The sequence below is a fragment of the Pan troglodytes genome, chromosome 19, assembly GCF_028858775.2.
Source record: "Pan troglodytes isolate AG18354 chromosome 19, NHGRI_mPanTro3-v2.0_pri, whole genome shotgun sequence".
Lineage (NCBI taxonomy): Eukaryota > Metazoa > Chordata > Mammalia > Primates > Hominidae > Pan > Pan troglodytes.
This window is the reverse complement of record NC_072417.2, coordinates 93,656,848-94,790,197: the sequence shown is the minus strand read 5'-3', so window position 1 is coordinate 94,790,197 and position 1,133,350 is coordinate 93,656,848. Positions and strand designations below refer to the sequence as shown.

General features: G+C 53.4%; 18 protein-coding genes, 3 long non-coding RNA genes, 3 other non-coding genes and 3 pseudogenes across 152 annotated transcripts; 17 read left to right on the top strand and 10 right to left on the bottom strand.

The window, feature by feature from the left end:
- Nucleotides 1–8,433: 8,433 nt before the first annotated feature.
- Nucleotides 8,434–10,535, top strand: LOC129137726 (uncharacterized). The gene is made up of 2 exons (XM_063800077.1): nt 8,434–8,454; nt 8,575–10,535. Exons 1-2 carry the CDS (start codon nt 8,434–8,436, stop codon nt 9,376–9,378), a joined length of 825 nt encoding a protein of 274 aa, XP_063656147.1. The 3' UTR covers nt 9,379–10,535.
- A 33,911-nt stretch (nt 10,536–44,446) lies between these two features.
- Nucleotides 44,447–46,607, top strand: LOC134808988 (uncharacterized). Its single transcript, XR_010153393.1, has 2 exons — nt 44,447–45,648; nt 46,025–46,607. It is a non-coding gene; the product is annotated as an uncharacterized LOC134808988 (long non-coding RNA).
- A 39,190-nt stretch (nt 46,608–85,797) lies between these two features.
- Nucleotides 85,798–87,271, top strand: LOC454955 (putative uncharacterized protein encoded by LINC00482). The gene is made up of 2 exons (XM_063800037.1): nt 85,798–86,123; nt 86,419–87,271. Coding segments are annotated over exons 1-2 (795 nt in total). The 5' UTR covers nt 85,798–86,121; the 3' UTR covers nt 87,212–87,271.
- Nucleotides 87,272–96,200: 8,929 nt separating this feature from the next.
- Nucleotides 96,201–149,100, top strand: SLC38A10 (solute carrier family 38 member 10). Of its 25 annotated transcripts, none has more exons than XM_063800022.1 (17): nt 96,844–97,549; nt 102,504–102,621; nt 107,420–107,465; nt 108,816–108,909; nt 109,928–110,130; nt 111,559–111,683; nt 115,092–115,194; nt 116,077–116,259; nt 119,312–119,423; nt 120,906–121,012; nt 131,492–131,648; nt 138,515–138,682; nt 139,072–139,560; nt 140,135–140,254; nt 141,654–141,677; nt 147,043–147,219; nt 147,428–149,100. In XM_063800022.1, exons 5-17 carry the CDS (start codon nt 110,005–110,007, stop codon nt 148,546–148,548), a joined length of 3,012 nt encoding a protein of 1,003 aa, XP_063656092.1. In that variant the 5' UTR covers nt 96,844–97,549; nt 102,504–102,621; nt 107,420–107,465; nt 108,816–108,909; nt 109,928–110,004; the 3' UTR covers nt 148,549–149,100. The 25 variants fall into 25 exon arrangements, with proteins under 25 accessions (XP_016788645.1, XP_063656092.1, XP_063656094.1 ...); XM_016933155.3 differs by having other exon boundaries at nt 97,059–97,549; nt 109,987–110,130; XM_063800021.1 differs by having other exon boundaries at nt 97,069–97,549; nt 109,923–110,130.
- A 3,744-nt stretch (nt 149,101–152,844) lies between these two features.
- Nucleotides 152,845–154,851, bottom strand: NDUFAF8 (NADH:ubiquinone oxidoreductase complex assembly factor 8). 3 transcript variants are annotated; one of them, XM_016933153.3, is made up of 3 exons: nt 154,697–154,851; nt 154,462–154,576; nt 152,845–153,139 (listed from the first exon to the last, which is right to left on the bottom strand). In XM_016933153.3, exons 1-3 carry the CDS (start codon nt 154,778–154,780, stop codon nt 152,973–152,975), a joined length of 366 nt encoding a protein of 121 aa, XP_016788642.1. In that variant the 5' UTR covers nt 154,781–154,851; the 3' UTR covers nt 152,845–152,972. The 3 variants fall into 3 exon arrangements, with proteins under 3 accessions (XP_016788642.1, XP_001162283.1, XP_024206411.1); XM_001162283.5 differs by having other exon boundaries at nt 154,466–154,576; XM_024350643.3 differs by lacking the exons at nt 154,462–154,576; nt 154,697–154,851 and adding an exon at nt 154,201–154,362.
- On the top strand, nt 154,531–166,106 carry TEPSIN (TEPSIN adaptor related protein complex 4 accessory protein). 4 transcript variants are annotated; one of them, XM_016933143.4, is made up of 14 exons: nt 155,094–155,662; nt 156,017–156,174; nt 156,717–156,789; nt 157,105–157,196; nt 157,375–157,468; nt 160,133–160,200; nt 160,465–160,543; nt 160,678–160,749; nt 161,662–161,865; nt 162,160–162,334; nt 162,490–162,603; nt 162,705–162,783; nt 163,705–163,839; nt 164,907–166,106. In XM_016933143.4, exons 2-14 carry the CDS (start codon nt 156,067–156,069, stop codon nt 165,453–165,455), a joined length of 1,842 nt encoding a protein of 613 aa, XP_016788632.2. In that variant the 5' UTR covers nt 155,094–155,662; nt 156,017–156,066; the 3' UTR covers nt 165,456–166,106. The 4 variants fall into 4 exon arrangements, with proteins under 4 accessions (XP_016788633.2, XP_016788636.2, XP_016788632.2 ...); XM_016933144.3 differs by lacking the exon at nt 156,017–156,174 and having other exon boundaries at nt 154,531–155,158; XM_016933147.3 differs by lacking the exons at nt 156,017–156,174; nt 161,662–161,865 and having other exon boundaries at nt 155,028–155,158.
- A 5,002-nt stretch (nt 166,107–171,108) lies between these two features.
- On the top strand, nt 171,109–205,621 carry CEP131 (centrosomal protein 131). Of its 28 annotated transcripts, none has more exons than XM_054670754.2 (26): nt 171,249–171,504; nt 174,202–174,400; nt 184,964–185,058; nt 187,673–187,787; nt 188,041–188,168; nt 191,492–191,605; nt 192,898–193,056; nt 194,833–194,950; nt 195,444–195,560; nt 195,730–195,898; nt 196,308–196,402; nt 196,982–197,164; nt 197,391–197,567; nt 198,115–198,240; nt 198,344–198,469; nt 199,211–199,327; nt 200,210–200,312; nt 201,058–201,259; nt 202,324–202,431; nt 202,595–202,712; nt 202,797–202,871; nt 203,858–203,997; nt 204,106–204,283; nt 204,388–204,551; nt 205,215–205,275; nt 205,347–205,593. In XM_054670754.2, the coding sequence occupies exons 2-26, from the start codon at nt 174,224–174,226 to the stop codon at nt 205,419–205,421; spliced, it is 3,240 nt and encodes a 1,079-aa protein (XP_054526729.1). In that variant the 5' UTR covers nt 171,249–171,504; nt 174,202–174,223; the 3' UTR covers nt 205,422–205,593. The 28 variants fall into 28 exon arrangements, with proteins under 28 accessions (XP_016788629.3, XP_054526729.1, XP_063656086.1 ...); XM_063800016.1 differs by having other exon boundaries at nt 171,251–171,504; nt 174,207–174,400; nt 204,388–204,540; nt 205,347–205,621; XM_063800015.1 differs by having other exon boundaries at nt 171,251–171,504; nt 174,207–174,400; nt 203,855–203,997; nt 204,388–204,540; nt 205,347–205,621.
- Nucleotides 205,622–212,787: 7,166 nt separating this feature from the next.
- On the bottom strand, nt 212,788–214,619 carry PVALEF (parvalbumin like EF-hand containing). The gene is made up of 3 exons (XM_009433489.4): nt 213,859–214,619; nt 213,497–213,632; nt 212,788–213,225 (listed from the first exon to the last, which is right to left on the bottom strand). Exons 1-3 carry the CDS (start codon nt 213,962–213,964, stop codon nt 213,060–213,062), a joined length of 408 nt encoding a protein of 135 aa, XP_009431764.1. The 5' UTR covers nt 213,965–214,619; the 3' UTR covers nt 212,788–213,059.
- Nucleotides 214,620–229,020: 14,401 nt separating this feature from the next.
- Nucleotides 229,021–277,747, top strand: AATK (apoptosis associated tyrosine kinase). 13 transcript variants are annotated; one of them, XM_016933107.4, is made up of 15 exons: nt 229,159–229,304; nt 233,967–234,137; nt 260,510–260,643; nt 263,804–263,948; nt 266,465–266,544; nt 267,102–267,220; nt 267,342–267,429; nt 268,398–268,531; nt 269,929–270,013; nt 270,100–270,221; nt 271,607–271,756; nt 272,127–274,767; nt 274,886–275,033; nt 275,364–275,564; nt 276,606–277,747. In XM_016933107.4, the coding sequence occupies exons 1-15, from the start codon at nt 229,250–229,252 to the stop codon at nt 276,644–276,646; spliced, it is 4,314 nt and encodes a 1,437-aa protein (XP_016788596.3). In that variant the 5' UTR covers nt 229,159–229,249; the 3' UTR covers nt 276,647–277,747. The 13 variants fall into 13 exon arrangements, with proteins under 13 accessions (XP_016788600.3, XP_016788596.3, XP_016788595.3 ...); XM_016933106.4 differs by having other exon boundaries at nt 275,361–275,564; XM_016933111.3 differs by lacking the exon at nt 233,967–234,137 and having other exon boundaries at nt 229,021–229,304.
- On the top strand, nt 250,270–251,548 carry LOC134808930 (uncharacterized; annotated as a pseudogene).
- On the top strand, nt 261,702–261,813 carry MIR1250 (microRNA mir-1250). Its single transcript, NR_035606.1, has one exon. It is a non-coding gene; the product is annotated as a microRNA mir-1250 (primary transcript).
- On the top strand, nt 269,009–269,074 carry MIR338 (microRNA mir-338). The gene has a single exon (NR_035757.1). It is a non-coding gene; the product is annotated as a microRNA mir-338 (primary transcript).
- Nucleotides 269,585–269,681, top strand: MIR657 (microRNA mir-657). Its single transcript, NR_035973.1, has one exon. It is a non-coding gene; the product is annotated as a microRNA mir-657 (primary transcript).
- An 842-nt stretch (nt 277,748–278,589) lies between the features above and the next one.
- Nucleotides 278,590–359,650, bottom strand: BAIAP2 (BAR/IMD domain containing adaptor protein 2). Of its 20 annotated transcripts, XM_054670743.2 has the most exons (17): nt 359,368–359,549; nt 358,996–358,997; nt 357,714–357,810; nt 340,530–340,605; nt 336,818–336,904; nt 310,047–310,108; nt 309,216–309,287; nt 308,359–308,496; nt 294,930–295,082; nt 291,213–291,434; nt 290,831–291,032; nt 290,224–290,425; nt 288,950–289,018; nt 288,177–288,339; nt 286,583–286,617; nt 279,213–279,260; nt 278,590–278,800 (listed from the first exon to the last, which is right to left on the bottom strand). In XM_054670743.2, exons 1-17 carry the CDS (start codon nt 359,419–359,421, stop codon nt 278,725–278,727), a joined length of 1,758 nt encoding a protein of 585 aa, XP_054526718.1. In that variant the 5' UTR covers nt 359,422–359,549; the 3' UTR covers nt 278,590–278,724. The 20 variants fall into 20 exon arrangements, with proteins under 20 accessions (XP_054526718.1, XP_054526719.1, XP_009431766.2 ...); XM_054670744.2 differs by lacking the exon at nt 278,590–278,800 and having other exon boundaries at nt 278,805–279,260; XM_009433491.5 differs by lacking the exons at nt 278,590–278,800; nt 357,714–357,810; nt 358,996–358,997 and adding an exon at nt 284,132–284,177 and having other exon boundaries at nt 278,805–279,260; nt 359,368–359,588.
- Nucleotides 359,651–372,746: 13,096 nt separating this feature from the next.
- On the top strand, nt 372,747–376,589 carry LOC134808987 (uncharacterized). The gene is made up of 4 exons (XR_010153389.1): nt 372,747–373,880; nt 374,699–374,877; nt 375,971–376,114; nt 376,212–376,589. It is a non-coding gene; the product is annotated as an uncharacterized LOC134808987 (long non-coding RNA).
- Nucleotides 376,590–392,064: 15,475 nt separating this feature from the next.
- On the bottom strand, nt 392,065–392,771 carry LOC107969339 (nascent polypeptide-associated complex subunit alpha, muscle-specific form). Its single transcript, XM_063800002.1, is given in 2 exon segments — nt 392,065–392,609; nt 392,611–392,771. Coding segments are annotated over 2 exon segments (471 nt in total). The 5' UTR covers nt 392,671–392,771; the 3' UTR covers nt 392,065–392,198.
- Nucleotides 392,772–396,808: 4,037 nt separating this feature from the next.
- CHMP6 (charged multivesicular body protein 6) lies at nt 396,809–405,494 on the bottom strand. The gene is made up of 8 exons (XM_016930992.4): nt 405,281–405,494; nt 402,600–402,709; nt 402,379–402,466; nt 401,724–401,810; nt 400,406–400,471; nt 400,137–400,217; nt 398,550–398,604; nt 396,809–397,844 (listed from the first exon to the last, which is right to left on the bottom strand). Exons 1-8 carry the CDS (start codon nt 405,341–405,343, stop codon nt 397,789–397,791), a joined length of 606 nt encoding a protein of 201 aa, XP_016786481.2. The 5' UTR covers nt 405,344–405,494; the 3' UTR covers nt 396,809–397,788.
- Nucleotides 405,495–420,413: 14,919 nt separating this feature from the next.
- LOC129137725 (large ribosomal subunit protein uL11-like) lies at nt 420,414–423,127 on the bottom strand (annotated as a pseudogene).
- A 2,623-nt stretch (nt 423,128–425,750) lies between these two features.
- On the top strand, nt 425,751–430,702 carry LOC112206097 (uncharacterized). The gene is made up of 2 exons (XM_024350739.3): nt 425,751–426,254; nt 428,147–430,702. The coding sequence occupies exons 1-2, from the start codon at nt 425,829–425,831 to the stop codon at nt 428,408–428,410; spliced, it is 690 nt and encodes a 229-aa protein (XP_024206507.2). The 5' UTR covers nt 425,751–425,828; the 3' UTR covers nt 428,411–430,702.
- A 104-nt stretch (nt 430,703–430,806) lies between these two features.
- On the bottom strand, nt 430,807–847,438 carry RPTOR (regulatory associated protein of MTOR complex 1). 7 transcript variants are annotated; one of them, XM_024350719.2, is made up of 34 exons: nt 846,465–847,438; nt 767,465–767,567; nt 749,994–750,076; nt 684,924–685,082; nt 663,133–663,279; nt 641,879–642,054; nt 604,887–604,946; nt 574,309–574,409; nt 573,381–573,525; nt 558,871–558,946; nt 551,049–551,150; nt 542,039–542,122; nt 539,705–539,815; nt 518,050–518,124; nt 515,074–515,139; nt 514,585–514,776; nt 513,409–513,549; nt 506,381–506,498; nt 505,333–505,473; nt 504,342–504,500; nt 488,929–489,047; nt 475,207–475,310; nt 474,362–474,545; nt 472,600–472,710; nt 456,733–456,838; nt 451,554–451,668; nt 449,985–450,109; nt 447,667–447,771; nt 439,785–439,891; nt 437,305–437,432; nt 435,704–435,790; nt 434,607–434,723; nt 434,174–434,303; nt 430,807–432,911 (listed from the first exon to the last, which is right to left on the bottom strand). In XM_024350719.2, the coding sequence occupies exons 1-34, from the start codon at nt 846,624–846,626 to the stop codon at nt 432,843–432,845; spliced, it is 4,008 nt and encodes a 1,335-aa protein (XP_024206487.1). In that variant the 5' UTR covers nt 846,627–847,438; the 3' UTR covers nt 430,807–432,842. The 7 variants fall into 7 exon arrangements, with proteins under 7 accessions (XP_024206487.1, XP_024206488.1, XP_063656068.1 ...); XM_024350720.3 differs by lacking the exon at nt 472,600–472,710; XM_063799998.1 differs by lacking the exon at nt 663,133–663,279 and having other exon boundaries at nt 846,465–847,428.
- LOC129137649 (large ribosomal subunit protein eL31-like) lies at nt 790,227–790,664 on the top strand. Its single transcript, XM_054670733.1, has one exon. The coding sequence runs from the start codon at nt 790,245–790,247 to the stop codon at nt 790,620–790,622; it is 378 nt and encodes a 125-aa protein (XP_054526708.1). The 5' UTR covers nt 790,227–790,244; the 3' UTR covers nt 790,623–790,664.
- Nucleotides 847,439–849,631: 2,193 nt separating the features above from the next.
- LOC743178 (large ribosomal subunit protein eL32-like) lies at nt 849,632–850,099 on the bottom strand (annotated as a pseudogene).
- A 13,293-nt stretch (nt 850,100–863,392) lies between these two features.
- On the top strand, nt 863,393–884,914 carry LOC134808924 (uncharacterized). The gene is made up of 3 exons (XR_010153181.1): nt 863,393–864,195; nt 883,382–883,585; nt 884,828–884,914. It is a non-coding gene; the product is annotated as an uncharacterized LOC134808924 (long non-coding RNA).
- A 30,954-nt stretch (nt 884,915–915,868) lies between these two features.
- On the top strand, nt 915,869–925,642 carry NPTX1 (neuronal pentraxin 1). Its single transcript, XM_016933097.3, has 5 exons — nt 915,869–916,474; nt 916,759–916,966; nt 919,033–919,277; nt 920,566–920,745; nt 921,443–925,642. The coding sequence occupies exons 1-5, from the start codon at nt 916,031–916,033 to the stop codon at nt 921,662–921,664; spliced, it is 1,299 nt and encodes a 432-aa protein (XP_016788586.1). The 5' UTR covers nt 915,869–916,030; the 3' UTR covers nt 921,665–925,642.
- Nucleotides 925,643–954,539: 28,897 nt separating this feature from the next.
- On the bottom strand, nt 954,540–977,584 carry ENDOV (endonuclease V). Of its 30 annotated transcripts, none has more exons than XM_063798112.1 (12): nt 977,444–977,563; nt 976,844–977,042; nt 970,701–970,835; nt 970,418–970,457; nt 969,031–969,143; nt 968,423–968,644; nt 967,566–967,634; nt 967,014–967,142; nt 964,783–964,965; nt 963,973–964,037; nt 962,746–962,804; nt 956,355–956,448 (listed from the first exon to the last, which is right to left on the bottom strand). In XM_063798112.1, the coding sequence occupies exons 1-12, from the start codon at nt 977,497–977,499 to the stop codon at nt 956,438–956,440; spliced, it is 1,281 nt and encodes a 426-aa protein (XP_063654182.1). In that variant the 5' UTR covers nt 977,500–977,563; the 3' UTR covers nt 956,355–956,437.
- Nucleotides 977,585–997,401: 19,817 nt separating this feature from the next.
- RNF213 (ring finger protein 213) lies at nt 997,402–1,133,032 on the bottom strand. Of its 7 annotated transcripts, none has more exons than XM_016933090.4 (69): nt 1,132,904–1,133,032; nt 1,130,033–1,130,237; nt 1,120,389–1,120,552; nt 1,114,423–1,114,569; nt 1,103,678–1,104,226; nt 1,103,295–1,103,417; nt 1,102,208–1,102,386; nt 1,101,350–1,101,508; nt 1,100,263–1,100,462; nt 1,097,091–1,097,374; nt 1,096,282–1,096,538; nt 1,093,581–1,093,778; nt 1,085,596–1,085,812; nt 1,084,862–1,084,935; nt 1,082,888–1,083,041; nt 1,079,037–1,079,192; nt 1,075,637–1,075,726; nt 1,073,602–1,073,724; nt 1,067,728–1,067,896; nt 1,064,929–1,065,102; nt 1,064,447–1,064,596; nt 1,060,307–1,060,932; nt 1,058,654–1,058,819; nt 1,056,543–1,056,760; nt 1,055,196–1,055,336; nt 1,054,925–1,055,089; nt 1,052,567–1,053,722; nt 1,049,584–1,049,777; nt 1,048,894–1,049,052; nt 1,044,623–1,048,231; nt 1,043,006–1,043,142; nt 1,042,516–1,042,611; nt 1,041,109–1,041,227; nt 1,039,854–1,039,973; nt 1,039,243–1,039,397; nt 1,038,733–1,038,880; nt 1,038,323–1,038,458; nt 1,034,285–1,034,476; nt 1,032,605–1,032,750; nt 1,030,919–1,031,073; nt 1,029,490–1,029,702; nt 1,029,014–1,029,195; nt 1,028,224–1,028,344; nt 1,024,924–1,025,024; nt 1,024,629–1,024,811; nt 1,023,097–1,023,266; nt 1,022,901–1,023,000; nt 1,020,793–1,020,904; nt 1,020,036–1,020,249; nt 1,019,605–1,019,795; nt 1,018,166–1,018,297; nt 1,016,875–1,016,985; nt 1,016,207–1,016,449; nt 1,015,788–1,015,869; nt 1,014,958–1,014,992; nt 1,013,040–1,013,134; nt 1,011,708–1,011,864; nt 1,010,968–1,011,148; nt 1,009,622–1,009,713; nt 1,008,761–1,009,012; nt 1,007,524–1,007,656; nt 1,007,074–1,007,157; nt 1,006,266–1,006,446; nt 1,005,805–1,006,006; nt 1,004,029–1,004,106; nt 1,003,337–1,003,531; nt 1,002,787–1,002,876; nt 1,002,508–1,002,692; nt 997,402–999,362 (listed from the first exon to the last, which is right to left on the bottom strand). In XM_016933090.4, exons 2-69 carry the CDS (start codon nt 1,130,127–1,130,129, stop codon nt 999,209–999,211), a joined length of 15,771 nt encoding a protein of 5,256 aa, XP_016788579.3. In that variant the 5' UTR covers nt 1,130,130–1,130,237; nt 1,132,904–1,133,032; the 3' UTR covers nt 997,402–999,208. The 7 variants fall into 7 exon arrangements, 4 of the variants coding, with proteins under 4 accessions (XP_016788579.3, XP_016788580.3, XP_016788582.3 ...); XR_010153149.1 differs by having other exon boundaries at nt 998,347–999,362; nt 1,007,524–1,008,632; XM_016933091.4 differs by lacking the exon at nt 1,114,423–1,114,569.
- LOC104003036 (uncharacterized) lies at nt 1,013,405–1,015,185 on the top strand. The gene has a single exon (XM_009433481.5). The coding sequence runs from the start codon at nt 1,014,495–1,014,497 to the stop codon at nt 1,014,996–1,014,998; it is 504 nt and encodes a 167-aa protein (XP_009431756.1). The 5' UTR covers nt 1,013,405–1,014,494; the 3' UTR covers nt 1,014,999–1,015,185.
- Nucleotides 1,133,033–1,133,350: the final 318 nt, after the last annotated feature.

Sequence of the window (1,133,350 nt, the reverse complement as noted above, 5' to 3'; positions counted from 1 at the left end):
TTGGCCTGGTTACCTTCAGCATTTATAGCCCTCCAGTGAGTTATTCCTCGGAGTTCTCACAGAGCAGCATGCGCCTGCGGCAAAGCCCTCACCTCCAGCCCCTGGACCACCTGACTGCTGCCTCCCGCCTGGCGCCAAACACGGCCACCGCCTCTTTTGTTAACAGGACAGTTGATCCATTAAATGAAAAATCATTCAATAGATTCATTTTTTTTTCTGGCCTGAACAAATACGTATTCCATCTCAATTCATGAAGCATCAGTACCCGCTGCAGGGGTAATTCCCCAGGCGGGAGAGGAGTTTCGGGGAAAGTGCCCCCAAAGAGAGACTCCCCAGAAATCCCTTTCCAAGCAGCCAAGGCAGGCAGGCCAGAGGAGCCTGCCCCGGGCCAGGGCCCAGACCCACGCAGCCGCCCGCTCTCCCGGCCACTTCCGCCGGGGCCTTTCCGAGCGAAGTCCATTAGGGCCGGGTCTCTGCGCCTCCCCTACGCGGGGTCCGGGCAATACGCAGCCCCGACCACCGTCCTCGGCCCGGGGGAAGCGCAGACACACACTGGAGGCATTTTCTTCCCTCCGGAATTGGTTGGTTTTTGTTTTTGTTTTAATAGCAGGACTTTTCCAAGCAAAAAGTCTCCTGAGGCGGGTGGTAAAAAAAAATCAAAGCCTCTACATCCAAGCCCGGAACAAAAGCCCTTTGGAAATCCCGCGGCGGGGCCGGGCGCGGGCGGATGCGGCGGGAGGGGCGGCCGAGCGCGCCCCGGACCCGCGTCGGGAGAAGCCGCGCAGCGCCTACCGCGGGGGTCGGGTCTTGGCGGCCCCACCTGCTCCGGAGTCGGCCCTGTCCCTCCGTCTGGGGAGGCGGCCGGAGGCGCCATCACCGCAAATTTATGGCCCGGATGACGCGCTTCCTACTCCCACAGTGGGGCCCGGTGACATTAAACAGAAAATTGACGAGAGCGGAGCGAAACTGAATCCCTTTCTCTCCAGGTCCATCCCCCTCGCTTTTCGGGGAGGGGACCAGGGACGGGAGGAAGGGCGTCCCTGAGTTTGTGCGCTCGGGAGCCCGTGCTGGAGGCTTCTCCCAGATTCCAGAGCCCAGGCAGCGTGCTGGGGGCGCGCGACCCCGCCCGGACCGCACCCCTTCGCCGGCCGCATTTCGGGCGGAACCTCGGCTCCCGTTCCACGCGCCCGGGGCGACCAGGCAGAGTGAGGCCCCGCACCCGGGTCGCTCCCGCTCGGAGGGCCCAGGCCGGATGAGGCTCCGACGCGCCCTCGGCCCTCCCTCCGCGCCCCAGCTCCAGGGAGCGCCCCGCTGCCTCCAGCACAGCGGGGGAGGGAGGACCCTGGCTGCCCAGCCCCCACCCTCGCCGCCGCGCCCCGCCCCCGGCCGGCGCAAGTGGGAGAAGAGAGCGAGTGACGAGCGGGGCGCGCCTGGGTGGCTGCCGGGGTCGCTCCTCTGGCCTCGAGCGCCCCCTCCCTCCGCCCCCCGGCGCCTCCTGGCACCGAACCCGCCGCGCCGCCGCGTCCTTAAAAGCGCCGCCTGCTTTGCTGGCCTTTGGCCGCGCGGCAGGGAAGGTCCCGCCGGAGTGGGGTCGGTGGCGCGGGGACAGCGACACTGCCGGGCGCCGGCATACCCCCTACCCCCTCCTCCGCCCCTCCGGGCACTTGCCGCCGCCCTGCAGGCCTGGGTCTTGTCGCACTTGTTCTGTCGTGCTGGGGTACACGGAGCCAAGACCAGAGCTGGCGCATGTGCTTGTCAGAGAGGAATCCAGGGAGCCCTGTGGGGGCTGCTTGGGGAAATGAGGCTGTCATCCCCGCGCCCCAGGTGCTCAACGGGGAGGATAAAGGAGCCCTGACCTGCGGGAGGCAGCCCCAGGGGACGGACGGAGCCCTGGTTCAGAGCCCAGAGAGAGCATTGGAGGGCCAGGCCTCAGCCAACTCCATTTCTCCCCTCTCTGGCCTGCGTGGGCATCGGGGGCATGGTGGGTACTAGATCCTACCCTGCCTGCTCAACCCTCTAGACAGCCTGGGACACAGAGGGCATGGTGGCCACGCCCATTTTACAGATGAGCAGAAGGAGACTGTGAGAGCAAATAACGTGCCCTTGTTCACACTGAGGGCCTGGGTGCGTAGGCTCTGGATTCTTCTGGAAAACTAGTACTAGGGTTGGCTGACTTTTGGGCCTGGGACAACCCTAAGACTCCTGGCTGGGGCAGGCATGATGCGTCCCGACTTCTGCCTTGTAGACCAGGAGCAGAACAAAATGGGCCTCATGACCAGCCATTGGGCGTCTTGGCCACAGCACGCACGGAAAGATGTGTCAGGGTCCAGCTCTTCCTGGGAAGCCCCTCCGAATGCTCCTGGCCAGCCTGTTTCTCTGGGATGAGGCCCCAGCAAGGCAGATCGCAGCCTGCAGCCGGGAGGAACTGCTAATATATGGCAAGAGTCTGGAAACCAGATTCCAAAAGGTCACGTTGGACTGGAACCAACAAGATTACGTTGAACAGGCTGGATGTGAACCTCCACTTTCAGGTTCAAAAATCAGTTGTAAAAATGCAGGCAGCTTCCCACTGAAGACTTGCTGGGCCAAGCTGCAGCTGTCTGCACCACTCAGGCAGTTCATCCACCCCCTGTCTCCCCAGCACAGGCCCTCTTGTGAATTTCCCTGAGCCCCAGCAGCTGAGCCTGCGCCCTGGGGTGGGAGTGGGGGATCCCGGGATGTCTGACCCGCTGTCTCTGATGTCAGGCCGGCTGGGGGAGGGGATGCAGCTGGAGACAGCAGAGAATGGGGTCCTTGTGCCACTGTCATCAGGCCCGGAGCTTCCATGAACACGGCTTTGTCTGCACCCATACCCCGTGGTGACCACGGGACCAGGGGATCAGTGGGCCTCTGAACAAGAGGGGCGTGCAGAGCGGCTTTTTGGCCTCAGTTAACTCTTAAATGGGTGTCAGAGGCACTGTCTTCCCCTAGCTATGCACCTCGTGCCTGGGAGCCTTAGGGCCACACGGAAGGGTAGAAATCAGTTTCAGGTCAGGAGGTCTGGAACAGCTTTATTAAACCCAGTTTTTTTCCTATGAAAATGGCTGCAGACACTGGGGGAGGGAGAGGGTGGCCTTGATCCCGATGACTCTGAAACATGCTTGGCCTTCCCCAGAGATTCCTGCTCCCAGCCCAGGCCCAGACGGCAACAGAAGCTCATGGTGAGTTCACCCCGGTCCTGGTCTGGCACCTCATTGCTGGGGAGGTCTCGGTAGTCCAGAGGAGGTAGCCCCCACCCTGGGCATCCATCTGCCCAGGCCCCAGCCCCCGCGGGAAGACCCAATTACAGAAGGAAGAAGTATGTGGAGACCCTTGGCTGAGGTTGGGGGACCTGGAAGCTGGGGGTAGTGTTCCTGGGTATAGCATGATGGGTTGATAGGTGGGTTTTATTCTCTTTTTAAGGATTTTCTGTATTTTTCAAATTTCCCTTTTGAAATGTATTCATTTTGCAATCAGAAAACAAAACAGGCCAGGCATGGTGGTTCACACCTGTAATCTCAGCACTTTGGGAGGCTGAGGCGGGTGGATCACCTGAGGCCAGGAGTCCAAGACCAGCCTGGCCAACTTGGTGAAACCCCGTCTCTACTAAGAATACAAAAATTAGCCAGGCGTGGTGGTGGGCACCTGTAGCCCCAGCTACTTGGGAGGCTGAAGCACGAGAATCGCTCGAACCCAGGAGGCGGAGCTTGCAGTGAGCTGAGATCGCGCCACTGCACTCCAGCCTGGGCAACAGAGAGAGACTCCGTCTCAAAAAAAAGAAAACAAAACAAGCCAGTGAACACTACTCCAAACGAATGTCCAGGCCCAGAGATCAGAGGCTGCAAGGTGGGCTCTGTCCCCATGTCCCCAGCCACACTGCTGGGGAACCCACAGGGTGCCAGGCCCCCTCAGCCCTGTCCCTGCCCCACAGGCCCCTGGAGTGATTGTAGGCTCTAGACTGCCTCAGTTTACCCCCAGCCTCCCCTAGGTGCCCGGGGAGCCACTGGCCAGCCTCCGGTCGCACTCCACTCAGGGCTTGACGGGGAAACAGAAACCAGCCTTGAACGCCTTCCCACGCCCCAAAACGCCAGGGTGCACAGTGAGGGGAGCCCTGGCCAGATGGCACAGATGGCATTCCTGCCCGCGAGAGGCCCAGGACCCCGGGGAGCCAGAGGGGCAGGGTGCCCGCAGCGTCCAGGCAAATGGGCCCAGGCCCCCCGACACCCAGCTGAGGCCAGCCTCCCCCAGAGCGGTTTGGAGCCCTGTCCTGGAGAGGGGGCAGCTCGCCCAGCGTGGGGGTGATGCCACCAGGTGGTGAGGCTGCTGGGCAGGGCTGGACCCCCTTTTGGACTCCCCTTCCGATTTCTGTGCCCCTGAGTCTTGCCCATGCTACAGCCTAACCCTGCCGTGGCCAAGGGACAGCGGGGCAACAGTGCCCTCCCCAAGCTTGCCCTGGGACAGCCGCCTCACTCGGAGGAAGCTGGGTTTTGCCGAGTTTTCTGCATGATGGGGCTCCGTGGGCTGGGGGCCACTTGCCTCCCTGCACCCGTCCCAGGACCCCAGGCTGCAAGCTGGAAACCCCATGGGGGCGAGTGGAGCCCCGGGACTCCACAGGAGAGGGTCCTCTGTGACAAGAGGCTCCAGGGGACACAGGCTTGCGAACATGGGGGCTGGGGTGGGGTCAAGGTATGAACAGCGCAGGCCTAGAAGCCTCAGACTCTGAGGGGCAGGAAAGAGTCCCCAAAACGGAATCAGAGGAGGAGCCCGGGGTGGGGGGAGGAGGAAAGGGGCTCAGTGGGCGCTGCCATCCCTCCTTGGGGCACATTTCTTCCCACCCTGACCAAGAGGAAGGGACCCTCCTTCCTCCAGAAAGGACTTCTCCGAGCCCAGGACACACGAGGAAAGCGAGGCTCAGTCACCAGGAAGCCCTCACTCCCCGTCAAGGCCACCAAACGGGAAGAAGGGGAGCCAGGATTTGATCCCAGGCTTCCCTCCCAGCCTGCACGCTGCTGCACTACCCAACCCTGAGGACCCCAAGAACCTCCGAGAATGTGGGATTTTGGTTCTGAGCCTCCACAGGGCCCGTTGGTGGCCTCTGGTTCAGGACAACCAGAATTGGCCCAGACAGCCAAGCAGCCAAGGGGCAGGCTTTGTAGAGTGTGGGGGTCTGTCCTCCCTCCTGGCCAGAAGCAGAGCCCACCCCTCAAATGCAGGTGGGGTGGGGCAGGGGCTCCGGCTCCGTCATCTGGGCCCTAGTGAGGCTGCCCGCTCCTGCTCACCTGCACAGGAGGCTGAGGGTGGGGCCCTGGGGGAGGGGCTGCCCCAGGCTGTAGTGCCTGGGAGAGCTGGGGGTGGGGAGGGGACAGGCAGGGGGCAGGCAGATGGCCTTCCTGCTTGGCCCTCGCTGCCAGGTCTTGCTGCCTCCTCCTGTTGGGTGATTTAGATCATTATAGACCTGAGGTCCCACCAGGTGCGTTGGCTCATGCCTGTAATCCCAGCACTTCGGGAGGCTGAGGCGGGTGTATGAGTTGAGGTCAGGAGTTCGAGGCCAGCCTGGCCAACGTGGTGAAACCCCATCTCTACTAAAAATACAAAAATTAGCTGGATGTGGTGCCACACACCTGTAATCCCAGCTACTCAGGAGGCTGAGGCAGGAGAATCGCTTGAACCTGGGAGGCGGAGTTTGCAGTGAGCTGAGATCACGCCACACCCCACAGCCTGCAGCCTGGGCGACAGAGCGAGTCTGTCTCAAAAAAATAAAAATAAATAAATAAATAAAACTGAGGTGCAAAGTTTAAAGGTTTGGGTGACACATCAGAGGCAGACTTGGGGAAGAAGTGTCTGTCCCACCCTCCCAGACCACATCCTCTAAGGGCTTGGGCCCCGGGGATGCTGGGTGGCCCCTTGGAACTGTGAGGAGCTGACACATGGGTGGGGACCAGAGGAGGGGACGTGGAGAGCCCTGGTGAGGATGTGGGCACTGGTGGGGACTGCTTGGTGTGTGATGGGGACAGGAACAGGCATGGAGATGGCCCACACCCAAGACAGTGGGCTCCTGGGGCCACCTCTTCTCCACACGGCGGCAGCAGGTCTATTTCGGGCCTAACAGCCCAGCCATCCCTGAGAGCCAGTGCCAAGGGTGCAGCAGCTGCCTCCTCTCCGGGCCCACCGGACGGTCGCCGTCCTGCCAGGAGCTCCCGTGCCCATCGCCAGAGAGGGAAATGCTCCTTGGTCTCAGGAGGCAGCGGGGCCCGGGACTCACATGGACCTGGGCCCAAGTCGACCAGTTCCAGCTGGGCACACCGGGAAGGTCACCCACCTCCCGAGCCCTCCATGTCCAGGCCATTGTGGGAAAACCCTCTCCAACAGGGGAGTGAAGGGACAGGATGGAGCGGGAGTGGCGCCAAAGCACGGGGAGAACCAGAGGCCGCAGGTGAGACCCCGCCGTGGGCCATGTCCCGTCTCTTCCTCTGACGGCAGGCGTTTCACCCGATCACCCTCCCGGCTCTCTCGGCCACCCCTGCTTGGGCTTGCTCCTGTCTGGTGTTGGGTGACCTGCCTGCTGCTCTCAGACCCCACACCCGTTTGTGGCCTCATGGCCATGAGTGGCCCCATCCCCGACTCCACTGCAGTGGGCACAGTGGTGGCCCCCAAATGATCGGTCCACCTGGAGCCTGTGAACACGACAGGCTTATTTGGGAAAAGGGTCTTTGTCCAGAGACAAAGGCCCTTAGAAGACAGAGGTCGGGGGAGATTTGAGAGGGAGGCGACAGAGGCCACGTGAAGATGAGGCAGAGATGGGAATGACACGGCCATGTCCACGGGACACCTGGGGCCACCAAATGCTAGAAGAGGCGGGAAGAACCTCCCCTGCAGCCTGCAGAGAGAGGACAGTCCTGCCGATAGCTTGATTTTGGTTCCAGCCACCAGGAATGGGAGAGAATAAACTTCTGTTGTTTGCAGCTGCCCCATTTGTGGTCTTTTGTTGGGTGGCCCCAGACATAATCCCAGCACTGGCCTGGCCCGGCCCATGGGCAGCTGTCCCCAGCCTGGCGGAGGGTGTGGCTGTGATGTTACCCCCAGGAGATGCAGTACCCCAGTCTCCATCTGAGCCGCCATCGGGCTGTGGGAGCCTGCTAGCCTGTGGCAGAAGGACCAGGACCTGGGGGCCGGCAGGGAGCAAGGGCTGAGCAAACCGGCTGGGAGGAAGGACTGAGGCCACACCGGTGTCCGGGGGGATTCAGACGTCACCAGTGTGGAGTCTGGGGGTGTTCTGACCGGCTTTAGACAGAAATTTCTTTTTCTCTCTGGAAAGGGCGGCGGTGGGCCCGTGTGCAGGGGAGCGTGGACTTGGAACTTGGGGAGCCCTGGGTTCTGCCTCATCCTCTACATCCCTGCGGGGCCATGTCCACTCACCGAGGGGTTCTTGCCGCCTTGACTGAGGGTGGCCGGGCACCAGCACCTTCGCAGCTTTGCCCAGCACCTCGGCATGGGGTGGGGGGCGGTGCAGAGTTCTGTTTTACAGGGAAGGGAACTGAGGCACAGGGAGATGACAGCTCGCCGCTGGTGCTGACCATGGGCTCACACTGCCTGGCCGCCCGTGCAGCCCCTGCCCTCCATGACGAACGTGCTCGTGTTTCCTGGCTGCCCCCCGACCCCACTCCCACCTCCCTGGCTAAACAAGGGAGATCTTGATGTGAGTTCTCCTTTTTCCTTTCTGGAAGGAATGGCAGACTCTGGACATGCTCCTAGAGATGGGAGGTCAAAATGATCAACGTTCAGGGTCCCTTCATCTCAGAGGGTCTCGAGTCACCTCATTTAAAGGTGGGAACTGGGGATCCTGGAACCTCCCCTGCACCCCAGATGCTTCTGGGGCCCTTGAGAACTTGCCCTGAGCTGTCACCTGGCCTAGACTCCCAGCCACTTTCAGGGCACAGAGAAACTGCCCTCACTCTGAAAATGTGGAGACCAGGACCCAGAGAGGTAGAGTGACTTGCCCATGGCCACACAGCCTGTGAAGGATGACCAGGTTTGGTCTCCGCCAGCTGTTCTGGCTCTGCTCCTGCAGTCAACAGCCACCACCCCTGAGGCTTGCCTGGGGTGGGGCGGGTGGGGAGTGGGGGTGGGGAGTAGTGGGAGTGGGAGAAGAGCGGAGGGGATGGGGGGAGCGGGGGGGTGGAGCGGGAGGATGGGAGGCGGCGGTGGGGGTGGGGGGAGTGGGGGGGGAACCAGGGGGATTGGGGCTAGTGGGGAGGATGTGAGGCGGGGGAGGGAGTGGAGGGGTGGGGGTGGGGAGTAGTGGGAGTGGGGGGAGAGTAGGGGGGATGGGGGAGTGGGGGGGAGCGGGGGGGTGGGGTGGAGCGGGAGGACGGGAGGCGGCGGTGGGGGTAGGGGGAGCTGGGGGGAGCCAGGGGGATGGGGGCTAGTGGGGAGGATGTGAGGGGAGGCGGGGGGGAGCGGAGGGGTGGGGGGAGCAGGGGGGTGGGGGGTGGGGATTGGGGGGAGCAGGGGGGTGGAGGGGTAGGGAGCGGGGTGTGGGGGGAGCGGGGGGCATAGCCAGGTGCATGTTATGGGTCCAGGGCAGCGACCCAGTCCATTTGTCCTTTTCAAAGTGTGGCCTGGGACACCTCCTATCCAGCCATACGCCGCCCAGGACTGGCTCAACAGCTCCACCCTCCACTGCTGTTCACCCATGACACGTCACTTCCCACCCGCCACTGCTGGCTCACCTGTGACACCCCAGGCAGCTCAGATGCCCGGCAGGTCCTGCTGGTAAGAGGGAGGCAGGAACCTGTCCTGTCTGGGACCCGGGCATTGCTGGGTGCCGGAGGGACCTGGGACCTCAGCCACGCTGGGAGCTGGCCTGTCGTACGGGCGGTGCCTGGCAGATGTGGACGGGCTCCGCAGGCTCCTGGTGGTCCACCCCTGCCTTCGTGCCATCCTTCCTGGGAGTCTCCTGGCCAAGGAGGACTCAAGGCCTGTCCCACCTGTGCCCAGGGCTCACTGTGGCTCCCTTCAGCGGGGCTCTGCTCTCTCCCCGCCTGCTTCCCCTCCAGCTCCTGGGCTCTGCCCCAGCATCCCCCCGAGCCTCTCCCATTCCTGGCCCCAGCCTGGCCAGGGATCCCAGAGGATGCCTTCACCAGCCCAGCCCCTTGCCTGGTGGATCACCACTCCTGTCTCCTGCTGCTCTGCCCCCTGCCCCGGGCCTGGGAAACCTGGGAGGACCCTCAGGGAGGGTCAGGGATGTGTGACGCCAGCAGGAGGCCGACGAGTTCCCTGGCAGGAAGCACACTGCACGGGGAGCCTGCCGCCATGCTGCCACTCTCATGCCCCTGCGGGGCCGCAGAGAGGGATGCCTAGGGCGGGGTGGGCAGTGGCTGCCGTAGGGGAGGCGCTCTGGGCAGTGCTGTTCCCTGAGAAACTGCAGCCCCAAGGGGCCTGGGCAGGGCCTGGCCTGACTGAGTGGGGTTGAGGGGGAGGTAGGGTGGGTGTGCCCTATGATGTAGGGCCTGCTGCGCCCTGGGGAGGGGACCCAGTGCAGTGATGCCCAAGTTCCAGCGTTCAGACTGCCTGGGAGCCCTGAGACTCCCTGACCCAGCAGGACACCCCTTCCTGGGTGAGGGGGAGAGTGGGGTGGGCCAGAAAGCCCACCCAGACAACTGAGACCCCTCCCCACCTGCTACCCCATCTGCTTGGGCCCAGGAATGGAGGGGCCAAGGCAGACCCCTCAACATACATGCTGAACCCTGATGTGTAGCCGCCCACACACCATGAGCCCAGATTGTGGCATTCAGTATTTTTTCTGACATCAAAACAGTCTTGGCAGGGCACGGTGGCTCACACTTGTAATCCCAGTACTTTGGGAGGCCGAGGCAGGTGGATCACCTGAGGTCAGGAGTTTGAGACCAGCCTGACCAACATGGAGAAACCCCATCTCTACTAAAAATACAAAAAATTAGCTGGATGTGATTGTGGGCACCTGTAATCCCAGCTACTTGGGTGGCCGAGGCAGGAGAATCACTTGAACCAGGGAGGCAGAGGCTGTGGTGAGCCGAGACCACACCATTGCACTCCAGCCTGGGCAACAAGAACAAAACTCCATCTGAAAAAAAAAAAATACTGAGCCAGTCCATGTGCATTATCTCATTTCTGGTGGACTCTTCCCGATGTTAATTTCACCTGAGATATTTATGCATGTGCTCATGTGAACACACACGTGCATCAGCACACACTGGCCTGCTCACGCACACACCTGCAAGTGCTGCTTCCAGCCTCCTGCCACGAGGCCGGCCCGGCTCCCTCCCTGTGGAGTGGGCTCTGCCCACGGGGCAGATGGACTAAGACGAACACTCGTTAAGCCCCCCAGAAGTTGCCTGGCTTGGCACTCTCTGCAATGTCTGAGGCGGGGCTCACTCGCCCATTTGACAGATGGAGAAACTGATGCTTAGAGATGTGGAGTGAGTGCCTGAGGCCAAGCTGCAAAAGGCAGAGCCCCCGACTCCCCCAGCGCCCCCGGAATCCCCTAGCCCCACCGACTCTCCCAGATCCCCCGACTCCCCCAGCCCCCCCAACTCCCCCAGCCCCACCAGCACCTGCTCCCACCCTCCCCAAACTCAAATTGCACCCGCTCCAGCTTCAGGGCTTGGTTGGGGTTCCCTTTTCAGTCAAGGTACAATATCCAGGCGGTAAAATGCTCCCATCAGCCACTTACTGGCGCAGTGGCTCCCGCCGGTAATCCAGTACTTTGGGAGGCCAAGGCGGGCGGATCACAAGGTCAGGAGTTCAAGACCAGCCTGGCCAATATGGTGAAAAAAATTAGCTGGCCGTGGTGGCACATGCCTGTAATCCCAGCTAGTCAGGAGGCTGAGGCAGGAGAATTGCTTGAACCCAGGAGGCGGAGGTTGCAGTGAGCCGAGATTGTGCCACTGCACTCCAGCCTGGGTGACAGAGCAAGACTCCATCTCAAAAATAAATAAATAAATAAATGCTCCCATCTTTGGGCTGCAGCTCAACGCGTTCTCACCCATGAGATTCTCGTGCAGCCCTTGGGTCTTCAACCGGCACTCCAAGCCCTGACCAGGGTCCGCTGCTGAGGCCCACCTGGCAGCTTCGCCTTCCTCAGGCCTTGGTCCTATCTTGCTGCTTGAGTTCGGCGTCATGCCTGGGAGATTCATCCGAGTTGCCACGTGCATCAGTGGCTCCTCTTTGTTGCTGAATTATATTCCGTCGTAGGAATAAACCACGCACGCTGACCCAGCCTGCCACTGATGGACATTTGGGTTATTTCTGGTTTGGGGCTTGTTGAATGGTGGCATCCAAAATATGTGTCCACCCAGATCCTATGAAAGGGAACTTCTTTGGAAAAATAATCTTTGTAAATGTCATTAATTAATGACATTTAATTACAGACTATTATTTACTTATTTTTTCTTTTTTTGGAGACAGAGTCTCACTCTGTTGCCCAGGCTGGAGTGCAGTGGCACGATCTCAGCACACTGCAAACTCTGCCTCCGGGGTTCAAACGATTCTCCTGCCTCAGGCTCCCAAGTAGCTGGAATTACAGGCATGCACCACCATGCCAGGCTAATTTTTGCATTTTTAGTAGAGACGGGGTTTTACCATGTTGGCCAGGCTGGTCGTGAACTCTTGATCTCAGGTGACATTTACAAATTAATTAATGACATTTACAAAGATTATCTTGGAGTTGGGTGGGTCCTAAATCCAATGACAGGTGTCCTTAGAAGAGCGAGGTGGAGGGAGACTAGACACAGATACCCGGGGGGCGTTGCTGCTGTCCCCAGAAGCTGGGGAGAGGTGCCGGAAGGATTTTCCCTCAGAGCTTTCAGAAGGAGCCAATCCTGCCCACGCCTTGATTCCAGGCCTTGGTTTTACAGACTGTGAGAGAATGCAATGGTGTTACTTTAGGCCACCTGACTGGGGAACTTTGTTACGGCATCCCTAAAGAAACACATACGGGCTGTGATGAGGAACTCTGCTCGGCAGGTTCCTGTTTGTGTCCCTCGGTCACAGAAGCCCTTCTCCGTCTCAGGTGTGTATTAGCCGGGGTCTCCAAAGAACCAGAGCCAGCAGGAGACACACCCATCTCTGTATCTGGAGAAAAAGATCGATGAGAAGGAATCTGCTCCTGTGATGATGGAGGCTGACAAGTCCCGAGAGCCACGGTTGGCACCCTGGAGACCCTGGAGGGCGATACCACCACTCCAGGCTGAAAGCTGGCAGGCTTGAGACCCAGGGAGAGCCGGCCCTCTGACTCCTGGGACTTCTTATTCTATCCTAGTATTTCCTCAGCTGAGTGCATGGGGCCAGCCCACACTGGGGAGGGCAGTCAGCTTCACTCAGAGCACCGGGTCATCTCCTGCAGAAACACCCTCGAAGAAATAGCCCAAATTATGCTGACCAAATATCTGGGCACCCCGTGCCCCAGACAAGTTGACACAGAAAATTAACCATCACAGGTTAACTCCATCCAGGAGTGGAATTACTGGGTCATAGAGAAGGCATAGGAATTCACAGAAATCACCAAATGGTTTTCAGGCGGTTGTGCCATGTTAAACTCCCACTGGAAAGAGAGGAGAGCTGTGATTGTTCCACATCCTCAGCAACGTTTAGAATAGGCAGTCTTTGGCCGGGCCGGGCACAGTGGTTCAAACCTGTAACCCCAGCACTTTGGGAGGCCATAGTGGGTGGATTACCTGAGATCAAGAGTTCAAGACCAGCCTGGCCAACATGGTTAAACCCCGTCTCTATTAAAAATGCAAAAATTAGCCAGGCGTGATGGTGCGTGCCTGTAATTCCAGCTACTTGGGGGCTGAGGCAGGAGAATCGTTTGAACCCAGGAGGCAGAGTTTGCAGCGAGCCGAGATCGCGCCACTGCACTCCAGCCTGGGCAACAGAATGAGACTCTGTCTCCAAAAAAAGAAAAAATAAATAAAGAAAAGTCATTCTGTAGTTTTAGCCTTTGTGAAGGCATGAAGTGGCATCTCATTATGGTTTAAATGCTTATTTCGCTGGTGACTAATGAGGCTGACCAGTTTTTCACTGCATTTAGCCCTTTCAATGCACTTCAGGTCTGTGAAGTACTTGTTCAAGTGTATTGCCCATTTTAAAAATTGGTTTGTTTATCTTTTTCTTATCAATTTGTAGGAGTTCTTGATATATTCTGGGCAGAAAGCCTCGGTGCAGAATCTATTAAGACACACCGAGGCGAACGGTACGTTCGTCTGCAACTTACCTTTTGACTCTCTTGATGGTGTCTCAAAGTTGTTGATTTTAAGGAAGCCCAGTCTTTTATGTCGAGTCCCTTTGTGTTCTATGTTAGAAATCTTTGCTGACCACAGTGTCTTCTTCTTTTTTCTTTTGAGACGGAGTCTCGCTTTGTCGCCCAGGCTGGAGTGCAGTGGCGCCATCTCAGCTCACTGCAACCTCCGCCTCCCAGGTTCAGGTGATTCTCCTGCCTCAGCCTCCCGAGTAGCTGGGATTACAGGCATGCGCCACCATACCCAGCTAATTTTTATATTTTTAGTAGAGACAAGGTTTCACCATGTTGGCCAGGCTGGTCTCAAACTCCTGACCTCAGGTGATCCGCCCACCTCAGCCTCCCAAAGTGCTGGCATTACAGGTGTGAGCCACTGTGCCTGGCCTGACCACAGTGTCTTGAAGAGATTTTGCTATGTTTTATTCTAGAAGCTTTGGGGCTTATTTTTCACACTTTGTTCTATGACTTATTTCATTTATTAGTATTATTTTTTGAGACAGAGTCTCCCTCTGTCACCCAGGCTGGAGTGCGGTGGTGCAATTTCAGCTCACTGCACCCTCTGTCTCCCGGGTTCAAACAGTTCTTGTGCTTCAGCCTCCCGAGTAGCTGGGCTTACAGGAGTGTGCCACCACGCCCGGCTAAGTTATGTATTTTTAGTAGAGACAGGGTGTCACCATGTTGGCCAGGCTGGTCTTGAACTCCTGGCCTGAAGTAATCCGCCCGCCTCAGCCTCCCAAAGTGCTGGGATTACAGGTGTGAGCCACTGTGCCCAGCCTGCTCTGTGACTCATTTTAAATTAATTGTGGGGATGGGGTCACTTTCTTCTGTCAGTGTCCAACTGATACTGGACACGTGGCAGGGAAAGGCCACCTCTTCCCCCTGCTCTGCAGGGGCCTTTGTTATAAATTGGCGTGGGGGAGGGGCCGCTTTCTGGACCCGCCCTTGGGTCCAGGGTCTCTTTGCTTATTCCTGCGCCAATCATGCAGGCCCCATACCGCTGTCAGCGCACGGGCTGGCTTCAGCAGAGGAGGCTCAGGGCCGGGCTGTGGGGCTGGAGAGCTCATCTTGGTCTCTTGGGCCCCTAGGTCGGCTGGCTTGTCCTGGCCACGGAGCACAACTTCCTTGACAGCAGCCTCTGCAGTCATCCCAGGCCGACAGGCAGGCCTCGGCGCTCCAGACAGGGGCCCAGCCCGGGGCCAGTCTCCAAGTACCCTGTGGATGAGGAAGGAAGCAGCTCTCAGGGAAGGGGCACCCCATGGGTCAGCTGGCCGCCTGGTTCAGTCACCACATGGACACACAGGGCCAGCATGGGTGCACAGGAGCTGGGACACGGCATGGAGCCAAGCGCTGGCGCCTACGTTGTTGAGGGTGCGCATAGCGGCTCGAGGGGCTGCAGTGTGCAACGGGGCAGCCAAGGTGACCTTGGAGTACAGTACTGCGGGTGAGGAGGAGGCATACAGCTGGGGGCATTTCTTTTTCTTTTCCTTTTTTTTTTTTTTTGAGACGGAGTCTCTCTCTGTTGCCCAGGCTGGAGTGCAGTGGCGCAATCTCGGCTCACTGCAACCTCCGCCTCCCAGGTTCAAGCAATTCTCCTGCCTCAGCCTCCTGAGTAGCTGGGATTACAGGCGCCGGCCACCACGCCCAGCTAATTTTTGCATTTTTAGTAGAGACAGGGTTTCACCGTGTTAGCCAGGATGGTCTCAATCTCCTGACCTCGTGATCCACCTACTTCAGCCTCCCGAAGTGCTGGGATTACAGGTGTGAGCCACCGCGCCCTGACTGGGGGAAATTTCTGACTGGGAGACTGTCAGGTACAAAGGCCCTGGGGCTTCCAGGAAGGAAAGGAGGCCACTGGGCCTTCAGTGGGGGCAGGAAATGGGGAGGGGAGGAGAGATGGGGTCAGAGGGTTCGAGCCAGTGGCTGGATTCCAGAGGTCCTGGAAGGCCGAGGGGAAGACTTTGGCTCTGGGACTGTGCCTTGGGGGGCCCGTGGAGGGCTTGGAGCCTGGGCTGCTTGCAGGGAGGGAACCAGAGGAGGGCCCAGTGGAGGGGATGCAGGGCCAGGGAGGAGGTGCTGGGTTGGGGAGGGAGCCGAGTGGCTGGGAAGGCCCGAGCTGGACATTGCCTGAATTTCGAAGACGCCCAGGATCTGTTGTGGGTGTTCTTGTGGGTGTGGGGAGCAAAGCCACATAGGAACACAGCCACAGGCCTGTACTCCTGGGGTGGGGGGGCCCCTCACTGAGATGGGTGCCAGAGGGCCAGCAGGTTCCACGGCAACTCAGGGCTCTGCGTGGCCATCTGCTGGGCTCAAGGAGGTCAGGCGGCCGGTTCGAGCAGGAGCATGTGAGGGACGCCTACTCGGCTTGGAGATGTGGACTCCGGAGCCTGCCGCAGAGCATGGAATGGGAAACTGGCGTGGGTGAGGTCATCTCAGGGACGCTGGGGACAGGATGGAGCTTCAGGAGGGAGGAGGGGCCGGGAAGCGGAGACCAGAGACACAGGAGCGCCTCCTGGAAGCCTCAAGAAGGGAGGTCCCACCAGGAAGGAGTCATCCCCGGGTTGACTAAGAGGAGGCCGAGCAGTGTCCCTTGGAGCTGACACCGTGGAGGCCACGTGACCTGCACAGGCCCTGGTCCCCCCCACACTCAGGCTAAGTGCCCAGGCACAGGCCGGATCCCTCCCAGCCCGTGTGTGGCCACAGCCTCAGGGCCCCTTCCTGGAACAGCCTGTTTCCCCCAGCCCCAGCCTCCAGAGATTTTAGGGAACCCCACCCTGTGCCTTCTGGGCCCATGGGCATTTCTGGCAGGTGGATCCTCTGAGGCCTCCCAACCTGCACTGGAGGAGCCCTGCCCCATCCTGCTCCTGGGAGACCCCCCCAAGCACCGACCCTGGGAGCAGAGAGTCCCCCTCACCCTGTGCCTCCCCAGGGCACACACACAGCTGGGTCCGGGCCTTGGTGTCCTTGACTATGCAACAAATGACCACAGACTGGGCGCTTCAATGGCAGGAAGCTCTTTTCTTATGGATTGAGAGGCCAGAAGCTGGCCACCAACGTGCGGTGGTGTGGATCCTTCTGGAGGCTCTGTGGGGAGGCCTGTCGCGGCCTCTGTCCCAGCTTCAGGTGGTCTCCAATCTCTGCCTCACTCTTTTTTTGTATACATATTCTTTCTAAAATTGTATATTGTCAGGTGCGAAACTGAATGAAGTATTTCAGTAACTTGCCTGGTAACAAGGCCCAGGTTTGAATTTGTCCATTTGACTTCATATACTCAAATGCCCTGCAAGCAAGCTAGCACTTACCCTCGAAATCAGAACCATTTTCAATTTTTCCTTTTTTTGGTGGGTGAGTGTTCTTCTCACTAGGAGTTGACAGATGAAAGCTGCCGGCGGGCGGTGCGGTCCCTCACTGTATACACGCCCCATAACTTCAGGCCCCTAAAATTTTATGTGGTTATTTTAAAAATTGTGGTTATATATATAATCTACCATTTTAACAATTTTTAAGTGCGCGGCTCATTGGCATTGGGACTGTCTCAGTGTCTTTTTTTCTTTTTTTTTAAGATGGAGCCTTGCTCTGTCGCCCAGGCTGGAGTGCAGTGGCATGATCTCGGCTCACTGCAATCTCCGCCTGCAGGGTTCAAGTGATTCTCCTGCCTCAGTCCCCTTAATAACTGGGACTGCAGGTGCACACCACCATGCCCAGCTAATTTTTGTATTTTTAGTAGAGACGGGGTTTCACCATGTTGGCCAGGATGGTCTCCATCTCTTGACCTCGTGATCCGCCAGCCTCGGCCTCCCAAAGTGCTGGGATTTACAGGTGTGATCCACTGCGTCCGTCCTCAGTGTCTCACTCTTAGAAGGACACCAGGCACTGGATTAGGGCCCACTCTACTCCAGTCTGACTTCATCTTAGCTTGATTATAGCTGCAAAGACCATATTTCTTTTTCTTTCTTTCTTTTTTTTTTTTTTTTTTTTTGAGGTGGAGTTTTGCTCTTGTTGCCCAGGCTGGAGTGCAATGGCGTGATCTCAGCTCACCGCAACCTCTGCCTCCTGGGTTCAAGTGATTCTCCTGCCTCAGCCCGAGTAGCTGGGATTACAGGCATGCGCCACCACGCCCAGCTAATTTTTTGTATTTTTAGTAGAGAGGGGGTTTCTCCATGTCGGTCCAGCTGGTCTCAGACTCCCAACCTCAGGTGATCCGCCGGTCTCAGCCTCCCAAAGTGCTGGGATTACAGGCGTGAGCCACCACGCCCGGCTGACCCTATTTCTAGATAAGGTCACATTCACAGGTATGAGGGCATCAGGACTTGGACATATTTGGGGGGCACAATTCCACCTTCTGAGTCAGGCTGGAGTGAAGGGGATGGATGACACTCTGGGCCGGTTCCTGACTCCGGCAGGCAGCGACGTCAATTATGGTATCACAAACTCTCAAAGTCCATTTCAGGAAGGGCTGCCTGCTTCCGGCAGAGACGGCCGGCTTAGCCCTGTCCCCCGCACCCCTGCCCCCTAGGCCAGCACCACCCCTCCTTCCTCTTCCCCTAGGACCTGGCTGCCTCTAGCATGTGCCTGACCCCATAGGGCACTGCAGTTTCCATCCAGATGTGTCTGTCCCTGGCTCCAGTAGGTTCCCGGGCACCCTGAGGATTTTTTTTTTTTTTTTTTCAGATAGAGTCTCGCTCTGTCACCAGGCTGGAGTGCAGTGGCACAATCTCGGCTCACCACAACCTCCGCTTCCCGGGTTTAAGTGATTCTCCTGCTCAGCCTCCCGAGTAGCTGGGACTACAGGTATGTGCCACCATCCCCGGCTAATTTTTGTATTTTTAGTAGAGACGGGGTTTCACCATGTTGGCCAGGCTGGTCTTGAACTCCTGACCTCAGGTGATCTACCCACCTTGGCCTCCCAAAGTGCTGGGATTACAGGCATGAGCCACCGCGCCTGGCCAACCCTGAGGATCTTTGCTCTGGGACCCAGCCTTGAGAGGGTTTGTTTTGAAGGAGAAGGTTTAGAAAACAGGAGAGGAGCCTTGAGGAAAAGAAAGGGTAAGAGGCTTGAGGGTCGGAGGCCAGGCAGGCTCTGGGGTGTCAGGGACCAGGGGCCCAGGAACTGAGGCTCAGCGACTTCCCCGGGTATCTAGAGCGAGGCTCCCCAGGAGCAGGGCTAGAGGCTCTGTCTGCAACAGGTCCCGGGACCCCACAGGAAACCACCTTCTCCCAGATCTGCCTGTGCCCTTGGGTGACCAGGTAGCTCCCGGCCCTGCTGAGCCTCATTTGAAAATCAGACTTGGCCAGGAGGGGTGGCTCACGCCTGTTATCCCAGCACTGTGGAGGCCAAAGCAGGCAGATCATGAGGTCAGGAGTTCAAGACCAGCCTGGCCAAGATGGTGAAACCCTATCTCTACTAAAAATACAAAAATTAGCCAGGCGTGGTGGCAGGTGCCTGTAGTCCCAGCTACTCAGGAGGCTGAGGCAGAAGAATCACCTGAACCTGGGTGGCGGAAGTTGTGGTGAGCTGAGATCGCCATTGCACTCCAGCCTGGGCGACAGAGTGAGACTGTCTTAAAAAAAAAAAGAAAATCAGACTAAGCCGGGCACGGTGGCACATGCCTGTAATCCCAGCATTTTGAGAGACCGAGGCAGGAGGATTGCTTGAGCTTAGAAGTTCAAGACCAGCTTGGGCAATGTAATGCCCCCATCTCTACAAAATAAAAACAAAAAATTATCTGAGTGTGGTGGCACGTACCTGTAGTTCCAGCTATTCCAGAGGCTGAGGCGGGAGGACCGCTTGAGCCCAGGAGGTTGAGGCAGCATTAAACGCTGATCTCACCATAGCAGTCCAGCCTGGACAACAGAGTGAGACCCTATCTCAAAAAAAGAAAGAAAGAAGAAAATTGGACTCACACGAGTCTCTCTCAGGGGGTGCCTGGGAGAATGAGGGGGTCATCGGTGCCCAGCAGTGACCGGGAGCAGGGCCAGCCATGAGGAGGCACTGGCGGCCACCACGCCAGGGTCAAAGAAAGGCTGACTGAGGTCCACCAGGCCCGTGCTGGGGACCACAAGACACACCCTCTGGGCATTTCTCTTGTGTTTTGTGTGTCCTCGCCAAGTCGGCCGAGGGACCCCCATCTGGATGCGAGCTCCTCGACGGCCCGTTTCTCTGGAGCCTTCTCATCCGGCCCCCCAGGGTTTCTGTGAAGGCAGATCATGGCCGGGAAGCTCCAGAGCAAGGCTGTGCATGTGAAGAGCCAGCCCAGAAAGGGCTCACAGCTGCCCCAGGACCCCCAAGCCTCCTGGTCTCCCCAGAGAAGGCCTGGGGGCGCGAGGGACCCTGGGCTCTGGCGAGGGTCCTCTGCCACCCCTCTGTACCCTGCCTCCCCGCTAAGGCTGCCATGGGCCCACTGGGCACAGAGAGCAGAGCTGCCCCTGGACCTTGGGGCTCTGTGCTCCCTGTCCACCCCCAGCAGGGCACCGGTGCATCACAGAGCTCCAGCCTGAGCCTGTGTCCAACATGGAGAAGGAAGTTCCAGAGCCTTGGTCGGTGGAACCCAGGGCCCACCTTTCCTGCACCACCTCGTTCTGCAGACCTACACACAGGGACACCATCACGAGCCCTGAACTCCAGAGCAGACCCAGCAGGGCCGGGAGCGCAGAGCCTGGACAGCGGCCACCTGGTTCTCCCGATGCTGCTCAGTGAAAGCAGCAGCAGGACCAGATCAGTCCCACCCGAGAACGGCCACCGGGGCCGTCTGTTAAAAGGTGGCCTGGACGGGCGTGGTGGCTCACGCCTGTAATCCCAGCACTTTAGGAGGCCAAGGAGGGTGGATCACTTGAGGTCAGGAGTTGGAGACTAGCCTGGCCAACATGGTGAAACCCCATCTCTACTAAAAATACAAAAATTAGCCAGGCGTGGTGGTGCACGCCTGTAATCCCAGCTACTAGGAAGGCTGAGGCAGCAGAATTGCTTAAACCCGGGAGGCGAGATCGCGCCATTGCATTCCAGTCTGGGTGACAGAGCGAGATTCCATCTCAAAAAAAGAAAAAAAAAAAAAAAGAGACTGGGCACGGGGGCTCACGCCTGTAATCCCAGCACTTTGGGAGGCTGAGGCAGGCAGATCATGAGGTGAGGAGATGGAGACCATCCTGGCTAACACGGTGAAACCCCGTCTCTACTAAAAATAGAAAAAATTAGCCGGGTGTGGTGGCGGGCGCCTGTAGTCCCAGCTACTCAGGAGGTTGAGGCAGGAGAATGGCATGAACCTGGGAGGCGGAGCTTGCAGTGAGCTGAGATCGCACCACTGCACTCCAGCCTGGGTGACAGAGTGAGTCCGTCTCAAAAAAAAAAAAAAGAAAGAAAGGTGAGCCCTGGGCTGTCCTGCTGGGTAATCCCACCAGCCCTGAGGCAGCCACCATGATGCTGCTGTCCAAATGAGCACCAGAGGTCCCTCGTCCAAGGCCCCCCAGCTGTGGACAGAGCCCAGGCAGCCTGACTCAAACACTGCACCTGCTGGCTTTGGGGTTGCCACGTGGGAAAGTGCCACACGAGGTGGGCGGGGCCTCTCCAGGGGTGCAGTCTGGGACAAATGACCTGGCCGGCTGGTCTCTGCATGGTCCACGCGCTCGGCTGCACTCGGTTCTGAGGTCTCAAATACACATCGATGCCTCAGTGGTGGTTTCCACCACCTTCCTTCTTACCACCACCCCCTCCTCGTTGTGGGCCCTGGACTCGAGGCCAGTTGGGGAAGCCTGTGCTTGGGGAAAGGGGCATTGTGGGGGTGTCTAGGTGTCCTAGCATCCAGATGTCCAGGCTCCAAGTGTTCAGACACCTGGGTTCCCAGGTGTCCAGACGTCCAGGTCCTGCTTGGACTGTCACCTCCTTCCAGGACATAGACCCTGCATTCATAGAGTGGGGGCCCCATGAACCTCCAGCTCCTGATTGACATCTAATTTCCAGATGAGGTCATCCTGAACTTCGGCTGGGCCCTAAATCCGATGACACTTAGGCGTTGGAGAAAGGGAAAGCCAGAGGATGACTGAGACCCAGAGCGGAGAAGGCGCGTGGAGGTGGAGGCAGAGGCTGGAGCCATGCGGGGCTGCAAGTCCAGGAGCACCTGTGGCCCCCAGAAACTGGAAGAGACCAGGAAGGATTCCCCCAACCCCGCCTCCCCGGGCGCCTCCAGAGGGAACACGGCCCTCAGGCGCCTTGATTCTGGACTTGCGGCCTCCAGATCTGTGAGAGAATGGAATTTTGTTGTTTTACATGAACAACTTTGTAGAAATTTGTGACAGCAGTTTAGGAAGGTAAAACAACACTGCTTTTACACCTCAAAGGCATAGAAGGTTATACAGTGCAGGGACCCTCCAGGCACCGTTCCCCTCCCATCTGGTTTTAGCAAAGTCCCACACACAGCATGGACGTGGCACCTCACCTTTGTCCTGGAGCAGCACCTAGAAAGTCTTTAACCACTTGTCCACGTAATCTCCTTCTTCTCGATGGCTACCAGGCTGCATGGCCTCGGCTCACCTCTCCCTTACCCAGCCGCCCCCTCCCAGGCATTTAGCATGTGTCCAGCCCCAGGAGCCGCCGGCACCTTCCCACAAATGTCCTGCCTCTACATCGTGGCACCCTGGTGGGACTCGGTGGTGGGAGAGATCCCTGGAAGTAGAATTGCTGGGTGAAGAGCATTTTATTGGTTGAGGGTGGCTGGATGAGTCTTTCCAGCAGTCACAGGCACCTCCCTTCCCACCCCCAGCTGGACTACTTCACAGGAAGGACTGAAGGACGGGGGGCCTGCAGCCCAGGGCAGGCCTGGCTGTGGCACCTGGCACACGGGGCTTCCTGCGGGGCTGGCACTCACCACAGCCCCTGCCCACAGGTAGGAGCGCTCTGGCAGCAGGACTCTGTGGCCACGAAGGCGGGAGGGAGGGCTTGGCTCGCTCCCCAGGCGTGTTGATGGACACGCAATTAACCTGCCTGTGGTTATGTTGGCACTGAACTGGAACAGGAAGTTAGCATATAAACCAGAGCCTTTCAAGTTATGACAAATTCATCAAACAAATGAACCCGTGAGCACAGAGGGCGGTGTGCGTCCAGCCTCTGTGCGCTCCGGTGGAGATAAGCGTCCACTCCGCTGGGAGGACCAAGGCCCTTTCCAGCCTTTCCCCTGAGCTCCAGGCCCGTGTCTTTCTGGCCCCAAACAGAACCGTGCCCGGGGCAGAGACGGGGGCTGGTCTGGAGCAGACACAGGCAGGTGGTCATGTCCCACCAGTGACTCCACACGTCTCTCTGGGCCTCAATTTCCCCAGCTCTCTGGGGAGAGGCCGCTTCCATGATTGGCCCGGCAATGTCTGATTTCCCTTCTGAGTTCCAGACGCCAGCTTTGACCCAGTCCTGCTAAAACCCGACAGCATCCCAGCTGACCCTGCTGTGAGAGCAGCTTCCAGAGCTGCTCTCCTGGGGCGGCGTGCTTAGCAACACCCAGGGGGCAGCCCTCCCTGGCCTCCTTGCCAGCCTGTGCTCAGCGATGGTGCTTATCGGGCCGGGGAGTGTCCTTTAAGTCAGGGGTCCCCAACCCCTGGGCCACAGACCTGTTGGTGTCCTGTTAGGAACCGGATTGCACGTCAGCAAGTGAGCTGCGGGTGAGTAAGCGTCCCCGCCTGAGCTCCGCCTCCCGTCAGATCAGCGGTGGCGTTGGATTCTCATAGGCGCGGAACCTGAGAACCCTATTGTGAACTGCGTGTGTGAGGGATCTGGGTTGCACCCTTCTTATGAGACTCTAATGCCTGATGATCTGAAGTGAAACAGTTTCATCCCGAAACCACACCACCCTCACTGTCCATGGAAAAATTGCCTTTCACGAAACCCATCCTGGGTGCCAAAAAGGTTGGGGACTGCTGCTTTAAGTTGTAAGCCCAGCACAGGTTTCTAAATGGCCCCATGCTGCGACAGAGCTGGAACGGCAGCCTCCAGGCAGGGGCGCCTGCGGGTACCCGTTCAGGTGGGGGCCTCTGGTCAACCCCTTCACTGGATATGAAGGAACTGAGCCTGGGAGCTCTTGGCTCTCACTCAGGGTTACTCAGCTCACACTGCGGGCAGCGCTGGGACTGGGGGAAGCCCCCTCGCAGACCTCCTGGGCAGCCCAGGAAGAGCCGCTCTGGCCTTCCCAGCCTGTTGGACCTGAGACCTCAGGCCACTGCGGTGCTGAGGTCAGAAGAAGCAAGACAGGAGCCTCTCTTGGGGCTGAGGCTGGAGGCTGGTGGTGTCGTGAAAGGGTCCCCAAGCCAGTGTCCCCTAGCTGTCACGAGGTGAGGGGGCATCATCCCTGGGCAGGGCTCCTGCACCCCTGCTCTGTCCTGTGTCTGTGGCGCTGCCAGCAGCCCCTCCTGTCCCCAACACAGCCCCTGTCCTGGCTGCCCCCGTGCAGGTCCAGGCCCCTCCCTGGCTGTTGAACTCAGACACCACACCCAGGTGTCTGGGATTGATGGTGCAGGAGGAAGCACCTTGGGCCTGTTACAGATGCGGTTCCACCCGCTGTGGACCGGCCCTGGGTCCCCCCAAGAGGTACATTGAAGTCCTGATCCCCAGCGCCTGAGACTGCGGCCTTATTTGGAAACAGGGTCTTTGCAGATGTGACCGAGTGAAGATGAGAGAACCTGCCTGCGGCTGTGTTGGCAGCTGAACTGGAAGAGAATTTCGTTTTATTACCAAGGCCCTGATCCAGTGACTCTCATCCTTATAGAGGGATATTTTCACACAGGGACACGTGGAGGGGAGAGAAGGCTGCGTGAAGACGGAGTCAGAGATGGGAGTGGCGTCTACAAGGGTCGCCGGGAGCCACCAGGAGCTGGGGGAGAGGCCTGGGCCAGGTTCTCCTGCAGAGCCTCAGACAGAACCAGCCCTGCCGACATCTTGGCCTCAGGCTTCAGGCCTCTAGAGCCACAAGAAAATGAATTTCTGTTGTGGTTTTTTTGTTTTTTTGGAGACGGAGTCTCGCTCTGTCACCCAGGCTGGAGTGCAATGGCGCAATCTCAGCTCACCACAACCTCCTTCCCAGGTTCAAGTGATTCTCCTGCTTCGGCCTCCTGAGCAGCTGGGATTACAGGCATGCGCCACCACGCGCAGCTCATTTTTTGTATGTCTAGTAGAGATGGGGTTTCTCCATGTTGGTCAGGCTGGTCACGGACTCTTGACCTCAGGTGATCCACCCGCCTCGGCCTCCCACAGTGCTGGGATTATAGGCGTGAGCCACCTCCTCCAGCCAAATTTCTGTTGTTTGAAGCCCTCAGTTTGTGGTGGTTTGGTATGGCAGCGGCAGGACATGCATACGACCCCCTCCCGTTTTCCCTTCCCTTCCCTTTAGTAGGAGCCAAGGAACCAGCTAGCACCTTGCATGGTGGGAGGAGAGATAGGAGGTCGGGGAGCAAGGCATGCGATCAGGGGAGCAGGGAGGAGGCATCCTGGGGAGGTGGAGCCGCTTCTTCCCATGGGCGAGGGGGGTCACAAAGGAGGAGGCGCCTGGCTGTGTTGGTCAGTGGGGATGAGGGTCCTAATCAGACATGGAAAGGAGGAGGCTGGAGTCAGCTCTCTGGTGCTGGACTACAATTACAGTATTGGTGCGAATGCGTGTGGCTTTTCTTTTTCTTTTTTTTTTTTTGAGACGGAGTCTTACTGTGTCACTCAGGCTATAGTGCAATGGCGCGATCTCAGCTCACTGCAACCTCCGCCTCCCGATTCAAGAGATTCTCCTGCCTCAGTCTCCTGAGTAGCTGGGATTACAGGCATGCGCCACCACGCCCAGCTAATTTTTGGATTTTTTAGTAGAGGCGGGGTTTCACCATGTTGGCCAGGCTGGTCTCAAACTCCTGACCTTGTGATCTGCCTGCCTCGTCCTCCCAAAGTGCTGGGATTACAGTCATGAGCCACTGCACCCAGTCTCTCTCTCTCTCTTTTTTTTTTAAGGGTCTCACTCTTGTTGCCCATGCTGGGGTGCAGTGGCAGGATCAAGGCTCACTGTAACCTCGAACTCCTGGGCTCAACTGATCCTCCCTCCTCAGCCTCCTGAGTAGGTTGGACTACCAGCATGAGCCACCATGCCCGGCTTCATGCTTTTTCATATAGTAGATGGATATAGCGAGGTAGAGGCGTGTGTTTTTGTGTGTGTGTGCACAGTTCCTAGCTCTGCCTGTCAGAAGGACCCAGAAACAATGAAGTCTCAGTAGTCATGTGCACACCCAGTGCCCTGCCCAGATCTAAATTCAGTTTCCCACTAACAGGAACAGGGGTTCTTTGGAGAGAAGGCTACATCCAGGGCTGGGGCAGGGAATGTTTGAGATGAGCCTGGGATATCCTGTTGTGCCAGAAAGTCAGGAAGCACCCAAGGAAACAGGCCGGGCGTGGTGGCTCGTGCCTGTAATCCCAGCACTTTGGGAGGCCAAGGTGGGAAGACTGCTTGAGCCCAGGAATTTGAGAACAGCCTAGCCAACATGGCAAAACCCCGTCTCTAGAAACAAACACACACACAAAATTAGCTGAGCACGGTCTGTATTAGTCTGTTATTACGCTGCTAATAAAGACATACCTGAGTCTGGGTAACTTATAAAGGAAAGAGGTTTAATGAACTCACAGTTCCACGTGGCTGGGGAGGCCTCACAATCATGGTGGAAGGTGAAGGAGGAGCAAAGTCACGTCTTACATGGCAGCAGACAGAGCGCGTGTGTAGGGGAACTCCCCTTTATAAAACCATCAGATCTCGTGAGACTTATTTACTACCTCATGAAAACAGCACAGGAAAGACCCAACCCCATGATTCAATTCCTCCCACTGGGTCCTTCCCTCCATGCAGGGGAATTATGGGAACTACAATTCAAGATGAGATTTGCATGGGGACACAGCCAAACCATATCAGTGTCACATGTCTGTGGTCCCAGGTACTCGGGAGGCTGAAGCAGGAGGATCGCTTGAGCTGGGGCAGTCGAGGCTGCAATGAGCCAAGACTGCACCACTGCACTCCAGCCTGGGCAACAGAGTGAGACCATCTTAAAACAAATAAATAAAAGAGGCTGGGTGCGGTGGCTCACGCCTGCAATCCCAGCACTTTGGGATGCCAAGGCGGGCGGATCATGAAGTCAAGAGATCGAGACCATCCTGGCTAACACGGTGAAACCCCATCTCTACTAAAAATATAAAAAATTAGCCAGGCGTGGTGACGGGTGTCTGTAGTCCCAGCTACTCGGGAGGCTGAGGCAGGAGAATGGTGTGAATCCGGGAGGCGGAGCTTGCAGTGAGCCGAGATCGCGCCACTGCACTCCAGCCTGGGCAACACATCTCAAAAAATAAAAATAAATAAATAAATAAAAGATGGAGATGTGTTAAAAGGCAAGAGATGGCTCAAGGGGCTTCCCTCTGGCGAAACCTAGAAAAATTTATACATAAATGGGGGGTGCAGCAGAAGGAATAATGGAATTAGGAAACTTCCATTTGGCATGGCTGGGCATGGTGGCTCACACCTGTAATCCCAGCACTTTTGGAGGCCGAGGCAGGTGGGATCAGCTGAGGTCAGTAGTTAGAGACCAGCCTGGCTAACATGGTGACACCCTGTCTCTACTAAAAATACAAAAAATTAGCTGGACATGGTGGTAGGCACCTGTAATCCCAGCGGCTCAGGAGGCTGAGGCAGGAGAATCGCTTGAACCCGGGAGGCAGAGGTTGCAGTGAGCCGAGATTATGCCACTGTACTCCATCCTGGGTGACAAAAGTGAAAGTCCATCTCAAAAAAAAAAAAAAATGGGCCTGGCACGGTGGCTCACGCCTGTAATCCCAGCACTTTGGGAGGCAGAGGTGGGCAGATTACAAGGTCAGGAGTTAGAGACCAGCCTGGCTAACATGGTGAAACCCTGTCTCTACTAAAAATACAAAAAATTAGCCGGGGGTGGTGACGGCGCCTGTAGTCCAGCTACTCAGAAGGCTGAGGCAGGAGAATCGCTTGAACCAGGAGGCAGAGGTTGCAGTGAGCCGAGATCGCGCCACTGCACTCCAGCCTGGGCCACAGAGCAAGACTCCATAAAAAAAAAACAAAACAAGCAAAAAAACAAAAACAGAGAATTTTAAAAGGTGGTAAAATATGAACGCTTGGCGATTCTGGGTGACTGGGATCTAGGAGCTCTTTGTACAATTCAAACCACTTTTTTGTAAGTTGGAAGTCATTCAAAAGCATGAAGCTACAAATAACAAAACCCTGTTTAGGTATGAAAAGACAAAGTACAGACTGGAAGAAGATTTCTGTAAACCACAGATATCAAACCAAGGGCTAGTATCTAAAATATGTAAAGAATGCTTAAAGCTCAAAGGTGAAAAAACAAACAATTCAATTGGAAAGTGAGCTAAAGACATGAACAGACATTTCACTAGAGAGGTTATACAGATGGCAAATCAGCACATGAAAAGATGTTCAACATCATCAGTGGTCAGGAAAATGCAAACTAAAAAACACAGTGGGATACCAGCACACGCCTATCAGGATGGTTAAAGTAAAAAATAGTCATGAAACCAAATGCTGGCAAGGATGTGGAGAAACCGAATTACTTGTGTGTTACTGGTGGGAATGTAAAATGACACAACCTCTCCAGAAGATAGTTTGGCAGTTTCTTTAAAAATTAAACATATTGGAGAAACCCCATCTCTACTAAAAATACAAAAATTAGCACGGCATGGTGGCGCACGCCTGTAATCCCAGCTACTCAGGAGGCTGAGACAGGAGAATCACTTGAACTTGGGAGGCTAAGGTTGTAGTGAGTGGAGATCGCGCCACTGCACTGCAGCCTGGGTGACGGAGTGAGACTTCATCTCAAAAAAAAAAAAAAAAAAAAAATTAAACTTGTAACTACTAAACAGCCCTGCAATTGCATTCCTAGGCATTTGTCCCAGAGCAAAGATTTATGTTCACACAAAATCCTGAACATCAATGTACACAGCAGCTCTGTTCATAAGAGCTGAAAGCAGAAAGAAGCCAGATGCCTTTCAGTGGGGAATGGTCAAAGACACTGTGGTACCTCCACACCCTGGAATATCACTCAACAAAGAAATGAATGAGCTATTGGCCAGGCACGGTGCCTCATGCCTGTAATCCCAGCACTTTGGGAGGCCGAGGCGGGCGGCTCATTTAAGGTCAGGAGTTCGAGACCAGCCTGGCCAATATGGCAAAACCCCATCTCTACTAAAACTACAAAAATTAGCCGGGTGTGGTGGTGGGTGCCTGTAGTCCCAGCTACTTGGGAGGCTGAGGCAGGAGAATCACTTGAACCCGGGAGACAGAGGTTGCAGTGAGCTGAGATAGTGCCACTGCACTCCAGCCTGGGTGACAGAGTGAGACTCTGTTTCAAAAGGAAAGAGAGAAAGAGAGAGAGAGAGGAAGGGAATGAGGGAGGGAGGGAGGGAGGGAAGGAAGGAAGGAAGGAAGGAAGGAAGGAAGGAAGGAAGGAAGGAAGGAAGGAAGGGCCTCTTGACACCGCAGCCCGGATGGATTTCCAGAGAATTATGCTAAGAGAAAACAGCCCATCCCACCACGGGGCTCAGGAGAGGATGGGGGGCTGGTGGGTGTGGCTGTAAACAGGTGACACCGAGACCCTTGTGGCAATGGAAAGCCTGGGTGTCTTGGCGATCCCTATGCCAGTATCCTCGCTATCCTTGCTGGGGCATTGTAGTACAGTTCTGCAAGATGTTACCATTGGGGGAAATGGGGAAAAGGGTATGTGGGATCACTGTGTTAGTTCTTTCTTTCTTTTTTTTTGAGACAGAGTTTCACTCTTGTTGCCCAGGCTGGAGTGCAGTGGTGCAATCTCGGCTCACCGCAACCTCCGCCTCCCAGGTTCAAGCGATTCTCCTGCCTCAGCCTCCCGAGTAGCTGGGATTAGAGGCACGTGCCACCACGCCCAGCTAATTTTGTATTTTCAGTAGAGATGGGGTTTCTCCATGTTGGTCAGGCTGGTCTCAAACTCTCGACCTCAGGTGATCCTCCCGCCTTGGCCTCCCAAAGTGCTGGGATTACAGGCATGAGCCACCGTGCCCAGCCTACTGTGTTATTTCTGATAACTGCATGTGAATCTACAATTATTCCAAATGAAAAAGCTTACCAAAAAAATCCTGGTGTGTTTGTGTGTGTGTGCACGTGTTCACGTGCATGTGTGTGCGTGTGCGATTTTACATAATTGCTACATATTGTTGGCCAAGGCTCTGCCTGTTGGCAAATTCCCAAGTCGATTCTGAGACTTAATGCTCAGGAGAACTCCCGGGTCTACAGAGAAGATGAAGATGCGTATCTTCCCAAGTCCTCCACCCCCACTAGGCCACGACCTCCCACTGCAATTCCACTTCTGTTATTTGAGAATGTGCTGGGAGCCAGGCACTGGGCTGGAGCCGGGAATACACAGCAGGTGGGACCTGCTGTCACGTGCAGCTCCCAGGCTAGGAGGGACGCAGACGAGGTTGGTGCACAAAGACAGTCCAGGAAGCAAGGCCAGTTCCCAGGGACCACAGTCCCCCCAGCCCCAGCTTCCATCCCCCATGCCTCGCAACCCCCCCAACCCACAACCGCAGGGGGCTGTCTTTTACTCTCATGGGACCCCTGCTCAGACCAAGTTCATCATCACCCCACACCCAGCCAGAACCTGGGATCCAGTTTCCAGTCATCACCTGTTCACCCCTCACTTACCAAGGCTTGGTGTGAGGACCTCCAGGAAGGGACCTCAAGTGCACAGCAGGTGAGCAGTGGCCCCGCGTGGAGCAGAGCGTGGAGCAGTGGCTCTTTGTCCGCCACTGCCTCCACCACGCCCCTGCTGCCCTTTAGCCCGCACTGCCTTGACCACTCACACACTGGGAAAACCAGGAGAAAGTTACACTGATGCCTCTGAGTAAGGTTCCCCAGGAACCTGCACCAGAATCACTAAGGGAGCCTATTCTGCCAGCTTCCTGGGCCCCCGCCCCAAGTGAAGAAACCAAATTTCCTGGCTGGGAATCAGAATTTAACAGGAGCTCTCCCAGAAGAATCCCACCTGTGGACAGGAGTCTCCGCAGCGTGACTCTCGCCCCTGGGGCTTTGGACTCTGCCGCAGAGTGACAGAAATTCAGAAAACGTTTCCCTCATGTAGCAATTTGACAACAAAACATGTTCACCAGGCTTGCCACAGTGGCTCACGCCTGTAACCCCAGCACTGTGGGAGGCCGAGGCGGGCGGATCACGAGGTCAGGAGATCGAGACCAGCCTGGCCAACATGGTGAAACCCCGTCTCTACTAAAAATACAAATAATTGGCCAGTCGCAGTGACTCTCGCGTGTAATCCCAGCACTTTGGGAGGCCGAGGCGGGCAGATCACGAGGTCAACAGATCGAGACCAGCCTGGCCAACATGATGAAACCCCGTCTCTATTAAAAATACAAACAAACTTGTAATCCCAGCACTTTGGGAGGCCAAGGCGGGTGGATCACAAGGTCAGGAGATCGAGACCAGCCTGGCCAACATGGTGAAACCGCATCTCTACTAAAAATACAAAAGTTAGCTGGGCTTGGTGGTGCATGCCTGTAGTCCCAGCTACTTGGGAGGCTGAGGCAGGAGAATCACTTGAACCCGGGAGATGGAGGTTACAGTGAGCCGAGATCACGCCATTGCACTCCAGCCTGGGTAACAGAGCGAAACTCCGTCTTAAAAAAAAAAAAAAATACAAACAGGCCGGGCGCGGTGGCTCACGTCTGTAGTCCCAGCACTTTGGGAGGCCGAGGCAGGCGGATCACGAGGTCAGGAGATCGAGACCATCCTGGCTAACACGATGAAACCCCGTCTCTACTAAAAATACAAAAAATTAGCCGGGTGTGGTGGCGGGCGCCTGTAGTCCCAGCTACTCAGGAGGCTGAGGCAGGAGAGTGGCGTGAACCCGGGAGGTGGAGCTGGCAGTGGGCCAAGATGGCGTCGCTGCACTCCAGCCTGGGTGACAGAGCGAGACTCCATCTCAAAAAATAAAATAAAAATAAAAATACAAACAATTAGCTGGGCGTGGTGGCACATGCATCAAACAAAACAAAACAAAACAAAAAAACGCCACCAGGCCCACATGGTCTCAAAGAATTTTTTTTTTTTTTTTGAGATGGAATCTCGCTCTGTCGCCCAGGCTGGTGTGCCGTGGCGTGATCTTGGCTCACTGCAAGCTCCGCCTCCCGGGTTCAAGTGATTCTCTGTCCTCAGCCTGCCAAGCAGCTGGGACTACAGGTGCCCGCCACTGCACTGGGCTAATTTTTTGGTTTTTTAGTAGAGATGGGGTTTCACCATGTTAGCCAAGATGGTCTCGATCTCCTGACCTCGTGATCCACCCACCTCTGCCTCCGAAATTGCTGGGATTACAGGCGTGAGCCACCGCGCCTGGCCGACCAGGCTGGTCTTGAACTCCTGGCCTCAAGCAGTCCTCCCGCCCTCCCAAAGTGTTAGGAGGGATTACAGGCGTGAGCCACTGCACCTGGCTCTTACTCTTAGTTTCCAAGTGATCTCATTATAGTCAAAGAATGTGAACGGTATGGTTTCTGCTTGTAACCTATTGAGATTTATCTGTTTTTTTTTTTTTTTTTTTTTTTTTGAGACAGAGTTTCACTCTTGTTGCCCAGGCTGGAGTGCAATGGCGCGATCTCGGCTCACCGCAACCTCCGCCTCCCGGATTCAAGCGATTCTTCTGCTTCAGCCTCCTGAGTAGCTAGGATTACAGGCATGCACCACCAAGCCTGGCTAATTTTGTATTTCTTTTCAGTAGAGACGGGGTTTCTCCACGTTGGTCAGGCTGGTCTCGAACTCTTGACCTCAGGTGATCCATCAGCCTTGGCCTCCCAAAGTGCTGGAATTACAGGTGTGAGCCACCACACCCGACCTGAGATTTCTTTTGTGGTCCAATAAATGATCAATTCTGGGGACTGATTTATGTGTGAAAATAATATAGTCTCTGTTCACTGATTATAAAGTTCCATTATATAGATCTGTTGGATCAAGTTTGTTATTTGTTTTTCTTTTTTTTTTTTTTTTTTTTTTTGAGATGGAGTCTCGCTCTGCAGCCCAGGCTGGAGTGCAGTGGGACAATCTTGGCTCACCGCAAGCTCTGCCTCCTGGGTTCATGCCATTCTCCTGCCTCAGCCTCCTGAGTAGCTGGGACTACAGGCGCCTGCCACCATGCCTAGCTAATTTTTTTTTTTTGTATTTTTTAGTAGAGACGGGGTTTCACCCTGTTAGCCAGGATGGTGTCCATCTCCTGACCTCATGATCCGCCTGCCTTGGCCTCCTAAAGTGCTGGGATTACAGGCGTGAGCCACCGCGCCCGGCCTATTTGTGCTTTTCAAATCTATTATATCCCTAATTGCTTTGGGTCCACTTGGTGTCTCAATGTCTGAGACCAAATGTGGATTTATTAATAGTGTACTTCTATAATTTTTTGCTCTGTTTTGAAGATATGTTGGTTGGTCCACAGTAGTTCACAATTGGTGTGGCCAACTCTGTAGAAAGAGGCTTGTCACCTACTCCCACCCTTCTCTTTGCCTTCCTCTTCTCTACTCAAGGGAAATGCCCAGATTCCTGGTCTCCCTCACGGATAGGGGTGTCCACATAACCTGGTTCTGGCCAAGGAGATGTAGGCAGAAAGAGAGAAGCTTTGTGGGGATGGCCTGTTGCCTCAGCTCTTCCTTCTTCTTCTGGAACAGGATATCATAACTAGGGGGGCGGCAACTATCCTGCAACCACGAGGACAGAAGCCGAAAGCCACCAAGAGACAGAACCCTTATCTGAGATGATGTCACCAGTGGTTGCATTCACCTTGGACTACTACCCCCTTCCATTGCACTGCGTGAGACAAACCCGTGCGCTGGGAAGTTTTCTGTCATTTGCAGCTGGTCCGTTACAGAAGCAGCCCATCCAGCTGGCGTATCTCTGTGAGGGTTGTAGTGGAAATCATATAGGTTTCTACCCATCCCATGTTTTTGGTCTTTATTTCTTTGGGTCTTTTATTAATATTACGATAGCTGCTCTTTTTTTGCTAGCATTTGTCTGTTTTTATTGAAGGATAATAAACATATATCAAAGTACGCCTATTTTCAATATACTGCCCTGTGAATGCTCACATAATGAACACACCCGTGCAGCCTACACCTAGGTCAAAAAACAGGACCTTTGTGTGGGGTGACTTTTTCCCTCTTTCCAGTTTCAGTGTTTCTGCAGTATCTTCTACTGGGAGGTGTGTGCGGGTCACCGAGCCTCTGCCTCAAACGGGCCTCTATGATCAAGAAGCAGAACGTTTCACAAGACTGAGGTGGGCAGGTGCAGGGGCAGCACTCAGAGGCCCCAGCGCCTCCTGGTCCTGAGTCCTTCCACCTCTCAGCTCTGACTCAGGACAGGAGCAAGTCAGCTGACAGGCGCTGCGGCAGAGGCAGGCGTCCCACTTACCCCTGGGGGATCCAGAGGAAGGGGAGAGCATCTCCTTCAGCAGCCCTGGGGCACACGGCCCTTGTGTCCAGCATGCAACTCTTGCCCCACATCCACCCATCCTGGCTGTGACCATGGTCACCGTGATTGACCCGGGCCCCACTTGGCACTGATGAAGTCTATGGACCCCTTCTGAAAAGTGTTTTTTAAAATAAAGTATATAGGATTATAAAGAGAACCAATTACACTGCAATACAATAATAAATGTATATGAGTTTGCATATATATATATATATATATATTTTTTTTTTCTTGTCTTGCTTTCTTTCTTAATTTCTTTTTTGAGACAAGGTCTTGCTCTGTTGCCCAGGCTGGAGTGCAGTGGCACAATCACGGCTCACTGCAGCCTGGAACTCCTTGCCTCAAGCAATCCTCCTGCCTCAGCCTCCTAAGTATCTGGGACTACAGGCAGGCACCACCATGCCTAGCTAATTTTTAAATTTTTTGTAGAGACACAGGGGCTCCCCATGTTGCCCACGCTGGTCTTGAATTCCTGGACTCAAGCAATCCTATTTCCGCAGCCTCCCAAAGCACTGGGATTACAGCATGAGCTACCACGCCCTGCCCCTGCATATATTTTTTATACTTGCACACATTAATGCATATTAATTATACATATTAATGCATCACAAAAGTTCTGGTACATGCGATACATGTGTTTGTGATGAACAGAAACAGTATTTTGAGATATCTGTGGCCAGCTGCAGTGGCTGACGCCTATAATTCCAGCACTTTGGAGGCCGAGGCAGGTGGATTACTTGAGATCAGGAGTTTAAGACCAGCCTGGCTGGCTGGGCATGGTGGCTCACGTCTGTAACCCCAGCACTCTGGGAGGCCGAGGTGGGCCGACCATGAGGTCAGGAGATCAAGACCATCCTGGCCAACATGGTGAAATCCCGTCTTTACTAAAAATACAAAAATAAGGCAGACGTGGTGGCGTGCGCCTATAGTCCCAGCTCCTTGGGAGGCTGAGGCAGGAGAATCGCTTGAACCCGGGAGGCAGAGGTTGCAGTGAGCCGAGATGGCGCCACTGCACTCCAGCCTAGGCGACAGGGCAAGACTCCGTTTCCAAAAAAAGATATCTGCAACAATCGCAGCATGATTTGAGTCATTTTAGTTATTTTAGTTACGTCATACATTCATCACTGAAGGAAATGTCAAATTTTGGTTAGAGATCAGTGAAAATAAATAATGAGTTGGGGCTGATTAGAAAAAAAAAAAAGAAAGTGGGGCGGGGTGAGGTGGCTCATGTCTGTAATCCCAGCACTTTGGGAGGTCAAGGAGGGAGGATCACTTGAGGCCAGGAGTTTCAGATCAGCCTGGAAAACATAGCAAGACCTCATCTCTACAAAGCAAACATGAAAAATTAGCTGGGTGTAGTGGCTCAAACCCTCTGGTCCCAGCTACTTGGGAGGCTGAGGTGGGAGGATTGCTTGACCCTGGGAGGTGGAGGCTGCAGTGACTCCTGTGCTGTACTACAGTGACCCTGCTGCTGTACTCCCTGTCTCAAAACACTCCACAAAACCAAACGAGCCCAATTATTTATTTATTTATTTATTTTTTTTGAGACGGAGTCTTGCTCTGTCACCCAGGCTGGAGCGCAGTGGCGTGATCTCGGCTCACTGCAAGCTCCGCCTCCTGGGTTCACGCCATTCTCCTACCTCAGCCTCCCGAGTAGCTGGGACTACAGGCGCCCGCCACCACGCCCAGCTAATTTTTTGTATTTTTAGTAGAGATAGGGTTTTACCGTGTTAGCCAGGATGGTCTCAATCTCCTGACCTAGTGATCCACCCGCCTCAGCCTCCCAAAGTTCTGAGATTACAGGCGTGAGCCACGGCGCCCAGACCCCAAATAATTTTTTAAAAATGATAATGTTGTCCTATTCAATTCCACGTACCCTCTGGCTCTCCCATGAACTTCCCGCCTGAGGTCTTTCTGTGGGGTTAGGGACACCGGGCCGGGGCCAGCATGTGGGGTGGGCAGTGGTTGGGGTTGGCCTCAGTGACAGTGGGCGTGTGGATTGTGAATTTGTATCTAACCAGTGTGTATCTGCTGTTTCATGCATGACTTTGATTTGCTCACATTTGTTGTGATGACTGCATATGGGGCCTGCTCCTGGCATTTAGCTCTGGGGTTTTAGTTGCTGCATTTTTTTGCTGTTCCTGTCCCCCTGACAGCCCCCATTTCCCGCTTTTGTTAGATTCATCAAGTGTTCTTTGTTCCATTTTTTTCTTTTTTTTTGAGACAGAGTCTTGCTTTTGTTGCCCAGGCTGGAATGCAATGGCGCCATCTTGGTTCACTGCAACCTCTACTGGGTTCAAGAGATTCTCCTGCCTCAGCCTCCCAAGCAGCTGGGATTACAGGCACATATCACTACGCCCGGCTAATTTTTGTATTTTTAGTAGAGACAGGGTTTCATCATGTTGGCCAGGCTGGTCTCGAACTCCTGACCTCAGGTGATCTGCCCACCGAGGCCTCCCCAAGTGCTGGGATTACAGGCGTGAGCCACCATGCCCGGCCTGTTCAACTTTTTTCCTCTAATGGTTTGGAAGGTTTACATATTTCTATTCATCTAGTGGTGACATTAAATTTTTTTATTTTTTATTTATTTTATTTTATTTTATTTTTTGTCTTGAGATGGAGTTTCACTCTTGTCCAGGCCGGAGTGCAGTGGCACAATCTTGGTTCACTGCAACCTCCGCCTCCTCAGTTCAAATGATTCTCTTGCCTCAGCCTCCCGAGTAGCTGGGATTACAGGCGTCCGAAACCACGCCCAGCTAATTTTTGTATTTTTAGTAGAGACGAGATTTCACCATCTTGGCCAGGCTGGTCTCCAACTCGTGACCTCAAGTGATCCGCCCACCTCGGGCTCTCAAAGTGCTGGGATTACAGGCGTGAGCCACCGCGCCCGGCCGGTTATTTTAAATGTTTAACATGTGCACTTTACTTCCCTCTTCCTACCCCCGTCCAGAGTTCCTCAGTCCTACATGATTCCTTCTGAAAAGACGCGGCAGCTGTGCGGTTTTCCCTCCCTCCTCCTCCCCTCCCGCAGCCTATGCTGGGATCATCCAGAGCCTCCTTGCAGACAGTTGTGAGCGTTTCCAACATGAAGCCCCTCGCCGGCCCATGTATTCCTCGTCTCCCTCTTGGCATTGTGTTTTATTTTGCTAGGGTACCTCATCTAGTAATGATTTCAGATAGTACTTGTTGAAAAGAAACTCTCTGAGCACCTGGCACGACCAAAAACAGTGTTTGTTCTTCCTCCCCACGGAATGGCCGTTGGGCCTGGCAGCGAATTAGAGCCCCCATATCTTCCCTTCGAACCGTGAAGGTGCCCCCTCCGCAGTGTCTGAAGCCCAGGTTGCCAATGCATGATGTCAGATACAGGCTTCTTCCTCTCTCCTTCCCCTCCTCCTCCACCTCTTCCTCCTCCTTCTCCCCTTCTTCTTCTTGTCTCTTTTTAATTTTTTTATTTTTTAACTCACAGGTTTTTTCCCCCACTGGACGCTTTTCTCTTTTTTCTCTGTGTCCTGAAATGTCTTCCAGTGTCTTTTTGGCCCTGGGCAGTTTTCTTTCTTCGCTTCCTTTAACATTCTCTCCCTCCCGTTCCCTCTCCCCTGGAATTCCATTTAAGTGGATGGAGAAAACTCTGGGCCTGTTTTCCATGTTTCTGAACTTTTCCTTCACACATTATAACCTTTCTGCCCTGTGACCTGTGTTCCACTGAATTCTCCAGCTGGGCCTCCCAGCCCACTCACTCGGGCTCAGCTGAGACCCATCGATCTGAGGATTTCCTGTTTCAATGCCCCAAGTTTTAATTTCCCAAGGTATCTAGTGGAGTTTTGGAAAGTATCTTCCTAAGCTTATTTCTATTTATTTATTTTATTTTATTTTTTGACGGAGTCCCCCTCTGTCGCCCAGGCTGGAGTGCAGTGGCGCAATCTCGCCTCACTGCAAGCTCCTCCTCCCGGGTTCACGCCATTCTCCTGCCTCAGCCTCCCGAGTAGCTGGGACCACAGGCGCCCGCCACCACGCCTGGCTAATTTTTTATATTTTTAGTGGAGGCGGGGTTTTACCGTGTTAGCCAGGATGGTCTCGATCTCCTGACCTCGTGATCCACCCGCCTCGGCCTCCCAAAGTGCTGCGACTGAGAGGTGACAGCGTGCTGGCAGTCCTCACAGCCCTCGCTCGCTCTAGGCGCCTCCTCTGCCTGGGCTCCCACTTTGGCGGCACTTGAGGAGCCCTTCAGCCCGCCGCTGCACTGTGGGAGCCCCTTTCTGAGCTGGCCACGGTCGGAGCCGGCTCCCTCAGCTTGCGGGGAGGTGTGGAGGGAGAGGCGCGAGCGGGAACCGGGGCTGCGTGCGGCGCTTGCGGGCCAGCTGGAGTTCCGGGTGGGCGTGGGCTTGGCGGGCCCCGCACTCGGAGCCGCCGGCCGGCCCTGCCAGCCCCGGGCAATGAGGGGCTTAGCACCCGGGCCAGCGGCTGCGGAGGATGTGCTGGGTCCCCCAGCAGTGTCGGCGCACCGGCGCTGCGCTCGATTTCTCGCCAGGCCTTAGCTGCCTTCCCGTGGGGCAGGGCTGGGACCTACAGCCCGCCATGCCTGAGCCTCCCCCCTCCGCCCCCCTGCCCCCACGCCCCGTGGGCTCCTGTGCAGCCCGAGCCTCCCCGACGAGCGCCACCCCCTGCTCCACGGCGCCCAGTCCCATGGACCACCCAAGGGCTGAGGAGTGTGGGCGCACGGCGCGGGATTGGTAGGCAGCTCCACCTGCAGCCCCAGTGTGAGCTCCACTGGGTGAACCCAGCCAGGCTCCTGAGTCTAGTGGGAACTTGAAGAACCTTTATGTCTAGCTAAGGGATTGTAAATACACCAATCGGCACTCTGTATCTAGTCCAAGTTTTGTAAACACACCAATCAGCACCCTGTGTCTAGCTCAGGGTTGGTGAATGCACCAATCAACACTCTGTATCTAGCTACTCTAGTGGGGCCTTGGAGAACCTGTGTGTGGAAACTCTGTAGCTAATCTGGTGGGGACGTGGAGAACCTTTGTGTCTAGCTCAGGGATTGTAAACGCACCAATCAGTGCCCTGTCAAAACAGACCACTGGGCTCTACCAATCAGCAGGATGTGGGTGGGGCCAGGTAAGAGAATAAAAGCAGGCTGCGCGAGCCAACAGTGGCAATCTGTTCTGGTCCGCTTACACGCTGTGGGAGCTTTGTTCTTTCGCTTTTTGCAATAAATCTTGCTACTGCTCACGCTTTGGGTCCGCACTGCCTTTGTGAGCTGCAACACTCACCGCGAAGGTCTGCAGCTTCACTCCTGAAGCCAGCGAGACCACGAGCCCATCGGGAGGAACGAACAACTCCAGATGTGCCACCTTAAGAGCCGTAACACTCACCGGGAAGGTCTGCAGCTTCACTCCTGAGCCAGCGAGACTATGAACCCACCAGAAGGAGGAAACTCCGAACACATCTGAATATCAGAAGGAACAAACTCCAGACACGCCGCCTTTAAGAACTGTAACACTCACCGTGACGGTCCACGGGCTTCATTCTTGAAGTCAGTGAGACCAAGAACCCACCAATTCCGGATACAGGATTACAAGTGTGAGCCACCGCGCCTGGCCTCTATTTATTTTTTATAATTTTTGAGACAGAGTCTTACTTTGTTGTCCAGGTTGGAGTGCAATGACGCAGTCTTGGCTCACTGCAACCTCTGCCTCCCGGATTCAAGTGATTCTCCTGCCTCAGCCTCCTGAGTAGCTGGGATTACAGGCACCCGCCACCAGGCCCAGCTCATTTTTGTATTTTTAGTAGGGACAGGGTTTCACCATGTTGGTCAAGCTGGTCTCAAATGCCTGACCTCAAGCAATCCACCCGCCTTGGCCTCCCAAAGTGCTGGGATTACAGGCGCGAGCCACTGTGCCCGGCCCCAAAGCTTATTTTTATTTGTTCACATGAATGTGGTTTTCTTGGTTATTATTTCTGAATCTTCTTGTAAATTTTTGAATAATACCTAAAATTATGAGGAAGGAAGCAAAAATCTGAGTTCACTTCCCCAGATTCTTTTTTTAAAGAACAAAATCTCTTTTCTCTCTGAAGCTATTACTGGTGTTGTTTTTGAACACTGTGTGTTCTGAAACTCTTGCTCAGTGCAAGTTACACAACTGTAGCAAACAGACCCCAAACGTAGCTGCCCATGCCAGCCAGCGGCTTATTTATCCCTGACCTGCCCAAGCAAGTGCTCCTGCGGGGTGGGGCCTGGTTGGGCCCCAGGCTGAAGGCTGCCCTGTCATCTTGCACATTTGTCTTCCACAATCTCTCTGATGTCCCCATTTCAGCTATCAGAAGGGGGAACCCTAAAAGCCTCCTGGAAGGGTGACCTGCTCCTGAAACTGGTGCATGCTGCTTCTGCCAGATTCTGTTGGACACCACCGGTTACCCAGCCACACCTACTGCGAGGGAGCCTGGGAAGGCAGACCAGCCAGGGGCCCCGTGAGAAGGGGTAACGGCTTCTGTTGGACAGCCGGACGGCGGCCAGCCAGCCCTTGGCCTCCAGACATCTGTGAGACCCACCCTTCCTTCCACCCCTCATGTTAGAAAAAGTCACCATCATCTCCAGGGAGAAGACCCAGCCCAAAGCCTGCCTCTCTAGGATGGGCAGAGCCTTTCCGTGGGTCCCGATGACTGTCTTCCGGGTCCAACTGACAGATGATTCATTAAGCCATCTGCTCCCCTCCCCCGCAACCTGAGCCTTCATCTGATCTTTGCCGCAGGCCTGCACACTTTTGTTGGACTGAGCTGCCTGAGTGACAGGCCTTGAATGGCCACCATCTTTTCTCCTACTGTTTGAGGCAGAAACAGTGGCTTTTTCAACCTGGGAGTCCCAACTTTCTGGGGTAACTCTTAATTGCAAACCGGCCCTCACTTTCTGGAAACAGTGGTCAAGCTACAGGGAATGAGTGCCTTGCGCTAACCTTCTGGCTCTTTCCTCCCTCTTCCCAGCGTTCCCAAGCCTTTGCCTCGGCACACCAGGGGACGTGTGGCATCATCTCCAATTCACCACATCCGTTTCCCTGTATACCCAAACGTCAGGGCAGGTGTATCAGTCGGCTTTTGCCACAACAGTGCTGCATAACGACGACCTTAAAGCTTGGTGGCCGATTCTCACGCTCACAGAGCTAGGGCCGACCTCCACCTGGCCGAGCCCCTGGCCTCCGGGTTCTGGGATGTGGGCTGGGCTGAGGTCCGCCCAGGTTTCTCGCTCCTTCTTGGAGCCCCCGTCAGTTATCTGCGTTCTCCATTCTTCTCTGGGGCACGGCCTGCTTGTAGTGGGTCCCTGGCACGCAGGAAGACCAGGCTGCCCTTGCTGGCACATTCCAAGCCTTTGCCCATTTCAAATCTGCTACCTTCCCACTAGCCAGAGCATGTCACTCGCCAAGCCCAAAGTCAAGGGAGGAGAGCCCACCCATCACCTAGAGACCACAGCAAGAAGATGGATGTAAAATTCTGCTACGGAGGAGTGAAAAACCAATGATTAAATTGCTAATTGAATTGTAAGTTAAACTGCTCTGAGGCATAGACGCTGGTGTAAATGCCTAAACAAAAGAGAAGTGGATTTCTCTCTTGACAACCATGGCAGGGTTTCAGTTTGACAATGGCCTTGATTCTTGCAGTCACTCAGGGCCCCAGGCTGAGGGTGACTCTGCTGTCCTCAAGCGAAACTTCCTGTGTCACCCTGGTTGTTGCCAGGCCCTGGGAAAGGAAAAGTGAATGGAGGGCCTTTTGGGCCAGTCACAGGAGAGGCACCCGTCACTGCTGTCACCTCCACTGCAGGTGGCCACCCGGCCACACCCCTTGCCAGGGAACCTGGCAGATTCAGTCTAGCCCAGGCCAAGGAGGAGGGGCACCCAATCTCGCTGGACAGCGCCGGCTCTGCGCTAGTTAGTTCGCTCGTGTTAGTTCTTCGGTTTGTGGTGCATCCTTGGGGTTGGTGATCCCAGCTTTGTGTGGGATCCCTGCTTGTCCATCAGCACGTGGTCAGACACCTCAACTGTGGCTGACGGCTCGGAGCCCACGACTCCCCGCTCCCTCCAGGTGTTATTCCACAATGGGATCTCTTCTCTGTCCACCGCCTGTGCTGAGTGTACTCAGCCAAGGGTGAGGCTGCCCTCCCACAGACACCCCAGCCATCCCCCTACCACTGTCCCAGGGCCCCTTGGCTCCCCGGGGAGCTGCCGTCACCTGCCAGCAGGTTTCACTTCTGGGCACCAAGCTGTCGTTTCTTCCCTCCAGCCAGAGCAATGTCCCCACGCCCATCTCCCCAGGACTCCTCCAGATTTCTGAGCCACAGAGGGCACCCATCTTGTCCCTCTTGGTTGTAATGGACTTACAGTTTTTTTTTTTGGAGATGGAGTTTCACTCTCGTTGCCCAGGCTGGAGTGCAATGGTGCAATCTCGGCTCACCACAGCCTCCACCTCCTGGGTTCAAGCGATTCTCCTGCGTCAGCCTCCTGAATAGTTGGGACTACAGGCATTTGCCACCAAGGCTGGCTAATTTTGTATTTTTAGTAGAGACGGGGTTTCTCCATATTGGTCAGGCTGGTCTTGAACTCCTGACCTCAGGTGATCTGCCTGCCTCAGACTCCCAAAGTGCTGTGCTGGGATTACAGGCATGAGCCACTGTGCCTGGCCTCAGTTTTTTTTTTTTTTTTTTTTTTGTCATCTCCAGGGACTGGAAACAGGAGAGGAGGGTGTCAGGAGGAACTGTATGGAGGGCTACCTTGATTAAATCCCTTCTCAGCCTCTAAACCCATTCAGGTCTCTGGCCTTGGCTGCTTAATCCCTGGGAGCCACACCATTAAGGCCATATTGATCTGGGTCTGTGGGCTGCAACCAGGGCTGGAGGAGGTCAGGATGCTAAGAGGTCCTCCCTGAGTCCCCCAGACCCCGCGGCTGCTGTGGGCCTCAGGGGACACAGCAGAGTGCCTGCCTCAGAATTCTGGTGACCCCTGGAGTGGGGAACCCCAGGGTGGAGTCTTAAAAGTTGCTGTCTAGTGGCTTTGGTGACAACAGTGCCAGGGACATGGGGACTGAGAAGGCCCAGGCTGGCCCGGCAGGACTCCAGCAGATCCTGGGATGTTTGTGACAAGGCTGTGTTCCCTGGTGCTGGCTCCTCTGCCATGCTGTGCCTTATTTATGCCCAGGGCTCCACTTACCCTGCAGGGATGGACTGGACCCTGCAGGGAGAGGCCCTTTGAAATCTCACGGCCAGGGGCTGCTTTGCCTCTGTTTTTATTCTAGTTTGTGATTTCACTTTGACAAGGTTTGGAAACTTAGGAAAATGTGAAAAGCACGTTCCCTGAGGCCTGGGACTGCTGACACCCATATGTGCCTCCTCCTCAGTGAATTAAGACTGTCTTTGTTACTTTTAAAGAAGATGCAGGACACAGCGGACCAAAGTCCTCCACCTAGAAACAGACAACCCGCTTTACATGTTTCTGTTACAGAGAAGGCGACACTCACCAGCTCTTTGGCATCCCAAAGGCAGTTTTGTCACTTTTTCCCCTGCCGTGGTGAAGGCAATCGGGGTAACAAGATAAGAAGGTCCAGGCATTCTCCACCCGTGCTGCCCTACAGGGCCTGACTGAGGGCACAGGAGGCCTTTCCCTCACCCCCTGCTCCAGGGGAGATGTGCGCTCCAGCCTGGAAGAAGACCCCCTCTGGGGAGGGCGCGGGGCACAGGCCAAGCCGCCTGGCTGTGCTCCGCTCCAGATTTCAGTGCCTGGGCCCTGGTGCGGGTGTCCTGGCATTTCCCCTCAATGCGACCCAGCTCAGGGGACAGGGGTCACTCCTCCATTCGGGGTAAGCCTGGGGCAGCGGACGCCAATCCCACGAACCCTGCCCGGGCTGGGGGCCTGGGACGCTTTCCCTGGACTCCAGGATCCGTTTGTACGGAGTCACAGAACACAGCGTTATCGCTCGTCCGAGCCCAGGTACCCTCCTTCCTTCCCGGGGCCTGCGTCGCCTGCACGTCTCTCCGCAGATCCTCGCGGAAACGTGCACAGTAGGGCTCTGAACCGAACCCAGGCTGCTCTGAGCCGAACCCTCTCCGGCCCGGGGCTGACCGTGTCCATCCAAGCTGCCGTCCCGCTCCCCGCACCCCCGACGCGGGGTCACCTCCTCCCACCTCCCTCCCGACTCAGGCGCTTCTCCCGACAGCGGAGGGAGAGTCAAAAACCCACAACCCGGCGGCGGGATCCTGCCGGCTCTAGGTGGGCGATCTGGGCGCACCCGCCGGCGCCGCAGTCTCGGGTCTCAGCGCAGAGACCTCGGCCGCCCGCAGCCCCTCCCGCCAGCCACGCCCCCTGGGCCTTCCATTGGCCAAGCCGCCCGCGCCTCCGCGTGATTCCATTGGCCTGCGCCGGCGGCTCAGACAAAGGGAGCAGCCGCGGCGGGCGGTGATTGGGCGGGGTTGGGGGCGGGCGCGCGGGTCGGGCGGGAGCCGCGCGCTGGAGAGGCGGGGAGCACGGCGCTGGGGGAGGGGGCGCGGTGTTTCGGGCCCGGGACCGGGAGACGCGGGTGTGCGGCGGGGCTCGGGTGCCTTCCCTCGTGGGGGCGGGGCGGCGGGGGCGGGGCGGTTCCACGTGGGTGGGGCTGGGCGCCCCGGAGGGCGGCGGCCGCGGGGCGCTGGGATCCCGCCCGCCTTCTCCGCCCTGCACCCCTCCCGCCCCGGGGCTCCTGCCCGGACGGCGGCCGCCGCCGCCTCGTCTTCCCCGAGGGCTCCGCGTCCGTCTCCGCAGCTCGGCCGGGAACCTGGGAACGTGGGAACTCGGACGCAGAAGGACGCGCCCGAGCCAGGACCCGCCGCGGGGTCCCTCTGGCGGGCCGTGGCCGGGGAGAGGACGCGGGCCCTGGCGGTCGAAGACGGACGCAGCGCCCGGAAAGGCGAGCCGGGTCTCCGGCTCCTGGCGCTTCCTGTGAGCTGGCTCGGCGGGGTGCGTCGCCGGGGAGGGAGGGACTGGCCGTGGGGCGAGCAGCCGGGTGGGGAGTGGCTTCTGGGGGCCTTCGCCAGCGGAGGGCCCGCGAGGCCGCCCTCGGAGCGCCGCCAGGTACGTGCGTTTTCCTTGTTTCCCGCGCTCCCAGAGCGCACTCTCGGTAGGGAACGAATAAAATCCCGGCTGGTGTGTAAGAGCCTTTCGCTGCAAACGTGTCTTTCTGCGGGATTCGGGGGGCCGCCGAACGCGGGGTAGACCCCGGCCCAAGGTGTTCCTGCAGCTTCCACCAGGGACCCTTCTCCACTCTCACCTTGGGCTCGGAGCGGGTGCCAGTTTGGAAATGCTTGTCTCTTCTGCAGCTCCGATTGAATTCGCCCGGGAGAAGGTGCGCCCTGCCTCGGCCTCAGAGCTGGGACGACCGGGCTTTGTTCCCCGCAGCCCTCCCCACCCCGTCCTCCTGGAAAATCCGGATTTTTTCTAGTAGGGATGCTCAGTTTTGAGGGGGTTGTTTTCGGAGGAAGCTTGGGTTGGGAAAGCCCGATATTGGCCCCAATCTGGCGGGCAGCTTTCCTTGTCTTGGAGCAGCCGCTCCTAGCCCCCGGAGCAGCCGCTCCTAGCCCCCGGAGCCCCGGACTTAAACGGTTAGGAGACGCCCATGGGCTTTGGGGGTATTCTGCGGGGTCCGAGACCGGGTGGCCTGAGCGGGGTACGAGGAGGCCGGGTGGCCTGAGCGGGCTCCTTCCCCTCCCCCATGTGCACGTCAAACAAAAGAATCTTCGAACAGTTTTGGGGACAGAACTCCTCGGAATGTGAGCCTGTCCTCCCCGCCCCCCTTCCTAGGAAGGACAAGGATCTTTCAACAAAGGCAAGGCTGCGGTTGGAGCGGGCTGAAGGGAAGGAGCGCTGTTATTTTGGGGTACTTGATGAAAGAGAAACTCACTTTCTCTTTCTCCTCCCAAAATTAGAGGCAGCTGAGTCAGAGCTCTCCCTACTTTCTTACCTGATTAATGGGGTTTCACACGATGTTTGCATTTGGGGTGACTGGGTTTGAAGACTTTCAGAAGTGGGAAAGGATCCTGTCTGTGTGGGAGATTGGAAAGCTGGCCTCCACCCGGTGGGGGATAGAACCCCTATGGAGTGAAATGGATTCCAGGCCATTTTGCGGAAGATTGGAAATTTAAGGATTTGACGGGGCGGGGGTGATTTCGTGTCCTTTTCTCTCCCCCCTCCCCCCTCCCCAGTTTAGAACAAAGGGCGGAGGCGAAGGAGGCAAGATGGGCAGTGGGCTCGGAAGCCGGAGTCGAAAGAAGAATGTTATAAAAGTCCCTCACTTCCCAGTCTCCGCGCACTCCCAAATAGCTCATCAGAGTTTGGGTGGGGACAAAGTGAATGACCGCCTAGAGTCGGGTTTGGTACCCATGGCCCGGTTTTCGGCGCGGGCGTCCGGAGCCCGGGGGAAGTTCCCCAAGCTCGTCCCAAGTCGCGGTTGGGGGCGAGAGAGGTCGGGGCACAGCGCGCGGTTTCTCCTGCCGCCTTAGAGGACCGAGACTCGGGGTTCGCGGCTCCCTGGCTGCGCAAGTCTCCTCGCCCCTCCTGCTCCCCCCTCCCCCCCCCCGCCGAAAGACGCTCGGAGCGCACACCCGCCTGCACCAAAGCCAGGGATCTCATTTCTCTCAAAATAAAACTCAACAAGCCATAAAGGCTCCTGATTCCAGTGGAAAAGGCGCCGCAGATTTATGGTCCCTCCAAATCCCCACACTCTAATTATCCCTGTTTTTAGTTTACTTATGGGTGGTGACCAATAAAATGATTTTCCATTTTGAATTTTTTTTTCAACATAAAAAATGCAAGCTTCGCTTCCCTCTTACCCGCTTGGACGGATCTTTTCCGTGCGGGAAGCAAAGAAATCCCGTTTCCCTCGGCCTTATCGGCCCAGGGCTGAGCTGCTGCCTCCGGTTGAGCGAACCCGGCCTGCCGCAGCACCCCCCAAGCACCCCCGCCCCGCACACCCTTAATTGCAATTTAAGGGAGAATATTCTTTCCGTCCTCTCTTCGCCCAAGGGCATTTGCAGGGACCCCTCCCTAGAAGTCCTGTCTTGGGCCTAGCGGCTAGAAGGGCCACCCCGCAGAGCGGGTCTCCGACAGCCCCAGCCCGGTCACCTTTCAAACTGCGCCCTCCTGGGCCCCGCATTGGGCGCGAGCCTGGGGCGCCCAGGGGCCCCCACTGAGGAGGAAGGTTGCCGGACCGAGCCCTCGCCACCGCTTGGCGCCCCCATCCCCCATCCTCCTCCCTTTGTTCGTCTTTCCGGACGCCGACTTGGAGATGGCAGGAAAAAAAAATAATTAGATGGAAATCAAAGATTAGCCTGGGTGCGCGGGCGGCCTCCGCCGGGCCGGGCCATGCTCGGCCTGCGCCTCATAAATCTTCCTCGCGACCTGACAACAGCCGCGGCCTCGCTTCCCTGGGAACTCAGGAACGGATCGATCCTCCTCGCCGTCCGCGCAACTCCCCTCTTCGGGAGCGAGGGCGGAGAGTCCCTGGTGACCCTGACTTCTGGCCAGCGCAGGACGCCCCAGGCCCCAGCCAGAGTATCATGCACAGGAGTGGAGGAAGGTGGAAGGGAAGGGGCCCAACCCTCACCCAAGAAAGCGCAGCAAATACCCACACCCCGTAGGTTAAACCAAACACATTATTAGGGGCCGCATCTTCTCTCCTCCGCGCCGCCTGAGAAGGGGGCGGCAGGAAGGACGGAGAAGGGTGAGGGGCGGATTAACCCCTCCCTGGCGACTCCTTTGTCTGGCCCGGACATTGCTGAGCCGAGTGGGGCGCCCAGGAGCCAGCAAGGGGCTCCCGAGGCGGCCCCGGCTCGGCCCAGGTGTGCGGGCCGCGGTGGGGCGCAGGTTCGCAGCGGAGCCACGAGATCCCCGCGCCTCCGGCTGACGTCCGGGCGCCCGGGGTCTGCGGCCCCACGTGCGATCCACCCGGGAGCTGCGCCTCAGACGCCTCGTGGAGCGGGGGAGAACCTGAAGGAAGTCGTGGCGCGTTTAGATATTTTAAAAACTCGAATTAATTGGGAAAATAGGAAGGGCGCTTCCAAACGCGGAGAAGACTTCCCGGGGTGGGGAAGGATGTCTTTTAAACATTATATCCCCTTGTTGTGGCGGTTGTTTTTGACCTTTCCTACTATTAAAAGAAATGTTGCCACGTTTAATTTTTGTTGCCATGAGATATGGAGGGGGTAGCCCAGCATTTTGAAGTAATTTGATAAGCCTTCAAGTAGTAAATCCGGAAGGGAGGCCGGCGGCCCAGGTATAGTTTCTTTATAACCTGAATTTACAATGAAAGCATTCTCCTTTATGGATATAATAGATTAGATTTCACAACTTAATTCACCGGAATGGCTCCGTTTAAGGGAGCTCCGGCTGATTTTATTACGCCAAGCCAAATTGGATGTTTGTGGTCTTAACGAAAAGCGATCGTGACATAAAATATATAATTTTTAAAGTAAAAAACCAGCGGGTTGGACCCTGTCCCCTCCCCTATCCTTGCTCCGTACTCCCAATCCCCCAGTGTGGGAAATACGGATAATTATTTGTGTGTGTTGGTTTCTACCGGGGAGACAGGCGCTCTGGGCTCCTTCCCCGGCGGGCCAGAGGCCTCGCCGGCCAGTGCGCACGCGGCGCCGGTTCCCGACCAAGGCTCCGGCCCGCTCTGCTGGCTCGTTTGAAACGTCGACATTCTCAGCGCACGATCCGGGGTCTCGGGGGCACCCATGGGGCCCGAAGCCTCTGCCTGCCAGCGGTGACCGGACAGCTCCCCCGGGCGCGCAGGGTAGAGGAAGCGCCCTCGAAAGCCCCCGCACCCGTTCACGAGCCGGCCCTGCGCGGGCACAGCGGCAGCCGCGGCGGGACACCCGGCAGGGTCTTCGGCGCTACTTTGTGCCAAAAACTGCGCTCCCGGAGACCCGGGCACCGCCGGCGTCGGCAGCTAGAGCGGGACCCAGCTCCCACCGCGTCCTCCACTGGAGCCCCTTTCGGCCCCTCGGCGAGTGCGGCCCGTGGGGAGTGGGCGTCGGCGCGAGGAAGTTCCCCGGCCCGGGCGACCCCCGCTTCTGAGCCGGCCCTCCCCACGTCGCCGCCCGCCAGGCCGACGGAGGACCGGGGCGGGGACGGGGATCTCAGCGGCCCATTCTGCTGTCACTTCTGACCTATTCTCCAGCAACGGCGCGTCCCCCCCTCGGCTTTTTCGCGAGGTTTGTTGAAGACGGATTTAGCCCCCGCAGAGCTGGGGAAGGACGGATGGACGGAAGGCCCAGCGCGGCCCACCCCTTCCCCTCGTCGTCTCCCGGCTGGCAGGAGCCGCAGCGACAGCCTCGGGGAGCGGGGCCTGCCCCAAGACCCCCTTCGCGACATCGGGAGCCAGGCGTGGCCGGAGGGACCGCGGCTGCTCCACGTGGCTCCCGCCGGCCGCCACCCCGCGCGGGGAGGACGCGTGCGTGCGGTGCGTGGCCGGCGGGCTGCGGGGACGCGCTTGAAATTAAATCTTCGCAGTGCCTGACCTTGTTTTTTCCTCGGCCCTGATAACTGCAGCAGCTGTTTTTTCCAGAATCCCTGCTGCTGGGGGAGGGGCGTTATTATTATTTTTGGTTGTCACAACCTCCTGGAAAAATTCCCTGGCCTCAGAAAGTGTAACAATGGCCTGGCGGATTTCTGGAGGAAGCGCCCCCTCCTCTGCTTTCTGCAGGGACACTTCTGCCCTCGAGCTGCAGTGGGGACCTCCTCCCCTGCTCTGGCCCTATAGCCCCCTCCCCGGCCTTCAGAGCCTTACATCAGGCTCCTAAGTACGTGGCCTTGGGGTCCTGCGGGCCCCTTCTGCTTGCCGTCCCTGCCCCTGGTCACGCCTGGGAAAGGTTGCAGCTCTGAACTGGGGAGAAGCTTATAGTCTCCAGCACGAATGAGGCTTGAGGGGCACGAGGCAGAGGCCTGGACACCCCACCCACCCGGAGCCAGTGACCCTCACCCAGTGCCTCCTTTAAGATACCACTGCAGGCTGGGTACGGTGGCTCACGCCTGTAATCCCAGCACTTTGGGAGGCAGGTGGATCACTAGGTCGGGAGTTTGCGACCAGCATGGACAATATGGTGAAACCCCATCTCTACTAAAAATATAAAAATTAGGGCCGGGCGCGGTAGCTCACGCCTGTAATCCCAGCACTTTGGGAAGCCGAGGCGGGCGGATCACGAGGTCAGGAGATGGAGACCATCCTAGCTAACACGGTAAAACCCCGTCTCTACTAAAAATACAAAAAATTAGCCGGGAGTGGTGGCGGGCGCCTGCAGTCCCAGCTGCTGGGGAGGCTGAGGCAAGAGAATGACTTGAACCGGGGAGGCGGAGGTTGCAGTGAGCCGAGATCACACTACTGCACTCAAGCCTGGGCGACAAAGTGAGACTCCATCTGAAAAAAAAAAAAAAGACACCACTGCCCAGCCGTACTTGGAAGACATGTCTCCTCCCCAGGAATCCTGCTGTGTTTGCTTTTGGGGTCAGTGCTAGTCCAGAAGCCGTTAAAGATTAACCGGCCTGGGCCCTGGGGTAGAAGAGGAGGCTGAGGAGGGGGAGGGGAGGGGAAGGGGCTGCCGCACAAGTGGTGCCTGATTCCTGGGCCACTCCCTGGCAGCCAAGTGGCTGCTGGGCTCTGCACACAGCCCATCCCTCCCAGTGCTGCTGCCCGCGTTCCAGCCTGCCCCCACCTGCCTGGCTGTGCAGTGGGTTCAGGTGGGAAGCAGTTGCTGGGCCCACCTGTCTGGCAAGGGCAGCTGGGGAGCCCTGGCTGCTTAGCACAGGGGTGACCCCAGCTTCTGGCTCACACATCCCTGCAGACTGTGGGTGCTTAGTGTGGAAAGAGGAAGGACCTCTGCCCTCCCGGCCCTTCCTCCAGTGGGACGAGAAGCCCAGGAAAGAGGCTGAACCCAGGAAGGGCTCTGGGCAGCCTGGCCAGCCGGTCTCGCAGTGTGTGGCTGGTCTTGGCCTCCTGTTCTGCTTCCCTGTCACGGGGGTCCAGGGTGTGTGTATGTGTGTGTGTGTGTGTGCACCATACAGCCAATCCTGCGCCTGCATCTCCTTCTCCTGCATGGGCCCTCCTTGATCAGGAAGGGGAGGCAGGAGGATCTCAGCCCCCACCTCATTCTACCCCAGTGGGAGTGGCCTCTTCATGTCCAGTTGGTCCCAGGATCCCCTAACCCATCATCATCCTGGGAGGAGGGCAGTGGCTCCTCCCAGCGGAGAGCTCCAGGACCCGCCCTGCCCTGTGGGCGGCAGGGCCCTCCTCCTAAGCTCCTCTTCCTGCCCATAAATGTATTTACACTTGTATTACCCCAGGTACGTGGCTGTGACAATGGCATCCCCAGCCTGCATGGAGGACAGGAATTGAACTTTAGTCTCCAGGCAATGAAGGTGCAGGGACTACACTTTATTAATGGTTGTTATGTAATAAAAAACGATAAAATGGCCCCTATTTGTAATTTTTAAATGCAATTTGTTTTAATTTACGTTTCTGAGTACTTCTGGGGCTTGATGGGGGCTGTTGGGACATTGCTGGAGGGGCTGGGCCACAGCGCCTCCATTAGGAGGCACCGGAGATGAGATGAGCCTGGGGTGGCGGGAAGTGCTGGGGACATGGAGGGCACAGCCATGGCCTTACTCTGGCAGGAGACGAATGTTCTGGCTGCCTTTTAAAAAGCCGTGGCCTTGCCCTTCTGTCCCTGGCCACTACAGAGTGGGCCTGGGGAAACATTCCTGAACCAGACATCCGGAAGCCTGCTGGGCAGGACCATTTCCCGGGGATGCTGCGACCTTGGGTACGGTGGCTCCCCTCACTCCCCACACCCCCACAGGCATCTGGGCAGGTCCCTTGGGTCCAAAAGCAGCTGGCCCAGTGCCTCTGGCCCCCTCATCAGGAGCCCTGCCTTCGATCTGGCCACAGAGGAAGCAGCCTCGTTGTGTGGGGATTGGTTATTTCTTCTAGCCTTGGGAGGGTCCAGTGTCCCTTCTGGCGCTATCTGCCCAGCCAGGGCCCCGTAGTCAGTGCCAAGGCCTGAGGGCCCAGAAGCCTCTCTAGGTGGGTCTCCTTGGCTTCCTTCTGCACCTGGCATCTGCCTCCCTGAGGCTGCACACCCACTGTGCGGAGGCTGCTTGGCTGGGAAGGGGCGCCATCCTGCTGCCCCCTCCCCAACCCACACACAGACCTCAGAGCAAGGCAGGAGCCGAGATTGTGACAGCAACATTTCACCGCCAGTGACTGAGCCAAAGCAAACCGCATCAGATGCATGGTCAGAGAGGGGGAAGAGAGGGGGAAGGCCTTCTGGGGGAGTGTGGAGCCCAGCATCGGCGGCGGGGGGGGGGGGCCTGGCTTTGCACAAAAGAAGGGGCCGGGCCTGGTGGCTCATGCCTGTCATCCCAGCACTTTGGGAGGCCAAGGATCGAGGATCACTTGAGTTCCAGAGTTTGAGACCAGCCTGGGCAACATAGGGAGACCCCCATCTCTACAAAAAATAAAATAAAATTAGCTGGGCTTGGTGGCACATGCCTGTGGTCTCAGCTACTCAGGAGGCTGAGGCAGGAGGATTGCTTGAGCCCAGGAAGTTGAGGCTGCAGTGAGCCGTGACCATGCCACTGCACTCCAGCCTGGGAGACAGAGCAAGAATTTGTCGCAAAAATTAAAAAAAAAAAAAACAAAACAAACAAACAAACAAACAAAAAAAACAGAAGAAAGTGAGAAGGACCAGAGCTGGGGACTGTTGGATGGGAAGATGCCCAGCCGTGGTGGTCCCAGGATCTGCCTGCTGCCCTCAGCCCCTTTTATTTCAGACCCATCAATAGCCTGTGTGTTCAGCGTGCAGATGTGGACACTGTCAGAGCCAGGGCCCCCAGGCGCCCCTGCATCCCCACCCCCAGACCTCACGAGTTTCAACCAGATGCGGTGCAGCCCTTGTGGGGCCACCCTTGGTATGGTGGGCGGGGCCGCTGCAGGGTACCTCCTCGTTCCACTTCAGGCCACTCCCAGCCAGTGGCCCCGGCTCTGGCTCTGTCCAAGGCCACCCCACCCCCGCTCCTGAGGATGGAGTCTGCACCTGCTGCCCCTCCCACCAAGGACCATCCCAGTGCCTCTCCCTCCCTTTGCCTTTTATTTTGGGAGCCTCAGCTTGCCAAGTTAATTGGCAAACTTTCCCAGAAGTAAACTTGAGGGATAGAAATTAATAATTTTCCCGGAGTTGCGTTCATTGCTAATCAGGCCAGCTGGGAGGAGGGGGCCTGGGTGCATCAGAGGACCCCTGCAAAGCCATTAGCACAAACAAGATCTAAGGGTGAGGGGTCCCCCTTGCAATTCAGCAGCTCTGCAGCCCCAGTGCCCAGGTGCAGGAACACGGGGGGCACAGGGTGAAGGCAAGGGCACCTTGGAAGGATTCCAGCCATTCTCACACCCACACCTGGGCCTAGGCAAGCAGTTCCCCTCTTGCCGTGTGGCCTGGGCCGGATGGGGTCCCCAGGGTCTCTCACTGACCCTGGAAAGGCCCACTTGAGTGAGACAGGGAAGGGTGTGAGCCCTGACTGAAGCTCAGGCCAGGCGGGGGATGCGCCCTTGGGGAAGGGGCCTGAAAGGAGAACCAGGAGTCCAGAGCAGGGCCCAGCTGGGACCCAGGCAACCCGCCCCGACTTTGGAGCCCTCCTTTTGGAGACAAGTGCCAGCCCACCAAAGGGTGCACAGTGTTGGGGACCCTGTCCCCAGGACTCCCTTGTCCTATAAGGAAGTGTAGCCCCAAATCCCCTACATTCCAGAACTCTGGCCTTGTCGGGCCTTGTGTCAGGCTGGTGGGAAACGGGCGGAGCTTAGAGGCCTCTGCTCAGGTCTCTGCACCCCCAGAGCCATGGCTGGGCCCCTGGCAGAACCTCGCCACCGTCCATTGCTTTGTCAGCTCCTTGGCTGGGCCTTCAGAGCCTGTGGAAAAAAGCATCAGTATGTGGTCCTCAGAGGACCTCGGTGAAAATGCAGATGCCGGGGCCCAGGCCTGGAGAGTAGAGTCGACGTGTCCACCAGGACCCCATGTGGTCTAATCCAGGCAGTCCAACGACCGTGCCGGGAGGCCTGGGCTGGGCTACAGGGTCAGCTCTGGAGGGTGGGTCTCTTCTCTCATGAAGCGTTTATTGAATGGAAGGACAGATGGGTGGATGGATAGGATGGATGGGGTGGATGGGTGGATAGGTGGATGGGTGGATGGGTGGATGGTTTGATGGGTGGATGGGTGGATGGGTGGATGGTTTGATGGGTGGATGGCTGGATGGGTGGATGGCTGGATGGGTGGATGGCTGGATGGCTGGATGGGTGGATGGGTGGATGGCTGGATGGTTGGATGGGTGGATGGGTGGATGGGTGGATGGGTGGATGGTTGGATGGTTGGATGGGTGGATGGTTGGATGGGGTGGATGGTTGGATGGCTGGATGTTTGGATGGGTGGATGGCTGGCTGGATGGTTGGATGGTTGGATGGGTGTATGGGTGGATGGTTGGATGGGTGGATGGGTGGATGGTTGGATGGGTGGATGGGTGGATTGGTGGATTGGTGGATAGGTGGACAGGTGGATGGATGGATAGGTGGACAGGTGGATGGATGAGTGGATGTCGTGGATGGGTGGATGGGTAAGTGGATGGATGTGTGGGGTGAATGGGTGGATGGGTGGATGGATGGGTGGGTGGATAGATGGGCGGGTGGATGAGTGGGTGAATGGGTGGGGTGGATGGGGTGGATAGATGGGTAGGTGGGTGGGTGGATGGATGGATGGGTGAATTCTTGGATGGAAGGGTGAATGGATGGATGGGTGGGGGTGGATAGCAGGGTGGGTGGATGGGTGGATAGATAGATGGGTGGGTGGATGGGTGGATAGATGGGTGGATTGGGGAGTGGATACATGGGTGGGTGGGGGGTAGATGGATGGGTGGGTGGGGGGTGGATAGATGGGTGGGTTGGGGGGTGGATAGATGGGTGGGTGGGGGGTGGATAGATGGGTGGGTGGGGGGTGGATAGATGGGTGGATGGATGGGTGGGTGGGGGGTGGATAGATGGGTGGGTTGGGGGGTGGATAGATGGGTAGGTTGGGGAGTGGATAGATGGGTGGGTGGGGGGTGGATAGATGGGTGGGTGGGGGGTGGATAGATGGGTGGGTTGGGGAGTGGATAGATGGGTGGGTTGGGGGGTGGATAGATGGGTGGGTGGGGGGTGGATAGATGGGTGGGTGGGGAGTGGATAGATGGGTGGGTTGGGGGGTGGATAGATGGGTGGGTGGGGGGTGGATAGATGGGTGGGTTGGGGAGTGGATAGATGGGTGGGTGGGTGGGTGGATAGATAGATGGGTGGGTGGATGGATGAATAACTAGTGAATGGTGGGGAGTGCAGAGATAATATCCTTAGCCCATACTAGGCCCCACTGTTGTCAGCAAAGTTGACTCCACTAACTCCACAAGGAAATTTCCCCTGGAGAGCCAGAGATCAGAGCCAAACCCTGAAGGTGGACAGACAGGGGTGGAGGAGGGGGAGGGGACTTCCTGCTGCTTCTCATGGGTGGGGGCATGTGGGTGGCCCTGGGTGCAGCCTGGCCCGGCCCCGGCCCCCCAGCATTCCTCTACTTGTGAAATGTGACTGCGTGAGTCTGGAGGAGCTGGGCATGCTCAAGGAGGGCGGGGGTGAAGCTCACATTAGGGGAAAGAGCAGGGCAAGGCCACAGATGCGCTCCCAGCTCACTGCCACAGCTGGGCGGGGCTTCTCTGCCCAAAGGCCAGGTGAGAGGCTGCCCTTTGCTGCCGGCAGCTTACCTGTGACCACCTCGGGCCCTCGGCCATGCCTACCCATCTGCCCACTCTGAGCAGGGCTAACCCTTCCCAGAGCCTGGTGGGCTTATGCTGGCCAAGAGCGCCAGCCCCAGGCACCTCATGGAGACTGCCAACCACCTTGTCCCTTGGCCACAGGCACATGGGGTAGGAAGGGAGAGGAAAAGGAAGAGAAAGTTGGCACAGGCCAGCACCTGTACTTGGTCTGTTTATAGCATTAGCCCTTGGGGTCCCTATGACTGCCCTGCCATGGAAATCACATTAAAGATGAGGCACAGAGAGGGTCAGTAATTTACCCAAGGCCACACAGCAGGATTGGAACTAGGTTTGTCTGACTAAGAAGCCTACCCTTATCTAAGACACAAAGTTTTGCAGATTAATGAAAATCATCATGCCGCAGGGCACATGGCAGATCCCTGCTCCTGCCCAGCATAGTGCCCATGGCCCTCAGCCAGGTAGCTGACCTGGCTTCCCAGACGAGGCAGACTGGGGAGAGCAGCTTCTCAGGGCCAAGGGCTCACACTGCATCCCACAGCTCTGGAGCCCACATCAGGCCAGGGCAGCGGGGCCACTGCCTCTAGGACATTGCTGGGAAGAGTGAGTTCTGACCCCTTCCACGTTCTGCAGAGCCTCGCTGGGGCCTGGTTAGATCCACCTGATGTGCTAGTCCAGTGCTGACTTTGTAGCATTAGCTCAGGAACTCAGGGCTCCCATCCCCTCTGCTCTCACATGCCTCCCCCCTCGAGCACTGGAGACCTCGGTACACCAGATGTGGTCCCCATTGCTGCAGATAATGTCCCCGGTCTCAGGAAAGCTTTGGCGGTTTCTGTGGACTTACGGGCATTTTGCAGAGACAGCTATTCCAGCAGGGGTCCTGTGGGATGTGGAGTGAGGGCGTGGATGGCAGAGGGGGGCTGCTGTCTCCCGAGCGGGGTGGCCTCCCTGTCCGCACCCCACCCTTGGGGTTCAGCAAGTCCTGCTGAGCCTGCCGCTGGCACTGCTTCTCCAGCTCCAGGTCTCTCGTGTCACACTGGGCTCCTGCTCCACCCTGTCCCCAGCCTCCCTGACCCCTGGCTGGCTCCCTCCTTGTTCTCATCCATCCTAGGTCCACAGCCAGCTGGAGAACTGAGACAAGCCATGAGCAGTTCCCAAACTCCTGGGGAAGGTCAGCGGTCCCCTCCTCCCGGGCCTTACCTGCTCTGTCCCAGGCTGGGGGTGGCTATTCCCAGGCCACAGCCCTGGGGGGATCGGAAGGGCGGTGCTGGCCTTGCAGGGTGACCTGGGAGCCAGGGTGGACAGCCGGAGGCCCACAGCTCCTCCCCTTCCCCTGGGCGGGTCCTAACAGGTGCCAGAGCCGGACCACTGGGGGCCCTAAGCTCTGCAGAGTTGGCCGTGGACCCAATCCTGGGGCTTGGGAATCTGCTCTTCCTTGATGCTTTCACCGAAATGGAATTCATTCCTACACTTTTTATTGATCTGAGTGAAGGGGCCAGGCTGGAGTGGCTGCTGGGCTGGAGAGGCAGGGGCCATGGCCCAGGTCCCCACCCTGCTCAGACCCTGGAGGCTGACCCTGTGCCTGTGCCTAATGGTGGCTTCTGGGCACTGGGGCCCGAGGGAAGCCTGAGGGCAGGGGGGAGGGAGGAGGGCATGCACGTTCACCTCGGGCCCCCATGCTCAAGGCCCCTCTCGCCAGTTCCAGCAGCACCTTCTCTCCTCACCCCCTGCCTGAGGAGGTGATGGCCCCCTGCTGTTGCCACGTGCTGGGGCACCTCCTCGGGCCCTGACAGCTCCAAACCATGGACCGCCTGATGGCCAGAGCCCGCTGCGAAGTGGCGATCCCGCACCCGCGCGGAAGCTCCAAGACAAGATGAGAGGGCCCTGCCAGAGGAAGGGTTCCCTCTCCTCCACCCACCCCGATGGGAGTCCACCCTGGGATTCGGTGATGCCTCCCCCTCTGTCTCCCAGCACCCCTGGCTGCCGGGGGGGATTGAGGGCCGGTCCCACCTTCCTCCTGTACCCAACTGGACCACAGGGCCGCCCCATGCCCCAAGGGGCCTCGGCTGGGACGCTTGCCATCTCCGTGAGCCTTTTCTCAGGAGAAGGTGGGCTGGTTCCCGTCCGGATGCCTCTCTGGCCTGCCTCTGCACCTGGCCCACCTCTGCACCTGGCCCTCCTGCCTGACTCTCGGACGCTCCCCTTGGTTTGAGGGTCAGGCAGTGGCCAGACGCCCAGGGAGAGTTCTCCATCTCGAGCTGTGCTCTCTCTGCATTGCCCCCCTCGCTTCTAGCCATCAGGGGTCCCCTCTGCTCTCCGCCAGCCACCTCCTGCCTGCTTAGGGGAGAAACAAGAGGAAGGTGCCCCCGTAGGAGCCCCAAGACCACCAAAGGGACAGATCTGAGAGGCCACTCCCCAGGCCTGCTGTCCAGCTCTGGGGTGGGAGATGGCACCAGAGGAGAGGCCATCAGAGGCCCCCGAGTGGCAGGACAACGGCTGCGGGACTGCCTCTCCCAGGCTTGCCTTCCCTCGGGTGGCTCAGCAGCCCCTGAGTGATGCTCCTGCCTGGGACGCTTGACCTGCACTGAGCACAGGGGAGTCGGATCCGGAGGCATTCTCGGAATCACCTCTCCGGATGCTCAGAAAAGGGCAATGTTTTTAAAAAGGCAAAAGGGTGCGGTGCGTGTTATAGATGAGAGGAGGCTAACGGGAGACCCTGGATAGGATCCTGAACGAGGCTTGGGGTGGGACTGCTCTGGCGGGCCGTGGAGCTGACTGGGAAGTTTACACACAGCAGGCGGGGCCACGGGGCCGTGCATCGTTCTGTGTGGCACTGCGTTTCCCCAGGCGTGCTGCTGGAGGCAGGCAGGTGTTCTTAGACATTTGATGCTAAGGTATTTAGGGTGAAGTGTCAAGGTGTCTGCAACTGACACTCAAAAGATTCAGCAGTTTTACATAAAGGGGGAGCAAGAAGTAAGAGAGGAAGCCAAGGTGACACAATATTTTTTAAAAGGGCTTCTGGGTACAAATCAGTGTACGTACAGAAATACATTTTATTTGTGCAGATGTGCAGAGACACTTTCGGCTGGCATGGTGGTTCATGCCTGTAATTCTAGCACTTTGGGAAGCCAAGGCAGGAGGATTGCTTGAGCCCAGGCTGGACAACATAGTGAGACCCCATCTCTGCAAAAAACACAAAAATTAGCCAGGCGTGGTGGTGTGTGCCTGTAGACCCAGCTACTTGGGAGGCCGAGGATCGCTTGAGTCCAGGAGGTCGAAGCTGCAGTGAGCCTTATTCTCACCACTGCCCTGCAGCGAGCCTTATTCTCACCACTGCCCTGCAGCCTGGGCAACAGAGCAAGACTCTCTCAAATCAATCAATCAATAAATTTGACTGCAGGTGCCAGAAGTGGACTCTGACTAACTGAAGCCGGGAGCAGGTATTTGGTTGGAGCTTGCAGCAGGGAGGGCAGGGGGAAGGCGCTGTTCAGGCCCCAACAGCAGCGGCTCGGGAGTGGCCCCAGCACAAGCCCAGTGTCCCTCGGCTCAGCATTCAAATTCCAGGAAAAGAGTCCCGATGGTCCGGCTTGGTCTAGGGCTGTGGCCCATGGCAGGTTCCCAAAACCACACCTGCCGCTCCAGTGCCCCCCAAGGCTGCATGACCTTCGTGTGGACAGGATCATGGAACACATGACCTCACCCAAGCCTCCCAACCGTGCCGTGATCCAGCGCTGTTAGAATCATCCCCGTTTCACAGAGCAGAGTTGAAGTGTTGGGTGTTTAAACGCTGTGCCCAGGGCTGTCCAGCCAGGGAGTGGAATCTGGTCCTGGCCCAGAAGGCAGCAGCCCCACCCAGGCCACCTGCTCCAGGTCCCTGGGCTCCACAGACTTTCACATCTACTGCAGAGGCGCAAGGACGTTCCCCAGCATCAAAGCCCTCAGACCCTGGTGCCAGCCACGTCGTCACAGAACTTGTAGACCAGAGGATGCCCTGCGGATAGAGGGCCTGCCCTGGGTCTGCGCCAGGCTGGGCATATTGCTGACGTCCCTGCTCTGTGCTGGCAAAATCCAGACCTCAGGAGAGGGGCAGGCAGGCTCTGAGAGGTTGCGGCTGCCCAGGGCCTGCAGCTGGGAGGAGCGGAGACAGACCCCCCCTCCCCTGGGACACAGTTGCTCTGCACCACACAGCCCCGCTCCTGGCGTCCCCTGGCTTTGCCGGGGGCGGCCGACCCAGCTGGCCAGGCCCCCTCCCCCTGCCCCACAGGTGGCCCTGTGCTGCTGAGGATAAGGCATGCTGGGCGATCTCTGCTGATTAGAGTCGCCCTCCGCTGTGGGCTAGGGGCCCCTATTTTGCCCCTGAGATCCCAGTCGGCCCATAGAAGCCCTCCCAGGCTCTCCCGTGGGTCCAAGGAGTCCCACGAGGCCCCCGTTCATCCCGGGTTTGCCTTCTCCCTCCTGTAATTTGCTTTTCAAATGCGTGAAGGGGAACTCAGCAGGAGCAGAAGATGATGTGGCCTCGTGGGAGTGTGGGAGAGCTGGGACGGGTTGGTGGGGAGGAGCGGGGACCCAGGGACAGGGGCTCTGGGTCCAACCACCAGGCCTTTTGCACTTGGTGCTCTCTGTAGCCTCAGCTTCCCCTGAGGGTCAGGAACTCCAGGCAGGGGCATGGGGCAGCTCAGAAACCTTCCTGAGTCCCTTCCCCTGGCAAGAGGCAAACCAAGCAGGTGAGGGCTGGGCCCTGTTCCCAGAGCTCACATCCCAGCCCTGGCCAGATCCAGGCTGAGGGCGGCCCAGCCCCCTGTTCTGCCTGGTTCAGAGGACAGGGCTTCCCTGGCCGGAGCCCCCGCCCCCTCCTCTCCTTCCTTAGCGTCTGCCCCTGGGCATGCCCCACCAGCAAGCCCTTGTTGGTTCCACAAGCTGGGGGCACCCCTTCCTCCCTTCCTCCGGGCAGCCATTGGCAATGGCTGGCGGCTCGGGACAGGGCCCATATTCTCTGAAAATGATGGCTGGGCTGGAACCCGGGATTGATTCTCAGACCTGCGTCATGTGGAGTCCCGGATGCTTGTTACGAATTCGGATGCTGGCCTGTGCCTGCTCCCTGGTACCTCTGAACAGGGCTTTCTGCCCTGGGGGTCTGAAGAGGGCCAAATCCACTCCCCGACCGGGGTCACGCCTGCCTCCTGTCAGGACTGTGAACACTGCGTCCCCATCAGCTCAAAGAATACGCATGGGGACGAGCCTGGGGGGCCGTCTGAGAGTCCCCCAACCGTGGATCCCCACGGCAGCCCCCATTGTTGGGTTTTTCAGTGGCTGGTGTGCCCTGGGCTGGTCACCTCTGCATTTTGCTCTGCTGGGAGTTTGCTCCTGGCCCTCCAACAGCGCCTCCTCTGTGAGGAGGAGTTCCCGTGGCTCTGCTGGCTCTGGAGGCTGGAGTTCCCGTGCTGGGCCCTCCTGGGCGGGTTCTCTCTTGCTGCCGCCAGTACCCTGCCCCTCCCGTCCTCCTGGGTAGCCTGGGAGGAATGGCAGAAGAAAGCAGTGAAGCCAGGTAGCAGTGGCCCGGCCACCCCACCAGGCTCTGCTGTAGGCTGGGCTCTCAAGGCAGCTGCTCCAGGAGGGGCCCCCTAGGAAGGGACTGCCACACTCCTGGGAGTGTTCCTGGCCCCCTCCAGTGCAAATGACCCTGGGCCCCAAGGCTCCGAACACCCGCCCCTCTGCTCCAGGTAAGAGGGAGATGTGGGTGGTGCCTGGGCTGTTGTGTGCTTAGGTGGGGGAGTGGAGCCTTCAGGTCTCAGGAACCCACAAATGCTTGTTGAGCTGATGAACCCTGCAGAGATGAGAAGCTTAGGCCCAGAGAGCTGATGCCACCTGCCTGGGGCCACAAAGTCCACTGGGCAGAGGAGGGTGGGAACCCCAGTCCTTGGCCCCACTGTCAAAGCGGGTGATTCCCAGGGAGAGCAGAGCCTGGGGTCAGTGCGGAGGACACTGGATCCCCAGTTCCGGGCTGGGGAGAGGCAGCTGGTGTTTCAGTGCTGCAGAGAGGGCCAGGCCGGCCTCAGACACCCTCCCCGAGGCCTGTGTGGGGGTGGAGGGCGGCCACACCTGTCCCACTGCAGGCCCTAGGGTGGGGTTTCCTGTCTGTGCTGGAGCCCGGTCAGGTTTCTCACTTTGCCTGGGGCAGGGGTGCAGGGCAGATGGCCCAGCCAGTCATGAGTCACCAGCCCAGCCTGCCGGCCTGCCTGACAAACGGGAAAGACCCGGCGGGTAGGAGCTGGGCTGGGAGCATCCTAGCTGGGCCTGGGCCAGCCCCTTCCTGGGAGAGGAGGGAAGCTGCCTCAGGCCTCCGGGGAGAAGCTCCCACCTGGCCCAGACCCTCCTCCCTCCTCCCTCCTCTGGCGGGGTGAGTGGGCTGAGGGCCTGCTGGGCCCCTGCATGGTGGGAAAGGTTGGGGAGGGGAGGGGTTTCCAAGCCTCAGCCGTCCAGGCCTACGCATCCCAGATCTCGCTCGCTCCACAGCGCTGTGCCATGTCATGGGCTTCTTTTTTCCTGGTCCGAAGTGTTAGTATCTGCGAAATTGCAGGCTTGATGTGTTGGCTTTATTTTTCTAACACACACTAAAATAAATCATGAGTGTTTTACAGTGTGTTGGGGCCATCTGTGGGTCACGGACGGCCCTTCTGGCCCGGGGGCTGGCCAGCTCTTTCTGTAGGGTCCAAAGAGAGCCTGAGTCCCCAGCTGGGGTAACCCAGGCCGGGATTTTCCCGACATGCAGCCCCAGAGCAGGGAGGCTGTGGCTTTGAGGAGAGGCAGAGTCCTCAGCCCAGCCTTCCTCAGGCCTCCAGAAGCAGCCTCGCCAGGCAGCCTGGGTCTGCCACCCTGGAGACAGTGTGCAGGGCAAGGGAAAAAGGACAGGCCTCTCTCCAGCCCCACACCTGCCCACGCCTCTCCTGGAATTGCCCCCATCAGAGCCCCTTGGGGGCTCATTTTCAAGTCCCCTGCCCCTACTCCGGGGACCTGGGTAGCCCTGGGCTAGCCTCTCCTCCCTGGGCCCCGCCGTCCTCATACACACCTTGTCCTTAAGCTGCCTTGGCTCCCAGGGGTGCTCAGTGTGGCCATGGCCGACAGCCCTGGACTCTTACAAATCAAGGGGGAGACACGCGAGGCCCTGCCCCCACCCCGGGCCCGGAGCCAGATGTCCCTCAGGAAAGGGCTGCTGCAGGTCTGCAGGAAAGTGCAGAGGGTGCCCTGCGGGAGAGATGCCCACACTGCTGCCCAGCACGGGCTGCTGAGAGCCTGCGAACTCAGGCTCTGGGGCACACAGAATGCCCCCACCCCCTGCCTGTCCACCTCTTGCCCAGTCCCTCTTGCGGGCACTGTGTCCTCCCTATGGGGCTGTGGGCCCTGCCCTTGCCAGCCCTGCTCCTGCCCTGGAGACCCTGGGGGTGGTTCAGGGGAAAAGATGCATGGGGTGAAGGGTGAGGCTCCCGGGCGGGTGAGGGTGGGTTGGGATCAGCCCCGCTGCGAAATGGACCCGGGGGCTGATGCGCCTGTCTTCCCCAGGCAAGCCTGTGGCGAGTGGGGGCTGGCTCAGTTGAACCCTCACTGCATACCAGGGCTGGGCCTCAGCTGCCGCCATGATCGCAACTAGCTCTGAGAGGTAGAGGCTGCTCCGTCCCCAGATAAAGATGAGGAAACTGAGGCGCAGAGTGAGGAGGCCTCCTGCTCAGATCCTGCAGCTGGGGAGGGGCAGAACTGAGGCCCTCCAGGCAGCCCCGGCTGCTTCGGTCTGCCTGCCAGGCTGTGTCCAGGCCATGTGGTCTTAGAGGCCACCCCTCCCACCTGAGCCGTTCCTGGGTGTTCCTCACCCAACAGCCCCCCTACCCCGGCCCAGGAATAGATACAAAAATCTTTCTTTTCCCTCAAAGGTTAAAATCTGGATTGAAAAAGCAAGTGGGGTTTGTTGGCCTCTCAAAAAGTGGAGCATAGGCCGGGTGCGGTGGCTCACGCCTGTAACGCCAGCACTTTGAGAGGTCAAGGTGGGCGGATCACCTGAGGTCAGAAGTTTGAGACCAGCCTGGCCAACATGGTGAAACCCCATCTCTACTAAAAAGACAAAAGTTAGCCAGGCGTGGTGGTGAACACCTGTAATCCCAGCTACTCGGGAGGCTGAGGCAGGAGAATCGCTTGAACCCGGGAGGTGGAGGTTGCAGGGAGCCAAGATCGCGCCACTGCACTCCAGCCTGGGCGAGAGAGCAAGACTCTGTCTCAAGAAAAGAAGAAAAGAAAAAAAAAAAGAAAAGAAAAAAAGCAGAGCACAGGATTCCCACATGACTCAACGATGCCACTCCGGCTACAGACCCCAGAGAACTGAAGGCAGCAGCCGGTGCAGACACGAGAGCGCCAGAGTCCACAGCAGCCCTGGCCACGGCCAGCAGGAGGTGGAAGCGTCCAAGTGTCGTCGACCCATGAGTGGACAGACACACAAGTTGTGGTCTAGCCACGTGCGGAACAGGGTTCAGCCTGGAAAAGGAAGGAAATCTGACACCTGCTACTGCGTGGATGGACCTCAGGGACATTATGCTGAGTGAGGAATTCCAGACAGAAAGGGACGTGGTGTGTGCTTCCACTTCCGTGCAACGTCTAGAACAGGCCATTCACAAAGACAGACAGAAGATCTGGGGTCACCAGGGACTGGCGGGGGGCGGAGGGTGGGAGGGATATTGCTTAATGAGTACAGAGTTTCTGTTTGGGATGATGAAATGTTCTGGAACTATTAATAGAGGTGACAGTTGCACAACATCGTGAATGGACTTGATGCCATTGAATTACACACTTGAAGATGGGTCCTTTGGGGCCGGGCGAGGTGGCTCACGCCTATAATCCCAGCACTTTGGGAGGCTGAGGCAGGTGGATCACCTGAGGTCAGGAGTTCGAGACCAGTTTCACCAACATGGTGAAACCTCGCCTCTACTAGAAATACAAAAAATTAGCTGGGCGTGGTGGTGTACGCCTGTAATCCCAGCTGCTTGGGAGGCTGAGGCAGGAGAATCGCTTGAACCTGGGAAGCAGAAGTTGCGGTGAGCCAAGATTGCACCATTGCACTCCAGCCTGGGTGACAGAGTGAGACTCTGTCTCCAAAAAAACGAAAAAACCACAACAGAAATTCGTTTTCTTGTGGTTCTAGAGGCCTGAAGCCTGAGGCTTGTATCTACTAAAAATACAAAAATTAGCTGGGTGTGGTGGTGCACGCCTGTAGTCCCAGCTACTCGGGAGGCTGAGGCAGGAGAATCGCTTGAACCCGGGAGGCAGAGGTTGCAATGAGCCGAGATCACACCACTGCACTCTAGCCTGGGTGACAGAGTGAGACTCCGTCTCAAAAAAAAAAAAAAAGGAGGGGGGACCCTGTGCAAGGCCAGGAGGGGCCCACCTGCGTCATCTGGCAACCCATCCCTTCTGAGGGCCAGACCCGTTGGCAGCAGGGATAACAGGCAATGCCTCTGTACTTTGCCTTTTTTCTTTTTAAAAGACAGAGTCTTGCTCTGTTGCTCAAGCTGGAGTGCAATGGCACAATCGTGGCTCACTGTAGCCTCAAACTGCCAGGCTCAAGTGATCCTCCCATCTCAGCCTCCCAAGTAGCTGGGACCACAGGCATGTGTCACCACACATAGCTAATGTTTTTATTTTTAGTAGAGACGGGAGTCTTGCTGTGTTGCCCAGGCTGGTCTCAAACTCCTGGGCTCAAGCAATCTTCGCACCTCAGCCTCCCAAAGCGCTGGGATTACAGGCATGAGCCATGGTGCCTGGCCCACTTTGCTTCTCATTCAAAGGTTGGATGGGGAAGGTGAAATCGTCAGGGCCAGGAAGGCTGGGATCAGCTGTGGTCTCTTCCTGCTCCCTCCTCTGCCTGCTCTCGGGGCTGCTAGGCAGAGCTGGCTGTGGTCGGTCAGGCAGCATCCTTCCTCTGGCCTGCATCTTCCACTTTTTCCCACCGCCAGAAACCTGTTGGGGGTGGACCCCGGCCTCGGGCAGGTGCTGGTGGGCGTGGCCTCCCCTGTGGCTGAGGATGAAGCCTTGCCTGGTTCGTGGTTTGGGTTTTGGGGGCCTCAGAGTGTGAGCCTGAGCCAGAACCTGGTCCTCTCACCACCGGCCCTGCAACCCTCCTGGCTGCTGAGTGCACGCATTGCCCTTCAGTATCTGTGCCGGGAATAACATCTGCACACATGTCACGAGACACACAGGCTCACGGTGGCACTCAGGGATGCCCAGGCATTGCGATGCTAAGCCTCAAGTGACAGCAGTGGTTTGGGGATGGCCCAGAGTCTCAGTCTCCCCAGCATCTCAGGGTCCCCCAGAAGACAGGGGCCTTATCAGCCAAGGTTGCAGGGGTGTGCCTGGTGCCTACCACCTCTGCACAGTCGGGTGGGCAGCATGGCCGGCCGCTGTAGAGGGGAGTCTCAGACTGTGGCGGCTCCTGGTTGGAGCACAGGTCCCTGGCCATGCCACAAAGCATCTGACCGCTGTCATGAGGCACCTGTTGTGGCCTTTCAGGTTTTACTGTTCGGCTGTTTCCCAGCTAAGCCTCCTCGGGGCAGGCTGCTTCACATCTCTGATCCTCACTTAAGGATCTCGAGTTGAGATCATCCTGGATTACTGTAGGCCCTAAATCCAATGACATGTGTCCTCAGAAGAGAGGGGAGAGACATCAGGGAGGAAGGTCTCTCGAGGACAGCAGAGATCAGGGTGACGCCGCCGCAAGCCAGTGATCACCAAGAACTACCAGCCGCCCCCAGGAGCTGAGACAGTCAGGAGCAGATCTCCCTCCAAGCCTCCAGAAGGAACCAGCTATGTGCCATCCTGCCTGTGGCCCTGTGAGGCAATAAAGGTCTGCTGCTTGAAGCTACTGGGTTGGTGGCCACTTGTCATGGCAGCCTCAGGGCACTCACAGATCACTCTCCGCACCACTGCTGCAGGACCAGGCACAGGTGCGGGAACTCGAGTCACCACTGCTGAGTGGCCAGTGGGTGCTGGGACTTCAGAGAGACTCACTAAACAGGTGGCCCGGGCACCAGGTAGGGAAGGGCGGCAGGGGCCTGTGCACCCTCCAAAGCCTGGAACTGGCTTCCCCTCCACAGCGGCGGCCACCGACACGCCCCCGACTGTGCTGAAGTTGTAGGCACCAGCACACACTTGCAACCTCAGCTGATGGCGGATGCTGGGAGATGCTGGGCCATCCTCAAACTCACAAGGAGTTTATCTGTGACCATATGTGAAGCCCATGTGGGTGTGGAACCAGTGTTATGCCATCTTTCCTGCCCGTGGGCACCCCATTTACCCATAAGGCCAAGCTGAAAGGCCGCCATGGGGGCCCCCAGGCTCCGGGAGAAGTCAGGGCTGCCTGCTGCCCCCACACTTACTGGTGGAGTGTCTGCTGTCCCTGGAGGCCTGGGCCCGGATGCCAGCTCCCTGAGGAGGGCCTGTTTCCACCCCGGCTGGGCTTCGGTGTACAGGCTGCCGGGCAGGGACCAGAGTGTGGGAGGCCCCACCTGCCAGCACCAGGCCTGGGGTCCAGGCTCCAGGGCCTTCAGTCAGCTTCCATTTCCTCCTTAGCTCTTCTGAGTGTTGGAGGAATCACTCAAATCATAATCACCAAAGGCCTCGGTGGCCTTGAAGCCGGTCTTACTGTCACTGCGGGTGGACGTGCAAATGTTCCTGCACGGGTGAAGACCCTCGGGGTCACCATCTCAGGACAGAATGATCAGGGTGGAGAGAGGACACTGAGGACTCCCTGGGCTGTCAGACCCTGGACAGTCAGACCCTGGACAGACCCTCAGCGCGGCCCCCCACTCCCTGGCTGACCCTCTCGGGCCTGGGCCAGCTGTGACATGAGGAACTGTTCCTTCTGGCTCTGCCTCCAGCGTGAAGTGGGGCGTCACAAAGAGAGGAGGAGCCCCCTGTCGTACCCACACTTGTCCTGACAATTCTTGCCCCAACAGGAAACAGGCCCCGGCAGAAAGCCGCCTGGCCTCCGTCCGAGCCCGGGCACCCGGGTTCACGTGCTGGGCTGCCCGGCCCCAGGGTGTGGAACCGATTTATTCGGTAGCTTTGCTGCTGATTAGTTGCAGGTGAGTGGATGGCACGTGGTTTGTGTTGTAACAATATTTTGGGACAATTAGATTGAAACCACATTGCTGGCGGCCCCGTTGGCTGCTGCCGTGGCGCTGCACTCTCTCTGCCCTTTGTGGCTCCCGGATGGCCCGGCCACCCCCACCCCTCCTGGGGCCTCCCCATCCTCACCCCCACCCGGGCTCCAAACCCTCCTTCTGACCTCCAGCTGACCTCAGCCGTCAGTTGTTCCAGAAAACAGCTGCTGGGAGATTTCCCAGGGCAGGTGGGGAGGGGGCGACCTGGGGGGCCCATGTGGGATTTTGAGGACAGACGACCCCCAAGACAGTCTCAGCATGTTTCTGTCTCTACCCCCAAGGGAGAGTCCCTCAAGTACCCCCTCCTCAGCCAACAGCCCCCTCTGTGTCCACTGCATCCTGTAGGAGGGAGAGCCTGACCCGGTGACCCCAGAGTGAGAGGGGACTGCCAAGGCCAGGTGTTCTGGGCCCAGCTCAACCACCGAGGGCTCCGACCAGGGCTCCCCTGAGGCCCGGGCACCAGCACCACCCAGAATCCCTTGCAGCGGGAGTCGTGGCTTGCACCTAGCATGCAGGGGCTGAAGGAACCCGGCTCCCACCCAAAAGCAAGGCCTGGCAGGCTGCCACTCACAGTGCCCCCAGGATGGCCAATCAGAGGAGGCCCTGCTCTGATCACGTGACTGGGTTTGACAGAGCTGGGCCAATCAGCCTTCTCAGCATTGGGACTCCGGTGTCAGCAGAGGGCGCTGTGATCTTTGGGGCGTCCAGTGGGGATGGGGATGGGGGTGAGGATGGGGGGTCAGGGTCAGGGGCTGGGTCAGGGCCGGATTCGGGGGAGTCCCTCCATGGGCAGCTAGGATGAGGTGGAGGGGCCGGTGGCAGCAGCTGGTGCAGGGCCCCTGACCTGCTGCTCCTGTCACCCCAAGTGCAGCTTCCCTTTCCGCATAGTGGGGGTGGGATCCCGCGGTCTGTGCGGGGGGACTCAGTGCCGGTGAAAGGTGGGTTAAGCGGGGCCACGGGTGACAGGCGTCGGCCACCACCCGGGGAGCCTGCTCTCAAAGTGGTCTGCAGACCCACAGCGGGCGCCCCTGAGAAGCGCAGGTGTGGGGCGGCTCCCAGGAGGCCCACGTGCTGAACCCGGCTGGGCCCGCCATGGGGCTTCCCACGTGAGACCCTCTAAGGTGTGCCCCACTGGAGAGTCCGGGTGTGAGGCATGAGTGAGACACCGGGGCGGGGAGGGTTGTGCTGAGAGCGATGGGCAGAAGCGAGGCGGGACTGGGGCCTCCAGAGGGCGGGTGGGCACCGGGAGCCAGGCTGCGGGGAGAGGTCCCAGCAAGGGTGGTGGGGAGTGCCGACTGGTGCCCACCCCCTCGGCACAGGTCTGAGCTGCTCCCACATTGATTACTTTGATGCTGTTTGGAACCATCAAATATCAAATCATTTCCAAGAAGCCCATGGTGTCCTGGCTTTGCTGGTGCCCTTCCCTCACCTTTGTCAGTCCCTGGGGGTCCAGGCTGGCCGGGTGCTCAAGCAGCCTCCAAGATGGCTCCTGTGGTCCCCTTTCCCACCACACTGGTTTGCAATCCGTTGTCCATAACTTAGGCACTGGGCCACAGGGAGTGCTGGGAAAGGCAGCCCTGCACCCAGGAAGAAGGACAACGAATGGGGTCTCCTGAGCCCCGGTGGGACAAGTAGCTTGGGCTCACTGGTCAGGGTGAGACGTCGCTCTGTCTCCCTGCTGGGTGGCCTTGGCCTCTCCCCGCAGCCAGCTCTCTCCCCTTTGGGCCCTAGCTTCCTGCATGTGGGCTCATGCCCTGGGTTCCAGAGCTTTTGACCGGAGGGGAGCTCTGTGAGTGAGAAACAGGCAAAGCGGTTTCAGGTGCAGCATAAACACTGTCTTCTGCCCAGACTCCTGGAGGGCTGTGACCCCAGTAGCTGCAGGACAGGCCCTGGCATGGCATCGGTGCCCCAGGTGGACAGAGGTGTCTGTCTGCACAGCTTTCCACAAAGCTCTGAAGACAAGCCATGTGGCCAGAGTGAAGAAAGCTGGGGTGGGGGTCATGAGCCTGGGCGCTGGCTCCATCGCACTGGAAACTCCTAAAAGTAAGTGGGGGACTTAAGCCATTGTTACTGGGGTATTTTTTTTTTTTTCCTGAGACAGAGTCTCGCTCTGTCACCCAGGCTGGAGTGCAGTGGCGCCAACTCGGCTCACTGAAAGCTCCGCCTCTCGGGTTCACGCCATTCTCCTACCTCAGCCTCCCGAGTAGCTGGGACTACAGGTGCCCGCCACCACACCTGGCTAATATTTTTTTTTTTGTATTTTTAGTAGAGACGACGTTTCACCGTGTTAGCCAGGATGGTCTCGATCTCCTGACCTCGTGATCCATCTGCCTCGGCCTCCCAAAGTGCTGGGATTACAGGCGTGAGCCACCGCGCCCAGCCGTCACTGGGGTACTAAAGGAAATTGATGAAACCCAAAAGCCATAACCAGAAATAAGTGTATTACACAAAATGTTTGACATTTCTGCATGATAAAGACATCATCCTTTATTTTATTTTTATTTTTTGAGACAGAGTCTTGCTCTGTCGCCCAGGCTGGAGTGCAATGGTGCGATCTCGGCTCACAGCAACCTCTGCTTTCCGGGTTCAAGGGATTCTCCTGCCTCAGCCTCCTGAGTAGCTGGGATTACAGGTGCATGCCACCATGCCCAGCTAACTTTTTTGTATTGTTAGTCGAGATGGGGTTTCACCATGTTGGTCAGGCTGGTCTCAAACTCCTGACCTCAGGTGATCCGCCCACCTCGGCCTCCCAAAGAGCTGGAATTACAGGTGTGAGCCAACGCACCCTGCCAAAAGAGATCACTCTTAGCAAACGTCAAAACACAACACACTGATCAGGGAAATGCAAATTAGAATCACAGTGAGATACCACCGCACCCCTTCCAGTGTAACTAACATCAGTAGGGCAGACACTGTCGGGTTCTAGTGAGGATGTGGAGGAACTGGAACTCTCATACTGTGGTGGGAACGTAAATGGTGCAACCACTTTGGAAGGCAGTTTGGCAGTGAGAGAAAAAATTAAACATCCACCTACCGTGTGACCCAGCCACTCCACTCCTGGGTGTTTACCCCAAAGTGAAAACACGATTCACACAAGGCCTTATACACAAGTGTTCATAACAGCTCTATGTTATGAACTGGAAGAAACAAGCCAAATGCCCACCAGCAGGTGAGGGTGCACATGCGGGGCACCCAGACTGCGGGGGCTGCCACACGCCGGGCACCCAGACTGCGGGGGCTGCCACACGCGGGGCACCCAGACTGCGGGGGCTGCCACACGCGGGGCACCCAGACTGCGGGGGCTGCCACACGCGGGGCTCCCAGACTGCGGGGGCTGCTTGGCAGCTGGGAGGTAGAACTGTCGGTACATGAAACGGCACGGATGAATCTCAAATCGCAGTGCTGAGCCAATGAAGCCAGAGTGTGCTGCCTGACTCCATTTCTATGAAATTCTAGAAAGGGCAAAACGAACCTATAGTGACAGAAAGTAGACCCATGGTTGCCTGGGAGTGAAACTCGGTAGGAGATTGAAAAGGAGCCTGGAGGAACTTTCTGACTTTCTGAGGTGCTGGGTATGTTCTGTGTCTTTTTTTTTTTTTATTTTTTTTTAGAGGTGGGATCTTGCTCCGTCACCCAGGCTGGAGTGCAATGGTGCGATCACAGCTCACTGCAGCTTCAAACTCCTGGTCTCAAGTGATTCTCCCTGCTCAGCCTCCCAAGTAGCTAGTGTTCTGTGTTTTGATTGTGGTGGTGGTTCTACAAATGTAAACATTCGTCAAAACTCATCCAACTGTGCACTTAAAATGGATGCATTTTCTTGTATCTAAAGTGTCATCTTGGCTGGGCACAGTGGCTCACGCCTGTCATCCAGCACTTTTGGAGCCTGGGGTGGGTGGATTACCTGAGGTCAGGAGTTGGAGATCAGCCTGGCCAACATGGCAAAACCCCATCTCTACTAAAAATACAACAAATTAGCTGGGCATGGTGGCAGGCACTTGTAATCCCAGCTACTCAGGAGGCTGAGGCAGGGAGAATTGCTTGAACCCGGGAGGCAAAGGTTGCAGTGAGCCGAGGTTGTGCCATTGCACTCCAGCCTGGGTGACAGAGCGAGACTCCGTGTCAAAAAATAAAAATAAAAATAAATTTAAAAATTAAAAAATAAAGTATATCTCAATAAAGCCGATTAAAATTAAAATCCAACATTCTATTTGTCACCTATCAGATGACAAGGATCAAAATGACTTACAATATCCTGCTTTGCCATAGATGCAGGGAAACAGGCAGGTTCTCATCCCTGGGCAGGAGGGATGTGCACATTGGCACGCATTTGCTGGGCCATTTGGCAACATCAATCACAATTTGAAATCTGCGTAGCTTTCACCTGGTAATTTGTTCTTCTAGGAATTTTATCTTCCAGATATACTTGCATAAGGTCACAAAGCTACATGAACAGAGGTGTGCTTTGCAGTGACATTTTGTTATGTTGAAAAATTAGAAGCAACCTAAATGTCCAACAGTACAACTGGCCAAATACATATAAGCTGTCAACCATCCCAGTTTGCCCAGGGCGATCCCGGTATTAGCACTGAAAACCCCAGGCCGTGGGAAACTTTTCTTTTTTTTTTTGAGACGGAGTCTCTGTCGCCCAGGCTGGAGTGCAGTGGCGCGATCTCGGCTCACTGCAAGCTCCGCCTCCTGGGTTCACGCCATTCTCCTGCCTCAGCCTCCCGAGTAGCTGGGACTACAGGCGCCCGCCACCATGCCCGGCCGGCACTGGGAAACTCTTTAATCCCCTAGAGCCCTCAGGCAGCTGGTGACTCCAAATACCCTACAGAGTGGACAGGCAGAGAAATACTACAAAGTCATGAAACATGGCGTGTGGGTCTCGGTACTACTATGGACGATGTCCATGTGACAGTAAATGAAATTAAACGGAACGCCAAGTTGCGAGTGGCAGGTATGGCAGGATTCGAACTGTGTGAGGATTTGATGCGGGTAGAATGGACCTCTCCGCATGCACAGTGCCTGGGAGGGGAATAAGGAGCCAGCCATTCATACGTGTCTCTCTGGAGCCTGCAGGGGGAGGGGTTTGCTACTTTTTGCTTTAAATCTCATTGTGCCATTGGCTTCATTTGCTTTGTGTGTGCATGGATTTTATAATTAAAAAAAAATTTTCTATAGGAAGTGTGACCTTGATCTGCATTGAGAGGCAGGTGGGTGGGGCCTCTGGATCACAGCCGCAGTGAGGCCAACTCCGAGGGGTCCAAGGCTGCTGAAGCCTTTAGCAAGGGAGGGAGATGGAGAGAGGGAGGGGTGTCCCAAGGTCAAGGTCCCGGGGCAGGCGGAGGCAGCAGACTCCTCCCCTGAGGGGGACCCCTCGCCTGGGGCCACCTTCTGGCAGCGGCTCTAGCCCCTCTTGCGTCAGGCAGCCCCTGGTCTCCACCAAAACACGGCCAGCCTGGGATTGTTAAACAAATTGACTGGCTGGGCCCTGAGCCCGGCTAATTCTTGTGTCTTAATGAGTGGGAAGATGAGGTTTTATTCATCACCGGGGCTTTAAAAATTGCAGCAAAGTGGCCCACTTTATAAAGAAAAAATCAATAGCAAAAAGAAAACAGGAGTATGTAAATGGACAGGGTGACAAAAAGCAGGCCAATTACCCCCAAAATGAGACATAGTTATGGCTCCATTAACTCAATTATATTTTCAAAAGGATTTCTTACGAGGCCCCCACCCCACCCCACCCGCACACGCCTGTAATTTTTACATCAACTTCAAGGCATTAAATTGCATTAAATTATTTTGTGGGAGAGAGAGGTGTGTTTCGGAAGACAGAGCTGCAGGCGGCCCTGTCCGGCTCCACTCGGGGGACGGGGGTCAGGCGTAGGCAGGCAGGGAGCCCCCACGAGGGCCCGTGCAGGGGGCAGGCTCCGGCAAGCCAGTCCTGAGGGGCGAGAGGGAGAGGAGCCATGGATCTCCCAGGTGTGGCAAGACCAGGGCCCAGCCAGGGACAGCAAGGGACTTGGTTGTTCCCAAGCTCCTAAGTCCCCATGACATATTTATCTCCAGATGGTTCCCTACTCTATCCACACCCCCAGACGGGTGGCCCCGAATATGCCAGTCCACATGTGGGCACCTAACCTTGCTGGCTTCATGAGTTTTTCTTGGTTCCATTAGAGTTAGAAAACTTAATTTTTTGGAGATACGGAAAAATAAAGTTGTATGAAAACACATCAGAATGGGGGACTACCTAGGGGTATGTCTGAAGCCTATCCTTTTTTTTTTCTTTTTTTTTGAGACGGAGTCTCACTCTGTCACCCAGGCTGGAGTGCAGTAGCACAGTTTCAGCTCGCTGCAACCTCTGCCTCCTGGGTTCAAACCATTCTCGTGCCTCCCAAGTAGCTGGGACTACAGGCGCCCACCACCATGCCTGGCTAATTTTTGTATTTTTAGTAGAGACAGGGTTTCACCATGTTGGCCAGGCTGGTCTCGAACTCTTGACCTCAGGTGATCCACCTGCCTCAGCCTCCCAAAGTGCTGGGATTACAGGCGTGAGCCACCGTGCCCGGCCTGATGCCTATTCTTCATACCACCCTTTGCAGGCATAGAGTGAGTCCCTGGAACTCGGGGCTTTGAAGTGACACTGGGCATGACGCTTATTCAAGTGCGGATCACCCTGCCCATGCCAGGGAGGCCTTGAAATCCCAGAGTCCATGCACAGCTCCTGGCTGCTTCTATAAATGTGCCCAGCCCTGAGGTGTGGTGACTGTAACCTGCTTTTCCCCGTCAGCCGGGCCCTGGGGAGCCCAGGCCTGCCCTACATAAGTCTGCATCTGGGCTGCATGGGACTGAGCAGTTAATATCATGGATTTCAGGCAGAGTGGAGGTGGAGGAAGGGCTGGGGTGTGGAGGGGACCCTCAGACAGGTGTCCTGGACAGAATGCCAAGGGCCACCTGGCCAGGGTCAGCGGCCAGAGACTATAAACCCAACGGCGATGGACGAACAGAGAGTACACAATTGGGCTGAGCAGTGGGGTTGGGGGGACCCTGAGGCAGGAGCCAGGGCCCCTCCAGGGCTCAGGGCCAGGGAGCCAGGGCTGGCATGATGAAGCTTAAACCACAAAACAGAAGAAAGCAAATCTGCCCCATTCTGCCTTCTGGGACATCTCACCAACGCAGCAAGAGGACTGCACAGGACAGGACTCAGGGGGTGGGGCTGCCCCGGGCAGAGTGTGAAGACCAGTCCTGCGGGGCTGCCCTTCAGGGTCCCTAGGCCGCCGGCCCTGCCAGGGGCTATAGGAACAGCAGTGAGGGAGGACGGAGAAGGCAGCCGAGGCAGAGGGACCCCCTCTGGCCGGCTCCTGCAGGGCTATGGCTCCGCGTTGCCACTTGCCTGTCCTCCAGCCCCTGTAGCCTCCATCCCTCGCACAGCGCCCCAGACTGGCAGAGCCCATGCAGCTGCCAGACAGTCCCTGCTTCCCCTCGCAGCCAAGCACAACCTTAGCCCCAGTGTGAGGGTCTGGGACAGCAGACTGACGGGGGCAGGTGGGAAAAGACCACGTGCATGATGTGTGCGTGTGAGTACGTGTGTGTACGTGTGTACACACACATGTAAGAGACAAGGATATACCCTCAACTCTTACTGTCCCCCGCACCAGACCCTCAGGGGAGGCTCTGGACCCCAGCCTGTGCTCCCAGGTGGATGGCGAGGCTGCTTAGAACAGTCCTCACTCCAGGCAACGCCTGGGGAGGATCCTGGGGCAGGAGAGTCCGTGCCACGTGTGGGGCCCAGAGGAAGGTCTGGGAGGTCCCAGGAGAGGGAGTGATGCCTGGGGCAGGGTGAGGGGAGGCTGAGGCCGGGAAGCCGAGGAGACCTGGGCAGCTCTGGGGCCCCAGAGGCCTCAGCCTCGGGGAGCTGCCAGGTGCTGGGGAGAGCGTGGGTGCAACCCAACCCTGCCCTGCGCAACGCTCCTCAACGTGTGCCTTGTCACCACCCCAGGCCCTGGGTCCTCCCTACTCTCCCAACCCTCAGGGACCCTCTGTCGGCCCCCAGCCCTAAGGATGGCGCGTGGCTGCCCTCCCTGGCTGCCCGCCACCCCTGGGCTGGAGCTCCAGCCTCTTTCCCACTCCCTCTGGCCCTGTCAGTCATCTGCCTGCTCCTGCTGGCCAGTGGCCTCTTGCCCATGTGCTGAAAGAGCCATTGTTCAGGAGGGGATGGAGGGGAAGGGCCGGCTGGTCAGGCCTGGGTACTGGTCAGACTCCGGCGTGTGCCAGTGGATGGACTCGGCTGTCCCCTGGGGCCAGCTGGGCAGCCCACGGGACCTGGAGGCAGTGTTGGGTGGCTGGGGAGGCCTGAGTGAGCTCAGAGGCCACCTCCCCTCCTCTCAGCACCTTCCTTCCCAGCTGAGCCTGAGGGAGGATGAAGAAGATGCATTTGGCCCCTGTCGCTGCTGCAGCCTCTTGTCCAGCAGAGACCCTGGGGGGCGGGGGACACACAGGGGCTCCCTGTGCGGCCAAAGAGGCATTGGAGAAGGGACTTCCCTGAGGCAGCCTGATGCCTCTGACTGGTGGCAGCTGGGAGCCCTCCGCTTGAGGACCGGCCATCGCAGCATGGCCCCTGCAGGCCGGGGCTCTAACGTGGTACTACTGTAGGGCTGGCAGGGCCTGGGCGTGGGGACCAGGCAGAGCTGGGGTCCCAGGCCCTGCATGGTGTCCACTAACAGGACACCAGGTAGTTTCCCGAGCCTGCCGACCTCCCTGGCCTCAGCCGTAAGATGGGCCGAGAGAGAGTGGAGGCTCTGCGGCGGGATTGGGTGAGGAACATTTGAGCTGGAGGCCGGCCTGGCTCTGTGCGGCCCCGGGAGGCCAGAGGTGCCCCTCCGTCACGTGGAGGAGCCGACTGCTGAGGCCTCCCATCCTGTTCCTCAGGCAGGGGCCCCGTCTGGCATTCCCAGGCCACCCCGGTGCTGGGGGAGTTGCAGGTGGTGGGGTCACCTTGGAGGGGGTACAGCCTGTCCACATCAGCTCTGCTTCCCTCTCTCCCTGCCCCCACAGGCTAGCTTGGCTGAGCCCGATGCTTCTCAAGGTGAGGAGGGCATCCTTGAAGCCTCCGGCCGCCCCACACCAAGGTCTGTGCACCAAGGTCAGGGCTGCGCAGGAAGAGGGGAGGGGTGGCGGGGAGGTTATGGTCTGGAGGGAGGAGGGAGGGCAGGGGAGGGAAATAAAAAGAGATTACATTTTTTAAAAGGTACTCTAGCTGTCTGCTGACACCGCCCCTGGTCTCCATCCGTTTTATAGCCTGATGGGCTTGAGCAGCTGGGCCTCATCTGTCAGGGGCATGCAAAGGGTGGGGGCTGGGAGCAGAGCCCCCACAGGAGGCCTGGATGGGGGCCACCTCTCCCCGGGCCTGGGTTCCCTCTGGGGTTGCCCAGGCCGGGCAGGGGCGCTCTGTGCAGGTGGGATGGGTGGAGGGAAGCTGGCCCGGGGCGGGCGGCCACTATCTGGGCCCATCTATCCCCCTGACAGGTCAATTTTCTCTCGTGTTTTACAGGAGCTTTCAGGGCAGGAAATGTGATCGGGCAGCTGATTTATCTCCTTACCTGGTCTTTGTTCACAGCCTGGCTCCGGCCCCCCACCCTGCTGCAGGGCCCGAGGACGTCTCCCCAGGGGTCCCCACCTCGGTCTCCTTGGGGGGACTGTGCTGAGCCCAGCTGCCTCTGTGAGATGAAGATAAGAAGGCGAAGACATGAAGGGCCTGCCTGGGGGCAGTCTGGCTTTCTTGCAGGGGGGCTGCACCTGGTTCCCTCCTCCCTCTCGCCGGCAGCCTGCGGGGTGGTGAGGATGAAGGGGCTGTGGGGCCGGGGTGCAGGGATTAGAGGGAGGTGACTGCCATCTCTTCCTCTTCATCGTGTTTTTCACCTCTTAAGTCAACTTTGGTTTCTCGGACTCAGAGTTCTCTCCTGACGGTGGCAGGGTCCTCAGATCACCGGTGCAGACAGGGCCAGACAGGGCCAATGTGGGGACCCACTCAGCCTGTGGCCTCTGCAGGAGGGAGGTCGGAGGCCTCAGCAGCCACCCCGGCCACCTCCTGAAACAGTGAATGTCCTTCATTTTCAGCTGGCAAGCTCTGATCTTATAACGAGGTATGGAAGTGTTCTGAAAACTGTCAGCAGACGTTCGAGGGAAAACAGCTCAGCTTCTCATGCCCCCCACCTCTGCCGGGAGCGACCCCATATCCCTCAAACAGAATTCTGGGAACCTGGGACCATAGGGTCTTCCTGTGCCTCCCCTGCCAGCTCTGCATGACTTTGTCACGTACTTGAGTGCTGGCTGAGATGATGCTGCCGCTACCAAACAGGTGGGAGGCCAGCCCCAGCCCCAGCCCCAGCCCCACCGGGGCCGGAGCTCCCAGTGAAGAAGCGTCTGCCTGGTTCGCAGGTGTCCAGGACACACCAGTCGCCTGACTCCCGGTCAGGCGAACGCACACATCAAGTTCTTGCAAGCCAGGGCTCTGCTGGCATCTTCAAGAAGAGGGAGGGTCCTGGCCCTGACCACAGGGCTCCCTTGACAGGAGGAGTTACAAACTCAGCTTCCTGGGGGGCATCGTGGGGTGTGCTGCCTGCCAGGAGACCCCACTCCTGGTCATGGGGTTCCGTCTCACACAGTGGCAGGAGCCATGCATGATTCTTGGCTGAAGAAGGACCCGCACAGCTATGTGGTCTCTGCCGCCCAGCAGGGAAGCCCCCACATCAGCCCTAAGGGAACTTCCCAAAGCTCAGCAGGCGCCTCTTCCTGCCATCCGCTAGGTCTTCTCTTGGCCCCTCTCCCAAGCCTTGACCCATAGCTGACACTTCTAGAAAAGTCTTTACCGAGAAACGGACCGGCTGCATGGGTGGTGAGGAGGGCAGTTGCCCAGGGCCTGGCATCAGAGGGGCCTGTGGCTAAGGCTGTCCTGAAATTCTTAATCATTTTACCTCTGAACTTGCGGCTTTTTGTTGTTGTTGTTTTTTGAGGCAGAGTCTTGCTCTGTCACCCAGGCTGGAGTGCAGTGGCGCGATCTCGGCTCACTGCAACTTCCGACTCCCAGGTTCAAGCGATTCTCCTGCCTCAGCCTCCCGAGTAGCTGGGACTACAGAAGTGCACCACCACACCCGGTTAATTTTCGTATTTTTAGTAGAGACGGGGTTTCACCATGTCGGCCAGGCTGATCTCAAACTCCTGATACACCCGCCTCGGCCTCTCAAAGCACTGGGATTACAGGTGTGAGCCACCACGCCCGGCCCTTTTCCTGCCTCCTAAACAAGTGGCCAGGAATTCTCCTCCTGCACTGGGTCCCCAGATTGTGTGGCAGGCCCTGCAGATGGCACAGGGGACTGGTTCTTCCTCGTGGAAAGCCAGGCCTGGACACCTCTTGGGCATCGCCTGTTGGGGTGACCCTCCCACACCCAGCCTGGAACTCTAGCCAGCTCAGCCTCCGTCCGCTGAGAAATCAAGGTGACCTTGTGGCTCAGCCCTCAGGGGGCACTCACCACACAAGAGTTCCCTTTCAAGACCCCCTGTTCGGGGCTGGGGCCCCCAGGAACGGTTGGGGCACCTTCCTGGGGCCCTGTTTTTCCCCAGGAGCGGGACCTGGGAGCTGAGGGCGTCTCATCTCCCCACAGGCATCTGCTGCTGCTGCGGGCTGCCACTCACCCCTGTGAGATGCTGACAGCAGGATACCTGTCTGTGCGGGGCGTGGGAAAAAGGGAGAAAGCCTGGCAGAGGGTTGGGGGCTAAGAAGCAAAGGGTGTGAAGGGCCACCGTGCACTTTTGAAGTCTCTACTTGCCAGTGGCCACCCCACCTCTCCCTGCCCTCAACCAAGGACGGACAGGCCTGGCAGGTGGGCCGGAGCCGTGGGGCAGAAGCATCCCAGGCCTGGCCTCGGAGGAAGGAGGCCATGGTGAAAGTGGAGGCTGTCTGCATCCACCTCCCCAGCCTTTGTCACCGGGACCTCAGCCTGACCCCAGGCCCACCCCAGGCTGCTCACCGAGGTGGGTACCCTGCCCACCGCCAGCTCAGATGCAGTGTGCGGACTCCCTTCTCTCTGGGGGTGAGCGGGAGTTCCCTCCCCTCCACATCAGGAGCTGGGGGAGAGCTGGAGGGCCCTGGGATCCCCTTGGCCCTGGTCATCAGCCCCAGCCCTGACAAGCCCTGCGTGTGCCACGCGTGGCCTGGGTTTGGAGCTCAGCACCCTGCGGGAATTCTATGAAATCTCCGATTTTATCTGAAAACTTCACCCACGTGTTGCATCGCTCTGTGAGGCGTCTGTGTGTGTCCAGGCAGCGGTAACAACGCTACTAATGCTGGCGGCCATCACAGGAAGCCAGTCCGAACGTCCCCCCAGGGCCTGTTTCACCCTCATGACACCAGGCGTGGCAGAGACGAGGAGCAGAGGCCTGGACCTCTCAGGGTCTCAGCAGGGGGAGGCCGGCCTGTCACGAGTGTTTGATGACCCTGGAGAGGCGGTGGTGGAGGTAAGCGTGGCTGCTTCCAGGGGAAGGGCCGGCAGTGCTGGGGGAGGGGTTCTGTATTGATTAAGCACCTACTGTGTGCTAGGTCCTCTGTGGGCTTCATTTAATTTATTGCCACAGCCATGGGAGGGAGGGGTGGTTAGCGCTATATTTCAGATGAGGAAACGAGGCTCCGGTGAAGACACTTGTCTAGTCCTCTGGCTGTGGAAGATGGGGAAGGGATGTCAACCTGGGCTCGGGAGAGATAAGGAAGCTGAGGCCTAGAGCCTTGTCAGGCCTGGAGCTGCTGTCCTCCCGCTGGGGCAGCACCGCCTGCCTTCATTTAGAGCAGCAGATCCTACAGCACCCGGGTCCTCACCTATCAAAGGCAGACACCATTCCTGACCACGTGATGGCCTGGACGAGACCAGTGTCTGGGTGTCTGGGTGTCTGGGTGTCTGGATGGGAACTGGGAGGGCCCGGCCAGGCCCAGCACATGGTGACTCTGCCTGCCCTTTGCAGCTGAGAGCTGGCCTCTCCTAGACCTCGATGTCCACTGACACCCAGTGCCCCTGCAACCTTCTCTTCCTGCCCCACGAAGGTGGCACTCTCCTGGGGGCCGCTCCAGCCCTCTGCCTGGGGAGCAAGCGGAGGGGCCTGGGACCCCACCTGTGTTCCTGTCTCTATCCCTCCTCAGCTGTCACCAGCTTTAATTACCCCGGCTCCATCCGCCCCGGCTCCTGCGCAGCTGGAGAGCCCCTTGGGCGGGCGCAGGGCCCCTCGCCTGGGCACGCAGCATTCCTGCATTCCTCCCCGGGGCCCACCGACCTGTCCTGCCGGTTGCGGGCAGCTTCCGGGTGCAGGGAGCCCGGCGTGTGTTTGTGGGGGTGCGCAGCTGCTGGATGGGGAGCCTGGAGAGAGCCCGGCTGTGCCCCGGGACTCTCAGCTGCGTTGCCCACATCCCTCTGCCACCCCGCATCACGACCAGAGCCTGGCAAGAAGTCAGTGATTCATCACTCGGGCCCTGGGGGCTGCCTGGAGGGGCTCGGGTGCTTCTAACAGCAGGAAAGGGAAGGCAAGAGAGAACCTTCCACAGTTGGGAGCAGCAAAGCGGCCCAGGAAGCCCCCCCACAGGATGGGACCATCTAAGGTTCCAGCCACCCCAACCCCCCGGAGCAGGGCCCCCAGCCTAGTGGTATGTGGACAAGCCCTGCCTGGGGTGCACCTTCTCGGGGAGACCCTCTGCTCTTTGGGCTACTGTCCTGGGGAGCCTCCCCCTTCCTGGGGCTGGGTGGACCAGCTGCGGAATGGCAGCTCCCCCTGGAGGGGCTGGGGAAGAAGGGGGTGTGCTGCCCACCAGCTCCTCCCTACCCCGAGGCTTCCCAGATGATCTGCCTCCAGCTCCAAACAGGAGTAGTGGCCACCTGTGAGTTTCTCTGTGGCCCAAGTGGTCACTGCCGGAGCTGCCTGTGTCCCTGTGTCCGGACAGGCTCCTCTCCACCTCTGTGTTTGGGCAGCTCTCCCCTTGTGTCTGGAATTTTTAGAAAACGGAAAAAGTGTAGACAAAAGCAGGCTTTTTATCTCGTTGAATGCTCCAACACCCTCCCTAGTTACACCACGGTAGTGGAAGATTCAGAGGAAGTTTCCTCCTGGTGGCTGTGATTATCATCTGCAGCTCTTGTTCGGGGACATTGCAAAGGTCACACTGTCCGTCCAGCCCCGCCCCGCCCGACGTTGCTCCCGGAGTGGGGACGGGCTCTGAACCACCCCAGCTCGCAGGGGCGCCGCCCTGGGTAACACACGTCTGCGGTGTTGCCCACCACTGCCTGGGACCTGGCCACCACCCCAGCTCGCAGGGGCCCCGCCCTGGGTAACACACGTCTGCGGTGTTGCCCACCACTGCCTGGGACCTGGCCAAGGGCTCCACACACCAAGACCAAGGTGAGGGGAGGTGGTGGGTGGGGACCAGCCCTGACTCTCTTGGAGACCCCCAGGGCATGGCGCCAGGCCAGCCTGGAGTCGGGTGTGGAGTGGTTAGTGTGAGCATTACGTCTTCTTTTCCCTAAAGTGGCTGAAAATGTCCCCGGGGCCAGTCCCTCAGGGCACACTGCTGGACTCAATGCAGCAGAAAGAGTTGGGGTGTTTGGCCGGGCGCGGTGGCTCACGTCTGTCATCCCAGCACTTTGGGAGGCTGAGGCGGGTGGATCACCTGAGGTCAGGAGTTGGAGACCAGCCTGGTCAACATGGCGAAACCCCATCTCTACTAAAAATACAAACATTAGCTGGGTGTGGTGGCGGATGCCGGTAATCCCAGCTACTCCGGAGGCTGAAGCAGGAGAATCACTTGAACCCAGGTGGCGGAGGTTGCAGTGAGCTGAGATCTCACCATTGCATTCCAGCCTGGGTAACAAAGTGAGACTCCGTCTCAAAAAAAAAAAAAAAAAAAGAGAAAGGGTTGGGGTGTCCCATCCTCAGGGCAGGGGCCAGAGCTGCATCCCTGGGGTGCCCTGAGCTTGGGGGTCATGATAACCTTCACCCTGCATGCAGCCCAGGCCCACACCTAGAAGTCTTGTGGCCTTGAGCACACTGCGTTGCCTCTCTGAGCCTCGGTTTCTCCATCTATAAAATGGAGAGGGTAACAGTGAGAGATTGCTATTGGCTGGCTTCGTTCATTGGGCCCTAAATCAAACAGTGGCTTAAATACCAGAGGCTTGCTCAATGGGTGGTGGGCAGGCAGCCGGGCTGGGGCGGCGCCCCCCCCATCTCCACGGTGTCCCCACCTCTACGGTGCCTCCCCCTCTCCATGGTGCCGCCCCCACCACGGCCTCCATCCCTGGGGTCCAGGTTTCATTTGTTCCTCAGCAAATGCTACAGAGCTTTTGTAGGCCCACCGGCAGGAGTGGGGTTGCCAGGCAGTGAGCTAGGGGGTGCTGGGAGGGCCCGAGGGGAGGCAGGGCGCATCCTGCAGGGTGCCTGTGAGGACCTGGGCTGAGGGTGGGTTTGAGCAGAGGCTGACATGGTCTCACCCTCTGGCTGCTGGGTGGGAACAGACCATGGGGAGGCCAGGACGGAAGTGAGGAGAACATGACGATCCCGGAGAGAGATAACCCGGATCGTGGTGGAGACACAGGAAGTGGGGAGAAGTGGTCCAAGCTGTGGATATCTGAACATGGACTCAACAGAATTTCCTGACAGATTGGATGAGGGGTGTGACTGAAAGGGAGATGTCAAGGATGGTTCCAGAGCAACGGCAGGAGCTCCAGCCATTGCATCTGCATTCCAGGCAGCAGGAAGGAGAAAGGAGGGAAGGTAAAAGACTACTGAAAAGCTTTCAGCTGGGGCTGGGCATGGAGGCTCACACCTGTAATCCCAACACTTTGGGAAGCCGAGGCTGGTGGATCACTTGAGCCCACGAGTCTGAGACCAGCCTGGCCAACATGGCAAAACCCTGTCTCTACAAAAAATACAAGAATTAGCCATGTGCACCTGTGGTCCCAGATATGATCTCACCACTGTACCTCAGCCTGGGTGACAGAGTGAGACCCTGATTCAGAGAAGGGGGAGGGGAAGAGGAAGGAGAAGGGGAAGGGGGACGGAAGGGGGAAGGGAAGGGGAAGGAGAAAGGGAAAGGGAAGGGGGAGGGGAAGGAGAAAGGGAAGGGGAAGGGGAAAGGGGAGGGGAAGGGGAAGGGGGAGGGAAGGGGGAGGGGAAGGGGAAGGGGGAGGGGAAGGGGAGGGGGACGGAAGGGGGAAGGGAAGGGGAAGGAGAAAGGGAAAGGGAAGGGGGAGGGGAAGGAGAAAGGGAAGGGGAAGGGGAAAGGGGAGGGGAAGGGGAAGGGGGAGGGAAGGGGGAGGGGGAGGGGAAGGGGGAGGGGAAGGGGGAGGGGGAGGGGAAGGAGAAAGGGAAGGGGAAGGGAGAGAGGAAGGGGAGGGGAAGGCGGAGGGGGAGGGGAAGGGGGAGGAGAAAGGAAAGAGGAAGGGGGAAGGGGAGGGGAGGGGGAGGGGAAGAGGAGTGGAAGGGGAAGGGGGGGAAGGGGGAGAAGGGGAAGGGGGAAGAGAAAGGGAAGGAGGAGGGGGAGGGGGAGGGTCTTTTGGCAAGCCATGAAGTCGGCCCAGCCCTTCTGCTTATATTGCTCAGGTTGTAGTCACAGGACCATGCCCGATGCACGTGAGGATGGGGAGGTGACTGCTAGCTGGGAACTGTGCACTCAACAATGACAGAGAGATGCCTCCGGGTGGGGAAGGCAGTGCATGGACGCTGGTCAGCCGGCCACTCCAGGCAGTGGGAAGGTGCTCAGAGGCCCGAGGAGTCAATTCTGGTGGGCGCTGGCTGTGCAGCTGGTGCTGGTGGCCTGAACACGGCAGAGGGCCAGGCCGGGCCTCACTCAAAGGAAGCAGGGAGACAGGAGCGGGGCTGTGGGCTTCTCTCGAGAGCTGCCAGGCAGCCAGGCAGGCTGGGAATGACATTTGCCATGCTGTGCCCCCGGCTCTGGCACTGGGCGGCTCCTGAGGCCCAGGGAGGAGCGTGACCTGCCCACGGGTCCACCATCATCGAATGCGAGTCAGAGTCAGACCAATGCTGTGGCTCCAGGACAATGCCGTGTCCCCTCCTGGGGCTCAAAAAAGCATGACAGGGATTTGGGGGACAGGGGTGTTCACTTCTGTCCTCCAACAGGCTGAGGGGGAGGGGCTGGTTTCTCTGCTCACCTGTGCTGAGACGGTGCTGGGGAGAGGCAGGCGGGAGCCCCAGCCCCCTCCAAGTGTTTGCCAGCCCAGGCTCTGTCCTGTCCAGGCGTGTCCTGTCCACCCGCCTCCCTCTAGGGACCATGGGGGCAGGCCTGGAGCACTGAGCTCAGGGCCCCGAGCCGTCTAGAGGGACGGCTTCCTCACACCATGCACCTGGGCTGAGCTCAAGTCGCTGCAGCCCCTGACCCCCAACTCAGACATCCCTTTGCAGCCCACCTACCACCCAAGAAGCTGCTGTGTAGGGACAGAGCCCACCAGGGCACTGGGGACACGTGGCACAGGCCAGAGAGCTCCTGAGGCCTGGGAGGCTGCCATGTTGGGTCCCAGATGGACACACCCCAGTATGCCCAGTCTCAGGGCCTGAGGCACCCACTGGTTCTAGAATTCTCTCAGGAGAAGAGAGCCCCTCACGGCCCCCTTCATCACAGGCTGCCGGCCTCAGCCTGGCCAGCCCCGAGACCCTTCTAGCTTGCGGATCCCCCTCCTGCTCCCCCGACCCTGACTCTCCCAGAGTGGACTGGCCAGCTCTGGGTCTGGTCTGCGGGCAGGAGCCCTGCCCAGGTGGCCCCCAGGGCCGGCCCTCCTCTCCCCGACTCCATGCACGTCTATAAACGCCCTGCACAACCCGGGGCCTTTGCCCGTGCATCCTCTGCCCGGGCGCCCTCTACACCATCTGCTGAACCCGGGTATGCTCTCTGGGCCCCTCTGCAGGTGCCTCCTCTGCTCCTTTGGGAAAGCCCCACCTGTCTTGAGGTCCCCCACACCTGTGCTTCCCAGCACCTCGGAGACCCCAGAACCACTGAACAAAGAACACTGGGGTCCTGGGCTGCCACACGGAGGACCCCAGGGTGGCAGGCTCACAACAGCACAGGCGTCCTCCTACAGCTCCCAGGGCCGGGAGCCTGAAACCAAGGTGTCCACAGGGCCCTGCTGCCCCCAGAGGCTCTGGGCAGAGCCCTTCCGCCTTTCCAGCTCCCCCTGGTTCCCGTGCTCCTCGGCCTGTGGCCCCATCACTCTGGCCTCTGCCTTCATCTCATGTGAGTTTCTCCTCCTCTTCCATCCCTTATAAGGATGAGGGTTGTTGGGCTTGGGCCCCCTGGGATGATCCGGGATGACCTCATCTCCAGATAACCTCTCCATGACAGCTGCAAAGACCCTTGCTCCAATTCTGAGATTCTGGTTGGACATCACATATTGGAGGCCACCATTCCACCCACTACACAAAGAAACCCTCCCCTCTAGAACCCCTTTCCCTGCCCGACCAGCCCTTTGCAGCTTTCACACCCCCTGACAAATTTGGTTCTGTTCCCTTATTCTACCCCCCTGCCCTAGGCCGAGATCCCTGAAGCGGGCCCAGCTCTGTTCACTGCTCCCCCGGCCTCCTGCTGTTTCCCACACGCAGCCACGGTACAGGGCAGCTCATCCAACCACCTCCCCAACCGCAGCCTCCAGGGATGTACACCCTGCCTCAGGGGCTCTGCCTGGGTCCTGGCTGGTGGAGGGCACAGCCGTCAGGGAAGGCCCTCAGCTGCAGGATGCCGTGCCACGGAGACCAACCAGGCCCTCTAAGGCACTGTGGCCGGCCCAGATGTCAGCAGCTCCAGAAATTAGGCTGGGACAGATGGTGCCTGGTGACGCAAGGGGACTGTGGGGGCCACAGGGGACCCTGCTCACCTGGACCTACCGTGGAGGCCAGGGAGGGAGATGGACTCGAAGGGCGGAAGGGCCCAGAGAAGGCACATTTGCAGAGCAGCGGCCGCATTTCCAGAGCTCGGGAGCCCAACAGGAATCCCGTCTGGCCATGGGACCACCGCCCTTGGGGCTGGGGGATGCTGCAGGGGACGGCAGAGGGCAGACAGGCCAGGAAAAGGGGAGGGCAGAGGGCAGACAGGCCAGGGAGAGCGCCTGCAAGTGCCCAAGGAAGGGACCAAGCCCGGGCCCCTGGACCAGAGCGGCCGCCTGGTGGGGCAGGCTGGAAGGGGCCAAGGCCAGCGCCAAGGGGGAGCAGGTGAGGGACCCTGGTGGGCATCTGTGGGAACAAGGCCACGTTTCTCCCTGCGCACGCTTTAATCAAGGACATTCCTGTGGTTCTCGAAAAGTGTCGCACATTACATGGGTGTCGTGAGCTGGGCTCCGTGAGAGTGTGCGGGTGGCTGGGGGCAGCAAGGGAGCAGCAAGGCCTCAAACCCGGGCGGCGGCCTGGCCTGCACGCCAGGATGTGCGGTGTGAGTTTCCCGAGCTGCAGGAACAAGGTCCACAGACTGGGGAGCTTCACACAACAGAAACTGCCTCGCAGTTCCCGAGGCCAGAGCCCATCGGGGTGGCTCTCTGAGGCCGTGAGCCAGGACTGTCCTGGGCCGCCCCCTCTTCCACAGGCTGAGACCATCCTTGGCGTCTGTTGGCCTGCGGCCGCCTCGCCCAACCTCTGCCCTCATGTCCACACGGGTCCTCCCTGTGTGCATGTTGGTGTCTGGATCTGCCCTTTCTACTGTGGGGCAACTGTCGTCGAGGATAGGGCCCACCACACAACACGGCCTCGTTGTAACTAAGTATAGTCGGCAGTGATCCTATTTCCCAATAAGGTCCCATTCTGAGGTCCTGGACTTCAACATGTGAATTTTGGGGGCCACAACTCTACCCTGGCATGCAGAGAGAGAAGGGGTGCGTGGAGCCCCTCAGCGGGAAGTCCCTTGGGAAGTCGCAGGCCCCCTTGGTGGGGCAATTGGGACGTGGGTGTGAGGGTCCTGGGTACAGGGAGCCTGCCTACCAAGGCTCTGCCAACAGCTATTTCTAAATTCCTCGTGGAAAATACCCTGTGGCCCTCCTCATCTGGAGCGAGCGACAGGCTGGAGGGTGTCTGAGCCAGGCTGGTGCCGGGGAGCAGATGCGGGTGACCCAACCCAGCCCCTTGTTCTTGTTCCCCACCTCCCAGGAAAGGGGGAGGGTGGGCGGAGCCGGCCCTCCTGGGCTCTCTCCTTGGGTCCCGGAGCCACCTGGGGAGGGAAGGCTCAACCCCCGACCTTGGCCAGCTGGCTGCAGGTCTCTCAGGGCTGGCACAGAACAGCTGGGCTTTGCCAGGTGTCCCCCAGCCTGATGCACAGCCCGGTGGTGTGGTCTCCAGGCCTCCCAGGATTCTCAGCTGTGCCGTCTCCCCAGTCCCCAAACCCCAGTGGTGGGCGCCAGGGGACTGGACCGTCAGTCTGTGGAGCTGGGGCTGCAGCTGGTGGTGTTTCCAACAAGGGTCTTTTGGCTGCCTGGCTCCAGGGAGAGGCCTCTGGAGGCAAGGGGTAACCTACCGGGAAAGCCTCAAAGGTGCCCCCATCCCCGCCCCGCACAGACTCCACCGGCCCCCCATGGTTCCTCCAGGCCCTCTTCAGTCATGACAGGCAGTGCCTGGGTGCCCGGCCTGCTCAGCACACCCTGGGCCTCAGCCCCACCCAAGCCTTGGCCTAGCATGGGTGCCACCACGGGAACACACACACGGGCTGGAGGGTGTCTGAGCCAGGCTGGTGCCGGGGAGCAGATGCGGCAGATCGAGGGGAAAAGCCCTGGGGCAGCGGCTTCTGGAGCTCTGGCCAAGGATGGGCTCCGAGCACACCCCTGTCTGGCCCAGAACACCAGGCCGGGGCAGGGTCAGGAACAGCTTGAAGCCCCCTGCAAAGTCTGTCCCTCCTCCTGGAGCCTCAGCTGCCCCTCCAACACAGCCCTCTGTGGGAGCCTAGATGGCCCCCGTGTGGCCATGAGACATGGGCGGGCGCTGGTGGATTCCTCTGTGTCAGGTGACATGGTGGCGTCCCCGGCCGCAGGCTGTGCCCCAGCTGTGGCGTTAAGAAGGGCTATGGATCTAAATAAAATCCAGTCTCTTTGCTGGACCTGTTGTCAGTTTTATGGCTCTGGGGTTATAGAAACAGGGGGAAGAGACCCCCAGGAGGCAGGGTGGGCTGGACGAGAGGCCACCAGGTAGGGCCCTCCCCTCCCTCCATGGGATACCACCCTGGGTGATTCTAAAGGTGGGGAGTCTGCTGAGAAAGGGAGATGGGAACCAGAGTTCCTAGACAATTCGGCACCCGAGCCCAGGTGAACTTTTAACTCCTGCCTACTGGGGTGGTGAAAGCCCAGGCCCCCCCGAGGCTCCCCCAGCTCCCCAAGCCCACTGGGGCCACAATTTGGATTCCGAGGGGCCGTCCTGGCCTTTGCTCACGCCCCCAGCTTAGAAGTTGGAGACCCAGGTGGGAGAGCGTAGGACTGCCCAGTAAGCAGCGCTCAGGAGGGGGGCCAGTCCTCACTGGGGCCCCTACACAGGACCTCCCAGAAACTGCACGGCAGACACCAGGGTTACACAGGCTTCCAGCCGGCGAGGTGGCTCATGCCTGTAATTCCAGCACTTTGGTAGGCCAAGGTGGGCAGATCACTTGAGGTGAGGAGTTCAAGACCAGCCCGGCCAACATGGTGAAACCCCGTCTCTACTAAAAAACCCCACAAAATTAGCTGGGTGTGGTGGCTGGTGCCTGTGATCCCAGCTACTCGGGAGGCTGAGGCACGAGAATTGCTTGAACCTGGAAGGCAGAGGTTGCAGTGAGCTGAGATCGTGCCATTGCACTCCAGCCTGGGACACACAGATTGAGACTCTATCTCAAAAAAAAAAAACAAACAACAACAACAACAAAATAACAAAAAACTCCAAAAACCAAAACAAAAAAACCAGGCTTCGGCTGTGGAGGGCACCTGGGCCATGCGGCTCCGTGGGCCAAGCTCTGCCCACCTCGGCGTTCCTGAGCCCGCCCACCTCCCCCAGGCATTCTTTCCTGAAGCAGGCCAGGGCTTGCAGGGGATTCCACCGCAGCTGGGGCCCTGCATTTCTTTGGTGGGAGTTGTGGGGCAGAGGGTGCTTGCGTGCCCGGTGTGGGAGGAGGAGGAGCCTCACCACAGACGCGCAGCGGGTGCAGCAGACCCATGCTCTTGGAGACTGAGGTTCCCAGAGACCGCAGAGGTCCGAGCCAGCCCTCCATCCCTCTTCCCAGACGGTGCCCAGGGCTGTCATCCCCTGTGAGCTAATGGAAAGTTGCTGCCCTTGCAGCAGCCATGTCGGCGGTGGGAGCTGCGGAGCGGGCTCAGAGAGGTTCCGTAGCATGCCTGGGTGACATAGTCTTGGTGCTCAGGAAGCCAAGCACGGCTCCCGTGGGACAGTGATATCCCGTCAGTTCTGGCGATCACACTCGCGTGTGGGTTGAGGCTGGAAGGCGCTGGCTGGAAGACGGCCACGGCGCTTCCTTTCTCCTCCCCTCCTCCTGCTCACACCTCATCCCAAAGCATTTACGCTGGGCAGGGTTGGGGGCAGCCCAGGGTCGGGTGCAGGAGCCCGAGGGAGGTGGGAGCGAGGGAGTTACAAACCAGGAAGGGGGAGCACCAGGAGGAGCCCCGTGCCGGGACCTCTACAGGTATTTGGAGGTGTTGGCGCGAAGCCTCGGTGCACGTAGCCAGATGCAGAGTTACAGAGCTAGAGGTGGATGTGTGGTAAACACACACACATGCGTGCAACACACCATCCACCCACACACGCACCACACACACGTGCAACACACCATCCACCCACACATGCACCCCACACACGCGTGCAACACACCACCCACACATGCACCACACACATGCGTGCAACACACCATCCACCCACACATGCACCACACACGTGCAACACACCATCCACCCACACATGCACCACACACATGTGTGCAACACACCATCCACCCACACATGCACCACACACGTGCAACACACCATCCACCCACACATGCACCACACGTGCAACACACCACCCACCCACACACGCACCACACACGCGTGCAACACACCATCCACCCACACACGCACCACACACGCGTGCAACACACCGTCCACCCACACACGCACCACACGCACGCGTGCAACACACCGTCCACCCACAGCGCACCACACACACGTGCAACACACCGTCCACCCACACACGCACCACACACACGCGTGCAACACACCGTCCACCCACACACGCACCACACACGCGTGCAACACACCGTCCACCCACACACGCACCACACACACGCGTGCAACACACCATCCACCCACACATGCACCACACACGTGCAACACACCATCCACCCACACATGCACCACACGTGCAACACACCATCCACCCACACATGCACCACACACGCGTGCAACACACCATCCACCCACACACGCACCACACACGCGTGCAACACACCGTCCACCCACACACGCACCACACGCACGCGTGCAACACACCGTCCACCCACACGCGCACCACACACGTGTGCAACACACCGTCCACCCACATGCGCACCACACACACGCGTGCAACACACCGTCCACCCACACACGCACCACAACGCGTGCAACACACCATCCACCCACACACACACGCGTGCAAACCACCCAGCCACACACGCACCACACACGCATGTAACACACCATCCACCCACACAGGCACCACACACGCGTGCAACACCATCCACCCACGCACACATGCGTGCAACACACCATCCACCCACACACACACCACACACACCATCCACACACACACTAAACACACACACGCACCACACAATCATACACAGCCATACACACCACACACACTATACATAGACACACACACATTATACATACCCCACAAATGCCACACACACGTGCACACAACCACAGACACATGCACCATACACACACCACAGACATAACACATCCCACACATACCACACACACATCATACACACACCCCCCCAACATCTCTTCTTGCTCTGTCCAGAGGGAACCCAGGCGCCACAAGCATACCCAGCACCCAGATCTTGGCCGCTAACTCCCCTTCCCTCAGGAGGTTGCCTCTCCCAGAAACCAGGGCTCCTGGGGAAATGGCGAGCCCAGCCTGGGCAGGAAAAGCACAAGAACATCCCAGGGAGCCGGGAAGCAAGAATGCTGGGATCACATCAGGGACACACGGAAGGACCCAGGGGCCAGCCAACAGGGCTCCCACAAGGCCAAGCCTGGGATACCCTGAGCATCTCAATAGTGAGTCAGGGGTCCTGACCCACAGAATAAGATAGGAACCCTGAGCCCATACTGCTGGAGGCTGACCGAAAGCTCACTAAGGCCCAGGATACTCAGTGTGAAAGACACCCCCATCCCCACAAAGCACTCACCAGGTCCACAGAAGAGGTGGCTGCGGCGGTGAAGCCTAGCCCAGCAGGCGACGGGAAGCTCAGGAGCCCTGGGCCCCATGGCCACTGTGCACCACAGATGGGATGCAGTGTCCAAAAGGCTTCACTTCTGTGACAGGGACACATGGCCTGAATCTCAGCGTGACGGTGGCCAGCAGCATTGCGGCCCCCTAAGGTGTGCACCCCTCATACCGGAACCCATGAATGTGACCTCACTTGGCAAAAGGGACTTTGCAGATGTGATTAAGGTTAGACCTTGAGATGGGAGATGATCCCAGATTATCTAGATGGGCTCCATCTAATCGCACAAAACCTTAGGGTTGGAAAACCTTCCTCAGCTGGGCCGGAGATGGGACAGGAGGACTGGCTCCTCTCCATGGGGAAGTTAGGGAAAGGGGCTGTGAGCCAGGGAACCGGAGGCCTTCAGAAGCTGGGGACAGCTTCAGGGGGCAGCCGGCAAGAAAACAGGAACCTTGGTCCTGCGACCCTAAGGAGCTGGACTCAGCCAACAACCAAAGAGCAGGAAGCCAGCTGTCTCCCGGAGCTTCCAGAAGGCAGGCAGCCTGCCGACACCTTGATCTGTGCTGGACTTCTGACCTCCAGAGCCCAGGCGTAACGAATTTGTGTTGTTGAAGCTGCTTAGTTTGTGGTAATTTGTTTAATGAAAAACTACAGCAATGAGGAGACATCAAACCCACATCGAAGGACACAGAGTTGGTTATTATCGAGCACCGAAACTCCTCAGAACAGCTAAATAGGAAAACGAGCAAAAATGAGTAAGCATTTCACAGAAGAAAAATGGACAATAAAAATACGAATAAATAATTCACCTAATTTGTAATGAGAACAAATTAGAGCCACAAAGAGCTTCCATTTCATTCACCGGACTGGCCAAACTAACAATAACCAAATGTTGGAGCAGAGGCCCACAAGCTAAGCCCTGAGGCCGCACTGGGCCAGCTGCTCTTTTTGTAAATAAAGTTTTATTGGAACACAGAGAGGCCCACTTGTTTACATATTGTCTCTGGCTGCTTCTGATCTGCAATGGCAGAACTGAATATTTGTGAGACCATTTGGCACTGCGAGAGACTAATGACACAACTGAATATTTGCGAGAGACCATTAGGCCCGCAAAGCAAAACATATTTACTATCTGACTCTTAATAGAAAGTTTGCCAACCTTTGCTGTAAACCAGGAAGAGCTCTTATAGCTACTTTGAAGAGCAATTTGGCAAGATCTAGTAAAGTCATTTAGGTATGCATACGCATACTCTGCAGTTCCACTTGTAGGTGTTTACCCTAGAGAGACTTGAACAAACACATGTTCAGGAGACAAATCTGTTCACTGGATCACTGTCTCTGAGGCAAGTGACTGGACACAACTCAGGTGCCCTCGGCAGGAGAATGGATGCGGATCTGGGCTATTTAAGTAACGGAGTTCCACAGAGCAGCAAGAATGAGACTCAGAGCACATGCAACATGATGGCAATTCTTGTGAACAAAGTTGAATTGGCCGGGTGTGGTGGCTCATGCCTGTAATCCCAGCTCTCAGGGAGGCAGAGGCAGGAAGACGGCTTGAGCCCAGGAGTTTGAGACCTGCCTGGGCAATACAGCGAGACCCCGTTCTCCACAAAAAAGAAAAAAAAAAAGACAAAAAAAGAAATTTAAGTGTGACAAAGTTGAATGACAAAGAAAGTTGTAGAATAGCACATATATGTAATTCAATTCTTACAATAGTCCAAAATGCAAAGGTGCCCCATCCCAATACACTACTGAACTAGGTAGGCTACAGCTTTGGGTTCATGAAACAGAGTCCAAAATCATGGTGAGTGCAAGGAGCAGGTTTGTCTCTCCCTCCCAGAGCAGCTGGGAGGAGGCAGTCGTGGATGGGCATGGTGGCTTGGCTCCATGAGTTGTCCAGGGATCCAGAATCCTTCTAGCTTGGTGCTCCACTCTGCCACGGTATCACCCTTGTCTGCACTGTCCAAGACGGCTTCCTACCATCGTGTCTAGGTTCCAAACAGCATGATGAAGGAGCGAAAGACCCCCTCCTAAGAAAGACCTAGAAGTTTCTCCTGTCATTTCTGCTTCTTATTGTCCAAAACTTGGTCACATAGCCAGCCCTACCTGCAAGGGACACTGGCAAGTGTATTCTTTTTTTTTTTTTTTTGAGACGGAGTCTCACTCTGTCGCCAGGCTGGAGTGCTGTGGCGTGATCTCGGCTCACTGCAACCTCCGACTCCCTGGTTCAAGCGATTCTCCTGCCTCAGCCTCCTGAGTGGCTTGGATTACAGGCACACACCATCACGCCCGGCTAATTTTTGTATTTTTAGTAGACAGAGTTTCACCATATTGGCCAGGATGGTCTCGATCTCCTGACCTCGTGATCCACCCACCTCGGCCTCCCAAAGTGCTGGGATTACAGGCGTGTGCCACCGCGCCCAGGCTTTTTTTTTTTTTGAGACAAAGTCTTGCCCTGTTGCCCAGACTGGAGTGCAATGGCACGATCTTGGCTCACGGCAACCTCTGCCTCCCAGGTTCAAGCGATTCTCTTGGCTCAGCCTCCCAAGAACCTGGGATTACAGGTGCGTGCCACCACGCCTGGCTAATTTTTTGTATCTTTAGCAGAGATGGGGTTTCACCATGTTTGCCAGGCTGGCCTCAAATTCCTGACCTCGTGATCTGCCTGCCTTGGCCTCTCAAAGTGCTGGGATTACAGGTGTGAGCCGCCATGCTCGGCTGGAAGTGTATTTTTTTATCCTAGGTAGTCATACGTGCAGGCCAATTCCTATTAATTTGGAAAATGGAATAAACGAATATTAAGAGACAGTCAGCTGGGCGCGGTGGCTCACGCCTGTAATCCCAGCACTTTGGGAGGCCGAGGTGAGCAGATCGATTGAACCCAGGAGTTTGAGACCAGCCTGGACAACATGACAAAATCCCATCTCTACAAAAAAAGTGAAAATTAGCTGGGCATGGTGGCACACACCTATAGTTTCAGCTACTAAGGGCCTGAAGTGGGAGGATCACTTTAGCCCAGGAGAGAAAGGCTGAAGCAAGCTGAGATTGTGCCACTGCACTCCAGACTGGGTGACAGAGTGAGACTCTGTCTCAACAAAAAAAAAAAAAAAAAAGAGAGACAAATAGTCTTCCCCATAATTGTTTAGGGATATATCCATATATGGTAAACCTTTAAAGAAAAGTAATGAATTGATGGAATCTGGATCGTGATGTCTCAGGATAGCAGGGAAGAGGGGAAGAAGGTGCTGGAACTGGGGAGGAACTGAAAGGGAGGATCTAAGTCTTCGGTAATATTTTGTTCTTAAAGCTCAATAGCGGGTCCATGGTATTTGCTATTTGTGAAAACATACACGTAAGTTTCCCAGCCTACCTTGCACGCATAACATTTGATGAAAATTACATAATAAAAAGGAGGTTATGGAATGTGTATGCCATTTCATTTATATAAAAGTAAATGGGCTGGGTGCGGTGGCTCATGCCTGTAATCCCAGCACTTTGGGAGGCCGAGGTGGGCGATCACCTGAGGTCGGGAGTTTGAGACCAGCCTGGCCACCATGGTGAAACCTGGTCTCTACTAAAAATACAAAAATTAGCCGGGTGTGGTGGTGGGAGCCTGTAATTCCAGCTACTTGGGAGGCTGAGGCATGAGAATAGCTTGAACCTGGGAGGTGGAGGTTGCAGTGAGCCAAGATCACACCACTGCATATACAGCCTGGGCGACAGAGCAAGACTCTGACTGAAGAAAAAAAAAAAAAAAGAACGCAGGCATTTGTTATTTTGCCTGCGTATTTAATTAGTCTTTACCCAGGCATTTCCTCCTGTTCTCCTGAAGGTGGGGCACAGCCTTACTTGGTGGCTGCACTGCCAGTGCCTGAGGAACGGGCCTCTGTTCTAAGACACCTGGTCCTGCAGGTGCTGCAGACACGGGCTCCTTTCCTCCGCCGTCCTCCCCCAGCAGCCTGGAATCACTTGCTGCTTCCCAGCCATTCGGTCTACGCGCTCATTCAGCAGACTCAGAGTGAGCAGCTAGGTGCCAGGAATCCACAGATCTATCAAGACCCTTCTCTGTTCTCTCCTCTCCCCGGTCTCCATTTCTACCCGAGGAATTCTCATTTGTCCTTCAAGCTCCAGCCTAGAAGCCACCTCCTTCTGGAAGCCCTCCCGGGTTTCCCTGGTCATGTAAGACTCCACCTCTCCTGTCCCCTCCAGGAATGTCCCTTGCTCTTTTCGTGTGAAAAGGTGAAGTTCAACATTGCCACTGATCTGGGCGCAGTTCTGAAGGGCACCGCCTCCCCTTAGAGCTGTGTGGCCTTAGCGGAGTGGCCGAGCCTCTCTGTGCCCAGCGTTTCATTCCTACCTCCTAGGTGCTAATTCCTCACAACAGACTATTTTTCGGCTGAGGCAGTCAGGGCCCCCGCCCCCGTGCCCTGGCGCCAAGCACTCGCCCCAGAATCGGTCCTGGGAATAAAGGTCAAAAAGGAACCCTTAAACCCGCTCCTCCCCGGAAGGCACAGCGCCTCCCCTTCTCTCCAGCCCGCGACTGCCCATCTAAACCGAGGCCTCGCGGGGCGAGTCCCTTGTCCTCCAGCTCGTTGAACTGGGGCCCTGGGCACAGGTCGGCTGGACCAGCTTGGCGAACCGGACAGCTGCGAGACCCTCAGGTGCCCACCGGCCCAGTTTCCGCCCGCCCCTCCGGGCCCGCCTCTCATTGGCTCGCGTCCCACCAAACCCTACCCCCTGGCCGTCACTTCCGGGCAACGGAGCCCGTGGAAGGCGGAAGTGTGAGCGCCGCGGCGGCAGCTGAGTTGGGCTGAGGTGTCCCTAGCTGGCTCCGCGGCTCTTCCGGGTCTGGGCTCGGAGATTCACAGGCGGCCCGCGAGACCGAGCGAGGGACGCATGGCCCTAAGGCGGCCGCAGGGCTTGGCGGGGTCCGGAGGTTGACCTCGCCCCCGCAGCCGGCCTTCGAGGCTGCCTCCTCCAGGCAGCCTCTGGGGCCCGCGCCCGCGCCTGCTCAGGCTCCCGTGTTCAGGCTGCCCATCCCCTCCCCACCGGCGTCCCGGACGTTGGGACCTGTGACCGTGGCCTCGGGCTGGGCTTCCAAAGCCGGCCTTTCGCCCCGGGCCCCTAGACCTCTCACTATGACCGCGGCCGCCGCCTCCAACTGGGGGCTGATCACGAACATCGTGAACAGCATCGTAGGGGTCAGTGTCCTCACCATGCCCTTCTGCTTCAAACAGGTGAGTCCGGTGGGCCCAGAGATCACCGCCCTCGCCTCCCCCGCAGAGGGGGCGTCTGGCCGGGTCGTCCTGGTTAAAGTTCCCGCCGGGGCAGGGCTTCGCTGGGCGGGTGCAGGCGGCCGCGGGCGGGGCGACCCTCTGGGTCCCGGCGCAGTTCCCGTAGAGAATCCGTGGATGAGAAGCGCACGGCGTTGGCCCTGGCAGCCCTTGTCAGCCCAGGCCGGAAAGTTCCCCACAGTCAAAAACTCGATACCGAAGCAAAGTGTAACAAAGCAAAATGATCCTCCAGAATCGGAAGGGAACGGCAGGACTCCGTATTTTTACATTTTATCGTGTTTTTAAAAACTCTGACCCAACTGCACCTGTCTTCAGAAGCACACAACTCACCCCTCCCAGGCTTCGACACTAGATAGGGACCTTGGTTGCAAGGTGATTAAAAACATCCACCAGGTTATACACCTAAGATCTGCGTTTCACAAAAACCGCACATTTGGCAGGGCGTGGTGGCTCACACCTGTAATCCCAGCACTTTGGGAGGCCGAGGCGAGTGGATCACCTGAGGTCAGGAGTTCGAGAACTGCCTGACCAACATGCTGAAATCCCATCTCTACTGAAAATACAAAAATTAGCCGGGGGTGGTGGCACATGCCTGTAATCCCAGATACTTGGGAGGCTGAGACATGAGAATAGCTTGAACCTGGGAGGCGAAGGTTTCAATGAGCCGAAGGTTGCAGTGAGCCGAGATCACGCCATTGCACTCCAGCCTGGGCGACAGAGCGAGACTCCGTCTCAAAAACAAAAACAAAAAACTGCACATTTGATCTAATGTGTGCAGACGTTACCACAGTTGGAAAAAATCTCATATACAAAAAGTTTAGCGTCATTCCGGCATTGAATAACACATGAAAGAAAATGGCCATTTCTAAGTGTCATCTGTTTAATCTACAATAAACAAGCATTTAGTGCTTTGGAAAAGAAAGGCTGACTGAAACGTTACCAAGTAGGTAGAAAAATGAAAACAACATGTGTATTTTGAAACAAAATGGCACCAGTAGTTTAATTTTAGATTAGCTTAGCAAACACTGTGTTTTTCATATTCATTATCTTTGGGATAAAAATATCCAAAAAATTTTTTCAGCCTGGGCAACATAGTAAGACCCCGTCTCTACAAAAAAAAAAATTAAAAGTTAGCTGGGCATGGTGGTGCATACCTGTAGTCTCAGCTGCTCGGGAGGCTGAGGCAGAAGGATCACTTGAGCCCAGGAGTTTGAGATTACAGTGAGCTATGATTGCACCACTGCACTCCAGCCTGGGCAACACAACAGTACCCCATCTCTAAAAAAAAAACAACTTTTTTTTGATCAAGGAATTTTCAAACCCTCCCGTGCAGCCCTCCAGGCTGTTGTGTCTGAGTTGTTTGCCTGATATGGTTGGTGAGCCTGTCAGGGGAAGACAGGGCTACATGCCTCCAGAGCCCCCCGGGCAGCATCTGGTCTGGGCGTGGAGAATCCCAGCTTTCTGCCAGCCACCTCTGGGTGTTTCTGGACTGACTCCATGTCCCAGTGTCCACTGTGACTTGCCTGGCAGCAGAACTGCATTCTGGCATGTGGAGCAGTGGCTGGTCCTGCTCCTGCAAGTCAAAGACTGTTATCTTTGTTTTTTCCAGACGGAGTCTCGCTCTGTCACCCAGGCTGGAGTGCAATGGTGCAATCTCGGCTCACTGCAGCTTCCGCCTCCAGGGTTCGAGTGATTCTCCTGCCTCAGCCTCCCAAGTAGCTGGGATTACAGGCATGTGCCACCACGCCGGCTAATTTATTTATTTATTTGTATTTAGTAGAGACAGGGTTTCCCCATGTTGGTCAGGCTGGTCTCGAACTCTTGATCTCAGGTGATCCACCACCTCGGCCTCCCAAAGTGCTAGGATTACAGGCGTGAGCCACCGTGCCTGGCCCCAAATGCTGTCATCTTTGATGCCTGTCGGTGAAGTGCCACCGTGGAAGGGGCTCTGGTTTAGACACCTGTGAAAGTACATCTTAGGGCCCAGACGATCCAGCTGTCTCGAGCCTTGGACCACCTGCCATGTGGTGGACATTAGGCCCCTGCCAGAGCATGTGCTGATTAGCCAGGCATCTGCACAGACCTGTCAGGAAGTGAAGGACTAGAGACGTCCTTCTGAGTCCTGAGGGCTGCCCAGAGGGAGGCCCAGTTGCTCTGATCTGGCCGCAGCGTCTCCTCCACGGCAGCCTTCTTGGACTGGGGTGCAGGGAGAGGCCAGCAGGCGATTTGGGGATGTGTGTGTTTAGTGTTTGGCAGCCTTGGCATTGAAAAACTTTGGATTAGTGTTTTTTTGGTTTGTTTTAGTAGTTTTGATATATTTATATATATACATAGCTGGGCGTGTTGGCTCACGCCTGTAATCCCAGCACTTTTGGAGGCTGAGGAGGGTGGATCACGAGGTCAGGAGTTCAAGACCAGCCTGGCCAAGATGATAAAACCCCATCTCTACTAAAAATACAGAAATTAGCTGGGCGCGATGTCAGGCACCTGTAGTCCCAGCTACTAGGGAGTCTGAGGCAAGAGAATCGCTTGAACCCAGGAGTGGAGCTTGCAGTGAGCCAAGATCGCGCCATTGCACTCCAGCCTGGGCAACAGAGTGAGACTCTGTCTCAAACAAACAAACAAAAAAATATATATAGATCTATATATATAAAATAAACATTGAAGTTTGACATACAAAAATGTGTACACACTTCTTCAGATGTGCTGTTGATGAATTTTCATATGACGAACAAACCCGTGTGACTAGCTCCCAAATTAAGGAGCGCACTCTGTGGCCGTGGCGGCCTACCCGGGGCACACTGCTGACCCCTAGTGCGCCACGGTGGTGCTGCCTGGTTTGAACTGAGGCGGGTGGGTCCTGCTGTGCAGGTGTCTAGTGCGAGTGTCTGGCTTGCGTTCTGGTGTCCGCTGCACCGCCGTGTGTGTCTGTGTGTAGTTTACCCCTGTGAGGCATTTACGGTGTCTCCTATTGGGAGCTCTTGTGATGCCCTGAGGAGTTGGACAGGCGTTGGCAGGGGGTGCGTTTCTGCTGGGTGCGTGCCTGTGTGGAGGGGCCGGGCCCCAGGGTGCGTGTGCTCTGCTCTGGAGCTGCCATGTGGGTGCAGTGGTGCACATGCCGGCCCGCGTCCCCGGTAGCATTGGGTATCGTGTCTTTTCCGCTGGAGCCATTCTGATGAGTGCTTGGTGATATCTCATGAGTTTTTGGTATTAATAGACTTACTTTTTTTTTTTTTTTTTGAGATGGAGTCGTGCTTCGTCACCCAGGCTGGGGTGCAATGGTTCAATCTCAGCTCACTGCAACCTCCACCTCCCAGATTCAAGCAAGTCTCCTGCCTCAGCCTCCTAAGTAACTGGGATTACAGGCGCCCACCACCAAGCCTGGCTAATTTTTTGTGTGTGTTTTCAGTAGAGGTGGGGGTCTCACCATGTTGGCCAGGCTGGTCTCGAACTCCTGACCTCAAATGATCCACCTGCCTCGGCCTCCCAAAGTGCTGGGATGACAGTTGTGAGCCAGTGTGCCCAGCCGGACTTATGTGTTTGAGCAGTTTTAAGTCTACAGAACAACAGACGGGAAAGTGCAGCGCTCCCGCCCCCCTCACCGTCCAGCTAGGTTCACGTGACTGACGTCTCGCACTAGTGTGGCGGTCCTTGTGTTTTAAGTGTCACCTCGATGGAGGTAGTGGACACGCAGGAAGATTCACTCTCTCTTTTTTTTTTTTTTCTCGAGGCGGAGTCTTGCTCGGTCGCCAGGCTGGAGTGCAGTGGCGCAATCTCGGCTCAACTGCAACCTCTGACTCCCTGGTTCAAGTGATTCTCCTGCCTCAGCCTCCCAAGTAGCTGGGATTACAGGCACACACCACCGTGCTCAGCTAATTTTTGTATTTTTAGTAGAGATGGGATTTCACCATGTTGGCCAGGAGGCTCTCGATCTCCTGACCTCGTGATCTGCCCGCCTCGGCCTCCCAAAGTGCTGGGATTACAGGTGTGAGCCACCGTGCCCGGCTGATTGACTCTCTTTAGGGTGCAGGTCATGGGCTTGCTGTGTAACCACCACAGTCAAACAGAACACACAGCTTCATCCCCCAGAGGGTCCCCAATCTCCACACCCCCAGCCCCTGGCAACACTGAGCTGTTCCCTGGCCTAAAAGTTTGCCTTTTCTGAGTTTCCTGTAAACAGAATGACACTGTAGCATTCAGAGTCCAGCTTCCTCTGCTCAGCATGGTGCGTTTGAGTCCCATCCGTGTCACGGTGGGTGTCAGTAGTCATCCCTTTTTCCTGCTGACTAATATTCCCTTATTCGAATGGACCACAGTTTGTATCCATTCGCTTGTTGAAGGACATTTGGGTTGTTTTTCCATTTTTGGGTTGTGGATAAACCTGCTGTAAACATTGGCATACAGGTTTTTCATGAACACGTTTTCATTCCTCTTGGTAAGTGAATACCTAGGGGTGCAGTTAATCCCCAGGTCACACAGTAAGTGTCTATTTAACTTATGAGAACGGGGAAAATGGCATTTTTAATCTCTTCCAGAACGTGTTCATTACTCGTAGCTGTGGACTCAAGTGGCTAAAGATGGTGCATGTAGGGTGTGTGCAGAGAACAAGGGGGTATTAGTTGGCAGCACCCCGCTGTCCATGAAGACTTGAGGCGGGGACTGGGAAGGAGATGGCGCCCCTGTGCTCCGCGCATACAGCTTCATCCCTGGACGAGGCGCGCGGCCACCACAGCAAGGAAATGGCCCTTTCAGTGCTAGGAAGTGTCGCGTTCGGCAGGAGATTGGGATGGAGCGGGGCCTGGGGGTGAAGAGGGTCCTCATGAGCCGCGTGTGTGGGGTGAGGGCCTCTGGGGAGCACCTGCTGCTGTGAACATGTGTTCCTGTCTCCACCCTGCAGTGCGGCATCGTCCTGGGGGCGCTGCTCTTGGTCTTCTGCTCCTGGATGACGCACCAGTCGTGCATGTTCTTGGTGAAGTCGGCCAGCCTGAGCAAGCGGAGGACCTACGCCGGCCTGGGTGAGGCGCCCTCTCCACAAGGTGGCTCTGGACCTGGGGCGGGGGCCTTATTCCATTTATTTATTTATTTATTTACTCTACTTGATTCTTCAAGAATTCCTTGGATAGCAGGGTTTTTTTATTTTAAAATGTAATGCTGCAAAAAAATGAGCCGGGTGTGGTTGCACGTGCCTGTCGTCCCAGCTACTATTTGGGAGGCTGAGGTGGGAGGATCACCTGAGCCTAGGAGTCTGAGGTGGCAGCGAGCTGTGATCACGCCATTGTACTCCAGCCTGGGTGACAGAGCGAGACCCTGTCTCAAAAGAATTAAAAATCAAATTTAAAAAAAAATGCAGTTAAAAAAAAAACCTGCCGGGCGTGGTGGCTCATGCCTGTAATCCCAGCACTTTGGCAGGCCGAGGCAGGCGGATTATTTGAGGTCAGGAGTTCGACACGAGCCTGGACAACATGGTGAAACCCCATCTCTACCAGAAATACACAAAATTAGCCAGACATGGTGGCAGGCATCTGTAATCCTAGCTACTCGGGAGGCTGAGGCCGGAGAATCTCTTGAACCCGATAGGTGGAGGCTGCAGTGAGCTGAGATCACGCCACTGCACTTGAGCCTTGGTGCCAGAGTGAGACTCTGTCTGGAAAAAAAGAGAAAAATCTGTTATAATCACATGCTTCAAAATTGGAGTGACACAGAAGGGTATGAGGCGCCAGGTCTCTCTGTCACCGTGCCCTCCTGCCTGCTCCCATGCAGGCCCACGCAAGCTTCCTCTTCTAAACTCAGACTGAGACAGCCGTCCTCACGGTGCTGGTGCAGACCTGCTCTCTCTGTGTCTCTCCTGGACACCAGATGCCTTCCCGCGGAGCTGCCTGCAGAGAGCCTTGCTGTTCTCCCCAACTCGGAATTCCATGGAGGAAGCTCCTCAGGCCCGGGCTGTTGCTAGAGTTCAGTGGCTTCTCTCCCAGTGGCTGTGTCCTTCCCCTGATGCTGTTGGTTGCAGTTTTGTTTCCCTTAGTTCTTTCTTGCTTTAATGCTGTTTCAGCCAGGAGAGAAGGCTGCGCTTTCTGCTTCATTTCAGTGTGGAATATTTTCTACGTTGTTTGTCTTCGAGGGCGCCATCCCTCACCTTCCCGTCTGCCCACAGGCTGTGTGGCCTGCGCTGTCTCCCTGCCCGCCACAGGCTCGGCACCTCTCAGCTCCACGTTCCATTCTGGGGGCATCCAGCCTGGGTGTTGAAATTCCAGCATCCGTGTTCTCAGGAGTTGGCCCTGTGGGTTTTGGTGAAAATTCTGGCCTTGTGATGAAGGCTCTGGACCTTCCAGCCAGTGTGCGGCTGGGATGTTGGGCCCTCCCTGCAGAAGGCCATCCTGCCCCCCGGGCTCACAGCTCCCACGGCAGAGTGAGGAGGTGGCGGGAGAGGAAATGGTGTTTAGGGGTCCAGGGGGCCAAACAAAATAAAAACACCTGCACGGTCCACACGTGGGTCCTGGCCTCCCAGCCTCCGCTTCCTCCCAGTCCCCTTCATGTTGCCACAGAGAGTCCTGCATTCGTTTCGGCCCTCAGAACCGGAGGGGATGTGTTCCTTCTCCTCCCTTCCTGATGAGAATGGTGCTGTCAGAGTCTTTTCTTGTCGTTATTTGAGGAAGTGAAGTTCACTGTTAAATTTGATCCACAGTGAGATGGCCTAATTCAACTTGGGCTGAAACATGCCTACCGGAAGCCAGGAGGCACCGTGCCTGGGCGGGCCCCTTCCTGGGTCTGCAGAGCTGTGGCCTGCAGGACGACCCTTTTCTCCTCACTGAGGTCTCTGTATAGGGTTTCTGTAGCAGAGGCCCCAACTCCAGTCCTTGGCTGTGTCCTGGAAGAAGACCGGTGACCCAGGGCTGGGGAGGCCCCCATTTCTGATAGCCGGCTGTCTATTCATTCAAAGTCCCTGAAAAGTCAAACCAGTTTGGCTACATGTGAAGGACTGGAAGAAAATTGCCGGGTGGGTGCTCTTCTGTGCTGCCTGGAACTCCTGCCTGAGCTTCCAACCTTTACCTGCATGGGGTGACCGCAGTCCACTTCTGCCTGCCAGAAACAAAAAAGATTCCAAAACACCAAGTGTGTCTCAGGTTATGCCTTTGACACCAAACACAGTGGTTCCACTGCGTGAGCTCCGGACAGAGGCCCCTGGGCCCAGCTGCTCCGCGTCAGCTGCAGTGTGCCCTGGCTCGTCTTAGAAGTGGGGAGACCCGCGCTGGGAGAGGCGTCCCTGGGGAGGGTAAGATGAGACTCTCCTGGAGCTGAGGCGAGGCCCTCGTGCAGAGTGGACAGCAGCTCCACGCTCCAGTCTTCAGGAGGCGCCGGGCTGGGTCCCGTCCTTGCACACAGACTGACTTTCCCTGGGACGGCTAGGTGGTTTCCTCCGAATGGCATCTGCCCCCACCCAGGCATAGGTTTGCGGTGTAATGGTTCCTCGGGTTGGTTAGCCTGGGGAGGTGGCCGCTGATCGCTTTACCCTCCCCGCTGTCCTCCAGTGCCATGTGCCAGCCTGGAGAGGTGTCGTTTTTTGTTGGTGTTTGTATATTTCCCTGTCCTATTTGCTGTTGCTGGTTGCAGGTGGTTTTTGTCGTTTTCGTCACCTTCTCACTTGCTGCTTCCTTGCCCTGCGTATCTTGCTCGGACATGGACTTTTCTAAATCCCCTCTTCAGAAGACACACAGATACATCAGTCATTCAGCCTCCTTCAGCTGTCGCGGCTTCTCATGAAGCTGTTCTGAGCCCCAGACACTGCCCTGTTGAGAGTTGTGCCTGAACCCTGGCATGCGTGGTCTGGGCTAGAAACCGCCTCCCCCAGCAGCAGCGACTGTTTGGCCCCCACGCGGCCTCTGAATTCTCGGTTGTGAGCAGCGGTGTCAGGAGTGCTGCCCGCGTCCTGTCGTTGGGTGGTCCAGGCTTCTGTGGCTCCTGTGCTGGCTCTGGGGGAGATCCGACTGCACCTGGGGTAGGGTACACCCTGCATGGAGGCCGCGCCCTCAGAGCTCGCCGCTCACAGATACCTCCAGCCTGGCAGGGGCTGGGCCCGCACTGGGAGTCCACACTCGGGGGAGGGCTGGGTCCCCAGGACCTTGCTGGGCGCTTCAGCCTCTTCCTCCCTTTCTCTGTGCCAGTCCACGCAGGATGTGAAGGAGTGGGGTCAGTCCAACTGGGGCTGGTGTTTGAACCTGGGGAGGAGAAGTTGCCGAGGGATTGACACTGGGAATGGCGGGTGAGGGTTTGGCCCACGTGGGGAAAAGAAGGTGCGTGGGGCCGTGTCTCAGCGTGGTGGGCTCTCAGGATGTTGTCCTGGGAACCAGAAGAGAGTGCTGCCCTGATTTCCTAGACGGCCTTCCATTTTCCCTTGCCAGTGGCAGGCATATTCTGGAACCTTCTTGGGCAAGGTGCGCTCGTGTTTGGAATATGCTGTAGAGACTCAGCTTCCTTTTGGAGAATAAAAAGGCACATTATGGCCAGGAGCAACTTCATGTTTGGAGCGCCGTGTTTTGTTGCTTCCGGGCTGTGCCGTCACTGAGGGGTGTGGAGGGCGTTCCTTGGTGACAGCAGGGCCCTGGGCTGTGGGCTGCTGAGGGGGCTCCTGGAGTTCTTAGTGTTTGAAACTCTCCACAGCCTCAGGTCAGCTTCTGGGGCCTGGCTCGGGTTTCCGTGTTGTGGGATGAACTCAAGGGGTGCCAGGCTTCTTCAGCGAGCCCATAGGCAGGTCCAGGAAAGGCCAGGGTGAGCCCTGGAGGTGGGGTCTTTGCTGCTCCCGGGCTCTGGCGTTCGGCAACGCTGTGCTTCTTCCTAAGTAGTTTAAAGTAATAAGGAGTGTTTTTTGGACCCATTCATAGTTACTGGCCTGTGTGTTTCCTGCTTTCCAAAGCTCATCAGAGGCCTGTAGCCCGTGGGAGGAAGGAAACCGGGGGCAGGAAGCTGGGGCTGCCGACGGGGCTGGGCCATCCTGCCACATGCACCGCATCTCTGGGTGCGCCTTGGAGCCGGGACTTCCCTTTGCCCTCCTCCGGCTGGGGGCTGGGCCATGGGGGAAGCGCGGGGGTCACCAGATGACCGCTCGGGGCCTGGGAGGGACCCTGCTGAGTCAGCGCCGTTTTTCATCTGCTGCAGAGAATCCCGCGGTCAGGGCGGAGAGAATGGCGGCTCCTTCCGCATTCGGCCGCCCCGTCGGGGACGCATGCTCCTCATCGGCAAGGCTCCTCATTAGCCGTCCACGTGGACACCACAAGCCCAGGGCTCTCGTCCCCTCCCTTCCTGAAGCACCATGCTCGAAAAGAGTCTCCATTTGTTTCTATAAATCCCAACCAAAGGGTGAAAATGAAGGCCCTCCGTCAGAGTCCCTCTGGTGCAGGCTGTGGCGCTCGGGCACCTGGGACCGGCACTGAACCCTCTGGGGACCTGCAAGCTCTGGCCAGCAGCACGGGGTTCGGCCGTGCCGGGCTGTGGGATGCTGTTTCCAGCCGGCCCCCAGTGCTCACCGGGTGGGAGGACTGCATCGCAGGGACTTGTCTCTTTGTTAAACAATCTGATGGAGTGAAAGAAGAACCTGCCTCCTGTCCTTCCCTTGCTCTGTCTTTGTTTCTTGTAGTTTCATTTGCAGACAGTAGATCCAAAAATAACCTGGCGGCCAGAATTTGAAATACCCCTCATGCCCCGGAGAATCTGGGCCCGTGGGTTTCTGCGAAATCGCCCTTGACAGCTTGGCTCAGTACCTTTGTTCTGGACGAGCTTCTCACGCTGTTGGATTGAGTGTTCCTTTTTCTTTTGCACTAGCATTCCACGCCTACGGGAAGGCAGGCAAGATGCTGGTGGAGACCAGGTAAGCCCCGCCCTGCCGCTGCGCTTGCCCCCCACCCCCGCACCCAGACACTGGGGACCCTCCCGGCGGGAGCGGCAGTTTCATCCCCAGATTCACCTGTAACTCAGGTTTCTGAAGAGTCCCTAAATACATGAAAGTCCAATTACTTGTACCCTTCAGTGTTGTAAGAAAAATTTATGTATGGAAAACTCCGAGAACCTGTTAAACAGTCCCCCCTCAGTTGTAGTCTCTCAACACCGTTCCTTAGCACCGCACCTGCCCTTCAAACACCGCCGCATAAAGGTGGCATTACATTGCAAATGTCGTATTCTTCTTCCTTTGGAATAAAATTTCATGAGATGAAAAAATTTATGAGATGAAAAAATCGCTGGGAGATTGCACTTCTAGGCTTCTAAATTAGGGAATTGTAAACTCAAACGAACAGCCTTTTTTGAAAGCAGTTGATTGTTCTCTTAACTTGACTAACATCGTGGGGCTTTTTCTATTTTTTTGTTTTTTGAGATGGAGTTTTGCTCTGTCACCCAGGCTGGAGTGCAATGCTGCGATCTCGGCTCACTGCAACCTCCCAGGTTTAAGCGATTCTCCTGCCTCAGCCTCCCAAGTAGCTGAGATTACAGGCGCGTGCCACCAGGCCCAGCTAGTTTTTGTATTTTTAGTAGAGACAGGGTTTTGCCATGTTGGCCAGGCTGGTTTTGAACTCCTGATCTCAGGTGATCCGCCTGCCTCGGCCTCCCAAAGTGCTGAGATTACAGGCGTGAGCCACTGTGCCGGGCCCATCATGGAGATTTTTGTAACTTTTAGAGCCTCCGCAGAGGGGCGAGTATAATACCAGGCTGAGAAAAGCTGAGTGTCGTTTGGTGTGCATGCCAAGTGACATAGCGAGCGCCACAGAACCTGCCCGCGCCCTGTGAACTGGGGCGCGTTTGAAATCACATCTGTTGGCCAGGCACAGTGGCTCACGCCTGTAATCCCAGCACTTTGGGAGGCTGAGGCAGGCGGGTCACAGAGATCAGGAGATCGAGACCATCCTGGCTAACACGGTGAAACCCCGTCTCTACTAAAAATACAAACAATTAGCTGGGCGTGGCTACTCGGCTACTCCCAGCTACTCGGGAGGCTGAGGCAGGAGAATGGCGTGAACCTGGGAGGCGGAGCTTGCAGTGAGCCGAGATCTCGCCACTGCACTCCAGCCTGGGCGACAGAGTGAGACTCTGTTTCAAAAAAAAAAAAAAAAAGAAAAAAGAAATCACATCTGTCATTCAGCCCAGCCTTGGGGTAGTCCCTGGCGGCAGCCCAGGTGCTGTGCCAGCTCACCCTGATGGCATTTCCCGCACCCCCGTCCCCATGCAGCATGATCGGGCTGATGCTGGGCACCTGCATCGCCTTCTACGTCGTGATCGGCGACTTGGGGTCCAACTTCTTCGCCCGGCTGTTCGGGTTTCAGGTAAGGACGTGTTCAGGGTTCTGGGTTGTTCAGATGCTGATGGCTGCTCTGAGGCCCTCTGTGGGATCCTCCCGAGGACCGAGACCTGGGTGCTGGTCGGGAGAAGCTTCTGTCGAGCCTGCTGTCATTCCAGGGGCTTGGTGGAGTGCGGGGGCTTTACTGGGTCACGTCTGTGAGAGGTACACGGGAGGAAGCAAGCCAGGCAGAGTCCGACACCATGTAGATGAGGGGCGGGTGGGAGAGCCTCAGACCCGGGCGCAGTGCAGAGCAAGTCTCTGCCAGCCCGGGCTGCCCATTGGAGGGCAGAGGCGGCCAGGCCCTCGGGCATCCCCGGCCTCCGTGGTCACCCAGAGCTGCTGGGGGCTGTGGACTCAGCACTTCTTGCAGGGACCTTGGGGTAGCCTCCTCCGTGCTTGCCCCCCACCACAGAGAGGCCCACCTGACGGGCCCACACACCTTTCCCTCGCTGCCGTGGAGCAGAGCCCCTCACTGGGCAGGGCAGGCATCACGGCACGTTAGGGTGCTAACAGCGTAGAAAGGCTTTCAAGGCCACTGAGGCGGGGCTGTCCTCTCCAGGAGTGGAATGTACCAGATTCGCTCCTTGTCAGAGACAGTTCCAAGGAGCATCCAGGGAGCTAGGTCCCCTACTCTGTCTCCCCATTCAACCTTCCGTTTTCCGTGCTTCGTAGTGGCCTTTGTAGCTAGAGCTTTGGGCCCGTCCTGCCCACAGGGCAAGTCTGCACCTTTCCCGCCCCTCGCCCAGGGCAGCTGAGTCCGACTCACAGCCGCTGTGTTGCCTCCCGTGTTAGGGGGGCTGCTGTCCTGCTCTGGCTGGTCTCGCTGTGGGGCTGGGCTGGGCTCCAGGGAGGGGAAATACCCAGTGTCCGAGGCTGCACACGGCACAGCGGCTGTGAGAGCGGCTTCCAGGTGAGTGTGCCAGCCTCAGACCCGCCGGCATCATTCACCTGGATGCCGTCGGCTTTCGGGCTCAGGGCGCTCCCACTCCCTGTCAGTGCAGAGAGCCCGGTGGTGAGCAGGCCCGGGCTGTGGCCAAGACCCCCTGCTGGCTCCCCGCAGGTGGGCAGCACCTTCCGCATGTTCCTGCTGTTCGCCGTGTCGCTGTGCATCGTGCTCCCGCTCAGCCTGCAGCGGAACATGATGGCCTCCATCCAGTCCTTCAGCGCCATGGCCCTCCTCTTCTACACCGTGTTCATGTTCGTGGTGAGTTGGCAGCGCGCGTGGGTACCCGCCGAAAGGCTGCTCCTGGCCCATTCTTTCCTGTGCCCAGGTCTGGTGTGGCCGCCTGCTGCCTCCTGGGAATGTGTTGGAAGTAGCAGGATGTACCAGGAAGTGCCATTCATCCCATGGTCCCTGGGCACCACGGGGCAGACAGGGCTGGCTGGACCCAGGTGCGGTTGGCTGGCAGGAGAGGCTGGGGCTCAGGGCAGGGGTGGCTCTGAGGCTGGTTTCATGTCGTCCAGGCAAGGCGAAGGAAACTCCAAGACCACTTGCTTTATGCAAAGATTTCTTACGTAGGGTTTGTGACCAAGGCTCACGGTGCCAGTGTTTTGACACAAGGTGGCAAGCTATTGTTGTTTGTTTGTTTGTTTGTTTTTTGAGACGGAGTCTCACTTTGTCGCCCAGGCTGGAGTGCAGTGGTGCAATCTCGGCTCACTGCAACCTCCATCTCCCGGGTTCAAGTGATTCTCCTGCCTCAGCCTCCCAAGTAGCGGGGATTACAGGTGCCTGCCACCACACCTGGCTAATTTTTTTTATTTTTAGTAGAGAAGGGGTTTTACCATCTTGGCCAGGCTGGTCTCGAACTCCTGACCTTGTTACCCACCCGCCTCAGCCTCCCAAAGTGCTGGGGTTACAGGCGTGAGCCACCACGCCCGGCCGCTATTATTTTTCTAAATGAGAATTTATAACAGGATGGACTAGGGGCCAGCTGTGGAGTTGGCACTGAGAACACGGATACCACCCAGAGCCCCCAGCACGCCCTCCATTCTCTGCCAGGCCCCTGCCCATAGGAGCCCCAGGACCCGAGCCCCTGGGACCTTCCTGTTCCCTGGCAAGGTCAGAAATGACCCTTCCTGAGTGGCTGGAACCTGGGTGTCTCACAGCGGGTTTGCACCAGGACGAGGCCAGGTGGTCATTGAAGCCAGGGTCTCCAGTGCTCCTCAGCTCTCCGAGTGAGGGCCAGCCCAGTGGCAGCTACCTCTTTACTCTTGAGATAGCCGCGTCCTGGTGGGCCAGTCTTCTGGAAAACGTCCATGTCTAACACAGTACAAGATGGGGAGGGACCGGCCCACGTGGGAAACCAGCCTCTGTAACCGATGGAAACTGGGGCCATGCATGCTCCGTGGTCTCCTCCTGTCTGCGCCAAGCAGCCCCCTTGCAAGAGCAGCTGCTCTGGTGCCCGCGGGATGAACCAGGGTGCTCTGAGGCAGGGGTTGGGAATCCAGAAAGGCACGGGGTCTGCCTGCCTCCAGCTGGCGGCACAGGGTGGCACAGGGTGGTGGGGGGCTGGGATGTGGGTGGGAAGAGCTGCACTCTCCTGCCACTCCTTCCTAGCGGTGTGTGGGCCGGGATGCTGAGTCCCGCCTGCGTCCTGACCTGCCCCGTGCTCTCTCCCCTCTCCCTCTGCAGATCGTGCTCTCCTCTCTCAAGCACGGCCTCTTCAGTGGGCAGTGGCTGCGGCGGGTCAGCTATGTCCGCTGGGAGGGCGTCTTCCGCTGCATCCCCATCTTCGGCATGTCCTTCGCCTGCCAGTCGTAAGTGTCCTGCTGTGGTCTGTGGTGGAGTTCTGTGACGGGGAGGGCAAGCTGCTGGGAGACGGGACCCTCTCTTTCTCGTTTACTGTGATCGCTCTTTGCTGGCTGCTAAAGAGTGATGTCTTGTTCAGTGATGACCTTGCCCGCCCCAGGTTGAGGGAGATAGTTATATTTTAATCGGGAGGTAAATCGGCTTCATTCCTGGGATATGTTTGGGACTAGCTGGTGAGAGTCCCTGGTTTGCCAGATCCCCACAAGCAGAGCGTTGGCTGTGGGGGATGCAGCAGCAACCCAGCCATCTGACTGCACAGAGTTGAGCGCTTCGCCAGAATTTAGCTGTTCTGAGAATATTTAAAAGGAAATGGCACAAACATTGACTTCAGACGGCTGCTGGATGCATTTGGAGGCCTGCACGTGCGCGCGAGCCTGCTTTCTCTCTGGCACGCAGGGCTCTGTAAATGCGGATCGGGCTCTTCCATAATTCCAGCAGCATTACCTTCTCCACCAAAATGACAAGAGCGAGTGATTCATGCCCGGTTGGAACATGGTAACCGGCTGAAAAGAGAGGCGTAAATCCGGCGCAGACGGGAAAAGACCATCGGCGTGCGGGGGGCTGGCAGAGCGGCCCCTGTAGCGTTAGTGGGCATGCATTGAGCCAATCGTAAACTAATGTGACAGATGAAATTTGTTCATACCGCTGTGTTTACACCCACATGCGAGATCCAAATCGTCATTTCCCACTTAGCGTCTCTCTTGGCAGCTCCGTCTCCACCAGAACGCGCCCCAGTCTTGCTGTTTAATATCCCATTATGATCGGTGACAGAAGCCGCATTCTTCTGCCACATACCTAGTTACCAGTTGCCCTTTGTGTCTGCGTGTTTGTATATTTAGAAATAAATCTGCAGCTGGGGCTTTTTGGTAGTGGCCACGTAGCAGCCGGTGCACCTCGTTTGGGTCTGGTTCCGGAGTCAGGTGCTGGGTTCTGAAGTGCTGGAGCGTGCGGCTCAACAAGTGCAGCTTTCCTTCTGCCCCTCCCCGAGGACGTGCAGGCCCACAGATTCACCTGACATTCTCCCGAGCAGGGACATCCCTCCCTGTGCTGGCCGCTGCGCTGACCTCCCCACCCCCGTGCCGGCCGCCGTGCTGACCTCCCCACCTCTGAACCCAGGAATGTTTTCTGAGAGCAGAGACATCTCTTCCCTCCCACAGCGTCACTGCACCAGAGTGCCTGTCCCTGTTGGGTGGCAGGCCGCGCCCCCTGCCTCTGTGATTGGCCTGGATGCAAGCTGGGGCCAGGTCTCCCTTGTGCCTTCACTATCTGGCCGTTTTTGGTAAATGCATACCTGGTTATGCAGAATGGTTGTCCTAGGCCCAGAGAAGCAGCCGGGCAGCACTGAGCCCAGAAGGCCCTGGAGGTCAGGGTCTTTCTGGAGACCAGGGTCCCCATCCTCACAGTAGGGCAGAGGGGCACACACCCAAGAGCTGCATGTGGACGGCTCCATTTGACTCTGGTAGGCCTGAGGCTCAGAGGCTGCCTTGCTAGGTGGGCGGGCCAGGGATGCTCCGTCTGGGGCCATGGGCCAGGGCTCAGCATGTCCCCCATCTGTGGAGCTCCTTTGCAGGTGGCCAGGAGGTTTTGTGGCTCCTACCTTGTTTCTTTCCAGGGATGATCCTAGGGGTCCCTGGGGTAGGTGGTCAGGATTGGAGAGGAGCTTGGGGCTTGGCCTTCCACCCTGGCCACCCCGTGTGCATGGGACACCCCTTCCCCCAGTGTCCGTGGCTTCCTTGGGGGTCACTCCCCACAGTATGTATTGGGGGCTGGGGGTAAGCACGTGTCATGGGGCACCAACGCTGGTCCCCTCAAGCCAAGACTCCCTGGTGTGGACTCAGCTCTGGCGAGAGGACAGTTTAGCACTGGGAAGTTCATGCCGCAACATGGCCTTCTTCTGTAGCTGTGGGTCTAGGGCCGTGGAGACCTCTCGGGTGTTTCTCCTGATTCTCTGCCAGCCTCCTGGGGCTGTGTGCACAGGCGTTGGCCACTTAGCTCCCTTCTAGCCTGGGCTGAGGGGAAGGCTCATGTCCTGCGGGGTCCCCTGACTGCTGCTGATGGCACTCCATGCTGAGGGCGGCCTGATGGGATGGTGTGCTAGGACCTGGGCAACGGGACACCAGCAGCTGCTGGCAGGACCTTCTCACTTGTCAGTCTGCTGGGTTTTCTTTTCTTTTTTTTGGAGATGGGGTCTTGCTGTGTCACCCAAGCTGGAGTGCAGTGATGCGATCACAGCTCACTGCAGCCTCAACCTCCCGGGCTCCAGTGATCCTCCTGCCTCGGCCTCCCAAAGTGCTGGTATTCGGGTGTCAGCCACTGTGCCTGGCCTGGTTTGCTTTTTAATAAAGTCAGGATGTCCTGTTTTTTCTTTCACTTTCTTCAAGGCGGTTTGGGATTTGGCTCCGCTGGCCGCTGTGCTGGTCCATTTACTGGCTGCTGGCTTTCTGCATCCCGCCCTCCCCCTGGCCCACCTAGCTTCCTTTGTGCCCTTGAGCCCCTGCCCTGGGACAGCCATGGCCATGGTCACCTGGACACCCTAGGAGCACCCCCCTGGACTCCCACTCCAGAGTCCTCGTTCAGCCCCATGGCAGAGCAGCTCTCACCTGTGCTCTGGCGTGTGCCTGGCCCAACTCCCTTCTCCCCGGCTGCACACAGATGCTCCATGGCCCCAGCCTCTCCCTTCTCATCTCGCCCACCCCTCTCCAGGGGCCCAGGTCCCTGTGCACGTCCCTCGGATGCATCTGCTGCCTGTGCAGGGCTGTCATGTCCTTGCCTGGCCGGTGGCTTGGGTCCCTCCCACCCCTAGCAGCACCACACTCCTGGCACCAGGCTGTGGGACCGAAGCCAGTTTTCTCATCACACAAGTGAGAGGCTGCAGTGGGGAATCGCGCCCCAGGCCGTCTCCTTGTCTGTGCCGACTCTGATCATGCCTGTGCGGAGGCGCCGAGATGGAGGTGCTGAGATGGGCCGGCCGCCCAGGCCAGGGTGTTTGTTTAACTTTCCCTCCTCTTGACAGCGATTCTCTGAGCAGCCTCCTCCGGCTGCTTGCCCTGTAAACTGGCTGCTTTGACTCTCAGCACCTGCTCCCTGGCGTGGAGCAGCAGCCTGTTGTTCCGTAGCCTTGGGGAATGTTCGCATGGTGCACGCTCTGGGGGGTGTCCTGAGTGGGGGCTGCTGCAACGCTCCTGTCCTCAGCAACACCAAATCCTGGCCTCAGCGCTGGGACTTCCAGTGTGCGGAGAATGTTGCATGAAGGAAGGTCAGAGACTCTCGCTGGGCTGCAGAGAGGTCCTAGGAGTGGCGCCGCTGGGGAGGGCGTGCCTCTCGGGTCCACTGTGAAATGGCCTGTTTCTATACAGCCAGGTGCTGCCCACCTACGACAGCCTGGATGAGCCGTCAGTGAAAACCATGAGTTCCATATTTGCTTCCTCCCTCAATGTGGTCACCACCTTCTACGTCATGGTAAGAGCCTTGCCACGCCCTCTCCGCACCTGTGTCATGCCAGCATGACGTGCCGTGGTGCCCCGTGGGACTGCCACAGGCATGGCCCTGGCCCTGTGTGCTGCTGGGTTTTTCTCTCTGTTCCCATCCCAGTGTCTGGAGGCTGCGCGGGGACCTGGCGCAGCTCCATCAGCTTCCATCATTCCAGGACCAGACCTGTGAGCCTGGGTCCACCCTGGGCCAGGAAGCTCTCCTGACCTGAGGAGCTGGGCACCAGGGCTGCTCCCAGAACCCTTTATCTGAGCCACTCTTACTCTCTCTCCAAGACCTCTGTTAATTCTCTGTAGAAATGGGCATGTTCCGGCCGGGCGCAGTTGCTCACACCTATAATCCCAGCACTTTGGGAGGCCGAGGTGGGCAGATCATGAGGTCAGGAGTTCAAGACCAGCCTGGCCAACATGGTGAAACCCTGTCTCTACTAAAAATACAAAAATTAGCTGGGCATGTTGGCACGTGCGTGTAAACCTAGCTACTCGGGAGGCTGAGGCAGGAGAATTGCTTGAACCAGGACCGGGGAGGTGGAGGTACGCTGAGGCCAAGGTCGCACCACTGCACTCCAGCCTGGTCTACAGAGGGAGACCCCGTCTCAAAAAAAAAAAAAAAAAAGAAAGAAAAGGAAAGAAATGGGCATGTTCTTACAGAAACTAGAGATTTTTAGAAGGAGGAGGCGAAATGGTGCCTTGCCCCTGGAAGGCCATCTCTTGTAGAAGCTTCATTATGAAGTGGATTGAAGGCCATTCTGGGGGGCAGGGCACAGGTCCCCCCCCTGCCCTGCCCACTGTGACAGGTGCCACTCGACTAGGATGTCTGTCTGCCACGTTGCCATTTCTTATTCTCCAACAGGTGGGGTTTTTCGGCTACGTCAGCTTCACCGAGGCCACGGCCGGCAACGTGCTCATGCACTTTCCCTCCAACCTGGTGACGGAGATGCTCCGTGTGGGCTTCATGATGTCGGTGGCTGTGGGCTTCCCCATGATGATCCTGCCATGCAGGCAGGCCCTGAGCACGCTGCTGTGTGAGCAGCAGGTAAGACCCTCGGGGCGCTCTCCGGATCGTAATAGCACAGGTCAGGCTCGCTTCCCATAAGCCCCCAGCTGTCCCGAACCAGAGATATAGCAGGAAAGTGGGGATTTGCGTCAGAGGAGTCCCGGGAGGGCGGAAGTTGGGGGAGCCTAGAGGAGCCAGATTGATGGGCAGGAGCTGATAATGGCCAGAGTCTGGAGATGGGCACATGGTGTTCACTGCACAGTTCTCTTGACTTTTGTGTAACTTTGAAAAATTTTAACAATATAGCAGATTTTTGAACCATAAGAGAGGCTGAGTTTGATGTAGGCCATATTGGTGGTGCCTGTGGTCCCAGCTCCTCAGGAGGCTGAGGCGAGGTTGTGTGAGTCCAGGAGGTTGAGGCTGAGTGTGAATGCATCACTACACTCCAGCTGGGGCAACAGAGCAAGACCCTGTCTTTAAACACATTTTAAAAATAGGCTGGATATGGTGGCTCACACCTGTAATCCCAGCACTTTGGGAGGGCGAGGTGGGAGGATTGCTTAAGCCCAGGAGTTTGAAACTAGCCTGGGCAACATCACTTGACTCCATCTTTACAAAAAATTAACAAAAATTAGCCACGCATGGCAGCGCATGCCTGTAGTCCTAGTGACTCGGGAGGCTGAGGCAGGAGGATCGCTTGAACCAAGAGTTCAAGGCTGCAGTGGGACATGACCGCTCCACCATACTCCAGCCTGGGCTACAAAGTGAGACCCTGTCTCTAAAAGAGAAAGAAAAATAAAAAGTGAGGCTGGGTTTTTTCACTGTAACATATGTAGGCCAGGCAGCTACTTAGTTCTTTCTAAGAAACTTTCAGCTGTAGGAGTTGAAACCAGAGGGCTGTCCTGGTTCTCTCCTTGTGGCAGAGTGAACCATGAAAGGCCCGCTGCGCTGTCTTTCGCCCCGAGCATGGGGCTGTCCTGGTTCTCTCCTTGCGGCAGAGTGAACCATGAAAGGCCCGCTGTGCTGTCTTGCGCTCCGAGCATGGGGGTGCAGACGCCACTCTGCAGTGCTGGAGGAGCCCTGCCCCATCCAGGTTCCCCTCCTGCCTCCCCTTGGGAGCTCTGCCCGGTGGCCCATCCATCTTCTGTCCTGCAGCCTGAGATCTGTGAGCCTGGTATGTCCCGTCAGCTGGAACTCCTGGTGGCTAGAGGCACACGTTCCTCTTGAACTGTTTCAGCCAAGGCGGGTTGAGTGGTCTCAGAGAATCCAGGGGAGAGTGCAGCAGCCACATTGGGGGCGGTGGGTCTCCCTGGGCCTTGGGAACATTAGCATTGGCTCACTGTCCATGTGGCCAGGTGTGCGGTCACCACAGCCTCCTGCAGACTTCCACCAGCCACGTGCCTCTGGCTTCGCAGCAGAGGCCAAGCACCAAAGACTGGGTGCCTCCCCAATGTGTTAGTGCTCCTCTCTTCTGCAGAGTTCAGGCACCTGGGCACGGGTGAGGCAGGATCGAGGAGGCAAGGCCAGAGCCCGTCATATGGCCGTGGGGTCCCTCCGCGCATCCGGCCAGGCCAACTTCCAGTGTTTGATGTTTTGTACCTGAGCAGCATCTGTATTTCTGTACATGACCCATTTTTATCTTGTTAAAAAATTGACAATGGCGTTAAATGTATTGTGACTCAAGTGGGAAAGCTTACGCAATCCCCTTCATCCCAAGGTGGACCTGGCTGTTTCCTCCATCAGCGCCCGTGGCTTCTCCTTTCCTGGAGGTGCGGCTGCGGCCATGCCACCTGCTTTCTTGTCTTCGGCCCATGTGCCGTGAGCGTTTCTCCACGGTCCCTACAAGCCTGCAGGGGCTCTGCTTCCTTGCTTCTCCACCTGTTGCAGGGGCCTGGGTGCACTGCACCTTCACCCTTGACCTCTCGTGGCTAACCATCTCACGACAGTCTTCGTGCTAAAGTCCCCTCTCCCCTTCTCTGGGTCTATGTCATAGGTAAAGTTCTAGGACCGGGACTCTTGTGTGATGGACCTAACCCGCCACCTCCATGGCCTGTATACAAATTACCGCCCTGAGGCCGATAGGAAATTCTGGCTCCGTCTTCCACAGTCCATCCAATGTAAAAGTCCATTCTGAAAATGGCATGCTTCAAAACTAGTTCTAGAAAGTTCTGCAGTTGTTTCCTAGCCCAGGGAGAGTCATCACGGCCAGTCCGTCCTGTGTGTTAACTTATTTGGTCCTTACCACGGCTGGATGAGGAGATGCTTCTGTTGACAGATGAGGAAACTGAGGCACCGATGTTAAGTCATTTGCCTAGGGGCACACAGCTGGGGCTGGTGAGTGGCAGAGCAAGGATTTGAGCCAGGTGGTCTGGCTCCTGTGTCCTGTACTAGAGACCACAGCTGGGGGCCCTGGGGCAGGTGGGGTCTGAGGCCATCCGTCCTTGGCTCTGCCGCCTCCTCCGGAATGAATGGCCCTGGCATCCCGGTGCAGATCAGTAGAGTCCTGGCTGCACCCTGGGGCCAAAACAGGCACTTGAAATTAGGGCCTCATTGTGCCCTTCTCTCTTCTTCTTCCTGGACTTTGAAATTGCTCACTGCTTGTTGCACATCTGCTGGAGATAACACGGCCATGTGTGCGTGAGCATGTGCGTGTGTTTGGGGGGTTCTGCCTGCACCCTGAAACCTGTGGGCCAGGAGAGGCCTGGGGCATTCGGCAGGAGCGGCGCTGTGCAGCCTGTGTTTTGCTCGCCATACTTCCTGGCACTTAAAAAACTCTCGTGGTATTGCTCTAAAAGCAAAAAGGAAAACGGAAGGACTCGATACTCGCATTTCAAAAGGAGGTTGTAAAATGTACGGTCTGTGCCTGGGGTGAGAAGCCCTCGTGCCTTCCTGGCATGCTGCAGGTTCCCGTTCAAGTTGCTCAGCCAGATCTGATTGTGCTGGTCAGGCTCACCTGCCAGGTGAGTGCGCGGCCGGCCTCACGTGGAGATGTGCCTGGTGTGCCTGGCAGAGCCCTTTCAGGCTTTGCTTTCTAGGAGAGTGGTGGAGGAAATCAGTCATTTCAAAACCTTTTTTTTTTTCTTTTGTACAGCAAAAAGATGGCACCTTTGCAGCAGGGGGCTACATGCCCCCTCTCCGGTTTAAAGCACTTACCCTCTCTGTGGTGTTTGGAACCATGGTCGGTGGCATCCTTATCCCCAACGGTAAGGCGGGAGGGCTGCCCTATTGCCGGGGAGTGGGACCCGGGGGCTTCAGCATCAACCAAGACCTGCACAGTTACGAGACCTGCACAGAGACCGTCTTCTCTGGTCTCTTAAAAAAGTCTAGAGACTTTGTCAGTTTTTCTCTGGCCCACAGAGAAAGGCAGGGGATAAAATCTGGCAACTTGAGCCGGGTGCGGTGGCTCACACCTGTAATCCCAGCACTTTGGGAGGTTGAGGTGGGTGGATCACCTGAGGTTGGGAGTTCAAGACCAGCCTGACCAATGTGGAGAAACCCTGTCTCTACTAAAAATACAAAATTAGCAGGGCGTCGTGGTGCATGCCTGTAATCCCAGCTACTTGGGAGGCTGAGGCAAAAGAATCACTTGAACCCGGGAGGAGGAGGTTGCAGTGAGCCAAGATTGCGCCATTGCACTCCAGGCTGGGCAACAAGAGAGAAACTTCGTCTCAAAAAAAAAAAAATCTGGCAGCTTGCTGGGCGCAGTGGCTCACGCCTGTAATCCCCGCACTTTGGGAGGCCAAGGCGGGCGGATCACGAGGTCAGGAGATCGAGACCATCCTGGCTAACACGGTGAAACCCCGTCTCTACTAAAAATACAAAAAAATTAGCCGGGCGTGGTGGCGGGTGCCTGTAGTCCCAGCTACTTGGGAGGCTGAGGCAGGAGAATGGTGTGAACCCGGGAGGCGAAGCTTGCAGTGAGCTGAGATCACTCCACTACACTCCAGCCAAAAAAAAAAAAAAAAAAATCTGTCAGCTTGATGGAACAGGAGGCACCCATTGACACCTGGGCAGAGAGAGACTGCAGTGCCGGGACACAGGCTCAGTTTGTAGAACCAACTATTCTAGAACAGCGCATGCTGTCCTGTTGATTCTTTTGACTTCTGATTTTGGTGATGCATTACCAAGGGAAGCGTTGAAGGCTCTGAACATATTTATGTTACCCAAATGCACCCACTCCCTAGCAGACAAGACAGAGCTCATTGTCATCAGATCCACAGCGGAACTCGCACGCGCACTCCCCAGGGAACAGCCCTAGAGGTGATCTGTCTGGGCTCCTGGCAGGGGCTGCAGCCGGGCAGCACCCGCCAGGCCCTGGCCTCTACACCTGCCCTAGGATAGGTCCTGCCTTCCTAGGGCCACTCATGGAGCAGCAGGCAGGAGAGGCGGCGCAGGAGCCGTGCCATGCGCAGCCAGCATCTGGTTTCGGCAGGAGGTCCCTAGTGTCTGACTCTTTAAAGATGAACCATCAGAGAATTCACCCCGGGGCCTAAATGCACTGTTGGAGGAATCAGCCGCGGTTGTCAGGCTTTCTGGGCACAGAGGGCGTCTCTGCTCCCGGCTCACGCCTAGACGGCATTTCCTTCAATGCTGGCTTGCTCACCTGTGTGCAGGGCAAAAGCTCAGGTCCCCTCCTTGCCAGAGCCCTTCCCCACTCATCCCTTCCTGTCACTTCTCCAACCTAGTGGAGACCATCCTGGGCCTCACGGGAGCGACCATGGGAAGCCTCATCTGCTTCATCTGCCCGGCGCTGATCTACAAGAAAATCCACAAGAACGCACTTTCCTCCCAGGTGCGTGCTGCTCGTGGGGTGGCCTGGACGAGGGCTGATGGGTCTGGCTGGGGAGAGGTGGAGGCGGGAGGAAGCCCCTGGTTCAGCGTTTTCAGATGGGTTCTGTCAAGAAACTTAAAACCCACAAAAGGGACTTGGTCCAGTCAGCCTGGGGAACCCTGGGTTCACCATGACGCATGGTCTTTGCCCAGCAGGGCCACACTAAGCTGCTCAAGCTGTGCATCGGGTTTTCCTGAGAGCCGACTTAGCTGAGTCGTAAGCGCTTTCCCCATGGTGTTTCTGCGGTGCCTGATTGCCCATGGACCTGCTGCCACCTCTGAGTCCCCTCCCCAGCCGCCCACCCCTGAGGCCACCACCCACCGTTGTTCCTGGTGCGACCCTCCCACGGAGATGTGCGTGCTTGTGGGTTTTTCTTTAACTGTAACACAGCTTCCTGCTGCTTTTGCTCAAAACCCTGTGCAGGTCAGGTTGCTCCACAGCCGTGGGCACAGAGCTGCCTCGCTATTTTTAGCCGTTTCATGGGTTCCGTGGTAGGAAGATTCCATAATCCCAGTCTCCGAAGGACTCACCTCTCCAGTCTTGCTATTGCAGACAGAATCGCGATGAATATCTGTGTTCATGAGCATGTCGACGTATTTGAGCACGCGTCTGTAGGAAGCCTTCTAGAAATGGAATCCTGTGTCAGGGGTGTGAGCATCTGTAAATGTGGTGGCTCTACCCAAAGTGCCTGCAGCGTCACTCCCAGCCAGGCTCAAGGCCTCTGTCCCTGCACCCAGGACCTTCCAGGCTTCATCATTATTGGCCTCTCTGGCGGGAACTTGAGTGTCTTTTCATGGGTTTAGAAGCCACTTGCGTTTCTTTTTCTGTGAACTGCTTGTGTTCTTTGCTCACTTTTTATGGAGTTGTTGAGCTTTTTCTTACTGGAATATATTGATATATTTTTTTTTTCTTTTGAGACAGAGTTTCACTCTTGTTGCCCAAGCTGGGGTGCAGTGGCGCAGTCTCGGCTTACTGCAACCTCCGCCTCCCAGGTTCAAGTGATTCTCCTGCCTCAGCCTCCTGAGTAGCCACCACGCTGGGCTAATTTTGTATTTTTAGTGAGACGGGGTTTCTCCGTGTTGGTCACGCTGGTCTTGAACTCTTGACCTCAGGTGATCCACCCGCCTCCACCTCCCAAAGTGCTGTGATTACAGGTGTGAGCCAACGCGCCTGGCCTCAACCTGATAAGTTTTTACAAAGTGAACCACGTGGAACCACCATCCAGAGCAGACATAGGACATCCCGGCACCCCAGAGCTCCCTATGGATGCCTCACTGTCATCCACCCCCACCCCAAAGGTCCTCCAGCATTCTGGAATGATCTTGCCTTGTCTTCAAGTTGCGGTAAATAGATTCTTACAGTGTACATTAGAATACACGTCCACGTGTGTCAGCCACTTCTTCAGCATCTTGGCTCAGGTCCACTGCAACTTCTGCCTCCTGGGTTCAAGCAATTCTCCTGCCTCAGCCTCCTGAGTAGCTGGGATTCCAGGTGTGTGCCACCACACCCAGCTAATTTTTGTACTTTTAGTAGAGACAGGGTTTTACCATGTTGGTCAGGCTGGTCTCAAATCCTGACCTCAAATAATCCACCCGCCTCAGCCTCCCAAAGTGCTGGGATTATAGACGTGAGCCACTACACCCAGCCCCTTATGGATTTTTTAATCATCTTGTTTATGAGTTGTGAGAAAGGTATGATAATTCCTACTGTAACTGCAGATTTGTTTATTTTTCCTTTTAGTTCCATCACTTTTTGCTTTTTAGTTTGAAGCCATGTTATTAGGAGCAGACAGATTGAAGTTGGTTATATCTCCTTGTTGAATTGTCTTTTATCGTGTTAAATACTCCTTTTTATCATTGGAAATACTTTTCTCCTTAAAGTTGGCTTTGTAGCTAACTTAGTTCTGCTTTGGGTTTGTATTTGCACAGGATAGCTTGTTTCATCCCTTTTCTTTTGATTTCTCTAGTCCATTATATTCATGGTATGTCTCTTATAACAGCACGCAGTTGAATTTTGTCTTGTTCTTATTCAGTCTGTGAATGGGAGTATTTAAGACTATTTACAGTTAATATAATAACTGATTTTTGAGGGAAAACTTTCAACTTATGTCCTATTATTTGTCTCATATGTCCTTTTTCTGTTTTTGCTTTTACTTTCTTTGGATCAATCAAACATTTTAAATATTTACTCTTCTTTTAGCTTGTTGGTACATTTCTATTCTTCTAATGATTATACTACGCAGTTGATATCAACCCTTATTTAAAACTCCACAAGACGTTGTTATTGTTGTTTCAAATAGTAATTATTGAGCCAGGCGTGGTGGCTCACTCCTGTAATCCCAGCACTTTGGGAGGCTGAGGCAGGAGACTCACTTGAACCTGGGAGGTGGAGGTTGCAGTGAGCCGAGATAGCACCACTGCACTCCAGCCTGGGCAACAGAGCAAGAGACTCCGTCTCAAAAAAAAAGAAAAAAAAGAAGAAGAAAAAGAAAAAAGTATTGATATTGATTCTTTGTGGCTTCTTGTGTTTTTGTCCTGGGGTCTTGTTTTCTAGTGTGCCTGGTATTTTGCAGATGTTGTGTTTGAGAAATCGTAGAAGTTCTGGGTGACATTGTCATTCATTCATCATACAGGGGATAGGCAGAAGGCCTGTGTCCCATTGAGGCAAATGTGTTTTCAGTTGGCCTTGTTCCTAGGGTACAGCCCTTCTGGGGTCTCAGCTGGGCAGTGACACCCTCAAATGGTGAATCTTCTGCTTGGCGTTCATCTTCTGCTTGGCGTTCATCATCTTGCTGGCTCCTCTCTGCCTAGCTGATAGCTGGCAAGTGCTTTGGGGGAGATTTTTGCACACAGAATGTGGAGTGGCGTCCTTCTCCGAGGTTTCCTTCTCTCCCTTGAGCTCTGGCTGCTGGAGCGCCCTCATTCTTGCTTCTCGGTGCCCAGCCCTGTGAGTGTGCCCAGGCTCTAGCTGTTGTGCTCTCTTGTCTTGTCTGCTTAGTCCCAATGATCGATGAGTCTCCAAGGGCAACAGGCTTGACCTCTCTGTGACTAAGGGCTTTTCTCTGTCCTCTGGGATCTGGACCTCTCAAGTCTGAGCTGACAGAGTTGTTTACCAGTGTCTTTGGTTGGGTGTTTTTATTGTTTTTATCCAGCTTTTACCATTGTTTTAAATAGGAAGACCAGTTTGATACCAGCTATTATGCCATAGCTTGATGAGGAAGTTTCTTGGTGAGTTTTAGGAGCTTAAGATAGCATGAGAGCCTCAGCCTCTGCCCATCAGATGGCACATGTCCTGCTATGCCAGGTCCCATGTTTTAGTCCATTGGGCTTCCTTAGAAAAAACATCTGTTCTGTGAGTTAGCAGGAGAAAGAAGGAAAGAAAGAAGGGAGGGAGGGAGGAAGGAAGGAAGGAAAGAAAGAGTCATAGTTAGAATTTCCACACTCCAGTATTATTTTAAAATAATTCCTCCCTCATTTTTTTAGTACTTTAATGACTTCTTTTTTTAATTTAAATCTTTGATCCACCTGTATTTTATTTTGGTGTAAGAAACAAAGTATGTATCCTCAGTTTATTTCTAGATGGTTCCCTAGTCGTCAGACATGATTTATTGAATAATCCATCACTGATGGGAAATGTTAGTGCTATTGTAGATTAAATTCTTATATGTATTTGGGCCTAACTTGGGACCTGTGTTTTACTTTATTGGCTGGTCTGCCCTTCTGTACTGTGTTAGTTGCGTGTTAGTTGCATGTTAGTTGCGTGTTAGTTGCCACACCCTGGTAACACTCACGGAGTTGTGACTTGTTGCTCTTGGAACACTTTAATTCTCATCTCGCCTCTTGGCTGTTAATAATACATTTTCTGCATAGTCTTTGTTTTATTTTCTGTATGAATGTTGGAATCAGCCCATCTGACTCTAACAAAAAATTAGTCCTGCTTTTTATTTTTTGGTCTAACTGGGCTTATTGAAACTATAGATTAACTTGGGAATTGCCGTCTTTACACTGTAGCTGATGTGCAGATGTCCTTGCGAACTCTCCTGCTCAGCAGGAAGGCACTGCATTTGGCTTATCCAGACCTCACTGTAGGTCCTTCGTCCCCATCTGTTTCCCAGGCGGCTGTTGGCTGCACTGCATGCTATCCTGGGATCTCTTTTCCCGCTGGATTTTCTTTTTTTTTCTCTTTTTTTTTTTTTTGAGATGGAGTCTCGCTCTGTCGCCCAGGCTGGAGTGCAGTGGCACGATCTCTGCTCACTGCAAGCCCCACCTCCTGGGTTCACAGCATTCTCCTGCCTCAGTCTCTTGAATAGCTGGGACTACAGGCGCCTGCCACCACACCCGGCTAATTTTTTGTATTTTTAGTAGAGACGGGGTTTCACTATGTTAGCCAGGATGGTCTCGATCTCCTGACCTCATGATCCGCCCGCCTCGGCCTCCCAAAGTGCTGGGATTACAGGCGTGAGCCACCGCGTCCGGCCCTCCCCCTGGATTTTCTAAGTGGCTGTTTGTGTAAAGGGAAGCTAGAGATTTCATAGGTGACATTTTCGCCCGTTCACCTTACTGTACTCCTGCTGGATCTCTTGGCTTTTCACCTGCAGCTAATGATGATATCGCCTCCCTCTTTCCAATTGCTGCAGCGCTTCCTCCTCTCTTGCCCGTGTGTGGCGTCACACACCTGTGGCCATGGCGCTGCTGGTGTGAGTGGCTGGCGCGTCACTGACTCTGGGATGGCTTCTAGTGTTTACCCGTTAGCCCAGTGTCGGCTTTTGACTTGGTGTGTAGACATGTGTAGACACACACAGAATCGGGTGAAATAAGCATCTCTCTGTGCCTGCTTTGCCATGTCTTTTGGAAGCTAGAAAGCACACTGAATCACATTCACTGCAGTTTGGCTGTGTGTGGAGGAGACGGAGAGGTTTCTTTTTCCCTCTGACTTGGGTCTGGTGCGTCCTGTCCCCAGCACTCCTACGGCTCCGCAGTAGGTCGTGGGGCCAGTGGACCACCATGTGCCATCCGCTCAGCATGCCCTGTTTCCTTAGGTACGGAGATGTCAGCACCACAAGGCCGTACCCTGGGCCTGTGGCGCAACATCTCGGCGTGGCCACTGTCCCAGGGGCTCCGGCTGCGCCCACGGAGGGGCACAGGCCTGTGTCTGCGCCTTGGCCTGTCTGAGTACTCTCAGCGATGTGGTGCCTGTACCCAGCCCAGGGACCTCAGGAAGAGCCACAACTGGTGATATGCTGGGGTGGACAGGGAAGTGGGGACACCTGTGTAATAGGTGAATCAAGGCTGTGCTGGAGAAAGACGTGAAAAAGAAGGAATGTTCCAGCTTGTCCTCAGAAGATCAACCAGGGGACAGGAAAATAGGTCGGCCCTGAGGGAATCGAAAAGATACATTTGCCACCACATGTTTTGTTCTTTTTTTATTTTTTGAGACAGAGTCTCGCTCTGTCGCCCAGGCTGGAGTGCAGTGGCGTGATCTCAGCTCACTGCAAGCTCCGCCTCCTGGGTTCAAGTGATTGTCCAGCCTCAGCCTCCCAAGTAGCTGGGATTACAGGCGTGCGCCACCACACCTGGCTAATTTTTTGTATTTTTGGTAGAGACACGGTTTCACCATGTTGGCCAGGCTGGTCTTGAACACTCCTGACCTCAGGTGATCCACTCGCCTTGGCCTCCCAAAGTGCTGGGATTATAGGTGTGAGCCACCACGCCCGCCCTGTTTGGTTCTTTATTTTGAAAGTCAGCAAGTTGAGGGTCTCTCCAGTCCTGAGTGAGGCTGGGGCTTTGGTCCTGCTGCCCTGGAACCATGAGGGAGTGTAGCAGCAGGTGGCTTAGAAGGTGCCTGAGGGCCACTCAGAGGACAGATCCCTGGGGCGCGGGAGGCTGCCTCACGGGTGCGCCCAGAGGGCAGCAGTCCCTGAAAGGCCTGAAAGCTGGCCCCTGCTCTTGGAAGATGCAGTGAAATGCACACTGCGACTCTCAGACACGAGCCACCAGCGGGGCATCTGCTTGTAACCAGAGAGGACCCCCAAGGCCTGCTGAGGCTCGGGGCCTTGCTGGGTGGTGCCTGGATGCCAGCTGGGCTGCCCTGAGACCCAAATCGAGGTGCGTGGCGCAGAGCAGCCAGAGCCCCCACCTCCAGCTGTGCTTTTTATGGCTGAAGTGCAGAGCGTGGACTTGTGCACTTTCTACATGTGTGGAGTGAAAGTGAGTGTTTTCTCCCCTGCCCCTGGTGCTTCTCTCTGCATTTGAGTCAGCGACGCCTTGTGTGTCTGGAGGCCCTGATCACTTCTCCAGGGGAGGGTGCTACGATCCGGGCAGTGCGTGGCCCCTGGTCAGGCCCCTGGATTTTCCAAGCTCAGGTGAGACGTCTGGAGTGGGCTTGCATTCCTCCTGCTGGCCGGCTCTGCGGCTGTATTGATCTGATAGCTGCCGAAATGAAAGTCACGGGGTGCTCTGAAACCAGGTGTCTGGCACGCTGGTCCGTTGAATGACCGCGTCCTCAAAGGAAGTTCTTAGGCTGTGCAGGAAGCTGTGCTGGAAGTACAGGGCTGGAGGCTGGGCTGGGGCTCCGTGGGCTTCCCCCTGCCACTGAGGCTGGGCAGCCGCTGTGCTCCCCACAGGCCCCCCAAGTTCCCAGCCGTCCCGTCTGTGCAGAACTCCACTTACACCCTTATTCGGGATTCCGAGGGAACTACTGACCGTTCCCTTGTCTACGTCACACGTCCCGTGGTTGGATTCCCACACTCCAGTGGCAGGACAAGCACGGGGGAGCCTGGCACCCACCCTGTCCTCGGGGACTGCGGCGCCCACTCCGTGGTGTCTGTGGCCCAGTCCCCGGCAGAGTTCTCACAGCTGCCTTGGGGACTTCAGTGAATGCTGTGCTGCTTCCACATGCCCAGCGCCTGCTGCTGCTGCTGGGTCCGTGTTCCCGCCCTGGCTCTGGCACAGAAGTGAAAGGCGCTCACACACACTCCTGGCACGTGGCAGCCACAGACTGGGATTTGGTCACTGCATGCGCTGCCCCCTCATGGATGAGGCATGGACCTAAGGCGCTATCACAAGTGCCCATGCGGCCTCCTCGTTCCCACGGGTCCCCTCAAGCTGGGCAGTGCTGGTGGCTCTGCCAGGGTGTGTCTTAGAGGAAAGGCTGGGCATGTGGACTGTGGCATTGTCGGCCGGGCCAGCGGCTGCTCGTGCTCAAGGCAGTGGTCACCGGCAAGTGCCCCGCAGAGCCTGACAGCCTGAAAGTCAGCGAGCCAGGACGAGGGGTCTCAGCAAAGAGGGGATGGAGCCTTCCAGCCGGCAGGGGTGCGCCCGGGGCGTCACCATCTCAGTGTTCAGGGCTACTCTGCTGCCCTCACGCCGGGGGCTTGTCCTGAGTGGCGTTTCGCCGGCAGTAATGTGCTGTCTGGTGCATTGTGGGGGCCCAGGGATGGCTCTCCTGATGGGGACGCCGTGGGGTGGGAGGTGGCAGCAGGTGTGTACGTGGCAGCGGGCAGGGTTGGGTCTGCTTCCTGGACCCGCGTGTCTGGAATTGTCCCGCCCTTGTCCCAGCCCAAAGACTCCATGCAGGCTCCCTGTGTACGGTGACCTCAAGCCTCCACTTCTCCACGGTGTGTTTCGAGATGTTCTTGGACTTGGGGCTGAGTTCGATCCCCAGGTGCTGCCCTGGGAGGTGGCAGGTGGTGGAGGTCCCTGTGCGGCCGTTGGGGAGCCCCCCTCCCCTGCCGATCAGCTTCGCACTCAGGGCGCTCTGCAGGGCCTCGGTCGAGCGTGTTCTCCTCCCTGCGCTTGTGTCCTTTCCAAGGCTCGTCGGTCCTGGGTCTTCCTGGAAAGCTTGCTGTCTCCCAGCATGGAGTGAGTTCATGGTTTTGATTTTGCATGTGATTTTTAAGCTCAGAAAGTTGGGGGTTGAAATAAATCATTATAGTCATGGAGATGTTTCTTTGGCCTATCAGTCTCCATGGATGTTTTAGATGAGGTCCCCGTTAAAAATAACCTGACATAAAATGACCAACCAATGTCTTTATCTTTGGGTCTAAAGCGTTTGAGGCCTGGAGGAGCCGGGTCTTGCTGTGCTCCCTGGCGGACGGCAAACTCTGGGCTCCTGGGATTCCCACCTGGGGAGTCTTCTGTCCTGACCAGCCGGTGGCAAAGGTGCTTTCCCTTCCCATTTAGGTACTCTCACCAAGATCCCGTAATTAGCGTGTTGGTGTTATGGGAAGTCCAAGTAGGGAGATACATTTTTTTTTGTAGCTTCTCTGCAAGGTCATTTCTGTCCACCCTCAGCTGGAGAAATGTGAGATGCACTTAGCACGTGCCCAGTTAGAGAAATCCACCCGGGACGAGGCGAGGGTGTGCTGCCTTGCGGGGCAGGATTCCCACACTGAGAGGAGCTTCCCAGGGCTTCCAGACAACACAGTCTCCTGTCCAGGCAGCTTCCTGGTGGGTCGGGTTAAATTTCCATCCGGACCCTTTACCCCAGGTGGCCCGAGCCTGGTCTCTGCCCTGTGCTGGCTGGCAGAGGCCTCGATGGGAGGGCAGGGCCTTGAAGATGGAGGTCCAGGGGCAGCTCTGGTGCAGGAGGGGTCACAAGGGCTGTAACAGGTCCGCAAGGCCTGTCTCTGATGGCCTTTCCTTCTGGCATCAGGCCTCTAAGCCATGGCCATCCGTATCACCCACTGACTGGGCAGGCCATTCCACACCTGCTCCCTACACAGATCGGGCAGCCTCGGGAGAGTTCAGGTTTCTTCCTCTTTTTATTATCTTAAGACTGCTTTGGTCACCTTCCAGACACCACCACTGCCCTGGGACTCTTCCCTTCACTGCAAGGAAGATGTAACGTGGCTGAAGGGGCATCTACAAATGGAGGAGAACATTCGGGGCCAGGGTGGGGTAGAGCTCTGTGGGCCGTCGAGCCTGCAGGCCCCGTCCGGACCTCCGGAACGTACATCAGACAGTGTCCCCACGTGCACCTGGGGCAGGCCTGCCGTCACCACTTGCTCCGGCCAGCTGTGGTTACTGCCAGAGGGGCCTTGGGCTCCCTGGGCATCCTACAAGCCCCGAGGCACGTTGCGGCCGGGCTCCCTTCAGCGGAGCCCACTGACCCCAGAGCCTCAGCAGCACCTGGCGTCCGGAGATGCCGACACCAGCCCAATGTTTCCGGGTGGCAGAGAAGGAAGTAGAGGAAGCGGGCTCTCCACTAGGTTGTCTTTTTCAGCCGCCACCAGCTTCTGAGAGCGCGAGTCCTTCCCTCTGGGGAGACCTCTTCTCTAATTGTGTTGGACCAGGGAGGTCTCACCAGTTCTTCTGAACTGATTTTCTTTAAGAATCAACATACCTTTCAGAAAAGGATTTTGAGTTCTGGCTCTGAGACCACAGAGGGAATGGCACAGCCCCTTGGCTCTACAGAAGTCCGCCTTACCAGTGCACACAGGCTCTGCCCAACCGGGAGTTAGCGCTTCCCTGGGGAGAGCAGCTTGCGCTGGGCCAGGCCAGGCAGAAACCAGCACCCGCTGCCGTGGCCCCGTGAATGACTGGGGAGGAGTGGGCCCAGTGTGTTCACTAACATAGCAGGGGTGGCAGGAGCCGGGGTGGCGGGAGCCGGGGTGGCAGGAGCCAGGCCACGCAGTGTAGAGTTTTTCAGAGTCACCGAGGCAGCACGTGTGATGCTTAGGATTGGCCGGGGAGCGGGGGAAGGAGGGAGGACTAGGTCACACAGGGAGAGCCTTCGGCAAAAAGATTGCCTGGAGGTCAGCTCACAGGGTGACCCCAATGGGCACCATACCACAGCTAAGGAGAGGCGAAGGCCATTTCTGTCCCCCGTACCCATGCATGGTGCCAGCTGTGATGACTTTGGGGCAAGCCCTTCATGTGCACGGGCCTGCGTCTGCTGCACGGGGCCAGCCTTGCGGGTTGTGCAGGAGCACTCGCTTTGTAGACAACATGGACGGGATGCTCAAGTCTGCCTGGAGGTTCCTGTTCCTCCCCCAGGCAGGTTGGGCAGTGCTCAGCCTCTGCTCCCCTAAGGCTCGTCATGTACCTGCAGCTTCTGGAAGCCGCTGTCCCTCCCGCTCCGTCCTGAATGGCTGGCATAGCTCTGACAGGGTTGGCCCATGACCCCAGCTGGCGTGGAGGGCACGTCAGCCACAGGCTGGATGCCAGGAGTCCTGCCATGCTCTGGCAGCAGCGCATCAGGGCTCAGCCCTCTCCCAGTGGTCGGGAGCTTCGCGGGCAGGTGGGCCCATCTCCCTGGGAGTGGACACCCGTCCTCAGGCAGGGCCGACTGCACGCCTGTCCCGTCCTCGGGGGACTTTGTCATGTCCACTCTCCTCGTGCCTCACCCCGTCCCTGAGCCTCTCTGCCAGGCCAGTTTTATACCCTGGGCAGGGGCGGGGGCCAGCTGTGACTCCCGCCCCTGGGGTCTTTGTCTCCTCAGGTGGTGCTGTGGGTCGGCCTGGGCGTCCTGGTGGTGAGCACTGTCACCACACTGTCTGTGAGTGAGGAGGTCCCCGAGGACTTGGCAGAGGAAGCCCCTGGCGGCCGGCTTGGAGAGGCCGAGGGTTTGATGAAGGTGGAGGCAGCGCGGCTCTCAGGTATGCCCACCCTGGCTCTCTGAGCCTTCTCAGGGCAAGTGCCCACTGGGTGTCTCCTGGATCTGGTCCGAGGATTGTGCTTACCTGCTCAGTGGCCTCTGTCCTGTGTGGGTGCAGCCAGCAGGGTGGGGCCACCAGCCTCCCCTGTGAACATGCTCTGTGCACCATGGCTGGCTGTGGCATGGCTGCCTGTGTGCAGGGAACATGGGACAGGAGTGGCCACCTGTATGCAGGGAACATGGGACAGGAGTGGCCGCTGGCCTGGATGCCTGCCACTCGGTGGGCTAGGGTGGGGTGTACGTTTCTGAGTGTTGCTCACGTGCTGTTATTCATTTGAGGATATAAGTTTCTCCAGTTTTCTCCTGGACAGGGTCGGCGATCAGGCCTCAGTTTGGTTTGGCTGCTTCAGGTTATTTATTATTTGTTCACCAGGACCGTGGGTGGAGTTAGGACCGTGAGCCTGCAGGCCGCTTCGGGAGGGGCCCCGCGGCGCCCTGTAACCTCGACCCTCCGTCTGTGGCAGAGTCCCGGCCGCAGCGCCCCATAACCCTGACGCCTCCGTCTGTGGCACAGCTCGGGGTGCAGAGATGCGTGTTTCCTGAGTGTGGCTTTCCAGGTGCAGCCGCAGCTCCGTGGCCTGGGTGGCTACTGCCTCCCTGACCCTCCCAGGCCTAGAGAGGGAGTGCCACACAAGGCGGCCCTGCAGGCAGCAGACCTCCCCAGGCCCAGCCCTCCCACGAGCTCTGAGTGGCACCAGGCAGGGATGGGCAGGTAGGTGCTGTCCACAATGACCTTCACGCTGGGGTCTTCTGCCCCTGACGACAGCTGGGTTTATGCATCCACACTGCCTGTGTGCCCACCATATCCAACACACCCCTCTGCAGAGGCCCCGGCTCAGTCAGATTCGCTGGGCGTCATCTGCCCACCACCCGAGGAGCCCCAGTGAGCAGTGCCGGCTGTGGCTGGGGGTCTCAGGCGGCTGTGGAGGTGCTGGCCAGTGACTTCCGCCTCCAGGAGGGGCCTCCACTTCTGTAACGGACAGGAGGAGAGGTCCGTTGAAGGGAGCCGCTGGCGTCGGCTGAGCACGTGGGGGCGCCGTCTCAGCCGTGACCCTGGGGCGTGTTGTCATCTCTGTTCTGAGCTCCGCACTCCTGTGCCTGGAAGGCTCCTTCCCAGGATTGTCACCTCATACAAACTGCCCCGAGGGACACCCTCCGAGGGTCTCCCTGGATCCGCTGTGCTCATATTTGCCAAGGATGACTGTTCCTGGATGGCGAAGGTGGGCAGGGGAGCCCTGCCTTCTGGGTTCCGTGCAGCTGGCGGGGCTGTGCTTGGGGACAGTAGGGGTCACCAGAGAAAGAAAATGGGAGTGTTCCGAAGCAGCCAGTGGAGCTGCCTTGCATTGGATTTGGTAATTCGGACTGGAAAAAAGTCCACCTGGAGAGGGAGGTGGGTGTTTTGCTCCCACCTCAGCTGGTGCCCCAGGCTCGGTCCTGCCTGAGCAGGGCCACTTACTGCTGTTCAGGCCTCTGGGCTAGACTGGGCGCTGACATGGGGGCTGTCAGTGGGATTGTGGTAGTCTGGGAGCTAGAGTCCAGTGTGCTGAGACCCTAGCCCTGGGCAGTGAGGGGTGTCGCCCTCATCCAGCAGGCTGCCGGGGAGTGGACTTCTCGGTGCCAGCCAGCAGGAGGCTCCCCGTCCCCTTAGCACTGCGCCGCCTCTGCCTGCGGCCGGTGCAAGCAGCTGTATCCTGTCATGAGGCTTGTGCGGGCCGCGGGCCTCCGGCTCACCTGGTGCCCTCCGAGGCCACATCTGGTTTCTATTTCTTCCATGAGGCTGTAACAAAACACATGGCCCCTCTCAGAACCACATGCTGCTTGTTTTTAGCGTGTCTCCGATTTTCCAGCCCCCGGCTCCCCCGTGATAGATGGGCTGCCTGGCTGAGGCTGAGCTGGGGCCGAGGGTCCTGCACCGATGTGCGCTCCCTGTCAGACGGCTGAGCGGAGTTTTATTGGTCTCTTTGATGCTGCAGAGGCCAAAAATGGTACCTGCTGACTGGGTGAGAGTCCTGCGTGGCCCTGGGCTGTGGCTGTGAATCCCATCCTCATGCAGATGTCGTGTGTCGTGGTTAGACACGCACAGCCGGGGCCCCATGCACGGCCTCACAGGCCTTTGTGAGCATGGCTGAGTCCCTGCAAAGGCTCATGAAGACAGTTACCTTGAAAGCTGGGAGTCGGGCCGTTCGTACCTGCTCTCTCTAGCACCCTGAGGGCTAGGGATGGGTTCGGGTTTTGTGACATCTGTTCCTTTCTTGGAGCTGCAGGTCCCCTGTCCTCCCGGTGCCTGCACGCCCCTCCCTTGCTGCATGGGGCAGCACAGCAGGGCCCGCACCCCTCAGGCACCCTCATCCCCGCTCCCCCAGCGGGGCAGGCACAGCTGCACTTCTGCTCGGTGGGAAAATGAGGCAGGGGCCTGGCTGAGAAGGGACCCAGAATGCAGTGATGTGGGACGGAAGGAGGGTCTGCTGGGTGTCGACGGGTCGTGTGTGTTGGTGCAGGGGCAGAGATGGCCACAGTTGTGTGTGCTCAGGCCCAAGCGGGGACACACAGCCCCCATGCGTGGAGGCAGGTCACGTGGCTCAGCACAGGCCAGAGGCTGCAGGAGGCAGGGCCCTTCGGAATCCGGCCAGGTCCTGCATGGCTGGCAGGGTGATCTCAGACAATGGAATCAGCTCCCTGCCATCTCAGGACAGCAGCAGAAACATGACACAAAATTATAACAGGAGGAGAGGCGCGGGGGACACAGCAAAAGAGCTATCAGAAGCCTTCTCCGGGCCGGTAGAGCAGCTCACACCTGGAATCTCAGCACTGTGGGAGGCCAGGGCAGGAGGATCACCTGAGGTCAGGAGTTTGAGATCAGCCCAGCCAACATGATGAAACCCTGTCTCTACTAAAAATACAGAAATTAGCTGGGTATGGTGGCTGGATGCTGAGGTGGGAGGATCGCTTGAGCCTGGAAGGTTGGGGCTGCAGTGAGCCGAGATGGCACCACTGCACTCCGGCCTGGGTGACAGAGTGGGACCCTGTCTCTTGAAAACTTTCTCAGTAGGGCATGCAGGAGAGCTCCAGCAGGGCGGCGTTGTCCCCACAGTCAGAGGAGAGAAGGGAGAAGCATGTGGCCCTGTTTCTCACGGACCATTCGGTGCTCTGTGGAAGGAACTGGGAGCCTCTCCCGCCTCCCAGGAGACAGCAGTGGTGCCAGCCACGGCGGAGGCAAAAGCAGTGGTGAGGAGGTTCCGCCTGTCGGAGGCTGTACCAGGGTCTGGCTGTGTTGCCAGCCCAGACACCCGGGTACCAGGAGCCAGATAGCCTGGGATTCCCCCTCACATTCGCAAAGATCAGACCATGAGGTCATTGGTCAGCTGTGTGCTCAAGATTGGGCTGTAAAGCCAAGCCCTTCATGAGTAATACTTTCTCATGGCGGCATCAAGGGAAAGTCAGAAATCAGCTCTTAGAAAAGTTGCCTAAAAGCAGGGACTAGCTTTGAAGTCACGTCAGCGGCCATTGTTCTCACCTCTTCCGAGTGTGGCGCCCTGGGATCCCGAGCCTCCTCCTGAACTTGGGGTGGCACTTGAGTGGATGAGGCACTCCGTCTGTGGGATGCCGGGAGTGTGTTTAAAAGTCACTTCATCTGGGGGCCGTCTGATGTGACTGTCTACATCTTTACTGATCACAAGGTGCACAGAGGGAGCCATGGCGGGTCCAAGCCGGCAGCCCGCAGAGCCACCTTGCCGACTCTTGGGGTCCGGACGGCAGCGTCGCTGGCCTCCCCGCCCGTCCGTGCTGGCCTCCGGTCTGGGGTGGACGCCAGCCTTGAATATGGGGTTGGGGATGCCTTAGATGTTGCCCCTTCCCCTCCAGGTCACCACCTCCAAGTCCCCGAGCATGTCTGACTCCAAAGACCGAGCCCTGAGCTGTGGCCTTGGCAGCCTTGGGGCCTCCATGCCCGACTAGACAGCAGGGAGGAGTCTGAGGGATCCGCCTCCGCCGTGGCTGAGTTGTGGCCTCTGTCACTTGTTAGGAAGGTGTGTGTTTTTGTGGGTGCCAGGAGCTGGGAACCTGCGTCAGCACCTGGCAGTGAGGAGCCGCTGGGACAGCATAAACACAGCATTCCTGGCACCACGTGCCAATGATGGTCACGGGTCGTGGTTTCTTGTGACTGGAGATGATCTTTTTTTTTGAGACGGAATCTCGCTCTTGTCACCCAGGCTGGAATGCAGTGGCACGATATTGGCTCACTACAGCCTCCACCTCCCAAGTTCAAGCAATTCTCCCACCTCAGCCTCTGAGTAGCCGAGAATACAGGCGCGGCACCACACCCGGCTAATTTTGTATTTTTGTTGAGACAGGGTTTTGCCAGGATGGTGTTGAACTCCTGACCTCAAGTGATCCTCCTGCCTCGGCCTCTCAAAGTGCTGGGATTACCGGAGTGAGCCATCATGCCTGGCCTGGAGGCGATTTTTGAAGCCAAATGAGGGAGGACGGTTGCCCTGCGGCAACACCCTCTGCTGGGTGTTCCTGGGGGGGTGCGTGGAGCCATCCCTCTTGGCCGTGGCCGCCTCTACTGTGGCTTAGCCGGGTGTATTGCTGGCCTTCTAGGAGAAGAAATTCGGATGCCAGAGATCTCCTCCCTCCCGAGGAGCTCAGTCGTGAGCTGGCGGGGGCACTCCCCATACAGGGCCCCTTTCTGTCTTTGCGCAACCTGTGTTCATGTTGAGAGTGGAAGCGGCTGGCAGCACTCGGACGTTTTTCAGTTGCTGATTTTGAAGTTTTGTGTTAGTTTTACTGCAGCCAAGAGGCACTGCCGGCAAACTGTCCCTGACGCAAAGATGGGCTCCGTTGTGGAAAAGGCTGTGTGCATTGCCCGCGGACAGCTGCAGAGCGCCGGGCCTGAAGGCTGTGAGTGCAGCCCTTGGCTGGTCAGCTGCTGCAGGCGGCGGGGAGCCAGGACGCTCACACAGCCTTCCTGCAGGTGCCCGTGCAATGCAGCAACACTTGCAGAACGCTGAGAGGCGTGGCGTTCCCAGGAGGTTCTCCAAAAGGACCTCTGGGGCAGCTCCCGGCACACTGTGCTCACTTCCCGTCCCGCGGCTCCTGCACCCACACAGAGCTCCCCCTGGAGCCCCAGACTCGTCATTCACGGCCTGAGGAACTGAATTTTGCTCCTGCTGAGAAAATGACTGCTCTGAGGCAACTTGTCCTATGACAACGGAGATTTCCTTTGTTTTGCTATATTTTCCCTTCCCCTCCCCAGCCTCCCTTTCTTCACTTAGTAATCCACTGGACAGGCCCTCTTGATTGACAGTTATGGCTTGTTTCCACATGGGGCCTCTGCCGAAGCCTAATCGTGTGATGGAGACCAGTATGTTTTCACGTGCTCGGGCGGGTGGCCATACGCTTATAGAATTGGTCACTTGGGCCAGGCGCGGTGGCTCACGCATGTAATCCCAGCACTTTGGGAGAATGAGGCGGGTGGATCACTTGAGGTCAGGAGTTTGAGACCAGCCTGGCCAACGTGGTGAAACCCTGTCTCTACTAAAGATACAAAAATCAGCCAGGTATTGTGGCAGGTGCCTGTAATTCCAGCTACAGGAGGCTGAGGCATGAAAATTGCTTGAACCTGGGAGGCAGAGGTTGCAGTGAGCCGAGATTGTGCCACTGCACTCCAGCCTGGGTGACACAGCAGGAGTCCATCTTAAAAAAAAAAAAAAGTTGAATTTGTTACTTTAACTAAACTGTAGAGCCCAGCGTCTGCTTTCTGTTAACTAGTTTATTACCCAGTAGGGTGGTACCTTCCCTCTACAGTTTGTCTAGGACTCTCAACTCCAAACTGACAACAGTGTAACTGTCTGTTTCCCTAGACTAACATATCAGGCTGCTCTTAGAAGGCTGGTAGAAAGCTAAGCTAATTGTCCCCATTTTCTTCTCCTATGGGAGCTGGTGAGGCCCCATCTGCTGCTCTGAACTGGACTCTATGTGAATTCTTCCTCAGACAGCTTCACCTGAGTCCCCCTCGGCTGCAGCGCCTGTCTCAGTGGACATATGGCCTTGCTGGGACAGGGAGGTGGTGATGGCGGCGGTGGTGGTGGTGACGGAGGTGACGACGATGATGGAGGTGATGGCAGTGACGGTGGAGGTGACGGTGATGTAGGTGATGATTATGGAGGTGGTGGCAATGATGCAGCGATGGTGGTGGGGATGGAGATGGTGGTGGTGATGACGATAATGGAGGTGATGGCAATGATGGTAGGCTTGGCAGTGATGGTGGTGATGGTAGTGGTGATGGTGATGATGATGGTGATGGTGGTAGGGATGGAGATGGTGGTGGTGATAGCGGTGATGGTGATGATGGTGACGGTGATGATGGTGATGGTGGTAGGGATGGAGATGATGGTGATGATGGTGATGATGTTGATGGTGGTAGGGATGGAGATGATGGTGATGATAGCGGTGATGGTGGAGGTGACGGTGATGACGGTGATGATGGAGGTGATGGTAATGGAGGGGACTGTGGGAGAGTCGGTCGGTGGGCTCGTGCCGCCATCTGGTGGTAATGACTGAGTATTACATGGAGTCTAGTTCTCCCTGCCCCCAGTTAGGTGTAAATCGCATTTTGACGTATTTTTGTTGTGAATACACATGAAAAATGACAGTTTTCTGTGCTACTTAGCTGCTAATGATCGAACAGGAAAAAAAACTGCTTTGACTCTGCCATTTGGCTGGAAAATATGGTAACAGTCCAGGGAGAGCTGCCCCACTCCTGGAGCTGCCTGGCAGTGCAGTTCCCTGACTGTGCCCTGCTCCCAGCCCAGGATCCGGTCGTGGCCGTGGCTGAGGATGGCCGGGAGAAGCCGAAGCTGCCGAAGGAGAGAGAGGAGCTGGAGCAGGCCCAGATCAAGGGGCCCGTGGATGTGCCTGGACGGGAAGATGGCAAGGAGGCACCGGAGGAGGCACAGCTCGATCGCCCTGGGCAAGGTGCTGGGCACTGGCTGGGGGTGCGGACGGGGAAGGGCGGCCCCGGGTCCTCCTTTGCAGGCTGGACACCCTGCGGCGTGGCTCTCAGGGCTGTGCGTATCTTTTTCCCTTCAGCCCAGCCTAAGTTCTGGTCCTTTTTGTTTTCTCTGTCTTTCAATTCAGATGAATGTCCTGCCCCTCCCAGAGCAACTTGTTTGCAGCTGCCCCTGTTGAACTTTAGCGTCAGCTGTGCTTGGCCAGGCAGCAGGGAGGCCGGCAGGGGAGGTGGTATCTGTTGGCCTGTGTCACACTGTTGGGAGCCAGAACCCAGGGAAGAACCCAGTTCTAATTCCCTGGGAAGGGAAGGAGGGGCCTCAGCCTGACCCCATCTGTCCCCCGTGCCCTTGCAGGGATTGCTGTGCCTGTGGGCGAGGCCCACCGCCATGAGCCTCCTGTTCCTCACGACAAGGTGGTGGTAGATGAAGGCCAAGACCGAGAGGTGCCAGAAGAGAACAAACCTCCATCCAGACACGCGGGTGGAAAGGCTCCAGGGGTCCAGGGACAGATGGCGCCGCCTCTGCCCGACTCAGAAAGAGAGAAACAGGAGCCGGAGCAGGGAGAGGTTGGGAAGAGGCCTGGACAGGCCCAGGCCTTGGAGGAGGCGGGTGATCTTCCTGAAGATCCCCAGAAAGTTCCAGAAGCAGATGGTCAGCCAGCTGTCCAGCCTGCAAAGGAGGACCTGGGGCCAGGAGACAGGGGCCTGCATCCTCGGCCCCAGGCAGTGCTGTCTGAGCAGCAGAACGGCCTGGCGGTGGGTGGAGGGGAAAAGGCCGAGGGGGGACCGCCGCCAGGCAACGCCGCCGGGGACACAGGGCAGCCCGCAGAGGACAGCGACCACGGTGGGTGTCAGCCTGGGCTGGTGTCGGAAGACACTCCCCTCTTGGGCTGGGGAGGCTGGGCAGGGGCAGCAGAATCGATGGTTGCTCCCTCAGTCCCCAGTCTCTCTCCCTGCACCAGATTAGCATGCAAATGGAGCGGGCCCCGGCAGCTGGTGGGGACAGGAAGAGGCTGGTGGCTGACAGCTACTGTAATATCTGTCACACAGTTGTTTGCCAGACCACTAAATGTCAGGTGCCGCGCTGTGCTCGTGTGTCTGGGCGCACACGGGGGGCGGCGCGGGGGGCGCCTGACAGGTAACACGTTGTTAAGTGCCCGTCTAAGAGCTGCTTAGGATGGTTCTTGCATTTTAATTGCGAAGGCAGTTACCATTGGCTCATTGCCACAAGCCTATGAGGTTGTTAAATATTTTTTTATTGCTTCGCTAGTAATCATCAGGTTGAATATAAACTGTGCTGACGGGGGTGTCACTTTAGAAACATCTGCCACTTCCTTTTGTCCCACCCTTGCCTTCTGTCCCCCAAACCCTCCCTTGACTTTCCTACAAAACCTTCTGAGTCTTCACCGTGTGTGCAGGTGGGAAGCCTCCCCTCCCAGCGGAGAAGCCGGCTCCAGGGGCTGGGCTGCCGCCCGAGCCTCGCGAGCAGAGGGACGTGGAGCGAGCAGGTGGAAACCAGGCGGCCAGCCAGCTGGAGGGTAAGGCCTCCGCCCTACAGCCGCCTGCCTCAGGCCCAGGGAGCGGCAGCCCCTTCCCCCAGCCCTGGGGTGATGCCCAGGTCATCCTAGGGAGCCCTGCCAGGCCGCCCTTCTCTTTCCAGCCGCCTGCTGAGCAGACCCCTCGGAGAGCTTTCTGCTCCCTTCCCATCAGCAGCTTGCTTTCTGGGAACCTTTTATCTCTCTTACTCCCCGTTAAACACCTGCGGCAGCGTCACATGGCTTGTGATTACCGTTTTATCTCCCTTACTCCCCTTTAAAACACCTGCGGCATTGTCACTTGGCTTGTGATTACCATTCCGTCTTTAAAGCAGGTTTGTTAACAGTTTTAACACTCGGAGTATTTAAAGCCAGCCAGGTGTGGGCGTGCCTGCACCCAGATGTGGAGGTTTATTTTAAGGCTGTGCCCCAAGGGGACCCGGTTTGGGGGTGGCTGTGCCCGCCCTGGTCCTAGCAGAGCCCTGGCCCAGAGCACTGCTCCCACACCCTCGGGCCTCGGAGCTCGGCTGTGTTCATCTACAGGGATCTGTCACCTGTCCCTCCAGGAAAGCTCCTTGTGCCTTTGCTCTCCTGAGAATAAAACTTGCTCTGAATCCTCCTCCAAACTTCTCGCCCCTTGGGTCCCAGCTGTTGGCTTTTTGCGACCCCTGCTTGTGGCCTCACGCAGTTGGGTAGCAGCAGCCCCGTCTGTGAGCCTGCTGGGGACAGGCTTCTGTGCCATGTCCTCTCCCAGGCTAGGGGTCCACCCGCCCTCTGAGGGTGTGTGGCTGAGCCCTCGCTCACCAAAAGTCACGTGCATTTGGTGGCAGTGTCCAAGCCTTCTCTCAGGATGGTCAACCCTGCCCCATGCGGGGTCCACGTGTGCCTCAGCATTGAGAGGGTCTGTTCCAGGGATCTGTGTGGGGGTCGCAGGGCACAGCCGCTCCGGCCTCCTGTGCCAAGCCCCTGGGAGCAGGTGTGGGAGCTCCGGGCCAGCCCTGGCACGGGCACCTCCCAGGATGTTCGTAAGACACACGCTTCCTGCCCGCGCATCTTGCCCTGTGGCCTCAGGACAGCCGGTCCGAGGGAGGGCAGGTGCAGCAGCCACGTCCCAGTCGCTGCGGGCTGGCTTCTCCAGGTGCAGCTCGCCCTCCTTGCACCTGCAGCACGGAAGGCAGAGCCGAAAGGCACCCCCTGGGCTCCCGGAGCTCTGAGCCGCTTCAGAAGTTCGGGCATGTGGGGTTTTGTCTCTGGTTTTAGTCTGGCCATGTTTGTTGGTTCCAATTCCTATGCTCTGTTACCTGAACCTGTTTGATTCTTTTGATTTTCTTCTTTCTGAAAAAGACTTTTCACGGTTTCCTATTCTGCCTTTCTTCCGTATGCCTCTCAACGGGACGAGCAGCTGAAATTAAAAAGATAGTAGCAGGTACGAACCCAAAGGAGTGTGCCGAAGTCAAGAGCCTGTCTGGCGGGCCACAGACCTGAGCGCAGCCCCTCGGTGGCACACCTGCTCCAGGGACAGCCCTGCATGGGGACACATGTCAGGCCCCAGACCTGCGCACGCACCCAGGCTCAGCCATAGCCCCTCAGGCGGGGTCCTGATGCCCACTCTGCTCCCTTGTGTTATAAATGCCGTGGTCCTTCTCAGCCCTGCTGTGGCCTTGCCTGTCATCAGAGGGCAGCTGGTCTCTGCAAGCGTCTAAGCGCAGGCTGCTTAGGGCACCAGCCAAGGGGGGGCGCTGCCTGCACTGCTGCCTCATGGGCCACCTTGACAGATCTGCATGGGTCTCAACAGGTGGGTGGCTTCATGCCTTCTGCAGCCCAGTCCCCGTGGTCTTGGTGGGCTCTGGCTGTAGGAACAGCCTGTCTCCTCCACGGTGCTTCACATGTGTCCCACATGGCTTCTGGCTGGACGTGGCATGGCTCCTTCCTCCCTCCCCCTCTTTTTTCCTCCTCTTCCTCTTCTCTCCTCCCTCCTCCCTCCTTCTCCCTCCTTTTCTCTCCTCCCTCCTCTTGCCTCCCTCCTTCTCCCTCCTCTTTCCTCCTTCCTTCTCCCTCTTCCCTCCTTCCTTCTCCCTCCCTCCTTCTCCCTCCTCTTCCCTCCCTCCTTCCTTCTCCCTCCCTCCTTCTCCCTCCTCTTCCCTCCCTCCTTCCTTCTCCCTCCCTCCTTCTCCCTCCCTCCTTCTCCCTCCTCCCTCCCTCCTTCTCCCTCCTCCTTCCTCCCTCCTTCTCCCTCCTCCCTCCCTCCTCCTCCCTCCTTCTCCCTCCTCTTCCCTCCTCTTCCCTCCCTCCTTCTCCCTCCTCCTCCCTCCTCCTCCCTCCCTCCTTCTCCCTCCCTCATTCTCCCTCCTCTTCCCTCCCTCATTCTCCCTCCTCTTCCCTCCCTCCTTCTCCCTCCCTCCTTCTCCCTCCTCTTCCCTCCCTCCTTCTCCCTCCCTCCTTCTCCCTCCTCTTCCCTCCCTCCTTCTCCCTCCTTCCTTCTCCCTCCCTCCTTCTCCCTCTTCTTCCCTCCCTCCTTCTCCCTCCTTCCTTCTCCCTCCCTCCTTCTCCCTCCTCTTCCCTCCCTCCTTCTCCCTCCTTCCTTCTCCCTCCCTCCTTCTCCCTCTTCTTCCCTCCCTCCTTCTCCCTCCTTCTCCCTCCTTCTCCCTCCTCCTCCCTCCCTCCTTCTCCCTCCTTCCTTCTCCCTCCTCCTCCCTCTTCTTCCCTCCTTCCTCCCTCCTCTTCCCTCCCTCCTTCTCCCTCCTTCTCCCTCCTCCTCCCTCCTCCTCCCTCCCTCCTTCTCCCTCCTCTTCCCTCCCTCCTTCTCCCTCCTCCTCCCTCCCTCCTCCCTCCCTCCTTCTCCCTCCTCTTCCCTCCCTCCTTCTCCCTCCTTCTCCCTCCTCCTCCCTCCCTCCTTCTCCCTCCTCTTCCCTCCCTCCTTCTCCCTCCTCCTCCCTCCTCCTCCCTCCCTCCTCCTCCCTCCTTCTCCCTCCTCTTCCCTCCCTCCTTCTCCCTCCCTCCTCCCTCCCTCCTTCTCCCTCCTCTTCCCTCCCTCCTTCTCCCTCCTTCTCCCTCCCTCCCTCTCCTCCCTCCTCCCTCTCCCTCCTCCTCCTCCCTCCTCCTCCCTCCTCCTCCCTCCCTCCTCCTCCCTCCCTCCTTCTCCCTCCTCCTCCCTCCCTCCTTCTCCCTCCTCTTCCCTCCCTCCTTCTCCCTCCTCTTCCCTCCTCTTCCCTCCCTCCTTCTCCCTCCCTCCTCCCTCCCTCCTCCTCCCTCCTTCTCCCTCCTCCTCCCTCCCTCCTCCTCCCTCCTTCTCCCTCCTCTTCCCTCCCTCCTTCTCCCTCCCTCCTTCTCCCTCCTCTTCCCTCCCTCCTTCTCCCTCCTTCCTTCTCCCTCCCTCCTTCTCCCTCCTTCTCCCTCCTCCTCCCTCCCTCCTTCTCCCTCCTTCCTTCTCCCTCCCTCCTCCTCCCTCTTCTTCCCTCCTTCCTCCCTCCTCTTCCCTCCCTCCTTCTCCCTCCTTCTCCCTCCTCCTCCCTCCCTCCTTCTCCCTCCTCCTCCCTCCCTCCTCCTCCCTCCTCCTCCCTCCTCCTCCCTCCCTCCTTCTCCCTCCTCTTCCCTCCCTCCTTCTCCCTCCTCCTCCCTCCCTCCTCCTCCCTCCCTCCTTCTCCCTCCTCTTCCCTCCCTCCTTCTCCCTCCTCTTCCCTCCCTCCTTCTCCCTCCTTCTCCCTCCTCCTCCCTCCCTCCTTCTCCCTCCTCCTCCCTCCCTCCTCCCTCCTTCTCCCTCCTCTTCCCTCCCTCCTTCTCCCTCCTCTTCCCTCCCTCCTTCTCCCTCCTTCTCCCTCCTCCTCCCTCCCTCCTTCTCCCTCCTCCTCCCTCCCTCCTCCTCCCTCCTTCTCCCTCCTCTTCCCTCCCTCCTTCTCCCTCCCTCCTTCTCCCTCCCTCCTCCCTCCCTCCTTCTCCCTCCCTCCTTCTCCCTCCCTCCTCCCTCCCTCCTTCTCCCTCCTCCTCCCTCCTCCCTCCTTCTCCCTCCTCTTCCCTCCCTCCTTCTCCCTCCCTCCTTCTCCCTCCTCTTCCCTCCCTCCTCCTCCCTCCTCCTCCCTCCTTCTCCCTCCTTCTCCCTCCTCTTCCCTCCCTCCTTCTCCCTCCCTCCTTCTCCCTCCTCTTCCCTCCCTCCTCCTCCCTCCTCCTCCCTCCTTCTCCCTCCTCTTCCCTCCCTCCTTCTCCCTCCCTCCTTCTCCCTCCCTCCTTCTCCCTCCCTCCTTCTCCCTCCCTCCTTCTCCCTCCTCTTCCCTCCCTCCTCCCTCCCTCCTTCTCCCTCCTCTTCCCTCCCTCCTTCTCCCTCCTCTTGCCTCCCTCCTTCTCCCTCCTCTTCCCTCCCTCCTCCTCCCTCCTCTTGCCTCCCTCCTCCCTCCTCTTCCCTCCCTCCTTCTCCCTCCTCTTCCCTCCCTCCTTCTCCCTCCTCTTCCCTCCCTCCTTCTCCCTCCTCTTGCCTCCCTCCTCTTCCCTCCCTCCTTCTCCCTCTTCCCTCCCTCCTTCTCCCTCCCTCCTGCTCCTCTTCCCTCCCTCCTCCTCCTCTTCCCTCCTTCCTCCTCCTCCCTCCTCCCTCATCCTCCTCTTCCCCCACCTTCCTTCTCCTCCCTCCTCCTCTTTCTCCCTCCCTCCTCCCCCTCCCCCTCCTCCCTTCTGTCTCCTCTTTCCTCCTCTTCCCAGCACCAGGCCCAGGCTAGTCCTTTGAGGAGCAAGTGAAGCCATGGTGCCTGCTCTTTCGGAACCCTGCCCTGGAGTATGGGGAGGTGTCACCAGCACATGGGATCTCGTCCTTGTACCATTGACATTCCGTGGTTGAGCCCCGCAGCACCCAGGGCGAGCACGTGGCCCACGGCCAAGGTGGCTGGTCTGCCGCCTGCACTTCCTCCTGTGAAAGGAGGTGTGCGGGAGACCTGCTCTGCCCGTCATGGCCTTTCCCGGCAGGCAGGCGTCTGGCCCGGGGTGCTAGCAGGGAGCAGGGGCTGCTGCTCGAGGGCCGGCCCCATGGCCCTGATCTCCTTGGAGCCAGCCCTGTCCCCCACATCCAGGGGTCTGGGCGAGGCCCAGGGCTGTGTTCCTGGGAGAATGCTGACCCTGCACTTCTCTGGCTGGTCATGGTGTCACCACTGGGGAGGCTGGGCCGGCACGTCAGTCTATGCCTGGCATGCAGGGCCCTCCCTGAGATATTTGCTCTCACCACTCACAAAACATCCTTCTTGCTCCTGGATTGAACTTTTATGCCTCACAGCCCTAACCCATCATTTTTCAAAGGTTCCTATAATAATTTGAAAACATCTTGTAAAAATGACATAAGCCACAGCCGCTTGCAGCAAATAACTGGCCAGTGTTGAAGCGAGTCAGACCGGGTGCTCCTGCACCAAGTGTGTGCCAGCCGTAACCCGGGCAGGCCTGTCCTCTGGCCCTTGCTGCCGGCACCAGCTCTTAACACGGGGTGCACTGGGGCTCCCCATCACGCAGGACCTGCCCAGAATTTCCACAGTGGATGGTGTTCAGGAGCAGTGGTTAGGATGGCTGGCGGGGGCCTCACTGACGCTCCAGCTCCCATGCTCCCCTTAGAAGACAGCTTTTGGCCGGGTGCGGTGGCTCACGCCTGTAATCCCAGCACTTTGCGAGGCTGAGGTGTGCGAATCACGAGGTCAGGAGATCAAGACCATCCTGGCTAACACGGTGAAACCCCATCTCTACTAAAAATACAAAACATTAGCCGGGCGCGGTGGCGGGTGTCTGTAGTCCCAGCTACTCGGGAGGCTGAGGCAGAAGAATGGCGTGAATCCGGAAGGCAGAACTTGCAGTGAGCTGAGATCGCGCCACTGCACTCCAGCCTGGGTGACAGAGTGAGACTCCCGTCTCAAAAAAAAAAAAAAAAAAAAAAAAGACAGCTTTTGTTTGTTTTTAAAATTCTCATCTCGGAGGAAACTTTCTAGAAGTACCAATATTCTTTTCAAAACATAGCTTACAGTTTTTCTTTTCTTTTTTTCTTTTTTGAGACAGGGTCTCGCTCTGTTGCCCAGGCTGGAGTGCAGTGGTGTGATCACGGCTCACTGCAGCCTTGACCTCCTGGGCTCAAATGATCCTCTGGCCTCTGCCCCCTGAGTAGCTGGGAGTACAGACGCCTGTCACCACACCCTGATAATTTTTATTTTTATTTTTATTTTTTTTTTGTGGAGATGGGGGTCTTGCTATGTTTCCCAGGCTGGACTCTAACTCCTGGGCTCAAGCGATCTGCCTGCCTCCGCCTCCCAAATTGCTGGGATTACAGGCGTGAGCCGCCGTGCCCAGGCTTATTTTCTTACATGCTTGTCCTAGAACAACTGAATGTGTAAAGTGGAAAAAACAAAAACAAAACCCCACCCAGCCCAGATAACCATCTCTGACATTCTGGCACATTCCTTTTGACTCTGTTGCTCTGGACACTCATTTCCATGGGCAACGAGCAGGCTTGCTGGGGTCCTGCCGGGTGTGCCTGGGGCACAGCCAGTGGGAGAACTGATGCGGCAGAGTGGCTGGCTGTGCGGGAGAGGCCATCCCGGGTGGGCTTCCAGGGGCAGTCAGGGCGCAGCCTCTCCCGGGCCCTCAGGCCTGCATGCATCACTGAGCTGTCCGGGCTTCACGGTCACAGTCATGATGGGTGTCAGCAGTGGCCAGTGTTCGGGCACACTCCCTGCAGGTGACCTGTGCGTTGCCTCGCTGTGGGCCGTGCCGTCCCTGGCCCAGCACGGTGCATGAGCAGCCCGGGCACTCTCTGACTGTGTGCTTTCCAAACCCAGAAGCTGGCAGGGCGGAGATGCTGGACCACGCCGTCCTGCTTCAGGTGATCAAAGAACAGCAGGTGCAGCAAAAGCGCTTGCTGGACCAGCAGGAGAAGCTGCTGGCGGTGATCGAGGAGCAGCACAAGGAGATCCACCAGCAGAGGCAGGAGGACGAGGAGGATAAACCCAGGCAGGGTAGGCCGGGCTGGCGGATGGAGTGGGATGGGGCCAGGCAGGGGGTCTCCTGCTGTCCTCATGCGGCTGGGTCTGAGGCTCGGTGGCCTCTAGACCTGAGCGTGAGTCTGGTTTTGGTTCCCAATGCTGTTGCTGGTTCTTCTGAGCCCCTCCACTGGCAGCCTGTGTTCGGTGCTGTGGCTAAATTGATGACCGACTTCATTTGCAGTGGAGGTGCATCAAGAGCCCGGGGCAGCGGTGCCCAGAGGCCAGGAGGCCCCCGAAGGCAAGGCCAGGGAGATGGTGGAGAATCTGCCTCCCCTGCCTTTGGACCCTGTCCTCAGAGCTCCTGGGGGCCGCCCTGCTCCATCCCAGGACCTTAACCAGCGCTCCCTGGAGCACCCTGAGGGGCCTGTGGGCAGAGACCCTGCTGGCCCTCCTGACGGCGGCCCTGACACAGAGCCTCGGGCAGCCCAGGCCAAGCTGAGAGACGGCCAGAAGGATGCCGCCCCCGGGGCAGCTGGCACGGTGAAGGAGCTCCCCAAGGGCCCGGAGCAGGTGCCCGTGCCAGACCCCGCCAGGGAAGCCGGGGGCCCACAGGAGCGCCTCGCAGAGGAATTCCCTGGGCAAAGTCAGGACATTACTGGCGGTTCCCAAGACAGGAAAAAACCTGGGAAGGAGGTGGCAGCCACTGGCACCAGCATTCTGAAGGAAGCCAACTGGCTCGTGGCAGGGCCAGGAGCAGAGACGGGGGACCCTCGCATGAAGCCCAAGCAAGTGAGCCGAGACCTGGGCCTTGCAGTGGACCTGCCCGGCGGGGCGGAAGGAGCAGCTGCACAGCCCCAGGCTGTGTTACGCCAGCCGGAACTGCGGGTCATCTCTGATGGCGAGCAGGGTGGACAGCAGGGCCACCGGCTGGACCATGGCGGTCACCTGGAGATGAGAAAGGAGGCCCGCGGCGGGGACCATGTGCCTGTGTCCCACGAGCAGCCGAGAGGCGGGGAGGACGCTGCCGTCCAGGAGCCCAGGCAGAGGCCAGAGCCAGAGCTGGGGCTCAAACGAGCTGTCCCGGGGGGCCAGAGGCTGGACAATGCCAAGCCCAACCGGGACCTGAAACTGCAGGCTGGCTCCGACCTCCGGAGGCGACGGCGGGACCTTGGCCCTCATGCAGAGGGTCAGCTGGCCCCGAGGGACGGGGTCATCATTGGCCTTAACCCCCTGCCTGATGTCCAGGTGAACGACCTCCGTGGCGCCCTGGACGCCCAGCTCCGCCAGGCTGCGGGGGGAGCTCTGCAGGTGGTCCACAGCCGGCAGCTTAGACAGGCGCCTGGGCCTCCAGAGGAGTCCTAGCACCTGCTGGCCATGAGGGCCACGCCGGCCACTGCCCTCCTCGGCCAGCAGCAGGTCTGTCTCAGCCGCATCCCAGCCAAACTCTGGAGGTCACACTCGCCTCTCCCCAGGGTTTCATGTCTGAGGCCCTCACCAAGTGTGAGTGACAGTATAAAAGATTCACTGTGGCATCGTTTCCAGAATGTTCTTGCTGTCGTTCTGTTGCAGCTCTTAGTCTGAGGTCCTCTGACCTCTAGACTCTGAGCTCACTCCAGCCTGTGAGGAGAAACAGCCTCCGCTGCGAGCTGGCTGGTGCACTCCCAGGCTCAGGCTGGGGAGCTGCTGCGTCTGTGGTCAGGCCTCCAGCTCCTGCCAGGGAGCACGCATGGTCTTTGGGTTGAGCTCGGCCGTGCGTGGAGGTGCACATGGCTGCTCACGGTCCCGACACAGGCTACCGTGAGAGCCAGCATCCAACCCCATGCTTGCAGGGACTCAGAATGATAATTATTATGACTGTTTATCGATGCTTCCCACAGTGTGGTAGAAAGTCTTGAATAAACACTTTTGCCTTCACCCAGCCTCGGTGGATGCTGTTTGGTGTCCAGGAAGCACAGGGAGCAGGGGCCAGACTCGCGAGCCGGGTGTCCAGGGGTACTGGCCGGTGCCGCCCTTTGCACTCCTCATGGTTGGCCCAGCCCTCCATTGTCTGTGTTTTTCAAAATCCAGTTGTGGCTTTTTTAAAAAAGTAAAAAACACCACTGATAACCTGATTAGTGAAGTTGGTCCTGGGGGAGTGACTGAAAGGAAAGCCTGAGGCCGGCTCAGGATTCCAGATGTGTAAAGCAGAGGCCAGAGGTCATGAGGGAACGGCGCCATGACCTGAGCGTCGCGGTGACTGGACACTAGATGCAGCACAGCCCCAGAGAGACCCTGTGAGCAGGCAGAGCCGCCTGGTGCCAGGAGGTGGTCCAGCCCCCAGGGCCAGGCTGACGGGCGTGCTGCCTCGTGACCAGGACACGCTCCACAGCCCTCTCACCTGGCGGGAGAGAGAGGAGGTGCTGCTGTGTCCACAGCATGTGTGGACAGGCACAGCATCCGAGTCTGCTTTGGCTCGTCCTCTGGGGAGCTTGCGCCCCAACCCTGCCACGAAACCCTGCCACGAAGGGCAGAGGACCAGGCCTGGGTCTGGGGGAGGCCCGTGTCGGCGAAGGGTCCCTGCACGGAGGGCCGGCCTCAGCCTCTGGTGGTGTCTTCCTGCACCTTTTGATATCCTTTTGGCTTTTTATTATAGTTTCTTCCCTTGAAGGATGTCACTGGGCAGCCTGAAGACTGGAAATTTTTTTTCTTTTGAGACGGAGTCTCGCTCTGTCACCCAGGCTGGAGTGCAGTGGCGCGATCTTGGCTCACTGCAAGCTCCGCCTCCCGGGTTCACGCCATTCTCCTGCCTCAGCCTCCCGAGTAGCTGGGACTACAGGCGCCCGCCACCACGCCCGGCTAATTTTTTTTTTCCGTATTTTTAGTAGAGACTGGGTTTCACCATGTTGGTCAGGCTGGTCTCGAACTCCTGACCTTGTGATCCACCCGCCTCAGCCTCCCAAAGTGCTAGGATTACAGACTCGAGCCACTGCGCCTGGCCTGAAGACTGGAAATTAACTAGAGGGAAGCTTCTGGAGGCTGAGTGGTGACTCCTGCCGAGCCCTGGGGGCTGGGAGGGGGCCGGGAGGAGGCTGGGAGGGGGTTGCGGGGCCAGGGGCTGGGAGGAGGCTGGGAGGGGGCTGTGGGGCCAGGGGCACCGCTCAGCATTTGGGAGGTGCCCCGCCAAGGGGGTTCAGTCCTGGTCATTTCTGTCCTTCATTCTCAATTAAAACCAGTTCCAAATGAACCACTGCTCAGTGGTAAAACTCCTTCTGGACGTTCCCCTTGGATTGGAACTCCATTTGTTAAATTGCTCAGAGTGGGATTTTCATTCCGGCTGGATTTCCCCAAATATCTTACCGTGACCCAGTTTTCTTTTCCTTCTCTGGAGGTTATTCCACCCTCCCCGCTTTCTGTTGAGATGGCTGCTGTTGCTGGAGCGGGCTGCCCTTGGCCGGCACAGAGAGGCATCCATGACGGCCGTGCCTCTGCTGTCGCCCACCCCGCTGCACCCCGGAGTCCCTGCACCCCCAGCCACAGGCAGGGTCACCTGCTCCCATGCACACTTCCTTATTCCTTCCCACCCGCACCCCCTAGCCCAGGTGGCAGCCCCTCAGGGAAGGAAAGAGAAACTTCTTTCCCCAGAAGCCTCACAGACCCCTGGGTGGGGCTTCTCAGAATGTTACAGAGGGGCCTTGGGGCCAGGCTGCGCTTTCTGACGACAGGCTGCTCCTGTCTGGTCAGTCCTGGTGCAGGTCGCTGGGTTGTGGAGCCTGCCTCTCGGGGCTCAGTTCCAGAGCAGGGATAGCGCTGTCCCGTCGCCGGTGTGTACTTCTGCGTGGGAACAGACTTGCACAGCACGCTGGCCCAGGGACGGATTGAGCGGAGCTGAGCCCTCAAAGAACTTTGGGTATCTCCTGAGAGCCAAGGCATTTGCTGTGGTTTGATGTGTCCCCTCCAAAATTCAGGAGTTGCCTAAATGATAGTATCAAGAGGTGACTAGGCCGAGGGCTCCTTCCTCGCTCGTACGATTAAGAGCCTTATAAAAGAGGCTGCACCTCCGCCTTCTGCAGCGTGAGGACACGGCACAAAGGCCCTCCCCAGACACCAGTACCAATGCCTGGATCTCGGGCTTCGCAGCCTGCAGAGCTGTGAAAAATCAGGCCGTTCTTTGTAAATCACCCAGTCTCAGGTGCTTTGTTAGGGCAGCAGGGACGGCCCAAGGGCACCTGAAGCAGTTAGAGCTCCACACTGTCCCTGCGGTGCGAAAACAGAACCCCCACCCCTCCCCTCCCCCTCCCCCCCGCCCCCCCCCCCAGCCCGCCCAGCTTCCTGAGCTGTCAATCGATGTGGTGCTGAAATCCAGTCACTCAGGGAGGAAGGGCAGAGCAAAGGTGGGAGGTTTGCAAGGAAATTTGGGGTGGCAGAAAAGAGGGTATCCCCAGGAGGCCTGAGAGCTGAGTTTGGAGGTGTGGGCCACGCTGGGCCACAGGAAGTGGCAGGTCTGTCACCACCTCACACACAGGGTGAAGGACAGCGAGGGGGAGTGCTGGCAAGACAGGTCTGTGGGTGGGATGGGAGGCTGGATTTGGAGGGAGAAGATGCAGGAAGCTCTGCCAATGAGCTGCCAGAGAACAGAGGAGAGGGCGTGACAGGGCTAAGAAAAGGACGTCTGCGCACTGAGGCTCGCTCATGGATGAGTGCTGGGCACAAGTAGGAGGAAGGCAGGGGTGGGGGGCAGCCGGCCCTGCACGCTGGGGAGGCGGGTCGGGTGGTTTGTGCCAGCGCAGGGCATCTGAGTCTGGCATGCACAGGGATGGACTGCGGTGGCTTGACCCCAGGAGTCTGGTCTGGATTTCCGTGGTTCCCAAGATGTGACACTATCCTGGCCCTTGGGACAAAATCCAGCACTCTGGTCTGGCTCCTGCAGACCCACCACCCAGATCAGACCCTTAGGGGAAACCAGGTTAATTCTGGGGTAGCATCTGGAGGAGGAAACATGGAGGAACAGACCTCAGCCCACGGGGTCAGCCGCTAGCACGGGCCTGGGGGCAGGTGCAGGCTGCAGCCCCAGGAAAGTGCAGCCTCTGCACCCCGGAGCAGGGGGGCTCTCAAAGCAGTCCCCGCCACGCCCTGCAGGTGGCGCTCAGGCCCCATGGACTCCGGGGTCTCACCATCAACAAGTGCCCGGGCGGAGTCAGGATGTGGCCCTTCTCACCTTAGTTTTAGGTCAAGTGATGTGATAGGGAGGGGGAACGAGAGGGCAGGCGCCATCGGTGAAGTACCTGGGCTGCTGAGGGGGCGACCAACCCCACACAGGAGGGGCACTGGCTGCTGGTGCTCTACGCAGGCCCCTCTCGGAGACTCAGGCCCTTTTGTGAAGAGCCTCCGCCCTGCCCCGTGTCCAGGAAAGCCACCTGCGAGGACCCTGCCCCATGGAGTGTCCCCTCGTGGTGCTGACGTCCTTGTCTTTGGTGTGTGCTGTATACCCACAGCAAGGTCTGCAGGCTTCACCAGATTCACATTAAATACCTTAGTGAGAGTGTTTTAAAACGGGGACCTTGAGGCAGGGTGTCCCCAAGTCCCAGCCCTGCCAGCTTTGGGGGAAAGCCTCTGGGCCCCATTCCATCTCAGAGAGGCCAAGACCCACATGTTGCAGTCTGCACACAGTAAGCCCCAGGCTGCAGGATTTGACCGAGTCTTTATCGTGGCTTCCGTTACATCTTATTCTAACTCAGGTTTACGGACACAATGCTGGAAAACCAATTCCTGCTCTACCCACGCCTCAACTTGTTAAGAAAAAACAGGATCTAACACCGAGGAACGTCACATCTTCGCCATTCCCACTTCCTTTCTGCCCTAGGCATTCGATATGTGCCACCAGGGGCCATCAGGACTAGGGCTCTGCACCCATGGCAGCAGACAGGTGTGAAGCTCAGAGTCCCTCCTAACAGCCTCCCTCCAGCGTCTTCTTGGCCTGCAAGATAAAGTGTTTTGTCTGAATGGCTTGCTTCCAAGTTAGATATGCCTCAAAAGCAAGCTACCACACCACACGTGGTGTTCTACCAAATACCTTACAGAGAACTTGGGTGCTGGCATGTGGTGGGGGCTCGACTGGTTGGAGCCTGGGGCCCCATGGGCAGGTTCTCTGGGTCACTTGTCCACGGGACAAGGGCCTCATGACACCATCACAGAACTCACTGCTGCCCCCTCCTCTGAGCCCCCACGAGATGCCACATTTGGTCTCAAGCTCTCATAAAGGGAAGGCAGGAGCCCCCCCCCCCCCTTTTTTTTTTTGAGATGCAGTCTCACTTTGTCGCCTAGGCTGGAGTACAGCAGCGTGATCTCGGCTCACTGCAACCTCCACCTCCCAGGTTCAAGTGATCATCCCACCTCAGCCTCCCAAGTAACTGGGACTACACCACCATGCCTGGCTAATTTTTTTTTCTTTCTTTCTTTCTTTTTTTTTTTTTTGTAGAGACGGGGTCTCCATATGTTGCCCAGGCTGGTCTCAAACTTCTAGGCCTAAGCAATTCACCCGCCTCAGCCTCCCAAAGTGGTAGGATTACAGGCACGCGTCACCATACCCAGCAAAAAGTGCAACTTCTGATGAGTCACCCACCCCTGGATCCAAGGCTGCTGGGGCCGGGTAGGGATGAAGGCCGTGGAGCTCTTGTTCAAATACCCTTTCTCTGGTCCAAATCTCCGGATTAACAGCTCCCAGTAAACAGAGTCAGCACTGGCATCAAGGCCTACCCAGATACACTGAGGTGGTACCCGGTGCGGCTGACTCTTAGGGAACCAGCCTCAGAATGACTTAAAGCCCCACGGGCAAGAAGCCCTATCGTGCCAGTTGTGAGGGTGGCTGGGGGTTCCCGGCAGGACACGTGCTGAAGGAATCCACCACCGCAGGTGCACAGGGGCTGCAAGTGCCAGGGAGGTGAAGACCCGGAAGGTGCTGGGCACTTTCCGGGAGTCCTGTGTTGGGTCAATCCTGGCATGACACCCCTCGGCGGCAGTGCTAACACGAAAGCTTACGCGTTTTACAAGGCGCTTTTTTGCACACATCTCCCATCCTTTCTGAGGTTGGTGCCAGTCCCGCTTTACAAACATGCAGGGACAAGCCCAGGACGGCCGAGGTTTCGCGGGCTCGTCGATGGCTCGGTGATTTTGTCAGCCGGCGTCTAAAGCACGCGGCAGGCGCTCAAACCTTGAACCAACGGGAAAGCAAAGGAAAGCCGGGGCCCGCTGGCTCTTGGAGGGGAAGGGCTGGGAAGGGGGGAAGGGGCCCGCGCCCACCTACCGCGGCGGCGAAGCAGCTCCGCAGGGCCTCGAACTCCCGCGCGCAAAAGTCCTTACTCAGGCGGCCGCCCGGGGCCGTGGAGGCCTGCACGCACCTGCCGTACGCCGCGGCCTGCGGAAAGGACGGGCGTGGGTCGTGGGGTCCCCTGACCCCGTCACCGCCCTCCCTCCCAGTCACCTCCCCGCGCGGCTCCTCCTGCCCCGCAGCACTGGCCCGCCCGCGGCTCCTCACCTCGGCCCCGCAGGCGGCCAGCCGCTCGGGGAAGGCGCGGAGGCGGCTTCGCACGCGGCCCCACACCACTCCGTTAGCCGACATGAGCGGCTATTCCCAGCCCCCTGGAGGCCGCCATCTTAGGTCCGTCCTCTTCCGGTGTCAAACAGTTTGATAGGTCGGCGCTTCCGCCCATAACCTTTCCTGAACTTCTTAATTGGCCAGGCTTTGCCTGGCCTCGAGCCCCTGCAATTGGCTCTTGTCCTAGTCTGTCTGTGCTCTGGGACTTCGGATTGGCCTAGGCTCCAATTGTTTACGAAGCCAACCTCAGGGCCCGCCCTACCGTGAGGGATTGGTCGGCGGACCCAGACCCGCGCAGTGATTGGAGGGCCCGGGCCTGGCGGAAGCGGGGCAGACCGGGAGGGGACCTGGATCATGGCTGCCGCGCCGCCGCTACGGGACCGCCTGAGCTTTCTACACCGGGTGAGTGAGGGCGGTCCGCCCGGGCCCCGGTCCCACGGCTCCTCTCGAGCGCCGCATTCCCCGGACTCGCCCCAGGCTGGAGCCATTGACCTTGCGTCTCCGCGCCGGGTAGCTGCTCCTGGCCCCTTCGCCCGCGCCGACGCCCCTGAGCTGCCTGCCCGCCCGCCGCGCCGTCCCAGGGCCTTCCAAGCCGGGCCTTCCAAGCCGGGCCTTCCAAGCCGGGCCTTCCAAGCCGGACCCGCCGAGCGCAAGGGCGATGGGCACAGCCAGACCCTGGGGGAACGAACAGGCCTCGGCCAGCATTCAGTGGCCTCCGACGGGAGGGAAGGAGCGGCGGACCCGGTGGACGTGGAGCCGCTGTGTCCGTGCTGCTGGCGCCCAGATGGGCTGGCAGCCCGCCGTCCTCCCTGACGGTGGCGTTTCAGAGGACTCCGGTCCTGGAGAGGCACCCCTGGGTTGCAGAGAACACAGACATCTCGAAGGGACAGAGAAGGACGCACCATTGTAAGCCCCTCTTAGTAAACCCTCTGAGAAGTAGAGGCCGGGGCGAGTTCCCAGGTGTCGTCCTGAGCAAACTGCCCTCTTTTGTCAGCCCTGAGCTTTCCTGGGCTGGACCTCAGAGGGGGCTGGGTGGTCCCAGGGCGTGACCTTGGGCTGCCAGAAGCCACGCTAGGGTTGGTCAAGGCTCTCAGTGCAAGGTTTCGACATAGTCGTTCTGTGCTGCGTTCTGCAGTTGTCAGCTGTCACCTGCAAACCTCAGTAGCTCCCCTTAGGGCTTGGTGGGCAAATAGTGTCAGTGATGCGTGTCCACAGCCTCGGGAAACACTTCAGGTCCACGTTTTCGTATGTTGTCACTAGATCTCGGCCCTTCCGACTGAAAGGCTTCGGCACCTCACGCGGTGGGTCCCATGCTTGTCCTCTTAAATACTCTTGAACTCTATTCTGTCCTGATACTGAACAATGCAAGAATGGGTGGTTCCAGTTTTCATCCCTATAAACCGTACATCTTTGTGCCAGTAAGTAAGCATGAAACAAATAAGTACGTCTGCGCTAAGCGAACGTAAAACACACGACATCAGTCGGTTCTCGGGGAGCGATGGAGCTAGCCAGGCTGAGCGGCTGTCACTCTGCCAATCCGGCCTCTGGGGAGGTGGAACGATTCATAGTCCCCTGTGTGGAAAAGGGGCTTGCCTGGGCCTTGTTTGGCTTTGCTAGTCAGTAGGTAGGTATAGGAGAGGTACCTTCAAATAGCCTTACGTGCTGGTAAGTGCAGGGAGGCTGGGGGCTGTGTCCCTTCTTAACCCAAGTGGCGCAGCTCCTCCGTGGAGAACCACCATTGATTTGCCTCTTCTCTGAGGCTGTTCATCCCTGACTGTTGAGAGAGGACCCTGCTGCAGCCTCCCTGTGGCCAGTAGCACAGTTCTCATCCCTTCCCAGTCCTCTCTCTGGCCATGTCAACAGTGAGAGGTGGGTCGTTTCCATCCCCTTTGGGGGGCTGCGGATTCACCCCTGTGGGAAATGGCACCTCATCATGGTAGGGGCTCTTGTTCCCTTTCAGCTCCCGATTCTCCTGAAGGGGACGTCCGATGATGATGTCCCGTGTCCGGGCTACCTGTTTGAAGAGATTGCTAGTATCCTTCCTCGATGTCCCCGTGTAGTGGAAAGAGCGGATGGCAGGGTCCCAGAGTGGTGCAAAGGGTTCCTGGGGATTCTGCTGTCCCTAGGGGGATGCACGGCTCCTTTATTATTGTAACCAGGCGTGGGTGGGGTCTGAAGGCTGCAATACTGATGACACAGGGGACCCTAGAAGCCCAGGTGCTCCTGATGGCAGAGCCTCCAGTAGGCGCCTCCAGGGAGCGTGAACTGAGAGGCCCCATGGCCTGGTCTCCCTGCGGCCTGGCGCAGCCCTCATCATCTCGCCCTTCCCTAACCCGAGCGTGCCGCAGAAATCTCCCACGAATCTCCGGGCAGCAGCCAGTGCCTGCTGGAGTACCTCCTGAGCCGCCTGCACAGCAGCTCCGGCCACGGGAAGCTCAAGGTGAGCCCCTGGGTGGTCAAGGGTCAGGCCCGAGGCCCGGCCCACGGTGGTGAGGATGGAGGAGCAGACGAGCGGCCCAGGGTGGCAGGCAGCTCTGTGCCCTTGGGGTGCCCCCGGGCCCTGCCCTGGGTGTCCCGTGTCCGGCCTGCCCAGCACTGCTGACCGCCCCACTCCCCAGGTGCTGAAGATCCTGCTCTATCTGTGCAGCCACGGCTCCTCCTTCTTCCTGCTCATCCTCAAACGCAACTCTGCCTTCATCCAGGAAGCTGCAGGTACAGAGGCCGCGCACATGCTCAGGAAGAGCCAGGGTTTTGGAGAATGGGGGAGGGTGGCGAATCCTCCAGGTTTGAGAAGGAAGACTTCAGCCAGAGCCCTCACCTGGGCCAGGTCCCGATCAAAGCCCTGCCTTGCTGATCCTGGCCCATCCCTGGCCTCTCCACCTGCTGCCCACCCTCACCCCAGCTGGCCGGCTCGGCCTCCCCTGACGCGCCCTGCCCCCTCCCTCTGCTGGGTCCTCCGTGCCTCCCATGTGTCCCTGGGCCTTTGGCTGCGTCTGTCCCTGCGCTTGCTGCCCCGGGTGCCAGTTTGTTTCTCTGTGTGCCCCATGGGTCTTCCCCCTCCATCCCAGTGCCCACACATAGCAGACTCAGTGCCTGTTCACACATCCTTCCCAGGCTGTGGGTTCCCCTTCTGGGGCTGCTCCTCGGAGCCCAAGACAGAGGGAGGCCATGGGAGGGCGGGGCTGGGAGGCAGGAGAGGCGGGGCCCTGGCCAGTCGGTCTGTCCAGGCAGAAGATGGGTCTGGGGGAGCTGTCCCCGCAGGCTTTGGGGCAGTCCCATGTGCCTCTGCCTAATGAGGACTTGTGGGGGCTTGGCCTGAGATCTTCCCATGGGGTGGAGGGAGGCCTGGCTCCAGGTGGTCACTGGGCGCACCATGTCTGGACCCCACCCCAGCCCCTGAGTGGGGAATTCTGGGGAGGGAGACTGAGTCTGTCTCGTGCCACTGCTTGCTTGTGGAGACCTCAGGGTGTACCATCCACTGGGCTCACCCCCAAACCGGTGTTGAAACCAGTGTCGTCCCACTTTATGGCAAGTGGGCATGCAGCTCTAGGTGTTCCGCAGGGGCCAGTGCCCTGGGCCGCCATAGACAGTTGTGACACATGACTTAGGCAGTAGATGCCCCTGAGGGGACGGCAGTGCGGGGGTGCTCTCGCCATCCTAACAGAGCTCCTCACAGCTTTGGGGCCAAGGCAGCACCAGCCATTTATCCTCACCATTCAGCGGGCGAGAGGGCCCCGGGCTCCAGGCCACTCCCGTGGCTGTGGTTGGTGCATGTACGTCGTGGCCTCAGTGGTCTCGGGGACACGCCCTGGGGTGGGGGCTGCAGCAGGTGGGGGGATGGGGCACAGCGGGACCTGAGGATGGGAAAGGCTCTTCTTCAGACCCTGGGTTCTTGTCGGCACCAGAATCTCTCCTGTGCAGAGGCAGCTATGGATGATGGCTGTCGCCTGCCGTGCCTGGACACTGGCCCTGGGTGACACACAGGCTGTGGGAGGTGTCAGGACAGGCCCTGTGAGGAAAGTGGGTGCCAGATGCCACACGTGAGAGACGGGGCGCCCTGCTCCAGGTGGTGGGTGTGCAGTGAGGATGGCCCGCCCCACACGCGCAGAGCGTCAGAAAGAGGAAAGAAACAAAACGCGGCTGGCAGTTACAGACAGATTTTCTTTAGTTAAAACCTGAGAGGCACCCCCAGCCGATTGCGGTCAGGAGCACTTTATCTTACAGACTAAATGTTGGTTTTAGGATGAGAGGGCTTATCAGAAGCTCGGAATGTTTATGTGTGTGGAGAAGTTTATGGCAGGGTTGGAAGGAGGGAAGGTTATCTTGGGGCAGGCATCTTTCCAGCCTGGAGGTGGGTTTTCTCGAAGCTGGCATCTTCCCGGCTGGAGGAGGGTTATATCGGGGCTAGCATGTCTCTGGTTGGGGAGGAGTTTGGAATGTTTCTGGTTGGAGATGTTATTTGTGGTTCATGGTCGTGCTGACCTTAGCCATTAGGCTGATGCCCTATGGATTTAAGCAGTTTTTGGTTAAGGTGAACTTTAGAATGAGGGGCTTGTCCAAGATGGTGATGCTCCTGCTCTGTCACAGAGCAGGGGCAGCGTGGGGTGGCAGGTGGGTGCCCTGGGCTCCTGCAGGGAAGATGGCAGCCGCAGGGTGTCAGTTCATCCAGCCATTGACTCAGCTTGTGGCCGCCAGTCCTGGGCCCAGGGACAGCCAGGAGCATCGTCTCCGAATCACGGGACCAGCCTGCCGGGGTGGAGGTAGACGGCCGAGGGGCGTGAGTGGATTCGCCTGTGACAGAGGCTCTCGAGGGGTTCTCAGAGGCACAGCTCTCAGCGTGAGCCCTGAAAGGATGCCGTGGCCCCAGGTGTAGGCTTGGGGGGCCCTGGGGCCGGAAGATTTAAGGAAAGAAGCCCCAGTTCATCGTGACAGGAACTCTCAGAGCAGAGGACCTCGAGGCGGCTGAGACTGGGGTTGAGTGGGGCCAGGTGGAGCTTTCAGGCTGTGATAAGAATGCTGGTTTCTCCCTCCAGGCCCCGGAAGCCTCTGAGGGGTCCCTGGTGCACCTGGGGCAGGGAGAGTGGGCTTCGGGGAGGCCGCACCCGCTCAGGCACCAGGGGTTGCCAACCCTGGGGGAGACGAGGTGGTTACTGTGGAGAGAGTCTCGCCTCTGTGGGGCATGGGTGAGGGGGAGCCGAGGGTCTGCTCAGGTGTGGCCTCTGCAGGGTCCTGGAGGAGGGCATCCCATTGGCTGTGACAGAAGGGCCTTGGTGGCAGGAACTTGCCACCCTGGAGTGGGCCCAGTGCACCGTGCTCCACAGGGAGCAGCGGTGCCAGGCTCAGCCCTGCCCCCGACTTGCCTTTTCTGTTCTGCAGCTTTTGCGGGGCCCCCAGATCCTCTGCACGGGAACAGCTTGTACCAGAAGGTTCGCGCGGCCGCACAGGTGAGCCCAGGAGCAGTGTCGCTCTGCGGGGTGCCCCTCCTCCTGTAGAGGGGTGGGATTGGGGCCAGGATGTCAGCTGGGGGGTTTGCAGTTCTCCCGTCCGGGATCCCTGCCTCTGCTCCTTGCTGGTGGCCACAGAGCCTGTGTCCAGCTGAGTGGCTCAGGAGAAGTGTCCGGGGGACAGAACGGAGCTGATATGGGTGGCAGGGTGAGTACAGCAGGCCCTGGTGTGAGGACACTGAGGGCCTTCGCCTCCCCGTGTAGGACTTGGGGAGCACCCTGTTCTCGGACACCGTGTTGCCGCTGGCTCCCTCCCAGCCTCTGGGGACCCCGCCTGCCACAGGTAGGTGACTGAGGGGACCGTGTCCAGCTCTGGCACCTGGTTTCTGCCTCCCTGAGTGTCCTGGGCGTCTGTGCCATCCGTGGGCAGGGCCGAGGGTGGGGGCCGGCTTGCCGCTGACGGAGGACCCTCTGCAGGCATGGGCTCCCAGGCCAGGCCGCACAGCACCCTCCAGGGTTTCGGCTACAGCAAGGAACACGGCTGCACGGGTGAGTGGGGAGGGCCTGCATGGGCTCCGGCATCTCAGGGTGCGGGGATGAGGAGGTGGTGGGGGCCGGACCATGCCGCCCCATCTAGTAGCTGCTGTCCCCCGTCCCCTCCCCTACATGGCCTCAACCCTTCCTGGGGCTGTCCCCACTGTCTCTCTCTGGCTGCTGACGTGGGGGTGGGGCAGGTATGGCCAGGGCTGCTTTATGGACAGACGAGAGAAACCAGGCCGAGCAAGAAGTCAGGGCTGGGCCCCGTGGCAGGGGTGAGTCCCACTCTGAGAGGGGCCGAGGGCTGTGCCCCTGGCTGTGGTGCAGGTGACTTAGGCAGTCCCGTGTGGAGCTGTTATGAGGTGGGGCAGTACCAGTGGACAACCGCTCATCAGCGCCAGGAGGGCCACAGGTGGCACCACTGCCTGCGGCTGGGACCCAGCCCCCAGCCCAGCTGTGCCCTGCTGCCGGGCCCTGGGCGGTGTCTAGCCGCTCACCGTTAGGCTGTGTCACACTGTCCTGCACACAGCCCGGGGCTCCTGCCGACACTTTGGTGTCGGGGCAGCTTCTACAGGGAACTCACACAGGAAAGGCCGGCCCCTCCCGAGCCCTGGACACACCCTCCCTGAGCCAAGGCCAAGCCCAAGCCCCTTAGGACACCTTCACCCCCAGAGGACAGAGGGACGGAGGCATAACTCTGCAGTGAGCTTTGGTGTCCAGGCCCACTGGGAGTGGGAATGCCAAAGTGGAGTCCACTGGGAGCTTCCAGAGGGCCTGGGGCCCACCAGGAGGCCTCCCTACCTGCAGCGTGTACCCCGACCTCCCCAAGCTTGAGCAGGGAGCCGATGCGGGCACCCTGTTCCCAGAGAACGCGGGTGGGGGCCGCACTGGGCGGCCGTCCCATCTCCCTCTCCTCGGGTACAGGCTCGGCAGGCGAAGCCTTCCTCTCCACCATCCAGAAGGCCGCAGAGGTGGTGGCCAGCGCCATGCGCCCCGGGCCCGAGAGTCCCAGTACCCAGAGGCTCCTGCCGCGGGGTGACACCTACCAGCCTGCCATGATGCCTTCAGCCAGCCACGGTCCCCCAACCCTGGGGAACCTACTCCCCGGGGCCATTCCAGGTCCCCGAGGTATCGAGGCAAGGGCTCCTCCCCTTGGGGTCTGGGTCACTCCTTCCTGTCACCGCTGGGGCTTTGCGGCCACGGAGGCAAATCCCAGGGCCTCCCACACAGCAGGAGGGGGTGGGACCCGAGGCGGAAGCAGATGCCCATGGGGCTGGTGTTTGCTGAAGCTGGAGCCAAGGTGGCCACCCATCCTCAGCTCAGGACTCAGCCCCCGAGGCCTCCTGGTCCAGGGCCCCGGGAGGTGGGCATGGGGCTGGCCCGAAGCCCCAGGGATCTCACCGGCTGTCCTGTTTTCTCCAGCTGTGAGGCATCAGCCTGGGCAGGCCGGAGGGGGCTGGGATGAGCTGGACAGCGGCCCCAGCTCTCAGAATTCCTCCCAGAACAGCGACCTGAGCAGGGTCTCGGACTCGGGCAGTCATTCCGGCAGCGACAGCCATTCAGGGGCCAGCCGGGAGCCGGGTGACCTGGCAGAAAGGTGAGCGGGAGCTGCCAGATATGCAGGAGAGGTCTCGGAGGCACCACACTGTCCCCCTCCCAGCGCGGCTCCTGCTCTCCAGGTTCTCCCTCATGCGAGGCGGGAGTGGGGGCACGGCCTCCACTCACCCTTGACCCGGCCATTCCCCCTGGCAGGGTCGAGGTGGTGGCCCTGAGTGACTGTCAGCAGGAGTTGAGCTTGGTGAGGACTGTGACTCGGGGACCACGCGCCTTCCTGAGCCGCGAGGAGGCACAGCACTTCATCAAAGCGTGAGTGCGCCCAGACCCGCCCGGCTCTGCCCCAGCCCCAACCATGGGCGAGGGAGGAGGGAACGGGCCGCACCCGCCACCCAGGTGTCCCCTCTGTGCAGGTGTGGACTGCTCAACTGTGAGGCCGTGCTGCAGCTGCTGACCTGCCACCTGCGTGGGACCAGTGAATGCACGCAGCTGGTGAGCTGCACACGCGGGCGGGAGGGCGTGACTGTGTGCATGTGCCTGTGTGCGTGTGTGTGCCTGTGTGCACACCTGTGTGTGAACATTTCTCTGTGTGGCTGTGCGTGCCCACATGCCTGTGTGTGTGCGTGTGGGTGTGTATGCCTGTGTATGTATGCCTGTGTGTGTACACACTTGTGCACGTGTGTGGTGTGCACACACGTGTGTGTGTGTACATGACTGCATGTGTGTGGTTGTGTATGTATGTGCCTGTGTGTGTGTGCATGCACATGAAAGTGTGGACACGTGTGTGCGTGTGTTGGGGGCTTGCGGAGGAATGAAGGTAAGGCAATCGGGGCAGCAGGTCACATGCTTCTCGCTGGGGTCTGTCCAGGAGCTGGGGAGGACAGGGCTCTGGTGTCCGGGAGCTGGGGTGTAAGGCGGTGCGGACAGGGCTATGGTGTCTGGGAGCCGGGGTGTAAGGCGGTGAGGACAGGGCTCTGGTGTCTGGGATCCGGGGTGTAAGGCGGTGCGGACAGGGCTCTGGTGTCTGGGATCCGGGGTGTAAGGCGGTGAGGACAGGGCTCTGGTGTCTGGGATCCAGGGTGTAAGGTGGTGTGGACAGGGCTCTGGTGTCTGGGATCCGGGGTGTAAGGTGGTGAGGACAGGGCTGTGGTGTCTGGGATCTGGGGTGTAAGGCGGTGAGGACAGGGCTGTGGTGTCTGGGATCCGGGGTGTAAGGCGGTGAGGACAGGGCTGTGGTGTCCGGGAGTGGGGGTGTAAGGCGGTGAGGACAGGGCTGTGGTGGAGCTGTCTCTGGGGCCTCCTGGCACTCCAGTCATTGATGAGGAGGAAGAAGAGGGAGAGAGATGGCAGATAGGCCTCCCTGGCGTGGACCTGCTGCCGCATGGCTGCTGATGTCCCTCCCTTCACCTGCAGAGGGCGCTGTGCGCCGTCGCCTCCCTGGGGAGCAGCGACCTCCTCCCGCGGGAGCACATCCTCCTCCGCACCCGGCCGTGGCTGCAGGAGCTCAGCATGGGCCGCCCGGGACCTGTGACCAACAAGGCCACCAAGGTGGGCAGCTGCGCAGGCCACACGCACACCGGGGTCCAAGGGTACAGCGGGAGATACGCTGCAGTCCACGGCCACCCCGTCCCTGCCCGGCGCCTGGTCGGCCCTTCCCGGACCCCCTCTCAAGTCCCCGTCCCGCTGGCAGAGGGAGCAGCAGCAAGTCAGGATCCTCACCTCCCCATTGCCTTCCCGCCTTCCACCCAAACTCTGCAGCACTCACAGTACACTGGCCTCTACCTATTCCTGGAAGCCCCCAGACTCCTCTGCCTTAATGTTCCTGCCCTTGTGTCTTGGCTCACACTTACCTCTTCCAGGAAGCCCTCCCTGACTGCACATGCAGTTTGCCACCCATGACACAGCTCATGCTCAACTCCCAAGCTCCGGAGGGCAGAAATGGTTCCATTCATCTCTGTGCACTGGAACGCTCTGAACTGCCTGGAGGCCACTGGAATCACACTGGGAGGCCTCTCCCGGCCGCCAGGCCCTGGCACCTTCCCTCTGCCTGTGGGCATTCCCAGCTTCTTTCTTCCTGTTTTCTCCCTGGCTGCTGGAAACACAGGTCCTCAGTCACCCATCCCCAAGTCATCCTTATCTGTCATTGGCCATCTGCTAGCTCACCTTTCAGTCAGAGCGACGAGTGAGCCTGGGGTTCACATCACCGCAGGCGAACCTCGTAGTGGGGTTTCTAAGACGGGCATGCTGGAAGAACCCTGCGTCCAACAGTTGGAAATGCCCAGATGTGCCAGGCCACGTGTTCACTCCCTCCGGCAGTGCCTGGCGGGTTATGACGGGGAGGGTGTCCATTTGTCTAGTAGTGAGTGAAGGAGCAAGATTCGAGGTGTGTATGTGACACCTGCCCCGTGTCGCCAGCACCAGCCCAGCAGCTGCTCTCAGTGGGATGACAACTGGGTGCACTGCCCCAGCCCCCTCCCAGCAGCCGGTGTCCTGCCCAGAGGTGGCCCTGCCCTCTCGGTGGAGGGACTGAAGAGGTCCTAGGGAGAGGCGGGCCCTGGTCCCCACATTTCCCAGGGTTGCATAGGAACCTCCCTGGTTCCTCCTTCCTCTTTCAGATCCTGAGGCACTTTGAGGCCTCCTGTGGGCAGCTGTCCCCTGCCCGGGGCACCTCAGCTGAGCCTGGCCCCACAGCCGCCCTCCCAGGCCCATCTGACCTGCTGACCGACGCTGTGCCTCTTGCTGGGAGCCAGGTCTTCCTGCAGCCTCTGAGTTCAACCGCGGTCTCGTCCTGGAGCCCTGCTCCCTCATCTGGGATGCCGTCCAGCCCTGTGCCCACCCCACCCCCAGAAGCCTCCCCCATTCCAGCCCCCGGAGACCCCAGCGAGGCCGAAGCCAGACTGGCAGAAAGCAGGGGGTGGAGACCTGAACGGATCCCAGGGGGCACGGACAGCCCAAAGAGAGGCCCCAGCAGCTGTGTGTGGAGCCGTGACTCGTTGTTTGCTGGCATGGAGCTGGTGGCCTGTCCCCGCCTGGTGGGGGCTGGGGCTGCTGCGGGAGAGTCCTGTCCTGATGCTCCCCGCGCCCCCCAAACATCGTCCCAGAGGACAGCAGCCAAAGAGCCTCCTGGCTCAGAGCCGTCAGCTTTCGCGTTCCTGAACGCCTGACCCAATGGCCTGGCCCTGGAGTCTTCAGCTTCAGCTGCTGCCTGGGGCTGTGTGTGCTTCCTGAGCAGCCTCAACCGTAGCTGCTACAGTCTCCAGGCACCTTGACTTGAGAGGAGGGCCCTAGGGCTACCTCAGTTTCCCCCATCTCCTCTGCCAGAGGCTCTGGCTATTTGGACTTGAATCCCTAGGAGGGATGGCAGGTGGCAGGGCTTCAGAAATGTCGATCTCAGGGCTCTCGGGGGGCAGTCCCTGCCTGTCTTGCCCTCAGACATGAGGTTTCTTGTGTGAATGCGGAAGCGACTACCAGGTTCTTTATTTCATTTTGATCTCAGCTCCCTCCTTCCCCAGGAGGTCATGAGCAGCAACAAGCCACTGCTCCCCCGTCCCATCGGGGTGGGCTAGGTGCTGAGGCTGAGTTTGGTGCACGTGGGTTGAGGGTGTCTTGTCCGGGCTGCCTTGTGCTGTCTGGCCTGAGGCCATTTCAAGTCTCAGATCCCCACGTGATCCTTCCCTGGCTCTCAACTGCTCCTTTAGGCTGTAATTGCTTCCTACACACGAAGCCTCTGATTGGAGCCTCTGGTCCATCTCAGAAAAACCTTCCGAGAGCGCTGGGGTTTATGCTTTCTGAATAAACACTACTGTTTACATGAAGCTGGGCCGCTTGTTTTTCTTCTTTTGTGTATGTGCATTTTAATAAAAATACCATCAATAGGGGGCACACGCAGAGGACTGCTTTCCTCAAAGGAGGGACAGGCGGTATTCCTAAAACGTTTGGTAGAACTCCCCAGCGGCACTGTCCTTGCAGTTCACCTTCTTAATGGCAAGGTTTTAAACTATGAAATTCAGTTTCTTCAATAAATAATAGACTATTTGGGTTATCTATTTCTAATTTCAGCAGTTTGTGTCTTCAGGGGATTGGTCCATTTTATATCAGTTGCTGAATTTGTGATCCCGTTTTTTTGTAGTATTCCTTTATTCTTCCGTTCATGCCTGTGGGGCTGTAGTCACACTATCACACTCTCCCTGTCATGCCTGTGGGGCTGTAGTCACACTATCACACTCTTCCTGTCATGCCTAATATTGGTCACTTGTTTTCCCTTTTTCTTGGTCAGACAGTTTATTAATGTTATTAGTTACCTCAAAGAACAAACTTTGGTGTTTTTTTTTGTACTTCACTAATTTCTGTTTTTCAGTTTCCTAGTTCACTAATTTCTGTTCTTTATTATTTCCTTTCTTCTGCTTTGGGCTTATTTTTATTTTTTCAGTTTCTTTCTTTCTTTTTTTTTTTTTTTTGAGACAGAGTCTCACTCTGTCACCCAGGCTGGAGTGCAGTGGTGCAATCTGGGCTCAGTGCAACCTCTGCCTCCTGGGTTCAAGTGATTCCCCTGCCTCAGCCTCCCGGGTAGCTGGGATTACAGCTCATGCCACCATGCCCGGCTAATTTTTTGTATTTTGGTAGAGATTGGGTTTCACCGTGTTAGCCAGGATGGTCTCGATCTCCTGACCTTGTGATCCACCCTCCTCGGCCTCCCAAAGCGCTGGGGTTAGAAACATGAGCCACAGCGCCCGGCCTTTTTCAGTTTCTTAAGGTGGAAGCTTAGATTATTTATCATGTCCTTTATTTTCTAATGTGAGCCTTGTAATGCTATAAACATTCCTGTGAACACTGCTTTGGCTGCATCCTATGAATTTTGGCACATTTAAATTGTTATTCAGCTCAAAATATTTTCAAATTTATCTTGAGACTTCCGTTTTATCCAATGGGTTATTTTAAAGCATATTGTGTTATGATTTAATTCTGATATAGTCAGAGAACATATTTTATATGATTTCTGTTATATTGTTTAAAGATTTCAAGCCTAGGCAACATAGCAAGACCCCGTTTTTACAAAAAAAAAAAAAAAATTTAAATTAGCCAGGCGTGGTCGCAGCTACCCAGGTGGCTGAGGTGGGAGGACTGCTTGAACTCCAGAGGTCAAGGCTGCAGTGAGCCATGATTGTGCCGCTGCACTCTAGCTCTGTCACCTAGTGCAGTGGTGCAATCACAGCTCACTGCAGTCTCAACCTCCTGAGTTCAAGCAGTCCTAAGCAATCCTCATGCCTCAGTCACCACACATGGCCTTTTTTTTCTTTGGTAGAGACGGAGCTCTTGCTATGTTGCCCACGCTGGTCTCCAACTCCTGGCCTCATGCAATTCTCCCACCTCAGTCTCCCAAAGTATTAGGATGACAGGCGTGAGCTGCTGTGCCTGGCCTCACACTTTTGTTAAAGTTTGTTTTATGGCCAAGAATATAGTTTATCTTGGTGGATGTTCCATGTACACTTGGTCTGGAAAACTAGAGATCAATATCCTTCTGGAATATGGATGCAAAATTCCTCAAGAAAACAACAAAATGAATCCAGTAATATATAAAAAGTGTAATACATCACTATAAGTGGAATATATCCCAGGAATGCAAGGCTGTTTCAACCTATGAAAATCAGTGTAATTCAATCCATCGTATTAACAGTAAAGAAAAATCACATGATCATTTTATGCAGAAAAAACAAGAAACAAAATAAATTCAACATTCACTCATGACCCAAAAACCCTCCCAAATTTGACAAACTGGAAATGTAAGAGATCTTTTGGGTGGCAAGGGGTTTCTGCAAAAACCCCTCAGCTGACATCATACTTAATGCTGAAGGACTGAATGCTTTTCCCCTATGATTGGAAAGAAGGCCATGGTGTGCATGCTAACCATTTCTGTTCAGCATTACACTGAAGCCCTGGCCAGTTCGATAAAGCAGGAAAAAACTAGAAAGCCAGACACATTAGAAAGGAAGAAATAAAACATACTATTCACAGAAAACAGGATTGTAGAAAATCCCGTGAAATCTACCAAAAACTTCCTAAGACTAAGAAGTGAGTTTAGCAAAGACACAGGCTCCGGGGTAAATATACTAACATCAGTTACACTTTTGTAATAGCAATAAACAATTGGAAATTAAACCATAAAAAACTACCATCTGTAATGGCACTCCAAAAATGAAATGATTAGGTATAAATTAGAAAGATATATGTAGGATGTGTATGCTGAAAACTTCAAAGTACTGATGAAAGAAATCAATGAAGATCTAAATAAGTGGAGAGATATACCATGTTCATAAATTCTGGTGTCAATTCTTCCAGGTTACAAGTCTACAGATTTAATGTAATCCCCATCAAAATCACAGCTGGATATTTTTTAAGATAGTGACAAGCTGAAACTCAAATTTATAGGAAAAGTCAAAAGAATTTGGATAGCCAAGGTAATTTGGAGAAAGAAGAACAAAGGACTCAAAACCTGATTTCAGGATTGACTCTAGGCCAGGTGCAGTGGCTCATGCCTGTAATCCCAGCACTTTGGGAGGTGAAGGTGGGAGAATTGCTTGAGCCTAGGAATTTGAGACTAGCCCGGGCAACATGTGAGACCCCATCTCTGCAACAACAACAACAACAACAAAAGCACTAATCAAGACAATGTGGTAGGCCGGGCGCGGTGGCTCAAGCCTGTAATCCCAGCACTTTGGGAGGCCAAGGCTGGCGGATCACGAGGTCAGGAGATCGAGACCATCCTGGCTAACACGGTGAAACCCCGTCTCTACTAAAAATACAAGAAATTAGCCAGGCGTGGTGGCGGGCGCCTGTAGTCCCAGCTACTCAGGAGGCTGAGGCAGAAGAATGGCGTGAACCCGGGAGGCGGAGCTTGCAGTGAGCTGAGATCCCGCCACTATGCTCCAGCCTGGGCGAAAATGCGAGACTCTGTTTCAAAAAAATAATAAATAAATAAATAAATAAGTAAACAAAACCAATCCCTGACAATACCAAGAGCTGAGGAGGATGGGGAGCAACTGCAACACCTGTGGCACTGGTGGGAGCGTAGAGCTGTACAACTTCTTTGGAAAATAGCTTAGTAGGCCGATGTGGTGGCCCACGCCTGTAATCCCAGCACTTTGGGAGGCCGAGGTGGGTGGATCACCTGAAGTCAGCAGTTCAAGACCAGCCTGGCCAATATGACAAAACCCTGTCTCTACTAAAAATACAAAAATTAGCCTGGCATGGTGACATGTGCCTGTAATACCAGCTACTCGGGAGGCTGAGGCAGGAGAATTGCTTGAGCCCAGGAAGTGGAGTTTGCAGTGAGCCAAGATCATGCCATTGCACTCCAGCCTGGGCGACAGAGGGAGACTCCATCTCGGAAAAAAAAGAAAAAAAAGAAAAAGAAAATAGCTTGGCAGTTTCCTTTTTTTTTTTCTTTTTCTTTTTTTTGAGATGGAGTCTTGCTCTGTCGCTCAGGCTGGAGTGCAGTGGTGATCTCCGCTCACCACAATCTCTGCCTCCCGGGGTCAAGCGATTCTCCTGACTCAGCCTCCTGAGTAGCTGGGATTACAGGCGGACGCCACCAGGCACGGGTAATTTTTTTGTATTTTTACTAGAGACGGGGTTTTGCCATGTTGGCCAGGCTGATCTCGAACTCCTGACCTCAGGTGATCCGCCCACCTCAGTGTCCCAAAGTTCTGGAATTACAGGTGGGACCCACCGCACCCGGCCGGCAGTTTCTTATAAACAATCATTTGATCCAGCAACCCCACTCCTGGGTATTTACACAAGAGAAATGAAAAGTTGTGTCCACACAGAAGCCGATGAGTGAATGTTTATGGCAGCGTCATTCATAATTGCCAAGCACCAGGAACAATCTCTGCGTCCTTCATTTGATGAATAAAACCATCAATAAATAAAACCATCTGAACCGGTGGTTCACACCTGTTACAGGATACCACTCAGCAATAAAGAGGAACCAGCATGAATCTCAAAATGCGAAGTGGTAGAAGCCAGACCCACAGGCGCACTGCGCGACATCCCTTTTGTGTGACATTCTGGAAAAGGCTGCCTCTAGGGATGGAGAACAGAGAGAACTGAGCAGCCGCCACCAGCAGTCAGCAGGTACGGGATCCGGAGGGAGAATGTTCTGTAACTAAAGTTACACAACTCCACTGCACACCAAAAAATGTGGATTTTACTGAAACCAAACTTTTTATTTTACAGAGCACTGGACTTTTTAAAAAGCGGGGGCAGGGGAGACCAGTGTGCTGTGACTTTTAGGGGAAGGATGGCTTCCCTGTAGAGGACCTGGGCGGGATCCCCAGGGCTCCCGGAGAGAGGGGGAGTCACAGAGCGGCTACGCACGGGGCGCAGCGTTAAAACTTTGGAGAAGGAAAAAAAACAACAAAGCAGCGCGAAGGGAAGGAGGTCAGGGAGGTTAGCAAGGCGCCCACACGCCCTCGCAGTCGTACTGAGTAACGAGGGGAGTCGCGCACGCGGGTGGGGACAGAGCGGCCTAGGGCAGCGGGGGAGCCCCGGGCCGCGGGAGTGCGGCGGCCTGGGGGTGTCGGGGAGCCGAGCCGAGGCCGCGTGCTCCTCGCGCCCTCCCTGGTGTCTCCTCCCCAGGCCCTGCGTGCCCCGCCCACACCTGCCTTGCCCCGCCCACATCTGCCTCGCCCCGCTCGCCCATCACACCCCCACCTCCCGCCCCGCCCACAACCGCTGGGGCCCCGCCCCTGCCCGGCCAGCTCCTCCCGCCGCCCTTGGTCCCCCGCCCCCCATATGACCCGCCGCTTTCCAGCCGCGTCCAATCGGCCGCTCTCTGTAGTCGCGTCCCTCAGCCATCCGCCGCTCCTCCCACGCTTGAACTTCCCGAAGGACAGCCGAACGGCCCAATGAGCTCCCGGGACGGCCTGAGCGGGAGCGTGAAGGGCCAATCCGGAGTCGGCGCGCGCAGGAAAGGCGGGCCGGCGTGACGGGCTGGGGAGGTGGTGCCAGGCTGGTTGCTAGCTGCCGCCGCTGCTCAGCCCGGCCGTCCGGCCGCTTCATTGTCACCGGGCCTCGGGGCAGTGTTGGGGGTGGCAGGGCGCCAGGTCGCCGACCCGAGGTTTGGGCGGGACTGGTTCCGCATCCCCTCCCCGCCGGCCGAATCTGCAGGCCCCGCGCGCCAGGCAGGCTTCGCGGCTGCGCCCCGGGCCCGCGCAGGTGAGGGGGGCCCGGGCAAGGGAGGGAGTTGCAGGGCGCGCGGAGGTTGGAGGGGTCCGGAGCCCGCGCAGGTGGGAGGTCCTGGTGCAGTGATGAAGTGATGGGGATCCGGGGCACGCACAGGTGAGGGGGGGGATCTGGTGCCCGCGCAATTGAAGGCGGGATTCGGGGGAAGTGAGGGGGATCCAGGGTGCGCACAGGTGAGGGAGGTCCGGGGCCCGCGCAGGTGAAGACAGGCTCGTGCCTGAGGGTGTGGGTCCCCACCTCTATCCCCTCCACCCTCTCCACCTCCCTCCACTCCCCTCCGGTCCCCAGGACAACATGGAGTCCAGTCCCGGCATCTCTGGCCCTGCTGCCTTAAGCCCTAGGGAAAATGGGGAGATGGGAGCTGCCCTGAGGACAAGTGGAGGGCTCTGCTCTGCGCGTGGGCTCTGGCCTCTCTGTCCAGGGTCGGGGTCAGGGTCAGGGTCAGGGTCAGCCCACCCTGGGAACCAGGTCCTGGCGCTGGTCATCAGTCCCCGCCCCTTCAGGTCCTGGGAGGGACACAGTTTTATCCAAGATGTAGTGGCCTCCCAGGCCTCCCTTCTTCTGGCCTGGAGGTTTCCATGGAGAGGCCGCGTTCGCCATCCCAGAGCCGCTTGCAAGTGTGGCTGGGAGAGCAGAGTCCTGGGCTCCAAGGGCTTGCATGGGTCCAGCCAGGGGTGGACAGTGCCCTGCAGAAGGAGGGTGTTAAGTTTCATCCGCACAGCCGGAAGTGCATAACTGAGGACTGGGACCTGGTCAGTGGCAGGGTCAGCCTCTAGGAAGTAGGGGTATCCATCGCTCCGTGGAAGGGACCTTGGGGGACCTGCTGTGGGGTGCCAGGCTGAAGGAAGCCCAGGGTGACCTTGGGTGATAGGTTGGGTGCCTGCTGGCCTACTGGAGGCCACCGTGGCAGGAAGGTAATTCTCGACGTTGGTCCCTGGCACCAGCTTCTGCCGTTCATCTACGGGTTCAGCTGAGTGCCTTTCCCTGCAGGTGCTGGGGTTGCTCAGGAGCCACACAATTCATAAACCAACTGTGTGCGGCCACAGGAAGGGAGTCCGAGCTGGATGGGGAGTGAAGAGTGATGGGTGCTCAAGGAAGGCCTCTGAGTGCAGGGAGGGAGTGTCCTGAGACCTAGAGGCAGGGGACTGGCCGGGGCCAAGCTGGCTGAGTTTGAGGAGAACCAGGGAGGCTGTGTTGGCTAAAGCTACAACAAAGGGGCACAGCAGGGGAGCTGGCGAGGTCACAGAGAGTACAGGGCCAGATCTTGCAGGAGTTGGATGTGTAGACTTTATTCTCTGTGCCTAGGAAGCTGTTGTAGGGTTTTTGGCAGGGGCACATGCACGAGCTGAGATCCGTTCAGAAAGATCAGAAAGACTCGTTCAGAAAGAGGTGCCATGTGGGGACGGGCTGGGGGCCGGCAGGGTTTGCTCTGAGAAGTTCCAAAGTAAGGAAGCCAGCATCCCCAAGCTAATCCCCTCGATCGATCGTCAGAACCCCCATCCCCTGCTGGAATAACACATTACCCAGGGAGTGTTCGCCCGGTGCAGCCTTGAGGCTTTGAGACCAGCATCTTGTCTGGACCTCACAAAAACCAATCCCTTTTTTTTTTTTTTTTTTTTTTTTTGAGATGGAGTCTCGCTATGTTGCCCAGGCTGGAGTGCAGTGTCACGATCTTGGCTCACTGTAAACTCCGCCTACCAGGTTCAAGTAATTCCCCTGCTTCAGCCTCCCAAGTAGTTGGGATTACAGGCGCTCGCCACCACGCCCGGCTAATTTTTTGAAGTTTTTAGTAGAGGTGGGGTTTCACTGTGTTGCTTAGGCTGGTCTTGAACTCCTGAGCTCAGGCAATCTGCCTGCCTTGGTCTCCCAAAGTGCTGGGATTACAGGAGTGAGCCACTGTGCCCGGCCAACACGCAACCCCTTTTTAAAATGTGTATTTTTACTTAGGGGCCGGGTACGGTGGCTCATGCCTGTAATCCCAGCACTTTGGGAGGCTGAGGCAGGCGAATCACTTGAGGTCAGGAGTTCGAGACCAGCCTGGCCAACATGGCAAAACCCCGTTTCTACTTCTACTAAAAATACAAAAATTAGCCAGGCGTGGTGGCGGGCACCTGTAATCCCAGCTACTCAGGAGGCTGATGCAGGAGAATCGCTTGAACCCGGGAGGCAGAGGTGGCAATGAGCTGAGATCGCGCCACTGCACTCCAGCCTGGGTGACAAGAACGAGACTCCGTTTCAAAAACATGATAAAATAAAAAATAAATCAAATGTCCCTTTTACAGAAGAAGACAGTGGGGCTCGGGGCAGTGACTTTCTCAGAATCACGGTGTGGGGTAGATGGCAGAACCTGGCTCACATCGACAATGGCCTGTGGCCCAGGCTCCCTCTGGGGTGCTGCTGGCTTATTCCCACCCACGGGCCTTGCCCTCGCCACCCACCTGTCCATCATCCAGGGCCCTCCTGCCCTGGCATACACTGACATTGGGCTCAGAACAGCTCCCTCATGTTCCTGTCGAGGAGCCTGCCACCAGCCAGAGGGGTGCATAGGTTGTGACAGGCCTTCCCAGGAAGTTTGGTGGCCAGTGGACCCAGCTGAGGCTGGGCTGGAGATGGTGGGTGCAGGGGACTGTAGTTCCCCCACGGCATCTCATTGCAGCTCTTGCTTCCCAGCTCAGGACCTGCCTTGTCCACCATGAAAGGCACCCGGGCCATCGGCAGCGTCCCGGAGCGCAGCCCAGCAGGTGTGGACCTGAGTCTGACAGGTCTCCCTCCGCCTGTGTCCCGGCGTCCTGGCAGTGCCGCCACCACCAAGCCCATCGTCCGCTCTGTCTCCGTGGTCACAGGCAGTGAGCAGAAGAGGAAGGCGCTGGTGAGTACTGTGGCCTAGGAGTCCAGGCCCCTGCCTCCTGGAGGGCTGTTGTTCAGTTGGCATCTGACCCCTGGGTCCAGCTCCACATGTGAACAAGTGCCTCACATCTGGACATGCTGGATCCTCGTGGCTGTTCCAGGAGGCAGGTAGGACTTGAGTCTTACAGGCGTGGGTGCTGAATCACTAGAAGGTCAAGCCAGAGCCTGGATTCTTTCAGCGACAGCCCCAGGCCTCCTGTGCCACCGCCCTTTGGATTTGTTTGAATCCTCAAGAAATGGGGTTGGCTGGGCTCGGTGGCTCACGCCTGTAATCTCAGCACTTTGGGAGGCCGAGGCAGGCGGGTCATCTGAGGTCAGCAGTTCAAGACCAGCCTGACCAACATGGTGAAACTCCGTCTCTACTAAAGATACAAAAAAAAATTAGCCAGGCATGGTGGTGCATGCCTGTAATCCTAGCTACTCGGGAGGCTGAGGCAGGAGATTTGCTCGAACCCAGGAGGCAGAGGTTGCGGTGAGCCGAGATCGTGCCATTGCACTCCAGCCTGGCGACAGAGTGAGATGCCATCTCAAAAAAAAAGAAAAAAGAAAGAAATGGGGTTGACCTGTGGGGAGGGTGATGAGCTCCTGGTGGCCTTGGAGAAACCTAGACGGGTGTGTGGGTGTGTGGGCAGCAGGACAGCCGTGGGAGCTTCGGGGTGAGAGCTGCCTTTCCTGCCCACCTCTGGGAGTGGGGAGGAGGGTGGGCGGTTCCCAGATGGGGGCTGTGAAAGGCAGGCCGGGCCTGCTGCACCCTGAGTTGGTGTCTGCCAGGCCCAGTCTTTGGGGCAAGGGAGGAATCGAGCCGCTCTGTGGGGGTTGGGGCAGAGCCTGACCAGAGTCTGGCCTGAGCTTCCGAATAGCAAGGGCCTGGGGGCCTTGGCTTCCATGCGGCAGCCGGTCTGGGGCTCCCTGCCTGAGGTCCGTGCCAGGCAACACAGCAGGGCAGAGAGAAGGGGTCTGGAGGGCAGTTGAGGCTTCCCACAGGAACCCCTGGTAGGCCCAGGCCAGGGTTCCACTGTGAATAAAAGGCTTGGACCTCCCCCTTCTCCTTGAAAAAGTTATTCCTGTGTCTGCCCTAGAAGCACCTCCAGGTGGGCAGGGTGTGGCCCGCCAGACGGCTAGCCGAGTTCCGGGGTAAGGGCAGCCGGGCCAGTAGCGGACCCTTGGACCAAGCAGGTTCCCAAAGCCTGGGCCGGCAGGGCAGGGACCCGGGATGTCCTGATGTGTCATTGTGGCCGGCAGGTTGTCTAAAGATCTGGTGCACCTCTAGGCATTTACAGACGTAAGCTGTGAAAATAAAAATATGCTGCCCTGTTTTAGCAGAGGGGTAACCAGCTTGGGCTAGAGCCGTCTCTGAGCCTGCTGCCTCTCCTGTCCGCAGCCCTGCTCCTGCGTCACTGACCCCCTCGCCCACCTGCCTTGGCCCCTCCCGCTGTTTCTAAAGCCCTAGGTTCCTGGCACATGGGGCGGGGAAGACGCACTCGAAATCGCAGATCTGGGCTGGGCGAGGTGGCTCACGCCCGTGATCCCAGCACTTCGGGAGGTTGAGGCGGGCGGATCACCTGAGGTCAGGAGTTCAATACCAGCCTGGCCAACATAGTGAAACCCTGCCTCTACTGAAAATGCAAAAATTAGCCGGGCGTGGTGGCGTGCACCCTTAATCCCAGCTACTCAGGAGGCTGAGACAGGAGAGTTGCTTGAACCCGGGCGGAGGAGGCTGCAGTGAGCCGAGATCATGCCACTGTACTCCAGCCTGGGCGAAAGAGCAAGACTCTGTCTCAAAAAAAGAAAGAAAGAAAGAAAGAAGGAGGGGGAGGGGGAGGGAGAGGGAGAGGGAGAAGGAGAAAGAAAGAAATCGCAGCTCTCTTGTTGTGTGGAGACTGTTGTAAAAGTTTCCGGGCTTTCTAGTAGATGGTCTTTCGGCGGCATGGCCAGGCTCTATCCGCGGCCGACCCAGGCACCTAACCACACTCCCACCCTTTCTGCTGGGAAATGTTCTGTTGCTGAGTAGAGGTTCAAAGCCACGGCGAGCGCTAATCATATTGATCCCTCCCTTCCTCGGCCGGCACCACTGCCCGCTCCTGCAGTGTTGAGTGGCGACTGCTAACAGTCCCCTCGTTCATGGAATGTTCCAGCTGTTCACTTCAATTCTTTGAGGCCCTTGCTCGATCCGATCCGAGACGGCCCCACCCCTGCATGCCTGTCTGCCTTCTGTTGTGCACATGGTGGGAGCTCGGGAACTGCTGGTGGAAGAGGAACCCCCGCCAGTGTGTGACGTGACCTCAGGGGTTTCTGTTGTGCCTGGTCCCCATCCTCTCGGCCACCTGCCCTGCTACCACTCAGTCTCATCGGGATTCCTGGAGAGCATTTGTTTTGGCCAGGCATGGCTTCACACCTGTACAAGGCGGCACGTGATTCTCTTCCTCCTGGTGTTTGTGGGTGGGGTGGGGTGCTGTCCCCGGGCTCGGAGACCTTCTCGGTGGCCATTGGCCTGGGGTTTCCACTCTACCCCTTGTCTCTAAAGATCTTCCTGCGTCCACGGCCTGCTGTCCCGGGATTCCCCATCCAGGATGTAACTGCAGTTCCTGCTGGTCTTCTGGCTCAAGAGATGTCGGTGCCAGACTGTAGAGGGTCCCTCTTCCTTGCCCCAGCTGTGTGCCCACCTGATCCTCTAGCCCCCTAGATCATTATTCACTCTGATTCCCTTCCCCTTAAAGAAAAGAGGTCTTTAAATCCCAAGAGCACAAGCTCACTGGGGAACAGACATCACTGTGCATATGTGTCACGGCCATGGGGGCCGCCTGCCCCTCCCTGGGCGATGTTGCCTCCTTCTTGCAGGTGGAGTTTAGGGTTTTTAGTCCATGACTTGATTTACCATCTGAGCATGAGTGGTGCCTTTCCACCGTGGTGTCCGTCAGTGAGTGGAAGCCCCTTCACTCCTCCCCTGACATCCCTTATCTTCCTCTTGGAAACTGACCCCAGGAAAATCGAGACAGGATGAAGGGCACCCATAATCCCATGGCCCTGATGCAATGACTGGTGCCATTTTGGGGGATGATTTCAAAATTCCTACCATGTGTTTTGAATAGGCCATTCGCACCCACCATTTGGGAAAAGGGGGCTCATTGAGCAGTGAGCCTGTCCTGCCTGACCTTGCGGGCCTCTCCTAGGCAGCTGCTGTTCCGTTTCTCCTGCACCCACACTTACTCTGGGCACACAGGCATCAGTGTTGCTGGAGATGTGTTGGAACAAGTGCCGTATCCGTCAGCTGCATGGGGCTCCTGCATTCTCTTTTCTTTTTCTTTTTAAGACAGGGTCTTGCTCTGTTGCCCAGGCTGGAGTGCAGTGGAGAAACCACAGCTTACTGCAGCCTCCACCTCCCGGACACAAGTGATCCTCTTACCTCAGCATCCTGAGTAGCATGGATTACAGGTGCTCACCTCCCTGCCCAGCTAATTTTTAATTTTTTTTTTTTTTTTGAGACAGACTTTTGCTCTTTTTGCCCAGGCTGGAGTGCATTGGTGAGATCTTGGCTCACTGCAGGCTCTGCCTCCCGGGTTCAAGGGATTCTTCTGCCTCAGCCTCCCAAGAAGCTGGGATTACAAGCATGCACCACCACGCCCAGCTAATTTTGTATTTTTAGTAGTGACGGGGTTTCGCCGTGTTGGTCAGGCTGGTCTTGAACTCCTGACCTCAGGTGATCCTCCTGCCTCAGCCTCCCGAAGTGCTGGGATTACAGGTGTGAGCCACCACACCCAGCCTACTAATTTTTAATTTTTTTGCAGGGACAGGGGTCTCACTAGGTTGCTGGTCCTTAACTCCTGGGCTGAAGCGATCCTCCTACCTCGGCCTCCCAAAGTGCTGGGATTACGGGCGTGGGCCGCTGCACCTGGCCCTGCTCCCGCTTTCCTTACATTGTTTTGTAGCAGCTGACAATAGTTCATCAGATGATGCACCAGGACTTCACCCAGTGCTCCTCTGGATTTTCCTTATCATAGTACCAAGAGTGGCACAGCAAATACCCTTGTGTCTGTGCCATTTTGCATACATGTAAATACGCCTGTAGAATAAATCCTAAAGGATAATTACTGGGTCAGAGCATAAGTCCATTTAAAATTTTGAAAGGGGGGCCAGGTGCGGTGGCCCGCGCCTGTAATCCCAGCACTTTGGGAGGCCGAGGCGGGCAGATTGCTTGAGGTCAGTAGTTCGAGACCAGCCTGGCCAACACGGTGAAACCTCGTCTCTACTAAAAATAGAAAAAATAGCCGGACATGGTGGCAGGCACCTGTAATGCCAGCTACACAGGAGGCTGAGGCAGGAGAACTGATTTAACCCGGAAGCTGGAGGTTTCAGTGAGCCAAGATCGCACCACCGCACTCTAGCCTGGGTGACAGCGAGACTCCATTTCAAAAAAAATAAAATAAATAAAAAAATTTGAAAGGGGGCCGGGAGTGGTGGCCAATATCTGTAATCCCAGCACTTTGCGTGGCTGAGGTGGGAGGATCACTTGAGGCCAGGAGTTTGAGACCAGCCTGGGCAACATAGTGAGACCCCTGTCTCTACAAAAAAATTAAAAAATTAGCCGAGTGTGGTGGTGCATGCCTGTAGTCCCAGCTACATTGGAGGCTGGGGCAGGAGGATGGCTTGAGCCCAGAAAGTTTGAGGCTGCAGTGAGCTATGATCATGCCACTGCTCTCCAGCCTGGGCAGCAGAGTGAGACTCTATCTTTTAAAATTAAAATTAAAACTAAATTTTAAATTTTTGGCCAGGCGCAGTGGCTCATGCCTGTAATCCCAGCACTTTGGGAGGTTGAGGCAAGCAGATCACGAGGCCAGGAGATTGAGACCATCCTGGCTAACACGGTGAAACCCCATCTCTACTAAAAATACAAAAAAAAAAATTAGCCGGGCATGGTGGCAGGCACCTGTAGTCCTGGCTACTCGGGAGGCTGAGGCAGGAGTATGGCGTGAACCCAGGAGGCGGAACTTGCAGTGAGCCAAGATCGCGCCACTGCACTCCACCCTGGGCGACAGAGCGAGATTCCGTCTCAAAAAAAAATTTTTTTTTTGATAGGCATTGCCAAGTTGCTGTTCGTAAAGATCGTTGCCCTAAGTCACACTCGCATCACAGGGTGCCACAGGGCCTGCTCCCTCGTGCTCTGGTGGGCACGCGTGCAGCACACTTTTGGCCTTTACAGGTTCCATATGTAACAAAAGATATCTGACTGTACTACCTTTTAGTTTACTTTTTACTTTTTTTTTTTTCTTTTTTGAGATGAAGTTTCACTCTTGTCACCCAGGCTGGAGTGCAATGGCGTGATTTCAGCTCACCGCAATCTCTGTCTCCCAGGTTCAAGTGATTCTCCTGCCTCAGCCTCCCGAGTAGCTGGGATTACAGGCGCCTGCCACCATGCCCGGCTAAGTTTTGTATTTTTAGTAGAGACAGGATTTCACCATGTTGGCCAGGCTGGTCTCAAACTACTGACCTCAAGTGAATCCGCCCGCCTTGGCCTCCCAAAGTGCTGGGATTACAGGCGTGAGCCTCCGGCGTGACTGTACGATTTTTAAAAATAAACCTTTTATGTTAGTATAGTTTTAAATTTATAGAAAAATTGGAAAGTGCAGGGTGTTCCCCTGTACCGCACCCAGTCTCTGCTATTTGAATATCTTACATTATGATGGGACGTGTACAATTAACAAGTCATTATTGGTAAATCACTGACTAAAGTCCACACTTGATTTGTATTTTTGCAGTTTTTCTTTTCTGTCCCAGGATCCCACGTGATTTTTAGGCTGTGGGTCTCAGGCTTGTTTGGGCTGTGAGTTTCTCAGACTCTCCTTGTTTTTGATGACCTTCGAGTTTTGGGGAGAGCTGGTCAGGGGTTTTACAGAATGGCCCCCTGTCGGCACTTGCCTGATATTTTTCTCGTGATCAGACTGGGTGGTGGATGGGTTTTAGGAGGAAGGCCACAGAGGTAAAGGACTCTGCTCACCCCATCCTGTCTGGGGTCCACGCTGTCCATGTGACCTCTCACTGGTGATGCTGCTGGCCTTGGTCCCCTGGCCAAGGTGGAGGGTCAGGCTTCTCCACTGTGAGGTCGCCCATCCCCTGTGCTCTCTGGAAGGAAGTCGCTTTGTTCAGCCCACACGGAAGGGGTGGGGAGTTTTGCTCCCCCTCCTTTAGAGAAGAGCATCTATAGAAGTTATTTGGAATTCTTCTACACAGGAGATTTGTCTGTTCACCCTCATTTATAATTTTTTTTTTTTTGAGACAGTGTCTCACTCTGTCGCCCAGGCTGCAGTGCAGTGGCATGATCTCGGCTCACTGCAATCTCCGCCTCCCGGGTTCAAGCGATTTTCCTGTCTCAGCCTCCTGAGTAGCTAGAACTACAGGCGTGCGCCACCACACCTGACTAACTTTTGTATTTCAGTAGAGATGGGGTTTCACCATGTTGGCCAGGCTGGTCTCGAACTCCTGACCTCAAGTGATCCTCCTGCCTTGGCTTCCCAAAGTGCTGGGATTACAGGCATGAGCCACTGCACCTGGCCCCACTTATTAATTTTTTCAATCATTTATTATAATGGACTCGTGGATATTTATTTTACACTTCAAGTTATAATTCAATGCTAGTTTGCTTATTTTGTTGCTCTCATTGTCACAGCTTTGGCCACTGGGAACTTTCAGGTGGCTCCTGGGTCCCTGTGTCATTGCCCATCACTTTGTCTTCTGAGCACGTCCTTATTTCTGGCCCTATAAACTGCTCCAGCCTCATCTTGTCTATTTCCTCCTCCAGTCCTAGAATCAGCCATTTCTTCAAGAAGCCCCGGTTCTTTTTCTTGGAGAGTGGTCTCAGAGACCAAGGTCTGGGAGCTGGGTGTGCTTGTTCCTACTGGGCTGTTTCTGGTCTTCTCAGCCAACAGAGCAAGGAAGTATGTAGTGTACACCAGTTGGTGTGTAATATACACACTGTCTATAGATAGTAACCTACATAGTAACCATTGGTGTTGTGGGTCCTACTGATGTCTCTGCCGCTAGTGGCACCTCTCGCCCCCCCACGCTTGCTGATCGTAACCTCCCCTCCTGCAGTGAGGATGCGGCCCCATCGTCTGCTGTCCCTGGTTTAGCTCCCGTGTGTGTGTAAGGTGTGTAAGGTGGTGTCACAGTGGATAACCCAAACCCCATGGGAAGAACACCACCCATGCTGTGCTATGCTCTGGGACAGCCTCTCTGCACGGGCCCCACTCCTGCCCACGGCTCCTCGGGACAGCCCCTCTGCACGGGCCCCACTCCTGCCCAGGGCTACTGGGGACAGCCCCTCTGCACGGGCCCCACTCCTGCCCAGGGCTACTCGGGACAGCCCCTCTGCACCGGCCCCACTCCTGCCCAGGGCTATTAGGAAGAGCCCCTCTGCCTTTAGGCTGACAGGCCCCACTCCTGCCCAGGGCTACTCGGGACAGCCCCTCTGCACCGGCCCCACTCCTGCCCAGGGCTATTAGGAAGAGCCCCTCTGCCTTTAGGCTGACAGGCCCCACTCCTGCCCAGGGCTACTCGGAACAGTCCCTCTGCATGGGCCCCACTCCTGCCCAGGGCTACTAGGAACAGTCCCTCTGCACGGGCCCCACTCCTGTCCAGGGCTGCTTGGACAGCACCTCACCCTCCATCTCTGATTGTATTTCTAACTTAACATCTGTGAGTGAGGCTGAACATCTTTTCTTTTCTTTCTTTTTTTTTTTTGAGAGGGAATCTTGCTCTGTCGCCCAGGCTGGAGTGCAGTAGCGCAATCTCGGCTCACTGCAACCTCCGCCTCCCAGTTCAAGTGATTCTCCTGCCTCAGCCTCCTGAGTAGCTGGGATTACAGGTGCGTGCCACCATGCCCGGCTAATTTATATATATATATCTTTTTAGTAGAGACAATGTTTCACCATGGTGGCCAGGCTGGTCTCAAACTCCCGACCTCAGGTGATCCGCCCACCTCGGCCTCTCAAAGTGCTGGGATTACAGGCATGAGCCACCGCACCCAGCCATATCTTTTCATATTTTTAAGAGCCGTGTATATTTCCTTTTCTATGAATTGTCCATGTTCTTTGCTGATTTTTCTATTTTTTCTTTTTCTTTTTTTTTCAGAGACAGGGTCTCACTGTGTTGCCCAGGTTGGAGTGCAGTGACACTATCATAGCTCACTACAACCTTTAATTCCTGGGCTCAAGTGATCCTCCCACCTCAGCTTCCTGAGTAGCTGGGACTGTAGGTGCATGCCACCACGCCTGGCTAATTTTTTTATTTTTTGTAGAGATGGGGTTTCACCATATTGCCGAGGCTGGGCTTGAACTACTGGCATCAAGTGATCCACCCGCCTTGGCCTCCTAAAGTGTTGGGATTATAGGCATGAGCCACCACGCCTGGCCACAGATCACATATTTAGACCCTCGGGCTGGCCCAAGGCCCCTGGTAAACAAAGGCACTTTCCTCAGGGACTTGGCGTCTGCCTCCCAGGGGTGGAGGGCTTGCAGTCCCTGCCGCATGGGTGGCTTCTGCCTGCTGCCCCTTCTGCCTCTGTTCAGCCCCTTCAGCAGCCTCCAGGTCACCAAGCCTGTGCTCAGCCCCTTGTCAGTCCTCTCCTCACTGACCCCTTTTCAGGGTCCCTCTTTTGGGCACTTGCTGTCCGATGGGCACTGCCCAGGCTTCCCAGAAGGCATCTCGTTTTTCCTAGAAGGATGGAGGCCTCCGTGGAGCCCTTCCTCTCCTGCTGTTGTGTTCCCCACACCCTGCCTTCTGACCTCCCGAACACCTTTCCAGCGCCCAGTTTGGGGCCCTGGGAGCACAGCCCAGCAGGGATTGAATGAGGAATTGCACAGGGCCTCTGTGGCCCCAGCGTGGAGAACGGGACGGCGGCTGTGTCTTGTATTGGGTGTTAGCTTTTGCTCTCTGGTAGTCACTGTCTGTAGCCTGGTCTGGAAGGTATGACCAAGCCCGTGAGTACTTTCTCTGGAAGAATGGTGGCGCCCACGCGCTCGTGGGATTTCCACCCCCAGACCTCGCAGCGGCCTCTGTCTGGCCTCCTTTAACCGGCTCTGCTGCCGCCGAGCTGGGCTCTCTGCCTGCACTTTCTGTTCAGCTATTTTAGATCATGGTTTCCTGACCAGGAAATGCCCGTAACAAGTGATTGGGGTGTCCTGGTGGGGTGCATGTGTGTGGCTGCTTTCCTGGAGCTTTTTTTTTTTTTTTTTTGGTCTTTTTTTGGTTGGGTTGTTTTCAGCTTAAGGATTCAGATTTAAAAATAAATCTGAAAGTTCATAGGTCTCTTTTCCTGGGAAACTGGAGACCCGAGGTCCCATCCTGTGGTGGCATGGGCACCTGGCCAGGATCGATGTCACTGGTCGCTGTGGCATCCAGTGGCATCCGGTGGTGTTCCCCAGACCGTTTCCCACTGGACTGTGAGCCCTTTCCCCTGAAATGTTTGATTTGGAGGGTTTATAGTTTTTGTTTTTTGATGGAGTCTCGCTTTGTCTCCAGGCTGGAGTGCCGTGGCCCAATCTCGGCTCACTGCAACCTCCGCCTCTCAGGTTTAAGCAATTCCCCTACCTCAGCCTGCTGAGTAGCTGGGACTACAGGCACCCGCCACTATGCCCAGCTAATTTTTGTATTTTTAGTAGAGACGGGGTTTCACCATGTTGGCCAGGATGGTCTTGATCTCCTGACCTCGTGATCCACCCGCCTCGGCCTCCCGAAGTGCTGAGATCACAGGCGTGAACCACCGCGCCCGGCGGTCTCCATCTCTTAACCTGGTAATCCGCCCACCCCGGCCTCCCAAAGTGCTGGGATTACAGGCGTGAGCCACCGCATCTGGCCGATTTGGAGGGTTTTTAAGCCTATGGGAAAGTCAGGGAGCGTAGCGTAAGGTACTTACGAGTGCCACTTTCCCGAGCGCCACTTCCCCAAGCGCTGCTTCTCCGAGCGCTCTGATCCTTGCTTAGCATCTGCTGCGCAGCCTCCCCTCCGTCCCTTGTGCCCCTCCGCCCCATTCCACGGACCTGGAACCGCTGGGCAGTTGGCTGCACTCACTACCAGGTCTTGCAGCACCTGGTCGCGGTTGCGTCTCCTTAGTCCTCATCGTGACCCCACAGAGTCGCTCTGGGTGCCCTCCCTGCTGACGGAGGAGACCGCGGGGTGAAGGGTCCCCAGGGGTTCTCATCCACGGAAGGTGGGAGCTTGCGGTTCCTGGGAGCTGGTGGGTGACAGTGAGCAGCTCCCTTCCCGCCCTCCCTCTGCCAGGGGTGAAGGGCTCCTGCTTGATGCGGGGACGGGGAAGCTCTTAGAGGTCGGGCCTGAGCCCCCCTCGTGCTGCCCTGCTGTCCAGTGCTCCTGCCCCTCTGACCACCCACTGCCTTTGAGGCCACTTGGGCCACCTGTAACCCTAGGGCCACCCCTCTGTTCTCTGACTGCGTTTCTCCAAAGCTGGCGGAGGCTGAGCAAACTGGTGAGTGAGCCTTTGCTGCGTAATTAACTGTTTTCTCCCTTTTTGCAGGAGGCCACAGGGCCTGGGGGCTCCCGGGCCATCAACAACCTCAGAAGATCCAACAGCACCACGCAGGTCAGCCAGCCTCGGAGCAGCTCCCCCAGGTAACCCCCAAGGCCCTTGGATAACCCTGGCCCCTTCCCGGGACCTCAGGTGCCCTACCCCGGCCTGCTCCTCCCTGCCTCTGCTCTGCCCTTCCTCCAGCCTCCTGGGTCCCGGGCCCTTGCTGGCTAGTGAGGCCTGGAGTGACCTCACGGGCCAGCTTTGTGTCCCAGGCCTCCTCTCGCACTGGGGCGGGAGGCCTGAGGCAGACACTCTCCTGCACCGCATCCCTCCCTTCCTCTTTGCTGTCCCGGCGGCTGCTGGGACCCTGCCTGAGGGCTCCGCTGAAGCCCTTTCCACCTGCCCTCTGAATGTCAAAAGCTGTCATTTGCGAGAGGGGCAGCACTGTGACCCTTCTGAACCCCCACGCTGTGCACCCCTGTTCCCACCTTTGCCCACTTAAACCCTGCCGCCGTCCCTTGCGGCCTCCAAACCAGCGGGCTGGGGAGGAGCTGCCTCAATGGCCCCAGTGGGGGTGTTGTGGGGAGTGGAGCCGGTGGTGGCCAGCAGCCTCCGGGGGGACATCCTCTAGCCCAGAGTGGTGGGCGAGGCCCTGACACCACCTCCCACCAGGCATTGTCCCCGAGCGAGCAGGGTGCTCCTGTGGGGCCGTGGACCTAATGAAGGCTGAGTTCTGGGTCACCAAGGGCCCCGGGTGGACCCTTCCTGGGAAGACCAAGAACTGCGGCCACCACACCCTGTCCAGTGCAGCCTCCGGGAGCCGCTCTTAGCTCAGCAACTGGTTTCGTGGAGTCCCACCAAGCAAGGGACTGCCAAGGCCAGCTGGTGTTTGTGTGTGGTGTGTGTGTGGTGTGTGGGCGTGTGGCGTGAGTGTGGTGTGTGTGTGGTGTGTGGGTGTGTGGTGTGAGTGTGGTGTGTGTGTGGGGTGTGTGGTGTGTGGGTGTGTGGTGTGAGTGTGGTGTGTGAGGGGGTGTGTGGTGTGTGGGTGTGTGGTGTGAGTGGTGTGTGGGGGGGGTGTGGTTTGTGAGTGGTGCATGTGTGGTGTGTGTGTGTATGGGGTGTGTGTGGTGTATGGTGTGTGGGGGAGTGGGTGGGTGTGGTACGTGGTGGGTGTGTGCTGTATGGTGTGGCTTGTGTGTAATGTAGTGGGTGCGGTATGTGTGGTGTCTGTGTGGTATGTGTGTGGCGTGTGTGGTTTGTGGTGCGTGTGTGGTGTGTGTGTGGTGTGATGTATGTGGTATGTGGTGTGTGTGGTCTATGTGTGGTGTGTATGTGTGGTGTGTGTGGTTTGTGTGTTATGTGGTGTGTGTGATATGTGTGTGGTGTGTGTGGTTTGTGGTGCGTGTGTGGTTTGTGTGCAGTGTGGTGTATGTGGTATGTGTGTGGTCTGTGTGTGGGGTGTATGGTATGTGGTGTGTGTGTAGTGTGTGTATGTGGTGTGTGTGTGTAGTGTGTATGGTATGTGGTGTATGTGTGTGTGGTGTGTATGGTATGTGTGTGGTGTGTGTGTATGTGGTGTGTGTGTGGTGTGTATGGTGTGTGGTGGATGTGTGTGTGGTGTGTATGTGGTGTGTGGTATGCGGTGTGTGTGGTACGTGGTTGTGTATGGTGTGTAGTGTGTGGTATGTATGGTGTGTGTATGTGGTGTGTGTGGTGTGTGTGTTATGTGTGTGGTGTGTGTGGTGTGTATGGTGTGTTGTGTGTTTGGTTTGTGGTGTATGTGTTATGTGGTGTGTATGGTGTGTGTGTGTGTATGTGTATGGTGTGTGTATGTGTTGTGTGTGGTGTATGTGTGTGTGCGCTGTATGGTGTGTGGGGTATGTGGTTGTGCATGGTGTATAGTGTGGTGTGTATGGTGTGTGTATGTGGTGTGTGTGGTGTGTGTGTTATGTGTGTGGTGTGTGTTTTGTGGTGTGTGTGGTGTGTATGGTGTATGTGTGGTGTGTTGTGTGTGTGGTTTGTGGTGTGTGTGTTATGTGGTGTATGTGTGTGTGTGGTGTGGTGTGTGGTGTGTCACCACGCTCAGCCAGGCCACAGTTTTGATCCCACCTGATCAGTTGTGTTCGGCGCAGCTGTGGCCTCCCATGGGGCAGGGTGGCAGTGGGGATTGGCCACCAGCCCATGCCTTCCAGCTGTGCTTCCCCTTCTGCTCTGAGCAGCAGCAGGTGTGGCTCTTGGTTCACAGGGAAGAGGGTGGCAGCAGAGGCAGCCACGGTATTTAAGGCCCTTGGTGGGCAGCCGGGTGTGCAGGCTCACACCTGCAATCCCAGCACTCTGGGAGGCCAAGGTGAGAGGATCTCTTGAGCCCAGGAGTTCGAGACCAGCCTGGGCAACATAGCTGAAACCCTGTCTCTACTAACATTTAAAAAAAAAAAAAAGAAAAAGAAAAGAAAAAAACAAATAAGGCCCTTGTCCCCAGAAACTGTGATCGGTGTGACTGATGAAGCTTCTGATGGAAGCTCACCCTGGACGCCCAGCTCCACTGAGGAACCCTGGCCAGGCACAGTGGTCAGACTGGGGCTTTGGGCCTGGAAACAGAGTTGCTGCTAGTGCCTCGGCCTCTCTGTCCTCGCGGGACCTGCCTGGTCTGTGTGCCTAGCGTCGGCTTCCCGGCTGGTGACTCTTTCCTTGTGTGCCGCCCTCTCTCGGATGCAGGCCAACGGAGCCCACGGACTTCCTGATGCTCTTCGAGGGCAGCCCCAGTGGGAAAAAGAGGCCTGCCAGCCTGAGCACAGCCCCCAGCGAGAAGGGAGCCACCTGGAACGTCCTGGTAAGGTGGTGCGTGCGGCCCCACGTCCTGGTCTCTGTGATGGGATTGTGGCCTGGTTCCTAATTTGTTCTCACTGCCTTTGCAAAAGGGCACTGCAGGGAGGGTGTCAAGCTTAGATCTGACATGGCAGACCCCAGGACATCCACCTGCCTGTATGGGAAGTTGGGGGCTCCTCCCGTTTGTGGGAGAGGCAGGGAAGGGATGGGGTGTCTGGGTGTGTGCGGGCAGTGTCATGGGCTGAGCTGTCTGACAGGATGACCAGCCCCGGGGCTTCACCTTGCCATCCAATGCCCGGAGTTCCAGTGCCCTTGACTCACCAGCGGGCCCGCGGAGGAAAGAATGCACCGTGGCCCTGGCCCCCAACTTCACTGCTAACAACAGGTACGACCTGTGCAGGTGCCAACGACGGGCACCAGTGGGAAGCTCCTGGAGTGGAGACTGTGTGTGTCTTTGTCTTGTTTATGGCTCGTTCAGGGTGCTTTGGAATGAATGAATGAGTGAGTGAGTGAAAGAATGGCTTTCATTCCCAAGGGCACAGGCAGGAGGCTGCCAGGTGGCGTCTTGCACATAAGGGGCTCTCGGCCCAGGCTTTGCTCTTAAAGAGTTTCAGGCCTTGGGAGGCTCACATGGGGCTGAGAGGGTGGGGCCTGGGGAGAGACCTTGGCTGAGGAGGCTTGTAGGGGGGCCTGGGGAAGCTCCAAAAGAAATGGACTCCAGGCAGCTGCCTCTGAGCCTTCAAGGAGAGTGTGGGCTCCTTGGGCTAGGCCTCGGGACCCATGAGTGGAAGGGATTGGGGACACATTTTTCCTCCGGCATTTAGAGCCTTCGCCAAGGGAATAGTCTCAGGGGAGAGACCGTGTGGTTATTCTCCAGGGTTGGCACAGGAAGAATTCTTGCCTTTTTTTTTTTGAGACGGAGTCTTGCTCTGTCACCAGGCTGGAGTGCGGTGGCGTGATCTCGGCTCACTGCAACCTCTGACTCCTTGGTTCAAGCGATTCTCCGGCCTCGGCCTCCCAAGTAGCTGAGATTATAAGCACGTGCCACCACGCCACCACGCCCAAGTAATTTTTGTATTTTTTTTCGTAGAGACAGGGTTTCACCATGTTGGCCGGGATGGTCTCGATCTCCTGACCTCATGATCCACCCGCCTTGGCCTCCCAAAGTGCTGGGATTACAGGCGTGAGCCGCCGCACCCAGCTCAATTCTTGCTTTTTAATTTATTTTTAAGTTAGAGACAGGTTCTCATCTGTCACCCTGACTGGAGTCCACGATCATAGCTCACTGCAGCCTCTACCTCCTGGGCTCAAGAGATCCTCCCCACTCAGCCTTCGGAGCAGCTGGGACCACAGGTGCACAACGCCACTCCTGGCTAATTTTTAAATTTGTTGTAGAGATGAAGTCTCGCTGTGTTGCCCAGGCTGGTCTCAAACTCCTGGGCTCGGGCAATCCTCCTTCCTCGACCTCCCCAAAAGCCCTGGGATTACAGGTTTGAGCCCCCACACCTGGTCCTAAAATTTACTTTAGTATTTATCAGTTATATGTTCATACACAGCCAAAATGTCAAACAGCACCATAGGCTTAAAATGTGCTGCCCCTCCTACCCTCCCCACCCCTGCCCTTCCTACCCCCCCTCCACTGCCCCTCCTATCCCCCCGCTGCCCCTCCTACCCCCCCGCTGCCCCTCCTACCCCCGCGCTGCCCGTCCTACCCCCCAGCTGCCCTTCCTACCCCTGCGTTGCCCCTCCTACCCCCCCGCCCCTCCTACCCCCCGCTGCCCCTCCTACCCCCCCACCCCTCCTACCCCCTTGCCCCTCCTACCCCACCCGCCCCTCCTACCCCCCACCCACTGCCCCTCCTACCCTACCTCCCGCTGACCCTCCTACCCCCCACCCACTGCCCTGCTGCCCTTCCTACCCCACTGCTGCCCCTCCTACCCACACCCTTGCCGCCCCTCCTACCCCTGGCTCCTGCCCCTGAGGAGCAGCATCTTTTCAAGCTATTTCTTCTGGTGTTTTTTTGTTTGTTTGTTTGTTTTTGTTTTTGAGACGAAGTCTCGCCCTGTCGCCCAAGCCAGAGTGCAGTGGTGTGATCTCGGCTCACCACAACCTCCGCTTCCTGGGTTCCAGTGATTCTCTTGCCTCAGCCTCCTGGGTAGCTGGGACTACAGGCGTGTGCCACCACACCTGGCTAATTTTTGTATTTTTAGTAGAGACGGGGTTTCGCTATGTTGGCCAGGCTGGTCTCGAACCCCTAACCTTGTGATCCACCCGCCTCAGCCTCCCAAAGTGCTAGGATTACAGGCGTGAGCCACTGCGCCCGGCCATTTAGTGTTTTCTTGAAAACATTTATGAATACAAGCCATGCTGCTCATTCCTGAACAGCTCAAAATCAGTCCTGGTAGGATTATTCACACCACCCAAATTGGCAGATGAGCCGCGCTCCAAGAACCAGCTGTTGAACGTTTGTGAGTGCAGGCTGGTGCCAGGTGCAGGCCAGGCTGGTGCTGGGTGTGGGCTGGTGCCGGGTGCGGTCCGGTGCAGGTGCGGTCCGGTGCAGGTGCGGTCCGGTGCAGGTGCGGTCTGGTGCAGTTGTGGTCCGGTGCAGGTGCAGGCTGGTGCAGGAGCAGGTTTCATGCAGTGCTCTGCTCTCTGCTTACCCTCATTCCCGTCACGTTCTGTTGGTTTGGTTTTGGGCCTCTGACATGTTGGTCTTTGCCCAGATGTCTTGGTGGTTCTGTTAAAAGGGAGGCCCTAGGAGTTACCTGGAAGCCTGTTGCCTGGTGGCTTCACTTTGGGGCACTTGCGCAGAGAGCAAGGCATTGTTGAGTATCCCCACCTACCAGTGTCTGTGGGACCCTCCTCACAGGCTGAGTCTCTCCAGAGACAAACCCCCAGCCCGCCCCAGGGTTCAAGTCCTGGCTGCCCGGTTGCACTGCTGGGGAGTGGTGGCGGCGGCTGTCCTGGGTGAATCACCCATCTCTGCCCCACCTGCAGGGCCAGCTGGGGAGGGCAGGGTGGATGCTAGTGGCTCAAGTGAGGGAAGGGGCTTTGCCGAGCAGCCAGATTCTCCCCTTTGCCTCAAAGCCTGTCCATGCCTGTGGGAGAACAGTGTGTCTCCCTGGGGGCACGGGACCTGCCAGCTCCTTGCCCTCCCTCCTCACAATGCCTGGACCCTCCCTTGTGTCCCAGTTGCTCTCTGCTGGCCCTTCTGTTTCTAATCCTCCGGGTCTGCAGATGCCCATTTCCTGCAGTCTCCCCATCCCTCCTGTCAGCCTCGGTATTGGTCCTGTCCTGTCCTCCCGCCTTCCTGCAGGTCTGCGGAGGGGCAGAGGCAGAGAGTGTGGCTTCCGTCCGTCGTGTGGGATGGGGCTTCGCTTCTGTGAGTCTGCTCTGGAAGCTGATTGTGAGCTCTGGAGCTGGCCCGAGCTGCTCCCCCCGTCTTGGGCACGTCCAGCGTTCATGCCTCGATTCTATCCCCTGCCCTGTGGGAGCCCCTGGTCCAGCTTTCTTGTCCTGGCAAGGACCCCATCATCAGGGCACAGGCTGTGGAAGGGGCCTGGGGACACCGGACGACAATGCTGCCAGCACGTAGCAAGCACTGAAGGCCTTTGTTCCCTCCCAGCCCGTGCTGCGAGTGTAGCTCTGAGATCTCAGGCGTCCCCTCCGGAGGCCTGACCATTCCTGTCTCTCTTCCGGCCCTGGCAGGAGCAACAAGGGAGCAGTGGGCAACTGCGTCACCACCATGGTGCACAACCGCTACACCCCCTCGGAGAGGGCGCCTCCGCTCAAGAGCTCCAACCAGACTGCCCCCTCCCTCAAGTAAGGTCTTCCGGGGAGGCCGCGGGGCTGCGGGGTCCGACCTCAGTTAGGGCATGTAGTCAGTGCACCTGGGGTCCGACCTCGGTCAGGGCATGCGGTCAGTGTGCATGGGGTCCGATCTCGGTCAGGGCACGTGGTCAGTTCACACAGGGTTCTACCTTGGTCAGGGCATGTAGTCAGTGCACACAGGGTCCGACCTCGGTCAGGGCATGCAGTCAGTTCACACAGGGTTCTACCTCGGTCAGGGCATGCGGTCAGTGTGCATGGGGTCCTACCTCGGTCAGGGCACGTGGTCAGTTCACACAGGGTTCTACCTTGGTCAGGGAATGCGGTCAGTGTGCATGGGGTCCGATCTCGGTCAGGGCACGTGGTCAGTGCACGTAAAACCACGTGGAGCAGCCGTGAACTGGGCTCCCATCCATGTCCGCCGCCCTCTTCTGTTCTTGGGTCGGCAGCTTCCCACAGAGAGAAAACAGCCCAGATGTGGCGGCACAGTGAGGTCTGGGGCTCACCCTGAGGTGGGGCCCCCAGGAGGAAGCCAGGGCTTGTGCAGAGCCCAGAAGGCTTCACAGCGGGGGTGGACCGAGCGGGGCAGAGGAGGCCCCGAGTCCACCACCACATGGTCTTGCGGGGATTGGGGATGGCCTTGGGGTTGCTCAGGGGTCCCTCAGGCTCTGGACTCCTGTGACTTTTGGGAACTTTCTCAATGGAATTTTTTTTTTTTTTTGAAACGGAGTTTCGTTCTTGTTGCCCAGGCTGGAGTGCAGTGGCATGATCTCAGCTTACTGCAACCTCTGCCTCCCAGGTTCAAGCGATTCTCCTGCCTCAGCCTCCCTTGTAGCTGGGAGTACAGGTGCCCGCCACCATGCCGAGCTAATTTTTTTGTGTTTTTAGTAGAAATGGGGTTTCACCATGTTGGCAAGGCTGGTCTCAAACTCGTGACCTCAGGTGATCCGCCCGCTTTGGCCTCCCAAAGTGCTGGAATTACAGGTGTGAGCCAGGGCACCCAGCCTCTCAATGTAACTTTAGTGAGAAGTTTTTAAACGCAAAGAGCTCATTATCCTGGGTACCAGTGAGTGGGACCTTGTCAGGGCACAGGTGGTCCAGAGGCCAGGATGTGGCACGGGAGAGCCGGCCTCGCACCTGCCGCTGTCCCCCTCTACCCCAGCTGCCAGCCTGCCAGCACCCCTTCCAGGCTCAGTCCTGGGACTTCGGGAGTGGGCACATGCTGCCTGTGGGCAGAGCTGTTCCCCTGGGCGGTGAGACGAGGGTGTTTTCTTCTTACCTGTCAGCAACATCATCAAGGCAGCCACCTGTGAGGGCAGTGAGAGCAGCGGCTTTGGGAAGTCGCCGAAGAATGTCTCCAGTGCCACCCGCTCGGCCCGGAACAATACTGGGGGCAGCACGGGCTTGCCCAGGCGGAAGGAGGTGACGGAGGAGGAGGCTGAGAGGTGACCGCTCTTGGGGCGGTGGGGGGCCTGAGCCTAGAACACAGAGGTGGGCAGGCATCAGGGTCTGGGGGGCTCACACCTCCGAGGATAGAAATTTCCATTTAATGATTGTTTTAATTTAATTTTTTTTTTTTTGAGACAGAGTCTCGCTCTGTCCCCCAGGCTGGAGTGCAGTGGCGCAATCTCGGCTCACTGCAAGCTCTGCCTCCCGGGTTCACACCGTTCTCCTGCCTCAGCCTCCCGAGTAGCTGGGACTACAGGTGCCCGCCACCACGCCTGGCTAATTTTTTGTATTTTTAGTAGAGACGGGGTTTCACCGTGTTAGCCAGGATGGTCTCGATCTCCTGACCTCGTGATCCGCCCGCCTCCGCCTCCCAAAGTGCGGGGATTACAGGCGTGAGTCACCACGCCCGGCCTGTTTTAAAATATTGAGACTGAGCAGACCCCATGTGGTGTGGTTCTATTTACATAAAACACCAAGCAAAGGCAAGTTTATCACAGGCGGTCAAAGGCTGGTGTAGGGGTGGCAGAGAGGGCTCCTCCAGGGGCAGTGGAACATTCCAGAACTGCACTGTGCTGATGGTCACACAACTCTAGATTTGCTAAAAATCATTGACTTGTACACTGAAAATGGGTAGATTTTGTAGTATGGAAATTGTACCTCAGTAAAACTGTTAATTAAAACAACATTAAAGGCAAAGAAGATACAGAACTGAAAAAAGCCAACAACACCCAAAGCTCCAGGGGCTGTGGGCGGAGCCTCCTGTGGTGATGACTGTTGGGGGCTGCGCCCCTGGGGAGCTGGAGGGGCTGTGGGCGGAGCCTCCTGTGACCATGACAGTCGTTTCTTGTCAGGACAGTCGCGGGGGTACCTCCCTGCCTGGACTTTCGGAGCCTGCTCCTGGCGGAGCCGTCACCTACCCTACCGCCCAGTTAGGGCTAGGGAGACCAGGCCTGTAGACGCGGTGGGTGGCACGAGGGAAGGGGGACCAGAAGCCCGCAACCCCTTGAAGCCCCCCAGTTCTGCCCGGGGCAGACTGCTCCCGAGCTAGGGCTCACACGTTCTGGGTTCTCTGTTAGTGCCTTTGCTGAGAGAATCCACACATGGTCCCGAGAGCCAAGGTGAAGCATTTTTTTTTTTGCTTAATCAGTTTTACTGAATATAATTTGTATACAATAGAAGGTGCCCATTGTAAGTGTGCAGTTCCATGAGATTCCACCAGGGTGTATAGTGCTGTCTGCGGACACAGCAGACCAAGATAAGGAAACGGCCCAGCACCACCAGGCTTCCCTCGAGCTCCTTCCCCGCCCTGATGCCAGCAGCCACCAGTCTGTTCCCTCCTAGCCCTGCCTGTTCCGACCACCCTCTCTGTGGAGCCTCGGCCTGTGGTCTGCACTGGCCTGAGTCCCGGGCCTGTTGCCTGTGGGTAGGGTCCCGCCATCCAGTGTTCACGCCATAGCCAGGTCATGGGCATTTGAACTATTCCCACTTCCTGGCGATTGTAAATAAGGCCACACAGGCCTGCGTGGGTAGGCGTTTCCTCTCCCCTGGGCACCTTCCCAGGAGGAAGGTTTTGGGTTTTAGTGGAGCTGGTGCAGGCGGCTAGTCCTGCCATGTGAAAATGGTCCAGGTGGGCTGGTCCTGCCTTGCGAAAAGGGCTACTTGTGTGCAGCCGCCGGCTTCTCTCTTCCCCGGCTCGACCTTCCACCAGCAGCCAGCTGGCTCCTGCCGGGGCGCTGGTCCTGTCTTGGCCCTGAGTCCTGCTCTCCGGGCAGGTTTATCCACCAGGTGAACCAGGCTGCCGTCACCATCCAGCGCTGGTACCGGCACCAGGTGCAGCGGCGCGGAGCAGGAGCTGCCCGCCTGGAGCACTTGCTGCAGGCCAAGCGGGAGGTCAGTGTGGGCGTCTCAGTCACTCCATGCTCCCCCGGGGGGTCTGGCCCAGAATCCCAGGGGTCTGAGTTTCTGGGACAGGTGGAATCAAAGCCTAGGATTGCTCGTGGGCCCCGTCTCTGGGTGCAGCATCCTTCTTGACCCTGGGTCCCCGCGGACAGGCAGGGTGGTCCTCACTGGCGGTCATCAGGGCCTGGGTGTCAGGAAACGCCTGCTGGGTCCATCCCAGGCTGGAGAGTCTCAGGAGGACATTCTGTGGGGGCAGAGCTGTCTCCCCCACGCCAGAACTGTTGGCCACCTGCGACGTAGGGCTCATCCTCTGTAGAGCAGAGAAATGGCAGGTTCAAGGTCCTGGTGGGGTTTCACTTTCCCTGCTGGCCCTGAGATTCCACGAACTCTAGGGGACTCCAGGGCGTTGTGGGGAAACCTCTGGTCTGGGTCTGGATTCCGTCTTCCAGATGTAAACACCACATGGCACCGGCTTCTTTGGCAGGAGCAGCGGCAGCAGTCAGGCGAGGGGACCCTCTTGGACCTGCACCAGCAGAAAGAGGCAGCCAGGAGGAAGGCCCGGGAGGAGAAGGCGCGCCAAGCCAGGCGAGCAGCCATTCAGGTGCTGACCGCGCAGGGACCACTGAGCAGCACCGTGGCCCAGGCCTGACCGTGCGGGGCTGCTGCTGGGGCTCCCTGGGCCCCGGGACACTTAGCCTCAGGGCAGCTTGGCTGCGGAGCCTGGGGTCGTCCTCTCCCAGGGACAGTGCTCAGCGATGCTCCCACTGCAGGAGCTGCAACAGAAACGAGCCCTGAGAGCCCAGAAGGCGAGCACTGCCGAGTGTGGGCCACCTGAGAATCCCAGGGAGACCAGAGTGCCAGGAACGCAGCAGCCTGCTCAGGAGCTGTCCCCCACGCCAGGCGGCACTGCCCACCAGGCCCTCAAGGCCAACAACGCTGGTGAGAGTGGCTCCACGCCCGCCCTGCTTGGGGGGGTGGACTGCAGCCAGGAAGGAAGTGCAGCCCCTGTGGACCTCCCCTCGGCCTCCTGTGCTGCTGCCCATGTTGGCGGCCCCAGTCCTCGGAGTTAGGGGCCTTGGCCCCCAGCTGACCTGACGAGGGTGCCAAGACCTTGACAATCAAATGGTCCTGGACGTAGGGATCCCTACAGAGCAGAAGGCCCGGAAGGGAGGGGTGGCACTCATTCTCCACAGCTCCACACCCAGAAGGCCGTGGCTCCCCAGCGGCTCCTCTGCTTCTGGGGTCGCCTCCGCCTCCCCCATGCCTGGCTCCTTCCCGGGGGTGCCTCCAGAGTTGCTGCCCGCCCCGGGATGCTCCCTGTGGAATGGTGCTGTGTTCTGCTGTGCAGGTGGTGGCCTCCCTGCTGCAGGCCCCGGAGACCGCTGCCTGCCCACCTCCGACTCATCCCCAGAACCACAGCAGCCTCCAGAGGACAGGACGCAGGTCTGAGCACAGCTGTCCTTCGCTCCATCATGGTTTTTGGCTTTAAGGGCCATGTCTGTGCCAGGGGTGTCCTGAGCTGAGCTTCTCCCAGCCCCTCCTCTGCTCTAGGGGCCACTTAAGCTCAGAGAGGCCGCCCAGGAGGTGTCTTCTTGCTCTGATGCATGGTGCTGGCTGCCTCTTGGGGAGCCTTTGCTGGGGTGGATCCAGTTGGGTTTTTGCAGATGTCCTGGGGTGGGGGGCCTTGCATCCTCATCCACAAAAGAGGAGCTTCCGGCTCTGAGGGGTGACCTGACAGCCAAGGCTCCCAGGCTGCTCAGTGGTGGGGCCAGGTGGCTGCACTCCTGTTTTCCTGGAGTGGGGCACTGGGAGGAGTCCCCTGGTGGCTGAAGCTGCTCTGGGTTTGAGCAGCTGCAGAGACCGGGTGGGAAGGTCTGAGCCCTGGCCTCACCTTCCTGGGGCTGAATGTCGGGACTGGGGAGCTCCCGTGGTGCCTTCGGGGCTCTGCGGTTGGCCTCCTATGTGGGGGCTGCTCTCAGCTACCAGCAGCCTTGCTGCATCTGTCTCCCTGCTCTTCTGCAGGACATTCTTGCCCAGGATGCAGCTGGGGACAACCTGGAGATGATGGCCCTGAGCAGGGGGAGCGCCAAGTCCAGGGGGCCACTGGAGGAGCTGCTGCACACACTGCAGCTGCTGGAGAAAGAGCCGGACCCGCTGCCCCGCCCCAGGGCCCATCACAGGGGCAGATACGCCTGGGCCAGCGAGGTGACCACGGTGTGCGCCCGCCCTGCACAGTCTGTCCACCCACGCCATTCACACAGAGCATGCGGTGGCTGTGGGGGTTGGGAAAATGGGGATGCCACAGGCTCCTCCTTGCTTTAGTCGCAACCCTCCCTCCCAGAGCCCAGCCTCAGCTGCCACTTCTGCCTTTGGGGAACCCAAGTCCTCAGGCTGCCCTGACAGCCCCCGATGCTGGGCTCCTGTCCCACAGGAGGATGACGCCAGCTCTCTGACAGCTGACAACTTGGAGAAATTTGGAAAACTCAGTGCATTCCCCGAACCTCCTGAGGATGGGACGCTGCTCTCGGAGGCCAAGCTACAAAGCATCATGAGCTTCTTGGACGAGATGGAGAAGTCTGGGCAGGACCAGCTGGACTCCCAGCAGGAGGTGGCCCCTCACCAGCCCACACCCAGCCCCCAGGGGGAGGAGGCCCCTCACCATGTACCCACCTAGTTATGCAGCACCCCCCACGGGTCTCTCAGGGTGGAGGTGGCAGGGCCCGCATTCCCCACACTGCCCCCACCTACCCGCTGCCCCGAGCTGCCTCCACGAGCCCATATGTGTGGATAGTTCAGCCCTCTGGAGCCCTGCTGTCCTCTGGGCTACCCGTTGGTTTGTCCTGGGTGAACACCAGTGGCCAGGCTAAATGGAGCAGTGACGTGAACTTTATTGTCACAGGGCAGGAAGCTGGGCAGCATAGAACTTTTTAAATGGTTTGTTTTTTATTCCTGAGGCCACAGCCCCCATTTCCTGTACTGAGCAATGAAAACGACCTCTGCTGGGCCGCCTGCCACCTGCCCTCCAGCTTCCCACAGGCTCCCGTGTGCAGCAGCCCCTCTGTCCCCAGAGGGCAGGGCCGCAGGGGCATCGCGTCAGGTCCTTGGCTGCCCCCCGTCCTCTGCCGCTTCCGCCTGACGCTCGGCTGTGTCTGCAGGGGTGGGTGCCGGAGGCGGGGCCGGGGCCCCTGGAGCTGGGGTCCGAGGTGAGCACGTCTGTGATGCGGCTGAAGCTGGAGGTGGAGGAGAAGAAGCAGGCCATGCTGCTGCTGCAGAGAGCGCTGGTAACGCTGCTGGCACTGCTAATCCCGGGCCCTGCTAGCCTCCTACCTGCTGAGGCCAGGCCCACCGGTCCTAGCGCTTCCCTCCTCTGCCCACACCCTGCAGGCGCAGCAGCGAGACCTCACGGTCCGGCGGGTCAAGGAGACAGAGAAGGCGCTGAGCCGGCAGCTGCAGCGGCAGAGGGAGCACTACGAGGCCACCATCCAGCGGCACTTGGCCTTCATTGACCAGGTGAGCGGCCCGGGGACCGCGGAGGCCCGGACCCAGCGTGTGGCTCATGGAGACTTCCAGAGCCAGGGGCTTCCCACTGCCAGGGAGCTTCTTCCTCTGTTGGGTGTCACACGGGTGTCCGCTGGACGCATTCCAAGCCTTTCCCGTGCCATTCCCAGCCATGCATGCCCTGGAGAGGGCACTCCTGTCTTTATCCAGAGCTGCCCCGTGTGAGTGTAGTGGGGTGTCCTGCCGGCCCCTCAGCTCAGTCGCAGCCCCGGTTGGCTCCTGTTCTGAAGAGAACTCTAGGTCTGGGGTGTGTGAGAATAGGGGCCTCCAGGGCTGCTTGATAGTTGTCACAGGTGTGTCCTGACCTGGGGTCTGGCCTGGGGCTGGCAGTGAGGCTGGTGTGGTCCTGACACCCTTTGGCAGACAGTGAGCCTCCTCCAGGGCTGGGTGATGGGCACGGCAGAGCTACCCTCATCCCAGGAAGACCCTGACGTCACTGCAGGGGGTGGGCTGGGGCTTCTCTGACATTCGCCGGGTCCCCCAGCTGAGGACAGGACGGCGGATGCAGGCCTGGGCCCGTGTTTGCACACGTGCCCTCCCACTGGCCCCAGGGTCCATCCACAAACCTAGGAGGGGCAGCCCCAGGGGAGGGCTGCTGTTAGCCTCCCTCGGAGGCTGGGAGGGTCTCCTCCATCAGGGGTCCTGCTGGGCTGGGGCCTTGGTGTAGCACCTCACCTCCGGTCCCCAACACAGCTGATTGAAGACAAGAAGGTCCTGAGTGAAAAGTGCGAGGCTGTGGTGGCCGAGCTGAAGCAGGAGGACCAGAGATGCACCGAGCGTGTGGCCCAGGCACAGGCGCAGCACGAGCTGGTGAGGCTTTGCTCCCTACTGCACGGCGTCCCAAGCCCGGCTCACAGGCCAGGCTCAGCTGTCACAGCCCCCAGAACAGGACCAGACTTGGAGTCCTCATTCCTGTCTCGGTGTGTCAGGGCCACAGCGGTGGGTGGGGCTGTCTGGGGGAGCACCGTGGCACCGAGCTGGTCCACTCCTGCCTCTCTAGCTGCCAGGCTCTGGGGCGGGGCCGTGGGCCTGCTGTCACAGATGTGGACGCACAGTCCCTGCCCGGCCACAGCACGGTAGCCGTGGACCCAGGAGCCTCTGCCTGGCCTGCCCCACTGCCAGGTCCTTGGGCCATGGGACCTGCTCTCTCTACTGACCAGGTGTCGGTGGAGCATTGACTCCCGGCCCCTTCCCGCTGTGTGAGCTCCCTGGGGGCCTCAGCCTCCCTGGCTATGCTTCCCACCAGCTTGGGCAGTGATGGTCCCGAGCCCAGGTTCTGGAGTGGGGCTTGGCACTGGCATTTTAAAATCCCTGCACGTGACTGTGGCTGACAGCCGGGGTTGAGGACTGCCAGTCCCATGGAAGAATGCAGGCTCTGGAGCCGTCCCGACAGGCAGCAGCACCCCTCTCTGGGGCAAGGCCTCTGCAGGCTGATGGCTGCCCTCCCATTTCTCAGGCCACCAAGGTGTGTGGCAGGGTGGGCCTGGGCCTCCAGCCTGGCCCCGGGCACTGGGGAGGGCAGCAGTGGCTCTGTGGAGCTGGTGTGTGTGTCTCGGGGCAGCACACCCAACCATGAGCGCCGGCCTTGTGCTGTTGGACCTGGAAGCCCGGCCCTGCCTGTGCCCACAGGGTGGCAAAGGGACAGGGGTGTCCTTCGTGTCGTTTTCTCCTGCCCTGTTCTCCTGCTCGTAGGAGATTAAAAAACTCAAAGAATTAATGAGCGCCACCGAGAAAGCCCGCCGGGAGAAGTGGATCAGTGAGAAAACCAAGAAGATCAAGGAGGTCACTGTCCGAGGTGGGCCATCCCCTCCCATGAGCCGGCCAGGTGTGGGGTGGGCGCTGCGGCCAGGGCTTCTTTTGAGAGAGCCATAACTTCAGGCATTCATGTAGTCTGAGACCTTCCTGGGCAGAGGTGAACACTCATGCCCCAACCACCCCCGTCACGGCCTCCGCTGCAGCTTCTGCCGTGACCCGGGGGGCAGGTGGGCTCCACACAGGAGCCTGGCCCGGCCCCCAGCACCCAGGCAATTGCCTGAAACGAGGGGGCTCAGTGCCTCACTTCCTCAGGGTTGGGCTAGGGGAGATTGGGAGTTTGTGGACGACTGTGGCACGTGGGCCCTGCCACGGGAAGCAGAGTGAGCCACAGGAGGAGGCAGGGGCAGGCAGGGGGATGGGGCAGGAGGCTGGTGGGTGTTGGGGTCTGAAGGGGCCTCGGACCCTTGGGTGATGTGCAGGGCTCCCCGAGGCCTGGTCCTCTCGCTCTGGACACCTTCTGCCAGGGTGCCTGGGAGCCATCAGTGGTAGCACCAGGAGTGTCAGGAGCCCTGAGCCCCACAGGCTGGGAGAGGTGCCGTGGCCCTGTGGGGGTCTCTTCCCCACCTCGTGGGCATCAGGACTCAGCTGTGCTTCGGGTTGGATCCAAGGAGGCCCTGGGTGGGCGGGGTCCCCTCTGGGCCTGAGACAGGCTGGTCTTGTGCCAGGGTTGGACTTCCCGGGCCCACCCTAGCTGGACGTGGCCCTAGCCGGTGCCCCGCCCCCAGGTCTGGAGCCCGAGATCCAGAAGCTGATTGCCAGGCACAAGCAGGAAGTGCGGAGGCTCAAGAGCCTGCACGAGGCGGAGCTGCTGCAGTCGGATGAGCGGGCCTCGCAGCGCTGCCTGCGCCAGGCCGAGGAGCTGCGGGAGCAGCTGGAGCGGGAGAAGGAGGCGCTGGGCCAGCAGGAGCGCGAACGTGCTCGGCAGCGGTGGGTGGTGGCCCCAGGCCCGTGGGGCCAGGACCCTCAGGGCGGGGAGTCGGAATCCTGGAAGGCTGGAGTGGAGTTCCCATGTAGAGGTGGGCGAGGGTCTTAGTGCAGCATGCAGCGAGGACGCAGGGCCCTTGGGGGCCCAGCCTCAGCCGGGCCAGTGTCCTCGGGCTTGTGTCTGCAGTGCATGCCCGCCGAGGTCTGCAGGTTCTGCATGGGTGCACGGGTGTTTTCCCAGGGTCAGGGCTGGGAACCCCCACCAGACATCCACTCTTTCAGAACTGGCCCCAGAGCAGCGACCCGTGGATAGGCGGCCTCGAGGCCCCTCCAGCTCTGACCTTAGGGCCCAGGGACGGTCTCTCTCATTCACTCCCTTGGCCTGGGGTCTGAGGGGTGACTGCTGCTCTTGCGTCCTGAGCCCTGGGGGCTGGGGACGTGCCTAGTGGTGGTCAGGATCTGTGGGCCACAGGGGGCAGTGGCAGCCCCTCCTGCACTGTCTGCGCCACCAGGACAGCCTGGAAGCCACCCTCTCCTATCCACCCTGTTGCCTGTCGCGGCTGGTCCTCCCCAGATGCAGCTTGGCTGGTCCCCCGGTCTCTCCCCGAAGGTGGGGTCAGGACGAGGCCCTGGCACGAGCTTGCTCAGGTCACGGAGCCAGGCATCTGGCACCCTCAGGCCAGAGGCAGGGGAGGTGGATAAGGCCCCACGAGGCACCTGCCTCCCGCCCTCCATGCCCGTGGGGCAACGCTGAACAGGGTGAGGCCGGCACAAGGGCTGAGGGAAAAGGGGGCCTGGACGCGGCTCCACAGCCACTTCCCAAAGTGCCACGAGGGCCTGGAGCTCAGGGAATTGCGGCGCTTGGCTGATGGGCAAGTTCCTCGTGGCCTTGCCTGCCCCCGGGCGGTGGCTTTGAGGGGCCTCGACTGCCGAGGGGGAGGGGCGGGGCCCCGGAGGGCTGCTCTCCAGCTCTGAGTCAGGCCTGTGGTCGGCCCGTGCCCCTGCGGTGGGTGGGTCCTGGGACCGCTCGTCCCGGCCCCCGAGAGCCAGTCCCGACCATCCCCCAGGTTCCAGCAGCACCTGGAGCAGGAGCAGTGGGCGCTGCAGCAGCAACGGCAGCGGCTGTACAGTGAGGTGGCTGAGGAGAGGGAGCGGCTGGGCCAGCAGGCAGCCAGGTGCCACCCGGGGGCACCACGTCCTCTCCCAGGGACCCCACACCCTCTCCCAGGGACCCCTCGCTGGCTGACCCCTCCCCCCCGACCCCTCACCCGCTGACCTCTCCCATCCCTGACTCCTTACCCGATGACCCCTCACCTGCTGACTCCTCCCTGGCCGCAGGCAGCGGGCGGAGCTGGAAGAGCTGAGGCAGCAGCTGGAGGAGAGCAGCTCTGCACTGACCCGAGCCCTGAGGGCTGAGTTTGAGAAGGGCAGGGAGGAGCAGGAGCGCCGGCACCAGGTCTACCACCGGAGGGCTGTGCTGGGCCTGGCCAGGGGGCTGCACGGGGTGGGACTGACTGGCTTCTTATGTCCGCCCCCCCAGATGGAGCTGAATACCCTGAAGCAGCAGCTGGAGCTGGAGAGGCAGGCGTGGGAGGCCGGCCGCACCAGGAAGGAGGTGGGGGCCTGGGCGCCCAGGTGGGCAGGGGTTGGGGGCTGCCCCGCGTGGGCAGGAGTCGGGGGCTGCCCCAGGTGGGTTTTGCTGCTGCTGTGGCATCCTGGGGGCTCGTTTCTGGGAGTCACATCTGGCTGCTTGGGGTTGTCGTCTGAACTGACGCTGAGTGTGTTGCTTTCAGCCCATCTTTTGCGTGGGCTCTGGAAGGATCAAGGGTGCCTGGAGCGCATCCTCTGTGGTCCGAGAACAGGCGTTGCCCCTCTCGCTAGGGGCTGCTACACCCCTGCGCCCCACGATCAGCCCACCGACACTCAGATGTACAGAGAGGCACACGCACAACAGGGGCTCCCCCCTTAGCCTCTGGGGCCTTCTGTGGGGGGTGGACTCTGCCACGGTGACAGTCCCATACACATTCTCACCACCCATGCCCGCCGCGAGGCTACAGTCCAGGCTGACCGTGCCCGTCACCTGGTTTCACACCCTGGTGGGCTGGGATGTCACCCAGCAGCCAGGCAGGCTGTGGCAGTGGATGCCTCTGGGCCCAGTAGCATGCTCCCGACGTAGGCCTGTGGGGCCCAGGGCTGGGCACATGAAACTCTGGGAGTTTTCAGAGGCTTCCAGGAGGCTGCCAGCTTAGGCTCTGAATGCCTGGGCTTGGGGGCCCAGGCCCCGCCCTCAGCAACACGCAAGTCCAACTTTCCCATCCCATCTGGTAGCAGAAGGTGGCCTCAGGTTGTCATGGGCTGTGGGTCTCTGAGGGAGGGGACCCTGGGCTGTGCATCATGACGGATCTCTGGTACGCCTATGCCCACACTGGGTCCTGACGACAGGACGTAGCGCACCCCTGGACGGGGGTCTGGAGAGGGGGAAGGCCCCTTGCTCCCCTGTGGCTCAGAACCTGGAGCCCCCCAGGACCCCCTGAGGCTGGCCCTGGCCCCGCGGGCCGGCTCCGGGTGGCAACCCCCAGGCAGCGCGTGTCCCCCCAGGAGGCGTGGCTGCTGAACCGGGAACAGGAGCTGAGGGAAGAAATCCGGAAAGGCCGGGACAAGGAGATTGAGCTGGTCATTCACCGGCTGGAGGCCGACATGGCGCTGGCCAAGGAGGAGAGTGAGAAGGCTGCCGAGAGCCGGTAAGGACCCGCCACGGCTGGGTCACCAGCTGGGGAGGCCCAGGAGCTGAGGCGCAAGGACCCGTGTGTGACTGGGCTGGAGTGACCCTGCCCTCCCCCCAACTCCAGCATCAAGCGCTTACGGGACAAGTACGAGGCAGAGCTCTCCGAGCTGGAGCAGTCGGAGCGGAAGCTTCAGGAGCGGTGCTCGGAGCTGAAGGGCCAGCTTGGGGAGGCCGAGGGCGAGAATCTGCGTCTGCAGGGCCTTGTGCGGCAGAAGGAGCGGGCGCTGGAGGATGCGCAGGCGGTGAGTGGGCGGGTGTCAGGTGGGCAGTGGGCACCCCCAGGCCCCTCCTGCATGCACGCAGCCAGTCGCTGGCAGCCGGCTCACTGCCTTCTGTGCCCACCCAGGTGAACGAGCAGCTTTCTAGCGAGCGCAGCAACCTGGCCCAGGTGATCCGCCAGGAGTTCGAGGACCGGCTGGCAGCCTCTGAGGAGGAGACGCGGCAGGCCAAAGCCGAGCTGGCCACGCTGCAGGCCCGCCAGCAGCTGGAGCTGGAGGAGGTGCACCGGAGGTGGGCGGCGGGGGCTGCAGGGCTGGAGACGGAGGCGGGGCAGGGGAGCGGGCAGGACCTCTGCAGCTCCAAGCCCCCGGAGGCTGTGGCTGAGGAAGGCCAGGAGAGGCAGAGACAGGGCCCTGTAGGCAGAGGCTGGTGTGGGTTCCATGTCTGGGGCCCAGGAGACCTAGATCTGTTTTCCTCCCGGGTGCTTACTCCAGGGTGTCGGCCATCCCTGTTGGGGCACCCGAGTGGGTCGGGTCTGGGCCTGGCAAGTTCTCCAGGGAGGCAGCTCCCGGGACCCTGGGCTGGGTGGACAGGCGCTGAAAGGGCTGAGGCGCTGTAAGGTTCCCAGCGAGCTCCCTCCACGGGGGTCCTGCATCCTTCCTGTGCCATCTGCTGCCATGGGCTGAGAGGTGGGTGTGGGCGAGGCGTCCCACCCCATCTGGGTACCAGGCCTCCCCAGGTGTGGCCAGGGTCATACTCCAGGGGCCTGTGTTGGGTCCTGACTCACAGCAGGTGGGTTGCCTGGACAGCTGTCTGGGCCAGCCACAGGAGTCGTGGTCAGCAGGGCTGGGACCAGGCTGACCAGGCGGCTGCCCCGTGCACCCTGTGCACTGCAGGCCAGTCTGGGGCCATGGGGCGGGGGCCACACTGAAGCCTACCATGTACTACCCACAGGGTGAAGACAGCCCTCGCGAGGAAGGAGGAGGCCGTGAGCAGCCTCCGGACACAACACGAGGTGAGTCCCTGTGGCCAGCCCTGCTGGACCTTGGGGCTGGGAGCAGGCCTGACCCTGTGGGTGTGTTGCAGGCTGCGGTCAAGCGGGCCGACCACCTGGAGGAGCTGCTGGAGCAGCACAGGAGGCCCACGCCAAGTACCAAGTGACCAGGGATGCCGGGAACACTGTCGAAGAACGGAAGGCAGAGGACAGAGGCTGGACATGGGCCCAGAGGCCCACAGGGACGCCCACCTGCCCCCCACAGAGGCTGGTGGTTGAGATGCCCACGGCTGAGCACCTGTGGCTGCATTTTAACAGTAAAGGAGGCCGTTGTTTTCAGCGCCTTGAGTGACTGCCTTGTCTTCTCTCCTGGGCTAGAGGCTGCCCAAGACCCCCAGAGCAGCCAGGCGTGGGTTTGGCTCTCTTCCTCCCACTCCCCTCCGCAGCCTGAGCAGGCTGACCAGGGAATCACGAAGCTTGGCCATCAGCCCCCCAGCTAGCAGCCCTCAACACTCAGCCAGCAGCCCCCAGCACTCAGCCAGCAGCCCCCCTGCACTCAGCCCGCAGCTCCCCAGCATTCAACCCAACCCCCAAGTTCCTGTTCCCTGCCTTGCCCTGGACCCTGGAAGTCCCAAGCACGGGGAATTCCCTACCCCGTTCCTGGCCAGGCGCAGGAGGAGCTCAGCAGAACTCACCCCCTGGGAGGAGCTCCGAGGGCCCCGCCGTGGCCCTGCAGGTGCTGGAAGCCCATGGCTGCCAGCGTGCTCCTATGGCTGGAGAGACTCGAGAGGGACAGGAAGCCCTACCCTCCCCGCTGTCAAGGTGTGACAGTCTGGAGCTCTCAAGAAATGGGGATGGACAGGGCCCACCCATGAGGATGGGGGCACTGGGGAAGGTCCCAGGCAGGAGAGGGTACCACTGGCCCAGAGCGTCTCTTCACACCCAGCCTGGTTCTCAGCCCAGGTCAGCTTGGCCCGGTCAGTTCAGAACCTGCCCCAAATCCTCAGGGGGCAGCCCTCCCTCCACCTCCGTCTACACTGACCAGGAAGTGAGTGTTGGATGCCAACTCACCGGGATGGGAGGTCCAAAGCCGCGCCTGAATGCCTGGTGGCAGACAAGGGTCTCCAAGCAGACCGCACTATCCTGGGACCGGGCTTTGGGGTCGCTCAGGCTGCCACACCACACTGTCCCAGCATCTGCACCGGGTAGACCCATCGCCCCCGAGCCTGTCTTCCTACCTGCAGCATGGCTAGGACCTCCCTGGCCGCAGCAGCTGCCTGGGGTCCTGGGAAGCCCCCTGTGGAACAGAGGTGCTGCTGGCTACCCAGGCCTGCTCCAACACCCTGCCTGAGGCTTGCTTTCCCCCAGGAGGGGCTGGCCGGGCTCAGGTCCTCGTGCCCAGCACCATCCTGCTGGCCAAGTCACTGCCCTGGACACAAGGCACGTCCTGGTCCTTACATCTTTATCCTTCCAGGTGGTATCGTCCCTGGTCCCCTTGTGGGCTTCGGTGACCAGGGATGTGAGTGAGATGGGCCTTGTCCTGCATCTGGTGTGGGTCCCCCACCCGGCAGGGGGTGCAGGCCAGTGGGTCCCTCTCGCTCACCACCCCCCAGGTTCCCAGGTCCAGGCCTCGGGGAGCCCAAGCCAGGAGGAGCTGAGGACCTCAGGGGTGAACTAGGAAAACGCCCCTAACAGGGACAGGGCCCAGGCAATGTGGCTTCAGGGGACTGTGTGCAAATCATGCTTGTGGACCTGGGGCGTGGCGGGAGGCCCAAAGGTGGGCCCCAAGATGTTGGAATCAGAGCTGGAGGCTCGGCCTGGAGCCGTGTGTGGCACTGGGCTCGGTATCCAGAGCACAGGACAGGGCAGTGCGGGTCCCCGGGGTCGTGGTTGGTCACGCAGAACCACCGCTGGGCCGTCCCCCTTTTGCAGACAGGGCCAGGCCTGTGTGAAGGTGAAACGCACAGCAGGGACAGAGCCTGGGGGGTGGGAGGGGCGGCTTCTGCCGTCCCCTAGGTCACTGTGAGCCCTGCTTGTCTTGGGCACTCAGGCTCAGCTCAGGGGCCACCCCACTCCCAGGGCCTGCTCCCGGGCCAGGGTGAGACCCAGGCACCTCTTGGTGAGGCTGCAGAGAGGAGCCGAGGATGACAGCCGCGTCCCTTATGATGAGTTGCTGTTGGCCAGGCCCCATGCTGAGGACAAAGCTCCAGAGGCCTCACCAAAGCCTGTGTGGGGGCAGTGGCCCCCAGGGACGATGGTGACACTGGCTGCAGGGTGCTGAGAGCTGAGTCACTCAGCTGGGCTTTAACTCCAGAGCTTCACCCAAATGTGAGCTCAGCTGGCCAGGCGGGCTCTGAGAACGGGGGCCTGTGGATCTCAAGTCCTGAGCCCCACACCTCCGTCACCGCAGCTGAAGCCCCCAGGAACCGGCTCCCAGGAGCAGTGCAGGGCCAAGCTTTCTGCGGGGAAAACAAGCTTTCTGCTCCGGCTCACATTCGGGCGCCCTGGCCGCAGAAAAGGTATTTTTATCAGTGAAATGGCTGCGAATTACTAAACTAAGTATGTTTACAAGGTCTCCGGCAGGACACACAGGGTGACCTCCACAGAGATGGTGAGAAGAGGCCTGGGACACTCACGGCCAGAAAAGGAGTGAGAAAGGGGGTGTGGCCTTCAGCTGGGGGCATCCCCGGCTTCCCAGCCCCTGCTTGATGGGTTTTTCATTTGCTTGTTCATTTCTCCTCCATTCCTGAGTCCTTCATTTGTTGGCGCTCAAGGACGTGTGGAGGGCCTTTTGCATTTGGGGCCGCCTCTGGATCGTTGCATCTCTTGGATTTTGTTTTTCGTTGTTGTTTTAATTTTAATTTTATTTGTTTATTTTTATTTATTTATTTTTGAGACAGTCTCTTGTTGCCCAGGCTGGAGTGCAGTGGCATGATCTTGGCTCACTGCAACCTCCGCCTCCCGGGTTCAAGCGATTCTCCTGCCTCAGCCTCCCAAGTAGCTGAGACTACAGGCGCCCGCCACCACGCCCAGCTAATTTTTGTATTTTTTAGTAGAGACGGAGTTTCACCATGTTGGCCAGGCTGGTCTCGATCTCTTGACCTCGTGATCCACCCGCCTCGGCCTCCCAAAGTGCTGGGATTATAGGCATGAGCCACCGCGCCTGGCCTAATTTTTATTTTTTGAGACAAGGTCTTGCTCTGTCGCCCAAGCTGGAGTGCAGTGGCGCGATTATAGCTCACTGCAGCCTCAAACTCCTAGCCTCCAGTGATCCCCTGCTTCAGCCTCCCAGGTAGCTGGGACTACCTGGTAGTGGGAAACCATGCCCAACTACTTTTGTTTTACTTTTTGAGGACAGTCTCACTATGTTGACCAGATTGGTCTCAAACTCCTGGGTTCAAGTGATCACCCCCACCCTGGCCTCCGAAAGTGGAATTACAGGTGTGAACCACCATGCCCAGCCTGTTGGGTTTTAATTCAAATTTTAGATGAAGAGACTGGGGCTGCGTATCATTCCTGTCTCTGCTGCCCTCCAGTCACGTGGCCTCACGTGTTGTGCTGATGAGAAAGGTGTCCCTGAGAGGCTGGAAGATTGAGGGGAGGGCCTGTCTGCCAGGCGGCTTCACCTGGACAGGGGTGCCTGGGGAAGGGGGCTGAGATGGTGTTTCTCCCCCCTGTGGGGAGTGGAGTGCGGGAGACTGGGAGTGGGGTGGGAAGGGGGCGGCTCTACGCTCCAGGGGCAGCTATTAGGCCCCAGCCTTCCGGGAAAGGCCCCAGGTCAAACCTGTTGCCCTGAGCCTTCCCGCTGCTTCTGCTCCAGGTAGTTCTAGTGCCCAACAGACAGCAACACAGAGGTGGGCTTCACCCAGCAAGACACTGTGGAGGTCCTCAGGGGCTTGGAGGGGTCTCTGAGTCATGGTGGGGGGCACCCCGAGTCTTACCATTGAGAAAGCTGGGCTCCCTTCCCCCAGCTGGGTCACTTCCCTGTCTAGGTTGATGGGCCATTGGGGGTGGGGGGAGGGCTTCGGGGCGGGGGCCAGACCCTAGAAGCACAGATGGACTCTGCCCGGGGTTCATTCCACCCCACCTGGCTCACCGCCCTCATGGGCTCCATTCTCTCCCTGGCAGAGCCTGCTTCGAGACAGTTCACAGCATCAACCAAATCATCTAAGTCCACGTGCTGTCGATGCCAGGCCTAGAATTTGGGGTACAGCAATTCTCCTGCCTCAGCCTCCCAAGTAGCTGGGACTAGAGGTGCCTGTTACCACACCCCAGCCCTCGAGGGGTTTATGTTCCAGCAGGGGAGACGGACAGAAAGCAGGAAACTTAACATTTCACAATGCCCACCTTTATTTCTGTCCCCTCCTGCGAGCTTCCTTTTTTGTTCTTTTCCTAACTTCTTGGGAAGGATACTTAGACCATTGATTCCCAGGCCCTTTTCCTTTGGAGTCTGTGCGTCTAAGACTGTGAGTTTCCCTCAAGGCACCGTTTGAGCGGCAGCCACAAGTTGACATGTTGTATTTTCATTCTTCTTTGGTGCGAAACATTTCCAAATTTGCAGGATGGTCCCTTTGAACCACAGGCTGTTTAGAACTGTGCTGCTTTTTTTATCTTTTAAATTTCTAACTTAGCTTCTCTATGGTCAGAGAATGTTCCATATTATTTCAATCCTTTGACTTGATTGAGTCTCACTTTAGGTCCCAGCGTTTGGACAATTTTGGTAAATGCTTTACATATTTAAAAATAATGTGCGTTCTGCAGAGACAGGGGTTCGCCATGTTGGCCAGGCTGGTCTTGAACTCCTGACCTCAGGTGATCCGCCTGCCTCAGCCTCCCAAAGTGCTGGGATTACAGGCGTGAGCCACCGCACCCGGCCCCTTCTTTTTATTTTCAAACTTTCTATGGCCTCTGAGCACAGCGCGAAAGCTGCCCCAGATAATCCAAAACCAGGTTTGGCCGGTGTTGGGCTGGATCTGGCCCTGGGACTGACTTTTGCCAACCTCCTGTCCGGTGGGCTCACTGTGGCTGTGGCTGACGGGGAGGGGAGGGGCTGAGCTCGGCTCTGCACTGACGGTGAGGGCAGCCTCCAATTGGTGAGGTTGGGTTGGGTTCTCTGCTGTTCTTACTCCCACTGGGTAGCCCATAGCAGCTGCAGCCAAAGCCCCTCCTCCCAGACAGGCCCTGGACAGCAGGAGGCCGCCCAGCGCCCTCTCAGTCCCGCTGCTGACTGGCAGACGCCCGATGGGGCAGCCTGTACCGCCTGCACTCACCTCTCAGAGCTCCCCTGCTCTGGATCTTAGCACCCCTGCTTTGTTTGCTCATAATAAACGCGTGCATACGCGAATGTCATAGCATATTAGGGGATGGGGAATGCTTTGGGGAAAAGACCTGGTCCAGGGGGACGCAGGATGCTGGCGAGGGTGCGTGAAATATCAAACAGGGCAGGTAAAGACGACCTCATTGGGATTCGACATTTGCAGAAAACATCGAAGAAGAGAGAGTCTGTCTTGCAGCCGGATGTCTAGGGAAGAGCATGCCAGGCTGAGGGCTGGAGGTGCAAAGGCCCCAGGGCAAGGTGGCGCCTGGCTGAGGAGGCAAGGGGGCCACGTGGCTGCATCAGGAGGGGCAGGACCTGGGGGTCTCAGGTCAGAGGGAAAGTGGGAGTCAGAGTGCATGAGGCCCCTAGAGTCACCCTGTGTGAGGGGAGAGCCCTCCAGACACAAAGGTGAGGAAGGACCTTCAGAGGGTAGAGGTGGAGAGACCAACCAGGGGGCTGTGGTGGTTGCCCAGGCGAGAGTGACCATGGCCAGGGTGGTGCGGGCAGTGGGCTCTGTGTGTATTTCACGACGGAGCCTGTAGTTACATGCAGGTGGGCCGTGAGGATGGTGTGTGAATCAGCCTCACTCTTGCTGCTGCGACAAATAGACCCTGACATTGCCACACTCGCCCCTGGAACGGCTGTGTTCTCACTCCCGTAAGTTCAGCAAGGGTTCCCCTGATAGGCGGGTGTCTTCCCTTCTGGGGTGAGCCGGGAGTCAGGCTCCCAACACCCTCAGTGCCACCAGCCCAGAGGGCCTGGAGTCCTGTGTGGCCAGTGAGCAGCTGGAGGCCAACACCCACACCCACTAATGGCACCAAGGGGACCCAGGCCCCTGCCGCTCACAGGACCTGGGGGCTGGGAACTGCCAGGGCTGGGGGCCCTTAAGCCACCAGATGAGGGGGTTCTAGGCAGGCGAGTGTGGGCGGGACAGAGGACCAAGGACTGGGCTGGGGTCCCACCGGAAGCACTAAGTGGGGAGAGGAGCACCATGGAGGGAGACACGCAGCCGGGAGATAGAAGGGCCCAGCCTGGGGGCCTGAGCAGGCAAGAGATGGAGGTGGAGGGTCTGCTGGGTGCTTCGGCCTGGAACGAGGCCCCTGCCAGGGGCACCCAGGGGCTGCAGGTGTCCCCATACTGCGTTCAGGCATGAACTGGGAGTGCGTGGCCCCAGGCCAGGCCCATTGCAGATTGGGAAGGGGCCCTTCAGGGGTTTGGGCCCAGAGAGCACTGTGCACCCTGCTGACCGGAGGCCCACCCAGACGGAATCTCACTACAGGGTTGCCCTTGGGGGTTGCCCACAGCCAGGTGGGGCTGGGAGATGGGAGAAGACGTCTTCATTCCCACCCTCACACGCCCACCCTGCCCCCCAGCCGTTGTCACCCATGGCCCTGATGCTGCCCCCACCCCAGTTCACACCAGCATCCCCAACAGACACACCAGGCTGCGTCATTCACTTAATGCTGCTTTTCTTCCATTTTCCTTCAAAAGCTGGGTCCACCCTCACGGCTGCCGCCTCTTACTGGCCCCAACGGCTTCTGCCCAGGTGCGTGGTCACCCCGGTTACCCCATGGGAGCCCCTCGGCTGGCCAGGGCTAGTCATGGTGCTACTTCTTCTTTGGAATTTTCTCCTTTTTGATCAATTCAGAAAATTCTAGAGCAGGAGACCAATTTAAAGTAAGTACCCCTGTTTTGTGTCCCCCAGTTCCTGTAGGCCCTTTAACTCTCAGAGGAGGCAGAGGGAGTGTGCCTGGACTACACAGTCCAGGGGGTCCTGTCCCCAAGTCCTTGAGCAGGGACGAGGCCTCCAGCCCATCTGGCCGGGGGTGGCCCCACGCTGGAGCTGTTTGTCCTGGGCCCAGCTGCTTGGTCGTCACAAGTTGACCCCAGCTGGGGACTGGGGGCTTGCAATGGCCTGGGTCTCTGCAGAGACTCTCAGGAATTCCCACCAGACCCTCTGAGAGCAGGTGCTCATTGGTGATCATCCCTCAGTGGGGAAACTGAGGCATGGAGCAGCTGGGGGGCCTGAGTTCTGAGAGGGGTCAGGATGCCTATCAAGCCTTGTGACCTCCCCCCCAACAAGCCAGGTTTGCTGGGGTTTCTAGACCCAGGCAGATGAGAACGGCCCGTGGCTGGGCAAGGGGTGTCTGGAGGCCCAGCCCACCTTGTGTGCCCTCCACCCTCCAGGCCTGTGGCCAGCCACTGGGGTTGTGTGGGGGTGAGATGGCCCAGACCTCAGGGCAGCCATGGAGAGCCTCAAAGACCGTGGGTCCCCCACAAGATGGCATCCCGAGCTCTGAGACCCCATACCCGCTGGCTCTGCCACAGTTGGCCTTCCCAAAGCCCTCCTGGCCACCTCTCTGCAGTGGGACCCTTGGCCCAGGGAAGAGCACCTAGACTCCTGGCCCAGACCCCTGAGCCTGGGTTTCCTCATCTGTGAGTTGTGTGCCAGTGCCCTCGGGGCGGGGCCATGGGCAAGGGTGGCGGCCTAGCAGGGGAAGGAGGGTCCTGAGGGTGCCCCGGCTGTGCTGCCCCCACCTTCGTAGTCGATCCTCCCGTCCCCGTCTGTGTCTGCCGCCTGGATCATGGCCTCGGCCTCCTCGTCTGTCAGCGGGGCGGTGGGCCCGCTGCTGGGGATGATGGACAGGATGTACCTGGGGCCGAGGGGGCTCGAGTCAGGGCCAAGGGGCTTCCGGCCAGTGCCCAGTGACTCACGAGCCGTTCGTCCCCCACTTTGTAGGCGAGGGCACTTTGGGCCGGGAGCCCGGGCCTCTGGGCCTCCTGGGCCTCTAGCCGGTTCTGGCCCAGCCCTGCCAGCTGCAAGGCCAGCGGGGACCCGGTGGGGGAAGGCCGGGTCTGCCAGGTGGGCATTCGGCGTGGTCTGGGTGGCCTGGGCCCCACCCCTCCCTGGCCGCCAGCCATTACTTGATCTCGTTCCACTCAATGAAGCCGCTCTTGTCCTTGTCCAGGGACTGGAAGGCCCTGTGGATGGCGTCGTCCAGCTGGCCCGAGGCGTGGAGCTTGCGCATGTGCTCGAAGAACTTGAGGTAGTTGAAGGACCCTGGGGCAACCAGGCGGGGCTCACGGAGGGGCCCACCTCACTTCAGCTGGGCCTCCAGGGAAGACCCCGCCCTGGGATGGGGGCTGCCGGGTCCTGCACCCCCATGTCCCCGCCCGCCGCAGGTCCTGGTGTCCTGGACCCATCAGCCCCAGGAAAGGGATGAGGTCTCCTGACCACAGGGGGGCTGGACGGGTGGGGGGCCGTGCCAGGCGGGGGCATGCTGTACCGTGGTGTCTCATGTCCGTGGGCAGCAGCTCAATGTCCTTGTCTGATAGGGACGTGCCCATGGCCAAGGCCATCTTCTTCATCTGGGAGGAGAAGTCCTCCTCCATCCTGGTCCTGGGTGGATAGGGAGTCAATTCGTGGGGTGCACGCACGGATTGGGGGTGCTGCTTGGGCCAGAGCAGACGTAGACGCCGCCTGGTGCTGGGTCCTGCCGTAAAGTGGGAATGGTGACAGGCGTCACAGTGTTGGGGTCATGCCAGGGCCCCGAGACATGCTGGGATCCCAGCCAGGCAGGTGGGGGTCTGGGCACAGGCAGAGGGGTCAGCGGGAGGGGCCGGGCCATCCTGTGCCCCTCACGGCAGCGCCTTGTGACCTGCTGGGCTCTCAGGTTGCCGTCCCCAGGGGGTGTTGGGTTCTGGGGCTCAGCACAGCAGCTATCTCAGAGCGCAAGGGGAAGCGGGTGTCCTGGGCTTCTTGGCCCTCTTGAAAGTTCACGGGGTGGTAGAGCCTTCTGGAACGCTCTTGCTGCCAGGAGGGGCGGCCTGTGTTCTCGAGTGGGGCTGAGCAGTGGCCAGAGGCATCTCTGCTCTCCTCTGGATAGAGAGGCCATAGGTCAAGGGTTGCAACCCAACCCTGGCGCCCCAGAGGTGTGAGGAGCGCCAGTTGCAGCCCCTGGACCAGGTCCTGCTCCCCAACCCATGGTGCCTCCAGCTGCCATGTGATGTGGGGAGACGCCTGCCCCTTCACAGGGTTGTGCGAGGAGCCAGGAGGGAAGGGAGATGGTGGGGAATGGGCTTGCCCGCTGCTGTGGGGCTGGAGCTGGGCCCCCACAGCCCTTGCAGTGGCTGATTCCCCCAGCCAGCAGGGTGGTGGTGAGCGGGCAAGAGGGACAGGACTGGGCCTCGGAGGCCCTCAGGACAGGCCCCGCCCCACTTCATTCAGAGCTGGGACTCTGGCTCGCCTTCCCCAACCCTGGCATCTTGGGGACCTGTTTTGGAAGAGGGAACACCCACCTACCACTCGGGGCCCCGGGCCCAATGTCACCTCCTTTACAGAGGAGGGGCTGGGCCGAATTCCAGGCTAAACGTGGCCAAGCCAGGAACCAATGTCCCATCTGCCCAGTGCTGGGGGTGCCCCTGGGCTGAGCTCGTTCACCACCCCCAATCCCACTGCTCTCAGGGGTGCCCCCAACGAAGGCAGGGGAGCCCGAGATCCGGGCTGGAGACAGGGTGGGAGGCAGGCCTGGAGCTCCAGGCTGCTGGTTTATTTATAGCTCGTGCATCCGCGGCCCGGGCTGGAGTTTAATGGGATCCCAGTGAGCTGGGATGTCCGGCCGGGGGAGGCTGCGTGTCGCCACACAAGCTGTCCTTGGGCCCTGCTCAGATTCTGGGGGCTGCCCTCAGTGCCAGGAAAGGCCCTGCCGAAAGGCCTCTGTTTCCCCACTCCCTTTACCTACCCTCCACAGCTAGAGATCCTGGAGCCTCCAGGCTGGGCTAAGACCCCTCACACCACACACCTCCCCAGCATTGCTACATCTGGGATGCCCTGCTCCGGGCCATTCCCGACCTTCCATTCTCGGAAGCTGTGGTCTGCCCACAGCAACTAGCCTCTGCCACCCAGTCTCCAAGGGCAGATGCTGAGATGAGAGAGGCCTCTCGGGGGAAGGGGTGATAGAGGCAGTGGGGTCCCTCTGGGTCAGGGGCAGAGTGTGGGGACCAGAGCCGGCTCTGTGTGCCTGCTGGAGTCCGGGGGCCAGAGGCCTTGGACTCGCTGCCCTGCCAGCCCCACCCCATCTCCATCCCCACTTAGAGCCTGCGGGCCTAGGGGCAGAGTGAGCAGGTCCAGCTCCCTATGCAGAGGCCCCAGCTCGCAGCCGCCTCTTGTAGCCGTGCCCACAGAGGGTCGTGCCAGCACACACGTGCACACATGTGCGCCCCGCAGGACCAGGCACCTGCAGCTGTCTTCCATCCTTGGGGCTTGTAGCGGTGCTGCTGGCAGGGAGGGTCATTCCTTCTGTTTCCACCCTGTTTCCCGACCTCCCCTGGGTCCCCTGGGGTCTCCCAGGGCCACCCTTGTCCTGTGGATGAAGAGAAGGCCTCCAAGTTCCCACCATCCAGCTCGGATAACCTCAGCGGCCAGAGACCCACACCCCCCTCCTTGGCAGGGCTTACCTCTGCCTGGCTTCTTTCGAGAGTTCTGGAAGGTGGGTCAGGCTGAGGTGTGGAGAGGCCCAGGGGCTCCAGCTTTTATACCTGCAAGCCTGTTTACATCTCGGGGCTGCAGCTGTCCTCGCCCCTCCCTGGCACTCCAGCCTGGCACGGGCAGCTCCCAGGGGCTCGCAGGCACTTGGTGTGTCCACACTGGTCTGGGCAGACTGACCCTTAGCAGTGCCTGGCCTCCCCAAACCTGGGGTGGGGTTAGGGAGGAAGAGAGGGCACCAGTGAGCCGGTGAGCAGGTGACCGAGGCCAGCTGGGCAGACAGCAGCTGGAAGCCTGAGGTCAGAGGGGCTGAGGGACCTGCCCAAGGTCGTGGGGCTGGAACCCACGCCTCGGGCCTCCAGTGCAGCGGGTTGTACACAGTGGGAGGGGCTGCGGGCGGTGGGGGTGGTGCAGGGAGATTGAGGCTGGGGACCCTGCCCCCCCAGCTCTGGTGCAGGAAACAGGTTGCAGGGCCAGGCATGTGAGTGGGGTTTGAAGGGGCAGCCGAGTGGGTGCTGCGGCCCAGCCTGCGGGCTTGGGCCGGGTGGAAGGGGCACAGCACAGCCTGCAGGCCGGTGGGGGTGGGGAGGCTCCAGGTTCATACGGGACGAAGTTTATCCAAGCCACGCCCTCCTCCCAAACCACCCTCCCCTGGTGGTGAGCAGGAGGGCCAAGGTGATCCCTGGCTGGCTCTGAATACACCAGGGGCACGGTTACCTTCTGCCAGGGAGGGTGGTGCCAACAGCCCTGCCCCTGTGGGGTGGTCATGCTGGGCACCGCAGGCCTGTGAGGAAGCCAAGGACGGGGCTGTCTGCTGGGGTCGGGGGGGCCTGGCTTTCTACTGGAAGCCACAGGACTGCCCGGGCCTCTTACGTAGGCTGTGGTAGCCTCTGCTCATGTTGGAGGTGGGAGGGTATTGTCCTCACTAATGAAGGTGACGGTCATGATATGCGACAGGTGACAATGAATGTAATAACAGTGTCATCTGCCATTGGCGGGGCCCCAGGGGTCTCAGCAGCCTCTTGAGGGAGGCTGCATTATCCTCCTTCTTCAAGAGACCCCAGGAGATGAGGAGACGAATCCAGTCTACACCCGTCCCAGCCAGGTGTAGAGGTCAGAGCCACCTGGAGCCTCAGGTCAGACATCAGGGAGATGTCCAGGCTCAGACAGGGAAGGGGACACTGGTGGGTCCTGCCAGGTCACTTTCCCAAAGGGCTGAGCCCTCCCTGGCCCCAGCAGCAATTAGTGGCCAGTTAAATTCTTGCCCAACTTTGGCCTTTAAAGGCATGTGATTGTTTTAATTAGGGTGATTGAAATATTATCTGTAATAGCTTTTGGATGAGATGAAGCAATCAGGTTTATTACAGAACATTTAGAATATGTAGATGAACACGGTGGAGATAAAGTCACCTGCAGAACACACGTTTGATGCTGGAGAATGTCCAGGCTCGGTAGATGCCTTTTCCTCCATTTCCTTAATGCTTTTCTTCTTTCTTGTGTGCTTTTTATCATGATAAAATTCACATAGTATAAATTTACCATCTTTTCTTTTTCTTTTTTATTGAGGCAGAGTCTTACTCTATCACCCTATCACCCAGGCTGGAGTGCAATAGTGTGATCTCGGCCCTGCAACCTCCGCCTCCCAGGTTCAAGCAATTCTCCTGTCTCAAACTCCCAAGTAGCTGGAATTACAGGTGCATGCCGCCACGCCCGGCTAATTTCTGCATTTTTAGTAGAGACTGAGTTTCACCATGGTGACTAGGCTGGCCTTGAACTCCTGACCTCAGGTGATCTGCCTGCCTCAGCCTCCCAAAGTGCTGAGATTACAGGCGTGAGCCACTGTACCCAGCTGCCTTTTTTTTTTTTTTTTTTGAGATGGAGTTTCAAGCCTGGTGCGGTGGCTCATGCCTGCAATCCCAGCACTTTGGGAGGCCGAGGCGGGTGGATGACCGGAGATCAGGAGTTTGAGACCAGCCTGGCCAACATGGTGAAACCCTGTCTCTACTAAAAATACGGAAATTAGCCAGCGTTGGTGGTGCGAGACTGGAGTCCCAGCTACTTGGGAGGCTGAGGCAGCAGAATCGCTGGAACTTGGGAGGCAGAGGTTGCAGTGAGCTGAGATCGCGCCACCGCACTCCAGCCTGGGTGACAAAAGGAGACTCTGTCTCAAAAAAAAAAAAAAAAGTGACTAATACTCCATTGCATGGTTGCACCACATTTTGAGTATTCATTTGCCTGTTCATGGATCCTGGATTTTTCGTCCACCTTTTGGCAATTGTGAATAATGCCGCTATAAACATGGGTGTACAAATGTCTCCTTGAGACCCTGCTTTCAGTTCTTTTGGGATGATAACCAGAAGTGGAATTGCTGGATGATGCGGTCATTCTGATTTAAGTGTTTGAGGCACTGTTTTCCATTCCCACCAGCAGCGCACAGGGGCCAATAGCCCCACATCCTCACCAACACTTGTGATTCTCTGGAGGTTTTTTTTTTTTTTTTAAATAGCAGCCATCCTCAGGGGTGTGAGGTGGCATCTCATTGTGTTTTGTTTCATTTTTTTTTGTTTTGAGATGGAGATTTGCTCTGTCACCCAGGCTGGAGCGCAGTGGCGTGACCTCGGCTCACTGCAACCTCCGCTTTCTGGGTTCGATGATTCTCGTGCCTCAGCCTCCTGAGTAGCTGGGATTACAGGCATGTGCCACCATGCTCGGCTAATTTTTGTATTTTTAGCAGAGACGGGGTTTCACCATGTTGGCCAGGCTGGTCCTGAAATCCTGGCCTCAGGTGATCCGCCCAGTTTGGCCTCCCAAAGCGCTGGGATTACAGGCATGAGCCACCGTGCCCGGCCCTCACTGTGGCTTTGATTTCCATTTCCCTCATGATTAGTGATGGTCGGCATCTTCTCATGGGCTTATTAGGCATTTAATATCTTCTTTGGATAAATGTCTTATTTATTCAAGTCCTTTGCCCATTTTTGAATTGAATTTTGTTTATTTGTGATTAAGTTTTAGGAGTTCTTCATATGTTCTCTCTAAATTTCTGGTTATTCATCTATTTTCAGATGATTTGCAGATATTTTCTGCCATTCTTTGGGTTGCCTTTTTAGCCTGTTGATATTTTCTTTTGACCCACAAATTTTTTTAATTATCATGAAATCAAAGTTGTCTATTTTTTTCTTCTGTTGCCTGTGCCTTTGCTGTCACATCCAAGAAATCTCTGTCAAATCCCATGCCATGAAGCTTTTGCTCTGTTTTCTTTTAAGAGTTTCATGTTTTACATTTAGGTCTTTGATCCATTTTGAGTTATTTTCATGTATGGTGTTAGGTAAGGGCCCAATTTCATTATTTTGCATGTGGACATCTAGTTTTCCCAGCACTATTTGTTGAAAGACTGTTTTTTCCCCATTGAATGGTCTTGGCACCCTTGTCAACAATCGTTTGACCATATTATGTGAAGGTTTATTTCTGGGCTCTCTGTTCTATTCTACTGGTTTATATGTCTGTCTGTCTGTGGGTGCCATACCATTTTGATTTCTGTAGCTTTGTAGTGAGTTTTGAAATCAGGAAGTATGAGTCTTCCAGCTTTGTTCTTCTTTTTCAAGATTGTTTTGGATATCTTGGGTCTCTTGAGATTCTATATGAATTTTAGGATGGGCTTCCTATTTCTGCAAAAGTCACTGGGATTTAGATAGGGATTGTGTTGACTCTGTAGATCGCTTTGGGAAATACTGACATCTTAACACTATTAAGTCTTTCAATCCATGAACATAGGATTCTATTTATTTTTGTGTTTCTATTTATTTTGTCTTCTTTAATTTCTTTTCAGCAATGTTTTGTAGTTTTCATTGTGCAAGTCTTTCACCTCCTTGGCTAAGTTAATTCCTAAGTATTTTATTCTTTTCGATGGTACTATACATGGAATTGTTTTTGTCTTTTTTGGACAAATTGGATAATCCTTTTCAGGTTATCCATTGGTAGTTTATAGAAATGCAACTGATACTTGGGTGTTGACTTTGGATCTTGCTACTTTGCTGATATCATTAATTAGCTCTAACAGTTTTTTTGTGGCATATTTAAGATTCTTTACATATAACATCATATCATTTGTGAACAGAGGTAATTTTTTTTTTTTTTTGAGACAGTGTCTCGCTCTGTCACCCAGGCTGGAGTGCAGTGGCGCGATCTCTGCTCACTGCAACCTCCGCCTACCAGGTTCACACCATTCTTCTGCCTCAGCCTCCTGAGTAGCTGGGACTACAGGTGCCTGCCACCATGCCCGGCTAATTTTTTGTATTTTTAGTAGAGACAGGGTTTCACTGTGTTAGCCAGGATGGTCTCGATCTCCTGACCTTGTGATCCACCCGCCTTGGCCTCCCAAAGTGCTGGGATTACAGGCGTGAGCCACCACGCCTGGCAAACAGAGGTAATTAGACATTTTTCTTTCTTTTTTTTTTTTTGAGGTGGAGTCTTGCTCTGTTGTGCAGGCTGGAGTGCAGTGGTGTGATCTTGGCTCACTGCAACCTCTGCCTCCCGGGTTCAAGAGATACTCCTGTCTCAGCCTCCTGAGTAGCTGGGACTACAGGCGCGTGCCATCACACCCGGCTAATTTTTGTATTTTTAGTAGAGATGGGGTTTCACCATGTTGGCCAGGCTGGTCTCAAACTCCTGACCTCAGGTGATCCACCTGCCTTGGCCTCCCAAAGTGCTGGGATTACAGGCATGAGCCACCGCACCCAGCCTTACTTTTTCCTTTCCAATGTGAATACCTTTTATTTCTTTTTCTTGCTTAATTGGTCCACTGGAACCTCTAGTACTATGTTGAACAGGAGTGGCGAGAGTGGACACGCTTTTCTTGATCTTAGAGGAAAAGTTTTCAGCCTTTCACCACTGAGTATGATGTTTGCTGTGAGCTTTTCATGGATGGTTTTTATCACCATGGATGGTTGAGGTAGTTTCCTTCTATTCATAGCTTGTTGAGCATTTTTATCATGAAAGGGTATTGAATTTTGTCTTTTTCTGCATCAGTTGAGATAATCACGTGTTTTCTGTTCTCCTGTGAATGTGGTGTATCACACTGATCAAATTTTATAGTTGGCCCATCCTTGCATTCCAGGAATAAATCTCACTTGATTATGGTGTGTAATCCTTTCCATATGCTGCTGACTTTAGTTTGCCAGCATTTGGCTGAGGATTTTTGAATCTGTGTTCATGAGAGATATTGGCCTGTACTTTTCTTTCCTTGTAGTCTCTTTGGCTTTGGTGTCAGGGTAATGCTGGCCTCATAGAGTGAGTTAGGAGTGGCTGAATTCAGTCTTTTGGAAAAGTTTGAGAGGAATTGGTGTTTGTTCTTTAAATGTTTGGTGGCATTCGCCAGTGAAACTGTCAGGTCCTGGGCCTTTCTTTGATGGGAGACTTTTGATCACTGATTCAATCTTCTTACTCATTACAGATCTATTCAGATTTTCTATTTCTTTGGGACTTAGTCTTGGTAGATTGTGTGTTTCTTGGAATGTGTCCAATTCTCAGTGCTTTCCTACAGAGCAAGATATGATACAGGCCTGGCTTTCCAGCTGTGAGCTTGGGCAAGCCACATAGTTGGTTCTCTCGGGGCGTCTGTGTGTAGCATGAGCTCCCACCCCACCTGCTGCTTCATGGGGGCTGTAGGGGAGAATGCGAGGGTCCATGGAGGTGGCCCACTGGGCCTGGCAGCGTCTCCCAGGACATGCAGGTTGGCCAGGGTGTTTGAGAAGCCAGCAGAAGACACCAGACAACCTGGCTTCCTCCAGTGGCCAGGCCTGAGCAGCTGTCTGTCCGTGGGTCACTGCAGGGGCCAGGGAACCATGCCAGGGCCCGGCTCATGAAGCTCCTAAAATAAGGGCCCTGGAAGGAGAGGGGATGTCTATGAGGCAGGTGGCTTCTGCGAGCACCTCTCCCCTCGCCGGCATCTCTCATTGGGTAGGGACTTTGTAGGGCTGTCACCAGGGTGAGACCAAAACAGGTACACATCACCCAGGAGCTCCCCTGGCCACGGCCTGTCTGGAAGGAGACGCTTCACTGTGCATTTGTTTCCTGATACCCCAATAACGACAGTGAGGAAGGCCTCACGCCGCCTCTTCTCCACCTGAAACCACAGGTTTTCCTTCGTGCGGGTTTCTGCCCCTCTGGTTCTTACACAGAGCTGATGTGACTGCGGTATCCGCTTTCTCGGTGTCATATCTTATCACGTCTCCACAACTCTGCAGTTACGATGGGAGATGACTCCGTGTTGTGCCTGGGAGCTGAGGACGGTCCAGCAACTTTGTGTTTTGTTTTGTTTTGAGACAGAGTCTCGCTCTGTCACCCAGGCTGGAGTGCAGCGTCGCGGTCTCGGCTCACTGCAACCTCCACCTCCCGGCTGGGTTCAAGCGATTCTCCTGCCTCAGCCTCCCAGGTAGCTGGGATTACAGGTGCCCACCACCACGCTGGCTAATTTTTGTATTTTCACCATGTAGGCCAGGCTGGTCTTGAACTCCTGACCCCAAGTGATCCTCCTGCCTCGGCCTCCCAAAGTGCCGGGATTACAGGCGTGAGCCGCCACGCCTGGCCCCAGCAACTTTCTTGACTGGCCGTCTGCTGCTGGACCAGGAGAAGCTTCAGGGTTTTTTTGTCATTAGATATAATGTTGCAGTGAGTGTTTTTGTCCAAGAAGCCCCTCCCTTTCCTTGGCCATGTTCACGTTAGTGGAATGAGCGGGTCAGAAGGTGGAAGAGTCCATGGTCCTGCCATATTCTTCTGTGTGGGGTTCACCCTAAAGCTTTCCCACTGTGTGGGGTTGTCCCGGGTGCTCCCACCCCACACCTAACACTAATAACATTGCAGTCTGTCTCCAGCAAGCAGCCCTGACCTCAGGGTGTGGCTGGATAAACACACTGCAGTCCATCCACACAATGGAACGTAACTCAGCTGTAGAAAGGCATGTGGCACCGGCAGGCCAGAGCGAGGAGGAACCTCGAGAGGAACATCCCACTGAGGGAAGCGTGGCAGACGCCCCCACATACCATGTGATTCCATTTTTATGAAATGTCCAGAATGGGCCAGTCCATGGGGACTGAACACAGAGCAGTGGGGGCTCAGGAGAAGGGAACGGGCAGGTGCTGTCTGAGGGGCCTGGGGTTTCCTCTTGGGATGGTGAGAATGTTCTGGACCCAGATGGGGGCGCAATGTTGTGAATACAAATGCTACTGAATTGTTCACTTCAAGCCGATTCATTTTATGTTATGTGAATTTTTTCAGTAAAAAAGGAAATATGTGGCCGGGCACGGTGGCTCATGCCTGTAATCCCAGCACTTTGGGAGGCCGAGGTGGGCGGATCACGAGGTCAGGAGATCGAGACCATCCTGGCTAACACAGTGAAACCCCGTCTCTACTAAAAATACAAAAAATTAGCCGGGCGTGGTGGTGGGCACCTGTAGTCCCAGCTACTTGGGAGGCTGAGGCAGGAGAATGGCGTGAACCCGGGAGGCGGAGCTTGCAGTGAGCCGAGATCGCGCCACTGCACTCCAGCCTGGGCAACAGAGTGAGACTCCATCTCAAAAAAAAGGAAATACGTGGAGTGGGAAATCATGCTTTTAATAAAACGAGACCCAAAGAAACCAGCGTCTGGAAGCATCTGCAGTGTGAGCAGCTCAGGCTGTGGACCTGCCCCTGGCTCACCTGGGCCACAGGGCCTGGGGAGCCTGGCCTGGGATCTCTGGGCGGGAGGGCGGGCTGGCAGATGCAGTGTTCTCCAAAGCTCCCGGAACCAGCACCTGCCCTGAGCTGACAGATGGCCTGTCCCCTGGGCGGCCCTTTCGGCTTCATTTCTGTTCAGAGCCGCCTCTCCTGGCCTCCAGCCCTGCCCCCAGGTCACTGGCCCCGACTATGGGCTACGCCGGCCTGGAAGGGCCACAAGGACGACTTCATAGCTCTGGAGGACAGTATTATGCCCCTTGTCCCCACACTAGACAGGCACTGCCCCCTTGGGGAGGCTCAGGTCTCACTGACCCCTGCAGGGTTGGCACTGCCCACCTTCCTGCCTGAAATAACTGCGGGGCAAGGGGGAGGCCAGGGCTGGAGGCCAAGAGGCCCCAGCTGCCCCTCCTGCCTGAGGGCCCTGCTGCCTCAGCCTGGAAGAGCACCCGGCTCTGTTCCCTCCTGGGTGCCTGCGGGTACAGGGCTGGGACTGGGGCTGGAGGGGCCCAAGCACCCTAGAGATGCCTCTAAGAGGGCCAAGATGGTGGAGGGGCATGTGGCAGAATGGGGGGTGCCCACTGCAGGGTGAGGCCCAGCCAGGCAGGGGCATCCTTGGGCTCTGCAATGCCTACTGTGGTGCCCAACAGGCAGATTTGGGTGCTGAGTCCCGGCAGCTGCGCTTGCAGAAACGCTATTATAACTGGCTAATTGGGATTCAGACGTCTGCAGGAAGAATTTGGGAAGGTGCTGACCTTGTCCTGACAGCTGCATGTTCCCCACTTTGCCTCCCTCCTCCCTCCCATGCCCTGCACTCCCATTGGGGGTTGAATTGTGTCCCCCCAAAATATGTTCAAGTCCTGACCCTGATACCTGTGAATTGGGACCTCAGTTGGAAATGGGGTTCTTGCAGCTGTGATCAAGTTGAGGAGGCCAGACTGGAGCAGGGGGTCCTAATGCAATGATGGGCCTGATAACGAGAGGAGAGGATGGACACGCGCACACACAGACACACACACACCTACACATATGCACACACCCCTACATACCAACACACACAGACACACGTGTGCACACACATATACCAACACAGACATACCTATGGATATGCACAGACACATGCACACACACCTGTGTACACACGCACACATACCAACACACCTACACATATGCAGACACATGCACACACACCTACACATGCACACACACCATATGCACACATCCACACACCCAACACACACATGCCTACACATATGCAGACACACAAACCAACACACACACCAACACATATGCACACACACACACCAACACACATGCCAACACACCTACACATATGCACACATGCACACACCAACACACACCTACACATATGCACATACATGTACACATACCAACACAGACACACGTGCCTATACATATGCAGACACACATGCACACACAAACCAATACACACCTACCTCTATGCACATATGCACACACCAACACACGCAACTAAACATATGCACACACATGCACACACATATACATACCAAGACACATACACAGACACACATATACATACCGACACACATCTACACATATGCACACCCATGCACACACATATACATACCAAGACACACACACACAGACATATACATACCAAGACACACACATCTACACATATGCACAGACACACACACATACACACACATAGACACATACGTACACACACACACACACGACTATGTGACGATGCAGGCAGAGGTTGGGGCTGCGCAGCCACAGGCCCAGGAAGGCCTAGGGCCACCAGTAGCCAGAAGAGGCAGGAAGGACCCTCCCCTGGAGCATCTGGAGGGGGCGACCCCGCCTACACACACACATCTACACATATGCACAGACATATGTGCAGTGGCGCCATCTCGGCTCACTGCAAGTTCCGCCTTCTGGTTTCAAGCAATTCTCCTGCCTCAGCTTCCCTAGTAGCTGGGATTACAGGCGCCTGCCACCATGTCTGGTTAATTTTTGTATTTTTAGTAGATACGGGGCTTCACCATGTTGGCCAGGCTGGTCTCGAACTCCTGACCTCGCGATCCGCCCCCCCCCCCCCCCTTGGCCTCCCAAAGTGCTGGGATTACAGGCGTGAGCCACCGTGCCCGGCCGATTACTGTTTTTAACAATTTTATTGAGATATAAGTCACATGCCATGAAGTTCACCACTTTAAAGGGTACAGCTTAGTGTTTTAGCATCTTCACCAGGGTGGGCAGCCATCACCTCTAGCTAATTCAGGGAAGTTTCCTCCCCCCAGGAAGACGCCCTGTGCCCCTTCTGCACTGCCCCCACTTGCCCCTCTCCCGGCTCTGGCCCTCCACCTGTGCTCTGTCCCGTGGATTTGTCTGTTCCAGACATTTCATACAAGTGGAATCACACACTCTGTGGCCTTCTGTGTCTTTCACTGAGCATATTTTCATGTGTCATCCATGTGGTAGCATGTGGCATGCGTGTTATCGTGTGGTCAGAGCTTTGGTCCCGTGTACGGACCAATACCATTGCATTGTATGGACAGAGCACATCCTGTTGATGGTTTATCTGTGGATGGGCATAACTGCTGAGTTTTTGGGTGCCCCCTAAACTTTGCTCCTGAGGTGCATGCCTCACTCTGGTCTCTAATCCCCAGACCCCCAGGCTCTCTCCTGCCCCTGCCCCCTCTTTTCCACCACACCTGGGCTTCCTGCTGGGTTCTTGGCCTTTTTCCTCTTGGACGGGCAATGCTTCTGCACCGACACTCTCCCAGCCAATCTGGGCTCCTCGGTCAGCTCCTTCTGGGCTCTAGAGAGTCCCAGGGGCGGAGATCATGCCTTCCCCCAGGCCGGGGGATAGCAGACAGCTATGTCTTCAGGGACCTCTTACCCAGAGGTGCTCACTGATCCTGTCCCAGCGTGGGCAAAAGCCAGCACCTGGGGGGCCCCACTAGGGTCACGGTCAGTGGAAGCATCTGAACTCCTGGTTCCAGCGAAATCTCAGAGGGCCCTGTGCGCCCTGGAGAAGGGGTGTCGCTCTGGTTACGTAGGGTGGGAGTGCTGGCTTGGAGCCCAGGGGCAGCTCCTCCCCTGTCCTTCCTGGAGCCCCAAGAAGATCCACAGCTTGAAGCCCCTGAGCTGTGGCCCAGCCACAAGCGTACATATGTGTGTTCACAGGCAAACCTGAGAGGAGCCAGCCCTTGGTCACAGCAAGCTGTTTCTGGCCCTGGTCATCAAGGCAGGGACACTGAGGGCATGGAAGTTCTGGACAGAAACTCTCCCCAACATGCCAACCAGCAACCACCCACGGCCACTGGCCACCTCCCCCTGCCTAGGTCCAGGTGTCTAGGGCACCTTCCAGGCTGGGCAGAGGAGGGCACTCCCTCCTAAGCTGGGGAGGGGAGGCCCTGACAAGGGACCCAGAGTGGAGACTCATGAGGGTATGCCATACCCTCTGTCCCTCACGCTGGAGCACTCCAGGATCGCAGCCTGCTGGCACCAACCATCCCTGCCACTGGGTGGGCACTGATCTTCCCAGCCCTCTGGGCTCCCTGAAGACACAGACTGAACGAGGTGGCCCAGGGCCTCTGAGTGCCTCCTGCGGGCAAGGCCCCCTTCAGCCACTCTACCCACGCGGCTTCTTTACCCGCAACGGCAGCCTGGCGGCAGCACCCCTCAGAACCTTGGCTGGCCACATGATCAGGGCCAAGAAGAAGGCTCTGGGTGCCCTGTCTCCTTCTGCCCCAGGTGCAGTTGGTGTCTGGTCTCCTACAGCCAGGGACCCCTAAGGTCTGAGGGCACAGGGTGGAGGCCCCTTGCTTTGCCTGTTAGGAGGAAACTTCCTACATGAGGGACCCCCTTAGGAAAAGAAGGGTGGGTCCTGGCGCCCATCTGCCCCGTGGCCCAAGCATCCTGTCCTGGTCTCTGCAGGTCCCTCTGCCAGGAACAGGCTCCTTTCTCTCCCTAAAGTCCTAAGAGCCCTGTTGGAGTGGGCGCCTCTCACCTGCTCCACAGCCCCCAACCCCAACTGGGCCTTGCCAAGGGGCTTAGCCATCTGGTCCCAGAATGAGTGAGTGAATGAATGAGTGAGTGAATGAATGAGTGAGTGAATGAATGAGTGGATGAGGGTGCATCAAACTCAACTGCAAGTCTCCAGGACACTTTTTTTTGAGACAAGATCTCGTTGTCACCTGGGCTGGAGTGCAGTGGTGCCATCTTGGCTCACTGTGGCCTCTAACTCCCAGGCTCAAGTGATCCTCCCACCTCAGCCTCCCAAGTAGCTGGGACTACAGGTGAGCGCCACCATGCCTGGCTCATTTTTCTAATTTTTGTAGAGAAAGTGTCTTGCTATGTTGCCCAGGCTGGTCTGGAACCCCTGAGCGCAAGCCACCCGCCTGCCCTGGCCTCCCAAAGTGCTGGGATTACAGGCATGAGCCACTGGGACCAGCTTCCACTGAACTTTAACTCTCCCGACTCCCACGGGGGCAGGCTGGGGGGACCCTGCCCCGCCCCAACCCTGCAAGGTGGCACTTTGGGCGGGGATGGGGGATCCTGGGAGAAACATAGGGGAAGGGATGGCCCCTCAGTGCCCAGGCCAACCTGCTGCCCTAAGCACCTGGTACAGTCCACGGCAGGTGGAGACTCAGCCAGGTTCTTCCTTCATGGCTGTCACAGCACGGCACAGGAGCAGGCCTGTGTGCAAAGCCAGCCACCCCCACTCCACCAGCACAGGTGCCACCCAAAGGGCATGGGGTGGGGGGGCGGCTGCCAGCCGCCTCGAAACCTGCAAGTGAGGCGAGGGCCCCTGAGCACCAAGCCCCGCCCTGGGTGTGCTCCCGGGTTCCCCCACCTGTCTCCCTGAACCTTTCCACCTAGGAGTACCCCCTCCCCCACCCCGGCATTCCCTCCGTACCCACTCACGACTTACCATTCACGACTTCCGTTTCCCCCCCCCCGCCAGCCTCCGTGCCCCCCTCAGTCCCAGGCCGCCGTGCTTCCCGCTCCGGACCATCCCCCCACTCCGTGCCATCCCCGCTCCGTGCACGGCCCCCCGTCCCCCCTCCTCCATGCCTCCCCTCCGTGTCCCCCCTCCAAGCCCCCTTCTGTGTCCCCTCTTCATGCCCCCCTCTGTGTCCCCCACTCCGTGCTCCCCTCTTCTCCCCCTCCGTGTCCCCCTCTCCGTGCCCCCCCATGCCACCCCGGCCGCGGAGGGGCCCCCCCTCCCCCGCGCCGCTCCGCGCGCGCTCCCGCCCGCGTTTTCGGACTGCACCAGCGGAGCCCCGCGGCGCCAGGGCCGGGCGGAGCACCTCGTCTGTCGCCGCCGCCCCCACCGGTGCGGGCTCTGCGGCTGCGGCGGGGGGCGCGGGGCGCGGGGGCCGGCGCGCTCCGCACCTGCGGCGGCCGCTGGGTGATGCGGCGGCTCGGGCCGGGGCCGCGGGCGTCCTGAGCGCAGCGCCCTCCCGGGATGCCCGCCGGCCGCTGGCCCGGCCATGTCGTCGTCCTTCTTCAACCCCAGCTTCGCCTTCAGCTCGCACTTCGACCCCGGTGAGTCCCTGGCGGCCCGGCCTGCGCGCCGCTGCCTCCCTCCGCTGCGGACGTGATGCCGCTGGGCCCCACGGCTCCCGGTTTGCATGGAAATTAACCCTTTCCCCGCCCCGAGCCCAGCAGCAGAAGCAGCCGGACCCCCTGGCGGCCCCAGATCTCGGAGGGGCAGGCCCTGGGCCCCAGCACAAACCGGCCTCCTCCTGTGGGCTGGCGTCCCCCGCGTGGTCGTGACTCCGTGGCTGCCCCCAGGGCACAGGTAACTGGGGCACGGAGGGCCTGCGTGGGCCCCAGGTGTCCAGGAGAGTTGGTCTCAGACTAAGGGCCCTTGGGGGTGTGGGGGGTGTCAGCCAGCTGGGGTTCAGGCTTTCCATGGCCTCTCCTGGGTCCGGGGCCCTGGCGTGGGAGGCTTCTTCCCAGGCTGGGAGCGGTTCTCAGAGCCCTGCCCAGCCACCAGCAGCCGGCGGGGGATGTGGGGGGAGCAGGGGCCAGTCCACATTACAGAACCCAGTGGGCAGAGGCTCAGAAGAGAGGGGCCTTGGTGGGTGCCCAGACCCCCTGACAGTGGGGGCCCGAGGTGACGCTGTCAAGCTGGCTGCAAGGGACCTGAGGCCAGGCCTCTTACCCCGTATGGCCAGTGCACCAGGCAGGGCGAGATTACCCATGGCTGCCTGGTCTCCTGGCTGCGGTGGACAGCTGGGATAGGCAGAGGGGGCTGGGGACAGCTGGAAGCCCCATCTGTCACCAGGAAGCAGTGGGCTTTCTAAAACCTCTGCTTCTCCAGATCCGGCCCCTGCTTGGTCTGAGTGGGAGATAATCCCCCTGCCCTGTGCCATCCATGGCCCCAGGGCCAAGTCCCACCCACACGTCACTGGGGCTCTGGCACCAGGCTGAGCCAGCCCAAACAAAGCCTGTTTGCATGTGACGCGATCTTCTGTGTCTCCTTCCCTGGAGCAGGGCCCAGTGCACGCAGCCTGGCAGGGAGGCATGGGGGTCCCCCGGGCAGATCTCGGTCTGAAGGCATTTGCTCCCTGGAGGAAGGGAGCTGGTGGGAGGTCTGTCTGCTGGGCTTAGGGCTGTGGGTGTCACTTGCTCAGAAATGACTTCCTGTAGTGACCCCTGGGGCTCAGAAGTCCCTGTGGGGTGGGCAGGTGAAGGCTCAGAGCCCAACAGCCACCGCAACAGCTATAATGTCTTCCCGGCCCGAGGGCAGGGGGTGGAGGAGGCTTGGGGCAGGTCCTCATCACATCTCCATGCCAGGCGTGGCCCAGGGTGCTTGGTCCTTTCTGCCCCCAGAACAGAGGGGACCCTCGGCCCACACCCTGCCTCGGGGCCCAGCCTTGCCCTTGGCCATGAGAGGCCCTTTCCCCCACCTTCGAACAGCACCGGCTCTGCCCTTCTCTGGGTAAACAGCTGTGATCTGAATAATTCTAATGTGCCCGTTTAATGACTTAGAGGGAAAGAAGTTGTTGGAGGCAAGGGGCGTCTCTCCTCTGCAAGATGCTGGGCCAGAGCTGCAGGCACCTGCTGGGCTCTGGGGCCCACCTACCAGGAGGGGCTGCCTAAGGTGCTGGTGCTGGTGAGGAAGGAGACCCTCCTTCGGATTAAGGGGCTGGGTCTAGGCTCTGTACCAGCCCCCATGAGGGGGTTAGGGAGGAGAGGGGGGTCTCCTGCCCTCCCGCTAAACTTAGCCCAGCCTTCCAAGCCTGGCTGTCCTGTGCTGCAGTCCCTCTGCCTGGCCTTGCCTATGTGAACCTCGGTTTTCCCATCTATGACATGGGCCGACAGTACCTGTGGCAGGCCCGGGTGGGCTCAGTGCTTGGTGAGCACTTGGCTGTCTGTGCTGGAGTGGTGGTGCCGGGACAGAGACCCCCAGGGCCCAAGCTTCCTGCAGCATGTGGCTGGCTCCTTGCCATCCCCGAATTGGAGCGAGCTGGTTCCTTCTGAGGCTGCTTGTGTCTGTGGGGGGGCACCCAGAGGGGAGGGGCCCACGCTTGTGGCTCTGGCAGTTGGCTTGTGTGTCACTCAGCTTCTGGGGCAGTGCTAGCACCTGGCATGGGGGTCTCACCTCAGTCGCCAGGCCCTGCCCCGCTGCCGGGCCGGCTCCTTGTTCATCGCAGGCACTGGTGCCAGTCTCCATAGAGGTGACGGCAGTTGTGGTGGTACAGGGGGCAGAGATGCCCGAGAGTGCAGGGCCTGAGCTAGAGTGGAGGCTGTGGGCACAGACTATGGGCTGCCTGGGCCCCTGACCTTCTGCACCAGGCAGATGTGGGCAGGGCAGGGGGGCACCCGGCCCAGGAGCCTGCTTGAGCGCCAGGAAGAGCCGCCTCCTCTGGAGCCCAGCTCTTCCCCCATCTCCCTGGCACTCGGGAGCGTGGCTGGGGGATTTCTTGGCAGCTGCAGCCTTCCAGCCTCTGTGCTGTGTGGCCTCGGGCTACTCACCCAACCTCTCTGAGATCCGTTCTGCACAGGTGAAACCTCGCTCTGGGGAGACTAGTGTGGGCATGGCGGCCAGGAAAGGCAGGGTGATGGGGGTGACACATGGGCAGGATGGCTGGGTCCAGGCTGGCAGGAAGGGAAGGGGGTGGCATGGCCTTGAGCGAGCGGAGGTCACCCCTTCTACCCGAGTGCCCCAAGGGAGGGGGCTGGCCTTGTTGCTCACCCTCCCCAGCCTTCACCTTCCCTGGTTTGGCCTCAGGGCGTCATGATTTCTACTCGTCCTGAGCCCTGGGGCCTGGAGCTGTCCTAGGCTGGGAGTGGGCATGGGGACACCGCCTCGCTCCGGCTTCTGGAGAGGCGCGCTCAGCCTGAGGGTGGGGGTCAAATGCTCTGCACGGTTAGGAGCAGGGGTTTGCCCTGGGGCCACCTCTGGTTTGCTGAGGGGCCCTTCTGTGACTGGCTCTCCATGCCCGTTTTGTCATCTGTAAGGTGGGAATGGCTGTGATGGCCAGGTCTGAAGGGATAGCAGTGGTGCACTGAGCCAAGGGTGGGTACCTGGGCAGTGCCTACCATGGCTGATCCCTGACGCAGAGGTGTCACTGTTGACCAGTGGGCAGGGCTTGGAGTTTGTGGAAGTTCTTGGAACACGTGGCAGCCTGGATTTGCCAGCCCCCAACCCCCGCCTCTCCCCTGTCCCTCAGCTCACGCCCTGTCTCCTGCCCAAGGTCTCTCCCTGTGTCTGACCTGAACCAGGTGCCATGGGGGGTTCCTGGGAAAAGTGCCTGTGCCTGGCCGCGGTGCTCACTCTCTCAGCATTCATGTGAACCGGACACCTGGCACAGGGCTGGGCAGGCTGGGCCTCAGGATGAGCCTATTGATGGGGAGAGGGCAGAGGAGGCAGCGAGCCCCGGGCCAGGCATGGCCTCAGTGGCAGGGGCAGGGCTGGACTCAGGGGCTCAAGGGGCTGAGCAGGAGGCCATGGGCCTGGGTGGTCCCCGGGAGTCCTCCCCTTGGAAGGTGCCCCACAGCTGACACTGCCTGGGCACCAGGTGTGGAGTCTGTTTGAAGGCAGCTGCTGCTCCAGCCTCCCAGACCACTCGGGCTCAGGCAGCAAGCACCTGCCCTGGGAGGAGTTACCTGTCCTCCTCTCGCCCCCGGGGTCTCAGAGGATGCCCCAGAGGAAGCTGTGCCCATGAGTTCCGCCCATCCCCCTACTTCCTCTCAGGTCTCAGGTCTCCCACCGAGACCCTTAGGCTGCAGGTGTGCAGGCCGAGGTGGGTTCTTGGAGAGGGTCCCATGGGAAGGCTGTGTGGACAGTGGCCTTGGGGAGCGGTCACACGCAGGCCGTGGGCCCTGGGCACGGGTCCGGCTCCCACCTACCAGCATGGGTGCGGGCACTCGGGGAGGGTGTGGGTGTCGGCACTCGGGGAGGGTGTGGGTGTCGGCACTCGGGGAGGGGGTGGGTGTCGGCACTCGGGGAGGGGGTGGGTGTCGGCACTCGGGGAGGGGGTGGGTGTGAGGCCCCAGACTCCCAGGCATGGGTCAGGGAGAACATTTCTCTCATTCCGGCACATTCTCCAGGAGGCCGGGCTGTGCGCTTCCCTCCATGGGGTGGTGCAGTGACCCAGAGGACCGGCCCCTGCAGTGGCCACCCTGTGGGCCCGAGTGCCCCAGAGCTGGCTGGGGTGGGCTGGCAGCTGTTGTGTTGTGTGGAACATGCTGGAAGGTCTGCCTTGTACCACCCTGCATGTTTGGGATGCATTGACTCCCCGCCATGCCCGCTGCCTCCCCGGCTCCCAACCCTGACCCTGCCTCACGGGAGAGTTCTGGCGTGGGCTGGTGTCCTGGGCCGGGCCCTGCTGTGTGACCATGGACAGGTGTCATAACTTCTCTGTGTCTGTTTCACCTCTGAAATGGGGTCCGGCCGCACCCACGCTCCAGGAGGTTCCTGAGAGAACCCGGGGGCCGTCACGGCAGCTCCAGGGCTGGTGACTGTTCACGTCCTCTCTGCACTCACCCGCCACCCCGGCCACCTGGGAACCGCACTCCTGCCTGTGCCCCCTGGAGGCATGTGCTGAGTGGAATATGTCACCCCAAACCCATGCCCGCCCAGTACCTCAGAATGGGGCCTTATTTGGAACTAGGGTCTTTGCAGCTGTAATCAAGTTAAGATGAGGTCGGACTGGAGTAGGGTGGGCCCTGAATCCAATGACTGGGGCCTGATAGAAAGAAGAGGAGTGGCGTGCACGCGGGAAGGAGGCCACGTGCAGAGGCTGGAGCGATGCAGGCCCAGGAGCACCTGGGGCCGCTGTGCCGGAGAGGCAGGAGGGATCCCGCCAGCGCCTCGAGGGAGCGGCCCTGCCCACGCCGTGCTTTCCTCCTCCACCGTCCAGAACTGTGAGCACATCCATTCCTTGCCGTCTGGGCCAGCAGCCCGTGGTCCCAGGACACGCATCTGGGGGTCTCCTTGGGTCTGAGGGGTGAGCACAGCTGCCTCGAGACATCAGGAGCCTCTGACTCCATCCTGAGAAGAGTTATCCTTGGAAGAAAATGAGGCCACGTGCTAGCCCCCAGCCTCAGAACCCTCCAGGGCGCTTGGCTGGGTGTGAGGAGGAAGCAGGCCGGGGCCACAGCTGCGTGGCGTCCTCTGCCTCCTCCTCGGTCCACGGGGGAGGCAGAGGGTCCACGGAGCACCTCGGTGTCTCCTCGGATGTGGTGTCGGCGGTGAGCCTGGGACCACGCTGTTCTGCTGTCACCGGCCTCCTGTCTCCAGCTCACGGGGTTCTTCCGGGGTAGGCTTTTCTCGAGGGCCACCTGACCCCTCTGTGCACGCCAGGGCAAGGCTGACGGGAGGCCCACTCGACCACTCCTGGGTGGGAGCCTGATGCAAAGCACCTGCCGTGGGGCCTCGGCCTGCGGTCCTGTCCCTGGTGGCACAGATCCAGGGGCCCAGGAGCCCGTGTCCGTGGTGGGGAGACCCCCGTCCCCTCCGCAGGCCACAGTGACAGGAGGGCTTTGGCGTCTGGGCCCCCCCCGGGGCCTTGCCCTGCCTTTCACAGAGGAACAAGCGCCCGCGGGACCGGCGGCCTTGGCCTCCCCGCCCCCCCGCAGAGGAAGCCGGCAGAGGAAATGAGGGCAGCGGACGGGGCCGGAGCCAGTTCCCAGGCACCTCCGAGAACTGTCACAGGAGGCGGCGTCTCGCCGAGTCTCCAGCCTCCCTCCGCAGGGACCGGGGCCTGGGGTCAGGGGGCTGCGGCCTTGGGTGGGGCTGGGGTGGGCTGGGGTCCTCCCGGGGGTCACTCTGGGGTTACAGCCACGGTCAGAGCCACGCGGGAGCGACACCCAGAGCCTGGTACGTGGGGGTTTCTGGGAGGACGCGGGCTGTGCTCCCACTGCCAGCCTGGGGGTGGGGGCCGTGGCCAGGAGACTCCTGCTCCTGCAGGGACGCTGCCAGCAGAGGTGGCCGTGCCAGAGCAGGCAGAGCCTCTGCAGTGGGCGATTCTGGGCAGCCGGGGCCACCTGCCCCAGGGGGAGTGAGGGACAGGATGCTACCCCGAGCCAGGGCTGCTCAAGGCCACCTCTCACGGTGGGGCGTGGCCAGCCTATCCCCATCTCACCCTCGGGGAGGGTGTGGGGTCCCTGCTGCTGAGGGACAGGAATCTGGCTCTACCCACCTGCCAGGGTCCCCAGGAAGACCCCTCCCTGTCCCTGGCATCGGGCAGCCCTGGCCAGCTGGCCTGGGGGAGCCAGGCTGGGGGGCAGGGGAGCTGGTCCAGGACCAGGGCTCTGCCGAGTCACCTCTGTGCCAAGGCCACGGTTTGAGGCTGTGGCTTGAGGCCGTTGTGGGATGGAGCTGGGGATGCCGTCCTCTGCGTGAGGATCCTCCGACAAGGGCCTGGTGCTCGGTGGGGCCTCTCTGGCTTCCCTTCTGCTCCGCTTCTGGGAATTCTTAGTGACTTTGAACAAGGGGCCTTGGGTTCCCTTTGTACTTGGTCCTGTGGATTCTGCAGCCAGTGGGGCCTGCTTAGGGTTTGGGCTCCGCTGTGAGGCCCACGTGGAATTTCCTTGAACGCCCTGCTAAAAAAGCGTGTGGCTTCCTAGTGACCACGGCACACACAGGTGTGCTATGACCTCCGGGGTGCAGGTCCGGGGCTTCCCCCCATTGGATTTACCCACGCAGCAGCACGCCCAGCCCCCGAGAGCCCCCGCCACTGCCCCCAGGACTGCTACCTGGACGGTCACTCGCAGGCCGCCGGCGCCCTCCCAGCTACCCCATGTTGGGGATCTGGCTCGCTTGCTCGCTGTGAATGATGCTCAGTTGTGGGCTGTCCCATGGGCTGCTATCGTGGACGCTGGAGTGAGGGCCCCTTTACTGAGAGGTAACTCACATACCAAGGACCCACCTGTGTCAAGTGAGCAGCTGGGGCTTTCCTGCATTCCCAAGAGTGCAGCCATGGCACGGCTAGCTGTGGAGCATCCCTGCCCCCGACAGAAGCCCCATGCCCGAGGGCATCACTCCCCATCCCCTGCCCCCAGCCCTGGCAGCCACCGATCCGTCTCGGTCTCTGGGCCCCTGGCCTGGACGTCTGTCTCATAAGCAGGGTCCTGTGGCCTTGGCCTCTTTGGGCCCTGCGGTTTTCGCTGTGTGTATAGCGGCCCTAGGGATCAGGGGTGCTGGTGTGTGGCTGTGGGGCACTGTCCAGGGAGCTTCCAGGAGGTGGTGCCATTTTGCCCCCATCCCCATGGTCAAGGGCCTCCATGGCTTCCCCTCCCGCCAGTGCTGGCTGCTGTTTTTATAACGCCAGGGCTCGTGAGCATGTGGGGGCTGCCCATGGTGGTCTTGTCTGCCTTTCTGTGGCGAAAGATGTCAGGAGCCTTTCCAGGTCCTGCCCAGCTCTTCTGAGCCCCTCAAGCGAGTGCCCATTGGAGGTATTTTTTGGTGGTTTGTACCTGGTGTCGGGCAGCCCTGGCCAGCTGGCCTGTGGGAGCCAGGCTCGGGGCAGTGGGCAGGTCCTGGACATGAGGCCTCAGGTCTGTGCGCAGTGAGCAGGTGGCCTGCTGCTTCACTTCCCGTGACCCTGTGCAGGGCTGAGCACCAGCAGCTTCCACCCTGAAATGGGCCGAGGTGAGAGCACTTGCGCCAGGAGCCGGCACACGCCCCGCTTTCCTTCCCAGGGAGCTGGGTGCAGACACTGACCAGCACGCCGCCAGGCTCAGGCACCTTCTCTCCCTGGGAAGCTGCCTGGAATCTCTGTGGCCCAGAGGCAGGCGTCCCTGAAAGCAGCTCCTGGCCCCAGGGATGAATGACGGGGAGGACGGACCCTGCTCGGACCCTGGCTCTGGAGGCTGGGCCCCGCCCTGCTCTCTGCCGTGGGGTCTGGCGAGATGCTTGGCTGCTGCTGGAGCCTGAACTAGCGCGTCAGACTCTGTTTTATTTTTCCTTCTGTGACAGGCGGCCCTGCAAGTCTTGTCTAAAAATAACCGTGGCCGGCATGCATCCGCGACGCTCGGCCGCCCTGGCCATGGACCTGCCCGTTTCCTCCTTGGCAAGCCTGAGCCCGGCAGCCCCCTGCTGCTGCCCAGCCAGCACTGAGGGAGGGACTCAGTCCGTGCAGGTCTGTAGGGGGCCAGCTGGATGCTGGGCTGTGTCAGGGCCGGGGTCCTGAGACGCACAGGAGGGTAGGCCCCCACAAAGAGCGGGACCGAGGGCCAAGGTGTTGGGGGACAGTGTGCGTCGAGCCCGGACAGGCCAGGAGCGAAGAGATGGGGGCTGTGGGACCTTAGCTGGAGCTGCCTGCCCCTTGGAGGCTTCTCCACTGTCAGGGATCAGCCTGCTGGGGAACCGGGGGCATTCCAGGTGCCCGTCCCACCCTTGGACCAGCCTTGGGGTAGGCCCTGGGGCATCTGATGCTGATGCAGGCTGGGCCTGGGCTGTGTGTTGCGTCAACAGAGGGGACATCCCTTGTGAGTGTCCAGCTGATGGAACTCGCTTCCGTCCCTGGGCTGGCCTGGGCTGGGCACCCATGTTTGATTGCAGGGTTGGCTGTCGAGGGGCAGGAGAGGCAGACTTAGAGATGCTGGGGTGGTAACCCCCGGGAACTATGCGGGGGTTCCCTGCAGCAGAGAGTATGGCTGGTCCTAGCACTGGGGGAGGGCCGGATGCCCACCTTGGGGCTGCCAGCGTGTGCAGCAGGCATGTGCGTGGAGGGGTACGTGTGTGTCTATGAGCAAGTGCAGCCCCAGGTTGGAGGCGAGCGTGTGCATGGGCTGGTGCGGTGCCCGCGGTGTCGGATGGACCCGGCCCGGGCCCGTGGACCTTGCCATGTCCTGGGCTTGTCCCGGAAGCTTACATTTTATGTGGCCTCCTAAAAATAACCGTGACTGGCCTGCATCCTCCTTATCCGTGGACACTCGGGCTCCCCTCTCTTGGCGGGGGCGACGTCTTGTGACTTACAGCCCCTGCCCTGTCCTCACCTGCCACCCAGAATCCCATGCGGCAGATGGTGCCCACATCTGTCTGGTCTCGGGAGTGACTGTGGGGATGGTTCAGGGCTGGGCACGATGCCACCACCAGGGCCTGTGGGGGCACCGTTGCTGTCCCAGAGGCTCCTCCTGCCCTCTCTCCCCTGTGTCGGGAGGCCTGTGGGGTCTTGCCATACCCCCGCCCAGGGCCCTGCTTCTGAGTTGGGGAGGGGGTCCTCAGTTTCGTGCCTGACTGGCGATCAGGGCCGAGGAGGGGTCTGCTGGACTGGGCTCTCTGTAGCAGGAGCTGATTGAATCCCAAAAGACACAATCCCAAGTGCCATCATCCTGAGTGTGGAAATCCCAAAAGGTCAAAATTCCAAAAACCGAATTCAGGAAACAATGATTTAAAAGATTCTTTAGAAGACATTTAGTCTGGGCGCGGTGGCTCACACCTGTAATCCCAGCACTTTGGGAGGCCAAGGCAGGCAGATCACCAGGTCAGGAGTTTGAGACCAGCCTGGCCAACATAGTGAAACCCTGTTTCTACTAAAAATACAAAAAATTAGGCGGGTGTGGTGGCCGGCGCCTGTAGTCCCAGCTCCTCGGGAGGCTGAGGCAGGAGAATGGCATGAACCCAGGAGGCGGAGCTTGCAGTGAGCCGAGAAGCACCGCTGCACTCCAGCCTGGACGACAGAGCAAGACTGTCTCAAAAAAAAAAAACAAAACAAAAAACATTTATTTGCATTTGAAAAGGGATTTATTTGAAAAACATAAAAACTCAATAAAAACTTCAGAGGCCACTTCACACAATAACACAATAAAATAGGCCATAGTAACATACATTGTAACATGGTAACATACATTGTAACATGGTAACATACATTATAACATGGTAACATACATTGTTGCAGAAACCCTCAGGCTGCTCAGGTTACATACAGTTATGAGCAGATGAACTGTGCTCATAAATAAATGGGGGGCTCACACCTGTAATCCCAGCACTTTGGGAGGCTGAGGCAAGAGGATTGCTTGAGCCCAGGAGTTCAAGGCCAGCTTGGGCAACACAATGAGACCGCATCTCTACAAAAAATAAAAAATTAGCCAGGCATGGTGGTACACACCTGTAGCCCCAGCTACTGGGAAGGCTGAAGTGAGATGACTGCTTGAGCCCAGGAGTTCGAGGCTGCAGTGAGCTGTGATGGCACCGCTGCACTCCAGCCTGGGTGATAGAGTGAGACCTTATTAAAAAAAAAAAAAAAAAGAAATATTATAGGTCGGGCGCGCTGGCTCATGCCTGCAATCCCAGCACTTTGGGAGGCCGAGGTGGATGGATCACAAGGTCAGGAGTTCGAGACCAGCCTGGCCAAGATGGTGAAACCCTGTCTGTACTAAAAATACAAAAATTAGCCAGGCATGGTGGCGGGCATCTGTAATCCAGCTGCTCGGGAGGCTGAGGCAGGAGAATCGCTTGAATCCGGGAGGCAGAAGTTGCAGTGAGCCAAGATCACGCACTGCACTCCAACTTGGGCGACAGAGTGAGACTGCGTCTCAAAAAAATAAATAATAATAATAGGTAAAATGTATTAAAAAGGGAGACATATGAAGCCGTGCTACTATGGTGGGTGAGCATGTGCACCTGGCCGCATCACTGCATTCGTCTGAAATACTGTGACGATGACTTAAGTCTCTTGACAAGATCCGTCAGAAACCTTGATGGTCACCGCCACACGTGCAGTCGCCCACAGAGCCAGGGTCTTGCGAAATTTTATCTTGCCCAAATGCGAATGTACGAACAGGACATCTCTTCATTTTTTGAGGAAGTTCAAGGTTTCCGTGCAGAGCGCAGCGCCGTGGTGATGCACATCCGTGGAGTCAAACACGCAAAAAGTGCAAAGATGAATGAGAACCCTCTAAAGGTCTCCACGCAGTTCACACCTCCAGCACTGGAAATGATTCAGAGATGAAGCGCAGAGCACAGCGAGCTGTAAGAAGTAATGCTGACCATTTAAAATAGTGGGAAAGGGCCGGGCGCGGTGGCTCACACCTGTCATCCCAGCAGTTTGGGAGGCCGAGGCAGGCAGATCACCTGAGGTCAGGAGTTTGAGACCAGCCTGGCCAACATGTTGAAACCCCGTCTCTACTAAAAATACAAAAATTAGCCGGGTGTGATGGTGCGAGTCTGTAATCCCAGCTACTTGGGATTGCTTGAACCTGGGAGGTGGAGGTTGCAGTGAGCCGAGATTGTGCCATGGCCCTCCAGCCTGGGCGACAGAGCGAGACTCTGACTCAAAAAATAAGTAAATAAAATAGTAGGAAAGGCTGGGTGTGGTGGTTCACACCTGTAATTCCAGCACTTTGGGAGGCCAAGGTGGGTGGATCACCTGAGCTCAGGAGTTTGAGACCAGCCTGGCCAATATGGTGAAACCCATCTCTACTAAAATCCAAAAATTAGCAGGGCATGGTGGTGGGCGCCTGTAATCCCAGTTACCTGGGAGGCTAAGGCAGGAGAAGCTTGAACCCGGGAGGCGGAGGTTGCAGTGAGCTGAAATTGTGCCACTGTGCTCCAGCCTGGGTGACAGAGCAAGACTCCATCTCAAAAAAAAAAGAACTAAGAAAAAAGAAAATTGGATTTATGAAAAAGGGTATGGCAGGGCCAGGTGACGGGCAGCTGCACAGAGACAGTCCCTAAGAGCTGGCTGCCTCTCACTACCACATGGTGAGGCTGTGCGTTTCGACGAGTAGCTGCTTTTTTTCTCGTAGGCTGTGGCTCTCCTTGGAGAAGACGCTCACATTCATCTTCTACATGGCACTGCTCTGTTTTGTTTTGTTTTGTTTTGTTTTTGAGATGGAGTTTCACTCTTGTTGCCCAGGCTGGAGTGCAGTGATGTGTCTCAGCTCGGCTCACTGCAGCCTCCGCCTCCCAGGTTCAAGCAATTCTCCTGCCTCAGCCTCCTGAGTAGCTGGTATTACAGGTGCCCGCCACCACGCTGGGTTAATTTTTGTATTTTTAGTGGAGACGGGGTTTCACCATGTTGGCCAGGATGGTCTCGAACTCCTGACCTCAGGTGGTCCACCTGCCTCAGCCTCCCAAAGTGCTGGGATTACAGGCGTGAGCTGTCACTGCTCTTTTTGACATTCTTCTGTGATTCAGCCCATACCACATGAGCATTCCTGTTAGATTCTCCCGTCTTCTGTGCCACGCTTCTGTGTTGTTTGGGGAACGGGAGGTCCATTGCGCATGGGCCTCATACACAGACCGCAGATTTGGCGGAAATAGTGCTGGTGATGGAGCAACAACACCATCACAAAGCATCCTCTCATCCTGCCATAGGCACGAGTATTTTCGAGCCAGTCAGTAACTTCCCCGGCTTCTTAGGGCAAATGCAGCTGTTAATTCCCTGAACGCTCCGGGGTGTCATCAGCTGGGAAGAACGCCCACGCAGGCAAATGACGCATCTTTAAACGGAAGTTCCTGTCTCATCTGAATTTTCCACCCAGTGTGTTGGGCTGAACAGAAAAGACAAACTTTATTGGTGACATCTTCAAATTCACTGTTAGAAGACTTGATCACACCTAATTCCAAATCTGTCATGGTTTGGGGACTCTATTGAAATCCATTTTCTTCCACAAAGTCCACCAAATCTTCAAATAAATGTTGATAAGGTGCTGTACTTTTCCCAGTTGTTAATACAGAAACAAGCCAGGAAAGCTCTGGAATTTCCTAATCCAACAGGGGCATGAATTGTATATAGCTGATAAAAATCAGTGGGGATGGAGGCCAGGTGCGGTGGCTCATGCCTATAATCCCAGCACTTTGGGAGGCCGAGGCAGGCGGATCACCTGAGGTCGGGAGTTCAAGACCAGCCTGGCCAACATGGTGAAACCCTGTCTCTACAAAAATACAAATATTAGCTGAGCGTGGTGGTGGACGCTTGTAATCCTTGCTACTCGGGAGACTGAGGCGAGAGAATCGCGTGAACCTGGGAGGCAGAGGTTTCAGTGAACCGAGATCACACCATTGCATTCCATCCTGGGTGACAGAGCGAGACTTGGTCTCAAAAAAAAAAAAAAATCAGCAGGGCTGGTTTTGAAGGTGCCATCCATTAGGCAAAGTGAAGCATGCACTGGTTTTCTGTTAGATTTAGTACTAAATATTAGAATCCATCTTCTCTGGTGATCAGATCCCCAAGGATAGCTCAGCTCACCGCCGAGTGTGCTTTGTAACAGGAAGGAGTATTGGTGTCAGCAAGCGTCTGTTTCTGAGGTTGCTGACCTGGTTGAATTCTTCTTCTTCTCTGACAAAGGACTTTTGTTGTGGTTTGTTGTTTTCTTGAGACAGGGTTTTGCTCTGTGGCCCAAGCTGGAGTGCACTGGTGCAATGGTGGCTCACTGCAGCCTTGACCTCCTGGGCTTAAGCGATCCTCCCGCCTCAGCCTCCCAACAAGCTGGGACCACAGGTTCGAGTCACACTGCTGGATGATTCTTAAATTTTTGTAGGGACGGGGTCTCATTATGTTGTCCAGGTGGGTGACAAACTCCTGGGCTCAAGTGATCCTCCTGTCTCAACCTCCCAAAGCTCTGGGATTACAGGTGTGAGCCACCACTCCCGGCCAAAGGATTTTTTATTTTTATTTTTTTTGAGACTGAGTCATGCTTTCTTCTCAGGTTGGAGTACGGTGGCACAATCTTGGCTCCCTGCAATCTCTGCCTCCTGGGTTTAAACGATTCTTCTGCCTCAGTCTCCCAAGTAGCTGGGATTACAGGCAAGTGCCACCACGCCCTGCTAATATTTTTTGTATTTTTAGTAGAGATGGGGTTTCGCTATGTTGGCCAGGCTGGTCTCGAACTCCCGACCTCAAGTGATCCACCCACCTCAGCCTCCCAAAGTGCTGGGATGACAGGCGGGAGCCACTGTGCCCACCCCAAAGGCTGTTTTTTTGAAGGCAAGCGTGGCACTGCCTGTGAGGGGTTGGAAGTCTCACGTGATTGAATAATTTGGTGGGGAGATTTGTATTTTTTGCCTGTGTTTTCACTTCTTCTATGATTAAGTTGACACCCAAATCAAAGGCCACCCTTGTCAGCCTGGCCACCATGTGCCTCTCCCTTGAGCACACTTAATTTCCAAATAAAGACAACCTCAGGGTCCCAGCTCTGCCAAACACGACGCAACCCTCCGGTGACTGTGATTTTGGGGATTTTAGATTTCAGGGATTTCAGCATATTCTGGATGATGGTGTTGAGACGGTGTCTTTTGGGATTATGATCCAAGCCCCTCCTTAATCACTCCCAGGGCAGTTCCTGCTCTTGGGGTCAGGGTGTCCTTTGGACACAGCCTTTGTCCTGGGAGGCTGGGGGCAGATGGGCCCAAGTGACCAGCCAGATGGGGGAGGCCGGGCCTCTGAAGAACTGGGTCGCATGGGGGCCTGGCGTCAGGTGGCCTGCTGCCCCTCAGATGCGTCTGAGCCACAAGTGTGCGCACGCGTCCCCGGCCACGGTTCCCCCAGCCCCAGGAGCCTTGCATCATAGAAAAGTGAATGCTTGATCCCAGGCACAGGATCTGTCCTTTCATTTCTGGGGGATGTGGGGGAGGAGGGGTGAGGGGGGAGACAGGAGGGGTTGGCGGGGGGAGACAGGTGGGCTGGGCCTGGGTTCTGTGCAGGTGGGGCTTGGCTGACACCCGGCTTCCGTGTCTCCACCTGGAAAAGTGACTCTGTGTCTCTGCTTAGGAATTCCGTTCCTCTCAGAATGTTCTGTGTCTGGGCCCCTGTGCAAACCTTTGCAGAGAAATCCTGTTCCCCAGCCCACAAAGTTCTGTCTGCCTCACAGTGGTTCGTAGGGGGGCACAGAGTACCCCTTCCTCCCTTCTCCTGTCCCAGGAACCCCAAGAATCTTACTACTTCAGCCTGCAACTGAGAGGTAGGGGTATTCGTAACAGACAATGGGGACCACTCTTGGCTTCCCAGGGACACTGGCCTGACCCCTGGACATGCTGACTCCCCCAGTACCGTCTGCCCTTGACTCAGCGGCACGCCTGCCAGGGTTGCGCCAGTTCCTTCCTGCACGGGATCCTGTTTGCATCACCAGACGGGGGAAAGGGGACCCTGGTGCCAGGAGGTCCACAGATGCCCTGCCGAGGCCCACCTGCTGGCCACCCAGGCAGAGAGGCCCCTGTCTGTCTGCCTTTGGGGCCAGAGCCCGCTTCCAGCCTGCTGAGCACCCCTTGTGCCGCACCTTTCCACGTGGCAGTGCCAGGGGGCGCCTCAGGTCCCCAGAGACATTGGATGAGGAATGAGCTCTTCATGGTGTGAGCAGTGGAGGGTTCTGGCTGTGATAGGGGAGTTCCCCAGGACAGCCTGTTGTGGAGACAGTCCCTGTTCTGGGAGGATCTGGGCGGCTTCCCAGAGGGGGCATCCCTGGTGGCAGAGCACGAAGGAGGTCTGGGGGAATGGGCAGTGAGCTGCCGGGGGTACTGAGGAGTAGGACGGGGGGAGCATTGGGATCAGGGGGAGCCCTAGGATGGGGTGGGAGCACTAGGATGGGGGAGTCCTAGGATTGGGGGGGAGCACTAGAATGTGGGAGTGGGGCGCCTGTCCCCACCCAGCGTTGACACAGGGATGTCAAACTGTTCACTTAAAAAAATATATTGAGGTATAATTCACATAACACAAAATAACCATCTTACAGCAAACAGCTAAGGGGCTTGTAGAACATTCACCAAGGTGTGGAAACCACCACTGCTTCTAGTTCCAGAACATTCTCATCAGCCCAGAAGGAAGCCCCGCACCCATCAGTGGTCCCTCCCCATCCCCCTCCCCTCAGCCACCCACGCACTTTCTGTGTCTGGATTTGCCTGTCTGGACACCGAGTATACACAGAGCTGTGTGCTGTCCCCCTGGGAGGCACCAGGCTGGTCCGCGGTGGTCCCACGGCAGCATGAGGACTCACTTGTTATTTCCCATTAAAAAAATCATGGCCCTCCTCATGGGTCAGCTGCTCACCTTCCTCAGGGGCTTGAGCTGTCGGACCAGAGGGACATGCCCCTCCAGGTAGACTGGGGAAACTGAGGCACCGGGCATTTTGAGGCTGGGCTGGTGGGGGCTGACTGCCGTTGCAGCGGGGGTTCCTGAGTACCCTGTGCCTTGGGCCCTGCCTCCGAAGAAACCCTGGACAAGCAGAGAGCCCGGACAGGTGTGAGCAGGGAGCAGAGCTCATGGGGGCACAGGCTCCAGGCACCCAGGGCTGTTGTGAGCCCACGGCCATGGGAGCCAAGCCCAGGGTGGGCTCGGGGTGCCGCGGGCAGTGCTTTTAGAAGTGGCTGTGATCTAGGTCAGGAATGGCCATGGTGGGTGACACTGCAGATCCCCGGGGAGGCGTGAGCAGGGTCCTCCTGGGCCAGTGCCTTGGGGTGGAGGTTGGAGGCCTGCGAGGGGCTGGAGGATGTGGAGAGAAGACAAGGGATTGGAGGTGGGGTTTCCTCAGGGGGCTGGGGTGTGAGGGTGGGGGAAGGGGTTAGGTTTCCCACAGGCTGGGGAGGGCAGGAGGCAGGACCGCATGGGGAACTAGCCTCAGCTGTGTGTGGTTGGGAAACTCCAGGGCAGTCCGATGGAGGTGTTGGGTGTGGGCGGTGGCCACTGGGCCTGGTGGCGGGGCTGGAGGCTGCGGTGGTGGGTGATGTGCTGGGGTCAGGGAAGGGAACCTGCACCAGCTCAGGGGAGGAGGGTCCAGCCCGGGATGGGTGGGCTGCGGACAATGGAGGGGGTGCCCAGAAGCTGGAGGAGGCTGGCGGGGCTGCCCCGGCCCCGGAATGCAGCTCTCGGGACGGCCATCCCTTTTGCTCACCAGTCATGGGACGCATTCAACCCAGAGCTCGGCCAGGGTGCTCCCAGGACAGAGCCTGGGTCGCTGCCCCATCGCTGGCCTGGCCAAGGCACCTCCACCCCCGGTCTCCGTGTCTCCCTCACCTGGGGACACCTCGCCAACTGCCCAACTGGGGGCTATTCCCAGGCTCCTCACTAGCAGGGTCATCTGCTCCTTGGACCCTTGGGTGGGCCCCGCTGGCTCAGAGCAGGACTGTGGACACAGGCAAGGGTGTGCGTGAGTGTGCGCGTGAGTGTGTGCATATGCGAATCTCCATGAGTGAGCGTGAGTGGGAGCGTGTGCATTTGTGTGTGTGCATGTGTGTGAGAGCACGTGTGTGTGTGTGTGCAAGTGTGTGCCAGTGTGTCTGTATGCTCCTTCCCTCCCTTGCCCCAGGTGTGCCGCAGGCACCTCAGGGCGTTGGTGTCCCCTCCCACACTGTATCCAGTGCCTTCCATTGGGGGAACCCCCGGGGCTCATCCCCAGGTACCTCATCCCGGAGCCATGTGTGGCTTCAAGTCCAGCCGGTCGTTCTAGAGGCTGGTACTGGTCCAGCGGACGTTCCCTGTGAGCTGGCCTGGGCTGTGGTCTTGAGCAGGAAGGGTCCCTGTGGACGGGGGTGGGCTCCTCCGAGGACCACATCAGGCGCTTTGCAAGATGCCGGGAGTGTTGGGACAGCATGTCAGGATGGAGGAGCAAGTGGGAGGCTGAGCGTGGTGGGGGCAGCAGAGAGTGGACGGATACCCCAGGGCAGGTGGCCATTCTGCGTCCAGCACAGCTCTGTAAAGGCAGCAGTGATGGGATCAGGTTTGAGTGATAATCAAATACAATCATACATCGTCTGATTCTAAACGCAGTGCATGCTTGTTGTAGAAAACGTGCAAGTACAGGATGCAACCAACTGGATTTCTACCTCCCAAGACAAACTCTTCACGCTTTGGGGTATTTTTTCCCAGCTTTCTTCTGTTTTTTTTTTTTTTTTGACAAAGTTGTGATCAGGATTTGTAAATAGTTATATGTCCTGCTTGTTTCTACCCTTACTGAGGGTAGAGGGAAGAGAACCAAACGGCGCATGGTGACCGTGTGTAATTTCACTAATTCTAACACCTGTATATGAGACGTCAAAGCTCATCAAATATGTATATGCACATCTGTCTATACACCAGGCCCTACAGTCACGATGACACGTTTCCCTCATGCCCTGGTCCTGGGAGTCCTGCACGTCCTGCTTCTTTTCCTTAGCATAACGTCATTGATATCTTCTCGTTTGTTTAAAACACCTTCTTTTCTTTGAGACAGGGTCTTGCTCCATCACCCAGGCTCGAGTGCAGTGGCATGACCTCAGCTCACTGCAACCTCCACACCTGGGCTTAAGCGATCCTCCGACCTCAGCCTCCGGAGTAGCTGGGACCACAGGCGTGTGCCACTATGCCTGGCTAATTTTATTTATTTATTTTTTAAATGGGGTTTCGCCATGTTGGCCAGGCTGGTCTCAAACTCTTAAGTTCAAGCAATCCGCCAGTCTTGGCATCCTGGGATTACAGATGTTAGCCACCTTACCGGGCCTAAAACATAGTCTTAAATTCACTTTTTATGGCTTATTTTGCAGATATACCATTGTTTTTATTTCATCATTCTTTCACTGTTGAACATTTAGGCTCTTTTTTACTTTTTTTTTTTTTTTTGAGATGGAGTCTCGCTCTGTCACCCAGGCTGGAGTGCAGTGGTGAGATCTCAGCTCACTGCAACCTCTGCCTTCCGGGTTCAAGCGATTCTCCTGCCTCAGCCTCCCGAGTAGCTGGGACTACAGGTACCTGCCACCACGCCTGGCTAATTTTTGTATTTTTGGTAGAGACAAGGTTTCACCGTGTTAGCCAGGATGGTCTCGATCTCCCGACTTCGTGATCTGTCCGCCTCGGCCTCCCAGAGTGCTGAGATTACAGGCGGGAGCCACCAGGCCTGGCCTCTTTTTTGCTCTTATAAATACCACTGCAATGAACATCTTTGTGCAAATAGCTTTTTCCGTCTGCGGCGTTCACTTTCTCATTCCTTACTTTATTTTTATTCTGGATGCGTGTGCCCTCTAGGTTATTTTCTTAGTGTAAATTTCCAGACATGGAATTACTTGGCTGGAGAGAAGGCAGGTCCACAGGCTGTTCTGATTTAACATCCACCAAACGGCCTGGGTAGCCGGTTCTGATTTACTGGCTTCTACAAACTCCCGCTGTCTGGAAGCTGGACGTGTTATAATTTTGCATTTCTTTATGATCAAGGCTGAACATTTTCTCACGGATTGGGCAGTTTGGTTTTTTGTTGTTGTTTGTTTGTTTTGAGACAGCGTCTTGCTCTGTCATCCAGGCTGGAGTGCAGTGGTGCGATCTGGGCGGCTCACTACAACCTCTACCTCTTGGGTTCAAGCCATTCTCCTGCCTCAGCCTCCCAAGTAGCTGGGACTACAGGCACCTGCCACCATGCCTGGCTAATTTTTGTATTTTTAGTAGAGACAAGGTTTCGCCATGTTGGCCAGGCTGGTCTCAAACTCCTGACCTCAAGTGATCCACCCACCTCGGCCTCCCAAAGTGCTGGGATTACAGGTGTGAGCCACCGTGCCCTGCCGGGTTGGGCAATTTGTATTTCCTCATTTGTGAGCTGACTTCACGTAGTTTGCTTGTTTGTGGTTTTTGTTTTTGGGACAGGGTCTCACTCTGTCACCCAGGCTGCGGTCCAGTGGCTCAATCTTGGCTCACTGCAACCTCCACCTCCTGGGCTCAAGTGATCCTCCCACCTCGGCCTCCTGAGTAGCTGGGACCACAGGTGTGCATCACCACGCCCAGCTAATTTTTATTTATTTATTTTTTTTAATATGGAGTCTCGCTCTCTTGCCTAGGCTGGAGTACAATGGTGTGATCTTGGCTCACTGCAACCTCCACCTCCTGAGTTCAAGTCATTCTCCTGCCTCAGCCTCCCAAGTAGCTGGGATTACAGGTGTCCACCACCACGCCCGGCCAATTTTTGTATTTTTTTGTAGAGAAGAGATTTGGCCATGTTGCCCAGGCTGGTCTCGAACTCCTGACCTCGAGTGATCTGCCTGCCTCGGCCTCCCAAAGTGCTGGGATTGTGGGTGTGAGCCACCGCGCTCAGTCTTGTTTATGTTTGGGGTCTTAACGTATTCATTATTTTTTACTGATTGTGTGCTCTGTGTAGTCATGACATCAGCTCTTCGACATATTTTCTGTAAATTGCTTTTTCCGGTTCGCTGTGCGCCTTTAATTTGAGGGCTTTTATCGAACACCCTTTTTTTTTTTTTTTTTTTGAGATGGAGTTTTGCTCTCGTTGCCGAGGCTGGAGTGCAATGGCACGATTTCCGCTCACTGCAACCTCCGCCTCCCAGGTTCAAGCAATTCTCCTGTCTCAGCCTCCCGAGTAGCTAGGATTACAGAAGCATGCCACCACGACCGGCTAATTTGTGTATTTTTAGTAGAGACGGGGTTTCATCATATTGGTCAGGCTGGCCTCAAAGTCCTGACCTCAGGTGATCCGCCCACTTCAGCCTCCCAAAGTGCTGGGATTACAGGCGTGAGCCACTGCGCCCAGCCGGAACAGACATTTTTACGGAGCCAAAGCCTTCAATATTTTCTTTTGCGATCCCTTCAATTGCTTTTAGCTTACAAATCCTTCTCCATTCAGAAATCTAATATTTACCTATTTTCTTTTAAGATGCTGTAATCTATCTTAGAATCATTTAATCTGAAGTTATGCAGTCAGGCTTTTTTTTTTTTTTTTTCTTTTTCTTTCTTTCTTTTTTTTTTTTTTTGATGGAGTCTCACTCTATCGATAGCCCAGGCAGGAGTACAGTGGCACAATCTTGACTCACTGCATTTTCCACCTTGGGAGTTCAAGCGATTTTCCCGCCTCAGCCTCCTGAGTAGCTGGGATTACAGGCACCTGCCACCACACCCGGCTAATTTGTGTGTTTTTAGTAGAGGCGGAGTTTCACCATGTTGGCCAGGATGGTCTCGAACTCCTGACCTCAAGTGATCCACCCACCTCGGCCTCCCAAAGTGTTGGGATTACAGGCGTGAGCCACCGTGCCCGGCCTGAAGTCAGGCTTTTCATGGAGTGTGGAATCCTCTGCGTGGCCAGGCCCAGATTTTGGTGGGTTTGTGCCCCAGCACTGTGAGGTTCTAATTATTGTAGCTTTTGACGCTGGAAGGGCAGATTTCCTGTCTGTGCTTTCTTTCACGCCGTTAGCTTCTTTCACCCGGGAGCTTCGTCTAAGGCAGTGTCTTTAATGGGCACCAGCACGCTGGACTTTGTAGCTTGTGATTCACAGGAGCGAGCTGGGCTCTCAGACTCTGCCACACTCTCCGGTGTGGATTTGATGAAGACAGAAGCTTTAGTAACAGTGAAGGCGAACTCCTCCCACGCTGGAAATGTGAATGGCGGGGGGTGCGGCACTGAGAGTGGGTGGGCTCAAGGGAGCCCGGTGGGCTCCTGCGGGCCCCCTGCCCGGCCCCCTTGCCCCTCCATTGTCCCAGCTGCAGCGGCCCCGCCTGGGGGTGCCTCCAGGGGCCACTGTGTCCTCTCGGCCACCCACAGGCCTGCTCTTCCCTGATAATGTGGCCACCCTCTCCCCAGGGTCCCGGCTACCTTGCCCCAGGTGTGAACACCCGACCAGCACAGAGCGATGGGGAGGGCAGTGTGGGGCTGGGACAAGGGGCCTTGACCTTTACCCCCAGGCTCCCATCTGCAGCTTTGCTGATCCTGATCCATTTGTTTGTGTGATTTGGGGACATTTTGGGGGCATTTTTGGGAGGTGTGGGCCAGGCTGGGTCTGTGCAAGAGACGCTGGCTGTTGGTGCCACAAAAGGTGAAAGAGGCTGCCTCGGGGAGGGGAGTGAGCCCCAAGTTCCTGGAGGGGTGCACTTAGCCACTTAGCAGGAAGCTTCCTGAAGGGCCGAGCGGGGACAGGGGTAGGGGCAGAGAGCCACACCTTGTGTGCTGGCCACCCTGGCCACCCGTCCCTGCAGGAAGGCAGCTTGGGTGGAGGAAGCATGCAGGGGCAACCCTGGGCACCGTGCTCACCCTGGGTGCACCTGCTGTTGTGGGGGGAATGGCTGGGAGCCTTGGAATCTCAGACTGAGCTAGCATGTGGGGGTCACGCCCGCACCCACGGGGCATGCATGCCAGGCACACCCGATGGGTGAGCAGAGCCTGGAGCCCCGGGCAGGCAGGGCCCAAGGTTCCAGAAGAGGCAGTGTGGGTGGAGAGAGTGGAGGCCTCGCCTTACCCCGTGGGGATCACACCCCATGGCCACCCACCGTGGGGCCCCTGGACTCCACACAGTCCTGGCCTCATCAGGGGTGGGGATTGCTAACTGTGGGGCGACGTGCTGAGGAGAGAGGCTGTGAAGCCAGAGGGTTCGAGGAGGCTGGAGGACCAGGTGTGGCCACAGGAGGCGGGGCTGCATGGCTGGGGGAAGTGGGGCTGCGTGGACACGGGGGGTGGGGGCTGCATGGCTGGGGGAAGTGGGGCTGTGTGGACACGGGAGGCAGGGGCTGCGTGGACACAAGGGGTGGGGGCTGCATGGCCCCAGGCAGAGCTGGATGGGGTTGAGGGGAAGTGCATTTGGACCCAACACAGAAAACTTCCTAACTCTTGGCTTTGACCAGGGTCACCCTGTGCTGCAGTGAGCACCCGGTCCTAGGGACAGCCCTGTAGAAGCTGGGCCAGGTCAGGTGACGTGTCCTGGGACTCCAGGGTCCCGCACAGGCTGCCTGGGACCTGGGGCTGCTGGAGGCGGCTTCCGCCTGGGACGTGTGCACGTTGCGGGGGTGGGGGCTCACCGAGCCAGGTGTGGCCAAGGGCTTGGGCTGTGGGGCCACTCTCAGGCTCAGCCAGGCCACTCTCGGAACTCTCCCATGGCCTTCGAGGGAAGGCCGTGTGCCGGCAACGCTGTGGGCGGCAGCACCCCAAGCTGGGATCCCCCAGCTCTGTGCTGAGTAGGCGCCATCCTGGACCACGCCTGTGTTTTGAGCTGAGGCCACGCTGTGCCTGGAGCTGGCCTCCCTGTTCCTCTGTGTGTGGCCCAGAGTCCCAGGAGCCTCCTGTCCTTTCCACTGCGTGTGTAAAATGGCTGAGAGTGCCACCTGGTGGGCGTGAGGGTCACGCCGACGATGCGTCCACACCTCCATGGATAGGGTGGTTACAAGTCAAGTGGACTTTGGAGGACGGGGACAGGGAGGCTGGCTGGCTGGGGCGGGGGTGGGGCTGGGTCCTTACTGCTCAGGGAGGCTCACAGGTGAGAAGCCACTCCCAGGAGGGTGGGACTGACTCAAAGCCAGCAGCCTGTTGTGGGGGTGTCTCCACCCCAAGCACCTCCTTCTCTTCCCTGCTCTTGGTCCCCTGCCAGCTCCCTGTGGCTGGCTCTGCCTCTTCCCACCCCAACCTCTCAGCAGAGCCAATGCTCCAGAGCTGGACAATGGCCAAATAGACATTAACTTTGAAACTGGAGGCCAAGGCGGGAGGATTGATTGAACCCAGGAGTTTGAGACCAGCCTGGACAACATAGTGAGACCTGTCTATACAAAAAAATGTAAAAATTAGCGGGTGTGGTGGTGCAAGGCTGTGGTCTGAGCTACTTGGGAGGCTAAGGTGGGAGGATTATTTGAGCCCAGGAGTTTGAGGCTGCCATGAGCCGTGATTGCACCACTGCGCTCCAGCCTGGGTGACAGAGCGAGATTCTGTCTCAAAAAAAAAAGAAAAGAAAAAGAAAAAAAAAGAGCGGGCCTGGTAGCTCACGCCTGTAATCCCAGCATTTTGGGAGGCCAAGGTGGGTGGATCACCTGAAGTCAGGAGTTTGAGACCAGCCTGGCCAACATAGTGAAACCCCATTTCTACTAAAAATACAAAAATTAGCCGGGGGTGATGGTGGCAGGTGCCTGTAATCCCAGCTACTTGGGGGGCTGAGGTGGGAGAATCACTTGAACTGGGGAGGTGGAGGTTGCAGTGAGCTGAGATCATGCCACTGCACTCTAGCCTGGGTGACAGAGTGAGACTCTATCAAGAAAGAAAGAAAGAGAGGGAGAGAGAGAGAGAGGGAGAAAGAGAGAGAAAAAAGAAAGAAAGAAAAAAAGTAAGTAACTGCTGGCACTAGAGGCCTCTAGGGTTAGCCTGGGCAGAGTCCTTGAAGCTGACCTGGACCTGCCCCCAGCGCGTCCAGCCACGTGTTCACAGCAGATGTACCCTCACCACCCCACCTTGGGACCAGCTGGTGCCAGGCCTGAGCCACTGCATCTGAGCATGTCTTTGAGGACTGATGGCGGCCCTCTGGGGACCTGCCCAGCTACCAGGCTTTCCATGGCACCCCCACCCTTGCTGGGCCTGTCTTGTGTCCCAGGAGGCACAGGGGTTGGGGGCAGATACCACAAAGGCTTTGCTGGGGAGCCCCTTGGAAGGGCTGTTGTGTGAGTTTCCTGTGGCCGCTGTGGCCACTGATTACAGATTTCATGGAGTCTATTATTGTAGGTTCTGGAGGCCAGAAATTGAAAGTCACTTACTTTCTTTTCTTTTGGGGGGGACAGAGTCTCTGTCGCCCAGACTGGAGTGCAGTGGCTCAATCTCAGCTCACTGCAACCTCCGTCTCCTGGGTTCCAGCAATTCTCCTGCCTCAGCCTCCCAGGTAGCTGGGATTACAGGCACACGCCACCATGCCCGGCTAGTTTTTTGTATTTTTAGTAGAGACGGGATTTCACCATGTTGGCCAGGCTGGTCTTGAACTCCTAACCTCAGGTAATCCACCCATCTTGGCCTCCGAAGTGGTGGGATTACAGGTGTGAGCCACCGCTCCCGGCCCGAAGTCACTTTCATGGGCTATAGTCAATGCGGTGGAGGCTGGGCTCTGGGGAGAGTCCACCCCTGGCCTTTCCAGCCCCTTGCATCCACGGCTCCTAGCCCCCACGGCCCCACGGCTCAGGGCCCCCACAGCCCCACGGCTCACGGCCCCCACGGCCCCACAGCTCACGGTCCCCACGGTCCCCACGGCTCATGGGCCCCACGGCTTACGGCCCCACAGTTCACAGTCCCCACGGCCCCACGGCTCACGGTCCCCACGGCTCACGGCCCCATGGTCCCACGGCCCCACGGCCCCACGGCTCACAGCTCACGGTCCCCACGGCCCCACGGCTCACGGCCCCACGGTCTCTTGGCCCCACGGCTCACGGCCCCACGGTCCCCCGGCCCCACGGTCTCTGATTCTGCAGTCACTTCTCTCATCTCCAGTTCTTGCCTCCCTCGTCCAAAGACCCTCGGGATGACCCTGGCTTGCCTGGCAATCCGGGCTAATGGCCCCGCCTCAGGTCCTTACCTTAATCCCGCCTGCAAAGCTCCTTTTGCCATGCAAGGCACCCAGAGTCTCAAGTTTCGAGGATCGGGAGGTGGACAGCTCTAGGAGCCGTTGTTCTGCATACACCAGGTGCCCCCTTACCAAATCTGGAGCAATTTGAGAATCAAACTAAACAATTATAGTAACACATTACAGCTCATTGGAATGAAAAGGAGCGCCTAAGTGTGACGTAAATAAATGGGAATGATAGTGTCTTGGGCACTGATACCAAAAAAGCAAGTGGGGGTGAAGGCCCTGCCCTCCCTCACGGCAGAGTGCACACCAGGAGACGCAGCAGGAACAGTAGAAACAGTCACCAGCCAGGTCCGGTGGCACATGCCTGTCACACCCATCATCCCAGCTACCCGGGAGGCTGGGCGGGGAGGACTGCTTGAGGCCAGGAGTTCCAGGCTGCAGTGAGCTGTGATCACCCCATTGCATTCCCATCTGGACAACACAGTGAGACCCCATCTCTAAAACAAAAAGAAATAGAGTCATCCTTTGGGGGTCCCGAGGGTGGCTGATTCAGGGCCAGTGGACAAGGCTGGTGGACAGAGGACTCATGGGCTGTGACAGTCCTGGTGCATTTTACCCACCATGGGTGAGGCCCTGGTTCCTTGTGTGGACAATGGCCTAAGAAGCCACAGCCTGGACACGTGTGTGCATGCTGGTGTCACGGTGTATCCACTGCAGGCTCACATAGGCACCCTCCAGCCCAGTTGCAGAGGAGGCAGAACTGCCCCCATTCTCACCATGGCCAGGGGCACAGCCTCAGCAGCGCAGTGGAGGGCTGGGGCATCAGCAGGGGTCACCAGGGTTGGGGGGTCTGCTTTGAAGTGACCTTTCAGTGCAGCTACTTGGGCTCTTGTAAGGCCTGCGGGAGGACCAGGGACCGCGGTATGGCCAAGCCAGGCTTGGAAGAGCCTGGGGGCCGCGCAGCATGTGTGGCAGCAGAGGGCCGGGCTTGGAAGAGCCTGGGGGACACCGTGCAGCGTGTGTGGTAGCAGAGGGTTGAACAGTGGGATGCTGGTTTAAATGGGCTTTCAAGAAGTTTCAGAAACAAAGCCGTGTGCAACTTGTGTCTTCCTGGGCACGAGTTTCTGGGCTGAGGTCCCAGGTACCCCTTCTCGTATCTGGGAAGAGTGAGGCATTAATGAGAGGGACAGGCAAGCAGACCCTACAGAGGCCTCCCCACCTGCTAGTGGGGGCTGGTCCCAAGGAGATAAGTGGGGCCTCCCACGTGACTTTTGGAGGGGCAGGCATGGCATCTGGAGCAGGGCAGTGGAGCTGGCAGAGCCAGGCCACCCTTTGGGTGTGCTTGTGACATCCCTGAGCCTCAGTTTTCATACTTGTAAAGTGAGGATGATGATACCTACTGAGCAGGCCGGTTGTGGGGACTGAGCCAGGGGATGTGTGTGCACGTGTGCATTCGTGTGTGTGTGTTTGCATGTGCGGGTGTGTGTGCCTGTGGGTGTGCACACGTGTGGGTGTGTGGGGTGCGTGCATGCGTGTGTGCGCACGTGTGGGTGTGTGCGCGCGCGCACGTGTGGGGGGTGTGCATGTGTGTGTGCCTACACGTGTGGTATCTGTCTACGCATGTGTGGTTATATGTGTGTGCGTGTATGGGTATGTGTGCACATGTGTGCGTGTTATCTGCACGCGTGGGGGTGTGTGTGCGCTCACGTGGGTGTGCACGCGCAAGTGTGTGGGTATTGTGTGCACATGGGTGTGTGCGTGCACGTGGGTGTGCATGCGCGTGTGGGTATCTGTATGTGTGCACATGTGTGGGTGTGTGCACACGTGTGGGTTTGCGCGTGTGGGTATCTGCGTGCGTGGGTGTGTGGGTGTGCATGTATGGATATGTGTGTGGGTATGTGTGGATGTGTGGGTATGTGTGTGTGTTGTGCGTGTGGGTGTGCACGTGTGTGGGTATGTGCGTGTGGGGGTATATGTGTGCACGTGTGAGTGTGCGCACGTGTATGCACGTGTGAGTGCATTGTCTGCATGAGGGTGTGTGCGTGCATGTGTGCATGTGGGTGTGTGTGCGTGCATGCACATGCATCTGTGGGTGTGTTTGCATGTGTATGGGTATGTGCACGCACGTGTGGGGGTGTGTGTGCACGTGTGCCCGTGTGTCCATGGGAGTGTGTGCGTGTGGATATGTGTGGGTGTGCATGTGTGGGTATGTGTGCATGTGTGTGGATATGTGTGCACATGTGTGGGTGGGTGTTCACGTGCATGTGTGGGTATGTCTGTGCATGTGTGTGGGTATGTGCGTGTGGGTGGATATGTGTGCATGTGGGGGTGTGGGTGTGTGCACGCATGTGTGGGTGTGTGTGCATGTGGGTGTGCGTGTGGGTGTGGGTATGTGTGCATGTGTGTGCGGGGTATGTCTGCACACGTATGTGTCCGCGTGTGTGCGCACAGGTGTGGGTCTGGGTGCACGTGGGTGTGGGTTTGCGTGCATGTGGGTGCGTGTACGTGTGTGTGGGTGTGTGCACGCGTGTGGGTGTCTGCGTGTGTGTGGATTGTGCGTGCGTGTGGCTGTGTGTGTGCACGTGTGCCCGTGTGTATGTGCACATGTGTGTATATGCGTGTGCGGGTATGGGTGTGCACACGTGTGATATATACACATGCATATGTGTGTGTGCATGTCTGTGCATGAACGTTCATGTCGGCCTGTGTATAGTGTGTGCACATGGTCACACGTATGGTTGTATGCATGCTACGTGTGCATGTATGTTTCGCGTTTTCATGAGGTGTGTGTGCATGTGTGTTTCATGTGTTTTCATGCATGCACATACGTGGGCACGTTTGTGTGCTGGATTGTTACAACAGGTGTCATGGTTCCCAGGGCACTAGTCCTGGCCCTTGGCATCTGGGGTCAGAGCCTGGTCTGTCTTACAAGCTGACAGCCAGCGGGGCCCAGGTAGCAGGTGCCTCTGATGAGGGCACAGAGAAGGCTCCAGGAATGCAGAGGCGGCGGTGGGTGCACTCGGCTGTGGGTGCCAGAGTGGCCGAGAGCAGGTGGGCCTGAGGGAGGCATCAGCCTGAGGCCGACTGTGGGAACCCCCCTCCTCTGCCCAGGGTCCTCTCGTGGCCACAAGGACAGGGCTGGGCGCACTGGTGTCCTGGACAAACCACCTCGCTTCCACGGGACCCAGTGTCCTCATCTGCAAAGTGGGGTGGTAGTAATTCCTTTTTTTTTTTTTTTTAAGGTGGAGTCTTACTCTGTCACACAGGCTGGAGTGCAGTGGTGCCATCTCGGCTCACTGCAGCCTCCGCCTCCTGGGTTCGAGCAATTCTCCTGTGTCAGCCTCTCGTGTAGCTGGGATTACAGGCTTCTGCCACCACACCCAGCTAATTTTTTTATTTTTAGTAGAAATGGGGTTTCGCCATGTTGGCCAGGCTGGTCTCGAACTCCTGACCTCAAGTGATCCACCCGCCTTGGCCTCCCAAAGTGCTGAGATTACAGGCATGAGCCACCGCGCCCGGCAAGGGTGGTAGTGATTCTGATGAGGGAGGGTCTCTGGAGCTTCGGACAGCCGCTCTGACCCTCAGATGGGAACCGCTGTGGTTTCTGCTGCTCTGGGCACTGGTAGGGACTCCAGAAACTGACCGCTTCTGTGGATTTGAAAGCCTAGGTGTGCCGTCTCTCCTTGCAACCCTCTGGCTGGCTTGTGTGGCCAGTCCCCCACCCCTACACATCCACCTTCAGGGACACAACCTTGTGCTCATGGGCAGGCCTGCCTGGTGCCCCTGCCCACCTCTGCCCTCCACTGAGTCAGCACGTGGTGCTGAATGACCCCCCATGGCCGCCCAGCACTGGGACCTGGGCCTTCTAGAGGGGAGGGGGGACTCACAGCAGGGCTGTGCCCCAGGGCCAGCTGCCTCAGTGCGGGGAAGGACCAGGCATGGGATGGCGTCTTGCTGGGGGGAGCCCAGGGTAGCTGAGGTGGGGTCCTGGAGGTGGGGTAGGCTGAGGCCAGCTGCCTGCATTCAGGGGAGGACCAGGGAAGGGATGGGGCCCTGGGAGGGGAGCCCAGGGTGGCTGAGGTGGGGTCTGAAAAGGTCGTCGGTGGGAAGGCTGAGGCCAGCTGCCTCCATTCGGGGGAGGACCAGGGAGGGGATGGGGCCATGGGAGGGGAGCCCAGGGTGGCCGAGGTTGGTTCCGAAGGGGAGGTTGAGGGGGAGGCTGAGGTCGGGCCTCCTGGGGCTGCTCTTTGCCCAGCAGGTGGCCTGTCCAGCCCCAGGGCTCTGCTGGCTCTGAGGACAGGAGGCCAGATCCTGGCCCCAAAAGGCCACAGATAGGTTCCTTCACTCATCCAGTGTGTCCCATGAGGGAAGGGCCCGCCAGGAGAGGGGCCAGGAGGGCATGGGCGAAGGTGTTAGAGGGGTGTGGACTGATGCCAGGCGGGCACCAGATGGAGCCTGGGAGATGGGCACCATGGCAACTCGCAGTTCTGGAGGGCGCTGGCTGCTTTGGAGGGCGGGGCCTGTTGAGTGCCTCGTGAGCCCCTGCCTGTGTTCCTGCCGTTGGGGTATGAGAACACAGGGGGCCTTACCCGGTGTGCAGGGTGTCCTTACACACATGACACGCATGCCCGCACATCCTGGAAACCTCGCCTGGGATGACATCTGTTCACGGCCCTACCCGTTGGCTCATCTCCACATGTGGCAGAGCTGGTTTCCTTCCCCGGTGACCCAGGTCTTGCTTTGCTGGCCGCCCCCTGCCTCCTGGTCCCCACGGCCCTGTCTGGTCCTCACTCCAAGCCGTCCTGGTTCCCTCTTCCTCGTGTGTGGGGAACAACCTGGAGACCTGAGCAGGAAGCCTAGGCTGCCCTCACTGTCTTCTAGCTCACGCCACCTCCAGGCAGCCTTCCCAGATGCCCCATTAGCCTGCAGCCCTGGCAGAGCATGCCAGATGAGGTCAGCTGTGCCACCTCGGGCAGCCCTGCCCACACTGACTCTATTTCTTGGCTCGTCCAGTGGGGTAGAGATGACAACACCTTTGGGGGTGTGCTGGGCCAGGAGATGGGGTGTTGGGAGCTGAGAAGTTGCAGGTGCTCAGTGGCAAAAGGCACTGGGGGTGGCCGGAAAATCTCCAGGGCCAAGTGGAGGGCAGCCGGACAGAAAGCTCCTAGGGAAGGGCACGGATTGGAGCTGGGTGCGGTGGGACGGGGCAGGCCCAGGGGATAGAGCCAGCGGGTCAGTGTGCCCTCCCCTGCCCAGGGGACACCAAGGCTGGCCCCCACCATGCCATCCTGTGGGCAGCAGATGGACCGAGCTTTCTCGAAGCCTGGCTCAGCTCAGGTGTCCTGATTTGGAAGCCGGGCTCAGCTCAATACTCCGACGTTGGGAGGGATGCTGTACTGTCAGGTCCCCTCTGGGATGAGGGGCTCCATGGACCAGCAGCTGCAGAACAGGGTTTCCCCATGGTTCCCAGGACAGAAGCAGCACCGGAGGGGCCTGGCAGTGGGTTTGGCAAGGGGACGGATTCGAGGCAGCAGGTGGCACACGGGAGCCCTGCTGCCTGGCAGAGGCAGCACCACCTTCTCAGGGACAGTGAGGTCCCCGCACCTCAGAGGCTGGAAGGGCCTTGAGCCCCCGCTGTCCGGAGCCTGGTGTGTGGCCAGCAGATAGCAGCCAGCAACATGGTCTCCCGTGTTTGACAGAGTCCATGTTCCCTTCCCAGCCCCAGAGGGGCAAGGTGGGGTGACTGGGATCCGGGAGGGAGATGGGGGTCCCCCTGTAGCCCCTGAGACCCTGACCTCTCAGGGGTATCTGAACCCCAGAATTGGGAACTGGGCAGGCTCTGGTCACTCTGCCAACCCTATGTCGCCCTGGCGAAGCCAGGGTGGTGTCCAGTGGCTGGCTGCAGGACTGCAGGCTCTGGCCACCTGCTCGCCACACTGTGAGGTGTGGGGTCTGGGGTGAGAGGTCAGGGTGCTGAGGCCCAGCCTGGAATGCAGCAAGTCCAGGTGGGGCTGTGGAGCCCAGAGCAGGGGCAGGGGCCTGGCCGGCCCTCAGCCATGGCCACTCTCACCGCACTGCTCTCCCGCAGACGGCGCCCCGCTCAGCGAGCTGTCCTGGCCATCCTCTCTCGCCGTGGTGGCTGTGTCTTTCTCCGGGCTCTTCGCCGTCATCGTCCTCATGCTGGCCTGCCTGTGCTGTAAGAAGGGCGGTATCGGGTTCAAGGTGAGGCCTGGGGGCCGCGGGAGCTGCCGTGGGATCCCGCAGGCGAGGCCTGTAGCGTCCACTTGACCCTGAGCTTCCCTCCTTCCCGGGGCCATCAAGGTGGCTGCTGGGTGGCCGTAGTTGCTGTGGGGCCACCTGGGGACCACGTGGACCCTGGCCCAGGGACTCCATAGCTCCTCCTCAGGGACCTGCCCCAGCTTCCTCGACTTTGAGGCCCTCTGGTGGGGGCGTGGTCTGACGCTCCCACTCCAGCCTGGGGTTGGGCCCGAGCACTCACGCAGGCTGAGGACAGCCTTGCAGGGGGCGTCGGGGGCTCTGGAGCTGGTGTGGGAGGGGGCTTGCCTCCCTAGAGGCCCGACTCCTGGTGGAGGAGCTGCCTCTGCAAGGGGCTCTCACGTCCCTCCGAATTCAATCTGCAAAGGGGAGTCCGGGCTGCCCAGACAAGCTTCCCGGCACAGGGACCTTCTTGCCAGTTGGAGTCACCTTGCGCGGGGTATCTTCTGCCCTCTGGAGGGGACGGTGTGTGATGCTAGAGCCCAGCCTGCTGGTTAGGGAGCCCCGCCAAGGGTGAGGCCTGGCCTCACTAGGCTGCCCCTCTGGAGGCCAAGGCCCCTGGCCAAGGACAGGTGCCAAGCACTGCTCCTCCCCCTGCAAACCCCCAGCCCACCTCCAGCTGTAACTCTGAGCAGCAGGGAGGGCCAGGCAGAAGGAACCCCGGCCAGCATCGCCTCCCCCTCCCAGAGTCTCCACGGGTCCCATTCCTGCTGATGAGCAAATGACACCCTGGCCTGGACCTCCGGTGGTTCACACGCCCACGGGGGTCAGCCCCACCCCTGGGCCAGAGTCGGATTCCTACGCCAGGAGAAGTCAGGGAGGGCGGAGGGTGGGAGGAGGCATTCCGAGGCGCGCACAGCACCCCGTCCGTGTCTCAGGGGGCCTTCCTGCTAAGTGACCCAGGCCTCAGCTGGCATCACCCCCATTTGGGAGACAGTCCCAGAGTCCTCCCTGCCCCTGGTATGTCATGACGCAGAATGGGCCAAGGAGCTGGCTCTGCCCACCTGTCCCGCTGGCCTGGCAGGTGACGGTGCTGGATGTGGCCTTTTTGCCTTTTCTAAAGGCCACATTTTCCAGCCCATTCAACCTTCCAGAGCCCTCTGAAGTGGCCACAGGCCCCATCAACCAGTGAGGAGCTGCGTGACTGGGGGACAAAGCTGTGGCCCCAGGCTGTGGGGTCTGCACTCCTGCCCAGAGCCCCCACCCTGCCCTGGGATGTACCCCTGACCCGCTGGCACCAGGGACCAGGCCAGGCGGCGCAGGCGCCTTCCTGGGGATCCCGAGGCCAGAGCCTCAAGGTCTTGGCGGGAGCAGGAGTGGAGGTGGGGCCTGGGTGGGACGAGTGGGGCTATTGTATAAGTGGCCCCTCCTCGGGGCACTGTAAGAACAAGGCCCCAAACAAGGGCTGGCCACAGCTCCTCCTCCTGCGCCCTCCTCACCTCCTTGGGAACATGGTGCCCGGAACATTCCAGCACCAGTGTGCCCCTGGGAAGTCCTGCCTCCACACTGGGCTCCCTCCTGGGATTTGGGGACCTGCGCTGGGCTCCCTGGTGGGGAGCTGTGCTGAGGAAGGGGCTGGGCAGGCCCCCAATGCTGACCCTGTGCTACCTGATTGCACGCTGTATCGGCAGGACCCGGCTGGCCCCCGGGCAGCAGGTAATGCCTGGAGCCCGGGCCCGACCCCAGGGAGAGACAGCATCTGTGTCCTGGGCCCCTCTACAAAGCCCAGATGGGTGGGGCCGGGCCGGGGCTGGGATTGGAGGGCCCAAGAGGGGGCTTCTGGGGTGGTCTTCTGGGTCCTGGGGAGGGGAAGTTGCCCACGCAGCACCTGCGTCCCCCATCCCTGAGTGGCTGTGTGCTCCGAAAGTGCAGGCTGGGCCTGGCCTGCGGGAATACCGACAGAGCCACCCACCCCTCTCTTTGCAGCCCAGGGAAGGGAGGCGTCCCCAGGGTCACACGTAGTGCGTGAGGAGCCCAGGCCTCCCCTCCCACTGCACCTGCCTGTCCTCGGACTCACCAGCCCGGGTGCTGGCCAGCATCCAGCTGGAAGTCCCTTGACCCCTCTGAGCCTCAGCTTCCCCACCAGGGCACTGGGGGTTGTGAGGAGGGACAGAGAGGCTGTACCAAGTGCTCAGGGATTGGGGCTGTCATTGTGTGCCTGGAGCAATTGCTTTCAGCTGGGCCCAGGACTTTGGAGACTTTGGCTCTCAGCGCAGGAATGTGCCCTGGACTTGGGGGTGGGGTATCCCCTATACAGGTGCGGCCTCTACATTTCAAAGTAGCAGCCTGGCAGGGAGTGGCCCAGCCCTAGGCTGCACGGGGCCAGGCTCTTAAGGAGTCCTGGGAGCTCCGGAGGTGGTGTGGCCACCAGGTGAAGGTCCAAGGCTGCTGGGGCAGATGGCGGTGGCAGGTGGGCTGCCCAGGGTAAAGGTGGCCGGTTGGCTCTGGGCTCCCAGACATCCAGGAATGCTCCTTGTCCCGGCAGGGGTGGGGGCACTTAATTGCTTCTCCCACAGGACTGTGGGGCAGGGGGTGATGGAATTCCTGTCCCCGAAGCTGCGCCATGGGAGGGTGGGACCCCAGGCACGGCCCGGGGTGAGGGGCTGCTGGGGATGTGGGTGACTGAGAGGTGCTGGGGGCTGATTCTGGATGGGCAGGGCCAGCTGGCCTGAGTGCCCTCACCTCTGTCCCTTGGTTCCCTGCCTCTAGACCCTCAGGCCCCAAGGTGGGGCTCAGCCTGGGCTGCCCACCAGGGAGGGATGGGGGAACTGAGGCCAGGCTGAGGCGCTGGTGCCTACAGCTCATCGCGCCCTTTCTGGAGTCTGAGATGGGTCCTCTTGGCTCTGGGATCTGCCTCTGGCCCCTCATGGAACAACTGAGCCTCTGGTGGGGGGCGTGGGGGTCAGCAAGAGGAGACAGATGGAAGGGCAGTTAGCAGGGGTGCTGGGCCATTGGCCTGCAGGGGCGGTGGCTCCAACTCTGGGCCGAGCACCCCCTCCTGCCCTGCCCTGGGAGCTCGGCCCTGGAAGAAAGGGGCCTTTCCAGGCCCAGCCACACCCTTCCTTGACCTGCGAGAAGCCCCGCTCATGCCCGGCCCGGCCCGCAGGAGTTTGAGAATGCGGAGGGGGACGAGTACGCGGCCGACCTGGCACAGGGCTCCCCGGCCACGGCAGCACAGAACGGGCCCGACGTGTACGTCCTGCCACTCACGGAGGTCTCCTTGCCCATGGCCAAGCAGCCTGGGCGCTCAGGTGAGGGCTGGGTGGGGAGATGGGGTGGCCTCCCTCTGGGGCCCAGGTGCTGGGCGTTGGGTGTGATCTGGGGAGACCGGAAGACTCAGCTCTGGAGTGGGGGCAGCACAGGGCTGGGAGTGGCCTGTGGGGTAGACGCAGTGTGCAGCCCTGGACTCCCTGTGGCTGCGTCACAGGCCGCACTGTGGGGCCAAAGGTGCATGTACCTCTTTCTCCTGGGCCTGGGGGCCGGCCAGGGGTTGGCAGGGTCCAGGACAGCCCTCGGCCTCCAGCCTCCCCTGCCCAAGGGGCTGCTATGCACAGGGACAGGGGTGGGCACGGGGCAGGGGTGGGCACTGGGGCAGGGGTGCGGGCTCTCTGGTCCTGGACATGGCCATGTGCTGGGGGCAGGGGCTCTTCTGCAGTCCAGGGATGCTTGACCCCAGATTCCTGCCCCCTTGAGCGCCAGCCCTTCAGAGACACGGGTTCCATTGTGCATGGCAGGAGGAGGGGCGCTGGTGGGGCCCGTGTGGGCGGGTGGTGAATCAGCCTTTCACTCAGGCTGGGAGGAGGGGCCGAGGGGTGGGGCTGACCCAGGAGTGCAGGTGCAGGCAGGGCCTCAGCCACAGCCTCATCTGCCCCCATCCTAGGGTCCTAGGCCGACCACTCACCTGGGGCAGACGTGCTGGGGAGTTTGGGGGTGAATGGCCAGGCTTCAGGACCTCCCAGTTCTGTCTTGGAGCCTAGGTGGTGGGTGCGGGTCCCTCCAGAGCTATCAGATCTCAAGCCCCCTCCCAGGAAGCTTCTAGCCTGAGGCTTCCCCCATCACTGCCCATCCCCAGCTCCTCTGGGAACACAGAGGCAGGAGGGGTATCAGGCCAGTGGGAGGGGCCCCTGCCAGCCCTGTTGGGGCTCTGTTGGCACCAGGGCCTGTTACTGCGGTGCCATGCAGGCCACCTCACCTGCTCTGAGCTGTGCCTGGCTGGACTCTGAGAGCTGGCTATGAACTGTGCCTGGCTGGGCCCTGAGAGCCTAGCCTTCATCGTGGGCTGAGAGGCCCAAGGCACTGGTCTGGGACCTAGAGAGGGCCCCCAGCCCCCAGCTTTGGAGCCAAGGCCTCAATGCCTGTCCTACTCTGCCCCATCTCCTGGAGGACAGGTTCCCAGTTCGGCAGGAATCAGGGCTGGCACTTGAGCTCGAGTACATCTGTGGGCGGGCGCCGAGGACTGCAGCCACCCACTCAGAGCGTGAGGCCCTCGGACCTTCCCGGATGGCTGTGGGGGTCCCTGAGCCCTGTGCTGACCCTGCTGGAAGCTGCCAGGGACCATCCGAGGGGGTACTGCCCTTGGGTCCAGGGGCAGGTATGTGCCTGGCCCCCGAAGATTCTCAGAGCCACCTCTGGAGGATTGCTGTGGGGACTGGGGTCGGCGAACAGGGGCCCGAAAGAAGGCACTGGTTACCTGTCTCTCTACTTTTGCAGCTCTGGTTTCAGTTTTCTGGGGGGGGGGGGGAATGTGCTTCTAGGGAGGAGAGAGATTGGGGTGAGGTCAGAAAAGTAGCCCCAGAGGTCAGCGGGGAGAAACCTGGGCAATGGCCCCACCCGCTGGGGACTGCAGAGAAGGACGGCTGCCTGCTGCCTCCGGCAGTGCCCAGGGCCTCTGAACTGTCTCAGCACCCATGGTCAGGACCCCCACACTTGCTCAGGGACAGTGTGGGCCTGGGCGCCCCAGGGTGAGAGAGGGCTGCCCAGACAGGCTGGGCTCAGGACACAGCACCCGGTGGGCCCACACGCTCAATTCTTCCCTGCCCCACCTCTACATTCTCTGGGTCTCCAAGCCCCGGAAGGAGCCCCCTCCCCCTGGGCTCTCCTGGCAGCCAGGCTCAGACCCAGGCCTGTCAGCCCTCTGGGCAGTTGACGTGGGAGCAGAATTCGGGGAATCCCTCGGGGCGTGGGCAGGCATGAGTGGGCTCTGCCAGCGCTGGCCCCTTCGTCCCGGGCCTCACTGACCCTTCCTCCTGCTGACCTCACCCGGCCTGGCCCTCGGGGAGAATGGGCCAGTGTGCTCCGTGCGGGGCTGTGCCAAGCAGCCCCCAACAAAGGAGCCTTTGGTGCGCCCGGCGTGGGATGCCAGCCTGCGGCAGGGTGGGGGTGGGCCGCTCCGGTGCCCTCTCTGTGCCGTGGCCCCAGCCTCTTGCTCAGCCACACTGCCTGCCTGGTGCAGCCCATGTGACGGGTCCGGCTCTGGGCCCTGCTGTCCCTGGCCCGGCTATCCCAGTGGCTTCAGGCACCTTCTCCAGACCTACCCAGAAAGATGCCTGGATGGAGCCTGCAGCTCCGTGACTTTTCTGGGAAGCAGCGGCCCCTGCTCTCAAGAGACCCTGGCTCCTGATGGTGGCCCCACGGTTGCCAGCTGGTGCTAGGGACTCAGGACAGTTTCCCAGAAAAGGCCAAGCGGGCAGCCCCTCCAGGGGCCGGGTGAGGAAGCTGGGGGGTGCGGAGGCCACACTGGGTCCCTGAACCCCCTGCTTGGTTACAGTGCAGCTCCTCAAGTCCACGGACGTGGGCCGGCACAGCCTCCTGTACCTGAAGGAAATCGGCCATGGCTGGTTCGGGAAGGTACGTGTCCCACCTGGGAGGGAGGACTCTCGCCTGGAAGGCAGAAGGGACACAGGGCTGCAGACCTGCTCCTCCTAGGAGCCACCCCAGCCCCGATGGTCCCTTCTTCAGTCTCTGGGCCCTGCTGGACCCTTCCCCAGGGAGGTCCTCAGCATCTGGCTGCATCCCCTTCTCCCTAGGGGGTCCTGGGGTCAGAGGTACCTGGGGAGGGGCCCTGGGAGGGAGAGGAGCAGCCTCTTGCTCATGGCCTTCCCCTGACCCTGGCCTAAACGAGACACCTGGGTCCCTCTTCCTCACTTCAAACCCCCAGAGAGAGAGAGAGAGGGCAGCGGGGGACCTTGTGGGGAGAGTAACATGAAAGACTCAGAATATTACAGCCAGAGGGTTGCCGGGAGGGATCCGGAAGCCACACCTCACCCTGCAATGAGTGGACGGGGCACAGGAGGAGAAGGGTCCTGTCCTGGGGGCCGGCGTGGGGCGGGTGGGAGAAGAGTAAGGCCTGGAAGCCGGGGCCGGTGGAGGCGGAGCAGCCGTGGGTGATGCTGTCTGTCCCACAGGTGTTCCTGGGGGAGGTGAACTCTGGCATCAGCAGTGCCCAGGTGGTGGTGAAGGAGCTGCAGGCTAGTGCCAGCGTGCAGGAGCAGATGCAGTTCCTGGAGGAGGTGCAGCCCTACAGGTGGGAGGCCACCGGGCACAAAGGCCCATGCTGTGCGGCCCCCTCCTCTCCCTCCCCTGCTCAGCCCGCCTCCCCCTCCCCACCTCCTCCCAAGTCAGGGGCCGCCTGTCCACTCCCGCAGGGCCCTGAAGCACAGCAACCTGCTCCAGTGCCTGGCCCAGTGCGCCGAGGTGACACCCTACCTGCTGGTGATGGAGTTCTGCCCACTGGTGAGCTGCTGCCCGGGGGGATGCTGGGGTCTTTGCTGAGCCAGGGCCCTCCCTTGCCCTGCCAGTGTCTGGTGCCACCCCCTCCTTGGGGGCCTCACATCCTCCCTAAAGCCAAGACCCAGGGACCCTGCCCCACCACCTTCCAGAGGAGGCGATGGGGAGACTTAGCCTCACCAGGGAGGGACTGTGGGGGCTGGGCACAGAACAGGCCTGGGCTGGGGCTCCCTGCACCCCTGGGGAGCTGCCAGCTGCTTGGTCACCTGCTCGTGTGCCCTGTGGTTCGGGAGGAGGCATCCTGGGCCAACTGGGGGGGGGCCACTGGCCCACTTGGGCTCCACGGCCTCACTCAGGCTTGCTTTTGCCATGGGGGGCTGGGCCTGGCCACTTCCCCAGGCTGCCTGGAGTTCTGGGCCTGCCCATCAACGCCCCCCGCCCCGGGGACCCGTCCCCCCCTCCCCCGAGACCTGCCCCCCACCCCCTTCCACATACACAGCTCCTGCACTGAGCCGAGGCTGTCTGTGGCTGGACTGGATCCCCTGCTGGCTTCCCTCGGGACAGGGGCCCTCACACACTGGCGTCTGGACTCCTGACGTTGACCGTCCCGGGGCTGGGCTTTCGGCAGGTCAGGGGCTGCCGGCCAACCCTCGACCACCAGCCCCAGATTCCATCAAGCAGATCCACTTGGGCCCTGTGTTTCTCTCTCTACCACAGGCCAAGGGACTCCTGCTGCCCGGGGCTGGCTGAGGGGCAGTGGAGAGGAAGGCTTCAGTCCAGCCCAGCCCTGGGGGACATGGCCCCCCTCCAGGAACTGCTGGGTGCTGGCCACTGTGCAGGGCACGAGGCTGCTCTGGGCAGCTGCTGTCCCTCAGCTGTGGGTAGGGGTGGAGGAGTTGGGGAGGTAGGTGGGGACCTCCCAGGGTGGCCAGCCCCCAGCCTGCTGGTGACTGCGCCACACCCCCTTTCTGCAGGGGGACCTCAAGGGCTACCTGCGGAGCTGCCGGGTGGCGGAGTCCATGGCTCCTGACCCCCGGACCCTGCAGCGCATGGCCTGTGAGGTGGCCTGTGGCGTCCTGCACCTTCATCGCAACAATTTCGTGCACAGGTGAGGGCGGGCGCGGGCCAGCGGCCGGGAAGCCCTAGGCCAGGCCCCTCCCCTGAAGGAAGGGCATAGGGTGGGTCCTGCCTCAGGGGGCTTGCGAGGACCGGCCAGGTTCATCTCATGCAGCATCAGACAACCACTATGCAAAGGGATTTTATGACGTTTTTGAAAAATTGGGAAGACGATGGTTTGATACCCACTTTGCAGGTTTAGACGAAGAGACGCGTACTGTCAAGCTGGCCTGTTCTCTGTCCCCGAGGCAGTCAGCCACCACCCTGCAGCCCCGCGCCAACCCCACACTCTGTCTCCCTCAAGCCCCAAAGGGAGGGCTTAGCAGGCCCTGCTTCGAAGAACCCTGGAGGGAGGGTTCTGTCCTGCTTGGGCCAGGATGCCCAGCCCCTGGGGACCCCGGGGGGACATGCTGGAAGAAGTGGCGAAGGACACGTGGCCCCGTCAGCCCCAGACGCCGCACGGCTGTCCTCTCCAACAATATCCTGGTGCTGAGTGATGACTCAGGCGACTCCAGCATCAGTGATTTTGTTGAAGAGGGCAGCTGCCAGCCTCCCGACCTGCCTGCCGGGCCCCAGCTGCCCTGCCCCCAACCCCAACCCACCCCACTCCACCCCATAGGCCCAGGACACATGGCTCTGTAGCGATCCCCTGGCACGCAGACATGGGCTTTATGTGGGGAGGGACAGGCTGGGTTGGCCTCTGTCTCCACCCTGAGTCCTGAGCACAGAAGTAATACGGCAGCTGTGGTAATATCTACCCAGTACCCTGTGCCTCCTCACACCCACGTGACCAGCCAGGCAGGGGTCAAAGCCAGCAGCCAAGGCAGGCTGGGTTGGAGGTAGTGCCAGGCGTAACCTGCGTTCTTTCCAGACCCTACCCAACCCTGGGGCCAGTGGTGGCTCAAGTGAGAGTGAGCTCCAGCTCTGAGTGGGCATGGTAGGGCTGGACCCTAAAACTGGACTCTGGCAGCCGGCAGGACCCCTGGGACACTCCAGGCCTCAGTTTCCCCATCAATTCCCACCTCCTGGGGAGCCGAGAGTGATAGTGTAGTAGAGCTAGGAGGAGAGGGTCCTGGAGAAGCGTGGACCGGTCCGGGAGGGTTCCGGCAGGTTCTCACCCTCTCTAGGCCCCATTCTCCTCTGCACTGTAACATTTGAGGCCCACGCACACAGTCCCTCCCCAGGTCTCAGGGTTGGGCACAGAGTAGGGCCCTGGGCAGGGATGGGGGGTGGCAGTGTCTCCAACGCCCCTTCCAGCCTGGACTGTAAGCCATCCAAGTGTTGGCAAAGGACCCTGTGCTGGATGCCCCCGCCCGGCACACCCCACTGACCCTCCCCCTGCCCCCACCCGGCACACCCTGCTGACCCTGCCCCTGACCCTGCCTGCAGCGACCTGGCCCTGCGGAACTGCCTGCTCACGGCTGACCTGACGGTGAAGATTGGTGACTATGGCCTGGCTCACTGCAAGTACAGAGTGAGTGGGGTGGGGTGGGGTGGGCTGGGCTGGGCATGAGGGGCAGGGCCTGCGCTGGCAGGGGTGACCTGTCCCTGTGCCAACAGGAGGACTACTTCGTGACTGCCGACCAGCTGTGGGTGCCTCTGCGCTGGATCGCGCCAGAGCTGGTGGATGAGGTGCACAGCAACCTGCTCGTCGTGGACCAGACCAAGAGCGGGAATGTGTGGTGAGTGCGGCCCTGGTGGCACCGTGAGGGGCCAAGGCCGAGTGCCACCTGCCCACCCATGTCAAATCATGGCCATGAGTAGTGAGGTCGGGGGGCTGCCAGAGCCACCTGTAGTGGCCACACGCCAGCAGCCCAAGTGGCTGGTTGGGTGGCGACCCCACACTGGGGGAGATACCACCCTGACAGGGTGCCCCAGGGACCCCATGGTGGGGTCAAGGCATACGTACAGGGCCAACAGCCTGTCCTCAGCATGCCGGGGGTTCTGTCCTGGGATGGGGGCCTTGGTGAGTACCTGTCCCTGGGGAGAGGGTCCGGGTGGGGTGTTGGCTGCCTTCACGGGAGTGTAGGTCAGGCCGTGCCAGGCAGAGGGGCTGACGGTGGTGCTGGGATCTCCCACGACCACAGCCTGGAAGCCCCCATCCTGAGCGCCTAGCCCGGAGCGTTCATTCACACCTGGTGTAGACTCTGAAGGGGCAGGGCCGAGCCGCCCAGGGGAGTGGTCTGCCCCGGGGTGGGCGCCCCTTCCTGCCCTCACCTCTGCTGCTTCCCCCACTGCTTCCACCACTCCCGGGCTTTGGTCTGGCCGCCTTCTGCTTCTGGAGAACTCTCAGATCCCATGGGCCAGGCCCCCTCCCTGAGCTTTTGGGGCCTCCCCTAAGCCACTTGACTGCCCCATCATGGACACTGTCCCCTCCTCACCTCTCCACCAAGGTGCCCCTTCCTGGCCTGCCCACCCACTGCACGCTGGCTGGGGTCTCCAGTCACAGGGCTCTGGCCAAGGTCATGGTGACGTCTTGCCAAATCACCTCTGTCTCACTCTGCAGCCTCTTGGGACAGCCAGGGACCAAAGTGGCTGGGTGAAGCCACAGCCCACGGGGAAGGAGACCCCAGTTACCCTACCCGCCTGCACGCTCTGTGCACCCCTGCCTGTTACCCAGCCCTGCCCATGCTGGCCTGAGGCGTCCCCTCTCTCCCCTTCCTTCCCCCTCCCGCCCCCTCCCTCAGCCCCCTGCTGGTGTGGGCCCTACTCTGCTTTGGGCTCCACGCCCGCCCTCCAGCTCCCCCAGGGCAGCTCCCACACCGGGCAGTGTCTGGTCTTCAGTGCATCAGTGAATGAATGAATGAGCGGACAAGCAGATGGATTCGGCCAGCCCGGCCTTTATGTGCAGGCTCCACAGGTGCTGGGCTTGGGCCTGGCAGGGTGCACATTGCCTGCTGAAAGGAAGCGCTGTCCTCAGGGAGGGGCGGCTGGTATGGTACAAGGCCCCGGTCCTGAGGCACTGGCGTGATGGCGGGAGCTGCCCCATTCGGCGCCCCGGGGATCCTGCGCGGTTCTTGCTGTGGCAGGCTGTGCCCAGCCCTGGCTCACGGCTGTCGCCCCACAGGTCCCTGGGCGTGACCATCTGGGAGCTCTTTGAGCTGGGCACGCAGCCCTATCCCCAGCACTCGGACCAGCAGGTGCTGGCGTACACGGTCCGGGAGCAGCAGCTCAAGCTGCCCAAGCCCCAGCTGCAGCTGACCCTGTCGGACCGCTGGTGAGGGCCCCACTGCCCTGTCCCAGACAGCTAGGCCGAGATGGGGTATCCTGATCCCCAGGCAGAGGCGGCTCACCCTGACCCCCTGGCGTTCCAGCCCTGCCTGGTCTCCCCTCCCCTCTGGTAGGGCCTCCACCCACCACCTCTGCACCCCTGTGTACAGGGAGGGAAGGCTTAAGGGTAGTGCCCAGCCCACTTCCTGCTCCCATGCTGCTGGGCTTGCCTTGGCAGATTTGGGGTGTCAATTAAGTGGGAGATACCCTTAATGCCCCCAAGACACTGGGAGTTAGGGGAACCCCCATCCCTGCTCCAGGGACGCGTTCCTGGCCAGCGTTGCCTCTGACGTGGCCCCCGGGGGACCTCCTCGCAGGTACGAGGTGATGCAATTCTGCTGGCTGCAGCCCGAGCAGCGGCCCACAGCCGAGGAGGTGCACCTGCTGCTGTCCTACCTGTGTGCCAAGGGCGCCACCGAAGCAGAGGAGGAGTTTGAACGGCGCTGGCGCTCTCTGCGGCCCGGCGGGGGCGGCGTGGGGCCCGGGCCCGGTGCGGCGGGGCCCATGCTGGGCGGCGTGGTGGAGCTCGCCGCTGCCTCGTCCTTCCCGCTGCTGGAGCAGTTCGCGGGCGACGGCTTCCACGCGGACGGCGACGACGTGCTGACGGTGACCGAGACCAGCCGAGGCCTCAATTTTGAGTACAAGTGGGAGGCGGGCCGCGGCGCGGAGGCCTTCCCGGCCACGCTGAGCCCTGGCCGCACCGCACGCCTGCAGGAGCTGTGCGCCCCCGACGGCGCGCCCCCGGGCGTGGTTCCGGTGCTCAGCGCGCACAGCCCGTCGCTGGGCAGCGAGTACTTCATCCGCCTAGAGGAGGCCGCACCCGCCGCCGGCCACGACCCTGACTGCGCCGGCTGCGCCCCCAGTCCACCTGCCACCGCGGACCAGGACGACGACTCTGACGGCAGCACTGCTGCCTCGCTGGCCATGGAGCCGCTGCTGGGCCACGGGCCACCCGTCGACGTCCCCTGGGGCCGCGGCAACCACTACCCTCGCAGAAGCTTGGCGCGGGACCCGCTCTGCCCCTCACGCTCTCCCTCGCCCTCGGCGGGGCCCCTGAGTCTGGCGGAGGGAGGAGCGGAGGATGCAGACTGGGGCGTGGCCGCCTTCTGTCCTCCCTTCTTCGAGGACCCACTGGGCACGTCCCCTTTGGGGAGCTCAGGGGCGCCCCCGCTGCCGCTGACTGGCGAGGATGAGCTAGAGGAGGTGGGAGCGCGGAGGGCCGCCCAACGCGGACACTGGCGCTCCAACGTGTCAGCCAACAACAACAGCGGCAGCCGCTGTCCAGAGTCCTGGGACCCCATCTCTGCAGGCTGCCACGCTGAGGGCTGCCCCAGTCCAAAGCAGACCCCACGGGCCTCCCCCGAGCCGGGGTACCCTGGAGAGCCTCTGCTTGGGCTCCAGGCAGCCTCTGCCCAGGAGCCAGGCTGCTGCCCCGGCCTCCCTCATCTATGCTCTGCCCAGGGCCTGGCACCTGCTCCCTGCCTGGTTACACCCTCCTGGACAGAGACAGCCGGTAGTGGGGGTGACCACCCGCAGGCAGAGCCCAAGCTTGCCACGGAGGCTGAGGGCACTGCCGGACCCTGTCTGCCCCTTCCTTCCGTCCCCTCCCCATCCCAGGAGGGAGCCCCACTTCCCTCGGAGGAGGCCAGTGCCCCTGACGCCCCTGATGCCCTGCCTGACTCTCCCATGCCTGCTACTGGTGGCGAGGTGTCTGCCATCAAGCTGGCTTCTGTCCTGAATGGCAGCAGCAGCTCTCCCGAGGTGGAGGCACCCAGCAGCGAGGATGAGGACACGGCTGAGGCCACCTCAGGCATCTTCACCGACACGTCCAGCGACGGCCTGCAGGCCGAGAGGCTGGATGTGGTGCCAGCCTTCCGCTCTCTGCAGAAGCAGGTGGGGACCCCCGACTCCCTGGACTCCCTGGACATCCCATCCTCAGCCAGTGATGGTGGCTATGAGGTCTTCAGCCCGTCGGCCACTGGCCCCTCTGGAGGGCAGCCCCGAGCGCTGGACAGTGGCTATGACACCGAGAACTATGAGTCCCCTGAGTTTGTGCTCAAGGAGGCGCAGGAAGGGTGTGAGCCCCAGGCCTTTGAGGAGCTGGCCTCAGAGGGTGAGGGCCCCGGCCCCGGGCCCGAGACGCGGCTCTCCACCTCCCTCAGTGGCCTCAACGAGAAGAATCCCTACCGAGACTCTGCCTACTTCTCAGACCTGGAGGCTGAGGCCGAGGCCGAGGCCACCTCAGGCCCAGAGAAGAAGTGCGGCGGGGACCAAGCCCCCGGGCCAGAGCTGGGCCTGCCGAGCACTGGGCAGCCGTCTGAGCAGGTCTCCCTCAGGCCTGGGGTTTCCGGGGAGGCACAAGGCTCTGGCCCCGGGGAGGTGCTGCCCCCACTGCTGCGGCTTGAAGGATCCTCCCCAGAGCCCAGCACCTGCCCCTCGGGCCTGGTCCCAGAGCCTCCGGAGCCCCAAGGCCCAGCCGAGGTGCGGCCTGGGCCCAGCCCCAGCTGCTCCCAGTTTTTCCTGCTGACCCCGGTTCCGCTGAGATCAGAAGGCAACAGCTCTGAGTTCCAGGGGCCCCCAGGACTGTTGTCAGGGCCGGCCCCACAAAAGCGGATGGGGGGCCTAGGCACCCCCAGAGCCCCACTCCGCCTGGCTCTGCCCGGCCTCCCTGCGGCCTTGGAGGGCCGGCCGGAGGAGGAGGAGGAGGAGGAGGACAGTGAGGACAGCGGCGAGTCTGACGAGGAGCTCCGCTGCTACAGCGTCCAGGAGCCTAGCGAGGACAGCGAAGAGGAGGCGCCGGCGGTGCCCGTGGTGGTGGCTGAGAGCCAGAGCGCGCGCAACCTGCGCAGCCTGCTCAAGATGCCCAGCCTGCTGTCCGAGGCCTTCTGCGAGGACCTGGAACGCAAGAAGAAGGCCGTGTCCTTCTTCGACGACGTCACCGTCTACCTCTTTGACCAGGTGGGCCGCCGCCACCCGGGGTCTGCCCGGGGCTGGGGGGTCGCGCTCCCGCAGGAAGGGGTGGGAGCGGCCGCGGCTCCTGGCGGCCGAGCTACCTGGTGCTCTCTGATTCCTCCAGGAAAGCCCCACCTGGGAGCTCGGGGAGCCCTTCCCGGGCGCCAAGGAATCGCCCCCCACGTTCCTTAGGGGGAGCCCCGGCTCTCCCAGCGCCCCCAACCGGCCGCAGCAGGCTGATGGCTCCCCAAATGGCTCCACAGCGGAAGAGGGTGAGCAGGGGTGGGGCTGGGCCCGTGACGTCACGGGAGGCAGGGCCTGGTCCGTGCTGTGTGGGAGGCGGGGCCTAATGTGTGACATCATGGGAGGAGCACCTGGTCTTTGACGCGTGGGAGGCGGGCTTTGGCCCGTGTCGTCATGGGAGGCGGGTCTGGTACGTGACGTCACGGAAGGCGGGGCCTTGTCCGTGCTGCATGGGAGGTGGGGCCTGGGCCCGTGACATCATGGGAGGCGGGGCCGGGCCCGGGCCCATGACTGTGGGAGCGGGGCCGGGCCGGGGTCCCAGGCTGTGGGCGCGAGTGACGCCGCGACCTGGGCAGCAGGTGGTGGGTTCGCGTGGGACGACGACTTCCCGCTGATGCCGGCCAAGGCAGCCTTCGCCATGGCCCTAGACCCGGCCGCACCCGCCCCGGCTGCGCCCACGCCCGCTCCCTTCTCGCGCTTCACGGTGTCGCCCGCGCCCACGTCCACGTCCCGCTTCTCCATCACGCACGTGTCTGACTCGGACGCCGAGTCCAAGAGAGGTGAGGCCTGGGCGGGGCTGTGGCAGAAGGGCACGCGAGAGGTAGGGCACGCGGGAGGCAGGGCACGGAGCTCCGAGGGTGGGGCCCCTCCGTCTAGGTCCTGGGCCGGGCCAGCCCCGGCTCCTTCCCGGCCCCGCTCCGGCTCCTTCCCGGCCCCGCTCCGGCTCCTTCCCGGCCCCGCTCCGGCTCCTTCCCGGCCCCGCTCCTTCCCGGCCCCGCTCCTTCCCGGCCCCGCTCCTTCCCGGCCCCGCTCCTTCCCGGCCCCGCTCCTTCCCGGCCCCAGACCTAGCCTGGCCCTCGCCTGGCCCCTGCCTTCTCCCTGCCTTCTCCCTGCCTTCTCCCTGCCTTCTCCCTGCCTTCTCCCTGCCTTCTCCCTGCACTCGGCTCTCCTCTGCCTGACCCTACCCCGCAGACCTGCGGCAGCCCCTCTCACCGGAACCTTCCCAGCCAGAAGTCCCTGCAGACCCAGGCCCCACGGTGCCCAGGTGGAGCCCTGCTGGGGGCCTGAGCCACCGCTCCCGGCCATGGCCCTCCACTATCCGCCCCACCCCAGGCTGGGCTCATCTCTGCCAGGTGTCCCTACCCCTACAGCCCCTGCCCACGTGCCTGACAAGTGCCCACCTCCTCGGAGAAGGCCCCCTGCCATCTTCCTCTTCCCTAGCTGTCCTGGCCTGTGGCTGCAGCCTTGGGGGAAGGGCCTGTCAGCCTCACCCCTGGTGCAGGGTGCCCCCTGTGTGGCTGAACAAGCAGGCAGGTCACCAGGAGGCCACTGCATGACCTTAGCCATCCCCTTCCTGTTCAGGCCTCAGTTTCCTTATGTGTAAAACAGGACTCGGAGGCATTTGCTGAGAGTTGTTGGCCTGAGTCCAGTGACAGGAGTGGGAGAAATGGGTCCATCTCTCACCTAGACACAGCCAGATCTGCTGCAGGGAAGGGGCCCGGCCTGTATGTGGGCCAGGGATGGAGGCCAGGTGGGAGTTGCGGGGGAGGCAGCCCTGGTGTCTCAGAACCCTGTGTTCACTTTGTTGTCCTGCTTGCCAGGACCTGAAGCTGGTGCCGGGGGTGAGAGTAAAGAGGCTTGAGACCTGGGCAGCTCCTGCCCCTCAAGGCTGGCGTCACCGGAGCCCCTGCCTGGCAGCAGCGAGGATGGTGACCGAGAAGGTGGGGACCACGTCCTGGTGGCTGTTGGCAGCAGATTCAGGTGCCTCTGCCCCACGCGGTGTCCTGGAGAAGCCCGTGGGATGAGAGGCCCTGGATGGTAGATCGGCCATGCTCCGCCCCAGAGGCAGAATTTGTCTGGGCTTTTGGGCTTGCTGCTAGCCCCTGGGGACGCCTGGAGCCACAGTGGGTGTCTGTACACACATACTCAAAAGGGGCCAGTGCCCCTGGGCACGGCGGCCCCCACCCTCTGCCCTGCCTGCCTGGCCTCGGAGGACCCGCATGCCCCATCCGGCCGCTCCTCCGGTGTGCTCACAGGACACTTAAACCAGGACGAGGCATGGCCCCGAGACACTGGCAGGTTTGTGAGCCTCTTCCCACCCCCTGTGCCCCCACCCTTGCCTGCTTCCTGGTGGCTCAGGGCAAGGAGTGGCCCTGGGCGCCCGTGTCGGTCCTGTTTCCGCTGCCCTTATCTCAAAGTCCGTGGCTGTTTCCCCTTCACTGACTCAGCTGGACCTGTAAGCCCACCCTTCCCACAGGGAACAGGCTGCTCCCACCTGGGTCCCGCTGTGGCCACCGTGGGCAGCCCAAAAGATCAGGGGTGGAGGGGCTTCCAGGCTGTACTCCTGCCCCGTGGGCCCCGTTCTAGAGGTGCCCTTGGCAGGACCGTGCAGGCAGCTCCCCTCTGCGGGGCACTATCTGGTCCTGTGCCCCAGCTGCCAAAGGAGAGTGGGGGCCATGCCCCGCAGTCAGTGTTGGGGGGCTCCTGCCTACAGGGAGAGGGATGGTGGGGAAGGGGTGGAGCTGGGGGCAGGGCAGCACAGGGAATATTTTTGTAACTAACTGCTGTGGTTGGAGCGAATGGAAGTTGGGTGATTTTAAGTTATTGTTGCCAAAGAGATGTAAAGTTTATTGTTGCTTCGCAGGGGGATTTGTTTTGTGTTTTGTTTGAGGCTTAGAACGCTGGTGCAATGTTTTCTTGTTCCTTGTTTTTTAAGAGAAATGAAGCTAAGAGAAAAAGAAAACCTTTGTGTGTTGTCTTCTGAGGTCTGCCGATGATAAAGTCCTGGACAGGAGGGGCTGTGCCAGGAACCCGATGCCAGCCCTTCCTGGGGCCAGGAGGAAGCTGCCCCTCTCCTCCCCTCCCCACTGTCCTCGGCACACCCTGGTGGAGGGGATGGTGTTCTGGCCCTACTGTGTGGGGGGGCGCAGGGGTAGAGCCCTGCAGGTCTCCCTTCCTGCAGGCCGAGTTGGCCTGGTAGGGACGGGTGAAGAGAGTGGACCTACAGGCCTCTCCAGGACAGCCTCCTCCCTGCCCTTCTGAGGGCAATGTCTGTCTGTCCCTGGGCCCAGGGTGGAAGGCGGAGGCAGGAGAGTTGAACACAGCTGGGCTTCCCTGCACCCTCCGCTGGCCAGCTCTCAACTGCCCTCCTGGCCCGCCAACTCTACAGCTTCCTCTCCCCGGGGTGTGAGTGGCTGTAGGCAGGAGTGAGCTCTGCTGGAGACACCTCCCCAGCCAGGTAAGGGCTGTTGTCACCAGTGCAGCTCAGCTCACCACACTGTATTTCACCTAACAGTATCGAAGAGCACAAACCTGCTAATGAAGTTTTAAAACCCCCAATTCCAGCAGAGCTCCCCAGTGCCTGCAGGAGTCAGCGGAGGTGGGTGGGGGAGGTCCACCCAGGAGTCCTGGGGCAGACCCCGGGAGCGGGGAAGCCCCCACCTGCCAGCGGGCACCCTGCTGGTGACCCCGCATAGCACCTGACAGCTGGCCTTTGGCCGCAGGAGCGAGCTAGGAGGCCCTGGCAGCAAGGTTCTGGATGGGAGGTTGGGTAAGGAGGAGGGCTGGGGCCTGCCTGAGGCAGGAGGGGAGGCCCTTGTGACATTGCCAGTGGGAGTGAGGGGCCCAGGAGAGCCCCACCGAGGGGCATGGGGAGGGACCAGGCCCCACACTCCAGGTGTAGCTGCCGGACCTGCAGGGAATTACGTGCTTATGGGAAGTTCATCTTCCAGCCAGGGTGCGGGCGCTCCCATCCCCGTGCTCCCGGCCTTCTGGCCCTTGGGCGGACAGATCACACCTGGTGCAGGAGGAGCCTGTTTATTAGGCAGGAGAAGCAGCAGGGCAGCCGGGCTCCCCTCCCAGCCACCAGCTGGCCAAATGTCCTCCCTTAACTCAGGGGTACCCAGGGCTCCATGGCCATGTGACCAGAGGCGTGTACCCTCAAGAGGCGGCCCCTCAGCCCTGGGCAGCCCAGCCATTGGGTCTCGCCCTTCAGGGGCCTGCACCCCACTCTGCCCGGCCCTGCCTAGAACAGCTGGAATCCAGTCCAGGCCAGACTCAAGTGGGGCAAGACCAGGCAGCTGGGGCCTGGATGTTCTCTACACAGGAACGCACAGATGATGACAGAACAGGCTACATGGGAAGGGCGGGGGAAGCCACCAGATGGGCAGCACCGCAGATGTGGCCATCAGCTGAGGAGGGGGGCAGACCTGTCGTTGGTCACTGTCGGCTTCAGCTGGACGTGGGCAAAGGGATTCCTGAAAGAGAAAAACGTGGTTTTAATTTTTAGGGCGGAAGCCATGGGTGAATTGTGCCACCTGGGCTGCCCGATGCCCCAGGGATTCCCCAGTGCTGGATGCCTATGGTCCGATCTCAGGGCACAGAGCTCACAGACAACAGACGCTGCTTTGCGGGGCAGGGAGGGCCAGGCGCTGTCTGCAAGGCTGCCTGACCCCCAAGTCCACTATGTGCCCCAGACAAGGCAGGGTGCCCCCACCCTGATCCATCACCCTCCCAGCAGCGTGGGCGGGGTGGGGCGGGGCAGGCCAGGCCAGCCGCAACCTCCCAGTGAGGGGCGGACATCACCACTGAGGCTGGGGACTCAAGACAGGCCTGAACCGGGCACACACCAGTTTGGTGGCTCCCCCACCAGGCCAGGCCCACACCCAGGGACACAGCATGGCAGAGCGTCCAGCCCAGCCCTGGCATGGGGGCATCCAGAGAAGGCAGGTTAGGCTCACGGCTCCCGCAGGGCTGCAGATGGACACCTATGGGCCCTGCAGAGCAGCTGGCCATCCCCTGGGCCAGACAGTGGTTCACCTGTTGTGGGCTCAGCCACCTGTCCCCCAAGGGGTGCCGCGCCCTCCCCCATATCCCCGGGGCCATAGCTGATGCACAAATACGACTCAAGACAAGAAGTTGAAATGGAACAAGATGAGCACAGATGAGAGGGATGCCTGAGCCTTTCTCTTTGGAGTCCCCACCCCCGGAGGGGACAGCACAGGACAGGATGGGGGATGTCAGGCAGCTCCAAGGGTGACAGCACAGATGGCACGTGGACACGAAGACGCAGCAGGGACGGGACTGTGCTCTGGCAAAGCTGTGCTTGGACTCTGGAGCCATTACCTGGAGTGGAATCACCTCTGGCACCGCTGGGTCCACAGGAGCCCGGGCAGCCGGGAACAACCCTGGGGACGGGCAGGCAGACTCCGTCCAGCTACCCGGGAAGAGGCACAGGCAGCCGGAAGCAAACCCTGGGGTGGGCAGGCAGGGTTCCGTCCAGCTGCCCAGGAAGAGGCACAGGACAGAGGCAGCTCCCTAAGCTTTCCTGAGGACTTTGTGTTTTCTAAGAACTTGAAACACTACAGACTGAGTTTTTAAGAGAATAAAGTACGTGGAAGAGACTGACAAGTCTGCGGAAGGCTCCCAGACTCCCAGATGGCGTCTAAGCATTGGCACCCTGCTGAAAGGATCTTTTGATCTACTCTCAACGTGCTGGAGCCTCAGGGTCTGCTGGATCCCCGGCTTTTTTCAGCTTTGATCGGTGCAGCTTTGCCCTTCCTGGGGCCTGGGTAGGGGCTGCCTAGGGGCCCGCTGGTGAGGATTCCACCTCCATCAGTGATGTCTGCCCATGCCCTGTCTGCCTGCCAGGCTAGACCCACTCCTAGGGAAGTGCTCTGTGGCCCGAGTTCCTACGCAGGCCCAGGGTCCGGAGGGAGCTCTGGGGAGATTAGAAATGGGGCTGGCTGGGCATAGTGGTTCCTGCCTAGAATCCCAGCACTCTGAGAGGCCAAAGCAGGAGGAACCACTTGAGCCCTGGAGTTCAAGACCAGCCTGGGCAGCAAAGTGTACCCGTCTCTACAAAAAAAAAAAAAAAAAAAATAGGCAGGTGTGGGAGAGTGATGCATGCCTGTGGTCCCAGTTCCATGGGGGGCTGAAGTGGGAGGATCGCTTGAACCCAGGAGGTCGAGGCAGTAGTGAGCTGTGTTCTCACCACTGCACTCCAGCCTGGGTGACAGAGTAAGACCCTGTCTCAAAAAAAAAAAAAAAAAAAAAAAAGTGGGTTCCCAGAGAAGGGTCCTAGATCTGGCCCAGACCACAGCCGAGGGCAGCGCAGCCGCGTGGTTCTCACTCCTGCCCCGAATCACAGCCGATTCTCATCAGAAAGTCAGTGGCAAAGGCACATCGCTTGCCTGGACCCCACGGGGAGCTGCAGGGGTAGGAAGCCCTCCACTGGTGCAGGCCTGTTCTCTAACCTGCATTTTTCTCTTCTTGTCTCCCAGAACAGTGGGACCAGGTGGAGCGTGCTGAACCATCCACACTGGGTGGCTCTGAGGACGCTGGGGCTGGGGCTGCAAATGCTGTGTCCAATCTCAGCCTGACGGGGGCAGGGGGGTCGGCGGGGATGGGGAGAGCGCAGGCCAGAGCCCAAGGCTGGCTGGGACAGCAGGCCCACAAGGAGGGGCTGGGCGTCCCTATTTCCCCCACCCTGGCCCCCACCCCCCGGCTGTCTGGGAAAGACGCGCCCAGGAGGCCGGCGGGGAGCTCGCTGTGCTGAGTGGGGGCCTAACTGAGCCAATAGAATATGACAAAGTTTGTAGCCCAAGGCCACTGCAAGGTCACCACACGGAAGCCACAGACATTGGTCCCTGCCGGAGGACACGTGCCAGGCCCCACCTCCTGCAGGACATGGCCCTGGGCAGCGATTGCCACGAACTACCCAATGACACCACCAGCACCTCTCCAGCCAGCAAAGGAAAGTCACCAGACGTGTCCAAGAGCGGAGGACCCTGAGGAGGGCCTGCGTCATGTGTGGGGGAGCTGTTGGGCGGGCAGGGCGCTGGCCTCAGAATGCAGAGGCCTGGGCTCTGTCTCCTCACAGAGAGCCTCCCCTCAGAGGCCCCTAAGCAAGGCCGCAGGGGAGACCGGTGGCTTTTCTAATTTTTAAATTGTATTATTATTTTGAGACAGGGTCTTGCTCTGTCTTCCGGGCTGGAATGCAGTGGTGCAATTGTAGCTCACTGCAACCTCCACCTCTGGGCTCAATCAATCCTCCCACCTCAGCCTCCTGAGAAGCTGGGACTACAGATGCATGCCACCATGCCTGGCTAATTTTTAACTTTTTTTTTTGTCAAGATGGGGGTCTCCCTAGGTTGCCCAGGCTGATCTCGAACCCCTGGGCTCAAGAGATCCTCTCGCCTCAGCCTCCCTAAGTGCTGGGATTACAGGTGTGGGCCACGGCGCTCGGCCAAGCGGCAGCTTCACCAATGACTTGAATGTGAAACAGAAGGATTCCGAGAAGAAACGGAGCCGTCACAAATGCATTTCAACCAGTTGGGTGACTCCAGACCCAGAGCCGGGCGGACAGCACCTGTTCTCTGTCTTCTCGCGTCAGCTGTTTCTTCGTGTCTTCGGAAGGTGGGCCCTTCTGGAATCGGGTCCAGCGTGGGCGCTTGGGCCTCCGCTGATGAGTATGGACAGCGGCCAGGGGTGCTCGCCCCTCCACTCTCATTCCAAGGCCCCCTTCCCAGGGCCCAAAGCTGGGGCATGACAGGGTGGCAATGGGATTGGGGAGTCTCTTGGCCAACTGCAAGTGGCTTTCGACACTCCCAATCCCAGCTGAGTTGTCAGACCAGGCAGACTGCGTGGCCGGGAAACTGGCCCCTGGCACTGTGGAGTGGTGCTGGGGCTGAGCACCACTGCCCCACTGGCACTGCCACCCGGGGTCTCTGCCCTCCAAGGGACGTGGTCCCTGACAGAGGCTGTGCCAGCCTCATCTTTGAGCCTTCACCCCTTCCAAGCTTCACCAGGCGAGGGCAGTTCAGCCCCCTCAGCTCAGAGGGACCTGGGGGAGTCGGGGGGTCTGGAGGCCTCCCAGAAACAGTGTCTCGGAGGGAGGAAGATGGAGGCGGAAGGCAAGGTGGTGGCCAGGGCCAACCCAGAGCATCTCCATCCAGTCCCCAAAGTTCAGGAGCATTTTTCTACCTAATCTTCCAGAATTTGTGCCGAAAATCAACAACAGAAAGGCAGTGAAAGAAGACAGATCCATGATCTGCCTGTGGCCTGGCTGCCCGTGGGCCAGGTGCCTGCTGTGTCCACCAGGGAGACACAGGGACCAACGTCCTTTGTGAAGGATGCAGGGCCTATGGGCCAGGATGCCTGCTGTGACCACCAGGGAGACACAGGGACCAACGTCCTTTGTGAAGGATGCAGGCACTGGCTTTGCAGAGCCGCCCTCCTAGCAACTTGGGGATGGAAGGGTGGTGGGAAGCAGGACCCACCCAGACACAGGTGTAGGCGATTGGAAGGTGTGGGCAAGGGCCCCCTATGAGGGCAGAGGGCCTGCTCCTGGACACCCTGGCACATCCCAAATATACACCAGGCACCAGGGGAGTGGCCCACTCAACCCGTGAGGAAATGGACTCAGACCCGGACTCCAGAGTCCCACTGGAATTGGACCCATAATGGCCCTGTGGTCCCCGGAGTGAGCGTCAGCTCAAACCTGGACCCAGCAGCCCTCCAGGTCTGCAGATCCACCCTAGGGATGGAGCCAGTGTCTTGGGTCCACGTTGTGGGGCTTTGGGGACAGAAGAGACAAGGTCAGACTAACAGCACAGCCCGGTCCCCAGTGGGCCCAACACCTGGCTCCAGTGCCTATGGAGCTCCCCAGGGTTCTCCCCAGGACCCTGACTTCCAGTCCCCACAAGGCTGTCAGCCCCAAAGGCACACACACCTGAAGGAGCCCAACCTGGCGCTGCGAGTCAGGCGGGAAAGGCCCGGGCTGCAGCTGCTTGCCGGGGTCACCCTTTGACTATAATTGAAGCGCCCAGCAGGGCAGGAGAGGACCACACAGAAGGTCAGGGCCAGAGCCACACCCAGCAGTGAGAGGAGCCCCGGGCACAGCCAGCCAGAGCCCACAAGCTTCCGGGAGGGGAGAAAGAGACCATGAACCCAAGGAGGGGACCCAGTAGAGAAGGCCCAGCACCCAGAGCAAGAGGCAGGCTCGGTGGACCCCTGGCCCCGCCATGCAGCCGGGCCCTCCCCACCCAGGCTGCGTGACTGAGGCCAGAGGGCCCGTGTAGAACCACTGGAGAGGCCAGTGACCGCACGAGAACGCCAGGCAACTTACTAACTCTAGTCAGGCGGCTCAGAATCTGGCCACTTCCACATCGGCGCTGCAAGGAAACACAAGGCTCAGTTGGAGGCAGCATGGGGTCTGAGGACTCGGGGGTGCAGAGGAGGGGGGACCACGGGCGAGCTGCCAGGAGACCTAGAACCCTGGAGCACTCGGAGTCGGCACACAGCTGGGGCTCTGGCTCTCCCTGGACGGCGCCTGCGGAGCCTGCCTCACTTGCGGGCCTGGAGGGAGCCAGGAGCCTGCCTCAGCTGCAGACGGCCCCCCGCAGAGCCCGGGCAGAGTGAGTGACTGTCACTGGGGCCAGCACCGTGTGCAAGCCCAGGTTATCTAGCAGATGACTGAGTGCCGAGAAAATACCTGGCAGAGGTGGGCACAAGGCGGGGCCCCCACGGCAAAGACGCACGCCGGGAACCGGAAGGAGGTCCATACCCAACTCGTGCAATAAATAAAACTTTTATTCAAACAAGTAACTGCAGTACAGGGCACAATTCAGATTTTTTAAAAAAGGAAAGGAAACAGGAAAAAAATATGTTCAGCACTTTACATCTTCATACAAGTGTTGCTGTTTTGTGTCTACATTCATCCATTGAGCATGGAATCCCCTGGATTTGAAATCTTTAGCGGAGCGGGAACGCCGGCGCGGAAGGGTCTCTACACAGGGCCCGGTCCGCCCTTGCGCTCTCCTTAATGTCACGCGGTCCGCGTCTTAAGCTGCTTCCCACACAAACACTACCAGCCACGTCCCAGCCCACGGGGAGGTGTGCGGGAGGCTTTTACTAAACCACATCAGATAAAGGAGCGCCGCAGCTTCCCAGGGGCTCCCACCAGCGGGCAGGCTGAGCCGGGCTGTGCCCTGCACTCAATTCCCCAGAGTTCAGTGTGGGAAGAGACAATACCAGTAGCCACTGAGTCCACTGTGTTTGTTTCTAAAGTCACCAAGACACACAAAAAGACGAGAGCGTTTAGGAAGAACCGGGCAGGAACCGCCTGTTTCCCCCAGGTGGGGGGCGTGGGTGCGGCGTGCCCAGAGCTGCCCTCCCCCAGCCGGGCCCGGCCCGCACACCCTGCCCGGAGCAGCCAGGTAGCCCGGGGCAGCATCGATGCCCTCACAAGGCTGGTCAAAGGAATGTGGGGGTGGGGTGGTCTCTGGAGGTCTTTGGAATGTCCGTGTGCGGCCAGCTGGGCAGCGCCTGCCCCCGACCTTGCTCCCGCCAGTGCCCGACAGGAGGTGAGGCCACCGGGCCGCACTGCTCTATGTACACCTGGCCCGCAGTGTCCGGAGGGAGAAGCCCTCAGGTGCCCGGGCCCGGCCTCCCTCACAGGAGCAGCCGGCTTCCTCAGGAGGCCCCTCGAGCTTGGCACGAGCCCCCTTTCTCTGTGCACCCCTCCACAGGGGCCGGGGCGGCCAGGGACCCCAGCACCTTCCCTGTCCGGACAGAGGCCATCGCACCGGGGAAGTCGGATGCGAGATAACAGCGCACACCGGAGTCCATGCAGATCAGTTTTTGTATTTCAGGAAAAAAAAAGTCCTTTTTCCTGTTTTTCTTTTTTTTTTTTTTTTTTTTTTTTTTTTTAAGATTTTTCTTTTTCTTCAAACTTTAGACCTGGCTCACGGCGAGCCTTAGAAAAGCAGTGAGTGCCACAGACACTGCAGGGTGAGGCCGAGGGTGCCCCGCACGGCCCAGCAGGTCCTGCCTGGCAGTTTCTGCTCAAAAGGCTGGGACACACAGGATGGGGCGCGTAAACACGGGGGGTGGGGGGGGGGGCGGATGGAGCAGCACCATGGACCCTGGGGGATCACAGAGTCTGGGGTCACCAACCAAAAGGCAAGGGGCAGGTGGAAAAGAAAAACAACCCAAGAACAAACCAGCGAGAGCTGAGGAGGAAAACGGACGAGACCAGGGGGAAGGCGCGGAAGCTCTTCAGAGCAGCGGCTGCCTGGGGTCAGCGTCCTCACACTGTGGACACCAGCGTGCCGCTGCCACTGTGAAACAAAGCACAGGACGGCTGCCTGGCTGCACGACGCTGCCCAGCCACAGGCGGCGAGTCCGCCCGCACCGAGCAATGCCCCTTTCAGCAGCTCCCGTTGGCCTCCTGACCCTCCAGGAAGACCCAGGACAAGGGCGGAGCACAGATTGGGGCAGAGGAGGCTGCAGCCCCAGCCATGGATGCCAGCCTCAGCTACCCTCCCCAACCCTGCCTGACAGGGATGGATGGGGCCGGCCAGATGCGATGAAAGAGGGGCAGGGCCCGGGGGGTTCCCGTGTCACTCGGAGAAAGCAGGACGCCCTAAGGGACGTCCCCGGCTCTGACAGGGGTGAAGGGCCAGGCTGGGCCCTAAAGGAAGAAGAGGTGGCCCCAGGTCCTAGGAGAGGGACCTGCCCCACCCGGCCTCTTCACACCCACCCACAGTCCCAAAGACAGGTCTGAAAGTCCCCTTACCTGCTCATGGACCGCGCTCCATAGTCATCCAGGCCCTGGGGGCAGAGGCAGAAACATGTCAGGCCGGGTGATGGGGCCTGTGGTCACCCCCACCCGCTGCCTGTACACACCCACAAATGGTGATCCTGCCTGGACAAGGTTCAAACCATGTTCCTTTGGAAGGCCCCCCATCTCCTGGCCGCAGCACTCAGAGACCTGCCTGGAGCCCTGGTCCCAGTGGTAAAGTAATGACTGCCCAAATTAATGGGGATACCTCCTCCAGCCAGCGGCCACCTGAATTTGTGTGCTTGCTGCACACTCCCAAACAGATGCAAGACTGGCCGCCTGAGACCCCTCCTCCCGCCCCCAGGGAGCCGAGGCCCCCGCGGGGCACCTGCAGCACCTCACCCATGCCTGGGCGGGCCCCTGGGACTCCTCCGCCTGCTTGTAGGAGCCAGACCCAGACCCCAGCTGCAGTTTCCTGGAAACTTGTCACATGTACCATCCCGGCCCCTGGGAGGGTGACACTGCCTGGGAGGAGCGCCCAGGTGTGGCGCTGGGGCTGGCTGCGCCCTTTATCTGCCAGCATGGCCTGGCCCGGGGCCTAGGGCAGGTGCAGACCCCTCCTTGGCTCTCCCAGCACTGAGCCCACCCCAGAGGCTGACCTGTGGAACACCCACGGCCCAGAGCCCAAACCTCTCCAGGTTGCCTCCTGCGGCCTCAGCTCAGGCTGTCAATCTGGGGGCTCCTCACTTGTGGGTCAATAGCTGAATAGTCACCCAGGCTACCTGTTATCTCGGAAAAAGGTGGGTTCCCTTCTTCTCTCTACTCACTGCCTGAGGCCCAGCCCTGGAGACCGGCCCCGGGAACAAAGCTGCTAGCCCAGCCAACATCCCACAAACTGGACCTCTGGCTGAGGAGCCCCAGACAGACAGGAGTCTCCAACTCTCCAACCCCAGGAGCCTCCCTGGACGGAGTGGGCTGGAACCCGGCAAGTTGCGATGCACGCTCACACCCTGCCCCAGCCTAGATACCAGGACCGCCATGATCCCGGGTTTCCGAGGACCCACACCAGGGCCTAGGACCCAGGCCCTGATCCTCCACCTCTGGCCTCCCGGCACCAGATGGCCCAAATCCAGGGTCACACTGACTGGAAGGGGTCCAGCCACATGCCAGGGCTGAGCAGCAAGCACTCCCATCTCATGGATGTGACTGAGGGAGCCCCGTGGTTCTCACGGAAGAGATCCTGCCCCCCTGGCTCTCCCAAAAGGCGGCGGTGTCCAGGCCCACCTCTAGGCCAGCCACTTCCCAGCCCAGACGCTGCCCCCTTGGACAGAGCAGTGAGTTGCCCATGGCTGGCTGAGGGCACCATGAGGGACAGGCTGACCCCAGCCCCAGCATGCCGACACAGGGAGCCTGCTGGGGCGAGGCGGGCAGCCTGAGGCCGAAGCAGGGGTGTGTACACATTCCCAAATCATGCAGCCTTCACCCCAGGGCTGTCCAAAGAGACCCAGACCCCCAGGCGCCCCGCCCCTCAGCGGAGGCTCCAACGGGGGACTGCTGAGCCCACTCTTCCACCTGCGGGCCCCTCCCAGCCCCGGCCCCGCCCACTGACCTGGGAGAAGGCGGGCACGGCCACACTGTAGGGCCTCTGCTTGAAGCCGCTGGCCGTCTGGGCGGGGAAGGCCCGGGAGGCGGCGCCGTAATCGGGGGGTGGGATGGCCAGGTCGTCCTTGTCCAGGAGATTGCCCGTGCTGCTGCTCTTCCCTTGCTGCAGGCTGTAGGGACAGGGACTCAGAGGCAGCCCAGCAGGCCGGATGCCCCCAACACCCCACAACCCTGTGGCTCCCTGGACTGCCCGCCCTCACCTAGCCCACGCCACATGCGGGGAGGCTGCTCTCAGGCCAAGGTGGCAGCCCTGGGGACCATGGGCCGGGCCAGTCTGGCCTCCCTCCCTCCCTCCCTCCCTCCTCCTGGCCATGAAGCTAAGCCGGGAGGACTCCAGAGGGGCTGGGCTGCCACAGCAACCCCTGACCCTCCCAGTAGCCACGTACCCTGCTTTCAGCTGTGATTCTCTGAAGGCTGGGAGAACCTGGAGGACCTGGGACAGCCAGGTCCTTGCACACCTGGCCCCCAGGAGCTGCCCCCATAGCACCTGCTGCCTGCACTGGTGTCCCCAGGGCTCTCGGGCCCCACTGCACAGGGCACCACCATGCCTCCACCCTGAAGGCCTCAAGCGTACAGCTCTCAGGGCCACTGGGGATGGCCCTGCGGTAGCAGACAAGGAGCCGGAAGCCCAGCCGAGCAATCCAAGCCCAGGGACCTGGTGTCATCACAGCCCCTCTCCCAAGCTGGGGATCTTACACTCCTGTTGGGCCCAGCGCTCACCTCATGTGCAGCCTGTCACTGCCGTCGCTGTCCAAGACCCGGGTATAGGAGAAGGGAAACCAGCCCCGCCTGGAAGAGAGGCCCCAGGTAAGAGCCACGCTCAGCCCAAAGGCTCCCCATCCCCCACCGACCACCATCCAAGCACAAGTCCCTCTAGCTCCCCAGCATGGCTGCGCGGCTGTCTCTGGAGCAACAGAGACAGTGCTCCAGGGAGACAAAGACCGCAGCCCGCTCCCACTGTGGGCTCAGCCTCAAGGGCAAGGTGGCCCGGGCTGTCCTCAACCTGGTGGGAGCTGCCGGCCCCACCAGACCCAACTGCAAGGCCCCAGAGCCCGGGCAGAGCAGTCGCTCCTGCCTCGCAGCCCCAGTGTCACCCTAAGCCACGGATGGCACCAAGATTGGAGTGGCCACTGGAACAAAGATGGAGCAGCCTCCTGGGAGACCCCCTGCCCTCGTCCCCCTCCTCGGAGTGATGGCTGCAAGGCCAAGCTTAGGAAGGCACAAATGTCAGGGCCTTTTCCCATCTTGCCTAGAGACACACCCGCACAAACACAGCCCTGGGAACGCAGCCCCCAGGTCCAGCGAGGGTGGCACCCTGGCCCAGCCTCTCTGCAACAGCATTCAGTAAACTGAGGAGGTGTGGCCCATCTGACTCCATAGGTGACTTCTAGAACTCCAAACTGGAGAGCCCATCTGGCATGTGGAAGAGCTGAAAGCCACAGAAAGCCTGCGGTCTCAGGATGGCCAAGCCCTGGTCTGCACCTGCAAACTGCGGGAAACTGACGCCCGCCACAGGGCTTCGGCTGGACGTGCTGAGTGTGTACACGTGTGGGATGCCACACCCTGCGGCAATCTGAGTGGCACAGGGAGGCGATGGAGCAAGGTGGTCACTAGACTCTGTGGTGAAAGACCCCAGCCATGGGGGAAGACAACAGCCATGTGGGGGAAACCCGAGCCATTGGGGGGAGACCCCTGCCGTGGGGAAAGACCCCTGCCATTGGGGGAGACCCCTGCCACTGGGGGAGATCCCTCCTGTAGGGGAAGACCCCTGCAGGGAGGTGGTTGGGGCGAAGACCCCTGCCAGGGGAGAAGACGCCTGTTGGTGGTGAAGACCCCAAGTCACGCTTGCTCTCACTGCCCAGGTCTTCTATGGCGAGGACCGGCAACCTGCACAGCCACTCTAAACACAAGGTCCCAGTGCACCTGAGTGTCGCTGCCCCACACACTTGCTGAAGGCAGCGGCTGCCTGGAGCCCGCCCCCGAGAAACACTCACATCTTGGTCTTCTCACTCTCTCCGTAGTGCCAGCCATCGCGGGCCTCAGGCACCAGCAGGGTAATGAGGTCACCCTCCTTGAAGCTCAGGAGGGTGCTGTTGTCCCCAGCAGCGTGGGAGAAGATGGCCTTCACCCGCATGCGGCCATTGCGCTCCAGGCCGGCTGCCATGGAGCTCGAGCGAGGCAGAGTCTTGTTCTCGGCTGCTGGGACAAGGGACAGGTAAGGGGACTGCCCCTGGCTGGCGGGGCAGCAAAGCCCAGGGAGTCTGGTTGAGGTGCTGAGAGCACAGCCGCCTGTGCCCCAGGTGGGCAAGTGGGCTGGCTAAGCTCTCCGCAGCAGCAGCTACCTGCTCCCAAGTGGCTGCTGCCTGCATGAGCCTAACCCTGTACCCCACTCATGCCCCCACTGAGCACCAGAGGCTTGACAAGAGGGAGCTGGATGCTGGGCAGGCACACGTGTGTGTACCACATGCGTGTAGGTACACACGGTCACATAACTGTGAGCCTCAGGGTCTCCCAGGCCCCTATTCAGGGGTGTGGCATGACTGTAGGGTCTGGGGAGGCACGTCCAGGGACCCCAGCCCAACACCCCAGTGGAGCCCTTACTGGTGGCATAGCTGTTTTTTGGGGTCACGCTCTTGCGCACGGGGAGTGTGTTGGAGTAGGAGTCGCTGAGCTTGCTCTGAGACTGCGGAGGAGACAGGGATTTGGGCTGGGCAGCCTTGCGGTCAGCCCACGGGCTGTAGTCCTCGCCATCCGGGCCTGCGACGCCGTTCATGATGGGTGTGCTCTCCTGGGCAGACATCCGCTGCAGGGAAGCAGGCAGAGCAGGCTGTTGCTGGAGCCCACCCCGGGCAAGACCGGGGGAAAGAGAACCCTCCACCTCCTCAGCAGGGGCCCCGGGACTCTGCACCCTGGCGGCCCCCCGCCCTGACAACAAGCTGCCCTCCCACCCACACCCGTGAAGCTTTCCAGAGGCCAGACTCACCCCCACGAACGGTGCCAGCTCGGGGGGCACCGGCAGGGGCTTGGCCCCCGGAATGGGGTCCGAAATGACCAGGTTGGACTTGGAGGCCGACAGGGCGCTGGGGAGGGTGGCGCCGTTGCTGGCCACCTGCTGCATGAGCTGCACCGCGCGCTCCGGGATCTTGCTGGGGTCGGCACAGGCCTGTTGCCACAGCGGCAGCTTCTGCGCCAGCAGCTCCTTGCCCTGAAGTGGAAGCAGCAGGAAGGGAGGGGTCAGGGCTGGCTCAGTCTCCTGCAGCCAGGCACAGCGCTGAGGGCCCTCCCTGAGCACCCTCTGGGGCTGGAGGCTGCTCTTCACCAGGTGGTACCTCTCGGCGAGACAGGCCACCCGTGAGCCTCTGACCCCAACCCACAGAAGCGGCTGCCGGAAAAGGGCCTGGGATGGACCACAAGCCATGCAGTCGGGGGACCTCCAGGGATGAGAGCAAACCCAGGCTCAACGCCCGCGGGGCCCATCAGGGCCTGGAGGAAGGAGGAACGGACAGGGAGGCACAAGGTCAAACTCCGGTGGGCAAACCCCAAAGTGCCAGGAAGGCGCCCCAGGTGGCTGGGGGACACACTGAGGCTCACTGCTCCAACCACTGCCCTTGGGCCCAAGAGCCCGCGCTCCCTCGGGCGTACTCTGCAGCCTGCTGGACATAGACCAGCTGAGCACAGTGGGGACAAAGGAGGAGGAAGCCACAGGCGTGGAGAAAGGTTCTGGGACTGGGAGCCGGCCGGGCCTGAGTCCTGGGAGCTAATCAAGTAGCCCCTGCCCCTCCTGGCCATTTGGCCTAAGCAGGCTGCAGGGCCTGGATTCCCGGGACCCCCAGACCCTTAAGCTGTGGGCCAGAACTGCTATGTCTCTGGCACCTCTGGGGGCCTCTCCGGCTTTCACTGCTCCCCCCACTCATCCCCGTTCCCTTCTACACGTGGCTGGGCACCCATGCTGGGGACCCACGGAGGATGCTGGACGACAGCCATTCTGAGCAAGTCCTCCCCACGCCACCCCTACCCCTCTGCTGCTGGCTCAGACCAGGGGTCGGCAAACCACAGCCCGAGGGCTGGCTTCCTGTTTTGTAAATAAAGTTTTATTGGAACACAGCTGTGCATCAATTTGTGAATCATTCATTCATGGCTGCCCTCACATTGCAGTAACAGAGCTGGAGACGGCATGGCCCACAGAGCCAAAAGCACAAACTTTGTGGCCATTCAGAACGTCTGCCGAGCCCTGGCTGAGATCAGTGGTAGAGGAGTGAGTCTTGGGTGGCGCGGAGAGGCCATCAGGGACCAGCACTAGGGCAGACGGCCGGGGGACACCGACCTCGCAGCGACACGGCCCTGACACAGCGGCCACGAGCCAGCGTCACCCCCGCACCCTGACAGCCCCGAGGCAGGCCCAAACCCAAGCACCAGGGAGCTACTACGAACTGCCCTGGGAGGCTGCCCTCACACCCTGGCCCCCAGCCCAGAGGCTCGTCTCTAAGTGGGTCTGTGGGACACAGGCCTCTTCCACACACGCCCGGGGGCCCACGAGCCCAGGAGGTCAGCTGCTGCCACCACAGGCACATCCCGCAACCCCTCCTGGGAGACCTGTGGCAAGCAGCCCAGCTTCCCCGCCCTCCATCCCTGCAGGCAGCACCCCAGCCACTGACAGCCCCGCTCTCACTCCCTGGCCCTGTCATGGGGCCTGGCCCCCGCCAGAGGGCGCAGACGCCCGCCACTATCCTGGGTCTAGCAGGCGGGAGGCCTGCGCTCCACAGCACCCCCTGCCTGGCAGCTGTGGCAGCACAGCCTGTCACCGCTGAGTCCTTCAGCAGCGAGGTTGCCTCCAGGGGTCAAAGGTGCTGCTGCTGTCCTTGCCTGCACCTGCCCACAGTGCCCAGCAGGCCCAGGCCAGCAGGAGGGGCCTCTCCAGGGAGGGAGGAGCACTTGTCTCCTGGCTGTCCCCAGGCTGTGGGGACTGGAGCACTGGTTCTGTATCACGTGTGTGTGTGTGTGTGTGTGTGTGCACGCACGCGCACATACATGAGAGTGTGGTGGGTGGGGGGAACAAGTGTCAAGGTATACCCCGTGGATCCCTGCGACCCTTTATTTTAGAAAGACATGACCAGGGCCTCCCTGGTGGGCTTGGCTCCGGAACTACATCTTCGAAACTCTTGAAATGTTCCAGAATGCTCCACGGGACACATGTGATCCCATCCCAACCCCTACCCATGGACTATGGGTGAACAGGGGCCTGCTGGCCCTGCCTGTTCCCAGTGGGGAGTCTGGCCTCTGGGCCTTGCCTGCTCTGGGGGCTAAGTCAGCCTCCTAGGAGGGGATCCCCTTGCTCACATCGGGGCTCAGGATATCCATGGAGGGGGCTGCTGCAGCCCGTCCCTGAGGAACTCGCTCCTGGTTCAGCAGGGCCAGGCTTGGTCCTGGGACACAGCGGATCCCAGGGCGGGATTCCCCGACAAGGAACGACAAGGCTGGGGATGCCGGAAACACAGGGCTGCAGGACTGTGCCGGGGGACGCCTAGTGGGAGACACAGGGCCGCAGGACTGTGCCGGGGGACGCCTAGTGGGAGACACAGGGCCGCAGGACTGTGCCGGGGGACACCTAGCGGGAGACACAGGGCCGCAGGACTGTGCCGGGGGACGCCTAGCGGGAGACACAGGGCCGCAGGACTGTGCCGGGGGACGCCTAGCGGGAGACACAGGGCCGCAGGACTGTGCCGGGGGACGCCTAGCGGGAGACACAGGGCCGCAGGACTGTGCCGGGGGACGCCTAGCGGGAAACACAGGGCCAAGAGTCTACCGGCCCAAGGAGGGGCCCTCAACAGACAACGGGCAGAGGGGTCTCTCAGAGGTCACGAGGGCAGCAGCATGTGGGCACCACCCAAGGCCCCCCCTGGGACCACAGTGGCTCAGGGGTGCAGGCAGAGGTGGTAGAGGCACAGGTCACCAAGAGCCTGGGAGCCAGGGGAGGACCCTGTGACCAGGTTTGAGTCCCAGGGAGGCCACTCTGGAGCAGCGTGGGAGGGACTGGGGAGGCCACCTGAGAGCCAGGCAGGGCCCCTGGCTGCCCAGGAAGCAAAGAGATAGGGCAGGTTTGGGTTGGGTGAGGGGTGGCAGGTCCACATACGACAGCTGAACTATGGCAGCTGCTGGACCTGGGGCCAGTGTCACGGTTGTCTTGGGTGGCCTAGGGGCCCAGTGGCACAGTGGTCTTGGGGGGCTGGGGGTCCTCAGCACCTCGGGTGAGCAGAGCCATGAGCCCAGAGGCTGTACCCCAGGACTGTGGGTAGAGGGGCCACAGGAAGAGCAAGTGAGGACACAGAGGCCACCCACCAGGGGCCCCACCGGGACTCCGGCACCCAGCACGGAGCATGACCAGTCCCCTGCCTGGCGTCAGCCTGCACCTCCCCAGGACATGGCTGTGGCAGAAGAGCCAAGAACATTCTAGAAGAATGTTCTACAAGGCCTTGAAAGCCCATCAGACTCTCCCTGGTTGCAGGTGGCAATTTCTAATGTGAGTCTTCAAAATGCCCGCACCCTGTGACCTGGTAATTCTTCACCCCCAAGAAAACCCGAAATAAACGAGAGTTCCAGCCTGGACACCGCCCCGGTGTGTTCACGGGGCTGGGGCAGGGGCCTGGGTCATTTCTGCCAGCAAGGCCCAGTGCCGGCACAGCGCAGCCCCCAGCCGCCTCACCTTGGAGTGGTAGGCCGCGGAGTTCTTGGCCACGGCGCACTGCTTCTCCACCAGGAAGCAGAAGCGCCTGCGCTCCTCTGTCAGTGCGGTCTTGTAGCCGTCGGACACGTAATTCTCCAGCTCGCCCTGCTTGTTGCTGATGGCGTCGATGTACTGTGGAGGGAAAGGAAGAAAGGCTCAGCCAGCGATGGAAGGACGCCTGTCAGGACCGGTTTGGGGCAGCCCCACGGACTCAGTCAAAGGACACGTCTCATTCATGCAGAGCAGCTGGAAACAAAACAGTATCTGCGGCCACTCAGGAGACAACCGCACCCCCAGGAGGCTTCAGCTGCCCTGGGACCACTCAGGAGACGCCCGATGGCCACATCCCCAGAAGGCTTCCCTGCCCCGGGACCACTCTGGGTGAGTGGAGGGTCCTGCCTCCAGCAGGAGGCTCTGGCAGGGGGCCAGCCTCATCTCAGGGCTCCTGCTGTGGGGTGGGGTCGCGTGCACCTCCCTGTGGCCAAGGCACAGAAGCCTGGGTGTGGATGCGCCCCAGCTCCATTGGCCCCAGGACAGCTTCTTGGTCCTTCCCCTGTTGCCTGGAGCACTCTCACCTGTGCCTCTGCCTCCAGGGCCCCTCCATCTCAGCCATCTCAGCCCCAGCACGAAAGGCAGGAGAGCTGGATCCCAGGACACTGGCCAAGGACCCCAGGGAAGCCCTCTGCTACAGAGGGGACTCTGGGCGCACCTCATCTCCTCTCCCACCCGGCTCCGGCTCTGAATGACGGGGAGCGGGGCGCTAAGACACCTGGCTGCCTGGTTTCCGGATAAGCGTGCACCAAGGGAGAACGTGAGAAGGAAGTTCGTGGGGAGGATCAGACAAGAGGTCACCGAGCGGAGACTGGGAGCCCAGAAAGCAAGACCAGCGTCCACAGGGACAGCAAGATCAGATCCACAGGTCACGCCTTTCGGAACACGGTGTGCCCAGGTGAGGGGCCAGCACAGAACCAGGAACGAGGAGTAGGCCTGATTGCTGCCCTTCCACCTTGGAGCTGCCTGAGTGCCCACCTGGGTGTCCCCGTGGGATGGGGGGAATGGGAGAATGTGTCCCAGACAAACGCAGAAGCTTTGGAAACCCCCTCAGCCCTGGCAGGTGCTCTTGGGCACAGGAAAGACAGGTAGTCAAGCCAGACCCTAGAACCATGGCAGCCAGCAGGCAGTCCCCACCCTGACCCGGCGGTCAGCTGCTCGGCAGCCCTTGCGGCTGTGGCCCTGGCTCTGACCATGGCGGCTGTCACGTCTTGGCCACTCTGTGCTTCTTGGTGGACACACAGTCGGCCCAGAAAGGGTTCCAGCAAAGACGACAGAAGCTGCTCCGGCCAAAATGATTTCCCCAAAAGGAAAACTGAGTCTCAACCTGACAGAGCTTCCAGATCCAGCTACTGATTCTGAACACACCAGGACGGAGGGTACTAGAGCTTCAGTTTGGGAAGATGGAAAGTTCTGGAGATGGATGGTGGTGGTGATCGCACAACCCCATGAATGCACTAATGCCGCTGAACTGTGCACTTAAAGATGGTTACCGTGGTCAACTGTATTAGTTACGTGTATTTTATCACAATTAAAAAAAAAACTTTAAAAGAAGCAGTGCAAGCAAAGCCAGACCAAGAAACTGTAGCTGAGCCCAGGCCTCTCCAACGTGAGCCTCGGGAGGAAACTGGAGAGGGGGAGTTTAGGGGAGAGAGTGGGGAAGAAGCTCAGGGCGGCCGCTGCCTCCCAGGCCCCGGACTGTGCTCCCATCCTGGGCAGAGGCACCTCCCAGCCTGCCCATGGGTGCAGGGCTTGTTGTATGACTCACCTGACCAACAGGGCTGTAGGTGGAAGTGACAGTTCCAAACCCCAGGGCTCTCTGCCTCTGTCCCTCTGGGAGGAGCATGCCTCCCCACCCCCCGCCGGCCCCTCCATGACCCCAGCTGGCGGATCATGTGCCTGAGGTCTGGGGTAGCGCGTGACACCACAGCCCTATGGCACAGCTGACACCCGGCACCCGGGGTTCCCGATTCCAGAACCCCAGCCCGACAGTGGGAGGGCTCACCTGGGACCCTGGATGTCAATGGCTCTCCGGTTTTGTAGGCTGGAAACTTTCCATCCCAAAACGCTGATGAGGCTGTGGGTGGCTGGTGAGGGCAAGGGAGGAGCACCCGAGGCACAGACCCTGTCCCCAGGGACACACCCAGGCCCCTCCTGGGTGGCCGCAGGAGGCTAGCTGCTTCAGCAGGGAGCCAGCTTCTCCTCTGCCAGGAAGGTCTTTCCAGCTCTCCTCTGTCTCGCCTCTCCTCCTGTGCCTACCTGCCTTGGGCTGAGCCCCTACCGGCCTCAGGCAGACCCTCCACAGCAGGACTCAGACCCCCTGTCTACCGGGATTGCCTGTCAAGGAGTGGTCAGTTCAGAATCGGCTCTTAAGAAGATGCGGCCTCCGCAAGGGGGCGGCCTCCCCCGCCTGACTCAGCCTCGCGGCCGCCCCGCCTACAGCTCTGGCCTACAGCTCTGACTCAGCGTGGGTGGGCAGTGCCGGGCCGGGTGGGCGGCGGGGAGGGGAGCGGAGCAGCCTGTTCCCTGGCTGCCTACCCCCGCAAGCCTCCACTACAGGGGTGAGAACCAGCCTGGCAGGGTGTGGGTCGGCCCCAGCACTACCACTGGGCACTGGCTCTGCCTGCTGGCCAGTGTGAGCAGACCATGCTGTCCCCAAGGCCAGAGCCTGCCCAGCCACATCCCCCAACACGGAGCCCGGTGCTCCCCTGCCCTTGCAGCCCACCTTGCTTTCCCACACTAAACCCCACCTGCCCCTCAAAACAACGGGCTTGCTACTCCTATCCCCAGTAGGCCTTGACCCTCCAGAGGCGCTGTAGGGCCTGGCCACAGGGTCACCTAAAGGGGACCTGAGATAGCATTTGGGAAGTGAGAAGTTTGATCACAGGTGAGAGGCCCTGCAAGGCAACCTTAAGCAGACTTTCCAGCAAGCTCTGCTCCATGCTGAGGCCTCTGCCGCCACCCCGACTGCCGCTGCCTCCTCCTCCACCTCCTCCTCCTCCACAGCTGGAGCGCGAAGTACTTTTCCTCTGGTTATGCAACATGCACCTACCAGGGCTTCCTGCTCCTGCTCCCAAGAACCTCCAGTGACCTCTGAGGCTCCTTCTCCAGGAAGGGGCAGAGTGCGACAGCCAGATTCAGGGGTACCCTGGGGCCTGGGGAGGGCGTGATGGCCGTGGCCAGGACGCCACATACTGCAGCCATGGAGGAGGACACCTGAGCCCGCTGTGCTCCAGCCTCAGCCTGGCTGCTGGACTCCTTTCCCGACCTTCAGGATCAAAGGGACTGGGTGGGGAGGGTGTGCTCCGAGAAACAGGTGGGCTTGTGCACAAAGAGGGGCCTGGAGATGAGCACCCACCCATGCCCCTGCAACACCACTCAGACCAACACCCAGGCCTGTTCCAAGGCCGCCTGCAGGGTCCTGCCCGCTCCTCCCGCAGGGAACTGCCAGGGATGCTGGGGTGCGCCTCCAGGCTCTGAGTGGCCTGTGATGGGGGTGCCTGCTTTGGAGGGAGCTATTCGGTGCCCAGAACCCCTTAAGTGGGGCAGCCTCAGGAATGTGTGTGAGGTTCCACAGAGAAACCCCCAACGCACCCCATCATGAGGATTCTGTGCCCTCCCTGGGGACTTTTCCAGCGGTGGCCGGCCCGGAAAGCATGGTGGGCAGAGAGCTCAGGGCCAGAGAGCACTCAGCAGGAGATCCGACGCCTGGCAAAAGAAACTGAGGCACTGAGAAAAGGCAGGCCCAGGGGGCTGCCCAGAGCCACGGCCTCCACACGGGTTGCTGTCCAAATAGGACTCGGGGGAAGAGAAGGTGCTGCTTGGAGCGGTCACCCCAGGACAGCAGCGTAAACTAGGCTGCAGGGCCCCCTGGGTCTCCTCACCCTGAGAACGGCACCTTCCAAACTAAGGCCCCTGGAGCCGCTCCGGTTGCCCACCCTACAGGCGGTTTCTGGGTTTTTAGGCTACGGTACTTTCTCACGCTCATGCTCAGTTCCCCAGGGGAGAGTACAGCGAGGGGTACTGGCCTCATTAGCAGGGTACGGCAGCCTCCCTGGCCAGGAAGAGAGTTGGTGTTTTATTTTTAAGTCTTCCACTTACTCAAAGGAGCCCCGTAAATGGCTGGGAGTGGCACACAGGTCACAAGAGAAACCCAGGGGAAGTCGGGGGAGAGACAGAAAGTACGGCTGCACGGTGCTCTGGCGGGGCCCCTCCAGATCCTGGGGACAGGGAGGAGAGATGTTCCCAGAGCAGCAAGGCAGGGATGGCCAGCCCCCGAGGGACGGGGGGAGCTGACACCTCCTGCCTCGGAGCCCCCACATGAGCATCTGGCTATGGCAGAGCCTGAGTCAGCGCGTGACATGCGGCTGCCACTCTGTCTAGGAATGACAGCTGCCTCTCCTCACCTGCTGTTCCAGGACACTGACTCCTCATACAGAGAGACCACGACTGTACAGGGCAGATCCTGGAAATCTAGGCCAGGCAGGAGCTTCACCACGCAAGGGGCCGGTGCGGGGATGGGGAGGAGGGGAGGTGGCGGCCAGCACTGCAGGGCCCGGCCAACTGTGACCTGCTGTCCTATACGGGGCACGTCCGAGCTGTGTGGAAAGTGCAGGGGACAGAGCACGGCCTGGTCTGTACCTCCAACCTGGCAGCCGGCCATTTACAACGGCCCTGCATCTGCCCCATGGGCAGGCAGTCCCAGTGGCTGGCCCCCTCCAGTCCCCGCCCGCCGCTGAGCCACCGGCTGCGTGCTTAGCTGGGTGCCATGGCGACAGCACTATGGAAACACCCAGCTGAAAGCATTTAAGACCCACAGAACGCTCCCACTTAGTCACCCTGGGCTGAACAGCCCCGTGATCAGAGAAGACAAAAGTGATCAGAACACATCTCTCCTCTCCGCAGCATGCGGTGACTCACAGTGGGGGAGGGGCATTCCAGAAAAAACCAAGGCGGCTTTGGTTTACCTCATCCGCCACGGCTGCTGCAGCTTTCCCACGTTCTTTAAAAATCGCATGTGGCCCCCCAGGTCCCCTGCAGCACATGAATGAGAACGTAATTTTTGGCCTTCAGCTGTCACCATGGGTAACACTTACTCGAAAGGATGCGGCTGTGGACCAGTCAGCTGTGGTGTGTGGGGTGAGAATCAGGTGCCCCAAGTAGCACATGGTCACTGGCCACCTGCAGGCTGCAGCCAGTGGCTGCTCTAAAACCCACTGACCAGGCCTCCCGGGCTGATGGGCACGGTACCCAGGCAGAGGAGGGAGGGCAGCATGGCAGGTGGTTAAAAGGAGACGGGAGGACCCTTAAATCTCACGCTGAACACACGTGCTCTGAGCAAGACCCGGGCTGGGCTGAGCAGAGGGTAAGCCGCACCCTCTGGCCCCGGTGGCAGGTGGAAGAGCTGGTCATTCCGCTCCCCAAGGAAGGCATTACAGGAAGATCCTCAGGAAGGGAACAGTGCCACTTTGGCAGGATCAGGGATCCATGAGCCCTGAGGGTCCCCATTTTCCTGGGAAAAAGGCCCAGAGCTTTCAGCAGATTGGCAAGGGGTGCCCAGGAACAACAGGTCCCAACAGACCCACAGCTTGGTATTGGGATGGACAGTCTGGTGAGCACATGCCCACGGGCACAGGAGACAGCAGGTCGCTTCTGTCCACACCAGTGGGCTAGACACACAAAACAGCCTAGAGGATCACAGGCCAAGCTGTCCCCAAGAGCCAGCAAAGGGGTGGCAAGATGCAGGAGAAGTGGGGGCTAAGATGTTCGAGTGGCCCAGCCCTGAGGCTTGGGGAAGCAGAGTGCCCGACCCCTGGCTGCCCTGGCCCCGGGGACACTGAGGGTCCCTGTGTCAGCTGCGGATGCAGAAGCCCTGAGAGGGCTCCGTGGCTCCTGGCTCCTCACACTCCTGTTTTTCCTGGTCAGGACCCCTCAGAGATGTTACTCCAGAGAAACATGGCCACACAGCTGTCCTCACGGGGGTGGTGGGGGGGAGGGGTTGTCCACAGCCTTAGCCTGAAGAGCTTTGTGAAAATGAGGATGGGCTTCACACCCCCCTGCACGTCGCCAGACTCCACGCTGGCGATCACCGGCCCTGCTATTATCTTCTCTGAAGATCTGAACGAGGGTGCTTTGTCTCTGCTGTGTTAATTATACACCCCTTTAAATAACACACATCTCTCCCCTTTCTCAGACCTCAATCCAGGCTATAGGCCTCGCACACCCAGAGATGGGGGGCAGCCGGAGGGGGGATCCTGGGGGCACCAATGCCCCCCACCAGCCCCCTGCATTACAGTCAGCAGAGCACCAGTGCCGCTTCCCAGGACCCCCACGATGATCCTGCCGGTGCTACAGAGCCCCCTTGGTCTCTGGGAGGCAGCATCCCCAGGAATGCGGGGCCATCTCTCCCTCCTCACTCACGACCGGCCAGCGAGGGCTGCACCTGCCTCACCTCCCTCCTCCCCCATCATCTCAGAAAGGGAACAGGGGAAGGTGACCCAGCAGAAACCCTGGCTCTCCTTGTAGCCCCGGGCATCTCTGTCCAGAAAAGCCCCAGGAGGTGGTGAGTGGACAGGGCAGTGCTACCCTCCTCTGCAACAGGAGTTTCAGGCCGCTGAGGAAGCCTCCAGAGCTGGCTGAGCAGGGTCGTCCCAGGGCCAGCAAGTCGAGCCCATGCCCAGTGCGATTCTGAGCAGGGGCCTGGCCTGCCCCACACCACTCCCAGCCTGAGCACTGACTTTTGAGGCCCCAACACTGCTTGGGTCTCGCTGCCCCACCCTCAGTGCACATGGGTTAGGAAGGACAAGTTTCATCCAGTGGGCCGGGGCTCCCTCCCCACACTCAGGTCCTCGTGCCCACAGCCCAGCCCGGGGAGTGGGTGGGCCACTCGCCTCCCACCCTGGGTTCCAGATGCAGGATGGGGCATGTGGACACGTCCCCCGGGCCCTGCTCCCTGCCCCCTAGGGGTGGGCACAGGCTGGGCTCTGCTCTCAGCCCCATTCCGGGCCCTGTGGACATGGCCACACCCCTCTGTTCTAAGTAGGAGCTGGACCAGGCTGTGACCACGCCCCGCGGACACACTGATAAACCCACAGAGAAGGTGTCCCCTGCCCCAGCGTGTCCACCGTGCCCCGCGTGGTGTGGAGAACATTCCCTCCAGGCGGACGGGCACGTCTGTCAGCACCTGGCCCAGCAAATGTGGCAACGACCACAGTCCTGGGGAGTGAACGTGCCGCTGCCCAAGGCCGTCAGGGCGGTGCTCCAGGCTGTGCCCCCTTACGTAAAGCTCTCTCGTCCTAGTTAACAAACGCCCCAAATGCTTCCTAACTCCAGTGCCCTGACCTATAACTAAAATTACTTCTTTTCATGGAAATCCCAAAACACCACCTCAATTACAAACAGTTCTTGAACAACAGGAGGCCCCCCCGGCCCAGCCCCGCTCAAGGGCACCCTGGCAGGCAGACAGAGAAACCCACTCTGCCTGCCTCTCTGGGGCAGGGCCTGGCCAACCTCATGCCCACCCCTCCCTGCAGCCCCACCTCTGCCCCCAGGGCCTGGTGTGGTGTGTCCCTGTTTCCGCTCAGGCTGAAGGCCTGGCCGCTGCCACACGATGAGCCTGGCAGTGAAGGCGGGCAGTGTGCATCGGGGGCCTCGTGGGCACCCTGGAGCATGAATCTGCCCCTCACAGGTGCCATGGGCCCAGCCTCGCTGCCCGGCAGCCTCACAGCTCCCAGGAGCCTGGCGCTCCGCACACATGCAGCTCAGGTGGGGTGCAGCTGGCGCCAGGTTTCTGAGCCCACTGGAGACCCCGGCAATCACTTCGAGACACCCAGCTCTTGGGTCGCTGAGGGAACTCACATCTGACAATGACACAGCACGCTACACCCCCAAAGACCAGAGTCAGGCACCAGCCACCACCTCCCCTTCATCAGTGGCAGCTGAGGTGGGGGGCCCTGTGGACGGGGGCGCCCGTTCAGCCCGTGGAGCTCCCTAAACAGCCTCCACCTGCGTGCACCGCCCACACGGCTGCACCACCAGCCAGGCCCCGGCCAGCTCTAGGCTGCCAGGTGAGGGACATGCAGGGCCAGAGACCCCAGAGGCACTAAAGGGTCTCCAAGAGAAAGGCCTCTGTGGCAGGGGCAGCTTGGGAACTGCAGGGAGGCATCTGCTTCTCTGCTACACACGCCCCTGGCTGGACACTGGCTTCAGGCCACCCTTGCGTGGGGTCACTTCCACTTCTGGCAGTCCGGCGGCCCCCTCCTGCCCGCTCAAGAAAGCAGCCCCAGGAGCCCGAATGGGCCAGACTCCTGCCCTGCACTCCAACGACGTGTGGGCACACCTGCCTCTCTCAGGGTCTTCAGGACTGGGGACAACTGCTATGGTCGCCAGTGACCCCACAGGGCACACACTGGAGGCAGCTAGAAGAGCTGGGGGCAGGCAGGTCCAGGGACCGAGGCAGGGGTCTCAAGGGGGCACCGTGAACTATACTCTCTGCGTAGACACCCCCGGGCTGCCCCCAGCGTGGGGTGCAGCTGCTGGGCTGGTCTGTAGAACAGCTGGGAAGCAACGAACCGCTTTAGGAATGGAGAGGCCGGTGAAGAGGTCTCTGCTTCCCCCAAGAGTACTTCCAGCAGGCCCTTTCCCTGCAACCAGCAGGACTTCGCTGACAACCTAGGCCCCAGGACAGTAGACCCCGCCAGGCAAGCCAGGAGTTAGAGACAGCTAGGAGGCCTCTGGGGTGGAGTGGGGTGGGGCCACATAAATGGGGGTGGGGTGCACTGGAGGGACGGGGCCTCCTGCACCAAGGGGTGGGGCCACACAAGCAAGGGCAGGGCCTCCTGCACCACACAAGTCGGGGCACACAAGTAGGGGCGGGCCCACACAAGTGAGGGCGGGTGGAATGCACTGGAGGGTCGGGGCTGCACCTGAGTAGGTGGGGCCAGCCAGCCCAGTTCCCCAGCCCAGGGTGCTTCCTCTCTTCAGAAGTGAAGAGGACATGCAACAGCTGGGCCCCCAGCGGCCACACCCTAAAGTAGAGGTCCCACAGAGCCCGCTGGCTGGGTTTGCAAAGGCAATGGGAACCAGCAGGAACAGCCCCGGGTGGGGCAAGGGGCCTGGAGCAGCGAGGCCGGCAGCACATCCCAGCCAGGCAGCCACATGGCACTCACCCCAGGATGGTGGCCGCAGCCTCCCCGCAGCTCGGGGGGCGCGTACGCAGCCACATACCAAGTGCCCCACCCCCTCAAACTCAGATGTGGGGCTGGGGATGCTGACGGCTCCGAGGCCTGGCCACTGGGGAGCAGAAAGCACACCGGGGTGTGGCTCCCTCTGTTTCCCACCCCAAAATGTTGTTTCAAAACCACTCAGCACTTACTAGCTATCTGCTGCGTGACCAGCTTGTGCTTGGCACCAAGTGGGACGCAGGAGAAATGAGATCTAGCCCTTCCTGAAGGAACTCGGTGACTTGGGAAAAATCACAAAAATAAAACACCTGTGTGGTTAAGAGTTGAAGCCCCGTCTCCCATTAACAGAGGAAGGAGTTGGATGGGGAGGAGCAGAGGCGGAGGTCTGTCCAGGAGAGCCCCCACGCAGGTGCCATGAGAAGGTTGATGTCGGCTCGTCCTGGCTCCACAGCCCTTCCCGTCAGTGCTCAGAAGAGGGAGAAAGCCAGGATATTCCCCCTCACAAATGGGGAAACTGAGGCTCAGAGAAGCTCTGGGGCTTGCTGCAGCCACGTGACCCATAAGGGACAGAGCCAGATCCAAGCCTAAGCCTGACACCAGGGCCTTGAGGCTGTGCCCAGGTGGGGAGATTCCAGCCTGGGGCCACCCACAGGTCCCCTGGTGAGTGGGGAGGAGCAGCTGCAAGTTCTGGAGAAAGGAGGCTGCTCAGCCAGGGCTGGGGAGCCACAGCAGGGCCCCTGGGACCTGGGAAGAAAGACCAGCACCACACATCTCCCAGGAGGGGCCCTGGGAGGCCGAGAAGATGAGGCTCGCCAAGCGTCTCTGTACCGGGTGGCAGAGGCCTTTCCAAGGGGGCTGCTGGGCCACCCTCACCTCACACCCACTGCAACCTCCACCTACCACGCGCTTCGGGGCCCTGCCTGCCCTCTCCGCCCACACGGCCCCCACCCAGACCCACTCACAGGTGCTAGGGGGACCATCTGCCTCGGCAACTAGCAGCCACAGATGGGAATGCTGCCCTCATTCCTGACCCTGCCGGGCTCCTGGGTCTGGCCCATCAGGACGCAGACAGCCTGCAAGGCCACGACCCCCTCCCCCCTCCCCCTCCGCCTGCCCTCCTGCGGATGAGGGGGGCTTTGTGACGACTGTGGCAGCCGTTGGGTGTCCCCCACCTGAGAAACAGGTGCTGTGGCTTACTCCCAAAACTGGGTCACCTGGCTTACCATGAAAGGGCACTCAAGGGGCCCCAGGATGAGCCCAGCCACCAGCCACCTTAGTTCTGTTGTCAAATGTTTCACAGTCAGCCCCTGGGGCACCCAGTAGCGGCCCCTTGCCCAGACCATGGACCACAGCACTGAGGCAGGGCCAAGGCCCCTCGAGTCACTGCCAGGTCCAGCCCCCTGTGGCTGCGAATCAGGTGATCCTTGGGCCAGTCAACGAAGGGTCCACCGAGGCACTGGAGGTGGCTCACAGCCCCCATGAGAAGAACAGATGGGACCTGCCTCCAGGGCCCCTGAGGCACCAACATGGTCCCCCAACAGACCCCAAGTGCCAGGACATGCAGCAAACAGATAGACCAGCCATCAGCAAGGAGAAGGTCTTCCAAAACCCCCGTGTGGGATGGGCTTGAGGAGCTGGCTGCGCACACACAGCCTCGGGAGTAAATCCCACCACCCGGGGCCCACGGCAGAGCAGCGCGGAGGGCAGGCGGAGGCCAGGTGTGCGGTCAGGGCCCTCCTGAAGAGGCCTGGCAGTGGGAGGCAGGGCACCTGAAAACCAGGGAGCTGGTGCCGCAGGGCCACAGTGACTGCGTGGGGGCCTCAGGCCTCTGGCTCCAGCCTGCAGGAGGGAGGGGGAGTGGCTCCGAGAGCCCACAGCCTCTGCCTTTGCCCGGCCCTATGCTACCCCGCCACGATCTCCAGCTCCCAGCGAGCTCAGCCACAGGGCAGTACCGGCTGTGCCAGGGAGACGGCCCTGGCCCTGAGTAGGACGGAGCCTCCGGTACCCACACGATGGAACACGATTTAGCCATGAAAAGGAAGAAAGGCTGACCCCCGACAGTAAGAGAGGAGGAGGCTGGCACAGGCTACGGCACGATGAGCCTTGAGAACCCTCCATGCCACGTGAGCCACCAGGCACCAAAGGCCGGACACTGTGGGATTCCAGCTATGCAGAATGTCCACAACAGGCAAGTCTATGGAGGCCAATGGCAGGCTGGTGACTGGTGGGGCCAGGGGCCCATGAGTGACTGCTGATTGGAAAATGCTCTAAAACGGACTGAGTGATGGACGCACAGCTGCAAACACTCATAACCACTGGACTGTGCCCGTGAAATGGTGAACTGCTGGTGATGTGAATTATATCTCAATAACGCTGTTAGCAAAAACCCACAGAGCCTCGAGGGGAGAAGGGAGCTCAAGCTCCTGGACCCCCAGCAGGCAACTGAGCCCTCAGTGAGCTGGCCTCAGTATCCCCATCCCCAGAACACCAAGCTGGGGACATTCCCAGGAAAGTCCCCCTTAAGACAAGCTCTCACACCTGGCCCGGATGCTCAGGGCTGGCTCACACCTGCACTGCCCTGACCTGCTCGGAGGCGGCTATGGCCCTCCAGGCCGCAGGGGCGCCATCCGCTGCTTGTCTTCAGAAAGCAAAGTAGCAAAACGTTCCACGGTGGGAGGAAGAAGAAAAACAGACACAGTGTCTACCAACATATACCTGTTTCTCCTCCTCAACTCCCCATGCCCACTGCTCAGGTTCTGTTCACAGGAACAGCTTGAGGACGGCTTGCTGCAGCAGCCTCAGGCAGGAATACTAAGGCCACCATGACGGGCCCATCATAGAAAGACCCATGATGGCAGCTTACCCGGAGTGCAAAATGGAAAGGATCAAAAGACCCACCACAGCTTACCGAGAGTGAAAAACAGGATCAAAACAAAGGCTGGGGACACGGGAAGAGGTGGCTGGAGAGGGCAGGGTACCCTAGAGAACGGCCTGAGTTGTGTCCCTGCAACTGTGCACCAAGCATGCCTGAGTGGGAGGCTGCAAACAGCAGCGGGCACCCGAGGGACCCCCAGCTCCCCCGTATGGCTGTTTCCACAGACTCTCACTTATCCTTCTCATCTGCCCCTGGCCTAGTCCTGTCCTCTCCTTTGGGGCCGATCCAGCTCCACCAGGCGACCCCACACTGGAAATCTTCTGGCTTGGTCTGCAGGGTATGGGCAGACCTGCTTGGCTTCCCTGCAGTTAAGCAGGGAGCGGGGGCACAGGCTCTGAGCAGGAACCGGCCTCCCAGTCCCAGGGCGAGGCCACAGCCACTCATGAGCACCCACATCCGGCACCAAGGAGACGGTCGCACACACACACGCAGACACACGCACACGGGCAGGTGTGTGCGGGGCTTGCCAAGGCTTGAAAACCTGACTGCCAGCAGGAAGGGTGCGGCCTGGAGGCCCGGGCTTCACCCACAGCCACACCTTGCCCGCCCCAGAGTGCAGCCCAGAAGCTTCTACCTGGGTGACTGGCCAGGGGTTTTCCTGATGTTTCCTTTACACACGACTGGGCATCTTGTTTTGTGTTTCTTTCTCTTCTGTATCACTATGACCCCAGCAAGTGGGCGAGGGGTTTCTGGGTCTGGCCTGTGTCAGCCACCATCCAGGTTCTGGTGTACACACATCAGGCCATGCCTGTCATCGGCCAGGCCTTCCTACGTCCCAGCCCACTCAGCACGCAGCACCGGTGACGCCGGCGGGACGGTGAGAGAAACAACACTGAAGCCGCTCCCTCGAGGAACCTGAAGTACCACCTTCCCTCGAGTGGCCAGCCCTGCAGGCGGAGGCCACGACCGCTTAGAGGAACAAACTGGGACCGGACTCCCGGGCAGGGATGGGGAGAACAGAGGGGAGGACTCCATTTAGGTTTCTGCTCCTTCAGCCAAGAACCTTTCAGTGACCCTGGGAGGCTGCAAGAGCAGGACAGAGCCCCACAGGTGAGCCGACCATCCCACCGGCCTTGGGGCGTCGGGCCCACCACTCCCGAGGTCTACCAGGGACACACAGCCTGCCTCTGTCTGATCGCACCTGAGGGGCTGCTGTCCACTCCCTGTGGACGAGGGGGGCCGAGGGGTGAGCAGTCCCAAGGTGGCAGGAGAGGCACCACAGCGGGGGTGGCGGGCCTACCTGCAGCTCCTTGTCCGAGTACTTCTGAGGATTCTTGCTGCCCTGGCTCTTCTTCCGAAGCTTCTTCAGCTCAGCCTGACACTTGTCCAGGGCGTCGCCTTTGCTCCTTTGCTCAGTCTGGTATTTCTTCAGCGCAGCCTGAGATTCAAACAATAAAACACAAAACCAAGGCCCATGAACCCAACCCAGCGTGGACCACTGGCAGCAAAACTGAGGCCCGTGAGCCCAACGCAACGGGGTCCCCTTGGCAGCCCTGCCGCTCCCTTCCTGGCTCGCTCTCTGGTCGTGCATGCTCAGCTGCAAATCAGAGTTGGGGAGAGCCCAACTGAAGCCTCAGCCCGACCCCACCCAACCCCATAGCAGCTCTCTGGTCCCCCAAGATGAAAATCACACTTGGAAAAAGTGGCCGAGGCCCACCCCTCCCGCCCACCACTGAGAGCCAGAGGTGACCCTCAAACCCTCAAGCAGTGCCTCACCCCCAAGCCTTCCTGCCAGCGGACAGGAGTGGCGGTGGGGCAGGACAGGCCTAGAGCCCAGGGAACTGCAGAGGCCAGAGAAGGAGCTCCTGCACTCCCGGGCAGCAGAGTCAGGCACCAGCTTCACCGCAAGTGGCCAAAGCCGGGGCATGGAACCAGGCATGTGGGGCGTCAGAGGCAACGGGGTTCACCCACAGGTTGCATTTGGGGCACACCAGGGGCACTCGGTCCCAAATGGACAATAAAGTCAGAGCTGGGGCCCATGTGGACGGGGAGCTCGGGGAAGTGGGAAGCCTTCAGGCCGAGGGAAGGAGTGGCAGGCATTTGGGAGAGCCGGAGCCCAGGCATGGGGCCCAGCAGGCACGGCCAGGGTGCACTTACACTCAGATACCTGGAGTCCAGCTCCACCTTCTGCTCCAGCTGTGTGAGCAGCTCGTTGTGAAAAGACTTCAGCTGGACATGGAGAGAAAACACATCAGCCGTCAGCTCCAACACATGGACCCGGAACAGGAGGCAGGGCAGGGCTAAAGCGGATGGTCACGAGACACCGGGTGTCCCGGCTGTGCAGGAGGGGCCCCCTCCCCCTGACTGATGAGCTGTGGCCCCGCATGCCCGTGTGCACCCTCTGGAGCCAGGAGCGAGTGCTGAACAGGAGTCTGGAACGTCGGACAATCTCGCCTCCAACAGCCACAAGGGAAACAAACGGCCATCCCCTCCTTCCTCTGCTGTCCCATGCTGGGGATCACTGCGACACAGGCTGAGAGGTCGCAGAGCCCATGGGCCTGAACTGACACCAGGGTCGGACCCCTGGCTTTAGACAGGATGCTGCAAACCAGCCGCCAGCAACGTGCTCTGGTTGTGTGGGGTCTGCCTCTGCCTACAGTCGGAGAGGCCAGGGGAAATCTGCCTTGCAGCCTTGTGAACCCCAGGAGTGGGGTCTGGCTGGGGCTGCGATCAGGACTCTCCCTGGAGCCCAGCGTGTCGTGGCTGCCACTGCAGCCAGTGAAACATGCGGCTGCAGTCTGGCCTGTGCCCTTTTCTCCGACGTCCTCCTTCGAGTGTGGCTTGTGTGCTGAGCCAGGGTCCCTCCCTGCCTCCGAGTGTGGCTGGACAACTGGGACTGTTCCCAAGTGGACACATGGCCAAGGTGTGGCGCCAGCTCTCCCATCGCGCCTGCCCCTCCTCGCAGGGCCACGCTGGGGGTGGACTCACCATTTCTTCCAGCTGATTCTGGATCTGCCTGTGGACTTCAGCCATCTGGAAGAGAACGTCTCCTGGGAAGCAGAACAGCAGAAGGAAGGGGAGGGAGTCAGGTGCTCGCAGTCACCACCGTCATCCCACTCTGGGCTGACAGCCACCCAGGGAAGCCCTGTGACCACAGGCAGCAGGGCCCCCGGGGTGTCAGGGCCAGAAGGGAGGGCGGAGAGGGGACACCAAAAGGGAACAGAAAATTCTAGAATGAGAAGGGACTCCAGACCTCAAATGCACAGCACGCCTGGCATCTTTGGGAGGGAACTTGAGTCTCTGCAAAGGCGAGAGACAGGAAGAGCCCGTGTGTGCCTCACCCCAGGCGTGACAGTGAGTGACAGCGCAAACACGCGTCCTCATACGCATCCGGCTGTTGTTCATAGAGACCCAAGAGCTCCGAACCTCCTACCTCAGGCCAGGCAGACAGTCTGCTGACCCCACACCACAGCGCACAAACCTCCTCTGGGGGACACCCATGGGCACACGCTGGGCACAAGCCTCTCTGACTCCAAGACACCTCACTACCCAGGCTGCAGACCCACAGCACCTCTGAGACCTTCACCCAACATCTCCGCTTTGAGCCCCAGAGGAGCGTGGTGGTCTGAGGAGACCTGGCCCCATGGGATAGGCTCACCAGGCAGCCACCCTGGTGCACGCTGGCCTGGGCTCGCCTTGCCATCGCTGAGGGCCCTGGGGACACACGGGCAGCGCTTGGGGACACTGATGTCTCCTCGGCCCATGTGCAAAATGCAGATTAAGAAATCAAAATCGTGGCGGCACAGGGTAAGCGCCGTCAGAGGCCTTTTGCAGCCTGGACATCAACGAGACCCGGCTCAAGTCCACCTGCAGGGGGGCAGCCCCAGGGGCGCAGGTGTCTGGGCTACACTGATGGGGGTCTGAGCCCCCCACTCTGTAAGGGCCTCACCGCATTGCTGCATCCCTACCTGCTTCCACCAAAGAGAGGGGCACAGAGAGAAGAGCTGAGGGGCCGAGGCCTCGAAGACACAGGAGCACGGCCCACTTCCTTTTCACCCAGATGTTTCCCACCTTCCTCTGCCAAAGCTCCCGCAGAGCTGTGATCCCATTTGAGACATGACCGCCAAGGCCAGCAGGTGTGACCACACCATCAGCCCAGGGGGCTGGCTAGCCGTCCCCAGAAGCGCCCCCAGAGTGCAGCCAGCCTGGGTTCCAGGACCCAGCCCTGATACTCATCAGCAGAGCCCGAGACCCACCCCCCATCAGCACCACATGGGACAGAAGCATGCCACGGCCCCTCAGGGCTGTCCTCCCGCCAACCCTGGAGTTGGAACGAGAGACCCACCCCTGCGGCAAATGGCTCCATTTCCTGGTCTGCAGAGGAGGGGCCGGAACTGGGTGGTCCGGCCCCCGTACTCCTTTGATGGACAAATATTTGCTGAGCTACTGTTTCCAGTGCCAGGCACTGACCACGTGCTGCGGACACAAACAGAGCAGGAGGGCCGCCCCTGCTGCTGGCAGGTCACTCTCGGGTGATCCCTGTCCCTCCCTGAAAGGCTGCCTGAAGCAGGACTTTCCCCCTCTGCTCATGTCCAGGCCACCGCCGGTCCCACGCCCCAGAGGGTCCTCTCGCTCCAGCGAGCAGAACCCCCACTAGGATCGCCCAGTGCCCAACAAGGTCAGCCAGAAACCAGAGCAAGGCCCCCGGCGACACGCAGGAAGCCCTAACTGGACGATGCTGCCTCCCAGGACCACGGCTGGGCTGGCCTTGGGTCACATCCCCTCCCCAAAGCACAGCTGAGTCTGGCAGAGGAAGCCTCTCCGGGTCCTCTCACCCTTCCAGGAGCTGCGGGGTTCTACTCACCATGACCACAGACGCTCTGAGCACTGACCAGGGCCAGGTGCTTCACAGATGTACCTCCCTTTAATCAGCACAACCCACAAGGCCGCCCAGATGAGCAGACAGAGTAGGCCACGTCAGCCGCTGGTGAGTGGCCGCAAAGCCAGGGCCCAACCGCCTGTGCCAGCCTCCACCTCACAACCATGCCCTCCTCCCGGGTCAGCACACACGGGGCTGCCTCTCGAGCTATCCCAGGCATCTCAGGCACCTCCTGGCCACCCAGACTCCCAAGTCATTCCCGCCCTCATGCTGGCAACTGCTAGGCCTGTTCCCAAAGCCAAACGCTCCGTGTCAGGGGCACAGATTTCTGTGGAGAGAGAAGAGGAAAGGGATTCATGCAGCCCTGAGGGGACCCAGAGGTGACAGTCACCTGGCTCCTGTGACACGTGTCCCGCTAAAAGTAGTGCTAGGCCTGGCTGCTTCTCCAGAGAACAGTGCCCAGGGCCGGCAGGATCCCATCCACCGCAGGGCAGGGGTGGGGGATGCACAGAGCCCCGGGCTTGGCTTCCCTTTCTGGGAAGATACGGAAGGGCTGCCTAGCACACAGTTGCTCACCCTCTGCCTGCAAAGATGACATGCCTGGGCCTGGCCACCGTGAAGAGGGATTCAGCGTGAGGAAAGCAGCCCTGCAGACCCCGGGGAGGCATCACATATGTGTGCGGGCATGAGCACATATGTGCGTGCACATCTGCCTATGTGAGTGGGCACGCACAAGCGTGAACCGTACACGGGTGTGCTTATGCGGGTGAGCATGTGTGTGTGGCTGTGTGCCTGGCCGTGACCCGAGTCTCCCTCCACTCTCACAGCCGCCCTGGATGCCGCTACCCACTCTGGCCACAACCACAGGGCTCACGGGGACCACAGGTAGGTCATGCTGGGTCAGTCTCCAGGACCACGCTGGCCCCGGGGCCAGGAGGGAGCAGGAGAGGCAGACACAGACCCCAGAGCCCAGGCCCTGCCACACACAAACCACCTACGAAGCGCCCTGGCACACCCAGTACCTCCACGGACGCCGGCCCCAGCCCTGGCCCAGGCGCCTGCCCCTGCCTGGAAATCACTTCCACCGGCTCCAACCATGGGTGTGACTGCCTGGTCCCTGCTGTGTGGCCCTGTGGAGTGGGGCAGGGCCCAGCGATGGCCCCCTGGGACTGCACTGCGGTCAGGAGGGAGCTGCACCACTGCGGTGGCCTCTCACGGTCGGGATGAAGTCAAGACCTCTGGGGATCAGCAGCAAACCACACAGACGGGTGGGGTGGGGGCAAGTCTAAGGTTTACCAGCCTCGGCAGGAGAGGACATGGGCCCTACCCCAGGCTCACTCGACCTAGGGTTCAAGGTGTGCAGGGAAGGGATCAAAGACAAAGGGGACAGAATTTGGTGTGAAGGAGCCTGGCTGAAGGGAAGCCACTTGGACGTGAGCAGGTGCTGCCCAGGGCAGGGGAGGAGACGGGAGCATGGCCAGCAGCACAGACCCCACAAGAGAGGGAACCCCAGCTAGGGCTGGCACAGGCCCACAGCCACGTGGCCCCTCCACCATCCACCCTGGGTGGCCAAGATGCTGCCGGCCTGGCAGGACACCATCCTACGAGCCAAGGACAGCAGATGCAGGAAGCCTCAGGCCGAGGGCAGACTGCCCTGTGCTGAGGAGCAGGATCAGGAAGCCTGAGACGGTGGGACCCCGGGGGAGGCAGCTCCAGGGCTCCTCGTGCTTCTCGGCGTTCTTTGGCATCCAATAAATTCCCAGGATGGACGCCACGACCTCTGAGCTCAGGAAGCCGCCAGGGAACTGTCCTGCGGTTTTCATGGTGCCCCTGTGACTAAGGATCCTGGATCCACCTCCCAGCTCTCGGGCCCCTTGGACATTGGGAACTGGCTTCAGCCGAGTTGGGGTGGCAGGTGACAACAGGCACAAGGTCTGGCCTGAGAGGGGGAACCCACCCAAGCCTGTGCCCTGGCCAGTGCTCCCTCAGCCCCGGAGTGTCCACACGCACCCAGCCTTTGCGAGGTCGCCGGCCCCCTATCCTGGCGTGGGGGCCAGCAAGTTCACAAAGAGGTGAAGCAAAAGGCCCAAGACAACTCAGCTGAACTCTTCACGGCTCTTGCCATATCCCATTTTTTAAATTTTTTGAGATGGGGTCTCACTATGTCACCCAGGCTGGTCTCCAACTCCTAGGTTTCTGTGATCCTCCCACCTCAGCCTCCCAAGTAGCTGGGAGCAAAGGCATGCAGCACCGTGCCTGGTTCCCGCCACATTCTGCAGCCCCAAATTATAAGTGAACGTCAAGACCAGATAACAAGCACGTGTTCCCCTAAAAGGTTACACACAATGGAGTCAAGAGGAACATCTGGAAGACAACATCCAACAACAAATCCTTTGAAAAAGGGACTGCTGAATCCAAAAAGAAAAAGAGTATGTGGAGCTTCTCAGGGGGTTCTGGCCAGGTGACGGTCATCACCACCCGCCCGTGCAGCTGCAGTACTCAAATGTGCACCCCAGCATCCCTGCCAGCCCGAGCACCCAGCCCCACAATGTGCGGCTGGCGCACACACAGGGGAGGTCCAGGCAAAGCTGCACAGACAAGGCGTGTGCCCGCTCTGAGCTTCGAGCGGCGGCTGCACAAAATCATCCCACGCCTTGAATTTTTAAACTGCACCTTACAGGCAGCTGCAGGAAACCACGTGGGCATGGAGTGTGAATGTGTCCGGCCACCAGCGCTTAACCCCCGGGGTGCCGCAGGCGCCCCAGCCGGGAGCATGAGTGTGTGCAGCCACCAGCGCTTAACCCCCGAGGTGCCAGCTGGAGGGACGGTGCACATGGAGCACCAGGCCCCTAAGGAACGCCAAGACCCTAAGATCAGCAGTGAGAGGCACCGGTAGGGGCAGTGAGTTCCGCTGAGCAACTAAGTCTTGTCCGTGGTTGCCTGTGTCCTTCAGCGGCCTGAAGACGGAGTAGCGAGGGCTCCACAGCCGTTGAGAGCCTCCCTTGGGGTGAGACGTGAGGCCGTGCGTTCTCGGGCTCCCTCATCTCTTCATCTCTCCACACTCCCTCCCATGCGGCGGGCAGACTTACCCAGGCCCACCCTGCTGAGGGACAGGGTGTGCCAGGCTTCCTAAGCAGCCTCACCTATCAGATGCCACCCACTCACTGGGAAGCCCACGTCTGGTCCACAGCACAGGTGGGACCTTAACTCTAAAGACGAGGTTCAAATGTAAGCTGAGTGCCAGCGGGCCAGGGCACACAGCACATGAGCCAGAACAGACCGGCAGAGCCGTCGCCATCAGAAGGATCCGGGGATCTGGGGTGTTGGGGGTGATGGACAGCAGGTGGCCACGCCTCAGGATGTAGGTGTGGGAGTGCAGCAGCGTTGCACCCAGGCTGATGGGTCAGCCAACTCTGGGCAGCTCACCCCACTGGCCCAGGGCTGCCTAGGGATGCTGGGGAGTGAGGAGGGGGAGGAGCATCGGAGGGCGAGAAAGGGGGCACACATGGGTGTCACGGGTGATATGTCTATATGGTCATCCTGAAAACGAGGCCTCTCTCTTTTCAACCATCTACCAATGCACCGTGATGAGTGAAGCAGCAGCCGGTCCGCACTGGGGTCACCGTGGGCCTCACCCCACCAGCTCTACCTCCACCTCAGACGGGGCAGTCGCCAGGCTAAGAGTGAAACCCGCTCCACGGGACTGCCTGTGACCAGGCAGCCCAGCCTCCTGTGGACGGGTCTGAGCGCAGCTGATGAGGACAGGGCTGCCTCAAGACCCCGGCTGGGCCCCTGCTCCCCAGCAAGGAAAACAGCACCTGAGTCAGGTGAGGCTGCGGAGCCCAGGCTCCAGGCGTGCCCAGCCAGCATCTTTCTGTCCTCGAGTCGGTTCTGCTTGGGCGCAGCACCTGGCGGAGAGGGCCCTTTCCATCTGCTGAGTCCCCAGCTCCTTTCAGGAATCCCAGCAGAGATCGGTGAGACCCCACAACTGCCCTCGATCTCTCCTGCAGGCTGAGCCCGGTCTCGCTCCCCCGAGGTCTTACCCCAACCAGCATGGGACTATCACCCCACTTTGCAGGGGAGAGACCTGACACCCCCAAAGCTCAAAGGTGACTCGGGGCTGAGCAGGCTGGAGGTCAAACACCCCAAAACTCAGGAGCCCTGAGAGCTTCCAGAGGCTGCATCCTCAAGATCTGCTGCCAGCCTGGAGCAGCAGAGAGCACAGCCAGAGAGGAGCGGAGGCTGCAGTACAGGAAGGCAGACGCCCAGCTCCCACCCGAGATGACACCAACAGCCGCAAACACGCCCAGCTCCCACCCGAGACAGCACCCGCAACCAAAGCACCCAGCTCCGAGATGGCACCTGCACCCACAGCGCCCGGCTCCCACCCAATACGGCACCCGCACCCACAGCACCCAGCTCCGAGATGGCACCTGCACCCACAGCACCCGGCTCCCACCCAATACGGCACCCGCACCACAGCACCCAGCTCCGAGATGGCACCTGCACCCACAGCGCCCGGCTCCCACCCAATACGGCACCCGCACCCACAGCACCCAGCTCCGAGATGGCACCTGCACCCACAGCGCCCGGCTCCCACCCAATACGGCACCCGCACCACAGCACCCAGCTCCGAGATGGCACCTGCACCCACAGCGCCCGGCTCCCACCCAATACGGCACCCGTACCCACAGCACCCAGCTCCGAGGTGGAACCTGCACCCACAGCGTCCGGCTCCCACCCAATACGGCACCGGCACCCACAGCATCCAGCTCTGAGATGGCACCTGCACCCACAGTGCCCGGCTCCCACCCAAGACAACACCCTCACCGGCACCCAGAGTGCCCAGATCTAAGATGGCACTGGCGCCCGCAGTGCCTGGCTCCCACCCAAGATGGCACCCGCACCTGTGCCCACAGCACCCAGGTCCGAGATGGCACCTGCACCCACAGTGCCTGCCTCCCACCCAAGACGGCACCCGCACCTGCACCCAGAGCGCCCAGCTCCCATCTGAGATGGCACCTGCACCCACGGCACCTGGCTCCTACCCAAGATAGCACCCGCACCCACAGCGCCTGGCTCCCACCCAAAACGGTACCCACACCTGCACCCGCACTCACGGTGTCTGGCTCGCACCTGAGACGGCACCCACTCCCACAGCCACCTGCATACTCAGCACCACCAGCCTCAGGACGGGCGGGAAGCCCAAGCATCCGTCCTCCCAGCATTAGGCTCTTTTTTTTAAATTGGGAAAAATTCACATAACATAAAATTCACCATTTTTACCTTTTTTTTTTTTTTAAGACAGAGTCTCTGTCACCCAGGCTGAAGTACAGTGGCACTATCTCGGCTCACTGCAACCTCCGCCTCCCGGGTTCAAGTGATTCTCCTGCCTCAGCCTCCCGAGTAGCTGGGACTGCAGATGTGCGCCACCACGCCCAGCTAATTTTTGCATTTTTAGCAGGGACGGGGGTTTCACCGTGTTGGCCAGGCTGGTCTCAAACTCCTGGCCTCAGGTGATCCACCCACCCCGTCCTCCCAAAGTGCTGGGATCACAGGCGTGAGCTGCCACGCCCGGCTAAGAAATTGGGACTGTGGCCGGTGTGGGGATCGAGTCCACAACTGTGGCATCGTCAGCATCACGCGCTCACCAGTTGAGCTAGCTGACTGCCCGGACACTTTCATCACCCCGAAGAGAAACCCATGCCCACCAGGAGTTGCCCCCTAGCTCCGGGAACCAGTCTCACGGCATCTCTGTGGAGCGGCCTATTCCCAACACTTCAATCACTGCAATCACACGTGACCCTCTACATTTGGCTTTTCTCCCTGGGCACAATGTCTTCAAGCTCCATCCATGGTGCAGCCTGCCTCAGAGTCTCCTTCTGGTCTTTTTAGAGCCAGGGGTCTCACTCTGTCACCAGGCTGGAGTGAAGTGCCACAATCATGGCTCACTGCTGCCTCCAACTCCTGGGTTCGAGGGATCCTCCGGCCCCAGCCTCTCAAGGAGCTGGGACTACAGGGGTGTGCCACCATGCCCAGATCATTTTTAAGATACTTTTGTAGACATGGGGTCTCACTATGTTGCCCAGGCTGGTCTTGAACTCCTGGGATCAAGTGGACTCCCAAAGTGCTGGAATTACAGGTATGAGCCACACCCAGCCTGTCCTTCTTTGTGGTTGAATACAATTTCACCCTATGGATACACCAGGCGTTTCTGCCGGCATCCACTGAGAGGTGCGGGCTGTTTCCCATGTGGCCTTTTGTAACAGTGCTGCTGCAAAAACAGCTCTTTCAGAAGCAGCTTCAGGGGATGACAGCCCTGAGCCCCACCTGCACACCATCTGTCTTCCTGATGTGTGTTCTGGAGGTGCTCTCGCCTGCTTATAGCCGAAATGTCTCCTGGCAAGCACAGCCCCGGGGAGCAGAGCAAACTGCGGCGTCTCACCTGCTGCCAGCGCCCTTGACCTTTTGGGAGGTCAGAAGGTCAGGGCTCTCTCAAGCATCCTCCACAACCTAGACGGGGCCTCCGCTGATGGAGAGGCGGAGCTCAGTGAGCCCCTCCCAGGTGTCCACCTGCCATCTCCTCTCTGCCCCAGGCTAGACCTGGTCCACAGGGAAGATAAAGCAAGAATGAGTTAAGCTGCAGATGGTTAAGCTTAAAATGAGTTAAGCTGCAGATGGTAACAGGGATTGATTCTGGAAGGACTGTGCCTCCCGGCAGGACCTGAGACTCAGCACTCCCCCCAGCCAAGCAGCCAGGCCTCTCAGGCTGTACTCTGGGGAGCCCCTGCCTCACTGCCCCCTGACCCCAGCAGGAGCTGGCTTCTGCCAAACCTCAGGATTACTAGCAAGAGGGAACACCCGGGTGCAGGCACTTCTGCTTCTCCGCGTTATGCATCTTATTCATCACCACTACAAAAAAAAAAAAAAAAAAAAAATTCCCAGCAGACCCTCAAAAGTATACACAGACCCTGGCAGAACCTCCGTGCCAGAACAGAGATGGCAGTGCCCAGCTGGCCTCATATGGAGCCTGTGGCTGGCCAGTGCAAAGGCTGGGCAGTACTGGGGGCCCCAATGTGCCCACGGAGGGGAGGAGCAGGACTTGAGGCCCACCAAAGGCTGCCATAGTGTTCTAAGTGGCCCCTACCTGGGGGAGAAGGGCACAGAGGGAGTGTGGTGATACGCGTAGCACTGAAAGGGTTAAAGGCAAGGAGGGCAGGTGGACAGGTGGAGGTAGGGACCTCGGAGAGGGTCACTCAGGACGCTCTCAAAGGAGCTCCCCACAAGGCTAGGGCCACAAGGAGGCAGGCACTGCTCTGACACAGCCGCGTCTAGTGAGCAGATGAACGAGAAGGATTAACCGCTCATCCCTGAAGACGGCACGGCATGCAAGCAGCCCACCGGAAGGGAGCCCACCAGAAGGCGGCCCACTCGAGGCGACGGCCAAGCTCCTTCCGATCGCTTCACACGATTCAAAGATTGAGGCCAAACCGGGGATGCCCTGGGCGGTCATCTGCTGAGCCCAGGAGACTGGGAGGGCCGGGGAGGCCAGAAGCAGAGGGGAAGGGATGGGGAGGGAAGTGAGGATGGTCCCGGAAGAGAGAGGGCAGCAAGGAAGTGCCACAAGACGCCCCAGACCCAGCACAGGCGCAGACCTGGCCGTGGGCTTGAAATCACAGGCACCAGGAAGTTTCCCCCAATGCCAAATGTGGGCACAGCCGGAATGCAAATGTGGCTGGAGACAGCTCTGTGGGTGAGCTGAGCCGAGGCTGGCTTCACAACCACACCCAGGGGTTCCCACAAATGGCTCTGGCTCAACACAGTGGGAAGGTGAAGGAGACAGAAAGCACTGTCAGTCATGGCTTTGCCAAGACCATTCTTCCCTGTGGTTTAGAAAACAGAACTACATTATTCTCTTCCCAGCCCAACCTTTCCAACCTGGAGAGGAGTTGCAGGGATAGTAAAGCAAACACCCATTCACTTCGCCGAGGTTCCCTGGCGGTGTGCTTTGCCACAATCGCTTCACCACTCTTTCTGTGATGTATAGGTACACCCACATGCACTCACACGCATCCGTGCATGCACACACACAGGGGCTTACGCATCCGTGCACACACACAGGCACTCACACGCATCTGTGCACGCACACAGACGCACAGACACGCATCCATGCATGCACACACACAGGCACTCATACGCATCCGTGCACGCAGACACAGAGGCACTCAACGTATCCGTGCACGCAGACACACAGGCACTCACGCATCCGTGTACACACACAGACACACAGGCACTCACGCATCCGTGCACGCACACACAGGCACTCACACATCCGTGCACGTGCACACACAGGCAACTCGTACGTATCCATGCATGCACGGACACAGGCATTCACATGTATCCGTGCATGCACACACACGTATTTGTGCATACACACACGTACTCACGCATACATGCACGCACACCAGCACTCACACGTATCCATGCACGCACACACACTGACACATGTACCAGTGCACGCACACTCACATGTATCCGTGCATGCACACACACCGGCACTCACACGTATCCGTGCATGCACACAGACACATAGGCACTTTTTTCAGCCCCTTGAGACTCAACTGCAGACATCAGACAATGTGATGCTGCCCCTGCCCCCAATACTGCAGCTGTGTCCTAAGAGCAAGGACCTTCTCTGCCTTATCATCACGCCTCCATTCTGACACACAGGAAGGTTACCACAGACGCATCCTCTTCTCCAACAGCACACACCATGCTCCTGAATGGCCCGACGATGCCATTGACAAGCTCCTCCCTGATCCAGGTTCTCATCAAGGGTCCCGCTGTGTTGCGTTGGCACGTGGCTTTAGTCTCTCTCATTTTAGGAAAACAAATCAGCATTCCACCTATTGGAAGACTGCTCCATAAGCACTTGAGACAAGTCATACACGGGCTTAACTGTGAGCGACGAGGAACTGGCGCCTGCCAGCTCCCGGAGGACTCTCACCCTTCCTCTGGGGCGCTGGGCATCTTTAGTCCTTTAACCTAGAAGAGCCCCTCACACTTCGGCTTTCACAACAGTGACATTTTAAAGATTTGTGCCTTTTTTTACTCCAGAAAATACAACGTGTTCTTATAAGTCTGCTAGTGACAAGAACCTGAGAGAGAGCGTGAATCTCAGAGACAGTGAAAAAGACTGGGGGAGGGAGGAGCCTGGGCCTCGGATGCTCTCAGGCCGGGGTTGGAGGCAGATCTGTGCGGATCGTCGTCCTCATCTGCGAGGGCAAACAGCAGCTCAGACCCTGCCCAAGGGTCCCCAGATGCTTGACTCCGAATCCCAAATGGAGCATAAACAGCATTTCATGATGATTTCAGTTAACACTCCGCTTAGTCAGTTAAAAGATCATTTCTACCAAAGCACGGCCCGAGACCAGCTTGGTGACTGCTCCCAGGAAGAAGGCTGGCGGCCCCGGCTGAGCCCAGGGTGAGGGTAGCAGCATGGCCTCCACTTCCCCACCCCGGCCTGGTGCTCCTACAAATCAAGAGGTCAGAGTATCTGAAAGGCACCCCAGGTGGTAAAAGTTCTGAACTCCTTGGTAACCAAGAGACTGCACAGGAGGCTGGGACCACAGTAGTGGGGAAGGTCCGAGAAGGAGGCTTCGATCTCTGAGGAGCAGGGGTGCTGAGCCCTGGCATGCGGAGGGGCCACTGGAGGGTCATGGGGACAGAAGGCCCCACGCCACCTACGAAGAGAGCTTCAACCCACTGGGGCCACCAGGGCCCCAGTGCAGGTACCCTCCACCTGCTACCTGTCTGCTGGCTGGGGGTCATCCTGGAGGTGACAGGCACCCAATACCCAGGGCTGTGGGAAGGGGCTCCAGGCCAGATGCCATTTTCTCATCAGGGAAGCGTGCATGTTTGTACCTGGCACCTGGGATTAAATCAGTAAGATGCAGGTTCATGACCACAGACAATGAGGTCCATGAGGCCCATGGGACAGCCCGGCTCCAGAGCAAGGACTAGGGGTGCGTTCACCTGCTCAGCAGACAGCTCCACTCTGACACCAATGGCCCCTTCTCATACACCCACCTCCAAGCAGAGGATGCTGGGCGAAGAGGTCAGGAAAAATGAAAGAAAGGCAGAGCCTGCCAGACAGCGTCCACCCGCCTGTGCTCAGAGCGGGAGGAGTGGCCTCTGGGCGCAGGTGTCTGCAAAGGTTGAAGACCCCACGGACTTGGGTCAGCACCTGCCAGAGCTCTCCCAGGAGGGTTAGCCTCCTTCTCGGACAGGGGCCAGGAATTCAGGGAAGGCCAGGCTCGGGTGGGGACGTGGAGACGGCTGCGAGGTTGTGGCCCAAGTGGGGCCTGGAGCAGATCGTCTGCTCTTGGCACCAAGGTGAAACTGACGAGTGTGGGCGTCAAACAGGGCAGGAGAGTTTTCCACTGGACCCTGAGAAGTGCTCAGGTGGCCACAAGGCATGGACACAGGGACACTGAGGAGAGCCCCTCCTGTTCCCTGATTACATGGGTCAGGCCGGGCTGCGCAGGAGGAGGTGAAGGAGCAGGAAGCCGGAGGGAATCAAGGAACATTGTTGTGGACTGAGGTGGGGCCTGCACAGGTCTCCCAACTCTGCTCTGGGGCACTCCAGCCACCTGGGAAAAGGGAGTGGCAGCCCTTGGGCAGGTGGAATGCAGATGATCCAGCCCACGCTCCCCAAGCTTCTGAGGGCTGGAGCCAGCTGGGGAGGGCACGGCACCCACAGCCCGCAGGGAACCCCAGCCCTACGTGGGCGCTCGAAGGAGGAGCAACAGGACCAACACAACCACGGTGCTGGCCCAGGAGACTGGGAAGGCCGGGGAGGCCGGAAGCAGAGGGGGAGGGGGGGATGATCACGGAAGAGAGGAGAGGCAGCAAGGAAATGGAACAAGATGCCCCAGACTCTGCAGAGCCATAGACCTGCATGCTCCGGCACCTGTGTGCCACGCTGGAGGAGGGGACCGGCCACCCACAAGGCCCTACTTGGCGTGGGAACTGCTCCAATTCTCGGCTGCCTCCTGGACAGAGCTCGGATGGCAGAAGGCGAGCCACAGCAGCTCGCGGCGGTGCGGGACGGTGCGGAGAAGGCATCCGACCCCCGCGCTGAGTTTGCCGGGAGCTGGACGTGAGTCCCTCAAACAGAGGCTCAGGGACGGACGGGCGCTGCTACTGAGTGGTCAGGGTGCTCTTTTTGGCCAGTGGACACTGAGGGCACAGAAACACTCGTTTCCTGGATATTTCTGTTGCTTCCGGAGGCACTGGAACTCTTCTCCTTTCTCTGCTGGTGGAAGAGGGGCTCTGTGCGAGAGGTCAGCTGCTCCAAGCTGGCTGTGAGCATGCATCACCTTCCAGAGCCTTCTGAAGTAGCTATCCACAACTCTCAATTATCCTGGCGGCTTCCAGAGCCCAAAGGCACCTCGAGAGCTCATCACCACCCACCTGGGCAGGGCTCGAACAGAGCGCACTCATCACGGGGAAGGACAGATGGCCAGGGGGCTGACAGGACATCTTGCTATCAGAGCCCCCACAGGGGCCAGGGGACCAGATCCAGTGCTGACCCAGAGCCCAAGGACGCCACCTCGGGGGTGACTCCCAATCCCGCCCCTTCTCTCTGCTGCCCTCCAGCCACCAGCTTCTCCTTGGGAGAAGCAGAGTTCTTCTCCCACCTACAAAAAAGGCAAAAATGGAATGTGGCCAGGGGGTAACCAACGGGAAAAAAAAAATCAATGTCTGTGTTGCCATGGTGATGACGGTAGCTGACGCTGCTTCCCCACACACAGTTCTGAAACCAAGCAAGTCCAAAGAGCCACCTTGGTGTCAAGGCTGGGTCAGCATTCAGATCTTGGACATGGGGGTGGAGGGAGAGCAGAGGCCGAGGCTGCCTTCTGTCATCCACCCCCACTGTCCTGAGCCACCACTCCAACCCGCCGGCTCCAAGGACGGGCCCTGGACCAGCAACGCACCATCACGCTGGGATCAAGGACCCTTAGGCCTGCCCGGGCCTCTGGCGCCAAATCTATTCACACACTCCCAGCGTCCCAGGCAGACGGGGCCCCAGGGTCAGCGGCCATCCACCCGGGGTGGCTGGAGTGGAGGCTGCAGAGGGCCCCTACGTGACACACAGGGGTGGAGATGAGGCTCTGAGGGGGCTGAGCTAACCTGACACCTTCTCCCCACGGGTTGAGCGACCTGGCCAAGCCCAGCTCCCACAGCTGCAGCGGGACAGGCACGCCGGGGCCTTCTCCTGCCCCCGCGTCCACTAGAAACCCCTCTGCAGCAACCCTCCCTGTGCCTCTCTCCTCCCTCCAAAGCACCTTTTGCCTCTTCCTCTGCCCAGTGTCCCCAAGGAGGTTTAAGGTCTGACGGGGCAGAGGGGTTTCTTTCCACATTTCCACCTCCCTTTTGGCCACAAGTGACCAAGGTTGCCTGGCAGAGCACATTCAATACCCAGCCCGAAGGCTGCCTGGACGTCCGCTCAGTGTGGAGGGCAGACCCAGGCCACAGCTTGGAGCAGGGCCTGTTCCTTTCTTCATGGGCAAATTTGCCTTGCAAAACCGACCTCTGGCCAGGCACGGTGGCTCACGCCTGTAATCCCAGCACTTTGGGAGGCCGAGATAGGAGGATCACTTGAGTCCAGGAGTTCGAGACCAGCCTGGGCAACAAAGCAAGATCTTGTCTCTACAAAAAGTTTAAAAAGTATACAGGCGTGACAGCACACACCTGTAGTCCTGGCTACTCAGAAGCTGAGGTGGGAGGATCGCTTGAGCCCAGGAGGCTGCAATGAGCTATGTATGACTGCACCACCACACTCCAGCCTGAGTGACAGAGTGAGACTCTGTCTCCAAAAAGGAGGGAAAAACGACAACAACAACAACAACAAACCAAGAAAACAAAAAACCCTCCAATCTTCCTGGGTACAACAAGTGCATCTCCAAAGACCCTGGTCACCTCCACTGCCTGTTCAGGTCCCACGGCACAGCATCCTCCCAAGGTGTCCTGGGCATGGCTCCCACATGACCAGCGAGACCAGAGGTGTCCACCGAGGAAGGCTGGGAGGCGAACTGAACCTTGCCCAGGAACGTGCTGGCCAGACTGAGCTCGTGAGTGGACAGCCCTGGTGGGGGAGGGTCCCCCAAGTGGGCAGAGGGAGCTGCCATGGATGGAGAACCACACCCCCCGCCAGGCTTTTCCAGGGGCCTCGCAGACTGCACCTCCCGAAAAGGAAGGGGCTACTGCAGAGGCAGGGAACAGACTCGAGAACTCCCAGCAGGCGTCCTTGAAGCCAGCCCTGGACCCCAGCTGCCCAGAGTCCCATGGCCATGAGCGGGGGCCGCCGAGAAGCCAGGTGGGCAGTTCAGACGGGCCGCCCCGTGGACCACTCCCCAGCCTCTCTGACCACCTTGCCAGGGGCCACTCTCCCTGTCACCCCTCCAGCACTCCATGGAGATGGCATGAGCGCCGCCCCTCGGTACTTGGATCCAGGACTATCTGTGCCCGCGTGCGTGCTCTGGCTGGGTGTGTGCGCGTGTTCAGTCTCTGCCCGGGACACAGTCCGGTTGGCCCTGCAGTGATGTGACCGCCTGCATGTGACTGCTGGTAACAATTACAAAAATGCTTCCAATGTATAAACTGTACCTAGGAGACCGTCACGAATGCCCGTGGACCCACCATTCAGAGCTACCAGAAGTTGATGCTCTGCCGTTTGCCCTTCAGACGTTTAAACAAACAAGCACAGTGGGGACAGCCGGAGGACCCAGCGCGTCCTTCTAAGCCCAGCCCCTGCCGCCGGGACCACCCCTGGGGCTGCTGAGACCCTGTCCTGTCTGTTTCTACGGGGCCCAGTGCCGGACAAGTCATCAAATGTGTGACTGGGGAGTGGAGGAGCCTGGAGCAGCTGGAGCTCGGCAGTGGGCATGCAGGAGCACGTCTGGGACAACGGTCACAGACACTGTGGGCAAGGGAACCCACTGGCACCTCCCACAGCCAGGAACGCAAGGCTGGACAGAGGCACCGGCAACCAGATATGGCCCCCCATCCTGAGAAAGACACCTCCCTGGGACCGGAGTCCCCCCAGGCCCTCCTGCAGGACTTCATGTCACAACCAAGGAGCCACCGAGGTGGCCTTCTCTGCAGTACCAGGCTTGGGGGCACCCTCCCCAGGGCAGGGAAGTAGGGACAGGGGACACAAGAGCGGAGCCACCTGAGACAGGCTCCAGTGCTGGCTCCGTCTGTGAGGCTGCTGACTGCGGGGTCCTTGGGTCGTGGGCTTTGTTTCACACTGATCCTGGGGTCAGGGATTCAGGAGCGGCTTCTGGTTTGGGCCCTGCATCGCTGCCCTCCTACAGCTGGGGCCAAAAGAACACCCGTGACCCAGATGGCACTGACCAGGGTCCTGGCCTCCGGGGACAGACCCCCTCAGACAGCTGCTCTGCAGGGGACAGAAGCCATTCAGACCTCCAGTTCCTCACGCGTGCCCGAGGGGGAGACCCCTGCCACGGGCATGGCCTGCTCCTAACCAGCCTCGCCTATTTGTGCTCACTGATTATTGACCAGGAGGGAACATTGCTCCTGGGAGACAGTTTCTCAGCCACTGACTCGCTCCAAACCCTACAAGATGCAAACAGCAGCAGAGGCCGCCCTGAGAGCACCGGCCGTCATCTCCCTGCGTGGCTGCGACCAGTGTCTGCCAGGCCTGACATGCCCACCCTTCTGCCAACTGGCACCACCCAAAGTGCATGGGACCCACGTCCCCCAGGACCCCAGAGATGCAGACACCTGCCCACAGAGGCTCCTGAGCCGGCACCTGTGCCCCCATGCCCCTCGGCCTGCGGCCAACATTGTGTGGGGCCACATCGGAGGCAGCCAGCACCTCAGCAGCTCCTGGCTTGAGGAGGAAGGCTGAGCGGCTCCTCTCTTTCCCTCCCTAGGGAGCACTGGTGACAGCACCGAGGGACGGCAGGTGCCATCAGCTGTGCCTCAACCGGGGGACAGGCGGCCCCGGCACCTCAGGGGAGAGACCAGCTGTCCTCCCTGCTCTGGCCGGCCGAGGCCTGACGCTGTGGCGTGAGCGCTCAGGGAGGGTGCCTCCCCGCTGCGATGCTGGGCCAAAGGGAGCAGCAGCAACGCCGGCAGAGGACACCTGGCCGGGCCTCAGAGCCTCTCGCTGAGTGAGACTCCAGCAGCCCCTCTGTGGGTGACGCTCGGAGCTACTGATCACCAGCAGGAAACGGCTCAGGATCAAACCACGAGCAGCCAGACCAGGGGCCCACACTTGGCTGCCGCGGCTGCAACACGGCCAATCCAATCAGGACGGCTGCTAATCTCCCCGCAGAGCTCAGCCTGCACCGCAAAGCTGTCGGCAGGCGGGCAGGGCTGGGCCACCCCCAGCCGCAGCCAGAGGGGAACAAGGCCCTCCACCCGCCCACCACGAGGCCCCCCCGCCCCCTTCCCCTGCTCAGGTGCTGGAGGGTCCCCACAGAGTTAAGCAGGAGCACGCGCCTCTGCGAACAGGCGGTGGGGGCCTGAAAGATCCCCACGGGGCGGGAGGCAGGGCCCAGGGCAGTGTACTTCCCAAGCATCCTGGTGGCTTCTTCAGGTGGCTGTCTCTGGAGCACCCCTGCCCGAGTCCTACTGTAGGGAGGGAGGAATAGTGTGGGGGGGAAGGGCGGTACAGGCAGGTCGGAGCAAGCGGTTGGGCTCTGGAAGGGGAGCCCCCAGGCTGGGCTTCGGCCAGGGGCGTCTCGCTTCCCTCTCATCTGCAGGCGCCGCTGTGCTGGAGGTCCGGGACCAACCAGGGACCTCCGTGTCAGGACGCCCTGGGGATGTAAGGTTGATCTAATTAAGGCCTTCAAATGGTGTCTGTCAGGAAGATTTGGCAGCCTACAAGGCAAGGCCCTGCCATGAGGGCCTGAAAGCAGGTGTCATGCCCATACACTGCTGTCACAGTCACTGGCCCAAAGGGAGGCTGCGGCCTCCACCTGCAGGAGGAGGCTGGGACACATGGGCCCCTGGGTGCACTGTGCATGGAGCCGCCTGAGCCCAGAGGGGCCGTGACACAGCCTGGCCTCACAGAGAGCAGGAGGCCCTACCAGGTGAGTGACATGAGATGGTGCTTCCGAGCCACTTTGGCCAACGGGAGCCACTGGGGACAGCCCCGAAGTCCCCTTGGGGTTCACATGACCAAGGACCTTCCCTTCTGCACAGGCCCCCACGTTTCAGAGACGCAGAGATGCCGCACACACGGAGGGAGCCACTCAGTGCCTCTAAGAGGGAGGCCGACACCTGCGGGGACAGGAGGGGCACCACCTGACCCGTGGGGGCCCCAGGCCCCAGCTCTCCCAGGTGGGCATTCAGAACACCTGCCTCACTCTGGACAATGAGGCGTGCACTGCAGCCAACAGCTATGGGAAGTTTCCAGGCCACACCTTAATTCAGTGACTCACTGACCAAAATCCAGCCCACAGTTTCAGGCAGGGACAATGCCCCCTGCCAGCTAACATCCTCATTCTGAGGCTGGCCCAACAGGGAGCTCCTGCCACTCTCCCGGGCACCTGGGGATGCCGGGCATCTGGCAGAGGACAGGCCCAGTGCGCCCAGCAGGTACACACATGCCCTGTGATCACAAACAAGCATGCTGTGGGCACCAGCGGGTACACAGCGGCCTCTTCAAAGGACAAAAACACACCAGAGGCCTCCAGAGATGGGAAAGGGCTGAGCAAAACAGCCTGGCTCAGGTGTTCCGTGGCAGGGCCACAGAGCAGTTGGACAAGAAACACAACAGGCTCAGGGCCCCAGACAGACAGGCTGGACATGAGGGTCTGACCACACAAAGGAAGTGCAGTGCTCTCTGCCGGGGAGGGCTGTGGCCCCGCTCACTGCAATGACAGCCCCCCTCACTGAAGACAGGGCACCGTCCTGAAGAGCCGACAACTCTCCACGGGGTGATTAGACCTTAGCCTCCCTGCACAGCCAGGCCAAAGGGCAGCTACGTGACCCTCTTTTCATACAGACGGTTCTGGCACACAGTGCTAGAGCCACCTGCCCAGGTGTACACGTTGTACCAGGACCCCAGGTCACTGGGACTCTGGCCTGCTCCTCCCATCTGCCTCTCCCGTTGGCCAGCATAGACCCAGGCTCAGCCCAGCTCTGTGTGCCCAGCCTCGGGTGGGGGAGCGAGAGGGCCTGGGCCATAGGCAGCTGTCAGCAGCAAGGGGGTGGAGGGGTGTGCTCAGGAGTGCAGTCACGGGGCACTGCAAACCACAGCTGTCGGTGAGGCAGACTGGACAGCTGTCCTCCACCCGCACAAAGAACCAGTGCCACGTCCACCCAGGCACCCCCACGGCCCAGCGGCATGGTGAGCACCTGCCCTGCCCTCCGCCCTTGGGTCTCCACACCAGCCCCTGGTGGTGCCAGCCTCCAGGGAGGTGCCCGAAACAGAGGAGGAGCCACTCACACATCTTAGCAAATTCCCCAGATTCCTGAGGCTCTCAGCTCAGGACCCTGGACCCCTGCAGGGGGCCGGGACGGGCACAGCACTGCTTCTGTGACCAGGATGGGCCCGCCCTCCCTCGGGTCACCTGCCAGGCTTGCTCCTGGGCCACAGGGACACTGAGTGTCTACACATGCCACGACTGACCTACGGGACTCAGATCCAGCCGGCCACTCCAATCTCCCCGAGCTGCCAGTCAACCCAAGCACAAAGCCCAAGAGGATGAGGAGCAGACGCCCCTGGGAAAAGTCTAACCCAGGCACTGGGTCAGGGGCTTTGAGAGCAGTGGGTGTGCCCCGGAATCACGCCTGCCGGAGCTGGAAGGGAGAAACACCATGGTGGGGATTGGAAAACCAGTCAGCCAGCAGACAGCCAAGTGTGGGTGGCTGCCGGCTAGGGGATTAGAAGGGCTGTGAGAAGCTTCCGGAACTTGGAGCTGCCACTCCATTCCCTGACTAAGCACTTGCCATATCAAAGCAAAGCCCTGAGAGTTAACTGCAGAAACTCTTTCACTGCAGGGAAAAAACAGTCTCTGACTGAAGACGGGAGGCCCTTCCGTCTGTGAGGTCTGCAGGCCACAAAGCCCGAGGCTGCCTCCCCAGCCGTGCGCCAGACGGCCAGAGCCACAGGTACAGAAAGTCCCACATCACCAAAGGCCGGCTCTGACCCAGCCACTCCTCACTCCAGGAGAGAGAACAAAGGCACAGCCCCAGCTGCTCATTTAAAGCAAAAAAAGACTCTCTGGGCTTTCACCCCTGGGCCAGGCTCTGGTTCAGAAGCATAAAAGCTCACGCAGGCCAAGGCTGGCTCCCGGCTCCGGAGACCTGGGGCTCACTTGGAGCAGCACGCTTGGCTACAGTGAGGGGGTGCTGCCAGGACCCTCACTCTTCCCAGGAGAACAGAGCTCAGGGCTCTGCAGGGAAAGGGGGAGTGGGCAGCATCATCCACAGTGATTAGCCGGGAGTCGGTGCAGCCGAATCCTCGTCATCCTGACGGGGCTGAAGACAGGACCTCCCCGTGAGGGCTACATAGCCCGAGGCCACCTCCCCGGCTGTGGGCACTACAGGGCCAGAGCTGCAGGTACAGAGACCCACAGGACTAAAGGCAGACTGCCCTGTGAGTAGAGCAGGTGCCACATGGGAAAGAAAAGGTGCGAAGAATCAAAGTGGGGAAGGAATGAGAAGAGGAGGAAGAAGGGCAGCCAGGGTTGGCACCACTGCTTGCCTGGCAACCCTGGCCCCATATGGCCACAAGGCCACACCCAGAGGGGCCCGGGTGGGAGGCCAGCAGAGAGAGGACAGGCTGGGGCCCTGCTCGGCCAGGTGTCAGGACCAAATCACTGAAAACCACCTCCCGGCCAAGCAAGGGGCTGGTCTAAGCTGAGCACCCCCACCCCAGCACAGACCAGGGCTCTGCCTTCCTGGGAGGGGCTCCACCCACTGAGGGCCTGGCTCATTCCCAGAGAGCAGGGACAGCACCTTCCATCCTCCCATCCTGGGGCAGCAAGGACACTTGGAGGAGAAGGTCACCAGAAATGAGCAACGTCCCCGGGGCTGAAGAGGAAGAACAGGAAACAAACTCAACACCCAACCAAACGAACCAAAAATAAGACTGTTCAGGACCAGAGCAAGCCACCTCACGATAATAGAGCTCAGCTCAGGAAGGCACACCCACACACACGCACTTAATAACACAGCCTGCAAACACAGAAAGCAAAACTCCCAGGGCAACTGCTGAGCCCCCGGCCTGGGGAGTGAGACGAACGCCTCCTTCACTTACTGCCCAAGTGGCTGCTGCACAACCCCACGGGGCCTTGTGGAATTCATCCTGCAGGAGAGCTCAGTCTCAGGGCCCCTTGGGCCTCGAGCTCATCTAGAAAAACTCACCAGGGGTAACTCAACTGCTCACCGAGGAGGACAGAGAAACTGTTACACGCTTATGGAATATTCTACAGCAGTGAAAACGAAGGCATCCGCGTGTGGCAAGAACACAGATGACAGATGGACCCTAAGACACAGTGAGAAAGGCAGGTTGCACAAATCCATCTTCCTGTGGCACCAAGCCTGGAATCTCTACAAGGCCCTGGGCTCCTCAAAGCCCTGCCTCCCCTCCCAGCCTCACCCCCTCATACGCTCCAGACCTTTCACATTTCTGCAAAAGCCTCTTGTTTCTGTCCACCTCACACCTTTGGACACACCCTTTGCCCCTCTCCTTCACCCCTCCTCTTGACCCCTGCAGTCCTCCTCGCTCAGGTCCCCGCTCCTGTGGGCCCTGGAGGCTGCACACCACTCTCAATCATGGAGTGACGCTGTTCACAAGCCTCTCAGGACCTGCCACCACAGGAAAGATATCGGCAGGAAATTCCTAACACCCCAGCACAAACATCTCCAGAGCTGGCGGGGGTGGCGGGGGGGAAGTAACACTCACATAAAATCAGCACCAAGGTGGCCCTGAACACAGCAGCGGTAGGAGCTGGAAGACAACGGTGTGAGGCCCTCAGACTCTGAACACAGAGCATCTTCCACCTGCAAACTCCAAAGCAGCTAAGCCACCAGCGCCAGGCAGAGACAATGGCAGACACATAGTGGCTCAAACACATTCCCTGTTCACCCACTCAGAAACCTAACCGAAAAAAAAAAAAAAGGAAAGAAAAAGACAATTCCCCAAATGGTGGGAGTAATACAGGAACAGTAAAGACACAGGACCCAGAAAACACGGGGCTCTGACCCGGGAGGAGGAGAAGCTGACTCTGCACGGCCAAGCAGCCCACGAGGGAGCAGGGAGGCTCCAAAAGGAGAAGAAACAGAGACTGACCTCCCAGCCAACAGCAAAGCCAGTGCAAGGGTGCAGCTGAGGCTCTGGGGAGAAATTCGTGATGGCGCATTGAAAACGAAGCGAACCAAAACGCGAGGCCATTATTAACTCCAGAAAAGCAAAGGCGTCATAATAAATACCACAGAGCCATAATAACAAAAACCCATGAGCTATAATACCAAAAAACTGTAATACCAAAAAAAAAAAAAAAAAAAAATCAGTCCATTGAACTTCATTAAAATTAAATACTTTTGTTCTAAAAACACTATTACAGATCTGGGTGCGGTGGCTCATGCCTGTAATCTCAGCACTTTGGGAGGCCGAGGCAGGCAGATCACTTGAGGGCAGGAGTTTGAGAGCAGCCTGGACAACATGGTGAAACCCCATCTCCACTAAAAATATACAAATACAAAAATTAGGCGGGTGTGGTGGCCGGTGCCTATAATGCCAGCTACTTGGGAGGCTGAGGCAGGAGACTCGCATGAACCTGGGAGGTGAAGGTTGCAGTGAGCCGAGATTGCACCCCTGCACTCCAGCCTGGGTGACAGAGTGAGATTCGGTCTCAAAAAAAACTAAAACCACTATTACAAAAAGGAAAGGCCCACCAGACTGGAAGCAAATATGTGCAAAATAGATTCCTGGCAAGGGACTTCCATCTAGAGTATACAGAGGACTCTCATAACTTAAGAAGACAAAAGCCAAGTGAAACAAAGGGAGAAGATTCGAACACACACTTCAAGAGAGATCAGAGGCGAACAAAAACACAAAAAGATGCTCCGCAACATCAGTTAATTAAGGAAATGAAAATTTAGGAACGCCCCAAGCTAAAAACACCCAGGTGTCCATCAACAGATGAGGGTACGGCCAAACTGTGGCACCTCCGCACAACAGGACCCTGCAAGCGACGAAATGCAACAAATTCCTGACGCGCGCAGCAGGAAGGCGGCTCAGAATAACCACGCACACCCGAGGAAGCTGGACAAAAAAAGAAGACACGCCGTATGGTTCCATGTATGTAAAACTCCAGCAAATGCATGCTAAATTACAGTGACAGAAAGCGGATCAGTGGTTGCCTGGAGATGGGGAGGGAGGGCCCGAGGACTCTTCGAGAGACAGACAAGTTCACCATTGTGATTGTGGCCACAGCTTCACAGGTGTACACACGTCAAAACTCATCACACTGGACACTGAGACACCTCGATGAAGTTGTACAAACAGTCATCATAATACACCATCTGCCTTAGCCATGAAAAGAATTGATATCATCAGATAACACCGTACATGAGTTTAAGCAAATATTGTGATAATTATACTGGGTGGGGCAAGGGACAGCATAAAAAGGCTAAGTCCACATCTTCCGTAATAAGAATCCTTTCGATGATGTCTAAACTTTTTTTTGAGACGGAGTCTCGCTCTGTCTCCCAGGCTGGAGCGCAATGGCACCATCTCGGCTCACTGCAACCTCCGCCTCCCAGGTTCAAGCGATTCTCCTGTCTCAGCCTCCCTAGTAGCTGGGATTACAGGCGCGTGCCACCACGCCCGGCTAATTTTTTGTATTTTAGTAGAGATGGGGGTTTCACCATGTTGCCCAGGCTGGTCTCGAACTCCTGACCTCAGGCAATCCACCTGCCTCAGCCTCCCAACGTGCTAGGATTACAGGTGTGAGCCACCGCGCCCGGCCCTGTTGGAGGTAGAGGAGGAGGAGGAGGAATGGCATAAACCTGCCCTCTTAGACACGCAGCCGAGGGAGCCGCCTCTGTGCAGTAGGACTTGGCCACACTAGGAGGGTGGGAAGTGGCTGACTTTGTTTGAAACAAGGATGTGTTGCTTTCATAAAAACTCAACTCCCAGCCATCTGACCCGGCAATTCCAGTTTCGGTGCATGCCCAGGAGAGATGAAAACAGGCTCACAGCTGCCGGAAGGTGACAGCAACCCCAGATAAATGAAATGGGTCTTCCTATGCAATGGATCATCGTTCAGCCACAAACAGGAATGAGGCCCTGACACGGGCTATAGCACAGATGGATGGTAAACATGTGCTCAGGGAAAAGGGTCAGACACAGAAGGTCACACACCGTATGACTCCATTTATATGAAATGTCTAGAATGGGCCAGTCCAGAGAGACAGACACAGTGGTGTGGCTGCCAGGGGCTGGGAGCGTGGGGATGAGGGAGGGACTGCTTAAGGGGTATGGGATTTCTTTTTGGGGTGCTAAAAACGCTTTGGGGTGATAAAAATGCTTTGGAGTTAGATGGGGCAATGGTTGTACACTGTAAATACACTAAGCCACAGAACTGTACACTCTAATGGGGTAACTGTATCGCATGTGAATTCTGTCAATCAAGCTGTTACCGGGAAGAAAACCTGACTCCCAGAGCAAGGCTGACATGTGGCTGGCCCTATGCAGATGCACACAGCGGGGCTCCACGCTCCAGGAGGAGCCCAGGGAGAGATTCCAAAAGGCCACAGGTAAACAGACGCTCCCTGATCCAAGTAAGAGCCCTCACGTCTCCCTCTCTCCTGAAGCTTCCCTCCTCCTCCTCGTGCCCATGTGGGCTCAGCGCCTTCTTGCAGTCAACCACCAGGGACTCCGCCAATAGGAAGTTCTGGAATCCCACCCGTTTCGGACCCACCCACCCCTCACTGTGGGCCACAAGAGCCTGGAGTTCCCCACGGGCAGACCCTCACGCGACCAAGGGGCGAAGGCACCTGGTCCTCCACCTTATCTCCTCCACACCTGGTTAATTATGGTGAGACAATGCCTCTTTCAGCCAGGCGTGGTGGCTCACGCCTATAATCCCAGCAGTCTAGGAGGCTGAGGTGGGAAGATCACTTGAGCCCAGGAGCTCAAGACCAGCCTGGGCAACATAGTAAGACCTTTTCTCTACAAAAAATTAAAAATAAAAAATCAGCTGGGCGTGGTGGCACACGCCTGTGGTCCCAGCTACTAGGGAGGCTGAGGCAGGAGGATCACTTGAGCCCATGAGTTCAAGGCCACAGTGAGCCACGATAGTTCTGCATTCCAGCCTGGGCGACAGAGCAAGACCCTGTCTCTAATGAAAAAGAAAATGCCCCTTTCACAGACACCCACTGCTTCTGCCCTTCTCCAAACCCTGAAGACCCGGTCAGGGCCCAGGAGCTCCAAGGCAGGCTGCTGTTGGTTGCACTGGAGTCTCAGCCTCCGTCACCCTAACACCATGCAACTCACACGTCATCCTCCAGGCTGAGTCTGTGGAGGCCCGGGGACCCCGCCCAGAGTGCCTCCTCCTCTCCTCCCCAGTCTGTCAGCACAGCGGTGCCTCAAGAAACTCCAGCCGCCCGGGAATCACCAGACCTGCAGCAAACACGCCAGCGGGCCTGCCCAAGGCAACAGCCTGTGGGGGCGTTGGGGGGGCTCCGATGAGGGTCCGCAGGGGGCTGGGAAGCGCGGCCGGCAGGTCTGCCTCCCGGCGCAGGACGTCGTGAGTGAACTGGAGAGAACGGGGCCTGGACAGGCAAAGCTGGGTTCCTGGGGTCCCAGCCCCAGAGCCTCAGCATTAGGGAGACGGAGCCTCTTCTGGGAGCTGGAAGTGACACAGAGCAACCCACGACCCCCCAGCCCACCGCCTGCCAACTCAGCCAGGGCCTCTGTCAGTCAAGGGGGCTATCAGTCCCTGAGAAGAAAAGTAGAAAGAAGGGAACAGGACCAGTCATACTGACTCTTCCCCATCAGAGGGTCTCCAGACCTGCAGACCACCTCCCAGATCGGTGGCCACGGGGAGACGGTCAAGAGTGAGCATCCTGTCCTCCATGACCAGAGGGAAGAGGAATCCAAGTGGTTTCTCCAGCGACTCAGGCTTCCTTGTGCGTCAAGGGCCGCTCTGCCGGCCACAGCCCGCTCTGGGAGCAGCAAGTGAGCACAGGCACAGCCGGCCCGGGGTCTCCCAGGCGGGCAGAGGAAACCTCAGCACCACCCTGCTAGGTGAGGGGACTGTGGAAGCATGGACTCCGTCTAAGCCACGCCTGCAGCACCACCACGTGGGCCCTGAATTTCCAGGTTTCACCCTGTGTCCCTTGACATAGACGTCATAGGAGCGATCACAGAAAATTTGCTAAACACAGACAAAGCATCAATAACATAACCTGCCCGCCAGGAAATCCACCTGCTCACGCTGCTGGGGTGTCTTCCTCAGGGCCACACCACACGTGGGCTTGCATCCTTTTTTGCTCATTTTAATACCAGGAATGAATTCCCACGCCATCTAATCCCATCATCCAATCACACAGACCCCCATGTCAGCTGCTCCAATTTGCCGGCAACACCTTTAAACGTGGGTTTGCCTGCTGTCCTCACCCCAGGCTGCACGCCTCAGGGGACGGGGACCCACCGCCCACTTTCAGCAGGGTGTGCCCCTCAAGGCAGCTCCCAGGGTGACTGTCATTAAAATATTTTCCTATTTGACAGGCAAAACCTGATCCCAAATCAAAAAGCGGCTGGACACAGGACAGGGCCCCAGAGCTGCCTGAGGGCATCAGGCGACTACCAGGCGGGGGGTCTCACCGAGTTCTTTGGAGCCCTGGCTCTCGCTGGCCAGCTCTCCCATCTTCACCAGGGCGTCAAAGTAGCCTTTGGCTGCATACGTCACACCTGAGAGAGAAGAAAAGGGAGCAGTTATTTCCTCCACGAGGGACAGACAAGACCCCCAGCAAAAACACGGCAGTCTTGGCACGCACAGGCCCAACCCTGTCTCCTGCCCAGACAAGCTGGGAGAACACTCAACTCGCTGTGATTTCTGGGTTGGACAGAACCCATCTCTTGTTGATATTCTTGTTTCACCCCAATCATGAGAGCTCCCTTGACTCGTAAGAACACAACGTACCAGTTCAGGTCCTGAGCTATTCAAGTCAAATTGCAGAGTGCTGATCCCTATCACGTGCTACCAGGCAGGGCCGGGGGGAGGGAGTGTTGTACTAACTGTATTTCATGAGACAAAGAACCAACCCTGGGCAAGGAAACTGCAGAGCTGGGCAGTAGGAAGCCATTTCCCCACAGATCCCCAAGCTGAGCCTGGAGTGGGAGAACTATTTCCAATTGCTTCGCAGTCTCAGACCAGGACGCCCGTCACAGCTGATCAAAGGAGGCTAAAGGCATTACTTGGTATTGCCGCCGCCTGAGGGGCCTCCCAGCATCTCAGAGGCAGAGTCTGATCTAATCAGAAGTGGGTGTGAAGGGCTCCGGGCCTGCTGAACTCCTCCACAGCCACAGGGGTGGAGCAGGCTCCTGGAAGAGCCTGGGCTTCCTCCTCAGGGACTCCAGGGAGTGCCTGGCAAACTCCTCCACCTGACAGGGAGCCCCGCCCTGACCTCCAGGCCGCAGAAAGGGCGGGGCAGGGCCCGGGAGAGCAGTGTAATTACAATTTCTAATCCGTTTTCTACAGAACCCACTTAGGGGCCTATAACTGGGCACTTTATCAGATTTTATTTATATACTTTTCAATTAAGCGCGCAATTTGTTCTGCGGCACGAGACCACGTCCACAGAGGAATGAAGGCCTGTGCCTGGGAGGGGTGTGCTGCCTCAAACAAAAGAAAAACGCAACAGCAGAAAAACGCAACAGCAGAAGTGAGACTCCAGGGCGGCTGGCTGCGGCTAAGGTGGCGGTGCTGCCTGGACGGCCGATCTCATTCCCACCAGGCCATCAAGAAAAGCAGGAGCAGGAAGTAAAGCTCCAAGTCTCCACACTCAGCCCCGCCGCCCTCATGAGGAACCAAACAGGAGCGGAAAGGCCCGAAAGGAACCCACGCCTTGGTGGCATCAAAGGGCCAAAGTGCCTGCTCACCCAGAGGAGGGGAACACAGGCCCCAGCCCCCACCGCAACCCACTGAAAGCGGCATCCACACCACTTCCCCGTGTGCGGACGACGGGGAAGAAACCCACACCTCGGAGAGCCACGTGAGGGCTACGGAAGACTCTACCGTAGATGAGGTCACCAAGTGTCCTACAGACGAGTGGCTCTGGAAAAAGGAAGCCATCGTCAGTCTGCAATGTGCAAGACCAGCCCCCATCTCCAGGGGTGGGATCATCTGGACTCTGGATTCTCATTGTAATGCCCAAGATTCAGACCCAGCTGGGAAGAGATGAACAACTGGTCTCATTCACAGGGCACGGAACTTAGCTGGGCCCGGAGAATCTGGACATCGTGTGCTGTGCCTAGAGATCATGGGGTCACCACAGTTGGAAGCCCTCTGCACCCACCTCGAGCCGGGCCTCAGCCTTCCTACTCTGATTCGGGAGCCTCTCTCCAGCGTCAACATTTCAGGCCAGAGGCAAAGGCAGCTCTCCCTGGGACCCCCATGAAGCTGCCCAACAACTGGGGTGCACCATAGGGAAGCAAACCAGGTGCAACTTCCACCAGGAGGCCACGCCGACCCTCAGAGCAGCCACAGGCTCTGCTGCCAACCTCCACTACCTCATCCAAGAAGCTCCTGGCTGGGGGACGGGGGTCACTGCCACAGCCCAAGCATCTCCACTGTCATGAAAACCCTGCAGACGGCTGGGCGTGGTGGCTCACGCCTCTAATCCTAGCACTTTGGGAGGCTGAGGCGGGCAGATCACAAGGTCAGAAGATCGAGACCATCCTGGCTAACACAGTGAAACCCCGTCTCTACTAAAAATACAAAAAATTAGCCGGGCGTGGTGGCAGGCGCCTGTGGTCCCAGCTACTCAGGAGGCTGAGGCAGGAGAATGGCATGAACCCGGGAGGCGGAGCTTGCAGGGAGCCAAGATAGCACCACTGCAGTCCAGCCTGGGCAACAGAGTGAGACTCCGTCTCAAAAAAAAAAAAAAAAAAAAAAAAACCCAAAAAAACACCCTGCAGACTTTCGCTGGAGGAAGGACAGCTCTTTAAGACAATTTTGATAAGCAGGTCCCTCGGGTGCAACCCCGGGCCCAGGGATGTAGAGGAGGGGCAGGGTGGAGAGAAACAAGGCTGCTCCTGGGGCAGCCATGGGGGCCCCTGCAGGGTGCCGGGTGCAAACAGGAGGTGGCCCAAGGGAGCTCCCTGTCCCGTTCATGCCCACAAGGAAACATGAAGGCCACCCCCAACTAGACGTGGCAGGCGGGCACAACTGGTCCACCTGGGGAGCTGAGAAGGAGGGCAGTGCCAGGGACAGGCCTTCTGCCAGGTTCTCGGTTGGGGTGCTTTCTCCCCAGGTGACAACAGAGTAAAGGTGGTAAAAAAAAAAAAAAAAGGAACGAGAGCTGACCAACTTCTGCCCCCTCCTTGCCACCTCTAACCTGGCACCAAAACTGGACAACCAACTCCACCCAACCCATGGGTGCCACGACACCAGGAAGCGGTGGAGGAGCCGGAGGCGCCGGCGGAGACGCAGCGCGTGTCCCGGAAAACACACGATCTCCTCCCTGCTGGGGACGTGGACTCTGCCCATGAAGATGCTGCAGTTACAGGGACAGACACGGTAGAGGGTACAGGGAGACTGGGGGTCACTGCCCAAGAATAGCAAGTCCCCATCCATGGCAGGACTCAGCCATGGGCGCCTGCGGGGCCAACAGGGCAGGTGAGAAGGGCATCTGGCAACAAGGAAGCCACTCCCCACCAGGACGGAAAGACCCAGGTGCACCCAAGGCCCCGCAGTGGAGTGCCTGGGTGGGGTGGGGGCGATGGGAAGCGTCTCAGGGAGACAGTGGGAAGAATGGAATGTCCCTCCAGCCACCAGTCCCCCACACCCTCTGTCCCGGCTCTTTGTGAGAAGGAGCTGCAGGGCATTCGCTCATTTCTCAAACCCGAAGCTGCTGCAGTTACCAACAGCTTCATCCCAGCCCTGATCCCACAGTTTCTACATGATCCTGAGGGACTGACATCCGCACCCCTCCCGTCTCTAGATGCCACAGGACAAGAGCAGCCCGCACAGGCAGGGGCGTGCTGCCACAGTGACAGCAGACCCAGTCCAGAATGCATGGGCTACACCTTCACTCAGAGCCGCTGTCCAGCTTTGTTGCTGGAACAAAAGACCTCCTTTCGCTCCTGACCAGGCCCCACAGGCTGTGCCCAAGTCCATCTGCCAGCTCAGGAGGCAGCTCCCACCCCACGGGGCCCGGGCACAGTTCTACCAGCTCAGGAGGCAGCTCCCACCCTTGGGGCCAGGGCACAGTTCTACCAGCTCAGGAGGCAGCTCCCACCCCACGGGGCCCGGGCACAGTTCTACCAGCTCAGGAGGCAGCTCCCACCCCACGGGGCCCGGGCGCAGTTCCACCTGCCAGTGCCTTCTCGTAATTCTTCCCCATGGCGATGAAGTTCCGGAGGCTAGGGTTGAACTGCTCCATGATGGTCTGGAAGAAAGCAGAGAAGAAACAGCATTACTGGCAGAGGTCACCCTGGTGACTCCGAATGGTCCGAACACAGAGGAGAAAACCCAGAGCAGGCACCCCTCCTGGGGGTCGACACCACAAATGCTCAAGGTGGGCTTCCCAAGTTCAAATCCCAGCCATGCCCCTGATCAATGTCCTTGGGAAAATGACCTTCCTGAGCCTCGGTTTTCACACCTGTGCAAAGGGGGTAAGAAGAAACCCTGCCGCAGAGGAGTGTTTGCGTGCTGAAGGAGCGCATTTGCATGGTGCAGCAGGCAGAATACAACTGGCGCTCAGACGCGCCGCTGCCGAGGTGCAGTTCCCATTGGCGCGGCTGAGTCAGCCCAGAAGGGCCCCCCACCGGCCATACACAATCGCTCAACGACGCCGGCACCCCCCTCCCACTAAAATCCTGCTCAACACATCAATTACCAAACATCAGCTCTGATTAGCGCCACTGCAGCCTGATCTGCAAATGCCATGCTATGAATAATCCAACGGCTCCGGGTCTGTTTGCCCGACGGACGGGCATCTCGGTGCCAAGATCAGCAGTTCTTAGACTCAAGAAATTAGATTTTCACTGCGAAGGCCAAATAAATGTTTTAATTACAAGGGATAAAAACAGGCACACACAAACAACAACCAAATGAGAATTCTACCGGCATAACATACACTGACTGTCAACAGCCAGCCCCTGCCAGCAAGGGCCCAGGGAGCAGCTCCAACAGAAACCCCCGGCTCAGCCACCTCCCGTGTCTTCCGGTCATTTGTTATGATGTGATCCTGATCTTTCCTGAGGATCACAGGAAGGGAAGCCGCCCAGCCCTGTCACAGACAAGCAGGAGGCTGTGGGGCCCCAACCCACCCAGCCCCAACCTGTGGGCTAGAGAGTGGGGAGGGAAGGGCAACTGCATCCCCCACCCCCTCTCCCAGCACCTGGCCTCAGCCTCCGAAGCCAAGAGAACAGATAGAAAGGTCATTTAGGGACAAGGAAGCCACTCCCCACCACGGGACCTGCCTCCAGAAAACCCGATATTTGACGAGTGTCCCATCCCCTGCCCTGAGGTATGGCCAATGTGTGTGTTCTTGGGGAACGAGGCCCCGAGTTCTGCACTACGCCGGGGCTCACAGCAGGCCGGGTACACCTCAGTCCTGCCTATACTGGATCCTCTGGTGGTAACGCCACCCGGCCAAGTTCCAGGGCAGGTGCTCCTTCCTTCCAGGACGCAGCAAGGGTGAGGGCGCCTTTGCGTGCTAGCCCAGAGGCCACGTGCATGGGGGTGGGGGATGCAGCATCGACCCAGCCGCAAAGCCCTGCTCGCACAGAGCCAACATCTCCCGAGGGAAAGCAGGACTAGGAGGGCCAGCGCTTCCGCAGAAGTGGGATAGGCGTGCTCAGCGAGACGTGGAAGACAGGCAGGGAAGCACTTTCCATGCCAGAGAGCAGTGGGCAGACCAGAGCAGGGCAAAGGCCCCGAGGCAGGGCCCATGGTGAGTTCCTGGGAAAGTAGGACCCGGCGTGAGGGTGGAAGGGGCCCAGGGGAGGCAGGAAGAGGAAGAGGTGGGTGTGGTAATGGGATAGCCCCTGAGGCCGGGCTGCATGAAGCTAAGGAGGGTCTGAGCAGAGCGATGGGCCAGCTACATTTAAAAGATTCCGCTGGGTCAGATGCGGTGGCTCGCACGTATAATCCCAGCATTTTGGGAGGCAGAGGCGGGAAGATCACTTGAGCCCAAGCGTTCAAGACCAGCCTGGGCAACATGGTAAGACCCCATCTCTACTAAAAATTTAAAAATTAGCTGGGTGTGGTGGTACATGCCTGTAGTCCCAGCTACTCAGGAGGCTGAGGTAGGAGGATTGCTTAAGCCTGGAAGGTCAAAGCTGCAGTGAACTGTGATTGTGCCATTGTACTCCAGCCTGGGTGACAGAGTGAGACCCTGTCTCTAAAAAAAATAAAACAGGCCGGGCGCGGTGGCTCAAGCCTGTAGTCCCAGCACTTTGCAAGGCCGAGGCGAGCGGATCACGAGGTCAGGAGATCGAGAGCATCCTGGCTAACACGGTGAAACCCTGTCTCTACTAAAAACACAAAAAAATTAGCCGGGTGTGATGGCGCGCACCTGTAAACCCAGCTACTCAGGAGGCTGAGGCAGAGGGATGGTCTGAACCCAGGAGGCGGAACTTGCAGTGAGCTGAGATCGTGCCACTGCATTCCAGCCTGGGCAACAGAGCGAGACTCCATCATAAATAAATAAATAAATAAATAAATAAATAAATAAAACAGGCCGGACACGGTGGCTCACGCTCGTAATCCCAACGCTTTGGGAGGCCAAGGCAGGTGGATCACGAGGTCAAATGGAGACCATCCTGGCCAACATGGTGAAACCCCATTTCTACTAAAAATACAAAAAGCCGGGCGCGGTGGCAGACGCCTGTAATCCCAGCTACTTGGGAGCCTGAGGCAGGAGAATCGCTTGAACCTGGGAGGCGGAAATTGTGGTGAGCTGAGATTGTGCCACTGCACTCCAGCCTGGCAACAGAGTGAGACTCTGTCTCAAAAAAATAAATAAATACAAAAAAACAAGACAAACAAAAGAGAAGATCCCTCTGGCTGCTCAGAGGAGACTAGATTTTAGCCAAGGGCCCTGGTGTATGCTGGGAGACCCATCAGAGGCTCTGGGATGTCAGAGGGGAAGAGAGGCATGTGCCACACAGGCCTCTGATCTAAAGGGACGGGGATGCTGGAGCAGAGAGGCACGTACCACGCAGGCCTCTGTTCTAAAGGGACGGGGATGCTGGAGCACAGCAGTGTTAGCACTGAGCTAAACACTCAGCAATGAACCAGGAGCCTGGACACTTTAACTCCCAGGAGTGCCTGGGAGCCGGGGCAGGGAGGCCACACTGGGAGTGGGGTGAGATGGGTCTGGCGCCCAGGAGAACGTGAGCCAGAGACGATGCCTGAGAGTTACCAGCAGAGAGGAGAATGCTGGGACCTGGTGCGCTCTCGGCAGCCTGGTTCAAACTGACCATGCAGACCGGGACTGGCGGTGAAGGCGGTCGGGAAATGCTGCCGAATGCGCGTTTCTTGTGATGAAATCAAGCAGAAGGGGGCATCAGCCAAGTGAGGAGGATGCGGCCGACTCTAGTGTTCTGGTGTGCGTGTGCTCATGTCTGCATGCACATCTGTGCCCATGTGTGCGTACAGACACATGCATGTGTGCATGTGTGTCCACGTGTGCATGTGCACATTTGTGTGTGTGTGTGTGTGTGCTGAGCTGCAGCATCAAGCATGTTTCTCACCTTGTGTGACACAGGTATGAAAACACTACCACGGAGGTGGGCGTGCCAGAGCAGACCCCTTGCTCACAAGAGCCCCACGTGCTTGGCTCCAGGACCATGACCCCCACAGGCCCCCGGGTGGAAGAGGCTCAACCTGAGCCCTGTGAGCTCCACTAACATCCTGAGCAGCAGGAGAAACAGGCCAGGAGCCACCCAGGGCCAACCACGGCGGGTCAGCACGGCGGCCATGCCTACCGTATGACACACGGGGCAGCACCAAGGTTTCACTTCCTTAGTGCAGCGGCTGAGCTCACACGGAAGGAATGCAGGAGACAGTGGGCAGAGAGCGGGCAGGGAACAGCCACCAGGACACCTGGGCACGGCCCTGCCTCCATCTGCAAGAGAGGGGCGGCGGCCTGGACACGCAGGTGCTGCCGTCCTGGCCCGAAGGCAATGGCAGAGGCATCGATCCCACTGAGCCAACATTGTAAGGGGGGACTCCCCTTCCCGGGCGGGCGGAAGGGCCAGTTCCTCCTCCTGCATCTGCATCCAGCCGCTGGGCCAGCAGAGAGGCCTTCTGCGGAGCCCTGCCTCAGGCACGCACTGTAGGTGCCACCCACCCCTCCTCCGGGTTCCTCCCTCTCCCAGGAACCACGGGAGGAGCCCAGTGGCCCCTGAAGAGCCCAGCCCCTCTGCTGGGAGACCATCTCCAGTCAGGCGTCCAGTCAGGCGTCTCTCTGAGCCTCTGAACCAGTCCATCCCATTATCCTAGAACACAGGCAGGGGCCATCCTGACCCAGTGGGCCCGTGTGGAAGTCCCCAGCCTGAGGAGAGCCCGCTGTGGGGCATACACTCCAGTCCCGCCTCCACTTCCACCTCCGGCTCCCCTAATCAGGCCAAGATCCTGGTCTGGGGGCCCATAGCCAACAGGCACTTTGCAGTGCCTGGGGATCCCCAGGTGGGGGCAGGGGAGCCAGTGACAGGCAGCTCCAGCTCTTCCGGAATGAAAACCAACAGCGGCGGCCCCAGGTGGAAAGAACTCTGTTCTCAGCCACACCAACGTGGCTTTTCCGAGTCACTGAGCGAGTGTATCTTTTTGCAGGATGCCACCAGGAAGGAGCTGAGCTCAGACGCCCAGACGCCCTGACAGTGCTGGGGCAGGGGAGGGGGAGGAGATCAGGAAAGTCTGTGGGCTTTAAAAGGGGAAGGGAGCTTGTTTCGTATCAACACCAAGGGGTGCAAAAAAACCCAGAAAAACCTAGGCCAGGAGAGAGAAACTGCACAAGAAAATAACCTCAAGCCCTCAGAGGCGCCACCCCCACACGGCGGCTCTGAAGTGAGTTTGAAGCCCAGCTGTCCACACTGAGGGCGCTCAGGGACACGCTGTGCCATCCTCAAGACCACAACGAAACTAAGAGACTCCTGGGGGGCCACAGGCACAGAGAGAGCTCCCCAGGGGCCCACGTTCTGTGACCCCATGCCAAGACAGAAATCCTACACCATGAGCAACCACCACACTCCTCAAACTCTAGGACCTGTGCAGTGCAAATGCAGCCCGGCGCATGCAGAGCTCTGCTGTGCCCCCGGCGACCACGCACTGGCTCCCTGGGCCGCGTTCCCGGGCTGGCACGGACTTCCAGTTCCTCGTTTGTTCATTCACTATTGACCAGGGAACACCTTTCCCACCCCAGGGGGGGTCCTGGGCGGGCCTGCCTATGAAGGGGGTCCTGCCCATGAAGGCGGTCCGGCCCACGAGGGGCTCCCACACACGCCATGGAAGGCTTCCCCTCATAGGACGCATGCCACGAAGTGCCGGGAGAGGAGGGGTCCCTGCCCAGGGATGCCCGCACGCTTGGCTGCCCTCCTGCTGGGACGTCCATAGAGACGGATGTCCCAGTGGCCCTGGAGTCGCATGGAATCCAGGCCTTGACCACAGCAGGGACCCCAGCTGTCCCTACTACAGCCCCCAGGGACCCCAGCTATGCATTTCTGAAGGTACAAATGGGAGGGCCGTGTCCATCAGTTGCAGAGGTGGCCGTCAGAGAACACTGATGAGCCCAGGGAGCCCTTTTGGCTGGCGAGCTGCTGGACACTGCTGGCCAGCCTGGAGACTGATGGCCATTATGATTCAGTGCTGCAGGCCGGCCTGGCCAGTGTGGGCACAAGGCAGCAGCAAAACCCCCGTCATCTCCACCTCCTCCCAACTTGGGGAACAAAGGGAGAGTGGCCAGTACATTTACAGAAAGGACCTCTGCCAAAGGACCTTGCTCTCCTGCCCACTCCTGGGCCGTGCTGGGGTCCACCTTCCGTCTGCTCAGGAATTCTTTTTTTTTTTTTTTGAGACAGAGTCTTGCTCTGTCGCCCAGGCTGGAGTGCAGTGGCGCATTCTCAGCTCACTGCAACCTCTGCCTCCCGGTTCAAGTGATCCTCCTGCCTCAGCCTCCTGAGCAGCTGGGATTACAGGTGTGCACCACCACACCCAGCTAATTTTTGTATTTCAGTAGAGACGGGGTTTCACCATGTTGGCCAGGCTAGTCTCGAACTCCCGACCTCAAGCGATCCGCCCGCCTCAGACTCCCAAAGTGCTGGGATTACAGGCGAGAGCCACTGCGCCCGGCCAGGAATTCTGTTTACCCCTTGGCTCTCCTTCCTGTGACGCTGGCCGCCTCTCCAGCGCTTTCCTGGCAGGGTGGCCACAAACAAAAGCAGTCTCTCTGCTGACAGAGAGTGTCCCCCACCTCCCTCCAGCCCCTCAAGGCAGATGCCAGGGTGGGCGTGTATGGCCACACCCCTAGGGCCTGCGTGCATATGGACCCATGCATGCACATATATCCGTGTGTGTGCTGCGACCATGTGCTGCATGCGTTTACCTGTGCATGTACACTCACACGTGTGCTAGATGCATGTGGACCCATGTGTGTGCTGCAGGCATGACCTGGGCCTGTGTGTGTGCTGTGGGCATGAGCTGCATGTTTACTTGTGCATGCACACTCACACGTGTGCTAGATGCATGTGGACCCATGTGTGTGCTGCAGGCATGAGCTGGGCCTGTGTGTGTGCTGTGGGCATGAGCTGCATGTTTACTTGTGTGTGTACACTCACGCGTGTGCTGGACACACGTGGACCCGTGTGTGCTGTGGGCATGAGCTGGACCCATGTGTGTGCTGTGGGCATGAACGTGTTTACCTGTGCATGTGCACTCATGCGTGTGCTGGACACGTGGACCTGTGTGTGTGTTACATGTGTCTGTGAGTGGCCAGGCTGAGCCGTGTTTTCTATCTACTCAGAAGAACAAACAGAAAGAGTCGATGCTAGGACCCTCTCCGGCTGCCTTAGACCCTCATCACCCTAATCCTCACCCAGCCCCTCCATGAGAGTCACTGTCCCATCTTACACTGGACAAGATGAAAGTGAGGCTCAGGAAGGCAGGGGCCAGCCTATCAGCTCTTGGTGGAGCCCAGAGTCCTGGCTTCAACCCTGCTGACCACACAGCCAGCCTGGTCCCTCTCTCCCAATTGGTCCTGGTGTTGCACCTGACATGCTCCCAAAGGCCACATTCCAGTAATATCAGGAAAAAGGGTGACTCGATCCACCTGGCCTCTCCCAGGAGGGCCAATGCCCAGGGTGGCTGACTGTTGAGGGGAGGGGCCCTGCCCACCCACTCCCTCGCCCACGGACCAGCACAGCTCCTGAGGGGCCAGGCTGCTGTTGCCCACTGGACCACCGCCCTCACTTCCACCTCTGTCGCGACAGGCAGAAGCCGGTGGCAGCTGCGGGGCCAGCAGTGCCAGAGGGGCTTCCCCCAGCCCGCTGTGCCACCACGGCCACAGCATGAGGACCCCACACACAGATATGGACCTCACAGCACCCACGACTCTGGTCCATGTAGACTTGACGGGACTCTGCCTAGGACGCCAGGCTCCAGGGAAGGGCGCACGGGACAGAGCCAAGCCTGGAAACCCCCGGCCACATGTACAGCATGGAATAGGGAGGTACAGGAGGGGCCCTGCAGCAGTGGACAGTGTCCTCCCGGGAGGACACCTCAGAGCTTGCTGTCCGGGGGCCACAGGCTCAGTTCCCTTGGCTGCCAGGGGGGTTGGGGGACTTCTGTGGGCAGAGAGCATCGGGAAGGTGGCAGCGTCCTCCAGGGCGGGCCACTGCTGACCCCACACACAGGAACACCAATGAGCTCCAGACCCTGGGAGCTGGCTCACAGGGCAAGAGGAGTGGGGGCTGTGGGGGTGTGAAGGAAGCCTGGCTGGAGTGGTGTGGATGGTCCTGTCCCCTCTAAACACTTGGACATCTGTCCTGGAGGATGCTTCCTGAAGGAAGAAAACCAACTCCAGGAGCCCAGCTGGGAGGGCTGCCTGGAGGAGGCAAATCTTGAACTGCATCTTACTTGGTTTGAGTTGGAGACAAACTACAAACACATGTACACGGATTTAGGAAACGAGGGGATGCATGGAAGTTTCTGGGAGGAAACAGCCCGCAGGGTGAGGACAGGGGCCTGAAGGTGGGCTGGAGCCTGCAGAACGGGATCCCAAGGGGGACGGTGACAAACTAGGCAGAGACACCATCCTCCTCCTTACCCCCTGCGGCTGGGCGTGCAGGAGCCGGCAGCTCTGCCTCCCTGTGAGTATTAATAGGGTCCCCACAGCCGAGGGCAGAAGAAAACTGGGTGGCCAAACCCCTCTGCCGTGCCAGGGGCCTCCACCATGAGCCCCCCCAGGCCATGAGACCCCGCAGAGGGCTCTGGGTGTCAGGAAGCAGGCACCTCTCTGGAGGCAGGAAGAGGCCAGCCTGTTCCAGAACAGAGGGGGCTGGTCCCCGACCCTGCCCCAGGGGGATCAGGAGGGGCCACTAGGCTTCTCCAAGGGCAGCTTCGGCGTGGCCTGGCTGACCCAGACTCCCCCAGAGCCACTCAGATCAGACAGATGGAGGGCACACCCCAGCCCCTCCTGGAAGACCGAAGGGAGACACCCAGGTCCCACGCATACCAGGGACTCCTGCAGGGCCCCGGGCAGCCTGGCCATGGGTCATGGTGGGATCAGCGTGAGGGGCTGGGATGTCCCCTAAGGTGGTAGCTCCAGTTCTCAGCCTCCAGGAGCACCCACAGAAAAGCCATCCACATCATAATAAAGTGATTCCTTGTGTCTTTGGCACGGTGCCCAGATGTGACCAGGAGCAGGTGGCCTCCCGCCAGGAGGGGCCCGAGGTGCAGGGACTCCTTCCCTCATGCTGCCTGCCCTACCCGCCAGGCTCCTGGGAGGCCCCAGGACAGGGACCATGAATGCTGCAGCTAAAAACAACAGGGACAAATGCCAACACTAAGGTCAGCTCCTGAGCCAGGCGCTTCTGCCCTCCGCCTGTGGGAAGGGCCACACGGCCATTCCCCTGGGCCCCCAGCCCCAGCCCAGGGCCCTGCTTCCCTTTCAGGGTTGCAGCAGCATCTCCCTTTCCATGGGCCTTGGACACCTGCACGCCCTCTGCGAGCTTTCCCCTGGCGTCCTCAACCCTCAGGGGCCCCAAGTCTGAGCCCTCCTGAACGAGGTCCCCAGGAGCAGAGGTCCACAAGGGCAAAAGCCACACGTGGGGCCTTGCACGCAGGACACCATGACCCGGCCCACGCAGGAGGAGCCGCAGCCCAGCAAAGTCCAAACACAGCACCAAGCAGTCTGGCCACTTCCTTCCTGTCCGAGAGGCACATCCTGCCTATCCCAGCTTCAATGGGGACAGAGCCCCTTACAAACACCTTCCAATGTCCGGCCACCCTGGCCTGGGTCACAGAACTTAGCAACTGCTCAGCCTCACGGGGTGTCCGGCCCACACAAGACAGTGCATTCCGGCTGCCTTTCGCCTGTGGCCAACACTGAGCTGGCGCCTTGCCAGCTGACTGCTCGTCCAATAGAATCAGCTGTCCCCGTGGAAACCTTCCTGTTGTCATAAACTGCGGGCTGCAATCTGACTGAGGTTGGAAGGGAAAACCATCATAGGCTCCTAACACAATCAGCCTGAAGACAGACAGGTGGTCACCTCCAGGCAACATGGGAGACTCGGCCCCTCCAGCAGCTACTGCACTCCATCGCGGGTGGGGCCCACTGGGTGTCATGGCTGAACTGTGTCCCCTCCCAAGATGCACGTGTTGAAGTTCTAACCCCCGGCATCACGCAGTGCAACTGTGTTTGGAAACAGGGTCTTTAGGAAGATGATAAAAGTAACTGGGGTCACTAGGGTGGGCCCTAATCCCATATGACCAGTGCCTTATAAGAAAGAGAGCACAGATACCATAGGGACGAGCCAGGTGCCACGGCCGTCCTGTGGGCACACCAGTCTGTGGCGCTGTGTTGGTCCCCCTCCAACGTGGAAAGGCCCGGTCACTAGGTCACTCATTACCGCCAATCGCAGACCCAAGTCTGGTCACCGCCTGGCCTGCAAGAATCCCCGAGGCCACTGCCCCATCCATCCCCTCCCTATGAAGGCACTGGCCGGTCTTTCGGGCTGGGCTCACGGCTGGAGGAGCAACTGTGGCTGAGCAAGCAGGGAGGCAGCTTAGGAATGCCTGTACGGCCCCACCTCCCGCCAACCTCAGGTCAGGCAGGTGGGAGGTGCCAGCCCGGGGGCTGTGGCCACACTCAGGAACACAGGATCCCAGGAAAGCAGACAGTGGCAAGCAGCTTCGGGCCGGGGCTTTCCTGCTCTGGACCACTGACCTCTGATCTCTGAAGAACTTTCTGTCCCACAAGCTAGCGATCGTGGCCACCACTTAGCCACTACTCTCTGTGCCAGGAAATACGCTATTGTCTCACTGAATTAATGAGAAAACAGAGACCCCGCGGCGGGAACGCCTTCCTGAACTCCTCGAACTCCTGAACGGAAGGACAGACGTGCGGCTGGAGAGCCAGAGGGCCCTGGAGTTGGCTGTGCAGTTTCAATGGGCTCAACCACTCCAGCTTATGGGCGGGGACACACTTCTCCCTGAACCGAGGATCCCCTGTCAGGCAGGGACACACAGGACCCACACACGAAGCAACAGTAACAAGGCTGAGCACAGAGAATGTCCAGCGCAGTGTCCGGTGTGAGCAGCGGCGAGGCCTCCCGGGTGCCAGGACGCTCCGGTGTGAGCAGCGGCGAGGCCTCCCGGGTGCCAGGACGCTCCGGTGTGAGCAGCGGCGAGGCCTCCCGGGTGCCAGGACGCTCCGGTGTGAGCAGCGGCGAGGTCTCCCGGGTGCCAGGACGCTGTGGGCCCAGCCGTCGCCAGAGCCAGAGCATGAGACAGCAGTGACACCACCCAGGCCCCAGCACCCCAGCTTCACAGCCACATCCCTAGATGGGACTCCTGCCACCGGTCGGACCTCAGCCCACAGCTCTGCTCCACAGCCTGGGGCCACCGAGGCCCTGGAGTCTCAGCCCAGGAGCAGGACAGGTGGAGGCTGATGCTCCATCCACGCCTGGACTGCGTGAGGACGGGCTTTCCGTGGTGGAGCAAATGGAGATGGACACAGGCCTCCTCTGGCAGACATAGTCGGCCACAGAAGAGGGGGCTGGAAAAACGGGTATGGGGGGACCCAGGTCCACTTCATTTCAGGCGGTGGCATCTCGGCCTCCACCACACCCACTGGTTTAAAAGCCCCACCTAGACCGGATGCAGTGGCTCACGCCTGTAATCCCAGCACTCTGGGAGGCCGAGGTGGGAGGATCATTTGACCCCAGGTGTTAAAGACCAGCCTGCGCAACATGGCGAAACCCCATCTCTACTAAATATACTAAAATTAGCCAGTGTGGTGGCGCACACCTGTAATCCCAGCTTCTTGGAATTGCTTGAGCCCAGGAGGCAGAGGCTGCAGTAAGCCAAGGTCACACCACTGCACTCCAGCCTGGGTGACAGAACAAGACTCTGTCTTAAATAAATAAATTAAATTAAATTAAATTAAAAGCCCCGCCTGGAAGCGGCAAGGCCACTCTGCCCGCCACTAGCAGCATCCACCCAGACCAAGCTTGGCTCCGGGCGAGACAAACCCTCTACTGGACAGATTCCAGCTCCTGCAGCTAGGGGACACCCTCTCCCCCACCACCATCCCCACCCCCATTCTAATGTCAAGATGTCGCTCTTTTCCGGCACAGGCACCTGTGCTACCCCAGCGCATTCCACCATTCACGTCCTGCGACTCCCACTGGGGCAGCCATGACAAGCAGGCGGTCACCTGGCATGGCCCACCTGCTGACTGTCCCCTGCCACAACCAGGCAGGGGCACGCCTGGACAGCTCAGTGTACAAAACACATAAGGACCATCCGAAGAAGGAACAGGAGGCCTGGCTGTTGTCTGAAAACTTGCTCATCAAGAAAGCACCATGGTGCGTTTGCTCACACATGTAATCCCAGCACTTTGGGAGGCCAAAGTGGGAGGACTGCTTGAGCCTAGGAGTTCAAGACCAACCTGGGCAACATAGCAAGACCCCATCTCTACCAAAAATTAAAATTAAAAAAAAAATTAGCCAGGCACACAGGTGGGGCACGCCTGTGGTCCCAGCTACTCAGGTGGCTGAGGCAGGAGGACTGTATAAGCCTAGGAGTTTCAGGCTGCAGTTGAGGTGAGATCACACCATTGCCTTCCAGGCTGGGAAACAAAGCAAGACTCTGTCTCCAGAAAAAAAAAAAGAAAAAAGAAAAAAGAAAAGAAAAAAAAAAAGTGCCAGTAACAAAAATGGAAGAGCAGGGGCTTGGAAGAAAATCTCAGAGACATACTCAGGAGGTGTTCTGGCATTGGCACCCCTGACGGCTCAGGGGCAGGTGCCCAGTGGACAAGCACACTGACAGCCCAGAGCTGAAATGTGACTCAGAAGTCAAACTCTTCATGAAAAATAAGTTTTAAGAAAACCCTACCAATTTACTTCACATGAATTCAATATATGATTATTTAAAAATCTACCCAAACAGGGCCAGGCGCAGTGGCTCATGCCTGTAATCCCAGCACTTTGGGAGCCCGAGGTGGGTGGATGACCTGAGGTCGGGAGTTCGAGACCAGTCTGACGAACATGGAAAAATCCCACCTCTACTAAATATAAAATTAGCCAGGCGTGGTGGCGCATGCCTGTAATCCCAGCTACTTGGGAGGCTGGGGCAGGAGAATCACCTGAACCCAGGAGGCGGAGGTTGCAGTGAGCTGAGATCACGCCACTGCACTCCAGCCTGGGCAACAAGAGCAAAACTCCATCTCCAAAAACAAAACAAAAAAAACAAAAAAACAAACAAAAAACGAAAAACACTACCCAATTATAAGACAACTGTTCCAGTAAGTACAAAATAAAAACTCTAAGCAAGAACAAAAGCACCCTGTTGTAACTGACAGCCTTTTCCCCCGCAAGGGGTCCCCAGCACCTCACGGCCCAGGACATCAGATCTGATCGTGCCGCGTGCATCCCACCCCTGCCCATCAGAGTGAGGACTAGAGCACTGAGGATACCAAGGCTGGTGCCACCTGACCTGGGACAGGCCCCGGAGCCTCCAGGGACCCTGGGAGCATCCTGCCCGCTGTACCCACTGCCCAGGGAGCAAGATTTGGCCAAGGTCATATGGCCAGGCAAAACTCCTCCCGGCAGGCCTGGCAGGAAGCCCAAGGACCAGGCAGCATTTTCCAAAGCTCAGGGGTGACCAAACCAAGAGCCAGCAGACAAGGCTCTATAGCGTGAGTCAAAAAGACCAGGGGCAGATGGGGGTTAACTTGAGGGAGGTGCTGGGGGCGCCACTGTGCCTGACAGGCAGAAACAGGCCCCCGCCAGAGGCAGATCCCCAGCCTCCTGCCCCCCAGAAGGGACTCCTCAGCACAGCATGGGCTCAGGCCCCACCTCCCCACCATCTCCACAGCCTCCTCCACTCTTGTTCCCTGGGCTTTCTGGTCCCCTTGTTGCAGGACCAACACCAAGAGCCCCTGGGCCACAGTAGGAGAAATAGCCCTCAGCCTGCCTAGGCCAGCCCCACACCAGGGCCACCTCCTCAGCCTGCACTGCCCACAGCCCTAGGAAACAGGGATTCCAACTGCATGTGGTGTGAGCTGCCACCACCTCCAGGGAGCTCTCAGAGGGCCCAGGCCACCGCTCGGGGAGCAGACCCTCAGCAAAGGCGGGACAGTGATTCAAGCATGAATGCTCCAGAATCCAGAAACAAGATGTGTTCATTCCCGAATACTGATGGGCCCCTCACAGGCTGGCCGCCGTTCCACGCCCAAAGGAGGAATCCGTGGGCAGGACAGATCAAGCCCTTGCAGTCACAGAGCCAAACGGGTCCCTTCTCGGCCTCCCTTTCTGCCTCTGGGTTGAGGCCCCTCGAGTCACTGTGCAGCTGTACAGGCACAGCCAGGGGCCAGGAATGAATCAGCGCTCGGAGGAGGTGGAAGTGCGTTGGAGGCCGGTGCCAGCACCATCCCCGCCTGCCTGTAATTACTAGGGATCTTAGCGCAGGCTGCGGGGGGCGGCTGACGGCGCCGGCCGCCCAAGTGCAGAGCTTCCAGGGGACCACGGGCTCTGTGCAGCCACAAAGATGCTTCCCTATCCTGGGGCCTCGAAGAAAGTCACCAGACAAGGTGGCTGGGAAGGCAACACAGGGCAGACTCTAGCTCAGTGTAAGGAAGGACAGGAGCCAGCCTCAACCAGCAGCCAGTGGCACCCCACCTCCACAGACGGTGCGAGTGTCCCCACCCATGGTGGCACCCACAGGCAACACTAGCCCAGGGCAGCTGGCAGAGAGGGCCATGCAAGGCTGGGTGGGGACAAGAGGTGATGTCCAGCTCTGCTCACCACCTGCCACTCCTGCAATGACGCTGGGGTTGCTCCCCTGACCAGGGCCCAGACCTGTGAACTGGGGAGAAGGGCGAACCGGGCCTCAGCCTCCCGGCTAGCCTGCCTCCTGGAGCTCGGAAGGAGGACAGGCCCCTCCCATTCAATGGCCAGGTCACACACCAGCCCTCCCCTGCAAGACCACCTATCCTGGACAGCTCAGCCCATGGTGCCTGTGGCCAGCAGACAGGGCTTGGCCCTCAGGTCTCGACCTTTGGAAGCTTCAGTTGAAGACAAGGCAGCAACAGGAACACAGCTCCCAGCAGCCCCCACCCACTGCCCTCCCATCTAACGGTGGCCCCTGAAAGCTCAGGGCAGCACCGGCCTTCATTTTAATCCTGAACCTCAAGTCCACTCGGGCAGTACCACAAGCCAACCAATCTCCCCAACGAAGGATACTTGCTCAAGGCAAGGCCTGTGGGGACAGCAGGCACGGGCAAGACACTCTCCCCCAACCAGCCCACAACTCCACAAGCGCCACGTCCCAGAACCGCCTAGCCACATCCATCGGTAGACACGGACTTCATGCAGCCACCAACGGCACAGCAGGCATGGGACACCAAGCAAGCGCTGGACACCACCTGGGGCCAGCAGGCATGGGACGCTAAGCAAGCACCAGCAGAAGGGCTGTGCACCCTGGAGCCAACAACTGGCAGGACAGTGCCTGGGGCCAAAGCCCACACAGGCTGGGCAGCCCAGAGGGCAGTATGACATGGCAGCCGGTCTTTGTGCCCTGGCCACCCCGCTGAGGGGACCACATCAGCACTGCTCCTGGAAGATGTGCCCCCTGCTAAAGGCTGGTGGTGGCGAGGGCGGGTAACACAGACATGCACATGTAGAGAAAATGCAGGCCAGGTCTACTCAGTGACAGCAGACCCAGCCACCCTGCGGCAAGATGGTGCCCATGGGGGCCACCCCAGGAAGTATCCTTAAACACAAAGCACTGCATGCACGTGTGCACACACGGACACACATACACATGTACACGCGCACGGAGCTGGGTCCAGCACTGTGATTTCTCTCCTCCTCAGGTGCCGGGTCTGCTGCCCCCCCGAGGAAGGCGGCTCCAATGCCAGGAGGTGCCTGTCAGCAGGAGGTGCCTGTCAGAGACCACCCCCCACCGTCTCCGAATGGAGGGGATGGAGCTCTGCACACCCCAGGAAGAAGCTGGATGTGGCAGAGAGGAACAGCCAGGCCCGGGCAGCTGGGCACGGAGCAGAAAAGCCGGCAGTGTGCTCCCTGCCACCCAGCACATGACGCCCACCACCTGGCGCCAGCCCTTACCAATCACACCAGAGGCGGCAAACCCAAATGGCTCCTGGCTCCAGAACCCTGTGGCACCCGTCTCCTCGAAGCACAGCTGCGGCCCCGCCAGGCTGGCTTCCCCACCAGCTGCTAGAGTGACCAGCCAGGGCCAAGAGCCTCAGCACAAGGAAGGCCATGGCCACGTCTGTAACAGGGACTCCTGCTCCTCCCCGGATGCTCTCTCAACCTCACATATTCTAGGACAGGCTGTGGGCCAATGGCACTATGCCCAGAGAAGGTGCTGGAGCCGCCACACTCCAGGTCATGGGTCACCTGGGAGCCAGGGCTTCTCTGCGGACACGAGACCTTGAGGAAAACACCCACCTGACATTCGCCTGGCATTCCAGGAGCCACAGCCAGCCAGGGAGCCAGCCCCTCAGCACGCAGGGATGCTCGGGGCTTCCCCAAGAGGGCTGCAGCTTCAGTAGTCTTAATTCCGAAGGCCACTGCGGGAGGCAGATTCCAGCACTCCATCCCTCCATCTGGGCCACTACCCAGGGCTACCTGAGCAAGCGCCGGGCCCGGGCTCCTGTGGAGGAAGGGGTCTTCCGCGCCTTGCCCTCCCAACACCTGCAGGGCCCAGCCCAGGCACTGCCCCCAGAAGGTCTGAGATTATGTTCTCGGCAAACACCGGGAAGCCGTTCCACTCCCCTCCCCTTCATCTTCCATGAAATTCCCCGAGGACACAGCTCCCAAGGGAATGGAGCCACCAGAAAAGAGGTCAAAGTCTGCGTTACGGATTCTTACGGGGAAGAAAATCAAAACTGCACTTTTTATTCTCGCATTTTTAATCAGCAAGGCCAAGGACAAGCGTCCTCCTTTGCCAAGGCAAACACCGCTCAGAACTGCAGTTAAGGCGATGCAATGTCCAAACCAAACCAAACAGCTGAGCCGCATCGCGGGTGACACTAAGCAGGCCACAGCACAGCCGTTCCAAGAGGCACTGCCAGGGCTCTGCAAGCTGCCAACCCAGGCACAGGAGCGGCCCCGGGAAGGGATGCCAGAGGCAGCACCGTCCCAGGAGAGGACGGAGCTCAGCACTGCCTGGACCGGCTGGACCGGCCCAGGAGTGCACACCGGTGGCCTCAGCGGTCTCCTGACTATGTCTCCATGTGGGCTGAGTTTCTGCCTGGCTGACATTGCCAAAAGCTGCCCAACCAGTACCGGCACTACCAAGGCACCTTGAGCTCCCCAGTGACAAAGCACAAAAAGGTCTCAAAGACTCAGCAGTCAGGCTCCCGGAGTGGCAGCAGGAGCCACCTACCTACAAAACCAACCCCGCCTGTGTGCAGCAGCAGCAGCGCAAGCCTGTCACCAGGGCAAAGCCTTTCCAGAGTGGATCGACCCTTCAGACACCTGCGGCCCACCGCGTCCGGCCGTGCTAAATCAAATCATCAACCGCCACATCTTCACTTGGGAAAATCACCAATTAACCCACCCGTGGAAGACAAAACGCAGAACCTGTGTGTTTCACGTGCTCCAGACCAGCTGGTCTGCGTCCACAGGAGCTCAAAGTCCCCAAACACTCAGTCCTAAGAGTTTTCCTGGCAGCAGATTTCACTTAGACCTGCAGATAAATTACAGCTTCACCTAGGTGAAGGCCGACTGCCCGGTTAGGAGAGTCTTATTAAGGACGATCACGGGGTCGGTCCCCCAGAGCAAAACCACTCCATGTACCCACCCCCTGCCAACTCTCACCACGAAAGTTCCTGCTTTCTGGTTTCAGCGCAGAAGCAGAGAAAATAGGAAAAAGGTTCCGCTGGTACTTCTCTTCCACCCTCCGCAATCACGAACAAATCGTAATGGAGCTAATGACTAATAATTTAATAAACCTCCCTCCCTTGACAGCATGTGCTTCCACAGAGCAACAAGGCCAGAACCGTAGACCACAGACTCTGTGAAACCAAACCTAACAACCCCAGGGCCTGTGCCTTTCCCAAGCCGACTCCTCAGGTCACCCTGAATCCTGTTTCCCAGTGGCTCCGACGTGGCTTTAGGACTCATCTAGTCGACCGCACCCGCCTTCAGAAACCTTCCAGACTGACGCGACCCCAACTTCACAAGCTTTATTGAAAGCTGTATTCAAGTGCAATCTGCCCCCTGCACTCCAGCTGGAACCAGACAGGCCACCCCAGAAGCCTCCATCTGGCTCTCCCAAGCCTGAGAGCTAAGAGGGCTTCCCAGGCCCCTGGCCAGGCACGCCTTGGCCGCCTACCACAATCAGAAACAGTTACTCTGCCGGGCAGGGCGCAAGCCGGTTACGAGGCATGAACCAGCGACTGCCGGGTAAATACCCACTCCACTCATCGCCCAGCCTGTCACTGAACCTGCAGACAGTTTTGAAACAACGCACATCTGTAAGAGATCGCCCAGGACCCAGGGACACCCAGGGCAGGGGTTTCTCCTCTGAGAAAATGCTCCCCGGCAGCTGCCGGGCTCAGGCGTGGGGGTCCGGACCGAGAACGCATGCTAAAGAAAGAGAAAACCAAGGGCCTGTTTGTCGGTATCCCAGCCACAAAGACGACTGGGGAGGGGGCGGCAGGGGAGGCTTCCAGCGGTGCTCTGCGGCCCTTGGATGTGAACCTGTCATTTCACAGACGAGAACGTGGATGCCACTCTTAACACATCTGAAGCAAAGGCAGGCACGTCAGCCTCCTACACAATTAGTCTTCTCTCTCCGCGGTTACATAAGATGATAGATTATCCGTCCACCCATCCAGCCTGCTCGCGCTCCGACCTCCCACCTTAGGCCCCAGCATGGGCGCCGGGCAGGAGTTGTGGGAAGGGAAAGCCTGTTGAGAATGAAGTGCCCGAGGCTCGCGCAACCGCGCCTAGAAGAGCCCCACGGTGCCACCGCGCCGACCGCGGCCTTCAGACAGCCCCCATGCCGTCCTGGCCGCCGAAACCCCTGGGCCCGCCGCCCCCGCCGCCCCGGCCCTGCCCGGGTGTGCTACGACCCCGACCGCTCGTCCGAGGGCTTCCGGGGCCCGGCGCGCGGCTCCGTTCCCGCCGACGCCAAGGCGAGCGCGCGGGGGCCGAGCAGGGCCGTCGGAGCGGGGAGTGCTCCCTGGGCCTGGGGCTGGGGACCGACCGGGCCGCGGCGCGCATGGGATGGGGGGGCCCGGGCGGGGGTGGCCACCTGTGAGCGGCCGGCGCCGGGCTCACCACCCCAGCAGCCCGGGTCCCGGGTGGCCGCGCCGGGAAGACCCCCGAAGTCCCAGCCTCCTGGCCCGGCGCGCGGCCCCGGGGCCGCCCTGGTCGGGCTCGGGCGCGCGGGCGGCGCGGGACCCGGGCGCACCCGGAGCGGGCTCAGCTCGGCGCCGGGGGGCGCTCACCTTATAGACATTTTCCGTGAGCCGGTGCATCTCCTCTGAGCGAGACAGCGACATGGTCCTGGGTCCCGGCTGCACCACAGACCGGAGCGGGGGGGGGGGGGCGCAAGCGGCGGCAGCAGCGGCGGCGGTAACGGCAGCAGGACAGAGACGAAAGCGGACCCGAACCACAGAGCCCAGCGTCCGGCGGCGGCCACCTTTATAGCCGCCTCAGGCCCCGCCCCGCGGCAGTCCCCGCCCCTGCGTCCCGCCCCCGTTGCGCCCGCATCACCGCCCCCGACCACCCGCCCCCGCCCGGCGCTGCCGCTGCTAGGCAACCGCCAGGCCCCGCCCCCGCACCGCCCTTTCCATTGGTGGGTTCCGGAGAAGGGGGAGGGGGGCGGGATCGGAGGTGGGGCCTAGTGGCCGACTCCAGGCAGCGATTGGTCTGTGGCGGCGTCGATCCTGGGGGAGGAGAGGGGAGGCGCGGCGCGGGCTGGGGCCCTGGGAGCAGCCTGAGGGGGCCCGGGCAACAGCCGGGCTGGGGGCGGGGACGCGGGGGCGGGGTGGCGCAGGAAGAAGGAGCAGAAGGTGCGGGGAGGAGAGCGGGGGGCGCCGGCGGCAGCGCGCGTGGAGGCGGCACTTCGCGAAGTGGCACTTCGGAGCGGGCGGCCCGCCGGGTCGCGGCCTGGCGCTGCGGGGCGGGGAGCGGCTCGGACGCAGGACGCCGCGGGCCGGGCTTACAGGTGGGAGAGGCCCCGACCCCGCCGCTTCGCAGGTAAGCCCGCCGGGCGGGCGGCGACCCCCCGGCCGGCCCCTCGGGGCAGAGAGGAGAACCCTGGGGGAGGGGGTGCTGCAGGAGGACCCTGGAGAGAGCTCGGCCCTGGAGTAGGGGACGACTTGGAGAAGGAGGATTTCGGGGGAGCATCGTGAGGAGAGGACTTGGAGGGAGGATCCTGCAGAAGGTGAGCTCTGGGGAGGACCCTAGACAGGCAGACAGCGCTTGGGGGCTTGGGGCCGGGATTCTGGAGAGGGGAGGACCCTGGGAGAGGAGGGTTGGGGAAGAGGATCTTGGAGGAGGGCCCTGGGAAGGAGGATCTGGAGAGAGGACAGGGGAGTGTCCTGCTGGAAGGCCTGGGGACAGGGCGACCTTTAGGGACGGGGAGGACCCTCCTGCCATCAGAAGATTCTCGTTGGAGGCAGTTTACTGAGAGAGAGAGGTCTCGGGAAGGAAGGGTCGAGGGCAGTAGGAAACGAGGGGCCCGGAGGACTCTCATGCGGTGGAAAACCCTAGGGGGTGGGGGAACCTTGTAGGAGGGATGGAGGAGTCAGAGCTGCCTCCAATTTTTAGGAAGGGTCCTGCTTAAGGGTCCTCCCAAGGGGAGATTCTGCCGGGGAAGCTGGCCGAGTTGGCACACAGGTCTCCCAGTACAATTCCCGTGGAGAAATATTTACATAAATTAGGCTAACATAGAGGAATTATTTGTTTTACGTTGTGAAACACCAGATCTGAGCGTTTCCGTTTAATGAAACCTCTCAGTCTCCCAGCCTCCCATTCCTGCAAAATCATTCATTCATTCATTCCTTCAACGAGTCAGGCCCCTGGGGGAGACGAAGTTGTGCTGGCTGGCCGGCAGACCCCCAGACTGGCACGGGCTCATGCCGATGGAAACACCAGGGAAGTAAGATGCAGGAAGCATTGCCTCCCTCCCACCACAGCCCCGCGCCTCCTCTCCTCCGGCCGAATTTCCTTCCAGCTACTGGCCCTGGCTGCTTCCTTTTTCTTTATTGTCTCCAGTGTTTGGGGGTAGATCCCTGTGTATTTATTTTCTAGGATTCTTTTGGTGGTAAATGACAGAAAGCTCGCTCAAACTGGCCCTAACAAATGAGGGCATTTACCTGAAGGTAGGAGCATCTCCACTGACCCTGACCCCAATCTTCTAGGCCAGCTTCCTGCTGTGCTCCCTGCACCCACCGATCTCACACGCAGCCCTAGGACAGACGTCCACTGGCCTGAGTTGGGTCTGGGGCCAACACGGAGCAGGTGGGGGTAGAGCAGCCCTGCTCGCCTGGAGGAAAGTTGAATGGCTGGAACCAAGATGACAGATGGAGGCTGGCAGGCAAACACGGGAGCCCTCCTCACTCCAAGAGGGGAGTCAGCCTGGGGACAGTTCTTCTCCAGGCCCTGCTGCTCCCATCAGCTGCAACACAGGAGAGGTAGGCTTCTCCGGAAAAGCTCCCACGGTCCTGGGTCCCGCTCCACCTTCTAGAAGCTCCCAACGTTACTTCCTGGGCTGGCCTGCACATCGGTCGCGCTACTCCCGTCCAAGGGGACACATATTCGGTGACTGACTCAGAACCCAGCCTGCTTTCCGGGTGGCCAGTGGCTCAGCAGTCTCGGTGCCTGAGCCTGCTCCCTCCACCTGGCGGCTGGGCAGGGGGCTGAACGCGGGCTGGAGGCCTTCCCTGAGAAGAGGGTTATCCATGCCGTACATGGAAGTGACCAGCTCGGCACCTGAGGAGACACACCACGGCCGATGACAGGCGCAGAGCAGGACGTGGTGAGGTCCTCATACCTAGGAATGCAGAACAAGGGCAAGAAACTCGGTGCCCGCCTGGCATCTGCCCTGCACCAGTGGCCTCCAGGAAGTTCTCCACCAAGGATGTTCCCCAGGCACTCCGTGCTCGCCTTCACCAGCGTCCTGTGAGGTCTTTCACACTGATGGGGAAGCCTTTCTAAAGGGTATGGGGGGCTGGGGGGCTGGGGGTGCTGAGTACCAAGGGTCCCAGGAAGAGACAGGCCATGCTTATGGGCTGGGCATCCAGAGATCGCCCTGACGCCAGCTCCAGGTGGAGTTAGGAGGGCACTCTTGTCCCGACGCATTTACAGACCGCTCCCTCTTCTTGTTCCCCTGGACTCTGAGAGCGTGGTGGGGTAGCTGTGGAACCTGACCGCTTGCCTGAAGGTTGGGCAGCGTGGCTAGAAATTGCGGCCCAGACCTGGGATCTCACCCACACCTCTACGAGACGTCCTGAAGGAAACCACCGACTGAGCGGAGAGGCTTCGCCTTGCCCGCCTCCTCCCCGGAAGGAAGAGCAGAAGAGGCGTCGCCAGCCACCGAGACTGCCAGCCACCACCCCCTCCCAGACTCTCTGTCCCCACCCCAGACCAGGGTCACCTTCTGCCTGCACTGGGGGTGGGGTGCGGTAGGTTTCGCAATCCAGACTGTGGGGTTGGGGTGGGAGCAGGTTTGTGTAAACGAGCGGCTCGTCAGGAGTCACTGAGGAGGAGGCAGAGGGAGCCGGTACCCAGCAGGTCTCCTCTCATGAGCGTCAGCCCTCGCCTGGGCGGGCTGGGGGATCCTCAGCACCCCAGCTCTGAGCCAGGGGTCTGCAGCCCGGGCACCAGCGATGGGCCCTCATGCACACAGGGCGCCGAGCGGGGCCGGAGGCAAGAGTGACTTCAGACAGGAACCCGACGCCACAGCCGGTGACGTGGACCCTGGGTCAGCCAGCATGATGGGCCGCTGGGGAGAGGAGGGCTGGAGGCAGAGAGTGTAAGTGTGCAGCCTTCATCAGCTTATTTTTAGTCGCGTTATGTAAGTGGCTTCATCTCAACGTCACATGGGGGGGGGTCTCAGATTTAATTACAGGATGACAGCCTTTGCTTTTCAAGCAAGCTGTTCTCCTGGCAAGCCAGGCGAGGGATTGGGGAGTTTTGCTAAACAGAAGGAGCCCTTTCTGAGGTGACCACCCGGCAAAACTTGAACCCGCTTCCACCTCCGTCTCCCTCTTCCCGACCAGCCTCACCCAGCCTCGGCTGAATGTGGCCTGAGAGTAGCCACTTGTCCGCAATCACAGGGACGTTTTATGCCTGTCAAGGGAGCTTCCTCTCTCCTCTTCCTCCCCCTCCCACCCTCTGCCTGGCAGCTTTGCCTTCTCTCCAAGAGAAGGGTCCACCCAATCAGAACTCCTCTTCCTTCTTTTCATTCCTGGATTAAAGCACTTGTAATCAGTAACCAGAAAGTTCCAGAGCAGGAGAGACCGGAAGGCACTGAAGTGCTATCGGACGGGTGTCTGGGGCAGAGCCAGGAGGGCGAGCCTCTTCTCTCCCCGCCTGCCCTTGCTCACTTCCCCCTCCATGCCAGGTGCTGTGGGAGCAGCTGGGCCTGGCCGGGGTCAGCGGGTGAAGCTGTCCGCATGGTGTCTGGAGCACCATTTCTTTGCTTCCTGGATGGGCTGGATGGGCTCCCATGTTCTTCACCAATGGCAGCGTTATCAGCACCAATGGCAGCGTTATCAGCAAGAAGGCAAAGGCAGGAGCACATCGAGGGTGGGAGCCAGGGCTGTGGGGTCAGGAGGCCCGCTCCTTGCCACGGGAAGCCTGGCTCAGCCACCTCCAGCACACTTCGGCTTTGTCCAGCATAAAAGGCAGAGCGACGTTTTCACTGCAGGCTGTTTCCCGCCAGGGCAAGTGGGACAGGGCGAGTGCTGACATCGGCAGGCATGGTGTGCATTTAGGGGGTGGGCAGCGCCAAGGGGGCATCATTTGGCATAGGCGGGCCCGGGGGCCACTGTGCTAGATGACTGGCTGGTTGCCGGGGGCGGGTGTCACAGCCTCTCTGAGCACCCCCTGAGTGGAGGGCAGAACATTGTTGGGAGGAGTCCAGGCATAAAGCGACATAAACCGCGCAGAGAATGGGACCAGCGCACCCGAGAGGTGATCGTTATCATCAGCAACTGGATGGGACATTCTGAAGAGCTCCCAGCCAACACAGATGGTCACTCCAGAGGCTATTTAAAAGGAAGGGGCCCGGCCGGGCACAGTGGCTCACGCCTGTAATCACACCACTTTGGGAGGCTGAGGCGGGCGGATCAACTGGGGTCAGGAGTTCAAAACCAGCCTGGCCAACATGGTGAAACCGCATCTCTGCTGAAAATACAAAAAATTAGCCAGGCATGGTGGCGGGCACCTGTAATCCCAGCTACTTGGGAGGCTGAGGTAGGAGGATCGCTTGAACCCAGGAAGTAGAGGTTGCAGTGAGCCGAGATTGTGCCATTGCACTCCAGCCTGGGCGACAAGCAAAACTTCGTCTCAAAAGTAAGGGGCGCAGGGAGGGGGCCCCAGCTCGTGCCCCTTCTGTGTGGGCTGCACATGGTGATTTCCTTCCAGAGAGCACAGCGTGGGAGGTAGGCAAGGCGTCTCCACAGTGGAGAGCCCGACCCACTGTCTCAGCCCAGAGGTCAAGGCTGGCACCATCACCGAGAGGTCACACGGGCAGATGTGACAGGAGGGCGCTTCACCACTGGGCTCTTCCTCCCAGACCCATAACCCTTGTCTTAGTATTAGAAAAACACTGGCAGACCGGGCGCAGTGGCTTACACTTGTGATCGCAGCACTTTGGGAGGCCGAGGTGGGAAGATTGTTCGAGAGCAGTCTGGGCAACATAGTGAGACCCCATCTCTACAAAAAAAAATTTTTTTTTAATTAGCCAGGCGTGATGGCACATGCCTGTGGTCCTAGCTACTAGAGGCTGAGGTGGGAGGATCACTGGAGCCCAGGAGGTCAAGGCTGCAGTGAGCTGTGATCACACCACTGCACTCCAGCCTTGGCGACAAAGCAAGACCCTGTCTCGAAAAGAAAAGAAAAGAAAAGAAACATTAGGCAAATCCCAACAGGGGGACACTCTACAGAAAAACCGACCGGCCCTCCTCAAAACTTCCCAAGTCGTCAAAACCAAGGAAAGTGGGCCGGGCGCGGTGGCTCACACCTTAATCCCAGCACTTTGGGAGGCTGAGGCGGGCAGATCACAAGGTCAGAAGTTTGAGACCAGCCTATCCAACATGGTGAAATCCCATCTCTAAAAATACAAAAATTAGCCGGGCGTGGTGGCAGGCGCCTGCAGTCCCAGCTACTCGGGAGGCTGAGGCAGGAGAATTGCTTGAACCCAGGAGGCGGGGGTTGCAGTGAGCTGAGATCACGCCACTGCATTCTGGCCTGGGTGACAGAATGAGACTCCGTCTCAAAATAAAAAAAACCAAAAACCAAAAAACAACCAAGCAAAGTCTGAGAAACTGTCACAGCCTAGAGGAACCTGGAGACAGCTGATCCCTAAATGTCACGTGGGATCCTGGGTGGGGTCCTGGGAGAGAAAGAAGACATTGGAGGGAAACTGAGGAAATATGAATAAAGTATGGGCTGTAGTTAATAATAATGTAGCAGCATTGATTCATTGATCATCATAAACACACGTACTGATGCAAGATGTCACCAAAGGGAAAACTGGGCTGGGGGGGTGGGGGGGTGGCGGTATCTTTGTAACAATTGCATGAATGAAAAATGTGCTAGAGTTAAGGTTGTCATGGGAGTGGGCAGTGATCTTGCACAGGCCTCCAGTTTTACCTGCAGGAGTCCGAAGGCGTCACCTGTGCCTCACCCTGGAATCTCGTCCTGGCCCCCAGGTCCCCACTCTGTCCACCTTGGGGTCAGTGGATGGAGCTGTTGCCCCTGTGGTCTGGTGCTGCTGATCACAGAGAGCCCCAGGGGGCCAGCACCCTGTGGAGTGGCCCCTTATCCCGAGGACAGGCACGTGGGCCTGCCCCTCCCCTGTCTGTGGCTGCGGCTGGACTGCCCGCAGTGGAGCTGGGGCTGTGAGGCGCGAGGGTCCTGCTGACGGCTCAGCCCTTCTGCCACCCCAGACGTGGTTCTCACCTGGCCTCCTTGGCAGATGGTGCCTTGGGTTTGCTGCCCACAACCCAGCGTGGCTCATGGCTGTCCTGCAGCCATAGTGTTGGCCAGACTTCTGGCCATAGCCAGGGAGATGCATTGCTGCCCGTCCGGGCATCTGATGTCCCCTCTCTCCTCTCACAGAGAGTACATGGCCCGTGATGGGGAGGAAGTTCTGGAGGACAGGATGAGGCCACTGTCTCTAAGGCAGGGAGACCCTGCCTGCTCTGAGCTCCACGTGGACAGAGGAGTGTGGGCATGGCCTCTCGGGCCCTTCCTGACCCTGTGTTGCCGTGGTCCAGCCTCAGCCCTCAAAGTGAGGCGGCCTACAGACAGAGCTTCCCTACAGACCAGGCCAGAAAGGCCGGAGGGGCTTCCTTCTGAGGGTGGTGGGGACAGACGACATGTGGCCTCCCTCCAGAGCCTGCCCTGGCGGGGGTGGGCGGGGAGAGGTTCCCCAGCAACAAGCCCCCTTATATAATCCAGCTCACATCGCGTGGCGTGACTCCAGGTGCCTGTGGGAGGCAGTGCGGGGGTGAGCACCGGGGCGCAAGTGAGTCTCAGAGTTTCGCTCCGTGCTCCTCCCCCCTTGCTATATGTCAGCGTCATCCGGAGCCTGCCAGCCCGGTCACCCACTTGCTTATTAGAATACATTAGCTGACAATGTGGATTTAAATAACTCGGGCAGGTGACAGCCTGAAGCGCACCCAGCGTAGCTGGGCTCTCCTGCACTGGCCCAGGTGAGGCTGGGGTCTGGGGCCGGAGGAAGGACACATGTGGCGCCGGGATGAACTGGCCGAGCTGGTCGCTTCAGCCACACGTCTGGAGCTGGGCAGGGTGGAGGGGGAGGAGGGACACGGGTGCCCACAACGCAGCACCACCCCGGGCAGGAGTGGGAGCCCGCCCCAGTCCCAGGCCACCCCGGGCAGGAGTGGGAGCCCGCCCCAGTCCCAGGCCCACTCGCCATCTTCTGAACCCAGCATGGGGTGAGAGTGGCCAGTGACTGGGTGAGCAGGAAGACGGACCTGTGTGAGGACACTGAGCACTGGCCCCTCCTGGCACTGGGGGCCGTACTCGGCTCAACCTCCCAGAGCAAAGACGAAGAAAGACGAACTTTGCTTAACGCTCAGTATAATTAGTCTTCATTTACCGCCTGAAACGTTGTCTTTGTTTTCTTATCACTCTGCTTCTTAAATGACTTAAACTGCCTTGAAAGTGATCTGAAAGGTATTTCTGGATGGGAGCGGAGGGAATCTGTTCTTCAGAATCTGAAATTGGAGGACACCTGGAAAACAAGACCTCAGTGTGTTCCCTCAGGTCCCTGCAGACAGGAGACAGGAGAGCTGTACCTGCGGGTGCCGCTTCGCATGCCGTCAGGGAGGACCCAGACGTCTCCATGCTGCTGGGCGCCGCGCAGATGGCTTCCCTGCCCGGGGCTGGCTGCTTCTAATTTCAGCTGCTGGAGGCTCCGCGCTCTCACTCTTGCTCGCGCTCTCTCTCTCTCTCTTTTATTCCATGTTTATTTAAAGCCAGATTTTGAAATGTTGTCTTCAGCCCTAAAATCTCACTTTATCTTCTTGCAGCAGATCCTATAAAACCCCACTTAGGTGCCTAGAGGGTGGGGGACTTGGAGGACAGTTTCCCCGGCCCGCTGCCTGACACTGTCTCTGTAAACATTCCGATGACTGGTCAGTGTTTTCCCAGTGGAGCAGCCCAGTGTCACGTCCGCCCAGACGGAATACAGACGAGCCGGGTGGACGTCGTGAGTCCAGATACACGAGAGAGAGCATGGCCTCCCCAGTGACGTGCGGGAAGCACGCCTGCCCCGGTGCTCGGAGTTGAACTTAGGCAGGGGAGTCTGAGGCTGCCCTGCCGTCTCCTGTCTGGGGTCGTGATGCAGTGGGGCCTGTCATGAGTGGTCCAGACATGTACCCCCGGAGGTGGAACAGGGACAGCCTCAGGTGCCCTGGTGCCTCCTCCTTCCCGGCTCTCCCTGGCACTCTGCTTCCTTCTCCTAACCTGAGAGCCACACGCTATTTCTTCTTGTCCATCTAGAAACCAAGGACATCTGGAAGGGGTCTTCCACCTTAGACCCTAACAGGGGAAGTGCAGCGCAGCTTTCTGGCCGCGCTGACCCGACAGGGCTGCTCCGATGGGGAAGCGTGGCCACTCGCACAGATGTTCATTTGCACAGCATCAGACCACACAGCAGTTGGGGCCCTTTGTCCCACCGGCCATGGGAGCCCACAGTCAGCCCGTGTGCGTGGTAGGTGCTCCAGAAATATGAGGTCCCTTTCTCTTTGATGAGACGTAACTACCCTCATGTCCCTCTATGGCTCGCCTCAGAATGTGCTAGAAGAGCTTTGATGAAAGGGGGATGTCTTGATGAACTGCACAGGGTGAAGGCAAAACTGGCCGAGGGGCCAGGCTGGATGTGTAGCGGGGAGGACACCTGCAGGAATGGAGTTTACCTAAATAGGTGCTCCTGGAGCCAGCGGTGCTAAGGAAGGAGCTCCCTGGCTTATCGTGCGCAGAGCCGCAGCGCCCCAGCCCAGCCACGGAGCCACACAGCTGCCTCTGGCTAGGGGCTAGGAGGCGGGCAGGGTGGGACGCAGCCGGGGGCAGTTGCCCCAGGGCTGGCTGGAGGTGGCGGCCATGGCCAAGCCAGTCTCCAGCCGACTTAACGCCAGAGCTACCGGGGCCCAGAGGAGGCGTGGCTGTGTTTCTAGTGAGAGCCGAGCAGTTTTCCAAAGAGCGCCGCAAGCTACTGCCAGGGCCTTTATGTTCTAAAGATGTGCGGAGCGTGTCTCAGTGGCTTCGCCGGCATACTTGGCCAGAAAGTAACATGATTTCGAGAAAACATGATTTGAGTGTTAAGCTCGAGAATATCATTTCCCCCAGCAAGTTCTTTTTCTTCTCACAAAGTTGGAAGACACAGAAATCTTTGTAGAGGTTCATGGAAAACTTTAGCTGTTTCCTAGCTGCCCAGATGAAAAGAATATTCCATCCACTGGGGGAAAACAATTACTCTAAACAGATTCGGGTGGCATTTTACCCCTAGTCCAACTGGCTGCACGTGACCTTTGCCGGCGTGGCTCCAATGCCCAGAGACGAGGCTGGTGTGAAGAGCTGGCTGCTGATCCCTGGAATCTGCCACTAATTCTCACTCAGATTTTGAGATTTTCTCTGCAGCTGCAGGAGCCAACAGAGTCCTTTGTGCAGCCTCAGGACTCGGCTTTCAGAGGCCCTGGAGCCAGTGGTGTTGGATTCAGCCGTAATTCTTCATTCTTTGGCTCAAGGGAAAACCTTGATTCTGCACAGGATTGCAGAAGCCGAGGCACTCCAGCTAGGACACGGCGTCATTGGAGTGCCCTGGTGCGTTCCAAGGAAAGTTGAGTTGGTGATTTCCAAGTGGTTTTGGGCAGGGCAGGGTCTCCGAAAGGCTGGAGGTGCTGGAGGAGAGGCTGGGTTAGCTTGGCTGGAAGGGGCCCTGCCCTTGTTGCGTCAAGCCTGGGAGACTGGACTTGGGACTCAGATGCATTTGGAGTTTTTTTGTTGTGTTTTTTGTTTTGTTTTGTTTTGAGACAGGGTCTTGCTCTGTCGCCCAGGCTGGAGTGCAGTGGCATGATCTTGGCTCACTGCAAACTCCGTCTCCCGGGTTCAAGCGATTCTCCTGCCTCAGCCTCCTGAGTAGCTGGGACTACAGGCACCTGCCACCACGCCTGGCTAATTTTTTTGTATTTTTAGTAGAGACGGGGTTTCACCATGTTAGCCAGGATGGTCTCGATCTCCTGACCTCGTGATCCGCCTGCCTTGGCCTCCCAAAGTGCTGGAATTACAGGCATAAGCCACTGCACCCGGCCGGAGTTGTTTGTTTTGAGACAGGCTCTCTCTCTGTCGCTCAGGCTAGAGGACAGTGGTAAGATCTTGGATCACTGTAGCCTTGAACTCTTGGGTTCAAGGGATCTTCCCACCTCAGTCTCCTGAGTAGTTGGGACTACAGATGCGCGCCACCACGCCTGGCTAGTTTTTGTGTTTTTGTAGAGATGGGGTCTCGCTATGTTGCCCAGGCTGGTCTCAAACTCCTGGACTTAAGTGATCTGCCTTCCTTGGCCTCCCATCATGCTGGGATTACAGGCATGAGCCACTGTGTTGGCTGCATTTGGGTTTTATATATTTTTATTTATTTATTTATTTTGAGACAGAGTCTTGCTCTGTCGCCCAGGCTAGAATGCAGTGGCACGATCTTGGCTCACTGCAACCTTTGCCTCCCAGGTTCAAGCGATTCCCCTGCCTCGACCTCCCAAGTAGCTGGGATTTCAGGCGCCCGCCACCACACACAGCTAATTTTTGTATTTTTAGTAGAGGCGGTGTTTCACCATGTTGGCCAGGCTGGTCTTGAACTCCTGACCCCAGGCGATCTGCCCAACTCGGCCTCTCAAAGTGCTGGGATTACAGGTGTGAGCCACCACGCCCAGCCGCATTTGGATTTTATAATAAGCTTTGCTGTGCAGGAGAAGTGGTCCCTGGCATCCCAGCCCCCTGGCCTGACGAGGTTGGAAGGCTCCTTGGGCCCCCACCACTCTGCTGCAGCCAGGGTGGGTGCAGGGCTGGGAGGGTGAGCCACGAACTTGACATCGGTGACCTTCACTGCCACCTGGTGGACAGCCTGGGAGTGGTAGCTGGTGGGCTGGGCGGCGGAAGGGGTGCAGTGTCCCGGACGAAGACGGCTGAGCATCGTGGAGACCAGCATAGAGAGGCCACAGCAAGTGGGGTGTGACATCAGGGACAAGGGAGAGGTCACAGACTCGGACAGTGGCCGTCCTGTGCTGGCCCCTGCATCTGGGTGGTTGGCAGGTGGAGCACCAAGATACAGGGTTGATAGGACTAGGCTGGAATCCTGGACTCTCTCTGATCCCGGCAAAGTCACAGAAGCTTCTCCTGTCCTGTCGCTGGTCTTTGGAAGGGAGGAATGACACCCTCCTCCTGGGCTGGCGCGGGGAAGAGAAGCTCCTGCGTGTGAAACAGCTCCACCACCAAGCGCCTGCAGACGAGCGGTGTGTTCTGCCTGGAACCTGCCGAGGGAACGTGTGGGGAAGGTGTGGCCGCCCTGGGAGGCTCAGCTCTGCAGGAAATTCGCTCCTTCTGATGTGCGTTTCAAACGGCCCTATGACATCTTTTTCTTAAATTGAGGTAAAATTCACATAACATAAAATTACCCATTTTAAAGTGTTCTGTTCAGTCCAATGTGGTGGCATTCAGCACATTCATGATGTACAGTGGCAAATCCACCTTGTTCCAAAACATTTTTTGAGATGGAGTCTTGCTCTGTCGCCCAGGCTGGAGTGCAGTGGCGCGATCTTGGCTCCCTGCAACCTCCACCTCCTGGGTTCAAGCGATTCTCCTGCCTCAGCCTCCCGAGTAGCTGGGATTACAGGTGCCTGCCGTCATGCCCACTAATTTTTGTATTTTTAGCAGAGACAGGGTTTTGCGACGTTGGCCAGGCTGGTCTCGAACTCCTGACCTCAGGTGATCCACCCGCCTCGGCTTCCCAAAGTTCTGGGATTACAGACATGAGCCACCGTGCCCGGCCCCCAAAACATTTTATCACCCCAAAAGGAAACCCCAGCCACTGGCAATCACTGGCTCTTCCCTGGCCCTAGTGGCCCCTCCCCTGCCCTGGTGGCCCCTCCCCCACCCTGGTGGCCTCTCCCCCGCCCTGGTGGCCCCTCCCCTGCCCTGGTGGCCACTCCCCCGCCCTGGTGGTCCCTCCCCCGCCCTGGTGGTCCCTTCCCTGCCCTGGTGGCCGCTCCCCTGCCCTGGTGGTCCCTCCCCTGCATCTGTCCTTGGGCACTGGCCCATTGGACATTTCGTGGGACTGGAACCACACAGTATGTGGCTTCTTCCACTGAGCATGATGTCCTTGGGTTCATCCACGCTGTGGCCTGTGTCAGAACTTCCCGCCTGTTGATGGCTGGATAGCTCCCCATGGAAGGGATGTCTGACATTTGGTTTCTCAATTTGGCAGTGGATGGATACTTGCTTGGGTCTGTACCTAGGAGTGGAGTTGCTGGTTCTTATGGAAATTCCATGTTTAGCTTTTTGGGAAACTGCCAAACTGGTTTCCACAGCGGCTGCAGCATTTTACCTCCCTGCCAGCCAGGGTACAGTTCCTCACAGCCTCACCACACTGGTTTTCTGTTTTTTGTTTTTGTTTTTTTAATTCTAGCCATCCTGAAGGTGTGAGGCAGATCTCCTGGTGGTTTTGTTTGTTTGTTTTTCAGACAGAGTCTCGCTCTGTCGCCCACGCTGGAGTGCAGTGCTGCGATCTTGGCTCACTGCAACCTCTGCCTCCTGGGTTCAAGCGATTCTTATACCTCAGCCTCCAGAGTAGCTGGGATTATAGGTGCCCACCACCATGCCCGGCTAATTTTTGTATTTTTAGTAGAGACGGAGTTTCACCATGTTGGCTAGGCTGGTCTTGAACTCCTGACCTCAGGTGATCCATCCACCTCGGCCTCCCAAAGTGCTGGGAATACAGACGTGAGCCACTGCGCCCAGCCTCCTGGTGGTTTTGACTTGCATTTCCTGGTGGCGATGGTGTTGAGCGTCTTCTGTGTGCCGCCTTTTTCAAAGGAGCCAGAATTCTCTCTGGAACGTCAGTTCTCCCATTCAGTTTCCATCGGGGAAGTGAGCCTGGAGGACGCCGTGGAGTCCACACCCTACACCTGCCTTCCCCTTGCAGGTTTTTGGCCCAAATCTCAGCTCCTTCAGCTACATGGGGCCTCCCTGGACCCAACTCAGGGGCACCTTTTGGCCCAAGGGGAGTTTCAGAAGCAGCGAGGACAGACACATGTGGGGGGCATCTGCAGGTGGTGGAGGGTGTGAAAGGAGGTCCCTGAGCTGCCAGGCACCCAGACTGTGTCTGTAGGGAGGCCCCGCAGTCCCTGCACCCCCTCGACTGCCCGGTGCTCTCTGTGGAGAAACACGACAGACGCGGTTGGACACAGCACAGTGGATGGACGTCCCCACCTGCTCCCTGCAGACACTTTGGGTGGAAGCCCAGACTGTCCCTGGCTGCCAAGCAGACCATGCTGAGGGGTGGTGGCCAGGAGCCAGGGAGCCTGCCCACTCCTGCCCCAGTGACACCCCACAGGTCACAGGAGAAATGCCAGGAGCCTCATGGTGTGGAAAGGGACACGGAGGCCCGGAGCACTGAGGGGCTTTCCCAAGGCCACGCGGCCGGGCACGGGGAAGCTGGGCCCTCCCGGCGCCTCCAAGGCCTCTTCCCGGCTGGAGGCAGCTTCACCCACCAGGCCTGGCAGTCGAGAGTCTGAGACTTCAGTAGTAATGGGGTTTCTTGGCAGGAAACTGGGAGATGAGTAGGTTTCCGGAAAGGCTGGATAGAACCTGAGAGCTGAAGGGAAACACCGGAGCCAGCCTGGCCCAAGGACCAGCCTTTAGTCCAACCGCAGGCCCTGTGCTGGCTGGGGCGCAGCTGGCTCTACCCCTGGGTGTGGCTGCAGTCACGGCCTCCCCGCCCTGCAAATGCAGCTCTCAATGCTGCCGGCTGCTCCCGACGTGAGGCCCAGCCCCAGCTGTGGAGCAAAGGTGCACCTCCAGGAGCATCTCCACCAAACCTCAACGAAGACCATCCCCCCCACAGCAGGGGCGAGCTGGAACCCCCTGAGCTGACCGCCTGGGGCCTCCTTCGGCCCCTTTAACCAAGCACGGTGGAGCCCAGGCTATCCTGTCCACGATTGCACCGCAGACGGGCGCCTGAGTGCCCGCGAGCACACACTGCTTTCAGGTGATGTCCTTAAACTTTGGATCTCCTAGACGAGCTTGCCCCTCTCAGTAAGCCCCAGGCCTCCTAAGGCCATTTGTCAACGGGAGCCGTGGGCCCTGGCACAGGTAGGGTGGAGCTTAACACTCTCCCCTGTAGACTCAGATGGCTCTCATATGCGTATTTGTCTCTTTTTTTTGGAGACAGGGTCTTGCTTGTTCTGTCACCCAAGCGTGATCTGGTCTCACTGCAGCCTCAACCTCCGGGGCTCAAGCAATCCTCTCGCCTAAGCCTTCTGAGTAACTGAGACTACAGGCGTGCACCACCATGCCCAACTAATTTTTTTTAAAGTTTTTTTCTAGAGATAGGGTCTTGCTATGTTGCCCAGACTGGTCTTGAATTCCTGGGCTCAAGCGATCCTTCTGCCTCGGCCTCCCAAAGTGCTGGGATTTCAGGCGTGAGCCACTGTGCCCAGCCGCTAATATGTATTGTCCAGACCTCTTCGCTAACCTCCAGATCTGTGGCTCCAACCGCCTACCTGACAGTCGCCAGGCAGACCCCCTGCCAGGTCGCAGCCTCAGGCCATGGTCCCTCCGTATCCCCACACATAGAGCTGGGAACCTTGGTGTCACCCTTTCTGTTTCCTCTTCCTTCACTCTCCTCCCCCGACCCCCAGCCTAGCCCCCATGTCTTGTCAACTTTGAGCTCCTGAATCTGTCTACCCACCTCCGGGCCCCGGACCCCTCCACCCCGGACCTGGGAAGGGGCCCCTTACCTGATCCCCAGAAGCCCTTGGCCTGTCCAAACCCGTCTCCATACTCAGTGAGGTTTTCCAACTACAGATCTGACTGAAGGCCCCTGCAGCAGCCCTGTGCTGACATCCATTGCCCCAGCGATAAAGACCTGGGTCCTCGGTCCCTCCACAGCAGCCTGCACCCAAGTCCCCTCGCTGAGCTCCAGCCACCGGCCCCGCTGGGCAAAGTGACCATGTGATACGGAGCTCCTGCCTCCCCGGAGTTGGGTGAGAATCTAAGATCCCCCCTTCCCCAGGGCTGTGCAAGAGACTGAACACCTGTGTGGACCTGTCTGCCCTTTGCCCCCACACACTAGCTGACAGTAAGCCCCCCAGGCAGGCACACCGGAGAAGGATAAAAAAGGAGACCCCCGTGACCTGCTCAGAACAGGCTCAGCCCCAGGGGGCCTCTGCCCCCACCTCCCCACGCTCTATGGTTCTCTCTCCATGAGGTCCAGGACCTCCCAAGACCTGCAGGTGTTAAACAGCCTTTGGTCACTTTGGTCACAGCAGCTTCATTTACTGGGTGATTCTCAGTGTGATAACTGGAACTCGGCCTGACTCACCCAGGATTAAACCTCTCCCGGCTGCCTTGTGCTCAGACCTGCCATGGCAGGAAAACTTGGGATTTGCAGAGATTCTTAAATGTTTTGTGTTATAAGCCGAGAGCGGTGCCTCACGCCTGTAATCCCAGCACTTTGGGAGGCTGAGGCGGGCGGATCACCTGAGGTCGGGGATTCGAGACCAGCCTGACCAACATGGAGAAACCCCGTCTCTACTAAAAATACAAAATTAGCCAGGCGTGGTGGCGCATGCCTGTAATCCCAGCTACTAGGGAGGCTGAGGCAGGAGAATCGACTGAACCTGGGAGGCGGAGGTTGCGGTGAGCCAAGATTGTGCCATTGCACTCCAGCCTGGGCAACAAGAGTGAAACTCCATCTCAAAAAAAAAAAAAAGTTTTGTGTTATATGGATTCCAGTTCTCAGTTGAAAAATCTCCATCTTTTAATCTACTTTCTCCCTTGTTTCCTCCATCTAAACAAAAACGCAGAGAGTTCGAACTCTAAACAAAAACTCTAAACAAAAACTCACAGAGAGTTCAGGGGTTCTCTGCTGCGACTTCCACTCTCTGGCTTTGTGTGCATCCGTTTCCACGGGCTATTTTTCCTCTTGATTTTTGGCCCTGTGGTCTCTGAATGCTGGATGTCATGCGCTGAAGCCTGGAGGCTCCAGATCCGGGGTCAGCAACCTGCAGCGGGGGGCAGCCGCCTGCTTTTGTGAACGCAGCTTATTGAAACACACCCATGCCCATTTGTTCACAGATGTTCCGTGGCTGCGTGTGCCCTACAGCAGCACGGTTCAGTAGGCAGAGGCCACTTCTACTACCCGGCTAAGGAAAAGATGGGCAGAGCCTGCTCTGGATGACGCTGTGTTCCAGCCGGCGGAGAGGGTCCCCCATTTCCTCGGTAAGGAGGGTGACCTCCTCGCTCCAATCGGGGACTGAGCTGAGCTGAGGACGAGCTGCCCTTTCCGTGAGCCTGTCTCTGTGTTGCTTGTTTCTAGGAACTAATCCTCCAGGAAATTAACAGACAGTTTGCTGTGGACAACTAGAGCCCTCCCCTTCCTTAGCCCTGAGCGAGGTAAACAATTCTGCTCTGCCTTCCGGAAGTTTCAAATTAGCTCTTCAACCAGCGTTTTCACGCAGCTTCCAGTCCTGCCACAGTCTTGAAGAAGAGATCAGCTTTCCCGTCTTCATTCTTGCCAAGATTAGCTGCCCTTCGAATCTCCCGTGTGTCATTAATCCCAGCACGAACAAGCACTTGGGAACTGCGGGCTGCAGATGGTCTGCTTATCCTACGGAACCCTCCTCTTTTGAGGCTTAACCCCTTTAGTCTTTGTTGCTTCTGTAGCTTTCTGATGCCATTAAAGAGATGATTTTTATATTTTTGCCTGGCCTTTCTAGTTCTTAGTGGGAGCCTTGATCTGCTGCACTCCATCCTACTTGGAAGTAGAAGTCTGTTTCCCCATGTTTAAAATGTTAATTTCAGGCCACACACAGTGGCTCATGCCTGTAATCCTAGCACTTTAGGAGGCCAAAGTGGGAGGGTCACTTGAGCCCAGGAGTTCCAGATCAGCCTAGGAAACACGGGGAGACCTCACCTTAAAGAAAAAAAAGGCATGCACTGAGCATGGTGGTGCATGCCTGTAGTCTCACTTACTCAGGAGGCCGGGGCAGGAGGATCACTTGAACCCAGGAGTTTGAGGTTACCATGAGCTATGGTTGCATGACTGCACTCCGGCCTGGGCAACAGAGCAAGACCCTATCTCTAAAAAAATAAAAATAAAATAGGCTGGGTGCGGTGGTTCACATCCATAATCCTAGCACTTTGGCAGGCCAAGGCAGGAAGATCGCTTGAGCCCAGGAGTTCAAGACCAGCCTGGGCAGCATAGTGAGACCCTGTTTCTAAAAAAAGAAATTAGCTGGCCATTGTGGCACATACCTGTACTTAGGAGGCTGAGGCCAAAGGATCACGTGCACCCAGGAGTTTGAGGCTGCAGTGAGCTGTGATCATGCCGTTGCACTCAGCCTGGGCAACAGAGGAAGACTCTGTCTCTAAAAATGTAAGTCAATAAAAATAAATAAAATGTTAATTTCAGTTTCCAATTGTTCATTGCTAGCAAATAGAAATACACATTTCATTTTGTACATTGACCTAGTATTCTGTGATGTTCTAATTTGTTCTAGTAGACTCCTTTGAGATTTTCTATGTAGTCATGCTGTTCACAAATAGAGACAGTTGTGTATTTATTCCTTCCCAATATGTGTTCATTTTATTATTTTCTTGCTTATTACACTGAACGGGGCCTCCAGTGTGATGCTGAATAGATGTGGTGACAGCAGACGCCCTTGCCTTGTTTCCTTCCTTATGGGGAAAGCATCCAATCTTTTATCATTAAGTGTGATGTTATCTGTAGGGTTTTTGTGATGCCTTCTGAAAAGTTAAGGAAGTTGTTTTTTATTCATAGTTTGCTAAGAGTTTTTATCACAAACGGATGTTGAATTTTGTCAAATTCTTTTCCTGTATCTATTGAGATATCATAAGATTCTTTTTTTTTGTAGTCTGTTGATACGATGAATGATACTGATGTTTGAAGGTTGAACCAACCTTGCATTTCCAGGATAAACCTCATTTTGTTTGTCCCAGAATAAATAGATTACTTCAGGATAAAGATTCATTTTTATATATTGCTAGATTATTTGCTAATAATGAGTTGAGGATTTTGCATCTATGTTCATATGGGATATTGGTCTGTTTGCTTTTCTTGTAATGGCCTTATGTGGTTTTAGGGTCAAGGTAATGTTGAACTCATAAAAGGAATTGCAAAGTGTTCTCTCCTCTTCTATTTTCTTTAAGAGTTTGTGTAGAATTGGTATTAAGTCTTCCTTAAATGTTTGGTAGCATTTAATAGACATATGACAATTTGGTTTACCTATTTATTCTTGAGTGAACTTTGGCAGTTTGAGTCTTTCAAGGAATTTTCCCATTAAATCTAAATTTTCAAATTTATGAGCATAAAACTTTGTAATATTTCATATTTACTTTTTTCTTTCTTTGTTTTCTTTTTTTTTTTGAGATGGAGTCTCACTCTGTCACCTGGGCTGGAGTACAATGGTGTGATCGTGGCTCACTGCAATCTCCACCTCCTGTGTTCAAGTGATTCTTCTGCCTCAGCCTCCCAAGTAAGTGGGATTACAGGTGTCTGCCACCATGCCCGGCTATTTTTTTTGTATTTTTAGAAGAGATAGCATTTTACTATTTTGGCCAGGCTGGTCTCAAACTCCTGACCTTGTGATCCACCCGCCTCGACCTCCCAAAGTGCTAGGATCACAGGCGTGAGCCACTGTGCCCAGCTGTAATATTTCCTTAATATATTTTTCATGTCTATAGGGTCTGGGGTGGTGTTCCCACTTTCATTGCTAATGTTGTAATTTGTATCTTCTCTTTTTTTCCTGATCACTCTAGCTTGAAGCTTTTCAAATTTATTGATATTTTCAAATAACCAGTTTTTGCTTTCACTGATTTTTCTCTGATGTTCTGTTTTCATTTCTGCTGATGTCTACTCACTATTGTTTCTTTTCTCCTGCTTGCTTTGGATCTGCTCTTCTTTTTTGAATTAATTAAGGTGAAAGTTTAGCTAACTGATTTCAGACTTTTCTTCTACCTTAACATAAGCATTTAATATTCTAAGTTTTCCTCTAAACACTGTTTTAGCAAGAATCCATAAATGTTATGTTTAGTTTTCATTTTCTTTCAGTTAGAAACAGCCTCTAAATTCCCTTGTGATTTTCTATTTAACTCACAGGTTAATTTAATATTTGTGGATTTTCCAGATAGCTCTTTGTTACTGGCTTTTGGATTGATATTATGGTCAGAGCACATGCTTTGTATGAGTTCAATTCCTTTAAATTAGTTAAGGTTTATTTCATGGTCCAGAACATGATATGTCTTGGTAAATGTCCAATATGCACTTGAATAGAATGTGTATTCTGCTGTTGCTGGGTGGAATGTTCTATAAATGTCAGCTGAGTCAAACCAGTTAACAGTGTTCAGGTGTCCTATATCCTTCATGATTTTCTATTTATTCTCTCAATTACTGAAAGAGGGGCCAGGCACAGTAGACTATGCCTGTAATCGCAGCATTTTGGGAGGCCAAAGCAGGAGGTTCACTTGAACCCAGGAGTTCAAGACCAGCCTGGGCAACATGACAAGAGCCCGTTTCTACAAAAATAAAAAAATTAGTGGCCGGGCCTGGTGGCCCACGCCTGTAATCCCAGCACTTTGGGAGGCCGAGGCGGGCGGATCACGAGGTCAGGAGATCGAGATCATCCTGGCGAACACGGTGAAACCGTGCCTCTACTAAAAATACCAAAAATTAGCCGGGCGAGGTGGCAGGCGCCTGTAGTCCCAGCTACTCAGGAGGCTGAGGCAGGAGAATGGAGTGAACCCGGGAGGTGGAGCTTGCAGTGAGCCGAGATCACGCCACTGCAATCCAGCCTGGGCGACAGAGCGAGACTCTGTCTCAAAAAAAAAAAAAAAAAAAAAAAAATTAGGTAGGTGTGGTGGCATGTACCTATAGTCCCAGCTGCTCGGGAGGCTGAGGCAGAAGGATCACTTGAGCCTGGGAGGTTGAAGCTTCAGTGAGCCATGTTTGTGCCACTGCACTCCAGCTTGGGTGCCAGAGCAAGACCCTGACTAAAAACAACAACAAAATACTGAAAGACGAGGGTGAAAGTCTCTAACCGTAAGAAATTGTTTTACCTTTCATTTCTGTTAGTTTTTGCTTCCTGTGTTTTGAAATTCTATTGTTAGGTGAATACACAATTTGGATTCTTTTGCTTTCTTTTATTATTGAGTAATGTCTCTCATTATCCCTGTTGATATTTGTTTTGAATATACGTTGCCTGATATTAACACAACTACTCCATCTTTCTTTTGATTAGTGTTTCTGTGATATATTTTCCCCATCCTTTTACTTGTTTGTTCTGAGATGGAGTCTGGCTCTGCTGCCCAGGCTAGAGTGCAGTGGTGTGATCTTGGCTCACTGCAACCTCCCCATCCTGGGTTCAAGTGATTCTCCTGCCTCAGCCTCCTGAGTAGCTGGGATTACAGGTGCACGCCACCATGCCTGACTAATTTTTGTATTTTTAGTAGAGATGGAGTTTCACCATGTTGACCAGGCTGGTCTCGAACTCCTGACCTCAAGTGATCTGCCTGCCTCAGCCTCCCAAAGTGCTGGGATTACAGGAATGAGCCATCACTCCCGGCCTGTTGATTGTCTTTTTGTATTAGATCATTCTTGCACTGCTATAAAGAAATACCTGAGACGGGGTCATTTATAAAGAAAGGCTTATTAGTTCATGGTTCAGCAGGCTGTACAGGAAGCACAGCGGCATCTGCTTCTGGAGAGGCCCCAGGAGGCTTCCAATCATGGTCAAAGGCAAAGCAGGAGGAGAGACATCACATGGCAAAGGCAGGAGCAAGTGGGGGGATGGGGGAGGTGCCACACACTTGTAAATGACCAGATCTCGTGTGAACTCAGAGAGACAGCTCACTTATCACCAAGGGATGGCCCGAGCTCCCATGACCCAAACACCTCCCACCAGGCCCCACCTCCAACACTAGAGATTACAATTCAACATGAGATTTGGGCGAGGACAAATATCCAAACTATATCATTCCACCCGGGGCCCCTCCCAAATCTCACGTCCTTCTTACATTGCAAAATACTATCATGCCTTCCCAAGAATCCCCCAAAGTCTTAACTGATTCCAGCGTTAACTCAAAAGTCCAAAGTCTCCCCCGAGACAAGGCATGTCCCTTCCACCAATGAGACTGTAAAACAAAATACAAGTAATTTACTTCCAAGACGCAATAGGAATATAGGCACTGGGTAAGTACTGTCATTCCAAAAGGAAGAAATCAGCCAAATGAAAGGGACTACAGGTCCCACGGAAGTTCCAAACCCAGCAGGGCAGGTGTTAAATCTGAAAGCTCCAAAACAATCTCCTTTGACTCCATGCTCCACATCCAGGGCACACTGGTGCCAGGGGTGGGCTCCCAAGGCCTTGGGCAGCTCCGCCCTCGGGGCTTTGCAGGTTCCATCCCCAACGCTGCTCTCACAGGTTGTTGAGTGCTTGTGAAACCGCAGGGTGCAAGCTGCTGATGACTTTGCCGTTCTGAATTCTGGAGGGCAGTGGCCCCTTCTCGCAACTCCACTAGGCAGTGCCCCAGCGGGGACTCTGTGTGGGGGCTCCAACTCTCTCAATTAGTCAAAGATGGGATTTTGGGGATTTGTGGACATTGCTCCTTGGCACTGCCCTAGTAAAGGTTCTCTGTGGGGGCTCTGCCCCCCGCAGCAGGCATCTGCCTGGGAACTTGGGCTTTCTCATACATCCTCTGAAATCTAGACAGAGGCTGCCAAGCCTTCACTCTTGCATTCTGCGCACCCACAGGCTTAATGCCATGTGAAAGCTGTCAAGGCTTACAGCTTGCAACCTCCAAAGCGGCAGCCTGAGCTGTACCTGGGCCCCTGTGAGCTGAGGCTGGAGCTGGAGCTGGAGCTGCTGGGATGCCATGTGGGGAGCACTGCCCTGAGGCTGTATAGGGAAGTGGGGCCCTGGGCCTGGCCCACAAAACCATTTCGTTCCCCTAGGCCTCAGGGCCTGTGATGGGAGGGGCTGTCATGAAGGTCATCATTCCATTGGCTTGGTCATCACCTCTCGGCTCATTTTCAAACATGCAAATATCTCTAAGAAGTGGTTCCTCCACACTCTGCTTGAATTCCTCTCCTGAAAAAGCTTTTTCTTTCTCTGCCACTTGGCCAGGCTGCGCATTTTCCAAACTTTTTTTTTTTTTTTTTTTTTTTTTTTTGCGTGGCGGACAAAGTCTCATTCTGTCGCCAGACTGGAGTGCAGTGGTGTGATCTTGGTTCACTGCAACCTCCGCCTCCCAGGTTCAAGTGATTTTCCTGCCTCAGCCTCCCGAGTAGCTGGGATTACAGGTGCCCTCCACCACAGCCGGCTCATTTTTGTAGTTTTAGTAGATGTGGGATATGATGAGGTTTCTCTTCAAATAGCCTGATCAATCCTTTCTTCCTTAATTCATAGTACCTCCCCCACCCCTTTTTCCTTTTTCTCTTTTCTGCCTTTGGTAGATGCCTGGACACGCCACAGGACCAGGCTTATCAGTACCAGCTCACGTTCCTTTCCTTATTTGGAAAGGAGACTAGTCTCTAGCTCATTGCAAACGCTCCTTCCCCTTCTTCTTTCCCTCTCTCCCTTACGTGCCCACCTTATCTAAAGAAAGTTCAAATGTCTACCCAACTGGGATTAGTTCAGTTTGTGCAACCCAACCCTGGCCAATGGGGAAAGGGTACAGGGACAGGACTTGCATCAGAAATAAAGGCCCTCATGCCCCTTTGTTCAGGTGTGCTCTCATGGCAACTGGCCAAGGAGAAGCACCTGTCTACGCAGAAGTAAAATTGCTTTGCTAAGAATCCTTTGTTTGAGGTTGGGCGCGGTGGCTCATGCCTGTAATCCCAGCACTTTGGGAGCCTGAGGTGGGCGGATCATGAGGTCAGGAGATCAAGACCATCCTGGCTAACACGGTGAAACCCTGTCTCTACTGAAAATACAAAAAATTAGCCAGGCATGGTGGCGGGTGTCTGTAGTCCCATCTACTTGGGAGGCTGAGGTATGAACCCAGGAGGTGGAGCTTGTAGTGAGCCAAGATAGTGCCACTGCACTCCAGCCTGGGTAACAGAGCAAGACTCCATCTCGAAAACAAAAACAAAACAGAACAACAAAAAAGAATCCTTTGTTTGAGTGTTCAATCACCTTAGGATTTTGAGCATTATTCCCAACAGTAGAGATGAGGTTTTGCCATGTTGGCCAGGCTGGTCTTGAACTCCTGGCCTCACGGTATCTATCTGCTTTGGCTTCCCAAAGTGCTGGGATTACAAGTGTGAGCCACCACACCCAGCCAATTTTCCAAACTTTTACACTCTGCTTCTCTTTTAAATATAAGTTCCAACTTGAAGTCATTCCTTTGCTCCCTCATCTAAGTACAGTTTGTTAGAAGCAGCCATGCCACTTTTTGAACATTTTGCTGCTTAGGGATTTCTTCCACCAGATACCCTAACTCATCACTCTCAAGTTTAAATGTCCATGGATCCTGAGGCATGAACAGAATACAGCCATGCTCTCTGCCAAAACCTTAGCAAAGAACACATGACCTTTGTTCCAGTTTCCAATCAGTTCCTCATTTCCAGCTGAGACCTCGTCAACCTGGCCTCTACTGTCCACGACACTATGAATATTTTGGTCACAATCATTTAACCAGTTTCTAAGAAGCTCCAAACTCCTCCTCATCATCCTGTCTCCTTCTGAGCCCTCCACACTCTTCCAACCTCTGCCCATTACCCAGGTCCAAAGCTGCTTCCACATTTTCAGCTATCTATAGCAATGCTTTACTCCTTGGTACCAAATTTCTGTATTAGGCCATTCTTGCAATTGCTATAAATAGCTGAGCAACCAGGCATGGTGGCTCACGCCTGTAATCCCAGCACTTTGGGAGGCTGAGGCGGGCGGATCACAAGGTCAGGAGCTCGAGACCATCTTGGCTAACACAATGAAACCCTGTCTCTACTAAAAATACAAAAAATTAGCTGGGCGTGGTGGCGGGTGCCTGTAATCCCAGCTAGTTGGGAGGCTGAGGCAGGAGAATGGCGTGAACCCAGGAGGTGGAACTTGCAGTGAGCCGAGATCAGGCCACTGCACTCCAGCCTGGGCAACAGAGCGAGACTGTTTCAAAAAAAAAAAAAAAGAGAGAAATATCTAAGACTGGATAATTTATAAGAAAATAAGTTTAACTGGCTCATGGTTCTACAGCTGTACAGGAAGCATCGCAGCATCTGCTTCTGAGGAGGCCTCAGGAAGCTTCCAATCATGGTGGAAGGCAGAGGAGGAGCAGGGAAGAGGTGCCACACACTTTGAAATGACCAGATCTCATGTAAACTCAGAACAAGAATTCACTTATCACCAAGGGGGTGGCCCAAGCCATTCATGAGAGACCCGTTCCCATGATCCAGTCACCTCCTACCAGGCCCCACCTCCAGCACTGGGGATTACAATTCAACATGGGATTTAGGCAGGAAAAATATCCAAACTGTATCACTTTTCCTTTGGAAACTGGTCACATTTTCATGACTTTTTATATGTCACATAATTTGGGATTATGAATTGGGCTTTTTAAAAAAATTTTGAGACCAGGTCTGGCTCTGTCGCCCAGGCTGGAGTGCAGTGGTGCAATCTCAGCTCACTACAACCTCCACATCCCAGGCTCAAGCAATCCTTCCACCTCAGCCTCCCGAGTAGCGGGAATACAGGCACATGCCACCATGCCCAGCTTATTTTTGTATTTTTTGGTAGAAACTGATTTTTGTCAGGTTGCCCAGGCTGGTCTCGAACTCCTGGGCTCAAGCGATTTGCCTGCCTCCGCCTCTCAAAGTGCTGGGATCACAGGTGTGAGCACCACGCCCAGCCATGAACTGGACATTTTGACTGTTATGCTGGGTAGACTCCGCAACAGTCCCCTGGAGAATGTTGATTTTTTTTTTTTTTTTTTTTTTTTTAGTGCCCATCAACCTGGTTAGTTCCAACCACAAAGTTCTGCTGCCTCTGCTCTAGTCGAGGTTCCACTTTCAAAGCCAATTCCTGTTGCTTCTCTGAGTGCACCCCACACAGGTGCAGCTCGGGTGGGGGAGCCGGGGCTGCTGCTGGTTCCTCCTCAGAGTCCCAAGGCCTCTTTCTCCCACTCGCTCCCTTCTGGGATTCCCCCACCACACGCTTTCTGGACCTCAGTGGCCCCTGTTCACAATTTCTCTTGCCAAAAGGACAAGGTTTCTATGGGAGTTTTAGCTTTCCGTGTTTCTGTGCAGTTCCGTAACTGAGGCCCATCCTGGGGCAAAGCTACGAGAGAAAAGGGAAGATAAAACCAGGAAACGGCTTCCCCACAGGGGCCACCTCCACAGCTTTGGTTTACTGGTTTACTTTGCAGAGTCCTCAGTGGCAGGGCGGTGGTGGCGGGGGCGGGGGTGCTTTGTTTTTCCTGGATTTGAGTTGTTAGTTGTAACAGTGAAAGAGATGGGCTGGCTGGCTGGGAGTGGTGGCTCATGCCTGTACTCCCAGCATTTTGGGAGGCCGAGGCGGGCGGATCACCTGAGGTCAGGAGTTTGAGAGCAGCCTGGCCAACATGGTGAAATCCCGTCTCTACTAAAAATACAAAAATTAGCCAGGTGTGGTGGGACACGCCTGTAATCCCAGCTATCCGGGAGGCTGAGGCAGGAGAATCGCTTGAATCCAGGAGGCAGAGGTTGCAGTGAGCCGAGATCAAGCCACTGCACTCCAGCCTGGGCAATAGAGCAAGACTCCGTCTTAAAAAAATAAAAATAAAATAAAGAAAGAAAGAGATGGGCTGTGGAGGGCTGATGCTACCGTCAAGGTATGGACCCTTTGTAGGTAACTTTAAAATGGAAGAAAGATAATCTGGAGATGCTGCAGTTAATCCAAAACAATGGATTTTAAATATTCCTATTTTGCTTGAGGGTCCAGCTTTATCCATTATGTGTTAAAGTTCCCTTCCTGGACCGGGCGCAGTCGCTCACACCTGTAATCCCAGCACTTTGGGAGGCCAAGGTGGGCAGATTGCTTGAGCTTAGGAGTTCGAGACCAGCCTGGGCAACAGAGCAAGACCCCGCCTCTGCTAAAAACACAAAAGTTAGCTGCGTGTGGTGGTGCTCGCCTGTAATCCCAGCTACTTGGGAGGCTGAGGCAGGAGAATCGCTTGAACCCAGGAGGCGGAGGTTACAGTGAGCCGAGATTGGGCCATTGCACTCCAGCCTGGGTGACAGAGTGAGGCTCCGTCTCAAAAAAAGGAGGGCAGACCAAGCAACAGAGACACATACCAAAGACACACCCACGATGGCTTCATCCATGGGAGACGATTGAAAGGCTGGCGTCGCAGCCACGTGAGACGTTCCACGGCAGGTCAGATGAACAGCCCTAGAGCCCGTCTGGAGGAGAGCAGGCGTCTCCTGAGGGACATCATCCTTCAGATAAGGAACGGTCCCGTTCCTCTTGTATAAATGGAGGTTTTTCTCACGAGTGTCCTTAAATCTACCACTAAACTCAGGTTAAATGCTCTTAGTCTGGAATTAATGTACAGAAACTGGGATGGATATGTTTTCATATTATTTATGAAAAAAATGCTTCTCAAGTAAATGGAACAAGCAGGAATACAGGTGGGAATGCCACAGTACTAGGCTACACTGCGCTTCAGAACAGTTTTTCTTTTTTTGAGACAGGGTCTTGCTCTGTCTCCCAGGCTGGAGTGCAGTGGCACGATCATGGCTTACTGCAGCCTCCGTTTTCTGGGCTGAAATGATCCTCCCACCTCAACCTCCCAAGTAGCTAGGACTATAGGCATGCACCACCATGCCCGGCTATTTTTTTTTTTTGTAGAGGTGGGGTCTCACTATGTTGCCCAGGCTGGTCTTGAATTCTTGGGCTCAAACAATCCTCCTGCTTTGGCCTCCCAAAGTGCTGGGATTACAAGTGTAATCCCACTGTGCCCAGCAGAACAAACTGCTTTTAAATGTAAGTTTTAAATACATCAGAAGGACCAATACACAGAGAAAGACTCCAGCCACTCTCCATCTGACATCACCAGGGAGTGATGCACTCTGCATAGGCAATTCTCTAGATAGCTGAAGTTTGCCTGTTCAACCAGCAAACACTTTTAAAATGTTGATAATTCATTTCTTCAACCCAATTTTGGGGGCTGCCTACTCTATGTGCAAACCAGTGCTCAGGAAGCTGGGCTAACACAGTGAACAAGTCAGACCCATGGCTATGCTTTCCCCATTGCACTTTTCTGATTTCTTTTTTCTTTCCTTTTTTTTTTTTTTTTTTTTGAGATGGAGTCTCGCTGTATCAACAGGCTGGAGTGCAGTGGCACGATCTCAACTCACTGCAACCTCCACCTCCTGGGTTTGAGCAATTCTCCTGCCTCAGCCTCCCGAGTAGCTGGGACTACAGGTGTGCACCACCACGCCCAGCTAATTTTTGTATTTTTAGTAGAGACGGGGTTTCACCATGTTGGCCAGGCTGGTCTCGAACTCCTGACTTCAAGTGATCCACCAGCCTCGGCCTCCCAAAGTGCTGGGATTATAGGCATGGGCCACCGCGCCTGGCCAGCACTTTTCTAATTTATTAAGCAGAAGATTCTGAATAGAATTTGAACTTTTACTGCTGACTCAGGGGCAGCACTGTAAATATAAGTTAGTGAGGAGGCTGTTACATCCAGTTAGGTAAACACTTCCATTAATGAAGTGTAAGGTCACATTGATGGAGTTAGCAGCTGGATCCCATAGATAACCCACAGTGTCTGCCAGCAGGCAAGGTTTACAGATATTTTCCAAATGCATCACTGCCCACTATGGTTTTCTTTGAAGCCAAGGACTGACCTTTATGGGCTTTACTGTATTTTGTTGGTGTGTCATCTGGCTGGCTTTGGCTGCAACTCTTGCCATCATTTTGAGTGTTTGTTCTGTCCTTGATTCACTCTGTTGACTTCCCTCCCAGCACTGAGTTATATCACGAGAGGTCTACATCCCCTCCAGGCTGAGGCTGAGCCGTCAGTTCTCTTTGGGAGCAACTGTTCACCTGACTGCAAGACCACCTACAATCACACCAGCATCAAACTCATGTTTCATGATTGAATCTACAAGAATATCATAAAGACTAACAAGTACACACCAGAAATTGGAGCAGCTCCGACCTTACCCTGGCCCGCTAACCCTGGCCCAGCCCTGCCCTGCGTGAGAAAGAAAAGGAGACAAGAAAAAGAAAAGAGGAGAGGGAAGAAAGCGAAAGAAAAAAGGTGGGTTAAATTTTTCATGAAATACTCTTTGTATGGACTTTTTCTTTCTGTTTTTAGTTTTGGGCTGGGAGTGGAATAGAAAAATGTGAAGTAAAGATACCCACTTCTTTTTTTTTTCTGAGACTGAGTCTCGCTCTGTCACCCAGGCTGGAGAGCAGTGGCGCAATCTCAGCTCACTGCAAGCTCAGCCTCCCGGGTTCACGCCATTCTCCTGCCTCAGCCTCCTGAGTAGCTGGGACCACAGGCGCCCGCCACCACGCCCAGCTAATTTTTGTATTTTTAGTAGAGACGGGGTTTCACCTTGTTAGCCAGGATGGTCTCGATCTCCTGACCTCGTGATCCTCCCGCCTTGGCCTCCCAAAGTGCTGGGATTACAGGCGTGAGCCACCGAGCCCAGCCTAAGATACCCACTTCTAATCAACATTGTACTGAAGCTTTAACCAGGCAGTTAGGGAAGGAAATGAAATTAAAGGCATCCAGGTTGGAAATTAAGAGGTAAACTCTCTCTCTTTGCAAGTGACCTTATCTTGTATATAAAAAGTCCTAAGGATTTCACTAAAAAAAACCCTAATAAACAAGTTCAGCAACATTGCAGGAGACAAGCTCAATATACAAAATCAGCTGTATTTCTGTATATTTAAGTGAATCATCTGAAATTGAAATTAAGATTTCATTTACAATAGCACCAAAAATAAAACAGTAATAGGCTGAACAAAACAAGTATAAAATTTATACTCTGAAAACTACAAAACTTGGTTGAAAGAAAGTAAAGAAGACCAAAATAAACGGAAAGGCACCCTCAATCCACGGATCTGGACTTAATGTAGGGGAGACGGCGGCACTCTCCAAACACATCCACAGATTCTACGCAACTCCTATCAACATCTCACTTGGCTCCTCTGCAGAAACTGAAAAGCTTATCCTAAAAATTCACATGGAAATTTGAGGGTCCCAGAATAGCCAAAACAATCTTGAAAAAGAAGAACAAAGTTGGAGAACTCACACTTCCCAATTTCAAAGCTTACTACAAGGCTGCCATGAGGACGTAAGAATAGACACACAGAGCAATGGGACAGAACTGAGGGCTGGAAAGAAGCTCCCGGCTACAGGCAGCGGGTTTCCACACGGTGCCAAAACAATTACATGGAGAAAGGACTGTCTTTTTAACAAATGACGCTGGGACAGAAAAATACCCACATATAAAAGGAAGAAGTCAAGCCGGGCGTGGTGGCTCACAGCTGCAATCCCAGCACTTTGGGAGGCTGAGCCAGGCAGATCACCTGAGGTCAGGAGTTCAAGACCAGCCTCGCCAACAGAGTGAAACCCTGTCTCTACTAAAAATTAGCTGGGTGTGGTGGTATGTGCCTGTAGTCCCAGCTACTTGGGAGGCTGAGGCAGTAGAATTGCTTGAACCCGGGAGGCGGAGGTTGCAGTGAGCCGAGATCACGCCACTGCACTTCAGTCTGGGCCACAGAGCAAGACTCTGTCTGGCACCAACTCATTAAAAAAAAAAAAAAAAAAAGAGAGAGAGAATTAAAATGTTACCAGCCTGGGCAACCACAGCGATACTCTGTCTCTACAAAAATAAAAATATGCAGTAGCTCACACCTGTGATCCCAGCACTTTGGGAGGCCAAGGCGGGCAAATCACCTGAGGTCAGGAGTTCGAGACCAGCCTGGCCAACATGGCAAAACCCCGTCTCTACTAAAAATACAAAAATTAGCCAGGCGTGGTGGTGCATGCCTGTAATCCCAGCTACTAGGGAGGCTGAGGCAAAAGAATCATTTGAACCCAGGAGGCGGAGGTTGCAGTTAGCCAAGACTGCGCCACCGCACTCCAGCCTGAGCGATGAGAAAAACTCCGTGTTAAGAAAAATACATAAATAAAAAATAAAAAAGTAAAAAAAAATTAGCCCAGTTGGGTGGTATGTGCCTGTGGTCCCAGCTACTCAGGAGGCTGAGGTGGGAGGATCACCTGAGCCCAGGGAGGTCAAGCCTGCAGTGAGCTGTCACACCACTGCACTCCAGCCTGGGCGACAGAGTGAGACCCTGTCTCAAAAACATATTTATATAAATATAAATAAACTATAAAACTGTTAAGAAATCATAGACACAAATCTTCATGATCTTGGATTAGGCAGGGGTTCCTTAGCTATGACACCAAAAGCACAAGGAACAACAACAAAAATAAATTGGATTTCATCAAAATTAAAAACTTTTGTGCTTCAAGGGACACCATCAAAAAGGTTAACAAGACATCCCAAAGAATGGGTGAAAATATTTGCAAATCATGTGTCTAATAAGGGTCTAGTATCCCGAATAAAGTATTACAACTCAATAAAAAGACAACGAACCCAATTAAAAATAGGCAAATTATCTGAATAGACATTTCTCTAAGATATACAAATGGTCAGTAACACCCACGAAAAAATGCTCAACACCATTAGACATCAGAGAAATGCAGGTCAAAGCCACAATGACGTACCACCTCATGCCTGCTAGAGGGGCTGTAATCAAAAAGAATATAAGAGTTGGTGAGGCTGTAGAGAGACCAGAACCATCGGCCACTGTGCAAAAGAGTGTGGTCGTTCATCCTATGGGTGAACATCCAGTTACCACACAACCCAGCAATTCCACTCCCAGGTACAGACCCAAGAGCAGACGCTGTCCACACAGAAACCTGTATAGGAATGTGTTTGTTTTTAAAATTTGTTTATTTTTGTTTTATTTCTTTATATGAGACGGAGTCTTGCTCTGTTGCCAGGCTGGAGTGCAGTGGCGCGATCTCGGCTCACTGCAACCTCTGCCTCATGGGTTCAAGCGATTCTCCTGCCTCAGCCTCCAGAGTAGCTGGGACTACAGGTGCGCACCACCACGCCTGGCTGATTTTTTTTTTTTTTGTGTCTTTTTTTTTTTTTTTTTTTTTTTTTGAGACAGAGTCTTGCTCTGTCACCCAGGCTGCAAGTGCAATGGCATGATCTCGGCTCACTGCAACCTCTGCCTCCCAGGTTCAAGCGATTCTCCTGCCTCAGCCTCCCGAGTAGCTGGGACTACAGGCATGCGCCACCACGCCTGGCTAATTTTGTATTTTTAGTAGAAACGGGGTTTCTCCATGCTGGTCAGGCTGGTCTCAAACTCCTGATCTCAGGTAATCCACCCGCCTCGCTAGGATTACAGACGTGAGCCACCTCAGCCGGACTTGTTATTGTTTTTTTTTTTTTTTTTTTTTTTTTTTTTTTTGGAGACAGAGTCTCGCACTGTCACCGGGGCTGGAGTCTGGAGTGCAGTGGCACGATCTCGGCTCACTGCAACCTCTGCCTCCGCCTCCCGGATTCAAGCCATTCTCTTGGCTCAGCCTCCCTAGTAGCTGGGATTACAGGCGCCCGCCACCACGCCCAGCTAATTTTTGTATTTTTAGTAGAGACGGGGTTTCACCATGTTGGCCAGGCTGGCCTCGAAATCCTGACCTCGTGATTCGCCTGCCTCGGCCTCCCAAAGTGCTGGGATTAAGGGCGTGAGCCACCGCGCCCAGCCCTGTTTTTTTTTTTTTTTTTTTGAAGACAGAATCTTGCTCTGTCGCCCAGGATGGAGTCCAGTGACATGATCAACTCTGCAGCCTCAAACTCCTGAGCTCGAGTGATCCTCCTGCCTCAGCCTCCTGAGCAGCTGGGATTATAGGCGCCCGCCACCACGCCCGGCTCACACACACACACACACACACACACACACACCAACAAACAACAAAAACAAAACAACCACCCCCCCCCCCCCCCGAAGTACTGGTCCATATGATAGCACAGCTGAGCCTGGAAAGGCTGTTAGGTGAACGTCAGAACAGACCCCAAGGTATAGATTCCACCTACAGGGCAGGACAGGGGACTTTACAGGCAGTGCGTGGCTGCTGAGGGCGGGACGAGGACCGGATGGGGACCAGGAGGGTGACAGCTGAAGGGTACAGGGTTTCTTTTGAAGAGATGAAAATGTTCTGAAATTGGCTGTGGTGACGGCGGCGGGTTTGTCAATACACGCAGGACCCCTGAGGTGTACTCTTAAAATGGGTGAGTTGTATGGCAGGCGAGTAATATCTCAACAGAACTGTTGCCACAGAAGAAAAACCAAAACCCAAGCCCACGCTTCAACCGCGGGGCCGCTGCGGGAAAGGACAGCTCAGCGCGCTCCCCGCGCCCCATCGTGGGGCGGCTGCCACAGCTCCTGCCTCCCGTGAGCTTCCCTCGCGGGATCATCGTTGCCGCGCACCGGGTGCTCACTCCTGGGTCCGCCCGGGGTTCGCCCAGGGGCCCACTGCAGGCAGCCAGGGGCTGACTCGGGTCGCTCCGGAGCGCTGGGGCCAGGGGTGCGGATTCCCGGGGAGCGCGCCGGGTGGTCCCTGGTGATTCCGCGAAAGGCAGCCTTGCGCCCCGCGCAGCCGGGTCCAGCCGCAGCCAGGAAGGGCGGGGGGGGCGGGGGTCGAGGGGCGGAGGGGGCAGCGGTCCCGGCCCCCGGAGCCGGTGGGGTTGCCATGACGACGCCCGTGCGCCGCCGCCTGCTTCCCGCGCCGCCGCCCCGGGAAGGGCTGGGCTGGGCTGGGCTGGGCTGGGCAGGGTTGGGCGGGGTCCGCGGGGCGCCCTTCCTTCCAGAAGCGTCTTTACCCGAGGTGGGGGGGGGGGGATGCGAGCCCCACTCCCGGGTGGGGAGCGGAGGCCAGGCGGGGATGTCTCGGGTCCCACGGTCCCTCCCGCAGGGCTAGGGGCAGCGCCGCTGAAATAACGAGAACGCCCACCGCCCCCAACCCCGCCAGAGCCCCCGCAGAGCGCCTGGGGCCTCGGGAGGCGGCTGAGAAAGGCGCAGCTCAGGGTCACCGGAGAGAGGAAACTCCGCTCTCACGGCCCCGTGGCCATGTCCCTAGCAGCTCCGCTCGCAGCCAGCGAAAAGCAGCCAGATGTGCATCGACGAACAGCAAGGGCGGCACCGGGAGTATTACCCAGCAGGAAAAAGGGACAAGCGTTTGGCACGTGACAACTTCACAAGGACAAAGACTTTGTGCGGGGAGAAAGGCGCCAGAAAGGTGACCCATGGTCGGCTTCTGTTTTTGTGACCTTCCCGGAAAAACACTATGGGTTGGAGGACAGATCAGTGGTCACCAGGGGCTGGTGGGGTTCGGGGGAAGGGGCAACCCTAAAGGGCTGGCGGGAGGGAGTTTCAGGGGTGATGGAAGGTTATGGTGGTGGTTACACGAGTCCACATGTGCTGAAATTACAGCAGTGTACGACGTAAAATCGAACTTCTGTTTTCCTGTGTGATGTTTTTTTTTTCAGATGGAGTCTTGTATTGTTGCCCAGGTTGGAGTGCAGTGGCGCGATCTCACTGCAACCTCCGCTTCCTGGGTTCAAGCGATTCTCCTGCCTCAGCTTCCCGAGTAGCTGGGATTACAGACATGCGCCACCACGCCCGGCTAATTTTGTACTTTTAGTAGAGACGGGGTTTCTCCATGTTGGTCAGGCTGGTCTCAAACTCCTGACCTCAGGTGATTTGCCCGCCTCGGCCTCCCAAAGTGCTGGGATTCCCAAAGTGCTGGGATTACAGGCGGGAACCACTGCACCCAGCCGTCCTGTATGATCATTTAAAAAAATCTATTAGCCTGGGCAACATAGTGAGACCCCATCTCTACAAAAAGTAACAAAAATTAGCTGGATTTGGTGGCACACACCTGTAGTCCCAGCTACTCGGGAGGCTGAGGTGGGAGGATCGCTTGAGCCCCAGAGTTCCAGGCTGCAGTGAGCCATAATCACACCACTGCACTCCAGCCTGGGCAAGTGAGACCCTGTCTTAAAAAAACAAACGAAAACCCAAACTATCAGTGCTGCTCCCAACATCTGTCTGCTGGCAGCCTGGAGTGGCTGCTGGATGCTGTCGAGTTGGATGGACCCTGTCTCTGCAGCTCAGCAAGTACTGCAGCTGCACTGTTCTCTCCAGGATGATGTAAAACGGGTCATGGTTTCACTTGGGGTTTAATTACCATGGTCATTCTGTTCAGTGTGGTTATTGCTCCTTCCACACTTTCTGCCATGGTTTGAATGTTTGTCCCCTCCAAAACCTGTTGAAATTTCATTGCCTTTGTAACAGTATCGAGTGGGACCTTTAGAGGGTGGTTAGGCCATGAAGGCTGCGCCCTAACGGCTGGGATTGGTTATAAAAGGGTGGGGTGGCCCCCCTCCTGCCTTCCACCATGTGATGACGCAGCTGGACGGCCCTCGCCAGATGCTGGCACCTGTCCAGTACCGTAAGCCAGTTGATTGTTCATTATAAATTACCCAGTCTCAAGCACTCTGTGACAGCAGCACAATACGGACAGAGTTTCTAAAGTTGAGTCCCTCAGAGACCATCAAGAGTCAATAGGTGCAGACAGTTTACAGGCTGGGGACAGAAGTGGACTCAGCTGGAAGAGACCCCCAAGGGCAAACCCCCAATATTGCAGGTGTGAAGAAACCAGGACCCAAAGGATTCTGCGGCCAAGTCAGACACCAGTTAGGACCTGAGATTGGAGCAAACCATCCTCCCTCCCCCGAGTACCTGCTCAGCGCAGGAGCTGGCAGAGCGCAGGCACACAGGGGTCGGGGGCCCCATCCCGTCCAGGATGGCCCCGCCATTCTGTCCCACGCATTTCTTTTTTGAAAGAGTCTCGCTCTGTCGCCAGGCTGGAGTGCAGTGGCATGATCTCTGCTCACTGTAACCTCCGCCTCCCAGGTTCAAGCGATTCTCCTGCCTCAGCCTCCCGAGTAGCTGGGACTACAGGTGCGTTCCACCACGCCCAGCTAATTTTTGTATTTTTAGTAGAGACGGGGTTTCGTCAAGTTGGCCAGGATGGTCTCAATCTCTTGACATCATGATCCGCCCGCCTCGGCCTCCCAAAGTGCTGGGATTACAGGCGTGAGCCACCGCGCCCATTCCATCCCACACATTTCTAACTGCCACACTGCCTGCCCCGTGGCAAGTGTGGCGCTGGAAGTGTGCCTTCCAGCGAAGTGTCTGCAGCCTCTGAAAATGAGGGCACCACTTCCACACTATGCCCCATTCCCTCCCTGGGAAGTCCTCTGTGGCTGGCAGGCTCCAACACCCCTCAAAGCTGCTGATTATGTATGGCTCTTCCTTTATGCCCCTCCTCCACTCTGAGCCACCCTTTGTGTGGCCCCCCTACTCTGTGTCCCTGCCCTCTGCAGCCTCTCCTCCTCCAAGTCCTCCCCCCGGCCCCCAGGCATCTGTGGCAGGACACCAGCTCCGCCCTGAGGTTCCACACCTAATTTTGACTTGTGATTGTCATGCTCCTGTGTCCCCAACCTAGATTAGGAGATCAGGTTGGTCAGGCTCCGGCCAGCACTGGGCTCTGCACCTTGCTGGCAGGAGGGGCTGCCACCAGCCCGACATAACCAGGAGCCGGCCAGCCAGGACACACCAATGCCAGAGTTGGGAATCAGCTCAAGGTCACTCTGGGCTGTCCGGGCAGACCCTTGCGAGGTCCAGGGAGGAACACTGGTACACAGAACACGGCTGAGTAGTAGTACTCAGGCTCTAACTTCTTGGATAGTCGGAGGGAACGTGGACCCCACCCCACTCCCGGCTGTGCTGTAGCAGGGATGGATGGTTATTGGCGTTCCCTGGATGGCCTCCTGGGCCCTGACCAGGAACTTGGCACAAGGGGGAGGGCACTGTGGACAGCTGCTCCGGTTGGGGCTGAGAGCAAAGTCCTGCCACAAAATGCTGCCAGAACACCCGGCCTCTCTTGGCAAAAGCCCCTGCGTTCTAATGGAGGCAGAGGGAAAGGAGGGACCTGCCCCACGGGCAGGGTGTGTAAAGGCTGTGACTGAGGCCTGGGACTGACAGTAGCCAGGGCCCCTCCAGCCACACCTGCAGCTTCCCAACGCAGGCTCCTGGCACCCTGCGTGCAGTTTGGGACCCAGAGCTGGTGCTCCATGGGCCTGGGACGCACTGCTGCAGGGAGCAGGTCATGGGGCTGGAGCCTCATCACGAGGCGCCCTCCAGGCTGCCTGGCAGTCCTGGGGACAGACAGGGGGAGCCCCAGCCAACTAATTTTCTGCAGAATCCCTGCAAGGGTGGTTGGAAGACCCCCTCACCCCCAGCTGACACGCGCACCGCAGGAGAGCTGCCGCCACGTGGAGAAACAAGACTTTCCCGCAAACCCAGGTCTTCAGCTTCTTCAGTCCTGAGACCCGGCAGTGCAGGGCCAGCACCCCCATGCCCACCGGTGCGGGGTGTGGAGCCACCCCTTGGGGGGCACCTGCCCAGCGTGTTCCCTGCACATCAAGATTCCCGCCTGGGCACCAGGACCCCAAACCCACCACCCTCTGGGCCCAGGATTACACAAAGCCACGCGAGGGAGACAGCCTGCTCAGAGCAGCACCCTGGCCCTCACAGAGGGCAGCTACCCAGAGGTGGCCGTCAGGGCCCAGAGCTTCCATCTCACGTGTGCAGAGCCCAGGCCTGGCCGGATTGGGCAGGAGCCCTCCAGTGAGCGTCCCCACGCTGGTCAAGGGGCTGGGCTTTGGTCAGGGTCACCGTGGGGGAGGGGCCGCACACAACCCACCCACACTCCCACAGAGGGAGCCACGCCTCGGTGCCCACTGCGCCCAAGTCCACGAGGCAGTGGGCGTGCAGGGCCAATTTTAATACGGGCCGGCCTGTCTGGGGGTCGAGGTGGCCGCTCCCTTTGTCCTTGTGGCTTTCCACGGGCAGGGGCGGTCCCAGCGAGATCGTCTCATAACCAAACCAGCCCTGTGCACGAGAAGTCACGCCATGCCCCACAGCCTCCGGTCCTGGCTGCTGGTGGCTCGGGGACCCGCAGGGCAGGAGGGTCCCGGGTCTCGCAGTTCCATGAGCCCCAGCTGCGGGGACCCCCATGGACAAACTTCCGGGGCTGCACCTGCCGGAGCAGCGTCTCCCAAGCATCGGAGGTCCTTTCTCAGCAGGGCCGAGCCCTAGTGGACAGAGCCGTGAGTGGCAAGGCGGGAGTCAGAGCTCTCGGAGTCGTCAATTCAGCAAGAAAGCCCCTGGCCCGCCACCTTCAAACTGGAGGTGGGCGTCTAGGGTGCGGAGGCAGAGGCACAGAGAGGTTCAGCACATGCTGGTCTCCTGGGGATCCCCCCACCAGCAGGGAAGCTGAGGTGCGCCGGGAAGCCAGGCCAAGGGAGGGACCCCTTAACGGAAGCCTGCACCAGCTAATGGGAGCAGCGAGGAGCAAGAGGAAGTGCGGGGACCCCAAGGTCTGGAGGTGTCTTCCTCACAGACGAGCGCGAGCCACGCGGGGCTGGGACTGCAGGGGAACAGCACCAGAGGCGTCGGGCCTGGGCCGCGGCCACCGGGGGAGCCCACAACCGGCAGAAGCTGGGCTCGGCCGAGAGTTAATCCGGACTGAGAGCAGGCCAGTGGCGCCTGAGTGCATTCAGGCTCAAGGTCTCCAGGAGACGCTCTGGAGTCCTCCTGAAATGCGCCTGCGTGGCTGCGACTCTGCTCAGCACCGTGCGCGCTGGGCTCCAGGGAACCCGGTCAGGGGCTGGCCGTGACCCAAACTCTCTGTGGGCCACAGTCCCTGGGGCATCCCCGTGAGTCCCACAAGAGGAGGCCACGTTACGAAGCTGCCACCAGCTCCGCCTGCCTGGGCCTGGCCTTGACAGGGACGTTTTCTGTGGAGGAAACAGAGATGTTTATGACACGCCGAAGACCCACAGGCAGAGACCTCCAGAGAGGGACGAGGCCACAGGGGTGGCAAGGGCCAGTTCCGGGGACTTCGCACTAGGGAAGGGCACGCCCAGCTCTGGGGGAGGCAAGTGACAAACAGGAAGCCAATGGGGCTGACAGACAGGGCCAGGGACATGGGACAGTGGGCCAGGAAAGCACAGCCCCTCCCAGCGGGACTCAGAGAGGAGAAGAGCCCCAAAGATGGGTAAAGGAACAGAACAAACGTGGATGGACGGTTCTAAAGTCAGCTTCCCAGTGGGCAGGTTGGAGAGCCTGTGCTGAATGGTGCCACGGGGAGAGCCATCCCTGGCTGAGGGCTAATCCTGGGCTACACCCTGGGAATGAGCTGGTGCTGCTGAAGAAGCCTTTCCCCAGTTCTGATTTCTCAATGTGCCTCTTTGAATGGGGTATGGCTCTCTTACGAGGTTACCCAGTTACCGAACCCCTGGGAAACCCAAGCCCAACCCCAAGGCCAGGCACGCACGCCCCCAAGCCAAACAGCCAGGCAGCAGGGCTCGCCCACGGCCCAGGAAGGCCTGGGCGACCTCTGCCAAGTGAGAAGGGCGGGGAGCATTCTGTCTCGTTCCCTTCTAGAATCCACTTTTCTCCTGCGAATTCCAACCATTCAAAAGAATCAAACATGGAAATACCTGGGATCTTCTCAGGAAGGGGCTCGGAGGGAACCTCTGGCAGCTCTATTTGTTCCTGCAAGAAGCAAAGGGTAAGGCTGTGAGCAGGTGACAGGTCTGCCCCGGGCTGCCTGGGCCTCCCCGAGAGGACACGGATCCTGTCAGTCAGCCGCTCTCAGCCGGAGTTAAAGCGGACAGGAACGTGCTGCTCAGAAGACCTAAGTCTGCAACCGCCCCGGCTTCTGGTGCCACCAGAATCCCCTAGGTGGTGACGCAGCCGCTACCATGGAGGCTCCTCCCAACAGACCCTGGGGCCCTGAGGGGCTGTAAGGAGGCGACGTCCTGGGTGTGCCCCAGAGACCCTGGCTCTCGGGGACCGAGGGGTGGGTGACACAGACACCCAGGTCACGCTGGTGTCCACCACTGCGGGGTGGGCTGCGGTACAACGCTGTCCCAGCGAGCTTGGCTGCCTAAGCCAGCACGGGTGCTTCTGCCTCTCAGCTGGCCTTCCCTGGAGGCCCCGGAGGACTCGGACCCTCAGGAGAAAGTAACTGGACATGCAAGTGGGTGCAGGCACCACGGGCCGCACAGCACCAGAGCGCCGGGGCAGCTGGCAGCAGGGCTGGGGCAGAGGCCGGCTCTGGGGGCACCATGAGAATTTGGCAGACTGAGGCAGGGGCCCACAGAGAGGACAACCCCTTTGTCAGGGAGTGAATGCAGACTCAGAGCCTGGGTGTGAGCCTGGGGCCAGGACGCGGCCCCCGCAGCGAGGGCCTATGTGGGACGTGAGTCAGCAGCCACGGCTGGGGAAAGCCAGCACCACATCCGTGACAGCCGGGGACAGAAAGGGGCCGAGGCGCCAGGAAGGCCCAGCATCCCCGCTCTGTCCAGGGCACGGGGCCAGCCTGCCTGCACCAGACCGTCGGGTGAGCAACCCTGAAAACAGAGTCACCTCAGGTAGGAAAACCAGTCACAAACCGCAGACTATTTACTTAATGGACACCACATACGAGATCACCATGGGCAGGGCCTCCTGGGGGTCTGAGCTCTGGGGGTCCCACTGCCTGAGTGACTGTGCTCAGTCCTGGGGGTCCCACTGCCCGAGTGACTGCTCAGTCCCGAGGGTCCCATCGCCCGAGTGACTGCTCAGTCCCGGGGGTCCCATCGCCCGAGTGACAGTGCTCAGTCCTGGGGTCCCATCGCCCGAGTGACTGCTCAGTCCCGGGGTGCCATCGCCCGAGTGACTGTGCTCAGTCCCGGGGTCCCATCGCCCGAGTGACTGCTCAGTCCCGGGGTCCCATCGCCCGAGTGACTGCTCAGTCCCGGGGGTCCCATCGCCCGAGTGACTGCTCAGTCCCGGGGGTCCCATCGCCCGAGTGACTGCTCAGTCCCGGGGGTCCCATCGCCCGAGTGACTGTGCTCAGTCCCGGGGGTCCCATCGCCCGAGTGACTGCTCAGTCCCGGGGGTCCATTGCCCGAGTGACTGCTCAGTCCTGGGGTCCCATCGCCCGAGTGACTGCTCAGTCCCGGGGGTCCCATCGCCCGAGTGACTGCTCAGTCCCGGGGGTCCCATCGCCCGAGTGACTGCTCAGTCCCGGGGGTCGTTACCTGAGTGATTGTGCTCAGCTCCTCCAGGATGGCGTCTTCATCCTCCTGAGTGAAGCTTCCTGCCAGGAGCTCGTCTATTTGCTGCAAAAGGACAGGCGGTGGTGAGAGCAGCGAGGCGGCGGCCCCTCAGGGAGGAAGGAGACGGCCTGTGGCTGGGTCTCGTCCCCTTGCGAGAAGGCGGCCGCTCTAGGATGTGGGACAGTTTGGCCCCCGAGGGTGGCCTTGTGGGTTCCCACAGTTGGGGGCAGGCCGGTCAGGGTGCCACCTACCCGCTGGTACTCCACGGCCTCCTGCGTCTCCTCCAGGATCCTCTCCACCTCTTCAATGGACATCACCTGTGCACAAGGGGGATGCGTGTGGATGCCTGTCGGTGAGGCCAATGGTAGACCCCGACAGAGGCCTCCTGAGCTCTCAGGGCCACGGCCTCACCCCTCTGTTTATTTTATTTTTGAAGACAAGGTCTGGCTGTGTTGCCCAGGCTGGGCTCAAGCGATCCGTCCAAGTAGCTGGGACTACAGGTGCATGCCACCACACCCGGCTCCTGTCCCTGTTTAAATGAGGCCAGGCCATGTGTGTCCCAGGCATGGGCCCGTCCTGAGGCCACAGGGGCCGTTTGATGAGTCTTTTCAGAGGCCACGACTGCGCTGCCCTGGCGCCCGCTGCCCCTTCTCACCCTGAGTCAGCTCTCACAGCCACCGGTAAAAATAAGCAACAGGTAGAACATTCTGGGCAGGTGACTTGATTTCTTTTGAGTGGCAAAAGGTCAAAGGGCCACTTGTGCTTGACCAGCACACACCACCAGTACTCACCAAACACTTGGAAAAGTGGCACAGCCAGACCTCCCGCCAGGTGAGTCCCCGGCTCTCCAACTAACCCCCCACTGGCCCCCACGTCAGGAGTGTGATGGGGTTGGTGGGGGAACGTGGTCTGGCCACGCTGGGCTTCACATCCATGCCCGGCCTGAGATGAGGCCGGTAGTCACCTCCTCCAGGAAGCCTTCTTTTTTTTTTTTTTTTTTTTTTTTCCTGAGACGGAGTTTTGCTCTTATCACCCAGGCTGGAGTGCAGTGGCGCAATCCCATCTCACTGCAACCTCTGCCTCCCGGTTCAAGAGATTCTCCTGCCTCAGCCTCTTGAGTAGCTGGGTTTACAGGTGCCTGCCACCACGCCTGGCTCATTTTTGTATTATTAGTAGAGACAGGGTTTACCATGTTGGCCAGGCTGGTCTCGAACTCCTGACCTCAGGTGATCTGCCTGCCTTGGCCTCCAAAAGTGATTACAGGTGTGAGCCACCACACCCGCCACCTCCAGGAAGCCTTCTGTGATTAGTTTGCCAGCCCCCTCCCCACCCTTAGACTTCCCCTCTAAGTCACTTCGGCGCCTGGGGACCCAGTTCCCACAGTTCCCAGCCTGTGCTGCACCCGGTCACTGCATCCCTGCCTGCCTGGCAGCACCCAACACATCTCCCCTGCCAGCCTCTTGCCCTGTGTCTGACACGAACACCGTGGGACAAGCCCCCCGCCCTATCCCCAGCTCCAGCCCAATGGGCTCCCCACGCCTCCATGCCCCTGGCCCTGCAGAGACTCACCTGGTGCATCTTGTTCAGACACTCATTTCCAAACTGCAGCCCCTCCATCACCTTCATTTCGATCTGGGTGAACTCAATACTCTGAACCTGAAAAGGAAACCAGAGCAGACGCAGGTGCTGAGGATCCGGGGTGCCCTCCTCCCCGGCCCTGGGGCAGGGTTCAGGATGACATCGTTGCTGGGCAGGTGCTGCTGGGCGTGAGGGTGACTCCTGACACCTGCTCCTCCCTGTCCTCTCCCACTGCCAGGTGGGGATGCGCAAAACTGAGCAGGTGCCAGGGACACACTCAGGGGACCGCTGGTTGCTTGTTAGTAGCTCTGGTTACCAAAGAGCAGAACCACGCCGCTCGGGTCCCTAACACCAGGGACACTCAGTCCCCACGCAGACCCCTGACCTACCCACACCACCCAGGGGTGGCCCAACCTTCCCCACCTCAGTCCTGCGAGAGCCAACCTGCCCCCCAGCCCCTTAAGACCATTAGCTTCCTGGCAGACTCCCTGGGATTCCAGGCCCGCCCCTCTTCAGGTCAGCTTCAGCCCGAGGCATCTGAGAGGAGGAGCTTTCAGCTCTCGGGAGAAATTCTGATGTCCACGCAGCCGGGCGGAGCTGCCTCCAGCTGCACCTGCACTCCAGGGCGAAGCACCCAGCCACCTACCATGGCCTCCAGGCTGCTGATCTGGTTCTCCGTCCTGTCCAGGAGCTGCTCCTGGTATCGCTTCTTCTTGAGCAGCAGCTTGGCCCGTCTGCAGAGGGAAGCCCGAGAGTGACCCGCTGTGGCCCTGCCCGGGCCCCCCACCCCAGCCGACAGGGTGCCCACGCTGCCCGGGCCCCCCACCCCAGCCGACAGGGTGCCCACGCTGCCCGGGCCCCACTCACTCCTTCCTGCCGTCCCGCAGCAGCTGCCGGGCCAGGGCGCGCTCGCGCTCCAGCTGCTGGGCGATCCTCTTCTGGTACTGCCTCAGCTTGTCCCGCTGCTGCTTCAGTTGCTGCCAAGAGAGAGAGGGCCTGGCGTCACCGAGCCCACGCTGGAAGCCCTGGCCACGCTACTGAGCGCCAGGCATGGAGGCCAGGCGGCCCTCCGTGAGTGTCCTTCATGGGGCAGGGTTGCCTTCCAGGGGACAGGTGGTGCTGTCTGGACACGTCTGGGGGTGGAAGCCAGGGACACAGCTCCACATCCTGCCACACAAGGGGCGGCCCCACCAGAGGGTCACCCGGACTCCACAGCCCATCACAGGGATGGGGAAGACCACCGTGGCATTGCTGTGGGTCCACCCTCGAGGCTGCCTGCCAGCGGTACAAGCACTCTAGGCTCAGGTCAGGGAGCAGCTGCCAGGACCTCAAAGGTTTGGACTCGGCTGGGCGCAGTGGCTCACGCCTGTAATCCCAGCACTTTGGGAGGCCGAGGTGGGCGGAGCACGAGGTCAGGAGATCGAGACCATCCTGGCTAACACGGTGAAACCCCATCTCTACTAAAAATACATAAAAATATTAGCCGGGTGTGGTGGCGGTGCCTGTAGTCCCAGCTACCTGGGAGGCTGAGGCAGGAGAACAGTGTGAACCCGGGAGGCAGAGCTTGCAGTGAGCCGACAGGATGCCACTGTGTTCCAGCCTGGGTGACAGAGTGAGACTCCATCTCAAAAAAAAAAAGTTCGGACTCAAGAACATGCAGGTGGCGAGTACCCAAGTGCCACCAGCCACACGGCCAGGACAGGGCTCAGACATCTCCCCGGCTTCTCTCCTTGCGCTTCAGCCGCATGAGATGCCTGTGGCTTCCCTGCCCCTTTGCCAACCATCCGGCTGCAGGGACACCCACTCGGCCCCGCTGACCACCTCTCATCTGTGTGCCGTCCCAGAGAGGGCACTCGGCCACTGAGGAACTTCAGCCAGTCCTGCCCTATCAGGCCCTTAAGTTTTCCAAACGTCATCACTTCAGACAATGCTGAGCCCGTGCAGGCACAGGGATTATGGCCTTAAGGCAGGAGGCTGAGGAGAATTAGCTCAGCAGGGCCTGTGTGCCTCTTTAAGACTCTGCATGGGAAGCCAGTGCTCCCTCCACCCACGGAGTCTCCCCTTCGCAGTGCCAAGGCCTGTGGGTCCTCTCGTTGCTACAGTGAAAGGTGCCCCCTGCCCAGCCCCACTGCTGGGGAGACCCAGGGGCCAAAGGCAGGCAGGTGTGGCCAGGCTGCCCCCCTGTAAAACAAGGTCTCAGTGGAGGGTCACAGGCCACGTGGGGAACACCTGTTATCCTAGAAAAACAGAAAAAAAAAAAAGCAATCATTTGTGCTAGTGTGTGCTAAGGATGCTGTTCCCAAGCACCCGAAATCCCCGGGAGACCTACGGCAGCCTGGAACACGGGTCTGCACAGCCGAGATCCCACAGTGACCCTTGGCAAGTGGAAAGCTGTGCTTGAAGAGAAACCGGAACTGAGTCCTTAAAGAGAGGGGAGGGAGTGCCTTGGGGCTGCCAGGGTAGGTGGAAGGTGGACGATGGAGGCTGGGCCCAGCTGTCTGCAGACAGCTCGGGACGGTGCCCAGCGCTGTGCCCATCTTCTCTAGGGACAAATGTGCCCGTTGTTTCTTTTCACAGCTTATGGACTCAGATGCCAACGTAAGATTCCCTCTTTCATTTACATTCGCTTCTCTTTTAGTATAAAATTAACCTATTTCTATTGCACAAAATTTAGAAAAGAAAGCATCCGAAAAAGCTAGCCCTGCTTCCATTTCGGGGTCTCTTTCGTGACACGTTTATCTCGTTACAAAAATGGACTATTCTTAACCCGCCGTGTCCCTGACATGCCAGGCGATTCCTCCTCCTACAGAAGCTAACTTTCACATGGGAAAAGGCACCACCACCGGCCCGGCTGTGCCCCGGAGTCAGTCTGGAGTCGCCGCAAACAAACGCGCCAAACACGGTGGTCCTGCACCCAGGCGCTGCGGAAACCCGGCAGGACCCCGGCAGGCGTTCGGCGCACCTGTCGGCCGCTCCTCGGACCAGGGCAGATTTCCTTCCAGTCCTGGCCTGGATGGGGTGAGGGAGAGGGGATGCTCCGCGCTGCCTCGCGAAGCCGGCAGCACCGCTGGGGCTCCGACCCAGGGCACCAGGAGGCAAATGAGCCGCGGGACGGGGGCGGGGGCAGCGACTCCGGGAGAGCCGGGACCCCCGGGGCCGGGACCTGCTCCCGCGGGCCCAGAGCCAGGGAAAGCCCAGCGCCGCGCGGACCCCACGGACAGGCCGCCAGGCTGTGGCCGAGCCCCGAACGCCGGCGTCGAATCCCGCAGTCACCAGCCGCGCCCACCCCGGCGGAGGTCGCAGAGGCGGACGCGCGGGCCCGGGGGAAGTCGGCAGCCACGGCGCCGCGCAGGAGACCCCGGCCCGAGGCCCCGCGGGGGAGGAGGGACGCAGGGCGGAGAGACCGAGGGGCCCGGCTGCGCGCTGCGCCTCAGTTTCCCCATCCGAACGCGGGGGGCCGAGGGCGCGGGGCTCTTCCGGCCCCGCCGCCCGCCCCGGCCCCGTCGCCTGTCCCGGCCCCAGCCCTGACCCCGGGCCCGGGCCCTCACCAGGATGGCCTTGTCCTGCTCCGTGACGCGGCTCTGCTTCTTGCGGCCGAACAGGTTGCCCATGGCGGCGCCCGCCCCTGGCCCGGGACCCACCAAGTCCAATCGCCACCCCCGCCCCACGGCTACCGTAGCTCGGGTCCTCCCGCTACGGCGGCCGCGCCGGGCCAGGCGCCGCGGAACGCGAAGCCCGAGCGCCTCCTCCGGCCGCGCGCCGTTGCCGCGGGTTCGAAACCACAGCCCGCCGGTCTCGGCGACCGCCGCGAACACCGCGGCCTCCTTGGACTGGTACAGAGAAGTGGCACGGATACCTGGATGTTAGGCCCCGCGATGTTCGGGCCCGGGATGTTCTAAATAACGTGTTTCCGTGCACCCTTCCTGTGCAGGTGAAGGCAAAAATTTCTTATCTCCTAATTAGATGGGATCCTTTTAGATTAACATAATTCAGTCTCCCCAGGCTTTCAGGAATCTTGTGCAGGAATCACTGTCCCACTGGCTCTGAACACAAAATGCCGCATTAATGATGTGATATCCAACGTTTTGCACTTTTTTTTTTTTTTTGATGAAGTCCTGCTCTGTCGCCCAGGGTGGAGTGCAGGGGCACTATCTCGGCTCACTACAAACTCTGCCTCCCGGGTTCAAGTGATTTTCCTGCTTCAGCCTCCTGAGTAGCTGGGACTACAGGTGCCTGCTGCCACGCCCGGCTAATTTTTGTTAGTAGAGACGGGGTTTCACCATATTGGCCAGGCTGGCCTTGAGCTCCTGACCTTCTGATCCACCCACCTCGGGCTCCCAAAGTGCTGGGATGACAGGCGTGAGCCGCCGCGCCCGGCCCGCTTTGCATTTTAAAGTGTTCCCTGAAATGCAACCAGCAGCGCCCTCCACCCAGCCCTTCAGCCCTGGGATCTTCCCTCTTCCACTGCGCTGCTCCCCGTCTGTAGATCAGTGCCAGGAGGAGACCAGCATGGCTGGGCTCAGCTTCTCCTTCCAAGGAATTGTGGCTGCGTCCCCCACAGAAGCATTCTTCCCTGGGGTGCTAAGAAACACATGAATGGGGATAAAGGGTAAAAGGGAGAAGCCACCCCGGTTCCCGCCTGAGTATCCTGACTGTGGTTCCTGAGCATTCACTAAGTGTCAAAGAAAAGCACTCAGCTGAGGATGGCTTGAGGCCAGGAGTTCAAGACCAGCCTGGCAACATAGCAAGACCCCCGTCTCTACAAAAAATATAACAAATAACATCGAAAGGAGAATAATTATCACCTGTTCCAAACCTTTGGACTCCAGAACCTTCACTGAGGTGAGGGGGCCCCTGAATTTTTGTGGGGTTCATCTCCCATCCTCTGATTTGTCTCACTAAGACATCTGAAGTACTTTTTTCCTTGGTGTCCATGGGGACGTTGAGGAAAAAAAAAAAAAAGACTTGCTACTCCCTGCTCCTCATGAAGGGGGAAGGAAGAGCTGGGTAGAGGAAGGCGTGATCCTTGGCTAGGGATCCCCCCACTGCCTGTGCCCACAAACCTAGGTGAGGACAGGGATTTTTGTTTTCCTGCCCAAATGTTGCATTTCCAAAGACCACCCTGGCCTGCCACGCCCCCATCCTGTCCGTATAAAATCCCCGAGACTCTAGCAGACTCCGTCTGGCCAGGCGTGGTGGCTCACGCCTGTAATCCCAGCACTTTGGGAGGCTGAGGTGGGTGGATCACCTGAGGTCAGGAGTTCGACATCAGCCTGGCCTGACATAGTGGACTGTGTCTCTACAAAACTACAAAAGTTAGTGGGGCATGGTGGCATGCACCTGTAATCGCAGCTTCTTGGGAGGCTGAGGCAGGAGAATCGCTTGAACTTGGGAGGTGGAGGTTGCAGTGAGCTGAGATCACACCACTGCACTCCAGCCTGGGCGATAGTGCGATACTCTGTCTCCAAAAAAAAAAGAAAAAGAAAAAGAAAAGAAATTGGAATCCATCTGATGCCAGTGTCTTGTCATTCCTGAGACGCTTGAGTATTTCCCTCCCTCTGTTACACATTTACTTTGGTAAACAGGTACAGGTCCCTTTGGGGGACTCTTCCCGTGGCTTTGCTGCTGTATTCCTTACAGCAATGCTTCAGGGGTCTCCCTCAAGGAACCTGGCCCCCCACTCAAGGGCTCCAGGTCTGTGAATTGGCTCAGCCTGGAAACAGGTGAGAGGCCGTGGCTGTCCACTGTGGTGACTCAAGTCAGGTTTGGCCACCAGACCCAGAGTTTTGTTTCTGTTGTGTAAGACAAACGGCACTCTGGTCTGCCAACCCTTTGTTTCACCCTGGGCACTGTGATTCGCCGGAGGACCCTGCAGGCCACGGCATCCCGAGCGCCAGTTCCTTCTGCCGCCGCTGGCCCACACAGCCCGCGTGGGACTTGACGGCGGCGGATGCCCCCTGTCCTGCTGCTGCTCTGGGATGTGTCACCCCATGGAGATCAAGGAGCGCATCTCCGCCGGGGCACCCCTCTCCCCGCGGTCACACTTGGCCTATGAAGGAGAGCAGTAGCAGGACTTTTCAGGGTGCAGGGGCTCCCCTCGCCCGGGTGTTCCTCACGTCCGGGAAGGTGGTGTTTCTGAGCCTGCAGGGCGTGGCTGGGTGTGGGCGTGCAGGTCACACTCACAGACTGCCTGTCCGTGGACCTTCGGATTCTCTCCTCCACAGCAGGCCATGGAGGGTCTGGGGTCTTGGGTTCCTGACCTGCGGGCCTCTGGGTCTGAGCTTCAGCCGTCGCGCGAGGGAGCTCTTAGCTGTGGCTGCAGCTGCAGACCCGGCAGAGCGATCAAGGCCCCCAGATCAGGGACTTCAGCCCCCTCTAGCGTTCCAATTCGGCGTTCCCGGTCCAACCCCCGGAATCCACTCCCGCAGGTTCTCCCCAGGTTCCCCACGATATCTATCTGAAATATCTCTGAAATCTTGTAGCATGTAAGCCAGGGTTTGCCAAACTACAGCCTGCGGGCCACATCCGGCCTGGAATCTATTTTTTTGTACAGCCTTTGAGTTAAGAGTGGATTTTACATTTCTTAAGGATTGTAAAACACACACACACACACACACACACACACACAATAACACCGAAAAGGAGGAGGAACGGAGGAGGGAGAAGGAGAAGAGCAAGAGCAAGGTGGCCAGAGGCCGTATGTGGCTCACGGAGCCTGATATTTACTGTTTGATTTTTTATTTTTATTTTTTTTGAGACAGAGTCTCACTTTGTCACCCAGGCTGGAGTGCAGTGGTGTGATCTCAGCTCACTGCAGCCTCTGCCTCCCAGGTTCAAGCGATTCTCCTGCCTCAGCCTCCTGAGTAGCTGGGATTACAGGCACCTGCCACCGCGCCCAGCTAATTTTTTTTTTGTATTTTTGGTAGAGATGGAGTTTCACCATGTTGACCAGGCTGATCACAAACTCCTGACCTCAGGTAATCCACCCACCTCGGCCTCCCAAAGTGCTGAGATTACAAGCGTGAGCCACCGCGCCTGGGTGCTGTTTGTTCTCTTACAGAAAAAATTCCCAAGTCCCAGCATGAGCTGTTGTCTCCTGTGTCACGCTGTCCCGGATCCCTAAGATCTGATGCTAATTGTAGGCAACAGGAAGTGGCTGTGCTGGCTTGGGGAGGACAGCAACCTCTTGCAAGGGTCTCACCGGTGGGCTCTTGAGGGTTTTCAAACTCAGGAGCACCAGCAACGTCAGCCACCACCACTCCCACTGGCAAGGGAGCCTTGGGGCACCCTGGCAGGAGCCGACCGTGAGCTCCACGGGGTTCCGGGCGCTGCCTCCACTCTGGGTCAGGGGTGCCGTCCTGTCAGCATTCTGCCTCTCAAGTGAGGACACGGGCAAGGCCGTGCGCTCAGCTGACCCTGTGATCAGGTGACACGCAGGACTGAACATTGTGTTTGATTTCCAGCAATGTCAGCCCCGTAGGGACCACAAACAGCAGCTCCTGTGAGGGCTGCCACGAACGTTCTCTGCCTCTCAGCTGACCCGAGGTCTGGGAGGAGCTGCTCCTGCCAGCCATCTGATTGCTGTGAACGCCCAGTGTGTGGAGCAGGAACCCCCAGTCCACAGTCCTGGGGTGTCCTTGCTGTTCTGCTCTGAAGGGCACCAGCCTCACCCAGCCCTTTCTTTCACCCAAGCAGAGGCCACAGCGAATCCACTGCAAAGTGGGGCCCGGCACCCCGTTTCCCATTGGCAGGAAACTCAGCCAGGCATTCACACCCTAGGGATGATGCAAACAGTCCCCAAATGCCCTCCTGGGACCTCTCCTCGTGCTAATTCTGTACCATTAGGTTCCAGGCAGGAGACAGAAACCACACCAGTAATTTGAACAGGAACATTTAATATAAAGAATCATAAACTAGAAAAGGAGGTTTCACTATTAAAAGGTTACAAGAGAACTCTGAGGAATACAGGAATAGCAGTGCCAGAAGCAGCGTGTGTTTCTAGGACAGACAGGGAGCACACGAGGAGAAACCAAGAACCTGGAAGAACATCCCAACTCAAGGCTGGGCCTGGCTCTGCTGGACCCTGCAGGCTGCCCCTGCCCCCGGCGGAGGAAGTTGCCCTGGGCTCTGCTGGACCCTGCAGGCTGCCCCTGCCCGCGGCGGAGGAAGTTGCCCTGGGCTCTGCTGGACCCTGCAGGCTGCCCCTGCCCGCGGCGGAGGAAGGTGCCCTGGGCTCTGCTGGACCCTGCAGGCTGCCCCTGCCCGCGGCGGAGGAAGTTGCCCTGGGCTCTGCTGGACCCTGCAGGCTGCCCCTGCCCGCGGTGGAGGAAGTCACTGCAGGGTGAGGGCCCAGCCGTCCGGGGGGAGCCAGTTGGCCGAGAAACTCACCGAGGGGTGCATCTGGGCCAGAGCTTTTCCAACAGGAACTCCTGCCAGGTGCTTGAGAATCTTGCTGGGGAGCATGACAGACGGGGGGTGTCTGCAAGAAGCAGCCCGTGGGTGGCGTAGACTCACGGAGGAGTCACCCGCACACGGAGCCACTGCCAGCTGCAGCAAGGAAGGGGTCAGACAGGGAGGCCCCATTCTCTGCTAGGCCTCGCTGCAACCTCCAGCGCCCTCTCCCGTCAAAGCCTCAGGCTGAACTGGCCAGAAGAGGAGAAACGTTTACAGGGTCCAGCTCCACCAGCACAAACAGGCCTAGGAAGGGTGGATTTGGAGCTGAGGGGTGACAGTGGCACACCGCTGAGCCTTTAATTATGGCGGCAGTGGTGCCATGTCACTTCTGAGACCAGGTGACAAAGATGACACAAGGCTGGGTGTGGTGTTTCACACCTGTAATCCCAGCACTTTGGGAGGCTGAGGTGGGAGGATTATTTGAGCTCAGGAGTTCAAGACCAGCCTGAGCAACCCAGTGAGACCCCATCTCTATTTAAATAAATAAAAAAAAAAGATGGCCAGGCATGGTGGCTCACACCTATAATCCCAGCACCTTAGGAGGCTGAGGCGGGCAGATCACTCAAGGTCAGGAGTTCGAGACCATCCTGGCAAATATGGTGAAACGCTGTCTCTACTAAAAATACAAAAATTAGCTAACGTGGTGGTGCACACCTGTAGTCCCAGCTACTTGGGAGGCTGAGGCAGGACAATCGCTTGAACCTGGGAGGCGGAGGTTGCAGTGAGTTGAGATCATGCCACTGCACTCCAGCCTGGACGACAGAGTGAGACTCCATCTCAAAAAACTAAACTAAACTAAACTAAAATAAGACACAGTGTCTACCTGGTGTCTCCTGGACTCTCGTTCTTGGAACTCAGCCACCAAGTCAGGAGGAGCCAAGCAGCCCCTGGGAGCCCCCATGGAAGGAACCGCCCACTGGCACCACCTGGCCAGCCATGGGATGAGCCTTCTTAGAAGGGAAATGTTCTAGTCTCCTCATCCGCTGAGCCACCCCAGCTGATGTCACACGGAGCAGAGATGGGCCTTCTCTGGTGTACTTTGCCTAAATCACAGATTTGTGAGCAAAATAAGTGTTTGTTATTGTTTTAAGCCACTGGGTTTTGGGGTGATTTGTTACTCAGCAAAAGATGACCAGAGCAATGGTCATAGGTGCTTAGAGAAGGCAGCAGGGAGACTTGAAGGTGTTGGTGTCTGCCCTTCCACAGAGAGGCGTGTTCTCCCCTTTATTTGGGGGCCCAGTCCTGGGACTGGTCGGGCCGGGGAACTGGTGAGGGATCGCCACTCTCCATTAAGGTATTTCATGGCAGATCTGGTTTTTTTCTTTTTTCTTTTCTTTTTTTTTTTTTTTGTGAGACAGTCTCACTCTGTCGCCCAGGCTGGAGTGCAGTGGCGTGATCTCGGCTCACTGCAGCCTCCGCCTCCCAGGTTCAAGTGATTCTCCTGCCTCAGCTTCCCAAGTACCTGGGATTACAGGCATGAGCCGCCAGACCTGGGTAATTTTTTATATTTTTAGTAGAGATGGGAGTCTCACCATGTTGGCCAGGCTGGTCTTGAACTCCTGACCTCAGGTGATCCACCCACCTTGGTCTCCGGAAGTGCGGGGATTACAGGCGTGAGCCCCTGCGCCTGGCCTAGATCTGGGTTTGTTTTTGTTATTGTATTTTTTTTTTTTTTTTTTGAGACAGGGTCTCACTGTTGCCCAGGCTAGAGTGCAGTGGTGCCGTCACAGCTCACTGCAGCCTTGACCTCCTGGGCTCAGGTGATCCACCCCACTCAGCCTCCCGAGTAGCTGGGACCACAGGTGCACACAACCATGCCTGGCTAATCTGTGTATTTTTTGTAGAGATAGGGTTCTCATTATGTTGCCGAGGTGGGTCTCGAACTCCTGGGCTCAAGTGATCCTCAGTCCTTGTCCTCCCAAAGCGCTGGGATTATAGGCAAGAGCCACCGCGCCTGACCTGGATTTTAAAAAAATGATCAATTTAAGCTTTCATAGACTGTCCATCTTTTTCAGTTCTGGGGATGCTTGACCCATTAGCCAAGGGCTCTGACCCCTGTGGCACTCTCTGCTCCCAGCTGGCCGCTCCTTCTGTCACTGAGCCCGTCCCATCTCAGACTCTCAGTCTTTGCCACTCCAGGGTCCCGTGAGAGATCAGGGGACACAGTCTTGTTGGCGGCAGAGCTCAGAGCCTCCTTGTGGGCAAGTTGCAGGCCTTTGTAAGGAATGTTTTGGGGATGTGATGAGGGACTCAGCCAATGGGTTGCATCTGACGAATCCATTTGGCATTCCTGGCTCTCTACGCTGCTGGATTCTTCTCTCTGTGCTCTACCGAGGAAATCCTGGAATCTCAGCTGGGCCACTGTTAAGTCCAGGTTTCTTTCTTTTTGAGACAGTCTCATTCTGTTGCCCAGGCTGGAGTGCAATGGCGTGATCTCGGCTCCCTGCAACCTCTGCCTCCAGGGTTCAAGCGATTCTCCGGCCTCAGCCTCCTGAGTAGCTGGGATTACAGGCGCCTGCCACCACGCCTGGCTAATTTTTTGTATTTTTAGTAGAGATGGGGTTTCGCCATGTTGGCCAGGCTGGTCTCGAACTCCTGACCTCAGGTGATTCACTTGCCTTGGCCTCCCAAAATGCTGGGATTACAGGTGTGAGCCACCACGCCCGTCCTAGTCCAAGTTTCCAGCAACAAATAGAGCGAATGGCTCCAGTTTCTCACAGATGCTCAGGCAGACAGTTGAGCTCAGAGCCCCTGGAGTGTGCAGCCGCCCTGACGGTGGGATCCACGCTCACCACTAGTCTCCAGCTTGAATTAGCAAAATCTTGATAATCTTGGGGTGTGGCAGGTTTTTATTCTTCTCCCTGGAGTCAGCTGGGATCTCACTCCAGCTATGGGGTTAGAGGCAACCAGGGGTGACGGGCCTGGGTCTCGAGGGGAATCAGCCTCCTGCCCCAGGCAGATGCTTCAGGTGAGGTCTCCCAGTGTGGGAGCTGCCTCAGATAGGGAGGAGGGTGGCTTCTGCCGGCAAGCAAGGCTGAGTGGGACTCCCTGGGCAGGGGGTCAGGGTTACCCCTCAGCTCCTTCCATCCCCACTTCCCCCCGCTCTGCTCTAAGGTTCACACAGGTTACCTGGGGAGGCTGAGAATTTAATTTCCGTTGTAATCCTCCGAGCCGTAGCGTAAAACTTGGGAAATCATTTTCGGATGCCGTGGTCTTGCTACCAGAAGATTTTCTTCCCTGTTCCTCCTTGTTTTCTGATTTTCTCCCTCTGACTTCAACTGAGGCTGCAGGGCCCTTGTGTGTGGTTTTCAAGATGTCATCCTTCCCCTGCTGTCGGAAATTGCCGGCCCGCCCCGGTCCTTGCAGTCAGCAGGGAGGATTCCTCCTGAGGCTCCGAGGGAGAATCCGGCCCATGCGTCCCCCGGCCCCTGGTGACTGTGGGCAGCGTCGGTGTCCCTCGGTTTGTAGAAACATCACCCCGTCCTCTGCCTTCATCTTCCCGACATGTTCTCTTGTGTTATGATTGTGTCCAAATGTTCCCCCCCTCTTTTTTTTTTTTTTTTTTTTGAGATGGAGTCTCGCTCCGTTGCCCAGGCTGGAGTGCAGTGGTGCGATCTCGGCTCACTACAAGCTCTGCCTCCTGGATTCACGCCATTCTCCTGCCTCAGCCTCCCGAGTAGCTGGGACTACAGGCGCCCGCCACCATGCCCGGCTAATTTTTTGTGTTTTTAATAGAGACGGGGTTTCACCGTGTTAGCCAGGATGGTCTCGATCTCCTGACCTCGTGATCTGCCCACCTCAGCCTCCTAAAGTGCTGAGATTACAGGCGTGAGCCACCGCGCCCGGCCAAATGTTCCCTTTTTATAAGGACAATATGTTACGTGGAGGAACCTGCCCCGACACCACCCACATTAACTAATTACATCTGCAATGACGTCATCTCCAACTGAGGCCCCATTCTGCAGCGCTAGGGGGTAGGACTTCAACCTGTGAGTCTTGGGGAGGCACAATCTGCCCTTAACATAGCAATGAGGTCATCACCTGAGGTTTGCCCTGGAAAGCAGGAACCCCTCTGGGCATTTCAAGAAGGGAGGTATTTAATACAAAGGATCGAGTGCTTCAAAAATCATTAAGAGTTGGAGGAATGAAGGCCGGGGAGTCCCATCCCTGGATCTCGGGGACATGGCAAGTGTTTAGAGTCGGGAGGTTGCAGGGACCGCAGGAAACCCTTGGTGATGGCCACAGCTGCCGCCAGCACCAGCATGAAAAGGCCCACCCGCCACGGCAAGACCTCACGTGGGCCAGACCCAGGAACAAGGACACAGATTCTACTCCTCTCCCGCCGCCCCTGTCTCACGAGGGCCCTTCCTGCTGGGGACACTCGCCCGGGATCCCTCAGCAGGCAGCACGGGGCCAAGCTGCCCACAGCCGGCCTGGAACACGGGATGGGAAGGCTGTGGGGATCCGGGAAGGTTCCACTGAGGAGGTGACATTTGGGGTGGCCTTCAAATGACACACGAATGGAGAGGCAGCCGGTGAGAAAAGGTGGTTCTTCTGAGGCACCAGTGACGTGGACATGACATCATCATCCAGCTGGTCCCTCCGCCCAGGTGTCCACCAGCCTCTGGGGGTGGTGCTGGTGGTCCACTCCACAGAGGTGGCCCTAGGCCTTCTGGGTGCAGGAACTGACCAATGCAGTCACCAGTGGAGGAAGCCCTCCCCACTCTCTGTCCCTCATCTCTTCCCTGACCACGCAGCCAGCTTCCTCCTAGGGCTGGAGGGCCGTTGGGTGGAGAGGGCAGCCCTCCTTCTCCGCCTTCCAGTCCCAGCCTAGTCAGCTGCAGGCATGGTGGGTGAAGACCCACGGCTGCCTGGCCCAGGAGTCACACCCACGCCTGAGCCCATGCCTAGTGGGGAGGGAGGGAAGGTGGGGCCGAGAGGCATGCAGGGAGGGAAAGGGCCTTTTGCCGTGTTGCAGGTGACCTGCCTGGGCTGCGTGCTGACGCCTGGCTTGGGCCAGGAGACCCTGAGATCATGAACTGGGGGCTGCACCCCTCCTTGCAGGTGCCCCGCGTCGGTGGGGCCCAGGGGATGTGGGAGAGCTGCCACCTTCTCCATGGGCCGGGGGAGTGTCCAGGCAGGGGCTCCCACGCTTCTGGTGGGATCTTCAGGGTCAGACTAAGCAGCGGTGACTCAGGGAGCAGAGAAAATGATGAGCCCGACGAACATTCTGGAACAAGTCAAAAGAAGCAAATCCCCAAGGCATGGGCGAGAGCCCGGAAAGTGCTGGTGCCGGACACAAGTGCGGGGTTGGAGGGACCCGCGGCTGCAGACACTCCCTGGGGCGCGGCAATGGGCGGCCTAGGGAAGAGAAGGTGTCCTTGGAGGGGCTGCTTCAGCGCCGGGGAGAAGTGGGCTGCTCCCAGAGGAGGCCCGGGTGGCCCAGAGGGAAGACCCTGCTTGCTGGGGACCCTCAGAGACCCGTGGAGTGGGGGCGCTGGGCTGCAGGGGGTTAAGGGCGAAGACATCTTTTGGGTGCTTGAGAGCTGCGGTAGAAATGGGGCAGGAAGGGGTGGCGCGGGGCCTCGGGGCTGACGTCCCAGCAGCCTGTCCCGCCCCGGCTGGCAGCGGCGACCCCCGCGCCAGGGGAAGGAGCAGCGGCTGCGGCGGCTGCGGCGGCCACGCGGTGGCGCTGCAGGACAGGGGAAGCCGGCGGCCCTCGCAGCTGGGGCGGCCCCCAGACCCCGGTGGGAGAGACCCCGGACCCCGCAGGCGGGACCCCAGACCCGGTGGGAGGACCTCAGCCCGGAGGAGGCAGGACCCCACACCCCTGCGGGAGAGACCCGCAGACCCCTAAGGGAGGCCCCCAGACCTCGGCAGGCCGCCCCGGGGTCCTCGCGGGCCCCTACCCTGTGCAGGCTCCTGCGCGGAGGGCAGCAGAGACTGGGGTCCCGGAAACCCGCGGGGGGGCGGGGGCAGGGGCACGGGGAGTGGGAGGCCCTGTGGCTGCGGGACCTGCGGGGCTTTACCTCACTCATTCACTCATCCATTTATTCACCTGCTCCCTCCCTCCCTCTTCACTCATTCATTCATTCATTCATTTATTCACCTGCGCATTCATTTCCTCCCTCATTCATTCATTCACCCGCTTATTCGCTCACTTCCTCATTCACTCATTCATTCACCTGCTCATTAACTCCTTCACTCCCTCCCTCACTGACTCATTCGCTCATTCATTCACCCACTCATTCTCTCACTTATTCACTCACTCCCTCATTCACTCATTCATTCACCTGCTCATTAACTCACTCCCTCCGTCCCTCACTGGCTCACTCATTTACTCATTCATTCTCTCACTCATTGACTCATTCACCCACTCTTTAACTCCCTCACTCCGTCTCTCCGTCCCTCATTGACTCACTCATTCACTCCCTCCCTCCCTCATTCATTCATTCACTCACCCACTCCCTCACTCATTCACTCAGTCACCCACTCCTTCACTCATTCATTCATCCTCTCATTCACCCACTCATTCACTCACACACTCATTCATTCACCCACTCATTCACTCACACACACTCATTCACTCACACACACACCCACTCATTCACTCACACACTCATTCACTGACTCATTCTTTGACTCATCCACCCATTCACCCACCCACTCACCCACCCACTCACACACCCACCCATTCATACACTTGCTTATTAACTTTTTCACCCACTCATTCACTCACTCACTCACTCACTCACTCACTCACTCACTCATACACTCATTCATATTCATTCATTCCTTCAGCGCCTACCATGGGCAGGCCCTGCTCTGAGAACTGCAGTCCCTTTGTCATGGGGTTTGCATACGACAAGGGACACAGGGGAATGGAGGTGGTGCTGGGCTGGAGGGATGTTGGGTGGGTAGTTGAGGATGTGGCATCTGATCTCAGGAGCCTGAACCCCAGATAGAAGGACAGCGGGGTGACAGTGCAGTGCCAGGACTGGCTGGTGGGTGGGGCATGGTAGCCCTGGGGCTGGTCCGCCCCTGTTCTCGGACAGCCAGAAGCGCTTGGCCCTTGCCCAGGAGGGACTGACCTCGCTTGGGTTTTCATCCTGGCTGCTCCCCCTGGGGAGAAGGGGTCGTGGTGGGAAACAGGCTTGAAGGCCACGGGTCGACCCAGTGAGAGCTGCTGGATGGGCAGGAGCGGCCCTGAGGGGAAGGGGCATGAAGGCGAGGTCAGCCTTTGGCCTAAGCCCCTGGGCAGACGTGGCGCCACTTGGGAGATGACATCGGCCGACCCAGGGGTCACAGGCTGCACACACACTACTGCCCCAGCTCCCACACCGCCAGCCTTCCAGGAGGATGGGGGACTGTTTGCATTCCACGGGAGAAACTGAGGCAGGGAGGAGTAAAGCGGCCTGTGCTGGGTGGAGCTGGGACTGCCAGGCAGGCAGCTGCAGCGGCCCCCCGGGAGTGATGGTGGTGGCCGGAATCAGGCGGCTGGGAGGCTCACGCGCCTGAGGGGACGTAAGCGCCCAGGAGGGGGACCACTGAGGCCTGGAGGGTGTGTTTTGGGTGAGCTATGCCTGTGGTCTGAAGGTCAGGAAGGATGCTGGGTGGGATGGCTTGAAGAAAGCCAGGAAGGGGGTGAGAAGGCCAGGCTTGGGGCAGGAAGAAGCCCGGGGAGGTGGGATGAGCTCCCATCAGCTATGGACACAGAAGGCTGCCACAGGCCCTCAAACGGTCCTTGCGTCCCCACACACACTGCGCTGGGTTGGTCTGAGTGACCAAGGGCAGAGGAGAGTGATGGCAGGTCACTTTTGAGACTGGGTCATTAATGGCACGGTGGCCTCCATCTTGGCTGACAGCTGGATGGCCACCCCCGGGAGACCTGAGCCCGGCTTCCTGCTGAGCCGCTTCCGGTCTCCTGGCCTGAGAGTGTGTGGGATGATGTCGGCTGCTTTCAGCTGCTGAGTCCTCGGGTCACTTCTCACGTGTGATAGATGATGAATGTGTGTGGCACAGGCCGCCCCTGAAGTCAGAATTCTGCAGCTCAGCTGCTGGCCGGGTTCATCTCAAGCCTGGCAGGCTGCCAGAGTCGCCTCCATGCTCATCTGAGTGGCTGTGGGCAGGAGGCCTCAGTCCTGGCCACAGGGGCCCCTCCAGGTGACTTCCCCCAGAGATGAGGGGATTACAGAGCTGGAGGCCGGGCTGCTAGCCTCGCGACCATGAGAGAAGCGGGTCCCTGGGGCTGCCTGTTGTCCGCCTGTTTCTCTGGGCTGTTCCAGGCCTGAATTTGTGTCTCATGACTCCGGGCCCCTTACGGTCCTTGGCGAGTTCTTGGGTCCTAGTCTGTTCATGCTGCTGTAACAGAATTCGGAGACTGGTAATTTATGAACAATGGACATTTCTTTCTTGCAGTTCTGGAGGCTGAGAAGTCCAAGGTCAAGGTGCTGGAGTCCCGTGTCTGGGGAGGGCGGCTCTCTGCTTCCACGATGGCGCCTTGAGCTCTGTGTTCCCCCATGGTGGGAGGCAGGACAGCAAAAGGGAGCTGAGGTGTGAAGCCTCTTACACAGGCCTTAATCCCACTCACAGGGGAGGTGCCCTCATGACCCAATTACCCGGAAGGGCCCCACCTCTTAATACGCTAGACTGGGGATTCGGTGCCAACAGGGGTTTTGGAGGGACACGATGTTCAGACCACAGCAGCGGGCACCCTCCCTCTCAGGTTGCACTCTTAACACTCTTAAGAGACTTCTGTTTCTCAGCAAATCCTCTCGCTCGAACCTGGAGGGACCAAAGGCATGACCGGAGCCGCATTCTCTGGCGTCAGTTTGTATTTTTGTCAATGAAAAAGAATGGAAGTGGAATTCATATAACCTGCAATTAACTAGTTTATTTTATTTTTATTTTTTAGAGACAGGGTCTCATTCTGTCACCCAGGCTGGGGTGCGGTGGCAATTATAGCTCACTGCAGCCTCCAACTCCTGGGCCCAGGCAGTCCTCCCACCTCGGCCTCCTGTGTAGCTAGGACTACAGTCTGTGCCACCACAAAATAAAATAAAATTTTATTATATTATTTATTTATTTATTGAGACAGAGTCTTGCTCTGTTGCTCAGGCTGGAGTGCAGTGGTGCAATTTTGGCTCACTGCAACCTCTGCCTCCCAGGTTCAAGTGATTCTCTTGTCTCAGCCTCCCGAGTAGCTGGGATGACAGGCATGCACCACCACATCTGGCTAATTTTTGTATTTTTAGCTGAGACGGCATGTTGACCAAGCTGGTCTTGAACTCCTGACCTCAGGTGATCCGCTCACCTTGGCCTCCCAAAGTGCGTGATTACAGGCGTGAGCCACTGCGCCTAGCCCCGTTAACCATTTTAAAGTGTACATTTCAGTGGCATTCAGTGTATTCACAATGTTGTACAACCACCTTCTCTATCTGGTGTCAAAACATTTTAATCACCCCAGAAAAATACTCAGTAAGGGCCGGGCTAGGTGGCTCATGCCTGTAATCCAAGCACTCTGGGAGGCTGAGGCAGGCAGATCACCTGAGGTCGGGAGTTTGAGACCAGCCTGACCAACACGGAGAAACTCCATCTCTACTAAGAATACAAAATTAGTTGTGGTGAGCTGAGATCACGCCATTGCACTCCAGCCTGGGCAATGACAGCAAAACTCCATCTCAAAAAAAAAAAAAAAAAAAGAAGAAGAAAGAAAAGAAAAGAAAAGAAAAATACCAAGTGGCACCCCTCATTCCTCCTCTCCCCCCACCCCTGGTGCCATCAGTCTCCTTTCTGTAGTTGGGCTGGTTTTACCTATTCCGGATATGTCATATAAAAGGAATTGCACAATACGGCCTCTGGAATCCGGCCTCTTTCATTCCGTGTGTTTGCAGGAGGCATCCTCGTTGTAGCTTCAGTGTTTCCTTTTCAAGGCTGCGTAATATTCCATGGTATGAATATACCGCATTGTGTTTATCCATTCATTCATTGTTGGACCTTTTGTTGTTTCTGCCTTTTGGCCATTATGAATAATGTCCTATAAATATTCCTGTACAAATTTCTGCATGGACATGTTTTCATTTCTCTTGGGTATATATCTGGGAGTGGAATTGCTGGGTCCAATGCTGATCCCATGCTTAACTTCTTGAGGAACCGCCGAACGATTTTCCCCAGTGGCTGCACCATTTTCCATTTTCACCAGCAACGCGGGAAGGTTTCAATTTGTCCACATCTTCACCAACCCTTGTGATTTTCTGGTTTTCTTTTTTTTTTTTAATTGTCAAATGATCCTTTATTGAAATATTTTCCTTTGTGCTTCTTAACTAGCTGGGCATTCCCTGGCACCATTGTTGATGTCATCTGTGATGTCATGAGGATGGAGGCCATCAGCATTGCAGCCCAGAGACTGGGCAGTCCCCAGGATCTTTTTAATGGTTCCAGAGAGTTCTCTGGCTAAAGATCAGTGCCGCATCTGTGGAGCAATGTTGACAATCTCATCAAAAGTGATATTTCCACTGTGTTTGATGTTTTTCTGTTTCTTTCTGTCTCCTGGCAGTTCCTTGAGGGTGTTGATCAACAGGGCGGAGGCAGAAGGCACCACCTCAATCTGGGCCTGTCTGTTCTGAATGGTCAGTTTCGCTGTAATCCTCAGACCCTTCCAGTCACCGGTTGCCTTGGCAATGTCATCACCAGCCTTTTTTGGAGACAGACCCAGGGGGCCGGTCTCGGGGGCCAGTGCAGACGTGGCACCGACTTTGCCCCCGCTGCACCTCAGGTATACGACTTTGCTCTTGTTGGGGTGGAACTTCAGGGCATGGTGAAGGCAGCTGGTGTCAGATGAACCAGGATTCGGGACGACTGAAGAGAGTTGCCCAAAGCTGGTTTTCTTTCTAAATTGAAGCCATCCTAGTAGGTGTGAAGTGGAATCTCAGTGTAGTTTTCATGTCCATTTCCCTAATGACTGGTAATGAGCATCTTTTCATGTGCTTATTGGCCATTTGTTCACCTGCTTTGGAGAAGGTATTTAAATCCTCTGACCGTTTTAAAATTAGGTTGCTTGTCTTTTTTTTAATTTTTTAATTTGTATTTATTATTATTATTTTTTTTGGAGACAGAGTCTCACTCTGTCACCAGGCTGGAGTACAGTGGCACGATCTCGGCTCGCTGCAACCTCCACCTCCCTGGTTCAAGTGATTCTCCTGGTTCAGCTTCCCGAGTAGCTGGGACTACAGGTGCGCACCACCATGCCCAGCTAATGTTTGTATTTTCAGTAGAGATGAGGTTTCACCATGTTGGCCAGCATGGTCTCAATCTCTTGACCTTGTGATCTGCCTGCCTCGGCCTCCCAAAGTGCTGGGATTACAGGCATGAGCCACCGTGCCTGGCTTATTATTATTTTTTTTGAGATGGAGACTTGCTCTATCACCCAGGCTGGAGTGCAGTGGCACAATCTTGGCTCACTACAACCTCCACCTCCTGAGTTCCAGCGATTCTCCTGCCTCAGCCTTCCGAGTAGCTGGGACCACAGCCACGTGACGCTACAACCGGCTATTTTTTTTTTTTTAATTTGTAGAGACAAGGTCTTGCTATGTTGCCCAGGCTGGTCTTGAATCTTGAACTCCTGGGCTCAGGCAATCCTCCTGCCTCAGCCTCCCAAAGATCTGGGATTACAGGCCTGAGCCACTGTGCCTGGCAGGATAATGTCTTCTGATGCACAAAAGTTTTTCATTTTTATGAAGTGCAATTTATCTATTTTTTCTTTTGTTGCATGTGCTTTTGGTGTCAAATCTAAGAATCCATTGCCAAATCCAGGGTCATTAAAATTGACTTCTATGTTTTTTTCTAGCTGTTTTATAATTTTAGTTCATGTATTTAGGTCATTGATCCACTTTGAATTAGTTTTCAATCCATGGTGTGAGGTAAGAGTCCAGCGTCATTGCTTTTGGCATGTAAATCTCCAACTGCCCCCGCATCATTTGTTAAAAAGGCCATTCTTTACCCTTTATCCACTGAATGGTCTTGTCACCCTTGCAAAAATCGATCAGTCGTAGTAGATCTTCGGGTTTATTTCTGGGCTTTCTATTTTATTCTATTGCTCCGTATGTCTATTCTATGCCAGTACCACATAGTTTTGTAGTAAGTTTTGAGATTGAGAAATGTGAATCCTCTAGTTTCTTCCTCCCCCCACCAACACTATTTCTTCTTTACTTTTTAGAGATGGCGTCTCCTATGTTGCCCAGGCTGGACTCCCTTCCCGGGCTCAAGAGATCCTCCCACCTCAGCCTCCTCAGTAGCTGGGACTACAGGCACAAGCCACTATACCTGGCTAATTTTTTTCTTTTGCAAGAAGAAAATTATTTTACAATATTATTTTATGATATTATAATTCTTTTACAATATCGTTCTGGCTCTCTGACGCCCCTTGTAGTTCCATATGAATTTGAGGATTGGTTTTTCTTTTTTCTTTTTCTTTTTGGAGACAGGGTCTCATTCTGTCACCCAGGCTGGAGTGCAGTGGTGTGACGATGGCTCACTGCAGTATTAACCTCTCGGGTACAAGTGATCCTCCTGCCTTAGCCTCCCGAGTAGCTGGGACTACTACGCCATCATGCCTGGCTAATTTTTGTATTTTTTGTAGAATGGGGGTTACGTTGTCCAGGCTGGTCTTGAATTCCTAGGCTCAAGCGATCCACCTGCCTCCGCCTCCCAAAGTGTTGGGATTACAGATGTGAGCCACTACGCCTAGCCTGGTTTTTCTATTTCTGTGAAAAAGGCCATTGGAATTTTGATAGAGATTGCCTTGAATCTGTAGATCATTGCGGGGAGTACTGCTAACTTAACAATATTAGGTCATCCAATCCATGAACGTGGGATGTCTTTCCATCTTTAGAGCCTCTTACGTTCAGCAATGTTTTGTAGTTTTCATTGTCAAAGTCTTTCATTTCCTTTGTCAAATTTGTTTCTAGGTATTTTATTCTTTTGCATCCTATTGTAAATAGAATTGGTTTCTTAATTTCCTTTTCAGATTGTTCATTGCTGGTGTGTCATTTTTCTCCCAGACCAAAAAGTTTTTAAAAGTAAAACAAAAACAAACCCACGGCCAGGCGTGGTGGCTCACGCCTGTAATCCCAGCACTTTGGGAGGCTGAGGTGGGTGGATCATGAGGTCATGAGTTCGAGACCAGCCTGGCCAACATGGCAAAATCCCGTCTTTACGAAAAATACAAAAATTAGCTAGGCATGGTGGCGCACGCCTGTAATCCTAGCTACTCGGGAGGTGGAGGCACAAGAATCGCTTGAACTTGCAAGGCGGAGGTTGCAGTGAGATGAGATTGCGCCACTGCACTCCAGCCTGGGTGACAGAGTGAGACTCCATCTCAAAAAAAAAAAAAAAAAAGGCCAGGCGCGGTGGCTCACGCCTGTAATCCCAGCACTTTGGGAGGCCAAGGCGGGCGGATCACGAGGTCAGGAGATCAAGACCATTCTGGCTAACACGGTGAAACCCCGTCTCTACTGAAAATACAAAAAAAAAATCTGCCGGGCGTGGTGGCGGGCGCCTGTAGTCCCAGCTACTCAGGAAGCTGAGGCAGGAGAATGGCGTGAACCCGGGAGGCGGAGCTTGCAGTGAGCGGAGGTCGCACCACTGCACTCCAACCTGGGGGCCAGAGTGAGACTCCGTCTCAAAAAAATAAAAAACCCAAAAAACCACCCATGTGGGTCCCACTTTGCCTTTGATTGTGGTTGTTGGCCTCTGTCACCTTCCCTGCAGAGCCTGGGGGTGGTCAGTCTCCTCCCTTTTTTTTTTTTTTTTTTTTGAGACAGAGTCTCGCTCTGTCACCCAGGCTGGAGTGCGGTGGCACGATCTCAGTTCACTGCAAGCTCCGCCTCCCGGGTTCACGCCATTCTCCTGCCTCAGTCTCCTGAGTAGCTGGGACTACAGGCGCCCGCCACCATGCCCGGCTAATTTTTTTTTTTTTTTTTTTTTTTAAGTAGAGATGGGATTTCACCGTGTTAGCCAGGATGGTCTCTATCTCCTGACCTCGGGATCCGCCCGCCTCGGCCTCCCAAAGTGCTGGGATTACAGGCGTGAGCCACTGCGCCCGGCACGGTCTCCTCCCTTTACAGGCTGTGAGGATGGGCGTCCTGCACATGGTCAGGGCTTTCATAGCCAGCTGGGTTGACAGCAGTGCCTCATCTGGGTCTTCCAGTTAGGGGAGAAGCTGGGCTCAGAGTATGAAGATGGGGGCGGCTGTGTTACTGCCCACAGGCACCTCCTCCTGCAAGGCACGTCATACCACTGTACCAGCGACAAACTCTGTGGCTCTCCTGCATCCAGCCCCTCCTTGCTGCTATGGTTGGGAGCCTTTCTGGGAGCCCTTAAGCTCTTGTCTCCCACATGGATGGGGTGCGCAGCCCAGGAAGGCTCTGCTGGTCCAGATCCCCATGCCCACCTGGGCCTCTGCTCCATGCAGGTGGTGGCTGCTCCCGCTCCACAGTCTGAGTTTGCTGCCTTTTCTTCTTTCTTCTTCTAACACAGAAGGCATGGAGGGGGTTGTGGTTGGTAAACCCAGTGTGCCTTGCTCTTGGACTCCCTGGCACCTTGGATCCTGGGCTGCTCGCTGGAGGCCTGTGACAGGCCCTGTGCTGCCCTGGGGCTGGTGCTTTCAGGGCTGGCTCCCCCATCGCTGGGTTTGGAGGAGCCCCTGGCTACAGGGTGGAACCTGGTTGGCCCCCAGCAGCTGCTGAAGGTGGAAGCAGCTGGCAGTTGGGGGCTGGTTCTCTGTGGGGGCAAACTCTGACCACAGTGAGCCAGGCAGGGGCCAGGACTGGGGAGCAGTTGGTGAGGGTGTGCGGGCAGCTCTCTGGGCCTCCCCCTGCTGGGAGGTGAGCCTGGGACCCCATGTGGGGAGCCCCCAGCCCCCAGCTCCTGCCAGCCCTGGGTTGGAGGCTGCGGAGCTTCCCGGCCGTGCAGCTTGTCCTCCCTGGAGGGCCCTGGGGGCTTACACCCTCAGGCAAAGCCTTCCCATCCACCCCTCCAGCTTGCCTGCGGTGGATGGTGGATGACCCTGGAGGGCAGCCGGGAGAGCCTCCAAGGGGAGGCCAGAGGGGAACCCACAGCTCTGAGTACCCCTGCGCCTCCCCCTGCAGATGCGGCTGTGGTTCTGTACCTCACCAGGCTGTGGGGATCTGAGTGGGGGTCCTGGGGTCTGGGCAGTTCTTCTGACCTCATCAGATGGCATCTGCCCTCCGATGCTGAGCCGTGGGTGACATCAGCCTTCTGGGCCCAGGAGGCCACCTGGCAGGATGGCTCAAGCAGCCTTGGGCAGTGACCTTGGTGGCTGTCGCTGGTGGCCATGAGCCCTGCATGAGTGTCCCTGGCCTCAGCACTGGGGGCTCCTCACTTCCTGGCCCCTGGAAGCAAACTCAGAGCATGCCTGTGGGGCCACAGGCTGTTTGGAGGATGCTGCAGTGATGGCCTTCTGGGGAGTGAGGGCTGGGTTTTGGATAGGGAGGTGGGAGGTGGGGGGTCCTGAACTGCCTTTCCTGCCACGTCAGGACCCAGGGCCGGGGACAGCGGGTGTCTCGGGGGCTGCATGGACGATGGGGGAGGACGTGCAGGCTGGCGGGGGAGGGGGTGGAGCGCATGGGCTGCCTGGCCCTGTCTTGGGGACATGAAGCCTGGTTTGCCAAGTGGGAACCGAGGGACCTGTGCTCCAAGAGACACATCCAGGGACTGCAATCAATTTCCAAAGGGCCTTTTCTCTTTTCAGCGATGCTGTTAAGAAAGGCAATGAATCATGTGCCACAAGAATCTTGGGAGAACCCACGAGCTTGGGAGCTGGTGACAGACCCCCATTCGGAGCGCTCTCTGCACAGCTACACAGCGACCCCGCCCCCGCCTGCCCATCAGGATGGCTCCGCGGCTGCAAAGGGCGAGTGCTTGGTTCCCAAGGCAGGGCCCAGCTCCATGGTTCTCCTCGCCTCACTCTCCTCCGTGAGCCTCAGGGACGCGGTGGCCACGGCACCCCCAGTTCTCCCCAGAGTTGCTGTTCCCACCTTTGGCTGTGAGGTAGGTGGCATGGCAGAGGGGGCTGGCCTGGGATGTGGGATCCTGCTGTGAGCGGCACCAGTGGGGTTTGTCATGCTGACACTGATGACAGAGGTGAACTCATGGTCCCCCGGCCCTGGGGAGCAGAGGCCCCCTTCCAGGCAGCAGGGCAGGGTAGGTGCATCCAGCACCCTCCATGGTCGCAGCCCTCCACCAGGTGGCAGGTCACGCCATGCCTTCTCTGTCCTCACAGTGGTGTGGCGGGGCTGGGTGTGTAACTCTCGTCCTGTGTTCTGTGGACACTGGTGCCTGGGTCACACAACGGCGGATGGAGCCTCAGAGCCCCAAGAGCCCTGTGGCTGCTCCTGCCCCTGGGATGGCAGGGCCAGCGCAGGGACTGTGGGGCTCAGGAGGAGGGACCCCCCCCTGCCGCAGAGGAGGCGGCAGTCAGGCGGAGGGGGTGGGCACGGGAGGGAGGATGGGATGGGCAGGGAAGCCGCCCCAACAGCTGCAGTGAGGTTCTTTCCCAAGGTGGAGGAGGGGGAAGGACAGGCAGGGCCCATGTGGTTGGGCTCTTCCTCCTCCAGCTCAGGAGCCACCAACAGGACATGGCCTCAGCTGGGTGGCACCAGGTGACCGGGCCCAGCTCAGGGTCTGCTCTCCTCTGATGGTCCAGGCGGGTACCGTGCAGCCCTGGGACTTGGCATCGGCTGAGCTGTGGCAAAGAGCTGTGTTCTTCCCAGCTCCCAAGCCCTGTGGCACCAGCAGTTGTGAAGTCCTCAGGTGACCTCGGACAGTGTCCATTGGGTGCTTCCCTGGTGCCAGTGCTGTTCTGGAAGCTTCTGTGGTCTTGTTTGGTGCTCACAGCACTCATGCCTGCAATAACTGTCCCCACGTTAAAGTGAGGGACAGGCTGGGGCTTGGAGGTGCCACGGTGGTGCCAGTGTCCCAGGGCCACCTAGCAAACCACCGTGGGCCCGGCAGCCTGAGCAGCAGCCCTGTATTCCCTCTCCACCCGCCCTGTCTGGAGGCTGGACTTGGAGACAGAGGGGCCTCTTGGCTATCTTCTTCCAGGACCACTCTCCCTGGCAGGTAGGCTGTGTCCTCGTGTGGCCGTCCCTCTGTGCACAGCTGTGTCCTAATCTTCCTTCTTATAAGGACACCAGTCCTATTGCATTGGGGCCACCCTGGTGACCTCATTTCACCATACTCACCCGTGCAAAGGCCCTGTCTCCAAATACAGCCGCAGGCCCGGGTGCAGGGGTTCCGGGCGCTGGGGCTTCCGCAGGCGGATGGATGTGGGAGGTCCTGCTCGGCCCCCGCTCTGGCCTCCCCGCCCGTCCTGTGTCCTTCAAGGGTTCCTTCCTGGTCTGTGCCTGACTCTGAGGCTCTGTCCTGTCTGGGGACGTGTGGGCTCCGGACCACCCGGTAACTGAGTCTGAGACACAGACCCCCAGAGGCCAACTGCTCTGCCGCCTCCCGAGGGCTATCCGCCGAGACCCCTGGAAGGGGGCCAGGCACAGATGTGTTGGAGGCCACAGCTGCCCATCTGGCAGGTGCCTGCAGTCTCACCCAGCAGAGCCACACTGAGCAGGAGCCCCCATGAGAGGCAGCCTCAGTGGCTGGCGCTCCCATGGGCACAGGACAGCCCCCGTGGCCACCCCTGGCCCTCACCGGCCCCTCGCCGGAAGGCTGAGCATTCCTCCACATGGCATCACCAGGCCTGGCCCCTTCACCACGACCACACGGGGTCTGGCAGTGGCAGGGGCAGGTGTGGGCCTGGCTCAGCCCTGGCCTCCCCTGAGGCCGGCTTCTACAGCGTGCCCATCCCCGTGTTTACAAGAACTCAATTTGTACTCATCTCGGTGACAGAAAAACTGGTGCTAATGGGAAAAATATGACTCTCTCAACAGGAGCCCGCCTGGCACAGCTCCGTGAGTGCCGGGCGTCCTTGCCTGAAACAAACTGCAATTCAGCGTGGGATTCCAGGATTCCATGGCAACTGCTCGTGCCCTGTGTTCCGGCCCCGGCTGGGGCTTGGGAGCAGCCGCTGTGTCATGGGGGATCCACTTGTTTACCGACAGCCCCAAGGACCCAGACATGGTGCCAGCTTCCCATGCCTTGGCCCTGAGATCTGGGAGGCCCATTGCGGCCGGTGCTTCCCCCAACCCCACTGAGCATCTCCTTCCCGCCCTGTGTCCACCCACCTCCTGCCCAGGACCCCTGAGTGTTCGTGGGCTCTACCTGGTGGGATGCCCTTTGGCTTGTAGACAGGGGTTCGTTGGCAGCATAGTGTTCCCTATTGATGTCCACATCCTAACAACGATGTCCACATCCTAGTGGGAGCCTGTGACTACCTGGCTCGGGGGATCCAGGTTGCAGATGAAATGAAGGTTGGATTAGCTGACTTTAAACTAGGGCGGTGACCCTGGAGCATCCCGGGGGGCCCAGTGTAATCACAAGGTCCTTAAAAGTGGAGGAGGGGCCAGCGTGGGGCTCACGCCTGCAATCCCAGAGCTTTGGGAAGCCGAGGCAGCAGGATCCCCTGAATCCAGGAGTTCGAAGCCAGCCTGGGCAACAAAGTGAGACCGAGTCTTCAAAGCCAGCCTGAGCCACATAGTGAGACTGAGTCCTGTCTCTACAAAAAGTCAACAAAAATCAGCCGAGTGTAGTGGCGCACGCCTGTGGTCCCAGCTACTCAGGAGGCTGAGGTGGGAGGATTGCTTGAGCCTAGGAGGTCAAAGCTGCAGTGGCCATGATCACACCCCTGCACTCCAGCCTGGGTGACAGTGAGACCCTGTCAAAAAAAAAAAAAAAAAAAAAAAAAAAAAGTGGAGGAGGGAGGCAGGCGAGCCGGGCTCAGTGAGGAGGGCCCAGGCTGCAGTGGGTGCCAGAGTCTATCCTGGAAAAAGGAATGACATGAACACGAGGGAAGCCCCGAAGGGCCATTCAGTGCAGCGCTGAGCAAGAGGGGACGTCCTCGAGGAGCCCCGAGCCCTGGTGATGAGGCCGTGGTGGGTGGGGGCCCAGCGGGTAGCAGGCGCCCCCTCTGCGTGCGCAGCGGGGCTGGTGGCTCCACATATCACCCTGGTGCATCCGAGTCCTGAGCTGCCACTCCTGCCGGCCTGCTCTGGGGTGGGGCGGGGCTTGCACAAGCAGCACCTGTAGGGCCCGCTCTAGGGCGGGGCGGGGCTTGCACAAGCAGCACCTGTAGGGCCTGAGTGCGTGGCTCCCCCAGCCCCAACACCCCCCCCAGCCCAAGTGGTGGAGTAAAGGTCTCCGCACATGGCCTTGGGGTGGGGTTAGGACCCCAGTCCCTGCCACCACCCAACAGGCAGGGCTTTGGGCAAGCTACTCAGTGCCCGAGACCCAATTTCTGGTCGGCAGGTGAGAGGGGCCGGGGGGACAAGAGCCTGTTCCCAAGCTCTCCAGAAGTCAGGCCCCTGAGGTGGTGCAGTGTGGCTGACATGACCATCCCCACGGACCCTTGCCTCCCACTTGCCCCGCAGGACCGTGCCCAGGCCCGTTGCCTCTGCTGTGGCTTCCACAACATTCCCCCTGGCTCCCAATCCCTGCACGGACCTTCCTGCTTGGGAAAAACCTCAAGGGACAGGCCATGACCTGCAGAGCAGAGTGTGATCTGGAAACGGGAGCCTTTTAAGAATTGGCCAGACGGGGACAGGCGTGGTGGCTCACGCTGGGAGGCTGAGGCAGGTGGATCACCTGAGGTCAAAAGTTCGAAACCAGCTTGGCCAACATGGCGAAACCCCATCTCCACCAAAAATATAAAAATTAGCTGGGTGTGGTGGTACAGACCTGTAATCCCAGTTACTTGAGAGGCTGAGACAGGAGAATCGCTTGAACCCAGGAGGTGGAGGTTGAGGTGAGCCAAGATCGCGCCACTGCACTCCAGCCTGGGTGACAGCGTGCCACTCCATCTCAAAACAAAAAGCAAACCCAAAAAGAGTTGGCCAGAGGGATGTGCAGATGTGATTAGGACTAAGGACCCACACAGCCCGAGGTGGGTACGGCCCCTAGGCCTGGAAACACTTCTGGCCTGCATGAGAAGAAGTGACGGTGGGCATGGATCAGAGGGCCTGAAGTGGAGGAAGGGGCCACGAGCCAAGGAGTGGGGGCCTCCAGAAGTGGGGAGGAGCGGGGAAGTGGCTTCTCCCCCAGGAACTCTGACGTGGCCTAGATTTCAATGCAGACTTGAATGGGGCCTCTTTGACAGGATAACCGTCATTTTAAAGAGAAAGACACGTGTCTGGCCTACGTCGCAAGATGGCTCTTGCCACACAGTACGCTCCCTGATGTGGGGTCTGCGCCACAGGGCGGGGGGCACTGCCTGGGAGAAAAGGACCGAGACCTTTGCACACTCCTCGACGTGCCAGGCCCCCTGTGGCCGCAGTGCCTGCCTGGAGAGCACCCGGGACGCAGAGCTGCTGGTGGCCCTGGGGACAGCAGGGGGGACCCGGGCAACGTCCCCCCACCCCCCAGAGCTCTGCTCTGACCGATGCCCCCCTGCGGTGGGGTGAGCAGTTTCCTTAAAGACACAGCCGCCAGCCGCGGAGTCTGCGCGTGTTGTTTACTGTTTGTCACTCTCTGCTCTTAGCTTCACATTGCCATTTCGTATTTTGTCAAAGTCCGTCTCAATTCGCGTTTGGTAAAATAAATAGATAATGAGCCTCTAGGCCGGCGCTCTCTCGAGCCGGTTAACGTCGTGATTGAATTTTCGCATCAGACCTGTGAAGACAGCCCACGTGCAGGCGGCACGCGGTGCCCATGGGGGTGGGCTCCAGGGTGGAGCGGGGGCGGGGGGGGTCTTGACCCCTCTGGAGCACCTGCCTTTTGACAGGTGGTGATTTTGTCTCAAAACAAACAGAAACGCGTGTTGGGTAAGAATTGAGTTGAAGGACTGGATGGGAAGCTGCGTGTGCGGGTGGAGCTGGGCTTCTGGAAGATTCTGGTGTTGCCGCCTGGCACGCCCTGTGAGCTGAGTGAGGCCGGGACTCTCTACACCTTCCGGACCCGGGCTGCTTTCTCGGCCCAGATGTGGGGATGGGATTCGTGCCGGAACCTTCTTCTGGTGGGAGCTTGCATTCCAAAAAGGAGCAGCGGAGGGGCCGCCTCTGTCCTGCCTTGTCACGTCCCGGCCAGCCCCGGCTCAGTCTCCAGCTCAGCCCCCTGAGGGCCAGGTGTGTCTCTGGCCAAACGTGACCAGGCAGGGTTCCATCCACCCAGAAGATGCTCTTGGCCGCGGCAGGCCGCCAGCCGCACCGCAGGGGAGCCGGGCCTCGCCGCACCAGCTCTCGCTCCCGTGGTCGTGGGCCTCTCACTGCCAGAATGAAGCCACCTGGCTCCTTCACCTCTCAATAATCCTGATTCCCAACGAACACGGAAAAAATGCTTTTCAAAATACCATCACTGTGGTTGTGTCCTGTTTGCAAAACTGCTCATACATGCCCTGCGGCCCCTCCTGGGCGGGACTGTCCACACAGCTCCTGTCTGCACCACAGGCCCAGCTGTCAGCCGAGGTCACATCAGCATGGGCGGCTCAAGGCTGGAGACGGGGCTGGTGTCACCCGGAGCCGTCCGGGACCCGGCAGTGCCTCTCACCTGTGTGTGAGGAACGTGTGGGGACAGAGCAGGGAGACCATGCCGCCTGCATGTGTGTGCCCCCAGGTGCCGGCCGTGGTGCCATCTGCACATGCGTGTGCTACACCTGTGTGCGGGCACAGGCATGGAGACCACAGGCCAGGCTGCTGTCCCCGCGCCTGCGGGGAAGAGCAGCCCTTCGGAGGGAAAGGAGCCCCGTGGATTAAGGCAGGGGCTACCTCGCCAAGGACCTGCCTCCCCTGTGCACGGCCACAGCGGCCCCTGCTGACAGCTCTGTGTGAGAGGGGCCAAAACTGGAGTCCAGAAACCTGGCGGTGCGGGGAGGGTGGGCTGTGCGCCTCCTGCTCAGCGATGCTGCCAGCGGCCAAGGACAGCCCGGACCCCTGGGCGGCTTCCTTCACACCCGCCAGTTGGAGGGGCGTCTCCTTCTTCCTCTCTCTTGGTTTCCCGAATTTCCAGTGTCCCCCAGCTGGCTAGGAAATGTCCCTGCTTGCGGGCACTGACTGTGAGAGGTGGTGGGCCTGGCTGGGGCAGCGCCTCTCGCTCGCTCTTGGCCTGATGGGGACAGCTGCCCCAGGGACCCGTAGGAGCCCCAGCGCCTGCCTCTCCGCCAGGGCTCTGTCTGGGGTTTTTTCTGCAGCTAATGCTCTGATTACATGGAAATAAAATGAGGTGTTTCCCCTTTCAGCGTCTCAGAGAAACACAGAACAGGAGAGGGACAGAGGCGCCGCGGCCGCGGGGGTGCACCTGGATGCTGGTGCTCAGTGGGAAGCCACCGTCAACCCGAGCCCTCCCCTTCCCTGACGTTCCAGACACGACAGCGAAGACAGACAAAAGCGAGTAGCAGGGCCCTCCTGCCGTCATCAGCAGCTAAGGCAGCAGCCAACGTTCACACTGCAGGGCCGCGGCAGCCGACGCCCCGTGCCCCGGCGAGTGACAGCTTCACTATGTACAGCAGGCGGCCGTGGCCTGGTGGGCCCGGTCACGCCGCTATCTGACACGCTTCTCCACCGAGTACACGGAGATGTAGTAGTCGTTGCTTCCCACGGCCAGGTGAGGCTGCGAGGAGAGAGAAGGGGTGAGCAGGGGTTCAGGTGCGGGCAGACACTGCGGGGGGCCGGGGGGCGCAGGCCAACCCGCATCCTTAGGCAGCTCCTGCCGGGGTCTCAGGAACCCCCGCGCCCACCTCAGGCCTGGAAATGCCGGGCCGGTCCCACCAGTCCCCTGCAGGGCCCATGCATGGTGCACTCCGTGAGGGGCGTGGCACTGCCCCGGGCCCCGCGTGCTTTTTTCAGGACTGCCCCACGGGGCAGCTCTGGGATCCAATGTCACGCGTGTCAGCAGAGCTGCATGCCTGGAGCCTCACAACACAAGGTGGCAGGCGGGCAGAATCCTAACCTAAAAACAACGGCCTGAAGCCACGTGGGGAGGCTGCAACCAAGGCCAGAGAGCCGTGCAGGTGGGGCCCGGCCGCACAGGGGACAGGGTGAGGACTTGGCCGCACAGGGGACAGGGTGAGGACTTGGCCGCACAGCGGACGGGGTGAGGGCCAGCCGCACAGGGGACGGAGTGAGGGCCGCAGAGGGGACGGGGTGAGGGCCACACAGGGGACGGAGTGAGGGCCGGCCGCACAGGGGATGGGGTGAGGGCCGCAGAGGGGACGGGGTGAGGGCCGCAGAGGGGACGGAGTGAGGGCCGCAGAGGGGACGGGGTGAGGGCCGCAGAGGGGATGGGGTGAGGGCCGCACACGGGATGGGGTGAGGGCCACAGAGGGGACGGGGTGAGGGCCGCAGAGGGGACGGGGTGAGGGCCGCAGAGGGGACGGGGTGAGGGCCGCAGAGGGGACGGGGTGAGGGCCACAGAGGGGACGGGGTGAGGGCCACAGAGGGGACGGGGTGAGGGCCGCACAGGGACAGGGTGAGGGCCGCACAGGGGACGGGGTGAGGGCCGCACAGGGGACGGGGTGAGGGCCGCACAGGGGACAGGGTGAGGGCTGCACAGGGATGGACACCCCGAGCGACTCTCCTGGAGGTCCCCAGGGATGGCTTTAGTGCAGGGTCTGAGGGCAGAAGCTTTGCCCCAGCCACTGTGTGTCAATTCTTCCCGGAGTGACGGGACTGGGGCTCTGCTTCCGGGGCGAGTGCAGGGTGGGGCAGGGGCCCTAGAGATCCTGGGACCCAGGCAAGTCCCTCCCTCAGGCAGCCAATGGGCCCCACTGTGGTGTGGGGTAGCCAGGCAGGACCCCTGCTGCCTTGTCCCCTTGCCTCCCATCCCTCTACCCCGGCCACCGACCCCCGACCCCCACCCACCGCGGCACTGACCCAGTGCGGGTGGAAGGCCAGGCAGCTGATGGCGCCGACCCGCTGGCCCATGAAGCCGTCGTAGTACTTGATGTTGTTGATGAGCTCTCCGCTGCTGTTGTAGATGGCGGTGAACTGATTGACGGAGCCACTGTGGGGAGAGAAAGGGTCCCGGCATCACTGCCCTCTTCTTTGAGGATGGAAGACGGGCGCAGATGCCGGGACAGGCCTGCTAGACCACGGGGACAGGCTGGCTCGGGGCAGGTGTGACCCTCTGAGAGTTTATCCTGGGAGGATGTGGCGGGCAGACATCTTTTGTTTTTATGTCCCCACAGCAGTGAAATCCTCCCCTGCCCTCCTTCAGCTCCTGGGGGCAGGAACACAAGAGCCTCCTGTTTGCACAGAGGCCCGAGGCGGGTGAGCGGTGCAGGCCAGGGAGGTGGGCGGCACCTACCATGCGATCAGGTCCGCCTGGGGGTGGATGTCCAGGGCCGTCAGCCCCTTCACGATCTGAAGCACATTTACCGACTCGGGCATCCGGGGATCAAAGATGCGCACATCTCCGTTGACGCTGCCAAGAGAGGGTCACAGTGACACCTCCTCCCGGAGCCCCCATGAGGGGCCTGGCCAGGGGGACGGTGGAACCAGGTGTGTGGGGTCGCACACCTGTTTGCACACACACTGCTCAAGGAAAAAGCTGCCTGGATGCTCAGCGTCCCCAGTGAGGGCTGCCCAGGCGGGGCCCAGACATGCACCCACACTGGTCTCAGGGCCAAGGCTGTCCCCCACAAGCTCTCTCAGAGCCAGAAAAGGCCCGGAGCTTTCTGGCCTAGAGAAATGGCCATGAGCACAGATGCGGTAGGAGGCTGTGAGCTCCTGGTTTCATTTCCAGCTAGAGATTAGATTTCATGCAACTGGGGCCTGCAGTCCCGGGAGACAGAGCCTGGATGGCAGGCTGTGGCTGGAGGGAGGGATGGCCTGGCCCTTTTGAGGCCCCGTAGCTCCTGCCTTCCACCCCCAGTAGGCGTCCATCCCAAGAGTTATGTTTGGTTTTTATATCACAAACAAGGGGGAAAAGAGCATCTCTTTGAAGAAATGCTGGCTTTGCATTCATAAATTACATCTTGCTCTTCCTTTAATAGGCAAATAAATATTCCCTGCTCTTGGTGCTGTATTTACCAAGTGGCAGAACTGAATTTATGTGCAGACAACTGCCACGTGCCTGGCAGACACGCCGCCCCTGCCACCCTGCCACCCCTGCCTGTGGAGGGAGAGCAGCTGCCCAACTCCCCCCGGAACCCTCCGCAGCTGGCAGCCCAGGAAAGTTCCCAAAGCGCCTGCAGGTCAGGTGTCCCCCAGCAGGGGAGCAGCTGTGGCCCCTGGGCCCCTACGGGCTGCGCCTGATCTTTCTGGCCAGTTCCAGGGCAGGAGTTAATTACTGCCCGAAATGCCATCCCCTTCCAGCTGTTTAAATACCAAGGACATATTTTAAATGGAGGGGAAAATAATGTTTTTACAGCAGAACGGCTGCTAAACATCGGCGCTCCTCACCTCACACTCACGATGTGGCCGTCGGGACGCTTCTGCAGGGAGGCCTTCACCACCCAGGCTGTGTGCTCCCGGTACGTCATGACGCGGCTGCAAGGGAGGGGGCGCGCTCAGCGTGGGGCTTCCCTGAAGGACGTCCCCACCCTTCGGGGCTCTCACCGGGAGCTGCCCAGGTCTGCCTGTGCCAGCGGGTCCGCAGGCCCTCGCCTGTCCGCTCCCCACGAGGGGCTAGTGCTCACGCAGGGTCAGAGCCCCCTCCAGGTGACCTGCTCCAGCAGAGACCCCCTGTGTCCTCCCCAGGCCGGCTCAGGGCTGGGCCCTAGGTCACCGTCAGGCCGCTGGAGGACTGTCTGAGCCACATGGGAGCTGCCCAGAGACGGGGGCCAGGCGGCCATCGCAGTGCTCCCAGGCCCTGCCCACCCTTTGCTTTGCTTCCCTCAAAACTCCTCATTGTGTCTCCCCGATCTGTGCAGACTGGAGGGTCAGGAATGAGAATCCCAGACCTAAAGTTGATGAAGCTGGGGGCACAAGGACCTTCTGGGAATCCTCGCTCTGTGCCGGGTGAAATTTACTTCTGCTGCATGAGCCGCGTGGGCCAAGACGGACTGTCCCCTGCTAGGCCCGGACAGCACCTGCCCACGGGGGTGCTCAGCAGAGGCAGTGCCCGGGGCTGCTATGCCCGGTCCCCTGCCAGACATGGACAGCACCTGCCCACAGGGGTGCTCAGTGGAGGCAGTGCCCAGGGCTGCTGTGCCCATGCGTGTGCCCTGTCCTCTGCCAGACACGGACAGCACCTGCCCACGGGGGGTGCTCAGCGGAGGCAGTGCCCGGGGCTGCTGTGCCCACGCGTGTGCCCTGTCCCCTGCCAGACACGGACAGCACCTGCCCACGGGGGTGCTCAGCAGAGGCAGTGCCCGGGGCTGCTGTGCCCACGCGTGTGCCCTGTCCCCTGCCAGACACGGACAGCACCTGCCCACGGGGGTGCTCAGCAGAGGCAGTGCCCGGGGCTGCTGTGCCTGGTCCCCTGACAGACATGGACAGCACCTGCCCACAGGGGTGCTCAGTGGAGGCAGTGCCCAGGGCTGCTGTGCCCATGCGTGTGCCCTGTCCTCTGCCAGACACGGACAGCACCTGCCCACGGGGGGTGCTCAGCGGAGGCAGTGCCCGGGGCTGCTGTGCCCACGTGTGTGCCCTCAGACATCCCTCCCCAGACACTTGCTGCATGACCCAGGAGGTGGCAGGTAGTGGCAGTATTCTGTTCAGGTGAGCTCAGAGGTGGCAGGTGCCTGGCTGGGGCCCTGCTTCACCCCGACAGCCTCTGCCTCCAGTCCACTGGCTCATCCCACATGGCCTGTCCCCTGTGCTCCTCCACAGGCTGTGGGGTGGACCTCTGTGGGGCAGACCTTTGTGGGATGGGCCTCGGTGGGACGGGCCTGGCGGCTTTGGGGAGCCCAGGACTGGCCTAAATACGCCACTGCAGGCTCCTGGGGAAGCTTTGCATCTCACTGAGAAACCTGGACCCAACCAAATGGCAGTGACACGGCCCTACCACCTGGAAGGTACCCTGCCAGCACTGGGGGAGGGAGAGGACAGGGTCAAGGTACCATTCGCTGAGTGCCATCCTTCTGTCGTAGACGCGGATGGAGCCGTCACCGAGGCCAGCCACGATGAGTGAGCGGTGGGAATCACAGGACAGACTCGTCACGCAGCTGTCTGCGCCCGTAGGGATGTCCTAGAGCCAAACACAGGCAGCCCGGTGAAGACCGGGGCACCGAGCCGCCCTCCCTGCTGTCCTGCAGCGCCAGGACCCCTCTTGCTGCCTGCCTGGCTGTGGGGATCACCCTCCCTGGCTGCAGGGGCCTTTCTCTCTATCCAGGGAAGCATCAAAGGCCTGGGGAGCCCAGGAGTCCCAGGGAGAGGAAGGGGCTGGCAGGACACTGAGTCACGCCCTTGTCCCTTGGCCCTGGAGGGACAGCCCTGAGGCCCTGAGGCGCCTGGGACCCGGCCAGTGAGGCAGAGCCCAGCCCCACCCCGAGCGGCGGCCTGCAGACGCCTCTGGGAAGGACTGGCTGTCAGTGCCAATTAAACTTCCAACCTCTCTCTGTTTCCTAAAAAGGAAAGCAAAGCACATTTTGGCAAGGACTCCTCACTGGCTGCTTCTCAGAACTTCTAATGAGCTATGGGACGAGTCCAGGAGGGGTCGTCTTGCTCCCTCGGGGGCTCTAAGTGCTGGAGAAGCGGGGGCGGGGGGCAAAGGACGTCCTGCCAGGGACGCAGGAGGAAAAGGGCCAAGAGAGGGAGAGCGCTTTCCACGCACGATGGGCGGTGCTGGCTTGTGCACTCCAGGAGGAAACACAGGCGTGGGGACGATGGGGCCAGACCCCTGCGAGGGGCAGAGCCAGCTCTGGGAGCACCTGCTGCGCTCTGTGCCTCCACGCACCTCTGCAGGAACAGCACCTGCCCCGCAGGCCACCTGGGCCTCTAAGCCCCAACTGGTGACCAGACCCTGGGGATCAGGGTGTCCACGCTGTGCCCTGAGGGCTACGTCTCGTGTGGAGCCACAGCTCCAGACAGGTGCAAGACCCCCCCACCCCAAAGAAGGTGCCATGAAAGCTGCTGGTGCCTCGAGGGATCCACGGTCACTTCAGAGGGGAGGCCGCCCACACGGGAAGGCCTGGGCCAGGTTCTCGGGCTGCTGCTGCCCAGAGCAACCACAGCAGCTTCGAGCAGCTGAGGGTGCCCAGGCCTCCCCTCTGCTGGGCCTGCTCCACACCGCCCTCTACGGCAGCAGGGCTGAGCCATCCCTCCTGACACCAGATGGCCTGCCCGGGAGAGAGGCTGGGGATGGCCTCTGTGCCACACCTCTCCCTGGGGACCCGGAGGAAGGGAATACTGGCTCTAAAGCCACCTCAGGCGCTGCCCCTCACAGTATCTGTGGTCTCGCCTCTGCTCCAAATGAAGTCAATGCAGTTAGATTTCTGCTGAGCGTGGCCTGCTTAGGTCTCTACCACTTTTCCAGGCTGTCTTGGGCAAAACCAATGTACTCCGCTTTTTGTCAAAACTGAAAATAGCAGATGCTTTAAGAAGCAAAGAGGCTTCTGGACGGGCGCAGTGGCTCACGCCTGTAATCCCAGCACTTTGGGAGGCTGAGGTGGGCGGATCACGAGGTCAGGAGATAGAGACCATTCTGGCTAACACGTGAAACGCTGTCTCCACTAAAAATACAAAAAAAAATTAGCTGGGCATGGTGGTGGGCGCTTGTAGTCCCAGCTACTCGGGAGGCTGAGGCAGAAGAATGGCATGAACCCAGGAGGCGGAGCTTGCAGTGAGCCGAGATCACGCCACTGCACTCCAGCCTGGGCGACAAGGCAAGACTCTGTCTCAAAAAAAAAAAAAAAAAAAAAAAAAGAAACAAAAATCTTCTGTCTTCTGTAGTGGCTCACACCTATAATCCCAGTGCTTTGGGAGGCCAAGGCAGGAAGATTGCCGGAGCCAGGAATTCGAGACCAGCTTGGGCAAATACTGAGACCCCTGTTTCTACAAAAAGTTAAAAAAATCAGCCAGGCGTGTGGGTGCATGCCTGTAGTCCCAGCCACTTGGTGGTGGGGTGGGGGGCGGTGAGGTGGGAGGATCACTTGGACCAGGAGGTTGAGGCTGCAGTGAGCTGTGATTGCACCACTGCACTCCAGCCTGGGTGACGCAGGGTGACAGAGTGAGACCCCATCTCAAAAGAAAAAAAAAACGCCTCCAAATAATTAATCATTCTAATTTACAATTGGTCACCCTACTGATTTCTGACATTCCTTAATTTGCAGAGAGAAGACACTACTTGCAAACACTCAGAGCTGGCGCAGGCTGAGCCATCCTGCAGCGCAGGGCTGAGCGTTGCAGTTCACCTGCATCCAGAGGCCTCAGGGAGCCCACGTCTCCTCCCGGCATTGTCCCGGCACTGTCCTCCCAGGCCCTGACTCCACCCCTGGGATGGCCAGGCCTCACCGCACACTTTGCTGGGTTCTGTGACGAGGACCAGCCCTGCACACACTGCCCCACAGGCTCAGGGCTTGGGGGACACCTGCATGGTTACCTGCACCTTCATCTCACGGTCTGTGTCCCAGATCCGGACGATCCGCACGTCTCCTGAGCTCATGAGGAGGCCGGTCTCCTGCTCCCAGTCCACCACCATCCCAGCTCCTGGAGAGACACAGTGGGACATGGCGTCACCCCGTGGGCCCTTGCCTTGGGCAGGCTTTGGGGCCTGCTCTGGGCAGCCATTTGGCCAGCGGCTCCAAGGTGGCTGCCACCACCGAGCCCATCTGGTGGGTCCATATGCCTCATATGAGCTCCCGCTGGGGCCCCTGGTGTGCCCCACGTCCAGGCCGGGATGACAATTCTGAGCTGGAACTCCCAAGTCCAGGCCGGGGTGACAATTCTAAGCTGGAACTACCAAGTCCAGGCCGGGGTGACAATTCTGAGCTGGAACTCCCAAGTCCAGGCTGGGGCGACAATTCTGAGCTGGAACTCTGAGTCTTCCCCTGACTCGACTATGCCCCAGGCATCGCTAGAGGGAGCAGAGCCTTCCAGGAACATCTGTCTAAGGTGTCCACTGTTCAGAGCAGAGCCTTCCAGGAACGTCTGTCTAAGGTGCCCACTGTCCGGAGCAGAGCCTTCCAGGAACATCTGTCTAAGGTGTCCACTGTCCAGAGCAGTGCCTTCCAGGAACATCTAAGATGCCCAACATCCGGAGCAGTGCCTTCCCGGAACATCTGTTAGGTGCCCACCGTTCAGAGCAGTGCCTTCCAGCAACGTCTGTCTAAGGTGCTCACCATCTGGAGCAGACCCTTGCAGCGACGTCTAAGATGCCTGCCGTCTGGACGCCTGGGCAGAACTGGCAGGTCTGGGTGACTTTAGGAAGGCTGTTAAGGCTTGAAGATGAGGGTCCTCCTTTTGGCCCTATCAAAGCTTGAGGAAGCCAGTTCTTCTGAGACAAACAGGAGCTCGGCATGGGCCACGTGCCGGCAGCCTTCAGACAGCAAGGGGCTGACTCCCGACGGCTGGCGTCAGCAAGGGATGGACGGAGAGAATGGGGCAAGGGCTGCCCTTTGTGTGGGGATTAGACAGAGCAGAGCAACCCCCACCTCACGTGACGGCCTGTATTTAAAACCAGATTCAGTTCTAAAACTGTACTGATAACCATTTTAAGATACAGAAAGGAACACCACAGTAATCCTTGTACCCACCACTCAGCTCTAACTTTGCTAACATTTTACCATTGTTTGCTCTTTTTTTTTTTTTCATAGAGAAGCATAATTTTAGACACAGTAAAAGCATCGTCTGCCCCTGCGCCTGCCTGGGAGAGCTGTCCCTTGGGCTGAGGGTGCCTCCCAGGGGCTGCTGAGGTTTTCCTGCTTACGCACGCTCATCAACAACGTAACGTGCCTTCCACATTTCAAAAAACCTCTTCAATGTCAAAATGGGGCCTATTTTCTAGCAACTTGCTTCTTTAATGTTAGGCTTTGAGGATTTATCTGGCCCAAGACACATAGCTCTGGTTAACTCATTTAATCTTGCGTTACCTTCCACTGTACAACTAACCCCGTCATTTGAGCTGCCCCTGGCTTTGTGAACCATGTCACAGTCAACAACTTCACGTGTCCTTGCGGGTGGAGAAGGAAGCGCCTAGAACGGAACTGCCAGTCATGTATCCTGCATGACTCTGATCTCCCCAGGGAAGGCCATTTCATTCCCCAAATGGGTGACCATCTACACTCTCGGCAGGACACACACAAGCCAATGTCCCCAAATCCTTATCGATGTGTGGTGTTTGCCGTTTTTTTCACGACAGACAGTTGCACATATTTTTATATATGTTCTGTAACTTGTAGATACTGCAAATATCTTTTCTTATTCTGCCACTTACATTACAACCGTGACGTTTTTCTTGTGGTCATGAAGAAGTCTGTAGAGTCAAACCTATTGATGTCTTTACCCTCAATCTCTTGTTCAATCTGTCTTTTTGTTCCTCACTGTTATGAAGATTTCCTCTTGATTTTTCTCTGAAAGGCTTTTACAGGTTAGGTCTCTCACTGTGATGTGTTTTGTGCACGGTGTGAGGTAGGGGTATCACTGCATCCTTTTCTATATGGCATCAGCTGTCCCAACACCATTTAGCAACATGGCTCCTTCCCTAGTGCGCAGAGGTACCCTGCCACTTGCGGCCCTTCTGGGCTCACTGCTGCGCTGAGGGCCCTGGTGCCTCTTGGCCTGGCTGCCCTGCAATTGCAGCTTCTTAATGCCATCTGCGCCTCTTCAATATTGCCTTGGCTGGTCTGCATTTTATAAAAATCTCTCCTGGGAATATAATCAAAAGTGTATTAATAAATCCACAGATTAATTTGAGAACTGCCAATCTCCACAATGATGAGTCTTTTCATCCATGGCTATGGTGCCATGAACACTGCATGTGCCTTTTGTAGTCTTCAATTAGAGTTTATGCTGTGATCTGTGAAGAAAGTGCATTTGTTGGATTCATTCCTAGGTATCTTGCAGTTTTTATTCCCGTTGTCTATGATGTCTGTCTGTCTTTCTTTCTTTCTTTCTTTCCTTTCTTTCTTTCTTTCTTTCTTTTCTTTCTTTCTTTCTTTCCTTTCCTCCTTTCCTCCTTTTCTTCCTTTCTTCCTTCCCTCCTTCCCTTTCTTTCTTTCTTTCTCTCTTTCTCTCTTTCTTTCTGCCCAGGCTGGAGTGCAGTGGTGTGATCTTGGCTCACTGCAACCTCCGCCTCCCAGGTTCAAGTGATTCTCCTGCCTCAGCCTCCTGAGTAACTGGGATTACAGGCACCTGCCACCATGTCCAGCTAATTTTTGTATTTTTAGTAGAGATGGGGTTTCACCATGTTGGTCAGGCGGGTCTTGAACTATTGACCTCAGGTGATCCATCTGCCTCGGCTTCTGGGATTACAGGCGTGAGCCACCACGCCTGGCCCATGATGTTTTATAATTACATTTTCTAGTTGTTAATTGCTGGCATACATACATTCTTTATTTTACTTTTGAAATGCAGTCCCAGGCCAGATGTGTTTACACCTGTGATCCCAGCACTTTGGGAGGCCGAGACAGGAGGATTGCTTAAGCCCAGGAGTTCAAGACCAGCCTGGGCAACATAGCAAGACCTTGTCTTTACAAATAATAAAAGATTAGCCAATGTAGCCCGGGCACAGTGGCTCACGCCTGTAATCCCAGCACTTTGGGAGGCTGAGGCGGGTGGATCACCTGAGGTCAGGAGTTCGAGACCAGCCTGGCCAACATAGTGAAACACCGTCTCTACTAAAAATACACAAAATAGCTGGGTGTGGCAGTGGGTGCCTGTAATCCCAACTACTTGGGAGGCTGAGGCAGGAGAATTGCTTGAACCTGAGAGGTGGAGGTTGCAGTGAGCCAAGATCCGCCATTGTACGCCAGCCTGGGCAACAAGAGTGAAACTCCGTCTCAAAAGAAAAAAGATTAGCTGTTGCAGTGGTGTGCGCCTGTGGTCCAGCTAGTTGGGAGGCTGAGGTGGGATGACCGCTTGAGCCCAGGTGGTTGAGGCTGCAGTGAGAGCAAGACCCCATCTCAAAAACAAACACAAACAAACAAAAAAAGAAGTGTAGTCCCTCTACTGTGATACACCTGAACCCAGGCAGGAAGAAATGTCGCAGCAGGTCAGAAGCACGAGCGCCGTGGTGGATCACAGGCTTCCAACTTGCAGCCCTGCTCCTCCGCTGGGAGGCCTTGTGAGCACAGTGAGGGCCGGTGTGTGACCGGGCGGGAGGGCACATACTTCCCCGTTTCTGCCCAAAAGAGCCCAGCTCCTGCTGCAGCTGTGCAGCCAACAGAGCCTGAGAACACAGAACTGGAGCCCCCTCCCTCGTGATATGCTGTTACCTACATTAATCACAAAGAATGCTTGCTGCCCACCTGGACATGCTCTTGGGAAGTGGCGTCTGGGTGACCGAGGAGGACACCGCCCAGGGTTCCTGGTGCATCCCTTTTAGTGGCTCAGTGCTGTCCTGCCTGGAGGCACGGCCATCCGGAGGCTGCGCCAGGAGGCCCTGAGGCCCCACTCTGAGACCTGGGGCAGATCCACAAGCACAGAGGACTTGGCTTGGCACAGACATTTTCTAAGTTTCTCTCTGTTTAAGTGAGGAACTTATGGGAGCTGGGTGTGGGGCATGGGCCTGTGGTCCCAGCTACTCAGGAGGCTGAGGTAGGAGGACTGCCTGAGCCCTGAGAGGTCGAGGCTGCAGTGAGCCGTGATGGTGCCACTGCATTCCAGCCTGGGTGACAGCAAGAACCTGTCTCAAAAATAGATAAATAAATAAGAATCTATGGGAAGAAACTGCTTTAATGGGCAGCAGGCCGCCTTCTGGAGTGGTGAGAATCTTCTGGAACTAGATAAAGGTGGTGGCTGCACAACTTGGAAAATGCACAGGCTGGGTGCAGTGGCTCACACCTGTAATCCCAGCACTGTGGGAGGCCAAGGTGGGCGGATCACCTGAGGTCAGGAGATCGAGACCATCCTGGCCAACATGGTGAAACCCCGTCTCTACTAAAAATACAAAAATTAGCCGGGCGTGGTGGTGCGACCCTCTAGTCCCAGCTACTTGGGAGGCTGAGGCAGGAGAATCGCTTGAACCTGGGAGGTGGAGGTTGCAGTGAGCTGAGATCACGCCACTGCACTCCAGCCTGGGTGACAGAGCGAGACTCCACCTCAAAAAAAAAAAAAAAAAAAAAAAAAAAAGAAAAGAAAAAGAGAAGGGAGAGATGCATGGGTCTGGGCTCTGCGCTTCTAGACTGCATGGTCACTTGGGGGGCAGCAGCCACGTCCCAGGCACCATCCTCCTGGTGACTCTGCCAGGAAGCGACACCTTGGGTCGGGAAGAACAGAGAGGTGCCCTGGGAACAGCAGTGACACGAGCAGAACAAACAGAGGGAAAAGGTGAGAACGAGCACATGGAGAACATTCAAGATGCCAGAAAACAAGAAACAGCCTCCAAAGCACCAGTCTCAGGGGTGACGTGGGGAGCCTGGCTTGCGTGTGCCTGAGCTGGGTGTGCCCAACTGGGCAAGCGGGTCCGGGAGAGGCGAGTGGGGGCTGGGGCAAGCGGAGGTCACGCCTTGGGCCTCCTGCAGGCTCCCTGCAGCAGAAGCTGGTGGAGGGCCTGAGCTCCTCAGTTCCAGGGGAGGATGAAACCTCTGCGGCTCCACGGATCCCCGTGGTGACCAGATCAGATGTGCTGTGGGTCCTCCGTGAGCACCTGACGAAGACGGAGAGCGCCGCTTCTGTCTTCAGCCCTTGGCCGTTCGTGTGAGTTGTTTATTCCCTTAAATGTAACACCGCGGAGGGAAACCAACCTGCTAATACCATTAATCTATGAAACGCCAACACTGGGTCCTGGTGACTGTGACTTTCAAGAAGCGTGGTGGCTGTGCTGTGGTCAGCGTTCACGGCTCTGGATTTAGGCAGTGTTACTCCAATCGATGACAAATAATTACCCTCAGGCCCGTGAGACACCCCCCAGCAACCTGCTGGAACTCGGGCCCTCCCTTGACACCGTGACCTCATTGGGTGAGTGCCGAGCCGGCGTCCCAGGAACGCCCACCTGTCCCTGCACGTGTGTCTGTGTCCTGGTGGCCTCTTCTTGTAAGGACACGAGGCACATTGGGTTAGGGCCACCCTGGTGACTTGGTTTGACCTTAATCACCTCTGTAAAGGCCCTGTCTCCAGCACACAGGCCGACGTACCCGGGTAGGACAGTGACATGCCGGCGTGGGGGACATGGCACAGCCCGACCCTGGGCCTTAGGTGTCCATCTGAACCAGAGGCTCTGGGCAGCTGTCCCTTGGCCCGAGCGTCCTGCCATGGAGGGGTGTAGTCAGGTGAACCCTAAGTCCTTTTTCAGTTCAGATTCTGTGATGCCGAGTGAACTGGTTTGAACCAGTCCTGGACACATAGCAAAGCCGCAGCAGCAGTGACACACCCGCCTGCTGCCCACACCCAGGTTTCCCATGTCCTGTGCAACCTGAGGGAGCCCAGAGCTGTGCCTGGTGCCCCAGCCCACAGCTGGCACAGCCTTCGGGGACTGGGGCCTGGAGCTCTTACGTCTGGCGAGACGCCTCTGCTGCCTTCCCCCGCGGTGAGAGCCTCGTTCTCTGACCCCGAGACCCCTGAAGTGCAGCACAGGCTCCCACTCTGAAGGAAGCACTGGAGGGTCTGGGCCGAGAAGGCCGCTTTTCTCCTCAGTGCTGCTTCCTGATCTGTAAGCTGGGCACCGCCATCCTGACCCGGAGAGACTGAGAGCCCGTGGGGCAGCACAGGCCACCAAGTCTTGTTTCCTGCAGCGTGGCCCAGTGTGGATGTGTGGATGCTTCTGGGGGTGTCAGGGACCTCAGGCCCAGCCGGGCGTGGACGTGTGGATGCTTCTAGGGGGGTCTCATGGACCCCGGGGCTAGCCACGGGTGTGTCCTTCCAGCACTGCATTTCCGGCAGGTCCGAGCCTTGGACAGGGAGGGAAGTTTTCACAAAAGCAAAGAGAGAGGGCAAGGCAGAGCCAGGGCTCAGCCAGGCGCTCCCGTGCTGAAGCCCAGCTCCTTCCATGGCACCACTGCCTCTGAGCGACCCCAGAAAAACAGCCTGGAAAGCCTATCAAAGTGATCTTTCCTCTCTAGCAAATGACACAGTGTCACCAAAATTGGTCTTTTGGAGAGACACACAATGGCCGGTGAGTGGCCTGACCCCCAGGCTGGCCATCCAGCTGTCTCCCGGGACCCCTCCTGGACCAGGGCCCTGGGCTGGGGCTCACTTTTCCTGCCCTGTCCCAGGGAAGCTGTCATACCCCAGAAGAGGATTGCCTCGCGGGGGAAGCAGAGCCCGGAGATCAGGACAGAAGCAACAGGAAAGGGCCCCCACGGAGTGCGGGGTGTGGATGATTTTTTTTGCTGGATGAAACTTAAGAACATGGCTATATTAAAAAAAAAAATCCAACGTTCGAGGCAATGTCCACCCTGGAGCTGCCCCCATGACGTCCCAAGGCACGTGAGGGTTGGCATCTCCTGGGACAGGCGCTCAGACAGAAGGGCGGAGACAGAGCCATGCGACCTAGGGCAGAACCAGGGCAGGCCCCACACGGAAGGCTGACCACGAGGTGTAAGGCCACATCCACAGGCCACAGACGAAGACACAGAAATCACAAACCGGCAGGAGCCGGCAGACGGGGGCTGGCGGGGTAACGTATTCACTCTGAGCTTCGCCAAGGGCTGCAGGATCTGCTGAAGAGCGATGACTCCTAGAGGCGAATGCCTGGCACTGCAGAGGGGCCTCTGGAAATCCAGACCCAGAAGCCTGACCCCGGGAGCCTCCTAACTCCTGCCTGAGTCCTTCCAGAAGGACCTGCGGGCCTGCGCCTCGCCCCGCACCCAGGCCGTGCAGCGGTGCAGGCAACACGCAGAACTGTACCTAGAGCCGGCACTGCAGCCACTCCGTCCCACCAGCCCAGGCATGCCAGCGAGCGCGTGAGGCCCCAGGTGGCCATGTGCACCCCGACCCCCAAGGAGGAGTTAAATTTAGGTCCAAAGAGCGGACCTAATTTTAGGTCCAAAGAAGGACCCTGTGATGCGGGCCCTTTAGGCCCTGCCAGCAGTGATGCTGTCCCAAGCAGCACATGTCTGCAAGCCAAGGATGAAGGTTGGGGACAGGGGCACCCACGAGTGGCTGAGACCATGCCCAGGGCTGGGACTCCAGCCAGGCAGTGCACTCAGGGACCTGGGGCTCTCACGCTTTCGGGGACATTGGCGGGGAGCTGTTGCTTTAGGATTTTGGGGACTCTGAGGTGGAGCAGCCTGTTTAGAGACAGCCCCAGAAGGGCCTTGGAATTCGGAGTGCGTCCGCAGCCCCGGGAACACATTCTGCTCTGGGGAGGAGCCGGGCGGACCCACCTCGCGTCGTTGGCAGCATGTCCGAGAGCCCCTGCCATGCGGTCACCATCTCTGGGTTCTTTTCCAAATCAGCAAAATTCTTCCAGACCCTGATGGCACCATCGTCTGGGGAGGGAGAGAGGAAAGGATGTGAACCGGCCCCTCGCTGGCCTGGCCTGTGCTCTGTGCGAGGTGGTAAGAGCCCTTCCTGGCAGACGTGCTGCAGGGACCCCAGGCGGCTAGCCTGACTCGCTACCCGTGGTTCCAGGTCCAGCCTGACTCGCTACCCGTGGTTCCAGGTCCAGCCTGACTCGCTACCCGTGGTTCCAGGTCCAGCCTGACTCGCTGCCCGTGGTTCCAGGTCCAGCCTGACTCGCTACCCGTGGTTCCAGGTCTCTGGGCACCCACCGACTGGACTCTGTCCTCAGATCCATATCTGGGCGAGCCAGCAGGAGGAGTCGCAGCCCAGGGGATGGGAGACCACAATCCTGTCCCACCCTGGCCACAGAGCTCAACTCTGAGGTTTGGCTGCCCTGGGACCCGGGGCTGCCCTTCCTCCCTCCAGCTCCAGGGCATCGGGTTCCCTGGAGGGAGGCAGGCGGGTGAAGCTCGGTTGGGTGGGTGGGGCTGCGTTTTACCCTCTGGTGAGCCAGCCTGTGCCAGGGAGCAGAACGAAAGGCCAGCTTCACAGAGGACACCCACACCCTCCGCCCCATTCCTCTCTGTGCTCCACAGAGAGAGTAGCCTTGACTTGAAGGGACAATGCAGACGTCTGGGCTCTCCGCCTAAGACGTGGGCAGGGACGCACCGCCCTGCTCTTCGGGGCTTAGAATGGAGGAAACGGCCCTCTGCATCCTCCAGCAGACAGGCAGGGAGGTCGGCCTGGGTGCGGGGAAAGCATGCGGGCCCTCTGAGCCTTCCGGGAACCACATCCGCGCCCCCTGGCCTCACCAGCCCCTCCTACGTGACCCTCAGGCGCTCTTCAAGCCCCAGCTGATTGCCCTGGTGGACGACGGCCTCACCTCCACCCACCTGCCTGTCCCGCTCTCTGCTTTCCATCGCATACACCAAATGTTCCCGGTTTTGGAGCTGGAGCCCTTCTACTGCTGTCTGGAGCCTGTTCTGCAAAGGACCCTGGCCCTGCTCCAGTGCTCGCTCTCTCAGCCAAGGAACTGCCCTCTCCCTCTGGTGTTGGGAGATGCTCACATCTGGTCTCTCCGAAACTGCTGGCTGAGCCTGGCTGGTCCCTTGCCCCCCCGGCCCCCGCCCCAACTATGCATCTCCTCCCGGTCACGTCTGACAGCTACAGGGACAAAGACGGGCTTTCGACATCGATTGATGCTACTTGGTCCTGAGGGGGCAGTGCTCGGAGGAGGGGCCGCATGAGGACACGTCCCCATGGCCACGCCCCTCACCAGGAGCCCGCAACCGCGTTGAGAGGGCTGCGCACTTGTCAGCACAACCGACTCGACACTCTCAGAGGCTCCGGTGTCCAGGGGCTGCGGCCGACAGGGACAGGCTGGGTGGGATCCGGGCGTCGGCCTTCACTTCTCTCAGCCGTGCTGGCCTCCCCCGCCTGCCTCCCGCCCAGCGCTCTCTAGTCTCCACAGGAAGTGCAGTGGGACTGACAGCGACTTCTCGTCAGCAACAGGCAATGGACACGTGTTTTCAAAGCGCTAAAGGAAAATGACTGTCAACGTGGGGTAACTGACATGGAAACAAACGATTGTTCCAAAGTGAAGATGAAACTAAGACATTTCGGACCCCTCCAAAAAACCCCCCGAAAACCCAAGAAAACCAAAACCTGAGTGAGACCCACTACGGCAATGAACCACTGGTCAGCGACCATGACGGTCAACGATGTCCTTTCAGGTGCAGGGCAGGACTGGAGGAGGGTGAGTGCCAGCTCCCAGTGGGGACAGCAACTGGCAAATGAGCCAGCGATGCCAGGAGACCCTGGCCGGGGAGGACCTGGCACGTGTTGTGGCTTGGGGCATCCTTCCCTGATTCTCGGGTGTCACGTGGGACCCACCGGGTCTCTCACAGGGGTTTAAGTACAGAGGCTGTCAGAGGCTTTTCCTGGTGCTGGAAGGGCTAGAGGACTGAGATGAGAAGACAAGTCCCTGGAACCCTCAAGGACGGGGTCATCTTTGCTTTCCTGTCTCTGCTGCTGAAGCCCTTTCCCTCATAAACCTCCCCACTTCTGAATGACAGTGGCCCTCGCGCGTGAGCAGGGCTTTCTGTAAGACAGATGTACAAACACATCTCAGGATCACACACCCTCCCCGCCACTCCTCCAGACCCTGGCTTCCAATCCTGGCTGTGCAAACCCCGCTCACCTGTGGCTGTCAGCAGAAGCGAGCAGTCCTGGCCGTTCAGATACTCCATGGCAGTGACCCTCGTGTACCGAGGGTTCCCATTGTGGAAATAATCCAGCTTCTCCCCTTTCTCCCAGTCCCAAAAGCTTAAGGGAAGAAGAGAGAAATAAAAAAGTCATTAGGAAACTGCAAACCCAAATGACAGTGAGATACCTCCTGAAACCCACCGGGCTGCTATCAAAAAACCACACACCACAGCCGGGCACGGCGGCTCACACCTGTCATCCTAGCTACTTGGGAGGCTGAAGCAGGAGGACTGTTGGAGCCTGGGAGTTCAAGACCAGCCTGGACAACAAAGTGAGACCCTGTCTCCAAACAAACAAACAAAGAGAGAATAATAGTGCTGGCAAGGATGTGGGAAATTGGAGCCACAGGCTGTGCGGGTGGGAAGGGAAGAGGATTTAAGTGGAAAACAGCCTGGTGGTTCCTCCGAAAATTAAACAGAGCATCACCATGTGGTCCAGCAATTCCACTCTGGGCGTATCCCCAAAAAACAGAAAGCAGGAACTTGAACAGATACTTGTACACCAATGTTCACAGCAGTGTTATTCACAACAGACAAAAGGTGGAGGCAACCCAGGGGTCCATGAACAGAGGAACGATAAGACAAAGTGTGGTCCATCCACACAGTGGAATATTACTCAGCCATGAAAAGGAAATTCTGACGTGCTGTAGCTTGGAGGAACCTTAAAGACACTGCGCTGAGCCGAATAAGCCAGGCACAAAGGGCCAAATCCCGGGTGACTCCACTGGTATGAGGCTCCTAGCGTGGGCCACTTCAGAGAGACAGAAAGTGAAACACTGGCTCAGGCGGATGCAGGAATGGGGAGCTGGTGTCTGATGGGGACCAAGTTTTGGTTTTGTGTGATGAGAAGGTTCTGGAGACCAGTGGGGGTGATGGTTGCATAACAATGTGAATACGCTGAATGCCACCAGCTGCGCACTCAGAACGGTTAAAATGGCAAATTTTAGGCTATGTATGTTTTACCACAATTTTTAAAAAGAGGAAAAAGAAATGGAAGTGTGAACCACAGAGATTTTATAAACTCTAAACTCTAAAAGGAACCCCCTCCCACTGCCCTCCCCCGTGAAGTGGGTACTCTCTCCATCTCTAAGGGCGATATTTGCTGTGAGTTAAACTCACTTCTCTCCTGGGGCACCTAGCATCTTCTTACTGCTTGTCTATCACATACTTGCTTCTACGGGCAGGGCAGCAAGCCGGGCCCCCTGTGTACACCTCTATTACAAGTGTGATTGGGGAGTCCCTGCCACTCCCCTCTGACCTGCAGGCAGGACTCTGGACTGTCCTTCAGTGACAAGGACAGGGCCAGGCCCGGGGCAGGTGTGGGTGGGGCTCGGTCAATGAGGAGAAGGTGAGTAGGGCCGTTTCTCAGGAAACAGTGCTAAGGGCCTTGGGGTGAGTGCCTTGTATCTGCTTTTCAAGGAAGAGGAGTGGTGATCGGGGGAGAACAGGGCATCGCTGGGGCTGTCGGTCAGCCGGAAGGGAGGCCTGACCAGCGCGGTGCATACCAGATGCTGTCCTTGTCGGCTACGGCGATGCACGGCGTGAAGGGGTGGAATTTCACCACAGAGGGGACGCCGGGGTTCCTGTTCAGAAATATTTGGTCGTCCAATCTCGTAATGCCTGTCAAAAGAAACACACAAGAGTGGATCCAGGAGCCAGCATCTTTTCCCCCTTATTTATTTATTTATTTTTTTGAGACAGAGTCTTGCTCTGTCGCCCAGGCTAGAGTGCAGTGGCGCAACCTTGGCTCACTGCAAGCTCCGCCTCCCGGGTTCACACCATTCTCCTGCCTCAGCCTCCCGAGTAGCTGGGACTACAGGTGCCCGCCACCATGCCCAGCTAATTTTTTGTATTTTTATTAGAGATGGGGTTTCACCGTGTTAGACAGGATGGTCTTGATCTCCTGACCTTGTGATCTGCCCGCCTCGGCCTCCCAGAGTGCTGGGATTACAGGCGTGAGCCACTGCGCCGGGCCCTTTTTTATTTTTTAAAGACAGTGTCCTGTTCTGTCGCCCTGGCTGGAGTGCAGAGTGGTGTGATCATGGCTCACTGCAGCTTCCACCTCCTGCTCAAGTGATCCTCCCGCCTCAACTCTGCACGTAGCTGGGGATATAGGTGCGCACCGCCACACCTGGCTACTTTTTTTTGTTTTTTGTTGAGACGGGGTCTTACTATGTTGCCCGGGGTAGTCTCAAATTCCTGGGCTCGAGCGATCCTCCCGCCTCGGCCTCCTTAAGTGTTGGGATTATGGGCATACACCCAGCCAGTAGCCAGTCTTTTTTTTTTTTTTTTTTGAGATGGAGTCTTGCTCTGTTGCCCAGGCTGGAGTGCAGTGGTGAGATCTTGGCTCACTGCCACCTCTGCCTCCTGGGTTCAAGCGATTCTCCTGCCTCAGCCTCCTGAGTAGCTGGGATTACAGGCATCCGCCACCACGCCCAGCTAATTTTTGTATTTTTAGTAGAGACGGGGTTTCACCATGTTGGCCAGGCTGGTCTCAAACTCCTGACCTCAAGTGATCCATCCACCTTGGCTTCTCAAAGTGCTGGGATTACAGAAGTGAGCCACCATGCCCGGCAAGCCAGTCTTAATTTACAATAAATATTCACGACGTATCTTATCATGGCCGACGTCAATACCTTGGGGACTTGGAGAGGCACAAAGGAAGCAGAAGAAAAGCAGGGACTGAAGGGAGGGGCCTGACCACCTGCTGAGGAGCAGGCACATCTGGGCTCTTGGGGTGACGGCAGCCACTGAGTACCCAGAATGAGGGCCCAGGGGCCCTGGCCGCAGGGTTAATGCCTTTGCTCAAAACCCCCAAAGCTCCTGATGCCGAGCTGGACATGTGGAAGCATTCAGCCAATACTTGTCAGCAGTGGTCAGGTTTGTACAAATTTATCTGGGTCAGATTATATGAAGAAAGTGCTAAAGTTTCAGAATAAGCTCGGTAGGGCTCTGATTCATAACACACTTAAGGAGGAGACATGGGTGTGGTCGCCAGGATCCACATTGCAGCCAAAGTCCGGGGGTCTTTCAGTCTAGAATGGTAACTATGAACTTCCTTGACTGAGGGATCTATTACAGAATCACAGATTTAACAGAAGAGGGGAACGTGGACTTAACCACCAGGCCCCCAAACACGAGCACTAGGAAGTAAGTCCCTTGTGACTCTAAAAGGCTTTTTTCTAGAAGGAACCATAAAAGGAAGCTAAAAATGCAGAGGGCACAAGATGGATTCCAACACATCCTGGTGACTGAAAGGGCAGCTGGGGATCTGTGGGTGCATAAGCCTCATTGTCTGTTGTGGCACCAAGGACACAAGCTGGGCTGCCTCCTGGCCTTGGCTGCGGTCACCTGCGTGGCCTCTGGGCAACCAGGAGGGTGTCTTGGGGACCCCCAAGCCTTCCTCAGCCGGAGACACAGCTCCAGGTGGTGCAGAGAGACACCGCCTGGCTCTTACTAACCGTGTCCTCACCTGACTGGCTCTTACTAACCGTGTCCTCACCTGACTGGCTCTTACTAACCGTGTCCTCACCTGACTGGCTCTTACTAACCGTGTCCTCACCTGAACTTCTGGTCTGTCTCAGAGGACCGTTGCCCGCCTCCAGTCTTCCCTGTGGGGAGTGGTGGGGCTTGTGCTCTGGCAGGAAGTGAGATAGCCAAGTAAAAAGGGGTCCCCAGAGAAACTCCCACCAGCCTGCACACTGGGACAACGGGGGAAGCCACAGAAGTTGGCGCCCTTTGCAGCAGGAGGAGCCCAGCCTCCCGATCCGGGGTAAAACCTGGGATCCAATCTGCGAGGCGGGAAGTGCACCAGCAGGACTCCGGCTTTGCGGGGAGGCCCTGTTTCCCGTTTTTTCCTTCTCACCCAATAAACCCTGCCCTTCTCACCCTTCAAAGTGTCTGGGAGCCTAATTTTTCATGGTCATGTGATAAAGACCCTGTTTTTAGCTGAACTAAAAAGTCCTACAACAGAAGGAGCCTACCGTCGGGGTGCAAGGTCAAAGCCGCGCGACTTGGGCACTCTGCTGCAGGCTGCTCTGAACTGGGCTTAAGCACAGCCAAGGCCACCCACCTCCAGCAGCTGACAGCTCCTCCGCGTGTGCCTGGCACTGTCCAGGTGGCACCAGGGCCACGGCGTCTGCGGGCCGAAGCCTCACTGATGCCTGGTGTGTGCTCACCACCTCGGGTGAGCTACTGTTTCCAACACTGTCAGTCCCCAGCAAACACCCAGAACCACAGAAAGGAAATGAATGCCACGCTATACAAGGAGGGGCTGCACTCACAGAGGCAGGCAGGCCCGAAGGCTTTGGTGCGGCGGCAGCACCGTGTTACCCTAGCGGTGCCTCCATTCCCAGCTGCAGGGAGTTCTGGACGGAGTTTGGGCATAATTCTAAGCACTGAAGGACAAAGGGAAACCCCACCCAGCCCGCGCATTTGGTACGTTTGAAAATCAGTGCGTGACAGCCAAGGTCGTGAATGTTGCCCAGGAGAAGGCTGAAGAGGCGGGCAGGGGCCTGCGTGACACAGGGCTTTCCCAACCCCGTCTCCTGGGCGACGCCGACTTCTCTGGTTCTCTTCCATCTACAGGCATCAATTTCTCCTTTTTCTCAATGCTCACATCTTTCCCAGCACACAGTTGGCTCCTTAAATGAAAATAAACGCCTGCACCGAATCCGAATTCCGAGGACAGAGGACTGGGAGGAGAGTGCGGCCTCACTCCTCAGTGACTCCCGGCACTACGCCCGCTGGCATCACGCCTGCTGGCACCATCCCCTGTGTCTTGAGGCCTCATTTGGTGGTGTCTCCAGCGGCTCAGCAGCTCCTCCTTTGTGTGTCTGGACAAACTCTGGTTTACAAATATATTCTTTTTTTTGGTCTAGAAATCTCGGTTTTGGGTCTCGAGTGCCGGCTCTGTTTCACACCCTGCTCAATTCTGACCACAGGCTCCAGGCCAGAGCATCACCTTGGCCATCAGGGGCCAGCTCATCTTCAGATGTTGAACTGTGTGAGGCAGACTCAGCTCCCAAGCCTGTCTCAGGCAGCAGGCAGCCCCCGTGTGCTGGCCATCCCAGCTAGCAGGCTGGGGTCCTAGAGAATCGCTAACCTCCAGGAAAACAGCCTCCTGTCGCCGCCACCCGGAGACGCTCATCCAGCAGGGTCTGTTCTCTCTGCTGAAGAAAGCCACCCTGGCTGCAAGGTTCAGCGGCGGCCGCCGGGGCAGCACGCACCGGATCGCAACATGCGATGCTTTAAACCTGGTCTGCCGCCAGCTCTTCAGATGCACAGAGGGCTACAAACAACCACAATTAGCTTTCAGCACAACAGCCACCGTCTGCGTTAATGCGAGATGAACCGCAGTCTTTCACAGAGAGAGCTGCGTGGGAATGCGCTTCAGAAACGTTGCTGGTACCAGAAGTCAGCAGTGTTTTCGGTGATCAGCAGAGCAGAGGTGTGAGCCGGGCCTAGGCACGCTCGCTGAGGACGCGCTCATGGCGCCCGTGCTGCCTGCGGGCAGGGCCCTCGGCTTTGGCAGGAGGGAGGACATCTGTCCTACGGGTCATCAACCTCAACTTCAGAAAGTAACCCATAATAATCTCCAGAATTTTACAGGACAGAGATGCAAGGTCAAAACAATAAACCTGCAGACTGGGGTCAGAGTCCTTGACTTTTGATGGTGCTGATTTGGTTGGGGGCAGCTTGAGGTCCCCCAGCCAGAGCTGGCTCAGTGGTGGGAGCCTGTGGCCGCGAGGGCAGGGGGAGGAGTGCGGAGACACCACTGCTGCTCCGTGCCCTCAGTGGGGCTGTAGGGCTGGGCCTGGGCCCCTGTACTCTCCTGGATCCTGGGGAGAGGCCAGGGTCCCTGGGATGGGGCTGCCTGACACCCTCATTGCTGTGTTGACTCTCAGGGCCTCCCTGCTCCCCACACATTCTCTGTGACCGGGGCCGCCTGCAGCCCGGATCCCTTCCGCAAGGAGCTCCCTCCGCTGTCTGCGGCAGCACACACCGCCCCCTCCAGGGCTGCTCCCTGCCCCTCCACCCCGGGTGCAGCTGGGAGAGCAAACAACGAGGTAGGTGAAGGGGGCGATTTGGCATCTAGTGGCAAATCTGGGAGAAGGTTTAGGAAAATCATGACTGAGGTGTGGGGTGACAGAGCTGGCCACCATTTCAGGGACAAGTGGAGGCCAGCTGAGGAAAGCAGGGCCTGGCATTTTCACTTCCTGTTTCCAGGGAAGGATGCGCCATCTGTAGGGCCTGGCGCAACGACACCTGTCCGGGTGGGGAGATGTGGGCTCTCAGAGGCCTTCCCTTCCGGAAATGTCAACATGCAAAGTTCCGCTTCCATGAGTTCCACCTGCGCTGATAATCCCGAGGGCTGAGGGCTGCCCTTGCAGAGGAAGAGGCAGGGTCCCGGGAGAGCCCTCTTCCCAGGCGGTGGCTGGGCTCCCACCCGGCCCCTCCCCTCCCCACTCTGGGCTGCAGAACCTTGAGGAGCAGCAGCTTCATCTCCACCAGCCTTGATGTGCTTATCTGCGAGGGAGGCGGGGTGGGGGGCGGGTCTGTCGTGGGACAGTGGATGGCTGGAGAAGGTTGTGCGTGGGCCGCGGGCGGCCTGCTCACAGGGGACCCTCGCCCCAGGCCCCACCCCCGGAATGAGCCCCTGGCTGGCTGTGCGGGTGCCCTTACCCTTCTGAATGACTTGCTGGGCCTGCCTCCTGACGCGGCTGTTTCGCAGGAACCGCCACTCCCGCTCCTTGCGGATCTGACTCTCCAGGTCGTGCTCTTCTGGGATCTTCAACAACAGAAAACACCCAGTTAAGCCCAGCGATGAAACAGGGTTGTCTCTTGGTATCAATGGGGTATGGGTTCTAGGACCCCTCGGATAGCAAAACCTGCGCGGCTCAGTCCCCAATACGAAAGGGTGTGGCCTCTGCGTACAAGCAGAACGGCCTCCGGCACACCTCAAACCCTCGCTGGCTTGCCCGCCATACCCGACACAGTGTCAACGCTGTGTAAATAGCTGCTATGCCGTATTTTTAAAATTTGGATTGTTTCTTGTTGTATTGTTATTTTAAATTTATTTTTGTTATTTACATTTGTTTTTTAATCCAAAATTGGTTGAATCTGCGGATGCAGCACCTGTGGACATGGAGGGTTGGCTGTAGTTATTTTCAGATGAAGGCACCTCTTTCTCAAAGGCTGAAGGCTTTGGGCTTCTCGTCTGGCCAGTGCACCAGAGGCACCGGGCTGTTGGTGGGTCCTGTGTCTGCTACAAAACACATCGCTGGTCCCCTCCCCGGAGCTGGGAGAGGCACTCTCCACGCCTGTGTTCACTAGTGTGGGGGCTCTGAGACCCTTGAGTGAGTGGCCTGTGAGGCTGACAGGTGTATGATGGGGAGCAGGGCCTTGGGAAATGCCTCCCCAGGGAATGGGGGGCACTGAGGTCAGCACTGAGCAGCAGGGCAGGGGGGCACCGAATGCCACTTCAAACACTGAAAACACAATCAGGAGGCAGGTGCGCTTGAGGAGACACTGCCTTTATTCTTTCTCTAATGCCAAAGGGAACCAGGCAGCTGGCTGGAAGATGAGGGAGCTTACGAGACAGAAGGAAGACAGCCTCATGAGAGGCCAGGCCGGGCCCCAAGAGGGTGTGGGACCTTCCTGGGCAGCAGAGGGGGTGCCACTGGGCTCCTGATGGTGGAAGAGCTAGGAGGGTGCTGAGCTGCAAGCCTGGCTGGGGTTAAACTAACTCGTGAGAACTTCAGTGCCTTCCCTAATGAGACAGCTTCAGAAAGACCAAGTTTATTTTCACTTGAAATATGCAGACGCTAGACATGCTGCTGCCCTCTCTTCCCTGAGCAAAGGTCTTCGTCCACTTCAGGGCCTTTGTGTGCATGCGTGTGTGTGCGTGTGTGTGCATGTGTCTGTGTGTGTGCACGCACATGTGGGTTGGGGTGTGCACGTTCAGCGTCTAGGAGAGGGTCCACACTTGGCAAATACTAACTAGGATTTAATCGACTTTCCGCGGGAGGATGGCCACTTGTCTGGGTTACGCAGATGCATTTCCTTAAGCATACATGCCGTCCAGTCAATCTGGCTGATTCTGTTCCTTGCTAAGAAACTAAGACTTGTGAAGACCCAAAATATAAAATAAATGAAATAAACAAGGTAAGAACCCTAATTCCTTTTGGCTAAAAGCAACTCTGTCTCGACAAAGGAAAAAGAGAGCCTGCATTAGTTATTAAAAAGTCGCTTTCTCTGATAGAAGAAATGGGAATAAAGACTATGGCGCATGGCCGTGTTTGCGTCCTTGCACGTAAATGTGGCGGAGAAAGAAAACGGTTTCTCCGTGTGGAGTTTTAGGCGGTCGTTGTAGGTGGTTATTATGTGCAAATGCTTACAGAGCATTCTTTGTGTCTTTTCCTCGAATGCTTTGTGTCAGCTCTGATTACAAAACAGAAACAGGCAAGCCCCAAACCTCACGTCTGACCCCGTGCTCATGGGTGGCTGTGGCTCAGTTCCTAGCATTTGATTGCTCTGCTTCCTTCTTTTTCTTCTTAAACGTCACAAAACCACACTTGACAAAACAGCAACAACACAGCAAAAAAGACATCCAAACCCGGAAACAGTAACCACAAAAGGTGTCAAATGGCTCCCTCCGCACATTTTCTGATTTAGAAATAATCCCGCAACGGCAAATGGGATAGACTGTGGATTCTTAGCAACCGGTTTCACTTGACGACAATCCTGAGCTTATTAGAAAAGAAATGACAAATGATCAATAACATAGAACAGTAATAAGAAAAAACCCGCGGTGGAAAGACTCAAAGCTGTGCGGGAACAGAGACATTGCACTTTAATGAGACTCGGGCTTCTCTGGGAATAAATTAGAGGAAGAGTCTAAAAGGAACTTTCGAGTGGGAAGGGAGAGGAACTGATGGGAATTCCAGCTCCTTGGCCCGGCACTCTATGGTCCTGGGCCTGAGCTCAGGCGAAGAATCCAGACGTGGGGGGTAGAAATGGGGCGGCTTCAGAGCCTCAGCTCCAAAGACAACAAAGACGACTGCAAGGTTGAGAGGGGGCCCATGCCAGAACAGGGAGGGGCACAGGACGCCCGGAGACAGGAGCTGAGGGGTTTCAGGGGGCCCCACACTTGTCCTGTTGCCAGGGCACTGCAAGGGCCCTCTCCCGGCCCAGGGGCTTCTGCCTGTAGGGGTAGGGGCCGCCACTTCCCTAATCTGAGCTCTGGGAGAGAGCCTACAGCCTTCCTTTACAGCCCTTGCTGGGCTGGGAAGAGACTTTCTGAACGGGACGTGGTTCCGGAACCACCCCAAGTGTCCGTGTCAGGACAACCAGCCATGACCACGAGGGTCTCAGGACAACCAGCCATGATCACGAGGGTCACAGGACAAGCACGGGCAGAAGTGGAGGTACGGCGTGAGGCAGGAGGGAGAGCAGTGGATGGAGAGGCCAGGGGAAGGCAGAGATGCCGTGGAAGATGCGGGCACCCACCCTGGGAAACCAGGATGTGACCGCCGCTCAGCACGGAGGCAGCAAATGACACCGCAGCTCTTCATCATCGGCTCTGTCGCCTCCTCTCCACCTGTTTCTCTTCAGGCTGAATAAAGGCTTTTCAGTAAACAAGGGCCCAGGCCCAGTGCAGGCTGAGCCTCCCTGTAAACAGAGCTCCTGGAGGCTGTGGGTGCCGCTGATCCTGTTACATGATGAGGATCTTGACACTCCTGTACCTCTTGGCTTCCACTCAGACAGAAACCAATTACGATTCTGAAGCCTCCCACAGAGGCGTCAGCTGAAAGCCAATGAAACACAACTCCTTTCCTGTTGCAAAGAAAAACCTGGGGCTCAGGAATAAAGGGAGATTAGAGGTTCCCCAGAAGACTTAGGGGAAAGCAGCAGTTTGGGGCAGTTTTGGGATAAATTCTTATCCGGGGAATCTGGGAGCCTTAGAGCTGAGTCTTATCTTCAATCCCTCTGAATTTAGAAAGGTTCAGGGTGCAAGGGATAAAATTCAAAGCAGGTTCATGACTATCAAGATTGAGAAAGACTTGGGTGAAGGCAAAAGGGGAGAGGCACCCACGGGAAAAGATCGCTAACACATTCAACGCTCACACTGCCAGCTCCCTCCCTCTCCACCCGCTTAGCTCCTGATGACCTGAAGTGAGGGCAAATTTGCCTCTGTGATGTGCTTTTCCCCTTGACGCTTTTTATTATTTCCCCATGGTTTAGCAACAAACTATGCCCTCCCCACTGAACAATAAAGTCCCCTCCACGGACAGAGGCAGCAGAGGAGGAGGCGGAAGAGGTAGTGATGTGCGTCGTGAGTCCACAGGCAACAGAGCTGATTTGATTCTGCCAGTGTCTCGTGTACATTACGTCCAAGGACACAGCCTTTGTGTTACCACAAATCGCCAAGCTATGGAGGGGGGAGAAGCTCTGAATGAAGCTCGGAGCTTGCTATGCGCGTTCACTCCTCAACACGGCATTTACGTCATCTTTCATGTGACTTCAGCACAAGAGGGAAAAGAGTTTCTTCTCCCCGCAACATGAGGTTGATGAAGATGTAACTTACGTTTAGTGAATTTCGCCCTCTTTAGGTACAGGCGGAGTTTTGATAAATGTGGAAGATACAGAACAGTTCCACACAGTTTTGCCTTCCCTGGAATGTTGTATACATGGATCATACAGGATACAGTCTTTTGAGCAGCTTCTTCCATTTAGCATGATACACTTGAGATGCATCTGTGCCACTGCGTTTATCAATAGTTTATTTAAATATTGTTCTGATGAGTCTTTCATTGTATGGTTGTATCAGCTTCTCTCTTTATGAGGTGAAGGAAACTTAGGTTGTTTCCAGTTTTTGGTGACTATGAATACAGTCACTATAAACATTCACATACAGGTTTCTGAATGAACATGTTTTCACTTCTCTTGGTGAATATCCAGGAGTAGAATGGTTAGGTTGCACGGTCGGCATACGTTTAACTTCGTAAGAAACTGACAACCTTTTCCAAGGTGTCTGTAGCATCTTGTAGTTACAGTAGCCAAGAATGAGGGTTTCAGATGCTCCGTGTCCTTTGCCAACACTTGGTAGATTTTAAGATTCGAGACATTCTAACAGGTGTGTAGTGGGATCTCACTGCAGGGGTCCGTACTTTCCCGTGATTAAGATCCTTAACAATGAGCATCATTCCATGTCCTTATTTGCCACCTGTATATCTTCTTTGGTGGGGTGTCTGTAAAATCTTTCGCCATTGTTTTTTAATTGGGCTGCTTATTTCCTTTATCATGGAATTTTGAGAGTTATGTATAACAGCCACAAGATCTTAATCTTACGTGTTTTATAATTTTCGTTCTGTCTGTGACTTGTCTTTTCATTTTCTTAACTGTCTTTAAAAAGCAGTTTTTAATTTTGATGAAGCCCAACTTATCGTTTTTTTCTTTTTTGACTTGTACTTTTTGCATCTTATTAAAGAAGCCATTGCCTAACCTACAAGGTCAGAAATATTTTTTTTTCTGTTTCCTTCTAGAAGTTTTATAGTTTTAGGTTTCACACTTAGGGCTATGATTCACTCTGAGTTAATTGTTGTATAAGGTGTGAAGTACGGATCGAGGTTCTTCTTTTTATTTTTTTTGACAACTGGTTGTTAATTGCTCTAGTACCAATGGTTGAAAAGAGTATCCTTTCTCCATTGAATTGAATTGTTTTTGCACCTTTGTTGAAAATCAATTGAACATATTTGTGTAGACCAATTTCTGGGCTCTCTATTCTGTTCCATTGATCTATGCATCTAACCTTTCACCAATCCCACACCATCTTGATTACTTTTTTTATAGCAAGTCTTGAAATAAGATAGTGTGAGGCTTCTAACTTTGTTCTTCTAGTTCAAAATTGTTCTGGTTATTTTAGTTTGCTTTTCCCCACAAATTTTAGAATAAACTTCTCTATTTTTACCAAAAAAATCCTATTGGGGTTTTGATTGGGGTTGCATTGATCTATGTATCAATTTAGGGAGAACTGGAATCTTAGTATTATTGAGTCTTCTAAACCAGGAGCATGGTCTCCATTTACTTAGACCTTTTGATTTCTTTCATCAGTGTTTTATATTTTTCAGAATACATATCTTTCACATATTTTGAAAAAAGATTTATACTTAAGTATTTCATGTATTTTGGTGCTATTTTGAATGGTACTGATGTTAAATTTCAATGTCCAATTGCTCATATGGAAATACAACTGATTTGTGTATAATGCCTTTTTTTTTTTTTTTTTTGAGACAGGGTCTTGCAGTGCTGCCCAGGCTGGTCTTGAACTCTTGGACTCAAGCGATCCTCCTTGCCTTGGCCTCCTAAAGTGCTGGATTACAGGCATGAGCCACTGTGCCTGGCTGGAGCTTGTTAATACGATGCTGAGGACTTGGGAATCTGTGTTTTTTATTCTTGTGATATCTTTGGTTTTGATATCAGAAAAATGCTGCCTTCATATGCTGAGTTGGGAAGTGTTCACTCCTTTTAATTTTCTGTGACAGGTTGTGCAGAAGTGGTATTATTTCCTCCTTAAAGGTTTGGTACAGTTGCCAGCGAAACTATCTGGGTCAGAAGTTTTCTGACTTTCTGGGTCTTTCTGTTTTCTGTCTCATTTTCTTGGCTAGATGCAGTGGCTCACGTCCATAATCCGAGCACTTTGGGAGGCTGAGGTGGTTGCTTGAGCCCAGAAGTTTGAGACCAGTCTGAGCAACATAGCGAGTCCCCATCTCTGTAAACAATTTCAAAATTCGCTGTGTCTGGTGGTGCATGCCTGTAGTCCCAGCTCCTGGGGAGGAAGAGGTGGGAGGGTCTCTCGAGTCCAGGAGATTGAGGTTGCAAAGATCAATGATTACCCCGCTGAACCCCAGCCTGGGCAACAGAATGAGACTCCATCTCAAACAAAACAAAACAAGAAAACTTCATTTTCTTTAATAGACAGGAACTATTCAGGTTATCTCTTTGCTATTGAATGACGTTTGGTAGTAATCTCTTCCAAGGAATTTGTCTATTTCATCTAAATTTTAGAGTTTTATGGACATAAAGTAGTGATGGAAGGTATTGCACCGCTGAACCCCAGCCTGGGCAACAGAATGAGACTCCATCTCAAACAAAACAAAACAAGAAAACTTCATTTTCTTTAATAGACAGGAACTATTCAGATTATCTCTTTGCTATTGAATGACGTTTGGTAGTAATCTCTTCCAAGGAATTTGTCTATTTCATCTAAATTTTAGAGTTTTATGGACATAAAGTAGTGATGGAAGGTATTGCACCGCTGAACCCCAGCCTGGGCAACAGAATGAGACCCCATCTCAAACAAAACAAAGCAAGAAAACTTCATTTTCTTTAATAGACAGGAACTATTCAGGTTACCTCTTTGCTATCAAATGACGCTGGGTAGTAATCTCTTCCAAGGAATTTGTCTATCTCACCTAAATTGTAGAGTTTATAGGCATAAAGCAGTGACGGAAGGTATATTTCTGGGCTCTCAATTCAAATCCATTGACCTATATGTCTGCTCTTAAGCCAATGCCATGGTGTCTTAATTAGTGCAGCTATGTAGTAAGTTTTGAAATCAGGAAGCGTGAGTTGTTCAGTATGTTTGTCTCTTACATTTTTCTTTTGTTATTCTGGGTCCCTTATATTGCCATACAAATTTTAGTATCAGCTTGTCAATTTTTACAAAAAAGGCTGCCAGGGATGGTGCTGAATCTGTAGAGCTATTTGAGGACTTCTGCCAACTTAATGTTAGTCTTCTGACCTATGAACGTGTGATTTCTTTCCCTTTATTTAAGTCTTCTTTAGTATCATTCAATAATGTTTCAGTACAAGTCTTACATTTCTTTTACTAGGTTTATTCTTAAGCATTTTATTATTTTTGCTATGATTATAAATGAACGTGTTTTCTTGATTGCATTTTTAGGGTTTTCATTACTAGTGTAGGGGATTCTGATACAAATGGTTACTGGATATTGAGCTTGTGGGTACAATACTGCTGCATTGGTTTTTAAGTTCTGATACTCTATTAAAATGGATTTTGAATGACTTTCAATATTCAGGATCATGTCATCTGTGAACAGAGATGGCTTTATTCTTCTTTCCAATATGATATGTTTTATTTCTTTTGCTCGCCTAACTTCCCTGGCTATAATTTCCAGTTCAGTGTTGAAGACAAGTGGCAAGAGAGGATATGTTTGTCTTGTTACCTTCTTTTGGGAAAGATATTTTTGTGTGTACAGAATTCTAGGTTGACAGTTTCTTTCAGCACTTTAAAGATATTACTGGACTATCTCTGTCTTACACAGTTTCTAATGAGAAGTCTGTGGTGATTCTTGTCCTTGTTCCCCTGTAAGTAATGTGTCCTTTTGCTCCAGAGGTCTTCAAGGTTTTCTCTTTATCTTTGGTTTGTGTCCAGCTGTGTGTGTATATGTGTGTGTGCACGTGCATGTGTGTGTCTGTATATACCATGATTTGGGATCTTTGCTGGATCTGTGGTTAGATGTTGGACTGCTTTGTACTGTCCTGAAGCTCTCAGATGATCTGCAATCCTGTTTGTTTTTGTCCCACTCTTTGTAGTCTTTGTGCTTCATTTTGGGTACTTTCTATAGACCTGTCTTTAAATTCACTGATTTTTTTCCTTGGCTATTTGAGGTCACAGATAAGCCTCTGGGGGGCATTCACTTGACTCTTTCTTAGTCTCCAACTCTCTGCTGAAATCCATCATCTGTTCATGTTTGTTGTCTACCTTTGCCATCAATGCCTTTAGGTCATATTAATCTTGGTTATTTCCACTCCATCTCTGATAGTTCCAACATCTGGGTTGCCCTTGAGTCTTTCTCTGCTTTGTCTCTTGATGGCAGGCGCGTTTGTCTTATATTTTTGGGGGCATCTCATACTTTTCCTTTGTTCTTTTTAGTAGACATGAGGTCTTGCTGCGTTGCCAAGGCTAGTCTTGAACTCCTGGGCTCAAGTGATCCTCTTGTCTTGGCCTTCCAAAGTGCTGGGATAACAGGTGTGAGCCACCATGCCCAGCCTCCCCTAATTTCTGAATGAATTCCAGACTTCATGTGTAGAACAGCAGAGACTAAGGTGTATATATATATATGCATGCCTGGAAATGGGTGTGCCTCTATTACTAGACTGTTAAAGAGTTCAGTCAATCTAGCGAGGCACTGAAATGGGCTTGGGTTTTACTGTTGACATGGTGACACTCAGCACGTGGCCAGCTTCGGATTCCTCTCACACTACCTCATGCTTCAAGCAGGGCCTGGGTTTCGGGAGGGTTTTTGCCAGGGTTCCCACCCCACCCTCCCTTGGTTTTTGGCTTTCCTCGTGTGTCTGCACCTTGGGGGGCTTCTCTCTCTCTGCTCTTGTGCCCCTGCTACAGCTCGACTGCTGTGCCTGCTGCCTGGAGCCTGCTAGTCTGTTGAAAGGGTCCGAAGGGCTCTCTGTTGCTCTAGCCCAGACTCTGACTGAGGCAGGGCCTGTGTCTCTGGGTCTCAGGGTGGAACCTTCTCAGTGACTCTGTCCTGCTCCCTGCAGTGTGCCACCCGTGGCAGGTCCTCGCCCTGCTGGAGACGGAAGGTTTTCTTTTGCAGTTCTTCTGTGGCAGTGGGTCTTCGCCTGTGCTCTGGGGGCGACAGGGTTTGCTGCCTTTCACCAGGAGCTGCAGGTTATGTTCTGTGGGGAGCAGCACAGGAGAGCCTGCTGCGGGCCCACACCTCTGAGGGGCTCTTCTCGTGTCCCACCTCAATCTTCTGGGTGAGGGCCCAGTGGACGTCCATGGCCTGTGCAGCCTGTGGCTCCCTAAGGTTTGAGATTCTCCATTGGTCCAGGTTTAGCCTTGCGCAAACCACTGCCAATTTCAGGTGAGCATTTCTCCCCGCTGGCCCCTTCTGCTCTGCTGCAGGGAACTGGTGCTCATGGCCCGGCTCTCCTTGGAGGCACCTCTTCCCTTCCCTGCTGGGCACCTCACTTCCCCTGCCACCTCAGCTCTCTGATGAGTTCAGGAAAAATCAGAATTTTATAGCTTTTCTGCCCTTTTCTTATTTCCAAGGTGGGAGTGGTGCTCTTCCCAGCTCTCTGCAGGCGGAGGTGGAACCAGGCTGGGGCTTACCAGAGCAATGTTCCCACACGCTCGAGGCCGAAGGAACTGCCCACAGGACCCTCTGCACGTGCAGCCAAGCAAAACCAGGATGAAACTCTCTAAGAATGCACGGTTAGAATAACCACATATTTAATTTAAACAACACTGAATAATCACAGTGTTCTCTAAAACAAGCCTGTCTGACTTGGCTGATAAACCTGACCCCTGACTGTTTAACACTCAGCAGTAATTTACCAGACGGGCGCTGGCACTACAGCCAAGCGTGGAGAAAGGTGAGCAGAATGGCACTGCACGGTCCCTGCCCCAGCTGTGGGAGGAAGCTGTCCTGCTGCCTCGGAGACTGCGAGCACCAGAGTCCAGCTGGTGGTGGCTGAGTGGAAACAAAGTCAGAGAAGCTACGTCTCCCACTTCCACCCACCAAGTGTGTTCTTCACGCAGCTTCCATCCAAAACCAACGACTTATTCTATTCTGGTCTTCCTGGAGGGGAATCGACCTATCCATTTGCTTTCCTTCTGAACTTTCCAGGAAAGAACAGGAAGCACCCATTTTAGAAGCTGCAGCTGGGGTGGAGCCAGCTGTCCTCCTGAGGCGGGTGAAGCCCACAGCAGACTGAAGTGGATAAGCTGAGGATGAGCTGGGGATGAGCTGGGGATGAGCTGGGATGAGCTGGGGATGAGCTGGGGATGAGCTGGGGATGAGCGGGGGATGAGCTGGGGATGAGCTGGGGATGAGCTGAGGGTGAGCTGAGGATGAGCTAAGGGTGACCTGAGCTGGGGATGAGCTGAGGATGAGCTGGGGATGAGCTGGGAATAAGCTGGGGATGAGCTGGGGATGAGGTGGGGATGAGCTGGGGATGAGGTGGGGATGAGCTGGGGATGAGGTGGGGATGAGCTGGGGATGAGCTGGGGATGAGGTGGGGATGAGGTGGTGATGAGCTGAGGATGAGCTGGGGATGAGCTGAGGATGAGCTGAGGATGAGCTGAGGATGAGCTGGGGATGAGCGGAGAATGAGCTGAGCTGAGCTGGGGATGAGCTGAGGATGAGCTGAGGTTGAGCTGAGGATGAGCTGAGCTGAGGATGAGCTGAGGATGAGCTGAGCTGAGCTGGGGATGAGGTGAAGATGAGCTGAGGATGAGCTGGGGATGAGCTGAGCTGAGGATGAGCTGGGGATGAGTTGAGGATGAGCTGGGGATGAGCTGGGGATGAGTTGGGGATGAGCTGGGGATGAGCTGAGGATGAGCTAGGGATGAGCTGAGGATGAGCTGGGGATGAGCTGGGCATGAGCTGGGGATGAGCTGAGCTGGGGATGAGCTGAGGAGCAGCTGGGGATGAGTTGAGGATGAGCTGGGGATGAGTTGAGGATGCGCTGGGGATGAGCTGGGGATGAGGATGAGCTGAACTGAACTGAGGATGAGCTTGGGATGAGTTGAGGATGATCTGAGGATGAGCTGGGGATGAGCTGGGGATGAGCTGGGGATGAGCTGGGGATGAGCTGAGGATGAGCTGGGGATGAGCTGAGGATGAGCTGGGGATGAGCTGGGGATGAGCTGGGGATGAGTTGAGGATGAGCTGGGGATGAGCTGGGGATGAGCTGGGGATGAGCTGGGGATGAGCTGGGGATGAGCTGAGGATGAGCTGGGGATGAGTTGAAGATGAGCTGGGGATGAGCTGAGGATGAGCTGGGGATGAGCTGGGGATGAGCTGGGGATGAGTTGGGGATGATCTGAGGATGAGCTGGGGATGAGCTGGGGATGAGCTGGGATGAGCTGAGGATGAGCTGAGGATGAGGATGAACTGAACTGAACTGAGGACGAGCTGGGGATGAGACAGGGATGAGCTGAGGATGAGCCGAGGATGAGCCAAGGATGAACTGAGCTGAGGGTGGCATGAGGGGACTTCTCAGGCTCTGCCTGCTGCAGGTTTATATAAAGAATGTCACACAGAGTGTCATTCTCAGAGGAGAAAAACAAAACAAAACAGAAAAAGTCATTTTTGTGGGAGAATCTATGACAGGATGCTCAATGCTCACTGCATACTGAGAAAAGCGGGACCGGAAGCCGTGCGGGCAGGGCAACCCCAGTGCTGGGAGGGAGCCCCGCGTGGGGACTATGGCCATCTCAAGTCGCTTCTTCACTGCCTGAGTTTCTAATGGTGCACTGAAACCCCAGCCGCACAGCCGCAGATCTGATGACGGGCAGCGCAGCTTCCGCATCCACCCTAGAGAAGCAGATGCTCTCAGGGCAAAACAAGATCCCCATGCTCTGTGGAGCCGCCAAACGGAAATCCCCACTGTAGCTTTAAGGGCTGTGTGAAATAAACTGGGCTCTGCGTGTGATGCCTCCCAACAGTGTATCGACTCTTAAAGCTTTTTATAATTAAAAATGGTATTTTAGTCTGTTTTAAATTGCAAAACTAATAACTGTTCTTTCTAAAAAATTCAAATCATCCAGAAGTAAATGACGAAAAAAAGAACATTCCCCTTGCCTGGCTCCACCTCCACCTTCTAGAAGTCACTGTGTGGCCAGCCTGCTGTGTAACTGGCCAAGCCTCCTCCCGTGCTTGTTCCAGTCTACAGAAGCACAGAGCTCATGCTAGCATTTTGTACAATCTGATTATTTTACCTTTTGGATCAAGGACATCCAACCAAGTCCTCATAGAAAGATACAACTTAAAGAATTTTAATGGTTGTATAGTATTCTATCCCATGGATCCAACATCTTAAATTAACTCTCCTATTAAGTGATTCTTTTCAACTTTTTCCTATTACAAATCATGTTATCATGAACATCTCTGGGCAGAACCCTTTCATGGACATGTATATTAGTGGTTTTTAAGAATATATGCCTCCTAGCAGGATTGCTGGCTTTGCAGGTATACCCGTTTCTAATCCTGACAGTTACTGCTTAATTGCCCTAAGCAAAGGGAGTACTGGACCCACCCACCAACAGTGTCTGAGAGTTCACATGCCCCTACAGCCTTGTAGGGATTGATTCTCTGGATAGAATCAATTTTTGAAATCTTCCAACTGAGAGAAGAAAAAAGTCATATGACTTTTGTAATCAGAACACAATTCAATACATCTTTTTCTTTCTTAAGCACACGACAGACCATTTTTAATATTCTTTTGTGGTTTCTAATGTAGACACGAGCTCCGTAAACCAACATGGGAAGAAAGGAGGTTGCTTCACCAATCAAAGGTGAGCCGCAGACAGAACAAGTCTCTTTCTAGTCATACGGACCTGTACGAAATCTGACGGTGAACTAATAAAAACGTTAGCAGACGCTGTCCTTACCACGGTGTCTTTGGATGCTCATCCTGCTAATCGCTAGTTGCATGTCAGTGTAAACTGGTCATTATTTTGTGACCTGGTAACTGTTTTAGTTTCTTATATACCTTGAAGCAGTTTCGGGTTTGCAGTTCTTCTGTTCTTTTTTAGGTTCAATCCTAGCCTTAGAGCTATTTTTAGTTTACATGTGAAGCAGGCTAATAACAAGAAGTTCCTAATGCAGCTCGTTACACAAATGTCATTAGCTGATGAATTAAATCAGTAAAAGAATACCTTTATGAATACCACCTAGAAAAAGTAGGAAAACAATTTTTTTTTAAAACAAGATAAAACACGTCCTGCTTCCTAAGTTTGGAAAAGGTCTCTAATGTTAAAGACGCTCCTAAGACTGCAGTTGCTATCAGGAGTTACAGACAACGCTGACCACAACACGGCGCTCTTTTCCATCATGACACCCAGAGCCTGTTGTTTCAACGACAACCAAGTGAGCATTTGTTTTCAAATACTTGGCAGGGGCAGAGGAAGACAATCGTTTACTCATTCAGCAACCGTTTCCCGATCAACCTCCTGTGTGATGGCAGCTCCTACATGGATCCCCTTGGACTAATCTCTGCAGTGTCCACACAGCAGGACCTGCCGGCAGGGCCAGACCACAAGGCTGACACCCTCCAGCTCCTCCGTGCGGGCGGGAATTCTCAGATGTGCAAATGGAGGAGATGAGGGCAGGCGGAGGAGGGGCTGCTAATCTGAAGAAAGGGAGAGGAGACGCTGGCTTGGGGCTTGCACACACCGGAACAAATAGACACACACACACAGACACACACAGAAACACACAGACACACACACGAGATACACACACATACAGAGATACACACACACATCACACAGACACACACAGGGATACACACACACACATAGAGACAGAGACAGAGAGACACACACACACGGCCTTCCACATGCCTCTGGGGAACTTCCTCCTGCAATCAGCTGCTGTGTACTTAAAAATGCTTAGGAAAGGAAAGCAAATCCTTTGGGGAAAAGTCAAATTCATTTTTAAGTTTAAGAGCAATGAGGTTTGGATTATCTATGCCATTCCTCTTTCATCATAGGATAGATGACTGAGAACAGGCATTTTTCAAGGACTTCAGGAAAAGCCTCTCGTTATCACACCAAGAAATTACCAACATGTACAGCCACTGCCATCCCAGCAAGAGCGAAGACCAGACCATGTGGGTTTCTTAGTCGCCTGACCTTGTCTGCCTTAAGCATGAGACCGCATCAAGGACACCAAGCTTGTTAATATTAGACTAAATTCCATTGACTTTTCAACAGACTGGGCCGCAGTTCTAGAGGACGGCCTGGCACCCCTGGCACAGTGTCCAGCCACCTCCCAGCTCTGGCTCACTCAGAGTTTGGGTGGCTCCTGCTTCCTGCATCCGATTCCAGGATTTGTGTATGCTTTCCTTTCCTAACCAGAAGCCTCCTAGTGATGGGAAGGGGCACTTCCCTCTGTCTGCAGGGGCCGCCACCCTCATGCCATCCGCAGGGAAGCAGCGGTGAGCCCGGAGGGGACGCCACCCTCATGCCACCCGCAGGGAAGCAGCGGTGAGCCCGGCAGGTGGGCCTGGTGAGGGGCTTCTGACTAGGACTGAATCCACCAGCCTCAATGATCTCCTGGGGTTTGTTTCTTTAATTCTTTTCCCCCGACTCTAAAGGTGCTTCGTGCTTAGTGTAGAAACTGCAGAAGAGACACAAAAGAAGCCCAATTCAGTGCCGTCGTGGGTGGCGCCATTTGCGAATCTCTAGTTAGGAGCGGGCTCTGCTGGTCTCCGTCGTATGCACATCTGTGTCTGTATGGGAAGCACGGCTGTGATTGTTCTGCAAATCTGGCTTCTTGGTCTGCATTTTGCATTTTTTCTTTTTAAGGAATGTTGTCATGAGCGCTTCCTTAGGACACTATTTTTAATGTTTAACTTTTCAGTAGCTCCAATAATATCTCATCAAATATTTCATAACTTTTTAACTATTCACCCTCTGTGGACATTTAAGTGAATCTCAATTTTCGTTCTTATAAACAACACGGAAGTCATCTACATCTCTGATTATTTTCTTAAGACAGTATTTTAGCAGATTCATGACTGGGTCAAAGGGAACGGCCATTTAAGGCGTTTGATGCTTCCTGGCAAGACGCTTTCTAGAACAGCCAGGCCACTGTCCACCCAGGTTCATGTGAGAAGAGGGAGGCGAACTCCTCTCTCTTTGCAGTAAAGGGGCTCAGTAGTTCAAGCTTCATGGCTTGCCTGCCTCAGGGGCTGCCTGATGGTTCTGTTTTTATGAACAGAAATCAGCATTCACTATGAAGACAGGACCACAGGGGCTGAGCTGTCATGGGGTCCAAATACCATTCACAGAGATGACTAAGACGCAAGCTTGATATACAATCGAGAATAAGCTGAGAGTTTCAGCTTTCAATTATATATGAGGGAAGAGGAAGGTTTGCTCAGAATGCACTTTAGATTTATAGAAAATCTCCACGAGTCCCTGCTGGGCCCTGGCAGAGAGATGAGCACTGGGACTGTGCTGACAAAGCCGCTCCCGCCCCATTCCTCGAAGAGGCCGAGAGCCGCCCCCTGCCCCAGCCTGCAGGAACACAGCCGCTGCGTCCACAGCACACGGCGCTTGTTAGGGCTGTGTCAGGGTTGAGCCTCAGAGACAGTCTTGTGGTGTAATCCCAAATGTGCTAGGATTGGCTGCAGCAGGCTTCGTCTAACAGTCCCCAGACCTCGGAGCCACGCAAGCGTGGCCTTGGGATGGGCCTCGAGTGACCCTCACCGTTAGGGAGTGGGAAGGCCTGTAGTGACCCTGTCAGTTAAGGCAAAGTGACACCTGTCACACTGGGAAGCTCCAGCGAGGCAGGTTTTCTCTTTTTGTTTGGCGACAGGAAGGTAAGTGAAGTTTGTTTCTTTTGCGGTTCTACCTTAACCGTGACCACCACAACCACGACCACAATGGGACGCTCCCACAGCCACAAGCCTTGAGCGTTTACGCTCAAAGAAGTGGGAAAGACACATGTTCGCTAGGACTCTACTCTGAACCCCATGCCCCGGGCGCACCTTCATGACGGGCTGGGCAAAATAGCGGGCGCTCCAGTCGCAGAACCCCGTCTGCACCGTGGCGGAGATGAAACTTTTGTGTCCAGCAGCATCGTCCGCGTCGTCCGCAGTCTTCAGAGTTTAAGCAGGAGGGTTGGAAGGAAAAAGAAACACCAGTCAGTCATGCCACTCCTGAGATCAAAAGAGCTGCAGCTGGGGACAAAGGCGCTGCCGGGAGCACTGGGCTGCCCGTAAGGACGGCACTTCTGTGCTCTGCTCACTTCCGTATCCTGGTGACCAAGAACCCCTGAACGTCTGGCCAGGGATTGAGGGGCCCGGGCTGTGAAGTGTGAGCCACGTCGGTCCCACCATCCCCAGGGCCGACCCAGCACAGCTCCCAAGTCAATTCTAACTGACTGTTCAGACAATGCCATGTGCGTCCATGTGTGCTGGTTTATCAACCCCCAAAAAGCCTCTGCCGCTTGGTTCCAGGACAGCTCCTGTGACGGCCCCATGACACCAGGCTGAGAGCGGGGACTCCCGTGTGAAGTGGCCTGGATGGAGCGCACAGCTTTGCAGGCCGGCTGGAGCTCCCAGCCACTGGAGAAAGAGGATGTGGAGCTGAGCAGGACTGAGCTTTGGGTGTTTCCTGTTGTGGAACCTGTGGCGGCCAGGGCTGTCAGAGTCTGTGTGTGTTTGTGCAGTGAGGCTGGGCACCAGGGGCCTCCTGTGCCACGCCATGTGGCCTGCTGGCGTCTCTCACGCTGTGTCTTGGCACAGGGAGCTCCCCATGATCCCAGGGCAGGTGCAGTGAGAGGTGCATCCCCCCCACCCCGGGGGGTCGGGTGGGTGAGCTGCACGTGCCGGTAGCATTGCTCCCCAGGGCCTGGCCAGGAGGCTGATCCTGCACTTGGGGCTCGGTGGTGATTCTCGCTCCTCCTCTGCCGAGACACGGAAAGTCCAGGTGGGCTGGGGCTGAGCAGCACCTGTGGGGACCTGTCCGCTCTTGCCGTGACAGCTCTTCTACCCCAACATGGCCGTTCCTGCTCCAGGGCATCCTGCAAGGCGGCCGCTAACTTCTTTTAAAATCACTGGATTACCAAGCGAGCCCCGGACCCCACTCATTGCTGAGATGATCATGCTGTCAGCACCCAAAGCAGCTGGGTGTGCTGGGTGCGCCCTGAACCACCTTCTTGAGCCCCGGTGCCCTCAACTGACAAAGTGGCAGCACCTGGACGAGACAGCCGAGGTCTCCAGACCAGCTGCCACCTCACACCACTCTCATAACCCCGGCAAAACAAAGCACACATTCCTCTCTCCAGAAATATCTTTTTCAACTTAGTTAAAGGCAAAGAGAGTGTACCTATTTATGCAGCGTACTTGGATGTTCACAGAAAAGACAACACATTCAGAACAAATGCTCTGCAGTGCAGCTGCCCCCGAGGGGACGCAGAGTGCTGTGTGCCCAGGAAGGGCAGAGCCAGGTAACTCCGTGCTCCTGTTTCGTTACATGGAAGCTGCCCAGAATGGTGAACCCAGAACCAGGGGCGGAGAACCGGGACACACCCAGCAGTACTCCTGAAGAGTGCAGGCAGAGGGGTGCACGAGTGAGGACCAGCACCCGGGTCTGCAAAGGCAGAGAGTGGCCCACAGACCCAGGACGGCAGGGCAGGTCCTGCCGCATCCCATGGTGATGTGAGCAGCCTGAGGCTGAGGCCACGAGCCCCCATCTGAGAAGCAACGCTCTCAGTGTCCAGATCACGAGGCAGCCGGGCCTCCGTACCTGCTCTGGGCCCTTGTCGAACATCTTCCGTGTCCGGGGGAACTGGTGGGAGTGAGGGGTGTACTGCGCCCCAGCGGGGCCTGTGGTGCCCGGCCGGCCAGAAGGCAAGTCTCGGCTGACCGGCTGCTTGGCCACATCGTTGGTCAGGCTGGAGCTGCTGGTGCTGGACGCCGGAGGGGAGCCCCTGCCATTGGAAGAAAAACAAACACTGCATCCTCTGCAGAGTCTGGGGCTTCGAGAGGGAACATGGAACAACTTCCTGGGCCACCTGCACCCTCCCAGGTGCCACCAGGGCCCGGGGTGTCCTCAGTCGCCCAGCATGCCATCATGGCTCCCGAACCCCAGCTGCTGGTGCCGAGTCCATGCTGCTCGGTTGCCCGCCTGGCAGGGGGCAGGGTTGTCCCTCATTGAACTCCAGCACCCTGGGAGGCGGCGCGGACAGGACGAACCCAGCTCAGAGTCGAGTGGGCCGGGATGTGCGAGCTCAGCACACAGCAGTGCCACGTCCTGAGGTGCAAACACCTGTTGGTTACCCATTTGGAGATCTAGATCCCCTCTTACAAACTCTGAAAGGCCACAGAGACCAGGCTTCGTTCAACTTTTGCTGAGATCATGTGCACATGAAGGTTCCTCAAGATGGGGAGAGCTCAAGGCAGGGCTCAGATCAGGCGGGTACCGGGATGTCCGGGAGGGAGAGGGAAAGAGCGCCCGCTGGAAATGGGGGAGGAGACGAAGCCAAGACAGAGCGGGGAAGGAGGAGGACGGGGAGGCCGGCTCAGGGACAGCTCAGCCCGTGGGGCCCCGGTCACCACCACGGACCTGCAGGCTGAGCGGGCGGCACTTACCCCGCCTGGTGGATGTGCACGCCCTTGTTGGTGGGGCTGGCGGGGGCCGACTGCGTGAGGGAGGAGGTGTCCAGGACGCGCTGCGGCCGGGCGTTCACGGTGGCCTAGGGGCAAAGGCATGGGGGTGTGAAGGTCAGACGGGACGTGCTCCACGGAGGCCGCCACACGAAGCAGAGGCTGGCGTGGAGCTGCTTCAGAATCACAGAAAAGGCCTTTGGCCGAGGAAGCACCGACACCAATGGAAGGCCCCAGCTGGATCCCCCCCAAAGGCAATCCTGAAGCTCAAGCGGCATTCTTTACTCTTGGACACGCATCCACTGGGCGAGCCCTGGCGTGGCCGTGTGAGCCGGGATGTCTGGGGAGGAAGCTCTGCCTGAGGCTCCTGAGGGGTCAGGGCCTGAAGCCTCTGAGATGGATGACGGCCCACCCTCCTCACCTTCCCTGCCAGAGGGGCGGCTCCTGGCGGCCTCAGTGTCCTCCCCCTTGCCTGAGGCTGGGCCTCCACACTGTCCCAGCCTTGAGTCCAATTCTCCCCCAACACCTCAGCTCTCGGGTCAGAAGCTGCGAGTTGAGGCCCGGGAAGAATCCACCAGCCACGCTCTTTCCGGAGCCGGGCGACGTGGCATTCGCGGGGGGTCAGGGAGTGCTTCATCCACCCGGGACCTGGCCGGTGGGCACGGGGTGGAAAGCCACCAGCAGCCTGAGGCCTCCACGCAGGCCACTGTTTACACCCCCGTGTTCTTCAGGAGGCCACAGAAACTGTCAGAGAATGACTGCAGGGGGCTTGGGCTCTCTCCAGCGGCAAAATGGGCTCTGCTGCCTGGACTGTGACGGGGCCTGGAACTCAAGACCGCCCTTAACATCCTCCTGGCCGAGGAGCTGTGGTCATCCTTCCCCATGGGCGCACGCAGGTGGTGCTGGGTGCACTGCATGGACGGGGAACCTTCATCTCCAGGGCAGACATGGCTGAAACCTGCCCTGGGGAGGGGCGCACTGGCAGGGGGAGGGGATGGCTGCTCCCGGGGGGTGGGGAGCAGGGTGGTGCACAGCTGGCACAGCCTAGTGGGCAGCATGAAGCTCCAAACCACCCCTTCAACCCAGCCGTCTGTGGATGAAGCCAAGACCCTGGGCTCTGAGAGCCTCCTGCCACAGACACCTGCAGGGCTTGAAATTCTACCACAGAAAAAGATTTGTACCAGCTTGAGCCCTGGCATTCAGGAGGCAAGTGGTTTTGCTTTGATTTTTTTAAGCAGGGTTTTCTGTGGATCTGGAGACCAGCTGTCGGCGTTAGTGAGCAGCCGAGAGAAACCACGCAAGGCAGGGCGTGTGCTGCCCGCCCACCGACATGACCTCGCGAGGGCCCAGGTGCTTCGGGGTGGTTTTGTTCTGAGTGCACTGCTCAGTGGGGGGAACGCGGGTCCCGCTGGGTTCTGGACTCCAGAGGCTGTGCGCGTTCAGAAGGGGCCTGATGGTGCCGGGGCAACCTCATCTGTGTCAGGAGGATGGGGCCAGCTGCTCCATGAAGGTGCCCACTGATCCCGCAGGCACAAGCCGTTCCCTGAGCACCGGCCCATCCCAGGCTGCGCTCCAGCCAGACAGAACCCTGTTCCTTCAGGTCCGCATCCGCGTGGAGCCTGCAATGTCTCATGCTTTTAATTATTCACTTAGAATTTAGGAACCTTGAACCTGCAATTCAGCCAACAGAACACCAAGGAAAACAAAACGATCCTGAAGTCTTCACTCATGTAACATCCACGCTTCCCAGATTGTCCTTTCCTTCAAAATGCAAATAGCAAGAAAATGGAACCATAACTTGTCTTTAAGCAACGTTCCTATTTTTTAAATGACAAGAGTAATACATGTTCTTTCTGAGCTTGTTTTGTTTTGGTATTAAACTATTCGGCCAGCCCTAGACACATACAACCATCCCACAGAACCTGCCAGACATATGATCCCTTCAAAAGTCTAAAAAGAGAAAAGCAAGTTTTCGACTCTGAACTTTATATGTGCCTTCTCAAAATGTCTGGAAAAACAGTGGGAGGTGACGGGGAAGACAGAAAACTTCTGGAGTTGAAATGAAGCCTTCAGCAAAACCCACACATGCTCAGATGCTCACGGAGCACAAAGGCTCAGGCGCTGCTGGGCTGGGGCCGGTGACTCAGGAGCCCTGGGGCGTCACGCTCGGCTGCCTGGGGTCTGTGCAGCTCCCGCCTTGCCACCCTGCACGGAAGCACCCGCGGGAGTACCGCGTGGGAGCCGTGGTGACGAACCCTCTGCTCTGCCCACTCTTCCAGGCAGGGAACTGATCCGGGCCTCAGCATGAATTCTCGCAGCCCCTGGGGTTATAAGATGAGACCATCCTGCTTTCAGATGGCTTGTACCTGGGGCTGCTGTCACAAAACTAATTTTCCACCACTTCTGGAAATCTCGTGAGACGGACACACACCTGGATCAGGAGCCCCCCCCCCCCCCACCCCCATTAGTGTAGTGACCACAGGGCGTTGGCCTGGAGGGAGCTTTCTTTAGCTGTGCACTTCTTATTTGTTCAACATTTACTCAGCGTTGATTGTGCTGGGTGTGGGGCCAAGATTGTGAACATGAGTAGCGTGTCCCTCAGAGGTGACCTGGCAGACCTGCCTGCCTGCGGTGTCGGTGTGAGGACAGGATATGCAGCGAGCAGGAGCTGCAGAGCTGGCTGGGGCAGGGGCAAAGGCAGAGGACCAGGGAGAGTCCTTTCTGCTGGTCCCTGCCACCATCTTAGAGTGCAGCACCAGGAAGGGTGAACAGAGAGGGCACGGCAATGGCAGAGGCTGGGTTTGGAGATGCAAACTGGAGGGCTGAGTGCGGCCCGCACAGCCTCTGTGGGCCCAGGCCTGCCTCGAGGACACAGCGCCCTTCTCAGCATGTACACCGCCAGAGCCCCGGCTCCCTCGCAGCCTGCAGAGGTCAAGGGTGTGCAAACACGCCCTCTAGGGAGGTCTGAGTCCAGAGAGGATGGCAGCTGTAAGAGGGTCAAGGTCACGGCTACAAGACAGGGCCTTTCTTCCACTCCCCAAGCCCAACCTTCGGCAGTGGCAAATACGACTTTGCTAACAGTCGAATTCTCAGCACAGACACTCTCTCGGGCCAGTGTACACATAAACACTCTTTGAAGATGGAGTTGCAGGTGTCTTTTATCCACCCCTGACTGTTGCAGCTGGTGAAGCGGGGACTGGAATGAGACCCACCCTGTCTCCTGTTCCGGGAGCGCCACCTCACAAGGACACGGGGGCGTCTGATCCAATGCAGATAAAAATACCGTACATTTCAGAGACTTGGACAGTGAATTTTCCCACTGGATCTTGACACAGTCAGGGCTGCGGATGCCAGCGTCAGCTTCTGGCTGCTCTATCTTGGGAGGAAGTGGAGTATTTCAGAAATGTTCCTGTTAATTTTATATCGAGGATCTGGATTCATGTGTGAGAAACTCTTAAAAAGGGATTCCCAGAGGATTATCCAGAGGCACTTTTGGGCTAAGAATAGCGCAGAGGCCGCTGGCTGCTTGGTGGGGGAGAAGAAACCCCTGCAAAAGCGTGTGCTGCTATTTCTTCAAGTCATTTTCCTGCAAACTGCGTTTCCTAGATAAATCCTATGAACTCTTCTTTTGGAAAAGTAAGTCCTAGGTATTATTCCATTAAAGCAACGTGGTGACTCTTAACAAGATGCCCATTAGTTACAAAGGAAGCCTTAAGGAATTTCACTTGGGGCCACGGTGCCCTCAGTCCTAGGCGCTGCAGGAAGAGAACGCCGCGTCAGTGGAGGCCGAGGTGTTTCAGCCCACCAGCTCCTTCCCTCCTCAGACCCGGGTGTGTGGGAAGGCTCGGGAGGTTCTGGAGTTGCTGTGGCCCCTTTTCCACAGAGGATGGTGAGATGGCCAAGGAGGTGATGGCGACATAGACACGAGTGCTGACGATGCAGATTGCTGTGTGGAGCCCTCTCTGCACCTGGGCGGCACCGGACACAGACACGAGTGCTGACGATGCAGCTCGCTGTATGGAGCCCCCGCTGCACCCAGGCGGCACAGGGACGGGGCTCTGCCTTTCTTACCACAGCCCTAGGGGGTGGGGGTCATACAATGATCCCAGTTTTAAGTTTTATAGATGGAGAAATGCAAGCTGAGAGGCATGAAGTCACTGGCTGAAAGCTAGCAGAACTAGAATGGGGCTCAGGGCAAAGCTGGTGCTGTCCCTGCCTGAAGGAGCCCCAGGCTCCAAGAGCCAACCTAGTGCCTCATGGCTATGACCCCCGTGAGGGTGCTAGTGGCTATGACCCCCGCGAGGGTGCTCGTGGCTATGACTCCGGCGAGGGTGCTCGTGGCTATGACCCCCGCGAGGGTGCTGGTGGGGCAGCCGCTGCCTGCAGCTGCACAGTACTGTCTCACTGAGAACAGATTCCCGGCCGCCACCCCAGAGCCTGGAGTCTGCATCTCCGCAGGGGAACAGGGCATCTCCATCTGGATGGGCGATCCAGGGGTGCTTCTGCTCTAGCTGGGCAGGGGCCCACGGGCCAGCATTGGGCAGTGTGGCTCTAAGGCAGGGCCACGTCTGATTCTGTAGCTATGCTAGTCCAGGCTGATGCTGCCCTCGTTCCCCAGGTCTGCAGTGAGGGGAATGAGCATGCGCATGACAAGCTTTCAAGCCATAGGTGTGACATGTGTCCAGGCTGTTCATGTTCATTAGTGCTGCTGGCATGCCACATTCCTGGGGCGGCTCATCCCACTGTTCTGAGCATCCATCCTTGGGGTGGAGGTGCGGGAACTGAGGCAGGTGAGGCGAACGCTTGCTGAGGACGCAGAGGGTGTGCACGCCCGTGGCTTGGTGGGAGAGGCAGTCGGACATTTCCACGCAGCAGGCCACCGCTGAAACCAGGCAGGGGTGGGATGGGCAGCACGGCCTTCAGGGGCTGGACATAGAGCTCACGATTCCCGGAGGGGCCCTGAGCTGGGAGAGAGTCCAATGGCTTCAGAGAGGTGCGGTTCTAGAGGGAGGGATCACGGTGGCAACAGAGAACTGTCTGTCTCAGTTAAGGAAATGCCATTTGACGAGGTTAAAAAGAAATCAGAATATCTATATGCAGATCGGCTGAGATCACTGGAAGAGAAATTTCAGAGAATTTCAGAGGTAAAGACAGTTTTAGCAGTGCAGAACTACTTTGGTCTAGAGGCTAATTGCAAACATGCTGAATTAAGAAATCCTTACGATTCAGGCAGCTTGAGAGAACAGAGGGTAGGGAGACACAGACCGGGCTCTCTGGGTTCTAAGAGAGGCTGTCAAGTAGGAGGAGAGAAAATTCTGGCATGACAATGTGATTTTAAAAGAAATGTATCCATGGCCGGGTGCAGTGGCTCACGCCTGTAATCCCAGCACTTTGGGAGGCCGAGGCAGGTGGATCACTTGAGGTCGGGAGTTCAAGACCAGCCTGGCCAACAACGGTGAAACCCCGTCTCTACTAAAAATACAAAAATTAGCTGGGCATGGTAGCGCGCGCCTGTAATCCCAGCTACGTGGGAAGCCGAGGCAGCAGAATTGCTTGAACCTGGGAGATGGAGGTTGCAGTGAGCTGAGATCGCGCCACTGCACTCCAGCCTGGGCGACATAGTGAGACTCAGTCTCAAAAAAAAAAAAAAATGAAACCTATCCATAAGTAACTCATGCTACGAAAGCATGAAGCCAGGCATCAGGCTTAGGATGTTTGGTGCTTTGGAATATGCTTTCCTGGGTATCTCAATCTTTATTTTCATTCTCTTTCTTTTACTTTTTTCAGATAAGAGTCTCGCTCTGTTGCCAGGCTGGAGTGCAGTGGTGTGATCTCGGCTCACCGCAATCTCTGTCTCCTGGGTTCGAGCAATGCTTGTGCCTCAGCTTCCTGAGTAGCTGGGACTACAAGAGTGCATCACCACACCCAGCTAATTTTTGTATTTTTAGTAGAGACTCTTAGCCAGGCTGGTCTGGAACTCCTGGCCTCAAGTGATCCGCCCGCCTTGGCCTCCCAAAGTGCTGGGATTACAGGTGTGAGCCATCGCACCCGGCCAATGTTTATTTACTTTATCAGTAACTTAGGTCTTCATTTTATAAGTAGATCAAAATGTCATGGGATCCTTGGGGTATTGCTTTGCCAGCCAGAAACCTCTGTGGCTGGTGACGCCTTTGCCCGAGTTTTTACTTGGGCCCACTGGGCTTGTTATGCCCATTCAGCCTGGCAGGCTGCGCTTGGCTCACACTGCTGGCCCGCATCTCACACCTGCCAAAGGCAAGCCAGGCGCAGAGTGGTGAGGGGTGTGAGAGCGAATGTGGGGTCCAGCCACTGTGCGCAGCCATGCATGCTGGCTGCAGGGGGGTGGGCAGCTCTAGGCACTGGCATGGGTGCCTGCTCCCTGCAAGGCTGTGGCTGGGCCAGGTGTACTACAAGCAGCTTCAACATCTGGCACTGGGGAACGTGGTGGCACCTGGAAGCTTGGAGACGCCAGGAACTGCAGAGCCCCAGAGATGGCATCACAGCCCTATCTCAGGGAGCTCCTAGGTCTGGGTTCCCTGAAGGGCTGTAGCTCTTCTCTCCTTTTCTCTTCTCTCTTTCTTGTCATCTGCAAAGTGGCAAGCAAGGGGCATGTTTCAGCCCTGTTTGTGTTAGAGCTCTTGTAGCCCTGACATTTGGTGGGTCCCAAGTTCTTGTCCTGCATCCAGGAAGAATGAGGTACACGGACAAGTGGAGGTTGAGCAAGCTGAAGAGGAGTTTTACTGAGCAACAGAATAGCTCAGAGGAGACCCACAGTTGGTAGCTCCTCTCCGGAGGCAGACTGTCCTGATAAGCATTCTGCTCTCGGCAGAAAAGAGACCCTGGAGTGGGTAACTCCTCTCTGCAGCTGGTTTTCCCGACGTCTGCTCAGCTCTCAGCAGAGAGGAGGCCCTGGAGTGGGTAGCTCCTCCCCGCAGCTGGTTTTCCTGACGTCTGCTCAGCTCTCAGCAGAGAGGAGACCCTGGAGTGGGTAACTCCTCTCCGCAGCTGGTTTTCCCGACGTCTGCTCAGCTCTCAGCAGAGGAGACCCTGGAGTGTGCAGCTCCTCTCCGCGGCTGGTTTTCCCGACATCGGCTCAGCTCTCAGGAGAGAGGAGACCCTGGAGTGGGTAACTCCTCTCCGCAGCTGGTTTTCCCGACGTCTGCTCAGCTCTCAGCAGAGAGGAGACCCGGGAGTGGGTAGCTCCTCTCCGCAGCTGGTTTTCCCAACGTCTGCTCAGCTCTCAGCAGAGAGGAGACCCTGGAGCGGGTAGCTCCTCTCCGCAGCTGGTTTTCCCGACGTCTGCTCAGCTCTCAGCAGAGAGGAGACCCTGGAGTGGGTAGCTCCTCTCCGCAGCTGGTTTTCCCGACGTCTGCTCAGCTCTCAGCAGAGAGGAGACCCTGGAGTGTGCAGCTCCTATCCGCAGCTGGTTTTCCCAGTGTCTGCTCAGTTCTCAGCAGAGAGGAGACCCTGGAGTGGGTAGCTCCTCTCCGCAGCTGGTTTTCCTGACATCTGCTCAGCTCTCAGCAGAGAGGAGACCCCGGCATGGGTAGCTCCTTTCTGAAGGCAGGTTATGCCATCGTTTCCTCGAGTCTGGCTGAGTCCAGGGTTTTTATGGGCTTCAAAGGGGAGGAAGTATGTGCTGACTGATTCATGGGCAGCCATGGGCAGGCTTGGAAAAAGCACCAAAAGTTCTCATTCTGGTCCATCAGCCCAGCCCCCAGGCTTCAGGCTGTCTCTGGCTTGAAGGTGGCACTTCACTGGGGACCCGCCCCTTTCTGCCCAGGACCCTGTCTGCCTCCTGCCATCATCCATAACACCCAGGCTGATTGTGCCGAGGGGCACCTGCAGGCCAGTGCCAAACTGCCCTCAGTCCCCACCCTCAGCCTCCCTCCCATGCTCATTGGTGCCCAAAGTCCAGAGGGGGCTGACGTAGCAGGCGGTTGGCATGTGAGCACTGCCCCGAGCGTGTGCACAGCCGGCTGGTTGCAACAGCACCTGGGTACAGCCTCAACTTTGCTCTGAGATTGAAGTGGGTGCCAGGAGCAGGGAGAGGCCAGGGAGCGGGAGCAGACGCTTCCAAGCCTGCAGGGGTAGGGGCACTTCCTGGGCCCCTGAGAGCACAGAGGAGCCATGCCGGGTGGCTGCAGCTGCACCTGGGAGGGTGGAGCTCCTGCCCGCTCCTGGTCCCCAAGAGCAGAGATGGCTGGGTCTGGAGCCACAGCTGGGTGGCTGCAGCTGTGGCTGGGAGGGTGGGGTTCCTGCCTGCTCCCGGCCCCCAAGAGCACAGAGATGCCTGGATCCAGAGTTGTGGCTGGGTGGCTGTAGCTGTGCCTGGGGAGCATGAGGCTCCCGCCCTGCCAGTTTGGAAGGGGGTGGGATTCCACCGGTCCCTGCCTCCTGCCAGCTTTGTGGAGCACACGGCCCTGGCCACACCTCCCCAGCTGTAGCTGGCATCATGGCAGTGGCCGCTCCCAGACTGGCTGCCACTGCCATCAATTTGACCTTTCGTTAAGTACACCCCTTTCTCATCTCTGTCTGCATGCATGAGTCCTGCGACAGAGGCAGTGGCCAGCGCACATGCACACACACTCTTCACAGTATCAAGAGGCTGCAGCGGTGCTTCTAGGTGAGTTTGTGCATTTATGCTCACACGTTTTCTCATAAATTATAATATAAGCAGTGATCATGAGCACATGTGCCCTGACAGGTGACCACCTGTGGCTTGAAGGTTCTTTCTTGGCATTGTCCTAAAACCACTGAGGTGAGAACTGCTGGGGCCACAGGCAGGCTCCTGAGGGGCATCAGTCTCTTCTTTCTACTTCTACATAGTCTGAAATTTTCCTTAAAAAAACCTAAAAGCAGGCCAGGTGCAGTGGCTCATGCCTGTAATCCTGGCATTTTGGGAGGGAAATGTGGGTGAATCACTTGAGCCTAGGAGTTTGAGACCAGCCTGGGCAACATGGTGAAACCCCATCTCTACAAAAAATACGAAAATTAGCTAGGCATGGTGGTGCGCCCCTGTAGTCCCAGCTACTTAGGAGGCTGAGGTGGGAGGATCACTTGAGCCCAGGAGGTCGAGGCTGCAGTGAGCCGTGACTGGATCACTGAACTCCAGCCTGGGTGATAGAGTGAGACCCTGTCTCAAAACAAAACAAACAAACAACACCCCCAAAACTAAACCAAGAGAAAAGGGAGGTAAAAGCAAAATGAAAACCCCAAGCCCATAGAATGGGAATCGAAATATATTATAAATACATGAAATCAGACCACAGCTCTGGAGCTGTGTGGGTTCTCTCATACAGAGCTGGTGGCAATTTCTGTATTTGAATATAGAATTCTACAGGGCATTCCATAGTAATAAGGCTGTTTTAGACTCTGATGAACAAAAATTTGGCTTCAGAGTTAAATATCTAAAATAGGCTCGTTTCTCTGTAAAATGAAATGTAATCCCTTCAGTTCCTAGAGCAGGAAAATAAGGCATTTCTTGAAATTAAAATGAAGACAAGAAAGATTTATGCTTCCAAATGCTTCAGTAGCAATGTTTACTCTTAAACCCACACACATATACACTCAGACACACACACACGCGTGCACACACACGCACACAGACACACACACACAAGCTCATGCTGCGTTGTGCTATGCATAGCAAGGTCTCTAGCAGAGGCCTTCTCTTGACTCTGGTCTCCACCCCTCTGGCTGTGGCATGTCTGCTGGAGTGATGGCCATGTGCCTTAAGGTCTCTGTGTCATTCTAGAACGGCAAAGCAGGCACAGAAGGCAAATGCCACTTTTATGGCGGTTTCTGGGTCTCAATCGGATAGCACGACAAAGCCGTGTGTTCGAGTTGCTATAACCTGCTAACATGAAAGGTAGACGCAGGTGCTTAACTGCCTTACCGTGGCGGGAGAGGGGGGCGGGCCGTCCAGCTACACTACATGTCACACACAATCCAAAAGGGTGCTGGGCTGTGGAGTCTGTGCTGGGATGTTTGCTGAAGAGCAGAGAGCAGTGGCTTCTGTGCTACACAGGCTCGAGAGCTTCCCGGGAGGAGCTATTTAACAACTGGAGGCCAGGTCCACAGGAACGCACTTAATAGTCCTTATATTTCAAGATTAGGCACTCGGATTACAGTTTAAAATAATTCAGGCTAATTTTTCAGTAAGGTTAAATACACAAAAGCCACTGAAAAATAAACTTAAATAGGCTGAATACTGATTTCATCATGATCAAAATACCCAAGAAGCTAAGTTAATTGGGGGAAAACGATCAAACCTCCTAAATAGCGCTGGCCTCCAACTGTGCAGTCAGGACAGAGCAAGGGTGGTGCATGGCCACAGCCATCCTGTGCCTCCGAGAGAAAAGAAGAGGCCACCAGACGCTCCTGTGTGTCAGAGAACTGCCAGCAGAGACGCGAACTGGCCATCAACTCTAAAAACTTAAACCATTTATTAATGTTCGTAAAAAGCTTTTACAATTATTTTAGTGAAAATGGCTATTTAAAACCCAACCTTGAAATCTTAAAGTAAAAGTGGTAGAGGCTATTTAGAGTCTAAAAGGGCAGTGGTAAGTGGTAAGAACCGATTTTCCCTAATCCGTAGCAGGCAGATGTGACGGTTTCAGTCCCAATCCTCCAGAGCGTCAGCTCATCTGAGAGGCCTCGGGACCGGTTGCTCTGGTCTGGGGCCTCCGTGGGTGGCTTCCTCAGGGGTGTTTGTGCAGTCTTACGACTTTCTTTTCTTCCTTATTTCCTTCCTGTCTGCTTTACTGCCTCCCCTTCTTGGTCTCAGACCATAATGTGTAACAAACATATATTTTTAAACATTATTTTAAAAGACATGGTCTCACTCTGCTGCCTGGGATGAAGTGCAGTGGCGCAATCATAGCTCACTGCAGCCTTGAGCTCCTGGGCTCAAGGGATCTTCCAGCCTCATCCTCCTGGGTAGCTGCGACCACAAGTGCTTGCCACCGTGCCCGGCTAACTTGCTACTATTTTGTAGAGACGGGGTTTCACTATGTTTCCCAGGCTGGTCTCAAAACACCTGGGCTCAAGCGATCCTCTCTCGCCTTGGCCTCCCAAAGTGCTGGGATTACAGGTGTGAGCCACCACACCCAGCCTAAGGTTTATTTTTGTATTTATCTTATTCCTAGTTTAAAAGCAAATAATTATATTATTTCTTAGTTTTCTTACCGCATAATGAAAACATTAACTTAATTGACTGGCTATTTTCAACAGGCCAGTAACACATAAAAGAAACCTGAGGAGACGGCCTGCTGCCTGGGGATGAACGTCTCCAGGTGCCCGTGCAGCTGGCCACACCACACGGTGATGAAGGAGGTGGCAGAATCCGCTGCGGGGATGTGGTGACGAAGGAAGTGGCAGAGTCCGCTGCAGGAGGGGAGGCTGGTGCAGAATTAAACAATCTGGACCTTTCCAAGTTGGCCAATAGGCTACTTGTGACTATTACCTGTGATACTATAAAGAACAGGCCAGGCGCAGTGGCTCACGCCTGTAATCCCAGCACTTTGGGAGGCCGAGGCAGGCGGATCACGAGGTCAAGAGACCGAGACCATCCTGGCCAACACGGTGAAAGCCCTCGTCTCTCCTAAAAATACAAAAATTAGCCGGGTGTGGTGGCTCACGCCTGTAGTCCCAGCTACTCGGGAGGCTGAGGCAGCAGAACTGCTTGAACCTGGGAGGCGGAGGCTGCAGTGAGCTGAGATTGCACCACTGCACTCCAGCCTGGCAACAGAGCAAGAGAAAAAAAAAAAAAAAGAACTGAAGAAGAACCAACTGCAGACGGTAAGGTGACTTCCATCTAAGATATAACTAGACCAACAGAAAATAACTTAGTTGAAGGAACCGAAAGCCACACAAGTATAATATCAGCAAAAGGAGCTGAGGAGCTGCAGGAACCCTGGCTCGATGGCTGGCCAGGACCCAGAAGGCCACAGCAAATGAGAGGGGGGGACTCGATAGCACATTTGAAAAAAGCGATGGACTAGGATGGGAAGCCGTGGCTCCTCAACCCTGCAGACCCTGGCACTGAGTGATACCCAAGCCAACGCCATAGCTGTGACGAGGTCAGATGAAGACGTAGAACACCACAGAGGCTGCAAGAGTGTGGCCTTTCCCTGCATTCTTCCTGCAACATTTCTGTAAGCTTTTGAAGTTTTATCAAAAAGTTACCAAAAAATTTTTAAGTGCTATAATGAGTGACTTCTAATTCCACATAAATCATCCAACTTCCATAAGCAACTAGAAAACCAGGACAAATACCGTAAACAATTGTTTCTGGACACTAGGTGCTGGGTGTCACAGGCCTGTGATCCCTGAGAGAACAGAAATAAACAGCTGCCCTGTGTCCGGCTTGCAGGTGGTTTCAGGCAGTCCCAGGCCACAGCGCAGAGACGGGGAGCCCAGCACTTTCAGGGAACAGGAGACAGAGACTGGGGCTCCAGGGAGGCTGAGGTGGTGACAATTTGCAGGACAGAGCACTGGAGAGGGGAAAGCTTCCAAGGTCTGCAGGAGAGGCCCCTGGGGTCTTTGACTAAGTATTCATCTGCTCAAGGGTAGAGTGACAACCCATGAGGCAGAGAAAAAACAGCGGGAAGGCGGTAGGCCACATGCCCAGAGCTCACAAAAGGGACTGAGAAGAGTTTACAGTCCCCAAAGAGAAAGGACTAAAATCAATGACCTCTGCTTCTACCTTAAGAAACTAGGATGAGAAGAGCAAATTAAACTCAAAGTAAGCAGAAGAAAGCAGGCTTTATTGATGAAAGCTCATTCAATCAAATGGAAAATGGACAAACAACAGAGAAAAACCAATGAAACCAAAAACTGATTCTTTGAAAAGTTCCCTTTAGCTAGAATGGCCATGAATAAGAAACCATTAACTGGAAGGGTTTTGAATGAGTCAAAAATTACTGCTATCAGAAAGGGAAAAAAAGTCTGGGTGTGGTGGCTCATGCCTGTAATCCCAGCACTTCAGGAGGCCAAGGCAGGAGGATCACTTGAACTGAGGAGTTAGAGACCAGCTTGGGCAACACACTGAGACCCTGTCTCTACAAAAAATTTAAAAATTAGCCGGGTGTGGTGGTGTGCACCTGTAGTCCCGGCTACTTCCAAGGCTGAGGTGGGAGGATTGCTTGAGCCCAGGAGTTGGAGGCTACAGTGAGCCGTGATCAGGTCACTGCATTCTAGTCTGGACAGAGTGAGACTGTCTTACAAAAACAAAAAACAGGTGCAGTGGCTCACGCTTGTAATCCCAGCACTTTGGGAGGCTGAGGCAGGAGGATCCCTCGAGCCCAGGAGTTCAAGACCAGCCTGGGCAACACAGGGAGACCCCATCTCTTATAAATAATTAAGTAAAGAAAGAAAAAAAAATGGAAGAAGGGCCAGCACTGTAGCTCACCCAGACACCAGAGGATCCTGAAAGATAATGGCAGTCCTCCCCTAATTGCCTTGACAGGCGTCAGTAAATCCAGCACCCTCTGCCCACGTGGGAGCTGCACAGACACAGAGTTTGGGGTGTACTGTGTACATCTCCAGATTTAAGATATTTGCTGAAGCTCGTTTTGTTACTTTCTAAACCGTGGTGTGGACCCGGGCACACCTGGAGTTCCTGGCGTGCATACTCGTAACCGAGAATCAGCAGCTGGAGCGCGGTGGGGAGCACCTGGCACGTACCTTGTAGGCGATGCTGTTGAGTACTTTCATGGCCACGTCCGAGACCTCTGGATAGGGGTCAGCAGCCAGGTGCAGCAGGACTCTCCAAATCTGAGTGTAAACACTGTTAAAGGAAACTCCTGAGAGAGAGAAATGGAAGATGTTTTAGTGGAAAGTAGCTGCCAATGAGGCTCCTAAGGCAGCTGCATTTTCTGAAACCCTAACCCTGGTATCAGAAGTGTTGCTTTAAAGAGCTGAGGTTACAGGAAGCCCCCATTTTGTTATTCTGGCAACGGGTCCCGAGATTCAAGAATCCTAGCTGATCACTAGGCTTGATCACATGGATTCATCTACTGAGGCCAAATCTTTCTAAAAGGAAAACTGCATTGGAAAGGGTGTAACTTTCCTTGAAATGCCTCAGCGGATCGGAGGGCATGACCACACTCCCGGAGGAGCGTCTGATGTCACATCCTAGATTTCTAGGAGCCTCCGCGGCCCATGGGTAGTGGTGCACGTGGCATGGACGTCTGCACCGCACCAAGTTCAGCACGTGCTGCTGTGCACTGTGACCCAGGGAGTGCTTCCTGCCCACCTCCACGTGCTTCCTGCCCACCTCCACGTGCTTCCTGCCCACCTCCACGTGCTTCCTGCCCACCTCCACGTGCTTCCTGCCCACCTCCAGGCACTGGCCCTGCTCTGAGATGCTAGGATTTCACGAAAGGTTGATGTGCTGTGACTTTTGTCCCTAAGCCTCTCCCGACTCACCCAACACTCAATGCAAGGTTCTGTGCTGCATACTCGGATACAAAGACAGACAAGGCAGGACCCAGCAGGGACTCAGACTCATTTATAAATAACACTGGTGAGTCGTGGGCACGGAGGGAAGCGCTGAGGCTTCGTCGGTGCGGCTGCTCGGTCCTATTTAATTCCCCAGCAATCCTACAGGCAGGTGTTACCCCCAGCGTCGCCAAGGAAGGTGAGGCCCAGAGGATGAAGGATGTGAACGCACACCCATCAAACCTTTGAGCCATGCTACGTCCACGACAGCGTGCGGCCTCAGGGAGACGCAGAAAGAGCGAGTGACTCCTTCTGTCAGCAGTGGGCTAGGAGGTGAAGGCCGGGAAGGCCTGGCGGAAGAGGCACGAAGGAGCCAGGCTTTGAAGGGAAGGAGGATCATTCTCTGGGCAAAGGAAGGGTGGAGCGAGGCAGGGGTAGCACAAACAAGATCTAAGACATTGAACAATAAAACGCAGAGGTGATGGGGACGCGCAGCCTTGGGGGATACCCGACGGAAGCCTGCAGGAGCCAATCAGAGATTGCGGGGTGGGGGCTGTGAGCACTTGGAAACCAGAAGGGAGGGGCAGGCACGGGCCATGTGGGCTCCTGGCACAGTCAGCATTGGCTGAGGCCAGGGAGGAGGCTGATGGAGCAGGCATTGCCGAACTGTTGTCCACGCCACGCTGGACCCAGAGAGGCCGAGAAGGGAAGCAGCAATCCTGGTAGAGGCTGCATGTCCAGCAAGGGCTGGGCCGAGGACCAGAGGCGCTGAGCGTGGAGGGCAGAGCGGGACTAGGCGCTGCCTCCCCTGCCTGCGGGCACCAGGAGTGGCAGTTTCCTGCCAGGCTTCACCCCAGAGGCGGAGGCAGACAGGGCCCTGCCCTCAGTGCTGGGAGTTGAAAAGGGATCCAGCCACATAGAACTCCATCTTCTTTATTTTTGGGGAAGCTAGACAATTTGCTGAGAAGCAAGTGCTTGTTCACTAAATAGATTCAAAGATTTCGAGTGAGGTGTGATTCCAGTCCACCTGATTGTTGGTGAAAGAGCTGAAGCATCAAAAGCCAGTGGAGGGCCTCGTGTCACTGCAGGAACACAGCTGCGCACGTGGAGCGGGTTTTGCACGACACAGTCAAGTCCACGGAGATGGAGGCGGGTGCGAAAGTCAATGTGTGTGTGGGTTCTGCAGATGCCTGAGGCCACTGGCTCACCTCCACCTATGGACTCCGCTAAGCGAGCCCAAGACGAGCTCTACTTCAGCTCCACATATGGCGGGCCAGTGTCTACCCCTGCTGTGCGTGCCCCCACCGTGAGTGCAGAGGTCAGGGAAGCCCCATGCCCGTGGCTCCTGAAGAGGCCCCCATGATGAATGCGTGTTGCAGTGAGTGAGTGTCTCCAGGACTGAGCCGTGTGGAATTGAGCTCAGCTGCCATCTAGGAGGTCACGCTGCCATCTAGGAGGTCACGCTGCCATCTAGGAGATCACGCTCTGCTGCTGTGCTGCCCGTGCTGGCATGAATCATGAGAGGCTGGGACCTTTTCTGGTAGCTGACATGTCTCACCTCACAGGGCGAGTTTACAGCCTTCAACCAAAGGAAGCATTCTTCCCAGGGACACGTCCCCTGCTGGTCTTGCCCATGCACATGTGTGCCTGGCCGGCGGTCCCTGTGCTTGAGCCTTGTGCCCAGGAGGAGGCAGTGGGGACGTCTTGGGAGCCTAGGGCCCAAGCACACCCGGACTTCAGCGCCACGGTGCCACGCAGATGCACCTTCTGCTCAACCGTGGTCCTGCACCGCGTGTACTAGGACAGAACCGAAGCCTTCCAGCTCTCAGATTGCACAGCTCTGCGATAGCCGTGTGGATCCACAAGCAAGTCTCGGAAATGTAAAATCGGTCCAGACTGTGGGAACATCCCTAGAGTCTTCTCTACCCCAGCGGAGCCGGCTCCTAGGAACTGCTCCGTGCAACACAAGGACATCGGTGATGGCTGCGTCCTCATTTTTTTTTTTAGAGTGGGTGGGTGGGCTAGGAGATTTGGCTTTGAATTCGCTCCCGCGACAGGCCCTGGTGAGGAGGAGATGCGGCCTCACTGGCGAAGTTCGCTACCGCCTAGCTCCACGACACTCTCTACCACGGGTGACAGGATGGCCCCGTAAGATGCCCGTTGATGACTGCCCACCTGAGACCCACTCCCCTTGATTATTCTGGGGTCCTGGGCTCCCCACAGCTGAGTGAGGCATTGAAGCAGCTCCCCACGAGGCTCGACTGCCCCGTGAAGGGGCTGTGAGGGGCAGCTGGTCTTATATGAGAACCCTCCTCACAAGACCCGGGGGTGAGGACCAGGCCACTGTGAAGAATAGGGCACTGGGCAAGCCCGGAACCCAGGGCAGGCACGGCAGGAGGCCCCCGACTCCCGGCGGCCCCGGTAGAGTGCGAGGACGGTGCAGGCTGGTGGCTGCTCAAGCCTCACCCACAGTGTGGGGGCCACAGACGCGGACACCTGGGGTCTAGGTCAGGGCTCCACAGGACACTCCAGGTAAGGACCTTGGCAATGTGCAGGGCGGGGTGGGGGTGTGTGTGAGATGTATTAGCTGCTACTTTCATCTAACTTTTTTTTTTTTTTTTGAGACAGAGTCTCGCTCTGTTGCCCAGGCTGGAGTGCAGCAGCACGATCCCGGCTCACTGCAAGCTCTGCCTCCTGGGTTCATGCCATTCTCCTGCCTTAGCCTCCTGAGGAGCTGGGACTACAGGCGCCCACCACCACGCCCGGCTAATTTTTTTTTTTTTTTGTATTTTTAGTAGAGACGGGTTTCACCGTGTTAGGCAGGATGGTCTTAATCTCCTGACCTCGTGATCCACCTGCCTTGGCCTCCCAAAGTGCTGGGATTACAGGCGTGCGCCACTGCGCCTGGCCACTTTCATCTAATTTTTAAAAACAGATTTTTATTACAGTTGGCCCTCTACATCCATGGATTCAACCAACCGCAGATCGAAAATATTTGAAAACAACCCAAAAAGTAATACACATAAAAAAAAACAAGAGAGCATAACCAGTGTTGACACACTGTGCTGGTTTGGTATTATAAGGAATCTAGAGACGATGCAAGCACGACGGGGGACGTGTGTGGGGGACGCACAGCTGCCACGCCTTTCCTAGCAGGACTGAGCGTCGTGGGCCCTGGGCCCTTGAGTCCCCCACGCGTACCGAGGGCCAACGCTATTGTTGTCGACCTTCGTGCAGACTTTCACTTATATCAAAGTCGAAATACTGTTTGTGACTCAACAGGGGAAAAAAAAATCTAATTTTTGCCAGTCTTTTTAGCGACAGTGGATTTTATAACTATGTACTAGTAAAAAGTATGACGCTGTGATCACGGAACTGCTGTCTTTATTTCACGTCTTTCCTTGGTTTGGCCACAATCTTCTCTCAGGCTCCGTTGTATGAACTGTCCTGTTGTAAAATCTGCCAGTCCCCAAAACAGACCGCAGAGAACTTCCCATCGGATTCGAGTCCACCAGGAAGGAGGTGGGGCTGCCCGGGTCCTGCCCTGCAGGGAGTCAGGGACCAGGGGTGTTGAGCTTAGAAAGGGCCCCTGCTGGCACTCACAGAACTCCCTGTAAGCACGGAGAACCTATTTTCATGTCTAGACTAAAAGTAATAAAAGATCATAATGAATGGTTTTAGAAGTTATTGTTCAGAGCCCAATGGCCACAGCTTTCCAAATAGCATACACGGCGGGGAAATTTACTCAGAGCTCTGGCCGACTCTGAATCCCAGAAGCTCCCGGGCTGTCGGAGCAGTTCAGAGAAGACAGAGTCTTCCTGCAGGTGACAGTTGCCAGCCGCCACCCCAAGGCTGAGGGGTCGGCAGAGCGGGTTGCGCCCTCTGATGTGCTCACCCAGTCTGTGATGGCCAAGACCCTCTGCCATCCTGGGGAACCAGTGCCCCAGGCCGAGGGCTTCCGCAGCGGCCCCTTTCTTGTGACCCCTCCTGACCCCTCAGGGGCTGCACCCACAACTCAGTGTGGCTGTTACGAGAATCACGCTGACCAGCCGCTCCGCCCTCCCTCCTCCTGGGCCGGCCGGAGCCGTGGGCCCTGCAGCTGCCCACAGGGAAGACGCAGCACCTCCCGGGCCGGATGGGTGGTGCGTCTGCATCGTTTACTCAGCATATTCAGTACCCCTACGAGACAAACATCATAATGGCCTTTAGTTAAGGACTTTTGCCCTAAAAACATAATCCTGTAGCATTGGAAAAGTGTTGTTCATTTTCTCACCACCGTCTTCTGACAAGAGTAACTCCAGTTTCTGGGTTGTGAAGCCTTTTCCTTCCAAACCTACACAGTTCCTTTGGCAAAAACCCTGCCTAGCTTTTCTTTTGGTTGAGCGAGCACCAGGCTTTTTTTCTGCAAAGGCAGAAACCAATACCTTCTCTGCCCTGAAACCCAGACCTCGAGGCCTGGCCGGAACTCACTACTGGGGTTCTCTGGAGCTGCACGCGGGGCTCGTAAGGACTCTTTCAGCTTCTCGATGCCTTGGAAAAAAGGAAGGAAACTGTAGTTCTAGGTACCCAAGAAGGTGAGGTGGGAGGATTGCTTGAGCCCAAGAGTTCGAGGCCAGCCTGGGCAACACAGCGAAACCCCGTCTTTAAGAAACATTAAAAAATAAACCAAGGGAGAAGCAGTTGCTATGGCCCGTCCTGTGAACACCAATGATGCCGCAGTGCAGCCGGCTGCAATGTGTGCGGCTGAGAGGCCTGGGCAGGCCTGGGGTGCAGGGGCCGCCACTGTTCTGTGGCCTCCCAGGAGCCGGGCAGTGCCCCAGTTTCTGGGCTCGGGTCTCCGGGCTCCTCTTTCCTCCAAAGGCAGTAGTTCTGGCTCCCAGATTCCGAACGAAGTAGAGGGGTCAGGACTTGACAACAGCTCTCCCACAGAATCCCGTGTTCAGGTGTGGAGAGCACAGGCGGCCTGCGGGGCTTCTGGCTCTGCCGCTGGCCGGGGCCCCCAGCTCCTCCTCTGGGTGAGCAGGGCGCTTCCCACAGCTGCACCAGGGCCGGCTCCAGGCTCCGCAGGGCTGTGTTCCTTTCTCGCCCTCCCCTCCCTTGCATTAGTCCATCGTGGATCCATTTCTATGGTAACTCATTTTCAAAACCGTAAAAAATGTCACCGTATCTAGCAGAGTCGTGAAAACTGGTCCCATCTAGCCCAGGCCTCTGATCTGCGTTCCTGCCAGTGCTCTCGGGATGAGGCTGTTTCTGCGGGAAGAGTCCTCTCAGGCCACCAGAGTCCCGGGCAGAATTAACTCCCACCTCGCCTCTCAGCACGGGTGCGCTTGAACTCTGGCTGAGACGCAGGGTTTCGGGAGGGAAGGCGGGTGGAGCACACAGCAGCGTGGTCCCCCATGGGACTGCACTCTAGCTGGGAGCTGGGGCTGGACGGATGAGCGTGGGAGTGACATGGTGTGGGGCCACATGCATGGGTGTCTGGGGGTGAGGAGGGCACCTCAGGCTGGGTCCCGGGACATGTGGACACAGGCCACAGACCGTCTCCAGCCATCCTTCCATCCTGAGCAGCTCCACGGCCACTTGTGGCTGTCAGGAACACAGATAAGTGCAGAGGGCAGACGCATGGGCTGGGGGCCAGGACAGGTGAGGCCTGTGTCCACACATCCATGCGTTAGCAAGAAATAACTTTATAGGACTGTGGTGGTAAAAATGGCGACATCATGCTTTGATGTGCTGGGTCAGGCACCTACATGGGGATCCTGGCGGTGGGCCAGGCAACCTCCCAGCAAGACCACCTGGCTCTGAGCTGCACGGATGGCAGAGAGGCCGGGCCAGGGGCCAGCCAGGGGTGCTGCGGGCAGGTGCAGCGGAGCGGCTGCTGCTGAGACGGGGGGCAGGAGGCTGAAGGAAGGCCCTGAATGTCAGACAATGGTTTGGCCTCTATAGAAAATGCGGTTTTAACGAAGGCTTCACCTGGAGGGTGGTGAGGAGCTGGTGTGAAAGAGGGCCTGCCCAGTTGTGGTCTGCAGAGAGCAAGACCCAGGGCAACGAGGCCTGGTGGGATGGGGGCACTGGAAATAGGAGGGATTGAGGTAGGGGATTCTTGTGGATGTCAGGCCAGACGAAGGGCTGAGTGAGAAACAAGCAGGATGGAGACATCAAAGAAGATTCTAGAACCTGACACAGTGCTGAGACCTGGGTTCCCATTTAGTTTCACAAACATTTATCCTGCCCCACCAGGGCCAGGCACTGCTGGGGGAACCTGGGCTCCATCAGCGATCAAAGGAAGCCAAGTACCAGCCAAGGGGCTTCATTGCCACGGGGGAGACAGGAAACACGTGATTGAGGGTGTAAGAATGTAAGTGCTCTGGGGAAGGCAGAGCAGGGAGGGTGCTGGGGGCGGGGCTTCTGGGGGGCCGGGAAAGATGGGGAGGCGCTGGGGCAGGGCTTCTGGGGCACCAGGAAAGATGGGGAGACATGGACTCTCCAGGTTGCTATGGTTCTGAAAGCCTCTGCCATCTTCACTGAAAGGACTAAAGAGATTGCTGTCCTTTGGCTGAAATGAAAGAAGAAATTGGCTGGAAACAGGGAAGTGCTGCGCACAATGGGATTCTGTGTAAGTTATGAATTCTAAACACTTAGGTAAGCACGGTGGTTTCCAGGTGGTGTGAGTGACACCTCACTGAATATGAATGAGGCTGGCTTTGCGGGGGCGACTTTGTTTTCTTTCCTTCCTAAACTCCAGCTCATTGTGAAACTCTTTCCTGTCAAATTTCCTAAGGTTTGAATGATATACGAATAAAACTCAGTTTTCTCCAGTAAAAAAAAAAGTCAGGAATCACATTGTATAAGAAGGATGGTGGAATGGGGAGTCCAGCTCCTTCAAGAAGACAGAAAAGAAAGAACCGGCAGAGGAGAAAACTCATGGAGGTCAAGCTGCTGTGTCCGGGCCCCAGGCTGCTGTGTGCTTCCCGTCTGGGTGGCCCTCAAATGAAACTGCGATTCTTCACCCTGTACTCCACCAAGACCAGTACCGAGGATAACAACGGCATTTACTCATCACAGACAAGAGCTAAGTTTCACACAGGAGTTGGGCGGGGCCTCCGCAGTCCCTCTTGCCTGTGGACAGCACCCAGGGCCTCAGGCATGGCACGCGCACAGCAAACAGCAGCCTCAGCAAGTTCAGCCACCTGGAAACTCCACAGCTGTGAACTTTCTGTAGCCTTCGCCAGCAGAAGGGGAGATGCCCACGTGCCAATCCAAATGCCCAGGGCGAAAGGGAGGTGCTGTGGGCGTGGGGACCTGCAGACGGAAGCTCTCAGTGGTGCCATGGTGACCCAGCGCCACACTGCCTGGCTTGAGCTTCCTGGATCAACAAAAGGTGCGGTTCTGCACACTTGCAGGCCAGGTGCAACTTTTTATTTTGATTCTTACTTGATGGCCATATACGTGTGAGTGGAGGGACGAGAGTGAACCGAGAACCCCATGGAGCATGGGCCAGGTAGGGTGGCGGGGCCACCAGGCCCTTGGCAGACGGTCACCAGGTGAGCACCGAGGGGCGATGCTGCTGTCGCTTCCTGTGAAAGAAGAAGGCCAGTCGAGCACAGTGGCTCATGCCTGTAATCCCAGCACTTTGGGAGGCTGAGGCGTGCAGATCACCTGAGGTTGGAAGTTCGAGACCAGCCTGACCAACTTGGAGAAACTTTGTCTCTACTAAAAGTACAAAATTAGCCAGGTGTGGTGGCATGCGCCTGTAATCCCAGCTACTCGGGAGGCTGAGGCAGGAGAATTGCTTGAACCCGGGAGGCAGTGAGCAGAGATTGCGCCATTAAACCCTAGCTGGGGTGACAAGAGGAAAACTCCATCTCAAAAAAAAAAAGGAAGGCCACAGTGAGCACACGGCCCCAGGAGGGCCACAGTGGAAGCAGGGAGACCCGGGAGAGAGCTGCGACCACCAGGCCAGAGCTGCTGGCTCAGGTGGCTGCGAGGCGGGGAGGAGACGGCCACAGATGCCCGGCTGAGAGAAGGATGTGTTGGGGCACAAAGAGGAGTCCCCAACTCCTGGCCAGGAGTCAACCTGAGTAAACGCCGGTCCCCCTGGCTGCAGAGGGAGGACGCCCACTTCTGCAGGGAGGGGTGGGAGATGCCCAGAGCCGATGGTACTGGCTTCGACACAGGTGGCATTGGGTTTGCCTGTTCTGTACTTTTGTGCCCCAGCATGCACAGTGAGGGCACTGTCAAAATATCTGTCCAATCCGTGGGAGAATCCCAAGCCCTCTGACTCACAGGAGTGTCCCTGGAGGCCGGGGTGCGGGCAGGGTGTGCCCTACTGTCAGGTTCTCTGAGCTGAACTCAGCCTTGTTTTTCTATGGCCTGTGTATGGTTCTTATACTTTTTAAGTGGTTGAAAAAAAAAATCAAAGGAACAATATTTTGTGATGTGAAGTTACGCAAAATTCAAACTTCAGTCCACACGGTTACATAGCAACATGGCCAAGTTCATTCACTTACACGCGGTCTCTGGCTACTTTTGCACCACACTGGCAGTGCTGGGGAAGTGCCAAGGGGCAGTCCCACCTGCAAAGCTCTTTCACAGGAAGAGTTTGCAGACTCCTGCTCTAACCTACACGTGACGGAAGGGAGCTATCACCTTGACCTTGATGAGCGTGAACTGGGGCAGAGGTGGCACTAACCTGCTGGAGGCGCTAGAGAGCTACTCACAGGAGCTGTGGCCGGGGCCAGGGGAAATGTGTAATCAAAACAGAATACTATGAATTTACATTTTCTAGTACTTAAAAAAAAATTTAAAATACCTTTTTTCATTGTAGATTTATAAGTAGAATTTCTGCAGACAGGTTTTAAAAGACTCTTGCAGGCTAGCCTGGAAACCTAACCACTATATGTAACATTAATTCTATTTAAAAAGTGTATTCCAGTTCAAAACAAACATCTTACAAGTGACGTTAGAATATATTTCATTGGTGACTTGGCAATACCTCGATTTATACTCGAATATACGGAGTCAACTCTGCGCTTTCTGGGCACTTGGCATATTGTAGCGGACAACCAAATGCACAAAGCTGCAACGTTATTTCTCAATGAAAATTAACAAGTTGGCATGTCTGGGCTAAGCTGGCGTGTCTGGGTTGTTGTGTAGTGAACCTTTCAGTTCTCCATACCCTGGAGGGCACGGTGCAAGCTCTGGACTTGTTCTATCCAGAGGTGCTCAAGGCAGCAGCTGGCCAACACCCACAGGCTTGCCCGGTGGGAACTGCCTTGGCAGATGCCCTGCGTCTGTTTCGGGTCTTTGGGCTCCTGTCATGCGCTGCTGTCATTGCGGCTGGACCGCCATCCCCGGGAACCACAATGGAAGTAGAAAGAAAGCTTGAAGCTGAACACAAGTGAAAAGTCCATCATCAAAACTCACTAGACGGAGATGGCGGGGTGAGCAGGGGCGGGGTGAGCAGGTGCGGGGTGAGCAGGTGCGGGGTGAGCAGGGGCGGGGGTCCCGCAGACCTGAACACACACATTAGGAAGGAAGAAAAACTCAAAGTTAATGAGCTGTTTTTATTTTCTGTTTGAGAACTGTAACAGGACAAGAGAGTGAACCTAGAGAAAACAGTAGAAAGGAAACAAAATAAAGTACTGGAATAGAAAAATAAAGATAAAATAATGCAGTAAATCCACAAAGCCTAAAAGTTAGAACTTGAAGACACTACAGAAATGAACAAACATCTTAGAGGATTAATCAGGAAAAAGGGGAAAAGGCAAATAAACAACAATAGGAATAAACGGGGACATATCTAAAGAGACAGCAGATTGCGAATGACAGTAAGAGCAGCTAAAACAATAAAGAGACAGCAGAGATTAGAGACTCATGAGAATACTGCAGACAGCCTCAAGGGAAAGAATGAGAATACTTAGCTGAAATGAATAAAATCCTAGAAGAATAAAACTTTTTGAAGCTGGCTTATGAAGAAATAGAGAATGTAAATAATCCTATCAGCATTAAAGAAATGGAATACAGAATTCAAACCCACCCTCACAACATTACACTAGCCCAGACAGTTCAGGGGCAAATTCTACTCAGACACCCAAAGAACACATCATCTTTGTCTTATAAAAATTGCCCCCGAGGACAGGGAATGAGGGTGCACTCCTGAGCCAATTTTTTTGGACAGGGAATGAGGGCACACTCCTGAGCCAGTTTTGTTTTGTTTTGTTTTTGTTTTTGTTTTTGTTTTGAGACGGAGTCTCACTCTATTACCCAGGCTGGAGTGCAGTGGCATGATCTTGGCTCACTGCAACCTCTGCTGCCCGAATTCAAGCAGCTCTCCTGCCTCAGCCTCCCAAGTAGCTGGGATTACAGGCACCTGTCACCATGCCCGGAGGAGCCAGTTTTACTAGGCAGGTACAGACTCAATGTCTAAACCAGCCAGGTCAGGACAAGAAAAGTCACAGCCCAACCCACTCGTGAATGCCAATGGGGAGCGCCCAAAGAAATAGCTGGTGAGCGTAAGGCAGCGATGTCAGGGGACATTACCACGCTGGGTGCCCCCAGAAATGCAAGGATATTTCACAAGAAATTCAATCATGTAATTCCCTACCCTAACAAACAGCCATGCACAGGGTCATTCTGAGATGCAGAAAATACATTCAAAGAAATTAATTCCATTTATCAGGAAAATTCTTGACTAACTAGAATAGAATGGGAATTTGCACTCATAAAAAGAGTGAACCAACGGGAAGGGAATTTCTATAAACTGATACAGAGCACCCACTCAAAAAATCTACAGCAAATGTCGTATCAAAGGTAAAAGGTTAGAAAGGTTTTGTTTACTCTCAAGAGAGAAACACAGATGTCCACTGCCATTCTTTTTTTTTTTTTGAGATGGAGTCTTGCTCTGTTGCCAGGCTGGAGTGCAGTGGTGTGATCTCCGCTCACTGCAACCTCCGCCTCCCCGGTTCAAGTGATTCTCCTCCAGTAGCTGGGACTACAGGTGTGCACCACCACACCTGGCTAATTTTTTTTTTAGTGGAGACAGGGTTTCACCATGTTGGCTGGGATGGTCTTGATCTCCTGACCTCGTGATCTGCCCGTCTCGGCCTCCGCCTCCCAAAGTGCTGGGATTACAGGCGTGAGGGACCGTGCCCAGCCCACTGGCATTCTTTCTTTTTTTGCCAGCAACAGGTTTTAAAAAAGATATTACTTAAAATTACAAAAACTGAAAGGTAACGTCATGCCTGTGACCTTTATGCAGAAAGTTAGACTGTCTTGAAGACATAAAGAAGACTTAAGTAAATGGAAAGATACACCCTGTTCAGGAGCAGGAAGACTCATGATGCAAGGAAGTCAGTCATCCCAGGGAAATCCACCAATTCAACGCCATTCAAACAACACCCCAATGAGGCTGCTGTGGACACAGAAAACCTGACTGTAAAATGTATACAGCAGAGCAAAGGGTTAAGAGCGGCCAAGACAATTCTGAGAAATGAACTGAGGAGTGGGCTCAAAGGTGCTGCCCCCGCAGCTGTGGTGTGACGGCGCGGCCGCGTGGGGTGTCGGCGCAGCTGTGTGGGGTGTCGGCGCGGCCGTGGGGTGTCGGCGCGGCTGTGTGGGGTGTCGGCGCGGCCGTGGGGTGCCGGGGTGGCTATGCGGGGTGTCGGTGCGGCCGTGGGGTGCTGGGGTGGCTATGTGGGGTGTTGGTGCGGCCGTGGGGTGTGTCAGTGCGGCCGTGGGGTGTCAGCGAGGCCGTGTGGGGTGTCGGCGCGGCCGTGGGGTGCCGGGGTGGCTATGCGGGGTGTTGGTGCGGCCGTAGGGTGTGTTGGTGCGGCCGTGGGGTGTCGGCGCGGCCGTGGGGTGTCGGCGAGGCCGTGTGGGGTGTCGGCGCGGCCGTGGGGTGCCGGGGTGGCTATGTGGGGTGTTGGTGTGGCCGTGGGGTGTGTCGGTGCAGCCGTGTGGGGTGTCGGCGCGGCTGTGTGGGGTGCCGGGGTGGCTGTGCGGGGTGTCGGTGCGGCCGTGTGGGGTGTCGGCACGGCCGTGGGGTGTCGGCGAGGCCGTGTGGGGTGTCGGCGAGGCCGTGTGGGGTGTTGCTGCGGCCGTGGGGTGTCAGCAAGGCCGTGTGGGGTGTCGGCGCGGCCGTGTGGGGTGTCGGGGCGGCCGTGTGGGGTGTCGGCGCGGCCGTGGATGGGATGGGTGCTGCTGAGAATGGAGCCCCCACTCAGACCCTAAGGACTGATGGCCAGGGAGACGCTGAGAAGCACTGGCGGGAGGACGGGCTGTCTGATGAAGGGTCTGGGGTGGCATAAAGAAAAAATAAAACCTGGATCCCCACCTCACCACAGAGACAAAATGTGGTTCAGGATATACTTAAGACATGAACACAACAAAGGAAAATTTTAAATCTTGGAAGAAAATGTAGGAGAATATGTTTAGGACATTGAGAAAAGGAAAAACAAGACACAAAAGGCCCAAGTTATAAAGAAAAAGAGAAACTAAAAGATTAAGCTTGTGTGGCACCAAAGGCATCATAAAAAGTCATAGATTAGATGCATTTTCGATGGATATATTCAGCCAAGAATCAGCACCCAGAACTGTGATGAACTCTGATTACAAAGTACTCAGAGAAAGACAAACGACACAAGGCGAGTCTGTAAGGCTGCAAGGCTGTAACCTCACTGCAATCAAGGCAGATGCAAATTCATGCCACAAGGAGACACCAGGTGTGTCTATCAGACAGGCAAAGGCTGGCCAAGACCGGTGTGGTAGAGAGTGGCAAGATGGGGGCGCCTGCGCTTTAGAACAGAGGATCCCGTGGAAGGCCTGGGGCAACATCTACAAAAGCTGAAGGTGCAGGCACCGTTCACGCAGCAGCTTCACTCTGAGGCAAGGTGGCGAGAGGCACTCACGTGTATCCACGCTGAAGAACATGCACCACACACGTGCCCGTTTATGTGTATTGAGCGCCTACTGCGTACCAGGCACTGGGTGTGGACAGGGTGGGAGGAGACAGTGGTTAACAAAGCTGGGTTCCTGCACGTGCGGCTCTCAAGCTCCAGGGGAGAGAGACGGGCCGGGCCAATGAACAAGTTACATGTACAGCACGTCTGCAGTCCACAGTCCTCAGGAGAAAAATAAAGCAGGAAAAGGGAGCAGAGAGTCAGACGGCAGCTGGGGAAGCCTGATTCCAGGTGGGGCGTGGGGCTGGGGAGGCTTCTGGGAAGGTGCTGCCAGGTGGGGGCTCTGAATGAGAGGGGAGCGGCCACCGTATGCCGGAGAAGAGCTTCCTCACCGATGCCCAGGCTGGGGACCGGGTAGGCCAGGGCCCAGCAGAGCTGGGTGCAGTGAGTGAGGGTGTGTTGGACGTGCGGCTCCATGGTGGCAGGGGCTGAATTCTGAGTTTGCTTATTAAAAAAAGGAACAAAAAGGAAGAAGAAACTAGAACCGGCCTCACTGTCCCCAGACAGGAGAATGGATAATGGAGTCATGGCAGATCGTGGAGGTGAAGGAACAAAACCTAGATGACCATCAAAGATACATATTGAAGTCAGAGCCAAAGAAACGGGCTTTGCGGGCCATGCATCGTGCGACGGCGCCAATAGGAGGTAAAGGCCTCTAAGTGGGCACCACGTGTGTGCCAGGGCTCATGGCCAGGGAGGGAAAGTGTAATGTCACCAGAGGGAATGGGACCGGGGTAGGGTCTGGGGCTCGACCTCTGTAATTCCTTAAGCTGGGAACACAACACGCACACACACACGTGCAGCGCTCTTATGTAAGTCTCTGTAAATTTTTACATGGCTAAAATGCTCCTTAACATGAAAAAAATTCAAGTGAAGCCGGTAAGCCACTCTGGATAGTCAGAACAAGAGGAGAGGAGGCTGGTTTGGTTAAGCCCTAAATCTGTTACCAGCAGTGTGAAGATGAACATAGCTACTCAATAAGAAAACACGGTGAATTCCTGCTTCTCCTGTTTTACATCAGCAATCCTGGTGGTAGGACCCAGGCACACACCATTCATGGCAGAACAAGAGAAGAATCTGACCCTTGCATCAGATTTCCATTTCCAGGCAGTGCTGCGTCAAGCTGCTGGGATGGAGGGAAAGTTGTGTGGAGATTCCGCAGGTGAGCAGGGCGGGGACGACAGCCCCCAGCCCGACCGCAGGGCCCTCCGCCACTCACTGCGGACACTGTGTGGGGGCCGTCCTGGGCACCAGGGGATGTGAGCAGCTTCCTGGCCTCACCCACTGGGACAAGGAGCACCCCTACTGTACCCCAGTTGCTCGTGGGGGACAAAACCACCCCCGGCTGAGAACCACCGTTCTGCATCACCAGGGTGTTCAGCACCATGAAGAACTCTCACGCGTCTACAGAAGAAAGATGGAAGGTTCTGGCAGCCTTCCCACCCGGCCAAACTGGCCAGCTCCGATGGCTCCGGAGTGGCCTGTAAAATACTATCCCAACACAACAGTGATGTCAACTTTCCCGCTTGCCCCAGCAAAATGTTCTCACTGCCTCGCAGTCCTGTTGACCTTTATTCTTTCTTTTGAACAGATAGTTTTGACACCCACTGACCTGATGCAGACACAGGTCCGTGCTGCTCTGTGTGGGGAGGAGACCCTCGGGGCCCCTCGGAAGCAGAAAGGGGCAGGCGGACTCACCGATGAGGGAGTTGAGGGAGGAGTAGGAGCTGGCGCGGCGCATCTTGTCGATGGTCTCGAAGGACAGGATATGCTCCTCATTCTCGGGGCTGCCCAGGGTGCTGCTGGCGCTGCTGCTGGTGCTGAGGTTTCCGGGGGAGAACGCCACCGCACCACCAGCTGCCCGAGATGCAACGGGGTCAGTGGGGTGCTCCCGGGACCCTCCTTTTGGTCTTACAGTTAATGGCATGACTGAGATACATATTTTCTTCTAAATAAAGCTCAGCACACCCAGGCACAAACACACCCTGGTACACACACACCCTGGCGCGCACACACCCTGGCATGTACACACACCCGACATACACACACCCTCATACACACACCCTGGCGCACACACCCTGGCATGTACAGACACAACCTGGCGCATATACACACCTGGCACACACACCCTGGTGCACACACACCCTCGTACACACACACACACCCTGGCACACACACACCCTTGTGCACACACACCCAACACACACACCCTGGCACACACTCACCCTGGCGCACACACACCCCCGGCACACACACACCCTGGCACACACACACCCTGGCGCACATGCACCCTGGCACACACACACCCTGGCACACACACCCCGGCGCACACACAGGCACAGGCACTCACTGATCTCCCTGGGAGCCAAGCTCCCCACCCGCAGACCACAGGTTACTGGGAGACAGGGGCAGGGCACAGCCCTACAAGGAGCCACCGCCTCAGCTGCGGCTGCGCTTGAGCTCCCTGCCGCATTGGTAACGGACTGCTGGCTATTCTGGGGGCTGGCCTACGCCTCCTTGCCATGCTCACGTCTGGAAGGGTGACTCATCACCATGTTGGCAGATGGGACTTCAGGGCACGCACTTAGACGAAGGGGCAGGGGCAGAGTGGTGCTTACTCAGATACAGTGTTTCAGAAAAAACAACCCCAATCTCTCCCAATCCAATAACCCGATTTCCAGGATCTTACATTCCTCTGTCAAACTCAGGTTCTGCAAAGATTTGTTGAGGCTCCTGGCTGTGGCGACAGCACGGATGTTTCCATAGGAGCTCACAGAACGAAGTCTGGGGGTGCACGGGCTGTCTCGCACTGGGGTCAAACTCCCTCCCTCTGGGAAAGAAGGAGAAAGACAAATTACAATGGGCTTCCAGGTGGAGGCCAGCGTGTCTTCTGACACTCAGCAGCTGGGACACTCGGTGACGGCAGCTGCTACCTGTGCTGCAACAAACATCAGAGCAGGGGCTGCACAGCTCAGGGAGACTCAGACGTGAGCGGAGGCTCTGCGGGATAGCACTGGACAAACAACAACCGCTTGTCGCTCTGTGCATATTAAATTACAAAAGACAACAGGGGAGAGGCTGGTGGCTGCGGCCTGTCCGAGTGCACACGAGGTGCATGGTGACGTGGGCCGTGAGCCGCGCTCCCCGGGAAGCCGCAGCAGAGCAATGACCGGCCACACTCAGTCTGGCTCACCCTTCTCCCCTCCTGGGCTTCCTAGAAGCAGTGAGGCCTCACTGCTGATGACAAGCCCCTGCACGGCAGAGACGGCTGTGTGGAAGCGGGAGGGGCTGCCGGCAGCGATGAGATAGAACTGTACTCTCCAGTCAAAACGACACGTGTGAGAAAGCACTCCTGCCATGACTCACCGAGCCACGGAGTCAACAGCAGTGTGATGAAATTACTCATCGCAGGAAGACGGTCCCTGTGCTTTTCCGCAAGCTCCAGCTGCAGAAATTTTGTCATACTTCAAGGTCTCTGTGAGTTTAATTTCCAAAAAGGGTAAAAAGAAAGGAAAAATGTAAGAGGGTCAGTGTGGCCCTCTTTCCTGCCCTTTTAAATCTGGCAGGTGCCTAAAAAGATGAGAAAAACAGGGACCCCTTGCGGCAGGTATCTGAGAAACCTGCGCTTAGACTCTGCAAGGGTGAGCAAGCGGCCAGCAGTTCTGAGACGGGGCCGCGGCCTGCACTAGAACCGCCAGGCGAGGTGCTCTGCGGGTTCACAGGAGAAGACGCCATACCTGTGGTCGCTGGAGAAGGCAAGGCGTAGTTCTTTTCCTCTTCTATGAACTGCAGGGCCACGGTGCAGAAATTGCTTTCATACTGAACCACGAGATGACTCAGAGCCACCACCAGCTCCTGCCGAGAGGGAGAATGGACAATAACACTCACTGGGGCTGGAAAATGATTGTGGAGCAGCAGTGAGACTTGAGTCACCAACAAAAAAAAGAAAGGTTAAGACAAAACCGTGCAATTGGCATCAGAAACAGGGACCATCCCTTTTCGAACCGTCAGAGCAGAAGCCTTGGAATAGCAGAGTGCTGGGAGACGGCAGGCCACCGGCTCACGGGGGAAGCCCAGAATGCCTGCCAGAATCCTCCCCACTGCTAGAGGCACACGACGCATCGGGGGTCTCGTAAGGACACGGTGAGTCACAGGACTCCAGAGAGGGAAAGGTAGGAGGCCTCACAGCCTCTCGCTTACGGTCACCACTGGGACCCTGGCTGAAAATGCCGCTCTAGATCACACCCGATGGCTGGCGGCCTTTCTGAATCTGAGCGCCCCAGGGCCGAGTGCAGAGGACAAGCCGAAGCCTGCTCTTTTCAACACATGTGAAACTTTCATTGGTAGATGTTTCTAGTCCCTAAGAGGGAACGGGAAAAGTTGTAGAACTAAAACATCATCTTTAGGCCCAAATGCCTTGGTCCAAGGGAACAGACACAATATGCCTCTCTTTTAGGACAGTTCAGTGCTGTGACAGGAACAGCTGGAGATCCTAGAAGTCACTGGGGAACAGAAGGGGGATGTAGGTTTAAAAAGCGGAAAGAACGTTTTTTCCCTACAACAACTTTTTCTGCCTTTTTTTTTTTTTCTGAAAAGAGGATTCTTAGCAGAAAGCCAAGCGCTGTGAGAGGACCCCTTGCTAGTCGCGTGACGCCCCTGTCTCCACAGCGGCTGGATGCGCAGGCTCTGGATGGGCGCCCGCCAGGGACCAGGGTCTTCTCGTGGCCGCCCCACTCTCCGTCTACGCACTCTCTGTACACGCACTTTCCCACCCCAGCCTTACACGCCCCGGGCTTCCTCCTATCATGCTTTGTGGTTTCCCTGATGCCGGCCCCTCACTCTCCTAGGTCCAGGCTGGCTGTCCAGCTGCCGGCTCTTCACCTGCACCCCAAACTCTCCCTGCCCTATGAACTGCGGGCACCGTCTACTTTCCCTTCAGCCTGCAGCGCCCTCTTGATTTGTGCCGATGGAACTGCAAGTCTCACTGCTCAGAATGGAGCCCTGGCATCACCCTCCACCCGCCCCTCCCACCCTGCTGGGCACCAACGGCCATGGCCCAGTGTGCGTCTTCACGGCCATGGCCCACGCCCCGGTTCTGGCGCTCGTCTCCAACTGCCTAAGTCACTGTCCCAGGCTCCCCTGGCAAACCACAGAACCCCCGCTGCCTTCCCTGTGCAAGAGGAGTGAGGCACTGCCGAGACGGGGCCTCCGACAAAGCGAACACCCACTGGGCCCCTTCCAGGGAAGATCAAGGCTGCACCTGTCTTCAGAAAGCACCGATTTTTTTCCCTTTCCTTCTGACATCAGGTGAGGAAAGCCAGAGCTGGGAGCTGGCATGGATTAACGTGCACCGAGGTGGTGGGCCCTTCGATTCAGGGGAGGCCAACAGGGGCCACGTCTGTTATTCAAGGGGAATGTCCAGAGAGCACTCACTCCCAAACACACATCCTGCTGCGCACGGGGCCTCCCTCACTCCCGAACACACATCCTGCTGCGTACGGGGCCTCCCTCGGAGGCCGCACAACCTGCTGCGTACGGGGGCCTCCCTCGGAGGCCGCACATCCTGCTGCGTACGGGGGCCTCCCTCGGAGGCCGCACATCCTGCTGCGTACGGGGGCCTCCCTCGGAGGCCGCACATCCTGCTGCGTACGGGGGTCTCCCTCGGAGGCCGCACATCCTGCTGCGTACGGGGCCCTTCCTCGGAGGCCGCACATCCTGCTGCGTACGGGGGCATCCCTCGGAGGCCGCACATCCTGCTGCGTACGGGGGTCTCCCTCGGAGGCCGCACATCCTGCTGCGTACGGGGGTCTCCCTCGGAGGCCGCACATCCTGCTGCGTACGGGGCCCTCCCTCGGAGGCCGCACATCCTGCTGGAGATGGTGGGCCTCGCTCTGGAGGCTGCTGCCTGGCACACAGCAAAGAGCTCTCCTTTGCGTTGGACCCTTCCTGCCCTTCCTGAATGGAGCTGGGCTCTGACAGCAACACACACACGCACCGGCCTTCTTTGGGATATTCATGCAGAACCCATCAGAGGGTCTGGCAGAGGTGCTCAGCCAGGGGTGTGGGAGCCCCCCTCTCTCTCAGCTTTTGCAAGATGATCTTGGCTGGTGTTGTCATGTGACCCCTTCCCCCTGAGGGCTCCCCAGCAGCACACAGACGGGGAGGCCACATTAGTGGCCATGGGCTCCACACTGGCCAGGCTTCCCAGGTCCTCTGACCGGTCGCTTGTCAAAGCCATTGTCTGTCCTCCTGCTCCCTGGCTGGGGCTGAGCAGCCTTCCTCGAAAGGGAGGCAGCTTTGCCTGGACTCATACTTTCACCTGTCAGCTCAGCCCTTCCTGTCGGCTCCCCACCTTCAGAGTCCATGCGTGATCCTAGAACCTGCTCCTTCATGGCTGGCCCCTTCAGCGAGGTGCAGGTCTGCTCTTCTGTTGCTCAGACCCAAACCCCCAGGATTCCCTGTCCTCTTCTTTTCTCGTACCCTCTCCACCTGTGAGCAAGTGCTGGGAGCTCCGCATTCAAAGTGCTGGTGCCTCTTCCCTCCTGCGCCGTCCCTGCAGCTGGGCGAGTGGTCCCTCTCACCTGGGCAGCCGAAGATGAGGTACTGCCCCCAAACCCCTCCAGGCCTCTGATCACGAACGACAAGGCTTGTGCCTGGCGGGGCCACCTGCCCCACTGCCCTCCTGGCCTCTTGTGCCCATGCCCTCTGATGGGCACAGCCCCTGCACTGGGCCTCTCCCTGTGGCAAGGCCTCCCTGTGCCCCCAGCCCCATCCATACTGGCTCTGCTCAGCTGCCACCCCGGCCCACCACTCTCACACCCAGCCCCTCCCCCAGCTCCAGGGCAACTTTCTTGAGAGAAGAGGCAGGGTTAGTGCCCTGCGGGGTCACTGAGGCCCCAGCCGGCCCGGCACGTGGCACGTGCCTGACAAGTGTGTTCTGGGTGGGTGCAGCCCTCCCTGCAGGGGTGTCGTCTGTAGCACATGGTTAGTTTCTAACCGTGAACTGGTGCCAGGACTCAAGGACATCTTTCTTGGACACATGTCCTGCCCCGCCGGGGGCCCACACACTTCCCGGTGTTGACACGGCTGCACTGACCGTGAGCTACTGGCCCACTCGCCTCCACCCCTTGCCTACCTGCCCTGAGGGCCACCCACTCCGCTCCAACAACACAGCACTGGCTAATATTTGTCTTGTGACCTGTACTCAGGCATCATAAAACTCAGCTCCTGTGACCATAGCAGGCCCGAGCAGCGTCCTGGGAAGCATCTTGGGAGGCCAAGGCCTGGGATTACAGAGTGGATCACTTGAGCCCAGGAATTTGAGGCCAGCCTGGGGCAACACAGCGAGACCCCATCTCTACAAAAAAATACAAAAATTAGCCCAGCATGGTGGCACGCGCCTGTGGTCCCAGCTACTCAGGAGGCTGAGGTGGGAGGATCGCTTGAGCCCGGGAGGGAGAGGTTGCAGTGAGCCGAGATTGTGCCACTGTATTCCAATCTGGGTGACAGAGACTCTGTTTCAAAATAAAATAAAACAAATAAAATAAAATAGTATCTGAACAGTCCCTATTTCCTCCCGAGGCCATGACAGGGAGGGAGTAAGCCCCCATCCAAGCCCCGCTGAGCCCGTCCCTGTGTGCGGCTCCTGCCCAGCCCGGCCCAGGCAGAGGCTGGGGTGACACTGGGGGTTCTAGCCCCGCACCCCTGGCCTGGCCCTTCTTGACGAGGGACGGGTGGCTGCTGACTGCAGGTTTTGTACTTCAAAGACAGGTTGAAGTTCAAAATAATCTAGGGGCTAAGCTGAATTTGCTGACTTTTAAATTTTGTCAAGTAAGCTCATTAAACAAGTCAACAAACAAAACCTACTTGGCCATCGTTATCACCCCACACAGGAGAGGACACTTTTGTTATTAAAAAGTAGGACGGATGTAACCTTTTTGGTAACCAGTACACGTTGCTTTTATGGAAAAGCAGCAGTAACACCCTCCTCTCTCCCACCCCGGAGGGTGCCAGGAGCCTCTCAGCCAGTTCTACTCCCCGACCCCAGCCCCACAGCAGGCTCAGGACGGGCTCAGGATGGTCCTTGAGAAGAGGCTGCGAGAAGGGGGCCGGCTCCACGCCGCCAGGCTCCTTGGTGCTTGCACCTGTGCCCAAGTCCCCTGCAGAGCACCGTGCCCGCCCATGGTGGTTGGTAAACAGAAGAGAAAACCAGTTGTGATGCGGCAGGACTCTATGACGAGGATGGAGGCGCACCCCTGGAGTCAGCATCCCCCCCAAGAGTCAGCACACCCCCGGAGTCGGTACACCCCCCGAGCTGGCACCCCCCCAGAGTCACCACACCCCCTCAGAGCCAGTGCACCCCCTGAGCTGGCAACCCCCAGAGTCAGCACACCCCCTCAGAGCCAGCGCACCTCCGGAGTCTGCGCGCCAGTGCAGCCCGCTTGGTCACAGGTGAGTGACGGTGTCTTTCTCTGACTCCTCGCTAGCCTTCCTCCCTCCAGACATCACCCTGCCAGCTGACGTTATCAGCTCTGTTGGCTGCTTCTCCTGCTAGAACGCAAACCCCCTGAAGCCGGGAAGCATCTCAAGTGCCTGACCCGGTACCCAGAGCGGGGCAGACACCAGGAAATACTTGCTCCAAGAGTGAATCCTATTAGATTTGTAAGAATAGAGCACTTATTGAAGACGCAGCTAGAGCCTGGCACTCAGAGCTCCTGCCTTCAGCCTCACCCCATTGCCCCTCCTGCCTGCTCAATGGTCCAGCCACATGGAAGGAAGGTGGCCCTGAGCCCCTCCATCTTCCCCATGCTTAGGCCTCCACACATGCTCCTCCCACTTATCCAGCCCCTCCCGGGTGACGTACGACTCACCCTCCATAACCAGGTAAGAGCTGCCCCTCCACAAAAGCCTCTGCTGACACCCTTCCCGCTCCGATGCAGGCACAGGCACAGCCCTCAGGAGCTCCACAGCACTCCAGGCAGTATTTCTCCACAAGGCTCTGGTGTAATGACCTTATCTGTATCTGCCTCTTTGATTAGACCACGTGCTCCCGGAGGGCAGGGGCTGTCATCCCCCTCTACACGCCCTGCCCAGCATCCCCGAGACAGCTGCGTCCCACTTGGCAGCACCTCCTCTGAACCCCATGGTGTCCTCGCGGGCCACAACTCCAGGATGCAGGTTCAGCAGGCAGCCGTGCAGGCGAGTGACGCCGGACCGCTCCCGGTGGAGGGGGAGCTTCGTCTCAGTGCCCCAGCAGCCAGGGCCACACCACAGGGCCACAGCCCGGCCACAGGATGGCTCTTGGGGAACGCCTCACAGCTAACGTCCTCTCTATTTTCATATTGTTTTTGTAAAGAAGAAACAAAGCTTTCCTTAATTTAAAAAGAATTTTAACAGACAAACCGCTGATTTGCTGCTTTGATCAGTGATGTCCACCAAACGTGAGTTGATGTGGGAAAAAGAATTCGGCAGGGGCCAAAAGAAGCCAGGTTCAGAAACCCGGCCACGAGGAGAACGTGATGATAACAAAGTCAGAACCAACAGAAAAGGCACCCCGGAATCTCACTTCCTATTTTCAAGATTTCGTTAGAAAATGTAGCATACTCATGACTTGGGCTAATTCTAGAAGGGTACACACGATAGAACGTGACTTTCCACACTTCGTCTGGCTGAGGGAAACCTGTCCAGGTCACGTCCCTCCCAAGTAAAGCAGCGGCAGCTGCTCTCCAGACAAACAACCCCCAGGCCCCTGGACCACGGCCCGTCTCCTGATAAAGCCCATCTCCAAGAGGGAGCCACACACAGCCAGCGTGGGAACGCACGAGGGTAGCCAACGCCACCCGACACACTCCCTGCCCAAAGAGCAGCTCTGTGCTCCAGCTGTCAGATGAGTTCTCTGCAAGAGCAGCCTTCGATCTCACCAGCAAAGGAGATCAGGAAACCAGTGTCTTCCTAAACACCCCTTTTGCGCTGGGGTGGGTGGGGAATCTGAGGGTGTGAAACCTTGGACGATCATCTGTGATTTTTCTACATCTAAACAGGTAAGTAAGTTTTCAAGTTTATAAAACTGTTTTGGCCGGGCGCGGTGGCTCACGCCTGTAATCTCAGCACTTTGGGAGACTGAGGTGGGTGGATCACCAGGTCAGGAGATCGAGACCATCCTGGCTAACACAGTGAAACCCCATCTCTACTAAAAATACAAAAAATTAACCGGGTGTGGTGGCGGGCGCCTGTAGTCCCAGTTACTCGGGAGGCTGAGGAGGAGATGGCATGAACCCGGGAGGCGGAGCTTGCAGTGAGCCAAGATCGCGCCACTGCACTCCAGCCTGGGCAACAGAGAGAGACTCCATCTCAAAAAAACAAAAACAAAACAAAACAAAACATAAAACTGTTTTGTTCAGTCGCTGACGTACACGGGGTGTTGGGGGGGACCCAGCACACAAACCTTCCCGCCATCTGTGGGTGGCTGCGTCTCTTTGGAATCGCAGTGGTGCCTGTGTGTGTTGCTCCCAGGCAGGAAGGAGACTACCACACAAGCTGCCGGGAGGCGCAGCCTGCTAAATGCCTTTAAATGAAGCAAACCCATGGGTGTCTGGTAAAGAAACGCAACTTGAAGAGAATGAAACATGTAAACATCTGCTCTCGCAATGACACGCAGTGGAAACTGAGTGCTCCCTGCTGTGGCCAGGGCCATGCGGGCTTGGCCCCAGGTGTCACGGGGTCCAGCCTGGGTGCCCTGCTGCTGCCGGGCTGGGGGTTCACGCACCTTCCGGACCATGGGGCTCCCGTCGCTGACCAGCTGGGCCAGCATCATGGCCACGTTGTGGTCGATGGTGGTGGAGTGGTCCGTCCTCTCTGCAGAGTTGCCCACGAACGTGCCAAGGGCGAAGACCGCCGCACAGCGGACCTGCAAGGCAGCGGGGGGTCACAGGCATGTCCCACCCCGGGCCATGCTGCAGCCTGCCTTTCTGCCAGGGCTGTGTGTGCAGGTGAATCCAACCCCACAGGCGCTTGCTCAACAGCTCTCCAGGCCCAAGGCACTCCTCGCACTACCAGAGTGGCAACGGGGAAGGAGGTGGGGAGCAGCAGGGGCAGCCGCCCAGCTCCAGGGGCAGCTCAGACTGCAGAGGCGGGAGCTGCATTGCCCCGGGAACTGAAACACCAAACCGGGCACCAGGAAATGTGCTGATGAACGAGGCAGGAGTTAGAGGAGGGGGCTGGGATGGGCCACAGAGCGTGGGAGGGTGGAAAGAGGGGAGGGCGCAGGCACTACTGGACGCGGAGGGGCGTGGGGGCCCTGAAGTGCACTGAGCACACAGGGCTCAGCCAGGGGAGTGACACTGTGCTGGCCCTGGGGTCCGGGGACCCTGGCTTAGCCCTTGCCTCTGACACCATGTGGTCCTGGGGAGAAGTCACTGTCCCTGAGTCTGCTTCCTCAGCTCTAAAAATGAGCAACACCCTGTACGCTGCACAGGCCAGTGGGAAGAGTGAAGGCAATGGTGCATGAAACTCCCAGAGTTCCAGCCCGCGGCCATTCTGTGGGCAGTGCCCCGCACCTTTCCCAGCTGCACCAGGCACGAGCCACTGGCCTGTCTCCCTGCCCGTAAAGTGGAGATCTAGTGGTCCCTGCCTTGCAGGCCACAGTGAGGACGCAGAGCGGCACCCGGACAGTAAGCACGTGACCCCTGCCTCTGAGGTTCCCTCCGGGACCCCCGCTTGCAGCTGTGCCACTGTCCCCGGGAGCGCACTCTGGGCCTGGGTGCAAAATCCCCAGTGGTGTGGTTCCCTTCTCACCAAGGTCCCACTGTCCTACTCTTATTAGTGTGCAGCCCCTGAAGTTCCTGGACACGTGGCCAGCCACACCCGCACGCGAGCAGACCTCTGCCTTACCCCCCCAGTCGGCAGCCAGGAGGACTGGACACTGAGCCCCCGCCTGACTCACCTCGGGAATGGGGTCGGAGAGGAGGCTGTAGAGCTTCTCATGAGCGCTGTCCCTCACGCCGCACCACCTCGCCGAGTCGAAGTTCTGCCAGATCCTGCCGAGGCAGATGGCCACCCACTGGCGAAGCAAGGGGTGTGGGTCGTTGAGCTGCTCCAGGCAGATGGCAATGAGGTTTCCCTGAAGGCAGGCTTCCTGCAGAGGTGGGACCACAGACAGGTTGGCCCCTGCCTGCCAATGGCGGGCACGTGGTGGGTACCTGCACGGGACGACGGTGGCCACCCATTCTCGGGAAGCCTTGATTTGCTCAATTTTCCCCATTTTAGATTCCTCTGATTCATATTCACCCTGCAAATGGCTGGCTAGATGAAGGGTCAGAGCCTCTGCTGGACACCCCCTGTCCCCCATGTGGCACCACGTTTCACAGTGGGCCCAGCTCCTCTGCAATGCCAAGGGTGAGCTCTGGGGGCTGGGGGTGGCTGGGGGGCTCACCTGCCCCGTGTGATAGCTGTTGACGATCACGGCGAGAATGAAAGCCGTCATGGTCCTGTGTTCCGCCTGGAAAACAAAAACCAGTCCTGGTCGTCTCCCCTCAGGGGAAACTCCCATTCCCAAAGTACAACAGCGTGATCCTTTCGGAATCTTCATGACACGCGTGGCGCATAATTAAAGTAACGAGAGCCAGCTTTACTCCTGGATTTTACGTGGACTCTACAAAAAAGAACAGCTGTTTTCAAAGGCCTTAGAGCTCCAGGCTCGCCTCCCAGAGTGAACAGACTGCTCCTTGGAAGCCCTAACACTGCAAGACGGGCACAGACCTGGTGGCTGCCTCCTCTGTCACAGGCCAGCCGTGGCTGTCGGTATGAAGCACCCGGACCTCACCACCCCAGCCTGCCCAGCACTCTGTGAGCACACGGTCCTGCAATCAGGGGCTTTGGCAGCAAAAGGCATGGAGGCAGCGCTCTGGGTTTCACTGGTTTCTCCTTTCTGCTCTACTGTGACTCATTTTCATTCTGTCCTTTCCTCTGTGCCTCCGCTGACCTGGAAACCAGAGTCTATTCGTAACTTTTTAGCGGTGCCTTAGTTTTTTACACACACGTCGTGCGGTCTAGTGTCCTACGCGCCTCTTGGATTATTGCAGGGCTCCCAGGGTACCTGAGTCCTCCTCTTGTTTAATCCTCCAATTCGCCATGAGTATTCTTCATTTTTACAAACCTATAGATGTGACAACACATGTGCCAACTTCTTGGCTTTTTGCCGTGTCCTGCATCTTGCTTTTCCCTCCTGGTTCCGTTTCCTCCTCGCTGACATGTGGTCTTTCTAGCCATGGTCTGTGGGGTTCGGAAGGAGTAAACTGTTGGTGTCTGAACGCTGCTTACTACACCCCCATTCCTGAGTGGTGACTGAGCTGGGTGCGGGTGACCCGACCGTGGTCGCTTTCCTCGCACGCCGAGGGCTCCCCTGTCCCCGGCCGAGAGCCGCTGCTGATGAGAGGTCCACTGTTGGGGCCGGTGCTGTCTCCTCCTTTGCTAATAACGTTTGTTCTGGGGACTTTTAAGGTTTGTCTTTATGCCTTTGATATTTGCTGTTTTCATTATGATGTGTCTATGTACGAATTTGTTGCTCTTTAACCTTCTCAGGATTCATCCTGCTTTTAAAATCGGAACTCTCCTTTCTTCAAATCTGGAAAATTCTCAGCCACTATCTAATCAAAAACTGCTTCTCTACTTATTCTCCTCTCATTCTGAACCATGCTGGCTACATGGTGAACGTTCCCAGCCCGGCTCTTAGCCCGGCTTTCATATCTTCTCGCTTAGCTTCACGGACGGCGCTCCAGGTGGCTCCTTCATGAATTCTCTTCTTGGCTGTCTGTTCTGTGATTTAATTCATCTCCGGAGTTTTCAATAACAGTGCATGTCTTTTCTTTTTCACAGCTTCAATTTGTTTTTTCAGATCTGCTTATGAGTTTAGAAAAATCAATCGTTTCTGAGGATGAGTAGGAAGCACTGAATGTTTTCTCATAACAGGCACAAAGCACTGAAGAAACAAAACAATGGTTGATGGTTTGACAGAATCATAGCAAATTCTTTCTAGTCAGTCATTTAAGAATATTTATATTATTTATTTATTGAGTGGAGATGGGGTCTCACTCTGTTGCTCAGGCTGGAGTGCAGTTGTACAGTCACAGCTCATTGCAGCCTTGACTTCCCCGGGCTCAGGCGATCCTCCCACTGCAGCCTCCTGAGTAGCTGAGACCACAGGCGTGTGCCACAACGCCAGACGAATTTTTTTGTATTTTTGGTAGAAACGGGGTTTCACCATGTCGCCCAGGCTGGTCTCGAACTCCCGAGCTCAAGCAGTCCGTCAGCCTTGGCCTCCCAAAGCGCTGGGATTACAGGTGTGAGCCACCATACCCAGCCTCCTTTTCATTCTTTCAAACCTGGCTGTGTCCTCAAAACTTCCGCAGGCTCGTGGCTGAGGTGGGGCCGTTCATGTGAGCTTAGCTCACGCTCGCGCCCAAGTCGCCAGTGAGCATTCTTCCTCACTTCTTCATGTGGGATTTGCTTTCTTCCTTACTCTTAAGAATGGGAAGTGATGGTTTCCAAAACTGATACGAAGTATCAACTTTAACTGCCTGTGATGTTTCAATACAACATAAAGTGCATATACTGTTTACCTTTTGGAAAATAGTCCTGTTTGTTTTGTGTTTTAAAAAATCCTTTAGCTTAGAAAACCAACTAGGGGGTGAAATTACATGCAAAAGTTCCTTTATACAGCCAAAGCCACCGAACACTGTGTAAACTAGCTAATATGTTTAAATATTCTGGCAATATTAAGTTATGTTAAAGAATTATTTAGGATATATCTATTTTGTTCTCATTACTAAGCTGGGAGTTAGAAATTAAAACATTATGAAACATTTATAGAATAACTATACACCCTATTCATGGATTACTAATTTTCAAACAATTTAATACAATAAAGAATACTGAAAATTTAAACTTTCAAACAACCTTCTTTCCTTCCTTTCCTCTCTCCCTTCCTTCCTGAAATGGGGTGCTTCGATATCTTGTTGTGCTCCAAGACCTTCCCAGGCGCCTGAACTCTCATATTACAGACGTGCGGCGCTCACTCGTCTAACGCGGCAGACAGCAGGGAGAGTGGATTTGACTATTTTGCAAAGAAGTGCCGGTGAAAAGAGACTAAAATAAACTAAAACCACCCATGTGTCTGGGTTAACTGAGCTCTTGTTTAGAGACGGACACGAAACAACAGCTGCGCTCATGGTAGTAAGCAAAGGGCCATGTCTAACGTGAAGCAGTTGCTGACCCCGTGGACGTGGCCCCTGCCGTGACCCTTGACCTTTCTCCTGTAGCCCCCGTCAAAAGGCCCCACCGCAGTGCAGCGTGTGGGCAGAGGCGAGTGCTGAGTCCCAAGCCCGTGGAGAGCGTGCTGCCCCGTCCTTACTGGCATGTAGGGGTCCGCCAGGACCGACAGGAAGTACTTGTGGCCGTTGTCCTTCACGAGGTCCGCCTGGCACGACTGGACAGAAAGAGACAGAGGAGAGGCAGTGAGTGCCGTGTCCCGCAGATGCCACAAGCTTCTCATGGTGCGTGAACGAATGAGGGCAGGGACTTCTTATACCTCAATTATTTCCTCCTTTCAAGCCCAGTTTTCATTTGAAAAACAGCTGCAGCCGGCGCCTGCAGACATGCTTTCCTTGGCTAAGAAGGGGAGGGATCCCACCAACGCCCAGAGGAAAGCAGCTCCCAGACGTTTTCTTTTACAATGTCCGGGCACCTGCTGGGGAGCGCCCTGCAGCCCCTGCCTGCACCCCGCTCCTCTCCAGGGCTCCCGCTCCCTCCCTCTGCCCTCCACACTGGAGCACATCCATCCAGCACTCACTCAGAACCAGCCTGTTGGTGCAGACCCGGTCCCGCTCAAGCTTTTCTTGGGGGTTTGCTTGGACTTACAAAATGCTGAAAACCAATCGTGTGTGAGGCAGTAATTCCCAGTGATTTGTGTGCACAGTCCCACTTGAGCAGGTGCTTCCCACTGGCCCCACTCGTTCACCCTCAGGGGCAGCCCCAAGGTGGGAGGTTTCCTGGTGCTAAAGCTGCTGTCAGGCAGGCGACCTTCCCACGCTTCAGGCCATTCTGTGCCTGTCTACACATTCACAGCCACGCGGCCATGGCTCGCCTCAGTCGTGAGGACCTACTGTGTGCTGTCAGCACAATCACAGCCACGCGGCCATGGCTCGGCACAGTTGTGAGGGCCTACTGGGTGCTGGGCACTAGGTATTTGTGCCCTGCTCACAGTTCCTGAAGGAGCAGCGAGAGGCACCATAGGGTGCTTGGAAAGCGGGGGGAGGGAGGGTCTTATACTTTTTGGAGACCTCTCCATGCTGATGAGCAGACAGAACTGTCCAGGGCAGTGAGGGAAGAAGGGGAAGGGTGGGATCGAGGGCAAAGACTCCGTGCTGCTAGGAAATGGCAGGTCCAGGCCTGGGATGTGGGAGTGGGAGGAGAAAGGGGCAGGGCAGGCGGGGGCAGGGTAGGCAGGGGCAGGGGAAGGGCAAGCAGGAGCAGGGCAGGCGGGGGCAGGTGGCGTTGGGCAGGAGGGGCTGCAGAGCCCAGCAGGAGCTGCAGCCGGGAAGGACATGGCAGGTGGGCTACGGGTCAGACAGGCTGGGTTGGAGCTGGGTCAGCAAGGACAGAGGACGGAGATGATGCCAGGGATGCGAGGATCCAAGTGGAGGGCTGCCCACTGAAGAGGTGGGTTGCGTTTTCATCCCAGAAGGGTTACAGTGGGGCACACTGCAGCTGAGGCATTGATGATGAGACACAAGCAGGGCTGCTCAGGGGCGCGCACAGCCGAAACGCAGAACCTGACCCAAGCCAGGCTTCTAAGATGAGAAGTCACCGCTTATCGGGTGGTGCTGAAGACCACTTTCAGAGGGCAAGGCGGGGGACGGGGCCTGGGGAAGGAGGAGGGACGGGCCCCTAGAGGAAGGGGCTTCCGAGGGTCCTGTGGGCGTCCTGGAGGTAACAGGCCGGCTCTGAGGCTGGCAGTGTTACCGGAAGCCACACCAGGCTGCCTAACTTGGGGACACTTCTGCAAGTGCTGGCTCTGGAAGGGAATAAAATGATCCTGCCTTGGATATTCAGGGGTAACGATAATACTTCGGGAAGTTTTTGCCCAAAACCCGAGGAAAAGGGGCAAGATTTGAAACAAAACTAAGTTTCAAGTCCAGGTTCTCCCTCTTACTAGTCAGGGACCCAGGTAAAGTTTTAAAAATCTGTGCTCAGCCGGGCGCGGTGGCTCATGCCTATAATCCCAGCACTTTGGGAGGCTGAGACAGGTGGGTCACAAGGTCAGGAGTTCAAGACCAGCCTGGTCAATATGGTGAAATCCTGTCTCTACTAAAAAATACAAAAATTAGCAGGGTGTGGTGGTGCGTGCCTGTAGTCCCAGCTACTCGGGAGGCTGAGGCAGGAGAATCGCTGGAACCTGGGAGGCGGAGGCTGTAGTGAGCTGAGATCGCACCACTGCATTCCAGCTTGGGCGACAGAGCAAGACTACGTCTCAAAAAAAAAAGAAAAAAAAATCTGTGCTCAGGTCGTGGAGTCAGAGACGAAACCACGCATGTGAAAGCAGTCTGAAACTGCAGTGCGATGTACAAATCATGGATGCTGTGTTTCTTGGAGAGGGACCCACAGAGCATGGGTTTCTGGGATCAATACCTAGAAACTGAGCAGTGACAGACACTGCATCGACAGAGTGAGGCGTGCGTTCTGCCAGCTCCCAGCATGCTCCTTTCCAGAGGACGAAGGCCATGCAAGGACAGAGGGCCGGAATTTTAAGAACTGGATGCCTGAGGATCAAGAAGAGAACGGCTCTCCAGTGCAGCCCTGCACGGCTGGCCCTTTCCCACTGAGGCAGGAGCGGTTTTGCAGAGGGAATCTGCTGGTTATGCAGCCCAGAAGCCCCTAACCCCGCCATTTCTCAGGGGTGCTCTTACAATGAGGTGTTTCTGCCTCACATCAATACACTGATGAGGCGGGTTATGGGCTGGGCTGCTGGAATGAGAGCTGAGCACGATGGGGAGCGGGTGGTCGGGGAGCCCGGCGCCGGCCTCAGATCGCAAGCTGCTCCCCCGAGCTGAGGAGGCCAATTAAGCAGGCAGTTTTCAAGCAACAACTGGCTTTAGCTGAAGGTTTTGACAAATAAACTGAGATGCATCGACCGCCGTCCACGTAAAGACTCAGCCCAGAGGGCCAGGGCAGCAGAAAAAGCACTGGGTTCTGAGAATGAAGGCACCTTCCTTTGTTTTAACCAGAGGTTCCACGAGTCAAATCGAAGCTCACACATTCACGGTGAAGCTCCTCAAACATGTCTCACGAGAGTGTAATGAAGCATCACTGACTCAAATCTCACTAATTCTGAATTTGAGGCACGCAAATCAGGGTGGGAGAACTTAGACGTGCCCTCGGTATCGGAGTCTGGCAACTCTGTGGTGTATACTACCAGATGTCTGTTCTGATACGGTCATTGTGCCAGGTGGGAACCACGGATGATGATGCCTTTTCATACCCTCACTTTCAGCGCTCGGCAGGGGTCATTTACATATCTGTTTAATACACACATTTTCACTAACTCAAACCGCCCCCACCCTCCCCACAGGCAGGAACCTGGGAGCTCCCACTTCGCTGGCTAGGGGGACTGGGGTGGACTCTCTCGGCTGCTGCTCACTCGCCCAAATTACAAGCACACTTAGACCAAGGGCCTTGTTAAACAGAAGAGGAAACAAGACTTGAAACCACACATGCGCAGAACGGCAGCCAGCAGGCAACACACACACCCTGCGTGGCACGGGCTCGGTGGGAAGACCCAGCAGGCGACACACACACATCCTGGGCGGCACGGGCTCGGTGGGAAGACCCAGCAGGCGACACACACACCCTGCGTGGCACGGGCTGGGTGGAAGACCCGGCAGGCGACACACACACCCTGCGTGGCACGGGCTCAGTGGGAAGACACGGCAGGCGACACACACACCCTGCGTGGCACGGGCTCGGTGGGAAGACACGGCAGGCAACACACACATCCTGGGCGGAGGGGCTCGGTGTGAAGACCCAGCAGGTGACACACACACCCTGCGTGGCACGGGCTTGGTGGAAGACCTGGCAGGCAACACACACATCCTGGGCGGAGGGGCTTGGTGGCAAGACCCAGCAGAGACTCGGGGCTCAGATGAACAGCACGGTGCCGGCAGCGTGAATCTGCCAAAGCCGCCCTCTCAACAGGCTCCATCTTGCTGTGCTTGTTTTCTCCCAGATCAAGCTATGGTGGTGACATGTGAAGGCCAGAGTAGAAAGCAGGTGGAGAGGAAAGAGCATGAACATGAAATTTTTTTTCCTGAGCAAGCCCCCTTCCCTCACCACACACTGAAGCCAATTTTGATTCTTCTGTGTCTCAGGTTTCAGGAATTTATATTTTTTTAAATGCGGAAAAGGGAGGTGAGGAAGAGAAGAAGAGCAAACACAAAGTGGGAAGATGCAAGCATGTATTCGTTGTTGCAGCAACTAAAGATGTGGTTTGCAAGCAGACACGACAATGGGGCAGAGACCAGGAGGAGCCCCTGGCCAAGGCCCTGCCTCCTACAAGGTGCACCCGTAAGGCCAGGGCGGGCTTTCTTCCTCTGAATATTCTGGCAAAAGATGCCATGGGAAGAGACCCTCCCTTTATTCTCCTTAACAAAGATTTTAAGGATTATTTTATGGAGAAGCAGGAACACAAGAATTATGCCCAGGCTAACAGACCACCGTGCCTGACGGGGAAGGCGTAAGGAGGCAGGATGATGAGCCAAGCCCTGAGCGATTTCACGCGAACACCCTACCACGCGCGTTCTGACGTGAACACAGAGACAATCACAGAGATACGGGCCATGTTTCATGTCCACTGGGTAGAAGAGCTTAGCCCTTGTTATGAGCAGGGGTGCTGGGAAGGAAAGAAAGTTTCCAACAAGAAAACAGCTCCTGAGTGAGCCTTCGGTGGTGTGTTACCGTAACGTGAGGATGCTACTGGGGAAGTCATCTGCAGGCAGATGGAGGGCTGTGCTGAGATGTTGATATGTGCAGCGTTTTCACAATGGTGGGTGCCAATGAAACTGCTAATGCCTGGGGAAATGATACCGAAGCAGGGATTTCTGTTTACCGGTCACAAGGGCTCACTGCTCTTCACGACTTCAGCAGAACGTCCACCGAGCAGTGGAAGACCAGCTTTCCGCCTCAGACCTTCACCCCTAGGCACAGTGTATTCCCCACTCGCCAAGTGAGGCAAGATATTTCAACATAAATATATATATTAATATAGACATATTGATTTTCTGTAAATGGTTAATTCTAATCCCAGCACTTTGGGAGGCCGAGGCGGGTGGATCATGAGGTTAAGAGACGGAGACCATCCTGGCTAACACGGTGAAACCCCATCTCTACTAGAAACACAAAAATTAGCCGGGCGTGGTGGCACGCGCCTGTGGTCCCAGTTACTTGGGAGGCTGAGGCAGGAAAATCGCTTGAACCCGGGAGGTGGAGGTTGCAGTGAGCCGAGATCATGTCACTGCACTCCAGCCTGGTGACAGAGCAAGACTGTCTAAAAAAAAAAAAGCCCTTTAGTTATTCTCAGGCCAGACATACCCACGTCTACAGTGGCCCTGAATGCTGCATCTGATGTCCATAGCAAAACCACTGGCATGCTTTCCATCTTTTTCAATCTTTTTCGAACCTGTCCTAAAATTTGTAGGTATCAAGGATCAAACATTAAAATGCTACAGACAGGTACAGACTGAGACATCCTCTGCCCCTACATGTAATCCTTATTCCACTGCCCATCCCTTCCGGGGTACCCGCTGCTCAGCCCGGGGCTGACTTGGGTCCACATGTCTGTATCTCTGCACGTATGCACGACTTCCCCAGCACAGACCGAGTGCTGTCCTGCCGGGCCTGACGCACTGTCCCTGAGGCCACGCTGAGTCATGGTAAGCAATGCCCTCCCACATGTGGCACTGACAGTGAGATTCTTCACATTCTGGTGTCAATAACCCAGCAGTGTGACAGTGGTGACTAAGAAACATCTCTGAACAAAGAAACTCATCTTCCCCTTTCTCCTCAGCTCCTCAGACTTTGGGGCACACCGAGCTCATTGTTTTGCGGCTTTGGGAATGTGGTGAGCTCCCTCTGCCTGCTGGGCCTTTGTCCTCTCCGCCTGGGGCCCTGTCCGCGGGCAACAGCCTCTGCAAAGGTTTCTCTCCCCACCCTTTGCAGGGACTTGGACTGCACTTCCCAAGCTGCTGCATTTGAGTTAGCCATTTCCACCCTCCACCTTCCGGGCTAGATTTCAGCTCTGTGAGGACAAAAACATGCATTATTAGTCTTTATTAGTCCCAGGAGGCAGCATGTCCTGGTTCCTATTAGCCACTCAGTAAATGTTTGATGAATGAATAAAAGAACTCATGTTTGGGCTGTGGAGAAACATCACAATTCCAGATCACGTATGCCAATCACACCCAGGACCTGCTTCCCACTGGAGAGCTGCTCTGTCTGCGGTGAGCAGTGGAGGGGCTCCCTATGCCCAGTGGCAGGGCCGGCAAAGGAGCCCTTGGAACCGCACAGAGCCCCGGGCATTTCTGGCTGGAGTAGATGTCTGAGCTGCAGCCTTCTGGACCTGCAACGAACGCAGCCTTGACCTCAGGTCAAAACTGTGGTGCCTTTCTCATCCAAATTCTAATACTAAGAAGAGGAAATACAGTAGCGAAAGAGTGTGGGACAGGAGCCAGCCATGAGCAGGGAGAAGTCAGGCTGGGGGTCCCCCCCCGGGCCTCCTCAGTGGTGGGGGGCCCGCTCTAGGCTGACCAGGCTCCCCATCCCCTCTCCCTTGCTCACACCCAGCAGGCTGAGCTGAGATTTGATCAGGTTCCAAGCAGCCTAACCATCAATCACGGGGCCCTGAAGTTGCCACACAGAGACAGCCTCTGTGGTCGCCCTCGGCACAGCCTGCCGTGCTACCTCCACCTGCCAGGGCCCCGTTGTGCCCATCCATCTTTCAAAGGGCGAGCCGTCACCCCTGCCAGCGCTCGGTCTAGTCTGCCTGGGTGCAGGCGAAAAGAGCCTGGAACTGGGATGGCTGGGCAGACAGTCCCCTCCGGGTTCCCTCTCTTTTGTTCATTTCATTCTTGGCAACCCGGAGGCAGCTGATACAACTGTCTCCCTCCAGCCAAACACCTCCCACCTTCCCAGGGGGCACCGACAGACCCAGTTCCCTGCAGCCTGGCCTGTCACCAATGTGCATGTCACCTAGCCTGGTCTCTCCCGGGGTGGATGGTCTCCCAGGACCGACCCAGTGCTGGGACAGCTGGGTGGCCCAGCTCGTGTGGTCTGGCTTCCATGGGGGTGGGAGGAAGGGGCCTCTGCCTTCCTGGTCTGCAGTTCTCCCGGGATAGCATGAGGGTGTGTTGGAATCTGCCCGGAGTAAAACCCATTCTGAGGGCTCCACATGGAACTAGGAGGATGGCTAAAAAGAGGCCATTCTGCACAGCAGTGCTACTTTCCAAATGACGAAAGCATCACCCGGAGTCCCCTCAACGGCACCTCCTCGCTGATGACAGCTTCTGTGGAAGATGCTGGCTTCACAAATGTGTCCCCTCAACAGCCCCTCCTCGCTGATGACAGCTTCTGTGGAAGACGCCAGCTTCACAAACGTGCTCCCTAGCAATGCAATCTTGTTGATTTTCTGCATATCACAACCTCTAGTTTGGAAATTCCATGGACCGTCAAGGCAATTAAACTATGTTAGATGAGCAGGGGGAACGCTAGGTGACATTTTTGCCGTTCCTGGGACTCACCCAACTGTGGGCACAGGCGCGTTCCTGACTACTCCTGAAGGGTCCCTAAGTGGCAAAGCTCCCTGCAGAAAGGGTACAACTGTTTCCACCTCATCCACTGACAGTCAGCTGGAAGATGGTACTGCAGGAAGGTTAGCTCAAGAAGGCGCAAACTGAAAGAAGGAATACTAAAAAATCCCAGAAATGCAAAACAAAATGTAATAAAATAAAACAACTCCAAGACTAAGCCTTATACAGTAAGCCTATATAAATAACAAGAGGAAATTAAAAGAACTATATTTAGACCCTAAAAAGATAATGAAACTGCAGGAAGGAATAACTTAACCACAGACATAAAGCAGTTTAGGCAACAAAATCCTAGCACATGCAAGCGACTTCCTTCCAAAGAGCAGCCCGTTCCGGAAGGGGCGGCAGCAGCGGCTTCACCCGGGGGAAGCCTGACCTCAGCCGGGTCAGCTCCACCTCAGCCAGGGACCCAGGCCAGCGCCACCAGGGATCTGCCATTCCAACAGCATGCACCCTCATTATGACGGGACCAGAAGGGCACTCCCCTCTCTGGTCTTCCTCTCCAAATCCCAATCTAATCAGGACAAAAACATTGGGCATGGCCGGGAGCGGTGGCTCACGCGGCCAGGAGATCGAGACCAACCTGACTAACATGGTGAAACTGCGTCTCTACTAAACAAAATACAAAAAAATTAGCCGGGCATGGTGGCGGGCGCCCATAATCCCAGCTACTCGGGAGGCTGAGGCAGGAGAATGGCGTGAACACAGGAGGCAGAGGTTGCAGTGAGCCGAGATCACGCCACTGCACTCCAGACTGGGTGACAGAGTGAGACTCCGTCTCAAACGAAAAAAAAATTGGGCAAATCAAAACAGAGGGCCAGTCTACAAAATCCCTGACCAGTACCCCTGAAAGCTGTCAAGGTCATCAAAAACAAGGAGAGTCTGGGAAACTGTCACGGCCAAGAGAAGCCCAAGAAGACACGAGGACTCAATGTCATGTGGGATCCTGGGACAGAAAAAGGACATTAGCAAGAAAATCTGATAAGAGTATCAACTGCAGTTAATAACTGATCAACATAAGTTCATTGACTGTTGTGACAAACATGTTGTACTAATAGAAGATGTCAACAGGGAAAATTGGGTGTAGGGTACGTGAGAACTCTATTTACTACCTTTTCCAGTTTTCTGTAAATCTAAAACTGTTCTAAAAAATAAAATTTGTTAAGATAGAAACTATAGGAACAAGAGTTCGGGACACAAGTAAAATGTTTGCTCAGGTCCTAACTAGACTAGCCCCCACCAGGGCACTGCCTTCTGCTGTGGGACCAGCAGGGACACACGCTCTAGATGGCACTCTCTTGCCCCCTTGGTGAGACTGAGTCATCGCTGGATGACAGAGAAAGCTAACCTTGCACATTTTTTGAATTGAGTTTTGCGTGTACGTGTGTGAGGAAGGGGGAGTGGGGAAAAGTGGAGAAGCAGGAAGAGGAGAGGCTATCAATGCCAGCATACACGAACTGTGGTGAACGACTTTGCAGAGAAAACAGTAGAGAATTTGAGCACGGGTAGGAGAACCAGCACAGACATGGGGGCTACAGAAACAAAATTCTATGACTCTCTCATCTGCCTTTTCTTCATAGCGCGGGTTCCTTCTGGGGACCACAGCAGCCTGTTCCCAGTGGGAAGCCTCTTTGGATTTCCAAATCTGGATTTACTTCATGAATACCGTCACAGAGCATCTTTCCAGATCCACTGACATTACGCCCTTGGAGTTCCCTGGTGGTACCATAACCACAACTTTATTAACTATAACTCAGAAGGTCAGTCTGGACTGAGTATTAATTTTATCTATGAAAAACCCTCAATTAACTGGAACCTTGCCTACGGGAGTCCTTAATCAACTCTCCCCCTCCTTAATCTTGCTAATTAGCAGATACACAAATGCTAACAGCAGGCTTGAGGAACTTATTAAAACAACCACTACCACCATCCTTGCAAAGTGTGACCAGCGGAGGACAGCTGTGGCCACATCTCCTGGACTTTCTCATCATGAAGTTCTGCTGCTCTTGAGCTCTGGTCCCATCACATGACCCTAAGGATAATTTCAAAAAATACTCTGCCATGTTTGCTTTCTGCCCCCCGATCCCCTGTGTTTTTCTGCACTGTGTGAAAGTTGCAGATAGCATGATGCTCTGCCCAGAAATATTCCTAAGGAAAAGGACATTTGCTTCCATGAGCACAAAGCCATGATCACACTCCAGACATGTGACAGCGACACAGTCCTCCCTCCTGACACGCAGTCTGGAGTCAAACTCCTCCCAATCCTCCTGCCTGACACGCAGTCCAGAGTCAAATTCCTCCCAATTGTTCACAACTGTCCTCTGTGAGCCTCTGATTTTTGATCCAGGATCCAACTAGGAACTGCACTTAGCTGATACACATTAGTCTTGAGAATAAATCCCCCCACATTTTTGGGGGTGTTTCTTGAATTAAAAATCTAGAAGGGGGGGCAGGTGTAGTGGCTCACGCCTGTAATCCCAGCACTTTGGAGGCTGAGGCGCGCAGATCACTTGAGGTCGGGAGATTGAGATCAGCCTGGCCAACATGGGAAACCTCGTCCACTAAAAACATAAAAATTAGCCGGGCATGGTGGCAGGCGTCTGTAGTCCTAGCTACTCGGGAGGCTGAGGCAGGAGAATCGCTTGAACCCGGGAGGCGGAGGTTGCAGTGAACCAAGATTGCCCCACTGCGCTCCAGCCTGGGCGACAGAGTGAGGCTCTATCTCAGAAAAAATAAACAAAATAAAATAAAATCTAGAAGGGAACAGTACAGTTCTTTGTAGACTGTCCCACAATGAGAAGTTTTTTAGCCGCTTCATTGATGTATAAGCGACATATAAATTTGAAGTACGGAATTTGAAGATTTTGGACTACGTCTACACCTGTGAAGCTACCGCCACAGACTAGGTGGGGTCTGGCCCCTCAGACGTTTTCTTCTGCCCCTGTGCCCCCACCCTCACCTGCCCCCAGCAGCAGCTCATCTCCTTTCTGTGACTGTAGTTTGCATTTTCTAGAGTTTTAAATGAATGGCACCATACAGCAGGTACCCTTCTTTAAACTGGCTTCTTTCACTCAATCTAATTATTTTGAGATCAGTTCATGCCTTTTCATTGTTGAGTACGATTTCATCGCATGGAGAGATTGCAGTTTGCTTATTCATCCGCTTGTTAATGTACATTTAGGCTATTCCCAGTTTTTGGCCATTATAAATAAAGCTGCTAGGAACATTCATGTACAAGCCTTTGTGTGGACATGCTTCCATTTCTCTTGGGGAATACCTAGGAAAGGAATGGCTGGATTGTATGCTGAGTGTGTGCTAATCTTTATAAGAAACTGTGAAATAAGTTTGCAAAGCGGTAGTGCACACTTTGCACTGCCCTCAGCAGCATACGAGGGTTCCAGTTCCTCCACGGCCTTGCCGACACCTGATAGCATCAGCTTCTTAGGCATCTACTTGGTGTGCAGTGGTATAGGACTGTGGGTGCAGTTTGCATTTCTGGCATCTACTTGGTGTGCAGTGGTATATGACTGTGGGTGCAGTTTGCATTTCTGGCATCTACTTGGTGTGCAGTGGTATAAGACTGTGGGTGCAGTTTGCATTTCTGGCATCTACTTGGTGTGCAGTGGTATATGACTGTGGGTGCAGTTTGCATTTCTCTGGTGACTAATGATACTCAGCATTGTTTCATGTGCTGATTTGCCATTTGTATTTCTTTGGTGAAGTGTCTGCTCAAACCTTTTGCCCACTTTTCTTTGTCTGCTTGTGTTTGTTTTCATATTGATTTTTGAGAGTTCTTTCTATACTCTTGCCACAAGTTTTTAACAGAAAAACGATTTGTCAATATTTTCCCAGTCTGTGTCTTGCCTTTTCATTTTCTGCATGTCATCACAGGGCAGGTGTTTATACGTATGGGTCTATTCCCTGACTTACTTCCTGTTCCATTATCTGTTTGTCCATTTGAAGCTATTTCCGATCTTGAGTACTGCGGATTTACAGTCACTCTTGGAATCAGGTAGTATTAGTCCTTCAACTGTGTTTTTCTTTTTCACAGTTGTTTTGCCTGCTGTAGGTCCTTTGTATTTCCACGTGGATCTCAGAAGCAGAAATCAAGATAATGGACGATCTCTTCATTTATTTAGGTCTTCCTTCATTTCTTTGCACAACGGTTTGTAGTTTTGGCGTACAGATCTTGCCCACCTTTTGTCAGAATGTATCCCTAAGTATTTCTTTTTTTTTTTAGAGGTATTGTAAATGTTCTCTATTTTAATTTCAACTTCGAATTGTTGATTGCTAGTGTATATACATAAATTGATTTTTGTATATTGATCTTATAACCTGCAAACTTACTAAATTTTTTCTAGTAGCACTTTAAAATAGATTAAACTGGATTCTCCACATAGACAATCACGCTGTCTGAAAATACAGTTAAACCTCTTCCTTTTGAACTTGAATGCCTTTTTTTCCTTGACTCACTGTACTACCTAGAACTTCCAGTACAATGTCGAGGGATGTGACAAGAACAGATGGCTTCATCTTGCATTCAGTCTTTCACCACTGTATGGTGTTGGCTGTAAGTTTGTGGAGATGCTGTTTGTCAGGTAGACGAAGTTCCCTTCTATTAGGAGTCTGCAGGGAGTTTTTTTTTTTTAAATCAGAAGTGGATCTCAGATTTTGTTAAAATACTTTGCCTGCATCTCTTGAGATGGTAATATGGTTTTCATCTTTTTTTAATATGGTAAATTACATGGACTTTTCTCTCTTTAAAAATAATTCTTTAATAATCTGAAGAGGCATCCATTGATTTTTCAATCCTTAAACAGGTTTGCATCCCTGAAATAAATCCCACTAGATCATGTTTTATTGTTTTTATATAGCATTGAATTTAATTTGCAAAAATTCTATTTAGCATTTTTGTACCTGTGTTCAAGAGAATACTGATCTGTAGTTTTCTTTTCTTGTAACGCGTGTCTAACCTTTGGTATCAGGTAATGCTGGCCTCATAGAACGATATGGGAAGGTGCTTAGATGTCATCCAAATACGTCTTCCTTAATGTTCAGTAAAATTCACTGGCGAAGTCATCTGGACCTGCAGTTTTCTTTGTAGTAAAAGTTTTCACTACAAATTCCACTTGTAGTGACAGGCACAGTGACTCATGCTGTAATCCCAGCACTTTGGGAGGCCAAGGTGGAAGCATCGCTGGAGCCCAGAAGTTCAAAACTAGCCTGGGCAATGTGGTGAGACCCAGTCTCTAAAAAAAAAAAAAGCATAGTGCTATTCAGATTAACGACGTCTTCCCGAGTGAGTGGCGTGTGTCACTCAAGGAATCCAAGTTATCAAACGTTCTCACATCAAGTTGCTCATGATATTTGCTTATCATCCTTTTAATATCCCTAGAATCTTTCATGATGTCACCTCTATCATTCCTGATGCTGGAATTTGTGTCTTCTTTGTTTCCTTATCAGTCAGGGTGGTGTTTCACAGTTTTATTCATGTGTTTTAAAAAAAAAGTTTTGTTCAACAGATTTTGATGTTTCACTGTTTTCTTTCTTATTAGTCTGCAGTCTGATTTGTATCATTTCCTTTGGCCGACAGCTCTGGGTTTACTCCACTCACGCTGCCCTCTTCAGGTGGAAGCCGGGATCTCCGGTTGGAGACCGTCCCTCTTTTCCAATGCATTGTCTAGCAGCTGCTACACATTCCCCTCTCAGCACTGTTCAGAGCTGGGTCCACGTATACTCAACCTATTTATTTTATATCTTAATATACATGTTTATATAATGTATTTATTTAATGCAAGTATTTATAATTATATGTACATTATATTATGTATTATATATACATACTTATAGTAATAAATATTTTATATAAATCTTTGTTATTAATGACTTATAATATCTATGTATCTTAATATTACATATTTATATCCTATTTTGTATTAAGCACATATATAAATATAATTTACTTAAAATTTTATGGAATGAAATGAAAATCATTTATTTATCTAAAAGTTTCTGTTTCTAAGTGCTTAGAGACATTCCTACTATCTATTATTGATTTGAGTTTGACTCCACTGTGGCTGTAGAATACGCCTGTAAGGCTTCAGTTCTTTACATTTGTTGAGGTTTATTTGGCCAAGGGTCTGGCCTATCGTGGCACAGCCTCTGTGCGCTGCAGGGCTGCTGTGTGGCGTGTTCTATAAACGTCAGGGCCCAGCTGCTGGAGAGTGCTGCTCAAGTCTCCACTATTCCTACTGATTTCTCTTCTGCTTGTTCCGTCAGTTACTGAGAAAGGAGCACTGAAATCTCCAAATGTAATTACGGATTTATCTACTTCTCCTCGCAGTTCCATCAGTTTTGTTGGATGTATTTTGAAACTCTATTATTAGGTGAATAGACATTTAGGACTGCGACGTTCTCTTGATGAATGATGAATGGACTTCCGTAGCATTATGAAATGTCTATCTTTATTGTTAGCAACGTTCTCTGCTCCCAAACCTCCTCTGTCTGATATTAACATAGGCCCTGCAGCCTTCCTCTGCTTAGTGCCTGCATGGCAGAGCTCTTCCCGTCCTTTTGCCTTTAATCTACTCGTGTCTTTATGCCAAAAGTACATTGCTTGTAGCCATGGTATGGTTTTTTCTTGCTCTTCAACCTGGTGGCCTCTGCCTTCTCATTGTGGCGTTCAGTCTCCACACTGCAGTGTCGGGCAGGATTAGGTGTCCGTCTATCATCCTGCCCTTTTCTATTTGTTGCATCTACTCTTGGTTATGTTTTTCCTTCCGTGTTGTCTATATCTATGACTTCATATCATCTCTGTTGTCAGCTAATTAACTGTAATTCTTTTTAAAATTTGAGTGGCAGCTTTAGGGTTTATGGACTACTGCAGCTCATCTTCAGGCAGGTGGTATGAGACCACTTCAAACAAAGTCCAAGAATCTTACAATAGCGTTTCTTCATTGTCTCTCCTCCTCATCTTTTTGTTACTGTTAGCATATGTTTTGCTCTTACAAATGTTATACATTCTGTGGGGTGCCGTGGCTTGTGCCTGTGATCCCGGCTACTCGGGAGGCTGAGGCAGGAGGATGGCTTGAGCCAGGGAGTGTGAGCTTACAGTGAGCGGTGATCAGGCCTGGGCAACAGAATGAGACCTTGTCTTGTAAGGAAAAAAAATTAAGAGTGCAAAAGGCTTGAAAAAAATTCATAGTACACTGTTATTATTTTTCTTAAAACAATTATCTTTTAAAGAAGATTTAAATAAGAAGAAAAAATCCCATATTTATCCACATAGTACTCATTTCTGCTGCTTTGAATTCCTTTGTGTAGAACCGTGTTTCCCTCTGAAGAGTATTCTCCTCAAGGCTAAAGGACTTCACGTTTCTTATAGTGTGGATCTGCCGGGGATAAGCTTTCATCTTTTCTATGTCTTTAAAAGTCTTTATTTTGCCTCCATTTGGAAATATATTTTCAGTGGGTATAGAATTCTGGGTTGACAGTTTTTTCTCTTTCTCTGTCTCTCTCTCTGCTTTAAAGATGCTGTTCCGCTGTCTGCCTTTTCCATCTGTAGGAAATCTGTGAGAAACCTGCCATCACGCTCACCTTTTCCATCTGTAGGAAATCTGTGAGAAGAAACCTGCCATCATTCTCACCTTTTCCATCTGTAGGAAATCTGTAAGAAGAAACCTGCCATCACTCTCACCTTTTCCATCTGTAGGAAATCTGTAAGAAGAAACCTGCCGTCATTCTCACCTTTGCTCCTTACTGGCTGCCTTTAGACTTTTGAATTTCTCACTGTTTTTCAAGTAATTTGATTGCGATATGCCTTCGTGTAGTTTTCTTGTGCTTAGGGTTTGCTAAGCTTTGTGGATCTGTGGGTTTATAATTTTCATCAAATTCAAAAAAATTTTAGCTATTGTTTCTTCAAATACTTTTTCTGCTAGCCTCCTTTATGGACCCCCAAATAGTACGTTATGTCACTTGCCGTTGTCCCACAATGGAATAATATTCTTTTAATTAATTTTTTTTTTCTTTTCTTACCATGCTTCATTTTTGTTAGTTTCTATTGCTATTTTCTTTCTTTCTTTGAGGCAGGGCCTCACTCTGTTCCCTAGGCTGGAGTGCCATGGCACAATCACGGCTCTTTGCAGCCTCGACCTCCCGGGCTCAAGCGATTCTCCCGCCTCAGCCTTCTGAATGGCTGGGACTACAGGCACGCGCCAACATGCATGGCTGAGTTTTGTATTTTTTCATGTAGAGTCGAGGTTTCACCATGTTGCTCAGGCTGGTATTGAAATCCTGGTTACTCAAGTGATCTGTCTGCCTCAGCCTCCAAAAGTGCTGAGATTACAGACGTGAGCCCCGTGCCTAACTGTGTACTGTTTTTTCCTGCAATGCTTAACTGGTTGTTAACCCCATCAAGTATATTTCGTCCCATCACATATTGCAGTTTTCATCTCTAGAAATTCAAGTTGGGTTCTTTTTATATTCTCTGTGTCTCAATTTAACTTTTTGAATATGTAGAGTAGACTTCTAATATTTTAACTAGGCCTGCTAATGATAACACCTGCAGCAGTTCTGAGCAGGTTTTAATGGGTTGATTTCCTTTTCTTCATTACGGGTCATATTTTCCTGATTCTATCTGCCTGGTAATTTCTGGCTGGTAGTGTGAAGTGGAGTGTAACCTGGCATGGGGAGTGATGCTGGGGGAGGCCCTCTGGGATCAGAGTCCTGGGAGAATCCTGGACAGACGGCTTTCTTCATGTGCCCCCCTTTGTGCTCTTTGTCCTGTGCGGTGCCATCTGTGTCAGATCAGTGTCACCACTGTGCCCTGCTCTGTCTCATGTAAACGGCACACACTTCTCCCCGGTGGCACATGGTGTTCTTCCGTCTTTTCTTCCGCCTGAGCCCACCTTCTTTAAGGCCTCCCCATGAATCCCTCAGAGCTTCTGGCACAATGGGACACACGGTGTGGCCCACAGGTGCTTGGGAAATGAGGGGAGGTCCCAGGCTCGCCCTTCCGCTGGGCCCAGCCTGAGTGGGCTCCGATCCTTGTCAAACTCTTAAGTGTGTCCTGAGGGCCGGCTGGCGGCAGCAGGGGGATGCTGAGAACACTGGGGGAGTGGCTGGCTTCTATCTGCACCTCTGAACCTCTGAGCAGGCTCTGCGATCTTCACAGGTGGACCTGTCTGTACACCACGTGCACCCCGATCTGCACAATGGCAAGCCCCAGGAGTCACAGGGACGGCTGGGGGCTGCAGGAGGCACTCATCATGTGGGGGCGGAGCTCCGGAGGACCACCAGCAACACGAGGAGGGGGCGGAGCAGACATCATGGTGGGCGGAGCTCCGGAGGACCACCAGCAACACAAGGAGGGGGCGGAGCAGACATCATGGTGGGCGGAGCTCCAGAGGACCACCAGCAACACGAGGGGGCGGAGCAGACATCATGGTGGGCGGAGCTCCAGAGGACCACCAGCAACACGAGGGGGCGGAGCAGACATCATGGTGGGCGGAGCTTCGGAGGACCATCACCAACACAGAGGGGCATGCACACATTGCAGGGGGTGCACACATTATGGGGGGTAGGGGTGGAGATTCGGAGGACTGCCAGCAACATCCACGGCCAGACGTGGGGAGGGGAAGGGAGTAGAGGAATGACCCCTCAAAAACACTGGGAACTTTCATCTCTGGGAAGTTATCGCCAGGGTAACGATGGAAGGAAGGGCGAGGCAGGTGAGGTAGACGAGGCTCAGTTTCTACCGGAAACACTTCAAAATGCCCCTCAGTGGAATGATTGCTTTTAAACATGCAGGTGCAACAAGCTGGTTAAGAAATTAATTCACAGGAAGGCCTGTGATGCCTGCAGGCAGTTACAAGAACACTGCAGGCAAGGGCATGCCCAGCTGGCTGTGGGAACAGCTCCCCAAGCAGTACTGAGCAGATGACCCCTTCAGCAGCATGAATAATAAACCCGAGGCCCTGGTATCTGCCTGGAGCAGGGTGTAAAACGAAGGCGCGCTGCAGCCTCCGTGCTCATGGCCACGTTCTGCCATTTGGGGCACTCGAGAGCAACAGGCCCTGGGAGATCCACGGGACCAAGAGCCAGTTTTAAACAAGACGCCCTGCACTGCAATACCATGATGGGCTGTGGATGCAGTGAGAATGTCATGAGGAAGGTACGAGGAAGGCTGTCCCCTTTCACCAAGAGCCACCCCTGAGACTAAAAATAAAGACATCATCAATTTTCAGGTCCTAAAAGGTACTAAAAACACGAAGTCTGAGAAACAAAGTTGGCTTAGACACGTTCCTGCAGCACTGGCGGTGCTGGGGAGCAGGCTCAGGCGGCCGTAATCCCAGACCACTGCATGCAGATGACATCTCTTCCTCCCTTCACCCTGGGCTTTGTGTCATGTGAGGGTCACCGTTTTGTGCATCCCAGAGCCTCTACACATGGTCCTTCATCCGTGGCCAGGTGCCAAGACATTTCTAAGTGTGTCCATGTAGATGACGAAGATACGGGTGTAGGACAGAAACCACGTTTCAAAATGACTTCCTGCCAAACACTCTTTGTTTACATAATGTGGCTCTTCAGTGAATTTGAAGAAGAGTAAAACAGAAATGACCCACACCTCTCGCGTCCTGATCCACAAAGCCAAGCTTTCTGTTTAGCAAGAAAAGGTTTTAGTGTAACAGAGACAGGCAGGAGAGATGTGAGATTTACGTGGTGCCCCTTCCTGGTCCTGTTCCTGTTCCTCTATAATTTACACCGCAGTTTTCCACGTCCTGGTTCTGAGCTCTGGAACTGGCTGAAGGCAGACGGCCGAAGGCTCATGATTTTACAGAGGCAAATCATGGCCAAGGGAAGTGAAAATGACTTGTCAGAGCAAATGGGGTGATGGGATCAAACTCAGGTTTTTAACTCTTAAATCCAGTGCTTTAGCCAATCTTTCAAAGCAGTCATTCTTCATCTGTAGTTTAATGGGTAGCAGGGAAAATATTTTGCTGAAATATATGGTATTCAGGTCACCATTATGGAGCGTTCCCTGGTCACAGCCAGGTGCAGAGCACTGGGCCCAGGAGGGTTCAAGGTTGAACTGAGGTCAAGGTCAACCTCAGCGGTGCTGAGAGGAGGAGAAGCAGCTCCCCGCATCCAGCTCAGGAAATCAGGAGCAGCTGGGAGAGATGGCAAGCACGGTAGCCGACCCGTGCCGGCAGAGCCATGGTCAGTGCCCCAGGCCCAGAAAAAGAGTGAGAGATCCCAGAACCGGAAGAGGGGCTGGAAGCTGCTTCTGCTTGGAGAGAGCATATACATAAAATCCTAGGGAATCTACAAGAACCAGTGAACTAGCAGAAAATCCCAGGGAATCTACAAGAATCAGCGGAACCAGCGAGAGGTCAACTGGTGCTGGGTACGACTGACGCCCGCCTCCAAGGTGGAAGCCCTCGCCGTCCGCTTCGGCAGCAGCCTCCCCACTGCCCCCCGACTTCAGCTGTGACACCAAAGTCGTACGTGAGCACTTGGGGTGTGGGGAGGCTATGGTCAGGGCTGGGTGCAGGGAGCAGAAGGGCTGAGCAGGGGCCCAGGGGTCCGTGGGCAGCACAGATGGGGACCTGATGGCCTGGGCTGGACTTGAATCAGCAGCGGCTGTGGGTGGGAGACACAGCAGTGGCTTTGTGTGGGGTGTGCAGGGCTGACGGGTGAGAGCGCACAGTGCGGGGTACGAGCCTGTGGCTCGGGGTGCCTGCCAGTGCCTGGACAGCAGGGGCAGTGAATTTGGCTGAACAAAGCCCAACAGGGCAGCTTCAGCGAGCACAGCAGGTCCTGGTGGCCAGTGCGACATGGCTGACAGGGCTAAGGATGAGGCTGGGTCTCAGTGCCAGTGACTGGACGGAGGAGCTGATAGAATGTGGCCTGGGGAGCGCCGGGCAGCAGGCAGGAGCCCCGGGGGCTGTAAGCTCCGTCCACTCTCCCCTCACCTGCCACACAGAAAAGGGAAGGGTGGCCTTCCCTGGCTCCAAGCCATGGCCTCTCCAAGGTGTTCTTGGCACTCTCCCGTACCTGCTCTGTGACTTTGCTAGACCTTCCATTTCCCTGTGTGGGCAAGGAGCGCCAGACCCGGCGCAGGGGCCCAGTGGGGTGCCGGCCCCTCGCATGGTAGCTATGTGGCCCCTGCTCCCTCCTGTGGGCAGCGCCTCACCAGTAAATAAGCTGCAAATTCAAGCTAACTTCACAGGGGACTTAGGAATTAAGAGACTTTGCATATGAAAGCTGCCGGACAGGGCGCCACACACACATGCACGCACAAGCGCCCACATACATGACCACCCCCGCACACACGTGCACACAGCAGCTGGCCGAAGTCCGGGGGGAACGTGTACCTGCTCCTACAGGCCTTCTAATGAGTTGCTGGGGCTGGTTTGCTTCAAAACCAAGCAGGGAGCAAAGCCAGCCTTGCCCTGATGCCGGCTCCTCCGTCCCGCTCTTCCCACCCGTGGCGGCACCCCCAGAGCAAGACTGACTTGGCTTCTTCCCGGGGCTCCCTGCCAACCTGGCTCCGAGCCCAGCTCTGTATCACACACGTGTGCCCCTCCGCACACGGACAGCTAAAGGCAAAGGCATCTCTGGGAAATCTTTGTCCCCAACAACCCTGCAGAGGGCAACATATCCCCCAACTCCATTCTCAGCACACACCCTTTGTTCTAGAATCTTCACGTTCTATAAATGAGCCCTTCCCAGACCCTTCGCACCACTCTGTACAGCTCTCCTCTCCATTGTGTCACACGAGGAGCTTTCGAGAGTTCTCCCGCAGCTGACCCTTCCACATTTTCCTTCGAGGGTCTCGCCTGCCATCACCACTGGGTAGACGAGGTCCCCAGTCTTGGCATCGGGCCAGCCCTGCTCCTAGGCCGCACAGGGCTCCTGACCAGTTGTCTCTAGAAGGCTCCCTGAGCCCTAGCCGGCCACACAGGCTTCAGCCCGAGTCGCCTCTCCCAACCCAGGCTTGGTGCCGCCCTCCCAGCCCTGCAGCCCGACCTCCTCCGCCCACCCTCCTGGAGGAAAATGCTCTCCACCCCGTGTTTCCCTATAATCCACTTGACACCGAGGCCAGGCAATGTTTATAAACCACAGCTTCATTCTTTGATGTCTTTGTTCCAAAATCTGTAATAATCCCCATGCCTGCTAAATGAAGTTCAACTGTGTCTACCGGGAACCGTGCACCGTCCGCGTGGATGGGGCCTCCCTGCGTGTCCCCGCACACAGCCACAGGGAGTGGCCTGCTCTCCTCTAGGCATCTTCCCAGCCCTCCCTGCCACCTCCATGTGTGGACCCCCGCCCGACATCCACCCCCTCAAGGCCCTTCCTGGCGTTTCCAGTTCAGCATAGGCCGGGTCTCGCCCACACGACTTCTCAGCCCCACTCCTCTGACCCATCTCGCTGGTAGCTCCTGCAGGAGGTGACCCTGCCTCACAACAGGGCTGGTGTCACCTGCAACCCCTGCCCGCACCCAAGCATAAGCCGCTGGGGACAGGGACAGCTGACCTTGTGTCTCTCTTAACATAGCTAAATATGGGTCCCTGGCCTAGATGATTGAGGGGCGAACACATGGCTGCAGGGCCAGGGCTGATGCCCGTCAGAGAGGACAGAGCTGGACAGCCCCGTCTAAGGGGGTGGCCCCTAACACCTCGGGGCCTGGCCCAGATCACCTGTGCAGGGTTGAGGAGGGGGAGAAATGCAATGGTGGGCACAGGAGAGCCAATGCAGGGTCTGGGTGAGGCAGAGGCCAAGTTTACTGCCATGGCGGGGTTGCTTCCAGTCAGGGTTAGGAGCACGGGGACAGCCTTACGGGGGGTCAGACACAGGCAGGGGGACTGAGTGCAGGGCACCAGGGGAAGGCCACGGACAGGACGGTGTGGGGGGACTGAGCGCAGGGTACCAGGGGAAGGCCAGGGACAGGACAGGTAGGTGACAGCCCCCACGACCCAGAGGTGGCTGCTGAGGTGGGCGCGTCCCACTTTACCCCAGAAGAGAGGAAGGGAACGGCGGTGCCTGGAGAGGGAGCGAGGCTGGAGAAAGGGCAGGCTGGAAGCGCAGGGCTCGGCATCCCCAGAAGGGCCGGCGGGTTCACATCACTCTGGGGAGGAGGGCGGGGATACTCACGCTGTCCACTGCGAGGATCTTGGCCCAGATGAAAACGAGAAGTGGCCGCAGCTCTCGGGCCGAGCTCTGGAGCAGCTTCAGCACGTAGGGGAAGATGCCGACAGACAAGGCCTGGGGGTGAGAGAGGGCGTCAGCGCACCTGTGCCGCAGCGAGGGAACGGGCAGCAGCAGGGGTGCCACGCGGGACCAGCTGCGGTGTTATCTTCAGCACATATGGGAAACGCAACAGGAATGAATGGGCCTCACTTAAAGTAAAGAGGGGCTTCCTCCAGATTTATTCATCTCTGATTTATTCCTAGAGGCTGCCACGTACTGCCAGCCTTGACTGGTGTCAAGAGACTGGAATGAATCGGGTGGCAGCTTTTCCTTGTGGAGGCGCAGGCTGCTGGCGCTGGGGCCCTCGCCTGCCCTCGGTGGTCTCGTCTGCTCTTGGCAGCAGAGCATCAGGCACCTTCACTGTGTTGCTCACGTACGAGCCACGGCCACCTCTCCATGATGGCATGGCCACCTCTCCGTGACGCCATGGCCACCTCTCCGTGACGGCACGGCCAGCTTGCTCAACACTCATGTTTGCACTTCAGATACACCTTGGGAGAAAGATGCCTGCCCTGGGAAAGGCAGGGAGGAGCGGGGGTTGCCCAGGGGCTCACTCGCGCCCAGTTCTGGCCGTGTCATTTTCAGGGGACTCTCTGCCCTCAGAGGCAGGGGAGGGAGGGCGTGGAGGGCACTACAGTGTGGAGGATGCCTGGCAAAGTACTGCTGCACTCCACAGCCAGGGGTTTCTGCTGTGTCCTTATCTCAAAGCTGCTGGAATTTCAAAGATATCCCAAAGGTATCCCCTTCCAATAAGTGAGGTCCCCTGTAACCAAGACAGGAGGTGGTGGTGGGACCTAGGCCTGGGTCCCTTCCCTGTGAAAGGCCACATTTAACAAGGAATGAGCAGTTTCTCTGGTTCGGGTGGCTGGGCCCTCACCTGAGAGGCAAAATCTGTACCTGTAAAAATACCTCGTTTATCCAGCCTCGATTCATGTATTAGGAAAATTTCCAATGAGCAGAAGCTTAATTCTTTAAAGGGAAGAAATTGGTTTTAAAAAATTAACCTTAAAAATGAAACTCTTTCTAAACTGTTATGAATACATGCTTCCTGTCTTCTTAGAGTGCACGCAATACCACGCAGGCCTTTCCAGGATGACTAAGCGACACCACCACGCACACACCAAGTGACCGAGTCACGCCAGCCTTCCTCCGATGACTCAGGCCCTGACTCTGTTACAAGCTATTTGTGGCCTCAGGCACCTGGAGTGAAAATGGCCCAGTGGTGAGTGCTGAATGATTCTTCCAAGTTTTGGATGTTTTCTCTCGTCCTTCAGTGCTGGACTATCAATTACCACTCTTTGTCAACATTATCTGATGAAAATACTTAAATACACCAAACCCAGGCACTCACCACCCAGCTAGTGACAGCGGTTCCGCACCCACCGCCCCACCGCACCGCTCCCAAGCACAGTAAATTAAGGCTCATGTGTCACATGATTTCATTGGTGAATATTCAGTGTCTATCTCTAAAAAATTAGGTCTCTTTTATAAAAACACAATCCAGTTACCACACCCAAGAAAAACGAACAATGATTCTTGAATAACATAAATCCAGCTCCTGTAAAATTTCTAATTGTTTTATGAGTATTCATTTTTGGAACTTCAACAGAACCAAGTAAGGTTTACTGTACATGGCAGCTGGCCATAGGTCTCTCGAGTTTCCTTGACTCTGTGGTTCCCTCTCAGCCTCCTTTTACTTTCCCTGTGAGTTATTTGTTCAACGCACGTCGCTTCTTGATCCTGCCTCTGCCAGGGTGTTTTTAGTGGCCATTACTACTCTGCTATAGAATGAGGAACCAGAAGAGCGTTTCCGAATTGTGCCTGCCATGATGGTGAGCAGACAGTGCTGAGGATCCAGACTCCTCCTGGGGGAAGCAGCACCACGAGGCGGGCGCTGCGTCAGGCTCAGGGGCGCCCTGCTCCCCTGCAGCGCTGGGGGCAGCTCAGGAAAAGGTGACCGGCTGACAACACACTCACTCCTATGTCTAACATCAGACATAAAGAGGGGTGACAACCCCAGACCCCCAAATGCCAGGCAGCACTGCAGGCTGCACGGGTACAGAGTGGGCGCCTTGAGGGCCTCAGGAGCGACAGGACACCACCACGGTGGACACACTCGCCCTGGGTCTCACGGCTGGGGGTGGCTCTGGATCATGAAATACGTGCACAGACTGAAACACGGAGCCTAATCTCTGTCCCACCTCCCTCAGCCCCCAGGTTAATGCAGAAGGCACGCACCAGGCTCACTGCCCAGGGACCCAGGTCCAAAAATCTTCCAAGCAAGTCCAATGCTCTCAGCCGGTGCACTTGGCTTAACAGCACCTGGAAGAACAAGAAGAAAATGGTATCACTGCAAACCATACTGGTGTGCAACCCCGAAACGCTGCTGCATGAGCTGCCAGCTTTGGAGCGGTCTGACCACAGTTCAGATCTGTCTGCTGCTTCAGTCAGTTACCTAGAGCTGGTGCTCCAGCGGTCTGACCACAGTTCAGACCTGTCTGCTGCTTCAGTTACCTAGAGCTGGTGCTCCTTTCCTTACAAGTTCATGCTTTTAGACAGGTGAACAAAACACGCTTTATTCCTTTATTACACAGATAAAACATGCTCAATGTAGAAAATACTAGAACAAACATGCTTTAATTGCATTTAAAAAGCTAACCCACTGGTGACATTTAGGTATATGAATTCAGACATTGTTCTTTATGTCCACACTTCTCTTACTGATCTTGAACTAGATAATATGTGATTCTATTTCTCAGCTCCTTTTTAAACTAAACAATGCACTGTGAACATTGTTCATATCACTAGGTATGTACTGACCATATTATTCCCAAAGGCGGCACGGTACTTCCGTTATGCAAATGTACACAATTCTTTTAAACAACTTCCCCAGTGATAGATATTTAAATTATCATCAAAATGTTCCTACTTTTACCATTTTTATTTATTTATTTTTGAGATAGGGTCTTGCTCTGTTGCCCAAGCTAGAGTATAGATGCCAGATCATGGCTCACTGCAGCCTCAACCTCCTGGGCTCAAGTGATCCTCCCACCTCAAACCCTGAGTAGCTAGGACCGCAGGTATGTACCACCATGCCTGGTTAATTTTTGTATTTTTTATAGAGATGGGGGTCTCACTACATTGCCCATGCAGGTCTTGAACTTCTGGCTCAAGCAACCCTCCCGCTTCAGCCTCCCGAAGTGTTGGGATTACAGGCGTGGGCCATCATGCCTGGCCAAAATGCTGCTCTGATAAAGAATATTGTGATCAATATCCTAATGGGTACATCTGCACACTTACATGATTCTTTTCCATTAAGATAAATGTGAGTATTAAAAAGGTAAGGTCGGAGCATATATACTTAAGTTACCAAATGACCCTGCGGCTGAACCCACTCACACTCTCGACGGCATGCACGTGGGCACCAGCTTCCTGCTGCCTGAGCTGGTCACCCAGCAGCGCTCACTGGGGTGTGACTCTGGGCAAATTAAAGTCGCTGAGCCTTGATTTATTAATTCATAAAACACATATAACACAACACCTGCCCACAAGGGTTTCATTAAATTAAATAATAAATTTAAAGCTTGTGGGACAATACTAGCCCATATTACACTATTATTAGCCAACAGGACAGGTGAAAATACATCCTTTTCATCTGGATTTCTTGGATTTCAAGGGGAGTACATTTTGCAGGTTGATGGGCCATTTCCCCAGTAAACTTGCCCTGCATGCGTTTAGTTTTCTACTTCAAAATGTGGCTTTTTCTTATTGACATGTCAGAGTTCCTTATAAGTTAGAGTGGGCTCTGCCAGAGGTTTTGCATATACTTTTTCTGTTATATTAAAGTTCTACACTTTTTTTTTTTTTTTGAGACAGAGTCTCGCTCGGTCGCCCAGGCTGGAGTGCAGTGGCGCAATCTCGGCTCACTGCAAGCTCCACCTCCCGGGTTCATGCCATTCTCCTGCCTCAGCCTCCTGAGTAGTTAAGACTACAAGCGCCTGCCACCATGACCGGCTAATTTATTTTTGTATTTTTAGTAGAGACGGGGCTTCACTGCATTAGGCAGGATGGTCTTGATCTCCTGACCTTGTGATCCACCCGCCTTGGCCTCCCAAAGTGCTGGGATTACAGGCGTGAGCCACCGTGCCCGGCCAAGCTTTACACTTTTAATGGCATTACTTCTTTTGATTTTTTCCTTAATGGTGGCTATGCTGGAAGGCACGTGCATCGACTCCCTCCAACCTACAGCATTTCTATCCATGATGCCCCAGTCATCCAAGGGGTGTTTATGGGGCAGGTGCTGCGCTGGGTGCTAGGAGAGTGACCACAGACAGTAGGGACCACCTCACCCATCCTTCATGTGGCCTGGGAGACAGACATTAAACAAATGACCACCCCATCACCATGCCTAAACACACAGACCCTGGGAGCCCCTGACCTGGCCTCGCTGCAGGCCTCGGAGGTTTTCCCTCCCCCCAGGAGAAGATGCACAGGACACAGCTGGGCAGCAGGTCCTGGAGGTGACGTGAGGGGGTTACCGCGTTGCAGGTGGAGAGGCTGGAAAAGCCCGGGTGTCTGAGGATGCACAGGCCACCAGTATGACTGAGGTCAGTGATGGGGGAGGGGCCGGATAGGGAAAGGCCCCGCCGACGGCGTGCAGAGAGGTCAGTTTGTTTTGAGATCCAGAAGCCACCAGCCGACGTTAAGCAGCAGTGACTGGTCCAGTGTGCTCGCTTTGGGGACAGGCCTGGCAAGAGGCTGGGAGTCGGGGAGGCGAGTGGAAGGGGGTGGGTTTGACCAGGGTGCCAATATGGAGATGGGGAGGAGGAGACTGCAGCACTGGCCAGAGGCTGAGAGAAGAAGGGGTGAAGGAAAGCAAACTCTAGAAAAGAAGGTTTGGGATGAGTTTGAAAACCCTCAAGAGAGGCAGGGGAAAGGGACGAGGAGGCCAGTGAGGGTGGAGGATGGGGGGAGGGGAGAGGAGATGGCGGCCACCTGGGTCAAGCTCCTGGGGGTCGGCCAGTACGACTTCCACGGAGGAGCCACCGAGTCAGGAGCATGGGCCCTGGGGAGCCGTGGAGAGGGAGGAGCTTCCCTGTGGTGGGAGAAGAGCACTGGCAGGAGGATGAGGGGGACAGGGAAGGTCACAGGTGGCAGCAAGAGGAGGTGGCTAGCCAGGCTGGAGGGGCAGGAGACGGGGTATGGAGGGGATCCCAGCATGTCCAGCCTTGGGGGCAGAGAAAGAGCAGTGGGAATGCGGCCTCACTTCCCTTCTATGTGCCCGGAGCCAGCTCCCATGCTGGGTTCACCATGGACCCAGGAGTGGCAGGTTCCCCGTGCTGGTGATGCTGAGAGTCTCTGATTAAGAGTCTGGGAAAGGAACGTGGGACTGCTCGCAGGATATGTGAACTGGAACCAGATCCCTCTCCCATGCTGAACTCGGGGGCTGTCGCATGCCACTGCTGCCTGGAACTCAGGTTTGAGGGGCCAGTCGGAGGAAAAGCATTGGCTCTGGGGCCGGCTAACCTGATGTTAACCCTGCCTCCATCTCTGCCCAATAATTGGCTTAGATTCCTAACTTCTGGAAACTTCAATATCATTATCAAGAAAAACGGAGACAACAGTACTTGACTTGGGCTTATTCTCAAAGTTCAATGAGGCAGAGTCCGTAAAGCGTCTGCACAAAGCTGTGTGCACCAAGGTGTCCAGCGGATGTAAAGTCAGCATCATAGTGTTCGGCTTCCAGATGTCTCCACCACCCAAGGTTTTAAGGACTGACTCTCTGTGTGTAGGGAACACTAGGCTGCCTGAGGCTCAAGTTTCTAGATGACCCAGGGAGAGGAGAGGAGGCAGGTCTCGCCATGGCTGCAATCGTCAGAAATCAAAGACATCATCAGATCTAAAGCTTACAAAGATTGTTTTCTGATTCTTTTTGTTTTTTTCCAACACTGTAAATAAGGACAAGGCTGTTTCTAAGGTAAATAGTTGCAGAACAAATGGAAAAAGTGGCAGGACGGGGCGAAGAGGTCTAATCAAGGCCAGTTCCTGTTACTGTTTTACCAGGACACTAGCCCAGCAATAAAGGTCTCCTTAGAATGTGCTCCTTACAAACAACAAAAGCAAGCGGGACGCTGGTTCACAATCACCACCGTGATGTGGTCCCGAGTGTCCCACTGTAGGAGCTGCAGGTGCTGATGAAACACACGCGGGGGCCTCGGGGGCCCACCTGCCTGGGAGTCGGGATTTGGTGCTACAATTATTTCATTTGCAAACAAACATCGTTAATAAAGAGTATTGGGGGAAAGGTTAAGTACTGTTTTTTTTTTTCCAAACAACACATCATCTTCCTGCCACCTTTTGTTGATTTACGTTTTTTAAAAACTGAAGCCAACATAAAGCAAAGTCATTTTTAAAATGGGATTGGCTTTTAGAAAAAAAGCCAATGTTGTTTCTGTACTTAAAAACAACAAAACAAAAATCTCCTGTTCCGGACCATCCCACGATCTATGGAAATTATAGAAGTAAATGATGGTGAGCTGAATGAGTTACTGAGATTTATTTCCCACCTGTGGTAACCCAAACTAAAGATTAATCATGGTGGCCGGCATGGAGGCTCAATACTGTAATCCAAACACTTTGGAAGGCTGAAGCTGGAGGATCGCTTGAGGCCAGGAGGTCGAGACCAGCCTGCCCAACATGGTGAAACCCCGTCTCTACAAAAAATACAAAAATGAGCCGGGCATGATGGCACATGCATGCAGTTCCAGCTACTCAGGAGGCTGAGTCAGGAGGGTGGCTTGACCCCAGGAGTTGGAAGTTGCAGTGAGCTATGATCATACCACTGCACTCCAGCTGAGGCGGCCAAATTAAAACAGAATTGCTAAGGTTATCAAACTTCATTTGCCTTGTATATGAAGAGAGTGCTCAGACAGGCATACTGAAGAGCTGCTTCGTAAGAAAAGATTCTCCAGTTCCAGCCCTGGAGTGCCAGGTGCTGCAAGCCAGGGTGCCTGGGGCACCTGATGAGCAGGGCGGTTTTGGAGTCCCTGATGTACATGGTATGTATAACATCACTCTAGTTTGTCATTCTGCTGTCACCTGATAACAATCCTGTACTTTCAGACCCCACATTCTATTTGTAAAAAAAATGATGCACAGAGAGAGAGCAAATAGACCTCCTAATGAAATGCTCACACTGATCTGTGACATCTAGGAAAAGGGACTAAAACTTCATCCTATAAAATCACTCTTGGCCAGGTGCGGTGGTGCACACCTGATATCCCAGCTACTCGGGAGGTTGAGGCACAAGAATCACTTTAACCCAGGAGGCGGAGCTCCGGCTGCAGTGAGCCAAGATCACCCCTCAACAGAGGACTGGATGAGGAAACTGCAGCGTCTGTGCATCATGGAATACGACTCAGCCAGAAAAAGAATGAAATCGTGTCTGTTGCATCAACATGGGTGAAACAGGAGGCCATTATGCTCAGTGGAATAACTCAGAAACAGAAAACCAACTGTTGCATGTTCTCACGTATAAGTGAGTGGGAGCTAAACAACGGGTCCACAGGGACACGCAGGTGGAATAACAGGCACTGGAGACTCCAAAAGGTGCGAGGGGCTGAGGGCTGAGAAATTACCTATGGGGTATAATGCCCACTATGTGGGTAGCAGGTTCACCCAAAGCCTAGACTTCACCACTACGCAGTGCATGCGTGCAAGAAACCTGCACCCGTATACCCTGGATCTATTGAAAAGAAAAAGGGCCAAGTAAATAAATGAACACATAAATATCACTGTCACCTTTTTCCTGAAAAAGAAAGAAGAAGAAAAGTCACTTTCTCCCCTCTCCTCCATAACCTAGGCGCTCTTCATTCCCCTGCCTGGGCTTCCTGAGCCACCTGTTGGGGGCACACAGCACTGAGTTCCGGGCGAGCTGCCGGAGCCAGAGGGCAAACGCACCCCACAGGCCACGAGAGTCCAGAGCTCCTCGTGAGAAGACGGTGTTCAGGGCTGGGTGCGGTGGTTCACGCCTGTAATCCCAGCACTTTGGAAGGCCGAGGCGGGTGGAACACAAGGTCAGGAGTTCAAGACCAGCCTGGCCAAGATGGTGAAACCTTGTCACTACTAAAAATACAAAAAATTAGCCGGGCGTGGTGGCGGGTGCCTGTAATCCCAGCTACTTGGGAGGCTGAGGCAGAGAATTGCTTGAACTCAGGAGGCAGAGGTTGCAGTGAGCCGAGACCGCGCCACTGCACTCCAGCGTGGGCAAGAGAGTGAGACTCCATCTCAAAAAAATAGACACCATCAATCAAGGGTCTGGGCAAAACAGCAATTTTTTAAAACATTGTATCTTCCTTCTTGTTCCTCTGCTGATTTATATTTTTAAAAGGCAGAGAGGATATTGAAGCTGGAAAGCAGGAAAGGCCTGTTCCATGCTCACGTTTACAGGAGGGGCTGCGAATCAGCCAGACCTGATGAGACACCGTGTGTGACCCTGGAGGGCCACCAGCCACTGCCTCTGGCTCAGGGATGAAGTGGCAGGGATTCAGAAAACTGGAAGCGAGTGAGAAAACTCCCTTTCCCTTAAGTGATGTTTTCTGACTTGCCAAGGCACTAGAGAATAATTTAAGGATAACAGGGCCCAGGCTTTGGCAAAAATAAAGGCTCTTAAGAGAAAGCGCGGGGAAGTGAGCTGAGTTAACGAGAAAGAAGCCAGTCCCGGGGGGTACGTCAAATGAAGCCGATACCCCATTACACTTCATCTTTCCGTACTTTCTCGTTAGGTGGAGGTCCGCCCATTGATCCCGGCTGGGCACAGCCAGGAAACAGACCCTCCAGAAGGAGGAGGAACCTGCCACTCACACCTGCTGGAAAATCATGTGGGAAATGCCCCACGCTCCGACCAGAGCTGTCTTCGCATACGTCACCATCAGAAAGCTGCCTCCAGCACGTCTTCTCCTTCCTTGAGGGAGTGTGGGTGGCCAAGGGAACATTGAAAGAAATCAACAGAAGGCCATTTACAAAAAGATTATTTGCCGGACCCAAAAGAACTGGATTTAATGTGCTTGGCATCGGGTCCTGCTTTGGAGAGGGCCGATTTTACTCCATCACATTGCTCAAATAGTAGGAAGGCCATTAAGAGAGCCAGTGTCTCCTGAGGGACATCCTGGTGACCCAGGTGACCAACAGGAGCCGTGGGGCCCAGCATGGGCAACCTGCGCTGCGGCCACCCCCGGTCACCCGTGGCCACACAGCCAGCTGCCTTTCTATAGTCGCACGAAGGGAAAACGTGGGCTTCTGTCAAATGTTTGGTTGCATTGCTGCTATCACTGCGTGTTCTTGGTTTTGAACATGAGCTGGTTTATTTGTTTACACCTCACCCTGTAATCTCAGGATAGTCTTAAATGAATCTAGGTACATACAGGAAGAACAGTAATAACGTCTGCATTCTTTTTGCAATGTCCAAAAAGCAACTGTCATAATATACCGACAGCAGCAGAAATATATACTGTGAGATGTGGTACAATGTTATTTTATTTTGTAGAGATGGAGTCTCCCTATGTGGCTCAGGCTGGCCTTGAACTCCTGGGCTCAAGTGATCCTTCCCCGCCTTGGCCTACTGAGGAGCTGGGATCATAACACCAGGGCAGCCGGCTGGCACACTGGTTCTTTGTTGCCCGCCTGAGACAATGCCGGCGAGGACAGGCCGGCGGTACTGTCTTGAGCACGTCCATGTGCACTGTTCCTTCTCCCAACTCCTCTTTCTCTGGCTGAGATTCTTGGGGCAAAGTCCTGAACGAGGTGAAGCCTCAGTCCTACAGTGCGCCTGCGACGCTGGCTGCCACTGCTGCAGCACAGACTGAACGGCGGAAGGGAAGGCTGCTGAGGCCATGGCCGTGACGGAGATAAACTGGCCCCGGTTTTCTAAATGACCTCTCAGAGGCGGGATGAACACCTGGTCTAGTGAAGATTGGTGTGCTGTCCGTCAGTGTGCTGAGCGGCCCTAACCAGAAAGCGCGAGCTCTGGAAGGAAGAAGGGCAGGTGGGCGGCGCCACTCACGCCCCTCTCCATGGAGGCACCGCCACCCAGTCTGCTTTCTAGGAAGGCGAGGACCCAACTCTGCCGACTCTCAGAACTCAGCACCACACCCAGAGGTGGGGCTCTTCCTGTGTGTGGGGGGAGTCACCCAGCTTTAAACCGAAAAGGGCGGGGCCTGCTCATTCCCTGCCTGCTGCTGGGCAGCCCCTCCCCACGGCCATGCACAGCTCCTCGCCAAAGTCCAACTGCACCACTCCAATCACAAAAACACTTTTCCAGCTTTTAAAGTGAGTTCTTAGACCTTGATATCTACACTGACCAGTGGATTTTAAACTCCTTTGACTCTGACTCAGCCCATACACTTCCCCACAAACACACATTCACCAAAACAAAAGTTCTGTGGAATCTTTCTAACTTCACTACCTGTGACGAACTCCTCAATTTCCATGGCCTCCCATCCAATCTCAGTGACCAAAAGCCAGACAGCAGGACCCATGACGCTGACCTCCCAACCCATGAACAGGTCATGGTCTGCACGTGAACAGCACTGACACGACACGGGCCCCGTGGGCACTGGCATCTGAAGGGCGTGCCCCAAAAGGGCCTATTTGTTACAGCAGCTGTGACAGCCCCGTGCAAGGGAAGGGCTGCCGGCTTCCGGATCTGTACGTGCTTCAGTGCATAACCTACGGTGCTGGGCCACAAAGCCGCTCTGCCCGCTTCGCCAGTCAGTATCTGCTCAGGGAGCCTCCTCCCTCCTCTCCCGGATTCACTGCCATCTCCTGTCCTTCCCAAGAGAAGGAGGCAGTGGTGTCAAGAGCCTGCTCTGAAGCGAAGCCCATCTGTAGCTGAATCTCAGCAATTCCTAAAGTGGAAATGGTAGCCAGGGGAGAGGGGGATGATGGACTGGCTGATGACTCCCCAGTCCCAAAGTTACACTTATCCGAGGGTGGAGGAGGGAAATCAATGGCTTTAGAGGAAACCCTTTAGGAATGAATGTGCTATCAGCCCAGTGACTCCTGACTGGATCTGTGTGATCTGTTTGCCCGAATGCCACCTGCCCAAGTGCCGTCATATTCGGGGCAGAGGGGCTGGGATGTCACAGACCCTCAGGGCTCAGGGAGAGAGAAGGCACTCCTGGGGCTGTGCAGGCATCTGGCTTCCTTCCTGCGGAACCTCGGCTGTCTGGCCCGGTCTGAAGAAACTCACCTGCAGGACGATGGGCAGCTGTTCGGGTGGGTTTCGGTTCTCCACGCCCATGGTGAGCCACACCTGGAATGCGGTCAGCTGCTCGGCGAAGAATGGGCTGTGCTGCGGGGCAAGCAGAACAGGTGCTTGTTAGGGCCATGTTCCCAGACGGCCTGGTCTTGCCCACCCCTGCCACCTGCCGGGCATCCAAGCCTTCACGAAGGGCCCGCCCTGCAGGGCCGGGAGGATGCCAGGCGGCTGAGAAGCGGGCGCTCTGGGCATGCCTAAGAGGGAGAGCCTGCGGGGTGCACGAAGGGACCAGAGGCAGGCAGGAGAAGGGAGCAGCTGAGGATGACTCCAAGGCTTTTGGCCGGGGCACCGAGCTGGGGCTGCAAGAGGAGCGTGCTGGGAACCAGCCGTGGACATGCAGTGCTCACGACAGTGGCTGGACAAGGGAGTGAAGATGCCGGGGGCAGGGGACCCCGTGAGTGTGTGGATAAGCAGGCAAGTCTGGCTGGGGACATGCTTGGGAGTCATGGCGTGTGAATCTTTTTCAAGTTAAGTGAGAAAGGAAAGGGGCCCAGGACGGAGCCTCTGCTATGGAGACCAAGGAGATGAGCTGGGGCCGCGCTGGGGCCGGTGAGGGCCCGGCAGTGGAGGGAAAGCAGAGCTCAAAGGTCTGGACGCCAGGGAGCAACGTCCAGGGCAGAGCCACAAACCAGCACCGGGCCAGGCGAGATAAGGATGGAGAGCTGACTGGGCCCTGGATCAGCAGCGAGAACGCTCTGGAGTTGGGCAAAAGCGCAGCCAGAGGGGGTTCGAGACAGGGTGAATTTGGTTTTGGTTGCAAGGGGGAACAAGACAGACAGGTGGTGGCTGGACAGGGATGTAGGGTCAGGAAGTGCTTTTTGTAGATGTGGAGTAATGGGGACAGGACGCTGGTGAGAAAGACCCAGCTGGGGGCACGGAGGGTGGGGAAAGGCTGCTGGAGGGCATCCTCGGGCAGGCTGGGGGATGGGACTGGAAGCACAGGCTGGGCTGGCAGAGCAGGGCTGCTCCCCAGGGGAACCAGGCAGGGGGCAAAGCAAGGGGGCCCAGATGCAGAGAAGCAGGGGGAGGGCTGGAGGACCCAGCAGAGGCGGTCATGCGACTGCTTCTTGTTTCCTCAGTGAAATGGGAAACGAGGGTACTCTCTGGGGTGAGGGCGGGAAGAGGGGTTGCAGCTGGACAGAGAAGGCGCGTGGGTGAGGGAGACCAAAAAAAATGCTTGGAGTCAGAATGTCAGGCGGCATCAGGGCCCCTCGAGGGGGTGACACGAGTTCTCCGTGGGCCACACTGGGTGGGCCCGGGCTCCCAGTTAGCCCAGCCACGTGAGCGCAGGCACAGAGTGGAGGGGGATTCTCCTGGGTGCCGTGGAGCAGGTGGGCAGCAGGGCTGCTGGGCCTGCGGCTGGAGAGCGTGAAGGCTGCAGGGGAGGCTGCCGTTGGAAGGTCTCAGAACTGAGCGGCCAGGCAGGAGCAGTCCGGCCTGATTCCCTCCACGGAGAGTCACTTCCACTTAACACACAGCTCTGCCTTCCCTGAGCCCCCGATACAAAGAATTAAAGAAAAAACAAAAACAAAAAACAACTACCAGCCTCTCTCTCCCATCCACTATCCTCTCTTCCCTACGTTGTTTGATTTGGCTCGGGGGGAAGGTGGGTGGCCGCAGTGGAGGTGCGTGTCTCTGAGAGGAGGTCGGGAGGAACCCTCCATCCGCTCATCTGGCCGGGGTCGGCTGTGCCCCGGGTTCCCGTGAATGTGGACACATGTGGACAGGCGAACGCCAGGAGCAGGACAGGGTGCCTCCGTGCGCCCAAGTCCAGGAGCGCTCTCAGCAGCCTCCACAGAGGAGCCTGGCGGGCAGAGCCCCGTGGCCCGACTTAAAAAGTCAGCCGAGAACATTCACCACGTAGGAATCCGTGCTCCTGTGCAGCCAGCTTACAGAAAGTTAATCACACTTGGAGGGCAACCTGTGGAGTTGGCTTGGAGCCCCCAGAGTGATTTTCCTGTTTTCAAGTGTGAATTATTCATAAATTGGTTTAAAAAAATCTCGTTAAGTACCCCCTCCTCCACATCCCGCGAGAACGTGATTCTCCTGAGTTAGAGAAGGCTTGAGTCTGTGAACAGAAGTCAGGTAATTCAGATAATTACACCTCTTCTTTCTTTCACATTAGCTTTGCCTGATGGATTTTCACACGTTCCTCACTGCTGGAGTCACTACTCCATGCAGAAAGAGAAAAACTCCTGACTATTCACCTCAAACTGACAAAAAAGGAAAAGCACACCTTTGCCTGGCAGGTGCGCGGTGAAGCCCGTGAAGCTCCCTAAAGCCACGGGGAGGCTGACGAATTAGAGCAAGCACCTGCGGAAGAGTGGCCAGCACTTTATATGATATTGCGGAAAACATCTCGAGAGCGGCCCGTGTCTCCACCCATGATTCACAGGGCTGATGTTTTGGGCCAAATCTCTGAGATTTTCTCCACCCCATGAAGAGTTCCTGAGCTGGCCCCTGTGTGCAGGGGAGCGAAGTCCATTCAGTGAGACAGAGAGCTCACAGGTCCCGCTGGGCTGAGCGTCTGGGTTGCCCGGCCAGGACCACATACCTGGCTCTCCCAGGGCGATTTGGATGCCAGGAGTTTTGCTCTGTTGCCAGCCTGTGTGCCAGGCAGTTTGACATATTCTAAAAACAGGGGCAGCAGACTGAAAATGGGAAGGCCGGCTGAGAGGCTGGGAGCCTCCAAGTCACACCTAAGTGGAGCCCGTCCGGCTGGACTTCTGCTACCAACAATCTGAGCATACCTGCCGCCTTTCTCACCATCTGGACATTCTCAGACGGCTACTCTCCGTCCTGACAATGGCACAATACATTTGCCACTTACGACAAGCTTGCCGCTTAAAGGGGGACTTAAAGTTCACTGCCAAGGGGACATTCTACCCCTCTGTACGGCTCTGTAGGGACATTCTAACCCCCTGTACGGCTGCTCAGTTTGCAGAAGGGTTCTCTTTAACACCCCTAAGAAAGTCAATTAGCCCGAGCTTTCTACTGCAGGGGAATCATTCTGGCTTCTCCTACTATCTCAATAAACCAAAAAAAAATTTTTTTTTTTGAGACAGAGTCTCACTCTGTTGCCCAGGCTGGAGTGCAGTGGCATGATCTTGGCTCACTGCAACCTCCGCCCCTGGGTTCAAGCAATTCTCCTGCCTCAGCCTCTGAAAACCTCAATTTTGATAGGGTTCTATGTCACTGTTAGTAGAGAAAAATCAGAAAGTGAAATTTTAAACAATACCATTTACAACCACGTTGAGGGAGGAGAAGGCTCAATATTATAGAGGTGGTGACTTCTCCCAAATCAATCTGTAGATTAATTGTAATCTCAACAAAAATCCAGCAGGTTCTTTGCAGAACTTAACACACTGATTGTAAAATTCACATGGAAATGCAAAGGACCAGAAGTAACTGAGGCAACCTCGGGGAAAAAAACGAAGTTGTGGGACTTAGTCTACCAGCTTAGAAAGTGTCACGTAGAGTTTGTCATTACAACTGTGTGGTCCTGGTGCAAAGAACAAGTGAGCAAAGGGACAAACGAGGGAACAGAGGCAGCCATGTGAACATGGTCCTTGGTGCAAAGGAGGGAACAGAGGCAGCCACGTGGACACGGTCCTCAGTGCAAATGAGGGAACAGAGGCAGCCACGTGGACATGGTCCTCGGTGCAAAGGAGGGAACAGAGGGAGCCACGCAGACACGGTCCTCGGTGCAAACACCACCAGTAAGCCGAGCATTCACGGGGGACGTGAAATGTGAGCAGATGCAGGTCCAGATGTGAAAGGGAAACACACAAGCTGCTAGCTGACAAAGAGCGTAGCGTCTGCTCAGAATGCTCATCTCAGAGGAAATAAAGGTTTCATAAAACAGGATACCAAAAGCCCGAACCATAAATGGCCAGTACAAGTATAGAACAATGCTCTATTAACCATCAGGGAAATACACGATTAGCTCTTAAGGAAATACCTTTTCATACTGAACCATAATAGCCAAATAAATACATAGCAACTAAAACTCTCGAATGCTGCAGGCAGGAGTGTAAACTGACTCAGCCACTTTGCAGAGTGCTCTGGCACCATCTGTTAAAGCTGAATATGGGCAAACCCTGGGACCCCGAAGGATCACTCTGAGAAATGTGAAGGAGGGAGCAGCCCCTGAACGGGAGGCCAGCCAGGAAGGGGAGGCCTTGGCCTCAGGCACAGAATTGGTGCTAGCGGGTGGGGTACCAAAAAAAAAAAATCAGTAATCAAGACAAATGATATTTCAGTGCAATATTTACAAAAATAAAAATTAATGCCAAAATCCATACTGAAGAAGATATCGACATTTCAAAGGGAGGACCAATATCACAGAATTCTCTTTTGTCTCAGGCTCTGATGTGACAGAGTCTGGCTCTAGCCAGCACTGTTAGTGAGGACTGAAAACTGAAAACGCCCAGTGGCCCTAGAACGGACACATGAATGTTGGGACACTCAATGGTGTCCACCTTGCAATGAGTGTGAGCTGCAGCGCCGTGAGTGTGAGCTGCGGTGCGGTGAGAGTGAGCTGCGGTGCGGTGAGTGTGAGCTGCGGTGCGGTGAGTGTGAGCTGCCGTGTGGTGAGAGTGAGCTGCCATGTGGTGAGAGTGAGCTGCCGTGTGGTGAGTGTGAGCTGCGGTGCGGTGAGTGTGAGCTGCGGTGTGGTGTGAGCTGCCGTGTGGTGAGAGTGAGCTGCCGTGTGGTGAGTGTGAGCTGCCGTGTGGTGAGAGTGAGCTGCCGTGTGGTGAGTGTGAGCTGCCGTGTGGTGAGAGTGAGCTGCCGTGTGGTGAGTGTGAGCTGCCGTGGGGTGAGAGTGAGCTGCCATGTGGTGAGAGTGAGCTGCCGTGTGGTGAGTGTGAGCTGTGGTGAGAGTGAGCTGCGGTGCGGTGAGAGTGAGCTGCGGTGAGAGTGAGCTGTGGTGCGGTGAGTGTGAGCTGCGGTGAGTGAGCTGTGGTGCGGTGAGTGTGAGCTGCGGTGAGAGTGAGCTGTGGTGCGGTGAGTGTGAGCTGCGGTGAGAGTGAGCTGTGGTGCGGTGAGTGTGAGCTGCGGTGAGAGTGAGCTGTGGTGCGGTGAGTGTGAGCTGTGGTGAGAGTGAGCTGCCGTGTGGTGAGTGTGAGCTGCGGTGTGGTGAGAGTGAGCTGTGGTGTGGTGAGAGTGAGCTGCCGTGTGGTGAGTGTGAGCTGCGGTGTGGTGAGTGAGCTGCCGTGTGGTGTGAGCTGCCGTGCGGTGAGAGTGAGCTGCCGTGTGGTGAGAGTGAGCTGCTGTGCGGTGAGTGTGAGCTGCGGTGTGTGTGAGCTGCGGTGTGGTGAGAGTGAGCTGCCCTGCGGTGAGAGTGAGCTGCCGTGCGGTGAGTGTGAGCTGCAGTGCAGAGAGAGTGAGCTGCCGTGTGGTGAGTGTGAGCTGCCGTGTGGTGAGAGTGAGCTGCCGTGCGGTGAGTGTGAGCTGCAGTGCAGAGAGAGTGAGCTTACTCAAACAATGCTGAGTGACAGCGGGCAGGCACAAAGACTACACCCTGCGTGACTCCACGCATCCAAGCACAAAACTGGGCAGGAAAGCGGCCACTGCTGGGGAAGGGAGGAGCTAAGAGGGGCACCGAGGGGGCTCATGGGGCTGCTTGATTTGGGTGTGATTACACGAGTATGTGCAGCTTGAAATATTCACCAAGCTGTATGTGTATGATGTGTACACTTTTCTATATGTAAGTTATACCTCCAATAAGATAAAAACAAAAGGAACCTAGTGTGTGGTCCACGTCAGTTATCCCCGGCTTGTCCTGACACCCCAACATGGTGAAATCATTCCCAAATGCGGAATATTGATTCTAGTTGTTTAGCATAGAGTAAAATCCTTGAAAAGAAACTTGGCAAAGATACCTGGCACAGAAACTTAAGTATTCGTTTAGAAAGAGCACACATGCAAATAGAAACTGCATTATTTTATATAAGAGCAGATTATTCTGGTCTCTTAAAAGTACCGAGTGAAGCCACGCTCAGAGTACAGAAAGGCCAGTTTCCCGAAGGTTTCCAAGTATCTGTTTGTGGCAACAGGCCCAGAGCTCTTCGGAAAAGCGCAGGCGCTCTGAAAGCAGCTCTGGCAGGCTGAGGGTGGACAGCTGGCGTCTGTGAAGGTTTGCCACTCTGCAGGAGACCCTGTCATTGCCCCCAAGGTTTGTGGTCCAGCAGGAAGGGAGGGAAGGCCTTTGTCTAGAAGCCCAGTGTTGATGCCAAGCACACGGCGGGGAGCTGGCTTTGGCCTCACGGTGTAAAATGCGGGGCGGTCTGCAATGCCCTTGAAAATACCCCATGAATAAAAAGATGGGGTAGAAGTAAGTGGTGGGCATGGGGTGCTCACTGTAAATTTCTTCCAACTTTGTTGTAGGTTTGAAGATTTTCACAATCAAATGTTACCAAAAAAATCAGCAATAATGGGAGGGTAACAGGCGATTATAGAAAAGAAAACCCTCTTAAAAGGCCGTTTTCCCACCCGTGGGACATGTCAACATCATCTGAGGAGTTAAAACACCCCACACAGGCACATCACACACACCTCATGAACACCCACTCACGCGTACACACGCACGCACGCACGCACACCCAGGCTCCCAACTGCGTGTGTTAAAAGCTTCCCTGACGGCTGTGGTGTGCACTGAAAGTTACAAGTCTGCGCAGTGGACGGAACCTTCCTGACCATCGGTGCCCCTGCCCTGGGCTGGAAGGTGGCATCCTCACATCAGTGACAGCTGGCTCTGGGGCAGTGCCTGCACATGAATTCCCAAGGGCCCTGTGCTGGGCTCTGTCCAGAGCACTTTTCTTACATTAACTCCCTTTGTCCTCCCAGCGCCCCTGGGGTTGGATACCACCATAATCCCTCCCTTAAATGAGGAGACCGCGACACAGGAGGCGACCAAACTTCCCCTCGGTGGCAAAGCTAGGCTCTGTGGCTCTGGAGCCTGACACGGTGGTGTCTCAGGTGTGGCCCCAACGGGAGGCGGGGATGCTGGTCCCCTCCTGCCTCTGCCCAGGCTGCCGCCTCCCCCATCCCTGGCCTCCCCGTGTCTGCCGCGCCCTCTTGCCGATTCCTCCCTTGCATTCTGTACAGATGTGAGAGGCTCCTCTTTCCTCACGGGTTTCTGGAGGGCAGGGCCTCCGTCTTATTTATCTATTTTCAGACTTGACACCTCACGTAAGGCAAAAGCTCATTAAGAAACCACGAGGGGGTCCTAGGGAGCTGCCGCGAAGGCCCGGGGCCACCCTCACTTGCAGGTGTGGCGACTAAACCCCGGTTCCGCCGTAGGGTGGCTCAGCTCTCCAGTGCCCGTGCAGTGCGGCCGGGGGCAGAAGGCCCTCCAGGGCTCAGCACCAAACCCTCCGTGGGTCACTGTCCCACAGGGCTGAGAGTCAGAGGCCTGGGGGAGATCCACAACGCGTCTGTGGTGAAAAGGCTAGAAAGTGTAACAGGATCACCACTCACAGGGAGTGAGTCCGCATTAAGAAAAGTAGACCTGTAATAGCAAAGTTTTGAGATAGGACTGTTTTAAAAGTTGATTCTTTCAAAGTTTAACTTTAAACCCTGGTTGACTCGATGTTTTAAACTCTGGCAACTACATTTTTTCCAGGCAGGTGAACAAAATCTGACACCCGAGAGTCCTGGGCACCACCCCCAGTCTGGGGGCTTTGCAGTCCAGGTGCCCAGAGAAGTGGCTGCCGCCGCGGACGCACAGGGTGCCCTTGGAGGGACTCACCCGAAACGCAGTGCCTTCCTCGATGATCGTCGGCAGCTGAGACAGACAGATGTCAACAGCCAGGTCCCAGGCTTGCCTGCGGAGAGAACAGAGGAAATCCACTGAGCATTATGGACGGGCTTCCACACGAGGCCACTTCACAGGGCACAGGAGGAGCCGGCTGAGCCTGGGCAGCAAGGGTCTGGGCAGAGGCCACGGCAGCTGGTGGGGGGCATGTTGACGGGTTCACTGCTGTTCAGATTTGGGCTGCAGAAGATGTCCGAGGGGAGGCCAGGAGAGAGTGCAGGCCGGGAACTCCGGTGCTGCCAGCATCCTCACCATTTTGTTTGTCACATTTTTTCTCTTTAAAATAAAATGAGAAAAAAAGCTTGGAAAAATAAAGGAATGCTTCCCATTTTCTGCTGTGGCTTCTGACTGTGACTTGAACCCATGTAGTGGCAGCCCACGTGTTCTAAGCAGCTGTGGTCCCTGCACAGGCTCTGATGGGGCAGCGTCCTGGAGGGACGCGGGAGAGACACCAGGGCCGGGCCAAAGTGCCTCATCAGGAGGGGTCGGCGTGCAGTCAGGGAAAGGCGTCCTGGCGGTCAGGGCTGAGCTCTGCGCTGTGATGGTGCCGTCAGGCCCCTCCCTGTCCCTCCCTTGCCTCCCCTCCGCTGCTCCCTGGTGTGGACGGCCACCTGCTCAGTCAGCTCCTGCTGCCTCCCTGTGGGTCTCACCAGGCACCCTGCAGTCTGGGGTCTCCTACCATGCATAGAGCTGCTCCCCCTAAGCCACAGCGGCTCCACAGATGACCCCGGTGATGTGCCTCCCCTGTCAAGACCCCTTGTCACAGTAACCGACCACACTGTCCCTCTTGAGTTCTCCCCCTTGGACAGTATGAGGCTTTCTCCTCCGGCCTCCTTCCCGTCACAGTGAACGCGAGACAGCCTCCTCCCCGGGCTCCCGACCCCGTCCTTCAGGGCTGTGCTGCTGCAGCTTCCACAGCCCTTTCCTTGCCTGCTCTCATCCTTGCTCAGGGCGCCCACTGCCACCTGCTCACTGACACCCCCAGACACTATTTAAAATAGCCTCACACCTCTCTCCAGAGCTCCACACCCCAATTCTATTGTAGGACCAGCCGGCAGTCTGAATTGGACCTAACACCTCCAGGCCAGTTCCTGGGATTCCCAGGTATAGGCAACAGCCTTATGGGGCACCCCCAGCTACCATCGCCACTTTCCTGACATGGCCTTGTCAGAGCCTCGGTGTTGTCCTAACAGCCCCCTCCCAATGGGCCCGTCTGCCGGCACCTCCCTCCAGGCCAGCTGCCCTGTGAGCTTTCTCGGAGGCTCTAACACGGCCCCCCTAAGCCTTTCTGTGGCTCTGGCCTTCTCGCGGTACCCCAGGCCTGGCACACCCCAGCACCTCTGACATCTCTAGCCCTGTGGCAGAGGGATAGCAGCTGCCTTTGACCGACCCCTGCTTTGTGTCAGCTGCTCTACAAGGACACTGTGAGGGAGACATGATCATGAGACTGTTTCACCCTAGAGAGACAGCCACGCACCCAAGGCCACAGAGCCACACGCTGAATTACAGACATCCTGCAGGTGCCCTGGCATCCAGCCGTACCCAACTTCTTTCCCAGTGCCAGGCACATAGCAGGCTTTCAATATGCATTGGCTAAATGAGAGTGAGGGCGAGCAGGAAAGCACCCTCTGTGCATGAGCAGCCCCGTGTGACTTTCGAGAAGGAGAGAGGGAAGAAAAGATCTGACCGGGAGCCACGAGCCTGGGCTCTGCTCCCAGCTCTGCTACCCACTAGCTCCGGCCCAGGGAGCGGCTGACTTGCCTGCCTCGCTGCCTCATCCAGAGGATGAGGGCCTGACCAGGGAGCCCGTGTGGGAGGCCGCTTGGTGAAATTCAGCGTGTGGCTCTGGGGCTCTGGGTGCGTGGCGCTCTCTCTAGGATCCGTTTCACCATCTGTGAAATGGGCTCATGATCATGCCTCCCTCACAGCGTCCTCGTAGAGCGGCTGACACAAAGCAGGGGTCAGTCGGAGGCAGCTGCTGTCGCCCCGCCACAACATCCAACATGAACTCTCAACTGGAAGTGAATCATCACCTCGCTCTCAGCACGGCCACAGAACACGGTCTTGATCTCCGCGGATACAGGTTGAGTATCTCTTCTCTAAAATGCCTGGGACCGGAAGTGTTTTGGGTTTCCGATATTTTCAGGTTTTGGAATATTTGCATATACATAATGAGATATCATGGGGATGGGACCCAAGTCTAAGAGCAAACTCCATGTATGTTTCATATACCTCTTACACACACAGCCTGAAGCGAATTTTACACAATTTTGTGCATGAAACAAAGTTTGCGCCCACAAGGTCGGGAGGGGAACTGTCCACCTGTGGCAGCGTGGTGGCCCTCACAGAGTTTCGGATTTTGGAACATTTTGGATTTTTGAATTAGGGACACTCAACCTTCGTCGTAGGGATGGAGGAAGGACAGCAATCCCTTCAGCCCTACTCTCCCTTTCTGCTAGAAATATGTTCCTTGTGGAAACCGAGTGATGATCAGTATACTGGATTCTGCTTCTAGCACTGCGCTCTCTTCTCCTGGGTAATTTTCTAAGAGACTCGAGGACTCTGTGTTATTTTTTAGGTTAATGACACTCCGTGCTGCCGTGTCAAAGGGCACATTTTCTCGATGTCTTAGTAAAGGACCAAAATGAGAATGAAAAATGTTAAAATCCAGAAAAAAAAGTAAAAGTTTAAGATGAACAAAGGGACCAAAGAGCAATTTTTCACTTTCAAATATATGAAATATATTTCAGTTTTCTCAAGACTGGCCCTCTTTGCACAAACATGCCCTTCCCCTGCCAACAGAGTTAAGAAGCAATCAGGAGATAATCAAAAGGCCTCAAAGTACGTGCAATAAATAGCTCCCATATGCCCAGTAAATCCCCAGCTGCAGGCAAATGGTATTCAGCAGCATTGAGGGAGATTTTACTCTTTGTTAAGACAGAAGCAAAGTCAATTATTGCAATTAAACTCTATAAAGATTCCTCGAATTTAATCAAATAAAAAGTTTCTGCTTCAGGAGTTAGAAGAAAGTGTGTGCAAGTTAGGGGAGGTGGAGGCGAGAGGAGGGCAGAGAGGGCGTCCGGGCCGTGGGCCGAGCAGACCAGCGTGGCACCTGGTGTGGCCTCGGTCAGTGCTGGGCAAGGCGCCTTTGGAACCGTGCCTCCCGCAAAGCCTATTCGCACGCTCTCCAAGGCCCTCGCTTGGTGTTGAAGGCCTGAACTGCACTGGAGACATCGCTCAGCACACCGGACAGGATACCGCCCAGCAAAGCTGTGTCAGAGCCACGGGTGACAATCTCTCTCGGACACGTGACCCATGTTGCTGCAGTGGGACATGTGCTCCTAAAAGGCTGGGGGCCCACTTGGATCCAGCCCGGGGGTGGGAGGCGGGGACTGACCCAGCTCCACATTTCACAGACCAGAAAAGCAGCCCCAGATGGTTCTGATTTCACTGATGCACAGAGGCTCAGGAGGCTGCGGGGATGAGACAAAGCCCAGGAGGAACGGCTGTGGCTCGGCGCCCGGACGATGCACGGAGGCTGCTCGGGGCCGTCCGGCTACCTAGGGCTGTGGACTCGAGGCAGAGCTGTCTACATGAGAAGAGGAAAAGAACTTTGTTCAAGTACTAATGAGAAGAAAGGATGTAAAAGAACGCCTACAAACCGCTGAAAGACAAGCGCTGGAACCCGATTATCAGCACACAGTGAAGTGGCCCTGAACCTCAAGCCACAGCTCGGCCTGGGCCCGAAGGACAGCCCCATTCAGAGCAAGGCAGGGAACACGGAGGTACTGGGAGGAGCTCGCACCCTGGCACCGCCTGCTGAGCAAGCCAGAGGCCCTCTCGGGGCCGGGCTGTGGGTGGTTTATTTATTTATTTATTTAACCAAATTACAGGGCCAGATTACCCATTAAATTCTAAAATTGCATGGCAACCTTTTTTTTTGTTTTGTTTTTTGAGACGGAGTCTCACTCTGTCACCCACGCTGGAGTGCAGTGGTGCGATCTTGGCTCACTGCAACCTCCGCCTCCCGGGTTCAAGTGATTCTCCTGCCTCGGTCTCCTGAGTAGCTGGGATTACAGGAATGCGCCACAGGCCTGGCTAATTTTTGTATTTTTAGTAGAGACGGGGTTTCACCATGTTGGTCAGGCGGGTCTCGAACGCCTGACCTCAGGTGATCTGCCTGCCGTGGCCTCCCAAAGTGCTGGGATTACAGGCGTGAGCCATGGCACCCGGCCTGCACGGCAACCTTTTAAACAGCAGAACAACGGTATTCTCTAATGAACATTTATCTGTTGATTAAAACTGGCTGCATTTTCTACGGTAAAATCAACACAAACTTGCAGCTCTAATTTGGGATTCCCAGCTAAAGACAAGTGGGAAAGTGGGTCCTATGCACACACGAGAGACCATGGTGGTGGGCTTCGGCAGCAGCCAGCCCTGTGAGGTTTGGCAGCACACGACAGCAGAAGGTGGGAGGGGACCGGGAAGGTGTCTGGATTAGCACTTCCCACAGCCTGCGATCAAGCTGCCTGGAGAAGCAGGGCTGGAGTGCTGGAGTGCAGATCTGAGGGGAGGAGGCTGTGATTAGCTGTGACCAGCTCATCTGCATCGTGGGCTCCTCCCCCCCAGCAGCTGGGCGCAGAGGGACTGTCTAAGCTGTTGGCTGCTCTGATGAGTCACTCGCCTGGAAAACATGTCATCCAGGCAAGAGCTGGGTTTTCAGGAAACAGCCCTGAGATGGCGGGTGCCCAGGAGGTGGGCTGGAGGAAAGCCGTCCAAGTCCAAGTCCGCACAGCCTCCATCTGCGCTGATCAGTCAGAGCGGCGCCCGCCCCAGGAACGGAAAGCACAGGTTATTACCGCAGAGAAACGCAGGGTTTCAGGACCCCTGAAATTGAAAGTGAAGGCGAATGACTCCCCGGTGACTTTGCATCAAACATTAAACAGGAAGCCGGCTCTGAGTATTCATTACTGCCGCCGCGGCCTGAAGCAAAGTGTAAATGCAGATGCTTCATGTTTTAACCTCAATGTTTGTTAGGCTTTGTTCCCTCTTTCCTCTTGCTAAAAATTCAACCTCTCCATCACCACCCAAGGAGTATAATAGCTAGATTGTACATTATTTATTCCAAATGCTCTTTTCTGCTATCTTTCCTGTGTGCTCCCTGGGGATGTACACACTTTGGTCTATTGATGAGGGGAGGAGAGAGCTCTGGGCATTGTTTTCATGGCAGACAGCCCTGCAGAGCCCCCGGTGATGCTCCCATGGCGAGGAGCCCACCTCCACAGCAGCTCAGTCCTCAGTTGCAGTTGGCAAAATCTAGTAACAGAGGAGAGCACGATTCTGTTTCTGAGCCGAATATTCTCTGTCTGAGCGTCTGAAACCACTTCTCACTCCTTTGTGCCTCCCTCCCTGCCCTTGTTAAGGAACAGGATTGGAGCTGGGACATGCCACTCAAGGTGGAGGCCACATTCCCTCCCTCCCTGGATGAGGCCGGACCAGACACCGCCACAGGACAGGGGGGCGATGGGCATGTGAGCTCCAAGTCTGTCCCCCAGGCCTGAGCTGCCTCGTCCACTCCTCGCGGCCTTCCCACCTGTGGGAATGTTGCCCCAGTGGCCAGCACAAGCTTCCACGGGGGATGGAAGCCTCCAAGACAGGAGCTGCCTGCACCCTGACACCTGGGGCCACGGCAGCCTATGCTGCCTATGCTCACACATGCCCATTTGTAAAGCCCCTGGATCATGGGTTCCCAATGAATGGGTGTTTCAACTAGCACACTTAAGGAGAAAGGCAAACCATTCAATGGAGTTTTTCCACACTAACCCAGCCGGTGTCTCAAGAGCGGTGTTGGCTGCATGCCCTCCATATCCACCTGGCTCAAGCCCTTATAGCCAGGCACCAACATCTTCCGCATCTCTGGCTCAGCATAAAGGCCCTCCGCAATCAAGACCAGTACCAAGTCTGTGTGGTTACGCCTCCCTAAATCTGCAACATGGTAACATGGTGGAATGGACTGGCTTCTTGTTAAATTTTACTGTGTGCACAGTGATACACAGGGATACATGGTGACACAGGCATACACAGTGACACACAGGGATACACGGTGACACACAGGGATACACAGTGACACACAGGGATACATAGTGATACACAGGGATACACAGTGACACAGAGATACACAGTGACATACAGTGACACACAGGGATACACAGTGACACACAGGGATACATAGTGATACACAGGGATACACAGTGACACACAGAGATACACAGTGATACACAGGGATACACAGGGAGATGCTGCTGCCCTCTGTGGAAGTTCACTGTCATCAGAGATCTGACATCTCTGCCTCCAGAGCCTCGGCGGGATTCCGATGGACAGTGATAAAGTCATGCATGAAATTCATCACGAGCGGCAAGGACTGCTCACATCTAAGAAGGCCTGGGGTTTCCCAGTCTTCCAGAAGCCTCCCTCCTGTGTCCAGACTAGTAAACTCACTCGTGTTAAGGACGTGGTGAGAGTGTTTAAGAGTTAGAATTAGACTTCGAATGTGAACATGCCTAGGACAGAGTGGAGGTAAAATTCTGCAATGACGGACTCCACAGAATCAAATGCCTTATTGGAGGGGGATTTTCTCAGGGTGACATGGACTGAGGAATCGTCTCAGCCTCCGTGGGGAATGGAGAGGAGGCAGTGCTGGGGCCTGGTCTCTGGGCAGTGCAAGGGCAAGTACATGCCTTTCTGAAACCCGGGAAGGACGTGGAGCTAGCGCAAGCCAAACCTCTGTGCTTGCCTCTCCTCCCTCCTAAGCACCTTAATTGTGTAGCGCATTTGGGAAAACACACATCGGAACAACACACGGCTGCTATGGAATCTCCACTGGGAAGCAAAGAGCTGCTTTAAAATGATGTTCCCTATTGGGCGCGGTGGCACACACCTGTTAATTCCAGCACTTTGGGAGGCCAAGGTGGGCGGATTGTCTGAGCTCAGAAGTTCAAGACCAGCCTGAGCAACCTGGTGAAACCTCATCTCTACAAAAAATACAAAACAATTAGCTGGGCGTGTGCCTGTAGTCCCAGCTACTTGGGGATCTGACGTGAGAGGATTGCTTGAGCCTGGGAGGTTGAGGCTGCAGTGAGCCAAGATCACACCACTGTACTCTAGCCTGGGTGACAGAGCGAGACCCTGCCTCCAAAAAAGAAAAAAAAGATGAAAATGATGCTCCCCATCATGGGAAGCCTCTGCCATTCCTGAGGAGCAGCGCACCTGCGGTCTCACCTCAACTACCAAACTCCTTTCGAAGCCACTGGAGCAGCGCACCTGCGGTCTCACCTCAACTACCAAACTCCTTTCGAAGCCACTGGACAGCAGCGGCCCGTGCAAGATGGCCCAGCGCGGGGGGACTGTGGGGCGCAGCAGCCCGACGCCGTGAGAAGGCCGTGCATGAGTGGCTTCAGCAGAACACCTGGAAAGGGCCTTTTACAAACTGTCAGCATTCAGAACTGGGGGGTGGTCTACTACCGTTAAAGTCATGCCGATAAATTTTCTGCACACATAGTGAACTGATACAGACTGAGAAACCCCCATTTTTTGACATAATGTTTTGGTGGCAGTGAGAGGAGAGGAAATGAGAGAACTGGGTGGAGCTGGAGTTGGGGCGGGGCGGGGTCCGCACTGGTCAGTGGCCAAGGTGGCAAGTCCACCTCAGTCAGGTTTGTTCTCTGGAAACTGAGGCCAGTGGAGCTGCCCTGACTCCAGGAAACCAGGAAGATGCCACAGAACAGAGAAGCCAGCGGGGAGAATCTGTGTACACCTACAGCGTGGGACCTGCTGTCCCGGCTCCTGACCAGCCAGACCACATTTCCAGTCTTTCTTCTCCTACAAGGATCTAGGATCTTCTCCAAATCTAAAGCCCAATTTTTACATTCAATTCCCTATCAAAGTTGGTTCATGATATAATTTTCAGCATTAAATGGAACTGACTCGTGTTTACTTTTTAGCTCTAGATTCACGCTGGCATCCTTGTTGCTGAAAACCTTCCCCAGAGAACATGTGTAAAATGCAAGTGATTCTCCCTGAATTCACATCATCATTGATTTCTGTACAAAGAACCCTTTAATATTACTTATTTGGCACTTCCCAGCATAGAAAGACAAGAAGACACGATGTCAGACCTTGCAGAAAATATCCCTAACTAGAGAGGACCCTTGGACACGCACAGGAGCGGCTGAGGAAGAAGAGTGGGGGAAGCATCCTGAGACTCGGCCGCAAGTCACCGTGGACGCTGCCCTCTCCATGCACACGGCACTGCCATGTCTACGGGCCGCCCCCCATGCTGGGAGCCGAGGCACCGAGGGCTTCACTGAAGCCTCTGTCCCTAGGGGTTCATGGCCCAGCTTGGAGCAGGCAGGCTGCAGGCTGCTGTCTGGTTGGATGTGTCTGGTTGGGCTCGCAGAATGTTTTTTAATGCCACGTTAGATATCAACATCTAATAATCAGATAATTAAAAATGAAAATATGAACTTTTGGCTACTCTATGACTGGCAACTGTGGGCCAAAACCGCCCCGCAGAGCCCCGGTTGGACTGAGCACAGCCCGGGCGCTGCCCTACCCATGCCCGCGCCCTCCTGGACACCAGCCCCGTCTTTCTGCTGTCTGAAAGCCCCCACGCCTGCCTCTTAGGCCACTCTACCAGTCATGATTTTCCTCATGTAAAGAAGTATGCAATGATTTCTTCTGTGTGTCTCTAGTTCTGAATTTATGAACAATAATGCCTTAGCCATAAAGACTCTATTTTTAAAAATTGCTTTTAGTGCTTCGAAGGCTTAGAAAATCTATAGGCAGACTTTTAATTAACCAAAGTAATATCTATCAATTTTTAAAATGAAGAACCATCACTCCAATTGTACCACCCTGGCACAAGCATCATTAATGTTTATTTATAAATCTATTTAGTGTTTTATTGCTGTGTGTACTATGTATTTTAACATAGATATTAACTATATTGCTGATGCAATTTGGTGTTCTGTTTCTCTCATTTAACATATATTTTGCATACTCATGAATAAAATTTTAAGACTGCTTAGATTTTCTTTTAAGTATCCGTTCTGAATTTACGTTCCTATTCTGTTAGGTAGTAGAGTTATTCCCAAATTTTCCCTTTTATAACCAATGTTCTGACAAATGGCTTGATTTGTCCTTGTCTTTCAGAACATCCCATTAGTCCCGTTGCTTGGTTTTTCCTTAGCGACCTGCTTCAGCTACGCTCCTAAGCCAGGTCACATTGCTTGTGGGGCAAAGAGGCTGGGCATTCAAAGGCAGGGTGAGCACGGTGGGCAGGCGGGTGGGTGGCCACCGGGGCCAGCACTGTAAAGGCCGTAAAGCCAAGGCAGGGGTCAGGGGTTAGGGGCCTCAGGTCAGTGAGGTCCCAACCAAGGGCAGGCCCAAGCCAGGTGGGTCTCGGCCAGGTATCGAAGGGTGGGAGTCACCAAGACGACTCGGATCCCAGGACAGGGCTGCTGACTCCCCAGCAGCTTCTCATGTCCAGCTGGAGGGAAAACCCCAGGGCTCTGTTCTGTAGGTGGGATGCGGCTGACTGCAAAATGCAAGGAATGCCACCTGCCACGGGGTTCTCACATGAGGCGCACATCCTTCCTGAGACCTCGCATGGGCTCCTGCTCCCAGGAGCATGACTACAGCAGGTCGCTAAGTGCCACTCCCTGCTCGTCTCTGCCTGATCAGACTCGTTCAGAAACCGGGGAAGCTTCCTCACGCTGACAACGATGCTGTGATCCGCCAGCACAGTGGCCATGTGTAACAAGAGGTGACAAGAGCTTTCCTCCCTGGTTAAACACCACTTCCGCCTGGGTGCACTCCTGTCCCAGGGATGCGCCTGAAACAGAAGCTCATGCACGTACATCCCATGACTCAGCACGTACGCGGCTAAGTCAGCATGGGGCAGGCTGGCACTAGACGGCTGGAGCCACAGCCTGGCCCTGCCATGCAGGTCCTCACACACCCCAGTTTCTCATCAGTAAAATGGGCATATGGATAGCAAAAATCGTAGCTTTGCGGCAGCACCTGCTGTGAGGGGGAGATGGCCTAACAATTGTAAAGCCCAACACGCAGCAGGCGCTTAATCAGTCAGTCACTGGAATTCCTATTCTTACATGACCACCTGTGGTCACCCGCCGCGACTGGTGTGCCTCAGGGGAGCTGTGGTCAGATTGCTCCCTGGGCTCTGCGACTTTACTCTCACCCTCTCCAAACCCCAGCACGGTTCACCAGCTGAGGTGGACAGGCTCGAACGTGGCCCCAGGACCCCTGTCCCAGGTGTGGCCCCTCCTTGAGGGTGCAGGTGGGACCTGAGACTGCTTTCAACCAGCAGAATATGGCAACGGTGATGGCTGCTGTGACTGTGTGTGGCACTAGGTAAGGCTGCAGCACCCGGCTCCCCTGCTGGCTCTGAGTGGTGGGAGGCCAAGCTAAGGACCCCACTGGTGGGGATGGCCGGTGGTCTCAACTGCGAAGGCAGCCTTAACCTGGTGGGACCCTGCACAGAGAACCTGGCTAAGCCCCACAACAGGAACTGGATCTGGAGGCCACGTGCTGTTCTGAGCTGCCAAGTCTGCAGCGACACTGCTGTCACACAGGAGTAGATGGCTAGTGCCCTCCCTAGTGCTGTTTCCACCTTCAAATTCTATTTCCCACAAGTGGCGCTGGAGGAACTCCTATTACTAAGCAGAGGGAGACGCGTCCACCAGAAGGGCCATGACTGGTCTGTAATCTGTGAATGAGGTTTTCTTCTTTCAGCACAAATCAGCTTCAATTTGGCACAGCTGCCCCCCGGGTGTTCACATTCACTGCTTTGCCACGAAGCCTGGAGCCTGAGCCTGGTGTGAGTCACTTCTGCTCGCCTCTTCCTTCCCGCGGGCCGAGCGGCTGACTAAAGCTCCCTTCATGCTCACGTCAGTCGCCAGGGCAGGACGCAGATGCGTGCCCAGGTGTGAGTTTAAAAAAGAAAAAGGAAAAAAATCCAAGTGCATAATGTTTCTTCTGCCGGTTGAAGGTGAAACCCCAAAGCCACCCAGGCCATCGGCAACAGCAGGGCGAGTTCTAGCTGTGTGGCTGGTGGAGCCCACAGGTGTGCCCAGTGGCCAGTGGTGACGGCACGGGGGCCCACCCTGTGCACCCCACTGGAGGAGCCCTGCCCTTCACCACTCCTGGCCTGGTTCTTCTTCAGTCTTCATCCCTGATGTCCGTCAAACCCAACCATGGGGACACAGTGACACCCGGGAGAAGGGTGCCAGGGACCAGGAGGAGGCCAGGGCGGTGCTTCCCTGCCCCAGCCTAGCAACTAAGGGCATCACCGCTGTGATTCTACATGAACACAGTTCACTCCACTGTACCTGGGCTGGGCCGGAGGCCCTGGCTGCTGGCAGTGGCTGCACCAGTGGCCGCTACAGTGGCCGGGTGCCGCTGGCTGCTGTCTTCTAGTCCAGCCCTGCGGTTACTGCCACAGGCCTCAGCAGGGCCTGGTGACGAGCTCTGCACAGCCGGCCGGGAAGTGTCACTTTCCCGGATGAGGAGAGGAAACATGTTTCTTGCAAATGGGCTGTGCGCTTGTGGAACAGCTCTTCTGCACTGCGCTTCCTCCGCTCCCAAGGGCCCCATCAAAATGGGGCTGGGGTAACAGCAGCCCCAGGTAAGGCAGGTGAGATTTTCTCTTACAGCAAGACACTGTGAGGGAGGGGCCGGGATCCCCTTCAGGATCAAGGTTTTCTTGCCCCAGCTGCTGGGGGCACCACAGGCAGGTGGCTCACGGCTGTCAGGCCCTCTTCTGGGTGGCCTATGTCTGACAACCAATGCAGAATGCAGGCGGGCCCACTCATCTCCCATCCCATCCTCAGAGCTCCCCAGGGCCGGCGGAGGTGAGCCTGACTTCTCTCTGCCCACCCCTCCACCGCTGACCTAGGGCTGCTCCACTCACGAGCAGTGTCATGACACCAGCCTCCGTCTCCGTCTACTTCCCAGACAGCCCACCCTGCAACAACCAGGAGAAGAACACGCCCGAAAGGGAAGCGGGAGGACACGACACCGCAGGCCGCGTGTGGTAGGATGATGGACCATGCGGGCTGGATCACTAAAGGCGCACATTAGCCCAAGCGGAGCCTCTGACACACTCAGGGAGGTCAGAACCAGGAGAGGAGAAAAGCCAGAGTGTCCACAGTGACCGTCAGGAAGAGGGGCTGCGAGGCACCCTTGTGATGCTGTCCCCAGGCTCTCTGGGCCTCTGTGGATTGCAACATCACCTCATGATTCTCTAGTGCAACCAATAAGCACAGGTGAGGGCTGGCTCTGTGAGGCTCCAGGGAGCAGAGTCTGCAGAATAGCTGGCCTTTTTTCTGGGCAGGGAAGGGCAGCCCCAGCAACGCTGGGAGAGGCTGCAGCTAGGCCTAGACAAGGACCTTCTATAAAGCAGCACTGATATAAATGCTGGCACTCAGAAAACTTCTGAGGGGCCAGTCCTAGAAAGCAGTCTCTAGACAGAGACGTGGGATGTGGCTGCCCTGTGCCAACCTCGCCACGCGGCCTCTAGATGGAGAGGTGGGATGTGGCTGCCCCACACTGGCCTCGCCACGCAGCCTCTAGAGGGAGAGGTGGGATGTGGCTGCCCTGTGCTGACCTCGCCACGTGGCCTCTAGATGGAGAGGTGGGATGTGGCTGCCCCACGCCGGCCTTGCCACATGCCCCTCCCTGCACCTGTCCTCGCCTGCTCATCCCTCCTGGCTCCTCTCTGTGCTCTGGCTCTGGTCTTTGACCACGGACTCCAATGTGATGTCACTGTCTTTAACTCTGCGCAGCTGAGCACATCAGATAGGAGGTGCTTTTACATCTGGAGAAAACATACGCTAGAAGGAAAAAGGTTTCCATGGACTGATTCCTGGTAAGGGAACCTGCAAGCCCAGAGGCCCTGCCCACCCCGCTCCGAGTGCTCAACCGGCTCCCAGTGCTGAACTAGTTTTTGATCCAGGATCTGATGTGGCACTGACCCCTTCAGCTTTTTTTTTCTTTTTCCTTCCTCTTTTAAAATAAATGTATTACAATAACCTGTCTTAGAAGAAATAGAGACAGGATTTAAGGCCTTACTTTTCTTAAAGGAATAAGGCCATTTTGAGAATATACTCTTTCAAAAATGCTCTAAGTATTTATTTTTAAAAAATGTTCATTTTAAATATTTATTCTAAGTATTGCAAAGGCTTTTCAAACAACTGTCTCTTTTACAGCTCTGTTATTCATGGATTCGTGAAAAATAAATGTGCGGTGGTTTTATTTACACATTATTTAAATGGTTTACTTCAATTTCCTTTTCTCCTTATCAGGGTTCTCTATTTTATCTTACAGAGTCTTAAGAAGGACACAGATCATGCATGCTTTAACTTTTGCTGTTTAAAGTCCAAGTGCTATGCTGGGTATAATGTATTTTGATCTATCGCATATAAATATTTATTATAAACATTAAAAATTAGATTATTTCTAACTTTTCTGGAGTGGGTGATGGGTAGTGAGTTTAGATTCCTTCTTGCTTCTCTGGGTTTCCAGGGTTGAGGGAAAGTGGTCCTGTACACGTTTAAAAAGAAAACACAAAACACTAGCTAAAAATAAACCTGGCCATGAAAATACGCCACATGATGGCTTCTGCGGCTAGGCATACGTTAATCGCTCTTTTAAAAATATTTGTGTTGTTAGGGTTTCTCCCATTGATGAACAGAAATATTTTTCCTTTGTTTTAATACCATTTTAGAATTTGCCCAAACCTGCTTCTGTTAGGACAGCCACAGAACAGAAAGAAACCAAACGTCTTCAAATATAATGTCTAGACTAAAAACAAATCACATTATTGTCACTGTTACTACTATTAGGAGTTGTATAAATAGTAGCAACTCAGCAATGGGACAGAACTATAATCAATAGTCATAAAGGATTACACTTAGGAGCGTTGTGTGTGTGTGTGTTTGTGTGTGTGAGAAATAAGCATAAAAACTAATTGATCATGAGCCCAACAGTTTAATTCTCCAGAGCGAGCTTGCATGTGCTTCATATATTCAAGTCAGCAAGTTATTTTCTCACTACTGGTTTCTAAAAGGTTAGAAACTCTCTTGCAAAGTGCTACCCTCCCGAGTTGCAGAGTTGTGAGGCTTCAGCCGGCCGCTGCTCCCGTGCAGTCCTAAAAGGCCCTCCAAGGCTTCTGCCCTCCGAAGGAGACCCCCACTCCTCTGTGTGGAGATCTCTGGGAGCCCTGCATTTAGCTTCACTTGTTAATGCTACACGGGGTCCCCAAGTTAGGTGTGGGGCCTCCCTGCCCAGCTCCGTGCAATTCCATGACATCACAGTGCCACGGAGGGCGGGGGAGCACGGCACCTGGAGGATCCTGAAACACTCACCACATGGCGTGCATGTACGTGGGCGGCAGACGCGGGCTGCTGACGGGAGTGCAGTTATACGACCTCATAATCCTTTCCGCCAATAAAAAATTTCGAAACAGACTAGCCACCAGCAAGTCCTGTCTGAAGAGCTTTTGGAAGAGATCTGAGGGCAGATAAAAGATAAAAAGGAGTCTTCAGTGACTTGTGTCTAGCATTTAAAGCCAAATACACAAATTCACTTCTATCAAAAATTACTAAAGTTGGGACTAATATGCATATTTCCCATCAGCAACACACACACACGCTTAAACACACACATGTACACACACTTAAACAAACACACACGTGCACAAATGTACACACATGCACACATGCATGCATACACGTGTGCGCACAGGTGTGTACCTATACAGATACATTACACATGGGCACGCATACACAAATACACACATGCACACACATACAGGTGTACACATACACAAATACACACACACAAATATGCATATACACACGTGTATGCATACACATGTACACATGTACACACACAGTGCACATATACATACATGTGAACAAACACCCCAAATCAACCAATCAATAAAAAATACAAACAAGTCTTACAACAGCAATTCTGGTTTCCAGCCAGTGTGAATAATGCCGACGACTCTGAAGATAAGCCGCCGGTGCGCAGTAAGGGCTGTGCACCGGTCAGGGCCAGCGCTGACACGCAGTCTCTCCACACCACCGTTCTGAGAACCTGGCGTGCAGTAACTCAGCCCCTCGCAGACACCTCCTTAGGTGGTCGCCTTCTACTTTTCAGCCCCTCCCACTGTCTTCCTCACTAGGGAGGCACTCACGGATCCTATCTGACTCCTCTCATGTCCGAGAGTCGGCTCCCCGCGCACTCAAGGCCATAGCCTCCCTCCCCAAGGCCCGGCCCGCGCCTCACCCCGGGGGAGCACGTTCCACGCGATGGTGTCTGTGATGGCTGTGAAGATCCAGTTCAGTTCACCCAGGGGCGTCCTCCTGTCGTTCAGGCGGCCAGGGATCCTAGAAAACAAGGGGCGTTCTCATGAGTGATGCCACAGCTCTGAGAGCAGGGAATGGAGGAGAGGTTGCAAGAAAAAAGGGCGCGGGCGGGAAAGGCTCTGAGCGAGGGAGGAAGGCTCTGAGCAGAAGCTCGGTGCACGGCAGGGAGAACCAAACTCTCCATGAGCTCACAGCTCAGAGCTCAACCTCCATCTGCAGCTTTCCTCCTTCCCGCACATCTCCAAAACAGCTTCTTCCTCCGGTGTCCCCAGACTTACAGACCAAGCCCAGCTGGTCACACACATGGTTCCCATGGACCGATGACTGGACCCCAAGGGCAGTCTGTGGCACGTACTGAAAGCAGTCCACATCACGCTCTGCAGGGTTATACCTCAGCCACCGAACGCTGTGGAAGTGCACCGTCCACGCTGGGGGGAGTCTCGCCCGCAAGGTCTACTTTGCTCCCGTGTATTCAACACGCAGCTGATACCTGCGACAGGGAGGTGGGGATTGCCAGCGCGCGCCCAGGCCCTGTCCTAAGGGTCTAGGGGGAAGGACAGGTAACAGGCAAATGAACAAGCACACATTAGAGGTAAGTGACGGCAGATGACGCAGAGACAAATACGACAGAGAGTGGGCGGGGGGATGAGGCTGCTGCCGTTTTGCATGGGGCAGGCAGCACCAAGGACCACTCCTCAGCTGTGAGGACAGAACCATGACTTTTGCAGCAACTTGGATGGAGCTGGAGGCCATTATTCTAAGTGAAGTAACTCGGAATGGAAAACCAAATGCCACGTGTTCAGAGCCATAAGCATGATCCCGCTGTCGAAAAGATTTAGCTGATCAGCAATTCCCACTGCAGGAACCATCTGATGGCACCATCTTCATCAGAATAATATTCAAAGAGGCTATGCATCAGTAACACAGGGTAGCTGAGTTCAGTGAACTTCTTTTCTTAAATTGGTGTAGTGGAGTCCCACTGTGTTGCCCAGGCCGCTCTTGAACTCCTGGGCTCAAGGGATCCTCCCGCCTCACCCTCCCAAAGTGTTGGGATTACAGGCATGAGCCATCATGCCCAGCCTAAGCAAGCTTCTTAATGTAATTCTTCAACACATGCTCTTTCTTTCCTTTACGAACAGAAAATAACATCTTATTTCCTCAAAATAGGTTCAGTGATAGGACAAGAAAAAGGAGAAACTGAGAAGTTAGTATAATATTCTAAAGCAGCACTGCTGCTCAAACAATGCCGGAAGTCTCAAACAAAGATTTCCAAACTCAAGAAAAATTCTGACCTCCACGGTGGAGACCAGTTTACCCAACATCACGGTTTTCTAGTCAGGCTGCTGGCCAGGACGGGGATGACAGAGAAGCCCCTTTCATTAGCTGTGTGGGTGGCGGAGGGCAGGCATCATGAAGGATTCCCACCATTTAAAAGAAACCCGGGCCTGGAGGCGAACACACGGCACAAGGACAGCAGAGACTCGTCTCAGCCCCTCCTCCTTCTCCCCAGTCTGCTCTCGCTTCAGAACAAGCATGTCCACTGTGCGCAGGAGGAATGGCCAGGCTGCCTGCCCTGCGACCTCCGAGCAGGGGAGTGAGGAAAAGCAAAGGTGCCCACCCTCTAACAACCTGCAACAGAGCCTGGCCCCACGGAGGTATCTGAGGGTGGGGCACACCTCCCAAAGAGAAGACATTTCCTTATGAAATGCAAGCAAACAATCCAGGAACTCATTTTACCAGGTTGCTCATCTCAGCCCTCAAGCGCCAGCGTGAACAGGGGTGGCTGCCCAGGACACAGCCCTAGGAAACAGCACGGAGAAGGGGCACGGGGGGCATCGTGGGGTGGACATGGAGCCCCAACACACTTGTGTCTTGGGTCCCACACCTGCAGATGAGAAACACATATGCTGAAAACTGTTTTAATGAAATGACTGCCAAGATCGTCAATAACTATGTTCCGCAAAAACACCGCCTCTTTCAAGCTGCAGGACTGTCACCGAGCGCTGCCTGCCCTCCTTACCAAAGCCATGCAGAGGACAGACAGCGCCCAGACCACACGCCGAAGCTCTGTGGTCTAGGATCAGTAAACACACAAGTGGCCCAACTGTGCAAGGAAGGAGGACACAGGAGGTGGCCTGAGTGTGCAAGGAAGGAGGACACGGGAGGTGCTGATCTTCAGAATCCTGTCACGGGTTCTCTCTTCTCTCTCAACATATCAGTGGCCCAAGTGTGCAGGGAAGGAGGACACGGGAGGTGGCCCGAGTGTGCAGGGAAGGAGGACACGGGAGGTGGCCCGAGTGTGCAGGGAAGGAGGATACGGGAGGTGCTGATCTTCAGCGTCCTGTCACGGGTCCTCTCTTCTCTCTCAACATATCTGGAGTTAGTCAAACTATGAGGGCAGAGGACTGTCCCCAAGCCTCAGGAAGAGAGGTGCCCAGGGCAGGGTGGGGCCCAACACCAACTGCAGAGCTCAGGTCCTCGCTCCATGGGGTTCAGACATGTTACCCTCCCAGCACGACTGTAACAACGTGCCTGGAGCACTGCCAGCCCGGGAAGTGCCCGGAGTCTGTGTGTTCAGAGTCACACAGACTAGACCGATCGAGTGACTCATACTGCATCACTCAAAGTCCACACTCTACGTTACACAGCTGGTCTTTCTGGTGTGCGGAGCCCCCATTCTCAGGCAGCTGGATGTGTCTGTCCCTGCCCTAAACAAAGACACTTCTATCCTGTACGAGTGTGCGCTGGCACTACCTTCTTTACCACATGTAAAAGTCGGAAAAATCTACGTAGCTCAGTACATCAACTTCCAGGAACCAACCATGCTTAAACCGGGAGCAGGATGGGGAAATGGGATGTAGGGTGTGTGGTGCTGTGTCATCTGCCATTGCAGAAAGCCCAAAATTCGCTCCGAAACCAATGAGAGAGAAATGATTAAACAAACCACGCAACAACCACGACGCAGCAGCTACAAGCAGTTAAACTGTTCTGAATATTTCAATAATATGGGACAATGCTTTATAACATTAAGTAAAGAAGCAAGACAAATACTCTATAGTCACGATTACATCAAACATGTGCAAGGAGAGACAATTGGAGGAAAAACCTCAAAATGCGATCATGGGGATACCCTTCCTTGTCTTTATATCATCAACATTTACTGCAATGAGTGTGCCCACCTGAGTAACAGGGAACTGCCGAAACCCTGGCTCCTGCATCTCCTCATCCTCAGCCCTGGTGATGCTGGGGAGGGAGCCTAGGGGGGCAGCACAGCTCAGGCAGCTGGCGGGGGCCAGGGCTGCATTCCGGAAGAAGTGCAGGGACCATCACAAGCACAGACAGACCATTTGCCCGCAGGCTGTTTGCAAACCAGGACTAAACGCATCCCTAACGTGAGCCCACGTATCCTGAATCGAGTGAAGCTCATAGAGCCCCTGCTGTTCCCGAGTCTGTGACCCCTGGTTAACAGAAAGCTGCATTCTGAGCCGCAAAGAGCTTCCCACGAGGTCCCACACCCCAGCACTGTCACTGGATGGCCAAGCCATCAAGATAAACGGAGGCCAGATAGGACCAGTGTGTACTTAGTTGTGTTTTTACAAATTGGTATCTTGTGATGATCACCAGTAAGTAAATGCAAAGCTAGACTCTCCCAACACGGTCCTGAAAATCCCACTGGTCTCTTCCCTAAGCTCATCGTGAAACCAGACAGAGTCATCTGCCCAGACGACTTCAGACAGACCCAGAAATCATTCAAGTCGATGAACCAACCATCCAGTGAGCAAAAGCTGATGAGGCTTCTTGATCCAGCAGGCCTGGTCCTACTGGGGGTGACAAGGTGGAACCGAGTCCAGCATCCCTCACTTTTCACGTCACATAAAATTAAATCCTTGCAGAAACGATTTGTTTCTGGTTTCCTTTCTGTACCTGATCCTAACCAATGCTGAGTCTCGCCCGACTCGGGAGGCCACCGAGATGACGAGGGGACCACAGAAGAAGCCTAGTGGTGTGGGTTGTCCATGTCAGACCATGTTTCATTCTAGAAGTTTCTCTGAACCCTCAAAGGGTTAATGATCAAGGTGGCTCTTTTAAAATTTAAATCCAGAGTGTTAATCAAGGACTTCTGTGTGAAAACTGTAAAAAGCTACAGTTCAGGAAAAGATTCCTGAATTGGGAGATAAGAAAACTCAAGCGCTGGTCCCAGCAGTGCTATGGCTGGATGACTCGTGGTACCTGTTTCTCTGCTGAGTCAACACAGCTGACCCTGATGCAAAATGGCGACTAAAATAAAACAGATGACACTCCAACAACAGATGTGGCAGATGCCAGGGGTGGCCCCCCAACAGGGCCCGCGCCTCCTCAAACTCTCCTTCACTGCCATTGGCAGGAGGGTTTATCTCCACCTTCCCCCACACTTCCGGGCTCACCTGTGGCATGCGGTTTCTTGCCAGGATTTATCTTCCTTACTGCAACATCCAGGCCATCATGATGACCCCGGCCCTGCTAGACTCTGGCAGAACTTTAGCATCCACACCCCATTTGTGCAACCACCGTAGAGTGCCAGGCCAGCTCCGAAATGCCAAGCAGGTGCACTTCCCCTAAGGCCCCTTCTTCTTCCCTGACACCCCTGGCTGTCCCCACCACCACCCTCTGCTGGGAACTTGTCACTCAACAAGAGCTGCTGTGTCTCCAGCCCTCGCCTTTGATTCTCCACCAGCTGCCTGAGGGATCACAGCCCATCACAGTCACTCTCCCAAGGGTGCTCCCTCCCCCACCCCCTCTCCCGGACCTGCCCGGCTCCCTGTCATTTGCCCCATCACTCTGCCTGCTCCCTACTTCCAGCACGAGGTGCCACCCACTCCTTGGGGCCCTGTCCCTCCCTGGTTCACTCACAGGTGCCCATGTGGCAGGTGCTCGCCTCCCAGTCTCTCCAGGTTCCTGCTCTCACCTGGATTCTCGGGGGCGCCTTCAGCTCTGTCTGCACTCAGGAGACGCAACACATGATCTCGTCCCCATGGGGTGGCCGCCTCACTGCTGTCCCTGGCCCCATCCATGCAGAGGACAAGGACAAGGAGCTGTGAGGTCATCAGGATGTCTCCCCTGCAGAACCCCCAGCCTTCCTTTTCCTTCACTTCCAGGCCTAAACTTGGGAGCCAGACAGACGGGGGCTTGAATTTGGCCAGAGACTGGCTCTGTGACTGTGGACTAGCTGCCCAGCCTCTCAGAGGCTTGGATTTTCTTCAGCATGAACATTTACGCTACCTCCACCACCGCTGCCAGCTGGGCACTCATGCCATGCCTCCCGCTGTGTGGCTCGGTGGACCCAGGCCCCCAAGTCACCCACCTGCCAAGTCCACCAAGACTTCCTTCCCAGTGCCCACGCCAGGCGGGTCTTATGTTCACTTGCTTTTCAGATGGAGAAACTGAGGCTCTATGAGGGTGTGTCTTCCACTAGAGACAAGTGGTGGGAACCAGACCCAGACCCCGCAGCCGCCTCGCAGGAACGGGAGGACCAGGGATGGGCCGGGGAGACCACTGGCTGCTGGGGCTCAACATGCAGTGGCCGCTGGGGCCTTATGCCTGTCTACCCTGGGGAAAACCCATGTGGCCCTGAAGCTGGCACTAGCTAAGCTCTCCTTGGCCCCCGTAGGCTCCTCTTATCTGCCATGTGAAAGCTGGTTTCTGTCCTCACCGCCCTTCCAAGCCACCTCCTCCCAAGCCCCCTCACTCCAATGGCTGGCCAGCCTTGCCTTTCTTCATTTGCTGAATCTGCAAATCCTGACTGTCTCTCCCCTGGCACCCGGCTCCTCCCTTAGTGACCTCTAGGAGCACTGCGTCGCCAGCTCTTTTCACACCCCAGGATCTGCTCCAGCGGCAGCCCTGCTCCTTCCAGGTCTCACGACAAGGCGCTTCCCTTCACCCTCGGCTTGCCTGGCATCACAGCTCAAGTGGAACGTGTGTAAAATCAAGTGCAATGCCGTCATCTTCTCCACTGCTGGTCCCCACTCCAAGAGTCCCTGTGGATTCGCGTTTCACTGAGGCTCGAAACCCCGGAGGCCCCAGGCCCTCAGCTGCTCCCTGGTCCTGCACTGGGGCCAGCCAGGCCTCCCACAGATGCCTCTTCCCACCTCCTCTGCGGCACCCTGCAGCCAGGCCCGCCAGGCGTCCAGACGGCATTCTCGGGCCAGGCCCTTCTGCCCTGGCTCACACTACACAGGCTGATGACTCTTAACACACAGCTGGGCCCCCAAACCTACAAGGTTCTCCACTGATCATTGTGGTGGTTTTCCATTACTTTTTAGCTACCCAAACAAAATCTTATGCAGGACTAAGGAAAGCAAAACTCCTCTGGCTGGAGGAGTGAGGGCCAAGAGCCCAGTGGCTCTCCGACTGCCTGCGTAGAAGCTGTGTCCACGCCCCTCGGGTCTCGAGAATCGCTCTGTGGAAGCCACCTTGCCAGTCGGGAGGATGCTCTGCACGTGATGGACTGTCCAGCCCTGATTGACGGGGCACGTGGAAGCCACCTTGCCAGTCGGGAGGATGCGCTGCACGTGACGGACTGTCCAGCACAGGATGACAGCTGAGATCTTCCTCTAAATTTCTTTGGTGCTCAACTAATCCCTTACTTTCTTTGTCTTTTATTACCCGCCATTGTTCCACTGTTAATTTTCTGTGTAGCTAGGTAAATTCCCATGGACAATGACTTGCTTTCCCTGACATAAATCAATCTCACAGCTCCCGGCAGCTCGTTAAGCACATGGTGTGATCTCCACAGTCCACAGGCCTGGGCCATGTCACTTCCCCACTTAAAAAACAGCTGCTCCCACTGATGCCGATGGCTGTCTGCTGCCTGTGGACACCAGGCTGGGCCCCTGGCAGGAAAAAGCGCAGTACAGGGACAGTCCCAGCTGGTATGCACAGGGACTGGGCCAGTGTTCAGATGAGGCCTTTCTCTGTTCTGGGTGGCCCTGCAGCACAGCTGAGCTACAGAGTCTGGCCACCTCCGAGTTGGAGTGGCAGCTCTCTCTCCACGGGGCCTGCAGAGGCTGGGCCACCTCTGAGTTGGAGCGATAGCTCTCTCTCTATGGGGCCAGCAGAGCCTGGGCCAGGTGTACATCAGGTCCAGCTTCTGTCCTGGCCTCTGCCAGGTGTTACATCCAACAAACCTTGTGCACCCCTAACTGCCTAGTGTCTGCTCCCCAGCACAGTCACGCGGCCGCCATGGTGGAGGCTGAGTAACTCAAGCATGTTTACCTTCCTGGTGCTATTTTCTGTTCCTCCCCATCTTTCTATTTCACCAAATACATCGCTTTCCAGCCATGTCAGACTTGTCATTCTCAAACATCCTGTGTGCTCTGCTCAGACTACCCTCCTGTCTTCTTGGCTTAGGGGACACCTATGGATGCTTTATCATTTGGCTCAAGTCCAGCCTCCTCTCAGGACACTCCCCTGGGGTCTCTCCCACACCAACCCAGGGGTTCCCCGCTGGCGGCTGCTCCTTTGATGCCTGCCCAGAGAGCTGTGAATGTCTCTGAGACACTGTTGCCTAGGCTGTGTCTAAGCTGAGGCTTGGAGCGCTCTGAAAGTCAGGACTACATTCTTTCTTCATCTTGCTGTTATGATGCTTAGCGTGAAAGTCAAATACAGAACAGATGCCGCGTACATATTTGATGGCATGAAACGTCAAATACAGAACAGGTGCCGCGTACATACGATGAGCCAATGGGTGAATCCCCACTGAATGATCGTCAAACTGTATGTAAACAAAATGTTAAATGAAAAACTACGGTTTCCAAGAAATAGGACAAACTCACTAAAAGTACTCAAATGATGATAAAAAAGAAAACAAGATAATACAAATCATCCCCAATTCCATCATCTAAGAAGCTCGTGAAACACTCTGGTGGCCATTCCCCTAGATTATCTCTTTGTGCACGAAATCAAAAAAATACCCAAGAATACACTTAGACAAAAGTCTGGAAGAGTATACACAAAGTGTTAATAATGGTTATCCCGGCATGCTGGAGAAAATGGATGATTTTAATTCTTTTTGCTTATGTGTGCTTAATAATCTACACGGAAAACATACAATTTAAGTATTAAAGGAAAACAAAACTTTCCCCCCCTTTTTTTAAATAAGAAGGAGGCTACAGCAAGTTTCCTGAAAAGGGAAGATATTTCAAAACTGTCTTATGAAAAAAAAACTTTTTGAGATGAGGTCTCCCTGTCACCCAGGTTGAAGTGCACAGGCTTGATCTCAGCTCACTGCAACTTCCACCTCCCAGCCTCAAGCGATCCTCCCACCTCAGCCTCAGCCTCCCAAGTAGCTGGGACCACAGGCACATGCCACCACATGTAGCTAATTTTTTGTATTTTTGGTAGAGATGGGGTTTTACCATGTTGCCCAGGCTGGTCTCACACTCCTGAGCTCGGGTGATCCACCTGCCTCGGCCTCCCAAACTGCTGGGATTACAGGCATGAGCCACTGTACTGAGTCAAAACTGTATGATTTTAAAAATTTATATCATCTCAGATTAAATTCAATTAAAGAAGGACACGCATTTAAATTTAAATGACTACTATGAAAATGACGGTGTAGGAAGCTTGGGCTGGTTCACTTACTTACTGCAAATAATTAATTACTTACAAAGGTTCCATGCCAAGGTCAGGGGAGGTGAACTGAGCAATTTCTTTTTTGAAATAATTCTTTTGAAAATCCAGGTCAGTGCATAATGGCTAGGTTGCTAGTAAGAGGAAAGCTATATATGTCTATCTCAGACCAGTGGTTCTCCACAGTGGGGGCTGGAGTAACAGGAGAGTTACTGAAAGCAATCTGAGCAGGTGCACAAGCGTGATGAGTTCATCCAGCTTCTCAATGAACGCTGCATTGAAACCTTACGCATAAAGCACACACACACGTCGGTCATTGTAAAAATACAACTCTTTGGGGAAAGAAAACAATTTGAAGTGAAGATCAGGAAATAATGCACCAGGTGAGAACTTTTCGTGAAACCAGTGAAAATACTTTTTCTTAAGCTAATATTGCTCTGAACCAAGGAAACGTGCATTCCTGTGATATTCTCGTCCAGTCTCTCTTTATTTAAAATGATGTGCAATTCAGCGCTCTGTAACATTACCTGATGTTCTCACTACACAGTGCCCAATATTATAGCCATTTACAGACTTTGAGTGATCATAATTAAAGTCCATTTTAGCGTGCATAAAACCCATGGTTTACAAATTATAATACATGATATTGGTCTGAATAGTTTGCAATTTAAAGGCAGAGGAGCGGCCTCTCTGTCAGCTGGGCTGCAGTGCTATAGTCTGGAGGGCAGAGGGACAGGAACGGGAACAAGAGAGCCGGATAGAGTCCCAGCTAGACACGGAAGGCTGGGGACGTGGGTCCAACTCTGTGCCTGCAGACCCTCACGTGCAGCCACTGGGCATTATCTAAAAAGCTGAGCCCACCAGATTCCAAATCACGTGCACAAATCTGGGGGTGTGTGGTTCCCACAGGTTTAGGGTTTTGAGGACAGCACGGGCTCCCTTGCGGGTAACGGCAGATGAGGTGATTCAGACCATTCTCGCCTGGAGAACAGCTAGAAAGGCTGTGTGTATGTTCGGGAATATTTTAGAAGCAAGGAAAGGCAGGCCAGGCTATGATAAATTATGGGGCCAAGACTCGAGGAGGGGAAGCCAGGGGTTGAGCTTTCGTTTGGGGCCACCTCTCTTGGAAGCATCTGGCAACTCCAAAAACGGGACCCAGCAGCAGGGACGCTGAGTAGATCACGGCAGGCTCATGGGGCTGGGGAACAACAGCAGGAGGTGATGCACTGCCAAGGAGAAGCAGATCTGGGGAAACTCCTCAGTTGTTGAGCTGAGACTCTAAAAGGCACGTAGGAGGAAAAAGAAACTCAAAACAATTCAGACTTCACAGCCTCAAATCATCCCAAATACCTGTACAATTTCCGTTTTCAATTTGTAGCATTCAATTAAAAAAAAAAAAACAGGTAATTACTGGAAAACTGTATATATGTTTGAAACCAAGAAAAGCAGCTGACAAGACAGAGATAGAGGATTTGGATAATGGAGCCGCCAGGCACAGACTTGACAATCATCTTACTTAATATGTATAAGGAACTAAAGGACAAAGTGAACAATTTTGGAAGAAAACTAGAAGCTATTCTTTTTAAACCCTGGAAATTAAAAATTTAGTATATTAAGAAATCAAGGGCTGGGCACAGTGGCTCATGCCTGTAATCCCAGCACCTGGAGGAGGCCCCAGGCAGGGCTGAGGTTGAGGCCTTGTTGGAGAGGGCGTGGCTGTGTCCCGTGGGTACAGTGAGGTTTAGGCCTTGTTGGAGAGGGCGTGGCTGTGTCCCGTGGGTACAGTGAGGTTTAGGCCTTGTTGGAGAGGGCATGGCTGTGTCCCGTGGGTACAGTGAGTTTGAGGCCTTGTTGGAGAGGGCGTGGCTGTGTCCCACAGGTAGAGTGAGGTTGAGGCCTTGTTGGAGAGGGCGTGGCTATGTTCTGTGGATAGAGTGAGGTTTAGGCCTTGTTGGAGAGGGCGTGGCTGTCTCCCACAGGTAGAGAAGAACACACGTGAGATGATCTTCAATGAAATGCAAGTAAAATCCTGCAATCTATCCAAGGGTAATATACCATGACCAGCTGGGGTTTACCACAGGGATGCAAGACTGTTTAACGTCTGAACATCATTCATGTGATGCACCATCTGAACAGGGTGAACAGCTGTACGATTCCCTCCACAGACACAGAGGAAGCCGCTGACGAATTCCAACAAGAACTCACGAGAAAAACTCTCAGAAAACTAGGTCTAGAAGCGCACTTCCTCAACCTGATAATGGGTATCTATGAAAAATTCACAGCACATATTATACTTAGTAGATTAAGATAAAATGTTCCCTGTCATTGATCCTTGACTCAGATCAGGGCTTCAACACCCAGCTGTATTGCTTCCATTTAACATTATACTGGAGACATTACGCAGTGCAACAAAGCAAGAAAAAGAAATTAAAGACATAAACATCGGAAATAAAGAAGTCAAACTGTATGTATTTTCAGATGACATAATTACACACATAGAGGATCTTAAGAAACCTTTCAAACAGCTCCCAGAGCCAATAAGGGAATGTAGCAAAGTTAGAGGAAATGAGGTCACTATGCAAAAATCAATTACATTTCTATATGCTGTCTTAAATAATTTTTAAACTGACATTAATTTAACAAAATATTTGCAAGATATGTACAGATAAAGCTCCAAGGCACCAAGACAACTAAATCAGTATGTGATGATTATGGAAGATGAAGCCACTATGTGCATGGGTCAGAAGACTCCATATTACTAGGATGGTAATTCTCCTCAAATTCATCTAGATTTAATGTAATTCCAGTCAAAATCTCAGCTGGCTTCTCGTTAGAACTGATAAACTGATTTTTAAATTCATATGAAATGCAAGGATCTAGAGTAGCCAAAACCATTTTGACAAAACAAAACAAAACAAAACTAAACAAAACTAAAACAGAGACTTACAATAAAGCTACCGTGATCAAGGTAATGTGGTATTCCTATCCTTATGCCAATAAAGATAGACACACAGATCAAGAGAATAGAATAGAACTATACAGTTATAGTCAAATGATTTTTGTCAAAGGCACCAAGGAAATTCAATGACAAAAAGATAGCCTCTTCCACAAACAGTGCTGGAACAATTTGGTATCTATATGGAAAATAATGATCCTTGACCATTGACTATATTAAAAAACAACTTGAAACGGATTGCAGACTTAAAAGTTAATCATAGTTCACTAAGTTCATCATAAACATGAAAGTTAAAACTAAAAGTTTTAGAAAAAAATAGAAAATCTTCACAACCCGAGGTTTGGCAAAGATTTCTTAGGTAGGACACAGAAAGTACAAATCATAAAATAAATAAATGATGAAATCGGACTTCATCAAAATGAAAAACTTCTGTTCTTCAAAAGACTGTTTTATTTATTTATTTATTTATTTTGAGATGGAGTCTCGCTCTGTTGCCCAGGTTGGAGTGCAGTGTCACGATCTCAGCTCACTGCTGGACGGACTCAACGTCCGCCTCCTGGGTTCAAGCGATTCTCCTGCCTCAGCCTCCCGAGTAGCTGGGATTACAGGTGTGTGACACCACGCCCAGCTAATTTTTGTATTTTTATTAGAGATGGGCTTTCACCGTGTTAGCTAGGATGGTCTCGATCTCCTGACCTCGTGATCTGCCCACCTCGACCTCCCAAAGTGTTGGGATTACAGACGTGAGCCACCACACCTGGCCTAGACTGTTTTAGAAATAAAAACACAAGCCACAGACTTAGCAAAAATGTTCACAATGTATAGATAGGACAAAGACTTGTGTCCAAAACACATGAAGGGCTCTTGAAGACAAACACCACAATTTGAAAATTGGCAAGAGACTTGAACATCCATTTTATTAAAGAATATAAATTAATGGCCAATAGCAGCATAGGAAAAGCTGCTGTGGCATCATTAGGCAAATGTAAATTAAAATAATAATGATATTGTGTTATACTTCGGTAAGATGGCCGGACGCGGTAGCTCACGCCTGTAATCCCGGCACTTGGGTGGCCGAGGTGGGTGGATCACTTAAGTCAGGAGTTCGAGATCAGCCTGGGCAACATGGTGAAACCCCATCTCTACTAAAAATACAAAAAATTAGCTGGGCGTGGTGGCGCCCGCCTGTAATCCCACTTACTCAACAGGCTAAGGCACGAGAATTGCTGGAACCCGGGAGGCGGAGGTTGCAGTGAGCTGAGACTGTGCCACTGCACTGCAGCCTGGACAAGAAAGTGAGACGCCATCTCAAAAAATAAAATAAAAAAAACCCCGAAAAGGCAGAATGCCAAGTGTCGACATGGATGCGCCACAACTGGCACGCTGTTGTTACTGGCAGGAACTCAGGTCAGTAAACCACTTTGGAAAACAGTTGGACAATTTCTTATAAAGTTAAACACACACCTACCATATGACCAAGCAATTCACTCTCCGGTATTTATCCAGGAGAAATGAATATATATGCCCACACAAAGACTTGCACATGAATATTTACAGCAGCTTTGTTCATAACAGTCAGGACAGAAACAATTCAAACGCGCATCAACAGGTGAAACAAACTGTGACACACAGGATGACGGGCTGTTACTTATAATGAACAGGAACACACTACTGATACTCCCAACAAGGAGACATCTCAAAGGCATGATTCTGAGCCAAGGAAGAGACAGAAAAGAGCACATACTTTATCATTCTGTTTACAGAAAGTTCTGGAAACATCAAATCGAATGTATAGTGAGAAAACCCAGATCAATGGTTGCCTGGGCTTGAGGGATAAGGAGAGGGATTAACTGGGACAGGTACAAGGGGACACACGGGATATACGCTGACTGTGGTGTGGCTCCACGGGCACAGTGGTCTGTCAAACTCATCAATTGTACAGTTCAAGTGGGTATATTTTATTGAATGCACCTCAAGAATGCTGATTTGAAAACGTGAAAACAAAGGAGAAATGATGGCATTTTCAAACAAATAAAAATGAGAACTTTTTCCCAGCAGATCTGTACTAAAGGGTACTCTGTTTTTGTTTCTTTTAGCAGATGGGGTCTTGCTCTGTCACCCAAGCTGGAGTGCAGTGGTGCATCACGAGCCACTGCAGCCACAACCACTGGGACTCAAGTGATCCTCCCACCTCAGCCTCCCAAGCAGCTGGGACTACAGGGGCATGTCACCAGGCCCAGCTGATTTTAATTTTTTCTGTAGAGCTGGGGTCTTGCTATGTTGCTCAGGCTGGTCTTGAACTCTTGGTCTCAAGCAATTCTCATGCCTCAGCCTCCCAAAGTGTTGAGATTACAGGTGCACACCATCATGCCTAACTTTTTTTTTTTGGTAGAGATAGGGTCTTATCATATTGCCCAGGCTGGTCTTGAACTCCTGGCCTCAAGTGATCCTCCTGCCTCAGCTTTCCAAAGCATTAAGATTACAGGCATGAGCCACTGTGCCAGGCTTAGATTAGATTTTAGCAGGATGCACGTTATAGTTTCTAAAGCAGGTCACCAAAACTATGGCCCAAGGACCACATCCAGCCAGGAGCATGTTTTCTTAAGGCCCCCAGGCTAAGAATGGTTTTTACATTTTTAAAGAGTTGTAACAATGGGAAGACTATGAGGCAGAGACCTTACATGGCCTGCAAAGTCTAAGGCATATACTATCTGGCAGTTAATGGAAAAAACAGGATGCTCAAAGTATAGTAAAGAATATAAAATTAACAAGCCAACAGAAGAGAAGAAAGGTGTAATAAAATTGCTAAATCAACTCAAAAGATGGTAAGGGAGGAGAAAAAAGAAAAGTTAAAAAAAAAAAGGGGGCTTGGCCGGGCACAGTGGCTCATGCCTGTAACCCCAGCCCTTTGGGAAGCCAAGGTGGGCGGATCACCTGAGATCAGGAGTTCAAGACCAGCCTGGCCAACACGGTGAAACCCTGTCTGTACTAAAAATACAAAAAATTAGCCAGGTGTGGTGGTGCGTGCCTGTAATCCCAGCTACTTGGAAGTCTGACGCAGGAGAATCACTTGAACCTGGGGGGTGGAGGTTGCAGTGAGCTTGAGATCGTGCTATTGCACTCCAGCCTAGGCCACAAGAGTGAGACTCCGTTCCCCCCGCTCCAAAAAAAAGGGTGGTGGGGTGGCTAGAATAAAAAGCAACAGGAAAAAAAAAGGATGAAGCAAGTAGGAGGCAGACTTAAACCCAAATATATCAATTACTACACTAAATGTAAACAAACTAAATACTTTAATTAAAACCAAGAATGTTCTGTCTCTATTTAAAAACAAAACTAAATAAAAGCTAACTATATTGCCAAAAAGAGATCTACCTTATATACATATGGATAAAAAAGATGCATTCTGCAAACACTAACCAAGAGACAGTTGTTCAGCTACAATACTTTAAAAATGTGGACCCTAAGGCAAAAGGCATTACCAGAGATAAAGGGTGACATATCTTGATGATAAAAGGTTTGCTTCATTCTCCCAAGAAGGGTGAGTTGGTACGGTTAATCTGGCCTTCTTCAGTTCTGAGGGTTAATGCATGTGGTCAAAAGGGAAATGAGTTTTTAATTTAAAGTAAAATGTAAAAACTTGTCAAAATTATTTCTTCAACAAGAAAAGAAGAGGCTGTTAAGATATATGTATAAGCAAAAGAAAATTTAAAAAAAAGAAAAAATCAAAGAAAAAAGATATACGTATAAGCAATATTCCTAATTAAAAATGGGACAGATTATAGGAAACCATAATATGGCACAAGGCTGATGATGGTAGAGCAGGGATTTGGGGCAAGGTTGTTCTTGGAAAACGACTACATATTCACAACACTGATGGTAACTAAAGTATAGGCAATTAAGGTGGTCAGTGTGTCTAGGTCCCCAATTAACATAAGAGTAGAGATCATTTAAATAAGAAGCTTTCCAACTTGTTTGATCATGAGCCCTAGGAATATTTTTGGTGACCAGACAAACACACATACACAACCACATATAAAGATACATATTCACAGGTTCGTACCCTGTCCATGCCTCCAAACAACAGAAACAAAAAAGCAAACCAAAAAAGAGATACATGTTCAAGCAACAGGACCACGGAACACTTATCTTACTATGAAAACAATGACATTTTCTTCTTTTTTAAAATGCTGGCTGTGACCCACCTAACTGGTTTCATAGCCACTTATCAACCATGACTTGAAATCTGAAAAACATTGACTTAAATGAAGCAGTTGTTAATTTCTCCAGGAGGATATACTGGCTCAGGGTTACCAAAACGATTTGGAGTGAACATGGCACCCGAGAGACATTAGAAACTAGAAAGTTCCATAATTCCACCCCTGCATAAGCTGACTGGTTTTTTAAAAACCACCAGAGGCGGCTTGTTTTTTAATGATTTTTAAAAATCTCTGCTCGGTTTCTAAATCACATGGTTCATATGCACAGTGCTGCCATTTCTTTGGATCCTGTCCTTTCGCATTTAATGGTGCCCCTAGTACAGACTTCTGCTCATCTTTACTTGTGAAGTAAATGTAGGGTTGAACTCAGGAGGAAGTTTCCCTAACTTAACAGGAAGCAGAGTTAATATTACAGGAGATAATTCACCTTTTACCTGACTTACTCTAGAACGACAAATTATTGCCCCTTCCTGGAGTCAGTCAACAACAACAATGGACAGGAATGGCCACTCTGGAGGCTGGAAACAAAAACCACAGGGAGAGATGGGGCCACAGCGAGGCGAGGGGTAATTCCCCATTTTCTTATTCAACATGTTGATGACATAATGAAAAGCAGATTCTTTTTTATTAAACAGGCAGATTCCAAAGCCCATCAGAAAGACATCTGAGCCCATGTTTATTTTTGAAGCACTCCCGCAAAACAGATTTTCTGTGGGCTTCCCGGTGTCAGGGCCGACCTTCAGACAGACCTTTCCTGAGAGGCAGTTGCAGGAGTCACATGGGAGAAGCCACCTCCAAGCAGAGTCTCCTGAGAAGCTGCTGAAAGGCCTGCCACATCGAGAAAAGCAGCTCCTAAAATAAGGGGAAGCAGGACGGGCTCCAGCAGAGCTGGGGTTAGGGAGCACTTCCCTCCGGAGGCACTGGCTGCCTCCAGGCTGTCTCCAGACGCCCCTCTCACCTGCACGCTGCATCTCATTAGGGAGCTTCTCTGCAAAAATCTGGCCTAAAGAGGGTGGGAGGGGAGGAAGGTGAGCTTCCAGGATGGGGCGTGGAGCTCTCCTGCTGTGGAAGTATCTTCCACGAACACTCCACGGTTCTGACAGAGATTGCCACCACCTTCCCCCGACTGTCCTGAGCTCATCTGGATCTTTCTGTCTCTGAAAAGATGCTGAAATCCCAGAGTCACTTCCTAGCCTGGTTGTAAACTGTCTCTTCCTGTGAATTTGTTAAAACACCCTAGGAAAGACAGTTTCCAAATACAGGCAGCCTTGTGTGGTTATGCCTGATTTCTGGGATAATCCTCTGAGGTTTTCCTGGTGGGCATGCATCACACAGAAGGTCAGCACTCCTCCTACCACTGGGCACCCGGGACTTGGGTCAAAATAACCGGACTCTCCTCCCATGCTGTACACGTCCCCTCATTTTGTCAGGTCCACATGGAACCCGCCCTTTGAGACCAGGCATCTTGATGCAGAAAACTCATGCCACTTTCCTCAGAATCGCACTCACAAACACGCAGAGGGACGTGAAGGGATGGACGTCCTTCCACACGCCAGCCGATGCAGAGTTGGGGGTGGCATCACACAGACCCGGCTCTGTCCTCCAGGCTCAGCCACTCCTAGCTGTGCGACTTTGGGCAGGTGAGTTAACCTCTCTGAGACTCAGTCACTTCATCTATAAAATGAAGGAAACACCTTCGCGTGGGCCTGGAGCTGTCTTCGGGGCTTGCTGCTGTCCTCCCTGGGACGGGGCGGGACAGGATGCCTTTGTCTCTGTAGATCTATGTTTTGCTTTAGGGAAACAGAGGGCAGGCAAGGAGCTCTCTTGCACTTGCTTCTTAATTGTCTTCAGCCCAACAATTCTTCATATTTCGGGGAGGCACATTCTGGTCTCCAGAAACAGCTAGAAGACACAGCAGCTACACACGCAGCCACACGAAATCTGTTTGGGTCATCATCCATGGAAATAATCGTAGAGATCTCTTAGCCTCTTCTAGCAAAAGGAGTGCTCGCCCGCCTTCTCAGATGAGAACACCACGGCCCTCCTGCTGGCCGTCAGTCGCCCCCACCCCCTCTGCAAACGGAGCCACTAGTCAGGCTTGTGCCACTGCCCCTTCTGCGGCCACTGCGGGTCACGCCACTGATTCATGGAGCAAAATGTCTTATGTAGGTAGCCATCAAGCTCCTAAGTGCCTCAGTTTCCCCATCTGATGCAGTGGTCTGAGTCAGACTCACACAGGCCCCTGTAGACCCATTAAGTGCTGCCAAGTTAGCGGTGTTAATTCTAAATACTGAAGCTACATATACCTCTTTCAAAGAAGGCCCTTGCCACACAGCCCAAGCTCGTGCCTGGCTCAGAGGCTGTGGGGCTCCCCGTCTGGAACGCTGCCCCTGGTCCCGGCATGGCTGCTCCCGTCTGGCCAGGTGGTCTCAGTTCCAGTGTTGCCTCTTCATGGGCCTCATCAGGCTGCCCAATCAAAGAAGCATCCAGGCACTCTTGTGTGCGATCACATGGCTCTCCTGGTACATTCACACTCCTCTTAAGTGCGTTTCTTCCCCTGATCATGATGTAAGTTAACGAGCAAGGACTTGGCTCCAGAGCCTCGGACAGGCCCTAGCACACAGCCAGTCCGCAGATGTCTGCTGAATGAACGGTGAAAGAACAAATGTGCTGAGAAACACATGCGGAGTCTGAAAAGTGCGCTCGAGCCTGGAACCCGAGGCCCCGCTGACGAGCTGGCCACTCATGCACAACATACTGGCTTCGAGGTCAGAAGACAACACACGCACATCAGAACGGGGAGGCCTTTCTCTGAAGGGCCACAGGGCACAGCGACCAGGCTCTGACAGAGGGGACTGTGCAGCACGGAGCAGCAAACTGAGCAGCCAGCAGCGGCGGCTGGGGGCAGACACAGCAGAGCGGGTGGGGGCGGACACAGGCTCCGCCACCGACAGGGGACCCTCGTGTGACTCTCTGTGACCCTGAGCAAGTTTCTCCACCTCCCTTGCCTCGGCTTCCAGAAGTTTAGATGGAGATGGCCTCAGAGGCTGCTCGCCGGGTGGCTGTGATGAGCACCGGAAAAGCTACCACACACCCGGGGTCCCCGGTTACGCTGGCGCCTCACGCCACACTGCTTTATCACCGATTGCAAGTCTGCAGCCACGCACATAGGAACAACGGCAGGGCACTGAGTCCTGCAGGATAAACAGATCCAAGGAGGCACCCCTGCCAGAGGAGGCACTCCAGGCACCCCACCAGAACCAGGGGTTGTGAGGAACCGAAGGGCCGTGCGGGCAATGGAGCTGGAGCAACAGACTCTTGGGGAAGGTTAAGGAGAAATGGCAGACTGGATGGAGGGAGGTGCACCTGCTGAACTACGATGCGTCTAGAAAAGAGGCATCAATGGGGGCTGAGCCTCATCCCGGTTATGCGACCGCAGTGACATGTGCCTCCATAGGTACTGAGCTGTCTGAGATGACTCCTACACAAGAGCAAAGGCCTACCAGAAAGGACGGCCAAGGGGCACTGGCCAGGCACACGCTCAGCCTCACTGCGGCCTCCTCCTCGCTCTGCACCTGGGAGCCTGCCTTCAACGAACGGAAGCTGCCCTCCAATCAAGCTGTGCTCCTGCATCTCCGCAGAGCAAGGGCTTCCTTTAGAGATATCCAGACACATGCATTTTCTTTTCCTTTTCTTTTTTTTTTTTTTTGAGATGGAGTCTCACTCTGTCACCAGGCTGGAGTGCAGTAGCATGACCTCGGCTCACTCACTGCAACCTCTGCTTCCTGGGTTCAAGCGATTCTTCTGCCTCAGCCTCCCAAGTAGCTGGGACTACAGGTACACGCCACCATGCCCAGCTAATTTTTGTATTTTTAGTAGAGACGGTTTCACCATGTTGGCCAGGATAGTCTCGATCTCTTGACCTCATGATCCGCCCGCCTCAGACTCCCAAAGTGTTGGGATTACAGGTGTGAGCCACCGCGCCCAGCCCACATTTTCTTCAGGATGCTGGGAGGTGCGGAGCCGTGAGGAGGTGGAGCGAATGCCACAGATGTTACAGCTCCGTGCTCTGCGGCGCAGGCCTTTGTTTTGATGACAAAGACCAGGGTTTGGGTACCACTGTGAAGGAAATGGAAGATCTCCGTGCTGTGTGCAGGTTCCCTGGGGTGGCCTCTGAACCTCTCACATTCCCCCTTGGCTGCACGTCTGCAATTTCATCTCAGAACCAGCCTCCTCCACCCCTACCAATCCGGATGAGCTAAGGAGGCCTTGCTGGGGTGCACATCGAACGCGAAGGGGACCCGGTGCCCGTCTTCCCTCTGCCCGTGGGGGGACCTTAATGAGAGGCACCTGGGCATAAGGACCCCCGTGCAGCACCGTGCGCCCTGGCGTGGCGCGCACGGGAACGCTGAGGAGGCTGTGCTCGGGCAGGCAGGGGTGATCTTCTGCTAGGTGGCGGCGGTCCCCCGTTTCCGCCAATCACTCACCTCCCCCTCGCTCGGCGATCTCTCGGGTTTTGCTTCTACCTCTTCGTTTCTAAATCAGCGTCTAGTGCCTCGTTACTCATCTCAGCAGTGACTGGCAGACGTTAATGAATTACTGATTTTCACCTTTACCAGCCAATATTGTATATTTATGTTGGAAAGAAAGGTACTTTTTGAATCAAGACTGGGATCTTTTGATAGTTTTCCTTTCAAACATAATCCATGTGTATGACTTCCCTCGATGAAGTGAATTCTAATCACAGCCGCTGTGCCTCTGACATGAGTGCGGCGCCCCCAAACCCTGTGCAGACCTTCTAGAGGTCTGGGCTCCTGTTGAGGAGCCCGTGCTCTGTTCACACAGCCCATGCCGAAAGGAAGGAGATGCAGGCTCCAGGGAGGCTGCCAGCAAATCCCTGTCCCAGCTTGTCCTAATGGTGTGGTGCTCAGCAGGCCCTGTGCTTGCTGGGTGCCTCAGTTTCCCCATCTTTTAAAAGGTAGATAACAACAGCACCCACCCTTGAAGGGCTCCAGGGAGGACTAAGAGGTAATGTTTGTAAAGGCCTCAGCACGATGCCTGGCACCATGGGGGCTCAGTAAATGCTTCCTACGGTCACTATCATTCCCCAGGAAGCACGGATAGCCACGTGCTCTCAAGCAGCAGCTCCCAGGTCTCCTTACATTTTCTGCACTGCATCCCCAGGCTCAGATGAGACAGAAGTCCCACAGATGGGAACCAGAGATCAGCTAACACAATGCTGAAGGTTTCAGAGCAGAGTCAAACCCAAGCTCCAGGGCTGTGGGGCTGCAGCCCCGCACCTACTGTCCCTGGGCCACACGTGGCAGCCGTGCTACCGGAGCCTCGGAAGCAGCAGCACACGGAGACTCACTTATTCACGACACTGGATTGTTAGCGGTTTAAAATATGCTGTGTACACAATCAATGTTAATCACGAGTAAGTTCTGGGTACGCTTTGAGCCTCCAGTGATCAGAATACTAACTAGCAGCCTCGTGGAGCAGGTTCACATCTCTCAGGTTCCCCGGAGCTTTCTGAAAACCCTAATATTTCTAGCACTGTGTAAGTGTTGCATTACTTTGTTTCAGGGCTGAAAAATGTCCCTTAATTTCCAGGCACGGATCTTATTGCCACTCTCTCAAAGGATTCGGAATATAAATATGTACTGCAGCAGCAACAGCTTATTCATCAGGCTGCTAGGTTAGCGTAGATAATTAGAAACTGGGGGGTCGCTCGAGGAAGGTTCACTATAATTTACTTCCAGACACAGCAGCTTAATTAGAAAACAGATTCCTCTCCTACTTTTAAAGACTGCTAAATAATTATGCACAAACTGCCCGATCTTCTCTCCAGTCTTGTGCTGAGATGCTAAACAACGTGTTTTGCCCATCTGACAAGGATGGCGAAAGCTCGGAAGGCGTTAATACTGGATTTCCTGAGGAGCCTTGATTTTGAGTGCTGCTGTTTGAAATAAACCGCATTTATTTTGGAAGACATATCGTGCAGCAGTTCTGAGGAACGAAACCTCCCCACGTCTCCAGTACCGACAAAGATGAGGATAATGATATGATTCGGGTTGGATTTCTGACCGTCTGGGGGCAGCAGGGACGCTGTGCCATGAAACTGCCATTGAGCTGGTGAGGAGGCCAGGTCGCAAAAGCCAGGCCTTCCAGAGGGCATGAAAGTGGTGCTGTGCCACACTCAGCCCCCAAACCCCAGACAGCGGGGTCCTGAGGCTCTCGGCCAGGGGGCCACCTGCCGTGCACTTACCCAACACGGACCCCTAGAGAGCTCTGGCCTGGCAGACCTGGCACACCAAGGGCCAGCTGTTGTAGGATGAGGGTACATCCTCTCAGATGGCAGCGGGCAAGGACACATGGGCATGGGGCAGGTGCCTACCATGCAGGTCTGTGCGTGACAAACACACCTGCCCATCTGACACGTTATGTGCCGATCACCACCTGGCACCTGCAGCCTGCACTCAGGACCATCCTTCACACGCTCCCAATGAGGGTCGCCGGGGAGGGAAGGGGTGTGCAGGGCGGCCGCCGGGGAGGGGAGGGGTGTGCAGAGCGTGAGGCAGACCTAGTTTTACTTCCTGCAGGTCATGAAGCTTGACGGAAACAAAAAGCCCGAGAACACAGGCCCGTTAGTCTCCTTGCGTCACGTGACTCGTCACGCTAGTCAGGTGGGACCCAGGAACCAACGTCGTCCTCACACTTAGTGGCAAGAGAGGTATTCTCAAGGGCAAGAAATTTCTATGTGGTGAGTTGAGACAAAAGAATGAAACTGCTAAACTAGGTCTTCAGACTCCCTAAAAAGCTGGCAAAAGCTAAAAGCAGATCAAGTCCAGCCCCAGCTAGTGTATGCGCAGGTACTGCAGACTCCCTGACATCTGCACATCCACACGATCTGTTCCGAATGTGCGTCACTCGAGATGTCACACACGTGTGTTCTAGGTGCTGTGTTGTGGTGGGGTTTCCACGCCCCCGGTCTACAGTCCTTAGGATTCTGTTTACAATAATGAACTGCTAAAGCATAAATGAAATCAGACTAAGCACGAGAGCCTGTTTCTGCCTGGTCTTAAAACTATAATTAAAAACAAGTTATCTCACCATTAACCTGGATCCAAGATCAGTTCATCTAACGAAGGCAGGGACGCCCAAGCAGGTTCTCTGGCTCTAGGTTCAAAGGTCATATCACACTCGGGAGGGTCTTGGCAAAAAGGGCAGCATGCAAACGCTTCCCCAGGGAGGTCATGCCGGCACAGATGTGAACGTGATGGATGACTGTGTACGTTTTAATGTAGGTGTGACTCAGGGAACCCAGAGCTCCATCTCAGGTGGACAGGAGGACAGTCATGGTGTGCAGGGACACGGGGGTGTCACCCAGGCAACCGTGTGGCTCTCACCCAGCACCCACTGACAGCTCTGCCAATAATGCACAAACTTTCTTATTAAAATCTCTCAACTATTTAAAAATTTATATATTTTTAAGTATTCCCTGGGTACTTATAAATTTTTTAGACACACGTGCTGCCTGGAGGGAGGCAGTGCCTTGGCCCCCCCTTGGCTCAGCCCTGTGGCCAGGAAGGCCACTCAGGTGAATGCGCATCATAGGGTGTCGTTTCCAAGACCACACCCCTCCTGCTCCCACATGCGATGGGAGGAGTGGCGTTGGAGGAGCGCCATCCTGCTGACTCTGGAGCAGGGGTCAGGCGGTGACCCTCCAAATGTCAGTCCCGGAGTCTGGGAGGAACAATTCCCAAACCCCCTGAGGGACTGGTCTCCCAAGCAGGAGCAGGCAACTAACTTTTGATCACTGCATTTTAGGAAAGTGTTGAAAAAAACATACAAAAACTCAAAAGGTTTTGTGCATGTCAGATGCCTCCCTGGGAGGTGGCGTGGCCCTGCTGGCCACATGCTGTGACGCATGGGTGCCCTAACCGTGGTGTCCTTCTGTGTGGCATGGGCAAGGCGGCTCCAGAGGACATTCCACAGGTGGTGGACACTGCTACGCTTCCAGCCCTGTAAGGAGGGAAGTTGGTTACAGGGTCTGCTTCCAGAAGGTAACCTCTGGGCTTCCATGTCAGAGAGGTGACTCCCTTGCCCGGGGCACATTGGTGACAGGCACAGCCTGGAATTGCTGGGAGCTCATCCTCAAGCACCCTGGTCCCAGCGTCAACTCAGGGCAAGGGACACACAAGAACATCACAAACATGGCTGACATGTTCAGTGAAGGGAAATAAGGGGGAACTCAGTCTTGGCTGCCTGGAACACAGGGGCCGCATTCATCAGTAGAGCTTGATGATGATCTGTTTGTCTCTCAACTGTACCGCACGGCTGCTTTCCGAGTGGATCTGTCTCCCCTGACACGTGGGCTAGCGTTACGGGAGTTAACATATGTTGGTGGGACCCCTGTGGGAAAAAGGGGCCCTGAGGTAGCAGAAAGGCTGGCCAAGAGGGTCTGAGCCATAGAGGTTACTGTAACCAAGATCAACATATTTCAAGAATAAATCTTCAGAAAATGATAAAGTATAAAAATAATGAGGCTTTTTTTTATAGGAGTGTCCTCTGACTATAAAAACCACAGCAGCATGGAAGACACTATTACACATAGATGTGCTGAATTTTCTGCCTCACTTTGTAACTGCAAAATCAAATCTACTTATTAAAAACTTTTCTTTGGCTGGGCATGGTGGCTCACGCCTATAATCCAAGCACTTTGGGAAGCCAAGGCAGGAAGATCACTTGATTAAAAAGATCACTTATTTAAAAAGTAACTCATGTCCTTTGTAGATAATACAATATGCAAAAGACATGGCCGGGCACAGCGGCTCATGCCCATAATCCCAGCACTTTGGGAGGCCGAGGCAGGCAGATCATCTGAGGTCAGGAGTTTAAGACCAGCCTGGGTAACACAGAGAAACCCTGTCTCTACAAAAAAACCAAACAACCCAAAATAAAAATTAGCCAGGCATGATGGCATGCACCTGCAGTCCCAGCTACTTGGGTGGCTGAGGTGGGAGGATCACTTGAGCTCAGGAGGTTGAGGCTACAGTGAGCTGAGATGGCACCACTGCATTCCAGCCTGGGCGGCAGAGCGAAACCCTGTCTGGAAAAACAACAACAACAAAAAACACACAACCAAACAAACAAAAAACTTTTCTTATGAGACTTTAAACATAATTGGGGAACAAAATCCAAAAATTAAAAAAACATAAAAATAGCGTTTTTAAGCGGAGAAGTCACTGTGTCTATGCAAGTTAAAAACTGACGTCCACTTGGAAATAGAGCTAATGGCAGCTGTGGCTGGGCACCTTTTGGAGCAAAGATCTGGATTTCTCCATTGCTGTATAATTCTAAAGTTTGGAATTTGTCCTGGCATAAAAAATGTAAATATAATTCAGCCACCCGCAATTTAACCTCTGTCACACTGTGAGGGGGAGGCACCACGGGAGTTCACCCTGTGAGTGCTGACGTGGATTCTTAGTGAAAGACACTAAAACAGGTGCTTTTGCTGAACTGCATTCAGAGAACAGTGGCTCAGACCCAAATCCACACACTTTAAGAAGTTATTCTCAATAAAGACTGAGGTGGCTACAGTGACTGTGATATGGTTTGGCTCTGTGTCTCTACCCAAATCTCATCTTGAACTCTAATCCCCATGTGTTGAGGCGGGGACCTGGTGGGAGGTGACTGGATTATGGGAGTGGCTGTTCTGGTGATAGTGAGTTCTCACAAGATCTGATGGCTTAAAAGTGTGGCACTTCCCCTTCCCTGGTGTGCTCTCGCTCTCCTGCCATGTAAGACATGCCTTGCTTACCCTTCCCTTTCTGCCACGACTGTAAGTTTCCTGAGGCCTCCCTAGCCATGCAGAACTGTGACTCAGTTAAACCTCCTTTATTTATAAATTACCCAGTGTGATGGTTAATACTGAGTGTCTCCAAGTTCTTCAGCTTTGGGAGTCAGACTGGCTTCCTTGCTCCGCAGCTTGCAGATGACCTAGTGTGGGATCTTGTGACCGTGTGAGTTAATATTAATCAATCAACTCCCCTTTATATTTATAGCTATCCTATGAGTTCTGTCCCTCTAGAGAACCCTAATACACCCAGTCTCAGGCAGTGTCTTGACAGCAGTGTGAGAATGGACTAAAACAGCCTGCTAAGCCATTTGTCTCAGCAATGGGCCTCGAGAGCACGGCCTCTCTGGCGCCTTGCCATCTCTCTCTAACTGCGGTGGGGCCAGGGCAACGATGCCTGGGAGTCGTAGGTGCCTCAGCTGATGGCAGATGGAGAGGCGTGGGAGACGCTTACAGAACTACAGGAATGTGGAGTGACAGCAGCCACCATCCAAGCTGCAGCTCTGGGAAGTGCTGAGAAGGCAGAAGTGTCTGGCGGGAGGCGGACACGGGCTGGGAGCCGAGGCCGTGACAGGATGTGTGATGCCCTCGGCACTGCTGCTGCCCGATGAGAGCCGAGTGGTGTCCATTCTGCAGGACAGAGACAGACCCAGAGGCAAGGAGGTGCCCAGTGAGTGTGGCTCAGAAGGGGTCAGGAGGGCCAGATGGAGCTGCTCGGACTCCAACGTCCATATTCTTCCCACCACACTCTCCTCCTCGTACCCCGAATCCCTAATCAGGGTGTGTTTTGAAAACTGCCTACTATTAACAGTTAATTGTCTGTTTTAAATTAAAAAAAAATAAACCTTTAGCATTTAGCCACCTTCATAGCATCACTTGGCACAGGAGAAGGGGAAATGGAAGAAAGACAAGAACACTGCCCTAACCTCCAGCTGTCTGATCGCACTGACTGAGAAGGGCCTTTGGTGCTGAGGAGGGAGGGGACGCACTGGTTCTGGGAAGAACACGAGCGGCTGCAAACGCTAACGTTGTGATTTAGGGAAAGGGCGTCTGATGAAAATGACTAACATCCCACGGTGGATGGGGAAGGGTGTTTGCTTCTCTTTTTCAATCCTCACTCAATCCCATTTTAATAATAAGATTGAAGGTATCTTCCCAGAAACAACAGAGCATGCTGCTGTAGAATCCACTTCCTTTCCCAAATCCAGGTCTCTGTTTCCCTGCACCCCTCGCTCCCCAGGCCCATGGCCTGTTGTCCACAGCGGTGGCCAGCTGTGTGCTGCATCTGCTCTGCACTCTCCGGCCTGCTCACTCTCGTGGTGTTTTTTTCCTCCCCTACATTACGTATTACTTTTACTTCAGTTGTCAAATAGCAAAATGACTTCTGCAGGTACACATGCTATGGATTGGAACGTGTGGGTGGATCTGTGGAACCACACCAGCATCAAGACATCACCCCCAGGCCCCTCCCGCTAGCCCCTCACAGCCACACTCTCCACCCCTCTAATCCCTGGCAACAGCTGATCTGTTCTCTGGCCCCATGTTCTGTCTTTCCCAGAAGGTCACAGAAAGGGAATCGGACCATGCGCCACCCTTGGAGATGGGCTTCTGACAGTGTGATACTTCTGGGAACCGCCCGAATGGCAGTGTATATAGAAAGCCTGTCCCTTTTTCCTGTTGAGCAGAATTCCATCATACGGATGCACCACAGTCTGAATTCATTTGCCCTGGGAGGGACATTTTGGTTGCTTCCGGCTTGGGGTAATGAACAGAGCTACCGTAAACATTCACGCACAGGTTTTTGTGTGATCCTAAGATTTCCCTCTTCCAGGGTACATATCCAGGAGTAGGAATGCGGGGACATGTTGGCAGGCTTATGGACATTTATGAGAAAGTGACAGTTCTTCCAGAGTGGCCGCACCATTCTGCATTCCCAGCAGCTGTGATGTGAGTTCTCAACACTGCGTTTGGTCAGTCTTTTAAATGTCATCCGTTCTAATAGGGACAGTGCTGCCTCACTGTGTTTTAATTTGCATTACCTAATGGCTAATGATTTCCAGGATCTTTTCATAAGCATATTTGCCATCCCTAAATCCTCTTTGGTGAAGTGTCTCTTCATGTCTTTTGTCTATTTTCTAATTTTCTTTTCCCCCTTATTTTTGAGTTTTGAGATATCTTTATACATTCTGGATACAAGTGTTCTTTGTCAGATATGTGACTTGCAAATATTTTCTCCGAGTCTATAGCTTGTCTTTTCATATCAGCAGTGTCTTTCAGAGAGTAAACATTTTACATTTGGATGAAGTCCAATTTACCAATTTTTTTTCTTTTGTGAATCATGCTTAGGATGTCATGTTGCTGCGCACATTTTAAGTTTTGGAAAGAAACAGGGAGGCAGCTGGTTGTTCTGACACCAAAATCTTGTTCAAGGGAAAACCTCCGTGTGTTGGGCGGACGACAGTGGGGCTGTCCTGAGACCTGAGCTCTAGGCCAGCCCTGCCCGAACCAGGCAGAAAAGGCCACCCAGGAGCTGAAGTGAACTAAATACCAGGTTCTCTCTCAGTAAAATAAGGTAGTTTGACTCAATAACCTAAAACAAATTTTTGTTGTCATCACTAGGTGATTTTTAACAGCCCTTTTTGCTCTGGAGATGTGGAGCTTGTGGCGCTGTCTGAGCTCATGTGGCTCAACACGCGCTGGCAGGGCTCTGTCCGGAGTAGCCACAGACACAGGTGACCGGGGGGGATGGGACAGCACACAGCAGCCATCCAGGATGGAGACGAGACACTGTCCCGCACGGAGATGGAGGTGTGGGCAAGGCTTGGGCTCCTGCTACCAGGCGGAGGAGAAAGGATACTGCGGCCCTCCTACCTCCAGAGGAAACCATGGAAATAGCCACAGGGAGGCACGACAAACAGAAAACACCAAGACAGTTTTCACCCAAGAGCTGCCTGAATAAGCCAACCCAGCAAGGATAAAATATAACTGCTGAAATATTAATGGATATGGTTTATTTATGAAATTAGATATATAATATATATACACAGGTTAAGTGTCCCTTTATCTGAAATGCTTGGAACCGGAAGCGTTTCGGATTTCGAATTTGTTCAGATTTTGGAATATCTGCATTATACTTACCAGTTAAGTTTTTTGGATTTATCACTAATCCGAAAACATGAAGTCCAAAATGCTCCAAAGAGCATTGTTTCTGAGTAGCACGTCAGTGCTCAAAAAGTCTCCGATTTTGGCCTGGCACGGCCAGAATCACTCACGCCTGTAATCCCGGCGCTTTGAGAAGCGGAGGTGGGAGGATCGCTTGAGACCAGGCGTTCAAGACCAGCCTGGCCAACACAGCAAGATGCCCTATTTTTTTTTAATTCATTAAAAATTTTTTTTAAAGTTTGATGCATTTCTGATTTTGGATTTTTAGATTTGGGATACGCATCCGGTGTGTGTATGGGGAGGGCGCAGGGGTGGCGGGGGCAATATATACGTTACAGGTAATAGAGAGCTCTAAAACTCAGAAAACAGAGGGGGAAATAAAAGCCCCAAAGAAAGCGCACAGCAATACCAGTAAACAGATCTCAAGAACAGCTTCGCAAAACTGCAGTCTCGTCAGGGAACCAAACCAACCAGAAGGGGAGGGGAGCACAGATCATCTAGTCCCTTTTTTTTTTTTTAAGTTATTTTCCATGTGATGCTTCTGAGAGCCTCCACTATCTGTTTAGCCTTTGGAAACAGTCTTCTAAGTCACAGCTTGCACTGTTTGGAAAGCCTCTGGGCACTGAGCTCAGTTAGGTACCCATGCTGAGGACTGCTCACTTAGCACTTCTGGTAGACCACTCCACATCAGGACCAGTGTCGCTTCCCCGGCCTTCCTATTGGCCACACAGCCACCTTCCACGGTGGGAGTGAACCACGACAGAGCTCACCGTGCCCTCATGAACGTTTACACATAATATTCTTGCATTTTTCCCCTGATACACAAGGCAAGCACGTTTTTACAAGAGAAACTTGGAAGTGGGGTTGCTTTTCCTGCCTAATTTAGTAAATTCAGGCCCTAATATTAAGATATAACTTTGTATATTAAGATGTAGAAAACAATTATCTTGCATGTTAATTCTAGAAGAAATGGGGTTCTGAGCCAAAGGGTTTAAAATAACTCCAAAGTTCTTCCATACTGCCTGGATGACTCAGGATGAGTCACGATGAATCCGGTGCACAAACAAACAGAACAAGGCAGTGCAGGCCACGCTCCGGGTCCTGAGACACCACTTCAGATCCAAAAAGATCACGCGAGGGACAGACGGGTTGGCCAATGGGACTGGAAGGATTATGGGAGGCAAGTGCCATTGACTCTTCATTAGGAGGCCTGACTAAATCCCGTCACGTCATCGCTCAGGTTCTGAAATCAGTTTGCCCTGAGATAGTAAAATGGAAACTGGATGGCGACAGGGGGGGAGGGGATGGAAAGTTACAGAATATTGAAGGGACAGTTTCAGAAAATAAGGTAAGAGCTAGCTATGATCTAGCTATCATTTCAGTGGCAGCAGAAATGATTTGTATGCGAAGTGGTATGTTCTTGCTTTGGCTTAAAGTCTGGAGACTTTTTAAATGTTCAAAGGAATTCAGCTTTTTATTATTTTTCTTTTCATATGGCCCATGTTTGGTTATCTCCTGCACTAAGCCCCAGTGTGACAATCACAAACACAGCCTTAATCAGAGAACAAAAGAACACAGCCACATGAAAGGGAACATGCCATGTTGATAGAAAGTACTTCTGAGAAGCAAGAGCCTTCAAAAAGGAAAAGAAACTCATCAGATCCAGAGAGCCACAAGAGCTTAAAAATCCTACTTACTTTTCTATCAAATCCAGTGTGACGCCAGGCACCAGACTGACACATTTCTGCATGCAAAACCTGCAGAGAAAGAAAAGAATGTGAACGGCACGAATGGAACAGTCACCCAGGAAATTCAACAGGCCTGCAGAAAAAGGAAAGAGTTAAAGGTGGGGACAGGGACTACCACGGTGAACAAGTACACTCAGATTTCCTTAATTCGGCAGCTTTTAGATTTGTAAAGAAAATCTCATTGCCATTCTGTCAAGGCGTGAGACTACAGAGCTGCCACAGTGAGTTGTCAGGAGAAAGGAGAGAAGCCGTTTGCAGCCACATGAAGCCCGGTCCCTGGAGAGGAGTGCCGAGATGCTTAATAAAGCTCAGTCTCCAAACGAGATGCTGGAGTGGACTGGACCTGCCACTTCTTTCCTTCTTAAGGAAGTGAGCTGGGGAGACTGCTGGAGTAGAATAAATGAGTAGCCTCAAGACACACAAAAGAAATGCAAATTCAATTATATCATGTTCATAATCATAAAATCCTACAGGTCAGAGCTGGGTTCATGTCTGAGGCAGGTCCATCCTTAGGAGCGCGTGTGGAGCCGGACAGGCTTTCTCTAATGTGGCGCCAACAGGAGGTAGGAAAGCATCTCTCCTCCCATCCGGGCTACTGGCATACAGTGGGCAGAATCGAGGCAGCAGAGTAAAAAGGCAATGCAGTATTTTTAGTAGGAGAAATGCAAAATGTTTAATTCACCTACTTTTAAAATTGAGAACAAATAACACCCCTTAAAAACATAATGGCAGGTGCAGAGCAAGTATGCACATCTCCAAAACACACTCGCGGACTGTTGGCTGGAAGTGAGTGATGGCAGAAGTGTTGGCTGGAAGTGAGTGATGGAGAAGGACAGTGGCCCAGGGGAGGGTGCAGTGCAAGGGTCAGGCACGTTCGGGGGAGACGTGGAAGTGACTCCTCTATGGGGGATGGTGGACCCAGGAGGGTACCCATAGCAGTGGGATAGGAAATGGGAGAAAAAGACACAGAGGAACTGAGAGATCCAGAACCAGGAAGACAACGAGCCAGAGGTGTGAAGACAGTCTCACTTTTGCAGCCCTGCAGGGCGAGGGGAGGCTGAGCTGGTCATCCTGGACCCCATGCATAGCTGCCAGCCACACTCACTCTCTCAAGAAGTGATACCTGGCTCAGCCAGCAGAGAGGAAGTTATATTCTTGGTTGGGGCTGCAGTAGTCAGTGTTTTATCATTCAAAGAGCTGAGAAAATAAAAGTGAGGCCCACGTTTGCCTGAAGCTAGAGAGCAGCCCTTTCCCACGGCGTCAAGTGCCCCGTGTGGCCCCAGTGCTTCCCCAAGCCAGTCAGTGCCACTCTGAGGGGTCTCCTCTGCTGGCTTCACTTGCAGATGCTCTCCTCAGCCATGCCCAGACACCTGTGCACCAGCGCAGACACATGCAGCTCCTACGGTGGTCCCAGGCAAACCAGAATTTCTCTGTGGATAAAAATGATCTACAGGAAATGCATTTTCAAATCTGAGTCCTATGCAAACCATGCTACTTTGTCTTTTTATCCATAATGTACTTACTGATTGGGATTTCTAGAGTCCAGTAATGACAGAATCACTTATATCAGACTCATCCTTTTGCCAATAATGATAAGCTCTGGACAAAATATTAAAAAGCCATTTGAAAATTCTGAACAACAAACAAATGCAGGCAGGAAGGCAGGAAATGGAAGGGCCGTGACCCATAGAAAATGAGAGTAACTCTGCATGAATCACTTTCATCTGGCTTTTCCCAAGGGTGCTCCTCACTCACAAGTCATGTGGGGGATAGCATGCGACTGAAAGGCAGCAGCCTTACTGGGTTGAGACCATGCTCAAGGCTGCCCGGATATTGCAGGCAAAAGCCCTAGGAAGAAGGGAGCCAAAACCCGCATGTAAACCTTCCCCGAGTTGGAGGCTGGCTCCTGAAGGGCACGCACAAAGGATAATATTCCCAGGATCCCCGTGGAGGACAGCAGGAAGGTTGAAAACGCAGAGTAGAGATTTTGACATCTGCTTGCCACTGTGAAGACAGAGAAGATCAGGTCCTGCCAAACTACAGGGCTTGATCACATCTGAGGACATGGACACCCCAGAGGGATTACGAACCACACCTTAGAACTAAGATCAAAGCCAAAAGAGCCTAGTCCTATAGCGAAGCCTCTACAAGATCAGTGTAACTGCCCAAAAGAAAATAACAGAATCTAGAATGTCTACAATGCCTCATCCACAACAGATAGTACACTATCTAAAATCAAGAGAAAAAACAGTCAATAAAAACAGATTCATAGTTGGCCAGATATTGGAATTAGTACACAGAGACTTACACATTATAAAAATAATTATTGGCTGGGAGATAAGCATATTGTAAATTCAGTGAAAATATAATGTTCCCTTAAATAAAAAATTAAAATGGGAATATCATGCAACTTTATTATAGCATGGCTATATGAATAAGAGTAGCATGGATAAATCAGTCACTGATAGTATGCAAACTTCATTTTAGCCAAAAATGTAAATTCTCTTTATACCAGAAATGCTAACAACTGGTTTCACATTTTATACGATTTCTTTCATTCACCTACATTAGAGTGTTGCTGAGCAATGAAAGGTCAAAGAGTGGGCAAAGGCAGAGGTAATAAAAATGGCTCAAAAACCCCACAAAGCTGAATATAATGATAATATAACATAGCTGTTGCTTATTTAGTGCTTATTATTTGGCGACCATTGTTCTGTCTTTTATACTGATTTTTTTAATCGTCACATTCTGTGAGGTATTATGATATACAGAGGAAGAATATCATAAATTAGGTACATCATAGTGAACATCAAGAATATTAAAAAGACAATGAAAATACATACAAAGCTTCCAGAAACAAAGAGTAGATCACATTCAAAGAAACAAGAACCAGATTAACACAGGATGCAGGAAGACAGTGGAGCGGTGTTTTTATTTTTATCAGATTAACACAGGATGCAGGAAGACAATGAAGTGGTGTTTTTATTTTTATTTATTTATTTTATTTATTTTTGAGACAGAGTCTCACTCTGTCACCCAGGCTGGAGTGCAGTGGTGTGATTTTGGCTCACGGCAACCTCTGTCTCCTGGGTTCAAGTGATTCTCCTGCCTCAGCCTCCCGCCACCATGCCCGGCTAATTTTATATTTTTAGTAAATGTGGGGTTTTGCCATGTTGGTCAGGCTGGTCTCGAACTCCTGAACTCAGGTGATCCACCCGCCTCAGCCTCCCAAAGTGCTAGGATTACAGGTGTAAGCCACCACCCCCAGCTGGTGTTTTTAATTTACTGAAGAAAAGGAAGCTAAAACCTAGAATTTTGTATCCAGCCAAACTGTCATTCAAATGTGTGAGCATGACAAAAATACTCTCAGAGGCACATATGGCCTCAGAAGACTTGTCACAAAAAGACTCATGAGGAAGACACTTTCAGATGACAAGCTAAAGTTAGAGGGGAGAAAACTCCAAGAGACGCTGAAGGAGATCTATGAAGTAATGATGACACACAAACTTGTTAACATTTGTAGTCATCTTAAAATGAAAAGCAAAAAGGTGGGGGCAATATCCATCATAACCAGGATTGAAAACCTAGATATAAATCCACAAGAGCATTAAAAATCCAATAGAAAAATGGATGAACAGACATCTCAAAGATGAGGACATAACTATGGCCACTGAACGTGAGGAAATGTTCAACATCATGCGATATGAGAGAAACGCAAATCCAGGCTACACGAGATATCATTCTAAACCTACTCAGCAAAAATGTACAAGAATGGCAATGCCAAGAACTAGAAAGGATGTGGATCACAGGCTGTCTCCATCACCACTGTAGGAGTGTAAAATGGCACAACCACTGGGAAAGCACCTTACCATGATCCCTTAAAACTGAATGTTCCTATACACTATGATCCGGCAACTCTGCTTTTCAATATATATGAAATTCTTGCATGTGTTCAAAAGAACACACAGAAAAGAATGTTCAAAGTATCTCTGTTGGTAATAGCAAAAATAAAATACAATACACCAAAGCAAAGCAAAACAAACAAATAAAGGAAGAAGCTGAAAAAGCTCAAGTGTCCATTAAGGAGTAGCAGGTGCACACAGTGTGGCATATTCGCAGAGTGGAATATTACAGGCAGTTAGAGGGGGGTACTCTAGCTAAACACACAACAATATGGAGGAACATGAGCAACACAATGCTAAGTGGGAAATGTCCACATTCCAACCAAAAGTATTTTTTTAAAAGAGTCCTCAAAATCACATTCAGCACTAAAGCCTTTAATAAATTTAAAATCTGAAAGAAAAGTAATGGTCTTAATGAATACACACAGATGCATAGTAGCAATGTAGAAAGGGCACGGAAGGGATGATGAGCCCGGCACTCAGGGCGGTGGTCACGGGGCGGGGGCGGCAGGTGCGTGCGCATCAAGGGCGCCCTGCGTGGTGGGCGCAGGTCATCATCAAGGGCTGGGTTTTGGTTGGGTGGTGGTTTGAGGAAACCCATTATGCTATAAAAATACCTGTTAATTAACTGCTTAAAAGGAGGCCAAATATGGACTAGTGATGAGTGTGGCATGAAGCAAGAATTATGACTGATCCAGGCTGGGTACGCAAACAAGTGGCTTCAAGATTTTTATGATGTTAAATTAAGTTTCGCCTAAAGGCTGCCTCCGTACATGTTTTATGTTTGGCCTAATGGTTCCATATACATGGTGAACTGTAACCCGACCTGATGTATAAACAGCCTGGTCTTGTGACAGGCAGCCGAGTCTCAGACTACCACAGGCAGCCAACTGTTCGAACTGGGCTCAAGCAGGGCAGACCCCCTGCGGTAGCCAATCCAGCTGCTGCGGCTCTTCCATTCTCCGGAGTCACTTTCGTTTCTGCCCATGAATGGTATCCAGCCACATGGCAGTGCCGGAGTCACTCTGAACCTACTCTGGTTCTGGGGCTGCCTGATTCAAGAATGGTTCTTTGCTCAATTAAACTCTGTTACATTCAATTTGCCTAGAGTTTTCTTTTAACAATGAAGAACAAATTAATGTTCAGCTCGGTAACCTTGTCAAATATTATACAAATAACTATTGAATGCTGTTTTCATTTTTGAGAATGAAAATTCCTTTGTTTCCTCCTAATTAAAAAAAACCCCACATGTATTTACCATAAAAAAGTGAAAAATTTGTATAAACCCACCATGTTGAGATAGCTTAGCATTTTCATATTTATCTTTTACACAACACTGAATCATGCTGATTTATTTTAGAATAAAAGCAAATGGCGGTCACTATAAAAACCCAAATCATACAGACATGTGTCACGCAAAAGTGCGTCAGTCTAACTTTCACTCTCCCACCCCACTGTGCAGAAGCGGCCTCTGCTATGACCTTCAGGACTTGGTCCGGGCATATACAGTCATCCCTGGGTATCCCTGGGGGACCGGTTCCGGGACACCACCACCCACCCCACCTAGCCACTCCTCTCCCCATGGACAGACGCTCTATGAAAACTCCTGAACAAGGAGAGCTTCCCGGTTAGAAGGTGAACACACGATGTGCTGGAGTGTGGCACCCCCCTGCTCTCGCCAACATGCAGAGTCCCCCCTTCTCTAGTGGTGAAGACATAAGTGGCTTCCCTGGAGGTCTCGCCATCAGCATTCCCTGTGCAGTTCCTCGGCAAAGGAGAGGAAAAGGCCCTCAAAACACATCCCCATCATGACTGTCGTTGTCACTATGAGAGCTGATCATACAAACTGGGTCATTCTTGTCATACCCAACTCAGTCAGAGTCAAGGGGCCGGGGGAAAGCACTCGGGCCACAAAACATTCCTCCAGGAATGTAGTTCTCTGCCAGCCTGGCCGCGGAAACTGCCTGCTGCCACTTGAAACCAGTTTTCACTAATGGCAACCGACACAACCTGCTGTGATTCGAGGACTCATTTCACCCACTCACCAGTCGGGAACCTGCCAGCTCCCCAGAAACCTCACTAGTGCCAAAGAACCTTCTCAAAGAGCAACATGAAACAGTTCTCCACTTTTTAAAACTGCCAACCTTTTATTTGTTCATCAAGATATACTGAAGACCACCTGGTCTGCCTGTATGCCTTCGACTGTAAATCTTGCTTCCCAAATAAAATGTTTTACATTTAGAGATTCATCACTATATTTTATCTGACTTTGACTCCAGTCCCTAATATCCCTGCTCATTTTTAGCCTATGGTAGTTGCTTTTCTGTATCCTGACCAGAGCTTTTCTTTGTAATGAGCGGGACAGAGAGGCTGCAGGTGGCTTACTTCACCTTAGCTGGCACGTGAAGTCTCTAGAATTTACACTGATGAAGGTGTCACTGAAGCTTTCACAGACTTGTGCATTTTAACCTAGTCATACAGAGATACAGCAAACTGCTGGAGGTGTCTGGTTTTAAATATTCTTTTTCACAAAAGGAATTTTCAAATATAGCTCAGAGTGGCAATAAATACACAATTAAAATAGCACTTTGGGAGGCCAAGGCGGGTGGATCACCTGAGGTTGGGAGTTCGAGACCAGCCTGACCAACATGGAGAAACTCTGTCTCTACTAAACAAACAAACAAACAAAACAACAACAACAAAAAAACCAGCATTAGCCAGGCGTGGTGGCGGACACCTGTAATCCCAGCTACTCAGGAGGCTGAGGCAGGAGAATCACTTGAACTCGAGAGGCGGAGGTTGCAGTGAGCCGAGATTGCGCCACTGCACTCCAGCCTTGGCAAAAAGAGCGAAACTCTGTCTCAAAAAAAAAAAAGTAAAATAGGCCGGGCACAGTGGCTCATGCCTGTAATCCCAGCACTTTGGGAGGCTGAGGTGGGCAGATCACCTGAGGTCAGGAGTTCAAGACCAGCCTGGCCAACAAGGTGAAACCCCATTTCTACTAAAAATACAAAAAATTAGCTGGGCATGGTGGTGGGTGCCTATAATCCCAGCTACTCGGGAGGCTGAGGCAGGAGAATTGCTTGAACCCAGAAGGCGGAGGTTGCAGTGAGCTGAGTTCGTGCCATTGCACTCCAGCCTGGGCAACAAGAGTGAAACTCCATCTCAAAAAAAGAAAAGAAAAAGGAAAATAAGCCAATTTCTTCAACTCTCAGCATTTCATTTAATCCAGCAGGTTAAAAAAAAACCCAAAGAACTAAACATCCCCACATGAAATTAATGTGCCAAATCATGCGATATTTGTAACTAAATTTAAAAGTATGTGTTTTTTTTTGGCTCATGCCTGTAATTCCAGCACTCTGGGAGCCCAAGGCAGGAGGATCACTTGAGGACACGAGTGTGAGACCAGCGTGGACAGCACAGTTGAGTCCCCATCTCCACAAATAAGTTAGCTGGGCATGGTCAGAGGACTCGGGAGGCTGAGGCAGGAGGATCGTTTGAGCTCAGGAGGTTAAGGCTGCAGTGAGCTATGATCGTGCCACTGCACTAGCCTGGGTGACAGTGAGATCCTTTCCCTTAAAAAAAAAGTATGCCTTTTAGTATTATTAGAAGAAAACCAAGTAGAAGCGACTTTCCCAACTTGCAAACGTTAAACAGCTGCACTTTGTAATGTACAGAAAAGTTTACTCTATTTAGGAGCTTCTAGGCCGGTAAGCAGGACAAGATACAAATTAAGTGCAAGAGTTTGCTATTTCATAGTGGCCCTCCGTGCTACAGAAGCAAGCTAGCAAAAAGGAAAAACAATTATTCCATTGGTAAGAGAAATACAGATGAACACCTCATCGGAGCTTTCTGCCAACCCACATAATGAGCCAATCCCATCTGCCTTGTTCTGGGCTACGGCCCCATTGTCAGAGCTGGCTGGATATCGGAGGAGCCCCTTAGGCGCCTGCTGGATGCATGAGCCTGGCCGGCAATGGAATACACCTTCCATGGGAACAAGGCTAATTGCAAGGGCTCTGCCATTTGGGTTCAAAAGACATTAAAAAGTTAAGATAATTTGGTTATAAGAAAAATGTCAGTTTTTTAAAAAAGAAATGATTAAGTATTTGGGTGGTAAAACATCATGTTGTCTGTAATTTAGCAAACATACCCACAAAAACAAAACAACAGAGCAAATAATTGTAAAATGTAGGTGATTTAATATATACAGGGTTCACTTTATCATCCTCTCAACTGTTCCACAGAATGGTTGAAAACTGTCCTATAATAAAAAGTAAAAGGGATGGGGACAGAGACGGAGAGAGAGAGGGGGAAGAGAGTGTCAACACAGGCATTCCTACATTGATGAGTCAAGTCGGGAAATCATTTAAGGAAGCCACCTTCTATTTTCGAAGAATGCCAAGACTGAAAGGGAGGCTCCTTGCCTGTCCCTTCTCCACTGTCCTTGAGATGATCAACAGTTGGTAGAAATTTGCAAAAGCAGAAAACCAACTCTTTCCTAAAAAGGTAAACCTCTTCCATGGAGGTAACGCTTATGACCATCAACCACAGGAAACACACACACAACACACAGCAAGCTTCCACCTCCCCCTGTAGCTCTGGGGTGTGCCTTGCCCTGGAGGAGCCCATTTACAGCTAGCTTGTTTGCGACAACTTCAGATTCTCCGTGCTCCTTGGCCCGATTCAAATATTAATGTGTTTTTACCTAAGAAACTATCAATAACATGGACTGTGTTTATACTACATACCGACAGAGCTAAGATGGGAATAATACTCAGGCTGCCTGAAGGAAGCCAAGCTGTCAGGAAGTGGGACAGCCACAGAGGACTGGAGTTTCTCACGTGAAAATGCCTGCAGAACTCTGGTCCTCTCACCCTGTGACCCCTTGAGAGCGAGGGCTGCTTGGTTCTAATTCAGTACAGGGCTTCCACGACTGCGGTGCTGAGGAACAGCTACGGGACAACGGCTGGGGCTGAGAACCCCGGAAACCAAGGTGTTCCAGGATCAAGGGAAAACAGTGCCTGACGGCTGCAAGAGGCATTAGTTTCCCACTAAATATACCGTTTATTTTCACATGCGACTGCTGGGTCCTCACCTATTCTTATTCTTGTCGGGGATGTAGAATGGCTTTGTGGCAAACCCATAAAACTCAGTTCTTTAAAAAAAAATAAAAATAAAAAAATAAAGTGATTCTTGTAAATTACAAAGAACCAATACTTAAATGACCCACCGTTATATCTTTCCTGCCATCTGAGTTGTTCTTTCTATATAAAGAAGCCATGCCCTTGACCCAGAGCCTTCCCCTACATCCCAGAGTCCACCGTGTCAATTTCCACGTGTGTTCACAGGGTGGAGGAATCACTGGCCAGCCAGAAACCAGCCGCTGCCTCTGCAAACAGGGACAGGAGGGCTCAGCACTTACTACTCAGTGACAACCCCTGAAGAGCTGACCCTATGTGAAACACAGGCCAGCGATACCCTGGGGGAACGGTGCTGCTGTAGGCTCCAGGGCAGCCTCGCGCAGATCATTTAAGAATCAGTCAATCCCCGTGACAGGGACAAAACCGAGGTGGCTCCAGAGCTCTGACATGGCTGCACGCCTGGTGACCCAAAGCCAAGCCCCGACTCTCTTCCAAAGTACAAGTGAGAGAAGAGATCAGCTAGAAGGAGGTCTAAACTGGGCTGGAGACCAAGATAAGCCACGCACAATCATAGCCCCTTCTGCAACCCAAAGACGCAAACAAAAGTCCCTCCAGCGCAGTGCAGGGGCTTTGCTGGAATAACGCAGACACTAATTTCTCTTGCCTTCCCATAGCAATAGGTCTCTCCCTATAAAGAGGTTTCTGAAAGCTAGAGTTGGGATCGAAATTTAGTCAAATGGGCGATCCAAGCCCAGTGTATTTAGATTCGATCTCAGGCGAGGTTTTACTCCAAGTCTTGAAGAAACTGCCAAACGTCTCAGCTGCTGCAGAGGCCCCACGCGAGACAGCGTGGCAAAACGTACTCTTAAAAATATCCACAAGAAGGGGCCCTTTTTGAGTAAGTTCTGTGTATTTTAGACTTGGGAAATTCTTCCTATTAAAAATTTTGAAATCTTTTACTGAGTTCCTTTTCAGCAGCACCAGGCCTAGCTCCTTGGTACCGTCTGGGAAGAAGGGAACCGGCAGGGCGGCCACGGGGAGGAAGTGTTGTCTTGGGGTGGCAGCCACGAGCTGACCCTACGATGAGGGAACCGAAGGCAAAGCTGAAGATTCTATCTGCCAATTTAAAAAATCCCTCTAAGTTACCTTGTCAGTTAAAAAAATTAATTAAAACAAAAAACTGAAATGCACAGTCCTCCATCTGCCTAAGTCCTCACCCTTCCTCCTAGCTCAGGCCACCCGGCAATGTCACTGGAGGATCTGAGAAAGATTTAGACTATGGGCACAATATCACCCTCCCCGCTTAGATGTGTGTTATTATCCTTCCTGCCCTGGAGGGGAGACAGTTGAGGTTCAGAAGGTTCTGAAACTCACCCCCAGCTACCCTGCTGGCTAGGTGACTGGGCATAAGAACCCTCCTCTGCACCCAAAGACCACGGTGGGCTGAGGCGACAGGATCCTGGTGCATCTCAGCCACATAAAAAATCACACACAAGTGTGTACCCCTGACAACTGAGAGCGCACGCTCAATGCACTGACTCAAACTCAATTAGGGAAATCAGGAAGAAAAGAGGAAAACAGAGTAAGGTGAAAGCTCATATAAAGAAAGGGAGCCGGAGGGGCTGTGTGAGTGAGGCCCCCGGGGGGAGGGTGCGGGGGGAAGGGAGCTGCAGGATCCACCTTGCCACAGGCTAAGAAGGAACTTCCTCTGTGACTCTTAAGACTCACCTGATGTGTGTGCAAATTCCTAATATGTAAAATAAAGACAATCTAAAAATAGCATAAACGGCAAAAATCAAAAGTATACGTATCACAGGTCACGGTTCCGCTCTGACTGGACAACATCCGCCTACAGCAGCCCTGCCGAGATGTCCTCCACCAATCCCCTTCTAGCCCGGACCGCCTCTGACGGTCAGAGGGTGTCAGCAACTGTTTTTCTGCACAGATGAGTTCAGAATCTGGGCTAGAAACAAACCACCGTCTATCCAGTTGTCTTCCTAAGCATTTAAACCGTGGTGGTTTCTGCACCCAATGTGTAAAGTTAAACAGACTTCGTGTACATCCCTGTCTCTCGCTGGGCCCCTCCCTCCTACCACCTGAACTCTCCCTTTCCGCTCTTCTCCACCGACGGCTCCAGTTGTATTTAGGGAAGCTGACGTGCCCAGAACACCATTCTGGAAGTCACTGCACAACAGCATTTCAGCTTCTTGTGATTGCGACATTTATCAATTAAGTCGTCTGGTAAGAACCAGACTTTTGATCCAGCTGCTTTATGGGCCGTGTGTCTGTGCCCATTAACTTAATAGAAGCAGATGGACACGATGAGAACACCGCTGGCTGAAGGCTACTGAGCAGAAATCCAGCCAGAGGCTTGGAAAATGTCCACAAGGAGCGAGTTTCCCACAGCAGATGAGAGCCGCAACAGCATGGAGTCGGGCCAAGGAGTGGAGCCTGGGTACCCCCGACTCCTGCAGAGCCTTAAGCCACCGCAAAAACTGGGGGCTAAGGAAGAGCACCCCGAGAATGGAGCTCACTCCTGGCATTCTGGTGGCAAACAAGTGAACTCACATAGATTTTCCAATGAACTTGGAAATGCACACTGCGTTGTTCAACATGCTTGAAACACAGTTTGTCCACGGACTCCTGAACTAGCTGGGGGGTGGGAAACTATGCCAAGAGCTGGTTCAATCTGTCCCACTTGCTGCTTTTATCTGCTTGTGTTCCTGGTCTATGGTTGCGACGCTAGGTCAGCAGCCTCCAGACACGCGCCACTGAGGGTCTCTCCCAACCGCCCTTAAGAGGCTTCCGCAAGCAGATGAACCCCACTGTGTCGGAGGGGCAGTGCCTGCGGTCACGGAATTGCACATCTCAATGTTCACACAGGAAAACTCCGACCCCGACGGAATCTTATCCCCCACGGGTGACAACGTCAGTGCACGTAGGCATGGCAGAAGCATGAGGAGATCCGCACGCTGCTTGCGCCAAGGAGTTCCTCGCCGACTGCAAGTCTCTCTCTTCGGTTCTCCCAGAAAGCCACGGAGGCGCCACACTTTCACAGGACAAAACAGTTGCCTGTTGACCTGGCCAGAGCCCTCAACAAGACACCAGACAATGGGAGGACAGTGAGAGTGTCCTGGGATGTACTTTCATTTACCTCATGGACAATTTTGGTGTTTCTATAGGCAGAAGTTGAAACCACTGAATGGAAAGCCAGCTTACGGGCGCACACATGAGCTCCAGCCCTCACGCCTAGTCCGGCAGGACCATTCAGCGTGGGGTCTGTGATGAGGCTGAGGACACCCATGGGCTCAGAAGGTGCATCTCAGCCCACGGCTGTGTTTCTGTATCAATGAACAGCACGGCTTCTCCAGTGACTATGACAGGTACAAACTGTATGTCTTGGTTTTGTGCTAAACCACAAAGATATGGTCCAAACACCTGGCGACGTCCAGTCCACGCCAGCACACAGATGTTTGGTTCCAAGACAACCAAGAGCAAAACCCACTCGCAGGCGCCGCGGCCAGACACCGCACATGAAGTGCCATGACAGTTGTTCCTTCTCTGAGGTCTCGTGATTTTACCGTCCTGATCCTCAGTCAATATTTTATTCTTTTAAGAGACCAGGTCTTGCCCCACTCTGCTGTGCGGGCTGGAGTGCAGTGGCATGATCTCAGCTCACGGTAGTGGTGAACTCCCGGGCTCTAGTCATCCTCCTGCCTCCTTCTCCCGAGAAGCTGGGACCATAGGCGCACCACCATACCAGGCTAATTTTTTGAAGAAAGTTTGGTACAGACTGGGTGTTGCTATGTTGCCCAGGCTGGTCTCAAACTCCTAGTCTCAAGTGATCCTCCCGCCTGGGCCCCTTGAAACGCAGAATGACCATTCTTTAATCGTGTGAGGTGTATGGAAAATGTGATGAAGAAAAACACAACAGAATTAAAATGGAAGGAAAACTTTAGAAAGACTATTTCTTTGTGGTTTTTCTAACTGCTGCTTTCAAATGAGATGGGAAAATGACTGTTCCAAAGGGTGCCAAGCAGATAAACAGCTGATCATTTTCCTTCTTCAGAGCTCCTGGGTTGCATTCGGTTTGCTAAGGAAGAACACAGGATTAGGGGAAGCAGTTTCACATACCCTGAAGGAGGTTAATTTTCTATCTGACATCAATTTTTATCTGTCATTAACATCAGGCTCCTAACAGCTGCTCCCAAGATCAGAGATGTCACTGGTCCTAGCATCTTGTGGCACAGAAAGAGTGATTTGGTGTGATTTTAAAGTAATGTTGGTAATTTGATTAATCCATGAAAAACAATATTTTTCAGAGTTGTTATATGATCAAACTAAAATGGCAAACTTTTATGGTATGGAGTAGATACAAATGCCCTTAGGTTTTGTCTTTTCCCATTTGATAAACTGCATAATGAAATAACACTTTAACGAACCCCAGCCACGGATGCTTGCTACACAGAAACCTGCTAGGCAAAGAGCTCCTTCCCTCTTCAGCCTCTGGCATTCACCTTTTCTTTATACAATTCCAAAGTCACTCCAGCAATACATCTATTTCTGTCATTCCTGCAGAAAACATTCTCAAAGTTAAAAATAGATCCAAAAGTCCAAGCTATGCTTATTTAAGACTTCATCACACCATTTACAAAAATTAACTCAAAATGGACCAAAGGCCTAAATGTAATAGCTAAAACTATAAAAGTGCTGGAAGTCAGCGTAGGTGTCAAACTTCATAACCTTGGATTAAGCAATGGTTTCTTAAACATGACACTAAAAGTACAGGTAACAGCAACAACAAAATAGATAAGATGGACTTTACCAAAATAAAATAAAACTTTACCACCTCAAAGGACTCCATCGCAAAAAAAAAAACAACAAAGGCCAATAAGCCCATAAAAAGATGCCTAATGTCATTAGTCATTAGGGAGATGCAAAGCAGAACAGTGAGATACCACTTCACACACAGCAGGACGGCTGGAATGAAGACATACCAGAGACACTTTCTCTAGTCCTGCTTGAATATTCAAGTTTTTAATAGTTTTCAACCACATATTTAAAATTATCCGTAAATTTCAAAATAACATGAAACCAGGTGATCTTTACTATCCAAATGACCTTTCCTGTCTCTTCCTCCCACACTGGCCTCCGCTCCCCCTTCACTTTCTTTTTTCTTTTTTTTTTTTGAGAGGGTCTTGCTCTGTTGCTAAGACTGGGAGTGCAATGATGCCATCTTGGTTCACTGCAACCTCCGACTCCCTGGTTCAAGCGATTCTCCTGCCTCAGCCTCCCCAGTAGATGGGATTACAGGTGTGCACCACCACGCCCAGCTAATTTTTGTATTTTTAGTAGACAGGGTTTCTCCATGTTGGTCAGGATGGTCTTGAACTCCTGACCTCAGGTAATCTGCCCACCTCGTCCTCCCAAAATGCTGGGATTACAGGCATGAGCCACCACGCCCGGCCTCCCCCTTCACTTCCTGATCAATAACTCAGCACTTGGGTTCACCAAAAAGATTTGGTCCAGATGTCACTGTGGGGCCTTCTCTGTCTCCGGCCTTGTTAATACTGGTCGGTCCAGATGTCACTGTGGGGCCTTCTCTGTCTCTGGCCTTGTAATACTGGTCCTTTCTTGCAGTCACGTACAGGACCTGCAGAATACAGTCTTTCCCCTGCACTATGCAAAGTGAGGAACATTTTCTCTCTGAAAATAATGTTGTGTTGAAAATGACACTTTCATATATGTGTGATTTGGGGCCGTGTAATTAGAGCAACCTTTTAGTAAAGAAGTTTGGCAGCGCCGGGCACAGTGACTCACACCTGTAATCCCAGCACTTTGGGAGGCCGAGGCGGACGGATCACAAGGTCAGGAGTTCAAGACCAGCCCGGCCAGCATGGTGAAACCCCATCTCTACTAAAAATACAAAAATTAGCTGGGCATTGTGGTGCACACCTATAGTCCCAGCTACTTGGGAGTCTGAGGCAGGAGAATCGCTTGAATCCAGGAGGCAGAACTTGCAGTGAGCCGAGATCACGCCACTGCACTCCAGCCTGGGAAGAAAGAGTGAGACTCCATTTCAAAAAAAAAAAAAAGGAAGTTTGGCAAAAGATATCAAGAGCTATATACTTTGACCTACTGATCTTATTCCCAGAAACATATTCTAAGAAATAGTCCAAAATAAGAAAATATTATTATTTTTTTCTTTTAAGAGACAGGATCTTACTCTATTGCTTTGACTGGAGTTGTTCTTTGCTTTTTAAGAGATAGGGTCCTGCTATGTTGCCCAGGCTAGAGTACAGTGGCACAATCATAGCTCATCATAACTTTAAACTCTTGGGCTCAAGTGATCCTCCCATCTCAGCTTTCCACGTAGCTGAGACTACAGCTGCATGCTACCATGGACAGCTAAGGAAAGGTTCTATGTACCGCAAAGATGAACAGGAAAAAACTCCTTGCAAGCACTATAATTTTATAAGAGGGAAATGATTAAGTAATACTGTCTATAAATATGATGGAACACTAAATTTGAAAATATCAATAGCAATATAAAATAAGTGATCTTCAAATTAAAAACAATACAAAATATATATAATTCCAAGTAAGTAAAATTATGTGCATATATGGACAAATGTATGAAGAATATGGAATAGCAAAAACAGTAGATTCTGGGTAATTTTTCTTTCATTTCTTCCTTTTCATTGTTTACTGTTATAATATTATTTGTGCAATAAATTAAAAGATAGCAAAGGCTCCCTCTGGGGTTCTTACAATGATGGCTATTTCTGGGTCATGTGGTTTGACAGCCAAACATGGGGGCTGTCTGTTTTTCATCCTGTGCCCAACAATGCTGCACCCTTGATGGGTTAGGCATAAGCCAGTATTTCTGAGCTAAAAAGAAATTTGATCATCGGTGGGAAACCAGGGCTGGCTCTGCCTCCTTGCTTCTGCTGCACTTTAGTATTTTCAACATTCTCAGCTACCCCCTGAAGCATCTGAGAAGAAGAAAACAACTCAAGAAGCCTAAACTCAAAGTAAAGAAAAGAGAAGACTGGCTGGGTATGGGGCTGACACCTGCAGTCTCAGTACTTTGGAAAGCTGAGGCGAGAGGATCGCTTGAGGCCAGGAGTTTGAGACTATCCTGGGCAACATAACAAGACCGCTACCTGTTCAAAAGAGAAAGAAAGAAGACTAAGAACAAGTCAAAGGGGAAAGTCTCAGGAAGAAAGGAGAAAAACAGCACAGAGAAAATGGCTGAAAACAAGAAGGAAGTGGGAGTAAAAGCCCTGCAGAAAAGGCTTTCCCATCTTCTCCACTGCAGGAAACAGGTGTTCCACCTTTGGGTTGAAGCAGCGGCTGGAAGCCTGGCCCCGGGCCAGGCTTGTGGGGCGGCTGAGGGGCCAGACTTACACCATGAAGATGCAGACAGCAAGACAGTGGAGGACGGACAGACACAGGCCCAGGAGCCCGAGGGAGGAAGGTGCAGAGACTCTGCCAGAGCACGACTACGCACAGGCGGGGCCCGTGGAGGAAAGCTGCATATAAGCAAGCAGCTTAATTACTTGAAAACCTTCCATGGCAGAGGGGCAGAGAAAGGGAATGATGAATGACTTGAGGACAGACACTGTGTCCGCAGCCTCCTTGATTTCTCTGTGGCATCTTACGGTCCCCTGCACACAGCGAGTCCTCAGGAAACACTGCGGGATGTGGCGCCGCAAATGCTACTTTGCACAGCTTCCCAGGGGCCACCCCCATTACTGTCCCTGCTGAAAGCTCTGTAAAGTCCCCAACGGGAAGCTGGTTCTCGTGTAAAGTACGGCACGGCATCAAGTAAAGTGATAACATGTAATAACTTCAGCTCACGTTGGTGAAGGCAGGCAGCATGGAATAGTGAAAATAATACGGGATTTGGGATCAGAAGATCCGGGCTCCTGTTTGGCTCTGCCATAAATGAAGCTGTCCACCCCGGACGGCCGCACGCGGAGCATCTGGTACCTCATCAGTAACACAGTGATGTTTTATGCACTACGTCTGCTTTGACGAGTCCTGGGTTATTAGTAAGAGCAAATGTGACACCATATGGGAGAATACTCTGTGGATTGTGAAATATGATACAATTCATACTCAACAGCTTACATGACATTGCGGCTTCCACTTCCAAAGCACTCTCCCGTGCAGCTCCCGCGCCGTCTGTGTCACACGGGAGCGTGAGCATCATCATCACACGGGCGCTGTCGAGAACCGAGAACTTAAGGCGGGTGGAGACGGGACCAGCTGACGTCCAGACTCCCAGAGTCCCCGCTTTCTCAGGATGTCACAGCGCCCTCGAGTCACACCAACAGGAGAGGAGCCTTTTAAAAACTTGAGGTGTTTCTAATGAACACAATGATCAGTGCTTCTTTCAACGAAGAAATAGAAAAATAGGGAGCGATGGTTTACATTAAAGCCTGACTCAGCCTCGTCCTTTCTGACAGCCCGAGAAGAGGGCCTTTGTCAGGATTCAGCACCATACCCCCCGGGGCAGGCCGCATAGCCCTGCGTGTCCACCGGGAGCTGTCTGGAGGGAATCAGAAGCGGTCGACGTCTGAGGGAGCTCTGATGCACAACAGAACACACTGAACACACCCAGGCACCAAGCGTTCCTCTTCCAGAAAGAACAGTTTGCTGGCAGCGCCACAGTGACTACACGTCCCCAGCAAGGCTACCCATCAGTCCCACCAGCCTGCCCAAGCGCCTGCCTGGAGGAGGGCCTGGTGCCAGAGGAAGCAAATCCAAATAACATCTAGGAGCCAGCCAGCTCAGAACAAGGCTGCGGGGCTGCCTTGTAAACAAACAGACCAGCCAGCCATTGGTTAACGGTTCCAACCAAGTCCTCGGTGTAAAAAATGCCCCCAGTGGCCTGCCTTGGAGCAAAGCACAGGCACAAATCAAAATAAAGGAAGGGCCTTCCCAACAAACTTTAAGTCCAACAATTGGCAAGGGAGTGAGAAAGAAGAAGAAAAACTGACCTATAAAAAGCAGAGACATTTTAAACGACTGTCTTCCCAGGCACCCCTAGAATATACTGCTTCAACAACCAACGTGGATATTAAAAGCCACTGCCAGAGGCGCTATTTACCAGAGTGTGATGTAGCTGCAACTGCAGAGTCTCTGTGCGAACAGAGAAGTCCCCACTAGCTGTGTCTCTACCACAGTCCCTCGGGGCTTTGGTGACAAACTGCAGGTGAAGGGATAACATCCAGGGACATGAACAGCGCCTGCCCGCCTGTCCCAAGAGTGGTGGTGCTGCTCCCGGGCAGCCCTGTGTCGCTGGCTCAGCCAAACACACTGCTTTCTCCGGCGGGAGAGACCCAGGAACAACTCTGTGCCTCCCAATAGCCCAGTGCCAGCGCATGCCACCTGCAGACACACGGCTCTTTGAGAAAATCTCATTTTAAAAGCCCTGCATGCATGAAGCCACTTAAGTGGTGAGAAGGAGGAGGCAGAAGGTAATGAAGAGAAGAGCGCTCAGGTCAGAAAACCCCGGTTCAAATCGTAGCCCTGGCCCTGCCCCTGTACAGCCCCAGGCGAGTTCACACCTTGATGTCCGGCTGCCACCACTTACCTTTCACTTACACGATGAGGATAATGGAACTATAAAACAGGAATTACTGAGATTAAAAGAAACAAAAAGTCTTAATATGTACCTGGTACATAATGAAAATTAAATACACATTAGTCTGTTCCTTAAGAAGATTTTTGCTTACAAACTCAATAATGACCTCACAGTGCTAGAGCTGGTGCTTTAGTGAATGAAACAAGGTCCAAGCCATTGGATGAGCCGTGTGGCTGGTGAAGCTGCCGCAGGAGAATGGGGGCAGCTGCCCCTCATCAGGGAGGCACTGAGGACCAGACAAGGGCGGGGAGGGTGGGGGTGGGGGACCAGGCATATGGTGGGGAGGGGAAGGGGAACAGGGCATGTGGAGGGAGAGGAAGGGGGTCCAGGCATGTGGGGGGAGGGACAGGGGGAACCAGTCATGTTGGGGACAGCACTGGTGGTCCCTGCTGGACTGGGGTCAACCCAGCACCATTTGGGTCAAGTGACAGGGAGGTCTAAGGGCTGCCCAAAACAACGAGGCCTTCTGAAAAACTGCTAGTATTGAGTTTTTGGATGTGATATTAAGGAAGACAAGCCAAGACAAAGATGTACATTTATTTTTTAAAAGCAGCCAAACAGTGGCAGATTAAGGCAGGTGAACAGATTTCGACTCTGGCCTGTGTGGTCCAGGCACTCATTCACTACCCTGATACCCGAGGTGCCTCCACACCTCTATGTGCAGAAATTCGTGTCAGGCCTGTAATCCCAGCACTTTGGGAGGCTGCAGTTGGAGGACTGCTTGAGGCCAGAAGTTAAAGACCAGCCTGGCCAATATAACAAGACCCCATTTCTACAAAAAAATGTGAAAAATTAGCCAGGCATGGTGGTGTGCACCTACAGACCCAGTTACCAGGGAGGCCGAGGTGGGAGGATCACTTGAGCCTAGGAGGTCGAGGCTGCAGTGAGCTGTGACTGCCTCGCTACGTACGCTCCAGCTGGGGTGCCCGAGCGAGAAGAGGGGCACGTCAGATCCAGCAGCAACAGCTTCCCCCATATCGGGGGTGAGGCCTGGAGCTGGGCATGGCGGTGGCTGGCTGAGGGACACGAGGGTTCAGAACTCCTGGGAGATGCCAGCTGGCCTCCACCCACCCCCACCCCACCCAAGTCTGAATGGAGGCAACCGGATGCCTCCCCCACTCCCACCCCACCCCACCCAAGTCTGAATGGAGGCAACAGGATGCCTCCCCCACCCCCACCTCACCCCACCCAAGTCTGAACGGAGGCAGCAGGGTTTCCTGTGTCATTCCTAAGGCCTCTCAGGTGATACCTTCCTTCCATTACACAGAAAAACAAGAAACACAAACAACCAGGGTAAACACCTGGGGCTGGGAAGGAGAGGGGGCGTTCTAGGTTGAGGAGACCTGATTACAATATTGAGGGCTGGACAGGAAGGGCAGAAAGGCTTGGGAGGTACCCCCTTCCGTCCTGAAGCTTAACTGCACCTGGAAAGAAAGAACTAGGCAATGAGGCCCAGGAGGGCCAGCGGGCGGCAGGAGTGCCCTCTTGCTGGGGTGGAACTTTTGTTTCAGGCATGAGAGGTTTATGCAGGTGTATATGACGAGGAAAGCGCTGGCAGAGAGAGAGTGTGAGGAAGGAGGGATTATCTCAGAGGGGTCAGGATAGCGATCGCTGGATGAGCTGCAGTTTCTCACAGGCAGAAGTACGTCAAGAAGAGGGCCAAGAACACAGCCGTGGGAGAACATACGTCCAAGTGCAGGAAGAGAGGCCGGCCAGAGAGTGGGAGCTTCAGAGAGGCAGCCGCAGACCCCAGGGCAGGGAAGGAGGTGCTGAAGGGGGTGTCCCTTGCTTCAGCTCTGCAGCAGACTCTTCAGGGGCAAGGATTAGGAACACACCAGTGAGACTGACAGCTCAGAAGGCAGCAATCACCTAGATGGTTCCAGGAGAGCTGCTGGAGTGACAGTCAGCGATTATCTCGATGGTTCTGGGAGAGCTGCTGGAATGGCAGGAAGGCAGGGGACTGCCCTGGGACAGGAGAGGCAGTACACGCTGTATGCTGGGAGAAGCTGAGTGGTGACAGCAGTGCAAACCAGACACTCTGTCTAAGGGGAAGATGCACGATTTAAGGAAAGAGGTGGCTGGGCTTAGGTCAGCTGCTTTCTGTGCTTTATTGCTGGTTCTGATGGGGAAATTTGAGTACAAACATTTGTGGATTGGAAGGTGGGGATCTTGCGGACAGCAAAAGTGAAGACAGGAAGCGTTTGAGGCGGGTAAGTAGGAATCGCAGGTTGAAGGTGCTACCAGCAGTGCGTTTTTCCTCTTAGAGAATGCCAACAGCATGGCTTCTTGAACAGTAACAGAGAAGATGTATTCACAACTGATGATATCGTTGTCCTCCGTTAGAAATGGTAGGTGACAGACATACGTGGATCCTGAACCTCCATGTCCATCCCACAGCCACCGCCATGCCCAGTTCTAAGCCTCATCCACACAGTGAGCTGCCCCTGCTGGATGAAATTTGCTCCTCTGTGTCCCCAAATGCCCTGGGCACCTTCCTCAGGAGAGCCCGGACCACGGTGCTGCTGGGATACGAACATGTCTTCTCAAACAGGCTTTCATTTCCCAGAGGGCTGCTACGCTGTGAAGGCACGTCCCTCCTAAAATTCCTGTCGGATCTGAGGACCCGAAGTGACAGTGCTAAGAGGTGGGCTTTAGATGACGGTTACAGCCCAAGGCTCCGCCATCCTGAGTGGGATTTTAGCAACCTTATTTAAGGTGGGGGTGCTGGAGGAACATAGCCTCTGCTGCCTTCTGCCTTCTGCTATGTGAGGATGCAGCGGTCCTCCCAGGAGGACACGGGAAAAGACGCCACCTCGAATGCAGAGAACAGCCCTCACCAGACACCAAACCCACCGATGCCTTGACCTGGGACTTCCAGCCTCCAGAACCGGGAGAAATAACTCTGTTCTTTATAAGTTACCCTGTTTCAGGGGCCTGTGCAGCAGCACTAGTGGGCTGAGACAAGGGTGGAGACCCCCGTGTGACTGGCTCTGCAGGCCAGGCCAGCCCTGCAGCTGCACGGCACCTACCACAAAGAAGGCGCTGCCAACAGAAGAAATCCCAGCCCGAGCTTCATGGTCATGGACCCCGCCCTCCCTCTCGTGTCCTGGCCACCATCCTTCCCTCAGATGCCACACTGGGCTGCTGGCCGAGATGCGTTCAGGCCTCTGAGCAGGTCAGGGTGAGTGCCTCACAATGCCTTTCTCCACCTCCTCTCGCTGGTGAAATTTCACTCATCATAGCGGGTGATACGAGGACACCCCAACAGCAGTGATGCCGCCTCTGCCTCCAAGGCAAGCAGAAGGAGTGTCCCTACTCTCTCCTCTGTCTCCAAGAAGAGCACTGATGAGAGGGAGCACCTCTCCCTGGAGACCCTCTTTTCCGGGCGCACAGGGACTGTGTCTCATAACCTTCATGACTTAGGTGTTTACTGGCTAGCTGGGACAGGACGGGAACTCAGAAGTTCTCATTGCACAGAATCCTTTCAACCTGCAAATGAGCAGCACTCGGGCTGTTCTCAGTGACTGTGGTGACAGTACTTAAAGCAAGGTTTAATGCCCAGTCTCAGAGTGCACTGAAATGGCTTCTGAATCCAGTTTAAATTGTTCTATGTACTGAATATACATATGCAACATTTACTTAGCAGTACAAATAACGAGAAACCAAAGAAGAGCCTAACGTCTCCTGGATTAATTCACGCCATTTTACAACAAGGCTGGCAACACCATGCCACCATCCTTATGGGTCTACTTGCCAGCTTGGTTCTGGCGTGGGACACCGTGCCACCCTCCACACAGGCCTACATGATGGCATGGCTCTGGCGTGGGACACATGCCACCCTCCATACAGGTCTACGTGACAGCACGGTTCTGGCGTTCCAACAATGATGCCATCAAGAGGCATTATCGATTCGATATCAGCACAAGTAAAATGAGGATGAAAATGGCTTCTGCAATATACTGCCCAGTTTAGCACAAATCAAATGATCGCTTTTTTATTTACAAAAGGTTCGTGAATGCCTGCTATTAAATATGGAGCTGAATGCACTGACAGTTTTTGCATGCAATGTGACCTAACGTCGCTGATTAAATATGGAGGCATGAGCACGCTTAGGCACATAAATCAAACAAGAAGCCAAACTGCCACTAAAATGCCCAGAAGTTTAAGAAGAAGATACAAAGAGGCAAATAAGCAGTTAACAGGTCACCGTGTGATAGGGATATAAGTCAGTCGTTCAGTAGGTATGATTTCAAACAAGTCCTGAAGCTAATCTGGAACATAGTGATGATGACATCAAACAGGAGACAACAAATGACTTTCTTCCCATTAGACACGGACAGTGAGGAGGCCTGGGACAGGCAGGAGTGAGGCCGGGGCTGAGCACTCTTTCCCGTGCAGTATTTCACCCAAGCTGATTTCCGAGGATTACATGAATAACTCAGTAGCTATGAGAGCCCAACTGTGGGCTGAACTGCACAGTCTTAATTCTTTTCTGAATGCTCCTTTTATGTTAAAAGGATACTCTGTGTATACTTGCTACCCTTGAGTCCTCCAGATACATTACACACGGATGCATTCAAACTCTCACAAAAGTCTTTGGGACTCACTAAGCGGCCTACTGAGACCCCAAGTGAGATCACGCACTCCATGGTTCTCCTGTTAGACAGACATGGGAGAAGAGGAAATGTGAGCCAACAGTAAATGACTAGAAGGTAAGTCCCAACGTGAACCAAAAATATAAAGGCAAGCTGCTCTTAAAAAAAAATTCACGTGGTCAGGCGCGGTGGCTCACGCCTGTAATCCCAGCACTTTGGGAGGCCGAGGCGGGCGGATCACGAGGTCAGGAAATCGAGACCATCCTGGCTAACATAGTGAAACCCCATCTCTACTAAAAATACAAAAATTAGCCAGGCATGGTGTTACGTGCCTGTAATCCCAGCTACTCAGAAGGCTGAGGCAGGAGAATCACTTGAAACAGGGAGTCAGAGGTTGCAGTGAGCTGAGATTGCACCACTGCACTCCAGCCTGGCGACAGAGCAAGACTCTGTCTCAAAAATAATAAAATAAAATAAAATCATTAAAAAAAAATTCAAGTAACACTTTTTCTTAGGGAAGTAAGCTGATCTGTAAAAGGCCCCAGGTGCATAAAATTTGGTCAAATTAGTCAACAGTTAGGCAGTAACCTTGTAAAGATTTTCTTAGCTTTTACCATTACTAATTACATCGAGCCTTGGGACAGCAACTTAATATGGTCAGCAGATATTTAAACATTTCACAAAGGTTGTCTGTCTACTCTGTTCATCTTAAAGGTTTGATAAAATTCACTAGTAAAGATATCTGGGTGCGGGGTTGTCTTTGAATGGTTGTTAACCAGAAATTTGATTTACTTAACAGATATATCCTATCCAAATTTTCTTTTTCTTCTTCTGTCAGATTTGATAACTTGTGTCTTTCACAGAATTTATCCACTGCATCTAAGATGAAGAATTTACTGGCATATGGTCCTTCATGATTAAAATGATTCCCTTATTCTCCTTTTATTTATAATTTTCATTTTTGGAGACAGGGTCTCACTCTGTGGTCTATGCTGGACCACAGTGACGTGATCATTGCACTGCTCACTACAGCCTCAATGCCTCCCGGTGATCCTCCCACCTCAGCCTCCCAAGTAGCTGGGACTACAAGCGTATGCCACCACACACGAGTAATTTTTATATTTTGTACAGATGGGGTTTTGCTATGTTGCCCAGGCTGGTCTTGGACTCCTGGGCTCAAGCGATCCACCTGCCTTGGCCTCCCAGAGTGCTGGGATTACAGGCATGAGCCCCTGCACCTGGCCCCTTATTCTCCTTTTAACATCTGTAGGATCAGTAAGGATGTGCCCTCTTTCATTTCTGATGAAAGTCATTTGTATCTTCCTTCTATTTTTCTTGAGCACTCTAGAAAAAGTTTTGACAATTTTAATGAACCTTTCAAAAACTATCAACTAGTTTCATGAATTTTTACAAATTTTGGGGTCAACTTCTGTTTATTTTTGCTCTTCTCTTTATTATTTCTTCTACTTACTTAGGGTTTAATGTATTCTTTTTTTTCTGGACTTAAAAACTTAGACCATACATTTGAGAGTTTTTTAATTAAAAACTATAAATAGCATTAAATTTTGAGATCAATTATTGCCGGTACATGAACACCTAGTTAAGTAATGGTGCCTGTTTCTTTCCCTAGTGACAAACAGTGAGCTTACAAACAGCAGTAAGAAAGGGTACAGTGCATACCTCTAGGTGGACCTTTGCAAGCATTTCTATACACTATTAACAAAGGAAAAGAACTGCCAACTAAACAGGTATGTTACTTATTGTAAGATGCTTCTGGACCCCAGATATGTTAAGTGTGAAAACGCACATGCTGGGATCAGGCGTGATGGCTCATGCCTGGAATTCCAGCACTTTGGGAGGCTAAAGCAGGAGGATCACTTGAGCCCAGGAGTTCAAGGATGCAGTGAGCTATGACTGTGTCACTGCACTCCCATCTAAGTAAAAGGGAGAGACCCTGTCTCTATTTTTTTAAAAAGGACCAGACGTGGTGCCTCACGCTTGTAATTCCAGCACTTTGTAAGGCTGAGGTGGGAAGATCTCTTGAGCTTAGGAGTTCGAGACCAGCCTGGGCAACATGGTGACACAGTCTCTACAAAAGATACAAAAATTAGTCAGAATGGTAGCATACACCTGTAGTCCCAGTTACCTGGGGGGCTGAGGTGGGGGGATTGCTTGAGCTCGAGAAGTTGAGACTACGGTGGGCCGTGTTCACACCACTGCACTCCAGCCTGGGTGACAAAGCAAGATCACATCTTAAAAAAAATTTAAAAAGTACATGCTAGAATCAGTGAACTATGTTAGATGGCCCTTACTGTAAACAGATAATTACAAATGTTCACATTCCTTCTGCTGGTTATGGAGTTATCTTACTGGGGGTCAGGAATTCTAATACTGTTTTAGTGCGAGAGAGAATCTTTGCCTTGTTCCCAGCTTCGAAGGGAAGACGTCTGCAGTCTCCCCACTAGGCTGGTTTGCTGAAGAACTCTGATGTAGCCTTTACCACGTTAAGTAAGTCGTGGTAACCTCTATTTAGACATGACAGACTATAGATGATAGTGATCTCAACTTCCTCCATAACGAGAGAAAAAGAACAGGACAAGGACGGAGAGCCCCAGGAAGGAAATCATGGCAAATGAGAGACGCTGGGCAGGAGAGAGAGCGGCGGAACAACAGAGTTGAGGCTGTCAGTCTGGGAGCCTGGGCACCCAGCTTTGAATCCTGGCTCCACCAGCTACTCTCCAAGCAACCTGAACTTCCTCATGCTGAAAGCAGCACTAACGCCAGTCCACACCTTACAGGCGTGTGGTGTTAGATGAGTGCATTAGTGGAACGGCTCCAGTGACGCTCGACAAATGCTAGCTACTGTTATCCCTGTAACTGTAAAATGTCAACCAAACGTGAAGAAACAGTTGGACAAGCGTAAGTGGCTCGGCAGAGGTGAGAGAAGTGAAGCCTTTGACCTGGACGGTGCAAAGTCAAAATGAAGCACTCACCTCCCAAAGCCTGCTGTCAGCAAGTATCAAGAACTGAGACAACTGGCTCTCTGAAAGGAAGAATTGAGAGCAAGTGCCCAGATGAGAATCTGTGAGAAGAGTGTTCGGAGGCCCTGGACGCCCCTTCCCGCACTGGCAGGACTCCCAGGAAATGAAGCAGAGACCCTCTGGATGCAGAGCTGCGACGGACAGCGTAGGGCTCCCTGTATCTTTCAGATTCGCTCTCTTCATTTTGTTTTTCATCTGTTTATTGCATTTTTCCCCTGGCTCTTTAAGGCAAACATTTAATTTTTCTTGTTTTTTTAATCTTTGTTTTCTGACTAAATGTATTAAATCCTCGCCTGCTTTGGCTACATACACCCCACAAACAGCAAATGTGCTATTACTAACATTTGGCTGTGAGTATTTTATCAGTTTTAAAGTATTTCCTCTTTAGAAATGCAAATCAAAACCACAATGAGATACCATCTCACACCAGTTAGAATGGCAATCATTAAAAAGTCAGGAAACAACAGGTGCTGGAGAGGATGTGGAGAAACAGGAACACTTTCACACTGTTGGTGGGACTGTAAACTAGTTCAACCATTGTGGAAGTCAGTGTGGCGACTCCTCAGGGATCTAGAACTAGAAATACCATTTGACCCAGCCATCCCATTACTGGGTATATACTCAAAGGACTATAAATCATGCTGCTATAAAGACACATGCACACGTATGTTTACTGCGGCACTATTCACAATAGCAAAGAGTTGGAACCAACCCAAATGTCCAACAATGATAGACTGGATTAAGAAAATGTGGCACATATACACCATGGAATACTATGTGGCCATAAAAAATGATGAGTTCATGTCCTTTGTAGGGACATGGATGAAATTGGAAATCATCATTCTCAGTAAACTATTGCAAGGACAAAAAACCAAACACTGCATGTTCTCACTCATAGGTGGGAACTGAACAATGAGAACACATGGACACAGGAAGGGGAACATCACACTCTGGGGCTGTCCTTTCCTTACTGAGTTCTAGCTTCATTGCGTGTGGTCTGCCATGGAGTTCACACGATGCTGATTCTTCCGGATCAGTAAAGCTTTCTTTGTAGTCGGGTGCATGATTTATTTTTGTGAATGGTCCACATATGTCCACATTCCCTGTTGGATGTGTGGTCCTGTGTGCCTCTGTGAGGTCTGGCTAATTAATTCGGTGACAAAAGTCGTATTTACGTTGCTTCCTTTGTCTGTACTTGGTGTCTCTGTATCTAAGCACTCTTCTCATTCATCTGCTTCCATCCATACTTCAGCTCCCATCTTACCTAGTTCAAGGCCATGTTGTCAGGTGCACACAGTCATCATCAGTATATACCTTCCTGCTTTCCTGTTCCTTTTACCACAATACAACATTTTTCTTTGCCCCTCTCAATAATTTATCTCAGCTTCTGCTTTGAGTCATATTGGGACTGGCCACCCCAGCTTTCTTTTAGCTCGTATTTCTCTTTTTCATCCTGTGATTTCCAACCTTTGAAATACATGTTCTTATCTTTTATTATTATTTTTTTTTTTTAGAGACTGGGTCTTACCCTGTCACCCAGGCTGGAGTGCAGTGGCACAATCACAGCTCACTGCAGCCTTGAACTCCTGGGCTCAACTGATCCTCCTGCCTCAGCCTCCCGAGGAACTGAGACCACAGGCATAAGCCACCATGTCCAGCTAATTTTTAAATTTTTAGTAGAGACAGGGTCTTGCTGTTTTGCCCAGGCTTAAATGTTTTGCTTTAAATTTGTGTCTTATGGACAAGAGACTGCTGTATCATGATTTTAACCAACACAAGAATCATGGCCCTTTGAGAGGTGAATTCAATTCGTTTACAGTTACAACTTTATTTCAAAACATTTTAGCCATCGTATCTCACACTTTCTATTTACTAAGCCTGTCTTTTCTCCTTTTCTACGTTTTTTTAGAGACAAGAAAATGTTATTTCCTAGATATTTAAACTTTGCCTCTCACGTTTCTCCCCTTCCTTCTAGCTCCGTCCCTTTGGTGGGAACTCCTCAAACAAGCTTCCCAGCTTCCTGGTTTATTCTTGGCTCTATCCATAATGTTGCTTTTCAATCCATCTCTTCAATTATTTCACCAATTATATTTTTTATACTTAATGCTTCCAACTGGTCTTTCTTCCTGTTTCTTCTTCATATTTCCAATTGTCTTTTATCACTTTTATTTATTATTGGATTACTTCTCTTTTCACAAGGGCGGTGGGACAAACTCTTTCTTTCCTCCCTCTTATTTTCCATCTTTCTGAGCCCCAGACACAGCACAGCAGGCCATGCCTATCAAGGGCAATGGGAGGAGAGCCGAGTGCCCTCAGCCTTGCCTGCACCCTGGGGCCCTCGCCAGCTCCACTGTCTCCTCCGGCCTCACCCCTCACCCCAGCCCCCAGTGGGGACTCAGCCATCTCAAGGGACCAGCAAGGTCTCCGGCTGTGCTGCTGAGTGGGCTCCCTCCAGGATCATCAATCTCACTCTTTCCTGTAGCACCCGAGGACGGGGTTCAGCCGGGGAGTCAGCAGCTCTTTCCTGTAGCACCCGAGGACGGGGTTCAGCCGGGGAGTCAGCAGCCCGTGCCCCTCCGTCTGCTTCAATTCCCTTTCTTACCGCATCCATCAGATGGTTTTTACATGTCATCTTTTAAAATGGGAGCTCTATTACAATACATTATGATATTCTTCTTAATTGAGTATATGTCAAGAGACTGGAACAGTGAGAGAACACTGTCTAGTTTGGGGAGAAAAAATATTTTCCTCTGGAAACGGCCTGGAAGCCGCCGCGGGGACTGTGTGAGATCCATGATACTGAGGCTCTACTCGGAAACGTCATAAAGCCGTTTCTCCAGACGCAAATTCCAAATTAAACCTGCCTACGACTAAGGTCTAAGATACAGAGTGGGATACTACAAAAGAGCATTTTATTCAATAATGTGTCCCGGTTACTTCACCCTCTGGGACGACCAGTGAGCTCCTCTCCCTTCGCACATATGCAGGAAGACAAGGTCATCGGACTGTTGTTGAAAGGAAGCGGCAAAAGACCCGAGAGCACTGAACGGGCAGAAGAAAGTGTGTTCTCTGGCAAAGCAGATGTATTTTAGAAGACTCCTTGGAGAACAAATGGTTAACTCTATCATCAAAACCACAAGAATTTATGTTTCTAAAGGTAATTCTGAATGATTCTTGGTTGAGTCATCAGGAAAAAATACGAAGCAAATGTCACAGCAAATGTCTGAAATGAGACAGGCACTGCAAACCACTTAGCCTGGCCAGACAGAGCCACGCTGAGCCTCCACCCAACCTGCGCACCAGGAAACCCATGCATCTTCCGTCTCCTGCGGGCAATGCGGGAGCGAAACTTTCCACGCTGACAAATACACGTTAATGCTCGATCATTAACATTTATACTCCTGGAAATCCTTCAACTTAATTGAAAGAAAGGAAATAAGTTTTTTGACCTCTATTCAATCCAAAATAATGTTTATCATTTTCATTAATAGACAATACTAGTGCATGCAGCACAGTGCAATAGACATCAATCTGTTTTATAGCGAGTCCCACAGCAAATGAAGTCCCACTGGGTTATAATTTTCAGTAGTATACAAATAGATGCGTAATAAATCTAAAATGGTATTATGCCACTCAATCAAAGAAGTAGAAAACAGCCAAGGGAAAAAATATGTTTTGGATTCTTACAGTGTATTGATGTATATGGTGAGTAAGATAATCATTTATGTGGAAAGTAATGTCATTGCTCATTTTGGAATTATTGAAATCAGTTTCTGAAAATGAAAAAGACAGGCAAAAATGAAAAAAAACTAGAGAACAATGTCTTCCAACAAGTTCATCATCAAATAAGATTCATAAATACGCTTGCCAGCAAGTACACGTGTACACATTTTGTCCAAATGAAGCAAAGCTGTATGTTGTTTACCCAGCGCACCGCATTCTGTAGCAGCTGTGCCAGCATAATGAGGGCAGCGTGCTTAGAAACCGTTTCTCTTATTTACATAGTAAAGGGAGGGAGGGAGGGAATCCACCTTCCCGAGCATCGCCCTTCTCCAGGTCACCTGCAGACCGGCAGACACGCACAGCCGTCATCTGCAGCCCAATCCTAGTTCCCTTTTCTGGAGCAGGAAGTGCCAAGCTATAGCTCCCGGGCCAGATCTGGCCAACTGCCTGTTTTCTTAAAGAAAGCTTGACTGAGGCCGGGTGCAGTGGCTCGTGCCTGTAATCTCAGCACTTTGGAAGGCTGAGGCGGGCGGATCACCTGAGGTCAGGAGTTTGATGCCAGCCTGGCCAACATGGTAAAATCTCATCTCTACTAAAAATACAAAAATTAGCCAGGCGTGGTGGTGGGCACCTGTAATCCCAGCTACTTGGGAGGCTGAGGCAGGAGAATCGCTTGAACCGAGGAGGTGGAGGTTGCAGTGAGCCGAGATCACGCCACTGCACTCCAGCCTGGGCAACAGTGAGACTCGGTCTCAAAAAAAAAAAAAAAAAAAAAGAAAAAAGAAAGCTTGACTGGAACACAGCCGTGCTCATTTGTTTATATATTGCCCTTGGCTCCTTCGTGCTGCAACAGCAGACTTGGGACTGTGTGGCCCGAAAAGCCTAACCCAAGTGCGTCTGCCCCTTCACAGAACCAGGTCTGCCGACTCCCATCAGAGTGCCAGGCTGAACCTTCCCACCCTCATACTCCTGACGCCTAAATCCCATAGCCCTAGGCTCCGGCTAAATAAAACATGGAACTTCAACATAGTGAAATATAAAATGATACTTACTAAGAGTCTCTAATGATCTAGGGCAGGGAACTCTAGTATAATGCTAAGGGTTAAGGATATGAAATCGTAAATTCTGTCCACTTACATCAGTGCAAAATGTACATGCACAGAAAAAAGACCAACAGGCAATACATCAAAAAGTGAACACTAGTTGTCCTTAGATGGTAAAATCTTTGGATGATTTTTTTCTACTTTTAACTTTTTAGTAAATTTCTGAAAAGAATGTATCTTTCATTTTTAATTAGAAAATAAATTGACTTTTCAAAATGAAAAAATAAAACTATAACCCTAAAAACATATGTAATTACTGTCTGACAAACTATCTCACTCTTCCATTAAAAAAAAAAAAACCCTGGTGGTTTTTAACTTAGCTCCCACAAAACTACACATTTCACTTGACAATTCTTTAATGAATATAGTCCATTACCACTCACAGGCTATAGACACCTAGCAAAATGTCATGTTCAACCTAATTTCAGCACTTCAATATGGGAAAAAGCAGTTTATTGTAAAAGAGCCGCCACCTGAGACACCGCTCAATTGTTCCAGGCAGTGGTTATCTGATGACCGCTGTCTGCCACTGTGGCATATTGATTTCAAAGTCCCTCTTATGGTAACTGTATCAGTTTGTTTTTCACTGCACTTCCTACTAAATGCTTACTTTAAAAAATCTGACTATGTCCTAACTCCTACAAGGATTTCAGGGGCTACTGGGATGACACATCATGCCTTGGTAGAGAGAAAGCACATTCCCTACTCAGAGGGCAGGCACCCATTTTAGACATAACGAGGCCAGCAGCCCTCAGAGTGAAAGCATGCTTCTTTATTTTACTTTTTTTACAGATGGGGTTTCCCTGTGTTCCCAGGGCTGGTCTCAAACTTCTGGGCTCAAGTGATCCTCCTGCCTCGGCCTTCCAAGCAGCCGGGACTACAGGACGCACTGCCACATCTGGCCCAGGCGTCTTTGGGAGTGCACAGCGGTGCGCGGAGGGAAGCCAAGTCCTTCCCACTCATGGCAGAAAAACAAAATGCCTGAGAGAAACCCGTCAACTAGATGAAGTGCACTGGGTTTAGTGACAGGTAGCTGGAGTGGGCAGCAGGGAAGGCACAGGAAGGTAGCAATGTCATTTCCGGTTCCCCTTGTGCTTTGTCTTATTTCCTCCTTCCTTCACTGCTCCCCCACCCATCTGCCCGAAAACTTGCAAAAATGCCCCAGAGGGTCGCACCAAATACAGTATCCAGCCCAGAGCCTCTGGGCAGAGTCTAAAGGCAGAGCTGGTGTGGTGTTGATTCTGGAGTCAGGGGGCACCGAAGCAGTCATGCAGGAAACCGGGAGGGGGGACGGGAACATGGGAGAAATGAGGCCTGTTCCTCGGCAGTGTCCACTGTGCGTCTACAGAAGCTCCAGCCTACAGGCCCCTGGGTGATTTTCTATCTTTCTGCCCTAATCTTTTACCAGCTCAAGACCGCACTGATATGATAATGGCCTAATGGTCACCAAGGTCTCCCTATCATCACTTGGATCCTCCTTCTAAAACACGGTTCTGATGAAGTCATTTTTCTACCCAAACACCTTCAGGGGCTCTCTTGTGCCAGAGTCCCAGGAGAAGTCAAGGTCCTCTGGGCAGCATTCAAAGCACCCCACAATGGACTTGGACTTCAGCCCACTCTCTGAGCTCAACCGCACTCCTGGCGAAACCTTCCTCTCAGGTTCCACCTCCTCCAAGCAGCTTTCTCAAACCCTGTGGCCCTTAGCCATGGTTCTCTGTCCTCTGGGAACACAACAGCCCTTGGTGCCATAAGGTCACTTGGTCTTTGATCACACATTGCCTTGAAGGGTTCAGATTTTCATCTTGCATGAAGCACCCATTGAAATCATGAATTTTCAAGCCACATCTTATCTCCTCGACCAGAGGAGACATTTGTTGAGGGCAATATGCTTCTTAGGATCTCCTATAGTGGTTAGCATGGGTCTTATTACATACACAGTCGGGACTGAATAAATTAGTTTTTGGGCAATGAATGGATGAACTCCTGAGTCAGGTGGACCAATCTCTTCCTGGGGTAATGTGAAATGGGCACTCATAAGCCTCTTTGGACAGGGATCAGACATACAGTACAGAGAGTTAAAAAGAACACTCATAAAGGTGAGAGGCTGCTGAAGCCCTACAATGTCCTGGAAGACTACAATGAGGGGCGCATAGGAGGCCGTGGGAAAGGACAGAGGTGGGAAACAGAAAAGCCAGGAGATGCAGAGAAGAGAAATAGAGGCCCCAAAAGACCGTCTCTTCAGCAGTCTTAAAAAGAAAAGATAAATGTTTCAGGTGATGGATATCCAAGTTACCCCAATTTGATCATTAATGCATCGTATACAGGTATCAAAATATTGCATGGATCCCCCAAATATGGACAACTATGATATATCAATTTACAAAATACAAAAAATTGTCATTTTAAATTACCCAGTCTGTTGTATTCTGTTATAGTAACCCAAAACAGATTAAGACAAACAAGAAAAAGTAATGCGAAAGGAGAAACAAGCAGAAATAAGAGGTAGGCGCACTGTAACGTGTGCCTCATAAACTGGTACGTGAAAAGAGATCTGCGTTCAGAAAGGACTTCGACATTACAGAGCAAACAAACAAGGATGGAGAGCAGTTCAGAAACAACGTGGCGTCAGGGAAGGTGCCCTCAAGAGGGTCTTCCGCCTCACTGGATGTGCTGAGGTCGGAGGTCTCCCATTAATTTCTGGTTGGCACAATCCCTCTCAATTGGAGGGCTTCCAGCTTTCCCAATTTTGGGGAGTGCATTTCTGAGATCTTCAGGTATTTTCAGCTCTGCCGTATTCTTGTTCTCTCAACACGAGATGCCCCCAGTCTGCATACTGGGGCCTCTATTTCCCTTCTCTGCATCTCCTGGCTTTTCTGTTTCCCATCTCGACCCTTTCCCATGGCCTCCTGTGAGCCCCCACTGTAGTCTTCCAGGCCATTCATTTGGCTCCAGCAGTGTCTCTCCTGCTATGGGTCCTGTCTACTGTGTTCTTTATTTCAAACATTACAGTGCACCTACCCCTATTTCTGCTCTGTTCTTCTTTTATAGTACTTTTTCTTGTCTGTCTGTCTGTTTTGTGTTGCTATAACAGACTACGACAGACTGAGTAATTTATAACAATTTTTTTTTGTATTCTTTAAATTGATATATGATAGTTGTATGTATTTTGGGGCTTCATGTACTCAGGGTACCCATGTAATCAGGGTAACTGGGATCTATCCAACTCATACATCACCTCAAACATTTATCTTTTCAACACTGTTTTTTCTACCTCTCAGTGCCTCTTTCAGCAACATGAAGCTAAACCGGGTACTATGAGCGCTCACCTAATTTTTGGTTCGTATGAAGGTGCTTTCTGTGTGTGCTGATAAGTTGTTACATTGGTATCCTTGCTGCAGGAAGACTGGTGGAGGCTTCTATTCCACCATCTCACTCCACCTTCTATCTTTTGTGTTGGGGCCATTACAATTCTTCTCTCCAAGCTATTTTGAAATATCCAATAAATTATTTCTGTTAACCGTAATCTCCCTACTCTACTATGGAATACTATAACTTATTCCTCCTACGTAACTGTATTCTTGGACTTTTCAAGCAGCTTCTCTTCATCTAAGTAAAGAAACTTCTTTCTTACAGTTCTGGAGACTGGGAGGTCCAAGGTCAAAGAGTGGCATCTGGCAAGGACCTTCTTGCTGTGCCATCCCATGGCAGAAGGTGGAAGGGCAAGATAACACAAGGGGCTGGGCTTGCTTTTATCACAACCTGCTCTCACAATAACTAACCTACCCCTGTGACAGTGACATTAACCTAAATGTGAGGGCAGAGCCCTCATGATGCAATCACCTCCCAACGCTGTTGCGTGGGGGATTCAGTTTCCAGCACATACATTTGGGGGAAGACATTCAAACTGTAGCATTGTTCTCACATCTTGTTACAGGTGTCTTCCTTTATTTCTTTGATTGTATGTATTACACTTGTTTTACAATAACCCTGGTTCAGCTTTCTCTCTGCGTAGTGGCTGTGCTACTCAGGTGTCTAGTTTTGCCAAGTGAGCTCTGCTCCGCTGGGTGCAGAGGACAGTGGCCCTTTCAGGCTGAGTCTGCATCAGCCAGGTAAGGTGGGGGTACTGGCTGGACAGCAGAGACACTGCAGATCCCTCTCTGCTGCCCCCTCCAGACAGCTCCTCTCCCCTCTTTTTTTGTTTCTTTTTTTTTTTTTTTTTTTTTTTGAGACAGGGTCTTGCTCCGTCACCCAGGCTGGAGTACACTGGCACAATCTTGGCTCACTGCAACCTCTGCCTCCCAGGTTCGAGCAATTCTAGTACCTCAGCCTCCTAAGTGGCTGGGAATATAGGCATGTGCTACCACATCCAGCTAATTTTTTTGTATTTTTAGTATAGACAGGGTTTCGCCATGTTGCCAGGCTAGTCTCGAACTCCTGGCCTCAAGCAATCTGCCTGCCTCACCTTCCCAAAGCATTAGGGTTACAGGCATGAGCCACTGCACTTGCTATTTTTCTATTTTCTTTTTAGAGACAAGGTCTCCCTATGTTGCCCAGGCTGGTCTCAAAACTCCTGAGCTCAAGGGATCCTCCTGCCTCAGCCTCCTACAGTGCTAGGATTACAGGTGTGAGCTACCACACCCAGCCCTCTTCCCTTCATCTCCAACTATTTTGGGGTGAGTAACACTAAAAGGAGGTCTCTCCCTGAGTGGAAACCTGTAGCCCTCAAGTTTGGTGGGGAGGCCTAGGGACAGTTAATGTGAGGGCTGCGCTGCAGTCACCCCAACATCATGAACCCCCAGCCCTGGGGTCTGGGATCAATTTGGACTTGGCTGCAGAGGCAGAGCGGGAAGGCCAAGTTTTCCTCCCCCCTCAGGCTGCCCTGCCCCTCTGGCCCCTCCCAGGGTGTCCCTGGGGGCCCTTACTTTGCTGTGCTGTTAGCTCCCCGTGTCCGCCCAGGGCTGTGGGTGAGAAGGCAGGAGACTTGTCTAGAGTGTTAGGCCATCTTGACAGAAGCCTCAAGAGTGTCCTCGGCCGACAGCACGGTGTCTGCTGCACAGCTGCACCATTCGCACGGCACCTCAAGGGAGAGGTATTTATCTACTAGCCGGTAACAGTCACGACATATAAGCTTTTCAGCAAAACATAAAATGGGAAAGGAGATATTAAAGACTGGCAAGATGGTCTAGGGGAGAATATTGGATTTGGAGGCAGGAAACACACATATCCCACTGTGCGTTCTGCCGGGGATGTTGGGGCTGAAATGCGGCTTCTACCATCTTGGAATATCACACACATTTCTTCAGTTATGTTCCTGACGGCTATAACTTAAAAAGGATGGAGACAGAAAAATCATGGCTCTTTTTTCATTGCTAAAAATACATTGAAAGATTACGCTTCAACTCAAGCAAGGAATTAAATGACTTCCTTTTTCATAACAGCCTTTTCTTCCCCTGAAAGAAAGTCCAGTTTCCAGTATGACCTATCCTGGTACTAAGACGCCTCTGCAGTGAACAAAGGTAAGGAGAGGGTGTTCTTGGAAATCGCAAAGCAGTGAGCTGCCCACGAACAGATCAGAAGGAAGAAGGGATCTTGAGCTCTCAAAGAGTAGAACCCAAGCCTCCACCTGGAATCCCGAATGACACAAAAAGAAGGCGGGGACACTCATGTCTGTCACGTGGGCTCCTGGGACCAGGTGAATGCCTGGGGCCCACATGGGTTGGGGTCCCTGCGGGAGAGCCCAGTTGAGTGGGTCCCAGGGGCACAGCAGGGGCCACTCACCAGCGCAGGGCGATCTTGATGGGGGTGGTGAGGCAGGAGGTGAACAGGTCAGCCGGGAGGTCGGGGATCATGGGCAGCAGCTCGGTGGCCTCGCAGGCTGCCAGCTGGATGCAGTTTTTCATCGACGGAGGCAAAGGCATCTGAGCAAGAGGGTGATTTGGGTTGATTGCAGCTACCTGAAGGGCAGAACATTCGGGAAAAGAGAGTGTGATTTAGCTGCTGGTCACAACCAAAGAGTAAGCTGGAGCTGTAACACAGAAGGAAAGAATAAATCAACTCAGGCTGTGAGTTTTCACTGGAAAGTCCTCTGGAGAGAGGCGTCGCTGCTGAACTGTCTCCGGAGACAGACTGTAAGCCTGGAAACCTGGCCGTCTCATTCCCAAGGCCCTTCTGACGGCACAGCCTGGTTGTGTCTCTGTCAACTCTGTTTTCTTCCTGGTTTTCCTCTTTGCAGGACCCTACTTACCCTAGGATTGTATCACTGTCCACCAGGTCTTTCATGGTGTCTTAACGGTTTGTTTTAAAAGTTCAATCTTTAATCTATCCTAACCTTATTTTGTTGTGTTTAATGACATGGGAAGACGTTCAGGTTATATGATGTGAACTCCATCACCAACACAAAGGCAAACCACAAAATGTGAGTTTGAGTGGGCTGACTAAAGCAACCCATCAAAAGAGACTGAAAAACAGACAGAGTGAGCACTCATCCCCGAGTGGGGGATTAGGGGGATTTTATCTCCTCCCATCTTCATCGGATTTCTCTAAATGTTCTACAAACAAATGTGCATTAATTTTGTAATCAGGGAGAAAGGTGAGGTGTTTTTGAATTCAAAATTTAATCTCTCTTCAAAGTAGGGATAGTAATGCCGGTTGGTATTTATTTCAATGAGACTTTGGTCACGTAAAAGTATCATATGTGAAGCTGATATCACAGTGCCATTTTAGGAAGAAAGGCACTAAGTGAATTGTTGTTTACTACTAAAATGCACAGAAAATTTCACTTTTTACCAAATGAAATCTAACTGAAAGTGTAACTCTTCCTTCTTTTTAAATAATGCATTACATTCAAAGGTTTAAAAAATGACAGGACTGTCTGATACACGAGTTTGCTATACCCTGCCATGGATACCAGGTGGGTTCCTGTTTTACCAAAAAACCACAGCATTCAACAAAACACAGGATCCTTATACCACCAAGGACTAATTATACTAGCACTGAGATTGTGATTCCTTTCCCTGGCTACCTACGTTGCCTGTATGTGGCCATTTCGGTAATCCACAAGAGGTTTTGCTGTCGTTTTCAGAAATAATGAAGTTCACAAGAATTCCTGGCATTTTGGCCAGTAAAATTTAATAAGTATAACACATGAGGGATTATGTACACACACTGCTCTGCCTGCTCCTGGAAATAATTGAGAAGAGCTGGAAAATATCAGAACCAGTTCCACCAAACAGAATGCTTTCAGCTGGGGGAGGCACAGCAGCCGCGCACAAGCAATGCCTCCCTTCCGGGGATGCAGAGTCCTCAGACACTGTGGGCTGCATGCAGGGCCCACCTGCTGGAAGGGAGGCCCCATGGGCCCTGGGAGAGCTTGGCTTGCAAAGTCCCTCCTGCAGTATCATCAAGGCTGGTCCTTTGTTGTGGGGAGAGGGGAAAGAGTAGCAGGAAACAAAGGGACAGAAAGAGACAGGGAACAGATAAAACAAGAAGAACACACCACAGGCTGTGAGATGGAATCTGCATCGCCTTCTCTTCAGTTACCCTGAAATGTGATGCCTGGGCATGTCATGTAGATAGCTAAAGGAATGAAAACAGAAAACCCCAAAAATGCCAATCATACCGGGCCACACAGCTTGCAGAATTCCTTCATTCACGTGTCTAAAAATACCTATAATTCGGCTGTAACGGAAAGCATTCTGCTGTAGGGGCCAACCTCATCTGCCCATCTAGGCCGGGGATGTGGAACAACAAGGTACAGAACGAGGCTTCAGACCGAGAGCGCCACCTGCTAATGCGGGGTCGTGGACCAAGCGGTCAGCATGAGGGCCGGAGCATCGCATGACAGAGACTGGTCGTCCCAGATCCAGGGCCTGGACGCTGTTTGTGACTTACACAATTCCTAGGGCTTGTTTTGTGAATACCACAGGGACAAGATCACTTTTGTTTACTCAGACTGTGGCAGGCCTCCATGAAGAGGAGGTGCTGCTGTAAATGAATATCGTAAGTGACGATGAATATGGGTGGGGGTGAGATGTGTCCAGAGTGCGTGGCTTTTAATCACCGAGGGCTGCAATGCGCTCCCCGGCTTGACGGGGAGAGAATGTGTCTGTGTCTGCATTTTTGCTCCTTCCTTGCTCCTTACTTTTAGTCGCATAGTTCTTAGTATTTCTCACGGCTCTTTCACATATACTATTTCATCTGCTTTTTACCATCCCCATGAGGTTTCAGCTCCATGTTAAAAGAGCTGTGACGACGAGGACACAGAGTCCCCAAAGATGACACGGACTGCCCTGCAGCTGGGCCAGCACATGCGTCCAGAGTGCCGGGCACTGCCCCTGATTTTAGGGCCGCTTTTGCCCCATTATCCCATCTGGGTCCTTCTGAATCTCCACCAAGCACCTACGACGCCAACACGAAAGCTGCCGAGCCCTCTCCAGACAGCACGCCCAGTGCTTTCGGAATGAAATACACACAGAGCTGTATTCACTCCCAGCCACCTCGCACCACGGTGATGGTACAGAACGCGCTGTCATCTGACTCTAACAAACTTTGTTTTTAACATCTCAAATTTCTCAGCTGGAAGGTACTAATGACTGCTAGTTTTATTAATAACCCATTCTACCACAGGAACATTAAACCCAGAGTACAAATCAAATTCTCATATACTTAATAATAAATATAATTTAACCTTTTCAATAAAAACTGCAATTTCTAGAGGAATGAGGTTTTTTTTATGATGATAAATTACCTGTAGCATAAAATTTGCCATGTTAGCCGTTTCAAATGTACAGTTCGGTGACATTAGGGATATTTACATGCCACGCAACAATCACCAAGAACCCCCAAGGAGTGGGTTTTTTTAAACAAGAGGGAAGAGGGAAGGCAAAATCATGTTTAAAACCATTTCCTGGGCTCTGGGCTCCATAAGCTAAAACAGCATCGGCAATGCAACCTGCTGTACACAGAAAATTAGTTTCCAGGTCTGCTGTGACAGGCCCACTAAGCCAGGTGATGGGTCCAGGAACGACGTGGACCTGCAGCTATTCAGACCCGCGTCACAACAGGTGGATGGGATAGGTGGGAGCGGCCATGTGTGCCTGGTGCTGGGAGGGCATGGGAAGGCTATGAGGAAGTGCTGACTCCTGCGCTTGGTGGAAACGCACTCTCCCTGGCCTCCGGAAAGGGGCTGGGAGGGAGGCATCTGAGGCAGACCTCCGTGGAGTGAAGCGCGCAGTCCTGAACCGTGGAAGGCACCATTTGCGATGTCCGTCTGGGACTGCTGGCAGACTTGTGTAATTTTAATCAGCACCACTACCACTGGCCACGTAAGAATGGCTGGCAGAGGTTTAAAAAGGAAACAACTTTAAGTGGGAGGAAATGGCCCTTTATGCAAAAACTAAGTTCAATATTCCTATTTTCCTTTTCAAAAGGACATGTATATAGCAGAAATATAGCAAAAAATATCAGTGTGGTTTACTAGTTTTAGGTTTTCTTTTTATATAACCAGGTGTGGTGGCTCACATCTGTAATCCTAGCACTTTGGGAGGCTGAGGTGGGAGGATCACTTGAACCCAGGAGTTCAAGATCAGCCTGGGCAAGATGGAAAGACCCCATCACTCCAAAATTTTTTTTTAATTAGCCGGGTGTGGTGGTGCATGCCTGTAGTCCCGGCGTCTCAAGAGGCTGAGGTGGGAGGATTGCTTGAGCTCTGGAGTTTGAGACCAGCCTGGGCAAGATGGCAAGACCCCTGTCTCTACAAAAAAGTTGTTTAAAATCAGCCTGGTGTGGTGGTGCATGCCTGCAGTCCCAGCTACTCAGGAGGCCGAGGTGGGAGGATTCCTTGGGCTCAGGAGTTCAAGGTGGCACTGAGCTGTGGTGGCACCACTGCACTCCAGCCTGGGTGACAGAGCAAAGCCATGTCTAAAAACAAACAAAAAAAGCCCCCAAAATGAAAAGCTTTTCTTTTTGTTAAGTTGCTCTCATGTTAAATTTACTTTCTAACCAGAGTGCTGAGAAGTGAGCAACAGGCCCTCCCGCCACAACCTCCACACACACCGCAGTCCCTCCATCCACCCAACAGGCCCTCCCGCCACAGCCTCCAAACACACACCGCAGCCCCTCCAACCACCCAACAGGCCCTCCCGCCACGGCCTCCAAACACACACCGCAGCCCCTCCATCCACCCAACAGGCCCTCCCGCCACGGCCTCCAAACACACACCGCAGCCCCTCCATCCACCCAACAGGCCCTCCCGCCACGGCCTCCAAAAACACACCGCAGCCCCTCCAACCACCCAACAGGCCCTCCCGCCACGGCCTCCAAACACACACCGCAGCCCCTCCATCCACCCAACAGGCCCTCCCGCCACGGCCTCCAAAAACACACCGCAGCCCCTCCAACCACCCAACAGGCCCTCCCGCCACGGCCTCCAAACACACACCGCAGCCCCTCCATCCACCCAACAGGCCCTCCCGCCACAGCCTCCAAACACACACCGCAGTCCCTCCATCCACCCAACAGGCCCTCCCGCCACAGCCTCTAAACACTGCAGTCCCTCCATCGCTGCCAACCATTTGTGCCAAGCTTCTGAAATCTAACACTTTTCATACCAACACCACCTTTCTTCCAAGTCAGCACTAGAACACAGGATGGCAAGGGGCGGTGGGGCGAGTCTCCAGTGTACAGGAGCCACATGAGAACTCAGCAGGTTTGAAGGGGACTTCCTTAGGGACCAACAAGTCTGTGTCTTGTCCGGTGGAGAGACAAAGCTCCTGTGGTCCAGACGCTGCTGGGTTTGCATCTGCTGTGCCTATCTCAGCCTGCACCCTGAGATGCACGGGCGCTTGGCCCAACGCCTCCTGGAGCGCACTGGACACTGGAAGCATTCTGTGGTTTCCGAGGGAGCAGTCGGACAGGTAGATGTAGAAAGAGCTTTATCCCAAATATGCCTACTAGAAACTTCATTTCCCGATTCAGTGTGATCATTGACAGAAACCCCACCTATTTAAGAAGCCCCCCAAAGTACGTTGAGGTATAGACAAGAAGACATGCCCTCTGGCTGCAGAGGTTCCAACAGCAAGTGACAGGCAATGACAGTGCTCCACTCACCTGGTACCTGTCTGCCAGGCCCAGGAGGAAGCATGCTGAATTCCTTCTTTCCCACCACACTACTGGGTGCATGGACGAGTACACAGGAGAGCTCTTTGCTTTAGGGGTATTAGAACCAACAGGTTTTGTTTTGTTTTCTTTTTGTTTTTGAGAGGGAGTCTTGCTTTGTCGCCTAGGCTGGCGTGCAGTGGCGCAATCTTGGCTCACTGCAACCTCCACCTCCAGGTTCAAGCGATTCACCTCCCTCAGCCTCCTGAGTAGCTGGGATCACAGGCGAGTGCCACCACACCCAGCGAATTTTTGTATTTTAGTAGAGACGGGGTTTCACCTTGTTGGCCAGGCTGGTCTCGAATTCCTGACCTCAAGTGAGCTGCCTGCCTCGGCCTCCCAAAGTTCTGGGGTTACAGGCCTGAGCCACCGCACCCAGCCAGAACCAATAGCATTTTTAAAAAACATCCTGACATTCAAGCCAAAGGGTTCTGCCAATGAACATTCTTCTTCAGGGTTGCTAACCCAAGGAAAAAAAAAAAAAACTATTTCAACAGATGAGTTATTTCCTATACACTGTTTTGGTTTTGCATTTACCTAAGATATTGACCCCGTAATTGAAACTATCTTTCAGAAACAGGCCTGCGTGTAAGGCTGAGTACTTGTGATTGGCCAAGCTTGTGAACAGTGCCCAGGCCTAAAAGTGACCAATTCCAGCCTGGAGCCATGGTTTTCCCCAACAGCAAGCCCAAGGTGAACGTGTACCCAAAGGGGTTTCTCCTGGGGAGCCTAGGGACTCAAACACAGGAAAGATTCTCATTTTTCAATGCTCTCCAGAGTCTTCTGGAGGATTTGGGAAGGATCCAGAAAAGTCTTGCGATGCGATACACAGCAACCGGATCCAAAAAAGACATCTGCTGCATTGTTCCCACGTGTGGGTAATGTGGAGTCAGTGCACGCGCAGTTCATGAGGTAAGCGGGCAGCACACCCCAGGCCTGCCGTCCGCTCCCTGCAGAAAGCACCGCTGTGGGGGCGGTGGGGATCACCCGCAGAAAGCACCGCTGTGGGGGCGGTGGGGATCACCCGCAGAAAGCACCGCTGTGGGGGCGGTGGGGATCACCCGCAGAAAGTACCGCTGTGGGGGCGGTGGGGATCACCTGCACTGCACTTTTTTTTTTTTTTTTTGAGATGGAGGTTTGCTCTTGTCACCCAGGCTGGAGGGCAATGGCACCATCTCAGCTCACTGCAACCTCCATCTCCTGGGTTCAAGCGATTCTCCTGCCTCAGCCTCTCAAGTAGCTGGGATTACAGGTATGCGCCACCACATCCGGATAATTTTATATTTTTAGTAGAGACTGGGTTTCACCAATGTTGGCCAGGCTGGTCTCAAACTCCCAACCTCAGGTGATCCACCTGCCTTGGCCTCCCAAAGTGCTGGGATTACAGGCGTGAGCCACCGCGCCCGGCCTCCCATTTTCTAAATAAAACGTCAACACTGGGCTCCTTCTTTCCCTTCTCAAATACATATAAGAGGCATCTTTATAATGAGATATGGTACTAACGACTCCAGAGGAGTCTTTACCAAGTAATTTCTGAAAATAGTATCTCCTCGGTAACACTTTTAGTTCTGCCTTAAAGTAACTTTTATTCTCAATTCAACAACACCTAATTACAATGGCCATGTCTGCAAAGTTCAAAGAAAGGCTGAGGCTGCTAAAGGAGTCAGTGTATTACTTATCCAACTCTATTAATAGTCAAAGATATTAATGTGGCATCTATCATGTGACACACAGTGTACCAAAAAGAGCAGATGCAAAGCAGAAATCATATTTTTAATATATTGTTGATATAATTATGTATATCAAATATTAGATTTTAATTTAAAAACCAAGTTGCGCCTATTGCTGGCAACTATCACATCCAGCCTGAGAGAGCAGAAGGAGCTCCTTCTGGTGGATGGAGACTTCCAAGGACGTGGAGAAGCCTCCAGCCTGCCCTTCCAAGGCTAGCTAAAGCCCCTTCATAACAACGGTTTGTCACAGTTACCCCGAGTTCCCCCAAATGATGCATTCATTATTTCAAAGCCATTTAGCTATTAGCAACCCACAGCTTCTAAATGCTCTGTGATCATTCTACAACTCTGTGAAGATGGTCAGTTAGAAATTACACTAATTTCTCTCACAGTCAACTAAAGGAGATACTGGAAATTCTTTACCCTTTATATCAAAAAGTGATTTTTAGGGGGAAGGCTTAGCTGACCAGTGGCAGGAGGGGGAGAAAGAGCTAACTCATGGCATATTCTTTGGGCAGTCTCTAGCAGAGGTGTCTAGTAGCCAGGACTGTGCTAGTAACCAGGACTGTGCTAGTAACCAAGGCTGTGCTAGTAACCAGGGCTGTGCTAGTAACCAGGGCTCTGCTAGTAGCCAGGGCTCTGCTAGTAACCAGGACTGTGCTAGCAACCAGGGCTGTGCTAGTAGCCAGGGCTCTGCTAGTAGCCAGGGTTGTGCGAGTAACCAGGGCTGTGCTAGTAACCAGGACTGTGCTAGTAGCCAGGGCTCTGCTAGTAACCAGGACAGTGCTAGTAGCCAGGGCTATACTAGTAGCCAGGGCTCTGCTAGTAACCAGGGCTGTGCTAGCAACCAGGACTGTGCTCGTAACCAGGACAGTGCTAGTAGCCAGGGCTGTACTAGTAGCCAGGGCTGTGCTAGTAACCAGGGCTGTGCTAGTAGCCAGGACTGTGCTCGTAACCAGGACAGTGCTAGTAGCCAGGGCTCTGCTAGTAACCAGGACTGTGCTAGTAACCAGGACTGTGCTAGTAACCAAGGCTGTGCTAGTAGCCAGGGCTCTGCTAGTAACCAGGGCTGTGCTAGTAGCCAGGACAGTGCTAGTAGCCAGGGCTCTGCTAGTAACCAGGAGAGTGCTAGTAGCCAGGACAGTGCTAGTAGCCAGGACAGTGCTAGTAGCCAGGGCTGTGCTAGTAACCAGGACAGTGCTAGTAACCAGGGCTGTGCTAGTAGCCAGGGCTGTGCTAGTAGCCAGGGCTGTGCTAGTAACCAGGACAGTGCTAGTAGCCAGGGCTCTGCTAGTAACCAGGAGAGTGCTAGTAGCCAGGGCTCTGCTAGTAGCCAGGGCTGTGCTCGTAGCCAGGACAGTGCTAGTAGCCAGGGCTGTGCTAGTAGCCAGGGCTGTGCCCTCAACCCTTGCTGCCGAGGGCAAAGTAGCAAAGTGAGTTAATTAAAGTAGCATCTGGGTTTAAAGTACTACTTGGCTTTATGATTTGTTCCATGATTTCTAGCCCACGCAGGCACCTTTCCCAAGAACTGATGACCTCTTTCAGACCTGGCAATGCCCAGCACTCCGAACACGCTGCTGGAGCTTCCTACACAAGTGGATCACGTGTTCTCCTGCCTCTGTCACTGACATGCCTTTCCTACCTGTCTTTATGCTGGCAACTTCTTACGTTCCACGGCTCAGGTTAGACATCTCCTTCCGGCCTCCCTCGGTCCTTGTGGCTTCTTCTCTGCACGGCGAAACCTGCAAGAGCGCCCTGCCCCCTGCCAGATGGGTGCCTTCACCCCCGGAAACATTTTGTTCATCATCAGCTGCTGTGTTTCTGCTTACTTCTCTAATGAACTGAGTCATAAGAGAGAGAGCCTTGGCTAATTTCAGGAGAGAGACGGGAAGACAGGAAGGGTTCCAATTCTGTTAACAAGGAGGAGAGGGAAAGCTGGAGACACTAGTAAGAGCTGAGCATAAAGTGGGTGTTATTCCCAGTGCGCAAAGACAATCTAATAAGGCTGGATCCAGACACATGTACTCACTCCACCTTCTAAAACAAACACCAATTAGAAAGGAACATATGTGAAGCACTAGGAATATGCTGCGGCATGGCACCAAAAGCTGTGTGTGTGTGTGTGTATAGGTGAGTGTGTAGATGTGCATGTATGAGCATGTACCTGTGTGTATGTGTGCATGTGTGTATATGTCCATGTTTCTGTGTGCACGTGTATATGTGTATGTTTATGTATGTATAGGTGGGCATGTATATATGTGTATATAGGTGTGTGCATGTGTGTATGCACATGTATACATGTGCGTGTCTATATGTGCATGTATGTGTGCGCACATGCATGTGTATGTGTGTGGGTGTGTCTATGGTGTCTATGTGTGTCTCTGTGTATATGACTGTGTGTATGTGCATGTGTTTATATGTGTGGACATGTATGTATATGTGTGTGTATGTGTGTGGCATCTATGCATGTCTATATGCATATATGTATGTGTGTGCATATATGTATGTAAATGTAGGTGAGTATACGTGTACATGTGTGCATGTGTTGTCTATGTGCATGTGTATGTGTACATGTCTGTATGTGCATGTGCTTATATACGTGTGTGTGTGTGTACCTGCTCCTTCTAAACTTGATTGTGCTGTGCGTCTGCATCCTTCCTCCAAACCTGGCCTCTGCACGCATGTGCTGCCATCCCCTTCTGGAATGACCACCGTCGATGCTCCGCCTCCAGCCAGCTCCTCCCCTTGTGTAATGGATCCTGTTCCCTTCACACCTGCTTAAGGGCCGCCCTCAGGAGCTCTCTCTCCCTCCCACACATTAGCTTTTCCCTCTCTGCCAGGTTACTCCCATTAGCACAAACACATGCTCTCATAACGTCCATGTGACGAAAACAAACCTCCCTCAGGAGCTTCCACATGGCATCGGCCACCCTCTCTTGAACAGTTTAGAATCACATGAGAGCCCACCACCCTGCGTTGACACTGCTTTTGTTAAATCCAGCAATGGCCCCGTGTGCACAAATACAACGGTCCATCCTCAGTCCTCCTCGTGTGAGCCGCTCAACAGCACAGCAATCAGCTAACTGTCCCTGCTTCTAGAAGGCTTTCCTGAGGCTTTTCCTGACTTCCGGATGCCACGAGTGCCTGGTTACCCTCCAACTGCCCGGCTACTCCTCTGGTCTGGTCTGTCAGTGCCTCTCCTTCTCCCAGACTCTACACACACCACCGAGCGCAGGCCTCGACTGGCCTCTCCTCTCCAGCCACACGAACCACATGGGGGCTCGTCACCATCCCGTGGCTTCAGCCATTGTCTGTTCTAGGATGACACCGACCACCTTCTGATGCATTCTCAGGAAAGTAGAGCCAGGGTTTGTCCACTTGTGTGCTGCTGTATGCCCTGTCACCCTTCCTAATTTACAGGAGATGCTGAACAAACATCTCTGATGGGACCCCACACCCCACATTGCCTGAGCAGAGCTCTTGTGTCCTGCACCCCAAGACCTCCATCCAGCCTCCAGCCTCATGGTCCTCCTGGCTCGGGAGACAGCTGCTCCATTCCACCCAGGCCAAAACACTGGTGTTGCCTTTAACTCCTTTTGCTTACCTCCTCCATCTAATCCAGAGCGAATCACTCTTCCCTCACAACGAACCCCAGATGCAAACAATTGCCTTGCCAACATCTACCACCTTAGTCCAAGCACTGCCACTTCCTGCCATGGCCTCCTGCACTGCCCTCCACCTGGAGGGCCCCCACACCAGCACCACCCTCCACTCGGAAGGCCCCCACACTGCCAGGGAGGAGTGTTTTTACTCTGCTCATTAGCCAAGCCAGCAGGGGTCAGCTGAGTGCCCAGTGTGGGCCAAGCGCTATTCTAGAGTGCATGCCACTCTCCTGCTGGGTCACGGGGAGACCCTCACTTTCACATCTTGAGAACCTTGCCAGACTATTTTCTGAAGCAGCCATACCATTTTACATTCCCACCAGCAGTGTGCAAGGATTCCAATCTCTCCACATCCTCGTCAATACTTGTTATTACCCATCTGTTTTATTGCTGCCACCCTAGTGGCGCGAGGTAGCACCTCACTGTAGTTTTGATTTGCGTTTCCCTGATAACCAATGATGTCTTTTTCTTGTCTTATTGCACTGGCTAGAACTTCCAGTACTTCTGTCGAATAACAGTAATAAGAATGGATATCCTTGCCTTGCTTCCAATCTTAAGGGGGAAACATTCAGTCTTTTACCAGTAAGTAAAAGGACAGCTGTTAGGTTTTTACAGATTTTTAAAAAAATCAAATTGAAGTTCTTCTCTATTCTTAGTTCACTGAGAGTTTTTTTTTGTTTGTTTTCTCTCGCATGAAAGAGTTTTCTGCATCAATTGGTAAGAGCGTATGATTTTTCATCTTTAGTCTGTTGGTATGAAGTACATTAATTAATTTTTAAACATTGAACTAGACTTCTACACCCGTAAAAAAACTCACTAAGTCACAGCGTATAATTCCTTTTATAAATTGCTAGAACTGATTTGCTATTATTGTTTTGAGGATTTTGGCATCTAAGTTTGTGACAGATATTGGTTTGCTTTTTATTTTTTTTGAACGGTGTGTCTGGTTTTGGCATTAGGATAATAATGGCCTCATAAAATGAGTTGAAATGTGTTCCCAACCCTTCTATCTTCTGGAAGAGCTTGTGCAAAACTGGTGTTCTGCTTCTTCTTTTTAAATATTTGGCAACAGTCTCCAGTGAAACCATGTATGCCTGGAGATTTATGTTTCAGACAATTTTAAATGACAAATTCAATTTCTTTCATGATTCTATGACTATTCAGATTATCTATTGCTGAACAGATAATACTCGGAATATTCAATTGGTTGGATTTTGGTAGCTGGGGGTTTTCGAGGAATTGGTCCATTTCCTCTCAGTTGCTGAATTTAAGAGTGTAAAGTTGTTCATTATTATTTAAATGGCTGCAGGATCTGTAGAGGTTTTTCCATCTCCCTCTTGATTTTTCTATTTTGTTAGTATTGCTAGGAATGTATCCATTTTATTGATTTTTTTTCTGAGAATCAGCTTTTAATATTTCTCCATTGTTTTTCTGTTTTCAATTTTAATGATTTCTGTTATTATTTCCTTTCTTCTGACTGCTTTCAGTTTATTTTACTCTTCCAGTTTCTTGAAGTAGGAATTTATATCAATAATTTGTCATCTTTCCTCTTTTCTAACATAAGATTTTAGTGCTATAAATTTCTCTTTCAGTACTGATTGATCTGCATCCTATAAATACAGATATGTTGTATATTCATTTTCATCTAACTCTACGTATTTTTTTTAAATTTCCCTTGAGGCTTCTGACCCATTATTTAGAAATACGTTGTTTAATTTTTTTCACAGTTTTTTCTCGTGTTTATTGACATGTAGCTGATTCTCCTGTGGTTAAAGAACACACGCTGTGTTGTTTAAAACTTGTTGAGGTTTATTTTATGACCCAGGATATGACTGACCTTGATGAATGTTCCACGGACACTGGAAAAGTGTATGTATTGGCTGCTGCTGGAGGGAGTATTCTGTAAATCCCACTGTGATACTTAACAGCTGACATTTCAACACAGGTGATCACTTCACCTTCAAGAAAAGATGGCCTAACTTCTTTTCTGATCTCTACGCCTGTTTCCTGCCCTTGCCTTCTGCGCAGACGGACTTATCGTGTGATGCTGGAGAGGATGGGTGAGAATGAACACCTCTTCCGTGTTTCTGACCTCAGTGTTCAGTGAAAGCACTTACTTCCCACTTGCCCCTCTCCTCTCATGAGGCTCCACCTTCAGCCAGAAACTCCACTGCCCTGTCCCACCAGGATCCTTTGTGAAAGACATCTGCCTCCGCGTCGGGGCGGGGCGAGCCCCTCGGCCTCCGCGTCGGGGGCAGGGCGAGCCCCTCGGCCTCCGTGGTGGCGGCAGAGGTGTTCCCGCGACAGCAAGCAGGGCCAGGTAGATGGGTCCTGCTGGGATCACAGTGCCCCAGTCTGCATCCCATGGTGCTGGCCATCATCTGTGGTCCAGAGTATCAAGCAATTTCAGACAATACTTTAAAATAGATGAAATTAGAAACAAAAAAAAAGGTTAAACTCTAAGAATTTTGGGAAAGCTCCCAGTTTTATGACAACTGCAAACAGTGTATCGTTTTCATGAATTATGGCTAATCAAGTTTTCTTTGTTTCTTCTCACATTTCATACAAATCAATTGAAGATCAAATATATTTAATGCATCATGGATACATCTAAAGAAGACAACTAAAGGTAGTTTATTCAAATATGTATTTATCAAGCCAAATCTATAGATCCTTCCTGAGCATCAATTTAACGTGAGGCATTCTTGACAGGTTTACATAACAAATATAAAGTAAGCTTATGACAGTAGAAGAGAGGCTACAAGACAACACATGATTGTCAAGGCCGCTGTGTAGGAGATTGCCGTATGCGGTCAGCCAAGGAAGATTTCAGGCTGGGGGAAGCATTTGTGAAGAAAGGGGAACTTCAGTTGCACCCTGGAAGCTGCCTGTGCTAATGACACAGTTCGCTGTGTCTGTGAAATTCATTTAAGGTCATCAGCGGTAAGGGTTCTTAAATTTTTTATGCAGAGAAATCACTTTTCTTTTTACTGAAGCCTCCAAATTCCAGGACTCGGAGTTACGAAAGGTGCCAACAAAAAAGACCTTTATCTCCCCGTGCAAACCACAGAAAGGGATGGTGCATGGGCACAGAGAAGCAGCAAAAGCTTTGGCGGCCACATTCAGCTCAGCTGCGCAGACTAAAGATGGATGAAACGGCACAAATGTCCCACCAACTGTGAAATGTCACACAAACCAAAGGCGAGGGTGTCCACAGGCTGAGGCCTGCCAGGTACACGGGGCCGGGCTGGGCATCTCCTGCTGCCTGCTCCCCCCGGGGCTGCCCTCCCAGCACCCACTGGCAGGCGTAGACCTCATCCTCCATGGGCCTGTGTTTCCCCCCATTTCTCCCGTGACCTATTTCCTTTCTGGTTGGCAAGTCAGCTCGCCAGCCCACTCCAAGGGCCAGCCCTGCCCCCCACCCTCTTAACCTCTCACAGTGGCTTCATTCTCCCCAGAGGGGCTTTGGGGATGGCCGTTCTGTGGATTCCAATTAAAGGGGTTTCTACTGTATGTTTTGGATGAACTCCCCTTCTGCTATAGACAGTGGAAATGGCAGCATTTCTGCTAAATGAAAAATGCAGTTCTCCTCGGTCATTGTGGTGGTGGTGGAGTGAGTGTGTGGGGGGCGGGGGAGAAAAAGAGACAGAAAGAATGAATATATGTGCTTCAACTATATTACACATTTCTTAACACCAGGGAGCAGATATTCTAATGTTTTGAAAACCTTCACAAGTATGGGTTCTTACAGCTTACTATAAATAAAGTATAAGGTACGCAAAACTGACTTTGGCCAACTTTTGTTAAAAAAGAGGAACTGAAAGTGTCCAGAGCACATGCAGAGAAGGGAAGTGGAAGGCAGCCCCCATGCCCAAGCCTGGAGTGGTGCGGGCTGGAAGGCACAGATTACCTGAAGACCTGCCATCAGGACAGCCGGCGTCTCACCTGTGTGCCTGAAGCCAGGTGTTCCGCAATGATCCTCCACCACCGCCCCCCTGCCGGAAAGCACTCAGGCTGGTGGTGGGTTTTTTTACTCTAAAGAGAGTTGCTGACATATCTGGGGAAAATTAAAGGCAGCTGGTGTAGTCATTTAGAGCCCAGAGAAATGAAGACCTCGGCATGGGGGCATCCGTGAGTCCCCAGCGCAGCAGCCAGCGCCCCCTACTTCCCATCGAGCAAGGCCCTCTGGCCAACCCCTCCTGTCACAGACACGCAGTGATGGGCAGCTTCTCTTCATTCTTAAATATGACAAACAATAAAATCACCACATACCTCCAGTATGACAGAGAATAATCTAAATTAACCAAAGGAAAAAAAATTATGCTGGAGGAAACAGAGACAACTTAGAAAAGGGGAAAGCATCTTCTTCAAACCTAAAAATTAATATCACTTGAAAATTAATAAAGTTGTGACCTAACACATGTCAGCTCATGTCCCTACTGCCTACAAATGACAAAACTATGAGATTACAGGGGAAAGCACTTATGAAAATCATTGCTTGAAAGAGAAATACAGGCGAGCCTGAGCTCCTGTGGAATCGGCACCGCAGATCCCTCCTCTGAATCACAAATGCCATGACGACAGCGAGTCCGTGGAGAAGATTTGCAAACTCACACACACAAATTCCAATTTAGGAAACAGTGATTAAGAAACACACCTGTCGAGAGGTACCCAAAGAACTAACTGATGGTATTCAGCAATCACTACAACCACAACCTTCAGCAGGAGAACTGCCTTTTGCTGCAGAATTCCATGCCAGCCATGCAGTGTGCCTGTCTACAAGAGTAGCAAAGAAATGAAGAAGATTTCAGAACATGAGTACTTTAGATCTGTGAGATATGCATTTAATATTTTTGAGGAAACTTGAAGATTCTAGACGTTATTCATTTTTGGCAGAATTACAATATTTATTTGACATAAAATTTAGCTACGGGGATCAATGCAGGAGGCCAATGTATCACCTATCAGTTTAAGTATAGGTTTTCACATTGGTAGGGGCGGGGGGCGGTTAAGTCACTGCAGCCTTGGGGATGCTGTGGACCCAAGCAAGCTTCTCGCTGTGGCAGTGAGTGACCGTCAGACAGGTTTCTGTGCTTTGGGAGTGTACTGCTAGAGGTGGCAGGACTGGACCACACAATTGTGTTTAGAGACACCACACAAACACGAGTTACTCGGAAGCATCCTGAGAAAAGCCTTGCAGAGTGCGGGGGAATAGTGGAGAAGTGAATTGTGCCCATGATCCATGGGCTGAACTTTTTTTTTTTTTTAAGAGATGGGGTCTCACTCTATTGCCTAGGCTGAAGTGCAGTGGCACAATCACGGCTCACTGCAGCCTCCAGCTCTGAGCTCAAGCGACCCTTCCACCTTGGTCTCCAGAGTAGCTGGGATGACACGTGCGTGCCACTACAGCTGGCTAACTTTTGTATTTTTTGTAGAGATGGGGTTTCGCTATGCTGCCCAGGCTGGTCTTGAACTCCTGAACTCAAGCCATCTGCCCACCTCGGCCTTCCAAAGTGCTGGGATTACAGGCGTGAGCCACCGCACCGGCCAGGGCTGAACTTTCATACAAGACTCTTCTGACACACAGCAACCTGCTCTCCAGGAAGTCATTCTCAGGCTATTTCCATGGCTCCCACCAAAAACTTGCCTATGCTCCAGCCCTAAACCAAACGCAGATGGCTACGTGCAGAACAAGACTTACTGGGGCAGTGGAGCCCGTGCTGTCCCAGCAGAAGAAAGGCATTATTATCTTTACCGCCTGCCCAACTCGCTACTGGCCTCCCATTAAAAAGAAGAGAAACTCGCCTAGATTTGACTCCGGGCTTGACTGCCGTCTTCAGTGACGGTGAGCTGTGACTGCCCTTGAGAAATATCCTCTAGAAGAAACTGACGGACAAGACTTCATGGGCTCCGTTTCCAAGAGCATCTGTTTCTTTAAGACTTCACCTTCCTTTCTAGTTTACAGGCTAAGGATTTAGTATCCAAGATAAAAGTTGTTAAAAAACATTTGAATTCTCTTTTTTTCTCTCTCTCCAACTCAGTCAATACGTATACTGTGTACGATGACATAAATATTCCTCTTATGGCATTTATCTGGATGGAGGTGGCAGACTTATCAAGAACATCTACTCATCCACTGCAAGGAGTAACAGGGCTACCACTGGAAGAGTGAAAATTGCCTAAAATTCCATATCTACACTATCGATAATGGATGTGGTTAGAATGATGACATTACCCAGGTAATGTGGCTGATGGTCCTCATCGGATCATCTCACAGCCACCCCCAAGTCCACTCCCTTTAGTCACCCCTCAACCACACCTGGGGTGCTATGTGACCTGGCTCTGGCCAACTCGGTCCAAAGCGAAGTCTGCTTGTTGCAGTCATCCCTCAATATCCACAGGGCATTGGTTCCTAGACCCCCATGGATGCCAAAATCTGCCAATGCACAGATATAAAATGGTGTGGTGCTCGCATATAACCCACACACAGACTTTGGTGTGCTTCAAATCATCTCTACTTATAACATCTACTACCATGTGAATGCTGTAAACGCTAAGGATGCCTGGTCCCCAGTGGCACTGCTGAAAAGTCATCATTTGCCTCAGAGATCTTATTAGTAAAAAAGACAAACTGCTATTTGTTTAAAACCCAGTAATGAGATTTTTCATTACTTCCACTGCTTCAAATACTGATGGTCTCAGACTGCCAAACATCCTTTCTTAGGGTAGTGCTTGAGGATTTCCCCTAGGAGAACAAAGGAGAAAATCGAGAGAGGGGAAGAAGTGGGATCTAGACACAGGGACGGATCCCGGAGAATTACAAAGGGGAGCCAGCTGACGCCGGGGAGCAGGCCACAGGCACGATCGGCTGAGCGAGGCAGGAGAGCTTGGAAGATGTGAGGGGAGAGGGCGCCTTCTGTGCTCTCCGCTCTCCTTGTGGATCTATCAGTGGAGGAAGTGGTAACGATAGGTAATTCAAGAAGAAAAGAGGAAATGTCCAGGAAAAGCAAACAAACGAAAACAGTTATAAAAATGGAAATCACAGTACTCTAGCCACTGAGTGAGCAATATTTATGTGGCCATAATCAGGTACAAGGTTTAATGCTTGTCTTCCTATAGAATCAATCTCCACTCAAGCACAGAGGTGTTAATCGTGGTCAGAGAACGAAAGACAATCGCAGAAAGTGCAGATAACAGAAGCTGTAAAAGAAAAAAGGCAGAAGAAAGTACAAGGAAGCTAAGAGCCTTGAAAATGGAAGAAATGAGCTATTACTGATAAAACTAGAAATAAAAGCATAAGGATATTACTTGAAACCACAAAGTTTACAAAGTATAAAGAAACCCAATAGAGTGAATAAGAGGGAAAGCAAGAAGGCGTCGTGAGTGACGCAGCCTCTTCAATCTACAATTTTCTCTTTAGAGTTCACTATTGAATACAAATAACACATAGGAATTTAAACCAGCATGTAATCTACACGTAACTGACTTCTTTGCTAACAGGCTTCCACATCGTTTCTCCCTTCTTTAAACAGAACTTAATGGCAGCTCTGTTCTTGGTTTGTACCCTAAGACAAAGCCCACTGATAATCTAAAATCGACAAATCAAGAAGCAGTGGTCTCAGCATGTCATCTACAGGGAAGGAGACACCCTCCAGAAGAACTAGAAATGGAAACAGGGGAAGGAGGTGCCTTTGGTCATAGAGTCTCAGCAGAGAAAGCGTGGGGCCAGGGACTATTTTATTCATCATAAACCTTCTGTATTATTTGATTTTTCAAACCATGGCATATACTAATTTGGTAAAATATACTTATTTATAAAAGAAGACTGAAAGCGGAGAGACTTGAATATTATCCTTAATTTTTAAATTACAAAGAAATATGACACAATAAAAATAGAAGAAGGATTACTGAGTGACAGATATGTCATTTTCTGGCTCTGATGGTTTGAAGTGTGTGCAATCCTGTATCTGTGCTTCGATGAAGTCGTCTTCTACGCTACTTACAGCACTCCTCTGAGAGAGAAGTAAACAATAAATAAACCTCCTGGTCCCAGGACAAGCACTGTGCCACTAAGAATATGAAAGCTGATCATCATCTCTTAAAATTTCTGTCAATCATATTTGTGTTAATGTTTATTATTTGGAGGCTTTCTGGTCCAAATAACCATTTTCTTGCATTATATTTAATCAATTGTTTATTTTATAAACCCTGGAACAAATCATTCACCTGTCAATTTCTTTCAGCTCACATGTTATACAATAAAAAGTATTAAAACATATTGTAAATTTACAAAGAATTTGACCAGCTGTAAAGAGGCAAAGAATATTTTAAAAGAAAAACCCTAACAGGCTACACAGGATTGCTGTTTCTCTAGCAGATAGTGAAATCACTAAAATGAACATTAAGCTATTAGCTAGGAGCTAATTTTATCATTTTAATTTCCACTGTTTATATAAGAGACCAAGTGAACAATAGCCAATAATAGTAAGTGTAATAGAAACACACAAGACTGATCTACATTGTAATTAAAGAACGAAGATAAAAATCAGAGCTAATTAAAGACATACGGTATCGCATTGCCTTGCCATCTATTTGCCAACTCAGTTAACATATTTTTCATCTGATCTCTTTCATGTGGAATGAGTCAGTTAAACATTTTTTTTTCCTAAAAAAGATGCATGGGAATCTTTTCTGTTACACTTGATGAAATGAACAGTGTCTTAGGCTGATTAATCCCTGGCAACACACAGAGAGCACACACAGCACTGCCGGAGCACATGCTCAAAGCGCTGGAATGCAAGCATTTGATATTATGCATGGGCTGGAGGTGCTGGTCTATCTGCTGAAAGGGGAGCAGGTCTCTATTTAACATGTTTTAATTAACTGAGGCTGATGGATTGGTCTTTCCCTTAACCACTCTCCAGCCCATAAATCTGGTGTAGAACTCAGGCAGGATTCTTTGGCATTTTTATTTACATATTATAAATGTAAAAAATCACCTTTTTTTTTGCGATATTTATTATTTGATGCAAGGAAAAATAAATTACCTCTCAATGCTTTGAGTTTCTTAATGCTCATTAGATAACCTATCCCCTGGATAAACCAAGATGAAATGCCTAAAAGCAAGGGAAAAATCTGATGATACAAACCTTGATCTTTCTTTCCTTTATCATAGAAAACAAAACAAACAAACTTGTTGCATGTGGATCCTTTTTCATGGATAAACCACATTATACTTATCAGTCACTCTTTTGCGGTGTTCCACATAAAGAATTAATAATTATAAAATATTCAACTGTACACATGTTAATGTGAAAATCTACCAAACAGAATTTCAAATTTTGTTCCTGATTGTTTCAGCATTTTTCTCTGATGAAATGTGAAAACATAATACATTAAAATTGAATATATTCAAAAAGGCTTGAGGAAACATACTCAAGATCATTTTTGCTCCTAAATTGAGAATTTCCTATACTGCAACCAGTAGAACTCATGACCCCCTTGAGGCTGCAGAATATTTCATTCTGACACTCTCGTGCAGGCCACAAGATGGAGGCCTCCTAATTGAAACTGCCTCTTCAATTTGTCCTCAGAATTCACTGTTTAATTCAAACATCAAATATTAATTAAGACAACCAAGCAAAATGTCTCTTCATTAGCAGAGCGGTGCACAGGCTTTCCGCTTTTTGAAGTGGGCGCTACAACAGCAGCTGTTTTCGTTTGTTTTCTATCATTTTAGCTTAGCGGTTTTCGGGGATTTTTTTTTTTTTTAACACAACAGAAAAAGAAACCGGGGCAGTAACAAAGGCACTGGTGGAACTGAAGACCGTGGAACTGAAGCTGTGGGTCCATTTCTCCTAAAATAAATGTGTCTGCTTTATTTTCACATTTATCTTGGAGGCAGAGACTGCTGGGGCACAAATCGACCCTATGAATGTTATCGATTAATGTTTGGATTAAAAATGACACTGAGTAAAATGAGATGTAAAAATAAGTCTGTAGGTTTGTGCTAGGCCGGGCTCAGTGCTCAAGCCTGTAATCCCAGAACTTCGCAGGCTGAGGCACACGCGTTGCTTGAGCCCAGGAGTTTGAGACCAGCCTGAGAAACATGGCGAAACACCACCTCTACAAAAACTACAAAAATTAGCTAGGCATGGTGGCGTGGCGTGCACCTGTAGTCTCAGCTACTCAGGAGGCTGAGAAGGGAAGATTGCTTGGGCTCAGGTGACAGACGTTGCAGTGACTGGAGACGGCACCACAGCACTCCAGCCTGGGCAACAGAACAAGATTATGTTTCAAAAATAAAGTGTGCTGAGTGCCTCCCTAGCTCAACAGCATTGAATATGCCATCCTGCCCTTGGCATTCTGAGCCCTGCTCCATTCAGAGGATGTCCAACACCTCCCAACCTCCCCACCCAAACCCCCACCCCCAGGGAAAACAAAACCAAACCCAGCACCGCTCTCCAAGCACCAGAGCGCTCACCTCCAGCTCCTGCTCCCGCTGTAGTGCGAACTGCTTGAAGGACTTGACGATCAAGCCAGCATTGGAGCAGTCGTAGACGAAGATCGACGGGCTGCCCATCCACGTCTGCAGGTCATATATGGACAGAGGGATGTACTGCGTGTAGTTCTAGAAAACACACAAAGTGCGCTCCTTACATGTGCGTCTCAGGAATATGGGCTGCTGGTGAGTATTGCACGTTACAAAAGGCACACACATTGAGCCTGGTTGCTGGAGAGACGCTGAGTTAGCCTTTATACAAAACTATAAAAAAACAGCAAACTGGCCAGGCGCAGTGGCTCACACCTGAATCCCAGCACTTTGGGAGGCTGAGATGGGTGGATCACCTGAGGTCAGGAGTTCAAGACCCGCCTGGCCAACATGGTAAAACCCAGTCTCTATTAAAAATACAAAATTAGCCAGAAGTGGTGAAGGGCACCTGTAAACCCAGCTACTTGGGAGGCTGAGGCAGGAGAATCACCTGAACCCGGGAGGCGAAGGTTACAGTGAGCCAAGATTGCGCCACTGCACTCCAGCCTGGGCGACAGAGCGAGACTCAGTCTCAAAAAACAAAAACCATCAAACTGAACTTCTCCACATCTCCTCTGATGCTGCTTTACTCCAGTAGCGCCCGCACCAGGTGGCTGCCAAAGTCATCATCCCTAGCCCCAGGCTCCTCCGCAGCTGCCGCTGGGTTCAGCTGCTGGTCAACTCCTTAAACTTGTCTCAGTTTTCACTGCGGGACCTCCTTCCATGGAACCAGAGCTGTCTCAGTTCCCACTGTGGGGCTTCCCTCATGTACCCCATGGCTGCCTCGGTTCCCGCCGCGGGGCCTCCCTCCATGGACCCACAGCTGTCTCACACACGTGCTCTTCACTCCGTGTCTCCATTTGTCCTTTAACTCTGTCACATCTCTGGGTTTATATAACACAACACACACATCATTTACAAGGGAGGGGAGCTCTAAGAGTTGGCCGGGTCCTCCAATTTGCATGCCACTGTCCCTTTAATTTCAGAGAGGTCCATAAGCACTTTGTCATTGAGATGACTTTTGAAAGATCATACTTAAGGGGTATAAGTGGGTTTGGCTGTATAAATTTATTTCAGTCACAGAACAATAACCTACTAACACTAATCTGCTGAGTGAAACATTTTTCAGAACACACCATACTGTTCAGCGCCTGAACAGACACTAGTGATTCTGGTAAATGCAGAGGAGAATGTTCTCATCCCACTTGAGAAACACTTACAATCCGAACGCAAAGCTAACATGTTTAAGGAATTCTTCTCCACAGAACACGTTCATTATTTACCTTTCCTTGGACATCAAGAGTGTAAGTAGTGAAGCTGTGGCAGAAATCAAATTCCCAGAAATTGGCAAAAATCAAAGTCACAGTAAAAGTGAGTTTATTTCTTAGCAGCTAAGCCACATATCCTGCCGCTGGTACTGCCTACAGGATTGTTTATAACTCAAGAGGAAAGGGACAGAAGGCCAGATCCAGCAAAGCCTGGGGAAGTATGGCGGGCAGGAAGCCTGCAGAAGCTTTGTCCGTGCACAGCAAAGAAGCAGACAAAAGTTACATTTCAGACATCAGCTACATCTCAGACGTAAGTTATATCTCAGACATGATGATACAGTATACCAACGACGCAGGTGTGTGGGGGGTGTGTGGAGACACGTACATCATCATGGGCAGGACCCCATTCTACCTGTGCTCTGCCGAACATGTTGTTAAAACTGTCCGCGTTTGGTGGACTGTTTATAATCACTGCTCTATAATAGAACACCTGGAAATGCTCTCTGTAAATAAACCCACTGAAGGATCTAGAGATGTCAATTCTTGCCTAATGAATCCAGAAAGTCAGTCCAAGCCTAATCAAAATACCTTCTGGGTTTTTTCCATTCATGGAATTTAACAAGATGATTATATAGTACAGAGAAAAAAAAAAAGCACAAGAGTAAAAAAAAAATTAATAAAGAATAATGAATAGGGACTCACACTGCCAGATATTAAAGATACTATGAATCTATGGTAATTACAGGATGGAATTAGTGAGGGAGACAAACAAATCAACAGAAAAGAGAGAGCCCAGAAATAGACCCACATACGTAACTCTAATGAGGACAGCATTTTAAATCTGCAAAGAAGGAATTAACAATTCAATAACTGATGCTGGAAACTCTAACCAGCCATTTGGTATTTTGCTATCTGAGATTACACACACACACACACACACACACACACACACACACACACACCAGAGTGGACTGAAAACCTAAATGTAAAAGCACAGGAAAATTTTCATTTATTTTGGCATATGAAAGGCCTTAATTAAGCAAGTCACAAAACCTAGTAAGTCTTGAGACTGACTGATACAGTAAGATTAAAAAATCTATAATTCTAATAAAGACATATATCAATGACTAGCAATTTTAGAAGAAAGGAGGTACACAGTACATGACAGAGAATTTTTTAGATGTGTCTATATAAACTTCTGCTGCAGATCAACAAGGGACAAAATGAAAACAAACAGGCAAAACATACAAACAGGCAATTCACAGAAGAAAAATGAATCAAAAATGATTCTAAGTTTCATGCTCTTTATTAGAAATGCAAATTACAATGAGAATCTATCTACCTATCGATCCATCCATCCATTCATCCATCCATCCATCCGCCCATCCATTCATTCATCCATTCTGTTTTTATTCAGCAAAGTGGAAAGCAGGATAAAATGTGAATAATGCCCCATTGTGGGAGGATGCAGGGCACTCATCCATCAATGGTGGGAATGTAAATTAATGAAGCTTGTATGGAAGGCAATTGGGAAGTACTTAACAAAAATTTTAAAGGCACATTCCTTCTGACTACTTCTAGATATCCATCCTATAGAAATACTTGCATTTGTACATGAGATGTTTTGACTGGTAAAAAAAAATGCCAGTGTGGTAGAGACTGCTAGGCTAATATCTGATTTTCTCTCTCTTCTAAAGCAGTTGTAGCTGAGCACATGGCCCAGTTTCCTTTCCAGTGAAGTCTGTCCTGCAGCCAAATTCTGGCCAGCGCGACATGGTCAGAGGTGCAGCGTCCACGTTCTTGGAGCATGACATGATCAGAAGTGCAATGTCTATGATCTTGGAGTGTGACATGATCAGAGGTGCAGCGTCCACGTTCTCAGAGCATGATGTGGTCAGAGGTGCAGCGTCCACGTTCTCGGAGCGTGACGTGGTCAGAGGTGCAGTGTTCACGTTCTTGAAGCGTGACATGATCAGAGGTGCAGTGTCCATGTTCTCAGAGCGTGACATGATCAGAAGTGCAGCGTCCACGTTCTCAGAGCATGATGTGGTCAGAGGTGCAGCATCCATGTTCTCGGAGCGTGACATGATCAGAAGTGCAATGTCCATGATCTTGGAGTGTGACATAATCAGAGGTGCAGCATCCACGTTCTCGGAGCATGATGTGGTCAGAGGTGCAGCGTCCACGTTCTCGGGGCGTGACGTGGTCAGAGGTGCAGTGTTCACGTTCTTGAAGCGTGACACGATCAGAGGTGCAGCGTCCATGTTCTCAGAGCGTGACATGATCAGAAGTGCAATGTCCATGATCTTGGAGTGTGACATGATCAGAGGTGCAGCGTCCACGTTCTCGGAGCATGATGCGGTCAGAGGTGCAGCGTCCACGTTCTCGGAGCATGATGTGGTCAGAGGTGCAGCGTCCACGTTCTCAGAGCATCATGTGGTCAGAGGTGCAGCGTCCAGGTTCTCGGAGCGTGATGTGGTCAGAGGTGCAGCGTCCACGTTCTCGCAGCGTGACGTGGTCAGAGGTGCACTTGAGCACGCTTCTTCCTGGAGCCGGAGCTTGCAGGCTGTGCTCACAGGTCCCCAGGGGTTGGGGGAAGGATGCTCCTCTCCTCCCCCACCCACTTTCATGCTGCTGCCAAGGGAAAGAAGGGCCAAAAGACGTCCTTTAATTGGGCAGGATCACCCCCCACGCTGACAGGAGAAAGGATTTTGGCAGCAGCCTGGGACATGGGTGTATCTTTTTACCCCCAGAACACTGCGTGCTATTTATTTACCTCCTATAATGTTCTGGGCTTAGCGAACAGCATCTGAATACAACTTGCCCAGCCCTGACCCCACAGCCACCTGACCCTACAGCCACCTCACAACGTCCTCTGCGCCACCATCAGTGAAACGGGGGCTGCTGTCATCTTTACTACCTTCTAGGTACAACCCCGAGGGTCCCAGGGCTGCAAAGTGGCATGAAATGAAAGATATTTTAACACACCACGTTCTCAGGTCTTGCTTTTTGAGCTGAAATCTATTTTCCACATTTGCCAAAATCAAAATCAAAATCTCCATTTTAAATGTCTGAGGTGCAAAGTTCAGGAAGATGATCCGTCATAACCATGAGGTACTGCTGCACTAGGACAGCACTGGCAGTCTCTCCCTCCACGCCCCGTGATCTGTGGGCGGCGAGCACCAGGTTACCGGCAGGGTCCTCGTGGCCCAGTCCTGCTGGGGCTGGACCATCTCCACCTCCTAGCGTGCGTCCAGGAGGCAGCACGGCACAGGGCCATGGATGGCCCCAGTTGGTCTCTGCTCCAGGACTTTCAATTCTAATAGGGGCTTTCACCCCGTAACAGCCACTGGGATGCTGCGCCACAGAACAGCTTTCCCAGCCCCGCCTGCTCTGGGAAGCCTGCTTGGATGTGGGCCTCTGTGGTCGCTTCTCTGTGAGCGGCGTCTGTCGCTCTCAGCACCAGGGCCATTTGGGGCCGCGCCGCTCCTTGTGGGGCTGCCCTGTGCACCACACAATCTTCCGCAGCACCACCCAGCCACCCCCACACCTAGATGTGACAATCTCCAGGTTGCTGGACATTGCCAAATGTCCCAGTGTCCCCTGAGGGGAAAAGTTTCCCTGGTTGAGAACCGCTGCCTTGGAGGTGAGGCGATTTCCTTTCAAACATGAGCTGTATACATTACAGTTAGTGAGACTGCAACAATTTGGAAGTCTGTATCCCTCAGGGAATATAAAACCAACTCTATTAAGCCACAGTGTGGAAAATGACCTTTGATAGCGAATCCTGATTAGAACACGGGATGCAGACCTCATTTCCCATCTCAGAGGTCCTGGGTCGTTTGTCAAGCTCCAGGCCAGAATTATGGCCCCTGCAAACCAGCAAAGGGCAGCCTGCAGCCTCACAGCCCCGGCTGCAGGGGCAGAAACAACGCCCACAGTAGAGTCACTCCTCGTTGTCCTGTGGAATATTCCTCCGTCATCCTGACTGCACCAACCCACGCCAGCCCAGAATTGAAAAGCCCCCTGTATACACTGAAGGCTGCTTGGAACACTCAAGAGCTTGTGGCCAATGGTTTTCATTTCTTCTTGACCCAAAACTAAAAGTACAGAGAATAATTCCTAATCAAAGCGTCTCTTCTTTATCTCCAAGAATCATATTCAAGGCCATGTTTTCTTTTCAAACAAAGAAATAGAAATGGGTTTTAGATAATTTCTTCATTACAATCCACTTTATCTGTCAGGTTATGTTAAACATCAGGGGAAGAGTCCGCCTGCCTCACCAGTCTGTCGCCGCAGCCTGAGTTAGCCACCAAGGCAGCCATGGCCGGGAGAGCCCAGCCCACTGAAGCCTGCAGGCCGTCTTCCCACAGAGGGGCAGCCCAGCAGCCCGCCAGCCTCCAAGGAGCTTCCCACAATTCTACATCTCAGGGATTTCTGGTGGAAAGACTGAAAGTGGGTTTTGGCTTAAGTTAAATGTGAGCGTTTTATCCCTTTAAATTACAGAGCAGAAGACAAAACGCAGAACCCCTCACACACCAAACAGGCGAGTACAAAGAAGAGAACGGCATGTCCCAGGGGAGGCAAGGGGCGTGGTGGCAAGGCGTGGCAGGAAGAAGCCCTGGCCTCAGCAAGTTTGCATCCCAGTGGGTGAGGTGGGCAGAACGACACGGTGCCGCCACCCCGTGCTCCAGCTGAAAAGGCAAGCGCAAGTGTCGCGGGGGCGGCTTCTTCTCCCACCGCCCCTCCTCAGATCCAGGCACAGCAGCTCTGACACTGCAGAGGAAGGAACGGGGGGCACACTGGGCAGGTGCAGACAGTCGCCCTCTGGAAGGGCAGGTGGGGTGTTCCAACCCCAACTCCAACCCACCACAGGCTGAGCAGGTAGATGTGATGAGCCTGGAAATTTCTGGCCTCACCACTGTTGGGATGGGAGAACCTGGCCTCGCCGCTGTTGCGATGGTAGAACTCGCAAGCATCTCTGTGGATAGCTGGGATACACAGGAAGACTGCCATCAGCTGAAGGACATGGATCTCCAGGTGGCCTTACCCAAACCTGATTTGGCCATTTCATTAGCCCTGCAAAGATACCATCCTACTTTATACAAACTGGGGTATTTAGCACCTACTAATCAGATCATAGCAGCATTTTCCTCAACATAAAGAAAAATGCCAACTATGCCAGGCAGTAAACATGAGGAAGGGGTGGGTTGCCATGTCTCCTCTCTCCTGACCCTTCCATCCTGGCACTCATGGCCCCCACCTCTCAGGACATGGCCTGGCTTCTCACTTAACAGGAGACAGGCTCCAAGGGGAACCAGCTCTCATGTCCAGCTTCAAAGCTCCACCACATTTGTATTCACCTCTCCTTCCCTCCCGCGTCTCAGAGAAGAGTGCTTGGGCTTGCCAAGTCAAATGCTGTATCTCTGTCCTGAATTAATCTTCTCATACCTCCCCATTTCTCATCCTTTACTCCACTGATTTACACTTTCTTCAGCAACCCCCTTCTCCTATCTACAAACGTAAGTTACCTCTTGCAGAAACTAAACATCCCTGCTTAGCCTTGTTCTTTCTTCGAGGTCTCCCCAACAGACAGGCTCCTCTAATCACATGCTCTCTATGTATTTATTGCAAAAATTGTATTACAGAGAAAGCTAGAAAAAACAGTGTTATTCAGTAGTATCACCAAACTTCTGGAAAGATTAGTCTATTCCAGTCCCTAGTCCCTTACCTCCTGTTCAGTCATTAAAATCTAGTTTCCACACCTGTACATAGATGTGCAAATCAATATGCATGTGTTTACAGCTTACTACACACAAATGCATCACTTAGCTAAGTCCACGGAGAGGGCCTAGGCCTAGTAACACTAATGCTCCAGTAGTAATGAGCACACAAAGAGGCCACATCTTGGTTTCTAAATACCACTCTCAAAAAAGCCAAAGATCCTTGGAAAAATGGTTGATCCAGGGCTGTGGTAGAGAAAATGCTAGGAGGTGTGTCAGTGGTCAAAGTTGAAACAATTTCAGTAACAAAATAAATAATGATAATAATAATGGATTATAACCCAAAAAGTAAAATAAATATTAGTGGCTCCATATGGATATAAACAAACAACCAAGTAAATAAACAACAAGAGAAGCAACAATTCTTTCATACAGAAGAATTCCAGTTACTAAACGTGGAAGGAAATAGGGAGGTACAGCACCACCATTGGAACACCAGGATAGTAATTACACATGAATGTTAGAATTAGGGCATGGCAGTTTAAGGAGAAACAGGATATCTGCATACTCTCAAAGTATCTCCTTCAAATGCTTATGAATTATAAAGAAGAAAATAACAACTTCACGTTGGAGAAACACACAAGGCACCACTTCAGCCTAGTGATCAAGGTTGGTATCTGCAGTAATAAGAATCACACACACCACGCACCCCCAAACCTGATGCACTGAGAATAACCCATCTGCATTATTCTTCCCAAAACTTTGATCCTCAATCTCATCATGAGAACACATCAGACAAACCCAAAGTGAGGGACATCCTCCAAAACACCTGAGCAGCATCTTACAATGTCATGGTCACGAAAGACAAGAACAGCTGAGGAACCATCCCAGCCTGGGAGGACCAGAGGACAAGGCAGCCAATGTGCGTGGGGGCCTGGGCTGGACCACAAGACACACAGAGGATTACAGCGGCAAGGCTGCTGGCACCAAGGAGGCTGTGTGTGGTTGGCAGTGCTGTAACAACATACGTTTCCTAGATTTGATCGCTGTGCTGAGGTCATGTAAGAGGTTGACACTGGGTAGCTGGATGAAGGACACACAGGAGCTCTCTGTGCTGCCTCTGCAACTCTCGTGTACATTTAAAATTATTTCAAATTGTTTTTTAAAAATGCAAACCTAGTTTTGATCCTAACTGCTCTCCAGAAATTACCGAACACATAGTCACCTCTTCACATGCTGCATCCCATGGTCTCTTCCATTCCTGCCCCACCTGACATCTATGCGCCGTCTCCCCTCAAACACACACTCTCTCCCCAGGTCTCTGGCTGCCTCAGCTCATTCTTCCAAAGCTTCCCAGCTTGGGACCCCTCCCTTCCACCCTCCCCTTAAAAACTTATCGTCAGGGGCCTATTCTATTCTTCTTATTCCACATCTTCTCCCAGGCAATCAAATATAACTCCCTGGTTTTAAATACTGCCTAAACATTGAAGTCCCAAAAATGTTCAGCTGCAACTACCACCTCTACAGAGAGTTGGTTATTTTCATTTGATTGCCTGTGACACCTCAAATTCAAAAATTTGAGAAGGGAAAAATAAAACTTATCATTTCCTCTTCCAAACTCAATGATGATGATGATGATGATGATGATGATGACGGCACTTTGCAGCATGCCAAGAACGTGCCACACAGAGGCTTGGAGGGAAGGAAAGGAAGAACTTTTATTGTTTATTTTATGCTTATCTGCACCATTTGAAAAAAAATGAATTTTATAATAAAATATTTTAAAATTAACTAAAAGAAAATCGTGTTAAAAGCCTCATCTTACATATGAGATAACAAAGAATGCACTTCCAATCCCTTGTATTTGTGAAGTCAAAGGAAGTTCCCATCAGCAGCACAATCCACAAGGAATAGGAAGCAGCTGACCTTTGCCCTTAGCTTCATAAAAACCTGAAATATATATATATACCAAATTGGATAATAATGAAGACTTGTTCTTTTTCAGCTGGCAATAACTTTCTAGCAGAAATGTCCTTCTGGCTATCTTAAGCCTATTAATAAATAACAGGAAAGCTGGCTGTGTTCCCCAACATTCATTTTTTCAGTGGATTAACCAAAATATTTCATCCTTCTCCCCCAAAGTGCATTTCATGTGTATGACTACCAAAATAAGCCCAAGTACCCTGAGGAAGCTTCCAGCATGTTCCCAGCACTTCTCCCAAAGAAATGGAGTTTTTGTTAATGGCCTTCTACTACTGTAAGCAAACACAAAATGCTAGAATTTCTCAGAAAAGAAAGGTCAAGTTTACCATAAAACTTTTTCTTGGACACTGCTAGATTCTCAAGACGAATAAAGTAAGAATTTTAACAAATGAAAATTGTGGTCTGACATAAATATCACTTTTTAAAAATCACGTATTTTTCTGATAATAGTGTATTTCAAAAGCTTTATGATCCATCTTTTTTTTTTGAGACAGTTTCTCTCTTGTTGTCCAGGCTGGAGTGCAATGGCACGGTCTCGGCTCACTGTAACCTCCATGTCCCAGTTCAAGTGATTCTCCTGTCTCAGCCTCCTGAGTAGCTGGGATAACAGGTGCCCGCCACTACGCATGGCTAATTTTTTTTTTGGTATTTTTAGTAGAGACAGGGTTTCACCATGCTGGTCTCAAACTCCTGACCTCAGGTGATCCGCCCGCCTCGGCCTCCCAAAGTGTTGGGATTACAGGCGTGAGCCACTGTGCCCGGCCCATGATCCATCTTTCAACAGAAGCAACAATTAACTGTATACCAACACAAGAGGCATCTATTTGATAATGACAATCCCAATTAAAAAAACAAAAAACCAATAAATCCTATTAAATAATATTTATTTAGAATTGCTCATGGAATAATTATTTAACTGTAATAAAAGAAGGGCAGAGGAAGTACCAAAAACACCACCACCAATGACAATAAGCTTGCAGCCTTACGGATTTTACGGGACTGGGGTTTACTGGTGATGTATACTCCCGAGTTGTCTGTTCACAAGTACCGCTTCCCCCCACTCCTGACCTTTCGGGGCCACGACCCCCTGCTTCTGGATGATATGGATTCAAGAACCCACTTCAGGAGGAGGAGGAATCTGCTGACCCCTGTCCTTTGCCCTCCTCTGAGAATGGTGGCACCACAAGTCCATCTTTAGTCCAGGGAAAGCTGCGGCGGCAAATCCAGATGAGACCACAGTTCCTGGCTGAGAGTTTAAAGGAAGCCTGTGCCCTTAAGGGGCTTTACAGGAACGAGCCCTGAGAGGATGCCACTTTAATAGGGCTGAGAATTCTGATTCACATTCTGAGTTCTCTGGCAGAAGATGTACTCAGCATCTTCTCAGAAATGGGGAGCTGCTTATTTTGAACGGGACTGCTTCACTTGGAATATAAAGCGCTCTTCTTGCTAAAGGGCCAGACTCCTTGGAATAATGGATATCAATTCCATCTCTGTTCCCCCGGGCTGACAGGTACCCTTCCCGGCTTCCCCCATGCCATTTTCTCCCAATTCTCCTCCCCATCACCTGCCGGGATCCTCTCCTGCTCCCCGGATTTCACTCTCTTGGCCTTCCTCGGCTCTAGAAACTGTATTTTGGGAACCGCCCGCAGCATGTCTGCCCCTACTTCTCACGACCCCAGACTCATGGACCCCAGGCCTACTCACAACCTGAGAACAAATGCCCGCAAGCTCCTTCTTCTCACTTCTGGTGCCTGGTCACAGTCCAGGTCTCACCTGCTCCCTCTTAACTCAACCTCCACCTGTCCTAGGAAGGTCCTGAGGGTCGCCCCACCAGCCTGACTCAGGGTGCCGCCACTGGCCTCTTGTATACGACGGCCTTCTACCTGGAGTTTCTCTAGCCAGTCTTTTCTCCCCAGAGCCAGCCTTCACACTGCATCAAAGGGATTTATCTAAGCCCACATCCCTAAGAGTCTGCGAGGTGCTCTATGCCTTAGCCTGGAACACTTTCTGGCCTTCTTTCTTTTTAAACCCAATTCAGGCTCCAGGCTCCCATAGCACAGAACTGCTTGTAGTTTCCAATGAATACCATGCTGGTTTATTATATCATCTACTTCCTCTGAGATCATCCCCTCCAGTCCCCTCTCAGGGACAACTGTTGACTTTGTTCTCTTCTGTAAGACTCAGCCCGAGCAAGCACCGCCTTCTCCAGGAGGCGCCCTCCAACCTCGCCTGCCCATCATGGCTGGGCTGGCACAACTCCCCTCTCTCTCTCTCTCTGAAGGGGCCAATATTTTCCCTACATTATCACAATACATCATCATGCAATTCGGCTTTAAGCTAGACTTATAACCAACAATCAGAACAAAACAGTCTTTGCTTTCCGTCTGTGCTCCCCATGATAAGATCCATTTTATGTCCCTATTTAATGTCCGGAGGGGTAAGGGTAGAACATTGCGCAAGACAAAAATGGCCTTTGAGGATGATTTTGGCAGAGGGTAGGGGTTAGGTTGTAAACATCACAGGAAGACCACTGAAGAATTAAAAATTATCCTAAACCAAAAATGCAAAACCACATAAAACTCCAACTTTACGTTCAGTAAATTAAGGAAAGGCAGGTAACCTGGAGCAAAGCTCATCCTACCTAGAGAGGGTGCAGCACCATGAGCTGCACACAGAGGGAAAAGCCTTGTAGCTTTGTGCCTAGGTACACGGCAAATGGTGGAAATAGCTTCTGGTCATAATGGAACTCTAAAAAGCAGAGAAAAAAAATGTATCAAGTGGGAAGAACCTTTCTCCTTTTGCAAAGAAGAAAAGGCAGACGGGGTCTAGAAGCTAATCGGGAGAATTCGAGTAGTGGATTAATCCTTCTCCCGATAAACGTTCCGCTACGTGAATTCTCAATGGCTACAGCTGCCAGTCCTAATTGCCTGAAACACAGACGGGGGAATGCAAGGGAGGGCGGTGCATGGGGAAAATCTGAGCCCGGATTTTGCTTAAGGCCTGAACCTCAGTTTTCTGCTGAGGCTGAGAAAACAACCAGCAACAGAATAAATGGTGATTAAACAAAAAGAAAAGTATAGTTAAAACTAGCATGTTTAAATGTTTTTAAATCTTACATTGTGTACCGACAGTGTATCATCTGTAATGCTGCAGGCTTCGTTTTGATGGAGGGAGCCTATCTGAAGGCTGAAAGACTCGGCAACAGGACTGCATGCTCTACAGTGCAGCTTATGGCTGTCTAGATCTGGAAGAACACGCGCCTGTCTCTGGTAGCATGCCACGTGATGTGCAAAATAAACCTATGAAAGGATAAACTAATGGAATAACACAGTGGGGGAAAATACAACCAAGAAAGACTTGGCTCTAGGGATCATTCTGTTGCTTTTATGACATTAGCGTAGAATGCAGTGAACATTGAATGACCATTTCCTATGTTCTGAGATGCTTGGTTTTAGGTACCCATGATAAAGCGGTTCATAGAACAAAGACCTTGTTATCCTGGAACTCACATTTTAATGGTGACATAGAGACAATATACATAAGACTGGGAAAAAGCTGTGGAGAAAAACAGACCACACCAGGAGGACTAAAGAGTCAAGGAGAGGGGTGCATGCCACACCTGGTGATCAGATGACATTTCAGTAAAAATATCCACTCATTTCAATGCAATTCCCATCAAAATACCACCATCATTCTTCACAGAATTAGAAAAAACAATTCTAAAACTCATATGGAACCAAAAAAGAGCCTGCATAGCCGAAGCAAGACTAAGCAAAAAGAACAAATCTGGAGGAATTACATTATCTGATTTCATACTATACTATAAGGCCATAGTCACCAAAACAGCATGGCACTGGTATAAAAACAGGCACATAGGCCAACGGAACACAATAGAGAACTCAGAAATAAACCCAAATACTTACAGCCAACTGATCTTCAACAAAGCAAACAAAATCATAAAGTGGGGGAAAGACACCCTTTACAACAAATGGTGCTGGGATAACTGGCAAGTCACACGTAGGAGAATGAAACTGGATCCTCATCTCTCACTTTATACAAAAATCAACCCAAGATGGATCAAGGACTTAAATCTAAGACCTGAAACTATAAAAATTCTAGAAGATAACATTGGAAAAACCCTTCTAGAGACTGGTTTAGGCAAGGATCTCATGAGCAAGAACGCAAAAGCAAATGCAATAAAAACAAAGATAAATAGCTGGGACTTAATTTAACTAAAGGCCTTTTGCACGGCAAAAGGAACAGTCAGCAGAGTAAACAGACAACCCACAGAGTGAGAGAAAATCTTAACAATCTACACAACTGACAAAAGACTAATATCCGGAAATCTACAACGAACTCAAACAAATCAGCAAGAAAAAAAAAATCCCATCAAAAATTGGGCTAAGGACATGAATAGACAATTCTCAGAAGAAGATATACAAATGGCCAACAAACATATGAAAAAATGCTCAACATCACTAATGATCAGGGAAATGCAAATCAAAACCACAATGCAATAGATACCACCTTACCTCTGCAAGAATGGCCATAATAAAAAAATCAAAAAACAGTAGATGCTGGCGTGGATGTGGTGATCAGGGAACACTTCTACACCGCTGGTGGGAAGGTAAACTGGTACAGCCACTATGGAAAACAGTGTGGAGATTCCTGAAAGAACTACAAGTAGAACTACCATTTGATCCAGCAATCCCACTACTGGGTATTTACCCAGAGGAAAATAAGTCATTATACACAAAAGATACTTGCACACGCATGTTTATAGCAGCACAATTCACAATTGCAAAATCGTGGAACCAACCCAAATGCCCATCAATCAATGAGTGGATAAAGAAAATGTGGTATATATATATGATGGAATACTACTCAGTCATAAAAAGTAATGGATTAACAGCATTCACAGTGACCTGGATGAGACTGGAGACTATTATTTTAAGTGAAGTAACTCAAGAATGGAAAACCAAATATCGTATATTTTCACTGTTACGTGGGAGCTGAGCTATGAGGACACAAAGGCATAAGAATGATACAATGGAATTTGGGGACTTGGGGAGAAGGGTGGGAGGGGGGCGAGGGATAAAAGACTACAAGGGTGCAGCAAAATCTCACAAATTACCACTAAAGAACTTCTTCATGTAACCAAACACCACCTGTACCCCAATAACCTATGGAAAAATAAAAAATTGAAAAATAAAAATAAAAATAAAAACATCCATTCATCTACCCACCCATGTGGTTGACAATTACCAAACACCTGCTAGGGTAACAGACACTATCTTAAGAGCTTGGAATGTAGCAGTAAACAAAATAAAAAGCCCCTGGCCTCACAGGGATTAAATGCCTGGCATGGCCTTGGAAAGAAGCCGATTGATATAGGGCTATTCAGATTTTCTATTTCATTTTAGGTCAGTTTTGGTAAGTTGTATTTTAAGGCATCTGTCCATTTAATTACGTATTTAAATGTATATAAAATTAATAATATTCCCTTACCTTTTTAATGCTTATAGGATATGTGGGGATATCCTCTCCTTCATTGCTGATGTTGATAAAGTGTTTTCTCTCTTTCTTCACTGATCTACCTACGTAGAGATTCGTCAGCTTTTACTGATCCTTTCAAAAAAAAACACATTTTAGCTATGTTGTCTCTGTTGCCTGTACTCTATTTTATTGATTTCTGCTGTTTGTTATTTCTTTCCTTCTGCTTTGAGTTTAATTTGCTCAGCATTTTCTGTTTCCTTAAGGTAGACTATTAGATTTTAGGCTGAGCACAGTAGCTCACGCCTGTAATCCCAGCATTTTGGGAGGCCAAGGCGGGAGGATCACTTGACGTCAGGGGTTTCAGACCAGCCTGGCCAACATGGCGAAACCCCATCTCTACTAAAAATACAAAAATAGCTGGGAACGGTGGTGGACGCCTGTAATCCCAGCCACTTGGGAGGCTGAGGCAGGGGAATTGCTTGAATCCAGGAGACAAAGGTTGCAGTGGGTGGTGATGGCACCACTGCACTCCAGCCTGGGCGACACAGCGAGAGACTCCGTTTCAAAAAAACAGATTTTCATTTTAAATATATTTCTAAAATGTATCTTTCTGTGTAAGAATTTAAAGCTGTACATTTCCATAAGCACTGTTACACCTAAATCCTATAAATTTGGGTGTCATAGTTTCATTATCTTTAGGTTTGAATTATTTTTTATTTTCTTTTATGATTTTGTCTTTGACTCATGTGGTATTTCATTTCCAAGTATCTGGGGCTTCTCCAGATATTCCATAATTTTGAATTTCAAGAACAGAGAATATACTCTATGATTTTAATCTTTCAAACTTTATTGAGACATCTTTATGGCTCAGCATATGGTGAACATTCCACATGCACTTGAGAATGTATATTCTACAGTTGTGTGGACGGCTGTATAAATGTTAATTAAGTCGGGGTGATTGATAATATTGCTAGGTCTTTTACATTAATACTGGCTTTTGCATTGGACTAGAAAAAATATACTATGCCTAGAGTTTTCTCAATAAGAAAGTTTTTAATTACAGGGCCAGGCACGGTGGCTCACATCCGTAATCCCAGCACTTTAGGAGGCCGAGGCGGGCAGATCACCTGAGGTCAGGAGTTCAAGACCAGCCCAGTCAACATGGTGAAACCCCATCTCTACTAAAAATACAAAACAGTTAGCCAGGCGTGGTGGTGGGCGCCTGTAGTCCCACCTCCTTGGGAGGCTGAGGCAGGAGAATAGCTTGAACTCAGGAGGTGGAGGTTGCAGTGAGCCGAGATCACACCACTGCACTCCAGCCTGGGCAACCAAAGCGAGACTCCATCTCAAAAAAAAATTGTTTTAACTATCAATTTTGTCTATAATTTTTAACTATCAGTTTAATCTATCAATTACTAAAAGAAGATCTTCTAATCTCCAACTATGATTATGGATTTGCATACTTTTCCTGTTAATTCTGTTCATTTTGCTGCATGTCCTTTGAAACTCTGATATTAAGCGCACGCACACTCAGGATGGTGTGTGCCTGGCTCATGAACTGGCCTGTTTATCATGAGGAAATGGCCCTCTTTATCATCAATAATACTCCTCATCTTGCAGTCTATTTTCTCTGATTAATAGAGCCACACTGGTTTTCTATGACTAGTATTGGCATAGTATATCGTTTCCCTTTCTTTTACTCTCAAACTTCATATGTCTTTGTATTTAAAATACATCTACTATGGACAGCACAAGGTTTGATCATGCTTTTTTTTAATCTGGTTTGACAAAAACTTGTGAAAAAGCGAAGCAATTAAACTAGAATGTGGGACATCCTGGAGGATCACTGGTCCAAACTCGTCAAAAAGCGAACATCCACTACTAGGAAAAGAAAACAAGCAGCCACAAACTGGGAGGACATATTTGCGAAACACATATCTGATAGAGAACTGGCATCCAGGCCGGGTGTGGTGGCTCATGCCTATGATCCCAGCACTTTGGGAGGCCAAGGCAGGTGGATCACTTGAGGTCCGAAGTTGAGATCAGCCTGTACTAAAAAAAATACAAAATTGGCCGGGCGTGGAGGCGGGTGCCTGTAATCCCTGCTACTTCGGGGGTTGAGGCAGGAGAATCACTTGAACCCAGGAGGCAGAGGTTGCAGTGAGCCAAGATCACGCCATTGTACTCTAGCCTGGGCAACAAGAGCGAAACCCCGTCTCAAAACAAAAACAAAAACAAAAAACTGGCATCTGAAATATGGAAAGAACTCTTAAAACTCAGCAACAAGAAAAACAACCTGATTCTTAAAATGGGCAAAAAACCTGAAGAGATACCTCATCAAAGAAGATATAACACGGCAAATAAGAACATGCAAAGACGCCCAATTTCACATCATTATAAAATTGAAAATGAAATAACAATAATATCCTACTACATACCCACCAGAATGGCTAAAATCCAAACACTGATAACATCAAATGCTGATGAGCATGTGGAGCAACAGATACTCTCGTTCAGTGCTGGCAGGAATGCAAAACGGCGTAGACATGTTGGAAGACAGCTTCACAGTTCCTTATAAAGCTAAGCATACTCTAACCGAATCATCCACCAAACCCATTCCCAGGTATTCACCCAAATGAATGGAAAGCTTATATCCATACAAAAATTTGCACACGTTAATAATAGCTTTATTCCTAATTGTCAGAAGTTCAGAGTATCCAAAATGCCCTTGAATAGGAAAATGGATAAAGAAGCAGTGTTGCATTCACACAGTAGAGTATTGCTCAGTAATTGTAAAAAATGAGCTATCAAGCCACAAAAAGACACGGAGGAGTCTTAAGCGTATATTACTGAGTCAGAGAAGCCTGTCTGAAAAGGCTACATACTATATGAGTCCAACTATAGGACATTCTGGAAAAGACCAAATGCTAGGGGAGAGAAGATGAGGGGGCGCACAGAGGACTTGAAGGACACCACTACTCTGTGTGGCAACCTAACGGTGGTTGCAGGAAATCACACATTCAGCAAAATCTGCAGCATGTACATCACTAGGAGTGAGCCCTAGTGTAAATATGGACATCATTAATTATAACACATCATTATCAGTTTACCAATTGTAAAAAACATAACAAACCAAAGCAAGATATTAACAATAGAGGAAAATGAGGGGAAGGAAGTATATAACTCAATAAACTTGCTCAATTTTTCTGTAAAATTAAAACTGCTCTTAAAAAAAATGATGTCTATTATTTTAAAAAAGACTGCCGGGCATGGTGGCTCACGCCTGTAATCCCAGCACTTTGGGAGGCCAAGGCAGGCAGATCACTTGAGGTCACGAGTAGGAGACCAGCCTGGCCAACATGGGGAAACCCCGTCTCTACTGAAAATACAAATATTAGCCGGGCGTGGCGGCGGGCGCCTGTAATCCCAGCTACTCAGGAGACTGAGGCAGAAGAATTGCTTGAACCCAGGAGGCGGACGCTGCAGTGAGCCAAGATCACGCCGCTGTACTCCAGCCTTGGCGACAGAGGGAGACTTAACCTCAAAAAAAAAAAAAAAAAAAGACTGATGTATAACTATATGTTAACTTCCCAAAAGAAGACAAAATTTTTAAATTTTAAAAAGTCATTTAAAAAGTCAATGTCATAACATGAAAGGCAAGAGGAACTAAAAACGCATAAGGAACAGATGCAATGCATGGACCTTAATTAGATTCTGGGTCCACAACAAAATCAAGAAGTAAAAAAATGCCTACTAATTTAGTGCACATTTTGCAAACACTTGGGAAAATACAAACATGGACTCTATAGTAAATGACACAGAACTGATGTTCCATTTCTTGAGCAATTTGACGGTAATGTGGTGATACAGAAAGCCATCCTCGTTCTTAGTGTCAGGATGTCTGCATCTTTCAAATGGTTCAGGGGACAAAAAAAAAGTGTCAAATTGGCAACAGGGGAACAGTATAAAGGTATTCATCCTACTGTTCCTTCCATCCTCTGGAGGGTCAACAATGGTAAAAGCTGGGTCTTTGAAAAGACTGATAAAAGGTACATAAACTCCTCACAGGAATAATCAACAAGAAAAGAGAGAAGGCACATATACCCAGCACCAAGAGCAAAGGAAGGCACCTCACTCACAGATACCCCTGATACTGGTGAGTTTCTAAAGGGGTATTGTGAGCCAGTTTATGTCAACACATCGGGAAGCTTAGTAGAAATGGACAAGGTCCTGCAAAAGTCAGTTGGCAAAGCTAACAGAAAAACCCTTTAACCATGAAAGACGCTAGATCAGTAAGTCAAAAACTCTCCACAAACAAAATACCACCCAGAGAGCTTTCTTTGTAAGTTCCACAACATTCAGACAACAAATACTTCAAACATCACAAAAACTATTCAAGTATATATACAAAGAAGGAACATTCCTCAGCTTATTTTCTAAGGCCACAGTTATTGATTACTCCGCCTAGGCAAGGACAGCAAGACAAAGAAGAATCCCTGTCCAATCTCACTCACGAACACAGATTTAATATATGAAACAAAATGGCTGCAAACTGAATAAGCCATGCATGAAACAGATCATTCATCATAACACAGGTTAATCCAAAAAGAAAGGTGTGTGTAACAGGAGACGGTCATACAGTATCATTCAACGTAGCACCAGCCTAAGGGAGAAAAGTACTGTGACCACTTTAACACACACACACACACACACACACACACAAATAACCAAGGGAGGCAAATCAACATCTAGTCACAATTTTTTTTAAAAAACCAAATTAAGAATTGAACTTTCTTAATTCGATAATGGTGATTGTTTTTGTTTTACAAAAAGCCTGGGGCAAACATCATACACTGAACACAGAAACTCTCCCTCTGCGAGGACAAGGGAAACAAAGATGCCTCCCTCCCCGCTCCCCACCCAGTCCCCACTTCACTCCACTGAAGGCATCGGCCAGCACACCAAGACAAGAAGGACAAATAAAAAGCACAACTGGGAGCGGGGCGCAGTGGCTCATGCTGTAATCCCAGCACTTTGGGAGGCTGAGGCAGGAGGATTATTTGGACTCATGAGTTCAAGACCAGCCTAGGCAACATGGCAAGACCCTGACTCTACAAAAAATACAAAAATTAGCAAAAATACAAAACTTAGCCAGGTGTGGTGGTGCACACCTGTAGTCCCACCTACTTGGGAGGCTGAGGTGGGAGGAATGCTTCAGCCCAGAAGGCAGAGTTTGCAGTGAGCCATGATCATGCCACTGTACTCCAGCCTGGGTGACAGAGAGAGACCCGGTTTCAAAAAAAAAAAAAAGTTTTGTTTTGTAAGTTATCAGGAGTGTAAGAAGATGAAGAAAAAAAATCACATCATAAATTCTGAGAAGAGAGACACAATTCATAAAAATCATTACTGTCTGGAATACAAAGAATTCCCTCAAACCGATAGGAAAAGGCAACCCACTGCAGAGAGAAGTGGATAGCAGATAGGCGCTTTGAGCAGCAGGGAGCCGGCGGGCGGACACAGGGTGCGCGATCTTAATGGTTATCAGAGAAAATCAGAGCACATCACAGTCTATCATTTAAAAAAACCTGTGACAACACCCAGTGCTGGAGAGAAAGGTGGGCAGCTGAAACACTCATGCGGTTTACAGCAGAAACAAGATGGGAACCAGCCCAATGCCCATCTGCAGGGAAGGCACTGAGAAGGGCGGGGTCCCGGCAGGGTCCCGGCAGGGGACAGCGAATGTGGGAAGAGGCAGGGCTGCAGGCCCCTGGGGTCGGTGGCATGCATCTGCAGAGCCTCCGACCAAGTGAGCAAAGCGCACTGCGGAAGAGCGCGCCAGCGTCCGCCCAGCGTATCAGCAGCGATCTCCCGGATTCGCCGTGCCTGAGAGCCAGCACACCGGGGGCTCCACAGAGGAGAGCCAGGGAAGGACAAATTCAAATTCACTGTGCCAGGCGCCACAGGGGAGGGCAGGGAAAGGAGAGACTGCAGCTGAGAAAGACACGCCAGGGGCCTGTGGTGCACGCCTGGTGGTTCATTACATCCTGCTTCTGTAAATCCTACTTCCTTCACAACGATCGTTTTGAATTTACTCAATATTTAACGAAAGGAATTAAAATCAAGCTGGTATCCAGATACACACGGGGAGAGATGGCACTGCCCTGTGCCCTGCGGGAGGAGCTGGGTGGATACCTTTCTAACTTCCGAGGCTGGCTACTCCTCAGTGTCCAGGGTCAGAAGCCTTCCTCGAGGTCTCTGCTCTGGGCCCACACTGCTTCACCACCTGTGCCGAATGCTAGCTGCGAACCCGGGACGGTAGGCGAGAACCGAGAGTTCAGTGTGTGAAGAAACGGAGTCAGAGTCCTCACTATGATGGCAGGAGGCGGTGCCCACACTAAGGAAGCAGAAGCCCAGGAGGCTGACAGCACAACCAAAACTGGGACTCGGATTTGCTGGATTCCAAATCAGTGCCCTCATAGACACGCTCAGGCACATATGGGGCCACCGCACCCTCCAAGAACTGCTTTTCATGCATCACGCAGAGCGCAGTGAGACCCATAGCTGGCTGCTGTGAGATGGACCAAGGTTCCCACCCTGGAGGATGGGGAGACAGTCAGCACCCACCACACCCTGGAGGATGGGGAGACAGTCAGCACCCACCACACCCTGGAGGGTGGGGACAACAGTCAGCACCCACCACACCCTGGAGGATGGGGATGACAGTCAGCACCCACCACCCACAGCAACAGCTACAGAAGGGGAGCAAGCACTTCACCTGGTCCTGGGCAACGGAATTGCAAAAGGCTGGTGATTCTGACCTTGAGGAGGGAAGCCCAGAGCCTGCACCTGCAGGGCAGCTTGGAATTAGCCCTTTAGAATATATAAAACACTTTATTTTCTAAGAAAATCACCGATGCTTAAAGAAAGATTCTAACGAAATTGAGAAATTGTGCAATTTTTTCAAACTAGAAGGCAGACACTCTCGAGGTCTGTCCTCGGAGAATTACAAACAACTGCTGTTCTTACTACAGAGGGAACATAAACCACACGCACCACACTTCAAGGCAGTCATTCCATGAACACGTTCTGCCACAGAAACAGCCCCTCCTTGTGCCTGACTACCTGGTCCGTTCAGTTATGGCATTTGGGTTTGCTGAAACACAGTAAACATCAATGGCTTAACAGAAGCTACGGATGGGCAGGACCTGCTCCGACCACCGCAATTGGCATGGCTTTTGGCAGAAACGGGAAGGAAGCTGGAAGGCACACCCACCTTGTTGAAGACCCAGACCTCCCCGTTGACTGTGGGCCGGGGCACCCCGTGGCCATTGTAGTGAAAGAGGACTCGCTCCTCCTTGGCGTTGCGACGTAAGGACGTGCAGAGCTTCTTGACTTCATCCACAGTTGGGTCAAGGCTCTGCTTGTACCGGGCCTGTTGCAGGAGAAGAAATGAAGAAATTTACCACGGACTCCAGGGAATGCCTGGAACTCATCCCCTACCCTTTCCTCTGGGTTTGCAGTTAATAGCTGTGTGGTCCTGGACACATGGCTCCGAGTTTCTCCATCTATAAAACCGGGTAATGCCAGGCACCCTGGCTCATGCCAAAAATCCCAGCAGCTTAGGAGGCCGAGGTGGGAGAACTGGTTGAGCCCGGGAGCTCAAGATCAGCCTGGGCAGCAGAGTGAGACCCCATCTCTACAATTAAAAAAAAAAAAAATTAGCCAGGTGTGGTGGCACACACCTGTAGTCCCAGCTGAGGTGGAAGGATCGCTTAAGCCCAGGAGGTTGAGGTTGCAGTGAACCATGATCACAACACTGTACTCCAGCCTGAGTGACAGAGTGAGATGGTCTCAAAAAAACAAATCAAAACACTACATAAGAACTGCCACACATGATGGTTATAAATATTCATTCAACAAACATTGAGAACTACTAGGAACAACAATGAGATAAACAAGTAATGCCTGTCACATGGCAACACCAAGGCAAACGCAGCTGCCACTGGGGTACCAAGTGTTTCTCAGAAGTACGCGGTCCTTCTGAAAACACCTGGAGCATGGAAGAGAGAATTTGCTCAAATGAAGGAGCCTGCAATGTACACATGGCAGCAATGGCAGAAGAGTGAAGAGACCGAGTAAGGAATCACCCTGCTGAAAGCTCCTCCCTCCGCCTCCTGCCTGGGCCCTTAACCCTGAATGAGCAGAACCTAAAACTGACAGAGAACAATCAATAGCCTTGATACATACGAATAATAAACAAAGGAACATCATGGCAAAGAAAACCCCATCTCGAAAGCCACAGAGCAGACTGAACACATAGGAATAAGTTTAACATGAAATGTGCAAAACACAGACATGGAAGATTTACAAAGCTCTCCTGGAAAACACAGAAGACGTGAACAAATGGGAAGATGCTCCCTGCTTGGGTGGGCTGAGTCAACATTCTTAAGATGTCAGCTCTCGCTCGTTTAATTCACATATTCAATGCATTCCCAGTAAATACCCCAAGGAGCTAAGCTGCTACTGAAGGTCACAGGGAAAAACAAACAGGGACGAAGGGCCAGAAAATCATGGCAGCAGAAAGCCCTGAGGGCAACCAGGCCTTGCCAGACACTGCAGGCTCCCCTAGGGCCTCTCATTAAGACAGCGAGGCTGGGGGCACGGAGACCAGCAGCCCAGGGAACTCACACACAAAGTCCAGAATCAGACCCAAGTACACATGACTTGACTTGCTTGAGAACAGTGTTTACATAGTCCTAATGCTATGAATGCTGATTTTATTTTAGTAAAACTGTGCCAACTTCCAGAGAACCTGAGTGAGGAGGACGGGCCAAGGAGGAGACAGACCTGGCTGGGTGGCAGGATGCTGGAAAACGGGCACAGGTGGGTCGTGCGAGGAGCTACTCCAGTTCTATCACTGCTCTTTTCCTGCAAAGTACTTTTCATGGTGAACTCCCAACAAAGAAGAACCGACAGAGTAAATCTACGACCTTCTGGGGTTGGGGAGGGGAACAACGGGTGTGAAAGTGCTGGGGCCACACCAGGCAGTCAGGGAAGATGCCCTGAGTTGATAAGTGAGTGCAAAGCAGCACCAACATATGCCACTAGAACAAATAGCTAAAAGGGTTTGCCTCTGGGTGGGGATTATGTTTTTAAAAAGTGATGTGTATGTTCATCACTTTGATACACTTTTAAAACTTTCTTTTAAAAACAACTAAAATAAGTAAGGCCAATGCCATGATCATCACTTGAAGAAAAATGCCAGTAAGTGTTTGGAACGTGCAGGGGAGGCTGCGTTTGAAGGAAGGCCTGGGCTCCCGCTGTGCCCAGGCTGGGCACACAGATGCACAGGAAGCACCTGCTGATGTGACTGAGAAAGGAAGCAGAGAGGACACACCCTGAGGAGGGCACACCATTCATGCTTAAGAAAGGTTCCCCTGCCGGACACGGGGGCTCACACCTAGAATCCCAGCATTTCGGAGGCCACGGTGGAAGGACCACTTGAGGCCAGGAGTTCAAGACCAGCCTGGGCAACATAGTCAGATCCCTCGTCTCTACTGAAAAATAAAAATAAAGAAAATAAAGAAAGGTTCCCTGGCATTTCCAGAGAAAAAGAATTAGACGTGAGGAAAACAACAGGAAAACGAGGCCCAATTCCTGCAACACGGTTCCTCTGTTGTATATGATACACATTTGGTTTCACCTAATTATATACATTAAAACTCTAATTTATGACAACATAAAACCTCTTGGTATTCTAGACCTTGTACTTTGGAAGTCATCAGTAGATGTATGAATATCTTTCAGATGAGGAGATTTAAGAGTTTTTCCAGGTTCCCCCAAATTTTTGTACCTGCAAGCAAAGCCCATTAGAGAACCAAAAGCTAATCCAAGGCTAGCAACCCTGTGCCACTGCAGGACAGTGCGGAGCCCTGGTCTGAGGCGGGGTTAGAGCCACAGAGTGGTCTCCCCTCTCATTGTCTCCTCGCTCAGGACCAGAATGCTGCTCGAAAAATAAAGCAGAGTCACGGAGGAGACTTGAGAGAGAGCTAACCAACTGATAACGCGGGATCTTCAAGTCCATTTTCATCTATGAAGGATGTGCGTTGACACGCACAGGGGGCTCTGCCAGGACAGGGCTGGCCCACAGGGAGCCCAGGGCCACAGGGAAGGAGGAAGTGCTCAGAGAAGCACGGAGAGTGACAGGAGGGGTGTCGATGCGTGGCCTGGGAGGCAGCGTGTCACCTGCTCCCATAGGTGGGCATCACTGGCCCATGGGGGACCCCAGCCATGCGGTGGCCCATCTGACCCACATGTTCTGGAGGAGCCTGTTCGATGCCCAGCTCTCCTACAGCAGGAAATAATTTTTTCTTTCTCTGAATTAACTTACACTGCTCACTATACATTCATGTGCAGCTATCTCAATTCTGTGTAGACGGTAAATTCTGTGGTGGTAAACACTGCTCACCCACATGTGTGCCTTTCTGTTCAAAATACAAGTTTTATATCCTTTCCCCAGCATTACAACACACTCAGTTACCAGCAACTAATTGCTGAGTGATACTCAGATTTTTACTGACAGTAATTACAATAATTATTAAAGAAACAAATCAATTTGTAGTAAAGAAACTGATAGAATCCTGCCTGAGGTTGAAGTGGTGTAAGTCACTGTCAACATAATATCAGAAAGTATGTGTGTACAAACAGCTGCATCCAGGTGCTGGGTACCCAAGGCGTCTGTGACATCATCCTTTCTGCTTTGCTATCTGAGATTCTCTGCATACTAAGACTTACGAAAATGATGGACACATTCTGGATTCATCACTGATGTGATGGATTCATCAACTGTTTATTTGTGTTCTTGGTGAGACAGAACCAGGCCACTGAGTCTTAATGTTCTAAATACCTGAATTTTGGCTGATCCCATACAACACACCAAGGGCAGCTGATAAATGAAAGCGCAGTTCTGGGGGCAAAGAAGGAAACATTTTATTCAGCTGTCACGACCTTGGCTACATGCCCTCCAAAACCACATCCACTCAAGTAAGTACATTCTAAATTAGAAAATAAGTCTGAAGTAGAGGTAGCTAGACATTCCGTCTTCAGGTGGATAGGTAGAAAGAATGGCGGACACGTAGGACGGGTTCAATCTGGAGAGATGGCTTCAAATCAGCGCAGCAGCAACAGCCCCATCTCGCCCATGTCTCTCCACACCCAACAAAAAAGCACCAAGTCCTGGAGAGGACCTAGTTCACCTGCTCCTTCAAACCAAACGCATCAGCTATAAGACCTGCATAAACATGAAATTTAGGTTTTTCTCTGAATCAGAGGCGTGATAATGGCCAGTCTAAGCAGCAGGCCACATCCCATTTTGGTCTGGGCCTTTATGTAAATTAAAACAAATACCTATGCATTTTTAATGAAAGTGCTTTTTAAAAAGTGTCCTGGCTAACTTGGTAGAAACAATTAGAGGTTTTCCAAGAAAGCGTTAGCCCAGCTCCAGGCCCCAGGGCGGAGGTGCAGCCATCACCGAGGCTCCTCCGGCAGTACTGGGGCCCTGGGAAGGAGGGTCTACGCATTTTCCTACCTTCAGGGACACTTTAAGACAGCTCAAGTAGGGAAGAGCAAAAATGGAGAGGTAGGACTCAAAAAAAAATTTTTTTTAAATGGATGCTAAAGGATATCTCCTTGATCCTCCTGGGTCTCACACACAAGGCGGAATGGGTGTTCCTGGCTCAAGTCTGCAGTCAGGCCAGGGGAAGTGAGCCACCTGAGCTCACGTTTATCAGGAACGTCCACTGAAGCTAACTTCCGACCCCTTCTCCAGGGTCTAGGGTCCAGGTGGGGTGAGCGCCTGCCTGCCTCTTTTCATGCACATTAAAACCGCTTCCCCTTAGTGAACACAGGATATGTTTTTCAGAGTCAGAAAGACTTCCGGAGTCATGGGCTGCAGATACAGGTGAGAAAAGAACACATGCAGAGCTTGCCAGACGGCGAGGCAATCAGAAGGAAGGAAAAAGTGCTGTCAACTAAACTCGAGATTTCGGGGAGTCTAATTCCACAGATCCACCCTGCTTTCTGGTTGCTAAGGCTACAGAAATCCCCCATGCATAGTGCTGAAGAACAAAGGCACAGAAAGATAAGGCGCCCCAAAATAAGAACAAGCCACGGTGCTGATCTCCACATCTGTCTCCCTGGAGCACGGGCCCATCGATCTGCAGGGGCTGGGTTCACTGCAGGGCCCACAGATCGCTGGGAGATTTTCTAGTGAAATTGTCAAGTGCCTCCTGCTCCATCTCACTTATTACATTACTGCTGTGGCAGTTTTTCTCAATTCTACTCTCCTCAACACAGCTATTGAACTAGGATTGCTGAAGTCACAGCTCCACAGGAAAATCATTCGCTGTCTCCTGAGATTGCTCCTGAACAGGAGTGCTGTTCTTCCACGCCACACAGAAGGCCACGGGGTAGAGATTATTCAGGGACGCCAATAAAATTAAGGATTCGTTATTTCCGACCCTGGCTCTATGAAGGTCTTATCCCATGGGGCTGCAAAAAACGGATTTAGCTTCATTTTCTTACCTATTGCATAGAGAAGGCACATTAATGGACTAGCATGAAAGGCGCCACAGATATTAATAATACGCCTCCTGGGGCTTCACGGGAATTAATTAATATTTTTAAGGGCTTTGAAATGAGAAACACTAAATTAAATGTCACCACATTGTGTTAAGGTTTTGTCTCACAACTAGAATGCCAGGGATAATAGTTGTGTGGTCTGAGAGACAGGAGAGGCACGGGAGCATCTGATCATCCGGGGGAGTTACGACAATTTCTGCTGGACATATAAAATGACAAAGCAAGTCTCTAAAATACAGCCTATTGTGCTAGGCATTTTTCCTGAAATGCCAAATCTCAAGGTGCAAGAAAATATATGCACAGGAGTTTTGGAGGATGTGACAGCAGAAGATAATAAAAGAATGAATAACTGAAGAAAAGAAAACAAAAAACAAAACAAAACAAAAATGGGCCCCTGGTTTAATGAAGGAAAATGCAGCTCCAAATTTCATTTCCTTCTCAGTGACGGGCTCTTGTCCTAAAATGACACCTGGTAAATTTATATGCTAATAAGGCCTAAGAAATGCTACTGCAATCAGATTCTGCATTTTCCACGTAGACTTTTATTGCTATTGGAGCTCCTTCTCATGCAAGTGCAGACTTCAGACCCTGGAGAGCCCTGAGCGTGGGAGGGACTCTGCTCCCAGTGGCCCTCGTGGCGGCATGGTCCCGCTAGAAGCTCTGGTGAAGCTGCACAAACTGCCGCTGGTGTGGATCAAGGAGAGACGGCCACCTGGGAAGAGGAGGGGCTCAGGGGCTCTACTTGGTGGGTCTTCCCCTTCGACAAAATCCCACCAGGGGTAGCCCTGTGCCGCTGGGGCAGGCTGGACATAGACATCTGTAGAGTTTCTAACAAAGACACTGGCGTCGTACTAGGCTGGGTCTGTGAGTACAAGTGATATCGCTGCCATCCTCCCATCCTATAGCAACGAATAGCAGGTCAAGTTTAGATCCAACAAACCGAAATGCCTGCGACACTCTCAGAAGTGTCTTGGAGGAACAAATGTCATTTCAGGACTCAGGCCAGTTCTGGCCCCATCTGGGGTCTAGTGAAAGTTTCACCCTACCCCTCTCCTTCCCAAGTAGGATGGAAAGATTTCCAGGGAAATGTTGGTAGGAGGGACCTTTAGGTGGACCTGACCTTCTTCCCTGCCCGGCATTTCCCTGGAAGGCCTCGCCTCCTGTAGCCCTTGTTTACCCTCACCCTTAAGGGTGTTAGGATGAAAAACAAGTAAAATACAGAGAAACAAAACAAAAGCCAAAAAGAGTGATGGCAAATGCTACCTTTCGGTTGATATGGAATGAGCATTATGGTCTCCGTGAGAATAAATGGCAAGAATATATAACCTGTGCCCTTTCCCATGATTCCACCCTAGTGCAACCAGGTGGAGCCGCTGAGGACACAGAGACTTCACAGCATTTGTTCCCAGACGTGAAGCAATCCATCAGTGTGTCTGAGGCCTTTCAGCAGAGAGGAATTGTCCAGTGCACATCTTCTGTGTCTTCCCTCCTAAGCTTGCTCCCCTCTCTCCTCAATCCATATGGATGGGGTCACTAACCATTTGGACAACAGAAACCTGAGAATCACCCAGCTGGACAACAGAAACCCAAGAATCACCCTTGACACCTTCTTGTCTTTCACCCTTTCCATTTTTATGTCATCAATCATTGCATCCTGTTGAGTCTACCTCTTCAATCCTGACTGAGTCCATCCACCTCTTTCTATCCGCGCTATCAATACCCAGGTCAAGCCACTACCAAACCACCACTACCACCACCATCATCTCTACCATCATCACCACCACCACCACCATCACCATCACCACCATCATCATCACCACCACCACCACCATCATCTCTACCATCACCATCACCATCATCACCACCACCACCATCACCATCACCACCATCATCATCACCACCACCACCACCACCATCATCTCTACCATCACCATCACCATCATCACCACCACCACCATCACCATCATCACCGTCACCATCATCACCACCACCACCATCATCTCTACCATCACCATCACCATCATCACCACCACCACCATCACCACCATCATCACCACCACCATCACCATCATCTCTACCATCAACGTCACCATCATCACCACCACCACCATCACCACCACCATCACCATCACCACCACCTCCATCATCACCATCACCATCATCTCTACCATCACCATCACCATCATCACCACCACCACCACCATCACCATCACCACCACCATCACCTTCATCATCACCATCATCTCTACCATCACCACCGCCACCACCATCACCACCACCACCACCATCACCACCACCATCACCACGACCATCATCATCACCACCATCACCATCTCTACCATCACCATCACCACCACCACCACCACCACCATCACCACCACCACCATCACCATAATCTCTACCATCACCATCACCATCATCACCATCACCACCACCACCACCACCACCATCACCACCATCACCATCACCACCACCTCCATCATCGCCATCACCATCATCTCTACCATCACCACCACCATCGCCACCACCACCACCACCATCACCATCATCACCATCACCACCACTTCCATCATCACCATCACCATCATCTCTACCATCACCACCACCATCATCATCACCACCACCACCACCATCATCACCATCACCTCTACCATCACCACCACCATCACCACCACCACCACCATCGCCACCACCACCATCGCCACCACCACCATCACCATCACCACCACTACCACCATCACCACCACTACCACCATCACCACCACCACTATCTATTTCTTAGATCATTGGAGTAACTTCCCAACTAATCCTCCAGCCTTGTTTCGCTCCAAATCCATTCTCCAAAACTCAATAGGTCTTTCTCCTGCTTAGAAACCCTTGATGTCTTCCCACTAACTTTGAAAACTCTTTAGAAAGACCTACGAGTCCCTGCAAGATCTCCAGCCTGATCACTAGACATAATCTCTGAGAGTCTACACCTCAGCCACAAGAAAGGATCTTTTAAGCCTTTTGCCTCATTATGTTCTAACCTACTTTCCAGCCTTCTGCCCAGAACCTTCTTCCTACCTTTTCTCCATGTCCTATTCCAAGTCTTGCCTGGTCATTTTCCATGCATTCTTCAAGTATCATGTTAAATGTCCCTTGTCTTTTATCATGTTGAAAGCATCCTTCTTGGATGCTCTTCCAGACACTGGATAGGAAGCCATGCCAAAGGCCGCATAGCACCTCTAGCTCCCCATCACTGCACCAGGGTACTGTGCGTAGCACCTCTAGCTCCCCATCACTGCACCAGGGTACCGTGCACAGCACCTCTAGCTCCCCATCACTGCACCAGGGTACCGTGCACAGCACCTCTAGCTCCCCATCACTGTACCAGGGTACCGTGCACAGCACCTCTAGCTCCCCATCACTGCACCAGGGCACCGTGCACAGCACCTCTAGCTCCCCATCACTGTACCAGGGTACCGTGCGTAGCACCTCTAGCTCCCCATCACTGCACCAGGGTACCGTGCACAGCACCTCTAGCTCCCCATCACTGCACCAGGGCACCGTGCACAGCACCTCTTGCTCCCCATCACTGCACCAGGGTACCGTGCACAGCACCTCTTGCTCCCCATCACTGCACCAGGGCACCGTGCACAGCACCTCTAGCTCCCCATCACTGCACCAGGGTACCGTGCACAGCACCTCTTGCTCCCCATCACTGCACCAGGGCACCGTGCACAGCACCTCTTGCTCCCCATCACTGCACCAGGGCACCGTGCACAGCACCTCTTGCTCCCCATCACTGCACCAGGGCACGGTGCACAGCACCTCTTGCTCCCCATCACTGCACCAGGGCACCGTGCACAGCACCTCTAGCTCCCCATCACTGCACCAGGGCACCGTGCACAGCACCTCTAGCTCCCCATCACTGCACCAGGGTACCGTGCACAGCACCTCTAGCTCCCCATCACTGCACCAGGGTACAGTGCACAGCACCTCTAGCTCCCCATCACTGCACCAGGGTACCGTGCACAGCACCTCTAGCTCCCCATCACTGTACCAGGGTACCGTGCACAGCACCTCTAGCTCCCCATCACTGTACCAGGGTACCGTGCACAGCACCTCTAGCTCCCCATCACTGCACCAGGGCACCGTGCACAGCACCTCTAGCTCCCCATCACTGCACCAGGGCACCGTGCACAGCACCTCTAGCTCCCCATCACTGCACCAGGGTACCGTGCACAGCACCTCTAGCTCCCCATCACTGCACCAGGGTACCGTGCACAGCACCTCTAGCTCCCCATCACTGCACCAGGGTACTGTGCGTAGCACCTCTAGCTCCCCATCACTGTACCAGGGTACCGTGCACAGCACCTCTAGCTCCCCATCACTGCACCAGGGTACCGTGCACAGCACCTCTAGCTCCCCATCACTGCACCAGGGTACCGTGCATAGCACCTCTAGCTCCCCATCACTGCACCAGGGCACTGTGCATAGCACCTCTAGCTCCCCATCACTGCACCAGGGTACTGTGCATAGCACCTCTAGCTCCCCATCACTGCACCAGGGTACTGGACTCTACCTGCTGGTTTACTCACCAGCCTTCACAGTTGACATTAAATAAATATTTGTGCACATACAAATGATGAATAAATACTTCCTATTGGAGTTTACACAGCCCGATGAGCTTCTCCAGAGAAAGCTGTTTTATCAAGAGCTTGGGGTCTCTATTTTTATTTTGAGGGCATTTTAAACAATTCCATTTTGATGGGTTGGAGTACAGCAGTGAAGCAAGGCTTTTGCTCCAACACCCACTTTCCTTAGCAGACAATCTAACTGCCCAGACAAAGGGATCTGCTGCTCCATGCACATAAGCTCGAGGCAGATGCTGGGGGAATCACGGGCGCCTGAACATCCAGGAAGCACCCAGGGTAACCTAGCAATCAGACACAAGCTGGCGCTTCCTGGCCAGCAGGCTCGCCTGGGTTTCCCCAGGAATTGGATGGGCACTACCCCCTGAAGAGCTGCACCACTAGTCAGGTGAGGGCCGGGACAGCCTTCCATGAGCAAGACAGAAGGAAAAGGACCGACTTGGTGACTGGCAGAACAGGCTTGTCTTTCACGGATTATACCTGCATGAATGGTAATAAAAGACATTTCCTTTGTTCCAGATAAGGCTATGGAGAAGCAGCGGCACATTTGTCTATAGAAATCTTTCAAAACATAAAGATTAAGGAGAAAAGAACAAAAGGGAGGATGTTAAACGGTGACGAGGCTGAGGAGGTTGATCAGCTGCCGGCCTAGGATGGAAGGTGCCCCCACGTAACTCCAGCTCTTTCCACTTCCCGCTTTGTTTCCTTTGGCTGGAGGACAATGTGGATCAGTGGCTGGAATGGCCCCCGGGGAGCAGGCCATGACCACATGCTGGTGCCAACGGTGCAGAAATCTCTGCAAATGAGGAGCTGGTGTCTTTCTTTGCTCCGTCCCGTCACTTTTCACGCTATCCTCCACGTGGTTGCTGTACCTAGATGGCTCCCACAGGAGTCAGTGAGGCCTGGGTGGGGGTGGAGCGGCAGCCCCTCCGCATGGGGCCCAGTGCCTGGTGCGCCCGCACTGGCCTCACGTGGCTCCCCTGCTCACTCGGCCTACCTGGCCTGTCACCTCTGCCTCTGGCCCATCCTCCTCCGTGGACCCTCAGTTGCCTCCGTTCCTCACCCTCCTACTTTCACAACACCGTTTCCCCATAGGGCACCTTCAAGAGAAATCTGTGGTCAAATTCCCCACCTTGCCCCGCACCCACCCGTCTGGGATCCTTGTCTACTCGCTGGCCCCACCAAATCAGCCAGCAGAAACTCAACCACCAAACTCTGCCAGCAGAAACCTCAGCACTACCCTCAGCTCCTGCTCCTGCCATCTCCTTGGTGCCCAGTGGGTCACAGGATGTGTCCCTCTGACTTTGCTGTACCACCTCTGCCTTCATGGGAGTCAAACACCCCAACCACCTTCAGGCCTCCAAAATGACCCCTCTCCAAGTCCCCCCATTCTGTCAGAGCCTTCCTCCTTAACGCACAGCAGTGAGGCCACCGGCCCCTGAGACAAACCCTCTGTGGGTGGGTCAACAGGCTCCCTGCCCAGCACCACCTGCGAGCCCTCTGCTCAGCCCAGTGTCCTCACCACGGTCCCACCGTGGCTAATCTCTCATGACTCCATGCCTCTGCACAAGGTGGCTCCTTGGCCCAGACTTTCCCAAGTCCCCGACGTGGCTGTGCACGGTGCCACCTGCACCTATCACGCCGCCCTCCTCCTCCCTTACAAGGTCCTCACCAGCTCCCTGGGGCTCACAAGGTGCTTCTGATAGCGATGGGAGGTAGTCAAATGCCTAGGCAGACAGGGGCAAGTCCCTGGTGAAACCTACCTCCAAGCCAAATAACAGCCTGAAGGCTGAAAGACCAGACGGCAGGTCCTGGATAAAACCCAAGACCCAGAGCAAAACTCCTATTCCCGTTTGCCCACCCTTTCCCAATTGATTCTTTCTGAATAATGCCTTTTAACCAATCAAATGTTGCCTTTTCCAATACTACCTACAGCCTGCCCCTCCCCTATTCTGAGCCCACAAAAGCCCCAGACTAAGACACACTGGAGGGATTTTCCCACCTTCGGGTGGGGGGACCGCCCCCATGTCCCCTCTCTGCAGAAAGCTCTTTCATCGCTCAGTAAAACCCCCCACCTTGCTCACTCTCTGACTGTAGGCACATCTGCATTCTGCTTGGATGCTGGACAAGAGCTCAGGACCCACCAAGTGCTGGTACCAGAAAGACTGTCACACTAGCCCTTTGCTCCTGCTGGCAGAGGGCAGCCACCCTACGTGATGGGGCCAGGGGGCGATGGAGCTGCTAACATGCCACCATCTGTTGGACTGTGGATGGAAGAACTAAAAAAGCTAATGAGCACACTAACACCCACTCTGGGGCTTCAGGGTCATGGGCACCCTTGCCTGGGTGCCACCGTGTTCCCCTCAAGGTGACACACCTGGTCTGGCTGTGGGCCCCGCATGGAGTTTGCTCCTGTATTGGTGCTTGGGGGTGCTGGCTGGATCCCACACTCGCTCACTCACGTGCTCCCGCCTGCAAACGGCTGAGTTCGGCGGCATCCCTGCTGCAAGTCCAGCAAAGAGGCCAAGAGAAAATTCCTGTGTCCCTTCTGCGCCCACTGCAGAGATCCAGGCTCTGACGCACCAGCCAGCCTTGCCCCGGGAGGCCATGGCCACTAAGAAGAGGCCTCTCAGGTCCCAGTCAGCCCCTTGCTTCTGGGCACAGAGTCGTCACCCAAGAAAAGGCTGTGGAATGAATCCACATGGGAATTCTGCTTATTTGGATTAATATGCTGCTCGCTTTGAACTAACGAAAGCCGAGCTCCACTATCCCAGTATCATTTTGTTTGTCCCAACATGGACCTCAGAGTTAAATTTTTATTGGGAAAGATGTAGGGCAAGAGGCTGTGCAGTACAAATTCTGTCCCACTCTATTTGCATATTTTATTTGCTCTTTAAATGTTTTCAATATTTCATAATAAGATGCCATTCTGTGTAATCTTTTCCTGATGCTATCACTGTAAGGCTGGTTTCCTCCCCCTCCAAAATCTCTTAATGAAAAAACAAAACAAAACAAAGCTGCCACTTATCTTGTCTGTTTAAATGGAACCCTGAGTCTTTGAAATTTAAAAGGGAGAGGAAGCCTGAACTCCAGGCTGCAGCCCTGCTGGAAAAATCTATCCTGCCCTACAGGGACTCACAAGAACAAGGCCAGTCGCCAGATGCCACCTTGGCTCTGAGAGTCGCACACTCAGAAACAGCAGAGACACGGCCAATTTCCATCTAAGATGTAACCAGCGTCCTCTGCAAACTCTTCACAGAAAGATGGGTCCGGGGTAGATCAAAGCCAGCTCACGCAGGTAGAAAAGGCAGCCACGAGGCCATGCAGGGCAAAAGTGGTCTGCGGCCCTTGGCCCACCAGCTCCAGCCACCCCCAACGCTCCTCCCTGGCCTTGGTGCCTCTGCATCCTGAGCTCCTGTCACTCTGTAAAGATGGGCCTCAAGTGACTTGTTTTTCAGAAATAAAAGAGGTGACCTTTGGAAGAAGTCTATAAATACAAAAGTCACACCACTCCACTGGCTCCTTCTCACGATTATTCTGGAATTCGGGGTAACGTGCAGAGACTAGGAAGCCCAAGGTCGTCCCGCTCTGTTTCCTGTAAAACAGCTGCTTGGGAAGACGCTGGCTCTGGGTGGCTGGCAGGCATCCCCAGGCACTCTCGCAGTGGAGGTGAGCTGGAGAGAAGTGACGCAGGTGAGCCCACACGTGAGCCACCCACCTGCCCCTCTGTAACAGAGGCCACTGTTAAGGGGAGAGAGCACAGGTCCCGCCCAGAGATGGGAAACTTAAGTCTCAGCCCCAAATCAATGATTCACCAGCCATTCGACCTGGCAACGTCATGAACAAAACCAAACCTCAATTTTCTCCTCCACAAACAACTAAACTAACGCGGGCCCTGCCCGGGTGGCTGATGTGAAAGTCTCGTGTGGAAATGCTCAGGCCCCCGTGGCAGACAATGTGGGGGTGAGTGACCCGCACAGCACGGGTCGGGGCAGCCTCTGTCTTGGGCACATGCATTCTACCCACCTCACTCTTACCACCATGCAGTGGGCACTGCCATCACTCCTGCCTCACAAACAGGAGGCTGGGCACAGAGAGGTTCAGTAACCCTTACGGGGCCACACAGCCAGCCCCGCACAGGCCCATGTCAAAGCCAGGCAGCCCAGCTCAGCCCCCAGGCTTCCTGCTCACTACCCTGATGACACCCACGGAGGCCCAGAGGCTTCTGGGGAGCACCCTCACCCTCCTTGGATATAGCTGCCCGTGGCACTGTGTCTGCCCGTGGTGCTGAGTCTCTGGCACACACTAACAGGCCATGAGTTACTCAACCCCTTCCCCTCGAAAAGGCAAACATGCCCATGAGTGCAGAGAGGCTGTCTTCAAGAGGCAGTGAAGCCAGGAACCACCAGAATGGGGTGGATGGAGGCAGGAGCTCACGACAACCTGATCACTCAGTGCTGCTGATTTCCCAGCAACTCTGACCAATACCACATCTCCTCGGGAAAATCACTTCTCCTTACTTAAGTGCGGAGCTACCACCAGCCGTGATCAACAGCTGCAGGTTCCCAGACACTCCATATGTGCACGCCTGCCTGGCAGGCAGAGAACTGGGAACCTGATGCTGGCTGGAAGGAAGGGGTGCAGGGAGGCTCCACCCTGGTCACCAGAACCAACACATTCACGGGAAAGGAGGCACTCAACGCACAAGCCTTCAGCACCACGGCCCCACATATGGAAGACACTCTCACTCCACTGAGAGATTGTGCGACTGTGGAGGCCGACCAACGCAATGCACAGGAGAACAAACATCTACCATGCGCCTCACCTGGGTGGGAAATCAGTATTTATTCAACGGTTGCCAGACCAGGCCAGTAAAGCCATCTGCGAGGGCCATGCCCGGGCATGCCTGCCCCTGGGACCAGGCTTGAAGAGGTCACCTGGAGAGGTCACCGGCTGTGTCAGGGATTCGTGAGCACGCGGCAACTGCCTCGACCTGTCGCCTCCCCACCCACTCTGAATGAAGCCCCAGATGAGGCACCTGAGGCTGCAGCAGTGGCAAACAAGAGCTGAGATGTCAGAGCCGCCTGTATTTGCTCTACAGCTGTAAACGCAAATCTTCAGCTCGCATTCTTGACAGCGCTCTTTACTTTCTGAAGAAATTTCTAATTTCTTGTCAGGTTTCATTTCAAGTTCACAATGTCCCTCTCCGTTCAGACCAAGCCCGTTTCTGCGCAGAGCATCGGCCGCCAGGAGCAAGAGGATGTGAGCTGCTGGCTGCGTGGACGCTCCGGACCATGCCGGGCTCTCCAGACATTCCCTAGCCTCTTGCTGGGTGTTTCAGGGACCCTGTTCCAGGCCCGTGCCCACCTGATCCACAGTCTGTTTTCCAGGTCACTATCTGAGTCAGCTCTCTGACCCCTGGCAAAACGCTGTTTCCCACAGCACCATCTGGACGCCCACCCTGCGTGGAAGGGGGTGGCTGACCCTACAGCACCCAGGGCTGGCATAAGTCTGCCAGAGTCTGGGCTGGCAGATGCTGAGAGTAGGAAATTGCGTACACCGAACCCAAAGGGACTACAAGGTCACAGTAACTCGTAATGTTCTCAACATGTGTCTGCCCAGTAAGGGCAGAGTTACGTGAAATTTGTAAAATCATCGACTCTTTCCTTTATGTATTATTCAGTAACAATTCTTCCTTCCTTCCTTAATTTGCAGAAGAGGCAGACAAGAACTAGAATAGCTGGTTTATTATTCAAAGTCCAAAAAGAAAAGCTATTGCTTCTAGATGGGGCCAAATCCACTTCTGAAATGGGTGCTCAGAATCCCCCCAATGAACCCGAGAAACACCATCTCCGCTGGGAGCAACTCTGCCCTCGGGGGGCACTGGTGTTGTCTGCAGACAGGCTTGGTCGGCACTGCTGGGAGAAGTGGGCCCTGCTGGCATCTGATGGCAATGGCCAGGGGACCTGCTACACATCCTGCGACTGTCCGCACAGCACATGAGCACACGACCACCACAATCATGAATTAGCTGATCCAAATGCCAATCGGGCCAAGCTGGAGAAACTCTGCTTTAGAGGAAACAATGAAGCTTTGATTCCAATGAGGACACGTGGATTCCAGTCTAATACAGCAACAAGAAGCAAGGTAGAAGAAACCATGTACAACATACAGCACTTCCCTAAAGAGGAAACACTGTGTGCGTGTGTGCGTATATAAATATACCCAAGGTTACGCATACGTGTCATCACATGTGGTACACATATTATTAAAACATTTCAGTGGTGACCTACAGAAGAAAAGATGAAATAGGCTCACCAGGACAGGAAGAACAGCCAGGCTCCTTTCAATAAACTTCATTTTGTGTATTTAACTTTGGACTCATGAAATATTTTACATAACTACAAAGCAAAATTAATTTTTTTAAAAAGTAATCCAGCCAGGCACAGTGGCTCATGCCTATAATCCTAACACTTTGGGAGGCTGAGGCAGGAGGATCACTTGAGGCCAGGAGTTCAAGACCAGCCTGGGCAACATAGGAAGACTTCATCACTACTAAAAATATAAATAAATAAATTAGGCCAGGCACGGTGGCTCACGCCTGTAATCCTAGCACTTTGGGAGGCCAAGGCAGGTGGATCACCTGAGGTCAGGAGTTCAAGACCAGCCTGACCAACATGGAGAAACCCCATCTCTACTGAAAATACAAAATTAGCTGGGCGTGGTGGCATGCGCCTGTAATCCCAGCTACTTGGGAGGCTGAGGCAGGAGAATCGCTTGAACCTGGGAGGTGGAGGTTGCAGTGAGCCGAGATCATGCCACTGCGCTCCAGCCTGGATAACAGAGTAAGACTCCATCTCAAAAAAATAACATAACATAACATAACGTAACATAACATAACATAACATAGCCAGACATGGTGGCGTGCACCTATAGTCTCGGCTACTCGAGAGGCTGAGGTGGGAGGATGGCTTGAGCCCAGGAGGTTGAGGCTGCAGTGAACTATGATTCTGCTACTGTACTCCAGCCTGGGCCACAGTGAGAGCCTGTCTCAAAAATAAATAAATAAAAATACAGGGTAATGTCACTCGACATTTGTGCCTAACCTGAGAAGGAAGGGCGAGTGCCTCAGCAGCGGCTATGCCTCGGCAGCGGCTCTCAGTAACCGCGTCAGTGGCAGTGCTGGTGTTGCTTTCTGAAACTGCCAGGTGTGGTGCAGGATAAGAGAATGGGTAATTACGTTGGTGTTCATGAACAATCTGAGCACTCCGTGTGGAAAGAAGCAGATACAGCTGTAGGACCCATGAGAGTAAGCAGACCTTGCAGACCTGAACCTGGATGTGTAAGAGCGCCTTCGTATTTTATCTTTGAAACACCCATAGAGAAAGGGGGCTGACCAAGGGTCAATGAGCAGCCCTGGAGCCCAGATTAAGCTCTCTATACCACTTCCCATGGAAGGAAACCAAGACTCCCTGGAGACAGACACGTGGCTGATTTCAGGCCTAGGGTAGAAGAAGTACAAAATGGCACAGAACATGCTGGCTTGTCATACCATATCAAAATGAAGCAATTGAGGACCGCGAGAACTGCATCACAAGGCTCAGGGGCCAACACAAAGATGGAACGACGTGGACATCAGTGAAGAACGAATAGAGTAAGTCATGCATTCAATAGGGTGGCCACACACGCCACACCACACACACCTATGCGCACACACTGACATGCGTGCACACACACACATCACTCACATCCACACACACCCCCACACTAGTCACCTTTGAGAGAAGCAGTGAGAAACGAATACAATAGGTAGTGCCTTCAACAGGGTGGCCACACACACCACACCACACACACACCTATGCATGCACACACGTGCATGCACACACACACGACATGCACACACACACGACATGCACACACACATATCACACCCACACACCCCTTACTAGTCACCTTTGAGAGAAGCCCACACACGATTTTGAAAACTGGTTAATAAAGGAAAGTAAGCATTGATGCTGGCTTTCCTCTATGACTGTACCTTGAGCTATCCAAATAATTGATGAGAGGGTTTCTTTATATAGAGATACTCCAGTTAACAAATAAGGACAGCTAAGCACAGTGGCTCGTATCTGTAACCCCAGCACTTTGGGAGGCTGAGGCAGGAAGATTGCTTGAGGCCAGGAATTAAAAACTAGTCTGGGCAACATAGCAAAACCCTGTTTCTACAAGACATTTAAAAATTAGCAAGGCATAGTGTCATGTGCCTGTGGTCCCAGCTACTTGGAAGTCTCAGGTGGGAGGATCGCTTGGGCCCGAGAGTTTGAGGCTCCAGTGAGCCATGTTTGCGCCACTGCACTCCAGCCTGGGTGGCCAAGTGAGATCCCCCGTCGCAAAAAAAGGAATGAAACAATAACACCATCTTTTCATAATCTCTAATAAATAGATCCAGACAATGACCATCAATAGCTGCTAATATCACAGAGGGACTATCAGATATCCTAAAGTAAGGACACAGCACCACACATGAAACATTCCCCGACTGAACCAGAATCTAGGGGAGCCCGGCTGTGTCCACCACCGAGAGGAAATCCAAGGAGCAGAGGTGAGTGTGGCTCACCCAGGGCAAGGGGGGAGAAGTCACTGACGAGATTGAGACCACGATAAATTCTACAGGCTACATGATCCAGTTTCTTCAACCAATCAACTGCAGAAAGAGACAGGCAGACAGGTGCACAGAGAGTGCTGGGGTGAGGGACTGACTTTTGGATTAATTACATGGATTAACAGAATAGATGAAGTAACTCACAATACATTCATCTCACTTGCATCCTGATTCAAACAAACGTTGTGTGTGTGTGTGTGTGTGTGTGTGTGTTTAGAAGCATACTTATCTTTAGAGAAAGTAAATATTTCTTTCAGAAATACTGACAGGTGAAATTACATGAAGTCTGAGATTTGCTTCCTAATCAGCCAGGGGAGTGGGAAGGGGGACTGGGTGGGGGCACAGATGAAAGGAGACTGGAACTGGCAGCTGAAAACGACTGAAGATAGATGATGGGTATATGTTGAAATTTTTCATAATAAAAAGTTTAAAAATAAACAAATGAATAAGCCATAAAAACAAATAAAGAAGCAAATGAGCAAACACGTTTGAAAATGTTTCAATGATTAAAAGACTCTCCCCTAGAATGCTTTTACATATAACTTAATGGTAAAGTAAAGTTTGCTATTTTAATTAGAATCTGCTTGCATGAAGCGTTTCTCCAAGGTGCGGCCAGACATTTTTAAAAGGTGTCTAGACAGGTAGATATATTAAATGTGTTTTTAGCAAAGGTACACACACCAAAAATCTGAAAGATTATCATACCTAGAAAAATATGTTTTCTATTGAATAGGAGAATGCTTGAGGGCACTGATCAAAAATTTTAAAAATGAACATAAAAAAGGAAAGAAAAATACGTTTCATACGCGTAAAACACTGATAGTGATATGTCTCAGAAAGATCTTCTCCAGTCTTATAGACAAAAAGTATAATGATGGTGTAAGGTAGAATCAGCCTATGAACGGCCTTTCTGACTTTTCGCTGCAGGTCAGCAAACATGGAGACCATGCTGTGCTTTTGCACTTCCTCGCTAACTATCTGATGAAAGCCTGAAATCTAGTAAATTCCTCATAACAGCAATCCTTGGAGCTTACAAAGCACTTCTAGCCACATTATCTCCTCTGACCACATGTGTAAGATGAGGCCTCACTGCCCAAACTCAGCAGAGGGCTCCAGCGATGGCTTCGGAAAGACGGATGTCAGGGAGCAGGTGGCGTCCTCCGCCCCTGCTACACCTAGAACTCTCCCCACGGGGGAGTGCATGGGGTGAGTACATAAATGATTTATCATGAGGACTCCAAGATGCAGATGCAACCTCTCTAGGAATAATGTTGCCAAGGGGAACATACAAGTGAATGTGTTCAACTGCTGACTAGCTTCTGGCTGTCTGGGGAGATGAAAGGATTTACTGACCTCATAAGGTAGTCCTGTCACTTTAAGAATGCTGCACAGACATACTCCATACACATGAAACCGTTTGATAAATGTTTAAAACACCTTAAGGTGCCATTTTTAGGCAAAGTCATATCCAAAATCAAAAACGCCCCTTCCTTGCACTTCAGTTTTATCTTGCAATTTATCAGAACGGCAACAGGGCAGCTGCCCTTCTGCAGGAGAGGCCACCTCTACCCCTTGAGGTGCCTTGTGTAAAGCAGAAAAAGGCACTCCCTCTGGGCAGACTCACTCGCCCACCAGGCTTGGGGTGGAAGGGCAGAGAGTCTGTGTTCCAACATGCGCCGGCCTGGGCCAGGCAGCAGCCCCAAGCTGGTCAGTGTCCTTGGAGTCGATTCCTGCCACTGCCCTAGAGATACATCTAGTTTAAATAACAGTAACCGCAAAATTAACAAAAAAGGGATGGAGCAGAGAGTAACACTGGCTGCCTCTCCAGCTCCCTTCTTCCCAGCCAGCATAGCACTGGAGATGCTGAAAGTGCCCCAGGCATCAAGTCAGGCCAGTGGAACCCACAGGAAGCCAGTGAAACAGTGTCCTCAAAGGAGAACGGCCGTCCCTTCTTCTTTCTCCCTTTGAGCACAACTGTGAGGCTGTGATGTTTGGAGTGGTGGCAGCCTTCTTGTCATCATGAGGGAAAAGTCAAGAACACAGAGAAACTTATCCAGAACCTGACAATACTGAACCATTTACCTTCAGACTTCTTGATAAACCTTTTAATTATTGATCCAGAGAGAAACGGTTGAGGGATGAACTTTGGACACACACAAAGCCCATGCTTATACCAGTTTTGTGACTTTAGCAAAGTCTTTACCTTCTTTGTGCCTCCGTTTCTTCGGCTATAAAATTGTGTGTGTTTGGGGCTGGGGGTGAAGGGAGTGGAGAGGATAGTGTCTAACTTCTAGTTTCTGTGAAGATTAAATGAGCTAATACATCAAAAGTCCTTTGACTAGTGCCTGGCTAACAGGCAGCAGTGCTACGTGAGTGTTCATAAATGTCACTTAACAGGCATCTGATTACTTATCAATAAAAGCATCCCAATTAATTATTTCCCCCACTCAGGTACTCAACCGCCACTACATGCTTTGGGCTACAGCATGGAGACTGTCTGCTGAGTGGAGGTGGGTGTAGCCAGTGTGAAGCTAGTGGTGCTGAGGTGAAGCTTCAGGCAGTACCAGGACATGAAGTCGGCCACATCTTTTGAGACAGGGGCCTGCAGGCGCTGACCTGGGTATGCCAGCGGCGATGGACAATGGAGGGTGAACTGAAGGCAGTGCAGGCATCCCATTTCTGAGCTTCCTACAACTCACTGTCGGCCTCACTGCATTTCACATTTTAAAGCTTAAACACTACACGGTGAAGCTACGTCTCCATCTCAGGGAAGGGACGCTCTAAACAGGCAGCCTCGGAGATCATCAACACCCACGGTGCTGCCCCTTTCATTCCCCTTCTGAAGCCGATGACGACCATTCCGTGGCCGTGCTGTGGCACTCACTGCTCGCATTTCTCCACGCAGACACAGAGGTATGACACCCAGCTCAACACACACCAACGGGTGCCCACCAAGGGCAGAGCAGTGTGCTGATGTGGGGCAGAGGCAGGGGAGACCCACTCACCGAATGAGTCCCTGCCCTTCATCAAACAATGACACAGAAAACAAGACCTGGACACAGATAGATACAGTGTGGGCAGATGCTAAGAGCACCGGAGGAAGAAGCTCAAAGACAGTGGTTCCTTGTGGACAAGTGACCAGTGGCAGAGTCCTGACAAACATGGGCTGAGTGGGACTGTGGCTCAATCAGATGACAATCTGAAGGAGCACCCCACGGTGCATGTGAGGGATGGGGTGGTGGGAGGAGAGACACGAGAAAGAAACAGGAAGAGGATAACGAAGAGCAAACGTGAATCAGGCTGGGAGGGTCAGAAGAAGACTAGACAGTGAGGAGAAGTGGGACGGACAGAACTCTCGGCAGAGAATGCGCCAGAGGCCTGCCGTGTAGGCGCTGGCCATTAGCACTTTGCCTGCAGAAAAGGGGCCTGCCCTGCAAAAACCCTGACCACAAAGCCCCAGTTATTAGGAGGCATTGGGTGGGGTGATGTATTTTGGTTATGGAAGACACAGACAGACAGATTCCACTCTCTGGTTACTGAACTGAAAGAACAAGAGTTTGCCATCAGCTCTGACTGGAACTGATAGATGCAATAAGCTGTGTGATTTTAACTCGCATGGCATCTGCTTTTAAGGCCTCCCATTAAAGTAAATCTCATTCAAGATTGAAAATAAATTTCATGGAAGGGTCCCAGGTCCAACAGCCTTACTCTGAAGCGCAGGTGCTCAGGACTCACAAGGCTGGGCGAGGGGCTGGACCACTCATCCTCTCACAAAGCTGATTTTGTAAAAGTCAAGCGAGTACCTCTTCATATTTAGTGGTGTGCTTGAGACACCGGCCTCGTTAGAAGAGAGCCTTTCGTTCCAGCCTTCCCAGGAAGAGCCCTTTCTAAGAGATGGATACGCTGCCGAGAACTCTGAATTATGCAGTAAGAAGTGTTTCAAGAGAGAATACCAATGAGTCCCGAAAGGCAAATACTGTAAATTTACCTTTCTCTTCATTCACGGGGAGGAAACATGGCTTTGTCGTGAGGGTAGAACTGCACTAGACAGTGACGCACTTAAGCCTCAGTTCTCTAATCTGTGAACTGGGAACAATGGTTGAGTCTACTTCAAAGGAGGTGTTATGCATCCTGGCTAACACGGTGAAATCCCGTCTCTACTAAAAATAAAAAAATTAGCCGGGCGTGGTGGCGGGCGCCTGTAGTCCCAGCTACTCGAGAGGCTGAGGCAGGAGAATGGCGTGAACCCAGGAGGCGGAGCTTGCAGTGAGCCAAGATCGTGCCACCGCACTCCAGCATGGGCGACAGAGCGAGACTCTGTCTCAAAAAAAAAAAAAGTTGTTATGAAGCTCAGGTGAGTTTATGCATAGCAAGTGCTGAGCCCCACATCTGGGCACAGGAAGACTCAGTGACCAGTGCTCTATAAACCATGGCCCTTCCTCCCAATCCTTTATCTTAGAGACACGTAATCTCAAAAACGAACAGCACCAGATGGGTCGGAGGCCTGAATCCCTTCTAGAAAGCCTCTAACCATGCTTACGTCCCTCCAGGCACAGGATGACCCTGCCCTCTGCAGAGGCCACCAGCACTGTCAGAAGAGCTCTGAGGACTGGAAAGTGCCCCCACCTGATGAGGAGAAATAGGGTTCTTGTCGGGCATTTCCGAGTGCTGCTCCCAGGACGACTCTGGGGGTCCATCTTACGCTTAGGACTAGAGGGAGTTCAACAGCCAGAGGCAGCTGGGAAGAAGCTCAAAGGAAGCACCCCACGATGTGGGGAGTAGCAGCTGTCACTAGGAATTAAAAGTCATGGAAATATAAATCATTCCATGAGGCAAATGGCAAAAGACATGTCAGATAACTCAAAGCAAAATATATATATATATATATGTGTGTGTGTGTATGGAAATGGCCCTAAATATACAAAAATATTAGCCAGGCACAGTGGGTCATACCTGTAATCCCAGCACTTTGGGAGGCCAAGGATGGAGGATCACTTGACCCCAGGAGTTCGAGTTAACATATCAAGACTCTATTTCTACATTAAAAAAAAAAAAAGTTTTAATTAGCTGGGCATGGTGGTGCACGGCCGTAGTCCCAGCTACTCAGGAGGCTGAGGTGGGAGGGTCACTTGAACCCAGGAGGTCGAGGCTGTAGTGAGCCAAGATCACAACACTGCACTCCAGCCTGGGAGACAGAGCAATACCTCAACTCACTTACAATAAAAATAATTCAAATTAAAACTACACCGAGAGCATTTCTCATCTCCCAGACTGCACACACTGGCATACACTGAAAACGCAACAAGCGACCCTGAATGAGGGGTGACTCCGAATGAGGTGCGACCCTGAATGAGGGGTGACTCCGAATAAGGCGCTCTCCTATGTTGCCGAGGGAAATGGAAAAGGGTATACAATCCTGAGGTAAGAAGGGAATTTGACAATAACTAGAAAAAAACTACATACACATTTTTCCACCCAGTGATACTATAAATTTACCTTGAAGATACAGCCTTAATACAAAATACATCTGAACAAGGTTATACAATGCGGTGTTATCTGTAATTGCAAAATGTTACAATGTTAAGATGTTGACTGAATAAATGCTGGCACTCACGTAATGAAGTGCCATACAGCTCTCAAAAAAGGAAGAGAAAGTCCCTAGAAACTGACATGGAGTGATTTCCAGGACACGCTGTGTAGTGGCAAAAAGCAGAGTGCAGAGGAGCATACCTAGTATACTATCTTGCCATGTAAGAGCAGGATATAAGAAAATAACATGGCTGGGGGCAGTGGCTCACGCCTGTAATCCCAGCACTTTGGGAGGCCAAGGTGGGTGGATCACGAGGTCAGGAGATCGAGACCATCCTGGCTAACACGGTGAAACCCCATCTCTTCTAAAAAATACAAAAAATTAGCCGGGTGTGGTGGTGGGCGTCTGTAGTCCCAGCCACTCGGGAGGCTGAGGCAGGAGAATGGCGTGAACCCAGGAGGAGGAGCTTGCAGTGAGCCAAGATCATGCCACTGCAACTCCAGCCTGGGCGGCAGAGCGAGACTATGTCTCAAAAAAATAATAATAATAATAAATAAACAAACAAACAAACATGTATCTCCTTATTTAAAAAAAAAGAAAGACAAGATATGCCTGAAAGTAATGAAACACAAGGCAGCCTGGAAACAGGATTGGGGAGATGACATGACTCTAGCTTTATACAGTTTTGACTTGCAGAACCACATTAATAACTTACATACTCATAAAAGAAGACATAAGCAAGGATAAGAGAGCCCTGCAACGGAACAGAATACAAACTAAACACGTGAACTTGAGTACAGTGCAAATAACAGCCCGGAACAGAGGGGACAAAGCCCACCCAAGTAACTCTGCCCATGGCATCTACACCTGACTCCACCCCTCAGTCCACAGGCAGAAAATAACTGGGAACAGATACTGAATTCATGTGAGAAAGTTTGTTTACGATGGTACGAGACGGCAATTCTGAATTTACTTCCTGTGTATTGTGGCACCAGGCAACTGAGCGGCATGTTGAGGATGAGGGAGTCAACGCCAGGAGCCCACATCTTGGCTTCTAAGTCCCATTCTGTAGAAAAGGAACCAGGGCTCCTTGGAAACGTGGCTGATGCCAGGACTTGGGCCATGTGGGTAGAATATGAGGCTGCTCCACCTTGTCGTGCCTGAAAGCAAGGAATTGCTCAACAGTGAAGAGAACACATAAAACACATGGACAGGAGTGAGCTTGGAGGGTGGCAGCCAAATCAGGGACAACTGGAGCATCAAAATAAACAATGACAGTAGCAGATGATTGATGGGATAAAATAAGAATTTATTTTAGAATGATATAAAGGAATGAATGAAGGAATGAATGGGGGCGAAGGGAAGAAAAACATACAATCAGAAAACCAGCATTTGGCAACCATCACAATCATAACTGATGTGGGCAAGAATTATCCATGGTTGCAAAACCAGCACAAGGAACAGGGTAGGCACAGAGCCAGAGTCCTTATTACTTACAAAGGGAAAACAACTCCGCAGCGGAGAAATGTGGGGACGCCATCTTAATCGAGGTCAAAATGAGTATGGCCAATCATGGGACAAAATGCCATCAGCACCTCCGACAGCACCTGAGGAAGCCCCAGTATCACTTCTGCAGCCCTCCTGCCACAGATGCTTGCCCTGCTCTTGTCGGGAGAAGACAGGAGGAAAACGCAAACTGAGGATTAGAACTGAACTGGCCCGCATCCTTCAAAAATGGCCAGACTGAGAAAGCAAAGCTGAGGAGGATGAAGGGCCATCAAAAAGCCGTGTGCAGTCCGGGGTCCGCTCCCAGGCCAGTGCGGAGGCTGCCACAGACGGAGCTGAAACAACTGGCTAAGAAATGAATTCGATCAGCTGAGCGCTTGGCTCGCGCCTGTAATCCCAGCACTCTAGGAGGCCAAGGCAGGAGGACGGCTTGTTCCCAGGAGCTCAAGACCGGCCTGGGCAACATGGTGAAACCCCATCTCTACAAAAAATAAATAAATTAGCTGGGTGTAGTGGTACGTGCCTGTGGTCCCAGCTACTCAGGAGGCTGAGGCAGGAGAATCACTTGAGCCCAGGAGTTCAAGGCTGCAGTGAGCTATGATGGATCACACCACTGCACTCCAGCCTGGGGAACACAGCAAGACGCTATTTTTCTTTTTTTTAAGAAAAAAAAAGGAAACAAATTAGAACACAGGACTGAATCAATGTTATATTTCCTAATTTTGATAAATGTACTGTGGTTATGTAAGAGAAAGTCCTTGTTCTCAAACTCTATAGACTCAAGTATTCATGCAAAATCACTAAGTCAGCAGGACCACGCTCCCTCTGGAGGCCCTGGGGCAAATCCATTCCGGCCTCTTCCAGTTTCTGCTGGCCGTGGGCACACCTCGGTGTTCCTTGGCCTGTGGCCACATCACTCCCAGCTCTGCCTCAGTCTTCACATGGCCTTCTCTTCTGTCTGACTCAAAGCTCCTCTGCTTCTCACTCATAAGGACACCCGTGATTACATCTAGGGCTCACTCAAATAATCCAAGATAAGCACTCCCTCTCAACAACCTTAACCTGGCCGGGTGCAGTGGCTCACACCTGTAATCCAGCACTTTGGGGCTGAGGCAGGCAAATGGCTTGAGTCCAGGAGTTCAAGACCAGCCTGAGTTACATAGGGAGACCCCTGACTTTACAAAAAAATTTAACAATTAGCTGGGTGTGGTGGCGCAGGTCTGTAGTTCTAGATACTCGGGAGGCTGAGGTGGGAGGATGGCTTGAGCCCAAGAGGTCGAGGCTGCAGCGACCCATGATTGCACCACCGTACACCAGCCTGGATGACAGAGCGAGACTCTGTTTGGGGTGGGGGGGGGGGGGGAACCTAATCACATCTTTCACCACATGAGGTAATATTCACAGGTTCCAGAAAATATGATGTGGCTAATCTTTTGGGGGGCCAACGGTCAGCCTGCTACATCATTTTAAAGAACTGATAAGATCATATCACATCAAATACAGGAAGATTCCACATCATTTACCAATATTCTAATACACCGAGAGAATATTTAGACAAATTCATTCTTCCTCAGTGTTCATGACAGGAGAGATTGTAACTACGTTTATTATCTAATTTTTCAGCCAAATATTTAAGAATCAAATGAAATTCAACCTCATGAAGGTGTAAGAGAACTAGAAATGTTGAATCACACACACAGAATTGGTCCTCGATACCGCACCACCGGCCTTCCCTACACTCCCCGCAGCACTCGAGAACTCGCCCACAGCGCGAGGTGCCCCTGAACTGTCACCTGCCAGGGACAGCAGCGGCATGAGGAATGCACACAGCACGCACGCACTCTAGCAGGGCAGTGTGAGGACGGAACGAGAGCCGCGGCCCCGCAACTTTCTGCCATGAGGCCCAGACAGCACCAGTGTTTCCACAACTCAGGCACTCTGCTCTTTATTTAGTTTCAGATGACTCTTAAAGATGCTCTTTTCCTAGGAGTTATCGATCTGAATAAAAAAATAAAGCGAGACACTCCACTGCCAGCATTTGGAGGTGGTGTTTTGCTGACTGACACTAACTGGCCTCCGCAGAACACGTGGCAGGTGCTAAAGAGAAGATGCCAAACCAACCCCTCCCTCCACGAGCCTGGACTCCAGTGTGCCAGGCCCCTCACCTCTGACAAACCCATGCATGCCTTGAAGCCCCGTCCTGAGTGGCTGTCTCCCCTGTATTGACAATGAGCCTCACGGGCTCCCTCTCCTCTTCCGCCTGTGTGTTTGCTGTTGTCTCCTGGTGAAAACCAAATGCCAGCTGAACACGAAGGCCACATTTCAAAGCCCATCTGCTGGGTCTAGAGAGGGTCCATGTAACCTGTTCACAGACGAGCCCAGCACATACGTGCGACGTGGGATTTTATACGCGGATCTTTGCCTCGGCACGCAGGGCCACTTGCAAAGGAGCTGTATTTCTCCTCTGTCACTAACTAAATCCCCTGGGATGCAGCATACAAGATGCAATATGTCACTCATTGGCTGATCTAACAATTTATCTAACAAATAGGGAACCCTGAGTATTTTCTAGGCATGGTTCTGAGTTTTTGTCTGTTTGTTTGTTTTTTGAGACAGAGTCTCACTCTGTTGCCCAGGCTGAAGTGCAGTGGCTCGATCTTGGCTCACTGCAACCTCTGCCACCTGGGTTCAAGCGATTCTCCTGCCTCTCCTGAGTAGCTGGAATTACAGGCACCTGCCACTGCGCCCAGCTAATTTTGTATTTTTAGTAAAGATGGGATTTCACCATCTTGGCCAGGCTGGTCTTGAACTCCTGGCCTCATGATCCACCTGCCTGGGCCTCCCAAAGTGCTGGGATTACAGGCTTGAGCCACCGTGCCCTGCTGATTCTGAGTATTTTAACAAACCCCCTTCAGAGGCACAGCACCATCATCCTGTCATTCTCTTCTAGGATTCCAGTTAGAACGGAATAAGTCAACAAGAAAGAAAGGGGGTTCTAGACTTGAGATAGGGGCTGAGGTGAGACAATGAACAGGGAGTCTGAGGTGCAGGGCTGGAGTTCTGGTGAGAAGATGTGCCTGGAGGAAGAGAGCAGGAGCCTGGCAGTCCGAGGTCCTGCACAGAAGAGCCAGCAGGCTGAGGAGGGCAAGAGGAAAAACAAGTAACTGTGACCCACTTGGGGGTCTTGGCCCTGACCGAGAATTGGAGGTTCCTCTCCAGGACAGGGACCATGGGGGCTCCCTCCCTCTCTCTGGACTCTGGGGGAGGTCTTCCTCTCCAGGACAGGGACCATGGGGCTCCCTCCCCCTCTCTGGGCTCTGGGGAACCGTGGAGAGGACACCTCACCCAGCCTGGGAGTGGAATTGTTAACCCTGCCTCTTGAGATGCTGGAAGAATTGGGAAGAAGAGAAAGCAGAAAAAGGAAGGCTGTGTAACTGACAAGATCTGGGCATACTTGAGGCAGAACTTTGAATGACAACAGCTAAACTGAGCTTCAAATAAATACATAAATATTAATTCTGAAGACACTTCAACTCCTTACAGCTATAAACTATTTATGGTTTACTTTTTCACAACCTGCCTTTTTCAAAACAGGATTTAAGTTAGTAAATAAGCTATTCTCAGAATAATAAAAATTTAAAGTTTGCAGGCTCAAAAAATAAGCTAAGAGAAACAAAAAGGGAGGGAAAAATGACAGAAATTCTTAAGTTTAAATGCATTCAAACGGGCCTGTAAAGGCATCTTACTATTCCTGAGCTGAGTAAAAAGGAAACGAAAACTTAGAGTAACATGATTAACCACCACCCCCCAAAAATCTTTTCTACGAGGTGAGGAATGAGGAGAACATGGCTGTGCGGAAGCCTCTTTCCTCCCGCCCTGCGCTCAGCAGCGGTGAGCCCGAGCCAGCCGACTGCCCTCCAGGAAGTGAGCCTAGCCGTCAATTCACAAAAGACCTGCCTTTCTTTTTTTGTTTTTGGAGATGGGAGTCTCACTCTGTCACCCAGGCTGGAGTGCAGTGGCACAATCTCGGCTCACTGCAACCTCCACCTCAGGGGTTCAGGCCATTCTCTGCAACTTCCGCCTCCCGAGTTCAGGCAATTCTCCTGCCTCAGCCTCCCGAGTAGCTGGGATTACAGGTAGCCACTGCGCCCGGCAGAGACCTGCCTTTCATCCAGAGGAAAGAAAGGGGATAAGGAGTAATCAATAATGGACAGTGTGAATAATCAGAAGAAGCAGAGGCCACTTCTTGTGAAGAGCGAGAGAAATGCCCTGGAAGAGAAACGAAGCCACTGTTGGAATAAAACAAACACAAACATCGCCCCCACCCCACACAGCAGTGAAAGCCACTGGCTTGTCGGGCATGGACAGCAGAGGGCTGCGATGACACACACAGACAGAGAGCATCTCTGGAGGGCCCCAATCCACGCACAGTGAGGAGTCACTGAACCGGAAAGATCGCAAGTGACTCAACACCACGATACTGCAATCCCAGGGCGCCGCTCATTCCACCTTCTTCATGCATTATTTAAAAACCCAAGAACCAACAAACAACTGCACAATCTGAAGTTAGAAAACGTGAATGGGTGACTGTCTATTCTGAGTCAGGCGTTGCTCTGGCTCAAGTATAAACAGGCATAACCACTGCTTTCCTTTCTTAATTTTTATCTTGAAATAATTTTAGATATTCAGCAATGTTGCAAAGCTAGTACACATGGCCTTAACCCAACATGCCCGACCATTAGGTCTTACATAACAATAGTATAATTAACGAGACCAGAAACTCATTTGTACAATACTATTTGTTTGTTTTTTGTAGAGAAAGGGTTTTGCCATGTTGCCCAGGCTGGTCTCGAACTCCTGGGCTCAAGCCATCTGCCTGCCTCAGCCTCCCAAACTGCTGGGATTATAGGCATGAGCCACCACACCCAACCTGTGGTTGTCCCTGTCTACAGGACACTAAATTTCCCCTGCTGATTCTTCTTCCTTTCGCCATCCACCCATGTGTCAAAAGGTCCTTCTCCTTCCTTTTTGTCTTTTTCTGCTGCAAACTTGTACACCTCTAATTTTCTGTCAACTACCTACAACCCAAGGTGGACAGAGCCTTGTGGTAGTGGGGAGATGGAGAACATCAGGAATTCCATGTTGGATTGGGTGTTACCTCTTTTTACGATTTTCAAGTTGGAGTATATTGTGTCTTTCACACTGAGGACATGGCTTTTACAAAGTTTACTTTTCTCCTTCTTGTTCTTCTACATTATTCTGGAGGAAATACTTTGGAGACAGGAACCTAAGACACAACCATTTCATCAGCTACCTGGAAGTCCCCATCTCTTATTTTCTAGAAGACTAGAGACCAGTGAGCAATACTGATATCAATCCTGCTACCACGATCATCGCAACAACACACCATACAGTTGAAGACAATGATGGAGTAGGAATCATATCCTGTGAAAGAATAAAGGAGTAGACATCTTTCTTGGGGTTTATTTTGTTATTCTTTTGTAAGGTAGAAAGGATTAAGGATTTAGGAACAGTTTCCAAAGAAAATGACATCAATGGCAAGACTCGATGCATGAATAGAATTTAACAAGTTGAGGAAGAGAAAACTGCCCAGCAAACGCCTGAAAAGGTGGAACACACTGAAATGTCAGCAGTCAGGCTGGAGTCTGGTGAGAGGGAAGGTGGGAGGTGAGGCTGGAGTCTGGTGGGAGGGAAGGTGGGAGGTGAGGCTGGAGTCTGGTGGGAGGTGAGGCTGGAGTCTGGTGGGAGGGAAGGTGGGAGGTGAGGCTGGAGTCTGGTGGGAGGTGAGGCTGGAGTCTGGTGGGAGGGAAGGTGGGAGGTGAGGCTGTGGTAGAGAGCAGGGACCAGATCAAAAGCAATTTTTCCTCCCAGGTAAAGAGTTTAGACTTTGTACTGGGGCCAACGAAAAGCTGTTAAAATGCTTTAAGCAGGCCAAAATCCCTCTCAAATGAAACCTAGAATGTCTCCAGAGTGGAGAGCAAGTGCCAAGTTTAGGAATTACTGTTCAGTTTTTGGGTTACACTTTCTTTACTGCACTTCAAAGACATGGAGAAGAGTTATGACAGCTGAAGAGCATAGAATTGAAGCATAGATTGTGTCTCTCAGAGCACACTGTCAAAGGCAAACGTTAACATGGCAGTTAAAAAAGAGGTATATTCACTGCTAAAGATGAGAAAATGATTATTTTTCTTATCACAATAAGAGCTCATCACAATAAACAACCAAAAGAACAACATGGCATAATGCAACAGCGTGCCCCTGAGAGCAGCCTTCCCGCCCTCCCAGGTCCACTGGCACGAGGCAGTACCTGCTCAGGAGGTGGGAACCGAAGTCCCTCACCTTTCTATATGTTTGGGTTTCCAGGATCTACCTGAAACTGATTATTAAAATAAAGCTCTCCCCCACACGGGTGACTTTATGTCAGATGAGGTGGCACTAGGTAAAGGCCACCAGGCTGCAAGTCAGGATGCCTGGTCCCGCTCTGCCCTGGCTAGTGATGAGCCCTGCACCTCCCTGACTCTGTTCTCCATGAAATACACAGGGACAGAGCCTGAGGCCACTGAGGCCTGCCCAGTCCTGCTGCAGTGGGGACCGCAGTTCAGCCACCACGCAGGCTTCCAGGCCTGGAGAAGCAGCCACCCTGCTACTTTACTTTTGGTTGCAGTTAATTAGCTAATGCTCCACCTCAAAATCCAACTGTATGCAGTATTCTGACCCTGCAGACCCTCCAGATGCTGGCACACCCGGTCCAGCCTCACTCACTGCAGAGACAGGGCACTGCCCAGGAGCTGGTGCTGCCTCATCTGCCCTCAGGTGTCAATTCCAAGACAACCCACAGCGCTGATGTCCAGAGGTCCCGGGGGCCCTGATGCCTGGTGCTGGCTACCCCGGAACAGAAGAGCTGCTGGTTTCTTGACACGCTGGCCATTTTGTTTCTTTTGATGCTATTTCTGAACTGTCACTTAAATCAATAGCCGGGGGTGACTCCATCTACACAGTGATTCACTTCCCTCAGAAACTTTTACATTTAATCAAATCCCACTCGCCATTCATCTTTACTTAACCACTTCTAACCTACTGGAACTTTCCATATCGATAAAGCAGCAGTAGGACATTACCATTTTGCATAAACACGACAAACTCCTTAGCCTCACGCTAAGCAAACGCTTGCTGACCTATCAATTTCCAGAATTACCTTCAATTCTTAGTAAACAAAACTATCCACCTAATGCGTATAATAATTTATCACCAGAAATGGCTACACTTGATACTAGACACTCAGCTACATTTTCTATTTCTTTCAGAATTGTCTGCTTGTACACCTTTCAGATTTTGTGATTTAGTGAAATTCACACTCTCAAAAGTATTTCATCATACCTCTTAATTTCAAGAGTAGGCTCTTGAAGAAACAAGCAAGGAAATCACATCTGCGGTAATAAAAAGACCACAAGCACAAAATGTCCAGCAATGTGGTGGATTCAGGCTCCAGGTTCCTCTCACTAACAAGTGAAAATGCTTGGAGGTGGGGGGCAGACAAGCAGGCAGGGGCACGTTCTGAAATTCACGGATGTGCTGATGTGAGAGCAGTGAAGCTGGGGCCAGCCCGGTGAGCAGAGCAGCCGGGTTCCGCGGGCCTGAGCCCGGTGAGCAGAGCAGCCGGGTTCCGCGGGCCTGAGCCCATGAACTGGAGTGGGGCGTTGCAGTCATGGGTGGCCTGAGGGGCAGGAGGCAACGCCCAAGGCCCGTGCTGGCATGGTGTCTGAGGGAGGGCATCCCTCCAGAAGAGTGGGTGTGCAGAGGGCTGCAGACCCAGAGCAAGGTTTACCCGAAAGTAAACCCACCCCACCGGGGCACTGCAAGGAAAATTTTCTGCCCCTCAGCCTAGTAATAAATAGAGAGGAGGGATGGCTGGCCTTGACCCGGGTGTGATAGAAAACCTCAGACTGTCAGGACCTGTAAGCACTTGATAGAAGCAAACTTCATAGTCCTAAAAGAAGCCAACTTCATCCCAAGCTTCAAAGATTTCACATGCTTCAATTTCAAAGGAAAATAACTGTCAAAATTTAAAAGGACATTAGGAAACAGGCACCATGACGAACAGCCAACAAAAACTGTAGCTGAATCAGATACAAAAAGACTTCAGACATCCAAATCAGAAATAAATAACTATACAGAATTTGTAAGAAAAAAAACAACTTAAAATGAAAATGGAAAGGCTTCAAAACAGACTGGACATAGCTGAACAAAGAATCTGCGAACTGAGAATCATCCTAAATCTCCAACACTCTCACAGCTTCTCACAGCGTGTCTCCTGCCCTTCTGAAGCCAGGGGTGACTGAGTCCTAGTTGGAAGCAATTGGTCACCTGAGTATTCTACCTCCACGTCAGGACGATTCATTTCCATATTCTTAGTGTATATTTGATCATATCCCAAGATGGGTGGTACTGTCATTTACAAAAGTGTCTTGATCTTGTTAGACCTTATGTTGAGAAGTTTTTTTTTTTTTTGAGACAGAGTCTTGCTCTGTTGCCCAGGCTGGAGTGCAGTGGCGCTATCTCGGCTCACTGAAAGCTTCGCCTCCCAGGTTCATGCCATTCTCCTGCCTCAGCCTCCCAGGTAGCTGGGACTACAGGCGCCGGCCACCAATTTAGAACCAATTCAGAAGGATTACAGAAAACTCCAAAGCAAATGCATTCTCTTCTGGGCGTGGTGGCGAGATTTTAGCTAAGCTCAGGTAGAAAAGAAGAAACTCAGCATGAGCCAGGATGGCGCCTATGCCAGAGGCTGTTCGTTTTCCCCAGTATCCACCCCACCCTTCCATAACTAGAATCCCCAGTTCTTCATTTGCACACAGGGTCACCCAGATATTTTCCAGCCTCCCTGTGAAAGTGCTGAGTGTAACTTTTAAGAAACATCCTTAAAGGAAAACAGTGGGGTCTTCTTCCCTACTTCTTCTTTCCGGAAAGGTGAAATGTACAAAGGGTTTTCATGTTCAAGAAAAAAAACTATGCACGTACTTCAAAAAACATTTTGCCCCAAAATAAACTTATACTAACTTGTTCCATAACATGTGTAAACAGGATCTAGTTTGAGACAGTAAGAAGGATAAGATATCAGTTTGAAAGGAGCCCTTATCAGAGCAACACAAATTCCGCTAAAATTGAAGCAAGAACAAACATCAAATTTATAATGAACCTTGGGTGGGAGAATGGTGAAATCATTGGTGCTTTACAAAAAGTTGATGGGGGCAATGCACCAAAGAAATCAGTAGTTTGCAAGTGGACAATTAATTTTAAGGAGGGCCAAGATGATGACACTCTCAGTGGCAGCCCAACCACACCAATTTGCAAGGCAAGACTTCATCTAGTTCATGCCCTAAGTGAAGAGGACTGACAATTAACAACACAAACAACAGCCAGTATCACAGACCTCTCCATCGCGCTTACACAATTCTGATTGAATAATTACAGTTGAGCAAACTTTCCATTTGATGGGTGCCAATGCTGCACTCAGATGAGCTGCAGACCAGAGCAGAGCTTTAGACAGAAATCTCAAACAAATGGGGTCAAGACCCTGAAGCATTTCTTTGAAGAATTGAAACAGGAAATGAAACACGACTTTCCCAGCAGATCCTGAAGACAAAGCACAATCAAAGCGCCGGCTACCAAGAAGAAGTGGCTCCATCAAAGCAAGAGCAATCTGGATGACAGCGAAGGTCACGGCAACCGCTCTTTGAGATGCTCAAGGCATTTTGCTTGTTGGCTTTCTGGAGGCCAAACAACGATGACAGCTGCTTGTTAGGAGTGTTTGAGAAAGCCTAAGCTTGAGCAGAAAAATGCCCAGGAAAGTGTCACCAGGGAGCCCCCTCCACCTCCACAGTGATAACAGTGCTCCTGCTCATTCCTCGCATCCAAAACAAGCATCCAACAAGGGGAACTTTGTTACAGTTTTCATGGGAAACAATCATTAAAAATCTGCCTTACAGTCCTGATTTGGCTCCTTCTGACTTGTTTGTTTCCTAATCTTTAGAAAATCTTTACAGGAAACGTATTTTTCCTTCTGTTAATAATGTAAAAAGAGGGCTGGGCGTGGTAGCTCACACCTATAATCCCAGCACTTTGGGGAGGCCAATCACCTGAGGTCAGGAATTTGACACCAATCTGGCCAACATGGTGAAACCGCATCTCTACTAAAAATATAAAAATTGGCCAAGCGTGGTGGCACACGCCTATAATCCCAGCTACGTGGGAGGCTGAGGCACGAGACTCGCTTGAACCCGGGAGGTGGAGGTTGCAGTGAGCCAAGATTGCACCACTGCACTCCAGCCTGGGTGACAGAATGAGATTCTGTCTCAAAAATTAAAATAATGTAAAAAGACTGTATAGACACAGTTAAACTCCTAGAACCCTCCGTTCTTTAGGGACAGATTAAATGGGTGGTATCGTCATTTACAAAAGTGTCTTGATCTTGTTAGACCTTATGTTGAGAAGTTTGTTTGTTTTTTGAGACAGAGTCTCGCTCTGTCGCCCAGGCTGGAGTGCAGTGACACGATCTCAGCTCACTGAAAGCTTCACCTCCCAAGTTCACGCCATTCTCCTGCCTCAGCCTCCAAAGTAGCTGGGACTACAGGTGCCTGTCACCACGCCCGGCTAATTTTTTCTGTTTTTAGTAGAGACAGGGTTTCACTGTGTTAGCCAGGATGGTCTCGATCTCCTGACTTCGTGATCTGCCCGCCTCGGCCTCCCAAAGTGCTGGCATTACTACAGGCGTGAGCCACCGTGCCTGGCTGAGAAGTTTGTTTTTTATTTTTATCTTTTAATTCTTTTTTTGCATGAGCTTTTTGAAGTCCCCTCATGTACGCAATGGCTGGAGCTTGAGCAGCCATCTTGGACAATGAGGTAACCATTAAAAAAAAAAAAAAAAAAAAAAAAAAAACCTTTGCACAGCAAAGTAAACATAGAAGGAGCCCAAGGCCTTGCTATGCTGGAGCACTAAACAGTCTTGGAATGACTACTTCTAGGGAATCTTAATGTGAGTGAAAAAACTTTAATTTGAGTTACACAATTGTTATTTCCTCTCCCCTGTAACTCTCAGCCAAACCTAATCTTTATACTGTGAGCATAAAGAGATCTTAACCTGACCTTCATAGAGGAGGTATCCAGGGCCACTCTTCCTCTCCAGTATCCGAGTCAGAACACTTCGTAATATAGTATCTGCTCAAAAACTTACCTTGTGATATTAGCCCTTTCTTTAAAATAAAGATAAATCAACCTACAAACCATTGTATTTTAAAAAGAAGCAATACATTCAATGTGCAATGGAAATAGCTACTGGCACCTAGCCAGGGACATTTAATGCTACAACAGCTACTTGGAAATTAAGCCTCCAGTTATATATTAAACAATGACAATAATTGCCTCCTTCAAAAATTCCACGGTCATCTTTGTGCGCAAAGAACACCACGCACACCACAATCCTTTTCCCCCACTGGTTACACCTATTTCAAAACTGAGAAGGCGATTCTACTGCCAAATGGAATGACTAATGACCAGAAGACCATAGGTCAGCCTAGAAAGAAAAGGAAGGCTGCAGACGGCGTGCCTGGAGAAGTGTGTTCACTTCTCCAGTAAGCCCCAGGTTCCCTCACAACTATGCAAAGCTGCTTCTCTTACCATTATTTGAAGGATTTTTGAAAGTATCCCCCTTGTAATATGAGTGGACCCCCTTCCCCAACCGACTTCTTGAAGTTCTTTTTTAAAGGAATGCTAATCTGTCGAAAATCGTTACAAAAACATGACTTGTGCCTGCAGTATTCTACTCAGCACTATTGACAGAGAGGGCAAATAGACACATCAAATGTCAAGAGCAGGAGGAAAGAAACCAATAATTAGAGAGTGTTCTGGCAAGAGGAAAGAAGAACCCAATAATTACAGAGTGTTTTGATTTAACCGAGATGTTTCAGCAGGAACACACTCTCTCTCTCTCACACGCACGCTCATAAATTTGATTATCAGGAACATTGGCGCTTCCTACTGTGCCGAGCCTGGAGGAAAGGCCATCGGCTGCCGGGCAGCACAAGGACGAAGAGCACAGGCTGCAGAGGGCACTAAAGGCCAGGAGGGGCCCGTGGAGCAACACGGCAGAGATGGTGAGCCCAGAGGAAGCAGGATGTGACTTGGACTCTGAGAAATGAAAGAAAAAGAAGAGAAATTCAGGATACAGCAAAACAGAAGAGGAAATACTGGGCCACGCTCCAGGGCCCACGCTCTCCGCAGGGCCAGGTGCTTTAGGGGCTCAATATGGAGGCAACCGACCTCCATGATCACTGACCCCGGCGAGGATAAGTTCCAGTGTGCAACCCAGCTCCACCACAGAGAGGGTAACAAGGACGAGCGTGTGCTCCCCTAGGACCAGGGAGAATCCATTCCCCTGACCGAGGAGACGCTTGTGGCTACCGGGGAGGGTTTATGCTTAAGAGTAATCAGAAATGAATGTGGGGGGGAGTTGGGGGCTGATTATCAAGGGTCCCACAAATTCAACAACTACTGTGTGTCGTCTACAGGCAAACGCCAGGTGCTGCTACACTACACATCTATCGTATACCAGAGCTGAATGCGTGTGTGGATTGCAGATGACCACCTGGCCAGGAGCTGTAGATACATCTGTTACCAAATGGATTACAATTCCTGGCCTCCTACAGCTCACAGTCAAGCGGGGAAGAGACCCTAAACACAATAAATACGAAAACTGCACAGTGTGTGAGAGGTAGCGAGTGCCATCAAAAAAATAGGGTACAAATAGAAAAAGACGAAGCAGTGGGCAGGCGTCATGTCAAAATCGAGTGCTGACAGCAACGCTCCGGATGGTTAAAAGGCTTAAAAAGGTCAGAAGCAGAAAAATCTAATGGCAACAGTGGCATGACAGTGAGGCTTAAGTATAAAGACTGAGAATTAGAACAAGGAGTGGGAAAGGAGAGGGAAGGCGCAAATTCCCGACACGGACAAGGGACGGGTAGGACCTGGTGACTAAGTGGATGGTGATAAAAGAGGGACAATTTAAAGGTGATGTTCTCTGTATTATGGTCAGAAATGAGACAGTTGTGACAAGAAATTGGCTTAAGGTCAAACCTTACAGTGAACAAGAAACCAAGAAACCCGGAGTCTGGTCTGCAGTCGATTTCACTGAGCAAGTCACTTTCTCTGTCCCAGCCCCACCACCTTATCTTTCAGATGAGGGTAATGGTTTTAAACTATTATTCAGATCTCTTGTACATCTAAAGCTTCCAATTTTAGGATGAATTCCACTTAGACAAGACAAATCTAAAGATATCTGAGTGATGTTGTAGACTGTCTCAAATACACAATTTGAGCAAAGACAGAGGCCAGGCCTAAAGAGGCATTCAGAAATCAAACATGAAAGTGACGACTGAAGAACAAAAAAAACGAATTATTTGAATAAGTATCAGAAGTATCAGGAAAAAAAGGAAGGGAAGAGGAAAGAGAGATGATCCACAGAAGGGAAGAGCTCCTGGTGCAGAAGATTGTCCCTCCATGGAGAGGTCTGGGGGTCACCAGGGCGCAGGGGAGAAACATAACAAGACGTTTTAAGAATGAACTACTGGGCCAGGGGCAGTGGCTCATGCCTGTAATCCAGCACTTCAGGAGGCCAAGGCAGGCAGATCACCTGAGGTCAGGAGTTCAAGAACAGCCTGACCAACATGGAAAAACCCCATCTCTATTAAAAATACAAAATTAGCCAGGCATGGTGGCGCACGCCTGTAATCCCAGCTACCCAGGAGGCTGAGGCAGGAGAATCGCTTGAACCTGGGAGGCGGAGGTTGCAGTGAGCTGAGATCGCGCCACTGCACTCCAGCCTGGGCGACAAGAGTGAAACTCCATCTCAAAAAAAAGAAAGAATGAACTACTGTATGCAACAGGGATGAGGTTCAGGGAAGTTCCCCAGAAACCACTGGTGCTATTAACGCAGCAAGGGCAGCACTCCGGGTGTTGTGTGACTTACAGAATCCGTGCAAGGGCAAGAGAAGCAGAATTTGGACTCAGCTTTCAGGGAAGGCAGGCCAGGACCAGTGGCCTGTGCAGCAGCTGGGAAATGCCCCCTACCCACATTCCCACGCCCTAGAAAGCCCCAGAAGCCCCCAGCCCCTGGCTGCGCCTGCTGAGCCAGCAGAACGGGCAGGTCCCACCACCTCCCTCGGTGCACACTTAGGGTAGCCTGGCCTCCGGCAAGCGTGTCCCCGAGCAAAGCCCTGGCTGCAGGGGCATCTGGCTCTCCAGCCTCTGTGGTGTGAGAAGCACCCGGGAGGCAGCAGGCCCACAGCACTGCCACAGCTACTAAAGCTCTTTCTTTCATTGATATTCAACTCGTCCTTTACAGAATACTGGACAGAATAAAATCTGACCTTTAAAACCGTTGTTCTTCTCTGAAATCATGGGAACAACATTCTCATGCTCAAACCCGAATGCGGACAAGCCGCTGTCCTGAGACTAAACTCCAGCAGGACCCGCTCTGCCTGTGATCCCTGGGGCAGCCGCTCTGCTGAACAAAAGGTTTCTAACAATAAACAATGAGGAATAATGACTGCCAGGTAGCTGGACAGAAAAGAGGAGATCCCTGCGACGCAAGTGACCTAAAGAGCTGGTTTTCACTTGTAAAAGCATAGGCATACGGCTGAGAACTGCTGAGGCGTGCAAACATGGGAGACGGGGGTGTCATCTTTTCTGATACTGGTCATTGTTTTATTTTGCTGTCTGCTTGTGAGGAGGTCCTTTCTCCAGAAGCCCGGAAGAATGGCCACGGCCGACTCTGGGAGAACAAGTGCATGCTGAGGGGACAGGGCGCGAAGACCTCCTGCGGCCACCTATCAAAGGCCTTTCTACAAAGAACACAAGCCTGCTCTATGACCTCAAGTAATACTTAGAACCCAGGCCTGCCAGCCTAGGAACATGATGAAAATTATCTCACTCTGTACTTTATAAAGGCTAGTAATGAGTAAAAATGGATGGAGATGGAAGAAACTTGGAGATTATCAGGCAACCTCAGTAGCCACCCTCCTTGACAAGTTGAACGCAAAAGAACGCACTAGGATAAACTTTGTCTAGTGGAGGCCCAACCTGCCTCTCTGCTACCCCTCAAGGCCTGCTACACTAAGGGAAATGTGGTAACTGTTTACTGCTGTGGTATCTGAAACCTGCACTGAAGAACAGGGCAGGTTAGATGCCCGCGCCTGAAACCAGACGTTTCCTCTGTGCAGCTTCCATGTCATCTGTTTGCATTAAACCCCCTGTGGTTCCAGAGTCCCATCTGAAGGTCGTTCTGCCCACGGCATTTTTGTTGTTGACAGAATGGCAGACCCTTGTGGATTTTCCCACTAAAATGATTTCACAGAAAGGTTAACTTTTTTCTAAATGCCAGGCTGCCGGTGGGAACCGAATGAATGAAAAGCAGTCACCTGCATTATCACAATCACAATTACACCACTCATTTCACTGAAAATCTTTCCAATCACTTCTGCAGGCTTAAGTCCAAACTGCAATTAGTATCAAGCAAATGAAGGAGCCTCCATATTTGTCCCATGAAACCACAAAGAATACTAACATTCTCTCCCATGTGTCAACAACTTGTTATCTTTGTCCCAAGAGACTCAGCTAAACACAGGTCATGGGTACAAAGGGCTTACTATTTGCTATGACTTCCACTAACATCTTTAAAATGGGAAGATAAATTATGCAACTTTATTAACTCTGGGCATCTTAAGTCAAAATAGTCAAGAAAAATAAACTTCGAAAGTGGGATGAGTAGAAAAAAGAGCACCTCACGATGCACTTGTCAGCAAGGAAGGCGATCAAGTCCTTATTCTGTATCCACTCAAACACCTGTTCCTTATTCCAGTAGGAACAAATGCAGAGTCCAGCCTGCTCCTCTGGCTTCCACTGGAATGTCTGCTCACACTTTGCCCACCTTACCCAGCCCGGGTCTCCCTTCGCTCCCAGCTCAGACATCACCACCTCTATGGAGCTTCCCCCGGCTGTCCCCCTCCAGCCTCTCCAAGACCCGTCTAACTCTTCCAATGTGGTATGGACTTACTTCCCTGCCTCCCTGGGGGGCAACAAGCTGTACTGGAAAGATCAACATGCACCGGGGCAGGGATCCAGCAGAACCTACCATCAGCACTGGCACGCTGGGAAAGGGACGTGGAGACGGGAACGCCTTCCTCCCGGGGTTATTGGGAAAATCCAGGCCCTGATGAATCAGTGTCCTAACCACATAGAATGCACTCAACAAGTACCACCTACTGCATTCCTTGAGTAGACAATTCCTGGAGTGCTGTTGGCTTGACTATAAAGCCTTCTCTGAGGATACGGTAGTGGCCTAGAAGGCTCGATCAGAGGACACGGCAGTAATTCGCATGGCTTCTGGTCAAGAGAACTCGCCATCGCCCTTCACAGACTGCATTCTTCCTTTCAAGGCGCTGCCTCAGTTTACCATCCACTCCTTAGGTGGGTTCTCGGACTGCTCGGCCACCCATCTCCCCACGAGGCTCTGCACCACTACAGCAGGGGCAATGTTGGGCGCTGCTCACAGAGGCTGAAGCACAGTGGAATCCCAATAAACATTTGCTGAATGAATGAATGATGTTTATTTTCCCTATCAGACTTAGAATTCTTTGCCAGTAGGAGGTATCACTTATTGTTATATCCACAGCAACTAGCAAAGTGACGCATATATGGCCAATAATCAACATTTTGCTGCGTCCAACCAAGCAGTCATTTTCATCCTTGCGCCCTTCCTACGCTCTGCCCAGGCTGTGATTAGATTCAGGGTCACTTGTTTCGGCCTCACCTATACTCATGGCAAGGACCTAACTCTTCAGGGTCACCCTGAAGACAGCGGTAGCTTGTCCTAGCACTTCTTCTAGTCTCCATCTTCTGTGTCTGCAGCAGGCTTGATCGAGGGAGAGGGAACAAGAGTCTTCTTAAACCCATAGCAAGAAGAAAGAGTAGATAATAAACATAATTTATTTTGGCAAACCAACTTTGGAGAAGAATAATATTTTAGATAATATCAAGGAGAAAGAGTAGATAATAAACATAATTTATTTTGGCAAACCAACGTTGGAGAAGAGTAATATTTTAGGTAATATCAAATGGCAAGATTTTTACCATTTCATATTGAAAGGCATCAAAAGTATAGCTCTTTGAGGGACAGTCACTAAAAATAAAAGGTTTGTCCTCCCTGCTCAGCCCACAAGTCCCAGTCAAGGCATGGTAAACATTTCACAACAGACGCAGGATGCACGGGCACAGGCGGACGGGAGCGAGAGATACTCAGTGGCCTCCAGGGTTACGAGACAAACAAGACTTCCTTCATCTTTCTGACAAAGATCTTCCAAGAGTTCTTCATACTTTATATCATTTCTAAAGAAAAATTTCTGGGGGGCCGGGCGCGGTGGCTCACGCCTGTAATCCCAGCTGTGGGAGGCCAAAGTGGGCGGATCACGAGGTCAGGAGATCGAGACCATCCTGGCTAACACGGTGAAACCCCATTTCTACTAAAAATACAAAAAAATTAGCCGGGCATGGTGGCGGGCGCCTGTAGTCCCAGCTACTCGGGAGGCTGAGGTAGGAGAATGGCGTGAACCTGGGAGGCGGAGGTTGCAGTGAGCCGAGATCACGCCACTGCACTCCAGCCTGGGTGACAGAACGAGACTCTGTCAGGAAAGGAAAGGGGAAAGGAAAAGGAAAGGAAAGGACATGAAAAGAAAAGAAAAGAAAAGAAAAGAAAAAAATTTTCTCAAGAAGAAAACAAGCAGTGTGGTTAGGATGCACGCCGGTAATGAGGGGGCTCCCATGCCTCCCTCCCTCCTCTCCAGGAAACTCAGGTCTTTGATGTGTAACAACCGGCAAACCACCTAATTAGGATAATGGAGAGGAAGCCCAGTAAAAACCAGAGACAGCAGGTGGGAGGAGCCACCGCACCCTCGGTTGACAACAGCAAAAACAGGTAAAGTCCTTGCCCAAAGATCTCAGTGATATCCTTTCAAATATTTTAATTGACAGATTAAAAAGAGGGAAGAAAGGAGGGAGAAAGGGGTGGGGAGAATACAGAGGACAGAAGCAGGAGAAAAAGGTCTCTGCAGCTCAGGGAGAAAAAAGCCAAAACATTTTTGTTCCTTTTGAGGAGTAATGCAGATTAAAACTATAACAACATAAATTATGTTTATATAAACATAAAATTTAGAAAAGTATATTTCACTTTGTAAGAAAAAATCCAACTCCTTCTGAAGCAAATAAACACTATAAATTTATCTCAGGCACTTGAGAGTTAACAACTCACATTGTAATAAACGGCCCATCTCCTAATCAAGCAAACTCCGAACAGCCATGATTCCTTTGGAGACTCAGACTCCCTTCGTCTTCACATCCCTTCATTAACCAACACTTCCCAAGCCTGCCAAGGTCAAGGATTCTGAGTGCTACTAAGTGCTTCTTAGGAGACCAGCAGGGACGGAGGAGGAGGTGGAAGGAGAGGCAGGAGGAGAAAAGGGGGAAGAGTGGGGTGAGGAAGAGAAGAAGGAAAGGAGGGAAGAGCAAGCACTGAAAGGGGAAGGAGGAGAAGGAGAAGGGGGCAGGCGCAGGGAGCGAGGCTGCAGGATGGTAGGCCATCGAGGAGGAGAGAGTGAAGCAGCAGCAGCTTCAGTGGGAGGGGGAACACCCTAGCACATGAAGCAGAGAATCAATACTGAGTGTAAGAATTATTTTCTCAGGATTGCTTCTGTTACTTAGGGAAAAAAATAAACACAGCTAAATGCATTTGTGCTGGGCATTAAGGAAGAAATTGTATTTTTCATCATTAAGAAAGAATAGGAAGCCTCACAGCACATTTCAGGAGTCTGGAAGCCCAGCCCCCATGAGAAGGCAGACCTTCCAGGGAACAGGGCGCTCCACAGCCGAGATGGTTTGCACGTAAGAGCCCTCTGCCCTAAGTCATAAACACTCCACCACCCAAGTCCCTCCCAGACGCAGCCCTGGAGGAGGCCTGCATTTTGCTCCAACAGAAGTGAGTGACTCCTCCAAGGTTTCTGTCTCAGCCACCACAGGGTCAAGAGCAAATGCCCACGCGGCTGTCACGGGGAAGATGCAGAGCAGTGGGAGCCTGAGGACCCAGATCCTTGTGAGATGAGCCTCAGAACAAACACCCAGCGGAGGACGCTTCCGTGCCAAAGCAGGGCAGGCCAGCCCATCTTGTGCACACACCTGCTTGCACACATGCACACACGCACAGAACCAGTCTCAAGCAGAGGAAGGCACAAGGCCCAATCAGGACAGGGTGAGCTCAGGAAGACAGAGGGGACTGTGACTGGGGAGGGGCTCAGAGGGGGTTTCAAAGGCTATGTCACCTTCCATTTCTTAAGCCCAGTAATGTGTAAAAGCAATTCATTCTATTATTTTCCACACAGTAAATAGATCCAGGTGCACACTCCATAATAAGCACAAACATAAGCACAGGCTGCCTTCACTCCCTGCCATTCAGGAATGTGGACTGTTTGAGGGGAAATAATGTCAATATCTTACCTAAGAATTCATTCAAAGACAACCAAATACCTCCCAGCTCACTGATGCCTATGCTTCCATGTCTCCAGAGTGCTGGAGGAAACTGTAAATAAAGATTCCTCTGCAGATTGCCTGGCTTTGCAAAGAAAGAGATGATTTTTGTCATTTTTGTCAATTTAGAGTGGCTTGCAAAATGTAACTGGAAACATACAACCACCCAATGACCTGCAATCCCATACACTCAAGAGAAATAAAAATATATGGTCCACACAAGACTTGCACCCCAACACTCATGGCAGCTTTATCCCTAAAAGCCAGTCACTGGAAACAGGCGCAGCGTGAACCTGTGGGAGAGGGAGGGTGGATGCACCCTGCGTGGATGTGCAGGCTCCGGGACACTCAGCAATGAGCTGCCGCCCGGACGAGTCTCAGAAGCCTCACCCTGAGTGAACGACGCCAAACGCAAGAGCAAAAGAATACATCACGTGTGGTCACTGTAGAAAAAGGTAAAAAATAAGTGAGGCCACCTGGGCAAGATTATGACAGGGAGAAAAGGCTGGCAAGGCTGATTCCACCTCCCTCCTAACCTCACAGGCGGCTGCCCTCACCCATTCCCGGATGCAGGCACAGCTAACCATGGGAGGAATTTAGTTTGCAGTTGAACTTTAAAGCAAGGATGATAACAGTCCCTCCCTAAAACTGGTCCCCTCCTGGTTCAGGGACTGAAACCACCTTTGTAAGACTATGAAAGGCCATGAGATTAGGATTATGTGAGGGGCCTGAATTCTGCTAAGATGTAGATGTCACTAATGATACCCAGCCATCATCCCTAGCTTGCCTTTCTATAATTCCTTGCTGCTCGGGAGTCGTGGCCAGAGGTTATAAAATTTGCGACTTCCCCAATTGCTCCTGTAGAAAACAACACATTACAAAACCTAAGACTGGAGATGTTTTTCAGAGTTTTGCATTCTGGCAACCAACTGACCCCACCTGGACCCATCCTGTGGCCCCACCCAGAGGCAGACTCAGTGCAGAAGACCATTTTCCCCACCCCCATGACTTCACCCCCCAACCAATCAGCAGCACCCACTCCCTAGCCCCGCCCACCAAATTATCCATAAAAACCCTAGTCTCTGAGTTCTCAGAGGGGCTGATTTGAGTAATAATAAAACTCCCGTCCTTCCACCTGCAAGGCTTTGAGTTAAATTATTTCTTTACTACAATATTGCAGCCTCCGTGAATTGGTTTTGTCTGTGCAGCAGACAAGACGAACTCATCGGGGCGTTCAGTTCCATGGGCAAAACTAGCCTCTGGTGATAGGAGGCAGAAGGCGGCTGGCCTCGGCCAGGAGAAACTGACTGGAAAGGGGGCTGAGGGAGCTTTCTGGGGAGTGGAAATGTTCTCCATCTTGCTTTGAGTGTGATTAAGCAGGAGGATACAACTGTCAAAACTCATCAGACTAAACACTCAAGATCTACGCATTTTACTACATATAAATAGCATCTAAAAATCGCCTGGAAAAAAGTTTTTAGAAAGGCATATGAAAAACGGGTGGTCTAAGCTTTAAGAGATTTAAAGAGACATGAAATATACAAAATGGAAAATAGAATGGCCCTTTCTGTACACCTCTAAATCTGTTGTTTTGACTGAATTACCGAGGCCCTGGTGTGCAGCGCAGTGAATCTCGAGTGGTGCAGGGTCCAAATGCCACGAGACTCGCGGCAACTCCGTTCATCACAGCCACTGTCTTGGAACCACTGGATGGATAAAAACCCATACTGGGAGAACCAGGAGGCAATAAAGAGCAACTCTCTCATGCGCCATCCTAAGAACCCACTAAGAAAGGGGGCGGGGGGTGGTGGGGGATCCCTTTCCCAGCAGCAACAGAAGCTCTAAGAAGAAACTTAACAAGATGTGCATAGGAGCGCCGGGGAGAGACTCTCCTACCTTATCGGCGGACATAAAAAGCAGAGCAGAACAGCCCAAGAAGCGTGCCACTGCCACGGCTGCAAAACACCAGGTCTCCCCAACTCATCTACAAGCTCATATCACCCCAATCAACAGCTCAACACCGTGGTGGAGAAGGGTTGTTAGTTGGGGCCTGCTAGGAGCAAGGAGAGTGAGTCCTGGGGCTCCCGCGCGACTCCTCTGCTGAGACCTAGAGAGCTGGCCTGGCGTCAGCGGCCTCCACCTCTGCCTCTCCGGCTCCGACTCTGCAATAGTGAACTGCATCTGCCCCTCACAGCCAGCCGCCTTGTGCTGAGACTTGGAATTTTTCTCCGCCTCCTAACCCATCCACAATCAATACTGACATTGAGAGCAAGGCACTTCAGATCTCCCCCAAATCTTAAGATTTCAGCAAGTCAGCCACGCTCACACCCTAACTCAACTCCCTCAACCCCTGCCACTTCCAATCCTGGTCCCGTGCTCAGGGGCCAGGGCCGACAGAAGATGGCAGCAGAAGAGAACCTCAAGTGTGGTAGGTCGGCAGTAAGACTTAGACAAAGAAGAAAAAGAGCCCAAGAAAGATGAGCAGGCCCAAGAGAAGGAAACGCAGCAGAGGGAGAGGAAAACCCCCAAGGGCAGCTGGGCTGGGGGTGGGGGTTGGAGCTTGACCTTGACCTTGCCTTGTTTCCAGCAGGTGAGCCAGAGCCACAGGGCATTTTAGGAAGCTGACTTGGGGTAGTATGGGGGAGGCTCCTGCTGAGAGAAGGGTGGGGAGATGGGGTGGGGAACGATGGGAATGGGGGGACCAAGGGGCTGCCTGCATTGGGGACAGTGGCTGACCATCCTTCCAGCAGTCAGTTACCATTGAGTGCGGCCAGCAGGGGTCACTTAGGGCTTGAGGGAAGGATGGGACCGCCTGTGTTGCCAGGCATGCATGGCCCTTGTTAGTCCCTTGCTGCAAAAGGGTAGAATATAAAGAAAATGGGAAACGGGGCAGGGAGTGATCATGGGTGGTGAATGGGGCTCTGGGAAGACCTGCAGGAGACCATGTCACCATCAGACTCTTCCTTCCACTCTTGTCCCCAACTCTGCTCCTCAGAGTGTGGCTATAATTTCTATAGAACAGATGCTACTTTTTCATAAACTCTAAGGTGCCAAAGGTTGTACGATCCATCACTGTCTTCTATGTCACTAATGAAAAAACTACCAATTAAACTATGACATGACACGACACAACACTTTCTCTTTGGAATTTTTATCTGATACTTAGTAAGAAGAGCTATTATCAACTTACTCAGACATGTTTCTCATTTATCATTCTTTTTTTTTTTTTTTTTTGAGACACCGTCTCGCTCTGCCGCCCAGGCTGGAGTGCAGTGGTGCAATCTCGGCTCACTGCAACCTCCATCTCCTGGGTTCAAGCAATTCTCCTACCTCAGCCTCCTGAGTAACCGGGATTACAGGCGCCCACCACCATGCTCAGCTAATTTTTGCATTTTTAGTAGAGACAGGGTTTCACCACGTTGGCCAGACTGGTCTCGAACTCCTGACCTCAGATGATCCGCCCACCTCGGCTTCCCAAAGTGCTGGGATTACAGGCATGAGCCACCAGGCCCGGCCTCATTTAAATTCTTATATATACACAAAAGAATATTACCTGCAGGCCAGGCACGGTGGTTCATGCTCAGATCCCAGCACTTTGGGAGGCCAAGGCAGGAGGACTGCTTAAGCCCTGGAGTTTGAGACCAGCCTGAGCAACAGAGCAAGACCTTATCTCTACAAAAAAATTTTTAGAATTAGCCAGATGGTCCGGGCGCAGTGGCTCACGCCTGTATCTCAGCACTTTGGGAGACCAAGGGGCGGATCACGAGGTCAAGAGATTGAGACCAGCCTGGCCAACATGGTGAAACCACATCTCTACTAAAAATACAGAAATTAGCCGAGTGTGGTGGTGCGTGCCCGTAGTCCCAGCTACTTGGGAGGCTGAGGCAGGAGAATTGCTTAAACCCAGGTGGCAGAGGTTGCAGTGAGCCAAGATCATGCCACTGTATCCAGCCTGGCAACAGAGAGAAACTCCAACTGAAAAAAATAAATAAATAAAAATAAAAATTAGGCAGGTGTGGTGTCGCATACCTGCAGTCCCAGCTACTCAGGAGGCTGAGGTGGGAGGATCCCTTGAGCCCAGGAGGTCGAGGCTGCGGTGACCCGTGATCGCACCGCTGCACCCCAGCCTGGGTGACAGAGCCAGATCCTGTCGCAAAAGAAGAAAAGCAGCCACGGAAACTGGCTAAGGTATTCCTAACCCTTCTGGGATTCAGATCAGAAGCCCACTCTTCTGAGCCCACCTCCCCCTTGGAGCCATGGAGCCTACATTTCACCCAGGGTCACCCTGTGTGCATGAGTGCAGCTCTTCCCTCTCCTAACAGCGCTCGGAGGCAATCTCTCGGGGACCACTCATGGGCTCCAGCCTGCAGGACGTGATGCTGCCACCACCATTCCACAATCGGGACTCAGATTCCCTCCACGGGTGAGCCCTGTGGCTCTCGGCACAAATACTGGCCTCTGTCTAGTCATGCCCTCAAGTCCACACTGTGCTGACAGCAACAGCTGAGTCCAGGCCATCAGCAGCAGTCAGACTGATGGCAACACACACCCCCCATTTCAAAGATGTTGATGTAAGGAGGGCTAGAACTGAAAGCTGATGTGTACAAGAAAAGAGATAACAAGGTGAAAATTTTCACCAGAGAACTGGAATTGATAAAGAATCGAATGGAAATCACAGAATAGAAAAATACAATGGAATCAAGAATTTGGTAGGTTGGCTAAACAGCAGACTGTGCCCCGCAGCAAAGGAGAGGATCAGTGACCTACAGCAAGAAAAAAACTCGGAACAGAACATGAGAAACAGGACATGGTGAAAAGGTCTAACCTATTCTAGTGAGCGTCAGCAGGAGGGGAGACAGAATGGCAGAGAACCAGTGTCTTAAGTGATAGTACTTAGAAACATCAAGCCACAGGTTCAAGGAGCACCAAAAAGGATACATATGAAGTAGTCCACAGCTAAGAACATCTCCGTAAAGTAATACAAACCAAATCAGCTGGACAGGGGGGTGCGGGGAGGGAACTTTCAAAGGACCAATATTAAGACTTACAGTCAGTGTGACGTTTTAACAGAAAGGAGATGAAGGGAAAAACACCTTTAAACTTAAAAAAAAGTTGACATAGAATTCTACACACAGCAAAAATATCCTTCAAAAATGAAATAGAGGTAAAATATGCAGAAACTAAATTGTTGGCAGCCTCACCCTAAAAGAAATATTAAAGGATGTTTTTCAGGTTGAAGAAACATGACCCTGAACAGAAGGACAGAAATGCAGGAAAGAATAAAGAACATTAATAAGTGTAAAGAAGCAGATAAATCTAAATAAATATTGACTGTATACTGTGGGGTTTAAAATCCACGTAGAAACTCCAACCCCATGATGGTGACACCATGCAAAGTAAAGGGGGGTGGGTAGGAGGGTTAAATGCATCAAGATTCTTGCACTGTCTGGCCAAGTGGTGCAAGTGCTAACTTCAACACTTCTCACAGTAAGGGTATGTAGTAATTTATTAGGGTTACCACGAAACAAATATGTAGCTTATGTATTCTCTGATACATCACTAATAGAAGGAGAAAATGGAATAATTTTTTAAACTGCTTAATGCAAAAGAAATCAAGAAAAGAGAAAAAATAAAGAACAGGTGAGACAAAACTAAAATAAATAGGAGGGTGGTGGATTTAACCCCAGATACACAGTGTATCAATAACTACATTAAATGTAAATGGACTAAATATTCCAACTAAAAGATTAAAAACTCCCCTATCCAGTAAATAAATGCCCCAGTAAGTCAGCCCTCCCCTGGGAATCTACAGTCCTGGCTGCATCTCCAGACAGGGCAAACTGGAGGTAGAGTGGCCACTTGACAGAACCAGCCAAAGGTCACCCAGTAAACTAAGAGCTGGTTAGTAGTATCACTGCTGCATTGCTTAGCCTTTATGCATTCAGTGAGTGCTCTGGGAATATGAAAGCAACATATTCACACTGAGAAACAGCCTTGTGAAAAAGTAAAGGAGATTTCAAAAAAAAAAAAAAAGGAAAGTCAGCTGGTTACTTTGGCTATCAAAAGCTAAGACCTAACAGACCAAGACAGGAGTCAAAGGCATGAAAAATATCAGGTTATAAGATCCTAAAAATCTGGATTCCCTCTCCACTCAGCAGGGAGAGGTGCTGGCTGTCACCCTAACTACACTCTCCAAGGTTTACCTTGCACAGCTGGAGCCTGCTCTTTTCTGGAGCTTGCTTCTGCCATCAGTGTAGACTCCAAGTCCCCAGGTCCAAACCCCTCCCTAACAAGGGCCCAATAAAGACCCACTGAAATCACATTCTGATCCCTAGTCAATCTGTTCTTTTTTCTCCCTCAGTTTAAAAGTAAAGAATTTCTATCAGCTGAATGAATAGAAATATATTCAAATTTAAACAAGCAAGAACAGGGCTGTGAAAACAAAGAGACTTCTATTCTTCAAATGACAAAACGCTGAGAAATTGGATTAAAATGCCCATGATAATTTAGCTGTTTTAATACTTTATGCTGGTAAACAAAGGCAAAGGAAACAGCCCTGGGCAGAGCCCCTCCTGCTTGCTCTCCCACCGCTATGGGCAGTGTCCCCGCGGCTCCCTGCCATTCAATACAAGTGTTCCGGACAGAGGAACTAGCCATCCCTGAAACACTCTGTCAACTAGAGGGCGATTAACACTTGCCCCTTCGATGTGAGCACTCACGTGGGCCCCATGCAAAGTCTTTCCAGCTCATGATGTCACACGCATGGCACAGAAACAAATGAGATGGACAGAAGTGAAAGAACCTACAGACAAATGTCACAACCCAAAGGCAAAAGTCCCAAGTGGCTCCTTCTGCCTCACAGTCCCCTTCCTACTCTGAGATGACACATGGTGAATAGGTATTTTAAATTAGTTGCCTATTATTAAAGTAAAAAATAATCATGGTTTTAAAACAGAAGGCACATAGAAGGGTTTTGTGTAAAAAGGTGAAAGTCCCATTCTGCATCTGCCCCAAGTCACAGTGACAAATGTTCTGTGCTTCGCCTCATTTGTGGTACTGTTGCCCCTTAGAATCAAATTTTATTCTGGAATTAGATTCTGAAGTCAGTACAGACCTGATTTAAAATGTATTCTGAGGCCGGGCGTGTTGACTCACACCTGTAATCCCAGCACTTTGGGAGGCCAAGGCGGGTGGCTCACCTACAAGGAGTTTGAGACCAGCCTGACCAACATGGTGAAACTCCGTCTCTGCTAAAAATACAAAAATTAGCCGGGTGTGGTGGCACATGCCTGTAATCTCAGCTACTCGGGAGGCTGAGACAGGAGAATCGCTTCAACCTGGGAGGCAGAGGTTGCAGTGAGCCGAGATTGCGCTACTGCACCCCAGCCTGGGTGACAGAGCGAGACTCTGTCTCAAAGAAAAAAAAAATGTATTTTGACCCAATATGCTGCTTTCAAAACTAGAATCAGTCAACACAGCAAGACACCAAGAGGCGAAGGAAAATGAGAACGTCTAAGGAAGCCACAGGCTGATGTCTCCCTTCCGTGTTCACTCTAAGGCATCTGAGTGAGTGGAGGAGGGGCAGATTCACCGACTTGCCCTCCATCTATCTAGGGATCTACCCACCCATGTACACATATGCCACACCCACCTACACACATTACATATGACAAGCAGGAACGGCTGACTCCATCAGTCATATGTGCATACACTAAACCTGTTGAATACACTTTCTTCTTTTGCATTTTAAATTTGACGTATTTTAAGCTGGCACTGTGGCTCACGCCTGTAGTCCTACATACTGCTGAGGCTGAGGCAGGAGGATCACTTCAGCCCAGGAATTCGAGGTTAGTGAGCCATGATCACACCACCGCACTCCAGCCTGAGTGACAAAGCAAGACACCACCTCTACAAAAAAAAAAAAAATTAAAAATTAGCTGGGCATGGTGGCACACATCTGTAGTCCCAGCTACTCAAAAGGATATGGCAAGAGGATAGCGTGAGCCCAGGAGGTTGAGGCTGCAGTAAGCTATGACTGCATCACTGAACTCTAGCCTGGGCAACAGAGCAAGACCCCTCTAAAAATATAAAAACAAATCAATAAAAATAAATTTAAAAAAAAACAAAAAATATGGCTCATGCCTATAATCCCAGCACTTTGGGAGGCCGAGGCAGGCAGATCACTTGAGGTCAGGAGTTTGAGGCCAGCCTGGCCAACATAGTGAAACCCTGTCTCCACTAAAAATACAAAAATTAGCCAGGTGTGGTGGCATGTGCCTGTAGTCCCAGCTATTCGGGAGGCTGAGGCAGGAGAATCGCTTGGGCCCAGGAGATGGAGGCTGCAGTGAGCCGACATCATGCCACTGCACTCCAGCCTGGATGGCAGAGCAAGGCTCTGTCTCTAAATTAATAGATAAAGAAACTATGTTTTAGAGATCTTCCCACAACAGAAAGAAGTCTTCAATAATTCTGTGTTCTTTTCAAGTTTGAAATCCTTCAGAGGGAGGAGGATTAGAAGAGGAATGGTTTGGTAACTTTCTCTTTCTTCTATGTTTATCCATTTACTTTTCTTTACTATCTTTTCTGAGGTCAATTATGGTCATTTATATTTTCCTAGAAAATTATGCATCGCATACAAGTTTTCCAATTTATCTGCAAAGTTTTGCAAAGCACTCTTTTATGACTCTTGATTTCCTCAAATCTTGAGTTACTTCTCCCTGATTATCTGTGCCTTCTTGGATTTTATTGGACTTCAGCTAAGATTTTTGTTTATAAAAATAAAACTTATAATTAAAAATTCTACACAAAAATGACTTGACTGCAGGGCATGTTCCAGTCCGGGGTAAGCAGCATGTTGACTAAGGAGCCTGCCACACATGCAACCCTTTAGAAGAGACTCTTCCTTATACAAGCCATGGGTAATCCTCCCGGTTCTGCCATGCGCTTTAAATCCTACCACCCAGCCCTCCAGTCACAGGTGATTCTAGAGGGCAGCCTCACTCCCTCAGAACCAACCCACAGATGGGCCAGTTACACGGAGGACCACATGAAGCTAAGCAGAGCTGATCGGCCTCTCTGGGTTGGGAAGGCAGTGGACTGTGCTGTCTTCCACGTGCTGGGCCGAGAGCCCACCGAGGGGAGCACCCTCACCACAGCCCGTGCAGCCCTCACCTGGGAGGGGTCTTTCCCGATTTCTGCCTCCACGGCTCCTCTGTTGTGCCTTAGCACCTGCATCAGTGGCCCTCAGGCATGCCCCCAGTTTTCTGTGTTTCAGACCCCACGGGGTGGGGGAATCTCCTTCTACTGTAGCCCAAAGTGAGGGTGTGACCCCCTGGCCTAGGGGCCACCATCACCTGGCACTGGATCAAGTGCACCCTCTCTCTCCTCTTGCTGGAAGTAAACGGCACCACCTGAGCCTGGCATCTGGCATCTGTTCTCAGGGACTTTGAACCACACACTCCCTTGCCCCTGGGTGGCACTTGTCTGTCTTTTAACACTGGCCGTACAGCCTGGCCATCCAGGGAAGCATCAAACACTCTTGTGGGGGGAATTTAATCTTGAAAATCCAGCGACACAATGCAGTGGGCAGAGAGCTGAAACTGAAGCAACAGAGGAAAGTCAGGAGGTGGTTTAGGACCAGGGACCACTAGGATGTGAACACAGCTGGCTCCTGTGGGGACCCCTGGGCCCAAGCAGATGGAGTCCCATCAAAGATGACTACATCAGAAAGGAAGGACCCAGCCCTCACACACAGGGAGGGGAAGGAACGTCCTGCAGCGTAACTGCTGAGTGGGGAGCAGAGACCCACAGGGCCGCAGCACGGTGGAGACCGGGCACTGGTGTGGACATGCACCGCCCCTCCTGCCAAGCTCCCAGTCCACTATGAGCCTCCAAGCTGCACCCAGACTTCACAGAGGCCCAGCTCCTCGGCCACTCTGCCTGCACTCACCCCGACAGGAGCTTTCTCCCGACATACACTCCAGGTGGAGAGACCACAGCTCTCAGAAAACCAAAAGACTCCTAACAAAAACACACAGGAATCTTAAGGGATTGGTATTAAATTATACAGTATATATATGATCAGTATAGTCAATAGTCATAGAACCTCTTTTCTTTTTTTAATTAGAGACAAGGTCTCACTATGTTGCCCAGGCTGGTCTCCAACTCCTGAGCTCAAAGGATCCTCCTGTCTTGGCCTCCCACGGGCATGAGCCACGGTGCCTGGCTGAACCTCTTAATAGTTTTATGAAACCAATCTATCAAGACAAAGGCTCTTTTAAGAATTAAATGTTACCATGAAGCTCTCAGCAGACACCACACATATTATTTGGAAAGGAAACAAGTCCTCACAACAGAAATTATACCTTATTCAATTTAAAAGTCTCCATTTTGAACTCATAGAACTCAACAATAAAGACAAACAACCCAACTAAAAAATGGACAAAGGACTTGAATAGAGACTCCTCCAAATGGCCAATAAGCACATGAAAAGATGGCAACATCACTAATCATCAGGGAAATGAAAACCAAAACCATGATGAGATTCCACTTCATACCCACTAGGACTATCATAATAATAACAATGTAAGAATACAGAAAGTGACAAATGTTGGCCAGGATGTGGAGAGATTGGAGCCCTCATACACTGCTAGTAGACATGGACAAATAGTACAGCCACTGTGGAAAATAGATTGGGAGTGCCTCAGGGAGGTAAAATACAGGGTCACCATATGACCCAGCAACCCCACTAGTGGGCAGGGGCCCACACAAACACTAGCATTCACATATTCATAGCGGCATTATTCAAATAGCTAAAAGGTGGAAACCACGAAAGTGTCCATCAACAGATGAACCCATAAAATAGAAATGTAGAATAGCCATACAATGGAATGTTTTTCAGCTATAGAAAGAGTTGAGGCTGAAGCAGGATGATCACTTGAAGCCAGGGGTTCAAGACCAGCCTGAGCAATAAAGCGAGACCCTATCTCTACACATGCACACACAAGAAGGATTAAATTACTGATACATGCAATAGCATGGAGGAATCTTGAAAACATTCCAGATGCTAAGGAAGGAGCCCAGACGCAAAAGGCCACATACTGTATGGCTCCATTTGTGTGGAGTACCTAGAACAGGCATCTCCAGAGACAGAAGGCAGGCTGGTGACTGCCTGGGCCTGGGGGAGGGGAAATGACTGCCGATGGGCTTTGGGTTTCCCTTTGGGGTAAGAAAAGTGTTCTGGAACTAGACAGGTATGACAGTTATGACAGTTGCACAAGATTGCAAAGATGTTAAAAGCCAATTGAGTTGTACACTTTTTTTTTTTTTTTTTTAAGATGGAGTCTCGCTCTGTCACCCAGGCTGGAGTGCAGTGGCGTGATCTCGGCTTACTACAACCTCCACCTCCCAGGTTCAAGCGATTCTCTTACCTCAGCCTCCGGAATAGCTGGGACTACAGGCACCCCCCACCACGCCCAGCTAATTTTTTTTTTTTTGAGATGGAGTCTCACGCTGTCGCCCCAGGCTGGAGTGCAGTGGCGTGATCTCGGCTCACTGCAAGCTCCACCTCCCGGGTTCATGCCATTCTCCTGCCTCAGCCTCCTGAGTAACTGGGACTACAGTAGGCACCTGCCACTGCGCCCAGCTAATTTTTCGTATTTTTAGTAGAGACAGGGTTTCACCATGGTCTCGATCTCCTGACCTCACAATCCACCCGCCTCGGCCTCCCAAAGTGCTGGGATTACAGGCGTGAGCCACCGTGCCTGGCCATTTTTTAAATATTTTTAGTAGAGACAAGGTTTCACCATGTTGGCCAGGCTGGTCTCCAACTCTTGACCTCAGGTGATCTGCCCACCTCGGCCTCCCAAAGTGCTAGGATTACAGGCGCGAGCCACTGCGCCCAGCCAAGTTGTACACTTTAAAATGGTGAACTTGACGTTATGTGCTTCGTATGTCCATTTTTTAAAAATCTCCATTATGTGTCATACCAACAAGTAAATCGCGGACATTTGGGAGGGAGCTGTACAGAAGCCCTTGTGAACACCCAAATTCATGAACACCACTGTGACATATGGTTTCCCCTGCAAAATGAAATCAAGTACCACAGACACTTTGAAGTGGCCGTCCCCCTCCAATCTGTTATTGATCGTTTCCCCCTTGATCAGCACTTTCCAATTTGGCTGGAGCAGGATTTTACAACTCTTCCTAGTTGCATATGGCGAGCATACGGTGGGTTCCTCATCGTCACCTCCAAATTTAGCTTTCCATTCTTTAACACATCATCACACCTTCCACTTTCTGACTTAGAAGCAGCACTTCCATCCCTCGCCTGGCACCTGCCTGTCCTTCAGAGCCATCTCCGCATCGCTCTGTATCACGGTCCCCAAGTTAACTCAGGAAACACACATGGCACGTGAGATCTGTGAAACGACAACAGCTGAGCTACAGTTTTAGTCCCCAGCCTGACGGTGGGGGGTCCTCATTTGCAATTTGTCATACACACAGACAACTCCCTTGTTAAAGGGAACATGATGATGAGAGATAATATCCTCGAGAGGCCTGTTAAGGACAGAGTTAAGCCCCTATTTCTCTCTAAAAATATTACACTTCAAGTAGGTCAATTAATAGAGGAAGAGTCAGGAATGCAGTTATCCCCGCAAGAGGATAAAACCGGAGATAAGGCAGGATGGGGAGGGGCTTAAGGCAGCAAGACTCCTGGGCAGAATGTTCTGGGAGGGGCCTCCACCACCTCAACCATGAGGGAGAGGAAGGGATAAGGGACAGAAAGGGATGGGAAGTAAGGATCTGATGACCAACCACCACGGCCTCCCTGGTGCAAATGCTTTATATACTTTTATTCTGTCCATTAACTCTCATTTGCATGTACAAATTTTAAAAGTTTAAATAGTAACTTGTCCAGAGTTACATTTCTAAGAAGTGGCAAAGCCAGAACTAAACCAGTTCGCATTCTTTCCACAGTTAAGCTCTCCCCACCCCACCCCTCAGTGCACTGGTAGAAAGGAGACCACATTTCCCGGGGAGCTCCCCTACCAGTGAGAGGGGCGCTCCCGCCCAGAAAGGGAAGGAGCGGTGAGCCCAGCACGACTCTGCGGACCTACGAGGCAGAAGGGAGGAGGCGGACTCCACCAATCTTCCCTGGGCAGTGTTTAAACGGGCTGCGGCCCATGCTGCAACCCACTCTAGTCAACACGCGTGCTCTTCAATCCCAAATGGGCTCTCTAGTGAATCCCCTAGGTGGCCTCGGAGAGCAAGAGTCCAACACAGGGCTGGCCAGCAGGGGTCCCCTCCGGGACCAGCTCTAATGGACTGAAACCCTGAGGAGTCTAGTCACAACAGGCTGCCATCCTCCAGGAGGCTGCAGAACGATGCCTTTCTTTCATTCTTCTTTCTGTAATGTGTTTGGTGTGCCTAAAAGAATGTATAGGTCATGTCACTAAGGTATTCGGAGGGATGGCAGAAGGTGACAACACCTTTATGCTCTGGTGCAATTGGTCTAGAGTCCGGAATAAACTGCTTTGCATAATCTAAGCTTGCTTCCAGGAAGCTGCTTCCAATACCATGGCCTCTGGGGACAGGGCAAGGCAGGAAGTGCGTGGGCAGGGCTGACTACGAAGGCTTCTGGCTGAAGAGCATGAATCAGAGTTCTCACTGAACACGGCACGCACGTGGAAAAGCTGTCAGCCGAGAAGCGCTAGAAAGGAGGGAAGACGAAGTGGGAGAGCACTGCTGAGGCCAAGGCAAAAATATAAGTAAAAACATTGATCATAGGAACAGTTCTTAACTTTCTGGGCAGTAAGCAGTTAAGTGAAACTGTCAAAACACCACAGTTAACCCCAAGACAACCAGAAGATATTGTCTGTACCGTCCTGCAAATTTAATGAGTACACAGGCAAAGTGCTTCACACCAGGTACTGAATTATGCAAGCTGTGAGCCATCCACCCACAGTTCTGCCTTTGCCCATGAGTCCTCACTGGCAGCTTGTCACAGAAACTCAAGGTGGATGAAGCCTAACCTTAGGACCCACAGAGAAGGAAGTCAGGTGAGTTTGGGCAGGAGGAGGGAGGGCTGGTGGCAGGGCAGACAGCAAGACGGGATGGATGATGGAATGGTAATGGCATCAGGGCCGCACGCCAGGGGATGCTGCCAATCGCAATTATAGGGCCATTTTCACCAGCTGAACTGGACTGTCAATTTGGAACTAATGTCGCAACGTGAATGCCCCAAGCAGGAGTCACAGCGAGTAACGGTCCACCTTGGGCTGTTCCATGAATAGCTTTGGAGCACCTCCAGGTGTGGAGTACTGTCCTAGGGCAACTTAGCTGCTTCTTCCCCGATTATCCATATCTGAGCCTGAAAATCCTAAGAAAAGGTAGAACCCACTGATTTATGGGTCTTGACTGCATCTGTATTAGCCCATTTTCATGCTGCTGATAAAGACATACCCAAGACTGGGCAATTTACAAAAGAAAGAGGTTTAATAGACTTATAGTTCCACATGGCTGTGAAGGTCTCACAATCATGGCGGAAGGTAAGGAGGCGCAAGTCACATCTTACATGGATGGTGGCAGGCAAGAGAGAGCTCGTGCAGGGACGTGAGACTTGTTCACTATGGACAACAGCACAGGAAAGACCCGCCCCTATGATCGATTACCTCCCACTGGGTTCCCCCTATGGCACGTGGGAATTGTGGGAGTGACAATTCAAGATGAGATCTGGGTGGGGACACAGCCAAGCCATATCAGCATCCATCTATAAAATTCATTCCAAAACATTTGGGGGTGGGGGGCACAAGCAAGCGAGTGACTTGTGCTGATACCGATTGCTTTGCCCACAAAGCAGAGGCCTGTCTAATCATCCCAGGGGAAAGAAGACAAGTGGATCTTAGAAGCCATCCATGCAGTGCTCCCCAAAGCCAACCCGGCTGCCTGACTAGGCGCCTCCCACCACACCTAGCAGTGTGAGCACTCAATACCAAGGGTTTCACAGTTTGTCACACATGGCCACATGACACTCCCCGTGAGGTGGACACGTCAAGCAGCAGCCCCATTCAGGGACAAGGAGAAGACTCCTGGATTCCAATTATCCTCACTCCAAACCCCTAAACAACATGGAATTACACATAAACATTCAGTTCTGCAAATAACACTTGTGCCTAAAATCCAAAAGACACACCTGTTAAGTAGAACCAAAACTGCCCACCACTGGCCTTCTCAACCCCCTTGCTCCCCAAACCCCCTCCTCCCAACAGGAGGTATAGTCATCAGCTTCGGTTCACTCAAAGCATCTCATAAAAGCACACAAATAACTCTATTATCAATACCACGAAAGGATGACTGTCATTTACAATAACAATTTCAATAAGAAATGCAATAACAATTTCTACTGAGCTAATGGACCAGATCTTGGGAGCTGTTTTGTTCTCTCCTTGAACATACTCTGCTTGGGGTTAGGCACTATAAAAAACATGTTTATCTAATGGTAAAACCAACTTTCATCCCTTAACCACAAATTAACTGTGACACATCTGAGAAGCACGGTGAACTGAAGGGAAGCTGACATTCAAAATCTGTTCACTGTAATCCACAAACCAGGGCTGTGCATGGATAAGTAAGAACTGTCCGCCACATGGAAACTGACTCAACCTGACCGCTCAGCTCCCTGGAAGCCCCACGGCCGCCACACAGGACTTGCTGCCTTCACTACTCGCAGACCTGGACAAGATGAGAATGAGCTCCCACAACAATGTGGCTCCGTGACTGAGGAGTGCCTTCTGCCTCCTCCCCTAGACACACCTGCCCGACGGACAGACTCGGTCAGTGGAGGCACCGCCATGCTGTTTCATCTTCCTTAGTAAATGATAGATATTCCCATAGAAACTTATTTTTAAGGCACCAGAAGAATTAAAGCTCACCCCAAGTAAAGAGGTGTGGCCTCTGCTTCTGGTGTTGTCCACTCTCTCTGGGGAAAGAAGGACACAGAGAGCGAGGCCCCTCCTGCTTGTCTTTTTCCACAGGCTCCAGCTCCTAACTTCCATCCTGTACGAAACTGCCAGTAGCCCCAATTTGTTAGAAAAATTCTCTAAAAAGATAAATTCTTCACTGTATGGTCCCAGCTTTATAATAATCTCCTACTCCCATTTCCCAATAAAACTTTCATTTGAGACTTATGATGGAATGAGTGAGGTTTTACTGCAGAATTTTCCACTGAAACAACGGTCGGCATTTTCCTCCAATCTCTGGCAGAACACAAATTTATACACCTACAAGGTAATAAGGCAAAGCCTTAAATTTAATCAGAAGAAACATTTCATCAGTGGCAAACTGATAAATTATTTAGAAAAGGGCTCAATGGGCCTAAGCAAGGAAATACGGGCCAGATAGTGGCTGGCAGCCTTCAGAAAAAAATAGAATCACCATGGTTTCTCTCAATTCCTTTTGAACTGGAATCACCTATATCAAAAGCTAGAAAAATGAAGAACAAGTCCAAGCGTTCCAGCACCAGCAAGGAAATCATCAGAGGCTTCCAGGCACCATTCTGGTGCAGCCGACGGGGGTTCCGGGGTCGGCTTTCTGCACCTCCTGGATGGACGCTACCGTTGAGGAAACAGGCATTTCCTACTCTGCTCCCATCCATGCCAGCGTGGAGGCAACGACTCCGACAAACTTTAATGAAAATAATCTCATTTTCATTAAATGACCCAAGGTTTTCCACTCTTGCAATAAAGACACAGAGAAAGAGAAAACCAGATATATGGGTCTTTCCACTGAAGGTCTGGGAAATTTAATAACGCCCCCATTGTTTTATTGCAGATGGCACATCAACCTCTCTTTATTACTGCAGAAACTCAAGAGCCCTGTAAAGTGCAATCAAGTGGTGCGTGTCTAGCCTTGCAATGTTTCAAAGGACCCTGATTTACAGTCAGGAACCAGGCCCCTTGCACACAAACATCTGAGTTTGCTAAGTGCCTCCTGTTTCATGCAAACTCTAGAAGGCAGCATGAGGTCTGCCCCACACTGAGAGCCACGCTATCTATGCCAGGCCTCCCTCCCTCTGTCCTGTAACCCACGGAAAGCTGTGAGGAGCAGTGTGCCACGCGCACCGGGGCAGGTGCTATTATTACCCAGTGCATATGGCACAGCCCCACGCTCACACCAGGGAGCCGGTCAGAGGTATCCTGTGACATCCGTTACCTTAGGCTAATTTCTAAAATAGATGAGGCCCGCTCACGGATAGTAGCAGGAAATTTTTAAACATTTTTATTGTACTAAAAAATGAATGCAATGGTGTTGGCATTCGAAAAGCAAATATTAGGTGTCCATTGTTGTGGTTTTGCTTCCTGAATGGGGACAAAAGATCCCACTCTGTGTGCATGAACAGCTTCCTTCTAGGCTGCAGCGGATACTTTATTCCAGATTCCACTTTATAAACCAGCCCAGATGGGATCCCGCCTGCGCTGGTACCTTTTCCGAAGCATCCTGTAATCTTAACACATTCTCCATCTCACCAGCCCTTCAAACGATCTCTTACTCAGAGAATTATTTTGCACATCCATTCTTGAAATCTGGCCAACTTTAACAAATTTTCCCAGACTACAGATCATTCAGAGGACTGCACCCCTTTGCACCTGTGCTTGCTGTCCGAATACAACTGTGCCACTGTCATGGGCAGGGAATCCTCCATCCTGTACTGAGTCTACACTGTCATCTTTCTGGCTGTCATCACTGACCTACATGTAAAGGTCGCCTTCCCTACATCATGATGCCGCTTCTCAATGCCATGGAGAGATCTGCTCGTAGACAGAAATTTAGATTGAAAATAACAGATGCCACTTTAGAAGATTCCATTTCCTGTCATCTAGCATCAACTAGCTGATATCTACCAAGCGAAACTAATAATAAAGCCAGCAGTAAATCAACTCTTAGCACTCAAAAAAAAAAAAAAACAATTGTAAATCAGAGCAAATGGAATACACATACAATATCTTGAAATATTAAACACATGTATTCTGAAAGGCTATATTTCCTTATCTAATAATTCTTGGAAAAGAAGAAACTAGTTTTAATAGCAGAGACTCATTCTAGAAAGAACACAATTGGTAGATCTGAATTTATTGGGTTACATTCTTTTTTAAACAAAGGTATCTAGTAAAACGCAAAGGTACAAAGCCAAACCCAGGAGATGGCCAGAAGTAGCCAGAAAGGCATTCCTCTGAATTCCCATAGTGTTGGTTAACGACATGCCACGTGCCAACACGGCCATGTCTTCTAATACTGCCACTCTGCCCCACACTCCTGTAAGTGCCCGTCTCACCATGCTGAGACCCTAGGGTACCTTCAAAGTCTTCAAAGAAGCTATTATCTATGGAAAACACGAGGCATCTCAACTACATTTTTATAGGACTCCACCATCCAAATCTCTCTCCAGTCCTCATGCCATCCCCAAACACACTGCGCTCTCAAGAAAAAGGCTACGGCATGTTTACACAAACCATCAAGAGGCAACCAATTTAAGAGAGGAAAAAGTCAAGCCATTAGGCATCAATCAAGAACCCATGAAGCCACTGCCTTCTAAAGAACAAAAGTCTGTTGTTATTGACTTGACAAGTCGGCAATGCAAGCACAAAGGTACACCCTAAGACACAGAGATGCTTCCTAACAATTAGCTCACGACTGGAAGCAACAGCAGAAATGACCTAAAGGCATTTTTAAAGGCAGGAAAAATTTCATTTTTGGCTGTTCTCTTACTCTAAGAATGTAAATAATGTATAAGGAATCTCTAAATCCCACATCATGTGGATAAATGATCCACAAATCAAAATTCCAACCAAATAAGTGTTCAAAAGGTTCCATAAATCATGTGTTTTCATGAGGCTTTCATCCAAAAGGGGAGAGTAAAACTTGCAGGAGACGCGCAGGTAAGGCACCTTCTCAACCTGCATTCTTCATTATTTCCTTTAGGTAACTCGAGTCCATCTATCATGCAAAGCTGAATATAGGGCACTTCCATAAGTGCCCAGATTCTTAGTTTTTTATTAAATTTATTAAATCTCCAAACCAGTTAATAAGAAAGGCTAAAGGTCTTTGGGTGGATTACAAGTAACTTAAGATCTTAAAGGCAATTTGACACAGTTATATTCTAAGCCACTTTTCTTTAAACAAACAAACAAAAAACTGTAAGATATAAGCCAAAAAAAAAAAAAAAAAAAACCCCACACACTAATTGGTAACTGGCTCCCTAAAAAGAACCTTATCTTTTGAATCAAAGGCAAAGCATATAATAAGTGTTATCTTTTGACAGTTGGGTGTTTTTTTCTCAACTATGTGAAAACTGAAGACACGCGGAATAGCGTTAACTAGTTGAGGTTGCAGAAAAATTATCGAAAATACATTTCCTGAGAAAAATTAAAACCATGGTTAAGAGCGAAAAGAATACTTTTTCTTTTCTAAAAATCTGGAACAAACTTAAGCAAAATAAGTTGGACTGTCCCATGCAAGACTCACAATAATGCGGACACTGTCAAGACAACACAGCCACCAATAGCCAGCAGGCAGAACGCAGGCACACGAAACGCAGTGCGCAGGCGCCATGCCGCACAAGGGCAGGGTGTGCACAGAATTCTCACTTGGATCCAAAGAGTGTTGGAAACCAAGGAACTGGAGTTTCCCTGTAAGAAGGAAAGGGAAGAGCAAGTGAAGCACGCTTACCCTTGGCTGCCAGTTCTCGTACTGCTTCTGTAAATTTGCACCGATGGTTTCCAGAGCTTTCTGAGGACCCATCGACAGAGGATCTGAGGAAGCAATGGAAAAGAGAAAGTTCTTTACGTCTGCATTTCCTCCTCTGCTAGGCCTCTCTTCCACAGTTTCTCCTTATATAACGAACTTCAAAGTCACCTTTGACTAAAAGTAACACAACGCCTAAGGTTGATCAGTGTTAACCAGATTTACTGAACAGCTAAGGTGCTCAAACAAGCTGACACGCCGTGAAAGCCAGTGTTTTAACATCACGGGCAAGTGAATGCTGTTATTCTACCCACGTTCATTTGTATTTTGGCACCTGCAGCTTTCCCGCACTTGCACTGTTTTATTCTCAGGCTCCTGCTCAGGCTTTCTCTGAGAAGGCAGCTCTGCAGTGACAGCATATGCTTCCTCCTGTTCAAACTATGGCTCTCATGGGTACAGGAAAAGGAGGAGAGAAAAAGACAAAGAAGTGATACTTTTTAATTAATTTTCATCTGCACTCAGTATGCCCACAAAAAAATCCGTTTCACAAACGTACATTCATGTCCAGGATTTACCCATTTATTTCAGGAGTGGGTTCCAGGGCAATTAACTCTAAATCAGCAGTCCTCAAACTTGTTTGGTCTCAGGACCCCTTTGCACTCTAAAATTATTGAAAACCTCAAAGAGCTTTGGTTTATGTTGTTGAATCTATCAGTATCTACTCTATGTGAAATTCAGCTAAGATTTTAAAAATATTTTTCTTCATTCATTTTAAAAACAATAACCCATTATATTTTAACATAAATATTTATTACAAAAATAACTATTTTTTTCCAAAAAAGTTTAGTGAGAAGAGCAGCATTTTTGCATATTTTTGCGAATTTCTGGAATATGTGGTTTGATCAAGGATGGGTGACTCTCATCCATTTTTGCATTCGTCTGTGGCAATTCATGGTTTCAGTGACTGCATATGTGGAAACCCCTACCTCACACACATATCTATCATTAGAAAACAGAAGAGTATCTTAAAATGCTATTTTACATAATCATGACTCTTTTTGTTTGATACTACACCAAAAATTATCAAGTGGTAATTTCCTTCAGATTATATGAGATGTAGTATCTGAAACCACATCAACGAACTTTTTGTATGCTATGACATTAAAATTCACTGCTGTTTGCTGCACCTTGAGTGGATTTTTTACCCATAGATTATTTTGTATCATCATGCATTGATCATTTGGAAAATATCGGCTCATGGAACTATACAGATCTTGTATATTTCATTCCCCAATATTTTTTTAAGAATCCACACTCATTAACATTACCATGATCTCATCAGAAATGTCTTAAGTACTAAGAAGTTGCCAGGCTCGGCCAGGTGTGGTGGCTCACCACTGTAATCCCAGCACTTTGAGAGGCCAAGGTGGGTAGATCACCTGGGGTCAGGAGTTCGAGACCAGCCTGAGCAACATGGTGAAACTCAATCTCTTCTGAAAACACAAAAATTAGCCGGGCGTGGTGGCGGGCACCTGTAATCCCAGCAACTCAGGAGGCTGAGACAGGAGAATCACTTGAACCCTGGAGGCAGAGGTTGCAGTGAGCCGAGATCGTGCCACTGCACTCCAGCCTGGGCGACAGAGTGAGACTCCGTCTCAAAAACAACAACAACAACAACAACAACAACAACAACAACAAAAAAGAAGTTGCCAGGCTCATAGTGGTAGGTATAAGGTTTCCAAAATTTTTTTTTTTTTGAAATCTCAAATTTTATCAGTGGAAACAAACGCTGTCAGTTGTTTTCCTTAACGTGACAGACTCATGTCATTCATTTTCCAGAAAACATCTGCCCACTACTCCAGGTCTGTCTGTTGGGGGTAAAATGCTATCAAACAGCACCACATGCTACAGAGAAATGCTGCGTGAAAGCAAGAGCCAATCAATGCAGCAAATTTTGTTACTGACTTATTTTAAGAAATTCCCATAGTTACCCCTACCTTCAGCAACCACCCCCCCTCCATTAGTTGGTGGCCATCCACATGAGGCAGGACCCTCTGTCAGCCAATTAAATGCTAAAAGATTACAACTCGCTAAGGCTCCAGTGATCACTAACATTTTTCAGTTTTTAAAATAAAGTGTGTATGTTCTTTTGGACACAATGCTACTGCACACTTCACAGACTACAGTACAGTGTAAACGTAACTTTTACATGCACTGGACACCAAAACGTTCACGTGGCTCACTTACTGCAGTCGTCTACAGCCAAACCCGCAAGAGCTCCAAGAGCCACCTGTATAGTTTTTGGCATTATTTAATTTTTTTTTTTTAGCTAGATGTATGTTACTCTGATAAAAAAATAAAATAAAAATCATGACATTAATAAGATTTTACAACTGGAAAGGGCCTTCGCCCATAGATAGGTCAAAGTCATCAAGGGCTTTTCAAAACAGAGATGCCAGGCCCTCACCTTCTGGAAATTCTAATTCAATGGACACCTCTGGCTGAGAAAAGCTTGGTAAAAATCAGGTAATATCTAACTTCTCTGAAAGAATTGTGGTAAATTTGTTATAATCCGTAATCTGTGACTTCAGATGTTACATGTTTGGTCTTCATTTCTCTCAGGAACAAAGTTCTAAGGTCTCAAAAAAATCATAGTGACCCAAATCAACTGTGCTGTGATCAGACCCACAAGATAGGATTGGATTGGGATCTGAAAAACAAAAAATAGGGGCCACGAAGTACACAAACAAGGCAAAGGAAAGCAAAAAACAGCTTTAACAAACAGATGCAAAAGAGCGGCCTTGCCACGTGCATGAGGAGGCGCAAAGTAAACGCACAGGGCTGGCTGGAAGGCGTTGAGTTCAGTCACCCATACTTAACTGCAGCAACCAGCATGGTCGCGGCCCGCGGCTGTCATCTATGGTCAGAAAACTGTCCATGCATCACAACGGTCAGCGGTGGCTCACACTATGCATGCTCTCCAGTGAACCACGGACAGAGGAAGAAGGGAGGGAGTTCCCATTCAAGGAGTACCCCCTCCTTGGATTTCACCCCTTGGAAAGTCCAGGCCCTTCTCCCATCCCACCCTCTCCCCAGTGTTGGCAGGAGGCAGCCACTTCCCTGCATCCCTCACAACATCCTGCAGAGACATGGGGGCCCTCGTTAGTAGAGGCAGCCTGGCAGGGGCCCCACTCTCCCTACCCTGACTCAGGTCAGGACACCTGCCCACCCAGGAGGGGTGAAGCCACTGTCAGCTGCTCACCAGGCTGTGACCAGCTACATGGCGCTATAACCGCCTATCCACTGGGAATCCCTGTGGTCAGTTAATTGTATGGTTCCCTCCCAAGAATAGGGCAGTGGGTGGGAGAGCTGAAATCAGAAGCAGAGGAAGACACGGGAAAGAATGAGGTCAAATAAAACGATGCATTTAGCATTTGATTAAGTATAATTTAAATAAACTAAAATTAAATTCCCCGATAGATATTATTGACAACAGTATCAGTCTGATGTGGGGTGAAGTGGACAGATCATAAATGTAAAACTGTAGTTGTGTCTTATAAAACATTTCTAATTCCTTTATGAGCTTCTATTTAAGGGGAATCTGGGGAAGAACTAATGAAACTTCAGCGGCGAGTGAGTGTGTGGGTAAATTGATGAATGAAATGGATGGGTAGGTGGATGGAAAAGGAGATGGTAAATGGTATTTGCATAAAACTTTTAGCTCTTTATAAATTTTCCTATTTGCAAGATTTTCAGCATAACCCCTCTGAATTTCAAGATACTTAGAACTTTACACGGAAAGGAACTTGGTCCAACCCACCTCATGGGACAGAAGGGCAAGCTGAAGTTTAAAGCAGTCAAATGACTTGCTCCAAGGTTATTGATAGTGCTGGCATTCAGCCAACCTGAAGAGGTGCAGCTTTTTCTTTTTAAACCTCTCCATCTTCTTCCTATGTACCCAGTTTGATTACCCGTCCTATCCATTTCACCTTCCAAAGAGCTGGCACTCCACCAGCCACTGCTAACGTGTTCACCCAATCCGCAGCCCTTCACGATGCTACTGAGACTCTCCCACCTCCCAGCTGGGTTCCTCAATCTGACCCAATGGCCCCAAAGAGTGGTGCCCCAGGCACAGACAGGCCCACCAATGACCTAGTCTTTCTCTTCTCAGTCCACCCTGAAGATAAGCGCAGGCTGACCCCCTCCCCTCAGAAGCCCACAGGGCCGGCTGTGTGCTCCATTTAGATGGAAAGCTGTCAAGAGTGGAGACCCAGCAGTGCGGCTGGGGGAGGGGACCCAAAGGGGACAAGATAAGACTTCTGGGCCAATGGTCATCTTGTTCCTTGATCTGGGGTCCATGGGTATGATCAGTTTAGGATACACCCGGGTTAGGTGCAGTTTCCTCTGTGTGCTATCCTTCAATGAAAAGTTCACACTGAAAGCCCCATCCAGCACTCACTGCTAGGACAATCTTTGTAGTTCTTTGTGCCTTGTATTTAGCAGACACTTAATAAACATTTGTTAATTGACATATTAACTGAGTGCTGCCTACTAGATGAAGTGCAAATTTCTCTGTGTGGTTTTCAAGGACTCTGCCACTCATAAGTTGTGTAGCCTTAAACAACTCATTTTTGACTGAGAAAATACATAATAGCAAAGGGGCTACTTTGAAATTAGAAATGATTTTTAATGAGTCTATATTTTCCTAACCATAATGCCATCCCTGTCTGTTTTGTAATAATTAGTCCTGTATACAGTGAGAGGCGTGTGATCTTCCTCAGCTCAGGCGCAAAGCTTGGAGCCACACAGCTGCAGGCATCTGGGACAGGAAAGCTTCGCCCGGGACCCGCGGCCCTTGCAGCGTCTGTGGGGCTAGGACGGGAGCCGTACAGGAGCGATCTTTTACAGTCTGGCCCCGTTCTAACACTAGGCCTCACTCCTCACATAGCTACAAAATTACGTTCCTGTGTTGCCTATTGCTGTATTATACAAAAACCAAGAGCTAGACGGATTTTCAGCAGATATAAGGGGATGAACATGTCCTGTTTTAAAAAACTGTCCTCACTTTGGAAAGTAGATATAGGAGAGAGGTGGGCTCCAAGCAGTTAACCCTCTTCTTTCAGATTCCTTCAGAGGGGAAGCAGAGATACCACCTTGAGACACCAATGGAACTGGCAGAGAAAACAGTGTGTTAAACCTGGGCAACAAAATGAGACCCCGTCTCTACAATAATTTTTTTTTTTAATTAATCAGCATGTTGGTGCATGCCTGTGGTTCCGGCTACTCAGGAGGCTGAGGTGGGAGGATCGCTTGAGTCCAGGAGGTAGAGGCTACAGTGAGCCATGATCACACCACTGCACTCCAGCCTGTGTGACTCCGTCTCAAAAAAAAAAAAAAAAAAAAAGAAAGGAAGAAAAGAAAACAGCATTTTAAACCATAAGCCCCAAAGAGCCAAGGTTTCGGCTGTGGGCACAGAGCTGTGCTGGAGCATAGGGCTATGACTGGCCGTGGCTAACGGGTGCTACTGACCCCCCAGGCCCAAAGGGAGCCCAGCTGGTGTGCCAAAACCCAGCCCCTCGGACCTCAGAATGTGGGCTCATGCTCTTCCTTCAGCTCTTTGCTCTTGCCTCCCATTGCCTGCCCTGACGTCTCTACCGCAGCATTCTCTGGCCTTCCAGGCCGTTCAAGCTTGACCTCGTATTGGTCTCTGTTCTACTGCATGGATCCTAGTCTTACCTCCCCAGGTGTACTATCAGTGCCTTGAAAGCAAGAGCACAGCTTACAGTTCCTTGTATATGGCACTATGCTCGACATATACGTTTCCACCTAACCAATATCTGTTAACCAACTTGACTGGTCTATGAATCCCAAATGGTTGCAAGAATCAGTGACGAAGTCTGTGCAAGTGCTCTGTAAACCCACGAGCCACCGCCAAGGGCGATCACGACTATTTTCAGCTCATCTACCCAAGGTCTCTTAATGCTCACGTGTTTGCATTAAGAAGAGAAAAACAAAGCTAAGAGCCTCCCAAACGTTCCCTTGGGATGACAGAATTTCCACACATCTGACAAACCTTTGCATTCTCACCTCTTCTGATACACAGCTACCATTAGCTGGCACACAAAACCATTTCCGCTAAATGACACTCCCTGCTCAGCATGCAGCTCATCCGCACTCTGCTGCCACAGCAGAGTTCCCCAAGAGTGGGGCACGCGCAGCTCTTCAGCAGGATTGTTTTTAGTATTACTGTTGTAGTATTTAATGTTGGGCCATAAAACAAAACAGCCTCTCCCCTGCTTCTCTGAAAAGGGACAAGTGTCACTTCTATGAACTAGAACAGCATCTTATTATCCAGAGGAGGGCGGAGCAGGGGTGGGAAAAGAGGTCTCAGCCGTCGGCAGGGGCAGGGCTGGAAACGCAGGCGTGTGCTGTGACCCCGTCTCGCCAGTTCCAGCACACTCAGGACCTGGATCCCATTTCTCACGAGCTGACTCCACAGCCCCAGGCTTCATCCGGATGACCTAGCAGGGAGGCCATGACACCCAGAGCCACACTGGGCATGGGCCCTTTGTTTGCTCACAGACATGACGTCTGCTCTCCCTCATCTCTGGAAGGAGTGCTGTCTTCCTGCGTGGTTCAGGCACACACAGTTAGCCTTATTTTTCAAGCTTCTCAGACCCCTCTGACATCAGCACAGACCACCTTCCGCTCCACCCCACCCTGCACAAAAATGATCCCCATACTCAGGGTTCTACATAAAGCACAGGGGATTCACACACATTGCTACCTGCATATTGGATGTTTAATTTGTAAAACGAAATAAGCAGCACCGTGCATCTACTCCCAGAATCTGCTGGAGACCTTCAACCCTGAGTGAGCGGCTGTCCTGCAAGGCTACACGCCCGGCAGTGGGGCTCAGTGAGGTGTGTTCACTGCAGCCCTCTTTCGTAGTCAGCCCCACAGAAAGCAGCGGAAGAGGCACAGATTCAGGAAGCAGCTCATGCAGCACCTTGGCCCCTGCTCGCCATGCAGCACTGGGGCGTGTTGGGGAGGGGTGTGGGTGATCTGGAGTGGGGGTACTGGGGCGTGTTGCGGGGGTGTGGGTGATCTGGAGTGGGGGTACTGGGGTGTGTTTGGGGGGTGTGGGTGATCTGGAGTGGGGATACTGGGGCTAGTGCTATGTTCTGAATATGTCCCCAAAAATGTACGTGTTGGAACGGAAGCCCAATGTGGTAGTATGAAGAGATGGGGCCTTCAGGAGGCGATCGTGTTTCATAAAAGGGCTGGAGGGAACTAGACGCGCACTTCTGCCTTTCTGTCCCTTTCACCGTGACAGGACACAGTGTTACAGCCCCATCTTGGAAGATGGACAGGGCCCTCAAGAGACACCAGACCTGCCAGTGCCTTTAACTTAGATTCCTCAGCCTTCAGAACTGCGTGAAATACATTTCTGTTGTTTGTAAATTACCCAGTCTCGGGTATTCTGTTACAGCAGCACCAACAGACTAAGACAGTGTTGCAGGGGTAGGGATGCTTGAGGCGCCGTGACGTAGGGGTCGGGGTGTTTGAGGTATTGTGATGTTGGGGTAGAAGTAGGGACTAGAGTTGGGGCGGGGGAGGTGAGGACCAGTCTCTGCACCAAACCAGGTCTCTGCTCCCAGTTAATTCCCCTACCCTGCCATGAGGTACACGGCATCACTAGCTCCACCTTACAGATGAGGAAACTGAGGCCCAAAACAGTTAAATGTGTAGCACAGCTGGAAGGAATAAAGCTGGAGTCTTGATTAACACAAAAATCTCGATTTCTAGTAATAGACCTCAAAATGCTAAGACCAAATATAAAATCCTGAGGTCTGCCTTCTAAACGGTAACATGTTTGTAAGTAATTTGATTGCACCAATCCCTGTAAGGAAGGCTTCCTCCATGGCCCCTGTCATTCTCATCTTGAGGAAGGCAGAGCAAACCCATCACTGAGCCCAGCCCCAACACTAGTACCCCACTCCTCACCTTCCTGGCCAAGCTGCCCCACAAGCTTCACCACCTCATCTGCCTTCACTCTTCAGGTCGCTACAATCAGCCTGGACACCACCTCAGCCTTGACAATGCTGACCAGAAGCTCCTCCATGCACTCATCCGGAACCACCCTGGTCCTCCTCTTTGGCACCCCTCTCTGCACCCTCAGGGCCCTGCCTCTGCCCGACACCCTCTGGTCTAGTTCGTACTAGGCGCTGACCTCCCCTGGGTCCTCTGGTCTACAATGAGCTCCCTTCTCCCACCAGATCCACTTTCCACTGGATGGTGGCTCCACTTGGAGGTTCCTACAAGCACCACCTATGCCAGCCGGCCCAGCTCCCATCCCAGTCTTGGTTACTGGTGTATCATCCTTCCCTCGGCTGGCCAGGCCTGAAATCTAAAGCACTTGTTGAAAATGCTAAAATCCCTTCTTCAACAATCCTAAAGCCACAAGGTGGGTCTGGACAAAGCTGGCATCTGTCTCAGGATGATGGGAGCCACACTGGCCTGGAATGAGCTCTCAAGTCTGACTGGGCCCTGAGCCCGTGCAGAGGAAGAAGGAGAGGTGTGGCTGCAGAAAGGTGACCGTATGGGTGTTGGACCAGGGCAGTGAGAAAGGCAGACATTGGGGGTGAAATGGCAAAGGATAACGGGGTCTGAGAGGAGCAGCAATGGCAGAGAGGAGAAGAGGGTTCACACAGGAGGAGGCACCACATTAGCCAATACAATAAGGACAAAGGATACCAAGGTTGTCACTGTCAGAAGATGCAGCTACAAATATGGAAAACCCCCATGAGGTGGAATAGGAGGCATGAATGTACATGTAGAGAGGTACAGAAACCCCGAGACAAATGTGTACAGAGAGAAGCACACGCACATAGTATGCACACGCGGTATGCACACACAGTATGCACACACACACACTATGCACACACTATGCACACACACACGGTATGCACACACACGGTACGCACACGCACACAGTATGCACACATAGTATGCACACGCACAGTACGCACACACACAGTATGCACACGCACACACTATGCACACACAAAGTATGCACAAAGTATGCACACAGTATGCACACACATGGTATGCACACACACGGTATGCACACGCACACAGTATGCACACATAGTATGCACACGCACAGTACGCACACACACAGTACGCACACGCACACAGTATGCACACACACACAGTACGCACACGCACACAGTACGCACACACACACAGTACGCACACGCACACAGTATGCACACACACAGTATGCACACGCACACGGTACGTACACACACAGTATGCACACGCACACGGTACGCACACGCACATGGTATGCACACACACACAGTATGCACACACGCACACAATATGCACACACACAGTATGCACACATACATAGTATGCACACACATGCATTTCCTTGCTCTGTCCAGCGAGAGAGGTCCCGGGAGCAATAGCACGCCAGTTCAAAGAGAACACCTGGCACCCAGATCTCAGTTTCTAACACCACATTCCACTAAGAGGAATGAGGCTGGGAAAAAGACTAGATGAGACAAAGTAAGCACATGCTCCACGAATGATGCAAACAAGACAGAAGCCAAAGAAGCCGGCCCAATGGGTTCCCAACAACCAGAGGGAGACAAGCTCGGCACCAAAGGATAACACTGGATTCTAAATCCACTGAATGAAAATGGAGGCCATGAGTTCAAAATGAAGAAATTGAAAGTCACGAGGAAAGGAATATTTGCACAATCTCAAAGCACTTCTTCCCGAAAATACCTATCAACTACAAAGGGGAATTTCACAAGAGGTCCAGCAGGCGCCAGCTGAATCAGGTGAGAAGATCTGCATGACCAGTAATGGATAGATCACAGCCCCGCATCACCTGGTGCAGCCCACGTGAAGCAGGCAGCTCTGCGTGATGCTCCTGCCAGCGAAGCATGACCTAAATGGAATCATTAGGAGACACCGGAGACATTCTACAAAACAAAGAGGCTGCCACCTTCAAGCGCCAGGGTCAGGAGGGTCACAGAATGCCTGTGGAACTGCTTCAGACTGAGTGAGAGGAAGTTAGGATGGCGCATGGCTGAGCAGGATCCTGGCGCTACAAAGGACATTCCTGGGACACTGGCAAACCTGCATGCAGCGGAGGCTTACGTGGCAGTCACATGTCCACGCGAATGTTCCTTGATTTTGGTGACTGCATTGTCATCTGGAAAGAGAAACTCCCGGCTGGCAGGAATTACACACTAAGGAATTCAGAGGTGCCGAAGCACCATGTCAGCCGCCTTCTCTCAGTGAATCAGAAAGGAAACAGCTTAGTACTATACTTGCAACTTGTGGAACTTTTTTTTCAAAATAAAAAATGGGCCTAGTGTGGTAGCTCATGCCGGTCATTTCAACACTTTAAGAGGCCGAGGTGGGAGGATCACTTGAGCCCAGGAGTTCAAGACCAGCCTGAACAACAAAGTGAGACTCTGTCTCCACAAAAAATTTTAAAAGCGTGGGGGATGCACATCTACAGTCCCAGCTACTGAGGAAGCTGAGGGAGGAGGATGGCTTGAGCCCAGGAGTTTGAGGCTGCAGTGAGCTATGATCACGTCACTGCACTCCAGCCTGGGCAACAGAGTAAGGTCCTATCTCACAAAAATAAAAATTTTAAAGTAAATAAACTAAAAAATAAAAGTGGGCTGCTATACACTCCTGCAAATGTGCTGATTCAAATCACTAGGCTTCTTGTTCTATTATGCCATATTGTTAAAACCACCATCACCAGGACCAGGAACCTACCCGTTTTTTAATAAAGGCCAAATAAAATTTTTCCAACTTAGAAAAGGCACATGCCCTCCTAAACTCAAAATTCACTTGAAATTATTAGAAAGTAGACGATATTCCTAAACTGCAGGAAAACTTTTAAAACTCAATTTTTAGAAATCTCATTTCCTGGATCTTTCACACCAAGAAAGAAGCATGGAGTTTTTCCATTCTCATTAACACTGTGTAAATACTGATCAAAGAGACTGTGTGGGAGAGGGCGGTGAGCTCTGATAAAAGCGCAGGCTCCTCAGGCAGGGAAGAGCAACTGGATCCTCAGATGACACCACCTACACAACCCCGAAGGGCCTGCGCGTCCTGTCCCCGGAGCACACACAGGGATCCGCATGAGGAAGGCTTGTTTGAAAAGCCTAACATAAGCATCGCTGTAGAGGAAGAGAAAACAACTGATTACATTCAGCTGTGACGAGGGACGGATGAAGTGGAAAGAGTCCACGGTGGCTAATAAGAAGTCAATTTCAACCAGCACAGTCACCGGGAGCCAGCAGTGAGCCAAGAGAGCATCTGAGAAAATCAGCCACAAAACACGGCTGCTCCATCATGGGGTGTGGGGGACAAGCAGCCTGGAAGGGGTGAGGGAACTGTCATCCTAAAACACCCTCACATAGTGAGACAGCCAAATAATGCAGGAAAAACAACATTTATTTCCAATTCAGATTAGATGAGATTTAGATGAGAAGAATTTGGGGTTTTTTGAGACAGGGTCTCACTCTGTTGCCCAGGCTGGAGTGCACTGGCACAATCATAGCTCACTGCAGCCTCGACCTCCCAAGCTCAAGCAATCCTCCTGCTGCAGCCTCCAGAGTAGCTGGGACTACAGGCATGCCTGTCATCTCAAAATCAGCCACCCTGCCCTCCTAATTTTCTGATTTTTTGTAGAGACATGGTCTCTTACTATGCTGCCCAGGCTGAGAATAATTTGTAATTTTTGTTAAAGCAATAAAGGGAACTTCTGCTTTTGCTTAGGATGTAGAAAGCTGGGGGGAAAGAGTGGCTCCAATCCTATCAACATGAGAAAGCTGAATAATCACCGACATCATCACTTTTCTTGAGCTCATAAGGGAGCTGAGACCGCAGGGCAGACAAACCGAATCCCACAGGCCCGTCCTCTCCGAGAAAGCCGGGGCACATGCACAGCCCATCTTTGAAGAGCGCAGGTCTGCACAAGAAACCAGCTAAGATGGTAACGTGTCCTCGAGGCCCCAGTGTGGGCTTGCATATCCGTGTGGAAACACAGGGGGTCCAGGCACAAGGGGCGCTCACAGTCTCCTGCATGCACCCCCACTGCACCCCCACTTCATGAGAAGCATCCGCTGGAGGCAGCACAGAGTGTGGAGAGGCTTGAAGTCCACCTGCCCCCAGAGACCTCCTCCCCTAGGAAGCAAAGCAGGAGACCCTCAGTCCACAAGAACAGGCACACACTCCTGTACCTGGGGAGTGGGAGGAGGTACAGACAAAACCTACCTTGCTCACCATGGGCATAGAACACACTGTCCCAAGACACAGGTGAAGAGCATGGAGGATGGGGTGAGGGAAGGTGCAAAACAGCCTACTCCTGGGATAGGAGCAGAACACGCCCTGGGCACAGAATTCTACACTGAATCGAGGCAGACATTTGCCATCACTGAGGGACAGGTGAAAACACTGCAACCGCACTACGCCCAAGGCCCAGATGCCCAGGGCCTGCCTAAGACTAAAGAGAGACCAGGACCACAGAGAACTCCCACCACTCCACAGCCTGGCACTGAGTAACTAGCAATGGAAATCCTGTGCCAGGAGACAGGCAAAGCCAGGGACCACTCAGTGAGGCACGTGGGCAGGCACAGCTCAGGCTAGGGGTGGAGCAGGAGCCCTGGGAAAACCCCCTGGCCTGCCTGTACCCAACCTAATGCACGAGGACTGTGCTGGTCAGCCTTATGTGTCCACTGGGCCAGGCCGTAGCACTCAGCAATTCAATCAAGCACGAACCCAGGTGCCACAGTGAAAGTACTCTATACACGTGGTGACATCCACAATCAGCTAACTTAAAGTAAAGGAGATTTTCTTTGGTAATATGGGGGCCTCATCCAATTAGTTGAAGGCCTTAACAGCCAAACTGAGGTTTTCCTGAGAAAGAAGAAATTTCTGCCTCAAGATCACAAGACATGCATGCATACATACATACATACTTATACACACATGCAGGCACACATCTACTGCCCCTGTTTCTCTGGAGAACCTTGACTAATCACTCTAAGAACTCTAAGCACCAACTAATCACGCTAAGAACTAAGAGTGCTGTTGCAGTGGGTATAACCATTACAACAAATTCCAACCCCAGTTAACTACTTACTAAACTATAGACTATGCAACTTACCTCATTCGCTATTGTTCTTCTACACACAATGTCCAGCATGCAATTAAAATTTATAAAGCACAAAAAAAGCAAGGAAAAGCAAATTACAGTCAAGAGATGATAAAGGAATTAGGAGACTCAGACTCAGGGCTGACCCTGTTTTCTGAACTATAGATCAAGGACTCTAAGGTAACCATGATGAACATAGCAGAGGCTCTAGAAGGAAAGGCAGGCAATATGCATTTCCCCTAGAGATGGAAACTAAAATAGTCAATGGAAATGCTAGAAATAAAAAATCCAGTATCAGAGAAAAAGAATTTCCTTGGCTGGTTTATCAGCAGACTAACAAAAGCTCATTGTGACATGGGAGAGAACAAACGGAGGAGCTGCAGTACAATGTCCAACAGCGCAATACATAGAGAGCTGAGTCCCAGAAGAGAGAGACACATGGAAGAGCTGCGGTACAATGTCCAACAACACAATACATAGAGAGCTGAGTCCCAGGAGAGAGAGACACACGGAAGAGCTGCGGTACAATGTCCAACAACGCAATACATAGAGAGCTGAGTCCCAGAAGAGAGAGACACATGAAAGAGTTGTGGTACAATGTCCAACAGCACAATACATAGAGTGCTGAGTCCCAGAAGAGAGAGGCACACAGAAGAGCTGCGCTACAATGTCCAACAGTGCAATACAGAGAGATCTGAGTCCCAGAAGAGAGAAACACACAGAAGAGCTGCAGTACAATGTCCAACAACGCAATACATAGAGAGCTGAGTCCCAGAAGAGAGAGACACACAGAAGAGTTGTGGTACAATGTCCAACAGCGCAATACATAGAAAGCTGAGTCCCAGAAGAGAGAGACACACAGAAGAGCTGCGGTACAATGTCTAACAGTGCAATACATAGAGAGCTGAGTCCCAGAAGAGAGAAACACATGGAAAAGCTGCAGTACAATGTCCAACAACACAATACATAGAGAGCTGAGTCCCAGGAGAGAGAGACACACAGAAGAGCTGCGGTACAATGTCCAACAGCATAATACATAGACAGCTGAGTCCCAGGAGAGAGAGACACACAGAAGAGCTGCGGTACAATGTCCAACAGCATAATACATAGACAGCTGAGTCCCAGAAGAGAGAGACACATGGAAGAGCTGCGGTACAATGTCTAACAGCACAATACATAGAGAGCTGAGTCCCAGAAGAGAGAGAAAACAAACAATAAATATTTGAAAAGATAATGGGAACTTTTCAAAAATGAAGACATCAAACTACACATCCAAGAAGCTCACAGAAACCCAAAAAGAATAAATTTCACAGGTGCAGTACTGTGCATCCATAGTCCCAGCTACTCAGGAGGCTGAGGCAAGAGGACCACTAGAGCCCAGATGTTCAAGTATAGCCCAGCCTGGGCAACATTGAGAGACACCCATCTCTAAAAGAAAAAAAAGGGTGGGGAGAATAAATTCCAAAACAAACAAACAAACAAAAAACTAATAGGTTATAGATAAAGCTACTGAGAATATAAAGGGAACATCTTGAAGGTTGCCAGAGAAAAATGAAGCAAAATATACAGAGAAACAAAGAATTACAGCAGACTTCTCAGAAACTGCTAGCCAGAACACAACAGGTGACTGTTTTAAAAGACAGTGCTAAAAGAGTCAACAGAAAATTACATACCCCAAAAAAATACCTTTCAACCACAAAGACAAAATGAAGAATTTTCCAAACAGAAATCTAGGAAAATTTAATGCCTACAGACCAGCACTGCAAGGTATGTTAGAGTAAATTCTTCAGGCAGAATGATTATGATACCAGATAGAAACTTGGAACTGCAGAAAGAAATGAATGGTCCTCAAAACAATAAATATGAAGGTAAATATAAAAGACATTCATTATTTTTAAAGATCTTTAAAAAACCGACAGTTCAGCAGTTCCTTAAAGAATTAAACATACACTTGGCCAGGCGCGGTGGCTCATGCCTGTAATCCCAGCACTTTGGGAGGCCGAGGTGGGTGGATCACCTGAGGTCAGGAGTTCGAGACTAGCCTGACCAACATGGAGAAACCCTGTCTCTATTAAAAACACAAAATTAGCCAGGCGTGGTGGCGCATGCTTGTAATCCCAGCTACTCAGGAGGCTGAGGCAGGAGAATCGCTTGAACCCGGGAGGCAGAGGTTGTGGTGAGCCAAGATCGTGCCATTGCACTCCAGCCTGGGCAACAAGAGCAAAACTCCGTCTCAAAAAAAAAAAAAAAAAAACACAAAAAACAGTTTAAACATACGCTTAACATATGAGCTAATAATCACAGTCCTAAATATTAACCAGAGAAAATATGTCCACACAAAGATCAAGTGCTTATAGCAATTTTATTCATAATTGCCAAAAACTAGAAACAACCCAAATGTCTGTCAACTAGTAAATGGATAAACAAATTGTGAGAGAGCCATAAAAATGGAATAAAGGAAAAAAACTACTAATGCACGTAGCTACACAGATGAATCACAAATAAATTCTGCTAAAGGAAAGAAGCAAGATACAAAAACTACAAACTATATGTCGCCACTTAAATGACATTCTGTAAAAGGAAAAAATCAGATCAATGGTTTCCAGAGGCCAGAGAAATGAGAGGGGATCGATTACAAAGGGACCCAAGGGAACTTCCTTGGTGTGACAGAAATATTCTATACATTGATTATGGCATTTGTTACATGACTGTACATATTTGTCAAAACTTAAAGAAATGTACAGCTAAAAAATGTGAACTTTACTGTATATAAATTGTATCTCGGCCGGGCATGGTGTCTCACGCCTGTAATCCCAGCACTTTGGGAGGCCAAGGCGGGTGGATCACCTAAGGTCAGGAGTCTGAGACCAGCCTGGCCAAAATGGTGAAACCCCATCTCTACTAAAAATACAAAAATTGCCTGGGCCTGGTGGCAGGTGCCTATAAGTCCAGTTATTGCGAGGCTGCGGCAGGAGAATGAAATTCTGACACATGCTACGACATGGATGAACTTTGGGGGCATTATGCTAAGTGAAAGAAGGCAGAAACAAAGGGACAAATATCAGTCTACTGATATGAGGTCCCTAGAATGACAAATTCATAGAGACAGACGGTGGAATGGTGGTTACTAGGGGCTAGGGGAAGGCAGGAATGAGGAGTTGTGTAATGGAGACAGAGTTTCTGTTTGGGATGGTGAAAAGGTTCTAGAGATGGACAGTGAGGATGCTTGCACAACATTATGAATTATTTCATGTCGTTCAATTGTACACTTAATAATTCCTAGAATGAAAAATAATAATAATAATAATAATTCCTAGAATGGTATTTTGTGTTGTGTATGTTTTACCACAATTAAAAAAAAAAAACAGTCTCTGGACTTGAACTGCATACAGCTCTGCTACTTACAGGACAACCATGAGCAAATTACTAATCTCTATGTCTCATGTTCCTCAGCTCTCAAATGGAGACTAGCAGTAAACCCTACCACACAAGGTTGTTGTGAGCATTGCAAAGTGCTTCCAGTGGCGTCTGACACACTAGAAGCATTCAGCAAATGATGGCCATTATTATTATGGGCCATGATCCATTATGTGACGCTTTGCTGGAAGTGGTTCCATTTACCTTTTCTACATTTCCATGCAGGAATCAGTCATTCCATTTTTTTTTTAAGTGTACATAGATACTATGTGTGCCAGACAGAACAAATATAAAGTAGAAAATTGGCCTGTAATCCCAGCACTTTGGGAGGCCGAGGTGGGCGGATCACGAGGTTAGGAGATCGAGACCATCCTGGCGAACATGGTAAAACCCCATCTCTACTAAAAATACAACAATTAGCTGGGTGTGGTGGCGGGTGCCTGTAGTCCCAGCTACTCAGGAGGCTGAGCCATGAGAATGGCTTGAACCCAGGAGGCAGAGGTTACAGTGAGCCAAGATCATGCCACTGCACTCCAGCCTGGTGACAGAGGAAGACTCTGTCTCAAAAAAATAATAATAATAAATAAAAAATAAAGTAGAAAATTATATAAGCCAATAATCATCACTGTATTGATTTTTCTGGAAACACTCTCTCCACTACCAATCACAGGTGAGCGCATCGGAAATTACTCAAAGGTGATGTGACTCCAGAAAGAAAAACCCCTCAGATTTGCACAGCTGGAGACGGGCCCCTGGACCAGACCACAGGCTTGGCGAGCCCCGCCCAGGCCAGAGCCGGCCAGACGGCCTTTGTGGCAGCGCGTGAGGGAGGCGTACTCACCGATCCAGCATTCCAAGCGTGCACAGGGCGTGGTCTTCACCACATCGGGAGGGTCCACACCAACATTCAGGCACAAAACCAAGGCAACACTGACTGTCTTCATCTGAAAACACAACAGAAAAAATATATATATATTTCAATATGGAACTCGTTTATGTGTTTTTCCAGCTTTTAAAATGTCCCCCAGAACACTGAGCCCCTTCCCTACCCACCTGCCCTCCAGCCAGTCCTCCGCCTGTCACCTGGCTACCCCAGCCCTAGTGCAGGAGTAACGCCCTTCTTTGAAGGCAGGGTTTCACAGCAAAGGGGGCAGGTGGTGAGAGGGACGTGGCAGGAAGGGCTATTCTCAGGCTTCCTTATGATAAATCTCCAGAAATGGAATTATTTGATCAAAAGATATAAACATTTTAATGCACTCAATACATTCTGCCAAATTCCTTTGCAAAAAAAATTACACAAATTTACATTCCCACCAGATATTAAACCAGATGTAAAATTCTTGTTATTTAAAACCATCAATCATTTAATGAGAAAAGCTGTCGTATTGATTTAGTTTACATTCGTTCACATCAGTGATGCTGCCTGGTTCTCCTAGAGTGCCTTCACTGCCTGCGTTGTTCACTCTCCGTGGACCATCTACTCACTACTCATTCCTCGTACTTACACTGCGGCCTGGCCACACTCACCTCTCGGCCCTCAAATCCACAGTTCCCTCTGCTGGGAGTTCCCCTCCCCCGGGTCACCTGGCCGGCTCTGACTCTCTCCTCAGATCTCAGTTTAAAGATCAATTTCTTGGGGAGGCCTTCTCTGGATACCCCTCGACACACCTTCCACACTGCCCATCGGGGTGGAGCCAGCTGGGGAACGCTGCGATCGCACCTGTCCTTTCCTCCCGGCAGAGCTCCGGCCCATGGATGCTCCTCAGTGGGCCAGAGACTCAAGTCCACTCATTTGAACAAAACCCTGGCCCGGACCAGGTGCTAACTATCTGCTGAATGAGGGAAGACATGTATTTTGGTACAGTGTTTCTGTTTTACATTGACCCTTTAAGCCGTCTGGATGTTATTCTGGTATATGATACAAGATAAAGATTAATTTTTTCTCATAAAACTAGCCAGTTGTGTCAATCCCTGTTAAATAATCTGCCCCAAACTCACAGGTGTGCACAGATATATGTATTAATTCTCACAGAGACAAAATTCTATTTCTGGGTAATCAAATTCATCCCATTAACCTATCAACCAATACTTCTACTAGTACTACATTAATTTAACTAATTTATCTTTATATTTCATAATACTTGGAAGGGTCATTTTTCACCCTCAAATTTTAATTTTACTTAGCTATTTATATTCACTTATTTTTTTCAAATTAATCAGTTCTTCAATCTTTTAATCCCATTGGGATTTTTATTAAAATTGCACTGAACTAAAATTGCAATGAAGTTTAATTTTAACTTAACGTTAAGAAGTAACATCCTCATAATATTCTATTTTTCTATACAGAACATAATATGGTTCTCCATTTATTCAAATGTTCCTTTAACTGTTCTCAGTAACATTTTTATAGTTTTCTTCACGAGTAAGTCCTGTGCCTTTCTTATTAGGATTATTCCTAAGACCTGGTGTTCCATAAATCAGTGGAGCGACGACAGTTAACATTAATTTAATTGACAGTACGGTTAACATTAATTTAATTGAGAGTACATTTCAAGCAGCTAGAAGTGTGTGGTGGTGCACACCTGCGGTCCCAGCTACTCAGGAGGCTGAGGCAGGAGCATCACTTGAGCCCAGGAGTTTGAGGGTACAGTGTGAAATGACTGTGCCTGCCAACAGCCACTGCACTCCGGCCTAGGCAACACAGCAAGACCCCATCTCTAAAAATAAATAAATGAATAAATCATTTTTTAAATACCTAAAGAAAATAATTCGAATGTTCCTAGCATAAAGAAAAGATAGGCTGGGCACGGCGGCTCACCCCTGTAATCCCAGCACTTTGGGAGGCCAAGGCGGGCGGATCACCTGACATCAGGAGTTCAAGACCAGCCTGGCCAACATGGTGAAACCTCATCTCTACTAAAAATATAAAAATTAGCCAGGCATGGTGGTGTGCACCTGTAATCCTAGCTACTCCGGAGGCTTAGACAGGAGAATCACTTGAACCTGGGGGGCAGAGTTTGCAGTGAGCCGAGACTGTACCACTGCACTCCAACCTGGGCAATAGAGCAAGACTCCATCTCAAAAAAAATAAAAAGAAAAAAGAAAACAATAAATATTTAAGGTGATAGGTATCTCAATTACTCTGATTTGATTATATGAATGTAAAAAATTATCACCAATAAAAGTATTTTTAATTTTTAAGATTTCCAGATATTTCATGAGTGTTTCAGGGAAATATATGTATTTCCCCATAACAGTTTCTTATTGATAATTGCTGATATATAAGAAAAATGGTTAGTTCCTTTACTAAATTCTTAGTTAAATGTAATTGCTTTTTGGTGATTGTTTTCAGGTTTTGAAAGTATACAGCTATATTATCTAAGAATAATAAGTCTGTCTCATTCTTTCCAATAGATCATTCCTCCTGTTTCGGTTTTAGATCTTAGCGTATTGATCAGAACTTCTAAAATAACACTAATAATAACAAAATGATGACAGTGGAGATCTTTGCAGTTGATTTTCATGAGACATAAATGTTTCATTGTTCAGAATGATGCTGGTGACTAATTTTAAGTACAATCTTTATCACATCGAGATAAGATTCTCTATTCAAAACAGAATTTAAAGTTGTATAGGAAAAAGGAAGCATTTTAGTGCCTCCTCTCTTAACAGTTAAAAAAATTTATTAATTATATCACTTTCTTTTTTTGTTTTGTTTCATTTTTGAGGTGGGGTCTCACTCTGTCGCCCATGCCGGAGTGCAGCGACATAATCTTGGCTCACTGCAACCTCCACCTCCTGGGCTCAAGCGATCCTCCCACCTCAGCCTCCAGAGTAGCTGGGACCACAGGGTGTGCCACCACACCCAGCTAATTTTATTTGTATATTTGGTAGAGATGAGGTTTGTCATGTTGCCCAGGATGGTCTCCAACTCCTGAGTTCAAGCGATCCACCAGCCCAGGGCCTCCCAAAGTGCTGGGATTACAGGCATGCGCCACTGCACCCAGCCAATAATATCACTTTCTAAAGGAACTGCATCTCTGCCTCCGTGGATATACTAGGAGAAGAATGTCTTCCCACAGACATGTAACAGAAGCCTCCATGATGAAGCGTAAGAGACAAATGGCCCCTCATCTATTATCAGGAGAAAGCACTAAAAATCAGAACAACAAAAGTCACTGTATTTAATTAGTCATCCTCCAACATTTAAGTGATCAGTATCCATAATCCCAAATCCCAATTATTGTATAGCAAACTCAGCCTCTGAGGATAAACTGCTTAAAACTAGACATTTCCTGGAAACGTTTCTGTGGTCTTCCTGTGGCCATGGTGAACAGCTGTTAACACCTGTCTCACAACACTTTTAAATCAAGGGTGTTCCTTTCATGCTCTGTAATATGGAGAGGAATTGAGTCAAACCCTGGCGCAAGTTCCAAGTTGCTTCCTAAAGGAAGAGGCTGGCTTTGCCTACAGTCATCTGCAGGGTCCCTCTGTGGGAAGGGAAGCCTTCTAATAGACCTTGTGCTTCCCCACAGCTTAACTGGTTCCCCACTGGCTTCTTATCTTGTCCCTAATCTGCAAAGAGAATAGGCCTTAAACTGATGTTAGGCTCCTCTAGCAAGAGCCCGTGGAAGAAACAGCATTAACGGGCCGAATCTGAGACACCCACCTGCTGCTCCCGTGGCCAAGTGCCACCGCCGCTGCCCTGGGGCTTGTCTGGCAGTGCTTTCTCCCCGTTTATCCACATGCTCCGTGCGCCCCAGGAAAAGGTGGGCAGAGCTGTTTTTCTGGGCTGATGTATGCTCAGTAACTTCCCACACAACCCTGTTCTTTCTTGCCCCCGGGAAATTCACAGCCAGGTTTGGGACTCAGTCCCAGCACTTCGGATCAATGGTGACTCCCTGGGCTAGTGCTTATTCCCTGAGCCGTGCAGTGTAGACACACAGTCCACTTCATCCTTCACCATAGGGCCATGAACTAGGTGGTGGCGTTCCCCTCCCAGCGAGGAATCCAGGGAGTAAGGGGCAGCTGCAAGTCCAGGCAGCGAGCAAGTGGGGCAGCCAGGACTAGGGCAAGCTCGCTGGGTGAAGAGGCTCTGCGGCTGCTGGGTCTGCTTCCTCCTCTGCGTCTCGGGGCTGGGGAGGCGGCAGAGGCTGACACAGGGCGGTGATACGGCATTCCCAACACCTCTGACTGATTCCTGTTTCTGCTGCCTCGGCTGTCATTTTAGACAAGTCATATTCCCTCCACCTCTACAAATGCAGCTAATTAAATTTTTAACATTTAACATTCTCAGTCAAATGAGTAGCTCTAGTTAATTATAAAAAGTATCTCTGAAGATCTCTGAGTCCCTCACACAAAAGTATTAATAGAAGCCCAAGAATCATCCTTTAGTCCCACGGGATGGCTAAGGGGCCTCACCTCACTGTGCCTGTCAGTAAGTGTGGTCTTCCTGACTCACCAAATGCTACCTAGAGAGACCATTTCTGACTTCTTTACAGGCCAGCAATAGGAAGGCATGGCCCTCAGCTGGAATGTGTGAAATTAAAGACAAGAACGAAGACAAGAAATAAATTAATTTCATTCATCCTTGTTTATACAATACACACCTAACCCTACATCCTGCATTATACTTTTAAAGAAAACAAGAAAAGCACCTCGCGAATACACTGACACATGAACTAGAACAACGTGTTAGCTCTAATATCTAGCTACCAATTTCACTCCAAAACCGGGCAAAAGACAGTACTATCACATATCCTTAAGCCAAAAAAAAAAAAGTCTTGCTCCTCTGCAAATTTTAACACTGTGAGCCTAATTTCAAATTTGGTAAGTTTTTTGTTTTGCTTTTTGAAACAGACTCTTGCTCTGTTGACCACGATCAAGTGCAGTGGCACGATCTCGGCTCATTGCAACCTCCGCCTCCTGGGTTCTAGCAATTCTCCTGCCTCAGCCTCCCAAGTAGCTGGGATTACAGGCGCCTGCCAGCATGCCCAGCTAACTTTTTGTATTTTTAGTAGAGATGGGGTTTCGCCATGTTGGCCAGGCTGGTCTCGAACTCCTGACCTCAGGTGATCTGGCAGCATCCGCCTCCCAAAGTGCTGGGATTATAGGTGTGAGCCACCACACCTGGCCTCAAATTTAGTAAGTTTTTAAATTCTTAGCTATACCTAAAATGTCTTTTTGGCATTGTATTTTCATTTCTATGGCAACCTCGTTCCAAAAACTCTTGATTAATGTTTTTTAATAACAGTTACAGAATGTTTAAAATGTAAGGGCTATCAAATTTAATGTACCAAAAACTGCATAATATTACATAAGTTTTTTGACTTTAAGACATTTTCCTCCGATGCAATGTAATTTAAGATGACAACGTTATATCCCCATAGGTTAATTTTGAATTTGAAAAGAATATCATTTTCATTTTGAGAAACTATAAAACTATAAATGCTCACTAACAATGCATGGCCTTGGACATGACGGTAAATTTCAATCCCTCCTGAACAGTTTCCTCATCCTTAAAGTGAGGGGGTGGAGACAGATGACCTCTCAGGTGCTAAGGATTTTTCAGATTCTGAAGTTCTGACTCATGACTGGTCTTCCCAGCCATCCTGGAGGCACCCCCTAAAGGCTGGAGCACACGCCTAAGGATCCTGTGCCCCAGCTCAAAGATCTCCATGGCACTTTGGATTCCAGGTGGGAGAGGCTGGGGGCCGTCAAGCAGTGGGGTCCTGATGTTATTATAACAGCCTGGGCAGTGTTCTTGATGCTCCTTTGGTGCCAGCTTGGTTTTGAAATTCCACAGTGTTCAGCTTGGTGAAAGGATAATGCGATCCCTCTGCCCTGTCGCACATAACACACCCAGGAGGGTTAACACACCCAGCAGGGTTAACACACCCAGGAGGGTTAACACACCCAGAAGGGTTAACACAGCCAGGAGGGTTAACACACCCAGCAGGGTTAACACACCCAGGAGGGTTAACACACCCAGCAGGGTTAACACACCCAGGAGGGTTAACACACCCAGGAGGGTTTGGAGCAGCACCCAACACTCACCACGTTAACATTTCCACTCTCCATGGAATCAATCAAGAGTGTCCAGTCTCACCCCAGCTCAGGCCAAGCGTTGCCACCAAATGAGCTGTGGAAATAATCCAGCGTTCAGAGCTTCTGGGTTTCAGAATTGCACACAGGGCCTGCAGACCAGATCACCTCCATTCGAAGGCCTGTAAGCTCAGAGCATGTCACCTCACAGGTGAAAAACCTATTAACGCCTGTCACCTCCCAAAGAATTCAAAGCAAATCACAAGGGATTTCCTTACTGGAGTCTTCCTTCATAACTGATTGGATACAATCATATATATTTAAAAAGATACAGGTGATCAGGTGGCACAAACAAGCTTGGGTATAAATTCACAGGCTGACGTGCAGTGACACCTAAGTCACCATGCAGAATGAAGAAATTAAACATGTTCAGCAGCCCAATCACTGCCTTCTGTCCCCCACACTGAGAGTGTGGCTCACACTTATCCTCCCAACATCAACAACTGAGAGTTGTGGAAAATAAACACAAAGCAAGACTGGGGCCGGCCACACAGGTCACAACATTCACTATCCCCTGGTTTGTCTGAAGGCAGAGCCACCCAATTCCCGGGAGCGCTCATTAGGATTCACAGCATCAAGCAGAAACTCGGAGCAAAGCCGAAGCTACACAAATGCATAATTTATAAAGAGAGTCAGAAACTAGAACATATAGCAAAGAGAGTAGATATACCTCGCAGGGAAGGGGAGGCGGGTAACCAAGTTGTCCAAGAGAAGGAAAAGCCAGTTTGCCCCCTCACTTCCATCCCCAAGCACTGCTACAAAGTGAGCACCAAGCCCGCAGGAAGCACATCCAACTGAATTTCTGCAACCAAACCCTGCAGTCCAAAACAAGATCATCATCACCAGCAGCAACTGTGTTAGCTTGGGAGACTCCCTATTTTTATATTCCTTTGTTCATTTCAATGGGAATTGGGAATGAGGGGAGAGGTGCTTGAATCTATGAGCTCAGCTCGTTACCTTGAGCCAGACGCCTCATTTAGATTTAAGTACTACTCTTTTTTTAGGCCAAATTCTGTCTATGTATCACTGCTTTTAAAATCTGCCTCCACCCCTGTAGAACATCCTGATCAAAAGGAAACGAGAAGAGGAAAATTTCGGCCTCAGGGATGAGGAGGCCTCGCCCACGGCGACCTTCGCACACGTGAGTGCTACAGTCCTCACTTGGCTCACCCCTTCCTGCACCACGCAAACTGCACAAGGGACTTGGTATGAGTTTAGTTCCAACATCACAGACCCTTGAGAAATTTAGATTTCTGAAAGTCAAAATAAGAACTGCATACAAAATAAGTTTCATAAAAGGAATCGTTATAGCTCACTTTAAAGGTGCTAGTTTTATTCTGGGGGAAAAAAAGTTTATTATAGAAACTGCAACTGTTTTGGCCAGGCGTGGTGGCTCACGCCTGTCATCCCAGCACTTTGGGAGGCCAAGCCTGGCGGATCACCTGAGGTCAGGAGTTTGAGATCACTCTGGCCAACGTGGTGAAACCCTGTCTCTACAAAATATAAAAAGAAATAAATTAGCCGGCTGTGGTGGCACGCACTTATGGTCCCAGCTACTCGGGAGGCTGAGGTGGGAGAACTGCTTGAACCCGGGAGGCGGAGGTTACAGTGAGCCGAGATCACACCACTGCACTCCACCCTGGGTGACAGAGCAAGACCCCGTCTTTAAAAAAAAAAAAAAAAAAGTTGTAACTATTTTAAGCAAACTAAAGAAACTCCCTTCTTAAGGAATTCCATACTGAATCCTTTTGTGGTTCCTCCAAAAACAAACGGTCAGCCCTGGTGCGGGTGCGCGAAGCCACGCGACTATGCCTGGGGGTCTCTAAATGAACCGCTTCTACCTTGAGGCCTAGTGTGCGCAGCCAGTCAGCCCACCGCCCACCAAGGACTGCGTGAGGAGCTAGGAACCATTTCTTTGCTGTTCTTTAGTCGTCGATAATCCCCAAGGATACTCGTGGGATTTGCCTCTACCTGAAACACCTTATGGGGTGAAATTAACAAAAAAAGAAAAAGTTAAAATAAAAATACTTTGTCACGGAGCAAAAATACGAGGATATATACACTTACAAATTAATTCCAAGTCATTCAACAGCATAAAATCTAAATACGATAAACTGTATCCTATGGAAGCCTAAAATTCCACGTTGAAGGGCATAATTAAATGGCGTATATTAAACAGTGTTACATGATAAAATAGTATATGTCCTTTACAAAAACATACTTTCAGGTTGCAACTGTTGGTGAACTCTGTTGGTAAATGGGTGAACTCTGGGGTATGTGAATTGTATCTCAGTAGAGCTGTTTAAAAAATATGTTCTCAAAGAATATTAAATGGCACAGGACATGCTCAAACATAACTGAAAAGAGGAGGGTACAAAACTGTACCCACAACTGTGATTCCAAATATAAGGTCGCACCAAATGAAAACACAAGATGTCATGAGTGATTCTGACCTCTTCAGAGGAAGGTGGATGGTTCTTCTTTTCTTCTTTGTACCTGGCCCTTCTGTGTATGCACTTTCCATCTACCATAAACATGTTATTTCTATAAGCATGGGGGGGCAGAAGGGATAAAAATGACTTTACCACAATAGTCAAAATTTTTTTCATGGTTGTGCATGTGTGTCTATACAACTGTTTTTATACCCTGAAGATCTAGAAAATAACCTGCGCAGTCAGCTGAAGCTTGGGCGAGTATCCAAGGTAACTAGCAAGCTGGACCGGTGTGAGGAATGTTGTGCTGGCAGTATTGGGCACACTTAAGAGATCGAGTCGTGTTTCACTTACTCCTGGGAACTCTGGTCCTTAAAAACCAACAAATAATTGGTCTTCGTAAAGTAAGTATAGCAAAGGGCTCTAATATTTTTCTCCACTCCTTCCCAGTTCAAGATACAAAGTGAAGCCTATTGCTTCAATAGGGCTCAAACGGATCCTCCCATCTCAACCTCCCGAGTAGCTGAGACTACAGGCATGCGCCACCATGTCTGGCTAATTTTCTAAAATTTATTTCATGGAACAAGATTCTCAAATTTCAGGCCGGGTGCGGTGGCTCATGCCTATAATCCCTGCACTTCGGGAGGCCGAAGCAGGCAGATCACGAGGTCAGGAGTTCGAGACCAGCCTGGCCAATATGGTGAAACCCCATCTCTACTAAAAACACAAAAATTAGCCAGGCGTGGTGGTGTGCACCCATAATCCCAGCTACTCGGGAGACTGAGGCAGAATTGCTTGAACCTGGGAGGCAGAGGTTGCAGTGGGCTGAGATCGTGCCACTGCACTCCAGCCTGGGCAACAGAGTGAGACTCCGTCTCAAAAAAAAAAAAAGATTTTCAATTTTCAATAAATGGATTGATTTCAAGGCTGTTTAGAGATTTATTTGATAACACACTGGGCCACAGCTTTACTATTCCCGATGCAAATTAAAATTAGCCACATTATCATGGGACTGAGTCATTCATTCAGGGCTAATTTTCCTTCCACTCTTCATTATCCAGCAATATGTTACCCATGGTACAGGCTTCATCAAATCAACCCCAAGGCAAGTAAAAATATGCAGGGCTCCCAGGCAGGCTGAAGACATAAGCCCATGGCATTTCTCAACAGAAAACTCTCAGAATGCTCAGAGCTTTGTTCTGCTTCTGTACCAGCCTTCTGCTTGGGCCAACGCATCTCATGAAGCCGTTCCAAAGGCCCCATAGCTCCAAATAGACGCGGGAGGTGGATTCCAATAACAGAGGCCTGGAAGAAGGGCCTCCGGGCCCCACTGCAGCTGCCACGGCATAAACCTGGCTAAATGGATATTTTCAGGAAGATGACGTCTAACATTAATGACAAGGGCTAACATTTACTTGGGAAGAAAAAGAATGGAGGAAGGGAAATTAGCCAGGAAGCTGTCACGGTGGAATAAGAAGGCCTGGGCTAGGTGTGGCAAGAGTGGAACGGGACAAGGAAGAAAGAACCCTCAATTTCAAAGAGAATAGGTAACAGCATGTGCTGCTAAGTGCGTGTCAGAGATGAAAGGCATGGGTGAATCAAAGGTCTTGCACAGCTGAAAACCTAGTAATAAGCCGTCCATTAAGATGCCCCATGGGGAACCGCGGCAGACATCTGCCATCTGTAGTTACCCATAATCTTCTCAACACCTTCCATATATTTGACAATTTCTTATGCTACGGTTCATAGCTTACTAAGGTGGGGGAAAAAAGACTGTGTCCTGACTCCTGCAGCTAAGGGGCCAGCATGTGACCTGGGTTCCTATGATCAGATGCACCTACAAGATCCAATTCTAGACCCTGAGACTCGAGGCCCCCGTTCCACAGGGAGGTGAGCACCCTGTGAGCTGTGTGGCAGAGGCACCTGGCTCTTCAGGAGGCGGTGGCAGGTCTTCCAGGACTCCTCCACTGTCTCAGTTGCTCAGCAGCTACAGAAGCCCCCTTGAAGCCTACCATAACGTCAGGGACCGGCTCTCGGGTCTTCTGGAGATCCTTGGCAAATCCCCTTTCTATTTAACCTGGCGGGAACAGACTCAGATGTTTTCTCCGAATGGCTTTTTCTGCCATCTACGTAAGAACGATGGCTTAGCAAACCTCACCTTAGTAAAATAACGTCAGAACTCTCCCCATGACCCAACTATTCAAAGGAATCCTAAATGAGGAATTACCGCAGGACAAGGCCAAAGGTGGAAGGAAATATCAACGTGAAATAACAAATAGCAACACTGCAGTTTCCTCCAAGTCCTGGTGACGAAGGCAACGGCACACGCAAGTATCCTTGGGGATTATCGACGACTAAAGCAGCTGTCGGCAAAGCGAGCACTACAATAAAGTCCATGGTTCAGAATTTTACAAAATGCAGAGTGGCACATGCATCTTCCCTGGGTGCTTCAAAGCCTCTCTTGGCTACAGATTTTAAGATCTGAGCAGTGAGATGGTTTCTACAGCCTGCTATTCACTACACATATTTCTTCTTGACATTCTTGCAATTCTAATTGCCCGAAATATTTTTTCTTTAACATTCTCTATCTGGTCTGATCTCATGAAGTTGAGAGAAACATGTAACACAAAACAAAGAGGGCCACATTTACCACCACAGAGCTCCATCTGAACAGGAAAACCTCACCTACAGACACAGGCCTGCAAAGGCAACGCAGAAGCCAGCACAGGAATCAGATATTCCGAAGGAGCCACCTAAATCAGAAATATTTTCTTGATATAGTAATTGTTAACAAAAATTCAAGCAGAGCCTTTCAATATTTGGATTTTTTTCTTTAGAAAATAAATTTCGAAAATGGCATTCTTCAGGAAATATTTCAAGCATGAGACAAGGTGAGCCCTCTGAAACACTGAGGACAGGCCCCCTTCTCGGGGAGGCCACTTTGCTGTCCCCACAGGCTGGCCTGAGCACACCTCTGGGACCCCCAACCGCAGCATGTGGCTTGGTGAGTATGTGTATTGGGGGTGGGCTCCCCTGGCTCTGGGTGGGTCTTCCAGGCCTGGCTTATCTTTGCGCCCCCAGCACCTAGGGGTGCTGACATGAAGAGAGTGTCCAGCCATTTCCTTGTCAGGAAGGGACAGGACAATGAAAGGCCCCAGTGGAGTGCAGCAGTGTCGCCGGGGAGGCCTTCCACCAACACCAGGAGGAAAGCCAACCTTCTTCCCAAGATCTGGGGCAGGAATCCACTCAGCACGGCCACATCTGGGTGCAGAGATGATGGTGCGATAGACGCTTCATCGTGCTCCACAGCCACTTATCCAGAATACACGGCCCAGCCCGAGTCCAACACCACTTCATTCAACAACAGAGAGCACCTGTGTCCACACAACACACAGCCCAGCCCGAGTCCAACACAGCGTCATTCAACCATAGACAGCACCTGTGTCCTGTTAGTTCTTGAAAGTGTCCATATATGGATGTTACTACATATTAAATATAAGCACAAGAAAAGAAGTATGAAGAGACAGAGATTCTGAATGTTCACTTTGAATGTCTTCATTAAATGCTTGTGGCATCAGAGTCAGGTCCTGGGGCCGCGGTGCCCTGTGAACAAGACGTGCCCTGTCCCTTCCAGGGACGAGAGACACACGTAAGTTTCCTTCCAGAAATGCCCAGAGTGCCACGGACCTCTCAGGAAAGACTTAGAACTAACCCTGTCTGACAGCACTGGGGAAAGCTTTGCAAGGCAAAGTGTCACTCGAGTCTGGAGAGAGAATTCACAGGCAAACAAGAAGTGACGGGCCACGGAGGCTGCCAGGAGCAGAGGCAGGAAAGTGGCCAGGTTCTCCAAGCAGAGCCAGCAGGACTCTCGGACAGGATGATGACGATCACTGAAGGCCACACACCACACCGGGGCAGGGGGGCCTTCATCTTACAGGAGATGCATCCAAGGGGGGCCCCTGGCTCTGTGGACAGAGGCTGATGCTGACGGACTATGGACTTTGAGGTGCTTTTGGTTCTTTTTATAACTATACATACACGCTCAGATATTTTGCTTTCCCCTTAAAATTTCCATCCACATTATGGCCTTACATCTTTGACAAAAGTTTTGTTTGTTTGTTTTTGAGACAAAGTCTCATTCTGCCTCCCAGGCTGGAGTGCAGTGGCGTGATCACGGCTCACTGCAGCCTCAACCTCCTGGGCTCAGGTGATGCCCCCACCTCAGCCTCCCAAGTAGCTAGGACCACAAGTGGGTGCCACCACACCAAGCTAGTTTTTTTGTATTTTTTGTAGAGACAAGATCTCGCTATGTTGCCCAGGTTGTGACAAATGATTTCCAAATCAGTTTCAATTAAAAGTCGAAGAAGAGTATTTACACCTTTCTTTATACATAAGACACAGGCTTCAGAGAACGAATGAGCCACAAAGCAAAGGCTGCAAATCAGAATGGCTTCAGATAATTCAACACTGGAAGCTAAGCAAGTCAGATTTACAACACAGAATTTAATAACTAGACAATAAGACAGAGTAAACATTAAGATTCATATATTAGGCCCAACAGTGGCTCACACCTGCAATCCTAGCACTTTGGGAGGTCTAGGTGGGAGGATCTGTTGAGCTCAAAAGTTCAAGACCAGCCTGGGCAACACAGCAAGACCCTGTCTCTACAAAAAAATTTTTTAATTAGCCAGGCATAGTGGTGCACACCTGTAGTCCCAGCTACGTGGGAGGGTAAGGTGTGAAGATCACTCGAGCCCAAGAGTTAGAGGTTACAGTGAGCTATGATGATACCATTGTACTCTAGCTTGGGTGAAAGAGTGAGAACCCTTCCCTTAAAAAAGATGCCTATTTTTAAAACTATCCTATTTTAGAGTGAGAGCAAATCTTCTAAGTTGAAGACTGATCACTTCCTGGTGTAATGCAATGTGAAGTCATCAACAACACTTATGAAGCGTTCTTGCCAAAAAGACTTAATGTGGATACAATCAAACCTCTAGATTGAACTTCCAGTTTGCAGGAAATGCAGGCAATGAAAAGACAAGTGAAATGATGCCATGAGGAAACACTCAGCAAAACCTAAGTGGGACATTCTCCAACACAAGCAGCAGGACCCTTCCGCAAGAAGTCTGTCATTTACAGGGGGGGAAAAAAGCTCCGCATTTAGAAAAGACTAAAGAAACAAACATAATGAGTAGATTTTGTTTTTTTTTAAAAAAAAAAACAGCTATAAAAGATGTTATTGAAACAGCTGAAGAAATTTCAATACAGACGAACTATTTAGATAATATTGTGGAAGTATGGTCAATTTTCTTAGGAGTGATATTGGTATTATGGTTAGACGGGTGAATGATGTTTGAATTCTTATGAGATGTGTGCAGGAGTATTCAGGAAGAAAATCACTAGCCAGGCATGGTGGCTCACGCCTGCTCACGCCTGTAACCCCAACACTTTGGGAAGCCGAGTTGGGCAAATCACTTTAGGTCAGGAGTTCAAGACCAGCCTGGCCAACATGGTGAAACCTCCTCTCTACTGGAAGTACAAATAAAAAATTAGTTGGGTGTGGTGGTGTGTGCCTATAATCCCAGCTACTCAGGAGGCTGAGGCAGGAGAATCACTTGAACTCAGGAAGCAGAAGTTTCGGTGAGCAAAGATCGCATCACGGCACTCTAGCGTGGGCGACAAAGTGAGACTCCATCCCAAATAATAATAATAATAATAATAATAATAACATGTGCTACTTACTTTCAAATGATTCAAAAACAAACAAAAGTGTGACAGAAAGAGCAAATACGACAAAATGCAAACAAGCCTTGTGTCAAAGTGGTGAGTGTGAGGTGTTCATGGTACCATTCTTTCAGGTCTTCCAATTGTGTGAAAAGTTTTCAAAATAAAGATTTGGAGGCAATCTGCATTGGAAAAACAAAACTGACCACAAGACTCCCAGGAAAAATGCAATCTATTGCTTGAAATTAGTTTCCAGGTAATAAAAAGCATTTTACTTTCCAAGAAAGGACAAGATCGAAAACCCATTATATTAAACAGACTGCACATATATCTGCACTCGAAAATTCAGTTGGAAAAGCAGACGTGCAACAATATTCAAGTGTCTGACACATTATCTTCCCTTCATGCTAAATTGGTGTCTAAGATGATGATACCCTTCAGTATGACAGAAGTCAAAAAGAACTTTCTGGGTTTTCTTTCCTTCAAGAGAAGCACTCTAACAAGTCAGGGAGGGTATCACTTCCTCTGGGCTTCTCCTGGTGGGTGGCACGGGGTGCTCCTCAGGGTCTACTGTCGTGGAGATCATCCCTAGGTTCGGCTGAAGGATCACATCAGGAAGTTTCCCTTCCCATTCACTCCCGCTCAGTGAGAGCCGCCCAGCAAGAAGCACCCGGGAGTACAGCCACGAGGCCATCAGCCTTCTGCCCTTTCCTCAAGCACAGGGTCCCTATTAGGCACCTCCACACCAGTTCATAAACGCCCCCTGCACCATTACCTGCCCATACCATGGAGACAGCAGGCAGCATCTCAGCCCCGTCATCTCAACTCCCTGAACCTTCTTACTAACAAGACATACTTGCTCACCGTAATGAGCTACAGTAATTGACAACCATGGGAATGCTACATATTCCATGAACACAATTCAGACGTGTTTTCTGTCTATATCATCATAATGTTGTATAATCAAGCTTTTGCTGCATGTACCAGGAACAGGAAATGAAAGGTTTCACATTTTGCTGGGTGTATAATGAATGTGGTAAAGATGAACAAATGCAAGGAGGGAAGGAGAAGGAGAAGGAGGAAGAGAAAGAGGAGGAGGAGAAGAGCCGGAGATAAAGGAGGACACAGAGATAGAGGAGGATGAGGAAAGGACAGTAAACCAATAAATGAAAAGAAAAGCAACTCTATGACCATTAGTTGAAGTCGAAAATGAGAAAACCTTATTCTCTCCCTGATGGCCAAGGCCCCACAACCCTCAGGACATGCCCTTGACGTGAGAACCGACTTGCTGGAAGGCCTCGTTCCAGGACCCAGCAGGCACTGCAGGGGAATGTGCTATCTACACCCTGGCCTACACTTTTCAATTGGCTAAATGTCAGTTGTAAGCTACCATTTTCCATTTACCCTTTAAAGTCTATTACCACATGCATGTAGCCTACAATGGCTCTCTTAACAAACACACACACACACACACACACACACACACACACACACACAACCAACACCTTAATCTTTTTTTTTTTTTTTTTTTGAGACAGAATCTCGCTCTGTCGCCCAGGCTGGAGTGCAGCAGTGCAATCTCAGCTCACTGCAACCTCCACCTCCTGGGTTCAAGCGATTCTCATGCCTCAGCCTCCTGAGTAGCCAGAATTACAGGCGTGCGCCATCATGCCCGGCTAATTTTTCTATTTTTAGTAGAGATGGGGTTTCACTATGTTGGCCAGGCTGGTCTCGAACTATGACTTCAAATAATCTGCCCACCTCAGCCTCCCAAAATGCTGGGATTACAGGTGTGAGCCACCCTGCCCAGCCAAATCAAATGATTTATACACATCTCAAGACGTATCAACATTGTTTTCTGGCTTAAACTACTAATCTGGAAGCTTCCAGCCACTAGCAGTCGTGAAGCTACTTAACTCAGTGTGAAACCCACCATCTGCCAGAAGGTGGGTTCTAGTTAACAGCTAGAACGTTTACTGCAGTTCCTGGACAGAGCGAGGCATTTCCAAATGCCTCTTCCGACCTGCGCTGCTCACAGTGCAGAATTCTGTGGGCCTGAGAGCAGAGCACCCAGCACAAACCTAAGGAAAGGTCTGCACGCCGCATGTGCTCCCCGCCCCCTGCAGCCCGAGGCAGGCTAGTGATGCCCTCTCCACACGGGCCACGCTGTGCTCTCCATGCTTCCCTGGATCTGTTAGGGCACCTGCAGCATGGCCACTTCCTCCTCCCAACTCTCTCCTCTCCTGGCCTAGTGCCTCCTGCCCACTCTGACTTCTTCTTGTCATTGTAACACCTCCTAGGTCAGTAAAAGGCATTGTTCATTCCCGACTCTCACATTGGGTCAGCAAATTTTGCGACTAATAGGCATCTGACCACCCTCAGCTTCGTGCTCAGTTATCTGCAGACTATAGCGGTTCCATCTGAACCACGCGCAGAAGCACCTGTTCCCTCATCTGCCCAAGGGCACTCAATAAACACCAAAGGACTCTGAAGACCAACACAGTCAAGACCAACACGGTCAGCTACTGCGGGTGGGCCTCAGTGCACCATCACCAAGACGGGGGGAAAGTGCCCCGAGCATGCTGGACTCAGCAGGTGGCAGTGGCCCTGAGAAGGCAGCAATGCACCCGGCCTTTGTCTAGGCACACAGACCTAGGGTGGGCCACGTCCCCACACACTTCCATCTGTCACCTCAGTCACGTCCGTTAACCTCTCTGAATCTCAGTTTCTTCTCTTCCTGATACCCCCACCGCCACCTACTTCAGAGGGTTGTTTGAGGGCCAAAGAAGACGTAATCTGGATTATCGGTGACAAACCTCTAATGAGATTAGAGTATACATTGTTAGAAAAAACAACAGCTGTAAAGACGGCAACTCCAATGATGGCCCACAAAGTTTTCCATGCACTCATAGGGAAGACCTCGAGAATATTCTGTTATATGAAAAAAGAAAATTGAAGAATAATACATATAGAATATTACTTTTCTCCTAAGGAAAGGAGGGAAATGAGATTGTATATTCCTATTTGCTGCCATTTGAACAAAGTACTAGATGGACACACGAAAAGTCGCTGTCACTGTGCTGTGCCGTCGGGCAGGGGCAGGTGGCAGGAGTGGGGGAACCCTGCTCAGTAAACTGAAAAATGAGAGAGTCTATCACTCTTAAAATCAAAAGAATTAAGTGACAGCAAGCAAAAATCTTAAATACAAATACACTGTATCATGAAACCCAACATTAGCAATACACCGTCAGCAAAACTACATCCTTTTGTCACATTAAATTAATTGTGTTCATTTACTGCCTTTGTAGTTGGATTGAATTTGTATGTTTGGGATTTACAGCTGCACAAAATTCCTCTAACCATAAGGAATTTATGCCTAGCCTTGGGTTTTATATGTTTAAGTAGCATTATAATAAAAATTATGTATGCATATTTTTACCTTCAGTACGGGGTATAATTAACTTTAAAAAATTGGGGAGCATGTGGGTGGTGGTGCAGGTGGTACAACGAGCAGGTACCTGATGAGGACTGCAGCTCCAAGCAGCAGGTCCAGCCCTCGTCCTGCAGCACCCAGTGCTAAAAACTGTGGCCAAATTTCTCTAAAGAAACAATGTCAAAAAATCGGGGAGATATAAAAGCAAAATGAACTTAAAAATAATTACATATATATATATATATAAATGGCATATATACACATATATGCCATTAAAAACTTTAGGGAGATGAGGGACAAAACATCAGTTTTAAAGGAGGCATAGCTGAGTGTAAATCCTGATCCAACCACTTAGTGGCTAGATTAGAAAGCAGGACAGGTTACAGAAACACTAATCAACTAGTAAGCTAACATATACAGAAGAGCAATATAAAAGATACTCTGAAAACGATTGATACATGACATTAAAACCACTAATGATCCATTTTTTGAACATTACCAAAACTGTGGTTTTAGATCCAAAACTACCTTCAGTTGTAAATAAAATCTGGTACTGCCAACAGCTACAGAGTAATAAAATGTTTAAATAGTTTTCCGGTTGAAGAAAGCTGGGCGCGGTGGCTCACGCCTATAATCCCAGCACTTTAGGAGGCTGACACAGGAAGATCACTTGAGGCAAGGGGGGCGTTCAAGACCAGTCTGGGAGACAGAGTGAGACTCCTCTTCAAAAAAAAAAGTTGAAGGATGCCCTAAGCCCGTGGGGTCTGAGCCTCACATGCATGCACCTCACACTCAGCTGCTAAGAAGTAATGTGTGGGCGCCTTCATGTGCTGCATCTGTAATACGACCTACTGTAGATTCATTTTTCTTGTTAGATAATGCATCCTTAACCTGAGTAGCTCCCTCTAGAAATCTCAAGTTGAATTTCAACCAGGGAATGGCCCGATTCATTGCCTGCTGATTGCTAAGAGGTATGACTTGTAGGTAGATATGCAGTGCAATTAAACGGATACTCACACCCCCAGAAAGAACTTTAATGGATGGATGGATGGATGGATGGATGGCCAGACGGAAGGGTAGGTAGGTGGTTGGACAGACAGGTAAACAGTAGTGAATAAATAAATGGACAGATAAGTAGACGGATCCATTCAGACAGAAGATTGAAATTTGCCCCTGACAAATGATTTCCCACAGTGTCATCACTAAAACAAAAATCAGAAAAATACAAGAAACAATAGGACCACTCCCAAAGTCCTTAATCAACTGCTTCAATCAAGAAAAGGTAGGGTGGGAAAAAACTGTCAATCACTTTAAAAATTGCTACACAACTGCATTCATTTTTAAAGATCAGGTAAAAAATTTTCAAAAGCTAACGGAAACCTCCTAAAAAGTTTACTGGTACCAGGAGTTCCAGACCAACCTGGGCAACATAACACTCATCTCTAAAAGAAACAAAAAATAAAAAAATTAGCAGGGCATGATAGACCACACCTGGAGTCTCAGAAAGCCCTGTCTCAAAAAAAAAAAAAAAAGGCCAGGCACCGTAAAAAAAAAAAAAGGCTCATGCCTGTAATCCCAGCACTTTGGGAGGCCGAGGCGGGTGGATCACGAGGTCAGCAGATCGAGACCACCCTGGCTAACATGGTGAAACCCCGTCTCTACTGAAAATACAAAAATTAGCCGGACATGGTGGTGGGTTCCTGTAGTCCCAGCTACTCGGGAGGCTGAGGCAGGAGAACGGTGTGAACCCGGGAGGCGGAACTTGCAGTGAGCCCAGATCGCACCACTGCACTCCAGCCTGGGCGACAGAGCGAGATGCCATCTCAAAAAACAAAAACAAAAGTCTATTGGTAAGAGACACGCATAGAAAACACCACCACCACACTTGATTCACCTAGCACCTACCAACACCTCAAGCTTTACATAATGACTCACATTTCCAAAACCTAGATAATGAAGGACAATCAGATCCAGAGCTACACCAGTGCCCAAAGAGCAAATCCACCCTCCGTCTGACTCAGAGCTCCCTCTTACTGCACAGCTAGTCCGTGCCTGAGACATAACGGGCATTCATCATGAGCAACTGAGCACAGATGGGTCTGTGACTGCCTCCCATGTGTCAGGCACTGTGCTGGGTGTTTTGCATTTTCAAATAACCTGGCAAGGTGTATATCACCAGCTCTATTTTACACCTAGGAACTGTAGCTCTGGAAGAGAAACGCCCAGGTGGTCTAGGCCTCACTGGTACCCAACTCTGTTTTGCAGCCGGTACGCCCCATTTGTGTTGAGTGATCACTAGATAAGAGACTTAAGACTATGCACTTCCTCTCGGCCATGGTCCAGAACTGAGACACGGTTTCCTCAACTCATCACGGACACAGTAACGGAAAAACCCTGCACAGGCTCTCTAGCTCCCAGCAGTGCATTTTCACTGACTCTCACGTATCACCTGCTCTGTCACCCACCACCTCCCCACCTTCTTTTTTCTTAATGTAAAAGAAATAAAACCTGAGAGGTTATACACCTGTCATCACAAAGCCCCTCTCCCAGTAAAAGCAGGAGGATGAGAGCACATCCACTGCTGTCAGTCACTGCTCTCCTCAACACTGAGTTCAACGAAACAGCCTTTCTTCCTTCTTCACCCAGCTGAAAACTTAACTTTGAGAATTAGCAAAACTGCCCATAAGCCCCCAGCCCCAGGGCATCTGAGTGCTGGTGAAACATGGGCCATCCCACAGGACATGGATCGTCTTAACCGTCTTGGCCATACCTTACTCCAACCCATAAGAGAAAATCAGCCAGGTGTGGTGGCTCACACCTATAATCCCAGCACTTTGGGAGGATGAGGCAAGAGGATCACATGAGCCCAGGAGCTCAAGACCAGCTGGGCAACATAATAAGACCCACCCTCTCAAAAAAAAAGGGGGAAAAAAAAAAGATATGACTTGGCTCTGTGTTCTCATCTTGAATTGTAGCTCCCATAATTTCCATGTGTCGTGGGAGGGGCCTGGTGGGAGGTAATTGAATCGCGCGGATGGATCTTTCCTGTGCTGTTCTCATGATAGTGAATAAGTCTCACAAGATCTGATGGTTTTATAAAGGGGAGTTCCCCTACACAAGCTCTCTTGCCTGCCACCATGTGAGACGCGACTTTGCTCCTCATTCACCTTCCGCCATGATTGTGAGGCCTCCCCAGCCATGAGGAACTGTGATTCCATTAAACCTCTTTCCTTTATAAATTACCCTGTCTCTGGTATGTCTTTATTAGCGGCGTGAGAACAGACTAACACAGGAGGATTTTACCTTCTGGACCAACAGGGACGGCATCGTCAGCAACCCTGCTCCTGGAACAATTTTCTCCTGCTTCTCCTGTTCCATCAAAAGACTAACTCATTATTTTGTCCAAAGATACTATCTACATTTACGAAGACTGAGAAAGTTACTTTAACCACTTTTGTAATGCAAAGATATTTTATAGGTACTTAATATTTAATTGTAATTCAATGATGTTCTCACAGAAGTAACTCTGCCAGCATTCTGTATCTGCACAGCACATAAGCTCAGAAAAGTTCTGTTTCTATCCAAGTTAACATACAATTCTAATAAGTTTTTTCTTGCAACATACCTGCTACTTCCCCTTTGTGACTACAACTGTATTATACTTCAGCACTTGGTTGAAAATAGCTGACTGAAAGTGGTGATGTACATGTCAATATTCGCTTGTTTTCAGGTTTTTATTCCCCCGTCTGTGTTTGAGAGACATTAATCAGAAAGGAAAGGATAAGTTGGTATCTGTGCAGAAGAGGGTTAAGAAAGCAGGCCCCAGCAGCCCTCCTTTCAAAGCCCTGCTTACAGGGGTGGCCCGTGGCTGGGGTCTGCGGACTTGGATTTCTGGAGGATTCCCACCACCCTAACTAGTAAGTGGGGTTCGCTGTGCCTCAACTGTTTTCCAACAATATGGTTTATGCTGAATGCCTGCTTTCCTGCCAGAAGGCTGGGATTTTGGCAAAGGCTGCCTGTCACCAGCCTCCAGTAAAAACCCTGGGGGCTAAGTCTCGGATGCGCTTCTTTGGCTGGCAACGTTTCACTACCTTGTATTGGTCTACCTTGTTCTGGGGGAAATTAGCCCCTCCTGTGAGCCTCCATGGGGGCAGGGCTTTCAGAAACTTGTGCCTGGTTCCCTTCAGACCTCACCCCATGCACCCTTTCGCCTAGCTGGTTTTGCTTCGTTATCTTTCTACTGTAATAAATCATGCCCATGAGTATTAGATCCTGAGTCCTGTGAGTACTCCCAGTAAATCCTCGAAGCAGGAAGTGGTCTTGGGGACTCCACCCAGCACCACATTTGCACAACCAAACAATAATCAACTTTTCACCCCTCGTTCCCTTAACCCTTCAAAGGATGCACCAACCCCCACGAGCTTCTTGCAAAGTGCGCAGGGTCAAACACGCGTGCTTTCCCAGTTCCCTGAATTCAATGCGTGTTCGCACTTAGTACAAATTAGACCATCGCCTAGATGTGAAGCTCCCAGAAAAATCACCTTTTATGCCACAACCTCCTCATTCTGAGCTCTCACTGCTTTAGCGGTTTCTTGATAGGTTTCTCTTGGTTTGACAACAAGATAAATTAGATTTAAAATTATTTCCAATTTTACTCAACGAAGTCTACAGGTTACATTGTCTGGGTAAAAGTGAGATTAATCTTATTGATAGAGATGTTTTTCATGACAAAAATAAACAGCATGATGACGGAGACAGGCGCCAAATCCAGCCACCATGAATAGTTCCTACTTTCCACCACTCATCAGAAAAACATCCCTAAACCATGTGAACACGAGAAGTACAAAAAACCCATCTGGGATGATCATCCAATGGACAACCCAAGAAAACTCAACTGTCCTTTTCCTTTCCAACTTGGACCCGGCAGAATGGCTCCCGCAGAAAAGGATGGCAAGAAGAAAAATGGCCGTTCTGCAATCAACGAGGTGGTGACCCGAGAAGACACCATCAACATTCACAAGCGCATCCACGGAGTGGGCTTCATGAAGCGTGCCCCTCGGGCACTCAAAGAGATTCGGAAATTTGACATGAAGGAGACGGCAACTCCAGATGTGTGCATTGATACCAGGCTCAACAAAGCTGTCTGGGCCAAAGAAATAAGGAATGTCCCCTACCGCATCCGTGCGTGGTTATCCAGAAAATGTAATGAGGATGAAGATTCACCAAATAAGTTCTATACTTTGGTTACCTATGTACCTGTTACCATGTTCAAAAATCTACAGACAGTCAATGTGGATGAGAACTAATCGCTGATCATCAAATACATCAAATAAAGTTATAAAACTCCCCCCCACCAAAAAAAAAGAAAACTGAACCATCTTCACCAACAGCAGCAAAACCATAAAATAATCTGCCAGGGAAGTTTAAAGAAGGCTGGGATGTGTGGGATGAGAAGTTCTGCCCATCTGCGGGGCCTGACCAGCCATCCCTGGCACGGAACCTGCGTGCCCCTGAGATGTGGGAGAGCGGCCCGCCGGCGCTGCGGCTGCACAGCCAGGTGCCCCAACCCTCAGTGATGGCCAGCAATCATTTTCTCCTTCCTGCAGGGGCAGGAATTCAGAAAGGGAAGGGAGGGGACACCTTGTGCAGGGGCAGGAATTCAGAAAGGGAAGGGAGGGGACACCTTGTCTCTGCTCCACAATGACCGGGTCCTCAGCAGGCAAGATGCAAAGGCTGGTGATGGCTCAGTGGCTGGCACTGGCACCGCCAGAAGCTTCACCACTCACACATCTGGCGGCTGACAGTGGTGGTCGCTGTTAATGAGAAACCACCTCCTCCCATGGCCTCCTCTGGCAGCCTCTCCGATGGGGCTGGTCTTGGGTTCTGAGAGAACCAGGTGAACGGTATGTCGTCCTCAGCACACCAGCCAAGAGCGCCATTTCCCCTCCAGTCACAGCCCATCCAGATCCAAGGGAGGGAACAGCAACTTCGCCTCTCAATGGAAGGCGTTTCACAGTTACACTGCAGAGAAGGCATGTGGGGCGGGAGATACTGCTGCGGTCATCTCTGGAAAATACGATCTGCCACTGTCCATCCTCTGGCCACCACACGTCACATCCTCCCACATGCAAAATGAACCTGACACCTCCCCAGGGCCCCCAAGGCCTGTCCAATTACTGCTATCAGCTTGAAGTCTGGGGTCTCGTCACCTAAACCCTGCCCAGCTGAGGAGCCTGTGTGCAGGAACATGCAGTTCCTCAAGTCCACCCCTCTTCCATCCCCGTTCTTCCCAATCCAGGTCTAAAGAGCTGACCCAGACACACCCACACCCCACACACAATGTCCCACCCAGGACAGCCACTCGAGGCAGGCACACAGCGCCAGCACCTCCATCAGGGCTCTGTCCTGGTACCTGGGGCTTGTTCTCTGGGATCTCAGCTCCGCCTTCTCAGATATACTTCATTTTCCATGAAAAGTACCCCACATTTACAGCTGGGTGATTTTCACAGCCTGCTTCCTCCTCACAGAAGTCTGGGGGCCCAAAGACTTATTTTCATTTTGTATTGCCTCTGCTCCTTTCAGTCCAGGCAGACACATAATTTCTTTAAAAACACTTGGTGGGCTTTTTGTGTATTAACTCATAATCTCCTCCATTAGACAAGCCACACCCATAAAGAGACAAGCCCTTTACTTCCTGGGCTCCCAGAAGAGGCTGTGGCATGACAACGCCCTTTGGACTCTTAGAGGCCAGACTGGGGATTTAATGCAAGAATCTGCAGGCCTCTCCTCCAGCTGAAAGGCCGGACGCTGCACTTGGATCTCAATCTGAAGCCTTAGGAACGGAGCTCACAGCCCAGTCCAGATTCGTTTTGCCGGAAGCCCTTTCTTCACTTGAGGAGCCTGGAGAAGAGGCTGGGAATGAGAGACAGTCTTATTTTTGAACCCAGCAAGTCCTCTTCCTTTACACCAAGGAGAAGCCAGGTGGCACTTCGAATTTCCTGCCTGGAAATCTCCTAAACTAGATGAGCAAGTTCATTAAATACACACATACTTTCCTCTTTCCCATAGCAACAATGACACCAGGCTTCCCACCACCACCTAACAAGGGGCCCCTTTCCTCCAGCGTGCAATGACACGTTCCCTCCTTTCCTTCCGAGGTAGGCAAAAGGCAGCCAGTAGGCCAAGCCCAGCCTGCTGAGGACCAAATCCAGGGAACCCATGTGGTGGACACCGTCTGCAGTGCCTTCCCACATTGGCAGAGTAGCAGGGACAGTCATCATGTGCCACCCACAGGCTAAAATACTAGACCCTATTACCTTCTAGGAGGCCCTTCAGGCAGCCAGCAGCACTCTCCTGGAGGCCGGGAGGCTTCTGCCCAACACCCCATCCCAAAGCCAGAGCTGCAGGCATTGGGATTTGATTATGGCCACACCCGGCTCCAGCTTCCAAAACATGTTCAAGTTATCCACTGCTGCTTAACAAACCTCCCTTTACTTAGCAGCACAAAACAATCATTTCATTATGCTCACAGGTCCCATGGTCAAGAATTAGGAAAGGGCGCCACAGGTCTCAGGGGGCCTCAGCTGGGAAGACTTAAGTCTGGGGGTGAGCGTCTTCTGGGGGCTGGAATCACTGCATGGTGGCTCACCTTCACAGGGCCTCACCGCATGGCTGCGGGGTTTCCTCACAGCACACGCCCCAGCAGATCCAGGGGAGAGCCCTTTATAACCTTGTCTACAGTCCCGAGTCAGCCCAGATTCAATGGGAGGGAACAGGGATCCCACTCACAATGGCAGAAGTGTCAAGGTCACATTATAAGAAGAGCTTGCCTGTGGCCATGTGAGGACAACACCATCTGCCAGCTGCCCGGGGGGCTGGGGTGGGAGGACTGCATGAGCTCAGGAGGTTGAGGCTGCAGTGATCACAACACTGCATTTCAGCCTGGGCAACAGAGCAAGACCCAGTCTCAAAAAGATAGATAGATAGATAGATAGATAGATAGATAGATAGATAGATAGATAGAATCAAGAAAGTTTAAGGTCAATAAGCAATACAAGCCTTTTCTAACGTCTGAACAGTTAACGTACAAGCTGTTTTACTGAGCAGCTTTTCTGGATTCTACTGTGACGGTATCAGCTTCATGTCCGGTGCCTTTCATATCCCCATTCACTGCTCCATGCAGGGAAAACACAGATTCCACATGTGGAAAGAAACCAGTTTGTCAGCAGGATCACAGAGCTGCAAGCTCACGAGGCCCTCCAGAAGCCTCGCAGACTGCGGCAGAACCACCCTGCGCAAAAGATCAGCAGCTTGGACTCAAGGCTCTTGGGCATCTGCAAATGCGAACGTTCCTGAGGACTCTCTCACCCCAAAAAACTGCAGATGACCTTCATGTTTTTAAAAACCTTTTTGTCTCCTAATAAGAAGCAATGACCATCTTAGAATACAATATCAAAAACGGTACAACCCAGAAATCTGAATTGATTCTTCCTCCCTCCATGAATTGCCCTGAAAATTATATTTGTTATCTTGGGCTGCCCCCACACCCCACCACTTCTATTAAATAAGTTGTCAGAGCCGTTAATTTCTTTCTAGACGCCTCTCTGCTGTGGTCTCTTTACCTTCATCACCATTTCTACTCCTCCATGTTGAAATGGCATCATATAGTATCTGGAATTCCCATCATGCTTCGGGTGACCATATCCACTGGTCTACTTCCTTCCACACGCCCCACATCTCTAGCAGACGAATCTTTTTTTTTGAGACAGGGTTTCACTCCGATGCCCAGGCTAGAGTGCAGTGGCATGATCACGACTCATGGTGGCCTCGGCCTGATGGACTCAAGAGATCCTCCCACTTCAGCCTCCTGAGTAGCTGAGACTACAGGTGTGCACCACCACACCCAGCTAATATTTTTAATTTTTTTGTAGAGATGGCATTTCACTATGTGGCCCAGGCTGGTCTTGAACTGCTGGGCTCAAGGGATCAACTGGTCTCAGCCTCCCAAAGTGCTGGGATTGCAGGTGTGAAACACCACATCCAGTCAGATGAATCTTTAGGAAAAAACAAACCAAAAACAAAAAAAACATGGCCAGGCACAGCATCTCACACCTGTAATCTCAACACTCTGGGAGGCCAAGGCAGGCAGATGGCTTAAACTCAGGAGTTCGAGACCAGCTTGGGCAACATAGTGAGACCTTGTCTCTACAAAAAATAAACGAAAAATTAGCTGGGTGTGAAGGTACATGCCTGTAGTTCCAGCTACCTAGGTAGCTGAGGAGCCAGGAGCCAGAGGTTGCAGTGAGCCGAGATCGCACTGCACTCCAGCCTGGGCAACAGAGTAAGACCCTGTCTCAAAAACAAACAAAAAGGATAAGAAAAAGAAAAGAGAAAACAAAGCCTATCTTTCACCTATTTAAAACTTTCACTGCTCCCATTGCCTTTACAATATAAGGTTGAGATTCCTTCACCTGGTCCCCAGGCTACCGCAGTCTGGCCCAGGGATGAGCAATTTGAGTCAAGTTAGTCATCCCCACCCAAGCCATGCAGACACTCACACAGTTCCACGAAAAAGCCATGCTCGGTTTCCTCTCAAAATCTGTGTGAACACCCTCCCTAAACTCCGCATTCCCTGTCCCTTCTCTCAGCCTTCTTCAAGTCCCAGCTCAAGTTCCATCCCCTCTATGAGGCTCTCCCAACCATTCTGCACCTCTCCTACTGCCAAATGCCGAGGCTTGAGCTTGGTACTACGAGCTTCAATGTTTAATCACAGCTGCCTTCCCTTTCTGTGCGTCCCTGTTTTAGGTGTGCTAGTCCCACACTTGGGGTTCCAACCATATGAAATGATGCTGTAACCTTCTTGCAAACTCCCTCCCATGTCAGACCAAATACTACCAAACAAAAGTCAGCACACAACCAACACCTGCTGAACGAATCGGCTGTCCAGCACTGCCTCCCAAAACAGCCAGGAATACCAAAGCTCCAGGCCTTAAAAACAGCTGCTAAAATGCCAGGATCTAAATCCTCTTTTAAGAGGAAATTACATTTTGCTTTGAGGAAAATATGTGACAACCCTGTGGCGTGGTGGTGAGTCCCTTCCTGATCACCACCACTCCACTTCCAAGCTAGCCTCTCTTTGGAGCCATTGAAATAAGAGAAAAAGGTGTTATTTTATCAAGGCCTTATCTAATGAGATATCGACATCATCAAACTTAAAATTGCATCAGGTTTTCTCCAAAATGCTTTCTAAACAGGGGTTCCTAAACACCAACACCATCATCAAGCATAAAAGAATAAAAGAAAAAAGTTACACAACCTAATAAATAAGTAAAATAGAAACCTTAGTATCCTTCTCCTGATCACAGAGAACCACTACATGTGATCCTATAATTAGCCATAAACCCTGCACACCCCAACCTATGCCCACAAATGACTAGCCCATAAGACGACCCACCACTAAGATAAACATTTAAAAAAAAAGTCGAACCTAATAGTGCCCACTATCCTTTGAACGATTAGGGGAAGAGAGCACAAAGGGAAAATTTAACCACACAGTGTTACAACAGGTTTAACCAAAAAGATAAACACAGTTCTTTTAACACAGTTCTCTCTGACTTAGGTTTCTAACATTTAAAAGGGTTGATAGGTCAATTTTCTTTACTTATTGGTTCCAATCTCAACCAGGAAAATGTGAGCATGAGTTCAAGGCAGCAAAAAACCAATTTTCTTATAATAAAATGTAAATATTAATCATAGAAAATGTAAACAAAATAGCTGCCAAGTTAATTGCTTCTGGAGGACAATGTTTTCCAACGTGCATTTCTTCACAACATATCCACGCTAATAAGCACGTTCAATCTAGGACGGCTCATCTCCCTAGCCTTTAGTTTTAAATGGTAATAAAACAAAAACTACAGTAAGAGAAAAGTTGTCAAGGCCTATCAACTTGTATAGGTCCATTTAGTAAAGTCCCCAGGGATATCCTCAAAACACTGCATCCCAAACAGCATGGCAGGTGGTTGACGGTCAAGACTCCTATAAGAAGAATCAAAATAGCCTGGCAGTACCGGTGAAAATATCAAAACCAAAGCCACACCCCACCCCCCTGACAAAGGGCAAGCACATGTACATAAAAACCCTCCTGCCACTGGGCACGATGGCTCATGCCCAAAATCCCAACACTTTGGGAGGCCGAAGTTGGAGGATTGCTTGAGCCCAGGAGTTTGAGACCAGCCTGGGCAACACAGAGAGCCCTGGTCTCTACAAATATTTTTAAAACTAGCCAGATGTTGGTGGTGCACACCTGTGGTCCCTGCTACTCAGAAGGCTGAGGTGGGAGGATCACTTGAGCCCAGGAGGTTGAGGCTGCAGTGAGCCATGATCATGCCACTGCACTCTAGCCTGGGCGAATGAGCGAGACCCCATCTAAGGGGGGAAAAAAAAACCTGTCTGCTAAGATGACACTGCCCAACTCAGCAGATCACAGAAGCAGCCTGTGTGTAATAAAGAACAGGCACGTCCTCACAATGGAAAGCCACAGTGTTTTACTGCAGGCTTCAAGACTTCTATCTGCTGTGCTTTTGCTTTTTTTCTAATAGAACTAGATGTTTAAGAAAAAAGCTGGAGCTAGTGTAAAGGTTGATTTCCTTGTAAACAATCAGAAAATCCATCTGCATGCTCATTGTTACACTGCAGTAGAAACCCCAAAATCAACCCACTTAATAAGGTCAACCCATCAATTAATACAGGAAGAAAAGAAAGTGAAAGGGTTACCAATGAATTCATATGCTCCCACCCATTCCCCGTCTCTCTCTCTCTTCCTCTTCCCCCTAGTGCCCATTCTCTCTCCCTCTCTCTCTCTCCCTTCCTGTTCCCCTTAGCCCCCATTCTCTTTCTCCCTCTCTCTCTCTGACTCTCAGGCACACACATCAGCCCAGGCAGTTACTGAACACTTTTAGAAGGAGCCTCCTGTCTCTAACCTCTGAAATATGCATAAGCCAAAGTAAAAAAGGGATTCGTTGTCACAAGAACAGATGTTGCAGGGGTTCATCTCTAAGCTTCATGGGAGAAATCCTACTCACCAACTGGCAATTTACCATGGAGCCACAGTGCAGCCACTGTTATTAACATTTGCCACACTTGAGAAATAAAGGAAAAGAAGAGCCACCCGGTGATGGATATTTTTAATTAAAACATTCCATTTTCAGTAATGGCTGGTTCTCTCTGCTGAGTTCTAAAGGCTTTATTCTTGTGCTGTGCTCACAGCCTGACGAGCTTCTTCACACAAAGAGCACATATGTTCTGAGTGAGGCAGAAGGAAATCCTGCAACAGCGTTGCTCCGTGCAGTTCACATGGCTAAGGGGATACAGTTCTGCACAAGTGCAAGGACTTCGTGGAAAGCATAAGATTCCAAGAACATTGACAGAGAAAGTCCACCTTTAATAGTAGAAACGCTGGTATCGAACTCAAAACTCAAAGTTCATTTCCTACGTTTAAAGAACTGCACGGCCGGGCGTGGTGGCTCACGCCTGTAATCCCAGCACTTTGGGCGGCCAAGGTGGGTGGATCATGAGGTCAGGAATTCAAGACCAGCCTGGCCAACATGGTGAAACCCCATCTCTACTCAAAATACAAAAATTAGCCGGGCATGGTGGCACGCACCTCTAATCCCAGCTACTCGGGAGGCTGAGGCAGGAGAATGGCTTGAACCCAGGAGGCAGAGGTTGTGGTGAGCCGAGATCGCACCACTGCATGCAGCCTGGGTGATAGAGCGAGACTCTGTCTCAGAATGAAAGAAAAGAAAAGAGAAAAGAGAAGAGAAGAGAAAGAAAGAGGAAAGAAAAAAAGAAAGGAAGGAAGGAAAGAAAGGAACGAACGGCAATATCACTGAATGCTTCCACTTCTATAAACCGGTAGTTCTCAGATTTTTCAGTCTCAAGGTCCCTTTATACTCCTTAGAATCACGGAGGAGTCCAAAGACCCCCCTTCCCAATTATCACTACCAAATGTTACCATGTTATACATTGAAATGATAATTCATTTCAAATTAACAATAAAAAGCCTGTTACAGGTTAACATGAATGACATTTTTATTAAAAATGAAACTATTTTCCCAAACAAAAAATTTTAGTGAAAAGAGTGGCAATGTTTTTCATTGTTGCAAATCTCTTTACTGTCTGGCTCAGGAATAGAAGTCACTGGATTCTCACCTTTGCAATTGTATTTAATCTGCTGTAATACATTGATTCAACTGAAGCACAGGAAGAAAATCCAGCATCACATATGGAGCTGCACATGTATACGTAGTCTTTTGAAATAATTGTCAGTATTGTTTGATACACACCAAAACTCCACAAGCGGTTTGTTGGATAAGGAAACTGTTTCAGTAGCTTTTTCATACTCTGTTACATTGAGACCCTCTGTCCTAGCTGGTGCTTGAAGTGGCTCTTTACCCACACATGGTGTTGTAACAGCACGCACTGGTCATGTGGAAAGATGGGCTCACCGAGCTGTGCAGAGCTCTTCTGCAGCATCAAACACACCCAGCATGGCCGCCGCGGTCTCATCAGAACAGGCCTCAGGAGCTGGTAACCTGACAAGTTCACCGCGGAAGATACAGGTTTTTTAAAATTCTAATTTAATTTACAGTTGAAAGCTCAATTTTTATCACTGGCAACAAATGCCATCAGTTGTTTTCCTTGAAGTGACAAGCTCACTTCATCCTGTCTCTTATTCTTTCAGGGAAAAGCAGCATCCCACGGGGAAAACCAACAGGCCCCTCCCATATCCCACTAGTGCCTGTCCCTCAGCAACCAGCAGATCGCAGTCTGTGCAAAGGCACTCAGTGGGGTAAAAACACGTGCAGAAGGGCCCAGATTTGACACAAGTAGTGTGTTTTTGCGGCCAGTTATGAGGCTATCATGGATGCAACGACTGGGTCAACTGGGAGCCACTAAGACTCCGACAGCACCGCCCGCCATTGCGCCCGCCATCAGTGCAGATCCAGGCGCCAGGGAAACGCAGGCCTGTCCTAGCAACCGACCTCACAAACCCCCAAAAGGGTCCTGAAGACCCCCAGGATACTACCAGCATGGTTTGAGAACTGAACTACACTAAATTTGTAGGAATGTGAAGACATACTGCACCAAATTTTCTGTATTTATGGCCAGCATCACGGGAATACTTAAATGTTTCTAGGCCCTCTTTACCCAAATAAATCTCCCATTCTGTTAGGACACTAAACAATCATAGAGATAAGTGAAAATTACAAAGCTCCAGCTTACTGAGATCCACTGGGCCACAGAGAACAGTTAATGAGCTGCCCAATAAAAGTATCCTAAACGAGCTTGCTGAACTGGGCAGTCATATCCTGTTCCCTTCCCAGATGCACACAAATCCAGAACCTGTCCTCCCACTGCCATCACACCCAGGGCAAGCCTCCAGCGTCTCGCCCCTGCACTAGAGCAGCCTCTGAGCACTCTTCTCCCTTCCATTCCTACCCCTACGATCCCTTACTCTAGTCTCTTAAATATAAAGCAGATCACAACACCCCCTGCATGAAACCACACAGCGGATCTCTAGCACACCTGAGTTGTATTTAGTTCCTTACCCAGGTCTGCAAGCCCAGACACAATTTAGTCTAGGCCTCTCTCTCCTACCTAATCTACTGCTCTCCTCCTCACTCACAGCTACAGCCAAACCAGCCTTCTATTTCTGAACTAGGCCACACTTGCTCCAGCCTACTTCAAATGAGAGAGACAAATAAAACCCAGTGGGAAAAAGCAAAGCTGCACTGGGAGGGAAAAGTATAGCCATTAATACAAATATAAGAGAAGAAAGAAAGCTGAGGATGAGTAAGCATCCATCACAAGAAGACAGACCCAGAGAAAGTAAAAGGAAGGAAGGATCCAAAGCTGACAGAATGAAAGCAAACACATAACAAAGAAGATCCACAAAGCCACAAGCTGGTTCCCTGAAAAGAACCAGCCTCTCATGCAGTGACTCTCAACCTCTATTTTATTATCGCCCAATCTTTCCCCTAATCTTTTCCCTAATCCCCCTCCCATGAAATGTTGACATCGCAGGTATATGATGTTTCTGTTTGTGCACTGCACACACTTCTGTGCTTTATTCATAAAAAGCAACATTTTCACTATCATCCCCATGCCTGCTCTAGTAAGACTAATCAAGAAAGAAAGGCTGGACACGGTGGCTGAAGCCTGTAATCCCAGCACTTTGGGAGGCTAAGGCAGGTGGATTGCCTGAGCTCAGGAGTTCGAGACCACCCTGGGCAACAGGGTGAAACCCCATCTCTACTAAAATTACAAAAATGAGCTGGGTGTGGTGGTGTGCGCCTGTAGTCCCAGCTACTCGGGAGGCTGAGGCAGGAGAATCACTTGAACCCAGGTTGCAGAGGTTGCAGTGAGCCGAGATCATGCCACTGCACTACAGCCTGGGTGACAGAGCAACACTCCGTCTCCAAAAAAAAAGAAAAAAAGAAAGGAAAGAAAGAACAAAATTCTGTCTCCAAAAAAAAAAAAAGGAGAGAAAGAAAAGAAAGAAGGAGAGGAGGGGAAGGGAACAGAAGGGAAGGGAGGAGAGGGGAGGAGAGGGGAGGAGAGGGGAGGAGAGGGGAGGAGAGGGGAGGAGAGGGGAGGAGAGGGGAGGGGAAGGGAGGGGAGGAGAAGGGAAGGGAGGGGAGGGGAGGGGGCCGGGCAGGCAGGCAGGCAGGCAAAACCACGGTACAGAATTCTAAAAGGGAGAACTATCCACATTGACAAGAGGTGACTTTGAACAACTCTAGGCCACTAAACTTTTTAAGTAACAAAGAAAAAGACAAGTTCCTAGAAAAACACAACTCACCAAAACTGACTCATAAAGGCATAGAAGACGTGATAATCATTTTAGAAACAAATCATAATTTTAAAAAATCATTCCACAGAGAAAACTCAAGACCCAGATGAGTAACTGGAAGTTCTACAAATCTTGCTAAAAGCCAGAGGCAGAAAAAAAAATAGAAAAACACTCCTCAAACTCAAATTTTTGGAATAGCATGACCCTGGTGTTAAAACCCAACAAAAACTGTACAGGAAAAAATTACAGGTCACTTACTTTAAAAAAAGAGATACAAAAATATTAAACCAAACCCAGAAATGCATAAAAAGTGTAGACAGATTATACCTGAAATGCAAGGCAGGCCCAACCATTAAAGACACTGTGTGCACGCATGTGCGCATACCTGCGTGCCTCCTTCACCATGCTAACACACGGCCCAACCATTAAAGACACTGTGTGCACGCATGTGCACATACCTGCATGCCTCCTTCACCATGCTAACACACGGCCCAACCATTAAAGACACTGTGTGTGTACGCACGTGCGCATACCTGCGTGCCTCCTTCACCATGCTAACACACGGCCCAACCATTAAAGACACTGTGTGTGTACGCACGTGCGCATACCTGCGTGCCTCCTTCACCATGCTAACACACGGCCCAACCATTAAAGACACTGTGTGCACGCATGCGCGCATACCTGCATGCCTACTTTACCATGCTAACACACAGCTCAACCATTAAAGACACTGTGTGCACGTATGTGCACATACCTGCATGCCTACTTTACCATGCTAACAAATTAAAGGAGAAAAAGCATATGATCATCTTGATAGATGCACAAAAAAGCACTTACTAAAATTCAATAACCACTCATTAAAGAAATAACGCTTATAAGCAAGAAAGAAACCTTCCTTAATCTGATGGAGATTGCCTACGAAATTAGCCCAAAAAATCGTATTTAATAGGGTAAATGTGTTCCCCTTTGGGATAAGAAAAAAGTTAAGGATGCCCCCACATTTATTCAACACTAGTCCTGGTCAGTGTAGCACAGATAGAAAAAAGAGAGAAAGTATAAAGATGGGGTAGGAGGGACTGTCATTATTTACAGAAGACCATGACTGTGTTTATAGAAATCCAAATAAATATGTGAATATTCAAATTAAAATATTCTGTAAGGTTGCTGGATACAAATCAGTCGATTGAAAAAAAACAAAACAAAAACTGTATACTGCATTCCTATGCACCAGAACAAACAACACACAATTTCTAAGACTCATCAAAATAGCATTTTAAAATTCTGGGAATATATCTAACAAAAGTATATAAGAATAAATCTAACAAAAGATGTGAAAAACTTCTACGTGAAAAATTAGAAAACTTAATATTGAAAAGATGTCAAGTCTCTGCCTAAATGATCTATGGACCTACAGATATGATTAAATCACAATCAAAGCCTCAATATGTTTTTCTGCCTCTCAGTGAACTTGACCCACCGATTTTAAAATTTCTATGGAAATGCAAAGGGACACAGGGAGTCAAGAAACTCTGGAGGATCCAAATGGGGAGATGTGCTTTTTCAGACCATCAGCAGCCACAGAGACAGGAGTGTGAAGCTGGCACACAGAGAGAAGTACCCCCGGAACAGCACAAAGGCGCGTCTCAGCCCTCGGTTCCCGCAAAGACGGCCTGCAGAGGAGTCATTATAGTCCCTGCAAGTGAAAGGAGCTGGGACAAATTAAAATTCATATGCAACAGAGCAAAACTGGGCCCTTACTTCATACCATATGCAAAGCCAATGCCGGATGGGCCATAGACTGGTGTGATTATTAATACATGGTAATTATTCATCCCTAGGACTGCCCTGGGCACACAGGGACTGGCAGTCACCCTCGTTAGGGACCTAAATGTAAAAAACAAAACTATGAAGCTTTTAGGATACATTATGGGACAAAATCTTGACCTTAAGGTTGGAAAATATTTCAACACAAGCATAAAACACAGGGAAAGCACTTACACATTAAACTAGAATAGAACTACATATTTCTGTTTATCAAAAGAGACCATAAAAAGACTGAAATACTGCATCACAGAGATGTTTCACAGGACAAGAAATGTTCCACATATAAACACATTTTAAAAGGACGTTATCCAGAATGTTTAAAGAATTCCTACAAATCAATAAGAAACAATACAACAGGAAAAGGGCAAAAATCCTCAACAGGTACATCACAAAAGATCCTAACAAAATCACCAGTAAGAGTATGAAAAGGTGTGTAATTTCATTAGTCATGAAGAAAATGAAAATTAAAAACAGAACTTCCATATAGAATCCAGCAATTCTGCCTCTGGGTATATATATCCAAAGGAATTGAAATCGGCATGTTCAAGACACATCTGCACACCCATGTTCATTGCAGTGTGGTTCACAATAGCCGAGATATGGAATGTACCAAGGTGTCCAACAAAAAATGAGTGGATAGGCCAGACGTGGTGGCTCACTCCTGTGATCCCAACACTGGGAGGCCGAGGAGGGCAGATCACCTGAGGTCAGGAGTTTGAGACCAACCTGGCCAACATGGTGAAACCCCATCTCTACTAAAAATACAAAAATTAGCCAGGCGTGGTGGTGAACACCTGTAATCCCAGCTACTCAGGAGACTGAGGCAGGAGAATTGCCTGATCCCGAGAGGCGGAGGTTGCAGTGAGCCGAGATTACACCACTGCACTCCAGCCAGGGCGACACGGCGAGATTCCATCTCAAAAAAAAAAAAAAAGAATGGATAAAGAAAATGTGATATACATGCACCATGGAATACTACTCAGCCATTAAAAAAAAAGAAGGAAATCCTGTCATTTGCAACAACATGGATGAACCAGGAGGACATTACGTTAAGTGAAATAAGCCACAGAAGGACAAACACCACATGATGTCACTTACATGAGAAATCTAAAAAAACGAAACTCACAGAAGCAGAGTAGAATGGTGGTCACCAGAGGTTAGTGGGTGGAAGGGGTAGGGGAGATGTTGGTCAAAAGGCACAAGCCTTCAGTTGGACAGAGAGTAAGTTCAGAAATCTACTATGCAGCATGCTGACTATAGTTAATAACACTGTATATTTTAAAATTGCAAAGAGATTGTAAATGGTCTCACCACCAAAAAATATATATATATACATATGTGGGGTGATGGTTGTGTTAATAAGCTCGATTTAATCATTCCCCAATGTATATATCTATCAAAATATCACACTGTATCTCATAAATAAATACAACTTTTCAAAGTCGGGGCCAGGGGGAAGTAAATTACAGCCATGATATAATACATACCCACAGGAATGACCACAGTAAAAATGCGTAACAGTGTGGGCCGGAGTGTGGTGCAGCAGAAACAACCTCAGCTAAAACCCAACCCGATCACTATGCAATTCCACTCCTAGGCAGCTACCTCCCGAAAATCCACACAGGTGCTAACCAAAATTCATCTATAAAGACGCTTATAGCAGCACTATTCATCATACACACACACTGGGCAACCCAAGTGTTCGACACTGTATTCAATGGCTCACGACAACAGCAAGAATAACCGCCGCTACACACGGCAACAGAATCGATCTCGGGTGTCTTACAAGACACAAAAGAGCGCAGATACTATGATAATGTTTATATACGTTTCCACACCACGCAAAGCTGTATTATTTCGGGGATGCACAAACAGTTGATAAAACTGTGAGAAAAGAAAAAGGCAAGCGAGTGCATGCTGCACAACCAGGAAAGGGGAACTGCGGGGGAGGTCAGAGGGGCGAGCGGGGCTGCGCCGGGCCGGTGAGGCGCCCCGTCTGCACCCGACAAGCCCCGTGTTGTTTCTGGATATTCCACCGCATACTTGGCTGCGCGTCCTTCTGTACACACAGCACATTCTCGAAGCTTACAAAGGTCGAGAACATTGCTGACGTGGCCCATGACCGGCTCGTGTGTTCATCCGGCAGACGCGGAGCACAGCTACATGCTGAGCATGCTATGCAGCACCTGCTTGCCAGCGAGCCCGTGAAAATCCAGTGCAAGGAACAGGAACAGCTATCACACATGGCAAAAAGGCGAGAAAGGCCATGAGAAACATATCAGGTTAGTAGAGGAAAAATCAGACGTTTGGTCCAGACCCTAAAGAGCTGCTGGTGGCATCTGAACATTCAAACTCGGGACAGACTTGGAGTAGAAGGAACGGACACCGGCGTCCCTGACCGTGATGGGCAGGACAGGAAGCTGCAGCGCCTGGGGCTGCTCTTCAGTTCCCGCCTGGCAGCTGAACCGCAGGCCCCCATGGCAGAGGGGGAGGAGAGAGGGGAGGGCTGCCATGCCCGGACCCTGCCCAGCCAAAGCGACACAGGCAGAAACAGGAAGGTGGGTACCAGAGCACCACGATGGCCCAAACTTTTTTACTGCTTTTTTCCTTTTAATTATTTGTTACTTTTTTGAAACAGAAACTGAAGTGTTGAATTTTTGGCCAAATGGAAAGTGGAGTGAAAAACAGACACCCACATCTTTGGAGGCAACTTTCCCCAGTCCATGACCTGTGATCACGACGTGGTTACTACATACAGGATCACGGGGCAGGCAGGAGGCACCAATCAGTCACAAGACTCAATTTACCAAAATCTATGACAGCCCAAGTGTGGATTTTTGTCTCTCAGGCTCAATTTCAGAGAAAAATAGGCCTGTATAAAACTAGCATCTGTGGAGAGATCAGGATGGGTTGAAGTAGAAGTTAATATATGGCTTCCCAGTTGAACCAAACAATTAAATCTATGCCAGAAACGGGGGATTGATGCCCTCACAGACTCTCAACATCCTGCCTAGCGGCCCCTCCATCTGCCTGGCTGCAGAGCGCCTCCCGACAAACTGCAAACAACATTATGACAGATGTGGAAATGTTAGCTCACGGCCACCACTGAGAACGGGGCTCAGAAGACCTCGGAACAATATTTAATGCGTTGTATTGAGGAATTCTGAACAGAGAGCGTATATACCTAAATTATAAAAGGAAGCGGACTTAGAATGAGTATTTTTCATAAATACTACAAATTTTGAACCTCTAGCCACTACAGAATTGGTTTAACAGGCATTCAAATACTTTAAAACCCAAACCAAAAATAATATAATTCCTAAATTAAGTATACCTCCAGGCTCCTCTTCATATTACACATTATAAAATCTAATCTATATATAAGTGGCTCCAAGTAGAATTCACTTTGAGAAGCAGCACTGTGCCTAAACTATGCAACTGCTTAAGGCACATAAGCCTGAGCGACGTAGCAGCGTGCACACTCAGGACCGCCCCATGCAAGTGCTGTGCGCCGTGCCCCCGGAGCTGCAGGACCCAGGGCCACCCTAACGGGTGCAGCAGCCCTGTGCGCCTCCACGGCACTGAGGAAAAAATAATAAACCAGCCAGCCGCGGTGGCTCACGCCTGTAATCCCAGCACTTTGGGATGTTGAGGCGGATGGATCATGAGGTCAGGAGTTCAAGACCAGCCTGGCCAACATGGTGAAACCCTGTCTCTACTAAAAAATACAAAAATTAGCTGGGCGAGGTGGCGCGTGCCTATAATCTCAGCTACTCAGGAGGCTGAGGCAGGAGAATCGCTTGAACCCGGGAAGCGGACTTTGCAGTGAGTCGAGATCGCACCACTGCACTCCAACCTGGGCGACAGAGCAAGACTCCGTCTCAGAAAAAAAAAAAATAATAATAATAATAATAATAATAAACCAAAGCACTAAAAGAACAGGATATTATAAAACTAACCACATTCTTACATAATTTGGTTTTAATTCAATTTCCAAATGGCACCCCTCCCTAGCTTTCTACAGCTATTCACATACAAGCAAAGTCTCATTTTCTTTCAGAAAAGTGTAACAGAGTTGGGGGAAAGGATACAAAACCCAGCCATAGCCAGCTCACGCTCTTTCTATATTTTATGAATCCATACAAATAACATGTGGCTTATCTTAAATGTTTGAGCTCTGGTAACATCTTGTCAGTGAATACCCAACACATCCAAGATCATTTATTTTAATAAAGCCTCATAACTCACCAGCTACCACAGCCTCGATTTAACTCAAGGATCAAAGCATAGTTCCCATTTTCTCATGGTAACAATGTTTCTAAGTGGCTAAGAGAGAAAAGCAGTAAACACATGATGGTGTCCACGTTCCATCCGGACAGGGCCGTGAAGCTGAATTCCGCGGTGGGCCAGTCTCAGATAATGGGAAGCCGCAAAGAAGTCGAAAGGGGAAAGGTTGTGGGAAAAATGAAACACGGGAAAAGGACTTTCTCTGCCATTTTACTGAGACATGGTAAACGGAGTAACACATAAAGGAAAAATCGCACTCCTGGCAGTCTTCCCTCCATCCACAGATGAGGATTCTGGAGGTTTTATAGTAGCGGTCCTCTTTGCTCTCGGTGGTCAGGAGAATTTCCACAGGGCTTTTTCCCAGAAGAATTCCACTCATCTTGAAAGGCAGTTATTTATGAGTCACCTTATAAGCTTTAAATTATTATTTTTTCATTTTTTTTTTTAGCTCCCCTGAGTTCTGACCTTAAAAGCTCAAAGAAAAATTCAGCACTTCACGACCCTCCTCTGAAACCCCCAGGTGACTAGTTTCTCTAGAGCTCTCAGTAAAAATCCAACACACAGAAACTAAAAACCCCATCAAAGTGCAATTCAAGTCAGGACACTGATTCCCCTTCACAGCTGAGAAAGAATTCAGCATCAGATGACAACACTCTAGATAAAAGCGGGGGTCTCCTCGGCTGGCTCAGCCCGCACTGCCTGGCTCCAGCTCCCTGCTGGGTCCCCCTGCGCCATGCCCCTGACCTCTGCAGAGCAGGCCCCACAGCCAGGGCTGGGAGCAAACAACCAACAGCACCTTCACCGCCTGCAGCCACAGGCAGCTGCCCGAGGACAGGAGGCAGAGGGTGACCACTGCAGAGCTGGGGGACACCCTCCGCTACTGCCTCAGTGACATGGACACCTGGGCAAAGGTCTCTTTCTCCACTCATCATGGGCCAAATAAGAGCACATTAGGTACCCCTTGCCTCCTCCTGACCAACGGCAGGGCTGGAGGCAGCTGCACCTGCATATCATCGGAGAGCTGATTCCAGGGGTGCATTCTCGTTTCTACTCTACGATAGCTTTCCTCAGGGGAACCTGCAGCACTTTCCAGAGACGTCCTTGTTATTCCCCCTTCACTACCGAGTTGGGAGGCCAGTGGATGATCCTCACAGTACAGATGAAGACTGAAGGCAAGAGGCGGGGCGGCTCCCGGGAGCATAGGTGCTGGGCCCAGAGGTAGCACAGGCTCCTGCCAGCCCTCAAGAGGCCTCCACCAGCTCACAAGGTCCCACGCGGGACAGGCCTCACAAAGAGGCAGTGAACAGCTGGGCGCAGTGGCTCACACCTATAATCCCAGCACTTTGGGAGGCTGAGGCTTGCAGATCACTTGAGATCAGGAGTTTGGGACCAGCCTGGCCAACATGGCAAAACCCCATCTCTACTAAATGTAGAAAAATTAGCCTGGCATGATGGTGCCCACCTGTAATCCCAGCTACTCAGGAGGCTGAGGCAGGGGAGAATCACTTGAACCAAGGAAGCAGAAGCTGCAATGAGCGGTGATCACACCACTGCACTCCAGCCTGGGCAACAGAGCAAGACTCTGTCTCAAAAAAAAAAAAAAAAAACAGGAAAGAGGCAGTGGACAGGGACCACAGTTAGCATTTTCTAACAAACAGCTTGGTTGACAACTGCCTTTACGTGTACTGAAAGTATAACTGAGAATATTTAGCCAGGCGTGGTGGCGCATGCCTGGGGTCCCAGCTACTCAGGAGGCTGAAGTGAGAGGATTGCTTGAACCTGGGAGGTGAAAGTTGCAGTGAGCCAAGATCACACCACTGCACTCTGTCAAGCCTGGGCGATAGAGTGGGACCCCGTCTCAAAAAAAAAAAAGAAGAGAAAAAGAAAAAAAAAGAAAGAATAATAGAGACTAAAAATTGTGAAAATTTTTTCTAATAGATTTAAAACAGCCCATTTGGCCATGCGCAGTGGCTCACGCCTGTAATCCCAGCACTTTGGGAGGCTGAGGCGGGCGGATCACGAGGTCAAGAGATCGAGACCATCCTGGCCAACATGGTGAAACCCCGTCTCTATTAAAAATATAAAAATTAGCCAGGCATGGTGGCGGGCGCCTGTAGTCCCAACTACTCGGGAGGCTGAGGCAGGAGAATCGCTTGAACCCAGGAGACGGAGGTTGCAGTGAGCCGAGATCACGCCATTGCACTCCAGCCTGGGCAACAGAGCGAGACGCCGTCTCAAAAAAAAAAAAAAAAAAAAAGCCCATTTGTCTGACCGCTGTCACCCTCACACTCAAGCATATGTGTCAGATGCACACATGTATGTGCGATCAGAGAGGGCCATGCAGCTCAGGGAAGCAGGATCTACATCCACACAGTCCAATTGTTCAGGGAACAGAAAAGAAGTGGTTCCAACCTGCTGGGTCTGCACTCAGGGACTTGGCAACAGTGCTCCTTTTATTCACATCAATCACAGTACACACGCATTCTTACCCCACCTTACAGGAAACTGATGTTCTGAGTGTTTAAAGGTTCAACCCATCTAAGTCCACAAGCCAGGAATCAGCTGAGCTGTCCTCTGAATCCAGGTCCACCTAGTACCCATGCTTCCACCACAAGCATCTTTCCAGCAACATAGAAATCCCATGACATCCTGAGAGGGGTCATTTAGTTCCTCCTGGAATGTTCAATGAGTGAGATGAGGCTGTTTGTCCCATGGCAGCGTCCACTTGCAGCTGGCCCTCAGAAGCCATGGCCAGAGCTCTCCCTCTCTAGTGCCCAGGGCGGCACTTCTCAGCCTGGAAAGGAGTATCCAAGTTCCTCCAGAGCCTTCTCTCTCCTTCAACATCCCCAGCCCTCTGCAACTCTCCCTAAGGGGAGCTGCTTCCAGGTTTCTCAGGGTCCTAGATCAATCCCCTTGGCCACCATTTCTCAGGTGTGCTCTGTGAATGCAGCTCAAAATAGAAGGTCCAGAAGAAAATCAGATGCTCCATGAGCAGTCTCCACTGCAGAGAATAACAGGGATCCACAGGCCCGATGTGCAGTCTCCACTGCAGAGAATAGCAGGCATGCACTGGCCCAATGTGCAGTCTCCACTGCAGAGAACAGCAGGCATGCACTGGCCCGATGTGCAGTCTCCACTGCAGAGAACAGCAGGCATGCACTGGCCTGATGTGCAGTCTCCACTGCAGAGAATAGCAGGCATGCACTGGCCCAATATGCGGTCTCCACTGCAGAGAATAGCAGGCATGCACTGGCCCGATGTGCGGTATCCACTGCAGAGAACAGCAGGCATGCACTGGCCCGATATGCGGTCTCCACTGCAGAGAACAGCAGGCATGCACTGGCCCGATGTGCAGTCTCCACTGCAGAGAACAGCAGGCATGCACTGGCCCGATGTGCGGTCTCCACTGCAGAGAATAGCAGGCATGCACTGGCCCGATGTGCAGTCTCCACTGCAGAGAATAGCAGGCATGCACTGGCCCGATGTGCAGTCTCCACTGCAGAGAACAGCAGGCATGCACTGGCCCGATGTGCGGTATCCACTGCAGAGAATAGCAGGCATGCACTGGCCCGATATGCGGTCTCCACTGCAGAGAATAGCAGGCATGCACTGGCCCGATGTGCGGTCTCCACTGCAGAGAATAGCAGGCATGCACTGGCCTGATGTGCAGTCTCCACTGCAGAGAATAGCAGGCATGCACTGGCCTGATGTGCGGTCTCCACTGCAGAGAATAGCAGGCATGCACTGGCCTGATGTGCGGTATCCACTGCAGAGAATAGCAGGCATGCACTGGCCCGATGTGCGGTCTCCACTGCAGAGAATAACAGGGATCCACAGGCCCAAAAATGGACAATGACTAAGGCCACCACATACACAGGGGCTTTCACAGGAATGGCTAAATGTTTACCTGCATTTATGCAATTGATGGGAAAAATAAAGGGGGAAGGAAGGGAGGAAGAAAGAAAGGAAGGGAGCAAGGGAGAGAAAGGGAAGACTAAATGCAGGACTTTCAAAGTATCTCTGTTACATTTTACCACAATCTGCCAGCATGTCATCCTTTCAAGATTGGAGTAAATCATGAGTCTTTCATCTACATTAGTACCCGTCCTTCCCAGCTTTATATCATCAGCAGTCAGTAATCACGCCTTCCAAATCTGTATCCAACACACTGACGAAAATGATGAATAGGAAAGGTTCAATCACTGAGCCCCAAGCCACACTTCCAAGGGGACCTTCCTCTAGGTTGGAAGAGGAACAAAACAATTCTCAGGATGTGGGTGGCCACAGATTCACCTAGTATGAAAGGCCACACAGGCTAGGCATGGTGGCTCATGCCTGCAACCCCAGCACTTTAGGAGGCTAAGATGGGAGGATCACTTTAGCTCAGAAGTTTGAGACCAGCCTGGGCATCATAGGGAGACCCCGTATCTACAAAAAATAAAAATAAAAAATTAGCTGGGTATGGTGGCATGCACCTGTGGTCCCAGCTACTCGGGAGGCTGAGGTGGGAAGATTGCTGAAGCTGAGGAGTTCGAGGCTACAGCGAACTGTGATTATGCCACTGCACTCCACCCCAGGCAACGGAGTGGGACCCTGTCTCCAAAACAAAACACAAAAAAACCCCACACGGGTCACTCTTCACTGTTTTACTTACAAGTGGACGAAGGGCATAAACAATTAAACGTAATGAAACTGACCCATAAACATATGTAAAAATACTCAACTACACTAGTAATCGAAAAGTATAATTAAAACAATGAAACGGTCAAGCGTCTACTTAATTGCAAAGGTATTTTCGAATGGCAATGCCCAGGGCTGGCAGCCGAGCCAGGAAAAAGCCTCCCTCAGACCCCACGAGCGGGCATATAAAATGGGACAAACTTCCCAAACAGCAATTTTGCAAAACGTGCCAATTCTCCTAAAGGTTATTATTTATCCAGTTATTTCTATCACTTCCAGAAACCATACTGAGAAAATAACCAGAAATCTGAACAAAGATTTATACACTGTCTCATCATAACATGAGTTATAATATTAAAAAATCAGAAACAACCTAAATGTCTAATAGCACAAAAGTGGTTAAATTATCGGTACTTCCCAATAATGAAATATATGCATGTATTTCCAAAGAGTCTCCTGAAAAAGGAGATGAGATCAGGAAACATGCCTGACTGTGAGGAAGCCACGATTGCACATAGTAATTGGCCCTTTCTTTTCTAAGTAGTTGTAAGTCAATTATTTTAAAATTCTAGTTCTCTTTCTCAATACAGAAGCAAAGCAGCCCATGATAGATGCCGCGCTGAGGCTCTTCTCCCCAGGCGGCACTGCATGAGGAATAATCCCACACTCAGCATCCTTGGAATGAGAAGCATAAAGAGGGGGAGAAGTTCATCTCAGAACTTCAAAAAGACCTGCGCTGAAATCCTCGACTCTAGTGAGTGACACGTAACTACCCCACATGCAGATTTTTAAGAACATGGCTTACAAAAAAGGTTGAACTTTTTCATTTACATGGATCCCAGACCCCTCGGAAATATCTTAATTTACTCTCTTAGTTTAAAAGAATAGTCCTTGGGCAAGGCCAGCAGGCTCACAGTGATGTGGACATAAGGCTCCCGCCTCTGGGAGAGAGAAAAGACTAGATCCTCTTCCTTGCCTCCAGCCATCGTGACGTGGGCTTCCCCGGGCTTCAGTCAGGTGTGAAGTGTTGTTGTGGCAAAAACCTCTTGCCATAAAGATCAGGAAGGGCTGGGCGCGGTGGCTCACGCCTATAATCCCAGCACTTTGGGAGGCTGAGGCAGGCGGATCACCTGAGGTCGGGAGTTCGAAACCAGCCTGACCAACACGGGGAAACCCTGTCTCTACTAAAAATACAAAATTAGCCAGAGTGGTGGTGCATGCCTGTAATCCCAGCTACTCAGGGGGCTGAGGCAGAAGAATCGCTTGAACCCGGGAGGTGGAGGTTGCAGTGAGCCGAGATCGCACCATTGCACTCCAGCCTGGGCAACAACAGCGAAAATCCATCTCAAAATAAATAAATAAATAAACAAATAAATAAATAAAAGATCAGGAAGGGATCCACAAAGTCCTTGAGGCCCTAACTCGGGCAAAGCACAGGAGGCTCAGATCCTATATGTAAATAACAACCCCGAGTACCTGTGCAGAGTACCAATGCAGAGTACCTGTGTAAGGTAGTTATAAGTTGCAAGGGGACAAAGCAAGTAAGGAGAGTTGCAAGGGGACAAAACAAAACCTTAAAATTACTGCTACCACATGAAGTTCAAACCTGTCCAGCATCCTCCAGGGAGGCTGGCAGGCGAGGAGGGAGGATGGTTCCCTTCCCAGCTGCTGGCCGCCCCCATGCCCTCCCGCTTCCTTCTGCTCCCCGGCCCCTGCACTGTGCACTTAGCAGCAGTGCCAGCAAGCGCCAGGCTGTGTCCCTACCTCAGTGGCCCAAGCCCCAGCTTACTGGGCCCCTTCTCTAGCCATCTAGATTTAAGTAACCCCAGCCTCTTCTATTTGTTCCCCCAGCCCTAGCGGCAGCAGCTGCCTCCTGTAGTTACTGTCTCAGTCAAGGTTTCCTTTTCGCCCTTTCAGCCCCTCGAAAGCCTGTAAAACCAATTCCCTACCTAAATCCACTTGGTTGAGATACCTGGTGTGTTTTCTGTCTTCTTTACTGCATCTTGGTGGATACACCTTCTAATGCTTCAACTCAAAGAGAAAAGACACACATAAATCAGAAGCAATAGAGCCCATGGAAAGCAGCCACGTCTGTCCTGTTGTTTGGCCATGTTGGGAAGCTGGACAGTTTGTGTTGGTCAGAAATCATGACTGCAAGATACCCCTGTCTTCCCTCAGCCCACACGCCACTTTGGAAACAGTCAGGCCTGAGTTCAGGGGACCTTCTGCAAATTACTTCACCTCTCAAGCCTTCAATTTCCTCCCTTGAAACTCAGGACCAAAGCAGTGCCAACATCGCAATGACTGTTGACATCTGGAGTGAAATGTACCACCCCCCCACCACTCACTCATGAAAGATCCTTTACTCCACACTAAACAACCCAGCTCCCTGACTGAAGTTCCTCAGATGACGGTTTGCATCCCTTCACTATCTCAGCCACGCACCTTGAATAAATTCAATGTAACGTGCAATCTTTTTAAAGAGGGCGCGCTTCTTTAGAGACAGCTCATGAGCAGAGAGGCTGTCTCCGCCCTCAGTCTGGATGCTGCACTCTATGAGCACAGCCAGGGTCTGACGCATTTGACTGCACCGCACATGACAGCGTCAGGCCATATTTTGCCTTCAATCAGCTAAAATAACCTAAACATGTTTGCATAGGCCTAAGAAGTGTTCAAACGGACACTGCTTCATTAAGCGTAGGTCTTCCAGATTACAAAGAAAGCCCATTCTGCATCTTGGCTATTCACCCTCTCCCTCCAGGAAGGCTGCAGGTCCAAGGCCCTTCGAAGAGAATGGCACTGGAGATGGGCATGAAGCCCAGCTCCAGAGCTGGACTGCAGCTTCCACACAGTTTGACACCCTGGCCATGACACCCTGCTGCTACCTCTTTATCTGTTGCTTGATGAAAAGTATAGACTGTACACTTATCCAATTCTTCAGTGACTTCCATGGAAAGGACTGTAAATAAGCTGGAGAGTCAGGCGCAATGGCTCACGCCTCTAATGCCAGCATTTTGGGAGGCCGAGGCAGGGGGACTGTTTGAGCCCAGCAGTTCAAGACAAGCCTGGGCCACATAGGAAGACCCTAGCTCTACAAAAAAAATGTAAAACTTGCCAGGTGTGGTGGCATGCACCTGTAGTCCCAGCTGTCCTCAAAGTCTAAAAGAAAACATCACTCTAGAATTCCATCCCTAGGAAAAATACTTTTCAAGAATGACAACTGAGGCCGGGTGTGGTGGCTCATGCCTATAATCACAGCACTTTGGGAGGCCAGTTCAGATGGATTGCCTGAGGTCAGGAGTTCAAGATTAGCCTGACCAACACGGTGAAACCCCATCTCTACTAAAAATACAAAATTAGCCAGACATGGTGGTGCATGCCTGTAATTTCAGCTACTTGGGAGGATGAGGCTGGAGAATCATTTGAACCTGGGAGGCAGAGGTTGCAGCGAGCTGAGATTGTGCCACTGCACTCCAGCCTGGGCAAAAAGAGCAAAGCTTCATCTCAAAAAAAAAAAAAGAATTATGACTGAATAAAGACATTTTCAGAGGCCAGGCATGGGAGCTCACGCCTGTAATCCCAGCATTTTGGGAGGCCAAGGTATGTGGATCGCCTGAGCCCATGAGTTCGAGACAAGCCTGGGCCACAGGGCAAAACTCCGTCTCTACAAAAAATACAAAAATTAGCTGGGTGTGGTGGTACACACCTGCTGTCCCAGCTACACAACAGTCTGAGTTGGGAGGATGGCTTGAATCCAGGAGGTGGAGGTTGCAGTGAGTCAAGGTCATGCCACTTTACTCTAGCCTGGATAACAGAGCGAGACCCTGTCTCAAAAAAACAAAAACACACAAACAAAAAAGATATTTTCAGACTAACGAAGTGAATGTGGCATCAGTAGACCATCATGAGAAAAGAATTCTGAAGTCTTTCAGTCAAAGTAGGTGGCCCCATAGGAAAGTTCTGAGACGCTAAAGGAAAGGAGAGCAAAGAGTCAAAAGCATGTGCATCAGCCTGAAAGAACAATGACTGCCGAAAACAAGGATGGTAACTTGGGATGTTAAAAATAAAATACTGTACACAGCAATACTCACATACAAGAAACAAATGGATTAAATAATTTCCTAAGTCTTGGGTTGTCTAAGAAAAGAATAAAGGTCATGACGGACGTTGTACTTTTTTCAGTATTCCTACTGTAATTTCTAAGAAAACATTACAAGAGAAAAACAGTGCACTGCTTCAAAAATAATAAAAGGGAAGAAATTAAATATTTTCAATCTATAAAAAGGCATTTAAAAAAAACAGTACAGGAAGGACAAATAGAAAGCACAAAAGAGATGGCAGATTTAGGCCCCAATGGCTGTAAGTAGACTAAGTGCTCCAACTGAAAGACAAAAATCATCAGACTGATCTGTTTTAATCCAACTACAAGCTGTTTATAGGAGACATATGAAAAATACAAGGCTACAGAAGTGTTGACTTATATAAAAGGACAAATAAACAAGACTGACACTAACCAAGAGAAAACTGGTGTAACTATCCTGAGACAAAACAGACTGTAAGGCAAAAAGTTTTATTAGGGATAAAGAGTCACTTTACAACAATATAGACTCCAATTCACCAGGAAGATACAACAGGTTTACAACAATATGGCCTCAAAATATAAATGAAGCACAAATGGGCAGAGAATTCTGTCTAAATATGTCTAATAAGGAGAATAGACATATTTACAATGATGGTGAGAAGTGTTAATACACCTCTCTGTTACTGATACAAACAGTCAAAAAAATCAGTAAAGTGTAAATGATTTGTACATCACAAATAAAATATTTGACTTAATGGACACGTATAAAAGGTGGCACCAACAGCTGTAGACACGCATCGTGTTCAAGTACACAGGGAACATTTACAAAAACTGACCACGCACAGGCCTATAAGGCACAGAGCAGCTGAAATTCCAAGCGTGTGCATGCATGTATGCACACGTGTGCACACAGTGGTGCAACCTACACCATCCATAACACGAGGGGGCGCCATTCGCACACGGCAACGGTGTGGATGGCTCCCCCTACAGACGTGCGGTGCACCTGCTACTGCCCTGCTGACAGATGTCTACTGATCAAAATGCAATTAAGAAATCAAAAATAAATCCTAGAAAAAGTCTTCTATGTTTAAAAATTACAACACTTTTAAATAATAAATTGATCAAGTCAAAATAAAATTTAGAGAATAATTTGAACTGAACAAAAATACTGTATATCCAGCCAGGCATGGTGGCTCATGCCTATAATCCCAGCACTTTGGGAGGCCAAGGCGGAAGGAGCCAGGATTCAAGACCAGCCTGGGTAACACAGGGAGACCTCGTCTCTGAAATACATAAATACATTTTTAAAAACTACTACTTGTTGAATGCCATTAAGCATTTACATTTCTAAATGCTAAGTGCATACATTAGAAAAGACAAATGGCTGAAAACTAATAAGGTAAGTACTCATCTCAAGAATCTCCCCCTCAAAAATGGTGGGAAAGGTAATAAAACAAACCCAAGGAAAGTAGAAAAAAGGAAATAATAAGATATAAAATAAACTAGGGGGCCAGGCATGGTGGCTCACATCCGTTATCTCAGCACTTTGGGAGGCCAGGGCAGGAGGATCACTCGAGGCCAAGGAGTTCAAGACGAGCCTAAGAAACATAAGAAGACCCTGTCTCTACAAAAAAAAAAAAAAAAAAAATTAAATAAGCTGGGCTTGGTGGCACACATCTGTAGTCCCAGCTACTTGGGAGGCTAAGGGGGGGGAAGATCGCTTGAGCTCAGGAGTTCAAAGCTGCAGTGAGCCATGATCGCACCACTGCACTCCAGCCTGGGTGACAAAGCAAGATCTTGTCTCAAAAAAACAACAACAAAAAAGAGTGGACGTACAAATCTCAATGTCAGGAATAAAAAGGAAACATTACTACAATCCCATTGACTTTAAAAAGATCACAAGAGGATGTTACAAACAACATTATGCCTACAAATTTGAAACCTAGATGAAATAGATAAAGTCTTCTTAAAATGTAACTTGCCAAAACTGACTCAAAAAGAAAAAAAAAACCATCTTAAAAGCTTAAATCAGAACTTTAAAAATTTTTTTACAAACAACACTTTCGGATTACATGACTTTATGGGCAAGTTCTACCAGGCATTTGTGGAACAAGTTATTCCCAACCTGGACACGAACTCTCGGGAACTCAAGAATTGACATGAAGTGCAAAACTTCCCCTGACCCAGGCATGTGGGCAGACAGCTGTAGGGCTGACTCTTGCAGCCCTGCTGCCCGGGAAATGCACCAGTTAAGATAAATGGGGAAGGCCAGTGCTAGGAGCTGGTTCTCCATCTGGGTTCCCATGAGCCTTCTGATCCGTGGGATGTCCTGGAGTAGAGGGGTGTAAGGTGGCCTCATGATTAGAATGACACTCAAGACCAGCATGAAACCACGGCTGGCTCCTCTGCATCCACACCCCTTACATAACTGCATCCGATCCCCAGCAGCCTTACACACTCTTCAGGATCAAGGGGGCAGGAAGCTGTGTGCATGGCTGCCGGGGCTCCTGATGACATGGAGATATCATGAATGCTGCATATAAAGCAATATACAAAAATAATTTTTACTCTTATATACCTACCAAATAACAGGCTAAAAACTTAAATTTTTTAAAGGTGCCTCTTAGGACAGCATCAAAATAATATCAAGTACTTAAAAGAATTCCAACAAAAGATGGGCAACACCTCTACAGGGAAAAGTATATAACTTAATTCAGGGAAATTAAAGAAGACCTATCTAAATAAGAGATATGCCATGTGTGTGGACCAGAAGTCTCAATTCTGAAAAGATATCAAATCTGTCCAAATTGATGTATAGGCTCAGTGCAATCCCAATCAAATACCCCCCAAATTTTCTTTCTTTGAACTCGTCAAGCTAATTGTTAAACCTATATGAAGAACAAAAGAACAAGAATAGCCAAGACATTCTCAAGAAAAACAAGTGCTTCCTTCACACATTTTTTATAAAGCCCTAGTAATTAAAGCAGACAGAGTGGTGCTAGGGCTGACCAATGACACCAGCAGATCAATGGGATAAACAGCAAGTCCCAAACAGACCTACACTGGTCACTTGGCCTACGACAGAGCACTGCAACTGAGGAAGAAGGATGAGCTTTTCACAAAAATCTACTAAGACAACTAGATATCCACATGGGAAACTAGATCCCCACCTTAAACCATACACAAAGTTTATACAAAACTTAAACAGGAAAGAAAAAGCATAAAGCCTTAACAGATAATATAGATTAACTTCATGCCATCAAGGGAGAAAGAGAGTTCCTAAATAAGACAGAAAAAAAGCACCAACCTTTAAAGGAACAGACTGATTATCAGACCATATTAAAATGGAAAATGTCAAAAGACCCCATAAGGAACATGAAAAAACAAGCCTCCGAGTGGAAAGATTTTGAGATTTGTTTTTGGTTTTGGTTTTTTAGAGAGAGGGTCTCACTCTGTCACCCAGGCTGGAGTGTGCTGGTGCGATCTCGACTCACTGCAGCCTGGAACTGCTGGGATCAAGCCATCCTCCTGCCTCAGCCTCCCAAGTAGCTGAGACTGCAGGTGTGCACCACCATGCCTGGCTAATTTTTTTGTTTGTTTGTTTTTGAGAGATGGGGTTTCACTATGTTGCCCAGGCTGGGAGGTATTTATAATACATATTCAAAATATATAAAAGCTCCTAAAATCATTAAGAAAAACACAACTCAACAGAAAACTGGGCAAAAGACTTGAACAGGCATTTTTTTTAAAAAAAGAAGAAAATATATAATTATCTTATATCCTATGCCTGCTTAGGTGTACCAGAATATATAAGAATGCTCATCTGTCCCAGGAGTTCGAGACCAGCCTGGGAAACGTGGCAAAACCCCATCTCTACAAAAAAATACAAAGAAAAATTAGCCGGGCATGATGGCACCTGCCTGTAGTCCTGGCTACTTGGGAGGCTGAGGTGGGAAGATCACCTGACCGTGGGAGGTCAAGGCTGCAGTGAGCCGTGATGGTGCCACTGCACTCCCACCTGGGTGACAGAGTGAGACGCAGTCTCTAAAATAAATAAGTAATGCTAATTTCAACATTGTTCAGCAGTAGAATGGATAAGTAAATTGTGATGTACACATGAAATATTACATAGATGTAAACAACATATATTCAAGCACCTGATTTTTTTTTAAAAAGAATTTAAAATAGTTACTCTATCCCTACAGCATACCTAAATGTTTTTCTCAACCACCTGATTCTTATCAATACAATACTGAGAAAAGAAGCAACACACGAAAACGCAAGTACAACTTTTAGAGATGCACAGGTAGGAAAACCATTAAGAAACGTGAAGAGGCTGGGCATAGTGGCTCATGCCTATAATCCCAGCACTTTGGGAGGCCAAGGCAGGCAGATTGCTTGAGCTCAGGAGTTTGAGACGAGCCTGGGTTGGTGAAGCCCTGTCTCTACAAAAAATGCAAAAATTAGCTTGGTGTGGTGGTGTGCACCTGCAGTCTCAGTTACCCGGGAAGCTGAGGTGAGAGGATCAATTGAGCCCAGGAGGTCGAGGCTGCAGTGAGCTATGATCACACCACCGCACTCCAGTCTGGGAGACAGAATGAGACCCGATCTCAAAAGAAAAGTGAAGAGATAATTATTGCCAACAAAAGGAAGAAAAGTATTTGCCTCTTTAAGAAAAGGAGTAACTGGGATCAAGGAGCGACACATAAAGAAGTCCTAGGGTACTGAAATATTCTATATCTTGACTGGGCTGGGGGCACACAGATGTTTTTATAAATACTGATGGAATTGTAAATAGATGTTTTCTGTATTCTTTACTTCCTAATTTCAAAAAAGAAAGAAATCAAATCAGACTAGAAAGGACCTTCTTAAACAAAATAGCTAAATGAAAAGAACAATTAGACCATTTTCTATAGGACATGAACAATGATTAACACTGAAAGAGGATTTCTGTATAATTAACTAAACCTTTAAGGTAGCCAGCCAAATCCCGCACTCTAGCACTACATGACTGAGTGCCCAATTTAGATCTGTAACACCAAAACAGGGGAGGATTTTATCCTTAAATCCTCTTACGTGTTTAACAATTATTACAGTTTCAACCTCTGACCTACCTGGCGTTATAAAGCCCAAGTGAAATGCAAATGTTTCTATCAGAGAAAGGAGAAACTCTAAATCTAGCCTTGCAAATTAGTTGTCTAGGGATCATGAAAGCTGAACTCTTCCAAACTTTAATCTGTACTATTAATGTGATACACCAATGTAATCTTAAATATTAATGCTGTGTGTAAGTTGGAAAGTGAAACTCCACTGGGGGGGATAATTAGGTTCAGTGAAAGAACAACTCATTAATACATAACAACTTATTCACTGTAAAGAATCAACCATCAGGCCGAGCACGGTAGCTCACGCCTGTAATCCCAGCACTTTGGGAGGCCGAGGCAGGCAGATCACTTGAGGTCAGGAGTTTGAGACCAGCCTGGCCAACATGGTAAAACCCCATCTCTACTAAAAATACAAAAATTAGCCAGGCATGGTGGTGGATACCCGTAGTCCCAGATGTTCAGGAGGCTGAGGCAGGAGAATCGCTTAAACCCAGGAGGCGGAGGTTGCAGTGAGCCGAGACTGCACCATTGCACTCCAGCCTGGGTGACAGAGTGAGACTCTGTCTCAAAAAGATAAAAAATAAAAATAAAAAAATCAACCATCAGCTACTCTAACCTACTTAATAAAAGGTGATCCCGTCGTGCATCATTCATCTATCTGGCACTTTCTTTCATTTGCCCCTTCTATATCATACTTGAGGGGACTACCACTTCCAGGAAAAGATGGACTAAGTAGGAACAGCCTAGCCCTCCCACCACACACAACTAGAAAACTGAACACAATACATAAAACACTTCTTCAGGCATTGAACAACGAGTCTTACAGGAACGTGGTCCCTGAGAGGGAAGACAAATGAGGTGTGCCCCGTGACACAGGAGCTTTCTGCATGGAGACAGGGGCCCATGCAGACCGTGACAGTCACTGAGCTGAGGAGAGAGAGGTCTGAGTTCATGATGGCCACAGCAGCCAGAATGAGAGCGGCAGAGTAACAAGGAGGAGACAGCCACACAGAGGAGGCAGAAACGGAGCTGGGTTCCTTGAGTCCCTGGCTGAAGGCAAGGCAGGGCGTGCTGCTGGTGAGACTCCAGGAGGCCAGGCAAAGAGCAGCCACAGGGGCAGGAGAAGCGGAGCAGGGTGAGAAACATTCAAGCTCCAACGAGGAAGAATTAAGGGACCTCATGAAGCACCCACAACCCTCACGGAGACTCAGAAAGGCCACAACGTTAGGCACAGGGCTAAACTAGACCAAAAGTAAAGGCTTCTCTGGACTAGGGGTCACCAAATTTCCTGCTGTAAAGGGGCAGATAATAAATACTTTAGGCTTTGTGGGACATATAGATTTTGCCTCAACTTCTCAACTTTACCACTGTCACATGAAATCAACATAGACCATCCACAAACAATGGGACTGTGTTTCAGAAGACTTTATTTATAAAAACAAGCAAGGGGCCATAGTTTTCCAATCCTGACCTAGACCTGCTTTTATTTATTTATTCATTCATTCATTCATTCATTTTTTTGAGACAGAGTCTCGCTCTGTTGCCCAGGCTGGAGTACAATGGCACAACCTCGGCTCACAGCAACCTCCACCTCCCGGGTTCAAGCGATTCTCCTGCCTCAGCCTCCCAAAGTGCTGGGATTACAAGCGTGAGCCACCGCGCCCGGCCTAGACCTGTTTTTAAAAGACAGAAAACAAGCCCTATAAGAAGGCAGCTGATCTACAAGTAAACTTCCTGCCAGAACAAAACTCAACACTGTTTAAATGCAGAAAACAAAACGCAGATGCTCAACAACGTAACACTCCCTATGTCCAGCATCCAATCAGAAATTACTAGAGGTAAGAAAAAGCAGGAAAGCCTGATCCACAACCACAAGAAAGTCAGTCCATCTAGACCCAAAAATGAGAGTGACGAGGAAATAACAGATAAGATTTTTAAAACAATATTACAAATTTGTTCAAGGATTTAAAAGAGAGCATGAATACGAAGAAAGAAATCCAAATGGAACTTTTAAAGAAAAAAAATAGCATCTGAAATGTTGAAATACATCGGATGAGTTGGCTTAAGAGCATGGTAGGGCTGGGCACTGCAGCTCACACCTGTAATCCTGACACCATGGGAGGTCACTTCAGCTCAGGAGTTCAAGACCAGCCTGGGCAACATAGTGAGATACTCCTGTCTCTGTAACAATAAAATAAAGAGCATGTTAGATACTATAGAAGAATAGATGAGAGAACGCGAAGACATTGCAACAGAAACAATTCAACTGAATCACAGAGGAAAAAAAGATGGAGGGAATGGGGATCCTCAGTGAGACAATATCTAGCATCTAAAATAAATGTAAATAGAGCTCTGGAAGATTGAGGAGGAACAAGGGGAGAGATAGGAAAACTGGAAAAATAATGGCAGTACATTTTCCAAAATTTTGGTGAAAAGTATAATCCTACAGATCCAAGAATGTCAACAAACCATAAGCAGGCTAATCACAAAGAAAACTACACCAAGGTACATTGTAATCAAACTGCTAAATTCCAATGACAAAAACATCTTTAAAGTAGCTGGAGGAGAAAAAGAATATTACATACTAGAGAACAAAAGTAAGACCGACAGCAGACTTCAGGAACAAGACAAGCCTGAGACAACAGAACATCCTTGAAGTGCTAGGAGCATAAAGGTGAAATAAGGACAACCTCAGACAAACAAAAGCTGAGAAAACATGTGACCAAAATACCAGTACTATAAGCAAAGTTAAAGTTCTTCAGACTGAAGGAAAATATACCAGATTCAAGCTCAGAGCTATAAAAGGAATGAAGCCTAGAAACAGAAATATGTGGGCCGGGTGCAGTGGCTCATTCCTGTAATCCTAACACTTTGGGAGGCTGAGGCAGGCAGACTGCTTGAGGCCAGGAGTTCGAGACCAGCCTGGTCAACATGGCAAGATCCCATCTCTACTAAAAATACAAAAAAATTAGCTGGGCATAGTAGCGCATGCCTGTAGTCCCATCTTCTTGGGAGGATGAGGCACGAAAATTGCTTGAACCCGGGAGGCAGATGTTGCAGTGAGCCAAGATCACACCACTGCACTCCAGACGAAGCAACAGAGTGAGACTCTGTCTCAGAAAAAAAAAAGAAAAAATAAATAGAAATATGTGGGTTAATATAAAAGATATTCTTATTTTAAAATTTATTTCTAAGATAATGGACTTTTATTTATTTATTTATTTTATTTATTTTTTGATACAGAGTCTCACTCTGTCACCCAGGCTGGAGGGCAGTGGCACGATCTCGGCTCACTGCAACCTCCGCCTCCTGGGTTCAAGCAATTCTCCTGCCTTGGCCTTCCAAGTAGCTGGGATTATAGGTGCCCACCACCATGCCTGGCTAATTTTTTTGTATTTTTAGTAGAGACAGGGTTCACCATGTTGACCAGGCTGGTCTTGAACTCCTGACCTCGTGATCTGCCTGCCTCGGCCTCCCAAAGTGCTGGGATTACAGGCGTGAGCCACCACACCCAGCCAGACCTTTTTTAAGTAATAACAATGTACTGTGGGGTTTAAAATGTGTGGAAATAAAATGTATGACATTAATAGCAAAAGGATGGGGGAGAGCAGTACACCCTTCTTCTATAAGGTTCTTATATTACATGTGAAGTGGCATAATATCATTTGAAGGTACACTGTGATAACTTAAAGATATAATATTGAAAATCTTAGAACCACCACCACCAAAAAAAAATAAAACAAAAAGGTATAGGTTGGGCATGGTGGCTCACACCTGTAATCCCAGTACTTTGAGAGGCTGAGGCAGGTGGATCACTTGAGGTCAGGAGTTCAAGACCAGCCTGGCCAACATGGTGAAACCCTGTCTGTACTAAAAATACTAAAATTAGCCAGATGTGGTGGCATGCATCTGTAATTCCAGCTACTCAAGAGGCTGAGGCATGAGAATCGCTTGAGCCTGGGAGACAGAGGTTGCAGTGAGCCGAGATCATGCCACTGGACTCCAGCCTGGGTGATGGAGTGAGACTCTGTCTCAAAAAAAAAAAAGAGGTACAGCTAATAAGCTAATAGAGAACATATCATAAGGGTAATATTTTGTTGTTGCTTTTAAACTAACACTAAAATAATCATGCAGAAGTTTTTTAAATTAAGTACAGGAAAATATACATTCTTTTTTTTTTTTTTTTTTTTTTGAGACGGAGTCTCGCTCTGTCGCCCACGCTGGAGTGCAGTGGCGCGGTCTTGGCTCACTGCAAGCTCTGCCTCCCAGGTTCACGCCATTCTCCTGCCTCAGCCTCCCGAGTAGCTGGGACTACAGGTGCCTGCCACCTCACTGGGCTAATTTTTTTTTTGTATTTTTAGTAGAGGAGGGGTTTCACCGTATTAGCCAGGATGATCTCGATCTCCTGAGCTCATGATCCGCCTGCCTCGGCCTCCCTAAGAGCTGGGATTACAGGCGTGAGCCACCGCACCCAGCCAGGAAAATATACATTCTTATAATTCTACCTACCCCTACCTCCCATCCCTGTGTATAAGTGTATACCTTCCATAAATTTTTTATATAATTATTTTATTTATGTGTACATATACCTTTTTAAAAACACAAATAGGTTCATACCATAAAATCTGTTCTGTGCCTTGTTTTGCATTGTTTTTACTTAGTAACATCTGGGAAACCTCTCCATAACAGCACACACAGAGTTACCGTGCTATCTCTATTTGCTGCACAGAAGCTGACCACGGCATGAGGCAGGCACCAAACATTGGGCTCTTAACTACAGTCAAGCAGTCCCAGGGAATTTCTCAATATTATCCTGCTTAATCCCTACAGCTGCGCTATGCAGGAGGAGTCTTAGACCCACTTGACTGATGAAAACACTCAGACTCAGACCAGGAGCAGACAGGTAGAGAGCCGTGGAACCAGCTTGGAGAAAGGTCAGTGGGACTCCAAATCCCATTCCTTAGATAAAAACTATGTGCCTCTTCAATTCTTCAAGTCCATCAAAGTTGTCTGACTCCACATAAGGAGGGACTTTAAACCAATGAGAAACTGCCAGAAAGGCTGCACTCAAAACTAAGCAAGAGCAGTGTAGAAACTGGGCACCAAAGCTGTCCCAGCGCTAGATGCAGCTCCTGGCTCACCGCTTAACACCCAAAGAATTTGGTAAGGTTGGCTGTGCTCTCCAAATAGCCTCAGTTTACTCAACTGTAACAAAATATGCCTGCTAGGGCCTTTGTCAGGATTAGGGAAATTAATCCACCTTTTAAAATGTTTGCAAATTATAAAGAGATACAAAGTACAGAGCGAGACAGCTCCCACACCCATGCCTCCCTCCACCTCCCAGCCCTGGGGCTCTAACCCCTCCTCAGCAGTGCATGCCTCCCTCCACCTCCCAGCCCTGGGGCTCTAACCCCTCCTCAGCAGTGCACGCCTCCCTCCACCTCCCAGCCCTGGGGCTCTAACCCCTCCTCAGCAGTGCACGCCTCCCTCCACCTCCCAGCCCTGGGGCTCTAACCCCTCCTCAGCAGTGCACGCCTCCCTCCACCTCCCAGCCCTGGGGCTCTAACCCCTCCTCAGCAGTGCACGCCTCCCTCCGCCTCCCAGCCCTGGGGCTCTAACCCCTCCTCAGCAGTGCCGCTTGCTTCACCACATTCTCCCCTGCCTTGACTCTCCCCTGCACTGGCTCCTTCTCAAAGAAAACATTGTTTTACTGTGGCCTCCTTCAGTCACCAGCCCACCTTGCTCCTCCTACACCCCCCGTGGTGTGTGACCACCACCTCCCCTTCCCTTTGCCTTCTTAACAATTATTCCGCAGCAATCCAGCTTCTACCAAGCTCCTTATTCCACCAAACCTCACAAAGTCATTGATGGCATTGGCGCAGTCATCCAACAGTTACAAAAAGACTCTCCCATGTAAGAGACACTTCCTAGTATTATCTGTACAAGTCTCAAGGGTAAGGACTGTAGGTGTTTTTCTACAAAACTTTCAAGATAACATGCGTTCCAGGTATTGGCAAGCATGTGGAGGAACTGGGACTCTCGCACAAAGCTAGAAATCCTTCTACCATAAAGACACGCGTGCTTATGTTCACTGCAGCACTACTCACAATAGCAAAGACATGGAATCAACCTAAATGTCCATCAATGACAGATCAGATAAGAAAATGTGGTACATGCCAGAGATCAACATATAGAAAAGAAAAGGTGGTGCATATAGGCTATGGAATACTATGCAGCCACACAAAAAAATAAGATCATGTCCTTTGTGGGAACATGGAGGCCATTATCCTTAGCAAACTGACACGGGAACAGAAAACCAAACACCGCATGTTCTCACTTATAAGTGGGAGCTAAGTGAAGAGAACATGCAAACACAAAGGAGGGAACAGCACACACTGGGGCCTACTTGAGACGGTGGGAGGAGGGAGAGGATCCGAAAAAAAAAGCTATTGGGTACTAGGCTTGATACCTGGCTGACAAAACAATCTGTACGCAAACCGCTGTGACATGAGTTCACCTATATAACAAACCTGCACATCCGAAAAAAAAAGCTATTGGATACCAGGCTTAATACCTGGCTGACAAAACAATCTGTACACAAACTACTGTGACATGAGTTCACCTATATAACAAACCTGCACATGTACCCCTAACCCTAAAATAAATGTTGTTTTAATATGAAAAAATAAAATAAAATAAGAAGGGTGTGGCGGTATCTCCTAGAGCTGAACATTTGTATTCTCTATCTCCCAGCAATTCCACCCCTAGGAATCAACACCAGAGATATATTAGATACATGTTCCCGAAAAGACATGCGAGCTGTGGTCCCAGCACTTTGGGAGGCCGAGGCGGGCAGATCACAAGGTCAGGAGATTGAGACCATCCTTGCTAACACGGTAAAACCCCGTCTCTACTAAAAATACAAAAAATTAGCCGGGCGTGGCGGCGGGCGCCTGTAGTTCCAGCTACTCGGGAGGCTGAGGCAGGAGAATGGCGTGAACTTGGGAGGCAGAGCTTGCAGTGAGCCCAGATCACACCACTGCACTCCAGCCTGGGCGACAGAGCGAGACTCCGTCTCCAAAAAAAAAAGAAAAGACATGTGAATGTTCCCTGCAGCACAATTTTAGTAGCCTAAATGCTGGAGACCACCCAAATGTCCATCAGCAGGTGAGTTAACTGCGGTCCAAGGGGGTGAATGAGCATGGCTACTAGAGCAGCATGGATGAATCTCACAGACAATGCTGAGCGAGAGAAACCAAAAGCAAAAGTAAGGTCACACAACCCTGGACATCAGGAGCACAGCTTCCTGGGGAGGGGTGGGCACGACTGGGGGCACAGAGGATCTTCAAGGCGGGGCTGTTCTGTTTCTGGATCTGGTTGTGAGAGTGTTCACTTTGTGGCAACTCATCCAGCAATTAAGATGCCCTGGGCATCCTTAGGCAACATAGTTGCTTAGGGACATTTAAGTGAGACTATTCTTTGCAACCAAAAGAACCTGACTGAAACAAATATCTTGATTTCAAAACAAAAAAAGAAAACAGAACTACCTCCCTTATTTTTTATTTATTATCTTTTTTTTTTTTTTCGGAGACTTAGTCTCGCTGCGTTATGCAGGCTGAAATGCAGTGGCGCAATCTCGGCTCACCACAACCTCTGCTTCCTGGATTCAAGCAATTCTCCAACCTCCGCCTCCCGGGTTCAAGCGATTCTCCAGCCTCAGCCTCCCAAGTAGCTGGGACTACAGGCGGCCGCCACCACACCTGGCTAATTTTTGTATTTTTAGTAGAGACGGGGTTTCACTATGTTGGCCAGGCTGTTCTCGAACTCCTGACCTTGTGATCCACCCGCCTCAGCCTCCTCAGCTATGATCGCACCTCTGCACTCCAGCCTGTTGCAGAGCAAGGCCCTGTCTTAAAAATAAATAAATAAATAAATAAATAAACTCTTCAGGGAAAACATTCATGCCTGCTGACCCAGTAAAAACACATCTTGGTGAAAAGAGCTGTGTGTATGAAGTAAAAGGCTGCACAGTGGTTCTCTGGAGCCTGAGCCCTGAGGCCAAACTGCGGGTCTGACCCAGGCTCTGCCACCTGCCAAGCCAGACCAGCAACAGACCAGAAACCATGGAAATGGCCCACTATTGATGCAGGATGGTAGCCCACCCGATGAAGCCACATGTGCCAACATGAAGCATCTTCAGGACATCGGCAACAAGGCAGGCGACGGTCACACCTAGCTGAAAACTAAATCTGGACCTTAGCAAGGACTTACAGAAAATGCAGGAAAAATCTGATTTAACTTTTTCACAGTACTTTTGTTTTGATATATCTTTAAACTGCTTGTCTGATCTACTTTGTTTTTGTTTTTTGTTTTGAGACAGAGTCTTGCTCTGTTGCCCAGGATGGAGTGCAGTGGCGCAGTCTCAGCTCACTGCAACCTCTGCCTCCCAGGTTCAAGTGATTCTCCTGCCTCAGCCTCCTTAGTTGCTGGGATTACAGGTGTGCGTCACCACACCCAGGTAATTCCTGTATTTTTAGTAGAGATGGGGTTTCGCCATGTTGGCCAGGCTGTCTCGAACTCCTGACTTCAAGTGATCCGTCCGCCTCAGCCTCCCAAAGTGCTGGGATTACACGCATGAGCCACTGCTCCCGGCCTTGTCTGATCTACTTTTAAGGATAAAATAAAAAGCTCTCCAAGAAAACATCAAACTAAAAGATGCTCACTGTGTACTGGGGAGGCTGTCATGACCACCCAGCCCCCAAGCAGGGGAGTGAGGGGAAGCAGGGGTAAACGAAGGCCACACACTGAGGGGCACAAGATCAGCCATCGTTTTAGGCAACAATTTCAACATATCCCACCAAAACATTCCTTAAGTTTTCACAAGCAAACACGTGTTCTTTGGCTTTCCAAATGCCTGGTGTATGTTGTTTTTCTCTCCTATATCCAGTTAGGAGGCTGCGTGTCACCCTGCATCCTCCTACACCCAAGCAGTCACCAAGGGTCTCAATTCTGCTTCCAGGGGCTCTTGGGGCTGCTGGGCCTGTCACTCCCAGCCCAAGCTGCCACCAGACCCTCATCTCCTCCTACCCTCAAGAGACTCCCCACCCCACACCATGCTCCTCCCTAACACACACATATACTCACAAATACACATGCACTGACACATAAATACATACGCCTAAACATGTACACACATACATACAGACATAAACACACATGCATACACATAAGCACATGTACACAATCACACATACACACAGACTCACACACACATATTCACATACATACTTACATGTATACAGTCTCTCACACATACATATTCACACAGTCACACACAAACACACGTACACACTCAGACACGTATACACATTCTCACACACCCCAGTCTACAGCCACAGGGATCTTTGTAAAATGCCATCCTGGGCTGGGTGCGGTGGCTCACGTCTGTAATCCCAGCACTTTGGGAGGCTGAGGTGGTGAATCACTAGAGTCCAGGAGTTCAAGACCAGCCTGGGCAACATGGTGAAACTCTGTTTCTAAAAAAAATGCAAAAATCAGCCAGGCATGGTGGCACATGCCTGTAGTCCCAGCTACTCGGAAGGCTGAGGCAGGAGAATTACCTGAGACCAGGGAGGTCGAGGCTACAGTAAGCAGTGATTGTGCCACTGCACTCCAGCCTGAGGAACACAGTGAGACCCTGCCTCAAAAAAATTAAAAATAAAAATAAAATAAAATGCCATTCTGGGGCTGGGCGCGGTGGCTCACGCCTGTAATCCCAGCACTTTGGGAGGCCAAGGCCGAGGGATCACGAGGTCAGGAGTTCAAGACCAGCCTGGCCAATATGGTGAAACCCCATCTCTACTAAAAATATATATATATAAAAATTAGCCGGGTGTGGTGGCAGGTGCCTGTAATCATAGCTACTCAGGAGGCTGAGGCAGGAGAATTGCTTGAACCCGGGAGGCAGAGGTTGCAGTGAGCCGAAATCACACCACTGCACTCCAGCCTGGGCGACAGAGACTCCATTTCAAAAATAAAATAAAATAAAATGCCATTCTGAACATGTCACCACCCTGCTTTAAAAGCTTTCTTACTTGTCCTTAAGATAAAATCCAAATTCCTGTGGCCTTATAAGCCAGTCAGGATCTGTCCTGTCCAGCCCCCCGGCTCACAGATCTCTCAGTTCTTCTCTTCTCAGGGTCTCTGCTCCCTTCCTTGACTCAACAAACAGTTATTGATCACCTACTGACTGCCAGTCACCCCGGGAACAGCCTCGGACTCAGCAGTGAACACAGAGTCTCTGTTCTCTATACAACATCCTAGGGGGGAGACAAAACAAACACGTAGGCAAGTGCTGGGGAGTGGCAGTGTGGGGAGGGAATGGCAGGCACAGGGCACCGGGCGGACATGAGGCGGCTCCCACAGCACGAGGGAAGGCCCCTTGCAGGAGGCCCCCAATGGCGTTTCCCTGAAGACCCTGCTCACTCACCTCTCAGCTCCTGCACATCCCCGTTCCTCCAGCTGAACCTTCCACCCCCTCCCTTCCATTCTGTTTCAGCTACTGGCTTAGCGCTCCCACCTCCAGAAGGCCTTTCTCCGTCCGGCCCATCCAGCCACCACCACCTCACACCCTGCCTCCTGCACTGTCATCCATCTGCCCTGATAGCCTGGAAAACGCCTTCAATGCAGGAATTACTCCCCACGGTATCTGCAGCACTTAGCCCAGTGCCCAGCACAGAGAAGGGGCTCGATGATAGCAGCTGAATGACTAAATTCTATACATCAGTCATTTGTGAATTCATTGTCCATCCTCCGCCCTGCTCCCCCAACCACTCCACCTGAGCACACAGATCTTCGTCCAGCCACCATGGACTCCACAGCCCATCCAGCTAGGAGCTCAGCCAAGTCTCTGGTGCAGAACAGACACCATCTCAGTGTCCAGCTGCAGAATTCCTGAAATCGCTACCTTGTTACTCAAGGGCAGATCATGACTGCACTGTGCTTTTTACTCAGCTGTGGGTAAGGATGTTGTTTTTCTCTTATAAGATGTAAATTCCTACAGGGCCATGACCACGTCTTCCGTCCCCTTCACCCCATGCACCCTACGTGCAGTGCCATCTATGTAAAACAACAGTGATTTCCCACAAAACACTGACGAATGCTGACATTTCTAGACAGCATGAGCCAATTGTTCAGATAGCTGGGGTCTGTGCATTTCACCATATGTAACATTTACCTCAGAAAACAAGGAAGTCAACCTCTTGCAGCATTTGCTTTCCCAAGTGGCCAGGGTTAGCCATTCCGAGGCTCCCTTCTGTGCATTCCAGCTTTGAGCCCATGATTAAATGAGGACAATGGAGCTGGTTTCCCATGGCTGGGTAGGGAGTGGTAGCAGGCAAAGGGGGAAGGGCAGAACATATCATGGTGAGGAGCTGGACTGGAGCTCTTTCTACACATCCATGGTTCCAGCATACACAGAGAAACAGAGGTAAACAAGACAGAGCGCCATCCTCTCTCTCCTGCTCAGAGGGCCAACCAACAGGAGACGCATGCCACACCAAGGGCAAAGCACACAGCCCAGCTCTAAATGCACACGTTCGTGGCTTCTCAATGCCATTCGCCACTAACAGGAACCAGGCTCCTTGGAGAAAAGGCTAATTCCAGGACTGGGGCAGGGAGGGCACAGAGTGAGCTTGGGCCCTCTAGTTGTGCTGGAAAGTCAGGACGTGCTCCCAAACAGGTATGGCAAAAGGGCAGCATCAGTCAGGAGGCGGCCACTCAGCAAGAAACGGCTTGAAGGTAATGGATCAAATGAGCATGACAGTACTGGGACAAAGCACCGTCGTGTGCTCCTGATGGGATTCACTGACAAAGGCGCATCATTACCCAAAATGCCCCATCTCAGTGTGAATATGAGGAAAGACTAGGCAGCTCAAATTCAGGACATTCTACTACATGCAAGGCCAAAACATTCAGAGACAGAAAGCAGAAGAGCGGTTACCAAGGGCTGGGGAAGGGGAATGGGGAGTTGGTGTTTAATGGAGACAGTTTCAGTCTGGGAAGATGGAAAGCTGCTGGAGATGGCTGCTGGTGGCGGATGCTGGTGGTGGCTGCACAAGCATGTGGATGGGCTTGCTGCCACTGAACTGTGTGCTGAAAGATGGTCGAGATGGTAAATTCACAGTTAAAAAAATCAAGGTCAAGAAAGTCTAAAACAGACTGAGAGACTCCTTTAGATTAAGGTAGGCTACACAGACACGACCACCAAATGCAACGTGTGATCCTGGGTGACGGGTGGGGCATAATGAGGACATTGCTGGGCAGGCAGCAACACCTGACCTTCTGAACTACAGAGGGCCGGGAGCACATATCCATGATACAGGTCCTGACTCTCACAACTGCACTGTGCTTACGTAAGAAAATGGCCTCCTCTGAGGAGACAGACTCGGTGTTTAGGAGTAGAAGGGGGACAGCATCTCCAGCTCAGTCTGAATATGTAAATGGAGGGTGACAGTAAACAAGGCGAGATGTAAACAATCTGCGAACCTGGGCAAAGGCTATAGGGAAGCTCATGATACTATTCTTACAGGTTTTCCGTCAGTTTGAAATTACATCAACATTTTAAAATACAAAAAGTACTAGTCAAGAACGTAAACGCACCTGAAAAATATACCGACAGCTGGGTAAAATTCAAACTTGTTCTCGCCACTGTCTCCTCCTCAGCTGTTTCCTGTTTGGCCTCTGAAGGCATGACAATTCTCTGCAGTCACACCCACCAATATGTGACAAGTTTAAGGGTTTCAGGGGTTTTTTTGAGACAGGGTCTAGCTCTGTCACCCAGTCTGGAGGGCAGTGACACCATCATAGCTCACTGCAGCCTTGACCTCCCTGACTCAAACCATCCCCTTGACTCAGCCATCCGAGTAGCTGGGACCACAGGCACATGCCACCATGCCCGGCTAATTTTTTGTATTTTTTGTAGAGACAGAGTTTCACCACATTGCCCAGTCTGGTCTCAAACTCCTGAGCTCAAATGATCCACCTGCCTCAGCCTCCCAAAGTGCTGGGATGACAGGCATCAGCCACTGTGCCCAGCCTAGAACATAGTTAAAGCATTGATTTGCAATGCCAAATATTTACTGGAATGGCATTTTCCATATATTTATGTATTTATTTATTATTATTTTTTGAGACGGAGTCTCGCTCTGTCGCCCAGGCTGGAGTGCAGTGGCACGATCTTGGCTCACTGCAACCTCTGCCTCCTGGGTTCAAGTGATTCTCCTGCCTCAGCCTCCCGAGTAGCTGGGATTACAGGCATCTGCCACCATGCCCGGCTGATTTTTGGATTTTTAGTAGAAACAGGGTTTCACCATGTTGGCCAGGCTGGTCTCAAACTCCTGACCTCAAGTGATCTGCCCTCCTCAGCCTCCCAAAGTGCTGAGATTACAGGCGTGAGCCACTGTGCCTGGCCATTTTCCATATATTTAGACTTAGAGAAAGGTATCAGACTTCAGCTCTCCTGAAACAAGTATTGTAGATGACCAAAATACCTTTTTATTTTTGTATTTATTGATTGATTTATTGAGTTATTGATTTATTTTGAGACAAAGTCTCGTTCTGTCACCCAGGCTGGAATGCAGTGGCATGATCTTGGCTCACTGCAACCTCCACCTCCCGGGTTCAAGTGATTCTCATACCTCAGCCTCCCAAGTAGCTGGGATAACAGGCATCCACGACCACGCCTAATTTTTAAATTTTTGGTAGAGATGGGTGTTTCACCATGTTGACCAGGCTGGTCTTGAACTCCTTTCCTCAAGTGATCCTCCCACCTTAGCCTTCAAAATTCCTTTTTAAAGTCATTTGAATAAGAGGAGGATAGAGTCAGAAACTGGAGGACACCTCCTATGTGTAATCCACATGCTATCTTGTTAAAACTCTAGCTCTAGAACTCCACAGGGTGATAATGAGGAGGGCATGTTCTTATCCATCTCAAGAGTCTTCCACAGCAATTCAGAAAGGAACAATGAGACAGAGTTTCACTGTGTCACCCAGGCTGAAGTGCAGTGGCAAGATCTTGGCTCACTGCAACCTCCACCTCCTGAGTTCAAGCGATTCTCCTGCCTCAGCCTCCCAAGTAGCTGAGATTGCAGGCACCCGCCACCACGTCCGGCTCATTTTTTGTTATTTTTAGTAGAGACGGGGTTTCGCCATGTTGGGCAGGCTGGTCTCGAACTCCTGACCTCAGGTGACCCACCCGCCTCGGCCTCCCAAAGTGCTGGGATTACAGGCGTGAGCCACCGTGCCCGGCCAGCATGTTTTAAGTTTTGTTTTTTTTTTAATCTAGGTAGATGGTCTCTTTGTGACTCCTGAAACTCACATGAGACTCACTAATGAAAAGTATATCCACTTCAAGAGCAAATAAAAAGAGCGGAACTGTACCAGCCAGCCAGTCCACACTACACCCACAAACTCCACCCACTGGAACCCATCCACTTCACATTCTATTTCTACCTTCTTCAAATCAGTAGGATCCATGCTCTATCCTCCATTCCTACTGCAGCCGCCTCTTTTGTGGCTCCCAAGGTTTCTTTTCTTGCTGTTTTTATTGAAGCAGGGTCTCACTCTATTACTCAGGCTGGAGTGCACCAGCACAATCATAGCTTACTACTGCAGCCTCAACCTCCCAGGCTCAAGCTACCCTCCCACCTCAGCCTCCTGAGTTGCTGGGACCACAGGTGCGCACCACCATGTCCGGCTTATTTTTTACTTTTTGTAGAGACAGGGCCTCACTTTGTTGCTTAGGTTGATCTCAAATTCCTGGGCTCAGCATGTAGTTGGTGATGGGGAGCTGCCCAGGAGCCCAGCTAGGGAATTGTTGTGTATAAATTTGTGTTTAGAAAGGTCTTATTGTCTGTGGATGGAGTAGAGGGATTGGAGAGGTGAGACAGAATTCTGGAGAAATAGGAGGCCCTGACGGTGGCTGTGTGGCCACATGTAAGGCCACTGCCCTTACAATCACACAAGCGCTGATGTGAGTGTCTCATGTGAGTCTCGGGAACCACAAAGTATCTACCTAGATTTAAGAAAAAAAAAACAAAAAACTTTTTAGATCCTCCCAGCTCAGCTTCCCGAAGTGCTGGAATTACAAAAGTGAGCCACCACGCCCAGCCCCCAGGGCTTCTCACCTGGATTAGCACAACTCCTCTCCACTTGGTGCCCCCACCTCCAGTCTCGCCCCTCTCCAATCGCCCCACTCCATCCATAGCCAATAAGGTATTTCAAAACACAAATTTATGCACAACAACTCCCCAGCTGGAATCCTGGGACAGCTCCCCATCACAAACTACATGAAGTCATTGGCTGCTGGGAGTTTAATGCTGGTCAGTGCGAATGATTTCTTTCATAAATGCAGTTCAATGCAAATGATTTACTTATTTAATATTAAATCAAGATGCTCCCCGTAATAATGTCATTCTCACCTGTAATTACTATGATTGATACCTATACTTGCGTATTATAATTTGGTGCTACCGTGTCTGTCAGTCTGTCTAGGCAGCAGCGCCCTGGAGAGACAGGACACTTCCCGTGAGCTGTCCACCTTGGCTGAACCTCTGGCCACCTCCTCCTTGCCAGACAGAGTGGACATTCCTTCAGACAGACTGGGTGTTCCTCCACTCCCAGCACAAGAGCTACTGGGTGGGCGGTGGTGCATCTCCCTCCGGACACACACTAGAAATCTGGAGCAATAGAAGGCCCTGATGGAGGGCTACGTGGCCACATGTAAGGCCACTGCCCTCACAATCACACAGGCTCTTCACAAACATCCTCCCAGCTCCAAGTCCAGAGACCTCAACAGTTCTTTAGGCAGAGCGAATGGAAAGAGGGCAACAGATTAGGGCCTTTATGTTTCTTATCTAATGTCACTTCAAGGCCCTGCCTGACATTTCTGACCAGCCACCTGATATCCTCAAGCCCTTCTTCCTAAGGATGAGGCCCACTTTCTTCTAACTACACTAATAACTCTCAAACATCTGGCAGCAGGGCCCCTTTACAGTCTTAAAGGTTCCTGAAGACCCTCAAAGAGCTTTTTTATGAGTTTCATTTATCAACATTTTCCGTATTGAAGGGTAAAACAGAAAAACATAATTGATATATTTATGAATTCACTTAAAAATCAAACTTATTATATATTCAAATAAATAACATTTCTACAAATAACTATATTTTCAAAAATTGTCAGTTATCTTGTCACTTGTCTCAGGTGGCTTTTTTCAGATTTTTGCAAATCTCCTTAATATCCAGCTTCATAGAAGACAACTGGATTCTCATTTGTTTTTTTGTTGTTGTTGTTGTTGTTGTTGTTTGTTTTTTTGGGGGGTTTTTTGGTTTTTTTTTTTTTTGAGACGGAGTCTCACTCTGTCGCCCAGGCTGAAGTACAGTGGCACAATCTCGGCTCACTGCAAGCTCTGCCTCCCGGGTTCACACCATTCTCCTGCCTCAGCCTCCCAAGTAGCTGGGACTACAGGCGCCCGTCACCTCGCCCGGCTAATTTTTGGTATTTTTTAGTAGAGACGGGGTTTCATCGTGTTAGCCAGGATGGTCTCGATCTCCTGACCTCATGATCCGCCCGCCTCAGTCTCCCAAAGTGCTGGGATCACAGGTGTGAGCCACCGCACCCCACCTTGGATTCTCATTTTTGGTGCCACATTCAATCGGTTGAAATACACTGTTTTGGTTGAAGTATGTGAGAAAAATCTGGCCTCACAAAGATACATAATGGCAGGAGTATCAGAATATCCAAATAATTGAGAATATTATTATTTGATATTACAACAAAATTGAGTAAGTGGTAGTTTCTTAAAGATCTGTTGCAATCTATTTGAATAAAATATTTAAACTCTCACTATAGGAAACATAGTGAGACCCCATCCCTACAAAAAATCCAAAAAAAAAAAATCTAGGCATGGTGACTCACACCTGTAGTCCCAGCGACTCAGGAGGCTGAGGCAGGAGGATCACTTGAGCCCAGGTCAAGGATGCAGTGAACTGTGAAACAAACAAATAACAACAACAAAAATACACACACGCACACAACAGAACATCAAGCGGGGTGTGGTGGCTGACCCCTGCAATCCCAGCACTTTAGGAGGCCAAGGCAGGTGGATCACCTGAAGTCAGGAGTTCGAGACCAGCCTGGCCAATATGGCAAAACCCCATCTCTACTAAAAATATAAAAATTAGCCAGGCGTGGTAGCAGGCACATGTAATCCCAACTACTCAGGAGGCTGAGGCAGGAGAATTGCTTGAACCTGGGAGGCGGAGGTTGCAGTGAGCCGAGATCGCGCCATTGCACTCCAACCTAGGCAACAGAGCAAGATTCCGTCTTAACAAAAAAGAAAAAAAAACACCTATCCTCTGGTGAACTTTTTGTACCCTATTACATTAAAATCCACTGGTCTAACATTGAACGGATCTTTTACCTATGGATGATTTTGTAATATCATGGATTGGTCATCTGGAAATATTTGTTCACTGAATTATGCAGCTATTCCAAATGTGGGCACATTTCATTCTACAACATTAATTCCATTCATTAATATCACTATGGATCTCACCAGAAACATCTTTAAGTCTTGGGAAGCTGCCAGTCTCACAGCGGCAGATACAAGTTTTCCAAAACCAATTTTCACTTGAAGGTTCAAATTTCATGACTGGCAGCAAATACTGTCAGTTGTATTCCTTGAAGTGACAGCTCACTAAGTTCATTTTCAAAAACACGTCTGCCGCGGACACAGGCCTGAACATCCAGAGGCGGCCTGTCGGTAATTCCTTTGGGACGTGCTGCGTCCATGAAGGCAGCAGATGCTCCTCCTCCAGGCAGCCACTGGGCTTTGCCTGCAGGAGAAGGAGCAGCACACACAGTCTGAAAAAGATGTGTGCTTAATAGTCAAGATTTAGTAAAAGTCATCATTTTCACTGCTTTATTAGCAAGGACATTCTCTCCATGTGCATGGCAAAGAAATCAGGAACTAGTAGTACAGCTTGGCACCGCTGTCTTGATTCATCACTTTTGCACTGTCAGTGCAGGTATCAACAGAGTGGAAAAGGCCAATGGTGTTCCATTATTATGAAAACAGTTTTGACCTTGTGGATCCCTGCAAGGGTCTAGGGGAAGCCCCAGTGCACAGGGCACATGCTGTGAGCAGACTGAGCATCCTTCTCTGTCTGCTGAATGTTGGTCTGCTGGTCTGCTATTTCAACCCCGTGACCTCTTAACATAAATGTTTCAGTTGAGACATTATGATACAGTTTTGTTTTGTTTTGTTTTGTTTTGAACTAAACTTTGTTTCTCCCTCTGCACAGGTTCCACTTCCTCTCACTGCTAGCCATGTTACTTATGTAACTTTAGGTAAGCCATTCAATTAAAACCTCAGTTACCTCATCAGTAACATGGAGAGAATGATCCCTAGGTAATTTATGGTGCTGTTGAGCCTTAAAGATAACGTATGTGGAAGCCTTTTGTAACTATCCATTTTGTATCAGTATAGTTTTGTTGAATCCCTACTATGTGCCAAGTGCTGTCCTATGGACTAGCATAGACTAGACTAGGTCCTTGCTTTATGATGAAAAGCTCGCATCTCCAGGAGGAAGTAGGGAGAAAAATATCAGAGAAATAAATAGCCATCAGGAGGGTTTATGAGTGACAGGGTGGCTGCTTCAGATGGGGTGATGGTGGGCCTCTCTGAGGAAGGGACCTAGATGCTAAGTATGAACGACGAGAAGGGGCCAGGTGTGCAAAGATCAGAGAGAAAAGCATTCCAGGAGTTTCTATCCAAGAAGCAGAAAAGGCAGGCAGAGGCCAAATCATGAAGGCTTTGTGAACCAGCAAGGAGTCTGAGTTCTACTTTAAGCACAGAGGAAGCCAATGGAGACCACCAGTAAGGAAGTAACAGAATCTGATTCACACTTTTGTGGGGAAAAGCAAGAGAGATCAGATTGTTACTGTGTCTGTATAGAAAGAAGTAGACATAGGAGACTCCATTTTATTCTGTACTAAGACAAATTCTTCTGCCTTGAGATTCTGTTAACCCCGTGCTCTCTGAAACATGTGCTGTGTCAAACTCAGGGTTAAATGGATTAAGGGCGGTGCAAGATGTGCTTTGTTAAACAGATGCTTGAAGGCAGCATGCTCCTTAAGAGTCATCATCACTCCCTAATCTCAAGTACCCAGGGACACAAACACTGCGGAAGGCCGCAGGGACCTCTGCCTAGGAAAGCCAGGTATTGTTCAAGGTTTCTCCCCATGTGATAGTCTGAAATATGGCCTCGTGGGAAGGGAAAGACCTGACCGTCCCCCAGCCCGACACCCGTAAAGGGTCTGTGCTGAGGAGGATTAGAAGAGGAAGGCATGCCTCTTGCAGTTGAGACAAGAGGAAGGCATCTGTCTCCTGCCCGTCCCTGGGCAATGGAATGTCTCGGTATAAAACCCGATTGTACATTCCATCTACTGAGATAGGGAAAAACCGCCTCAGGGCTGGAGGTGGGACATGCGGGCAGCAATACTGCTTTGTAAAGCATTGAGATGTTTATGTGTATGCATATCTAAAAGCACAGCACTTGATTCTTTACCCTGTCTATGATGCAAAGACCTTTGTTCACGTGTTTGTCTGCTGACCCTCTCCCCACTATTGTCTTGTGACCCTGACACATCCCCATCTCGGAGAAAGACCCACGAATGATCAATAAATACTAAGGGAACTCTGAGGCTGGCGGGATCCTCCATATGCTGAACGCTGGTTCCCTGGGTCCCCTTATTTCTCTCTCTATACTTTGTCTCTGTTTCTTTTTCTTTTGCAAGTCTCTCATCCCACCTAATGAGAAACACCCACAGGTGTGGAGGGGCAACCCACCCCTTCACACTTTCAAAAAATCCCTCTGGCCAGGTGTGATGGCTCACGCCTGTAATCCAGCACTCTGGGAGGCTGAGGTGGGAGGATCACTTGAGCTCAGGAGTTCAAGACCAGCCTGGCCAACATGGTGAAACCGCATCTCTACTAAAAATACAAAAAATCATCCGGGCATGGTGTCATGCACTGGTAGTCCCAGCTACTCGGGAGACTGAAGCACGAGAATCTCTTGAACTCGGGAGGTGGAGGTTGCAGTGAGCCGAGATCACGCCATTGCACTCCAGCCTGAGCAACAGGGAGAGACTCCATTTCAAAATAAATAAAAGATCCCTCTGACTGCTATGTGAAAAACTGGTTGTAGGGCAAGAATGGACATAGGGAGACCAGTCAGGACACAAATGCAGTGTCCAGACAAGAGACGGTGGCTGCCTGGACTGGGGCTGCATCAGTGGAGACAAAATGAAGCAGGCCAATGTAAGACATGCTTTGGAAGTAACGCTGATGGGTTCTAATGAATTGGATGGGGCGATAAAGAGAGGGAGAGGAAAGAATTAAGGATAAACTCTAAACTTACAGCTTGAACAACTGAGTGGATGGTGGTTGTGGCAAGTGGTGATGGAGAAAACTAAGAAAAAGCAGGCAGTAGGCATCTGAGACAGACATTTCAGGCCAGATCAGAACTAAAGATTGGGGGTTTAAGCATCACTGGCATGTAGACATTATTTAAAATCATGGGCCCCGATGAGATCTGCTAGGGAGGGGCACACCCAGAACAGAGAATGGGGTCCAAGATCAATTCCTGGGGTGCCCCTGCATTTAGGTGTCAGGTAGCAAAGGAGTCTGAGAAGGAACAACTAGTGACCTAAGAGGAAAATCCGAGTTTCGTGAAGACACAGAAGCAAGTGAGGAAATAGCTTTATGAAGAGGCCATGGTCCACATTGTGGAATGCTGCTGAGAGGTGAAATAAGAACAGAGAAGGACAGAGAAGAGAACTTTAGATTTAGCAACAAACTGGGGCCATATGGAGACCAGTCTCAGGGGAGTGGAACAGGGCGCAGTTGGAATGTGGAGAGGACGCAAGGTGAGGAAAGCAGAGGGGGTAGTGTAGATTATGAAGGATTGCTATTACCCTTGCTGAAAAGACCGCATAAACCTTTGGCAGTCCATGTATTAGTTGAACAGATCTACTCTGCTTCCTCCATGACCTATGCAAAGTATGGCTACAGAGCAATGCAACTGAGTCTAGAGAATGGTTTACAAAATAGCCTTCTTCATCTAACCATTTCATCCCCTACACATGTAGACATAGCATGCCTGTCGGTGGTCCTACACATGCATGGAAATAGTGTCTGACAATGACACCACACATGTGTACACAGAATGTGTCTGCCAGGGGTGCTACATGCATGTAGACAGTGTGTCTGTCAGTCTACATGCGTGTAGACATAGCATGTCTGTCAACACTTTCAGAGCAATAGTTCTCAAGCACCCATGATTCCATCCCACATATTCCAGGCAAAAGAGTCATCTGAGACCAGTTATCCCCACTGTCCACTTTCCAGTAGGAAAATGAACTCTGTGATAACTATAAAGTATCACAGTTAGACCAGGCACGGTGGCTCACACCTGTAATCCCAGCACTTTGGGAGGCCGAGGCGGGTGGATCACCTGAGGTCAGGAGTTTGAGACCAGCCTGGCCAACATGGTGAAACCCCGTCTCTAATAAAAATATGAAAAAAATTAGCCAGGCATGGTGGTGGGCACCTGTAATCCCAGCTACTCGGGAGGCTGTGGCAGGAGAATCGCTTGAACCCAAGAGGCGGAGGTTGCAGTGAGCCAAAAACACAAATAGGGCAGATATATACATATCTGTTTTAGCCAAAGGTCTGTGAATGATTCATTTTGAACTACAATTCATATATGTCTAGTTATTTGAAAATTGCAAGCTAAAAACACTATGGATACATGTATGCCTCATTCACTATACATAGTAGAATTAACCAAACAACAAACTAACTTGATAATAATTTTAAACCAACAGTAACTTAGAAATTAAAATGTGGTAAAAGTGGCATTTGAAAACCAAGACTGATTCAAAACAAAGATGGTAGGAATCCCAACTGAGAGCGGGCAAGGGCTGTAGCTCTGGAAGGATGCCAAGTGTTGGGTGGCAAAAAAACTTCTTGGGAGTCATCAGTCAGTCAACTTTGGTAAAGATGTCAATTTGAGGAATCTGTAGCAAGGCTACTAAATAGGAGCCAGTAAGTAACCATGAATATATGTACAAAAGAAAAGCGTATGGAATTGCAAATTAACCACAAGAAGCAGCAAAATCTCAGCTTGCATTTAGGACAGTCAGTGGCCACCAGGAAGTAGTTGATGTAGCTCCTAGCACAGAACAACCACGCCCACACATTTCACTTTACAAACATGCTGCTCCACCAGACTGGAGGCTACCTCCAGCACAGTGGGACTGTGCGGCCTGGAGGCCTGGGTAACAGAGATTCTTACGTAGGTAACCCACTGGTCAAAAAACACCCCAGGGCCAGGTGCTGTGGCTCACACCTGTAATCCCAGCACTTTGGGAGGCTGAGGCAGGTGAACGACCTGAGGTCAGGAGTTCAGGACCAGCCTGGCCAACACGGTGAAACCCCACCTCCACTAAAAATACAAAAAAACTAGCCGGGCGCCTGTAATCCCAGCTACTTGGGAGGCTGAGGCAGGAGAATAGCTTGATCCTGGGAGGCGGAGGTTGCAGTGAGTCAAGACCACACCACTGCACTCCAGCCTGGGCAACAAGAACGAAACTCCATCTCAAAAAAAAAAAACAAAAAACAAAAAACCACCCCAGGCTGAGCGTGTTGGCTGATGCCTGTAATCCTAGCATTTTTGGAGGCCAAGGCAGGAGGATTGCTTGAGCCCAGGAGTTCAAGACCAGCCTGGGCAACACAGTGAGACTCCCCAACCCCAGATATACTGGCGCACACTTATAGTCTCAGCTACTGGGGAGGCTGAGGTGAGAGGATCACTCAGGCCCAGGAGGTCGAGGCTGCAATGAGCCATGTGATCTCACCACTGTACTCCAGCCTGGATGACAGAGCAAGACCCTGTCTCAAAAAAAAAAAAAAAAAACGAAACAGAAAAACACTCCACAAATGGGGTTGTTCAGCCTGCAGTGTTGGACTGCAATGTGTTTGGTAATAAATCTGAATTAGTATGAATATTTACAATAAAAGAAAAAAAAAGTTTGCTGACTTCTCAAAGACAAAGAGAGAGGCCTGGCCATGGCCCAGTTGCCCCTTCAGTTATGGCATCAGGGAGCCCCTGTTCCCACCCTCCAGAAACTGTCACACACACTGTGTCAAATGTCAGCTGCCATTTGTCTTTATCTTTGAACCTATGCCATTATTCTTCTTAAATGTGGCCTGTTTCATTCTCTTATGCTACCATCCCCGCTCAGTATCATTTGAGTTTGCAACTTCTGTACTATAGCATGTGTGATACGGTCCTTGAGGGAAGAGATGACAAGATTCCAAAGGACCTGACCTTTGGAAGAGGGAAGAGATGACAAGATTCCAAACTCCCACAAACTCAACTGAAGATGTTAGCTGCTGATTTTCTCCACCGAAAAACAGATACAGCAAACTTTCTCCCCAGCTCCTTTCTAAGCAGCAATCTCAGTAGTTACTAAGAGTCACAGAACTTTTGTTTCTCTTAACAACCTGTGAAAAGCTTATTAGGGAATGTTGATCATTCACAAATTAATGTTTTAATTAAAAGGTCAAACGTATACCCATTAATCAGTTTCAAACAGTTGGAACATAGGTTTAGGACAGCAGATGGAACCACATTTCAAAAGAACAACAAAAAAACTGCCCTCCACACAGAATTTTTTAAAAAGTCTTTTCATATATGTATAGCAACCACAAAAGCTTTTAACTATATAGTTAGTACTAAAGATGTCCATAAGATAGAATTTATACAACCTCCCCCAATGACTAACTTATTTAACTCCTTAAAATGCTTTTGGATGAAACAAATTTTCCTAACCTTTTAGAAGTAAGCCAAGTCAGTAACTAACTGGTTACTACTGACTGACTGACTAGAGTTACCAGAAGTTTTATTTATTTATTTATTTATTTTTGAGACACAGTCTCACTCTGTCCCCTAGGCTGGAGTGCAATGGTGCGATTTCGGCTCACTGCAACCTCTGCCTCCCAGGTTCAAGCGATTCTCCAGCCTCAGCTTCTCGAGTAGCTGGGATTACGGGCACCTGCCACCAAGCCCAGCTAATTTTTGTATTTTTAGTACAGACAGGGTTTCACCATGTTGGCCGGGCTGGTCTCAAACTCCTGACCTCAGGTGATCCGCCTGCCTTTGGGAGGCCTCCCTTGGCCTCCCAAAGTGCTGAGATTACAGGCGTGAGCCACCGCGCCCAGCCCAGAAGTGTAATCTTATATATGTTCAACATCATATACTAAAAAATAATAATATTCCATAAACATATACATAAGCCTAGAGAAAATCAAACATTGTAACACCAACTTCCTCTTTTATATCACTGAAATGTGCAAATAAAAGCAGCCTGGAGGGAGAAAATAACTTACAAAAAGACAAATTATAAGTGTGCATAGAGGAGAAGCAGTACTACCCTTTTGCTTTTGAGACCAGGAAATAGATGGTGTTTTATGAAGGACAAATTCAACAAAATTCGGCTGTTTTCTTTCCTACCAGCTGCTTGTGAGTCACTCTCCACACTCCAAACACCATGCGGACACCCTAAAACCTGCACCCAAGTCTCGACGCCTCATACCCTAACTCACGATTAAAGAAATCCTGTTTCCAAGTTACAGCAACAGGACACTACATAAAAGGAGGAAAATCTAGCTTCAAGAGAAATTGTTTAGAAGACTAGAATGAAGTTCAGTGTAACTTTATAATAACTTTGCACTAATTTGTTACTAGTTGAACATTTTCCAGTAATCTCATTTCCTAGCATAGTATATCAGACTTCTGCACTTCACCCAGCTTGGATATTTTAAAAAGTAGACTAATCATGTGGGTATAAGCATTATATCGCATGTTGTCCTTCCTCTAATTGTTAACAGAACTAAGTAGTATGCCAAAGAGCATGTAAATACTCGCAATGCTGTATTTTCAAATTTGCTTAACTTTTATTATCTGAATTAGAACTTAGTTGGAATTGAATTAACACTACCCAGTGAATAATGACTAACCAAAACAGCATTTTCCATTTTCAACCAAAAACTGCAGTCTGAAATGGCTTTTGCTTTCTAGTTGACTTACAACGTGTGGCTAGGGGGAAATGTCGGCGCTTTCCCAAGGACACTTTTCGGGCTGTAAACTTGGAAACTACCAAGTTCAAGGGGTGCCTTCAGAATCCACTTACCCGATCCTTCATCCTCCAGCTCTGAGCTAAGGATTTGGAGCCTTCAATTTTCTCACAGTGCCTCTTTTTCATAAAAGCCAAAGGTAGGTTCCAGTCTGTAAGATCAGCCTCATCTTCCTCCCCCAGGCCCAGAAGAGGCGATTGCAGCATTTCGGACTCCATCAGTGGGGGAGGGGGTGGGGGAGTCCTTGGCAGCAAGCGCTCGAGAACCTCCAGCCTTAAAAACTAGCGTGTACCAGAATTGGTGAAATAAGAAACAAAAACGGGAAATCGAAAACCAAATGGATAAAGAGTGCGGAGACCCTTACTCAGGCAAAAGTCTGAGATCCTTATCTCTAACTCTGAGCGGGAAGTGGGGAGGTGGGGGCCGCTAGGAAATGGGGCAGCCCAAGAAGCTCCGCAGACACACACCACCCCAGGTCCCAAGCCACTGGCTGCTCCTGAGGCTGTACGTTTCCAGAGGGGCTGCGAGGGGAGCTACCAAAAGCGTAAGAGACTTCAGGCCTCACGATGACCCTGCTCTCGGCCTCCACCGCCTCAGCAGTTCCGAAGACAGGCCGCTCTTGGTGCCGGTTCGCCCACTGGGCCGACTGGGCTGAGGTCTCCGGCCAAGAGATCGGGTTCAAAGGGCCCTGGGTCTCCTCCAGCCACTCTCAGCCCTGCGGGTCCCGCACTCGTCTGAGCTGCTGCAACCAGAGCCAGGACCGGCCCATCGTGCTCGCCTGCACCCGGTTCCTCAACCTCAGGTCCGCGCGGCCTGGCTGGTCCTGGCCTTCAGCTCCGAGGCTCTCTCCTGCCTGAGAACGAGTCCTGAGAAACGGGCGACACGGAACCACGGAGGAAACGGACAACGTGGGCTTATTGGGTCAGGGGAGCTTTGCCCTCTGGTTTGGAGCTACAGTGAAACTCATCTCATCAGCCCATCAAGGAGGACGCCATATTGCCAGGACCCAGAATGCACCGCGGCCTACGGCGTGGCGGACAGACCAAACCTCCTCAGAGCGTTCTCTCCCTGCCACCCAGCATGCAGCGAAGGAGACGGAGTCCCCGACCCCGTTACCTCAGTTACCATAATTCCGTTTTCCCCAGTTAATCGCCATTTGTTCAGTAGAGGCGTGTTATTAAAGTCAATCCTACAAATGAAACTGTCGGTTTAATTTATTTTTTCAAAAACATTGTTATTATAAATGTAGTTACATGCTCCTGAAATTAAAGGAATCAACCGCCTTGTTTCTTCCAGATTTTGAAAAAGCGGCAAAAGCTTCACTGATATATTAGAAAATATTTAAAAACACTGATAATATTAGAAAATATAGTACTTTTTTGGAGTATAGTATCCTCCACAGTGTCAATCAGATTTTCTCTTTAATTTTTTCATAGAGAACCAAGTGAAAGGCCGGGCGCCGTGGCTCACGCCTGTAATCCCAGCACTTTGGGAGGCCGAGGCAGGCAGATCACGAGGTCAAGAGATCGAGACCAGCCTGGCCAACATGGTGAAACCCCGTCTCTACTAAAAATACACAAATTAGCTGGGCGTGGTGGTGCGCGCCTGTAATCCCAGCTACTCAGGAGGCTGAGGCAGGAGAATTGCTTGAACCCGGGAGGCGGAGGTTGCAGTGGGCCCAGATCGTGCCACTGCACTCCAGCCTGGGAGACAGAGCGAGACTCTTCAGATGAAGAAGGGTCTGAAGCAACAGAAGAAGAATCTGAAGCAAGATTCGATGAAAAAAAATGTCATCTAATACAATTTTTTGTTTAATCTGTTTGGTTTTCTGAGCAGTTTATCCTTTTTAAATTTTTTTTCCCATTTCTTGGTAGCAGTAGTTTATTCTTATTTTGATATAGCTTCACGTGCAGACATCTAAAACTACATGTCTGTGCGTGGAGGCAAGCCTCTTGTGTGACTTTCTCTTTTTCAATTCAGGAAATTTGGCTCATTTACAATGTATAGAGAACTGTGTAAGGTGGACTATAAAACCAAATGTAGGCAGGGCACCGTGGCTCACGCCTATAATCCTAGCCCTTTGGGAAGCCGAGGAGGGTGGATCACGAGTTCAGGAGTTCGAGACCAGCCTGGCCAACATGGTGAAACGCCGTCTCTAATAAAAATACAAAAATTAGCTGGGCGTGGTGGCGTGCGTCTGTAGTCTCAGCTGCTCGGGAGGCTGAGGCAGGAGAAGAGCTGGAACCTGGGAGGCAGAGGTTGCAGTGAGCCGAGATTACACCACTGCACTCCAGCCTGGGTGACAGAGTGAGATTCCATCTCAGAAATAAATAAATAAATAAGAATAAAACGAGGCCAGGCGTGGTGGTGCACGCCTGTAATCCCAGCACTTTGGGAGGCTGAGGTGGGTGGATCATGAGGTCAGGAGTTCAAGACCAGCCTGGCCAAGATGGTCTTGATCTCTCAGGATGGTTTTCCGGGGCTTAGACACATGTGGCCATGCATATGAAAATCTTGATGGCATTTGTGTTCCTTTCAAAATGAGAATGAAGAGTACAATCCCAGACCTTTCTCACCCAGCACAAAGCAAGCCTTTAATAAAGGCTACAGGATTAAATCATCATCATTCCGCACATTCGTTTGGTTATTACACCCCATGGAGCCAATTCTCCTATTGAAACTCAGGGCACCCTCTCTGTTGGCAGAGACTATCCTCACAGTCACCAGCAGAGGCTTCAGGGATGCAGGGTCTTAGGAAGACCCCGTTCTCATCTGAAGGCAACAAAATCACTCCTGTCCTCTGCCTTGTCACCTTGCTCCCCACCTCCGGTGGCTGTAGACAGCTGCATTCCAGCGGCTCTTGCAGGAAGTCACAGTTACAGAAAAGCAGCAACGCTAAACCCATTCATCCCTAACTAGCTCTGTGACCTGGGAAAGCCCACTGAATCTGTGTGAGACTCAGTTTCCTCACCTATAACGTGTGTGACCTTGGGAAATCCATTTTTCGTATCTGAAATTCTAAACGAAGATGTCAGTGAGCACGTTGAAGTCCAAACCCACCAGGTGGTCAGAATCGCCCAGGAAACTAAAATTCAGGATGCCCAGCTTCCAACCCAGAGCCCCAGATCGGGGAGCAGGGAGACCGGGATTCAGAATCTGCATGAGGTTTTTTTTTTGCAGTTTTTACAGTTTTATTTAAACACAAAACACGCACATGAGCTGTCTACTCGTTTTCTTCGCTGCGCAGCCTGGCATGGGGGTCAGTGACTCTGATGGCCAGCTGGGCGGCTCTTTCTGTGGTGGCTTCGCGGTTCCTGGAGGAAACACTGTGAGCGATCTCAGCGCAGTAAGAAGTGTTGCACATCAGCAGCACTTCCAGCTCCTTGATGCTGTAGACTGAACTTCCGGAAGCCAGTGGGCAGCATGTGCTTTGTTTTTTTGTTGCTCCCATAACCAATGTTGGGCATCAAGATCTGGCCCTTGAACCTTCTACCAACCCTGTTGTCAATACCTCTGGGTTTCTGCCAGTTATGCTTAATCGTGACACATCGGACTGACTGGTGCCGGATGAACTTCTTGGCTCTCTTTTTGATGATCTTGGGCTTCACAGGGGGTCTGAGGGTGGCCATGATGCCAAGGAGGAGATGGCTGCCCCCTCCATAGGCAGCACCAAGGAAGAGAGCCAGAATCTGAATTCTTAAATCAGGTCGCTCTGAGGATAGTTCACAGCCAGGCAGACTTGGAGGTCTTAGACAATATTCGCTCTAAAGTCTCCTGCAGTGATTCAGTTCGGGTCCCATATTGGGCCCTTAATCAATATCTGTGGCAAATGAATGAATGCTATGAAGTAATTGTCCAGACTTCCATCTGACAAAGCAGAAAGAGACTCACCTTCTCCTCAAAACAGCAGAACAAAACACACCCTCTACTGTTTAACACACGTGACCCTGAGCCAGGGGGCCACTCGGGTCCTGGACTGAGGATGAAGACACACACACATTCTGTGGTCCCCAACCTGCCACCAATTCCTGCAGATTTCAGCAAAGCGTCTGCCCTCCTCCACCCTTGGTCTCCACATCTGTGACATCAGGAACTTGGAGAAGGCGAATTTCTAAGGATCCTTCCAGTTTGAAATTCTGTGATTCATGTAAAGACCAGAAAGGGGCTTGTGACTGCCCAGCTCTCACCCTGAAGGTTCAAGGATGGGCCTGAATCATTTTATGGCATCTTGACATTTAAAAGAAACCTCATTCTAGTATGTCATGGATGATTCTCTTCAAGTCCCAGCCAAGCATTTGGAAGTGGCTCTAGGTTTTTGAAAGGCAGTGAGCATCTGTGAGTAATGGCAGGCTGGAAATTCAAGGGCTGACTTGTCTCACCTGGGTGATTCCATGACTGTGGCATGTGGTGGGCTGGCCACTTGGGGCTGCAGTTCCAATTTCCAATGTCTCCAGTTCTTCACAAGCAAGGACATCTATTGTCCACAGAGACTTTAAATAAGATCCTTTTTTTTTTTTTTGAGACAGAGTCTTGCTCTTGTCGCCCAGGCTGGAGTGCAGTGGCGCAATCTTGGCTCACTGCAACCTCCGCCTCCCAGGTTCAGGCGATTTTCCTGCCTCAGCCTCCCGAGTAGCTGGGATTACAGGTGCCCGCCACCACGCCTGGCTAATTTTTGTATTTTTAGTAGAGACGGGGTTTCACCATGTTGGCCAGGCTGGTCTTGAACTCCTGACCTCAGGCGATCCACCCGCCTTGGCCTCCCAAAGTGCTGGGATTACAGGCATGAGCCACCGTGTCCAGCTAAAATACTTTAATCTTAAAAACAAAATGTTAGGAATCTCAGAAAACACACAAACCTGGTTTGATTCAAGCTATGAAAACGGTCATGACCAGCCTAGGCAAAATAGTGAGACCCTGTCTCTACCAAAAAAAAAATTTTAATATTTATACCTGTGGTCCCAGCTACTTGTGAGGTTGAAGCAGGAATTTGAGCCCAGGAATTTGAGGCTTCAGTGAGCTATGATTGCACCACGGCACTCCAGCCTAGTCAGTAGAACAAGATCCCATCTTAATTTTTAAAAAATGCAGAAATTAAGAAAGAAAGTGGGGGAGGGTGTTGGCAACAACCTGCTCCATGAGTCTCTTACAGTCACTTATTCAAGACTTGAACACAGAGGTGTTTGTAAGACCACGTGCCACTAAAGCCTCCTGCTGGTGGTGAACGTCAGCCTGCAGATGTGGGGCTGAAGGGGCTTCCAGGCCCAGCTAGGATCCAAAAAGAGTGGAACAGACCATGCGCAGTAGCTCACACCTGTAATCCCACACTTTGGGAAGCTGAGGTGGGAGGTTTGTTTGAGCCCAAGAGTTTGAGACTAGCCTAGGCAACATTGGGAAACCCTGTCTCGACAAAAAAAAAAAAAAAAAGAATTCTTTTTTTTGAGATGGTGTCTTGCTCTGTTGCCCAGACTGGAGTGCAGTGGCATGATCTCAGCTCACTGCAAACTCTGCCTCCCAGGTTCAAGTGATTCTCCAGCCTCAGCCTCCAGAGTAGCTGGGATTATAGGCGCCCACCACCACGCCCAGCTAATTTTTGTATTTTTAGTAGAGACAGAGTTTTACCATGTTGCCAGGCTGGTCTTGAACTCTTGATCTCAGGTGATCCACCTGCCTCAGCCTCCCAAAGTGCTGTGATTACAGTCATGAGCCACCACACCTGGCCTCAACAACAAAAAAAATTGTTTAAATTAGCCAGTCATGGTGACATGCGTCTGTAGTACCAACCACTAGGGAGGCTGAGGTGGGAGGATGGCTTGAGCCCAGGAGTTTGAGGCTGCAGTGAGCTGAGATTGCACCACTGCACTCCAGCCTGGGCAATCGAGCAAAACTCTGTCTCAAAAAAAAAAAAAAAAAAAAAGCAGAATAACCCTTGGCCTGCTTGAACAGAGTGGGGCACCTTGTCCTACAATGTAAAGGTAGACCAGATGACTCCTTCTTGCCCTAAAACTTGGACTGTTTGACAAATGGAATTAAAGATACAGCAAAGTGAGCAAGAGAACAAATATAAAAACCTGAGTGTGGGGGGCAAATATGACAGAAGGCAGAAATGAATGCAGGGAGAAATGCAGGGGGTGGGGGTTGCATAAATGGCTCAGATAAATAGCCTTTACCAGGAAGAACTAAGGTGGCTGGATATTCAGTCTCCGAGCTCAGCATTGACCCACTGCAACTGACCTAATCTTTTCCCAAAACAGAAGACCATCACAGGCGAGGCATTCCATTCACAGGCAGAATGGGCTGCGTTCCATGCTGCAGCATTGCCACTTCTCTGCTAAATCAATCAAGGGCATTGAATGTGTTTTGTCATCAAGAATCAGGAGCAAGGCTGGAGGTCAGGGAACTTGAGAAAACCAGGTGCTTCGCTGAGCTGTTGTTTTCCATGCAGGGAGAAAAGCCAGCTCCGGTCCTTTCCAGAAAAATCTATGCTTAACTTAAAGGAAACCAAAATAGACATGAAGAACGTCGCTTTTGTCTGAGCATCATGACTCTGTTTTTAGTAAAACCCAAGCCACTCCCGCCTGCAGGTCAGATGCTTTGTTGACAGTGAGGTGAGAAGAGGAAGGAAAAGGAGGTAACACGGCCACAGCATCGCCTTCAGCTGGGAATGTGAGGCTGCCAGGAGCCCAGCAAGGCTGTCTCCCCCTCTCCACCCGTCTAAAAATATGGTGGTATTTATGCATGTGATTTTCACCTTCTGCAGCACACCTTTCTATTTTATTCATGTTTTTTTATATAATAAGCATGTAGATCAATTAGCAGAAACAAAGTTATTCCCATTTTTAAAAGGGTCCCTGGGTAGCATAGGGACTGTGGTGAAAAGTGCCTCTTACTGAATAAACTTCATCCACTGTCCACATTTCTTCCCTCAGAAGTGAGGATTTTTGCATAGCCCCAGCCTTAAAAAGCCAGCCAAGGAAAACACGGCAAAGACAGAGCCGAGAAGGAAATGCATCAGGGAGGGGACTGCCTGAGAGCCCAACACGGGGCTGGGACCTGCACCCCAGCCTCTCCTTCCCACCCTGGGCTGTTTTGCGAAGGGCAGTGAAGAGCCTCTCTGAGACGCCTGCCATGTGGAGCAAGACAAGGGCAAAGCAGCTGGGAGAGCAGGTGCCCAGGCCCAGTCCCCGCTGGGTGGCCTTCCAGCCTGGGCGCCCTGACCGATGAGTCTGGATAGACTCGGGGAGCCATCTGCAAGGCTTTACGGCATCAGACGCTGCTGTCTATGGCCCTACGGATTCTTTGTGGAGAAGGGATGAAGGTACAGTGTCCGTTGGAGGTCAAACATTCCATTATTGGGAGTCCCTTCCTTCCTCCCCCAGATCCTAAAGGTAGAATCACAAAGATGTGGTCTGTACCCATGGCAGAATTAAAAAGAAAAAAGGGGCCAAGTGCAGTGGCTCATGCCTGTAATCCCAGCACTTTGTGAGGCCGGGGCAGGCGGATCACCTGAGGTGGGGAGTTCGAGACCAGCCTGGCCAACATGACGAAACCCCGTCTGTAAAAACGGGGTTTTTGTGTTTATGTAAAAAACACAAAAAAATTAGCCGGGTGTGGTGGTGCATGCCTGTAATCCCAGCTGCTTGGGAGGCTGGGGCATGACAATTGCTTATATACAGGAGGTGGAGGCTGCAATGAGCTGAGATTACGCTACTGCACTCCAGCCTAAGCAACAGAGACCCTATCTCAAAAAATAATAAAAAAGAAAAAGAACTCGAACCCTCCCCCTCCCCCTCCCCCGCTCCCGCTCCCCACGGTCTCCCTCTCCCTCTCCCCACGGTCTCCCTCTCCCTCTCTTTCCACGGTCTCCCTCTCATGCCGAGCCGAAGCTGGACTGTACTGCTGCCATCTCGGCTCACTGCAACCTCCCTGCCTGATTCTCCTGCCTCAGCCTGCCCAGTGCCTGCGATTGCAGGCGTGCGCCACCACGCCTGACTGGTTTTCGTATTTTTTTGGTGGAGACGGGGTCTCGCTGTGTTGGCCGGGCTGGTCTCCAGCTCCTAACCGCGACTGATCTGCCAGCCTCGGCCTCCTGAGGTGCCGGGATTGCAGACGGAGTCTCGTTCACTCAGTGCTCAATGGTGCCCAGGCTGGAGTGCAGTGGCGTGATCTCGGCTCACTACAACCTCCACCTCCCAGCCGCCTGCCTTGGCCTCCCAAAGTGCCAAGACTGCAGCCTCTGCCCGGCCGCGACCCCGTCTGGGAGGTGAGGAGCGTCTCTGCCCGGCCGCCCCGTCTGAGAAGTGAGGAGCCCCTCCGTCCGGCAGCCACCCCGTCTGGGAAGTGAGGAGCGTCTCTGCCCGGCAGCCACCCCGTCCGGGAGGGAGGTGGGGGTTCAGCCCCCGCCAGGCCAGCCGCCCCATCCGGGAGGGGAGGGGCGCCTCTGCCCGGCCGCCCCTGCTGGGAAGTGGGGAGCCCCTCTGCCCGGCCACCACCCCGTCCGGGAGGTGTACCCAACAGCTCATTGAGAACGGGCCATGAAGACAATGGCGGTTTTGTGGAATAGAAAGGGGGAAAGGTGGGGAAAAGATTGAGAAATCGGATGGTTGCCGTGTCTGTGTAGAAAGAAGTAGACATGGGAGACTTTTCATTTTGTTCTGTACTAAGAAAAATTCTTCTGCCTTGGGATCCTGTTGATCTATAACCTTACCCCCAACCCTGTGCTCTCTGAAACATGTGCTGTGTCCACTCAGGGTTAAATGGATTAAGGGCGGTGCAAGATGTGCTTTGTTAAACAGATGCTTGAAGGCAGCATGCTGGTTAAGAGTCATCACCACTCCCTAATCTCAAGTACCCCGGGACACAAACACTGCGGAAGGCCTCTGCTTAGGAAAACCAGAGACCTTTGTTCACTTATCTGCTGACCTTCCCTCCACTATTGTCCTATGACCCTGCCAAATCCCCCTCTGCGAGAAACACCCAAGAATGATCAATAGAAAAATAAATTAATTAATTAAAAAAATTAGCCGGGCGTGGTGGCGGGTGCCTGTAGTCCCAGCTACTTGGGAGGCTGAGGCAGGGAAATGGCATGAACCGGGGAGGCGGAGCTTGCAGTGAGCCGAGATCGAGCCACTGCACTCCAGCCTGGGCGATGGAGTGCGACTCTGTCTCAAAAAAAAGAAAAAAAAAAAATCTCATTTCCTGAATGGATGAGGAGAACAACACAGATGGGTGAGCCACAGTGAGAGAGGCTATAAGGAAGTTACTAACCAAAACCCATTCGGACAGTGTCCTGTTGACTTCTGAATGTGTCAAGGTCCAGGTAGGAAACAGATGGCCCACACAAATAGGGTAATTTGAGAATTTAATAAAATAACTTGCATCTCCAAAAAAAAAAAAAAAGAAAGAAAAAGAAAAATGGGGCTGGGCGCAGTGGCTCACGCCTGTAATCCCAGCACTTTGGGAGGCCAAGGCGGGCGGATCACGAGGTCAGGAGATCGAGACCATCCTGGCTAACACGGTGAAACCCCGTCTCTACTAAAAATACAAAAAATTAGCCGGGCGTGGTGGCGGGCGCCTGTAGTCCCAGCTACTCAGGAGGCTGAAGCAGGAGAATGCTATGAACCTGGGAGGCGGAGCTTGCAGTGAGCTGAGATAGTGCCACTGCACTCCAGCCTGGGCGAAAGAGTGAGACTCTGTCTCAAAAAAAAAAAAAGAAAAAAAAGAAAAATGGGGTGGGGGAGGAAAGTTTATATGATTGAGACTATATTGAGAAAATTTATTATCCAATATATAATATGCAAACTGGATGGGCGTGGTGGCTCACGCCTGTAATCCCAGAACTTTGGGAGGCCAAGGTGAGCAGATCACCTGAGGTCAGGAGTTCCAGACCAGCCTGACCAATATGTTGAAACCCCGTCTCTACTAAAAATACAAAAAGTAGCCAGGCGTGGTGGCATATGCCTGTAATCCCTGCTACTCGGGAGGCTGAGACAGGAGAATCGCTTGAACCCAGGCGGCGGAGGTTGCAGTGAGCTGAGATCATGCCATTTCACTCCAGCCCGGGCAACAAGAGCGAAAACTCCGTCTCAATAATAATAATAATAACAATAATAATAATATGCAAAATGAATTTTTGTAACCCTTCATTTTAATAATCTATGAAAATACAAAGAATGTGACCAACTGTCTCTTTTTAAACTCCCCACTTGTTATTTTATGTACTATTTACATAACATCAGTGATTCTCAAGCTCTCAGCTGAACAGTAGATCCTGGGGGGACAAAGGTAGGCCAACCATTGCTTCTGCTTTTCATAGGGGAGATTAGAGAAATATGCCTGTAAGTAAAATATGATAATCCTAACACTTAGTGAGTATTGATGGGGAGCCAAGCCTTTTTCCTGAGAATTAACACTTGTAACCCTCCTAATAACCCCTGGGAAGAGCTTGTGTTCTAGATCCATTGTATCAGCAAGGAAGTTGAGACGCAGAAGGATGAAATAACTTTCTGAAGATCTCTCCACTGAGCAAGTCTGGGCAAAGATTCCAAGCACAGCTGCCTGATGCTAAGCGCAGACCCTCGCAATGTGTGGCACAGTGCCCAGCATGGGGCAAGAGCACCCATTAGCCTGCAAGTGGCTGCCGGGGGCCCTCCAGCGCCTGCTTGTGCTGGGAGTCACACAGGCCTCAGTTCCAGTTTTCACTGTGTCAATTCCTTGCCCTGAGGCTCTGGGAGAGGAGCTGGACTTACCCCAGCCCCATTTCATCTGTAACATTGGGAAACTAACCGTGTCTATTTCATAAGGATGTTGTAAGTAACACTCATGAGCGGCAGAACAGTTGTGGTCAAAGGTGGACTAGACATAGCACGGTGGTCCCATCAGATTACAATGGAGCTGAAAAATTCCTATCACCTAGTGAGGCTGTAGTGGTCATAATACTGTAGCACAATCACTTTTTTTGTTCGCTTGTTTGTTTTTGTTTTTGTTTTGAGATGGAATTTCGCTCTTGTTGCCCAGGCTGGAGTGCAGTGGCACAATCTCAGCTTACTGCAACCTCCGCCTCCCAGGTTCATGCAGTTCTCCTGTGTCACCCTCCCGAGTAGCTAGGATTACAGGTGTGTGCCACCACACTCGGCTAATTTTTGTATTTTTAGTAGAGACAGGGTTTCTCCACGTTGGCCAGGCTGGTCTCAAACTCCTGACCTCAAGTGATCTGCCCACCTCGGCCTCCCAAAGTGCTGGGCTTACAGGCATGAGCCACCGTGCCTAGCCCGCACCCGACTAATTTTGTAGCGACAGGGTTTCACCATGTTGCCCAGGCTGGTCTCGAACTCCTGAGCTCAAACAATACACCTGCCTCGGCCTCCCAAAGTGCTGGGATTACAGGCGTGAGCCACCATGCTCGGCCTGTAACCTGGTTTTTAAAACGCAAAGAAAAAGACCGTAGACACGTGTAGAAATGCTGAGATGTATTTTAAAGACAGGGTCTCACTCTGCCCAGACATGTGGACCAACGGTCACAGGACCAGAAATGGGGAGGCCAGGGACCCACTGGTATTATGATCCCAGAAATACCACTTGACATTTTAAACAGCATCACGTCATACTTTGACCATTTTTATTTTAAATTTTAAAAGTAAAAAGTAATAGATGCTTGTTGGAGGAAATTGGAAAATGTTCCCAAAAATGAAGAAAATAAAAGTTAAGCAGAGGAATCAGTGTTCTGATTTTGTGAATTTCCTTTTTTCCTTTTCTTTTTGCCACATGTTTTTAAAAATTATTTGACATTTAAAAAAAATTATTCTGAAACATTTTGAAAATAAAAGATCATCGGTTGGGTGCAGTGGCTCATGCCTGTAATCCCAGCATTTTGGGAGGCCAAGGCGGGCGGATCTCTTGAGGTCAGGAGTTTGAGACCAGCCTGGCCAAGATGGTGAAACCCCATCTCTACTACTATAAAAATTAGCTGGGCGTAGTGGCGCATGCCTGTAATCCCAGCTATTCAGGAGGCAGAGGCAGGAGAAGCGCTTCAACCTGGGAGGCAGAGGTTGCAGTGAGTGGAGATCGTGCCACTGCACTCCAGCCTGGGTGACAGAGTGAGACTCTGTCTCAAAAATAAATAAATAAATAAATAAATAAATAAATAAATAATGACCGGGTGTGGTGGCTCACGCCTGTAATCCCAGCACTTTGGGAGGCAGAGGCGGGCAGATCACTTGAGGTCAGGAATTCGAGACCAGCCTGGCCAACATGGTGAAACCCCGTCCCTACTAAAAATACAAAACTTAGCCAGGTGTGGTGGTGTGGGCCTGTAATCCCAGCTGCTAGAGAGACTGAGACACGGGAATTGCTTGAACCCCAGAGGCGGAGATTGCAGTGAGCCGAGATCATGCCACTGCACTCCAGCCTGGGTGACTGAGTGAGACTCTGTCTCAATCAATCAATCAATCAATAAAATTCCAGATGCCCCAGTTGCACCCATTTCATCACAATGTTAGGGGATGGCAGCCCAGAGTCAGCCTGGAATCCCAGGTGAGTCCATGCGTAGCAAACTGTGAGACTCACAGCTTCGTCCTGTATTCTCAACCATTGTGTTAATCACATACAGGGAACTTGTTTCCAGCCCACCTGGGCCCTGAAGGAGGTGGTAAGGTGTTTTCTGAAGAGTGAGATTCAGTCAAGCCTGGGAGAACTCATCCAAGCTGTGTGGGCTCCCCCGAGCTATTGGTCAGGGCTGGGTCCAAAGCTGGGAGGGAGCTGCTCAGAGACAGCTTGTCGGGGACTGGGTTGGTCTCCTCCTAGGTGGCCAGAGGTTCTGCCTTCCCTGAGGCAGCCCTGGTTTTCACTCATTCCTCTGGCATAATTATTAATAGTGTCCTCTTACATTCTCAAAGGTGTTCTGATTTGGATGATAAAACATAGTCACCCTACCTTGTATCCACTCCCATGGGACCCTATACATTGTATTCATTGCACTAATCACTATTCTAATTAAACATTGTTTTAATGTCCCTTTGCCCCGCCAGATAGAAGCTCCACGAAGACAGGGATCATATCTGTCTCATTCTCCGTTTTACCCCCTGCAGAGAGCCAGCGCCTGGTATGCAGTGTGGGCACATAGTATTGTTTTGTTTGAGACGGAGTTTTACTCTGTTGCCCAGGCTGAAGTGCAGTGGCACGATCTTGGCTCACGGCAGCCTCTGCCTCCTGGGTTCAAGCGATTTTTGGCTAATTTTTGTATTTTTAGTAGAGATAGCTTTTCCCCATGTTGGCCAGGCTGGTCTCAAACTCCTGACCTCAAGCGATCTGCCTGCCTCTGCCTCCCAAAGGGCTGGTATTACAGGCTTGAGCCACCATGCCTGGCCCAGTATTGTCAAATGACTCCAATGAGCAGGACCCCAAGGAGCTACTGCTAGAAGCAGAAACAGGAGCAGGGAACACACATTGGCAGGGAGAGTTTGAACAGCTCAGACAGCCCAGAGTGAACACTGGCCCCAAGGCATACTGACGACTCTCTCTGTCCACAGCAATGGGATAAACCCCAGATGGAGGGAGCAGTGGGGCAGGAGGCTGATCTGGGGAGGGCCTAAAGGGACCCCTATGACATCCCAAAAGGAATGGCTGCCCAGAAATGTAAAGGACAAAGACTTGGGGTCATGCTGCCCTGAATATTAAAAGAAAAGTGAGTGGCCAGGTGTGGTGGCTCATGCCTGTAATCCCAGCACTTTGGGAGGCCGAGGTGGGCAGATCACCTGAGGTCAGTAGTTCGAGACCAGCCAGACCAACATGGAGTGGAGAAACCCCGTCTTTACTAAAAATACAAAATTAGCCAGTTGTGGTGGCACATGCCTGTAATCCCAGCTACTAGGGAGGCTGAGGCAGGAGAATCATTTGAACCCGGGAGGCAGAGGTTGCAGTGAGCCGAGATCGCGCCATTGCACTCCGGCCTGGGCAACAAGAGCAAAACTCTATCTCAAAAAAAAGGAAAAAAAAAAGAAAAGTGAGTTTGTCTTGTGCCCCGGCTGCTGCCCCCAGTAAATGATGTGGAATATGGAAACATTCTGGCCTGTGACTCTTTGCTTTTCTTTATCTCTGATTTTTCCTTGCATTAGCCAAGCTGTGCTAAGTATTGGAACAGTAACTCCCCAGCATCAATAGAAGGCCATTTTTCACACATACAGTAGTTCAGTAGGTGTTAGGGGGTAACCTTGGGGGCACAGACCCCCGAACGGGAGCACAAGGTTTCCATTGGCCGGGTCTGGCGTTTATGTCACTTCTGGCCACATTCTATTGGCCAGAACTCGATCACATGGCCATAGCTAACTGCAGAGGACACTGGGAAATATAGTCTGACTATGTGGAAATAAAAATATATGTGGAAAATAATGAGCTACAATATTTCTTCCTAGAAGTGAAAGTAAAAGCCCAAAAAGAGTGTATTCGTTTGTAACCCGGCACGGTGGCTCACGCCTATAATCCTAGCACTTTGGAAGGCCCAGGCGAGTGGATCGCCTGAGGTAAGGAGTTCAAGACCAGCCTGGCCAACATGGTGAAACCCTGTCTCTACCAAAAATACAAAAATTAGCCGGACTTAGTGGTGGGAGCCTGTAGTCCCAGCTACTGGGAGGCTAAGGCAGAAGAATCACTTGAACCCGGGAGGCAGAGGTTGCAGTGAGCTGAGATCGTGCCACTGCACTCCAGCCTGGGCAAAAGAGCAAGACTCCGTCTCAAAAAACATAAAAATAGAGTGTCTTAGTTTGCTAGGGCTGCTGTAACAAAGTACCACAAACTGGGTAGCTTAAAGCAACAAGTGTATTGCTCCACGGTTCTGGAGGCCAGAATTCCAACATCAAGATGTCAGCATGGTTCTGCTGCCTCCAGGCTCCCAGGAAGAATCTGTTTGTGCCCCTCTCTCAGCTTCAGGGTGTCCTTAGCAACCTCCTACATGCCTCAGCTTGCGGCTGCATCCCTCCTACCTCTGGCACCATCCTAACAGGGCCTTCCATCTCCCTATGTGTCTCTCCTCTCATAAAGACAGCAGACGGCTGGGTGCAGTGGCTCACACCTGTAATCCCAGCACTTTGGGAGGCCGAAGCAGGCGGATCACTCGAGTTCAGGAGTTTGAGACCAACCTGGCCAACAGGGTGAAACCCTGTCTCTACTGGAAAAAAAAAAATACAAAAATTAGCCAGATGTGCACCTGTAATCCCAGCTACTTGGGAGGCTGAGGCAGGAGAATCACTTGAACCCAGGAGATGGAGGTTGCAGTGAGCTGAGATCGCCCCACTGCCCTCCAACCTAGGCAACAGAGCGAGACTCTGTCTCAGAAAAAATAAATAAATAAAATAAAGACAGCAGACATACCATCTTAACTTTAATTACATCTGCAAAGACCCTATTTCCAAATAAAGTCAAATTCACAGGCACCAGGGTTAGGACTTGGAACTGGATTTCTGGGGGACACAATTCAGCTCATAGCAAATCAAGGTGGGGAACTTATTCTTTTTTGAAACAGAGTCTCAGTCTGTCACCCAGGCTGGAGTGCAGTGGCGCAATCATGGCTCACTGCAGCCTCTGCCTCCCAGGCTCAAGGGATCCTCCCACCTCAGCCTCCTGAGCATCTGGGACCACAGGCATGCACCACCACATCCAGCAAATATTTTTTGTATTTTTTGTAGGGACAAGGTTTCGCCATGTTGCCCAGGCTGGGCTCAAATGATACTGCCACTGTGGCCTTCCAAAGTGCTGGGATTACAGGCGTGAGCCACCACGCCTGGCTGTGAACTTCTTACAGATTCCTGAGACGCTCCTACATTCCTTCCGAAAAGATCATTCCAGTTTGCAAACGAACCGGCATGAGGGCACCGTGTCGTCCCACCTTCCCCAAACTGACTAGCCATGTTTTGGTTTTCCTCCTTAGCTTTATTTATTTTTTATTTTATTTTATATTTTATTTTATTGAGTCAGGGTCTCACTCTGTAACCCACACTGCAGGACAGTGGCATGATCGCGGCTCACTGCAACTTTCAACTCCTGAGCTCAAGCAATCGTTCCTCCTCGGCCTCCCACGGTGCTGGGATTCCAGGCCTGAACCACCACACCCAGCCTTCCTTAGCTTTATTATCTTGATTTTTGCAAATCTGCTAAGTGAGCAGTGGTGTCTCATTGTTAACTGGAAAGTTTAAACAGTGCTTGGGAATCGCATCACCGGTTACAGCTGAAGGATGATGCCCAGGCAGGACGAAGCGTTTGTCGGGCAATGAGCGGCCGTCGCAGGATGCAACCCAAGCAGGGAGTTAGGAACATTTCACTGGCTGTAGTTTGATGCCTGGGTCCTAGCTCTCTTCTGGCAGAAGACAAATATCAGAAGGCAGAGAGGACAAAATGTTCCGTTTGTCCATCTAAAATGCATGTTTCTAGCAAGGAGGCCTGGACGGCCCTCTGCAGACAGCCCAGCTGCCGCGGTGCATCTTGTCTGGTTTGCTTGTCACGGCGGCAGCTTCGGTCTGATGGCTGCAGAGGAGGAAGGCGGCAGCTGACGCTCAGAATGAGCCATCTCCAGTGCAGCTCCATGAGGCTGGCGGAGGGGGGCAGGCAGGGAGGGGGGGCCGTCACTCACAGAACACTCTGTACTCACCCAGGAGCCCCCACCCCCGGGAAGGTGGCCACCTTATGATATGTGATCTGTTCCAGGCAGAGTCTCTGTCAGCCAGGGAAACGTTTGTAAACATAATTTGTGTTCTCCATTTTTGTCATAGTTTGGGTCCTTATTTCCCCCCCATAACTCACTATTTTCCTCCCATATTTTTCCTTCTGGAGGTTTCAATCAGAGGGACATGTCCAGAGTGTCCTGGAAAGTCTGGAAAGTCCTTGCCTTCCCTCGGAATGTGCTCTCTCATGGCAGCAAACGTCGGCAGGGAGTGCAGCTTGCAATTTCCGAGTTTATGTTTACGATCCTTATTTTTATTACCTTTGAGTGAAAGTGATTGCTATGGTTATCTCCTTCTTGGATATATATATTTTCCTTTCATTTATTTTCAGGATGGTTTGAATTTTTATGCATCTTCCATCCCATGCTCCCAAAAGAGGTGGGAAGAGCAGCCGGGAGGACCGGGGAGCCCCTCCTCTTCCCGCCTCACAGCAGACGGCATCTCTCAGAGCATCCCCCAATCAAGGGACAGTCTCCCTCCTCTGCTCCTGGGGAGTGAGCAAATAATCCCCTCCACCTCCACACTCCCGAGTAAGCCTGAGGGGCCTTCCAGGGAGCTTCGGAGAACCCCACCTATAACCCAATCAGGGAGGTTGGTAGAATGAAACCGAAAAGGAAGGAAAAAAGCATGTACCTGCCAAGCTGGTTTCCGCTGGGTTAAAGGCCTCTGTGAAGGCATCATTTACCTAAAATCATCCAACATTGACACTGTCACCAAGGTGGCAGTCCCTGAATCTTGGGCCCGAGTCTCCTGCTCAAGAGGGTCACCTGTGACTCCCTCCTCTCTCAGGCCTTCCAATACAGCCACAGCCACCCATATAATTGCCCCCAAGTGCTTGGCTAGGTCTCAATAGTGACAGGGTGCAGCTGGAAGACCGACGTCTCAGGAGCTGATTTACTTCTCGAAGAACCGAGTTGGACCTTACCACCACTCATTTTGGCCCTGACCCCATCCTGTCTTTGGGCCTGTGGAGCAGAGTGGTCAAGCCATTCCTACTGCAGGGCAGCTGGAGTGGGGCCTTTAGAATGAATCTGAGCCAGATTCCAGCTAAGTTCAACACACTCAAGCTCTGCACCCTCAGGTAAGTCACTACCCTTTCTCTCTGAGCCTCAGTTTTCTCAACTGTAGAATGGGGAAAAGATTACCCATATATTGATTTATTTTTGTTGTTGTTGTTGTTTTTTGAGATGGAGTCTCACTCTGTCGCAGTGGCATGATCTTGGCTCACTACAACCTCTGCCTCCTGGGTTCAAGCGATTCTCCTGCCTCAGCCTCCCGAGTAGCTGCGATTACAAGTGCCTGCCACTACACTTATTTTATTTTATTTTTTTGTATTTTTAGTAGAGACGGGGTTTTACCATGTTGGTCAGGCTGATCTCGAACTCCTGACCTCAAGTGATCCATCCACCTCGGCCTCCCAAAGTGCTGGGATTACAGGTATGAGCCACTGTGCCCAGGCAATTTGTGAGGATGTAATGATAGAGTGTATAGCGGGAACTTGGCAAAGTGGGTCTCATAAAGCTTAAATCAGAGGAGGAACCCCCAGGGTTCAAAAACGTCCAATGACCCCATCTCATGCAGGATGATTCCAAAGCGTTTAACATCACCCCCAAGCCCTACAGGATCCGACCCTGTTACCTCCCTGACGCTGCCGAACTCCAGGCGTGCTGACCCGTGCTCTCCCTGGGCCACCCCAAGCCCGGCGCTTGCTGTTCCCAACGCCAGCAACACTTGCTTGTTCCCTCACTTCCTTGAGGTCTCTAACGTCGTCACTCAGAGAAGTTTTCTATGGCTGCTCCCAAAATAGCCCCCTCAGCCTCTCTCTGTGCCCTCCCCCTGTCTGATCTCTCTCCACTGCGCCGCCACCGCCCAATGTTTATCGTCTGGCTATGGCTGCGCCATAGCCCAGCCATTGTTTATCGTCTGCTTCTCCTCGGCAGGAGAGGCCAGTGAAAGCGAGGTCTGCCTGGGTCTGCTACAGCCCTGGTGCCCATCAGAGTCAATGCTCAGGGATGAATCAGTGGAGGGGAATGAATTTGCTGGATGAATCAGTGGAGGGGAATCATGTGGCCGACACACCGAGAGGATCCCCACGAAGTGAAGAAGCCTCTAGAGAAGGCTGAGCTCAGGCATTTGGGAGGCACGTGCCCCTCACACAGGATCAAGGGTCCACAAGCAAGACACGGCCTCTGTCCTGAGGGGAGAAGGATGATGGGCCGTCAACCACCGTGCACTGCAACAGGGGCTAGGGGCCCAGGATGGGACACTGCACCCAAATTAGGCGGTTGGGAAGGCTTCGTGGGGAAGCAACATTTTTCCTCCATTATCCACATTCGAGAAAGAAGGCACCGTTTGCACTGAGCCCTGAGGTGGGAAAGAGAGGCCCCTGGAGGATGCAGAAGTGCAGGTGACTGCCTGGCGGGGGGCAGGGGCTGAGGTGCAGTCAGAGAGTCAATGGGCTGAGCAGGTGCAGGGGGGGAAGTGACAGAGCTGACTAAACCGAGTGACCAGGCCCCGGGGAGCTTCCCGGCCACTTCTCTGGTGCATGACAATGAGATTGGGCGTGCCAGGGGCAAGGAGACCTCGGGGTTGGCTCCAACTCAGAGCAGAGAAGGACAGAGGCAGTGCGTCACCATCTTCCTCGCCCCCATCTGCACCTTCCACTGTTGCCAACGGCAGCCTGGGAATCTGCAGAGGTAATCCAGGTAAATTGTAATGGTGGCCCAAACCCGGGCATGAGGGGGGAAGGGCAGAGAGGGAGGGATCTGGAACTATTTGGGAAACAGATGATAAGGACTCAGAGGCTGACTGGCTGCAGACGGGGAAGGGGGGACCTTGAAGAGCAGTCCTGTATTCCCGACTCATCCGGGCCCAGGGCAGGAGAGCCACGGGGTGTCTGAGCTGTGAGCTGGAGCCAGGCTCTGGGGGAACTCCCACCCCTGCCTCTCTGCGCTCCCGGCCATGCACAGGCGCCGTTGTTGGATTTGGGAACGGTGGGAGATACAGCTGAAGGAAGTGTGGGGCCGGATGACAAAATGTGGCAGAGCTTGACGGGGTGATTCTTTAAGACGGCAGCTTGGGTGTGTCTGAGGAAGCACCTGGCACAGTCACTGGCTCTCCTCTGGCAGAGGGACTTCAGGGCAGGTGATATAAAACCAGGTTGGCCAATGGGGAGAGATGAGGACCTTCCCTGACGACCACCTGCATCTCAAGCTTGTGGGAAGCCGCTTGGAGAAATAAGGCTGCACAAATGTAATTTGGAGCTGGGACTGGAGTGCCTGTGGGTACAAGTGGGGCAGGGTGGGGGGCTTTGGGCCACTGCTGTTGGGTGAGTTTTGATGGTTGAGTGACATGCATGTGAGATGACCATGGTGACCTCTGCAGTCATAGCTACTTACGTAGCCGGCACCACTGCCATGGTTTGCATGATGGTGTCCCCTCAAAAATTCATATGTTGACATTTACTCACCATTGTAATGGGATTAAGAGGTGACACTAAGAGGTGAAGAGGTCACGAGGGTGGAGCCTTCACAGATGGAATTAGGGTCCCTACCAAAGGGCCAGAGGGAGTGGGTCCACCATGTGAGGCCTCAGCATTCGCCCCCTCCCAAAGATGTAGCCACTAGACCATGTTGGAAGAGGACACGGGCCTTTGCCAGGGAGGCTGGGAGTCCGAAATCCGGGGCTCAGCAGGTTCGCTATCTGGAGAGGGTCCAGCCTGGCTTCCAAGATGGCACTTGGAGCACTGCCTCCTCCTGGTGGGGGGGACGCTGTGTCCTCACGTGGCGGAGGGCAGAAAGGCAAGAGGAACAAACTCAACAAACTCCCTTCACCAAAGATCTTTTATTTGTAGTAGTATTTTTATGGTAGGGTCTCGTTCTGTTTCCCAGGCTGGAGTGCAATGGTACAATCACAGCTCACCATGGCCTCGACCTCCTGTACTCAAGTGATCCTCCCGCCTCAGCCTCCCAAATAGCTGGGACTAAAGTCATGTGACACCACACCCAGTTTTTTTTTTTTTTTTAGAGGCAGGGTCTCACTATGTTGCCCAGGCTGGTCTTGAACTCTTGGGCTCAAGTGATCCACTCACCTCGGCCTCCCATAGTACTGGATTGCAGGTGTGAGCCACTGTGTCCAGCCTCAAAGCCCTTTTATAAGGGCACTAATCCCTTTATGGAGGGAGGCGCTCTCTTGACCTAATCACCTCTTAAGGCAATTAGGACACATGGACATGAAGTTTCAACACAGAGTTTTGGAGAGGACACACTCAAACCACAGCACACATGCATCAGACTTTCCTTCCTTTGTAAGTTAAGGCTGAATAATGTTAGGGGCAGATGATTCTTGGCTGTGAGTCCATCTGCTGTAGGCGTCGAGCAGCGTCCCTGGCCTCTATCTACCAGATGCTACTGTACCTCCCTCCTCCCAATTGTGACAATTAAAAAGGCCTCTAGACTTTGCCAAATGTCATCTGGTGGCCAAAATCTTCCCTGATCTGGGAATCACTCTTCTGTGCACACCCACCTCTGAAGACTTCAGTCTCTCTGCATCTACCTGCGTGCCCCAAAGAATAGCCGCAGCTCGGCAAAGAGGCAGGGGCTGAGGTGGCTCAGGAATGTGTCTCCAGCGTCTGGCTGGCTGCAGCCTAGATCCCAAATCCAATCAGAAAGTTACAGCCACACACATCTCATGTCAGCACTGCTTAATAGCATTAGGGCAGATTTTCCCATAGCCATTTTTAATATTAAAAAAACAACCCTCTCTTCTTAGAGCCACGTTAAGCATATGGCAAGCTGTGCACTGGCTGTGTTGCCTCCTGCAAGCTCAGTGCCTGCCTCCTGTTTTCTTGCATCAGGGAAGACACAAATCCTGCTTAGAGTCAAACCTCAGGAGATGTGTGAAGCATGTAAAAGTTAAAGATAAACAGGCCTGCTTTGCCCTTGGACACATAAGCTGGATTTTCTGCAGTAATCCAGGCCCTTCACCAAAAAAGCCAAGAGCAAGAAAACCTTCCAGCACAATCCATAACAACACTCCCCCCACCGCCCCCCCCACCCGGCCCCAAAACAGCGAGTCTGGTCTGGCAGTCGAGGCAGCTGACAGCCACAACTCGGGCAGAGTTTCAGCAAGTGCACCCTCCTCCCAGACGCTGCCAGCACAGCTCGGTTTTGATCCACAAACATTCCAAGTTTCGACTCAAGCTCCACATAGCTCTGCTAATACCCATCAGCCCTCAGACAAAATCTTTTATTTCCTAGTAAGCCTGGAATAAAAAAGATGAATTCGCAGGGGATTTAGGAGGGAAACAAAGACACCCGATCCCCTCAGGATGATCTTGACAGAGAATAAATTATGTTTGCTCAAGTATGGTTCATCAGGCATTGATTAAGAGTCATAGCGTTTTGGAATTGGAATCAGAAAACTTTATAGTGGGGAAAAAAGAACTCTCCCTTCCAGGGCCGAGGAGCAGTAGTCGTCCATCTTCTTTTGGAACATTCCAGAAAGGTGGCAGCTTTGCCCCAATTCTCACCCCTCCCTGTGTCCCTGCCCTCTGTCATGTGACTTGCAGCTCCTCCCACATAGGTAGAATCTGCTTCCCTGACCCTGGACGTCCAGTGTGACCTTGAGGCTAGCTTTGGCCAGCAAGACAGGCAGAGCAAAGCCAGGGGCTTGCAGACGTGCGTGCGTGGGTGGGCTTGCCTTCTGTTGCCTCTGCCGTCACCAGGACAAGAAGCTGCCTCAGTAAGCCGAGCGAGCCCAGGAGGGTGGGAGACCCAGCCCAATCTGTGGTGTGAGGCAGAGCCATGCCAGCCACAGGCCCAGGAAATCAGTGATGCTGAGCTAGCCCCCGAGCTTGGGACTGGTTTGGCATTCATCATTATTGTGCCAATAACTGGCCAATACAGAAACTTGCTAAGCCCTGAGTGCTAGTGCAGCCCCTGAGGTCCTGTCTGTTACCAGGCATTAGCTGACCCATGCATATGAGCAGTGCTCTGCATCACAGCAGCCCAGTCCCTTTGCCACATCATGCATTGCCGGACAGTGACCAGCATTTGCCTCTTTCCCGCCAGGCTTGGCTGAGCCCGACCTTGGAAGCAATCCTGAATATGGGCCAGCAAGTCTAGGTTTGGCTGCCTGACAGCTGTTTCTTGACAGCTCTCAGGTTCCCCAAATATCCCTACCTCTTTGGAATGCTAGGGAGACCCAAGTTATGGAGAAAACATAGTTCTGCCCAAGGCAGGTGGTATCATGGGAAGGCAGCCTCTCCTACAGATATCCCTGCTGCTGCCCACCTCATCCCCACTCCCTACTCCCTCCCCTGCACCTCCCCCAGGCTCCAGACCTCCTCCAGCCCACCACCCCCCACTCTGCTTTTCCCTCCAAGGCTGGCAGCTCCAGCAGCCCCACCCTCCACACCTGTCCCCTTCTTGGTTCATCACCAAAAGTGACTTGTCCTGAACAAATATTTGCACACCCATGTTCCTGGCATCTTTATACACAACCAAAAGGCGGAAGCAACCCAAGTGTTCATTGCTAGGTGAACGGATACGCAAAACGTGGTGTCTCCATACAATGGAACCTTATTTAGCCTTGAAAAGCAATGAAACACTGACACAGGCTACAACACAGAGGAGCCTTGAGGACATTATGCTAAGCGAAAGAAGCCAAATAAAAAAGGACAAATGCTGAGCTGGGTGCGGTGGCTCACGCCTGTAATCCCAGCACTTTGGGAGGCAAGGCAGGTGGATCACCTGAGATCAGGAGTTTGAGACCAGCCTGGCCAATATGGTGAAACCCTGTCTCTACTAAACACACAAAAATTAGCCCGGTGTGGTGGCGGGCGCCTGTAATCCTAGCAACTCTGAAGGCTGAGGCAGGAGAATCGCTTGAACGTGGGAGGCAGAGGTTGCAGTGAGCCGAGATCAAGCCACTACACTCTAAGCCTGGACGATAGAGCAAGACTCCGTCTCAAAGAAAAAAAAATCCTGTCAACTTCCACTCGCATGAAGCCCCTAACACAGTCAGACTTGCAGAGACAGAAAGTGGAATGGAAACTGCCAGGGGCTGGGGGCGGTGGGTGGGGTGGACAGTTTATGTTTCATGGGGACAGTTTCTGTTTGAGAAGATGAAAATGCTCTGGAGAAGGATGGTGGTGAAGGCTGCACAATCATGTGAATGAGCCGAATGCCCCGGAACTGTGCACAAAAGTGAGTACAAGAGTACATTTTATGTTATTTGTATGTTTCTACAATTTTTTTTTTTTTTTAGATTGAGTTTCGCTTTTTTGCCCAGGCTGGAGTGCAGTGGTGCAATCTTGGCTCACTACAACCTCCGCCTTTTGGTTTCAAGCAATTCTCTTGCCTCAGCCTCCCGAGTAGCTGGGATTACAGGCGCCCGCCACCACACCCAGCTAATTTTTGTATTTTTAGTAGAGACGGGGTTTCACCATGTTGGCCAGGCTGGTCTCGAACTCCTGACCTCTTGATCCACGCACCTTGGCCTCCCAAAGTGCTGGGATTACAGGCATGAGCCACCGCACCCGGTCCTTACCACACTTTTTTTTTTTTTTTTTAAAGTGACCTGTCCTATATCCCAACTCCTTGAGGCCCAGCTCCCAGCTGGCTGTTGGCTACCAAAGCAATCTGGGAGTCTCAGGTGTGCGTAGGGAAAGGCCTCCCTGCCTGCTGCTGCTTCTGCCTCCCCTGGTTTCAGCAGGAACCGCCAGCATCCTCGCTGCTATAACCCAAATGAAGCGATTGCTAATGGTGACCACCCAGGCGTGGGGGCAGGCCATTCGGGAGATACTGGGGACAGCAAGAGAGTCCCCTGGTGCCCCCCGCTCCATGCGGAGGCAGCAGCCCACTCTGCTTGTGGCAAATCTGCATGGGGCCATGCCAATCTTGTATACTCAAGGGAAGGGAGGACTCTGGCTGGCACCCAGCTGGAAGATTGAAATGTGAGCAGACAGGATTTGTTTGGATGAAGAAAGTAGGAACAATGGGGGAAAAGTCAAACGAGCAAAGACAGTGGAAAAAGATCAGAGACGGTGGAACCAGAGGGCAGGCAGGCTGGCTGGGAAGGCGGCTTTCCCGGCCCCACCTCGCCCCACTTCCTGTCCAAGCTTGCAAGGGAGGACAGGGAGACCTCTGCTTTGGAGAGGTCCTGGCTTTGTAGTCAGCAGGCCTGGGTTCATGTTCCAGCTCTGCTGTTCTCTGGCTGTGTGACCTCGAGCAGGTTACCCAACCTCTCTGAGCCTCAATGTCCTCATCTATGAAATGAGAATAATAACAGGACCTCTTCCTGGTAGGGTTTTGTGAAGGGTCATAGCACAGAGTGCACATAAAAGTCTTAGCTGGTGTCCACCACACAGCAAATGCTTGATTCCTGTTTAGTCGTTTTGCCAGGCAGCTTCTGACAGGCCCCAGTGGTCCCATTCCTGCTGCTCATGCCTTGAGCGTGGGCTGGACCTAGTGGCTCGTTTCTAGGAAGAGACTGCAGCAAAGCTGATGGGATGCCATTTCCATGGCTAAGTGACGGATGGCTATGACTTCCATCCTGCTGTCACTCTCCGCCTTGCTGGTCCCCTCTCTTTTGGCCCTCCTGATTGCGTGCTCTGACAACACAAGCTGCCGTGTTGTGTGATGCTCTACGGGGCAGCCTCCATGGCAAGGAACCCAGGGAGGCTTCGGTCCAGCAGCCTGCAAGGAACTGAAACCCACCAGCAGCCGTGTGAATGAGCTTGAAAGAGGGTCCTTCCCAGAGGGGCCTTGAGATGACCATGGCCTTGGGAGGACCCGGAGCAGAGGGACCAGCTCTCCCAGCCAGATTCCTGACCTGCCAAATCTGTGCCATAATAACCAAAGTTGTTTCAAGTCACTAAGTTTGGGAGTAATTTGTTACTGAGCCAGAAATAATGAGTACAATCATTTGGTGTTTCTAACCATGACTGGACTCCTTATTTCTCTCCCTGGGAACTGCATCCTCCAATTATCCCCCAAGCCTGCGCTGCAGCCTCCTCAGCCTCACTCTCTCCAATAATCTCACATTCTGCATCCATGCCACACACCCTCAGACTCTCACATCCTTACGCAACAAAACACTCGCTCACATTATCTCTACATTGTGGGCTCACTTATTCTCTATTATTTAACCAGAAGTAGCCCCAAAAGCATGCACTGAGCTTCTCCACCCGGCTGCAAACATCTCCTGAGAACATCAGCTCCCTTGGTTACAATTCTATATTCACCGTCAGAGACACAGCTCAGCATCTTCCTGACTGCGAAAATGCAAGGATCAATCCCTCTGCTCTGTGTGTTGTCTTATGTATCCAGGAATCACGTGTCACATACCCACAATCTCAATTCTGGACTACAGTTCAGTCTCCAGGGAAGAGACTAGGTTTATTGACCTCTAGGGTCTAACAACTAGGCTATGGTGGGCCACTGGGCCAGGTAGAGAAGAAGGAAGGCAGGCCGGGAAATAGCCCTGGGCCTGAGTTAAAGTCCAGCTCTTCTCTGGCAAGCTGGGCCACGTTGGGATACTTCCTGCCCCTTCAGTGAACCTCAGTCATAGCTCCTTAAGGAGTTGGCTGTAAGAGGCTTACATGTGGTAACATACATGAAAGGCTCTTCTTTCCTGGCTCGGCTCCAGGGGGGATGACCTACTGCAGGCCAGAGGCCCTGGCTGCAGATCTGGGAACCTACCTCCTACTAGGAAGAAGCACATTGCCATCATTCAGTCTCTTGTGAGTTGGGTTATTATGAGTCTGTTTGCCAGAGTCTGAGCTCTAAAAGGGATGAGTGACTGGATTGGGAAGGCAGAAAGCTGTCGTACTATGTGGACCCTCCTCCCAGCCGCAGGGAACTGCCAAGTCCCATTCTTCATGACATCCTTCCTGTGTTGACACAATGTTCTCCCCTCTCTTTAAAATAACAACCTTTACTTGACCCTGCTGCCCAAGAACTTTCCTCTAAGATTCTGCCAGGCTATGCAGAGGGCAGACGTGAATGCAGGCTATAAATCAGGAGCCCTCGTGACTCTTAGATCCATTAATCCATCAAGAGAAGATTTGCTACCTCTTAGTGTTGAGGGAGAGACCAGAAATCCTCTCACAGGATTGACTAAAGGCTCAGGCAGTACATTTGATACAACTTACGACCCAGCACTTAGTGTGGTGACCCTCAGGGGCTTATGGGACACCAGTATTCTTCTCTGTGCCTTACTGCTTGCAGCTGCACCCACACCCCAAATCCAACGAAAGGAATCTGCTTCCTGCTTTGCCTGTCCTCAGACTGTATTTGGGTAAGGTAATAATATTGAGTTGTTAAGGAGAAAATGAGCCACTGCCATAATCTCCAGGATCCAAACATTCCAGACTGGGAGTTATCTGAAAGCTAGGGCCTCCTTCGTCCTCCAGCATATAGCCCTGGGACTGGTTAATAGGGACCCACCCAACACATACATGGTGGATGGATGGTTGGATGAATGTGGATGGTGGATGGGTGGGTGAATGGATAGATGGATGGGTGGATGGATGGATGAGTAGATGGATGGTTTAATGGGTGGCTAAATGGTTGAATGGGTGGGTGGATGGATGGGTGGGTAGGTGGATGGATGGATGGATGGATGGATGGATGGATGGATGGATGGATAGATGAGTGGATGGATGGGTGGGTGGATGGGTGGATAGATGAATGGTTGAATGGATGAATGGGTGGGTAGATGGATGTATGGGTGGATGGATGGATGGATGGGTGAACGTGTGGAAGGGTGGATGGGTGGATGGATGGGTGGATGGGTGGGCGGGTAGATGGATGAATGCATGGATGGATGCAAAGATAAATGAATAAATGAATTTCTGGACAAGGAACAGACTTTCTTTCCCAAAATTCACCACTCAATACACTTGTAATTTCCCTTATTTGTGAGATGGGGTGAGAGTAGGTTTTTTTCCTACCCACTCCCTAAGGTTGTTGTAAGAATAAAAGTAGATGATACAAGTAAAAGGGCTTTGGCTACCTATATAGGATTATACCAATGAAAGGAAGTTTGGCTCAAAAGAAAATGTTTTCTTCAGTCTAACTTGAGAAATGCTTCTAGGAGAACTCATGGACTCAAGTCATTACCTAAGGAATCCTCTTGTGGGACAGCATTTTCTGGGTTCTTTAGAGGCAGAATTCAGAACAGCGGAGGCTGCGTCATATGAGCCATTTCACTTTGGACAAGGGGACCACCTTATGGGCAGCCCCCTCCCTGGGAGCTATGCCTGGTCCCTCCTACACATGGTCTACAGGTCTAGGCCTATCCCTCCTACAAGTTTGTGAGCTTGTCAAGGGCATGTGCTGTGTTGCAGACCTAAAATCTACCTCTTGCTCAGTGAAAGTGAGTCACTAATAGGCACTCAAAGCCTGCTGCAGTGATTTCAGTAAAACAAGTCCAGGTGCAGTGGCTCATGCCTATAATCCCAGCACTTTGGGAGGTCAAGGCAGATACATCACCTGAGGTCAGGAGTTCGAGACCAGCCTGGATAACATGGTGAAACCCCGTCTCTACTACAAATACAAAAATTAGCCAGGCGTGGTGGCAGGCACCTGTAATCTCGGCTACCTGGGAGGCTGAGGCAGGAGAATGGCTTGAACCTGGGAGGCAAAGATTGCAGTGAGCCGAGATCATGCCACGGCACATCAGCCTGGGTGACAGAGCGAGACTCTGTCTCAAAACAAAACAAAACAAAACAAAACAACAAAAAACCAAATCATAACATTAAAAAAGAGTTTGTTATGAACACATAACTTTACAAATAGACAACAATGCAGAAATTAATAGAATGAAGCATTGAGTACGAACTGTGTCTTTGCACATCTTTCAATTAAGAGACTGATATTTGAAGGGGTATGCTCCCCATTCCAGCCGTATTTTTAAGATGGACGATGAGTTTGCATGATTGCAAGGGGGCAGCAGAGAAGAGAGGGGAGGCACAAGGTGGGCTGTGACCTGCTTCTGTATGTGAGATAATTTATACAGAGAGCCAGATGCAGTGGTGGACAGATGAACATGCTCAGTCCATAGCAGATGATTATGGTGATGGGGTTTGGGGTGCAGCCTCATCACTTTGTGGTACCTGAAGCGTGCCACTTTGGTCCTTGCACCCCTCTTTCCTCTTTTCCTTTTCCCTTTCTGACTGTGCCTCCTCTCTGCTTTGGATGGGGGCTGGGAGGAGGTGTGGGTCCAGGTCAGAGCTGGCAGAAAGAGCAGGAATCCAGGCTCAGATGCCCTCTGCCCCTCTTTCCTTCCCGCTCCCAGCACCGTCCAGCCAGTCCACCACTGCCGGTGATATGAGGCCAGGTGTTTGCTCTCTCAGGCACCCAAAGGGATGGAGAGCCATCCTGGGCTGGGGAAGGGACTCTGGACCAGCAGCCAGGCAGGACCACAGAGGGAAGGGGCTGCAGCTGTCACCAGCACACATGGGCTTGTCCTCAGAGCACCTCCCAGCGTGGCAGCAGGCCACCTGCTGCAGGGCTCATTGGGGGACAGAGTGAGGGAACACAGTGGCAGTTTTTATGGATGACAGCTCTATGAAAAGGGCATAGCATTTACTTTCGCAAATTTGAGACTGGGGATTGGTGAACTGACCAAAGTCGGTAAATATCAAGGGTTAAAAAACAGGTCCCAGAGTTATCCACCCTGATACGGAGTGGCCTGCATCACCCTCCTGAAAGGACAGGCGCCAGCAGTCAGGAGGGACTGGCTGCATTCAAATTCCTAATATCACAGTTTCACACTTCAGGAATGAAGTGAGACAGTGCCTGGGAGCTGGACCCCAAATGATCTCGAATTATTACAGAAATCTCTGATGTCTGGGCCGCCTTCCAAACCTGCCATTGTGGCCATTCCTCAGAGGCGGCATGGCTGGGTGCTGGGGCCTGACCATCAGAGACTCAGGACACAGGGGAGAGCGGGACATCCATGAGGCCTGTGGTGATTCAGGACCCACCTCCAGCTCTGGGGAATGAATCCAGGTGCGCACCACTACGCCCAGCTAATTTTTAGTAGAGATAGGGTTTCGCCATGTTGGCCAGGCTGGTCTTGAACTCTTTTTTTTTTTTTTTTTTTTTTTTTGAGACGGAGTCTCGCTGTCACCCAGGCTGGAGTGCAGTGGCATGATCTCAGCTCACTGCAACCTTCACCCCTCCAGGTTTAAGCAATTCTCTGCCTCAGCCTCCGGAGTAGCTGGGATTACAGGCGTGTGCCACCATGCCTGGCTAATTTTTTTGTATTTTTAGTAGAGACGGGGTTTCACCATCTTGGCCAGACTGGTCTTGAACTCCTGACCTCGTGATCTGCCTGCCTCGGCCTCCCAAAGTGCTGGGATTACAGGCGTGAGCCGCCGTGCCTGGCCAGAACTCTTTTCTATGTACTCCTTCTTCAGGCATTTTCTCATCTCCCAATCAAGATGGTTACAACGACCAAGAAATTTCAGAATGCTGTGATTTGTGTGACATTCCTTAAGCAAGTGAATCAACATGCTGCATTTCTCAGTGTGCAAGCGTGGAGACAAGTCAGGACAGGATGCAGCTTCAGGAGATGATGATGGATCACAGCAGTGCAGCCCAACCAGCGGCCACACTGGGAGGGCCGAAGCAGAAGTCACCAATGAAGACGCCCGACCTGAAGGCCGGCTGCCAGGGAGCCGAGAACCGAACCGCTCAGCAGGCGGCAAACGCCGGGGACACCTTCCCCCGCGGTCCCGGCTCCCAGGTTTTCTTCATTTCTGTTAGTTATAACAACCTATACTGAAATATAATTGCCAATATCATTTTCGAGATGCGCTCACCTGGCAATATTATCACAAATTCCACGGCCTCCAAATTTTGCAGTTTCTACAGGGGCCCCGGGCTTTCATGCCATGGTTTTGATAGTTAGACGTTTACTCTTCATGCCAGCGGCTTCTAGTCTTCTTGGAATTTCTTCCGAGAGACTCAGAAGAAAAGTTTCTTCCTCTTTTGGCTATGGAAAGACAAACGTGGAGAAACTTCCATTCCATTTTCCTATATACCTAATACTTGTTCTCAAGTATTTTAACTTTGAATATTAAACATGTCAGTTACTAACTGTCCTGCTTAGCATCTATTAAAAAGAAACATTCGATATTCCCTCAACTATTAAATATAAATACCCACCTTCCCAACAAAGTGAAAATAATGAGTACTTTAAAAGATATTTTTGGCTGGGCACAGTGGCTCACACCTGTAATCCCAGCACTTTGGGAGGCCGAGGTGGGTGGATCACCTGAGGTCAGGAGTTCAAGACCGGCCTGGCCAACATGGTGAAATCCAGTCTCTACAAAAACACAAAAAGTAGCCGGGCATGATGGTGGGTGCCTGTAATCCCAGCTACTCAGGAGGCTGAGGTGGGAGAATCCCTTGAACCCAGGAGGTGGAGGTTGCAGTGGGCCAAGATCACGCCATTGCACTCCTGTCTGGGTGACAGAGACTCTGTCTAAATAAAATATATTTTCCCTTCTTTCTTTTGTATGCTATCATTGACTTGTTGAAATTCTTTTGTAATTATGTTCTTAATAAGTTCTGCTAAGAAAATGTACATTCCAGGGCCGGGCATAGTGGCTCACGCCTGTAATCCCAGCACTTTGGGAGGCCGAGATGGGCGGATCACGAGGTCAAGAGATTGAGACCATCCTGGCCAACATAGTGAAACCCCATGTCTACTAAAAGTACAAAAATTAGCTGGGTGTGGTGGCCTGTACCTGTAGTCCCAACTACTTGGGAGGCTGAGGCAGAAGAATCGCTTGAACCCAGGAGGCGGAGGTTGCGGTGAGCCGAGATCATGCTACTGCACTCCAGCCTGGTGACAGAGTGAGACTCCGTCTCAAAAGAAAAGAAAAAAAGAAAATGTACATTCCAACACTGTGAAAAAGCCAAACAAAACAGGAAAGGCCTTCAAGAGGAAAGACTGCGGTTCCTGGGAGAGGAGGGAACCTGCCTCCAGTCTCAGAACAGCAACATCAACTCCCGCGGGTGTGTCCAGGCTGCAGCCTGCCCTGCAGACTCCGGGTTTACAGCCCCAACAAGTGCATGAACCCATTCCTGACAATCCATCCCTGTGTGTGTTACATCCTGGTGGTTCGGCCTCTCTGGGAACCCTGACTGATGCGACCTTCCTGCCCCACGTGCCACCAGGACACCTGGGGAGCCACTGCACGGCCTGGGCCAGTCCCACACAGGTGCCTTGCTTTCCGCTTCTCAAATGAAGGGACAGGATGGAAGGCGACCCTAGTGAAAATTATGGGCTTTGACATTCAAAGTTAACCCCACAAGGCGGCACGTGAGACAGCGCCTGAGGTGGGGAGATGTCTGGTCTGGGCTCAGAGTCATCCACCCCATCCCCCTCAAAGCTGGCCTGTGCGCCCGTCCACTTGCCCCAGGCCTCCCAGCACCAGCAGCCCCTTGGCTAATGGCCCTGGCCCGTAGCTGTTCTCTCTATGACTCCCAGATACTCCCAGGCTCAGATCTCTTGTTAATCTGAATCGTTAACTGACTCGTTCAGGGCAAAAACAAGAAAATCTATACTGCAGCGAAGATCCCAGGGTGGATTCTTGGCCTGTATTTTCTAGTCAAATTGTCGTGAAAGTTGGATTTGTTCTGAAACCTCAGGGCATGACCTTGCTAAGTGCAGGTTGGGAGTGCGCAGGGCAGTGTGCGGGCGCAGGGCAGTGTGCAGGCGAGGACAGTGCGCAGGCGAGGACGGTGTGCAAGTGAGGACAGTGCTGCTGAGGAGCGGGGGTGTTTTGGATTCTTCCTGGGAGATGTCAGGCCCTGAGGCTGACCTTGAGCTGCTTGTGCCGGACCTGGGTCAGGAGCCCCGCGGGCAGAGCTTTCCAGACGGGCCTGTGTGTTTGCCACGCCCGGCTCTCCAGGGTGGCTCCAACCTTGACTGCCAGAGAAAGTTAATGTTTTTAATTAAATAAAGTCTATTGGGTTTTTTTCCATTGTAAGTGCCATACTCACTTATTCTTGCTGCAAAAACCAATTTGGCGCCCTGCTAGGTGCTGGGGCACCAGGGTGACATCAGGGTGACACCAGGATGACATCAGGGTGACACCAGGATGACACCAAGGTGACTTAGTCCCAGACCACAGTAATTTAAAGTTGGGTTGCTGCTCTTGACAGAAAACTGAATTTTAAGAAGACTAGAAAGGGGCCAGGCGCGGTGGCTCACACCTGTAATCTCAGCACTTTGGGAGGCTGAGGTGGGCAAATCACCTGAGCTCAAGACCAGTCTGGCCAACGTGGTGAAACCCTGTCTCTATTTTTTTTTTTTTTGAGACAGAGTCTCGCTCTATCGCCCAGGCTGGAGTGCAGTGGTGTGATCTCGGCTCACTACAACCTCTGCCTCCCAGGTTCAAGCAATTCTCCTGCCTCAGCCTCCTGAGCACCTGGGATTACAGGCACCCACCACCATGCCCGGCTAATTTGTGTATTTTTACTAGAGACAGGGTTTCACCATGTTGGCCAGGCTGGTCTCAAACTCCTGACCTCAGGCAATACACCTGCCTCAGCCTCCCAGAGTGCTGGGATTACAGGCGTGAGCCACCGAGCCCAGCCACCTGTCTCTATGCAGGGCAACGGCAGCATGGCTGCACCCGGCCCCTCAAATGGTGAGAAAATAGAGTGACCTGGATCCCCCGTACAGAGGTGCGAATCGAGGAAGTTGCCTGGGCTCCCTTGGCCCCCTGTGTCCTCTGAGTGGTTTGCCCCAGGCCTGACTGAGTGAAATTCCATCTCTAACAGCAGCCAGAGGATGTGTCACCGGCAGATGTGTCACCAGAGGATGGGTGAGGGAAGCAGTGTAACTGTCCATGGTGGGTGGTCCAGGTCCCTGGCCAGCGGCCTCAGTACGCACTGTTCCACGGCAGGTGGTCCAGGTCCCTGGCCAGCGGCCTCAGCGCGCACTGCCTTTAGGCAGCTCCCTCACCTGCCAGGCCCATTCTCCACTCCGAGCCAGGATGAGCTCTAAGAAGGCTGGAGTCTGGCCTCAGCCCTTTCCTTCTCAAGACCCTCCAGAGAGCCCTTTTGGTCTCCATGAAGCCCAAGCCCCTGCACCCGGCATCCAGGCCTGCTGCCTTGGTTCCTGGCGGCTCCACAGGCTGTCCCCGCTGCCCTGCAGTGCCCACGCCCTCCTCACCTGCGAGCTCCCTCACCGCCCACCTGCCGGGGTCTCACAGGGGCCTGGCTTCGGTACCTCACTCCTCCCGCTGGAGGGCAGACTCCTTCTGCAGACGGGATGCTCCTGGGCACAGGGCCTGCCTTCCTCTCGAGGGGCCTCCGCTCCCACCAGCCCAGGGAGAGGTGCCCATGCCGTGTGTGTGTGTGTGTGTTTGTGTGTAGTATGTGTCAGTGTGTGTGGTGTGTGTGGATTGAGTGTGGGGTGTGTGTGTAAGTGGTGTGTGAATGTGTGTGGGAGTGAATTGAGTGGTGTGTATGATGTGTGTGGCATGAGTGTTGTGTGTAGTGTGTGTGTGATGTGTGGTGTGTGTGTGGCTTGAGGGTGGTGTGAGTGTGTGTGTGCGTGGTATGTATGTGTGGTGTGTGGTAGGAATGTTGTGTGTTGTGTGTGTGTGGTATGTGTTTGATGTGTGTGGATTTGAGTGTGGTGTGTGTGGCTGAGGGTGGTATGAGTGTGTGTGGTGTGTGTGGATTGAGTGTGGTGTAAGTATGTGGATTTGAGTGTGGTATGTGGTGTGTGTGGATTGAAGGTGGTGTGAGTGTGTGTGGTGTGTGTGGATTGAGTGTGATGTGCATGTGGTGTGTGGATTGAGCATGGTGTGTACTGTGTAGTGTGTGTGGATTGAGTATAGTGTGTGATGTGTGGTGTGTGTGGATTGAGTGTGGTGTGTGATGTGTGGTATGAGTGTTGTGTGTGGCGTGTGTGGATTGAGCATGGTGTGAGTGTGTGTGGTGTGTGGATTGAGCGTGTTGTGTGATGTGAGGTATGAGTGTTGTGTGTGGTGTGTGTGGGGGAGGTGTGGTTGAGTGTGGCGTGTGCTGTATAGTGTGTGTGGATTGAGTGTGGTGTATGTATGTGGATTTGTGTGTGCTGTGTGGTGTGTATGGATTGAGTGTAGTGTGTCATGTGTGTGGATTGAGTGTGGTGTGTGTGTTGTGTGAGCATGTGCGTAAGTGCTTTCTGGGCCATGGAGGACACGGTGTAGGGAGGGGCTGGGCCTCTGGACAGCTCAGGGTGCAGCGGGCGCAGCACAGGGTCTTGGCTCTGTGGGTCCAGGTTCGACAGCCAGCGGCCATAAAACTTGGACCAGCTTCTCCCTCTGGTAGTGGAGGCGTCAGGTTGGTGGCACGGGCGGCCCCTGCACCCAGGGCTTGGCCACTGCCCTGAAGATCTCGGCTCTGGCCAGAGCCAACCTCATGCTGCTCCTCACTTGCCACCCACGTGGGCAGACAAAAGTCACCCCCAGTCCAACAGGAACCTCGGCCTCAACCCGAAGGCTGAAGTACACGAGGCGACAGGACTCCAGGGCACAACCAAAGAGGCAGCGCCAAAAAAAAAAAAGGCCATTAGAAACCCAGAAACAACAAAAGTCTGTGCCAGAAAGTTTTGGTCCAGATATGAAGATGCTGATGTGAACTTTGAGGAGAAGCCTGGACAGAGTCCACGACCTAAAGTCAGGGTGGCACAGGGGCACATTAGGGCCACAGCTGCTACTCCCCACAAAGTGGGGTGAGCATGAGGAAGGCGTGGGCCAAGCAGAAAGCCATCTAAAGCCGGAAGCGGTTTGGACCTTCCGTGGCAGTGGCGCATCAGGAAGGGTCCAAGCCAGTGTGACTTGGGCGTGTCCAGTGCGCAGCTGGGGACGTGGGGAGGACATGCCTGGCCGTGCGGGACCCGCTGTGAACACTGCAGCGCACGCTGTGGAGTGAAAGACCCTCTCTGCCCACCAGGCATGGAGGCAGCTGCCCTGCAGAGCAGGATGAGAGAACTTCCAACTTTGGCAGAGAAAAGCAGACAGGAGCTGAGGAAACCATGAGAGGGTCCAGGAAGGGTGGTACCCTCCATCCCCAAGGAGGAGAGCAGACGCTGCCCACAGGTGACGGCCTCAGGCTGGGTCTCAGATGGAATTCCAAGTTAGCAAGTAAGCAGCCGACGAACTAGAGGTAGACTCGGAAACTGAACTGGGGCTGGGAGTGGCAGTGCCGACGAGCTGAGTCCTCATCGATCGCAGCGGGAAATCGGTGGGCCATTTCTAAGGTCCATAAATCAAGCAACAGCACAGTAGCCATATTATTTGGACATGAGGAGGTGACCACCATCATCATTTAAAACGGAAACCGTCAAAAGAGGTTACCTCCGGGGATGAGAAAGGCGGAGCAGGAGGGAATCCTTTTCTTTATAAACCTCTTTGTACTGTTAGGTTTTTTAAAAATCTGACTTTTAAAAAAATCACCTGCCTGTATTGGTTTGATAAAAAGAGGAAAGAAAAAAAGGAAGGCTGCCAAGTGCAGTGTGGCTCATGCCACAGCACTTTGGGATGCCAAGGCAGGAAACAGGTTGAGGCCAGGAGTTCAAGACCAGCCTGGGCAACATAGTGAGACCCCATCTCTACAAAAAATAGAAAAAAATTAGCAAGGCGTGGTGGCATGTGCTGTGGTTCCAGCTACTCGGGAGGCTGGGGTGAGAGGATCGCTTGAGAATGGGAGGTCAAGGCCGCAGCAAGCCAAGATTGTGCCACTGCACTCCAGCCTGGGCAACAGAGCAAGACCCCGTCTCAAAAAAAGAGACAGAGAGAGAAAGGAAGCCTGAGTTTTATTTATCCTTATTGTATTTTGAGCCCTCTTCCGGCTGCTGCGGAGCCTACAGTGTGACTCCCAGTTCAGGGCACCCTACACCTCCACCATCAACCCGCCCCCAGCCTTGGTCTCCCCCAGGAATACCCCAGAACCCCCAGAAAAGGCAGCCCCTGTCTTGGCCATTTTAAGTGGAGAAGTCTGTAGAGAGAGGGAGACGAGGTCAGTGTTCCCCAGGTCAGGGCGGCTCCAGGAAAATGGAAGAGACACGCCCGGCTAAAGTGCTTCGTAAGCCACAGGCTCCGTAGAAGGAAGCGTGAGTTCATAGATGGTTCATTTGACCTTGGAACATCTTCCTGGCATTGCCTTTCGTATTCTCTGGATGGGAGACTGATCAGGGTGGATCCAGGCCCTGACTCTACCCTCTCTGGTTTTATTCCCCTTTCTTAGGATGATGTAGCCCACGGTGCCTGGCTGGACCAAGAAGAATGAGGACCAGGGCTGTGCTAGAACCAGGTGGGGCTGTGTTCAGATCCCAACCCACCACTCAGGAGCTCTTGCCTTCACGCATGTTTAAGATTTCCTGGACATCTTCCTGAGTGGCACCTTCAAGGAGGCTGGATCCATTTCCACTCCCACCGACAGCATGCAAAGGTGAGGCTGGCCAATCCAGCTGTGGGCCTTTGAGGCTGGTCTGAGGATGTCTCAGGGCAGGTGGGGAGGGGGCATGGTGGTCCCCGCTGAGCTCTCAATCAAAGGCCCCACCTCATCTGTGCAAGGCCTAGGATGATGGAGTCTCGCTCTGTTGCCGAGGCTGGAGTGCAGTGGCACGATCTCAGCTCACTGCAATCTCTGCCTCTCAGGTTCAAGTGAGTCTCCTGCCTCAGCCCCTCAAGTAGCTGGGATTTCAGGCACCCGCCACCATGCCTGGCTAATTTTTGTATTTTTAGTAGAGACGGGGTTTTGTCATGTTGGCCAGGCTGGTCTCAAACTCCTGACCTCAAGTGATCCACCCACCTTGGCCTCCCAAAGTGCTGGGATCACAGGCGTGAGCTACCTCACCCATCCTTTTATTATTTTGAATTGTGGTAAGCTACACATAAAATTATCATCATTACCATTTTTGAGTGCACAGTTCAGTGGCATTAAGTTAATTTACGTTGTTATGCAACCATCACCACCATTCATTTCCAGAACTCTTTTCATCTTACAAAACTGAAACTCTGCACCCATTAAATGACAACTCCACATTCCCCTCCCCAGCCCTGGCAACCTCCATTCCACTTTCTATCTCTATTTTTCTGGCTGCTCTAAATACATCATAGGGCCAGGCATGGTGGCTCATGCCTGTAATCTCAGCACTTTGGGATGCCAAGGTGGGTGGCTCACCTGAGATCAAGAGTTCAAGACCAGTCTGGCCAATGTGGTGAAACCCTGTCTTTACTAAAAATACAAAAATTAACTGGGCATGGTGGCAGGCTACTGTAATCCCAGCTACTCAGGAGGCTGAGGCAGGAGAATCGCTTGAACCCGGGAGGCAGAGGTTGCAGTCAGCCAAGATTGCACCACTGCACTCTAGCCTGGGCAACAGAGCGAGACTCCATCTCAAAAATAATAACAATAATAAAATAAATACCTCATAGACGTGGAATTATACAGTATTTGCCCCTTTGTGACTGGCTTATTTATTTATTTATTTATTTCAGACAGGGTCTGTGTTGCCCAGGCTGGAGTGCAGTGGCACAATCTCGGTTCACTGTTGCCTCCGCCTCCAGGGTTCAAGTGATTCTTATGCCTCAGCTTCCTGAGTAGCTGGGACTACAGGCATGTGCTACCAAACCTGGCTAATTGTTTTGTTGTTTGTTTGTTTGTTTTTGTATTTTTTGGTGGAGACAGGGTTTCACCATGTTGCCCAGGCTGGTCTTGAAATCCTGACCTCAAGTGATCTGCCTGCCTCAGCCTCCCAGAGTGCTGGAATTACAGGTATGAGCTACCATCCCCGGCCAGCGACTGGCTTATTTCACTTAGCATGTCTTAAGATTCATCCATGTTGTAGCATGGGTCAGAATTTCCTTCCTTTGTGTATGCTGGGGGAGGCGTTTTCCTGCTCTCTTGCCCAGGCTGGAGTGCAGTGGTATGATCACAGCTCACTGCAGCCTCAGCTCCTGGGCTCAACCAATCCTCCCACCTCAGCCTCTCAAGTAGCTGGAACCACAGGCATGTGCCACCACATCTGGCTGATTTTTTTTGTTTTTTTTGTATAGAGACAGGATCTCACCATGTTGCCCAGGCTGGTCTTGAACTCCTGGGCTCAAGCAATCCTCCTGCCTCGGCCTCCCAAAGTTCTGGGGTTATAGGTACAGTTGTGAGCCACTGCACCCGACCTCTGAATTTTCTTCCTTTTTCAGGGCTAAATAATACCCCATTGTACGTACATACCACATTGCTTTACCCATTCATGTGCCCATGGACGTCTGGGTTGTTTCCACATTTTGGCTGTTGTGAATAGTGCTGCTATAGACACAAGTGTACAAACATTTCTTTGAGACTGCTTCGTTTCTTTTCTTTTCTTTTTTGAGACGGAGTTTTGCTCCTGTCGCCCAGGCTGGAGTGCAGTGGTGCCATCTTGGCTCACTGTAACCTCTGCCTCCCGGGTTCAAGCGATTCTCCTTCCTCAGCCTCTCAAGTAGCTGGGATTAGAGGGATGCACAACCACACCTGGCTAATTTTTGTATTTTTAGTAGAGATAGGGTTTTGCCATGTTGGCCAGGCTGGTCTCAAACTCCTGACCTCAGGTGATCCACCCGCCTCGGACTCCCAAAGTGCTGGGATTACAGGCGTGAGCTACCACACCCGGCCAATTTTTTATATTTTTAGTAGAGACGGGGTTTCACCATGTTGGCCAGGCTAGTCTCAAACTCCTGACCTCAGGTGATCCACCCGCCTCGGACTCCCAAACTGCTGGGATGACAGGTGTGCGCCACCATGCCCGGCTGAGACTGTTTAGTTTCAGAGGCTTCAGTTGTTCACCTAATGATCCCTTTTTCAAAGTAGTTGTTTTTGTTTTATTTATTTTTTCAAGACAGGGTCTCCCTCTGTCACCAGGCTGGAGTGCAGTGATATGATCATCGCTCATTGCAGCTTCGAACTCCCTGGCTCAAGCAATCCTCCCACCTCAGCCTCCTGAGTAGCTGGGGCTACAGGCATGTTCCACCACACCCAGTTAATTTCTACATTTTTTGTAGAGGTGGGGTCTCACCATGTTGTCTAGGCTGGTCTCGAACTCTGGGGCCCAAGTGATCCTCCTGCCTTGGCCTCCCAAAGTGCTGGGATTACAGGCGTGAACCACTGTGCCTGGCCTCAAAGTAGTTGTTTTAAAATTCAGAGTCTCCTTTGGGCTTTTTTCTTTCTTTCTTTCTTTCTTTTTTTGAGACAGAGTTTCACTCTTGTTGCCCAGGCTGGAGTGCAATGGCGTGATCTGGGCTCATCGCAACCTCTGCTTCCCAGGTTCAAGCGATTCTCCTGCCTCAGCCTCCCGAGTAGCTGGGATTTCAGGCGTGCGCCACCCCACCCGGCTAATTTTTTGTATTTTTAGTAGAGACAGGGCTTCTGCGTGTTGGCCAGGCTGGTCTTGAACTCCCAACCTCAGGTGATCCGCCCGCCTCGGCCTCCCAAAGTGCTGGGATTACAGGCGTGAGCCAGCTCACCCGGCCTTTGAGCTCTTAATAAGCATAGTAAATGCATAGTGAGCCCTGCCTTTGCCCAGCCCTAGCCAGTGCTAAGAACTTTACATGCATTGCCTCACCTCATCTGCACAGAAGAGGGTTTCTATTAATATTACTATCCTCATTTTATTGATAAGGAGTTGAGGTATAGAGAAAATAAAAAGCGCGTCCAAGGTCACACATTCGGTAACTTGCTGGGGAAGTTTTGAAGCCAGACGCTCGGATGCCTGCGCCCACATTCTAAACCACTTTGCTCGATGGCTTAGCGTTCCTGGGAAAATGGAGAGGCAGGCACCATTGTCATTGTGTGGAAAAACTCAAGTCACAGACAACTTAAGCGGCTCTGAAGGCCACAGGGCTGTTTTCTCTGACTCCCGTCCCGAGTTTTAGAAGCTGCAGTACAATTATTCACAGACATTTCTTTCCTCTTCCCTCACTGCCTCTCCAGACACTGTGTCCCTAGGATGTTCCTTGTTCGGAATCCAGCCTCATCAGCCATCCCACGGCCCGACAGAAGCATCCTGACATCATCACTCCACAAGAGACCAAACGTCTGCTGAGCCCAGAATGAATCAGACAAGAGAAAGGTTAGGCGGCCAGGGGGAGCTAAAAGCCCCTAAAAGTTTAAAGAGATCCTACCAAATGGGTGGTTGGCTCCCACAGAGATTAGTTTTAATCAATTATTAAGCAATAGTTTAATATTTTAAGAGTCTGCTCAATCACAGAGAAATGAAAACATTTCATGACTTTTTTCCCTACATCTTCCAAAGAGAAAAAATGTAAAGCAAGTGTACCTCCAGTGACACATTTTAAAAAAATTCTTTCTACTGAAATAATGGAATGTCTTTATTTTTATTTTTTTAACTTATTTTGTATTTGCCACACAGCCTGGCCTGAGTGGGTGCTGACCAGACACTCACTGAGCAGATGGGGTCCTGACTGCCTGAAGCTGGAGCACCCTGCTTTGTTTGGGGAGGTACCATAATGCCCTAACCTGCTCCTGGCTACTAACCATGGTGCCACAGTCTGTCCTGGAAGCCTCTGGAAGCTGGACACATGGGAAAGTCTCAGCATCTCCACTCTTTTCCCCACTCCCCCAGCCCCCACTTTCAGAGCCAATAATTTAGGAACTGGGAAGCAGCTGACAGAGGGCAGTGGGAGAGGGAAGGGTTAAACACTGTTCCCATCTACACGATGAACTCTGAAATAAGAGAGGTCCTGGACTCCCATTTTATGCTGCAATTAATTCTCCCTTTGGAGTCTGATACAATGTGCCTTTTTCCCTCTGTGCATCCATCCATGGATCCACCTACCCACCCATCCATCCACCATCCATCATCCGCCCATCCCTCAATCCATTCACCTATCTATCCACCAATCCACCCATCCTTCCGCCCAGCCATCTATCCACCCATCCCTTCATTCACCCCACCATCAATACATTCACCCATCCCTCCATCCACCCATCTACCCCTACCATCCATCATCCCTCCACCCACCCATCCCTCCATTCATCCACCCATTCACCCATCCATTCATCCACCCATATATTCATCCATTCACCCATCCATTCATCCATCCCTCTCTCCATCATCCATTCACCCCTCCTCTATCCACCTATCCACCATCCCTCCATCCACCTATCCACCCATCCACCCATCCACCCATCCCTCCATCCACCCATCCACCCATCCCTCCATCCACTTATCCATACACACTCCCATCCACCCACCCACCCACCCCTCCATGCCTCCATCCATCCTTCCATCTACCCATCCACCCATCCCTCCATCCACCCATCCCCTTATCCACCCATCTATTCATCCACTCATCCATCCATCCTCTCATTCCTCTCTCCATCATCCACCCACCCCTCCCTCTATCCATCCATCCACCTATCCACCATCCCTCCACCCATGTATCCACCCATCCACCCATCCCTCCATCCACCTATCCACCCATCCCTCCATCCACTTATCCATACATGCTCCCATCCATCCGTCCATCCACCCCTCTACCCCTCCACCCATCCCTCCATCCACCCATCCACCCATCCCTCCATCCACTTATCCATACACACTATTCATCCACCCCTCCATCCCTCCATCTATCCACCCATCCCTCCATCCACAAATCCACCCATCCACCCCCAATAATCCAATCACCTCCCACCAGGTCCCTCCCTTCACACGTGGGGATTATGGGGATTACAATTCAAGATGAGATTTGGGTGGGGACACAAAGCCAAATCATATCACCCACCTACCCATCCACCTACCCACCCACCCATCCACCTACCCACCCATCCATGTAACAACATGTACCAGGGGCCCAGCTCTAAGCCAGGTGCTCAAGGATTCACTGTCTGGAGCAGAGACACACCTGGACCCCTACATGCCATCCAGGGTGCTGGGTGCTAAAGCAAAATGTCCTCAAGGTATGTTGAGCACAAGGAAGACAAGAGCCCCTCTGTGGGGCAGGTGGCCCTGACAGAGAAGGGTCTCTTCACTCAGTTCAAGAATACCACATAGGCAGACCAGCTGAGGTGTGGGGCAGAGGGAGTGAGACGTGGGCCCTCCAGCCTGGGGCTTGTCTGTTCCAGCCCCAGCGCGCTCTGCCCTTCCAGTATCCACTTTCCTCTCCTGGTAAATAAGGACGCTCCAGCCTTTGCCTTGGGCCATGCAGCGTGGGGTCACCTGGAAGCGGTCTGCACACTGGGCAGGCCCCAGCATTTCCTAGCTGCCCCTGTCTTCCTGGGGAAGCGCATGGGTGTGGGGAGCAAGGCTACCAGGCCTTCCTGCAGATCATTCAAATGCATTTGCTGCATCCAGACCACGCCATGCCTTCATTAATGGAGACCTTCAAGATTGCTCTATGTTTGCCTCAAAGCCACCCACTCTGCAGTGACCCACTCTGCAAAGTTTTCAGAAATGGGCCAGCACTTTAAACTCCAACTGCTTCTGCCCAGAATTTTCTCTTCCTCCACACAGCTGCCCCCAGACACCCCAGCTTCCATTCACGGCAAAGGCCTTGCCTCGCAGCAGTAACGTAAGAACCTGCTTTTGGGTTTTCTGAACTCCAAGCCTCACTAACCAAGGGGCACTTTATAATTGATTTGCCTCCATAAAATTCACAGGTGACTAATACACCCAAGAATTCCCAAGCCGCTCCTGGCTATGAGTTCCGACATTATCCGTGTGTGCGCTGTCTGCGTCGGACGTCACCGCAGAGTGGGTGGCTTTGAGGCAAGAGCCGTGGTGCAGGAACACACTGGCAGAGCCCGGGCAGAGCCTTTCCTACATCTTTTGGGTTCGATAACAGGGTTTGCTTTAAGTCTTCAGCCAGGGGACCTGTATATCCTAAAGACAGTATGTAAAATATTTATTAAGAAGAGTATCTATTTTTAACTAGGGATGATTTCAGTTCTATTATTCATGCAGCCTCGGAGGGCAGGCTTCATGCTTGTCTGCTTGCAGGAGACGTGAAACAGAGCAGAGGCGAGTCTGAAATCAGAGACCAGGGCCTGGGGGAGGGCAGCGGGGGATTCCGAGCAGGAGGGGTGGGAGCCGCAGTGGATGGTACCTGCCTGGTTCCAGCCAAACCTCCACATTCGGGTCACTCTGTCTCTGAGATGTGGTGAAAGCTTTGGCTTCATTTTAAAAACAAAGTTATCTGCACCCCCTGCTAGTCCTTTTGAGGCTCCTCCTCTAGAGACGCCTCGGCGTGTAGGAGTCACCTGAACAACGCCCTGTGCAGCCTGTGGAGCCCAGGATAAGGCATCCCATTAAAGACAAGCACCTGCTTCCCGGCAGGCCCCACGCTGACAAGGTCTCAAAAAACAAGCTGGAACCTGTCAGGACCCAAAGAGAACACACTCAGCTACCCGCTGAGCCGAGAGCCACGGCGGGTGTCTGGTGAAGGTGCCAGGGTGAAGACCTGCTGAGGGACAAGGTTAGGACACCCTCTGCCCCCTCGAAATTTCTGTGTGTTTGTTTTTTTTTTGAGAGGGAGTCTTGCTCTGTCACCCAGGCTGGAGTGCAGTGGCGTGATCTCAGCTCGCTGCAAGCTCCGCCTCCAGGGTTCACACCATTCTCCTGCCTCAGCCTCCCGAGTAGCTGGGACTACAGGCACCCGCCACCACACCCGGCTATTTTTTTGTATTTTTAGTAGAGACGGGGTTTCACTGTGTTAACCAGGATGGTCTCGATCTCCTGACCTTGTGATCCACCTGCCTCGGCCTCCCAAAGTGCTGGGATTACAGGCGTGAGACACCGCGCCCGACCGCCCCCTCGAAATTTCTAAGTACAAAGCTGCCGAACATCTGGGCACCTACAGCAGGAGCCTCCTGCACACCAAGTGGAGGTGATGACCAAGGGTGCTGAGGGCAGGAGGACCAAAGCTGAGTCCTAGACCACTGGGAACAGCCTTGGGACCCGGAGGCAGTCCCTTCACCCTTCTTAGCCTCTGTGTTCTCGACTGTGAGTGGGGAACCCCAGAACACGCATCTCCTGGGAGGTTACGCGTCACAGAAGACGCTCTGCCAGGATATCCGGTCCCTCCGTCTGCAAATAAGGAGGCGGGGGAGGGAGGGAGATGGACAGGCAGGGGGACATTCCCATTTGGCGCCTTCTGTTCCACACACACTGTTTCATTTGATTCCCTCCCATGCCTCTGCATTTTGCACTGGAGATGAGGGCTCAGTCCCCAGAGACCCCCGTTCCTCCTCACTCACACCTGAGACAGCTTCAGAGAGGCGGGTCCTACCAGGGTCAACGTCCTCACAGGCAATGACTCTCCTGGGGATGGCAGCCGGTGCCTGCTGACCACCCATCCAGAGTCTCCTCCTCTCTGGGTGCCCCTTCTTATTTCGGGAGTGGGCAGATCGGGAGCCTCCCCACAGGCAGCCCCTGGGAAGCACACTCTGGGCCTGGCGCCCAGACTGCAGCTCCAATTCCTTCCTTGCCAGCCTGACCTTGCCCGGTGGAATCAGAGCAGCTGATGAGGCGGGGAGGGAAGGAGGCCCACACCCAGAGGTTCCAGAACCATCAGGGGCACACACTCAGAAACCAAGGAGGCACGGACCGGGACACGTAGGTCAGCGCCAGAAGGCCCCGTGTGAAACCCAATTACAACCTGCCGGCAGGAAGGGAGCGCGGTGTCCTCAGACCTCGGGGAAGGTTGCAGGGTCAGCATGGCTGCAGTCAAGCTGGCTCTGCTCACCCTGGCATGCAGGCTCTGGGGCTCAGATCCCTGAATGGGCTGGCCATGGCCACCTGGGGCCCTCTGACTCCATGGAGGAGAGCAGGAGGGGGCAGGAGGGAACAGGAGAGGGCAGGAGGGGGCAGGAGGAGGCAGAGCTTCTCTTCCCTTTTAGGGCTGCCTGGGGAGGGCCAAGGAACGCGTGTCCTGTTCTGGGGGCTTCGTTGCTGGCCTGTTCTGCCCCCCTCCCTCTGGCCTCTTTGCTCTTGCTCCTGGGGAGCACACAGCTCGAGCAGACCCACGATGCAGGGGTCACCACGCTCTCAGCCTGGGCCTCAATCTCAAACTCAAGGCCAGCCCACAACTCCCCCCAGACCTCCCCACCCTAGCATGGCTCTCAGGTATCCTCAAGGAAACCCCCACCTTTGCTGCTCCTCACCCAGCTTCGGGCACTGCTTTCTAATTGGCCTCCCATCTCCCGCTCCCTTTCGTCTTTGCCGCTCCTGTGACTCTCCTGGCCACAGCTCTCGCCTGTGCCCTCACTGCTCCCAGGTTCAGCGGCTCCCCACAACCTCTTGAAAACACACATGGAAAGTCATTCTGTCTTGGAGTCACAAGGTCACATTGCGGGGGCCTTGATAAAGATCTGTCCTGTTCCAATTGTTTATCATGAGCATGTATTTTTTGCTTTAAAAAGGATAGTGTTATTCAGTATAAAAGTAATCAAAGAAAATGTGCCTGTAGCCATTTTTAAAGGAAGGAAGGAAGGCGGAGGCGCAAGGCTAGGTGGGCAGCTGTTGGAGACGTGGCCTGGGGCCCCACTCACCCTCTGAGCCCTCTTGGATTCAAGCCTGACGGGTCCACCTCATCCAGCCTGATGCCAGCCCTCCAGCCATGCCTCCCACCTCCTCCACCTGGCGGAAGTTGAACCCACTGGGGAACTTTGCCACCAGGCCCACGTTCAGTTTCCACCTTTGAGCTAGGATGAGATCAGACTCCCTGCCAGGGGTGGGAAGCAGGAGCCTCATCTGGGTTGGGTAGGAGATGGCGAGGCCTTACAGGCACATGGGGTGCTCACTGAGTTCTGAGCTCCACACACAGACCTCTCCCCTGACTGCCTGTGAGGTTTGAGTTCCGGGCATGACAGAGCCGAGGGCTACATGTCTGGCAGCCCCCAGGGCTGGTGCCAGCGGCTCTGAGCCCAGCACCCAGGAGTAGATAATCACCATCTCTCATCTGCACACTGGAGACCAAGACCTTGTGCCACCCGTCCAGGGACACGGCCAGCACACAGCAACAGGACTTGAACCAGGGTCAGCCTGGCTCCAAATTTGAACTGCAACCGTTAGGGGGTGCTCCGCCCAGGGGCACATTGCCAGGCACCCCCGTCTGTTTGCAGCCCAGAGAGTAAGAGGCACCTAACCCAGAACCGGAGAACTCCAGAGGCTCCCCTCCCGCCCTGCTCTTGGCCGGTGAGGGCAGCTTGCAGCACGCCAGGGCGCTCCCGGGTGGAAACGCCACATGAAGCCTACTAATGGCCAAGTTCCTGCCTTTATTTATGTCCCTCTGCGGAGAGGCTTGAGGCTTCCCAGCAGCAAAACACTTTAAAAACGATAAAGAGACGCTGGATCCCGACCACAGGAATCCTGGAGGCTGGAGACACTGAGCCATAGCTGGTGCCCAGCTTTGAGGACGGCGGCCTCCCAAACTGTGGCCAGGAAGACAGGCCGGGCTCCCTCGGCCAGGGGAGGAGGGAGGAGCAGAGGGAGACAAGAAGACAAAGCCAGACCCCATGCACGCCCCGGCCGGCCTGTGTCGGCACCACCACGGTGGCCCGGAAGTCTGTTACGGGCGACACGCCATGCTTTGCATAATTCCACTCCTACAGCTCCCCAGCAATCCTGAGTTTTGTTCTCGCGCTATTTCAGATACGGCCACTGGTGTTCAGAGGTTAATGTGTGCAAGGACCCACAGCAGGTGACCGGAGCAGCCAGGATCCAAACCCAGGCACGGTGGGGGAACTGCGGCCTTAGCCGTGACGCAGCCCGGCCTTATGGCAGGCGAATTCCTGTGATGCTGCCCCAGCACACACTCACATATACACACAACACACACATATATGCAACACACACACATATACACAACACACACACAGAGGCACACTCACATATACATACAATACACACACATATACACAACACACTCGCATATACACAACACATACAACACACACACATATACACAACACACACATATACACACAACACACACTCATACACAACACACACTCACATACACACAACACACACACATATACACACAACACACACACATATACACACACACAGAGGCACACTCACATATACACACATACACAACACACACACAGAGTTACACTCACATATACATACAATACACACATATACACACAACACACACATATACACAACACACTCACATATACACACAACACACACATATACACAACACACACACTCACATATACACAACACACACAGAGGCACACTCACATATACACACATATACACAACACACACACACTCACATATACATACAATACACACACATATACACAACACACACTCGCATATACACAACACATACACACAACACACACACATATACACACAACACACTCACATATACACACAACACACACACATATACACAACACACACATACACACAACACACACACACAACACACACACATATACACAACACACACACAGAGGCACACTCACATATACACACATACACAACACACAGAGTTACACTCACATATACATACAATACACACATATACACACAACACACACATATACACAACACACTCACATATACACACAACACACACATATACACAACACACACACTCACATATACACAACACACACAGAGGCACACTCACATATACATACAACACATACATATACACACAACACACACACAGAGGCACACTCACATATACACACATATACACAACACACACACAGAGTTACACTCACATATACATACAATACACACACATATACACAACACACACTCGCATATACACAACACATACACACAACACACACACATATACACACAACACACTCACATATACACACAACACACTCACATATACACAACACACATACACACAACACACACACATATACACACAACACACACACACAACACACACACATATACACAACACACACACAGAGGCACACTCACATATACACACATACACAACACACAGAGTTACACTCACATATACATACAATACACACACATATACAAACACACACACATACACAACACACTCACATATACACACAACACACACATATACACAACACACACCCACATATACACAACACACTCACATATACACACAACACACACATATACACAACACACACACTCACATATACACAACACACACACACAGGCACACTCACATATACATACCACACACACACATATACACACAACACACATACACAACACACACACAGAGGCACACTCACATATATATACAACACACACATATACACACAACACACACAGGCACACTCACATATACACACAACACACACATATACACACAACACACACACTCACATATATACAACACACACAGAGGCACACTCACATATACATACAACGCACACACAGGCACACTCACATATACACACAACACACACACACAGGTACACTCACATATACATTACTCACAGGCACACTCACATGACCGCATCCTCTTCCTACACACTCACACACATGCTCACAAACACAAAAAAACACTTTTTTTTTTGAGACGGAGTTTTACTGTTACCCAGTGCAGTGTCGTGATCATAGCTCACTGCAGCTTCAACCTTCCTGTCTCAAGCGATCCTCCTGCCTCAGTCTCCTGAGTAGCTGGGACTATAGGCATGCATCACCATGCCCAGCTAATTTTTTATTTTTTGTTGTAGAGACAGACTCTCGATATGTCGCCTAGGCTGGTCTTGAACTCCTGGGCTCAAGCAGTCTGTCCACCTCAGCCTCCCAATTATACACTAGGATTACAGGCATGAGCCACCGTGCCTGGCCCCACATCCTCTTTCTATACACCACACACAAACACACACACACAACCATGTCCTCTTTCTACATGCACAGACACACAACTACACTCTGTTTCTAGACACACACACACACACACACGCCACCTCTTTTTCCAGTGACCTATCTTTGCTTCAGACACCAGCACCTTGGAGGCCTCCAGCCACAGACTCACCTGCTCGAGGTGTTGCTTGATAACAGCTGAAACAGCTTCCTCCATCAGCCCAGGCTGTCAGTTGCAAGGAGCAAAACCTACCTGTGGTTAACTGAAGCAGAAGAGGGAGTTGACAGAAAGGTAGTGGCTGCCTCAAAGATGAAAGAGACTCCAGGAGAACCGAGTTTGGGCAGGACTTCCCCAGGCTCAGGGACGTGAAGGCAGAAATGCGCCCGAGAACACCATACCCCTCAGGTGGTCAGGACCCAGGTGGCCATAGGTTTTGCTGCAGTAACACACAGGCTTGAGATACCACCTGCTCTAAGCGGCAGCTGTTCTTTCTGGTTCTTTCCCACAGTAGGTTCATCGTGGATCAGCAGGAGGCCTCCTTCCACTTCATCACCTAGGGATCTAGCCACCATGCCAGAGGGAAGAGAAAGAGCAACTGGGGGCGGGGGGTTCTTAAGGCTCCCGACTCAATGAGCTCTGGACAGGGGTGAGGGGCTGGAGATTGAGTTGATCACCAACTGCGGATGATTTAATCAAGCACGCCTGTGTGATGCAGCCTCCGTAAAAAGCCCTAAACATGGGGTTCAAAGAGCTTCTGGGTTGGGGAACAGGTCAAGGTGCTGGAGAGGGCATGGAAGCTTGGTGCCTCTTCCCCCGTATCTTGTCCTATGCATCTCTTCTTTGTGGCTGTTTCTGAGTTGTAGCCCTTATAATAAAGCAGCAATAGTAAGTAAAGCACTTTCTTGAGCTCTGTGAGTCATTCTAGTAAACTGTTGAACCTGAGATGGGGGTTACGGGGACCCTGATTTATAGCCAGTCAACCAGAAGAACTGGTGACAACCTGGGACTTGTCATTGGTGTCTGAAGGAGGAGGCAACCTTGTGGGACTGAGCCTTAAGTGTGAGGTCTGTGCTAACTACAGGTAGTCAGTGTAAGAATTGAAGTGAGTTGTAGGCCACCCAGCTGTCTGGAAAGTTGAAGAACTGGTTGATGTAGGAAAAAAAAAAAAACCCTCACACATTTGGTGTCAGAGTGTGAGTAAAACTAGTTCAGAATGGTGATGACACTCAGCTGGGCATGGTGGCTCATGCCTGTGGTCCTAGCACTTTGGAAAGACAAGATGGGTGGATCATTTGAGGTCAGGAGTTCGAGACCAGCCTGACCAACATGGTGAAACCCCATCTCTACTAAAAATACAAAAAATTAGCTGAGCGTGATGGTGGGTGCCTGTAATCCCAGCTACTCAGGAGGCCAAGGCAGGAGAATCACTTGAACCCAGGAGGCGGAGGTTGCAGTGAGCTGAGATCGCGCCACTGCACTCCAGCCTGGGTGACAGAGTGAGACTTTGTCTCCAGAAAAAAAAAAAAAAAAAAAAGAAGGAATGGTGATGACCCTCCTTTGGTGCATCCATCACAGCTCACATCTTCCAGAGAGCCTTCTATAAGGCCTGGGAATAAAACAGGCCACACAGACGCTGGGGAGGGAGAGCATAGTGCCAGCGACCCACAGAGTTGGGGTGGGGAAATGCTGCCTGCTCCGCCACTGAGGTGGCTGGGACCCTCGGCAAACCTCTGAGCCCTTCTGTATAGCCTCAGTTTCTGCATTTGTTTTAAAAGGGAGATATATGATCCAGCAATTCCACTTTTGGGTATGCATCTACAAGAAGTAAAAGCAGGGTCTTGAAGAGCTATTTCTACACCCGTGTTCGCAGCAGTCTTATTCATTGTAGAGGAAAGGTAGAAGCTACACCAGCCTCCCTGGGTCAAAACTGTATCATTCCACTTACACGAGGCTTCCTGGGCCAAACACTGTATCATTCCACTTACACAAGTCTTGCTGGGCACTGGTTTAACTGGAACAGAGGTAGAATGGGGGGGTGCCCAGGCCTGGGGGAGGGCGAATGGGGAGTTGGTATTTAATGGAGACGGAGTTCAGTTTGGGAGGATGAAAAGAGTTCTGGGGACACATGGTGATGGTCCCACAATCACGTGAATGTGCTTAATGCCACTGAACGCTCCACTCAAAAACAGTTAACATGGTACCTTTTATGTTATATATATTTTACCCCCATTTAAATATTTTTAATTTAAATTTTTAAAGGGACATGCCTGCTGTGCTAGGGTCCAGTCTGTGGTGCTGCTGAGAGACCCACTTTCCTTCCTTCCCCCTGGCCTGGGACTGAAGAGCCCCCTAACCTCAGAAGCACTGCTGGTGTGCCCCACCCTCACGTCCTTGTATGATGACAAATATCTGAGCATCTCAAGGGAGGGGAAAACAGCAACAGTCACAACCAGGATTTGCCAAATGCTTCCACTGACCAGCACTGTTCTTTTTTTTTTTTTTTGAGACGGAGTCCTTGCTCTGTTGCCCAGGCTGGAGTGCAATGGCGTGATCTCAGCTCACTGCAACCTCCACCTCCCAGGTTCAAGTGATTCTCCTGCCTCAGCCTCCTGAGTAGCTGAGATTACAGGTGTGTGCCACCACTCCCCGCTGATTTTTGTAGAGAAGGGGTTTCACTATGTTGGCCAGGCTGGTCTTGAACTCCTGACCTCAGGTGATCCACCTACCTTGGCCTCCCAGAGTGCTGGGATTTCAGGTGTGAGTCACCGTGCCCCGCCTACCAACCGGCACTGTTCTAAGAGCCTTGTGGGGTTTGTCTAACATAACCCTTACCACAGCCCAGAGAGGTGAAGTCACCTGTCTGAGGTTACACAGCAGCTGAGCGATGGACCTGGCTCCAGCCCAGGAGAGACGCTGAGGCTGCTCCTCTCATGGCTCCCTGGACCCCCTTCCCACCATCTAGTCATGCCTAGAGCCTGCTCAGAGCTGGTGCCCAAGAGAGCCTGAAAGCAGGCTACTATACCCAGCAGCGCCCGCAGCCTGAGTCTCCCATCTCCTGGGGTGCACCGAGGCCATGCTGCCTCCATTACCAAGCACACATTTCTTGAAATGCATAGTGGGACCCACCTGGGCGAATTGTCAGTCAGTGCTTTCTATTTCCTGGGTGGTGATGCTCAGCCACATTTCTCTGTCTGGAAGGATCCACCAGTCCCAGCACCGCCTCTTCTCTGAATGGCCCCAGCACCCAGGCGTGTGGGTTCATGACGCTCACCTGAGTTCATACAGTTTCTATGAGAACTGTTGCTCACCAGGGCAATATTCTCCTTGTCTTCCTTCCCCTGGAATGGAGGAGGGCAGCCGGTGTGGCAGAAGGTGGGGAGAGGCCGGACACAGTGGCTGACGCCTGTAATCCCAGCACTTTGGGAGGCTGAGACGGGCGGATCACTTGAGGTCAGGAGTTCGAGACCAGCCTGGCCAACATGATGAAATCATTTTTAGTCTTTACTGAAAATGCAAAAATTAGCCAGGCATGGTGGCATGCGCCTGTAATCCGAGCTACTTGGGAGGCTGAGGCAGGAGGTTGCAGTGAGCCGAGATCACGCCACTGAACTCCAGCCTGGGCCACAGATTGGGACTCAGTCTAAAACAAAACAAATTTAAAAAAAAGAGGTGGGGAGACCGTGGCCCAGGGCTAGCTCACGCCTCCTCTCTGGGCCTCCAGGTGTCCTCTCAGATCTCCTGGCCCCAGCTCTCATGCTGGCCTGGGGAAACCCACCTATCCAAGAGTCTCTGGGGCAATTCTCTCTGCAGGCTGCAGCTGTGGGTGGCCGTCTGCCTCCATGGGCATTTGGGGCACTTTGGACCTGTGCCCTGAGGTGAGTGGTACTGAAGTCCAGGTCCTGAGGCCTGGCTATGTGACACACGACAGGTGATGTGTGTGCAGGTGCCAAGTGAGAGCCCGTGTGCCGCGGGAGAGGGAAGGGGGAGCAGGACGCCCACGCAGCCGCCTCACACTGTGGGCGTACCCAGGGCAAGCTGTAAATGCTAACAGCAGCAAATCAATTTCACAAAGCAATTTGTCCCCTCTCTTCTGCTGGCCCCGGGAGGCTTAGCTTAATCACTCTGGCATACTGTCAGGAGATAGTTGGAGATGCACAAATCCCTGCCTTCCGCAGGAAACAATTGGCCTGGCCAGGGCGGGCGGGACCAAAGAGTCCCCAGGCAGAGCCAGGCAGGCAGCATCACGAAGTTGCCCCAGAGTCTCCTTCTCCGTGCTCCCCTCACCTTCCTCTCTCTCCTCCCCCAACCAGAACCTGAGCTCTCTTTCCCTCCCCGCTCACTGGAAACAGGAGTGAAACCAATCCCCCCCAACACAATGGAGGTCCCTGTCTAGAAACAACAGGATCCCATTCGCAGCGAAATCCCAGGGACGGGTCTGCAGGCAGCACCAATGATGAAGGCCAGCTTAAATCCTCTCTGGAAGAGAGTGAGGTCTAGACAAAGAAAGAAAACAGAACCGCAGCCTTTCCAGAGGGTCTGCTACCCAGTCACCAAGGGCTGCCTGCTCCATAGCCACACGGGGGTGAGAGTGACACTGCGGGTGCTGACCTGGAGCTGAAGACAGGCAAGGCCCTTCACTCACACTCTCCTGTCAGCAACCTGGAGCTGGGGACAGGCAAGGCCCCCACTCACACTCCGGGCAGTGACCTGTACTCAGAGAGGACAAGCAGCTTGCCTGAGGCCACACAGCCAGGAGGGCAGGAGTGAGGCTGCAGCTCTGGTCTTGACCACTGTAGGCACTGGGTCTGGAGGGACACAGAGGACGGGGTCTCCGGAAAACACCTCCTGCACTGCCACCTGCACCACCACCTGGCCCTCCTGCCCTGCCCCACCACCTGCACTGCCACCTGCACCACCACCTGCATCACCACCTGCCCACCACCTGGCCCTCCTGCCCTGCCCCACCACCTGCACCACCACCTGCACCACCACCTGCACCACCACCTGCCCCACCACCTGCACCACCACCTGCACCGCCACCTGCACAGCCACCTGCACCACCACCTGCACCACCTGCCGTGCCACCTGCACTGCCACCTGCCCCGCCACCTGCACCGCCACCTGCACTGCCACCTGCACAGCCACCTGCACCACCACCTGCCCCACCACCTGCACCGCCACCTGCACCGCCACCTGCACCGCCACCTGCCCTGCCACCTGCACCACCACCTGCACCACCTGCCCCGCAACCTGCACCGCCACCTGCCCTGCCACCTGGCACTCCTGCCCTGCCCCACCACCTGCACCGCCACCTGCACCGCCACCTGCCCTGCCACCTGGCACTCCTGCCCTGCCCCATCACCTGCCCCACCACATGCACCGCCATCTGCACCGCCACCTGCCCTGCCACCTGGCACTCCTGCCCTGCCCCACCACCTGCACCACCACCTGCACCGCCACCTGCACTGCCACCTGCCCTGCCACCTGCACCGCCACCTGCACCGCCACCTGCCCTGCCACCTGGCACTCCTGCCCTGCCCCGCCACCTGCACCGCCACCTGCACCGCCACCTGCCTGCCACCTGCACCGCCACCTGCACCACCACCTGCATCGCCACCTGCCCTGCCACCTGCCCCGCCACCTGCCCTGCCACCTGCACCGCCACCTGGCCCTCCTCCTGTGTCTGGGTTCCCAGGAGCAGCCCTCTGCCTGAGGTGGCCGAGAGAAAGGGAAAACCATTAAGCTTCAGAAAAGCATTTTCCATCAATGGTCCATCACTCTCCCTCCAGCACCAGGAGAGGCCACAGACCAAGCCCAGCCAATCGGAGAGGGGCCGCTGCTCCAGTGGGAAGCCCCGCCCCCACCTCCTGTGGGGCGTGGGGTTTCCTCTGCTTTGGAATGCCTACCCCCAGACCCAAGCCTGTCCCTCTCTTCATCCCCCGCCCTCGCCATCCTTTTAAAGGGAACACTGCAGATTTAAAACACAAATTAAATTTTTAATGAAACCACACAGCAGTAGTGTCCGATGCGATGCAGTATTGATGAGATCACAGTGTCTGGCGGGTGCTCGCTCCGGAAAGCTTTTTAGGATGTTATGCAACATGGGACCAAGTTAATTATTTGCAACAAAGGGCTCCATGTCTCTGTAGTGCTGCTGGGGCCCAGTGAGTGGGAATCCCGTGCTTTTCATTACTGCCAGCTCTGAATGGCAGCCACAGGGAGGGGAGTGGTGACATCACAGACCAAACACGACCCGAGTGCGAGGCCGAGATGGGAGGACAGCGAGAGAGAGAAAGAGTGTGAGACAGAGGGGGAGGGAGGGAGGGGATGGAGAGGTCTCACCAGGGAGCCCTTGTCCCCACAAGCAGATGCCACCGCACAATGCAGCACTTTTCTTCCAAGTCTTGAAATCCAGAGTTCCCAGTTTCTGCCCCCCTCACCCTGCTTCCCGAGGCATCTGCTCATTCAAAGGGGCTCCCGCAGGGCTGGGTGCCTCCAGCCACATCCCTCCAGGACACTTCCCCTCTGAGGATGAAGCCACTGTCATCAGTCACAGCCTGTCCTCAGGTACAGTGGTGCAAGGTGTCCTGAGCTTGGCCATCAGCAGGCGAGCTTCCTGGTGGCTGGGCCTCTGTCCTGCCGAGTTACCCCCTGGCTCCAGCCCTGCCATGGGACTCCACCTGTGGGATGCCCATAGCCTGCCCAGGACGAAGTGGACACACCCCTGGGCCAGGTAGCTTAGCCCTTCCAGGCCAGTGAAGCTGGGCCTGCAAGAGCCTCCCTGGATACCACCCCTGGGTGACTGGCCACCCAAGAGCAGAGGAAACTGGGGCGTGGGGTGAAGGGAAGGGCTGCAGGTGGGGCAGCCGCAGAGCAGCAGGGAGCTCCCTGCCTGGCCCCTGCCCCTCCCTGCCAACATTCCGTGCTCTTGGGACACCCAGCATGGGTCCCAGTGCTGGGCCCACTGCTCCCCAATGTGTCCCAATAATGCCGTGCCTTTGACTTCAGTTCCTGGCAGGAAGGAAAAGTGGTTCTTTCAGAGGTGGAGAAACCAAGACTGGAGGGTGAGAGACTGCCCTAAGGTCTCAAAACTGGGGAGGGTGCAGGGGGGCCCCTGGGCCCCTGCCAGCCTCCATGGGCACCTCCTCGTGGGCTGAGCTGCTCTCCTTCTGGCCTCTCTCCCTTCTACATCGCGAGATGCCAGCCAGGGCTGGGAAAGGGCCACGAAGCACAAGTGTCAGGAATGTCTGAGACTGACCTAAGGAGCAAGAACACAGAGGACCAGGGCCAGCAGGGCTTGGCAAGAGGCTTGTGAAGGGGAGACGTGGTTGCAGGATCCATGAGAAATCACCCCGAGCATCCATGGAGGCCCCGGCACTCACCATGACCAGCCTCGTAATTCACACGGAATGAGATGCTGAAGCTGCCTATGGCACAATTTGGGGGTATTCTCCCCACCCCCACTGTTGTTCTTGCTTGTCGTCCTACCGGGTCACTGGAACAGCCTCCTAATGGGTCTCCCTGCCTGCTCTGGCCCCAACACTGCATCCGGTCTCCATCAAGTGGCCAAAATAGTTCCTGCTCCAAACCCTTCTGTGGCTCCCCCTTGCCCTAGCGCAGTCTAAAGTCCTCCCTGTGGCCTGCCAAGAAGGCGCCGATGACCACTGCGTCCATTGCTGAGCATCTTATCCATCCCTGTCCACCACGCTCATCTTCTCCACCACACCCATCCTCTCCACCACGTCCATCCCTCTCTAATGCATCCATCTCTCTCCACTGCGTCCCTCCCCTCCACTGTGTCCATCTTCTCCAATGCGTTCCTCCCCTCCACCACGTCCATTCCTCTCCACCACGTCCCTCCTCTCCACCATGTCCATCCTCTCCACCACGTCCCTCCCCTCCACCACGTCCATCCTCTCCACCACGTCCCTCCCCTCACTGTGTCCATCCTGTCCACCGTGTCCCTCCCCTCCACCATGTCCATCCCTCTCCACCGCGTCCCTCCCCTCCACCACGTCCATCCCTCTCCACCGCGTCCCTCCCCTCCACCGTGTCCATCCTTTCCACCACATCCCTCCCCTCCACCACATCCATCCTCTCCACCACGTCCCTCCCCTCCACCACATCCATCCTCTCCACCACGTCCCTCCCCTCCACCACAACCATTCCTCTCCACCACGTCCCTCCTCTCCACCATGTGCATCCTCTCCACCGCATCCCTCCCCTCTCCTCCCTCCCCTCCACCGCATCCCTCCCCTCCACCGCATCCCTCCCCTCCACCACGTCCCTCCTCTCCATCATGTCCATCCTCTCCACCGCATCCCTCCCCTCCACCATGTCCATCCTCTCCACCATGTCCCTCCTCTCCACTGTGTCCATCCTCTCCACCGTGTCCCTCCCCTCTCCTCCCTCCCCTCCACCGCATCCCTCCCCTCCACCGCATCCCTCCCCTCCACGATGTCCATCCTCTCCACCGCGTCCCTCCCCTCCACCACGTTCATCCTGTCCACCGTGTCCCTCCCCTCCACTGTGTCCATCCTCTCCACCGCGTCCCTCCCCTCCACCGTGTCCATCCTCTCCACTGCCTACTCCTCCCACCCTGCCGTTGCTACTCCCAAGCAGCTTCACCTACCTCGAGGCCTTGGCATGGGCTGCTTTCCTCACCCAGGATGCCTCTTTGCCCGGACAACTCCCATTCCTGCTTCAGAGCTTGGCTTAAATGTCACCTCTGCAGGGAGTCCCTCCCTGATCCCCAGCCTGAGTCACGGCCCTGCTGGGTGCTCCCCAGACACCGCTGCTTTAGCTGCATTCCCCTGAGGGATAGGGAGTGACACAGGAGTGGAAGGGATCGGGGGTCACGGAGCTGGCTACTGCTGGGGTGGCTGGAGCTCCGTCCTTTGGGACCTTCCAAGGAAGCTCATGAACCACCCACTTGCAGGGGCCTGGGGGGCCTTGTCCTTGGGTCTTTACACCTTTGCTCAAGGGTGGCTCACAGGCATAGGCCCCCACACACTTGCAGGTGTGCAGGGAACTGTGCAGAGCACGTCCTGCAGGTGAGGTCCAAGAGGCCCCAGGGCAGACGAAGAAGCAAGGGGCTGCTTGGCTGCCTGGTGAGGGGGAGGGAGGGGCGCAGTCTGCATAGACCTGAGGGCCGACGGAGGCTCAGAAAAGTGAGGCCGAGAGGTGACAGGTACAATCCATGCCACAGTCTCTCATACGTTGCAATCATTCCCTGCTTACGACGATTCCCCCTTCACAAAGGCAAGGACGGGTTCTCTCCCTGCTTCCCTGGTGTGCCCAGCATCATCCTGGCCTGGGGGGGTAGTGCATGCTGAGTGGGCAGCACTCAGGAAACAGCCACGCAGGAAGGACTAGAACGTGCTGGGGGCTCATGCCTTGCTCTCCCCGCTCACCCCTCAGAAGGGCAGCAAGGGAGGTGGAAGGAGGGGTCCCGGAGGGGTCAGTGAGCGCGGCGCACACCGCACACAGCCAGCAGGGTCCTTCCTGCGAGACTAGCAGGGGCCAGCCCTTCTCAGAGCCTGGGATGATCACTGCCAAGGCCAAGCTGTGAGCTGAGACTGGCTCAAAGGACTGTCAGCTGACAGGGCAGGTCTGAGAACGGGGAGGGGTGGGATGAAGGCAAGGGGCCGGCTTGTTACCAATTTGCCATGGCTCCCTGCTGCAGAATGCATTAGGCTGTCCCTACGCAGAGCAGAAAATAGGTGCGGAGTCCGGGCGCTGCAGCTCACGCCTGTAATCCCAGCACTTTGGGAGGCCGAGGCAGGCAGATCACCTGAGGTCAGGAGTTTGAGATTAGCCTGGCCAACATGGAGAAACCCTGTCTCTACTAAAAATACAAAAATTAGCCAGGCATAGTGGCTCACACCTGTTATCCCAGCTACTTGGGAGGCTGAGGCAGGAGAATTGCTTGAACCTGGGAGGTGGAGGTTGCAGTGAGCTGAGCTCGTGCCACTGCACTCCAGCCTGGGCTACAGAGCGAGACTCTGTCTCAAATAAATGAAAAAAGATGGGGAAATGAAAAATCTTCCCAGAAAAGGGTCTCTGTGACCCCAAGACATCCCAAAAGGAGGGCTTCATTCCTTCCTTCTTTTCTTTACTTCCCAGACACCTGAGCAGTTTAAAATTGTAAGATTTCTTCACCCTGCCCCCTGCACATGCACACACACAATGCGTGCTTCTGCTTCATCCTCATGATATCCCCAGGAGGGAGGGGGCACACACACCTGCAGTGTCAGAGAGGTAGACGTCCAGCCTCAGCTGAGAGACGGAGCTCCTTGCTCCCCAAGTGGCACGCCAGCTCTCCCCACCCAGCTTTGAGACCCTCCCTGGATGGGCCTAGTCCTACCAACAACACAACAACATCACATCATCCTAGTAACAGCAGCTGCCGTGGAGTGTGTGCTCACTGTGAGCAGGGTACTCCCCTGGGGCCTCCCCGGGCCATCTGGTGTGACCTTCCCATCTTGCCCAGAGCCCCACAGCCGGTAGTGGTAGAACCAGACGTTGAGACACCTGAGCTTGCAGACACAGCCATTTTTTTTTCTTAAGACGGAGTCTTCCTCTTGCTGCCCAGGCTGGAGTGCAGTGGCATGATCTTGGCTCACTGCAACCTCTGCCTCCCTGGTTCAAGCGATTCTCCTGCCTCAGCCTCCCGAGTAGCTGGGATTACAGGCACCCACCACCAAGCCCGGCTAATTTTGTATTTTTAGTAGAGATGGGGTTTCACCATATTGGCCGGGCTGGTCTCGAACTCCTGACCTCATTATCTGCCTACCTCGGCCTCCCAAAGTGCTGGGATTACGGGTGTGAGCCACTGAGCCTGGCTGCAGAGAGCCATGTTCTCTCCCAACTCACCTTACCCTGCTCCAGAGGGTGCCCACCAGATCGTTTTTGACATCGTTATTCAGGGTGGCCCAGAGCCGGGGTGAGGGGTCTCTCTGCAAAATCCCACGAAATCCTGCCCTAGGAAACCACAGGTCATTCAATGTTGGTACTCTGGGCCCAGCCAGATACTATCTTAGAGGGATCTTAATGTAGTTATGGATAACAGATGCCAATGTTTTAATAAAAGTGCATGAAAGAGAAACTTAAAACCAAGAAAATTCTATCCATCAACTTAAAAAAAAAAATAGGGACATGAGCCCAGGAGTTCGAGACCAGCCTGGGCAACATAGCAAAACCCTGTCTCTACAAAAAATACAAAAGCTAGCTGGGTGTGGTGGCATGCGCCTGTAGTCCCAGCTACTCAGGGGGCTGAGGTGGGAGGATTGCTTGAGCCCAGGAGGTCAAGGCTGCAGTGAACCGAGATTGTGCCACCGCACTCCAGCCTGGACAACAGAGTGAGACCCTGTCTTAAAAAAATAATAATAATAATTAGCTGGAAACATCTTTGTGTCTCTACCGTCTGGGAGAGTTCCTGGCACATAGTAGGCCTGGAAGAATGTTCATCCAATGAATGAACGAATGAATGAATGAATGAATGAATGGAATTCAGAAGGCTAGACTCGCAGTACTAGAATTAATATTGCTACTTAGGCCAAGGCACTAACATACAGTGAGCCTTGCTTGACTCCTCTGCAGAATGGGCAGAATCAAACATAAGAATGCCACCTGCCGGCTGGGCGCGGTGGCTCACGCCTGTAATCCCAGCACTTTGGGAGGCCAAGGCGGGCGGATCACCTGAGGTCAGGAGTTTGAAACCAGCCTGACCAACGTGGTGAAACCCCGTCTGTACTAAAAATACAAAAATTCGCCAGGTACAGTGGTGGGCACCTGTAATCCCGGCTACTCAGGAGGCTGAGGCAGGAGAATCACTTGAACCCAGGAGGTGGAGGTTGCAGTGAGCCAAGATCGTGCCACTGCACTCCAGCCTGTGGGAAAAGAGTGAGACTTCGTCTCAAAAAAAAGAATGCCACCTGCCAAAGCCGTCTGGTAAACGTCCAAGACACCTTGGAAAATGTAACAGAAAAAGGAGCATATTTCCACCATGCCTAATAGTTTTTGTTTGTTGTTTGTTTGTTTTTGAGACAGAGGCTCACTGTGATGCCCGGCTGGAGTGCAGTGGCGTGATCTCAGCTCACTGTAACCTCTGCCTCCCAGGTTCAAGTGATTCTCCTGCCTCGGCCTCCCAAGTAGCTGGGATTACAGGCGCCTGCCACCATGCCCAGCTAATTTTTGTGTGTTTAGTAGAGACAGAGTTTTGCCATGTTGACCAGGCCGGTCTTGAACTCCTGACCTCAGGTGATCCACCCGCCTCGGCCTCCCAAAGTGCTGGGATTACAGGCGTGAGCCACGGCGCCCGGCCCTGCATTGTGCCTAATTGTGACATGGGAGTGTCATTCATCCCCCAGAGCACTGGATGCTCCCAGAGGGCTGGCTTCAGCCCATCCTGCAGCCTGGCACCCTGCAGTCTGCGGCCCTGTCCCCAGAGGAGGAGGCACGGTGGCTGCTGCCTCCGTCGGCAGGTGACCACACTCTTCCTCTCCCAGGTATGAGTGATGGCAGCAGCGCACGGTCCTTGTAATAACTGTAATCTCTTGCCAGTACACATCATTTTTATTCCGAAACACTTTTATGCCTCAACTCATTTTATATTTCATGTGCCCTCTCCTGGCGTCTCGCAGGTGGTAAAATTGATGGGCAAGGACACAGCAGGCTGGCAGGCCCCCGGCCCCCACCGCAGCAGCCAGATGCCGGTAGCTGGAGGGAGCGTCCTAGCTCAGGAACCAAATGAATGCAAACTGGGGAGGGCTGGGACGGGGGCCCTAGGGCCATTCCTCACCTGGCTTTGTATTTGCAAGCCCTGTGTTGGGGGTGCAGGGAAGGCATTTTGAAGTGCAGAAGGTGCTGTACAAATGCCTGAGAGTACCGATGTCTGCTGCCCTTGTCACTGTTGAATGCGGAGATCAGAAACCTTAAAACAATGGTCCTTGAATATTGGAGTCCCAGGGTGCTCTTTTCAGCTTTCTTCTGTTTTTGTACCCACTGCCTCCCTGGATGGGCTCCCTACTGGCTTGGCTGTGGTCCACGGCCTCTAAAGATGCTCCCAGGACTCTGCTGTCAGCCCCGTCCTCCCTCTGCACCCTCAGGCCCCTTCCGCTCAGGTCAGCTCAGGACCAGCCTCCTCATCGTCTTGGAATCTCTAGAGCCTCCGTGTGCTGGGCTCTGGCCTCCTCCCGGATGTCAGATAGCCACTGGAAAACCCATGCGTCCTAGTGTGAACTCCGGACTCCTCCCTCCCTCCAGGCCCTCCCAGGCTCCCCACCCCTTCTCTGCAGGCAGAATCACCACCACCCCGTCGCCCAGAATCCGGGGATCTTCCCAGGTTCCTCCCTCTCCTTCACTTCCCACACCCCAGCCATCACCAAGCCCCTGCCAAGGAATCTCCCAAATGCCCTCAAGCCTCTCAAGCCCAGTCCCCTTCCTCCCTGGCTCCTATGACATCACCCTCCAGGTCTCTTCTGCAAGCCCTGCTCCTGCTCAGCTCTGCCCTCACCAAGGGCTCCCAGACAGCGCCTCCACAGGACTGTGGGTGCTCCCCAAGGTCCTGGCCCACCTTGCCCACAACTCCCCCACATCTACCCTGGCCCCTGCAGCTCACTCTTGGCAGGATGAACTACGTCCGTCTCCCCACGGCCTGCCCCTCATTGCTCTGGCATTGCTAGTGCCAGCCCCCTTGGCTCACTCTTCAAGCCCCTGTTATCACCTCCACAGGAGACCCTTCCAGCTGACGGCTGGACCCTAACCCATGCGCCTGGTGCCGGCTCAGGACCTCTCCCGTCCTGTGGCCCTCACGCATGGTACCCAAGGTGTGTTCAGCCCTGTCTAGCCTGCCAGATCGCTTGGCCTCAGAGACGGAAAATGGTGTTTTACTCATCCTGGCCCCAACACCTGGTCTGCCCCTCAGTGGATGCTCTGGAAATATTTGTTCAACTGAGAGCAACTGTTCTGAACAGTTACACTATGGCAAATGCCCAAGCATCTGCCTGGTGCCATGAAACGCCTACTTGGAGAGTAAGACACGCCTTCCCCAGGTGGGAAGGGCTCACCTTTCTCCTGCAAACTCCTGTTGATTGGGATCAGTGAGTCAGCAGTTCAAGAGCACCCATTCCCCATCCTTGACCCCAGCACTGGGCTCAGCCTAAGAGAAGGAACAGGCAGGGTGGGGACAGAGACCACCCAGGGCCCTGTCCCCAGCCAGACTGGGCCAGTGGCCGCCTGGCTGGCTCAGAGGAGGAAGGTGGTCCTTGCTGTGGGGAAGCCCCTGATGGGAGCAGGGAGTCTGGGGTGGGAGCTCAGCTGTCGCAGGAGAATGGGGCACTGCCCCGGCCCGTCAGCTCCTCGCTGCAGCTGCTGCAGGCTTCGCCACACTTGCACAGTGGGCAGGAGCGCATAGTCCTGGGGTGAGGCAGGGCTGGCTTCTCCTCCGAAGATGGCTGGTGAGAAGCTCTTGAGCCTGGGGTCCGCAGCCCCACCTGCCCTGCCCACTTGCTGGACATGGGTGGGCTGGGGCACTGTCCCCTCAGGGCTCCTCTCCTGGAGTCTTTTCCTTGCAGCTCCTGTGCTGGGCAGAGACAAAGTGGCCACATGGAGTGCGAAGGCCAGGGATTGGCCCCAGCTCTGCCTTCGCTGGGTGACAGTGCGACCTTGGCTTCTCTGGGCTTCCCTATGTTTCCTCTGTGGTGAGCGAGGACTAGAGCCCAGCTGTGCCTTTGAAAGGCAAATGCGTGAATGTGGACTCAGGACTTGGAAAGGGGACAAGTGCTTGTTTTTAAGACACAGTTAGGTTACCACTGCAGGGGTGTCATGTAGAGGACAGAGGGGAAGGCTCAGGTGGGGCGCCTCCCTCAGCAAAGCCAGGGAGCAGGGACCTGTCCCTTATCACACAGAGCTGGTGGGTGGGGCTGTCAGGAGTGACTCCAAGGCACAGGTGGGCTGAGGCTGTGACTCAGAGGCCCCGTGGGACTGGCTGCCGTCAGAGCAGCCCCACACCCAACACTGTGGGTCCAGGGGCGCCTCACTTGGGGGGAAGGTCAAGTGGCCTGACTGTATGCTGAGGGCTGGGCTGCCAGAGGTCCCTGTGCCTTCTCCCCTGGTGCGGCCAGAAGCCCCTCTCCTCTGCCCAGGACACCCTGCGGATGCTGTGCCCCGCACACCCTGTGTGAGGCATAGAACCACAGAGAAAGGTGCACAGATTGCACCTGGACAGCCCAGTGAATGGTCACAAGACAAACACCCCACGAGATCAGCACCCAGATAGAGAAACAATATGGCCGGTACCCTGCGAGCTGCTGGAAACTCAGATGCAGGTAAAAATGGCGTTGCATATCTCACACACTAAAACCCCGGCCACTCACCTTACCGCAGACTGTCCCACATCCTAGACCAGCTGCCAATGCAATGAGTGTCCGAGGGGTACAGCCTGTCCTCCAGAGGGGCATGTACCTGACCCTTGGCTGAGGCACTGTGTCCCAGGGCTGTGATCATCGAGGGCTCCTGCTTCTCTTCTGTGGGTGGGGGACCAGGGCCTCTCCCACCCCACCATACCCTCCCCTCCCAGCCTCACCCCTCCAGAGGCAGCATGGAACTTCATGCGGGAAGGGCTGAGGCAAGTGGGGGCAGAGCAGGGTGCCTCTGCCTAGCACCCCGCAGTGCTCTCAGGCCCTCCCAGCATTCTCCCAGCACCCACCCATTGCTCACCCTTCTTCCTGCTCAGGGTGGAGGTTCCAGATAAGCTCAAGGCATGGCCTGGAAGAGGAGAGGCCGGGGAGATACGGCAGGATGAGCAAGGGGCGCAGGCACCCACCAGGCTCAGGCACACCCCTGCATGAGCTCCCACTGTCCACTGAGTAAAGACTCTTGATGGGCACTGAGGTCCTCTTAATACCTCCCAACCTACCCGGCTAGCCTTCTTTTTTTTTAATTTTTTTTTTTGAGACAGGATCTTGCTCTGTTGCCCAGGCTGGAGTGCAGTGATGTGGTCTCGGCTCACTGCAGCATCAACCTCTCGAGCTCAAACAATCCTCCCACTTCGGTCCCCAGAGTAGTTGGGACTGCAGGTGCACCCCACCATGCCTGGCTAATTTTTGTATTTTTGTAGAGATGAGATTTTGCCATGTTGTCCAGGCTGGTGTCAAACTCCTGGGCTCAAGAGATCCACCCACCTCGGCCTCCCAAAGTGCTGGGATTCAAGGCGTGAGCCCCTGCACCCGGTCTGTCTAGTCTTCTTATGCCTGGCCACCCTCTCCATACTGGCCACTAACCAGGGCCTCTCCTGGACACCTGCCCCCTTTGCCTTCTCTACACTCCCCCTCCCACTACCAACTAACCTCTGCAGGCCTCTCCATGCCCTTCCACCAGGAGTGAGCTGAGCCGGCCAGTACCCACTGATGGTTGCATTTGCAGGAATTTCCCAGGTCGATGGTTAAACACAGCCACTATTACATTTTAAACTAAGTAAACTTATAATTAAATAAATTATATTTAAAATGGGCAATAAATACTACAAACTCATCACTTTCTAAGTATTTTCTTACATTGAACTATTGTCTATCTTTTTTTTTTTTTTTGAGACACAGTATTGCTCTGTCATCCAGGCTGGAGTGCAGTGGTTCGATCTCGGCTCACTGCAACCTCTGCCTCCCAGGTTCACGTGATTCTCCTGCCTCAGCCTCTCAAGTAGCTGGGATTACAGATGTGTGCCACCACACCTGGTTAATTTTTGTATTTTTGGTAGAGACGGGGTTTCACCATGTTGGCCAGGCTGGTCTCAAACTCCTGACCTCATGTGATCCAGCTTGGCCTTCCAAAGTGCTGGGATTACAGGCGTGAGCCACCGCACCCAGCCTTGTCTATGCTTTTGGGTTTTATTCACATCTATTGCACCGTTATGGTGGGAGTAGTATAATATGTACTATTGTGCTAGGCCGGGCGCTGTGGCTTGCACATGTAGTCCCAAGACCAAGGCAAGAGGAGTTCAACCATCTCTACGAAAAAAACAAAAAAAAATTAGCTGAAGTGTGGTGGTGCAGGAAGCATCGCTTGAGCCCAAGAGGTCGAGGCTGCAGTTAGCTGTGATTGCGCCACTGCACTCCAGACTAGGCAACAGAGCAAGACCCTGTCTCAAAAATAAAATAACAGTGTGCTAGTGTGCATGGTTTCCCAATGAGTGAGGTCGTGTCACAGGCAGCCACAAATGTACGCAGCTGGGAATATTACGGGATCGCCTCCCTCACCCCAGCTGCATCTGGGGTGTGGGACTCAGGCAGGGCCGGGATCACTGGCTGTTCACAACACCATCCCCCCTCTTCCGACCTAGTAACCAGACACCCCGATGAGTTTGGGCAGGGCGGCCCTTCGTTTTCCTGCTCCCTCCCTCTCAGATACTTTCAGAACACTGGGGAGGCCGAGGGAATCCTAAATACGACCCTCCGCTTGCCCAGGGTCTTGTGAAGGAGAAACGCGGCATGGTGGCCCTCGCGTGTGTGTGCAGCGCCTGCAGGTGTCCCGCTCAGCGCCTCCTGCACAACAGTTGCAGGCTGGACCCGAGGGTCCCGGCCCATCCACCGCGGTCTCCTCTCCTGGGGCCCCACAGTGCCCAGAGGTCCCGCTTGCCCCAGACACCGCCCCAGGCTCCCCTCCCTTTCTGACGCCGTCCACTCCCTTCCTCTGCGGAAGGGGGACACGCTCCTCTGTGCCGAGGTGCCAGGCCGCTGAGATCTACTGCCCTGGAGGAAAAGCCAGGCAGGGTCCCTGGCCTTGGGCGGCTAGGAAGGCTCCACGGCTGCTGGGGATAGAGACGCGGGGCCAGGCTAAGGGTTCCCGCCCCGTCTAAACAGCCTGCCCTGGGCAGGGCCGGGCTCCTCTCCCGCGCCCGCGCGCTCTCGGCTGGGCACGGTCCGGCTCCAGGCCTGACGGGCGCGGCCTCCCCACTGGACGCGTGCGGGAGGGCGGCGAGGCCAAAGCGCTGGGGCCAGGAGGGCACCCGCCTAGCGGCTCCCTACGGGAGTTGGGGCAGAAGACGCCGCGACCCCGCGCGGGTAATTTCTCCCGAGGCGCGTTCCAGCCCGTGGCGCTGCCGGCGCAGACCCCGCGTGGGGACCGGCGAGGCTAACCCCTCCTGCGGCCCGGGGTCGGCAGAGCACGCGAGGGGCCGCGGGCCGCGTGGGTTTGGGCGCGCCGTGGTGGGCAAGCGGGGCCAGCAGAGCGGGAACCCGCACACCCTCCGAGCGGAGCCGAGGACAGGCCCGTGCGGGCCGCGGGGTCCCTCTGGCGCCAGGAAGCGGCGGCCGAAGGAGACAACGAGAACGCAGCCCCGGCTCAGGGAGGCTTAAAGGCTGAGATGCTGAACGCAGACGGCGGGCGCTCGGGGGCTGGGGGGCGGGAAGAGGCCGCCATTTCTCAAAAAGGTCTCCATCGAGCCGGCCTCTGCTCCCGCCCGAGGGGCGGACGCCCGATCCCGGCACCCGGGACTGCCCGTGGGTCCCTGCTGGCTGGGGACCCCCTCCCGACCCCCAGCCCCCGGCTGCGCGCAGGGAAAGGCTGCATAATGCAGAGACCAGAGAAGCCGGGGGCGGCGGGGAGGGGTCGGGGGGCCACGGCTGTAGCCCGGCCCCGCAGTCTCGGAGCCTCAGTTTCCTTCTCTGTACCACGGGAGCGTGGACGGAGGGATTTGCGAGGCTTTGACCGCTCTGATAGCCCCGGGGCGGGGCGGGGCGGGGCGGGGCGGCTGCGCCAGCCCTGGTCCTGAGCCCCCAGCCCGGCGCCGGAACCCGGACCGCGATCTCGGGAGCCAAGCCCCGCGGTCCAGATGAAGGCGCGAGTGCGCGGGTGCCGGGTGGGGTGTCTGAGCGAGAGCGGAGCTTCTCAGGTGGACGCCCCCAGCCACCTCGGGGACCCCTCCTGCTGGCCTTCGGGCCTGAGAAGTGGGCGCGGCTGGACAGATGGGAAACAGCCCCCCACGCACAGGTGGACACCCGGGGATACCGGGCGCGCGCGGCGCCTGGCAAGGGGAAGATGCTGGAGACGCGGGCGGCTGCTCCCGCGGGGCCCCCTTCCGAAGCGCCGCTACGAACGTCCAGCCCCGGCGACGCCGCCTGCCCGCAATCGGGCCGGCGCCGCGGACAGGAAAGGCTCGATCAGCTAGGTCTGCCTCCGAGAAGTCCCCAGCGCCCCGCCCGCACGGGGTGGGGGCTGAGAGTCCCCCGGGGACGGGGCCGGGTCCACAGAGCCCGGGAGCTGGGGGAGGGGAGGCGCCGGGGGCCCCGAGCCGTGGGAAGTCCCTGTACCCAGGCTGCCCGGCGGCTTCTCAATAGCACACGGACATCTAAGAAACGCGGAGCGGCCCGGTGACCCCCGCTCTGGACTTAGTGGCGCCGCGAGGCCCCACTCTGCGCCGTTGACCACCGGGCACTCGGGTGTTGACGATCTGGGTCCTTGGGCACCCAGCCCGGCTCCAAACGACCCCGGACCAAGGGTGTTCAGTGCAGCCAGGAGGGCCGAACCGAATTCTATCTCCCGGACGCGGTGGTTTCCCGCCCGCCTGGAGCCCCGTCGGAGGTTCGGGGACACCACGCAGGTGGTCCATCCTCGAGTCTGGGGCCGGAGCCCGACCTCCTTTCCCCTGAGCTCTCGGAGCCTTCGGGGTAGCAGCGCCGGCCCAGGCGGGGGCGGGGAAGGAGGGGGCCGCGGCAGCTCCCAGAAGGGCGGGGGGGACGCGAGCGGAGGCAGCCCCGGTGGCGCGCTTGTGAGACCCCCGCCGCGCCGCGGGCCCGGGCCGCAGACAATTAAAGCGGGATTCCTCCCCCGCTGACGTCGGCGGCTCGAGGCCCCTCCCGCGGCGGCATAAAAGGCGCGGGCTCCGCAGCGCAGGCGGCAGTGGGGGCCTGACAGCGCGGCGGTGTGGACCGCGCGGCCGAAGAGCGCGGCGCCCAGAGCGCGGGCCGCTCGCGGAGCCACAGCCCGAGCCGGGTCCCAGCCGGAGCCGAGCCCCAGCCGAGCCAAGCCGGGCCCGGAGCGCCCGGTGCCCGCAGCCATGCCGGCCGGCCGCGCCGCGCGCACCTGTGCGCTGCTCGCCCTCTGCCTCCTGGGCGCCGGGGCCCAGGATTTCGGGCCGACGCGCTTCATCTGCACCTCGGTGCCCGTGGACGCCGACATGTGCGCCGCGTCCGTGGCCGCCGGCGGCGCCGAGGAGCTCCGGAGCAGCGTGCTGCAGCTCCGCGAGACGGTGCTGCAGCAGAAGGAGACCATCCTGAGCCAGAAGGAGACCATCCGCGAGCTGACCGCCAAGCTGGGCCGCTGCGAGAGCCAGAGCACGCTGGACCCCGGAGCCGGCGAGGCCCGGGCGGGCGGCGGCCGCAAGCAGCCCGGCTCGGGCAAGAACACCATGGGCGACCTGTCCCGGACACCGGCCGCCGAGACGCTCAGCCAACTCGGGCAAACTTTGCAATCGCTCAAAACCCGCCTGGAGAACCTCGAGGTCCGCGCGCGCCCTCGGCTCCGGTTCCCCCTCCGGCTCGCTCGCCCCTCTGCCCTCCCCCACCCCGTTCCCTACCCGGCCAGGCATCCCCCGCCCTCGCCTCAGCCGCGCGGGTGCCCGGCCGGTGCCTCCCCGCGCCTGCGAGGCCCCGCGGCGGCCACTCTCCCCAGCTCCCTGCCAGGCCGCCCCCGCAGTCGCCCAGAGGGGACCGCGCCGCGGGCCTTCCAGCACGGTCCCCGCGCCTCGCCTAACGGTGTGGTTTCCCCCGCCCTTGCACCCCGCAGCAGTACAGCCGCCTCAATTCCTCCAGCCAGACCAACAGCCTCAAGGATCTGCTGCAGAGCAAGATCGATGAGCTGGAGAGGCAGGTGCTGTCCCGGGTGAACACCCTGGAGGAGGGCAAGGGGGGCCCCAGGAACGACACCGAGGAGAGGGTCAAGATCGAGACCGCCCTGACCTCCCTGCACCAGCGGATCAGCGAGCTCGAGAAAGGTACTGGGGCCAGGGGGAGCCGTGCTGCCTGCCTGCACCTGCTTGCCCGACCCTGCCTCGGTCCCGATCCCTAACAGCCCAGCTCTGCACTGTGCAAGCCCCAAGCCGCTCCGCTAACCCCAACCCCTGCACCGCTTTCTCATTCCCCGCACCCCTTCCCAGGTTCTGGGCTTCTAGTCGGTGTTTCTATCAGGGCTGGGTGCCTTGGGCTGGGGCTGTCTCTGGGAAAGGGGATTGCATAGTGCCCCCTCCCCCATCCAGACACACTCACACACTCGCTGGATTTTTCAAGTCTGATTTGTTTAATCCTCAGTAACTTTGCACAGTGGCTGTCGCTGGCTCAAACCCTCCCTGCTTAAGAAAGCCTGTCTCTCCCTGGTCCCCAGCCTCAGCGTACAGCTGGGTGCAGGCTGGGGCTGGGTGCTCTCGTTCCCCGGGCTGCTGAGGCTGTTAAGCAGGTTTCTTCCCAGCTGCCATGCCCCTGGTGTCCTCTCAGGATCTCCAGCACCTCCCCACTTCTGTCCTGAACCCCTACCCTGAGGTTTTCTCTTCTGAGTGACCCAAGCCCTGGCATCTTTCAAATCCCTGAGGTTTCTCAGTCACCAACTCAGGCCAGCCAGTCTATCACCCAGGGCGCCTGGATGAGCGCTGGAGGCTCTGCCTTGAAGTCGCAGAAATCAAACAAGGTTGTAAAAGGGGGGGGGGGGTGCCCGGTGCGGAGCAAGGCCACGTGACCCTGCTCAGACCGCAAAATGTGCCGGACAGATTTAAACAGTGCCATCTTAAGGCTTGTTATGTAACTGAAAAACAGATCAGGAGAAGGAAGGACCTCAGGAGGGAGGGAGAGGGAAGGAGGGGAGATTGGGGAATGAAAAACACCCGGAGAAAGGCCAGGGGCTGGGCCCCTCCCCATCCCCCACTGCAGGCCTCAATGGGTTGGGGGAGCCGCCGGGGTGCTGCACTGAGGGGGCCTGCCCTGCTCTGCTCCCTGCCAGTTGGTTTAGAGGAGGGGGTGGTTGCTGACCGGGCAGGATGCCTTCTAGAAATAATTTTTGGCCTGGGGAACTGGTTTCTTTCTGGGCTTCCTGGCAGGACCACGGCTGCTCACCCAGGGATTGACCAAGGGGTGTGTGTTCCTGGGCTCTGGGCCTGCTACTGTGCCCATTGCTGGCCAGGAATGTTTTGCCTGGAGTCAGTCACACCATACCCAGGGTGCCACAGTATATGGATGGGCTATGGGGGTTGGCGCTTACTGGAGAAGTGGCCGGTGGGGAGGGAGAAGGTGGGCCTTGTGGAAAGGGAGGCCACCAGGCCTGGAACCTGAGCTGTGAGGACGCTTACTCACCTGAGAGTGTGGCGGCATCCTAGAGCAGTCACCTTGGGGAGCCCTGGCGCCCAGAGTGCTCCCAGCTCCTTGCTGCCCTGCCCTCTCAGCAGAGCTCCAGGCAGAGTCCCTGCTCCAAGGAAGGGCCTTGGAGGTGGGGAGCTGCCCAGCCTCACACCCAAGAGGCATTGGTGGGTCAGAGGCACATCTGGCCTGGAGGGAAGTGTGTGGGCACCAGGGCCTGGCTGTCGGGTGGGGAGAGGCAGGAGCAGAGCCTGGGACTGAGAGAGGAGAGGCTCTGAGCCCCGCCCCATCCTGGAATCAGGTCGGTTACTCTCAGGGTAGCTAGCCTCGTTCCTCCTCTGCAGCCACCCCTGCTCCTTGGGTTGACTTGGCTTGGCGGCTGTCCCCATTCCCTTCTCATGCCCACCACGCAGCCCAGTGTTGATGCAGCAGCCCACCAGTCACCGCCCCCCACCCCCATCTCCCCAAGGACGCCAGGACGTGGGCGTGACAGCAGGCCAGACCTGGAGCATGAAGAGCTTGGGTCAGCTCTTTACAGACTGGCCCTGTGCCTTGGGGCAAAGTACTTGACCTGGGAAGCCACCCGCTCTGCATCTCCAGAATGGAGACCGGAGCCTGCCCTGGCCACACATCACAGAGCCTGGTGGGGACCGAACTCAACTCAGACACCGATAAGCACTTCACGCAGGTGCAGATGTCAGGACTGTGTCTTCCGCAGGTCAGAAAGACAACCGCCCTGGAGACAAGTTCCAGCTCACATTCCCACTGCGGACCAACTATATGTACGCCAAGGTGAAGAAGAGCCTGCCAGAGATGTACGCCTTCACTGTCTGCATGTGGCTCAAGTCCAGCGCAGCGCCAGGTGTGGGCACGCCCTTCTCCTACGCTGTGCCCGGCCAGGCCAACGAGCTGGTCCTCATTGAGTGGGGCAACAACCCCATGGAGATCCTCATCAATGACAAGGTAGAGCAGCCCCCGGGCTCGCAGGGCGGCAGGGCGAGGCCCCAGGGCCCCAGCTCATGTTGCATGCTGAGACAGGGCTATGGTGGCCTCAGATGTTGATGGGGCCCCAAGGAAAGTGTTTGCCAGGTGGGACTGAGGGAGGGGGAGGGTGAAGACCAGGAGAAGTGGGAGGAGCACCCTCACCTGTACTGGGAGACCAAGGAGAGCTGGACCTTCCCGGATGCCTCCTGGGGTGGGTATGGGAGATGGCGGAGAACGAGCCATGGGGCCTGGCCCTGCCCGATGATGTGATCTGGACTCCTCCACCAGCTGGCCTTGGAACTGGCTTTGCCCCTCCATAGCAGGGACCCAGAGATGCTCTAGCGGGGTGAGGGGTCGTTAGAGATTTTTCCTGAGTCCAAGTCTATCCCACTCAGCCCCCTAACTCTCGGGAGGAGGACAGGTCTGTGTGATCCCTTGGAACAGGACAGCACAGGCAGCCTTTCCCTCTAGTGAACATTCTCCATCCTCCCCTGTGAGCTATGGAACTAGCTGCCAGCTTTCAAACTGTCTCAAGTCCGGGCCAGCAGTGGTAGTCAATGGCTAAAACCTGGGCTGGGAAGTGGATTCCACGCCCTTGTTCCTGTTGCTCTTCCCCACAAAGGGCTGTGCCATTCTGGGCCCCCTTTCCCCAAGCGGAAAGGGTGTGAAGTTTCTTTCCTCGCTGTCTGCTGGACCGTCATCCTCCCGACCTGGAATGGCAGTGGGAGAGTGAAATTCCAGGTTGGAGGCTGGTCTGAGCTTTAAAAGGCATCGTGCTCCATGACATCTCTCAGATCCTCGGCAAAGGCTTGCCGTGTTGTAGAGTGAGAGGGTGTAACAGCTAGAGATGGGACATCGGAAGAGAGAGGAGAGGCCAGCAAGGAGGCTGCACAGATGTCGCACGGAGCCTTGAGAGGCAGCAGTGAACTCAGACACCAGGGACGGCTCTCCCTGGTGTAGACTAGGGCTTGTTGTGTAGACTAGCAAAGAGGGAGGAGGGTGAGTAGGAGTGAAGAGACTGCACACCCACATGGCCCTTGGGGGTTCCCTCGGTAGAGCCTTACATTTCCTGTGTGATTCTGTGCCCCACGCCCAGGCGGGGCTGACAGATGCTGAAGTCTGGGGCAGTAGGTGCTGTGAGAATTCAGTAATAGTTATTGACATTTACTTTGCAAGTAGAGATAGGAACAACTGAGGCAGTGAAGATTATGGCTTCTGGGCTGTACCCCTGTACTCACCAGCTGGCGTCTGTCATTCTCCTTCCCAGGTGGCCAAGCTGCCTTTTGTCATCAATGATGGCAAGTGGCACCACATCTGTGTCACCTGGACCACCCGGGATGGGGTCTGGGAGGCCTACCAGGATGGCACGCAGGGTGGCAGTGGCGAGAACTTGGCGCCCTATCACCCCATCAAGCCCCAGGGCGTGCTGGTGCTGGGCCAGGAGCAGGTACTGTGCTGGATGTGGTGGGGAAGGGGAGAGAGCTTCAGAACCAGAGGCTGGGAAGGGGAAGAGGAGCAAGGAGGGAGGGAGGTAGCTGGAGAAGTGGTTCCCCTGAGAAGCAGCCCGGGGAGCAGGCCGGGCAAGGCCTGTGCCCTGGGTGGACATGCACTTGAACTTCCTGCAGGAGTGAGCTCTGGTTTCAACGCTCTCAGAGCTGCAGCAACACTTTCTCTGGCATGGGAAGGCCAGTTCTGCTTTTAGTGATGAATGATTTAATTCCCGTGAAGTGGTTTGTCTCCTGTTGGGCACCTGGGAGGAAGATGAAGGGATGGAGAATCGGGGGCGTCTGTCCCTGTTGGGCAGCTTTAGCTGGCATGGAGTGATGTCTGGGCAGGGGCCCCAGGCCCAGCTGCTGTGGTTGTCCATGGCCCAGGGACCAGCTGCAGGAGGGGCAGAGTCCAGGTCCCCCCAGGAGAAGCTCCAGGGCAGAGGTGGTCAGTGCCATCCCTTTTCTTGGGCTCCCCCAGAGGAGGGACGGATGTAGGGCTGGAGAGTCAGGGACAGGGAGACGAAACGGCACCCAGGAGTGGCCATGAGAGTCCGTGATCGGGCAGGCACAGAGGCACTCAGATCCCCGGCCTAGGGATGGGCCCCCAGACCACCTGGCGACCCCTCCACTCTCATCCTCTGTTTTTCTCTGAAGGACACTCTGGGTGGTGGATTTGATGCCACCCAGGCATTTGTGGGTGAGCTGGCCCACTTCAACATCTGGGACCGCAAGCTGACCCCCGGGGAGGTGTACAACCTGGCCACCTGCAGCACCAAGGCTCTGTCCGGCAATGTCATCGCCTGGGCTGAATCCCACATCGAGATCTACGGCGGGGCCACCAAGTGGACCTTCGAGGCCTGTCGCCAGATCAACTGAGCACGGCAGGCCAGGCTGAGCCCGCCCGCCCTCGCCCCCTGCTTGTGCGGCGATGATCTGTTTTGTGCGTCTCTTCTCTCCCTTTTCCCCAGGAATGAACCGAGGCCGTCGCCCCTGCACACGCACACGCACACAGCCTGGTTTTGTCCTCATGCACACGAAGCAGCCCCTGCTCCCATCTGTCCCTGAGGAAGCCCCACTTCTCTGTAGGAGCCCGGACTCTCTCAGGCATGCCCCATTCACAGCTGAAGTGGGTGCTGCAACGTCTTGAACAAGGCAGAAGTAGGTGAGAGGATCTGTGTGTGCGTGTCTACATGTGTGTGTCTACGTGTGTGCGTGCGTGGCTGGGGGAGGCCTTTTCTTTGAGGACGTACCTCATTTCCTTCTTTCTTCTGGCTTTGGAAAAATCTCATGATGAAAATTCATATTTGCCAACTTTGTTAGCTGCGTGCGTGCTTTGGGGTTGGTGCAACCTCAGTACACGCATTTGTCTTTGTTTGCAAACCTTTCTCAGAGCGACATATCTTTATATTGATGTAATAAATGTCTTTTAGTGGTTTGTCAAAGGCCGGGGGCGGGGGCTCTCTACAGAGAATTTTTATTTTGTAATAGAAGTGAACTGTCTCTGAAGGGTGAAGGCGGGCCGTCCTGGGATGGTACCCTGTGCTCTCCCGTGGAGGAGAGGGGATGGCTGAGGACACTGGCCCTTACCCCAGGGCCAGACAGCATCCATCCCTGCTGTTTGCATCTGAGAGCAGCATGGGGCCTGGGAGGTCGGCCTGTGTGCCCAGCTCAGCTAGCTCTGCCCCAGGACGGCCCTGCCCTCGACCTTCCCACCTCCTCAGATCCTGCAAGGCTGGGGTCTGCCCCTCCCTTCTCACCTCTGGAGCTGTGCTGCGCTGCTTCAGCCCAGAGGGCCCTGAGAGAGGAGCGTCCCACCCACAGCCCGGGAAGCCGGGCCCCAGCGCCCCTCTCCTTTGGCCTCCGGCAGTGCAGACCAGAGGGGACCTTTTAAGGAAAGAAACCGTGTTTCGATGAAGACCTGGCCACATGGGGCCACTGGGACTTCAACCCAGCCCATCGGTGGGAAGGTCCTTTCTGGGGGCCTTTGACAGCCATATCCCTCCCAGCACACCAGGCGCCAGGTGAGCTGGTTCAGACCCCTCCAAGGGTACTCCAGAGACCTCAGGTGTGGAGCCAGGCCTGGCCAGGGCGGGGGCCTGAAACCCACTCCTCCATCTCATGGAGCTCACGGCCTACAGCAGCCCACAAGCTGCCACTGGCCGGTGACACTGACACCTGAGCAGTGTCCAGAACCTTTTTGCCTTTTTTTGTTCCCCGTGAAAAGCAACATGGACATTTCCTTCTAGTCCTTCCAAGGAGGGGAGAGAAGTGTATGTGCATTTGTGTGTGTGTGTGTGTGTTGTGTGTGTGTGTGCGCTGAGTGAGAAAGAGAGCAGGCTCGGGAGGCCCTGCCCAGGGTAGGAGGAGCTTCCTGCTTTGCACCATCTGGTGGTCGCACGCCCTGAGGGCACCCCGACTCTGTCTCCAGGAGTCTCATCAGCAAACGGCTGACAAGTCTTTCTAGAAATTCTACTGCACTGCCTGGCTCAGCTGCAGCTGCAGACATTTCTGCAGGAGGAGCAGGTGTTTCTGTCTTCTGTTCCTTCTAGGGCCACCTGTCCCCTTAAACACAGGTCCACATTGTGTCAAGTACCTAGTGCATCTGTGTGTGTCTGTCAGTGTCTCTGTGTCAGTGTTCTCGTGGGTGTCTGCACGGTACCCGGCCGCCGTTCTGCAATGCATCACTCCCGCAGAGGGGGGTGCAGATCAGGCGCCGTGCTGCGCGTTGTTGTTCAACAGTGGCTTTTTCTTAGATAATCGTGCTTCCTCAGCGCCCGTCGGGTTGTGGCATCCTTGGATCTGCAGGGATCTTCTCCGTTTGCATGTTCCTCGGGGTGGCGTGTTCCTTGCTCCCTGGGTCCGACGTGTGTTCCCGCACCTGCATGGACTGCCCCGGTTCTGTGTTGTGTGCCGAGTGCCGCCCAGTGTTCTGTGACCACCCGTGTAGCTACTGAAAATGGCTGGGTAAGCAAGTCCAGGGTGTTGGAGGAGGTCAAGAGAGAGCTCAGTTTCCCTCTCCCCTTCCCCAAACACACCAAGAAGCATTTTTAACGTGTAGGTTGAGAACAAGCCTAAAGGATTCCCACAGCTGGGAGCCAGCAAGAGAGCTTGGAGTCGCCTCTCTAGACCAGATCTAGCCCCACCCTCACTCCAGCCATCTTGGAGCCCTTGTGTAGGCAACGCCCGGTGCGGGCTGTGCGGGGTGCTCCCCTGCCAGCACCTCTGGCCAGCCCCGCCCCTGCCGATCTACTGGACCGCAGACCACCTTCTGCCCCCGTGGGCCAGGTGGGAGCTGTCCATTCAGGACCATGAGCCATCCTCTGCCCTGACTAGCGAGGGGCAGAGCACACCCCAGTGCTTACACCTCCACCCCTGCAGCCTCCTGGCCCACTCACCTTCCTCGCCCCTCCTCTGACCCACCCATGGTGCCAGGGCCGAAGCTGACCTTTAGCTCCCTCCTGCCCCTTGCTAGGGTCTGAGCCAAGCCCCTCGACTCCCTCACTGTGTTGACACTTGGCACTTTGCTGGCCCCGAGAAAGGTCGATGACACAGCCGCAAATCTAATCCACGTAGTTCCCATTTACTCCTTAATCTGATTGATGTTCCCTCTTGCACTGAATAATACATGCCTCTCTCAGGTAAGCCATTTTATAAAACAAGAAGATAAAAAGCACTGTTGAGGCAGTGTTTGCTTTTGCCGAGCTGGTGTCCGACAGCTCCCTGGGTGTCCGGGGTGGGAGAGCTGTTGACAGAAGCTCTCCGGGCCCTCAGGGGCTTAGATCCCACTTGAGTCGTAAGCCTTCTTGCTTTTGATAACACGGTATTATTTCTCTTACTGTAGAAGAAAAAGTTTATTACCAAACAAGAGTATTTTTATGAAAGAAAAGGACAAACCTATAAATTAACTCAACCTATATCTCCCTTGAAAATACTTTCAGGCTCCACCAAAACATAGAACTGAAAGCATGTATTTTGGAAGAAAGAGATACATTTTGTATGCTTTCTTTTCCTTTTGTAGATTCCCAGTTTATTTTCTAAGACTGCAAAGATCACTTTGTCACCAGCCCTGGGACCTGAGACCAAGGGGGTGTCTTGTGGGCAGTGAGGGGGTGAGGAGAGGCTGGCATGAGGTTCAGTCATTCCAGTGAGCTCCAAAGAGGGGCCACCTGTTCTCAAAAGCATGTTGTGGACCAGGAGGTAAAACTGGCCATTTATGGTGAACCTGTGTCTTGGAGCTGACTTACTAAGTGGAATGAGCCGAGGATTTGAATATCAGTTCTAACCTTGATAGAAGAAGCTTGGGTTACATGTGGTTCACATTAAGAGGATAGAATCCTTTGGAATCTTATGGCAACCAAATGTGGCTTGACGAAGTCGTGGTTTCATCTCTTAAACACAGTGTGTAAATTTATTCAACTAACGATGGGAAATGTATTACTTCTGTACACAGTGGACTTAAGTGCAATTTGTTGAAAGGGAACAAGTCATTGAAGAGAAAAAAAAAAGCCCAATACTTAGAGTCCCAATTTTGTCTTATTTGCCAAAAAAAAAAAAAAAAAAAAGCAAACCCCCTATGGTTGATATTGTTATAATGTATATACTGTATAATATGAAAGAGAATCGATGTATCTCACTTTTTCATTATTTGCTAACCAAAGCTGTACATTTTTCATATGATCTGCAGCCTTTTGGGTATCAAATGGGTCAAAACCATGGGACCTGCCACCTCCCATCAGCAATTCTGGAAATGCACTATTTCTACTGGTATTCTTGCTTTTTTTTTTTTTTCATTTTCTTGCTGAAATGACATGAATTGTTGAGTTTATTTTTACACAGTAAAGAGTGGAGAAAGACTGTGGTCTCCTCAGGATGTCTCTTCTTTTCCAAGGCTTGCCAATGCCACCTCCCCCTGCAGCCATCCCTTTTCCCCAGCCAGGTGCAGGTGACCCTCACCTGCAGGGGGTGTGTGCCTCGCTTGCGCATTGCCCTGTGCCCTTTAACAACCCCGCACCGTCTGGTGACGCTGGATGTTGGGTGGAGGGGTCTCCATTTCCCAGGGGCAGCTGACACAGAGGCAGAGAGTGGCTCAGTGTTTCCCCAACTCAGTGAGGCCACTCGGCCTGGGATGTGGGGTCACTCCGCATTCCCCTTCCCCTCCTGGGTGGACTCGCGGTCCACAGCTGGGTCCGGGTTCGAGGTGGCCCGGGCTTGTCGTGCCCAAGCAACTCTGGCAGTTCTCTGCCTCAGCCTCTGCTAGCGGGGCCTTAGCCACGTGTGGTTGCCTTCCCGCTCTAAGAGTCCCAGGCCCCTTCCCTGCACTTGTCTGAGAGTGTCTGAGAGTGTCCCTACAAAGGGATAAATAGCCATGGGAACGCTGGGCCTTGGGCTGAGCTTACTTCCCTGTCCCCCTTGTGGACCTGGCTAGACTCTGGATGTGTTTGGAGCTTGCGAGCTGTTCCTTCCAAGGGACAGAGTAACCAGGGCCCAAGTGCCCTGGGGTGAGTGATTCTAGCACACTCACAACCTGAAGTCAGGGGACATGGAGCCAAAATCACCTGCCCGGTGGTTTGGTTGGTGCCCCCCACCTCACACACACAGATGCACACACACACACACACACTGGGTTGGCGGAAGGGACTGGTCACTCTGGCTTCCTGTTGGCATCGCCCGGGGATTCTCTGCCCGGTGCTCTGGTGTTCCCAGGACTCAGGAGCAGGGGTTTAGTGGGTGTGAGTGAGCCACCTGTCACCTGGGATGGTGTGGAGGGAGAAGGTTTGGCCTCAGCAAAGCAGGCAGGGAACCCCCTGTGTCCCTGCAGGAAGAGCCTTGGTGGGGAGACAGAGGCCCTGCCAGGCGGGAGGCCCCTGGCCTGTGTTCCCAGAGCCATTCTCGCTGGGTGGTGTTCACCCCAGGGTGCACGCTCACGGTCGGGCCCAGGGTTATGCCCGATTCCAGTGGCTCCAAGGGACACACCGCCTCACACTTCCCACTCAAGAAAGTGCAGAGTTACGTCTGTGATAACGTCACGCATACATTTCTAATCTCTATGTGAGAGCTCATTCAAACACTCGGGTTCTTAACTATCATTAGATGCAAAGTACTTTCTGCACTTCTCACGCCTGATTTTGGCTCATCCATGAATGCCTTCAGGGGGCCGTGGAGCTAAGAACAGCTGCTTGGAAAGAAGCCATGAGCCTTGCAGCTCGGTGGAGTGAGGTGGGAGTCTGGGCAGCGGGACATGGGCGCAAGAAGTCAAAGCCAGAGGGTGTCTTGGAAGTCATTAACTTCAGCAGCCTCTCAGGTGCCTGAAACTGTTCTCGGCTTGCACACTTCTGGTGATGTGGAGCTCATTACCCCAGAGAGGTAGTCTGTCCTATTTTCAGACGGCTCTGACTATCGGCAAGTTTTCTTTTGCGCTCCCGTCTCTTCTTTTTCTGTCATTTCATGCTTGGTTCCTTGCATTGAGCTACAGCTCCTGCCCATGTGTCCCAACACAGGAAGACGGGGCTCCCTGAGTCTTCACCAGCTCTGCCCCCATGCAGCAGCCTCCTCAAATTGCACTGGGCCAGGGGCAGCCTGCCTGCATGGCGGGTACTTCTGTCTCTGTCCCTACGGACAGAGATGCTACGTCCAAGACCTGCAGGATGTCTGGGCCTGGAGAACCTTGAGGGTCGTCTAGTCTGTCTCCCCCACTGTTCAGATGAGGGGACCGAGGCCCAGAGGGGCTGTGTGGCTCATTCAGAGTTGCACAGCTTGACATCCAGAAATCAGAATCCAGGATTCCTGACTCCCCGCTCAGTGTTCTCGCCTGGCCTGGCTAAACAGCAGGGTCCTGACCTGTGCTGTGGCGCTGGCAGTACTGTCTCTCTCAGGGCCGTGAGGATGGGATGAGGAGCTATATGCACAGGGCTTGGTGCGAGCAGGTACAATTGGGGGCAGACCCCACTACCTTCTGCCATGCCAGGATACCCTCCTCCAGGTTCCTCTCCTGAAGGCCGGACGCCGCCCCCACTGCCCACAGGCCCCTCCCCATGCACCAGTCCCTCCTGGGATGCCAAAGACCCAAGGGGAGCTGGGAAATGTTGCCTTCAGGTTGGGCCATGGGGCACCCCCAGCTGCAGCCCTCAGACTCCAGTGCCTCCCATGTCATCCATACCAGGAAGCTCCGGATGTCTGGGGGTCCCCTTCTCAGCTCCTGAAGGCTGCGTCCCCCGCCCCCACGCAGGACCGCAGGCCACCTGTCCTTGGATCTCTCCCTCCCCACCCACTGAGCTGCTCCAGGACTTGTCAAATCCCCCACCCAGGTCCCATAAGCAGCAGCAGGGGAAGCTGGACCAAGCCCTGGAAGGTCTGGGGATGTGGCTTGAAGTGGCCCCCTGCAAATGCAAGGCCTCTGGAAGCCCTACATTTATCCTGGGAAAGGGCATCCGGCTCCAGGTCCCCCAGCTGCCCTCTTCCTGTCTTTGGTGCTCCAGGAAGCCGGGCATGTGTACGGCCTTGAGCCCAGCTGTGGGCTCCTGGAGCAGGGGCATCCCAGTTGAGGGAGTCCTGCTTTCTCCCTGTGCCCATTCCCTACGAGGTAGCCGGGGGTGGGCTCATCCCCAGCAGCACCCTCTCGCTGGCACACGAGCTCCTTCAGCTCAAGGAGCTGGCTGCTCACACACCCACACTCACGCACAGCTAAGTCCCTGTGGCCTCGGCTTGTGGAGACGTCTGCCCCGTGGCCTGAACATCCTTCCTCTCCCAGATGCTCAAGGCCTGGCCTGGGGTGCTTCCTGGAAATGCCACGGACTCCCTCTGCACTCACTGGTCACACATTTCCCTCCTACTGGATTTTTAAATAAATGTTTCCAACAGTTTGACCCTTAAAACCTGGAAATCGGCTGGGCATGGAAGCACATGCCTATAATCCCAGCACTTTGGGAGGCCGAGGTTGGAGGATCACTTGAGTCCAGGAGTCCGAGACCAGCCTGGGCAACATAGTGAGATCCCCATCTCTACAGAAAGTTTCAAAAAGCTGGGAGTGATGGCCCGTGCCTGTAGTCCCACCTACTGTGGAGGCTGAGGTGAGAGGATACCTTGAGCCAGGGAGGTGGAGGCTACAGTGAGCCATGATCCTACCACTGCACTTCAGCCTAGGTGACATAGCAAGACCCTGTGTCAAAAAAAAAAGTACCCCCACATTGGTTTGTTATGGGTTGAACTGTTTCCCCCAGAAATACAGCTCCAAGTCCTAACCATGGTGCCTGTGAATTTGACTGTATTTGGAAACAGGGTCTTTGCAGATGTGTTGTCTTTATAAGAAAAGGAGAGGCCAGGTGTGGTGGCTCACACCTGTAATCCCAGCACTTTGGGAGGTCAAGGCAGTTAGATCACCTGAGGTCAGGAGTTTGAGACCAGCCTGGCCAACATGGTGAAACCCCATCTCTCCTAAAAATACAAAAATTAACTGGGTGTGGTGGCGCACACCTGTAATCCCAGCTACTTGGGAGGCTGAGGCAGGAGAATTGCTTGAACCCAGGAGGTGGAGGTTGCGGTGAGCCAAGATCGCGCCATTGCACTCCAGCCTGGGTAACAAGAGTGAAACTCCATCTAAAAAAAATTTTAAAAACAAAAAAATTTTAAAAAAGAAGAGACACAGAGGAAGACAGACGGCCCTGTGATGATGGAGTCAGAGGCTGGAGGGACACAGCCGCAAGCTGAGGTGTGTTGGAGTGACAGAGTGAGACCCTGTCTCAAAAACAAAAACGAAACCTGAAAATCCCTTTGTCTCCCAGTTCCTCTAAGAAGGACACTTACATTTCCTGAGACTGACCTGGTCATATGAGGAGTGGGCAGTGGCCTCCCAAGCCTCCATCTTCCCCACCCCACCCCAGCACAGAGCAATAGGTTAGGGCCGGGCGCGGTGGCTCACGCCTGTAATCCCAGCACTTTGGGAAGCTGAGGCAGGCAGATTACTTGAGGTCAGGAGTTTGAGACCAGTCTGGCCAACATGGTGAAATCCCATCTCTACTAAAAATACAAAAATTAGCCATGTGTGGTGGCAGGCACCTGTAATCCCAGCTACTCCAGAGGCTGAGGCAGGAGAATCACTTGAACCTGAGAGGTGGAGGTTGCAATGAGCCGAGATTGCACCATTGCACTCCAGCCTGGGCAACAGAGCTAGACTCCGTCTTAAAAAAAAAAAAAAATTAGAACAACAGGGTAGGATCACATGGTCTCTGTAGCCCCTTCAGACTCTCTCTGGTGCCCAAGGGCTGGCTCCAACCCATGAGGACCGGTGGCATCCCTCTGTGGAGGCTACCAACCCTCCCTGCACCAGCCCCCTCCTCCCTGCTGGCCCTGGAACTCAGCCCTGACACACCATTGGTCCCCTGGGCCTAGGATCTGCTTTCACTAGACTTTTCCTCAATGGCGACTTCCCCACTGGAGACTCTGTTGCCCTTCCTCAAACCTCAGGCCAGACTCCTGCCTACTGACCACAGTGGGTTTAAGGTCTGGACTCCAGTGGTGGGCCAAGGTCAGGCTGTCTCCCCAGAAGTTTCTCAGCTACCATGTAAATGGGGTTGAGACAGGTGCCTGGGGCGGGGTCTCCACACTGGAGGTCAGGAGTCCCTGCCAGGATCCCTTCAGCATTCTCCCATTAGGGGGAGTGGAGGGACTGGCCGAGAGGGGCGGGTGCAGGAGAGGAAGCGCCCCGGTCCCGGCCTTGGAGACATGCAGTCATCTGCATCCATCCCAAGCAAGCACCTGGGCCAGGCGTCCAGCGGCTGGTCGGCAGCAGAAGAGGAGAGGTCTCCGGAGGCCGGCTGCAGCCCAGAGTCCGTGAAGGCGAGTTGTGGGGGGCGGGTATGAGTCTGCGTGCTCGTGTGCCTGTAAGACATTGCCAAAGAAGCCGTCTGTCCCCTGCTGCATTTCTGTGCTTCCCAATTCAGGCCAAGGTGGGGGGCCATCTGCTAAAGTGGGCACAAAAAAAACATTTCACTGTGCGGAAAATTGGCTTCCAAGGAGAGGCTGCGCTCAGCACAGAACCAGCTGAGAGCAGTGCAGGCAGACAAGGCGGGGGCTGCTGCAGAACCCAGGGCAGGGCTGCCCTCCACACACTTCCCTCTGCTCCCAGCTCCCCAGGGGCCTGGCTCCAGCCTGCCAGACCACCCAGCACCTCCGATGCATCAAGCCCCTTCTTGGGGGCTCTTGCCTGGGGCCTGCATGTGGGGGCTGCTGCCCCTCTTGCTTTCTTTCTTTCTTTCTTTCTTTCTTTCTTTCTTTCTTTATTTTTGAGACAGAATCTCACTCTGTCACCCAGGCTGGAGTGCAGTGGCGTGATCTCGGTTCACTGCAACCTCCGCCTCCCAGGTTCAAGCGATTCTCTTGCCTCAGCCTCCTGAGTAGCTGGGATTAGAGATGGGGTTTCACCATGTCGGTCAGGCTGGTCTCAAAGTCCTGACCTCAGGTGATCCGCCCGCCTCAGCCTCCCAAAGTGCTGGGATTATAGGTGTGGGCCACCGTGCCTGGCCTCCCTCTTTCTTTTAAATGCTCCTCTACTAATGAGACATAATTCACAAACCATACAATTCACCTATGGAAAGCGTGCGATTCCATGGCTTTTATAGTACAGTACTAATTTTTAAAAATTGTGGTAAATAGAAATAACACCAAATTTACCATGTTAACCATTTTTAAGTGTACAATTCAGTGGCATTCAGGACATTGACAATGTTGTGCAACCATCACCGCCGTCTATTTCAAAAACTTTTTCATTACTGCAAAGAGAAACTCTGTCCCCATGAAGCAGTAACTAAGTCCCTGTTCCACTCCAAAGCCCAGCCCCTGGGAACCTCTACTTTACTTTCTCTCCTTACAAGTTTGCCTGCTCTGGGCGCCTCACAGCAGTGGAATCCTACAGTCTGCCCTGGTGCCTGGTTTCTTTCACTTGGCATCGTGTTGCCAAGGTCCATCCGTGCTGCAGTGAGCGCCAGTGTTTCATTCCTTCCCACAGCAGAATAAGATTCCTCTGTGTATACAAACCACGTGGTATCTGTCCATTCCTCTGTTGAGGGACACATGGGTCATGCCCAGCTTTTGGTGTTGTGAATAATGCTACTAAGAACATGTGTACCAATGTCTGTTGGTGTCCTTGCTTTTGAGTATATACTCTGAAGTGGAATTGCTGGGTCATATGAAAATTCTATGTTTAGCTTTTTGAGGAGCTGCCAAACTGTTTTCCACGGCAGCTGCACTGTTTTCCATTCCCACCAGCAGTGCACAGGAGTCCGATTTCTCCGTATCCTTACCAACACTTGTGATTCTCTGGTTTTTAGACAGTAGCCATCCTAATGGGTGTGAACTGGTACTTCATTGTGGTGTGTTTTTTTGTTTGTTTGTTTGTTTTTGGGATGGAGTCTCACTCTGTCACCCAGGCTGGAGTGCAGTGGTGTGATCCCAGCTCACTGCAACCTCCGCCTCCTGGGTTCAAGCTATTCTCCTGCCTCAGCCTCCCGATTAGCTGCAATTACAGGCACCTGCCACGACACCTGGCTAATTTTTGTATTTTTAGTACAGACGGGGTTTCACCATGTTGGCCAGGCTGGTCTCGAACTCCTGACCTCAGGTGATCCACCCACCTCGGCCTCCCAGGGTGCTGGGATTACAGGTGTGAGCCACCGCGCCCGGCCTTTCATTGTGGTCTTGATGTGCATTTTCCTGGTGGTGAGTGATGGTGAGAATTTTTCATGTGCTCATTGGCCATTTGTGTGTCTCCTCATGAGAAATGTCTGTTCACATCCTTGGCCTTTTGGATCAGGTTTGTAGTTAGTGAATTTGTAGAAGCCCTTTATATAGTCTGGATATTAATCCCTGATCTGGTAGATAAGTTGCAAGTATTTTCTCCCACCCTATGGGTTGTCTTTTCACTTTATTGATAGTGTCCTTAATGCACAGAAGGCTTTCATTGGGATGAGGTCTGATCTATATTCCTTTTATTTCCTGTGCTTTTGATGTTTGAAATCATTTGCTTCACTAAATCCTGCTCATCCCTGACCCTCACCCCCTAGTATAAACTAGTCCTCCTGGCCATTCTGTCCCGTCGCACCTGACCTTCCCTTCCAGGGCGAGCCACGCTCTCTGGGTCTGTACAGCCCCGTCTCTCCACTCGGGATATGCACCCTGCAGGCAGAGGCCTTGTCTGTTTTGTTCCTCATAGAAATCCCTTCTGGCTTGAACATTCTTGGCTCTGGGCTTTGCTCTTCAGAATTTTCGTTCTCTAAGAATCACAGAATGTTAGCACAGATGTAGAAAGAAGAAAAAAACAGAAGTGCTCTTTGCGATAAGAACGCACTGCTTCACAGCCGAGGGAATCAGCATGACTCCTACACCCCAGGGGTGTTTTTGGATCTTCTGGATCTGAGAGGTGATCTCTACCCTCTCCCTTGCCTTCAGGGGTCCAGGCCGGAGGAGAAGGTGAAGGGCAGAGAGCGCTGGACTGCTTGGACGAAAAGTGAGAGGGACTGTGGTTTTCTCAGACATCCTGGGAGAGAGGAGGTGAGAGCCCATGGAACCAGGAGTTAGGGGAAGAAAAGAGGTGATGGGGTCAAGAAGGGCAGAGAGACACAGCTGAGGTCACTGCTGAGGTCACAGCTGAGGTCACAGGGAGGCACCCAGCTGCCAAGAGGTGCCCCAGGTTGTCACCTGTAAAGTGCTGTCCCCATTACTCCAAACATCAGTAAATGCCTGCTGCCCAGACGGCCCGTGAGAACAATGCTTCACAGGAATGAAGGAGCTAGGTTGTGTCCAGCTCAGACCACCCACTGAGCCCCCCTTGGAAGTTGGAAGTGCACTGGGAGCCAGCAGGGGAACGGGGATCCTCCCTGACCCTGGGCTTCCACCACATGGGGGTGGGAGCTGCGTTGGGTGGAATATGTCACCCCCAATCCATGCCCACCCAGAACCTGTGACTAGGGCTTTATTTGGAAATAGGGTCTTTGCAACTGTAATCAAGTTAAGATGAGGTCAGGCTGGATTGGGTTGGGCCCTAAGTCCAGTGACTGGGGCCCTGGTAAGAAGAGGAGAGGACACAGCTGCACACTTGGGAAGGAGGCCGCGGGACGACAGAGGCAGAAGTTGCAGCGATGTCTCTGAACCAAGAGACACCAAGGATTGCCAGCAGCCACCAGAAGCAAAATGGGGTGCGTGAAACGGCCTCTCCCTCCAAGCCTCCAGAGGGAACCAGCTCTGCTGACCGCTTGACTGTGGACTTCTGCCTTCTAGAACTGCCAGAGGATGAGTTTTGAGGTGCCTAGTTGGTGATATTTGTTTTGGCAGCCCAGGACAGTGGAGCGTCCTTAGGCTGGGGGACTGGGGAGCACTAGGTGGCTGTCTGGGCTGGCTGTGGGGTCTCTGTCTCCAGCTGGGGGCTGATCCTGTTGCAAGAAGGGGCCAGACCCACTTCAGGTGGGGCAGAGGCCGGGGTCAGAGCTCTCCAGGGCTCCGGGGTGTCCAGGCTGCTGGCCCTTCGGCACCTGGCGGTAGAAAGGGGAGGCCTAGAGGCTGTCTGGTCCAAGCCACATGCGCATTCTGCACCCACCAGCAGCCAGCTTTGGTCTTGGAGCAGAACCAACGGTCCACAGTGGGGTCACTGACACCAAAGAACATCTGAGGATCCATGTGGGAACCACACTGCCCCAGGAATAAACGCACCAGCGTGTCACCCGGACTCTCCCTGTTGTGGGAATTCGGTCTTAGATGAGCAGAGGGACCAGAAGACCCTAGGGTTCCAGCAGGTGGAAAGGAAGGTGGCAGTAAGAACCACCAAGGGGACAGCGTGGGGATGGAGAGAGAGTGGCAAGGCCGCAGGGCCGGAGTCAGCCACATGGGTTCCTGAGGCAGAGGCTCCAGGCAGGGGCCCGGTGACCAGGAAGGGCCCAAAGGAGGAAACTGTTCGGCCACACAGGAAACCAGCTTGTCAGGAAGAGTGTGGACAAGAAGGGCAGTGGCAGGTGAGTCAGAGGCAGCTGGGGGTCAGGTGACACCCAGGTCTTGAAAAAGAGAAGAGCCACCCACCCTGGCGTCACTAGTCACTGACCTGGAGACAATTTCATGGCTAAGCAATGTCACTGAACACCAACACCAGACAAGACCACTGTGTGCCTGAGATGGGGCAAGATACACAGGATCGTGTCAGAGCATAGGCAGAACATGAGCATCGGCCAGACCTCAAGGGTCACCAAACCACCCCGTCCTGGCTAATTTGAATGACCGCTGCTGCTTGATCAATTTCAGCTTCAGCTGCATTTTGTTCTTCCTGCCCTCTAGATAAAAGTTATCAAGATACCCAGCTGTGGAGTCAGCCCTGCTGCCTTGAGCCTCTCCCAACTCCTCCTCCCACCATGCTCTCCCAACACGAGGAGACTTGCGGGTCCTTCCTAACACCCTCTCACAGCAACCAGTCAACAGACGTGGCTTGATTCCACTGCAGCGCGTTCCTGGGGTCTTTGGTTGGATGGTAGTGGACGCTTTGGTTTTATTCTGAATGATAATGAAAGCCACTGAGTGGCTGCAAGCAGAGGAGAAATGGAAGTGATTTTGGAGACACTTTCTGGGGGAGTAGCCAGGAGGCTCTGTCTGGGGGCGGAGGTGAAGGCAGCTGGGGAAGATCCTCTGTGGCCACTCGGGGTGGGGCGGGCAGGAGGAGAACATGCAGATGGCCTCTATGTGCCAGAACTGCTTTCCAGGAGCTTCTGACAGGAGAGGGCAGCTGCAGAGAGCTGGACGGGGGACAAGGCTGTTGCTCCACCAGCTCCAGGCAGCCTGGCGAGGCTGAGCACCCAGCCGAGGAGCAGAGAGGTGCCCACTGCCACCGCCACCCCAACACCCTCTAAGCAGAGGAGCCCGCACGCTCAGGATATCCTTTAAGACAAGAGTTGAAGGGAAAGACAGAATCAACCCGGCTCTGCAGGCGCCAAGGAGCCAGCACACATGGAGGCTGTGCAGTCCATTCCCCAGATGTCTGATGTGGGCGGCAGCACAACAGGCTGCTTGGAGGGGCAGTGAGGTCATGCCCACAAGTCTGAAGAAGGGTCAGTGGACTGCGTGCTCAGCAGGGAGGGCTGACGGGCCAGACTTGTGGATCACTGACAGCCGGGTCGGAGGGGGCGCTCACCGGGAGGGGTGTGCCCCACCACCCACCCCAGTTCACACTGCTTCTGACTTGTGCCCAGGAGAGCAAGCTAGCCTTCCAGGGGGCCAGAGTAACACTGGCCATCCTCTCGCTGCCTGCTAGGGTGAGACATATGGGACACGTGTGTAGGCGTCTGTCCTCCTTTGATTACTAGTGCTGGGTGGGGGGGTCCCCAGAGGTCCCCAGGGAGTGCAGAGGCAAAGGCTTAGCATCCGCCCTTGCTGCCTCTCTCCTGGACCAGACTGCTTCCCCTCCTTCTCCCAGGACCTGGCCGTACCTGGAGGGTGGAGCCCTCCGTTGAGCCTGCTTGCTTGAACTTCCCTTCCTCCCCTGCACTAGCAGGCCCCTCAGGCCTCATGGGGACACTCTTCCCCAACCCCCTACCTCACCCCCTCACCCCTCACCTAGAAAGAGGTCAGAAGAATTTGGTGCCATGGAAAGGAACATGGGGCATGGAGCACTTGAGGACACTCCCGGGACCCCCTCTGCAGGGGAAGGTGGAGCTCTGGGGCCAGAGGCTATGAGAGCACCAGCCAGCTCAGTGCACATTTGTCTGAGTCCGGAGTCCCAGTGCTGCTGTGAATGCGCTGAAGGGGTGAGGCAGGGATGGGGTGTTAGGGAGGAAAGATAACTCTTTGCGAGTCACATTTCAGACGCCTCCATTCCCACTCATACATTAGGGTCTGTGGGGGACTGGGGCACATCAATATATTGTTAGACAAAAAATGTATATGCAATATAAATGCATTAAGAAAAAAAAAACACCCGAAGAAACGATTCTGACATGTTAATAGTGGTTCTATGTGGCAGTGGGATCGAGGATTTTTATACAGTACTTTCCTATGTTTTCCAAATTTTCTACACCAAGCACGTGTTAGTTACATAATTTAAAACTTATTTATTTATTTTTAAACCAAATTCTCCAGCCAACTGTGCTTTTCCCCAGTTGCAGTAACTTTCCTTTCAGTCAGGTTTCTGGGTGAATCCAAAGAACAAGGCGGCCTCTCAAGCCCACATCATGTCACGTTCATATTTTCATTCTTCCTTCGTTGGGCCGGCTCTGCGGAGGCCGAGCGCTGGGGCTGGGGCGAGAACGGTGTCCCTGTCGTCAGGGGGTTTCCAGCTAGTGGCCTTCTCCCGCTTCTCAACCCATCCCCTCCCCCGTCCGCCGAGGTCGGGCTCTCACGGGAGCGGGCCGCCCTCCGTCTGATAGGTGCGGTCTGGGGAACTTGAGCTGCCCAGTCTCCCTCCTTCTTTCCCCTGCTGCAGACCCCAACTCTGAGCTTGGGGGGCAGGGAGGCCGAAGGGGCCCTGTTAAACGCTGGGTGCTGGGAAGCCGCCCCCTCCAGGGAGTCCTCAGGACCTCAGGCCAGGGCTGGAAGCGAGAAGAGGCCGGAGACCAGGGAAAACGGGCGACCGGGGGCGGCGCGCCTGTCAGTAAGGAGCCAGGCGGCGGGGACGGAAGCTCCGGGAGGGCGGCGGGCCGGGGCGGGTGTCAGAAGGCTCCGATTGGGCCTTCTGCGGCCCTGCTTCCCCCGCCCCCGAAGCCCCCAAAAGCTGCGGGCAGCGGCAGGGCGCCTGCGACACAGGGGCGCGCCGCGCGGGACCTGAGGAAAAGCTACGGCCAAGCTCCGAGCACAGGCGCGCCGCCGCGCTGGCTCCGGGAACGCGGACGCACGGCGGGGCTGCCACAGCAACGCAGACAGGAGCGCGGCGACTGGCGGAACCGCGGAGAGGCGGGACTCAGGAGGCGTCTCGCGAGAGTTAGGCTTCGCGGGCTTCCGGTCGGTGCTGGCCGCGGGGGCCGACGGGTTTAGGCTTCCGGCGCGGGTTGTGTGGCCTTTCACAGCTCCACGCGTTTCTGGGCGCCGGGCATTAGGCGAGCCGGCCGGGCTGGCGCGAGGCCGCAGGCGGGAAGAGTCCCCGGGGTCGGCCCCGAAGCGGCTCTGGAGGCAGTAGCCGGGGACGCCGAGGTCAGGGAGGAGGCGGATCCGAGCGCGGTCCCGCAGGGCCCTGTCCGTTCTCCCGCCTCGGCCGGTCCCGTCAGGCCGCCTTTAAATGTCCGGCGCCTCGCACCTGCTAACAAAACGAGCTCCTGCTGTTCCCCAGCTCCGTAAATGGCGCCCCTGGCCCTCCCCAGTTCTCAGGCAGAGCCTTGGCGGCCTCCCTGACCCCTAACACCCCGCATCCAGCCCGGCAGTACATCCTGTTGGCTGTGCCTTCGAAATTTCCCCAGACCTGACCTCTTCTCCCACCTCTGCCACCACCCTGCTCCGAGCCGTCTTTTCCCGCCGAGATGACTGTAGTAGCGTCTCAGCTGGGTCTCCCCGCTTCCACCTTCCCCTCCTGAGTCTCCTCAACACAGGAGCCAGAGCGATCTCGGAAAGTACAGGAGGTCATGCCCCAGTGTGGTTCCCCTTTCCTGGGTTTAAGTCAAGGTACTCACCGTGCCTGCCGGCCTCCCGGGTCTCTGCGCGGTGGACTCTGGACCTCCCTGCCCCGTCCTGCCTCAGGGCCTTTGCACCTGCTGTTACCGCGGCCTGGAACGCTCCTCCCCTGAAACCCTGTGACTCCCACTTAGTGAGGCGACCACCTATTGAAAACCGTGCCCCCTTCCTATACAGATGCTCCTGTCATATGGGGTTAGATTCCCCATCAACCCATCATAGGTTAAAGCATTGTAAGGCAATTTACGGTAGGTTTATCCGGATGTAACCCCATCTGTAAGCGGAGGAGTATACTGAATGTGTATGGCGTTTGTACCATGGCAAAGCCAAAATGTAAGTCAAACTCGAAGTCCAGGACGGTCTGTGGCCTGTACTCCCTTGCTTTCCCTCCCCGGCTCTTAGCGCCATCCAGCATCGTTGATAATGTAATTTGATGTGTATTGTCTGAAAGCACCAAGACGGCAGAGTTTCTCTCTTATTCAGATCACAGTGGGTGCTCAGTAAACACTGTAGACTGAGGGGGTATATGAGAGGTCTTTTTTTCCTCTCTCCTTCCTCAGGAATGGGTGAAGATGAAGTCCTGTAAGGCAGGAGCTGGATCAAAGAAATATCCCGGGTCTTGTCTGTGTGCAGACTGTTGTTTGAGGACTCTGCTCCAGTTCTAGCAGCGATCGGTGGCTCCCTTGGGTGACTCTCCAGAAGGAAGGGTGCCAGCATGGACTGGTGCCTGCTTGCCAGATGCCCTGAACAGCTCATTCCTCAGGAGGCCAGGTGCGCCTCAGGAAGTGCTGTCAAATGCAATCACTCTCAGAACCCTCTGAGCTGGAAGATATCATTGATTTATGCTGGCAGCCCCGCGCAGCACTCTGCTAGGTGTTGAATTGTCTGGAGAACACCTGGTATCACCCTCAAGGCCCCTTAGTCTGGTAGGAAGGAATGATGAGGAAGAGGCTGTGTGGAAGTCACAGAGAAGGAGGAGGGTGGGATCAGTTTCCAGGGTGGGGTCTCTGGAAGTCCTCTCAGGGGTTCCCAGGGGGGCATTTCTGCCTACAGCAGCAGGTGTAAGGCGTGAGCCATGGATGAAGGGAGGGAGCCAGCCATCATTGATCGCCTCCTCTGTGCTGGATGTGGCTCTAGATGTCAAGCTCACATTTACACATTAGCCTTCCTTTACAGAGGAGGAAACAGGCTCAGAAAGCCCCTGACTCCAGTTACACCACTACTAAATGCAGGATTCAGATCTTCAGTTGAGCTCTTTGTGGCCGGGAAGCCTGTCCTCTTCCCAGGGCTCGATGCCACTTCCCAGGCTGGAAGCCAGACAAGCATCCGGGGCTGCCCAGAATTGCATGCAAATGTCCGGACAGCCGGCTTCCTCGTGGGCCCCGGCACTGGCAGAGGAACTCTTTGCCGGGCATGTGGCTTGGGCAGGCCAGAGCAGCCATCTGCCAGCCAGCCATGTGGGGAGGAGGCTGTAGGCCACCCCACAGCCAGATGCTTCTGGGCCGGTCCTGGGCTCCCAAAGGTAGTTCCTTCAGGAGATGGAGTCACCTGGCTCCTCTCTTCCCTTCCACCCAGTTCCAAAGTCAGGGGTTCCGGGGCTGTGTCAGCAAGGGGCCATTCTGGCACTGTCCTTCTGGCACAGAGCATTGTGGCCAGGGATGGACATCTGTTCTGCATTGACCCCCATGGCCAGGACATCTGTGGCCCCACGGAACTCAGTGACAAGGAGAGTCGGCAGCAGGGAAAGGCCACGCTCTGTAGTGTGTCTGCCAGGTGGCAGAGGATCCCTGACACAGCCCAGCTGGCATCTGCCCTTGCCACTGAGGCTTCCTGAGGGCAGCCCCCAAGGGTCCTGCCATGCCAGGGCTCCCCTTCTGCCAGGCAGTGGCTGCGTAAGCTGAGGGAGGGAGAAGCTGGGAGTTGGCCATGACTGATGGTGCCAGGCCAGTGGGATCTGGAGCCCACAGATGGTGGAGGATGGGGCACAGCCCCCACCCCTTACCTGTGATGTGCCCTGCCGGCGGGCAGAGGCATCCGGTCTGCTCTGTAGAAGTTGGAGGTACAGACTGGCAGAGGGAGAAGCGGAAGAGATAGCATCATTTTACAGAAGGGAAAGCTGAGGCCCTGAGCCAGGGGGATATGCATGGATGCCCCGTGGGCTTTCTCGCGTTTACTCCTCCGCACAGGGCCCTGTTTTTCAATGGAGGAATTAGGGCTTGAAGGAAATGAAGTGAGGTTTCCAGGGTCCCCTGGCTAAGCCAGTTATTTGGCCCTGACCGGTGCAAATCTGAGAGGGGGACTAAGCAGGCCCTCAGGCCAGGGCCCGAGCTTGCTCACTCAGCCACAGCAGAGAAGAGTCAGCCTGAGGCAGCAGGCCCAGGATCGAGGGTGACCCTCCTCCCAGAAGCAAGATGTGGTGAGGTCCCAGATGGGCTGGGAAGGTGGCATGAGGGCTTGCTTCAAGGGAGCCTGCTGGCTGGCCTCCAATATCCACCCGGAAACGCCCCCCAGGTGTGCCCCTCGAGCTGCTAACCCCAATCTGGCCACCCCCCAACTCGCTCCTCAGCACTCCAGTGGTCAGGGTGTCCCCTTCCCTGGTCCCTCCTTGCCCCTCCTCTTAGCACCAGCAACCGGGGCCTCCAGCAGGCCAGAGGTCTTCCCACAGCCTCCTGGGCTTCCTGCCCAAGGCAGGGGCTGATCTCTCAAGGGTGGGTGGGACTTCCGGCTGTGCCATCAGCAGTTCCTGGCTGTATCAGTTAGCTTTGGCTGTGTAACAAATCACCCCAAAGCCTAGAGGCTTCACACAACTACCATCTCTTATCCCTCACAGATCCCTGGGTTGCCTGACCAATTCTGGTGTGAGCTTCCCTGCTCAGGGGACAGCTCCCTGAGCCCAGAGCCCTGACTGCGGAGCTGCTGCCTGCAGCCCTGCATGCTGTTTCTCACCACACTGTGTCCCCGCCCTTCCAGCCCATGGAGTCACACATCGCCACCCAGCCCCCGAGGACACACTCGTGGAACCCCCAGTCAGGCGTCCAGACTAAGCCACCAGGGTGGCTCCTCTCAGCCCCACTCCTGACCAAAGCTTCCTGCCTATCGAGCGTGGGGACCAACTGCAGGCACCTCCGTCCTCAGTGCCACTCCGGAGGCGGAGGGGAGCCTCCACCTTCCCTGGCATTGTCACCATCAACCTTAACAATAGTTTGACTTGGTTAAGCTCCTCCAAGGGCCGGGGAGGTCGGGCTGGGGCCGGAAGGAGCAGCCTGTACCAGGTCAGGTAACTGTGACAGCAGACAGCCAATGGGCAGAAGAGAGGTGTCAACGTCCCCCGCTGTCGGGACCAGAGAAGGCGCCATGGGGTGAGGGAGGGTCTGATCCCAAGGTAGGAGGAAGTATCCTGGGTCCCGGGGTCCCTCGAGCAATCTGCATTGTAAGGGAGGGTCCCTCTGGGGCCAGGAGATACATCAGGAAGTGGCGGAAAGACTGCATTTGGGGGCCAGATCTGGAGGGCCCTGGAAGCCAGGCTGAGTCGTCTGCCTTTGCGAGTGATGGGGAAGCGTTGACGGGCTTTGAGCCCGAGCCTGCCAGGAGCACAACGGAGCTTCAGGAAGCAGCTTTCCAGTAAGTGCCGGGAGCCTTCTTGGAAGCAGGCAGAGGATGAATTATAAATAAACAAACCAGAGCCCTGCAGCGGCGTGGGCCGGGTGGGAAGAGGGGAGAGACCGGAGGCAGGGCCTCACTTAGGTGCTAAGCAGCCCCTGGCCTGGCCCCCGCCAGCCCTCCCACCCTGCCTTGCACCCCGGCCTCGGGGACTCAGCGGCCTTCCTGCTCAGGGCATCGGCGGGGACCTCAGGCTTCTGGGGCCAACCTTGGCCAGGCTGCAGAGGGGAGGCCTAGTGTAGACCCCCACTGTGGGACTGGGAGGCCCCCCTGCCTCTCACAACTCCAGGGGTACAGGCCCAAGTCTCTCTCACACCAAAACAGGCCCCGTGGCCACTCATCCGTGTGGGAGGTGTCTCACCAAATGTTTGAAGGGGAAAAAAAAAAATCCCATTTTCTAAGGTGTTTTTTTCCTTTCTATTTTTTGATTATTTTTCTAGATGACTTCATTTCTAAGAAGGGGGTAGTGGAGAGAAGGAGGACAGGGGGAGGGAGGACTTGGGCCCTGAGGAGGCCGCCGGGGACCAGAGCAGCGTTGCGGGAGGAGAGCGAGAGCCAGGCCCAGGGAAAGCCCAGGCCTCTTCAACCTGGGGAATGGGGGGCTTCTGTGACCCGAGCCCAGGTGTGACCCGAGCCGAGGTGTGACCCGAGCCCAGGTGTAACCCGAGCCCGGGTGTGACCCGAGCCGAGGTGTGACCCGAGCCCAGGTGTGTCCCGAGCCCGGGTGTGACCCCAGCCTAGGTGTGTCCCGAGCCCGGGTGTGTCCCGAACCCACGTGCGAGTGCCGGCTACGAGCACATCTCCCTCCTGATCTCCCACGGGCCTGCTGGCCGCCTGTACTCCCACGAGGCCCTGTGGGGGAGGTCGGCTCTCCTCCAGCAGGAGGGGAAGGGTCTTCAGGCCTTCACCCCAGATCTCTGGCATGTGACGCGCCCACCCCCCACCTGTCCCAGGGACAGAGCTGAGAGCACTTCCCCATCCCACACACCACTTGGAACCGGCAGAACCCACTCTGGCCAGCTTAATGGAACCCAGTACAAGATATTAGGAGGCTCATAGAACCTTCCGGAGAGCCTCGGCGGCCACACAGCCAGGAACAAGGGCCCAACCGTGCAGCCTCCCCCACCGGGCATGGACCCAGCAGCCCGCACCTGCTGTTCTGAAAGCCAGGGCCCCGCTGCCGTCCCCGTTGGTCAAGGGATTCTGGAGGCATCGGCTTCCTGGCATTGCTCACCTCTGAGGCTGAGGCTGAGGCTGGCAGGTGCGAGTGGAGCTGGCTCCTATGCCTGGGCTCGGGCTGCAAGGGAGGCAGGCCCAGGCACAGGATGGTGCTCAGAAGGTGGTGGCCACCCCAGCACTCCCTGAGCCCTTGAAAGACTTTTCCAACCCCAATACCCAGCGGTCTGCTGGGCTGGAGAGACGGGAAGGGAGGCTGTCTCCCTTTCCGGGGGCTGCCATAACAAATGAGCATCAACTTGATGGCTGAAATCAACCGACATTTATTCTCTAACAGGTTTGGAGACCAGAATTCCAAAATCCTTCTGGTCCTCTGTGGGGACCCTGTCCCAGGCCGCTTTCCCAGCTTCCGTGGGTGCTGGGGACCTCGGCACTCCTTGGCCTGTGGATGCATCTCTCCCACTGTCCCACCTCTACCTTCCCCTGTGGGTGTCTGGGTCTCAAATCTCCCTCTGCCTTTCTCTTTCGAGGACACCTGTCATTGGATTTCAGGTTAACCCTTCATGCAGGATGATTTTATCTCGAAATCTTTAACTTTATTCCATCTGCAAAGACTAATTCCAAAAAAGGTCACATTCTGAGGTTCTGGGTGGACACCTGGGACCACCATTTGGGGCACTACCATGGGCATGATAAATGGGCACAGGACGGGCAGCCGGGGAGGGAGGAGGAGAAGAGGGAAGGACGTGGGTGTCGGCTGGGGCCGCTGGGGCAGGAGGAGCCAACTGCCTTGGGACTGTCGTCCTGGACGTGGGATTGTCTGTCCTCTTACGCCCAGACCTGCTTGCCACTGCCAGATGGTGTTTCCCACCACCCCTGGCCTCCTCACCGTTGCCTGGCATGTCCCAGTTCTACATGCCATGAGCGCCCCACCCGCCCCCCAACAGCTTCCAGACCCCCTCCGAGCCTCAGAGCCCTGGGTTCTCCTGAGTCCCACAGGCAAGAGAAGCTGCCCTATTCCTCTCACCCAAGCCAGCCTCTTTCTCGGGTCACTGAAAGAACAGTAAGCCCCGCCATCCCCTCGTCTCCTGACTCCCCATAGCCCAAAGCTCTTTCTCCTCCCCAAATCCCGCCCTGTGGAGTTTAAGCCATTTCTTCTGATGAGGCTCCCAGAGACAGAGACCTGTCAAGGTGCACAGGGCCATGAGTCAGACTGGGGCATGAAAATGTCTGCACATACACTGCACACAGTCTCGCCTTTGAGGGAGACCTCAGAACTGCCTTTGAGGGAGACCTCAGAACTGCCTTTGAGGGTGACCTCAGAACTGCCTTTGAGGGAGACCCAAATCCCATTTCAGAGATGAGGAGAGAGGTTTAATACCCTGCTCCTGAGTTCACACAGACACGCCTGGACTTGAACCTGAAATGACCAACTCCAGCTGTGAGTGACTCTTTTCTCTGATTGCACCACAGGGACTCAGTCCCGTGAGGAATGCTATCCCTGCTGAAATCCTTCTGGGGACAGGGAACTCACCACCTCACAAAACACAGGCTAAGGCCAGGCACGGTGGCTCATGCCTGTAATCCCAACACTTTGGGAGGCCAAGGTGGGAGGACTGTTTGAGGCCAGGAGTTTGAGACCAGCCTGAGCAACATCTCAAGATGCTGTCTCTACTATATATGTGTGTGTGTGTGTGTGTATACACACACACACTAGCTGGGTGTGCTGGGACACACCTGTAGTTACAGCTACTTGGGAGGCTGAGGCAGGAGGATTGCTTGAGTCCAGGAGGTCGAGGCTGCCACGAGGCGAGATTGCACCACTGCACTCCAGCCTGGGCGACAGAGTGAGACCCCATCTCAAAAAAAAAAAAAAAAAAAAAAAAAAAAACCAAAATAAAACAAAACCAACCAACCAAAAAAACAAAAAAAACTGTGGGCTCTACCAATAGTCCCAAATGCCAAGAAAGCTTCCTTCATGGAGGGAAAGCCTTTTTCTCTCCGTGGAACTCAGCCCACTGGCCTTGGCAATGGGCAGTGCTCCTGGCCTGCAAGTCTTCTCCAAGACAAATCCTCTGTTTCTTAGCCCACCCTTGAAAAGTAGGGCTCTGGGCCCCTCCCCCCAGGAGGGTTTCTGGCCCAATCTGCAACGTCAAGTACGTGCCGTGTCCTTGGGTTGTGAGGCAGCTGGGGAGGGTGACTTTGGACAGATGTCCTTGGGCTGTGAGGCAGCTGGGGAGGGTGACTTTGGACAGATGTCCTTGGGCTGTGAGGCAGCTGGGGAGGGTGACTTTGGACAGGTGTCCCCGGCACTGTGCCCCAGTCAGGTGCAACTAAGGGATGGGCTGTGCCTACTTTGAAGGTAACAGAGTCTGCCCAGGGCCACAGTCCAAGGGCGAGGCCCTTTTGGGGTGCCTGTCATGGCATCTGGTCATCAGCCACCTTGGCCCCTGCAAGCTGGGGCCACCTATGGGCACTCCTGAGCAAGGCCTGGGAGGGACCTGCCAGTGTCCTGGGAGCCACTCTGCCAAGGCTCAGTGGCGATGTCATACTTTGGAAAAGAAAAAGAAAAAAAAAAAAAAGGCAACCACCAACAAACTGAGAGGCTGAGTCACAGCCAGGCGGAGGCATCTGTTGAATCCGAGAGAGCCATGGTGGCGATGGGGGCCCCCTTAGGCTTGGTGGGGGAGGGGGCACAGAGGGGCCACCTGCCCCATTTCCCTGCACTTTTGGAGGCACCAGGCAGCCTCTCCTGGAGGACACGTGCCCTTCCAGTGGGGTGCTCTGGTCAGGAAGCCCAAGGGGTCAAGCAGACTTCAGGCTCAAATTCCAGCTCAGCCATTCGTTGGCCCCTGGCCGGGGCCAGCCGCCCCAGCTTGCTCGACCTCAGTCTCCTCTTCTGTCTAGTGGGCATAAAGGTGGCTCTTAGCATTCTTGTGCCAATTACAGAAGAGCTGAGTTCTCAGAGCAGCCTCTGGCACAGGACAGGGACTGAGCACAGACAACTTTGCTCTGTTTACTGCCATCATGAAAGAAAAGCCCCCTGAGGCCGGGTGGGCACCCCTCTCCCGGAGCAGGGATGCTGGAGGGTTTGTCCGTGGGGTCGTCTTCTCTGCTCAAGGCCCTCCTGATGCCCCAACAAATCGGCTTCCAAGGCTGTTGGTGGCCTTGGGCTGTCTCCTTGCCAACTCTCCCACACACCCTCCTTCCTCGGATCCCAGTACTACTGAGGGGTCTTGGATACAGTGTGATGGGCTTGGGGGGCAGCAGGGGCAGGGCAGGATCTTCTACCCTGGCCAGCATCCTGCCCAGCCCGGCAGGTCCCCTCACCGTGGGGCTCCTGCTGTGGCCAGGCAGGGACTGGGGAAAGCTGGCAAACTCCAAAGTGGCCTCACTTAACACACAGCATGGCCCCAGCCTTTCTGGGAGCCACAGCCTTGGAGCAAGGGGCGGAGGTGTAGCCCACGTGCCCCGGATCAGTCTGGCAGGGTGTGCTGGCGTCCCCTGGCAGGAGGCCCCTGCAGATGGCAGGCATCTGTGTGCGGAGGACGCCTTCATCCTGCCAAGGCACAGGGCTCCGGAGCGGGAAGGCACCCTCCAGACCATCCACACACACTCCTGGGGCCCGAGGCCTGCAGAAGGAAGGGACTTGCCCAGGGCCACCTGGCCAGGGGTGACAGGTCTCCCAGCCCTGATCAGGACCTCTAAGGCTCTGCATCCTCCGAGGCTGAGCCCAGATCCCCTGAGCCCCTGGCCCAGGAACGGGCTGCATGGGCCTCTCCCCAACCCTGGAGCCCATGTGATCCCAGCCCCCCTCCCTCTGATGGCTCCCGGCTCCCCCACCGGCGGGTGCCTGCCTCTCCCGCCCCCGCGCTCCCGGCAGGGAGGGGTTCCTATGGCACCCCTTCCCCCGCACACACTTAGCTCACTGGCAGCCCATCTGCCCCGAGACGGCGGCAGCAGATGCTTGGATGCACAGTGGTGCCTGCAACTTGGTCGGCCCAGTGCCTGTGGCGGGTGTGCACGCTGCCAGCCAAGGTGGGGGCCTGGGCCCTGAAACACCCACCCAGCTGGGGCAGAGGCCCCTCGTCCAAGGCCAGGCTATAGACAGATTAGGACACCCAGGTGCCTGCCAGTGCTGGGGACAGGGTGTCGGCAGAGCTGGAGTCAGAGCCGCCCCTGCAGCCCCTCCCCACCAGCATCCCCAGCCAGCGCTCCTGGGAGGGAACTGATGGATGGGCCACTCTCTAGCGGGCTGCACCCTCACCTCCCTGACTCCCTGGGGAAGGCCCAAAGCGTGCAGATTCTGCTCCTAGGCCCCAGCCACAAGGAGGAGGCTGATGGGTGCCACGGACACACCCCACAGGGGCTGCCACTGCCCGAAGTGCATGCCAAGGTTTGTGGCAGAGGGTCTGGAGCTTCCCAGCAGCACAGAGGGTTAGACCCTCAGCTGGGGCTCAGGGGACAGGTCCCTTACCCTTAGCCTCCCTGAGCACCTCAGCCTCTGGTACCCCAGGCCCACCCTCCAGGTTCCGCTTAGCGCCCTTCCTCTCTCTCCTGACTTCTCACTCCCACGAATGGGGGTGGGGGGCAGAGCTGGGTGCTAGGAGGTGGTGGCCATGGCCCCTGGATGCACATGGCCAGTGGGTGGACAGGCTTGGTTTCCATGGCAGCAGCCTCCAGCCCTGGGTCGGGAGAGGAGTGTGCTGAGACCCCCAGAGCCTGGCCTTTGGCCAGCCTCTCCCCACGCCCTCCCCACGCCCTCCCCTGCAGCCCTCCCCACGCTCTCCCCACACCCCCCCACCCCCCCACGCCCTCCCCTGCCGCAGGAGCAGGGCTTTGTCATGCCTGGGTCCCCAGCTGGGCACAGGAGGGTGAGCCCAGCATGGGGCAGGGGCCTAGGGGGCCATGCACTGGTGGCTGCAGTGCCCCCACTGATATGGGGGTGGTGCCACCTCCAATAAAACAGAAGAGTTTGGCTAAGCCTGGAGCCCTGGGGACTTGGGCTTGACATTGGGCGGAACGTCCTGATTCCGGAAAGAATGAGAGCATCTCTGGGATCTGCTCCCAGGGCTGTTCACAGCCTCCAGCCCAGCGTCCTGGGTAAGAGGTGTGGGGAGGCAAAAGGGGCCTCAAGACAGGAGAGGCACGGCCTGCGGGGCGGAATGAGGGGGGCAGCTCGCCTCCTTAGGACCCCAGTAGCCGAGCCCCCAGGAGCGTCTGAAAGCCGCAGACTCCCAAGGATCGGGCAGCCCCCCCTCCTCCCGGCACCCCCGTGGTGTGAGCTGCAGACACACAGGCACACCCGCACACATGCGCACGCCCCCGGGCCGCCTCTGCTCCCCTCGCGACTTGCGTTTGTTTTGCTCCGGCAGGGCTGGAATGGGGACACGCTGCACTCTCGCAATTGGCAGTTTCCTCCAAGCCCCCCATGGAGGTGCCATATGTCCGCATCATGAATAGGCTTGAGGCTCCGTGCCATGGCCTGGGGGGCTGGGAAGAGGCAGCTGCCAATCACCCCCAAGTAGGCAAGGGGAGGGGGCTACCAGAGGGGCGGGGTGGGGGCACAGGCAAAGGCCAGGGGACAGGGTAGGGCCAGGGCTTGGTCACTGGTTCTCACAAGGGTGGGACACATCGCAGGTGACCCAAGGGCCTTTGCTGAAAACAAAGCAAAACCCAAAAAGTCCTGGGCTTTGACTTTGATAAGTGACCAAAGTCCCCGACCCTGCCACTCGGCCTCGGGCCCGTCCGTGTGCCAGCCGTCAGCCCAAGCCACCTCCCTCCAGGATGCCTCCCTCCTCCCTGCGCCTCTGCTCCGGCATGTGCACCCTGGGAGCCTTCACCAGTGAGGTGGGTCCAAGGCCTCTCTTGTAGGGAGGAGAAGGAGGAACCAGGTTCAGCCAGCACCAAGTGGGGGCCACAGTGTTAGCTCCCACAACACTCCCAGAACTGGGGGTTATTATCCCCATTTTATAGATAAGAAAACAGAGGCTCGGCGAGGTTTTACTAAACTGTTTCAAGGTCTCCCAGCACAGTGACGGCAGAGCCAGATTCTGCTCAGGTCCGGACAGTGCACAGTCAATGGTCCCTTGCCCAAGCCTGGAGCAGCCCCGTCCCCTGCTGTGCCTGGGCACCCTCTGCCTGGTGGCCACCCACCCTGCCCCTTGTCTCAGGGACCTGGCTTCTCCTCCTCCACCTCCCAGCTCCGTGATGCACTCTGTCCTGCCCCCACCCCCCCACCCCCACTTAGAATGAACTCTTCTCTCCTCCTCCCAGCTCTGTGATGCTGTCACAGAGTCTCTCTGTGTCTCTCTGTCCCCCGCCCCTTAGAATGAACTCTTCTCCCAGCTCTGTGATGCTCTGTCCCCCACCTTAGAATGAACTCTTCTCTCCTCCTCCTGGCTCTGAGACACTCTGTCCCCCTCTCTTAAAATGAACTCTTCTCCCAGCTCTGTGATGCTGTCCCCTCCTTACCGCCTTAAAATGAATTCTTCTCTCCTCCCAGCTCTATGATGTTCTGTGCCCCCCACTTTTAGAACAAACTCTTCTCTCCTCCTCCCAGCTCTGTGATGCTTTGTCCCCCCCTTAACCCCTTAGAATGAACTCTTCTCCCAGCTCTGTGATGCTGTCCCCCGCCCACCCCCTTAAAATGAACTCTTCTCTCCTCCCAGCTATGATGCTCTCTCTGTCCCCCCACCACCTTTAGAATGAACTCTTCTCTCCTCCCTGTCCTGAGGATGCTGTTACCCATCTTGCTGACTACAGAGACCACACAAGACAGGGACACCTGTCTGCAGTCTGCACGTGTGTCCCTCCCTAACCTCAGCCCTCAGTCACCTCTCCCATCCGTGCCTGGTCCAGGTCTGACATGCAGGTGACTGTGGAATGAATGAATGGACAGAGACAGGTACAGGCAAGAGTGGTGCGCCGAGCACGCGAGGCATGACTGCAGAAGCTGCCACCAGTGTAGCCGCAGCCGGTGTCACACTGTCCCTGGGGGGGGGTGGAGGAACTGCCCTGCTCTGGGCTCCACAGGCCCTTTCTCTCATTCCTGGCCCTGCTGGACGCAGCGACGGTGGGTTGGATGAACTGCCCTGGGTTAATTGGCTCTCTCTTCCTGCCAGCATGATGGATCCTGCTTGACATTTCCCCAGATAGTTAATTGATAACCAAGTAATTTGTCATGGAGACCTCGTTATATGCCAACTGGGTCCCCTAAGCCGTTAGCGTCTGTGCCCCAGAAACAAGATTGGCAAGTTAATAATGGAGGCTTAATCACGCTGTTCCCTGCTGGCACCGGAATAGAATTACCTGGAGACAAGATGGGACACTGTTGCTCTCCTTGGGCCTTGGAGATGAAGCTTTATGAGAGATCCTGAAGCCACTGACCCTTCTTGAGAAGGTCACCTGACCTCGGTTTTCTCAACCAGGTGTTCCTTCTCCTGGCAAGAGTGCTGTTCTACTGAGAAGTCCCCCTCTCCACAAGGTGCACTGAGGCTGCTCCAGGCCCTAGCTCTGCACTGGGCACTTGGCCTCCCGACCCCAGGCCACAGTGAGGGGTTCAGGGGAAGGCATGTGACTCAAGCCTGGCCAGCCAACAAGTGTCAGCGTGGGGCCTTCGCTGGGGCCACTGGGGCCGCTGGAACAGCAGGGCTCACTCTGCCAAGGATTGTTATGTGGGTGAGGAAGTGAGGCTGGGCTGATGAGGGAGCAGCCTCCCGGAGAGGGAGGGAGCCAAGGCCAGGCCATGCAGGGCGGCGCTGCCTCCTGGAGTGAACTAACGAGGTCCCAGCTTTGCTTAAGTTGGTTTTTGTCACATGTAACCTGGAGAGTTCTGATTATACACAAGGGAGCTCCACTCAGACACCCACCTGCTGCAACTCCAGGATTCAAGCTGTCTGCCAGGGCTGCGGGGAGGAGCCCCCTGGGGAGGAAGACCACCCGGTACAGAAAGGCAAGGCCTGGGAGAGATGGCCTGGGCTGGGACGAGGGCTGGGGTCGGCAGTCTTGAGGAGGGCCTGGGGTCTGCTCCCCAGGGGGTCTTGGGCAGGAATGGAGGCGAAGCCGGGCGGAAGCTGAAGAGGAGTGAGGCTGGAGGAGAGGCTCTGGCCCCAGCCTTGACTTCAGCACCAAGGACAGCGGCAGCACAGTCCGTGCAGTGAGGCGGGCCCAGCGCAGCCCCCTACAGTGAGGCGGGCCCAGCGCAGCCTGGCCTGGATGTTTTTAATTTTAAAAATATCTTTTATTTAAAACTAAATAGTGATGGAGATGGGGTTTCGCTATGTTGTCAAGTTGGTCTCGAACTACTGGACTCAAGCAATTCTCCCGCCTCGGCCTCCCAAAGTGTTGGGATTACAGGCGTGAGCCACTGTGCCCAGATGGGCCGGATGTTTTTAATGAACCAAAAGGAGATTTATACTTCCATGGCAGGGTTTGGGGATAAATAAGTAATGGGTACACAGAATATCAACCCAATCCCCTAAATGAGGCAATTATTAAGTCCAGGAAAAATAAGAGGTTGTACAAGAAAGGAAATGTAATTACAATATATTACTCAGCTGGGAAGAGTGTGTGCTGAGAAATAATAGTGCATACATTGAATTCTGATTCAATCAAAAGGAGAAGCTGGTGGGAGAGTGTGGGGGGGCATGTGTGAGAGAACAAGCTTTCAGCCGCCATCGTGGGAAGGACATGGGTAAATTTCTCAATCTGAAAAGGAGAAAAAAAAAAGCAGCAGCAGCAGCAACATGAGCATGGCTATTCAGAAGTAAATACCAAAGAGAATCAGCTACAATCACAGAAAAGGTTGCCTCTGAGAAGGGGGAATCAGGAAAGAGGTGTGGTTTTTCATCAGAAGCCTTGTAGTACTATTCGATTATTAAAACTGTCAATTTATGATGTTGATTAAAAGCATACATGAAATGTAGGCAGGGAGCGGTGGCTTATGTCTGTAATCCCAGCACTTTGGGAGGCTGAGGCGGGTGGATCATTGAGGTCGGGAGTTCGAGACCAGCCTGGCCAACATGGTGAAACCCCGTCTCTACTAAAAATACAAAAATTGGCTGGGTGTGGTGGCGGGCGCCTGTAATCCCAGCTACTCAGGAGGCTGAGGCAGGAGAATTGCTCGAACCCGGGAGATAGACGTTGTAGTGAGCCAAGATTGCTCCATTGCACTCCAACCTCAGCGATAGAGCGAGACTCCGTCTCAAACAACAAAAAATACATGAATGTAAGTAACTAAAAAACAAAACCAAAAATTCTCAAGCTGCTCCCCGCTCCTAGCTCTCTGTCAGGCCCAGACAACCCTAGGGTAGGGCCCCGAGGCCTGTCCTGTCTTCCTGGATTCTGCACCTCCTCCCCGGCCCCTCTCGGCCCTCCTGTGCTCCCTCCATGCCCCTCTCTGGGCTGCTCCGGGTCTATCTGTGGATTTGTCCTGGTCCTCATCCCTCCTGCCTTAGCCTGCCTCCCACCTTGCCTGCCCCTTTCTGCACTTTACTCCCTTTTGGGTTCTGCCCATGGCAATCAGAGGGGAAGGGGTGCCTGTCCCTGGGGGAGGAGCCCAGCCCTGTCCACAGGGCCTGTGGCACCCGCAATAGCTGTCAGCTGGCCCCTTTAGCCGCACCCCTACTGGCCCCACACCAGCCGTCCATGGTGGTAGGACACAGAGAAGTTGCTCCTGCTTGCCGGGGAGGTGAATTGGGGCTAGCAGGCTGTACTCCATCATCTCCATGACACCTCGCCTAATTACACCGCGTGCTATTCATCTGGATGTCAGCGCTGCAGCATGGCTTTGCCCTTAATTAATAATTTGGTAAAACTCCACTCGGGGCCTGGCCAGGGAAGTTCAGCAGGGACTGCTAAGGCTGGGCTGCTGCCGGGCTTGGGGGGCCAGGCTGGTGAGCACTTCCCCGCCAGCAAGTGTGGGCTCCCCCAAGCATTCCCAGGTAGCACCCCTTCACCCTGAGTTCCTGTTTGAAAGACCAGAGGTGGGGGGAGACAGGGATGGGTGAGGGGTGTCTGCAGCTTGGGCACTGCCCCTGGAGGAGAGGGTGACTCAGGCCTCAGGGCACCCGTCAGATACCCCTTCCTGCCCCAAACACCACGGCTTATTCTAAAAGCATTGGTCCCACTGATAAGAGGCTCAGAGAGGCGAAGTGGCTTACCCAAGCACACACAGCACACAAGTACAGAGGCCTTGGTCTGGAACCCAGGGCCCTGGTTGCCTGTGCACAGCCACTTCCACCAGGACAAGGAGCCCCAGGCCAGGCCCTTCAGGGACTCTTCCGCAGAGGAGGCAGGACACAGGCCCTGGGGTGGGCGTGTACCAGCTACCAGGGCGTGAGGGGCGAGGCTGGCTCTCCTGGAGCTCATGCTGCCCTTGGCCCTGGAGGACGGGGCCCCCATGAGAGGTGCGTGGCTCAGGTCAGATGCTGTGCAAGGGGCCAAGGCCCAGCTCAGACCCAGATTCAAATAGTCCAATGTCTGTGGCCAGAGCAGGGGTGGGGCTTGGGACAGCTAGGACCACCAGAGGGGCCCCTCCCTGGGGCCTGACCTTGGCCAGATCCTAAAGGACCACGCCAGCCCTGGCGTGTCTTCTGATCCTGAGTGCCACAGGAGAGGGGACGCAGGACCAGCTGGGGTCTCAGAGGCTTCAAAGGCCAGGCCCACCTGCTTCTTGGAGTCTTTCCCTCCCAGCCTCCAGGCAGGGTGGGGGCCTGGGAAAGGGACACAGAGGCCCACAAGTGAGCAGGAAAATCTATTTGGATCTGAGTTGAATTATTAAGTGGTTCAAGAATATTCTTAGCTCTGGGCAGGCTGTGGTCTGTAGAGACGGACTTTACCACGGCCATATTTTTAAAGTTCTGTGGGTCGGAGTCAGAGTCGAGACGTCACTGCACTTAGGGCCCCCCTGCACGCCCCTCTGCCTGCCGCCAGGGAGTAGGGTGGGGACGGGGCAGGGGGGCACATGCCAGCCCTGCAGACGCCCACCCTGCAGGGGAAGGGCGTGTGACGCAGGGATGGGAAGTTGGGGCTCCCCCACCTACCAGGTGCCCAGGCCCACCCCTGCCCAGCCCCTGGCCCGTGAACCTGCTCCCCCAATTCTAGCCCCCCTTGACCCTCACACCCTGTTTCCCCTGCTTCAATCCCCTGCACTCTACTCCCCCAAACCCGCCCCCCTCCCCAGAGCAGCCTTGGGGAAAGGGGCTGGGCCAGCTCAGGGCTGCCACTGCACATCCCCACGGTGGGCTGGCATCTCTGCAAGATGCTTTTGACTGAAGAAAAAAAATCAAGCTTTTGAAGAATTCAAGTTAGTTTTATTCAAAGGTCTTACTGAGAATCCTAGACCCAGGCCCCAGCCCGGGAGCAGCCTTAGAGAGCTCCTATCTGACTGCCCGGCTCAGTGTCTCGGCCCACTGCTTGGCTATGGGGGCCGGGGCTCAGGACCTGCACAGTCACATCCATCCAGCTGGCTCTGAAGTTACCTTACAGCAGAATCACACCAAGGTTTGGGCATAAGAGCACTTCTGGTTACAGATTACAGAAGCATAATCGCTAACCTTGGCCAACATTTTGTCATGTGCACGAAAAGCCAAGGACCAGGGTCCTTCATCTTTTAAGGAATACAGTGACTCAGGCAACAGACGCGGGGCCGTGTGTTCTTTCCTGTTTTGTTTTCAAAGCATCTCTCTGGAGAGCTGCAGTGTCACAGAGTAAGGGCCCACAGAAATGAGCACACACTTAGGTTTGCTGCTGACATGCCCTGCCTCTCCTCATGCGGTTCATGTGGCCATCAGCCGGGGCTGAAGACCCCTGGCATACACCTGCACCCCAAATGGACTACAGGTGCCGCTTTCATTTCAACTCTCACCCCTTTACGGTTCGGAGCCCCACACCCACTTAACCCCAAGCCCAGTGGCAAAGCTTCCTGAGAGGCCCGGAACCGCCAGCCGTGAGTTCTACACCACCCCCACTGTCCTCCTGAAACCCTGCTCCCCCAAAGACAGGCCTTACTGAGGACTTGGTGGGGTGCTGGTCAGGAACTGCCCGGTCTTTGGGGAGGGGGTGCTGGCTGTCCGCCTGGGGAGAGCCTGGGAAAGGCGTGCAGGCAGATGTGGTTGGAGCTCCGACTCTCTGACTCTTGGGCTTAGGTGAGTCCTCAGCAGGTGCCCTGCACGCCTGGTCCCCTTTCCCAGCCAGATCACTGCTCAGCATCTGCAGAGTCAAGGAGGACTCCCCCAAAACCATGCACGGCCAGACGGCCCAAGTTAAAAGAAGATGCCAGTGACTAAAAGCAGGAGTGAAGGCAGGGACGTTCTCAGAGACCTCACACACATCAATAAAATCCCGTGAACGACGGTATGCCAACAGATGAGATAAATGGATGAAACGGAAAAACTCCGAGAAACACACAAGCTAGCAACTGACTCAAGGATGGACAATCCGAACGATCTATAACAAATACATAGATTGAATCGAATCAAAGTCCTCCCAAAGACCCAAGACCAGATAGGCTCACTGGCAAATTCCACCAAAGGTTCTAGCAAGAATTAACACCAATCTCTCTCTTCCAAAAAAACGGAGGAGAGAACATTTCCTAACCCAATCTATGAGGCTAATATTATCCTGATATCAAAACCAAAGGAAGACATCATAAGAAAACACCAGACCAATATCCCTTATAAATACAGATGTAAAAATCCGCACCAAAATACAAGCAAATCACATTCAGCAGCAGAGTAAATGGATTATACACCATGACCGAGTTTGATGTATTCCACAAATGGGAACTGGCTCAACATACGAAAATCAATCAATGTAGCACCTCATATTAACAGAAGAACACAGGATCCTTTCAATAGAGGCCAGAAAAGCATTTGACAAAATCCAGTACCCTTTAAGGATAAAAACACTTAACAAATTAGGACTAGAAGGGACCGTCTTCAGCTGGATGAAGAGCATCCTTGAAAATCTAACAGCTCACATCACATCTAGTGGTGAAAGACTGCAAACGTTCCCTTAAGATCAGGAATACGACAAGGACGTGTGCTCTCACCACCGCGTTCGATCAGGAACGAGACGAGGACGTGTGCTCTCACCACCGCGTTCGATCAGGAACGAGACGAGGACGTGTGCTCTCACCACCGCGTTCGATCAGGAACGAGACGAGGACGTGTGCTCTCACCGCCACGTTCAACAAAGTGCTAGACGTTCCAGCCAGAGCAATGAGGCAAGAAAAAGAAATAAAAGGCGTTCAGAGTGGAAAGGAGGAAGTGGAAATGGGCCAGGTGCAGTGGCTCGCGCCTGTAATCTCAGCACTTGGGGAGGCCGAGGTGGGAGGAAAGCTTGAGCCCAGGAGTTGGAGACCAGCCTGGGTAACATGGTGAGACCCTGTCTTTAAAAAAAATCTTGAAAAACTAGGCCGGACACAGTGGCTCATGCCTGTAATCCCAGCACTTTGGGAGGCTGAGGCAGGTGGATCACGAGGTCAGGAGATCGAGACCATCCTGGCTAACACGGTGAAACCCCGTCTCTACTGAAAAAAAAAATTAGCTGGGCGTGGTGGCGGGCGCCTGTAGTCCCAGCTACTCGGGAGGCTGAGGCAGGAGAATGGCGTGAACCCGGGAGGTGGAGCTTGCAGTGAGCCGAGATCACGCCACCGCACACCAGCCTGGGTGACACAGCGAGACTCTGTCTCAAAAAAAAAAAATTAGCCAGGCATGGTGGCACATGCTTGTAGTCCCAGCTACTCTGGAGGCTGAGCCAGGAGGATTGCTTGAGCCCAAGAGGTCGAGGCTGCAGTGAGCCATGATCACACCCCTGCACTCCAGTCTTGGCAACAGAGCGAGACCCTGTCTCAACAACAAAGCAAAATGGTCTGGGACAACTGGCTACTCACAGGTATGACATGGGACCTGCTCCCTTACACCATACACAAATTTAAGTCAAAATGGATCAAAGACTTAAAGGTAAGAAGCACTAAAACTATACATTTCTTAGAAGGAAATGTAGGTGTAAATTTTCATGGCCTTGAATTAGTCAATGGCTTCTTAAATCTAACATCAAAAGCATAAGCAACAAAATAGATGGACTTCATCAAATTTAAAAACTTTCATGCATCAAAGGACACTAACAAGAAAATAATGACAACCCACAGGAGAAAATATTTGTAAACTACAGAAGTGATCAATATCTAGGATTCAGAACATATAAAGAACTTCTGCAACTCAACAAGATGACAACCCAATTTTTAAAATGGGCAAAGGATTTGAATAGATGCTTTGCTCACGAGGATATACAAATGGTTACTAAGACATGAGAAGGCGCTCACCATCATTAGCCATTAGGAAATGCAAATCAAATGCACAATGAAATACCACTTTTTTTTGAGGCAGGGTCTCATTGTCACCCAGGCTGGAATGCAGGGGCACAATCACGGTTCACTGCAACCTCAACCTCCTGGGCTTAAGTGATCCTCCCACCTCAACCTCCCGAGTAGCTGTGATTATAAGAGTGCATCACCATGCCTGGTTAATTTTTTAGTTTTCTGTAGAGATGAGGTCTCACTATGTTGCCCAGGCTGGTCTCAAACTCCTGGGCTCAAGTGATCCTCCTGTCACAGCCTTCCAAAGTGCTGGGATTACAGGCATGAACCACTCACTGTGCCCAGCCGAAATACCAGTTTCTACTCCAAGGAATGGCTAGAATCCAAGCGGCAGATAATAGCAAGTGGTGGCGAGGGTGTGCAGAACCTGCAACCCTTGGGCATTGCTGGTGGGGATGTGAACTGATGTAGCTGCTATGGAAAAGTCTGGCAGTTTCTCAGAAAGTTAAACACAGGGTCACCACATGACCCAGAAATTCTACTCCTAGGTATATATACCCAAGGCAACTGAAAACATGTTTACACAAAAGCGTGTACATCAGTCTTCATTGCAGCATTATTCACAAAAGCCCTGAATGGAAAAAACCCAAATATCCACCAGGATTAACAAAATGTTTATACTGATCCATATGATGGAATATGACTCAGCCATAAAGAAGAATGAGGTCCTGACACCTGGCACGACACAGGTGCATCTTGAAAACATTATGCCAAGAGAAGGAAGCCAGACAGAAAAGACTACACGGTGATTCCACGCCTGCATGGCGCCCACAGCAGGCCTGTCCAGAGACACACGGTGATTCCACGTCGGCATGGTGCCCACAACAGGCCTGTCCAGAGACAGGAGGCCCTTGCTGGGTGCCAGGGTCTGGGGAAGGGGGAACGGGGAGTGACTACTAATGGATATGGTGTTTCCCTTTGGGGTAAAAAACCGTTCTGGAACTAAACAGTAATGATGGTTGCACATGATTGTGAATATACCAAAAGTCAATGAGTTGTAGTGGAAATGATGACTTTTATCTCAAAACAAACATAAACTACTCACATAAAAATTGTCTGCAAACTTATCTCCAGGCTCTGGCCTGCTCCTTCTTGCAAGGGGAGGGGAAAATGAAGGACCCCCTGACCAGGTCCTGGCCAGGCCCTCAGCTGGGGAGGCCCACCTGACACCCATGGTCCTTGAGGAACCAACGGTTTTAAGCAGAGCCTGACCTCCAGCCCCAGAGGAGCCCAGAGCCATCTCTGCCCACCCTCACAGAGGTGGGTCGTTGGGGTTGAAGCTACTGCTCTTTGTGCAAAGCCTACCACATGCCAGGCAGTTGTGGGCATTTCTTCTGAGTCTCCCGGCCCCCTGGGAAGCTCCCCTGTTGGAGTGAAGCCCCAGGGCGCAGGAGGTGTGGTTCTGTCTGGCTCCAGAGGAAGGGGGCAGCCAGGCCTCCCTTCGAGGACCTGAGTTCTGATGGCTTGGGATGGCGTGAGGAGCTGCCAGCTCAGGTGGGAGCCTGGTAGATGAGACCTCCCTGACCTGGCTTCATCCTCTCATCACTGGGGTTGGCATAGCATGGCGGACTGACGGCCTTGTGGGCCTCACCTCTCCAAACCAACAGCCTTCCCTCACCAAGGACTCACCATGTGCCAAGGCTCCCCGCTGAGCCCTTACACACTTCACCTGGTGGAATATCCCCCACCACATGGGCAGGTACTGACCCCCGTGGGACGCGTTTTGAGCTTTGCTCAAGGCCGGCCTGGAAGAGACAGTGGGATCTCAGCCAGCTCTGCCCAGCTTCCACACTGTGCTTCTAATGCCTCTAATTCCCTGCCACCTGTGGTCCTGGAGCTCTGGACAGGGAAAGCTCTAGAAGTCAGGAGGGCATTCTGTGGGAATGCCAGTGAGTGTGGAGAGGGGAGAGGCATTTGTTTGGGGCAGGGGGTGCTGAGCCTCCCAAGGGTCCTACTGGCTTGGGGCACACACATGGCATCCTGGACACCAGGCTCTGGGTGTGTCTGGGGTGGTGGAGCCCTTTGACTCAGGAGGTAGGTGGAATGAGGCACCAGCTGGGTGCCACGTTTCCCTTTCCCACGAGCGCCCTCGGGGAGGTGGAATGGGAGCGAGCAGAAACCTGGGTACTGCTGGGCCACCTGCAGTCAGCAGCTCCCCTGCCTAGACCCTCACACGCCCCCATGACTCCATCTCCCACGACTCTGCTTGAGGCGAGGTCCCCCATCGCCAGCATTGGCTCTGTCCACTCCCTGCCTGAGGAGCCCTGTTCTTCCAAGGGCCATGCAATGGTCTCACCTATGCCTCAGTGGGCCTGGGGGGGGGCCAGCATGAGGGGTCCCCAGAGTGGTGCCTAAGCCCCGGACTCACGGGCAATGACGCAGGACCTCTGCCTCCCTGTCCCCCAACCTGGACGGCATGCCCCAGGACAACGGCTGTGCTCGGTTGGTGTTACTGCCGGGAGAGCCCAGCCCGGCCTGCTTGTGCCGGTGACATTCAGAGGTTTCAGGGGAACACCTCTGGAGGCTGTCCACAGCCCTGCTCTCCCTCCCATCCAGACAGGACTCCACGGGGGTGCTGGGAGGCAGATCCTTGCCAAAGATGCTAGGTGGGCAGACGCCCTCCCCTCCGACCACTGATGCCTCATTCCTGGGCCCAGCCAGGTGCTGGACTCTACCACCCCATGCCCCATTTATTAGGAGTGTACCGAGTGTCCACCGCTGGGCAAGAGACCTATGTGTATCCCCACCTTTAACCCCCAAAGCTTCTGAAGCAGGTGTTCATGTTCCCGGTGAGGAAACAGGTTCCAGGTGGACACGGCTGCAGCTCTCAGCTTATCAGGTGCTGCCCTGGACTCTCCCAAGGGGACCTTCAGCGCCCACCAGACAGGCACATCTAGACCGGTCTGCACCCCACGTGTGGCTGTCCCCGAGGCTCACACAGCTCCGCAGCTGACACCCCTCCCAACTTGAGCTAGAGGCAGACAGGGTCCACACAACCTCAAAGCCGGCCTCACCGGCTGTCAACTCCACCCCTCTCCCACCCCAAGGACTCTCTGGGGACGCTCTCCCCACACTGGCCTGAGTTCCAAGGCCCTTCCTGTCTGCTGCCTCTCCCTTCCCAAGGCAAGTGGAAAGGGAGGGCTGTGAGCCGTCCCCATCCACTAGCTCCTGCCCCTTTCGGTGGGAAGGGCAGAGATTCCTCTGCCGCGGTGAGGGAAGCCTCAGTCCACCGGTGGGGTCCTCACTGAAAGCTAGATCCCCGACAGGCCCAAGTGCCCAGGGCTGAGTGAGGCCAGTCCGGGGCCACTGACACCCCGAGGCATGGAGGGCCTGAGGGGCCGCACTGGGGCTCCCTCTCGCCCCACACTGCTCATCTGGTTCCGGCCAGCGTTGCCGACGGATGGCAGCCACAACAGTCCACCTAGTTCCCGCTCTCTCCTGTGCCCCCCGTGACTTCAGGCACAAGGTGCCCGCAGAGCCCCTCGGCATCCGCTCCCCCCAGCCCCACTTGTCCTGGAGTGAGTCTACTTCTTATAGAAATTTCTAGAATAGAGTCTGCTCCATCAAGGAAGGGCAGCTACACAGCCTGGGCCTCTTTTCCGGAGCCCCTGCCCCTGCAGCCCAGCCCTCCAAAGCAGCTTTCGAGTGAGCGCAAGCGGGTGGGGCCAGCACTCCCCGGCCCTGAGTGCTGCTGCCTGTGTACCTGTTCCCTCAGGCCCAGGCTCGCCCTGCTCCTCAGGAACACCAGGATAGCACCTTCTCGGAGGGGCATGGAGGCGCGCCAGAGACCCGGCCTCCCTGGATTCTTGTCCCAAGCTGTCAAATCATGATCACCGGCCCCTTCTTGTAGAGGTCAGGTGAATGGCAAGAAAGGATTCCAGGGACTTCTTCATGCTCTGTGGCAGATTCCAGCATCCTCAGGGGGCCTGGGGTCTGGAGGCCAGCCGGCATGTCAAGGGCTGGGGGGTGCTTGCGAGGTGCCCAGGGGCTGGGGCTGGGCTGCAGGTGGGCCATCCCCTTTGCCCCCACTCCTCAGCTGGCGCCTCTAGCCCACACCAAGAGAAGATGAAGTGGCCAGACAGGGGCCTAGGGCTGCTTTCCCACAGTGGAGACAGTTTTGAGGCTGTGCCTCTGGGGCAAGGCGGGCAAGGACAGAGGACAGTGATCAACTTTCAGAGCCTGTGGGGACGGTGCCACCCCCGATCCTAGCCCCTGCCGGGCACAGAGCCTGGCACCCAACCCCTCAGGCACCAGTGCCACCCTGTCTGGCCTCCTGCCCCACAGCCCAGACTGCCCGTGTGCTGCCCCCGTCCTCGGCCCCCTCCAGGCTGAGATGAGGCTCTCTGCTCCCTCTTCCCGGGACAGGCTGGAGGATGGCCAGGACTGGGGTCAGGGGTCATGGCAGGCAGTGAGCAGGTGCTAAAGCCCAGCTACCCCAGCTAGGACCCCTCCCATGTCAGGGCAGAGGTGGTTCAGTATGGCTGGGGCTGGGGACCTGCTTTAAAAATGAACCCTGATTTTGCAAGTAAACCTCGGGGTAAAGAGATCAATGGAAATAAACAAACAAACAAATATGTAAAATAAAAAATGAATCCTGAGAAGAATAAAAAAGAGCAAGCAAGTTCCATCTATTGAAAGGGGCGGGCAAAGCACAGGCTGCAGGGGTCGTGCAGGCTGCAGCTCCGAGTCCCCTTCGTCGGCTCCGGGAAAGCGTCTCATGCGCTCTCAGGATCTGGCACTTGCCCCCATAGAGATCTGTCCTCTGAGGCACCGTGACCACAGCTGACCAGCCGATGACGGAGCAAAGAGGGGCCGTGGTCACCTCTGCCCCACCTGGTGCTGGGCTGTGCTGCGGCGTCCCCCTGGGGTGGTGCGGTCAGCCTGTCTTTGGGGACTGGGTGCTCCACCTGCGGCTGAGGTGAGGTTCCCCTAAGTCCCTAGACCACCCCCAGGGGTGGTCAGTGTCCTGAGGCCAGAACGGGGTGGCCGGTGGCCTTCCTGTCTTCATGGTGCCCAGTGCCACCCTACTGCCAGTCCTTGCCCGTCTGCTCCTGGGATCCTGGCCTTGGGGCTGTCCTGGGGCCTGGGCTGTGGTCCTGTGGGGGCTGGCCCTCACCTGAGGACTCTCCAGAGTCTCGTTTGGGGCATGCCACTGGCCTCTGCGCCTTCGGGCTCCTGGTGATAACATTGAGAAAAGGACAGCATCAGATGCTAGCGCCTACCTGACACCCCCTCACACCCCAGATGGGGTCTGGGAACTGCGGTTGGCCTGGACACTCAGGGCCTGCTACAGCCCAGGGCAGAGGGCCGGGCAGGGCATGCTGCTCAGACACGCAGCTTGCATTCAAGCTGGCCGGTCCCCGACTCTGGGAGAGCTTGGGGGGTCCCTGCCACCTGCTCCCTCAGTTCTCAAAGCAGCCTAGGGAGGCCTGGGAACAGCCCCTGGCTTAGAGGGAAAATGAGCACGAAGGAACCACAGCCCTTCAGTAACTAATCGTGGGCGAGGGCAGGGCGAATCCCAGGCCTGGGGCCTCCTGCGATCTTTGCCTAGGGAGTGGGGGTGTCCTCTCAGCCTGGAGGCTCAGATGCAGGGCCTGGAATCCAAACTGCCCACACTGAGAGAAGAGGAAGTGGCCAGACTGAATTCTGCTTTACTCCTTATCAACACTCAGTGTCCCAGCCTCCTCATCTGTAAAGTGGGGTCCCAGCCTCCTCATCTGTAAAGTGGGGTCCCAGCCTCCTCATCTGTAAAGTGGGGTCACAGTACTTGTCTCACATCAAGGTTGCTAGCAGGATCAAACCATCTGCAATGGTTTTAAGACAATGCCTTGCACTGTTAGCGGTGACTGTGCCAGGCACACTGTCACTCTAACTTACAAGAACCAGTGGGACAAGAATTACAGAGCCTATCCCGACGATGAGGAAGCTGAGGCTCGAAGAGTGCAAACGCCACAGCTGGCTATGCAGGGCTGGATCATGTCTGACTCCGAGGCCACGCCTTTTCTGCAGAGCCCACGTCCTGGTACCTCACAGGCTAAGTGGACTGAGGAAGGCTGGGGATAGCCCTATTGGGAGGTAGGGCTTGGACCAGACAGGGCCTTAGTGCCAGGGCTTTGCGTGGAGGCAGTGGTGTTTCTGGAGAGTTCCCACGAGAACGGGAGTCTACCCCACTCCACTCTCCTCCCTCTCTGAAGACCTCTCCTGTGTCCCCTGCCTTCCCTGGCCCTGCACTGTCTGTCCTGAGCCACAATATTGCAACAAGGAGAGGCTGAGCCACCGGAAACAGCCCATGCAGGTGTCTGTGAGATGCCCCTTTAGTGCCCCAGCCTCCTTGGGTGCTCACCTCAGTGTGGGTGGCCCCGGGAGTCCCAGCGACTTGCGGATGTGCTCTCGGGAGCTGATGTCAGCCTGGGGGAGAGAGACGTGCTGCTGGGTGCTGAGCTGGTCTCTAGACCAGTTTCCCACCAGGAGCTGCTGCTGGCAATGCCTCCATCCCCCACAGAAGCCCACTCAGGACACACAGGTCACAGCCAGTTCTTCAGGCTCAGGAGCCGCGGCCCTGTCGGCGAGTGTGGGACAGGCATGCCTGGGACTTTGGGGTCAAAGCCCTGCAATGGCAGCTCTCAAACCGAGCTGGGCAGTCCCTGAAGGGCCTGAGTAGCTGGTGAGTGGACAGGCTGAGTGAGGGGGTCCTGGGTCTCCTCCCCACCAGTGGCAGTTGGAGCTGCTCAGCCTTCACTGGTTTCCAGTCTGTGCTTCCCTGTAGGCTCTGCGCAAGCCGAGGCTTCCCTGCTAACACTTGCTTCTCTGGGGGCTCTGAGCCCAGCTGGCCTGTCCTCTCCCTGACTAGATCAGCAGTAACCCCTGTCCCGTCTCCAGAATCACCAAGATAAAAGAGGGCGGTGGGCCACAGGCTGGGATGGGGGCAGACCCTAGCAGGGAGGGACACTGAACAGGGCTCAGGTCTGAGTGGGAACCTCCGGGGGCATGGGGGGTCTGGCCCTGGGAAGTCCCCCTGATCCCAGCTCAGATGAGCTTAGATTAGCTTCAGGGCTGCACAACTCATGGAAAGCAACGGCTAATCCCCCAGCCTGCTCCTGCTTCCATTCATGGGGGAAGTGGGGCAGCGGTGGGCGGGGCCAGCACCTCTCACCTTCCCCTGGAGCGGCCCAGCCTGGCCTGGCAGGAGAGCCTGGACCTGGCAACCAGGAGCGCAGCAGCGCCTGTGACCATGGGGCCACCAAGACGGCCCGGCGCGGAGCCAGGGAGAGAGCAGACCAACACTAACCCCGTCTGTGCTCTCCCAGGACCTTCTGGAACAGAGCAGGAGGTGAACCTGTTGAGAGGTGAGTGAGCTCAGGAAGAAAATGGACCCAGAGACAGAGCCAGCCCTGCAGGACACAACCCTCGGCTCACACCCAACAGTAAGAAGCTGCAGGCTCCTGGTACGGGGTGGCTGCATATCCCAACTGGTTGCGGCTTTCCTTCCTCTGGAGGGTGGGCCCAGGATCTGGCAGGCTCTTTGCTGGTGCTAGGCACAGATCCTTGCTCTATTTCTAGATGCTTAAGGTACTCACAGGCCAGGTGTCCCCTCCCTTGCAAGGATGGGCCACTGTCCTACTCTGGGGCGCGCTGAGGCAGAAAAAGGTATAGGAACTCCAGGAACTGTGCTATCTGCAGCAGCAGCACGACCTAAAGTTCCTGGGGCTGAAGGCCTGGGGGACAGTTTCTTGGGTTCTCTCTCGGAAGACCACACGGCTGAGTTGGAATGGAGGAAGAAAGGCCTCTTTCCTGGGGGCTGGGGACACAGCTCACAGGCTTGAGAGTCCACACACCTGTGCCCTGAGCAAAGCCCTGCAAGGCTGTGGAGCCCGCTCTCAGACGCCACCACTGAGCACAGCTCCTCAGGGCGAGGGCCATTGTGGTATGTGGGCTGCTGCTGCCCCCTGGAGGCCACACTGCGCGCCAGCAGCCGGAAGGCCCCGGCACGAAGGTGGTGGCCTGGGGGTTTTTCACTGGTGCTGCGGCTGCCCCAGGGCAGGCTGCAGGGCAAGCGGTGGGGTAAGATGGGGAAGGGGCAGACACCAGGGAGGCTCAGGGGCTGGGCTGCTGGAAGCAGCATGGCTTGTGCAGACCTGCGTCCACAGCCTCCACAGCACGCACAGCGGCCACCTAAAAAGGCCAATCTGCGGGCGCCCCGCTGCCAACTCACAGCCATCCAAGTCCCTGTGGGTGACGTCTGAAACCCCGGCGCACCCCAAGATGCTCACGGGCTCCCACCCACTCTGTACTTCACTGCCATCTGGCTCCGGCCACACCTTCCTGCTGAGTTTTTGTTTTTTAAAGTTTTTTTGAGATAAGGTCTTGCTCTGTCACCCAGGCTGGAGTGCAGTGGCCCAATCAGGGCACACTACAGCCTCGACCTCCTGGGCTCAGGTGATCCTCCCGCCTCAGCCTCCTAAGTAGCAGAGACCACAGGCGCGCACCACCACACTTGGCTAATTTGTTTTTACGTTTTTTTTGTAGAGACGGGGTCTATGTTGCCTAGGGCGCCCTCAAACTCCTGGGCTCAAGTGATCCTCCCACCTCTGTCTCCCAAAGTGTTGGGGTTACAGGCGTGAGCCACCCTCCGGGCCCCCCATTTCTTGAGCACATCAAACTCCTTCCTGACCAGGACTGTCCTTCCCCTTCCTCCAGCGGGTCTCTTCCTAAGACTGACTTTTCTTGAACCCTCACTCTGTGGGCTTCTCTGGGACAGCATCCACCCGTGTCTTGTGGTCCCCTGGTCCTATCGAGGCTGTCTGTGGGCATCTCGTGCCAGCTGTCTCTTCCCTGGCCCACAGGCTGAGTCCTTTCTCAGCTGAGCTGATGGCTTCAGCAGAGTTCTCACCCTTCCTGGGGGACCGAACACCAGTTTTGTGCTGGGTCCTGGGGCGGGCATACCCAAGTCCCCAGACTGGCGTCTCTGGGGCCTGCACAGCTTTCCTGCAGGAGCCTCCTGGCTCAAGTTCAGCTGCTCCCTCTGGGACCTGAGGGGCTGGCTGGGAACTGGCAGGACACCTCACCACCTGAGCTAACATCACTGATTCTCCAAGCTGGCCTGTATCTGGGTGCAGGAGGCTCAGAGAGGCTGGGAGGCTGAGTGCATGGGGTGCAGGGCCTGGGGATGAACTCTTGGGAGCCCTGCACCCCCCAGTCTACTGTCCTGGCTGCAGGGCCCAGCAAGCTCTCCAGCAAGATGTCTGTGACCTGTCCTCGGCCCAGGAACCCCCGTCCTCATGTCACTGCACTCTGACCCCAGCTGAGCTGCTGGGGAGCCCTGAACAGCAGGTGGCAGGAAGCAGAGGAGCCTGTGCTGCCTCCCCGCATCCCCAGCACACCCACCTGGCGCACAGGCTCTGGGATCCGGAACCTGCAGCAGCAGCAAGTCAGGCGCACAGCGGCCTCCAGGCTCATCCTGTGGCCCACGGAGATGTAGAGGGGCCTGGTGCTGCGGTCGTGGCTCCTCAGGGCCTGTGACAAGGAAGGCGAGGGCTGTCCTGTGGGCTGGGCCACTGGGACCAGGGTCAGGACAGCCTCAGCAGCTGGAGCTCTGACAAAATGTCCTGGGGGCAAGGGGGAAGCTGAAGGGGCAGTGCTCTCAGGGGCCAGGGCCTGCCCACCCTCAGGGCGCCTTCCTGCTGCTTGTCCCTGGGGGAGGGTGGGCTCCCTCAGCACAGCTGGAGGAAATAAACACAAACATCACACCCTGGGCTCAGTCAGAGGCAGGAGGATGGATGGACGGGCAGGCGGGGGGTTGATGTGGGCAAGTGTGAGTGCACGCGTGTCTGCATGCACGCGTGTCTGCATGCACCTGTGTCTGCCTGCACCTGTGTCTGCCTGCAAAGGATCCCCTACCCCGGGGCTTTGGAGGAGCTCAGGGCCCTAGCTACTCACCATTCCCAGGACAGTCCCAGAGTCTCCCAGCAGAGGGAATGAGTCTCCTCGAGTCTGCAGGAGTCGGATCTGGAAAATGGGGGGGAAAATGGGGAAAAAACCCCTCTCTTCTTGGTGAAGGGCTGAAGGCAAGTCTCTATTTTTTGAGACGGAGTGTCGCACTGTTGCCCAGGCTGGAGTACAGTGGCGCGATCTCGGCTCACTGCAACCTCTGCCTCCCATGTTCAAGCGATTCTCCCACCTCAGCCTCCTGAGTAGCTGGGACTACAGGCATGTGCCACCACGCCCAGCTAATTTTTTGTATTTTTAGTAGAGATGGGGTTTCACCATGCTAGCCAGGATGGTCTCGATCTCCTAATCGCGTGATCCACCCACTTCGGCCTCCCAAAGTGCTGGGATTACAGGAGTGAGCCACCGCAACCGGCCCAGGTCTCTTTATTTTTAAAACCCAGTCACTGGGCCAGGAAAGGGAAGGGGACTGATCTTGGAGGTGAGCCACAGCCCAGGCAAAGCCACACCACCTGAGACGACACTGAGCGTGCAGGCGGTGAAGTGGTCTTGCCCCTGAGCTGAGGGTGCTGCCCACAAGACCCTGTCCAAACCTGATGATGGGGCTTAGAACAAGGGCAGCAATCTGCCCAGGGCCGCTGTGCCAGGCTGGCAGCCACACAGGTGCCGCCACTGCCCAGTGACCGGTGCTGAGCCCGCTTCCTTCCTGTGGCTTCTCTCCTGCTTTGGGCACATCTGACACAGCTCAACAGGCTGGTATTTCTGGCGGTGGTGGACTGGCTCATTGAGTGGGTCTAAGGTCCCCATCAACAACAGATTTTTATTAAGCAACTGCTCCATGTAGGCACCTGAGAGCTGGGAGGAATGAGAGACGCAGTCTCTGCTCTCAGAATCTGCCATCCAGTGAAACAGCTGGGGGTGTCAACAGCTCCCTCCATTGCGAGTGTCTCACTCTCAGTGCCAACATGGGGTCCCAGAGGAGGAAGATGCAGGGGAAGGTGAGGTAGGAAGAGTGTGGGTGGCAGCTCCAGGCAGGTCTTGGGGGGAGGGGGGCCTGGAGGCTGTGGTACCTGAGCATGCAGGGGAGGAGACAGGGGCTGGGGCAAGGCGGGGTGGGGAAAGCACCAAGTGCGCCCGGGACAGCCTGGAAGCCCGTCCTGTCCCCAGTAACTGGAGGACTTAGCCCTACTTGGTGTGCCACGGTGGCTCAGAGGCAAGGGGGACCAGAGAGGCAGGCACACCCAGGAGGCAGGAGAGGAGCTCAGAGCGCCCTCGGCTGAGACAGGCAAGGCAGCACCCGGAGAAAAGCAGGTCTTCCTTACTCCAGGCCACAAGCCAGGGATGAGGAGGGCAGCGTCAGCAGGCAAGGGCTGGTCCAGAAGTGTCCTCGTGCCCAGGGCCACCACAGCCCCGCCACTGAGCTGCCGGGCATGGCCTGCAGCAGGCCCCTCCTCACCTTCTCCTTGTGCAGGGCGTTGTTCTCCAGCCCATCCACCTGCAGAAGTTTCTTGGCCACCCCAACACACGGCAGGTCTGTAAGGACGCCAAGGTGGCAGGCCACCCCAAAGCCTGCCAGAGAGAAAGGAGGGTGGGGTTGGGGAGGTGGGGCTGGGGCCTGGCGCAGGGATTCAGGACAAGCCAGTCTTACCAAAAGCTTCCCTAAGTGAGCAGAGGTCTGTGGACAGGCAGAGGGCTGGGGAAACCAGATCTAAGTCCCAAGCGGACCTGGGCGAAAGCCCCCTGTGCCCGATGTCCTGGGTGCAAGGCCGTGGAGGAAGCCTCCTTCTCTCTGACACGGTCAGTGCCAGGGTCAGCACCTCGCTGGCCTGCTGGGATACTGCAGCTCTCCGGTCATTTCCTGCACCTCCCAGCTTCCTCTTCCCTCAACGGTGGCCTGCCAGCGCTGGCACGAGCATGTGGGGCGGCACATGACAACCCTTTGGCTCTGCACCCATGTGCGAGGGCAGCAGCCAGGGCCGAGTCACACTTGCTGGCCAGGAAGGCCCAATGTCACCCCTCCTGGGCCCTCTCTGGGTGCTGCTGCGCCGCCCGCAGCTCTGTATGTAACAGTAAAAGAGCCCATCTCCCTAGGCCGGGCGCGGTGGCTCACGCCTGAAATCCCAGCACTTTGGGAGGCCGAGGCAGGCGGATCACGAGGTCAGGAGATCAAGACCATCCTGGCTAACACGTGAAACCCTGTCTCTCCTAAAAATACAAAAAAATTAGCCGGGTGTGGTGATGGGCACCTGTAGTCTCAGCTACTCGGGAGGCTGAGGCAGGAGAATGGCATGAACCCGGGAGGCGGAGGTTGCAGTGAGCCGAGATCGCGCCACTGCACTCCAGCCTGGGCGACAGAGCGAGACTCCGTCTCAAAAAAAAAAGAGCCCATCTCCCTCAGCCACGCTCCCTAGGCCAAGGTTCCTGGCATCAGTGGGGGCCTGGGTACACCTGTCTAGTTGTGGACAAGGGGCCTGACGGGCCATGCAGGTTGGGCGGCTGGCAGGGAAGGCCACTCTGAGCCCAGGCCCTGGGACATCTTTTGGTGATCAGGTCAGAACTGGATAGTGGCACCTGGAGATGAGCCAGCACAGGGCACTGTAGAGAAGGCAGTGGCGGACAGGAAAGAGGTAAGGGGTGAAGCGAAGGTAGACAGTCCTTTACCGGCGGTGGGGGAGGCGGGGCTGAGCGCACTGTGCGTCCCCGTTGCGCCGAGAAAGAAGCCATTGGAGGGGGCTGGCGGCAGAGGCCGAGGGCCCAGCATTTTGTGTGGGGGACGACAGAGGTGCCCTCTCCCCCACCTCTTCCCCACAGTGCCCTCCCTGGACCTCCAAAAGCAGGATTACCTCGGTGGTGGAGTACCCCGTTTCCATCCACAAGAAGGACCTATGGAGCCACAGGGAGAGTCACAGTCAGCTGAGCTGCCCCTCGGCCCTCAGGACAGGGCCATCCCTGAGGCAAGAAGGGGGCACCGTTTCTGGGGTCCAGCTTTTTAGAAATCCTCATTCCTCTCTTCCAGGAAGCTCATGAGTCTCTCCCTGCCACTGCGGTGGTGGCGACCTGCAGCAGCCTTCCCTCCCCCAGGGGGAAGGAGAGACCTTTCTCTTGTCCTAGGGATGAGACACCTGCCTGGGGCATGAGGCCCGGCTCCTTCTCCCGCAGCTGCTGCACCAGCTCCAGCAAGAAGGGCACCTCTCGGAAGGCCAGGAAGCCCGACACGTAGGGGGCTGTGAGGCTGACCATGCGGCTCTCCTCATACACCACCTGACACCAGGCACGCAGCTCAGTGGGAAGCACAGCCTTCGGCCACCTGCCCCATCCCCAGTCCCTCCATGCCCTGCCCCCCTCATCCTTCCCTCTCCCTTACGTCACCCTCATGGCTCCCCTTCCCTGCCTCACCTATGAGATGATGGGTTTGGAAGAAGGAACTAGAAGATGTACCCTGCAAATTGGTGGTGGGCAGGTACCCTCGGGACCTGGTCCATAGGAGCAGACCCCCCCAGGACCTGGTCCGTAGCAGCAGCTCCCCCGGGACCTGGTCTGTAGCAGCAGCACCCCTACCCCGCCCCCACCGGGACCCGGTCCATATGAGAACCCCCACCCCGGACCTGGTCCACTGGAGGAGCCCCTCCCACCCCAGGACCTGGTCCTTATGAGGAGCCCCAACTCCCAGACCTGATGTGTATAGTAGGAGCCCCTGGGACCTGGTCCATAGGAGGATTCCCTGGTATCTGGTCTGTATGAGGAGCCCCCAGGACCTGGTCCATAGGAGGATTCCCCGGGATCTGGTCTGTATGAGGATTCCCCGGGACCCGGTCCATAGGAAGATTCCCCGGGACCTGGTCTGTAGGATTCCCTGGGATCTAGTTCATAGGATGAGCCCCTGGAGCCTAGACTGTAGAAGGATTCCCTGGAATCTAGTCCATAGGAGGAGCCTCCGGGACCTGGTCCATAGGAGGATTCCCTGGGATCAGGTCCGCAGGAGCCCCCCAGGACCTAGTCTTCATCAGAAGCAAGGCTAAGGTTGCTGGCTGCATCACCTCTGCCTGCCCCTTGCTTTCCTGGTGTCTCCTCCTTTGTGTATTGAAGCTGATGCCCCACCCCACCCCTCCATGGGTTGTTGGAGGCTTAAAGAAGACACAGTGTTGGCCAGGCGTGGTGGCTCACGCCTGTAATCCCAGCACTTTGGGAGGCCGAGGAGGACGGATCACCTGAGGTTGGGAGTTCAAGACCAGCCTGACCAACATGGAGAAACCCCGTGTTTACTAAAAATACAAAATTATCTGGGCGTGGTGGCGCATGCCTGTAATCCCAGCTACTCGGGAGGCTGAGGCAGGAGAACTGCTTGAACCCAGGAGGCAGAGGCTGCAGTTTAGAGCACAACATGGCAGGCCTGAGTCTCCTAACCTTGTGTTTTCCTTAGTCACACTGCCCTTAATGTGAAGACATTTCCCACTATGTCCACATTCTGCAGACCTGTCTACCTTCCTGCAGTTTTGTTACTGAATCCCCCAAATCTCTTGGTGACAGCTTTCAAATCACAACTTCCACTCCTCACTTGTGGCTGGATCAATAATTAAACACACCAAAGCAGACGGAGTGCTCTGTATTAGCACAGAGGGTTGGGGATCATTCTCTCAACATCTTCATCAATGACTCAATGGGGAAACTGATCAAATCTGCCCATGACCCAAAGTGGGGAGGGTCCATTCTGATAACAGAATTTGGGTTCACAGAGAAGCCAGCAGGCTGGATCACTGACATCCCCACAGAGTAAAAGTCACTTTGCACAGTGACACGTGGAATTCAAGTGTGGCCTGAGTTCCCACAGGAGGGGGGTGGCTGCTTACATCTGAATCTCTCCCATAATGTTATCATTCAGATGACATTATGGGATGACTATGATGTGTAATCAGTATGATAATGACACTGTGGCTGTGGAGGAGAATGTCATTCTCAGGACAGGCCTGCTGATGTCTTCTGAGCTGTCACAGTCGCTGGGATGTACGGTACACAGGCACACAAAGAGCGCATGTGCGCCAGAGAGAATATTCCAGAGCAGCAACAGCTGAACGTAAGTAGAAGGAATACAGGTGTCCAACGTATCCTTTTCCAATTTGGGGGGATGTATGTACATTTTCAAATTAAAAATCTGGGAAAAGAAAAATCACTATGATTAGTGTGGGGGGCAGGTCTGGATGACCAGCAATCTCAACATAAGCCAGTGACCTGGTGCCCCTCAAAAGCTACCAGTGTTTCCAGCTACACCGACTGAAATGGCGTGGGTGACAGTTAGGTCTAGGGACTTGGGTAGACCACATCCAAGTTCCTGCATTTGATTCTGAGTGCAGACGGAAAGATGGATTGTGTGAACGGAGGGCATGACCAGAGGGCCACTGGCCAGTGAAGAAGCTGGACGTCATCGCAGCCTCTTGGGACAGTGTGGTCAAGGAGCAGGCAGCTGTTTCCAGCAGCAGAAGGGCTGACAAGCAGAAGGCAGGGAAGATCCGTTCTGTTTTGCTACCTGAAGGCAGAACTGATCGATGGGAGTCACAGACAAGTAGGAGTCAGCTCCCTGAGGAGCAGAACACACTAGCCATTGCTCAGCGTCCAGCACACAACAGGCTCCACCAGGCCTGTGGAGCAGCACACACCAGCCATCGCTCAGCATCTGGCATGGAACGGGCTCCGCCAGAGGCCTGCGGAGCAGCACACCCCAGCCATGGCTCAACATCTGGCACAGAACGGGCTCCGCCATCATTTGTCAGGGATGCTAAGGACAGTGTTCTTCACGGTGGGAAAAGCAGGCCAGTGGTTCTCCAACCCAGCTCTGCTTCAGAATCACAGGAAAGCTTATTTTAAAAAGCAGATTCTTATGCTATACTCTGGGAGAGTTTTTCCCCCAGTAAGTGGGGTAGGGCTCTGGAATCTGTTTTTTTTTTTTGACAGAGTCCTGCTCTGTTGCTCAGGCTGGAGTACACTGACGTGATCTCGGCTCACTGCAAGCTCCGCCTCCCAGGTTCACGTCATTCTCCTGCCTCAGCCTCCCGAGTAGCTGGGACTACAGGTGCCCGCCACCATGCCCGGCTGATTTTTTTTGTATTTTTAGTAGACACAGGGTTTCACCGTATTAGCCAGGATGGTCTCAATCGCCTGACCTCGTGATCCAGCCGCCTCAGCCTCCCAAAGTGCTGGGATTACAGGCATGAACCACTGCGCCCGGCCTGTTTTGTTTTGTTTTTTTTTTTTTCCTAACAGGTTTACTGAGATACAATTAACATACCATAAAGTTCACTTGTTTAAAACATATAATGCGATGGTTTTGGTATTTACAGAGTTGTGCAATCACTACAATCTAACTTTAGAACATTTTCCTTAACCCCTAAATAAACCTCATCCTCATCAGCAGTCACTTCCCATCCATCCCACCCCAACTCCAAGGCCCTAGGATCCACTTTCTGTCTCTGTGGATGTGCCTACGGAACCTGTTTCTCAACACACTTCTGGGTGATTCTGCTCCTGCAGGTCCACGGTCGGGCATTCAGGAACCAGTGGACCAGACTGTTCCAAGATCCTTTCCTAGTCTAAGCTTTCATAGGCGGAACAATGAATACCAACGAAGTAGCAGGTGCTTTGCTTGGTGCTGGGGTTGTAAAAGAAATATGGTACACCCTACTCTTGAGAACCTACAGTCAGTGGGAAAAATGGAATCATAAATGACTAACTTTAATACAATGTGAGAAGTGCTCTAACAGCATGTGCATTCAAAAGAGGCCCAGGATGCAGATGAGGTGATTAATTTGCAGCCAGGAAAAGTTGGAGGGGGAAGGGAACGCTGTGTTAACTGCTTTCCATGCATTTCATGTACTGCTCATCACAATTCTGTGAGCTGGATATTAATACCACTATCATCCTCAAGTCAGAAAAAAGGAGACAGAGGCCTAGAGGGCAAAGTGGGGAGTGGCAGAGTTGGGTGTGAGCATGAGCAGTCAGGACCCTAAGACTGTGCCCCCACTCCCTATGCTAGCCTACACAATGGCCAGGGGACCTCTTAGAGTAGGGGCTGCTGAATATCCCAATCTTAGCACACAGTAGGCACTCAGTACATTTTTGCTTGATTTGGACTGAAAAGGGCCTCCCAAGTAAAGCACAAAGCCATGGAAGCAGGAAGACGTTTGTCACCTTCGGGAGTCGGCAGAGGAGCAATGCGAGTGACGCCAAGAGGCTTCCGGAGCAGTTGACTCTTATGTGAATCATGAGCCCACTGTCCATTCACACACGTATCTATTGAAGGAAGAGTCCAGCGTCTTCCTCATGCTATCCATGGTGGGCAAAGCAACATGGTTTCTACCATCATGGAGTTTATATTCCAGTAGGGAAGACAGGCCAGTTCCATTCCAGCAAGACAAGAGGAAGCAGAGGCTTGCTACGGTCTAAATGCTGGTGTCCTCCCCAAATTCCTGTGTTGAAATTATAACCCATAGGTGATGGTATTACCAGGTGGGGCCTCTAGGGAGGTGAGTGGATCACCATGTGAGAACACGGTTAAGAAGCTGGCCCTGTGCAACCTGGAAGAGCGCCGTCACCACAACCTGATTGCGCTGGCACCCTGATCTTGAGCCTCCAGCCTCCAGAACTGTGAGAAATAAATTCCTGCTGTGGGTAGGCCACCCAGTCTAAGGTATTCTATTACAGCAGCCCAAATGGACTAAGACTTGGTGCTGAGGGACAAGTCCTGGTCTTGTGGGATGAGAGGGAGCTGAGTGGAGGAAGTCATGTCTAAACTGAGCCCAAAGAGATGAGTAGGAGTTAGCCAGATGGAAACCCTTCCGGGAGAGGAAACATTACTGCAAAGGTCAGGCCGCCAAATACAGCGTAGCACACACGTGAGGGACTCAAAGTGGGCTATAGGAGGTGGGAAGAACTGAGAATGGTGGTGAGGGCTGAGCCTCCAGCGTCATATTAAATTACGCAGGGGACAGTTCATGACGGGCCTTGAAGCCATGCCAACCAGAGTGAACTTTATTCACCATGAGGTCATGAGAAGGACACTTCAATGTTCTAAGAGGACTTGTGGGCTGGGTGTGGTGGTTCGCGCCTGTAATCTCAGCACTTGGGGAGGCCAAGGTAGGAGGATCCCTTGAGCCCAGGAGCTGGAGACCACCCTGGGCAACATAGTGAGATCCTGCCTCTACAAAAAATAAAAAAATAAGCCGGGTGTAGTGGCTCACACCTGTGGTCCTAGCTACTCAGGCTAAGGTGGGAGGATCACTTGAGTCCAGGAGGTTGAGATCAGATCTTGACAGTGAGCCAAGATTATGCCACTGCACTTCAGCCTGGGCACAGAGTGGGGGAAGGGGAAAGGAAGGAAAGAGAGAGACAGAGAGGAAGGAAGGAAGGAAGGAAGGGAGGAAGGGAGGGAGGGAGGGAGGGAGGGGACTTGTTGCTTTTGAGGAAAATACTTGTTTTTTAGGAAAATTGGTCTGCTGGCAGTATGGAAAAGAAACCACTGAGGAGGAACATTTGAGCCAGGGCACCCATGAAAATGCTGCTCAGGAACCCACAGGAGTGATGGTGGCACAGCCAGGGAAGGAGCAGAGGGGAAACAGACAAGGGGACAGATTCCAGCGACATTTAAGAGGCAGAATAAAAGCGAGCTAGTGTGCAACTGGACGCGAGAGGAACGGAGGGGCCCAGGAGGACGCAGATCTCCAGCTTGGGCAACTGGGAGTGTGGTGGACAGGTCACTGAGATGAAGAACCCAAGATAACAATCAGACTTGAAGATAAAGCTCATGAGCTGATTCTTAACAGTCACAGAATTCCTTTAATTTTTGCCTTTTTTTCCCTTCCAAAACTCCCCAGACTTTTTTTTTTTTTTTTTGAGATGGAGTTTCGCTCTTGTTGCCGAGGCTGGAGTGCAATGGCGTGATGTTGGCTCACCGCAACCTCCGCCTCCCGGGTTCAAGCGATTCTCCCGCCTCAGCCTTCCGAGTAGCTGGGATTACAGGCATGCACCACCACACCCGTCTAATTTTGTATTTTTAGTAGAGACCGGGTTTCTCCATGTTGGTCAGGCTGGTCTCGAACTCCCGACCTCAGGTGATTCCCCCGCCTCAGCCTCCCAAAGTGCTGGGATTACAGGCGTGAGCCACCGCGCCCGGCCCACTCCCCAGACTATTAATGACATCCTACAAAACGAGAAGCCGGGTTCTACGCTTGCACTGCTCCCTGTCCCGGAGACCGCACGCCCGAGCCCACCGAGGGGCCCACCTCGAGCTCGGCGTCCTCCCAGGTTACCTCGAGCTCAGGGAAGCTGAGCACCACCAGGGAAGCACAAGCGCGGACACTGTCCCCTTTCACGAAGGACACGTCAACGCCCCCGACCCTCTGCAGACCCGAGAAGGCGGGGTCTCGCTGCCACGCCTCGGTGTCCCGGTCTACGACGTGGGCCTTCAGCCGAGCTTGCTCCCTAGGAGGACAGAAGCGTCAAATTTGGTCGGGGTCACACCTCAGACTCTGCCTCCTCCACCCGCGCGGCTGCAGCGGACAGAGCGCCTCTGCCGCGTCTTCTCCCGCTTCAAGGGAAAGCAAGGGACATACCGCCGAGGCCACAGTCCCTAGGAGCCCAGGCGGCGGAGACCCGCGCAAGCGCAGGCCAGACAAACTGGCCGGAAGCGAGAACCGCGCCCACCCCGCGGACTACAATTCCTGAGATCCCTCCGCTTCCGCGCCGGAAACTGGGCTTTGCTTTGGGGAGGCTCGGGCGGTGGCAGCTCCGATTCCACAGCCTGAAGACTATGAGCTCGGAAGGTCCGCGAAGGGCCGCCCGGCCTCGGCCCCCGCCTCCTGCGCGTCGCCTGACAGCATTACCGTTTCCACAGTGACAGCGTTTCCTCCGGCGGCCCTCCCGCCGCCTCCAGGGCCATGGCTTCGTCCCGGGCACCCCTTCCGCGCGTCACTTCCGGAAGCGACTCGCGCAGGCGCCGTCCGCCCTCGTTGCCATGGAGACGCTTGCGCTTTCCCGGGCCGCACTTCCCACCCGCGTCTTCAGAAGCCCGTGGCCGCTGGGTGACCCCTGCGTGAACGCACACGCACGCACACGGCTTCAGGTTGCCCCGCGGCGCCGCGCGCGATATCGGCTCGGATCCCGGGAGGCCGTCCGCCCCTTTTTCAGCGGATAGCTGAGGCCAGGTAAGTGACCGCGCGAGGACCCGGGAACTCCGTGACGCCCGTCCCGCCTCTGCTGTCCCCGCCGCAAGCGCTGCGCTCTGCACGGCGAGAGGGCCTCTTGCCCTGTTGAGAGCCGGCGGGCACGGCACTTCTGCCCCTTGGAAAAGGGTGGTCCAGCACTGCAGGTCCCACTCCTTGGCCCGGTCAGCGTCCGCCTTTGCTGAACCCCGAAAGGATTCACCAGGTTCAGGACCGCCCGGCAGTTGCCTCAGGAGCACTTACTGAGCGCCTGTCGTTGACGCCCCCACCTCGATGGCAGCTCAGGGGTGCCCTCAGGCTTTTGAGGGCAGGTGTCGTGTATTTAAATTCTTCACAGTTTAGCGGGCTGGACTCACGGGGGTGCTGCAAACTTGGACTGGGTTTCATCTGGGTCGGACCTTGCTGGGCAGAAAGCTTCTCCTACCAGGCAAAGTACGGCGACCTTGGGGGGGGGTCTTGGTTCTTACCTCGTGTTCCTCATTGAATGAGTGTTGGTTCAGTGCTCTCGCTGTACCAGGTGTTGTGCGAAGTACTGTGAGGGAGAATATGTATTTATTTGTGGGGAGCCGACTTTAAACCGGTGGTTGGGAAAGGCCTGAGAGGCGATATTGAAGACACCTGAAGGGTGAGTGAAAGAGCACGGCGGGTGAGTGGAGCAGCTTTCTCGTGCAGGTCGCGGGGTGGGAAAGAGGTTGGTGTATTTGAAGCACTGAAAGGCAGCCACTGAAGCTGAAGTGTAGCAGTTTAACCCATGGTTTTATATTCTCCTGGGAGGATTCAGAAGGGTGTATGTGTGTATGTATATATAATAGTCTGAATATAAACGTCAAGGGTGTTAGGTTTTGAAGGGAAGGTGAAGGCTAAAGAATGACGCACAGTGAGAGTGCCGGCGCGCGGGCGGCTCTACAGCAACACAGGTGTATTGCAAACACCTGTCGGGGGCCAGCTTAATGCCAGAGCCCACCAGCGATTACAGGCTGGGGTACTCATAGGCCTGGGCAGGAGGGATCTAGGCAGTATGGCTTGCTGTCCGGGAAGATGTTAACGTGTTCCCAGGATGAGGTGGTTCCGGCAGAATGTGGTGTTGCTTGCGCTTTGTCCCAGCAGAATATGTTAAGAGGCAGGCTGTTTCTCATGGCTCGAACCCCCGTGGAATGTTTCACTTTGACCAAGGTCTGCAAAATGGAAAGGGGCTTACAAAATGACGCAGTTTGGACTAACAAAGGGGAAAATACAGAGGATGAAATTAGACTCTAGAGGATGAGGCTCAGGAAAGGCTTCATACAGCTTTGGGAACTGACAAGGCTTTGAAAGCAGGGTCAGTTTTCAGCGAATGAGCGTCACCCACTGCACCCTGCGCACCCTGCTCCCCTGCTGCGGTGTCTTTCCCACCAGAGTGTAGCAGGACAAGCCGCAGACAAAACCCCTCAGACACCGAGTTAAAGAAGGGCTTTATTCAGCTGGGAGCTTTGGCAAGACTCACGTCTCCAACAACCGAGCTCCCCGAGTGAGCAATTCCTGTCCCTTTTAAGGGCTCACAACTCTAAGGGGTCTGCGTGAGAGGGTCGTGATTGATTGAGCAAGCAGGGGGTACGTAACTGGGGGCTGCATGCACCCGTAATTAGAACGGAACAGAACAGGACAGGGATTTTCACAGTGCTTTTCTATACAATGTCTGTAATCTATACATAACATAACCAATTAGGTCAGGCGTCGATCTTTAACTACCAGGCCCAGGGTGTGGTGCAGGGCTGTCTGCTTGTGGATTTCATTTCTGCCTTTTAGTTTTTACTTCTCTCTTTGGAGGCAGAAATTGGGCGTAAAACAATATGAGGAGGGGTCTCCCTTATTCTCCCTCTCTGAGAATCTCACTCAGTAGAGGGAGTTGTCACTTTTATTTTTACTACCTATGTTTTCTTGCAAGACAGATCAATAGTGATTCATATAGTACAGTTGTGCTGAAGCATTTTGGTGAACTAAGGTAGCGATGAAGCTTTTTATCATTTGAAGAAGTACGGGTAGCAAACAAGGGAGCAGAACGCAGGTTTCTATTGCTATTGTAACTCCTAATATAAGAGTTTTAGATCTTTTTAGTGCTGGGAACCATTTTCCAAACATGGCCCCAGGATCAAATCCATGCCACACTTGCACGGGCACATGTGCCAGTTTTGTCATATTTCTAACTGTGTCTTCAACTAATTGCCCTTGATCATCTATGTGTAGACAGCAATTAGTAAGGTTAAATTTTTTACACACTCCTCCTTCAGCTGCTAGCAAGTAGTTGAGAGCCAATCTATTTTGATAGATAGCATTTCTCAAATGAGTTTCTTGCCAGGCCAGAGTAGTCAAGGCTCTGCCGGTCTTATTAGTGATTATTTCTAAGACAGCTTATAACCGTATGATTCGGTTGAGCATGTAAATGGGGGTCGGGTATCCCTAGGAGCCATCTTGTGCCTAAGTACCAGGCCCATAATATTGTATGATTCTTTCAGGGGGCCATGTATTATCTTTTGAATTTTTTATAGCTATGCTTCTCTTTTTGCGGGAAGCACAGACAGGGAAGCCCAGGAGTTCACCTGTCTTTATGGGCAGTAGGAAGAAAGATGGTTTAATAGTGCCAATAACATGACTACCTGCCCACTGGTCGGGTAATTTGGTGTAAGCTCTATGCCTACATATCCAGTATAATCCAATGGGGGCTGTCCAGTCCCTGTGGGACTCCGGGTGGGTTCACACAGTTTGCAACTTTGGGAATTTACTAAATGGATTTTTCTTAGTGTGGTTTGAACTCCACTAGGTGGCTGTTTTTGTAGTAGTATTATACAGTTTTTGCCTAAGCAGCTGAGTCTTCCCACAGGAAAGGTGAAGTCCTTCCCCACTCTTGCTGTATACAGTATTGTCTAATGATTGAGGCTTTTAGGACCCAGAAGCTATCAGGGTGATTCTTTTGAGCCGGGAATTCATCAGGAACTGGGTCTGTAGGTACTAATTCTCGGGCTTCCCGTGGCCATTGATCTCCCATTACAGTTCGTCCACATACATAACATGAAGTGACATTGAGAGACTGGGCTACATGCTCAGCTAATTGCAAAAACAAATGTCTTGTTTTTCCTGGAATTTCTGGTGCTGGCACATTCAATTGATCATAGAAGGTTTGAAATACTGTCTCAGGAGAGCGTTTATAAATTTCTCCTCAAACCGTGATATTTACTCCAGGATCCAGTTCAGCCCCATCGATTCCTAGGGTTACATGCTCCTCTTTTTTCCAGCGAGGATCAAGGGGGCTGGTTATTACTAGTTCTGAGGGGTCACACTGACCACTGGTACAGGAAGGGCCACTGTTTCCTCTTTGAAGGTGGACAGGATCCTTTTTATTTTTTATTTAAGTAGCCTAAATGACTCAAGACCAGTATTTACATTTATTTCCACACAGTTTGAATTTATGACAAATGTACTTATTTTTTGTCATATGGCCTCTTTTCTAATTAAGGGAACCACATTCTATTTTTAACTTATTACTATTAATGACAGCACAGGCATCAAACTTTAAAGTGACTTGTCTGGGCACCCCTTTTTCTTTCATTTTGGCTAACACTTTACTCATATCGTTTATGAGTCCCTACCAGTCCTCAGTCCTTAATCTTATTTCAAAAACTGTGATCATGGGAGACTCAGGTCATAACACACATCAGGTTGGTCATTTCTTGGGCTACATACCTTGCATAGAATAGCATTATACAAACAGGTTTTTTTTTTTTTTTTAGAGTCCTGGTACACTTACAATACTCATAAAATAATAGGACTGTGGCAACTTTTTGTCCTACCTCAGTGACTTGATGTATACACTGGGAACAGTCCTCAGTCTGAGGAAGGTCAGTTGAAGTCCTTACTGTACAAGTCCAAATTTTAAGGAAAATGAGTCCCACGATGAGTTTTCTCATGCTTCGGCTGTGTGTGGACCAGTCAGCTTCCGGGTGTGACTGGAGCAGGGCTTGTCGTCTTCCTCAGAGTCACTTTGCAGGGGCTGGCGAAGCTGCTCCCGTCCACGTACCACTCACAGTCTACTGATGTTCAAGGATGGTCTCGGAGGTTGCGTCTGCTAGAATAAACTGAGTCCAACACCTCTACACAGTTATGTTCAACTGGGCTCTCTCATATCAGGAGCAAGGTGACGGGGTTTAGGGTGTTGCAAACTGCAGTGGTTATGTGGGGATTTTCACGTAGCAAGCTTTGGTACTTGGTTAATCTAGCATTTGTTAACCAGTGATGACCTTTGGTAGTCATTAAAGTTACCACAGCGTGGGGGGCCTTTATATTCAGGTTTTGTCCAAGGGTTAGTTTATCTGCTTCTTGTGCTAACAGGGCCGTTGCTGCCAGGGCCCTTAGACACGGGGGCCAGGCTTTGGAAACCCCGTCTAGTTGTTTTGAGAGATAGGCCACTGGCCTTGGCCAGGGTCCCACAGTCTGGGTTAAAACTCCAGCTGCAATTTTTCTCTTTCTGACACATAGGGTGTAAAGGGTTTTGTCAGGTCTGATAGCCCCAGGGCTGGGGCCTACGTTTTTCTTTTAACTCATGAAAAGCTTGTTGCTGTTGGTTGTAATAGATGTAGTTTATCCAATTTACATTTTTATTAACTGTCATCTACCAAAATATTGACTCAAATCCTGCCGCTATTTGATTTCAAGTTTTAAATTGATCTAGTATTCCCCGTGGGACTCCAGTTGCGTCTAAATGGAAATGAGAGTCAAAAGACCCATAAGGGGCTTCTCTTGCTTTACGATGTCTTATTTTTCCTCCCTCTGGTTGATGAAATGCCAGGGTGAAAGGGATAGCCAATTGGACTAAAGTGCAAGCGCCACTCAAGTTATTCGGCAGAGTGCCCAGTAAAGGTCCACCACAATACTACCACACATCCACTCACATCCGCTCAGGGATGAACAAGGGCTGACTGATTGATAAGCTCTTGAAAATGTTTAAGCTCACTGCATCCCTTCAGGTTTCCAAGGAATGCTAAGTTTCCTCCCTGTCATGAGAGACACGAAGTGAACTTAGTGTTGGGAGACGGAGGCTGGATGGCCCTCGGGGGCTGACCCGCAAGGCGCCAGACTTTCGGATACAGCAGAGAGAGCTTGGCACAACTTATTACTCCAGGCTGTAGAATCCTGGAGAAGAGCTACCATGCAGCCACACCTGGTCGACTGGAGGACCACCTTAGTGGAAAGGGGACAATCAGGGCCTCTGGCCTGCCATGTGCACAAGCGTAACGGTTGCTTTTGTTTAACGTGCGGATGGAATATTTGATCCATTTCAACCAGGCATTTGCATCTTGGTATGCTGTCTTAATTGCCAAAGTTTGTTTTAAGTCTTTAACTAATATGATCCTCTAGTAAAATGAATGTATGATTTTGGGAAATTACAAAAACTGGTTGGGGCAGTCCATTCTTGCTCTTCAGTGGTCCACAGAATGTTGGACCAACTACGGCATAAAAGCTCTACATTGGGGAGCAAGACTCCTGGTTGACACTGGAGTCTTTATTGAAATTTCCCCGGATTAAATGGTCCTAATTTACTAATGCCCAGTCTGAGGAGAGTCAGGAGGGACAGAAGTACTTTTCTGAAGTAGAGAGCTGTCTTTGACTTGGCAAGTCCCCACAGGGTATAACAAGACAAGCATTAAATGCAGTAGTTTGAGGTGAAATTGATTTGGTTGTGTTAATAACCAGATGGTCAGCAATAGAGCGAGGAAAGAAGAAAGAGTAATAGAATAGATAAAAGAGTTAAATTTTTCTTAGCTTTAGTTTGGTAGGGTTTTCCCCTTGGACTGGGGCCCACGACTCCAGAGGGGGTGGAGCTTTGACTCGGGTGTGATGAGTCCATCCCTTTTCCACTGTAGGGACAGCAGTCTCGGTGGTCAGCAGCACAAGGTCGGGTCCTTCCTAGGCTGGCGTGTTTTCTTTCCTCCCTTTGTTTTCTTTCTTTCCTTTGATAAGAAAAACTTTTCCTTTGAAAAATTTGTTTTCTTTCCTCCCTTTGATAAGAAGGTGATCTTCAGGCTGGTGCTGGTTTACTGGAAATTCTGGCACCTGTGCTAAAAGGCTTTTAGTTTTGAGGGAAGGAAAGTGGAAGACAAACCAAGTATATAATTTCTAAGAAATTGATTTTTTGTTTCAAATGTGGGGACATCAAGAGTGGACTTTATAGGCTTTGGTGCCTTTTTACTGAGAAATTTCCTTTACCACCTATTTTTATTAGTTTTTGGACCAAAGAAAGCCAAACACTGTTTTATATTTAATAATGCTTTCTGTATGATTTTTATACCAGATTAGCTAAATTTCACCTTTATATTAGTGTGCTATTAATGTTAAACTTAGTTTTAATAAAACTTTGTATACATATTTATTCAATTTTTAATGTCAGACCGTAAGGTAAGATTTTTATAGACTCTTTTTAACCTTTTATAATCTTTGTTAAAGAGCAAGTTAGTGCTTTAAGAAAAACCCGTTGTGTTTTTACTTTAATGTCCAGTTCACAGAAAAACTGGATGATACCCCTTTAACTTTAGCTAATACATTTACACACAGAATTTTTTTATAATTAATGTTTTAAAACTTGCTTAAACCTTCAAAACAATTTTTTTAACCTTTTAATCTAGGTAAAAATTTACATTCTTATGCCTTCTTATAATCCTTTTACCAAAGGTATATTTACTTTTCTTATACACCTTGTGTTAGCGCCTCCGTGTGAAAAGCCCACCAAACAGGCTTTGTGTGAGCAACAAGGCTGTTTATTTTACCTGGGTGCAGGTGGGCTGATTCTGAAAAGAGTCAGCAAAGGGTGGTGGGATTATCATTAGTTCTTACAGGTTTGGGATAGGCAGTGGAGTTAGGAGCAATGTTTTGTGGGCAGGGGGTGGATCTCACAAAATACACTCTCAAGGGTGGGGAGAATTACAAAGAACCTTCTTAAGGGTGGGAGAGATTACAAAGTACGTTGATCAGTTAGGATGGGGCAGAAACAAATCACAATGATGGAATATCATCAGTTAAGGCTATTTTCACTTCCTTTGTGGATCTTCAGTTGCTTCAGGCCATCTGGATGTATATGCAGGTCACGGGATATGATGGCTTAGCTTGGGCTCAGAGGGCTGACATTCCTGTCTTCTTATATTAATAAGAAAAGCAAAACAAAATAGTGGTGAAGCGTTGGAGCAGTGACAAATTTTGGGGGTGGTATGGAGAGATAATGGGCGATGTTTCTCAAGGCTGCTTCGAGCGGGATCAGGGGCGGTGTGGGAACCTACAGTGGGAGAGATTCAACTGAAGAAAGATTTTGGGGCAAGGGATGATATTGTGGGGTTGTTAGAAGGAGCATTTGTCATATAGAATTACTGATGATGGCCTGGATGCGGTTTTATATGACTTGAGAAACTAAACGAAAGACACAAGGTCCGAATAACAGAAGGAGAAAAATAGGTATTAAAGGACTAAGAATTGGGAGTACCCAGGACGTCCAATTAGAGAGTGTCCAAGGGGGTTCAATGTTATTGTTTGCTTGGTTGGCGAGTTTTTGGGCACTATCCTTGAGTTTTTTTATGTTGTCATATAGCAGGCCAGATTGATTTAGGTAAAAACAACACTCTTCATTTAAAAATATACAGAGTCCTCCTTTTTCAGCAGTGAGTAAATCGAGGCCTTGGCCGTTCTGGAGGACAACTGCAGCTAAAGAGTTAACTTGGGCTTGGAGAACAGATAAAGTTTGTGATATGTCTGTAGTGCTAGCAGAGAAGTCATTAGAGAGGCTGCGGACTGTTGTGACAGAGGTTGAGATGCCTGCTATTCCAGTTCCAAGTGCAATACTGGAGGCAGAAAGTCCTAGACCAATAAGTAAAGGGATTAGTGGGATGACTGTTTTTTGTTGTGTTGATGTCATGAGGGGGACAGGCAGTTGTTCGTTCCCATCTGCAAACTGGATTTTGGAGGTAAGGAAGACTAGAGTACATGTGCCCATCCATTTGGCAGGTAGGCACATGTAGGTGGAAGAGCCACATAAAAAGAAGAGACCTTGTTTCAGGCAGAACTGGAAATGTAAAGTGAAAAGGTGAGAGGGTGTACTGAAAGAGGAATCCTGCATCCAGAATCCTAGAGATCCAGCAAGGGCAGCAGCCGTTAGAGGTTGTAATGGGGATTGATGGTGCAACTGCGTAGAGGGAGGGGTTTGGTTTTCATGGTGTATGAGAAAGCGCATAGTGTCTACAAGTAACCTTTCACTGCTATTCATGGGGCGGGGTATAAGCAAGCAAGAGGAGGGGCTAGGAGGAGATTCAGACGAGCAGGGGAGGGCGGTAGCCAAGGACGGGGTGAGATGCAGGGTAGGTGTCTTCCTAAACAATAGTGACTGCCAGTGTTTTTTAGTTTGTCAATAATGATAGAGGGCTTCTCAGTAATGCGAAGTTGGAATGCTCCCATCTGTTTGGTAATGTGTGTGGCTGGGTTCTGGAGACAAAGAGTAAAGGAACATTTGGACGGTGGAAGGTTGCCTAAAGGGATTCCAGCAGGCTGTTGTCGGGAGATGCATAAAGAAACGGCAACAGGGATAGTTGTTTGTGTGGTTGGGGTCCAAATATGGGAGGAGTGGAATTGACATAAGGAGAAAGATGCCGTAAGTAGATGCGGAGAAGTGTGGCAGCTCGTTGGTGTGAAATGTCTGGGGAGTTCTCACCAAATCTGTCTAGAAAATAAAGAAGTTCCTCAGGCGGGTAAAGATGAGGGTTATTAAAGGAGGTTCTGAGTTGCAGGGAGACGGGAGAGGTAGCCCAGTCAGCCTATAGAGCAGGGATGGCTGTGTAAAAGCAGGAGGAAAGGGAAACGCGTAGCCAACAATTCTTTGCTAGAGAAGGATTGGAGGCAGTGAGGAGAGAGTGGGTGAGATTGATAGTATGCTGGAGGTAACTGGGGAGAGGTAGAGAGTGGCATAAGAATGGGAATGAGAATAAGAGTGAATATAAAAGTAAAGAATAGAACTTCATCAGGGTGGAAGTGTTGGAGGGTGCCCTGCCACCAAAGATCATCTATCCACTCCAAGCAGGAGTCAAGAGTGGCGGTTTGGGGATATCACCAGGAGATATCAGCTGTGGTGTCTTGGAGAAACAATGTAAACTGGCAGTGTAAACAAGAGCAGGTCATTTATGAGTAGTTGAGAATGGTGAATAGGAGTATGACTAGACAGAAGATAGTAGGGATGACAGGTTTTTGGGGCACAGTCCAAGTAGTGGGGGTGACTGCGTAAAGCCCTGTTGCAAAGAGTAGGGTAAGGATGGATAGACCTAATAGAATGAAGGGATGTATTAGGCTCATAAGGGTTATTGTTCTTCAGAAATGCGAGTGAGTTTAAGGGAAGTAGGGGAGAGTACTTGTGACTTCCAGGAGGAAGAGGAGATATCGGGCTGGCTGTCTGACGGACGCAGCTTTATTCTGGAACGGTGAACCCAGTGGGGAGGGTTCTGCAGGCAGATGGTGGTTGGGGTACTATAGATGATTAAGTAGGGTCCGGTCCATCGAGGTTGTAGAGTTTGAGGGGTCAGATTATTAACAAGAACTGACCATCCAGCTAGGGTGTCTTCATGTGGCTGGGAATCTGGAGTAGGCAAGAGAAGATTAGCAGCCTGGCGAATTTCCTGTCTAGCCTGCTGAAAGACTGGAAGATAGTTGCCTAGAGGGCTGGTGTCTGGGATGAGGTTGGGGCTGAGCAAGAAAGTGCGTCCATATAAAAGTTTAAATGGACTGTACCGTGTAGCTTCTTGAGGACAGGCTCTAATTCTGAGAAGGGCAAGAGGTAAAAGTACTGTCCAGTCCTTTTTAAGCTGGAGGCTGAGCTTGGTGAGGTGTGTCTGTAAAAGACCATTAGTCCCTTCTACCTTTCCTGAAGATTGAGATGGTAAGGGATATGAAGGTTCCACTGAATACCAAGAGCCTGAGAAACTGCTTGGGTGATTTGACTAATAAAGGCCGGTCCGTTATCAGACTGTATAGAGGTGGGAAGGCCAAACCGAGGAATTATGTCTGACAGAAGAGAAGAAATGACTGGGGTGGCCTTCCCAGACCCTGTGGGAAAGGCCTCTACGCATCCAGTGAAAGCATCTATCCAGACCAGGAGGTATTTTAGTTTCCTGACTCGGGGCCTGTGAGTAAAGTCAATTTGCCGGTCCTGGGCAGGGGCAAATCCCCGCGCTTGATGTGTAGGGAGGGAGGGGGCCTGAACAATCCTTGAGGAGTAGTAGAATAGCAGATGGAACACTGAGAAGTGATTTCCTTGAGGATAGATTTCCACGATGGAAAGGAAATGAGAGGTTCTAAGAGACGGGCTAGCGGCTTGTAACCTACATGGAAGAGGTTGTGAAATGATGATAGAATAGAATGGGCCTGTGAGGCTGGAAGGAGATATTTTCCTTGGTCTAAGAACTATTTGCCTTGTGTGGGAAGAGATTGATAGGTGGAAGTTTCAGTGGGAGAGTAGGTAGGAGTGACCGATGAGAAGGAGAAAAACTGGCCGTGAGGGACAGAAGTTGGAAAACTAAGCTGCTTCTTTAGCTAACTTATCAGCATAAGTGTTGCCCTGAACGATGGGATCTGATGCCTTTTGATGGCCCTTGCAGTAAATGACTCCAGACTCCTTTGGAAGTAAAGCGACCTTGAGAAGAATTTTTATTAAAGAGGCATTAATGATGGAGGACCCTTACGTAGTGAGGAAACCTCTCTCTGCCCATATAACAGCATGGTGGTGCATGCTGACTCTATGGAAGGCATAGAGTCAGTATAAATATTGACACGTAGTCCTTCTGCAAGAGTGAGGGCTTGAGTTAAGGCAATGAGTTTGGCTTGCTGAGAGGTAGTGGAGGGGGGCAGAGTGGTAGCCTCAATGATAGGTGTGGAAGTTACTATAGCATAGCCTGCCTTTGCTGGTGAGTGGCGATTAGGCCTGGTGGAACTGCCATCAGTACACCAAGTGTGATCAGGGTGAGGAACAGGAAAGAAGGAAATATGGGGAAATTGAGTAAATGCTAGGCGGATTAGAGAGATACAGTCATGGGGGTCAGGTGTGGTATCAGGAATAATGTGGGGGCTAGCCTAAAACAGTAAGGTCAAGTTGTTTGGACAGAAGGGCTGCAGGGGCCGTTCCTGGCTCTTGTGTAAGAATTCTGACCGCACAACCCTGCACTTTGGCTGTATGTAATGAAAAAGGGTTGGGATGAGTTAGGGAGAGCTAGTGTGGGAGCAGCTTCTAGGGCTGTTTTTAAGGAACGGAAAGAGGAGTGGCGAAAGGATTTAGGATCTGTGGGGTCAGCTGGGTTTGCTTTTGTGAGTTTATATGATGGTTTAGTCAGGATGGTAAAGCTAGGTATCCAAAGGCGGAGTATCTAACCATGCCTAGGAAGGAAAGGAGCTGTTGCTTTGTAGAAGGGGTCGGGGTTTGGGAGATTAGCCAGACACGATCAGCAGGGAGAGCACTGTGTTTTCATGAAGAATTAAGTCGAGATAGTTAAAGGATGAGGAAGAAATTTGGGCTTGACTGAAGTAACGGGGGGGGCTGTCCATGAAGCCTTGCGGCAGTACAGCCCAGGTAATTTGCTGAGCCTGATGGGTGTCCGGGTCAGTCCAAGTGAAAATGAAGAGAGGCTGGGATGAAGGGTGCAAAGGAATAGTAAAGAAAGCATGTTTGAGATCCAGAACAGAATAATGGGTTATGTAGATTATGTACATATGTAGATATGTACATATCTACATAATAATATATGTAGAGGGGTTCTGGAGGGAGGTATTGAGGATAGAAGAGTATATGGCTTTGGCACCACAGGGTGGACAGGCAAGACAATTTGGTTGATAAGGTGCAGATCCTGAAATTAACCTGTAAGGCTTGTCCAGTTTTTGGACAGGTAAAATGGGGGAATTATAAGGAGTGTTTATGGGTTTTAAAAGGCCATGCTATAACAGGCGAGTGATAACAGGCTTTAATCCTTTTAAAGTGTGCTGTGGGATGGGATATTGGCATTGAGTGGGGTAAGAGTGATTAGGTTTTAATGGGATGGTAAGGGGTGCATGATTGGTTGCCAAGGTGGGAGTAGAGGTGTCCTATACTTGTGGATTAAGGTGGGGAGATACAAGGGGAAGGTGTGAAGGCGGCTTTGAACTGGAGAAAAGGGTGGCAATGAGGTGTGGTTGTAGGCTAGGAATAGTCAGGGAAGCAGATAATTTAGTTAAAATGTTTCAATCTAGTAAGGGATCTGGGCAGGTGGGGATAACTAAAAAGGGGTGCATAAAAGAATGTTGTCCAAGTTGGCACCAGAGTTGGGGAATTTAAGAGGTTTAGAAGCCTGGCCATCAATACCCACAACAGTTACGGAGGCAAGGGAAACAGGCCCTTCAAAAGAAGGTTAATGTGGAGTGGGTAGCCTCTGTATTGATTAAGAAAGGGACAGACTTATCCTCCACTGTAAGAGTTACCCAAAGTGTCTGTGATGGTCCAGGGGGCTCCCGAGGCGATGGGCAGCGTCAGTCTTCAGTCACTAAGCCGAGGAGATCTGGGAAGGAGTTGGCCAAGGAACGTTGGGTTTGGGCTCCAGGGGCTTTAGGAGCAGCGGCGATGTGAGTCGGACAGTCCGACCTCCAGTGGGGGCCCGCACAGACAGGGCACAGCTTAGGAGGAATCCCAGGCTGCGGGCATTCCTTGGCCCAGTGGCCAGGCTTTTGGCATTTGAAGCAAGGCCCACGAGGATGTTTTGAAGGAGCCCCTGGGAGCTGTGGCTTGGATGTTCTGAAGTTTTTGTATGCTGGAGACGTGGTTGTGGGCTGTCTTACAGCAGAGGCGAGTAGCTGTAACTCTGAAATGTGTTGCTGTCTGGCTACCTCCTCTCTATTATTGTACACCTTGAAGGTGAGGTTGATTAATTCCTGTTGTGGGGTATGAGGGCTGGATTCCAGTTTTTGAATCTTTTTTCTAATGTCAAGAGCTGACTGGGTGATAAAATGCATATTAAGAATAAGGCATCCCTCTGGCCCCTCTGGGTCTAGGGCGGTGAAGCGTCTGAGGGTTGCTGCAAAGCGGGCCATGAACTGGGCAGGGTTTTCGTCTTTACCTTGGGTAGTTTCTTGTTTGTCATAATTAACAGCTTTGTAAGCTGTCTTTTTAAGCCCTTCAACTAGGCAGGAAAGCATGTAATCTCGCCTAGCTATACCTGGGGAATCTGCCTGGTAGTTCCACTGGGGATCTTCCCGGGGAACTGCTCTAATGCCCTCCTGGAGGTCTGGCTCGTGAAGCCGGTGGTTGTCAGTGTGAGATTGGGCTAGAGAGAAGACTCTTTCCCATTCATGTAGGGAGAGGGTAGAAGTTAGGATGACATTTAAGTCACTCCAGGTTAAACTGTAGGACAGAGTTAGATATCGGAATTCCTGTATATATTTAGTGGGGTCTGATGAGAAAGAGCCTAAACGTTGGCTGATTTGGGAAAGGTCTGATAGAGAAAAAGGCACATGTACCCTGACTATGCCTTCAGCTCCAGCCACCTCTCTAAGAGGAAATTGTTGGGCAGACGGGGGAGAGCTGGTCGCAGAAAGAAACTGTAAACCAGACCGGGTGTGGGAAGGGAGGTAATAGAAGGGTTATAGGGTGGGGGAGCAGAGGCTGAAGAAGAGCTGGAGCCTGATTCAGCCTGGTGGGGAGCGACCTGAGGAGGAGCAGTCTGGGGAGGAGGTGAGAGGACAGATGGGTCAGTAGAAAAGGAAGATTCACAAGACTCAGCAGCGCTTGAGGTTGGGACTGAAGGGACAGGCGGGAGGGAAAGGAGGAGGATTTGGGATGAGTCACAGTGGGAACAGAGACTAGGGAGGGAACGAAGTCTGAAAAATGCCTGGACATAAGGCACCTCAGACTATTTGCCCATTTTTCGACAAAAATTATCTAGGTCTTGCAGGATGGAGAAATCAAAAGTGCCGTTTTCTGGCCATTTAGAACCATTGTCGAGTTTGTATTGGGGCCAAGCGGTGTTGCAGAAGAAAATAAGATGCTTAGATTTTAGGTCAGGTGAGAGTTGAAGAGGTTTTAAGTTCTTGAGAACACAGGCTAAGGGAGAAGAAGGAGGAATGGAGGGTGAAAGGTTGCCCACAGTGAAGGAGGCCAGTTTAAAGAGAAGGGTAGAGACACGGAGAAGGGGGGTAGGGAGCAGCCGTGGGCTGCAATGTGGGTGAGCAGCCAAAGCAGGTTGTCCCCGCAATTGACTTGCCACCAAGGGAATGTGGGTGAATGACCAAGGCAGGCATCCCCACAGCGATTAGACACCAGTGGAGTGTGGGTGAATAATCAGGCAGGCGTCCCTGCCGTGATTAAACACCAGGGGAAGACTGTCTTGCCGAGTCCGTGACTGGCGCCGGAGTTTTGGGTCCACGGATAAAATGTGTCTCCTTTGTCTCTACTAGAGAGGAAAAAGAACTGGAATTGGAAGGACAGGGAGACTGAAGGGTAGCGAGAGAGGCTGGAGAAGAGAGTGAAAAGACCACTTACCCGATTTGAAATTCATGAGATGTTCCTTGGGCTGGTTGGTCTGAGAACCCGAGGTTGTACGTGGATCTCCTCATGGAGTGAGGATGAGGACAGGGGACCGGTCTCCGTAAGGAGTACTCCCGTCCCGGATCTTCGGTACCAAATGTCACGCACGTCACACGCATCCGTGTGAAGAGACCAAACAGGCTTTGTGTGAGCAACAAGGCTGTTTATTTCACCTGGGTGCAGGCGAGCTGAGTCCAAAAAGAGAGTCAGCAAAGTGTGGTGGGATTATCATTAGTTCTTGTAGGTTTGGGATAGGCGGTGGAGTTAGGAGCAATGTTTTGCAGGCAGGGGGTGGATCTCACAAAGTACATTCTCAAGGGTGGGATTACAAAGAATTACGAAGAACCTTCTTAAGGGTGGGAGAGATTACAAAGTACATTGATCAGTTAGGATGGGGCAGAAACAAATCACAATGGTGGAATGTCATCAGTTAAGGCTATTTTCACTTCCTTTGTGGATCTTCAGTTGCTTCAGGCCATCTGGATGTATACGTGCAGGTCCCTGGGGATATGATGGCTTAGCTTGGGCTCAGAGGCCTGACACTTGCACATAAACTGTTTTTTTTTTTTTCTTTCAATAGTTTTACATTTAGGAGGCCTAGTTACTTTTAAATTATACAACATTTCTTGCATAATTTTTTATAACATTTTTCTCTTTCACGACTTTCGCAGACAATTCTTCGACATGCCTCAACTTTCTGACTTATTACAAACATTTCTTTCTTTAAACAACCAGTTAATTTATTTCAGGACAAGAATTTACCATATAACACTCTTTTTATGTAAATTCTGCCCCCCCTTTTTTTCCTTCTTTTTTTTTTTTCCCGAAGATGATAACCATTCTTTTCCAAAGCGAACTTCTTTTATGTCTGTGGACTAGACTGTCTAAGGCCACAAGATCAGAAATTACTATAATACATGTTACACTGTTAACTTTTAGCAAACTTTACTTTTGTTGAAAACCTTGTAAGCTTGGGATTTTAATTATCCTTTGCTATTAGTAAGACCTCGTTTTGTCAAAATTAACTTAGAATTCGTATAGATGGCTTTTTTTTTTTTTTTCCTTTAATTACCTGGGAGGAACCATAGATCATCCTTTCCTGAAGGGAGTTCCTCCTAGGTCTGGTAGGGCCTTTGTACGGTAATTAAGATTTAGATCCCCTGTTAGGAAACCTGTTGGGTTAAGGGAATTTTCAGTAGTTAAAGTTAAATCATCCTTTTTTTTTTTTTTCCCCCTTAGGCTACTTCTGAACTGGTGAGGTGTGCTCACAATGAGGTTTCCTGTAAAAGTTATTTTTTTACTTTTTTCTGTTAGCAAAGCAGTTGCTGCTACAGATTGAATGCATTTGAGCCATCCACGGGTTACTGGGTTAAGAATTTTTGATGGGAAGGCCTCAGTGCTTTCGGGATATGCCCTTGTTTACACTGACAACAAAGTGGTATTGGAGTGTTACAGGGTTACAGAGAATACTTTCAATTATCAATTATAGGTTTTAAATTTATCTTGGCTTTTAAAGGAATAGGGTACAGTGTTGTTGTTTCTAACTACTTGTATATATATCTTTTTCTTTTTTTCCTCTTGATTTTCTGTCTCTTTCTCTTTGACTTTCCTTTTGCCTCTGTCTCTTTCTCTCTCTCTCTGACTCCCTCTTTGTCTGTCTCTTCCTCTTTCTCTCTCTGCTGGTCTTTCCTTGCCTCTGCCAGCCACTTATGCTGCTGTTCTCTCAACCACTGTTGGGGCGGGTGGGTGGGGAGTCTAAAACCAGCTGTAACTAAGTGTCTGTGTACGGGAACTGGTGTGGGTACCCTGGCTTACAGGTTACCTTGTGCCATACCTTTGAAACAAGGGATCTGTCCAGGCTTCACTCTGATGGCCAACCTACCTCTAATGCTGGCCAGTCTATCTTACACAAAGTTTTAAGTTTTCCTGGTGTCATAGTACTCCATAGTCTCCCTTAAATCCTTTCTTGAAATTTTTCAGCATAGTTCCTAGTGGGGTGGTCTTACTTTGTGCTTGACCCATGCTTCTTCAAGACAAAACATTACGCTCACCCTACACGCATACCACAAAACAAAGAACAGGTAAAAAGGGCACACACACACTTTTACAGTTTACACCAAACCAAAATCAAAACCAAAATCAGAGTATCAGGATATCCAAGCCAGGTCAAAACCAAAACCAAAGTATCAAGCAATCCAAGTCAAGTCAAAAACAAAAACCAGAGTGCCAGTACAGGCACGCCGTGGGTGATCAGGCCACGCTTCCCCTCAAATGGAGTGGGCAAGTTCCAAAGACCAGTCTTACCAAGTTTCAGATGTCTGGACTCCAAGTGGCAGTTCCTTCCCGGTGTTCAGCCACTGCGTTGATCCTCCTCGGGGGCCTGCTACACACTGCTCTGGCCAGGCATTCCACTGGGGCAATTGCCTGCCTGACAGCGCTCTCAGGATCCATGTCGCTCAAGCTGGCTGGAGTCCTCCACAGGGATGCTCCACAGGGCAGGCCTAAGCCGTCTGAGGGGCTGCCTCAACCATCCATTAATCACCTCGATTCCTGGTCAGGGAACCAAGAAATGTAGCAGGACAAGCCGCAGAGAAAACCTCTCAGACACGAGTTAAAGAAGGGCTTTATTCAGCCGGGCGCTTCGGCAAGACTCATGTCTCCAACAACTGAGCTCCCAGAGTGAGCAATTCCTGTCCCTTTTCAGGGCTCACAACTCTAAGGGGGTCCGTGTGAGAGGGTCTTGACTGATTGAGAAAGCAGGGGGTACGTGACTGGGGGCTGCATGCACCGGTAATTAGAACGGAACAGAACAGGACAGGGATTTTCACAGTGCTTTTCTATATAACGTCTGTAATCTATAGATAGCATCACTGATTAGGTCAGCCGTCGATCTTTAACTACCAGGCCCAGGGTGTGGTGCCAGGCTGTCTGCTTGTGGATTTCATTTCTGCCTTTTAGTTTTTACTTCTCTCTTTGGAGGCAGAAATTGGGCGTAAGACAATATGAGGGGTGGTCTCCTCCCTTAAGAGCACTGACAGATATTTCACAGACGAGGAAACTGAAGCTTAGAGAGGTCGAGCCACTTGCCCATGGCTGTAGAACTGGCAAATGGGAGAGCCAGGACCCACATTCAGGCGTGTCTGGGCTGGGCTGTGTGTCAGCTTTGTTGGGTTCCAGAGTGGTCAGGGTGAAGGAGCCCTTGGATTTGGTAATTAGGAGTCACTCATGGACCTGTGGGGTTCTGAGGAAGTGGCTGTCCTCTGGGTTGAGGTTCTGTTGCGCTTCAGGGCACAGGTAGCAGTGATCATGAAGGAATGCTGGGGAAGGTAGGACCCTTTTAGTAAGTTTAGGTGTGAGGGGAAGCACAGCAGGGCTGAAGGCGTTTTTTATGGGCTGTGGAGCACCTGAGCAGGGGCAGCCTGGTGGAGCACTTGCTGGACCCAGGGCCCCTCCAGTCTCTCCTGCTTCCCCCTGCTTTGGCCCCAGGTTGCTTTCGCATACACCCCCACCTCCTCAAAAGGGCTATCCCCAGCGTATCCTGCAGAGAGGGTGATTAGGTGTGACTTCTGACCAAAGTTGCCCCGGGGGGGGGGAATGCACTTTCCTGGCGCTTGTTTTTCCAGCTGGAAACAGGATTCGTAATGGTAATGGTTGAACTTAATGAACGTGATAGGATGAGAATAATGCAGAATGCAATATAAATGCTAATCATGGCTTGGATTGTTACTCAGCTCGAGGCTCAGGTTTTCTCCAGCCACCTCCCCAGTTATGCAACCTTCACACTTTATGTATCAAATCAGAGGTGTTTTCCTTCAGCACACTAGTGCCTGTGTGCATGGCTAGACTTGGGTGGGTTTACCTACTTGGCCCTGAGCTGACATTTTCTTCCCAATATTTATCACTGGAAGTTTGTTTCTAAATTGGAATTGCCTGAACATACAGGAGTAACTGAAATAGCTCAGGGCCGTCTCGGTTAACACATGCACAAAGTCTCAAACTATTCATGAAAGGCAAATAATTTGCACACACAATAAGGTCCTTATGTTATTCTATTTTATTTTTTTTGAGACAGGGTCTCACTCTGTCACCCAGGTTGGAGTGCAGTGGTGCAATCATAGCTCACTGCAGCCTCAAACTCCCAGGCTCAAGCAATCCTCATACCTCAGCCTCCCAAGTAGCTGGGATTACAGGTGTGCACACCTAATTTTTTCAGTCAGGTCTCAAAGAGAAGGAGATAATGATCAGTTGTGAAGATTTTCAGGTAAATCACCACCAAGGTAGGGCTGAAAGCAGAAAGAACTCTGCAGCAGGGAACTGTCCAGGGAGGCGGGTATGAGTGGCAGTGAGGATGAATAAAGGGTTGGGAGGGGGAAGGTCAGGGTTGGTGATGAGGCATCCATGGCGGAAACGGGAACTGCAGGGTGAGGTGAGGCTGGCGCAGGGCAGACAAAGTGAGTCTTCCGGTGCAGGCCAGCATGCCTCTTCTTCTTGCTGTGGTTCTAGACCACAGGTTTCTCGCCTGGAAGAACCTTTCCTTTTTGGAAGAGAAAATGCAGTTTTCCCCCTAAAGGGGCATTTTTAGCACTCAAACGTCAGTGGGCTCCTGGAAGGGTTACTGTTTATCTCTTACCCCACAAGTGGACTCATGGGTGAAGTTAGTTAGCTCCTACCTGTACTCCCGTTAGCTGCAGCCCTGCTGTTTCCAGTGAAGTCATTTCAGGCAGGGCATGGGGGACTCCTCTCTGAGGCAGAGGTGTAAGCGTTTCAGTCCCAGATCGGCTACGGGGAGTGGCGCTCAGCTCCACTGTGGAGTCGCCAGGCTGCTGTCATTTTGTCCAGAGGAAAAGTCTACCATCTCACATGTGAAGGCAGAGCATGTTTTCTGTGTGCACAGTCTGAACATACTACTTACTTCATGGGTGCTTCTAAAGGACATTTCCACAAAGAACACGAACGATTCCCAAAAGCCTAGCTGATGTCTATGTGCCATAAATAGAAGCTCTGCCCCCAGAGAGAAGAGTTCTTTAGCAGCGAAACTCCAGTTTATTAAGACAGGTGTGACAAGTAAAATAAAATTCTTTTTTTTTTTTTTTTGCCTCTGCTAGGCCAGTATATTTCTGTACAAACAAGATAATGCAAGATTTGACAGTTAAGGCTTTGAAGCACAGCACACAAAATGAAACAATTTAAAACCCCTTCATAAAAATGGGAAAAATTCCCAGGCCAAAGGGAAAAAAAAGCCTTCACAGAAAGAGACTGACACTCGACTCCCCCCTGCTGAGGTGTGGCCAGTGAGTCTGGGTGTGAGCTGCCACCTGACAGCCAGCTCTGAGGTATCAAAGGAGCTCCGAGTGCAAGTTGAAGACTTCAGCAAGCCAGCCCCCGGCCCCCACACCCGTTCATAGGCAGTCGGAATGCAGATCTCGGTGGCAGGTGGCTCTGCACAGTCCAGAGTGATAAAACAATCACAGATGACTAAATGCCAGGGACTGTGTGAAGTCAGTTACTGCCTGCAGTCTGGGTCACTCTGCCCTTCATCAGACACTGGTGGCACCATGACAGTGAGGAGAACGGAGCACAGTTCCTTCCGTGCCTCCTGCCGGCGCTGTTCAAGGTGTGCATAGCTGAGTCCTGGACAAGCATTTTGTATTTTTGTAGCTCTCACTCCTTAGGCCCAATTTCAAGTTAAGTCGTTAACTCATGTAGAATGAATATTAAGGCTACTGCCTCTAACATATCAATAGCTGTGCTGAGCTGTCTAGGAAGAGAAATTAGTCCAGAGAGGTCCTAAGTATCAAAGCAAATTTTGTAAAGAAAAAAGGCAACACTTCAGTGAGAAAAGCAGCACAAGATCCGGGCTCGGGGACTCTTTTCCCTCTTTCCGAAACATAACTGGTTTTGTATGCGCTCTGAGTCCTAGTTTTTATGTCTTGGCTGAGAACCACAGAAAGGACTAGATATTTATACATGCGAGAGCACACTGAGACTGCATGTTTATTTGGCATAATGCTAGAAAAAAGTCCGCAAAGAACTGCCAGAACCAGGCCTGTGACCAAGTTTACAGTCATCTAGTTTCTCTTATAATTTCAAAATGTTAGATCAGAAGAATCTTTGGCGATTAATCCACTCTCCATTTTATGCGTGAGAAAACCAAGGCCCTGATGGTGTCCCTGGTCCAAGTCCAGTGCCTTTCACAATGAGGCTTTTGGCTCTTACCCTCTGAAGTGGGGCAGTGGCTCACTGTGAGGGGAGAGGGTCAGATCTTGTTAGTTTGATCTTAAGGCACTCACAAAATGCCCTGATTTTTCTTGTCTTTGTGAGAAGACAAAAAACAGTGGTAGTTTTTCACATCATCGCGGGAACCCAGAAATATATGTACAATACTCAGAATTTAAGGGAATGGAAGAAAGAAGGAAACGAGATTGTCTTTTGTGAGTACAGAATTAGAAGAAAAAAAAAGAGGGGTGGGCAGTGCCAGAGGCGAACGGGCACAGGTCATTACTGCGTGTGTGGCTGAGCTACAAGTCTCCTGGAATGTAAACAATGTTGGTTTATTTCCAATTTCATCTAATCTTCATTGTCATCTCCCAATGAACAGTACTCATAAAATGATGAGAAAGTTTCAGAACATGTATGTACATGGTTCAGAAACAGCTCGGCTTTCAAAAAGCTGTCAGCTCAGGTAGCACGCCTTGGTCTTGAATTTGGTGCTACGCTGACAGCTCTCCTTCTGAATGCAAAGGCACCAGTCCATGATCAAGTCCACGCCGCAGACGAGGAGAGAGGAGTCTTCTCTCCAAAGGCATCCAAAGATAGCTGAGGAAATAATTCTATCTCATTTCTCGATTCCATTTCAGCACAGCAGCTGTTTTCCACACTGAGACACAGCTGGCGAGCAGTATCTCTTCTGGGAACTGAGATGCCATTTCAGGAAGAATTTCACTTTCTTTAGTTTGCATGTAACTTACGAGAGTGTCTCTCAGGCTGAAAAACCAAAGAAGAAGAGAGCATTTAAAACAGTCTCCTCAGCATGGTGACTCACGTGTGTAAGCCCAGCACTGTGTGGCTCACGTGTGTAAGCCCAGCACTGTGGGAGGCTGAGGTGGGTGGGTCAGTGGAGGTCAGGAGTTCAAGACCAGCCTGGGCAACATGGCGAAACCCTGTCTCTAGCAAAAATACAAAAATTAGCTGGGCACGTGGTGGTGTATGCCTATAGTCCGAAGCTACTCAGGAGGCTGAGGTGGGAGGACCACTTGAGCCCAGGAGGTGGAGGCTACAGCGAGCTGAGATTGCACAACTGCACTCCAGCCTGGGCCACAGTGAGATCCTGTCTCAAAAAAAAAAAAAAAAGGCTCCCATATAACATAAGGGGACCAATCAGTCCCCTCATGTCACTTTTTCCCGTTGTCATCAGCAGAACCAAAATGCTCGTTAAGACTTAAAATCCTAGGCCAGGCGCAATGGCTCACGCCTATAATCCTAGCACTTTGGGAGGCTGAGGCAGGTGGATCACTTGAAGTCAGGAGTTCGAGACCAGCCTAGCCAACATGGAGAAACCCCGTCTCTAGTAAAAATACAAAAATTAGCCAGGCGTGGCGGCGGGTGCCTGTAATCCCAGCTACTCGGGAGGCTGAGGCAGGAAAATCACTTGAACCCAGGAAGTGGAGCTTGCAGTGAGCCGAGATTGCACCACTGCACTCCAGCCTGGGCGACAGAACGAGAAAAAAAAAAAAAACCCAGAAATCCCCAGGAGCAGTTTAAGGTCAATGACCTGAGCTCCTGAACTGGGACTAGCATCCTGGGTTCAAGGCTCTGGTGCCTGACTGCTGCTTCCCACATGCAGTACACAAACACGACAGAAGCCCACGGAGCAAGCCCTGTGCTGGCCCCTTCACATGACTTTAGGCCCTCTAGCAAGGTGATGTTTATTTACAGGGTTGCATAAACAAGGCCTCACCATTCAAAAAACCTTGTATTCTATTACATGTTTCACATTAACAAAGACTGGAAATTCTCTAGGAAAGGGATCTTTTTTATCTACATGAAAAGCACAGGCTAGTAAAGACTTGTTGAAAAAGTTGAAAGAACATAAATGTATTTAGTATATGCCACATAGCATAATGGAAGAAGATAGCAAATAGGAAACATATTGGTGAGGAAGAGTGGAGTTTGATGATCTAGTCAGGAAAACACCAAGTTAAATCCTTACTTTACACCTAAACATAAACTGGTGAATACAACAAGTATGTGAAAGCACAAGAAGGGAGAGGACAGGCCGGGCGCGGTGGCTCACGCCTGTAATCCTAGCACTTTGGGAGGCCGAGACGGGCAGATCACTTGAGGTCAGGAGATTGAGACCAGCCTGGTCAACATGGTGAAACCCGTCTCTACTAAAAGTACAAAAAAATTAGCCGGGCAGGTGCATGCCTGTAGTCCCAGCTACTCGGGAGGCTGAGGCAGGAGAATCGCTTGAACCCAGGAGGCAGAGGTTGCAGTGAGCTAAGATCACACCATTGCACTCTAGCCTAGATGACACAGCAAGACTCCATCTCAAAAAAAAAAAAAAGGCTAGTTTATAATCCTGGGATAAGGAAGATCCTAGTAAGTGTTTTTGTATAGAGACCCTTTATAGGAAAATTCTGTCAGATTTGACTTCATAAAATTAAAGGCTGAAATAGAGCACTGTGGCACATGGCAGAGAAGATGAACCCCTGTTCTATGCAAAGAGCTCTCACAACCATTACGGAGACAAAGCGCAAAAGAAAAAGATATTAAGAGGTAATTTAGGCTGGGTGTGGTGGCCAAAGCTTGTGAATCACTTGAGGTCAGGAGCTCGAGACCAGCCTGGCCAACGTGGAGAAACCCCGTCTCTGTACTAAAATAGAAAAAATTAGCTGGGCGTGGTGGTTGGCACCTGTAATCCCAGCTACTAGGGAGGCTAAGGCAGGAGAATCGATTGGACCCAGAAGGCAGCGGTTGCAGTAAGCCAAGATTGCGCCACTGTACTCCAGCTTGGGTGAGAGTGAGACACAGTCTCAAAAAATAAAAAATAAAGGCAATTCACAGGATGACATACAAATGGGTGATAAATATAAAAAACATGTTCAGCCTCATGGTAAATGGGGAAATACAAGTGAAAATGAGATACCATTTTGGCCTTTAGATTGGCAACTATGTAAAAGATGGATAATATCCAATGTTGAGTATTCTCATACACTCTTTATACATTGGTATAGCTTTTTCTATTCTTTTGTTTGTTTGTTTTTGAGATGAAGTCTCCCTCTGTTGCCCAGGCTGGAGTGCAGTGGTGCGATCTCAGCTCACTGCAATCTCCACCTCCCAGGTTAAAGCAATTCTCCTGCCTCAGCCTCCTGAGTAGGTGGGACTGCAGGCGTGTACCACCATGCCTGGCTAATTTTTGTATTTTTAGTAGAAACAGAGTTTCACCAGTTGGCCAGGCTGGTCTTGAACTCCTGACCTCAGGTGATCCACCCACCTCGGCCTCCCAAAGTGCTGGGATTACAGGGTAAGCCTCCACACCCGGCCTAGGATAGCTTTTTCTATCAAATTTAAAATGTACCTCTCTTTGACATAGTCTACTTGTTAAAATTAGAATATATGACTTTTAGGCTGGGTGTAGTGGCTCACGCCTTTTCATTCTAGCACTTTGAGAGGCCAAAGCGGGCAGATCATTTCAGGCCAGGAGTTCGAGACCAGCCTGGCCAACACAGTGAAACTCTGTCTCTACTAAAAATATAAAAAGTAGCCAGGCGTGGTGGTACACGCCTGTAGTCCCAGCTATTTGGGAAGCTGAGGCATGAGACTCGCTTGAACCGGGGAGGCAGAGGTTGCAGTGAGCCAAGGTTGCAGTGAGTTGAGATTACTCCACTGCACTCCAGCCTGGGTAACAGGGCAAGACTCTTGTCTGAAAAACACTTGTGTAATTGCTTAAAGAAAACCCAGTAGAGATTAAAACCAAAAAGCCAGTCCTCAGGTGCCCTGGTAATGGCAAAAAGCAGGAAATGGGATCCTGTGGTAAGAAAAGAACTGTTTTTGTGTCTACAGAAGATCACAGGAGAGACAGCACAACATTGTGTCTGCCCCGCCCCACAGGTGTGCAAATCCATACCTCCACTGAGGGCGGAAGCGCTCCTCGGTTTGGGTTTGGGGGTTCTTTAGTTTCAAGATTATCATTTCGTGCAGCTCTAGCAGGAAGGCGTCTAGGCCAATCTGATTTAGGAATGTGCTGAGGAGCTTAGCATTTTCCGGGCTCAGATCCGCTTTGTACCTTGAACTGATTTCCCCAAATGGCTCCTAAAACGACGGAAGAGCAAATGAAGCATTAAAGCCTGCAGGGAGAAGGGAGCGCAGTCCCTCTGTCCAGCAGAGAGGAAGAGACCAGACTTACTTTGTGCAGCCGCAGCAGCTGTTCAGACTTATGAGCAGACAGGAACTGCCAGAGGGCAATGGTGTGTTTTAACTGGCATCTGTTTAAGGCCTGCAGAAGGAATAGAATTCCTGAGTGGGGGCTGAGGTCTCACACCCCCACTCATGTCGTGCACCAGGGAGCCTGAGTGCTCTCCACACAGGCATTCTTCTCTTCGTTCTGCCCTGTACTAATGTGATCTCCCTCCTTGTGAAGGCCATCTCTGTCCTATCTACCAGTTCCCTCCTGCGGCACCTCACAGTCCGCTCACATCACGCTGTTTGCAGGGGCCTCATGTACTCAGTCACATTTGGGCTCTATCTAGACTGCTGGCATTTCTAGCGCGTGTCTGTCTCTACTGTCCCTGGTGTGTCCTGTTTATGCTGGACTGACTGGGTGAGCAGTTGTTCTTGTCTCCCCATCCTTTTCAGGAGCGCCTAGAGTGGCACTCCCTGAATGCTCCTATCCCTCGCGGGAAGCAGGAGACCAGGGTGAGGGGCTGTGCTGATTTCCTTTTCGGTGTGAGACCCACCTTTAACACGTGAATCGTCTGATCACCCATTTGCAGGATGTCTTGAGTATACACATTCAGCTGCATGTTTGGATCCCCACCAGCTGTGCTCAGAAACCCCAGAGTGACTTCTACGACAGATAGCACTTCACAGGCATCGCTGTAGGACTGCAGCTGTCCACTGATGGCACTAATGACCGAGCTGGGGAGGGAGTCCTGGGAAATGAAAAGCAGGAGAGGGATGTCTGTGGGCTGGGTTTCTGGCGTCTCACCACCTGGTAAGAGAGCCGAGCCCCTTCACTGCCCAAGCCACATGCGGGGCCGACTCTCTAACAGCTGACACTTGGGCGCACGGTGTGCAGGCAGTTCCTGGAGGCCATGGAGACACACAGGTCTACCTATCAGTACCCGCATGCGGAGAGCAGGGACAAATCGGTTCCATGGACTTTTCCGCTTCAGCAGGCATGGCCATGACATCATTCCTAAGAATCAAACCCACAAGATGTCAATCTGCTTTTACTCTACAAGAAAACTTGCTGATTTGCTGTCTTGCTTGCTCTCTGTAAGGGAGCCCCCTGGGGTCCTCAGGGAGGCCGCAGAAACTGTGGCTCACAGCAAACACCCGGGGCAAGGCTGGAGTAGGCCTAACATGGAGGGAAACACACTGAGAAGGCAGAAAGCCCCGTGCACAGGATCAGGTTTATCAGGATCACCTGTGCCATTTTGTTCTTGATGTCCATAAAGAGATGTTCATAGTTCCAGTCGTGTCTGTACACCAGAGTGGGTATTCCCTAAATTGGGAAAGAAAAAAGTTTTTAAAAATTAAATCCATCGTGGACATTTCCAGCAGATGACAAACAGAATCTGCAGCCGGAAAACTGCAGCGTAGTGCCGTGCTGCCCAGTGTATCCCTTGGCTAAGAGCGCCCCTCTGTGTCATTAACCCACCATCTATGGAAATAGTAACACAACCGGGAATCCAGCAGAGTCCTCACAGCCAATTACATGACAAGATATTGTCACATCATCGTGGCCTGCTTCGCCACAGGAGGCGCTAGGGCAACAGGTATTTGTGCATATCCCATTCAGCCACTAAAGGCACAGACCATGCACAGGCAGTCACTCTGCCAGAGGAAATGGCTGTGAGAATGAATTAAAAACAGCCTTTGGGAGGCAGAGACGGGCAGATCACGAGGTCAAGAGATCGAGACCATCCTGGCTAACATGGTGAAACCCCGTCTCTACTAAAAATACAAAAAAATTAGCCGGGCGTGGTGGCGGGCGCCTGTAGTCCCAGCTACTCGGGAGGCTGAGGCAGGAGAATGGCATGAGTGAACCCTGGAGGTGGAGCTTGCAGCAAGCTGAGATTGCGCCAGTGCAATCCAGCCTGGGTGACAGAGCGAGACTCCGTCTCAAAAAAAAAAAAAAAAATCCGTGGGCTCTCACAGTTCCTGGCCCAGTTGCGGGTGGTACCGTACATAAGTACAGTAGATATGACTGCAGCTGGAAGGAACAAGTGTGTCCAGCGAAGGAAAAGAGATGGGAAAGTGCCTGCTGTGGGCTCCAGTGCATGAGGTCGCGGGATGCAGTTCAGGGAAATGGGCTAAGTGGCTGGAGGCAGGGCTGGAAGGTTGGGCTGGGCCGAGCTACAGGGCCTCCCATACCAGACAACAGAGTGTCGGCTTTATCCCATATGCCATGAGAGGCCAGGCAGGGCCATCCGGCACAGGATGAAGAGAGCCAGATGTGGGCTTTAGGCCGTGGACGGAAGAACCTGGAGGTGGGCACCAGTTAGGAGTGGCTACAGTCCAGCGTACAGGATGCCTTTAACTACAGAGTGGGCTTTGGCAGTCAGGTGAGGACACACAGAAGGCACAGCTAATGGCATCTGCTGGCAGGTTACCCATGGAGGCTGAAGGAAGAGGGGCTGTCGGGGTGGTGGTGCCATTAACTGGTAGAATCAAGACCTCAACAGTCAGCTGGGTGCAGTGGCTCACGCCTATAATCCCAGCACTTTGGGAGGCCTAGGTGGGTGGATCCCTTGAGCCCAAGAGTTCGAGACCAGCCGGGCAACGTGGTGAAGCCCCATCTCTACCAAAAAATACGCAAATTAGCTGGGCATGGTGGTGCACACTTGTGATCTCAGCTGTTTGGGAAGCTGATGTGGGAGGATTGCTTGATCCCAGAGGTGGAGGCTCCACTGCCCTGCAGCCTCGGTGACAGAGTGAGACCCTGTTTCAAAAAAAGACCTCAACAGTTCCTTGGGGGACTGAGGTGCAGATGGCCCTGCAGGAGAGGGCTCAGGAGAGCCCTGCGGCCCGGAGACACAGGTGGCGTGGTGGCCTCGGGAGCTGCAGGTGTGAGGGAGGAGATACAGACCAGACTGCAGGGTGAGGTGCTGCTTCCCTCTCGCGAGAAACACACCAAGGGCTGCTTGTTCACAACAGACACACCAACCAAATGAGCAGCAGTGGCAGGAGTCAGCCCTACCTTGAGGCTCAGCTGGGGCTTGCCCTGGAGGAAGCGGCTGACGATCTGCCGCTGAATCTTCTCCAGATCGAACTCCTGCACGGTCTCTCTGCCTTCCTCCACCTGGTACTGGCAGTTGGAGAGAATCAGTGGAGTCAGGTCCCGCTCCACTTCATAACTGATGACATGCAGGTCAGTGACCTCGGCGGCATCCACGGAATAGCTGAGGGGCAGAAATACAGCGCTCAGCGTCCAGGCCGGGCATGCGGGCCGAGGGCTCTACGTTGCAGGGAGCGGGCTCCTATTTCTCACAGTTGGAGCAGCGGAAAACCCTACCCAAGTATGGGGCGGGTCGCTGGTGGGGGCGGCTGAAGGAGTGAGTGTCTGTTAGGGAAGGGGCTGAAGCTTGCTTGTGTCTGCCCCACTGGGCTTAGGGACTCTGGGCTGAGCAGGCACCACTTCCTGGTGGCTCGTGCACAAACCTGTTGTTTTCCTCGGAGAGTTTTTCCACGGCGTAGACAATTTCATTGTGTAGGCGAATCAAGTAGCTGACGAGAGCGGTAGCACAGAGGCCCAGGCCCTGTCGGCGTGGCAAGAGGATCTCAAACTCAGTGTCCAGATCCAAGTCAGTGCTGCAGTAGTTTTTGGGTAGCTTGATCTCACCTTTAAACGACAGGGTTATGCTTAAGCAGAGAGGAGTTCCAACTCCTCACAGAATCTAGGCATGGGGAGGAGGGATGCAGAAGCCATCAGCTCCACACACAGCCGGGAGCCAGGTCTCGGTTCTGCCCCATCTCATATGCTGATAGAGTTTCAAATGCTTTCAGCTCCCTTTTGATGCCATATTTAGGGACTGAAGAGTACTGAGGGTTTATTTTCCTGACACATTATTTTACTTATCCAGACACCACCATCAAAAGAGACACAAGTTAAGCGTTAACAGTGCTGGCCGGGCGCAGTGGCTCGCGCTTGTAATCCTAGCACTTTGGGAGGCCGAGGCAGGTGGATTGCCTGAGCTTGGGAGTTTGAGACCAGCCTGGGCAACATGGTGAAACCCTGTCTCTACGAGGGGCTGAGGCAGGAGAATTGCTTGAATCCGGGAGGCAGAGGTTGCAGTGAGCCGAGATGGTGCCACTGCACTCCAGCCTGGCGACAGAGCAAGACTCCATCTCAAAAACAAACAAACAGTGCTGGGTGTTGACAGGGATGGGCCGAGTCAGGCTGACGAGAAGAGCTTTCAGACTAGGCTCTCCTGGAATGCTTAGTGGTACAGGGGGACAGGACGCTAACCGTTCGTCTCAAGTGATCTCCTCAGTTTGTTCCATGTCGACAGAAAGACTGTGATCCTGTTGTGAAGCAGCTGCCTCAACCCATCTGTTGAACAGAATACTTGGTAAGAACCGTATGATGGCAACCCCCTGAAAGGGCCAAACCACCCTAGTTACATGCTCTGCCGAGAGCCCATCTTTGCTGCTTTGTGCAGTCACAAGCATGTCTGAGGTGCTGTTTGAAGGAGTGAGCCGAGTTTGAGGAGCTAGAGAGGGAGGTGCTTTTCAGCTGTGGTGAAAGCTTCTAATATGTTTTTGGGGTTCAAGCACCCTTCACCGCATGGTAAGGGCTTAGGCTATAGAGCACCCATCAGCGCCTCCTCCCCTCCGCCCCACCCTGTTCCCCTATGCAGTGATCCTTTCGAACCGCCAAATGCGGGACAGTCCTGGTCCTGTCAGAGCAGAGCCACACCTGAGCTGTGCTTGCTGAGGAAGCCTCTGATGGAGCTGTATTCAACTTGCTGGACGTTCTGGAACTGCTTCACTAGATCCCTTTGCAAGGCCAAAATCTCAGGCAGGAACTTTACCAGCCTCAGCTCTGCTTCCTGGAGAAGGGAAGACCACCCGGTAACAATTTTTATTTACCTAAAAAATGTTATTGGGGATACAGACTTTGAGACTGGCTGCGAGACTTGTATTTGTAGCTTAATCTGATCAGTGTCATTTCCTGTGATGCAGCGTGGAGCTTGAAAACGGGAAAAGTTCTTCCCACAAGTTCTTCCCACAAGTCTACAGACAGTGCAGTGTGCTAGAAATGGAGGGCGGCGAAGAGGGAGCCCAGCCTCTATGGAGCTGACGCATCAGCTGCGTCCATCAAAGGCTGATGAAGGAAATCTGTCCCTTGGGCCCATGTAACTGGCTGGGTACGGAGAGAAGCTGCTGAAAGAAGAGACCCAGAGCTTAGGCAGCGAGGGCTGGCCTTATTCCTGGGTGTCCTTCCGAAGACCTAGGATCTAAGCATCTTCGACGTAGTGAAACTGCATCTCAGAGAGAGGCCACAGTATTGACAGGAAGTCCTTCCTGTCATTGTGAACTCATACTCCTCAACTGACCAACAGAAGTTTCCAAATCGTCTTCATCCTTGCTAGACAGCAAATAATAGTCCATGGAGAGAAATGTTTAGACAAGTGCAAATGGATGAAAGTTAGGAAAGTATATTTCTAATTCCAACAGCTGTGGCCAGTACACTTGACTGCTCCCCAGTACCCCAGCACCGCCGGCACACACCCACTCACTCCCGTCTTCCACGTACGCCTCGATGCTTAGGCACAGGGAGGAGTTTTGTTTGATCTGCCCATGCTCCAGCATTGTGGACAGAGAGGAACAGAGCGGCTGGGAAAGAGCTGCATCCTTTTCTGTCTGGCTGAGTGATGAGGGGAGGTCCTCTCCTGGCCTCCAGCTTCCCCACAGGTCACTGCTAATCCCAACGTGGGTGTGTATTTTGTCTGTGACTTTACGCTTCTGGCAGTTGTACTGTTTGATATGTATGAAGATCTCTAGCCCTGAGTCTTCTGCTACATCCTATTCAAAATCAAAGCACTGAAATAGTCTGTTAAGAATGATTATACTACGTAAAAGCCCAGGGCCTTCAGGCCTGCTGGGGAACTCTGCACCGAAAAAGGGAGGGAGCCACAGTAAGCCAGACATACCTTCTGCAGGAAATGCCAGAGGATGGGCACTCTTTCTTTGCCATTTTTCTGTTCCACAATGTGCTGGAGGTACTCAACTGTAATTCTTTTCCTGCAGCTCCAAATCTTAGAGCAATGGACCACACTTTTCCGGGGCAGGTGGGGCAGGAAGGTCACTGGGTCACCATATATTATTTTGGCCACAGGGTTAGAGCTGATACGCTTATCTTGGCTGATGAGATTATTCATGATGGGAAGGGTTTTATCTAGATGCTGGATGGAGAAAATGAAAAAAAAATTCTGGAAGTGAGGTATTGCTACAAACAGATTGTAACACCCAGTAACTCCACCAGTGGGTGTCTGCATATTAGGGCGTTTGTCCCCTGCTCTGAGCATGTAATCAGGTATTCCCTTTGATCTTCTAATTTCAGTGTTGTTTGTTTATAGATGTATGTCTCCCCAAACAGAATGAGATTCAGAAACCTATATTTCTCTTACTAACATTCTGGCTGCTAGATGAGTAATTAATTAATCTATGATTGTCAGTTCATTTTTAATGGGTATGTATGTGATAGTTTATTTCTCTACCTCGTACATTACATTCTGCTGTAAAAAGTAATGGAGAGAAAAACACTGCCTGCACTTGCTGGATTCCCAGGAATTCCTCGGACTGACTTCATGACCAGCTGCAGGAGGGAAGAGCACTTGGGGACAGGAGGAGGATGGAGTGACTCGAGGTGGGGAGCATTGGAATCTGGGGCTCAGTCAAAGGCTCTTGCTGGCACCGCTACGAGGGGCAACAGGCAAGGAGCATTCAGCAGACGCAGGGACCCTTCCTTTCTGGACCGAGGAGCAACCCAGCTGTCAGCACTTACTGCTTACCTCCAGTTCCGGAGAAATCACAGCTGCGATTTCCTTTTCCCAGTTGTTCCTCATTTCTTTAGTTGACAATTCTGTGTCAAAATTTAAAAGCCCTACAAAAAAACTCCAAATGTGTAGGTTACCCAAGGCACAAAGAACACAGCAGTCTGCGTATCATAAACCCTAAATAAGTGTTTAATAGAAATAACACTCGTTTTGAGGTAATAGCTTTGTAAATTAATCTAAGTATTTTAAAGTAGTTCCTGTTGTTGCCACCAACTTAATGACCTTTTGAAGATAACATCAATCTCTGAAAAGTCCTCTATCCTACATAACTGTAATCTTAGACCCATTTTGACAAAAATCACCGAAAGAACAGAACTTGAGCTCAATAGCAAGAGTGGCCCAGGCTACCGCCAGCCGTCTCAGCTGCTGCCACCCAAACCCTGAGGCAGACCACACAGATGTGGAGTGCTGCAGGAACTGTCCACCTGCTTCCAGGATTCTGTCATTTCATCAGTGTGACTCTGGGTGCGCTCACTTTGCTGAAATCCCACCAGAATAAGAGGCTTCAAATAAAATCAGATTGTTCCAAATGGAAAATAAATAGGAATGCCAGTTTCAGGCAAAGAAGTACCTGAGGTGGGAGCAGATTTTCTTGTCATGGGGCAGGACTTCTTCTTGCTATTATTGTTATTATTTTAAATTAACATTGTCCTCACAATGGTCATTGTGATTTTTGCAGATTAGCAAAAGAAAATCACTCTTAATTCCACCACTCACAGATAACCATATAACCATTTTACTAAGTTGTCTTACAGACCTTTTCTTTCTGTATGGATTTAAATTTTTAAAATAGAAAGTTAGCTCAGTGAATACAATATTTTATAGCTTTTTTTTTTTTTTAACATAACTGTGGAGATATAAACATTTAATAAATCAGCACACAACTGTGATGGTGATTGATCCTTTGACACGCACGCTCTGTGTGGACGACACGTGCTCCCAGCATGGTAGGGGAATGACCTATGGGGCTGACTTCGGAACTGAAGACTTCCCATATATGCACACTGAAGACTTGCGTGCAGATGCTCCCGAATACCGCAGGTCTTAGCCAGGCAGGGGTGAATGGAGGGAACAGAGCAGCTCCTTCCAGCCTCTGGGCAAGCAGAGTGCTTCCTTTTTCCAGCCCCAGGCATCGCCTTCCCTAGACACGGTTTTCTCTCTGTGTGTTCTCTCATTCTTTCCAGCAACAGCACAGACAGAGCTCAGACTGGCTGTGTGTGGGGTGGCCCACAAGACAGCGAGCCTGCTTGCGCTGCCGTTGTGCTGTGTGCTCCCCGCCCAGCCCTTGCCCCTTTCCTCACTTCTGCTAGAGAGCTGGTGCTGCTCTTGGAGAAGCCTGCGCAGGACGAGGTGGACCACGCCGATGGTCTCGTCGGCACTGTGTCCCAGCATCTTGGCCAACTGCTCCAGGTCCTTCAGGATGTGCTGCTGCAGAAAGCCTTTTGGATCCCTCGCTGGAGGCTTAATGATGTTTATCAGAGCCTGTGGGGGCAACGGAACAGAGCGTTCAGCGGGGATCTGGTTTGTAGAGAAGATGGTGAGCCTGGTAGAGGCCATTGGGAGTGGAGCACCAGCATAGAGGCGGAAGGCGGTTTCTAAGATGAAAACGGCAGAGTGATCCAGGTGAAAGGAAGGCTAGCAAGCGGACCGGCTGCTGGCTTTTCTGTTGTTACAGTGAGATAAAGAATTTTCAGATTGTACCGTTGGCCATCTTGGTTATGCAGTGTGCTCTTTCTTCCCTAGCTACAATGAAGACACAGGTAAAATAATGAAGATGTCAGCCTCTCTACTCCCAGATGTGGACCAAAGACACAGAGTGTTAATTTGAAGTGGATTCTGTATAATCTGGGGAGTAGTTCCCCCCATACCATCATATGCCACAGGGGGAAACATGAAGATGTATAACTTGGATATTACTTTGTAGACTAATTATCTCCAAAACGCATAGATGGCAGCTAGGACTCGAGACAAAAGGACTCCCTGGGAAGAAGCGAAAGCAGGTTCTTCACTGAGCACATTGTTTGGCAGCACTGGGTTATACCTGGGGACTCTGGGAAGCTCCCAGAAGCAGAGCCAAGTGAGTGAGTAGCCGGATAAGGAGGAAGACCACTGGGGGCAGCCCTCGGTCACATGTCACCACGTCTCTCCGCTGCGGGTTGCCCAGCACATGGCCGGTCTGCGTTCTGTCTGCCTTGTCTCTGGAAAGAACGAGAGAACACAAGACAGAGGCTGAGGCTGGCCGCTTTGGCGCGCTGTACATTCTCAGCACTTGGAGTGAGGCTTACGGCTGAGAAGAGAGTTATGTGAAGAGTACTTGCTGTTCCACAAAGCCTGGACCATGTTCCTAAGAGTCTCTCTCATGACAGACTCGCCTTTCCGGCGGACCAGACCCCACCGCATTCTCAGCGTCAGGTGGCTGCGCTGTGTGGTGTTGATGCTGATCCCCGGGCAGGGTGTTAGGACGCAGGCCTGGACCCGTCTTTTCCACTGAAGTCTTTGTCAGGAGAGGAGCGGTTGGGCTAAGAACAGCTAGAGTTTGGGAGGACAGTCGGCATCCCATGGGTGTCCATATTGTTCTCATCTCCCCAAAGGAAAAACTGGGATCTAAAGTCCGGCAGAGAGGAGATGCAGCATGGCCGATGCTCTCAGTGGCAAAACTATTAGAGGATGGAGGACACTGTGACAGTTTCTGGAGATAACATGAAAGTATTTTAAGCTGTGACTGCAGGGAACAGTCAGAATGTGAGGCCCCCACGCAGGTCCCACTCACTCTCTGAAAGGAGCGTTTAGAACCACATTCATCTCAGCATGGGATTGTGGGATCGGATTTGTACCTGGATTCTGAAGTCTGGTATTTCATAAGACTATGTCTCCTTCATTTTTCTCAAAAAATAAAAAATGGAGAAAGCTAAGATTGCTTCATAAGACTATGTCTCCTTCATTTTTCTCAAAAAATAAAAAATGGAGAAAGCTAAGATTGCTGGCAAGTGAGATGGCATCTGCTGAGACAGACGGATGCCCAGGTTTTGGTCCTGCAGACATAGATGTCCTCGTGAATTAGATCATCTGTTTATGTCATGCATATTTCTACAGAAGGTGCACCCAAGGCCCAAAAGGAAGACACCTGTATTCATATTAACAGCTGTTAATGGGTAGCCTGCTTTGCGTTTCAGGGCCCAGGGAGCCAACAACAGATCAGATGCCTCCCTGCTGTGTGACTCCTGGGACTTTGGCATTGCTATTCAATATGACACAGGTCCACATGTACTGGAGTAATTAGTACTATCTTGAGTATCACTTTATCAGCTGGAATAAAAACAGCCCAACACCCCAAGGTTTGAGTACTTAGGAAATAGAATCCTGACCCACATACTTGACCAGATGAAAGCCGTCCCGAGGTTTGTGGTCAATGCCTCCAATCGGCGCATGGCAGTCAATGCAGATGCTCTGTTCCATCGGCCTGCCACACTAGGGTGAAGACAGGGCACTAGAACCACTTCTGGAGCAGTACCATTTTATGCACAAATGCCATCATGCAAATGAACACCTCCTTATCACTGGCGGACGTGAGCACCCTCAGATTGTCTGTCCCAGTGTGTGCTTGTTTCGGGTGGGTGGAGAACCCATGGGAACAGGGTAGGTACTCACTAATGTTGCACGTGGGCAAACGGGAACTGTTTTTTAAATAAGTGAGACAATTTAAGCTTTATTCCCAGAGTGACACTTTATAGACAAATATATAAAATTCAACCTTCCTTTCTTGTATTCAGCACTTTTTCCATCCCTCCATCTATCACACTAGCCTGTGGCACTTCATGATCTAATACCAAGAATACTAGAAGAGCTTCCAAACTGACTTCCTTATATCCATTTGGACTTTTTCATATATTAATTTTTATGAGACAGAGCCTTGCTCTGTCCTCCAGGCTGGAGTGCAGTGGCACCATCACGGCTCACTACAGCCTTGACCTCCCCAGGCTCAAGCAATCCTCCTACCTTAGCCTCCCAAGTAGCTGGGACCACACACATGCACCACCATGCCCTGCTGATGCTTTGTGTTTTTTTGTAGAGACGGGGTTTCAACATGTTGCCCGGGCCAGTCTCAAACTCCTGGGCTCTAGCAATCCACCTGCCTCAGCCTCCCGAAGTGCTGGGATTACAGGTGTGACCTACCACACCTGGCTTGGACTTTTTTATTTAAAAAAATCTAATCACATAATCTACTTCCAAAGGCTCATTTTTCAAAATCAGATATTGTGCCACAATATACTGAGAGTCACGGCTGATAACACACCAAACCAGTTACAGAATTTCAGAGCTGGGAGCATTCTTGGATAGACTCTATTTCAACGTCCTCATTTCATGGACAAGGAAGTGATTGAAGCTCAGAAAAATGAAGTGTATGTAACAGTTTTTCTCCCTCCGTATCTCTTATATACATTATTAAATGACGTGTATCAGGCTGGGCACAGTGGCTCATAATCCCAACACTTTGGGAGGCCGAGGCGGGAGGATCGCTTGAGCCCAGGAGTTCAATGTTTATAGTGAGCTATGATCATGTCACTCTGCACTCCAGCCTGGGTGAGAGAGCCAGACATATCTCAACCAAGTAAGTAAGTAAGTAAGTAATACTAATAACTAACTACCACGTGTCAGCTCAACCCACCAGCCTCTTGCTCAGCAAGTACAGATACTGTGTATGGAGGGCTCTAGGCTAGATGCTTGGGAATCCAGAGAGGAATAATCAACAGTTCTTCCCCCATGGCACACAGCCTACACGTGGCTTTTTCCTTTGGCATCTGGACCACACCACCTCTGAGGGCTAATAATGCAGCCTGTGGTCCAGGCAACACCTTGCCATTCTATCAAGACAAGGCTCACTGACCCCATGCTGCAGTGGCTAGAAAGAATGGCTAGCAGCAGTTCCCAACCAGTAGCAATTTTCTTTCCTAGGGGACCTTTGTCAATGTCTGGTTTTAGCTGTCACACTGGGAGGAGTGGGTGCTCCTGGCAGCCAGGGACTCGAGGTCAGCCATACTGCCAGACAGCCCACAGTGCACAGGACAGCCCGCGCCGCACAGCCACGTCCACAGTGCTGAGGCTGAGAAGCCCTGGGCTAGAAACCCTTAGCGCCATTGGCGTTGCCCTGCTCAGAGCACCCTGGGCAGTCCTCGGTGAGCCTGTGCTCTCCTGGAAGGCCGAGAGCCTCACTCTCCTGACCCACGATCCCCCTCCTCCAACCCAGGAGTGCACGCCACCCCTCAAACCCTATCTTAAATACCAAGACTCACCTCTCCCACGGAGCAAGGATGGCCGTTGGGACAAGCTGTGAAGAGAACAGGACACACATTGGCTAATGAGGTTTCACCCAATGACCCACATTGAAAAGGGAAAGCTAACTCTCTACTCTCTGGCCCTGACCACAATATGAGAATGACTGTCCAGAGCATCCCACGCTAATTTGTTAAGTTACATGACACCTGCCTGAAGCTTAATAAATGTATGTTGTCAGTGAAAAATGTCTGAGTCTAATTTTATTAATTTTATCAAGTAAAGAGCAATTAGAATATAGGCCCATACCAGGGGTACTTTTGGAGGCAAGGTGGACAGGATTCTAGACCTTCCTATTTTCTTTGATTTTTTTTTTGTCATGAGCATATTTTATAACAACTTTAAAAACTAGTTTAAAAATATTTACTCAGGCAACAGCAAAATTTACATGTCATGGGTTATATGAGTCAGTCTCCCGGTTCTATATTTCATATATTTCAGAAGAGCTTTGTGTCAAAAACTTTGTTTTGTGGTGGGCCTTTGAATGCGTCTCTGATGTGGTTCCCAGTCCCTCCCTTCTCCCAAAATGGCATATTCCAGAGAACAGAAGTGCATCACAGAGGGCCTTTTCCACACGACAAAGAAATGAAATGGTTTGGATCATCTAGCCGGCGGAGTGCCAGCTCCTTCAAGCCATTCATCTTCTGCAGACGCCACCGGTAGAATGCAGGTGGTTTTGGACCCTGAGGCACAAACCACGTGGACCCCAAGTCGAACCCAATGCTTCATAGCATCTGGACACCCTTTGAAGCTCAAAGGAGTGTGGGGTCATCTAGACCCCAACACTTACTGTACCAGTGGACTCTCTCCAGACCCTTCCACCTCCGAGCTTGAGCCAGCAAGTCTTCAGGCATGGTTGGAAGAAAAGCATGCTGAAAAACAAGAAAACAGAGGCAGCTCTAGATAAGTGAGCTTGTCACCTGGGTGCTGCTGCTCAGCAGGAGGCCTAGAGGAAGAAAGGGAACTCTGCTTTCCTTCTGCTGGACTTCTCAAGCTGTCGTGAAGAAAACAGAACAGCTCCCTGTGAAGTAACAAAGGGCAAGGCAAGTCTGTCACTATCTTGTGTGCTCAAGAATCAAGTGACACAAAGGCAGAGAACTGAGGAGATAAAGATGCTCAAGAGTTCCCACAGCTGCAGCTCGGTCTCTACAGTGACAAGCTCTGGGGGGTGTTCCAGTCAAGGCCGATGGAATTGTGGCCTACTCTTACCGCCATGGTGGCTGGGGAGAAGGCCAGATTCTTTAGGGGCCCCAGGAGTTCATTCTGTCCACACAGAAGGACGGCTGCAGCATGAATGGCCATTTCTGTCACCGTTCCGTCAAGGTTGCTGTCACTGGGCCCCGCCCTCAACAGTGGCAGAGAATTGTCCACGAGCGATGTTGCAAAACGGCTGATATCAGGAGGTGAAAGGATCTTGCATTCGCCAATGAATTTGCTCACAGCTTCACGTTGCTGACAGGAAAAAAACTTAACATTAAGATGTATCAAAGAATATTGTGTGACTTGCTCTTAGGCATACACTGACACCAAATACACATCAAATATCAAGGTAAATATGGAGAAATCACCACCATTTGAGGGGGAAATTTTTCAGAGCAGAGAATTGTGCATATACAAACACAGCATCCACATACGTAAGCATTAATTTTGATATTCTATTTTGTTAAACATTATCTTATGTTCTTGGCTTTAGTTTTCATTATAATTCTACAAGCTTTGGGTTAAACAGAAAATAGTTCCTCCACATAACAAGGTTGAAAACCTCTATCCTAGATAAAAAAATTATGGCATGATTTGTGTTGATAACTTTCATTCTATTCAATAAAATCCCTCCAAATACTGAGACTTTGAACACAGCCCTGCAGGCGGTTACTCACCTCTGGTGTGGGGTGGAGGCTTGCATTGTGGGATCTGTACAAAATAGCCACCTCTCTAAACAGTGTTAACAGGAAGTAGGCTGACTGCTGGCTTTGGGGGGTCTTGCAGGCCTGCAAAATCAAGGGTATCAAGTAAGAATTTAAAAGCTCAACACATCTTTTTTTTTTGAGATGGAGTCTTGCTCTGTCACCCAGGCTGGAGTGCAGTGGCATGATCTCGGCTCACTGCAACCTCTGCCTCTCGGGTTCAAGCGATTCTAACTCAGCCTCCCGAGTAGCTGGGACTACAGGCACACGCAACCATATCCGGCTAATTCTTTTTTTTTTTCTTTTAGTAGACACGGGGTTTCACCATGTTTGCCAGGCTGGTCTCAAACTCCTGACCTTGTGATCTGCATGCCTCGGCCTCCCAAAGTGCTAGGATTATAGGATAGACCCCTCCCCGCCCCGCACCGCCGCCTGCCAGATCTACCTAAGGGCCAGAGGCCCACGAAGTTTGCATGTGAAAAGAAACTTTTCACATGCCTCAGCCCTCAACCCACCAAAAGGGAAGGAGCCTTTTCCAGGCCTGGACACCTGGGGTCATGCCCCACATGGGCAGTCTTCTGGCGAGCAACTTTTGGGCTACAAAGTTCCTGAAATACTCTCAGATTAAACTCAACGCATATTTAGCAGCCAGCTTAATGACAGAAGCAACGGAATCACCATCTGTTCTTCTGACTCCTTCACTGGTCTTAGAAACTTTTCCTGAGCAGAAAGAGGATTTTCCATTTCCTCTTTTCCTGGCACAGGGACTCAAAAAGGAAGCAAGACCAGACCAATTTAAAGGTTAGATTCTAAAAACATCTTTATATTTTTTAACTTCCCACACTACACCAACATATGTATTTTTATTAAACACACATGCATATCTGAATTATGAATACATCTAGATATGAATTTTGCTATTAATAGTTGTGTCAGCATCTTTCTTAGACTGTTTTCCAGCAGGGTCTCAAAGGAAATAATGGGCATAAATCAAAAGGCGCTGCTGATGGACTTGGCAGATCAGCAAGACACAGCAAATCTGTCAACCCAGCTCAACTGTCGTAGCTGTCCTGTTCCAGCCACTGGTTCACGCACACTAGCCAGGTGCGCCCTGGAGGCTGTGGGCACGTGACTTCCAATACAGTGTCACGTGATGGGCCGCATCAGTGGTCCATCACCCTGCATCATTTGACATAAACCAGCGAACACGCAGGCTCCAAGGGATGCCACCTGGTATCAGAGAGAAGCCACGGGCCCACCCTACCTTCAGAGCAGTCTTAATGCCCAGTGGCTTGCACTCGAGGACAGCTTTGGCCACAGCATCACGGAGAGCCTTGTATTCATCGCCGTACACCAGGTACCTATCCATCTGGCCTGGGTGGTCCTGCTGCAGCCCCTGGAATACAGAGATTAGTTGGGGGTGAACAATGGGAGGAATGTCTTGCAAAGAACCGTCCGAACGGGTACAGGAACCAGGTGGTCGATCATTCGAGGTTTAAAGGCAGCCAAGCTGGGATTCCCCGACCTGGCCTGAGGCAGGACAGTCTGGTGCCCTCTTCGCAGGGAGCTTCCTCCTCAGTAGACGAAGAGGTGCAAGTGCAGGGAACGCCTGCCGACGGCAGCGCTACCTGGGGGAGGTGCTTGCTTCCTCCGTTGGCGGCGCACCGCACCACACCCGAGGCCGGGTGGCTCAAGTCATGTCAACTCTAAACCCCAGGTGGTAGTCAAACAGTGCCGGGGTTCTTAGTACCATTTTTGTATCCCCTGGACAATAAGAATTTGTTAATTTCTGGGTATCTGGAAAGGACCACTGAGAGGCCTTGAAGCCTCTTTTTTTTTTTTTTTTTTTGAGACGGAGTCTCGCTCTATCGCCCAGGCTGGAGTGCAGTGGTGCAATCTCGGCTCACTGCAACCACTGCCTCCCGGGTTCAAGCGATTCTCCTGCCTCAGCCTCCCGACTAGCTGGGATTACAAGCACCCACCATCATGTCCAGCTAATTTTTTTTTTTCTTTGAAGTAGACACAAGGTTTCACCATGTTGGCCAGGCTGGTCTTGACAAACTCCTGACCACAAGTGATCCGCCCGCCTCGGCCTCCCAAAGTGCTGGAATTACAGGTGTGAGCCACTGTGCCCAGCCTGGCCTTGAAGCCTCTTATGCAATTCTTCTATTCCTAGTTCTTGCTCTTGCCTGTCTCTGCCTGCCAGAGGTAGAAAGGTCGCACCTTGCAAGCTGAACTACGTTTAATTTGCTGAAAGCAAAGTCCACAAAAATATTCTACTTTCCTTGAGTGAAATTCAATTAGAAGTGATGCCTAATTAAAGAAGCTCTGAGGTGAGTGCCCTCACCTTGGCCCTACAGCAGGCAGTGTAAACATGATCACAAGCTGGGGCAAATCAGCTGAAGCACAGAGACAAAGGACCAGACAGACAGGCGCAGGTTTCCTTCCTGGCTCTGGGGATGCTAAGGGCAGGTGGAACGTGGAAGCAGTGGCACCATCCCTGGGTGTGAGGGTGAGGTGTGGGGGTGTGTTGATGGGTGGTGTGAGGGTGTGAGGGTATGAGGGTATGTGGTGGGGAGGGTGTGAGGGGGTGGGGTGTTGGGGGGGCAGGGTGTGAGGGTAGGGGGGTGTGTGGCGTGTGGGTTTGGGGTGTATGGGGCTGTGGGGGTGCATGTTTGTGTGCTGCCGGGCCCCGCTTCTCACCTGCTGCTTGACAACGTCCTTGGGAAACACCCACTGGTGCGGGCGGCCGGGCTTGGAGAGGCCCTGCACGAACTCCATCCCCTGCTGGCTGCTGAGCTTCCGCACCAGGTACACCCGGTGCCAGTCGTTCTCCACCCGGATACAGAACTGCTTGACTTGCTGCAGGTAGCACTGCTTCTCCTTGGCCATCTCTGAGAGGCCAACGAGAAAGCGGGTGAGTGGCTGGTGACTTAGGGCATTTATTGTAGGACACAAGGCCAACCAGAGGGCATCGGACCTACCCACAGGCATTCACAGAAACACATCCAGGGGAGAGGGGCTGTAGAAAAGCCCAGTAGTAGTCTATTCGAAGAACTAGTTTCCCATACTTCCTGAATTTCTAAATAACGGAGTCTTTAAACCCAAAGGAAAGCAAGGCAGAGAAGACTTGCCTGGGCCTCCCTCAGGCTCCGAGAGGAAATCTGCAGCTCTGTCGAGGCAGAGGCGGATCCGGGCCACCTCTTGCAGGTATTCAACCGAGGCCTCGTTGGCAGGCTCTCGGCCACGGCTTGCTGGAGAATACGCCTTAAGGAAACGACCTTCCTCTTCTAGGTGGTTCAGTTCATCATTTCTGGAGTAAGCACTGGTCTTCTCAAGTATTGAATCCTGAGGAACAAGGAACAAGAAAGAAAAGGATATTATTTTTTTAAACATGGACGCCCCAAGCTTCTACAGTGGCCAGTGTGACTGTGGAGAAGGAAGGAAGGAAGGATAGAAGAATGTTATTGTAGGTTTCAGTGTAAATTTCTTGACTTATGGAAACCTAACATTCCTTTTTATTTTAATTACAAGAAGGAGGGGAAAAGTGAACCTATGAGGAAAAAAAAGTATCTAATTTATTTACATTATAAAAATTTTGGATATAAAAATATGAAGATAAAAAGTATCCATAATGTCCCCACTCAATGATAACCACTGTTAACTTTGGCGGTATATTCTCCTAGGCTGTTCTGTTTTGTATGTATATGCACGTAAATGCCAAAATATACGTTGCTGAAGGCAGAAGCCGCGTCTTTGAAACCTTTCTTCTTTTCTGCACGGAACACAGCATTTGTTAATTATACTGACTAAAATTATATTCTGTAAATTTTAAACCATGTGGTTCAGATAGTTTCCAAAAGAAATTCAGGGAAGAGAGAGTTCACTTACCTCCAGGCAGTTGATGAAGAGCATGTACAGTTCAGTTTTATCTTCAATTATGAATGCTTTCTTTCTTAACAGGGTCAAATATTCCTGAATATAATCTTTTACATCATGAAAGCTGCAGAAAGAGAAATATTATTCCTGGTTCTCTCAGATCTGGAGACATACCTTACTAAAAAAAAGAGCATCTATCTATCGGTCGTCTGTCCTGTGTGTGTGTGTATAAACATATACATACATATATGTGGTTTCTAAGATTTTATGGAAAACCTTTTAGCATAATACTGGAGGAATATAAAACTCACATTTTAGACCAGCTGTCCTCAAACTTTGGTTTCAGGACCCTTTTATAGTCTTGAGAACCCCGAAGAGCTTTTATGTGGGTTATATTATCAATATTTATGATATTAGGAATTATGAGACATTAAAAACAAAAGGTTTCAAAAATATACATTCATTTAAAATAACAATAAAGCTATTACATGTTAAATAACATTTAAAATATTTTCCAAAACATGAATCCGTGAGAAGAGTGGCTTGGTCTTCCATTCCTGTGCTGGCCCTGGGGCCTGGCTCCTGGAAGTCAGCGCCCTGCCTGCCCTGCTCCCCATCGCTGCAGCGTATGGGAGAACATGAAGAAAATCTGTCCTCATATACTCGGAATAGCGAGGAACATTTTAATAGTTTTTGCAGCTGATTGTGGCTATTATTCCTTAATGCTGTGCCCACAGGGATAAATGGTCATGTCTAGAGGTTAGTTGCAATGTGGAGCCTGAAACTGTATCAATGCATTTTTCAGTCAATTATGTTAAAATCAAAAAGGTCTGCCCATACTTTAAATAGATTTTTTTCTTTTTTGACCCACATGATTTCGTGACATCAGGCATTGGTCATTTGGAAAATATTGGTTCACTGGGCTGTGCAGGTCTTGTAAAGGTTGACACATTTGTATTCTACATTTAAAAAAAAAATCCATATTCATTAATATCACCACAAATTGCCCCAAAATGTCTTTAAGTATTCGAAAGCTCACAAACTCATAGTGGAGAATATAAGCTTTTCAAAATTTTAATTTCAGCTTAAAAGCTTGAATGTTATCATCACCAACCAACACTGTCAGTTGTTTGGCTGAGGCAGGCTCGCTTTGCTGATTTCCAGGAGAGGCCTGCCCAGCCCTGGACACCTGTATCATGTGCATCCTTCCTCCCAGCACGAGTGGCGGTCCATGAACACAGCAGCCGGCTGATAACCCAGGGCTTGTCATGAGTGATTTTTCTGTGAGGCAACTGTCTACTCCGGTGTGTAGTGGGAGTGTTTTGTGTGTGCTTCCCATTTCCACAAAATGTTGAAAAGTCAAATCCTCAAGAGTCAAGATTTAGTAAAACTAAAATGAAACTGGCATGAAGAAAACCACGTGTGCATGGCGGTGAAGAAAACAATACCTCCAGCTACCGTGTCTTCACGTGAGGGGCCAGCAGTTTAACTCATCACCACTTTTTGTAACATCATTGTAAGTATCAACATATTTTTTAAAAAAGGGCAAATTTATCTTAGTAATCTAATTTTTAAAATAGTTTTAACCTCAGAGACCTACCTCACACCCAAGGGTCCATACCAACACTTTGAGAACTGCAATATTAGATCCATACAAGTACCACAGGTGATACTATTCTTGGATGTCAACATCCTTTCCAAGGAAATAGAGCCCATGTTCAGGGGAATAGAAACTTAGGAGACATCTAGGACATTCAGGGTGAGCAGGATTCTAAGCTACCATCTGAAAAATCAGAAAGTTGGGCCGCTGTGGAACCAGGCTCAGCACCACAGATTCTGGCCTCTTGAGTTCCGTGTCCCTCACGCCACTGTGGTCCCTTCACGGCACTGTTGGCTTCTTGCTAGATGCGTGTGCTTGTGGGAATACTAAACTCATGTGCCTATATGTGAAAATGTCAGAATACACAACCAGTACAAGTAACCAGGCTGTGTCTCACCGAAAAAGCTCCCCAAGATCATGTACTAGCTACTAGTCACGACAAGAAGACTTGGTAACAAAACGCTGCGATGAAGAGAAAAAGCCAGGGCTTTCCAGAAGCAAGTCTCCATGTTGTTCTTACCTGTACTTCAAAAGCAGTTTCAGTATCACTGAGCGGATGACAGGAGTCTTATCCACAACATCATTGAATGGAGAGAGAGATTTTGTGTGTTCACGGTGTCCTTAAACCAGAAAGAAAAAGGCAGCTCACTGCATGAGACATGCAGAAGCGAGATGAAGAAATGAGGGGCTAGGTTTACAGGAAGGAAGCAACCTACTCTGGGGAGCATCTCTTAAGCGCTCCTTTTGGACGAAGAGGAGAGAGAGCAGGCTCTCAATCACTTCCTTCTCAGGCGGAGCGTTGTCCTTGAAGCAAATGGTGGACACCAGGTCTACGAAGAAACTGTTGCACATCTGCCGGAAGCGGGCATGCTTTTCAATGGCTTCCCTTAGAACACGAGAAACAGAAGACAGGTGGATGGTGTTTCCCAAATGCCTCCTTACAGAATGACTTGAGATTTGCACAGCATTTCACTTTTTTTTTTTTTTTTGAGACGGAGTTTCACTCTTGTTGCCCAGGCTGGAGTACAGTGGCGCGATCTCCGCTCACTGCAACCTCCACCTCCCAGGTTCAAGTGATCCTCCTGCCTCAGCCTCGCAAGTAGCTGGGATTACAGGCACGCACCATCACGCCTGGCTAATTTTGTATTTTTAGTAGAGATGGGGTTTCACCGTGTTGGCCAGGCTGGTTTCGAACTGCTGACCTCAGGTGATCCACACACCTCGGCCTCCCAGAGTGTTGGGATTACAGGCGTGAGCCACCATGCCTGGCTGGCATTTTACTTTTAAATTGAAAGATTCAAGTCACTCCTCTCACCCATTAGAGCTTGTCTTCGAAACCTCAGCAGATGATATTTACATGCATCCCTTTCTAGAAACACTTTGATCATTTGGACCAGGCAACAATACCCTTCAATATCCCAAAGTATGTCAAAGAACCCATCCACTGGGCTTGCCTGGTGCCCCACTTTTAGGAGGCCTGAGAAGGGGGGAAGGGGAAGGAAAGAGAACCAACCACTCACAGAGCCGGGCTGAGGCCTGCTGAGTCCAGAGAGCCAGAGCTGCTTTTAACCAGCTCCAAAAAGCTAGACAAAAGTGGGTTGATCCTCAGGTCAGTGACTGTGAATGATACTGACGCATTAAAACCAGTGGCGTCGGCCAGGTGTGGTCACTCATGCCTGTAATCCCAGCACTTTGGGAGGCCAAGGCAGGTGGATCACCTGAGGTCAGGAGTTCGAGACCAGCCTGGCCAACATGGTGAAACCCTGTCTCTACTAAAAATACAAAAATTAGCCGGGCATGGTGGTGCATGCCTGTAATCCCAGCTACTTGGGAGGCTGAGGCAGGAGAATTGCCTGAACCCAGGAGGTGAAGGTTGCAGTGAGCTGAGATCGTGCCACTGTACTCCAGCCTGGGCAACAGAGTGAAACTCTGTCTCAAAAAAAAAACAAAAAAAAACAGTGGCGTCTACATTCCTTGGGCCTCTGGTGAGGACCTTTGCTAAGACTTTCTGGCTTAGTTCCTCTGAATTTGTTGTCTCTGAAATCTGTATGTGTATGTCTTGGGGAGAGAATAATCTTGAGATACCAGATATTTATGAAAGTACGTAAGTGGCGTCTCTTATGATAGTTCTCTGAGGTCAGGTTTTCTACCAAATGAAGGTTAATAGAGTTTATATTTCTGAATATTGTGTTTGCCAAAAAAGGAAAATGAAAAAAAGGATGCTTTCTTGAGAGAAAGGGTGTTGTACCTGTGCGCTTGGGAAACAGCTGGAGAGAATTCGTCTGGCAAGGCAGTTAAACAGTAGGGGCATATCATCTGCTCTGAGGCAAACCAGGCCCTGAGGCAGCGCAGGCAGTGCACGTGGTCGCAGGGCAGACAGACGGGGTCCTTTGCATCTCCCAGGCAGATGGGGCACGGCCGAACCCCAAACCTAGAATCCAAGAAGGGCAATCAGTTCTGAAGCAGAGAAACTGGCCAGAAGAAGTGAAAACCAGGAGAGGTTCAGAATTCTCGCCTTCACGGATCCAAACCTAAGGTCTCACCTGCTGAGGGTCTTGCTGGCTATCTCCTTGCATTCACAGAGAGTGCGCATCACGGCCTCAAAAGGCCCGTGCGTCTTCACGTCAGAGTTCTCTCGAAGACACTGAAGAAAGGCGGGGACAGGAGTCATTAGCAGGGGGGAGGGCTGAGGGCGGCCAGGCTGGGCGACAGAGGGAGCACCACATTCAGGGCCAAGGCTGCGCCGTGTGTGTGGGGTGTGGGGTGCGAGGCCTTTGTGATCCTGTGTTTAACGCTTGAACTCTGAATGCTCGTTTTGTGATTATGCTGCTTGTCAGGGGACTACATTCTCAAGTTACGATTTTCCCTCTTCTTTTTCTTTTAAGGTCTCCTCTGCTCTCACTAAGATATTTCAAACTTTAAGTAATAATAATGACCATCTGTATACCCCCCACCAAGCTTTAAGAAATCTCAGCATTTATGGAATATTTGCTTTAGATCATTTTTTAAAATTTTTAAATTTTTTTAAATTTTCTTTCAGCCTCCCAAGCTGCTGGGATAGATCATTTTTTAGAGAAACAAAACATTATGCATACAGTTACAACTTCACATCCCTCCGTCCCTCCCCAGAGATAACTATATTTCTAAATGTCTGCTTTTAGGATAGCTGTAAGCATATCTGAACATGGAGTTATTATTTTGAATGTTTTAAAACTTGATATCAATGATACCACACTGTATAAAGGCTTCTGCAACTCATTCTCTTCATGATACCTTAGGTCCAGATCACTCCTGTACCCACTGATAAAGACACCAGTTACCTGTCTGCTGGTTAATGGGCATTTAGGTTTTTTGCAATTCCTGACAGTCCTGTATTCAACATTCTTGCATATGTCTGAGAGCAAATGAGAAGTTTCTCTAGGATATAGTTAGAAGTGGAAACACTGGTTTTTAGGCAATACACATCATCACTGTACAAGATAGTTTAATGGCTGTACTAATGGAATTTGATGGGCAGGCATGATGTTGGTATAGACATCTTAATATTATGTCTACCTTGGGCATTGTGAGCTCAAGGAGAGTTCCTTTCTGTTCCAAGTTTGACAAGGGTATTTCTTTCCAAATAATTTTATCAAATGCTTTCTCTCTACATTTTGAAATGATCATATAGAGTTTATCTTTTAATTTATATAACTGATGACATTTACAGAATTTTTTTTTTTTTTTTGAGCCATCCTTGAATTGCTGGGATTAATCTTACTTGGAAGTGATGTGTGTATTTTTAATATCCTAATAACTTTGTTAATCAACAACCCAATTCAAAAATGGGCAAAGGACTTGAATGGACATTTCTCCAGAGAAGACAGCAAATGCCCAACAAGCACATGAAGGATGCTCATCATAACTAGTCATTAGAGAAATGCAAATAAAAACCACAATGAATTATCACGGTGGCCATTATGAAAAAAATCAGATAGTAACAGGTGTTGCCCATGATGTGGAGAAATTCAGACCCTGGTGCCTGGCTGGTGGGGATGTAAGAAAGATGCTGCAGCCCCCGTGGAAAACAATACAGTGCTTCTGCATAAAGTTAAACAGAGTTATCAAATGATCCAGGAATTCCCCTTCAAGGTATATATCCAAAAGAACTAAAAGCCAGCCATGCCCGCAGTCCTACCCGTGCCATCCTGCAGCAGTTCCATCAACAACTTCCCGCCCGGCTGAGGGAGCCAGCCTCACGGCGAAAGGCAGGGCTTTCCCCCAAGCCTCTTGTTTCAAATGGTCCCAAGGGGCTGCCCTTCAGCGGGGGCTGGGTAGGGATACAAGTCAGGCTTCCAGCATGAAAACTAACGAGGTAAGGTCTTTGGCTGTGGTTACCTGCACAGAGATCTGACTGGAAGGAAATAAACCAGAAACCCAGTAAGTTTCTGAGGCCATTTTATCGCCAAAAAAAAAGCTCCCCACGTTCCTAACCTCCCAAATCCTGTGAGCATGTGAGCAGGCAGGGGCCAGCTCCTTTACCTTTGGGTTTATGGGCACCTGGCCCTTATGACCCACGCTGGACCTGGCTGAAAGCCCTGTGCATCTCCCAGAGCTCCGAGACGTGATGAGACTTGGAGAGGCTGCCAGCTGTGTGGGTGTGGGGAAAAGGGCGGAAGGGGGGCACCGGCTGTGTCCTACTATCCTCTCTCCGCCTTTTCCTTCAGCAGAAGAACTCAAGTTCCACCTGGCACATGACCACGCCACGAAAAACTCCTCAGTTTCTTGCAACCAGATAAGGCCGAGTGCCTAAGTTTAGGACCACGAGACACGAGCTGGTGTGGCGTGTGCGTGTCCGGGATTGGGCTCTTAAGGAAAACGGCCTGTCCTCCACCTCCCCTGCTTTCTGTCCCACAGGCTGTGACGCCAGGCCACGGGGTGGAAGCTGAACATTAGGGACAACGAAGGGACAAGACAGAAGGAGCGTGGGCACCTGACTCCGTGCCAGCCTCCGGGGAGCTGGTACCTTAGCCTTGGGCTGCTCATACCCATCCTGGGTGGGAAATCAGCTGATACTGTGTCTAAGCCGCTGATGTTTTGATAGGTCAGAGTCAACACATCCAGCATCCATGCTGGCCGCCTTTTAGTAAACCTTCCTGTGCTCCAAAGGTCGGACAGCCAGCGCTGCCTCTTCCAGACCCCCTGGCAGTGAGGGCTCTGGATGTGCTCACGTGAAGGTCACGGGTGCGGGTGAGGCAGAGGCTGAGGCTGTGTTTGGCTGAGTGGCCATTGTTGCTGGACACCACTGCGTGGCCACAGAGGTGCATCACTATAGGGTCACAGGTTTTTTTTCTGCAGACCACCCCACATTAGTAGCTTTATGAAGGGTGTTGAGTGACAGGCATGGTGGCTTCCTGTTCCTTGGTTCTGTTGACAGCACTGTTTTGAAGACCCCAAACCCCAGTGGCATTCTCTGACATCCTTGTCTCCATGACTATGAAAATGGTAACAGCTTCCACAGATGGCCAGGCTAGTGGTCTGTTCTGGGGTCACTCCAAAGGCCAGGTAATCCCTCCCGAAGGTTTCACAAGCATGTTCCCTGCGTCAGCCCCTTTCTGCACACAGTTCCTGGAATCACTTCTAAATGATATGCTCTGACTTAGCAATCAGCAGAGGGTAAATAATTAAACAATTAAACATGGAAAATGTAATGGCCTAGTGATGAAATCACCTTCCTTTGCATGTCTAGACAAAACGGTCAGAGCCAAAAGAGAGTCTCCCAGCCGCAGATCAGTGTCAGTGCTGTTCTTCCTTTCGGAAAAGGGTGGATCCGTGCATGTGCTGAGGCCAGCCCAAGTACTCACCTTGTCTAGTAAGAAGACGTGCTCGGTCACCAGCCCCTGTAACTCGGGGACATGGCTCTCGGTTCCTAGGAGCACGTGCTCCACAAAGAGTGCGGTGGAGAAAATCCGACTCCACTGGGCTCTGTCAAAAGAGGGCGCCGCTCACTCACTCACTCGGCTCCCACCAAGGAACCCAAGGGTGAAACGAGGAGGGAGACGGGAGAAGAGATGCGGGACCCGGGGTCCAGGCCCAGCGGCTGGGATTACAAGCAAGCCCTATGTGACACACATCCTGGCCCGCCCCCAGCTCTCGCCCTCAGACGCTCGGCTTAGCTGGGACTCGGTGTCCCACTGTGATGCCTCTGCACGGGGTACCACCACAACCCGCTCACTGCATGATCCTGCGCCTGTCAAGTCCCACCTCACCTCGACGGCCCCGCACAGGAACTGTCTCCTTAGGGAAGTGGACTCTGGCCCTGAGGGCCTGTCGTGCTCTGTGCGCCTGCCCGCCCGGGGTGTCCTTTCTACCACAGCATTTCTCACACGGCATCACAATAGCCCGTCTGCCTTTCTACGGCCCCAGTACACAGTGAGCTCCCTGAATGCACAGCCACCTCTCGTGTCTCCAGCACCCTAATGAGACGCCTGGCACTCACCAAGGGTTCGGCAAATGCGGAGTGAGCGGGTGAGGACGGAGCCCCTCCCATGGCAGGAGCGCCTGCCCGTCTTCTCATGGACATGCCTGGCACTTGGCAGGCTCCTGGTGAGCGCGCGCCAGATGAAGCAGTGGGTGAGGGCTCCTGGGTCTCACCTGACTTCCCTGATGACAGCCTGGGCCAGGCTCCCGCTGCCTTGCACGTGCTCATCGGAGCAGATGAGCTCCAGCGGCATGGAAAGATTCTTCACCAACTGTAGCCACGCCTGGGGACTGGGCTTCAGGGTGTTTCTTGTCAGCATCTCCGTGCAGGCCATTGCGGCAAACGCGTCCAGGGTCTGGGGAGACGGACAGCAGGGCGTGGCTGAGCGGTGCCCCTCCCACCGGCCCACCAGAGGCCCCGGCTGTTAGCTGCATGTATACTTGTGTCCCAGGCTTGCGACCTAAACTTTCATTGTCTAGGATGTGAGAAGCGTCAGCGAGATGTGTTCTTAACATCTCTGAATTCAGCTAAGGTATGTGCCTTGTGAAGAAATCTCCCACTTGGAACACAGCCCCAGAAGCTCTCCATTCCCAGAGTGGAGTTGGAAGCACCACAAGGCTTGCTCAGGGCAGGCGGAGGAGGGCCATACCATCTCACATCCAGCCAGCTCATGGTTCCAACGGGCTTCCATCAGGCTGTGGAGAACCTGAGGGTAGATGGTCAGGATTCTGGAAAAGTTCTGCAGATGGCTTCTGAAACGCTGGTAGGCAAGGTGCACCCACGGTAAGGAAACCTCTTCCTCGGGCGCTTCTGACGCTGCTTTCAGTTTCCTAGTGCAGGACCACAGAGCCATCTGCAGAAACTGGGATTCAAAAAAGCTTTTAGAATATATTTTTAAATTACAAAAATGGTATGTTTTCCCCGTGGGAAATCCGAACTATTGGAAAACCATAAAAGAGGAAATTAGAAACCATGTGTGCTATTCTGTCCCATTTGCTTCTGTCCAGTTTTCTATCTGCCTCTCCTCCCACGTTAAGGTCACCGTGTCGTCCGGACTTTTTGCCACTGAACATGACATCATGAACTTTCCCTATGACTGAGTATACTTGAAAAACATGGTTTTAATGGCTGCTCAATAACCCGTCATACGGCCATACTTTAATTTGCCCATCCTGTATTTCCGGACAATTAAATTATTTCTTATTTTTCGAAGCAAAGCTGAAAAGGACATCCCTGTGAACCAAATATTTGTCCACGTCTCCAGTAGTTTCCTCAGGATAGAGTCAGCAGTTCAGATCGGATAAGGTGCTCGACTGTTCTGCCACGTAGCCCTGCAGGGCGCCCACTGTGCACACTACAGTCAGCCGCGTGGCCTGGCTATTTCTTTGCAGCACTGGCCGGTGGCTGTTGTTTTTAAAAATCAGCTTTGCAAAATGAATACATAAACATGATATCTAAAAACTGCTGTGTTGATTTGCTATTAATAGTAAGGCTAAGCAATTTTTCAAATGTTTCCTGGATGTTGATATGCTTAATGAGATTATAAAATTGTTGTTTTATGACGTTTACCCATTTTTTAAAACTTAGGGTATTTTCTTATTGATTCCTAAGAATATTAACCTCTAGTCATATTGGCTGTAAGGATGTTCTTAAATTTGTCACTCTCCTTTTTTATGTACTGAAGTTTAAAATTTTTAGGTAGTCAAAAGTATGACTTTCTATTGAATTTCACTTATTTATTCTTACCCTGTAGGGTTAGTTACGTATTTACTTTAATTTTTTTCAAGAGAAACTTAACATTTAAAAAGAAGCTATGTCAAGGAAATTGGAGGGCTTCTCATGTTCGCAGAAAGCTCCGTGTTTTAGGAGCCCCTGGGCGGTGGGCTGAGGGTGTAGCACTGAATATTGAGAGGAGACTGGGCGACCCCTTCACCCACCGGCACCCTTCGCTGACCACGTTCTGTTCCCAGACTTCACAGCACCAGCTCCAGGCAGCTGAGGAAACGTCTCCGTGTCTGCATCCAGTCCCCATCATGCAAGCTCTACACCTGACCCTTAGCCAGTATCTAAACATCTACCTTTAATTCCTCCTCCGTTGACACACGCATGGTCAAGAGAATGAAATCCTTCAAGTAACACTGAAGAAGTTCCTGCTGCGGCTCTCCATGGAGCTGGGCAAGAAACCTGCCCAGAGAAGTCTGCTGAAAGATGTCCACAAACTTCTTGGGCAGTCCTGCAGAGAGGAAACCAAGGAGCGGCCTGGAGTGCGTCTTAAGTCATGGCGCTCCCCTGCCTCCAGGGGGCTCCGGAGTGAAGGGGAATGGGGACGCCTTGTTGAATGGGAGCTCGTAGACAAAGGGGTACCAGCTGCCTGATTTTGTAGGGAATTGAAGGAATAGTCACTGTCTAGACATTTAGGATATTTTTCTTTTTCCTTTTTTTTGGAGATGGAGTCTTACTCTGTTGCCCAGGCTGGAGTGCGGTGGGTAGCGTGATCTCTGCTCACTGCAACCTCCGCCTCCCAGGTTCAAGTGATTCTCCTGCCTCAGCCTACTAAGTAGCTGGGATTACAGGCGTGCACCACCACACCCAGCTAATTTTTTGTATTTTTAGTAGAGACGGGGTTTCACCATGTTGGTCAGGCTGGTCTCGAACTCCTGACCTCAGGTGATCTGCCGGCCTTGGCCTCCCAAGGTGGTGTGAACCACTGCGCCTGGCCTAGGATATTTTTCCAGTGGAATAAAATAAAGGAAGGCGGAAACAGTGTCAAATTTAGGTCAGAAACAGCCAAGCTAGCCCCAAAGAGAAACATCTAGATAAGACTGAGTTGTATGTTGCATGGCTACATTGTATGTTGCATGGCTACAGGTCACAGCATGCTTCAGGAACCCCCGGGTCCAAGTAAATTAGGAACAAGTGGGCTGCTCTTCAGGGGCTGGGGGTCACAGAGCATGCAACCCAGAAAGATCTGGCTTCTAGTGGGCGGGGTGCGGCCCCTAATTCGCATGCTGTCATAGAAAAGCAGGGTCAGTTGGGGTATTGTCCTGAGAAAGGAATATGCTCATGAGGAGAGAGACTGCTTTGAGTACGTTCAGAAAAAGTGGCAGAATGGTAACCTAGAAAAGAAGGCCACCCTGAGTCTTCCAAATGGTACGATAAGTAAATGTGGAAAAGACTATTGCATGTATGAAAGATGGCTTTTGTAAAAGTGTTGCGTTGTCGTTGGTTTTTCTGGACTAGGGCAAATCTTCTGGCATCTGGCAGCAGAGCTCAGCACTGTGTCTGGGCTGTGACTCGGGAGACACAGCTGGGAGTGCCTCCTGATGGGGCACCTGGGAGTAGGGATGCTCCAGGCGTTCGTGCCTTCTGAGAACGCCTCTCCTGGGGGCATCTTCCGAGTCCAGTGCCCCAGTCTGAGAAGGCCCAGAATGGGAATGACCAGCTGGTAGAGGTGACAGTCCTCCTCTTGCCAGAACACACCCCATTTCGCCATATCCCTGGCCATCACAGCACTAAAAACCATCTCACAGGCTCCTGCTGCCATAGGATCGAAAGGTTTCTGGTCCCGCCGGGGCCTCTCACTCCTTCAGCAGAAACTTTAAAATGACGCGGTGACGTCAATTGGACGCTTACTGCACAAAGTGTGAAAACTAAAAACTCCAAAATTCACCTTGCAATTCTAGCCACCCATCTGCTTTTCACTGCCAGGCAATCCCTTTGTGATTCACCTGTGCTGAATCTGACCTGCCTTGAGGTGGCCTCACCTTCTGCGTCCGTGATGTACTGAGCCTGGGCCCACAGCTCCTCCAGATAGTCCTTGATTCTCCAGCTGAAAGGGACATTGTTGGAAGCGTTCTCGGAAAGGTTCATGTAGTTCTGCACCACGATGTAGGCCATCTCACCTTTATGTCTGCAATAAGGTGAGGGATGATAAGAAGAGGGTTTGTGAGACGTCACTCAAAACACAAGACAAGATCTGCCACTGATGCCAGCTCTTCTCAGGCCTCAAAAACAAAGGGGCCAACAGGCCAGGCAGACAGCGCTGATCTATTTCACAGTACAGGGTTTCTGTTATGACAGAACTAGGGAACTATCTTATGCAATCTTTGTTTCACAGGCAAAACAAAAACACACCAAGGCTGACAGGGGTCAAGTGTGTTGCCCAAAATCTCGGGCAGAACCAAGTCTTCTGGTTCCTGAACCTGTCTGGCTTTGATAACTTGTAACACAGAGCACAACTTGTTAGAGAGTCTTTGCTTCATGAACATCAGCAGCGCCTTGTCTTTTAAATAAGTGTTTCCACTGGCAATTCAAATTCCATTTCTTTCTTTCTCTCGCTCTTTCTCTCTTTTCTTCCTTCTGTCTCCCTCCCTCTCTCACTCTTTCTTTTTTTTTTTTTTGAGATAGAGTCTCACTCTGTCACCCAGGCTAGAGTGCAGTGAGTGGTGTGATCCTATCTCACCTCAAACTCCTGGGCTCAAGCAATCCTCCCGCCTCAGCTTCTAGAGTAGCTGGGACTACAGGTGCGCACCACGTTATGCCTAATTTTTAAATTTTTTGTAGTGATGGGGTCTCACTATGTTGCCCAAGCTGGTCTTCAACCCCTGGGTTCAAGAAACTTTCCTGCCTCAGCCTACTAAATTGCTGGGGTTATAGGCATGAGCCACCGAGCCTGGGCACATTTATTTCTATATTCTTTCTAAATCTACATCCAGAATTGAAGCCCCTAAAAGCTGAAGTGGAAGCTATTGGGAGCTGAGCCTGAGCCCCACATCATCAGGCCTGCGGAAGGGGGTGGGGGCTGTGCAGCTCCACCAGGGAATGAGGGACAGGGGGAGGGAGCACAGATCCCAGGGGTAAGGAGCACAGATTGTGGGGCTGTTCTAAGTGCACCGTCTCTGTGTCACGCCATGCTGGGTCTGGCTAGAACCAGTGCTCTGAAAGCAGGGAAATGAGGAGGGTGGAGATAAAACAGAAATTTCTTGGAGCTTCGTAACCTTCCTATTCTTTTTTTTTGAGACAGAGTCTTGCTCTGTCACCAGGCTGGAGTGCAGTGGCGCGATCTCGGCTCACTGCAACCTCCGCCTCCCAGGTTCAAGCAATTCTCCTGCCTCAGCCTCCCAAATAGCTGGGAATACAGACACGCGCCACCACGCCCAGCTAATTTTTGTATTTTTAGTAGAGACTGGGTTTCACCACATTGGCCAGGACGGTCTTGATCTCTTGACCTCATGATCCACCTGCCTCGGCCTCCCAAAGTGCTGGGATTACAGGCGTGAGCCACCATGCCCGGCCAAACTTCCTATTGTTACTGCAGAAAGCACCCACGTCAACGTTGCTCTGAAGTTGAGGGCTGCGTTTCACCCAGCACTTGGGAGAGCATATTAGGGTCCTGCTGTGTTCTGATAGTTTCTCTCCCCCGGGAAAGAAAGCCTTCCACTCACCTTTCATTATTCATCACAAGAGGAATGTTCAGAAGCATCGTGTCACTGAAAATAAACATCCAAAGATCTCTTGCCCAGGGCGGAGTATCTGGCCTGGTCAGTAACTCTAGGTTGCCGTCTGTGTCGATGAATGATATCATGCTCGCCAGCAGAGGGGTGACAGCACCTTGGACCCGCTTCCAGAGGGTGTGCCTGCAGCACAGAAGAGAGACGGGCCACCACGGGTCAGAGGAACCAGAGTGGCGGTCTGTCACCTTTTGACATTTTGTTCCTTCTTGAGCATTAACAAAACAACTAGTCTACTATTTACCACACTACAGCGACGGCAATAACTTGACATTTCCATCATTTTTAAGTCCTAGAAAACAGACTCACAAAGATGTCTAAGATTAGAGACGGAACTGGAATGAAACAATTCTACATCTAATAAACTGTCATTAGGTTACTGGAAGGGTGAAGTAGTGTTTGCTTTTTTATTTTTAAAACGTATATGTGAGGGTCTCACTCTGTCACGCCAACTGCGGTGTAGTGACACAATCATAGATCGTCATAACCTGGAATACCTGGGCTCAAACGATCCTCCCACCTCAGCCGTGCAAGTAGACAGGAGCAACACACCCAGTGCCACCACGCCCAGCTAATTTTTAAATTTTATTTTATTTTTTGTTGAGATGGGGTCTCACTATGTTGCCCTAGCTGGCTGGTCTCAAACTCCTGGGCACAAGTAATCCTCCCGCCTTGGCCTCCCAAAGTATTGGGATTACAGGTGTGAGCCACCGCACCTATCTGCTTTATTTTTTGCAAGGCTGCATAATTTTTGTATGTAACTATTTTTCAGAACAAGTCATCAAGGTTCTCTAAATAAATAAAATTATGACGATTCATTTGGAAAAAATAAATATTTTAAAAATCTGTTGTAGATAGACTATAATACAGATGAAGAGACCAAAATGAATTTGTCCCAGATCAAACTAAACAAGAAGGCACATGTTTATCTGGAACTAAGTATTTGTTCCTGTTGATGTTTTTGTACACTAGATCTGAGTGTCTGATAGACAGGTGGATGGATAGATGGGCGGACAGACAGATGGGTGGATGCACAGATAGGCAGACAGAAAGATAATTGGTTAACTACAAGACATTTTGTTGTTATATATATTTTGTTGTATATATTTACATGTAACAATAATAGCTCTATTTCAAAATTCTTGTGTAAAGGATAAGAATTAAAAGGTGGCTGGGCACGGTGGCTCACGTCTAATCCCAGCACGTTGGGAGGCTGAGGCGGGCGGATCACCTGAGGTCAGGAGTTCGAGACCAGCCTGGCCAACATGGTGAAATCCCGTCTCTACTAAAAATACAAAAATTACAGTCGTGGTGGCAGGCACCTGTAATCCCAGCTACTCAGGAGGCTGAGCAGGAGAATCGCTTGAACCCGGGAGGCAGAAGTTGCAGTGAGCCAAAATCGCGCCATTGCACTCCAGCATGGGGGACGAGAGTGAGACTCTGTCTCAAAAAAAAAAAAAAAAAAAAAACCCACAAGGTAATTAATGTTGGGGGAAAAGCGAAGCCTCTCTTTTGAAGAGAATAAAAAGAAATACCTACATTTTTAAAATATATAGTACAGAGGAACCTGGCAAGAATTTTAAAATGTCTATTGGGAAAATAAAGCATCCCAGTGCGCAGAGGGAGAAAACAGCAAACTAGGAAAAGTGTCGCGAACACAAAAGGCAGAAGGAAAACCCAGGCGCTGGGCCAAGCGCTGGGAGAGGCGGGAGCCGCTGAGCCTGGTTCCGCCCTATCTGGAGCCGCTAAGCCTGGTTCTGCTGTATCTGGACAGGCAGGCAGAGTTCGGGACACAAAGGACTCTCAGGATTTGGGCTGTTTAATCCCGAGAGGGCAAAGGACTCCAGTCCCCAGAACACAGTGGTGGTGAATCGAGGTAGTCAGGGTGCTGCTGGCCCTGGGGCAGGTGAGCTGAGGGTGCGGGTCTGGCCACCACTCAGCGGCTGCGCAGGCCTCACGGTGACCACAGAACACGACGGAGCCAGGCCTAGTGCTGCGTGAACAGCAGAGCGGGGAAGAGCAGACTGAGGAGGTTCAGTGACTCAGGGCTGGTCCCGGGGAGTGGAGTCGGGGATTAAAAAGCATCAACAGGCTGGGCACACGGGCTCACGCCTGTAATCCCAGCACCTTGGGAGGCTGAGGCGAGTGGATCACCTGAGGTCAGGAGTTTGAGACCAGCCTGGCCAACATGGTGAAATCTCGCCTCTACTAAAAATACCAAAATTAGCTGGGTGTGGTGGTGGGTGCCTGTAGTCTCAGCTACTCAGGAGTCTGAGGCAGGAGAATCGCTTGAACCCAGGAGGTGGAAGTTTCAGTGAGCTGAGATCGCATCACTGCACTCCAGCCTGGGCGACAGAGTGAGACTCCGTCTCAAAAAAAAAAAGCATCAACAGAGTCCACAAGGAGGAACGGAGGGAAATTAAAATATTTCTGATCTCCTAAAATCCCTTCAGAAGGCGTGACAAGGAGAGAAACGAAGGATAACTAGAGAAAAAGTAGAATCAGAAAATCTCTGGTCACGAGGAAGGTGTCTGTAAGTCCCCATTCCCGTCCACCCTGCTTCTTCCTCCGTGAGCCCCCATTCCCGTTCACCCTGCTTCTTCCCCTGTAAGCCCCCACTCCCGGTCACCCCGCTTTTTCCTCCATGAGCCACCGTTCGCATTCACCCCGCTTCTTCCTCCGTAAGCCCCCATTCCTGGTTACCCCGCTTCTTCCCCTGTAAGCCCCCATTCCCATTCACCCCGCTTCTTCCTCCGTAAGCCCCCATTCCCATTCACCCCGCTTCTTCCTCCATGAGCCCCCATTCCCGTCCACCCCGCTTCTTCCTCCGTAAGCCCCCAATCTCGTCCACCCCACTTCTTCCCCTGTAAGCCCCCATTCCTGGTCACCCCGCTTCTTCCTCGCTTCTTCCTCTGTAAGCCCCCATTCCCATTCACCCCGCTTCTTCCCCCGTAAGCCCCCATTCCCGTCCACCCCGCTTCTTCCCCCTGTAAGCCCCCATTCCCGGCCACCCCGCTTCTTCCTCTGTGAGCCCCCATTCCCGGTCACCCCTCTTCCTCCGTGAGCCCCGATTCCCGTCCACCCCGCTTCTTCCTCCGTGAGCCCCCATTCCCATTCACCCCGCTTCTTCCTCTGTAAGCCCCCAATCCCGTTCACCCCACTTCTTCCCCTGTAAGCCCCCATTCCCGTTCACCCCGCTTCGTCCCCTGTAAGCCCCCATTACCGTTCACCCTGCTTCTTCCTCACGTTCCCTCCTGCAGATCACACCTGGCCGTAGGTCCAAAGCGAACCTATCACTGGCACAGAAGCTTGGACCTGGAAGGGGACTCATGGAGGAGTCCGCTGTCTTTTAGAGATGGGAAAACTGGGCCCAAATAACCAAGTCACTGGTTTCTTAGGCTTTCAGGCAGGAGGTCTGAGAGTCTGTCTTAAAGAGACCCTCCGTCTGGGGCCCAGAGCACCCCTCCTTCCTCAATACACGGCCACATCCAAGATAATCAAGGTTAGTCTCATGGGTGACAGAAAAATAACCATGGCAGTGAATATACTGCTGGGTCCTGGTTTTGCTGTTACCATTCTTCAAACAGCAGGACTGGGAAAATCCCGCCTGTCCCCTGCCCGCTCTGCACGTCATTTTAACTTCATAACTGAAAACAGCAGCCCTTTCTACGGTTATCAACATAAATGTCGGTAAATGTTCTACTCTAAGAACAGATGTTTTGCTTTTTTTAAGTTTTTAGTATGAAAAACTGTAAACACGAAATTAGAGGAAGAGTCCAGCACCTGCCATTTGGCCACTGTCCAGACCCACTGTGTGCTTCTTGGGGAAAAACTTTACAGCTTTGAATGGCTGAGAGGTTTGGAAAGAAACAGCTCAGTCCCCATGGCCCGGATGGAGAGAGGATCCCTGCAGGCAGGTCCCCATGCTGCCACCAGATTGGAGCCACTCCTTGCTTCCTTTAGTCACAGTACCTGAATGTGCCCGCCTCCTGGAGAGCGTCCTGGTTGCAGGCTTCCCTTGCCAACCACTCCAGAGGGTGAAACTGGCTCTCTTCTTGCTTCTTTAAAAGGACATTGAGGCGCCTCTTGGATACCCGCAAGAAAGAGGCTGTACAAAGGCAGAAACAGACGTTCAGCATGGCCGTGGCTCAGCTGTTGGCTCCGGAGTGCTTCTGTCCCACCTCCCCCAGGAAGGGAAGTCCGTTGGCCAGGCCAATTCTAGAGCAAAATCTGAGAGATGCTCTTAGATTCCCACTGTGTCACTGCTTCTGCTGAGCCATGGAAACCTGAGAGGGTGTCCCCAAACACACAGTGAAATGATGCCCACTCCTCAGGAAGAGCCCACGTGGGGGCAGGGGCAAGAGGGGTGGGGAGGCTCATACCGTGGCACGCGTCATCCTCATTCAAGAGGCCCAGGAGGAGCACCACCCTCCGCATATTGCGCGTGCAGCTCTCGTTCTGGTCTCTGAGCATGCCCACGGCGCTCTGCACACAGCTTCTCAGCAGCCTGGTGGTGTCCAGGATCGACACCTGTTGGTGGAGACGGTTGGGTCACCCGTTTCTGCCACTGGCACAGTGGGTAAAAGCCAAACCGCCCATATGCGATGAGGGTCTCAATGCAGCAAACAGCACAGGGCGGCGGTCCTCACGGACAAAGAAGAGACGCCGACCTCCGCCCTGCACCCCCGAAACTGCCGGTGCAGATGCCCTTGACCCCCAGTAACCCCCAGTAACCAGCAACAAGACCGTCACTGTGTGAGGAAAGTGGGGCGCCATCCTCACCCCTGCACAGCGGCGGTGACTCCTCTAGCTCCCAATGCAAAAGCGTTTAAAGATGCAGCTCAGAAGCATCACCAGCAGCACAAGGGGAGGTCCCGAGAACCAGAACTTACATCACTGCCTCCGAGTTCAGAGGTTTCCTTTCCCCCCTTCTCAGAACTTTCTGTTTCCATGGCCTCCTCTGCCACCTCTGCCACCTCCCCTGATGTGCTGGCCTCCGTTTCCATCGCCTCCTCATGGCCGTCTTCTGCCCAGTGTTCCAAGCCCACTGCAGTCGAAGCAAACGTGATTGCGTTACCACTCAGAAGGTGGCATAGGGACTGGCAGCGGTGCCATCTGGGAGTCTGTGTGTGTGCTCAGCCTCTGAGTGCAGGCTTCCCCGGCCCCTGCTGTGGTGCTAGGTCCCCAGATGAGAGATCACGGTCATGAAGATCAGCCCCCAAGGCAGCCCCTTCCTTCCAGCCTGGGCTCTGGCGTGTTCTAGGTGCTCACTTCCATGGCTGGCCTGCTCACAGAGCTCTACCTCAGCCTGTGGTAAGCGCACCTGCTCGGCCCTGGTGCTCTATGATGAGCCACCAGTCAGTTCTGCAGATGTGTCCCCGAGCTCCTGCCGAGGGACGAAACACGGTGGCCCTGCTCCTAGTGCCATGTGCACGTCACGCTCCACACCTGCCATCTGCCCTTCCACCACCTGCTCCCCCAGGGGCTCCGCCTCGTGACTCACGCTCAGGCAAGTCTCCGGGCGCGAACAGCTGGCTGATGGTGACATGCTGCAGCCTGGTCACATCAGAAACCATGAGGGTGGATCTCCGGAGGTCATCGATGTGGACAGACTGCCACAGCCCTGTGAAGAGTGAAGCCACCCACAACTGTCTTGTGTCTTTCCCGGCTGCTGCTCAGCCCTAAGCAGGGACATTGCACACCCTGGCTTGTCATTATCTTGCTGCGCAACGAATGACTGGCACCCTGAAGCCGAAACCCTGGAATGGGCCTGCGCAGAAACCACCCAACCCGATACTATACACGACCCGATTCTATGCCCATCGACAGCTTCACCACAAGCAGCAACGGTAAGACCTGCAATGGCCGGCGTGGGAAGGACGCGTGGATAAGGCCTGTGGTTCTTTCACCCATGCATTGTTGTATTTGCTGTATCACAGTTAGTGAGGGGTGGGGGACACTGGCAAGGTCTGCCTTCCATTCTCCACGAAATTATTCAAGTAAACTTACTTTCCTGTTTCTGGAATACCAACTTTTCTATGTCATAAATAGCTGGTGACCATTCCTTGGAAAAAAAGAGATCTGAAGATAGTCCGACCCCCGCCACTCTCCCTCCCCGCCAAACAGGCGTATCGGTGCGTTCCTGACAGTGTCCGTCGGGAGTCGGGAGTCTCCACGCCGTGTGACCCACATGCTAAGAGGTGAGGAGCTTGCCTACGGTCAGTCCAGGAGAGGTGCACGCAGCCTCCCATCCCAGGATTCATGTTTTCATGGTAATCAGTGGTAAGAAATCTAATCGCATCTGGAAAGAATCCTCTTGAGGTTAACAATAATATTCTAATTTCAGACTGTACAACACAGAACCAAATGAGAAACAGTTCCAACATGACTTAAATAAATATGCTGACTGGGCTGGGTGCGGTGGCTCACACCTGTAATCCCAGCACTTTGGGAGGCTGGGGCGAGCGGATCATGAGGTCAACGGATTGAGACCATCTAGGCCAACGTGGTGAAACCCCATCACTACTAAACATACAAAAATTAGCTGGGCGTGGTGGCGCACGCCTGTAATCCCAGCTACTTGGGAGGCTGAGGCAGGAGAATCGCTTGAACCCAGGATATTGAGGTTGTAGTGAGCTGAGATCGCGCCACTGCACTCCAGCCTGGTGACAGAGCAAGACTCCATCTCAAAAAATAAATAGATACAAATAAATAAATAACTACATAAATAAATACCCTGACTGATGTTCTGATCTCACCTCCGTGGAAGCCCACATAGGCTGTTCCTCTTCCCACCCGGGACAGTTTTGTGATGAAATAGACGAAGATACGGTCCTCATTTTCTCGTATTTTGTTGATTTCATTTATAACAGAATACCTATTTAAAGAAAAAAAAAGAATACCTATTTTAAAAACAAACACACACACAAAAACAAGCAAATAAACAAAGCAAAGCTGTGCAGCTGCAGAAGGGTGTTCTCCGAGCTGTTGGTTCGGTCTCACGGCCACCCGTTCCGATGAGTTTTACATAAACTTCAGAGCCCTGCGATCGTGATTTCTTCTCTCACAAGGGGATGAGAAATCTTCTCTTAGCGGCTCGTTTTCTTCCCCATTCCTGTGTCCTCTGCTTTGAAGTGGCATTCCTTCGTTGACCAGAAACCCTATCTTGTGCTCCTCAGTGGGCCTGCCCCGGTGCAGCTAAGGGTGAGGACAGCTGAACTTTCCATTCCTTCTTTTCTCTTAAGCGATGGGGGTCTTGCTGTGTTGCCCAGGCTGGTCTCAAACTCCTGGCCTCAAACGATCCTCCTGCCTCTGCTTCCCAAGTAGCTAGGATTACAGGAAACAGCCCCTGTACCCAGCGGACCTTTCCGTTTCAACAAAGAGTTCTGTGCGCAATGCCATTCCCTTCAGATGACCAATGGCCAAAGCCAGTTTCTTGTTGAGATTTAAGCCACGAACTGAAATATGGCATCCAATGCTTCAAAAAGGTCCAGAAATCACTTTTACTTTAAGTAATAAAGGCACAAAGTTAATTCTAAGAGCATCAGACTTCCCCTACAAACACTATAAAAATATCCAATAAATAGGAAAAAAAGCATTTACCTACTGTTGTTTCCCTCGAACTTGAAATAAATTCAAATTGTAGAATTCAAAATTAATAATGACCAAAACATGTCTACAAACACAGGCTTCAAAGGCATCCATTTATAGCTTGTTAATGTTCCATTATTTACACCTCTCGCATTTCACCTTTTTTGTGGGGAGGACAGGCTCTTGCTCTGGCCCCTAGGCTGGACTGCAGTGGTGGGATCGCAGTTCACTGCAGCCTTGACCTCCCAGGCTCAAGCGATCCTCCCACCTCAGCCTTCTGAGCAGCTGGGACTAGAGGTGCACTGTGGAAGGCTAATTATTTTATTTTTTTTAGAAATGAGGTCTTGCTCTGTTGCCCAGGCCCATTCCACTATTTTTGTAATGTTATTGGCCTTTTCTTTTTGTCTCTCTTCAGTTTCCCTAATCCCACTTGGGGGAATGAGGCAGGGGAAGAATTGTTATTTTTATTTCTATATTGATTATGATACTATACTGTCTTCAAGGAAAAAATTCTCTAGGACTTCCTACGTTTTGGGTTTTTTACATAGTTTCTGAGAAAAATACTAAAAACATACTTAGCTGAGGCAATGAGCTGGGCACTACGGATTCCATCTTCAAAATCTGTCTGAAAAATGAGGATTTTACATTTGGCTGTATTCGTTAAACAGTTTCTGAAAGAAAAGGGAAGTTATTCAAGTGAGTTCTCTGTCTTAAAAAAATGGATAAGAAAATTCCCCAAAGTGATGGGAAACATAAAGGCTACAAAGAAACAGCTACTCAGGTAGGATTTTCTTCAGTAAGAACAGATAGTCCAGGGGAGGAAACCCAAGGAATGCCTCCTAACGAGGTCCGAGGATGGTGCTCTCGGAGGAGGATGTTAGGCCAGACACCGCGTTGCAGAAGATGATGGAGATGAGAGGGATGCTGGGAGAGACTTAACAAGGATCTATTTCACAGTCACGTGACTGTGGTGCTCATTAACTGGCGCGGGCACCATCGCCACGCAGAAGCCACGCGGCTGCGGCTGGGGAGGGAGAGGGCAGCAGGGAAGGCAGGGAACCTCACCGGACTTCTTTGAGGAATGAGTACTCGGTGTCAAACTGCTGCAGCCACAGGAGTGTGGGTTTCGGAGCCCTGCCTGTGACCTCTGATTCTAAAATTTCACAGTCGTGACTTGTTAGCAGCCTGGAGAAAGTGGTGATCTACAGAGTTAAGAAATGCAAATTACTTGCCAGACTTCAAGGAAAGGTTGCAAGTCTGCTGCCAGGTTTAGACAGATCCTAGAAACCTGCGATGTTCAGCGCGGTGCAGTTGCCACACAACGGCACCGAATCCAAACCCAAAGGCGTTTCCCAAAACACGGCAGCGCTGGGGCCGAGAGGCCCTACAGGGCCAAAGGCATTGGAGAGACGACCCCACCCTGCCCCGAGGGTGCCTTCCTCTCCTCCCCAGAGGCCCGTGTCTCTGCCTGCTTGGTCCATACTTGAGATTCTCATGATCCCTTAGGGCTCAGCACAAATGCCATTTCCTGTTATAGTACGACTTCATGCTTTCAGATGGAGTTCGTGGTTGGTGCTGTCCCCTTCCCCCAGATGTCAGCAATTCTCCTGTCCCAAAGGTCACTCCCCCATCACAGTGCAAGTCGAAACGTTCCTCGAGGCCTGCTGCTCTAGCCCAGGAATCCCTGCCTCACCACTGAGCTCAGATTCCTACGTCCAGCTGCACGATGCATGGAAACCTGTCCCCGGCGGACATCATCACTAGCCTCCCACAACCTGCTGTCCGTTCCTGCGGTATCTGTCACGATGAAGCAATGTCCACTCATCTAAGGAGGAATCCAGGGGGTCGCCCCGGACCCCTCCACCCCCCATCCCCCCACTGGGTGGTGGTATTGGCCCTGCCAAATTGCCTCCTATCTCTCCGTTCCATCTGCTCCTCTCCTTTGTACCGTTCCAGCGGCCTCCCTACCAGCCCGTCTTTTCCACAGCAGCCTTTCATCAGACTCCCTTCACCCAGCCAGGGAGACAAGCGTGCCTCCAGTGCCCGCTCCATAGGGCTGAGATGCGGCTCTGCAGAGTCACTGAGGGCCTCCAGTAGTTCTCTCTGACTGCAGCTCATCGCCCCATCTCAGCACTACAGCCTTGAACCCTAAGAGCTGTCAGCGGCTCTGCCCACAGAAGGCCCTCAGCCTACAATCCCTTCCCGGCCATTCTTCCCCATCGGCGAGGGGCTTCTCCTAGGGAACATCTCATCTGAGCTCGCATCCTGGTCTGCACCGCTCCCCGCTGCCTCTAAGCACAGCATTTATCATATGATATTGATGGCATCTGTTCATGTGCTGGTCTCTCCATGCTCCCTAATGCTAACAAAGGACAAGGGCTACAGATTCATCTGTGCATCCCTAGTGCCCTTGGCCCGGTCCTGGAACATGGTACTTTATTTGTTGGTGTGAACATTGTGTATGGTGCTGTTACCAGCATGGTGCACTGCACAGAGCCAGGCACTCAGCACCTGGTTAACTGGACCTACTCCCCACACTTACCACGGAGGAGAGCTCAGCGTCTCAGCATCTCCCTGCAGGATCCCTAACCGCTGCCTGGGGAAGAATCTTGAATCCTGACACTAGGGATTTAGGACTCCTGGGTGACAGGGGATAGGGTACAAGTGCAGAAAGACAATCACCTCTGTGAAGATGGCGTGGCGCCCCAGGTCTGCCGTGTGCAGGTGTGCCTGAAGGAAATCTGCAAAGGAGTTGTGCCTCTGTCTGTAAAAGTACTCCTGCGACAGCGACTCCGCCTCGAACCCGCCCAGCGAGTAGGCGCTCAGCCGGACCACGGCGTCGGGCGTAGCGCAGTTTAGCAGGATCAATTTGGCCTCCCCAGACACCTTCTGGTGAAGTTCCTCCGTCAAGGCCCGGGGACCCTGCCTCTCTATGACCTGCAGCACCACAGACGCGCAGGCGTCCGAGTGGTAGCCGATGAAGACGTCAGAGGGGCTGTATTTGTGCCTCTTCTGGAAATGATCTGCTTTGACATTGATGAACTTCTCCACCCACGCACGGAGCTCCTCCACGATGCTCTTCTGCCATTTCTCCAGCACCGTGTTGATATCCAGATAGTGCTTCTCCAGCCGGTTAATGAGGGGGATGGGAAAGTGTTTGTACACGACGTCTTTCTCCTCAATGACAATCAGGCGGAAGTTGGGGTGAACCCGACATTTGACGCGGTGGGTCCCCAGACCGAGGTCCACGTACTTCTGGCCGCCGAGGTGGACGTAGTACTGGTTGAGTGCGTCGTAGAGGCTCTCGTAGAGGTTCTGCAGGTTGAGAAGCAACACCATCTTGCCTGTTTCCATGCAGATCTTCACACGATTGATGTTTCTGCAGAGCTGGGTGTACTCTTGGTCCTTGGGGAAACCAGAACCAAAAATAATCTCCGGCTGCTGGTCCCCCTCGAAGAATGTCTGCTGCAGGATCTGCAGTGCCACGTAGTTTTTGGTCAGCACGAGTAAGTAGCGGGACTCAGCATCTTCCTGCTCTCCACCCGGCACTTTCTGAGAAGGCCCAAAGATGTTCTGTTTGATCAGCTGCATGGGGCTGACTTCCTCTGAGCACTTGGCCTCGGGCAAATTGGCCAGAAAGATGTCCAAAGCTTGGATGTCATCCTTGCCACTGAAGTTCCTAAGGACAGCCTGTGCAATGTCTTGCGGGGAAGGCTTTCTATTTGAAGCCTTTGCTGCAGCAAAGACCATTTTGATGAGGCTGTAGTAGTCACGAAGCCCGAAGAATTCCTTGTCCTGGCGCTTACACACCGTTTCGTAGGCTTTGGCAAAGGACGCAAAGTACCCTTGGACTCGGTCCTGGACGAGGATGTCTGAGGAGCAGATGCCCTTGGCGCTCTCTATGAGCTCTGTCTCGTTGGGGCTGCTACGTGACACAAAAATGCCCCGGTTCATCTTGGCAGGGTCAAGGGCCCAGTTGGAGATGCCCACGAAGCCGACCTTTTTGTGGGGGGCGGGATCGTCTTCAATGCATCCGTCTTCCAGCAGCGGGTGCAGAGTCTTCAGGGGCATTTTGGGTGAGTCTTCCGCCAGCCCCACCTCATCTAACACCACCACAGAGACGTACTGCTGCAGGTCCTTCCCCTGCTGAAAGCGGGCGCACTGCCGGAAGGTGCTGATGATGCCCTGTGGGGTGGAGTGCGGGCTGCACTGGAAGGACACCAGGTGGACCTGCTTCAGGCTGCGGAAGAGATCTGAGTAGGCGGCCGGGCCCTGCATGGCGTCTGCCACGATGGTCTTGGCGAGAGACTTGGAGCTGCCGGGCTTCCCCACCAGGAAGAGGGGAATCTTCAGCTCGATGCAGATGACCATCATGAAGAAGTTCTCCTTCAAGGCCAAGTTCTTGGCGATGGTTTTCCTCAGAGGTACGCCGTCCAGAAAAAGATCCTGTGCCTGTGTTATTTCATCCAGAAGCAGCCTGCTGTCGTTATACGGTTTCGGAAAGAACCTGGCGATGGCTTTCCGATATGAGTCTTTCTTTTCTAAAGAGGCGTGGTAACACACCCCGATGGCCAGCATCAACGACCAGAGGACGGGATCTCTCTCGGTGTGATTTTTGCTGACGCTGGACTTGGAGAGAAAGGCATTCAGCTGCGCTAAGAGCATCGCGCTGTGCTCGTGGAACCACCTGAAAACTTTCACACAGCGCTCCACGTCCCTGAGGCTGACAAAGCTGCACTCATCTTCTGTTTTCCTCATGAAACCCTGAGAGGCGCAGAGGACTTCTGTGATCACGTGAGTCCCGTTTTCATCTAGGCTGATGGAATCAACCAGTCTCTGGACAATCTGCCGGATGTAGAGCTTTTCAGCAACGTCACTCAGTTGTCCAAAGTCCCACACCAGAGGAATCAGGCTCGGGGGCAGAGCATGGACCCGGTATACCAGCTGCCTCAGAGGAATGGAGCCCAGCCTGTCGGCCGTCTCCTCCATACTAACCCTGTAGCCCAAACCAGCTGACTCCAAACGGCAGATCATCTCCTCAGAGTGCTTCCGGTATGGATTGCAGGCAGCTATAATATGTAGGCCAGAGTCCTCAGCCAGAGGCTGGCCGTCCACCATATGATCACACAGGACTTCTTTGATACAGCTTATAGCTTCCGTTGTGTTGGCTTCATCAAAAAACAAGATGGTGTCCAACTGATGTTGGTCCTTATTGGCGAAGGCCACATTTTCAGCCTCCCTGACTCTGGAGTAGATCATGTCTGCAGTTGTTCCTCCGTGCACCTTGACCAGCTTTATGGTGTCAGCATTGGTACCACCACGCCGCAGGTCGCTAAGGAATTTAATAAGCCTGGTTTTCCCACAGCCAGTTTCTCCCATGATGATAACCGGGATCCCACACCGGAACCGCATCTCGATGGCAAGGATTTTAAGCATATTGTCGGTTGTGAGCTCATACGTTTTGTCGGGGTCGGTGGCCTGGGGGATCCCTAAGGTCAGGCAGAGCCTCTCAAGTTTCTTGTGTCTGGGCAGTTTATCAAAGTCAACATTGAAGGGCACCCTCTGGAGCAGCAGGCCCTGGTACAGGTCCCTGGTCATGACGTCTCTCTTGATGACCTTCCTAGTCAAGTGATTGATGGCATCGACACTGCCGTTGATGTTGGGCTGCAGATGGAAGCCGATGAATGTCATGGTTGTGTGGTCATCATTGAAGAAAACGTATGGGTGAGGCTCCGACTCCCACCTCTTCCGGAGGGAGAAGGGCGCTAGATCTTCTTCCCTAACCCCATCCATGGTGACCATGTGCTTCCCTGGGCTTTGGTCAGAGGTGTGGAGTGATGGTGTGGCAAAATCTCTTGCCATAAAGATCATGAAGGTCACCACGAACTTCTTGAAGCCCCTCAGTGTGTCGCCAATAAAACTCGGATTGCAGAAGAGAGAGGCCTCACAATCTCTGAGCTGATAATTCAGGAACCGAGCAAAGTTCCGAAGCTCTGACCAGGATGGGTTTATTACCCCGCAGTGAAACAGGAAATGCTGGAGGCATTCCTCCGGGGTGCCTTCGACAGAGCCTTCTTGATACTGAAACGTGTCTAGGTCTTGGTTTTGATTGAATCGTCTTAAATACTGGTAAGGTCTTTGGAAAGTTTCGCTGCAGAACTCCCGCAGATCCATCCCAGGCTCTGTGTCACTCCTCAGGGCACTCAGCTCCATGTCTATCACCTCTTTGGGAGGCCTGCAGGTGACTTTTGGGAAGATGTCAAGAAAACTGAACCGGGGGACACGTGTACGCTGGAAAGGAGAGACATGAATGAAACGGTTACAAGAAGACTTTCTAAGAAATGCTTTTGTGCCTTAACCCTCCACGTCATCTATATTGGATGGACCTTTATGAAACACGCACTGAAAATATGTAGCTTTCTGTATAGCCTTTTTTTCCACAGCATATCTTTTGCACATTAAGTAAGGCATTGCTGTGGGAGCTGCGTTCTGAGCCAGGAAATCACTTTCTAACCCAACTTCCCGAAACTAAGTTTCTCCACTAAGCTATACATGTATTATGTATGTGAGTGAACATAAAACTCTCTTTTGCTAAGAAATTTTTGACAAACATCTCCTTCTCATCTTAGCTGGCATTAGGAAAGGTGAGGTCTTTCAACAGATGAATTTCCTAGATTCAGAGCACAGCTGGGATTCAGACTGGGCATACAGCGTGAAGCCTGAATTGAACAGAAATATTGAAGACACTGCTAATTAATAGAAGAGTACTTTTATCCCAGACATGATTAAAAAGTGAGTTTAAAGATGGGCTTTTCTTTACTAACACTGCATTCAGCTGCTGCACTAAGTAAGGCAAAGGCGTGGAGTCTCCTAAACGCGCCATTCCACTTCAGTAAGACCAGAAAGAACCCAAGAGCCCCCCACACCAGGTGAAAACGCCCCACAGTACAGACCAGCGCTGAAGAGCTCCTCGACGGCACTGATGTCCTCCTTTCCAGGATTTCAACGATATACAAATGGCAGGGGTTCCGAAGCCACATTTTCCCATTTATATCCATTAAGTATTGTAAAATGAGGAGCTTGAAAAGAAACACCCAAATTCCAGTCTGCACCTAAGAACAGAATCACACGAGGTGTCAACACACGACACGATGGCGAGTTCTCCCAACTCTAAGTAACCCCTCCTTATTTTGCTCTTTGTCACGATGATCCTGATGATCAACATCAACATTTCAGCCAACAACGGCCCATGTCTCCGAGGGCAGCCCCATAAAATCCTAATACTGTATTTCCCTGTACCATTTTTATGTTTAGACACATAAATACGCCGTTTTACAACTGGCTCCAGGATTCAGAACAGCCATATGCAGCACAGGTTTGCGGCCTAGGAGCGACAGTGTGTACCATAAAGCCTGTGTGTGCAGTGGGCTCTACGTCTAGGTTAGTGTAAGCGCACACCATGACGTCCACACAAGGAGGAAACTGCCTGACAACACACTTCTCGGAGCACGTTCCCACTGTTAAGCTTCACAGGACTGTGCGTGTGGAAACAAGGAATTCTATACATGGGGAGGAGTCACGCAGAGACATGGGGACCATGTCTTTACTGATGTGGCCATCGGCTGACGCTGGAGGGCACTTACTGAGGAGGTCACATCCAGGTGAAAGAGCACGGGGACCTTCTGATACTGCGCATCCAGGAAGGGCAGCAGGGCGCCCAGGACTCGGCTCTCATCCACCTGAGGGTCGATCAGTCGAATTGTTTTCAGAGGCACATTTTTCACGTTTAACTGCATCTTCATTTTGTCATGCAACCTCTTCACGTACAGAGACTTTCCTATAACATGAATACAGAAATTAGGGCTGGGAGTGGTGGCTCACACCTGTAATCCTAGCACTTTGGGAGGCCGAGGCGGGGGGATCACTTGAGGTCAGGAGTTCAAAGCCAGCCTGGTCAACGTGGTGAAATCCCGTCCCTACTAAAAATACAAAAAAAATTAGCCAGGCGTGGTGGCAGGCACCTGTAATCCCAGCTACTCAGGAGGCTGAGGCAGGAGAATCGCTTGAACCCGGGAGGCGGAGGTTGTAGTGAGCTGAGATTGCACCACTACATCCAGCCTGGGCATCCCTTAAGACATCCCTTAGGGTGCAGTTGTCATCGTTAGGGTGACAGAGCGAAACTCTGTCTCAAAAAATATATATATATAATATATATATACATACAATATATATATAATATATATACACATACAATATATATGTATATATAGAATATATATAGTATATATGGAAGTATATAGAATATATATTATATATGTAAAAAATATATAGAATATATATAGAAATCTATATAGAATATATATCGAATATATATAGTGTATGTATATACAGCATGTGTGTGTATATATATAAAAATAGAGAGAGAGAGAGAGAGAAAAATTAAGTCCCAGCGCTAGGACAAAGAGTAAGAGAATCTATAAAGATCCACTAGAAGTTACTTCTCTTTGTATAAAATTCAAAACTGATGCAACATAACGTCAGATTCAAGAATACGCTCTTGAACCTTCACATTTCCCAGCCGTTACCTACTCACTCTCCTGGCCACCTCCTGCCTCCGCAGGACAGCAGGCAAAGCAGAGTCCCGCGCCACTTAGCACTAGGGACACGTTCTGAAAAATGCATTGTGAAATGATTCTGTCACTGTGAACATCAGAGTGTGCCTGCAGAAACCCAGATGGTAGAGCCGACCACACACCCGAGCTAGGTGGAATAGCCCATTGCCCCTGGGCTGCAAGCCATGACAGCATGGGGGCATCCTACATACAGTGGGGAGCTGTGACACGGGGCAAATATCTGAATATCTAAACATATTCAGGCCAGGCACGGTGGCTCAGGCCTGTAATCCCAGCACTTTGGGAGGCCGAGGCGGGTGATCACTCAAGGTCAGGAGTTTGAGACCAGCCTGGCCAACATGGTGAAACCCCATCTCTACTAAAAACTAGTCAGGTGTGGTGGCATGTGCCTGTAGTCCCAGCTACTCGGGAGGCTGAGGCAGGAGAATCGCTTGAACCCAGGAGGCAGAGGCTGCAGTGAGCCGAGATCGTGCCATTGCACTCCAGCCTGGGCAACAGAGTGAGACTCCATCTCAAAAATAAAAATAAAAATGTAGAAAAGGTATAGTAAAAAATATGGTATTATAATCTTTTGTTCTTTCTTTCTTTCTTTCTCTTTTTTTAAAAGACCAAGGCCTTGCCCCGTTGCCCAGGCTGGAGTGCAGTGGCGTATTTGCAGCTCACCACAGCCTTGACCTCTTGGGCTGGAGCGATCCTCCCGAGTCAGCCTTCCTAGTAGCTGGGATCACAGGCATGCACCACCATGCCTGGCTAATTTTTAAAGTACAGTTTTCTAATCTTATGGGACCGTGGTCATATACGTGGTCTGCTGTTGACTGAAATGTCATTATGTGTTGAGTGACTAGCTAATAAAAGTCACAGCAAAAGGAGAGGCTTCAGCAGGGAGGAGAAGAGTAATGTTTATCCCAACAGGACGAGGTACTGTTGATAGGATAAAGTCAACAGAACAGAAGCTACTATTTCTTTTTAAGGGAAACAAGATGGCAAACGAAGGGTGGGTCAAGAGGCATGGCTTTCTCTTCAATTCTACCTCCCCTTCCTCACACCACCACCATCAACCCCAAAGAGGCCAGTGGCATTTAAGGGCAGAAGAAGTAAACTTCAGGCCGGGCGCAGTGGCTCACGCCTGTAATCCCAGCACTTTGGGAGGCTGAGGTGGGCGGATCACCTGAGGTCAGGAGTTTGAGACCAGACTGGCCAACATGGTGAAACCCTGTCTCTGCTAAAAATACAAAAATTAGGCCGGGCACGGTGGCTCATGCCTGTAATCCCAGCACTTTGGGAGGCCGAGGAGGGCAGATCATGAGGTCAGGAAATCGAGACCATCCTGGCTAACACGGTGAAGCCACATCTCTACTAAAAATAAAAAAATTAGCTGGGTGTACTGGTGCATGCCTGTAGTCCTAGCTACTTGGGAGGCTGAGGCAGGAAAATCGCTTGAATCCGGGAGGCGAAGGTTGCAGTGAGCCGAGATCACGCCACTGTACTCCAATCTGGGCAACAGAGTGAGACTCTGTCTCAAAAAAACAAAAAACAAAAAACAAAAAACAAAATTAGCCAGGGATGGCGGTGGGTACCTGTAATCCCAGCTACTCAGGAGGCTGAGGCAGGATAATTGCTTGAACCCAGAAAACGGAGGTTGCAGTGAGCTAAGATCACGCCACTGTACTCCAGCCTGGGTGACAGAGCAAGACTCTGTCTCAAAAAAAAAAAAAAAAAAAAAAAAAAAAAAAAAAAAAACCACAAAGTACACTGCAGAGATGTTTGCTGAGAGGAGGAAGGGAATGGGGCTCCCAGGGAATACCCATTGTGGGAGACCAGGTGACCAGGGTGCCTGGCTCTGGCACAGACCCTGATTGACACCCACAGATGAATCACACCCTCCCTGAGCCTCGGTTTCTCCACCTGCAGACAGGCTTCATCTGCTGGAGGGGGGAAGGGCCCCGGGCAGTCCCTGGGAGACGGGGCCTGCCCACCCTGCCGCTCTCCTTACCAACACCTGCTCGCTCCGAGGCCACGATCCCAACACACAGCCGGTCATTGAACACGGCCGCCGCCGACAGGGTCTGCTCTGGGACCCGGTAGTGACCTGCCAGGTAGGCTTGGATGGCCTCGAGGGGTGCCTGGGGGGTGACGAAGACCTTGTGCTGGCTGAAGGCAGAGGGGAGGTAGCAGTGCTCCCAGTCCCCATCACAGACCATGACGAGCTGGTAGTCTTCTCGGTGCTGCTGCGTGCACAGATTGTGGAAAAGCTCCTCCGCTTGACGTGCCACCTCGTAGCTCAGCTGATCTGCGAACAGCAGGCTGTAGACCTTGTGCCCCAGGGAGCCCAGGGTCAGGCAGCGGCGCAGCAACAGTGCCACCTCCTCAAAGGTGGTTGCCGGGGTGCAGAGCAGCACCTCATCGTAAGTGGGCAGGGGCTGGCTTGGGGTTTGCATGTAGACAGCCAGGGCGGCTGGCAACACCTCGGAGTGGCCACAGACGACGAGGTTGGGCTGGCCGACCTGCAGACCTCTCGGGAGACGACGCTCCACGGGAGACCCACCCATCCCTGCCAGGTAAGCCAGACAGTGGCCAAGGGTCTCTAGGTCGAGGCAGTCGGGCAGGAAGGCAGGAAGGCACCTCATGGACTGCTCCATGATGATCCTCAGCTTGTCCACCAGGCTGAACTCTGATAAGAGCATCAGCGGGAGCTCTTCCATGACTCTCCTCATGTGGTACCTGGCGACCTCACTCCCACACCCCACAGAGGCCCTTAAGACATCCCTCAGGGTGCAGTTGCTTTTGATGAAGGATAGCATCGTTAGGGCGGCATCACTCGGGGGCTGCTTCCTGAGCTCAGTGCTCAGGTAAACCAGCTGCTCTGCCGTGTAGAAGTTCAGGTAAAAGTGCTCCATTCGCTTCTCGGTCACGAATCTCTTCCAGCTGTCAAGGAAGTGCTCCATCTGCCTGCAGAGGGCTGCCAGCAGCTCAGTGACATCTCCACCTTCTTTAAGCTCCGTCACCAGGTCCAAGCCAAAGTCCATTTGCAGGGACACACCCTGCTTGGGGGAGCAGTAGGCCATGGCGATCCACGTCCTGAACAGCATATTCCCAGCAGAGTGCAGGTCGATGAAGGCCTGGCTGAGCCTCTGCACACTGCAGAAGACCTGGAGAGGCAGAACCATGAGGTTGGCTCACAGAGCCATGCGAGAGGGTAACACGCTACTCTGCAACAGCACACAGGCCTACCGCCAAAAGACGGCCCTGTCCACGGGCCCGCTGCATGATCTGCGCTCACAAGGCCTCCCTCCTCATCTACACAACCCACCTGAGAAGATGGCACTCTCATCAGGAAAAGAGTCATTGTAGAGATAAATGGTATCATTTGTTTTAATTTTTTTTTTTTTTTTTTTTTTTTTTTGAGATGGAGTCTTGCATTGTTGCCCAGGCTGCAGTGCAGTGGTGTGATCTCGGCTCACTGCAACCTCTGCCTCCTGGGTTCAAGCAATTCTCCTGCCTCAGTCTCCGGAGCAGGTGGGATTACAGGCACGTGCCACCATGCCCGGCTAATTTTTGTAATTTTAGTAGAGATGGGGTTTCACCATATCGCCAGGCTGGTCTCAAACACCTGACCTCAAGTGATAGGCCCGCCTCGGCCTCCCAAAGTGTGAACCATGATGCCTGGACTGTTTTAATTTTTTTTAATTATCTTTTTTTTTAATTGGGAAAAAAAAAACTTCATACTTTTTGAGACAAGGTCTCGCTATGTTGCCCAGGCTGGTCATGAACTCCTGGGCTAAAATGAGCCTTCCACCTTGGGCTCCCAAAGTGCTGGCTTTACAGGTGTGAGCCACTGCACCCAGCAGAGATAAAGGATACCATTTGTAAAGTACAAATCAACTTTAGAGAAAGAACCTATAATAAAATTGAGAGACTATTACTTAGACCGGTACACCATTCTCAATATGATTACTTCTGTTTTGTCCATCTAAATCTTAGTTATTTGGATTCTTGCTGATTTACAGAGTGAGAGAGGCAATTCAAGTGTCTTTCTAAGGGCTATTTGCTGGGTGACCAACCTCCTTCTCAGTGCGGTGGACAGGCTGCCAGCTTCAGCGTTCATCCTACGGATCGTAAGGAGGGACTGCTAACCCAGGGGCCTGCCTGCCTTAAGACCTCTCTGGGGCGGCGGACTAGAGTTCCATGCACCCTACAAATGTGCCAACTCTACTCTCCATGGGCCTAAGAGCAGAGCCCTTCTTATCAGTCAAATCCCAAGTCAAATCCTTTCCGTTTTCTTGGGAGTACACAGCCCTCACGGACGAGATGACACCACCAGCTTAGCGCCACTGCAAAGATGCGCCCTCACCTCTGAAAACCTCTCCACTTCCGTGTTGTTACGATCCTTCTTGCCAGACATCAGCATCAACTTGTTCAAAAGCTCCTTCACCTCCTCTAAAGAGTACTCTCGCGACTCCTCGTGGCTGCCAGGGCTCTCAGGAAGGATCAAGTGCAGAACCGTGTCTGGGGAAATCTGTGAAGAGCATAGGTTAGAAGTCACTTTCTTGGGGGCAGAAGACCTGGACTGGCAGCAGCCTGCAGACGGGCCGCAGCTGCGCCGAGGGCTGGGGACCGCTCACCTTTTGGCCACCTTTGGGTGCCTGGATCACATAGATGCCTCTTTGGTTGATGGCCGTGGCCAGGGTCAGGGATGAGCGTTCCACAGACCCATGACTCTCATTCACAGTCTTCAGCCATTCCAAGTTCCTGGCGGAGTCACACTGTGGGGACAGAAGGAGAGAACACGGCCACGGTTGGAGCGAGCATCTTGCCCTTCTCCCTCCTGTGGTCGGCCTCCCGCCTCTGCCTCGCTGCAGAGCCTTCTCCCCACGCTTCCCCAGGGCTCAGGACGCAGTCGCCCACCCAGCGCCCCAGCTGGACCAGGTGCCACCCTGACAACATGATCTGTCACTCAGTGCTGCTTTGTACTCGCTGTTCCACGTTTCCTCCAGTGCCTGGTGCCCCGGCTGGCACATGGGGGCACTTGACTTACATCTGTGGAGGAGTGGAGGGGAATGAGCAGCCACCCGCCTGCCTCTCTACCAGACGCCATCATTCTGCCAGATCCCCAATGCAGAGAACCCTCTGGGGGTGACGCTGGAAGCAATGGCTGTGGAGTCCCAAGTCCTCAGTGTCCTTCTGTGGTCCCCAAGTACAATAAGAGAAGTTCAGGAAAAATCACAACAGAGGGTTTTGTTTGGAAACTCTGCTGACTTTCTAGCAGGAAAATGAAGATAGCTTTACCTGCCCTTCCATATGTCACTTCTTCCTTCACCCACATGCAGAGCAGCCGTCCGGAGGCTGGCCCAGGTATCTAGTTAAGCTGCGTACGTCAATTCAGACCCTGCTACAGGTAGTTTACTTAAACTTAAATGTTTACTTTTTTCTTTTCTTTTCTTTTTTTTGAGACAGAGTCTCACTTTGTCACTCAGGCTGGAGTACAGTGGTGTGATCTCAGCTCACCGCTATCTCTGCCTCCCGGGTTCAAGCAATTCTGTCTCAGCCTCCAGAGTAGCTGGGATTACAGGCGCACACCACCATGCCTGGCTAATTTTAAATGTTTACTTTTTTCTGATAAAAAATTCTATCAATTATAGAAAATAACAAAAAGTAACAGAATAAAATGACAATTACAACCATTCAGAGAAAACTCCTGGCAACGTTTCAGCATATTTCCTTTCTGTCTTTTTTCCACGTGTGTTTTGCACCTTAGAGATTCCTATGTGTCATGTAATTTTGTATCCTGCTTTCTAGGTAACAAGATGGTGAATTTCCATTTATGAAGAAAAGCTTTTTAAATATCATTGAAAACGGCTGTGTACAAACCTACCATACAGGTGTACCACCATCTGCACAGTCACTCCCCTAATGTTGCTAAGCAATGCTCTATTCAACAAAATCTGCATTAGAGACAGAAGAAGACTCACCAGTTTCCTGGGCAGGTACTGGTCCTTATCCAGAGCCTTCCACAGCTTTTTCAGATGCTTCATGAATGCACTGAAGTCCACGCTGGGGTCCAGCTTAAATAGCAGGGATGCGTAGCCCTGCACAGCGTCATGGAAGCAGGCCACCCGGCCTACGTCAATGTCATTCTCCCCCGCTGAGATGGAGGCCAGGTCCACAAACACCTTCAGCTCATTGATGCCTGGGGAAGAGAAGAGGGGAGTTCAGCGTGGGACTATTCCACGATAGCACAAGACTCGGTCTTGGGCAGTAATCCTTACTGAAGCTGAAATGGATATTTCATGAATTTTTAAGGTTCTGTCCACTTTCTGCTTTCAGTAAGAGTCCGGAACACCTAATCTTTTGTAGTTTTTTTTTTTTTTTTGAGACAGAGTCTCACTCTGTCACCCAAGCTGGAGTGAAGTGACACGATCTCGGCTCACTGCAACCTCCGCCTTCCAGGTTTAAGTGATTCTCCTGCCTCAGCCTCCCGTGTAGCTGGGATTACCGGCGCCCACCACCACGCCTGGCTAATTTTTTGTATTTTTAGTAGAGACCGGGTTTCGCCATGTTGGTCAGGCTGGTCTCCAACTCCTGACCTCAGGTGATCCACACGACTTGGCCTCCCAAAGTGCTGAGATTACAGGTGTGAGCCACCACGCCCAGCCTGTAGTGTCTGTTAATACCACTAAACGGTATCTCGCCGTTCCTGAGCAATTTCAATGTCCCAGGCACTGTACTGCACTTCTGTGTATGCTCTTTCCTTCAATCCACACAACATTACCATTTAAACAAAAAGAAACCAAGGCTCAGCTGTAAATAACATGTTCACAATTAACTATGAAACACTCAGATCATTCCCCTCAGATAAATTACTCACTGAAGGATGTGCATCAGTGTGGACCAGAGAGTCCACCACTGAAAGCAGCGGCTCTCCCAAGAGAGCCAGAGCCTGAGATCCAGCAGGTGGTGGCCCCCCAGACCCCCCAGCACACCTGCACTGCCGCCTGTGCCCCTCCTGCCTCCTCTGCCTCTTCCTCTCTCCTCCGCCAACGACATCTAAGCCACAGAACTGAAGAGGCTGCCAAGAAACGCACAGCATCAATGGAGAAGTGAGAAAAATCTCTCTGTGGGGCCAGGCGCGGTGGCTCACGCCTGTACTTGCTCACGCCTGCACTTTGGGAGGCTGAGATGGGTGGATCACCTGAGGTCAGGAGTTCAAGACCAGCCTGGCCAACACGGTGAAACCCCATCTCTACTAAAAATACAAAAAAGTAGCTGGGTGTGGTGGCGGGCGCCTGTAATCCCAGCTACTCAGGAGACTGAGACAGGAAAATCGCTTGAATCCAGGAGGTGGAGGTTGCAGTGAGCCGAGATCGCACCACTGCACTCCAGCCTGAGCAACAAGAGCGAAACTCCGTCTCAAAAAAAAAAAAAGGCCAGGTGCAGTGGCTCACGCCTGTAATCCCAGCACTTTGGGAGGCCGAGACGGGCTGATCACGAGGTCAGGAGATCGAGACCATCCTGGCTAACACGGTGAAACCCCGTCTCTACTAAAAACACAAAAAATTAGCCGGGCATGGTGGTGGGCGCCTGTAGTCCCAGCTACTTGGGAGGCTGAGGCAGGAGAATGGCGTGAACCCGGGAGGCAGAGCTTGCAGTGAGCCGAGATCACGCCACTACACTCCAGCCTGGGTGACAGAGCGAGACTCTGTCTCAAAAAAACAAACAAACAAACAAAAAAAAAACCTCTCTGTGGGCAGGAACTCTCCTTGTCCTCCAGTAAAAATCTACTGGAAGAAAAAGCTGAAGGGGGCAAGATTTTAAGAAAAAAGGAACCTGAGCCATTTACAGCTTCCGAAGTGGCGGGGTGTGGCAAGGTGAGTGGCTTTTACACCAGCACATGGGAAATACTGTACCGGTGTGAACTCTATGATCAGTGCCCATCTCCCTAAAGCATGCAGGCAACGTCTTTCTGCCCTTTACGTAGTCCTTGGCCAAGGGGAGGTATTGCCAAAGAGTTTAGGAACGCCACACAGTGCGCCATCTGAAAACTTTCTCCACACTTCCACGCAACCCCAAAGGCTGATTTTACCTCCAAGAGCCTCCCGGACCCAGCAGATGAACTCCTTTCTCAGGGACAGAGCCTGCAGCCCCTTGCACCGGGCCTCACTGATGTCCTGGAGCAGCTTTTTGGCCTGGATGAGCTCCTGGTTGATCTGGTCCAGTGTTTCATGGCGAAAGTCGTCGAAGTTATCAGTCTGCAAGAAAAAGCTCTACTGTGGACTGGAACTCATTAACCAGAACCCCAGAATCTGTGAGCTGCAAGCACTGACCGTCCCAGCAGCCCCACCCTCCCTCAATGCCTAGATTTGCCACTGCTGTGACAACAGGCACACCAAGCTCTTACCCCTGAATTGGATGATCAAACCCCCATGGCTGTTTCTCCCTGATCAAGATGAACTGTGATTCCTGGGAACCTGATATTCTGCTAAGCATTTTAATAAAGTGGATTTTTAAATCAATTCCTCACATAACCCTGCCAAGTAACTACTGTTGCTTTTTCTGCTTTGTCAATAAAGGTCCAGAGCAGTTGCTTCCTCGAGGACGTGCACTAGGGTTCAAGTGTAAATGGATGGGATTCCAGGGTTTTTTTTTGGTTTTTTTTTTTGAGATAAGAGTCTCACTCTGTCGCCCAGGCTGGAGTGCAGTGGCACGATCTCGGTTCACTGCAACCTCCGCCTCCGTGGTTCAAGCGATCCTCCTGCCTCAGCCTCTCTAGTAGCTGAGATTACAGGCACCTGACATCACACCCGGCTAATTTTTGTATTTTTAGTAGAGATGGGGTTTCTCCATGTTGGTCAGGCCGGTCTCGAACTCCTCACCTCAGGTGATCTGCCCACCTCAGCCTCCCAAAGTGCTGGGATTACAGGCATGAGCCACTGTGCCCAGCTGTGATTCCAGCTTTTATGCTAAATTCTAATCATTATCTTGGTCTACCTAAAAACATAAGAAGCAGAAGACTCAGCCGGGCACGGTGGCTCACGCCTGTAATCCCAGCACTTTGGGAGGCCAAGGTGGGTGGATCACGAGGTCAGGAGATCGAGACCATCCTGGCTAACACGGTGAAACCCTGTCTCTGCTAAAAAAAAAAATACCAAAAAAATTAGCCGGGCGTGGTGGCGGGCACCTGTGGTCCCAGCTACTTGGGAGGCTGAGACAGGAGAATGGCGTGAACCTGGGAGGCGAAGCTTGCAGTGAGCCAAGATCGCGCCACTGCACTCCAGCCTGGACGACAGAGCGAGACTCCATCTCAAAAAAAAAAGCAAAAGAGTCACCTCTTAACTCTAACAGAAACAACTGATTTACCGCTTTTGGGTGGAACTGGGAGATGCAGTTGGGCAGCCGACAAAGTGTTTTGCTTTTTGGCTTCTGTAACCTAGAGAGAGCCTATGACCCTTTACAAATGCCCCTTATGAAAAGAGGATTGTTGCCCTTTCCTGAGTTCTTGATCTTCACGCAGACCCAAGAAAACTCCCTCTGGCTAAGGAGCAGTGGTACTATTTATAACAAAGGTAAAAACAAAGCCCTTGGGATATTCAGGCCTCAAGTACCACACACACAGGAGCCCCTGACGGAAGCTCTAAGTCATCCGCCCCCCTTTTCAAAGCCACAAAGCCCATGGCTCCTGAAGAGGCTGAGGCAGGACGCCCCTCCAAACCCCCACAGTCCCCAGCAAATAACTTACAAAATTTAGTAAAGTGTTGAGAACACTGAAGTCACCGGTCAGTCCCAGGCTCTCTTTGACCTGCAAGATGACCTTGGCTGCGTGGACAGCCTGGTGCAGGTGATGGTATTCCTCGATCTGTTCGACTCGGTCCTTGATCCAATCTCTTTGGCCCTGGTGGTCCACAGTGCACATGATCTTAAGTTCTGAATCCAGGTCCGTGTATTTATTCACAAAGTCCTTGAAGATGACATCAATCTCTGCAAGGGTGACCTCTCCTGACTTTAGATCCTGGTGCAACTTAATGAACTTTCTGTAAGAAGGCTGATACAAATAGTCATACACCTCTTCAAGCTCAAGGATGTGCCTTTCTGATTCTTCTTCGGGCTCACTCAGCAACTCTGCGGCTTCCTGGTCCTCCTTAGGCTCACTCAGCGGCTCTGCGGCTTCCCGCCAGAAGATCTGGAAGATGTGGCTGTCTCTGAGCAAGTCTATCTTCCCAGCCATTTCTTGGACCTGGGAGCTCAGGTGGTAATGCGTTGTCCTCTGCGAGTTCGAGGAGGTGGACAGTCTCACTGTCACGGCGTCATTTAATCTTTTACTGCTGAGGTCTTGTGAGTGTCTTACTGCAAGCACTCCAAAGTCCACTTTAGAAACGAAAAGAAAGTGTCAGAAGTCAAAGCTCTAATCATGATTCCATTTTATTTCACTTTCCTAAGACTTTCTCTCCTCACTTCTCTGAGCGAACTCAAGAGCACACAGCTGCTAGGATTTCTTTCTCAGGAAGAGTTCACAGGTCTTTCCCTCCCCGCTTGGCCTTGTTAACCAATATTCATGATAAAGAAAGCATCATAAACTTCTGGGTAAAGATGGCAGTGGGAAAACACGCACCTATTTACTCTCTTTGCCAAACCCCACTCCAATGACAGAACATAAATTGCATTTAAAAAGTCATAAACTAGTTGGGCGCAGTGGCTCATGCCTGTAATCCCAGCACGTTGGGACGCTGAGCTGGGCGGATCACCTGAGGTCAGGAGTTCATGAGCAGCCTGGCCAACATGACAAAACCCTGTCTCTACTAAAAATACAAAAATTAGCCAGGCGTGGTGGAGCACACCTGTAATCCCAGCTACTCAGGAGGCTGAGGCAGGAGAATCACTTGAACCTGGGAGGTGGAGGTTGCAATGAGCTGAGACTGTGCCACTGCACTCCAGCCTGGGTGACAGAGTGAGACTCCATCTCAAAAAAAAAAAAAACGAAAGTCATAAACTGACAAGGACAGGAGGAGGAATGGCGAACAGGATAACAGGAACAAAATTTTAGAAGTTGAAAACGAGCTGAACCAGTGGTAAATGACACATGAGGCCTGGTAACATGGAGCCCTAGGGTCCCAGTGGGCAACACTGAGAGCTGAGCAGTTTTATGTCACAGGATTCCCAAAAAGCAGACACACATTGTGCAGGTCACTGCAGACTGGGAGGTGGTGATGAAATAAGGAAGACTGGGTTCAAAGTCTGTTTAAGACACGGTCCAGGCTGGGCACAGTGGCTCACGCCCGTAATCCCAGTACTTTGGGAGGCTGAGGCGGATGGATCACTTGAGGTCAGGAGTTCAAGACCAGCCTGGCCAACATGATGAAATCCCATCTCCACTAAAAATACAAAAAACTAGCTGGACACCTGTAATCTCAGCTACTAGGGAGGCTGAGACACAAGATTCACTTGAACCCAGGAAGCAGAGGTTGCAGTGAGCCGAGACTGAGCCACTGCACTCCAGCCTGGACAACAGGGCAAGACTCTGTCCCCAAAAAAAGACATGGTCCATCCAGCACACCAACTGTCACCCCAATGCCCTGACACAGCAGGTGGGCCCCCTTCTTCACCCCAGCAGCCAAGAGATGGTTCATTTTCTAGAAAGGATAACGCAGGGGGGCGTGTGGATTGGAGGCCACAGATACATGGCAGAACAAAGGGCCTTTCTAGACACATCCCCCTTCTCAGGAAGCTAACAGAAGACATGAATTATCCAATCTCAGGGGGAAGGAGGATGGGGTGTGAAACACAGGAGACAGAGGGAGGTGGCGGAGAACCACACTGAGAACACGGGCCATGGGGGGACCACGCACGGGATGCCAAGGCCCGCCAGCCCGCTTCTCCCTCTTGGCTCCCAGAAACCTGGCAGCTAGGCCCACACCCTCCAGGCAGGAGACAGAAGACTTCAGGAGACAGGCCAACTTCCAGGTCGAGCCACAGCACCCCACGGCAGCACCCCGCAGAGGGCCAACCCACTTGTGAGGGCTTTCTCTTAATAAACACAGACAAACAAGAATGTCCAGACATAGGAGGAAAATCAAAACAAATCAACAAGTGAAAGGAACCTGGAGGAAGCAGCACATGATGCCAGGAAAAGCAAAACCTCCAAAACAAAACGGTGAATAACCCAGAAGGGAAGATGCTGCAACGTGAACAAGAACAGGATAGAATTTAAAAAGGAACATTCCGAGAAAAAGAATTCCTCGACATTAAATATATATACGAAAGCTGACATGAAAACCTAAGCAGAAAGCTTGGTTCTGAATAAATCTCTCAAGAGCAGAGCAAAAAACAAGAGATAGAAAATCCGAGAGAAAAATGATGACAGTTAGATGATCATCCAGGAGGCCCTGTATCCAATTAACAGGAATTCCAGCAAGAGAAGAAAACATTAAATCATTCAAGAGAATTTCCCAGAACTCAAGGATTTTGATGTCTAGAGTTGAAAGACCTACCTATTCATACCCAATAGAGGGGACTGAAAATATTTTATTTTTTGAGACAGGGTCCCACTCTGTCACCCAAGCTGGAGTGTTGTGGCGTGATTTCGGCTCACTGCAGCCTCAACCTCCCAGGCTCAAGTGATCCTCCTGCCTCAGCCTCCCAAGTAGCTGGGAATACAGGCATGCACCACCGTGTCTTGCTAATTTTTTGTATTTTTTTTAGAGATGGGGTCTTGCTATGTTGCCCAGGCTGGTCTCAAACTCCTAGGCTCAAGCAGTCCTCCTGCCTTGGCCTCCTGAAGTGCTGGGATTACAGGTGGGAGCCAACATGCCCAGCCTCGAGGGAACATAGATCCAGGCCAAGACACGTTATTATTTCAGAATATGAGTAACAGAAAGAGCTCAAGAGCTTCCAGAAAGAGAAAACAGGTCACACACATGAAGGATGTGTAACTGGCACTGCATCGGACTTCTCCATACATAGCCACACTGTGGAGGCAATGATGGCGCAGCACATTGAAACTTCAGAAGGAAAATGACTTCCGGTCTGTAATTCTAGACCTAGCCGCGCGACTGACCTAGTAAGAGGACAGACATCTTTAGACACACAAGGATTCGAGGGTTTAACCTCTTACACCCCCTTTTCTCAGGAAGCCAGTGAGGGTGTGCTCTGCCAACAGAGGAAGCAGGAGTGAGCAGCGGGGGAGGGGGGCGCGGGAACCACGTCTAACCCAGGTGCCAGGCAAAGGCTCCTAGGAGGTGGAGGGAGACTCCACCCTACGTCTGCAGCCCAGGGTTGGCAGGTTCCTTTTCAAAGGTCAAACCAGTGATCTTCAAGGAAATTCAGACACTCGGCAGAGATTGGGATGGAATTAGAAATTAATACAATGAAAACAGCATATCATTAACACAGTGAAAACAGCATTTGACAGGAAATGTAATTCTGTGGAAAACAGAGAGTTTGTGCAAAAATTGTAAAATGATGACGGTTTCTTTCGTGGTTCACTTGTGATCCGTGTGGGTCCTGATGATTTAACCCTAAACAATGATGCAACTCCACTATGAGAAAACAGGAAGCAACAGGAGGTGGAAAGGTGATGTGTGCAGGGCACAGACAGAAATGTGTGGCTCTACGCCCTCATCTTCTGCAGCGGGCGTCAGCAGCTCATGCTGACACTGGAAAAATCCAGGAGACACTTAAGCATGTTATTTGGAAATGTGGACATAAATACCAAAAAGAAGAATCTAAAAGAGGTGAAAGCGATCCCCCCAGCAAATGCAAATTAAAAAAAAAATTTTAAAGCCTTCTCTCCAAAATAAAGATCTGCTACTGTGATCCATGCTTACTGTGTTCTCCTCTAACCCTTTGAGAGCCCTCAACTTTGTTCACTTCTCAGGAATACCACCTTGTATCAGATGTTTCACGTTCGCACACATCTTCAGGAGACTATCAACACATCTTTTCTCTTTCTTTAGAAATAACAGTTCCTCCCTTCTCCAATACAGTGCTTCCTCCACAGCACATTTTTCATCCTGGGGTGAAAGACTTTTTTCCCCTGGAAAATAAGAACACCAATAAAGTAACCCAATACAGCAACAAATGCCATTTTCCACGGCAACGCTTTGAAAGCGCCCCACCTTCCCCGCCACCAGGAGAAGGACTAGGATGGTTTTGCGCATACCCACTTTTTCGAGATGGCCATTATTTTATCACTTTCCCGTGATGTTCTTGAGAATTATAAACCACCCCTATCAACTTATGAGCAAGAAGAGATACTCATTATCAAGGCTAAGATGATCATCTCCTTTACAAAAATGCAAACACAAACGTGTCTTCCAGCTACTTAATGCCTCAGGAGCCTGAAGTGCGTATCGACTCGATGCTTACTCAGTTGCCAGATGTCAAGAAACTGATTCTTGTGCTTTATAATCAGCTCCAGTTGTCCAACTAAAATCGTGCCATTTAGGAGGTCACCAACAACTTTCGTCAACACAGAGTCGGCAACAGCTATCAGCCTCTTGGCATCCTCTGTGACATTTGCTAGTATTTTCTCGTCGGTTCCTGAATAGATGAAGAACACAGTTAACACAGTGGGCTCCCCACCTCCTGCCTCTTTGCCGTTACCGTGGGAATTCCAGATAACCTCTTGTTCTGCCCCCACTTCCTCAAACACAGGCAATGGCTGGCCAGTGTCTCCAGATGCGCCAATCATTCCACTCCCTTCTGCTTTCCCCCACGAGGGTTAGGTCTTGCCCAGATTCATCCCCTGAACAACTTCCTTGTCCAAGAAGATGACTCCCCACAATGGCCAAAATCAGCTGGGAGACACATTTCTCAGGTTAAAACCCACGTCCCCTTCAGTATACGGATGGACTGACTTCCTTTTTTTTTTTTTTTTTTGACAGGGTCTCTCTCTGTCACCCAGGCTGGAGTGCAGTGGCACAACCATAGCCCAATGTAACCTCATTTTCCTGCCTCAGCCTCCCGAGTAGCTAGGAACACAGGTGCACAGCACCATGCCTGGCAAACTTTCAAAATTTTTTGTAGAGAACAGGGTCTCACTTTGTTGCCCAGGCTGGTCTCAAACTCCTGGGCTCAAGAGATCCTCCCGCCTTGGCCTCCCAAAACATTGGGATTATACGCATGAACCACCTCACATGGCCTGAGTATATTTTTTAAATAGAATACACAGAATCTTCTTTAAAAAGCCCCTGCCCTAGGAATACCTACAGCAGAAGAAACTGCACCAGGGGATGCAGACATACCTAGCAATGTCTATCAGGATGGTCTTAGGGAGACATTTTCATAGCATATGCAAAGAGAGAAACAGCCATGTGATAACTTTATACTCTGTACATCTTCATTATCTTGCAAAATCTTGGAATTGATTTTACGATAAATTTAGAGGGCAGAATTTTTATACATGTTTTGTTTAACCACTTAGGATTTCTCTCCCAGTAATATTAGAGCCATACAATATTAGGAGAAGATGAAGCTTATCTGCACCATAAGAAACAAACATAGTAGCTTTACTAATCATTGCAAAAACTTGGAAGCAACCAAGATGTCTTTCATGAGGTGAACGGGTAAGCGAATGGTAGCACATCCATACAATAGAATATTATTCAGTGGTAAAACGAAGTTAGCTCTCAAGCCATGAAAAGACATGGAGGAAACATAAATACGTATTACTAAGTGAAGGAAGCCAGTCTAAAGGCGACATCCTATAAGATTCCAACCATAGGACATTCTGGAAAAGACTAAAGGAAATGGGAGGGGTGGAGCATGGGATTTTGTAGGGCAGCGAAACTATTCTGCACGATACTGGAATGGTGGACACAGGCCATGGTTTATCCATACCTCAGAGAATGGACAACACCAGGAACGAACACTACTGTAAACTATGGACTTTACTTAATAACAGTGTTATCAATATTGGCTTCTGAGCTGTAACAAAAGCACCACACTAATGCTGCATGTTACTAACAGGGTACTGCCTGTGTGATGGTGGCAGAGATAGATGACAACTCTCTGTACTTTCTGCTCAATTTTTCTGTACACATAAAAGTGCTCTAAAAAAATTCTATCCAACTTATAAACAGGCTGGGCATGGTGGTGCACGCCTGGAGTGCCAGCCACTTGGGAGGCTGAGGCAGGAGGATCACGTGAGCCCGGGAGGTCAGCGCTTACGGTGAGCGATGATGGCATCACTCTACTACATGCTAACTTGCGCAACAGAGAAGACCTTGTTTTAAAATTAAATAAACTGCCGGGCACAGCGGCTCACATCTGTAATCCCAGCTACTTGGGAGGCTGAGGCAGGAGAATCGCTTGAACCCGGGAGGCAGAGGTTGCAGTGAGCTGAGATCACAGCACTGCACTCCAGCCTGGGTGAGAGAGCGAGACTCCATCTCCAAAATAAATAAATAAATAAATAAAAAATACAAATAACACAAAAATGATCTTTTCAAGAGAGTAGCTTTTACTTGTGCACTCCCATATTAATTCAGTTATTTGATCCCCACAGCTTCCCTGATGTGTAGGAAGCTCAGCATTGATTTTGGCTGTTCCACATCCAGCGCCTTCTCACTGAAAGATATGAATCTAAGGTCTCGCACGCCAACTGGACTCTAACGTTTTTAGGATGGAATGTCTCTCTCTCTCCCTCCTTGACCACAAAACACTTGGGGCGTGGGGGGCTGGGTGGGAAATCAGACAGCACAGTACTTCACTTTCTGTTGAGGTCATCAATGTTGGCTTGGACATTCTATATTGATCTCCAAATAAGACATACCTGGGTCTGGATTTTAGTTTTTACTACTTATAATCTTTGAGACCTTAGGTAAGTCGCATTGCCTTCTCCATTTGTTTCCTGATCTGAAAACTGGGGGCCTTAAAGGGGACTTTCAGAAGGGTTGTTTCAAGGGCACTTCCCTTGCGACCCAGCACAGTCGCTAGGGTACAGCAAGCATTCAATGAATAGTGGCTGTTAGCATTAGTTATTATTTACAGCGCAAGACACTCTGAGCCTGCCAGGGTCTCTCTGTCCAAACTGCAGCCTTTGTCGAACATCAGCCCATCCCAATTCAGTATCATCATGTCAAATCTTCTGCCTCCCACCTTTCCCAGAGTCAGGAAGACACCACCTTGCCTGAGCTGATGTTCCCAGCACTCCTGCAAACATACCACACAATCTGAAGACGTGCTTGACATCTGCCAACGTGAGCAGATGCTTTAAAATGTCATCGAAGTTGTCCGCGGTCCTAGGCCAGGACTTAGTGATCACAGCAGACAAGACGATGCCAAATTTCCGCAAATCAGAGTAAGAGAACCCCTGAAGGATACTGGTCTGAGACTACAAGAAAATTAATAAAAGAGGGACATTTAGAAGTTTTTCATTAGTTTGTTTTGAAATAACAAAAGCAAATTACCTACTCGATAGCATTTCTGAAATCTACTGTAACTTGTTTTATAAGGCCACAAAAAGAGCAAAATAGTAAAACACTTTACATTTCTTCGAAAATTTTCATTTCCTTGTATACTGCCTCCTTAAGTGTCCAGCACCAGAGATGTGAAGACACACACACAAACACACACCAACATAACCAGTCACCCTCCTTCCTTCTGGCTGCCAGTTTCTACATTTTTTTTTTGGACTTTCATATCATGAAAAATACCAAAAATGAATAAACCCTTAATATAGCATATATTTTATGTTCCTAAACCGTAATTCTTTTAAAAAGCTGCCTACAAACAACATATACATTTTAATTCTCTTTTTAATTCTCCTCCGAGAAACAATATTTTTCTTCCTTAGGTTCAAAGTTTCTGTAAAACATTTCAGTAATTAGTAAAAACCACAAGGTTAATTTATAATAGATACTTTCTGACATTTAAAAGGATAAAAGAAAACCTTATCCAGCCATATGTTAAAGGAACTATACACCACGATCCAGTGTAATTTATCTCAGGGATGAAAGGTTGATTTAACATCAAATATCAGTTAATAACATTAGGAAAATATCACATGATCATTTCAGTAGATACGGGAAAAGCATTTGACAAAATCCAACTCTCTTCTATGATTAAAGAAAAAAAAGCATTCAACAAATGAGGAACAAAAAGGAACTTCCACAAACTGATAAAGGGCATCTATGAAAAGCTCACGCTGACATCACACCTGGTGGCAAAAGACTGAAACCTTCTCTTAAGATCAGAACAAGACGAAGATGTCCACTTTCAACACTTTCATTCAACATTGTACTGGAGGTTCTAGCCAGGGCAGTTATGCAAGAGAAAGAAATAAAAGGCATCCAGATTGGAAGAAGTGAAACTCTATTCACAGATGATATGATCTTATGTACAGAAAATTTAATTCTCTCTCTCATGCACACACACACACACGCACACACAATTTGAGCTACCAAATGAGCTCAGCAATGTTGCAGGATACAAGACGCATGGAGCACTGTGTGTCTAGACACCAGCAAGGAACAATCTGGAAACAGAATTCAGAAAACAATTCCAATTACAATAGCACCCCCCCCCCAAAAAAAAAGTACTTAGAAATTTAACAAAAGAAGTGCAAAATTTAAACTATGAAAAATACAAAACATTGTTAAAAGAAATTGGCCAGGAATGGTGGCTCATGCCTGTAATCCCAGGACTCTGGGAGGCCAAGGCGGGTTGATCATCTGAGGTCAGGAGTTCGAGACCACCCTGACCAATATGGTGAAACTACTAAAAATACAAACATTAGCCAGGCATGGTGGTGGACACCTGTAGTCCCAGCTACTTGGGCACTCCGGCTTGGGCAACAGGGCGAGACTCTGTCTAACAGGGAAAAAAAAAAAATCTAATTGAATGAAAGAAATCCAACTTAACCTTGTTAAGATGGCAATGCTCTCCAAACTGATCTATACATTGAATACCAGCCCTACCAGAATCCCAGCTGACTTCCTTGTCAGTGGAAACTGACATACGGATTCTAAAATTCTTATGAAATTGCAAGGGACCCAAAATAGCCAAAACAATCTTGAAAAATAAGAACAAAGTAGGAGGACTCACACATCCCAATTTCAAAACTTACTAGAAAGCAATGGTAGTCCAAACAGTGTGGTACTGACACAAGGATAGGCAAGTAGATCACCACATAGAATTGAAAATCTAGAAATAAATCCATATATGTATCGTCAACAGATTTTTGACAAGAGTGCCAACATCACTCAACGGGGAATGTAGAGTCCTTTCAACAAATGCTGGGACAACTGGATGTCCACATGCAAGAGAATGAAACAGAACCCTTACCTCACACCATATACACCATATATAAAAAGGAACTCAAAATGGATCAAAGGCCTACATGTAAGAGCTAAAACTATAAAACATTTAGAGATAAATAAACATAGGAGTAAATCTTCATCACCTAGGATTTGGCAAAGGATTCTTTGACACCAAAAGTACAAGCAACAAAAGAAAAAACAGATATGCTAACTTCTTCAAAATTAAAGACTTCTGTGCTTCAAAAGAAACCAATAAGAATGTGAAAAAACAACACATAGAATGGGAGAAAATACTTGCAATCATATATCTGACAAGTGACTCGTATATAGAATAAAGACTCCCAACTCTATAATAAAAAGACAACCCAATTTAAAAATGAGCAAAAGAGGCCAGGTGCGGTGGCTCATGCCTTCAATCCCAACACTTTGGAAGGCCAAGGAGGGAGGTTCATGTGAGTCCAGGAGTTCAAGACCAGCCTGGGCAACATCTCAAGACCCTGTCTCTATGAAAAAAAAATTTTTTTTTTTGAGACAGAGTCTCGCTCTGTCGCCCAGGCCGAGTGCAGTGGCACAATCTCAGCTCACTGCAACCTCCACCTCATGGGTTCAAGTGATTCTCTGGCCTCAGCCTCCCAAGCAGCTGGGACTACAGGCGCATGCCACCATGCCTAGCTAATTTTTTGTATTTTTAGTAGAGACAGGGTGTCACCGTGTTAGCCAGGATGGTCTACAGGCATGAGCCACCATGCCCGGCCCACAGAAATTTTTTTTTTAATTAGCTGAACATGGTGGCACATGCCTGTAGTCCCTGCTACTCGGGAGGCTAAAGTGGGAGGACCACTTCAGCCCAGGAGGTTGAGGCTGTAGTGAGCTGCGATCGTGCCATTGTATTCCAGCCTGGGTGACAAAGCGAGACCTTTTCTCAAAAAAAAAAAAAAAAAAAAAAAAGGGGGGGGGGATGAGGGGCAAAATATCTCAATAAACATTTCTCCAAAGAAGATACAGACAAATCCAATAAGCATATGAAAAGATGCTTGATATCATTAGTTATCAGAGAAATGCAGTTAAAAACCACAATGAGGCCGGGCACAGTGGCTCACGCCTGTAATCCCAGCACTTTGGGAGGCCGAGGCATGTGGATCATGAGGTCAAGAGATGGAGACCATCATGGCCCACACGGCAAAACCCCGTCTCTACCAAAAATACAAAAATTAGCTGGGCATGGTGGCACATGCCTGTAGTCCCAGCTACTCGAGAGACTGAGGCAGGAGAATTGCTTGAACCCAGGAGGTGGAGGTGTCGCAGTGAGCCAAGATCACGCCACTGCACTCCAGCCTGGGTGACAGGGCAAGACTCCATCTCAAAAAACAAACGAAAACCACAAGGAGATACCACTTCATACCCACCAGGATGGCTAGAATCAAAAAGTTAGATAACACATGTTAGTGAGGATGTGGAGAACCTGGAAGCCTCCTATGCTGCTGGAGGGATTGAAAATGGTTCAGCTGCTGTGGGACTCGGCCCGACAGTTCTTTAAACAATTAAACATGGAGTTACCATATGATTCAGCAATTCTACATCGAGGTATACACCCAGGAGAAATGAAGACATACACCCACACATAAATATGTACACTAATGTTTGTATCAGCAGATTTATAATAGCCGAAGAAGCAACACAGATGGCCATCAATGGACACATGGATAAACGGGGAATATTTGGCCATGGAAAAAAATGAAATTCCTAATCCCAAAATCCAAAATACTACAAAATCCAAACTTTTTGAGTATAATGATGCCACAAGTGAAAAATTCAACATACAAATACTTAACACAAACTTTGTCTCATGCACAAAATTGTTAAAAATATTGTATAAAATTACCTTCAGGCTATGTGTATAAGATGTATATGAAACAAGTGAATTTTGTGGTTAGACTCTGGGTCCCATCTGGAAGACATCTCATTATGTAAATGCAAATATTCAAAAATTTGAAAACATCTGAAATCCAAAACACTTCTGGTCTCAAGCATTTTGGGTAAGGAATACTTAACGTAAACTGACACATGCTACAATATGGATGGACTTTTGTTGTTATTGCTTTTTGAGACAGGGTCTTGCTCTGTCCCCCAGGTTGAAGCGCAGTGGTGTGATCATGGCTCACTGCTGCCTTGACCTTCTGGGCCCAAGGGAGCCTCCCACCTCAGCCTCCCAAGTAGCTGGGACCACAGGTGTGCCCGGCCATGCCTGGCTAATTTTTTTTGTTTATTTTTTAGTTTTTAAAGAGACAGGGTCTTACTCTGTTACCCAGGCTTGTCTTGAACTCCTGGGCTCCCAAAGTGCCGTGATTACAGGCGTGAGCAACCGTGTCCAGCCTGAGCGGTCTTTTAAAACATTATGCTCGGCCGGGCGCGGTGGCTCACACCTGTAATCTCGGCACTTTGGGAGGCCAAGGTGGGTGGATCATCTGAGGTCGGGAGTTCGAGACCAGCCTGACCAACATGGAGAAACCCTGTCTCTTCTAAAAATACAAAAGGAACCGAGTGTGGTGGCACATTGTTCTTTAAACAATTAAAAGACTCTTTAAACAAAAAGTAGCTGTAATTCCAGCACTTGGGAGGCTGAGGCAGGAGAATCACTTGAACCCGGGAGGCAGCGGTTGCGGTGAGCCAGGATCGCACCATTGCACTCCAGCCTGGGCAAAAAGAGTGAAACTCTGTCTCAAAAACAACAAACAACCACCACCACCAACAACAAAAAAACATTATGCTCAGTGAAATAAGCCATACCCAAAAGGCCACATATGATATGATTCCATTCATATGACAGTCAGAACAGAGAAAGCCACAGAAGCAGTTGTTTATGTTCAGCAATTGTTTATGCCTGCAGAGGGGAGTGGGTGACTAGAGGGGAGGAGGAGGATGGCTAAAGGGGCCGGGTTTCTCTTTGAAGTGATGAAAATGCTCTGTCATTAACTGTGGTGATGACTGTACATATCTGTGACTACCCCAAAACCTGCTGAACTGGAACTTTTGACGGATGTACCGTATGGCATACGAACAATATCTCAACAAAGAGTTAACGAAAAAGGGAAAGGAAAACCTTATCAAAGGTATCAGTCACTTAAAAAATTAGAACCCCTTGGTCCCCGGAATTCAATGACCTCAATGTTTCTGGACTTCCCCTGTGGCCGCAAGGCTGTGCTTGTGCAGGGGTTAAGTGTCCAATTAGGAAATGTGAGCAGGGCAGCCGTGGCCAGCAGGGAGCTTCCTCGTGTGGCATTGCCTGCGAGACTGTTCCTGGGAGACAGGGGGGCACAATCTCTTCCCCTTTGCCGAAAAGAGCTAAATAAATTGATACAATTTTCCATTTCACACATTTTGCTTCCATAAATGTTCTGTCAACCTTTGGAGTCTCTTCCCGCACACCTACTGAGCAAGTGTTAACAATCAATCAAACCAGCAGCCACAGTGATGACAGGGCCGTCTGAGGAACGGCCTGCAAGCCTGTGTGACTTGTGCCACACGCGCACGGCTGTGATTCCATATGGAACACATGCAGGATGGTGCGAGCAGCAGGGACTGTGCAGCACACCGAGGAATCCGGAGAGAACTAGATTTCAGCGCCATTGCCCTTGGCGAGGGAGGAGGGTGCCCACTTCCCAATCTCTGAGTTAGCGGAGGAGCTGAGACCCAGCGGGTGCTTCATAGCCCTTAGCTGGGTCATGGCAGAACACAGCTGTGAGCCCGAATCCGTTTCCCGGGAGGAGAGATTGTTCACCTGGCAGGCTGAGCTCACGGCTTCAATGATGCATTTCTCGAAGGTCTTGGCCACACTGTCCTCTAAGCCTTTGGTGTCCCAGCAACTATTGCAGTAGGCAGTGATCTGGGAGAGGGGTTCCTCCTGCAAAAATCAAAGGGGGGTGGTTTCAGAGCTTTCGGATGCAGCGCTCCAGTGCTCTATGGGATGAAAATTCTTTCATCATTTTTACTTTCCCACTGTTTTACCGTTTCCCCCAATTTTAAGCTTCTCCTGGCCCACGCAAAGCATGTCCTCTCTGCCCCCCACCAGTAGACCAAAGGCTAAAACTTAAAAGAGTCTCTTTTTCCCCTCTGCAGAAAAAGCACCTGGCTTGCAAAAACAGGTAAGTTATGAGAAATAGGTCATTTTTCCTTGTTTCTGACTTTTCCCTTTAAAGATCCATTTAAAAGTTACATATAGGCCAGGCGCGGTGGCTCACGCCTGTAATCCCAGCACTTTGGGAGGCTGAGGCGGGTGGATCACGAGGTCAGGAGATCGAGACCATCCTGGCGAACACGGTGAAACCTCGTCTCTACAAAAAATACAAAAATATAGCTGGGCGTGGTGGCGGGCACCTGTAGTCCCAGCTACTCGGGAGGCTGAGGCAGGAGAATGGCGTGAACCCGGGAGGCGGAGTTTGCAGTGAGCCGAGATCCCGCCACTGCACTCCAGCCTGGGCGATAGAGCGAGACCCCGTCTCAAAAAAAAAAAAAGTTACATATAAAACTCTCATATCACATAAAAACTAATTTTCCTCAAGCCTCAGGCCTTAATTCAGCATGAGGGGCATGTCTGTGTGTTCTCCACTTGTGTGTCATGAGGTTCCTGTCACCAACAGGCCACTTAGACTTCCTGCCTATGGGCAGGCCTGGCCCCTCCTGTGCCTGGGGCCCCATTGATGGAGGCAGGAGGCAGAGAAATCCTACGCAGACAGAGGCGGGTCCCTGGCAAAACGCCACCTTCGAGCTGAAAAGCCTGAAACCCATGGCCCAAAGTGAGAACCTCTATCCCCGTGTGCCTACTCTCTCCCCACTGGTTCTTTCGGAGTAATGTCTTTTTACCAATAGAATGTTGCTTTTTCCAAAACTACCTAGGGCCCACCCTGCCCCCTATCTTGTGCCTATAAAGACCCCAGACTTGGTAGTGAGAGAGAAGTAGCTTGACTGGAAACAGGTGACTTGACTTCAGAGGGATGGCTGGACTTCCAAGGAGAGACGGTTTAACTTCGGAAAGACGTCCTGACTTCAGGGAAGAGCCAGCCAGACACCTGGACCAGAGGAAGATTCCCCACCTGACCCATCCCCTCTCCAGCTCCCCTCTCCATGGAGTGCCATTTCCATTGCTTAATAAAATTCTCCACCTTTACCATCCTTCAAGTGTCCGGGTGACCTCATTCTTCTTGGATGCCGGACAAGAGCTTGGGACCCACCGAGTGTGGGTACCTAAAAGAGGCTGTCACATTGGCCCTGGCAGAGGGCAGCCACCCTAGGCAACAAGGCAAGGGGCCCACTGAGCTGATAACACACCACTGTCCATAGACGGCGGAGCTAAGAGAGCACTGTAACATGCCCTCTAGAGCTTCGGGGGTTGCAGGCACCTCAATCTGGGCACTGCTGCAGGGCCTGCACGGAGCTTGCTCCTGCCAGCTCCCAAAGCAGCTGGCCAGATGCCACACTCACTCACGTGCTCCCTCCCACAAGGGGTTGAGCACGGCGGGCCAAGTAAACACAGCATCCCTGTCGCAAGTCCAACGAAGGGGTCAGGAAAAATCCCGCACCCCCATGATGGTGAGATCCTGGGCCCTTGTTCTTCTCTGTCCTCTCAGTAAGACTCCGAAGCGCTCTTCTAGGGACAGACTATAAGGGCTGGATCAGAAACAGAAACACGGAGCTGTGATTCACCCCATCCCTGCCCACAGAGAGGCACTGCTGAGATCTCTTGGCTGTCGCTAATGGTCTGGGGTTCTCCAGCTTGCCTTCACGCCCTGAAAAGACTGCCCCCGAACTTTTGGTACCTTTGTGAGCCTCCATTCCATGTCTCCCAGCAACGACTCCTTCCAGCCATGCTCCGCGGGGAATTGGATTTCCACCAGCCGCCTCCAGACCTGCAAAACCCGCACACAGGTCACACCCACTCTCACGACTAAATGCCACGGCACACTCCCATGAAAGGAGAAAGACAGAGCATTACGGCAATACAGAGAGCGCGGGACTCCGCGAACACCAGGGCTCTCCCCAGCCTTCATCAACAGTCAGCCATGCTAGTGGCCGGTCACAGCAGCCCAGGCTGGCTTTCTAGAATCAGAGACCCAACCAGGGGCCACTACTCGTCCTCCTACTGCACAACTGGCTTTCTATTCTGAAAGGACTTATCTCTAATGTTATACTTTGAAAATTTTTGAACTTTCAAAAAGGTCGCAAGAATAGCACACCACCACCCACATTCATTCAACTCCAGTCCTGTGCTATTCACGCTTCACACAGCTGCTTTCACTCTTCCTCTCTCCTCTGTGCTCCCTCTTCGGACTCTGCATAAATGAGCATTTTCTCTCCCAAACCGTTGGAAAGTAAGTTGCAGGCATCATGGCACCTTGCCACTACATACCTGGGCAGGGTCTCCTAAGACCCTAGCCCTTCCCTGTGCAACTCTAGTGCAGGTTTCCCGCTCAGGACGTGCAACGTGGAGAGGAGGACACTCTGCCCCCAGGAAGTGGTCTCCACCCCCGTTCCCCTCGTGCTCCAGCTCCTGTCCTGACTGGATCCTAGATCCTCCTGGGACACACGCTGTACTTACTTATCACGTCTCTTTTCTGCATTTACTTATCACATCTCTTTTCTAGAAGAGTTCCCTGGTCATTTTTTTCTTTTTTCTTTTAACATGTTGACAGTTTTGAAAAGTTCAGGCCAACTGTTTTGTAAACTGTCTTTTGACCTGATTTGTCTCATAATTTCCCCATGATTTGATTCAGATTAAAATATTTTTGGCAGGGACACTAGGAGGTTGAAACACATGAAAATGCACTGTAAAAAAAAATTTTAAGAGACAGGGTCTCGCTCCGTCACCTGGGTTGGAGTGCAGTGGCACAGTCATAGCTCACTGCAGCCCTGACCTCCTGGGTTCAAGCCACCCTTCCACCTAGGCTTCCTAAAGAGTTGGGGTTACAGGCATCAGCCATAGTGCCCAGCCAAAAATGAAAATGAACTTTTCTTAGGTCAGGCATGTTCAAATATCTATCACCTCCACCACCACCATTATCTCCATAACCTCCACCACCTCCATCACCTTCACCACTATCACCTCCACCACCACTATGACCTCCAGTACCTCCACCACCAGCATCACCACTGTCACCTCCACCACCACCACCTCCATCACCACCATCCCCTTCACCACCACCATCACCTCCATTACCTCCACCATCACCTCCACCACCAGCTCCACAACCATCACCATCACCACCATCACCTCCACCACCACCTCCACCACAACCACCATCACCACCACCACCACCACCATCACCTCCATTACCTCCACCATCACCTTCACCACCACCATCACCTCCATCACCTCCACCATCACCTCCACCACCACCCTCCACCACCACCTCCACCACCACCATCACCTCCAGTACCTCCACCACCTCCACCACCAGCATCACCACTGTCACCTCCACCACCACCACCACCATCACCTCCAGTACCTCCACCACCACCACCACCACCACCATCACCTCCATTACCTCCACCATCACCTCCACGACCACCATCACCTCCAGTACCTCCACCATCACCACCACCATCACCTCCATTACCTCCACCATCACCTCCAGTACCTCCACCACCACCACCATCACCTCCATTACCTCCACCATCACCTCCACGACCATCACCTCCAGTACCTCCACCATCACCACCATCACCTCCAGTACCTCCACCATCACCACCACCACCATCACCTCCATTACCTCCACCACCACGTCCACCACCATCACCTCCAGTACCTCCACCATCACCTTCACCACCACCATCACCTCCATTACCTCCACCATCACCTTCACCACCACCATCACCTCCAGTACCTCCACCATCACCTCCATTACCTCCACCATCACCTTCACCACCACCATCACCTCCATTACCTCCACCATCACCTTCACCACCACCATCACCTCCAGTACCTCCACCATCACCTCCATTACCTCCACCATCACCTTCACCACCACCATCACCTCCAGTACCTCCACCATCACCTTTACCACCACCATCACCTCCAGTACCTCCACCATCACCTTCACCACCACCATCACCTCCATTACCTCCACCATCACCTTCACCACCACCATCACCTCCATTACCTCCACCATCACCTACACCACCACCATCACCTCCAGTACCTCCACCATCACCTTCACCACCACCATCACCTCCAGTACCTCCACCACCACCACCATCACCTCCATTACCTCCACCATCACCTTCACCACCACCATCACCTCCATTACCTCCACCATCACCACCACCACCACCATCACCTCCAGTACCTCCACCACCACCACCATCACCTCCATTACCTCCACCATCACCTTCACCACCACCATCACCTCCAGTACCTCCACCATCACCTCCATCACCACCATTACCTCCACCACCACCTTCACCACCACCATCACCTCCAGTACCTCCACCATCACCTCCATCACCACCATCACCTCCATTACCTCCACCACCACCTTCACCACCACCATCACCTCCAGTACCTCCACCATCACCTCCATCACCACCATCACCTCCATTACCTCCACCACCACCTTCACCACCACCATCACCTCCAGTACCTCCACCACCTCCACCACCAGTATCACCATTGTCACCTCCACCACCACCACCTCCATCACCACCATCCCCTTCACCACCACCATCACCTCCATTACCTCCACCATCACCTCCACAACCATCACCATCACCATCACCTCCACCACAATCACCATCACCTCCACCACCACCACCATCACCTCCATCCCCTCCACCACCACCATCACCTCCACCACCTCCATGACCACCATCACCACCATCACCTCCATTACGTCCACCATCACCATCACCTTCACCACCATCACCTCTACCACCACCACCACCACCAACCATCACCATCACCTCCACACCTCCATCACCACAGGGACTGTGCCCGGCCAGGGGACACGAGGCAGTGCAGCAGCACTTTGCACCCGGCATCTGTCTGCCTCAGAGCCACCCTGCCAGGTAGACAGGAGCAACACCATTTTGTAGATGAAGAACCGAGGCTCAGGTGAAGGCCAACAACTGCCCCTGGCCAGCAGCCTGTACCCCATGATTTGAGGCCATGAGGAATCACGATCAGTCACATCCCTACCCAGAAGCCTTCGGCCAAATGCTTACCTCAATTTCCTTGACGTATGTGAATGAGGCACCTGAATATGTGAGCATGTTCTTTGTAAAAACTTCTCGGAGCCACCTTTTCGTAGCAGCAAGGGTCCCTTGGACGACTGTTTGGACTGAATTATTTCCAGTTTCATCTCCCTGTCCTGCAGAATCCTGTTGTCACACAAGAGGGAGGGTCAGTCATCCTCGGCTGTGGACTCAGGTTCCCGGCGAGACGCTGCACCCCCTCCTCTCCTCCCTGCTGGCACAGGCTGCTCAAGGAGTGGCTACGATGGAGGGACCACAGGCCTTGGCAGAAGCCCACATTCCCAAAGCACTTCCATTCCCCAGGGTTTTCTGGGTTCACCCTGAACGTGGGAGATACGGGAGAAAAGAGGGAGGGAGGGAACGGCATCTGTGTGCTCCCCTGAAAGCCCAGGCAGCCTCTGTCCTGCCAATGAGCAGGTCCCCAGGCTGTGCCCAGGAGACTGAGGGGGAAAAGCACGCCCCAGAGAGGGGCCCTGCAGACTCCCGGGCCTGTTCCTTAGACACAGGAGACAGCCAGGCTCCTGACCCGGAGGTAAACCTGGGTCCCCTTCCCACTGTGCTCCCATCATGCCCTCCCCCTGCCTCCATGCCAGACCCACCAGACCAGAGGGAAAACCCCTCTTCCCCTGGGCTCAAAGCCTCCTGTAATGCCTCCCTTCTCTCCCCTGCCTTCCTCTTCCTCCCTCTCCTTCCTCCTCCCTCTGTCCTCCCCAGAAGCACATTTCCCAGGAAGCGTACAGGTCAAGGGTCAGGGCCACCTCCTCCTGGGAGGAGCCCCACAGTCCTGGATTAATGTGTGGTCTTTTTCTTTTCTCTTTTTTTTTCTTTTTTTTTGAGACAGAGTCTCACTCTGTAACCCAGGCTGGAGTACAATGGCGCGATCTTGGCTCACTGCAACCTCCACCTCCTGGGTTCAAGTGATTCTCCTGCTTCAACCTCCCAAGTAGCTGGGATTACAAGTGCATGCCACCATACCTGGCTAATTTTTGTATTTTTTAGTAGAGACAGGGTTTCACCATGTTGGCCAGGCTGGTCTCGAACTCCTAACCTCTGGTTATCTGCCTGCTTTGGCCTTCCAAAGTGCTGGGATTACAGGTGTGAGCTACTACACCCAGCCAAGTGTGTGATCTTTTTTTTTAAGCACAGCCCCGCACATCGTGCAAGTGTCAGGAGCCACAGAACCTGGATATGCTCAGGTGCTCACTGGAAGCACCGAGAGGCCCACGCCTCGAGGCAGCTGGGCAAGTGGACAGGGCTGCTGCTGGGCGGGGCTGCCCGAGAGTGGGAGAGAGGAAAAGCCCACAGCAGGCAGGGGAACACAGCATCACTATACCTGGGAAGGGCCAGGGCGGGAAGATACAGGCAGGAGCTTTCAAAGCATGTAAGAGGGGCCAGGATGCAGGTGCTGCTGTGAAAGAGAGCCCGCAGAGGGGGCTGGGCGTAGGAGTGACTAGAGCACAGCACGCAGGGGGCGGGGGCCGGCAGAAAACGAAACAGGCACTGCTGAAGGTCCCCCCAATGGCACAGCTCCTTCTAGAACAATCACCCCAATGGCACAGCTCCTTCTAGAACAATCCAGCAGCACAGGGCTGGGCAGCGATGGCCAATAACAACAAACTGAATGACCGCTCAGAGGCTGCACAGACCTCCGGAGCCTGACACGGGCACCTTGTTCTCCACGTGTCCGTCAACCCTGGAGCCTTCACAGCAGCAGCCACCTAAAAGTTTCTTCAACATGCGTCACGTATTTTTGCTTTGTTTAATTTTAGTATTGCAAAGGTTTTTTGTTTGTTTGTTTGCTTTTATGGCACAGGTAGAGAGTATTTTGTCCATAATATGGATTAAACTTATCTGAGATCCCAGCCAACATTTAAGATAGTTATTTCTGTAGAAAATAAATCCTAAGTAACTGACAAATTCCTTAAACACAGTTTATGTGGAAGTTGGCAGCTGCCTGTGGCGGTTTAAATAGCAGCCACTCCGGAGAACATGATCATCTCACCAATGACATTTATTCTTAAACTGTGTCTGCGGTACTTTAACACAAGAAAACTGAAAGGAAGAAAGTTAAAACATACACTTAATTGTTTTCTATCACTAACGTCACAGTTCTAACTTGAAGTAAGATTTAAAAAAATGATCAGCCGGGTGCAGTAGCTCATGCCTGTAATCCTAGCACTTTGGGAGGCTGAGGCAGGCGAATCACCTGAGGTCAGGAGTTCGAGGCCAGCCTGACCAACATGTAGAAATCCCATCTCGACTAAAAATACAGAATTAGCTGGGTTTAGTGGCACATGCCTGTAATCCCAGCTACTCGGGAGGCTGAGGCAGGAGAATCACTTGAACCCAGGAGGCGGAGGTTGTGGTGAGCTGAGATCACGCCATTGCACTACAGCCTGGGCAACAAGAGTGAAACTCTGTCTCAAAAAAAAAAAAAAAAAAAATTGTGCTGGGTGCAGTGGCTCACATCGGCAATCCCAGCACTTTGGGAGGCCAAGGCAGGTGGATCACGTGAGGTCAGGCATTTGAGACCAGCTTGGCCAACATGGTGAAACCCCGTCTCTACTAAAAATACAAAAATTAGCTGGGTGTGGTGGTGCACACCTGTAGTCCCAGCCACTTGGGAGGCTGAGGCAGGAGAATCACTTGAACCTAGGAGGCGGAGATTGCAGTGAGCTGAGATGGCGCCACTGCACTCCAGCCTGGGCAACAAGAGCAAAACTCCATCTCAAACAAACAAACAAATGATCAGTCTAAACATTAAATCTTACATCACTTTCAAACTGAAACTCATGAACTCAAGTGGGTGAAAGCTGCACAGAGACGGGAAAGAAGGAATTGCCGATCTCTGCACCACACAGACAGAGCTCAGAGACATGGGGGTGAGTGGGGAAAGTCGGAGGCAGAAAGGTCAAAGCTGGAAGACAGGTAAAACTGATCCATGGGAGGCCGGGCGTGGTGGTTTAAGCCTGTAATCCCAGCACTTTGGAGGCCGAGGCAGGCGGATCATGAGGTCAGGAGATCGAGACCATCCTGGCTAACACGGTGAAACCCCATCTCTACTAAAAATACAAAAATTAGCCAGACGTGGTGGCAGGCGTCTGTAGTCCCAGCTACTTGGGAGGTTGAGACAGGAGAATGGCGTGAACCCAGGAGGCAGAGCTTGCAGTGAGCCGAGATCGCACCACTGCACTCCAGCCTGGGCGACAGAGTGAGACCCCGTCTTAAAAAACAAAAAACAAAAAAAACCCGATCCATGGGAGAAGTCACAACAGTGGCTTTCTTTGGGACGGAGGAGCCGGGTCATCCTGCCGTCAGACCTGGGACGCGACATGCAGCGGGGGACAGATGTGCGGTGCTATGGCCTTTGTTACTGTATTCAAGCTACAATGTAAAGAAGGTGGGAAAGACCATGTTTGGACATGTATTTTTTGGGAGGAAAATGGTCCCCATAGTTCTCTGCAAACAATAGAATCAAGAAAAAAGAAAAGTCATCTTCTCCGCGTGGCGTTGCCTGACCCCCAGCCCCTGCGCCAGCTCTCTGGTTTCCCCATGGCCAGCTGATGGCCACACATTAACTCCCTGCCTCCCCTCCCATGAGAGCCCAAGGTGGCAGAAGGGCAGACCCTGGCCCACTGACACCCCCCACACCTAGAACAGAACCCAGCATCAAGCAGGTGCATAAGAAATGTTCACTGCTGGAACCACCGCTCCATCTCATCCCAGCACCCTGGAATCAGTCTGTTTCCTTTCCAAATTGAGGCTGCTTGAAATTCCGCACCTATCCCGGGTGTGATACTTTGTGTGTTGACTCCACTTACCACCAGAGATAGAAGTCTAATCATTCTGCAGACAATCTCGGCAGATAAGGCTGGCAGCTCGTAAAACTTAAGTAGCTTTGTGCTGCTGCAGATGGCTTCATGCAGTTTCAGACACACAGTCAGGTAGGATGGTGACAAGGCCTCCTCGGGAATCCTGCCCCGCAAAGAGTTAAGAGAAATCCCGGCAAGGATTTAGGAGAAGCCAGAAAACGGTAACCATTGATGACTAGCCCCTTCCTTCAAAATAACTACCAACAGGGCATTTGTTTGACCTTATCTAGGTTAACGTCTGGAAAATCTCAGTCAGTCCTGAACTTGTGACTAAGATAAAAAGGAAGCAAAGTCCTCTTGTTTTGTCTCTGTAGTCTCAACTGTTCTAACCAAAGCAAGTCCAAACACTCCTCAGTGCGTTCCAGGATGTGAAAAAAAGCAAGGGATGTTTATTACTAGACATTAAAATATGACATAAATTTGAAAAAATATTCAGAAAGAAACAGAAAGGAGGGAGGAAGAGAAAGAAATAGTAGAAGAGCGTGCAGCCCGTGTGGAATTGGCTCCAGCTCTGCCGAGCCTGGGTTGTGTGTTTTCTGAGGGACACATGGACAGAGCAGGGACTTAGGAGGAGCCTTAGGAGGGACTCGGGAGGAGCCTTAGGAGGGACTCAGGAGGAGACTTAGGAGGAGGCTTAGGAGGGACTCAGGAGGAGCCTCAGGAGGGACTCAGAGGGAGGCTTAGGAGGGACTCAGGAGGAGCCTTGGGAGGGACTCAGGAGGGGACTCAGGAGGGACTTAAGAGGACACTTAGGAGGAGCTTAAGAGGAGAGTTGATGGAGGGGGCTGGGAAGGCGGTGTAAGAAAGGACTCCCTGGGCTGAGAATGTGACACACAGTGGTGGGGAGATAGGGAGCTTGTGGGGGGATCCTCAAGTCACAGGTGCTGGATCAACATCAGCAGAGACGTGAACAAAGGAGGTGAACGAAGACTGGAAGGGCCCGAGCCACTCAGAGAACAGCTCAGACAATACGCATCCCGTCGCTCACTGGCACATTTCAGTGGTTCTGCATTCTGTCTGCTGACCCCTCAGGGTATCAGAGGTCACACATTTGCAGGAGCAAACGATTTTGGATAATTATATAAAGCTACCTTTGATTTTTATCTTAAACTGACTAAGTATTAAAAAAATGCAGAACGCCCACCATGCATATGCAGTATCGTGACTATTTACAAGTAAGGGAAAAATGTATAGGAAAAAAGATCAGGGGGAGATAAACCCAAATCTTAGCAGCTGATATCTATTATTTCCCTTTAAAAAAAAAAAAAAACAGACGGCCAGGCATGGTGGCTCACGCCTGTAATCCCAGCACTTTGGGAGGCCCAGACAGGTGGATCACCTGAGGTCAGGAGTTCGAGACCAGCCTGGCCAACATGGTGAAACCCCATCTCTACTAAAAATACAAAAATTAGCCAGGCGTGGTGGCATGCGCCTGTAATCCCAGCTACTCAGGAGGCTGAGGAAGGAGAATCACTTGAACCTGGGAAGCAGAGGTTGCAGTGAGCCAAGATCGTGCCATTGCACTCCAGCTTGGGCAACAAGAGTGAGACTCCATCTCAAAAAAACAAACAAACAAACCAACACACAAAAATTAGCTGGGCATGGTGGGGTGCGCCTGTAATCCCATCTACTCAGGAGGCTGAGACAGGAGAATCACTTGAACCAGGAGATAGAAGTTGTAGTGAGCTAAGATTGCATCACTGCACTCCAGCCTGGGCAACAGAGTAAGACTCTGACTCAAAAAAAAAACAAAAACAAAAAACAGACGACTACATTAATAACCTGAGAAGAGAAGTGGGCCACATATTAATTTATGACCTTGCTGTTACAACAGCAAATGTGGGTCACGGCCAATTATAGGGGTCAGAGGAAGCCCCCAGGGGCCGCATGTGAGGGAGAGACTGCATCGTGCTTTACACTTACTTGTCCCGGTAAGTGTCCAGGAGTCGCAACAGCATTTCTAAAATGTTCTGAACGTTCTGAACATCCTGAACATCCTAAGGCAGAGAAAAAAAGAAAAACAGGACAAAAGATTGAATCACAATGCCACTGTCATTGCTAAAACAGAGCTGAAAAAAATCCAACATCAATATGGTATACATTGTTTTCTTCCTACAAATTTTAAGGTGCTCACATACTAATCTTACCTCTTTTACAGATAAAACTCAGGATTTAAACTTATACCATTTTCTCCACCAAAAAATGTGAAACGAAGAATGGCAGCTACGAAGTGCATCACATGAGACCTTCTTTTTTTTTTTTTTTTTTTTTTTTGAGATGGAGTCTCACTCTGTCGCCCAGGCTGGAGTGCAGTGGCGTGATCTCTGCTCACTGCAAGCTCCGCCTCCTGGGTTCACACCATTCTCCTGCCTCAGCCTCCTGAGTAGCTGGGACTACAGGCACCCACCACCACGCCCAGCTAATTTTTTTGTATTTTTAGTAGAGACAGGGTTTCACTGTGTTAGCCAGGATGGTCTGGATCTCCTGACCTCGTGATCTGCCCGCCTCGGCCTCCCAAAGTGCTGGGATTCAGGCGTGAGCCACCGTACCCAGCCCACTGTCTGTTTTTTAGGAATAAGAATCCTGAGCTTTCCATGTTTAGTTATCTAGTCTGCTTTTGCTAAGCCAGGACTCCAGAGCCGACTTCAGACACAAACCTGCATATTCAAGACTTGCTCAAGTCCCGGAAGCCGGTAGTAAATCCCTGAAAAACAGTCCAGGATATGAGCAGGAAAACGACCCAGGTGCTCAATGAAGTTTTCCATATACTTAACCAGGTGACTCAGAGGTAGCAGACTAAACCAGGACCGGAAGAGAGGCTCGTCTATGCTCAGCAAATGCTGCTTCTCTCTCATAAACTGAAGTAGGGAGCTCCTGCATAAGAGAAATAGGGATGGAGAAAAGAGACGCAGTGAGATCAGTGAGGGAAAATGGAGGAAACCAATGCTGGAGGGACAGAAACAGTCCCGAATTCAAAAATGATTTAAATACTACTTGAGGCCGGGCGTGGTGGCTCACACCTGAATCCCAATACTTGGGAGGCTGACTCGGGAGGATCACTTGAGCCCAGGAGCTTGAAACCAGCCTGGGGAACCTAGTGAGGCCCTGTCTCTACTTTAAAAAATAAAATAAAGGCTATGTGGAAAACAAAAATATTCAGTGAATCAAATGAAAAGTACAGAACAACCTATTGAGAATTAACTTAATGGCCGGGCGTGGTGGCTCACGCCTGAATCCCAGCACTTTGGGAGGCCGAGGCAGGTGGATCAGTTGAGGTTAGAAGTTTGCAACCAGCCTGGCCAACACGGTGAAACTGCCTCTCTACTAAAAATACAAAAATCAGCCAGGCATGATGGCACATGCCTGTAATCCTGTAATCCCAGCTACTCAGGAGGCTGAGGCAGAAGAATCACTTGAGCCCCAGCGGCAGAGATTGCAGTGAGCCGAGATCATGCCACTGCACTCCAGCCTGGGCAACAGAGTGAGACTCTGTCTCAAAAAAAAAAAAGGAAAAAAAAAAGGAGAATTAACTTAATATAGAATTCAGAATACGGAATAAGAACTCACTGCTGGCCATTCTGGGCACGCTCCCATGGGGTAGCCCTGTTCTACAAGGAGCAGTAATATTAAAAAATAGTAATAAAATCAGGCTGGGCGCAGTGGCTCACGTCTGTAATCCCAGCACTTTGGGAGGCCGAGGCAGGCAGATCACCTGAGGTTGGGAGTTCGAGACCAGCCTGACCAACATGGAGAAATCCCGTCTCTACTAAAAATCCTAAATTAGCCGGGCGTGGTGGCGCACACCTGTAATCCCAGCTACTTGGGAGGCTGAGGCAGGAGAATCACTTGAACCTGGGAGGCAGAGGTTGCGGTGAGCCAAGATCGTGCCATTGTACTCCAGCATAGGCAATGAGAGCAAAACTGTCTCAAAAAAAAAAAAAAAAAAAAGAGTTCACTGCTGGGTGCAGTGGCTCATGTCTATAATCCCCACAACTTGGGAGGCCAAAGCAGGAGGATGGATAGCTTGAGGCCAGCAGTTTGAGACCAACCTGGGCAACATAGCAAGATTCCATCTCTGCAAATAAATAAATAAATACATAAAAAGAATTCATTGAGATGGATGAATCTTGACAACATTATGCTCAGTGAAATAAATCAGACACAAAAGGACAAATCCTGTGTGATTCCACTCACGTGAGGTCCCCAGAGAAGTCAAAATCCTAGAGACAGAGAGGAGAACAGTGGTTACCAGGAGGAGGGGGAGTGTGGAGGTCGTGTTTCATGGGGATGGAGTTTCAGCTGGGGAAGCTGAGTTCTGGAGGTGGACGGTGCTGATGGCTGCACGACAGTGTGAATGTGCTTGGTGCCAGGGAACTGTGCCTTGAAAAGGAGTTAACATGGTAAACTGGGGATTATGTATATTTTACAATAAAAGGGATATACCCCAATAATTAAGCCTCTTAATTATTATTTATTTATATTTATTTATTTATTTATTTGTGTTGGAGTCTCACTCTGTTGCCTTGGTTGGAGTGCAGTGGTGTGATCTCGGCTCACTGCAAGCTCTGCCTACCAGGCTCACGCCATTCTCCTGCCTCAGCCTCCCCAGTAGCTGGGACTACAGGCGCCTGCCACCACGCCTGGCTCATTTTTTGTATTTTTAGTAGAGATGGGGTTTCACCGTGTTAGCCAGGCTTGTCTCGATCTCCTGACCTTGTGATCCACCCGCCTCGGCCTCCCAAAGTGCTGGGATTACAGGTGTGAGCCACTGCACCCAGCCAAGCCTCTTAATTATTATTAACGAGTGTCCAGGATCAAACAGCCCAAGCAGGCTCAGCGAAGGCCCTTAAATAATGCTGATTCTGGAACACAGTACTGGAGACCCAAAATGTTGACAATGGAAAAGAAATAAAGCAAGGTTCCCCAGAAGTAACAGAAGTTATGAAAAACATATCCATAAAGGTTCACTGCATACTAAAGGCCACTTTTACCTGAACGATCGGATCTTTAGGAACAATGCTACTGCAGACTTTTCAAGATATTTAAAGATAAGTACATAAAAATAGCAATAATAATAAAAGGTACTCTATATTTCTACTATATCTAGCCTTTCTAGGTAAATATGGACCATCCATGGGTCTGACTATATTGACTGTTTTCTCTCTTGATCATCTAGTGGCCTCTTCTGTTATCAGGGGCTGAGTTAATAGTTTAGATGAAGTACAGCTTTGTTGTAGCTTTAATTAGAATTGGTTCCCAACGGCTGGCCAGGCACAGTGGGTGGCTCACACCTGTATCCCAGCACTTTGGAAGGCTGAGGCGGGCAGATCACTTGAGGCCAGGAGTTCAAGACCAGCCTGGCCAACATGGCAAAACCCATCTCCACTAAAAATACAAAAATTAGCCACATGTGATGTGTGATGACATGCACCTGTAGTCCCAGCTACTTGGGAGGCTGAGGCACAAGAATCACTTGAACCTGGGAGGCGAAGGTTGCAGTGACCAGAGATCGCGCCACTGCACTCCAGCCTGGGCGACAGAACAGGACTGTCTCAAAAAAAAAAAAAAAAAAAAAAGAAAAGAAAAGAAAAAAGAAAAGGAGTAGAATTGCTTTCCAAAGGCTTTTACGTCTTCTAAAGGCAAGACCGTAACACTGCCTTTAGCAGAAGTTGGGATCCAGGGGCGCAGAGCAACTGCCTCATTTTTTCTGCTGTCCACAGTCTTTGGCATTCGGCAGGCTCTGAGCATCATGCTTTATGAGGGGGCGTCTCTTTCAGTTCTCCAGCCCCTTTCCCAACTGGATGGTCACTGTCTTGTTCTCACTGCAAGGCCCAGAGTGCTGCAGTCATTACCTCTGTTCTCCTACCCTACCTTCAGACCTTAGCAGATTCTGTGGCCTGAGCCTCCAGGCTAGGGGAAGGAGGAATTTCCAGAGCTCTCTCATCAATAGGACTTACTGATGTATTAACTGCCTGCCTCTCCAGCTAGAATGCAAGCTCCACGAGGCCAGGAGCAGCTGTCTGTTTTGAGCAGTGCTGTACACCCTGTGCCTTGAGTAGTACTTCCTGGCACAAGGAAGGTGCTCTTCAAGTATTCATCCAGTGAATGAATGAATACATTCTAGCACATTAATAAGAGAAAGACCATTTCAAGGCCAAAATAAATTAATCTATTTTGCTTAGAAGGGTTAATCTGTGGTCATTATGACCGTTCTATTAAATAACCCAGTATTCAGTATTTCAGAGAGATTATACTTAAAGAGAAAGTTTGTGGTTACCTGTCAAGAACCTGAAAATAAAGATGCTTTTATTTCAACTTCTAGGGAATCTGGACTTCTACCACTGCAGCCTTGACCTCCCTGGCTCAAGCGATCCTCTCATGTAAGCCTCCCAAGTAGCTAGGACTGCAGGTATACCCCACCATGCCTAACTATTTTTTTTGTTTGTTTTTTTGTAGAAACTGGGTTTTACTATGTGCCCAGACTGGTCTTGAACTCCTGGCCTCAAGCAATCCTCCTGCCTGGGCCTCCCAAAGTACTGGGATTATAGGCATGAGCCACCAAGCCCAGCTGCTTTTATTATTTTTAAACTGACACATAATAATTGTACATATTTATGGGGAACAGTGTTATATTTCTATATATGTATACAATACATAATGTATACAAATGCATACAGAGAATACATTTTATGCACTGTATATACATATAAATATGTCTACAATGTATACTATGTACAAAGTATACAGTCTGTAATCTGTACAAATATATGGATACAACATATATGCATACAATCTATAATGTGTACAAATCAGGGTAATTAGCATATCTATCTCAAACATTTATTTCTTTGTGTTGGAAACATTCAAACTCCACTTTTCTAGCTATTTGAAAAACATAATAAATTGTAAATTACAGTCGTTCCATACTGCTCTAGGACCCTAGAACTTACTCGTCCTATCTAGCCATACTTTTGTACCCACTAGCCAACCTTTGGCTAGCCCTCTCCCCATCCTTCCTCGCCTCTCGTAACTACTATTCTACTCTCTCCTTCTAGAAGATCAACTCTTTTCACATCCACGTATGAGTGGGAACATGCAGTATTTCTCTTTCTGCGCCTGGCTTATTTCACTTAACGTAATCTCCTCCAAGCTCATCCATGTTGCTGCGAAAGACAGAATTTCATTCTTTTTGGTGGCCAAATAGTATTCTACTATGTATATAGACAACACTTTCTTCATCCACTCATCTGCGGGTGGACACTCAGGATGATTCCATATTATGGCTATTGAGTGTTACGATAAATATAGGAGTGCAGCTATCTCTTCAACATACTGATTTCCTTTACTTTGGATATATCCCCAGCAGTACGATTGCTGGATCATACAGTAGTTCTATTTTTAGTTTCTTCAGGAACTACTGTTCTCCATAGTGGCAGTACTAATTTACATTCCTACACTGTATGAGAGTTTCTCTTTCCCACATCCTCACTGGCATTTATTTTTTGTCTTTTTGATCACAGCTATTCTAACTTGGGTAAGACCATATCTCATTGCGGTTTTGATTTGCATTTCCCTAATTAATGATGCTGATCATTTTTTCATATGCCTGTTGGTTATTTGTGTGTCTTCTTTTTAGATGACTACTCAACTCATTTGTCCATTTTTAGATCTGATTTTTTCTGTTCACTTGTTTGAGTTCCTTAAATCCCCCTATCCAACGTGTAGATGACAAATATTTTCTCCCATTCCGTGGACTGTCTCTTCACTCTGTTGATAGTTTCCTTTGCTGCACAGAAGCTTTTTGATTTGATGTAATCCCATTTATCTCACTTTACTTTTGTCGCCTGTGCTTTTAAGGACTTCTCCATAATTTTTCTCCAATCTTTGCCCAGACCTAGGCAATACCATTCTAGACATAGGAATGGGCAAAGATTTCACGACAAAAATACCAAAAGCAATCACAAGAAAGGCAAAAATTGACAAATAAGAACTAATTAAACTGAGGAGCTTTTGCACAGCAAAAGAAACTATCAACAGAGTAAACAGATGACCCACAGAATGGGAGAAAATTTTTGCAAAATATGCATCTGACAAAGGTGTAATATCCAGCATCTATAAGGAACATACACAAATTTACAAGGAAAAAAAAAACAAGCAACCTCATTAAAAAGTGGGCAAAGGACATGAACAGACACTTTTCACAAGAAGACATACATGTGGCTAACAAGCATATGAAAAAAAGCTCAACATCACTCATCATTAGAGAAATGCAAATCAAAATCACAATGAGGCCGGGCATGGTGGCTCACACATGCAATCGCAGCACTTTGGGAGGCCAAGGTGGGTGGATCACTTGAGGTCTGGGGTTTGAGACCAGCCTGGCCAACATGGTGAAACCCCATCTCTACTAAAAATACAAAAATTAGCCAGGCATGGTGGGATGCCTGTGGTCCCAGCTACCCAGAAGACTGAGGCAGGACAATCACTCGAACCTGGGAGGCAGAGGTTACAGTGAGCTGAGATTATGCCACTGCAATCCAGCCTGGGTGATAAAGCGAAACTCCATCTCAAACAAAACAAAACAAAAACCACAATGAGGCCAGGCGTGGTGGCTCATGCCTGTAATCCTAGAACTTTGGGAGGCCGAGGCAGGTGGATCACTTGAGGTCAGGAGTTGAAGAACAGCCTGGCCAACATGGTGCAACCCTGTCTCTACTAAAAAGACAAAAATTAGCCACATGTGGTGGCGCACACCACCAATCCCAGCAGAATCGCTTGTGCCGAGGAGGCAGAGGCTGCAGTGAGCTGAGATCACACCACTGCACTCCAGCCTGGGTGACAGAGCCAGACTCTGTCTCTTAAAAAAAAAAATACCGTGAGATACCATCTTAACACCAGTCAGAATGGCTGCTATTAAAAGGTAAAAAAATAACAGACGCTGGTGAGGTTGTGGAGAAAAAGGAATGCTTATGCACTGTTGGTGGGAGTGTAAATTAGTTCAACCATTACGGAAGACAGTGTGGCAATTCCACAAATACCATTCACCGCAGCAATCCCATTACTGAGTATATACCAAAAACAATATAAATCGTTCTATTAGAAAGAAACATGCCCATGTATGTTCATTGCAGCACAATTCACAGTAGCAAAGACATGGAATCAAACTAAATGCCCATCAACAGTAGACTGGATAAAGAAAATGTGGTACATACACACCATGGAATACTATGCAGCCATAAAAAAGAATGAAATCATGTCCTTTGCAGGAACATGGATGGAGCTGGAGGCCATTATCCTTAGCAAATTAACTCAGGAACAGAGAACCAAATACCACATGTTCTCACTTGTAAGTGGGAGCTAAATGATGAGAGCACAGGGACACACAGAGGGAACAACAGACACTGGGGCTTATCGGAGGGTGGAGGATGGGGAGAGGGAGAGGATCAGGAAAAATAGCTAATGGGTACTAGGCTTAATATTTGGATGATGAAATAATCTGTACAAAAGAACTCCATAACACAAGTTTATCTATATAACAAACCTGCACATGTACTCCTGAACTTAGAAGTTAAAAATAAATAAATAAATAAATAAATAAACTTTCTCTGGTAATATTTTCTTGTGATAAAGGAGAGGTCATTATATTTGAATCAGAGATCAGGATTATATATACTGCCAATATTCCTCTCCTTTAAGCCAGCATTATTGTAAAGGTATAAATGGTTTAGAGTTCACAATGCCTTTGACCTAGCAGTTCCACTTGTAGGAATCTATCTCAATGAAGTCACTGGACAGAGAAAGCTAAGGATGCTTATGAAAGCACGCTGAAAAAAACGAAACTGCACAACCAACCAAATGTCCTGTAACAGAGAACTGGCTCAATACAAGGCTGGCACTCTCTCTGGCTGGAACGCTAAGCAGTCATTATCTTAACAACATAGACAGGTATTTGCTGATGGAAAAAATGGTTCACAAAATACTGTTAAGAGGAAAAATCAGGTTGTAAACCAGAATAAATAACACATCATTTGTTGTTGTTCTTTTAAGTACATAAAACACCCACGAATCCATATTTGGACAAAACCACAAAGAGGTATGCCACCGTGCTAACAACGGCTGCCTGTGAGGTTACAAGTTGTTTCTGTATTCTTGATAGTTTTTTGTTTGTTTGTTTGTTTTAGACAGAGTCTCGCTCTGTCGCCCAAGCTACAGTGCAGTAGCACGATCCCAGCTCACTGCAACCTCCACCTCCCGGGTTCTAGTGATTCTCCTACCTCAGCCTCCAGAGTAGCTGGGATTACAAGCACATGCCACCACACCTGGCTAATTTTTTTTTTTTTTTTTTTTTTGGTATTTTTCGTACAGACGGGTTTTCACCATGTTGGCCAGGCTGGTCTCGAACTCCTGACCTCAGGTGATCCACCCGTCTCAGCCTCCCAAAGTGCTGGGATTACAGGCGTGAGCCACTGTGCACAGCCTATTCTTGATAGTTTTGATGTCTTAAAATGTTAAAAGAGCGTGTGTTAGTTCTGTCATTAGAATCAGGAATGGAGTCACTGCAGAGCCCACCGGGACTCCAGGTGCACAATGTAGGAGTCAGTCTTCCCAGATTCATGTAGATAAGCACAACTCTACGACTTACGTATCTAGCATTTGTTCCCGGAACGGTGAGAAGGAGAGTCCCTCCAGAGCGGCCCAGGTGTCCTCAGGCTGTCTCCAGGCATCCTTGTGCCGCGGGGCCAGCTCCATACAGCAGTGCAGGACAGGCAGGGTGCCCAGCCAGGCGTACGTCCTTGTGTCCATGCATCTTTGGCACAGGTTCACCAGGTAGAGCCGCCAGCTGGAAGGGAATAAAGATCCCGCAGTGAGCTGAGCTGGCCAGGGAGTCATCTCCCTGGGAGTCTGGAGTCCCAACAGGAAGCAAGCACCATGCACACAGAGCAAGAGGAGCACCGCGCGTGGCTGAGCAGAGTTTAACTCACGCAGGAGACAGGGCTTCCCTCAGCCCCCAGCCTAGGGCGTCAGCTCCTTTGCAGGCCCTTGCCGAATCCCCACAACAAACTCCCAGGACAGGGGAGGGATCTCAGAAGCAGGGGTCCTGGCTAAGTAGTCAACGCAGGGTCCTGACTGACAGAGCTGGGGTTTGAACCCAGGCCATCTGGCAACAGTACATCTAAATATAAAGCAACTTGTAAAATTTATTTTCATCGTTTAGAGACAGAGTCTCACTCTGTCATCAAGGCAGCGTGGTGGTGCGATTATTATAACCTCGAACTCTTGGGCTCAAGGGATCCTCCTGCCTCAGCCTCTCAAGTGCTGGAATTACAGGTGCACCACCACACCCAGCAAGCTACATTTTTTTTTTTTTTTTGAGACGGAGTCTCACTCTGTTGCCCAGGCTGGAGTGCAGTGGCACGATCTTGGCTCACTGCAAGCTCTGCTTCTCGGGTTCACGCCATTCTCCTGCCTCAGCCTCCCAAGCAGCTGGGACTACAGGTGCCCGCCACCATGCCCGGCTAGTTTTTTGTATTTTTTGTAGAGACAGGGTTTCACCGTGTTGGCTGGCTCTATTTTTTATTTTAATTTTTGTTTCCCAGACTGATCCTGAACTCCTGGCTCAAGCAATCCCTCCTGCCTCAGCCTCCCAAAGCACTGGGATTACAGGTGTGAGCCATAACGCCCGGCCAAAACAACTTTTTTTTTTTTTGAGATGAAGTCTCACTGTGTCGCCCAGGCTGGAGTGCAGTGGCACAATCTCGGCTCACTGCAAACTCCGCCTCCTGGGTTCACGTGATTCTCCTGCCTCAGCCTCCTGAGTAGCTGGGATTACAGGCATGCACCACCACGCCCGGCTAAATTTTGTATTTTTAGTAGAGACAGTGTTTCACCATGTTGGTCAGGCTGGTCTCGAACTCCTGACCTTGTGATCCGCCTGCCTCGACCTCCCAAAGTGCTGGGATTACAGGCGTGAGCCACCGTGCCCGGCCCCAAAACAACTTTTTAAACGTAAGGGTTGAGCCTATAAACAATACATGGTGAATCTCCTACAGTCAAAAGATATTAATGATTCCTCATACTTTAAGCACCGGCACTAACTCTGTACATCGCCTTGGCCTCCACTCCTCCTCTTTGTCAAAATGTGCAGCGTTTATTTGGTTGTTTTCTATTTGTAAAACCAGGCCAGGCACAGTGGCTCATGTCTATAATCCCAGCACTTTGGGAGGTCGAGGCAGGCGGATCACAAGGTCAGGAGCTCAAGACCACCGTGGCAACATGGCGAAACCCCGTCTCTACAATAAATACAAAAATTAGCTGGAAGTGGTGGTGTGCATCTGCAGTCCCAGCTACTCAGGAGGCTGAGGTGGGAGAACCACCTGAGTCTGTGAGGCTGAAGCTGCAGTGAGCTGATTGCTCCACTGCACTCCAGACTGGGGGAACAGAGTAAGACACTGTCTCAAAACAACAAATAAATAAATGTGTAAAACTGAGAGGCAGATGTCGTGATAAGACATGCTGGTCAGGAAAGGCTACCTAATGTCATTCTCAAGTTCAAATCAACACACGCAGAGAGAATGCAGAGCTCAGTGGGGTCTGAGCAGGTACCAAGTCAAAGGCCATCGCCTTCTCACCACTGAACATTTCAGGCCCAGGACAGTCACACTGTGTTTCCTGAACTAGACACGGCACAGGCAGGGGCATGGGGAGAACATTCACGCTGCTTCTGCAGATGTCCTTGAGGGGATGAGTTCAGGCTGGCATCACGCCACAACCTCCTAAACACGCGCACACAGAGGCTGCTCATGATACCACACGAAGCTTCAAAAAGCAGGGTATTCAGACCCAGCACGGTGGCTCATGCCTACAATCCTAGCACTTTGGGAGGCCGAGGTGGGTGGATCACTTGAGGTCAGGAGTTCGAAACCAGCCTGGCCAAAATGGTGACAACCCTTCTCTACTAAAAATACAAAAATTAGCCGTGTGTGGTAGTGTGCACCTGTAGTCCCTGCTACTAAGGAGGCTGAAGCAGGAGAACTGCCTAAACCTGGGAGGCGGAGGCTGCAGTGAGCCAAGATTGCGCCACAGTACTCCAGCCTGGGCCACAGAGTGAGACGCCGTCTGGGGGGGTAAAAAAAGGCAGGGAATTCAACAGAGGACAGAATATAATAAAAATAAGACAGATGCTAGGAAAAACTACTGACATGACCACAGTGAGTGGTAAAATCACGGGTGGTTTTATTTCTTGCCTGTGTGCTTTCAGTCACTCTAGTCAAGCACTTATTTTTGCAATCAGAGAAAATCATTATAATAGCTATAAAAAACATTTTGACAAAAAATAATAATACCTCTGAGGTATCCCAAGGATGTGGCTTAGGTCATGGTGAAACTCATCTGGTGAGCTGGCATCTGAGATTAGGAGGTGACACAACCAGTCCAGGCTGCCTTCTAATAAAAGCTCAATTTTTTCCACTACAAAAAGGACAATCAGGCCTATTTTCAGTTTACTCCTCACTGGGCAGTCCATAGGCAAAGAGTCCGTGCTTTTTCCGTACAGCAATGATACCACGTGCTTTTTCAGATGTTGCCACAGGTATCTCTTCACCTGATGGTGCGAGAAGAGGAAGATGCGTGAACCATGGACTTGAATTCACCGGCAGTGTCCAGAGCTGCCCCAGCACCACAGCCAGGGCAGCAGACCCCATCCGTGCCCCACCACCACACCTGCGAGAGCCACGGGAGGGGCTGCGGTGCAGCCAAGACCCTGGCATGAGGGCTCAGGCAGGGCCCTTGAGGCTCATCAGGGCTCAGCTTCAGCTCAGAAACAGCTCCAGGCCAGCCTGAAACCCGCCCAGGCTGCACCGCAGCGTGGGTAAACGTGCAGTGACAGAGGGTGCCCCGTTCCTTCCACTCTCCCTCCAAGGCCAGGGGAGGACTCAGGACTGGTGCTGGGGTGGGGCTCAGATTACAACCAGTAAAAGGAGGAAAATGGGGAGGGCAGAGAAATCCCAAGAGACAGTGGTAGGAGAAAAGGCTGGAAAGTTCTACACATTCCCATTTGCAACCTGGCCCACAGAGTCAAGGGGTCATCCGGCCACTAGCAGGTCAGGTGTGGCTCCTGCCCAGCAGGTAGAGCAGCTGGTGGCAAGCCTGATACCTCTTTCTCCCTGTACTGCAAATCGGTCCACAGCTGTGCCTGTCCTTCATAAATCATAGGCTGTTGCAGGACAAAGCAAAACTGCTCGAACTGGGTGAAGAAGCTGTTCAGGTTCATGGTGTCCCAGGTCTGCAGGATGCTGAAGGTGCTGTCCAGCATGAGCACAGCGGCAATCTGCTTCCCCTTCACCAGGTCCTTCCTCGGCCCGTCTATGATGTGGCTCATGACTTTCTGGAGTCTCCCATGAGGCTTCATATAAACTATGTCATAGTACTGATGCCAGTCTAAGAGGGACAGAAGGAACAAGAGCCTACCTAAGACCATCAAAACCCTGGAGACCTAGACGCTAGCCTGGAAGGCTGATCACGACTGGTACAGATATGGAGTAAATGGGGCAGAGGAAGGGAGGAAGGGAAAAGCAAAAACCCACACACTGACGACAGCCAGACTCCTCCAACTGACTTCTCATCTGAGGCCAGCCCCGTGCAAACAGACATCCTAGGCATCCCACGGTAATGAGTGGAAAGCCCAGGGTCATGGGATGCAGCGGGCCTGAGACTTGCAACGGATCTCTAATTATGTAGCTCAGCAAACTTGATCAACAACTTCCTTAAACATCATCACAAGGAGGTGGAACGTGTCATACAGAAACCGCATCCCCCCACTAGCAAGTGAGCACTGTCCTGGTCAATCACTGAGTTGGTTTCCTCTGTACTAGGAACGGGACACAGCCCCTGGAGGAAGGTGCAGGCTGCCCAGCTGGCACAGATGGCCCTTGGCATGGTGGCTGACATAGGGCAAGGGCTGAATTCGTGACTGTTCTTAGGCTCCATTGCAAACGATATGAGTGCAGACCTCATTGCAGAAAACCCAGTGAGGGCGACTGTAAAATAATTAGAAAACCCAAGATGTCAATGACACGGTCAGAGGCCACGTGAAGACCTACAAACAGAAGTAAAAATCAGGCAGAAATGGGAAGCGCCCGGACAGGCCTCCTCAGCCCCCTGCCATGCTTTCGACCCACAGTTGTCTAGACTGGCAGGCCCGCCCACCCCAGCTCTGCACCCTGGGCCCAGCAGGGCCTGCAACTGTTTAGTTCTCAACTCGGTCATCACCACCTTGTGGAAGCTTCTGCCGACCTCCAGGTCAAATCCCCTACCACATGTTTTTTTTTTAGACTGAGTCTCCCTCTGTCGCCCAGGCTGGAGTGCAGTGGCACGATCTCGGCTCACTGCAAGCTCCGCCTCCCGGGTTCACGCCATTCTCCTGCCTCAGCCTCCCGAGTAGCTGGGACTACAGGCGCCCACTGCCAAGACGCCCGGCCAATTTTTTTGTATTTTTAGTAGAGACGGGGTTTCACCGTGTTAGCCAGGATGGTCTCGATCTCCTGACCTCGTGATCCGCCCGCCTCGGCCTCCCAAAATGCTGGGATTACAGGCGTGAGCCACCGCGCCCAGCCACCACGTGCCCTTTTAACCGAGCCATCAATGCCATGGCATTTATCAGAGCAGAAATTCCATATTTATATATATGGAATTCCATATTTAAATGTATTTATATATGGAATTACTGGACTAATGCCTATTCTCTCAAAGCTTAAGTTCTCAGAGTACACTCTCTAGCTAGTAAAAATCAGGTTTGGCTGGGCACGGTGGCTCGCGTCTTAATCCCAGCACTTTGGGAGGCCAAGATGGGCGGATTGCTTGAGCCCAGGAGTTCGAGACCAGACTGGGCAACATAGCAAGACCAGTCTCTCCAAAAAAAATGTATGAAAAATTTGCCAGACATGGTGGCACACGCCTGTAGGCCCAGCTACTTGGGGGGCTGAGAGGGAGGATCAGCTGAGCCCTGGTGGTTGAGGCTGTAGTGAGCCGAGATTGTGCCACTGCACTCCAGCTTGGGTGACAGAGCGAGATCTTGTCTCAGAAAAAAAATATATATATATGTTTACAAAAACGAAAAAATATATACTCTATAAAGTTCTTAGGACTTCTGTCTTTGTCCAAGGTGGAGGCACAGGGACTAAATTTACATTCTTCCCTATCTGCCTAAAACAACACATGAACAACATAAACAGTAAAACAACTGTTTCCAAGACACCGGACACCAGGGGGCAGGGAGGCCCTGGTTGCCAAGGGAAAGCAACAACCAGTTGACCCCAGCTCACTTCCTTGAGTTTCAGGGTCACTGTGCAGGGAGGGGGAGCGAGGGGAAGCCCAGGACCCCCCAGGTGAGGAGGCGGCACTGGGAGTCCAGGTGATCAACACAGTCAAGTCTTGATCTCTGTCTGTCAAGTTTGCAGACAGAGAACCCAGGTGGGGGACCCCCGAGAGAGGCATGAAGGGGCGCAGAGGGCTCTGCGAGAAGGGAAGCGCCCGCGTCTATCGACAGATGGGCAGAGGGGCTGATGTGCTGAGGATGACAGCCAGCAGGAGCCTGCAGACGGGGCTCTGGATGTCATCTCCAGTCAACCATCTGAAAATCTCTAGAGAAGGGACAAGTCCCAGTGGCCTCCTGGTCACTGCACTTGTCCCTGACCCAGCTCCCAGGCCTTTGCTGCCCCTCTGTTCCCAGCCGCAGCCCTTCTTCTGGCTTCGTTTTCTCTCCTTTCCCTTAATTAAAAATCCTTTCCAGCTGGGCACAGTGGCTTACACCTGTAATCCCAACACTTTGGGAGGTGGAGGAGGGCAGATCACCTGAGGTCAAGGTCCAACATGGTGAAACCCTGTCTCTCTAAAAATACAAAAGTTAGCTGGGGGTGGTGACAGGCTCCTGTAATCCCAGCTACTCGGGAGGCTGAGGCAGGAGAACTGCTTGACCCCGGGAGGCGGAGGTTGCAGTGAGCCGAGATCGCACCACTGTACTCCAGCCTGAGCGACAGACTCTGTCTCAGAAAACAAACAAACAAAAAGTCCTTTCCATGTTTCCTCCTGCAAGTGAGTAGGTAAGTCACACTGAGCTCAAAGGAGAAGCCAACACATCTTTAACCAACCAGAGACACAACCCAGAGTCAGTGTCACTGAACCTGGAGGCTGGGGCGGGGTCAATGCAGAGCAAAGAGGACCTCACTGCCCAGGCAAAGTCTGTGCTCTCCAGAGAGACGCGTCCAGTACCGCGGGATTGGCACCTGCACTCCGGAGGGGTGAGCAGACAGCCTGCTGCCACGACTTACCTCCTGAGCCCAGAAGTGAAGATTTTATGAACAGACAGCGGTTGACGTACTCGCCCTTCTTCTGCTGGTGCTTGTAAATGAACTCATACTCAAAAGATTCCCCATTATAAATGACGTACTTGTAAGGAATGTATTTATCTAGGTGCTTCTTGGAAATGCAGACAATGCCTTCAACAAGAACGCGGTCATGACCCAAGTCTCTGTGAATGAACAGGATACGGTTGGCTATCCAAAATTCCTACCCCGGAAATTTTAGTTATTCTCAAACGTAGCATGGAGTGCAAAGCTATAAGTTGATATGGCAAGGCTGGGTTCAGTGGCCCACGCCTGAAATCCCAACACCATGGGAGGCTGAGGCGGGAGGACTTCTTGAGTCCAGGAGGTCAAGGCTGCATTGACTTGTGATCCCACCACTGCACTCCAGCCTGGGTGACAGAGCAAGACTCCGTCTCAGATAAACAAAGCTGGGCATGATGGCCCAGGAGATTGAGGCTGCAGTGAGTCATGATTGCACTCCAGCCTAGGCAACAGAGCAAGATCCCCTCTCTAAGAAGAAAAAAAAAATTATAAGAAAGAATACTTTTAAAAAGAAAAAGGTCCATGATGGAATATGACACCAAAATGCATGGCCAGGAAGAGCTGTCTGAAATATTCATCTTCCAGAACCCGAAGAATGTCGTCAACTCACTAGATAAAAATTATTTAAAGGCTGGGCGCAGTGGCTCACGCCTGTAATCCCAGCACTTTGGGAGGCCTAGGCGGGCGGATCCCCTGAGGTCAGGAGTTTGAGACTAGCCTAGCCAGCATTTAGTAGAAACTCCGTCTCTACTAAAAATACAAAAATTAGCCAGGCGTGGTGGTACACACCTGTAGTCCCAGCTACTTGGGAGCTGAGGCATGAGAATCGCTTGAACCCAGGAGGCGGAGGCTGCAGTGAGCTGAGATGGTGCCACCACACTCCAGCCTGGGTGACACAGCAAGACTCCGTCTCAAAAAAAAAAACAAATTTTTTTAAAAATACGTGTCACAGGCTGGGCATCCTATGCCTTCCCTGAGGGATTCCTCCCAAGCCTACAGACACGCTCACCTGGTGTAGTGCAGCTCACAGACATTGCTGTCCCATTTTGACCCCCCAAATTCTTCTCCTCCTCTGATGACGACTTTATGGAGGTCAGGAATGAATGGGAAATGAAGAGAGATGATGGCGTGGAAGAACACGGTGACTCCTCCGCCCGGGCTCAGCATGCTGGTGGAAAACCAAAACAGAAATCTGATTCCCGTGAGATCTGTCCACCTGCCATGTGCATGCACACACGTGCATGCAGGCGCACGCGCATGCACACATGCATTCGCACAGACGCACATGCACACACGTGCACACTCGCACACATGCACAAGCACACGTACCCGCACACACGTGCACGCACACACACACGTGCGCACACACGTGAACGCACACATACATGCACACAGGCACACACCCACATGCACACACACAGGCACATGGTCCTTGTGTTCGTAATGCACATTATCACACCCTAGCAAACATGCAAGCACGTCCACGTCTGACACACTAACCCCCATGGAGGCCTCTCTTCGCTGCCTCCAAAATGGAGGAAGAGGTGGCCACTCCCTGCCCACCTCTGAAGTGCTGGGGACAGTGGCGGGAGGCACCAGCAGGTGTCTGGGCCAGAACAGCCCCTCTCCTGAGTTGCCAAAGGCCCACGCTGGCTCCAGGACCCCAGGGGCTATTAGGAAACAAGAAACTGGCACAGGTGCCCACCCCCGTCCACCTCCTAAGTGGTCCCCTTTTCCCCCAAAGTTAAACTTGCCAAAACAGCTGACTAGAAGGGCAGCCTGGATATCCCCTGAGAGTTGTGCAGGGAGAGGGTGTGCCGGGCTCTCAGGCAGGGTCTCCTTTGCTCCCCTGCGGGGGCATCCCTACCTTGCCTTCACTTCCTGGACATCTGCTTCCTGGTTTTTTTGCTCCTTCTCGTTTTTCACAGCAGCTGCACTTCTGTTCTTCCCCTCTGGCTTCTTGAGGTCTTCAGGCTCCCCTCGCTCATTTTTACCAACTTTTTCTTCAGCAGCAGCCATCTCGTCCTTGGTCTTGGTCTCAGCTTCCTGGAACAAGGAACCAAACCCTGACCTTCAAGGCTGGCCTCCACATTTTCTTTTTTTTTTTTTTTTTCTGAGACAGAGTCTCGCTCTTATTACCAAGGCTGGAGTGCAGTACTGCGATCTCAGCTCACTGCAACCTCCGCCTCCCAGGCTCAAGCAATTCTCCTGCGACAGCCTCCCGAGTAGCTGGGATTACAGGCACATGCCACCACAGCCGGCTAATTTTTGTATTTTTAGTAGAGACGGGGTTTCACCATGTTGGCCACGCTGGTCTTGAACTCCTGAACTCAGGTGATGCACCCGCCTGGGCCTCTCAAAGTGCTGGGATTATAGGTGTGAGCTACCGCGCCCGGCCCAGCCTCCACATTGACCCCTACAGGGGATGCTTCTTACAGCGGCCAGAGTGTTCACGACCCTTCCCCGCTCGGGACCTTCCAGTGCCGCTGGGGCCACTAATCACAGCCTCCAGAGGCGCCGTTCTCCAGCCTCATTGGTGGCCTCTCCTCCCCCAACTCCTCCTGGGGGCACTGGCGTCCCTGCCGCTCTGGGAACAGGCCTACCCCACACTACCCCAGGGCCTCTGCACATGACCTTCCCAGACACCTCTGGGGACCATCCCTCACCACCTCCTTAGAGAGGCCTCGCCCAGCCACTCGGGCTGTGGGGGCCATGGTACCTCGGGGCCCAGCTGGGTGCCCTCTCTCCCTCCCTCCCTCCACGCTCTTCTCACCGCTGAAGTCGGTTTCCTGACTCTCTCTCCGCTGGAATGTGAGCACCCCGAAGGCCAGAGCTTTGTCTGAATCATGGCTATATCCCCAGCACTTAAATATTCGCTAAATAATTAAGTGAAAGAGGCGCAGCCGCAGGCAGGAGAGGGCCTCCTGGAGCGGGCAGGCAGGAAGGAGACGCACCTGGCAGTGTGTTTTGGAAGCAGGAGTGGTTGCTGGCGGCTGTTTCATTCTCTGGGTCTTCTCTTTCATTTCCTTCCCGGCCCCTTTAACTGCATTGGCTGGCTCAGCTGCAGCATCAACTGCCTGAAAGACCCCAAACACCAGAGCCAAGGTGACAAAATGGGCCAGGGTGACTCCGACTCAATGGTTCAAGGGGCAGCATCTGCCACAAGCCGAGGGACAGGGTGGGCCGGTGGAGGGGCAGCCCTCCGACTCCCACCCAGGGAGCAGGGCCCAGAGGACGCCCCTCCCCCCGGCAGGGAAGCAACGCCAGCACCTTGCAGCAGAGCCCAGGTGCCGAGGGCTCAGTGCCACTCCCGGGCCATCTCTCCTGGATGACTCACCGTAGAGGCTGAGGCCCCTGCCTGTTGCTCGGTGGTCTGCAGTTCTGTCCTGGGCTCAGAGCTGCCTCCTTTTGACTCAGGCAACAGGAGCTCCTGGGCAGCATCTTCAGTCCTAGAATGGCCTTCACCAGCAGAGGTAGGGGGACCGGTCCCCTCCTGGGACAGGCCTCTGCCCCCAGAGGGGATGGAAGCGTCCTGGTCCTCCCCTTCCGTGTGGTCCTGGGATTGGGGGCTGCTCTGAGCCTCACTTCCTGTGGCCACTCCTGCCTCTCCCAAAGCCTGGGCCTGCAGGGGGCTGTCGCCAACCTCGGTGGGCGCGGAGAGGCCGTCACCCTCCAGTGGCGTGGTGGCTGTGCCCGGGGGCTGGCTCGGCTGGCCAGTGGGGCCACTCTGCTGGGCTTGGCTGTGGGGCAGGGCTGTGTCCTGAGGCCACGGGTTTGAAAGCAAAGTCAGGTGACAGGGGCTGGCAGGAGACAGGGGCAAGGAAGCCAGCTCTGAGGAAGCGGACTTGTTCCCCTTCTTTTTCTTCTTCCTTTTCTTCTTTTTGCTCTAAACAGAAAGAGAGACACTCACTTTATCTCTTAGATTTACTCTACTCTAGCCCGTGTTTCCCTCCAACTTTCTCTTCCATTCCTCAACTACATCAAGCTTGGCTCGACCAAAGTACCTAACATCTGTTAAATCTGCAATTTCCTGGAAAGAATGAAATTAAGAAACAAAAGTGGGGGGTGGGCAGGGTCGGGGCAAGTGGCCTTGAAGCGCTCGCCACACTCAGCACGGTCACGGCCAGGCTGAGACCCTCACACGGGCTCACTGCTTATTGGACATCCACTGAGATGGATTTTTATTTATTTATTTATTTATTTATTTGAGACAAGGTCTCCCTCTGTCGCCCAGGCTGGAGTGCAGTGGTGCAAACACGGCTCACTGTAGCCTTGACCTCCTGGGCTCAAGTGATCCTCCCCCATCAACCTCTTGAGTAGCTGAGACTATAGGTGAGCATCACTACGCCCAGCTAATTTTTTGTTTGTTTGTTTTTTGTAGAAACGGGGTTTCACCATGTTGCCCAAGCTGGTTTTGAATTCTCAGGCTCAAGCAATCTGCCCATCTCGGCCTCCCAAGGTCCTGGGATTATAGGTGCGAACCACCGTTCCCAGCTGGTTTTAAAAAATGCTCTGTAGAGGCAGAGTCTCACCATGTTGCTCAGGCTGGTCTCCAACACCTAGGCTCAGGCAATCCTCCCATCTTGGCCTCCCAAAGTATGGGATTACACGCGTGAGCCACCGTGCCTGGCCTGGTTTTGAACATTAGAAAGCACACACAGGCTTTCCGCGTTTTATGCACCTCTATAAAAATATTTCGTACATAAAATTTGAAATGAGACTAAAAAATGAGTAGCAGCTCCCACCGCACCCTCAGCAGGCACAGCCAGGCTCAAAGGCACATCCAGGTTCAGGTGTACGGTCCCCATTTTGGAACCAGGACTGCGGCTGGTGGGAGGAGGCTGCCAGGACCCTGGGACCCCACAGGCATCTCCCAGGGGGCAGTACTCAGGGGTGCGTGTGGATCAGGTCAGTAGAGGAAAGTGACTTGTAGATCCCCTGAAACCTGGTGGTGTGTGATGAGGGCCCCAAACTGCCAGGCAGCAGGTGTGAACCTGTGCCCACTCCACGCCCCCCACCTCCTGCACCCACATACCCGGGAAGACCTGCACACACTGAGGTGCAGCCCAGGGGCTAATCCACCCTCTCCTCAGCAACTGGTAACGAGGGGATGAGGAAGCACCACAGGATCTCATCACTGCCACTTCAGGAGCCCCTCGGCTGACGGTCGGCCCCTGTGTGGCCCCAGGAGGAGGCTGCGTTCCCACCCACCCAGGGCATGACGAGGCCGCAACTGGACAGGGCTGCACCCCAGGGCTTCCAGGAGGCCAGGCCGACACTGCAAGCCCTTCTCTATCACACATGGCCGCACTTCCTGCCAGAACCAGGGCCAGAAATTCCGATTTTCTCCTCCTTTTTAAATTCAGAGGAAACCCATGCTCAGTGTACACAAAGCACAGGAGGCGCCCCCACCCCCCGACCCTCCGACCCATAACATCTCCCCAGGCCACAGCTTGGCTCCAGCCTCCCGCTCGGCCTGCGTCCGACACCAACCCCAGGCCACCAACCCACCACACCGCTGAGAGCACCTGGTCCCATTCCAGGGAGCAAGCACCACCGCTGAAATGGCACACTTGGTGCGTTTGGGTGCGGACAGAGGAGACTCACTCCCAGCGCAGGCTGACTCTAAAACAGGGCCTCACTGAGATCTGGCCACTGCACTCCAGCCTGGGCGACAGAGTGAGACTCCATCTCAAAAATAAAAAAATAGGTCGGGTGCGGTGGCTCAGGCCTGTAATCCTAGCACTTTGGGAGGCCGAGGCAGGCGGATCACTGGAGGTCAGGAGTTTGCCACCAGCCTGGCCAACATGGTGAGATCCCCCCCATCTCTACTAAAAACACAAAAAATTAGCTGGGCGTGGTGGCGGGCACCTGCAATCCCAGCTACTTGGGAGGCTGAAGCAGGAGAATCGCTTGAACCGGGAGGCGGAGGCTGCGGTCAGCCGATATTACGCAACTGCACTCCAGCCTGAGCAACAGAGCAAGACTCCATCTCAAAAAAAAAAAAAAAAAGCAACTGCAGAAGCAGCTGCAGAAGAAGAGTCTGGGGCTGGGGCCCAGCACTGTAGAGTGGCGTCATCAGGACAGGTGTCAGCCTCTGAATGACAGGCTGGTCAGCTGCCGGGGGACCTGCTGAGAGGGGGAAGCAAGAGGCCGTCAAGAAACAGGCAGGTGCTGCACAACCCTTCACTGCAGGCACCCATCATCCTCAGTGTGCTGAGGAGACCTGGCAGGTGGGGTCCCAGCCCTGAAGACAGCCTCCCCTCCCCTCGGAGAGGTGATGACGCCATCCCTGCCCGGCCAGCTGCCTGGTACCTCCGGGGCTGCCATGCAGTGGCGTCTGGGCTGGGTTTAGAGGGCCTGCCTGAGTTCCCATCCAGCTCAACCCATGCTGCAATGGCTGGGCAACCCCAGGTGGGTCACTGAGCCACCGTGGGCCTCAGTTTCCCCATCTTTAAAGTGGAGACAGCAGATGTGTCCACATCAGAGCATCACTGAGGGTGATCAAATGGGACAAAGCACACGGAGAGTTGTAGGACACTGCCTGGCACACGCAAGGCCCCCATCAGTGATGCTGTGGTCACGGTCACTGTCCACACACAGCAGGTGTTTGTGGCCACCTGGTGACAGCGCTGGATGGCCCATCCTGGGGAATGGTCCCTTGGCTCTCCCTGTTCTTGGCTGCATGGTTTGAGTAACATCAGCTTTCCTCTAGCCCCAGGGGCAGCTCTTGTGCGTGGGCTGGTGTCAACCACTGATGTCTATCATCCTGGCCATAGGGACCCACTGGGGGATTGGCCTGTGAGCCAATCAGAGCCAATGAGATTTGAGGAAGCGCTTCCTCTCTCCAGAGGAATCAATCAACAGAGGAGGCGCTGTCTTGTCCCCTGAAGGACAGAGTAGCAGGTGGATCACAGGGGAAGCCATTGTGTGGCACGAGGGAGTAACGGGAAACAGCTGATGAGAGGCTCAGTGGGGGAGCCACGTTCCGTCCGGAAGGCAGAGTAGACAGGGCCGGAGACACCTGCACCAAGCCTCACCTACAGGCTCGGGGCTCATCAGGTGTGTCCATAATAAACTCCCTCAATGGGATTAGAAAGGTGGAGCTGGGCTTTCCATTATTTGCAATTCAAAGGCTTTTTTTTTTTTTCTTTTTTTGAGATGGAGTCTCACTCTGTCACCCAGGCTGGAGTGCAGTGGCACAATCTCAGCTCACTGCAACCTCTGTTTCCTGGGTTCATGCCATTCTCCTGCCTCAGCCTCCTGAGTAGCTGGGATTACAGGCACATGCCACCACGCCCAGCTATTTTTGTTTTGTTTTTGTTTTTGTTTTTTTTGAGACGAAGTTTCACTCTTGTTGCCCAGGCTAGAGTGCAATGGCATGATCTGAGCCCATTGCAACCTCCGCCTCCCCGGTTCAGGTGATTATCCTGCCTCAGCCTCCCAAGTAGCTGGGATTACAGGCACCTGTCATCATGCCCGGCTAATTTTTTTTTTTTTTTTTTTTTTTTGTATTTTTGTACAGATGGGGTTTCACCATGTTGGCCAGGCTGGTCTTGAACTGACCTCAGGTGATCCACCCGCCTCGGCCTCCCAAAGTGCTGGGATTACAGGTGTGAGCCACTGTGCCTGGCCATTACTCAAAGATTTCTAATGGTTAAAATAATCAAACCTCAAATTAAGTTTTTCCCTAATTATGAAAGTTGAAAATAAGCCAAGGTCACGGATGCTCTAGCAGCTTCGATGACATAATCAGGCTCTGGCAGAAATAGACAGAGAATCCTCAGGCTCTGGACCGCCGAGTCACAGCCCGGAACAGGAGGAGCCCACTGAGGCAGGCCCCTGACCACCCCCCACCTCCCACCAGCATGGAAGATGCAGGCCCCCTACCGCTTCTTTCCTTGATGTAGCAAAGGGCTCAGACCTTAGGAACAGCTGCCAGCAGCCCTCCCCAGGGCCTGCCTTGCAGGAGGGGAGTGGCCAGCCAGGAAGAAACAGCAGCAGCAGCACATGGAGGTTGGGCAGAGCCCGGGGAGGCTGGAGGCAGGGGCCAGGCCTGGCCTCACTCCCTCTGCCCACAACACGGGGCTGTGGAAAGACTGCAGTAAACGCAGACGCAACTGCAGGAGAGACCCTTGGAGGGACCGTGATCCAGTTCCTGGAAGTCCACTGCCCTCAAGCCGCCATCCCAGAACCTCTTTTCAATAGAAACAAAACCAACCATCTGACATCATCACACCTGCAGGGCTGACGCCTCGGAGCAGCAGCCCCAGGCTCACCCCCTCAGCTCTTCCCGTGTGAACTGCCACCTGGCCCTGAATTAGGGACCACTTACTTCTCGGTGAGGACTGGCCGAGTGCCCTGGTAGGCGCCCTGTGCTGCCAGTGCCTCCTGCTGTCTGCTTTTCCATTGAACAGTTTCATAGTCTTCTTTGACCCAGAATCTCGAACTACATAACCATAGTGGTATTTATAATTTTACGGGGGGTGAGGCTTAGAAGTATTTACATAATTTTATAAATATCCCCCTATATTTTCTAGAGCTTTTAGGATGCTGTTTTACATTAAAATATTGAATCAGGCCAGGCGTGGTGGCTCACACCTGTAATCCCAGCACTTTGAGAGAACGAGGCGGGCGGATCACCTGAGGTCAGGAGTTCGAGACCAGCCTGGCCAACATGGGGAAACCCCATCTCTACTAAAAATACAAAAATTAGCCAGGCATGGTGGCACACACCTATAATCCCAGCTACTCTAGAGGCTGAGGCAGGAGAAATCACTTGAACCTGGGAGGCAGAGGTTGCAGTGAGCCAAGATTGCACCACTGCACTCCAGCCTGGGAGACAGAGCAACACTCTGCCTCGAAAAATAATAATAATAGGCCGAGCGCGGTGGCTCACGCCTGTAATCCCAGCACTTTGGGAGACCGAGGCGGGTGGATCACGAGGTCAGGAGATCCAGACCATCCTGGCTAACATGGTGAAACCCCGTCTCTACAAAAATACAAAAAAAATTAGCTGGGCGTGGTGGCGGGTGCCTGTAGTCCCAGCTACTCGGGAGGCTGAGGCAGGAGAATGGCGTGAACCTGGGAGGCGGAGCTTGCAGTGAGCCGAGATTGTGCCACTGTGCTCCGGCCTGGGCGACAGAGTGAGACTCCATCTCAAAAAATAATAATAATAACAATAATAAATAAAAAATAAAAATAAAATATTGAATCAAGCTGGTATACAGTCGGCCCTCTGCAGCCACAGATTCAGCCAACCACAGACAGAAAATACTGGGGAAGAAAACAGAAAATAACGAGACAACAATAACAAAGAACACAAAGGGAAACACCGTACCGTGTAGCAACTGTTCATACAGCATCTATGTCATACAGATGCCTGTGGTAAGGAATCTAGAGATGAATTAAAGTGCATGGTGTTGGGGGCCGGCCTCAGTGGCTCAGGCCTGTTATCCCAATACTTTGGGAGGTCCAGGCAGGCGGATCCCTTGAGGTCAGGAGTTTGAAACCAGCCTAGCCAACATGGCAAAAACCCCGTCTCTACTAAAAATACAAAAATTAGCCAGGTGTGGTGGCAGGCGCCTATAGTCCCAGCTGCTCGGGAGGCTGAGGCAGGGGACTCGCTTGAACCCAGGAGGCGGAGGTTGCAGGGAGCCAAGATCACGCCATTGCACTCCAGCCTGGGCAAAAGAGAGAGAATCCGTCTCAAAAAATAAAAAATAAATAAAAAATTAAGTGCACAGGCGGATGCTGTGGGTTATGTACCAAGGCCATGCCGTTTCATATCTGGGACTGGGCATCCTCGGATTTTGGTGTCCTCCGCGGTCCTGGAACCGACCCCCTGTGGGCAACAAGGGACCACTGTGTGTTTCAGTGTGAGTATGAGATGGGTGTGAGTGGGACTTGTGTGTGTTGGGGGTGTGTGTGAGTGGTGTGAGTTGGCTGTGTGTGTTGGGGGTGTGTGTGAGTCGTGTGAGTGGGCTGTGTGTGTGTTGGGTGTGTGTGAGTGGGGTGAGAGGGGTGTGTGTGTGTTGGGTGTGTGTGAGTGGGGTGAGTGGGGTGTATGTGTTGGGGTGTGTGTGTGTATTGAGGGTGTGTAAGTGGTGTGATTGGGGTGTGTGTGTATTGGGGGTGTGTAAGTGGTGTGATTGGGGTGTGTGTGTTGGGTGTGTGTGAGTGGCATGTGTGGGGTGTGTGTGTGTTGGGGTGTGCGTGTGTGTTGGGGTGTGTGAGTGGTGTGAGTAGGGTGTGTGTTGGAAGGAGAGTGGTGTGAGTGGGTTGTGTGTGTTGGGTGTGTGTGAGTGGGGTGAGTGGGGGGTGTGTTGGGGGGTGTGTGAGTGGTGTTGAGCAGGGTATTGTGTGTTGGGTGTGAGTGGGATGAGTGGAGTGTGTGTGTGTTGGTGGTTTGTGTGTTGGGGTGTGTGTGTGTTGGGTGGTGTGTTAGGTGTGTGAGTGGGGTGAGTGGGGTGTGTGTGTGTTGGGGCTGTATGAGTGGTGTGAGTGGGGTGTTTGTCTTGGGGGTGTGTGAGTGGGGTATGTGTGTGGGGTGTGTGAGTGGGGTGTGTGTGTGGGGTGTGAGTGGTGTAAGTGGGGGGTGTGTGTGGGGTATGTGAGTGGGGTGTGTGGGGTGTGTGAGTGGTGTATGTGTGGGTGTGTGAGTGATGTGAGTGGGGTATGTGTGGGTTGGGTGTGTGTGTTGGGTGTGTGAGTGGTGTGAGTGGGGTGTGTGTGTGTTGGGGGTGTGTGAGTGGTGTGAATGGGGTGTGTGTTGGGGGGTGTGAGTGGGGTGTGTTGGGTGTGTGTGAGTGGGGTGTTTATCTTGGGTGTGTGAGTGGTGTGAGTGGGGTATGTGTGTGTGTTGGGGTGTGTGTGTGAGTGGGGTATGTGTGTTGGGGTGTGTGAGTGGTGTGAGTCAGATGTGTGTGTGTTGGGGGTGAGTGGGGTGTGTGTGAGTGGGGTGAGTGGGGTGTATGTTGGGGGTGAGTGGTGTGAGTGGGATGTGTGTGTGTTGGGGTGTGTGTGTGAGTGGGGTGTATGTGTGTGTTGGGGTGTGTGTGAGTGGGGTATGTGTGTGTGAGTGGTGTGGGATTTGTATGTGTTGGGGGTGAGTGGGGTGTGTGTGTGTGTTGGGTGTGTGTGAGTGGGGTGAGTGGGATATGTATGTTGGGGGGTGTGTGAGTGGTGTGTGTGTTGGGGTGAGTGGGGTGTGTGTGTGTTGGGTGTGAGTGGGGTGAGTGGGGTGTGTGTGTTGGCAGTGTGTGAGTAGTGTGAGTGGGGCGTTTGTCTTGGGGGGTGTGAGTGGTATGAGTGGGGTGTGTGTGTGTTGGGGTGTGTGAGTGGGGTGTGTGTATGTTGGGTGTGTGAGTGTTGTGAGTGGGGTGTATGTTGCAGGGTGTGTGAGTGGTGTGAATGGGGTGTTTGTCTTGGGGGTGTGAGTGGTGTTTGTGGGGTGTGTGTGTGTTGAGGTGTGAGTGGGGTGTGTGGGGGGGGTGTGTGAGTGGTGTGAGTGGGGTATGTGTGTGTGGAGGGTATGTGTGGGGGGGAGTGTGAGTGGTGTGAGTGGGCTGTGTGTGTTGAGGTGTGTGTGAGTGGTGTGAGTGGGGTATGTGGGGCGGGGTGTGAGTGGCGTGAGTGGGATGTGTGTGTAGGGGGTGTGTGAGTGGTGTGAGTGGGGTATGTGTGTGTGGAAGGTATGTGTGTGGGGGTGTGAGTGGTGTGAGTGGGGTGTGGGGGTGTGTGTGAGTGGCGTGAGTGGGATGTGTGTGTAGGGGGTGTGTGAGTGGTGTGAGTGGGGTATGTGTGTGTGGAGGGTATGTGTGTGGGGGTGTGTGTGAGTGGTGTGAGTGGGGTGTGGGGGTGTGTGTGAGTGGTGTGAGTGGGGTATGTGTGAGTGGGGTATGTGTGGCGGGGGGTGTGTGTGACTGGGGTGAGTGGAGTGTGTGTGTTTTACCCAAATGCTGAGCCCATGGTCCAGACGCCCCACTTTCCACACCCGTGTGTACACCCTGACCAACACGCTCCGGTCCGCATATGCAGTGCCCTAACTCCAGCTCACATCTCATGCTCCGTGCGCATCCCCAGGTCGTGCCTCTGTTACTCCGTGGGAATGTTTCCACCCATGTACGTTGACAGCTTTACTATAAATCTCCCATCCATTTCTCCTCCTCACATCTGTTAAGTATGCTCACCAATTTATAGTTTAAAATCTGTCAACTTCCAAAAATACAAAACCAGGCTAGGGTGGTGGTTTATGCCTGTAATCCCTGCACTTTGGGAGGCTGGGGCGGGAGAATTGCTTGAGCCCAGGAGTTTGAGACCAGCGTGGGTAACACAGCAAGACCCCATCTCTACCAAAAATTTTAAAAATTAATTGGGTGTGGTGGTGCACGCCTGTAGTCCCAGCTACTCGGGAGGCTGAGGCACGAGGATTGCTTGAGCCCAGGAAGTCAAGGCTGCACTGAGCTATGATTTTGCCACTGCGCTCCAGCCTGGGACCCAGGGCGAGACCCTGCCTCAAAACAAACAAAAACAAAACCCACCAAACCCATTCAGAGCTATACTACTGTTATACATTAATTAGTTGGTTAAGTTCCCGTGTCATTCTGGGTGACAGCAGACATCTCTGCAGTGCTAAACCGTCCATGTTCTCTCTGGGGAAGGGCCCACCTCTCCACGGACTTCACTGTCTGCTGAGCCCGAGCCTTCTTCTCCTCCCATGGCCTATGAATCCATCCTTTATTTTACAAGTTGCTTCTCATATTTTTGTTGCTATTGGGAATGAGCTCTCCACCCACACTGTGCCTTAGGTCTGGCTAAGTCCAGCCCCGTGTGGACGCTGCCTGCATTTCCCAATAGCTGCAGGAGTGGGCTCACGCCCAAGCCCCAGCCCACAGAGAAAAGAGCATGCCCGCCTTGAAGGCTTCTGCCTACACTTAAGACCTAGGCGTGGTGGATGCTGGGTAAATCTCCGTTCACTGAACACATGACCATCTCGATGGGCAGGGGCGGGGGGGAGCGCGGCGCGGGGAAGGCAGGGAGGCTGTCGCCCACTGCAAAAAAGTAATAAACTTCACAAGCATCACTCTTCAAGGTATGAAGCTCCCTTGCTTTTCCCCAAAAGCAAAAGTCCTTTCATTACATGTGTTACCTAATTTCATTTCTGATATTATTAGTGAGTCCTGTAATACTCCTAAATGCTATAGAAGAAGTCAGGATTTGGGGCAGGCACAGTGGCTCACGTCTGTAATCCCAGCGTTTTGGAAGGCCGAGATGGGTGGATCATTTGAGGCCAGGAGTTCGAGACCAGCCTGGCCAACATGGTGAAACCCCGTCTCTACTAAAAATACACAAAAAAAGTAGCCGGGCGTGGTGGCGGGTGCCTGTAATCCCAGCTACTCAGGAGGGTGAGGCAGGAGAATCGCTTGAACCCTGCATGCGGAGGTTGCAGTGAACTGAGATCGTGCCACTGCACTCCAGCTTGGGCGACAGAGTGAGACTCTGTCTCAAAAAAAAAAAGAAGAAAGAAAGAAAGAAAAGAAAAAGAGAAAAAGTCAGGATTTCAACTTCCAAAAGCCAGAGACTAAACTGAGCAGGGCTTCCACTACACCCCCATGTGGCGAGCGCCATCCAAGACCTTGTGTTCAGGCAGAGGCTGGGTCGGGCCCCCACCTGCCTGGGCCTGGCCCTCTAGGCCCCCTTGGGCTCCCCTGCTGCTCTCTGTGGTGAAGCCTGTGTTGCTGGTGGAGCTTTAGCCAGGTGAGTGCAGCCAGGTTAAGTTTCTCCAGGTGTCCAAGGGGACAGCTGCACGGAGTAAAAAGGCAAGTGGAAGGATGGGGGCCAAAAGGGCAAGCACAATAAAGCTGAAATTCACCACTAGCAAAACGTCCTCAGAGTCACAAGAGCCAAGCCTGAATCAGCGTTGCTCTTTCACAGCCCAAGGGTGACCCGAAAACGCCCATCCTGGGCAGCCTTCCTCGACTGGCAGGGACTCAAGGGCCGGAAGTGCGAGGTGGCCGTGCTGGGCTGTGCCAGCATGCACCAGGGCAAGGAGCATTCTGCCCAACTATTGACTCGGACTACCTGCTCACAGTCTGCAGAAGGCACGCTGGCGGCCTCAAGCGGGGCTGCATCCTGCTTCCTTCTCTTGCTGGGTGTGGCATTAGCAGCTTCCCATTCATCGGATATGAGGTCTACAGTAGCATCTACCAAAACCTCTGATGTAGCTCCCTGTTGAAACACGACCCCCTTCAGACAGGGCAGGGCTGTGCACCCCACGCACAGCTCCAGTAGACTCGCAAAGACCCCACCTCAGGGGCCACCTCCTCTTGGGAAGGCCCAGGCAGGGACACCCACGTGTGGGCACTGACCAGCTTCCCAGCACCGTCTGCCTCCAGGGCCCATGGGCAGGAGGGTGTGGGAAGACGAAGCAGCAGCTCCTGCAGACGTGCAGGACAAGTCCACGTAAGAGGAGAACTGCCCACACCAGAGGCGGCACCCTGCCAGGCTCACGGCACCCTGCCAAGCTCCCAGCACCCTACCAGGCTCCCGGCGCCCCGGGCCTCCACACGAATGCCTTGGCTTGTGCTCAGAGCACAGATGCACTGCAGAGACCGACCCAGAAGGTATAGGCAGGCCCGGGCACCCCAGGGCCAGCCAGGTCAGGCCTCCCAAGCCCCTAGAGGCAGAGGCGGGCAGTCTGGCCCTGTAGCGGGCATGCTCATCCGACACCTCCCTTCCACACCGGGCATCGCCGGGAGACCTCACAGCAAGACGCCCAGCAGGAAGCTGAGGAAAGGAAGCTCCACCAGCAGCCTCCTGGCCTGCCGATGCCTCCAACCCAAATGACCCCTGGCTCCGGCAGTCTCCTCTTCCCTCACCACAGGAAGTACAACCCAGCAGCCAAGCCCAGTAGCCTCTCCAGAGGAAGAATCCACAAAGGACACCCTGTTAGTCAGCAACCAGCAGCCACCAAAGGAGAGGCCAAGTGGAGGATGGCTGTGCCAAGGGACAGGCGCGGGCCCCTCTCTGTGCGCCCTTTCCCTCTCCACCCACCCCATGACTGCAGGTGAGGACTGACCACCTGACTCTGCTGCAGGGTGAGGCTGGCCACGCAGCTCGCTGTCTCAGCTTCTGGGGCCGCCTCCCTTGGCTCCTAGCACCCTCCTCACCATGGTTAGAATGCGGCGTCTGAGCTTAAAGCACCGTTCTCTAGAACGCATACACCGCTCTCAGCTTCAGAATAGGCTCCCTGTGGGATTGGGAAAATGCGCAAAAGCCCCTGTAAACTCATCACCAGAGACACCCCATCGGCATTCACCTGTGTATTCACTCTGAACTTCTCTCATGTGTGGATATGTGTATATTTAGGCTTTTTTTTTTTTTTTTTTTTTTTTGAGACAGAGTCTCACTGTCGCCCAGGCTGGAGTGCAGTGTCTCAATCTCGGCTCACTGCAACCTCTGCCTCCTAGGTTCAAGCAATTCTCCTGCCTCAACCTCCTGAGTAGCTGGGATTACAGGCAAGCACCACCACACCCGGCTAATTTTTGTATTTTTAGTAGAGACGGGGTTTCCCCATGTTGGTCAGGTTGGTCTTGAACTCCTGACCTCAAGTGATCCACCTGCCTCAGCCTCCCAGTGTGCTGGGATTACAGGTGAGAAGCCACCGGGCCTGGCCCTAGTTCCCATTTTCTTCATCCCAGAAAGAAATCCCACAGCAATGACTCCCTCCTCCCCACTCCTCCCAGCCAACCACTAATCTGTGTTCTGTCTCCATGGGTGAGTCTATCATGGATATTTCATATCAAAGGAATCATACGTGGCCTCTTGTATCTGGCTTCTTTCATTTAGCATGTTTTTGAGGTCCATCCAGGCTGCAGCACAGATCCATATCGTATTCTTTTTTTGTTTGTTTGTTTGTTTGCTTTGTTTTGAGAGTGAGTCTCGCTCTGTTGCCAGGCTGGAGTGCAGTGGTGCGATCTCGGCTCACTGAAACCTCCCCCTCCCGGGTTCAAGTGATTCTCCTGCCTCAGCCGCCCAAGTAGCTGGGATTACAGGCATACGCCACCATGCCCAGCTAAATTTTTTTTTGTATTTTTAGTAGAGACGGTGTTTCACCATGTTGGCCAGGATGTTCACAATCTCCTGACCTCGTGATCCACCCACCTCAGCCTCCCAAAGTGCTGGGATGACAGGTGTGAGCCACCGCGCCCAGCCTAGGATAATTTTATGCGTAACTTTTGGATCAACTGCCTTGCTGTTTCCTTAGTGGCTGCAGCGTTTAACATTTCCACCAACACTGTACAACACTTCCAATTTCTCCACATCCTCATCAACATTTCCTATTTTCTTTCCTTCCTTCCTTCTCTCTCTCTCTCTTTGAGGAAGGATCTCACAGTCACCCAGTGAGCCACCGCGCCCGGCCTCTTTTATTGTTCTCTTGTTCATGTCGGTTTTCTCTTGTTCAAGATTCCCTAGAAAATGTCTTCATTCTTTTCACATCTTCTGTGTCAACTCTACATTTTACAAATTCAAGCAGATTTCCACTAGTAAAAAAATTTAAAACATTAAAAAATAAATAAAAAATAGGGCAGGTGTGGTGACTCACGCCTGTAATCCCAGCACTTTGGGAGGCTGAGGTGGGCAGATCACCTGAAGTCAGGAGCTCAAGACCAGCCTAACCAACATGGAGAAACCCCGTCTCTACTAAAAATACAAAATTAGCCAGGCATGGTGGTGCATGCCTGTAATCCCAGCTAGCTGGGAGGCTGAGGCAGGAGAATTGCTTGAACCCGGGAGGTGGAGGTTGCTGTGAGCCAAGGTCACGCCATTGCACCCTAGCTTGGCAACAGGAGTGAAACTCCGTCTCAAAAATAAATAAATAAATAAATAAAACAAAAAATAAATAAATAAATAAATAAAGTCTATGTTCCTTTGGCTTGTTGCCAATTAGTAGTTTGATAGAGATTTCCTTAAACACCTACAGCCAAAACATGGAAAAGAAAAAAGAAAAAAAAAAACTGGCCAGGCATGGTGGCTCACGCCTGTAATCCCAACATTCTGGGAGGCCGAGGCGGGTGGATCACAAGGTCAGGAGATCGAGACCATCCTGGCCAACATGGTGAAACCCCGTCTCTACTAAAAATACAAAAAATTAGCCAGGCGTGGTGGCGGGTGCCTGTAGTCCCAGCTACTCCGGAGGCTGAAGTAGGACAATCACTTGAACCTGGGAGGCAAAGGTTGCAGTTGAGCTGCAATGGCGCCACTGCACTCCAGCCTGGGCAAAAGAGCGAGACTCCATCTCAAAAAAAAAATAAAAAAAAATAAAGAAAAAATAATACTCTCTCAGTCTCTGTAGACTGGCCCTGAGTTGGGACACTCCTCCCACACTCAGCCTTCCTTCCAGCCTGCACTGAGGTCTTCTCAGGTCTTTTTCGAGCGCGTCCTGCTCGAGCATTTGTGTGGCTTTCTACATTCCTCATTATTCATGGAAACTTTTCAAAATTTTATTCCCCCAAGTAACTCAATTCTTAGCTTTTCCTCTGTCTTTGGGCGGATTTATTGTTTGCCCCAGATGGCAAAGGGTTTATTCATTTGCCTTCAATGTTTTCAAGGAACACCATCCGCACTGCCACTTTCCCACTCTGACGGAGTTCCAAATTAGGTATAAAAAGGGAGTTACCCAAACCTTCCGCATCCCATGTGCTCCAGGCTTGGGGGTGGCCTTGGCTGCTCTGGAAGGGATTATTCTCCAAGGGAATGACACAAGCACACACACACCCCACTCCCACGCACCCCAACATACACACACATCCCACTCACCCCACACACACTCCCAACACACACACCACTCACACACACCCAACACGCACACACCCAACACACACACACCCAACACACACACACCCAACACACCCCACTCACACACCCCCAACTCACACACCAACACACACCCCCAACACACACACACCCCACTCACACACCCCCAACTCACATACCCCAACACATACACACACATCCAACACACACACCCCAACACACACACCCCCCACTCACACCCCACTCACACACCCCCAACACACACACATCCCATTCACACCACTCACACACCCCCCAACACACACCCCACTCACCCCCCACACTCACCCCACTCACCCCCCACGGACACCCCACTCACCCCCCACACTCACCCCACTCACCCCACAGACACCCCACTCACACCCCACTCACCTCCCACAGACACCCCACTCACCCCCCACACTCACCCCACTCACCCCCCACAGACACCCCACTCACCCCCACACTCACCCCACTCACCCCCCCACAGACACCCCACTCACCCCCCACACTCACCCCCCACACTCACCCCACTCACCCCCACACTCACCCCACACCCCCCACAGACACCCCACTCACCCCCCACACTCACCCCACTCACCCCCCCCACTCACCCCACTCACCCCCAGACACCCCACTCACCCCCCACACTCACCCCACTCACCCCCCACACTCACCCCTCTCACCCCCCACACTCACCCCACTCACCCCCCACACTCACCCCACTCACCCCCCACACTCACCCCCCTCACTCACCCCGCTCACCCCCCAGACACCCCGCTCACCCCCCACACTCACCCCCCACACTCACCCCGCTCACCCCCCACACTCACCCCGCTCACCCCCAGACACCCCACTCACCCCCCACACTCACCCCACTCACCCCCCACACTCACCCCACTCACCCCACACTCACCCCCCACACTCACCCCACTCACTCCCCACACTCACCCCATTCACCCCGCTCACCCCCCACAGACACCCCGCTCACCCCCCACACTCACCCCACTCACCCCCCACACTCACCCCACTCACCCCCCACAGACCACAGCACTGCGGCTGCATCACTTCCCACCACAGCCCAACCATGGAGTGCCACCTACAAGGAACGACAGACAGAAAGCCAGCCCCAGTGCAGACACAGAAAGACAACTTCCCCTTCTCCGTGCCCAGCAAGAAACCCGGGAGCTGGCACTGCCCTCTGGGTCTTCCCAGGCCACGCTAGAGCCCAGGAACCCTTCTCTTCCAACCATTCTCCTTGAACATGTCCAGGACGCTCCCCTCGAAAGCCTCGCCTAGTGCTCCAACTGGGAATCTTAACAAGGACGCATTCTCTTGGTGTCTAACGCCTAAGGGGCTGTTCAAGGCCAGAGGGAGCCAAAAGGTGGCTCAGCCATACCCTTCCAAGAAGGGTAACCTGCCAGCCAGCACATTTCCAGAGCACCCACCCCACACCCAAAGCTTCAAAGCCCCTCTGGGCACGCACCCTCAATGCAGAGGCCTACAGAAGCACAAGACACGCACCCGGCGGACGCTCAGGTCCCTGCCCCGAAGCAGCAAGGCACCTCCGAGCTTGCACCCTCAATGCAAAGAAACCCACAGAAGCTTGGGACACAGATACACACGGCAGAAGCTCAGGCCCCACCCCAGCCACAGCTTCTGGGAGACACACGAGTATTGGGTCTGGTAGAAAGAAAAGGAAGGTGGAGGCCGGGCGCGGTGGCTCACACCTGTAATCCCAGCACTTTGGGAGGCCAAGGTGGGTGGATCTCCTGAGGTCAGGAGTTTGAGACCAACCTGACCAACATGGTGAAACCCCGTCTCTACTAAATACAAAAAAATTAGCTGGTCGTGGTGGTGCATGCCTGTAGTCCCAGCTACTTGGGAGGCTGAGGCAGGAGAATTGCTTGAAACCAGGAGGTGGAGGCTGCAGCGAGCCGAGATCGCACCACTGCACTCCAGCCTGGGCAACAAGAGCGAAACTCTGTCTCAAAAAAAAAAAAGACGGTGGAGGCCCCAGGGGGTCTGGAACCCACAGACTCCAGCCAGAGATGAATCAGGTGCAGAAGGGGCAGCTCTGCTGCTGCCCTGTGAGCAGGCTCAATGGGCTGGGCCATGGTGGCATTTTCGGGGGCTAGCTGGGCAGCTGTGCAGTGAGATTTTCCTGGGCAGAGTGAGTGGGGGGGAGAGGGGAGCCGGGGCAGTGCACTCACTTCTTGGACGGTCCAGGAGGCTTTGGAACAGGGCTCCTCGGGGTTTTCTTGCCAACTGTCTGAGCCCGGGAACAAGCACGGGCCCCCTTCCTCCTTCAGCTCCTGCCCAGACTCCATTTCACCCTCCGAGGCCGAGGCCATTGTGGAGTTATTGTTCTCAGAATCTGTAACGGCAGATGAAGGAAGGGTCAGATCTCAGAGAGAAGCAAGTGAGTGTTAGGAAGGAAAAACAGAAATCCTCCCCACGAGTGCATGGAGAGATTCACCCTGTTCTCCCTCCGAGGTCCTGCATTGGGCCTGTTGATATGAGCAGGGTAGGGGTTCTGCTCCAGGCGGGTAGGAGGGAACCAGGGACCCCAGTTTCATCACAACAAGGGGTGAATCAGAGAGAAAGACTGCGCCGTCCTAGCATCCAGCCCTTTCCTCCCAATGTCCACGAGTGGATTCACCTGACTCTGTACTAGGATGTCAGCGCACCTCGGGCACCTCTAAAACAGAGCCTGTTACGCTTTCCTCCCCTACTGTAGACATTCCTCCTGTCTTCCCCAGGGTGGGCACTCTCCCAGTGGCGGCCCAGGGGTCTCCCACTGCTTCCCTTGTCCTGGCACTAAGGCATCTGCCCGCCCAGCTGCTCTGCCTCCAGATTCTCACCCATGCAGAGCTGCCATGCAGACAGCATGGAGCACCCACTCTACCAGACCCACACTCACTCTAGCCTTCATTGTGGTGTGGACGCACTTTGTCCGTCCCCACCAAAACTCATGTTGATCCCCAGTATGCCAGTGCTGGGAGGCAGGGCTGGGGGGAGGTCTGTGGGTCGTGAGGGCAAATCCCTCACGAATGGCTTGGTGCCGTTTGCGGCCATGGGTTTACTCTTGAGAGGCTTGTTTACTCCCCTCGGGAATGGATTAGCACCCGCCAGGTGGGTTGTTATGAAGTCAAGATGCCCCATCAGGCTTAGTCTTTCACAGCTGTCAGCATCCCCGTCGGCCTACTCTGCCACGTGGCACAAAAGCCCTCACCAGACACCAGGGCCAGGCCCTGAACTTCTCAGTCTGCAGAACTGTGAGCTAAATAAACCTCTTTTTTCTTTTTCTTTTTTTATTTTATTTTATTATTATTTTTGAGACAGAGTCTTGCTCTGTCGCCCAGGCTGGAGTGCAGAGGCACAATCTCAGCTCACTGCAACCTCTGCCTCCCAGGTTCAAGCAATTCTCCTGCCTCGGCCTCCCAAGTACCTGGGATTACAGGTGCATGCCACCACACCCGGCTAATTTTTGTGTTTTTAGTAGAGACAGGGGTTTCAGCATCTTGGCCAGGATGGTCTTGAACTCCTGACCTCATGATCCACCCGTCTTGGCCTCTCAAAGTGCTGGGATTACAGGTGTGAGCCACCCCACCCAGCCTCTTTTCTTTTTTCTTCTTTTTTGAGACGGAGTCTCGCTCTGTCACCCAGGCTGGAGTGCAGTGGTGCAATCTCGGCTCACTGCAACCTCCACCTCCTGGGTTCAAGCGATTCTCCTGCCTCAGCCTCTAGAGTAGCTGGGATTACAGGCATGCGCCACCACAACCAGCTAATTTTTTTTGTATTTTTAGTAGAGACGGGGTTTCGCCATGTTGGTCAGGCTGGTCTTGAACTCCTGACCTCGTGATCCGCCCACCTCGGCCTCCCAAAGTGCTGGGATTACAGGCTTGAGCCACCACACCCGGCCTTTTCTTTTTCAATTACCCAGGCTCGGGTACTCTTATGGCAACAGAAAATGGACGAAAACACCCTTCAAGGAGTCCCTGTTTTCAATCCTGGGTCTGGACGACCCCACCTCTCCCTGACACACACTCCAGATGGTGCCAGGCCAAGCCTGCTTTTCTGTACAGAACCTTCCCTCTGCCTGATCCCCACAGACCCTTCTCCAAGGCCCCAAGCCAGTCCCAGCTGCGCCCCTGTCTGGACACTTCATCCCCACGCCCGTTTCCAGCACCTGGTTTCGTCACTGCCCTCTCCTCCTCTGAGATCTGGAGGGCAGGGACCACGCAGACCTTTTTCCCTTTGAGTACCCAGTGTTGGCGTAGCCAAGAGCTCAAGAATTCGTGAAGTTCCTTAGCAGGACTCAAAATTGATAACAAATCCTCTAAACGTCTACATACATAAAACACACATGAAACATCACAGCCAGAAAGTAAGAGCTGGAAAAAGATCTGCAACAGGCGGCCCAAGGCCCCATCCTTTGAGAGCTGCTGTTTCACCTACACCAGGGATTCTGAGCCTGCCCCTCCCACCAACCTACCCTCCCACCAGGGGCGGGCCCTGACTAGCCTAATCCAATCAGGGCCGATATTTACCCTGGCACTAGTGATTGACTAAGGGAAGGGCCAACCAGCAAGAAGTATGGAAGCATCCATCCTTCTGGATCCTTACTGGAGTTTCTGCCACTCAGTGCATCCTGGAAAGACCATGAGGTGGTGCTGGGAAACCACTGTCTGTTCTCCTCCACCTGCAGACAAAGCTGGCAGTGGAGAAGGGCAGAGCTGTCAGGATCAGAGAAATGGAGCAAAGCCCTAGTACACTTGAACCCCTCAAGCCTGGACTTGGGCAACGGTGGCCCAGCACGTTTCTCTTGCTGAGCAAGCCTAGGAGAGCTGGGTTTCAGGCGTGCCCAGTATAAACAGTCCCAACAATCACAAGGACCAACCAAAGCAAAACGAGCTTCCCTAAAGACAGACAGGCCGCTCAAGGAAATACACATACATGTGGTCTCTTAACTTCCAAAGAGATGCCTGCCATGCCTACTGATGAAGGAAATCAGAACGGAGGCCCTGCAGTGCCATTTCCACCCAACGATCGGCACAGATTGACAAGATCCATCATTCTGAACGCTGGAGAGAATCTGAGTAGAAATCTAGAAGGCAGGGAGCACAGAGACGCGGCCAGTGAGTGGCCAGAGAAGCTTTGTGCAGGGGATTTGAAGAGATTTGCATTGTAAATGTGCCAGCCTGAAGCCAGCAGGCTAGTGGCTGGGAATCTGTCCTCCAGACGGCCAGCCTGGCTCACAGGGCAAGGTCTCCGTGCAAGCATGCAGCCTAGCAGCCTATGTCACGGCAAAACAGCAGGACAAGGGAAGTGCCCAGGATAGGCCTGTTGCTGAGTCAGGCCCTACTGGGTGGCAGAGCCAGGGAGGCTGCTGAGGTCCGTCCTCCACTAGAGGCCTCAGCCGCTGTACATGAAAGTAGCAAGGCATGCGCAGGGCATGAGCTGCCACTCACATTAACGTGTGTGTGTGTGCGCACACATTCACGCAGAGGAGATGTCTAGAAGAGGACACACCAGTTTACAGTGTTGCTCTGGGGAATGTGACAGTCCTGGCCCAGGGTGAGGAAACTTCGTGCTATTTTATGTCCTCCTGTAACATGTGGGTCATTTGCCAACCAGCATTTACATTTTTATTATCACAAAAATAAGTAGCTAGATTCAGAAATAAGAGACATACTTAACTAGCACTTCCTAAACAATGTACATGTTAACTCATTAAATACTCACAGTATAGAACAGGGTTATCCAGAGAGCAGAACTATAGAATATGTAGGTAGGTAGGTAGACAGGTAGATAGGTAGATACATGGATGGATGGACGGATGGACAGATAAGATGGGATGGATAGATAAGATGGGATAGATGAATGGATAGATACATAAGATAGATACATAGATAGAACAGATGAATGGATGGATGGATAGATGGATGGATGAATAGATAGATAAGCTAGATGAATGGATAGACAGATGATAGATAAACAGATAGGATGGACGGATAGATAGTATAGATGGATGGACAGATAGAATAGATGGATAGATGAATGGATGAATAGAAAGATAGGATGGATGGATAGATAGAATAGATGAATGGATGGATGGATAGATAGAATAGATGAATGGATGGATGGATAGATGGATGGATAGATAGAATAGATGAATGGATAGATAGATAGATAGATAGATGATAGGATAGATGGATAGGTGGATAGATAGATAGGGGAGGTGGACAGATAGGGTAGAGGGATGGATAGACGGTGTGATGGTTAATATCAGGTGTCAATTTGATTGGGTTGAAGGATGCCTAGGTAGTTGGTAAAGTATTGTTCTGGGTGTGTCTGTGAGGGTGTTGTCAGAGGAGACTGACATTTGAGTCAATGGCCTGGGAGAGGAAGACCCACCCTCCATGTGGGTGGGCAGCATCCAGTCAGCTGCCAGCATGGCTAGAACAAAGCAGGCAGAAGGTGGGGTAAGCTGGCTCGCTGAGTCTTCTGGCTTTCATCTTCCTCCTATGCTGGATGCTTCCTCACCTTCCTCTTGCCCTTGGACATCAGACTTCAGGTTCTTTGGCCTTTGGAAACTTGGACTTATGCCAGTGGTTTGCCAGGGGGATCTCAGGTCTTCAGCCACAGACTGAAGGCTACACTGTCGGCTTCCCTGCTTTTGAGGCTTTTGGACTCAGACTGAGCAACTACTGGCTTCTTTCTTTCCCAGCTTGCAGACGGCCTACCATGGGACTTCACCTTGTGATTGTGTGAGCCAATTCTCCATAATACACTCCCTTTCTTACAGACATAGATCCTATTAGTTCTGTCCCTCTAGAGAACCCTAATACAGACTTTTAGATAGATGGATAGATAGGATAGATAGATAAGATGGATGGATAGGTACATGGATGAATGGATGGATGGATAATTGATAGAAGACAGATGACAGATAGATAGATAGATAGACAGACAGACAGATAGATAAATGGATGGATGGATGGATGGACAAACAGATGGATGAGAGAGGATGTATTAGGAGAATTGGCTCACACGACTATGGAGGCTGAGAAATCACCATTTGATTAAGCTTACGATCATTCATTTTCATTCCCAAGATCCACCCGTCTTCCACAAAGGCCAAATAGGGGAGGTGACTGGGAATCCCCACCCCTGCATCTTTGGAGTGCTTGGTGGTGGCACTAATCCCTGCAGTCCCTCCAGGGATGCAGTACTGCTTTTTTTTTTTTTTTTTTTTTCTGAGACAGAGTCTCACTGTCGACCCAGGCTGGAGTGCAGTGGTATGATCACGGCTCACTGCAGCGTTGACCTCCTGGGCTCCAGCAATCCTGCCATGCATGCCCACGCTCACCGTAGCACGATTCACAATAGCCAAGATATGGAATCCACCAACTATCCAACAGTGGACGTTGAAGAAAATGTGGTACATATACATAACGGAACACTACTCGGCCTTAAAAAAGAATAAAATTGGCCAGGTGCAATGGTTCATGCCTATAGCCCCGGTACTTTGGGAGGCAGAGGCAGGGGGATCACTTGAGGTCAAGGAGTTGGAGACCAGCAATGCTAATATGGAGAAACCCTATCTCTAATAAAAAATACAAAATTAGCCGGAAGTGGTGGCACACACCTGTAATCCCAGCTACTTGGGAGGCTGAGGCAGGAGAATTGCTTGAACCTGGGAGGCGGAGGTTGCAGTGAGCTGAGGACCAGCCACTGCACTCCAGCCTGGGAGACAGACCAAGACCCTGTCTCAAAAAAAAAAAAAAAAAAAAAAAAAAAAAGAAAAGAAAATCTGCTGTTGAGTAGAGCCACCTCCATCAATAACCTTAGCCAGATCTGGAGAACTTACTGCAGCTTCTCCAGCAGCACTCGCTGCTTCACCTTGCACTTTTATGTTATGGAGAGGACTGCTTTCCTAAAACCTCATAAACCAGTCTCTGCTAGCTTCAAGATCTTCTCTGCAGCTTCCTCAACTCTGTCAGCCTGTGTGGAATTGTGGCTACAGGAGAGTTAGGGCTTTACTGTGGATTTGGCTGTGGTTTAAGGGAATGTTGTGACTGGTTTGACCTCTCCAGACATTGCAAACTCTCTTCATATCACAATAAGGCTGTTTCACTCTCTAATCATTTGTGTGTTCATTGGAGTAGCACTTTTTTTCTTTTTTGGGATGGAGTCTCGCTCTGTCGCCAGGCTGGAGTGCAGTGGCGTGATCTCGGCTCACTGCAACCTCCACCTCCTGGGTTCAAGTGATTCTCTCCTGCCTCAGCCTCCCGAGTAGCTGGGACTACAGGTACACGCCACCACGCCTAGCTAATTTTTGTATTTTTAGTAGACATGGGTTTTCACCATATTGGCCAGGATGGTCTCTTTTTATTCTTTTTTTTTTTTTTTTTGAGACAGAGTCTCGCTGTTGTCACCCAGGCTGGAGTGCAGTGGCACAATCTCAGCTCACTGCAACCTCCGTCTCCTGGGTTCAAGCAATTCTTGTGCCTCAGCCTCCCAAGAAGCTGGGATTACAGGCATGAGCCACCACACCCAGCTAATTTTTGCATTTTTAGTAGAGACGGGGTTTCACCACATTGGCCGGGCTGGTCTCAAACTCCTGACCTCAGGTGATCCACCTACCTCAGCCTCCCAAAGTGCTGGGGGCACTTTTAATTTCTTTCAAAAACTTTTCCTTTGCATTTACAACTTGGCTAACCATTTGGTGCAAGAGGCCTAGCTATCAGCCTATCTCAGCTTTCAACATGCCTTCCTCAAGAAGCTTAATCATGTCTAACTCTTGATTTAAAGTGAGAGACATGAGGCCAGGTGCGGTGGGTGGCTCACACCTGTAATCCCAGCACTTTGAGAGGCCAAGGTGGGCGCATCACTTGAGGTCAGGAGTTTGAGACCAACCTGGCCAACATGGTGAAATGCCGTCTCTACTAAAAATATAAAAAATAGCTGAGGGTGGTGCCTCATGCCTGCAATCCCCGCTACTTGGGAGGCTGAGGCAGGAACATCGCTTGAACCTGGGAGGTGAAGGTTGCAGTGAGCTGAAATGGCACCACTGCACTCCAGCCTGGGTGACAGAGCAAGACTCTGTCTCAAAACAATGAAATAAAATTTTAAAAAGTAAAGTGAGAGGCAAGAGACTTTTCATTTGAGCACTGAGAGACCACTGTAAGGCTTTTTTTTTCTTTTCTTTTCTTCTAAGACAGGGTCTCACTCTGTCACCCAGGCTGGAGTGCAGTGGGACAATCATGGCTTACTGCAGCCTCGACTTCCCAGGCTCAAGTGATCCTCCTGCTCCAGCTAATTCTTGTATTTTTTTTTTTTTTTTTTTTTTTTTGTAGAAATGGGGCTCCACCATGTTGCTTAGGCTGCTCTCGAACTCCTGGGCTCAAGCGATCTACTCACCTCGGCCTCCCAAAGTGCTGGGATTACAGGCGTGAACCACCACGCCTAGCAAGGTGGGCCACCTTGTGATCCATGTTTCAGCCAACCAAACAAAGACTCAGAGGCCTTCCTAACTCTACCAGCTGCAACATGAAATGCATAATCTCTGCTAGTGGGCCCACACTACTAAACTCAACCTGACCCAACTTTATATCATTTGGAACTCAATGTCTCCAGCCTGGCCGTGGGCTTCCCATGTCCCCATCCCAACTTGAAGGATCCCTTCCTTTGCCACCCAATGTCCTCACTTTTTTTTTCTTGTAATACAGAGATGGAGTCTTTCTACATTGCCCAGGCTGGTCTCAAACTCCTAGGCTCAAGTGATCCTCCCACCTTGGCCTGCAAACACGCTGGGGTTGTAGGTGTGAACCACGGCATCCGGCTTAAGTGCCCCCACTTTAACGGCAGACGCCCTGCATGCCTGGAAGATCAGCTTTCGTTTTAACTCAGCTAATCGCGTGAGAGCTGGTGCTCGATTTTCTACAATTTCAACCCTGTGGCTACAGGAGAGAAGATTCTGACCCAGGGCACACTAAGAAACTCTCAGATCATTTATGCAGAGCTGCAGCCCAGACATCGAATCCCTGAGTTCATCCTTTTCACCACTTTCTCAGTGACGCTGGGGGCAACCAGCCAGCATCACTGTATTTCTTGGTTTTCGATAAATGTTCAAAAGCATCATGTACAGAGTCACCAAATTCCTGTCCTCTTACAAGTGGTGAATCAGGAGTCTCAAGTGCATTTGCTTTGCATGCCTCTAGAAACAGTTCATGCTGCGCACTACCAGTGCTCTCCGCACTATTATTAATAGAAGTGGAGCCCTTAGGCTGGGCGCGGTGGCTCACGCCTATAATCCCAGCACTTTGTGAGGCCGAGGCGGGTGGATCACCTGAGGTCAGGAGTTCAAAACCAGCCTGGCCAACATGGTGAAACCCCATCTCTACTAAAAATACAAAAATTAGCTGGGAGTGGTGGTGGGTACCAGTAGTCCCAGCTACTTGGGAGGCTGAGGCAGAAGAATCACTTGAACCCAGGAGGCAGAGGTTGCAGTGAGCTGAGATTTCGCCACTGCACTCCAGCCAGAGCAACAACAAAAAAACTCCCTATTAAAAAAAAAAAAAAAAAAAAAAACATGGAAGGACTGGGGCTCACACCCTTGAAGGACAAAATCGGAGAGACCCCATGGCGAGCAGCTGGGCAAAGACTGAAAGAGGGGAAAGAGGGAGCCAGGCCGCCCTCTGGGGAAGGGTGGTGCAAAGGCCCTGCGGTGGAAGCACACCTGGTGTATCCAGGAAGGGCCAGAAGGTGGTGGGCTCTGGGGGCAGGAGAGGGAGCCAAGAGGAATGGGGTGGGCAGCCGTCTATGTAGGACCTTGTGGCCACCGTAAGGGCTCCTGCTTGTCCTGAGTTACAGCGGGGGCAGGGGCGGATCTTGTAAGGGGGTCTGTGGTTTGACTGTCTGCTGTGCTGAGCAGGAAGCAGGAAGGCAGCATGCAGCGTGGAGGCGGGGAGACCAGCAGGGCCCTCTGCATGTGGGGCATGGAGGAAGGAGAGGGCCCCAGGGTGATGGGTCCGATAGAAGCAGCTGGAAGAATGAGGTGCCCTCACCAGTGGAGGTGGGGCTGGGCTTTGGACACAGAAAGGCTGAAGGTCTGGGGGCTGCTAGTTATAGGGTTGGTGTTTAAAACCCTGGAGGAGGGGAACCAGTCTGAGGCCCCAGAAGCCAACAAAATTGAGAATGGACTCAAGATGCTCAGCAGGCAAGGCCCGCCTGACACTGCCCCGCTCCTGTCTCTCCACTGGCCTCCCGAGCCAGGGAGGTGCCTGGACAGGTCCTGGGGCCCCCTCACGGCCCCTCAAAAACTAACCCAGGCAGAGCTCTCAACCCCTGCAGAGCCTCAAACTCTGCTTCCCTGCAGCATTCTCTGAAACTCTCTATGAAGCCCTCAGCTCAGCCCGACACTTCTCATTCCCAAGGGGAAGAAAAACCGTGAGCTCTCTCTAGGAAATGAAACTGAAAATTTTCAAAAGCAGGAACCTCCAGCAAAGACCCCGACAAAACTTCTTGTTTTGTCCTCTCCCTGCCTTGGCCCTGCCCTCTCCTCCCACTGGGGTGGGCTCACTCAGGCCAGGCCTGAACGAGGGACGGAAGCACTGGGTGGTGGTTCCCTGGCTTGACCTGTGTGGGAGACTAATCTATGCCACCCCAAAACAGACTCTGTGGTCACTTTTGAGATGGCTGTTCAGAGCCACAGAGCCTCAGTAGCCACAGAGGACCTCGGCCCCAGCTGGGCTGCCTGCTGCCCAGGGTTTCCATTTCCTGGAAGGGAGGTGAGACATCTCCAGGGGTCCCCACTGCCCCAGCCTCCACCAGCACCCCTGGGCCTCACCTGCTATGGGGGCTGCAGGAGGCAGCCTCTCTCCGCACTGGCTGCAGAACCTGGGGGTTTCCTCCTTGGAGACATGCTGGCACGAAGGACACTCCATGGGTCCTGCTGGGACTGCCCTGCAGATCCGGAAGCAAGAGCAGGAGTCGCCGGCAGCCTGCTATATACTACATCTCCTGTCACGTGACCACGGCTTCAGTTTCATTTTCTGCGAAAGTGAAATCACAGCAGCCCAGCTGGTCCCCTGGTTAATGGAAACCCAACAGGAGCACAGCCCAAGCCCAGCCCCTCCCCGCTCTGTGCTGCCCCCTTGGCTCTCAAGCTTTTGCAGTCTCTGCCCTGGTCCCTCATTCAGTCAGCCTAGAACCATCCCTGCTGCTGAGAACATGGGTTGGGCTGGGTGGGGATAGGGGATGCTCCAGGCAGGCGTGGGGCGGCCACGTGCTGTTCGGCAGGGTCCCACGGCCTGCCCTGAGCAAGGCGCTCAGCCTGCTGATGCCTCACCCTCCTCATCCTCTTAAGGGGACTAGAGCACCTGCCCCACAGGTGATGGGGCCTGAGCAGGCAGCCCAGGGCTACTGGGCTGGCAGTCAGATTCCTAGTAATGGGGGGAGGCTGCCATCCACAAAGCGCGCCACTCTGTACTGACCACCTGCCCTCAGAACAGCCTCTGCGGTGGATGGCATCAAACCAGACCAAGGCCAGGACTCAGGCCTCCGGGGTCACTTCTTGCATCCAGGGTGAGAGTGGAGATGGCGTTTGGGCGCTTGGCCACCTAACAGTGGAGGACCTGACTCTCTCTCTCCCCAGTAAGAAGCCTCAGGGCACACTGGCCCACCCATCACCTTCTTCTGCTGGCTTCGAACCAAAGAACTCCACTGGGGCAGTGGCTGGAGCGGCAGCTGAGTGGTGCCTTCAGCAGCCAGGACACTCAGGCCCCTTCCCTGCCCTGGCCCTGCCCTCTCCTCCCACTGGGGTGGGCTCACTGAGGCTGGGCCTGAACGAGGGACGGAGGCACTGGGTGGGGTTCCCTGGCTTGACCTGTGTGGGAGACTAATCTATGCCACCCCAAAACAGATTCTGTGGTCAATTTTGAGATGGCTATTCAGAGCAACCACATACTCAGGAGTTCTGGGAAGCTGTCCTTTTGTAAAAGGCTATAAAGGAAATCCACACCACGAAACAGCAGAATGGAGCAGAAGCTCTCTCTGAGGCCCCATTATCTGCCTAGAGGGATCTAGGAATGGTCCCAGGGACACACAAGAGGAGTGCCTGCGGCCTCGCCAGTTCCTCTGAGAGCAGCTCTGAGATCACCTGAGTGATTATCCGCGCAACAAGACAACCCTGCACACCCCCTCTCCAGCCCCAAGCGCCTGTCCCAATGCCATAAAAACATCAATCATCTGTCTTCTGCAGTCTTCTCTTTGATGAGGTTCCCAATAGGTGTATGGGACAATTTGCATCCCTTTTCTCCAGGTCTGCTGCCCTTTTACTCCAGAGACGAAAATTATCTCTCCTTCAGAGTAGAAGGAAAGTTTAAAACTCCCCCACCCCTGCCACAGCCAAGCCCTGGCTCCCACCGTACCTCCTCCCCTCCACACTCTACCTGAAGCAACCACCAGTGGACACTCCCTCCCTCAAACACCTTCAATGACTCCCCACCGCCCAGGCCTCTTTCTTTCCACCCGAAGTGTTTCCTTCTCCAATGCTACAGTGGGGAACCACAGACCAGAAAACTCGAAAAATCCTCCATAAAGCATTTTTTGTTTGTTTGACAGTTCCACCCAGGCTGGAGTACAGTGGGCAATCTCAGCTCACTGCAACCTCCGCCTCCCGGGCTCTAGCGATTCTCCCGCCTCAGTCTCCCAAGTAGGTGGAGTTACAGGCATGCGCCACCACACCCGGCTAATTTTTTGTGTTTTTAGTCGAAACGGGGTTTCATGTTGGCCAGGCTGGTCTCGAACTCCTGACCTCAGGTGATCCACCCGCCTTGGCCTCCCAAAGTTTTGGGATTACAGGCATTAGCCACCGCGCCCGGCCCCCTAAAGCATCTTACTGTTCCATCTGCTCTAGGGGCCGAAAGACCCAAGAGAGCGCCCCAGGCACCCAACACTGCTGCATTCAATCCGCTTCCTGTCTTTTCTCTGACATTCTTCCCCAAGCACAGACACTGCCACCCAAATCAAAGCCCATCCCCCAACCACAACCAAAGTCAACAAGGTGGGGGCAGGGAAGGGCCACCACCATGTTTGCACAGCTCCTTCCCCTCCCGCCCTGGACTCCCCCAGGGCCCGGCCCGCCGGCTTGCAGGCAGCCATCTGGGAGGGGTGCCCACCCTGGCCTTGAGCCCCGCGCTCGGGCGACTTCGCCAAGTCGGAAGGACGCTGCGCGGTGCGGTTCAGACGGGGCGATGCCTCCCTCGTAAAAGTTAGGAGTCTGTTTTTGCAACTTCACTTTTCCGTTGTTGCCATTCGTACAGGCGCAGGATTCCCGGGCGGACCTGCAGGCCCGGGTCCGGCTGTCCCCTTCCACTACACCCCCCGTGCCCCGGCCACTTCCCGGGGGCAGCACTGCCGGGGCGCAAAGCCTCCTCCGCGCTCTGCGCTCCGGGGATGTCGCCGGGGTCCCAGGGGTGCCCGCTGCCCCCACCCCGACCCCTCCCGCAGCCGGGGAACAGGGTCAGTGGGCGCCGCGGGCGGGGCTGGACCGGGCACCCCGGCGGCGAAACCGAAACTTGGAGCCGGCAGGAAGAGGCGGCCGGGAGGGGCATCCGGACGCAGGCGCCGCTCCCCGGGACCCGGCCCGCCGGCCCGCGGGGCCCACTGCATCCTAGCCCGCTCCCCGCCCCGGGAGACTCTCCGCGCCCGCTCGCACCTGCGGTCCCCGAGCTCGCCGCCTGCCGCGCGCTGTCGCCCCTCGGGTCACGGGGCCCTGGGCCCGCCCTGCCCGCCGCCGCTGGCCCCGCGCAGGCGTGTGCGGAATTCCCCGCCGGTGGCGCCTCCCAGTGACTCCGGGCCCCCAGCCCCCGGGAGGCGCCTCGGGCCGCTGCGCGCCGGGTACAGGCGCGGGAGGGGCCTCGGTTCCCGCCTGGCGTGGGGCGCATGCGGGTCTCCCGGAAGCCCAGACCCCGGGCAGGCCCGAGCAGCCGAGTGGGGCGGGACAGGCGAGCCCCCTGCCCCGGCGCCCAGCACCTCGGACAGTGTCTGCGGCCGCGCAGAGCCGGCGGCCAGCCTGGGAGCGGCCCAGAGGGCGCCCGGCGGGTGCAGTGGACGTCGTCAGCGCGCCACGTGGGGGCCTTTGCAGATTAAGGGACCTCCGCGG

Coding starts and splice junctions, on each gene's coding strand:
- LOC129137726 (XM_063800077.1), top strand. CDS start 8,434: ATGGGGGCTAGTGGGGAGGAT. Junction 8,455..8,574: donor TGGGGGCTAGTGGGGAGGAT/GTGAGGGGAGGC, acceptor CGGGGGGCATAG/CCAGGTGCATGTTATGGGTC.
- SLC38A10 (XM_016933155.3), top strand. CDS start 97,451: ATGACCGCGGCCGCCGCCTCCAACTGGGGGCTGATCACGAACATCGTG. Junction 138,683..139,071: donor GCTCGATCGCCCTGGGCAAG/GTGCTGGGCACT, acceptor GTGCCCTTGCAG/GGATTGCTGTGCCTGTGGGC. Junction 147,220..147,427: donor GGAGGATAAACCCAGGCAGG/GTAGGCCGGGCT, acceptor CTTCATTTGCAG/TGGAGGTGCATCAAGAGCCC.
- NDUFAF8 (XM_016933153.3), bottom strand. CDS start 154,780: ATGTCGGCTAACGGAGTGGTGTGGGGCCGCGTGCGAAGCCGCCTCCGC. Junction 154,577..154,696: donor TGGCCGCCTGCGGGGCCGAG/GTGAGGAGCCGC, acceptor TCCTTTCCGCAG/GCCGCGGCGTACGGCAGGTG. Junction 153,140..154,461: donor CTGCTTCGCCGCCGCGGTAG/GTGGGCGCGGGC, acceptor TTTATCTTGCAG/GCCAAGAAGACGCTGGAGGG.
- TEPSIN (XM_016933143.4), top strand. CDS start 156,067: ATGCTTGTCCTCTTAAATACTCTTGAACTCTATTCTGTCCTGATACTG. Junction 156,175..156,716: donor AACCGTACATCTTTGTGCCA/GTAAGTAAGCAT, acceptor GTTCCCTTTCAG/CTCCCGATTCTCCTGAAGGG. Junction 162,784..163,704: donor CCAGTGAATGCACGCAGCTG/GTGAGCTGCACA, acceptor CTTCACCTGCAG/AGGGCGCTGTGCGCCGTCGC.
- CEP131 (XM_016933124.4), top strand. CDS start 174,224: ATGAAAGGCACCCGGGCCATCGGCAGCGTCCCGGAGCGCAGCCCAGCA. Junction 193,057..194,832: donor ACGGAGGAGGAGGCTGAGAG/GTGACCGCTCTT, acceptor CTCTCCGGGCAG/GTTTATCCACCAGGTGAACC. Junction 200,313..201,057: donor CAAGGAGGTCACTGTCCGAG/GTGGGCCATCCC, acceptor CCCCGCCCCCAG/GTCTGGAGCCCGAGATCCAG.
- PVALEF (XM_009433489.4), bottom strand. CDS start 213,964: ATGGAGGAGGACTTCTCCTCCCAGATGAAGAAGATGGCCTTGGCCATG. Junction 213,633..213,858: donor CACGGACATGAGACACCACG/GTACAGCATGCC, acceptor TGGTTGCCCCAG/GGTCCTTCAACTACCTCAAG. Junction 213,226..213,496: donor ATTGAGTGGAACGAGATCAA/GTAATGGCTGGC, acceptor CCTCGGCCCCAG/GTACATCCTGTCCATCATCC.
- AATK (XM_016933106.4), top strand. CDS start 229,250: ATGTCGTCGTCCTTCTTCAACCCCAGCTTCGCCTTCAGCTCGCACTTC. Junction 263,949..266,464: donor CAAGCAGCCTGGGCGCTCAG/GTGAGGGCTGGG, acceptor GCTTGGTTACAG/TGCAGCTCCTCAAGTCCACG. Junction 270,222..271,606: donor ACCAAGAGCGGGAATGTGTG/GTGAGTGCGGCC, acceptor GTCGCCCCACAG/GTCCCTGGGCGTGACCATCT.
- BAIAP2 (XM_054670743.2), bottom strand. CDS start 359,421: ATGTCGCTGTCTCGCTCAGAGGAGATGCACCGGCTCACGGAAAATGTC. Junction 308,497..309,215: donor TGGACTCCAGGTATCTGAGT/GTAAGTGCACCC, acceptor TTTGAATCTCAG/GCTGCGCTGAAGAAATACCA. Junction 286,618..288,176: donor CCGTGCCCGCCTTCTCCCAG/GTCAGTGGGCGG, acceptor CTCTGCCCCCAG/GGCCTGGATGACTATGGAGC.
- CHMP6 (XM_016930992.4), bottom strand. CDS start 405,343: ATGGGCAACCTGTTCGGCCGCAAGAAGCAGAGCCGCGTCACGGAGCAG. Junction 398,605..400,136: donor AGCTGAGCACAATCACTCAG/GTAACGACCCCC, acceptor TGCTTCTTGCAG/GAACAAATAGAGCTGCCAGA. Junction 397,845..398,549: donor CCTTCCTGAGAAGATCCCAG/GTATTTCCATGT, acceptor TTTCCTCCACAG/AAAACGTCCCTGTCAAGGCC.
- LOC112206097 (XM_024350739.3), top strand. CDS start 425,829: ATGGGCTGCCTGGCCCTGTCTTGGGGACATGAAGCCTGGTTTGCCAAG. Junction 426,255..428,146: donor TTCCCACCTTTGGCTGTGAG/GTAGGTGGCATG, acceptor CTCTCTCAACAG/GAGCCCGCCTGGCACAGCTC.
- LOC129137649 (XM_054670733.1), top strand. CDS start 790,245: ATGGCTCCCGCAGAAAAGGATGGCAAGAAGAAAAATGGCCGTTCTGCA.
- RPTOR (XM_024350719.2), bottom strand. CDS start 846,626: ATGGAGTCCGAAATGCTGCAATCGCCTCTTCTGGGCCTGGGGGAGGAA. Junction 558,947..573,380: donor ACGTACATGCACGCCATGTG/GTGAGTGTTTCA, acceptor TTCTCTCCGCAG/GCAAGCCTGGGACCTGGCTG. Junction 475,311..488,928: donor TCAACAGCATCGCCTACAAG/GTACGTGCCAGG, acceptor CTTTGCCCCTAG/GCCACCGTGAACGCCCGGCC.
- NPTX1 (XM_016933097.3), top strand. CDS start 916,031: ATGCCGGCCGGCCGCGCCGCGCGCACCTGTGCGCTGCTCGCCCTCTGC. Junction 919,278..920,565: donor AGATCCTCATCAATGACAAG/GTAGAGCAGCCC, acceptor TCTCCTTCCCAG/GTGGCCAAGCTGCCTTTTGT. Junction 920,746..921,442: donor TGGTGCTGGGCCAGGAGCAG/GTACTGTGCTGG, acceptor TTTTCTCTGAAG/GACACTCTGGGTGGTGGATT.
- ENDOV (XM_063798125.1), bottom strand. CDS start 977,499: ATGGCCCTGGAGGCGGCGGGAGGGCCGCCGGAGGAAACGCTGTCACTG. Junction 967,143..967,565: donor CTGGGACTGTCCTGGGAATG/GTGAGTAGCTAG, acceptor TCCTTGTCACAG/GCCCTGAGGAGCCACGACCG. Junction 964,038..964,782: donor CTGGGCCGCTCCAGGGGAAG/GTGAGAGGTGCT, acceptor TCTCTCCCCCAG/GCTGACATCAGCTCCCGAGA.
- LOC104003036 (XM_009433481.5), top strand. CDS start 1,014,495: ATGCAGCCTGTGGTCCAGGCAACACCTTGCCATTCTATCAAGACAAGG.
- RNF213 (XM_016933090.4), bottom strand. CDS start 1,130,129: ATGGAGTGTCCTTCGTGCCAGCATGTCTCCAAGGAGGAAACCCCCAGG. Junction 1,015,870..1,016,206: donor TCTCCCCAGCCACCATGGCG/GTAAGAGTAGGC, acceptor CTTGTTTTTCAG/CATGCTTTTCTTCCAACCAT. Junction 1,002,877..1,003,336: donor AGACGATTCACGTGTTAAAG/GTGGGTCTCACA, acceptor TTCCTTCTGCAG/GCCTTAAACAGATGCCAGTT.